The 1153433-nt window shown below is 37.8% G+C and overlaps 5 protein-coding genes and 1 long non-coding RNA gene across 17 annotated transcripts; 3 read left to right on the top strand and 3 right to left on the bottom strand.

Moving 5' to 3' along the window:
- Nucleotides 1-48959: 48959 nt before the first annotated feature.
- HDDC2 (HD domain containing 2) lies at nucleotides 48960-58127 on the top strand. Its single transcript, XM_068938189.1, has 6 exons — nucleotides 48960-49099; nucleotides 49750-49871; nucleotides 50829-50931; nucleotides 53198-53266; nucleotides 56579-56717; nucleotides 57987-58127. Exons 1-6 carry the CDS (start codon nucleotides 48983-48985, stop codon nucleotides 58079-58081), a joined length of 645 nt encoding a protein of 214 aa, XP_068794290.1. The 5' UTR covers nucleotides 48960-48982; the 3' UTR covers nucleotides 58082-58127.
- A 3791-nt stretch (nucleotides 58128-61918) lies between these two features.
- Nucleotides 61919-122540, bottom strand: TPD52L1 (TPD52 like 1). Of its 8 annotated transcripts, none has more exons than XM_068938188.1 (10): nucleotides 122424-122519; nucleotides 116539-116635; nucleotides 106380-106463; nucleotides 104571-104686; nucleotides 97066-97214; nucleotides 80310-80411; nucleotides 74514-74528; nucleotides 71725-71763; nucleotides 68996-69056; nucleotides 61919-63757 (listed from the first exon to the last, which is right to left on the bottom strand). In XM_068938188.1, the coding sequence occupies exons 3-10, from the start codon at nucleotides 106411-106413 to the stop codon at nucleotides 63626-63628; spliced, it is 648 nt and encodes a 215-aa protein (XP_068794289.1). In that variant the 5' UTR covers nucleotides 106414-106463; nucleotides 116539-116635; nucleotides 122424-122519; the 3' UTR covers nucleotides 61919-63625. The 8 variants fall into 8 exon arrangements, with proteins under 8 accessions (XP_068794289.1, XP_068794284.1, XP_068794281.1 ...); XM_068938183.1 differs by having other exon boundaries at nucleotides 116593-116635; nucleotides 122424-122479; XM_068938180.1 differs by lacking the exon at nucleotides 116539-116635 and having other exon boundaries at nucleotides 122424-122531.
- Nucleotides 122541-137508: 14968 nt separating this feature from the next.
- Nucleotides 137509-218734, bottom strand: RNF217 (ring finger protein 217). 2 transcript variants are annotated; one of them, XM_068938177.1, is made up of 6 exons: nucleotides 218063-218734; nucleotides 183256-183489; nucleotides 174830-174994; nucleotides 167418-167619; nucleotides 159234-159305; nucleotides 154262-157228 (listed from the first exon to the last, which is right to left on the bottom strand). In XM_068938177.1, exons 1-6 carry the CDS (start codon nucleotides 218717-218719, stop codon nucleotides 157155-157157), a joined length of 1404 nt encoding a protein of 467 aa, XP_068794278.1. In that variant the 5' UTR covers nucleotides 218720-218734; the 3' UTR covers nucleotides 154262-157154. The 2 variants fall into 2 exon arrangements, with proteins under 2 accessions (XP_068794279.1, XP_068794278.1); XM_068938178.1 differs by lacking the exons at nucleotides 154262-157228; nucleotides 159234-159305 and adding an exon at nucleotides 137509-137615.
- Nucleotides 218735-230260: 11526 nt separating this feature from the next.
- Nucleotides 230261-264924, top strand: LOC138066739 (uncharacterized). Of its 2 annotated transcripts, none has more exons than XR_011140191.1 (3): nucleotides 230261-230378; nucleotides 243028-243144; nucleotides 249315-264924. It is a non-coding gene; the product is annotated as an uncharacterized lncRNA (long non-coding RNA). The 2 variants fall into 2 exon arrangements; XR_011140190.1 differs by lacking the exon at nucleotides 230261-230378 and adding an exon at nucleotides 237591-238175.
- A 2650-nt stretch (nucleotides 264925-267574) lies between these two features.
- NKAIN2 (sodium/potassium transporting ATPase interacting 2) lies at nucleotides 267575-819313 on the bottom strand. 3 transcript variants are annotated; one of them, XR_011140188.1, is made up of 8 exons: nucleotides 819200-819313; nucleotides 570612-570749; nucleotides 528053-528133; nucleotides 355478-355678; nucleotides 296391-296451; nucleotides 280195-280276; nucleotides 276219-276484; nucleotides 267575-274795 (listed from the first exon to the last, which is right to left on the bottom strand). XR_011140188.1 is itself a non-coding variant. In XM_068938176.1 (7 exons), exons 1-7 carry the CDS (start codon nucleotides 819251-819253, stop codon nucleotides 274786-274788), a joined length of 627 nt encoding a protein of 208 aa, XP_068794277.1. In that variant the 5' UTR covers nucleotides 819254-819313; the 3' UTR covers nucleotides 267575-274785. The 3 variants fall into 3 exon arrangements, 1 of the variants encoding a protein (XP_068794277.1); XR_011140189.1 differs by lacking the exon at nucleotides 819200-819313 and adding an exon at nucleotides 534766-535148 and having other exon boundaries at nucleotides 570612-570698; XM_068938176.1 differs by lacking the exon at nucleotides 276219-276484.
- A 65186-nt stretch (nucleotides 819314-884499) lies between these two features.
- TRDN (triadin) lies at nucleotides 884500-1123233 on the top strand. The gene is made up of 39 exons (XM_068938174.1): nucleotides 884500-884700; nucleotides 914875-915084; nucleotides 928190-928327; nucleotides 930168-930197; nucleotides 945370-945420; nucleotides 952169-952228; nucleotides 954893-954952; nucleotides 957728-957787; nucleotides 960378-960437; nucleotides 961809-962003; nucleotides 966429-966488; nucleotides 984506-984577; nucleotides 995545-995607; nucleotides 996481-996543; nucleotides 1015359-1015394; nucleotides 1018689-1018742; nucleotides 1033954-1033986; nucleotides 1034094-1034126; nucleotides 1035318-1035344; nucleotides 1036438-1036467; nucleotides 1041605-1041652; nucleotides 1044965-1044988; nucleotides 1046567-1046617; nucleotides 1047131-1047181; nucleotides 1052345-1052392; nucleotides 1055206-1055256; nucleotides 1055869-1055919; nucleotides 1065014-1065043; nucleotides 1078720-1078746; nucleotides 1079908-1079985; nucleotides 1086875-1086919; nucleotides 1089069-1089086; nucleotides 1090752-1090799; nucleotides 1091679-1091699; nucleotides 1096398-1096424; nucleotides 1097531-1097566; nucleotides 1097793-1097825; nucleotides 1098884-1098931; nucleotides 1118088-1123233. Exons 1-39 carry the CDS (start codon nucleotides 884679-884681, stop codon nucleotides 1118228-1118230), a joined length of 2235 nt encoding a protein of 744 aa, XP_068794275.1. The 5' UTR covers nucleotides 884500-884678; the 3' UTR covers nucleotides 1118231-1123233.
- The last annotated feature ends 30200 nt before the right edge of the window (nucleotides 1123234-1153433 follow it).

Below are 1153433 nucleotides of genomic sequence, written 5' to 3'. Positions count from 1 at the left end.
CATAGATTTGCTCATAAACTGAGCTAAGCTAATCATGAAACCTCACCCTTGATTTACAAACACTGATTATCTTTAATGCTACCTTTGTAATTAATGCCCTATTCTCATTTCTTTGTTTATGCCTCTCCATGGGGGAATAATTTATATTTTTATTGTCTTTCTCTTTAGAGAAAAAGCTAGGAACTGAGTTTTTAAAAACGCATGAAATCTTAATAGCGCTTCATACCCTATTTTAAATCAGTTGGGGTTAATGACCCACAGTAATGTTACCTTACATCTTAGTAGTCATAATATGTCTATGACTAAAGCAAAATTGTCTAGCCCACCGTTCTGAAGATCAGTGTTTCCTTTAGGCAAATTTCATGAGTGCAGAAGAAAATCTGAGTTTAGCAGTGAAACTGAGTTGTACTCTAGCTTTGCAGATGCGCATGCAGAGTAAAACAGTGATGGTGTATCTGTGGGGTTCTAGCAATAAGCAGCTGAATTTTGGTTATTGGGTTTCTGCCAGATATGCTGGCCCCTTTAGGGGAACATCAGGAGGCAACTTTTCTACTAATGAATAACGTTTATGAGAAGCATCACAACACGTGTAGAAGGCTAACATAGGCAAATGTTGGAAATTCAAAATGAGGGCTCAGTTCATGACACTGCGTGGATTTTGCTTTTCCAGAGCAACTTATACAGAGCACTAAAATATACAGCCCTCCTTTGAATGCCTTGCTTTTAGTCTCTCAGCCTTCATGTCTTTTAATTGAAGGCCTTTGCGTATTAGGTCACAAATGCCTGAGCTTCCAGAAATTCTTCCAATAAAAAGCGGTGGTGCAGGGGCTAAAATGGGACTCCATAATTCACAGCTTTCAGACTGTCCACTTCTGTCCTGTTTAATGACTTCATTTAACATGGGCCTTGCCCAAGTTCAGTATTGTATAAGAATTATTTCTCCCTCCTCTTCTTATCACTAGTGGCAATGATTAACCTATTATCAGTTTCAATGTTGTATGGTTAAATGCTAAGCTAATGCAGGTCCTCCACACAACTAGTCATGAACAACAAATAAATACTTTCTTCCCCGTCTCAGCCAATTATTTTTAAGAATAGTTAATTCATGGTATTTGAAGTTTTGTAATTACTTCACACGTTAACTAAGTATCTGTATCAATGTCCTACAGCTATGGACAACATGGAGATACAAGGGCAGCATATAAAAATCTTTCTTTTGTCACACTGAGACTTAAACAACTGTTACCCTCTTCCTCTGCTACTGTGTGTACCAAGCTCTTCTGAGTTGTCATTTTGCCCAACCTTGCCAGCAACTAACTGCACAACTATCTTGAACTAAAACAGCACAGCCATAGCTAAGATAATTCCTTTAGTGACTGGATCTGAAAGTTAGTACTTTGCAAAAATTTCTGCTTTACTGAACAGACAGACAAGGAGTCCTGCGGGGTCTCAAAAAGTCCAACAGTTAAACAAGTTTGGTCTTATAACATTGGATCTCTCAGTTTTATCCTAGATAGTAAAAGAGCAGAATGGTTAAAAAATAAACAAATAAGTAAATCTGAATTGCTTTTAGTCCACAGCAACTGCCTGAGGGACAGTCTCGTCTATTATGTGTGTTTCTTGTAGGCTGTTTCTGGTAAACTGTTTGTCTTAAAAGTGTCTGTCACGATTATCCCTGTACTTACAGGGAATGCTATTATTTTCAATGCACAAAATGCCCCACTGAGACAGCCATGTAACCAATAAAAGACTTTCTGATGATTTTCTGAAAATGTTCCTTGAGGATCTTTCAGTATGCCGTTTTCTTGAATTTGCTCCCTGCAGTAGAGTACAATTGCCTAAATTCTTCCAATAGAGAAACCTCTAGCAAAAAAGCCCCATGTAAAAGCAGCCTGGTGAGTTGCTGAAGGACAGAAACCTTTGCAAGGGCTTTTCTCTGTAGAAATCCTGTTTCTTTTTTTTTGTGGCCCTGCTCAGTCGTTCTGAAAGATGAGTGGCCATTTTGTACTCTTTGCCATATGAACTTTCTGCATACCATTCCATCTTTTACTGCCAAATAGTTTATATTTCTCTTTACTGTGTTATATGTATTGCTCTAGAGCACCTGAAAAAAAAACCCAAAAGCCCTATAAATTCAGGTAGCAGTTTTCTGGTGGTGGGGTGTAGGAAACTATATGAATGTAAAGATGTAACAAAACGTTGACTAACTTCATGAAAGTGCTACAGGTCTATCTCTGTCATTCAACCACTTTTTCCCACCTAGAGGCAAAAATATGATCACAGTACAATTCAGTTCCTGTACCACTACTGAAGATTAGTCCTAAAATATCAGTGTGATCAATATCTATTATGAAATTAAAATCCAATTTGACGAGAGTTCACTAAAAGCCTTACAACTTGCATCAAGACAGAGGAGGACCTCAAAATTGCCACCAACAAAGTTTTGTTTTTATTTATTGTTGATGAACAATGCTATTTCAAAGAAGGAAGACTTCTGGAGGTACCTTCAGAACTATTATTTGTAAAAGAAGGGAGGTTATTGTTTCATCATCCTCTGTGCTGGTGATACCCCAGCTGTCCAGACCTCACCTTGGCAAATGAAGGGACCACACTACACACTGTGAAGGATGTAGCAAGAAGAAAAGAGAAAAGAAAGAAATGAAGTTTAGGAAATTTGAGCTATGAGAAAGCATCAGAATTTATGAATTTGTTTAGTTTAGAATATAATAGAGAAAAATAAAGGAGGACCTGATAGCAGTTTTGTAATAGGTAAATAGTTGTGAAGAAGACTGATTATATGGTCAGTGAGTCCACTAGTTTTAGGACAAGAAATAATCAGATTAATTTTAAGCAAAGGGCATTTAAAGTAAATGTTAGAAAAAAATAATTCTTATTAAAGTAACAGTCAAGCATTGGAACAGGTAATCTAGGGAGGTTAGAGGGTTTCCTCCACCAGCAATTCCTGAAAGGAGGCAAGACAACTTCTTGTACAGATTGTCCAGTAAATGTCATCCTACCTCAAAGTAAAGGAGGGTAATAGATAATCCTCTGTGGTTCTTTGCAGTTTTATATTTCTATGTTTCCAGGAGTAATTTCTGGAGATCTGCAAGATCTCCAGCACCACCACCTTCTTACAAATTGCATTCAGCATCTGCTACTGAATAGACCTTGATGACATTTGTCCAACTAGAATGGAATGTTTTCTCTGCTCTTTTTCCCATCTTCAGTCTAAAATGAAAACCTATTTTTTTTTTGTGGCTTCCACTTTCTACTGTCTTATCAATCCTCTGTCTTTTTTGCCAAAAAAAAAAAAAATATCGAAAGGGCCCTGTGTAAAGGAGGAGTCTCATGTGCCTCTACTCACTGCATAGCTAGAAAAAACTGAAGTGGGAGCCAAGGAAATTATTTTGTTGTCAAGCTCTGAGGATCAACAAAAAAAGATGGTTCTTTAAGGTTGTGCTTTTTTCTTGCTACATCCTCCTTACTTTTAGTAGTCTTTCAGTCCTGGCCTGTTCTTTATTTACCAAAATCTGGAAGATTTGTAATGTTGCTCAAAAAGGAGAAAAAAAGAAGACTTGTTGAAAAGAAGAAATTGTCTGTCCCTAGTGCAGCTCCCTTCAATATTCTTCAATTATATTCCATGCTTACAGATCCCTGCTGACTTCCTAATCAGGAAGTCCTCCGCTAGTCAGAGAAGTTCCTGATATTCTTTGTAATTGGGACTGATTCCAGTTCTCTTATTCAATATGAAACATATTTTTTCATCACTGTCTTTAAGATCCACTTACCCATGCTTTCCTGGCTTGAGGTGAGCTATAAGGATCTCTTAAAAGGCTATGCAATTCCACACTATGCCTGTAATACCATGTGCATGAATGCCCTGTGAGAAAGAATGTAGGGAGGCGACCAAGCTTTGCTTCGTCAGTTCTCACCATCCCTTTGCGGGGAATAACTCCTAAATTGTTTCTTGTTCCATAAAGTTGTCTTTACTCTTCTAATTACAACTGCATTGTTGAGCAATCAAGTACATGATTTCTAATAACCTCAGCCAACAGCCATTGCCCCAATCTCTTCAAATTTGTTTTGGACCAAGCTGCGGGTTGCACAACTCCTCAACTGATCATACTATGCACTGGCTGGGCAATGAAATACCTGATTCTCCTTTAAAAATGTAAAATCCATAGCCTTTCTTTAAAGGCTATATCCAAATACATTCTGTAGCTCTTTACCATTACATGCTCCTTTTAAGACATTTCATCAATTCAAAATCCTTATTGTGTTGCTGTATTACCACCACCCCACTGTAGCTGAAAAAAATACTCTCAGTACCCATAAGCCAATGTTTTTCTTCCTTTCTCTCTGATCTCAGGACACACTCCCACACGCAAAGATGGGCCCAGGAATTGCCTACAATTACCTATAACCAATCTATTCATCCTTAGCATTTAAGAATCCTGCACACTTCTTCTGTGGAAGTTTCTTCCCATGTTATTCTGTTTTCTTGACCAGCAACCTGTCAGTCTTCTCCACTTTACCACGGTTCAGGACTCTCTCTGCAGCATCCTTATGCTGTATGCTCTACTCCCTCCTTTCAGCAGCATTCAGTTTATTGTACCAGTAAAAGGTCCTTTCCTCTGGGTTTGACAGATCTTGTCATTCAAAATGGGACCTTGATCATTTGTTGACAGACACCTTGAACTGTAGAAATGATTGCTGTGTAACTAGTGGTTAAAATTATTCTCTGTTTTTTTACCATATATCCATGTATTCCCTACATCTCCATTTCAATATTCTCACAGCAAAGGCATTAGGGCCTTCAGCACATGAATTAGTCCATTCCAGAACATCCAGCATAAACAATGCTTAGTAGAACAGATTAAACAGGCTTGTACTGTTTGGTTTACCTGTAGAAATGCTCTGGAGACTTACTGGAAGAGTGTGTTTTGTTAACATAGAAAAGCTCAATTTCAAACCCAAATCTATCAGAGAGGTTGCAAAATTTGTCAGAAGTGAAATAATATGAATTAATAATATGAATTAAAATAAAATGAAATAATATGAGATGGTTACTTTTTCATGCCAGAGCTTGGATCCACAGCAAATAAAGTAGGCATTGAATTCTTTGCTAGCTACTTGTGTTCCCATTTATATGGCTGATACTTCTGACATTTTCAATAAGTCAGCCACAGCAACAATTGTAAGTAGCATTGAGTCCATGTGCCTGTATAGTGGGATCAATTTGTGCATTTCTGCAGTAACATCCTAGGAGAACATTTCCGCTATGAGGACCTGTAACCATAACCCTGCATTTGATTCTCTGCTAAGAGATATTGGTGGTACCTCTTATGTATCCCTTCGGAAGTCTTACCTCAGATGCTCTTTGCCGCCTCTGATGCTCGCTTACAAAGTCGTCAAACACTCTAGGTCTCATGCTCTCTCTCCTTTATTAGCACTTCAATCTGAATGAAAACCAAGGATCCAATTCAGACTCTACAACTGGCCAGCTCCAAAATACTGGTTGCCCTAGTAACCTCTTGAGTGGAGACTCCAAACAGGACTGGATCCCCTGCAATGCTGACAGCTCCCCTTATAGAAGGAAAGAAGCCACAAAGGTAGCTATGTTGCCCATATGTTTCTGGTGTATAATGATGCTGGTGGAGATCACTGCTCACTTTCCGAAGACTGGCACAGAATTTCCTAGGAAGATCAGACCGTTAGAATCGTTTCCCTTTTACCAGTGGCTCTCCCTGGTAACTCTGCACAGACAGCAAAGCAAACATCATTTCCTCTAGACCAGCCTTTCCTTTCACGTTGTCCCTCATAGTTCCCTTGCCTCGCTGTCCCTGTAAGTTCATGCTCCCTCTAGGTCACAAACCCCTGTCTATTACAGCAACAAACTCTCATAAGCTCAAAGTGTAGATCAGTGAGTTCAGCCACCTGTGGAAAGTGATTTCTGCCTTCAGCTGCAGGGAAGCAGTGCCAGGTTATCCACCTCATGAGGAGAACAGAGCTCCCTCTGCCCCTCCAGTGAAAGGCTGCAGCCGTCTTGTCAGGAAAATGAAGAAAAAAACGATAGCTTTTCGTTCCTTTTCCCTCCAGTTTAAGTATCCTCACAGTAACAGACTGGCCTCAGCAAAGATGAGGGGCATGCTGTCTGCTCTGATGGTTGTCAGTGGCAAGAGTCACATAAATTCTTTGGACCTTCAAGAATCAGTCAAGCTCAAGTCCTGTACTATGTGTAGTGTTGTCATGTGCATGGCTGGTTGATGAGCCATATCGGCCTGGACAAGCTTAACAAGCACGCGGAGGTGTGGTCATGGGTGAGCCTGATGCAGCAACATGATGAGACTAGACAGTGGGTCCTGACCTGGCAGAGGAAGTGCAGTGGGAGTCAGCTGAACTTTGGAGTCTGATGGGAAGTGTCCATGGAGATTGACTTCACTGAGGCATGAGCTTGCTGCACATGGCAGAAGGAGCCCTGCTGCTGTCTGCCCCACAAGCACAGGGAATTACAGTGGTCTGTTATACACTTCTGTGGATCAGAGGATTAAAGATAGGATGCAGCTGAGTAGATTGCCCATATAAAATGAGTTTGCTGTTCCACTTCTTTCCTTTCTAAGCAGAATACAAACTTACTAAAATTCTAGCTGAAGTTCGAAATGCAAGGCTTCTCAGTTGGCATTTAGTTAAATATTTATCTGTGTCTTTAAGATATACAAACTAGTAAAAATCTTTAGGTAGAGTGACATAATTCACTCTGCATGTATTGAAGCGTAAAGAGGGACGCTACGTGTTGCAAGTGATATAGTTTAGCATTTAAAAATAGAGTAGGGATCTCCTGTTAGCATTGAAAGTTACAAAAATAATAAAAAACTCTAATTTCATTCTAAGTATTTCATCATACTAAAAGTTGAAGTATAACTTATTTATTGCGTCCTGTTTTGAATTCCTAACCCAGATAAAAATTCCAGTAACTGGTTTCACAAAGGCCTGAGTCAGGCATTGAGAACTGGAACCATTGTTTTTATATGACAGTTTCGCAAACAGATGGGCACGTCTTTGAATGAAACCAACGGACACATTAAGCATTGCCTTCTGGGAATATTAACCATGCAGATTATTAGCTGATCGCCAAGAACATAGCTCTGTGCCAGGTTCTATTTTCTTTGTGGATGTTTCTATGCATAAATACTGCATATGTATGCTGGGCAATTTACTTTCACACCCCATTATTTAAAATTGTATTTAGTAGGCTGGATCAAGAGCTGCTTTCTACTTACTTTGTTCTTTTTCTCTTAAAATCAGTTTTTAATATGGGGTTTTGAAAGATATGGGTACCTTACACTTGGAAACCAGTGTAGAAGAGGAACCTGGACCAGGCACATGTAGTGCATTTTTGGTTTCTCCCTGTAGCTGAGATGACAGCTGAGATCTGTGTACCTAGGTGGTGTCTAACACAGGAACGCTCACTGGCAAAGTGCCATGCTACAGGCTGCAGCATAAGATGTTGAGAACTGAAAGGAGCAAACCATGTTAAGATCTACAAGCTAAACCTTAAAGAAAAAAAAATTTGCCTGTCTTATACAAAATGCTTATGAAAACAAGCCTTAAACAAAAGGATTTTTGGAAGTATTCTCAGTAGCCTCAAATGGAATATTTCCAAAGAGCCTTTTTGGAAATAAGGAAGGGAAGATTTATTTAAAGGTGCCTGTAGGGGGAGATGGTTGCCCAGGAGATTGGCAGTAAACATTTCATCTCCAGGTCATCAGCCCAAGGCAGCTCTCCTCACTAGTCACCAAAAGCCTACTGTATTGTAGTCGTTAGGAAAGGACATGAATCATCTCAGAGTCTGTGGAGACATGAGAATGTCTGGTTCAATAACATATAAATTATTTTCTTATAATCCTTTTGGGGACTTCTGGAGTGCGCACAAACACACACATCTTTCTGAATGCTAGTCTAGTCTTTTATAGCAGTCTTTTTAATTCAAGAAATAAACTCACCAACTAATTGAAATTCAGTCTTTCTTTCTCTCTTTCTTTCTTTTTTCTCTGCTTGTATACTTTTTCTCTTTTTTCTTCTCTCTTTTTTCTCCTCTCCTGTCCTCTTCTCTCCTCTCCTCTCCCCTCCTCTCCTTCCTTTTCTTCCTTCCTCCCTCGCTTTCATTCTCTCTCTCTTTCCATCTTTCATTCACTCCCTTCCTTCTTTCTCCCTTTCTCACTTTCTCTTCATCTAGGGTAAATCATTTCAGTGACTTGAGAAGAGTCTTAAAAAAGATATAAAACTTTACAAGAAGCCTATATCGTTGTTTTTCTTTTCAAGTATACCAGACCATTGGAATTTTGTAGAAAAATAAATGATCTTTGGGACCATTTTTTCCTAGAAAAACAAAAATAAACAAAGCACTAAACAAAATGTTTTGCAGCAGCCACTGTCTGAAGTGTATTGTAGCAAGGCATGATGTGCTAGAAAGCAACTTGATCAGGTTTGATTCAAGAGGATCTTTCTTTAATCCACTGGCGAAGAGAACAAAGCTTAAATGATTTTATTTAATAACAAACAGACAGTAATATCAATAGAATTTCCCATTTAACTTATGGCAACCATTAATATGTACTGTGCACATACCCAAGAAAAAGGGACATTTTCCCCATTTGGTGGGTTTCATCCTTTGAAGCATGTCTCCACCAAAAAGCAGATTTCAATTTCCTTTATGCACCACAAAATACCCAGCTCTTTTCCCCTCTCTCATTGTGGTTAGAAGCTTATTTTTCAGTTGTGGTAAGTGCTTTCCACCATATTTATCTGCATGTTGTTTGTTTTAGGAGGGGAACATGGAACATACCATTTCCAACATAGTCTTCTACCAGGGGAAAGGCTAATAAGCAAAAGACTGTACAGAAATAAAGTTTAATGAAAGTATTACAAGCAGCTATTCTGGCTGAATCAGAATATCTACCAGAGTCTCTAGACCATGGCTGAGGAGCTTCTACTGCAAGAAATGTCTGACTGTAGGCACAAACACAGGCCCACCCTGCAGTGGAGCTTGTTTGTCTTTGGTTTTGTAGGTAATCCCAGGTAAGTCACTTCACTTTCCAGAAACCTTGTCCACATAAGGGACATTTTCTATATAATTTCCCAACTCTGCTTCTGTCAGTGGCCTTACAGTTTGCTAGAACTGGCATGTATACAGGTTTCCATTGTCTTTTATATTGACAAATTGACCTTGACAGCTGGTGAAAGTGTAAAGCCTCATGGAAAGTAACCCCAAAACCCCAGGATTCTAGAGCTATGAGGGATCTTAAATTGTGTTATTTGTTTTTGTAATGACTCTACCATCAATAATTTCAGTAACTTGTAAATATTTCAAAGGGAGTTGCCTGTATGTAACCTTGAATTGAAGTTGGTCTTTTATTTTGGAGGACATCAGAGAGGGGATGGTGGAAGTGACCATCTCTTAATGAGATGTAAAGGTGGGTCATCTTTTTTTCTTCCATGTACTCTAAGGCAAAGATATAAAATAATATTAAAATCAATATTAAAATTCATGTTAAAAATGTATGTGTGTGCGTGCACATGTATATAGTTCACATTACAAATTCAAGGTTGACTATATTTTTCTTCCTGAAAGACTATATGTATGAATGGAGAACAGATATTGTAAGTTATCTCTAAGTAAAGTCTCAGTTTGAGAAGGATGATGACTTTCATTGTAGATTTGTTTGGTGTTAACATCTGGTTAGCACAAACACTGTATTAGCAGTCAGATGGAAAGATCTAGAAGATTTTTGCTGAAAGCAGGAAAGAAACAGAAATTGTCCTTTCTGATACTTCCAGGTAGAAATCACCAGGAAAAATGTGCATGTTTCTTGTATGGATGTAAAAAATATGTTTTGCTTGTTTCTTGATTTGTCAGGTTTTTGCTATATATTTTTGCTTTGCATTGGCAAAAGCAAATCTCCTTGAGATTCTGGCTTTTATTTTCTATTTGAACCATTGCAAATTTTGCAGCTGTGATGATTCTGATCAAGTTAACTATGGTATCACTCCCCAATCTGATACTGTCATGATCAATAAGATTAAAATCAGCCTATCTCACAGTCTTGTTGCCATACCCCTCTTACATATCAGTATTCTTTTTCTCAAGTGGTTGTTAAAGGTATTCCAAATGCATTTTTCTATAAAATCATTTCTATTTCTGTTCCCAGAAAACCTGCCCTGTCTTCAGGGCTTTGAAAACCTGCCTTGTTTTCAAAGTCATTTTTCACTGCTACCTATTTTGCCCTTGCTTAGTTATTTTACTTGTGGAAAGAGCAATAAAATAGACTCTTTGCCTTCTACAGTTGCCTATGCATATATTGACCTAATACATATTAGGTCAATACTTATTACTTACTAGTAACATATTAGCAAATGCTGCCAGCAGGCTGAGGGAAATGACTTTCCCCCTCTATGTATCACTGCTGAGGCCACATCCTGTTCTGGGCTCCCCAGTACAAGAGAGACATGGACCTACTGGAGTGAGTCCAGCAGAGGCCACCAAGCTGGTCAGAGACTAGAGCACAGGGTGTCTGAGGAGAGGCTGAGGGCACACAGTCTGTTCAGTGTTAGGAGGAGAAGGTTCAGGGGGATCCTATTGCTGCATGTAACCACCTAATGGGAGAGCCCAGTGAAAACACGGAGAGCTCTTCTTGGATGATGCACAGCAGGACGACAGGCAATGGACACACGTTGCAACAGGAAAAATTCCTATTAGACGCTGGGAAATTTTTTTCACAATGAAAGTAATCAAACTTTGGAAGAGGTGCCCAGAGGCTGTGAAATCTCCATCCTTGGAGATATTCAAAACTCGATTGGAAAAGGTCCTGAGAACCATTGTGTCTATTTGGGTTCTAATTATTGCTATGGAAACATGGATTGTGATATTTTTTTACCCTCTAACTTTACTGTGGCTCAACCATTTTGATCAATACACAATTAATAATAGGATTGCTTGTTGTCATTATACCAGTCTCTTCTGAATATCTGCCTCTTTCTGTTTTTAGCAATTGCATGTTAATCCTAAAGCGTTTGTGTTCCTGAACTTTGAAAAAAAGTAAACATGTAAATAATTATTACAGCATGTATTTTGTTGGGTTATTGTAGAGCCCAGATTTTGTGCCATGGCTTCACCAAAAGGAAAAGTAACTAATAAATCAAAAAAAAAAATCTAGAAATTCAGCAGGAAGGAAAGTATACAAGTTTCAGGTTTAACTTGAATTTGTTCACTGTGGGTGAAAAAAGAAATCATATCAGCAAAAGAAATCAGAACTTCTGCTATAAAGTAGAAGCATGTTCCCTATTCAAGAGTCACAATCTTATGGTTAGTTTCTCCCCATTACAGGAAGAACCAAAGTCTAGAAAAACTGGGCTTCTAAATATGCTTTGTCACTTCCACCTTCAGTAGCTAAAACTCTTGTATCACACCTAAAACTGTATCCAACATTTGCAGTTGCATTTTTCCTTAAAGAAAATATGCATTCATAAAAACAAGCTTGATATCACAGTTAAAAGGAAAATAAGGCAAGTTATGAGAGACACATCTCACCAATCTGCTGAGATTTCGAATAGCTACAGGGAAATATTTCATGAAACAAAGAATAACAAAGCAGGGGATACCACAGAAGGGATCGGGATGCAGTGTAGATGTAAAAGTGTGACATTTGTTTCATCAGTAAATACAGAATACCCTAATGAAAAAGTAATGTCAGAGAAAAATTGGCCCACAGTATTTTCAACATTATCTATCTAAATCATGCTACATGTTTGACTGGAGAGGGAAAATAAGTATTAGCGTATGCAACACTTGCCCTCAGAAGTTAAAATAATACGACTGAGGAAATGCTATTACTTGTTATATAATAGAGTGACATCATATATTTCTTAGGACTTTTGAAAAATTGCTTTTTTTACATCACTGCCCTGGCTTTTTTTGTAGTTTTTGTTGTTTTTTTTTTTTTTTGGCCTGAACCTCTTAGAAGTGATGTTACTGAGGTAAAATTGCTGTATATATTGGACAACATTTATGTGTAGTGCTTTTTTCAGAAGGGGAATTTGGCCCATAGAAAATGGGATCTGTTGTCCATAACTGGGAAAGCTTCAGGTTTTTTTTAATTTTTTGCACGTGGAACATTTTGGATGAAAATATTCTGTTTAATTGAATAAAAAATTGGAGAGAACCTGAACAGCAAATATATATCTATATTCATGAATGAAAATGGATGAGAAACTAAGGGGGTAAGAAATTAAAGGGATCTAAACAGACAGAGTTGCCCTATGACATTTTTGAAAAGTAATGTTAATTAATCTACAATTCAATTATTTTTGCGTGCGTTGGTTTTTGCATGTTCTTGCATGTACCTATTTGTACTTTGCATTAGCCCATAACAAATTGTCAGTTTTAAAATTGAAATAATGTAATTTCAGAGGCTCTGTAACTCTACTATAACTCTAACAAAAGACCCTACTCAGTAAAGCACTTTAATCTAAATCCCTGTTTAAGCAGAACTGAGAAGTAATAAGGGTTACAGCACGAGTGAAGCAAAGATGAAATATACTGCTTTATTTTTTTTGTAATTAAAAATTAACCAAATTAAACAGCTTTTACAGCCTTTGTAGAGGCCTTTTCAGGACAACTCCCACAGATGTCAATGAAAGCCTTGACTGAATTAAGGTTAAGAAATGTCTAGAGTTAAGCCATAAGTTTTTCTACTGCAAGCCTAGAATTTATTCTGTTTTAGGGCCATTTCCAAGTTTTTAAAAAATACATGCAACGTGTAGGTTTTTTTAATACCTAGTTTCATGACAGAGGGGATTTAGGAAAGTTTGATGCTAAATCATGACATTTATCACCACTAATGCTAAAACTGACCTCCATTCACTCCTTTTTTCTTTCACTTCAGTTCATATGAACTTGTGCCTCTGTATCTCATTTCAGGCATCGTATTCGAACAAATTTACTGTCAATGCAAAGCTTAACAGAGCCGTATGGAATAGCGAATCTTGCATGATTTCAATGTACTGAGGTTTTCACCGGCTTTTCTTGGTGCTTAGCCCAAAGTCACTCACCAGCTTACAACAGACATTTTGTAACATTCGTCTCAGATGTGGGCTGATTTTTAGTAGCCTTCAGCAGCCTTTGGTGTGAGGTTTCAATGGAAGGCTTGGCAGGAGCCCTACACTTCCCTTGGGGAATGTTTACTGGGAGGAGGTGGCAGAGACATTGCTTACCTGCCCTGAAATGAGCGCTCGTTCTCCAGGGCAGAAGGATGTAAAGAGAAAAGCTGCCTGTTCCAAACATGACAAGTCACAGAATCACAGAATCACAGAATCGTTTAGGTTGGAAGGGACCTCTGGAGATCATCTAGTCCAACCTCCCTGCTCAAGCAGGGTCACCTAGAGCATATTGCCCAGGATCACATCCAGACGGCTTTTGAATATCTCCAGCGAAGGAGACTCCACCACCTCTCTGGGCAACCTGTTCCAATGCTCTGTCAACCTGTTCCAATGCTCTGTCATGCTCTAACACTTCACTAAGACAATCATGTTAGCAACTTCATTTTCCAATAGTACAGATTTGGGATATAATGTAAGTTTTATCTACACACAAAAGCCCAACTTAGAGCATAACCAGTTAGGATATAAGGTGGGACTGCACTGCTCAGGAAAATGGTATGTGACAATCAGCAGGGAACCTGTCAGCTACTACAGACTCTACATTCAGCTAAGATGCTAAATAATACTGTAGATGCTGACAGGCTAATGAAAACAAGAGGTTTGCAACCTATCTAGCCCAAAGATACCTACAGCTTTTGCAGAATATGCCTGAAAGCAGGGAGATCTCCAACAGCAATGATGAGAATATTTGTGTGGTCAGCTATTTTTGCAGCATAATGATTAGTGTGCATGTGTATGAAATACATATATTAATCTATGCAGCTAATTAGGAAACATATGATAATATGTTTTAGAAGTTTCTTGTACAGGGAGATTGGCTAGTAGTTTGGATTCTAGCTGCAGGGTAGTTATACCCATTGCTTGATGTTTGGCCAGTATTCTGCTGCCTCTCACACTGCCAAAATGAAGGAAACTTGAGTAATGAGTCTGATATCGAGTCAAATCTGTAGCAAGGGAGGAGGGGTCTCATGTCTCCAGTTAATGGGAGTGGTAGCCCTGGGAGAAAAAGTCATTTCCATCTCCTAGGAATTCGAACACAATGCCAATGCCCGCTCTCAGAGTCCAGGGTTGTCTCCAGTACTGATTCTAATCAGAGACCAACGCAGAGACTCCCTTGCTCCTACCCAGCAACTTTTATCCAGAAGCTTTTTAAAAGAACTAACAGTGCCATGTAGCATGTACTTTTGGCATGGAGTCCTTGCCTGCACAAAGGCACAGTTAATGTGTGCTTTTGGGATAGGTCCTTTGCCTTAATGATCCTATAACCCCCTCAGAGACTCCTAGTGTCACCTATCATGACAATAACAGTCTCTTAGTTGGCAGTGACAGCTACTTAGCTCTTTTTGATCTTTGCTGTTGGCTCTAGGACTAACCCTGCAAACCTTCCATGTGAAGAAAAGAGATCATACCGTTCCTAGGAGCACCAGGAAAAATTGAAATGGAGACGTTTACCCAGTAGTCTATGTTCTTTGCAATAGGTTTCAGTACAGTCTAAATGACCTCTCAGTTTAAAGGGTCCAGGGACAAACTTTTCGCTTCCCTCACAACCTTTCAGCAACTTTGCAAGTAGATAGTTTGCTGAAGTCACTAGAAAGTCTTTGATAATCTAGCCAGCTATGGACACAGGGTCTTCTCCCTGGTTGACCAGAGGAAGCAGCTATTAAGCAGCACTATGAAAGATTTAGAAGATACATGCGATGGTGTGAGTGCCTTGCACAATGCTTAGTCATTTCTGCTTCTGGAGAGATGGGGTAAATGTGACAACAGGAGGGTGGTATTTTATATACACTTTGTATAGATGAGAAAGACTACCTAAAACATAAGGCAGCAGCATCACACTTGATATCTCCCACTAAAACTGAGAGAGAAAATTAGGTTGTCCAACTTTAGTTATTCACTCTGAAATTTGGCCTAGATAACAAGGTTAATATAACTCTTGCCAAATCTATGTCACAGGGTACACGGCCAGCAGGCCTGCACCTTGGCAGATACATTATATATAGCCCCTGCTTAGATAACTCTTTTCCTACAAATAGTGTAGAAGGACCGGGCTTTTACATACAAAGTAATTGTGAACCGCACTTATTGCATGACTTCAGCAAAATATTTCTGGAAAATTGTTCTCCTCTTCCCTGCTGATCAGTTATGATTGCACGGAATAGCCATGGTATAGTGCAGATGGAAACAATCAGTGCTCAGGAAAATACTCAGTTTCCATTAGGAGTAAAGGTTTTTTTATTTGTTTTTGTTTTCTTTTCCCAAAGCTTATAGTTTGATTATTCTTATTTTGATGTTTTCCCCCATACTCTTGAAGGACAAGAATATCTCCCTAGAACATCTTGATTAGAAATTTGGGAGTATGAGTTTAAATGCATTAGAAATGTTACCTTCTTTAAAAAAGAAATACACATCTTGCCCAAGGTACCAGGTGAATCTCCTTAGATTCCTAATACAGTTGATGGAGAAAGAGATGCTCCTCCAAATAATGATTCACAGCTCCCACTTTAGGGTCCTGCTCAGAATCACCTGGCAATGACACTAAAATTAGGTGCTTAAGATTGGGCCAAGTGCATATTTTTCTGTGGTTCTTCCAGATGACTAACAGGCCAACTCATAGGAGATTTGCTAGGCTATCTATTCATTTTCTGAGAAAACAGCTAATATCCAGAGAAATAGCTTAGAGGTGTGCAAATAAAACAGGAAAGAAATGTTTCCTGCTGCTGCTTTAGGCCTGATTCACTCTTTACTTGCGGCAAGAAAAAACACTGAGAAGTTACCACAACACAGTTGCACAAATCTTCCTGACTACTGGTATGCCATATACTGAAAGGTTGTCTTCATCCTAACCCCCATGCAGGAAATTCCAGTAAAAGGCATTTTGGGGGCAAGCTGAGGAAGTGAGACAAAATGCCTTAAGGAATTTCATACACTGGTAATTTTGTAAAGGGTCATTCCAGAAAGGATGCAAGTTAGGGTAACTGGTACTGTACCAAGTTCATACATATCCAGCCTCAAAAAATTCCATGTCATTAGCATTGGCACAAGGACATACTTCCCTGCTCTCCTTAATATAAGCCAGTATAGAGGAAAAAGTACCAAAGGGGAGGCATGACAGATGTGAGTCACCTCTATTAACTCGCAAAAGTCATGTACATGTGTCAAAACAGCATATTAAAATGGATTAGCCATTCATACAATAAGAACAACATGTGCATTTATTTCAGCTAGGATAAAAATCACAAAGGCAATCAATTCTCATACAGCATATGTGAAAGAGAACTTGGCACATGGGACAATTTACCCCAAGTGTTCGGCTACACATGTTTCAAGTATGCACATTTTCTTCAGCTTTCAGGTTACTAGTCTGCTCCGACAGGACATGAGAAACCACAGCTTGAAGGGAGGAATAATGATTTTGCACTCCTAATTTATTCTCTAAAGTCACTATTTTTTGTCTTGTTTGAACTTGTTTTCCATGTGGCTTTAAATCTTATTCACAGAGCCATGCTAAAATGGCATTAAATTGCACAGTAAATACATTGTAATAAATATAGTTTTCTGGATAATAAATCAGGATTTGAGCATTTTTCCGTGACTCTGTTTAATGATAAACAATTTTACCTTATACAGAGCTGCCATTTAGCATGCTTATAGCACATTTTCCAGCATTTGAACTCCTACTGTCAACCATGCATGGCAACCATGTTTCAGAGATGCCTTTTTCATTTCCAAGGTTTTGGATCAAAGACGGAGGTTATAGCTTAGGCAAGTGCAAGTATTTCATTATTACCACATAATATTCCTAATAATTTGCCCTTTTCATTGTGATTTTGCAAAAAGCTACTAGCTGTGTTTCAGAGATTATAAGATGTGTCACTTTGCTCATCAGTTCTCACATGCAGCAGAAAATTACTGTTGTCTAAATGCATGGAGCAATGCCACACGAAACAGAGTAGAAGAGTAGCACATCCACTGACGTACAGATGTGATTCCTTTACTCCAGCGAACACTTCCATGAGCTCTCTGACAGACCAAGGGATCAGAATCATAGCTTGATGGACAGCCAGCCGTGTGCCTTACAGTTAGGTTTTCTGGAAAGTAGTTAGATATAAGCCTTTTAGGTAATTATAGTAGTCAATCCTCCCTCATTTCTTCTAACAGTTCGCTATACCCACTTATTGTCCAGTCTTAAGTTAGACTCCACTGTTACACACTGCTCTTGTTATTTAAATGGCAATGACAAACTTAGAGGCTTATGATACCACCCCGGAAAATATTTAAAAGATAGAGGTATTCTTTTATTCACACTTTGGGTCAGTGGCTATGATTCACTGGGTGTTTTTGAAGTACAGAGGTGTGGAGTTTCTCTTCTAAAGGAGAAGCACTTACACCTTGTGCAAAATACAGCAATTGCTTCAAGCGCAAGCTTACTGCCAGCAGAGCAGTAATCCACTTGAAATCTTGAAATCTTTTCACTGTTTTCAAATAACGTCTCTTTTTGAATACACTTAAGTTGATTGCTTTTGTATTTCCTCTTAAACCTCAGAAATCAAGTGAATTAAAAGTAATCTCAGCGATCCCTGAGCTTTTTTGCATTCCTCTCCCTCAAGGGTGGAAGGAGTTTTCTTTTTTAATTAATTAGAGAGTAAAAATCAGTTTCCAGCTGACATGTAGGGTCTTTTTTCCCGTGGAATCAGCTCTCTCACAGAAAATAGATGTTTGTGCTGGAAACGCCGACTCCAGTGAAATTAGAACACTGTGATCAGAGATGTCAAGAGTACCAAAGATTAACGTTGCATTAAATACTTGCGGTTGAAAAGAAGCCACAACAGTCAAGCCCCTTCTCCCTGGACACCCGCTATGCTTCATTGCTTTCCCATTTCTCCTTTCTTTCTCATGTTTCACACAGTGAGTGTATATGTGTGTGTGTAAACACATATATGGAAGGGTGCTAAGCTTTGCTCTCATTATATTCTGTTTCCTCTGGTAGTGACTGCTTTCTTCCTTGATGTTTGCACTGCTGTGCGTGCCAGCAACTTCTATGCACACTCAGTGAATTATGCAGGGTCGCCTCAGAAGCCAAAGGAGGAGGTGACAATTGGCGGACATCTTTCTCTGCCTGACAGGATATGTAGAAACAGTCCAGCTGGACAGACTCCTTCAGTGCCGCGAGGACCAGCAGATTATTTCTGTAACTTACCAGCTTGAAAGCTCAGCATTTTACTGCCTCACAGGCTAGAAAGCTATTGGGCACAAAGTCCTGAGAACATGAGAACAGGCCTTGGAAAATGGTGTCTGTGCCTCCCTCTATTTTTCCAACTTCATTTCAGTGGGCAAAGAGTACAGTCAATGTTGAAAGGAGAGGTAAAATAATACTGCTAATTTATAGGCTGGCAAGGGAATGCAGTTTATAGAGTAAAGCAACAATAGCTGGAGTTGTTTTGCCTTCCTCCTCTCTCTTAAGAGAAAGCTCAGCTGACACAGAATGGCAACAGAAGCAGGCTTTCATTCTCAGAGATGGCCCCTCTAGCTCAGGTGGAGGCACAAGGGCAGGGAAGGGTGAAAAGCTAATACTGCTTCTGCGTTTACCATGGTTACAAGTCTCCATTCTCTCAGCTTCAGGTAATCAAGAAACTCTCAAGATGTGGAAATTATTTTCAGTCTTAAAACAATTTAAAGTTGATCATTATTAGAATGAAACCTAAAGCTCAGCTCCACTAATGGACAGGAGGTAGAGGGGGGCAGGAAGAAGGGGCTGTCACTTTGTTAGCAAAGGACCCATCACCAGTGTGGGAGCTGACTGCTTGTTCATGTACTTGCCAGAGAGTTTTGTGCCAAAGGCACTTGCTTGCTCAAAGGGCAATTCAGTTCTCAGGGGAATGATGTTCTTGGACTAGATCCTTCTGGGTGGTATTCTGTGCTATGCCTCTAAGTCCTGGTCTTCAGCAGGAAAAAAAAGGCTTGCCCTGTGGGTACATTAACCCAGAGTTCCCAGCCTTGACTGGTGCATCTCTAGGCAGCTATCCTCCACGCTCACCAGAGGGTCTCCACAGTCCCACAACTGGCATTATGGATCCCAAAGATCATGCTACGGCTCGCAAAAAGGTCCTCAGAATTAGCTCCACAACTATCTCCCACAGTAGCAGAGATGACAAAACCCCCTCCTGGGCAATTGTGAGGTACCTGCACTCTTAGACTTTTGAGCACCCCTTCAGGGTATAGAAGAACCAGCAGAAAGACTCTCTACTCCAATAGCCTTTGAGGAGGAAAAAGCTCTGACTGGATGGGAATCTACACAAGCAATTGTGTCTTAGAAAGCAGTTGCTCTCCGCAGACATTGGGAAACAGTCTTTTTCTATTACAATCATTGTAAAGGCAATGACCTAAATACAATGTTGCTTATACAGTGGATGCAAGATGATACCCTCCTGTATCATCTTGTTTGTGAAAAATAAGCTAAGCTTTAAGTTAGCATGTCTAAGTAGAGGCCTTTTTGGCAATCAAAGGATATGTGACATACAAATGATATTTCCCTTGAGAGAAAAGACCTGGTGCCCTTAGGACAGTCAGAACAAGTTATTCTCTATTTATGCATTGGGCCAAACACCAAATGTTATGAGCCAAACACCGTGAAGTGGTTTCATATGAATATTTCACTTGTAATGTGATTATTCAAGTGTTTAAGCTGGGATATACTTCAACATTTTCCTCAGTTTGGTGTCTTATATTCAGCTATTAGTTCCCCTCCTGCCAGGGCAAAATACAAACTCAGTGCTGCTTTGACTGTGCTGGAGTCTCTCAAAAATGGGATGATGCAGAACTGGCCTCACTTTGCCTGATCCACGAGTGAGCTGTAGCACAGGAGGTCTACAAGTGTCTTTTGTGAGTACTGTTTAGGGCAGAAAGCATATTTCTAGCTATCTCTTTCCAAAATGTAAAGCATCACATTTCCCCAGTGTTATGATACTGTAACTGTTCGTCATGTTTGTCTCAGAACTACTTTTATGTATCTTGCAAAGGAAAAAAATCTTGTTTTTTGCGTAGGCAGAGTTTCATGTCTGCAAAGATGCAGAGTTTTTAGAAAATGGGAAATTCTACAACAATCCCATGACAGAAAGTGAAAAACAGAGAGACAGAGAGAGTTTGAATACAAGAAAGCTCAGTGCTGGAAGGTAAACTCTTTTGTGAGGTAATCACGATCTGTATAGCAAAATAAAAGCTAAGATTCTTTTACCTCTGACAAGTGCAAGTTTGCTATGAGGTTTTCAATTTAACTTTCTATCATACCTCTTTAAAATACAGGTGAAAAATAAAGGATGCACCAAAGAAAAGGCTTGCGTATAAATAAAGGTGAGGTGCAACAGATCAGCGTTATCTTTAAAATATATAAAGCCAGACTCATAATATGTTATGTTTTTGCACCATGGAATAGAAGTTTCAGATCTCTGTAAATAATAGGAAGTTCTTATAAATCTATGATCTTTTTCAAGAAACTTCCTAAACCATATCTTGAGCTTGAATAAAGTACTGTCATACGCCTATTTCTAATTTGTAAATCCAAGTAACTTGGCCTAAAAGAATTTCAAAATGTAATATGAAGTACTTTTTAGAGTTAAATTAGAAATAGAAGGCATTACTTATTCTAAGACAAGTAAACTTTTCTAAAACAAGCAAAATTTTACTGCTCCAAGAATTACTTCTTAACAATCCTGTATGTATCAAAGAATGGTAAGTATATGTAACGAGAAAGACTGGTGTTTTCGTCAGTGCTTGTCTAGGTGCTATGTACATGACATTAGAACAGTCTATGTGCAGCTATGGACGTGGATCCCTTTATTCATCACATAGACGTTATTTCTGTTTCTTGCTGTTATTGCCACTGCTTTCACTAAACATTCCTTGCAACAAGCATACATTCACATGCATGCCTCACACCTCCCAGACACACTGCCATGCCCAAACATATACATACAGATATAATCTCAGAATTTACAGCCAGCTATTCACTACCAATGCCTAACGCAGTCTGCCTGTAAAAGTCATTATTACATATGGAAACCTAAACCAGACTGAGAAAGATCTTAGTAATTTATTAGCTTCATGCTTAAATTTAGCCATCGTAATCTAGGAAAGAAATATTGTCAGGCTTTGGAACAGCATTCTGGTGGACTTCCGTGACAATCGTTCTAGTTTTGCAACACAGCTGCCTACCCAGAAACTCCAACTGTAGCTTCTGAAAGCAGAAAGGCTGCCACTTAATGCGCTCTGGTATGTGGGAACTGGCTTGCATCATTTCTGTTGTCATAGATCACCTAGTAATTGCGATTACTTATTGTTGGGCATAGTATTCCTATGCCTTCTACAATGGTGGTGGTTCTGCTGACATCAAGTAAAGTCAGATGAAGTTAAATTTATTATTAAAAAGTATTCAGAATCTTAACTGGGCTTCTTCTGAAACTTCGTGCAACAGCCATGAAGACAGGTCAGCTGCTTAGTATTTCAGAATATTTCATAAATAAATTCTCTAGCACTTTCTCCAAGTCTTGTCAGTTTTAAAGACAATGGCAATTTGGATGCTCAATACTTTTGAGAGATAGGCACCGCAAAATGAGGGCAGGTCTGTTCAATGAATCCTTTCCAAATAACGTAACCGTGGTCTTCATAAACATCCAGGTAAAGCCAGGAATGGGGCTCAAGGTCAGAATTATTAAGATAGATCATGTCACCACCCTCCGTCTCGAGGGACATTAGGAGGTCGACTGCACAGCCACAACAGTGCAGCTGCATCACGTGGAACTGAAACACATTCCCCTACCAGTAAGTGTAAGGAAAGCAGGGAGGAGGCTAAACCCTTGTAACCTGCCTCTAGTAAATCTGCTCTTGTAACAGCACGTTGCATTGGGAATGGGCAACAGATGAATAAAAATCTCAAATGCCTCTGTCACATTTTGATCACAACTTCCATCTTCCTTTGACATGTTCCTATATATTTACTCCAGTAGCCTGAGTCAAAGCTACCTGTCTTTATGAAAATGTTTCCCAGCCCTAATCTGGTGGAAAAGCTGGAGGAGCGTTCTTTGGCAGCCACTCTGATAACTCTTAAGTGCAGGTTGCCCATCTGGTGGTGCAAAGGCAGGACCCAGTTGTGGGCTAGTGTCATCCAACCTCCCCATAACGTCGTTCAGCTTTAGGCCCATGCCCATCACTGCACCCACAAGGCTCTGGAGAGTAGCCAGGATGGCTTTCAGAGGTGTCTAAACAGGCCAGCTCAGTTCAGCATTGCCCCTCTTCACCTCATTTCGTTCTGGATGTACTCCTGCTCGGCTACTGGACTGTAATCCCTGCTTCATGGGTCCTCCTATGATGATCGCTTAGGAAGGATGGAAGCTGATGCCGGAAGTTCAGTGCCTCAAGGAAAAGCTTTTTCTGTTATCTATTTCAGTAAAATTCGTAACTGCCAAATACATCTTCTCTTTCCTGAAGTGATAATTCTGTCCCCCTTCCTGCGTGACCCAGCTGCAGCCCTGGGAGGAGGAAGTCATTTATCTCCAGTCCTGATGTTTTGAAGGTGCCTCAGCCTTTAGATTCACTGAGGCCACCTTTGACACCTGCCTGCCTACTAGTACTCCTCCAGTCACCTGGCAAGCAAAGCCAGGAACTCAGCAGCCGGAGTGGGAGCCGCATGCAATGGGCTGACATGGGAACACAAGCGAGGCTTATTTGTTTTACACCATTTCCCCAGTGTCCATGCTGACAGATAGCCTCCCACCCATCCCTGTGGGGCACTGAGCAAGCCCTGAAACCACGTGCATGCAGCTGGGAAAATGCCAGTGCTCTGGATCTCTTACCTGGTACCTTAGAAACAATCAAAGGGACATACGCTTTTTTCCTAGCTTTTTTTTTTTTTTTTACACGTATACTGTGTGCCAAGTGTTTTCTGCAGCTGGGAGGGAAGAGAGAGGACGGGGGAAAAAAAGAAAAGAAACGAAGAGAGAGAAGTTAGAATATCAAAGACCAGGAAACATTCTGAAACTAAATATGAAAGCAAGATGCATAAAGACAGCTACCAGGTTTAGCCCTGACTGCTGCCCTTCTGTGGTGAGTAGTAGGAGGTCATGATTGCCACATTCAGAGCAGTTTTATGAACCAGCTGTGACATCTGGTTTACATTGAGAATGCAGAGGGATCTGAACACTGGAACTGGACGATGTTTGTTTTCTCTTGCTTGAGCCCAAATCAGAGTTTTAATTAAAGAAAGCTCAGAGATGCTTTCAGCAAGGCTGCCTAGGGTCAGTGTGCAGTGGGTGCTTTTCCAGAGAATATGAGCTGGTCCTGGTTCAACATGCTGCCTTAGGTGAAGGGTGAGGGGTGAGTTATTGGGGCAAATGAGCAGTTGCACAGAGCCTGAAGCAACAAAGAAGGATTACACTGAAAAGCAATTTATAGCTGTATTCTGCTTACATGGAGGCCTAGACTCCCCAAAACAACACCTAAGAATCCTATTGCCTCCTGCATGCCTTTTGTTTCTGTCAGCAGCTATTCCTACGGCTGATTAGCCTTGTTGCCCTGTCCTTGCAAACTCACATGATTCTTCCCTCCTTCTTCTGAAGTCAGTCCTAGGGACCTCCCCTCCTCATTTCGAAGGAGGAGCACAGCAGCAATGCCCTCTGCCACCACTAGCTGCTGGTCTGTTGCTGTTCAGTGCCTATTCTCCAGCTTTGTATTAGGGAACTTTTTTTTTTTTCAGATAATTACTTTTCAGATTGTAAGAAGCTCTTTAGGTTGATTTATGAAACAGAATAGTCTCATAGCCACTTCTGGGCAGCCAGTATCACCTTAATAAAATGCTTCAGGCACACCAGATCTCCAGAAGCCCCTTTAGTCAGTTCTCAGTCCCTATTAAAATTGCAGCAGCAGCTCGTCTCTCCAGAGCTATGCTTGTTTTGAAAAACACACAGAGCACATCCTATGTCTACAATGCAAAGCACACTCCCTACAGCTGCAGCTGTACAGCCCTCCGTTAATATGTCACAGTCAATCTGTAGCACAACTAAAGAACAGAAATTCCAAGCATAGAGGTAGGTTTGTGAGATACTCATCTACAAAGAACGGTATTAAGGAGCATTAGACGGCTGGATATAGCTAAAACTTCTAGATTAGCTGCTGGTGATGTCATAGCCACCCGTGTGCCCAATAAATCTATTTTTCCTGTTTTTATGTGTAAATGATGTAATGCCCACAAGCTTCCCCAGTCAGGGTTCATTATTTAACTTCTCAGGTGGCTGAAGTCTTAGGCTTTGTGGCGTCTAAGGCCACCCACAATGTGCTCCCTCTACCCAGAAATGAACTTCCTCTTAGGCCTTGTTTTCCAATTGGCATCCGCAGAATTAGAAATCCACTGACCACTCCATGTCATGGGAACACTTGAGAAAGTATCTCTGGAATGATAAAGCCATTTTGATCCCAAAATAATGTTTGTGCTTAAACTAAGGCCTTCTCTGATAGAAATGAGACAAGTAGAGCCAAATTGCAAAATGTAAATCCCCCAATCAGGACCCTGTTAAGAAAAACTTCAGTTTTCATGAGCAAGCATGTACTTGGAAAATAACACTTGCCAAAATAGACTAAGCCTTTGGTTTATCTAATCTAATGTTCTACCTTTGACAGGGGTTTGTCCCAAATTTTCTTTACTAACATCAGAGTGCCTCTTTACTACCATCATAATGCATCTAAGACATCTCGGGGGCGGGGGGTTTGTCACTAATAAAATCATAAGGATTTATCTCACTCCTTTTTTCTTACCTGTTGGCATCAGGTGTCCTCACTGATAACAAATATGTCACATGCTTTCCTTTAATCCCGCTAAACTTGTATCCTCAGTGTTGTTTTACCTAAGTTTGTAAGAACTTAATTAACCATGAAAAACAGTTTCCTGAACACAAGGACTTTCCTACACTGGTCTATCTGGCCCTGAGAAATTAGCCTTCACCGTAATACTGCCTGGTGTAATTGCACCAAAACTAGATGTTTTCTGATAATGTCTGTGATCCTTTTGGTAGGCTGAAATATTATGCTCTGTTAGAAGATAAAAGAAATTGAATAGAACAGTGCAGAGGTCATATTATTACTGTATAAATACTGATTAACATTACTTAAACTGTGCAGATCCTTAAAGCCTGAAATGATAGTCTTCACAAATTAGTTACTTTCATGAAGGTAGAATCAGACATCTCAAATACAATTAGCTTTTAGAAGGGCCTCATCCAAAGGCCACCGAAATCTATGAGAATCGACTGCATCCCAAAGATTTAGATTAAACTTAAAATTGTTTCCTCACTACTATAGTTATGATTCTTACTGCAGAAATATACCATAAAAGACAACAGTAGATATAAGTACATATTTATAAATGAGCATAGGTATATTTGCAAATATATGCTGGCAGCAAGTTCACTATTCTACAGTAATAAATTAATGCACAAGAACTTAAGACAATGGCTATTTCATTTCAGTCCATATACATCATAAATATTAAAAAAAGAAACATAGCATTGTTTCTTACAGAAGAAAACCTCATTAAGAGAACTTTCTCAGGCTACAAGGTTGTGAGTGACTAAGACATCCTCTTTATCTTCTGAAAGAACTTCAGCAAAAAAAAAAAAAATCACCATGAGAAAAATGAATTTTTATGCTGTAGACAATACAAGTGGCTCCTGCCCTTTCTCACAGCGAAAATGTTTGAAGAATGTTTTTGGTCAGGATGTTTCCAGCAAAGAGTCTCAAAATGGCATTCTCCTTTCTGTGTATTGAATAAACCAGAAATTAAAAGGTGGCAACAAGAAGAAAATTCATGAGGAATCTTTTTGTCCTCAGAAGCACTTTTTTTAGTCAGGGAGAATTTTACTTGTGGAAGAAGAAGCAACAACAAAGGTCTGTTGTGCAAGTGGAGCTAGTGAAAGGATTTGCTCCCACATATTTCTTCCTTTATTTTTATTAGTCTTTTCTACAACAACTCTGTATTGATCAGGGTTTCATTACTATAAACCTGTTCTCCCTTACCTTCCATCTGATTTTTATGTCCTTGGTTTATTCTTAGGACTTTTTACCCCCCTCTGATTTCTGTTAGCCTTATTTCTGGAGAGGTAATGTGTGAGTACCACGATGCAGGCAGGACTCAGCAAGATTACCTTTTGCTCTCAGTCTTCCCAATGACTTGGACATTACCTTCAGCTTTATTTTTTTTCCTGCCCTACCCAATATTTTTATCTAGATAGAGAACTGTATGAGCCACAGACTACTCTGTGTGTACTCTTTATTAGCTAAAAATACTCTACTCAGCTTGATGCTTCACCTTTACACGTGCTGCCTGTCTTTTAAGAACTGTGCACCCTGCATAAGCCTCATCGCCCCATTCAGAGAAGGGCATGGAGGTTGCTGAACGAGTCCCAAGTGACCAGATGAGGTACAGAACCAGTGCTATCTTCCAATCTCTTGCTAAAATTGAGATGATACTGTTTCCACAGAGGGTATGAACAGAGACTTTCGGCTGAGACACAGACTTTGTAGGAGGGCGGATGACATGTGCCAAGTGTTTAGGGAGGTCCTTTCCATACACAGCCTGCCACAATAGCTGGTCACATTTGGCCAGCTGGAAGAGTCACATCTTTTCGCCGACCTGCAGCTTACATCCAGAAAGCAGCATCATGACGACAGCCTGGCTTAAACCCTCCCCTGTGCACACCCAAGGTCTGTTACTTCCCAAGTCTCAAGATATCAGCTCCAGGCCCCTAAGGGTTGTATTGTCGAGGGCAAAAAATAAACACCCAAGCATCACAAACTACTGCTGGGCACCCTGGATTCCCATGAGAAACTTGCAAAGTTAGCTAATCTGCGTCACGGCAGTGTGCAAACCGGAGGCTTGGACGGTTTAAAAATACTGACTGCCACAGATTTCCCAGGCCATATATAGTTCACACATCTCACAGTAGCAGGAAGGAGCTGCAAAGAGACGCAGAGACACAGAGAAGGAAGAAAGTAACAGGGGATGCAACTGCCAGCGTGCAATAAAATAGGTTAAAAATAGCCTGCTGCTGTAACAGCTCCCTACGAGAGGGGGTGAGGCGGCCACTGGTACTCTCTGCCATCTCTGGGCAGTCTCTATTGGTCTATTTTCTGCCACGAGGAAAAGGACAGGAAGGAAGCTTTTGTTTCCTGTAAACAGAAAGAGAGAAAATTACAGCTATCCTTGTTTTGACAACGGAAGGGCTCAGTGAAGCTTGCACAGCAATTCATTCCTGACAGACACCTGATTGGCGTTGTGGGAATACCTCCCGGAGTGGTGGGCTGTGTCGGGGGGAGAACACAACCTTTGATGGCTTCACACTAGACATCTAACAGCGTCAGATGTAACCTCGAGCGATGTGATGCCACGCTACCTGAAGTGGAATGCAGCCCGTGTTTTGATAAAAACTTCGAAACAAGTCTCAACTTCCTCCTGTGTGCGTGTTGAATCTTGACCTTAAGGCAAATTCAAGCTGTCTAGCCCTACACTGGTGAAACAAAAATGTTTGTTCTGTTCTCCTCAGACCTATTACGAAGCATAAGCAGCCGAGTGCCAAATGACATTATCTCTCTGTGGTGATATTTTCCACCACCTTCTCCTAGCCTGGTCCTTTGCACTGAAAGTGAAAGGATATAACAGCATTTGCAGTCATGTCAGGCTTGGTTCCTGGAATGAATTTGCTTGTTGGGATTTCCAGAAACCAGGTGAGCACCACCTGATCTGTGGCTTGGATAATAACATAGGCGTGCTGGTACATTCACAAAGCCCACACAATTAACTGCAGGGTCAGTTTTAATTTGTTGTAGAAGTGCTATGATTTTCCTTTTATTCTTTGTCACTTCCATCCCGCAGGCCTGGCTTTCCAGGCCACAAACAACTTCTATCAACTCCTAGAGTCTGATACGAGGCACCAAGAGGGGTCTAAGCCAAAAGCTCAGATTCCAGACATCCCTGAACTTTGGAGAAGTTCAAATCACAACACACATCTTTAGTGAGAAGAGGAAAGCTGTAACATGATCCCAGCCCTGTGCAATAGAGGTAACACTCAAGAGTGGTCTGAAGGTGACTTCCAGAATATGCAGTGTGGAGCAGAGTGGAGGAAGAGAGGAAAAAGCATGAAGACATTTTTCATACTTGAAAAATGAAAGCTCTAGAAAGAAAGAAAATGGGTAGATGTTGCCTGTGGGAGAGTAACGAAGGTTGCCGACTGAGCAAAGGGGACAAGAAACGTGGTTGACCTCTGAATGGAATAAGGAGGGATACCAAAGAGTCCCATAGGCTGTCAGAGAGCTGCAAAAGTTGGGAAGGCAACTTCCCAACTAGGGAAGATTGAGGCAACTAGCACTAAGTGAGAAATCCAAAAGCGTGCATCTGCATATCTGTAGGCTTTTGAAACTGATAGTGGTATTCAGGCTCATGTCCATCCCTGGCCTGCTCTCTGCCTCTCATATGGACCAAAAACCTCTTACTGTTTCTGTATCAGTTCCATTTCCAGGGAAAGGATGCTTTCAGCTAGAAGGCTATAGCTGGGCATTGGCTGTGCAGTATAAATTAATAGTATCAGTCCCTTTGCGTGCTGCTCACTGCATGAACTGCAACATTTCTGGCCAGAGAGGCAGTTCATGTCTTTTTCTCTGGAGAACAAGAAGCTGTGTACTGCTCCTCCAGCTCTCCATCAGCTTGCATTAGTTTGTTGTTTAGATTCACAAGGATTAAGGCCAGGCACTAACGATATCAGGCTGCACACACAAAGATGCCTTTTTCATGCCACATGAGAATATGCACTATTTGATTCCTACTTCCAAAAAGGCTTCTGGATGGCTTACAGAAAGGCAGCTAACAGCCTAACTGGGTTTGCCCAGTGTGGTATGTTAATCCACTGAGCGTGCTTGCACATAGCGGTCTCTGTATGCCCCAGGAGCGAGCCCTGCCTGTTCCTCTGTCTGAACTTAGAGGCTATGCAGGCTGCAGGACCACAGAGCCAGATAGGGTTGCCACGCTCAAGGGCTAGGGTTGTCACAGCAGCCCAGGCCATGTTTTAAGAATTGAGGATCACCGCCTCGGACCTGAACACGCATGCGGTGTGTATTACAAGGTGACTCTGTGTGTGCACCTGTGCCCCTCTCATGGGCCACAGGAATGAACTCCTGGAGATATTTAACTTCCTTTCAGCTTGCTGCCAGTGACTGTTTAGAAGGCTTTCATGCCATCCCATGACACCAGCCACAAAGAGTAAAGGATAGCTTCCCGGCTCTCACTTCCTCAGTTAATGACCACTACTACTAATTAACTGACAGTTACATGCAGCTATTCTTGGCCCTAGGTGGATCTTACTGAGGTCATAACGGTTGTGGATAACGTAATTTATTACTTGGTAACAAACTTTGGGATACTGTGCATGAAGACCACTCTGAAAGTGCCAAAGCAATAATACAAGTCAGGATTTTCCCCAGTAAGGTAATACGTTCCATACTTGCTGTGCCTCAGAGAAATAAAGCACCGAAGTTGCACTGGTTCCAGTGGAATGCCGTAAAGATTTCCAAATACGTCTGTTGAAACAGAGAACTACTGTGCTAAAGAGGTAGGTCCTTCTTTGGAGCAAAAGAAGTGCAAGGCTTTTTTTTTTTCCTTCTTAAAAAAACTCTGATAAGTACAAAACCCCACCTTGCGAAAAGGCTCCTGGGTGCCAAAGGCAGAGAGGCATCCAGCTTTGAGAAGGCAGGAGGCTCTTGGTGCACAGCAGCTGGGGTCATGCAGCCAGGCCCACGTTAGGACTTGAGCTGTACTCTGGGTGAACTCTACTAAATTAGCTGTACATGCTGCATTCCCTCTTTTCTTGGAGGATCAAAGTTGCTGGATCGAGTCCCAGCTTTTTGTAGATAAGCAGGTCACAGGATTAGTTTGCACCTATTTTCTGCTTGTAATACACCGTGTTACAGATTCCACTGGATTTCCTAGTTTGTACTCCTATATACTGGATACTTGTGGTCACATTTTTTTTCCTTCAGTCATCTGAACTAATCTAATGTCCTGAGATACTTCTACAGATGCTAACATCAATACAGATTCTCTGGCAGTGTCACTCACATCTGAGACTTTTTCTATAAACTACTACCACTCTTGCCCAAACCCTCGTTATGATTCCCTCGTTTTATATGAAAAACTCATTTTGTCATTCAAAAGGCTTCTTGCATAAGCACAGCAGTAGGAGGGCAGGTGGAGCAGCTCAGCAGTGTGACTTCGATTAAACCATTTCTGAATGATGGAGGAAGAAACACAAGGCTATCTACTTTGATAGCCTTGCAATGAGGCATCCATAATATCTAACTAAAATGCCTGTGAAAAATGAAGGAAGGGGAAAGATAGCAATAGTTGGAAATCCATTTCACTTGCATAAAAGTGTTAATGAGTTGTTTATCTGCAGACACTGCAGGCTTCACAAAGGTTACACAAGTTACAGCAATTAATTACCAGCAGGATCTGGGAGACTGTAATTAAAATTTGTGATCAACCAGCAACAATGGAGGACTGGAAATTGAATAGTAGAACATGCACATATATAATTTTCTTTAAAAAGATAACATGGTTTTGTGTCATAGAACTCTGTAATAAACTGGCTGTCATTGTAAAAGTTGCTAATGGTTTAAACAACAGATACATTTCTAATATGCAAGTGATAGCTTTAGGGTGAGTCAATTTTTTTATCCAAGTAGTTTATCTGTCCGTAGAAGCAGACACATGTCAAAGCCACGCACGAACGTATGTCAGAATTGACAAATAGTTTTGGATAAAAAAATAGCAATAGAATTGAGAAAAAAAACGGTATCTTCAGAAGAATTTCTTTAATTTTGGAATGACATTTCATGACCTAATGTTCCCAATTTAAGTAAAAATAAAAACAAATCCCTGAGTCCAAAGTATTCTGTTGATTTAAGGTAAACACTTTTCCGGTTCTCACACCCATATAGTAGTAATAGATAGCAATACGCTCCCAGGGTATTGTGTCCTCCCCAGAACATAAAAAGTTTTTAAGGATTGAATGGGGAGAAATAAATTCATTTAAACATAAGCATCTTAACAGCAAAGAAAAAAAGTGACAACGTGCTGAATATACAGAAAATATTTAGCATTTAAATGTTTAATTTCATTGGTGAAAAATACGCTGAGCATAATAAGAGAGTAGCACTGAATTAAACTTGTACAGCTCCAGTGGGACTGGAAGCATCCTGGAGATTTTGGCTTGGTATCCTTCTTTATTACATTTTTGTGAAAATATCAGATTGCTGGAGCAGTGAAGACCACTCCCAAGATAAAAAGTACTCATCATAACTATTTTCATAGGCTATTTTTGACATGGTTCATTGGTTCAAAATGATTTCCAGAGAGTGTCTTTCAAAAGTGACACATCTGTCTTTTCTTGTGAATAGTTCAGTTTCCAAAGACATTTATTATTTAAAATTATTCATAATCTCTTCTCCAAAATATTTTTGTCCAGGAGATTGTTCAAAGGAAGCTGTGAGTACTGTCTGGGGTATTTCTGAGCTGTGTTCATCACAGCTAATGGCCATGGCATTTTCTGTTCTCTGCTTAGCGGCTGACTTAACATCTGCAATCCATGTCTTGAAAGCAATGCTTCCAACGGTTAACTGAAAGTGTCATTCCCACTTTTTGCAATAATCACCAAAGATTAATTATTTTCCGAAATACTGTAGCCAAGAAGCCAACAAATAAGTTTGCTAACATATTTACATTCAGAAAACAGAAAAATGAGCAGAATAAAGTTCAAATCGATGCCAACAAACTGAATTTAGTACAGCGCAGTCTGTTTCAAATAGCTGTGCTCAGAGGTGAGGAAAACGTTTTTCTCAGCTAGGCTCAGAAAACTGTCAGAAAACTTCTAAGGATTTCCTATAACAGAGCGAGCTTAAAGCAGCAAGGGTATACAGCTCCATTTCAGTGCTTTATAGCAAAGAAATAAGGGGCCATATGGAAGTTGCTTACTATAGAAGGTATTCTCTTTCCTTATGCGGCAAGTCACAAATTCAAAGCAAAAAGATGCATGAAATGGAGCTGCAACTCTATATCTAAGCATGTAATTCAATTATAAACTGGTATCCTGGCCATTGGCCACAAGACAAGAAATGCCCAGTTAATCTGTTTAGAAAAAGAATTCATATTTAAAAAATGAAAAGTAAAAATCCAAGACAAGCCCTTAATTACAACCCCAAAGACAACATACAAGTTCGTTTATCTGAAATATTGTTGCTAGAGAGTACTTTACCCTTCTAGTTACGACAGTAAAAGATTCTTGATGGATGAATGGGGAGGGGTGAGACCAACATTTTTTACTCAGCTGACAATCTAGTCTTTGCAGCTTTTCTTAATCTGAACAATTTTTCTTTTCAGAAACCAATCTACCTAAGCCCCTTCCCTTACAACATAGCTATAAGGAGTTAAATTAAGAGGCAACAGGATTGAACGCGTGGTCATACAACGAAAAAGCAAATAAATCTTTGATCATGCAAAATAAGGTTTGCAAAGAAGTAAGGATTGCACCTTTCTACACATGCTTATTAATTAGTTTCATTCCTTTTTAAAGTAGGACATACTTAAAAGAGATAAAGTCAAATTACAGCAGTAACTGTATTTCACATCGTAGTGTCAAAGGAAAAAAAAACCCAGAAAGAGAAACATTTGTGAAATTAGAGATTTTTTTGGATTCACGGATATTCATTAGAGTCAATTTTAAAAAAGAAAATGCTTACCACTAGCAGCGTCCAGTCCACACCAGGGAAGGTTCAAAACTTTACGCTGTGAACTGAGACTAAAGCAAAAGTCATTACTAAATTAGCTCAGCTGAACTTAAGTTAGCCTAGTAGAAGACTCTCCTTTCTACCAGCTAATTTAGACAGTGAGTTCCCTCCAGTCCCACAGTCATCTGCAGCTCTTTAAGTTGTCATATTTGGTTTGATTGAAATGTTCACACAGTAAACAAAAAAAAAAATCCAGAACTTTGAGGCAACCGGAATTTTACTGACAAGTTTTGTAAAAATCCAACTTATTTAAAAAATACAAAAAACTACACAATGGAGCCAATTTAAAAACATTTGGATGGGGCAGGTTTTATTGAATCGTGGATTGTATAGTAGTAACTAGTTTACAAAGGCCAGCCAACTGCGTTTATCTAAGACAATTACAAATGTCACCCCAACAGTTTCATAATCTGAGTCTTTGGTGGTATTATTTAGAACCATCCTCCAAATAGCCAAAAAGCAACGAATATTTTTCAAGTTGAATCATTATTCAAGCATTGCTGTCATCTTCCCAATGTCACCACACCGACGTGTCAGTCCGCTGCAATGGAACACATTGGTACAGCAGTTTATCAGAGTGCCCTGTACTGGAATATTGTAACTACCAGCAGTCTTGAAATGCTTTCTTGAGTCTTTGTATATTTGCTATGCCATTTTCACATTCAGGGAGCTCTGTGATAGCAATCCTGCTCCTGTGCTTATGGAAACATTCAGTAATTTTACTCTTACCAAAACAATAAAAGAACCAAAATACATATTCTCAGGTTAGAAGCAAAACTGCACATAGCAGTATTCGGCTAAAAAGCATACAAGAGATACATGCTTTACGAAAAATCACGTCTTCTATTCTAACGTGTAAAATGATTATAAATTTGCATTAAAAAGAGAACAAAATATTTAAGATTAAGAAATTGAAGACAGTATACTGAAGTGTCCAAATAAAGGTTTTTTTGAAAAGAAGACTTCGTATCTGCACACTCGCCTCATCTAAAAAATCCTAGTTTAAAAGGCAGGTAAGTTAATACCAGCATTTTTCTGCTCAGCAGAAATTCTAGGTTGATACTACTGTATTTGATTTCCGACATGAAAAATAGGGGACATGAAAAGCAGTGGCTCCTCAGATCTACTATACAAGCCAAATCATAATTCTGAAAAATCCCAATTCTACATGGCTTCATGTCTTAGCTTTAAAAACATCCGAGGATTTATGATCCACTTGCAAAGAAACAGTAAAATTGTGGGTGTAAAGAAGCACTTCATAAAATCCTTGCATAAATTTTTACCTAAAACTGAAGAATGTGGAGTCAGCAAAGCAAAAACTGGAAATGTTTAACAGCTTTTTATTTCTCACTCTAGCATAGCTTTTTTTTTCTTAAACAGCAGCATATGGAGAGTTCCTCTCTTTTTAACAATGGCACAAAGGGTGATACCATATCGTTGAAGAACCCCACCCTGCAAATTATTATGTCCTATTACCTTCTTTCACAATGTGCACAGTAAAGGATCTCTTTTTTCCTCTAGATAACTTATAATAATTTAATAATAATTCTTCTAATCTAAACAATAACTGCCATTTCACTATTCTGTTAAATTTACAAAGTGCATAAAGAACTGATTTTGAAAGCTTTGTACTTTCAAAATATACACTATAATCTTGGTCACCTGTTGAACTCATGTCTTTCTATAAAGCTAAAGTAAATTTAAATCTTTATTATCAATTATTATAACTACAATTTTTGTATCTATAAAACAAAGAAATAAGGAGCCTAATTCTTCTTCGACTAGGACTTTCGATGTGAAACCCCACCAAATTCACCATCAGTCTTTCCATTGGTGAAATAACCAGGTCTATGGTGTATTTGCATAAATATACACAGAGAAGTTTGATACAGAAAGCTTATCATTTCACACACAGGAACGTATATAAAATGGTACCCACAAAGCCTCCTCATTACAGTCCAATCTGCACCCCTTTCTGCAGTGGATGTGTACTGTTAGGAGATCGACACAGACACAGAACAAAAAATTTTCCTTCCCTGTTTTATCTTCATTAACAAGAATGACAGGTCTCCTGATCACCTATTACAAAATATTGTATATATTTCATACAATAAAAAGGAAGTGAAATATTTTTAACAGGAAAAATCATGTGACTATCATAGTTAAAATAATATTCTGCTATAAAAATACTCATTTCCTATAAAGCATCTTTCATGTGAATGCTTTAAAGCATTGTACCTACTATAATCCTACTGAAAATTTTCCCTTGCTTGAGTTAGTAAGTTTTTATTTGATGATCAGCAGAGAAAACAGACGAATAGGGGGATAACTTACAATTCTAAAAGTTGTACTTCATTACTGGCTCACCATGGCATACCATCTGCATTACATATTTTAGTGTGTCACAACACACTGCAGAATTATTGATGATAAGTGCTGAAAAAAACAGCACTCTTTCTCACATACATGTATACATATGTGTATTTTCATGCCTATGGTGGTGCAGCACAAGTTTTGATTCTCCAATAAAAACCTGGATGTAAGATCTGATTTTACATATAACAGATGTAATGAAACTGCCATTGCCAGATAGTATCAAAAGACCACAGGATAATCAGAGTGAGGTAATTTGTGACTTGAGCCATCAAATATGTCTTCTTGCAATATGTGAAGCAAGGAGAATTTTTGCTAAGCATTTGCAAACACCAGAGCGGATGAAGCATGCAAATGAACTACAGTTAATTTTAGTACGATCAGTTGAACAGCTGATGTTCCTGTCCACAGTGATCTCATTTCAAATGGTATTAAAAAAAGCAATGCAAGAAGTTGTTCTCTTCCCCCCACCCCGCATCGTCTTTTTTACAAGAAAGAAAAATTGCACAAAACAAAGTGTTGATTCACATTCAGAAAGACTGAACAAGGGCCTTTTCTTCCCTCCCATCTATTGGTCTACAAATTTGCATCACCTAAGATCACAAACTGCAATATTCGCTTTTCAGTGCATGCTATTTTTCATGCTGTATCAGGAAAGCCTAGCCACAGCTGTCTCCTCTAGTCCAGGTTTATTTTTTTCTGCTGAGGGATGGCCTAAAAAAGGGAGAGGTTGGTGGACTCTGAATGCATTTTTATTTGTCATAAATGTATTGTGCACTGTGTATACTCTGTCCCATAATCCACCTCCCCATTTCTTTCTTCTCCTTCTCCTAGTCTGGATGAATTCTCCACCAGCCCTAAACTGGTTCCCCTGAGGTTGCACACAACTGCAATTATTTGCTTTCACCTTACTGGAGAAGGCAGAGTGCAGTGCAGTTACAGCCATTCCCAGTAGAGCTACTGTTAAGAGAAAAGGATTTGCCAATATAAATTTAGAGGTGTAAAAAAGTTATATCTGGGTTAAGAAATGTTAGATAGTTGTAGATAAGGATCATCTTGGAACCTATAATATTTTCCCAGCTCCCTCTTTATAGCGCCCAATAGTTAGCAGCTGTGTTTGCCAAAAGCCTGTCTTCAAGAATCTGAATGTGGAAGAGTTTTGATCATCTATCATGTTCATTACTGTGAGATTGGGCAATAGCCACCACATTCTGAAACTATGATGTGAAATAAGGGATGTGTGAAGCTTTAACGCTAGATGTCTAAATGCAGCTTGGAAATATATTTCTACAAGAATAAACTTGCTTTTCAACCTAAAAGGTATAGAGTATATATTCCTTTAGGACAGTGATGAAAACGAACATAGAGATCTCCATGTTGACATGCTCAGATTGGTGCCACTATTTTGATCTAATCAGGAAAGGAAATGACTTACAAGACTTACAAGCAGGGGTCAACAGCTTCAGTGAAGCACCAGTCGGGGGTGTTTCCATGGCTGAACTCTCATGGCAGCATTCATTCACATCTATAGCACCTTCTCAGTCTCCCAGCTGGTTACAAAAAATAGAGTTAAGATCAAAGTAAGAGGAAAAAGATTATAGTGACAGTTGAAGAAAGGCTATTTTCTTCTTTTCTGGGAAACTGTTGACGACAAGTCTGCTTTGTTCCCTCATGGGTTTCCACAGTGCCTCCTATACAGTTCTTTTTCTGGCAAAAAGATCACTCAATTCAATTGTTCCTTGTATATCATTAATGTTTTTGCCTTCCAGAACTGTTTCACCTTGGAAAATGCTGTCACCTTCTGATTATTGCCATTTATTGCCACTATACAAGCCACGCATAGCCACCCAGGGAGAACTTGTAATACAAAAGGCAAAGACACAGGTGGGACGTACTTCACATCTGCCACATTTTGGGAAAGTAGGAGAGAATGACAAGAAGGAGCCGCCTCTGGCACTCTTCCAGGTGGCTGGGTGCAGGTATTCCCTACAGCCATATTCTGACTCTGTGGAAGAGGAAAGTACCACTGAGGAAAGCCCTGGAGAGCACCGCTGTGCACCCTAGCAAGGTATCGCTGTCTCCCGTGGCAACTCTAGTGCCCATTTAGGACAAGGCAGGATGGCAGAGCCTCACTGAAACGATATGCAGACTGTCATACCATCTGACTTGAGCCACCAAACTAAGGCAGCTGAGACAGGAAGTCAGTCTCACGAGGCTTCCCCTGTGGTCCATATCCTCCACAGGGTGATTCAGACATAAGGCCTAATTTGGGGATTGGTATTAGGGAACGTGAAAACGTTCACACTTTCAGCCACTAATGCGCATCAGGATTTTACCCAAAGGTCTCCTCCAAGCAACGGCATGTCAGCAGCTTAGTGCCCCCCCGCACCCTGACACAACATTGGCCCCAAATGCTGCTGAGGGCACTGCATCTCTGGGGCCCCCTGAACCACGCACAGACACATCAAAGGGCTTTCCCCAGAACTCACTTATGAGTTTTCTTTGAAGTCTGCCCATTTGAAAAGTACAGTGGCATTAAATTGTATACATAGCATTTTTTTTTTAAACAAACAAAACTTCCAAGTTTGACAGGCAGGGGCAGAGATGGGATTAGGCTAACATCCTATACAGAGGGTTCCTCTTTCTGTCTGTCAGCTTTAAGTGCTTTCTTTTACAGAACTATACAGTACTAACTGAGCCGGAAACAGCTATTTAAAAAGTGATTATAGTGTGACATTTTTGTTTGACCTAACATCAAGCCATGTGCAGCTTAAATGTCAGCAAAGCTATTTACTATAGGGACAGACAGGCCCTAGCATGCTTAAATGTGCCCAGTGTCTTAAATCTGCCTGCTGTCTCCACTTAGTGCACATGAATGACACTCAGGCCAAGATGGAAAGTACAGCGCTCTGTAAGCTGTGATGATTAACTAATACGTTGGGTGGCACAATGCATTCAGCTAGAGGCTCCTGGGGAGGAAGACAAAATAATGGATAATTAAAGTCAGTCTCAGGTTAGAAAGCACATGCCCATGCAAAAGGTTTCCTTGGATTAGCAAGATAACACCAATGAGCCTTTTTATTCCTTAGATGTTTGAGGTGCTCAAACATTTGGACAAAAATAGCTTCTTTTTTTTGCCAGTTAATGAGATGCATCAGTCACATAAGAGAAGAGGGACCGCAGCCATGAGCTAGTGCTACAGTCTGCGCCTACAGCACTCTCAAGTCTTCAAGCGCACAGCCTCTGCAGTATAGCCCGTTGGCCTCAGGACTCTAGACACACAGGGATGACAGTGCCAACTCAGACCGACCACCTGAGCCTGCCGTGTGGAGTCACAGAGGGGAAGAGAGGCTTCAGAGCTGTATCACCAGTGTGTAAAATAACAGCCAAGGAATGGGAGAGCAGACAGAGGCAGCTCATTATGTGCATCTCTTACTGTGTGAGAACCAACAGGAATGAAGTGGGTCAACATCCTGCAAAAATACATAAGCATATACAGCTATAAAGCTATATATAAAGTTGGCTTATCATGCACTCTCCCCGGAAGACAATGAACTAGTTTACAATGGACAAAGACAAATATGCTTATAGGTCCTTAATGGGACTACAGCCATACAGTTGGACAGTGTTCCAATCTGATTTTCTTCTCAGAGCCCAGAATAACAAACAAATCAGTGTGCCTTTATTTTGAAAAATGTTGCTCACAGTAATAAGGGTGGGTGGGGGAACTCAAAAGGAAACAGAGCCATGATAAAACTTCCATTTTGTTCTTTCTTGTATGTCAGAAAAAAATTTACATTATAATTCAGAGTGCCTTTGTGCGTTTATTTTTCTTTACATTGTTACATGCCCGACCACATCTGATTTTGGAAGCTAAGCAGGGTCTGATTTGGCTGGCATTTGGGAGACTGCTGAAAATGCAGTAGAATTTGGGCAGGATCTGTATTCTCATTATATGAATATACAGTGCCTAGCAGCATGATTTTTTTGTGTGTGAACAAGAATATTCATTTTTCCGTACTTACTACTAACTACTAACTTCCATACTAACTACTAACTACTGCCCTGCACCAGATACTGACTGAAAATAACAGTATGAGTCTTAAGTGAGCATGCTTCCAATAAAAAAAGAATGCTTGTTACTACTCTCCAAAGAGCACAGAAAAGTCCTTTGAGTAAATTGATCATCAGGTTATTAGAAATAAGAAATAAATTCTGTAATTTCTGTCTGCTTGCTATTTACTTACCTAAGTGTTGACATTGACAGGAGACTGTGAAAAACCCTTCAAAACTTAAGTATAATAAGTGTAAACAATATAAGCTTTTTAATAGAAAAGATGTGAGGGGTAGACAAAGCTTTTTTTCATTTTATTTGGGGTTCCCTGTTGTTTTTGGTGTTTTCAATAACAAAGGCCTTAATTATCATATAAAGGTTCCTTATTTCTTGCTTTACCTTAGAAAATTTCAGAAGATTAAGTCTGGCCTTTTACGATTTTGCTTGGAGGCTCCCAAGCAAGAGTTAAAACTTTAACAAAAGTTTCCTTTATTAAAAGTGTTAATTAGTCTTTCAAGTTAAACAAGTATCACTGAAAGAATAATAAATGTGACTGAAACTGCCTTCCGCTCTTGCTTTCTTACCAAGATCATCAGTGGGTACCTCTCTGATCCTTAGTGGGTCTTGCAGCTCAGAAGGAACAACATTTTTTATCTGCAAGGACAGATAATGAACAAAAAAAGATATTTGATTATCTTTCTTCCACCTTCAAACAAGAAACAGATAAGACAGGACAAAGAAAGGCAAGCTTCACATGACTATAAGCCTTTCCCAGTTTGAGTGTCTGAGACGGATTTATTCAGTTTTGCAACCTTTCTCTGTTATATCAAAACGCAAGGGATTTTTACATCCTTATTTGGATGCATCCCCTAACAGCAGAGAGAAACTGACAATTACTGAAGCACGGCAAGTTGTTTTCAGTTTAGCAGTTTTTTTCTAAGCCAGGCTTGTGGTTTCATTTAGAGTTTGAATGCTTCCATTCTCTGTGAAACTCAGTGGCTTTTCAATAGCAGAAGATCAAATGATGTTAATCAGGTAGTGTGGCCTAATCCTCTAATTCAGCTGCCTTTTTACATCAGAAATGTCCTGCTCATGTAAGACTGATTTGCTCTTAAATTGACTTTTTTTGTTAAATGTACTATTCTGAAGTTCTACTCCTGGCTCTGCAGATCTGTTGCTTCTACTTAACTAAGGAAAGACTACTTTTTCTTCTTTTTGTAGTTCTAGAAAGGCAAGTCTTAACGGTTCTGACAGGAAATCTCTTGTTAATCGCTGAAAGCCAAAGATGTTATGCAACAGCAATAAGAAGAGCATTGTCCTTTTTGGTAGTGATCCTACAAGGTTATCTACACTAAAGAGACATACTGCAGTTAGCTGTTGCTGATGACAGGAAGGCTATCCTAAGTGTAATTTCTCCTCAGCCTTCTGATATATCTTCCATTGATATTCACACATGTTCCATCAAAGACTGAAACAATCTGCTCACCTTTTTTGTTCCTTTTTGTTCTCTTTTTTTGATGTGGTAACTCTGATGCACCACACTGTATGACAGGCCTCTGCATACATTATAGGGGACAGGCCAGGAGCAGCGGTGCTACCCTGCCTCTACAGAAGGCCAGTGTGACCAGCACTCCTCTGCAATGTCTCTGCCTCCCTTGACTCTATGTATCTGCATGTAGATTGCAGACCACAGCCACACCTGACCTGCAGGCTCACAGGAGGGGCAAGAGCCTGTTACTCCGTAAATGACTGACAGCTTACACACTGCTGCTGAGATTGCCTTGTGCAGGCAAGAGGAAAGGGTCAGCTGGGCAACCCTCAAACCCAGTCTGTCAAACATGATAGGTTTTCTAACACTGTTATGCCAGAAGAGCTCCTGAGCAGACAGACCGTCAGCACTGGTTGTGTCTACTGATCTTCACGGCAGCTCCCATTAATGAAGGTCAAATGAGGGTATCCCAGCAGTTTATAGACCCCATACCTTTAATTGTGTTACCAGTTCTTATTCACATGTTTGGAACTAAAACTCTGAAAAGCCTAAAGACAGGTATTTCTCCTGCAGGCAACACATACATGTCCGAATTTCTGCACAAACCCAAAGGCTAGACTCTCCTGAAGCACTAGGTTTTCTGGTGAAATACAGCCTTCAGTGTTAATGACTGCAGCACAAATGAAGTTTCACTCACCTCTAGGCTGGATTTGGTCACGGTTTACAGCCAATAACCAGCCAACATATGCGACAGGTACTTTCTACACAGGTACTTTATACGCTTTTAACATTAACCTTCTCCATATGAACCCTATCTGCTTGAACTGTAGAGGAAGACTTGATAAAAGACGTACAGCCCTTGGCAGGGAAATCAGTAAATGGTACCCATCTCAGCTGCATTAACACTGCCTATATAGGACAGTTCAGAGCAGTTTGGGCATAAGAATATATAGCCTAATATCTGTGAGGTGCACGTCATGGGAAGGAGCCACATGGCATACAGCAGCAAGATCTAGTGTCCCTGTTGTTTGCTCTTTCTGCATCACCGCAGATGATTCTTGCACAAGTAGATTTCTCCTACCTTGTTGCTAAGATTGCCTCATGTAAAGATATAACATGGTTTGGAGAAATAAAATGACCATTTGCAGTCTCCAGCAAGTGCTCTTCAATCTTTTTTCCTCTTACAGAGGACACAGGGGCTATTGTTCCTGCCTATTGAATCTGAGATATGTAATTACTTTGCTATATACAGTGAACTACACATTTTTTTTTCTGTCAGATGATAACAAATGAATCCAGCCAACTTCTTCCAAAGATATTTCATTGACTCAAGGTTTGGTGTGTCCACATTAGCAGAATATATAAGAGTTTTAGAAAACCCCAGTGTTATTGGCACTGCACTACACAAACCTCAAGTTGATTAAGCTCCACCTTAAAGTGGTTAAGACTTTTGTCCTCAGTCACCTGGGCTTTGTAGAGATGATTTTTGTACTATTGTGCCTCGTCTGTAAAATAACCCATTTCTTCCAGGGCTATTTTTTAAAAGAAATTAAAATATAATTTACACGCGGCATTTGGTAACAGCAAGTGTTTGAAATAAGAGATTTGTGGGCAGAGAGCGCCATCTCCTGCTACTGAATATGATTACTCAGTAGTAGCAAGACACGTAACAGTATTTCTCCATGGGAATTTCCATCCGCTACAGGAAAAGGCGGTGGGAAAAAGCAACCTTAGATTGATGAATAGTTGAGACTTAAGCCTTAATGTTATCTTAATATCCTGTAGAGAGACTTTGCAAATCCCTAACATTTCTGAATTAAATTAGAAAAACTGATTATAATTGCAAGGAGCAGGTTTGTTTCCGTTGTCGGCTCCTCAGTCAAGAATAAAAACACCTTAGATTTTAAAAGAGCTAATATTTGTATTATATTAGTGTCCTCTGGCCCTCCAGAGATTTAAGTATGTATTTAACACTACATATGGTGCATATGATAAGTACTTGCAAATATTCACATATAGCTATACCTCCAGCACTGCCCCAGAATGACTGAGTAAAAAGCTAATGTAAGTAAGCAATTTTGTTTGCATACCAGTTGTAAATAATAGTTGTATTGTCCTCAGGAATTCCAGGCCTTGGAGACAAGAGAGGAAGTCTGGAGAAAGGAAGACTCTCCCTCGGTCGAGGAGGATCAGGTTAGAGATCTTTTGTCCAAACTTGACATCCACAAGTCCATGGGCCCCGATGGGATGCACCCACGAGTGCTGAGGGAGCTGCTGGACATCATTGCTAGGCCACTCTCCATCATCTTGGAAAGGTCCTGGAGATCAGGAGCCTGAGGACTGGAAGAAAGCCAATGTCATGCCAGTCTTCAAAAGGGCAAGAAGGAGGAGCCAGGAAACTACAGGCCTGTCAGCCTCACCTCCATCCCTGGAAAGGTGATGGAACAGCTCCTCCTGGAGGTCCTCACTAAGCATCTGGAGGACAAGAAGGTGATCAGGAGTAGTCAGCACGGATTCACCCAAGGGAAATCATGCTTGACCAACCTGATGGCCTTCTCTGATGGAATGACTGGCTGGGTAGATGAGGGCAGAGCAGTGGAGGTTGTCTACCTGGACTTCAGCAAGGCTTTGGACACTGTCTCCCATCACATCCTCCTAGGTAAACTCAGGAAGTGAGGGCTGGATGAGTGGACAGTGAGGTGGCTTGAAAACTGGCTGGATGGCCAAGCTCAGAGGGTTGTGGTGAATGGTGCAGAGTCCAGTTGGAGGCCTGCAGCTAGTGGTGTCCCCCAGGGGTCAGTCCTGGGCCCAGTCTTGTTCAATGTATTCATCCATGACCTGGAGGAAGGGACAGAGTGCACCCTCAGCAAGTCTGCTGATGATACAGAACTGGGGGGAGTGGCTGACACACCAGAAGATGCACTGTGCTGCCATTCAGAGGGACCTGGAGAGGCTGGAGAGCTGGGCAGAGAGGAACCTCCTGAAGTTCTACAAAGGCAAGTGCAAGGTCCTGCACCTGGGGAGGAATAACCCCAGGCACCAGGACAGGCTGGGGGTTGACCTGCTGGAAAGCAGCTCTGCCGAGAAGGACCTGGGAGTCCTGGTGGACAACAAGCAGGAGCCAGCGATGTGCCCTTGTGGCCAAGAAGGCCACTGGTATCCTGGGGTGCATGAGGCAGAGTGTTGCCAGCAGGTGGAGGGAGGTGATCCTGCCCCTCTCCTCAGCCCTGGGGAGGCCTCACCTGGAGTACTGTGTCCAGTCCTGGGCTCCCCAGTCCAAGAGAGACATGGCACTCCTGAAGAGAGTCCAGCGGAGGGCTACCAAGATGATTAGAGGGCTGGAGCACCTCTCCTCTGAAGAAAGACTGCAAGAGCTGGGCCTGTTCAGCCTGGAGAAGAGAAGACTGAGAGGCGATCTCATCAATGTGTACAAGTATCTGAAGGGAGGGTGTTGAGAGGATGAGGCCAGCCTCTTCTCCGTGGTGCCCAGCGACAGGACAAGAGGCAACGGGCAGAAACTGAACCACGGGAAGTTCCATCTGAACCTGAGAAAAAACTTCTTCACTGTGAGGGTGACAGAGCATTGGAACAGGTTGCCCAGAGGGGTAGTGGAGTCTCCTTCCCTGGAGACAGTCAAAACCCGTCTGGATGTGATCCTGGGCATAATGCTCTAGAGGTCCCTGCTTGAGCAGGGAGGTTGGACTAGATGATCTCCAGAGGTCCCTTCCAACCTAAACGATTCTGTGATTCTGTGATTCTGTATTAAGGGCAAATGTATCTCACACGCATATTTTATCCCACATAAATTGTACAAATGTTTTAATGTACGCTTTTGAAGAAATCTATTACACACTGAAAAAAGCAAATCAAGAAATTATTTCCAGTAGATGCCTGAGAATTTTTCTCCATCAATATGCCAAATGATGTTGTTAGCATGCTCTGTGTACTGTTAGCTAGCAGCATTCTGCTCTGCTTAATGCCATTAGAAACCTCAGGTCTGAGTATTCACAGATTCACAGCTCCAAAGGATTCAAATGGAGCAAGGATATTAAGCACGTTACAAAATTAAACCGTGTATGCTAAATGCACACAGAAAACCTTCAGTGTGTAAGGCCACAAAGAGATGATATGCTAGTTTTGAAAGCGTTTTCTCAACTTAGTGGACAGCTAAAGGGAGGCCTGTAAGCCCAGCCTCTTTAATGACACAGAAGAATCTGTTCCAGAAATGTACCCTAATGACACGGGGGCAAGAAATTATTACATGGTAAAATTGAATTTAGAAGGTACTTGACAACTTTTCAGAAAACCAGAAGGATTCAGTTTTTGGCCACAGAGACTGTAAGATATTGGAAAAATGTTTATGCAGATGTAGTAAAAAGAGACATGGTGAAGGCTAAAAAAGGTAATCAAGAACAGTCAGTGTCGATTTACCAAGGACAAAGCATACGTGAGCAACTGGATGGCATCCTGGGATGAAATGGCTGGCTACACAGACAAGGGGACAGCAGTGGACATAATAAATCTTGACTTTAGTAAGGCTTTTGAAATCATTTCCCACAGCATTTTCACTTGGAAGCTGAGGAAATACGGCCTGAACAAGCTGGCTGTTAGACGGATTGAAAACTGGCTAGTGTGCTGGGCTCAGTGGGTAGCAACTGAGGCCTTACCATCTACTTGAAGGCCAGTAACAAGCAGAGCACCCTTGAGGTTGATACTAGGGCCCATATGGTTCATTATCTTCTTCAAAAAGCCAGATGATGGGACAGGATGTACCCTGGGCATATTTACAGAAATACTAAGTTAAGGGGAGTGGCTGATATGCCAGATGGTAGAGCTTCAGATCAGAGGCACGTTGAAAAACTTAAGGATTGGGCTGACAGAAGCCTTAACAGGTCCAACAAGTAGAAATGCAAACAAGGAGAAATGTAAAGCCCTGTACCTGGGGCAGAGCTGCTGCTGAGCAGCCGCCTTGCTGAAAAGGACCTGCAGTTATGGTGAAAGGAAAGTCTAATATAAGCAACCAGTGTGCTCTCATCCCAAATAAGGCAAATCACACACAAAGCTACATTAGAAGGAGCATGGCCAGCAGACTGAGGAAAGTCATTGTCTCCCCTTCGGGGTTAGGGGGAAGGGCTGGTGAGGCCCTGTCTAGAATACAGTGTCCAGTTTTGTGCTCCCCACTTCAAGAGGAGGGGCTCCTGTAAAGGGCTACCAAGATGATCGGGATCAAGATCATATCACCCAGGACGAGAGGTTGAGGGAGCTGGGGCTGTTTTGTCTTTTGAAAGGCCTAAGGGGTGGCATCATTGTAGCCTACAGCTACTTGAAGGGCAGTTACAAACATGACAGAGCCAAACACTTCCTTGTAGTGGCAGACAATATAACATGAAGCAATAACCAGAAATTGGGGCTTGGGAGGTCCAGCAAAGACATTATGAAAAAAAATGATTTACTTGGATGTGCACAAGCTGTGAAATTTTCATCTTTGGATTGTTTCAAGAGTTGTGAAGATAAAGCCACAGCAGATCTGACTTACTTCATTGATAGTTCCTCTTTGAGTGGGAGTCTGGACTAAGCAACTTCCAGAGGTCCTTTCCAACCAACATTTTTGTGAAACAACTGTAACACTGAAGACTTTCCTGCTGTATGATCCTTGCTTATTGTGTGAAGACAGCTTTGAAACAGTCATCAAAATGTTGTGTCTGGACCTATTATTAATTCATAAATATTGTTAAAGTATACATATGAGCAGAAATAAAAATAGTCTGCCATCTGTTGATATCTGGCAAACTGCAGATGTTCTTTTCTGAAAACCAAAAATTTATTGCCAAATTTAAACCATTAAATGGTATTTCAGTTGGCAATATAAAAATAGCAAAGAAATGCAATGTATTGTGAAAAGCTACCAATTGTAAAGTAATTTAGGGTGTTACTTATTTCAAGCTGTAAAAGTGATGAGAAGTGCCTGTAGCCAGGTGCCAGGAGCCCCTAAACTAATTTAAACCTCTGAGCGCAGCAACAGAGATAACCAGCCTCTCTTCCCCGAATAATTCTATCAGCTTGCTACATTTCCTAGGCTTTTTTTTTTTAAAGCATGCTAAATGATATAATGTTTTAAACAAATTATGAGACACTCACAGAGAAGGCCCCAACAGCAATTCATTTCTGTTGTTGCCTGTATCAAAAGAGCCCAGCTTCCACTTCTCTCGATATCATTTGTGGCAGTTTTAAGATTCTAAGAAAAGCTCTTTAGGGAATTCACAAAATGTGTGGAATTTAATTAGAACAAAACATGTTGGTCAGCAAAGTTCATATAGCCCATGCTGTATCAACCTTGATTCTTTTATGCCAAAGGAGAGAGTGATATAAACCTATACACCTAAGTGTCGTATTTTCTTATTGGAATAATTTAAGTTCCCTATATCTTCCTGCCATCCCCACCATTATTGCTGTCCATTCTTTAATTAGTATTATTTTTGCATATTAATCGTGTGCTTGATATTACATAAAGAATGTAAGGAGGCATAGTTACAGTTCCAATGAGCTTACAACTAAAACAGTCAATTCCAATCTTGCTCTTTCTTGGTAATTTATTGAAGAATTGCTAGCAATTTGGTTTACATAACAACACTCCCTGTAATCTTTTCTGTGCTCAGTCTTGTTTACATGACTGCTTTCCTCTTCTTCACGTGAAACGATTCCTTTTTTTCATTTTTGTATCCCTAGAAAGGATAATTCACGACGTATCCTTTCTTGCAGCAGTCTATCCATTAATAATCTAACTTTTATTTTTGCTTTCCTCATTATTTTTGATAAGAGAATCTGGAACAAGGTTTTGAGTCTACTGATTATTTCTTTTTTCCATATTCTCACCTAACTTAGAGAAGTATTATCCAGGTTTCAGAGAGTCTTCCCAGAAACAGAGACTTAGCTGTCCCAGTGTTTAATTGCAGTAATCTCATTTGCAGGGGAATCCACAACCTTGTATCAGCATGTTGGTTCTCCAGGCAGGACAGCGTTAAGATACCTCAGAGCAGCATGCAAAATAGCATCCACTGAGTATGCAGTTGTGCAAAATGAGCATATCCAGTATCTAAAACTAAAAACCACTGAGGACTTAAGGAAGTACTACCTAAGCATGTACTCAGCCAGATGAAAGGTCCATCAAGCTTGGTGGCCCATTTCTGATACTGGCCAAGAGGAAAAACAAGGCAACCCGGGGGGCAAGTGCAGGTAATCACTCCTGCACTGCACAGTCCCATTGCCAGCAATTAACTATTTAGGGGCTTCCAGAGTCTGTATTTCCTTCTGTCTTTTTTCACAACTCCAAAGGGCTTTTGTTCCCACGAACCGCGTTCACATTTCTGACCTCCACAGTAAATCACCGGAACAGCCGGGGTCCTGCGTACCACAGCCCAGATCCTCTCCTGAAGACGGGAACTCTACAGCTTTCCAAACTTGGCAAAGCTTCTAAAACGCTAAAACGCACCTGGTTCCTCTTTTAAAAATGCAGCCTCTTTTTTAGAAAGCTCCCTAATAGCTGTTTGCCCAAGGAGTTTCCAGCCTGCCAGGTTTGACAGGCCCTAGCGGCTGGGCGAAAGGAGGATGGAAAAAGGCAGGGAGGGGGAAGCCAGGAACAGAAAGGAAGGAAAAGGAGAAAAGCACGCTTGACCCACCCTGCTGAAGTAACCCCACCGAGCAAAACTGAATTAATCCAAGATCTGTGGGACTACAGCGGGAGGCCGCAAGGGCACAGGCAGCCCTCCGGCCGCTGCGTGTCCCTGCCGCTGCCGCGCCTCGCAGGGCGCGTTACCTCCAAGGTCTACCCATACCAACTGAGAGCTTAACGCGTGAAAATAAAAAATTTTAAAAAAAAAGGGGGGGGGAAGGGGGCGGAAATTGTACTCCTAGCACTCCTAGCAAGGAGGCTCGCCCGCCCCGCCGCCACGGCAGGCAGGGGGCAGGGCGGCCCCGCCATGGCGGCGGCCGAGCAGGGGGAGGAGCGGGGCGGCGGCCAGGCGGGCGGCATGGCGGCGGCGGCAGGCGGCACGGGCGGCTTGCTGCACTTCCTGAGGCTGCTGGGGCAGCTCAAGGTGAGCGCGGGGAGCGGGGAGAAGGCCCGAAGATGGATGCGCGGCAGGAGGTGAGGGTGCGGAGGGGGGCGGTGCGGCGCTGCCCCGTGTCGAGCCGCGCTGCGGCCGTGAAGCCTGCGTCCGCCATGGGCGTTCCCTGCCCTTCCTTGCCGCCGGCGCTCTGGCTGCCCCAGCAGCGGTGGCCGGTGGTGTGGTCTGCTGGGCAGAAGGCCGTCCCTGAGCGCTGGTGAGGGCTGTGGTTCCTGTGCTCCCTCACCGGCTTTCAGCAGCCGGGTGGAGCCCGCTGTGCAGGAGGCGGCAGCGGCTGCCAAGCAGAGGTGGCGGGTGCCCGGCGCTGCCGCCCGAGATGGCTGCGCCGGGCTGCGTGGGCAGCGGTAGGCCAGGCGGAGAGCCGGCCGCGGTTTGCAGGGGCTGCGCGTGTGCGCTGGCTCGGAGAAGGGCTGTCGCTGCTCATGCCTCCTTGTCCTCAGGCAGCGCTGTTAAAAGAGTCCTGTCACAGAGCCAGCGGAGCCGGGTCTGTGGGGTTTTTGGTAGCCTCAAAACTTAACCACAGCGTGAGATGGCAGCGAGACCGGGTTTCTGCTGGTGTCTCTACAGCGAGGTGCCTCAAACGTCAGTGTGTAAGTTGTTATCCCGCTGTCTTCATGCAGAGAGTGCCGCGGACAGGATGGGTGTACCGGAAGGTGGAGAAGCCAGAGAGCGTGTCGGATCACATGTACAGAATGGCAATGATGGCTCTGGTGACCGAAGACAAAAGCCTTAACAAAGACCGGTGAGACTACCTCTGGCTGTCGTGACCCTTTCTTAGTGTGCTGGAAGAAAAGTGCTTACTGCAGCTCCCATACTGAGGAAGAGCTTTTAAAACACCGCGAGGGTATTTGAATCCCCCCCCCCCCCCAACACACACATCGCCCTTCCAACAGGTTGCTGTTGACCTGGAGAGGTTAAAGGGACTTTTATCACTTCCATCAGAGCGCTCAGGCAAGTCTTTAACGTAGAGGCTCTGAGCTGGGCTTCTCGCAAGCTATAAATAAGCAAGCTGAAGACCTTCAGTTAAAAGGCAGTCTGAAGAAATAGACAGCGAAGGCAAAGTCATATCCTGTGAGGATTTTGACAGACTCAGTTAGCACTCAGCAGCAGTAAGGAGCCACATAAAGCATATCGCATAGAAGCGAAAACATTGTTAGTATTGAATGTGTTGTCAGATATACTGTGGTATCGTATTTGCTTTGTCAGTTCAAGAGCTGATGAAACCAGTGAAGACTTTTAGGTATTTTCTTACACACTGACATAGCTACAAAGTTGTGAGCGTGTTTTGTCAGGTTATATATTGAACTTGGGATGGCTCCAATCAGATTACATTCTACTTGTTACAGGGATAATGTGAAGTGTATAATGTAGTTAGCTTTTGTATGCTTGGGTTTAGGAGATGTTATGATAACTAAGTACATTATTCTTGAATGGTATTCTCTTGTACAAACTGTATTTATACTTAAATCTGAATTTACAAACAGCAGTAGCTAGAGATCAGGAATGAAAATCATGTCTAGGTGGAAGGTATTTCCCTTAGCAAAGAAATGAAAAATATTATGTACAACTGGAAGAAAAAAAAAACCTGTAAAATATACAAAGGAGATAAATTACACAGTCTCTTAAGACACCTTTATTAATTGTGAGGCATAACTTAAATTGCTGAAACACTAATTATTCTGTCTTTGCTTCTTGTCAGATGCATACGATTAGCTTTGGTTCACGATATGGCTGAATGCATTGTTGGAGATATTGCTCCTGCAGATAATATCTCCAAAGAGGAGAAACACAGGAGAGAAGAGGTATGACACACGGCCTGAAATCACATATGCAAAGCTTTTTACATGTTTTTAATATTACAGTGGGAGTGAAGAGACCCTCAAAGCAGCCTCACTGGCATTGCACAAATATGCCACCAGTAACCAAAGCTTTTTTTTTTTTTTTTAAATTTGGACATTACATCAACAAAATGAAGAAGTACAAGGTCATAGAAGGAAAGCATCTGAAGTGATGTCCATACCAACCATTAATTCCTGTACTGACTAGATTTTTTTGTAGCCTGAGGTGTTAGTCATATTTACCAGCCTTACCAAGAAGTGGGGAGCAGGGAGTAAGTATACTGAGAAGAGCGAATGACAGTGAAGGGATCGTTTTTACAGTTCCAGATAACTTCAATGAATCATAAACTTTATTTAAACAATTTGCACAGGACTCTCGGTATAGATACCAATTTTGTCACTAGTCTTTGCAGTTGGGCTTGATTTATTTTATTTTGGCCGTGTATAAGTCCAAACTGCTGGTTTGTCAATGCTGGTTTGGTGTATTATTTGAAGAAAAAGTAAACCACTCCTTCAGTCACAGCTAGAGGGCACCGTCATGCCTAGTAATTTATTTTGAGGCCGCAATTAGTTCTTTAGAGTGTGATGGACGTTCCAGTGATTTTTTTCCCACTTTTATGCTTGCTTGTTTAAGCTTGGGGGTGAAAGGTTATTAGTAATTATAAGAGTAAGCTGTTTGCTAAGTGCAACTGAAAGATCAAAAAGCTATTCAAAATTCTTTAAATGCTATCTTTACTAACTGTAATTTCAGTCTTTCTGTTTTTTCAGTGCCCTTGTTTAATTCTTACAGTAAACCAAAAAAACCCCTTTCTCTGATGCCTCCAAAGGTTGTTTTGTCAGCAAGGGTCAGACTTCAACTTGCCTAGAGGAAATTATCAGCTGTATTTAGGCAGTTAAAGAAGAGTTTTGGTGTCTAAATATGTTCACAGAATTTTCTGAAGTATTTGTAGCTCTTTCTGCTCCCTTTTAACTCAATAGCACTTTGCTGTTGACCTCGTGAGAAGGAGGATCGAGTACTGAACATTTATGCTGACCCTGAACTTTGGGGTAAAATTACACCAAGGGTGATGGTTTCATTAGATGGCCTGAGCGGAATTATCAGTACTCTGCTGCTGAGTTCTCTTTTCCCCTCTGCTCTGCAAGCTTTAAGCTCTACTGCTTATGCTGAACTGGTTCTGAAGTTTGCTTGCTTGTTTGGCAAGTTTAAACAGCTAGTTTCACTAAGGCAGCAGAAAATTAATTTGACGTTTAAAAAAAGAAGAGTCATTCTTTTTCCAGGTAAGCCATTTTACCCTGCTATCCGTGAAATGAGATGACCTCCAGAGCTGGAAGGAGGTGGGGAGAAATGAGACCTTAATGCTTCAGTGGTGGGGAGCAGGTGATTTAGTTCAGTCATATTGTGAAACCATATCCTGTGTCTCAAGTGGAGAAACAATTATGGCATAAAATCTTTGTTTTGCCTGTAATGTTGATTGTTTCAGAGCCAGTGCTATGTGTTACTAGGAAACAGCAGAAATAGCACAGAAATAAGACTGATTAGCTGGAAGAACATGAAGAACATGCTTGCTGGTTACACCATTAGTTTGATATGGCATTATACCTTGTCCCAAGATTTTTGTTCTTAATAAACGGTATCTCAGCCTGGGAGTAGATTTTTTTCTGTGCCTTTGTTCAAAACTGGAAGTTTTTAAAGGCTTACCTTGTATTGCATACCTGACAATCAGTAGCTGTTCTCAGCACTGCTAGCAGAGATGTGCTGCTTGTGTGTTTGGAAGGGGGCAGTAGTTTGTCAACAGTAGGAGTTTGTATTTTGAAGCTGTATCTGTGGAATGCACCTATAATGTAGTAAGTTCAAACGTTGCCTCACACTTGTCAAATCTGCAAGACAGGGCTGGTAATTGATGGCAGTTCCCCAACATTTGACCTACCTATTTTGCTCTGGGCTTCTTTTCAGACTCTTGAAGTTACTGGATATGCTTTCAGGTTATTTTTCTGTTGCTTGGAATTAATTCTCTAACAATGCATTTAAGGAGCTGCCAGAAAGGATCCCCTATTAAGTGCTCCTACTGTTCTGCTAGCAGGTTTCATGGTGTTTGCATGCACTTTTGAAGAGTATTGTGTAGTATATGCTTTTACAAATTTGGTAACAAGCGGCTAATTTTTTGAAAGAAAATTATAAAGATGTGCTTGCTCAAGTCATGGATATATGCAAACAGCTTCTTTTTTTCAGGCAGCTATGCAACAACTGACCCAGCTTCTGTCAGAGGACCTCAGGAAAGAAATCTATGATCTCTGGGAAGTAAGCTTGCAATCTTTCAATTCTTTACTAAAATTGAGGGTAACCTGTTGTCCTCTTTGTTTGCCTATAAAACTGTGCCATCTCCTATTTGACAGCAAGCAAGGTAGATTCATTTGCTCAGGAGATAAGGCTTGATTTTATTTTTTTTTTAGTGAACAGTATGAGTGAAGATGACTTTGAGATCCCTTTGAAAAAGGAACCATAAACTTTGGTAGAAGAACCAGCCTTTGACCTCACAGAGTTCCGGGTGAACCCTTTCAGGGCTTGGTTTGACAACTGAAATAATAGTTTGCTCTTTATATCCAGCCCTCTTGGATATAAATCTATTTTTTACTACATTGTTTTGTTGACATTTGGCTCTTTGTAGCTCTTTTAATACAGGAAAATATAATGAATCTGATTACGTCATGTAGTAATTTTTTTCTGCTCTTTATACAAGTAATAATTTGTGGCTTTAATTTCTTTGTTATACAGCCCATTAGATTAAAATATTTAGTGGTAAGTTCTGGTTTAAACTTAAATCTGGAGTGCTGATAAAGTACAGTGCTCTTCTATAAGCAACACAGATTGCGGGCTAGTCTTGGATACCTTAAAATGGAAAATATATATTTGAAGGTGATTTACCTTTGTAATGCAAACTCATGCAGTTAATTGTGATGATCTTTTATATTTGCAAACAAGGGATCATTAGATTATTTCCAAACAATTCATGTTTATGATTACTGTGCTTTATCTTCTCCTGCTATACAATCTCATGAGGACAAGTGAGTCCACAATCTCCTGTTCACATCTTGTTGTGAACAAGGGGTTATATGTTTCTTGGCCTCCGTTAACCCAAGGCTGAATTTTATGCTGACGTTCTTACTTTTACACTGAGACTGTATTTAAATTCTAGATATTTATAGCCAACTTCTGTGCTTGGTTATATCTCCCTGTTTTGTTTTTTTGGCTCTAATTGTATGGTTAAACTGGCAACAGAGCTGATTTTTCAATGCTACACACCAAGGTTAAAGGGGTAAATCAGCATAACCAAATCTGGGAAATATGGAGCATGCATTTGTTTAGTAAACACTGGTTCCTTCTCCATTGGGAAGCTGCTGTAATAGAAGAACAAGAATTTATGATAGATAAGAGTTGTCTTGTGGGATTTTTTAAATATATTTTTTCCTTTGCCTCAGGCTTCTCTTCTGATTCTATAGGAGCTGGTTCATTATGCAGTTATTCTTCAGCATGTTAGCTTTTCATCTTTCTCATTAACCATAATTTAGCATATGCCCACTTTGATCATTTGTTCTTTGTTTGTACCTTCAGGATAATTTATTGGCATTGACTCTCCAGTGTAGCAGTGTCAATGTAAACCACATAGCAACAAGTGTAATCTAAAAATCTAACACTCACATGCAGCCCCTCTAGTCTTACTGTAAGTAGAACAACTAGGTCCATCAAAAAAAAAAAAAAGCGGAAGATGAGAATCCTCTGATCACTTGTATAATATTATGCTGCCAGCTAGCCAGAGGCATTTCTATCTGTCTGCTTTCTTCTTGTGAGTGAAGGAAGTGATGGCCCTGATTTGAACAGTGGCTGGACAAGATCTTTTGACACTCTCACCAAGTTCTTCTGTACTGCTCTGTCCTATTTTGACCCCCTTTTCCCTACAGCCTTGAGAAGACTATGGCTTTGGACTGTGCAGTGATGAAGTTCTCCTTTATAATGCTAGCAGAAGAGTTTGTGCTTTTTGGTGACAAATGAAATGGAATAAAACATGAGGCATGAAAATAGTAGAAATAAATGGATTTGAGAAATAAGAGGTAGTTTTAAAACAATTAATAAATGAGGCAAATCTCAGACTGAAAGGAGGAAAGGAGGGGAGGGAAGGTAAAATTGCTGAAATGATACTGTTGACTAAACTGTTTCAATGTAATTGAAATTTTAAAATATCATTTAAATTCAAATAGAATAGTATACAAATCAATCATGGCTGTCAAAAACTGGATTTCTAACTTCAGAATGTAAAGCAGTAAGCATAGTAATAAAGCAGGTTCCTGATAGTATGTCAGACAAGCAAATGACCATGCCACGACCATCACTGTGCTGGAATTATAAACCAGGATCTTGCCACGTTCCCCATTGTCTTCTTAACATGCAGAAATAGTTTATTGTTAATCTGTTTATTCCTGCCTCTCATGATATAAAACAAAATTCTGCTCAATGAAGTGGCCTAAGTTCTGGTGGCAGTTGAAGGACTTTCTTGTCTGTTTCAAGGTTCTGCCAAAATCCTGCCATGTTCTGTGGGTCAGTAGGAAAAACTCTTCCTGCAGTAGCACTGTTCTCATCTGTAGAATTGCTCTGTGTGTAACTGATTATGTGTACCTGAAAGCACAGATAGGCCTGGTGTGTCTCTGGTTTGATTATTACTGATGTTGAAGATGAGTGAGGTCAGACCTGCTGAGGGTAGCAAGGTGCTGATAACCCACAGAGAAAGTAGCCTATTTTTGCGGTTGGTTTGGAAAGCCAGGAGCAGACCAGTGGAAGAGACATCAGATACAACACCATAGATTTTGAAAAAGGAAAATGAAATGGCCAGTCTGTCTGCAAACATCACTGGAGGTAAATGACAGCAATATTGTTCAAGTTGACTAGTAAGGTGAATGACTTGCCAATAAAAATGACAATGAATGGAGAGAAGGAAGAGATAGCAGAGCAGTTAAAGGACTTGAAGTGCTATGGGGAGGAAACCCCAAACAACACCACTCCTTGTCTCCCAGGAGAGCAAGAAAGACATATGCAGCTCAGACAGATTAGACCAAAGCGATTAAGAATGAGTGACAAGAAAATTTGGAACAACTCCTTATGAAAATAACAAGTGGCAGAAAACAATGCAAAATAGTTCTTAAAAATATGTAAAAGTAATGCATAGGCACACGCTATGGTGATTCATAGTCTTAGCCAACCTTGACAAAGTCTTTATATATACAAGTTTTATTATATGGAACCTATTATTTAACTTGTATATCGTGACTGGCTTGTCTCTATCTAATCCCTGATTCAGCAGAACACTTTGGTACATGTTTGAGTATGCAAAAGTTAGTTGTGTCCTTAAATCCTACTGTATTTAACAGAACTTTAGCACATACTTAATTTTTAAGTCTTTTGATGAATAGCAGGCTTTAAAAGAGAGTGAAAGAGGTAACTCTGTCTTGAATATTTATGGAATGGCTTTTACTAATGAAGAAAATTCTAGATATAAAAAGTTTCTAATACTCTGTTTCAGAACAGCAAACAAAAATTTCTTATAATTGCACATCTCTTCAGGAATATGAAAATCAGTCTACTGCAGAAGCCAAGTTTGTAAAGCAGTTGGATCAGTGTGAGATGATACTGCAAGCATTTGAGTATGAAGAGTTGGAAAAGGCACCCGGCAGACTACAGGATTTTTATGATTCAACTGCTGGTATGAAGATTTTTTTTAAGGAAATCAATATATAAATTGATTTTTTTGTCTGTCTGTTTGGTTTTGTTTTGTTTTGTTTTTTGATAGACATTCAGAGCAGGTGAGAAACAGGTGTTTTACTGATTACTGAAGTAAACACTAAATATTTTTGGTGAAGCTTATTGTGGTGTGAAAGCACCTTACTTTTATCTGTAAATGTTGAAAATGGATTGCATTTATACCAACTTCCTTTTACATCTCTTTGGATTTAGAGAGAAGCCCAGCCTTCATTACACTTGCAAGTATTTAAGGCTCTCTCTGTACCACTAGAGGGGTTTAAAGGAGCCTTCAGTGTTCACTGATGCTTTGACAGAGGCTTGCTTGTATTCTAAGCTAGTGTTTCACAAGCCGGTGAAGTAAACTTGCTGTCCCTACATTGATTGTGGTCTTGTATGGCCTGCCCAAAGTGTATGTGGGAACCAGCTCAGTGAAGCGCTCTAGGTGCAATTGTACTACATTTTATTCTATCTACTGCTCTTCATGCTTTCCAAAATAAACTAAATGGTTAGTTAAAATGAAAACATAGATAAAATAGTTCTCTTTTAAAATTTTAGCAAGAGAGTTGAACACAAGAAAAGGGCTAGGACTCCAAGTCATCCTGTCCTGGGAAAAAATAGGAGCAGACTATTAGAGAGAAGGGAAAGGTCAGGGAAAGGACCAGCAATCTCCAGACGCTGTATCTGTTAAAAAATTCCTATTTCTACCTTGGTGACTCCTCAAGGAAATAATAAGCTCTCTAAAAAATTGTAAAGATTTGATTGGGGAAGAAGGAAAAAAAGCAGTACATCAGAAAAGGTGAATGCTTAGTTTTCTAATTGACAGCTTTCCCCTCTTGCTAGAATTCAGTAACTTAACTCAAGCTAGTTTCTCAGTAGAGCCTAGGGCATATACCCTAAGTGAACCCATGATCTCAAGTCCCTGAATTGGAGTGGTTTCCTGTAATAGAATACATAGCATGGAATTGTTCCAGTCAGGGTGCAGCCCTTTTCTAGCTCTGTCTTAACAGAGCAAGAAATATTTGTATAAGCTTTTTGGGGAAAAATGGCTGTAACTACTCTTGTAGTTATTCCACAGTTGGAGTAAAATAGAAATACTGTCTTTCTTAAAAAATAACTTCAAGTTTATTCTGAGCCTAAAGCAACATCACTGCCAACGTTTCAGAGCTAACCTTTCACACAGAGAAAAATGAGAGCACTTTTAATTAACTTTTCCCTTTCTTTTGTCTTGCAGGAAAATTTGTTCACCCAGAAATACTTCAGCTTGTGTCCATGATTAATACAGAAAGGAATCAAAAAATAGCTGCTACATGTCATCCACATTCCTGAGGTGTTCCTAAGCAGCTCTAGCTATATTAAAATTTTTTTTGTTTTACATTCTCTGTGTTTTTTTCCCTCCTATAACATCACTAAGTCTGCCAGGGGCATTTTTATTGTGCATCAACTGCTGAGAATACTGAGACCACTTAAGATAGGAGCAGGTAGGGTAGTTGCATCACAGAGCATAGATTCTGCCAAGGACCAAATTCTGTAAATGAGGTTTAGGTTTTTTGGTTTTGTGTTTCTTTTTTTTTTTTTCCTCAAATCAGCTTCAAAACTAAGGCAGTCTCACTTGTGAAAGTACTTTATCCGTAGGACAGTATATTTCATGTCAGGGCAAAATAACTATAATGCTGAATGAAATGTAACTCTGGTCACTAAGGGAAAGCCTAATTATTATGTGAAAGCATATGTTCTTCAGCAGAACATAATCCAGTAATAATAAATCAACATTAGGAAGAGATTCTGTTGTAGAATACTTAACTTACTTACTCTTTAATGAAAAGCTTTTTTTATGCCTTAACAGCTAAAATGCCTATTTAGGTTTTTATTACCTTTGAATGAAGTCTTTGGAGTAGCATAAAATGTTTGTTTATTGTCCAAATGGTGTTTCAAGCAGATTCTGTCCTGGTTCTGCAGAAAGCTGTAGAAGGCCTGACTAAACTCTCCAGCAGGAAACTTCACTTCCACAGATACATCCAAACTAGAACTCCCAGATAAATGGGAGAGAGTCTTATTTAGTCCTAACCTCATGTTGAGGTCCAGTTCCGGAGCAATGCAGTTCCTCAGATTTTCCCCTTGAAAACACTTTTAATGCTAGGTAAACTTTACAAAATACTAAAACATCCCTATTCTGTGCACAGAATTCATTGATTGCTATATTCAGAGAAAGAATGGTAAGACAGTAACCGCTCACTCTGGTTTGGTTTGACGCTCTTGAATGTGTTCATTTCACTAGCAGGTTCACAGTTCAAACTAATTTTCACAGCAGTTGAAGATGGAATCCAAATCTTTAGTAAATTCCAACTTAACAGCTTTTTTTCCTACCTTTCCCAAGTGAGATATAAACTTTTCGGATAAAATCTTCCGTTGCATATCTCAGTCAGTGGGGTCCTAGTCGAGTATAAATCCACTCTTAGGGTTTTTTTTTCCATCCTCAGTCAAGTAAGAGTGTGTTATCAGAGCATCAGCATGTGTTGGCCGTGCTATCTGACGTTTTTATTCAGTGCCATGAATGGGCATCTGAGGTCTGCAGTGGGGAAATTCATGTAAGTTTAACTTAGCTCATTGCAAACAAATCTGTTCAGATAATGCACTGACTGTCACAGGTAGTCTTGTTTTGTGACTTCTAAATATGCATAGGTTTAAGAACATACACTTACCGAACTAAATAGGTTACTAGCTATTCGCTGTGTTACATAGAAGCAAGACCCATGAGTGCATTTCTCTAGAAGCTCTCGATCAATAGAGGCAAACTTAAGAGATGAGCTTTGCTTTGGAGTATGCGAGCCTTAAGAACTAATGGTTTTATTAATTAAATTTTCTCAGTATATTTCTCTTCTGTGTTTCATACAATTCCTTACACTGTGTCTGCATTATAGCAGGGAATGGTGCTGAGGTTTATATAAGGCCACTGTTCCTCACTCCCCCTCACCCCATAATGGCAATCTACTGGATGCTTGCACAAATAAATTCATAATGTCCAAGTTGTCATATAAAGCTAGATATGCACGTGCCTGTGGGCCAATGTAAAGCTGACCTTCCCTTGTTCAGACAGTATGGCAGTTCCCTGTGGCTGTTACCCACTGGTACTGATTGTGCTGTAAATGAGTTATTGATGGAAGCAGTAATGCTAGTGTAGAAGTACAGTAAGGTTGTCAAGTAAAGCTGTGGTGGTGGTAAATGGCAAAATGGGGTTAGTGTGTACATTTCTAACTGTTGCTTTTTGTATGGGGCTGGAGATTGGGGTGATGTTGTAATTACCAGACAATAAAGTATGCACCTGGAAAAATTGCATCGTAGAGACTTCGAGTGTACTTTACTATCTTCAGCATCATGTCAAATGAGGCAGCTGTAAATTCAATTGTAATTTCCTTTAAGGTAGGTAAGTTAGTTCAGTGTGCATCTTCAGGCAGAATGACTCCAGGAAACCTCTACACAAATCTTAGGTGCCTGACCATAGCTTGTACTGTCCTGTCCAGTGTGGTCTGTGACTGGTGCTTTTGGTAAAATCATAGGCTACTTTGCAGAGCTGCTGGGAGCTTTTGCCATAGGGGCCAAAACAGCACAGAAAAATCTGCAGAACATTTTGGTACAGACGAGGTGTGGGATGTTTGGTCCCCTCGGGGAACCTCATGAGGCAGTAATTGTGCCCTGTGGAAAGCCTGAAAGAGCAATGCACGCTTTACTGAGCTATAAGAAAGTCTGACTCGTGGTTATTAAGTGGTTGATTGTTTTATTGCAGTGGTGATAGCACGGACTCCACAAAAGTTTGTCCGAGACCTGTCATTCATCAGCATTTTTATTCCACTGAGTTACGTACTAATCACCGTCTGTATTAGTTTGTACAGAAAGCCAGGTGTAAAGGGGCTAGCCACACTGGAAGTCAGGACTGACAACTATCTTGACAACCTGGAGAAGCAGTCTTAAAAAAATGTCGGATAGGAACATGCAGCAAACGCTACTCCCAGCAGGACCAATCAGCTCTTCCAGCGCAGGAGGTGGCTTCACTGGCTAGCGATACACAGTTCTGCAGGGGATCAAGAGCTGAACCTGAGTCAGCAATGCATTGTTGCAAGAAAGGTAAGTATTACCCTGGGAAACAGAGAACTGGTTTGTGTGTGCGTTGTGTGAGATTTTGGGGGGGTTGTTTTGTTTGTTTGTTTTTAGAAACCTAGCACGTACTCTATGCAAGATTATTATTGTCTTCTACCACTGCAACTGTAGTCACATCAGTTTTGGACACTGCATTTTAAGAGAAATGGGAATTAGCTGGAAAGACACGGGAGATAGATGTGTAATCAGAAAACATGAGCCATGATGACAGGTCGAAAGAAAGGTTAGCACATTGCTTGTGGGGGCCTCACATTCATGCAGTAAAGTGTGCTACACCTGTACATGTGACCTGCGAGATGAAATCACCTCCTCCAGTCTTTAACCCTGCTCTACTCACATCAGGGTTGTACCTACTCATAGCGGTAGCTATTGTAACAACAACAACATGGTAAGGATTTATATGCAACAGAAGCATGTCTGGCCAGCCCACCTCTACTAACAGTAATATCAACACAGTCTCTCTAAATTGTGCTCTTAATGTAATTAAAAAAATTCACTGCTTTCCCAGAAATACTTTTGTGTATATGTATACCCATATGTGCATATATATATATATATATATACACACACGCACACATATACATACATATATGTGTATATATAAATAAAAAAATGAAGTCTAAATCACTTTCCTGTAGAAGATGACAATGCTTGCCATCCATGTTTTTTAACCTTGTTTTGGCTGCTGGCCCTGTTCAAAAGAAGGTCAGTACTTTTACAGCTAGAAGATATTAATTCATTCCTCTGCAGCACATTTCACTTTTGCCAAACTCATTTTGATCATTTTTCTTCTTTGAACCTCCAAATCTTCAAAACTTGAGCCAGAGATTTCCACGGGAGACTTCAGGCCTGGAAGGGACTGCATTTTAAAAATTGCAGAAATGGAAGATTATTTATTTCCCTGCAGTTTACTTTGATATGCCACTATGATACAGCAAGGCATAGAAAAGAGATGGCACAGTATTACATGTGACTGTAAGAACTAAAAAAAAAATCTAGAGTGTAAAAGAGTTAAGAGAGAGAGAAATTTATTTTTAATAAGAATATCAATAACTTCATTTACATCAAGTTGACCAGTAAGATTTTGTTTAAATTGGTTTATGCACTAAAAACTCTGCAAAATAAGCTAGCAAACCATCACAACAAAACTGTACTAAAAAAAAACTAAATAAATTTGCTTCCATGCTAAAAAATCACACTAAAGAGGCATTTGATATAAATGTCCAAGCTAACTTGTGTCCAGTTGCACATTATGAAAGGACTTCCAACTTTGTAAAAACTAAAACAAAAGCCACATAGAAAAAAATCACTTAAAGCCAAGTTTCCTCACAAAAATTTTAAGCAATCTGTAATGTTAAACTCACTAACACCGATTTGAAGCTTTGCCTTATGCTCAAAATAAGCATCCATTTTGAAAGTACCCAGACTGCTTTCCATTTTGCTTATACTCTTGATAAAGTTGCGCTCATCTCAGTCTGGTGAACTTAGTAATACAACATGCAGACTGACGTGCTCATTAGCAAGACACTCACAAGTGTGCTGCTCTTTTCTTTAAAAAAATTGTTAAAAGGATGCAAGAAAACATGCTGAATCAAAGCTGAGCGAGATGACTGGCTCTTGGTGATTAAGTAGATATTAAGTGGAATTACGCCCTGGAGTGCAATGAAGGAGGACAAAATTTGGTGCAAAAAGTGAAGTACTTGCTCATCCTGGCTATTGTAAGATTGGGGGGGGGGGGGGTTTATGCTAGCAGCTCTGGAGTATGGACTGAAGGCATGGGCTCTCTAGCCTATGGCACATCTTTAGTCAATTGTTGTTTATGTAGTCTTTCTCTTAAGGCTGTAACTGCAACGAGGCTCCTGCTGTTCAGTCATAAATTTACCTTCCCTTATTTTTGAGGAGAAGATATAGAGGCAAAATTATTACAGGCGTTTTTTTTCCCCCTACCTCTTCCCTTTGTAATTAGCTTCTACTGTTGAGTCTTATCAAACCACAAAGAGCAAGCAACAGAACACATTTTTAAACCGAAGCTTTTCCAGCTACACTGATCAGCTTAGATCAGCAGATGAGATCAGCTTAGTTTCTATATGAATAACTGGGTGTCTCTTCCTGTGCTCCTTATCTCTGCTGATGAATGGAGGGAGGGCAATGTCAGACTATCACTGAAAGAGGAAAAGCTTTTCTGTGATAGTAAGTGATTTTAACTCCATTAGGAAATAGACCATGTACAGACACTCCTGAGCAAAGGGCACCTGGTGTGGCTGGTAGACACTTGGTGCATGGACTGTTGCTGGCAGAAGAAATCTTTGCACAGCTCTGGGTCCATCTGTCTGATGTGGCACTGAGAAGAGGGTTGCAAACCAACAGAAACAAAACACAGTAAAATAAAAGAAATAAGAAATAGAGATTGGGAGAATTCTGGAGGGAAGTTACCTGAAAATGAAAACTCATTTGGTCACTTAACATTACAGAATTTAGAGTATTTTAAGTCTATTACTTGTTTGTGGTTCCTCTGGCATACGAAATACCTAATGATAAAATCGCCCATCCAAAATATAAATATAGAGAGGAAGAATTTCTCCAGGACAAGGTCAGCGAGGCAATTTTCCAAAGCTGACAAAACCTTGTTGCGCAAACTGGGTGGTGAGGGACATCTAGAAATTGCTGGCTGGGTAGGTCTCTGAACAGAGGCTGACAAGGCTTGGGAGGGCTTGAAGCCTAACATTGAAGCTCTTCCTCGTTCTCAGGAAGTCGGGTGCCAGCAAGAGAGCTCTGAGCGCTGGCATGGGCTGTAGAGCTGAGAACTTCTTCAAAACTGCCCCCGGTGTGACCTGTCCCACCAACCTTGGTCTGAAACAAGGCAAACAAAGAGAAAAGGAAGTTCAAGTCCCACTTGCCTTACACTCCACAGCATCAAGGGCTCAGAACTGTTCAAAAGAGACACAGAACATGGGAGCTTTATTTTTAACAGAACCAACAAAGCTCAAAAAAGAACCAAATAAAGCAACTCTCTTCCCCCAATTTCTAAACTTTTAGGCTGCAATTTTCAAACCTGCCTGTGGAACTGGTCACAAACTTAAAGGAAGAGTCCCCTAGCTCCTACCAGTGAACTTAGTCCCAATGTTAGGAAGGTTCTTTACATGAGTATCTTCAATTTATTTCTCTATTCTTCCAGTTTTGCACAGGCTGAGTAAGAGATAAGTATTAAAGTGAACTGGTTTATTTTCTGAGAAAAGTAGCTCATCTCTCAACAACAGTAACATAGCTTCCCTCAAAATGTATAAAACTTGCTGGGATTTCAGACAGTAGAAGGAATTTGGTAACCAAAGAACAAAACCAGCAATCTGTCCAGGTAGGTTCTTGTAACCATCTAGATACTGAGTTGCAAAACTGCCCACAGCATTTTAGCTGAAACCTTTTTAGCTTAACTTCTTCCTGGGGGAAAAAAATTGAATTGTATTAATGAAGCATGCAATTATGTGCTCACAGATCATCTATTTTCAAAACGATACAGTTTGTAGAATTTGTAAATATAAGTACTATAAATAAAAGAAAATATGACAAACTCTGAAATTGAGTTTTCCTAGTGAAGAAAAAGCTTTATTTAAAGCTTTGGAAAACATCAAGACTGTAAGTGAAGAAAAGAGAAAGCTAGTTTGACTTGGTTGTCTTGGTAAGAAAATATTCTTTTGTGGTTTGGCTTGGGAGTATACCTCCTAGAAGTTGATTCAAGTCTGAAAATAAGGTAAAACTCTTCACTCCATTCCTAAAACTGCAGCAGGACTTAAAAGGTGGCATTTTCCAGCCTGTCAGCCAGTGAATGCTTAGGAAGATTATTTTAATAAAATGACCTCTGCTTCCTAAGGCTCCAGAGGGTTAATCCTTTGTTTCATCAGCTAGCATAAGGGCTTACCTAGCTTGAAAGTTCAATAAAATAAGGCAGTAGGATGCTTGATATTTGCTCTGACAGTTTGATAGTTATTAAAAGTTCCCATCTCCAGAAGTAAAAATGTGTATCCGCTCTAGTGGACTATGCTGTCTTTCAGAAAGTATCAGTCCATCATTGATTTTTCCACATAGCAATACAACATATATAAAATTCATTACTCCCTCTATTTCCCAATTAAAATTCCCAACAAAAACAGTATTGATTCTGACTGATCAAAACGAGTGTGGAAGTAGATTATTCCTTGCGCTATTTCAAGTGACTCAGATAAGGTGCATCTGAATTTGAACACCTCAAAAGCAGAAATATAAATACACTTTCATTTTCTGTTTGTGTTTCTGCCTACTCTTCCATGGGAAACCAAGAAAGTGTAAGCAAGCAATTATTTTTCTGGAATGCCTCTGGCCAATACCCAGTGTTTACAGCAAACATTTAATTAGTAAGTGTTCTCTTTTTCAGAAAAGTTCAAAAGAGTTTTCCCTGGGAAATCACCCAGGTTGATTTCCAGGGAAAGCTGAACTAAGTCACTCTCCCAAGAAAGCTGCAACCCAAAGTCTAAACTCAAGAGCAAATAAAATCTATTGACTTCTAAATGCGTGAAATCTGATCATCAGTTTTGGCTGACTACAGAGCACTGAAGGACCACGTAAGATATGTGAGTAATAGGAAAAAAAAAAGATATTTGATAATGCTGCTACTATTCTTTTCTTTTGTCAGAAGTCTCTCCAGGAATTTATCTGCTTTTTCAGATCATAAGAGGGCCCTAGAACTGAAGGGCCAGCCTATGCTATCCCCCTACTCCCTGGATACTTCCTGATGCCCGCAGTAACAGACTTCTACTCTTGCAAGCCTTGGAACAGAGGCAGGGGAAAAGGAAGAACATTGCTGAGATACTCCCAGTTGTCCATCCCCAGTGTTGGTGACACCCCATGTCCATGACACCAGCTCCATTTCTTTCTCTCATTTCTTGGTGCACAAAGAGAAAGAAAACATAGGAAGAAAATGTTTCATAAAATGTCAGTGGGTTTGCCAATAAAGCTGGACAATGGCATGAAGGTTGAAATGGATGTGGAAGGTGACTTCAGACTCAAGACTTTTGGTTTAGTAGTACTCAACTAAAGATTCCTTAAAGGATGATCTAAGAGCGCCCCAAACACATCACAAGCTAAGAGCCGGTGTGACAAATACTCTCCTCTGCCTTGACTTAATCAGCAAAATAAGATCAGTCGCCTAAAGCAGATCACTGTGAGAAGAAACAGTCCTCAGAGCTGTGCAGTTTGAAGTGATTGTCTCTGAATGATTCATGTGCAGGTAACTGGAACCATGACCCCCCCTTAAAGCAGAATGGACATCATGCATGTTTGTCCTTTAGCCATCAAAGCAAGGCTAAAGGCTTTAAGCTGTCCCTCTTGCAGATTGGCCATAAGTGTAGAGAAATGGATTTAAGGAGACTAGAGGAGTCTAGAAGTAGACTTGGGAGCTAAAAGTGTCAACAGGTCTAAAAGCCCTGAAAGCAGGTTAACTGGCTCACCTCATTGCCACTAAAAGACTAACTCTGGGTACAAAAAGTGCTGCATTTCTCCGAAATAGTGTCTTTGCCTACTTGGTAAGTGGCTGAAAATGCAAAAAAGTCCATTCTATCTAGTGTTCCCAGGAGCTGCATCTCTTATTCGACTGAGTAGAAGCAGAAGGAACATAAGCAAGCGTACACTTGATTGCAGCAGGCAGGAATTCAGACCTTCCAAGCTGATGCACTTCATGAATCCCACTTCACAGAATCACAGAATCACAGAATCGTTTAGGTTGGAAGGGACCTCTGGAGATCATCTAGTCCAACCTCCCTGCTCAAGCAGGGTCACCTAGAGCATATTGCCCAGGATCACATCCAGACGGGTTTTGAATATCTCCAGCGAAGGAGACTCCACCACCCCTCTGGGCAACCTGTTCCAATGCTCTGTCACCCTCACAGTGAAGAAGTTTTTTCTCAGGTTCAGATGGAACTTCCTGTGGTTCAGTTTCTGCCCATTGCCTCTTGTCCTGTTGCTGGGCACCACGGAGAAGAGGCTGGCCTCATCCTCTTGACACTCCCCCTTCAGATACTTGTACACGTTGATGAGATCCCCTCTCAATCTTCTCTTCTCCAGGCTGAACAGGCCCAGCTCTTGCAGTCTTTCTTCATAGGAGAGATGCTCCAGCCCTCTAATCATCTTGGTAGCCCTCCGCTGGACTCTCTCCAGGAGTGCCATGTCTCTCTTGTACTGGGGAGCCCAGAACTGGACACAGTACTCCAGGTGAGGCCTCACCAGGGCTGAATAGAGGGGCAGGATCACCTCCCTCGACCTGCTGGCAACACTCTGCCTAATGCACCCCAGGAGACCATTGGCCTTCTTGGCCACAAGGGCACACTGCTGGCTCATGTTTAACTTGTTGTCCACCAGCACTCCCAGGTCCTTCTCGGCAGAGCTACTTTCCAACAGGTCAGTCCCCAGCCTGTACTGGTGCATGGGATTATTCCTGCCTAGGTGCAGGACCTTGCACTTGCCTTTGTTGAACTTCATGAGGTTCCACTTCATGAATGCATTTCTTTTACAGTGTGGGTGAATATGAAAAGCATTTGCAGCTAAGGTGAAAACAATGAAGGAACTAGGAAGGTATATAAAGGCACTGAACTGGGAGGCCTGACTTGAGGCCTAGGTTCTGCTCTAGCTCTTCCCCTAGACTTACTTGAGGTGCTGTCTCCCAGCTGTGAATGATGTTGTTTCCCTCTCTGACTATGTTTCCCTCTCTGACAGCATGCAATAGAGATGACATCACCCTATGCCATTTCGAGTTAAAGTTGCCAGCCTATCACTAAATAAATGTGAATACTCAAAAGCTGCAAATGAAAGAGTGAGTCTAAGCACTCTTTGGTGAAAAGGCTGATTTAGAAACACAAAAAGATATCCAGCTCTGTTGCTCTTTAACTTCCGCAGACATTGACTAGAAAATGTTACCTGCTATACCATTTCACAGTGCCATGGAAAAGACAGATGTTCCCTGTGTACCCGCAGCTTGAGTTCTAGTTGTAATTTGCATTTTATATGACAAGGAATGCCTCCTGTCCCAAGTGGAAGGTCATTTTCTTGCCATTCAAATTCTTTACAACTTGTGTCGTAACACCCACTGACATTAATCCAGTATTTTCAGTTCCTCCTAAAATGAGGGGTGATAATTTTGGCCCTTGTCAGCACTAAAATGAATTGCATTTGGAATGCTGTAGAATCTTTCTATAGCACTAAAGTAAAATGCCATTTTATGGGCATTTAATGGGGCTTTATCAGATAAATAAGTACCATTAGGAGACAGACCTTTTTGCTCCCCCTTCAATGTGCCTTACTATGCTGCAAATATTAGCTTACTGCAAATTTGCCATACTCTGTTCTGCTAACTAAGAGCTTTAACAAGTTGTATTAGCAGTAACTGACAAAGGTATGTTAATCCTGAGTTACAGTTCAGAAATGCTATCAGATCTTCTTCTCCCTCAGCAAAGACTAAAATATGGTTTTGAAGTCTTAAATCCAGACAAAATAATGAAATCAGATAGGAAATGGACCTGCATTAAGGGAAGAATACTTCACTGCTAGGAGGCACACAGGTAGTGTGATTCAAGCCAATTACATGACAGCTCCCACCAGTTCAGGAAGTGGTGGTGCCCACTTGGTGGGCATCGCTCACGGATTCAGTTCACCCTGTAAGCATCCAGCTGTGTCAGCCTGGCAGGGCACAGCATAAAGCTCGTAAGACCACACTGCTTTTGAAATCTGACCTTGTATCTCCACATGGCTCCGCTTTGCACACCATAGTCAGCCATGGTCACCCTTGCTGAAACGTCCCTATTTTCCATTTTAGTGTGGCCACTTTTTCAGCATTTCTGAGACCATTTGTTTACTTTGGTAGACAACATAAGTCATTACTTGGTAACTGAGAAGCAGAGAAAAACCATTTCTCTGTATATTGCCCTCATTTTCTGTCTGTGCACTTGTAGTTCCATGAAAAATCTTGATGGAACGGCAAATTCAAGTCATCTCCTGTACAAATGATAGTGATGACTAAGCTGCTACACTTTAACAAGCACAGCCACGTATTCAGCCCCTAACCTTTACCTTAAGGTTCGTGACGGTGGTCTCAACCTTCTCCTCAAATGATTTGAAAGTTGGAGAATTCCTAGGAGAAAAAAACAAAAGAGAGTTGAAGGGAGGAATGAGGCCAGTCAGTTCGAAACTTACTTGTGTATTACAATTTCATCAATTTTTACCAGGCAGCAATGCTAGGACAGAATGAAGGCTGGCTGGTGGCACTGGGCTATAGACTAACAGGGAAGTCACTTCTGCTACTGTCAGTCAAATCCAATTACAGTAACCAGATGAGGGTTTTTTTTTTTTTTTGTGGTACAAATTTGCAAAAGCAGAACCTGCCTAGTAATTGAAAATGAACAGTGACTTGCCTGCCTATCCTCTGATACATTTACTCTATTCTCTGAAGGAACAACCAGAGAATACTGGCCTTAGTACTGCATTTCTGTGGTTTTACCCAGCTGTATTGTTGCCACAGTGAAATTAACATTTTTTTTTCAGCTGGTGAACAAGGTAATAGGCTATATGATTAAAAAGATGGTAGTTTAACCTTAAATGTCCTAGAGACCTGGGGCAAAGTGATTTGAACTACAGGGGAAGTGGGTCTCAAATACCTGTGAGGAATCCTGACCCTCACTCCACAATTTTGTGACATTTAAGTGATTCTTGTTGCTTTCAAAGACAAAGACTTTAAGAAGACTGTGTCCCAAAGGTGTCCCTCTACTGGAGCTAAGCTTTGTTCTGCCTTTCACTCCTCACAGAATGGAAGACCACACTTCCAGTTTTTGGAGCACTGAGAGTTGAACATATCTTAAAAGAAGAAAAAAAATATGAGCAAAGGGTGTGATTTTCTTTCTTAAAGCAAGCCACCTATTCAGTTTGCTGGCTTGCCTGACAACCTCAATCTCTTTTTCTCCAAAACTTGAGCTTCTCTCTACTTTACAGTGCATTCAATTTTTAACATTTCTTCCTACCAACTGAATATAATGACTACAACAAACACCTGTGGCTTAATATTACAAGCATAATGCATATGCTCTGTTTTAGAGTGAGAGTATAGAACCCTATAGGAAATTGCACAAGGCACCCTTTAGCTGCTTAGATGGATGCCTCTTCCCCCCTCTGCCCACGGATTCCAGCTGCTTCCCCACTGCTGATAATCTCCATCTCGTTCAGGAAGACACGCTAGAAGCAGAAGAGCTGGGATGAGTACAAAAGCTTTTGTCCCCCAACAGCAGTTCAGCCAGCAAAGGCAAACTTGGGCAACTCTGTAGTGGGTAAAGGCAGGCTGCAGCCTAGTATTCCCTTCCTCCAGTTCTCTGCCCCTTGCTTGACAGCTGAGGGCTCGATTACAATGCACTTTGTGTCTCATTGGTAGTGAAGAGTCTGTTCCTCATGAACTGCTGTCCAACAGGCTCCTCTTGTACTTACTTTACCAAAAGAAGCACAGAGGTGACAGAATCCCCCTTAGTCCAGTCTAGTATAATGAACCAGTTAGTCAAGTCTTTAGTTCTTAGGCTTTTCCCCTACTATCTGTTGTGATACATCCACTAAGAGGTTGTAGAAACCACTGTCACTGAAAGCATAAGGTACTTTCCTCCTAACCTCCTACCAACACCTTCAACAGGATCAGACACTGACAACATTATGTCCATTTGTTCCTACATGGAACAAAAGGTAACACTGATCTTTAGGCATAAAAGAGGACATGCCCAAACAAAGGGGTCAGAAGGGCCTTACTCTGGCAGGTGCCCGTACTGCCTGTACCATCAATGGGGAAAGGCAAGCACATGCAGGAGGTGTTTCACTTCACAAAGCAAGGAAGCTAACAGCTGCTAAACTTAAGGGTGCCAGTTCATCGTCTGGGCACATACCGGCAACTTACTAGGAGCGTCATGACAGCCTCTGCTCCTGCAAATACGTTCACATCATATCCCTCATCAGATCAGTTAAACTCACCCTAATTTAAGGGCAAGCAGAAGCCATTTGGAAAAATAATGCAGATTTACTTTTGGTTTCTGTCAAATAAACCGACAGACTTTTCACAGGGCGAGAAGGAGCAAAAGGAGACAAAAATTGAGTTTTATGACTTACATTTGGCCCACAAGTCACACTTGCAAATGCTTGCCTTAAACTATCCACCTGCTGAAGCTGAATGAATTGGTCTCCAACATTTAGTTAAGAGATTTGTTTTCCCCACATGCTTGGCAAGGAGAGGAGATATTCATATATTTAGAGACTGGGGGTGGGGGAGGGGAAGCGGGAGCCTAATTTTTCTGAAAACAGTTGGAGCTTTACTTGAAAAGGCACCAATATTTAGCTGCAGTCAAGTAAAGCATGATTATAGCCATTAAAATATGAAAGCACTCACAGAAAATCCCTGCACAGGAGCATGATCCAAAGCCTGCTGGAGTGGAAAGCATCTGACATCAGCAGGCTTTGGATGATGTTCTAACGGGAGCAAAACAACTAAATTTCAGACTCAGTAATAAAAATCTGTTAACATTCAGCTATCCAAATACATCTCAGAACTGCTACATTTACTCAAAGGCTTGCTTGCACAAGAGGTAAACAATTTATACAATTAAAAGAAAAGAAATACAGATCGCCAGCCCTGCAGCCCTTATTTACTTAAATAACCTTAACTGATTGAAGTGGGATGATTCATTTGAGTAAAAACTGAAGGATCCGAATCAAAGAATGAACTCATTACAACGTCAAACATCAATAGAGCAAATATAATATGGGTAGCACATTACCTCATCGCAGGCATGCTTATGGAATGGCGAATAGAGTAACTGTGGAGTGAAAGCAAAAGAGAAGGAAAAAAGGTGTAAAATTCACTGTGCAACATGGTTATTACATACCGTTTTTTATTTTTTATATTTACTTAAAAAAAAATCTAGAGTGCTGTTACTCTGCTCCAAATGGAGAGAGCTTGTCAAATACATCTGTGAATTCCAGCTCACTTTCAGCGCTGAAGATCTTGCCACCACTCTGTTGTGTCAAGTGACCAAAGACTGCATAGGGCTCAAAGGAACCATGCAACACACTTCCTGGCAATACTCATTTAAAGGAGTCAGACCCTCGCTGTCTACATGCAACATATGACAGAGGGCTACCTTCATGTTCCTACTCTCAGATGATAAGCTCTGACCTAGGTGAGTATAAGTACACCTCAGGTTTGTGAACACAAACAAAGTTAGTTCAAGGCAGGTCTGTACTTCTTGCAAAAGAAGTTGGTAAGGAAGGCAATTGCCTACTTTTTTTTTGCATGTACAATGCATCCAGTCTAAAGAGCCAGGCCCTGCCTCTATTTGTATAGCCCCCTGGGCAACAGGCTATCTAAACAAGAGGTTTCCTCAACAAAGAGGCAACCCTCACAGCTGCAGCAGTTCCTGTCCTCATCTCCTGGGGACATTTCACCCTTTCCTTCAAACCTCTACTACCAACCATAGAAAGCTCTGCTCTCCAAAGCTCTCTCCAGCTCTCACGCTCTTTTCTTCCCTCCTCAGACTTCCCAGCAGCACACGTATGGGAGAGCAGAGTGGCAGAGGATGGAGTCTCTATATCACTCAGAGACCTACAGATCCTCTTGTCCACTTTTAATCCCACAAATATCCCCCAACCTAGTCTCTTGGCTCATATTAGCCACCTTCTCCCACCTCAGCCAAAGTGAACTCTGCTATTATAACATTTCATATTCCCTACTGCTGAGAAGCATCACACCTATTTTGAATATGAACCTTTATTTATTTGAAATACAAGTAGTACCCATAACTACATTTACATCTGAGTAAATTTCACACCGTAAGAGTATGTAGTGTTTCAAAAGTTCATGCGTGCCTACTTTCAGTGTTGACAGCTGCAGCCTGGTCTGACGAAAACAGTAGGAGCTTTACTGTAAGGGACACTAATATTTGGCAGCCATCAAGCAAAATATGATTACAGCATTAAAATGTGAAAGCACTCATATAAATAGCATGTATTTGTTCCAAACTATCAGCGTTCTTATACAAATTGTACTGTCTCCATATACAAAAAAAGCCATTTTTTCCCAGAACTAAGATTTAGAAATAGGGGGGGAAAAAAAAACTGGCAAGAAGGTGGTCAGATGGGTCTTAGAAGAATTGTTTTCTGGTGTGCATACCTTAAGACTTCCGCTAAGCTGAGATAGAAAAGAAGCAACACCAAACACTACACAAGGTTTTCTTGTTCAATTAGCACACCATTTTTAAGATTTAGGAAAGACAAGTCCAAACATTCACAACTGCAGATCTTTAACAATCCCAGTTAAATGAAACAAGCATGCTTGCCATGTTAATCTTGTAACACATAACAAACAGGCAGAAAATAAAGTTTTAGAGTAATTCAGCATAGGCTGCTCCTGTTCTAATAGCAAAACATTCCAAATATAAAGCTCTAAATAAGAAGATTACATTGTGCCAAATTAAATTCACTCAGCTGAAAGGTGACACGTGACAGACAATCTGACTATTGAGTGCATATTTTACTGAGCTCATCTTTTTATTTTTTTTAAAGAGGAGAGGATTCAAGCTACAGCAACAGTGACAATAGCTTCCAATATTGTTCTCTTACTTAATGTTTTAGGCTCCAGGACACTTGTGTCTGTGATGATGAAAGACCTCATGGGTTCAGTGCAGAGGCAGAAAGCAGAGATCCCTTCTGCCAAAGGATTGCTAGGTTTTACAGTTTTGGCTGATCTCGGAGTGAGACAGGAAGTCAACTTACATCACATTTTGAAGGTTTTTTCAGTGAAGTAAGAGCTCATGTTCGGACAACATTTAGCCGAGCAGAACAATTTTCTTGAGTCACCCTGTTCATTAAGGACGTTGTAAGTCCAGACTGCTGAGGATTCAGGGCTGTTCAGCCCCTTTGTTAGGTGAACCAACTAAAAGCTAGATAGCTCACAAAAGATTGCTTTATCATTGTCATATTTTGGATCATATATTAAACTGTCCTACAGTGTTAGTAGGCTCAAGCTCTAAAGAGGGTAAAGGCCTCTTTTTAATTACTGTAAGAACTTGTCCTACCTTTGGAGATCTCTGTAAACTCAAGATTTTACAGAGTCAGCCTGTATGCTTCATGACTGCTATACTTCTCCTTTATGGAAGAGGTAGGAATTAAATTCGTTATGTGATCTTTATAAAACTCTGCTCACTGAAGAGAATTTTTATTAAGTGCTGTTTATGTTCCAGCCTCTAGATAGAAGGAGATGGCTGAGAGAACAGATTATATATAAGTAGGTTTTCCCAAGAAAAACATCTTTTGAATGAATTCATTATTTGAATTTGAGACTAATCTACTCGAGAGCAAGGTAAACACTCTAGCACTTACTCCAGTCCTTTCCTTGCTAGAATCACCATGCTGGTAGAAATGAGACATTACAGTTTAAGTAGAATATGTTTTTATCTTACAAACAATGCTGAAAGACAAGAGGTTACTGTCTTACATTCCATAAAACAAACCCTGTCAAATATAGAGGCAGTATTTAAGAGCACTATTTAAGAAGAGCAATGTGTCTTACCCAATTGAATGTGATCTACGGTAGCCGCAAAAGGAAAGAAAAGCAAGAGTTAAGAGTATTAAGAACATGTAGCAAAAAATAAACGTACATATCTGGAAGATGCCAAAGGAGAAAAAGAAAATCATTCACATTCAAATTTTGACAGTGGAATTCACACTAGAACATGGTTCAGCTGAGATTCCTTCAAGGCAAAAATGTAACTTTTAACAGTTTTTACACACTCCGCCACTACCCAGAGTTAATCTCATATTATCCGTGCAACAAGGAATAGAATTTTTGTGTGGTAAACTTTGTGTCCTCTTCATTAGATCATGCTTGAACAACACTAGAGGAAGTATCAGCCAACTGGAAATTCACATCAGCAGCAAGCATCTTTTTCCCCCTCTGGATTTTTTATCATCTCTCAGTCCAGTGTGATGCCCTATTTACTGCACAATACTTATACCCTACTCTGAAAAAAAAAACCTGATTTCTTCAGGGGCTATTATATGGGGCTTATCGTTACATATGTGGGTGCTTCGCAAACATAGACGGATTTATCTTCACAGCACATTTCTGTTTAGTCCAGCTTACAGTAATAAGTTTGCTGGTTTTAGCCTCCTTTTACTACCTGCTGATTCCCAGGACCAGCCATCCCTTACTTCATGCTAGCGTCGATATTTGCAGAGCCATAAGGTAAGCAAGACTGGGAATCTGTGTTACTGTGGAGCTCTACAAGCCAGCACAACTGAAGGTGCAAGTGCCAACAGAAATAAGAGAAAGCAACTATCTCACCTGTCATCAGAAGAAATGCTTATGAAATTAAATTCTGAAACAAGGCAATATCATTATTTCCTTTACAGAGGGTATTAGAGAGACACAGAGGTTTAAGAACAGGAGTTCTGGGTATTTGACAGCCACGATTTTTCGAGGAATTCAGTTCTTAGTGACTTCAGCAATAGCTGTGAGTGCTCAGAACATCCCTAGATCATGGAAAGCACAGAAACGCAGGAGTGGAAGGCACATCAAAAATACATTCCCACAGCACTAGAACAGATTATACCTCAGCCATCTCCAGCAGACATCTGCCTAACCTGCTTTTAAAAAATTCCATTGAGCTGTTTATATTTAAAATAGTTAAGCTTTTGTTAGCTTAATGACCTTTAAAAGTTTTTACCTGTGCAGTTCTTGCAGTGTGTGTGGTAGCATGTTTGTAGTAGTGTAGTGAAAGTAGTTTCCTTATATTTTAAAAGCAAACTGAAAAACCAGAAATACTTCCGCTTGGTATCACAGCTTTTCTAGAAGGGTCATCAGCATGGCTGAAGCGTTTAGATCCATATAGACAGTTGTGGAATAACCCAGTAGTACCCCCACAAAAAGATCCCAACTTTGCCAGTAGGCAAAAAGAGCAAGGGGTAAAGGCCCCCAACTCCACACCAGCTCTCTGCTCTGCATGACAAGCGACATGTTGCCAGCACTATCTGCAGCCAGCAGCGGGGTGGTAGGACTCAAGGATCTTGGATTTGGCCAGGCTGTAGAGAAGAACATGCCTAAACGGGCTTTCAACTTGATCTCACCTATCTCAGCCCTCTAAAACTCTCCCAGACCATTCTCTTTCTCCATGGTTGCCTCCTGATACTCCTACTGTTCTGACGCCTCTGTCCCCAAAACCCAGCCTTTTCCATCCTGCTCCATTCCATCCGTTCAGCATCAGTCTTCCCCTTCACTGATACCGTAGTGCTGTAAAGGGGGAAGGGGAAGGGAATTACACTCATTTTTCTTTCAGAAATCTCGGACTCTGCCCTCCACGTCTGAGTAACCAGTGCCCATATTATTCTCCTGTAAGTGACCTGGGACTCCCTTTTTCCCCTTTGCCTTCCCTTTCCATAGAAAGGACACGTCATAATATGTTAACAGAGATGATGTACAAAAACAAAAACCAATGGATTTCATGCTATTAATCGTAAGAGTTATTCGTGAGGAAACTACTATCTTAAGTCTATTACTAGTGCTTGGTTTGTATCCCAAAATAAAAGTATGTTTACTGGTTTTATCTGCTTTTCTTATATTTCTAGTAACCTGATAATATTAAATAAAATGCAACACAACTGTACAGATACATTATGAGCACTGATTAATAATAGTACAAAATTCAGAAGATGTAAAACGCTAAGGATTATTTACCTACAAAATGAGTTAGAGAGTTAAAACACCGGGTAGCTAAGGGTGGGGAAGAAAGAGGAGCACGGCAGCTGCATGAAAAGCATTTTGCCCCCAAAGGGTGGCTTCTCTGTTCATTGGGACACAGAGGAGAGAGGATTTTGCCACCTCTCCTTCCTTCATGTAGACTTCATCTTCATGAAATCCTAACACAGCAGAAGAGAACATTCAGGGGGAGTTCATCTGGCCTGCTGTTGATACGTCATATTTTAATAAATATTTTCAGAGATAACCCAGCGTGAAACATCTTTCAGATTATCAGTTAAGATTTTGGTTCTTCAGAACAAAAGTAAATGTGTTTCATGTGATGCTCTATCCAGCTGACATAGCAGGCAGCCTGGAAAACAGAATTTTGTTTCACAAAGATGGTAGGTTTCAATATCCAGAATCAAGCTGACTACAAGCCTTTTAAAAATCCTCACCGCCACAGGCGTAAAGGCCAAACACACCAGACTGCTGAACATACTGGGACTTATGATGATCATCTGGATTATAGAAATCGGTTTCAAGTGTCTGCTCCGAATGAAAACAGAGCAGGGATTTGCATCTGGATGTCATCGGTGACTATTAATCTTAATGCCTAAACAACAGAATCAAGCCAGAGTCTAACGTGTGTTTAAAACAGTATTATGGGAGGGGGCAGAGATAATCCATATGCCAGACCACTGAAATGAAATGAAATGATTTGGATTAGGAAGAAGCAAGCAAACAATGAAACAAAGACAGCATGCCTCCCTACAGCTCACTCCCCCAAACATAGCTGGCATTAGAGTGGGAGTGGGGTAGATTTTTAACTGAGGTCATTGAAGTGATAAGGTTTACCGTGTAACCCAACAGAGAGCTGCATCTGCCCAAATTGAGCTAAGATCTTCGGTCAGCCTTGCTGTTGAGGTAAGCATACTGACTATACTCTAGATTTGCGATGTTCAGTAGATGTAGAAGGCCCCATTCATACCATGCTTTGTGTAACTATGGGATACTAGCTGTGTTGCTTGCTTCTTCACGGTCACTTGTCAAGAAGACTCTCCTTACTGAACACTTAATTAAAAATACAAAAAATGGCAGTGCTGGTAAGTTCGTATTTTCTTGAAAAATTCCCAACCAGGTACAAGGTAATCATTTTGGGTAAAAAAAGGCTACTAGATTCAAGCTTCTTGATTAATCAAAATGCCTATGGATTTAGTCTCTGCTTTCAGCCCTTGGCTAAAGGGCTAAAGGGATAAATACTGCCAGTTGCTTTCCAAGTGCTAGTCAGAAGCATAATGATCATGGGGAAGAAGGGACTGATTGGTAGGACAAAGGAATTGGGTAGCAGTCGTGTTAAGTATTAAAAGACACACTATATTACAGCAAAGACAATTCTTTGCAGTCAATCTCAAACGCTACGCAAAGCCCAGGTAACAGGACTTGGGAAGCACCAAACGCTCAGAGTCCTCCTTCTATGATCAAGAACCAGTGTCCAAGGTATTTGCCCATCAGTTCTGTGACCACAGCTCTGAGATCCAGAGCACCGAAGCAGCAACAGGAGCTGTCCACTGAGCAGTGGTTTTGCCTTGGTTACATGAGGAGGTGTTGGGAAAAGAACAAAAGATAAAACAGAAAATATGTTTGTGCCACGTGCTCATTGCCTATTTCGTCATGTATTTCTCAAAAATATACGGTACAATTAGGAGTGTAGAGAAGGCACTAAGAATAAACAAAAGCAGAAGACAGCTTCGGTGTGATAATCAACTAAATTGACTGGAGCCTCAGCCTGGAAAAGGGCAATACAATAAAACTGCAGGAAATCATAAGAGACTTTAAGCAAAGGAGTAAGGCTATGCTCACTGTTTCTCCCAGTAGAAGAAATAAAAGGCATCAAAGGAAGGTAGACAAAGTAGGGATTCAGAATAGAAAATTAATAAATAAATAAATTACACAAACTTCTTCAGCACAAAACTATCTGCTAATCCAGGGGGTCATGAGCTGTTATGAATGCCAAAAGCTCATACAAGGTGAAAAAAAGAAGATAAATTCATGAAGAAGAATCCATCAAAGACTTTTAAATGAAAGGTGTCACCTCTGTTTTAGAAAGTTCTCAGCTAACAGATTGCTGAAGGCTTGACGAAGGTACCAAGAAAATACAACTGCATGCTTCCTTGTTGTTATATCCTTTTCTAGGTGTACAATACCTAAGGATGTTTAACTGTATTGAGTCAAACAGTTCTTAGCTTATGTTCATAGCCTGGTTGAAAGTCACTCACTAGAATTCCACTTTAAGTTGCAATGTGAAAGAGTCATTATTATAAAGCAGATTTTTCTTTCATAGTTTCACCTAGGAAAACAGCTGTAGTACTTCTGTAGAGGGTTTATTTAGCTGTATGTAAGAGGTAGGTATGAAGGAAGGACTCTATAGAGATTTCTAAAGATTCAAATTAAAAATAAAAACGTGGAAAAATAGGTTTAGCTATAAAGAATTATGCTTCAACCATTTGCAGCAACAACATATCTATATTTGAAATATTGTAAAATGACTTCATATAGTTCTTAGGATACACCTACCTGTTGAATTATAAAATTACAAAAAAAGTGAGTATATGCTGATATCTCTAATAAATGAGACTCTAATTCTGCAGTTTAAACAATATGCTATAGATTTATCCATATCCATTTATTTCATCACAAAAATAAGCTCCCCAAAATACCTGAAATCAAATTCTGTAATCCTACTACCAACTTGAAAGCTGAAGTGCAGCTTATTGTGACGTACAAATTCTTCATTTACGCTCTCATTTTAAGGAACTGTAAGATCAACATTTTAAAAATATGTTAACATATAAAGCCTGACATTTAAGTCATATACTTAACTAACAATTTTCCCTCAAGCCCTCAACTCCTATTATTTTCCTCTTATCTATTTTTTATAAATACAACTGGACAACAAAACTTTGCCTCTTATCTTAGTAGGCTTGGACCAGCAGAGTGAAAGCCAACGGCAAGAGACAAAAGCCTTTCAGATAGGTAGAACATTAAAACTCCAAAACACCTAGAAACAAATACACAAAGTACGCAGATGATGGGAAATAGATAAAGTAAAAGGAGAAAAGGCATAACAGTTTGCTGAGTAATAAAACCTGACTTCAGGTTGTGGTACTATTTTTATTTTATCCTTTGTACAACTTGAAAAAGCTGATAAAAAAAAGTCTGAAATCCTTTTTGATGTATCTTTCCTAGAAGATAGCTAGGCACGCTTGCTTTCTTTAGATGCTTGTCTCCAAAACTGATTTATGAATAAAATTAGGTTAACTGAAATTTAATGGCATTTTTTCTTCCATTTTATTTGTATACTTCCCTGGGCTTGCAAAGTTATTCCAAAGGGGATTTCCAAGTTGTCTTCTTTTGTTGGTGTTTTGTTTTTGTTTTAACTGGGACTCAAACAGGAATTATATCTTTATTCACAGTTACCCTTTCCTTTAAGCTGGAATTACGAATATAATACTACAGTTATGAACACTAGTTGGACCTCGAAAACATTAGTGTAGAAGGAGTAGTAAAGTGATCGATTTATTATCCTTTTGCTCCTCAAAATAAGACCAAAGAAGCAGTAGATCCCTTTACCTCATGTCTCCAAACTTCTTGCTGATAGCGGTTCCCACATTGCTGATAGCTGCTGTTGCCTTCTGTCCTGCATGGCTCAGGGTCTCGTGTGTTTTCTTGTAACTGGGAGGGAAAAAAAAAAGGAATAGAAATAGTGCTAATTAATTTTGAGAAACAAAGGTGAGAATCCCCTGCAATTGATTCTTTTTTCTCTTATTTCCACATCTTAAAGTCCCACCCACTAAAGGGTTAAGAATTGTAATAATTGTAGCATAAAATGATGTACAAAGATGCCCACTCCTTCACAGCTTCCTAAGTGCAGTTTAACCTTAATGTGAGCAAAACGCCCTCCAGAGTAATCCTTCACCTTTTCTTCTCCTCCTCTGCACACAACCTCCTCTGGTCAACGCAAGCTGTTTAAATGTAGAATGTAATGATTTGTTATGGCTTGCTGAATACTTGCTTGATACAATTTCAGTAAACTTGCATCAGCTAAGAAGCACAGTATACATGTATGTATAGCGCACACATTCACCTACAGAATCATCTTAATTTACTGATCTGGAATATATGCTTTAACCCACGTAGACCATTCAGTATGGTTAAATTACATTCTCAGAGTAATCAATAATCTTTTTTGTATGGATGCTTTTTTTGCTGAGTAAACTATTTCTGAGTATTTCAGAGGCTTCCCTCCTAGGAAATTAACTGATGCTCTCAGTGACGCAAACAAGCTCAGAATTAAAAGTACTGACCTCGTACTTTTACAAAAGGATAGCATATTATAATCAGTCTCATATCCTGTGATGTGTCTTGGCAGATAAGAACTGCAGAAATGATCATGAAAAATTCACAAATATAATTTTATTGGTCCTACATCTCTTTTGAACAAATTCTTTAAGATTGTAAATGATTTCAAAAGATTAAAAATTCTTTAAAAGTCCAAAATACACTAGAGATTAATGAAAAATCCTACTGCCTAATTCAGGAAACAGACTATTTTCTTCTTAGTTTTAGGTATATGAAAGCAATACAACTTTGTGGAGAAAGGAGAGGAAGTAAAAGAAGATTAACATTTGCCATACAGCACATCACATTTATGCTAGGTCCTTTTAGCCTTGGTAGTACCTATTGTGCAAAGTCCTTAGCTTCTGTTGTACAGAACATGGGCAGATGCCAAGTAAAGCTGTATACTTTTAGACAATATTCCATCCACAATTAATTTCTCACAACATACAGACATACTTTGATTATATGCTCCTAACCCACAAAACACCTTCCAGACTACTGACCACCTAAAAAGATATAACAACTACGACGAAACGTCTCAGTCTGTGAAAGTGCCTATCTCTGTCTCCACTGACCAGAACGGGAGTCTAGAGGCTCTTAGAGTCTAGAGACCTTAGACTAGGATACCAAGGTACTCCAAGTTAGATAAGCTGAATTAACCGTAAGCAACAACGTTAGAAAGACGACAAGGGGTAAAACATTTTAACAGTTACAGAAGGAGCACAAATTATAATTAGAAAGGAAGGAGCACTGGTTACGCCAGTTTTATTGCTCCTTTTTGAGGGGCAGAATACAGAGAAGACCTAAGTGATTGCCTTCTTTCTCATTCATTCTGCTATTTGTCAGTTGGATAAAGTAAGATTGCAATGTTCGTATTTCACAGAGGCTCATTTGCTAGCTTAACTAGTTCAATCACTCTGTCATACTCTCATATAAGTTAGAGTGGTATAAGACCCTAAAATAAATGTTAATGGTGCTTCAGTCAAACTATGAGCATACACCTTTTGAAAAGTGTTGACCTATGAAAAAAAATCAAACATTCTAATACCCATGTGCTTATACATATATAAGTGTATTTTATAAATGTTCCTGTACTGTTGCATACATGTCTTTAAACATTTTCCTAATGGAGAAGATTACAAATCCATTCAACACAAGAGAAATTTTGCTGATGACAAAAACGAGGGCCAAGACCTGACATCCAGGTCTAAAAGGTCCTTTTGTAAGCAGAGTCAAGCTCATTTTACCTATACCCCAACCTGTTTGGACACAAATCATCTGTGCACAAACATACCCAGCCTCATCAGTCACAGCTGGTTCACATTCTCCTCTGTGAGAAAGCAGGCAAGAGGGAGCTTGCCTCTTTTTGCAAATTACTGTGTTCAACGCTCAAGCCTGTTTTTAAACATCAGAAAGACTCCTATTAAGTTGAACCTTTATCCTAACTTGTATTGGCATATGTTGAGCTATCCCTAATGCTTCCTTCTCTCCTCTCCCTATTCTCCCCCATAACTTTTGGTTGGGTGGGTTCTGAGTCAGCAGTTAGAGAACCAGCACACTTCCAAGCAGGGATGTAAGGCAGTAAGGGATGTAATAACATTTAGCCTCCTTTTTTTTTTTTTTTTTTGTTAAAGATCAAAGTATCCCATCAGCCAGACAAAAAGTATATTAAAATTATGAATATGTTCAATGAAAGTGATAACCAAGGTAAAAATATATCTAGAAACAAACACTGTTTAAGTTCAGGTTGACTGTACATACTAAAATAGTTTGCAGATATCATTCTGAACTAATTTTTTGAACAAGATACCTTGGAGTTCATTTTGCCAATGGGCATGTTTAGCTTTAGGAAAAAAAGTGAGACTGATTTTGGCATTCCAACTACTATTGCATTTTCTTTATAGATCCCAGAAATGCAACGTTCTCCCCAGTATTTCTTCTAGGAAGAAAGAAATGGAAACCGCATTTATATTCTTAATACTTCTGCTGTTATGTAACAATGTAAACCCAGCTAAGACTGTTATACAATTGGTCTTTTTTGAGTGCCAGCTCTGGAAAAATGCCCTCTGACACAGAAACAGCCCCTCCCTTCAGCAATGCACAAGAGCCTTGAGAAATGGAAAAATAACAAAAGTAAAAATGCAAAATGCAACAAGCAATACCTGTTAGCAGAGATAAGAACAGTAATTTGCATCTCAGCAAAATTCACTAATGGTTAGCTAAAAAATCACTCTCCCGTACTTGCCCCTCTACCGTTATCCGCATCACTGTGCCTCCTTCATAAATAACTGATGTCTTCATAGAGCACATTGCCTCACTGTAATTAGTTAGGATCTGCACTGAGATACAGCACAATATTTTGGTTCAGATATTTTTATCATCATAGTTATGTTTACATTTACAGCATTCATTTGATGCCTTGCCAAATACTCCGGTAAAGAATGATCTTTTAGACGTATTATTTCTGACTTCCGAGAATCTTCTCAGTTGCATTCTGCATCAATAATTTGACCCAGATATTTTCACATTCTCATCTAACACACAAGAATTTCTGGGTTTTAATGAACTGAACACTTAGTTTTCAGAAATCTCTAAGAGTACCAATGAAGTTCGCTATTCTAGTCAAGAATATTTATTCCTGGGAGACAGAACGAGTGTTGTACCTATGGCTTTTCTCAAGGCCTGCTTCCACTGTCAAATGCTCTAATACACTACGTGATGTGATCTACCCTTCCATCATATTCTTTCTTACCCTTTGAGCAGCCATTATTGGCAATTATTTTGCAAGTACTGACAGCCGAGATCATCAGGACAGTGAAAACATCGCAACAGTCAGTCAGTCATTGACAGAGATCAGGTAGGTGACCCTGAACCCTAAGGCAGAAACGCTCCAGCAAAAATAGAAAATCAGGAATGTAGGACACGAAGATTCAAGAAATACTATCTTTCTATCCAGCCCACAGTGTATGTTTTACACAGGTGCATCATTAGGCATTCTTACACTGATAAAAAGTCATCATAATACTCCCCCTCCGCCCCAACCAATTTAATAGCATTATTCCAGATGTCCATCAGCAAAAGTAGAAACAGGCTAACTTGAAACAGAAGACTTGATTTATACAGTTAGGAGTAGGAAGACATTCACTGTTTTTGCAGTACCTAAACATATTCCATAAAACAGGATTACTGGCAGTGGTTAACAAAGACCACAGTTCATTCCTCTCACTTAGCATTTCCTAATAAATACCTAAGATTTGTTTGACAGACACACAGTATTAAACAAATATGGTATGTGAACTGCTGTCACAATTAACCTGCCAATCAAACTAACCCGTGTCAGCTGAGGCAGCCAAGAGATGCAACAGTTTGTGCAGCAGTGTACAAAGAAGGGGCCCTCGTCTCCAGTCACAGCAGCGTACACTTCCTCAGAAATGGTTATGACACGCTGCAGAGCGCATTCCCCAGTAGCCACTGCAGTCACTGCATTTGCCATGGCTTCTACCCAGACAGACCAACTGATGATGGATGCAGCTCTGAAGGTCTCAGGCTGCAAGGCGTGCCTGGGGCCTCTCTGTGAGGCTGAGGATGACAGCCAACTCTCTGCAGATGGTGTGCGGTTGTTGATAAGTTGTGTTGCCAGGTAAAGGATTTATGGGAGGAAGTAAGCAGACTGAGTAGCATCCGAGAAGATGAGCATGAGATAGATAGAATATTCTCAGACACCATGCAGCTTCAAGAGTCTCAACTGCCCCCACAACAGCGGAGATGCAGGAGGGCTCTGTGCCATGTGGAACAGTAAGTCATAACTCCGTAGAAGATGAAGGCTGGAAACTGGCCACTTCTTGTATGAGGAGAAAGACTCTTGCTTCTCCTGAAGACTTGCAGTTGATGAACAGGTTCAGTGCCCTCCAAGTTGAGGAGAAGCTGGGCATGACTTCAAGTGAAGTAACTGGGAGGACAGACCCCGTGCCATACAGGAACACCCAGAAGAAGCAGTGAGTGATTGCTATGGGTGACTCCCTGCTGCAGGGGACAGAGGCACCCATCCGCTGACCTGACCTCCTGTCTAGAGAGGTTTGCTGCCTGCTGGGGGCTCGGATCTGAAATGCCATGGAAAGAGTACCAAAGCTTGTCTACCCCTCCAACTATTATACTCTCCTGCTCTTCCATGTGGGCACCAACAATACTGCCAAGGGCAACTTGGAAAGTATAAAAAAGGGATTTCAGAGCTCTGGGGACAGTGGTCTGGGGTGTGGAGTCCCAGGTCATTTTCTCCTTGATCCTGCCAGGGAGGGAGAAGGATGGGAGGAGGAGTAGATGGATACTGCAAGTTAATAACTGGCTGTGCAGCTGGTGTCAGCAACAGAGTTTTGGTTTCTATGACCATGGGACCCTGTTTGAAGATTGACAACTGATCAGGAGAGATGGGATCCACCTCACTAAATAAAGCACACACGTCTTTGCCAAAAGGCTGGCCAGTCTGGTAAGGAGGGCTTTAAATTACGAAAGATGGGGAAAGGGGAGAGTTATTGAGACCATACAGTCAGCAAAACAGAACTCAAGTGGGGATACCTCAAGTAATTGCATCCAGCTAAGGAAGTACCTACAAGGCAAGAGTATGGCGAAACCTCTTGCACTCCTTCCGGGAAATCATCATGCCTGGATACCTCTCTGAAGTGCCTGTACACAGATGCATACAGCATGGGGAATGAACAGGAGGAATTAGAGATCTATGTGCAGTTGCAGGGCTATGATCTCACTGTGATTACAGAGTCATGGTGGGATAGCTCGCATGACTGGAATGCTGACATGAACAACTACATGCTCTTTAGGAAGGACAGGACAGGACAGGAAGGCGAGGAGGAGGGAGTTGCCCCTTACGTGAAAGGGCAACTGGAACGTATTGAGCTATGTCTAGGGGTGGAGGATGAGTGGGTCGAGAGCTTATGGGTAAGGATTAAGAGACAGATTAACATGGGTGACACTGTCGTGGGTGTTTGCTCCAGACCACCTGATCAGGAAGAGGAAGTCGATGAGGCCTTCTACAGACAGCTGGAAGTAGTCTCACAATCACACCCTGGTTCTCACGGCAGACTTTAACCACCCTGATATCTGCTGGAGGAACAACACAGCAAGGCACAAGCAATCCAGGAGGCTCCTGGAGAGCACTGAAGATAACCTTCTGACACAGGTGATAGAGGAGCCAACGAGGAGAGGTATGCTGCTAGACCTTGTACTAACAAACAAGGAAGGTCTAGTTGGAGATATGAAGGTTGGGGGCAGCCTCGGCTGCAGTAACCATGAGATCACAGAGTTCAGGATCCTGCAAGGAGGAAGCAGAGCAATAAGTAGGATCACAACCCTGGACTTCAGGAGAGCTAACTTTGGCCTCTTCAGGGACCTTCTTGGAGCTAGCTCATAGGATAGGGACCTAGAAGTAAAGGGGGTCCAAGAGAGCTGGTTGATATTCAAGGATCACCTCCTCCAAGCTCAAGAACGATGCAACTCAAGGAGCAAGAAGTTGAGAAAAGGAGCAGGAGACCTGCATGGATGAACAAGGAGCTCCTGGTAAAACTCAAGTATAAGCAAGAAGTGTACAAAGGTGGAAGCAGGGACAGGCCCCTTGCAAGGAATATAGGGACGTTGTTAGAGTAAGCAGAGATGCAACGAGGAAGGTCAAGGCCCATTTGAAGTTTAATCTGGCAAGGGATGTTAAGGAGAGCAAGAAGGGCTTCTTTAAATACATCAGCAACAAAAGGAAGACTAAGGAAAATGTGGGCCCACTGCTGAATACAGCAGGCGCCCTGGTGACAAAGGATACAGAGAAGGCAGAAATACCTGAATGCCTTCTTTGTTTCAACCTTTACTGCTAAGGCCAGCCCTCAGGAATCCTAGACCCTGGGGACCAGGGAGAAAGTCTGGAGAAAGGAAGACTCTCCCTTGGTCAAGGAGGATCGGGTTAGAGATCGTTTGTCCAAACCTGACATCCACAAGTCCATGGGCCCCGATGGGATGCACCCACGAGTGCTGAGGGAGCTGCTGGACATCATTGCTAGGCCACTCTCCACTATCTTTCAAAGGACATGGAGATCAGGAGAGGTGTGTGAGGCCTGGAAGAAAGCCAGTGTCACCCCAGTCTTCCAAAAGGGCAAGGAGGAGGAGCCAGGAAACTACAGGCCTGTCAGCCTCATCTCCATCCCTGGAAAGGTGATGGAGCAGCTCATCCTGGACACCCTCTCTAAGCATGTGAAGGATAAAAAGGTGATTAGGAGCAGTCAGTGTGGATTTATGAAAGAGATTTTAATATCAGTTTCTGTAAAATATGACAATGTATACTGGTAATTAGTACATCTTCTTCACCCAGTGTTGTGCCTCTCCATCAATGTTTGCTGGCAAAACTAATCCATTTGAGAAACCCTCCTCTGTAATAAAGCTTACCAAAGATGGAGCAAAATGCAAACAATTAACAATGAAACCATATTGTAGAGCAGAGGCTGGTGGCACAAGCCATGTCCTATGGAGCTTGCTTCTTTTCTGTGCTCAAGCCATTAGTCAGCTTAAGAATGACATTTTCTGGAATGAATGTAAAGCATCTAGGTCTCTGAGAGACTCTTGACTACAAAACCACTTTGCTATTGATTTTCTGTAGAAAAAAAGGGCTTAGTATTTATTAAGTAATGCTAAAGCTCAAATGAAATTAATGCATGTGTGAATGACAGACAATATGTACTCAGAACACATGCTCTAAGAGCATTCATATTGCCATATTGCCCACGAATGAATAAAAGGTTTGGGGTTTTTTGGTTCTTTTTTTAAACATTCACCTGAAATTCATTCCAACTTCAAAAAGAAACAATGTGATGTATTTTTTAGCCATTTCTCCTTTTGCCAAATGTGTTAAGAATTAATTGAAATTGTGCTGGCACTTGGATAAGTGTATATATGCCTAAATCAGCCAAAGGAACTATGTCCCAGGTGGTTCCTCTCCCATTGTGACAGGAAGGGCAGAGCTCAGGGAACAAAAACTCTGCAGGTTGCAGGAGATCTGCCCGAAGCCAGAAATCCACAGGCAGCACACGAAAAGAGACTGCTCAGGAGGCTGGGGAGAGTCACAGGTCAGGAAAGGTGCCAGACAACACTGCCAATTACTCTGTGCAGTCCTGTGCTGTAGTCTTCAAAACCATGCAACAATTGGGGCTACAGTTGTATGAAAGGCATTATTTGTGCAGTGTAGCATAGAATGGAGGAAAGCAAGCAGTTGTGCTCATCTCTGGGTATAAAAGACACAATGCATTGGCTTGAGCACAGAATGGGCTTAAGACATTCCACGCTGCATAGTTCATCATATCTTAAACTGTGCCAGTAACGAAATTACGCAGACAAAAATTTGCCAGTTTCCTTTTCCTTTCCTTCCATTCCTTCCCCTTCCTTTCCCTTTCTTTTTCCTTCTGACTCTTCCTTTTTCTGCATTTTCTTGCCTTTGCCTTCCTTTCCTTCTCCTGCCTGCCTTCGCCTTTCTTTCCTTTTCCTCCTTCTTTCTCTTCTCTTCCATTCCTTCCTTTCCCCTTTCTTTCCCTATCATTTCCGGGATTCCAGTCTACACTTAGGCCTCTCCTCCACTCCTCATAATCAGATACACATATACACATAATAGATACATGCATAGTTTCTGGTTCAAGGTCATAATGACAGTGGACTATTCCTAAGAAACTAGTACTATATTCAGTGATCTGGAACATATCACCTGAAGCAGCTACAGAATTTCCATTAGCTGAAGTTTCTGGTGCAAACCAATGACATACGTCTCTTAGAAACAGAACAATAGGAACGGATTAGGTGATTTCTCAAAGTCCCCTTTTCAGATATATTTTCCATGACCCCACATTTCATTCACCCTTCCACGTTCAAGGACAGAGCTATATGCGGAAAAGCGCCAAAAAATTGACTTTGAGGAAGGCATGAACATCAGCTGGCCTGACCCAAAGGACACAGAAGGCCAGTGGAAGTGAGGGTCCTTTTACTGCCCTATAGCACATGCTCCCACACAGGCACTGTGCCTGCTTCACTTACACAACTGCTACAATTACTTGCAAATTTAAAGAAGAAAATATCACGGAATGATTACATATTTCAATGAACAGAAACACTCCCACTTCTTTTACTACCACTCCATTACAAGTGTGTGTGGGAACACATTGTACTGAGTTCCTAAATGTCACAGCAGGACTATGGTTGTCCACAAGTTATGGCTGACTTACTGAGAAAATTCAGATCCTCTAGAACACATTACTATATATGTAAAGTTATACTAATGAAGGCTACAAGTACCACAGCTTTTTAATCCCCAAACTCCTGCAGTGCAACTATTGCTTTCTATTTTCTCATCACCTGGTACAAATTTGAATTACAAAACATAGGTTCTCACTACTTATGGAAACCTATATCTTACATCTTGTAATGCAATTATCCTCAGGTTCCTACCACCAGAACTAATCTTGCTCACATAGTTTTCAACTAGTAGTCTCAGAGGAGATCCCTCTTCTGTCTCTGGAGGGAGAGGCCAGGACCATAATGAATGTTCCTCTCCCAGATCTCAGGTAACATCAAGTTATCTCAAGTAACAACAGAGCTGTTTATTCTGAGTGACTCTTCCTAAACAGGCTTCAGAAGACAGTCAGCACCTGAGAAAGCCCCAGGCACTGTCTAAGAAACATGCTGTCTGGAGCTAGCACTTGCAGATCCCTTGTTTCTGGTTACTAATTAATAACATTTCCTGTTTCTACAACAGGTGAAAATTTTCATCTATGAGGACAAAAGATAAAAAGTCATTCTAAAAACTAAGCTTTGAGAGATTCCTATCTTAGCTGGCACTCTCACATGTTTCCATTTTCTATCACCTCAAAGCAGTCCTGATCCCATGCCTGAAATCACCAAGGGTATGGCCTTTGAGACATTTCACTTCATTTCACTACTGCAGCTCTAAATGACAGAATGGGTTTTCTTTAAGTTTTTCACTGTTCTAATGATTTATTGACCATAGCAGAATTCCTCCTTATAGTGGTCTGAATGTCTTGGAGTGCTCGCTGTTTTTTCAGTTTTAAATATATTAAAAAATAATAAAAATCTTCATCCTCTAGAAACTCTCTCTGTAGTTATTTTACTATGCATCTATGGGGGCTGAAAGGTTATTCATCTAAAACATAGGAGGCCTATGTTTTCTAACAGTTGCTAACATTCTGAAGAAAGACCAACAAAGGAACTTCTCGGAGCCATTAGGCTGGAGTGAGGTGATTAGTGGGTAGGTAATTTTGCAGAACAATCTGGGTATAACTGATCCTTGGAAACTCCATAGTCCCAAAACATTTCCTGAGAAGATAACACTATAATGTCCCATTGTATTTACCAGAGAAGCACAAGCACCAACTTAAAAGCTGAGGCACACAGCTGGGCATGGTGACAACACATGTGCTTACCAAAGGCCAAGGTGTCTTGTGAATCTACTCCTACTGCTTCATGTGAGAGACTGGCAAGGAGGATGAGTTAATCCTTGTAATCTTACCCTTGCACCCTTAACCCTTATAATACAATGCAATTCTTCAACTGGATTGAAGAATATTATTACTTTACACTCTGTTTAGCAGAGATATGGTGGGATAGTTCATATGACTGGAGTGCGGCAATGGACAGACACAGCGTCTTTAGGAATGACGGCCCAGGATGGTGAGAAAGAGCAGTTACCCTATATGTGAGAGAGCAGAGGGAATGCACAGACATCTGCCTAGGGAGGGGTAACATGCCAGCCGAGATCTTATAGGTCAGGACTAGCAGGAAGATCAACATGGGCAACGTCATGGTAGGTATATGCTATAGATTGTGATCAGGAAGAAGAAAAGGCCTTCTTCACACAACTGGAAGAAGCCTCACATTTGAAAGCCCTGGTCCTCATGGGGTACTTGAGCTACCACTTGAACGACAACCTGGGAGGTCTCTGGAGTGCATTGATGACAGCTTCCTAACACAGGCAATTGAGCTGATGAGAGAAGACAATCTGCCGGACCTCATGCTTACAAACAAGGAAGAACTGGTTGAGGATGTGAAAGTCTGGGGTAGCCTTGGCTGCAGCAGTGATGTGATGGTGGAGTTCAGGATCTCCTATGAGGACAGAGAGGGCAAAAAGAAGGCTCACAGACTGAGACTTCAGACTTTGGCCTGTTCAGGGATTCGCTTGGAAGAATCCCACAGGACACAGCACTGGAGAGAAGAGGGGTCCAGGAAAGCTGGTTACTTTCCAAGGATCATCTCCTTCAACGGTCTATCCTGACAGGCAGGAAATCAAGCAAAGGCAGCAGGAGGCCAACATGAATGAACAAGGAGCTACTGGCTAAACTCAAATATAAAAAGGAAGCATATAATAGGTGGAGGCACAGAGAAGTGACCCAGGAGGAATACAGAGACACTCTCCAAGTGCGCAGGCATGGGGCTAAGAAAGCCAAAGCCCATCTGGGGTTGAATCTGGTGAGGGACATGAAGGGCATCAAGAAAGGCTTCTACAGTTATATCAGCAGCAAAAGGAGGACTAGGGAAATGCAGGTCCACTGCTAAGTGAGGCAGGGAAGCTGGAGATAAAGGACATGGAAAAGGCCAAGGTACTCAATACCTTCTTCAGCCTTTTCTGGTAAGGCATCCCTGGGGAATCCCAGGCCCCTGAGACCAGTGGGAGGTCTGGACCAAAGAAAACTTACCCCCAGTGGAAGAAGAACAGGTTAGGGAGTAATTAAACAACCCTGGACATACATGAGTCCATGGAACCTGATGGGATGCCCTCACCAGTGTTGAGGGAGCTGGCTGGTAAGGCCACTTTCTATTTGCTTTGAAAGGTCATGGGGATCGGGACGAGAAGAAAGCAAATCTCACTCTAATCTTTAAGGAGGGCAAGAAGGAGGACCAAGGGAACTACTGGCCAGTCAGCCTCACCTTGATCCCTGGGAAGGTGAGGGAGCAAATAACCCTGAAAATCATTTCCAAACATATGAAGGACAAGAAGAGAGTAATCAGCATGGATTTATAAAGGGGAAATCATGCTTCACTCACTTGGTAGCCTTCTGTGATAAGATGATTGGCTTGGTAGATGAGGGGGGAACAGTGCTGTTTACTTTGACTTTAATAGTACTTTCAGCACTTTCTCCCCATAACATTCTCACAGATGAGATGGAGTATGGGCTAGACAGATGGATAGCAAGGTAGATTGAAAACTGGCTAAACTACCAGACTAAAAAGGGTTGTGATCAGTGACATGAAGTCCCACTAGAGGCTAGTCATTAGTAGTGTCCCCCAGGTGTCAATACTGGGGCCAATGCTGTTTCACATCTTCATTAATGACCTGGATGATGGGACAGAGTGCAACCTCAGCAAGTTTGCTGATGATCCTAAACTGGGGGGAGTGGTTGGTATACCAGAGGAACTGGTATACCATTCAGAGGAACTTCACTGGCTGGAGAAATTGGTCAACATGAATCTCACCAAGTTCAGCAAAAGGAAATGCAAAGACTTGCACCTGGGGAGGAATAACCTCATGCAGCAGTACATGCTGGAGGCTGACCTGCTGGAGAGCAGCTTTGCAGGAAAGATGGGGGGTACTGGTGGAGAAGGTGACCATGGGCCTGCAATACACCCTTGTGCCAAGGAAGGCCAATGGTATCCTGGGTGGCACCACAAAGAACGTTGCCAGCAGGTTGAGGGAAATGATCTTTCCCTTCTACTCAGCCCTGGTGAGGCCACATCTGGCGCGCTGCATCCAGTGCTGGGCTCCCCAGCACAAGAAAGACACGGATGCACTCGAGAGAGTCCAGCAAAGGGCCACAAAGATGACTAAGGGACTGGAGCATCTGTCACAGAAGGAAAGGCTGAGAGAGCTGGGCCTGTTCAGCATGGAGAAGAGAAGGCTCAGGGGAGGATCTTACCAATGTGTATAAATATCTGACAGGAGGATGTGAAGAAGATGGAGCCAGACTCCTCTCAGTGGTGTCCAGTGACAGAGCAAGAGGCAAGAGTACAAATCAAAATATAAGAAATTCCGATTAAAAATAAGAAAAAAATGTTACTATAAGGAGGACCGGACACTAGAATGGGTTGTCCAAAAAGGCTGTGTTGTCTCCATCCTTTGAAATATTCAAAACCTGACTGGACATGGTCCTTTGAGCAGAGGGTTTAACTAGACGATCTCCAGAGGTCCCTTCCAACCTCAACTGTTCTGTGACCCTGTATAAAACTAGGCCATTCTTCACAGAAGCTGTCTTTGTCCCTTCATGTACTATGCAGTGAAAATCTGAACTACAGAAGGCTACATTTTTTCAGTATTATTGTAGAAAGCACTGGGGAAACTTTATTGAAGCACATCAATCAAACATGTTTAACTTAGTAAACATACTGCATTCAGGTTACATAAAACCTTTCCTTTGTAGCAAAATGTTAATTAGAAAAATTCATTTATGGTCTCTGCAAATATCACTGTACAAATATTTTTAATGATTCTTTACCCTAAAATAACTAACCTTAAAAGCCACCAATATTAATCTTACTTCTAGCATCCAAATAAGAATTATCTATATTTAAAATATAAATAAAAAATTGCATTGCTAGAAGCTAACTGAATATCCACCCACCTCTAATCACTGGAAACCTGATCTTTAAAAAAAGGTGTGTGGGGGAAGTCATTCCAGCTGAATGCCTCATCACCATGAAAGAAAATTAAACGTGAGGCAATCATTTGCTCTCTAGTTACTGATATGCTTTATAGTAGAAGCCCCCTGCCTTCCCTAACACAGAGATTATACTAAAAATCAGTGCACTGAAGAATAGCAGAGGAAATGATTACAGAACGTGAAAAACGCATTATGCTTCTGGTCATCACAATAAGTGAATGACTTCCAGTGTATTTCCTACTAAGCAGGAAAATAAAAACAGCATTGCAGGTGTTTTTTTTTTTTTTAAGCGAAAAATAAAGCTGATTAAAAAGCTGATTTGATACAAAAAAGCAGCATATTACTGTTGCAAATGTAATGTCCTACTAGAGGTGGTGGGAATTGGTTTTGCATAGCTTGAAGCATGAAATAATGACAGGGAAACAGATTTTGCGCAGCATTGTGTGCTGAACCGGTTAAAATCTTGACTCTATGCAGGGTATCAGCCCACTAACCTTCAGCTCTGTTTTTCATCACTGTGAAAACTATTATTTTTTTTTTCTTTTTATTCATAACAGAATCTTTTAATAATAATTTCTGATATTTACTTGTCAAGCATGCTTAGGCTAACTCCTAAACTACCTGCAGCCCCTTTTAAAACTTAGATACTCAAAAAGAGTCAGGAGCCCAGTTTTACATTTAGTCATTCCAGGTGGTATTCATCCTAACTATGATCTAGGTACTGAGTCTTAACTAGTTGTTCAGGCACACTCCGCATAACTGCTTGTGAGAGAAATCCATCCCTCCATCTCTAAGTCTACTCTAACCCTAAGAATCCGTCCCTAAATGGAGAGCTTGAAAAGATTATTAATAATAAGAAGAAAACAATTTGGTGTTTAATTGTTCTTTGCGGCTTTGAAAATCTCCCCATTAAAGAAAAGTGGCTTTAATTTCCAGAAAAGCACAGCAACTGCAAAACCTAGTAAGATTTGGTGAAAGCAAAATTTGCCTCCTTAAAAAAATCAGGTCTTTTTTTTTTTTAATTAAAAGTGACTAATTGTGGATTTAGGACGGATGTGGATTCAAAATATTTATGCAAATATTTGGAATTCTTTAATGCAGGCTTTTCATCCTTACTAAATCAGAGAATCTTGATGAGTTCTGCTATTTTGATGCAACAACAATGAATCATCTCTATTACTTAAGACATGTATTCTTAAGAATGCTGAATTTCTACAATTTACACTGGCATCATTAAGTGTCAGTCAGAATTATACAGCACCTTACACAGCTGGAGCACAGACAACAGGATTTGCAAGGGCACAAATGAACTCTCTGTGCTCAGGCCCAAATAATTAACTGTGGACACTGAATGACTAATGGCCTGTTGTTTTTGAAACTCCTCTTAAAGATGAGCAGCTACTCTACTGATAAAATCTCAGGTCTCTTTATCCTTGTGGAAAATGTCAACATTGTGAAGGAAGCTTTCTTGGAACGTGCTACCAAATTTCAAGTAAAAATTGAAGTTTTTATTCTAAAATTTCGCTACTGTCTCTCAGTCACTGTAGTTTAAGTGCCTTGTGCCCCTCCTCTCCAGTTAGTGCCTCCTCTCAAAGCTCAGTGTCTCTAGCCTACTCTCTCCTAGAATATGCCACACTCCCTCACTGAGCCAGCACGGGTGCCCCTGTCAGTGACAAGTCATGAGAAACACGACCTCATGACTGGCCTAAGAGAAACTGGCCGAAGATTAGAGATAGGAGGCATGCAAACTACAATTCCCATCAGAGTCTTTATGCCTTGCTTGACTTTTCATTAAAAAAAGGGGGGGGGGAGAATATTTTAATGGAAAATGTACATTTTTGCACATCTTTTTTTCCACTGCAATCTCTTCCTCCACTCCTATTGCTTTGGCTGCCTGTGCTCAGTAACTTTTTAAAAGTAACTTTGCAGACAGCACTTGATGGAAGGTTGGTTCGCCTTAATTTTAATTCCTGGGCCGAATTAAGCCTAAGAATTTTTAGAGGAATACAGTGTGTTCATATATTCAAGCATAAAGCTCAGCATGAAACTGAGAGCAGCCCCTCAGTAACTATCAAGGTCTTCCTGGAACTTTCAAATTCATGGTTATTTGTCATCTCTCTGTGGGATACTCCATTTTTTATCAGCTTTTACACTGGAGATACAAACCAAAAAGTATTTGAGGCTTAGAAGCAGCACTGTCTGTCCTGGGTTTGACCATTCTTTATGGTAGATTCAGGGCAGGTTTTATCACTGTTTCTAAACATGCCTTTTGAATTCCTTTCCTATGCAAGACAAAAGGTTCTTAGCAGGAAGCTGCAACCCAAGCTGCAACTGCATCCCCCAAACAATTCATGCATTTTTAGAAGGCACCTTCCTGGAAGGCAGCAACTGAGTTAGACTACAGACACCCACAGTATAATGGGTTTGATTCTAGGGGGAAAAAAAGAGATCAAACCCATTTCAACAACAATTCTACTATAATCACTGAAAGTTCAATGCTCATTTTTGCACTGAAAGTGGTGGATCAGTTTTTTACACTTCTAAATTACCTTTCATTGCAGGAACCCAAAGCTGCTTACATGTACAAGCCAAGTTTCACTGAACTCTTTTGAGCTGGTTACCCATTCTGCACAGTGCTAAATGGATGCTGTGACAGGCTTAAGTGACTTGCCAAAGCACAAACTGCTGGCTAATAACAAAGGACCTGACGTATGTACGACTCATGCTAAAGTCAAAGATGGTAAAGTTATTCCCATAGCTTTTTGTTGCTGCTTTGGGACAACTAAAAGAGGTATTAATAGTTATGCATCACACCAATTCTGTCAGTATTCTCTACAATGGAGATGATAGTACTTTTTGGTTTAAACGGCTGCTGATGTGTTGGAACTCCTTTTTTTACGTTGCCTCGCTAGGAAGCTGAAAAATATAATACACTGAGATCAAAAAGAGTTCTTTCTCTCCCTAATAAGGGCTCAGTGGGAATGTGTCATGGGAAAGGAAGATGACCTCCTTGGTGCCCTGACAGTCTTAGCTGCTGTGATTTTGCAAGAGTGAAGTTCAACAGAGTAGGACAGCAAAATTTTGTTGTTGCTGTGGCAGGGTTTTTTGTGTTTTTTTTTTTTCCATTTCTCCTTACTGCTTTAAGAAGCCCAACATGTTCGTCCATGTCATCTGCTCCTGCTGGCAGATATTTCAACTGCTAAGTTTCATACCAGGGCTTATCGAGACAATGCCACCAACATGCTACACAACATACAAGAATGAACTTGTGCAAGGTCTGTACTCACGCAGAAGTTGTCTGCATATCATGCCAGCTTTTGCTAAAGTTCTGCTTCAATTCATTCATCAGACTTATGCCAAGCTTTTGCTTAATTTCCACCAGGTGCTTTTCTTTGGCTGCTAACACTTGCCGCAAAGTTGAAATTTCATCCTCTAGCTGAGTAAAAGAAAGAGGGAGAAGGAGAAAGGAAAAAGGTGTTAGCTTGTTCCATAGAGAGAGAAACTATATTAAGAGAACGAATGAATCTCACAGGAACCTGCATTTTTCACACATTAGTTGAGAAACAGAAAGAGATTCAAGTGCTTGTGGAGACCACAAAGATGCGTCCAGAACACAGCCAATATCACCATTTTACTATAAATAATGTCTCTCTGCCATCTATGTGCATACACATATGTCTAACATGATCTGCCTTGGGACATTAGGGATTCTCAAACATCATTTTTTCATTCACAGATAAAATGGGAATGGACAGAATAAGAGAAGACTAGATAATCCAGACAGAAGCCTTTCCTTGAATGCACAAGTTTTCAAGTTCATATTTGCCGCTTTTTATGCTTCCATTCTCCTGAGAAAAATAGATACAAATCTTTAGGAGCAGATTTTAAAAAACCATCTGCTAATATTTGAATAAAGAATATCATAAAAAAGTTAAAGTCCTTACCATACGAGTTTTACTCTTACACTGTAGACCCTATGTTTTTCAAAATACTAAAACAAAAGTATATAGCAAATGGACTTTTAACATTAGTGAACGGGTCCTACCTGAGGTACAGAATCATCCAGCAGACACAGCGGATTAGCCTTTTCAGAGCTTCTGCTCATTAACCAAACTGTGCAAACTCACACTCTAAAGAATACATTCAGCCCAGATAAAGGGATGTAGTTCTCCCTGCAGTGGCCACTATTTTAAATACATTTAAAACAAAACATTGTTTCAGCGAGGCAATGAGCAGAACATTTGACTAAGAAAAGGGACCACTGAAACAGTTTGCCATTGACTCTGAAGTCTTACCCTTTGGGTAGCGTTCCTGTGAGCACGGGTTTGAACTCTTCACCCGGAAAGCCTCCTGAGCCGGTTACGCAGGCAGCACTCAGAGCTACTGAAGCTAACAAGGGTAATCGACATGAGAGCAGCTGTCTTTCACTTCACATTTAGCAGTTCCCTTACCAACAGTGTTCCTTCCTCCATATGTTAATAGGATAACATATGTTAACATATCTGACTACCATATGTTAAGTTCCCTGGAATGACAGCCTTCCCGTGATTTAACTCCATAGGTGGCTGGCAATGAGGCAAGCACCAGCCAAATCAGTTGCTGACCTCCAGGGCTATGTTTAGGATGTCAGCATTATTTTTATCTTGCACACTCATGCATTCTGTTTCCCTGTAAAACTGGCTACAAGTTCATTGTTCTTTGAAAAGTCTCACTGTTTAATCCTCCACCTATCAGCTTCTCCTTTGTCACAGGGACCTGCTATCTAAATTATTCAAGCAGCTCAGCAGTTAAGCAGCAACACTATGAACACAAAGCAAAATCATGACCTCAGTGAAGCCAATACAGGTATTCACTGATTTCTGTGATGCGAGCACTTCATCAGTAGAATACACAATGATCCAAAATTGCTTTATTCTCTCCTCATATCCTTTATGCTGCATTATATTCCTAACCTGAAAACGGAACACTGCCAAGAGGCAGCAAGAGGGTCTATTCTGAGAGGATAACCGGGTAGACGCTTACAGAAAGAAGAAATCACAAATTCCAGCACTCCTTAGGTGACAAAGTTTACAATTCCCTTTAATTGTTTCCCATCCACAGCAAACCCTGTAGCGCACAAATTCTCCTCAGTAACACTATTCAAGAATTTAACTTAAACCAATACCAGTATGCTTACAGCTACTTAAACATTAATGCTTTCCATATGGGCTAGCACTAGGGCTGATCATTATGTACTTGGAGATGTGAAGATTCAAAGGCTTCTATTACAATTACTTTCCATCTGTTCAGTTGAATAGACGCTTAAAGCTGTAAAGCCCTAAGCAAGCATTAACCCTGTGCTCAGTGGCGTAAGCATGAACACCATTTTTGACCACATTAAAGATAGTAAGTTGATTTTCTTTAGAGATCAGAGCTTGGTTTTGAACTGACAACATCCTTCTCAAATTCTGTCTTTCTAAAATAATGGTAGGTGCAAGGCCTCCCTACAGTGTCCAGATATATGTGACTGAAGACTGACTGTAGGCAGAAAAGATTAGGGACTTACAGTGGGATCTCCGAAATCATTTAAGCAGGTTACATTCCTAGCTCCTATGGAAGTCAGGCATCACCTGCTTCGGTATTTGTGGACAATCCATCATTATAAATGCAGACTCCACTAGAAAAGTAGGGCTCAGGAAATACAAGCTTTTAGTCCTCATGTTTCCCTCCTTTGTAAGTGCAACGAATGCATGTAGGGACAACGTTCCTCCATTTTGCAGGCTTTAGAATTAATAGGTGTTTCTTCTTTCCTTTGTTACCGTGTAAGACATCCGTAGAAGTAAGAACAGGAGAAACCTACCCACCTAAGAAACTGATTCCCAAGAGCAGCTGGCTAACCTAACCTAAATCACACAAGGTGAGTTCCCAAGAAGAGAGGTACAAATACAGACAAATCTCTGAAAACTGGGACAAATAATATGGAAGGAAGACAATAGAACAGCATACAAATGCAGAAAACAAAAAAAGCGTTCTCCCTTGGCTTGCCTTTGATTATTTTAGGGCAAACTAGGTGTTTTAAGGGGCTGAATATCTTACAAGCTGGTGGCATGCCTTAAACAAACAGTAATCCTCCAACATGTAATCTTTCCCATCTTTTCCAGCAGACAACTTATAAAAACAAACCACATAAAATATCTATGCAGTAAAATGGAGCACTTTGGATAAACTAGCATTTGCAAAAATATGTAAATTTGTGTTATCTATACTCTGAAACATATATGGTATTATTTAAAATGTGAAAGTGGAAAGATTCAGCTATTGGTTGGAATAATATTCACTGAAAAAGGATTGAATGGTAAGATGAATGGTAAGTTGAGTATGTTAAGTTTTAAGAATCATGGCAGTAGGTAATTGAAACATTAGGAAGTCCCATCTGAAAGAAGACAGCATAGTTGAACATGTATTTCTAAATTTGTTTAAGCATCTTTTTTTTGTTTCCTACATGACATCACCCAACGTGTAGTGTCCTGGCTTAGCTATTTGTGCAGCTCACCTGGTCAGGGAGAACTGAATCAGCTAAAAACCAGCACGGAAAAAATAGAGTTATTTTTCTGCCAGAGCAGTTCCTAGATCTAGCGCCGAAAACTGCGCAAATACCTGCGCGGGCACAGCACAGGGAGCAGGAACAAGGGATGGAGACGGCGAGGAAAGGAAGGCAATGACTAATTAAACCAGCACAAGCAGCATGCCAGCTAAACATGTAAAGGCACAGACACATATCACTACTGACATGAAGGCAGACATGACTTGTTTCGGAACGTGGACTACCTGAGCGACAGGCTTCACCAGGTATTGTTTAAAGAAATAAAAAGCAAGTTAAGCAAGCAACATTGGCACCACGACAACATGCTCACACAAACTTTAGAATGAGCTGGTAACTACAGTAAACTCAATCTTGGTGGGGAAATCAAGGCCACGGCTCCCTGACAGGAGGTCCTGGGAGCTATGCTGGCCCGAGGAGCTCGCATTGGCCTCTGTGAGTTGGTACATCTGTCTTTGGTTGTGCCACCACACTGCACCCCTGCAGCTGTGTTCCCAGCATAGCCCATCCCAGTCGTGCTGCCAAAAGCAGTTGGGAGGTGTGGAGGTGAAAATGTGCAGGAAGGAGTAGGAAGTCAGAAGCAGCACTGCCACAAAACCTATCTTATCATGTAGCTAAGGCCTGCAAATACCCTGGGTTCTCAGCATTGGATCAAACCCCTTCATCATCACGTTTACTACTGTGGCAGTTAGACTGCGGGAAGCGCGGATCTGCCTGCCTGTGGTAGGACTGAACCTTTGCTTTGCTGCAGGATATATCCTGTAAGAAAAGCTGAAAAAGGCATAACAGAAAGAGACAAAAAACGTAATAAGGAAGGACTAGCTATATCACTGGTAGGGTGCTTAAAACAAAAGAAGAGCAATTATGAGGCTGTACACGAAAACTGAAAGAAGTTCACTTTGTGAGCAAGAAAATAATCTTTTCCTTCACATCTTTGGCTTTCAAATAAACAAGATTGCATCTTCTTTATGTTGTTCTTTCATGTAATCCTTTTTATGTCAAATGATACACAGAAATTTACAGCGGGCATAGAGAAAAACAACCTCTCAACAGAGTCAAGCCACAGGAGTCTGAAATTTTAACTAACCAGTTTATTTAGAAAGCTAATTATCATTACTGAATAGTTACCCCTTAAAATTGCTTAGTAGAATAACAGGTATGCTAAAACATTTTAAAATATTTGTAAGGAAATGGGAGCACCTTACCACGGTAGTCTTTCAAATGAAGTAGCTGTAACTGTTAACAGAATAGTCTAGTACAAAACATAACAGGCACTTCAGCTCCCTATCAGGTCATGTAGATCAAATTTTACACCTCCAGGCTCAGTGGCTGCTGATATGTAAGTTTACTTGGGTGAATAGCTCCCAGAGACATCAAGGATACTCATAAATAAAATTACCTATAAATTTGCAGAAATAGGTACTCACATCTTTCCTCACACTGAGAATAAATATGCAGTAACGCATACGACTGAAATTAGAGCCTCTGGACCAGCTGGAAAGCCTGTAGGTTAAATCAGATAGCTGCTGTGGAGAAGGTATGGGAGGAAGAAGGCAACAGGGAATAAATGGCTACTTTGATGGGTAGAATGGAAGGACAACAGATGGCAGTGATCAAGAGAGCCAGAAAACCTCAGCCCTGGTCATGACTCTGGAGACTGTACCACCCCACCCCCACTGAAAGGGAAAAAAAAAGAAAAGAAAATCTGCTTCTGGCCTTGTATAAAGCTTGTGGGCTACAATTTTCTGCCATTATTCTGAAGCATCAGGCTGACCGCTGATAATTCAGACGATTCAGATGATTCAGATGCTAATTCAGGTCCTGTAACAGATATTTATTTTACTTGCACTGTGGAAATTCCAAGGCTCGATTAGAGTCAGAGCCCTGCTGTGTTAGTCAGACTACAAATACAACATTAGAGTTAGTCCATTCACTGAAAGACTTGCAGTATAAAGAGACTAAATAGCAGAGGAGTGGGAAAAGAGGATATAACAAACATATCTGAAAAACAGCGTTAATTTCCCTCTTAATGCCGGGGAAAGAAGGGAAGAAGATGGACAATATATACAGAAGATACCGAAGACAGAGATGCAGCTCGTTTTCTCCATTTAAACATATGCATACCAGGCACTCTCAGTAGTTTCTCATTCTATCAAATATTAACTGATCTCAACATTAAGGAAGATTTGGAACTTTCTGAGCAGCAAGAAAAGGGTGACTGTTCCACCAGCCTGATACAGGTAGTATTATCCCACACATATGGATATGGAAGAAAACAAAACTATCACTGGTAGAGCAGAGTGGGGCTTTAAAGTAAAGAGAAGTAGCTTTTTGAAAGGAAATGTTAGCCAATTTCCACTGAGGTTACTTTCTGAAGGAGTCGAGGTCTGACACATCTTTTTGTGATGTCTCTTCTAAGAATCATAAGCCTCATTTAAGTTTAGGCTTAGCTCACCAAATTCAAGTTTTCCAAACCTTTCTTAGGATAATTAGCAGTTTTGTTTTGCCTATAAGTGTAAGTTGTACACCAGTAAATTGTTGTGAACAATTCAGAAAACAATGTATACATCAGTCAAGATTGTAATATTTGACAGGAAATCTCTCACTTGTAGGTTGATACATGGATTAAAGCATTTCTACCACGAGCCATTGAGAACCCAAGTCCCATGGGAATCAGCAAGCAGAAAGGATGCCCAGAAACTCAAGGAGGACCTCCCTTAAGAAAGGCTTATCATTCTCAGAGGGCTGCAGGAAGTTCTTTTTTTTCCCCTTCCTTCCATCCCTCTCTTAAGTTCCTTCCACCAGAAAAGTGTACAGAAAGCAACAATGACTCAAAGAGAAAAAGCCCATAATAAACATGTCTCACCGCTTCGTGATGAGCTGAGTATGTAAAGTAAGCTCCCTTCTTACTGATTACAGAAGTAACAAGATCAAAGAAGTAACAAGTTATGTAACAACTCAGAAACATCAGGCTTGATGAAACAGTAAAGCGAAAAAAATCCTTTGGTTTTTGTCTCACTAGGAAATTGTAAAGCAGCATTTAAGTTGAACAACTTGAAAGTCATTAAGGATATATCTTCTAAGAGTATTTAATACTATGACCTAGCATTAAACATTTCATTGTATGAAGGAGAAGGATTAACCTCTGCAAAAGAACTGTCCTCTGCATGCGTCTGTTCTGTGTTTAATAGCAGATGCTTCATAGAGCACTGAGGGAGAAAGGACTTAAGAGGCAATGCTTTTTTCCTAGTCGGTTTACAAGTTGAGGATATATGCTCATGGCCCTAAATTTTCAACTTCCTACCATTCAACTTGGCTGACAGTCTATTCTTCCTATGGGAAGTTTCCAATCCATTGTCTCAATCATTCTTTATTTCAACTAAGAGAAAAAAAAAATCCCCCTCCCTCATACAACTGTGACTTCTGTTAATTTGGCTCATATTTAAAATAAGTAAATCTTCATTTTTTCCCCTTCACTTATTTTCTGCTTAGGAACTTCACTGCTGTTTCTGCAGTGTTCAACAGAAGTAACTAAAACTGAATCCACTCTTCCACTGTAGGCTCAGTTGAAACAAGCTCCCTAACCTTTATAATACAAAGAATAGTTCAGGCTTCTTTCCTCCCACCTTGTTGTTATTAAGTATTATTTTTTAAACCTCTTCATGGCATTCTGAGAAGTTATGGTGTCATGACATGCTCTGAAGTTCTTTACTTAAGCAAAAAAAAAAATCAAAATGCAACCCAAAAATAAAACCCTCTCTAAACATATCAGCGCCAAAAGGAAGTAAAACTATGGCAAAAATTATTGTGTTCATCATCATTGCTTTTCTGTAATCATCATCAGAGCTTTCCTTTTGAGTATCCTACAAAGAATCTTTTCCATCAGGTGTCACACCATGGTAGCAACAATTCCACAGATCTAATGGGAAGAACAGATTTCATTATAAATAAACTTCAATTTATGAAGAAAGACAAACGACATTTGTTGACTAAAATGGCATATTTAACTTTATCTCTATAATCAGCAGGTTAAAAGATGATTAACCTTCCAAAAATATCTAAGAAAATGAATCATTTTACATGATTCTAGCCTAGAATAATTTCATTAAAAGGAAGAGCATGCCTTTATGATGTGAACTTCATCATATAATTATTATCTTCCTGTTTCAGGAAATAGAAGAAGTAACACCCACAGAGATTCAAATTCATTACCTTGGCTAGCTCAGTCTTTAACTCTTCTTTCTCTTCTTCAGAAATCATATTGGTGAAATCAACATCAGTGACCATGTCTTCATCTGCTTCGTGCAACGACTGCGTTTCCAACAGGCCTTAAAGTAAAGAATTAACAGGTCAAGGCAACTATTATCAATCATTTCAGCCATGATACTGACCTGCTCTAAAAGTCAAAGGTTGATTTAATGTTCCATCACTAATAAACACACAATACTCTCCTGTTAAAGGTCATTTGAATTCTGCCTCTCTGCTTCTGAAAAGTTATTGGCAGTATTGGATGAGAAATGCTGTACAAAAGCAGTCTAATATGCAAAAGCAGCAATCACACCAAGAAAGCAATCACCTTGGATCCTACTAGCCCATGACTGGGCACTTCCTTGATTTTAACAGAAAATGGAAGAAAAGAAAATGAAAATTGTTTTTCTTCAAAATAAGAAAGTTGATTAATCTGGATCACTGATGCGACAGTGACAATAATACACTGAGCAATACAGCAAGTACATTACTGAGGGAAATTTTCTTTAACAACACTTCTGATTGCAGCAATTTGAGAACCTTACAGATGAACATAGTTTGCAGAAGCAAATGACATACCTACTCTTTGTACATGTCCAAAGGTTTAGCGAGAAGCATACCTTGACTCCTCACCTAAAACTGCGAAGGGTGACCTATTATACTGGATCTTCAGTTACTGTCTTCTTCTGACTGTCAAAGGTATGTATGATAACCAAGCTAAGCACATACATAAATGCTTGGAAGACCTAGACCTGGCTGGTAAAATATATTCAGAAGATAAAAAAAATATATCCTGTCTCCCTATCATTCAGTTCAGAAAAGAATGACTGCCGTGGCTTCAGTCATTAAGAACATCTCATTCTTCGTTGTCTGTTAGAAAAAAAAAAAAAAAAAAAAAGCGGTGTAAAAAACATCAGATAACAGAAAACACTCTCTCTCCTTTGAGAACTTGTAAAAAGAAGTTCTGATCTGTTTCTGGCATGAAAGAAAATTCTCCTCCAGTATATACTTCCAATAGGACTTTTCCCTGTATTTCACCTCTCTAGCCAAAAAATCGTCCACCTCAGCTGACTCCTGACATCTGTGTGCTATTTAATTCAGAAAGGACCAACTTCTTTCTGAGGTTCATACAGGGCCATACACTCTATGACACAGAGATTAGATGTGTGCCATTTGTTAGGTTGCAGAAGTACAGAGTTGAAGTTACAAGCAGCAAGAGTTTAGAGTTTTAAACAACTTCAAAATTGGTGCTTCGTATTTTCATGCATGTCCTATGGAGAAGGAAGTAAAACTCCCTCCAGCTTTCTGTCATTTCTTCCATCTGGAGTCCCTAGCCTACCTGGATTTCCTGCTCTTTAGCAGACTGAAACTAATTTAATTCTTATCTCAGCTTCACTGCAGAGCACAATGTGGTGAACTCAGCCTTTTTAATTATTATCTCCTGCAAGTGGAGAGAGAAAAAGCAGTAACACAGGTGCTAAACCCCTGCATGGCATCATACGCAAGAAAAGAGCACTGTAAGCACCGAAGTCTTTTTGAAAAGTGAAAGCGTATAAAATAACTTGATACCTTAGCTACTACCCAAAAGACAGCTTGTTAGGAAAACCTAGATTTCCAAAGTCACAACAAAAGAAAAGTAGATTTTATATATGCTATTCAGTACGAATATTCCCAAATTACTTTTATTAGCCCTCCTCCACCCTTAAATACAATTGTTATTTTATATTTGTTTGAGGTTTAACAGTGTTGCTGTGTGAATCAGGCTAAACTTACCCCCTATCGTCTTGGAAGCAGGCTCTTTTTTCATGGATGGAGAAGGAGCAGTACAGGGCAGTTCTGGGAAACACGGGGAAGAATCTAGGGGGAACAGGGTTAAGGCTGAAACACCTTAAAGAAAATCTAGGAGCAGAATTCATAAGAGACATGAGCTGTGGAGATCTTAGGGCAGCTGACAAACAGAAGGCAGAGCTGAATTCAAGGGATAACATTAGTTTGAAACTGGCTAGGTAAAGAGAATTGCTGGACAATGGATAGACAGATATGGAAGCTAACGGGGCCAAAATCACCAAAGATAACCGAGTGACAGTTAGCTGGACTGATGGTCAAGTTCAAAAATCAAGACAGAGCTGAAATTACAATCCATTCTGAAAAAGCATGGGCATGACAGTCTTCTGCATGATCCGGTGTGGTCTCATTCAGTGCCAGTCCCAATTCTTATCTCTTGCTTCTCATCCAAGTCCCAAGGCCCCTTAAAATCCTGTCTGATCCCTCAATCCCTAATCATAACTGTCCTTCCACAAAGGCTTCACTCCAGCCATCTCCTCAGTTCCAGTTTCAACATCTCTTCACCATAGTCTATGTCTCAGTCTTCTTTCAACCAGTATCAGTTCTTCAACTTCCTTACACGAGCGCTGTCACTACCAGCCTACTCTTAGACTCTTCCCTTTCTTTTTTCCATCTCTGTCTTTCCTTCGTGATCTCTGTTTTTCCCAGCTACACCTACACCTTTCAGTCCTGGATGTCACCTTCCATCCTAGTCTTCCACTGTCACTGTACTCCCTGTTGAAGACCACTCCACTGGCATCCTCTCACCTGTTACCACTGGCTGCTTCAGTCCCGGCCCAAGTCGATTGGCACAGGTAAGGTGTTTCAGTCTGCTGCTAGTTCAGCTGAACTTCTCAGTCTCTTTCACCACTTGGCCAACTGAAAAATATTTCTTCGCTCTGCCCTAAAGAGATCTCCTTGCCAGTGTCTGGGGCTACCCTTACAGACCGTCTGTCAAACTTGCCTCTCTCAGTCTTCCCATTAAGGAAAAAAGGAAAAGCAAATCAAACATATTAGGGACAATACAGGCTTCCTGAAGCAGCACAGATCGCAACTTTTTCCATCTATTGAGAGTGCAAATTTGAAACTCTGTCCCTGTGATTTAGGCTCTAGAGATTTTAGTGTATACAATTTCAAGCAATTGCACAGCTAAGTATAAAAGTGAGTTTCCAAAGATTTTGTTGTTTTTTAGCCTTTTTAGACATATGTGCTTGGTCGTTATTAGAGAAGAAATAGACAAGTCCAGTGTTGGATTTCAGAGTTAGAGGTCTTGTATAACAAGCGTAATGAAAAGTCAGCCTGGTATAGAATAAGGTTTAAATTAGCAATTTACACAGAATGTTAGATGAGCTCATCCTTATATGAGATACCAGAGAAATCACATAAGGAAGAAGGGCCATTCATATAACATCTCTTTTACAAGAATAGCAAAAGTGTCTGAATTTGTACTTCTGAACTCCACAACATCCATTCCCTCCAATGCACACCTGTGGCATTCCTACAGCACCTTACCCAGGAAGAGGTCAGCTCAGCCCCAGGAGAAACTACAGTATTAGGGTGATTCAGGGAAGTCAGTCAACCCTAAGACATAAAACTACACATGATCAGGCTACAGACATTCTCCTACTCACAGGACAACTTGTTATTTTTGCTGCCTCCGAGAAAAACAAGAACCTGCAGAGAGATTCACACCAATGCATATATGAAGAATATGTACGCATTTTGGTAGTAAAGCAGCTCCTATTACTGGTAGTGCTGACCCCCCAAAATTCTCCCACCTTCTACTCTGTGCAGAAAGCACAGACTCCTCTCAGTGTTCCCTGTAGGGTCTCTTCATCTACCTGTGCAGTCAGGGAAATACACTTTTCAGACATTGGTTATAGGTGCACCAAATACAGAAGCATAATAAAATATAAGAATGCAGTGGGATGGCTGATATATCTTAAACAAAGCACAGGAGTAATTCCTTAAGCATCAAGGAACAATATAGGTTCTTATTAAGTGCGTTTAATCTAGCTATATATTTTGTTCAGTATGCTTTATCTAACAATTTATGAAAAATATACAATGATGAGTTGATGCAGATAAATGATAAGCGCTTCGAATCCTAGAATCCAGTACTTTGCTACACTTTTAAAGCAGCCAAGTGCCAGATTTAGGCGTCTAAAAGCCAGAATTTTCAAAGAACACTGCATTTTTACACCCCGCCATGTACATTCAATTCCAGCAACTATGTACTTCACCCAAAAAAATTAAATCTGCACTTTAGCAATGCAGACATTCATCTGTACACGTGCCCAAACACTCAGTTTATACCTATAGGTGCTGTAGTTGAGAACGCAACACAGAGCTTTCCTTGTTAGTTTCAGACCTCCTTCTCTGGGAGTGGAGAGAACTTAATAGGTTTACAATTCACCCGGAATTAAATAGTTTAACATAATTACCCAAAAGACCAATATATAACTATACACAGTATAGCATACATCCTATATACTATACCTATATGTCTATATACTATATGTCTATATATATACACCCCTCTATATCTATGCATAGTCATAATACAACTGTAGTTATAAATGTAATCTGTAACTTTTCACAGGGACTAAAATGGATATCCAAGGCAAACTTTTCCTGTGAAAAGGCTGCAGCATTGGAATACGATAGTCTGCAGCAGATCTGAATTTGCTGATCTCCAGGTAAAACCCAGCCTAAATCTAAAGGAAAAAACATCTTAAATAATAGCATTCAAATGATCATAACCCACCTATCAGTTAAACCATGATTGTTTTATATGACCCTAAGGAAACAGTGGGTGCAATACGCAGACCTTTTTTTTATTTTTACTAAACTACCCATATTTCCTGTAAAGCCTATCAAGACCTTGCTAATTCTCATTCACTCTCAGTAGAATCCCAGTCCATGAATGGTTTGCCTTGATTTCATGTGAACAAAATGCAGAGAGTTAGTCCACCTGCTGAGACACTGTAAACCAGAATCTGGTCAGGTAATATTTCAGGCTACGCTTTCCCAATAGCTTACTAACTTACAGAATTAGTGAAAATATGTATTATTATATTTATTATTACTTACAGTTAAGACCCTATCTGACATACCTGGCATAAAATTTCAAAGTGAAACAACTCCAAATGGATAAATTAGTTTTCCATATGAAGTGACAAATACATGCCTGCTCAGAACACATTACTATGTTACTCCAAAAGCAAACAAAAATTGACCATAAATCACAAGCAAGCATATAGTAGGGTACAAATCAGTGCAAAGAGCTGCTTAGTTTACACCATTTTTAGGAGGTTGTGGTACTTGCTGTCATATATAATTAGATACAGCATACAGGAAAGACGAAAAGTATAGGATTAACAGAAATCAGGAACTGCTAATCATACAGAAGGATTCAAGTCAAAAGGATTGAGCAGGCAACCATTTGTATTAGGGTACTTATATAGCAAGAGTAGGGGGTGGATGGCTGCGGGAATACTTTTATTGTGATCTTCTAAAAGATTCATATGACAAGATAATGCAACAACAGTACAAGGAGTTATAGTATGCTGAAACATTGCATGGGCATTTTAGCATTCTCTCCCAAAGCTCATGCTAATTATGGCTGAGACTGGTAATAGAAGGTTTACAGTCTGCTGTTAAACCTCATTTAATGCTAGAAAATGTTTTAACTGTGACCAAACCTGTGCATATGTTTGCTACTGGGTTTTTTCTAATTACCCAACAAAGAGATGACAAATTAAGTATGCCACTTTTAAACTAGAGGATCTGCAATTTTTCACAAAGTTTAAATTAACCAAAGAATGTAATAATAAAATCTGAGACAGATTTTTAGACTCTACATTCAGGTGTCTGAAGATTAGCTGCATGCACTTGTTTTAATCAGTGTTTTTATATATTTTCTCCATATTCCTCTCAAGCACATTTTGTAGAGTATTCCAATTCAACACAAATCTTGCATGTTGATCTTGTAAAAAAAAAAAAACACTACCGGTAGTGATGTTTGTTGAATTAACTACAGTGACAACAAAATTAAAGGCAAAACCACCAGATTTTAGGTGCTAAAATTCTCTGACATTCATTTCAGGGAAACATATAGATGATGATCCTTTATTCTAACAAAAAACTTAAGTAGTGAAGCCCTTTTCTTGCTCTTAGTATCTTTATCATCTGTGTTTTAATTTACAAGAGTTCTCAGCATATCTGTTTCCTGATCAATTAAAAAAAGCATACCTAATTTGTTATCTGGTACTCTTATCAGTGGGAAAATATTCTAAGTAGAAGCACAGTAAGCAATGACATGCTACAGCTTCATTTGTCATGTCATTATATTGCAGCTAACTGCAGAGCAAGGTATGTAGAAATACTGTTTCTCATTTAAAATTGGAAAATACGTGTTCACAAATTTAAATTGCAATTAAGTGTAAGTGATGAAGTTGTAAGTAGAACAAAGGAACTGTCCAGACATTGCATCAGTGTCTTTTATCTTCTTTACAGTGTCAGTCTTAATACCCAGATACAGAGTTTGGAGCGGGGGGAAGAGACAGGAAACTAGAAGCATATACAATAAACAACTAAATTCATCAGAAAATGTAATAAAAGGTGGAAATTTTTCACTACTATTTTTTTCACTCGGAATTGATCCTACGAGGACCTAAATAGGAAAATATTCTCTCATTTAATCCATCTAGTAAACAGACTACTTGAAGGAAGATTTTCCTTTATGTTTGGTCCTAACTGTGGACGAGACCAAACTGCTTGAGCCTAGCAATTACTGTGCAGCCTACCTTTCTCTTAAAGGACACAAGTGAATTGGGTAAAAGTGACAATAGCAATCATGGTAAATAAATAAATAAATAAATAAAACTTATTCAAAGTAGGTATCAAGTTTTGACCTAGGATCTCATGTTCTAAACAAAATCACTGAAACGTCCAGAAATGCTTGGTAGTCATATCTTATGCATTTTATTCAAACACTTCTAACTGTCTTTATATAAGATAATAATCCGGCTGGCCCAGGGAAGACAAGGGCGACATTGCTTTCTAAGCTGTAGCTATGAAAATACAAAGGAATTGTTGTGAAATGTAACAGTTCAATGACAGCAGATGTTTCTTTCTATTATGTCAATACTGAAAGTAATGACAGTATTGTGCCACTTACTGTGCTTTCTATTGATCATTCTGTACAACTTTGCTTGAAGTCAGGGGTAAGAAAAAGATGCCACAAGTGGAAGGGTTATCATGCCTTTTCTTTCTTTAGGCAGAATAGAAAAAAAAAAGAAAAAAAAAAGATGAAGTCACGATGGAATAATAGGGAATGAGAAAGTGGATGACACTGAGTCACAAAAGAGACTTGTTCTCTACAAATAAGGTACTCTAGAAACTGTAACAGACTGTATAAAACAAATGAAGGAATAAGGCATACATAATCAGACTACAGAAAAAGAAATGTTGGGGAAGATAAGAGCTATGACATCGAAATGCTGGCAGTCAGAGGTGGAAGTTGTCAGATAAGTTTTTCAAAACCACCCTTACACACTAAAAATACACAAAGGTACATTTTTCTAATCTCAGAATAGACAGGCATCTTGGGTCCCATCCTCAGCTGGTAGATGTGACTGAGAGCCCATCAATTGTATAATTGAGCTCACACATCTGCTTCACTGAATCAAAATCACAGAAACTTAATGGCATGATTTAATAGCCTCTCTCTTAAGAAAGGATCAGTTTATTGTACTTTTCTAAACCCAGGTGCAAAAGAAAATCTAATTGCAGTATAATTGCACTCATAAGCCTCCTCTGTCAACTTCCAGCAAAGTATCTGGGCTGCAAGAAGTGATAAAATTATATTTTTTTGATTAAAAAAGAAATTCTTCAAGTAACTGCAATATGTATCCTTCAGGTCACAGAAAGCATAAGGAAGAACAAGATCTTTAGAAGTCTAATTTAAAAATGAGAAAAATCTTCCTGTGGCCAGTGTTTTTCTCTAACCAGTCTATCTCAGTACCACAAAGCAGAAGTGTCACTTCTGATCTTGTAAACTTACTAGGAAAAATACACAACAAGAAATTACAACTAGCCACATGACAGATTCTTCATTCTCTTCAGCTAAAAGTCATAATTCTTATTGCTCTTAAACAGATTAAATATTTCAGCACCATTACATGTACTAAAATATAGACTTAGGCATGCCGAAATGAGAAGGGATGAATTAGAGCCCCCTACATCCGCTCAGCCTTGCACACCGGGAGAGTAAAGATCACAGCTTTTAAGGACTGAGACTGTCTTTCTGTATACCGCTTGGCACAACAGGTCCACGATCTGTGACTAAGGCTTGTAGGCAGCATCGCAATTATAAATTAATAACAATAATTCACCAGCTAAGTGGAATGTAGGCCTAGTTGCTCTCCCCAGAGATTTCTTAAAGGTTGGTGTTAAACCATGTAAGAGCGCACAGCCATTGTGAAGAGGCAGTGAATCAACCCACTCCACAGCACGGGCAGGTCTTGCTCCCTGCCCGTTTTTCTCTTTTTTGCCCTACTGCACCTTTGTCCTTAAAAGGGATTATATGACAATGCAGGCTTCTGTCAGGCTTCTCTGAAGAAACTTCACTTAGTCCTCGATGTATCTAACTGCAGTACAGTTGCATCCCCATTTAAAAGCACAACAAAAAATATAGCTCATTTATCTCTATCTCACTTGAAAACTAACCATTTTATCAAAGAAGAAGTCCATGTATTCCCTTTCACAGCCCTTACACGTAAAATAACTTTATTTGTTAAAGAAAACACTGCAAATAAAGTGAAAAACAGCTTTATTTTTGTGCCACCTTGCCTCCTGCAAATGTACTGCCTTACAGAGAGGCAGCCACTGCTACAGGAGGGCTATGTGATAAACTCAGTGTGACACTGCTGTTCTCTAGACAGGCTGCACAAAATACTTGTCAATCAGTACAGCACTGTCTATCCAGGCCTGCTCAACTCAAAGTTTTGTCAGACTTTTCATTTTTTTTAGGCAGTACCTTGAACCATGAAACGAGGTATTTATTATTCTGCTTTTAATGTTAAGCTCCATGTTAAGGCTTTCACAGTTTTTGGCATCATTAATTTTGCATTTATGCCCACTCAGTGTTTTGTACCATGTTATTACAAAGCAATGTGTTTGCTTAGTGAGGTTGTGGGTGGAGGCATCTGGGGTTTAAGGCTATGGATATCTGTGAAGTTCCCATATAAGCACATTTCCCAGCCTCTCCTGTTGGGTAGAGTTTCAAGAGGAGACAGGCATCTCCAATCAGAATGACTTATACATATACCATATTCCAGGATAAGAGGCTATTTATTGGACCAGGCACTTCCAGCCACACTGGGGAGTCTCAATGTCATCTTTGAGGTTCCCAATTTACATTCAAGTAGCAGCCAAAGTAGCAGCCGTCACAAACAGGGCGTGTTTTTATCTCCTTCAAGATCAACAGGGAAGATAATCCCTGAACCAGAGGGTCAAAATTGCATTACATCACACTCAGGGATAAGAACATCACTCAAACCGCTGCCCTAATCCATATTGATCACCCAGGCTGATAACATGCCTATCATAACTTCTCCTAAGCCACCTTAAGAGGTTATTAAAAGGGACAGTCCTCTACTCTTCAGCCTTCTACTACCTCATTTGAGAAGACTTTTCTGCAGACATTGCTGCAGAATGAACAAATGGGCACATTTCTGAAAAGAATTAGTATTCCAATGCTTGTATCTGCTATTATCTTCCATTCACATCGTCATCCCTTCTCAACCTAACTGTTAAAATCTTATTCTCCATTACCTTTCCTCAGTCTTTGATTCCCTTTTCCAGCACTTAACTATGATCAGAATACTACTTACCATTTGCCTTTCAGGATGTATTCATGCTCCATATTTCAGTGCAGACTCGGACATGACTGATACTGTTTTTTTTCTGGATCTAGCTCTAAACCTAGTTCTTGCCTTTGAATCTCTTTTGAATGGCTGCAAACTATTATCATTAGATATTCTTCTTTATTCCTTGTGCTTATTATTATTTATTATTATTATTTATTCCTTGTGCTCATTCCCTAGAACAGCCTTCTCATACTTCTCTAGTTTTTATTATTTTGAAGCAATTTGAAACTCTAGGCAGGAAACGTCTTTCTCTCTAGCTGTAGTAGCTCACTTCCAGTATCCTGACAGCATCTGTTATTTAACTCTGCAAAGACCTTATTTAAATCTTCAAACTGCATTGTGAACCCATTTATATCAATGACATGATTTGGTAGTCCTTTCTTTTCGCATCGGTCTAGCTATTCAAGTGATTGTTTCTTCTTCACCATCATCTTTTGTTTGTCACCAAAGTTTCTCCATCATCTGATCTGTAACATGATTGCAGGATTTACACCTGCAAGACCACTTGACTTCGCTCGTTCTTTAGTCTTCTCACATGCATAAAATAGCATATAACACTGGTTAGATAGTTTAATTACATGGCAAACATCATTCTCCCTGATTATGACTTTGATTCCTTCCTCCCACAATAATAAGTTAATAGCTGCTATCTGCCTATTACAATACTTCGAGCAGAAGATAATCTTCTGTTCCTGGCATAATTTTCCCTCTAACTCTATAATGTACATACATTTTACTCATCTTTAAGGAAAATCTGATTGTGTTTAAATACAACTACCTCTAATCACTTTTTAATGAAAATTTAGCAGGTAGCAACCCAGTACAGAAAGTACTTCAGAAGCCTTCAGAACACATTCTAGTTAGACACGTTTGCTTCAAGTCATTCTTTAAAAATTTACAGACTCTTCCTAGAGTGACCTGTCCAAGATCTACTCAGTGCAGTTAAGAAGATTTTAATTAAAATGTGAAACATAAAAAAGGCATTAGATAAGCACCTAAAATATCTGAGCCAACATCAGCATGACAAGTTATTTTCAAATCCTCTCAAAGCACAATAAAAACAATTATTCCACAGAAGTTATGCAAAGGTATTTTAAAATTTCAACAGATGGCTATCAGCAGTTTTTTTGCAACTGCAAATATGCACCACCTTACTTTCACAAAGGTAAGGAGACAATTTCCTTGAACAGGTGAACATAGGAACCTGCCTTTTTACCGAACAAGAAAGCGTGGAAAGCATCAGTTCCCTTCATTTACTATTTATAAATGATTACAAAATATAATTCTGTACAGTTTTTTAATGCTATACCATGGGTACTGTTTACCCTGCTTTCGATACTTCACTTATGATTTATAAATTAGTTAACTGGTAATTATTTGTAACTTCAAAGTGTGGCACAGGTACTACAGAAAGATAACTTATGTGTCTGGATAGCTAAAAAGGGATGGTGTTTCACAAATCAAAGCAAAGTCCAGATAGAAATGAGGCTGTACAAATGGAAAATAAACACAGAAAGGCTGGGTCTCAAAAGAGGAAGAAATAGTTTGGGCAGGATCTGGTCCGTTGGGGCCTGGGAAAGCAAACAATAACTGCACTTACCAGCAAACAAAAGTAGACCTTTCAGCAAGAAAGACATTAAAATACACTAAAACCACACTGCCCGCAACAAAAACATTTTGTGCAGATACTTTACTGGAAAAAAATCAACACTGTCTATGGACACTTTACGCTTGCATGAATATCAGAAAAGTTTTCAGAGTGTAATTTTATATCTCTCTCTGCCAAAGCACTACAAGAGCCCCTAGTTCCTGTGTTAGGCTGAATCTTGAGCTTGTATTTTGAGTAATCTGTTGTTGTTACAAGTACTTTCTGTTCTATTATCTTACAGCAATGTTAAAAGTCCAGTTTTGCCCCTAGAACAGCAAAGCTCAAAAGTGGCTGCTTTCCAATACGCATTTTAAGTACTCTCAGTGCTGTAAAATGAAGCTTTACTGATGAAGTTCCAGGTGGACATCAAGAACATCTACATGCTCAAGTAAATCAGTGGTGATAGCAGGACAACTTTTTAAAAAAAACAGAAACATAAAAAACAACAACAAAACCAGAAGCGAGCATTTTTCCTGGCAGCCTTCCTTGCTACAGAAGGATGCCACTGCTCAAGGCACAGTGTTACCTTCCCTTTTTTGGAAGTGACGATAGCCATTAGAGCTACTTCGGATCTTTTTACCCACTACTTGCTTATCCGAGCTTCCTGGATTCTCCTTCAGTGACTAGAAACACAAAATTACATAAGAATAAAATTGCATTAAAAATTGCCTAAGAATCATTCATTAGTTAGACAACAGACTGAGTGAGAGAAGCTATTCTGTCTAGTCACAGGATACACATAGGTAACCATTGTTTTCTCTTATTTCTGTAAAACTTTCTTTATAAATTGTACTGCTGTGTTACTTGGACATTGTAACTAAACACTTTATCATCTGTTTTTTGGAAAGAAAAAGTATCTTTAAGCAACCAGCCTTAAGGTAAGAAAACTCCCTGATAGGTGGTATGGAGAGAATACAAAAACTCTGAGTACTTTATGTGACTGTAGGCAGTGGGAACTTTCCGGTTTCCTTAATGTGAATGGGATCCAATAGTGAATCCCTCATATTACCATGTTATTAATATAAACACAACATCTTTTTACTGGAGTGATTGAAAAAATCAGAAAGTCCAAGAAATCTTGTACAGCAGTCATTTACAAGAACAGCCTTTTAGACACATTTCTGGTTATCCAAAGAGCTTAAGCCCTACAAGCATAGCAGAGGCAAAATGTGACAAGCAGGAGAGGGAGCATGAGGGACCCAGTATAAGACCGTTATTGCCATGACAAAGATTGCACTCAAGACAGTATCACTTCACAGATGTCCAATTCTTTGCACTTCTTTTGCACTTTCAGATGCAAAAAAAAAAAAAAAACACACCCCAAAACAATACAAACATTCTACTTTTTTTTTTAAACACAAAGGGAGACAGGGAATGAGATTGGACACAAGAGAAAGAAAAGAAGATTCAGTGATTAAGTGCAATCAACAAAAACACTTCTTAATAAAATGTGTCTTTTACAATTATCCACTTGTGACACTTAAGCACACCATAGACGCAGAGGTGTAACAATGTTGGTTAGCTATTATACCGTGATTTTGATCCATAGACCTCAAAGATGGCTAAGCAGCATTACTTCTGTCCTAGAGATCAAACAAATCAATGACCATGCCCAAGGTCTGAGAAGGTCAATGTCACATCTGATACTAGAATCCAGATTTTTTAGTCCCCCTCTCACCCTTTCCAGTATGCGATGGTTTAGAGAACGCTACAGTAAAAATGCCCATTTCAGAGAGCAGCAGAATGACTACAAAATAGGCTAATTTTTTAAAATTTGAGATTGTGACTGAGCATTTCTAGGGGATGTAAATAAAATCAAATGAAAGTAGCCTGCCCAGATCTAGTATATATATATATATATGTATTATCCGAAGGTTATTTCTGATTAGTAAGAAATACGTTATTTTACCATTAAAACACCTTCTGAAACTGGAGGCTGACTAGAGTTCTTCTAAACCCAAATTCCTGGATTAACCTAAAACAAGCTACTAAACAACATCTAAATTCTTAAGTATGGTCACACAGAATGTATTTCAATCACTCTGCAATCTTCTGCCAAGCTCGTGCCACATCATGAACCTTCAAGCAGCACCTGGCCTATAAGCAAAGCTCCACACATTTCTGTACTATACTGAGCAAGCCAGCGAGGCACACCACAAGCGTATTGACAGACTAACCTTTCCACTAAAATATTTGAGAACACTGACCGAGAGCAGACGTATTATACTCATGCTGGCTCACAGTAGGATTCTTACATCAACAGTCCAACAAAAATAATCAGATACAGGGGGAAAAAATAGAGCAAGAATTTAAAAACATGTTTTGGGGGCTAGTTTGCACATTTTTGCATATTCTGCATTTTATATCTTCATACTGTAAAACTGGAAAAGTTGCAAGGTCTCATAGAACCAGCCCTAGATTTTAGAAAAGGTGTCGCTATAGCTGTTTTCCAAGTCTCACCACATTACAGTCCCGGCTCTCCGTGTAGCATGAAACCACTCAAACTTCCTCAGCATCAGACTACAAGATGCGGGGTCAGGGAAAGGGCCGTAGGGTTAGCGATGTGACTTCTAACAGCCATCTTCTCATCATAACCTTTACCCAAATGGCACATGCCTAGCTGCTGCTTCTCCAGCTCTGTAACCCCCATGCCAAACGCAGCTGGCCAGAGGATCACAGCTGAAGCAGGCCAGCTGCACCTGCCTCTTGAAGGCATATAGCAGAGGAAAGCAGTGCAGCGCTGCAGGCCTGTGAGAAACTGGCCTAGATGAGGAATTGCCTAAGATATGCCTACATCTTTCACTGGACAGGAGTATACACAGCCACAGTAAGCAAAATGGCTACAATGCACAACTACTAGTAGAGGTTGCAGAGTATCTGTAAGAAATAGCTCTAAGGAGGAACTGCTACGACAGGGAGATACCTAAAAAACTCTTTCAAAGACTAGGAAGTGTAAGAAGCTGGTCAAGTAGAGGCAAATACAGGGGACTTCAGTGGTGGGAAAGAAACAGACATGGCAAAATTGATGGAAAGTCAGGATGAAATTAAAAAAGGGGCTTCAGTTGTAGTTTTCTACCTCCCTTCACTGGAGCCAGTACTTTTCTTCTTTGCTGTTTGTTCCTAGTTTAGTTGCACCCTTCAAATACTTCAAATTAGGTTTCATCATCTGACAAGATTCCTCCAAAGATGCAACACCAGCCAATGCAAAAAATATTGGGTAGGCAGAAGGACAAAGAGCAGAAAGCTGCACATCAAAGCTTCATCAAGGGAAGACATGAGACCGGACACGACAGGGAAAGAAGGAGGTATGATTACGGCTAATATCAGGAAAAAAAAAAAAAAGGGAAAATATTGCAAAAGGAGATAAATGAATTAAGAACAAAGTTCTAATATTAAGAGTCATACGGGATTTTTAGATGAAAGACGAATGGAAGACACCTACATTACTGTTGCTGCTAGAGGACATTTATGGTTTTAAGCTAGTGGCAGAATTATGCAGGAGAAAGTCAGTTAATCTGGGCCTGGGTCCAGAGTGGGTTTTACGATAGGAAAATATACAGCCCTGTGTTTCCCATCCTGCAGGCAAAAATATTATGTTTCAAGAGTGTTTCACCTTACAAATGACTGCTACTCATAGGAAGAAAACAATACGCTCTTATAGAATTTTTAGCACCTAGTCTAAGTATCACTGAATGGTGCGTTCCCAGGAACCGCTATATGATCATTCAGAGTAAAACATAATGAAAGATAAAAGCAGTCAGAGGCTTAAAGGTTACAACTTATGCAAAGTACAATCTATGATGTTTATTACCCATATGAATTTGTCTACATGTAATATATAATTATTTCTTTACAAAATAATTTTAATATTAATTACTATTATTTTCCATCTGGAAATCTGCCTCATCTAGCTGGCACTGAATGCCATAAGAACATATTTAAGTATAATAATAATTCCATTTCACCCCATGAAATCTCTATACTGCTTCAAGTTAAATATCAGAGCATTCAGCTTGCACAATCTTTGGTTCATGTGCAGATGTATGCATACAGTGCCTTGCATAAAGGAACTCCTGATGTTAGCTGTGGCCTCTAGGCAGTACCATGATGCAAATAATTACACATAATAACTTTTTTTTTTTTACAGTCAGAGAAAGAGTTACAAAGCTGATTCATGCTGCTCTGTAAAGATGCTGACAAAAATTATTTTCCTGCTCTGAAGAAATCTACATTTTATATTTGCATGCGTGTATTTCTTGAACATGCAATTGATCTACTAAGGCATAGCATCCCTTCAGGACAATATAAAATGGCACAAACAACATAATTATGTCAAAAAGTCCTTTTGAAGAAAATCTTCAAAGTGTTAAATAATGAGAAACTTGACAGTGCTTTCAAATTTATAGCTTTTACCTTCTCTTTTCAACTGGAATGCAATCCCCTAGCAGAGAACACTGGAACAAACTATTCAGGATTTATTTCACTGTGGGCATCTAAACGTTCCTTAGAAGCAATTTATAAACTCATTACAATGTATACATGTTTCTCCTGCTGCTAAAGCAGATACTTGAATTCAATAGATTTTTTTTTCAAAGCAAATTGCTACTGCTTTGTTAGCAACCTCCCATAACTATGCTCTGCAAATTACATAGTGGGATTGAAAAATTCAGATTTCTGGCCAGTAAATGTACTTAATTGAATTCAACTGCATTAGAGACATTCAGGTTCAATTCTTTTTGCCAGCAAGGCTCCATAACTGCAGTAGCAGGCACTGAATTAAGTCGAGAAGGAGCAAGGAACATTTTGGAACAGAAGTTTCCTGATATGCAAATACCACAGTGCTTTTAACTTGCACTGCTGTTGTACTAAAAGAAAGAATTTTTGAAGAAAAGAAAGACTGTTCTGAGGAACTTTAGAGACAAAACACACAGATGAGAAATAGAAAAAAAAAGTATGCAATGAGTGTAGCTTTGAAGAGTCCCATATTTGCCTGTCAACTAGATATAAGTTTAGGATTACAAAGAAAAACAAAGAAAAGAAAAAAAAAAAAAAGCTCCTGCACGGCATGCAGGAAAACGAAGGGCCAAGAATCCCTAATCCCTAATGAGATAAAACTAATGCAATTCAAAATACTCTCATTAGCCAACAGACACTCATTCAGATAAAGAATGTATTAAAGAAAAAACCTTCCTGTGGCAGTAACAGCACTAGGAAGACTCAGTAAAGAATTGTGGATCAAAATATAGATTAGGAAAACACCTTACTGGCTGTATTTAACATCTACTAAGAACGTGTTCACCTTACTAATCAGAGAGGGGAAAGAATTCACATTAGCAGATACCATTATCTCACTAATTAGAATCAGACACTGTTTTCCATCAATTCTACAAAACAAGAAATGACCAAATCCTTCATCATGTGCACCTCTTTAAAGAAGAGGAACTCCGCTGCAGCTATCTGTACTGATGTAGGCTGGAAATCAGTTTAAATACCAGCCTCATGCTATAATCTCAATGTTGGCTTTTTAAAAAAAAAAAAAAAAGAACTCAGCTATAAATCTATTTATTTTGCCAGTCAGTTTCAGCCATGTATCCATTACAATAGCATATACAGCATGCTCTCTCCTTCACAAGCATGATTAACTGAAATTCCCCACCACTGTATACCTTTACATCCCACAGTACTTGCAACCAGCGTTTGCCTCTTTTATGCATATTTTAATACAGCTTTTACCTATTCTTGAAGGCTGTTTTGTCACTTAATTTGAATAAGCATATATCTCCTCCCTACTTCAGAGATGACAGAATATTTTCTAGATATTCTGCTTTCAAATAAATAGTTGCACTGTCTACTTAGCAGTGCCAGCTTACGGACATGCATGGTGAAGGCAAAAGGTTCTTCAGCTCTCAGAAAATAAAAGCTACAGCTAAAAGGCGAGTGAGATCTGGGTATGTTAAACACCCCATGCTGATCCAAAACTCATCTAAACCTGGCACGAAGAGTTCCTTCTGCTCTTTGGCAGGCCAGCTAATTTTACCCAGCCAGAGCTGAACAGCTTCAGTACGCTGTGAGTGAACGTTGCCACACAATTGATAAAAAGGAAACAAAAAAAAAAAAGGAGGAAAAAAAAAAACTCAGTTGTAACAGTTGGCCAGTTTTAAACTGACCCCCCACCCCCCCGCGTCCCGCGGAGAGCTGCAAGCCCAGCTGCGGGATCGCCGCTGGCGGAGGCGACTCGCGCGCGCCGGCGGCCGCTCCGCACCGGGGCTGCGCTGCGCTGCGCTGCGCGGCGCGGGCGCCCTGCCTCCCTCCCCCCCCCCGGAGCGAAGGGACCCCCGTGCCGGCGCGGCACCGCGTCCCCTGTCCCCTCCACCCCACCCCGCCAAGGGGCTCCGTCCCGCCGAGACTCACCCTGTGCCTGCGCCTCCATAGCGCGGCGACGCGCGCAGCCGCTACCGCCGCCCCGCGCGCAGCAACGGCTCTGGCGCCGCGGACGGCCGGCTCCGGGCGCCGCGGCCCCCGCCCGCCTCCGCCGCCGCCGCGGCGCCCCCTGCCGGCCAGGCCCGCGCAGCGCCCGCGCAGCGCCCGCGCAGCGCCCGCGGGCTCGGGGCGGCGGCGGGCGCTGTGCTGTGCGGCCGCCGGTGATGACCCGCGGGGGTGGGACGGTGACCGCGGAGAAGAGCCCTTCTTGGGAGAAGGGGGAGAGACACCCCCCCCCCGGCCGGACCTGCTGTGCCCCTGCTGTCATATATATTTAGCGATTTAGGTAAAAATGGAGCCTTTTTTCAGTACGCAGGCATGTATCCTCGTATTCACTGGAAGCTGGCTAATGTTACGTGCAAGTGGCGATATAACCAGCGTTCACAGTGCAGCTTTGCTCTGGGTTTTGCTAATGCCAGCATAATTTCCACACTTAGTTACCACTAAGAAACTAAGTTATCGCTAAGTTACCATACTTAGCTAACTCTGTTTGCATAAGGGGCCAGAATAGTTATTTTACCAACACTTCGTTAGCCATGACTGATAATCCATATATTTGTCAGTTAGATACCGTACCTAACGTGTAGATGTGGTACCAGGAAGCACTGAGTGCCTTCCAGGATATGCTGAGGATGCGTAGCTTCACGGGGCCGCCAACAGCAACAAGGTGTAACAACGCAAGGGGATAAAGGCTGTCGGAGGAAGTATTGGGCATTTGTTTGTGAACCTGTACAAACCGGTAATATTTTAGTTGGAAAAAAAAAAAAGCCAAAAGAAAATGATTTTACAGTGAAGTTAAAGAGAAGAGAACATTTATAGGTACAAAATAAGTTCTTTGCCTTAAAGTACTGTAGAACATTGCAAAGTATAAACTTGATTATTCAGCCTTGCTTTTCTAACAAATTCAAAAATTACGGCCAAGGCAGCCTTAATTTATATACTTCTTTAAGGTTTTAATATGCTCGTGCTGGTGGTTTTGAGTCTGAATCATCGTAAAACACGAATTCCGAATATTTTTTCGAGGCAAGCCTGTTTCCATTGTGATTTGATACCTCTTTGGGCTAGAATTTACTACTTACAAAAGCATAACAGAGGCTGTCAGAAGAATGAATGTCTATACCTCTATCATTTTAAATAAAGAGAAGTTCTACTGTGATGCGAGTTGAGCTCAGAAATGCCATAAACTTTCACATTAAAAAAAACAGGCCCCCAAGTATGGCCATACATGTGTGAAACAGCTGAGAAATTTCTCCTTGCTGGAAAAAATAGCAGTGTAATTAGAACATGGACTTTTCTGTATATATAGGCAGAGATTTTTAAAATTGCCTGAGCAGGTTCTGTCATGTGTGATGGAAATGGAGTACCTAATTTATTTACATATCTATCTATAAAAAAATTAACAAGACTGTTTATGTAGAAGCATAATTTAAAATCTTTGAGGCATATACTGTTCAAATTACTGAAAAAATAGCACATTTTACTAATTTTTGAAACACTGTATTAGATTCATTTTTCCCATTCATATATATTGCTTATTTTTCCACAGCAGAAGTAAGGAAAACTTTCCTCTGTAAGGAAAATCCAATTAATGTCATACCTAATGAGTACTGACAATTAAGAAAACTAGTTCTACATTTAAGAGATCTTGAAATATCTTTAAAGAAATAAACTTATAATCTTTATGAGATCCATAGTGACATGTTTGTATCATGAAGTACATATTCATCTCATAGAATATTTCACAGAGAAAGAAATCAGCCAAATTAATGTTTTGCTATAACATGCAATTAGGAACTCAATATAGGAAAAATGAACATGATTATAAAATTAATATCCTCCTGAAGTTATATCATTTAACAGAAAAGTAACCAATTCATTTTCTAACTACCCATTTTAATATTGCTCTGCGTGTATCATTGATTTGGTGAGGTTCCTCATCACACTTGCCATTCTGTCTCATCTGTCTGAAGAGATTGACATAACTTAGACTAAGTTTTCAGTCTTGAAAGGTCTTCATCAAGTTGCAAAAGCTTAGTTGTTGCCTGAGAAAGCTCATTGTCTCTCTGATCCTGCTGGAATTAAAGATAGGATTATTTATTTATTTATTAGAAGGTCAGAAAGAATTAAAAAAACCACATTTTTCAATTTTTGAAATTCTTATGTGTTACTGAATGCTTTAAATTGCACCATTTTACATAAACAAGAATAAAAGGCATCAAGTGAATTTATTATAAGAGTTTATGGCACTACACAGGCTGGTTTTTTGTGGTCTAATGCTAAAAATACACTGTTCAGTCTAGTGACAAACTTCAGTGGACCTATCTGTGCTTGTAGTAACTACACGCGTTTCGCAGATAGAGATTAAAGGCAGAACACTACACAATGGTGAACATGCTAAACTCTTATTAACGTCCCATGGAAAATAATGGGGAGGAATTGTGCTGAATGATTCACATCAATGTAAACAGTCAAAGAAAGAACCACAAAATACCACTGCAAATTGCTGGTCTGTCAGGCTGAATTACCATTTAGTAGGATAAACTGCAACATATGCATACATGCATTTCATAAGAAAAATGCCAGGCCACAATGGACACAATATTAAATTTGTAATAAAAATTAGATCTCAAAGCAATGGGCAGGTTAAAGCTTTCCACTAACATGCCTTGGATGGAAAGGCCAAGAAGATGCAGTATTTCTTTCGTTTCAGTAAAAGGCTGGAAAAACAGAATGTCATGCTTTCAGAGGATACATTACTGTTTGTTTCTTTTCATCCAGAAGTCCTCGAATTCTTTGTTAAAAGTTCAATACTTGGCATATTATGGGTGCCATTTTTTCAATGAAATATTGAAAATGAAAATAAAATACACTCTGTAATTTCAGGAGCTTTTTTTGCTTACCTTTTAGTAAGTTCTTTTGCTTTTCAATTCATATCATGCATATATTTAATGTTTAAGGCAATCTCGCAATGTAAAACACAAGGTGTGAAATGTCTGTTGCATACACAGTGACAAGTAGTTACTTAGACTATAAACTTTCTGGGTAAGGACTTCAGTCTGTGTTTTCATACAGTGGCTCTACAGGTCTAAAGGTACTAGAGCAATAGAAAAAATGTTGCTAATATAAATTATACAATTGTATTATTAGAGGATAGCATTACTCTCCCTATACCTTTCTGAACAGTAAGCAGTGCTTTCAACGTTGTGTTCTACTAGGGGCTTGAATAAGAAGAAATGTGTGAATCTCTGCCTAAAGCACCCCCGAAACTCATGAAGGAAGTCTGCAAAGGGAATATGTTGAATCATCATATGATAATTTCATCCACTTCATAGAAAGTTGAATAGGTACTCCGTTGCTTTTCCTCTAAGGTTCCCTACTCTAACCCTATCTATAGGGTTCCCTGTATCTAACCCTATATAGGCTAGATAAAGCAAAATATATTAGCTTATTTTGTAGATTAGATATAAGATCCGCCAACAAGGCTTTAAAACTCTTTGTAGTTCAATGTTATCCTCTTCATCTAGCATAGCTTTCAGTTAGCTATTCAACTGCGCTTTGTTGCAACATTTGAGTCAAGGTTTGTTTCCTTTCTCCAAAATATCAACCTATTAGAGTAACAAGCCATCATATATGAGATGAAGAAACAGATTTATCTCCACCATTTGACATCTGTTAAATCTATGTTATGTATACATATATTTCCATACAAACTCCCCTAATACTTTTCAAGTCTATATTTGAATTGATAATTGTTAATATGAGGGAAGACATGTCACCTGTCATGTAAGCATTTGGAACACTGGGATTTTACCATCCTTCTCAAATTTACACACCTTTTCAGACAGTGAAGGTGTTTTGGAAAGTCAGATTAGTCTCAAATAACTTTTCCCATGATTTCTCAGAAGTTCTTTTCCTGCTGCAAAAGCTGTTAGTGTCTCTTGATCTCATGCTGAACATACTCCTCCTGATCCTTCACTGTGAGAAGCTGACTAATGCTGGAAGAGAGCTGTGTAATTGCCTTCCTTGAATGCCCTTTCCTGAAATAAGTTATAAAGCATAACAGTATAAAGCATTAAAAGAAATTAAAACACAGTAAGAGAAGGTCTAAAGGTCAGCATCTTCCAGTTACAGCTGGAATAAATCGTATTCCACGATCCCACAGGCCATTCAAAGCAGCAACATCAAGACTAAACGTCTGTAAATATCCATTTGTTGAACCTTCTTAGAAAAAAAGTGCCAAAAGAAAAATAGCTAATCACAGTGTGTTTCATTACTGAAAATAATTTTAAATTGATAAGTATTAATGAACAACTATCTACCTTAAACAAACTTTGGTTTGTCTGTCACTAACAAAATGAACACAAAACTTACATTCACAAAAAAATTCTATTTTTAACAATGGCAGGTACCAAATATAAGGTGTGCATTAAACCCACAATGTTTTCCATAGATTTGGGAGCTAGGGAAGGGAGAAAAAAAAAAAGGACAAAAGAGGAAACTGTAACTAGCTATTTAATTAACCGTAACTGTGGTTATCTGAGATACTGTGTCTATGTAGGTCCCATGCTGGATGGACATATGCTTTTGTCAGACCCAAGCTTTGAGGGCTGTACACACACAACATAAATTCATGTTCAGCCCTACCGGGGGGAGTAATATCATCCTTCCACTTTGCTAACTCGTGATCTCAAATTGAGGAAGATTTTGAAAGAAATTTCCTGGAGAATTAATTGCAGGATTTCTACAGACAAAAAGTTGTTCTTCAGTTTATATTTGTCTAGTCAGTTCTTCAATTCAACTGTTTAGCTATACATTTAAGTCAAGGAATGTTCTTCCTTCTTCCAAAATATGGACCTACATAACATTTCTCTTCAGTCAGCTCTAGATGACAGGACTTTTTCATATGGAGCGTGGGACTGAGAAGGCTGAGCTGCCATGTACCGCCAAGACAGACTAACTGTCTATAAAGAGAGTGAGGCTGTCACAAAGCAGGTGAGGTTAGAGTATGCCATTTGACAGAGTTGCAGTATGGAGTGGCCAGAGAAAATACTATTTTTGAAAAGGGAAAAAAGAAGAGTAGTTCAAGGAGGGATGGGAGAAGGTTATGGAATTAATTCTAGTGAACTAGGTAAGGCAAGGTTTTGAAAACAGCTATATCATTACCAAGGAAAGTTAGAGGAAGCTAAGGGACGATTATAACTGTTCTACTGTTTATATCTTCAGTTCTGTTTCTATTTCCATGCTCAAAATGGCCCTCCAAATGCATGCACAGCCCAGCCATTGTGGCTCTGCAAATGTTCTGATCTACTTAAAAAAATAAATCTTCTCCAGATTTGGGGGTATTCCCCCCTTTGTTGTCAGATGCTTCCATTATCACTCCACTTCATAATCTCAGAGTGAAATATATTTATAATACCTCTTCTGAGAGACATCTTCGCTTTAGAAATGGGAAAATGCAGCTCAGCGAGACCAAGTAACTTAGTCAATGGTCAAACGGAAAGGCTGGGCAAAGTAAGCTCTTAATACTAATCACTGGTGTCAAACCTTGTAATTTGCTGGCTCAGACACGTTAAAGGAAAGCCAGCTGATCCTCCAGTCAGATAACTGCCAACCCACTTCAGGCTGGGAGTTTGAAACCTGTGCACCAGATTTTTGCTATACATCCGGCAACTGCTATGACTCAGACGTTGTATCCAAAATGCTTTATTTTATTCTATGGTTGAGGCAGTGCTGTGGAAAACATAGGAGCTGTGAGGCTTGAAAGTGTTGGGAACCAAGGTACTACAGACAAATTGCATGAAAAGTAAATGGAAATGGCCGTCCATAAAACCTTTGACAAACTTGCCTACGGTCTCTAAAGAGATCAAGGATACGGCACACATTGTTTGAGTAGATAGCTTTATTTTTCCTGTTATCGTCTCTAAGTGTTTTTTAATTTGGATTTGAAAATGATGACTTTAAAAACATACTTTGTATTTGTAAATCAGTCAGTTTTGTGTTTCTCAACTCACAGAGTTTGCTCTGACTTCTATTTAATAAACACAAAGATGCGCACGCTAGCACCCACACACATATACATACATATACTTGGGTATGTCTGTCTATAAGTACACACAATATTAAAACAGTGATGAGAAAGAGTGGGTGCTTTAAATCGCTAAACAAGCAGAAAGGCAATCTGAGAATTCTCCTGAAATCAACAGATGCTCTAAATTGAATCAGATGTTCTGAAATAAATGTTCTTATAACGTTTGAACAGGATCACCGTGTAAAGAATGAAATGATATTGCAATGAAAAACCAACAGCATGTTCGTCTGTGCTAAGTTAGCACGGCAATGCTATTTAAGCAAGACCCACTGCTCCCTCCCTGTCATACTCTTATAGGGTTCAATTGCTCGTTCAGTTCCAAGAGCTGGGAATGTAGCATGCCATTCTCTCTCGTCAAGGATTTACAATCATCCATCATTTTCATTCTTAAGAAATGATATTGCTCTGCCAGAACAGCCTCCTCTCACAGTTTCTGATGAAGAAAGCTAATCTCGCTTTTGGATAGCAATAAAAGCACCACACACAGAAGAACATACTAGTTATTAAAAATGTGATTTTAAAGATTATAAGAACATTATAAGAAACTGGTGAGACCTTAACATCAGACATGTCACACAGCTTCTGAAATACTATAGCCTCATCAAAATTAAACTTCATAAATGTCATAAACCAAATCTGTCAAAATCAACAAATATTTTTAGTCATATTATAAAAATCTATCATTGAGATTAAATTTTATGAGTGAGGTTGACTCACTACAAAGGCACATCTTGCTCGTAGGAGGTATCCTACTGCAAGAATAATTATTGTATAATGCTTAGCTACATGCCCTTGCAAAACAAAGCTGTCAAGGAAATTTAAGAATGCTCAAATAATGTAAAGATACATACTACTACTTTAAAACTTTTGGGACACTTATCTTAGGAAGTCGGTGAAAACACCAACAAATCTCAGACATAAACAGTAAGCATAAAAAAGAACTATGTGATATTGGTAAAGCTCTGAAGATATGCAGGTTGTGCTATCAATCTAAAATCATTTTTTATTTTACATTTTAAGGTTCTATTTGATGTGATTCAGTCTAAACTGTCCTTTCAAAGTAATCATTACCTTAAACTATTCCTGGCAGGAATAAGGAAAACTGTCCTCAGGACAAATGTATGATTTACCATCACAACTGAGAATATCATGTGACCTCGGACCCACGGAGAGCAGAAGAGGCAAGCATACACAATGAGAAAAGGAATTTTGGTAAGTTTCTCCAAAGGAGACTGTTGCTACAGAGTTACAGAGTGGTTGAGGATGGAAGCGACCTCTGGAAATCTTCTAGTCTAATCCCCTCCCTTCTCAAAGAAGGTTCAGATAGAGCAGGTTGCCAGGACCATGTCCAGTCAAGCTTTGCATATCTCCAAAGATATGCAAAAGATATGCACCAAAGATATGCACCGTCTGGATGTGATCCTGGACAATATGCTCTAGAGGACCTTGCTTGAGCAGGGGGGTTAGACTAGATGATCTCCAGAGGTCCCTTCCAACATAAACCATTCTGTGATTCTGCGACAGCTTATTTTCCTAATACCTGTAAAACATACCACTAAATCAGGATGCCAGTACTCTGGGATAAAGGATAGTTTACCTTTTGAAAATCTGCCCCACATTTTGATTCCGTCTTTTGCTTAATCATGAGTGTCTAAAAACAGAACTAGGTTCAAATGGTTTCTCATTTTTCACCGAATTTATAAATACAATCAAAAGTGCCGACTACACCTTCCTTTCTGACATGTCTGTGTACTTTTGAGTTTTTGTTAAAATGAGAAAGTTCCAGTTGTTAAGCCATAGTTTTACTCATGGAGCAGTAAGTACCAGGAGGTGACACCATCACATGCTCCTTCGGCATTGAAAATTCTAAACTTATGGAGGGTTAAGTCTACATGAGGTTCAAACAGAAGGATATGTGCTCTATGAAGTATACTCCTGTCAAAGGCCTGAACTGAAACATGCCATTATTTAGAGTATGCTTGCAAAAGGTTTCTGGGACAGACATAAAAAACAGTTTGTCTTTCAGTGCGGTCTGCCTGCACTCCAACTCACATGGACGCAAGCCAGCTCTATACAGATAGCCGCAGCTAATAATCTGAGCTAAAGGGTAACGTATGTTAGATTGGATTCAGTTCCGTGTCAGCTTGGTTACATGGTTCCTGTTTTAGAGCTGGCTTGGGGTTTGGCTATAGCTCACACACCTCTGCCTGCGAAGAACTGCTACCATCTTCCATATCTGTTTCTCTACTGACAGCCAAGCCTGCAGTAATGCTTCCTCTTCTCTCTTACGTGCTGAATTTTGGAGGATGACAGCAGACTACTACTATCAATCATTCCATTACAATGAGTGGCTGAGGTCTGTACAAGGGAATGAACCATACAAAGGATTTACACAAAGGATTTTTTAGACTTTTTAAAGACCTTAGAAGTTGCACACAAATCAGAACTGCTCCACCTGATAGAATCAGACAAATCTGACATTACTCAAAAGATTGCACAGTCTGAGCTTAGTCCAAGGCTACCCCTCTTCCCTAAGATCAGTTTTATAACCTATGTAGTTATTAGACATAAAATTCAGCATAAGATCTCTCTCTTGTCTTTGTCTCAGTGTTCTTTGAAGGATGTCTTTCTTCTATAATACTTGTAAAAGAGACACTCTTACAGCCTTTGGTCTTGATTAGCCGTTAAGGAGCATATTTTTATTATATATCACATACTCTGCATTGTTATTCAAGATTCTAGCATCTAACACCAAGGCAAATTGAGAGAGAATTTTTGTGCATCTCTACCTACTTTTAGAATCTTCAACCTTTCTAACGAACAAAGGGATTGACAGCTTAATTAATCACAGGTTTATTTGCATTTTTCTCCTTATTTTATACTACTCTGGATTTTATCTGTTGAATGAGAAGCTATCTTGGATCTATGTTTTAAGTCTATTGCAACTTCAGTTGCTATCCAAAATAAAGTATTTATTACTACAGTTTTCACTTCATGATTTATCAAAAAGAAAAAGTAAGCAGGATTTGTCTTTAAAACTTGTATGAGGTCAAGCACATACTATTATATTAATATTAGGAACGATGGCCCTGGTCTTTGTCACCAGATTGATGGAAGTCCTCTCCCTGACTTTTCTGTAGGGTTCTCCATGTTCAGCGTAACTTTGCATATGTCTTTCTCTGAGCAGATTTTCCTTTCCTGTTACTGAAAGATCTATGGCAGTCAAGTGTATCAGTTACTTAACAAGACAATTTTCAGTTGACTTTTTTGCATTTAACTTCCTAAATTTTGGTCGACTTCTCACACAAGATCCTTCAGAATTTTCCCGCCCCTTTTTTAAAGGCCAAGGGATATATGGAAAGTATAATGTTAAAAGCTATGGACTTAGTAAGATGCTGAGTGTGCTAGATTTTAAAGAACTTACTAGAGTTTGCATATGCTTTCTGCCTCACATTATCAGAATCCTAGGTGTAGTTACCACTGATTTCCAACAAACAGTAGAGAATTAACTTTTCATCTGCTACTAAAATATTGTGCTTATATAACTGAAGAGTAGATTTAAAGAACAGGAATCTAAACTGTCACAGTAATTATTTTCTTTTCTGATAAGCTGAATTCCATCCTGAGCAAAAGCATATAAATGTTTTCTGTGTCAGGTACTTCTCCTTACATGAGGAGTCAATCCAAATAAATGCTTTGAGTTATACAGTGATAAGAGGAAAAATACCTTTGACTGTATTACAAGGATTTGCCTTTCACTGTTACTCAGGTTGGTTTGCTACTCTTCTAATTCCTGCCTGGCACAATGTATCTCCATTTCCTTCCCAGAAATCTGTTTGTCTGTCTGCCTCTTCTTTTTTATCAGTTGTGTGATCTCATCCATTAAAATCTGCTTCTCATTAGAATGAATTTCAAAATAGTAAAAAGGTTATCTTAATGGAGCAAATTTTCTTTCTTTTTTTTTTTTGTAGCACAAAAATATCTTTTTTATTCTTATTTGATAAGCACACACCGGTAAAATTACAAACATTTATATAACAATCAACCAGGATAATTATAGATCATTTTACCCCACAGGTAGGTCAATTATTTCTTTAATCAAGTTATGCATACATTAACTGCTATCTCTTTCTAGGATGGTACTAACTGAAAAGATGCATGATTACTACATAATTTAAAATCTCTTCAGATTGCAGGCCTGGGTTTGGCCTAGCAAGGGACTTTGCTGCTGTTACTGTTTTAGAGCCAAATTAATTATATTGTTTTCAGTTCTGTATTCCATTTCTACTTGTTTTGTCTGCTTGTAATCGTCTCTTTTGCAAACTCTCCTTTACATCAGTAAATGGGAACAGAGCTCTGTTGAATGCGGATTCAAGCATTTTCCATGTCCAATAGGGAAAAGTAAAGCAAGACCAATAATAGTGCAGATTACTAGGTCTGTTCCCATTTTATAGAACTTGCATTTTTAAGGCATCACAAAGAATGTAGAATAACATAAAAGTCTATACCATTTTTTATCCTGAAATGAACAGTATTGCCATGCTGATTTCCTGTAAATAAACTCAATCTCTGTGTTTTAGACTGAAAAATACTAGTTTTTCAAAACGAGTACTATGATGTATTGCAGCTTGACCCAAGTTAGATTTACTGGAAACACAAGCGTTTAAATCAGGTACTTTTCCTGAGAAAACCTCAGGAATTTATTCAAAAAACCTCAGGGAAATGTATTCAAAGATGAATAAGCAAAACTGACATGAATTCTTTAGGCACATTTATAACATGGAACTATACATTTGTTCCCATTTTTTTATCGCTGTGACTGTTGTGCAAAAGCAGTGCACCATATTACCACTTGATGGTGCTAAATGTTTTACACACTTTAACCAAAGCTATAAATAAGCACTCTAAAAACAAGCCATCCTTTGAAACATAGTTTAACACCTGAAGCTTGAGTCTTATTTCATTTTTATGGAAACATACATTTATCATTTGCTATCATAGATTGTTGAAGATTAGACGTTATGGTTCACTGTAACTTGAGCAATGAAAACTGTTTTAAGTGTCTATATCTGCCAGTGATTCATCTTGCCTCCCCCTCCCAAATTCCCACCCACTTGGTACCTATATCTAGTAGGTAATGACAATTAGATACATACCTCTGATGCACTCCTTTTACACATGCTCATCCCTGCCAGTGTGGGTGTCTACCCCACTTTCACCTTCTCCTTCCCAAAGATCAGTGTCATGCCTTTACCATTTACAAAACCCTTACTTATATCTGAGTCCAGGATGAAATTAGCTTACCTGGGCAGGTAGCAAGTGATGCTCATAAAGAACAAGGCTCATTCATCAGTGGCATGAGGCTGGCACCACCTGTGCTAGTCTGAGTCTTCTTACATCAGCAATCAGCATGAGCAGAGTTAGGAGAGAAAAGGACTAAGATTTTTCAGGGCCTCTTCGATTAGGTTAGTGCAATGCAGCTGGTAAGATAGATTTGTCATGGGAGAGTGAGCAATGCTAGGGCTTAGGAGCAATTCAGCATTAGAAGACTGGGGATCCACGTTTGGTTCTTAAGTTTAGGACTTGGGTGTGGTGGAGGACAACAAGGATGCAGACAGAGAAGGACCACTTGTATGAAGGAGGCTGGAGGTAGGATTTATAGGCAAAATGCCAGTGTGGTTGCTCTCCGGAGAAGTTAGAGGAAAGAGATTGCCTACATGTCATTACTCCTAATCTTTCGCGAATCTCATTTTTTAGGCCACAGAGACAAGGTTTCCACTGATTCACTCCACTTCAGTATGAACGTGAACAACATGCAGTACCTCTACATTGTCTTCTTGAATATTCATCACTATCACCCTGAGGGCTGATATGAGAGCTGCAGTAAGCATCCTGTGTATGTCTTGTTTTCAGCGTACGGCCAGTTTGCGAGCTACATGCTAGAGGAAGTCCGCAGATGCCTTCTGAGAGTGCACAATAATTCCCTACTGATCTGGGGAATCCAACTGCATGAACTTTTTACCATTTATCTGGTTATCCCATCATTCTCGGGGCTTTTGTTCCTCAGCAGCACCACTGTGTTCATAAACCGCCAGTGGAGCACATTCCTGCTCCCTAGAACATACATCTAGTTACCATCAAGCTCCCTAGGCACCAGCTATGCTTGCGGTTTGTGGAGGTCTGCATGCTCCTGAGTCTTCTAAAACTAATTTAGCAACTGTAGGTGCAGTGAGCATTTTGTCAGCCTTATACAAGGATGCAGGCAGGGTCACATACAGACTGCACGGGAACACCACAGCTGGAGGAGCAAAAGAGATCACAACATGACCCCTTCTTGGGTTAGGCCACCTCATCATCCTTCTCCCACAGCACTGAGGAAAACCGTTTCCTCCTCCTTCTGCATGCCAGCACATATGCTCTTGCTGCTGGCTGTAGCTTAGGTCTTTAGATGGAGGGATAAAAATGCATATCAAGGTATTTTTATAAAGGGAAACTGAAAGTTATGATGAAAGAGTGCAGAAGAAGAAAAACAATGATATGTGATGACACAAGGTGCCTCATCACACCTGTCTTGATAACACCTTGAAGATGTTAGGATCCCCTCATTTCTAGATGAGCTGGAAGAGAGTTATACTACTTGGGATGAAGGGCTGGATGTTTACAGTGCTGCACACTGTGTATATGGGGAAATTGTCTACTAGTCCTGTGAAACATGCCTTGTGACTTACTGCAGTTTGGGAAAAAGGCACTTAATGTGTCTCAGAAATGTGTCTGCACTTCCAAGTTATTTCTGTTCAGGGTGAGATGTTGGAATCAGAAGTCATGGTCAAAAATCGCAGTAACTTACACAACTTTTGGAGTATTTGCAAAACTATGTTGGCACGATAATCTCACTACTACTAGTCACATTACACCTATATGCTATTTTTGTATAGCTAAACTTCTTCACAAAGGTCTAATCAATCCTGTTAAAATGTGACTGTTCTTAGCCACTGCTCAGTCTAGGAGCTTGAAGATACAAGCTTATCAGACTATAATTAGAATCAAATGGGAAAATCACCCTATTGCTCCCCAAATTCCAACATGCATACAAAGCGTTTCTCAAGGCAGGTTTTCCCCAGAAAACAGTTCTTGCCTCCAACTGTTCGGTTAATTCCAATTTTTATGCCATTGTGCTGAAAAATCACATGTAATTTTAAAAAGTTCAATTTCTGAGGCTTTACTATTCTGCCTCTTGTTTGAAAAAAACATTACTGTCTATTCTATGGAAGACCTCAGTCTAGTTCTCCCATTTAGCACCCTGCTGGGCTGGAATCCTTGGTTCAGGCTAGCACTTCCAATGGGCTCTGATGTGTAAACTTCTATCCTCAACTAATAAATAGATCTGACCTAATCCTATGTTGCCTGTGGATCTATTATGATGAGGCATGTATACTAATTGCATATACAGTCCAATGCAGAACTGTTGCCAGTGCTGCTGCTTAAAAATGTCTGTGAGGATTAACATAACTAAATATGTACCTACTGCAATCAGATGAACAAGTCTTAAAAAAAAAGTTCAATAATTACACAGATTCACATTATATACACATGCATATAATAGGTATATAGTAACACATTTTAATATAGTAATGTAATACTGCAACAGGTAATAATGCACATATATACACATATAAATATATTTAAAATAACCTAAAGGTAAAATATATCTGCATATATGAAACATACCACTTTGTTAATTTACTATTTTACATAATCAAAGAAAACCAAAATACTCAGTCTAGGAGTTTTGCTACATATAGGTCCACAGTGTTGATAAGTAGGATACAAGTTTTTCCTATGAGTTAACTTCCTAACTGAGGTGGAGAAAATGCCAAGGAGGGGACCTTCCTTCTGGAAAAAAATTGTTCTGTAGCTCTAAGGCTGCATAAAAAGTCCATGGATAGTTGAAAGGGAAACATTTTGAATTATTTAAGAAAACACTGGAAGAGACAAATGGGGTTCAGAAAGTGGTTGAATGTATAGGAACATCAGAAATCAGAAAGAGGACTGGGAGGGACCTAAGCTCTCTTCAATCTAAGCACATATCAGTATTTTAGTTACTGGTATTTTAGAAGGTAGAATTTTCCTCTTGTCAGATTATTTCAGTATCTGCTCACTGTATAGTTTCTTTCAGCTTCTTTTGAAGCAGTAATCTGGAGGGCTTTTCACTGCTGGACACAGGTTACTAAAATAGAAAGAATAATCGCTTTAACCTACAACAGCTATTCTTTAGATCCTAATATTAAGGAGAGAGGGCATACATACAGTGAAAAAAAAATCCACACTTCAGGAAACATGGAGTAACAAATAACTTCATCTAAAAAACTGATATTACAACTGATTTTCTTCTTTTTCCTAAAGAAAACAAAGGAAACTGAGGCAATCTCCTACCCTTCATGTCTTCCATTGTGTTAAGCATCCTGTCCAGATCTCAGTCTGGTACAGGTTACCTGGAATTCAGAAATGAGATCTTGGTATTATAGTAGGTATTTTCAAAAAATTTTCTTTTCATTATACACTACAGTCTCTGGAGGATTAGAAATCAGCCTCAGAGTGGCCATTTCCCCTATATTCTGCCTGTGTTGTCCTATTGTCTATAGTCTAGTGTGAAGTATAGATACATTCCTATTGAAAGGTAGAAAATGAATGAATATCTGGGAGAAAAATGACCTGTGAAACACCAAAGATTGGAAGCAAATACGTTACTCTCTGGTAGCAAAGAGAAAAATATTTATGGTAGGTGGCGAGTTTACAAAAAACTAAAAGATCTGTCTCTAGGGTTCTAGATCTCTAGGATCTATCTCAAGTTGCAGGTGTGGGGAGGAAGAGAAAGAGATCATGAAAAAATGCGTTTGTTGAGATTGAAAAAATAATTACTATCTGCAAACTTTATCTTGTTATTAATACATTCTCTTTTGTTCTGCAGAATATTTAAACCCACTGTCCTCTTGCTTTAGTTCCAAATGGAAGCCATCAGCTTGAGACTGTAACACCTAGAAGAAAACATTTAGGATATTTTATGGTGAAAGTTTCATCCATCTCTAACTAAACGTTTCCAGGCATATTAGAGTCATCTACCCTATTGTCTCTCAGGCCAGACTAATAAATCTTAAAAAAAACCCCACCTCAACTCTCTATAAATGCATTCAGATACAAACTTGCATGCTTAGTGTTTGATAGCGTTCCATACAGTCAACATCAAACAATTATTAACCTCTTGCTGAAAGCAGTGTGTTCAGACATGTTACAACTTTGAATTACAAATATATAACGTTGGTCTCATCTGCTGTACTACATCCGGTAATGTTTCAATTTAAGCAGTTTTAAGCACTTAGATTGAAAAGACTTCACACATAAACAAAGATTGCTATATGTGAGCCATATCTGTTATATAAAAAATTCATTTTAGGCATAACTTCTTAACACATCAGTCTAAAAAATACCAGTTACTCAGCCAATTTCTAGCATAAATAATAGAGTGATGTCTGATTTTCTTCTCACATTTTAAGAACACTGGGCCATTTTCAGCTGGCCTCGATGCTTATGTTTGTTTATTCCTGGCTGGTGCTACGCAGCTCCCAGCTAAGAACTCTTCCTGGCTCCTCTGAGTTGCTCTACAAAAATCCTAGTTCTTTACCTTGAGGAGGAATGGGACTCATTTAGAATTTAAACCACCCAAATACATCTAGTTGTGGCTCATTATGACTTACAATTATAGCTGCTTCTGAGGGAAAATGCTGTTTGTACATGCCATATCAAACTACATCAACAGAACTGAGGTTTCTCAGGATGCAATATTTATGCTGTGGCTTTCTGGCTTAGAAACATGTTCAGAGGCCGTAAGTGAAGCAGGCAAAAAGTTATTTTTCTAACGGACTAGGTCAAGTCTGGAAAGAGCCAGTGCCTCAAGCACCACAAATGAAAAGGACACATTGGCTCTTGGTCCCCACTTGGTCAACAGACTCATTGTATGGTGGGCTAGTATATCTTATTTGCTCAGTAACACATAAAAAAGGGAAGCAATTCTAACTTTGACTGCCTTTCACCTGATACACAATAAAATGCATAGTATGCATTTGGCTAAAATCTATCTTGAAAACAAAGTCCATTATTTTGCAAAAATCTTCCAAAGATATATGTTTTGAGCCAACATTTTTTCAAGCAATTCCTTCCCCTTAAAAATATGGGTTCAGACAGCACTCTTGAAAAAGATAAGCCTAACACTAAGCTCCTGAGCACATGGCATCTTTTCCAAAACACCTTGCGTCCATCAAATCCTCTGAGGTTCATACAGTAACGCTATCCCATTTCAGTGTATTTCTGAACAGTACTCCAGTGATTGTGTCCACTCCAATTTAACTTCCTTATTCATGAGCAAAAACCACAATATCTTTATTCAGTGAAATGGCTGCACTTTTTCCTTTTGATTACATGCAGATTGTCTCATAACATTCCTTAATTTGATTTATAATAGCAAATATGCTTGATATGCTGTTCTTTCACTAGTTTGTTATTAACTTTCATTAACTCCTGCACAAATTCATTAAGTGCCTGGTAACAGAAGAGCATGTCATACAATATTACTTAAACATGATGTAAACCACTAACACACAATAAATCTAATGTCACGTCTCTTAACCCACTTGATCATTTCCTTTTTCTGGCATGGTGGGCTGTCAATAAACTAAGCAGGCAAGATGACAAATTTAGCAAAATGAAGTATTTTGTCTCCTAAGGCTTCGTATCTTGGCCAACACAACCATACTGAATAAGAAAGCTTTTTCCATATTGAACTATAGCAAACTTGATGAGGCTTTTTGAAAGCCTCATCAAGTTTGCTGATGATCCTAAACTGGGGGGAGTGGCTGACACACCAGAAGACTGTGCTGCCATTCAGAGGGACCTCGACAGCCTGGAGAGCTGGGCACAGAGGAACCTCCTGAAGTTCAACAAAGGCAAGTGCAGGGTCCTGCACCTGGGGAGGAATAACCCCAGGCAGCAGGACAGGCTGGGGGTTGACCTGCTGGAAAGCAGCTCTGCCGAGAAGGACCTGGGAGTCCTGGTGGACAACAAGCAGGAGCCAGCGATGTGCCCTTGTGGCCAAGAAGGCCAATGGTATCCTGGGGTGCATGAGGCAGAGTGTTGCCAGCAGGTCGAGGGAGGTGATCCTGCCCCTCTCCTCAGCCCTGGGGAGGCCTCCCCTGGAGTACTGTGTCCAGTCCTGGGCTCCCCAGTCCAAGAGAGAAGTGGCACTGCTGGAGAGAGTCCAGTGGAGGGCTACCAAGATGATTAGAGGGCTGGAGCACCTCTCCTCTGAAGAAAGACTGCGAGAGCTGGGCCTGTTCAGCCTGGAGAAGAGAAGACTGAGAAGAGATCTGATCAATGTGTACAAGTATCTGAAGGGAGGGTGTTGAGAGGATGAGGCCAGCCTCTTCTCCATGGTGCCCAGCGACAGGACAAGAGGCAACGGGCAGAAACTGAACCACAGGAAGTTCCATCTGAACCTGAGAAAAAGCTTCTTCACTGTGAGGGTGACAGAGCACTGGAACTCAGGTTGCCCAGAGGGGTAGTGGAGTCTCCTTCCCTGGAGATAGTCAAAACCTGTCTGGATATGATCCTGGGCAATATGCTCTAGAGGTCCCTGCTTGAGCAGGGAGGTTGGACTAGATGATCTCCAGAGGTCCCTTCCAACCTAAACCATTCTGTGATTCTACGATTCTGTGAAAGTGGTGTTTTCCCCAGGCAAGTGCCCATCCAGGCAAGGAGACAGACTTAGGTGGACTGCATGGCTCCTGCTGAAAAAAAATATTCTGGAGACTAGGTGAAACAGGCACGGTTACAGACAACTAATAATCCTACTGTTGCCAAGCTGGAATGGAACATGTAGGTGAGTATCTGATTACAGATCAGTCTTCCAAAAGAGTGAATAGCATGGTTTTTTCCAAGATAAAAGTGACTTTATTCCAGAAAAGAACGCCCATAAGGAACACTTCTACCGGCATAGCTATCACAGCATAATTGTTCTGTTTTAGCTATTCTAGTCTATTGCTTTGTGCTTTGTTTTTAAAGTTCTTAGCTACTAACTTCCACCTATTCATTTAATTAAAGCGATATCTTAGCTAAACGTGGTCAGGCGAGATAGCTGACATTTGTCTCTTTCCCCAGTACAGAAAAATCTCAGAAGTGAAATTGTTATGATGATTAAAAAAATAATAATTTTAAGAAGGTTGAAAAATATATATTGTTAATATTATCTGTAGCACTTAAATTTACAACTGAAAAGGAAACTCCAAGGGAAAAAAAAGTGGTGAACGAGAGTCAATCAATGCATATTTATATAGTCTTTATGTGCATATATAAATCGAAACACAGGTAGCCCAACAGCTCACGTATTGTTGCAGATCAGAGCTTTATTCATCCAGAAGCCCTCATTACTGACCTTAATCAGGCTATAAACTGAATTGTAAAATCAGACAATAAAGCTTAGAGGAAGAGCAGTATCTTGAAAGTTTTTCAACACGTTCATTGAATTTGACTGCATCCTTTTAAAACAGCTTCTTTTTCAAAAAATCTTTATATATATTTAGGCTAGAATGTTTGCAGAATAAACTTAGCCAATGGATTTATTTACAATGAATAAATTCAAATGACTGGAGATTTTGAAACACTTGTTCAATTTCAGAAACGATCCAGGGCTGAAGATCTGTGGCTTTTTTAATCTGCTTGAGAGGGATGATTGAAAGTTAAGGTTGTTAAGTAATTTCTAATTTTTTACATAAATTTCATATTATTTTACTTAAATCTGAAGAAAATATATTTCTTATTTAATAATAAATGAAATGCAATATTAACGCATTTCTATTGACAGCTTTTGATATCTTTCTCTAACACTTTTTTGGCTGCACACAGCACCACAAAGGATGTATAAAATTGGCTTCCAGTTCCAAGAGACCATTTGTGGCTGGAGATTCTTGCTATATTCTGATGCTGTGCTTGAAGAAATAGCCTTGACAGCTAGGGCAGATCAGAACACTGTACCTTCTTATTTGTATTACTAGTTCCAGAATTTAGTCTGACTCTGCCTTTCTATTTACTACTTCTCCTCGTCTTTATACATTTTCACACTCACTGGTAGTAGTGGTATCTAATATACAGCTGGCACAATTTCAGAGACTGAGTTACCATTGCTTTAATACTAATGTTCACAAAAATGAAATCTCACATTCTAGTTTCAAGGAGAACCTTATATATGCAGGAAAAGATCACATGAGTGAAAATCTGCATTTTATCCTGCGATTCAAAAAAAATGAGGCTTGTATGACCATGTTGTGTGGTAGTCTGCAATAATGAGCCTCAAAGATGTAAAGTTCCTATATAATTTATTAAAATCAGTACCCAGGCAAGTGAGAGGCTCAAGTGAGAGTGCTTCAGTAGGGAAAAAGACTGCAGCACCAGCTCAGTGTTAGCTGGTGTGAGGCCAGCCAGCCTGCCAGCTCCTGAATATTGGCCTGGCAGTCAGCACAGCCATAGTAGCGGATCATTTGGCACATACATACTTCAAGAAAAAGGCAGAGCATGTGCTCAGCCACAGATGGGGAGAAGGCATCAGGTGAGAGTTTAAGGAACCCAGGGTAGAACTAGAGATAATAATGGGGAGGACTGAGGTTGTATAGGATATATTAGGCGGAAATAGGTTACAGCAGAAGGGCACAGAAAGAGATATACTTGTTCCACAAAAAAATTTGACTTTGTTAATCTTTCTGCTCATGCAACAATTCATTTTAAGTATTGTATTCCTAGCAAGTACACTAATCAGCAGAAAGCGTGACTGCACTCTGCTTCCTGTCAAAACATGTTGTTAAAGTTTTCAGGTACACAAATCCAATATGCTCAGTCTTTAACCTAAGCAACAATGCATAGTTCTCATCAGATGTATCTTCACAACAATTATCTCTATTTCTTGGTGATCCTATGCTCTTATCATCTTTATAACTTTGAATCCTTTCCTTGGCTCCCATTGCACTTTCTAATATTCATACCAGGACACTGCAAAACTAAAACTTAAAAAAAAAAAAAAACCCTAGACCTATATGGATTAAAAAACAGACAAAAGTCAAATTATTTCACTATAATTCTTTTGTGCTATAATCTGACAAGGCAGCAAGGAATGAATAACACTTCATTTGCTTTTTTGTTACATATTTATATAAAACAAGCTGTAAGACAGCAGCACACTACACTAAAATGATGATATATATAATTGTTCCGTGAAAACTTGTTTTTTTAAGATCCATGTATCTTAGGCTTGGAAACATTTCTGTTAGCTACCTTCTGGCAGACAGAAAAACTCCACTCTGAAGGAAGTACGTCTTTTGGTATCTACCTAGTGCTCCAAAAACATAGCAGTTCAAAATATGATACTCAGTGCTGCATCACCTTGAAGCATATTTATGGCAGTGGGTTCCCTGCCTTCTTCCAACAGCAAGAACAGGCCATATAGAGTTCTGCTATTATTTAACTGGATCTAGCACATATCCGCAGCAGCCGCTCTATGCCTGCCCACCATATCCAGCACTCTGGGACGTGATGGCTTTCACCATCATGTAGAGTTTACTCTTGCTTGAATATTTGGGGAAAATGGCAACTAAGGATGGGTTGCCACAACCAAAGCAGTTAATGCAGCTCACTTGAGGCTGCCTTTTTCTAGGAGCTCCTCATCCATCAGGCTGTCAGCTGGGTTAATAGCTTCAGCAGGGCCAGCTGCTCCTCGCTTATCACATGAGCAGGCAGAAGCCTGCCACAGGCTGACAAGGGGTCCCTACCCAAGAATTGGCTTTTAGGAAGTAAAATTACTACAATCATGTTTAGTCCTTGAAAGCTCATTTTTAGGAGAGGAAAAGTCAATCTTTCTTTCGCTTGTCTCCCTTTACTGCTACAGGAAAGATAACATCATTATGAGCATCTTTCAAATCCAAGGCTGTGAAATGCTTAATACAACATTACAATGAGTTAATAAATGAGAGTTAAATGGAGGCTGTGTGTTGCCTGTCATCTAAGTAACCTTGTTTCTTAAAAATAACATCATAAGCGGAGTGGTGACATAAAGCACTTGTTGTAAAGGAATTTGAGAAAAAGGCAACAGCAGATATGCTTGAAGGTACGAAACATTGGAGGTTTTACTGGAAAGCTGTACTGAATTAATGTTTGTTTAATTTGGCAAAGGTTTCCCACTAGTCAGTTTATTATGGGCTTTGACTTGTCCATCACCTCATAAAAACCAGATGAAATTAAGATGAAACCAACTTTTAAAACATATTATTAATAAATAATAAACATATAGTAAAACTAAAAGTTAAAGTATATATTGTTTGAAAAATAGTTAAAATCAAGAAGTGTTAAGGAAAAGGTCTTACAAGCAAGGAGCCTGCAAATGCAATAGAGTGAAAGTGCAGACAGCTTAAAAGGTACTGCTCAAATAACTACTCAGTCTTTCCTGTAGTTCACTGTATTTTCTGCTTTTCAAAGTTATTTTGATGTGCTGTACTAAAGACATGCATTACTTTTGTTTGATAAAATGTAGTATTAGTTAAAATAAGAAAATGTACACCAACAAAAATATATATTTTTAAGTAGAAAGAGGTAGGAATAGGATGCAGAAAATCCACCTGGATTACATGTGACCCTCGAGAGGGAAACCATTATCCAAATCAGTTCCCCTGTGTGCTACAGGACATCATCAAAAGCTAAAATGTAATGATGAGAGCTGTCAATTAGGGGAAACTACAGTATCCGTATTATATTTTATTCACAAAACCCAGGAGATTCACTGTTGCTCAAAACTGCACAGAACCAAATGCCCCACAGGGGAGCAGGCACCTGAGGCAGGTGGCGGGCAGACATCCCTGTCCCACCAGGCTGGAGCTCCAGAAGGTGAGTCAGGCTAGCCCTGACTAACTCATAGGCTCATATAGATTTTTCAAAAAAAACAAAAAAATCCCACCAGTGCACCAGGTAACAATTTCAATGTACCACATGCACACACACAATCATCCAACTGAGTCACACGGTTTTGCTTTTCAGGCTAAATTATTTTGATAGTTTTCAGGCTTAATTTTTTTTAATTTACGCCACCTTTTCTCCTATCCATTAGGACACTGGGGAGGCTGCCCAGCATTTTTAGCATGAAAGAGAACAAAATAGAAACCATCTTTTTAAAAATAAAGTGGAACTCACGAGACAGAAGGCAGACAAATTGGGCAACAGGCACCTAAAATTACAGCTATCTCACTAAGAGATAAACGTTTCTAGAGAGAGGTAATATAATTTACTAGGGTAGCCAAGCTGGTCAAAGGAGGTGAAGTCTAGGCCAAATCCACAACATGGGATTTGGTGTGTCCATCACTCAGGATAGTGAAAACAAAGCTTAGCATTTAAGTATTACAATAGGGGAAGTGTTAAGGAGGAGGAAGAACATAGCTTGGGAAAGGTTGAGGTGACCATGAGTGGGTCCAAAAGAGGATAAAAATAGGTGGAAATTAGGTTGAGGCAAAAACTATGTGCATTAGTGTAGACACTTCAGAGAGGCACCGAAGCATGCTAACTTCCCAGAAGGGGCATGAAAGCTTTCCCCATAACACAGCCATGTAGCCACTTCCTTATTTACATGCATAATCCTGGGGAGATTCCACTTCAACCTTGTTTTAAGAAGTCCCTTCTGTTTACATCACACTAGGCCGTTTGGTTGCCAACCTCACCCACCACTTCCTTACAGAAGTAAGTATAGACTATTAAATAAGATGACTTATCTACGTGATTGCTGACCCTGCCAAGGAAATCTGTTAGGGTGCTGAGGCAAGAGTTTCTTTTGCAAAAGCCATGTTGACTTTTCCAAAGCATGACAATTGTACTCATGGCTGCCAATTCTAATTTTTTAATTTCATTAGCTAGTGTTCACTTGCTACTGAAGCCAAATTACTAAGAATATATATGAGAAATTCAAATTCCTTCAGAATTTTTGGAATGTCATTTCTTTTTACAGGCATGCGTAAATAGCCTCGTGATTTTGGGAAAACATACTCAAAACTGTATTTCCTACAATCACTACTTCAAGTAACATGGCAGTCATCTGAAGGGAACTATCTAAAAGTTATGGTTGTAGTAACTACAGTCTCTAGGGAACATATCAGTCCTATTTACTTTGAGAAGTAAGATGTTTAAAATGTAAGCCTGCTTTTCTGTCTTTGTCAAACAATTTGAGATTGCAAGTGAAAAGTTAGCCTTTGATAAGAGTTTCAGCTATAGGGGATATTGACTTCTCTGGACTCCCAACCGTCCTTTCGTTACTTCAAATTGCTTGCTAAAATTATTGCAGTTAATGGATCTCTGGTATGATGCCCTCATAATGTTCGCAGATTTTGACTTTGTGGGGGGAAATGGAGGGAGGGCAGAAAGACTTGTCTCCAAACGCTAGCAAGAGGCACCTAGAGCAGATCTCTCTCCGTCAAGGTTTTTGCTGTGTATTTTATTGCAGTAAAACTTTCTTCAGCTTTGTTGCCTACAGAAACAAAATGTACGTGAGTGTGCTATAATGTCTACTTGTGCACGAACACGCAAATACTGTTTCATAGTTGTGCAAAGGGTTTAAAGATCTCCAACACATCAGACAGAACATTCCATCAATATTATCAGTTCTCTAGTGTGAAAACTGAAAACAATTCCTCTTTGTCAGAAAGATTCAATAACTGGCCCATATATTTCATGTTTATAGCTACAGCAAATGCCATTTTCTGTAAAAATTCAGTCATGGAAAGAATAGAGCTTTAGAAAGTGATTCTACAAGAGAATGGGAAAATTGGATTGCAGCATGTTTTTTCTTATATATTGGGTTATTTTAACCTAACACTTTAACCTTTCATGAAAAGGAAAATTGTCTTACATATTAAGATGCTTTTAAAAAAGGAAGGCGGTAGTCCAGAGATGATAATACATGGGAGTATTATGCATAAAATTTCAAATCAAATTGGAGGTAAAAGTCCAGTTTACCATAGTGAATATTTTTAAAAATAGTGAAAGACTGAAGTAAGTGTTACGTAGTATTTGTGAACACAAAGATTTCTGAACTTTTTTTTTTTTTTTTTAAGTCATTCAATGGGATTTCTTTATGATCATGTAATGATCATAATATAAGTTTAACCAAAACTACTTAAGAGTTGGTTGACTGACATCCATGCACACAATTGTTTGGAGAAAAAAGGGAATAATTCAGACAGATTTTCTTCTTCTTCAAAACTTTATTAGGTAGACATTACTAGTTGACATTGTAAAATCCTCTGTGTGCAAGTGAATGAACTCTACAGTGTAAGTCTTCCCATAATTCATTAAACGCACAACCCCCTTTGCCCCCCTCCCCACTGTTTCTGAATACGAATTCTAAGACAGGCGGAGTGCACTCAGATTCTACTGTACATTCTTCCATTTCATCATGGGGAAGCACTTTTTTTAGTTTTTTATTAACAGGGGATTGTGAAAACAGTGTAAGTGAAGGGAATGTGTTTAAAAGAAATGAAGTACATAAGTTCTGCCGTATGAACTTCACTCTCAATACAGATACCACATTCATCTCATAGTCTCTTAAATTAAACTGCCTACCATGAACGTGATTGCATTTAGCGAAGTGAAGTGGTAAAGAGACATACCTATTACTGAATACTAGTGAGGTAACATTTCGAAAATAAACTGTTAAAGAATTCACTTAATTTCAAAAGGTCCTGTCCAGCAGGACAAACATTGACAGAACATCTTCCCTTGTATCCATGCTTTTGTACATGTGCATATACAACCTGTGTCTACTATAGCTTTTCAGAAAATGGGATTTTAGTTATACATTCATCAGGACAAGTTTAAAATCAGGCATCGCTATGGTCAATTCAACAGAAGACTTCAGTGAACTGTCTCTAGATCACCTAAATTAAAAGGCACTCTGAAGAGAGTAGCAAAAAACAATCCTTACAAAACATTGACACAAACTGAAGCAGCTACAAAGGTAGCATACTCAACAGTGATTATTGGTATAAATTTAAAATACCAACTTGAAAATGGATTATTTTTAAAATATTGCCCAAGACTACTGAAACTGTTTGTCAAGTTATTATAGCATGAAGACCATCGTTGAGATACTATACAACAAACAATATAGTTATCAGATAAATGCAAGAGAAAGATGATGGAGCACTTAGCATTTTGTTTGTGTGCCTGCTAGTTATAAGGAGAGAGAAATGCAGTTTGAGGAAATAACTTTTACATAAACACTCTAACCATTAAGAGTGATGGAATAACTCCTGTTCAGTGGGTTACAGACTGACTTAGTTAACACCTAAAACTGGAGATAAAACTGAAATGAAAGTTATTAAGATATGTGAAAGAGTGATAATTCAATTGAAATTTTATTGTAGTATGGCTCTTAGTCAAATTCCCCTTTACCAAAAACTTCAGATTTGTAAGCTGAATCCTGATTAAGCACTGGTGTATGATTCTTCATGAAGAAGTAACACTGCAAGGGACAATCATACTACCAATTAAGAACTCCAGAAAAAAAAAAAAAGTCTCTTCTACGGTTCTGGAAAACTTAAGAATTTCAATAGAAGAAAAGCTTCTGAAAGATACTCTTCTCATTTCCATTTCTCCCTCTTTACCTTTCTTCCCAAATTTTTAATGAAAGAAATCGAATATGGTAAAACCACTTTATGATCATGAATCCATAATTAATAGACTTTTTAGCATGACTTTTTCATCTACCTCCCCCTCAATTCTTAACTCTTAGTAATTTCCTTCTAATAATTGCCATTTTATAACTCCTTGTCGGTCTGTCTTTCTAGATCATTTCCAACAGAAGTTCATGTAAATCAAGATTATTTTAGAAACATAGCTTATTCTTGGCATCTGATTTCAAATATATAGACAAAAGTGGGCACAATGTGAGTACGAAAAACGGATCCTTTACAAAATCTAGATCATAATAGGTAGAATCCCACTGTCTTCTGGCAAAAGGGAGTAATATCAGAAAAATTAAAAAAAGTCCTACAGTCTCCTTTTTGAAGCTATCTGAAGATGGTAAAATGAATTCTATTTTTTCAGATCACACTTCCACCATGCAATGAACCGTGCAGACATGTCAGATCTAATCCTCCAAGCTCACTTGAGAGCTTGGTCCATCAAGACATCCAAGAGGATTTACCAACTTTTTTTTTTTAAAATAGGATGTGTTAGTTCAAGTGAAATACCACTGAAACGTTGTTAAGCTGCTTTAAGTCCCAACCTAGCTACAGTGCGTCTCTGTGCACCACACTCCTCAGCACTTCCATTGCCATGAGTTAGCATGAACAGGGCTTTTTTGAGCCTTGCCGTTTGAGGGTAGACATACTCTATCTGTGGTCTAAAGTAACTTCTGTTAAATCCTCTTCTCCAAAAAGTTGCATTTCTTTTTAGTGGTTAAAAACTCTTAGCTGATCATACTGGAAGACCAAACTCATTCTGACAACACATATAGATGCATTTCTGCAGAAATCTGAAGGGAAATGGGAGGGGATGAAAAGTTAAGTTAAACTCAGAAAACAGATCAAGATGATGACAATTGAAACCGGCATGTCAGATTACCTTTATCATTCCTAAAAAGATAACATGTTCACTAGCATAACATTCCTTAACCTTCTGAGCAAACCAGTATTTGGTTACCTTGGCTTAACCTTGGCTGTGTGTAGGAGTTTGCTTAACAGAAATTCCCATATTACTCTATGGGGTGGAGGGTGAGGGGGGGTGGGGAACAACACAACAGAAAAACCCTTTTCACTTGTTTCAAGCAATAAGGCACTAACATATTTTTAAGTAATTTTCTCAGCATACAAAACACTAAAGACTGGAATTCAAGTGCTGAATACATGGATATTATTTATCTCCGGTTTTCATACCTTACTCCTCATTAGTCACTAAATAAACATATTACAGAAAGTTCTAATCACTAATGCATGCAGTTTTTACATATTCCAAACACATAGTTAGAAATTGCTTTCTTAATGAATCTGAATTCTGTTTTGTCCAGCCTTTATCTGTGTCGGAAGCCTGTAGACTAAAAAGGTGTAATCTATTGTTCCAGTACCCTCACATCCTGGCATTCAAGTTAACCCTATTTTAAAGGAAATTCTTCACACTGAAATATAAAGAAAGAGATGGGGGGATTGCTCACTGAATTGTCATGGAATTAAGATAAGGTTCTGCTTTGACAACGTCCTTAGAAACAGAGATCATGTTTACTTTTTCTCAGCACCTATTATTCTCATCTCTACCATAGGCAAAGAGTTAATTATTCAATATTGGGCTCAGACGGCTAGATATATAACAACAACAACAATGCACTTCATTAAATAAAAAATGGAAAATTAAAAGCTCTGAAGAAAAACAGATATTGGCATTTTGCATTTAAGTAATTTAAGTATAAGAGAAATAATCTTTTGCTGGTATTGCTCAGCAAAGTCTTACTGAAACCACTTACTATGAGATCATATTTTCTAAGATCCAATTCCATCTTCAGCCATTTTCCCCAATTGGTTTCAAATCATGAAGTTTGAAAGGAAAATGACACCATTATGAAATAAAACGTGTAACAAATGGCAATATGGTAAACATTTTATTATGAGATGGTAAACACAGTGAAATGTAAATCTACCACTTTCCTTGCAATTTCTGGACACGAAGGAGCAGAATGCAAATTGGTATGAAGAACTGTTTTAACAGTGCATTTTCTATGCAAAAAGACAGGCCATGACTAAAGAGAGAATCCATCTGCTTACCCAGAACTTGCCTAAGACATGAAAAAGTTTCTTAACTGCATCAGCAATTTTACAAGATAGGTTTAAACCTTCTGAACAACCTGTTTGGATTCTATAAGCAGATTTTCATTGTAAAAATGAGGCAAATGTGGACGTGTATTAGTAACATCATGCTCAGTGATAATAAGTTAAAATTTCAAATAATATCGTTTTCATTTCAGCTTGCCAAGTTTTCAACCAGATTAACACTGCATGGGCCTAGCATGCAAGAGTGTTTGAGTAGGGTATGTGCAAAATCCATTTTTATGCCAAAAACGTCAAATTTTTTATACATATAAATGTTTCCTACTCTGATCCATCCAACACATTTCAGATTTACTTTTCACATTTTCATATAAGCTAAATAAGCTTCAAAAAGGTTTTCTTCAGCACAATATTCATTTTTCAAATAAACTAATTATTATTATACCCTATTATACCTAGTCTCCTTTTTTTTTTTTTTCAATACAAAGATACATTTAGGAATTAACAGTTGGAATTATGCTTGGAAATTTACTTTTTTTTTTTTTTTTTTTACTAGGGAAAAGTAATTAAAGCTTATATTACAGGTCTGCTTTTGAAATCAGGGCATGCACTCTAAGACCACTTCTCATTTTCCTATCTTATGGTATTTCACTGTCAGGCTAAGAGCATCAGTGATTAATTGCCTAATAAGAGCATTCCATTTCTTACTGCAGAGAAAACATATAGATCCTGAGCCCTTAGGCACAAAACGAAGGAAGAAACAGCCAGAAAGTTACAGTCCTGTGTCACAGCAACAAACTGCATTTGTTAAGTTTCTTAGAGAAATAAATAAATAAATACATGTTTGCAGGTGTTGTGTCATACCTTCAGTAGTACATACGTGAAAACACTGCTAGTCTTACAGCTGAATCCAGGCTCAGGTGGTTTCTCATATAATAGTAGTAGACAAGTCACCAAGAATATTAGCAACATAACTTCCTAAATATGTGTATGCTCTTTTCAAGTTTGTTTCTGTTTTAAATTTAAGTATATTAAACCATTCCTAACTCCAATTCTTAAACTGTGCTAATGCGGCTTACACTAAAGAAAGCGGAATTTAAATATCAGTAATTTAACACTGTCTATGGATGTGTTTTTTAAAGTTATTGGTGACTCAAAGTAGTAAAAAGCTGCACTTATTGTATTAAAAGCTAGTACTTCCTCGATGATTTGCTTCAATAAGAATGCCATTTGGAAACTCTTCCCTTCTTCCTGCCCTCTCCTGCATCCACTAAACAGTGCCGGTACTACTCTGTTTGTGACAGAACAGGCTTTGTAACAGTTTGCTCTTCTTCAGAAAGAAACCTGATTTTCAAGTTGCTGCATGACAGTTATCAACAGAGTTCCAAATATTTTTATCAAGATTGTATAGGCCAAATTCTATACTTGCATTAGAATGGGTGCAACTTCTCCGGTTTAATAGGGCTATGACTGATGTCAGGAATGGAACTGACCCACTGCATCTATAAGGCTGCAAAATTAGAAGAAACTAAGAAATACTCTCTCTAATAGTTTCTTCATTTAGGATTCTTTCCATCAACAAATCAACAGAGATCTCGTATAGATTATAAAAGTAACAGTAATCATGTTTCTTATCCACAGCTTGGAGCTACACAACTGTCACGCCAAAGATTATAAATGATGCAAGGTCTGATCAAGAAACAAAACACATTTTTCAGCACTTGTTTAAACAAACTGAAAAAAGCTCAAAGTCTGCATGACGAACTGTTTGAATAAGAAATAGTTTCTCAAATCTAACTGGCAAGAGAAGCCAATTTAATCATTGGTGAATTAGTATCCTCGGACAGAATTACTGTCCTGCCTACACACTATTTGACATCACACAAGCTGTGGCAGTCTTTGGAAGAACAGAAAGCCTACTGGCTAAAAAGAATACCTGATAGAGATCCAAAACACCTTCTAGTGAATTTGGCAATAGTCCCTGCAAATTAATATTTTTAAAAAAAGTAAAACTTCACGATGATCATACTTTCAGAATCAAGTAAATAAATAGATGTAAACTAAAACACCTCCCCCAACAAAAAAATCTATCATACCAGCAAGAGTTATGTAGTCAGCATTAGTTATATCAAAACCATACATAAAAATCCTCCCTCCCTTATACATTTGCACTGCCCCAAAGGAAGATAATAGATCATTGAAAGTGCACTGTATTTTAATGATATTTGAAAGTTATTAGTGTACTGTTTATTATAAGGGTGATGAGAACTGAAAACTAACAGAAGTCGTTGTACGGAACTGAAACGGATGAGCCGACTAGAGCTCACGGCTACTCAGCACTGCACTTCTGCCTCTCGCTTATGGCTCAGCAGCCCTGTAACTTGACCCAATTGTTGAAATTAACTAATTACTCCTAGTGGAGGAAGCGCATCTACTCTTTCTTCTCAACAGTCGTAGAGCAACATGGAGCAGAAGAGGGGGAAAAAAAAAGATTCTGGGAAAATTTGCACATAGTAACATTTATTTGGCCAAACGGACACACTAGACATTCAGAGCACTTATCTAGGTGTCCAGTCTGAAGGCAATGTTGAGTATCATACTACTCAAGTTTAAGGGGCTCTGTTAGGCAGCCACGTACAAAGCTGAAAATTCGTGGTCTAGAATCAGGTGTTAACTTGAAGCCAAAAGGTCCCCTAAAAGGGAAGAGCAACATGAGGCTAAATGAAACCTTCATTTGATATGTAAGTCTCACCTAAGGACCAAAAGCAAGAAAGTTGTTTAGAGCTGTTAGGGCTGGGCATTGCTGATCCCACGAAGGCAGCAGCGAAAGCTGCCTACACAGTCCACAGACCAAGTGGAAGGCCAAGGCTAGCTGCTGCGCGGGCTGGGCTTGTCATGAACTGTCGTTAACAGCTGAACCAGTGACCTTTATGGAGGGCTTTCAAATGCAGGGAGAGACAGTAGAAAGATGGTTCACAGCATAAAGTAGCCTCAGCCTGAAGAGAAAGCAGCCCCTCCAGCCAGGCATGCCCAGCTCAGCAGCGCCAGAGGACCTCAGCCAGAGCCGGAGGGAGCGAGGCACAGTGCCACCGGCAGGACGTGTAACCCTTGCAGCACATAGGCAGAAAAGCATGAGTGCATGAACAAATTAACTGCATCAGGCAAGCTAGAAACACCAGGCTAACGCAGAGTGGACTTAAGGGTTTCTTAGCCTGAATACAGATATTGCTGAGTAAGAACTTCTCACAACGATAAATAATCCTAAATATGAAGTATGGTGAAAGTAATCTGGATGTTCAGCATACAGTAACATGAAATCCACCTTGAGCAACTGCTTAACAGGCTAATTCAACTGCTTCATGAAGTTTTCTGCTTATAAAGAGGTAGAAGGTCAATAGTCTCTTCAGAGTACAATTAAAAAAAAAAATTAAGGTAGTGAAAAGCATCCTTGAATTTCCTTACAAAAAAGTTTATTCCATTTTGCTAAAGTTGATTGCAAAACAAATCACATGACTGTGATGTATACAAAGTTTCCTTTGATATTAGAAGAGCTGTTTAAACCTAACATTTTATGGAAAAAAATTATAGGGCTAAACTATTTTCTATATTTCAATTCGTTACGCTATATAATATTGATGATAAATTGTATTTTTATGTACTATTCAAATGAGGACATTTTATATGGAGGGGAAAAAAGTCTTCCCTATCCCTACTCTGCCTGGCTCTTGAATTCCCCCTTCTTTCTTTTTTTTTTTTTTTTTCCCCTTTCCTTTCCTTTTTTTTTTTTTTTTTTTAAAAACAGAAAAGCAAAGATCATCGTTATCCCCCCCTCCCCCACTTTCCTTCCCCCTTGCCCCCCAGAGCAAGCAAGATATATTAAACTCCCTTTCTTCACAAGGTCAATGATGCCTATATGTAGAATACAAAGTACCATTTTCATTTGATTTAATCTGTTCTGATGAAATCAAAATGGCCCAAATTAAATGATAATGTAGGAGTTGAGGAGCGTATTCATTTCCTTCACCCACAATGACATGCTTTCTGAATATAAAATAAGTGCACATCTATTATCTTCCCTTTTATGCTCTTTATTGTAATATCATAACTTCAGATCTGACTGAACTGCCATCAGAAACTATGAAAATCTCAAACATCAGAGTGAAAACAGCTACAAAGACTGTAAGAATATCTCACATATTTATAAAGAACTGGGAAAACAAAGGAAATTAATTCACTGTGTAGCTAATTACAGAGAATCTCAAGTACTCAAATATTCTTAAATGGAACAGTTTGATACCATACTACAGACTGCATTGCAAAACCAAATGTGTATATATATATATGTATATATATATCTCAGAGGTCTGAAGGTTTTCTAAATAATACAAAAATATCTTTGTCATTTGACATTTAACGAAAGGAATAAAAATCCCTGAGTAAGCCAAAGAGAACTGATATGTATGGCCTCGGAAAACACTTTCAGAAACAAGACTGGTTTTAAGGCAGCTTCCAACCTGCAGATAGAACAAAAATACAAAACTGATGTGTCACTGAAGAAGAAATCTAATTAACAGGTGGATTTGCATTGAAAATAGCCTCTGAACTTTACTTCTAAATGTCACTGCTTCCTAGCTTAATTTGAAAATCCTAGGAAGATACTATTTCTACTGTCATGACAGGGTCAACGTGCCCTTGGACCAACTCGGTCCCAACTCAAGTTGGCCCTTGGTTCCAACTCAAATGGAAAAATTAAGTTCTGTTGGCTACTATAGTGTGCTTGTGCAAACTGTTTCAGCAAGGGGGAAAGAAAAAAGAAAACAAAAACACAAGCTGACTGAACACACACATACTAGCCAACTACAGTAAGCTCATAGTTGTGTTTCCAGGTAAACAAAATCCATCAGTTTCTCCCACTGAGGCTTTGTAGTCAAAGCGGTTATCTCATGACAAAGGAGTATTACGTTGGTGGGACAGCATACTATTTACTTAATAACTACAGCTGGATTCAGATTTCAAGACAAGTTTCAGAGAAAGTGGAGCAAAGCACATCCTTTCAAAAAGACACTCTTTGTGGGTCTAGACTTTTAGCACATGGCCTATCGCTTTTCTTTCCCCTCCTCCCATATACACATATATACATATATATATACATGTGTATATGTGTATATGTGTATATATTCACACACAAGAATTTCACTGAAAAAAGTACCTTCACAGTACAAATCCAATCTTACGATCAGCTTGAATTTTTATAAATAGAAAGCAGATATTTCTCTTCAACAGCTCTCTTAGGTATCAGCGTTCTGCTTACATCAACTTATTCTAAGTTTTACTTTTAAGTTATATTTGCATGATAAATTTGTACTAGACTTATAAAAGAAAAAAATTCTTAGTAGCTGGTTCCTAACCCTGAATTACATTGCTCTTGTGATGCACTGAGAAAAAAGTCCAGTAACAAACAGTGGTACTACTCTGAAGTTAGGGACAGCGAGCAAGAATAGCTCTTCTTTTCAAAGATCTTCAACAACATGTCAGGAAGGAAGAGAAACACTGGAAGCATAGAAGAAGAATAAAATGGTCTCCTAACAATTTCTGCGCCCTCCTGTCATCCAAACTTGATAACAGTTTTCCTCACGAGGCATCAGCGGATGCTCTAAGACTTGGATAGTCTGCTTAAGAAAAGGTGCTATTAATAAAGTTTCATCAACTCAATCTTCACACGTAACTAGTGTGTACTAAGTATATTGTGTGTCAGGTCAGAACAGAAGAGCAGCTTTCCAGCTTCCTTGTGAATACATTTCCTTGTACATTCTGTATCACATTTCAGTGAATATCTTGGGATAGAACAGGCCACAGATATTTCTTATCATCTAAACCCTTCAAATCTTTTCTTTCACTGGGAGAGGTTCAAAATGCTGTACTCTTCTAACAAAGTTACCCCCCACCCAAATCACTACTTATAAGCTGACATAATTTAAATACTAAAATGAAACCAATCAGTGTATTTATAAGTATCATGAAGTTTCAGTAATAATCTTATTTCTCTTTGAGGCACTGTTATTTGGCTGTGGCAATCCACGCAGCAGAAACGAAATCTACACTGTTGCTCACTAGTAGGACAACTCGGTAGATAACCAGCTGTCACGTTCTGGCATGTGACTGGGTTTTGGTATGCTGAACAGAACGCTGTGTGATGAAAGTTATTTACAGAATTAGTTTTAATACCAAAAGTAGAATGTTCAGTGTACAGTAAGAGTCCAAACACTTCTAAGCATTTCCCCCTTAAAGGCCGACACGGAAGTTAAATAGAACACGTGTTAGCAGTTAAATGCTTTCTTCACAGGCCAAATCGGTAGTAGAGTTGTGGCTACGATACAGACTTTGATTGTCTAGTTCAGAAACTTAGATCTAAATCTTCAAAAAAAGAAAATTCTGAAGTGATAAGGAAAAAAAAAATCACATTTAAAAGCAGCAGTCAGGGGGCCCATCTTGTTCAGAGTGCTTCAGAGCAAAGAGGCTTTCTGGTCTGCAGTAGTGTTCTTGGCTGAGGGAAGATGGCAGGAGATTCCCCCATTCTTCTTCCAGGGCGGTGGCTTGGGTGCTGTTACCAGCACTGTATTGCTCTGTTGCACAAACCGTGTACAGCCCTTGCAGGGCCAGCCCAGTTCAGATGAGTAAGGTCCGTCCTTACCAGGGCATACCTGTCCGTGACCTTTTCCTCTGCTTTTTACAAAGGCAATAGATAGGAAACACAAATAAACCTGCCAAAATAAGAAAACAGGAAGAAAGCCTTAATTAAAATGTGGTCCTCTGTGTACTCATTTTATTCTTTCAGCACACATAGACTATTCAGATGCAGCTTTCCATCTGTCATAGAACTTGGATGAGGTATTTGGATAAGCAGAAAAAATAGACTGCAACAGTCTCTTTAGTAACTTGTTCAACTCCACTTTCCTCCGTTTCCTTTAGAACAAATTCCTGCTAAAACCCCCATTTCTAATAGAAATAAATTCCTCAACAATGGTCTGTTTTGTAAGAGATACAAACTTAAAACTCTAAAAAGTATTTTTCCAATTTTGAAATCTCAATCCAAGGCTGATTTAATTAAACCACTTTTCGTAAACATGTAATGTAAATCTAAAAGGCTAACAAATATTTGCTTCTTGTAACTTTGGAATTCTGTGTTCATTTCTTCCTCTTCAGGTGATCCACTCTTTCCAAATCCCCTTAACCTTTAATTCAACCAGTTTCACATGCATTAAAGGCAATATATTGTATCTATACAATTTTTTACAGGCATCCTTATCTATCATTAAGTAATACCAAAGGTTTACCCTTGCCCAGGCATGGAATTTTTTATCTTAAAAAGTCTTTTGAGAGAAAGTAAAGTGTAAAAGGAAAAAAAAAAGTCAGATTTATCTAAGTGAAAAATAGTTTGTCATAAGAGATACTCTTTCAAACCCATATGAAAAAGCTTGTCTTATTTCCCACCTCCCCTCACCACCAACTAACTGAGACGGTGAAGAATCCTTTTTCAGACACCAGCACAGTAACAAACTAACAACAGACTACCGCAGTCGCTGGGGACCTTGCTGTGCTGAATAATCTTTTTATTGGTGTAAGATGGTTTTCAGCTATGCTACTAAGATTACTTTTACAGTTGTGTTGGCAGTAAGTACTACTGTAATTGCCTCAAAATGAAAACTTTACTATAAATAATCAATGTATTTGGAACCGCACATGCTGCTGCTCTTGATTGTCTCTCTTATCTGGCCATACCAAGGGTGGGCACTTTAGTGGTAGAATAGGCATTACTGCAGACGCATTACTGGAAAACCCTCTTCAATTTATTAACATAAGCAAAAGAGCTTTCTTTTTCCTATATGGATTATACCAGACTGCTGAGCAAAATAAGCTTTACCAGCATTGGAGAGTCTTTATTGCCTACAGTCTTGGCATAAAAATGCCACTAAAACAATATATACCTCTTCAGCCAACCCAACCCAGAGTATTACTACAGAAAATTTCTGTATTCTTAGTCTAAATACTCTAATTACTCGCTATATTCCTTATTTTGTCAGGTATACTCTAGAAAAGCTGTATCAGTATATTGGTTATATACTAATTGGCTACGTATAATCTCATTAATGTAATTATCCTAGTATATATTGGCTTTATTATATCAGAATAAAGGTACATCATGCCAACATGCTTCTGGGATGGGCATTCACTGTAAATTTCCAATGGCCTAGAGTAGTTTGGTGAAGGCTTGCAAGGCAGCTAGATCCTTGATTGACATATTACTGCCAATATAAATGAATAGTGGATATGCACTGATACAGGCAAAATTGCATCTTGTATCGCACGTGGCAATGTTCTTAAAGTTGTGATCCACTGGGGTGGTGAAAGGAAGGTTTCAGGCCAGCCAGCCCCTGGCACTAGACATAAATTATGCAGGCCTTTTCACTTTTAACTATACTAGTTAAGGTTTTTGGTTCCAAAAAGCCTTAACAGTGAAATAATTGAAAAAAAGAAACAGTTAAACTAGTAGGCATAAAACATATGTAAGAAAAATGTTATAAAGCTTTAAGATTCTAAAGACATACAGCTATTTAGAAAAAAATGCATGTGCTTTACACTGAAAAGAATTCTGCAATTTGTGTTTTTTCTGTGTCCATCTCAAAGAGGGAAATACTGAGATGTTAAAGTCATGCAAGGAAGTCTGGCAAAACAAGAATCAGACTCATTCCTGTATGTAATTCTTACCTATTACAACAGCTATGGCTCCCAGTGCCAGTCCAAGAACCAGTATTAGGGGTGTAATGAGTAGTTTTCCAGCTGAAACACAAAATTCATTAAATAACTCAAAGCAGGCATTTTATTTCACCTTCTCCAACCATTGATAAATATTTGGATAATCTGACCTCTCAAAAACTGGTTAGCTTTTTGAATACTTTACCAAGCTTTTTATTTGTAAAGTCAGCCTGTAAATCTAGCTGGGAATCACCACCAAAAAGCCAGCTCCTTGTACATATCGCTCTTTATCCACCACAATTCTCTGAGCATGGCTCATTTTGTACATTAACAATTAACTTCCATTAACTTCAGTTTCCATTCTGAAATCCTTTGGGCACTGACAGGAACATGAAAGATATAAGGCTATAATCTTTTGGCTTTAGAGAGATTCTGCCGAATCCTATTGTACCACAACAACCCTGGAAAGATGTCAAGCAAGCCAGTATCTTGGGGAGTTTAGGTTAGTTCAACGCAATGACGCTAGCTGGTAGCTAAATATGCTTCTGCTCTCTTTAAAAGGCTACGGTAAAGTCCTCCTGTACTGCTGTGATTTAGGACTAAATCAAACCACTGCCAACCCTATTTTGGATCAATATTTAACAGACTGTGTTGCTGCTCCTACATGAATAAGGTGAGAGGGTTGTACTGCCTATCAGCTAGAGCATAAGACGGAGAACAAATAAAACCTGCTCTCATTCTTTACTTTTTTCTGAATTTATCATCTGTAGAACTGCATGGAAGGAAGACAAGGCTCCTTTCGAAAGGCTAAAGTTGAAACTGAACTTTGAATGCAAGTTCTCTCTCTTGCGTCAAATACATTCCAACTAAACAGGGCAGAATCTCTCTCACTGAGTGGCTCAAAGATGTTACTTTTCTCAGCTCTTTGAAAATGCAGCGTGTTAAGTATTTTTACTCACACGCCAGCAGTTTGAACAGAGATCTGAAATTCAACAATTCCCTAGGTTAAAGCATATCACGGAAAGGTTATCTCCAGAAAGGGAGGAAGAGCAAGTTCATTACCTCTCTCTTCCCTGTGCTTCCCTCTCTCAAGTCACTGTATCAGATTTCAGTAAATGGATTACTTCATTCAACGATGATGTAAACCTCTCCATAACCTGAAACACTAATCTGGGCAGTCTGAAGGAAAAATGAGATATTTTGGAAATATTCACAGCAGTCAAATGAATTGGTCCTTTTCACATTTCTGTTTTGATAGCTTTTAAATTTCATAGGAGTGTTGGGGGTGGGAAATATTAATTCCTAGAAGAGAAAAATTGGCAGATACTATTAGTATTACTCTATTTGCTAGGCATCCTAATGGTAGATCTTTTTGGGGCTCCACTGAGTTGCATTTTACACACACGCAAGTTGTCGCTGCCTCAAATAAGTTATTCAAGTGCAGACAGGAGAATGAATGCAGAGTGATGGAAAATTCAAGTAAATATCAAAAAATTAGTGATCTAAAACATTTAACAATGCCTTTAACAATTTTCAAGTAAAAGTTACAAAATACTGTTCTAAAGCATAAGCTCTATATCTGTTATTAATAACTATATACCTTATTAATAAACTTCTAACATTCAAATTATGTGGTTAAGATGTTTGCTACCAAAATTATTAAAAACTTGAACTACTGGACTGATAACTAAAATATACAGAACCCAGAGTCCATAGAAGAGCTAAGCTAGCTTTTGAGCGGATACAAAGAATTTTCCTAAGCTAATTCTGTTTCATAGTTTGTTTACTTATGTCTGACAAATTAACTCTGAGCTGAAATAAAGTATTAATATCTGCCTTCTTCCTCCTGTCTGTGAATACGAAAGGAGGAGTATTACGTAGTCTTTTACTTCTACCATCTGAAAGGATAAAATGACCTTTCGTCATCATGGGACAATCAGTTCATTAACTATATCTACCTTTGTTTATCAATGCATTCTTTCTAAATGTTAAGCTTTAAAAACAAAACACTGTTTATCCTTGTATACAACGTCCTATAAATGTCCTTGTAAATGACATTTAAGTCCTTGATCTTTCTTTACTTTTATCACATAAAATTAAGGAACAAGTTACCATGAGGTGAGTAAGACCTACTCAAGCTACTATCAGGTAAGAGCACAAACAACAGCAACCATTGCAAAGCAACAGATATCTAACTTTTACTCCAATCATTTGTATCTGCATTGTATGAAAAAAATTATAAAATGCTCTGTTTTATATGTCTGATCTGAACGTTAGTTTCTATCCAAATGAAATTTTACACAAATAATTTGTCGCAGCGTGAAGGATTATGAGGCTCTTAATCACATTTAGAGGCATACTCAGAAATGCTGGTGAGACTAAGGGTGTTTATTATAGCCACCACATTTCACAAGGATCCATTGTCCTATTTCTACTAGTTCAGAGCCTGCTTGCAGAGAAGCTGTGCTAGTAAGAAATTCAGCAGCAACCGCAAAACTTGCTCCAGAGCTAAAAAAAACCCTTGGGTCATTAGTCCATGCAGTGAACTCAGCACTATGTTACAACAGCCACTTTGGTTATGTTCAGACTTAGTTTTTAAGGATAACTACTGACACTGTAGTAAATCAATCAAGCCCCAAAAGGGAACATTTTTAGAATACTACTCGAATCAGTGGTAGATGGTTTTCTTTTTGTATACAGAGTCATTCAACATGAAGATTTAGACCTCTGTAGTAATATCATATTTACATTTTGAGGACTTTCAGATATCAGAGGAGCTTCACTACTGTTGTTATGGAGAAAGATATTTTTCTGCAAAAGGAGGAATCATTTTGGGAAACATGAGGGAATATTTTCCCCTCGCATAACTTTGTATATATTTCCTTAAAAGCAAACAAACAAACCCACGTCCTTTGAGAATTCTTTTCCATGTAAAAACCTAACATACCAGTTTTGGAGAACAAATTTAATCCCTAGCATAGGAAAAATGGAAAGTTTAGTTTTCCAAGTCTAAATATCAGTATATGCTTAAACAGAGCCACTGTAAGTATATATTTACAAATCAAAATAGTCATCTCTAGCTAGATTTAAGTTCTAATACAAGTTTCCATCTATATTTTAAAAGTCCAATTAAATGCTTAAGAGGCATTCTTACAAATCAGACCGAATTAAACAATAAAGTTGCAAATAAAGCTTGGATCCTAGGAATGCAGGCTTCCTTCTACAGTGCTCCGAACTGTGTAATCATGCACCCTGTCTTGGGACAGCAATACGTATCAGGCAGATTTGAAAACATGCTGTTTTCAGATATTTTCAGATATACATATATATAAAGGATATATATATATATATATATATTTTTTTTTTTCAGATATAGACCATGCAAAAAAACTTCAGTTGATTTAATGGCACCCATTACATGTTCTGTCCTGTTATGTATCCACGTAATTAGTACTGAGTAAATGATTTTGAATATAATTCACCCAGCTGAATTCAGATGACACTTAAATGGCATCTGAAATATATTGAAAAAATATGTTTTGCCCTCAACAACTTAGCTAAGTGGAGTCTAACTAGTACATGGATGAAACCTCCAAGTCCACTAGGAATGAAGGATAAAAGCTATTTCATCTTACTCTACACAATGATCACAGGGCAAAGCTCCTTTAAAAAACATGTGGGCTAAGGTAGGGAGAGCAATGTCATCCAGTAAGCAGATATCAATTTTTCTATCAGCTTATTTTCCTCCTTCCCCTCTGACTTCTATTACTTTTACAAAGCCACTGGTTTATGAAGAGTAGTGTGTTTAAATTCAATGCTATTAATTTATGCTGTCATAAATGATTTTCCCCTCTTTGTATCACAGAATAGTCTGTGATTGTAGGCACAGACCTTTACTTCTAAACAGAAAATATGATAGCATGCCAGAGTGTGCCATAAAGCATTCTTTCCTTTTTACACACCCCACCCACCCAGATTTAGTAAAAAGAAGCCAAAGAACTTTCACTGTACAGACTATAAGATCACTACATTTACTTAAACAAGTACATTTCTTCTCCATAGCAAGAGAATAAAAAAACAAAAGGTATCTAGCAACACCTCACTGGCCTCCCACTTGCAGCCAAAAGTAGAGTTCTATAATAGCAGTACATTTTACTATAATAAATTCCACTTTTTTTTTTTTTTTTTTTTAGGGGGGGAGGAGGAAGGCTAGATGTTACTATAAACTTAGAGATTATGCTTCATAGTGACCTTTTCCTCAACATTCTGCTACAACCTCCTCTTTCTAACATACTCTGCTGACTCTGAATGGAACCAAAAATCAGTCTTGTACAATTCTCTGATAATAATGTTATATTGATGCCTAGCGAAGCCTGAACGTATTTATGTTTACTGTTTTAGCTACCAACACATTTCTGATCCTAGGCTTGATCCCTAATGGGAATAAGAGATTTTTGGATTTTCAACTTAATTTTAAGTAATTAAGACTAGAAAGCTTCAGTTAAGAACAAAAACAAAATCAAAGATGATGATAAAGATTTTGAGGGACAGTCTATAAAAGAAAGGTATCAGACAATAAGCGAACTATTATTTACTATATTTGAAGATACAAGAAGTAAGCAATAAAATTATCAGGAGGAAATTTAAAAAACCAAGAGAGGAGGAGGTACTTTCTCTGCACAATGCATAATAAAATCCTACAGCAAAATATCCACAGATATTGTGGAGGCCAAAACTCTAATTTATTTAAGAACGGTATAAATTGGTGAAGGATACATCTGCTGATATTTATCAAGCAACGGTGCAGACACAATCCTTAACTAAGGAAGTCTCTAAACTAATGATTCCTGGAAACAACCAGTGAGCGGGGTCTTGTTTCTAGTTGGCCACTGCTGAAGACATACACTGCTACGCAGAACTTAGCACTTACCCAGTTAACGAGAACATATCAATTTTGCTGAAGATGGCGAAAGTCTTACAAGGACAGCTCATCCTGCAAAGCTTCCACCACTCAAGATGGCAGAATCCACAAGCTGAACTGACATTACATCACAGCTGGGGATTGCAGCGTCTTGAAAGGAGAATGTCAGAAGACCACCTTACAACTATATAATGCCTTCTTAAAAAAAAGTGTGTGTGTAAATCAGGGCCCATGCTGACCCACATAAGCTAATCATAGCCAAAATCTAATCCAACAGAGTAAAAGCAGTTGGCCGAATTCTTGATTCCTAAACAGATGCCAGTTGTTACACCATTATTTTTCAGTTTTCAGATGTGAGTGTTGATAGGGCTCTGGAGTATTTTGCTAGTTATTTATATATCGGAATCAATATTAAAAAATAAAATTAGAATAATCCAACTTCCCTCTCAAGAGGCCTGAGGGACTTATACCTTCTATATACTTCTATGCATGTTTTTATGAATTATTAAGATACACATCTTTATGACTTCTCAAGAATTTTCTCTCTGATACATATACCGGTGCATTTGTCTTTACTACCTCCAAGTCATTATTCGCATATAAACTAATTTTCTTATTGTTACTAAAAGCTGGTTTTTTTAAAGAAGGAAAATATTATGTATTACTATTTCTTAGAAAAATAACTAAAAACAAGGAAAATAAAACTTATTTATTATTAAAATTATGCATGCGCGGTACTTGTATTTCAGACTTTGTTTCTGGCATTAATCAGTAAACTGCATGTTCAGATACAACTAGTGTAAACCAATGTAAAAATTAAAACAGCAATAATGTAACTTTTATCACAACTTAGATCTGCCAAAAGATAATATTTATATGTGTGTCCCCATTGCACATGGGAGGTTTAATCTTGAAGTAACATTACCAGTGATTCTGCACGTGAGCAGCACAGTACTTCTAATGTTTCAGTACTATCCCTTCCTATCACAGATAGTAATTCCATCAAATGTACCAAGATCCATTTTAAAATGATTTGTAATGTTTGCCATTGTTGCTTTTACTGAAAGCTCTTCTGAAACTTTGCCAAGTGCTTAGAAATAGCCTTTGAATCTTAAGCTTAAATCTATTCATGAACAGTTTACATCCATTTGTTCTGGTGCCAGTATTGTCTTTAATCTTTAATAGATCTTCTTGTGTGTTAGAATTTATCTCTATAAAATATATCACAGAGTAAGCACATCCAATTGTTTCGAATTTTTATCCTCCTTCCCATTTATTTCTGCATCTTTAATTCACCTCTCTTTTCAAGTGTGTTCCAAAGCCTTGCGAAATCCTGAGGTCAAACTAATGGGCTTGTACTACTTATTATCATTTGTTAAATATGCATTCCATGTTTGCTAGTCGCTCACAACTTTGTAGATCAGCTAACAATTCTTATTACCAAGCCTATGAGTTTGTGTGCCAACTCTTGTATTATTTCAAATGAAAATCACCTGGTTTTCTTACTGGAACACCTTTGGCTCAGGAGTATTGTTTTCATCTCAGGTCCACTGACGTCTATTTCCACACATTCATGCTCTTACCTTTATCTCTATATTCAAATTCATCCAACTGAAACACTCAAAGCACTTCCGTATTCTAGGTAAATTCCAATTTATCTTTAATTTCCATGTCTTAATTCAGAGCACAAAATGTCTCCTTTTCCTTAATCGGTCCCCAGTTTTCTGTACTTAATACAACCTTTTTGTATGTTTGATATTTTCCTATAATAACTGACAACAATTCTTACCTTACATTATGTAAGTATCAATTTAATACGTTGTAGTGAGCTACATCATGTAAAACTATTTTTGTTGTGCTTCTATAAGGTTGCGATACGTATACACCTTGGTCAAAAGCAAATTGGGAGTCCTTTTTTAAAAAAAAAAAGTCAATCTTTTGGCATTATATTCTTGTAAGGGAAAGTAATTTATGTGATTTCATCTGAACAGATTGATCAAATCAGCAACATGCGTGTTGTCAGCTTTGTATCTTCTTGTGAGTGAAATGATGCAAGTTTAGTTCCTACTAGAAGAGCTACTAAAGAACAAGGATACCCAATTAATAGGCAGTCATCAACTCAGAGCAAGGACCAAAAACCCCCCAGAAGAGAACTGTTAACTAGCTCCAGTATTTCAGATACTTCCTTCTCTCTATTTTCCTACTAGGTAGCTCAGATATCCCCAGCTCAGCACGTAAATCCCACTCTTGGGGGACAAACATTTCCCTAGGTGTTATATGGGGACATTCTGGTTCAGGCACTTCACATGGCTGCAGGCTGTGCTCAGACTTACAGAATCACAGAATGGTTGAGGTTGGAAGGGACCTCTGGAGATCATCTAGTCCAACCTCCCTCCTCAAGCAGGGACCTCTAGAGCATATTGCCCAGGATCACATCCAGACGGGTTTTGACTATCTCCAGGGAAGGAGACTCCACTACCTCTCTGGGCAACCTGTTCCAATGCTCAGTCACCCTCACAGTGAAGAAGTTTTTCCTCAGGTTTAGCCAAACTTTACTGTGCCATGACCTCCAGTTCGACAACAATCAACTCCTCCTGTGAATCCAGGTTTCAGTCGCTTTAAAATGTGTCATAGGTTTCACCGTGTGCCTGAGTAAATGCTTCTTGATTCATATGTTAGTGGAGAGACATAAAGATCAAATAGCGGTTGTTGTACAGCATGCCTACACAGAGTATGCAAAAAGACATAAAGACAAAAAATGCAAAGAGGAATATCCCAAGTCATAAGTCTGAGCACTGCAAAAAGCATTTTCACTAAAAGATCTTCTGTGAAACTGCTGCGCTTGCGTTTCACATGATGCACGATAAAAGGTCCTTTTAAATACCTGAGGTCTCTATGAAAATTAAAGTGAATAAATTATAAATTCGTGAATTGAATTTTCTCTGCAACAAAAGCTAAAATTCTGCTTTAAGACTGCCTTATGCTAAGATTAGATTTTTTCCAAGTTTGCTTACTATCATTACATGTTATTCAGAAAAGGTTGGGAAGCATTACCAGAACAAAGGACACAATGCTTATTCATATAGAGTCCCTTGAAAAATAAGAGTTCAAATGCTACATCTTTTAATATTTTTAGTAAACCACCTTTTACATAACTAAACAGTAGGCTGTGCATCCTATACTTTAAAGTCACGGTTTTTAGTATACTGATTCCCCCCCCCAATCCAACAATCACCTCATGTGCAGCTCTCTACAAGGTACGTTTATCCACTCACCACAGACAGAGCCTCGCACTAATCTCCTTAAATGTGGTCTCTCGGGGAGGTAGCGGTATTTGCATCCAAAGATACTGAGGTTTGACGTGTGATCTCCGAAGAAACGGAGCTGGCGGTATCTCTCCCCACAACGGTAACAGAAATTGGTGTTACACTGTGAACAGGTCATGTGGTCACACCCTTCTGTTCTCTGGATGTGGATCTTTATGAGCAGAAGAAAAAAGAAAAGATTATTTTTTTCCCCCTAAGCACAGGAAAGTAGGTGCTACCCTTGTAACTGTGTACACCATGCGTCAAACAGGGTGACACAGCGAGCAACCCTCTGCCTAACTCTCACTGTTTGCAACGACTGATGCCGCCCGCAATTGTCCTAAGACAATAATATTCTACAGTGTGTTTACAGAACAACAAACATGAAAGTTATATTGTTTCCAGATTTCCACTTAAGCAATGTTTTCCTACTTCTTTCTCGTTTGCTACAACCATCTCTTTGTCTCAAGATGAGACTCCAAGGCTAAATGCCTTGAAAGATGAAAAGCTGTCTTATTACTCAGGCAGTCACATTAGCACCAACTGTTATTAAGAGTAGTACAGTAAATATAGCTCATGAACTCTATCTGACCCACCAGCGATGGGTTCCCTCTTACACCACCTGTGGCTCCACTCCCCTTCCCTTTACAGATCAATTTGGCATTTTGTAATAAACACTAAAATGACTGCGCTGCTTGCATGAACGAGAAGAGGGAAAATTAAAGGAAAATTATTTTTTAAAAAAAGAAAGACTCCACAAACTGTATTAAAAATATTACACTGAGCTTTCGTATTTGTAGTATACCATTAAGGAGAGCTGTCTAGGTTCTGCTTTCATGCAGGCAATCAGGAGAAAGATGAAGTAACTCATTTACCATTCCTATACCTCCATGTACTCTTCTGCAAAATTAATACATTTACCTAACTTTGTACAGATTTTCTAACGCTTCACTTCTAGTTAATAGTTCAGCGAATCTTAGAAGAAAAGTAGTCCTGGGGCCGACTATTTCACTAAATCAAATTATGTATGCAACTATGATTACACAGCTACTTTAAATCTTGCCAACCAGGAACACAGCTTACAGCGGTAAGAAGTTTTCCTTTTTCACAAAACTGATAAAACAACAATACCGCCTATCCCCCAAAACAACTCCACACCACACTGGATGATGGAATGGTAGGTAAAGCATCCAGAATAATTGACATTGGAAGTCACGTTTAGCGGTCATTTATTTCAACCTCCCTGCTTAAGGTAGGGCTAACTTCAAATTCAGACCCAGTTGCTCAGGACTTGTCCCGTTACATTCTGAAAAAAGAATGGATATTTCACAGCCTCCTCAAAAAACGTGCCCCACGCTTAGCTATTCTTCTTGGGACTAGTCTTTCCCTCATGTCCACTTGGAATTTTACTCTTTAAAACTTGAGATAAATGCTTCCTTAGCCTCTTATTCATATCAATAAGTATTTATTTTGTGGGGAGTCAAAGGCGAAGACAAGACATCACCGCTTAAGATGGCCTTGCCAGCATCAGCGCGCTTACCAGAGACGCTGAAAGCTCAGGTAAAATTGAGTTAGCCTCTTTCCTCCAGGGAGGCTTCTAACTCCCGGGCATTTAACACTCTTGAGAGGGCAAAGTGTGTTTGTACTCTTAGATCCGAGAAACCTTGCCCACTTGAAATGCTACTGAAACTGGTACTTTACATACACATATGTATGTGTGTGTATATGTAAAGAAACAAACCGATGTTTTCCAATAATAGTAGTTTTGGAAAAAGATTCCAGAGTAGATGTAGTTAAAAGTAGTTCCAGGTACACTTGCCAACAGGTGAAATTCAGAACACAACTGTACAAGATTTTGTGATTTTAGAGCTACCTTTCCTTATCTGTTGATTCACAGTAATGCATTTCCATCTTAAAAATGGAAATGAGGAAATCAAATCTTCTGACGCTAATGAAAAGCATCTGAATTTTTATCAAGCCTGCTGAAGTCTCCTTTCTCTTCTTCAACTTACCAACCCAATATATTAAGTTATCATCAAGCCTAATTGGAAATCTGTACAAGCCTGGAGCCTAATAACCCTAGACGCAAATACTCATTCCAGAAATACTACATATATTAAAAAAAAAAAAAATCATTTCTTTGGTACTTGGAAACTCAAGGAGCAGCTGGGACTGGCTCTATACATTCTACCTTCAATGTCTTTCATAAATACCAATCTCCTCTTGAATACTGTCTGCCATCCTTCCAGCCACACTGTCCTAGAAGTGTTCAAACTCCAGTCACCATTCCCATCACTCCTCAAGGTTCACTTCTAAATATAACCATTTCTGCCCTATGTCTTCCAAAACAAAGTAGGAGAAATCCCACAAAACAAGCAAAATATTTTTCTGTTATCTCCCGAACCTTCCTGCCCATTTCCCATCCCCCTAACACACAAATACCCTCCTTTCTTAAAGCATAAAGAGGTTGACACAGGATTTGTTTTCTTATGGATACATACTGCAATTATATGAACTTTATTTTTTGAAGAAACAAAGATGAAATATTACCAAAGTTTTAGGACAATGCTTATGCAGAACCACCTACACATAGCTGTCTCTAAAAGCTGCACATTTGAAACAACTAGTTTTAACTGCCTTTTATATTTTTTGCTGCAAAAACTTTATCCTTTGATGAGGAGAGAATTCATTAAAAAAAAGTTAGTTGCAGAGTTTGGACATCCTATCTGTGCACACAGATTGACAATGCCAGATGAACCCTCTATAAATTCAAGTCAGGCAGCTTTCAAGACTAACAAATGACAGTTCATCAGAGAAACTTCAGGGTATTTCTCTCTCCCCTCTGTATAATCCGCTGACAGAGATGGATGGCAAATCTATAGGCTGGGAAAGTGATTGCCGGGGGGTCAGATATCATATGAACGTTCCCACTCAGCTGGCCAAAACGGCAGGAATGTGCCAGGTGGTAGACACCAAGAGGAATGCAAGGGGCTGGGAATGCGGCTTGCTATAGTTAGCAGGTTCAGTGCAAGTTTCAGGGACTTGAACGACTCAAAGCTTCCCAGCACCACGGCGGGGGGTGGAGGCGGCAAGATGAGAGTAAAACTGCTACAAGCCCTGTGTGTGCCTCCAAAGATTCAGCACTATTACTGGCTTACTCCTGCACAGTAACAAGTGCCCAGAACCTGCTCAAATCCAAAGACATACCTCACCTTACAGGGTGAGGTTAGTTCATTCAGAAACTCAGGAATAGCTTCCAGAACAAGAGGGGTAAAAAAAAATGCACCAGCTGTAAAGTACATAGAGCTAAGGAGCTTAAGGCAATAGCTGAATTAGCAGACTGACTATTGGGGACACAGTTTTGGAGCTCTAACAAATACACCTTCCTTTGTAACTATGCAATGAAGTGACCTGAGCAATCTTTTACGGAATGAATACTGGCTAAAGGAATCTTGAAAATATTTCAATATTTTCCTTAATCAACTCTGAGATAGCTGAAGCATTTAACCAGTTGCCTTCCCATCCTGTAAACACCCACTGCAAAGGAAGGCCTGTTCAGGCATCCTCAGAGAAAAAAAAAAAAGAAAAAAATATCAGTTCCAAGAGATCTACCACTCCCATTGAATAAGGAACACATTTCTTTTCCACTCCTTTTGAAGAAAATCTGATGCACAGCTGAATAGCTTCATACACAAGCACTGATTCTCTTCATTCTAGTCAATGAAAAAGAATTCAAAGAACGCCTTGAAAAGCTATGTCTTGAGTTATTTGGTAACAATCATTTTAATTAGAAGAGTAAATCCACATAGAAGAAATATATACTCTTTGATTTGCGTTAATGCTCTTGTTTACTGAACTTCTTGCTGCAGCTGAAAGCTTTCGAGGTAAGAACCAGCACTTTGAGTTTCCTCTCTCAGTGTTCTCTTTTGAAATCTGTGGTAAGATTATAATACCAATATACAGTACTTCCTTGTTTTGCTGTACTGTCAAAACCCCTGTGGAAGAAGGACATTCTGTTGCAAACATTTTGTTTCAAGAAACTGTAAAAAATAAAGCAACCCTCCAAAACAGCAGTGAGGAAGACAGATAAACATTTCATGAAAAAGCACTTAACAATATGCAGTAATTTTGCACCCGTTAGCCAACTCCGTCTAAAACAAAACCACAACTTGGACAAGTCTTGAGAAAAAAGGTCTATGCTCAGTTATCTCAAAACAGCATACAATAAATTTGGGGAGGGTTCTACTAAAAAACAAGAAATATCTCATAGTTTCTTTTAAGATATGTAAAAGAATAACAACTTGCTACTGGTATACTGATATATATTCACAAAATAAAACAACAGTAATGTATTTTGACAATACATAATTTCTTTGTTTGCTTGTGTAGGCATATCTTACAGAAATCAGCTAAAGATAATCTCTTACTGTTAGGTACACTAATGCTGTGTCTACCTACAGAAAAAGGTAATTAAATTTAAAGCTATTTAACAGTGCCCACTAGTATTCACATTCCTAAGGATTATGTTCTTTCAAAAGCACTTACCAAAACCACTGAAAAGCGTGTGAATACTTGCCTAAGGATCTGCCTATATATTCACTGTTGGAGTACTGGCACTTTCAATCTCCCATTTTCCCACCTGCATGCCCACACAAGACAGCAGTTGTGTATTCAACTCAGTGATACAGCAACTTAAAAAAAAAAAAAAAAAGTCTGTGCATACACTTGTCTGTATGTGGAGATAAATATCTCCAGAAGATATCTGTTAATATATTAAGTCAAAATTTGTGACACTGTATTCAGTATCTCACTTTGGAAGTTACCAGTTTTACAAGTCGTCTCAGGAAAGAATGTCTGCTTCTACTAGACTTTCTACTTGTAGTTTCCATTAGCTTCACTTTTAGTGTAAAGATCAAATACTAGTATCTTGATGCTTACAATTTCATCTTGACTTTTCCTCAATCTGTTGGCTCGACTATTGCAATTTTTTTCAGCAAAACATAAGCACATATACAATATAAGCACAAGACAAAATAAAATGGCTGTCATCTGAAACACTGCCTACCTGACCTAGAAAAAGGATAGATCAAATCTTACGTTAGCAATCCTGTTTTCTCCTTCGCTCCTCTCGTCTTTTATTTGGAAACGTGATAATCATCTGAGTCAATACAGACCATTACCTTACATACAGGGTATTTTTGGGGATGGCTGGAGGGAGAAGCACAGAAAGTATTATGTCTCTTCCCAATTGCTTATTCTTGGCATGTGTATCCCCATGCTCAGCCATCTTTTAATGCTTTGATGCAGATGAAGGCTGTAGATGCGATGAAGATGTATTTTTGATAACTACTCAGTAATTGATTAAGAAAGGGAGGAGGGAGGAAAAAAAAAAAAAAGTACCACATAAGGCCTGCAGGCTAAGCAGTTCTTCTGATTACTTGCTAGTTACAGGTTTGATTTCATAAACAAATGTTTTCTTATGAACATTTCACAGAGGTTGTAAACAGGAAGAACTTTTTTCACCTCTAAAGAAAAATGCCAGGAATGGGTGTGTGGGGGGGACACCTTACGAAAAAGTTGAATTCCCTGTTAGATATTCATTCACAATACTACATTACAAAAAAGGACTCGTTACCAAAGGTTCTTTTTCTGTGCTAGTTTCCCAACCTCCCACAGTGCCTCCCACCATGCAGGAGGTTCTGTTTTTTTTTTTTTTTTTTTTTTTTTTAAAGAAAGAATGAAATCCAAAGTCTTTTTGGAATTAATAGCAAACTCGCTCAACTTCAGGACTCAGAATAACTGAGTGCAGAAGTCTTGAGTGTTTCACTGACTTTTCTTTCAAAGTCAGTGAAAACAGCGGTACACTTCACGTTTTGGAAAGTCAGATCATTTCTTTGAAAGGTATTAAACGCTAAGTTTTGCAACTTTGTTCCTTTCTCTTTCCTGCTTGCATCTCTCTCTTCTCTGCTACCATGGCTCCTCTCCTTGCTTTTCCACACTCATACTTTTTGGCTTAGTGCCTTTCTTTTTTCCTTTCTCTTTTTTCAAAAAATTTTGATAAGCCCAACTACTGTCTATCATTAGCTACTTATTTCAATAGTTACCTCACTCACATTGTCATAAAAACTGAAACTGGATACAAGTCAAAGAATTAAAAACAAACAGATATTTCTTCCTACTCCAAAGGGAACACAGTTTGTAAAAGGAATTTTACTGTAAAGACTTCCCAGAAAGTGAACGTTTTTAGAATTGGCTCAAACCTATCAACTCTCACCAAATGGCAAGCTGTTACAATTCTGTTCGGATGTCACGTGCGCGTAGGAGCAAGGGTAAACAAATGACTAATCATTTCAGAGCTTTAGGAATTTTTCTTAACGTTTTGAAATCTTTCAATTTCAAGCTACAGCATCACAGGCATTTCTTTCCCCATGACCAGAATAACATACTTAGTAAACTGATAAACGTCCTCTTATTTGCCCAGGACAAGGTTTGAAGTGTGACAGAAGTATACTTCATACTTTTAAAAATATATCTTCCTGTTCAACGTTTATTTCCTACTAAATGCTCCAGTATTCTTACTTTGTCCGCTCCTGGAACTAGATGCAGAACAACAGAGAGGTTCAAATGAGGAGCTCCCTTGCGCAAAGCCACGGTTCCCCACCACCGCGGTGCTCTCAGGGCTGTGACTTACTACCCTGCCAGTAGCTGGAGACGACTGCTGTGGAAAACTAGTGAACAAACGTTAACGGCCCCCTTCGTTAAGGGCGGCCGGCGGGGTGTGTCTGCGCGTGGGTGCTTGGCTGTTCAGTCTCATTTGCCTAGTGGGAAATATTGCCCATCCTAGAAGAAAATAATTACTGAGTTTTAGGTTGGGGAAATAGCTTCTTCCCTCTGTTGAGAGTTAAACTACTTTATGAGAAAGACTTTTGACGGACTGACATTTAATCCTAAAAAGCTTTTCTATTTTTGTCTAATCTTAAATTCTCTTCTAGTTAACTTGCCAGCAGAGTACTTTGCGTTATTCAGCTACTGAAATCATTCAGGGTTTTTGAAAAAAAAAAACTGACAGAAGGCATTATATTTCTTTAAAGCTTTATTTCAAGAGTAATTTGGACTGCAACATACATACATACACTACGAGTATAAAATGGAGCCTTTTCTTAGACTTTCCATAATGTTTATTTTATGTGCAAGGAGTCTACAGAACCATTTCAGGAATTGGTAAGTAAAATATTTGATTCTTTTCTCCGTGGGCCAGGGATGAGAATTTGCACAGCAAGTGTGATTTTAAGTCCAGAATGGAAGCTACAAGTATTTACTTTGGATAAATATTCAAAAACGGCTCTAAAAGACTACCTGAAAGCCAACAGAAAGCAACTTACCTTGCATTTTGGACACTTCTGGGCATTCCTTTGCCCATGCTCAATTTCGTTGGCCCAGTGACGCAACAGCTTGTCTCCCTTTTTGTATTCTTTACAGTTAACACCTTCATGCCAGGGAGAGTGGCACTTAAAACACCAGACAAATTGGCAAGATGGACACTGGATCTGTGTAAATGAGAAAACACCACGCTCATTTGCAAGCAGTGCACTAACTCAACTAGAAAACCCATCTGAAAAATACCACTCAATTTACGACAGTAACTGCATAGGAATAAAGGTCTAACATTGTTTAAAAGATACAAGTAATCGTGGAAGATAAAATTGGTTTTTTTTTTTTTTAAGAATTAATTGCTAAAGCTGAGGATGGCCCCAGTCATACAAAACATAGATAGTTTGTTTTAAACATAGGAGCTGTTTACTGAATTCACTGGGTGGTTCATAGGCCAAAAGGCAAAATCCAGAAAACATATGTAGGTGCCTCCCAAAACACACGCATTATCACCTAAAACTCAGCAGCCAATTTTCACTTCAATGGGTCTCTTTCTTCCAGTCATAAACTGGACTCCCTAGGTTGTTACCGAGGAGCATTTGGTCTTCTGAAGGAAATCTAGGAAGCCCAGAATGCTTTATGAAGCTTGTATCAGAAATAGCCCTGGGAAAAGGGACCAAGAACAAGCATCCTCCTGCTTCTCAACTAAGTGTCCCAACCACCACCTTAGAGTCAGGCACTCACTCTATTTCTCTTGATTACATAAGGGAGAGTGGAGGATGTGCCAAGCTCAGTTCACTCACTAAAACCACACCTAATGCACAGAAAATGCAAGCTAAGCTCCTTAAGTTGAAAAAGACTGTATTTTTCCCACTCCTTTGGCTTCAAATCATTATGTAAAATGCAAGTACCATCATCATCATCTCTTCTTCCAGAGCTTCTTTTTTTTGTTTTTTTTTGGTTTTTTTTTAAAGCTACTGTAGCTCCTATGCTTGTAGAAATCTTAAGAAATATAGGCAAGTTCCAGGTACCCATCTGGTAAAAGACAGGCCTCCTATCCGAACCATGACTAAATAAAGCAAGAACTATGAACCTCATTAGATACAGGCACATCTAACCTTCAGTTGCATTTGGCAGCAGAACTTTCTAAGTCCAGCTGCGAACGTGGGAAGACAGGGAAAGGCAAATTTCTTAAGCAACTGCTGAGCCCTTTCTGCCACCTCCAGCTTCAGCCTGTGTCTTGCACTGTCCTTGCTTCGTCCTGGCCAACAGGCTGGATTGGGGAATTCAACCAACCGAAGAAAGCTTTTCAGCTGTATCTGTTCCCGTATCTGGTTTACCACCCAACCACAGCAATGCTTGTGCTGTGGCAACACATGGCATGGGGGTGCTGTTCAGAAAACTACATCCTAGGGTGTAGCCATATGCAAAGCCCCCAAAACATATTTCTCCAAACAAGTTCTCTTCCCACACATTACCATCATCTCAGCTCAGACACGCTGACTGGGCTCTGCTCTGCCTCAGCTCCATTTAGATGCCAAAGTAGGCGCTCTGAGCTCCCTGAAGTATTTTGCTGGGTGGCAGCCAAAATTATTATTTATATGTGCAGTTCCTACATCCGTTACTGCTAGCATGTTAATACAAAGCTGAGTTGATCCCTAACGCACGACTGAGTGATGAACCTTTCTGCTGCTCTTAATGCTGTTTCCCAAGTGCTACATGTATAGAAAGCATTTATTTTTTGCCTTTAATATTTTTACACATCAAAGATCTAATTGACACAATGGTTCAAAATGAGTATTTTTGACTCTGCATGATCCATTTTTCGGTGGCCGTCTTTAACTTCATCTGTACAAAGCAAATGTTTTTGCTCTGCAGCAGTGTCTAACAACTGTAGCCTCATTTATAGTATGTGAAGCATTTCTGTCCGTGTAAAATACTATGTTCAACAGTGCTACCTTTAAACAATGGGCTGCATGAAATGCTATGTTTTATGTGCATTTAAGAGTTAGAAAACATACAGCATTTCCTTCATATCAAATGGACTCAAAGAGAGTGTAAAGTTAAAGTGGATGAAATTCTGATATCCTATATCCTGTGTAAGTATCACTTACTGCTTTCCATAGCTACGCAGTGACAGCTTTGCTACAATACACCATACTCAGGAAGATACGCGTGGAAGAAAATTTCGTTTATCACATGCTTCCTGTTAATGCAATGACTTACAGAAGACCCAGACATGGAAGCACAAAAACAGGACAGATTTTACAATATTCAAGAACAAAACAGAACTTGTTTGCTGTGAAACGGCACATGAAAGCTGCAATATATGGGTTACATACATTATTACTTTTGCATGAGAACAGAGTAATTTCTGACCATATTTCAAAGTCTAAGATAATGAAGAAAGAAAAGCAATACAAAATACAATCAATCAGTACTCTTTCTCTGATATGGTGGTCTACTGGTAGCTCCTAAATTTACGAAATGGGTTTTTGACATCATAACCATATGTGGTATTTTTCTGTTACCTAAATTACAGAGGAGTTTAAATTCCAGCTTTAGAAGTGATTTAAGCACTTCCAAACATGCTTCAGTGGAAGCCAATGGCTCTTCAGCTTCTCTTTCCTTTAGAAGGGTTCTGCATAATGTCTTAGACCTGCAAAAGAAATCTGTCACTCCCAACGCTTTGATTTTAGATACAGATAGAATAGATAGTATACAGTAATCCATACATACGGTTCAATGTAGATTAAGTAAGGACTTTTAGGAATCAGTGAAAGTTTTGAGGAAATTTTACAGATTTTAAGAAGCTACTTCTCAGAGCTAAAACCGTGCTGAACCAGTGGGTTTAAGGTTAAATACTCTTTGAATACAAATTTTCAAAAAGATAGTAAGAGTGTAGAGATCCCTATGTCTACGCTTTCATTAAAAAGAAAAAAAAAACCACACCAAACACTCCTACCTTCTTCTAGTTGTGCTAATACTTTTCTTAGAAGAGTTATTCTACAGAAAGTAGAATGAAGTCTCTGACAGAATTAAGTCTCTGTAGGAGCGTCTCAGTGCCCAGGTACTGAACGAAATGAAACGTCCTACATTGCATCTCTGCTTACCAGATGACTTCTCCTAATAAAACAGCTTAACAAGAAACAGGAAAATTCTGAAGAACCTGAAGAATAGCATATTTATTGCTACTAACCCAACCCACTCAGAACACTGACTTATGTTTCCATCATCCCCTGGAAACCAATATGCACAACAGACAGCTTCAATCACTAGCTTACTATCCTGCCCAATATCCCCATACCTTGTTTTAAAGCTTAGAACTTATGCTCTTCAACAATGTATGCCACAGTGCCCTGCTGCTGGGAAGACACATAGCAGGCGCCACATTGTACTACTCGGTATTCGTAATGCCTCAGGCAAAGATGGAGCTTGCAGCCACAGCTGACTGTTCTACAGCCTGACGGTTTTTACCAGTTGCAATACTCAGACATTTAAGATTGAAAATAAATATTACAAAATATAAACCAGCTAAACCTACACGTCTGAGAAGCTGAAAATTAAAGCTCCTTAATTAAACAAAATGCCAAAATAATTCAAAGCAAGAGTAGAACTTTTTTCTTCCAAAACTTGACACAAATTCATGGCAGGCTTTATCTTTCTATTACAGCATATACAGAACCACAAGAAATATAGTGGCCACTGGCGTATATATTTACCAGCTCATACGTGCACACTGACATCAAACGTTTCCACATACTTAGAAGAGGTTGAAACATGGGACAACACTATAATCACACAAACTCAAAATAGCATTTGTTATCATGAGTGGCCCTGATTAACTGACGTAAACTAATGGGAACTGTGTTTATTATGAGGTTTGGAGTTCCTAGTCTCCTTTTCTATCTTCCTGCCCTTACAGCACCCTTCACAAAACTGAATTAGTAAATAGTTTTAAATTTTGAATGGGCCACTTGACCTCACTCTGTTGTTCTATGTGTTGTTCTAATGTTAGTGTATGTCTATCTGAACATACACGAAGTAGGCGAAAGAAAAGTATGTCCCTTTAAATACAACAAACCTTATTTTTCTTGGACCTAGTGACTGCAAAACAAAATCCCAAACCTATCCAAACTTGGATGCACAGTGTGACATCATGGCATGTGTCTAAGAAACAGGAACACAACAGGGCAATTATGGCAGTCTGACAGATTCTTACTCTGTTCCTCCTCTGCTCTTCTGATAAATCAAACATGAACTGCTTTATGCTTCAGCATTGTGCATGAAATCACCATAACGTGGACATAGAAATGCTATTTTTGTGTAACTTAAAGCAGCAAAAATAACATTGTCCAGCAAAGCAGACAAACTACATTTGAAAAAAAAAACCTAGTGTTTTTTCCAAATACTTTTTTTCCTCACACAAACATTTTCCATTTACTTTATGACTTTCATTTCAGTCAATCAGAATTGAGAGGATATATACAAACTCTTATGCCATCTGGAGGTCAGTTTCCCTTGAAATAGAAAAGATTGCACAACTTCTCATGCTAACCCTTCTGCTTCTCAGCTTTCTTAAACACTGACCTTTGAGGCTAACATTTTCCATTGTCTTAGATAGACTCTTGACTGTAAACTATTCTATCATTTTCCTCACCTCCCAGAAAAAGACCTTTCAAAATTGGTAGGTAACAACAACACATAACACCGCTCATTGTGACGTGACGTTAGCAAAACTGACTTCACATCCAAAATATTCTGAGAACTTGAAGCTGTAGGAAGATTTATGGCATTTTGTACTGCTTAATGGAATGCTAGTTACATACTAAGAAGGCTGAATTAATTGTGCAGCTAACTGATTACATGAATTACAATCTCTAGCTATGGCTACCCAGTCCTTTTATTCCAAAATAAATATGGGCTCCTGCCAAAACAGCTGCCGCCTCCTCGTCACCAGCTCATCCCCTCTCTTGTACCAGCTGAAAATAAGCAACAACAGAACAAACAAGTCTCGTTTCCCATCAGAGCTGATCTTTGATCCAGCCTCCAATGTGACACCAAAACATCCACATGAGCGAAAGCAAGTGGGCAGAAATGAACAGTCCAGAGCAAAAAGGGAGAGCAGAGCAAAACCACTATGTTCAGAGCAGTTCATCTTTAACGCAAACTGGAGTGATGTGTAACCTCAGCCGTGAGGGTACCTTCAACTCAAGGGTAAAATCTGATCCAAAAGAGGTGAAACTCATTGCCGTTAACTATCCCGGTCCATTCTATCCCAGCATCTTCGCAGGTATAGATTACTACAAGTTCTAGAGCAAGGTTTTTGAGAAACTCTTCAATTCTTTAATAATAAAAAAGGCAGTTTAAATTAAAACTGCATTGAAGAAACATTTACGTCTCAGAAGCTAAGCACTCAAATTAGGATTTTCTCATATTTTTTTTATTTGATGTGTGTCTCTTGACTGAAATGAAGAAAACAATTTTATTAGACACCTCACAAGCTGATAAGGCAGAAACGTTGTCCAAGAATCAAGAACTGTTTCCTCATGGCAGGTCACAGAGCCAACAGGAAAATAAGTGAAATCCAGGGCTTGGAGAAAATAAACAAACAGAGGAAAAAACACAGAAAAAAATCCTCACAGAACAAGGAAACGTAGAGTCACTCACTCTAGTGAAACTTGCATAGGTTCCATGTGTAGGACGTGAGCCACTAATTTTCAAAACTTCTGCCCATTTCCCTTTGCATTTGGGTACACGAGCTTTGACCAAAGGTTTATTAGGAGTCTGCCAATAGCCAAGTCTGACACCCCCAATTTAGATCATTAGATTAAGAGCAGAGTATTTCCTTACTTAAAGCTGGATCCATTTGCAATATGAATACTTCAGGTAGGAAACTCAGTAGTCACACAACTGTATTGTGCTGTACCGAGTGGCATTAATAGGAGATGGAAGGTCTGGATAGCAAGAGGGTTACAGCTTCCCCTTCTTTCCCCTCCTTCTCTCCCAACTAGTATGCACTGGCTAACTTTCTAGGCTTAGCACATCAAGACTTTGATCTTAAAAATGAAAAGCAACATTAGCAAACTGAACTGCTAGCTTTACATCAGTTTAGATGATAAAGAACAGCTACAGCAAGGAAACCTAATCAAGCTAATAAACATCTAAATTTAAAGAAGTAGAAGAGATATTTGTAAAATTTACAGTAGTGTATCAGTTGCTGGAATGTGTTAATCACATTTTCAAAATATCTGTTCAAATGCACTCTTGGATTTGAAATAAGTGTTTTTGTGTTACAGTGTACAGGAGGGTAAGGGTACTGATGCTGAGTCCTTCTATAAAGTGATCCTACTAGGATGCCTTTGTGTACACTTTCCCACATATGACTCGGTTTTTCTTTCAGTGTTGATGCTTCAGTTCAGAATTCCTTTGAGGCAATTATTATTTATGTTGCTTGCATGTAAATATGCAAGTCTCTCAGTCTCCAACCAGGCCACTCCTATGCTATTTGCAGAGGAAAATGAGTCTTTGCCCTGCAAACGAGCTTATAATTCAAGACACAGACGAGACATTATAAAAGAAACCAGGTGAGGATATACAAAAACTATGAGATAATAATGGTCAACAGGAATCTGCGTATGTAATTACTCACATATATACAATTTCATATAGAGACTTTTTTTTTTCCCCTGAACCTCATTGCAGCCACTAAACTCTTCCCTGTGCTGAGCTTAAAATTAGTCACTAAAACTGAATCTATGCTAGTTAATAACACAGCAACACAGGTCCAGGAAGCAGGCTGCAGCCCAGGCCTATGAGCATCCTTACTGCCTGTCAGCACATTCCTAATCATACAGCTCAAAGGACACATTCTGCCAGCCTCTGTTCCCAGAAGACTTTAGCTCTGTGGATAAGAGACACATTTCACCACAGGACCAGAAAACTACTTCTGGCCTATTCTATTTAATGCAGCAGACAGAGCTTGAAATTGCTTCCTTGCTTATGATTTCTAGGGAAGCAGTGGGAATATTTTAACATTTTAATTATAGCATTTTAATTCATAAGAGAGTGCTGATGGGCAGAATGACCCATTTTTTGTCTAGAAAAACATATACAAACACTCAGAGTTGGCATGCCCATTACACAACAGCTGCACAACCTGTGACAGACATCAATGTGACAGTAACAGCCTCTGACACCTTGAGAGGTGCTGTAACAGACATATTACGACGACTCACCTACCATAGACCATATATCCCGCCTATATCTGAGGGAATGCTGAGTGTGTGGATGAAGGAAAACGGCTGCAGGCAGAAGGAATTTTATTTGCAATTTGGAGTTTCTCCACCTCTGTGCGAGAGGCCAAAAATCCACAACAGGAAGTCCAACAGATTTTGCGTCTGCTTGCCGGTAATTCATACATTGTACAGATATACATAAGAACCTCATAACTCAGGGTTAGCTCCACCAAGGTTTCAACTCCACTCGATACACAGCCTTCTACCTTTTAATCTGCACACTGGGCTGAATTTTATGCTGTAATTAGGGCTATCTAAACAATCATCTGAATTCCTATTGAGGAAAACTGGTTTGTCAAGGGAAGGTCAGACCAGTAATGAAATTAACCACAACAGATCTAATAACCGGATGTAAGACTAATACAGACCCTTGAAGGAGGAATCAAAATGCATAAAGAAGGGGCTAAACAACTCGCTCTCTGACTGTGCAGGAAGAGCATGATGTTGCAGACAAAACCCGTCTACAACTGAGATGGACCTCCAGGAGTTCAAAGCTGCTTCTGCCTGTAACCTCTTGCGTGTTTCATCTTTAATTGAGCTCACTATATAAGCAAACCTTATACTACAAGAAAGGCTATGAAAAGGGGTTTTCTTTCTCAAGTTTTCTGTGTTGTAAGTCATAAGACTACAACAGTGTTTAACCGACAGTAAGGGAATGAAGAAATCAAAATCAAGAAGTGAGACAGACAACATTCTAAGGAAGGAGTAAGCTAAGAGTTCATCTCCCAACACAGAAACGTCCTGAATTCATTTGTTCACAGTTGCAGAGAAAACTTTTCTTTGCTGGAGTTGTGTGTCTAAAATTATCAGTTATAGCGACAGTTTCCCTTCCCAGTGTCTTCTAATCATGACTGTATGGTCTGTATCGCAAAGAGGAAAGAAAATACTGTCACTCTTTAATTTCAAATAGGCAAGTGGCACAATTTGGGCCTGTCACAAGAAATAAGGAATAAAGTTCAACTATCTGAATTACTAGAAATGAATTAACTAGTTAATCACCGGTTCATACTACAGATTCTTATTCTTAATCACAGCTTACATTAGGTCTCAGTAATGGAAGAAAGCCCATTTAATGCCCACCAAATGCTGACCTACTTTTGCTGTGCTACCTAATCCATAGCTCTGGCAAGCATGCTCACTTTGTATTTGTTCTCCAATTTGGCAGGGGTAGGAATGTGGCCTCTCCTCCGGAAGGTAGTAAAGTGCTTGCACTGAGGGCATGGCTTGGTGCTGGAGTCAATGCGGCTGAGTTCCAGGAAATATTTATACTTGATGATGTCATCATGGGGCAGATTATAGAGGACAGTTGTTTCATCCAGGTGTTCGCTGCACTCTGTGATGGGGCATTTTATATCCGCTTGTCCCAGCTGCACCTGCATATTTAAAAAAAAAAAAAAAAGTCACAGAAGAACTGTATGACGCTTTGCTTGGAAAAGGTAATACTCTGCAAGTACTGCAGATGCAAGCATTAGTGAATTTTGTGAGAAAATCCATTTAATTTGAAGTACTCTAACAATTCGCCAACTATCAAGCATATCTTCTTAAAATTATTTTGATTTACTCCAAGCACACTCCAGTTTTTCCAGAGGGTATTTTCATATCCAAATAGAAAAGCTAATTACCTTTATGACAACAGGAATTGCTAAAAGTATAGTTTCAGCATATGCATGACTGTTGTATTCTCCATGAAACCAAAACACGAGCTCTAACTAGCCGCACCCATTCAGTATTCCCTCTTTGGATGTAATGGTCACCTCCCCACTATCCTGGCTCATACGGGTTGTGAGAAGGCAAATAATGGAAACACTTGTATATTGTTTCACTGCAAAACATGCTGGGACTCACAGCCCAGAAAACTAAAGTAAATTTGGGATCAAAATCTGGCAGCTCTGACTCGGTGCAAGCCTTGAGCTGGTTCCTGCTAAGCAAGCTCAGTATCTCTCCAGTCTGGGTTCCAACAAGCTCATTACATGCCATACTGCACGAGCAGAAAATATCATTTGAGCCTGGTGCTCACCAAGCTAGTAAGTTTTCCCAGAGCTCAGGATGCTGGAGAGTTAAACACCAAAAACCAACAAGAATAATTAAAAAAAAAAAAACAAAACCCACCACTCAGAGAAGCAAGCTCAAGTGTAACAGGGCTGAAACTATGGTTGATCTAATGAGTCCAATGGTTCCAAGCCGACCCGTACAATCAGCTATCTGCAACTCGTTTCTAGAGCTCCAAGTTTTGAGAGCACAATGCTGGACCCAGGTCTGCACGCTTCCTGCTTGCCAGGCTTTATTACTTTGGACTCCATGCCAAAACAGCAGATCTCAGTTGGTCTGAGAGCAGCATGGTTGTGTTTGTTTGGCACTGAGCCTGAGTTAATAAACCCTACTGGATCTAAAGAGAGTCTGCAAGGACCCAACTTGATCAGTTTACATCTGCCACAAGTAATGCTGGATCATATGAGTGAGTCTTGACCGCATAAGTGGAGCTGATCATCTGTCCCGTCCCTTCTTTACTGCGTATCTCCATGCAAAGAGAAAGGGGTTTGATAGTGAAAAGAACCACTGTCGATGTCTCTAAGAACCACTGTTGCAAAGTTGGGGAGTTGGATTTCCTTAGACCCAGTATTCTCTTAACATGCTCCATCACTGGAATCTCCAAAACAATATACTAAATATGATAGGAACACCTCAAATTTGGATGCAAATCTCGATACTGCATGGTGGTACCAAAAGATAGGTCTTAAATCAGAGACATTACTAATGCACTAGTTAAGCTAAGAAAGGGGGAAGAAAACAAAAACAACCCCATAAGCACAGCCCCGCCATTGCTGCCTCAGCAACAGAGCTATTGTAAAGGGAAACTAGCAAAGCCATACGGGCTTTAGCTGAATGAGAATTAATTTAGTCAGGAGTTACAGGATTAGAGAAGTCATAACAAAATGATATAAAACCCAAGGTTCATACTGACTTCAAAGAAAACCCACTGCGCTACTTTTTGTTCTTTTGCAATAAAAGAATACTACTTGTTCTTTAACAACGCAGCTAATCCACTGCAGATCAAAGAGATTAGGTGTCTGTCAAAGACGGAAAGGCAGGTGAGGATACTGGCAGCCAATTTCAGACCAAAGAACAGCAGAAAAGAGCTCAGCTGGCAATGGCTGCCGCAGTGCCCTGAGCAACCTCAGCTCAGGGGAGCAGGCAGGTCAGGACTGGGGCAGATCTGCCTCAGGTAGAGAGGACAGGCTCATTCCCAGTGAAATACATGCATTCTTAGGCAACTTCTCTGAATTTGATTTGCAGCTCAAAAAGATGAGCAGAGCTCCACCACATGCCAGCAAGGATAGACCCAAATGTTTGTCTTTTACATGGACTGGTGTGGAACAGGAAGAGCCAGTGGGAATGTGCCATTTTATGGCTGGAGGACACTAATCTACCTGAAGCAGCATGTGAAAATTGAGCTAAGCTCAACTACATGACATCACTAGAGTGATTCTTCACAGAAATATGACATTATACTAGAGTGATTCTTCTCAGAACTTTAAAAAAACAAACACACACACACACACCCTTGATACCCAAAGTGAGTTACAATCAGGCCACAAGAAAAACATATCTTTATGACTGAACGCACGTCCTTGGTTTGAAGGGGAAGGCATCATTTGAAAAATTCAATCTACAGCATCACCATGTGATCCGAAACTACTTTACTAGGAATTGCTTCATGGTCAAAGTTTATTACCCAACTACTTTGATTAGAGATAGGGGCCCCGGGACAATTCAGCTATGCTGCTAAAAGTCCTAGCATAAGCACAAAAGTTTTGCAGGGGTTCAAACCTTTAAACACTCACATCCTGCATTCCAACCTTGGTCCTTTCTTTACAGCGTTCAGAATCATGTATGTATACAGGCTTTCATGCAAGTATAAGAAAGCAAGTCTAATCTTCCTTCCTCAGCTGGTGTCTACACATTCCAAGAGTCAATATAGTTTCAACAGCAGTCTGCATCACACAACGACGAGGACTGTTTACAAGACCTAACACTGTTCTCAATAGCTTATTTCAGAATGCTTGGGGCTTTGTTATAATTTATCATCTGGTACATGATGAAACCATGCTTAAAAACAAAGAACCATCCATCTAGCACCAAGAACTCAGGCACTAAAGGAGGAAAATAGTTTGTAACAGAAATATGAAAAGCTATTGCAGCTTTTCCAATGTCACAAGGATTAGTGTAAGCTTCTATTTAAAGGAAGTGAAGGCAAAAACAATTTTAAATGGAATAGTCAAATGAACCCCATCTATGGCTACTTTGCTTTATTTTTTACCATTAGAAAAATACTAAAAGAGGTAAGCCATTTTGCTAAAAATAAACTAAGCTACAATGGAATGACACTTCACATTGAGAAGGTACGTTGTACCTAGCATTTCAGCTGGTACTTACAAAACACTGTTTATATAAAATACTAGTTAGAACAAACCTTCATTTATAGAATGAAGAAATACAAAGTTGAACACACTATTTTTCATGCCCACACAGAATATGATGAATATATGTGGTAAGAGTCAAGTGCGGTTTTAGTGTTTATTTTGAAAATATGTTTTACACCCACTTGAAGTAAATCATTTTTATCCTCTGTAATAGTTTCAGCCTTTCAGGTTTGGCAAAGATTGATGCTTTTCCTATGTTTTGAATGGGAGTGAAGTGAACAGAGCTGTTTGGCTTATTAGCAGTAACTTCAATGAAGCCTTGTCTTACCAAAACAGTCTATCTTTGTTTGTGCACTAGCATCAGCAACTGATGTAAGCATAGCTTTAGAAGTAGCTTGTTAGGCTACCTGCTGCTGCAGATCCAGGAGGTACTGGGGAATGGGAAAGAAAAATCTGTTTTGACCTTGATAAAAATAACCGGTTTTATTCTTTTCCTGTTTTTTTTTTTTAAAGAAATGTTGAAGAGTCTTATCTTGCAATATCAGCTTATCACAATGTCAAAACCCCAAGTTTTAAAAAGTCTTTGAATTTTAAGATACTGCTGAGAACTTTCTCTCAATATGCTCAACAGCATGGTGTATTTTCACAGCACGAGGAATGACTCCGATATGTCTAAAGGTGGCTGAGCTGTAGCACAGTGTTAAATGTCAGACACCATTCAGTTATCACATCCAGCTGTGCTTCACTTTCTTCTGGCCTCTCAGGAGGTGCTAACACTGCTCACAATTCAAAATGTGAAAGCAGGCTCTTATGACTTCCGTTCTATGAAAGGATAACATTTAAACTCATTGAAACAGCAATAGGTTACCCCCCAAAATTCTTGCCATTTTATTTGAAAAGACAGTTTAGATTGGGGGTGGGCAGGCAGACTCTAGAGTGGACCATTTATTGCCCAAAAATACAGTAATACTAACAACAACATAGCATAGTTGAAACAGATGGTACGCTATTTTAACTTACAAATTACAAGAAAGCCGAGGGGAAAAAAATAAAAGAACATCTTTGTTACCTACACAGAAAGTAAAGTTCAGACTATACCAGAAGCACTGATTTATACCTGTCATTTAGCCTGGCCAAAACTGGATGGAAAGTAATCCGTTTACGGTGTATTTGGGAGGTAGATTATATTCCTTAAATAAAGGGCTATTCTACCTTAAAACAGAAACACAACCAAACTAGCATTTGCTTGCTTAAAATTTACTCCTAGTTCAGAGAGGTAGATGCTATTTAAATAAGTGAGAGTAAGTTTTTTGTTTTTTTACTTTTTAATGTTGAAAGGTCAACAGTGTCACGTCTAGTCTGCACCACTGTAGAACAATTACATTTCTACCAGTGGGCCAAATTCTGTCCTTGAATACATCCCTGTAAGCTATTAAGGATAAAGAATAAAGAATGTTATTTGTATTCTTTATTATTCTTTATGCATAAAGTTTTTGGTTTTTTTTTTGGAACCGTACAGATGTAAGTAAAGGCCACAGCCTGGTCTACAAGAGTTTTATGTATTATGGAGGAAGAAACAAATGAAAGAAAGTTCCCTTTATTTATAAGCAAAATCCTATTGTTCTCTAGGTCACTGGAAATGTTGCTCATTCTCATGTTTGCGGGTAAGTTTCAAATTAGCGAAGAATTATTTTTCTTGCAAATTTGGGAGAGGAGAGTGATGTTTTGACTTTGTTTTCTTAAAAAAAAAAAAAAAAAAGCCACCACCACCAACATACACCTCGAGAAGTAATTCAAGGGCTCACCATGGTTCAAGATTCTACAGTGGTAGGTGCAATGCAAATGAAATCCAAATAGACATGATTGAAGAAGTGCAACTGGGGAAAAAACAAAGATTGTGCAACCTTTTAAAAAACCTTTGCATTTAAGCTACAGAAATGGTCATGGAACCACAACCTTAAAATCTAATTTAAGCAGTCCCTATCCCCTGCCTCTGCTTTGTGCCAGTGCTATCCTGGCATTCTCTGTTTGTTTTTATGAAAAACAAATCCTATGAAGCAGATTCTCTTTTTCAGTCTATGCTTCCCCCTTAACTGCTAAATCCTAAGTGGTACAAATCCTCAGCGGTGCCAAATAAGTGAGAACGAGCAGACAGAGAGTAGCATTAGGGTAGGCTAGGGGCTGTGTACGTTGTATTACAGCCAAATAGGAAACCACAGACCAAGTTTCTCATGTGTCACCTCCTCCACTGAACGTCTTTACAAGTTCTTGCCTGTACTTCATTACTTCACAAACCATATCCTACTGCTAAGTTTCATTTTCACTTCTCTTATTTCTTTCTCTTTCTACAGCAAAATTGCATTTAAATTACTTTCTGAATCCTCCTTTCAGTAAGTCACCATACTGTCTTCTCTACGAACCACCACTTGCAATCTCTCTCTATTGCAGAGCTGTCACTTACTAGCTTTAGGGAGGCACGGAGTGCTTTTATCAAAAGGTTCTAGGAAGAGGTCCAAGGAGTGAAGATCCCCTATATGCTGGCACTGGATTCATAACTGCTATTATTTTTAGTTCTAATTCCTATTTTCTGCTGTAGTAGGAAATACCCGAGTGACCATTCAAACAACTAAGACGACTAGTCTTTCTCAATAGTCAGTGGAGAATGAGAAATTCAAGGGAATTCAGAGCAGAAGGCAAGCTTCAAATGCACCTTTAAGTTGCCCTAGGGAAGAACCCTATTCTCCCTTCTCGATAACTTAAAGTAGCCAAAGAAAACTAAATCATTTAAGAAAGCTGGTGTTAGAAAACATCAAAGTTGGACAGGTATTCAAAGGCTCCTAATCCAACAGAAACGCAAAGGGTTTCTTTATATTTGTGACAGATCTCCATTTTATGTTGCATTTAAAATGGATGCTTACTATTAACAAAAGTTCAATTCAAGATTTGCACTTAAAAAAACCCAAATATCAGACTTGTATTGTGTCAAATGTGTACAGACCAACCCTGAAAGGGTCCATCGGGATAATATCCTCCACATCTTCTCTGATGGTACATAACATTTGTTCTTCTTTCACATATCATACCTGGATAAAGCAATGAGAATTGAGTGATTCTTGCTCCATATGACGTTTAGAAAGAGAAAGTTACTTGGGCCCAGGCGTTCTAGGTGTTAGCAGACACCTATGGTTTGCGATAGGTGTTACACTGCTGACACAGAAAGAAGACACAAAGGAAGCAAAATCTTGGGGACTTTGAAGAATATTTTGTATATACATCATCCTTCACAAGAAGGACATGCAAAAGCAAGAAGCTGAAAGAAAATTATGGCCTACATAACTGCAATCCAAACACCACCAGCACATCAAAGGTTTCACTTTTCTGCTCCAAAAGCATGTCTTATAAATGCTTTACAATGCACATTTAAATGTAGCATCTGTTTAAATTCTCAAAGGTCATCTAGTGTTTATAACTTTACATCATATCACAACACAACAGCGTTTATAACTTTACTCATCTAGTGTTTATAACAGTTACAAGCTGGCATTCAAATTTCAATCATATTGTTCTAAGGAACACTTTAAAGAGTGCAATTACAAAAAAAAATCCTCCTCTTCAGCCGAGCTGCTGGATGGTGCAGAAATGACCCAGCACTCCAGAGTGGGCAGCAGCTGCCCAAGCCACCTCAGCAAGCAACCCAGGGGTTAACTAGCAAAACTGGCTTGCACAGCCTGCAGCAAAACCATAAACCACAGTGTGTGTTTCCTATTCAATAACTCTTCCTTTTCTCCACAGTTACAGTTACATACAGCACTAGCCTAAAAACCAGTGAGGAAAAACTTGCAAGATTTTCTTCAGAATATACCTAAACTCAACCAAAACAGTTTTCTTAAAGGGCTCCTAATTTGCTTCCTCATTTGACCACATACTGGCATAAAGCCTATTTAGGTCCTATTAGTCCTGTTCCTATAGGATTAGGATTTATAGAAAAACATTTACAAAAAAAAAACAACCCCTCAACACTGAAATTCTCCTTCACAAGATATAAACAAATACTGCTACCAACCTGCCTGAGATCCCCCCTCTCTGTCCTCTCATCTCCTCTTTTACTTTCTCAAGCATCAAATTGATTAAAAAGAAAAAAAGGCTTTAATCTCACTAATATCATTAAAACAACAACTACCTGGCAATAAGTCATTTTTCTGCCTGCTACCACACAATAAACCCAGAGCACGTGATAAGAAAGTACGGCAGTTATTTGCCTTTTGTCCTGTATTTTTGGCTTCCACAGTGAGCTGAACCCACAGCACAGGAAACGTTTGGTCCTGTGTCCAGGCAAAAACAGAGCTGTTAAACTTGGACTAAACCTGTTTAGATGGGACATTTTCTGACATAGATGCAAACTAGTTCTTCTAAACTCCAGCAGAGTTATCCTAAGAGATCAACAGGCAGAAAACTTTCATTACCTCACCAAGCACTGCAGTTTCCAAGATAAAAACACCCGAAGTGAGGAAAACTGTAGATTCAAAGACGCCTATGAAAGAAGGGTGTCAGATGGCAGAATGAGTAAGGTTCATCTGGAAATGGAAAACAGGGGCAAGCGCATCTGAACCCTGACAGCAGTTGCTCCTTCTTAGTTAGCGTGGTCTCTCCACCCTGCTCCTAACAACCAAAGCAGGCGGGATTACAAAGAGGAAAAAAAGGAGCAGGAGACCATTTGCATTGCAACGTACTCTCAAATAACTCAGCCATCTCGTGAGTGAACCCCGCTCATCAGGTCTTAGCAGAACCAGGAGAGAGGAACGGCAAAGCCAGAGATTCATAAGACCATGGTTGTAACTACAGTCTGGCTTTAAGAACTTCCAGCGTTGGAATAAAAATGCCACAGATGAACGTCACAGAGCACTGAACCAACATAAACTAACTGATAGTTGCTATTTGTAAAACAACTAAGATAAAACAAAACTGATGGGTTAAATTCAGGCTTATATAGTCTGTTCTCCTATAACCAGCATAAAACTTGTGCAAACTATAAGCTGTGTCCTACTTTAACAGTACATGCTCCACCATCCAAGCCTAACCTGGACCACTTCTGTGCATTTCAGTGACCTGGTAAGGGGCCGACCGCTGCAGAGCCCCTGGCTGTCGTCCAGGAAGGAGACACACGTGACAGCACCCAGCCACAGCAGCGGGGACTGACCGCTCAGCACAGGAGTTTTACCAATGCAACATGATAACACGTCTCACTTCCAGCACGCAGAGAACTGGCCTCCCAAAAGCAGAAAAGTCATGACATGAGTGTTTACTGTAATTCACTTAAGTACTTATCTTAGAAAACAACTACAAAAAAAAGTAACGAAATTCTGTTCTCTCTTTCCCTTTCCAATTAAGGAGATTTAAAACAAACTGTGCTCAGTTACTTGAGTAGGCTGTTTTATCTGTATGCCAATCTTTTGCAGGAGCAGCACTTAAAAAGGAACATTATTGTTTCCTAATCTCACTTACAATAGAAAATTGAACAGTTAAACTCTGAACTACATTAGGTTCAGACTGGATTAACCTAGATTCAGATCAAGTCCAATGGAGTAATACTGTTAACTATTAACAACAATCAGTATCAAACCAAAAACAACAAAAAATGCAGTAAAAGTAGAAATACTATGCAGTGTAAGTACAATGCAGTAGAAATAGAGAGTACTACAGTACTGTAATACTTCGACAGCTGGCAAGATAACTTTCTGCTGCTCTGAGCAGCGTGTTCAACACCATTGCTGGAAAAATGGATTCTTACATACAGCGATGTTTTATGCAAAGCACAAATGAAAGTAAAGTTCCTTATGAACCTGGCAGTCATGAAAGTGGCAAGCCATACTCTGTCACTGTGCGTAAACGCAGTGTCTAGACCAAAACTCCCCACTCCCAATCCTTTCTTGTGCTTTTTTTTTTTTTTTAAAAAGAACAAAATTAGCTGCTACAATGGTGTCACAGAACAATGAGAGCACATGGTCTCAATCTTGATTGAGACGGATCGCTTCAGTCTTCACACAGAGCCAACCAAAATCCATCAGCAACAGCAGCAATTTATTCTATGACTATTTGTTTTGAGTAAGACAGATCAATAGCTCATTCTCTGACTGTTTAGTAGGCTGGGTCCAAACCAGATTCAAAAGGAGGAAAATGCTCCCAAACTCTCATTTGCCAACCAGCATTCCTCTTTCAAATAAAAGTCCCAAAACATCATAGAACTGCACAGCTGATTACTGAGCCTGTAATACAGATGAGCCCACATAGTAATTCAGCTAGTAGCCATCAGCAATAGTCAATTGAACCTTAGGTTAGATCAACAATGGTCCTTCCTACATTTTACCTTTGTATATTCAGAAACATTTTGTGATGCTTAATATAGTCCCAACAACTGAAAGTGGTATTTAGTTTAAAAACAAAAACAAAAAAAAAAAAACAAAAAGGAGAAAAGCTCTTCTAATTGGAGGGAAGGAGGAGGGAAGGAAAGAAACGTTCCTACCTATCTCTACCTATCTCAATATTCCATTCCAAAATATAGTTATAAAACAAAACAGAGTGCTGCCATGGATGTGGGTGATGACTTAAATATACTGAGAACTTCAACATAAATCTCTCTACTATTCTCTGTCCACTCGGATCGCGTACATTCCCTGGTCTGTAGGAAAGATGCCTATTTTATAGTCATTCTTAAATTGTTCTGCTTTCCTTACGAAAATCAACTATAACTATTTAGCTTCAATATCTTTGCTAGATCTGAGGCTGTATGCAAGTTTTCTTGTACGTGCATTGGCAATCAAAATATTTTGATTCTTGGCTCTCTGATACAAAACCAGTTTCTACCCACCTTTACTTGAGAAATTTAATGCAGCGGAGTTGCACAGGTGTGAACGCAAGGAGAATAAAGCCTGAAAAATATTTCTACCTAGCATGTGATTCTCAGGAGTGATAACAGGGTATCTCCTTTCTATGATCCTGGGTGGAATTTACAAGGTTAAAATACCATCACTTGGCTTCCCTTACAAACAACACAACTTAAAGGAATTTGTTTATGCAATGAAGAAATAGCTATGATTTGAGATATAAATATTTTGCTCTGCCTCCCTGAAAAGGAGACCTATGTTATCCTAGCAGTACCTATCCACAATAAACAAAATTTCTTTTGGTGAAACGTTACCCTGTGAAAGCTATTACAAAGTGAAACAAACTGATGACTTTAATAGTTCAAGTTGTCAACCTCAGAAATGGATTAGCATGCACCACACTGACACATTTTCATGGATGAGTGTTTCCTGGGAAAGGCTGATGCAGAGCACAACTTCCAAACTTCTCTCCACATGCCACATCTGCATAAACTCTGGAAGTTACTGTGCTAACCCTCCAATTTCACACTGCTTTGTAAAGTTATTTTTCAGAATAGATTGTATATTTTAAACCACATTTTAACACACACTGAATGCAATGATAGATGCAGCCACAAAAGGGAGCAAACGTACAAGATCAAGATGTGCAAATAAAACACCCTTCTCCAGGGAGCTGCTACAGGCAACAGCCTAAACAGCGGCTTTGAACAACACTTAGAGTAGCAAAAGTGAAAGCAAACCCTACAGGAGAAATAACAGACCACCCACCAAACAGTTAAATATAGGTACCTTTCGCTAAGATACCGCATTAGAAAATTTTGGCACAAAAGAAGAATGCTGCTATACGAGCAGAAAGGATAAATTTGCACCAGAACCGATCTAATCCAGTAGAGAACTGCACTGGTCTAATGTGCAGTGACTGCTAAACAGTGCATTTGGATTTCTAAACAGTGTATTTAACAGCCCCAATATCAGGGTTAATTCTCCTGCTGACGAAACGTCAGCTGGAATTTTGGGGTTACAACTGTATCAGTTCAGGCCTCCTGAGAGTTAGCTAGAATTGGGTCGCAGCTGAAGCTGTCCGACAATTTTCCCCTGGATTAGCAGAGAATCTTTTGGTATAGGTTATCCCAGATATCCTTTCTGGCAAGCAGCTAGAATCCCTTCAACACTGCATCCAGAAATCATTAGAAATAGCAAGACAATGAGAGAAGCAGCTAATAGAGGTGTTTTAAACCAGAAGAAACACATCTTGTGTTCAAAACAGTATATTCTGCTTACTGCTTTTTCACAAAACCAAGAAAACATGAAGTAAGTTTATTTTAATCAATAAAGACAGTTCTATCAGCTGACAGGCTACTAGATTAAAACACCCTCTGTCACATCAGATTTGCCACAAGAAAGAAGACATTAGGGTTTCTCATTTATTCCAAACTCTGAAACAAGATACAACAATTTTTCAAAAAACCCACTACTTCTCACTCATTTTATGTTTACATATGTAAAAAAATATATAAAAACCTATAACTACTACATATATCCTAGCCTTTACTACAAACCCTTTAGTACATCGATGTGGATTTAACAAACCTGTTGCATGTAGCGTTGTACATAGAGAATTCACTTTTGCTTGTGAAAGGCACAGACAGAGGCAGAATAAGCCAAAACGCCCCAGGTTATATTCCTGGTTAAGACTTCAGAGTTGACAGCGAGGAAGACATCTGATTCTTGCAAAAGTACTGCTGTGATCAGACAAGACTGTGGAAGCTCTCGCACGTAGGAACAAGAACAGGGTAAAACATGGCTTCCTTCCCTTTATCTCATTATGTTTTTCCATCTCTTTTGCTCCTTTGAGGGACACAATGTATTCAGGCGCTGGCTGGGACTGAAGAGGAAGGTGGAATAGGAAACTGCCACTGTAATCACCAGATTCAATTCCCTGCTACTACCCTCTTTGGCTATTTAGAGAAATTGGAATGGACTAAAAAGACAAAATAAGACTACTACCCACATGCAGTTCTCCTCTTTTTCGAGGAGGCTTACTCTGGAGGCTGCAGGTTTACCCCACATCAACAGGAATCCAGCCCAAGATCTCCAGTTATCTGAGCAAACATCTACAGGAATTTGAAAGATTTGGGGTACAGATCCAGCCACATCTCTAACATAACCATTGATCTTGGTATCCCTCCTGCTGTCTTAGGTCATTCCCACAGGCCAGTTAGCCAAGACTGCCGTTTATGTCAAACTCCATCCTGCCTGACGGCTAGAAATTACTGAAGGAGTCAATATAGCTTTCCCTTATGTGTGTTAGCTACAGTAATCATGAGGCTGCAAGGAGAGAAGATTCAACCGGCTAACATAGCAGAAGACTGAAGTGTTTTTAAATTAGTTTTCCAATTGATCAGGCAGCTGAATTAATTCTCCCTGTGATATATGATCACTAGTTTGCAACCCAAGAGAAAAGCTGTAAATGCTCAGCGAAAGACAGAGTCTCTTTCAGAAGTAGCCACCCATTAATTCAGCTTACCTGTTATGTCAATCTATACCTTCAGATCAAGTACCAGGTACTCTTTGTATTATCTTTGATTACATGGAAGAAGCTACAAGCCTGAAACGTGCTCAGCAGCCCCTCTCAGCAGTAAGTTAGTGGCAACTACAGTAACAGGGTTGGAGGGCTGCACCAGATCCCTTTTACATGTGAGTTTTTGCATCAGTGTTTTCCATATATAGCTCCTAGAACTGCTGTTCTTCAGAAAGAAGCCTATATTTTGGAATAGTAAGGCCATATATTAGTATTCATAAATCTCAACAGTATCTTGCCATTGTGCACAAGTATTTAAAATGTTCAACTTCTGCATATGTGGAAATCTTTCAGTAAACTTCAGGTCTGAACTTTTTTTTACTAGGTTGACACCCATACCCGCTGCACTTCAAAGGCAGTCTTTTAACTTCCTAGTTTTCTGTGGCGCTATTTCTGCTCTCCACTCAGTTCTCCCTCTGAATGATACAAAAGTCTCTGTGAAGCTAAAGCAAAGGGAACAATTATGAGTAAACAGACTTTAAGAAAAGACACACAATACTTGTAATAAAACAAATGAATTAATACATACTCTCAGCAAGTTCTTAGCAAGATGCAAGGAGGAATTCTACCAACAATTGTTATACGCACACTAAAAAAACATTGTATAGTGGTTGACTATAAGAATAAAACAACTATAAAAAATATACTATGAACAACATCCCTCACTGACTTGACATACTTTTCAAAGAATTTCACCAAATATGTTTCATATTCCATTTCAAGAATAAAGATATTGCCCCCAGCGACTCTGATCAAAAAAGGTTATGGAGGAAAAAAAAACTGCATGCAATTGGAGGAAAACCACTATTTTCCATTTCTGTAGATACAGCCCATTCATTTACAAGCAAAATTACCTTAGGCTTGACCAAAAAAAAAAAATACATATCAATCAAGGATTATTGACTACGAGGGTTTCTTAAGTGCTGAGCAGGTTGATAGAAACCTTGAAACATAACTTCTGCCTGCATTAAACCTTTTCCAGAAATTGGGTTGCCATTTCACATCACACTGAATATTTAAAGAAGCAGGTTTGTTCCTACCAGGAGGCACCAGAGTTTCAAAAATGCCATCCATAAGGACTGGAGCTTGAGGAACAAGAGGAGCTGAAGGAGGTATCAAGACACTTCTGAAACCACAGACTTCGATAAGAATTGAATTCGACACTAGCTGAAGAAATTCTAGTTTCATTAATTAATTCTAAAGAATATGTAGTCCTCAGCTGAAGAAGGTTAACAGGCAGGAATTGAAGAGCTATAAGATAAATGAATTGTTATAAAACAAGGTAACAAAGAATGCAAGAGAGTTTGTGTGTAAGGACATGCATCTCCCCAACTCTAGATTTTGCAAGAGCAAAAAGAAAGGATGGACAACTTCAGAGGCAAAAAGCCAACAGGATAAATAAGTATTCATTATCAGAAAAAGAAAAGCTTTCAGAAGTATGTGATTTAGCATTTCATTAATATTTTCATTGAAATTAAAGTACGCCACATGACATTAAACACCACTAGCCTATCTATCCACTTATAAGCTTTCTCAATATATTAGTTTTGTTTCAGTTTCTTAATGGGATGAGAACAACAGCTCTTCCAGAGCAAACATCTACTATTACCTCCTAGCTGCAAACAGCAAATACTCGCTAGGGTTAAGCGGTCCTTGACAATCATTTGTTGCAAATAGAAGTTTCCGTAGAGGCCTGATTAGAACGGTTGTTTACCTGGAAAGGGAATGCAGTCACTGCCGTTATAGCTTGTTTGGGGTCACCCAGTCTAGACTTCCTTGCAAATCCCTGTCTCTCCTGCAAATCACAAGATTTTTTTCCCCTCTGCTGCAGTTACCTTCCCAGACCACAATGTCCTCTTGCTCGACCTACTGGGAAGGAGAGAGGAAATGGGAAATCACTCCTCAAAATTGTCTTAATCCACTAATTTCCCTCACTTGAGTAACTCCCACACACAGGCTACTGCTCCTGCTCCCCTCATTTCCATCCTGGGAATACTCTGCGCTTGTAAAGCCTCCTTCTATCCTGCGTCTGTGCCAGAACAGGAGCTGCAACTCAGGGCTGCCATTGCTGCTGCCCAGGAACTTGCTGCCCCAAAGCACATTGATTTTCTGCACAGAGGAAAGGCAACAATATTCACACCTGTGAATTTATGGATTTGGTGGCATGCCAAAACACCAAGGTAACTGATGTGTTGGTTATGCATTCTTCACCAAAATGTTGCCTACAATTTCGAAAATCCATATCATCCTGCCAGAGAATTAAGTTCTGACTTGTCCTGACATTTCTCCAGAAGGATCAGAATATTGTTTCATTGAAAAAAATGCTGCGTTAATTTTGCAATTAATTAAGCAATAGACAAGTTTTGGATTTTTTTCTCCATGTGTACTTCATTTACAGCCCCTCTCCTCTCAACATGCTACAGGTTTTTTGAATCAGTAACACCAAGCTGTAAAGAAATACCATAAAGGAAAACAGAACTTCTGGCAGCGGCAGTAAGAAAAAAAATGCAGCTTGTCCTTTTATGGTAATCATCCCCTAATGGTTAAGATTTCCAATATTTGTTAAAAGATGCCTCAGCACTTTCTCTTGTGGAAAGAGACCATGCTCAGTGACTTTCCCACCCCCTTATTCCCAACTGGATAGGGAGGGATGGCAGAAATGATCCTCCAGATCTAGTCTTTGGCATTCTTCCCTGCCCAGATTGATCAGCTGATGTCCTGCAGCAACTTCATCATTTCTTACAAATATATAACCTTACCAGAACACTCAACTTTTAATATTAAAAGTAACTAATGATATTAACATCAGGTTTAAGATGGTACCTCTGAAATTCCCTCCTCTCCTACACTTTGTATTCCCTACATAAATTGAATTTGGCATAGTTGAAACAACTATTAAAAAAAAAAAAAAAGGATTTTGCAGTCAAATTTTGTTTGGGAATAGGGTAAAGTAAATTACCATGAACAGACAGGAGAAAAAAGGACCTTGAAATTTATATTAAAACATAATCATTTAAAACTCTAGGTCACTCAGGTAAAAAAAAAAAAAATTACAAATATGAGAAAGCCAAAGGACGCTTACACTTAACCCCACAGGCCACTTGCTGCCAAGTAATGGTAAGGCAGTATCAAGGGAAAGTTTAAGAACGTTTTATGGAATCATTTAGATTTAATGAAACATCTTTTATTAAAGGTAAAATGGATCTTTTGTTGCATTTTGGTGCATAGGGTATGCTAATTATAAAGCCATTTTTAGTAATGAGGTCTCTGGAGTCTACTTTCCACCTCTCCTGAAATACATGTTTAGTATAAATATTTTAATATAAGTGTGCTAAGTATTACAGAAGAGTGAAGAAAAAACTTCTATATAGTTTAACTGGAATGAAAAACTGCTTGTGTCATTCAAGTAATGACTTCTCGCATCAGTCAATAGCTCATGCATTCACATGCAGAACAGTTGTGCAAGTTTTGCACACTGCACAACGTAATATATGAGGAAGCCCCATCAAATTACGTATGTTAAGAGTATGGTAAACATTAAAAAGAGTAAAAATCCCACATTGATGCTGATTTCCATATATGCTGCATACTTTTTGTACTAAGTCTCTAGAGTACAAATCGCTATGTTTAAAATTAAGCATGAAATACAGTTCCATTTGATTTCTCATCTGCAAAACTAGCATCAGTAACAAAAAACAGGTTAAAAAGCCTTTCAGTGCACAGGAAAAATGATACTGCACAAGAAGAATAAAGATTATTAAAGTACTTTTCAAAGTGCATCCTCAGCTAGTTCTGCACACCAAACCAACCTCTGAAGAAACCGTTATTAATTTCTCATAATTGCATATCAATGTTTTTCAAATATAAATGTATTTTTCCTAATGTTACCTTGATTTATCTCAGAACATAGCTCCTAGCGACTTTAAGTGCCAAAGCTGAGCTCACACACCAAGCCACTGTGGGTGATCTGTGAGACTGTGAGAAGTCTGGATTAAGTGATCTGGCTAACATCACCTTTGAAGGCTCTAACACAGGCAAAAAAACAAACAAACAAAAAAAAAACACCAGCTCTCTTACCTCAACCATTACATTACTCTGCTGTGTTATGGCTCCCAGACTCATGAAAGCTCTAGCAATCCTCCTTAAACCAGTATCAGCTTCTATACACTTTGGTAGCAGGCTGGAAGTCAATCATCACGGATATAGGAAAAAGCTCTTGCCTGAGCTTACAAAATAACCAATAGCCATATTAGGCAGTTATTTTATGTTGATCAGCTGCTAGAAAGAGACAATTGTCAGGACAAATCTCATCCTAGGCAGAGCAAATGAAGATAGAAAACAGGTTTCTATGGTCTCAGTTCCAGCCAGAGTAGTAGCCTGCTCCAGCCGGCAGGCGCTCAGGTACTCCTCTCCTCAGCCCTTACACCAGCTTCCTCCATCCTCTGGTCTCTTTGTGCCAGGCATTTCCATGCCAACTTCTTCTTCTTCCTTGCCAAGCCAGCCCTGATTATTCTTCATCCTCCACACTAGGAACCTTAGTGGATTCCCCATGCTTCAGCTCCCACCTCACGGTATTATGTCCATAAATAACACTTGGCCCATTCAATTTAATTCCCCTGCTACCTGCATCCTGCTGTTCTTGCTGCATTTCAGTAGCTCTGCTCCTGGATGGCAGGAAAGGAATATTTACGGCATACCAAGAGTGCCACCGTTGTGGGAGGTTGCAGGAGTTTACAATAGACAGGAGGGGCAAACAGCGGATCTTCCTCAGGTCCCAAAAGACGAGGACAGCTCAACGTTGGCAGAATTACCAGTGAATTAAGCCACCTTATGAAAAAGTTCGCACATGCATAATTGCAGTTTTTCAACACTTACTACTCGATCACATAGCAGTGGATAGTATTTCAAAATACAGACAGATACCCTGCAAAATGCTGAAGCTCCCCTCACCCCCAAAAATCTGCAAAACATTGAAGACTTCCAAGAAAGTGGCCTAAACACTACTTTTTAAAAATTATTATTAAATGAGCAGGACAAAATAAACAGGTTTCTCCAAAGTCCATTCTTGTAACTACCTAAACCAACCCTTTGCTAAAATTTTTCCCACAAATTCAAATGGGACAGAACATTTCTGCTTAGAAGAAATCTAGAACTAAGGATAGGTTTAGGTTTGCTTGAGTCTAACAGCTAACCATACCTCCAGCTGCAGCCTTGATGCATGGAAGACGCTTTTATTCAAGGAAAACCAGACTTACTGAATTCACAAGGAAGTTCAACAACCGTCCTCATTAACTATGACAGCAGATGAATGCATTGTGATGAAAGGCAGCTGATTCTTATCCTAAATGACTGACAGGACAAACTGCACATATTCAGTACTGCACAACAGAAATATTTTTAAAAGGCCCCTGAAAAGTAAATCTTGTGGAGCAGCAAACAACTTCAGTACAACAGAGATTAATATTAAAAAAAAAAAAAAGGTGGAAAAATTACTAGAGGATACTAGGACCGTTTTATTTGTCATCAGGAAGAAATTTTGAATATATTAGGTACCCCACCCCAAAATTTACAGGCTTTGGAGCAAGGAACAACTGTTCTAGAACAAAAATACTTTCCCTAAGAAGCTAGATGCAAAACCAACTTTAAAGCAACTTTAGGCGTGATTCTAAGGTTCTTCCACTGGGACCCCTACAGGACAGTTAAGACTGATCAACTGTCCTAATTCTGTATTCTGCCAGTTAAAATATTAAGCTATAAACAATCACATTTGCTTAGAGTTGCAACATATAGCACTAGAATTAACATCCTCATGCATCATCTTTTGTGTCGCACAGCAGATAAGTGCTCTCAATCCAAAACCCAAAGAAGTATCATTTCTGAAATGCAAATAAGTGGTAAAAGCACTAATATGTTAAATCATCACTAAAATTGTCCACTGTCATTTGATATGTTCTCTAAATTGGATGATGCCAGCTGCTTTTTTTTAAATTACCCAGCCCATTCTCTTTCTGCTCTTATTAATGATGCCCTACCTGCCCAACAGTACTGGTAGCTTAGTGCATAAGTACTTGATCACTTAGGCTGAATCAAAAAATCCTTTATGAGAGCCAACACAGTATATGGATTTAACTAAAACATTACAACCATAACTGAACACACCTGCCTCGTGTGGCGTCACACAATGCTGTCACATGCTAACCACTGCATAGAAACTCCACTGCTTCAGAGAAAGATTAACTCCCTTTCCTAACACCACAAATCAAGCTGTACCACAAGAGAAGGAGGAGAGAGAAAAACAGGAGGGGAAAAAAAAATCCAGTCTTAATCTCATGGTTACTCCTCCCTCTTATCCTCATTTCCAGAGCTTGGGAGAAGAGTAGGAAAGGTATGAACAAAATCAACAACTCTTCTGCTGCTTGAGGAGGTCTTAAAAACAAACAAACAAAAGAACCCTCCAAACCCTTCTGTAATGATCGGCACAACAGTTCGATAATTTTTCTGTTACAGGCATCTACGATGCTATTCTTCCAAGCTTCCCAACTGAAATACATCTATGTATAACAGAAACACAAGGCTATTGAGCTGTATCATCAAAATCTGCATGCTAAAAATCACAGGCAGCTGAGTAATATACAATAGCAGAGAAGACTCCCAAATCTGCCATCTGCGCACAGTCCAGCCCCTCAGAGGTGTAGAGGCGTAGCAGTGAATGGTGAATAACGTAAACCGACCGTCACTGATGTGTCACGAAGGCTCAGCCTTAGCTAAGTATTTGCAGTCACAGTAACCGCACGACAGCACCAGCACAGAGCGTGCCCATCTCCTGCAGAAGTCTGCTATTCCAATCATATTTATTTGCTCAAAAGCAGCTGGAGAGGCTAAGAGGCTGCCTTGTCTAATTAACGAGATTCTCCTGCAAGGAGGTCTTTCTCCCTTGTTCAATTACATATTGATGGGAGGAAAAATAAGACAAACACTCCAATGATAATAGGGCTAAAAAGAGTTCACAGCTGAATAGTAATTTCTTCCCCCAAAGTCACACAGTACACAACAGATGCTTGATTTCTTCTAACATAAACTTTCATTTTTAAGGCGTTTATGAATAACCTATAATGCGGCCGAGTTGGTTTTAATTTGTATAACACATCTCTACATTTTCAGAGCTTGATTCCAAATACTACAGCAAAAGGACTGCTATGGAAGAAAATGCCACTGTAATGAGCTACTGGCAACCGAAGGGAAACACATCCAGGACAGCGAAGGAGAAGACAGAGAGCAAAAGTTGGAAACTGGTAAGAACAGAGGTCACTCTCCAGGATCTTCACAGCACTTAACAGATAAGCATTTGCATTTTGATTATGAAGTAGCACAACTTCCTGCCATAAATAAAGGTTTTATAACCCACTCCAAACACAAATTAGCCAGCCAGTCACTTCATTTTATTTGCTTTTTCTTATTCCTTATGCCACATCTCTGTTTTCCAAGTGTCTCAACAGACCATTACACAACATATACTGTTATTTCATATACTCTAGATATAGTTCTCATCAGTTTTTCCACCATGGGTTAAAAATACAAAGTAACTCATTAAAAATCATAAGCCTATATCTTTCAGAAACGATTTTTAAATGTTTAAATGCCTGTTGGTGTCTGCACACATCAGGCTTCATGATTGTATAACACTTTGTTCAAACGCAGAGGTAGGTTCATCATAATCCGATTAGCGCTCCCCTCGTCCCCCAAAATACTGATTATCAGTATACCTTCTGGGCCAAGAATTAAATCAGCTGGCACTTCTATGAAATTTATCTTCCCAGGCAGACAGATATGACTGGTGAACTCGACGCTACAGGAAACTGAAGCCCTGTAGGAAACCAATTTAGCCTGGTCTAATCTAGTCTAGTTTAACAAGTATTGAACGAAAGTATCTTTTAACATTACGCAGCCTTCAAAGTCACAGTAAATTAAAGATGCAGGGACATAAGACATAATAGGATATTAAAGATGCAAGACACATACTTGGCTACTCAGCCTCTACATGCAAAATTTGCTGATTTTTCTGTTGCCATAACTTCTACATATAGCAACCATAAAGAGCATGACAGCTTCAACAGTTCCATTCAGGTATATTTCGGGATGAGTACAGAAACTCAGCATTACTGTATCTCAGCCTTCTCAGCAGTAAAGCCCTCTATGCACACTAGGTCCGGCACAGAGCCGGGATGGATTTCTCCCGAATCCCCAAGTAAGTCACCTTGCAGTCACCTCCAATCTATCAAAAGATTACCTGGCAGCCAATAGAAGTACTTTCAGAATGCTAAAATCCTTTCTTCAGACAGGTATCAATAATCGGAAGGAGAAAAAAAAAAAAAAAGAGAGAACCTTTGAATGAGACATATGGGATTTATCATCTAATGATGCTGCTGCAGCCTACCAAGTGAAGTACACAGCTAAACTGAAGACTAACAGAAAGAGAAAGAAGCTCTGCAAGTTACCACCATTCAGTAATTCAGTTACCACTGTCCAATAACTAGCAACGCACTTGCCCAGCTTGTAGCTGTAGCATCACACATGCACAAAAGAAATAACACCCACCCCCCTCCACATAACCTTCAGAGACTGCTTTTTCAATGTTACATAGCTTTTTTTTAGTACTTTAATAATCTGTTCAGTTCATTGTTTTCATGTAACAATCACTATTTTTTGCTAATTGTTCATTCTCTCATATGTCTCTTTATACAACAGCTTGCATGAATTCCCTTGGAAAGCTCTTTCACAAAGGCATTCTCTCTACTCTAGGTCAAGTCAGGTGACAGCAATGCAGTCAGAGAGCGCATGCAGACCAGCGGATGCATGATTTAAAGTACGGTTCTAAGTAAGTAGCATCAGATGATGAAAACTCTTCAGTCATTTCCTCCTTTAACTCAAGTTTCTCCCCAGCAGAGCTCACTCTCAGAAACACAGACCTCCCCAACAAACTGGGACAAATTCTGTGTCTGATAGTCCCCTACAGCTAGTCCTTTTTCACAGAACCACAGCTGCTAGTTTTGAGAACCATTCAGATACTGAACTCTTCTTCCTTAACTCACAGGGGCCTGGAGAGGATCTCGGAAATCACGCCTTGCTATCTCAAATATATAGCCTCACTCCAATTTCTAGCCTAACTTAATTCACTGCAAATTTGCATAATTTGTATTGTGCCAAAACTTAGGAAGTCACTCTCCTATTTACCCCCTCCTGGATTTAGAGAGAGCAGTCATTTCTCTTCTCAGTTCTCACTATCCTAAAATAAACTATTTGCATCTGCGTGACAGCAGTCTTCTCCCTGCAACCCTTCTCGATTCCTGCCATCTTTCTACAGCACAGGTGCCCAAGATCCCAAACAAAGCCTCACCAGATGCAATGGCCTAACGTAACTCTCCTCTCTATTACACCCTAGACACACCTTTACTTTTTTAGCATTTCCATCATATTAACTGCTTGTGCCATATACTGTCATTAACTCAAATTCACTGCCTCTTACTACTGTTCCAACAGCCAGGCTCCCACCTGCAAGAAAAAAATGCTGCTATTGATCTCTAATTGTATGCCCTAGCATGTAGTTGTATTAGATTTCATTTTAACTCTACAAAACCTGAAGACAGTCTACATTAGGAAAAGGAAGAGAGGCAAGAGAACACGTGCAATTACAAGAAATACACAGAAAGAACAAATAACCTGCCACGAATCAGATTTCCTAGGTGACGTCCAACAAGCACATCTTTTCTGAAGAAAAGAAAGCTTTCTCTTCCAATTTTGAAAACGCACTCAGCTGATATACACAAGATTATTGGCTCATCAAGTAACCTCTTCCCTACTCCTAACAAAAGTTCTAATAAAACTTTAAACCCTCCTAAGTCAACACTCTCTACAGAAGCTAAATGGTAGGCTAGTATAAGAAAATGCTTCTCTTCTGGTGTCAGTTCATCACTGCGGCAAGGAGAGGAAGCCTTCTCCTTGCCTCCTTCCCTGCCCCCCAAAACAACCTCCTCACTGCTTCTTACTGCAAAACATACTTTTAGCTTGTGAAAGCCATAGTTACAGCCCGTTCATGCCAGTGCAACTGTTAGAAGTGTAGATTACACATAAGGTAAAAAAACAAAAAAACAAAAACCTACATCTGTTGTAAGAATAGCCTTAAAACTTTATGGATTGAAAACCTAATTGCTATACCGAAAGAAAGCAAGCAACAGGCTTCAAATGCCTCAAGAAGGGTGAAAAAAGAGGGAGATGTCTTCCCACACTCTCCTGTAATGCAAAAGTTGGTTTATATTTGTGGTTTACCCCAAACAATTACCTCCTTGGCCAATAAGTTATCTTCAGTCTGACTCTAGACATTAAAAGTCAATTAGCATGGACAAGAATACACTGAAATAGTAATTAATTGATTTTGGTTGCTTTCTTTAAAGAGTGTACCTTTTTTTTGCACTTATACCAACAGATGGTATAAGCTCAAAAAAAGCCTTCATCAACAAGGAGAGTTTCTTAATCTAAGATCTCAAGGTGATGCATACCCATTTCTTCCATGGCAGAGTTGCACCTTGTTCTGTAGTGTATTTTCAGAATAATATCCCCTTTAAAAAGCAGTCTTCAGATATTTTGTGTCTTTGGGACTGAAAAAAAAAAAAGGCAACCAAAATCAAAAATCTTTCTATCATCCCAGGCTCCGCATCTCTACTCATTTGTTATTCAGATAGGTAAGGAGCTCGAGGAACAACTTTCAAGAGCTGTGTAGTGCAGGAAAAATTTATCTTTTACTCACACAGATATAATGACCGTACTTTGCACTTCTTAGCAAACTAAAATGCTTGGGAATGCTTTAGAATTCCAGCTAATTGAAAGCTTCTTATTTAGTGACACTACAAGAATAAGCTATTGAAACACAGCAGTGGAGATAAGACCAGGAGGTACTAGCCTGAACTAGACCAAGAACTTCAGGGCTGCAAGTGACTAAGAGTGCTCTGGACACACCTAGCCTGTACAAAGAGCTGCGGGTGCAGATGCATTTACAGGAGCTAGACAAGCCATGACTTCCTCTGGACTGTGAAAGAGGAAATAATGCAGAAATATGACTGAATTTCAGTTCTGATTTCATCAAGTTCCAATGAAAACCTCCAACTGCAGTCATTTGTACATGCTCTTTCCGGCGTACTGTCTTTTCAGTCATTTTATTCTGACAAACTGTCATTGCTGCCAAAATAAATACTCCCACTTAGCCGCAAACACTTGATTCGCTACCAGCTTGTGACAGAATAAACATTTGCGTGGCTGCAGCATGAGAATGGGGAACTTGTTATGATAAAAAAAATAAAGAGAGTCAGAATGGTCATTAAATGCTAATTTTAACACGAATCAGCTCTCCTGGTGGATCAAGGAAGGGGATGATGCAGGAACAGTAACAAACAAGCTATGGAGAGGGGTGGGTACCATTGCTGGCTTAAGTGACTGTAAACCTTGGCCTTTGACTAGACACAGTCTTTTCTGCTCTTCTTCATACAGAAGGAACGAGACCCAGAACTCATTTTAGATCCACAGCTTAGTAGAAGTGATGGCCTGGCCTTCTCTGGCTAGGTCCCACTTGTCTTGGCTTAGGTGAGGTCCTCATGAAGCATTATACTCTATATTTCATGCAGAATTTGCCTGCCTGAAGGCAGGATTGTGAGTTACTCTCACAAAAAAACTGCAAATCACGCCTTCATATGGAATATCTGCTTCGCTGAGGTAAAAGCACTCAGTAACATCCATTGGTAATAGGAACCATCACATAGTAACGCACAGCAAACTTGATTTAAATCTTAGACACTGGGAAGCTGCCAGCAATTTAAAACAACCTCACAACTCCAGAAAATGCCTTTAAAGAATGGACAGCTTTAGAAGTTTGAAAATTGTTCTGAAGCGTTACGGAGAAATACAACAGAAGCAAGCCTGATTGCATTTTCCATTATACAAAGGGGTGAAAACTTCTGAGGTTGCTTAATTTCCATCACTCATCTGTCAGGAAAATGAGGGCTGTAGGTACAGGTACACTTTGAGACATCCAGATTTTAATAACGTATTTCACACCAGCCATTTTGACATCTAGATAGCCACGTATCCATCAATACCTGAAAGTCTCTAACAGCAACAACATTTAGGCAGCGATCCAGTATTTTACAATTGATGTTCTAACCTCACTCCGAGTAGGATTAAACGATGACAATAAAATACACCATCACCATCATAATTCTCCTTGGAGTACTAACATCTACACTTTGTAGCTGGTATGCAACACTTGGAGTCTAAATACTACTGGGCATGTTTGTTCTTTTGCAGATCCATCCATTCCAAAAACTTTTAAGTTGCACATTCTTTCCCCTTTTTAAGCTGCATGCTAATACCATAAAGTTAACTAAGCAGAGTTTCCAAGCTATTACACAACTGAACTACATATGCACTTGAAAGAGCATTGAATGGCTTACATACTTGCTTCTATAAATCTTGTAAAGGAATACTTCTAACTAGACAAATTATACCTGGCACTGCACAGGTGTGCTGGAATGGAAAGGCACAAGGTGTCCTATCTCCAAAGTGCATTCATAGGGCAATCATTAAAATAGCTGAAAAGGTTAAGAATCTCTCTTCTCCCACTCCCCTGCCCACATACAGCAGTAACAGTAATGAAAATAGTAAAGTACTTCTTTTTAGCTGTTCAAGAAAGCAGCATTTCTCATAGCACCTCTGAAACTGTATCACTGATGGCACAATGCATCTCCTTACTCCATCCTTCTTTGCTACCTATAGAGTAGCAGTGTCTTCTAACAGGCCAGTAAAACACATGCTGACTATCCTCCTAAAAGCTCTATACTGAGGTTACATACTTTAAACTATGTTTAAAGTCTATCATTATTTTTTTAAGGTTAAATTTATCCCCCTCTCCATACACTCCCCCAATCTCACTGGAAAATAGACCTAGAGCGAATCCCATTTCACTTTCCCGTTATCATTTACCAGAACAACTGGCCAGTATTCAGCTGCAGGTTTAAAAAGAGACCAAGGATCCACCTTACAACATATCGAGGCCAACAGTCTTTATGATTCCCTTTTGTTTTACTAAAGCTTATTCGAGCAAGCCTACCTTCTGGGTCAAGCTGATTTTTACAACAGCATCAAGCCCTTCCCATCCGGGCAATCTTCTTCTCATTCTTCTTCCTTCCTTGTATTGTATGAACAACCTCAGATCCTCATCACAGCTGAAACAAGTTGGATAGGACTTCCCTTTCCGTATAAGCTAAAGGGACAAAGTCATTCAAGATCCCCATCCTACCTCTCAGCTGGTACATCATTCCTATGAAAACAGGGGAGCCAAAAACTAATTAAACTAGAGATGTACCTACCTTGGCTGCTCTTCATATCACGTTGATAGTAGAAAACAATAAACAGTAGCATCAATAGTACTAGGCTTGCAAATGTTGAACTTTGCCCCTTCTTACCATTACTACATCCAATATATTCTGACCTCTAAACTTCAGTAAAAGCATCAGTTTAGGAGGAGGGGAGAGGTCTATGCAAGGTACTTTTATTTTTATTATTACCACCTGATATTCCTAATAAAGGGAGATATCTTCACTTTTATGTGTTACACAGTCCATAAGCAAACACGTAACAAAAAGGACATGTTAGTTTTAGGAATTTCTGTATCTTTTCATTAAACTATAGTCTGTGAAGTCCACAGCCTTTCTCACAATTACATAAATAAAAGGGAGTACTTCCTAACAAGCTTCTAAATGAAAATATACACTAATCTTAAAATGATGCAGTGAGGCAGATTAAGGCAAACGTAGACTCTAAGTGACTTCAACTTCATTTCCAAAACTATCTTAAACTACCATTAAACTTCTGACCTTCTGCACTGTTAATCCTGCTAATTTTCTTCTCTAAAATTTTTATCTGAATTTATCCGATGTCACCTACGTTAGTTACCTTAAGCAACTGCTCTCACAAAGCTTATGTTACTGTACCATAAATGGATGTAGGCCACAGCAGAAGAATGTACATTCAAGAAAAGACTGCTCAACAGGAATGCTGTTGTTTCTATGTTCACATTAACTTCCAAATAAAATTAATTTCTTTGCCTTACCGAAATTTTTTTAAGTGCATAAGAATTACTGTAAAAGTTAAAAGGCCTCTTTGTCACTAGATAAAGTTCTCACTTTTTCTATAGTAGCAAAGTCATTGCTGCTTGTCAGATAGAAGACCTAGACAATATAATTTTATTGGTGGGGGGAAGGGGGAGATAGGGGAAAGTATAGCTCCTAGAGAAAGTATTAAATAAAAAAAAAAAGGCATGAGAGGTGAAAGAAAGATAAGTGAAAGCAGCTGAAGTATACAAAAAGACAGATAAGCTAACATAACTGGGTGGGTAAGTAATGCCCTTCTACACCAGCCTGAATTCTTTTGGAGAAATTACATCCCTTACAACTCTTAATCATTTTGACAACGTACTTGCATCCTGCCCATTTAAGAGATGAACTTTTCTGGAGCCTGGCTGGTTTAGACAGCAGGAAGCAAGATATTTGTACAAGAAGAAGAGAGGAATGAAGGGCCAAGAGGCCCCAGAGCAGTTGGAAGAACAGTTGTTCTGGGTGGAGAAACAGAAGAACGGGGCAGAGGTGAGCTGAAGGCCTGCCCAACCCCCACTTAACTCCTTCACATCTCTCCATCTGGGGCAATTAAATCCCAACAATTCAGTCTTCAGTTCATTTCTCTTTAAAATCCCTGTCCATGCTTGTGCCTGGCGAGCGCCGAGAACACCTGCTGGGAGCAGTGGGAGGGGAGGCACCCAGCAGGCCACCTCTGCATGGCCCAGTCTGTGCCATGACCAGTTCCCACCTCATTCTTCACCTCGAAGGCCCGGTGAAGCACAGCGCATCGCGTATAGGAGACAGCGGCAAAACAGGGCTTCTGCTGCACAGAAGTCTTGCATTTTCAAAATTAGATATCAACCCAAACCGAAACAAAATCAGTTCTCCTCCATCTCCCACTCCAACTTCAGGCTAACAGAAGTCCTTAGCCTTCAAAATCAACTTTACTGTCAATAGCAACAACTTCATGACGCTGCTAATAGGACTCTCCAGGTATCCTCCCTCACCCCAGGATTTCAGGCATTCCTGCATTAGCACAACCTCTCCTGGGATTGCTCAAAGGCACCAATGTCTTTTCTATTCCAAACATCCTACAGATCAGAGTTTTGCTGAAAGTCTTCTTAGCTTTATGAAGAAGAGCCATCCTTTTTCCCCACTTCCCTCCACAACAGCATAGCTAAGAAAGGATGGCCACGCGTTCCAGCTCTACATCTGGAAGAGGCTTATCCAAACAAGAGGAATTCACAGTGGTCCATGTAGCATAAGTTTGGAGTTACTTTTATTCAGGGAAGAAGCACAGCACACAAAGTTAGTGTGGTGGAGGATCTTGGTCTACATGCACTAGAACAACTAGGTAATATTAAGATGTGGTATTACTCAAAATGAGTTTTCTTAAATATATAAAATATATTTCTATATAAAATTATATACACATAAGAATACATATACATACACACACATATATACATATATATTATATATATAAAATAGAAAAAAAATCAAGCACTGCTAGAATTATAAGAGTTTGTTCAAAACTGAAGATTCAGCCCAAACTGGATCCAACAACAAGTATTTAGAGGGATTGAAAGTCAGCTATACACCTAGTCAACTTCAATAACCTTAAACTAATAAAGACTATTTTAACTAATAAAGACTACAAAAAGACTAACCTTAGACTAATAAAGACTACAGCCTTAAACCTACTTGGGTGTCATGCTGAACTGCAATACAAATCCTTGGACAGCTAGCCACCCTGTGGCATTTCAGCACCAGCACTGCCTACAACACACAGGAACATTAAGGACAGATTTTGCAGAAGCTGTTTGCCAAAAGCATCAGCAAAGAAGCCAAGAAACTCCTGCAGCTCATGGATGATGGACCAGGTACATCTCCATCCTCCTACTCAGGAATTATGTACTTCACAGTGGCTGAAGTGGCTGGTTTGGTTTAGAAAGCCTATAATCTAGCCAGTAACATATTCCCCTATTTAATCTCTTTTTGTTTTCTTAAGACTTCAGCTGGCAGGCGACTGATGACCCTGCCATCGTCTCTTGGTAGCCAGCCTGCGGCCATCCTACTAACTTACTAGCTGGCATTAGAGTATGTTTTTGGCTCAAGTTCTCTCAAGAACACAGCTGCCCTCCCGCACCGAAAGCCAGAGGCCCTGCGAGCACTGGTCTGAGCCAGGGCACCAAGCAGCTCATTAACAGTCAGATGATTCAGCACTTGGGCGTCTGCACTTCTGCCGGCTGGTTTTCATCAGCAGCTAGACTGCAGCTTTGAAGGTGGATCATTTCCCTGATACAATCAGGCACCTGAAGAGGTACACAGGTGTCAGGTCCGTCCGGGCCCAAGCTTGTACTAGTTATAGGCAATATGGCCTGCCCCTAAGCTCTCCTGCTGGTTAGCGTGGCTTTATAATCACATCCCTCACATAAAAACCCTGACTACCATCCTGCTGCGTTTCTTCTTAGGTCTTTCAGAAAGAGATCACGCACAGGAAAAAAGAAAAAAAGGTGGTGGGGGGCTAAAAATAAGATCTCAAGTCACTGACAGAGGAAAATCGGTAACAGATCCCAAGCAAAGGGAAGATAATCTCCGTATTTTGCTCAGGAGAGTAAAGGAGGATTCTAATCTCACCAAAAGTAACCATAGACAAAATGTTGTCAGATGCAGCCTCCCTCCCCAACAATCCCTTCTGATTTAGTCACGTCCACTAATCTGGTTCATGTTCCTATAATTAAAGTACCACCATATCTGATTGAGAATATAGTATGCTGCATAAATTAACTCATCTAAAGTCCTTTAATATAAGGAAGACTGCTCCAAGAGAATTAAAAAAAAATACAAAAAAAAGCATCCCCAATGAGCACAGGATCAAAACTGGATTATCAACGTTCCTAATTTGCAAGTAGAAAAAGCAGGTAGTAAAACCACCAAGGTTTGTACAAGACATTTGCAGCTGCCTTACAGTAAGAGCGAAGCAAGTATAGAAACAATTATAAATATACATATTTCTTCAAATATTTATTAGAGAAAATGCTGTAATTTATAGATGTTAGGAAACAGCAAATGTTATTTTGGTCTATGCAATACTTGCTAAAAAATGGGGAGTGAGATTATTGTTCTGAGCAGCACTTGTCACATTTACAGATTGGAGAGATGAGAAAACACATATAAACCTTTGCCTCTTTACCAGGCAAGGTTAAGTTAAATATAAAATCTAAGTTAAACTGTTGGTCTCTCTCTTCTTATGTCAAATTTCTCACTATGCGTATCTATTTGTTTTTCTAAAGAAAATTTCCAAACGGAAAACCCCATGGACACACATACGCACAAAAAGCAAAACCAGGCTCAAATACTCCCTCTGACTCAGATTTACAAGCAGCCACAAGAGGTTAGGAAGTGAATCATTCATTTAGCAAACCTATGTGTGCACAGAGCTTCTAGAATAAACCAAGTTTGATGCAACGTTAAATGGAGAGGGAGATGTGACATGAAGAAAATGTGAATGCTGTATTATTTTTGAGGGATTAAACGGTCCAGTCCTTCTCTCCCTCCTTGGTTTATCTGTTGCACACGGTAATACAGAAGTACATAGCTCCCAGCTCAAGGAGAAACAACTCTTTCCCCCTTGCAACTCCAACCTAGCTCAGCGTAGACCTGACAGTCCAAGGAGATTCTCTCCGTGAGCAGTTGCCCCAGGAAGAGCAGTGGCGTTTCAAACGCTCTCTTCAGTCTTGTCCTTCTTCAGTTCATGATTTTAGGTGGAATAATGGAGAACACCTTTCGGTTGCATTAATTCCTGCAGGCAGGGCTTGCTGTGACCTGAACTAGGCTCTGCGGGACCCCACACTTTTATCCACATCCTGAGGCACAAGAGCCAGAATCTCTTTCATGATAACCCATTACACATACTTACTCCTTCTTCAGTTTCTTTGAGTCCAATAAAATAGAGAAGACATGGAAATTTTGTGAATAAAATAGGCCATAGTCAGACCTTTGTGATTACTGGCCCCTCCACCCCCGCCCCGCCAAAAAAAGATTGGGTAAACCGAGGTGGGGTAAGTTATGCCAGTATCTAAAGTCAGGCTCCAGATCAGCATTAGAGCTCTGGGCTTGCTTACTGGCTTCTGCACTAGCCATTAAATCTTTGAAAGGGATTATGCAGCAAGGTGCCAGTGATAAGAGAAACCAGACTTCACCTCTAAGACCCTTCCAATCCTTCATTCCTAAACCAATTAGCCTCATTTTCCCCCATGTCCCTAAAACCAGCAGAGAACTTTGTTGCAGTTGGAGCATTTTCATCTGGATTATCTTCTTTTCAGCAATATCTAAAACTTTAGTTGCTTTTTTAATCTATGAAGTGTTCTCAGGAAGAGGTTTTGATGCAGTTTCATATTTGTATAGAAGAGAGTAGAAAACATTAACAGGATTTTTATTTTGATACTCCACTAAGCACTGTTTCAGAAATCATAATGAAACTATCACAGGAGAATCCAGCTTTCTTCAGTTGGAAAACAAACATTAAAGGAAACACATTTTTTCAAGTCTTATTCTTCTGTCAATATACTCCAAATTTCAGCATGAAAGACCACTTCTGCTCCAGCGACTTAGAGTCAATGTCCTCTTTAACCAAGGACAGATTGCTACTTCTTTGACAAAGAGCCCAAACCTAAACAAGGCATACCTTTTTTTTCCCCCTCCCCTATTCTTAGACTAAGCTGACTGTATAGAAACTGAAAATTTGTTTAATTTTTCAAATAGAACCAACTTTTCAACATTTACTCTTTTTTGAGCTTTTACAAGTCTCTTTTTCTTGCTAAGTGCTTTTCTTGCTTGTTAAGTCTCAGAAATTATAGGTGATTTTATTTCTATTCTATACTGCCTTTCCACTTATCTTTCCCAGAAATTCCTCTGATATAAAAGAGAAATCTTTTCCCTCTCCTCAAGATGAGTCACAGCGTCCTTCAACAGCACAATGGAAAGATATATTACTGGCTATTCTTTGCAAAGAAATATCACTCTCAGAGAAGCAAAATAGGTGAAGAACACATTGGACTGTATTTGAGAGTGTTTGGTTTTCTTTTTTTTTTCCTAAAGAAATATATCAAGCAGCTAAAACTATGTCTAGTCATAAGAGCATCTATAACAGTGTCCCTCTGTCCTCAAAACTGCTCTGTGAATCTTCATCCTCAACAGATGAAGATTCCTCCCTGCAGATACTCATATACATAAAAGCTGGGGTAAGTATCAATACGGCTATCTGTCATATAGACCTTTTCACAGCTTCCAGGGTAGGCTTTCCAGAGGGCTCAGCAATCACAGTGACTTTGCTGAAAAGGGCATCCCTGCGCACGCATCCAACAGCTGGCCAATTCCAAACCAACTTCAGGGGGGATTTGTTTGCTTCCCAAGCCACTCAGCTGCTGGAGCAACTAAGCCTTTGGACCATCCTCAGAGAGTCCAGCCTAAGCCAGGCAGAAAAGTCCTTCAGTATAGCCTCAGCTACCAGATCACAAAACTTCATTAAACCAATTGTAGACTGTTCTCTGAATAGTTTAGCTCATGACTAGTATTGAAACAATTTAGAGTTTGGCGTAGGATCTTATTCAGATAAAACTTCTTATCAAACCTCATAAGACCACAGGTCCTTTCTTTCTCAAAGGTAACAAGACAAAATAAACAAAAACACAGGCACATCCATGGGCAGTTCATTTGTTTTAGACAAACTACACCCTAAAAGCCCTCTCTCTCCCCACAGTGAGTACAAAAGGAGTGTAGACAACTGGATTCAGCGTTTATGCTGACATTGCAGACATTGACATTTGATCAGCTGAGGTTATCCCCGAGGATCCTGACCAGCCATTCCTCTGTGCAAGAGCCTCACTGTCAGGGTGGCAGATGGACTGACAGACTAGTAGGCCCTCCACAGCATTGCTACCCTCTGAAATAGTCTTCTACCTGTTCAGCGAGGAAGAACTAACCACAGCTTACCACACCAGCTTGTGGAACTTCCGGAGCTGTACAGAGCCCTGCTACGAGAGACCACCCTGACATCAACTTCCCAATCTCCAGCTTCAAAGACAGACAACATTCTGACGCGCAGCCTCACTGGCAAATACAAAGGTTGCACACACAGCACTTGACGTGCGCATTGGCAATACCTTGTAAAAACTTACTAAAGACTTTCCTGTCCATCGCTTAACTAAAAACTAAATCAAACGTTCTGGGCTCTGTGTAAGAAGTCTCAAGAAGGCTTATCAGAGGTTCCTGAATTTCAGTATTACATGAGACATTCATAAACGCAATTCCAGTTTCTCACATTCCATCAGTTCCCTCATTACAGCCTTCCTTGTTATCTAAACAGAATGAAGGCGTTTCCGAAAAATCTGAGCGAGTTTAGCATTAGTCAATACAAACGCTACGACCATTTGTAAACGCTACACAGGCAAGCCAATACCTAGGCAGAGGCATATGCTTCAATTCAATCAGTGTAAGCTCTAAGCAGTGAAATACACTCTAGCCAGAACAGCCCTACAACTATGTATAGTGCATGGGGGTAGCTGTAGCTGCTTATCCAGTTCCTATGTACACAGTTCGGCTAGAGCAGACTATACTATCCAGGCTCGCAGAGCCGATAGGTGTAAAAATATATTCTCCCACCAATCAGCACATCTCTACTGAGTGCCTTAGATGTTTATAAGCACTTAAAGGTGGTAGGAGAAAGGTTTATTTGGTTTTGTTTTTCACCTGCCCATACTTCTCCCACTGCTCTTTGGGTTTAGGATGTGCCAATTCCCGCTCTAGAAACAATGCAGAAGTGTTTTGTGATGCTAAGCCAGCAACTACAAACATTAACGAAGATGAGAGCTTAGCTTTTAATCTGATGGTTGCAGTTTAAAACAGTAGTTCTGACTAACAAATCAAACTGCAATGAAAAAATAACTAGCCTACATATAAGCAGCTATTCAACCAAGATCGGGGTTTTTTTAAGTTCTAATTTACTGTTGTAACTGCAGCTCTTCAAGAACAACTGCACAACCCCCCCCCCCCATCCACTATTTTAATCTTTCATAATTGCCATAATCCCAAATACAACGTATCCTCAGATGAGCATGCAGAGTGACTGCACGGTCTATCAAAGAGCGCATTTAACACCAGCGCACACAAACAGCACCACACACGCTGAACCCACAAAGACAAAGGCACTGCAGGATGACAGCCAAAATTCTAGATTTGTAACACAAGAAGTCACCTCAAAAGAAGCTGCTAATGCTACCAACCTATGCTCCTTATCGTTCTTTGCACTTGTTTTTGAAAGGAAGTTGTTGCCAGTCATGTGAGAACTCCAAAATTCAAAGAGAAAATTCTTTAGAGAGAGACTGGGAAGAGCACGAAAACATAAAGGCGACCAAAACGATAGGCTCCATAACAACGCACAAGATAAATCCGTCAGGAACAAACTGTTATTAAATTAGTAGCTCAAACACAGACGGCTGTTAAACATGTTTCGTACAAGACGGGAAATTTTTCCTGTGCCACACCATAAAGATTCACCAGCGTTTTTAGTAACGCGTGCTGCGAAATCAGGTCTGGAGCGAAGCTGAAAAGAAAACAACCACCACCACTTTAAGAGCCTCAAAGCACCCGACCCGTGCGTTTACAGAAGCCGGTACAAAACACCATTTGCGAGACTTATCACCGCAGGCGCCGTTTCACCGTTCCCACTCAGACTGGCCCGGCGGGTCCAGGCGAGAGCGGCACGCGGATTTCCCCGCCCGGGCCGGGGTGAACCCGCGGCCGGCGGGCGAGGCGCTGCCTGCACCGGGTGGACGGGGACCGCGCTGCCCCCGCTCGGGCAGAGGCAGGCGGGTGCCGAGCCGAGCCCGGCCGGGCCGTACCTGGGAGCTGAGGTACCGCTTGAGGCACTCCTCGCACACCGCCTTCTTGCAACAGGACAGCGGCTTGATGGGCTTCTCCTCCAGGCACACGCGGCAGCTCAGCACCAGCAGCGGCCCGAAGTCGCCGGCGATCAGCCCGGAGAAGGGCTCCGGCAGCAGGTACAAGTCCACCACCTCGATGCTGCCGCCCGCCGACAGCGGGTCGCCGCCCGCCGCCGCGCCGCGCCGCCCCGGGGGCTGCCCTCCGCCGCCGCCGCCGCCGCCGCCGGGGGGGGCCGCGGGGGCCGCCGCCGGCCGGTCGTTCTCCACGCAGTACACGGTGCAGTAGACGTGCCGCCGCGGGGCCCGCCGCCGCCCGCTGCCCCCCTCCGGCCCCGGCCCCGGGCCCTCCTCCGGCAGCGCCGCCGGCTCCCCGCCGCCCCTCGGATCCGGCCCGGCCTCCGCCTCCTCCCCGCCGGCGCCGCTCCGCTGGCCGCTGCCGGCGGGCGGAGGCGGCGGCGGCTCCCCGCTTCGCCCCGGCCCGGCCGCCCCGCCGCCCGGCGCCGCTCCTGGCGGCGGCTCGCCCGGGCCGGGCTCCCGCGCCCCGCCGGACGGGCTCGGCGGCGGCGCGGCGGCGGCGGCCCGCGGGGCGCTCAGCGAGCTCTGCTGCTCCCCCATCGCCGCCCGCCGCCGCCGCCGCTCCTTCCCATCCAGCCGCCTCTCGGCTCCGCTTCTGCTTCCGGGTCCCGAGCCCCGAGCCGAGCCGAGCCGCGGCACCGGGCGCCGCCGCTCCTTCCTCCTGCCTGGCGGCTCCGGCGCCGAGGAGGAAGCGGCGGCGGCGGCGGCGGGCGCCGCTCCGGTCAGCGCCGCCCCCGGGGTCCCCGCCGCGGCCCGACCCCCATGCCGCAGCCGGAGGGCACCGGCCGCCCCTGGCGCCGCGGCGAGCGAGCCCGCCCGGCCCCGCCTCGGAGCCGCCCCGGCCCCGGCCCGGCCCGGCCCAGTCCGCCCGCCTCACGCGTCGCCGCCACCGCCCCCTCGGCGCGGCCGCCGCCACCTCCCCCCTGGCCCGGCCCCTCATTCACTCGTAAACACCGCCGGGCCGCCCCGGCCAGGCCCTCGGGGCGCCCTCGGGGCAGCGCTGCCCGGCCCCGGCCCCTCCCCGCGTCGCGGCGCCCCCGACCGCTGCCGGCGCCCCCGACCGCTGCCGGCGCCCTGGGGCCTGGCCTGGGCCGTGCCGGCTGGCCGGAGGGGCAGCCCCAGCCGTTGTCTCTCCACCTTTTTTTCCTCTCTCTCTCTTGCTCTCAAAGTTCATTTTAGAGGGGGCAACGCCTGCCATCTCCTTCAAGGAGCGTTTGTCGCGGCTGTCCAGAAATATGTTACTTTTCTAAGGCGTACAGAGGAAAACGGGGGCTCGTTAGGAAGCAAGCGCGATTTTGAAATTTCAAAACGCCTTAAATTTTGGAGTTTATTAACACACTCCAAAGTCACATTTTGAACGAAAATGTTGGCCACCAGTTAAAAACGATTTGCAAAGGAGACAAATGATGACAAGCCGCAGCAGCATCCTCACTGCTGTGTATCTTTAGGAATAAACCACTGAGGTAAGATCTACATGCTGAATACAGTGCAGTGCCATTCGCAAAAATAATCTGCGCAATTTAAATCTGACAGGTTGATCCATATAGGAATATCTGTTTATTCAGGGTACCGGCCGTTAAGAGGATTAGAGGAGCATCTGCACATTTCACACAGAAAAGACTGCCAACAAGGCAGATGCCACTGCTAGAAGAAAATATCTCCAGAAAATATCTCCAGCACCGATACATCGTCAGATGCAGCAGATATCGTGGAGCTCACCCTGGAAGCTGAACCATTTAGAAGGGACTGTGCCATTTCCATCCCAAGCTTTGTCTGGAGCGTTAATCAGAAGTTAATCGGTTGCTAGAGCTCTGCCTTACATATGGTAAATTTTGTGTATAAAAATGTAAATGCGAAATTTTCAAGAAATTAAAAAGGTAAAAATATTTTCAAATCAGTGCTGTTGTCAACAGTCAGATCTACCCTGTTAGCAAGGACATGGGGCTGGGCTAACAAAAATAAGAGAAGGAGGAGTCCTGGATCACGCAGGAGATGACAGTGCAGGGGGTAGCAGAGGTGTCTGCTTGCAGTCAGCTCAGCTCCGCTGAGGAGAGCTCATTAGCTCTGACTCACATGGGCCCTGCAAGACCTAAGGCAGCTCTGTGCATTTATCTGGCTCTGCTAGAGCTAAGCAGCCCTCGCAGAGTGCTGGGTAGTGAAGAGAGCGAACAGGGCCAGCCAGAGCTTTGGAAGGCCCCGTGCGGCACGGAGGTGCCTACGTGCTCTGGACATGAGCTGAGCCTCCCCAGAAAGCCACCCAAGCGGTCTGTGCTGCTCTAGGGAATTCCAGAAATGCAAACACCTAGGGCTACTGACAACATTTGCTTGGCTGGGGTCTCTTCTGCTTGAAAACGCTATGTTTCTCCCAGACCTGGACTGACCTGAAAGTTAGCGTGGATGAATTTATGCAATGTCATATTCTAGACACCCCTGCAGGAAACTCACATGGCAGAATTATTTCATTTAAATAATACATATTTGGACTCTTTTTATTTAGCTTTTCTCATTTCAGCATCTAGAGTTTATACTCTCGAGGCTTCCTTTAAAAATGCAAGGCATAAAACTCTGAATGAGTAAACATTAGACTTTCATACAACCCTACCACTGAAGAAGCTGGAGCTTAAAGAAAAACCTAGAAAGACAGCATCACTGCAAGAGCAACGAATGTTGCTCAGCTGTTACCTTAATTCAGAAATATGTGTGCTGTGACATAGCCAGGAACAAACGAGTCTGGGGAATTCAAGACGACAACGCTAATTGTACCAATAAACTTGAGGAGAACTGTGAGGCAAATCTGACTTACAGAACGGCTCAGGCTCTGTCAGGATACAAACTATGGACTGAGGATAGCTAAGTGGTCAGAGATGCGTTTTGGTCTAGGCCAATGGAGATCATTTCAGTATAGGTACGGTGGCTGCCCCCAGTGCTCTGCTCCCTCGCGGGGGGGTGGGATGGGCCCAGGCTTCCGGGCTCTGCGGCCACCGGGAGCCCCTGGTCCCCACGGCGCCCTGACATTTGTATGCTTTGCAACAAGGCCTTAGCTGTAATCTGTATATATTTTCTCATGTTAAGCATTTAGAAATATGAAATTATATAATAATGGACAGAAACAAATACTGACATCAGGTAAACGTATCACGGTGACCTGTGAGTCAATCATGAGAGGCTGATTGCCTCTCCCACCGTGTCTTTGCACAGATTCATATTAGAACCATTTCAAAGAAGAAGAGTTTTCAAAGTAATAATAAAAAAAAAAAACACAAGCTTCTAACTATCTGCTAAAATAAGACACTCTCTTGCATGCATATGCTTATTCCCAAGGCGAGCTGGTGAGAGAACAAACAGTATGTGACGGATGTGAGTTATGTTGCTTAACGCGCTGCTGGTAGGTGCTGGGATCTGAGGGCACTATGTAGGAGCCTGCACAGAGCAGAATATATGCTTCCTAACCATGCGTCGAGCCTCAACGCTGCTGACTAACAGCCTGTGTGATCTGTCCAGGGCTGGCTGCTGTCCAGGTTTTGGCAAACTGTGAGTCAGATTTGCACCCAGAATGACTCTGTTGATATAACTTCTTTTTGTTTTAGAATAAGATTTTCGATTCATGTATTTTACACTCTCTTTAGATCATGTCTAGACTTTAAATAAAACCTTATGAAAGACATTTAAAAGATAGCAGCACTGCAGGATTTGCATAAGATAACAGATTCAGATTAATTATCCAACAAAGATTTTCCTCCTAGATGAACTGTTTGCTTCACGAGAACTTTATCATGTTTGAACACAGTGGTGTGGAACTCAATCTAGTTTCTTGAAAAATTACTTCTCTCCCAGTGATGGTGAAGCAGAGCTCAGCAGAGTCACACAAGTGAGCTCTGCAAATTAAGTATGAAGAAGCAGCTGGCAGCACATTCTCTGTGAGGAGTCCTCCGTTTTGAAAAGCTTTGTCCATTATCATCCACTAGAGCCTGGTTTTGCTAACCTCTGGGAACAAAGCAGAGTCCGTTATTTTTTTCTTCTTTGTTAAGACAATTGGAGGGTTTGGTTTGAAGAGATATGTATAGGGGCAGATCTTTTACTCATACCTGATTTTTGAACTCTGCAGTTGAAGACAGGGCTCCTGCAGTAATATTTTCAAATACTAAATTTAATTGACAGCCACGGTTCTGGTCAGAAGTACATTTAATTTTTTTTTTTTGATTCACACTGAACAAAGAAATTGTTCACTATTACCTCAGTGTAATATTGGCCACTACTACATCAATGAGTTTAGTTCTTCCCAACCTGTAAAATTTTACAAAGTGTTACCCTCAGAATTTCTTTCCTTCCCTACTTTTGCTCCTTAGTTCCTTCCTTCTCTTCCTCCCTTCCTTTCTTTCCTTTAATTAACAAACAAAAGCTTGCTTAAAACTCCAGTAAAAGAAAATACTGTTACGCAACATATAAGCAAAATGCAGAATTCATTAGTACACATAATTACCAAAACAGTTCCATAGCTGAATGTAAAAACTGATTGGTTACTTGCAGCAATATAGCTGAGCTAAGGCAGGCTGTGCTGTCTGTTCCAGCTATATGTATGTGTGTGTGTCTCTGTGTGTGTACACATATACACAAAAAAAGGACGACATACATATATATAGAAAATAGGAGGAGGAAATGAAAATTTCCCAAGACTGTAGCTCATGAGTCTTTGTGAAAATTACTTCTGCTAAAAATAATTAATATTTATAGGAGAAGTAATTAACATTCATTCTTCTGGACTAATACTGATGGCCTCGGAGGAAATCTGAAGAGCTATTTTCCCAGGTGCAGCAGTAAGAAACTGGCAGGTGGTACTGGGCTGTTGAATACAGAACCGACTTTTTCTGAGATTCTATTTTCATTTTTTTTTTTTACTATGAAATTTTTTAGAAGGATTTAGTATTTTAGTTTGCTCTCTTGCCTGCCATTGAAAATGTATTCTGAGTTATTTGGTGAAATATCTTTAACCAAATGTTTACATTCATTTTGAAAAATAAATAAAAAATCACGTTCTCATTTATCATAAGAGGAAAATAATTTTTTCCATGTGGCTTTATGGACAACTGTAACACAAGAGTCTCTGCACACTCAATGCACCCTAACTCTTACTTGCCCCTTGACACTTTCAATTTTCACTATTCCATACTCTTCACTTAACAATCTATTGTCTTACGTTCTCTAGCACACATCGAATAAATACTGCTTACACTCTAGACATGCTCCTGTTCTTCAAAAGGTATGAAATTGGCTACGCTGGCTTGACAGTTTTCACCAAAATAGTGTCTATTATCTTCTCTGACAAAAGGTTGTGGCAATTGTGTATCATTAATGACGAAAGTTTTCTGGGACTATCCAGTGAGAACAAGTCTCTTCAAGATTCTCCTTCACTTACAGTTCTGAATTTAGACGGCTTACAGTAGACACAACTTACTGGACAGTAAATAAGATGTGGTCATATAATCCACCTGGAAAAATCCTCCTAGCATCTGAATTGTACAATATATGAAAGAAAGTATCCTTGATAGCACTTGGTTTTAGTAGTTATGCTGTATATTTCTGCAGCTAGAAGTAAAACAGAGTTAACTGCTTGGGCTTCTGTTTATCTTGTTGTGAGGAGAAAGAGTAACATTTTACAGAAGGTACAGGTTAAAACAAGGTATACACGAAAATATTTTCTTATGAACATCACTTAATTAAATCAGGAAGGATTCCAATGTGCCTAGTGTAATTGTTGCAAAATTTATTTTGAAAACAGCCTCTACCAATATTTTTATCTGGCACGGTGGGAGCAACCTTCAAAACATAACATTCTGATTTTTATCTTGAAAGTATCTCTAGGAATTCTAATAAATGCCCTTTATATGTAATCTCATTAGAAACTTTTAGGAGTGCATGGTCATTTGCACATTGCTGAAATTGTAAGAAAAATATACTGATACACTAAAGTGTCTTCAAGCAGAGAAAGCACTGCTTAAACAAATCAAAGCTTTTGAACTTCATATCTGCTTACTATCCACATATGGGCTAGGGAGATAAAATGCCCTTCTGAAAACCGTGGATCTTTCCAAATAGATCTTATCAAGGTCTCAAGTCAGCTTTTTAGGGCAGTCTACAACATCTGTGTTATATGCATCCTCCTCAACACTTATCTTGCTTTGAAATGATGTATCCTACTCACCTCTCCAAAATCCTTCTTTTAATCTATGACATTGTTCTTCCTTAGTTCTCTGCCTGCCTCACTAATTTTTCGTATCTTTTTGGTTTTTCTTTTCCATCATCTCTTTATAACGGTACCACAGGACTCCATGTTCAGCCTAAAGCTCTGTAGACAAATTCATGATCATTTTTCTGTGTCTGATTTTGCTGAATCCAATTCTATTTTGATGGCTAGACTCATCAGCTGCTTAAGCTGATGAGAAAAGCTTTCTCCATATCACCCAATCTTTTTATTTTTCCTATTTTTTCTTACTACATTATCGTCTGTGGTGTCATCCAGGCTCATAACTTGGGAATCACTTTTATGTTTCCCAAATGCAAAGAACCATTTGAGTGAATCAAGGTATTGTAACATCATCATATTTTTAAGATCTTGAGGTTAAAACTGAGAGACTGTACTGGGAATATCACGATCTCCACAGATTGCTTTTTTGGGTAGGCTTACTCACTTTGAGATTGAGGACTACATCTAAATCAAGCTATGTTCCATATATCTAACAGTTACCAATTTTCTTCTTAATAACCCAAACGGAAGACAACACCTGCATCATTTATCAACATTAATCTGGATGAAATGCTGAGAATCATAGCTTGGATTTGAGATGATCTTCTTTGGGAATCTGAAGTTATTTTTCACTGCAGCAATATAAGCATGAGAGCATTCCAAACTGCATTAGCGTTTTTTGATTCTCCCAAAGAGAGAAATGTTCATTACTGCATTATTTTTATTAATATACCTTTGAAATTTGAGGTGTTAGCTTACCAGAAGATTTCCAGACAACAGCACACTAAAAGTAACTTCTACTGAAAGGCAAATACATTTCATAGCTTTTATTGTTTTAATTAACTATGCAGAATGACACATAAATGGACTGTTTTCTCACATAAAGACTTAGCAGCTACAGTTTCAAAAATATCCTGTTTAATTCTCTAATGTGCAAATTGCTATCTTCTCATTCTTAGCTTCAGGCCTGAAAAATGGTTGAACATTTGTTAAAACAATTGTCTACCAATATTGCAGGATTATCAAATTATGCTTTTATCATTTTGTACTTGAGGGTTTTTGCATTGTTAATAATTTAAAAGGATTTCAGAAAATAATTAAATTAAGTAATTAACCTGATCAAACAGTAGAGATACATACAGCTACCCAAATTAGCTATTTAATTATGTTTCTTCACTTCTTAAAGCCAAATTTCAGTATGATTTTGAAGACTTCTTTATGCTCGTGTCTCTAATTCAGTAAAACCTGCTGTTATCAGCAGAGGCTCACTTTACATGCTATGTCGCTCTGTTGAGACTTATCACTTCTGCAAAGAGCCACTATAACAAATAGAGCCCTTTTAACAAATATACCAGAGAAAGGCAGCATGATCTTGTGGAGAGTGCCCTGGAATGGGAGCCCAGGGGCCTCGTTTCTAATCTCAGCTCTGTGACTGACCAGCCGTGTGACCTTGGACAAGATACTCTTATATCTCTGTTTCCCCTTTTACCCTTTGCCTGTTTCAATTATTTAGACTGTAAGCTGTGTGTGACAAAGAGTGTTTGCAGCTGAGACACCGCTTGGTGTAGTGAATTCCCCAATCTTGGCTGAAGACTCTAGGTATTGCCATAGCACAGACAAAATACAGTAATTTCAAAATCCAGTGTGTCACATGAAATTAGTTAATTCATAACAATTTCTGTAGTTAAAACAAAATTATATATGTTCAGATCCTTCTCCTTCCTACCTTTTTTTTGTTCATTGACTACACCATCACTGGCCAAAATAAAGCTTAATTTTAAGGCTTTGACACTGTAATTTGCCAGATGAGTAGGACCTGAAAGGTTGACCTCACTGCAGAGATGCCCTACTCTTTCTCAGAAAACCTTCACGGGTAGATAGAAAATAGGAAGGAAAAAAGGGGGCTGAATTATGACTCTGCAAAATTAGAATATTGATATATTGAGTATTCTGTAGACTGTTTGCCTGTGCTATACTGCAGTGGCAACCAAGAAGCACCAAAGAGTGGGAAGAGGAGGGGAATTATCTTGACAAAAACTTAACGATTTGCTTGCTGCACTATACATCCAACGTGCAATGCAAAATACACACAGTGCCAGGTGGCACACATTTTGTGAAGTGCTGCTAAGACACAGTGATTAACAAGGAATCAGTTAAATAAATTCCTGAAAGATAATTTTACTGTTTTTAGAAAAGCTGAATACTATTTGTTGCATCGGGGGAACCTTTCCCTCCCTAAATTGAGGACTGATTCTTAAAATTCTTAATTTATTAATTCTTCACCTTTTACATAGAAAAAAAAATGTATGGGTAAATGTTATGCAGTTAACCAGAGGAATTACTCTACAGAGCTGTTCTTAAAAGTATATTCTGCTATCTAACATGTCTTGTTTTAAAACAGGTGAAATAATAATATTGAAAACTGCAGGCCGGCTAGGGCAGCCTACAGACTGCAATAGAAAACTATTTTTACAAAACTGTCACGTTTAGTCAGTAGCTTGATAAATGTTGGTGAGAAACAGTTTGCAGTTTGAGTAGAAAAGTTGCTCTTTAGCAGCCATTTTGGGAGCAACATTAGTGTGTCTCACCCTGACCATAAGGTTAGTTGCTTGGTTTGCTCAAAAAGTCCTGGATGGAGTTATGAAAAAAAGGGCAAGAGATTTTGAAACAATCCCTGGGGTGATGAAAGGGTATCAATAAACTTCTTATTCTAGCCAAGCATAACGAGGGGAAAAAATGTAGCAGTAATAGATACTGTCTGAACTGAAGAGAATATGCTTAATTTCTTTGAGAGTGGAATCTGAATAGTAAGCCAAGGTTGCCGCCAAACCCCTGCAGCTTCTTTTGTGAATCTGGTATGTTTATCAATCAGCAACATCAAAAAATGCCAAAAATGCCAACCTTTCACAGAAACTTTCCCAAGAAGCCACTCAGACGCCTGTCTGCTGGGAAACCAACAAATAGTGCCAGTTAGGATAGGTTTTTGCTACATGAATCTCTGTTCAGGAGGAAAGGAACGGAAACTAACTCACTTGACATAGCCTCAGAGCCCTAGGGTAAAAATCATTGGTATAGCTTTAGATCTTAGACAAACTTGAGTTAGGCTCATTGCAAAAATTCTCACCATCGTATTTTTCAGTCCCAAGTCGGAAGTTTTACTTTTACATCAGCAGTGGCAGATTTTATAAAAATTTTATAAAAATTGGTAAATATAGTTAAAAGTGTTTCTTATATTAGTTAAAACATCACTTCTCATCATTGCTCGACTTAATGCAACCTTGCCTGCTTCTTAGAGTCAATCTACTTGTAGCGTTATAGGAAAGAGAAGAGAGCAACTGCAGGAGAAAAACATATAAAACATGTAACTGCAATCAGATTTGTCTTTTAGGTTTTTATTACCAATGAGCTTTTCATATCTGAAAAGGCCTAGTGATAGGAAAGTGCTGGTTAAGCAACTCAAATGTGAAACAGCTATGTGCTCTCTTTCTGCTGCCAATGTTAATGAAGTGCAATTCATCTGAGTACTTTGGATTTTCCAGTGAAAACATTTATCTGTGGTTCCTTCAGCATATGTAAGTGTATAAGGTGTATGGCAAATTTCTTTAAGCTAAGAATTTATCTGAACACCGCATGAATGACATATTTTAAATCAGAGAAATTAAGATGATGTGGTTCAGAGGCAGTGAGGGTAAACTGGTAAAACCTGAGTCAATGTTGGTGAAACAATGCCCAAAATGAAGAAATGTTTATTTAAATAAATCGGTTAACAGCAGATGTTAACAACAGGTACCTTCAGGACTGTTTCTCCTCAGCTTCCTTAGTCATGTCAACAGGACAAGAACTATCTCTAAAATGTCTAAAAATAACATTTAGAAGTAGGTGAAGCATTTATCCTAATGCTGCATGGTATTCCGATACTAAAAAATATCACAACATAATAGCAGTAGTGCACATGTAAAATAGGCCAAAAAACTGGTAATCAAAATCAAGAATTAACTGTCAGTGGGGAAAGATCATTAAATCGGGCTGTTTCCGGTAGGGTTCAATAGGGTTTAGTGTGGGGCCTGGCGCTGCTCAGTAATTTCATTAGCAGACAAAATAAACGTGGTGACTAAAAGCTGGTGGGTGATAACTGACAATAAGGACTCAGCAGTTGTGTGTAGCAGTATGAGTGTGCTGCTCTTGTTCAGATAAAATGTTTTAGTATAGTAAAAAACAAACTGGTATGTCTCAACATATGTAATGGATTTTATATTGCTTAAAGTCTGGATGCTTTTCCAGAAAGGCTTTTGCTAGAAGTTACACTTCAGACATGCGTTATATGTACTCTATACACATGACTTATAAGGAAATAAGACTAGAATCGACTTTAGGAATCCTTTCTGGCACTAGCTTCTGCAAGCCTATCTTTAACCAGTGAAATTTCTGCATGTTAACCAGACCTAAAAAAATGCAGCTGTTTTGTGTCACTTGAGTATTTAGGCAGGGCTCTGCTGAAGGAGTCTGGGTGTTTTTTTATTTGACTGTTATGAGCATGAATTAGAGTCACAGCTCTGCTAGAGCACTGAGATACATGGAAACGTTATAGTGAAGAATCACAGCATTTGCTGCAGAAAGACCATTAAGGAAGCCTACACGCTTCTTCCAGGTTAACAGCATTGCTTACAGTGCTTTTTTTTTTTTTTTTTTGCCTTTTACTTGGAAGTTATACTGGTGCAGTTCCTAGCATGAATGTGGGTGTACTGGATGCTTTTAGACCAGCGTTGCCTTTTCCCTTTCTCATTTGGGAATAAAGCAGACCAGCTTAAACTTTTAAACTGACAAAAGTACATTCATGCGAGTGGTGTTACAGTGCCCCAGTGCAGTTACTGCCCTGCTTTCGATAAGTTTAGGCAAGGTCCACATTTCTTAGCCTGCTGAAAATGGACACATTGAGCTTTCAGTTCAGAAATTGAAAAGATGCAAATCTCTACTGAAAAGGTACTTAGAAAGTCATAACCTAGGTACACAGTTACACTGTTTCTTCAACTCTCTTTGGTTGTGTGGTGCAATGTGCGGTAATGCCAAGGCTAGACTATCTAATCTAAGCTATTATTCAGCATTTAAATGTGTGCAGCAGAGGGAACATGGCTAAGACTATGCCAACAAACTTGCCATGATTTTAAAAAAGTCTATTATTTTCCTATGTTTCTTTTTTTTGGGTAGAGAGAGGTACAGAAACACCTAAAAACTTGAGCAGAACAGTTTTTGCTTTCAGATTTATGGGTACTAACCTAATTTCCACTTGTGAGCTTGTTCTGTGCCCATGTAATCTTTATTCTGTGCATTAAGCACCAATTAGAAATTGAAAGTGAAGGATAGATAAGATTAATTTTTTTCACATATTTCTTATGATTAATATAAAAAAGTATGTGGGCTAGAAAAGGATTACAGACCAATAGCACCATTTCCCCTGTAATCTTTATCCCTTTCCTGACTAACTGCTATCTGCTAATACAAATCCCCAAGATCCTGACCTCTCTTTTTGCTTTCCTTCCCTGTAAGCACTGTGGAGGAAATGATTCCTGTCACGTAGCCAAAGGGGGCATATTTACATGGCTCCGCATGATGTGACAAGGAAATCCTGTTATAGAGAATTCAGAAGGAAAACAAGTATGTTGTCTATTCTGTCATTCTTTTTTAGGACTCCTGCCTCTGCTCCTCAACAGGTTTACTTCCTGAATCACCAGTTTTGTTATTTTATCGATACAGATCTCTTTGTTTCTGAATGTTCCTTCTCCATTTTTGAAAGTGGGGGTTTCCAGGACTTTATTCTCCTTCCTGAAATCTTGCCATATATTAAGTGATTATGTTGTTGTCTGTTGCATACTTTTGCTTTGCAGATTTTGCTTGTAGTACTCAGTTTTTTTGCTCCTCCACTGATCATCTTTAAGCTCTGCACCAAAGTAAGGAAACACCGTAAGTTCTTTAATTCTGTTCTGTTCAGGGGTGGGGGAAAAATAGACCTTCACTGCATACAGTGAATGAGGGTATTATCATTTCAGATCCTAAAGCATTCAAACAGCAAAAAAGGGAGCCAAACATAGAAGGATTAATGTTTGTTTTTGAATGTATTTGGTGCATATATAGTACCACAGTTAATAATTTCTAGATTATTTTATAAATAGTATTTGAAAACTCTTATCTGAGAGCTTTCCCTCGTCTACCAAACCAGTACCTAAAAGGTTTAATTCCCTTCCCTACCAGCTCTGAGAGCGCTAATTGAAATCATCAGTGAAGTCAAGAATCACACATCAGTTGACTAGGGAGGACACGTTTAGCAAATAGAGGCCCTGTGTAAAATCAACGCGGAACTCATGCAGGAAAGAGATGATATCAAATGTTGACGATAGTAAAAGCTACAAAGGCATTGTTAGGGAAGTGCAATGCATGTTAGTGTCGTGCTACAGTTTCAAACTGCGAATACTTTCCTTCAGGCGCTAGCTGCTCCTGCAGCTGAGACCCGGGCGGCGTGTATTTAGAGCTGGATCTGATTAGGGACCAAAAGATTAAAACAAAAGTACTTTCCATTGTAGCATTAGTTTTGATCCCAAGTGCTGCATGTCAACAGCTTTAAGCTTCAGGAAAATTTAGGTCTAGATTCCGGTTTATCCTCAGGACCATCTCTATTTTTGTACAGCGGACAATAGCCTATTTTAAAAACACTCTAATTCCAGAGGGGAGTTCAGTGTTTATCTGAACTGAAAATTCTTAAGATTTGTTCCAGACTCTTAATTCCACAGATAAATTATCATTTGGGTCTCCCATGTCTACAGTCCTTCAAAACAGCGTAGAAAGGACACGCTAAGACTCCAGTGATGCCACCAAATTTGCCGAGGCCAAACGATGATGTGGTGTCCTGCTTTTTGCCAGTATCCAAATATGGAGGCTCAGGTTTGACTTCCTATAGCAGCCTCTCCAGTGTGATAGTTATTTAGAAACTAATGATCAAACCCTTGTCATGGTAGCTGAATAGACTGCACAATTTTTTTTCCTTTTTAAATTTTTTTGGCATTTTTCTTATTTCCAGTATGAATGGAATTTATTCAATGCGAAAAACATTTCTGACCTGCTTAAAAATGTTAGGACAGAAAACCTGACATCAGCTGTTTAAGGTAAAATTATTACAAGGTCCTGAGCAATAGAAGCACTCTGAGGGTGCTAAAACAGTAAATACAAAATTCTTAACTTTTGTGCAAGACGAGGGGAAATCCTGTGAACAAGAAGAGAAAGAATATTTAATACTAAGATCCTTATTAAGAACCACTCAAGTCAGAGTTCTGTTACATAAAGATGTACAAACCTATGGAATGAAAACTTGTGGAATGTGACAAATGTGTCAGGAAAAAAAGCAATTTTTCTCCTTAAAAATAATAAAAATATTTCAGCTTTCAGATTAAGAAATACCAAGAATACCAATGACTTCTCATTTTATAGTGCATTTCTTTGCCTTCCTTACTCCAGAGAGGAATGTGAAAAGGGGTAAAAGTAGAGTATAAGAGGAATAACAAAAAATGTTAATGCACAAGTATTTTGGAGATTTTTCTTATTGTTTTATTGGAAACCCCTGAAACATTAAATACATTTGACCTTTGTGTTCCAAATTGTTATTTTATTAAAAGATCTCTGTATTTCAGAAGACGAATGAGGTTCAGTGAATGAGGAGACAATCAAAAAGAAGCTAGAGCTACAGTTCTAGTCCTGCCTTACAGTTCTAATGGAAGAAAAACCCAGCCTACTTATGTAGTATCAGGCTTCAAAAATTATAAGAATGGTTTTTTTTCCCCCCTCACGGTTTACTTTCAACAAATATACAGGGTATAGAGAGCAAAACATCTGAAAAAATCTGAGTTGAATAAGAGGCCTGCAGTATGAGAAGGCTGAACTGCACCGGTCTTAAATACAGGAGCTTGATTATTTGATTTTTGAATTCTGTGCGTTTTCTGCACACTGCTGGGATATGGGACAAGGGCTCTGCAGCTGCCCACCTCTGGACGTTGTCTCAGCGGCCATCCACGTTTCAATCTTATACCGTCATGCTTTGTTATGTTGCACTTTATTCATCCAAAAGGAGGCACGATACAGCTTAGGAATGCTTCTAAACTACAGTAAGCATGATGCGTGAGCACTAAACTCATAGAGCAGTGAACTGCTGTGGATGTCAGGCAATAGCGATTGGCAGGGCAGGTCCTCCATGCAACAAGGTTTATGATGAATCATGTTCTATAGCAAATTATGCATAAAAGGGCACATCTATGAACAGACATGCAGTGTAGTATAATAACATTTTTTGTTGATTTCCTCTACATTCAAAACCACACACAGATTCTGAATTATCTTGACAGGCTACATCAATTGTGAATAGCTTCATGATACCTGTGAGGGGCTGTCGTTAGAGGTCACCCAGAGAGCAACAGATAAAGAGTCATTTTAGCTACACAAGTTTATTGAGAATGTTCCAGAAGAGGTGAGAGACCATTGCAGGATACAATGCCTAAGCGTAACAGGATGAGAGCTGGGAGCACGTGCTGCTAAAGGTTTAAAGCTATATAGGTTTTCTTTTATAGCTTTCCGTCATAGATCTACTCAAGTAAGCTAGGAAAAATAAATTTTGGCATGTTTGAATGCTATTCTGTGAGACTATCAATTTTTAAGAGTTTTATGAAGTCTTGATCCAGGAAAACATGATTATTAGATAAGTTCTATCTAGTTTAAAAAGAAAATTAAAAACTACAAACAAGATAATAAAAATGGTGATATAAAGACCCTTAAGGATTTTGCATCTGCAATGTGAAGATTTAGGTTCAGTTTTGATTGACATGAGGAGGAGGAGCTGTTGATTTCTAGTATGAATCACTTTCCCTTGCTCGTCCTAAAGTGCAATTTTCAGACGCACATTACTGGAAATAATTTCTGATTCTATTCTAGAAAACATTGATGAGACAGCTGTAGATTTAAGGGTCATTAAAAGATTCTCATTCACAAAAACATGTACTTACCTTGACACATTTAATTCTCATTGAAGCTAATAGGGTTTAAAAATGTCTTCAGTCTTTTCGATTTGAATGGAGCTCTACCATTGCTTTCAACTGTAAATTTGCTTAAATGTTTTTCTTAATTGGGGACTGCAGCATCACTTTCCCATCTCCTGCCTGCCTGCAGGCTCCAGCCTCCTCCAGTACTAAGGGTAAGGAGTGCCGTGACCTAAATGGGGAGGAGGTGAAGCCTCAGTTGACTCTGTCATGGAAGCGTTTTCTGCTTTGCTGATTTTCTGTTTAGTACATTCAGCTAAGCATCCTCAGAAGCATACAAGTTAGTAAAATCATAATGATTTATTTTATCGGATGTTATGAAGAATGGGGATGATGATTGCTGTTTATTATTTTCTTTAAAGCGGCAGCTTCATATAGGGATAAAGAAAACTACGCATGTAGTATAACTGGTAAAGTAACATTCCAGGAGTATTGGGGTTCCTCAGCGACTTTGAAACTTCAAAATATTTGTCTTGTCTCAAGTTTATTTAGTGACCAAAAAATGTGGACCTGAGCGGGAACCGGGCCACTTTTGCAAAAAACAAAACAAAACTCTGAGTTTTCTATCTCTTTTCCATTCTGTATGGAATTTAATAGTAGTACTTAAGTTCATGTATAGTGAATAGTTTTGCTAAGCAGTGTTGTTATATATAAAAAAAAGAAAATGATTTTGTGATTCAAATTTTGTCAAGACTTTGAATGTAATTGCTTAATGAATGTAGGTAATAGTTGTAACTGCTTTATGAGTGTAGGTAGTAGTCATCGTCCAAGTCCCATGTTTATCCAGGCAGAAGCATCTGTGTCTATCCTACAGTCTATGCTGAATTAAAGTGTCCAACTGAATTTACAGTGCTTTTATGGGTACCAGCTATTTCTCTCACCCTTGTTCATAAAAGCCTTATTAGCAAAGAGCAACGCTTGTCTGCACCAGGTGCAGTCCATGCCTGAATGTGCCACCTACGTAAATGGCTCTGCTTGACTTCTGCTGGCACCCATCCTTGCCTTGCAGATGATAGAAGAAACTCAGGGTCTTGAGGCATCCATTCTTCATGAATATTCCTCAGGCCCTGTCTGTACTTTCACTGGGTGGGCACTTGCTTTCCACACATGGCCCCCTGAATGCCTGAAAAGAGCTGCAAAGCCAAAGAACCTGACTCCTGTAGGATTCCTCTTTCATTTCCACCCACCTCCTCCCTCCCTTAAAAATATTTCCAGGCCTGGTCCAGAAGCACCGGAGCTGACCAGAGCCCAGGAATACAGCCCATAACGCCTTCCTTGGGTTTATACATATTTTCAGTGTGGGATGGCTGGATCTGCTAGTTGAAGTCCTCTCTTTAGGGTAGCAAGTCAGGAGAAAAATGCTGTGCACTATTTCTGGCAAGAGCCAAAACTTGTTATTTTTACTCAGTTCCCAGAATAAGTGTTCTTTTCTCCTACAGAGGCTGAAGTGAAAAAAATGTCCCTGTAGCCATCCTGCAAAGAACAGCTTTTCTATAGGCTCCGTGTCCCAGGGTACTGCAGAAGTCACATAAGGTATTTTGCAGAAAAGCCTATTTTCTGAGCAACTTTTGAATAGCCTGAAGCAGGTCATTTAACAAGACAATGGAGCAAGCACATGCTAGCTGAAGCCTTAGGCTTAACAAACCATGGGCCATGTCTGTGGAAACATTTCCATGTTTGGCCCTCTGAAAAAACCTCCCTCCCCTCATTGTACCAGTTTGCAAAGAAAGTCACTCCCACCCTGTTGGGTGGATTCTCAAAGGCAACCGGCAGGGGCTCTGCTGAGGCCACTCATTTGCCTAGTGTAGCACATGGCTGAGTCCTGCAGTGAAATCAGAACGCCTCGCCCTCTGAAAGGGCCTTGGGCACCAATCCCTCTCTTCTCTGCTTTCTCAGTAGGTACTTTAAATCCTCTGTTAGGTAGGCAATTTAGAGGAAGGCAGTCCTGGAGGCATCCCAGGGCAAGGGCTCTGCTCTCCTGACCCGCAGCCTTCAGCAGTGCATATGGAACTGAAAAGAGAGACTGGTCCAAAGCCCATCGCCTTGTGTCTGCTACATCTGTTCCAGCTCTCCAGCAGCTATTCCAAGACTGATTGCCTGGGAAGACCCCCTCCATCCTAGGAATGCCAGCATAATGGTTTCGCTCCTGAGAAAAGGACTTCACATTGACTAAAACCCTTGCCAAAGGCCAGCTGAGGAGGAGGATGGTGAGGACTAGGAAGACAGAGTACTTAGTGTAGGTGGCACTTACTACCAGAGGCAGTGGAGTGGGGCAGAGCGCAATGTGGAATATTTTGTGTCTAAATAAAAAATGCTGCTGTTAGACTTCTCTCTGAGTAGAGCCCATGCCTCTGGTCTATGAGCAGGGCTGGTAGGCTGGTATATCTTTAAAATGCTCAATTGGCTAGCTGTGTCGTTTTGTTTTTGTTTTTGTTTTTGGCAGGGGTTGGGAAGGAAAAGAAAACAGGGAGCTGTCATGCAACAAAATGAGTCAGATGTACACTCTTGTGGGGTGCAAGCCCATGAGGTGTGATGTTATTGTCTAGAGCTTTTCCAGACCCAGCTGAAACTGGCTGCCAAGAAGATATTGGTCAGCTGATAATCACCATCTCCACTCTCTGCTGGCAATAATGGAGAAGAGATCAGGACAGAGAAGAGAGAGGACATGTTGTATATCGGAGTGAGGGAACAAAGAGGGAGCACAACCATTGCAACCGTACTATGCAGGCACCTCTCTGTTGAGGTAGCATGAGGAAGGCATGTTCTGACACCGGTTGCAGCTCTTATCTTGTGAAATAGCATGTAGGAGTCTGCTTTGGTATGTGAGAGGAAAGCATAAATCTTTCCCATCCTGCAAAGAATACAAAGAGGCTCAGCAAGCGTATGAGCAGCGCCAGTGCTGGGGTGCAGATCCATGCAAGGTCATGCATTGCTGCTTTGTGGATCCTTCAGTGGATGTGGACTTTTATCCTTCCTGCCTAGAGGGTATTCAGACCACATCAGAAGATGCCTTAGAGGATGCTAGGAGGTCAAGGTTTTCCCTAGGCAATCTAAGTAGAAAGCTGCTTTTATGTCTGCAGATGCCTAGATGCTGTTAGATGTTGCAGAAGTTATCCTGAAGGACGCTGGGAGAGGCGCCCTACAGGTCATGTTGACTCTAGCATCGCACATTGCTCCTATACTCGTGCACCTGCTTGTATATTCTTTGCCATCTTTGTAATGACTGCCATACAAATTCCGATTTAGCAGAAGACCAAGCATCTAAAATACAGACACTAGGTAGTTACTACAGTTGAGAAAAGATATAAATAACTGGCTAAGGATAGAACACACGTCTGGAAGAAACGGTCAGTCCATGAAGGGAGGAGAGCTTTACCAATGCAGCTCAAATCCATCCTGGGACATGAGCTGGACGCATCCTGGGTTCACTATGTTCTTAGACAGCCATAGTTCGATCATTCGTAGGCAAAGAAAGACTGCAGATGCCTGTGAGTTATTCAGGGTAGTAAGGCTAATTGTGGGATGCAGGAAGACTTCCCAAGACTGCATGACCTGACAGCAAAATGGCAGAAGAAATTCAATGCATATTCCTGTAAAGTAAGGAGGTGAGCCTTTCCACAGTGGGTAAAGGTGGGTGTACCTTCTAGCCATAACAGGCTGCAGATGTTAGAAGGGGAGCCTGAACAAATTCACACAGGAGATGTTAAATACACAGAAGCTATATCGAGCTCTGAAAATCTCTGAGCTGGAAAGAACTGAGAGCTGGAAGGGCATCAGGGATATGCATTGCATATAATTAACCTGTTCTTCCTGTTGCGTGAGCAATCTTTTATAACTGTTCTTGACCATAGTGGGCTGGATAGACAGTTGTTATAGGTAAGCGTTATGCAAAATAAGTGCAATAGGGAGCAAGGTTAAGCTCAGTGAAAGATAAAAAGTAACCAAATCACAGAACAACGAGTCCCTGTTAGTGGAATGACTGGTATACAAATGGCAACATTGTTGCAATCAATAGTCTAAGAATACAGATGAAGCAAATTTTGAAGAAGAAATAATACCTTTTGTTAGGCTGACTGATACAGTAGCAAAAAGCATCCGAGCAGCCTTGGAGGCAGAAGCCTTGGCCTTGGACATGCAAGCCCTTCGTCCAGGCTCAGACAGCAGCTTCTGTTTTGGGTGCACAAGCCTTTTTTCAGCTCTGAATTAGGAGCTTTTATGTGAGACAGGGAGAGGGGCTTCTGTATCTGAATGCTGGCTTGTTTTTTGCAGCTATATCAGCTGGTCTAATACAGGAGATCGTGTCTCCCTTGTACGTCTTACGGATCTCAGCGATAAGGTGCCAGGACATTGCATGCTAATATTTCAGCACAGTTTTTGGATACCGCAGGATTTTTAGATTTTTCTGCAGACAGCTTTTGAACACAGTTTGCACTGTGCCTTTTTGACTGGGGCTTTAACAAAGAAGGGACAAACTAAAATGGGAAACTGCCAGCGAAAGGTGTTAGTATATTCAGTAGCCAGTCACAGATAGACTATTGAGGCTCTCCTTCAGACTAGAGACCTGGCAAGCTGGGGCTCAGGGCAGCCACGATGCACATTTCGGAGCCCTCCTGGACAAGCAGTTTGCAGGCTGCATCTGCTCTGTTTGCTGTCCCAGGACGTCGGGAGATGGTGTAAAAGGCAGGTAAGGAGCCACAGTTATCCTGTCTGAAGATTTCTCTTTCCAAAAATATAAGCATAGCCAGAAAGATTGCACATTTGCAAAACCCTCATTTACAAGCTGAGGAATTACATGGAGGAATTAAGGGATTTACTGACTAGGATACAGAATGGCATGTCCAAGCTCGCAACAGCTCCAAGGTCTTCAGCGATGCCCAAGACCAAATACTAATCAAACATCTGTATCCTTGACTCTCTTGTGGTGTGTTTGACTGCTTTAATCATTGTAGCTTGCCCTCATCCGAACTACAGGTTTATAGAGCTGTATGTCTTGTCTTCATTCTGTCAGGCAGCAGCCTTGGTTGCCTGCTTTTCTGTTTCTCACTGAATCACTTTGATGTAGCTCTCCCACATCCTGAGTGAGCTATCTAATAAATCACCCGCTGTGTAAAAGCTGGGTACAATTCCTCCTCCCACTGTATTTTTTAATGAAAATAGCCATGGCAGATGCTTTAATCAAGCCTTCAGGGGTAGCTCATCTCATCTCGTAGCAGAGCTTGGAGGAAAACAAGCGCCAAAATTTACCTAGGAAACCCCCCCCCCCCACTCCCACAAGACCCCAAAACAAAATCAAAAAACCCTAGGGAATCTTACAGTTCAAAGAAAGTCTGATTTAGTCCAGACCAAGGACTAAACATTTCACTTAACATTAGTCATCTAAAAGGGAGACATCTGGTCTAGTTCACTGACTTTCTCTCAGGCAATGGAGCAAGCAGCCTGCATCAGGAAGGCACGTCATGCCCTCTCGTTCCAGTACCTGTGGAGGATACAGCAGGCTTTTTCCAGAGCTACCGGCTTCCATTCACTTTCTGCAGTCCCTTTTGGCCGGGGCAGCTCCAGGACTACTTTTCTATGCTCAGAATTTCACTGAAGGTAAACATGTGTTATTCAGAGGGTCTCATAATTTTGCATGGTGAATTACAAACACTGAATGGTATAAAAGTCTGATAAAAAGTGACTGTGAGTCTTTACTGAGCTCTAGAAAAAACAAAAAAAAGTCAAGAAATCCTCAAAAATTCATTCCAAGAGAGTCAAAATCCAAAATGCTTCAATGAATTAATTTACATGGTGGCACAGAGTGAACCAAGAGCACCAGATTCTTGTTACTGTAGAAGCTAAAGTGATAAAACCTGCAAAAAATCAATTACACAGGATCAGTTTTCTAAGGAAAAAGATGTTTACATTTCTGTCTTTCCTGGCTTTAAAGACAGAATGTCTATGATTCTAAACACTTCATAACTATTAACAAAAGAGCCACAATGTTTGTTTTAACTATAGCACAGGCATCACATGTACCTGAAATGGAGTGCTGTGGTGGCATTAGTATCTCTAAAGGAGGCACTGTAGAAGGCACAGCCTCTAAATGCTCAGTCTAAGTAAATAAGCTATGTTTGAATAAGACGAAACACCCTACATGTCGAAAATAAAACATCAGTACAAATATTACAGGATATCTGGAGGATAGTCCAGATAATTCAAATATTGCTCATCAATATTCCTAGCAAATGTTGCTGAGAGGCTTGTTTTAGTTATTCTTTCATACTTGAAGGAGCATCTTTAGTGGATACCCATATTTAGAACTGCCAAAGTCATCTTCCTGTTTCAGTTTTTAGAATATTTAGAAAGATACCTAATGATGCAATGTAAGGGGTTTGAGTCACTGTAATCAATTTAGTCATATTCTTACAAAAGTTATAAAGGGAATTCAGCTGTTATTACTAGAGTATTTCCAAATTAAGTTAAAAAAGTCTAAAGAAAAGCAACCAGTGCAGAACCTTGTACATGCACTAAAACGACAAGAACAGATACAGTAAGGTTATTTTTCTTTTTTATCTATAAACTCAGTTTCTGTACTGGATGCATATAAAATTAGCCTGGTTGCTCTCCAATTCCCATCTTTCAAACTCACCTATCTCACGAGTTCCAGGAGCCTGCTTGCCACTTGGCTGTTCATTCTGCACTCACCAACACTTATGGCACACGGATCTCGTAGCCCTAGAATGTGCTAATGTCACACAACAGTCAAGAGTCTCCGTAATATTTATTTCCGCAGTTGAAAAATACGTGTAAAATTAAGAGTATTTATTGATCCTAAACTCCATACCTCTTGGCTACATACAACATGAAGATATGTAGAAACATTTGAAAAAATAGATAGCATTAAAACTTGAGCTATTTCTTCATTATTTCTATTTCGTTTTTATTCTTCTTTAAGACAGATGCGCGTCTTCCTCTTGCTAAGGCTCATTTAGTTAAAATCAGTCTTGTCCTACAGCTCCCTCTTCTGTGCATTTATCGTAAGCGCAAGAAATTCAGCAGTCTGGTTTGCTCTATATTTGTTTATTTCATCGTTTTGTAGAGACTTCAAGTTTGCTCATTATTCCAGGTTTGAACATCTTATAGCTAGTGGTGAATTTATAGTCATTACACCTCGGTGTGTTGGGGGAGTACTGTTAAAGTGAGCAGTTAGAAAGGAGACAGAGGCAGCTACACTTTTTTCAAAGGCTTATGAAGATGCGGATTGGCACCCGCTGGGTTATTCAAAGATGCCTGAGTAGGCTAAGTATCTAATTTTCAAAGGGAGTTTATTAAAACCTGATCATGGTTATTTGTCTCTCCTAAATGCCAGCCGTCACCTCTAGGCTTCGAAATACCATTGACAGTCTGCTTGAGAAGAGTTGCACGTCCAGACTCCAGTGGATGCGTTAAACTAGTTGAGACCAGGATTTCATTTCTCAGTGTCACTCCAAGGTCAAACAAAACATGCCTAGTAGAATCAGAGATTAAACCAGGGATTTAATCAGGAGGCTATCATTCCTTGGGTAAAAGCTGGAGATAATTTGATAGTTACATTTACTGTGGTGATGGCTCTTCCTCAAAAGCCAACTTTTCCAGGGACTCTGACCCCTCTATCACACACAATTCAATCAATACCATCTCTTCCTTTATTTAGGCAGTGCAGTAGGCAGCAAAACACTGACATGTTCCTGGTCAGCCAATAACCAGTCGGCCCTTATTGCTCCCTCGCTGCTGTTTTTCTTACATACTGAATACATTCCCATTTACTGCATTGCATATTTGTCTTTACAAATATATATACACATACATTGTATTTGTGGGCATGTATACACACACACAGACACACACACACAAGTAAATATATATTTTATATATTATTTATAAGTATTTATGTATACGTATGTATCAGTATATACAAAATATGTTTAGTTATTTTTACATACAAGTACATATAAATGCATATATATTAGTCTATATCTAAATGTATGTATATATATATATATATGCAAGTGCGTGTGTGCGTGTGTGTGTGTGCACACGTGCACACACACACACACACACACACACTTAGCTATTTGACATATAGGCACACCCAACAGAGACCTCGCCATGTGCCTTTACAGGTTTGGCACCATTCCAGCTTTCAAACAACTGTTTGAACTAGGAATTATCTCTAACACTATCTGCAAGTACAGCCTGGGTCAATTGAGCTATCTTAACTTTTAGCTTGTCAGCATCAACATCATTTAGCGCTATTCAGTATCACTCGATCTAAAACAGAGCCCTGTCATGATAGAGTCCTTACCAGTTCTCATATACACTCTTTATAACAAGTTAAGCCCAGGCTTCCCACAGGAACATTCATTTTATTGTTGATAGAAAGATCAGAAAAGAAAGAATGAGAAGCAGAGTACCGGTGGATGAGGTGATGCACACTCAGGAGAAGAAAATGTCAGAAGTTAGCGTTTAAGCGTTTCTGCAAATCTGGCACCAGTTTTCTCATGGTAGCTTCCCAGAAGAGAAAGACATGGTGAGCACCCAGGAGCAATCAGCGTGCTTTGTATTCCTTAGTCAAGATCACACAGAAATTCTGTAGCAGAGGTTTGCACAGATTCCCTTTGGCAGCAATTTCCTTCCCCATGGGACCATCTTGTTTCTTCCTGCAATCACCGACCTCATTCACTGCACACCATTTAAGTTATGCAACTGAAGATTTATAAAGATATCACTACCCTTCACTATGCAAGCCTGATCCTCCCTCAGAGATCTGTCCCTGTTACTGAATGCTGTAGAAGAAAAACTATGTGCAGATATATAATTCAAACGTTAAATTATTACGTGATGAGCAGGAAAAATGATATTTAATTTTACAGGCAACTTCAATACCAATAACTTAAAACTTCTGAATTATTTTCTTTGACACTTTTGAATTCTTTAAAATAAAAATAATAAAGACTGATTAAAACAATTTCCTAACTCTTTTAAAATCCTACTGGGAAAGTGAACAGAACAGTCAGTTACGATTAATCAGTCATACCCAGAGCACAGAGCTAATGGAATAACTGACACTTTGCAGGGACTAGCCGTAGAGCAGGCAGGGAGAGCTGCTTAACCAGTCTGTTTTATTTCTTGAAAGAAGGAGAATGAAGGATTGCAAGCTCTCTGTTTCTTTCTAAGATCCCTTAAGCAAGTTCCCCTTTTTACTGGTTACTTTTCCTCTTTATCACTTAAAAGTTCTTCCCAGACTCCTTTTCTACTACTGCCCAACTTCACATGTGCCACCATAGTACCCTATTTCATCTCCCATCTTCTTGTTAACTTAGAGAACCTTCAGGATCCAGCTGCCTCCCATTTTGCTATCTCAGCCTCTGATACCTCTATTCTATACCTCTCTCCACCCAAAGCAGGCTGATTTTTCCTTTTCTTCTTGCAGCTGAGGCCGGCAGAGAAAGAAAATATAGCAGAGAAATAATTACTGAAAATAGAGAAGAAATAATCAATTTATTCTCTTTTCTTAGGTCTAATTCCACAAAACTGTGGCAGAAGGACCAGCTGCAGAGAAGGGACAAAACAGTTGCCACAGTCCAAAATGGAAAAAGATTTTTCATTTTGAGGACAAAGCATATGCAAATTTGGTAAGTAAGCAAAAATCACAAGGAGATACTACCTAACTATTGTGATTGCGATGGTCTTACAATTTGACCAAGTTTGGAGGAATTTTTCACATAAATTATCAAAGATAGTAGGCTGAGACCAGTCCTCACTTCAAATCTCAGCATCAATATGGCAACTCAATGAATAGTTGTAAATACGTTTTTAATAAAAACAAGCATATTTTCATCTAAATTCCTTCCTGGAACATAAAAATGACATTTTCTCTATGTCAAAAACTTCAACAGAAAGTTTGCTAATGCTTTAAGCAACTGAGCTAGGGGAAGGATGGATGAGTCTGGCTCTACCAGTTTTGCCAGCTCTGCTTATCTGACTTTACAGACCAATGACCTGTATTAACCAAGCTGCAACCAAGTATATACCTATTGCTGAAGAGAGTCCATTTTCCAACTACAGATCAAGCAGACTGGCAAATTTTACTGCACATTTCCTGCAGAACAGTGTATTTTGTACACATACCTAGTGTAGTCTAAAATAAGATTATCTCTTGGACGACATATTATACATTTTGCATTTCAAAGAATCTTGCCTTTCTGAAGTAGAGCTGAGCAAAACACTGAGTCTGTAGAGCACACTTCCTAAAAGAGATGTCATCTTTGGAAAATAGTAACTCAAATGGGAAAAAAGAAAGTAGAAGCATTTATCTTCACCATTAATGGAAAACAAGTATTGCACATTCAGAGATTTTCAGCATTTGTCCATACTGGAATTTGCATTCTATTTGTATCACAGCTTAAAATAGAGGGGCCAGAGGCACTCCTAATGGTTTACTACTGAAAATCTGTCTGTGCTGTCATAGTTTTTCTTAGTTTCTTGTACTGCACTAGTGCCATACAGGTCTGCCAGAGCCTGCAGCAGGGGACATGACCACGCAGAATGGATGTTTACACTTTCAGCGTGGAAAATCTTGACCTGCATTGAGCAGGGTGTAGGACGTATGGATTGCGACTCCACTGTTAGCATGCATGAATCCATACCAAGAGCTGCCCAGTAGCATTCCAGTTTAAGACAGGCACCAAGCTAGAGAAAAGCCTTGTTGCAGCCATGAATTACTGCTGTATTACTGCCTGTTGCAAGCAGCTGATGTAACACCTCTGCAGTTGCCGACTGCATGGCTCTAAGTGTCAACACAGACAAACCATGGTCAGTGCTAAGACAGCTAAATTGATGCTATCAACCAGTTGCTGGGAGCTAGAAGGAAGCTCCCGTGAACTGGGAGCTCCCTCACATCGTGCCTACTTATGGACACTGAGGTTCTTCTCAGTTTTGCTGCCAACAATAACAGTGAAAATAGCCCCCAGATTGGCTTTGCTGGGTATCTGCAGGAGTCTAACAAGGCTAGTCTCGGGTGGACGGCTAGCCACAAGCCTGCTGGGCTAGAGACTCCTCGTGCCACTCCTTCCTGGACCTCATCAGCCTTCTTCCTCATCCGCCACCTCCAGGAATCCTAGCTGCAGCCTGGAGACACCGTAGGTTAGTTTTCGGAGTCAAAACTATTTTTGAGAACTTTATATCAATCAATAATTTTTAGACACAAACTGTTGAGGTTTCTGGCATGGAGCTGCTCAGTTTCCCCTTCACCCATCAGCCTCAGGAGACACCCAAACTCTGTGCTCCACCTGGCCTAGGAAAGCTAATCTGAAAGGCAATCTCAAATCAGCTGGCACAGGAAGTACCCTAGTAGCCCCCTTTACTTTAGAAATCAAATGAAAAGATAATATCCCCACTTATCTGGTCTCAGCTTGTGGCTAGCACTCAAGAGAGTGTCCTCCTCAGCCTGCAACAACTGAAGCTCCTCTTCCCAGAAACATTTGGCCCAGGCTGCGGAGCTGCAGTATGCCAGCAAAAACAACCTGCATCCCTCCTATTGAAGTTATTCTGCTTCCCATGAAATAATAAATGTTCACTGACATCAGAAGTCAAAGAGAGCATTGTTCTAACTAAATGGTTAGGACAGCCCCATGGTTTCCACTCTTGGCTGCAAGGGCTGCTCGCTGATTTCATACTGTGTAACAACACATAGGCACAAATGACGTGAATACAGACTGCTCAGAGGAGACTTGCAAACCCAGAGATTTGTCTGTCAATATCGGATACTATCTGGTTTTCCTGGTTTTCCTGTGCCACTCCCTCGTGTTTTCTTCTCCTTTTGTGTGTTATGACTGAAGAAAAAAAGGATAGGGAACAAATTCTAGTTATAGTGGAAGCACTATTTTTTGTTGGGGCTGGACTTTCAGCTACAGTTTTAAAAAATCACTGCTTGAGAGAAAAGCCATTGTAAAGCCAAAATAAAAAGCATTCTACAATTTGAAACTTTCTGACCAGCTGGAATGATAATTCATGCTTGTGAAGCAAACAAAATCTCTATACAGTGTATATTAGCTATATCATGATATTTGTTAGCGGGGAAAAAAAACACATAGCAATGGCATGTAGCATTAGGAACATTTTTAAGAGTTTTTCATTTGCCATATGAATACAGAAGAGTTTTTGTGGGGTACCATTTTAAGGACATCCTTCTTAACTTTACTGAGGTTTGGGGAGAAAAAGAGAGCAAATGTCTATTTTTTTTTCTCAGATTTTATTTTCCTATGAATCATTACTAAAGTCTTCTTAGCACTTCTTATGAGACACTGCATGATCTATATATAATATTATCTTAGCTTATTTATGGATACATTAAGTATCTTTTAAAGTTCAGTGCATGCTTTCCCCCCAAGCTACTCAAGCCCTTTTATTACTTTGTTCTTCTGAATCACTAACAATATTTTGCCCTACTCTGATCATTACACAAAAGTAGTTATTATACAGAAATAGAGATATGAGGGAATGCTGCCTCTTATTTTCCTGGAATGAAAGCCTCATTAACCACACTAATTCTTCCTTGGCAACTACTCATTTTGATCTTGGTCTGGAAATGTATAACCCTTTCCACAGAACATCACTGAAATTGGGAAACAAAGTTTTGTTACGCACAACCCCTGTGGGGTGTCTAGCTCAAGGGGGCTCTCATACCTGCTGAGAATCTCTAATGTGATGTGAAGACAGAAGCAGAGCTAAAAGTTTATACAAGAAGTATCTCTTGTATTTTATCATCGCACAGAATTGGATTGGGTGGGAACGAGCCGTGAATAGATTAAGGTTTCCAGTTAGTAGGAAATGCTTGTCTGAGTGGAAAGGTTCAGAAACACGCTTCCAATAAGTACGTTTTGGTAGCAAAGTAGTCTAACTGGTTTTACGAAGGAGCTTGATAACCATACGGCCTCTTGGGTTAGAGGAGACTGAAGCGGATGGTCAGGAGGTCTCACTCCTGCTCTGTTCCTGCTCTGTGGATGCTCCACAGGGCTACTGCAGAAATAATTTCAGGTGACCATGTGCCCTTTCCTGATTTTCTCTGCCTCCTTGCTGTTTTCTGCGTAGGACTAGATGTTGCAGTGATAAAGTGAACTGCTATTCTGATCTTTCTTAGTTACTCAGGATGCATTCCCAGTTCCATGTCTATTGATATTGTTCTCTCACAGGAGAATCTCACTGCTTTCAGATCATGTCCTGAACTGCTGTCTTGTACGATCTTTTGATTAGCTAGTAGGCTTAACCTACTTGTAGTGCCTGTAGCACTCCAGGAGCAGTAATTTTGCTTCAGAAAGAAAAGTTATTGCTTATTTATGTAATATATTGAAAACAGATCTTAAAGCAATAAGTCACTTACCTTCTTTCCTAGTTTACAGATTTCATTTCCCAGAGGCTCAAGTCACAGAAGCCTCCCTTACTTAACTACAGATTCTCTCTCTAATCTGGAATTCTTTATTTAAAATCTTACCCAGTCCTTCGACCACTTCTGAGATAAAATCACCGTTGCTTAACTTTCAATAGCCTTCTGGTGTCAATGATTATCTCCAGCTGCAGTAAGTCGTGCAACTTGACGGAGACAGAATGGAAGAGTTTTGAACTGAACAGTTCCTAATGTTGTCTTACAAATGTACAACAGAGTATTCTTAGCTGGGACAAATCCCATGGCCTTTATGTTTATCCTTCTAAAACTTTTTCCCCCCTTATTAGTAGGTGGAAAAATGCTTTTAGATGAGAAACTTTAATAACTCAGTGAAGGTACTCAGTATCTCTGACCAGAGCAGTGATAGCATTCACATTGAGGTGTCAAGAGAAGAAAAGGACAGAAGTGCTGAACAGGCACCTTTGCACTGATTGACTGTACAGTTTTCAGACACATGAGCTGAGATTCAGCTCCAGATAAAAGCAAATAAATTTAAGTGTCTACAAGTGAGCTTGGTGCCTACATTTCCACTGTCGTCAGTGACATTTAGGGTGCCCTGCAACAAACCAAATGCAGATGTCTCATTTGGGGCAAGTGAATCAAGCTAAAGACTCCACTGATGGTCTTCTGTCATGGCCTGAGTCAGTTGTCTGAACATTGGAGTCTAGCGTCATTTGAGATGTCCACACTGATTTGGCAGGTATGATACAGCATCTACAGAGCCCCATGCCGTTTTGGAAAGGCAGCTGGAGGCCAGTGAGATACTCCAGGATGTATTATTTGACACTGTGCACTAATTTTTATGCAGAAGCATCAAATCCTTGAATTGCACTGATGCCTAGCTCACATGCAGATGTTTAAATAGCTTTCTTAATCTGGTGCTGATTCACACCTGGAATGTTTCTTTCCTGATTATGAGAACGTCAAGTGAGAAATGAAATGAAGCTAGATGGCGGCAGTTCTCTCCTATGCAAAATAATCCAGGCAATGTGGGAAAAGCCTTCTGCCATTCCTGTGCGATAGATTCCCTACTGAACATAAGGAGAAATGCCACTAGGAATTAAGTGGGTGCAGAACCTGTGTGAAGGCATGTGGTCAGTACAAGGACATCTCCTGCCTCTTGCATCTCCCAGGAAATGTTAGAGTATGGCAGAGGGATAGGGGTAAAGCCCCAGTGGCTGTACCACCAAAGTTCTACATCTCCTTCTCCTCTCCTCTGCAGCTCCATGTTGCAAGAATACATTTTACAATAAATGCTTTCAACTTTTACTCTTTCATCAATAGATGGCACTAGGCAGTTAGCAAGAATCATATCTGTTTATGACATTTTTGATCAGTAAGTAGGCTGTTTCAGTATTCAGTACCCTGTGCTTTATATGGCTTAAGATCACATTTTCATGGATTCTACCACCCTTTTAAAGTTTTCTTATTTATAAAGGACAAAAGATGTAACAAGAAGCTGGCAGCTCTAATACAAAGCCTCAGTAGTGATATGCATGAAGACTCTTTAATTCACGTTACAGGCATGGTTTACACTGAGTTTTTTTCTGTGTAAAAACTTTGACCCAATATTGATTTGCTTGAATTCAGTTTACATCTAGAATTTCAGTTCAAGCTCCTTAGCACTATTTGGAGCTTCTAGGAACATTCTGAGACTACCGATTGCTACATTTTCAAGATTAACTATGTTTACTGGAAATATCTTGTGAGGGAGGGAAAGGGGAAAGGAAAAGGTTCTATATGGGGGAAACCCATGAATTACTGATCCCATGAATTATATGATTTTATCACATTTGACCAGGGGATGAGCAGATTCAATAAGTTTCTGAAAAGAGACAGCTATTGAAATCTCACCTCCAATCTGTAGCCTTTTATGTCAGGCTGAAGTAGTTAATCCTTCTGCAGCATGTGTCATTCACTTTGTAGCGGTGTGCTTGTTAAAGAAAAGTAAGAGGAGAACTGATAAAGTACTTTTAGTTCCTGTAATAACCGTTTATGGAGCAGGATTAAGATTTCCTGATGGGATCAAGATAAAGTATGTCAACCCCCCAAGAATACAATAAGCCCAATGGGAGCAGATCCTTCCATTTGTTTCCTATAAAGCAAGGTACAAACTACCTCTTAGTCTGAGTTAACTTGTTGAAGTGCTAACAGTCCAGCTGTTAACTCAATAGACTGCATATGCAGCACTCTCTCAATGATCCGAAGCTATTTTATACATGCAAACATATTTTATGTACAAAAAATATTAATGCCAATTCAATTTTACTTTCCCCCCAACACTAGGTTAACATGTATCACTAGGAGTGACTGCCGGTGCTATGTTTTTTGATGAGACTTTCCATATGTTGTGCTGTCTAGGACAGTTTAATCAGAGTGTTGAAGACTGACTGCGTGTCAGATGGTGGGCATGATGCTGAGTATGAAGAAATCTGTAATCAAATAGTGAAGACTTCAATGGAAGGTGAAAGTTACACCATTTCTACAGTTTGCCTCCTATTTCAGTAAGATAAAGCCTTTAATCTGTCTAAATGCATACAGTGCTGGGCAGGGAACTCTTCTTCCTCCCAGGTGCTGCTATCTGCAATACGCACTAGGGGCAGTTCCAATGTTATGACTTAACATTGATGACACTTTGGTGCTATCAGGAATGATGGAGATCAAAATAGCATCATGAGGTGCCGCCTCTTGCATACCCTTGCTGGATCTGGCTCCCCTACTCTTCATTTTTAAAAGAACTATAAGCAATAAGCAGCCTCAGTGTGGAAGGAATACACTTTGCCATAGAAAGTAATTGCTTTTAAAAATAGAATCGCATCATTTATGAGTGAAGGAGAAGCTGTATATGCTCTATGTTTGGATTTCACTCCTGCCTTTAATTACGAAATTGTCTCACAAAACTGTAATCTCAAAATTAATTCAAACTGACTTGGAAAGGGAAGCTTGCCACGTAGATTGAAAACCGACTGCAATACCACAAACAAAGGGTAATAGTAAGTATAAATATATCCCTTTCAAAGCCAAAGACTTGTAATGATTTTGAGGAATGATATCTTTTAACAACTTACTGAATGAGAGGAGCAAATGTGATAACTGCCTCCTGGTTGAAACTCAGGACTGGAACAGAGAGTCTCTAGGGTTAAAACACAAGGTTGCTCTGCAGCCTGGACTGTAGTTAGGGGCAGGTAACAACTCATCTGCTCTGCAAGCTGAGTACCTGGAAAGTCTTTTGTCTTGCACTCAGCAGTAGGTTACATAGACAGTATGTACACTGCTGAGATGTACATATACTGGAAATGAACACAAACAACCAGGAAGACAAAGAACAAAAATGTAAGTAAGAATAACGACCCCAAATCTCACAAAAATAAGGAAGATCACAGATTCTTTTTAACATCCTCTGGCTGGGTCAGGCTAGGGAAACAACAAAATGCAATGTAGTACAATTCATTGTAAGATGTTGGGGAAGCAGATGGGTGTAGTTTAAAGCATGTTCAGTGGGAGGCTGGCATGTGGGAAGCATCACAGCTGAAAAAGACCCATGAATGATGGCAGACAACAAAATTAAAATGTTGTGAGGGTCTTGCAAGATCAGGCTAGGTATTTGACAGTTCAATTGTGAAACAAATGATTTCACGAAGTGACCAGAATCACTCTAGGCAGAATATCCCATTTTTCCATACACTCATTTCTTGAAATGTCTAGAAAATTTAGCCATCTTATGAAGTGAGTAAAATTACTGTTAGAGTCAGGTTTTTAATTTGGGTGCTATGAGCATCTTGTGGTGCTGCTGCTGTAAAGAGTTAAATCATCTGCAGGAAACAGTGGCCTCAGCAACTACTTTACCAAACTGGATATAAATATACAAGGTAAAACTTTGGCAACATGCAATACATATATTTTAGTACCACCGTTGTACCACAATGTCTGTAGAAGCTCCAGCTGAGCACTGCATCAGGTCTAATGTCATGGGGGCCCAAGAGGAAGTTCTTGGAGCACTGATGAAACCTGATTTTACTATTTATCTTCCTTGCAGATGCCAACTTGAAGGATGATACTATTACCCTCTCCATCAGTTTCTTTTCCTCTACACAGATGCCCATTTAGAAACCTCTTCCATCCAAAACCTCACCCTTCGGAGGACCTAGAATCATGTTCCTTCTCCCTCTGTCCAGCTTATTTCAAAATAAGTTCAAAGCTTTTCATGTGGGGATGGACTGACAAACTTAAATACAAGCTGCAGAGTTGCTTAAGCCTCACTCTTTTGAGGAAAGCGGACTAAAAATGATTGTGAACTGAAAGGACAAACTATGCAAGTATCTCTAGATAATTCTGCAGGCAGAAAGGAGCTGGGTGAGACATATTAACTGAAGTGCTGGTAGATCACAACTAAATAGTCTTTGTTCAATTTGAAGCATGGGCAGAGCTTGCTTATGGCTGCCTGCAAAATGCCCTGAAAATTCAAAAATCATGCGGGGCCAAGGACGATGACAGAGGCCTGTTTGGTCAGAGACCCAATTGACTGGCATTACCTAACCTGAGCTTCAAAGCAGCACAGCGACCCATTCCCACTAATTTTTGTCAGAGCCCTTTAAACATGGAGTCCTCCAAAGGCTGTATTAAACTGTAGGTAATCTTCCTTAAAAAGCAGCAGGGGAGCCATTGCTAGAAAACGTATTACTGGGTAGAGCATTGGGAAACGGTCGTTTCAAAGTAAACAAACTCCATGCATTTGCAAGCAGGCCACAGGTTGCTTTTGCACGCTCGGAGCTCAGGAAGGTGCTCTCTGGAGGCTGCTGATGGGGAGGCACCAAGTCAGCATGTCCTGTGTTCACCTGGACTTGCTATGTGGAGAGATGCTATTCAGAAATACCAAAGAGAGCTCTCCTCTCCCTCCAAATATCCTTGATAGTTCAATAAATCTGATATAAAACTGATGAGCAAGTCTTGAAATGGTGGCCTCCCTTCTTTCGTTAAATGAATTTGCAGATAAGCACCAACCGCTTTGTGAATCAAACTCTTTGACAGTAAGAAAAGCAATTGTAGTGGGTCTTCTGGAAATTAATTGTAGTTTCCTCTGATGTTGTTTTTAGGGTAGTTGTTTACAAGGTGTCAGACAGTAAGACTGTGCATGATTCATAGCAAATAGTTGCATACCAGAACTTTAAACCCTCCTCGCATTGTAATTTGCCTGCTAGCTTTCTTGGATGGAAGGAGAATGTTTATCTTTTTGCTGCAAATATACTTTACGATTAGCACTTTTCAAATAGCAAATGTAAAATATAGCATAGCAACTTCTGTTAACTTTAGTATAAACTGCATTAATCAAATGCCTTCTGTACTCTATTCTCCTTGCATTTACGCCCCAGAGTGACCATTCTTTTTTGTCACAGAAAACATTCACAAATTTTCTGGTATAACTTCTTCTCCTCCTTTTTTTTTTTTTTAATATATGTAGTTTGAATTCTACTTCAACAACCCCGATACACATAGTCTAGGACATTTTGAAATATATGCAAACCGTTCCTTCTTTATTTATTGAATTGTAGCTGCCTAGAACTGAATAGAGGATTCTGTTATATTTGCCATGGTACTGTAGATGATGTAGAACCTAATTAAAATAGCACTGCTAGCATGATGTGCACATGGCTGCACAGCTACATTGCAATTTTTTTCACTTTCAGGAGCTCTGCTTATGCACAGGACTAGTAGCTCTTTTGAGCAGCTTAGACAAGCGAGATATATGCTGATTTTTTTCATAGGTTATTGTTTCGAACCTAATGAAACAAAGACATCTTTTGCATGGGGCAAACTTGCCATATACTCTGTGTAGAGGTACTTAACTGTTTCCAACAATACTTTTTATCCTGAGCTCAGATTAGTGATGGCAGAAGTGATCTAGGAAGGACTGGGAGAGGATATGTGTATCTGCTTACTGGTCATTGGCATAACCACGGGACCAGGAAAGAAAGGATGGTCAAGAAACTGTAAAGCTTCCTAGAGAGGAAATCTATTTTACCTACTATACTCAGAGCTAGAATAGAGACTGTGGCTCTACCTCTTGTTCAAAGCTGGGGATAAGTTTCTCCATTTGGCCAATCTTTTTAAAAATCTCTTTACTTGGCTTGCTATTGGGCAGAGCAGAGATGAGAGCTGAATTGTACTCTTGATAGAGAGGTCATCTGCAATATTTTTGCTAATTAACCCTCTTTGCCTCTGCAACATGCATGTACACACACACACACACACACACACACACACACACTCACTCACTCACTCACTCACTCACTCACTCACTCACTCACTCTCTGCAGATTTTTTCAAAATTTTTTGGTGCAAGTACTATTCTTACTTAGCAGTCCTGCACTGAACTTCTTTACTCAGCCTTTTGAGATGAAAATAGCTCCATGAAATTACAAATGGGTTTAATTAGTTTTTGGTTTTAAATTTTAACTGCAAATCAGAGCTGAGATTTGTGCTTATATCCAGAAGATTCTTTGACCTCAAGCTGATTTTTAGAACTCTAAAGCAGACATTATCAAAATAAAATTAATTAGAGTACCATGGGTTATCCTGGAACTTAGAATAAAAGTAACATTTATGCAAAATGCATCCAGTGAAATGTTTGATGTGTCATTCTATTTAGCAGTCATAATTTGCAGAAGTTCATTTGCCCACTTTCTTTTTTCATAATGAAAGAAATATAAAGGAAGAACACTTTAAAACTGGTACATAAAAAAGTAAAGAGAATACATTACGGAACTGTTTTTCTGCTATTGTAGTTCAAAATTTTAGAGCAAAGAAAAGGATTTCTTTTTCATTAAATTAATTTATTTCCATCTTTTTCTCTCTTTTCCTCTCCCATCCTAATTATTCTTTTCTTTTTATAATGCTCTTGTTAAGTACCTACAATCCAGTTGTAATCTGTTGCCACAGCATTTGTACAGCTGAAAAGAAAACATTACTGAATTGTCAGCATGTTTTCAACTTCATTAAAGATGACAACCTGGTAATCAGCTGTACAGGCTGCATTACCACAGTTACAAGGAAATCTGAGCTATTTTCTTGCCATTAAATCTTCCTAACGGCAACAAGTATACACCAGAGTTGAGCTGCACAGTTCATGCTTTCATGTTTCATGATAAGCTGCTTTGAGAAAACTTAGAATTTGCTTTCTCAGGTCTTTCTTGAATAAAGAGTCCTGCACCACTATTTAAACCAGTGGGAAAGTGTCAATATAATTGTGATATGTTTATGGGGATGAAAGGTTTTGGAGTAAAGTTTGAACTGCTCTTCCACCGAATTTAGCAACTGAAATTTGCCGGAGACAAAATATTCTGCTCAAAGAGAGCTAATTTTGCATATTTGTTGAAATTTCACCTTCATTTCACTAAATTGTGGTCCTTTGGAAATGCTGCATCCATGCAAAGCACGATACTTCCCACAGAACTGTATTGTAAGAATGCATAAGATAAAATTAACCCAGCAAGTTAAAACTAGCACAGGCAAGGAGAGGGAAGAAAAACTGGAGAATGACAACAACATAAGGTGACACTGATACGAGTCAAAAGACATATTTGGCACTTTTCCTTAAAAAAAAGGAAGACTAATCTAACCATTTATGACTAGGCCTTTATGATTAAAACAAAAGTGTTTTAGGAAGGATTTGGTAGAAGTAATGAATTGATGTCAAGTTTGAAGATATCCATACAAAACTTAGGGGTCGGCATGGAAGAACATATAAAGATGCTGAAGACAACAAAGTCAGAGTCTAGCCAGAGTTTATCAAGACAACCGTTGCTGATAGAGCAAAACTGAAACATGGGAAAGGAGATCAATTGTTTCTAAGGTACAAGCAAGATGCTGCTTTCTATAGGAAACAGGAAGGAAGGAATCTAAAGGTGATGAAAAGAGATTCTTTGGAACAATTTAAGAAAGAAAGTCAAAAGGATATACAAAGTAAGTGGTTCTCAGGTGCTAGATAAATTTAAATGGCAAAATATGTGTAGAAGGAACAAGGATACAAAAGCTGCGGCAATCAATTGAAACATCTCTAAGAGAAATGAGAAGGCAAGTTCAGACGGGAAAGACACAGTGGGCATGAGTATGTAAACAGAGAAACATAGGAAAGGAATAAAGATGACTTCCTAGGTCATAGGCATCATGCATTTTATATATATATATATATACACATATATATATATGCATGATAAAAAGCTGTACAAAAAAAGCAGAAAATCATGTGGCAGAGCATAATTCAGAGAAAAAAAAAAGCCCCTAGGCAGGGCTTCTTACCAAACACTTCTTATTCTGAGACCAAATGAATTTGTTGTTGGCTAGAGGCTTCACATATTTCTGGTCAAAGGTCCCTAGACAAGAATATAGGTAGCATACAAGTGTGGCATATCAACAGCAAGCATCTGACACATTGTGCATGTAGTGTGCATGCACTGATCCCCTAGACTTGTAGCACGTGTGCAGATCAATTGGACAGCACAGACCCAGTGGTTTCAACGCACCTCAGCTAAGTTGGACTCGCTCTTAAAAGGAGACAACTGCACTGTGTGTGGGCAGTGACCATTTGTCTTGCATTTCAAAACATTCACCAGCCCAAACTCATCTCTTTCTGGAAGATGGCAAAGGCAATAGATAAGAAAGTCGTGCCAGTGGTGTTGCATATGGATATTCATGAAGTTTGTAAGTGCAAAGCATTCTGCACAGCATGGTACACAGGCACAGAGAAAAATATAGTCCAGGTCCTTTCGGAGCAGCGATAAAGAATTTAGCAATAGGAAAATCACTTTCACTTTTGCTGCAGTGCAGCATTAGGAAGTGTGCTTATGTCATATGGTTACGCTATCTGAATTGGTTTGCAAGAATAGGCAGAACAGCTCAGAATGTCAGGTCGAAGCTGTGGCATTCACACGGTTTATATCAGCAATGGGGATAAAGTCATGGAGGCATACTGGGGAAATGGAAGGTTAGATGCAAGCACAAGGACAGATACTATAATCTTGATATCTGTGTGATAGCTATGACAGCAGAGCCACTTCTGTGAACATTTGTCTTCACATCATGAAGTTTGTTACCAATCATACTGTCTATGCAATGCCTGAGAGGACATCTTAAAGCAGAGACAGCTGAGGCAGCATTTCTTGATGTATTTAAAAGGTACATGAAGTAACCTCGACTTCGAGGACTCAAGCTACGTCCAAATGCAGTCTGACTAGCACACCTGTCACAATGGCTGACATTAGCAATAAGGGCAGAAGTGGGAAAAGAGCAGCAGCAAACGGCTGAGTATAATGGAAAGAGGGGGAAAACTCAGCTGCAGAGACTGCTAACGTTGACATGAGCTAGGTAGGCATGGGCCCTTTGGAGCTAACAAAATCAATTAGCAAAACCAAGGAGAGAGATAGTCTCGGATGAGCTTGCGCTGCTGTGCGCCTCCCACTCTGCTCCGTTTTATGCTAGACTGTGTGATCATATAGGACATAAGACACTTGAGACAAGTATCTCACTTGTCTTTTCTTCCTCTCTGCAGTCTATGCATCCTAAAGGGCCTCATTTACAAGCTCTCCTAAGCAATCACAGTCTGCATGTAGACACTGTGTTAGCCTGGACAAAGAAGCAAATGAAGTGCACACAGCAGTCTGTCTAGAAGATGACTCTTCCAGAAAACTCCTTCTGGTATATTTGTATTGCATCTGCACAGGTCTAGAAAAGATACAGTGAAATATCAGAGGGAATAGGAGTCCTTACTGTTGACAATCTACTATACAGAGACACTCGGAAAAAAACCTAATAGCACTACGCATAAGATGGAGTGCCATCTAAAACTGAATCATAGCAAAATAAAAATTGGCGTTGTGTGAGTTACTTTGATCAGACCTTCAGAAAAACGTACGTCTGATCCTGTTTAAACAAAGTGAAAACAATAAAATGTTGTCACGTCTCCAACTTCTCAAGGGAAAAATCAGAATCCATAATAATCATGCTGATTTACCTAGCACAGTTTTAATATAGGCCTCTGCTATAAAGCCAAAAGAAAAAAAAGATGAAAAAAAAAGCACATGTTATTGGGAAAATCTGGTGAGAACTTTGAGAACAAAGGGGTTGTATCATTTTCAAACAGCAATAAATGACAGCGGTAAAATCAATGAATGTGTTCCTGGGTATGTTCCTAGAGATTCAGGATATGACATTGAAAAGGTAGATGTGCCATAAATAGTGGATAAAGCAGTATTTTTACAGGAAGATGCTTTGGGGGCATAAGGATTGAGAGTGTAGAACTATAGCAGGAAAATTATACCCAAACAGAAGAGGATTTACCATTGTCACTAGCTGTCAGTACATACTGTGCAGTATAGTTGAAATGGATCACAAACCCTAGGGGATATTCTTGACAAATCTTTAGCTTCTGCGCCATCTAGACTTCACACACGATCATAAACCTATGAAGGTATGACTTTAAAGTGAAATATAAGCCCAGAAGAGAAATTCCTGTAGCAACATGTACTGGCATCTGCAAATAAGGGAGCAGAAATTCTGAGGAAAAAACAGAGAGCATCAATATGATGAATTTTTTAAAAGAATAGGTCAGGATGGCTTACCCAAAACCAAGTTTTCCTGGCCTATCAGGACTTCTGGAGTGTAAAAAACCAATGTTAGCTGGGCATATTAAATGAAAGAAAACAAGGACATTGAAGGAAGCTCCTTCCAGGCATCTGATAAGATTTATGAACCTGGCAGTGGTGTTTTGGGAAGTCTGAGAATCAGATATCTTCACTGATCCCAGAAGACTCTAAAATACTAGATATGGCCAGGATATGCTAAGATTTTGCATCTTTTTCTTCATATGGCAATGAAAAGTATAAGGCGACATTTGAATAAACTAATCTGTGCTAATGACTTAGGAGAAACTTACATTGTGCTAATGATGAGAGGCAGAAGCCTCAAGCTCTTGTACTAGCAAATGATGTACTTTAGAGAGCCTAGTAGCAATGGATAACCGATCTAGAGAGCATACTCTTAACCTGCCACTAGGTTGTTATTGTAAAAATGTTTTTGAAGTAGCTCCAGTAGGCAATGCATCCCTGATCTCTGGACTTAGTGACACAGACAATATTCACCAACTAAAGCATCAGTAATGAGCTCACTTCACACAATGAACCACAGGACACATCTGAAAAATTTCAAAGCAGTGGCATTTCACTTACATATACGTACATTCACACACACACACACACACACACAAAATCAGCCATCTGCGCTGCACACAGTCCCACGGGTAGCTGAAGTGCATATAAATCAGCAAGCAGATTCTGTTACTGTTCAAGATGCTCAAAAGTGCTACCTCTTTGTTTATTAAGCTGCTAAAATACACCTCTGGAGTCAGACATTTCATCTTCATGGGCTTTAGCAAGCAGAAAGCTCAAAGCTGTAACCTCTGTGTAAAGAGTGTCTTTTCCTTTCCAAAACCTCGCATCAGGGTGAAATAAAACAGCTGAATGAACAGAGGAAAAAAGTGGAAATTCTATTCATGATAAAAATGCTAGTACACAAAATCCCTTCCAAAATAAGGGTTTATGGGTCAGTGCCACTCTAGTAAGAAAACTGAACAGCCTGTGCTAGATGTTTTAGAGCCAAAGAAGGGGTTCCTTTCTGGGTCAAATCAGATGCTTAGCAGCTGCTCTTATTGCTAAGAGCATAGCAAGCGATGACCATGCAACCCCCATGATGCTGGAAGGGTGATTCCCAGCAAACCACCCACCTCTGAGAGAAAATGGGCAACAGTTCACAGCAAACATATGTACACTCTATGGCTGACCCAGTGGTAATACATAGAGACGCACAAAGCAGCCCCTTGATCTTTACGTAGAAGAAAATCCAAACCTAAAACTCGGAGGGACTGCATTAACATCTGCTGGGATGCCTCCCCTCCATGGCTTAACCACATTCATTCCTAGCATCTTAAGCGTGGTTCAGACCTTATGAGCTTGACATTTGTCTTGCCTTTAAAGGCATGCATGCAAATAACTTTGCTCAGAGGTTCCAAAGATATGTTTCCTTGCAACTTTAGACAATTACTACACAAAGCAATCTTCCTAAATGTAATATCCCATGTCCAGCCCAGTCTTCTCTGTGGGAGGGGTGAACTTCACTGCCATATCAGTTGAGAGGGCAATTTTGTCCCCCTGCATATGGGCAAGCAGTGAAGCAACTCATAGTCTGAACTTTTAAAACTTGATCAGGCTCTCTCTTAATATGAAATATGTTTAGCTGTTTCTACAGCTGTCCTGAAGTTCTTTCTTTTTTTGATGATCTTCCTCTGCCATGTATACATGTCCTTTCTAACACCTATCTTCCTTGATTAGTCCTTGGCAACCTTTCAGCACCCCTCTTCAGAAACCAGCCACATCCTGCATGAATCCAGAAGAATCCAGCTTACTCAGGACGTCAAGCTCTAACAGCCCTCTGTGATAAGGTCCTCTAAACATAACAGGCAGGATTTGGGGTACTGCCTATTCTAAATGCTTTGCTGTTGCAAAGCTTGAACTGTTTCCCACCCTGTTTGCCCGTTCAAAGAAGGTACTGAGCTACACTTTGATTTAGATCTTCTGCAAGAAGTGATTCCGGCACAACATTTTTACAATGTATAAGCCTAAACTAATGCAATGGAGATGTATAAGCCTGTAAGGAGCTTGAGTTTGTAAGAAGAGCCATGCTGGACCTATAGGAGAAGGTCTGTTTCCTGGCTGCCAAACGTGTCTACTGCCACCCAGCAAGAAGACTTGTTTCATTGAGTTACAGAATGGCTGAGGCTGGAAAGGACCTCTGGAGCTCGCCCAGTTGAACACCCTTGCTCAGGGCAGAGTCACCTAGAACAGGCTGCTCAGAGCTGTGTCTGGTTGGGTTTCTGAAGCACCTTTGCATATGAAAGGTTTAAACTGTGACAGAGAGCATTTCATTAACAAGACCTCAACTTCAGAGCTGGTATCATAATATCTGATTAATTATCAAAATTATAAATTACAGGACGAAAGAAAGAATGCGTTTCCAAAGGGACTTTTTGTGAAAAGGAAGCTACAGAAGCAGACATTTTACACCAGCTTAGGGTCTTATTTGGAAAGTCAATACCCAAGAGAGGTGATCTGTCTAAGGAATTAGGCCCCAATTCTGATGAGTGTGAAATTATTATGTCAGCTTTGCCAGCTGAGCAGAACAGACAACAGAGCCCAAGACTCAGCTAAAAGATGAGGCAGTTTTTGAGGTATGTTGTCATTTCATTTCTTTGTATCTGCTTCCAAAGCTAACAAATAGTTCCCTGACTTTTCATTTTTTCTAGGGCAAACAGCTTTTATTGTTATCTTTTCTTCCATTTTAGGAGTTATTTCAGGCTAGTCAGATAAATATTAAATATCTTACTCTCCGGGATGGGAAAGGTCCCTGGGAGGCGCCAGCAGTATCCAGGGCACATCTCCACTAACTGACAAGAACTGGTCACGTAGGTTGCCAAGCTGGTAGATAGAAATATCCCTTAGTATCAGCCAAAGGCAGTGAGCAAGGAGCAGGGAGAAGTGGAGAAGGCTTGAGACCTGAGTGTTGTACTCACTTTGACACCTAACGTTATTCTTGGTTGACAGTGTGACTCACTGGTGTGACTCAGACCTGCAAACCCATCACTAGTATGTAAAGAAACACTTTGTCACAGACTAAATTCCTCAGTGAGAGTTTCACTAATGCTCCAGACTCCTGGGTTCTGCTGTGAGACTCTCCAAATCCCCACCTAACAGATGCTAAAGCAGTTAATCAGCAGGATCGTGAGGACTGGCATCTGTAGATTCCACGTTTATGGTAGAGTGTAACAGAATAATGTTGTATTACAGTAATTCATGATGTTAGGTTGCTAATACATTGCTTTTCCAAGAGTGGCATAGCAAGTAAACTCTAAATAGTGTTTCTTGGTCACTATCAGTATGTGTCAAGCCCAAGCTGCTGAGAGTAGGATGTCTTTGAAAAACTTAATTAATTCAAAAGCCTATTACACTTATTTCAGGCTAGTCTGATTCTGGATATCACTATTTCTAGAAGCCAATGCGGCAGGAAGGAAAATAATGCTGTCAGTTGTCACAGAAAATGCTATCTGGGAGAAGACTTAGAAGTTCTGACCTTACCATTGCCGGAGTTGATGTTTATTCCTATGTAACACCATTGGTTTCCTTTCTTATTAGTGCAGGTAAGGCTAAAGCCTAGTGGACCCTAATCTGGGTCTCCCTATGTGCAAGTTAAAGTGAGGTTAGGTCATTCAAGATGAGATGAAAAGAAAAGAGATTCTGAAGCCAGCTTAGTCCAGATGGTTATTAAATGATGGATGTCTGCTACTTGGAATATGCATACATATGCATGTCTACACATACAAATGTGGTAACATTTGTTAAAATAGGTCTTTTCAGTTGGAGACTTCTAAAGTTATTTTTCGAAATTCGGCTCATACAAAGGTCTTTGGCAGGTCTTCTTTGAAAAAGGAAAAAAAAATCCTTTTGTTTTAAAAGCAGTTTTAAGCCCGCTATCTTCTTTTTAACTGTCCATACCATACTATGGCTAAATAGTAAATACTATTTACTATTTACGGGTAAATACTATCTGATCTCTTAAAATCGTCTTTTCCTGGACACCAGAGTGTCCTGCACCATGCTCATGAACATGTGCCCCGCCCCTAGCTTTCCTTCCCCTTGCGAAGCATCTGAGTCATCCAGACCTCCTCACCAATTTTCTCTTTCCAACAGAAAGTGTCAGCAGTAAACCACACATATGCCGATGGCATTTCTGCAGATAGCTGCAAACAAAAGCCTAAGCCTGACGGTTACCATGGGATTCTCTCATTAAGCTTTTACTGAATATACTGTATTCTTTACTGTCTATTAATCTGTGCTACTCTTCCTTCTTTCCCCTCCCCTGACCCCCCCCCCCCCGCCAAATCTTTTGCCCTCTGTGCAAGAATGTTAATCGTATCAAATCACTGCAAGGGTAAAGGAGCTGTTGAGCTTCAGCGTTCAACAGTGAGCTTCCGTTTGGTTTGAAAAATCTCTTCTCTCAAATCTTTGCCAAATAGGTATTGCTGTGTATTTTGGAAAAGAGAAAAAAATCAGCTACTGCATCTGTTCTTATTTATGAATAATAATAAAAAGCCTTGAACAAGGAGGGTACATAATGTGCCCTCCTGCTAAACATTGCACAGAGTTCTCATTTTCACTAAGAGCCCTTCATGCCCTTTCAGCAAAGTACGGGAACCTTGAAATAGATGTGTTTTACATTCTCACTAACTTAAAGGTGCATTTACACTTCCAGAAAAGTATGAAAGGGTCACAGTAGTAAAGATGGCCCAGGTTATTGTTTCATGTGAAATAGGCGTTTCTATTTCATATGCATGTATTGTGTGCCCAGGCTTACAGCTTTGATACAGGAATGGCTCCCTGGGGAAGACTTGGCTTTGCAAAACATTAACTGTACATAGGCATCTTAGAAGAAAGGTTCCTGTCCTTTTGGATTGTACAAAGACTACAGTGTTACAGGATATACTGAATCCCCTAGGGAGGCAAGTGTGACATTTTAATGTGCAGCTTGTTTCACTTAAGATAGGATTACTAAGAAGGTTTTGTTTTACACTTCGTCCTCAGGTAAAGGAGCCTGAGTGACAGATTTTTCTTCTGTTGTCCAAATCTCTAGCATGCTCCAGATATGTCAAAAAAATTGTCAGCTATAGCACGGTTAGCCACCTATGGGGGTGCCTGCTTCTAGACAGCTGCTAGCCTAGATCGGGTTTCCTATGCAGGCCCCAGGTGTTTCATATGTTGTGATACAAAGCTGTGGCTGCTGTAAGCCTGCAGTAGATTTTAGAAAGCTGGAAAGGGAATTACAGCGACTTACTGCTGGCAGATTTCTATTAATGTGTCTGCTCGCACTTTTTAGGATCTTACGAGAATTACCAGCAAATTCAGATAGCTGCCGGGATCTTAGTTATAATTAGTAGCAGCTTCCCTTCTAACATACAGGAAGGGCTAACAACATCTTTCTTAGGGCAGAGTTGTTATGCTATACTCCAGAGTATACTTTAAAAAATACATTTTCTGGCAAAAAGCTGCTCCCACTTGTTTAGGACAGATGGCAGAGGATGGGATTCTGAAGTGATGCAGTTAGAGGGTAACGAAGTATTGTACAAGCTGTAGCAGTGTGTAGGCTGTTGTAGATCAAGAGTTATTTTTGATATTACTGACATATATCCATTACATCAGGGGCTCAAACAAAAATGACCAGTTGCAAAATAAGCATATCAGAGTAGATGTGGATGGAATTTGTATCCTTTTCTCCATGCAAGCTGTGAAAGATCTCAGGGAAATTAACAGAGTGTAATAAATTTGAAACCCTGAAATTAGAGAGCTGAATCCAAATTAATGTGTTTGTTTAGCCTGACGTGTGAAGTGTACCTTTCCACAGGGTCTAATCACAAAGAGCACTCATCTTCAAAGGTTCTTCTGTTCCATTTCAAAGGAATTTAAAAATGCAAAATAAGCATTAGTGGGGCTTTCAAAAAGGCTTATAAAGCTAAATACCCATGAGGAGTTTAAGATTCACTGACTTTCAATGAAACTGAGGACCTGATTTAAGGTTAGCTCTCCTCACTCACATGACATAGGAATGCAGTACCAGAAGGCATGGCTTGGGCTGCTGAGTTTCTTTACAGCTGCAAGTAACCCGGTGACATCTATTTGAGAAGGCTCAACTTGGAGGGCCCTCCCTCATCTGCATCTTCCCAGAAAGTCCTGTAGCTTCATCCGCCAACAGATCCTTCTAGGAATCCAGTTGGTCTCCCTTTCTCGCCTCAGTTACGGACAATATAGATGAAAAGTGAGGTGTAAGAAAGGAAGAAGTCAGGAACAGAAATGGAGCAATGAACTTCCTTTTCAGAAAGCCTAGAGCCCTTAAGAGAACAAACCACAGCAAAGGGGGCAGGACTGGTAGGTCATTGGGGGAGTGAGTGGCCAGCCTAGATAGACAGAGTTTAACCATCTAAGTTAAACAGAGCTTCTGGCCATAATTTGGATGGCTGCTGGGACTGAGGAGATGTTTTCAGCGTAAATGGTTAGTAGATCTGAACTTGGGAATGGCTTTTGAGATTGATCTTGATAGTTAATACAGCAGTGCTTTGGTGTTTTACAACACTTTTCTATCAATTTTTGCTGCTATTTCCTTTGATTATTTTTAAATGTAAAATGTACTCACCAAAATGGGGAAATATATGATAATAAATAAGTCATAATAAGTAGTATTACAGATAGTAAATAGTTATGCATTTCAGATAGTAAATAGTTATGCATTTGACTCAAGATGTGTTCACATCCATGAGAGGGTGGATGTTATTTGGAGAGTATATTCAAGTCCAAACAGTGATCAAGCCTTTCTCACCTACAAAGTGCACCCTAGTTATGGCATTATGGCTTTCCTAATGAAAAAGGTTTGGAGTTTAATCCACGCTCACCAAAACTTCCTCTTCTAATCCTTCAACAAGTGCAAGGCCTCTCAGGAGCTGGCAAGATAGAGATTTGCTGCCTCAAATACAAAAGCTAGAGCTGGACAAAAGTCTAACTGCTCCTCTTCCAATAATGGCATTATGAGCTAAAGTAGAAACCTGGGAAGAAATTCTTACAGATCCAGACTTGCAGTTCCTGCTGGTGCTGGGGAGCTGAGGACTCTGGGGTGGCAGCATTTGTTGCTTTTGGGACCTGCAGATGTACAAGCCAGCTCAAGCTGCAAGTGCACATTTCTGAAGTTTTTTTTTTCCCCCCTGCCCAAAAAGCAGAGTAGAGCGCAGGGCAGTAACTTTTCCTGCCGTTCTAGGTTGCCCGTCCTTGAAGCTCTCTGTTCCACATGTGCCTAGAGCTGGACCTGCTAAGATGGCATAGCACCATTGACACACTCGATGTTTCCTCACTTAGGACATGGTTATTGTTACTTGTTATTTTTAAGTAAAATAAAGCATGTTTTAAATTTTTTAAACAATGTTTTTAAATACATTTTTAAATGACGCACTCCAAGGGTTCGGTTTAATTATTTAAAATGCTCATGCGGACTGACACTGTCATGGGGCAAGAGCCTCAGGTGTCCAGGTTTGAGAAGGACAAGCTCGAGGGAACTAGCATGAAAGAAGCAGTACTAGTTTCTCATGTATTTCCTTTTACTCAGCAGAATACAGGTGTGTACATATGAGCTTGAAAAAGAAGTGACTGTTGAGGTGGGAGTTTCACTTGGACAGAGTTTTCTCAGGAAATACATTTCAGGCTGTGAGAGACACTTGTACACAGGAGAAACTCCAGGCTGAGTGATGCTTTTACCATCCAGGTTGTTATACATCGTATGTACTGGATATCCAGAAATACCGGATATTATTAGTCTGCCTTTTGAGGTTGTACTTTATCTCTCTCCTGGTAAATTAGTTTGCACAATGGAAAACTTTCCAAGTCTGAAGAGCTTTGTACAATTGAGCAAGAAGCTAGAAGAAGGTGAAATACTTAGATTGAGAATTGTAGGTTACAACTAATAATAAAAATTTATTAAAAAGGAAAAGAAGTCACGTAGCAGATTCTCACTACCACATTGGCCAAATAACTATGCAAATGTCTTTTTGATTCTTCCTTAGTACTCATATTTTGCAGAATGTTTCCCATGGTGCTAATCCCCCTGGAGTGATATTCATTCACATAAAATGAAATACACAGAGGAGTGGGAATGATTGAAAGGTTTTACAGACACACATGTGGCAATGAGCAAGTTATATAGGTCACCACAAATGAATATGCATTTTTTTTTAATCAGCAGAGCATATGTTTTGCAAATGTTAAGCATGAAGGGGGAAAAAATGAGAACTTTTGTAGAGGCCATTACAAAATTTTACTAACTCTTATAACTGTTTACACTGTTTACTAACTGGGGCTAGCTGTTGCGGGCTTTTCTTTTTCAAGCAAAGTAGATACTCAGACATTTTAATTACAAAGAGTGAGATCCTCACTTCTCACTGAAATAAAAAAGCAAAATTCCTACTGACCTTAATGGAACTGGAATTTCATCCAGGTAGCTAACTGTAGGAGATTCAGAAAAGGGAAAAATAATAACTAAATATATTTTAGAAATTAATGTTATTCTCAAAAGCTTTTTTAAGGATAATGCTTTATTCTTACTATATCTTGCTATATCAAATCTGAGACTCTCCCAGGACAATAAAGAAGCAAGATTTTAGCATTCAGATGCTAGGCATATTTCCAGTGGGACTCAAATATTTCTTAAATGAGAGGTGAATCACAGAATCACAGAATAGCTGGGGGTGGAAGTGACCTCTGGAGAGCATCTGGTCCAATCTCTCTGCTCAGGCAGGGTCAGCTACAGCTGGTTGCCCAGGACTGCATCCAGTTGGGTTTGGAAAATCTCCAAGGATGGAGCCTCCGCAACATCTCTGGGCAACCTGTTACCCAGTGCTCAGTTACCCTGACAGTAAAGGGGTATTTTCTTACGTTCAGATCAAATTTCCTGTGTTTCAGTTTGTGTTTGCTGCCTGTTGTCCTGTCACTGGCCACCCCTGAGAAGAGCTTGGCTCTGTTGGTCTATTATAAACCAGACCTGAGGATAGACCTCAATATTTTATATCTAAGGCTAAAGCCCTTTTGTATTTTAGGAGACAGAATTTTCCAACCTGATAGGAAGAAGGAAATAGATGTTGGTGGCTGAAGAAAAAATAAAAACAAAAAAGAAAAAAAATCAAAATTACAAGAATACTAGCAACCATTTGTGTTAGTGGAAACAATCCAAAGAGGAAGAAACCAGTGGAGAGAGGGAAAATGGGAATATAGAGACAAATGGTGGTTGGCATATATTATGTAGGTCTCCAAATATTGTCTGTGTGTTACTGCCACTTACAGTGTGACCATGAGCTGCCTTTCTTCATCCCAACTAATCTCTGCAGAAGCAAGGAGCACCACAGCATCACCGTTCATGCAGTACAGGGACTGTTATTCCTTTAGGTAAGGGAAGGGTTTTCAGTATAGGTGCCAGCCCCTCGTTCATGTTGTCATGATTTCCGCTAACATTTCATACTTGTTTTTTGCAGTTCTCTCACTTATCTTTGCATCACAAACTTTTGGATTGCAATCAGACCTTTACTGTGGTTTCACACTCTTCTAATGTCCTCATTGAATTTTGTACTTTCATTCTTATTGCCTCCAGCCCTCTGATGGATAGGATGGAATTTTCAAAATCCGCCAGGGGAGATCCTCACATGGTGCACTGTTCTGGTTGTCATTGTCACTGGGACAAAGATAATTTACTTTTCCTGAGATGTTGTTCTTGCTGATCCCTAAAAATGGGATCAGATTTTGGCCAGTGCTGAAAACACCTGAAAAACACATGTGCACTGTATGTGCTTATGCAATGAACACATGAGAACTATTTTTTTTTTTTTTTTGATTTAGAGATTTAGTGTTCCCGACAGTTTAAAAGCCATCACAGAACTGGGAGAAAAAAAGACAAATCAAAATATAAATAAAAATATTCCTCCAAGTGAGACTCAGCACTTCAAAGTGTGGTTTCTTTTATTCGCTATTTCGTTTCTTTGTCCTTCACAGACCTCTCTCCTGCCAGCACTTGCCATTTTATAAACTGTGATTTGATCTTATTATAGGTCATTTCCATATATTTACTCTGAAGTACATACTATGACAGGATTTAAATAAAAGAATTATCTAATCTATAGAAAACAAAGTGAAACTGCTGACATTGTTGAAAACATTCTTGTGTTTTCCTGGATTTGAACGATAAATATTAAGGTCAAACCAAAGACGCAACAGTTACTTTATTTAGTGTCAACAGGGTTCATAATGTTTTCCATAGCAAGTTTTGGTTAAAGTTTAAGCAGGTACCTACATGTTTTGCTAGGCAAGACCTTACATCTCTATTCTGTGGAGCAAATAGTGAAAGCAACAATTAAATGGAAAACATATCTTTACATTAATTATAGCTGGTTATGATTTCTCAGGACTTGAAAGGAAATAAACAAAACCTCTCTGCTACTGGAAGCTCTCAGTATATTGCTTCAAATCAGTAAATGTGGACAATTTACATTGTAACGTGCTGCGTATTGGCATGGAAATATTTGTCAGAAATTGATGAATGAAACAGGAAGAATAATGAAGAAAAATGACAGTACACGTACCCTCCAGAGAGGAAAATAAACAGTGTAACTGTTTGGTAAATAAATCGCTGTAGAACTCTCAGAAATGACTTACTGATTAATTGAATCAATCCATCAACCTTTTGTGATGGCATCAATTTACAGTCCTTTCAATGTTGCTATTTTTCCTCAGCTGCTGCTTTAAATACCTTTAAAATGTAGGATATGGTATAATATATCTGTGTGGAGTAATCGTAAGCAAATTGGTTACTTTAGTGAGATATAATTAGCTGATTTTTTACTCAATTCTCATATGCACATGCTTGCATTAGCTATATTACTTTATAGTTATACTCGACATTCTATTTTTTTGCCTGACTCCTTCCCCTGATGTTGTTTGGCATCCACTTTCTTTTAACTAATCAAAATTTAATAGCAGTGTGGAAATATGATGTTATTTTTCCTTTTTTTATGTTGAAGGGGTCTCATTTACTTTGTTTAAAATATAAACTCTTTTCAGAAAGGACTGTATTGTTAAGGGTGGTCATACACGGCACCATTCTTGTACAGCCAATATTCATCAGAAATCGTAATTTTTATAAAAATAATGCCTGCCTGAAAAATAAACACTCCAGGGCTTTGAATATCTCAGGAAGAGGTATAGGAAAAATTAAATAGAAGAGGAGAGAGACAGTGTGAGTGATTTTGTATCCGTATCCTGAAATATATTCAGATAATACATATGACTGAGAGAAATGAGGAGCCAACATTTAGCATAAATGCATATAGATACATGAATATGTAGAATGCCATGTAAATTAACTCAGCTGCACATACGTATATGTTCTCCTATGAATAAAAAGTTCCTTTCTAAATGCCCACATGGTCAGGAACCAGTCACCCACATAGTTGCAAGAGGAAAACAAAATCTGAGATAAATTCAGGCTGATTGAAAGAGGATTCTAATTCAGTCAGCATGTTCTCAAACACATTTTATAGGGATTTCCTTCTCTATCACTGTGCCTTTTCCAACTTGCCTATATATGACTCTCTTTGTACTGACTGGACTATAGATTTAGCAAATGTAGTTGCACATTTGAAAATGATTCCTACTGGGCTAGCTGAATCTCATGACCGCTGTGACACTGTCAACCTTTACAATTCTATTAAGTGTCTCACAATATATGAGGAGGTTTAGAGGATTTATGCATTAACCTTTATGCTTCGTGTTCTTCCAGCTGTGCGTATGTACACAATGACGTCATTCCCCATTATGGTTACTACTGTCATTATATGAAAAGTGTGAAACAGTGGATGTGAAAAAGAGCAGTATATAAGTTAAGTAGGGTTTATGGGGAATTATTGAGGCACAGGGGAAGAGAGAGAATGGGACAAGAAGATGATGACATGGAAAGAGAAAGGAACTATATGAAATAAGGGATACTAAAAAATGTCTGGGAGTCCAGAAGACTGCTGCAGAGCAAAAGCTGAATATGAACATGCTCCTTCACATTTAGCTCCAGGTAACTTCTCTGCCAGCAAGATGAACAAAAGGCTAGGACAGCTTCAGTAACAAGTAGTAGTAAAGATCCTCTTCTGCTGGTGAATACAGAGGTCTGTTTTTCTGTTTAGGAGATTTAAATTTGAATCAGAGGTGATCACAAGCTATTTTTTGAATTATCAAGTTAGGCACTGTTGATTCCACCTACCCAAAGTAATGATTCTAAGGCATTTTAAAGTCCTGAGAGCTAAGTCTTCTACTCAACAGAGAACCAGATAGATAATATTTATTTGGACCTGATGAAAAGACTCTTTCACGATATGCACAGGCTTTGGATGAGGCTCATAAAAGACAGATTTATCAGTTGGCTTCTGAGATAGATAGCTAAGGAACTTTCCAAGCAAAGAGCATGTTCTGAAAGGCTCCTCTTTTGTGCCTATGGAGAGATGTGTAGTGAATAATAGGTGTGATTCCACTTAACATTAGGTACAGTATCTTTCTTTTTACTGCACCTTGCTATTCCCAGTTCACAACTCCAGCTGGCTGCTGCTCCCTCTCTTGGTGAAAGTCTGCACAGAAAGACTTGGCTAAACAGAGTTGTTTCCTCCAGTCCATGACTGGGATGAAGCTTATTAGTGAATATATGAAGAAAAGGTCCTTTATCAGCTCATTCTATGTGATGCCACTTCTATATGTGAATGAACAACTGCAGTCTAAAGGGCAGTTTGTTTCATGCATGGCAATTACATTTAATATTGCACATAGCTTGAAATGTAGATCAGATACCATCTGATCTACATTTTTCTCAAAGGAACACTGGACGCACACACATCACACACAGTGATGCCTGCAGCATTTCTATGTATTGGTTCTTTAATGCAATCTGGCTCACCTTTAGTATCTATCTCCACTCCACATACACTATATAGGAGCTAGATTCAGGTCAGCTAGAATACAAACTCAAAAGGTTTATCAGTTTTCCCTCAGCTTAGGTTGAAGAGACTCATCAGAAGAAAGAAAGAAAGAAACACATGCACGCATTCTATAAACAGGGCTTTTCAGCCTTCTTAGAAAAATTCCCATCCTCTGATTAGTTACCTTTAAAAAGAAAATAAAGAACTGGAAATAAGACTGTGATCAGGCTGAAGGATTCACGCTGTGCGAAATTTTGTTTTGTCTTGAAAAGTCTCAGTTATGCTGAACAGTGAATTATTGTTAATGTGCTCAAACTGATGATCAAAGTGCAAATGATTAACACTTTCAGGGTCTGAATTGTTAGCCACTCCTATCTGGATACATCCAGGAATCAACACGTGTTTTACCAGCCTTTTCCAAGATGCTGTACAACTGCTGAGTACTGTAACCAGTACTTAAATTAAACAAGAGGGGCACAGGCCTTGCCTCCTTACCTGGCTGAAAAGTATCACTTGCACTATAGTTATGACATTAAAAAAAAAAAAAACACAACAGCAGTAACTAATGAATGTTCCTACTAAGGAAGAGTCTTGAGAGAGAACAATCAAGTATCTTCAAATATAAACAGTTCTGCTCTGCCTTTATTAAACAACCTCAGGAAAGCCAGCAATATATGTGAGCTCTATAAAGAGGGTGCTTAAGACAGGATTTCACCCTGGAAATATCAGTGGAAATATCCGTGTTACATAGCTCCCTCTTAACAGGGATTACTTACTCAATACATAACACTGTTGGCAACTGTAAACCTACCATAGACTTAAAATTCCTGATGAGTGGGCAAAAAAGATGTTTTCTAAGTGAAGAGTCTATTGCAGTCAGCCTTGTAAAAGAAACCTTTCAGTGTCATTGATAATGAAAATATGTGCTAACTACGGCTGAGTTAAAATGAAGTTGTGACCTAGCAATTTCTATTTAATACTGTCACATCCATGCACTGCACAGATCAGGATTGTCATCATGTAAATGTAATAGGATTATTTATCCTGTATTGTTGCTCAGCTGGGAACAGTAACTCTTAAGTTTTCTTCAAGTTGTGAATAGCAGAGGGGGGCCATAAATAGCTTGGAAACCTATATGTTTTCCATTTATTTTTTAAAATGCAAATTACACTAGTCAAAAAAATCACATTTGTTAAAAATACATTCAGAATTAACAAATGCCAAAAAGAAAAAAAAAGACACATTTGGATTCTATCTCTTGCCTTCTGAATATTTAAGTTTATAACAAAAGCCCAGCCTAGAAAAATAACATTCTTTACTGGATTTTGAGGAGGATACAGCTGTACAAATCAAAAATGTCATCCAGATTTTCTCACATTACTGTGCTCTAAACTGCTTCCAGAAGAGATCTGTCCACTAATCATTTAATTTAGTAGTCAATAGTCCTAAGTTCTTTTTAATGGTGGTGCTCTAACTGCAACTCAAGCAGGGTTATGAATATCAACTTCATATATGTGTGTGTGTATATATATATTTATTTATATATACGTATATATATATATGGTGTGCATGTGAGCGTATGTATATCTGTTCTATATGTAATATATGAATACACATTTATCATTGTAATACTTAATAGTTATATGTGCTTCCTATTTCCTAAGCACTGTACAAACATTGACAATTCAAACCTCAAAAACCCTGTGAGGCTTGTATTATCCCCATTTTATAGATGAGGAGACTAAGGTACAGAGAAATTAAGGCCAAACTTTTACAGATTAGTTAGGCCTAAAAACTAGGTATAGACACTTCAGCAAATTGTTTGACTTTTAAAATTACTAAGTACCAGTAGATGCCATTTTGAGAGAAAACACTGAAAAGTATGAAAAACAATCTTTGAAAACTGGATCACTGTTTAAGTACCTAAACCGATTTCTTTTTGTATTATTTTTATGGAAATATGATTTTGATTAACATTTATATAGGGAAAGCTGTAATACCCTGTTATAACATTTTCATTACATTTAAACTTTTACACGATGTTTAATATTATACATCTGCTATATTTAAGATAATATAAAAGTAGAAACTTTCAGAAATTTTCAGGTTATGGGAAATTTCAGTCTGGCGCTTCAAGTTGCATGATTTTCCAGCGGCGAAAAACAGCTCTACCGAGAATCAACAGAAAGGTCTCATTTCAGGTACCCAAGTTTGAAAATTTGAATTTGGGATCCAAATCAGACAAGAAAGCTTTTCTAATTCATGCAGGAAATCATTAGAAGGATTTGGGATTGGAATCCTTGGCTCTGTGTACAAGCCATTTCTAGGATTATGCAGCCTCTATCACTAGTTTTTCCTGTGTATTATATATACATACACATACACACACATTTACACACACACGCATATATATATGTATATATATATATATATAAAAATCTCACGGAATAAATATGAATATAGATCCTGAACATGTCCCATATCTTATTTTCAGTGGTGAATGCCTGTTCCTCTGTCATTGTCCAGAGTTATTGTTAGTGACACATTACATCCATGCAAACACAGCAAAGGGCATTGGCTTGTATCGGGATGGTGTAAGTGGAGTTAGTGCACAGGTCATGGGAACTCAGAAGCCACAGGGATGTGAAGGTTTGGTGAGCAAGGAAAGAGAGTCACTCAAGGTAGCTCAAGCCTTTCCAAGCGCTGAACCTCCCTCTCGCCCTCAAAAGCTACATGGTCACCTAAGGTGTGGTCAGTGAGTGTGTTTGTGCCAGTTCTGAGCAAAGAAACAATGATGATCCAAGTTCCTGAAAAGCCTGAGCAAAATATTTTTTTCTCCTAATGAAAGCCACCTAAGTGTTTGAAAATACAGATCAAATTTAGAACAAAACGTATGTTCCTAGGAGTTCAGAGTATTTCATGTACACATTGACCTACTAGCAAAATTCCCAAAGGCATCTTGTTGCCAACTACGTAACAGCACAGGTTTTTTTTTTTCAGCCACAATAATACAGGAAGATAAAATACACATTCTAACACACAACAGATCCCCCAAATATACCACAAAAAGGTCTCCAATATTTCATCAACTCAGCTAGTCCCTCCCCACCCTCCCCCAGCCAAAACAAAAAATAAAATATATAGTTCCCTTATGGTGCAATTAGAAAAAAAATGCTCACTTACAGAGAATTTTCAGTTGAAATTAGATATAAAAGAGTAAACGTAGCTAGTACATATTCAGTTGGCCTTTGTTGATAGAAATCTGTAGATGTCTCTGTAGTTAGTAAAAGACATTTAGAGATAGCTAGAAAAGCACCTACAGTGTGATAAATAAAAACAGTGGGATTAATAAGCACTGTTTCTGCTGCTTATTTCCAGTAGGTTCAGTTATTAGTTTAGGTTACCCCTTTCCCCACCCAGGCCCCCAGAATATCTAACTTCTTTTTTTTTTAATCATTATAAACTGTTTGTATCTCAACCACTGTGGAGCTTCAAAAGTAAAGCACTTCTCTGACAGCTGGCAGTTTTCTACTCAGTCACTCTGGAGCTGAGGCGCAACAGAGCCTTATTCCCTGACATGAAAACAAAACAAAACAAAGAAAACCACTGACTTAGAAATCGTTCAGAATTAACAGCAGCGTGTTGAGCCTAAAGGACGTTACTTCAGAAAGCTTGCACTGAGTTTCTCTGATGTGCAATGCGGTTGGGTTAAGGCAAGTATGAACTGTACAGCCTTCAGGGCAAACAACGCGCTGTCCTGTGACTTCCATCGCAAGGTCATCCTGGTATTTTTAGTGTTATGTTGACTAAGGAGACTCGATGCAGCCAGGAGTGTGAGGAGGCTCCGAAAGCACTGAATTGGGTGGGTTCATGTCTTAATCCAGATGGGCAGGACTGGCGGTGGCCAGGGTAGGGAAGAGCCAGAAGATGGCACCAACGCCTCTGCTCTGACCCTCTGGCACCTGGTAGTGGGGTGGTGGGAGGCAGGAAGTCCAAGGTGGGGGTCCTGGGCATCTCCCTCTGTACCTGGTAGAAAGAGGGGCTGAACGCACCCGTTGTTTTTTGTCTCACTGTTCAATCAGCTTGTTTTTTTTCAAACACAAAAACTGGACTTTTTTTTGCTCTTTGTAGAATCCAGGGGGCCATCCTGAATCAGTTTCTTAGACAGGTCCTCCAGCCCCTGTTGAGCAGTCCCCATGTTTACTTTGACCTGAAAGAGAGACATGAAAAGAAAGATACTTTAAATCTAGCAGAGACGTATCTGGTCACCACCCTCCAGCTCCTATGCCCCTCTGCAAGCAAGTGTAAGCAGCCAACTGGTAACAGTTCAGAAATATGTGGGATGACGATGGTGGAAAGGAAAACCTATTTGCTCAGGTGATCTGCTGACTCTCTTTGGAACATCATCAAAGAAGTCAGTGTACATTCTAGGCAGGAATAATATTTAACTATACATACTTTTGTCAGATTGCTGACCATGTATAATTGGAAGATGACCTAAACAACAGTAATCCATCAAGAATGCAGCAATCTTTATGAAAACAAGTGACACTAGGCAGAACAGAAATGCTGAATAACAGGTGCAAAGGTAAGTCTCCCTGACGCTCACTCTTAAAGCAGTGTGCAGGTGTGAGTGCCACAGTGTCTGTAAAGCTACAGGTGCTATGGTTAAACTTGCATTTTGTAGCTCTGACTTTCAGAGTCTAAAACAGAGAAGTTTTAGACGCGCCGTCTAGCTCGTTGCTAGATAGCATTTAGCCGGTAGTTTATTCAAGTGAAATGTTGGCCATAATATCTGAACTCCACAAACACGAGTCTTTGGAAGTCCAACTCAAGGAGATAATATCACAGCAGATTTTTACTGCATGGACATGCTGAGTGTTGTGGTGGTTGTACATTAGATCTAGTTTTTTGTGTCTTGCTCATGTTGCATTTTTGCTTCAAGCGGATGGTAAGTACCTTCAATTTAGTGTATGTGAAATCATCTGGACAAACACGTACAGCTTTAGGCTAGGAAACCAGCATGATGCATATGTATATACAACAAAATACAAAAAAAAAAGATGGGAACAGGTACTAAGGCAAACGCACTAAAAAAATCCCAATTATTGATGCAAATTCCCTTCAATATTTGGAGAAAGGTAGGATCCCTATAGTCAGAGACTGCAGTAAAGTAAGTACCTTCTATTGAAAAAGCAATTCCTACAAATAGTTCTCTGTAGCATGAACACACATAAGCAGGCATAACGTATGTGTATACATGTGGGTGTGTGCATGTAAGTGCGTGTGTATGTCTATATTTATATTATATGCATATATAATGCACAGATTCTCAGACTTCACAGAGTACAAGGCAAGCCAGCTTCAATTCAGGACTGAGCTGCTCTTGAACAATTTCTCCATGGCATTAGGCATAAGCATCAGACATGCATTTTTTTTCTGCTTCACCACTTCTTTTCTTGAACAAACAAGTTTTATTGTGAAAAACGTAAACAAAAATTTCTCTCCCCTCCCTCCTTCCTTCACTTTTCAGAGCAGTGTTCATGCAGTGCAGTCTCGTTCCGCAGTTATAACTGTACTTTTTCATGTGCAGCAAAATCAGTGCCATAGAGCAGCTCTTAGTGTTTAGTCACCTTCCTTGGTCACCTCCCAAGGGCAGAATTCTCTCTTGACAATTGATTTCCACCATCTTATTGTGTTCTTGTCCCATTGTCTGGAAATGAGCACTGGCATCTTCAAGGCAGAATGCCAACAAGCTGCTGTTCTGGACATCAGCCGTGGCACACTGCAAAGAGGTACACGAGCAGTGGATCTGTCCCCTTCTGTCTAGAATGCATATTCGTTTTGAAGGGACTGTCTGGGCTTCTTGGCTTGTACAGCACAAAGCACGCTGTTGGCACTTCAATAGCAAAAACAGCCATTTATGTCTAGGGTAGATAAAAGTCATGGTAACCCCACCCCTCATCCCCAAACCAATGTTTTATTTATATCATATTTTTAAATTGAATATATTTTGCTCCTTAAAAACACGGCAATTTAAATTAAATGTGAAATTGTGACAGTCGATGAGAAGGAGAGCTGTGACAGGAATTCAAAGCCTAAAATATAGAGAAAAGAAACAAAGTAAGTCTGATTCTAATAATTCTAACTATTTAAGGAAGTAGTAGCCAGAGAGTCACCTCGATTCACTATCGATGGGCAATGCTTCCTTTTTCATAAATCAGCTTAAGTACCAAACATCTTTCAATAAGTGTTTTTTTCCTGAAGAGTCCTTTTCATTTACGGTAGTTTTACGTAGCTAATCAAGCACCATAGCAATATGCTGTGTGCATTTAAATTTAGTTCAAATGTTCTTATCAGTAAAGCTTAGCTGATACCACAAATGAAAAGTAAAAATTATTAAGTAAAAAAAAAAAAAAACCCTGACACAATAGAAATATAAAAATGAGGGGTCCGAATAAATTTAATTTAATTATTTAATTGCATGCATAAGTTTGTGCAGGTTCCCTATAGCCTTCAAACTAACAAAATGAAGAGCTAACTTTAGCATACAGGTTGCATAAACTGGTTGCAATGCTGTGTCTTAGCAGTTAGCAATTACTAAGACCTAGCATTCCTTCAGGATAATAATTAAACTGTGCATGTATAAAACAGTTAAAACTGATTTTTAACTCCCTTGATATAAATCTATCTGACTGGAACTCAAATAAAATTTTGTGTTGATGGAATTCTGTCATCGTTATCCACTAAATCAATTCACCTCTGCAAATAGGATGTTAGTGCTGGCTGAGAGCTACCACAGAACTCTATATATCTTTAAAGTCTGCACTATTTCTGTAAACGAATCCATCTGGTAAATATGAGGGGAGGGGGAGAGGCAGTTCTCTGTGCTCATTACTCAAATGCATATTGAGATTTGCATTTTAACAGGACCTGTATAATCATTAGAAGCTGATATTGTTTTGGTACGCTCTTCAAAGCTGAGGCCATGAGCTCTTCTTCACTTTTGCAGCATGCCTAACATGCTGCCCTGTAGTTACTACGACACTGTAAATAACAAAAAGAAGTATTATTTGTGCCTTTGGAAGTAATTAGTAGCCAGACAGTATGAAGGAAACTTTCTCCTCTCTCTCTCTTTTGTGAGCCCAGAGCTCCTCATGAGTTGCACTCAGTTTGAGACTGAATGGTAGAGCACGCAAAGGTGGCAACAAGCTACCTTTATATTTTCTCAATCTTTTTGCAGGAATTAGACTTGATAATGTTTAATTTATCCTCCACTGACCATTTACTACTGTAACAGTTGATAAATTCGTTGAAATATATGGATATAGTTATATAGATATGTATGGATATAGTTACAGCCTGGACACCTATGAGAGCATGGTAAAGGTCCTGATAAAGCAGAAGAGCTTTACTGTTCTGTTCCCTACTTTTCTATGTTAAATGATTCTTCTAATTTACTCATCCTCCGGGGATGCTGAACATTGTAAAGTACAGGTGACATTGGCCAGAGAGTTGTGTAAAATCCTTTATTTTTTTTTTTCCCCTTGAGAACTATGAAGGTGAACACTGGTATTCTTCTGTGGACAAGAGCCCTGGGGAACTGAAGTCTTCCCCCCAACAAATAATGCTTTAAAGCACTAAGCATAGCCTGCCATCATAGTATCAGCGTGTTGTGACTTCCAGTATATGTTATTGCTGTAAACAGTGCTACAAGCAGATCAAACCATGGCTTGATTAATCTGACATTCAAATTTGTCACTCTGCTAGCTAATGGTCTGCCTATATCTACAGAGCAACTGCAGTGTGAATACATATGCATGTGTTCCTAGCGTGCTTCAGCTGGAAATAATAGAAAGGTATTACTAAATGCTACATAATTACTAAATGCTTGTTTAAGGACAGACTGCAGCAATTCTAGACAAGCTTGTCAAATTCTGTACAGTCACAGGGAAACACGAAGTGTCTTTGCTTGGCTGGTGCTGGAATGTGATTACACTTTTGTGGGTTGATTGGACAAAATGTCAACTTATATACTGATTTTTGTCTCCCAGGTAAGTTAGCAAAATCGCCTGTACTCTAGTGAGGAAGCAGCAGTGAAATAAAGTAGAATACAGTTTACATGGATTCATTATGTATCTCTTCATCTCAGGCACAAGCTTAAAAATATTGCCTTTTTCTTTCCACAGATCTAGTATTCTTCCCAGTCAGTATGAAGAGGCTCAGTAAATGCAATCTGCTGTTCTGGAGGAAATACTGAGAGCATAAAGAGAGTGGGATAATATCTCAGCTAGAGGGCTCCATATGTTGATGACAAAGTATAGTATACTGAGAAAGAAATAGGATTAGAATTGTTCTAAGTATCTACGAGCCACACACAATACAAGGAAGGAAATAACATTTTCTAAATGTACAGCACAGTGCCAAAAATATGGGTGAAAAATCTTTACTTGAGCAGAGACAGACGGAAAGCTAAAGTTAAAATGGCATTGGAGATATGCACTATTGTAATTGGAGATTATTAAAAAACTCCTAGCAACGCTGCCAAAGGGCCTGATCCTAAGCACTACCCCAGAATCGATTGCTCCGCTGATAAATGAGAAAATGCCAGCTCCATGCAAAAATCCACTAATTTATTAGCAGATTTGCTTCCAGTTATCAGAAGAAATGAAATTATATTCAAACACGAATAGAGAGTATGTAGGATGGATATCGCTTGCCTATATTTAGTTCTTTTCCTCAAAATAAATATTCAGAAGAGAAACAAAGAAAAAAGTAAATATTACCCCCTTGTGAGTTATCACAAGCTGTACTTTTAGCATGTAGGCCAGTGATGGTAGATAAAAAGCAATTCAAAAGGCTACAGAAGTGAAGTAAGATTTATCTGGGGAGTCAGGACTGCTCTGAACTGCACCTGGAATCCCTGCAAGAAATACTAGGAGATCATTATTTCTGGACCCAGTTTACGGCTGGGTGTGGGCTGTAGTGTGAATGTGCTCCAACTGTGCTGAGATTTGATTTCCTCATTAAACCCCCAAATATATCAGGCTGCATTTCTAGAGAGTGGAGGGATCTGTCAGTCTTACTGGTTAGATACAATACTGTCTTCTATTCAAACTGATTTTAAAAGGGATATGTTGTTATAATTTTTAAACTGTGAAGACTGCAAAGGAAGTAGAGCGGTACCTCACTGAACAGATGTTCTCGTAAGACAAATGCTAAATGCATCTACTAAATTTATCAAGTTGTTGAACTTTTGCTAAATCTTAATAAAACCACTCTTATGCATCCAAGTCTTGTTCAGATTTGACTAGTTTTTACTAAAGCAAATTCTCATTGCCTTCAAGCAGAACCTGCATGAATGAAAATGGAGTAAAATCAGGTGAGAGCTCAGTGTTATTTAAACAACTGTGACACATTGTATTTTGCCTTCAGAAATCATTATCATGAAACAGAAGGGTAACGTTGCTGCTTAAGTATAACTTGAATTCGGTCTGTCAAAAAGGCTTCTGTCTATTCTGAATTTTTAAGTCACATCATCCTTCAGCTTAATGATCCTTTAATATCAGCCTGGCACACTGCAGAATATCTCAAAAGTTAAGTACTTACATATACATGGGCTGTAGCTGCAAATGAGATGTCTTCTGCGGGCCTTGATAGCCGTAAGAGTCAAATCCACCTATAAAATCAACTGAAGCGGAGGGGAAATAGCTTTCATTAGCAACATCTTTTCAGAAGAGATAGGCACTATCTTTCAGAAACCACCCAACACATGGATTATTTTTGATGGAACCTTTAATAATCTGTTAAAATTAGACCATCTAATTGTGGAGATGCAAAAAAGGACAGAAAATGGAAAAAGGCAAAGTCTTTAGAGTAATGATTTTAAAATTAATCATAGGAAGATAATAAAGGATTTTTAAAAGCCCTCTGTCTGTCAGAAAGTGCTACACATCACTCTTTTCCAAGTAGACCACCTCACTGGAATACAAAGCCACATTCTATTTGGATATTACAAATGCTACAAACCATTTATTTATTGGCATGAATGCATTGCTTCTGACTGTGATTACCGTGTCAGGCTTGCTGACATACTGTGGTTCAGTGATGTAGAGGAGAAAGCATATTGATCCTACTCTGTTTGAGAGACAGAAGTTTCTCTGATTCCCGGCTTTGACATTTGGGTTGAAACGCACAAAGAGAGGGCTGGAGCAATTTATCTGAGCTTCAGAGATGAGACTTCACAGATCTAAGAAAACCAGCATTTCTCGCAAGACGCTGGCGGTCTATGGGAAGATTGTAGGGGGATGTTATTTATTAATTCACATCACTGCCAATTCCCAGTGGTCTTCTCATGTTTATTTTAAACAATTTCCAGGGCCATTCAATCTTGTCTGAGTCTGAGACCCCTGCTTTTCTGCTGAAGCATATTCTCCGTACAGGTAAAAGTATGCCCTTTGCTTCCTTTGCACCAGGACCCAGCTATTGGCTTTTAGGGGTTATTTGTGAGCAACTCTCATCCCTGAAATACTGTCTCTTACATACCAGCTGTGAGTTTGACTTTACTTGGATAGAAAAAAGGCAAAGAGTTCAGATACAGAAGTGCCTTCTTCACAAGTCTGGGCACTTCTACTTTCAAATAGGCTCTGTGTAAATCAAAAGTGAAAAAATAAATCTTTGGTATCATTTAGTTTCTTATGGCACTAAAATGAAGTAACATTCACGTAAAAACTCATGAAATATGAATTTAAAATCCTTGATTTGAGAACTTTCACAGTGGATGGAGTCCTTAATATTTGCATTTATGAGATTATTTTATATTAAGGTAACTCTCTATGTGCTCCACACTGAACAATGCATTCAGATGTGGTCCGGGAGTGTTACAAAGCCAAATTCTTGTGCCTCTTTGTCCGCCATCTAGTTTCCAAGCACAGAGCCACGAAAATACTAGACAAGACTGCAGTGATATGTCTCCACTGTACACACAGACATGTTGAAGCTGCCCTCCGCCTTCTTCCCTGGCCAGAACGGGCCCCAGGAAAATCTTTCAGTCTATCCTCGGCTCTGTGGCAGTATTAAATATACCTGTGTCCTAGAATGATATTTTACTAAATTAATCCCTGACATCTCTAATGAAGGAGTTTCTATAGTCTATCTGTGTTGCTTTTTCCTCTGCATAACTTCCTAATGTCTAATTTATACCTAATTTCCTGCAAATTAACTACTTTTCTACTTTTTTGCCTTTTTTCCTAAAGGACATGAAGACAAATGAGATCTTTTTTCTTTTATAACTACTTTTAAGCATTTTTTGAAAAGTATTTTCATGTTATCTATCATCTTTTCTAGATTGAAGCCTAGCTAGTTCTTTCAACCTTTTCTCATGGCCCACTTTTTCCAAACCTTTAAATTTTCTCTGTTGATTCTTCTTCTAGCCACTTCTATCAAAATGCGGTGCACAAATCAGGGCTGCCTGGTATAATTGCCATGCAGGTCTTGGGTAAAGCATGTGGAATAGTGTTTTTGTTTTGTTTTGTTTTGTTTTGTTTTTTTTATTTTGTTTTGCATCTGCATCATACTACTCATGCTTAATAATCATGTTGTGAGCCCCATACACCTCAGATCTTTCTGTTTACCTTTTGACACCAGTGGTAGTCTAGCCAGTTAATTCCTATTTCGTCAGAATACATTTGATTTCTCCTTCCCCGCAGGAGTTCTTTTACACTTCTCTACAGAAATTCATCTTCTTGATTTCAGGCCACTTCTCAAGATCATTTTGAGTTCCAATCCTATCTTCATAAGTGCTTGAACCCCTCCCAGTCTGGCTTCATCTTTGTTTTTTTACAAATGCTCTCTCCTCCATCATTCTTGCTGTTAACTAAAATAATGAAGAGAATTATTTCACTAGCTGAGGTCCCTCTGGGATCCCATTTGAAATGTTATCTCAGCTGGTTGATAACTAAATTTCACATACAATTCTGCACACCACCTATGATGATTATATCCGGACAGCGTTACTCTGGCTTGCTTACAAAAATTTCGTAGGATCAAAAACACGCTAAAATCTAGATAAAACCCACTTATTGCTTCCTACTTATTCACTATCTGAATGATCAGACAGTGTTATAAATAACTTTATAACAATATAATCATGTCTTTGGAAGCATATTAAGTTTATAAGCTCAAATGAAGAATTCTCCGTAGGATTATTATTCAAATACAAAGATTACAGAAAGGAGATTGGATAGGTCTTCGCTGTAGCTATGGTTTGTTGGATTTTGCCCAGTTTTTCTTTTTTTCCTCCACTCCTGACCTCTGATAACACAATTCAGAAAATATATGTGTTGGACTGAATGCACAGTTGCTGTCAACTCTTGTCATTTTATGGATGTTATGAGAGCATTTGCCCTTCTTTGCATTTTTTGTGAACTTCCCAGGAGCTTTCAAGCAACCAGCAAATCATTATTATAAAGTTGCAGGCATGCATCCTCTATTTTGCAGACATGAGGTGAAAGGTCTTAAGGGTATTTTTAGGGTCATCCTCAAAAAGCTAAACTGACATATTAATGAAAAGATTTCTGTAAGTGAAAGGAGTTTGTGGACACATGAGAAAGATGTATGCTTATTTTCTCTGTACACATTGTGTCTTTACCCTGTTGCACAAAAGTAAACACAAAGTGTTAACAAGCCGTATTGTCAAGTGACAAACAAGACAGGCTTGTAGAGACATTTCTGCTTTAAGCTGACAGTAGAAGATCCCACATGCGCAACCAGATGATAGTAGGGCAGAGAATATTACTGTGACATTGCTCAAAAAAAAAAAAAAAGGCTTCTTACACACAACAACAAACTTTTGCGAAGTAGGCAAAGGAAAAGGTAGATAACAGAATGGGAACTCCAAAGCAAAAGAATTTCAGTAATTTCTTTGCAGTAAGTTTTCATTTTCTTCATAGTGGCAGTTTCTCAGTTAGCACTGCAAAGCCTCTGGTGCCCAGAATGTGCTAAAAGCTCCCTGTGGACTCTAAGCCAGTTTCTTAAAACATGCAAAATGCTGCCCTTTCTGTAGGCATTTTATCCTGGCTGTGCCTGAAAGGTCACTAACAGTGTCATATGACTGATACGTTCCTGGCAACAGTAACATGGGATGAATAAAATAAGGCTTATTAGCTGAAATGCTGCAGATGCTTCCATTCTTAACCTTATCCATCAAATACATTTTTTGACTATTATGTTTTACATTCATCTTACATGTCACTGTTACTAGAAGTGGCTCTTTTGTCATGTTATGCCTTATAGTAAAAGCACATGTACATATATAAACAAATACAGAATCTTGTTCATTTGAAATAATTGATTGCTGAGATGCTTATTTCCCTAGCTGGACTGCCTTAATTGTGATAATAATTGTGCTATTTATTTGGAAAAAAAGTGCTATAAGAAATTCAGCCTAGGTGTTTTGTTTCTCTGCTGATGTTAAGGGGCTTTTTAGGCATATGATTATTGTTACCACTGTACCACAAACATTTTCTGGGACATATGGTCCAAAACAGGGACATATCTTCTATTGCTAAGCACCCACAGGGATGTGATGTTTCAGCCTCTGCTCATAGTCACAGTTCCCACTGCCTTTGGTGTATATCAAGACAGGATGAAAAGCATAAATGCATTTTTCATTTCTGATTTCTGGAAGTTTGTAGTGTATGAAGGGACTGAGAAACATTTACACAAAAGAAGAGCCCATTAGCATGGATGTGCGTATGGGAGAAGGGACTCTACAAAGCTAACAGTGAGACGCAATAAAACTCAAATTAACAGATGGGCAAAGAGAAAGGAAACAGTCTAGAATGAAGGCAACAACAACATATTCCTGTAGAAAGCAAAAAAAAAAAAAAGATATCGAAAAGAAATCAGATTGGATGATATTCTCCTCACAGAAAGTTTCCTCTGTAAAATATAAATACAGAAGGATAAAGATTCAGGTCCTCAGCTAATATGTAATTTTATAGCTTCAGTGACTTCACTGAAGTAGTGATAATTTATATGAGCTTAGGATCTGACCCCAAGAGTCATTTACGGCATGTGAGTATAGAAATATGACAGACATTATGGCTTTCCTTGCATTCTAATAGGCATGTAAAAATCAGTGCAGACTAGATATGAAAGCATTTAGAATTCAGGAACAGGACGAGGAAGAGTAGCTTTATCTGTAATGACAGTGAAAAGGAAATGTTGGGAAATATCCATATACCTGGCCAATCTGTGACCTCCGGAATGGATGACTTCTTGTCTGCTTTCAGACCCTCTCCTTTTTTTGTTCCTTTGCTGTTATCTTTCTTTATCTTCCTGACTCTCCCTTCCCTGCCCTCGATGCATGAGGCTACTCCTCTTCTGGCAATGAATATATTGCCAACACTCAACTTTGGATTCCCCACAACATCCCCCCAACAGGGAAGACTTTTCTGTTCAATGACACAGCAATTACATTTACCCAGGGCTCTTGGTATCTAACACTACAGTTGTTCTTCTTTTTTGACCTCACCAAATGCAGACTTATAGGAAAGCTGCAAGGCTCATCTCTGGCTAGGTTACTCCTCTCTGCATCCTGCTACTGATTTCTTCTTCCATATTGCGTCAAGTAGAATGTAAATCTTTTTATGTTCAAAGGCCTTTATAGAGTTTCCACAGCAATCTCCCTTCCTTCCATTTTTAAAAGCTGAATTCCGCCTCATGGTGCCAGCTTGACCTGCATGCTTATAACATTTCGAAACACTTTCTCTTCTTGTGAGAAGTTCTTCACAAACGGTGAGAAGTTCTTCACTCTCATTATTTTCTCTAAAAGTCTTCTTTGTTCTATTGGCAATGGTTAGGTTGCCAGTGCACTAATATTCCTATCTACCACATTGAATAACATTTGCTCATTGTTTCTTTGTGCTGGTTTTCTCTCTGTGCCCACCTAGTTGTGTATTATCTGATATGTAGATTGCAAGCTCCAGGAAATGGGGATTTCGTGTTTTTACACTGCTTGACGTCCTGGTAGGCCTTAAATATATTTATGAACCTGAAGTACTAAAATAATATGAAAAATTTACAGTTATACATAGTAAAGATGGTACCATTTAAAAAGTGCTAGTGACCAGGGGAGCATGTGTGCATCTGCACATGGCTGTTTTCTGCCGATGCGCATCACTACCAAATCTATTTCCCTTGTGATATCACATACACAGAATGTTTGATGCAGACATGGTGCATCTGACATGCGTACTGTTAAACTTACTGCACACTGGCTGAGGAAGCCAAAGATTTGGTCCCTCTGGACTCAGGCCTCAGAATTGCAGTAAGTAAACTTCACTGCCACAGTAAGGCACTCTCCTGTGCATGTAGCTGGGCGAGAGGAGAGACGGCAAACAAACCAAAGCTAGCAATTTCACAGAAGGGACTGTTGGTGTAGAAGTGAATATCTGAGGCAAGAAAGAGCTGTGCACAAATGCTGAAAGGTATCAGCAAAACTGGCCAAATTCAAAAAAAAAGAGAGAAAGAAAATTAGGCTTGGTTATAATAACTTTGGAAAAGAGACACTTGGAAATATCAATAAAATATAATTTGGAAAAAAATATAAAAGAACATAGGGGACACCCATGCTCTTGCAACTTTGCCAGTATCCTGCCACCCACCTCACTCTTCGGTGAAGCTGCTTCCAAGCCCTTTAGTGCTTTAGCCTTTGCATGCTCTAAGCATAGCTGGTGGCAATAATACGATATAGTACACAAGAGGAGGTTTGCTTGAATATAGTCCCAATAAAGTTTGTTTACAATGATAATCAAATGTTGTTGGTCTTCAGGTTGAGTGTACAGCAATTTAGACTGACAAAATAGGATAGAGCCAAGTACTGACAAAGCAGGGAGGAGTGTATCTGTCAACAAATAAGGCTGTGCCCTTACTGATGGGACAAAGGAGAATTCTGAAATGGGTTAAAGACCTGGACACGCTTTCCAGTTTTTGCAGTGTAGTGTATGGCATTTCTGTCAAATAACCAGTAACTGTCTATGTGTATTCTTAGTTTACTGCACTTGTGAGATGAAACTAAAACCTCAGCTTTTTAACTGCAACCTCCTGAAATTTTTGAGTGCTATGATGTCTGCAAGAGTAGCAAAGGGAATACAAATTTCTGTGGAATTTCTCAACTCAAGTTCTGTAGCACTGCCATTATCACAATGCCATTTACTTTCATTATAGCCAAAGTCATTCTCTCATTGTTTATGTGTCTCAGACTAACTGACTGAGAGGGGACCTTGTCAAAGGCAGAGCCTTGTGGCAGGGTGTGAGAAAGATCACGCTAGGGAGCAATGCATTAGCAAGACAGGGCTGGCCAAGAACAGGAATGGCTGTTGGCAGGGGGCAGGAGCCAGGACCATGGCTGAGCAGAAAGGCACTGGGACTAAATGACCAAGTGCTGAGAGGCTGGAGGCTAGAGGCAGAGGCAGGAATGAGGCTTAGGCAGCTGGAGGCAGAAACAGGGCCTGGGGATAGAGCAGGTGAGAATAAGAGGCAGGAGCCAGGAGGAAATGACTTATGCGTAACTGCAACAATGAGAAATGCTGCACTGTAGCTGTCAGTTACCGCTCAGACCTCATAAATGCAGCAAAACCTCCTGTCAAGCTTATAGGCCAGGCAATAAGGCTGTGGTCAGGTAGGCTGCCATTTGACTGCTGCAAGGCTTTGCGAGGCTCATGCAAACCTACAGTGGGGCTAGTCCAGGGCTCCCTAAAGAGTATTTCAGGAGAGTCTTTTAAATACCTGCACCCAGCTGCATGAACATTAACAGTCTGCAAATACATTCTTTTTCTAAACCAGACAGACCTGGACACTGCTGGATAACAGCCATTTGCTTTCAACTTTTTATGCTTGAGTACACAGCAAAAAATATACCCCTTAAATAGTTTTTGACTGACTAAGCATCCTAAGAATTAAAGAAAACGTAGGTTAGACGGAATTATCAGAGCTGATCAATTGAATTGTTAGGAGAAGATTGCTCTAAGCCAATTCATTGCTGCAGGTAAGTGATAAAGAGAGGAAAAAAGAAAGGAGAGAGGAGAAGAAAATGTCTGGGTCAGTGGTCTCCAAATGTGACCACCATACTAATAAATTAGAACAAGAGTCATTAATAGATGTAACAAAGTGGAACATTAAGGCCCAAATCTATGAAGCTAACAACGTAAGGCTAATGAATATCCATCTAGATATTTAAAAGGAAAAGTAATAAGAAAAACTTTAACAGAAGACATACAAGCAAAAACAATTTAGTGCAAAGTTATGTTTCAGACATCTAGGAAACTCATAGCAGCTCATGTTGACTCAGTGGGGAAGGCACTAAGGTGGTGGGAAAGGGTTCTTTTCAGGACCACTGGAAATGGTTGATGAATATGGTCTACCCATAGCAGCTTTGCACCTCTCCTTGGTGAGATGTAGCCATCCTTGCTGGAGCTCTTTTTTAAGTCAGACTGAGCTTTGCTGGCAAAGACATGCAAAGCAGGTACGTTACACTTACTCAGTTTGCCCGAGTGTGAGAAGGCAGTGACAGGCAGATCTATAGCAGCTGCCCAGTGAGGCTACTAAACTCGGCTGGGAAGGTAGCACCAAGGAAGCCTGGGCAGGGAAGGGGGCTCAGAGCCTGCTGTGGCTGGTGGATGGATCTTTGCTTGTGCTCACTGTCGATCTGATTTGGAGGGTATCTGTCGGTGCACTGGAAGAGAAGTTCCTCCAAAGGTCATTTCGGTAGTGTTTGCCTCCAAAATCTGGCTTCAGGTTTTACTCAAAGTATTAATAAATGATGCAAATCTAAATTAGGTATTTCAACAGTATCAAGGCAAAGCATGTCAGCCAACCTGAACCTACTTTCCATTCAGTTTTCAATTTGCAGAGATTCTCAAATTTTGACCTTTTTTTCCTCTCCTGAATGCAAGTTTTATTTATGTTTAAACCTCAAAACATTTTTCTGGATGGGGAAGATCGCTTCCTATTCACCTGTGGTAACATTCTGAGAATTTGTTCAAATCATCTGTGGCTTTTGTTGTCAGAAATGTCTCTAGTTACTACCTCATTTCTGCTACCAATTTGTAAAAAATACGTGGGACTTGGTTATATGAGTTATATGTGCTGGACTTCTTTTTGTTCCTCTCCTCAAATAATTAATTCATGAGAAGACAAGTAATAATTTCAAAATGCTTTGGCATAAAATACATCTTTCTTTGTAAAACTTTTGTTAACCATTCATTTCCTTTTCAAAAATGTGCAGATCTTTTCCAACACCTCTGTGATACGTCTCTCTTAAAAAGATAAAACATGGATGATGAATAGTTAAAAAATGATGCAAGGTAGGTATATCCCCCTGGCAGTTACAGTGCATTGATTTTATTAAGCAGTATCCCATTGTGATGAGCTGCTGGAATAGAAATACTACTTCCTTCAAGCTCTATGTTATGTTATTTAGACATTTTTCAAACTTGAGCTTGACAGTCCCCACAGGAGGTGGTGATGGATGCAAGGGGAGTGGCAGGGAAGACAGTGAGAGAGAAGGGGAATTAACATAGATGGAGCCAGAAATGGTACCATTTTCCCCTGTGTGATTTTATTTATATATTTGCCTCATACTACATTCTCGTCTCCTAGGGATTCCCTGAATATCAACTTCATTAGTTATGAAGGCAGCAATCCATAACCAATTTTCTTTTCATGTCAAGCTTGTTCATGTATAAACCCAACCCTTTTGTTGGCAACGTTTGCAATTAATCCTACAAACAAAGAAAATGCAAATTGTACAGTCTACCCTAAGCACCCTTTCTGACTCAAGGCTCTGACCACTATCTATTATACACTAAAATGAATTGAAATTCCCACTTTGAGTCTAACCTAATTTTCTAGTGATAATAGGCATGGATTCCCAGAAGCACTGTATGCATCTTGATAGTAACATCCTAATTTCCTTTCCTGGTAAATGTTTTAAATAAGATTTTAGCACCAAAGGAAATTAACCTTTAAATTAATTGTAATTATAAAATGCCATCACTGATTTTGTCTTCAGACTAATTACTTGCCATTATTTAAACAAACTGCACCTCCTCAGAGCTTTAAGTTTGTTTCTCTATCTGCAGTACGGTGCCAAATGATCATGGATAAGGCTATATAACATCTGCCAGACCCTGTGACAACTAGACTGCTCAGTTCCATTTTCATGTCAAATGTAGCCAGTTTTAGTTGTCATATCTTCCCCTCACAGGCTCCCCCCCTCCCTTGCTTCAGCCTAGCACTCAGCTGCTCAGATATTTCTGGCATGTGCTTTCCAGCTAGTGACCGAGCCTTGTGGGATGCAGAGGCTCTATGTTCTGCGTCAGTGAGAACGAGATGCTAAACACCAGCTTCTGTTTTTATTGAAAGCTCCTTCCAAGACACGACATGACTGGAAATAATGACGCAGGAGTCAGCTATTGCTATTTGCAAAAGCTTGACTCTGCACAGACATCTTAGGAAGTTTACTAAATGTTCTTGGTGGCACTGTGGCTCTCCAAGCCTGCTCTTTTTAGGATGACAAGTATGAGGCAGTGGCATCGATTTCAAAGGTTTCATCCGCTCGGCCCTTCCACCAGCATCTTGACAGCTGAAGGCATCCTATTTCCCTCCCTTTGGCTTACTTAGTTCACGTAGCAGTCACTGCAGTAAAAGAAACTACTAAAGGAAAAAGCTTCTAATTTAGCTGCAGGCTGTAAATTGGAGAGTGCAGCTGAGCAAAAACAATTTGATAAATTTCAAATGTAGCTTCAGCTTTTGTAGCCTGTTCGTTGAATTCTCACTCATGAATGACCGGTTCAACAGCTGGAGAACAATTGTATTTTAAATATTGGCTTTTATTTGTTTCTATGCTTTTTTTTGATGCTTCTTTGGACTATCTAGGCTCTTTTTAGCATTAAGCAGACAAATTAGACCAGTGATTCATCCTGTTGTGAGAGAGGTGGCTAACATAGGGCAAATTGCTCTTTGAAGTCACCTTCCTACCACCACTGACTGCAGCAGAAAACTTGGTCATTAGTTTGAACTGTAGTCCTAATTATGTATGTCTGTAGTTAAGGTGAGATGAATCCCATCCTTGACATTTTGTGGCATCAGGAAGGAGCCCAAATAAAGCAAAGGTGATTCTCCTCCTGATACCACTCTTCTTTTATGATAGATTCTGTTTCTCTTATTTTGAGGACATAAAGAGCGTCAGGAGGCAGAAATCCCCTCCCAATCACAAGATCACAAGATCAATAATATTGCCACTTAAGATGAGGAGGGCAGATGGTGAAGGTCTATAAAATCTTTTGCAGCATGGGTAAGGTACAGACAGAACGATTGTTCAGTGTACAGGAAGAATACGTTACACAAATGGTAGGTGCAAAATGAGAAAAATATAGGAGCTAAGGAACTCCTTTCCACAGGATATTACGTTTGATAAAAATGTTTTTGGCTCATATGTAGAGAGACATGTTCAGGAAGAAAAGCCCAATGTGGGCAATTAAATACAGCAAGACCACTTCTGGTTAAGAGAGTCCTCAAACCTCAAGTTACTATTAGAATTTTCTGGGAAATAATTGTGCATACTTACTGTGTTCTTACATGCCTACCTGGCAAATATATATCTAAGTAAGCATCAGCCATTCCTCGTTGTTGGATACAGGATATTGGGCTAAAAGTATCTCCCTTCCTATGTTTTGTTACACAATTGCAACAGATAACTCTGCATTTGTAAGCTGTAGCTTACACTGACTGCAGCTGGGGTGTCACCATCCTGCCGGGGAAGAGACCTGGCAAGCCTGCTGAGAAGGAGCTGCATTTAAGTCCAGCCTGGACTACAGAAAGCTAATTTCAGTCACCTTCAGCCATTCCCTCAGCCTTCGTTTCTGCTCCATATCTGCTTCATTTCTGTCCTTCTCCCATCCTAATCATTTCAGAATTTATAGCCATATTCACCAGAAAAAGGGAAGGGAAAGAAAGAAGCAGAATTAATAGCTGAACGTTTGCTACCAGTTTGTCTGTCTTTGTCTTTGTTTTAGAGGTTTTAAAGCAGGGATGGAAGCAGAGGTATTATTTTTCTGTAACGTCTCACTAAGCAGATTGTGAAAAGCATTTGGCTCAGAAATAAAGTGATACCTGAGCACATTCTGCACTTCAGTAGTGCCTTTCATCCCAGAAGCTCAAAGTTATGAAGCAATACGCCTGCGAGTTTGTCCCCATCATTATTTTTCATTTTAAATATAGGAAACAGAAATACGGAGAGGTTAAATAGACTGCCCACAGGTAGAAGGGAGTCTGTAACCAAGATAAAAATAAAACCTTTTCTACCTCTCCCATATGTTTGCCAAAAATTCACATCACTTAAAACTAATGACCTTAATAGCTTTTCAAAGAAAATCTTTGCCACTACCTTGGTACACCCCAGGTCAGGCATAGGACCACAGGATGAATTGTTCTTTGGCACTCAGCATATTGGCAAATTGCTATGCTGCGTTGTTCACTAGCAGATACCCACTATCCAGGGTATTGTATTCTTGAATGTTTTTCATTTTTGAGTGAAAAAGAATGAATTTTGAATTTGTGCTTTCACAGAGGGGAATAAAAGCATTTTAAGGACTATCTAGTGTTTACTTCTATGTCACATATCCCCCAAAGCTGTGCTCAAGAGGATACGCTGCAAAAATCTATTTAACCAGGCTGTACTTTCTTTTACATGGCACTTTACTTGGAAACAATGCCAAGAGAAAAGGAGATAATGTATGCGCAAGCTGGACTGCTGCTAGTGCAGGATGGTGCAATGGCCATGCCTTGTGGTACTCTAGGAGCAGTTAGACAAATCATATTTCTTCTCTGATTACCTTAATATTGTGTTATGGTAAGTGAATAATGATTTTCTTCCTCCTGTCTGGGACTGCAAAACAGCCTTCTGTATTAGGATTTCACCGCAGGACACTTGCTGAATTGGTGATTTTCACTAGTCATTTGGACTAGGGTTCCTCCTTAGTCAGAGGGCAGTCCCTCTAATAACAACTTAATCCCTTTTCCATTGACAGAATCCATAAGCAGAGAGCTGAATTCCCACTTCAGTAACCCAGGTTCCTTTTTAACAGTCAACAGACAAAAAGCCCCAGGAAGCTATTGCTTTATTGTTTATATTCCAGAGTTTTCCACCAAATATCTGCATATTTAATAACATTTTGAAAAATACATTGAATTTGCTTTACTAAGGCAGTAACAGCTTATAGCAGGGAGCCAAACTGCTAGTGAGGACATGCACATTAAATGAACATTTCAGTGTTATTAAAAATAATGTGCAGCCTTTGAAAAATGGAGGCCTAATACGATTTTGGAAAACAAATGAGGAGCTCTGATAAGTTTACAGCCATTGAATGCCTCCAAGTAATGATAGTTGTCGACATTTTCATACTTTATTTTTAATTGCTGCAGCTAATAACGTTAATGAGGTAAGAATGAGAATAGCTTAGTCACTGCAGTAGCAGTAGTGGAAAAGAGAGAGTTGAGCAGGCAGAAGCCCTGCTGGGACTCATCCTTGCTCATCTTTCTCAGATCTAGACCTGAGGCGGCACCAAGCTTCAGAGTGCCTTGTCCCTGTGCAACCACAGGGAAAAAGATGCAGAATAGACCTTTGGGAGTGACAAGCTACTACTGATAGAAGTAGCTGGGAAAAAAACACCTTTGATCCTTGGGGATAAGTGCTGCTCTGGTGTGTCCTGTATAGAGCACTGCTTGGCACCGTAACTACAAGGAAAACAGCTTCCTTTTTAATCCTCAGTGCAGAATTAGCAAAGGCAGTTTTTTCTCATGAAAGATGGTACATGATTTGTACTTTAATTTAGGACCTGCTGCTGTATTCATTTGATTTGTGAGCAATTTAAACCCCTAGATTTGCTGACTCAGTCTTAGTTATGACCCTGATTTGATCACTGCATTGTTCCAGACTGCATCCTTTAGCGAGGTTACAGCAGGTTAATCTTAGTGAAATGTTTGCTTAATTCTACCCTCGCTCATTTGTTCTTTTAATAAAATCCTTTAAAAAAAAATGGAGAAATAGTTATTCTTTCAGCTCATACCTATTACTTTGAGAACAAAGCTAATTCAGCTGAAGTAGCTTAAGACCAGCTTGATTTTGTTTCTACAGTAGAGGCTTTACCCTGACAGAAGATGAGGCAACTTCCCAGCTCTGGAGCAGTACTCATGTGTTCCTTTACTTAAAATCTGCAGCACGCCCCTGTGGGGCATCTGGAGATAACTTGACTTTTTCTCTAATCTCACTCCTTACTGCCCACTTCTGTCAGGCTGAGTGTTCCTGCCCTACCTGTTTCTTCCCTTCCTCTTTTGGGCAACTCTTGCTCCCATAGCCCATTAACAAAAAAGAAGAAATGGAATTTGTTTTTTTCAAGCAGCTTTTCCTGTTGACTGTAGTAGCACACCAGGCTGGGGAAGTGAAAAAGTGGAAAAGGAGACTGTGAGAGTAGAAATACAGTTAATGGATCTGAAGTGACCTCAAACTGAAGGCTTGCATAAGCAAGAAGCTCTAGCAATGGCTCTGGAGAAGGCTCTGGGGCACATCTTATTTTCCCTAAAAGCTTCTCTCTTTTATGCTTGCGTGGTCAGCATGGGACAACCCCATCCGTGAACATGCTGAGGAAGTTACACTTAGGCATCTTCCCTTGCCGTATAAACACTAAATAACACAGAATCCGTAAGGGATGCATTACTTCCCAGAGGGGAGTGATAGATTGATGTGTTGTTGAAAGGGAGGCAAAAAGCAAGAAAACATCTAAATGGGGGTTAGAGGGAAGTCTCTAAAATGTAACCAGAGCAGGGGATCTCTCTATGGACTATTGTCCCTGGCTGCTAGAGAGCACTCAGCCCATATCAGAGTCTGAGTAAAGAAAGAACTAGAATCATTCTGATCCTCTCTCTGCTAATTTCAGTATCTCAGTAGAAATTAAAGCCGCTTTAATTTTACGATACCTTGAGGGGCCAAAATCAGATCGGAGAGTTATTACAGTGTTGGAACAATTCGGTCTCAGCGTTCGCTCCTTTTCTTTTTTTCCAGCCACGCTTCCAAAACTCATCAGAGGTGAAACGGCAGAGCGTCTGCTTGTGCTGGCTTCCTTGCACTGAGAGAGCATTTGCCCTAGCGCTTCAGAGAGGCTCTCACAGATGGAGAAGATGGCTCTTTGGCTAGAAGAGGGGGCTGTGCTGAGGTGCACTAATAAAGGAATAAAAGCCTCAAAATAGGCGAGGCAACCACAAGAAAAGGTTCAGAGAAGCATGACAATCTGTGGCTTCGGAACAACAGGGAGCTCCCACAGCAGCGAGCAGAAAACAATACCATACTGGCTGTAGTGCTCTGCTGCCAGGAATACCGTTTTACAGAACACAGGAGAAATCTTTCAAATGTGCTCTGAGTCCTACACGTGTTCAGTGAGTCAGCTCACAAGTCCCTTCCTTGCTTTTTACTTATACTGTGCCCTAAAGCATTACACAAGGCTCAAAAAAAAAGATTTAAGCCCCAGGAAGAGGGGCTAGGATTGTATTAAAGAAGATTGCATTTTGGGAGCAAGGAATTATTGTCCTCCAACTCTGTGGATAGTGAATTCATTTAATTGGAGAGTAGAACAAAGGCCGTATGGCTGGACCATTTCCTAAAAAGACAGACATATTTATGACATATCCCTGCTCCACCAACTTGTCTCAACATCTTTTTACTATTACGCCTCCCTCACCTCCACAGAAACGAGGATACGACTGAAATGAGCATAGTCCGGAAGACCTCCAAAATGCAGTTTGATTTCAGCACTAAATCTCCCCTTGACGGCTCACAGTGGCACTGTATTGCCAATAGATTATAGGGTTTCAGCTATTTTCTACAGAGCAGAACACACAAAGGAACCCCCACCAGGCTTATCAGTGCTCTCAATCAAATAAAAGCCCTTTAGCTTCCTCTTGCAGAACTCTCTCTAGGATTCATGTATATTTTATCAAAGTTGCATGTAGTTTTGATACTTGTTTCTGAAGTGCTTCAGTATAAATCCCAAGATGTACTGAAATGCTGCAGTGGCCCTTTTTAAAAAAATCAAGGTTAAAGTCGAGAAAAAATGAAGTAACTTGGCTCCATAGCACGTATTTAGAGTAAATTCTGCTCAACAGGCTTCTATTGATAACAAATAAGCAGACGAAACACAAACGTGTATCTACACGAGATCATTTCACTCTCGTATTTGTACCCTGGGAGCAGCAGGAACGAAGAGGAAATTCACAGTTTCACCTTTCATAAATTAAGGTCCTGCATGATCTAAAGCTGTTTTTTTTTTTTTTTTTTTTTTTTTTGCCAGAAGTACTTTCGCAAACCAATACAGAAGTCACCACAGAAGAGCTATACTCTTAGTGGTAAACAATTATGGTAACGATAGCGCTTTGGAATATGGAAAACAAAAAGCTAGGTTTGCCAACTGATATTTTGCCCCCCTTTTTTTTGTTCTTAGGCTAAATTGTGGGGAAAAATGCTATAATGATGCTTTCAGAAGAGAAGAGTGTGTAATTTTTTTAAGCTGCATTTCATGACTCCTTAGTCTTCCAGGCATTTGCAAATTTTAGATCAAGAAGAACGGTCAGAAAGTGTGTTATAGCTACAGTGAAATAAGGCATTTAGGTGGAAGTCTGCAAAAGCCAGCATAGTAGAGGGGTGATTAAAAAAAAAATCATTTTGTATGTAATAAAGCTTTAGTACTTACAGCTGTCCTCTTCTTCAGTAATACATTTCACAACATAACAGGCATAGATGAAGCCCACCAGCTGAAACAGAATGCAATAACATTAGATGTGAAGCAAATACAATAGAAACACAGGAGTTGATTTAAAAAAAAAAAAAACGCAGAAATAACAGAAATAATAAACTTCACCAGAAGGTGTTTGATGGGGCAATGATAATTCTTTACAGCTGTTCTTTCCTTCTAATAATGAGTGAATTTCCTTATTTTCTGTGACCCTTTTGGAAATAGTTGGGAGTTGATATTTTCTTAAAAATTTTCTTTAATAAAAATTACACAAAAAATACATTTTGCTTCTTTTTAATTATTGAAAATCAAAAACCACATAGGTAGGTGGATGGAAGGGAGTTTAGCAAATGAAAATGTACATGTTTATGTCAAAACCATATTTGCTTGCCAGCAAAAGTTCGCCTTCTAGCAGAACTCTGTTTTTTTTAGCAGAACATTGCCGACTAAACCTAGCATTGATTCAGTGCACTTGGAAGCTTGTAAAGGCTTTATAGAGACTTTTTATCACTTGAAATTAGGGTTGTGGATCTGGGAGGGGTTCCTGTATCTGCAGCAGTCCCTGAGCCTCAAGAAATACCTAGTACTTCACCCCAGGATAGATCTGAGTGTGTTTGCATTTGTCTCTCATGTTGCAGCTGGCGAACTTGGATGTTTTTCCCTTCATCCCTCTCCTCAGAGCAAGCTCAGAAGCGGGTTGTAACCACAAACAACACAATTTAAAGAAAATGTAAATTCTAGTGTGCTGCTGGAATACCATGGTAGATTGATTATCTCACACTGTCGTCTAAAAAAAAAAAACAAAAGAAGGAAAGTAAGGGTCAATATCACACATGGCCATGGCCATATATAGTATAAATCCTCTACTAGTCCTTCTGCCAAATTCTGTTTGTTGCACCAAAGAAGTTTTACTCACATTGGAAGCAACAGAACAAATACTGCCATAGCAGTATCTGCCACTTGAGTGCTTTACACAGCTTCCCCTACATTTAGGTCTGAAGAGTTTCATGACGGCAAACAAACTATTTTACATCCCTTAGCTCATCACTGAAGTCTGCACATAAAGCTGCTATGGTGTCATAAGGATTTTGGTTTTTCATCTCTTTGTGGTGAAAAGTAAATGGTATTGTAAAAATATGTTGTTCTGCATTGGTCACCTCCCAGAGACCTTTTCAGGAGTAGAAAACCCAATTATAGCCTTTAGGAATTATTTCTTTATTTGGATAATAAAAATGCCTAAAGACTCCAGACAAGATTGAGCTCCCAGTGTGCATGGTGAAAAAAACCATCTCTGGTTGAGGGAGATTATGGCCTTAATTTCAGACATAAGAATCAGCGGGTTAGATAGTAAACTGATGAAAGCTGATAAAAGACTGTTATGAGTGCTAGTAATGCAGTTAAATATTTATATGAATCCAAGGCACATCTACAAATACTGTAGTGTTTTGAGTTCTGAGAGTCCTTAATATAAATTGTATACATAAAATATAAACAAAACTGTTTTGTTTCCGAGTGGCTGCATGTTGGAGGCAGTGACTGCATAGTCACTGCATAGTGACTGGAACTATACCTATGGATGCTAGCTTCTAACATCTGTATGTGTGAGAGAGGGCTAAAGAGAAAAAAGGTCAACACGAGGATTTTTCTGAAGAGGTCAAGACTTGATTTGGAGCTCATCCTGCAGCCAATATAGATGTTGTGTACTAGCTGCTTAACCTCCTTTTGGGAGCCTGGAAGTAGCATTACAACAGAACCACATCATTAATTTTGTCATTTATTATAAATCTGCCTTACAGTGCTGCTGGGAAGATTTTACACCTGGGAAGAATGAAATATTCACTGCTGGACACAAAGAACGCACTGTACCAAGAACAGAGGCATTTAGCTAATATCAGCATTTCATCTCTGTTTTATTGGATCACTCTTTCCTTTGGTTTCTTGGCTTCAAGACAGAAGGCTAATTTACTCCACTGACTTATGCCCTGCATAACCCTATTGACTTCAGTGACATTACATGTGGTTTAATTCAGCAAAGAATTAGGCCCAGAAAGGTTATTCATAAACGATTCCATTCTTGAATGTGAATCTTGGCTTAATAGTTTCTCTGTTCTCTTTTTACAGATCATCAGATCCAAGTTAACTGAATAGTTACATCTCTGGTAGACGATCACAGTTGTAAAGCCTTTCTTTATAATATAGTTCCGTATTTCACTTTCTGCTGAAACACCACAAGTTCATCAGTAATCAACTAAATGCCTCTCACCAAGCACAGTAAACAAACTGTATCGCAAACTGTGCTTACTACTGATCTTTTAATTGCATTCAGTTGCATCCCTTAAATATCTAGGGAACTCCTTTGACATATAAGTAAATCCTACAGCATTTCGTCAGATGAGCTTGCTGATTAAGAGAGTTACTTAAAGCTAGAAATTGTTCTGTTCTAAATACGAATGGAAGTTTTTTTCCCCGTGAGAAATAAACCTTCATAAAATAAACCTTCCCTTCTCCCACACTTATCCAATCCTTTGCATGATACTCATAATAATTTTGTTTTAATTTTAACATGCCTTTTTTTTTTTTTTTTTTTTACCAAGTAACTTCTCAGTTCTGATTCAGTGATAGTCATTCAAGTGACAGACATTCAAGTTTTATTTTCTAATTTTGTTAGCAATAAAGGGCATTCACTGAAACCTAGGCTCAGAATCGAATGTGATGGTTTTTACTTTGAACATGCTCAATGGTCTGAGCTCACGGTGACTATAGGTATGAATGAGAGGAGAGTAGAACCACGCTTCCTCCCTGGGGTTCTCAGGCTTCCTACAAGAAGGGTAAGCTCATCTATGCACACAGCTGAGCTTTCCTGGGGGCCAGTCATCTAAGACTATTAATAAATTTCCACAGGGATGAAAGCCTCTCTCGAAATTTGCCACCTTGGTTACAAGTGTAAGGTGCATTTCTCTGACCTTGCTTCTCTAATAAAAACACACTGCAACGTACCTATATATATATATATATATATATAATAAATTCCAAACTAAACACTCCACTGAACACACTTCTCCCTCTGGAGAAGGAGATGAGAAAACAAACAAATGATAGAGGTTAGTCATATCACTTAATTTATTCCTGGAAAGCCCTCAAACACATAGTGCTGAGTGCAGTACAGGAATTACACAGAACAGAATCTTCCTGATTCAGTGTCTCAGGAGGAATTTTCTTTTCTTCTGTGGGAAGGAAAGGGCTGAGTCCTTAGAGATAGTGAAGAGAATGTGCCTGACTGTCTCAGAGAATGAGTTTAAAACCAGGAAGGCTAACAGGAAGGAAACTCTTGTTGCTTTGCATCCCTTTTTTTTTCCATTTACCTACCTTTCTTTTATAAATCATGGATGGATAAAAAGAAATAGGTGCAATGAACAGAAGATCAGAAATGGAACCCAGAACCATCCAAATTAGATGTCTGCATCTGTCCCATTCATATCTGAATACTGTACTGTGAGTCTCCAGGGAGGAAGGAACTGTTAACAGTCCTGCTTGTTTATATATAAAGTGATTACTGGATGCATGTTTTCATGAACTACATTTTCTGCAGCTTGAGAAAATCAGCTCTTTACTGCTCTCTCCCTGATATATCCGCATGAGTATAAACAAACGCTACTCTGTCTAAAAGTTACGGACTGACCATTGCTGCATTAGTTCTTGTGGCGTTAATTTCATGGCATCTGATGTTCATTTCATACAAGACTAGTAATTATACAACGATCTCAAATACTTTAGTAAAAAAGTGTCATTTTTTCATTTCAAAACACCTTGATAAAACAATCTTTCGTTCCGCAAAGGAAAAAAAAAATATAAGCAAAAGCCTAAAATAAATCACTATTACAACAGCACTACTAAAGAGATGGCAATTAGATTGATTATGGAATTGTGCTAATGCATCTTATTCCATTATTGTGGCTATGCAAGGTAAAAGAAAAAAGCTGATAGAATATTTCCTACCCTAGACAGCACTAACCTGTTACACCTCTAGTGAGTCTTAGTTGATCCTGAATTTTCTGTGAGTGCACTTCCAGAGGAGCCCAAAATGTCAAGTTCTGTGATCAAACTTAATCAGACTAGATATTAATCAAAATACAGTCTTGCTGTTTTTTCTCACTCCTTTTATAAAGATGAATGTTTTCATACACTGCAAATGGCATCAGACTTGGGAAAAGGCTATCATACGAAAAAATATAATTCCTGGTCAAAGTCCTCCCATCTTTTCCACTTTTAAAGCAACATCTAGATAGATACCTATAAGGAATTATCTTTGTTAAGCTGAACAACTGAAACAGAAGCATGGCAACAAGGAAGAAACAAAAATTAGTAGTGGGTAAGACTTGAGTGGGGAAGGTGATGAGAAGACTCTAAAGATGAAGGTGAATGATTTAAGGGTTACGGAAATAGCACAGGATCTTGGCTTCATTGAACATAATTATTTTATTCTATAACTGATCTTTGGAAGGAGAAAGGGACAACAAACTTAAAAAACACAAATCCACAGCATTTTTCTATGGAAAGATATTACAGCTTCCACTGAAACAGCTAATGCTGAGGCCCATTAATTTATTTTTCATGACTAAATTTTCCAGATCCCAAAGTTTTTGCAGGTTCCCATAAACACTGTGTCTGAAGATCTTGACAACCAAGTGGGACAGTTCAGGTAATAACGTAGAATTACGTGTAGGAGGTCAGGTTAATTTTGGCTATGGGAACTTTATATTGCCTGGCTATGACGCTACGTTTCTACCCACATCCAATTTAACTTTATTTCTTAAGTTTATAAGATGCTGCAGACCTAGAGCTCTTGTAATATTTTGCATTTAAGGAATGCTATATCTTTTAAATGGAGTTTTGGAAACTGGAGATATACATAAATACATACACACACACACATATAATATGGAGCAACTGAAGAAATGGAGGACTGTTATCTGGAAAACTTCCAGTAAATTGATTCTCAGAAAAACGATACTCATTATTTAGCAGAATAGGTGAGACAGAGACCTTTCTATCAATATCTGCAGAATTAAATTGGTGTCATGGGGGTTCTAAAGCTGCCCCCTGCAAAAACCCTTTCAGGCATAATTTCACTGCCTGCAGCAGTACAACATCAGTGAGAGTTGCTAGAGTTTCATATAAAAGTCACGCTATGTGCCATGGAAACTGCTCCATTGAGGTACATTTTTATATACGCTTACATTTACCATTGTGAGAACTCTGTCATTCCTCCAGGTTTCACTACCTTTCATCATAACAGGAACATTCAAAAACTATAGCTACCAGATCAGCATCCTAATGGGCAATGCAGACTGTGTGGCTTTAGTGTCAGTTTTCTATAGGATTAACTATCTCTGTCCTATTTGAAAATAATTATTCATTGGTATGGCCAAGTAGCTTTCTTCTGTGCCATAAAATAATTATTAAAAAACCACTGTGTTAAATTACCAGGACCACAATAATATCTAGTAGAAAAACATAGAATTAAAAAAAAATGACAGAATCTGATTTCTTAACCCGTATAATTGTCAAATTATTCTTCTCTCCTTCTTTAAGCTGCAAGCTGCCCCAGAGGTTTTTGATTTGCTATTTTTTCGAGGGGGTACAATAAAATATGAATCAAATACAGATAGATCTGGACACATTGAAAAACAGAAGTGTGATAAAAATTGCATTATTTTAACTCGTGCATTGCGATCTTTTTTATATCAGCTGTCTAGAGGTGCTTAGCATAAAGTCTTTATTTCTCAGTGGATCATTCAATTTTCTTGAGATTTCATTTTTGTATAAGCATGTGAAGATCATCATGAAGACCTGCTAGAATATTTTTGTTTGAAATGCTGCTGGGAGCTTGAAAATGATTCTGCTTGTTCAGGGCAACCGTTCCCTTAGCGTCTTCCCCAGCAAGCTTTTTCATCTGATGAATTGAAGAGACCACAGGGGCACCGAAAATCACAGCTCTATGGCTTGTCAGATGAGAGCTGTGCAAACCTTTAACAGCAGAAAGCAGGAGATACTTAACTGTTTTGAAGCTGTATTACAGACACTCAGCTTGACCCAAATTTCCTGAAAGTTTAGTAAGACTTTTCTGTGGATCTGACCTAAAACTTTCTACAAATCTTCCCTCTTCCTAGGTATTTCAGTGTGATTTGTGCTTTTGATAACCACATGATATTTGACGCTTTTTTCCATGATTTCATCTCACAGCTAAAAAGAAGGACGTACTTTATCCTGTTTCAAACGTCAACCACAACCCAAAATGTAAGGGTTACCAGCTTGTATGAAGTGAAAGTGGGGATCATTTATTTCTGACCTTCATATTAACTGAGATGTAGAGCATCTTACAGATTCAGTCTCAGCCTTGAACTCAACATTGGTGCTCTCATAGATGAAATGCCCCACCTGGGACTTTGCTGGATTCTCTCAGGAAGCTAAAGCAGGCACGTCTGCAGCCACAGAGGGGAGGCACAGCATGCTGACCTGTGTTCATCCCCAGGTGACAGTTTAGGGCAATGATAGTGCTGGGAAGCCAAGAGCAAATCCCCCACCAGCTGCTTTCAGTAGGTATTGGGTACAGCTCAAATACACACTGCTCAGTGCAAGCTGAAGGCATCAATGTTGCAAAAAATTTATGCAAAACAAGATTTTAACTTTCTCTTTTCTGTTTCTGTGGAACTATCTCCACTTTACCTTTTCTCATTTCATTAGGATTAAAGGATATGTTTGACTATCTATTTTTGTTAATTCCATCCAAAGTGAGGGTATGAAAGCCCTGAAAATTGAAAAGCCTATTGCTATTTCCTCTTACTGTACAGCTCTGAAACCCAACTTATCACTGTTAGAACGTAGCTGTGATTGTACAGGGGTCAACAGTGTGCAGTGACTGCTGTTCGCATCAAAGGGATTTAGCCATTAGGGCTGTGTAGATTGGGAAAAATCATCCCATTTATTTCCAAAACAAGGTTAGCTGCCTCTATCCGCCCAGCAACAGCAAAACAACAAAACAAAGAGTGAAGCTCAAGCAAAAAAAACCTTAGATAAAAGGCTTTAAAATATGTATCACCCTGGCTAACCTGTTATTAATAGGAATGGGTTATTAAAGGAAGATCCCATATGTGTCTGTATGTGGGTTCTGCTCTGAAGCTTCTATAGCAAGGCAACTTTCGTGGAAAAAATGTTTGGACCTTTTTCCCTCTTCTCTTCTGGGAATGCTATGGGATGGTTTAATCATCTGGCTTTGGTATCTGACTGCCTTTGGCAGCTGTAGCTTTTCTTATCATTATGTCTCAGTGTGTGTCACCTTTTCCAGACAGCCATAGGATTAGGATAAGAAAAATTGGTTCTTTATGCTGCAGATCTAACAAACACACAGACTACTCACAGCCCACGAAATGAATGCCTAGCATTTAAATTGAACTGCCTTAGATGAAACAGTTGATTATCAATGCTACTCACTCTTTTGAGGGGCAGTAGAAAAAAAAAAAAAACACACATATCTGAAGTTTCTGCAGATTGCATAGAGGGAAATATTTTGATGGTACAAGAGAACTCTGAATTCCTGATAAACAAACACATACAAGGGCTTCTGTTCTGTGAAAAGCTCTCCATGTTGAGGCACCCATATGGTGAGTGAACCTTGATGAAGCGATTGTGAATAATGGCCCTAAGATCCTGGAAACCGAAGAATTCAGAGGAGAATGAGTAGAGGATGAGAAAGGGAGTTTTATGCTGGGTCTGTCACTTTCTCAAAATTGTGGCCCACCAAGAAAACCATGGAGTAAAAGTTTGGTAAGGAAGCATGGGTAATGCACGCTTCTTCATCATTAGATTAAGTTCAAGTAATCCTGCCACATAAATAGCAAACAGCAGAACATTTCATCAGAGGTGAGAGAAACTTTCCAGTGAAGATTGACTGTTTCTCTATGATACTATTAACTTTTCCTATGAGGGGTTGTTGTTTGTCTGAAGACTCTGACAACAGTCACAGGGTCAGGAAACTCCATGGGTACATGACAGCCTTTAACACTACAGTGGCTTCATGGTGGTGGTCATGGCATAATAGCTAATATTGCTCTGATCAAAGTTTTTCTATGATGGGTTGGTGATAGCTGTGTTGAAAGGCAGATTGAGGTACTGTATACAAAGTGCACAGCTCAGCTAAAGCAGCTCTTCAGCAACGAGAGCGGTCTAGTTCATTAACTTACAAGAGGAAAACCAAATAAGGCATATATTGCCTTCCATAGGAAAAGCTGTAGATGGTGTGATCTAGATGGAGAGGGACTTAATTGCTAAAAGCTGAATGTCAACTGATTATTAAACTACAGGAATAATCTTGAGCCAGTTGGGAACTGTAGAGTAACAACAGAGGAATAGACCAATCTTTCACCAACAGCGCTGCCAGGGGGGTGGCTAAGTCAAAAGGATGCTTTTCCTCTCAGCCCCATAGCTGCAGGACACTGCACGGGATATCCTCTCTGTCTGGTAATGCACATAAGGCAGACTAGGGAAGAGTGAACTGATCTTAACCAAATAGTTCCTTGAAGCCTCATGCACTCGAAAAAGGAATGGGAAGTACCTCACTGAAAATCCAAACTGGTCTACAGGGGGGTGGAGGCCTCCACAGCATGGCATCTCCCTAGGATTCATACATCTACCCAGTGCACTGCTTAGCATAAACATTTTGCTCTACACGCACAATATAACAGCATTAAGTGTTGGTGGGGGTTCAAGGTCAATAAAATCTCTTCCTGTGGCATCTAATGTTTAAAGTAACCGAACTCAGCTCATGCTTCTATGCTATTTTTCCTCACAGCGTTAGCCTACTGCAAGCTTTTTCCATCTTTGTAATCTATAATAAAAGATATGTTTCAGTGCTACCTTTTCTATTCAGCAAAATCAGCTAAGCAGGCTTCAAAAAGCAAATGCCAAAGCACTTTATGAAACCTTCCTTGCAAAAGGAGAACCACTGGAGAGTTTAAAGGAATATCACACCATGCAGCCTAGACTGGTATGAAAAGAGATTACCCTCTAGAGTCTCTGAAGGAAAGGACAATTTGAATTCCATGGCCGAAGGCACCTTTCCCTTTACTTTCCTTCTGGTGGAGGGCAGGAGATCACATCCTTATTTATTCAGCATGACAAATAGTGATGTCGTTAGCCTGAATGGAAATAGTTTAATGATTAGGATCCCAGTTGTATCCTGGAGTGGAAGAAGACATATGAATAAATTCTGCAACGTGTGACCAAAAAAATGTGATCCCTTTAACTGAAGACTCCAGTAACATCATATCACATTCAGTATTTTGGGGGAATGACAAATTATAAAGCGAGAACATTCTCGGAAAGGCCATGTCCTTAGAATCTGTGTCTCATTTCAGAGAGTTAAGTGGATGAGTTATATCTGACGGTTTATGAACCTTGTTAATATAATGCAATACCTGGGAGTGTGCCAGCCACAGTGATCAAGGGAGTCTAAATTAGACCTCTGCCTTCGGCAGACATCAGATACCTATTTAAAACTAAATGTTTCAACTGAACCAGTCTCTTCTCTTGTTATCCACTAAATCCGTAATCTTCAGCTTGAAGCTCTAAAACTCCATGCAGCTCTCAGTAGCCAGCACATCTCTCTTTTTTAGGTCTCAGTAAGAGGCTATTTAACATGCTGATGCAGAACTTGCTCTAGTAGGAAGAGCACAAGTGGCAGCAGTATTCTGACATGTTAGTTTCTCAAAAAAAATGTGAATTTTCTTCTTTTTTTTTTTTTTGAACCCACAAGTGGTGAAGGCCACAGCTCTGTCATCTATTCCATGCACAGGGCATTCAGGGCCAGGGTAACCTCTGGCAATCCATCCAGCACCAGATTGTCATATCTTGGCCCCTTCAGGAGAACATAAGGAAAGGTGAAGGGAAGCTTCTATACCAGCAGAGAAAGACAATTTCTATTCAGCCTCCACACTGCCATTAGACTGCATGAAGAAAGAGAAAAGGCCATAGCCTTTTTCCTTCTGCTCTGGCATCAACACACATTGTAGCCATCATGCTGGTATAGCAGCTGTGTTCCTTCATTGTCCCTGAAAATGTTATGTCTTTATCCTTACCTCCAGAAGCTCCCACCTACGTGATGTAGAGCCAAAACACTCCCTGACACGGACTGCAAAACAATACAATCAAGATTTTCTTTCTTTTTTTCCTGAGTTCCAATTACAACATCTGTACAATGGAGATAATAGCACCTGTTTCACTGGCACAGTATAACGTTTTGTCCTTCACTATGACATTTGCTTTGAGATTTTGGGTGGAAGGCATTACAAGTGCTACAGCTAGGTATACTGTTCTTCATTTTTATTAATCAATTATATGAGAATGCTCTGTGAAGAATAGTAGCAATGTGTTAATGCTTTTTGTTCAATATTATATATATTTAATTTTATACAAATTTGTATTCCTAATGTTAACATTGTCAGTCTTTTGCCGTTCTCAGACTCAACTCTGGCAGAGAATAGATCTTTGATAGTGATAGTGATTTGATGTTATTGACTTGAACAGATGTACCAGGCCTTTGAAAAATGAAAGACAATATTAAATCCTACTGATGATCAGAGAAGAAATGATTCTTAGATATCTGATGCTCCTGCATCACCAGTTCAGTGCCAAAATCGAGAAGTCTGACATTATTTTTTCTGGTTCTATTATCTTAGCAGAATAAAGGGAAGAGAATACATTTTAATTGACAAGACATAAGAGAATGCAATGTGACACCGTGCAGTGACGTCCAAGTCACACAGCCATCTCTGAAGACATCTGAGCTGTATAGCTGCATCACAACACTAAATATAGTGTAAAGGCAACACATGGCATGCTCCATGAGATTTCTTCCCTGGTTCCTTGTGCATCCACAGAAAGTGAGCAAAGTTCTATATATCTTTAGAAGTTAGAGGGAAATTAATATCTTTAGAAGTTTAGGGAAAGTGTGCATAGTGACTGAATTAGACCTCTCAAAAGAAGTAGTAAAAAATTCTATTGTCATAGTTCAGTCCTAATCACATTTCCAATACAAGATAATTTATTTGGGAATTTGTTTACAATTTATCTCATTTTCAAATATCGAGATACCTAATCCTAGTCAGGAGCAAGCAAAGTTGTACCTATTAGGAAGCATTAGGAGACTGTTCCAAAAGAAGAGGAAAGACCTTAACTACAGTATAATGCATTGGAGAGCTGTTTGGAGAAAAGCGAAACAGCACCTGAAGGTACAAAAGGAGGTGTCAGAGGTGCAGGAAGGGTGTTGACAACACAGAAGGGAAGAGAGACCAGGTGCTTGCATGCGCACATGAACACAAACCTGCTTCTCATTTTCCCCTGGTGACCTACTGTATATCATCTATTCTGAATAAGGGAGTACTGAGGTGTAGGAGATACGTCTGCACAGTTTAGCAAGTGTTTGTTACATCTCCTTCAATCCAGGGCACCTTAAATTTTCTACTGCCGTGCAAGAGAGCGTGGTCTGGCCTGTCCGTAGCTTTCTAGTTTGATAGAGCATGAAGACATTCTGCTTCATCAGATTTCATGGGTTAGGATGTGCAGTTAGTTAATTTGAATGATTATATGATTATCAGGTCAACAGTTAGGGAGTTACAACATTATTGAACTGGGATATTTACTGCCCAAACCATCCTACGTTAAAGACTAAGGAGAACTCTGTGCCTTAGAGTAATTGACCGGTTACATTCTAGCATCCTTGTCTTTCCTTGTGCCATTCTGTATGTCACAGCTGGACCATGTCTGTTTGCATAATTTGTAAAGTTGCCAAATAAACAGAAAACAAATAAACAAACAAAACCCTTATCTTATTCATCTGAAAAAATAATATATCCAATAAAGTATAATTCTTAAATACCTTGGCACTACCAGATAAACATGGAAAGAGCTCTCAGACAGGAGGACTGAAGACAGAATCTGATAAACAGTTGAGGATTCTGTGCAGAAAAAGCCTTACTTATGACTTTCAGCTAGCAAACAGCCCTTACCAGCTACATTGGACTTCTGTCTTTCACAGTGACAAGGTGCCAGAGATGATAATTAAAGCAAATATATGTATGCCCTGCTGTTACGAATCACTGTGAAAACTGATTACTCCTATAGGCCATGTATTTGCAGGAAACTAGTGATCCATTTTACCAAATTCTGCTCTCTTATTTAGATGGAAAGCTGAACAAGTTCTTTGACATTTATACTTAAATAACAGGGCAAAGCTAGGCAGAGGAGGCAAAACATTTTTATAATGTAAACCTGATTTAGACACCCCTTTTTTTTTTTTTTTTTTTAAATTTGGCTAAGAGATTTAGGAGCTCATTGCCGACATTTAGGCTGACGAGCGTGAAAATAATTTTTGAAAGTGAGATTTGAGAGCTTTTGACAAACATCTATTTTTTATAAACATTATATGCACATTTCTGTTGAGATATTTTAGCCTATCTGAGAGCAGTGAACGCAGAATGGTAGCTCTGTTTTACCTACACAGGATAACTCAATAAAGTTTCAACTAAATCATAACATTTCTTGATAAATCTCAGCTAATCAGGTGAATAGCACCTTGGAATTCTTCACTATAGAGGCAAACAATATTCTCTTACCAACTTCATCCTTATTTTGCTTTATTTCTTTGTTAAAGGCTAAACACATCCCTTATTACAAGGGTTATTGTAATTCTGAAGATATGCATTAGTATATTATTTAAGATTTAAAATAAAACACTTTATCTTTCTGAAGTTTTTTTTGTTGTTTTTTTGCTTTTTTTTTTTCCTCAATAGATGAAGTACATTTTCTTGAAGTGATAGATCTGATTGGATTGCTACTCATGTTTAGTGAAGTAAAGCACTAATGCTACCTTGTGAATACTCAAGAAGATATGTAGTTCTTGCAAGTGTAGTGCATGGTACTAGTAGGCAATAAATCACCAGTTTGAAATAATGCAAGTCTATAGCACAAACACTGAAATGTTTAAGGTATAAAACATATGATATACAATCCCAGTGGGAGGCCAGAGATATTGCAGAATGAATTTATAGTTATATAAAATAGAGGAAAAGTAAATACAAGGTCTGAAGAAAATTATGCCAAGATAAATAAAACAGCATTCAAACATTTAGTGAACAGGGATTGAAAGGACAGCAGGCCTTATTAGAGATAAAAAGTTCAATTTGCAGGTTTGACAGATGACTGTGCTACCCAAATAAAATAGATCCTTTACTTGAATGTTCACAAACCATAGTTGACATAGGTCCAGTAAGCGGTGCTGCATTTCCCTAAGAAACTGAAGCAAAACAGATATATCAATAATACTGAAGAAAGACGCTAAATTAATGTTGAAAATGGCAACAGACTCCAAATCTGGAGTTCTTTAGGGCAGAAACATGCCATTTTCAAGAGAGCCACAAATTGTGTCTAAATGGTCAGTTAGGCTAAGCTGCTAAGTCTTGCAGTCTTTGTCCCATCACCTGAATGACTGGGGACCCAGTTGGAGCTAAGCATGGCTTAGCTTCCGTGCCTGGGTTACATTTCTCTGGAAACTAGGGCATCAGGAAAGAGGTCTGACCTCAGTTTGGTTTTGGTATGCATCCTCCAGATGCAGTCACACTTGAAAGCTCGGAAGGGCTCCCAGGTCTCTCCAGGTTGGAAACCTGTGGCATGACTGCAGTCTCACAGGGAGCCTTACATCCCCACAAGTAATTCGCGTGGCAAAGAAAGCATCCTCTGCAACTGGAATAGCAATATTATGGGATCATGTGGAATGGAGTTTGAGACAATAAGATTTTTTCTGCAAGCTGTGAACATATTTTTGTATTGTTTTTCAGACTTCCTTCTGACTTCATGTTTAGCTGTTTTATAGTGACCTCCACAGTGCTGATCCTTGGTTATTCATCGGCATGTAGTCACTTTCCTCCAAATTCAGCAAGTGATAAAAGTTGGGAGAAGCAAACCTGTGAGTGCTTAGGTAGTGTGACAAGCCAAACTAGCAGGAAGCACATCCTTGTTTTTGTTGTTACATACAATTTTTGCTAAAAGGATAACATGAAAGCTTCTCTGTGATTAAATGAGGACTTGTCTGTGGATCAGCTACAATGACACACTTGCAAATGGGAAAGATATATACTTAAAATTTCAAGTGTTAATCAAAATAACGTCCATTTTCAGAAGAATATCCATTCTCCACCTGCTTTAGAACATTTTATTTTACCTTACCCAAAACTAAACGATTTGACAGCTGTAACTTCTAAGTTTTTTGAATTAGTATGACAAAATTTTGTATGGCACTTTACCCACATGCACCTGGGCACACGAGAGTGGAGATCTTTCTTTTTCAGTTTTCACAGTCTTTCTTTCACATTTTCGGAGGCTTACTGTTCCTCTGCAGTGAAAGCAGTGAAAGTAGCAAAGCTTCAAAGGCAGGTGGCTGTTTCTGTGCCTGGAGAAGCTGGGTGCTCATAAGTTTCTCATGAAAGGTTTGCATAATTGCTACCAAAGGCTTAATTTCACACAAAGGTGTTAGACTTCATGCTTAATCTGTGCCTGCCTGATTAGCAGGTGCTTGCCTCTGAATTTGATCCTGATCTTCATGCAGCATGTAGCAACCTGGGCTTAATGGAAGACTTGAAGCAACTGGGCAGCAAACAGCTGAGAAACCCAAATTTTATTCAGAGAGATGTTAATTGGATGGTTAGTGAACATTTCTGGAGAACAGTGTATATAAAAGAAGAGCCTGCTTTGGGAACCCTGCATTGCTTATCTCGATCATGCAATCAAGCTATCTCACTCAGTTTCAACAAAGAACTTTGGTTAATGATTCCACATCAATTTGTCTGATACAAATTTGACAGTCGTCCTGACACTCTTTAGCGTTCTTTTGAAGTCATTCTTCCAAATCCCATTATAGCTTTCTTTTCTTTTTCAGTCCTCACATTTTTGTACCAAATGTGAAGGTCCTGATAATGGCACATCTTTGTTCTTTTACTGATTTTTCTGATCTTAAGGTCTTTCTGAGCCCAGTAAATACTGCAATTGTCTTCACTGTCCTTGCTGCTGCCCCAGTGAGGCACAATCTTTCATTATTGACATTGTTTGATAATAATATCTTTTCAGCCTTGGTAGGGTCCTCATTTGCAGCTTTCACGTTCAAGTCTTCTACACGCCTTCATCATTTGTGACTTCTTCACAATGATCTTTATTCTAATAGATTCTATAATAAGGAGCTTCTGTATCCTAATATAATGCCTGTTGTCATCCATAGGTCATCTATGCAACTTTCAGCTATCAAGCAACACAAATTCAGATCATTTAGTTTCTATTAGCAATCTATCCATTGAATTCCTGTGCTATTTCTATCAACTGCGTATATTTACCCCTTTGACTACTATTTCAAAATACACATCTGGCAAGATGCGACCTGGTCACAATTGTGTTGTGATGTTGAATCAGCTGCAGTATTTGCTGCCAACCTAAACGCAACATATTGTTTGGATGTAACAACTTGGACTGATATACATACTAACTTTGAAATACTTTCCAGTTACTTCATCTCTGTGATGAGTTATACACTTTTCCAAAAACAGCAAGTTAATATAAAGGAAAGCCCTGTGCTTAATTAGAAATTAATGGAATAACAATGTACAAACATCTTTCTAAAAGCCAAATATTCCCCCTTGGCACTTCATTCTTTCTTACATGGGGGAATAGCTCTGATTAATAGAAAAGTTAGATCTCGGTTTTGCCCTGTAGTTGCATTTGCTTAACACTTTTCTAGCAGCTATTGAGATTTTGGCCTCTGGAATCATGAAGATAGTTGGTGACAGTTATTATTCTGTTCCTTTTTTTCCACGAATGCTAAAACAAATGTTTTATAGTCATTGGTGAGAGACAGGGAACTATAGAGAGAAAAAGTCATCCCACCTATTTTAGGCATCTAAATTAGGATGGAATGAATCTCTCTAGAAGTGCCTGTCTTTCTCCATAATTAGGGAAGAAGTCCAATGGCTTAGCTTAGGCTAGATACCTAACTTTTAGATGACTGATGTCAAGTGAGTGAAGCTGAACGCCACCCTCGCAGAATGAAGTAGGAAGTTCAGAGTGTCTATATGTTGCAACAATCAAAAAAACCAACTGACTTTAGAATATGCAAAGACTTACAGGACTGATATTCCTTCAGAGCCATCTGGACGTCTTGTTATCCTGAGTACAAGCAAATAAAATGTATTTGAATACACGCAGGCAGGAAAGCCTGGCTTACAGATGGGGTACTTGAAGTGTAGTGACTGAAACACCTTCATAGTGCACAATTAGCTCAACATTGAGGTTAAACAGATCGTGTGCTCTTTGATTGTTTAAATGCAAACTGAATTTAATTGAGGATGTTACATCTTGTTTGCATTTGACATTGGTGCAGCTCTTAGTAGATTTGAAAATATTTTCAGTGTCCACACTCCAAGAAGGATTTTGAAAAGTGGGAGAAGGTTCAGAGAAGAGTCATGGAATGATTAGGGGACTGGGGAACACGAGTAGCTCACTAAGTTGGAAGGACATTAAGCAGGCTAGCTAAACAAAGATTAACTTCACAAACTATAAAAACAGGGAACTTTGTTGATGACAGGGCACTGTAGTTTATCAGGTAAATGTTGTGTAAACCTCTAGATCCAAAGCTTAAATTTAGACACGAAAGAAAGTTGAAGTTAAATCTTAACAAGAATTGCTGTGAACTTTTCGTCATGTGACATTTTAAAATTAAGATTAAATATATTTTTAACTTTTTTCCGGACAGAAATTAATTCAGGGAATCTCTATGGCCTGTGTTATGTAGGAGGTTGAACTAGGTAATCACAGCGTTTTGTTTCGGCTTCATGATTTGTGAATCTAGTATGGTGCATGCAGTGTTGCTATATACCGAAATTGTTATATATCAATATTTGTGGAAGAAAAGAACTCTACAAATAGGGAAAAATGAACACTTTCCTTCAACGGAAGAATAATAGAGAAATTTGAAGTGATTGATAGTGAAATATTTGCAGTTAGTCTTTAACTTACCCAGATACAGTAGAGTACACAACTACCTTCAACTGTACTGGAATATCTTTTACTATTTTCTACATGAGTAAGTTACCTTCAGTGTGCAGATTCAGTAATTAGCAGCATGGTGCATATTACCGCATTATTACTACACTTAACTCACTCTATATGTAATTTGAATTACTATTTATCAGTGTTGAATTAAATCCAGAGAATCCCAGGAGAGGGGTAACCGGCTTACTCCAGATCTCAGTATAATATTTATTTCAGAAATACGAGAAAAAGAGGACACACTTCACAAGTTTCAACCCTTAAGTCAAGAAGAATTGCATCCAAATCTCCAGACAGGAAGAAAATAATGAAATAACCTTCTGAAATAAAATGCACAGGATTTAAGGAAAGTAAAGGTAGCCTGGGAGAAGGGCCAATGTAAGGCAAGAGGATGAGGGACCATGTTACCTTGACTCTTTTTTCACTTCTTTTTCTCTTAATTTTTCATTTTTAAAGAAGAATAATATTCCCGACTTCTGTATGCTATAGAAAGTTGTAGTGTTGGCAAGAGGTTGCCTGAGGCAAACATAGCTCCTGTCTGCAGATCACCATGTAACCACCATGCCAGACATTCCTGTCTGTGAAGTAATCAAGTACAGATGCTGAAGACTAAGACCACACTGAGGCTGCACCCCACTGGTGAAGAGCTCCCTTATCAGCAAGTAGCCTTCATGAAACTTATTAAAAGAAGAGTTACAGAGATAGCAATGATAGGAAGCTGTACAATGACATAAATCAAGTGTCTTATGGAATAGGACCACACTAATGAGGCAGAGGGACTGCATTGCCTAAAGAACTGGAAATATTATTTCTTCATAAAATAGAGTACATTTATGGAACCTGGATAATTAATGATGCAAGGAAAGATACTCTGGCTATGTCTGTATTGCTAAACAGAAAAGGGCCAAAGGCCAATCTCTGGCTCCAAGGCCAAATAGTGCGGACTGGCTGTTGCCCGTGCTGCTTTGGCACAGCTCCAGCTAGAGCACAAGGGCAGTGAGCAGACTGTGCAGCATTGAACTGGCTCTCCTATGAGTCCTATGTGGTGATCACACAGCTCTGAGGCATTACCAGCTTCCGCATTTTTTTTTTCAGTTCAAAGTCTCTGAAACAACAAGGGCTGTGTCACAGCCCAATAGAGCGAGCTTCTCCTTTCTAGTATACTGTTGCTGTACCATAAAATGTCTATATCATATCAAATCCACCTAAGTCTTTCTCATAGCAAAGGTAGCAAGGCAGAGGAGAGAGAATAGAAACCATTTGATGCTCATGCCTGCATCGACATATTCCCTTGTCTTTGCCTTTACTTGAACTTTGTAAGCTATTCCTGGACCTAAAATTGAGGATGTGTGTTGTGTTCCTTCGATGCAGCGGGAGAGTATAAGGGGGTACTTGACAGTAAAAAACCCAACAACAACAACAAACCACCTGTGGAAAACACAGGAAAACTGTGTAAGCTATGGGAAGCTAAACATCATACAATCACATCCATACTGCCTTTTGGGGAAAGGTCTTTGAAAGGAACTATCTCCAGAAACGTGCAATGTGTGCATGTACTGTGATAGAAGGTGACTGTAGGAGTACTCCAAAGCAGACCCATGGTGTAAACTAAAAAATTAAGTAATGCACTTTATCAGGAGTCCAGCGCTTGATGTCTCTGTCTCTCTGGCAAACGCATCCTTTGAGGATACTCACTTTAAGGCATTTCATCCTTATGATCCAAAGTGCTGCTGACACACTCAAAATATATATTGTTATAATGCATATATACTCAGCAAATCTCCGTAACTATATAAAGCCCTACTGAGATCAGTGGTCTACTGAATATTAATACAAACCAGTGCAAGCATTTTCTTGCACAACTGGGACCTGTTAGATAGATCCAGAGCCTAGTTTCTCTTTGCATTTTTCTACTGACCACATTTAAGATCTTCCTTACATCTGTTTGGGGACATACATACACTTTTTCTTGGTTAGAATACAGGCCCCCAGCATTTGCATTCTCTTTGTTCTGTGAGCTCTTCACTCATTTGTATGGTATAACAGAAGGTGCTCTCTAGCGTTTCCTCCGCTTCTCTTTTCCAGTGATGCTACACTTCCCTTCATGCATCTAGATATCCTATTTCAACTAGAGATGAAAACCAGCCCAAAGTTTTTGCCGTATTTTTGCTCTATTTATATATATTTCCCTCAAAATGTGTGTGTGCAAGTGAGAGAGAAAGGGAGATTTTGGTGCAGACGTAGGCCATACTTGTTCCTCCATGCTTCTTACAGTTTATGAGTTTCTACATACAGGAAACATATTTTCATCTTCCAAATAACCATACTGAAAATGGCATTATGGCAAATACTGTCTGAGAGTATCCAGGCACCAATCATTAGAAGCACATTAGATGTTATGGTACACCAACAATGAACGTTAGCGTCATCTAGGCCTTATGTCCAGCTGTAGTTTAATAACTAGTTATGTAAATATTAAATCATAGGGTCAAGGAAGGCTCATTGTAGACACTAGCATCAGAAGTTTCTGTTGCATCTTCTTAACCTTGCTGCTCTCACTATAAGGAAAACTTGAGTGGATGTGACACAGGCATTTTATGGCACCAAAACAGTTGACTAGCAGAAATCAGAACACATAACAACATAGCAGCTTCTTGTACTTTTTTTTTGTCCAGATTAACTACAGTAAAAGCTACCTAACGGAAGCTGATATGCATGCAGCATCTTTGCCCAACTCTTTGTTAGAAATGATGAATCTGACTCGTCTTTCCCACTTTAAGTAAGTCAACAAAAAGAAATAATTCCATTCTCACATCAGCCAAGAAAATTACAAGATGGTTATAGCAGTGAAGTAGGTAACTTATTGCCTCCATTTTTAAATGGAGAATGGGAGATACAATGAGATGAAATGGTTTACCAGGAGGTCACTGTGTCCTCATAGTCTGAATAGAATTTAAGAACGCAGGCTCTAATCCTTGCTCAGAGACTTCATTTCCCTGTAATCTCAGCTACAAATAAACTTTCTCTATCAGTAAAATTGGAACTTATAAGTTCCTGGCTCCCAGCCAACACATAATTCACCAGAGCCGAAGGAAAAGAAGATATTTTAAGAGAAACTTGGAGCATTTTAGAAATATTTCAGTAAGCAAATGAGTTCATTAGTGGGCCATGAGATGTAGCTAAAAAGGCAAAATTGCAATAATTTTCCAAAGCACACATAGATACCCAAACTTGTGGCAGTTCTTTCTCCTTCAGGTTTTAAACTTTATGCACCAATCATTATCAATGGTTTTACTAGTTTATACACAGTGTTCCCAATAACACCATATGGTCAAGGCTCTTGTCATTACAGACCCCTATGAACTCTGTATTGTGCAGAATTTGTAATAGGCACTTCCAGGACAAAATAGAAATAAAAAAGAAAGTCATTTTTTCTTACCTGTTAAGTACTGCCTTCTTCCAGTCCCCAGTCTTCCCATATTCTGATATTCCTTCCTGATGCATCTTTTATCTCACAGGCATCTCTTCCTCATTTCTACTCTTACTTTTAAAGTCTTTGCACTAGCCCTCTGCACTAAAATGAATGCATTTGGAAAACACTTGACTTATTTTTAAAACACCTACACAGCAGTCTGCACATACAAACTTTTCTTTCACCTTGTCTCAAAGCATCACAAGCTTTTTCCTGGCAGTCTGGCACACTTTGGCTTCTCCCTCATTTTGGGCTAAGCTGTTCTTTGATAAGATTCAGCTAGGGAAATCCATTCCTCCCAGGACCCAATCAGGTTTTTACATCAATTAGGCGAATTGACAGAAGGCTTAACACATTTCTTAATTATGACTGCAAGAAGAAATCCCAAAGCACAAGAGGAAAAAAAAGAAACAAATCTCTTTTCTAGTAAAATAGTTTTGAAAGTATCTTTAAGGTAAAACACCAGGAAGAGAGTTTAGAAATGGACAAGTATCTCATTATGGCTGAAGCTGCTCTCAGCCAGAGATCTGATTTTTTACATCTGATTGTAAAAAGGTGAACAATCAGAGAGCAGGAGAGACAACGAAGACATACATGAAGACAAAAAAAAAAACAAAAACAGAAAGAACTACAAAACTACAACAACATATCCTTTCTTCTGCAAATTCTTGCTTTCACATAAAGTGCTGAATGAATGTATAAGTATTCACTGGAATAATGGCTTAAATCCCTCTTAGCACTACTAGAGTACAAGATTCACCAAGTCAGAACTAAAACATATTTTTTTTCCTGATTTTATATGAGAGCATCTGAAATCATTTATATTTATTCATATTAGTTGTCTTCATCTTTTTGAACTTTTCCTTAGACTAAACGTCATAATTCATTAAGCATTGAGGTATACAAGAGACAGTTTATATGTTAACATGATTTTGTATGTTAAACTGTAATTCCTTCTCTTCTGTTTCAGATTACCAGTCTTTTCTAAACTACAGTTTTTTCTAGTATTTTATCTTTAAAGATTCTAGTCTTTTACATTAATAGAAATGCTAAGATGCTTCTAAAACATAAAGAACCCTTTCTTGATCTTTCAATTTCTCTGTCATTCTGCCTCTGTTTCCCTATGCTCTGCGTGATGCTATGGGAAGGCAACAGAGAAAGATGGTTCAATATTCTTCAAAATAAGCCACCATCACAAAATATTTTCCAGAGAGGAACTTCTGAGCAAGATATTTAACCTCAGTTTTGCCTAGTAAGTCTGAACATCCGGCCACCCCACTTGATAGATATGCTAATAGTCTTGGGTTTTTTTAAATGTATATGATGCACAAAGAACAAACAACAGTTTAGTGAATAAGAGCCCTTAGGGAGGAAACGTTTAAAGCAGTATAGAGGAGTTATATAGATAAATCCCTTGGACATACTTTCCATGTAGCACAATTAAAACCAATATCCTATTACTTGCCATTGCTCCACTGGAGTGGGAATCAGTGTTAAACTGCAAGCAGTGCTTTAAAATAAATGGATCATGTTGTAGTTTTTCTGTTTGTGTGTGAATATTAGGGAGGAAGGCCATGATGGCTTTAAGTAAATGCATACGGTACACACTGCATCTCATTGTAAAAATGGCATTTCTTTCTTTCTCTAGCTACACTACTGCTCTTCTCTTTAGCACTATCTTTAGCATGATCTTTTCTCTTTAGCATGATCTGACACATGTGCCATGACTGTACTTTTAATAGCTTTTCTTAAAACCTCTGATAAAAGCCACAGGAAGAACTTCTTTACTTGCAAAGTCCTCATTTTGAATACTGAGGAAGATGCAATTTATCCCTTGATAAATTAATGCCAACACAGTAATGACCAGATTAGGCCAGAGTACAGCCTTGCACTCGTTCTCTGTATGACTTCTAACCCAGGTAGGAGTTTACTGGTCATGGGAAAGGAATATGCAGAAAACTGTTATGGTGCCCTCCATCCCCTCCACTGCCACTAGCTGGTGGTACTTTGGGGATTGTCAGGACCGCATCTGGTGGCTCTGGCATACACTAAGAGCCTGGGACTACGAGCTTTACACCATAGCTGCCAGCTGGTGTAGGATTTTCTCTGGGCTCGTTCAGCGCAATTAGAGCTGGGGGGAGCTGCAGCTCCTCTCCTAACATTCAAAAGAGCTACAGCTCTCGCTGGGATGAAGGGCACCCTCTACTATGCAGAATCTGACGAATGTCAACATATTCCTTTGAAAAATGAGAACTCCTTCTCCCTAGTTTGGTTCCAGTCCAGGTACTCTCATCTGGTTTTTCCTTAGCAACTCCAGAATTTTCCTCTTCTTGCTCAACATAATCTTCAACGCAAAGGCAGTGTTTTTCGTATAGATGGGGGTGGCAACCAGTACAATTGCACAATATGAAAGGAAAGCATGGAGAGGTGGCAACTGCCGTTCCGTCCGTTATGTGACTAGCAACGCTTTCCTTTATGTTTCCTTTAATGCAAGGTAGGTTAAAGGGGAGTGTGGAAAGGAAGAGGCAGCGCTGCAAACTGGATTATGCTCCATTCAGCTACATCCCTTGCCCTGATCTTCCCTAGCCCTGCAGTGCTACTTCTGCCTCTTCAAGTCACATGGCACCGTGTTCAAGGAATGAGGGCAGCTATGGTGTACAATCTGTCTTGCAAGTGATCTCTCCCCACACCTGCCCTTTGGATCCCTTTGTCGGTCTTTGTCCCCCTTGGCTTGTGATCCTCTCCTCTCCAGGTAAGTTACAGGGAGGCAGAAGCAAGCCAGAGACAGAGTGATTGTGCTCCACGTGTCTTCTCCCACTCATTGCCCAAGCCCCAGTGCTGACTGCAGTGGGAGGTGATACACTGTATTCAAAAGAGGAGTATGGGGGAAAGCACATACTAGGAATCAGGAGAAAGCTTCTGGGGAAGCTGTAGTAGGAACATGACATCAAAAAGGCTTGTAACCACAGTACTAAACCCTGCTCTTTCACCTCCCATGGGCTGATGCAATATTTCTGCTCTGTTAGTCACATAAGTTTCCTTCTTTTCCCATGCATGGTCATATATGTGCTGAACTACTTTTTGGATCAGTTCCAACTCTCTGGCTTCTAATCCATTTCTAAAAGCACTTGGGATCCTATAAAAATAGGGTGGGAAGTACATCTATTGCCTCTTCCAGCCTCAAGGAAGAGCCAGTTCTACCTATATTGTTCCTAATTTTTTGCTGGAGGACTGAGAGAGTGTCTTAAAAACCTCTCCTGATGGTGATTCATTGATTGCCCTAAGTGATCTATTTCAGAGCTTCTCTGCTTCTGTGTTTAGCAGAAATTCTGACCTATATCTTCCTTGAGGAAATTAAAGCCCAAGATTTGTTTCCTTAATTTATACCCATTTTTCCTCGTAGTTTTCACTTTTTCTGAAACATGACTAAATAAAGATACTGTGTTGTTCAATGGCAGTAAGCATGGTACTTTGAGTAAAAGCAAAATACTAGACTGAAGTTTACCAGTGAAAGGCAAATGCAAGCTCCAGGCACTCATAGCTTAAGGCATCAGTTGAGCAAAGGCAGTAAATGGTTAATCATGCTGTCTAAATAAGACCATCTAACTTAGATGCTCTGAATCACCTCTAAGCCTTCTCTGCACTGTGTATAATGATCTTACATTTTTAACTTGAGATAGTCTGAATCTCTCTAGTTAAATGTTGTGAATAGCCCTGCTCCACATGTTCAGTCTCTGTGTGGATCTAACCACTAGAGCTGGTCCTACAAAAATAGTAATAGCAAAAGAAGCAATAATTGAAATTCATGTTGCTATTTTGTAGAGTAGAGAAATCATATTTGTGCATCAAAATGGTTCCATAGAATAAATTGCGTAATAATTCATTGACTCACTGATTGTTGTGGTTTATTAGACTATTTGATGGCAGCTACAAATCTATTCTACTAGGCAAAAAGAAAACCAATTGTAATAGAGGTTTTTATAGACTAATTGAAATACTCTATCTCTAACCTATGCTGTTCCCCAGCACAGCAAAGTATGTACAGCATTACCTTTACAGCACTATACTGTCCAGGATTTGTCTGGCTCTGATAGGATATCAGTGTTTGAATCTGTTTACTGATAGACAATATTCTGCAAAATGTGGCAAGAGAAAAATGCAATTTTTCCTTTGTTACGTGTCACCAGGGCTAGAGAACTAATGGTCATTAAATCATAGACAAGTGAGACTGCAATCATCCTGTTATGCCTCAGTACTTGCAAGTTGGTTAGGGCTCATATAAATGTTCTGGTCCTCAACATTTCCTGAATATGCTGAAAATCTAGTTTAATTGTGAGAGACACTTGTCTTTTACTAAGAAGTTAGTAAAAGACTTCTTGTAGCTTTCAATGGTACTGGACCTAATTGAACTTTACCATCTTCTGGATGCTTAATAGAAAACACTTCAACTTTATGCTTTTAAATGGATCACATTTAGAGGCCGTGCTAAGATTAAAGGCGCGGTGTGAGATTGGCTGTCAGTTTGAATGCTTTTCCATCCCTGTGACTCTATTCCCATGTCACTTCTGCAAAGCAAGGAGAGGAGTCAGTGATGCTTTAGCTTTAGATTAGGCTTATTAATTCTGTGAAATGATTTCAGGTAGTTCAGCACTAAAATGATCCTGTAGCCCTCCATCAGTGGATGATGTAGCTGTTCAAGTCTCACTGGGAAAACTTATTAGCTATGCGGAGATGAGCAGTAGAGCTCAGCAACATTTTCACTCTCGTGTTTTATTTTCTGAACAATACAGATTCAGACAGATTGAAATCATTAGTTAATTTGTGTGAAACTTGCTGGATTTTTTCAGCTAATTATTTCCTAAAAATGTTTCATATTAGTATTTTCTAAAGATAGTGTTTTGATTTTGAAAATAAATAAAAAATAAATACAACAAAATTCTTTCCTTTCCTTTTTCATGATTTTTGCAAGGAACTAAAATTCAAACATTCATGAAGCTCTGAACATTCTGTTGCAAATATTCTCTTGACTTATCCTCTTAGAATTGTCTTTTTGTAGACTGTGAGAATCACAACACAAGACCATGCCTGTGTTTTACTAAAAGTTCTACAGCATGTTGGTTCAGTTCCAAAGATGAAACAGTAAATAATGATTGCCGGTGAACATGAATGTACTTGGAAATAAAGCAATATTTTCATATTTAAAGTAGATTTGGCAAAAATTTTTTTCCAGATCTGGTAAAACATTTCAGACAAAGTTGTCTTTCAATATTATAGTCATTGGAATTTATACTTGATATTTCTTATTCGATTACAGATAATCAGCTGAAGGTAAAACTGTTTTCCCCTAATATATTTTTATCACAGAATCATAGAATAGCCAAGGTTGGAAGAGACCTCTGGAGATCATCTAGTCCAACCCCCCTGCTCCAGCACAGTCATCTAGAGCACATTGCCCAGGATCGCGTCCAGGCCACTTTTGAATATCTCCAGGGAAGGATGGAGATATTCCACAACCTCTCTGGGCAACCTGCTCCAGTGCTCTGTCACCCTCACAGTGAAGAAGCTTTGTCTCAGGTTTAGGTGGAACTGCCTGCGGTTCAGTTTCTGCCCGTTGCCTCTTGTCCTGTCGCTAGGCACCACGGAGAAGAGACTGGCCTCATCCTCTCGACACCTTCCCTTCAGATACCTGTAAACATTGATGAGATCGCCTCCCAGTGTTCTCTTCTCCAGGCTGAACAGGCCCAGCTCTCGCAGCCTTTCTTCATAGGAGAGGTGCTCCAGCCCTCTAATCATCTTTGTAGCCCTCCGCTGGACTCTCTCCAGCAGTGCCATGTCTCTCTGGTACTGGGGAGCCCAGGACTGGACACAGTACTCCAGGGGAGGCCTCCCCAGGGCTGAGGAGAGGGGCAGCATCACCTCCCTCCACCTGCTGGCCACACTCTGCCTAGTGCACCCCAGGAGACCATGGGCCTTCTTGGCCACCAGGGCACACTGCTGGCTCCTGCTTAACTTGTCCACCAGGACTCCCAGGTCCTTCTCTGCAGAGCTGCTTTCCAGCAGGTCAACCCCCAGCCTGTCCTGCTGCCTGGGGTTATTCCTGCCTAGGTGCAGGACCTTGCACTTGCCTTTGTTGAACTTCAGGAGGTTCCTCTGTGCCCAGCTCTCCAGCCTGTCCAGGTCCCTCTGCATCAGCCACTCCCCCCCCCCCCCCCCAGTTTAGTGTCATCAGCAATCAGAGAGAAAATCAAATGTTACTGCTCTTGCCAAAAAAAACCCCCAAACCTCCAATTTTTACTCTTTCTTCTTTATCTAAGTGTATAACACTTTTTTGAAAATAATCCTTTCATCTTTTTTAATTACATCATTAGTTATACAGTGACTATGTCCTTTCAGTGATATTTTTGTCATCTATACCTGATAAACAGATAAAAATGAAAAAATTGAACAGCTCTGTATGAAGAGACAGATTAAGTTCATAGGGAGGAAACTGAAAATGTGGAGAAATGTGTAGCACGTACTGATATCATCCTGCAGTATTACCTAAGATGATGAATTACATTTAAGTACCCTTGTGAACATAAGACTTCATGAAAGTAATCTATGTCTTTCAGTTCCTGGTATTTGGAATGTCTTGTCCTATTTTCCTCCATCAGAAATAAGCTATCACTGGTTAAGTGTTGATGTGATTACACGATTTGCTTCCTCGTTCAACAGCTGTTCACAGTCTGTTACTCCAGATTATTTCCTCTCTAAAATTCTACTGAGAAAGGATCTAGAGTGCTTTAGACCTTTTTGCTTGGAATGATAAAAATAATTTATCAACATGATTCATATTCGTTTACCTCTGAGACTGTGCCATTCTAACTTGTTGAAGAGAGAGGAGTGAAATCTGACTGTGATTTTCATAAGTGTTGTATTAGCAAGTTCTAAATGAAAAGTTGTGCTAGGTGCCACAACTGAAAGCCTATTAGGTAAACTGAGAAAAGAAAAATTTTGACCTGTGATAGATATACTATAGTGAAGGCACAGGAGTTACGATAAAATCAGTGATACCAATCAAACTTACATAAAATTATTTTTAAGTTTGTTAATGAAAACTAAGTAAGTCCAGGAACATTAACGTCTGTGAATTTCAAATGGTAGAAGAATATCTCACAAAGCCTCTGAACTTCTACATTAACCACTCTATTCATGTTGGAAAATACTTTCATAGAGGAAAACAAAAAAACAAACAAAATTATGATGTTGCTAGGCCAAATGTTGGCCGAGGTAAATATTCCTTGTGCTATCCAGGCATCACAAGGATGTGCACTCAAGATGTAACTCTTGTAGAAAAAAAATCTTAGCTTTATACCACTTACTGCACTTTCAGTTTTTTTGTGACTTATGGTAGAGGACAACTAACCTAGGAATAAGTGCAACTGAAACACATCCTCATTCTATTTTATACTTTAGAAACAGAAAAATACAGCTGTTCCAATAGGATACTGTGTTCAAAGATGAAAAGAATTACTTATAGAAGTGAAGAGAAACACTTTTTGGGGGTGTGTGTGCTCCTAAAAAACTTTTCTTATATTAGAAAGGTAGATTTCAGTTTTTTACTTAGTAAACTAAGATTAAATGTAAGTATATATGTATTTTTTGAAATGAGGAAGATTTGCATTGCTTCCAATTAAAGGCTCTTAAAGGATGTCCAGTTAATTTAGTAGCTCATTGCCTTGGAAGCTGAAGAGCTCTCTGATCTGACTTAGAACTTTCTCTTTCTTTATTATTTTTTACATTGTAAGTGAAGTGGGAGTCACTCACAGTGCTTTACTAGCAACTGGAAAGTGAATATAACTCTATTTGTCTTTAATATCAGTGAAAGCTGGCATATTTACAGAGCTCATTAGCCACAATTTGTTTCCTTGAAATGAGTGTGGCTTTGGCAATGGGGGAATTTCCTGTATATACATCTGTACTCCAAATGATAGTGCTGCTAAAAGCCTATAATTTTCTGAGACTGAATTTCTCAGGGTTAGAAAAGTATTTTGGCCACTGAATAAAAAGCATAAATGGCAGTTTCTCCACTCTGCTGTGCCAATGGCTCCTTACCTGACTTAGCACGTTAGAAAAAGTCTCTTCAAGCCTCTGATGATTTAGATATAAACACACTACCAGCTAGCTCATGGTCATGTTACTGGATATAAAGGTAATAAGTACCTACATCAGCCATCAGGTAATATGTCTCCATGCATAAGCTGGACTACATTGTCAAAGAATAGATGACTTTAATTTGAAAAAAATTAGTAATAACTTAGCACAGATTGCATAAGCTGATGATAAAATTATCTTAGGAACTGTTTCCTCCCACCAGCTATGTATTTGAAGTCTTTTGGACTCATAGATTTCCATCATAATTATTAGGATTCTATTGTTTTTCCTTTCTAACCTAGAGACTAAGTAACAGGTTGCAAGGATGGCAGCTGTTTTCTGGTCTTGCATTAACTGCAAGTGCCTTTCAGAGCAGATATATCTAGGAAGAACCTTCTGTACTGCTGAACGTGACAAATCTTAATATTCCAGTCAGCCCCCATGGAGAATTAACGAACAGTGGCAAGACAAAAGCAAGGGAGGAGAGTCAGATCAAGATTTTTTTTTTAAAGCTGAATAAAACCTGAAAAATAATGCCAGCTCGCAGTTTGCCACTATGTGGTACATGTCTCATTAAATAGCAAACACAGACATAAGATGCAGTAAAATACCTCTGGTAAATTGAAAATGACCATCACACAGAAATCATACCAGTGTGAATTCAAATTTTTAAAGAACAAAACAAGTCAGCTCATTCGAAACTTATAATTTTATGTATCTCATCAGTACAAAAGTAGGAACTGTGAACAAGAGCTCGAGTACAAGTAGATGCTGTGATACTACTGGAGCTTTGCATTTAGGGTTTATTTTAACACTCCCAGGATCCCCTGATGTACTTATATTCTTGTAATTCACATTATTTACCTATCATTTAAGACTCTCCATAATTTGTGCTGTCATGTATTGCTGTCTACTAAGTCACCATGATACCATAGGGATTTGATCAGTAGCTGAGCTGCTTTAACTCAATTAAGTATACTTGACAAACTGTGTGATACCTGAAGTTTCTCAGAATCATTTTTAACTGTAACAAGATGACACATCATTGTCTCTTGACTGCTAACCTAGATTGGATGATACCGCCTGATAGAGGAGGCTATCTTGGCTGATATGTGTATACAGTGGTAGCTGAGAATGCATCATGCTATTAAGCTCCAACAATTGCTTTACTGCTGTTATAAATGTCAGCTCGAACCTATGATAAAAAAATTTTCACAGCAGGGCTCCTACTCATACTCCTTTGGACATGAGGTCTCATCTTTCTAGCAGACTGGATATTCTAAAATACGTACAGAACTGAGGGAGTCTGAGTTCCTTCTCAATAAATCATACCAAGCTTGTTAATGCTTACCATTTACACAGAGGTGAGGTCTACTTCACAGCCCTGAAAAATGCACAGTGACTGCAGATTTAAATGGCTTCTAGAGAGGCTGCATTTCACTTTTAATTGTACAACTCAGTAAACAAAAATTTTGGGAGATTATTATGCATGCACTTTGTAACCCATGTTTCGGTTCTGGTTCTTTGGTGGACAAGGCCAGTTTTCTGGATCTTCTCCTCACACTCATAATTGCAATGGTCTGCTTACAATTTTTGAGTATGCAGGTGTTCCCTTATTCAAAAAGCAAGCAAGGTTGCATGCTTTCTGACTAATAAGCTAGACTTTTAAGTTAAGCTTTTGAGCTAGTAGACTAGGGCTTTTAAATGGTATGATCCAAAAAGCTCCACAGTCCCTTAGCATGGAGGCAAACCTTATAAATAGCAATTCTGCTGAAGTGAGCACAATGATCTTTACCCTAACTAAAGGCATACAGCCATTATTTCTCAGATAGTATTAACCAGAGCAGCCAGAGCATGGTACCAAGAGGAAGTCAGATCTTTAGTGTATATAAGTGAATCTAAAAGGAGATTAGATATGAGAGTAACCTACATCTTTTATGACCCTCCACATTAATGGGCCTCCTGTGTTTTGATAAAGTTCATGTTTTTGGATGTTTTTCCAACCACCAGGTCTGTATCTGTTAATGATAAAGATGAATGAAAGATTAAATGTCTGTTGACTTTCAAGAATGCCTAGTTTTTTCATGTGTCTCATCATAGAAATATTATTTTTACTCTTTTTTTCTCAGTCTTATTTGTTCTTGCCTTTTCTACCTTTTCATTTTCCGAAGAAAAATAGAATAAAAGGAGAAGTTTCTTCCACAAAAGGATATGAAATTTAAATTGGTTGCCTCTGAAAAAGATATCTTGGAAATAGGCTTAGCTCTATCATCTTTCCACGTTTCCAATATATTTGATTGTAAATGTCATCTTTGCTACAGCGTTGTAACTCCAGTTACAATGATACTAACACTCACTATGATAATTAGTGATAATTATCACAGAATTATCACTGTGTTAGTATCATTGTAACTGTACTAACAATAGCTGTTATATTTTGATATGACTATAAAATTTTTAATTGATGTAACAATAAATTCTCAGCTCCATCTTCTCTCTTTCCCGTTTTGCCCATAACATGATTTTGAGTGTAAAAAAAATACAACTTAAAATGCATTCCAATTGGACTAAAGGAATGTTTGTCTTATGCTAGAATCAGGGCATACCATTTCAGGCAGGGAACAGTGTTTCTAGCCCCTGAACTAGACTGCTCAGGGCTAGTTTGGGTGTTTTTGCATGGCACTGTACCCGTATGAGGTAGGCATATTTTATTTTAAAATTCCTCATTTCCCCCTCTCTCTCAGCCTCATCACCATTGGACTTTATTTAATAATAAAGTGATCACTTTATTATTATCCAGGAGAGCACAAAGGGATGCAGCTACATTAATCTAGTTAAAACATCATTAGTTACTTTCCGTTCACCCTGGTGAAAGGTCCTTGTGGGTCAGTACAGGTAGAAAACACCCTCATGATGAACGAGTAACTGTTGCCATCTTGCAAATTTTCAGTGAGCGTTGCAATGCAACAGGAGGGTGACAGAGTTTGTCATCAGCTCCCGCAACCCGCTGAGCAGTGCCACAGAGCAATGAAAGGACCGATTTTACAGACAATGGATGAAAATAAAATATTTTCACCTTGTAACACTTGATGTTTATCTTGGGGCTGGTTGGCCAGCACAGAGTGGTTATTAAACCACCTCAGCCCATGCTGGGAGATGTTTTCTTTGGTGATGGGATAGCTGTTTGTTGCTGTCCTCACTTGCTGCTGTAGCCCCAAGAGCTGTTGCTAGTGGACACCGATGGCCATGCTCTCCAGCCGGTTCTTGGTTCTGGTTGGGAACTATCCGGCTCTAGCCCACCTAGGAGTTTTGTATATATCCGCACACATAGGATGTCTGTTTTATGGGCCCTGACGGGATGCACCCGCGAGTGCTGAGGGAGCTGGCGGATGTTATCGCTAGGCCACTCTCCATCATCTTGGAAAGGTCCTGGAGATCAGCAGAGGTGCCTGAGGACTGGAAGAAAGCCAGTGTCACTGCAGTCTTCAAAAAGGGCAAGAAAGAGGAGCCAGGAAACTACAGGCCTGTCAGCCTCACCTCCATCCCTGGAAAGGTGATGGAACAGCTCCTCCTGGAGGTCCTCACTAAGCATCTGGAGGACAAGAAGGTGATCAGGAGTAGTCAGCATGGATTCACCAAAGGGAAATCATGCTTGACCAACCTGATGGCCTTCTCTGATGGAATGACTGGCTGGGTAGATGAGGGCAGAGCAGTGGAGGTTGTCTACCTGGACTTCAGCAAGGCTTTGGACGCTGTCTCCCATCACATCCTTGTAGGTAAACTCAGGAAGTGTGGGTTGGATGAGTGGACAGTGAGGTGGACTGAGAACTGGCTGGATGGCCGAGCTCAGAGGGTTGTGGTGAATGGCGCAGAGTGGAGTTGGAGGCCTGCAGCTAGTGGTGTCCCCCAGGGCTCAGTCCTGGGTCCAGTCTGGTTCAATGTATTCATCCATGACCTGGAGGAAGGCACAGAGTGCACCCTCAGCAAGTTTGCTGATGATACTAAACTGGGGGGAGTGGCTGACACACCAGAAGGCTGTGCTGTCATTCAGGGGGACCTCGACAGCCTGGAGAGCTGGGCACAGAGGAACCTCATGAAGTTCAACAAAGGCAAGTGCAAGGTCCTGCACCTAGGCAGGAATAACCCCAGGCACCAGGACAGGTTAGAGGTTGAGCTGTTGCAAAGCAGCTCTGCCGAGAAGGACCTGGGAGTCCTGGTGGACAACAAGTTAAGCAGGAGCCAGCAATGTGCCCTGGTGGCCAAGAAGGCCCATGGCATCCTGGGGTGCACTAGGCAGAGTGTGGCCAGCAGGTGGAGGGAGGTGATCCTGTGCCTCTCCTCAGCCCTGGGGAGGCCTCCCCTGGAGTACTGTGTCCAGTCCTGGGCTCCCCAGTACCAGAGAGACATGGCACTGCTGGAGAGAGTCCAGCGGAGGGCTACAAAGATGATTAGAGGGCTGGAGCACCTCTCCTATGAAGAAAGGCTGCGAGAGCTGGGCCTGTTCAGCCTGGAGAAGAGAACACTGGGAGGCGATCTCATCAATGTTTACAGGTATCTGAAGGGAAGGTGTCGAGAGGATGAGGCCAGTCTCTTCTCCGTGGTGCCCAGCGACAGGACAAGAGGCAGCAGGCAGAAACTGAACCGCAGGCAGTTCCACCTAAACCTGAGGAAAAGCTTCTTTGCTGTGAGGGTGACAGAGCACTGGAGCAGGTTGCCCAGAGAGGTAGTGGAGTCTCCTTCCCTGGAGATATTCAAAAGTGGCCTGGACGCGATCCTGGGCAATGTGCTCTAGATGACTGTGCTGGAGCAGGGGGGTTGGACTAGATGATCTCCAGAGGTCCCTTCCAACCTAAACCATTCTGTGATTCTGTAATTCTGTGTTCTCACTTGCATTTGAACAGGCAGTTGTCATTTCCTTGTCTAGTGAAAGTTTTTCTTCCTGACCAGAAATTTTCAGAAGAAAACGCCTTTAAAATGTCCTTCTACAAGATTTACAAATGCTAACTCAAATGTAATGCTAGTATCTCCTCCAGCGACAGCCTGGGCCCTACCATACCAGAACTCGACACCAGCTATTTCCAAGAAGAGTTGCAGCGGTAACACCTGGCATTGAGACCGACGGAAGTTTAGTTTGAGCTCATAGTTATACAGTTCTGGTTTGCACAGACTTGTTAATCTGCAAATGAGGGTATGAATGAAAGGAGTGTGAGAACAACCTGAGATGTGCAGTGTGTCAGAGTTTTTGCAAGAATACCATTCAGCGCAATAAAAATAAATGAAGGTCTCATCCCTGGAGTGATCGTATAATCTTCTTATTGTGGTGCTTTCTCCACTTTCATCCTAACCCATACAAAACTAGGTATGTCACGAGTTAGATGATTAAAAGGCCCATTTTAAATCCAGTAATAATATTTGTCTGTCTAACTTCCTGCCATGACAGAGCATAACTAGAACAAAACAAAAGGGTTGCAGTCTTTATAGCTGACTCCAATGATGTGAGCCTACAGCTCAGTAACTAGTACCAGTGCACTACAAAAGTATGTCAGAAAGAGGCTTATGCCATTTCAAAGCTACAAATGAAAAGAAATTGAGTTCACAAGCTGCAGTGATGCAAATCAAAAGCCACAACATTTGTATTAATTGCTGAAAGCAGATAGTGCCTGGGAAGCAGAATAGAGGGTGGAAATGCAATAAATCTTCAAGTCTAAGTTTGGAAATGAGCCCAGTTTTTTAGGAGTTCAGAGTCTGGTAGGACTTACTTTTTAAAGTGTAATTCTATCAGGAGAAAAATCAGTCTGAGAATTATATTCTAGACCTTTGTTACTTTTTGTTTGGCCATTAGCTAAATATTGTTAATTGCAGCTCTAAGTACTGGTTTACTTACTTGGGTAACCACAGAGAGTTAAATGTGTGTTTTTTGTAACAACCAATGCTCTTAGACTTTTTCATCCTGTCATTTAAATATAAGATTAGTACTATATTTTTAGGATCTTTACTGAAAATCCTAAATAAGAACTGAAAATAAACTTGAAAAATATAACTCGATTTACTAGTCTGACTCTGTCTCCCGTGGGCTACCCAACAGCAGTAGTGCCAGGAACACTAGCTATTCTGAAAGACTTTAAAATAGCCACTAAATAAAAAAGGGAATGTAAATATAATCTTTTTCTCCCTTTTAATAACTTGATGGGAAAGTAGAGGAATAAAGAATCACAAAACTCTTCATTATATCTAATATATTTATTCCATACTATATTTAGGGTAAAAATATACAGATACATATACATGGGCAACTACTCTAGGGCTTCTCCAAATTACTGAAATGCAATGTATATCACTGTACAATGATGCTAATTTTCTTAGCTGCTGAAAAAGCAGCAGCACCATGCTTGACCAGTGGCTGAAGCAGGTTCATGGCAGTGCTGAGATAAATGAGGCGGCCAGTGAAAGTAACTGCATATGCAGAGGAAGGAGACTTGACTGGTAATTGTTTAGTAATACAAATACAATTGTTGCAGCCTAATAGCAAATGTGCATCAAAGATCTGAAAGAAGTTCATGCTCTGAAAGCTAGGTAATCTTACAGCTCTTAGAGCTCATGAAAGGTAGAATTATTTCTCACATGAATGGGGTGAAGATTTGACTGCACTTGTGTTAGGCAGCTGTTTTATTGTTGTTTTGTTCTACTAAATCGGCCATTGAAGGAAAGTGGAAAAGGAAATGGCATGAAGAGTTGGCAGATACTAACAGCAAGAGAGAAAGACAAAGGAAGAAAAGTAAGTGCAGTGGACAGAAACTTCACCAATTTCATTGCCAGGACTTGTCATCTCCTTTTGCATCTAGGGCTTAATGGCCTGTTTTCTGCAATGCAGTCATCCTGCCAATGCGTCATTAGCTAAGGTGGCTGTAGGCTGCATAGAAAAGCTGAATGTTAAGAAAGTAGTTCAGAGAGTTAATAGTAATTATTTAATGTATAGCCACAATAGGTCATTTGCAAGACTTCCTGGTGTTGCTTAAAGTTGAATAATTTACTCTCCAAAACCAATGTTTCTTCTGAGGAAAGGGTGGGCAAAGGATGATATTCTGAATTATTTTCTCAAAATTTTTACTCACATGGCAGCAAAGTAGGGAAAACAGAGGTATAATATTAAAATGAAGGCATATGTCTGCATGGAGAACTGATACAGTCACACAAGCAAAGAAATCTAATGGAGATGTAGCATATACTTGTAAAATCAGTTTTCTGCTAGTATAGCTTATGCTAGTTTCATAAACAAATTTAACACTTTTTTTTTACTACAACTGCATAAACACTTATAGTTTTACCGGGAAAGTTATACTGCGGGAGGTAGGAAAATAACTGATTCAGCAGAGACTTTCATTACTGTATTGTACGAATTTTCAAATCCTTATTTTCCAATTATATTTTCATGAAAAGCCAACCTTTTCTTTTCTTCTATTCCGGACACATACACATACTCACAAACATGTTATATACACATACATATATGATTTGCTTACTACACTTCTGAAATCATGTCTAACACAAAGCCATGGAAATCCGATAGAAGCAACAATTCAAACATATCAGGGTTTAAAACAAGCCAACTCTCCGATATGTTGTCTCATTCTAATAGAAGATGCATGTTGCTCCAGCCTAATTTACCTGAATTACTTTCTGGTAGCTTAATTTGAATGGCTTTTTTACTCTTAGTAGGAGAGAGAGAGAAAGAGAGAGAGAGGGAGAAAGAGAAAAAGAAAGATTGACTGGGTGACAGACCACACAAACAGAGATGCTAAGTTATCAAATGCTAGATCAGGTAAGATCTCCCCAGTGAATCCACAGCACTGAGGTAAGAAAGAGAAGCCCTTGCTCTGGTGTTTCTTAGAGCTACTGTTGACATTTTTTTCTGTCTCTTTCTATGAAGGCATTTGACATATGGTACTGGTGCTGCTCAGTTGCACATCTCTCTTCCACCTCACTTAGCATTTTTCATTTATTTGTCATTTCCCATTTTTAACTAGAATTATACTTTTTTCATCCTTTCACATAGCCTTATATTATTAATTTTTACCAGGGAACAGAAAACGTCTCTAGCCTATTATTTGTGAGGAGAGAAAGTTTAATCAGTACAGAACCTGGCTGAGAACGAGATATGAGAGTTTCCCATTTTAAATGGGCTGATTGGTCACCAGCATAGTTTTTCCCAAGTACGTGAAAACATATTTAAGACTATGCCATTTGATTAACTTTTGTAAAGTCTGAGAGTAGCTAGCAAATTCAATTATGGATTCAAATTATGTTACTAAATTGGTCTAATTTTTAAAAGTGATGAATGAAGTGCATTAAAAGAAATGGATAATAAAGGCCTAAAGAGGAATTGGCAAGGACTCTATTAATTAAAACTCAATGAACACATGCATATCTTTGTTATGTGAATGTGTGCACAGCTACAAATACCTTGGTGTGTATCAAAAATCCAGCTTTACATAGTGTTTATATTACACTAGGTTTAATTTCCGACATACTTGAAATTCATTTAAATACATATTTATGATGGCAGAAGATATTAGAAATGTGTTCCTGCAACAAACAATAACTGCATTAACCATGTTAGGGTGCAGTGCCTTTCCCGGAAGACAGAAAGCTTTATAAAAAGGGTTCTGAGTATCCATGAAAGAAATAATGATGTTCCTTAAACGTGGACACTGTCCTTGGACAGTGAAAAGTTAGAGGATTCAACCCAGAACCTAGTAAATTAACGGAAGAGCCTGGAATAAAGATGCTGGATCAGATCCTCTGGTGAGTCCCTTATGCATCTCTGACTTTTTTAGCCCGGGTCAAAAACCAAGGTGCAGAAGGGACCCGCAGGAATGTTTGTGCAAGATGGAGTAACAAAATTGATATCCAAGAATCCCCTGGTTGTAAATGAAAGCTGGAGACTCAAAGCTACCCGTCCTTTACCCATAGACCAGCTCCAAGGGCACCCATAATGTCATCTCTGATTCACTGCACATCAAATCTTGGTGCAGTCCAGCATCGGGAAGGCAGGTGACCTAAAGCTGCAGAGTCACTGCGCAGCCTCATGACTGTTACTCCTCTGCTATAACTTACACCGCTTCGGTTCAGACCACATTTCAATTCCTAATTCCTATGTTGATGAGGGTTTTTGTGTTTTCTCCCTTTTCTCCTACAGTGGGAAGCACCTGCTTCAGGAAAATTGTTTGAAATCAGCACCAGTTCTGATGCTGGATTTTCACTCTCCTCTTGCATTCAAGATCTCTTCTCAATCTCCATTTTCAGCTTCTTTCTTGGCAAAGTAGGAGCTCGTATGCATCATCTTGCGCATAAACAATGGCCCAAATCTGTATCTGTATTTATTTCTTGCACAACTCCGTATATAAGCAGAATGACCATGTAAGGGCTGAACGGCACTCTGGAGATATCTACATATCTATCTTTCTCTAACAACTACAACTTTGCACCTTTGTTTACTAGACCAGATCAGAACCTACATATCACCCCTTTTTATCCAGCCTTCTCTTTTTTCAGAAAAAAGTTATTCTCATCAATTTCTGGAAAGCCGGTATGCTGTTCTGCAGCTGGTGAAAATGAGTACCTGCTTGCAAGCCTGTGAAGCACACAGATATCTCCTTAGGGATGGCCCTTTTCTGATAGACACACTGTGCACCTTCTGCAAACACTCAATTACATTTTCAAGATGAGAGACTAGAATTTCAGAGGTTGTCAGGAGCAGACCTCTAACTACTTAAATTTCAAGTATTTTCAGAACATCATTTCTTTTTTCATTTTAAAGGACTTGCGAGAAATAGGAAAAAGTGGGACGCTTCCAGTCCCTTATGGGTGAAACATAAATGATAGTATGGGCAAGGAGGGATGATATGAGCTAGGTGGCAGGTCTTTTTTGTGATGGGGGCTGGAGTTTAAGAGAGGTGCACAAATTAACAGAGTGAAACAAATAAACAAATAGTTCTTGTCAAAATTAAGTAGGAACAGCTCATGTTGCACAGGTTAAACATTATTCCATCCAAATATTTAACAACTCATAAGACAACCTTCGATTGATCAGACTGTCAAATAACAAGCAAGACAGTTGGTAGCATGTAAAAGGATGCTGCCTCCTGTCACAGGAGTCCTTGATTCACCCAGTTTACAAACAGGAGCTTTTCCCATAGCCATTCAGGCATCCCTGCTTCCTGCTTCAGAAACTCCATCTCCTGGAAATAGCCTGTCAGGTCCCATCTGTTTTTTTGTGAAGCTGCCAGCCCCCTGAGAGAGGGCCCTCCATTCCCATCTCCTGTCTGATGCTAGAAAACCAAAGGGGAATAACCCCTGCAATCTGCCAGAAATTGGTTTTCTGAAAGCAAGGACTCTGCTTCAGGGAGCTGCAATCTACCATTCTTAGAGGAAAATTAGTTTTCTAAGTACAGTTCTTTCTTCTACTGGCTGCCTCAGTCCTCCATGTTTGCCTGGGCTCCTTCTATTCACGGAGTGCCTTGTGGAAGTTTAAGCTTAAATAACTCACTAACAAGTAAAATCTAGAACATACAATTTCTTTTTATGACAGTTATTGTGGAGGGAAAGAAAAGATGGCAAAGAAACTTTTAGATGCTCCTTGCCATTGCAATGATAGTAAAACTTTGACCATGAGGCAGGTTATGGCTAGTATAATCAACAACCGTTAAATTTGTCGGTACCTAGAAAACAATTAGCAGGTGTCCTATTTGATATGGCAGTATCATCAATCAGTGAAAGCATCCCTTCCAATTGATTTATCAGTCAAGTAACTGTGCCCTCGCTATGGCTTCACATAGGACAATAATTTTACACTGTGTTTTATAAACATAGATAAAGTGACATGCTGTGCCCCAAAGGGCTAAGTGTCTAAATAAGACAAGACAAACATGCACAGTAGAGACAACACGAGACAAAAGATGAGGAGAGGGAGCGTTTATCATGAGAACAAGGCAACAGAGAGTTTCAAGGAGGGATTTTGGAAGAGAGAAAGCTGCTTTATTGGGTAGGAGCTGGGAAAATAACCGTAAGGCACAGAACTGGGAAGAGCCTAGCTGTTTGAAAAACGTTAAGGTGATCATAGGCGGAGTCATTTTCATACATTCAAGAGTATGAAAAGCTTTAAGGCAGATCAAGAGCCTTCAGGATGATTCAGTAAACATCAAAAAAGAAGGAGAAAGGAAAACAGCACCATTAGAGAGGAGGAGTGAGGGAGACAAGAGAAAGACTACAGAAATAAAGATGTAGTGTAATACAGTTTTAGTGATGGAGAACTGGGCTTTTGGGAGATGCTAAAAAGAGAGGGAGGCCGTACAGCTTAATGAACTAGAGTGTCCAGAGTGAGCAAAGGAGAAAAGAAAAGCAGCTTGATGTGCTGCATGGAAAAGGCTCAGAGGTGAAATGGAGGGGATGTTGAGGACATTAAATGATACAGAAGGAAGGGGAACTTTCTTTTTAGGTAATATAAAATTTGCCTGTAAGATTAAGCTATTTATTACCTGTTTAAAGCAGTGGTTGTTTTCTTGCACAAATAAGAGTAACGTCTGTAATTACATCAAGTGAGCTGAAGCAAGAACTGCCAGTCCTGAAGCATAAACTATATCTCATATAACAGCACTCAGACCACAGTACAATATTACCCAGTTAACTCACTGTGGGAGCTGAGTTACCTTACGGCTTCTTCTGAAACACTGTTTATTGACTGTGTCAGAGATAGGATTTTGCTGTTGGAGGGGCCTCTGAACTATTCTGATGTACTAATGTCTACATAAAAAAAAAAAATCTTTGCTGAATTGCTACAACTTAGCATCCAGACAACACCAATTGTCATATTATGTCATATTATGTTCTAATGGAACCCAGTCATGGATTCAATAAGCAGTCTTCAGTTTTCAGCTTTCTTCTTACAAATTCTTGCTGCTTCTTACAAATTCTAGCGTCCTTCTAAATCTATGCTTCTCTGTAATGTGTCTAAAAATGTGCCCTGATATAACAAAGAGTCATTTTGTAAGTATATGGAATACTAGATCATAACCAGCAGTAGATACCAGCACCAACAATCATCGTTGACCTCAAACCACTTCCTAGCAGAGCAAAAGGTGTTGTCATGTCCTTCTGTCTATGGAGCAGAGATGTAAGCCTTCAGAACTCACTGAATGAAACTACTGCTAAATTTTAGAACAAAAGTACTGAAAGGCTGATCTAAAATTATGACAGTTTCCATCCACAATCCCTAATGCTAAACATCTTTAAATCTTTTAAAGATTTTTAAATAATTTGTAATCTTCAGTAATCTTGCACTGTTGAAACTCTCCAATGTCTCCATAGAAACACAAAAGACTCCGGGGGCGGGGGGAGTGGGGGAGATGTCACTGTTGTTGCCAGTGTTTTTACTCAAGTTGTCCAGGAAGGAAAGGTATTTTATTTCTCTATCTTGAAGCTGAATAACACCTTCTGAAAGTCTTTCTTACAGCCAAGTGCTTCAAAATTTTATCAAAAATTATACTCACAAGACAGGCAGTCTTGCTAAAAAACAAAATAAACTCTTAAACATGAGGATAATTAGTACATAGTTATTCAAAGATATCAACAAGCAGACCTGATTTGTATGGAAAAGCAATTACTACAGGAAAAATGCGAGTTTGTAAAGGTAACACATATTCCTTTCCTATACTTTTTATGTAATCAATATCATTATGTTACCTAATGGCATCAATTATTTAAAAATTAAGCACACAGTACTGCATACTTCATATTTATTATATTCAGATGGAGATGCTGTCTGCAGCATTTCAGGGGCAGATACCCTTTAATAAATTCTACATGTGCCTTCGGTATTTTCTCTAGGGTTATATTTTTTAATGCTTACTCTTTTAGTGGGAATCTCAGACATAAAAAATTAAAAAGGTCAATTTTATGATGAAACACATGAGCCTGGATATTCTAAATGGCACCCTAGACTACAGAAGCTAATTGCTTTTTGACAGAAGAACGCTCTTAAGTGCATGCAATGGAAACAGGTTCATGTGAAAAGCAGGATGCATCTCTCCTCAGCTTCCAGGCCTGCTGGGACTTGTCGAGATGAGTGACATTATGAAAAATAGCAGTCACCTGGAGCCTGTTAATATTATAATCAAGTGAAAGTACAATTATGGCTGTCTTAATCCATCTGTCTGTACGTATTCGCTCCACTTCCAATCACCTGCTTTGGTCACAGGTGTATTACTATGAAGCTGGAGCTGAAAAAATCCAACCACATGAATGTTCCAAATTGCTGTGTACTCTTCCATGGCAGTTTGTTTCTCTCCGCAGCTTTAATACGGTTATTTGTCAGTAAGGAGAACAAACAAAGGCTACATATTTCATGAAGCATAGTCAAAGTTCCTTTGCATGTGGTGGTTGGCTGAACGATACCCAAGTTTGCATGTGGTGGTTGGCTGAACGATACCCAAGTTTATATTCACATACTGCAATTTTGACAATTGCTATTTATGTAAGATGAGAGTAAAAAAAACCCTAACAAATATAGTGTATTTTGCTAACGTGTAAAGTTTGGTAGTGTTCAACAGATTTTAGATCCCTTAGCTGAGACTAAGGTAAACAAACACAGATTTATAGTGTGTGATGGTAGTTCTGCAAAGACAATCTGGCAGTACGTAATATTTAGACAGTTAGTTTCTAATTTCACCCTGGATGATTGATATTCTAAGTGGTCAAACTGAGAACCTGTAACTATACCTGGTAAAATCAAATTACAGCAGCATCAACAACCAAACGATAACAGTTACAACAAACAACACTAGCAATACCTTTTCATGTAAAATAATAAAATGCTAACTGAACACAGGTGATGTTTTCAAATTTCAGTCAGCTAGCCATGCAGACAGATAGTGAATTTTTTTACTATTCAAACATTTTCCATTTCCACCTGATAGCTGTAAGTTCTCACTAGTTCTTCATTGTTTATGTGAAACTTAAGTCACTCACATTACGAATTTGATAATGAATTTTCAGTATGAATTTCATAATAAATTTCATTCATGATGAATTTGGAATGAATTTCAGCATAAATTTCACCATATGAGTTCTTGATTTGATAACTGTTCTCTGTAGAGAATATCAGATTCTAGGGTTAGTATAAAAAAACATCAAAAGCTCGCCATACATAATCATACAGAGTCTTAAAATCCATTTTTAAAATTAGCTGAAAAAGGATTTTCTGAAGACAACTGCAGTTAATGGAAAACAGTGGTAGGTTGTTGGGCTTCTTCCTGAAGTATTTAAAAAAATGAATTAGCTTTTCAGACTTGACGATAAGTTAAACCCTGAACTCACGTGCATGAATCCGAGGTTAGAATCTTGCTAAGCTACAGCAGCTTAGATTTTGACTCGATGTTCAGAGGAAGCAAAATGTTAAGCTAGTGTGTATTAGATGCTCTAGCGTCTTGGACGGCAACTGTCTCCTTACAGATTCTATCATATTTTTTAGAAGCTCCAAACATCACTTGTAATTTTCTGGTTGACAATCTGTTTGGGACACAAAAAACTTCCAGTGGTGTTCAGCAAAGAGCTACTTTTTAATTTCAGTAAATTGCTTAAACACTTGAAGTTAGAGGAAGAATTATAAAGCTTTTGAATGACCTATGCAACTGCATAATCTAATTTAAAAATGCCATTGAGTCACTCTATGAAGTGGTTAATGGTCTAATCACATTTCATATCTTCTTCAAAATTCCCTCTGAGACTTATTCAAAGCTGCCTACTCTGAGTAGGTTCTCCCCAAGCTCTGTGAATAAACAGAGCCTTTTGCTTTTAAGCGTATTAGAGTTGATGATCAGACCTTTGACAAAGCTCAGAAAAAAGTTCAGAGGTGGTCTTAGATCAAACTCCTCAAATTCAGCAATGCTCAAATACAAGGCATTAGTTCAGGGGTCTACTGATGGCAGCTAAGTCAACTGTGGCTGTCCCTTGGCTAAAAATAGATGGGATTACTTTTGTTAACCTGAAAGTACCTTAATTCTTGTGTTAGTATCTAGTTTGAGATTCACATCTCCCACAACCTGGGGTGACTCCCAGTAAGTGCACAAAAGGATAATACCTTCAAATGACTTGATAAACCAATCTGTTGACTTTTTTAGACTATGGACAATTACACAGTGAAGAAACCAAAAAAATTCATTCCTTTTACTTACTCATGTCATTCTAGATTGCTTTAATTAAAATGAATAACCAAGTTTAAGGAAGCTCAACAGTTACTCAAAAGAAAAACTTTAGAATAGAGAATGAAATACACTATTGTGAGATTTTGTTCATCCTTGATATTTAAAAATGGTCAAATTAAATGAAGACTATTTCAGGTAACCCTTAGCCTCACATAATCACTTCCTGGCAGCAGTACTATTTCCAAGAAGATCTAAAGGAGACTGAAAAAGCAGTGCATATTGCTTACCTATGTTTTACATATAACCACTATCATCATTTTTAATGACACTAGCCTCTTTCAGTCAGTCCAAGCTTCGCCAGTCATAAAGGTGTAAATGTGCAGATGGCATTCGGATATACTTTAGAAAATGATAATCTATTTAGTTCATGCAGTTTACATTCCTGTAAAATTTGCTGCATCGTTACATTCTGATCATTGCAGAGGAAGTGATAATTATGGCAAGAAAGAGCTAACAGCTAGAGAAAAAATCCTTTTCTTGTGACACACAATGATTTCAGAAATGTCTTTACAAAACACAAAGCCACTGAAACCTAAAACGCTGGTTCAGACAGAGCACGAAACAATGGTTTAGGAGATTAATGCTTTTGAAGACCAAATCAATTCATACCATTTGTAACAGAAAATGTTTGCAAGAGTTCAGTGCAATCTTTGAAGTGTATCTGGGTTATCTATTTCGTACAGTTGGTATCCAGCCACAGCAAAATTTCTGCAGACATCTCTAAAGGAGAATCAGGAGGCTGTCATCTGAAAATGAGGCAGGCACCACCAGCTGATACCGCAAATGCCAAGTGGCTATTTAGCAGTGCCAGCTCACACAAGACTCACGCAGAAAAATAGCCCCCTCTTCTCCTGTTTGTATCTAAATCTTCAGGAAACTAAATCACTTCCTAAAAGCAGGGATGGAGAGAACAGTCTATTATTCCCTGGCAGACCACAAAGTATTGTCCATATTGACAATCTGTTTTGTATAGGCAGGCTGCAGAAGCAGTAAATCCTATTAACCTGTTCAAAGTCAAATGAAGACATTTAGAAAACAGAACAGCTGTTATATGCAGTGGTGAAAAAAGACCATATCAAAGACAGGTTAAATGGATGCACCAGCTAGTAGATTATGCACAGCTACAACTGCAAAATCCCCCAAACCCTTCTATCACCTGCTAATATCCTTCAGAATATTCATTGTATCACCCAGTCTAACTAGCTGACCATTCAAATATTATCCTCTGTCCTGTCAGAGCTAATTTTCTGGATAAAAAATCCATTTCATGCTAACAGCACTTCTATAGAAAATGCTTATATTATACTATGGTTTCAGTAATGTACAGTTCCTTTACCCAAAGCATATGGCATTCAGTGTGCACAGACCGCTCTGGAGATTTACTGTAATTATGTCATGATGTGCTTATTGTTATGGATTCAACAGCCTTTCTGCATCTCTACCTGCTTTGTTCAAGTGCAGCTGCTAGCTTCAAGCTGTTGCCTGCTTCCAGCAGCAGAAGCTGAATGAAGGAATGCTTCCTAGGGAAGACATGTTTTGAAGCAGACATACTGATAATAAACCAAATACACTTGGGAAGCATAACATTGACTGGATAAAAGTCGAGTAATCATTCTATGATAATTTACTGAAACTGGGTACAATTTGCTTTAAATTGAAAATTCCCTCTGCTGCTGATGTTGGACTTGGAGGCCTTTAACTGATAAAAGTGTGGCATTTGCTTTTATGAAGTAACCGATCTTTAGAGATTCATTAAACCTCATTATTTCTTCTCATGCATAAGTGACTATTAATACTAACACACTGAATGTGAGGAATGGGAAGAGCAGGACTGTCTGAAACAAGACTTGATGATCCTTCTGTAGCACATGCTTTCTGTGCTCGTCATGACTGTATACACCGAATGCACTTATTAACAAAAGCTTAAATCTCTTGATAAAACTGTGAGTGCTTAAGATGAGGCTGTCTGACAGATTTGATTTCTGTGTATGGTTTTCATTATGAATCAGCAGGACGTATCCTGGCTACATGTCTGCCGGCGCTGGTGGGAGCTCCATGTGCAGACGCCTGAAGTGTCTGGCCTATTGTCATTACCTTTTGCCATGTGCAGACTTCTTCTGAACTGAGCAAGCCTTCCTAAAAAACGGGACTGCTTGAACCTAAAATGGAGTCAAGGAATTGCATTACAGGCTCATTTTTATTTTCCATGATCTTTAGGAGAAAAGAATGTGGAAAGTGAAACGCTTAATTAGATAGGAAGAACAATAGGTGCCAAGAATGTCGGAGATGTTGTGCCGTTGTTACATTGCCCTTCCTGGAAATAGCATCTATTACTATTTTATTGATTTGAACCTCTGGGGTAGATTCCAGATGTCATTACTCGATCATTCTCTACACTTAAAGAAAAATAAATTCTGTTGGGTCAATGTTTAATTCCCAGCTATGGCAACAACCATTATCAGCATCCAAATGCCTCTATGAATTTGAAAATGCCTTTTTTCCTCTGGTTATGACATTGCACATGAGTGATCTGTTCCAGATTCACATAAAGCCTAGACATCAGTAAAATAAGATAAAACAGAGGAAAAGTCTCACCTCTGCATTATTAATCTGTATACCTTAGAAGATAACTATTTCCATTTCTGTGTTCATAGCAGAATGGAAGTTAAGTTAGCAGGGCTCAATGGCAGAGTTAAAAATCTTGCCTTCTGGAAAAAAAAATCTGCTCAATTGGTTTTGGAAACCTGAATCACTTTTTACCAATCAGTTTTAAGCAGTTGAGTACTGAAAAACTGATATCTAAATAGTTCTGAAGTTTAGTTGAGTGTTGCTGCTAAAAAGCACATTTTGAAAGGCCTCCCAAAATATCAGCACAGCATAAATATGCTGTTTGACTGTCCAGCCAGGGTTGAAGACATTATCTGTTGAAAAAAATGATGGGAATTTGCTGGTATCTACTCAGAATACATGCGAAGGACAGGTTACCTCCACTGTTAAGGTAAAGTCATTTTATTCATTTGAATGGAACAATGACATTTGTCACTAATGAATATTACCTGTCATTTGAAATCTTGGCTTCAGGTGGAAGCTCCAGCACATTCATGCCAAAAAATGATCTCAGATTCCTCTCTCCTTAGAACTGCCACATTGGAGAAGGCAGAGAGCTAAGAATCCTTAGGTCATGTCTATAAGCAGAGGATTACACTCCATATTACATAGGTTGTTTTGCATGCTACATAAACATTAGAAAAATTATTCTGTATCTCTTTTATGCTATAAATAATGGAATTTTTCCCCCCACATTACTAGGTTACAACTCATGTTCCTTTCCTGGATTCCATGCTGTGTGGCCACATCTTGAAAGCTGGAGATTGGGTTAGCTCTGGTATTGCTACGGGTTTAGCAATTTCAGACTCTCAGTGTGTAATTGTCGCGGCGTTGTGGATGTATGGCAGTGCATAGAGATATACCAGCAAATGAAATAATCCGGAGACCATCTCCTGGCCTAGAAGCCAAGGGGTATGATACAGCTTGGATTCACACAACTAAGCTCTTTTTATCCTCAAGAACAAGGTGACCATACACAAACTTTCTATAAGGGATGGTCCCTGGTTTGTGCAACCCCTATAACCAAGTCTAGATATTGTCTGGGACAGTGATAGTGAGCCTGGGCCCAGTGAATGACAGGGGCTGTGGTAAAAGTTAGAGTGTAGCAGTTCTTGGGCTTGTGTCCTGGCCAAGTACAGAAGTAGTGTGGAGTCCAGAATCTAAGCAACCAGCCAGGAAAGCTAGCAGAAAACACGGTACTGCTTTGATTATCACTTCCTTGCACGTTAAAAGAAGTTCATTGACACAGATACATTAAGATAAAACATTTCATGCTGATGCAGTTTCCAAGAGAATCATGTTTCTTCAGAAAATTCCCAGTTGGATCTACTTCTTAGATTGCATAAGGAACCTCAAACAGCAAAAATAATATGAACAATTTTCTGACCGCAGTTTCTTGGCCTGCCTCAGGTGTTTATTCTAAGGGTTCTAGGGTACACAGTTACCATAAAAACTTAGATACTTTGTTCTGGGAGACAAAAGTCTTATTGCACTGTCCGTGCTATAAAATAGGGAAAAATGTTGCAGAATTCATAATGTAATATTATGATTTCTATTCACACATTCATAAAGATAACGGAAATTTAAATGATTCTTAGATTTCCATTTTTTCTAGGCATATTTGGTACATTTTTTTAAGAAGTAGTTAGCTCTATCAAAAGCAATTGACTTTTGTTATAGAATTTTAGGAATCTACCATTAATCTACCAGTACCTTTCATATAGATTCAGTTGCAGTTGCTATGAGTTACACAGCTTACATTTTTTTCCTCTGGTGAATTCAACAGACCAGATTTTCAGAACTGTGGGTTTGTGACTACAATTACCATGACTAAAGCTATACGATATATAATTCTACACTTTTATAGATAATGCTATACTTTTACGAGATCAGTTCATCTTTTGCACAGGAAGCTGTGCTGACAGTGCACAAATGTGAAACATAAAGTATTCTATACAAATTTCAACACAAATTTTCAAATATTCGTCTGGAAACCAGCTGCAATATTGGCCTTTTCTGCACTTTAGAAAAATATCTTATTCCCCGCTACCAAGTGTGGAAGTTGGCAGTGTGGTTTATCACTCCCTCTCATATTCAGGACAGGGTACTTTACCTCATGAATTAAGGTCTCTTGCTTTCAGCTCTGGGGGTTCTCATGGGATGTGGAGCGAAATGGGAAAATAACAGCTGCCATATTTGTGCATGGCAGCACAAGGCAGTACTTAGTGTCAGCAAGAATACTGATCCCAGTGATACTGAAATATACCTGTACTGTGCATATTTCTGTATTTTAGGCAGCAGCATTCATGTGTTTATTATACCACCTGAATCGTCTCAAGGAAGAAGTTGGGTGAACTGAGTACTTGACTATGAATTTATAGCATGAAGAGGGATTCCTTTCTATTTAACTATACTTTGTAACTGAATACTTAAAATTACCAGAAGCTTGTGCTATTTATTTTTGTTGCTGTTCTTCTTAATATTATTTTATATATATGTCTAAAGCAGTTGTAATTAGAGTATTTGGTTTCCCGGCCATGCAAATTCACTTGTAGAGAGTATCAAAAGAAAGAAAATAGAATGAACCAGGTTCTTTAATCTGAGTCTCTTCAAAATATGAAAAACCTGTAGGTGCTTACCAAATCCTAGGTAAAAGGAGACCAGTCTATGGCTCTGAGTTGCATACAGCTGGAAAGAGTACATGAGCAGTTCTTATGCTAGAACAGTGCAATGCAAACAGAGGCAGGACTGTGTTAGTACAGCAACTAAGGAATAATTTAAATCCCATCTATGGATTTAGGAAGCAAGCCAACAAGCCAGCATCACCTGGTAGCCCAGCATCTCCAGCATCACATAGCCCCAGGGCAGCCATGAGGCGCTGAACCTGGGGAACCATAATCTCACTACTCTACCATATCGCTATCCACCGTAAAGGGTCAGGCAGGCTGGTCACTCTGATAGCAGACTCAGTCCTATATATGAAGGAGAATATATACGAGATAGTCAAACCAAATTGTTAGGAAACTTCCCTCAGGCCTTAAAGTAATGAATCTAACGTTCAGCTCTTGGTTATCACAGTTCTGATCCCCAAAGAAATCACGCTTTGGCTACTGCAGGAAAAGGACGTGTGAGAGGTAGAACTGTTTCTTCCAGTCTTGGCTCATGCTGGTGCTGTTGCTTCTCACTCAGTCAGGGAGATAAACCTCTTAGAGAAAATCCTGCATGCACTGATCAGGTAACTCTATTTAAAGCTGTCTTCTCTCCACTGAGTTGGAGCAAACTTGTTTTCTCACAGTAACCATATAACTTAGCTTTATATGAGCTCAGTTCATTAAGAAGGGAAGCTTTTAGGTAAATGAATGAGTGCAATTCTACTTACAAAGCTCCCTGCTCATTAAAAAACAGTTTATGCTTTGATGTGTGCAATTCAGTTTTCTGCAAGGATTGGTGAAGAAAAGCAGGTAGAATTTGATAGAAGCAACAACAGATAACATGTGTAGGCATAAAGAAATCTCTCCTTAAAGTAATCCTTCAAAATACTAATGACATATGCTCTAACATTATTGTCAAACAGAGAAACAACAATACACTGTGCTCTGAGGCAACGTCAAAGAAGCCTGAACCTGATGTTGCTCCTCTGCTAACACGGCACGACTGTTATTAAATTAGCACTTTACAATGATTCATACTCACTTCCCATTGTGTTCATTCTGCCCGGTCCTGTTGTGAAAAAACTAATCTGTCTAAAGTACCAGTCTATGTTATTCAGAATCAATTTTCTTTCAGTCATTCTGTTGCCCTAGAAAGGAACTCCACCTTAATTAAATAATGTTATTTTTCCCCATTAAGTTCAAAGAGTCATAACTTGATTACATGAGCTCTTGTCTCCTTTTTCACACATAAATATTCTCGTCGCTATACAAGCACGACAGGAGGCAGGCGATATGCAAGGTATGAGCATGGGTGTACGTGTGTGTGGAAAAGATGGAGGCTGCTGTTAGAAAGGAGGTGGGAAAACAAAATTAACATGTGTAAATCTGAGGGCTTTTATGTGTGGAACCTACCTATGTGCAGAACTGAAGAGCTCTGCATTGGCTAGAAAGGCATATGGCATCAAGCTTACTTATTACTGCAAATAGACCTCCTATATGCCAAGCATGATCAGCAAAAAAGAATCGAAGATTGAAAAAGAATTTGGTGTAGGTTTACTGCTATAGTTGGGGATTAGAGGTTTTGCAAGAGCTTTGTCTTTTTGCTTTAGGAGCAAGCAGATCTGATGTTTATATTCTTTTGCTTTTTTTTTAGGATATCAAGTTATACACATTTTGAGCACAAGAATGGGATATGCTGGATCATTAGCAGGACCTAAAGCCTAAGTCAAGCAGTGAAACTTTCTAAAAGATCAGTATCATCTTTCTGAACTCAGTGAAAACCTTTAATACAGTGCAAGTTCTTTTGTGCCCGGCCCTGAGTATTTGTAGCTCTGAGAAAAGGACCTACTTATTTACTTCCTCAGCATTTTGATCCAGAGAATCTAGTGCCAAGTTACGTTTTCTCTGATTCTACTCAGTAGTATTTTGGGACCCACAGAAACACTGCATTGGTCTTTGCCTCATTCCTGATGGCACTGTTAATTAGGCAGCTTTTATTTCTTATGCGTTCGTATGACAGACTGCCTCTTCTCCCCCAACTTCACTCTTTTCTCCCTCCTCCTATCATGCAGTCTGTCCTGCTGATACACCCACAGGCTTTAGTTCCTGTTTGCTGCTTTTAGTCCTGCTCTGCTACTTGCTGGTGTCTCTGGAGGAGCTGTTAGTTTCTTGTTCTGCTCAGGTCTCATCAATGTCTTCCGAAAGGGGAAAAAAAAAAAAGATAGAAGGAAGGAAGGAAGGAAGAAAGAAAGAAAGAAAGAACGAATGAACTTTCCCTTTCCATTCCCTGGATGCACTTTCATTCCCCTTTTCTGCTCCAAATACAGAAATTTTACAAGCCCGTCATTCCTTTAACCTCTCCTGTCCACTTGTCCCCCAGACACCCTCCTGCTTTCTCACTCAATGAGTGGCAGCTTCCCCTACATGTGTGACGTCTTCTCCTTGCTCCTGATCAGCACTCAAGTCTAGGCTGAGCCCATCAGGAATGTTACTACAGAGACTGTTTTCCACGACTTAGCTTTTCCCTCCATTTCTTCTCTTTACTTTTTTTCTAGTGAAATTCAACACTACTTTCTTTTGCAAGGTGCTTTGTGGCTTATCCCCACCTCATTTGCCCTGTCTCATTCACTGTCAACATGAGATAGTGTCTCACTGATGAGCAACCAGCCTGTTGTCAGTCCCTTGCCAGATTTCAAACTTTCACTGTTTCCTCTTGTGCTACCTTTTAGAACTTTCCCACAGATGGTGCAAAATTAACTCATTATTCTAGTTCACAATCCATTTTAGGGCTTTTCTATCATGCCTACAAAAAAGCTGACAATAGTTAATTAGGAAGCACACTGAAACTGCAAGCCAGTATTCCCTCTCTTTTTTCCCACCTTTCCTCATTTTTCTGTCTCTATTGGTTGGTTGGCTGGTTTCGTACCTAGAATATAAGTTATTTGGGACAAGAACTGTTGATTTGCTTTGTGATCATACTGTGCACAGCACAGCTGGGGGCTTTTAGGTAATGTATTATTAGTGGCATATTTGAGTCAAATACATACAGCATGGAGGTCTGAAACACAAAAAGATAGTTCAGTTAACAAGATTCCTGTGAAGTTACATCCTGCCCACACTGTCCTGCTCAGCGCTCTCACTTCTGTGCCGTTCTCCACTGAAAGGGCTATAGGTAGTAGTAGTCACTGTAAACTTTTTTTTCTGATTTGTTTCTAATATAAGACATTTCAGAGACTAATTAGGAGTTTAGCCATACTTCCACCCTCAAGCAGCAAGAGCCACAAAACAAAGTGGAAAAGAAATTCTAACTAGATAGCTAGCGACACTCCCTCTTTCTTATTATTCCAACTCTCTGCAAGGGCGTGAGAATGTTTAAAGTCATCTGTAGTATGTTAACATTAAGGATTTATAGAGTATCTTGTTCTAATTATTACGAATCCTTGAGAGAAGCAGGGAGCATTAATATAGTAAAAATAGTCTACTATCCTAAGTGTCTAAATATATATGTGGACTACCTTACTGTACTATTTGATTATCTTGCAGTGTTTAACAGAATTACATTTGCAACAGCTTTCTGAGGTATGTGAGAACTATTGTTTGTGTAATACGGAAAGAAAGTAACAGGAGTTAAGCACCCTGCCAAAGGTTGTACTGTAAGTCTGAAACAGCACAGAAACCTTGAAGCTAGCTTCCTAACCAATGAGCTTTATTATCGAATATTAATGACACAGTTATGTTTCACGATGATTTAAATCAGCCTGACAGCATCACAGCTTGAAAGGTATTATGCATGATGCAGACTATGCAGACTCCCAAGCAGTATACGTTTACTGTAACTAGTATGGATGTATAATTACCTATTACAATTATTTAAAGCATGAAATAGTAGTTTTAATGACTGCATGATGCATGTATTCAAGTACTCATAGAGGAAGGAACAAAAAGGAATTAAGACTAATGTACAGCACATGAAAAGGCAGTGGATAAGATCGCTATGAAAGTCGTCGATACTTATACGTAATAGTTTACTTAAGGTTTTATTTATTTGGTATGTAAGCTACCATCAATAATGTAGATATAGTACATAAGAAATGCCTTTTCTCCACTCACTTGTTTTACTGGAATAATGTTATACAGTTCATCTTTTCGAGGGCTGTATAACTAAAAACCAAATTGGCTGAGGTGATACCTTCACATTAGTCTTATTCCCATAACTCAGACACTTAGTTCCACTAAAATCAATAAACTGGTGAGTGTGTAAGTGAGAAGCAAAAGACAAGCATAATAAATACTTTAAATCCTGCGTTGGCAAATAGATATGCAATTCTGTCACATTAACTCCATGGCTGATCTTTTATTTGCATATTTTCAGAGTTTTGATCTACAAATGGATTTTAATTTGTCGACTCTTGCTGGAAAAGCCTTGTGAGAGTCGGAGCAGGTCATGCATAATGAAAGAGTAAAACACAGGCGGAAGGAAGATGTAGAGAATCTGAGCTCCATTTCTGTATGAAATGCAATTATCATTATTGTAATTAGCTTGTACCTCATAAAGGCCTTACTGTAGTAGGTGTCACCCACATTCAGAGTCTTTTCTAGAGATCCCTGTCTACACAAACGGTACAGTCGTTTACAAACTTCACATGAAAAATGTAGAATTCTTGCTTTTCTCACTGTACCACTCAGGAAGAGGCACAGAGAGGTGAAATGATTTTCCCAAGGACATGGTAGTAGATCTGGAAGGAGAACCCAGTGATCTTAAGGGATGTCAGGCCCTTAACTGCAAAAACTTTCCATTTGCCATTCTACAACAAGAGTTCAGTAAATGCACATACCAAGAAAGTTATGTATAGGATCCATACCTAGAATCAGACACTGACCGGGTGTAGGCACCAGTGAAACTGTTAGCTTCTGACCCTTTTCTGGCCATGTGGGGTCCCTGGAGTCCCTACACTATTTATACACAAAGCCTACCCATTCCTTGTTAGATGCCAAAGTCAGGAGTGTGTAGTCCTCACCGTACTCCCTGCAACCTGAGCACTGTCTTTACCAGGGTGAAATGGCAGCTAATCCTCCTATCTTTTGGGGACGGGTGGGAACTTTCATTCAACATCCACTCCATAAATAGTATGCAGAATGTAGCTCAGATTTCACAAACCAGTAGCAAATCAGATATCCATTAGTACCAGTAACCTCATTCTTTACCTGGAACAATCATCTCCAGAGATCAGTAAAATGAAACTCCAGAGTTCTGAAAATGAAATAGCTTTTCTGATGTAAGCAGCAAGAATCAATAACCATTAAGCACATAAGGACATGTGAGCATGTGAGCATCTAAGTCACTTCATGACCAGAACAGTTCATTTTGGGAATATGTAGGCATCAGGGACAGACAGAATTGTGGTCCTCCCACAACACATTGATGGTCCGGGTGCTCAGATGTCATAGCTCTGTAAATGGGGCTTGCCTGGCAGAGTATGAGTAAAGTGGAGAATTTGCCCAGTATATGAGCGCAGACTGCAGTGAGGTTTAGCTTTGAGCAGCAAAACAAGTGAATTAGCTGCAGCCAAAGCTCTGCATTTTTCCTCGTCTACCACCACAGCATTGAAAAGAGTGTTGTGGTTGGCAAGATGCAACAAAGCTAAGCTTTCGCCTTTGCAGAGGGGGTACTATTCACGGAGGATTGGGGAGGGGAGGGGAAGAAAAGGGGGAGTCATTCAGTAGAAACGTCTTCCCTACACCTTTTCCCAGACCTCAGGGTTTCACACAAAACAGAACAAATCCTGACCTTAGCAGTTCTGCTCAGTTTAGTACAGCTGCATGCTGCAGGTGGTGCCCTAAAAATATGTTTGTTTATTTTGCAGCACTGCAGGCTGCAAAACTGCATTTAAGAATGAAGTAGATTCCTCTCCCTCACATTTTCCCTTCTTCACTCTGAACTTCCCCTCTTTCTTTTTAACTTGATAGAAGAAGGTGATAAGAAACATAGAGATAAAATTATAGCAATGAGGCTCAGTTCAGTCTGAAAAGAACCAAATGGGAGGTACTGAGCACAAAAACCTGACATACACAGCGTGTGGCACTGAGATTTTGGTACCATACCATTTCAGAGAGGCATGCCAAGCATGGAAAACTCCCCATGAAACTATCACAATAAATGACTGAAAAATCACTGGAAGTTTTTCCAAATAGACATCCATAAACACGACACAAAATCAGTCATCAGCTGAGGAAGCAGTAATGTGCTGAAATGGAAATGGCTACATGACAAACATAAGAGTGCACTAAATGGTTATTCTGCATATCTCTGAGGCCAGGGTTGATTTACTGATAGAGTCTCCAGGGGCTGTGGTCTCCCATCAATACCAGTCAACCTTCTGTGTGCTCTGTGTCGTGGGACAAAAGAGTGGTTGCAGCCTCCATTGACACTGTGATTATTGCAGTCCCGCATTGCATACGCAAGTGCTAAATATCCAAATCAGGATAATCCTCTTTTTACATAGAGCATTTCCCCATTTTGAAGATTTTCTAAACCACGAGCTTTCGGCTGGTCAAAGTATAGAGAATATCAATCAGACTTTTTTGTTACTTCTTCAATGTGACCTGATATACATTAGGAATTTCGCCAAGTTGTCTGTTTATTCTGAGCAAAATCCATTCCTCAACATAAGCTGGCAAAATATCTGTGCATCATCCTGTCTAGCTCTCTTTAATCTTTAAGGTAAATGTTACACAATGAACACCACCACTCTGCACAGTGGAGACTCTCCTGACCTTTGTGATCATTTAACATTCCAGTTGTCTTAATTACTACTCGGTTTAAGAGAAGAAAGGATAACTCTCCAAAATGGCACTCTTACATAACCAAAGTCCGTGTTGACTTCCACAAAATTAGCAACATTTTATGGTTCATGAGCTGGTACTGTTTTCTTCCAGGACACAGTCCTGTGGGGAGATAAGGTCTCTCGGAGACATTGAGTAGTCTGTACCTCCTTGGTAAAGCATCTTTCTGCAATTCTTGAAATATACAACAACCCACCTGGAACCTTTATTTTTAGAAAATATACAGTGATGGAGCTTTTATAGCTTTTATCTCACTTTCCTATTCTTTCCACTAAGTATTTCATAGCAAAAATCTGTGTGGAGTCTAACCTTCTGTAGATGGATTTCTTGTGAGCTTACTAACAAGCTGTACAAAACACACTCAGTTAAACATTTTCAAAGACTAATATAAGTGGATCTCTGTGAAGCTGAGTGTCTTTGTAACTTTTATCTGTAGGCAGTAGGAAACATCCTTAAAAACAAGCTACCAGTCTCTGAAAAAGCCAAGATCAACATTAGTTTGATGGTTGCCATGAACATACAGAAATACAAATAGAAAGCAAGTAACCAATTTGTAGGTGGCAATTTATAGTTTTACAGTTAAAGGGCAAGATCCACTTAACTGCCTATAAAAGAAAATTGAAGGGAAAGATTAATTTCTTTCTACTAACTGGAGATAAATCTGATCCAAGGCCTGGGCTTGTTCAAATCTAGTTTACTGAAAACCAAGCAATATCCGTTCTTCTAACTTTGTATTATAAGTCACTCAACAGCACCAGGTAATTCCTGTGTTTCTCATCACATTTATTATGATTGTGACTTTATGCTAGCATTTCTATTAGAAAAAAACAGAAAAGTGAAAATGATGCATATGTAAACATTAAGCATCAGGTCTGGAAAAATTTCCCACACTTTTAATGCATAGCTCTTTACCTATGATAAACACATTTACAGTCACATGAATAGAAATGTAAAAATATCTTTAGTTAGCTACAGCTACCAGATTGGTGATCGCTTTTTATTCTGAACCACTCCGCTGGCTTGCGAAGAATGACCTTATCTAGCAATACAGCTCTGTTTAGCACAGACACACAAAAATCCTTGTTGCACTATGCTTGTGTTTTCCCAGAATAAGAACAGAATCTGGCCTGAACTACACATTCCTTGAATTTCCTGTTCATCATTCGTCACACGCAAAAATTAAGACAGAAAAATAAGCCTGGGTATCTCCTTTCAAGTTAAGCCTGAGTCATAAAAATTGGTTGTAAATAAAGTTGTGAAGCTATTTTGATCATACTTATTTAGTTAATCTGATTTCTTTGCATTTTGTCTCTTCTCCATCAGTTGTAGCTTGTCAAAATTGCAGTTGTGAACTATCTGGAGCATGGACTGTTTTTATCTTACTGAACTGTCCAGTACCTGCCTCACTAACAACTCGGATCACTGTCATTTCCTTCTGCTACAACATGGCCACCTGGTGAGCCCAGAGGAGGTCTGGGTTGGCTCCAATGAAGGGAGGTAGCGGCGCTTTCAGGTGAATCAGCTGGTAACCATTTACATACGGAGCTGTCACAGAGCTGTATTGACAGAGAGATGTATATTCCTGAACTTACCTGGTGCTTGGCCATTTACAGCAAGAGTGGGGAATAGATAGATGAACCTGTTCACCTCTGGGGTGACTGAGGGCCATGTTCTATGTTATGGGCTATCCAGCTGCCTTACATTAACTTCTGCATCTGGCAGACCAAATTTACTCTCTCTTTTGCCAGTGTGGTCCTTCTTTGAAGAAAGCCTTGGAATCCTCTGAACAAAAACGTATACAGTGGGAGTCATGTACCCAGGCACTGAACCAAATTTATGTACAGTAATAGTTTTATTTGCAGTCAGGTATATATATATATCTCCACCCGGGCATAAAAATCTGTGTATCACTAGGGCCTACATAAAAATGCAGCTTGCCATTCAATGTAATTAAGTCAATGTTTATGTCATATTTTCACCTGAGTCAGAGTCATCAGAAGGAAAAATGATTAGTAGAGGTAAATATGTTGTAAAACCTATCAAATTCCCCAACCATTACAAGTTATTTTTCACTGCTCGTAAATTTTCTGCAGTGTAACTGTGGATTCTTACCCTCATAAAAAGACTAAGATTTCTGCTTTTGACTTTCATACAAGTACATTTTCTTCTTTTGAGAAGAATCTTTCCCATTCTCCTGAAGGGCATGTTGAATAATGCGGTTACAGACAAATGGTCAGTTTGGCTGATTTAAGAAAACAACGTAATTTGATTAGCCAGATATGAGACCTGTAAAATCAATGAATCTATTTTTACTGTGAAAAATTTTCTTTCATTTTGGCTTTTTCTCATATTCATTTTGGCTTTCACAGCAATAGCTGTAACTGATTATGTCATAACTTAACTCTTGTAGAATAATTTGAATAATTGGAATAACTGGAGTAATTGGAACAGGTTGCCCAGAGAGGTAGTGGAGTCTCCTTCCCTGGAGATATTCAAAACCTGTCTGGATGTGATCCTGGGCAATATGCTCTAGAGGTCCCTGCTTGAGCAGGGAGGTTGGACTAGATGATCTCCAGAGGTCCCTTCCAACCTCAACCATTCTGTGATTCTGTGAATATAACCTGATGTAAGGATTTTGTGAGATGGTCAATGGTTAAAATAGAGGACAACAGGAGAGAGTGGGTAATGACAACAGTTCTTATAGTGTTAAATGTGTACATCAAAGCTTTTCTTGTAAAAGGTACGTGAAAACCTCAACCTCAAGGTTGCTTGAGTTAGCTGCAAGCCAAGAGAATTTCACTGCAGGACTTCTAAAGCTCAGTGCTAGGGTTTCTAAATCAGTGCCACAATACTCCACTGTTCTGGTAATAATGAACTGCAAGAAGAACTGCAAGAAGTCTAGAAAAAGTGCTGGGAGTGAGGCTGTTTATAAAAACTTACTGCAAGGAAGATCTGAAGAGAACTCTGAGCCACTTCTATGTACTGGTATTCAAGAAAACACCCCGAGACAGTGATATAACGATGATCCTCTGGTGCCCAGTCTGGGGCTGGGGTTACTGAGGTCACGGTGCAGCCTGGTCCATTCTCCATCCACCAAGAACGATGCATTGAGATGTTAAAGGTCAGAATGAGATCTGTTTCCTGCAAAAGAACAGTGAAGAAATAACATGCTGGGATGACACTCTATTTCCAGTTACCTCAGCTAGAGATTTCTCAGCATGCATAAAGAAGCAAAGAGCAGCAAATAAAAAACTGCACTGTCTCATGAAGATTAGTGGAGCTTACCTGCAGCAAGCTCAAGTAGCTGTACCTTGACAGGCAGAATTGCTTTGGAGCAGAAGGAGAGTTATCCTGCAAGCAAGGATCTGCTCCCAGATATTATAGTAGCCTGGGCAGTATTAGTCATTTCTGTTACATTTCCCATGTTCCTGCGGAAATCATGAGGGCTGATAGATGTGCATATCTCCACCCCAACCTTCCTCTGCTCAGTTCCTACAGGTATGGCTCTTATTTTGGTGGTCTGAGCCACCAAACTATACAGGAATCCCTGGGAGCTGGGACTTCATAGACTTTAATATGCGTGGCTCTTTTGCAAGGGGTGAAGCTCATGGAGTCTGAGAAGCAAAACTGTGGTAGCTCTACTGAAATACTGGAGGAGATGCAGAAAAAGGGTTTAGCCTTACTGCTTGAAACTATAGTCTCCTCTTCTGAAGGTTCAGTAATACTCGTCTCAATCTTCTAATTTCGTAGTTGTTTGTAAGAAAACAGCTCCTGTGTTGCCTTGTCTAAAGACTGCTCAGCTCGTTAAATAAAGGGCAAAGAGGCAAGAAACCTTTAAATCCCATGAAGCTGGTACTTTCTATCTAATGCAAGGGAGTAACTAGTCAGCCATACTTTCCATTAAGATTGTGCTTATAAATAGTTCATAAAGGATTAATAAATGATTAATACACATCATAAACAATACTACAGATATGACTTTCATAAATTCTACTTTGTTGCACATTACTTGAGGGTGTTATACATGTTTATAAGCAAACTATGGACTTTGTGGATTCTGTAATAGCCTACACTGTTTACCAACTCTTGATAAACTATTCATAAATGTAACCTCATTTTAAAGTGTGAGTATCTAGTCGGTGTGCACATGTGTTCAGTCATGTAAAAAAGACTGCTTCTAAGTAATGTCTTTGCAGAGTCAAACTCTCCTCATACCTAACCTACATTTTTTTAGCCTGTTGATGATATTAATAATTAAGATTCTCATAAAGATTTCAAAATGTAACTATATAATTACGTTTACCATGCCAAAATGAATATAAAGCCCATTCAGAATGCCCATTCTGAAGCAGATGTGTTGTGTCCATATTTCCTTCCCTGCAAAAATAGTTATTTTTCAATTCCACTTATTTTCTCTTTTGCACTAATAATTCAAGCAAATGCAATTCCAGCTAACGAGGTTTTGGATAATGTCATGACTGACATGCCAATCAATCAGGGATTACCCTTGACACTGTAATGTTATTGAAAAGTTTTTCAGAAGTTGCCCACAGTCTTAAATGCAGAAATTTGGTACACTGCAAAAAAAAATGTTACTCGGCATAAACACACCCAACTGTCAGATGAAAGGAAGGACCACAAATATTACTGTAAAGAATAATTATCCTATGTTGTCAGAACAGCCTGGTCCGGCAAATGATTAGCTATATGAATAAACATATGATGTTCCATAAATTTAGTGCTGCAACTGCCTTCAAGAACTTTGAAGGTAATCAAGATTACTGTGAGCATTTGGATGAACAACTAAGATTTGCCAAAAATAGATATATTTGCCTGCACCTATATGCCTTCACCCCCAACAAACCTTACTTGTCTCTTGACCCCTCTCTAGCAAATCTGCCACTCTGGTGTATGCCAGATGTGCATTGGAGTACAGCCTATGGATATTTTCCCCCAGCATCTAAGCCACTCTTTCTGGAGTCAGGGTTGTTATGGCTCCTTTGTAGCACAAAGTCCTTCTCACCCAGTGTAAGAGGTTGAAGAATGGGTAAATATCTTTGGAGTAACTTTGCTTAAAGTAATGGATTTATTCTTGAATGGCTAAAATCAAAATCCATCATGTTATTGTCAGAAGACCTTTAAGTCATTTTAGTTATCATGGAAAATTCTTAACCTCTAGTCTCTTCTCGGAGCAGCAGTGTGAATGAATAGGACTCATTGTTTAGCTCTATTTTATCATTTGCAAGACATTCAGAAGAATCATGACGAACTAAAAATATTTTATAAAGTGCAGCCAAGGAATGAAAAATATATGCCTTGAAAAAGAAAAGAATAAACTAGCTGACAGGGACTAAGTATTTGTTAGGCGTCTGTTAGGTGACGTTAAAATGTGTCAGGAGGAGCTAAACATAAAGATCAAAACTGGGCTCTGTGGTGAGAACTTTATTGCTTTAGACATGGTTATGTTTTCTCACATAAATTACAGTAGTCCAAAATTCTTTTGGTTAAAAGTACAAGTAGAGTTCCAAGTTACACAGAAAATATAATTACACAGTAAAATCTTTATAATTACATATATAAATAAAACTTAACAAAATCCAGCTTTCTTCCTCCCTGAATTTATCTCTGCAAGCTTTTCTGAAATAATTCACTATTATGTTCAGCAAATTCCCTTCCTCCCAAACCATAGTTTGGTACCTAAGTTGAATGTTGTGGTTAGCACTAAATAATCCTGCTTTGTTCAATACTAGTCTTAAAAAAACAGCCTACAGATCTATATCAGATCTGTATTCTATTTCTATCCTTGAACAATCAGTAAAATGCTGTGTGGTTTCCTCTGTTTATAAAATAGACTCGAAACCTGTCACACCCATACCTTTAATTTTTTGATATTAGAAAAAACAAATAAACAACTTATACTGAAAGCCTAGACTTTAAATCTTGAAAAACTTTGAATGAAGTGATTGAGAACACTTTTAAAGAGTGTAGCCATTATATATCTAATTAGTTAAGAAACAGAGGCCAAGTTCAGAAAGAAAAAACAGTAAGTGGAGGTGAAATCTCGTTCTGGTAAGACCAGGCATCATCCATGTTTCAATACAAACCCAACTGGAAAAAGGCTGATAATGAAGTCTGATTTTCACAATCAAACATATAAATTAGTCTCTGTAAATTCTTACCCCCAAAGCATGTGGGATAAGAATAAATGCAGAAGCAGCCTGTTTAGGACAAAGTCAGCTGCAGCACAAAGTCAGACCTTCTTAGGTATAAATCATAATGGGCCTTGACCTTACTCATAGCCTTCAAACCATCTCCCTCTCTGTGCAACCAGCTTAGCAGAAAATTTTCTGCTGTTTAATAGTGAAGGATATCCAGTTTATGAAAAGTTTACTTTTTAATAAGAAAACTGATAAGGACTTGAATGTCCTTGTAGAACTGGGTGAACCAAAGTGAGGATGATATATGTAGCATTAACATCTATTATACTGGAAACATTTAGAATTATTCTTTAATAAGCTCTCTTGATACTTACTCTGCTCACTGTTTGAATACGCTTTTAGTGGACATACATGAAGACTGCACTGGAAGCAGGGGATTTTTGTACTCTCCTGTATATTTGCCATATGTTTTCTTTCCAACATCTGTGGCTCAAACATTGTTCAGAGAAATGCAGAGAAATGGCCTAATAAGCCTTGGAACTATGAAACTTAACAAGAACTCTTGCTACATATTCGGCATGCCAATATGGTGTTGTTCACAGTCTGTATGTCAAGGAAGATTTTATTATCCTAAATTCAACAAACAGCTGCTTGCTTCATGTACACAGGAATACATCTGTATAAGCTTTAGTGATGATCACTGTGATGCTTTTGTAAATCCTGGTGATATTTGTAAAGCCTGTTAATGAAAATCAGTGCATTAAAGTAGATTTTGCTATTCATCAAGGGGAAAAATCAGAGGATAGTATTCAGTAGGACATCTTTGCTGCCGTTCCTTTGATGTTGTGTATTTGTAGTGGTCAGGAGTGGTGCTGCTGGATTAGATAAAAACTAGAGCTTGGAGATCTCGCAGAGATTAGAAACTCAGAGATCTTCAAAGTAAGTCTTTAATTTCATTCCAGCTTGATTTTTGAAAAATACAGAATCCTGATGGTTTTGTGTCTATATTTAATACAGTACATAATAACTTTGACTGGAGTTAAGTGCACAGTACATAATGTTTTCTGGCTGAGGACAACTAATGACAGAATATGGCAATAGAAAGCTCTGTAAGAGTTACCAGAAATAAATACAGCCTTCTTTGCATTAAGGAGCGGCAACAGGCCAGCAGTGCTCAAAATGAAGATAGCTGGGGGTGTATGTATATTACTACTACTATATACTAATATGCATATTAACTCTGTGTAGTAATTACCTATTGCAATGGTTTTGTTAGGTGCTCTGGTGCAGTTTGGCACGGCTGATCCCAAAGAAAATAAGAGAAATCCAAGTGCTTGCCGTGTCGTGGGAAATGAGATTCTTCCTTTTTTCTAATTAGGAATTGCTGAAGTCTGTGCAGATCTACCAAGCTTCAGTACAAGTTTGGTCAAATACAACCATGCAACCTCTTGTTTCATTTTTCAAACTCAAACTGGCAAGAACAGACTGCTTGGAGACTGAATGATCACACAGGGTTTCAGTGATAAAAGATCAATGTCTAAAAGTGTCTATAGTTCTGGATGCCTCGGATGCACATGTTATCTCACTTTTTCACTAAAAGTATCTCCCATTAGGCAGTATCATTTTCTTATGCAAGCAGACTTTTTCTGTTTAAAGAAACAACTGCTCTTGCTGAAAGGTCAAAATACAGCTTGGCAGCTGTGTGGGTTTTTTTTTTTTTTTTTACTTTCTTATTGACGGTTGATATAAAGGAAATCATTATTGTACAATTGTGTAGGGATTGTGTATTTCAGCTACCCAATCTCTTTTATCCTGTTGCATGTTAACTGATGTTTGGCCTCTCTACTTTACTTTTTCTTACTTGGGTAATTCCTTCTCTTCCATTTGAATAATTTTTTTGAGTTACTCAAAATTCTGGCCTTGAATTTCCTCTTACATAACAATTTTGCATCAGTATAATTCCAAATGTGATATGGAATTTGATTTACTTATATGTCATTAATGAGTTAAGATTAAATCAGTTTGAATCCTTCCAGCAGAGTTACTTCTGAAGTTCATCCATGAAAAAAGTAGAAGTTATCTTACTGCTAGCTTTTCTCAGTATTCAGAGTTGAAAATGCTCCAAATGTGTCTTAAGTAGGGTAGCGTACCTCCGAAGATCTCAATGAACTACTTATGAAGACATTGCCATGAGAGAAAGATCACTTAGATGAGCTGATTTTCTTTTCTAAAATGAAACTAGATGGTTATATGAACAAAATACTATAAAACAGCCCTCAAAAAGCATAGCTACTATAATACAGGGATTGACGCTGTGATTTAATGGCTCTGTTATATCATTCCTATCAATAATCTTATGAAATTGTTAGAGCTGCAATCAATGTTATCTTAATTAAGATCTTCATATTTTTCTAGTACTGGAATATCTACATTAACAAGCCTAACAGTTCTGTTCTGTTCTGTTACAATTTATTAAAAAAAAAAAAAAGAGATATCCTGCTAAACTCCAGACTATCAATTCCATCAGTTCAGCAGCATCAACATTTTTCATTAACAGCTTTGTTCAAGAAGTTTCTCTCTATAAGTTTGTACATAATTTGTACTGCAAAGTTAAAGTGGTTACTACTGTCTCACGAATACTTTTCATATTTAAACAGAATATTTTTAGAATAAGAATGTTCTGGACTAGGATCCTTTGAATTTTCTTGTGGAGAATAGGAGAAGCAAGTCTACCCCAATATTGAATGAGGTACAGTCACTTATTATTGGGACTTGGCAGGTTGCAGTCCTTGTGCTATCCCACAGAAATTTAAATCTGAGTCTTTTACAAATTTAATGAGGGTCTCAAGCACTAGAATAATATAAAACTCTTTACAATTGAATTTCTGGAGGATTTAAGCTTGGTAGAATGATAAAAATCAATGAAAAAGGCAGCTGAACAGAGGTACCCACATCCCAAAGTAGTAGTTAACTCTCTGAGATCTTTTTTATTTCTCACTACACTGTAACCATTCTAGAATTGAGGACAAGTTTTGAAAGAAGTTGTGCTGCATACAATACCTTGCTTTGAAAAGTTTCAGTTTTGACAAACCACCATTCTCTGATGAAGATAGCCAGACTTGCCTAGAAACTTTGTTAATGCAGACATAAGGCGGACAGTTTTCCGCTTTCAATTGATGTACACTGTTCTAAGAGTACTGACTGGCATGGAACTATTCCCAGATTTCATTAAAAAAGCTCCGCTCATTCCAGAAGATAAAGCTGTTCTGCAGTCTGGAAATACTAAGCTGAAAATTTAAACCTGAAGATACAAAGGGGCAACTTCGATATACTTTGGTGTAGCAAAGGACGATGATCCAACAGGTATTTTAGAGAGTTAATTTTCAGCTTCAGCGTGGAATAGAGTGATCTGATTTAGGGCAAAGTTCCATAGTTAGAAACAGAATAGTAGCATTTAGTCTCTCTTCGGAATACTCTTCCTACACCAAAACTGTGTTTCACAAAATAAAGCTAACAAAGTTTTACAGTCATTCTGAATTTCTTTTCAAAATGAAGTGAATGTTATGAACAGTTCCCAAACCCTGGTTGCCCATTTTTAATTGAAAATAGATGATTTAACAGTTTAGAGAAATATCACTATATTTGTACTAGTTTCTCATGTAGAGGACAGAATGCTTTTAAACAAGTTTAAGTTCTTCAGTCTCTCAGGACGGATTTTTTTTCTTCCTTTTAAGTGGTAAAGGAAATATGTCTCATGTCTTGGTTTATCCAGGCAAATAAACAGATCAATAGTGCATAGAATTTGCAGAGACTAATATAAATAACCTCCTAATTCTAAATAAAACACTCTAAGTACAAGGACATCTTACATTTGGATAATATCCAAAGGACTGAGCAGAGCTTCCAGTGGGCTGGGAACAAAGTTCTGTAGACTACAAATTGACAGGTCTAGGTCCTCAGTAAAATAATAGTATCAAAGGAATATCCTTAAAATGTTTCATTTTTCTAGAATGAATGGTTTGCTCTAAGTTGTTAAACCCTCTCAGGAATGCTTTGCTTGATCACCTTTCTCCAAGGTAAAATTTTGTCATGGTTAACAACTTAGTAAGGAAGATTGCAAAAGTGTATGATACAGAACTTCTCTGATAGTTTTACAGTGTCTATGCAGAAGAAAATTCCCATTGGTATGGTTTGTTTTAGGGTTCCTTGGCATTAGTTGTAGAAAAGTAAATGCTGTAGAACAGTATAGATGAAAAATGGCTAGCTTCTGTTTTCTATTTCCTGGGATATTTATTCTTTTCTAAAATTTAAATAATTGTAATGTCTATCTTTTCTTGCTTTAAACAACCAGATTCATCAATAACTCCAGAGCTGAGCTCATGTCTACAGTGGAGATATATATATATATTTTTTTTTCTGGTTTAATCAGCATCCGATCTTAAATCCACAAAATGCGGAGTGTACAGAAAACAGTAAGCGGACTTCAATAGACTTCTTAGATCAGAGATTTTTATCCCAGAAGAGACATTAGGAAACATGAGATTATTGTCATGCAAAAGTGCTTTAAAAAACTCCAAGGTGAGGATTAGTACCTATTGTACACAGTGTGCTATAGTTTATGCACTTTTAGCTAGCACAGAGTTTATGTGTGTTAAGATTTCAGGATAATTAAAAAGAAGCCTGGATGAATCAGGAAATTACTAAAAGTTATGTGGAGCCATCCTATTCAGTTTGATTCAAATTTTGCCCAGATGAATATTTTCAAGAGAATTTACTTCTGAGAGAAGATTGCAATAAGCTAAAGCAGCAAGTTAAAATGCATAACTAGTCCTCACAACCCACTTGCATTCTTAGTACAAAATAGAATAGACATACTTAAACGGTTTGAATTCCTCTGAAGTCAATAGAGAGAGCCCAGCTGAAAGAGAGTGCTAAGTGTTTCTGAAGGACCCTGAAAAGCTGCTTAGAGAACCTGAATAAGACATTGAGCAGGAAGCCAGCCACAGATAGATAATAAGAAAGGACAGAGAAAGCACTCTAACGTGGCGCATCTCAATACAACTCTTATGTCCTGTTAAAGAACCGGTATGGGGTATGGAACAACCGTTCTGCATTAACTCATTTCAGGCTCTTTCACCATGATTTAGACCACTATCGATGAGATAGATTGACAGTTTTCATCATCCACAGATTTAGATTCGAATCAGAAGCTGTACAACTTTCATGTAGCTTGCAAATTTGGGCCAGCAAAACAAAAGTCAGGTCAGCAAGCCAATATGAATACACAGTATGGTGTGCACAAAGACTGGATATAGCAGTCTCTGTTGCAACACTGCTGAATATTTGTAGCAAGGATGTTTCTGACTTTAATCTGACACATTTTTTGCCTACACATGACTTTTATCTGACTTCAAGGGATCTCACAGCAGCAACTAATACCACGTAACATAGGAAAACCTGTATCACAGTTTTCAGTGCAAAAACATTTGGCTGTAGCTACCCAACAGATTTTGAAAAACACCTTTGGCACCTGTCTCAATGATTCTGCTTATTTTTTAAATGAATAAAACAATTGTCGCAGGACCGTGTTAAACAATTCTGGTTAACTTTAGTTCATAAAGAGTTCATTCATGTCCTGCACATGAGGATATTTATTAGGCTATTTTGCTATATTCAGATTTGATATATCAAACTCTTTTCACTTTACACACAGTAATTAAATTAACAGTAAGTGAAACTGCTCTTTCTTTTTGCAGAGCGATATTATGTCACTTAGCATGGACCATAGATTCGTTTTATGAAAACTAATTTGATTATCCACTACTCTCATCTAACTACTGTAATAAGATCTATCTTATCCTAAACACGAAGGGGATTAAAGATGGTTTGCATATTGGCTGTTCTCTGTATTTCAGAAGTCACACTAAGGAAATTATTTGAATTATTTCTAAGAAATGAGATTCACAGTTTCTTCTGTTCTAGAGCTGGTAATTTTTTTTTTTTTGACAGTGAACCTCAGAAATAATTTTGAAAATTCTGAGACTACTCAGGAATTCTAGTTGAATTTGAAGACTGGTGCTACCTTAAAAATGAAAAGAATAGAATGTGAACAGCACCACAAAGAATCCATTTCAACATTTACAGAAGAAAATGTTATAGTTTTTCACATTAGACTCATTAGAGCATTTAGGCAGCATTTGCAAATTGAAATGGAAAAATAGCACTTCCACTTACTCAGTGTAGGTGATATGGGTTCAAATCTCCTCTTTCTTTGATTCAGAAATGAAAAATAAGTTATTTATATGCTTCTGTTCTGCCATTACAAATTTCATATAAACAGATAAAAAAAGAAGCAGTCATCTACATAAATATGCAAATGACAATATCAAACAATCTGATGTCAGCAAATATTTCAAGTGTATTTCGCTCTTCTTGTGAGCTATTACTGAAGGATGACAATGCCCACCAGTTTAGTAAACTACAGCCTTGTAAGAATAATTCAAGGCCATTTTAAAAGATTCAGTGCATAACTTTGGATAAATGTATATTTTCTATTAAGTTTTCAGAAGCACACCTTAAGGAATAATATTACAATGCCACACTAGATTTTTAGCTAGTACGAAGGAAAGCACCTCATGTACCAAAAAAGAAAAAGCAGTAATTTAAATCAGCTACGGTACTAATCCATAGATTAATGGTCTGTCATTCTTCTATGCGCTGACTACTCTGCATGCAAGGCTGCTAAATCATGCAGGACTACCCGCAGAATATAAGAATACCTAAATTAAGATGGCAAAAACAGTTCTGTGCACTATTTTGCACATCTTATCCTTAGTACCGGTTTCTATAACGTACATACCAGTTTGTATAGCATACATATTGTTATAGCATACATAAGGTTATACATACAGTTATGTATAGCATGCATACCTCAAATAAAAAAGAAATATCATGCAGATTCAGGATGCAGGGTTTTGGTTTTGAACTAATAGTATTATTAGGTGATAACAAGACACTTTCCAGATATCATACTATCTCATCCTAGAATTCTTTACAACAGCTTTTATTTTCCATGATTTGCTTCTCCCTTCTCTTAGATAAAAATATTTTCATCTGGTATTTGAAGATGCAGTCATTAACAAATAAACTACGTTATTTCATGATATAACAAATACTACTTTATATCATATGCTCCTATCTTCTTTTCTTTGTGAAAGTTTTATTCTTTTTTCAATAGTTAAATTGTAAAAAAACCATAAAATAAAATAATACATATCAATTCATATATTCCTATTTTTAAACACGGTTTGTCCCTGCATTTTCACAGAATCACAGAATGGCCAAGGTTGGAAGAGACCTCTGGAGATCATCTAGTCCAACCCCCCTGCTCCAGCACAGTCATCTAGAGCACATTGCCCAGGATCGCGTCCAGGCCACTTTTGAATATCTCCAGGGAAGGATGGAGATATTCCACAACCTCTCTGGGCAACCTGCTCCAGTGCTCTGTCACCCTCACAGTGAAGAAGCTTTGTCTCAGGTTTAGGTGGAACTGCCTGCGGTTCAGTTTCTGCCCGCTGCCTCTTGTCCTGTCGCTAGGCACCACGGAGAAGAGACTGGCCTCATCCTTCAGATACCTGTAAACATTGATGAGATTGCCTCCCAGTGTTCTCTTCTCCAGGCTGAACAGGCCCAGCTCTCGCAGCCTTTCTTCATAGGAGAGGTGCTCCAGCCCTCTAATCATCTTTGTAGCCCTCCGCTGGACTCTCTCCACTAGTGCCATGTCTCTCTCGTACTGGGGAGCCCAGGACTGGACACAGTACTCCAGGGGAGGCCTCCCCAGGGCTGAGGAGAGGCACAGGATCACCTCCCTCCACCTGCTGGCCACACTCTGCCTAGTGCACCCCAGGAGACCATTGGCCTTCTTGGCCACCAGGGCACATTGCTGGCTCCTGCTTAACTTGTTGTCCACCAGGACTCCCAGGTCCTTCTCGGCAGAGCTGCTTTGCAACAGCTCAACCTCTAACCTGTCCTGGTGCCTGGGGTTATTCCTCCCCAGGGGCAGGACCCTGCACTTGCCTTTGTTGAACTTCAGGAGGTTCTCTGTGCCCAACTCTCCAGGCTGCCGAGGTCCCTCTGAATGGCAGCACAGCCTTTTGGTGTGTCAGTCACTCCTCCCAGTTTAGTATCATTAGCAAATTTGCTGAGGGTGCACTCTGTGCCTTCCTCCAGGTCATGGATGAATACATTGAACCAGACTGGACCCAGGACTGAGCCCTGGGGGACACCACTAGCTGCAGGCCTCCAACTCCACTCTGCGCCATTCACCACAACCCTCTGAGCTCGGCCATCCAGCCAGTTCTCAATCCACCTCACTGTCCACTCATCCAACCCACACTTCCTGAGTTTACCTACAAGGATGTGATGGGAGACAGCGTCCAAAGCCTTGCTGAAGTCCAGGTAGACAACCTCCACTGCTCTGCCCTCATCTACCCAGCCAGTCATTCCATCAGAGAAGGCCATCAGGTTGGTCAAGCATGATTTCCCTTTGGTGAATCCATGCTGACTACTCCTGATCACCTTCTTGTCCTCCAGATGCTTAGTGAGGACCTCCCGGAGGAGCTGTTCCATCACCTTTCCAGGGATGGAGGTGAGGCTGACAGGCCTGTAGTTCTCTGTGTCATCCTTGCCCTTTTTGAAGGCTCTTTTATTGCCCTTTTAGCTCAGTTATTAAGTGCAAATGTAGAGGAGATATTTTTGCAAAAGGTAACGCAGAATAGCCTAATGATTGAAGAGGAGGATATTGTATAAGGTAGGAACCCTTAAAAATCAGTTCCTACATAAGCTATGTCTTAACAATAGTTTAGTGACAGTTCATATGAAGTGTCAGTTCCACTATTACAGGAGAATCATGTTTTGATGTTTTACTCCATCTCACAGGGTTGTGCAAAAGGAGAAATTGCCTTTCGATTCAAATTTACTTTGATTTGTTTCAAAGGCAGAGGAAGCCTCAAGTTCTGGTTTCCTACAAGCTAGTAACCTGGTGACTTTTCAGTGAGAATGCAAACTCCATCTCTTTTGATTGAGCACTGACTGGCAGGGGAGCAGCTTTGCAGAAAAGGCCTGCAGAAGGACCTGGAGGACACCAAGTTGACCATGATTCAGCATAGCAAAGAAAGTCAACAGCATCCTGGGCTGCATTACGCAGAGCATTGCCAGCAGGTCAAGGGAGGTGATCCTTTCCCTCTACTGAGCTCTGGTGAGGCCACATCTGGAGTGCTGTGTCCGGTACTGGGCTCCCCAGTACAGGAGAGATACAAATACACTGGAGAGAGTCCCATGAAGGGCCACAGAGATGATTAAGGGACTGGAGCATCTCTCATACCAGGAGAGGCTGAGGGCACTGGACGTGTACAGCATTAAGGGGAGAAAGCTCAGGATGGATCCCATTGCTGCTCACAACTACCTAGTGAGAGGTAAGTCTAGAGAAGACATAGCCAGAGGTGCACAGCAGAAGGACAACAAACACAAGTTGGAGAACAGTAAATTCTAGTTAGATTGAAGGATTTTTTTTTTGTTAACCATGAGCACAGTCAAACACTGGAACAGGTGCCCAGAGAGGTGGTGTAATCTCTATCCTTGGAGATATTCAAAATTTAACTGGAAAAGTGCCTGAATAATGTGATCTAATTGGCCCTTCTTTGAGAAGAGAGTTGTACTAGATGACCTTCCAGCCTAAATTATTCTGTAATACAAAGTATATTCCCTTGAAGAATTAAATAAATGTTCCTGTAGTTCTCCAAAAAAGTCAATAATTACACAATGGATTTAGTTGCTGCAGCATAAAGATCTACGGTATGTGACTCAAAATCCTACTATAACGTACTGGAGAGCACAGTAGTAATAAGAACCCAGTAACTCAAGTATAACCTGTCCACTGGGCTGATAACTAATCCATGATCTAACTCTGTAGGGAAAACATACTTTCAGAATAGACTTTCAAGAGTAGATTTTTAATTATCATGCTTTCTGCTTTGATACAACCTAGAGCTGCCTCTTTCAGTGCGATGGAGAACGGAAAAGTGGTACTGGAATGGCATAAATATTGGCCTTGAAGATGCTGTACAGATTTTTAATGATGAAGCTATGATTAGGGCCGTTCCCTATCTTGCCAATGAAATATCACATGCAAGCTAGAATAAAACAGTGAAGATGGTTAAAAATTTTAGGAAGTTTTTCCTAAAAAGTTTTTTCTCTCTTTCAGTCATTTTTGCTTGACTCATATCATCACAATACTTGTGTCTGCATGTTTTATTTGCAAGCATTTCATGCTAACTAACTAAAATTCCACTTAAGATGCAACTCTGTATCCTAAGATTCTCCACTTTCCAGTCAGGATTAAGATGAAACACTAGGACCAATGATCTTTAATGAGCATAGCTTGAGAGAGGTAACTAGAACAGAGTTCTATCTCTGTAGACTGAATCAGTGACTGAAAACTTTATTTAAGAAACTGATGGGGAGCAGATTTACCATTCTAACTGTGGTGTCTGTGTCAGTTTCTTAAATTAAGTTTTCAGTAGCTGATTTAGCCCAGGGAAATGCAGAAATCGGCTTGAACCATCCCTTGGGGCTGCTTATACTAAATTTTTTGTTTGTGTTTAGTGCTAATGCAGAATTAGAGGAACTCCAGTGTCAAGATGCTAGAAGATCGATTCTTTTTATTGCTTTGAATTGGAAAGCTGGTATACACAATAGAGCACTTGCAAGGGAAGAATGATTCAGAGAGCTCTTTTTTGATTTTCTGATGTTTAAGACTATTGCAAAACACTGTGAATTCAAAGAAGTAGAGTTAATTTTGTGTCAAGGAATAAACATAGGATACCTCATTTACTAGGTATAAATAGTATAAATAGGTAATAGATAGGTAAAAACATTTTTATGGAAATATATACCTGCTCAATGGAAAAATATATAACGTTCACCTGTATAATCACTTTACTATGAAGAGCTAGCAATAAACCACATGCACTCTAGCTCTTTTCTTTGGGTAAAACTCCCATAATAAAATACTTACAAAAGGGATCTTTTGTTTATAAGGCACATAGCTTTTTCAATGAACATCACTGATTTTTAATGTTTCTTGGACAAAAGCATCAAGAGCATTAAAACTTCCCTTACGAGCCGACCTCTGCAATGTGCATTGGTGCAACTCTGAATTCACTAGCAGTTGAAGTTGTCCAGAGAAGGTAGCAGTGAAGCCATATATGCTTCCAACCTGAAATAAACACTTTACTTCCATCTGAAAGGGTGATCTGTAAAGTATTATTATATTTATATGTCTGTTAAAAAAAATGTGATTTCAGCTTAAAAACTAATGGCACAATCAGGCCTGAAAATAATGATTGCATAGTTCAGCACTCTAAAGTTAGGAAATGGCAAACTCTAGCTTTTATGTGCAACTATAGTTCTGCCCTAATGCACCTCAGCATTACAGTATAGCGTTTAATTACACAATATTTCAACAACATGAGCTAAGCACACAGCATCTTGATTATCTTTAAGTTACCCTCACATATTTTTCAGTCTTATGACAGTTCAGGATAACCTATAGAGACTCCCAGGTTAGTCCTAAACAATTTATGAAATTACTTCATTTTTTGTACTGACAATAATTCCATTAAATTAATGGGACTCTCACAGCATGTGAGATTAAATTTGTTATTTTAGTCCAGACCTTCAGATAAACACTTTCCAAGATGCACAGATTCTATTAATATATCCTTGTATATTGATGGTGATACGGGTATCTTTTTCATTCTTGGCATGGTTTTCCAGCTAATTTTGTCCCATATTATGCTAAGTATACCAAGATTCCTTGGTAAATGTCAAATGAGACAAAGTTTAATGTTATCAAAACCAAGATATATTACATCTTGCTGGTTTTGTCCTACCATCAAGCATTCTTTTAAGAAGGAAAACTATGCTCAGAAAGTAATTCCAATAGTCCTTGCTCATAATGCATAGATAAATGAAGTGATGCTGTGCTGAGGTCTGTTGTGGATCTAATACTACTATATTTACATGGGTAATTGAATAGATAATATTGATGATTGGATAGATAATAGACTTATCAAATGTGTACTTAGAGATTGCAAGTACAGTTGAGGATAGGAGTAGCATTCAAAATCATCTTGAGAATCTAGAGATATGTCCTGAATATATGTTGCTGTTCAGCAAGAACTAGGGCTAAGAACTATGCTTAGGCTGAAATAACTAAATGCACAAACACGGGATGGGTGACAACTATCTAGGCAGTAGTCCTTTAGTAAAGGACTGCAAGGTTATCATGGTTCACAAACTGAATAGGGGTCAACAGTGTTGTGTTGCTGCAAAAAAAAGGACTCATCCTTCTCAGTTATGTAAATAAGAGTGTAATCTGCAGCACTGGTAAAAATCAAGATAGCTTAGCGCTGGCAAGGCTTCAACTCAAAGATTTTGACAAAAAGTGTGGACCAACTGCAGAATAGCTGGAATGAGTAGATGTCTGAGAAAAATAACTATGAAGAAAGACAGAAAGAACTAGGATTTCTTAGCTCAAAAAAGAGAAGTCAGAGCATAGCCATAACTGTTTGTTGAAAAGAACAGAGTAACCGGTTTCCCTGTCTATGATGGAAATATCCATCATTGACCGAGGAACCACACTACATTGCAAAGAGGAGGTTTCGGATTAGATCTTGGGGAATAAAGAGTTTATAAAGTTAAGGAATAGGAAATCAAAGGAATAGCCTGCTTGGGGAATCTGTTATTGCTGGCATTTAAGAACAAGTTAGACAAACTTCTGCCACATTTCTCATGCATGTACTTGGTATATAGGTTGGGGATATGGACTAAATGTCCTACTGAGTCATTCAGTAATGTGAGTCAATGATTCCAATAACTGAAAGCATGGTTCTGGGAATACATAATATTTATAAATATGCAACACTTATCACCAGTCATTCCATTGAGATTTGATATATTAATATAATAATTGGAAGTGCCCAACATGTAAGGCATAAACATAACTGAATTTAAATATAATGCTTTTCCCTGGAGTTCTCTAAGAGACGTGAGTAATTTTAATGCAAGAGAAGGAACACTCATTTCTAGAAGCAATTTTATGTGAATGATTCTCTATTAAAATGATTTCTTCTTTCTTAGATTCCCAACTTAGATTCCCAACACACACCCCACACACCATAAGAGCCAATAATGTTGGGTTTAGACCATGTATTTTCTGCAAATAAATGTTCTAAGAAGGCACCTGCACTAGAAATGCCTGGTAATTTGAACACCTATTATTTAAGTATTTTTGAACTTTTTGGAAACGTGTCATTAAGCTATTTACGAACTCATGTAGTGTAAGAAATTTGAGGACTCTAAGACAAGATTCCTGGAGTCTGTGATTCCTGAAAAATGACTTCTGAGTCAACTGACTAAAGCTAAGAGCTTGCAACCTCAGGGAATTCAGGCTACTGCAGCACTGGAGTCTCAGCTCCTCAGCAAGCAGATTCCCAGCCTTCTGCCAGGATTTTGCCATGATTATAATGCTGCAGAGGAAAATTCCAAACTTCTACTTCAAACCTTTGCAAATGTAACTAACCATCTCCTTCTCCGACAAGAATCTGATGCCCCACCAGAAAACTGGAGAGGAGGCAAAGGAGGCATTGGTAATAATATCAATTTGGCATAGCAAAGTTGATTTAACTAGTCATAGGAAAGAAAAAAAGGAATGCAATACAATTTGCAAGTGACTGTTTCTTACCTAATTCTATGAGGAGGAATTGGTTTGTTGACCAAAAACTGGAATCTCAGGAAAAGCAGACAATATGGAAATTCAATGCATCTGGGAATTTTTCTGATGCTGTTAACCTGAACATGAATGTTAAATTGCCCGAAGCAAAAAAGGAAGTCACAGGTTCTCAGTTATAAAAAAGTTTCAGAAACAACAAATAAGCTACTAAAGATATTATCAGCAGTCAGAAAAATAATATCATAAACAAGTAGTCAAGAATTCAGAAAGACGAAAAGGAGAAATTTTGATCAGGACATAGAGTCAGACTTTAAAAAATCAACTATAGTAGGTGTTATTATTAAATGGGCAGAATACGGATAAAAGAAATTCCAAAAATTTTATTCACCCAAACCTGCAGCCAGCAGAAATTCCTGGAGCTTAGCTTGTCTTAATGTTGAACATCATAATCTTAAACTGATTTGATAAAGTACAGTAAAACAATTGAAAAACTTCAGAATCAGAAATGTCTTGCATTGGCATTGGCTATGTTTGGTTCATATGTTATTCAAAAGATTAAAATATGATATCCCTTGATTTTAAATTTTTAAGCTTAAATTTGCTTGCAAAAAAAAGAAACAGCTCTTGATTTCTTCTAGATTTTGCAAAGGTGAAGTACCTGTAATTAGTTTATCCTGTGGTTAGTGAGACAGGTGATCATGTGTATGCTTTTCTTTCTTTGCATGAACCTGAATATAATTTTCCTAGTTCCCATTTTCAGATGATGATTTCATATCTATCAAGTCTTAATTTCCTATTCAATATTACTCTACTTCTTACTGCTGTCATATCTGTGATGATCATCTATCATGAATAATTCCAGTCTGTTAACATCCTCTGCTACTACCTGTAACTATTAGCAGACCATGCCTATGGATATATTAGATCTACTGTCTCTTGATCTCTGCACAGAGTTCATATGCTTTAGAACCAGCAGCTAAAGCTCCTATTTCTAGTTTCACATTAAATATGAACCATTGGGCTACAACATGCCCTCCTGAGTAAAAGCAGATCACAGTTCACAATTTCTGTTCTACACGCAAGAGCTGTATTCTGTTCAATATTACAACAGTCTAAATCAGTTACTAGTGGCAGTGTTTGCTGGGTAGTCATAAACACGTTCACCGGATCTCTAGACATAATTCTGTGAAATGGAGGTTCCGATATTACAACTGAATGTTGAATCAGAGTGAATAACCATACTTTACCTTTCCTATTAAAATCCAGTTATTACTTTCTCAGAGATATATTATTTCTCTGATACAGAGCAGACAGTTTGAATAAATATAGAAATGATCTGTAACAAGATAGACCTAGATCTCTGATAAATCCCAAATGGAAGATTGTAAATTCCTTGGTTAGATGAGATGGAAAATCTTGTGAATTAGAGAATATTTACTGGATATACTTTATGGAGTTAAAGACTCAGATTTATTTACCAAGTACTTCAGGTTGTTTAACCATTCACACCAACACTGTGTACTGCATAAATGGGTTATAAGCAGGCCTCTACCTGTTGCTAGAAAATGACATGAAGTTCTTTAAGTTGCGAGGCATGCATTGCATAATATGACTGAAAATGTGGCTGGTTCCGTCTCAAAGCCATTATTCAGAATAAATATCTTTAGGAGAAAGACTCAGAACTGAACTGATACGTGGATACATGCATATATATCTGCATCTCTCTGTATGCCTTTATACATGCATGTGTGTGTGCACGCAAGCTTGCCATCACTTTCTCTCTCTTTCTAAATACAGTAAGGACAATGAGTGAAATCAGTGAATGATGACCCTTGTCATTTGCCAATGGTATTAACCTATTGTTGCAATAATCTACTACAGGGAATAGACTGCTCTTGCTTATATCATCTTAATTGCATCTTTTACCAGATATGACTCCTTTTTACAGAACTGACATGTTTTAGAAGACAATTCTAGAAGCAATACTGAATTATAGAAGAGAAAGGAAAGCAAAGATAAAATTCGATTGTGTAGATTCTGATATTGGATAAACTGTGAAGATAGCTCACAGGAGCTTTAGAAGAAATAAGTCTTTATTAGGGTATTGCAGGAGGGCATCAAATACTGTAAACCCACCTATAATTTATGGCAGTAAAGTTAAGATCAAATTCTGTGTCTAAACAGAGTATTGGGGCAGGATTATACTCATTTAACCTCAGCCATCTGAAAGTTAGGTTATTTGGCCAAAGCTACTTCCCTGGGTTGAGTTATAATCAATGGAGAGGCGCACTAGAAGGTGACTGCTAACACTGCTTAACAATAAGTGCCCGAGATAGCTAAGATAAAGTGTCCTGTAAACAGACAATGATTTTCCACTGTCCTATGACTGTGACAGCCTAAATGACTGAACTTCAGACAGCTACAAGATAATTTGGATCATTTCATGTTTATCTGAATATTTGTGAAGCTGAAAGACAGCCTTATGCAGAGTTTACTGATATTAGGAGAAATATTCCTGTTAATATACATGTACTTGAATAGAGCATCTGTTGCACTATTGAAATCTCTTACTGGTGCCCCCAGTCACATACGTTTTGTAGGAACAGCTGTTTTCCTAGTGTTGAATCAGAATACACTTGGCATGTTGTGTCCTAATGTGTGGCTTAATACATGAATATATATACATGAATATATATACACTTTGATAACTTAAGGATTTTTTGTGCAATTATGTGTGTGTCGTGTGTTCAATAGTCATCTCATAAAAATAACAGCCACTACAGTTTTGTTGCATGTGTTTATATATAGAGGTTGTATCAGGACAGCCATTAAAATTCTGTTTTCACTTGTTTACGATTTTCTGAGTTGAGAAAGAAGGCTTTATCCAGAGTTCTATAAATTAGATACTTTTCTTTAAAGCCCCATTCAGACTGTTGACTAGTAAACACCACTCCTACATAACCTCCAAATCTCTATGCACTATTCTTAATCTGCCTACAGGAGGAAAAGAAAAGCACACATTCAATTGCCCTAAATAAAAACAGAACAATACTTCCTTTGATGAAGAGCATATCTGAAACATTTTCATTTATTGCATCAAGGTTTTCTTTATAAAATAGATAGAAAAGGATGAACAGCAGGAAATCTATGAAAAATTTAACATGTTACTGTATTATTGTCAACAAATCATAGCAAAAGATATCCTTATTTATTTGATACTTTATTCAAAAATCTCTTTCAAATATAACTGTCAAGATAAGGAACACTCCTCCTTAGTTTATTATGCAAGAAGAGCATAGCAATTATTAGAAATAGTTATTAGTAAACTCCCTGAGGTTAATATATTGTTCAAGTCATGACAACTGGGCCAGTAAAGAAAAAAAAAACCTCGTTTAATGGGAAATCTCTTTAAAGTGGAGCTTTTGTTTCTACTCAGTACACTTTGAGTATTTGAATATATATTGGTTTGGAAAACTATAGGTTTGATACTATGACATTGCAGTCTGACCAAGAAAGAGGGATGTTAAAATGTAATTAAATAATTCAGATATGATGCAAGGACCTGATACTTCTGTGTCAAAAATCTATGGATGCAATCCAATCACCTTGGTATATAAGGTTTACTTGAATACATCTGATGATAAATTCAGAGCAGAATCTTTAGCCTCCAATGCTTCTTCTAACCCCATTAGCACTGTGCTGCATATACAACATTTATTTTTAGGAATCTTAACTTCTTGTAGACTCCTCTCTAATGAGAAAAATTGTCTATTAAAAAAAAATTCTAATTCTATTTTGACTGATCCACATCCTGAGGTTTTTTTTCATAACCGTACTGCAATTGGTCTAATGAATCCTTTAATTTTATAATCACTAGTGCAGTCCCATCTATCTTCTAGTCATTAGGATAATTATGTTACAAATTGGCATAAGAGTTATTTCAGTAAGGGCTTTGTATGAGGGCTCACACACAACTGAACCACCCAAAGAAGACAAATGTTATCTTGTGACACTGCAATTCATTGTGAGATTGTAGCTTAGATGTATGTGCCTGTGTTAGCTTTAATTTAACTAATTTTACATAATAATATTAATGAAGAAAGTGCACAAAAGAATTTAGCCACTTACTTAGAGGCCCTGGATAGGTTTGTGCAGTAAGATGCACATTGTTGTATCTATATGACTATCAGTATTTAAGCTAAATAGAGTAAAGCTGTCACAGTTCTGTCTACGCAAAGTGCAATCACCCATCTTTATGACAGTGAAAATGCTATTTGAGAGTCATAGTTCATTTTCTACTCCTTTTGTTCTGGCATGTAGTATAATACTGTCCTTTTGCAGATGGAAAGGGTGATTGAAGCAACTTGAATATATATTCAAGCCAATACGCTTGGTAAAGAGAAAAAAATGCACGGTGTCTTTCCGTTTCTCATTCACATTTCCTTCCTTTTTTCTAGCCTTCCACAAAGGCAGAAATAGGAGAGGAGATTTTGAATAGCATGAAATAAATATATCACAAGACACCTAGTGAACAAAGAAGAGAAAACAAAACATTGAGCAGGTGAGCATTAAGTGAACACTCTGTACTTTACATGCTGTATGAGACATAGCTTTGTTGAAAATAATGTGAACATTACATGAGGTCTATATCATAATGCACATGTCCAGTGAGGAATGAACTGAGCTTTAAATCTGGGGTTTCTAAATGTGTGACGCATCAGCTTTTCAGCTCTAATACTATCGCTCCAATGGATGTAGATTGTCCATAGGCTTATGTGTATACCATACAAACTTCTGCAACACTTGCTAGACTTTATTTGTTGTTTGTCAACAATCTAGATTAGATACTCTGTTGCAGAAAAGTCCCTGGACATTTTCACATAGTCTAGTTTAATTTTTTTTCATTTCCTAAAATGCTCTGATTCCAAACTTGTGTCCTTCAGCGCATCAGGTGGGTAAAGTGCATTGCTATTGTGACTACTGTTACCAAGCACTTTTTGATCCCTCTGGCAGGTTGTTTCTAGTATTCTTTTGTGGCATTTAAACTAGATCTTTCTGGCTTTGAGAGTCTATGCTCATTTATTTTTACTCACTAGAAAGCCCTTCAAGCTGTTGAGCCAGTTTTTTCATCAGGAACTAAAAAAAAATGACTTGAGCATACACAATGCTAAAAGGCTTAGTTTGCTGTGACTTGACCTAGCTTACTATGTCGTCTAAACCCCTAAGCTTTATTTGTAAAGGCTGTTAATGCCATATCAGTATTCAATTCCAAACTTCATGTAACAGTTTTTTCTTAGGGCACAATTCTATGAAACATGTGAAATTAATCAGAGATAATGTAACTTACAACAGAGATAGAGAAGAATATTGTCTTGTTATTGCACAGTATCCAGAAAAACAGGAGCTGAGTGATAAATGGGACAAAATTAATTCTTTTATTTGTATCCATCCTTTTTGTACTTCACAGAGTGCACATATTCTAGATGCAGTGCAAATGGGCCGAGCTGGCATGAGCTATGACTTCCGTATGCTTTTAGTCAGTACATTTGATGATTCATTCATATAGCATTAGTGTTTCTTGATGTCATTGTGCTTCTTTAAGCTGTAATGCACTTTGTCCTAGTGCTTTTCAGGGTTTGAATTCCAAGAAGGAAGCTTAATATTTTAATTCTACTTCCCTTAAAGCCCTTAAAGTGTGTGGGTGTATGTGTATTTTTTTTTTTTTACAAATGAAAATAAAAAAGTGCTTATCCACATGCACTTGAAAATCTTTAAAATTATTATCCTGGAATAGGCAATGCAGTCTATTATCTCAGATCAAGTCTATTAACAAAATAAACAGCTAGTCTCATAGGCTTTAGATACACCTCCTTTTTTCCGCTGGATCTGGGCCAGCTGAAGACCTCCTCATTTCCGCACTTTATTAGAGGTTACAAAGTTCTCAGATCTGTCCTTTAGTCAAAAGCAGTCTAGTCTAGATGGTAAAAGCCATCTAGTTAAATTCTTTAAATGTATTTGCCTCTTTCAAACTGAAACAGTTAAAGTACTTCATGAGCAACTCAAAGCCTACATCAGAGGGGACAGTAACCTTTGGTAGACAGGTGGATGATGAAGCATCTTTGAACAGCTGAGACCCATGTGATATGATCACAGCTGAACAGGACTGTTTAAGCAAAGCCCAGACAACCCCATTCAGCCCTCTAAAAGCCCACTAATGAAAGGATCCAGCCTTGACAAGGATCTATCTTCTAATCTGAGAAGAAAATAAAGTATGTCTTATTGAGTGCCCCGACCAGGTATAAGCTAACTATCAAGTAAGCAGTTTACTAAAGAGCTGGCTTGGACCTTGAGCCAAAGGTTGCCCAGTAGATTTATTAGCATCTTATGGATCATTGCAGAGTTTCTTTGGTGGCTTCTGACAGTCTATTCCTTCTCCTTGCTTGCTCCTTGCCCCTGTGCTATCTCAGTCGTATATGCATGTCTTGCTCATGACATAGCTCAGATCACAGGCCTCCACATGTCTGGTGTCCTACTCTGCAACTTAGACACCTCTAGCATTTTCACTTTCAGTCTAACTCTGTATTTGCTTCTGCTTATCACCCTTGGATAGTGCATTGAGACTCTTTTGGTTGCTGAGACCGAGGTTGCCTTTGTCCTGTCTCTGAGCAGACTGCTGTCTAATTACTCAACTGACATGCTCAGTGGTTTTTACCACCCAAACCGGGACCATCTGATGTATGATTCAACATAGTATCAAAAAGTAAGGGGACTCACCTTTATATCTCTTCCACCAGTATCTAGAGTAACCGGGAGACCACTCAGTATTGAGGCTTCAGATAACAGTTACTCATCTGAGAGCTGATATTAAATTAGGTGCTTTTCTGATTAAAAAAGTGCCAACATTTGTTGTTTGTGGGGATCTATAGGTAATTTCACATTTGTGCTAAAGTTTAAGTATTCTTTAAATCTTTCCTGAGATTCCCTGGGATATTTACATACTTTTATTAGAGCATCTCAGAGGAAGAATTCAGAGTATTTACATCACCTGTAAAAATAAGACTTTTTCCAGCAGGTTACACAAGCGTTTTTGTAAAATTACAGCACATTTGTATGGGACTCCACCTGGTTATTCTTGTGAGTGGCAACTAAGATAGATTTAACTGTTTACTGTTTTACTGTACTAAGATAGATTTTTTACTGTTACTTTAAGAAATGTCATCAAGTTTTATTCTGTACACTAGTTTTACCTGGTGCTAGTGATCAGGTCCATTCACCAAACAATTTCCTTTTCTGTATCTTTTAGGCTACCCTATGTGAAAACATAGTCTAGATACAACCTCTACATTAAGTCTTTTTCTGAATTTAGTGTTTGCTTCTGAATGATTAACAGCAACCGTACCCAAAGGAAGAAACATTTTATTCTGTTTTGTATTTGTTTTTACGTGTTTAATGATGATACAACAATATGGAAAAGCTTTTAAAAGAGAAAATGCATTGCAAATTGAATACCTCCTCCACATTCTTAATTCTTGGTGAGAAGTCAGCAGATTGGTGCCTGCATAAAACAGTTCATTTGAATTTCCTGCAGCCTGACTCTATATGCAAACTGTGTAGTATTTGCATCTCTGTGTTAGCATCTCAGATCCCTGATATACCTATTGTTTGCGACAAAACAGAAATATTGGCATTTTCATATTTGCTGTAAAGAATAACATGTAATTCTGCAACTCATTCAGTTCTCACCTATTTTACATAGTGTTGTTGTACCTGAAAAAAACAAAATATTGCATATATTTATGTTCAGTTTCCTATCTCTGTAGAATATCCTTATACCTTTTTCACTATGCGGGGAAGTAAGACATGCAATGAATAACACCTATTTAGATGCCTACTCCCAATTTGATAGGAAATTGGCACTTAAATCCATTGAAAAATCTGTACTAAGAGACTTTGACTGAAGAACTTAGTGGCAAAGCAAGGATTTGAAACAGCCTCCCAACTCCCAGCTTAGTGATTTAAGCATTTGATGTGCTTTCTTCTCAAACTGTAATTCCCAGGAATAAGCTCTGATTCTGCAAATATATGTTATGCTTGACTATTACCTTCAATAGGACTATTCAGAAAGGTCAGCACACACATGCAGACAGCAATGCCTGTAGTTTATCTTAAAAGACGAATTAGATTTTCATTTTAAGGGAATAAGAACTGAGATTGTTGCTGGGTTTTCTTTTAGGGTTGCAGGTCTCTCCTGGCTTTTTTTCTTTTTCAAAACAACCCTTGCAAAAGTAAGGTTTTTGCAGATTACCTGTCTACCTATAAACTGTAAAAATATATATTTCTAAAATAAATACCATATTCTGCCCAGAGATGCCACATACAGTTCCTAGAGACTTCCACTGAGATTTGAACACGTAGTAAAAGAGCATTTTTGGTCTTAAGAATAGATAGATTGTTTTACAAATCTGGTACTACTTATATATTCTACATAGTTATGATTAATAGTGATCAAATCACTGGAGGCTTATATTTCATTGATACATTTAGGAAGGAGCGCTTGGTTCATCATATAGAACTGAGGCCGGATTGCAAAACTCATTTGGAAAGGAAAGGAAATAAAATTTAAATTCGATCATTTAATATGAGGCAACAATTTATTCAAAAGTGGTTTAGGTACATTTTAATGAATTTAGAATTAAAAGAAAGATACATTTACATTAGTTTTCATTGGTGCTTATTTCTTCTGAATTCAAATGGGTTTTGCATTCTCCTAGTTTTGCTCTCATCATCACACAACATAGATAATAGCATCCTGTTTAATTGCTAATTATTCTTTTTAATTCCATTTAGACAGTTTAATTATTTTGTTTAGTAATTTAATAACAACATTTGACTTCTTATATTTTCAAAGCACTTTAGAATTAATGACTAGCATGAGCTACCTAGTGGCACTAGTAAAACCCCTGCAGGTGGAGAAACTGAGAAAGAAAAGTGACTTGATTTTGACACGCTAGGACTGAAGAGCTCTTCTTTTCCAACTTTGTTTTTGGCCCATTAGACCAAACTGCCTCTCTCTCGTACTCTGCCTAATGAAGATACAAGGTTAGAATTTGATTTAGTTAACACCAGTCTAGAGGTTTCCTTTAAAAGACAAAGGAAAGAACAATTCATCTATTTCATATATTAATAATTAATACAACTGAAAAAGGACTAGTTCCGAAATATATCTTAGGCAATTAGCAATCTCTTTTTCATTAGCCTGAATGGGTTGGGGATTACCTGTTGGCAATTCCTATCACCCTTTATCAGGCTGTAAATGAAACGCTTTTAGAAAAGTACACTCTGCACAGGAAGTCTTGATTTGTTTTAAAATCCTCATCTCTGAGGATACCAGTGAGTACAAAAGTATCTAATATTGTAAATTTCTAGATTATTGTCACTAATGGGTAGATAGCCATAAGAGTAACTAAATTGCCCTTTGTAGAATTTCTGCTAGTGCCAGAGGAATTAGCACCGCTCCAAAGGGGAATACACTATCTGAATTTATTCTATCTTATTCCTGAAAAAGATCTTGCTGGAGAAAAGGCCTCCTTACTGCTGTACTTTCTTCTGTACATCTGCAAATTACCTCATTTAGGTCTATATTGGACAACTAGCTTGCAGTTTCAGTTGTCAAATGACTTGAAAAATAGACACCATTGCATATATACCTAGTTGTTCTAAATGCTTCCATGCAGTAGGATATTTCTTCAACAGCACTTCTTTGTGGTTCAGAGAGGGAAAGTTTGCTACATTCAGACTTTTTTTTTTACACTCCATGCTGCTAGTAGGATAGCAGATGACATCTCAATTTAATATATAATCAGTCTGCAGTTATGAATGCCAGTTGTAAACCCACAAGCTTCTAGTCCCCAGGTTCATCTTCCTCCAAATAAACCGCAACAAAAAATACTGTAAAGGAACAGATACTCAGAGCTTACAGAAACTTCCTCCTCTGGTGGTGGCGTCACCGCCATAAGCAATTCCCTCCCTCCTTCCTGATGAGCAGTTCTGCTCTATCATTAGTGCTGAATACCAAATGAATTGCATTTGTACCTGTGTTCTAACTGAAGGTATGAAAACCCTCACTATGGAAGAAATGAGAGCAATAATCAATGTTTTACCACTCCAAATCAATTACTTCTTATGCTTCAAAGGCAAAATTAACCACCCTGTCAAGAGATGAACTATTAATGCAGCAAACCTCCACGTGGCACATACAGCTTTCTCGATTACATCCCACTACAACACACTAAATATGATATAGAGCAGCTAATACCAGGGAAATCTTCATGTTAAGGCATGAAAAAATCTTGTGAATACTATAAAAAAGGACATTCCCTTTTTTTTTTTTAATCTATCTTCTATTCTTAGATCACTCTTTACAAAGACATGGCAGCATAACTTTAAAATACACCTCAGAGTTCTTCTTTTGGCATGCATATGTATTGTTGGGCATTTGTTGCTGAGTCCTAGTCTGATAAAAAACACTGCATTTTTTCAGAATTATATGAATTTTGGTGACAAAAGTAAAAAAATAAAAAATTAAATGAAATTTAGGTTCCAGAACATTTTGTACTTTTTCCAAGTTACCACGTGCAATACATTGGTGTGACCCAGAAGACTAAGAGAAAAGTTCTAAATTCATAGAGTTGGGGTTTTTTGGGGTACAAATATTTTACAGCACATGTGCTAAGACATGTAAAAAGTCTTTTATTTTAACTATCTTTGCAATGGTTTAGTAGTCTGTTCTGTAGATAAAAATTTCATTTGTTTTAGAAATCCAAATTTTTGGCAGAGCATTTATACTTGGAAGATTCAAAGGAACGAATCTCCTCGTGCAAATATACATTATTTTTAAAGGAGGCTGGTTTAAATAAAGCTGGCAATTGGACTGATTGATTGATTGGTAATAGAATATTCAAGTCCTATGTGAGTAGTTTCAATATTTCAGCTAAGTGATTTTCCAAAGAGGTAGTGACCAGAATCCCAAAGAGAAAGATTCTTGTTTTGAGTGAGTGAAAGTTCGAAGTGGCTGTCCTTCTGTATGAGCTCAGGGGACATGGAGTTAAAAGAATTCTCAGAATGAAAGAAGAGATGAGACCAGATAGGGTTGTGTTACTTCTGGGGACTTTTTAGTACATGAAAGCAACGGGTACCCAACATTTACTTTTATCTTTCTGATACCTTTTTCCTGTTGTCTTCAGGACAACAGGAAAACGTGTCAAAAATCCTTTTTAACTGGTAAATACATGAAAAAATATGTATTCATACTCCAAAGTTTCCCTCACTTTTTCCTTCCATTTTGTGTCCATACTCTCCTTCTCATGGGTTTTATGGCCTTGTGTTTTTTTTCTTTTTCTATTCCCTACCCATCCCCATTGGACTAGTTTGGGACACCAATGACTGAAAAAAGAGTTAGAAATCCTTTTAGATTGGTGAGCTGTGAACTTCTAGTCAATGTTGCAGTAAAAAAGCCTAATGACATCACTGGATGACAAAACATGGGATAAATGAATTTGGAAAATGGTTTTATCTCTGCATTTGTCATCACTGAGACAGATATAGCAGATCCTGTGCTGCATTTTAAAGGAATATTTTTATGCATATATACTTATATTCATATATAATATATACACTTACATACACACATATATTATATATATGTATACACACACGTATCTATACATAAATCACTGTGTAGTAATGGCAGAAAAGACATTAAAAAGGACTCTCTGATGCAGTTTTAAACTACAGAGATTGAAATGTAAGACCCACCAAAATGGAGGGCAACTGGAATAAACTGCCAAGGGAAGTGATGGATTCCTGGTCTCTTTAATGTCTTTAAATGATGTTCTACTCTGAAAGGCGTTTTTGTGAAACATAAGTCCTCAACTTGACACTGAGGCAAATGAATGAAGCTGGCTTTGTTATATCAATGTCTGATTAAATGGTCTGTTCCTTCCAATCTGATGTAATGAAAAAATCTATGTGAGGAAATTGCCCATGGAAACACAGGTTCAATATCCCCAAGTCAGCTAACAGGGGGAACTGCCTCAGTTGTCCCTGAGTTGTTCTTTCCATCCAAATTACCTTTCTACGTAACACGGAAAACCACCTGGATTTCCTACCTAACGTATAAAAACTTTTCACTGCTGGAGTAATACTTTTCACTGCTGTGTAGAAGTGAATGCAAGATCAAGGTCTTAAGACCCTTTTGAGAAGTGATTGTTAAGTTCTTGAAGGACCAGACTTTTGAAAGTGTTTATAAGGGCTATGTATAGGCAGGATGTGTATGGGAACAAAGATTCTGAAGTTAGTGGAAATGTGCATGAGGTCAGCTGGAGCTAAGGGCATTCCCGCCAGTATAGGAAAACTGCCTCTGCTTAGGCACCCAAAGATGTCAACAGAATCCTATAAAATGAGGTGTGAAAATGCTTTTGGAAAGCCCACTGTAAACTTATTATTTTAAAGATTTATAGTTGTATGTTGGTCACTTTGGAGCTTTTGGAACAGAAGTCTTGTGCTAGGGTTGCTCTACTAGTGAGAAATTCGTCTTTTCGCAGCCCAAACCCAACCTGAAAAGGCACTTCTTCTCCTTAAGACCAGGGTTTAGCACTAGCAGCAGGCAGAGACTAGATGCAAGTGCTCTGACTATTGTGATCATTCTGACTATTATGATCATTTGGGGAATGCTAGCGTGCTACTCCTAAGATTAATGCTGCTGCCTTCTGTAAGGTGACAACGTTAGCGAATTACTGACACAAAAGTGCACTTGCATCACAAAACCTGCTGCAATGGTACTTTGTGCACAAACCTCACAGACAGAACTAGGATGTGAGGTGCAATAAAATGCTTCAGGGAACATTTGCAGCTGAAGTGTGATGTAGCAGTTATGTTTATGTGATCCAGTGTTCCCTTAGTTCTCATTTTTTAAGCTTTGCTTTACTTTGCTCATTTTTCCTGAATATAGTTGAATGCATCTGAAGAATAAAGTGATTCTTTCCACTCTTTTTGGTAAGGAGACATTCAAGATCCCAAAGTCGTCTTTTAAACTCGGGGCCCTCCATAGTCAATTTCCACCAGGGGTCATGGTAAAATCAACTTTATTCTCCTCAGGCTATACAGTATGTTGGCGCTAGCACACTAAAACCAGAGATTATATTCTGTTGTAGAGCTGTAAAAAGTATTTTGCTTTTTCGTACACTTTTGGTTTATTCTTCATAGATCTGAAATTTATTGTTCTTCTATCATACCAGTCCTTGAAAAAAAGAAAGCCAGTTATGGCATCATGTTATTAATTTTGTTACTGGAGATTCTTTGTAATTTTATTCCAACGACATAACTCATTTGATGACAAAACTTTAATAAGGAATAAAACTTTGCTATTATATCAAGCTTAGTTATACGACTACTATAGGGATAAAAGTAAGAAAGCCTGTAGTAATGAAATAATTTAGAAATACATATCCTTCTGTGAAAAAAGAACTTGCAGTACTCCACAACTCAAGAAGCATCTCTCCTTACTTTTGAGAGGTTTGTAGAGATTTAAAAGTAGCAATAGAATAAGAATGAAGCTAAAACTATGACTAATATAGAAAATTTTTGGAATTATCAATTGTTAGGGAGAAAATATGCCCAAACGAGTCGGAGGGAAGATCCTTAGTTTCTTGTATCATTTTACAACCTGCAGCCAAGGGTTTTACTAAAAGATCTTCAGTGTTATTTGAGTAAAGGGATGCAAAAATATGTCAAAACTAACGATTTCATGCTGAGCCTCCTCCCAGAGGCCTTTCTGATATACCATATTTACTGCAGGCTCTGAGGGATTGAGGATCTGAGGGAAACCAAATCAAATTTTCTGTGTCACAGGTATTCAGCTACTTGCTTCCTATCCTACAGCAACAGCATGCTGTAGGACAGGGCAGTATCTGCCCCTGGAAGGGCTGCTTTTAAAGGAAATTCCCTGTACGTTGATCTGGGTTGGGCTAGACATGCTGTTCAATAGCTACATGGCCCATGTGGCTCCAAACATTTAATACTGCCATTACTATAAAAATGATGCTTTGGATGCTGATTGCTTTGAAATGAGAAGTGGTTAACAACCATGACTGTAAGGCTGGTTGCAGCACTGATATGCATGGGGAGCTAGGTCATGTGTCCGGGACATATCCCTTGTGTTAGGTCAGCCCCACCACCTGAACAGTCCTGGCCCCTCGCAGCCATCCTGTTTGGAGTCAGACACATGCTATGTGCCCTGGCTGAAAAGCTCTGAGAGTTCCTAGTGAAATGCAATGCTAAGAGACAAGGCAGACAACATATCAAGTGAAACCTACCTAGAAGTCCTCCATGTATGCAGGTCTCTCAAACTACTGTATAGGGCTGTTAGGTGAAAAACGCTTAAAGATTTGTGTAGTATCAAAAGTGAAAATCTCTAAAGAATTGTACCCTATCAAAGGAGACAAGTCATAACTCTAAGGAGAGTCATGAGAGTAAACTTCCTGAAAAGTCTGGAAGTCATGGGGAAAGGGTCATTGCAAGCTATTACTGTCTTTCATGATTTTAAATGAGTTAGCAATGGTTTGAACTGAGCACTATCCTATGATTTTGATTTCACTTGCTCCTATGTAAAACTTAAGGTGTATGTTCTTTCATATTCTCATAGGCATCTATGAGCTGTCTTATAATAACTTGAACACAAGTCTTTAAATCTATACTGAAAGAACAAAATTTACCATCAGCAAGCAGACAGTCATCGCTCTAAAACAGTTTGCTTTAAACACATAGAATCATATCATACATATTTCATCTACTGAAAGATGTATGACTTTTGCTGCGTTCTGGCTGATCTGCCTCGTAGGGGTGAATGATGCTGCAGTACACAAAAAATGTTCTCCAGGGTTCATAACTTGAAAACTTGCCAAATACTGTTGATTACTTTGAAGGAAGTGGCTAGCCTTTAATCTGATTTTACTTTGCAGGTGAAGCGTTTAGCAAAAAATTATTTTCAAAGAAATTTAATAGATTTTTGTAGGTTTACCAAAAACTTACCAGGAATCCAAGGGTTATGTGATGCTTTAGATCTCAAAGACAAATAATATTTCCCAGGTCCCAGACTCAACAGATCTACAGGTTGGTCACCTCAATCCACTTTATTGTGAAAACTAATAATATAATAAGACACACTAAAAGAGAGGCTACATGAAAATGTGTGGCAGCCATTTACAACCACAGAACTGTCTAAAACCATATTGCACCACGAAATTATGAAATATATATTTCACAGCTTCCACCTCTTAGTAAAAAGTCAAAGTTATTTAAGCAAGCCCCTTAAATTATAATTTGTGCCTAAATCAATCTGAATGCAAAGTTATCACTTTGCATTATAGAGATAAATCCAAAAATCTAAAAGTCCTTGCAATTTAAAGAAGTTTCTTCAATTTGGAAATTTACATAAATCAAGAATATGGAGTTCCATCAGAATAGGAAGGCTTTACATTGTCAAACTGATTTTACCAGATTTCTGTTTAGGAGGGAAATATGACAAAAGTTCTTAAATATCCACCTATCATACTTCAAAATATTCAGAACTAAAATATGTTCTGTATATGTACAAGGCCTTTCATAGCGAGGCTTTGTTCTGTTCTTGGGGATCTTTTCTTCTATCTAAGTAGAAAAATAAAATACACCATTTTATCATCTGAATTCAAGGAAATTCAGAAGTGATATTATTAGCATGAGTTCTCCTCACGAACTCATTACACCATTGGCCCATATTTCATTTATATCTGTTCTCTGAACATCACAGAGTCATATTATTAACTCCAGCTGCCATTGCCTCCATGCAGAAGTTAAAGAATTAAACACATAAATTTCAGTGGCACAGCGTGCTCAGTTTAGCAAATAATATGGATTTTTCAGAAAGGTCTTAATACTATCCTACACAGAATTGATTTGAATCCTGGTAGGAATATATTCTAGGCACGTGATTTGGTGTTGTCTTTTTGTCATTTTGGAGATGCTTGGAAACATGTGCCAATCTGCAAAGCCTAGATATCTGCAAAAGTAAGTCTCTGATGCAAACAGTTTACCAAAGACCACTTTAATTTCTAAGAAAAGTACAGGATTAGAGAACAATAACATGCTGCAAAGGGAATTCAAAGAGTTAACCACTATATTCAAATTGTCCTAGAACTAAAATCTACTACAAAGCACTATAAAGGCAGAAAATCATTTTGTACTGGCCCCAGAGACATGGTGAGAGTGGCCTGGTATTTAAATAGCTTCTTTTTTCTCTCCGTAACATGTTGTATAACATTATAAAATACTGTCTCTATCTTGCTTTTCAGTACCAATGTTTTATTTTCTAAAATCAGGAGCTTTGCCTTTCTGTTAGTTCTGTGGTTCTCCTAAGTAAGTTCTCCGTTTATAGGTCAATGCTTTCATGTAGCTTGTGGAAGTTTTTAAGAATCCTGATATAGACAGAATCTGTGTGTTTAACCTAAAACAAAGCAGCTTGCCACAGATAGCAGTTATGGAGCTGCAGCATGGCTGTGGGTGCTTTTGTTGCCGTTCTGTTCCACCTTGCTCTGCATTCAGTATAGTCTCCAGAACTGCTGTCACAAATTCAGTCTCTCTGCTGTCGCTAAGCAATGCCATTTTATTCAATATAGAGTCTTATACTGATCTCATCATTGTAATCGCCAGCTGTTCTCCAGTAGTGACTGAAACAACATGACTTTCATCTGTGATACATGGTTTGTTTTCTCTCCTATTCTTTCATGGGGAGGAGAAAAATGGGTATAGAGTAGGCTTTTGTTTTGTATTTGTGTTTTATGTTGTTTTAAATGTATGTGCTATGATGTGCTGTGTATTTACCGGCTTTAGAAGGCCTGACTGCAGTTGTAAAATGATTTTGAACTTGGCACATCGTACTCCTTTTTTCAGAGGGATAACATTCATGCTCTGAGAAAAGTTATCGGCTATTTTTTTTTTCCAATGCCTTTCTGTGCGATGATGAAAATTCTACTCCGCTAGAATAACTCTGAAATAACTCTGTTAAAACCAGCCTTTAAAAAACATTGTGGCCAAGTAGGACCAAGCACAGGATTCTGCAGTTCTATAGGGGATGCAGAAACCTGCCTCCGTGTTCTCACTCACTGTCAGTGGTTTTGAAATTGCAAGCAGACACTTTTTAAAGCAAACTTGAACTTTTACATGTTATTTTGGATAGTCTGCTCATTTCCCTGAGAACGATGATTCTACTAAAAACTGGGGAAGTTTCATAACAGTTTAGCCCTGTACAGAACACATTCAAAATGGAGTATGTTACTGAGCATTTTAGGGGAGTTCATTACGCTTTAGAAAAATGTTCTGAACATTGCTTCTACCCACATACAATATGCTTTTCGAATGAAAGGAAAAACATCTCAGAAATTTACAGGGAGATAGTGTGAGCTTGTTTCAATGAGCAAATTTGAGTCTCTGCCTTGAGGATGGAGTTCTCCTGGATCCTTTTGCATATTCAAAATATGTGTTTATTGGAATGATATAGAGGGGAAAAATCAGAAATAGAGGTGTCTAGCTGATTCCAATCACTAGTCCATCACTAGTCACTACCTATTACCTCATGTTACAGGTGTAATAGCAGTCACAAACTCAGCCGAGACATTACTATGATACGCAGAAGACACAGTACGGCTTGATTTCACGTCTTCCTTACTGTAACAGCCACTCTGTGTTGTGAGAAATACATATGTATTTTCTGAGTATTCAGTTGGTATAAGGAATAGTGTGCCTCATTCTACCTGAGGTGTAAATTCATCCACAAATCAGAAATAACTCAACTAAAGCCAAGCATTCCTTTCCATATCCCGCTACACTGCATTGAGTCCCCAAAGGTAAGATCTTGAGGGTTCCTAAGTGTGAAGGAGAGAAGGGTTTTGAAGAGACCTCTTTGCCCTTTTATTCTAGGATCATAATGGTTGTATTTAGGCTGTGAACAAAACGGATGCATAATGTTAGTTTAACTTGCATATTCACTGTGTTCATGCATTTGAATCGTCTCCAGGTCCTCCGGTAAAATTTACAGCACTGCAGTTCTGAGGTAGTAGGTTCTTGGACCTTCGGCAGTGTTATTGACAGCTAAACTAACTTGGCTCTGAGAGAATGAGAGATACTAGATCAAGAGACAAATGATCTTGGATTTGGGATTTTCCATTTCTTACTTGATTTGCCTATCATCTCCTCCTCATAAGACAACTAAGACAAAGACAACGACTCAGCCATTGAAAAATGTTTTGGTCTCTTTTGTCATATGACTTTGTAAGGCTTCTCAAAACTATTCTCAGATATTTGGTTTAATTATTCCACTTTCAGGATATTAAATGAAATTTTATGGTCTGAACCAGACTGATCTAAGTTAAACTCGGGAGATCAAGTTTCATGACCTTGATGTCGTTCCCATTATTCCTTTTTGTGAAATATGTAAGAATTTCTCTTCTAAGTGTCTCAGTTTAAGATGGAGGACTCAAGTCCAAAACTGAACTTCACAGGAAAAGTTTACAGTCAAAATCATATTCATGAAATGGAATAGATTTTGCAGACAAAAGTATTGGAGGAAGTAAAATAAAGATACGTATTAGTTCATCTCAATATGTTAGAAAGGGAGATGCATTCTGGCAATTCCTAACTTTCATGATGTTAGTCTTGTAATTTCAATGCTTATTTATCTTTCTAAACATCTCCCAAAATAAAATCAGACTATAACAACATCAAAAAAGAATAATAAATATAATCCTCACCCTTTGAAGCACCAGAAATGTGGTACTTAAAACCATCAATTTCTTTGTGTGTTGCCAAGGTTGTTAGAACAACTGCATAGTCTTATAGCACTTATGCTAAAAATAATTCTAATCTTACTTTTTTTGTAGTAGAGAAAGGAAAGAATGGGGTCAGGGCACTGAAAAATAGCTGTAGGGCAAGAGGGGAAGCTCCAAAACTGAGTATCTCCTGTTATCCCTACCTGCGGAAAGAAGCTTCAGCTATTCAGTGCTCTCTGTATCTGACGGAGTACTGTGGACACTCCTTTAAACATCCGCATCTGGAATCTGATCCCAGCTGGGGTGATATCTGGTTGGTTCCAACTTCTTATGGAAGTTATATATGATTGTGTATAAAAGCTACCTGCTAATGTTTTACACAGTTGTTTGACCTTGAAAAGCAGCACATTCTCAGTTTGGAATTTGCAAGTATATTTCCTGAAAGGATCATATTTTCTTACAGTTCCCTAGCTAAATAGAGAAAATTTGCCACGTGATAACAAGGTTCCAGCCTCAGATCTTCCAGAGGTGACCTTGTGCAGCTTCTTTTTTTTATGAAAGACAGAAGTAGTGCTTGCTGTACTCCTGAGGTAGAGAGTAGGACCTCCTTAAAATCATGAAGACAGTGAGGGGTATATATTTTTAAACTCCTATTACTGGAAAAGTTAGATTAGAATGCAAAGTGAAATTCTGGCTTACAACGCTGTAGCTCTAGGCCACATGGAAAAGGCATCTACTCATCGTAATCCTCTTTGCCTTGAGGACATTTCCTCTGCTCCTGGGAGCATGCTGGTACGCTCAGTGCGGTAGGCACATGGGGAGACTGGAGCAGGAGCGATACTCCTGGGTCTCCCACAGGCGATTCCTGCTGAAGCCTGGCAGCACGCAATGAACAGGAGCACACAGGGAATTTTAAGACTCCTGTAGTTTGGCCAAATCTAACTTTTGACAGGAAAAGAAACACATATCCGACAGCAGTCTTCACTTCTCTTGCCAAACTACTCTTCTAAAGTATGGATAGTCTAGAATGCTTCAGGCAAACACCTGAGATTTCTTTTGGTAAAACTACCATCTACTCTCATTCCTGAAAGTTTCTGAACCTCCACTGAAGCTAAACACCCATCTTCCCAAAAGAAAAAGCCTGAAGTTGGGAGTAAGTATGAAATCTTGAGCATTAAAAGTTAACCTCAGGCAAATTTGTAAGCCACTGAAAATTGAGATTTCTTAGTGGAAAGTATTAGGCAACTTCAAATATTTATTTCTAACACTACATGGTACCTGAGGAAGTCACTTTTAGTGACTTTAGTGAAATTTTATTTGCCCTTACTAGCTTATTAATGATACAGATTTTATGTTTGAATTTCCTGCTGATGCGGCAGTAAGGAAAGATAACTCTTTAATTGCACAACCTGTGCTACAGCTAAAGAATATAACTTATAAAATATTGACCATTTGATAAAAAAATACCTAGACACTGTAATCTTTTACAGGTGGTATCCAGTGAGCAAAAATATTAGCTGCTTTAGGCAGTTCTCCACTAAATATTGGTTATAGAAATTACATCAACCTTAGTGCAGACACACCAGTTAACGCAAACTGAGATTCTGTCCAGAAACATTAATTGGAATGTCTTTCAGGATTTATTTTTAGTAAACATTATTAGAAGAAGGCTTTTATAAAGTGGGATTTTATTGCATATTTTGCTGAAACTTTTGTTTGGGAGGAAGGTTAGAAAGCTTCAAGTTAGATGTTTTGAAATGGAAGAGGAATGACTGTTTGACAGTTTTAAAAAGTCACGCTTGACAGAGTAGTTATAGCTTTTTGATAGTAAGACTTAAATGTTCTGCTTTATTGGATGATAGGCTGAAGAACTGAGAGACTATCAAAATATCAAAATAAAACTTTTTATATAAACTCACTTTTTTTTCCACCTAATAATCCAAGGTCAAACCTGCATTTTACTCAAAAAAACTACAAATCTTGTACATGGTCGGGGAAAACAGACCAAATTTAGTGTTCTTTTCGACGCATTTGCAAGTCTGCATACAGAAAGTGCATTACATTTGTGCTAGCAAAGCTAAAGTTTTTCCTTGGTTATCTAGGGAACTTCCATCCAGACAGAAGCCATCCTTTTGAAAGAGAATTTTAAACTTTACAAAATAACCAGGTATATGTATTTCAATAATATCTCAAAGCTTTCTCACATTGATATTCGCATTTATTAAAGCATTTGGGGATGATATAATGATATCCAAAGTTCTCTTCTTTGGTTTGATATTTCTGCACATTCATTAAACTCATAAAACGCATTTCCACCCTCTTTTCTCAACATGTCCAATTGCTTGTAGGGGCTCTTTTGTCCTCATCTGTTAATGTAGAGCCCAGTCTCTGCTGCTTTGCCTGACAATAGAATCAAATTACATGAATTGCTTTCAAAAGGAAGGCATTGTTCAGGATGAAGTAAGGCCATCAAACTCAGTTTGTTGACAATTACATGTTATTCCTCAAGAAGGTTTTCATAGTTTAAAGCTTTTGCTATAGTCCTCTCATATCAGTCAATAAATACAGCAGGTTTCTTGCATTGTAGTGTCAGCCTTCAAAAGAAGTGTTTTCATTTTAGTACATTTTAGCATCATTGATATTGATATTATTATTATAATAATTATTGTACCTGAAGATTTCAAAGCCTAATTTTCTGTTTGCTCTACAGCATCAATCACTAAGGTTCACACTGGGGAAAAAAATTACCAGAAGGTTATATTTAGAAAAATCATTTTTCTTCTGCACTTTTCCTCAGCTATACAGGGATATTTTCGTCAGTGACAATATTTCTCCCTTAATGCTTATTCCTATATATCGACTAGAAACCATCATTTACATATTCAGGGAATATTGATTTTACATAAAAAGGACATTCATTTCATTTAAAAAATTTCTTTAAAATGAACAGTAAATAAAAGATTACATTCTGATTTTGAAAAAAAATTTAAAAGCTAATCCTTTCAAAAGCCCTCCCTATGTATTGCTTAGGTTAATTTATAGAATATCTAAGGTAACATTTTTCTCCCTTTTAATTTTCCCAGTCACTTTATGCTTTCCAATTATTCTTCATCTGTGCCTCTACTAAAGCCCTAGTTCAGGAAAAAGCTGAACGCATCCTTTTGCCCTATTGGGTTCAAATTATTAACATATTCTCCCTTGAATCCAGATCAAATTTTGTTTATATATTGAATTATATATAAACATTGAAAAATATTTGATTGTAAAACTGCATTATTAAGGATTTGAAACAATTAGATCACTTAAAAAATCTCTACATGAAGAACAATCTGATATATATAGAAAAAAATTAAAATTCTACGTAACAGTGTCAAAGATTTATTTCAATGTTCAAAGTATAGAGCATAAAATCCCAGGACACTTCACTGAGCTCACCATCCTTTCAGAATAAAAACAATGAATTTTAGACATAATCATGGACTGAAGTCTTCCCTTCAGCTAGATTTATAATTAGCTTGTTAGTCCTCCTACGGCTTAAGAGAAATGACCTTTTAAGAGTCAAAACATTGTTTGTCATGATAGCATCAGAGTTATGTGAGTTAAAAATTACTATGTCATTTTACTTATTTGTCCTGTGTTCAATTACAGTTTCGCTTGTTAATATGATAGGATTTTTTTAAGTCAAGTTATTAAGGAGTCCAAGAGTGCATTTATGGGAATAATATTATCTATGAAAGAAAGCATAGCGCATATCACATCTATTATCACAGATATTCAGGGTACTAGTTTTTTTTTCACAAATTTCACCTAAGGATCAAAAGGAACTGTCTCACTGCAGAAAAGAGGATTAGATGTATGAGAAAAACAAGACTCATCTGTTGGTAATTTTTCTAAAATGTCAAACTTTTTAAAGAAATTCTGGCAACTTTTTCTTTAACTACTGCAGGTATACTGTGGTGACTCCCATAGAAATGGAGAAGATCGAAACCATACCTGAGGATCTGGATTTCCCTAAGCTTGAATAAACTAGTGTAGGTTATTAAAAACTGTTTTGTTTGCAGTCTCAAATAAGTAAGGTATTTAGGATTTCAATCAATTTCAAGCAGGCCTGTGAACTAATGTAGTTTAGTGCTAAAATTATTCATAGGCTTAAACGTCCTGTTGAATGAGTGCCGGAAATATGAGAAGAATAACATATCTTTCTCTTTTTTTTTTCAAATGCATTGATATCTTCTTTCCACAATCATACTAAAGTTGCAGACAGAAACAAAGCAGTAGTAGAAGGCAAGAACAAGTTTGAAAAAACTCTAGGAGAAATTCTAGATGGAGGAAGAGGAGATACAGGCTGCAGGGAGGACTGTAGATTTTTCCTTACACTTATTGAATTATTTGTTGAGTTCTTAAAAGGCTGTACGTACATTAGAGGTCAATCCATCTGAAATTCTGCTTTTTTTTTTTTTGTAGACTTAAGGGATTTAACTCTGTTTAATATATTTTAAATGAATCAGAGTTTTCATACCTCAAATTGTATCCATTGTACAGAGAAAGAAGATACAAACAATGTATCTTGGCAGAAAAACTTTAGAAGTCAAAAGGCATGCAGAGCATTTCTTAACATAAAGGCAAAGTATTTAATAAGAATTCTATCTATTAGCACAAAATAAAATATTTCTCTTAGCTTGGTAAGACCTGTCGGATGTTGAACAATGCTTTTGTCAAGAAAGGAAATGTTTTTCCAGTGGTTGCACAAACAAAATAAACCAGAAAAAGAACATTATTTTAGATAAATGATCAATCTCTTCATGGTCCTTGAGGCTCATTTCAGAATAGCTTTCTGCAGGGCTACACCAGAGAGTCTGTGATGCATGTAATAGAATCAAAGCGCTCCAATACAATTCCAGAATGGTAGGATCCCTGTTTATCTCTGAGTTCGCTCTTGCTCACTTTAGCTCTAGATTTAATGACCTCAGTAACATACAAAAGACCACCAAACTGGTCTTTGAAAATAGATTTTGTCTGGTAGCTAACACGGGTAGTACTTTGCTTTAGGAAGCCGATGGAAACTTGTGAATGACAGAGCTGTTTTAAATATGCATCTTCTTAACATATAAGCACATATGACTATTTGTATTTCAATATTTTCCTCCAACTTTGAAGTGCAGAAGGTAATTACAAAATTTTCTAAAATAAAACACCCTGAATTTCATTAAATTATCTTGAACTATAATAAGAAGATTTTCTGGATAACTCTGTGGAAACTAGTCAGCAGCGTGCAGCTGTACAAATGAACATAGAAAGATATAATAGATTTTTTTAAAGTAAACAGTTCACCTCTACTCCATTACTCCTCTTTTCCTCTCCCATACAGAGACACTTACTCAGTATTCACAGAAACTCTGCAGTACAGGTAGATGCTCACAAACATACAAGACAAAATCCTTTATAAAGGGAGATCCATAATACCTTACGTTATTTTCTTTTACCTGCTGCTGCTGCCAAATATCCCAACAGAAATTAACACACCAATAAAATTAGTAACCGTGCTCCTCCTCTTTGTTCTAAAATCAACCCTTTTTAACCTTGCAGTGGTAGCACTGCAAGTGCTGAAACACTGGTGAATTGTGCAGTCTATATGACACTACAAAAACTAAATAGGCACTGTTCTTCTGCCCCACATGCATGCATGACAGACATTTAATTATCAGTGACAAAGGAAGTGGGGAAAGAATCACAGAAGCAAATTGTTGGTGAAGAACAGACAGAAAAATATAACCTCTACCAATAGAATATAAGTTTGTGCTGCTAATAGAATATGTACCTCTTCCAACTGTAATTTTTACCTTCACCAATTCTTACCATTTGGTTGATTTTTCAAAACAGCACCAAGTCGGTAATAATAAAAATAATGATTGCAATTCTACAATGAAAAATACATTTTTTACCCTAAGTTATTTTTCATTTAATTGGAACATTCCATTTTTCTATATCTTGTTCTAAAACAAATTTGAGCTTTCAGAACAAATCTAATCTACAGAATGGATGGCATAATTCGCTTCATGTTCTCATGTTTTTTTGCCAATGGAAATAAATAAGGAAAAGGAGTACAATTAAAAACCTTGAAAATCTTTGGGGGTTTGGGGTCAAATATTCACCCCAAACCATTTTTTTTTCTTATGGGTCAGTTCAGAATATTCTAAAATTTATAACTTAGATTCTAAAATTTAGATTTCAAATGTAAAGCTATCTACTAACCTAACACCTTTGCACCAGTTCAAATTTTCCCTTGCACTTCTGAGACGTATGATATACACAGAATTTAGTCTTTTCAACATACTGTAATTACAGCCCTCCACTTTTTCCTATAGATGTTCCCAGATGAATCTGACCATGCAGCAGGACAGAAGGGAATAAAGACATGCTTAATTATCCTGATAGTTGCCCAACAAGGCATGTGACATTTCTGCGAGAAAATTCTAGAGCAATGCAGAGGCAACACCTGTGCCAAAGGCTGATCACAGGTAACAAAAATTTAGTAACTACCATCAATTTTTGTTCATTGCTGGGGGCAGATTATCTACAAATTTGAGTAGTGAAATCACTACTCTATATCTACATTTTAAGGTGGCTAATCAAAAGAACTAAAATTTATGGACTTTAAAAATCCATCTAGGCTTCCTGGCTCAGTCTGTCCAAGCATTTTTTCCCCAAATTGATAGAATAGGAGCAGCATGATAGTTAGAAAAGTTATGACTGCAAAGAGACTAACTGACTACTCTTCTAAAGATGAGCACTGATAATCCCATTTAAGAACTGGAAAAAGGGTTAGCTAACAACACCCAGTGCATTTCTTGCTCTCCTTCAGTGAGCAAAGTGCCTGCCCCACTGGCAGTTCATGACTGCGAATACCTTTGCATCTACTTCAGTCAAATATATCTACGGCGTTTATCATCTTAGGGCACTCTGTGGCTAAGGATATCCTCATACTAAATATGAGTAACTTCATATGCAAGGTTAGGCTTCATCTCACCTGTCTTTAGCTGGCTAATTGTCAAGTTTCTAGACTAAGCTAGTTGTTCAGGCTCTTTCTGTAGGACTAAGAAGAGACTGACGCCTTCAGTGGATGAATCATGCCACCTACCTGGGTGATTATCTCAAGCAGAATAGCTTCACTTTAGCTAACTCACTGTCAGACAGCTGCAGCTGGTGACTCCCACTCAAAGTAAGGCCAGACATTCATAACATTTGACTGTGACAAAGGAGGAAATTATTTGGATTTTAAGGAATACTTACCCATTTGGAAAAGACTCACAAGTTGATGCTACAAGGGAACGGAAGATTTTTTCTTTGCCACCTGTATAAGCAGGCATAACATTTCAAAGTCTCTGTGCCACAAGTGATCAGGTTCAGTCTAAGGGTCCTACTGCTGGTGATGTGGCCAGCTCTCTGGGTCCTACTGCCAGATCACCAGCTATTCAGCTTTATCAGCAACTACTAACTGTAAAAAGGCCATTTGGGAGCAACCTTTTGAGAATGAAGTCAAAAGATAGCTAGGAAGTCTTACAATACCAAGTATCAAACAATCAATGGAGTTTCTTCTGTACGTGCTGCAAGTGCACCAATTTCATTACCTATACGCCCTATTTTACTTTCCAAGATTCTAATGTCTTATTTGAACAGAATGCAAGCATATTAAACAATCTGACCTTACTTGTCCCTCAGCGAAGTTTAATTTATTGATAAAAAACTTTCTGTTTCACTTACTACTTTTAAGTATAATGAATTCACTATGGATTTGAATTCACACAGTATTTGGTGCTCTTACACACTACATTGTTAATGTAAACAATATTATATTTTATTCCCAATAAATATCTGAGTCAGTCTTACAACTTCAGACAAAAAGAAAAGATGTCTTACAATTTCAGACAAAAATAAAAGATTTGTCTTTAAATCTGTACAGACACATGAAACAAAGGGACATACTGAACCAGGCTACTTGACTCTCTCTCTGCACCACACAACCGTCAGCAACTTTGAAATATAGAAGAGCGTGAAATTTTTTGCAAGTATCTTGCTTGAAACCTAGACTTTGGGGCTTGCTTCAGAGGTAGAGTTGCCAGAGCTTCCAGGTTCCTAGTTCTGCAGTAGGAACCCTTGATAAGTTCTTCCCTGGAAAGACGGACTTTGTATGGTCCGGGTTGCAACTTCTGGGGCCAGCAGGTTTGCCCAGAAGATATTACTAAAGGAGAGAAAGTTACAATAGAAAAGAAGGCATTATGCCAAATGCAGAAGTCATATTGACTTTTTTAATCTCTGAGTGTTCATTATTTGTCAGACTGTAGACTGTGTCAGTGAGGGGTCACGTGCTCCTCCCTGATTTTATCATTCACAGCACTAGCTTGATACTTATATCTTGATTAGAGGCTCTGAATATGACTATTGTAATAGAACACATAATGCACACATAATGCTTTTTGTATTCAGTAAGACCTAACATACCTCCGCCCTAAACAAGCACCTGCTTCATGGACAGACAAGTATACAGATGCCTGCTGATGGAGAACTAAACCACCTTTGTTCCCAAAGCTGAGCACAAGAGAACTCTTTCTCTGGCAGAAGCAAACCTTGATGTCTAAATACATCTTGCCATAGTAACCAGGATGTGATCCACACTGCAGATTTCTTCAAGGAAATGAGTCATCAGATCTTATAAGGATCCTTCTTGGCTGTGGGCGTGACCTATTTTGAGGTTGAATTGATAATATTGAACTTTCCTTCATTTTCTGAGTACTACAGACATCAACATTAATTTTGATAAGGTTTGCTGAAATGTGAGAGATTTACAGTCCAAAATGTCTGAAATAGAACTTAGGTTACATACACAGAAGGTGTTGTAAGTTGAAGCTGGACTCTAGATAAACAATCTCAGACAAGGCTTAATCTACAACAAAACCAAAAATGGTAGCAGTTCCTATAATTTACTTTGTCAGGTTTATGAAAAAGTGAGGAGAAACAAGTTTCCTAGCACAATTTTTAAGCTGGAGAAAAAAGAAAAGGATTTTGAATACCATCCTGATATCCATGGGGAAAGATTTCAATATTTTTTTTCTTTTTAATATGAATTTCTTTGAAAATAAAAAGACATGAAAATAAATTCTAATTTCCTTTCTATGGCTAAAACTGACCACCACCTATTAAAAATTGTACAGTGTCTCACTGTTCCTAGCACAGGCCAGCATAAGGAAAAGAAGAAGGTTTAACAGGAGATTCATTCTCTGTTTGTTTAATCACCGTCAGAAAAGAGCTCTGGACGTTTCCATTCCACAGAAGCAAATATGAAGACACTGACATGCTTATTCTAAAATAAATTGAATTATCTCACCAATGAAATATCATGTTTTTTAGTAATACAGATTTGTAAATTTCACGTGTAACTTCTTGTATGTGGAAGAGCTTTGAACGCCTTTAGTTGCTGTGACAGGACATAAAATTATAGGTCAAAATATAGGGTATGCCACAATAACATCTATAGTAGTAATTCTGCTGTTTTCAGCTTAAGAACAGTTCAGCTGCTGACATGAATGGATTTCTCCTGACAACAGGGAAGTCACAATTGAAAACTGTTTGGCAACTCAAGAAGCAAGAATAAGCTTTCAGAACATTCTGTTAATAGTACATTAGCCTTGTACTAATCCATTTAAGGATAAAGATTTCTAAATATGTATTCACATTCATTTCTCCAATATGCTGTCACTGCCTGTTTTTCCTCTGAAAATTCTTGTTCAGCTGAATTGCCCACACTCGGGAGATCTGGGAAGAATAAAAATACTGCTACGCGGTGCATTATGGATATCCAAATTGCTCTCCTAGTGTCTTGAAATCAGAAGTTCTGTAGGTCTCTGACTATTTGAAAGTGATCGATAGAAAACAAACAAAGAAAAAAAAAACCTTAGGCAGATTCTACGGATTTTCCCCTAACCTGGCAAGGCGTTTCCTGAACTGGTTCTACAGTTGGTGAATCTGCCCATGACCTTGGCTTTGGAGCAATTTCTATGCAGCAGTGTAGCTTCAGCCTTTCTTTATCCATTTCTTAAGTCCACAGGAAGCCTAAGTAAATAAGGCTCCTAACTCTTCACCCACTACTTTTGTTGCGTGAAGATACATGACGTGCCTACCCATTAGGATGTGTTTTGACCTTTTGCCAATGAACGATGTTCATTCAGTGATTTTATTTAATAGTTCTTTTACTAGTCATTTAAGCAAAATATCCATTCATATCATCACACTGCTAATGGGAGTGTTCATATCAGCACACTATCTTGACATATTAGCACAATAAATCCAGTTCAGTGGGTCACTTCTGGTTTTAGGAATCTGAGTCTGATCTGAGTGACTCTAATGATTCATCTTAGCTGGAGTAACAAGAACAGACTAGAGCCTTTAAAAATGAGCATTTGCATTCTGCTCCCAGATGTTTTTCTCAGTCACAAGTCATCTTAGAGTACCTTTCTGGTGTGGCTTACCTCAGCTTTTTATTGACATCTGTCCTAAGTGGCACAACCTCAACAGAGGAGATTTGTATATGTAAAAAAAAAGTTTTACTTTTTCTTTATTTACAGGTACAATTAGAACTATGTAATTCCTCAGCTATGAGCACAATTATATTGATATAACCAGCACAATTCATTGATGTACAGCTAAGCTTAAAGGGATGTACCTGAATTTGAAACAAACGAACAAGAAAACAAACAAAACACCCAAACCCAATACCCTTAAGCAAAATACAAATAGCAAAGTAAAAGTACTCTGTTTGGATGAGACTTTGGGAATGTTAAAGTACATTAACATAGAATACTACTGACAGGTGCACCAAAGTCAATGAGAATTGCTAATTAGAACTTTTTCAGGGGACATAAAAGAATAAGCAAGATACTCTATGAGAACCATACACCAACAATAAATTTAAAAGTAAAATATGTTAAAAAAGGACAAAAAGAGCCAATCTTCTCTTTTACTGCATTATGTTAACTACCGCTTGCAATTGTTATAAACGTCAGTTGCAGGCTTCCAGCTGCTCAGGAATGGATTTGTTTTTAAAGCACTAACTGAATAGAATAATTGCTTTGTAATGTTCAACAGCATGGTGTGTTGATTTTGCTTCTGGTTTTTAATGTATGTAATTGAATAATCAAATCTTCACGCCTCAGATGCCTAGCTATGATAGGAAATACACACTTCAGGTGTCTTTAGGTCTTCGTGTTTACTTAACTGATTTGTCTATGCTGTACATTTTTACTGTACAGGATACATAAAACTGTCTCTCTGATGAACTTGAACCATTCATGCCTTAAGACTCATATGGGTTTTAGGTGTTGTTCAAGAGTTGAATTTCTAGTACCACAAAGAAAAGTTCAGTCTTATCATTTTGTACTGTATAGTTATCTGCAATACAGTCTCCAGCTTCTGCAATCCACTTTTGTAATTAGTATAACTATCCTAAGTTTGGTTTTACAACCCTCCTTGTTGATGTTATCCATAAATTCCCCTTCCCCCTTTTTTCTGTTGTGTAAGCTGGGTGTCCTGAGGCCCTGATTCTCTTCTCATGATGGTTTTATTCTCTAAAATAAATCTAATGCCTTCCTGTAAGCTACCTCTGATTTAAACCAGGAGCAGAGGAAAGCCAAAGCTTCAGGTTATGGCTGTACAATCAAAGACAATTGAATTGTGGTGACTTAACAAGCTACCTCCTGTCAGCTGAGCAGCTATGAGCATGTTTTAGTCTAATTAATTGTGAAAGAGTATAACTTAATTGAAATGAATGAATGAGGGTGAAAACAGCATATTATATCAGAAGACATCAGAATAAACAATTTTTCTAGGCTATTCTATATTTGCTCATACTGTGTAGCTTAGGTCCCTAACCAAACACTGTAGGTTGTGTTCGAGGAGCCAGGCATTTACTAATGGGGCGCTCTGACACTGATGATAGGCTTCTTCTCCCCTAATGTGAGACTGCTGCACTGTAGACTCCCATTTTACAGTAAACGGAAGCAAACTTTTAAGCTGCGATTTATCTGACCTGTGTCAGATGACTACTTGTAGATGAGATGAATTGTATCCTAGAGCCCATTAACTCTATTAAATATAACTCCAATAACTGCAAAGGGAGTGAAAGCTGACTGTCTCAGAGGCAGAGCTATGCATTTCATCAGGTGAATCCCACTGGAGTATTATATAGTCAGGCTTTATCTACTCAACAGAGTCACTGTGATTGAAGGTGCAAGTTTACCTCAATCTAACTCTTATTTGAGCACTTAGGATGAGGTTTGTCCTACCTAATTTTATACACCTAGAACGTAATCATTTCTAAACTAGCAAAGCAAAGCTAAGCAAGTAGTCTGGAATCCATTTACAGTCACTTCTGGAGGTGAACTCATTTTATTCTAAGGTAGACATATAACGCAGGGCTGAGAATCATACTCCAGAGGTACCTTTTTCTACACTGACTTATAATCGCAATCTAGATAATCTAGATAATCAGGTCAGATGGAGACACTAGGCAAGATGACTCTCTCTCCTAATGTGCAGTAACTGAGAAGTAACCTGCTCCACTTTCTCTTTATTTCTCCTTTTTCTGTTTTTTCTCCTCTCATTCATCTCATCTCCCTCCCAAGGCAGAATGGAGGGCTGTAAGTTTTTCTCCAACCAATATAAAGATCACAGAATCACAGAACCACAGAATCACAGAATGGTTTAGGTTGGAAGGGACCTCTGGAGATCATCTAGTCCAACCTCCCTGCTCAAGGAGGGTCCTCTAGAGCATATTGCCCAGGATCGCGTCCAGACGGGTTTTGACTATCTCCAGGGAAGGAGACTCCACTACCTCTCTGGGCAACCTGTTCCAGTGCTCTGCCACCCTCACAGGAAAGAAGTTTTTTCTCAGGTTTAGGTGGAACTTCCTGTGGTTCAGTTTGTGCCCGTTGCCTCTTGTCCTGTCGCTGGGCACCACGGAGAAGAGACTGGCCTCATCCTCTTGACACCCCCCTTTCAGATACTTGTACATGTTGATGAGATCGCCTCTCAGTCTTCTCCAGACTGAACAGGCCCAGCTCTCTCAGCTGAGAAAGCGTATCTGAGCTGAGGAAGAGGAGAAAGTGTATGCATTCAGGCAAGTTTTTTAGGTCAGGAGAATTTGAATTGTAGTGATCAGAACACAGCAAGTAACAGCGACCCGAGATGACCTGCTAAATCCTGTAAATTTTTTGTCATGTTTTTACAAACGTTTCCCCTGCATCCAGCTATAACTTAGAGCAAAAAAACCCCAGAAAACCAATAACAGACAAAGTCAGCTGAATAACTTACTATGCAGAGGAAAAAAGATATTGCAAGCCAAAAAAGTACAAAATCAATAAAAAAAACAGTACGCAGTCCACAAAGAAATCCCAAACCAACATTTGATTTTAAATTAATGACAACTCTTTAAATTTAAGCTTTATAGACTCATTAAATCAGTAAACAAGAACTGTGTGGTGTGAACAGGGAACTGCAATTGGAGCTTGACTTTTTAGTTTGCTCCATCACAAATAAAATAGTTTTAGACAGAGCAGTAAAACAGATTATAATTTAATCTTTTCTCCATCTTAATTCTCCATTTTCAGTAATCTAGAAAAATTACATCTTTAGAGTAAGTAATACAGAGTGAAAATATGAATTTCCTTTTCAAAATTTTATTCTGTGCTGAGAGTCAGGAGGAAATATAGAATACAGAAGAAAGTACTAGCTAAAATATAGTGTGCTGCTCTGTTCCTTTACCTGCCAGCATGGAAATGATATTCTAGCTGTTCATCCTGTCTAATTTTATGACTCGAAAACACGAGGAGCTCACAGTGGTGAAAACTAGAATTTAAAAAAAATAAACTTTTTTAGTGTTTGTTCTGTTTTAAGCAAAGAGATAAAGTAGTGCTGGATTTGTATGTGTTTGTATTTAATATATATGTCTGTAAAACACACAGGAAAAATGCAGCCTTCATGCTGATAGAGACTGATAGAAAATTACTATAATTTTCAGAATATGAAAAGCAGTAAAAGATTATCAGCAAACAACAGTTTAGCAGAAGTGGTCTTGAATTAAATGACGTGTAAAGCTCCGAAGGAAACCATGAACGCAGAAGACAATCATTAAAGATGAGAAATTGTTTAATGGAGCTGCTCATAAGAAAAGTTTCCTCGTACATCTTTTAACTTCCTATTTTTAAATGTTCATGTACGGCAAATAAGGCTTTCTTTCTCCTTCATAAAATGTCACTGTTGCATTGCTCTCTTCTTGGTAATAGGTAAGAATGAAAACAGTGGAAGAGACCATAAACACAAACTGCGGCTTCCAGAGCACCGGTACATATAATTCCTTTCAGAAACATCATCTTGACCTTTATACTCCTTTTTATGCAATCACAACTTAATTTAAACTTTATATTTTCAATGTCTTTTCCATTTTTAGGATGCCTCCTTTAGACAACATCCACTTGGACTTGATCCTTGACTCACACACCTATGTCCTGAACTTGCAGACTGGTGGTTCAGTTCAGATATGCAGTTCTTTCTGACTGGCTAGTTTGTAGCACTGAATTACATTTGCCTAGCATTAGATTAGGTCGTGGAGGTTTTCTTGTGACTGTTATGACTGAATGTTCCTAAAGCAGTTCTTTAGCCATGTTGGGGTGCCCATTCCAGCAGATATTTTGGTCTCCTACACTCCAGGAACATTCGAGGGAAGAGATTGCACTAATACTCTCCTGTTTTCTGCCCCAAGCTAGCAATTTACTACTGGCTTACATTCCTAGATGTTTGCTGTTCCCACCTTTCCTGTCACTTACTTAGCAGGTGAAGGTAAATTTCTGAAATAGCAGTTCCTCTCTTCTTCTTGATACTGGCTAGAGAGAGATAAGTCATGCTAGGGGAGACCTAAGATCTAAATAACAAAATGTCTTTGTATCTGTACAAAATATCTTGCTTGAAACATAGTCTACCTTTACATTTACTTCACTAGACTTTTTTTCTTATTTAAAAGTAGTAAAAAAAAATCTTATGTGCTTTGAATTATTACTGTTGTTTGGGTTCCTTTACTGTGATGCAAAATTTTTATTTTTTATTTTTCTTAGTGTTTAATCTACAATTATGTTGTCATAAGCTGAACATCTTACCTGTTAAGAGGCAGAATATTCCAAAGTGCCCAAAGAAATGTGGAAAGCTATAGTACACTTTTTACAGTGCTGTGGTACTCTAACCTCTTCGCAGAATGGTTTGCAATGGCAGTTCTGCCAATTTATTCCTCTCAGCTTTCCTACATAGTCACATAAATAATACATGTGAGCACAAAAAGAAGGCTCAGCTCTCTGAAGAACTGCTGAGGAGAAGGTGTGCCTGTCTCAGAAAAGGATTCTGGAGTGCAGTATTTGAAAAGTAATTATAGATGCCTCAAAAGAAAAAAAAATAAAGGACTCTGATATCATTTTTGACTAAGGCTATATGACTTAGACAAACTCCTAAACAGACGAAGGTAAGGCGAAGAGAGGCAAGCATTTCTGTTTATTTTACTTCTTTAATCCTAACAGCATATTTTCAGTTTCATATGATAAAGGCCTAAATTCTCTGCAAGCTTGACTTCTCAATCTTTGGTAAAAGAACATTACTGGAATATACTAACATTTCTCTTAGGTTTAGCTTTTCCGGTAAAGGAGAAAACATCATGGTAAAAAAAAAAAATGTATTCAAAAATAATAATCTTTAATATCAATTTTTAATTTTTATTAAAAGAAGTATTAAAGACCAAAGTAACAGGTAAAAACAATAGAGATAAGCATTCCAGGTTAAGGTACTTTACTCTCAGAGGCATTCCTTCCCCTATAGGTATTAACTATACATATTTAAAAGATACATGCTGCAGTAGATTGAATCTAAGAATTTCAAAGAAAGTATAAGTCAAGCCCATGAAGCCGATTCACATTGGAAAACTAACTGACAATATTCTGCTTGGAACTGAAATCATAGTTTAAAACATCCTAAATTCAAAGGAAATTTAAAATTCAGATTTGTTTTTCTGATCACGGAGGGCGTTTAAAGGCATTTAACAGAGATCTTCTATTTTATTATAAAAAATAACCTATCTCCAAAGGCTAGAATTATCTAAAGCTTGTGATTTCCATTAAGGCTAACTTCTAGGTGTACCTCATCCCTGGTCTTTCAATTTTTAGCTGAGAATTTTCCTCAGATTTTCTTCAGAGTCTTTAATCACTGGGTTCCTGAATCCTATAGCTTTTCTCACTTTCAAACCTCACACGTTTTTTGTCTTCTCTATGCTAATAAAAAGAGATTCAGCTAGTGATCGTAACTGCTCAACAGCTCTCTTTCATGTCTTCCCTCTTAGTCTGTGTTGAGATCTTTTGCCCGCAAATTGCCCAAAAGGCAGTTTTAATTTCTTCTTGCCTGTATTTAATGAACAAACAGAAGAGAGATGAAAGAACAAATCATGTACTCCTAGTCATATAGGACAATACTACAAAGGCTTGAATCATAACAATACGTTCTGGGCAGAGCTATGCTGATTTATGCTAGCCAGAGATGCAACACTTCACTTTCACCAGAATCTGCAACAACATTCCTCTCAAATGCCTTACAGAGTGTAAATAGAATATTATTCATTGTATTGCATAAAATATTACTCAGAATGATCTGTTCCATCAAGACCCACATACTTAGTAAGTACCTTCCAGGCACTTGCATTCTTCTTGAGTGTGAGCTTAGTCATGGTTTCACCTTTTATTCTCTTTGTAGAAGTATATTTTAGGCTGTTTAGGCCGGATAGTGAATCCTAGGTTGGATGTCTTAAGCAGGTGTTAGCTTTAGGAGTAGCGTAGATTGATGAGTGGGAGGTCATCCATTTACTCAATTTGAATATGTCGGCCCACTAGTCCAAGGGATACTCTTTGTGGGCGTACTCTCATTTTGCTTTAAACTATTGTACTTTAAGAAAGGTTGGGAAGTCCTTCAGGTCTCAGGATGTAAAATTACAAATACAAAAAACTTGTTACACAAAAAATAAATGAGAGTTCAAAAACAAATATGATATTCTTCCTCAAACAATATTTAAAAAGGCAAAAGTAAACAATATATTGTATTAGGAACACAGTGTGGTAAAATTTCGGTCTACTATGATTAAGTGATTTGAATAGTGAATACAGTGAGTAACATTTGATCCTTCCCTGAAGTTCCCATCTCATCAAGCTGCATCCAGCTGCAAGTTAAACAGCTAAGCCTTCATCTTCAGCTTCCCTTTTCCTTATGAAAAGCAGAGCTCTCTTCTCCCAGTGCACTCCGGAAAATCCTTGTGAACTATTGAACCCAATCACTGCCCCTTAACAGCAATTGGCTGCAGAATGGAATTGGGTCTGAATTGTGCTGCTTGAATGGAGAGACTGAGCTGAGAATGAAACTATGGACATAAATTGGCCATGACAGCTGATTTGGCAGGTGAGAGCCTGGGGCTCTGACCCTGGGTCGTATATGCAATGTGAACATAACTTTAGCAGTCTTAGGAAGAGAAAGGCAAGATTTTTATGTTCGGCAATGAGCGTTTATCATTACATGTTCCAAATCTTCATAAAAAATATAATCATTTCTTATTTTTAAAAGCATCCATTATAGCTGAGATGCATCTAATCACTGTGGTGTCTTAATATTCTGAAAAAGTCTGCTGTCTTCTGTGAGATTATATTTTTAAAAGATTTCTCTCTCCCAGAGCGTGGGACCATGGTGGGGGTATGAATCACCCTTAAACTCAGCAAAAGGAAGTAAAGAAATTCAAATTCCTTCCAGCTTGGACCTCTAAAATGAGCTAAATGACTCCAAACAACCTAAGCAATGCTTCTTTGACCTACAGTCTGATATGCAACTCTTACATGTTGAAAATCAAATTAACACTGGAACAGCTGAAGCAAGGACAAGTTCAAAAAACCAAACCAAAACTGTAAAAAAGGAGAGATTATAGAGATTAATAAAGGTATCTTAATACCATACTCTGTGCAGCCGCTTATAAAATCACAGAGTTTGGATCAAAGAACAGGATTCAGTTTTAGCATACTGAAAACTACTATATTCTTTCTTAAGGTGTGGCAGTGAATCATTAGCAGAGTATGAACTATTAGCAGGGAATCAAAACTGAATTTCAGTCCTGAATTTATACGACTTTTACTGACTTTGGTCTCCTTTATAATCATTAGTTTGGCATATGGGAACCTCAAAGGAGGGAATTTATGCTTTTTCTAGTTAAACACTGAAAGATAGTGAGAAAATCCTAATATATTTTGAATCTTAGATGAATACTGTGTTGAGATGGAGCTTTAAGAACACAAAATTCACAATGTTTCAATACAAGCTTGTGCAATCACTTTTTCTTTAAGGCATTGAACAGATACTAGATTCTGTTCGTTGGTCCAGACAATGCAGTAATAAGAAATCAAATTTCTTTATCATAACCTAAATCATGATATCACTATAAAGTTCAAAGACTATGACCCTAGAGGATGTAGTTTTGTTATGTGCCTTAAAGCCATGCAGGTGCTTCTGGAGGAAGTCCATCAACAGATATAACCTAAACTTGTAGCTTTGCTTGGAGTCCCGGATACTTTGTCTTGTAAATATTTACTGAAACAAGCTAGTAACATGTTCAAACACAAATGGTTGTAATATACATTTCAGCTGTGGAACTCATTCCTGCAGGATGCTGAACTCTGGGAAAAGTTTATTTATGTTAATAAAAAAAAAACCCGCATAAATTCATGGAAGAAAAATACATAGAGGGCTTTTAAACACAAAGGCATGACAAGCAGCTGAGGAATTCTTTTAGCAGCAGGCTGCTGGGGGCAGGGAGGAAGTTCTGAAGAAATGTCACGAGACACATGCCTTATTGTGATTGCAATTTCATAGTATTTACTGTTGGCTGTTGTCATTACTGCTCATCTCCAATATGATGAGATTATCCTATCCCTACCTCAGAGCCCTTTCTAAAGGTCTTTCTAAAGGGATAAAGGAAGACAAAAACAGATAACTCAAATGGTTAAAGACGACCCTACATTTGAAAGAAAAACATAAACCAAAACAGGGAGAAGCTATAAAAGAGGAAACGAAGGCTGGACAGAAAAAAGCAGAGCAGTATTGCTCCATCTCCCGTAGCTGGTTTAAATTTGAGCTTTTCTGGATGGAAGAGTTCACTTTTCAAAAAAGAGAGACAGCTTCTCCTTCCCCTCCGTCCCCTCTTTGTTGTATGCTTGCTACGTACATTTTTGGTATGTTTGTCCTCTTAACTGGAATGCAAGCGTGGTTTAGAACTCATAAGTAAGTGTTTTGTCGACTAAAATCACAAAACTTTGATCCTAAATCTTTTACTTAGCTATAGCTGTATATTTCGTTCTAATATATGACTAAATAATTTATTTGAATATTTACATAAGAGAGAGGAATTTATAGTTGTCCATAAAGCATTTATCCTCCAGTAACTATGTCTTTTTTTTTTCTTTTTTAGTTTTCTCTGACTTATAAGATCATTGGCCAATGGTCCAGTGAGAGCTTCTCGTGTTTGTTTTGCATCCAATTGCCTTCAGCTGTAAGGAGGTAGAAGAAAAATCTTAATTTTACTCTGCTGGGAGGCTGTGGAGGCAACGCTTCCTCAGGGGCAACAAGTGCCCTAGTCCTACTCTATCTCTGGAAAGCTGGTGTTATGAGCCACTATGAAGATACAGTCTGGCTGCTATCAAAGGCTCAGAATTTCTGTTAGCATCTACTGCTTTGGTCATGGATATTTTTAATATAAAAATACACACAATTCCATGGAGTTTTATTCCTGGATAAATGTTTTACAAATTAACTATGTGGAGATTATGACAAACAGGCAGAGATTACAATGATCTATTAATATTGAATGCTGTCTTGCCTATTGGTATAGTGTTTTCTGTGTTGCAGTTTAAGTATCTCCCTGTAGGGATCTGCCAAGCAGGAGCACTTACGATTCCCCTATCTACAGGACAGTGACTCAACTACAAAGTCTTAGACTTGGTTTGATCACTACTGAGACAGGATAGTGCAGGTAGACCATTGACATTTTTTCAGTAGTATTTTTTATTTTTCCTAAATTTTGAATTTAAAAGGATATTTATAAAAGAAATAGCATCTTGGCTGAAATTTCCTAAGAATGTTTTAAATGGTCAAATTTACTTAGATAACCAGCACAGCAACTTTTTCTTCCTCCTGTGAGCACGGCTGACATTGTAATGTCACATATGTAATTCTATCAAGAGTGTCACATAAAGATATTTCAAATAAAAATATAGTTTAAAAACTAATTTTAATTATTTATTGATATAATTAAGCTGCATTAATGTCCTTTATTATCCATATTAAAAATTCACAAGGATTTTCATCCCTTTCATCGTTATTAGATGTCATAGGTTGTTAGGTATTTTCATGAACTATTGATGAATATGAAATGCTCAAAAGCAGTTTTTTCCTTTTAGTTACAATGACTATATGGGGAGTATATTAATATTTGAACAAGCAGTTATATTTCCTAGTCAGTATCATTTCTACTCCTTTTTACCAGCCTGCAGTGCAAAGGCAACATCCTTTATACAGGGAGCCTGCAAATTCTTGTTGATGATATGTTTAAAAAATCTTTTCAGCAGTATATATCCATAATTATCTCATCTCCTATGGCTCCTTATGTCATAAGCACAGTAAGCATTTTGATTTCATAAAGTGAGCAGAAGTTATTAAACACATTGGTAAATATTATAGTGGAACTGACAGCAGATTCAGAATTAAAGACGGGTTTATAGAGAAGCTGAGTCTTTTAATGAAGAAATGGAAGAAGCCTTCTCTCCTAAATTTCAATATTTACTGTTTTGACTTAAAAAAAATCATCTGGAGAATTAATTAATTAATTGCAATAGAGATTACAACAGACAAGTAAAGTAGGATTTGTCTGTATTTGAGAATTCCTGAAGGGAGGAAGATGGAACATCGGCCAGCCTGGGTAAAGACTGCAATTTTAATTACTGTTCTTTTATATTTTCTCTTTCTAGTTCTTTATCTCTTCTTATTTCAAAATCTGGACATTGATAAAGTGTTTTTAGTCCATAGTCATCTTCTGATATGCTTAACTTCCAATGTATCAAGAGATCTAAAATATTTATGCTACCTTATGCTGACTAGGTCTTTTAGTTTGAAAGTAGTAGGTCTTGTATTCCTAAATTACCTAGCTGCATTGGGAAATCCTATCCTTAGCTGTCTAAATGAGGAATGTGATTGTAGATCATTCTTAAGTGTTAGTATCTCTACCCAGAAATTTACAAAAACTTTGTCAGCGTTTAGAAAGTGGAAGTAATTATGCCTCATTAACACCAAGGCAATTTGTTTTTTAAGTTACAAGGATTTTCGAGCAACTAAGAAAAAAGAATGTACTCAAACCAGAATTGTAGCCTTTAGATAACAGTGTTCTTCAGTACTGAGCCTGGACTTATTTGCAGATCAGTTTTCTTGTTTAAGGGCAGGTCTTGAATTGCTTTATGCATCCATATAAATTAAACATAGGAGTAGTCACTGTTCATGTACAGAAGAGCTAAGGAGTTGCATAACCACCTGTAGAATGAAATATTTCTTTTAAGGGGCCATTTTATTTCTTTCCTTCTAGATATTTTGCAAAATTTAAATGCAATATCCTTACGCTTTTGTCATTAAAACCTGCATTCATAATTTATTCATTAAACGTTGTAATGGAAAGCAGCAATACACAAGGCTTCAAAGTTAGTTTTATAAAGGCTCATGCTAATCGAAACTTAAACAAATAATTTTAACAGTGAATTAAGACTCTTTGACTTAAATGACTCTACAGTGGTGTAGGGAAAGTTAGGCAATAGTAAGACAGGAAGAAATCGGAACACTGCATCAGCGAGGAATTAGGAGTGCATTCTGTAATTGATTGGCATTGATCCTGTGCAGTAAAGTGGTTCTGTGGCTCAGCTTAAAGGCTATCATGCTTTGCTTCCTTTGTACTGATCCCACATAGCTTAAAACAGTCAGAACTTGCTGCTGAATTTTTCTATGAGATTAGTCAAATAATAATAATAAAAAGATAAATTCGACCTTCTACCTCTAAAATTTTTACAACAGTATTCTCTGTTTTTCACTTAGATTCACCATTGCAGACAAAACTAATAAAAAAAGCAGTTACTAGACAAAAGTCATGTTAGAAAGTTAGTGTGACACTAGTACCACACACAAACTAGGGCAGCATTTACTGTCTTAATTTTTTCTTTTCTTGCAGCCTCCTGCCCTACTATATAACTTTCAGCTTCATCAAGTGAGGTCCTACAGACAACAGTCTCCTTCATTGCTTAGCTCTGATTTATCTGCAGATACATTCAATTTTACAGTGAACAAGGCAGAGATCTTGAGGAAGAATAGTAAATCATAAAATAATTAAAGATGGCATGGTATGTCACAGACGGAAGAGCTAAATGAAGGTCGCACAGAAAACACTATTATTCAAATATTTTGGAAAAATGAGCGCATTTATTTTAACAGCTGAAATATTTCATTGCCTATTTAATCAGCTGTATATTGTTAGTAATGGACAGAAAATTTTGGGCTGAGTGCCTCAGGCCAAAGAAAACAGTAAATAGATATGCTCTTTAGTCTACAGACTATTCCATCATACAATAGGTATTGTTCAAAATAAAATTCACACTTGGGAAGAAGATGACACGTTATAGTCTTCTCTTTGAATTCACAAAGAAAAGATGCTGCCGCCAGTATTTTATTCAAAACAGAAAAAAGAGTGGGTACAGATCCCATAAGACAGCATTTGGAAACAAAAAATACTTAAAGTATCAAATTCAAAAGTACATCAAAAGAAAATGGTATCTTGTTTGTCATGGCAGCCCATCAGTAACCTAATTGCATGACAGATTCACCCAGGGGAAACCTGAAGGATGCTAACTGAAGTGTCTGATTGAAGTCTTTTGGGACACAGATGCCACTTTTGGAAAAATAGACTTTATGGCTAAAAATTGGACTCATTGTGATTGTTGTCTAGAGATAAGATGATTGAAAATATGGTTGGGTGTCGTACAAACAGAACCCAATTTCCTCAGTGGTGAAGGCAGCAATTTAACAATATGTTGACTATAAGGATATGATGACAACATAAAGCCTCCCTGACCCTTTTTGAGAAAGAGTCATAAAAGAACTACAGCTAATCATTTACTTTTTACGAGTACCTTCCAGAACTTTTTGTGTATTTTTATGATTCTGGTGAAGACAATGCATGTGGTCTGCGAAGAGCTTTAGCACTGTCTAACGAAATGATATAAATACATGATTACAAGGGAATTATACCTCTTCAATAAAATTATCTTACCTCAGACATTTGGTTATCTTGAAGATTGTTTTGTTGTGGTTTTATCTAAACATACAGTTATTTGAAATGCTTTCCAACTAAATGCCAGCAGTTACCCTATGGCCTCATTTTCACCATAAATATCTTTCCCCCACAGAGGAATCTGTAGCATTCTTAGCTGGATGATTAATCAGTGTTTGGAAGGCTCTTAGTAAATTTTTTTAACTACAATGACTATCTAAAACAGTTATATGTGAAGATATGCCCCTGGATGTTCATTCGGGAATTTGAAAGTTGTTTTTGATAACTTAATCTACATTGTAGTTTACTAGTTGCACCTTACGATTGCAAGGCAGAAGGAAATGGATAGGCAGGGTTTGCCATCCTCTTTTTCATAGAACAGATATTAAGGGAAATCATGCAATGAGCTAGATTGATTGGAATGACTTAATTTTTAAGATTCACATCCAGGCCCCTTATACAGCCATCAAAGACCCCAAAAGCCATTATACATGTCTATGCACCAAAATGAGAAAGGAAAACAGGATAACATGGGGTCACTGGCTGGGTTGGCTGCATTTGCACAGGAGGTGGCCAGGGATGGGCGGGCTGCTCTGCAAGCTACATACGTTGAGTACCCCCTGACGTGTAGCAGGTGAACAGGTTACTGCTTAGTTCTGGAGGCTGTCTTATCTCATTACATTTTTTGCGCTTTCTGTGTAAGATCTCCTACCTCAACCATTTCAACTCTTGGTTGAAACTCATTGCATGGAGGGCAAAAATAGAGCCCTTAATTTAGGACCAGAAAGGAAAAATCCCATGCTTATATGAGATGAGGATTCTTTCTGCTCTTTTAAGAGGAATCTAAGCTTGTCAATGAGAATTTATCTGAAATCCAATTCACCAAACTTTTATGCGTTAGCATAAATTGCCTAAATTGGTTTCCACAGAGCCCACTGCATCCTGCTACCATGTGCTTTCTGATAGCAGGTTAAATTTTCTTGGAAATCGAAAGTACAATCCACATCCTTTCTGCAATGCAAAACATTGTGCATATTTAATGAGCTAACATTTTAAACACTTACTATGTAAGCAGCATCCTTAAGGTTGATTGAATTATGATTTCAGTGTAAATCCCCCCCCACTGTTTTTATCTTTTAAAATACCATTAAATACATTTTACAGCAATTCAGCCTAATACATTCCTTAGTGGAGGTGAGATAATTAAACACGTATTTCCTGTAAAATTTCTTAAGGTCACCTCATTTTCTGAACAGAGGCAGCAGTACATATTACAGTACATCAGAAATTATCCCCGTTGTTGCAAAAAAAGATGAAAACAGTGATGTGACATTTGATAGCAAAATATAGTAGATTGGGGTTAGTTTCCATGCATCCTGCTCTAATTTTGGAGTGCAAAACGATTGAAAAAAAAAAACAAATTCTGAGCAAACAAGGCTTTGGAACGTATTTGCTTGGCAATAGTTATGTTTCAGCATTTTCTGAAGGTGGTGTTAATGGGAGGTAAGATATCAAGTTTATTTTTTTCCTTTGAAATTTATGCCTTAAGTTTAACCATTCCAAAAGTTTTCAGTGTAGCTTTGGGAAGGCTGACAATTAAGATAAAAGGAATGAATTTCATCCAGGCTGAAACCACCGATCAGTGAACCAAGTCTGTCATGAGTAAACTACCAGAAATCCAAAATCGGAAAGGTAGAACCCTAAAATTTTCTTGTAAAGCCTCTTCAGATTGGTCTTGCTGAAGGAGGCACATCATTTCTTCTTAGGAAATGAATACTCTCCCCAGTGTGAAATAAAAGATACCATAGCGTTACACTGTCTTTGCAAACCCTTTGCTACTTCAGATAGAGATATTTGTAGTTTCAGCATTTTTCTTGTTTAGATCCTTCATATTAGAAGTGGCCTTAAAAATTTCCTTACCGATAAATGAACACTTTAAAAAAACTGATTGTATATTTTACTGCTATCAAAGCTGTTAATAAAATATAAAAGTTATAAATTTAATTGTGCCCTAAATCCTGGTTGAATAAATATAATACTTAACAATAGTTTCAGTATATTTTTCTGATTCTATCAACTTCGGTGAAAATTTGCTTTTCCTAAAGTAAACATTCTGAAGATATGTGCTGCTATAAAATAGTTTCTCATTACTTTTGGGTGTGGAAGAGCATAAAATATCAGACAGAGACTTCACCAGTGATTGCACACTGCATATAAGCATGAAGAATACAGAAACAGATGTATTTGCTCACTTTGGAACATGTTGAACTATTTAAGAGAAAAAACAGATATCAAGCACATATCAGTGGCATGAACTTGTGCAAATAGTCCTTTTGGTCTTCCCCTTCTGCATTCTCCTTTTTAGCTTCATCCTTTCAGACTTCTCAAAACTTGCTTAGTGTGCCTATAAGCCTCCCCTGGACATTTTGTCCTGAATACTGTGTCTACAGACTTCTTTGGCCACACCTATCTGAGAAGTCTGTCAGAGTTTCAGGATGTCACTATGTCTCCACATGGTCAGTAACAGAGATAGACCATTTCCAATATGTGGTCAATTATTATTTCCAAATTAACTTATACAAAATTGTTCTGGTCAGAATATATCTACTAAATATTATTTGAACATATAAAACAGGACACTCAGGGAACAAATGTTGCAGGAACAGCATTCAAAAGCCCCTTGGAATAATGCTGTAAATCTCCAACTCCACCTCTGTAGGAGTATTGAAGAGACTTGTCTAAAGGAATGTCTAGGCCAAAAACTGTATGCAGTAACATACAGGTTAATGCCCACCCAGACGAAAACCTCAACGCTCCGTAGCCTTATCTCCAAGGAGCCATGTGGTGTGGTCCTTCATCCAGGATAACGAGCTTCACCTCTCATTGGATATTGTTAGCTGAGTCTTAGCACCTTAATTATATGACCTACAGCTCCTATTTCATTGCCCAGTGCAGACGTGAAAACTGGGGCTGAGATATATCTCTTGCTGGGCAGCACATTTGTAGACCTCCCCACAGCTATATACCACCAAGTTTATACTATTTATAATCTAAAATGTAGTGAGTGCAGGAGATAGCCACATGACACCAAGACAAAAGTAATCTGGGTGCGATTCTCTTTGAAAGGAGATCAGAGGGAGATTTGCTACAGGTTTCAAGGAGACACAGTGTTATTGGAAGGGCTTCTAGCCCTTCCCAGGTTACGTCAGAGATGCAGTTGCAGCACATATGGATATAATTGAACTAATCTTAGCTTAGATAGCTTGATTAACCTTTCAACTGCAGCATCACAGAGCTCAGCATGGGTAGCAGGAGTGGGAGAGCACCCTTCCAATACAGCTACATTACTATGAGTACATTGTTCACCTTTTTTGTTTGGAAGTGTAGATATTCCCTAAATTACAAGAGTCATGAATTAGGTTGACAAAGACCCAAGTGCTCCTTTAGATTTAGAGTTCAGATTCACAGCTTGGCACGTTACAAACCAGCGTGTGGTGGGTGGGGTTGGGGGGGGCACGGGGGGGAGGATGTACGTCTATGTGTCTCTGTGTAGGATATTACTTGTGCAAAATAATGAATGTTCTTTCCCCCAGTTTTTGAAAACCCATCATTCCTCTCAGCTGACTCTGATAGGATTCTGGTCTAATGCAAAGGAAAACTTCTAGAGAAAACTTATTCAAATGTTAGCATTTGATCATAAGAGCTTTTCAACTGAATATTTGTCCAGAGCTCTAATATTGCGAATACTCATAGGCAATTACCAAAAATCACATAGCTATTTAAGTTACGGGGTACTGAATTCATACTTTGAGAAATGTATCAAGGAATTCTTCAACTTCCTCTTCTGCATAAACTCATTCCTGTTTGACAAAAATTAATTAACTCATCTTAGTAAGGAATTTTTAAATCTCCAAGTATTGTGGATACCTTATGCAAAAAAAATGAGACTTCATATCCCAGATTTCTTATGACTATCTGAAAGACAGCCTAAGGTCTTATTTTTAACTCTATTAAAAATCCCTTAAAATATCTTGTTGCATTATTTGAAAGTGCATATGAAAATTACATACAGAATACCACCTCCCCCTTCTTAACTGGGAGTAAGGACCACAATAGTGCATTATTTGATACTCAGAGTGCTTAATCAGCATATTTTATAATTACAGAACCTTTTTTTCTTATTGATAAAGCTGGGATTTATGCAGACAGCTACCAATACAACGCATAGAATTACCTGCATAAATCCTTTTGTTTGAACAGGACTCTACAATTTATAGAGATTTAAAGTAATTTTTGGCTCGGTTTCCTATTTACCATGTAAAGAATTTTTAAAAGGATATTTACTCAGCCAGGAGAATTTGCTATGCTTTTGTTACATAACCTGCCATTTAAATAATTTCTTTATGCTCCTCTCCTTTTAACTTTATTCAACGGGATGCTCTGGAACTATGTTTGAGGGAAAAAAAAGTGCTATTTAAGAGCTTGCTACTGACTGATAGCTAACACAGTAGATTTCATCCCAGTTAGAAGGACCATGTTTCATCTTGGGTGATGCTCAGCTGTCCCCTGCAGAGCCAAAGCTCTTGGAGGTCTGATTTTTCATCTGATGGTGGGAAACCATAAACAGGATTTCACCGTAGCATCTTTAAAAGGTGCTACACAGACCATGTCCTTTTGGTGTCACAGAAAGAAAAGAAATATTCTTTTTTTTTACTTCTTTTACTTCTGGCTGAAGCCATTGATCCATGCCTTTGGGAAGCAAAGGGAAGTAGACAAGGGAGAGGAGGTAACTCCGTGATCTATCATTTTACATCCGCTTCTGCTCCTTCTTCTAATCCAAACAGTACAAAAGATTTAAGGCTGCTCTCAATGCAACTAGAGCTCTAGGCATCTATCATGAATAAAACAAACTTTCATCCAACTCATGCTTAATTAGCAATTATTTCAAATTGCTAATGTGATCCCTCTGTTTTTATCTGTACATCGACAAATGCAGGTGACAGTAGGATTGATGAAATTATGTCTCTTGGGGTGTGCAATAAGTGCTGAGACTATATCCTTTTTTTCTGGGAAATCTGGTAATTCACATAATCCTATACAGTTTTTAATTAAATCAAATGCTTAAAACACCTGCTAAGTTCCGGTATCACTCACAGGTGAAATATTTCTGCCTTTTTATATGGAATGCAAACGTGGTCAGACATCAGACACTTGGTCCCTTATTTTTAGTTTCATTTTCTCTGTCCCTCCTACTCTACCCCTTCTGATAGTCAAGGTTCTTCACACAAGGCCTGAGGATTAAAACCCTTTTTTCCACAGATCCTGAATCAAGCCCAAAGAGGGGTGTGTAGGAATTATCACGTGGACAGTCTGCAAATTGTGTTCTACCACTTTATACTAGTGCCTAAAGCCTAAGCCCTGGCTTTGAAGTATATCATGCAATGCTATGTTCATTGGATAAGATTTTAATAGTTGGAAGGCACAGGACTGAATAAAATCACAAAAAGTCCTACTGATTTTTCATATTAGAGATGTTCAAATGTAATCTTCTTGCTCTGGAATATTCGGAGAAATTCAACTTAGTATTGTCATCTCTTTCACCGAACTATTATCAAAACTCAGCTGTTCTCATATGTTGTGCACCAAAACGATGTGATCTTACATTGGCAACCAAAAAAAAAAAAAAAAGTTAAAACAAGACGCTGCTCCCATCATTCAATATTCAACTTTACAGAAAATGGCTTTTTGGCCTAGTAAATAAAACATCTGCCTGCTGCTCTCAAATCCTGTCTTTAGCATAGCTGCTCCTAAAGGGTGCAGAGCATCCACTCCCACTGAGTTGCAGAGCACTAAACCATGTAAAGAACTGAAAAACGCAGAGCAGGCAGCGAACGTTATCATCAGGAAGTAAGGAACATGTAACGCAATAACACCTCTTTTGTGTCTCAGACTGGATCTGGCACAACTGCAGCATGATTCTTATTTGTTAATTCTTATTTTTTAGTACTGTGGTTTGCATCCAGTTTGTATTTTCTCTTACCAGAGTCATGGCTCTGCCTGTTTTAAGTCATATCTGCATACCTCTGCTGAGAGGGGGGAGAAATATATTGCTGTACTACCTAACCTGCTGGAGACTGTGGTCCTGCTAGAATGGCACAAACAGTTGTTTCCTCATTACTGTTAGCCTCACACTTTTCCCTGGGGAGCAGGGACCGCCGCTCTGCAGAGCTGCTATATTCCTTTTGTCCGTACGCCAGCGAGCAGAAGGGACACGAAGACGCTGGGGAGACAAAAGGCTTTCCTCCTGCCTCCTTGCACTGCGCGGCCGTGTGAAGGGAGACACGCTGCTTTGGCGGGGAAGCCGAGGCGGGCGGTTTTCCCCTCGGCGGCCCTGGGAATACAGGAGGAACGCGAGGGCTCTGGGGGTACGGCTGTACCGCGCGGCGGGGCGGCGGGCAGGGGTCCCGCGGCAGCACCAGGCGGGGCGTCGGGCTCACCCAGGAGAGACGGCGCTGCCCCACGGAGAAGAGGGCGCTCAGCCCACGGCAGTTGCTGGGCTAACGTGGACATATTACTCCTGCGACGTGAGAGCGGGGCTGTTTTGTGTAAATGTAACATGGAGCTAAAGCTGGCGTTGCGAACAGCAAACAAGGGAACTCTGCCTAGGGAGCAAAGGTGTTTGAAACCAAGAAAGTGTTAACCCAAACCTGTAAATTTGCTGAAGCTGAACAAGGTGTGGCTAAATTAATCTAAGTGTTGTGTCAGATGATCACAGCTATTTCAAATGAGGATGGTTTGACTAGCCGCAGGTAAATATGTACATGCTTTATGTCATCACCTCCATCTTGGGCTCTATGGGGAGTGCAGGAATACATTACTGTTTATGAGAATGGATATAGCACTCAGTCTAACCCTCCACTAAAATTTTTCCCTTTGCAAATACCAGCAAAGAAATATTTTCCTTCACTTTCCCAAGGGCCAATTAAAACAGTTAAAGAATGACAGTGCCTTAATTGGTACAGATAGATTCTATATGATAGGCTATATTTTATATTAAAACACTATCTATCTTTCCTCCCATTAAAGAGCACCAGATAAAATCTCTATTTCTAGCACGGAAGACCTCAAAATGCCAAATGCTGTATTGCAGAAATGGTGCAAAAATATACTAGAAACTATGCAGAGACTAAGGAAGGGAGTACTTATCCCGAAGAATTTAAAAGGATAGAAAATCTATTCCCAAGAGATAATTGTTCAAAGTCACAATCGTTGAAACTTGTGGGATCATGAAAAACAAAACCCAGTATTTCTTTAACTAGCCACAAATAACTTCTTATCCAAATTGAAAGTCACGTTCTACAGACATAAAGCTAAAACCGTCTTTGGTGTAGGTTGCTGGAGCTAAATGAGTTGCACCAGAGACATTCCTGAGTTTTTTTTGTCATTAGTGTTATGTAATGATGATTTAAGCCCAGGAAGAATGATGATGTGATATCGTCAAACAGATATGATAAGTAATTCTCCTTCTGAAAATTGGAACTAACACTTTCTATCAGAAAGGGGCACCTGCATGCAAAAATCTTTTATCCAGAATAGCTAAAATTTTTAATTGGTTCAATTTCCCTTTTTTATTTCTATGAGAGATATGTTGATTATCTTATTTCTATGATATTCATTTAAAATTTCTATACTTTCGAAGTTAGGATATTTCTGAAAGAAAATGCATCTGAGTCATTCTGGGAAAAAAAAAAAAAAAGGGCTTTGAGCGTTCTCCACAGTAAAATATAGAAACAGCAGCTGTACTCATTTGTGAGTCAGATAAATAGACATGTTTGACTGGTATTTGCTTGCTGCTCCTCCCCCACCCTGAGGGGCTGCAACTGTGGGAGTCAAATGGATGGTGCAATGCTGTTCATTAGCGAAACTCCCACAGCAACATTTAGCACTCGGAGAAGGTCAGGAGAGGTGTATAGTATCCCTGAGAGCACAGCTAGAGACACTTTAGAACAGCCTCTCTCGGAACAGCTATGCTGAGCAGGGCTCGGAATAAGGATGTACCTGAAGTCCGCAAACTAGAATGGCACAGAGAAAATAATGTTTTCCTGGCATTTCTCAAAGGTCATGTGGTGCTTTTTTGCCTGAAAACAACATGAAAGAAAGGAGTAATGATCAAAGAAAGAAAAGGAGGCAGGGGAAGCCTGCTTTGCACAGTTTGTCCTTATCCCTTACAGAAAAGCACTGTATTGACTATCTATCTGGCTACTTTGTAAACACAAGAACTAGTACTGATTTGGCTGTTTATCCTAATCACAATAAAATACAGATAACATAACAAATGACGTGGGGTGCAGTGCTTGTTTATAGAACAGGTTGCTGGCTACTGTAAATAAGCTTTGCAGAGCTGGAGCCCACATATTCAATTGGTAAGATCTGCTTTTCAAGGAAACTTCAAGGAAATTTTCACGGAGTTCCCAAGGATGCCATCACAGCGGATGAAACGAGATTTGGTTTAGTCTTTCTGAGAGTATATTTCACTTAAACAACTAACTTCAGCCAATAAAATTTTGTATATGTCTTTATTTAGTGTCTTATACAGCATCCAACAGGTTCACTCTTGGCACAGACAAACTTGTGCTTTGACAGTCTCTGTAGTATTCAGTCATTAGAGAAGAATACTTGAAATGTACTATTGTGTGCTCTCAGAAGTCCACGCATTCTCCACTGTTTTATATTTTCTTAAATTATATGCTTCTTCACTGGAAGGAAGAAGAACTAAGCAAGCTAATGTAATGCTAGCTGGATTTTGGGTCCAGACACAGTGTATAGGTGCACGGGGCTAGGAAGCAAAAGATCTGAGCAGGATTCCAGAATTAGGTAAACAAAAATTAATAACTGGGTAAAACACGTTGCTTTCTTTCACTTTTCTGTTCATAAAAATGAGATAGTACTTTCCTACCTCATAGCAACACTGCAAAAACAAAATCTGTTTGCAATGAAGCAGTGTTCCAGAGAGGAAGGCTGAATGGAGGCAGCAGGGCTCCAATCTTGATCTCTCTTCCCCCACAGGGAGTAGCTGGGAATGGATGAATAGGGAATGGAGGAGGCATTCATTTCATGCCGATGTACAGTATTTGTAAACCTTATTTCTGAAGGAAGCAAAATTCTCTAGAAGGCAGATGCTATCTTTTGAATCTTTTTTTTTTTTTAATGTCAAGAATATTGGTCAGGGTGATCAGGGGAGGTGGTAATTTGACACATCCACTCATTAGCATCCCCTCGGAGAGGACAGGAAAACATCTTTCCTGTACCACCTGCTGAGCATCTAACATTTACATCCTTACACCCTAAATTATGTATTTTCATAAAAAAGTTCTCACATTCTCTTGTTTCTCTCTCCTTGATGCTGTGCACAAACATGATTAGCCACATGTATTGAACACTGCAAAGTCCTATTTAAAAACAGGACACCATATACTTTTCTGCAGCAGAGAAGAATATTTCTCAGAGTCCTTATGTTTTCTTGTTATGTTGCTTCACTCCTTGCTTACATTTCTTACAACACAGAAGAGAAGATGATTTTTTTTCTTCAGTTCCTTATGAATCTTTTCCACCAGTGCCCACAGACTGATTTACGGAATGTATCATAGATGGGAGCAAGGAAGAAAATTTTTGTGAAGTTACTTTTAATGCTTCATGGAAGGCCAAGGACTTGAATAGTACATAGAATTAATTACTTCCTTGTTCTCTAGAATCTGTAATTTCATAAATCTTGAAGGAGGAAATTTGTAGACTAAAGTGTAGATACTACCTGCATTATTCTGTAGATTTAAAAAATGGAACATTTTGTGAGTGCTACACTCACTTTAATTAGAAAGAGAATAATGATAACTAAACAAAACAAAAAATTTAAAAATGGTGTTGATTCCACTGAAAAAGCCAAAAATTCAATTATTTTCAATCAAAATATCTATTGCATAACAAGGTCTTATCTTCCAAATGCAAAAACTGGAACTAACACAGTGTTAAATTCCTGAAGTTAAAGACTCAAAACCCATATATCAAAAGCTAAGACTTGGCAATGTTAAGTCAGCCATACTGCATATTTCATAGCGTACACTAGTGGCACAGACTTATATGTCAAGATTTAAGATAGCAAGGGGAGAAAATAGAAAATTCTGCATTTATGCAATGAAAACCACCAAAAGAAAGAGAAAGCCTCTTATGGTTTATATAAGCTGCAGTGTTATTGTGAACACAACGTTATCATAAGCAATCTGTGGCTGTAACTTAGCCGCTGAAGTAGGTCTACTCTCCTTCTGTGTGAATGCTGTCCTCAGGCCCTTGGATAATGTAGGATCTCCCCTTAGATGGTGACTGAAACCACAGCTAAGGTGTGGTTTTCTCAGTGTCTCAGGCTCATCTCTATCACTTCAGAGGGTGTCTGCAAATGTCTGAGGAAAGCGGTAATGAATCTAGTGCTCATAAACTCTCTCTGGATACTTGCATATGACACTCCTAAAACTCAGGAAGAAAAAAAAGTGTATAACTGAACTTGCCTATTAGGGTTCTGGGCTTCTGACAGAAAGATGCTTATTTGGGAATGAGAAGAAAATTTCCCCTATGTCATCAGAAACGTTAGTATAACTGTAACAAGTAGTAGTAAAGGAGGAGGGTATAGAGGGTATGCATGTGTACTGGGGAGCATTTGCTGCTGGATGAAAAAATTATCCCTCTTTTCCCCTCAGTTTTCTTGTCAGGAGTGTATGGACCAGGGGGGTAATTATGTACACATCAGGCTAGATATGAGGAAACTGCAAAGAAGAAGTAAAAGTCTTGTGCATCTTTAAAGGCCGAAGGCTTGTTTTATTCACTTAAGGTCAAGAGCTTGCTGGCTCTGGCAAAACTCATCCACCCAGATGTGGATGGAGAACAGAAGAAGGCAATGTTACCAGAACAAGTTTTGGGAAGTCATGACTTTTAAGTGGTGGAACTTGTAACCAGGGGTCATCTACACCCATTATGAAGAAATGGAAATAAAAGGATCTCTCCTGAGCACATCACAGCACTCAGGGTCCATCTGCTCCACTTATTGCAAGGACTGGTCAATTCTAGAGGTGCTGCCAGTGCTGCTCTCCTGCACTAGACGGAGGAGGAAGGGCTTGAGTAACCCTGTTTCACACAGAAGCGCTGCTGTGCTCCCCTCAGCTTTACTTCAGCTTTGTTCTCAACCTCTTTATAGACCACTGATGCATAATTTTATTTTTGCATTATCATCAGATCTGGGATTGAGTATCCTAATATTTGTATCCTTTTTCTCTTAAACCTTCTGGACATTTATTAATTAGTTCTCTGTCCTAGTATTTTTCTATATCTATGCTAAGGCAGTCAATGTACCCAGCTCAGGTTCAGTTTTCAACTATTCTTGTCATTCAGTGAGAATTTGAGACAGACCTGAGCAGCAGTGATTTATATTGATCTGGCTTTCTAACTTTTACATTGTAGATATTGAATTTTTAGACAGTTTTACATTAAAAATAACCTCATGAAAATAACAGAATATGGATTATGTTGTTTGTTTCTAAAACCTTTTTCCCAACGTCTCTTTCTCCTTTGCACCGCAGTGTCAGTGTTGGATCGTGTCATTCCTGGCATGACCTGTCATGTCCCTACACTGGGACCTTACAACTTCTCCCTACTTTTTCTGCTTTCCAGAAACCCAGCCCCATCCCCCAGCCTCCATCTACTTCTAATTCTGTCAGCTGTTCACATGTGATTATCTGTGAGCTGGCATTTGCCTAGCACCAAGTAAGGCAAGAGTGTACACACAGGCAGCCAGATGCTTTTAATTATTGCTATTTACAAGGGAGACCGCAGCCACAGTAAGAGGTTTAGAAGCCTCTAAATTAATCAGTTCTGTCTATCTCTCCACCATAACCTCTTTCCACTTTGTTTATAGGTGAGCCGTTGTATTTTCAGACCTTGTTGTTCCTTGATTAACACACAACATGCAAGGTGTGCTTGGAAAGGGCAAATTTCCCTGTAGGGAATCTACGGGTACCGCAATGTATTTCTATTGTTGTGGACCCAAAGGCTTGAATCTCCATCAGCCTATAGTGTTTTGTGACAGTTTCACTCTATACCAACTATTTTCTCTTTGTGGGATTTATACTTCTTTTTCCTTCTCTAACACAAAAATTCTTCTCAGCAGATTTTGAGATCTTCCAGATCAAAGCAAAGCAAAGCAAAACAAAGAAAAACAAAACTATAGAGCAATACCAGTACGAAAGCCTGTTTTCAGCATTGAGATAAGCTGTCACTTCTTTATTTTAAAATGCACATGATGTACAAATGCAAATGTCAGAATTGCCGGTAGCATAAGCCACAATAGGAAACAGTGTAAGTTTGCTATACCTGGACACAAAGATCAGCTGGAGAAAGATAAAAATAGATTTTATCTTTTTCTTTAATCAGAAGGGCTGCCGAGTCAGTTATGTTGAAACAGAAGAGAGAGAACTGACTTGATTGTACATATACAAGCACATAGCTTTTATGATGAGTTGTGGTAACGTAAAATAGATTCTTAATTTAAAAGAGAGGGTTTAGACCAACAGCACTCCAAAAGATACCACCTTATCATGATCTCCAATCAATAAACAAATTTATAACATTAGAAAAGGTCTATCTGTGTTTGCAAATGAACAAACAATATGCCTTGACACATATACAACTTTTTCTGCCCATCATGTGAAATAATGGTTATTTGCCAGCAGGATTATTCCTAATTTATTTTTCTAATAATCTAGTCACTGAGTAGCTATAATAGTTATTGACTGTGATTCCTCCAGATCAATAGCATATCGTCAAAACAATCCTTCAGCTGTTCAATAAAACAAAACAAAAATTGATAAGGTAGTATTGACTGTATGGGAAGAGCATCAAGCACTTCTTAATATGCAGTCATTGTGTAAGGCTAGCAACAAAGATAGGGGTGTAGCTCACCTAATTTTGGTTACATAAGAGACAGATGTTTATTTTAATCTAATGTTTAAGCTCCCTTCTCAGCCAGCTGACCTATAAAGGGCAATGGATAGGCTTCAAATACCAGGTGAAACGAATAGCCCTCTGAAGATGCCAATCTCTCTTCAACGACTAGAGAAATCCCAGTGCTTTAATGGTTGCCAGCAGTTCGTAGTACACCAGTCCAAACGAACACCACCAGTAATATTAACCTTAGTATTAATACTAAGGTTTTAGTATTAATAAAGTATTTTGGGGAGAAGGCTGGAAATATATATTACGGAGCCAAAAAATAGTTTGCTGACAAGTTCCCGTCACAGGATGATCATTTCAGTCTCATGTACAGTTACAGTGAAGCATGATAACACCACATGGACTGGGCATAGTTTTCCCGCTCCACAGATGCACTCTGAATTTCCTCATGAAGAAATACACTTTGCCTTAAGAAACATATAGAATAATTGTGACAGAAAGGGCTCAACCCAATTTTCTCTCTTTAGCTCTGCGCTGGTTTTCAACTGCAAACATAAATAATTCTTGAGTTTGTCTCTAAGAATCTCGAGATTAGGTTTTCAAACATAAGGAATTTTTAAAACAGAATTGTTTGTTTTTGTTGGTCTCTGGACCTTTTTGGGTACAGTTGTGCCACATCTTCGAGCATTTCTTGGAAAATGTCAGGTTTTTAATTAAAGCACTTTTAATTAATATTTTTGAGATTCCTCTTTAGGATATTCATGCAATGACTATCTTTATGGTTAGTCTTGACTCTGGAAATAGGAATTCAGGTAAAACACTATATATTACCAAAATAGCTGTTCAAACTGCAAAAAAGTAGGAATTTGAATGCTTCAGTAAAAGTGGCAAGAGGCTAAAAGTGTTTCTATGAAGCTGCATAGTTTAACTGTTTCAGTGAGTTCTGAGGAGCCCTTAGGCTCACCATGAGCCTTTCTATTCACTGCACTGGGTTTTTGACCAGTATTGCAAGGTATTACATACATTTAGTGTGTGACTGGACCCAAAAGAACAGGACAAACATATTTACAGTGCATCAATCATCTATGCAGAAATATCAGTGCATCCAGACTAACATTCTGAACTTCTCTTATCTTTTTCTACAGGCTACAGAGCAAACAAGCTTAAAAGGAATACACCTTCCTCAATACTGAATTAATGACAGGAATATACTTTAATCAGTAATAATTAATATTTCATTCTGAGACAGACAACAGTGCCTATTTGTGATTCAGAAAAATCTTATATGTTGTCAGGAAAATATTCCAGGTTAGCGGGTTAGCAATAGAGTTCATGCAGTATTTAAAATTTTCATTTTTTTAAGATCCAGAATAATTGCAGTTTTATTCTCTAAGGTTTTGCTTTGTGAGAGATAGCAAATAAAGCAAACTCACATATTGTCTGTCACCTAGACATATGTTACTGCAAGCTAACAAAAGAACTACAAAAAAAAAAAAAACCATCCAGAGAATAAGCATAAGCCTTACTCACTAAATAGTCATCTGACATCCCTTTTCACAGAATCTGCCCCTTGGGCAAGAGTCTCTGTGATAAAGGTAAGCTCACATTGTAAATGCTTACTTTATAGCTAACTCCAGTGAACTCTGCTAAAGGCAATATTTGTAGTTAACATTACTTTGCAAATTTCTTGCCATTTTTGAGACAGCCAGAAAGACTACATTGCTGATGTTTCTTTCATATTAATACTTATGCCCAAACATGGTGATCTGCATTTTTCAAGACTATTAGAACTAGAGAGATTTTAATCTATGAAAATAACAGTGAGAATTAAAAAACAAACAAACAAACAAACAAGAATTGAAATGCAAAGTTGGAAATGGAAGGAGAACTTGCTCTTCTCTAGAAAACTTAATCTTCAGAAATAGCTGTGTTTTAAAAGATTATACGTTTTATAATGAAATGCAAAAGTGTATTGTCTGCAGGTAACATAATTTGATATAAAACTCATCTTGATATATACAGACCACTTAGATTTTAGATCCATGTTACTTGTTTAAGGGTCAGCTAAAGTGTAACATAATGCCTTAAGCTCACTCTAGCTTTGGATACAACTGAAAATGTATTCAAAAGTTAGATGTAGGAAATAAAAATCAATACCAGATTCAACCTGTCCTCTTCTGTGGTTTGAATAGCTCAACTTGAAAAGAAAATGTTTATTTTGTCATAGGGCTAATGGGTTCTCTGTGGCATCGGCATGTTACAATTACTGACATGTGAAGAGCATCTTCTTTAAGTGATAGTAGGTCAAGGTGCAGTATAATATTTGATCACTACATTACTTCTAGCTTTGTAATGTAGATTTAAAGTTTCCATCAAGCTGTTCTTGAGGCATTTTACTTAAAGAATTTTTTTAAAACTATATAGTCACAATTCCAAAAGAAGAATCTAAAACCTGCTATCAAATCTTTGCTGTCCACATTTGCAGGGGTGATCGTGTTTTTGTATTCACTTGCAAGCGCAAACTGTTTAGGCATCTCTTAATCCAATTTTGACTTATGAACACACAGCTTGCTTTCAGAAATATGCTTGCATATGTAATCAAAAGATATGGGGTAATGCTTACAGCTCTTGCCAAGACGTTCAGCGGAGAGCACCCTGGAGAAGGAGATGAAAGCAACTAGAGCAGAGACCAGACAAACCAGAATATGGGGCAGGCAACAGCAGGAGCTAATAGCAGATAAAAGGCTAATGCAACATTTTAGGAGAGCAAGGTAGGGGTTGTATCCAAGGCAGGGCTTAGGACAGCAAGGCAAGAGTTATATCCCAGGCAGGGCTTAGGACAGGTCTTGTGATTCACATGAAACAAAGCAGTAAATGTGAATTATGAAGATATAGTTCTGCACTGGGACTTGTGGCAACTTTGTAAATCATGCTTGCTTTTCTCTTATGGTTGATGATAGCATTGGAAACCCGTGATGGAAATATAACCTCATAAGCCATATACCTGCTATTTATTCTCTGCCTTATACATATAACCAACAAGTATTTGTTTACAGCAAGCATGACTTACATCTACTCACATTGGAACTCAAGGACCTTCAGGGAAGAAAATATAACAGTAATCTACAGTTTGCCAAGCTCACCAGAATACTTTGTCGAAGTATTGGAGGGTGGGGGGAGGAGTGAGGAATGGAGGGAAGAAGGCAGTGTATTTCTATATGTGTGTGTTTGCAGGGAAAGGAAGGTGGTCAAGCAGGGGGTTAGGTTAGGCATATGAGAAGCAATGCAAATCCATTTCAAAGACTTGCAGTCACACAACTCCCATTAAAACCAGTGGGAGATGTTTGGCTAAATTCCATGCAACACTGAAATTTGAGGGGAAAGTCTTTAGCCATTAACTGTGATGTAATTTAGTTTGAAAGCTTAATGAGAGAGGGAAGATAGCATTTCGGGGCAAGGCATTTGCATAGCCCACTTCTTCTGCAGGTGTCTAATTGGTAGTGATACAGGTTTCATTAGAATACGCAGCAGGTTGTGGAGCTATCTAAAATGCCACTGAAGATAAATGCATTTTTTTATCAGCAAATGTAACTGCTTGCACTGGGAACCAACAGGGGAATATACTGTATGATACCCACCCCCTATCACTCATTTCATCCAGCTCTGTGGAAAAATTGGAATACAAAAAGAATTATTAACACTTCATACATTGGAAACTAGTTTAAAAGCCACAAGTACAGCAATCTAAAGAAGGAGTGGATAAAAGCAGTCTATCACCTTTATTAGGGCTGTGTTTACTGTGGTCCTGCAAGGAGCAAAGGAGGCAGGTGGTGCAATAGAACCGCAGTCTGAAGTTAATGGGTTTCTGTACTTTGAAGACACAGTGTGAGAAGGTAAAGAGGGCTTATACCAAATCCTGTGTGCAGGAAATTAATTCCTAGCTATACTGTTCACTTGCAAGTATGTAGCATTTTTGCATAGAAGATTAAAGATTGCTGCCTGAGGAGTAAATGGTCATCGACTGGGAAGGGATAAACAAAGTCCCAAATCCCAAGAAAACAGTATTTTTGGACAAGTTCTGTCTCCAAACTATTTGTTAAAATAGAGCGTGACTGTAAACACATATCTGCAAAACAAATGGAAGCAAATACAAGAATACTGCAGGCTTAAAAACACAGATAAACAAGAAAAACAAGACAAAAGCAACCAGCTGACCAAAGCCAAAGTGAAAATATGGGAAAGCATGGAGATACAGAGTTAAAGTATCCTAAACAAACTTAACTCTACCCACCTCTAACATTTACATTGCCTTGTATTCTCTGCCCATTTGGGATTTTTGTTTGTTTGTTTTAGACTTTAAATGGCGAGCACTTCCGTGTGCAGCTTTTTGTCCCGTGTTTGTACAGCACTTGACAGAGAAAGTCTTGGTGCATAACTGAGACTCCTAAGCGTTTTCCTTGCACAGGGAAGAAGTGTCATTGATAAAAATGTGGCTAGCTAAACTCGTATTCAGAAGAGATGGAGCTACTGGGGCTTTTTTGGGGGAGGGCAGTGAAGGAACTTATTTTGTTTTGTGTTTTTATCCTTCTAACAATAAGAAACTTGTAAACGAGTGTCACAGGTTCAAAAACCTATCTCTGCATATTATATGTGACCACTGCCTGGGATTTCCATTTGTTAGATGTTGATTTCTTATAAGTAACATAAAAGTTTACTTACATTGCCAGTAATATCCTATATTGGGGGGTTTCTTTCTTGTGGGCTTTTTCTTTCTTTTTTCTTTCTTTTTTTTTTTTGTTTTTTTAGGAAATGCCTAGACATTCATAATGGAGAGACAGGCAGGCGCCTTGCTGACTGCTTCAAAGAGTGCCTCGCACAAAGATGGGAGAACCTGACAAATCTATTGTGTCCACACTCGCTCTCGATAACCAGGGCTGCTCACATGTCTCCTGGGCTTTCAGAGTGCCAAGCAGCGAAAAACCACCAAAGCTAAATGTGCCATCTACTTGGAGTTCCCACCAGTCCAAAGATTAAATGAGAGTTTCTTTGTCAACTACTACTAACATTTCTGCTGGCTTTTCATACTTCATACTAACCACCTGCCTGCTGAGACCTGCCACAGATCCAGCACAACATAATCTGTCTTTGGAAAACTGTTATTTTCAATTACAGCTTGTGTTTCACACAAACTGCATGTGTGTCCTGAATCCTGTATCTTGCCTATTAATTAGCTGAGAAATATATAAAGCTCTGTACTTGACTTACGTATACCAGCAACTATTTTAGCATAGTTTTCTAAGGAAAAAACCCAGCTTCCAGCATCTTACTGCCTGTCTATTCTTTTACACTTTTTCTGCCTAACTCTTTCTTTCCTTCTCCCGTCTAATTTTTGAGCCCACTGGCAGATTTTAATCAAATCTGACAGAGACATCTGGATATTAAACTCCTACAAGTTTCATGAAAAGAGAAAACAGGGAAGAGGAGAAACAGTCTATATCCATTGAGGAAAAGGCTAAAATGAGTCCATTTTTTTTTCTTTCTGAAGGCTGGCTTGGTGGTTTATTGGTCAACGTGTGTACCTGGCTCAGGTAATCAGCACAAATGTAGCTTGCAATTAGGCAGAACTGCCTTTTTGTGCCCAGGTAGAAAGGGAAGGTGAGAGAGTGCTAAACATTTCCTAAGTGCTTTTAAGTGTCTCTGCTGCGAAAACTCAGATATTATCAGAGATGAGAGGTGAGAGTAGGGATGATTTGGGGAAGACCTGAGGGTATTTCATCAGGCCATTGAAAGGGAAGAGGGAACTGTGTGAAAGCTGGGGGGGTGGGGACACGATAGCAGCTGCAGATACTGTGATAAGAACTGTAGAGGATGCAAAACCATAGAAAATCAGGTCTCATGAGGTACACTGCCCACGGAACAATTTATTTTGTCTTTGCTGATTTGTATTCCATCCTTCTTGGGATGTATAGTTTGCACACTTCTTCTGATCTGATGTCTAACAAACTTTCTAAGCAATGGAATCTAAAATGCATTATTCCATAATAGTGTTAGAATTTAGATGGATCAATATGCAAGTAATGTTAAGTCATCCAAGTAGCTTCCTCTAAATATAATAAAGACTTGATTAGCCAACCCCCCTTTTTAATTACCAGTATGGTACAAAACTTTCCTAGCTTCACAGAGCCCTGTGTTTATTTTGCTTGCCCAAGCACTGGAGCAGAACATTAAAAAAGTGAGTATCTATCTTGTTCCACAAATTATGGAGATCAACTTTTCTGAAGAATTTAGTCATTTAGCAAATTATCCCTGAGCAGGCTGTTAAATATTTGTATTTGTTTATTTTTCATAGTTTGTATGTACAATTTTTAACCTCCTGTGGAGTTTATTCATAATAGGTCACTATAATTACTTCTTATTTGCTCCGTGTGCAGTTTGATTAATCACCAAAATCAGAGGATATTATTTCTGCTCCAAGAATGGATGACCTATGTCTTATAAACAGGAAAAATGCCTTGTTTATTAATGAGTTATACATGAATATCCACAGTTTCTGATGACTCTTATGATAATGGCAAAAAAGGCTTTAATAAAAAGGCTATGCTGCCTTCTACTAGATGTGAATACGCTATAGATCTCTTCTTTCTAATGTTCATCGTTCTTACCCTTTTCTTGAATAAATTCTGTCTTGTGCAAATGTTTGTGAATAAAATCACTGTAAGCGTGGCTGAAATAAATCAGTATATATAGTCATAGGAACACTGGCAAATATCTTGTTAACTTTGCGCGCATCCAGTTTAAACAGAATGGGAGTTTAATTCTGCTGGCTGTTTTAGACTAAATGAGGCTTCCAAAATTAGGAAGCCAGAATCCCTGTACAGTGCATGAAGGAAGAAAAACAGATTTTTTCACAGCCTGAGTTTCACAGGAAGCCCATGTCTACATTGCTCATAAGCTGATTGTGTGAATACCTTATAGTACACCGTGCATATGAAAAATGTACAGCGTATATGATACAAATCTTCACATAAGCACAGATGTTTCTAGTCTTACTGTATGTACAGAGCACGAGATAAGTAAGAGCTTCAGAGGGATTTCTTTGCAATATTTACCCATACTAAATTCTGACATAACACTGCGTGCAACAGAGTATACACAAAGAAACGGCTTTGGAAAAATATTAATTATACTTATCATAAAATATATGCTTTATGAGACTCAAGGAGCAATACTACTTGGAAGGAAAGCAATAAATTAAAGTAAAAATGCTTTAAAATGCATAATTATCATGCATTAAGCTGAAAAAACAGGGGACAGAAATATCCATGCTCTTCGAAATGTCAAGTTGAACACCTTGCTGTGAGCCAGACTGCTTAATGTATGGGCGGCTTTCAGTTCTAAAATTCTAATGCATAAAGGAGAGAATGAAAGGGTTTTAAAACTTGGTGAAGATAACATAAAAACTGTAACATTTCATTAAAGCAAAATCATTTACTAACATTTCTGAAGAAATAAATTTTTGAAGTCTGATACTTTTATCAAATGAACAGAAGTCAAAATGTCACATGCCAGAGACCACTGCTGTGCTCAAGGTCTCAGTTAAAGGTAAAAAATCAAGTGTCTTTATGCTCAAGAATATCAAAGCAAGTTTGTTTGTTTGTTAATAAATATAAATAAACAAAGATCACTAATCTGTAGAACATTTTAAAACTGGATTTCTTCTTTTTCTTGCCGTTCCTAAAGTCATGGTAAAATCTGGCAAAGAAACCTTTCTTTGATCCAAATTCTTGCCTTAGCTTCAAGTTTATTTTTCTATACAGCCGTCTGAAAAAGACACCATTTTATTCACTGTGGGCTATATCTAATTCACCTTGTTGGCTCTGCCGTTAAAAGGCGTAACTGTGACACTATTACTTCTGCTGAGTGATGTCTCACTTCATGAAAAGCATCCCTGAAGATAGTAGAAGCAATTAGAATCAGACTCCACAACCAACCATATAAAACATGTTCAAACTTTTGTGATTCCTGATTCTAAACACGGAGCTGATGGAAGTGCTATGGAAGTCCAAGAATAGTTTGATAAAAACAATCAATTTAATACAATGACCTTGCTTCCAAGACCTAGGTTACTGGAGATGATTTCGTTTGCATATGTAAATGTAATTATTTCCTGTCTGAATGCAGACAGCTGCAGACTAGACCTCAAAACGCAGAGTGAACACTGATTCAGAGATTTAGGTAAGATTTAGAAAATGCTATATATCCTAGTTTGTCATACACATCCATGGAAAAATCTCCCTAAAACTGTGCATATGATCAAGGTTTCTTCTGTGGAATTTAGTTATCATTTTGTTCATTAGCCTATAGAATATAAGGGGAAGCAGATGATGCTGAATGCAGTAGGATTTCAGAAAGTCGCAGAGTGTTGAGCGTTCTGGAGAAAGAGCTCAAGATTACAAAAATATAGATTTTAAAGTCAGAGGAGAGTATTTGGTTGATCTTTTTTTCCCCAGACAGAGCAGAGAACTTTAGGCAGTCTCTCCAAGTACAAAGATACGAACCAATGGGGTCTGCTACAGAATTTATAATAGTATACAGACTTGGCCTAACTACTTGAAGTGCTGAGGACTCCTCCAGGTCTTTAGGGAAGGTTAACTACTTCTTTTTTTATAAATAAGCACTCTGAATGTATTTACCTAGAATGTTCACATTAGATTTTCCTACAACTTTTTTTTTCTGTTAGATTATAGAAATGCCTGCTAGCAGAATTTACTTCTCCACAGCAGTTCTGTGGTCCATATCCAGATGATTTTTATTTTCTGTGGCCAAATTGAATTGACTGAGTTTCCTGTATTTCTTGCTACGGTCTATTAGTCACTCTTTCCCCACTCCTCTCCTGTTCATTATACTTTTAACAGGGTGGACAGCAAAACTGCATTCAGCAGCCTAACAGCAGTTTATAAATGAAATAAATATACTAAACTCATAGGTCATGTTTATCCTCTGAGCTACAGTGTCTAACTGAGACATTCCCTTACCTCCTGCATCTCCAAATTCTTTCCAGCATCAATGCAACCCAAGATAGTCTCTCCCATTCCGCAGGAATGACCTAAATCTTTTTTTTCCTGGATGAGTGACCTTGTTCTTGGTATTGTTTGCATTTTTCAAATGAGCCTGCTTCACTAAGCAAGCCAGATTAATCCATAAAGCTGACTTGACCCCGTCATTATTTATCAGCGGAGCTAGCCAAAAGCTATTTTTTTCAGTTGCTGGCAATTTTATTTGTTTGCTTATAATTTAGTTTTGGTCCTAATCAGATCCCAAACCATGTCCAAATTAGACACTGAACTGGCAGGTCTGCTCCAGGGCACTAACCTCACGAATGACCCCTCACCGCTTTTAAATGAAACTGACATTCTTGTCATGCCACTGTTGGCAGTAAAACTGTCAGGAACATCATTTTCCTGAGCGTCCACATATTACTAACCTTACAATTGTAAAATAAAAATAGATGTGGTTGTTTTGTTATCATCAGGGAGGGGCAAATGCAGTCACTTTTTTGTGAAAGCAAAAGTGAAATCCCAAAGTCAAAATTTGCCACAATGTTTCGGTGTCTAAAACTGGAAGCACTGTCCAAACACAGAGAGACGAAACCTTGCACAAATACTTGTCCTTGGTTCACTGTCCCATCTGTTCTGCAGAATAGATGGACTTTACTGCACATGCACCGCTGGGAGCACTGGCACCAGGACTATCCAGATCCTATTGCTAGAATTGGAGTTAGAAATGAAACATTGACCTTGAGAGGTTGTTAGGAAACTGCCTTGGGGGATGAGCTGTTTTAGTGGCTTGCACCAGTGGTAGGGAACAGCCGGTGGTGCTTGGGCTGCGTGTGCGGGAGGGAAGGAGGAGGACTGGCCACTAGTCATGACGGCTGTTGGACTGCAAGGGGACAGTGGCTTATGCAGAGCCTGTCTGAGAAGGCAGTCTCTTCTCGACTGCTCACATGGAAAATTAAGCCTCTCAAATCATGAGATACTTGTACACACAGACATGCAGATGGACAGGCACATGCCATGAGGTGGTTTGTTTCACCCTGTGGTTTGCAAGCCTCCACACCTCCTGTCCTCTAGGTTTTCCATGCAGCCAGTCTGTGTGTAATGCAATATGCTGACATCATTATGCATTAACTATATCTTATAGTCACATATATAGACTTTTTTTCTTTTGTACAAATTAATGATTTCAAGTCAAGAATTTCAGATGCTATTTTTGGTATAAAAATAATTATATGACTGACTGGTATAAATGCTGTGTATTAAAATGATTTTTTCCTGGAATGATAGCTTTATCTAAGGTACACAAAGGCAATCCAACTCTGACTGTTAATAGCAGGAAAATACTTTCTCAGACTTTCCTGCTAGAATGTGCATATAGCGAAATAGATGAGTGATTGGTTTCACCTCGTTCAGACTGTATTCCTGTTCTTCTGGAAATATTTTTTCTTTCCAGAGTTAGAACTAAAACAATATGTTTCCAAACACGGAGAGCTAAGAAAATGTGTATGCATATTCTACATGCATCTATATGCATATTCTGGACTGTATTTGGGATGTGCCACTACACAGAGTTTTAAAAATTATGTTGTGAATTACATGGTTCATAAGAGCACCACAGAAATTGTCTGAGGAGGGTTTGGCTCTACAGTTGTCTCTCTTTTTTTTTTTCTATCTAGCAGCTGACAGAAGCTTGTTAACTTAAAAGAAGATGCTGCATCTCACTGAATCCAGCTGTATAAATATTTTAACAACGTCATAGATGTTTTCCCTAGTGCTGTAGCACATGGTGGTTTTAGCTTCTAAGCATATAAGTATAATTCTTATTTGAGCCGGGAGAGGGGGAGGAGAGAGAGCAAGTGACAGCGAATGTGTCTAGTGGGGAAAGGAGGGTAGGTGAGGCTCTGTCAGATAGGAAAGCACACAATACACACAACAAGTGACCAGCTTGGCACTTCAGCTAATTTTGAATTCCTTTGTTTAAGTCCCTCTGGGGTGCTCTCTGGGATTTGATGCTAAGGAGCATTAGCAGAGCCTATTATTATTATTAGTGCCTGCAAGCGTGCCTCATCCAGAGTCATTTATGCAATTGATGTCAATTCCTGTTGAAAAGAAGTCCAGCAAGGCAGAAAATTTTGCTTCCAAAGTAAGATGCTACCACTAGGTGCACTTAATTTCCGACAAGGTGTATAATCTATTCTTCATGTACAATTTAGAGAGTGTTTTGGAAATAAAGAAAGTGGAAACTTGTTACGATATTATCAACTTATGTGTAAACTGTGCTGGAGAAGGCATGCTGCTTCAGCATACTGGGTGAGGAAAATGCTTGTTCTGAGTCTGGGCATTTTTATAGCCAAATTTAAAGGGCTGTTTACTTGGCTGCTATACAACAAGACAGAAATAACTTTTTATGTGATGAGCATGGAGTGGAGATAGAGGCAAATCCTTGCACCCATCTTGGTGTCACATTTGGTTTCAAATCCATCTTTTTCAGGAAAGGTAATTGCATGACCACCATATGACAATCCCTTCTCTCTTTTGGGCAAGGCAGAGGCTTTCACTAACTCTACACTAGCTCCACACGTACCCAAGAGAACTCTTTGGCTGTGGCTCCTGCATATACAAATGAATGCTTTTACAGAGTGGAACTTCTCTGATTTCACTTCACTAAACTGTACCAACCATAAAACCGTACAAAACTAAGAAAGCCTGTGCTTTTTCACAATTCTCAAAGTATCTAAGCTCATTCTGTTGTTCCAAAATCTCACAGAACTGAAACTCTGTGGTTTTAACTTTATAAACTATGGAACACATTGAGGACTCTTGCCCTGTATGACTGATATTACATTACACTTTATCAATAAGAAACTGATCTAGCCAGTTATTGAACAGTTCTTAAATATTAATAAAATGCACTATTCTCCTACTATAACACAAGGAAAGTGAAGGTTCTTGATGCAATATTGCAGTATTTGTTCTTAATACCATATGACTTGTGATAAATTATTGACTACTTTTTTTCTAAATAATGTATCCTCGTCAGTTCAAAAAAATCAGCGAAGCATAGTAGGATTGTCTGCCACTAGTATGAATCCTGAGTGCTGGTGGTCATGTGCACTTAGGAAACATCATTGCTAGCATTGAATTAAATGTTTCTGAAGCAATTAATATGTTCCTATCTCAAAATACATTAAGTTGCAGGAGACTGAATCAGTGCTATGCAATGGCTCTTCTATCAACACCAAGAACTGGGCACCTCGCGTCTAAAGCTTAGGCCTGTTTAGGTTATGAATTAGCAGTCTGAATGTGAGTGTGAGTCTGAGTGATCAACAGCCTCCATTGCCCAGACCAGCCTCATTTGGGGCCCCCACCCATATGTCCTGTTGTTTGGGCTGAGAGCCCTGTTTAAGGTCAGGCCTGGGCGCTCACCTGTGACCTGAACCATGCTATGTGTATACCTGTGCCCAGCCCTGTTTCCTGCTGCCTTGACTTACTGAGTGCTCTTCCTGGGTGGACCTCTGGACCTGAAGTGTCTCCAGGAGGGACCTTGGACGCATTAGCTTCTTCTCCAGTTCCATTTCTAGCCCTGTGTCCCACTGTTCCCTAAACGGACACTAGACCTGACTCATTACCTTGCCTTGTCTAGGACCATCGACAGACCCTGTCACCATCACCAAGCGGACCCAGCAAAGATCGTGTGGGGCTGTGTCATGGCCCTTGAGGGCACTGCCTGTGCTGTGGTCACCCTCATCCCCCAGCTCATCCTCTTGCACTGTAGAGCAGCTTTGTTTTTGCTGCTCCCTAACATGGTCAGTACCAGATGACAGTGTGGCTGGGTACAGCTTATGTGAAAGCAAAGACCTGATAGAGGACATGGATGCTTTCCTAATCCTGACACGCTTGCATGAATGCAAGTTTTGAAATTACGGGGCGTTCAGCTTCCTAATGTCTACTGCCTGCATCGTATAAGACCATGTAAGACTAAACTACAAAAGTTTTGTACAACAAAAGCTGTTTTCGGGGATACTACAATTATCTAGCTTTACAGCTGTTTACAACATGTAGACTGTTTTCTAGCTACCTCCTTCAATCCTTCTTCCCATCCTCCCTTTCTCTTTACTCCTGGAAAATGGGATCTGCTCTGAAATTTTTCAGCTAACTTGCTGGGACTAGATACGCTAATATATAGCTAATTTAAGGAAATGATCTTCTCTCTTGATTTTTTTTTCTTTAATAACCAGCACTACTGTTCAGCTACGCTGTTCAAAACACTGTCTCTTTTCTTGCCTATTCTGTTATTGCTGCTGATGAGGGATTGCTTCCAAGCTATGACAGCTTTCTATGTTTTTACGTCCTCTCATGTCTTGAATGTGTGGGGTGTCATATGAGCTGAAGCTGATAGGGCTCAGCCTGATGCCTTTCACTGTTGTTTTAGCTGAATTGCAGCTGGAACAAATAGGATTCCTTACAGTCTCAGACTTTTTGCTGTTAAAGGGTGCCTGCTAAAGCTGACGTTTTCTTAACTACTTCTCTGTACTTTCTGTGATTCCTCTAATAGGCATTGTGCAATGCCCTTCAGGATGAGAAAGTCTTTGTTTCTTTTATTCAGCGTTCCCTTCCTCGGTGTTTATCCTGGACAACATATTCTGCACAGGGCTTCTTCTCCCTCTCAGAGTACCTTATATGCTCACCTAACTTTTTGATTTGCAAAGAGAAAATACTTTTTCCTTGATAGACTGGCAAGTGTAACTACGATCACTGAACTGGACAGTGACAGCTTCTGCATGTTCTGAGAAATGATTTTGGAGCATTGCACAGCCTCATTTTATGTTAAAGTTTTTCACTGCTTCCTGGAAGGCTGTGCAAGTTTCAGCATGGTCAGTATTGCCTTTTCTTTGCAGATTTTCTGTTTTCCTCCTACTGAGCTTCACCAAAGCCAGTGAAGTGCTGCACTCTGTAGCCTCGTGGGCCTGCACTTTGGGTTCTATTTCAGACTTTTTCTTACTATCTTAGGGGTTATTTCATAGCAATAAGCCTTTACAATCTGCAGAGTAAGTGGTATGGGCCCCTGATAACTCTTCTCTTTCAATTTCAGAATATTCTGATGCTGCAATGAAATTAAATATATGAATTGCTCTGTCCAGCTCCCTAGCAGCTGGTGCCACTGCTGTGTGCGAACATCCATAAACCTTTTTTTTTTCAGACCTTTCTTATCAACTTCCTGCACTTGTCCAGTGGCCTCAGAATGTTTTCTTTTTCTAAATCACTAGCATTTGATCCTATTCCTCCAATATAATATTTCTGATTTGCAGTGTTGCTGAGGTTATATTGCAGCTGCCTCCACAAACCAGCTGGAATCAAATTTTTCAGTGATCTAATAGCAGAGCTGCAAAATATGGCAGTAGAATGGATGTCAGCTTTTGCAACAGATGTGGTGTTTTGGAGGCACAGAATATTCAATGAGTATTATATTGACATATGACAGACGCTATGGTACATGAAATATTCAAAAACTATTATATCAGTGTGCTGCAAGCGTTATATGTGTTTCTGTGCATATATGCCAGTTTCAGTGGATGGGTGGTCTCTGTTCCTAGGGAAATAATTTATCCACAACTTTGATACAGATAAAGAGATGCAGATAAATAGAAATCTCACTCTCCAGGAAAAATAATACATATTGTTTTGGTACCGTAGGGGACATGACACTGGAACAAAGAAATCACATACTAAAGCGTGCCAGTTCCCCCAGGCTATATATGAAGTGGAAGGGAAGCAAGGCATGACTATAAGCCACTTATTGCTCCGTGATCTATTTCCTCTGTTCTTTTATACTGAACAAACTGTATCACGCTATAGGAGCCTGGCAGTCACTGGGGAACTTTGACACTGTCCCTGAGAACGAGCACAACCGCTGATGCTGAACTAACTAACCTAGGCCTGCTAGGATAATCTGAAAGCCAGAAGCCTTGAAAGGATGGCTATGGGGTAGTATTATATCTCATCCCACTGCCACCACTGCATAGAGAGCAGGTATTTTCCTTCCAGTCACACTGGACCCTGCATGCCTAAACTCTTAGCGGTTGTCTCTTGTTGCTTTAGTTCTTGAGGCCTAGCCACGTGTTCTTGCTGTGCAGCAGGGACAGTCACCTTTTAATTTTTGCCCTGGATGGCCCAGTTGCCCTTTGTTTTGTAATCACATCTGTACAGTTTGATTTGTTTCTTTGAAAAAATCTCTCCTGGAAACTGGAGTAACAAATCTCCCAAATGATTTTTGTTTCAGACACATTTCAAAAGCTAACTTTGTATTCTTCCAAAATGACTGCTGTTGTGTATCCTATCCAAGGAAAGAAAACTAAGAGGTAACATTAGAAAGTTAGAGCGGCTGAAATGTGTCAGGCCAAAAATGCAGCTTGCCTTCTATCCTATCTGTCAGTGGCCAGAAGCAGATGCCTAGGGAGGCAGGTAAGAACGGGCAATTATATTGTCACATTTCTCCAAATGCTTTTGTAGCACAGTTGATTGTATGTATTCAGCAATCCTTATAGAATTTCTCTTCCATGATAACAGAATGACAACAGTCTTTTCATGTTAAAGGTAATGAAAGTTGAGAGAAATCCTCTAGGGTTGTGGTGGAAAACACGTCCCTGAAAAACTTTAAAGAACTGGTTTGACAAACATCTGTCAGGAATTGCCTAAGTACAGCTTTTTGGCAGCCATAAGGACAAATCTTTTGTTGAGGTTCATTCCTGGTTTCAGGGTACTACAAAAATTTAAAAAAGTTAGTATCATTCTAGCCTTTATTGTGGAATCTCTCTTCTAACCTTTTAGTTCCACATCTAAATCTGAACTAGTTGAAGGTCTCTCTAGAAAAAACAGACATAATGAATTATTCTTAAATCTTTAATCTATTTTAGGAGGAGATGAATTGGTTTTGGAGAGAAATTCTGTTTCTCTCTATTCACTCTAGAGGGAGTCAAAAGCGATTCAGTTTTGGACAGACACCTAAAGTCAGATGCACTTCATTTTTTAACCCTATAAGACAGGTGACATTCAGCCTATTGCCTCCTGCATGACAGATAATACTCTACTGTTTGCCAGGCAGTTTACGTTTAGAATATTATTTTTGGCCACAGTGTCTCAGTGACTTCCTAACCTTTATTTTAAAAGGGATAGCAATGAACTTAATCTTCATTTTCTCATTTTTATACCCCCACCCCCCTCCAAACTGGTTACAAACATAGATTTAATTCTTGTTACTACAGCTTTCCTGTTTATGGGAAGTTGGGACTTTTTTCCTAGAAATAAGGATTACAGGTAGTCTGCGTCTTTCCATGCTTCCTGTTCCTCTGTTTCAGCATGTTGTTTTCTTTTCCTGTTAATCACCCTCTCTTGCTGTGGGTGCTAGCAGACAGGCTGCTTCACTTTGTTTCATGCATTGTGCGCTAGCTAATGCCACTAGAGGACTAATACTTCATGAATCTAAATTGTTTCTTTATTTATGAGAACTATTTACCAAAGTGGTAGAAATACAGGAAGAACTGTAGACTTGTGCACAGTGCACACAGACTGGTGTCCTGGCACCTCCTCCAAACCTCTTCCTTTCCTGGAACCAGTGGTACTTCATCAAAATTTCATGCATTCTGCTGGTGTCCCACACTTGACAAGAGACCTGTGCACACAAGTGGGAGACTGACCTAGATGTCGGGAATAACATAGATGAGGAATATTACATCTGTTTCTGAAATATTTATATTGAAGCTCATAGAACTAGACTGATGCCAAGGGGAGATTGATTAAGGAACTGTAACTGAATCACCACTTGCATTGGAATATGAAATGCCAAGTAGGGTGACAGTGCTACATAGGAATATAAATATCAATAGGGGCAGGGAAGCATTTCTGCTTCAATGAGTATTCTTGTCATCACAAGAGCTCTAGTTAGATCCTAGATTTTCACTGTTAGAGGCAAATCATTTTGTTTCATTATCCATTGATCATTTTGATACAATAATCAGTTAAACCAGAAAGAGAAATATACATTCTCTGCCTATATGATTCCTAAATTAACCAACAGAAAATGTCCATATCAATGTACTGTATTTGGAGAGCTCAAACTTTGTGAGTGGTTCCATTTTGAGACAATTGGGCTATGTATAAGAAAAAACATATCAGCTGCTACACTGCAGCAAGGGGCTGCGGCTGTTATAGGTGCTTTTAATACTGAGGACATGCTACTTCAAACATTTGAAAAGCTGCAATCATATAAAATTAACTGATGCCATTTGAGCATAATAATATTTTATTTATATGGTTAAGAAGAGGGATGGACCTGGAACTTCATGAGGTTCAGCAAAGAGAACTGCAAAGTCCTGCACCTGGGGACGGTATACCCCATGTACCAGCACAGGCTAGGGCGTGATGAGCTGGAGAGCAGTTCTGAGGGAGAGACCTGGGTTCCTGGTGGATAGCAGTTTGAACATGGGCCAGCAATGAGCCCTCATGATACAGAAGGCCAGCAGTATCCAGGGCTGTATTAGGAAGATCGTTGCCAGCAGGTTAAGAGAGGTGATCCTTCCCTTCTGCTCAGTCCTGCTGAGGCCACATCTGGAGTGCTGGGTTCAGTACTGGGTTTCCCAGTACAAGAGAGACATGGACACTGTTTAGCCTGAAGAAAAGAAGGCTCAGGGGATCTTATCAGTAAGTATAAATATCTGATGCGAGGTTGTGAAGAAGATGGGGCCAGACACTTCTCTGTGGTGCCTGGTGACAGGACAAGAGGCAATGGGCACAAAATGAAACAGAGTACATTTCATTTAAGCATAAGAAAAAACTTTTATTGTAAAGGTGATCCAATAGTGGAATGGGTTACCTAGAGAGGATGTGGGGTCCTCCTCCTTGGAGACATACAAAACCTGGCTAGACACAGTCCTGAGCAACCTGCAACCTGGCTGACTGTGCTGTGAACAGGCTAGATGGTTTCCAGAGGTCTCTTCCAACCTTAACTATTCTGTGATTCTAACTATTTCTATTTATGTACCTTTTCGATAAACCTAAAACTATCTAAAGGATAACTGCCTTTGAAATACAGTAAGAATGGAGACCAAGTACAAAGGATTTAGTCAGTTTCATTCAACATTTCTTCAAAAGATCTTAAGGTTTCTGTAAGCAGTTTTCCATTTATTTAAATATTAAAATATATTCCACAATAAAAATGATAAGGAGGAAAAAGATAAAGCAAAATATTGGTCTTCCCAAGTATTCAACCCCTGTTACTTTAAAAAGCCACAGAATACAAAACTAGCATGACTGCAGCAGAGAAATAAGGAAATGCCACACACTAAAGTTTCTATCAAAATACCTTTCAGCCACTGCCCATGTTTTCTTTCTGAAGTGTGGAAATTTGCTGCATGTGCAGCAATGTTACTCCAGCAATTGTAGACGAAAAAACACACAGAGCAAAGGTGTCAGTCATTCTCAAATACCTTCTCACCAGAGGCCCTCCTAATTTACACCTGCATGTCTAATTGAAGTATCTCTATTCATCACAATTATGTACCACAATAATCGACTTAATCCCTTGGGTCTATAGTCTAAAAACACTTGTTCTTAATTTTATACACAGGACTATCTCATGAAGGAGAATAGGACTGTTCATATTTGCTTTCTGAAGCACGTAACTCCTTACAGAACTGGGTGTCTCATCAGCACGTCTCAGATAAAGGTCTTTATAGGCCAAACAGAGCATATTAGAGCAGAAATCAACTGATGAATGCAAAAATTGCTTGTTTCCATATCTGATGACCAGGTCTACCCCAACTTCAATCCATGGCTTTGAAGAGTGGTTGCATTCAGTCATTGTCCCTGCGTACAAGATGGTAGTACAAAGAAATTACACCGAAAATTGTTTCAGAATTTTTTGGACTCCAAATGATACAGCTTCTGCATCTCAGTAAAAGTATATTATCATTTTTATCCTTCGGGCAAATGGCAAGTTCCTTTCTAGTTAACTGGGAAAATAACACAAAAACTCTTTAAAGAACACATGTTGTTAGATCAGCTCTACCGTCATTCCCTATGACTTCATATGCTTAGCACAGGCAAGCATTTCTTAACTTTCTATCTCTACCTTTTTCCCTTTCAGTTATTAGATTCCAGAAAGAAGCACAAGACATTAATACCTCAGCTGGAACAACCAAGACTGAATATTATTGAGTTTTCTTATTAAAAGTGGCATTTTCATTAAAATCCCTTTCTTCTCCATGAAAAATTATGACGCTGTATTATCTGTGCTGATACGACCGTGTTGCAGCAAGTGCCTAGGAGGTAATAACACAGTTTAGGAAAACAATTAAATATGATGGCTGGCCAAAGGCAATTTACACATTTGTTTCCTTGTTGGCAGGTTATATTTTTAGCAACAAGTTCTGCACCTGAAGTATCAGTGCATTGCTTTCGTAGAGGTATAAAGGGGAGAAAGACTGTTTTGCATAATCCCGTCTACAAGGATGGGTGAAAGAGTCTGTCAAGAATGACAGGAGTTAGATGCCTGTGTTAAATTCAATGCACTGTCATGTGGATGTAAAAAACAATTAGAGTAAAGAGAATGACAAACTGTAAATTTGGGTTATGATTTGGTGCAGAATTAGAGATACTATCTCCCTACAGATTCTTTGTCCATTTGAAAATTGTATGTTCTGCATGGATACAAGTCATGATTAAGACTGTTTTAACTAGATATGTTTACTCTTTCCTCATTCCTCTTTACTCATTCCTCTCTCAAATCTCTGCATATTGCAGATGAAGTATGTTTTTAGCATAATGCTTTTAATTTTGCTGCATATACTTGCCCTGGCCACCTTTACCATTTCTCCTTTTCATGAGGAGGCCTGTGTCTGGCCATGGCCATGGCCCGTGGACTCTAATGTTAGGCAGAGACGTGTGAGGAATCCCTCAATGGGGAGGGAAGCACTCTGATGTGGCAGCTGGGAAATGTTTCTAGCGCCTTAGCTCCAGCAGCTCCACACAAACCGTGCTATAGTTCATGATGCTTTTAGCCTCTCTATTTTCTTCATAGACTGCATATGGAATATAGGTGCTTAAAGCAGAGCTATGGAGTCCTCTGTTGCTGGGACTCGTCCCCCTCGTTTATCTGAGAACTAAACCTATAATGTGCATTGAATTTTGTGCAATAGTGTAGGGTGACCCAAAGCAGCAGAGACAATGGCTGCTCGAGAAATAGCCTAATTATAGCATCGCAGACATACTACATAACACACAATCCAATGCTAATAGTTCTAAATAGCTAAAGGATTTGATTTGGTACATGGACTGCCACCTTGCTTTGAGGCCGAGGTGAGCTTGCAATAACTCACAGTGAGCTACAAAGACAGATATTAAGGTTCTGAGTCTTTAGATACTCAGATATGTGCTTAATTTTAACCTTTTATTCAAGTGAGCTGCCCTGCTGGCAGGATGGTGCCTAAGATGGCCCCTATTCAGCAAAGCACTCAAGCATGTGTCTGTCTTCCCCCATTCAGCAAGCCAGTTAATGGAACTCAAGTATATGCCTAAGTGCTTTCTTAAGCCTGAGTAGTGATCGTTTATATAATTGTGGTCAATGAACAGAAAATATGTTAGCAGCCAGGTAATAAATGACATTTTCCCTGTGGCAAGCACAGATGAAGTGTTTTAAAGGGAGGAATGGTATTATTCATTCCTATTATATATGCAAAGTGCAAAAATGATACCTCAAAGTAGTTGTACTCTGCAAAAGAATTTTTTTTTTAAAAGAAATCATTCTATTATCTGGTCGCAGAAATAATCAAAATAAACAAGAGTATTTTATGTATGGATTTTAGTTGCTAAAGTAATAAATTAAAAAACACTGCAGTTAGTGGCCAAACAATAACAACATCAACAAAGTGTGTAAATATGGTTCATCTTGAACAAAAGTAAATTATGTGCTTTTTTTCACCTAAAATGGAAAGAACAACCCACAATTGTTATAATATTGTTTCAATACAATTCAAGTCAAAAGATTTTGTTTCATATTTGGGATAATTAAATCTTCAGAAAGTAAATTCTAAAAATGCTTAAAGAAAAAAGGAAATTAAAGAGAAAAGAGAAAAATTACCTAAACAATATTACTATGAAATTCTATTTTCCCTTTTCTTGCTGAAAGCCATTTTCCAACTTTGACCTGACTCTATGAATATCTCTGGACCATGAAACTGTATTTTTCAAGAATGTATGGGAATCTCTGGAATAAAAATTACTCAGCTATAATTTCATGCATTTCATAATGCATATATTTATAAATTTTTAGAAATTAAGGTCTGGATCTCCAGGAACAGAAATTAGAGAAGACCCTTTCTCTTTAAGTCTTATGACAATTTTTATCAGCAGTGATCTCCCTTTGGTTTGGCTTGTATAACATATAAAATACAGCAGAGAAGAAATCACAAGTCCACTCACTTTTCAGTTAAGATACCACTCTGTGATAAAAATACAAACACTCGAATGGGACTGCAATATGCATGTTTCTCATTGTAGTGCATACAGACTTTCCATAAAAAATATAAGACATTTTCTGAGTATCAAAAACACAGTGCTACATGCAGGCTTTAGGGCAATCAAAGCTTCTGAAGAACATTCAGCGTTTGTTCAAGTGCTAAGGGTGTAGTTCCAAAAAAAAAGGTATCCTTCACAGTTTGTTATTTCCTTTTTTAGGACTTTAATTACTAAGGGTTATTTTTTTTCCAAGATAAAGGGCAAACTTGGGGAAGAAAGGAGGAGGATACTTTTAGCCTTATTAAAAAAATCTCAAATACCACATACACACAAAATACTTCTTTCTCTCCTCCTCTCTCCCAAAGAATACAAGGCCAACGCTTTGTGCATGATACAGCCAAGGAGTTACTGATTTCAGCATTCTACTGAAAAAAGACATAAGGGTGTTGTAGATATGATTTTCTCCTATTCAAATACCACCATCTGTATTTTGACTCTTTTTCGTCTTTTCCAAAAAAACTTGCAGCATATCACCCTCTTTCTCACTTTCATCCCCTCCTTCCATTTTCTTTCTCAAACAGTTTTTTTCAAATGTTACACTCCCATGTCAGTTACACTTTAAGGACCACCTTCATTATGCAGTTAGCCTGCCAGTAATATCATGTTGAAATATGATTGTCCCATAATTAATTTTATTCTCAAAACACAAAGTCCCTACTTGCCTTCTTCCATTCCTTCCCCCTTCTCCCCAGAAATCTATCCATTTCAGATAATCTGGACCTCTAAAAATTTTCATCGACTCTTGCACTTGCACTTTTGTTTCTTGTACAACTGAAGGATATCTTCAGTTGTCCACTCTGCAGGATGGAGAATATAGAAAAAGGAAGTAAAAGGAAGTGAAAGAAAGTAAAAAAAGAGCTGTAAAGCTAACAGAAGTGATTTAAGTATAGAGAGATGACCCCAGCTCCTTAGCTGCGAGGCATTGCCTGCGTCTGTTCCATGTGATGAGGAACAATCTGTCCCTCAGCACATGGGGAAATGAATTACTGCTGTTCTGCAAGAGAGGCATGAATAAAAGCAGCCAAACAGAGGGAAAATTTTCCATTGGCTGTAAGATTTCCCTGCAAATCAGTCATCTGAAAATTACTATCTTACTGAAATCCTGTAGAACTGAAAAACCTAGACATACTTTATAAGCATATTTATTCTAGAAACAAACAACAACAAAAAAAGAAAAAAACCCACATTCTAAAAGCCAAACTCACCATTCTGTAAATAACATGCAGCATTAAGTAATCTAGTTGTACTGTATAGGGAAGCCAATCTTTTGAATCTGTTCTGAGACACTGACATTCTCTTGTTGAAGTTATTTGCCCTTTCAAAATCTACTCCTTCATAAAGGCTCAGCATTTATAAAGGTTCATATCAATCTGAATAGTACTAATGTGAATGATCTGAACAAGAATACTCTGCTGATGTTGAGAAAGCTCTTTTGGAACTTCAGCATAGCAAAGTTCTCATTTTCAGAGAGAAGTCTAGGGCAAGATTAAGACACCTAACTTCATGTGTCTCACATAGGGGTCTGTGTGTGCGATAAGTACATTCCCTTTATATGGGACTATAATGCTCCATTATAGTCAAAGGAAATCAAGTTAATACAGTTAACGGTGCTTAGAGAGTGATTTAATGGATCACACAATAAGCATCTACTCTGGGATGAAATGACTTGCTTAGACTCCATTGTGTCCTCCATGACAGTTATATGTTTGTTAGACGTCCATTGGCAATAATAAGAGCAGAGCTGCACAGCACAACACAGACAACTGCATGAAAAAAAGTACTTTAATTTAGGTGCCTTAATCTTGACCTGAATTCCACCCCAAGGGAATAATACTGTTCCCCTAACAAAGGTGGTAGTTGAGACGAGGCGGGTTTCCTGCCTGGTGTGTAGCTGTCATGGCTCCATGGCAGACCTGCCAAGGCTGCAGGGGTATCTCAGGCACTGGAGGGCATTTCCAAGGGCACAAGGTTTCAAGTGACTGGTTCAAGCCGTGTGATTCCTTTTGGGTGAAATAAACTAAATGTGCCCCAGGAGCCTTCTAACAACTGCTGGGCTTTCAGCCCATGGGACCTGGCCCTGAACCACCCGTAGTGTAGAAGTCAGGTCCTCAGCAATGATTGCTTTGTTCTCCAAATTCCTTCCTTCTGGACTAATCCCTCCTACTGGGTCACTAACTTAGGTGGCTACAAGTTGGATGTTGGAGTGTTTACATTTTAGGCATACTGATCCTCAATGGGATTTGGACTTAAGTAGTTAGGTACTAGAACTGCAATCTCAAAGTCCCATGGAGTGAACAAGCTAATAAGAAATGTTTTAGAGGGGGCAAAAGGCTATCTTAAATACACTCCTATGTTAAGCAACTTCTTTGTATTTTGTATCCAAACCCCTGAACCAGGTCTTGAAGGTAGAAGTTAGATGGAGTCCGATCTAAACTTTGCATTTTTGCATTTACAGGAAAAGCACCAGCTGATACGCTATTTGGTAGTCAGAATAGAGATATGTTCATGCTATCTTTCTGAAGATGTATCTCTGCAGGGAAGAATTGAGATTCACAGGGCTTAGAAAATACAGTAATAAGGTGCTCATCTGGGAGAGAAGAGATCAGGATTGGAATCTATTCTCTAAGAGATGTTATTCAATATTTTACCCAGTGACTGTAAAACACAAAATGCACAAGCAGAATAGAACAAGTACATTTTTCTCTTAAAATGAATACACCAGCCACAAAGTTCTGGAATTATGCTCCTTCCTCTAAATGCTCCCTCTGTTCTCTTCATGGTTCTTTAGTGTTTTACTGTAGAGACTCTCTGCTTCAAAATGGTGGATAAATTTATAGCTTGTTGACTAAGGCATTTTTCTATAGATGGGAGACTTTTCCTGTTTTTGAATGTTCTTATGGGAAGGAGAGAACCGAATCCAGATGATCTACTTTCTGAACAAGAAACCAAGCCACAAGACTGTTGGAAAAATTCAGTTTTTATTATTTTAGAGATTATGTCCTTCAGAGGGTACAGGCTTATACGGCCTAGACTTTATGTGGCAGACAAGATCTTCAAATGAGAGCAGCCTGGACATGTGCAGGAAAATCATTAGGCAATAACGAATTTTTAAGTCAAATAGTGAGGTGCCTGGTGAGTTTAGATATCTTCATGGTCAGAAGAACCTGATACTTTTTTATCACAATTTGTGCCTCTATGGCTCGATACTTGCTTTAGAATTCACATCCTTCAGAAGGCCTAAGCCTTAGTTTCTTCTTTATCATTACTTATGTTTTTCCTGCTTGCAATATTTATTAGCAGATCCCTGAGTGTAAGCCTTCTATTTGTGACTTGTAATGCTCTTTTCTTCAGTATTGAAGGCAATTTTATTAACAGAAAACAAAACTGCAAGTTTTTGATCAAATTGAAGCTTTTGCCTTTCAGTTGTTTTTATGGCATACAGCACAGATTTATCTTTGCAGTGTTTGGGACGCTGGAAATGAATAAAAACTATTCCTGAATATAGCAGATGTTAAAATGTGGCTGAAAGCTCTGCAGAAGAAACATAAATTATCATGAAACATGACTATGTTTCAATGAAGAAGAAATAAAAACGTCTCATTTGCAGGATCATAAGACTCATCAATTTTCTACTCTTCACTAGACAAAATCTCAGTTAGTGGCATATTTGATCTTGAAGAATTCAAAGAAAACAATTTCTACACTTTTTAAATTCAGCACAAATTCTTTCAGTCTCCTGAAGGATCTGTGTTTCTTATTTCAGTCCATTTCAGACTAAGAAACCTTTGACTCTTTCTCCTTCCTTCAAACTCAGTCATGTAGAATTGGACAAATTCCCTCTTCTGATAATCAGTGAACATTAAACACATTTACAATATCGATTAGCACTTTTACATTTAAAAGTTACATTCCTACGCTGTGAAATCTGAAAAATAGTGTAGCCTGACTTATATACAAAGAGGTGTTTAATGCCAGCATATACCAAGAATAACAGAAAGTAGCTTCCAATTAGAGTTCCACAGAGCATTTCCAAAGCATCCAGAAAAATCAGTTTGACTTATAAAGTGAGTACTTTTGACTGAAGTTTAGAGAAACGATTTATCTTCCTGAAATGATAGTTAAAACCCAAAAATGATATCCACCATCACACTTAGAACCCCTGTTCAGTATCCTGAATGTCTATGATTTCGGATGCTGACTGTGAGGAATAAGGTAATAGACTGAAAACCACAAGACTTGTTTTCATTTTCTCTTTGCCTTGTTATTTCAAACTTATATCATTATTATTTTGACAGCAAGAAATAGAAGTGAATTGTTCCAGTGAAGAGCCTCAGACGTCAGTTTTTGATGCTATGTTTATGATCTCAACAATGGTAAAGTGGCCTGCACAGTGCAAGTGAGAGCTGTCATCCTCCCATTGCCAAAAGCAAATCTATTCCCAATGATCAAGGAACTAGGAGGGTAGAAACATGAGCAAAGCATCCTTAATGTTATTTTAAAATGGGGATTCATTTTTGTGTGTACCTAAGACCCCCTGGAAAAAATATTGATAACAGGAGAAAGAAGGAAATAGCACGTAACTGTGATTATGCTGCCATGGTTACTCTAAGAGGAGAACACTCGTGGTTATTTTTAATACAATTCGAAAAGGATAAAACAAACTGCATTCATCCAAGTCATAGAATGTTTCTATAGATTTTTATTTCAAAAAATTTATAAAGTCAGGTTATTACCTTGACAATGTCTGCCTAAAGCTGTAGGTAACTGGAATAAATCAGAGCAAAGATCCTCTAAAAGCAGTGTCCTCAAAGCCTTGATACAGGTTTATCCTTGAGCAGGAACTTTCCCTGAACACTATCTAAGGATAGTGACGGCACTGAGGCAGTTTCTAAGAGATGCTATGTCTTGTCACTGGAGCAGTCTGTGTGCCCTCAGGGATTACTGAGTTTCACAGTAGGGAAGGCACAAGGCCATTTTTGAAGCTACCTCTTCTTTAGCTGCACGGTGAAGTCTACACCTGTGACGGTATAGCCCCAAACTTCACACAAAGACAGCCCGGTCTTCAGGCCTAAAGCAAAGAGAGGAAGGACTGTGGCTCTCTTCCTTAAAAGACAAAAAAAAAAAAAAGAAAAAAGAATTTCCCCACTCACATCTGAGCAGCTTTGCATGGTTTTAGGTTTGCATAATTATTTTGCTAGAGAAGGACTCAAGCAAGACAGGGTCACCTGGCTGTTTCACAGATACTTGCAATTTGAAAACTTTGAATTAGAGTGTGTGTCTGTAGTGAAGTCATTCCACCAAGTCTCAGGGATGTCTACACTTGGGAGTTAGATTAAAGTACATTTCTACACTCTAATGAATCGGAATACATTAAAATACTTCTTTGACGAGACTATCCTCCAGGGTGCCGCTGTCCATACACTGCAAACTAAGAAAAAAAAAGCATTCTAGGGCAAGCAGTTCCTTAGGTAACAAAGCTTTTGGCACATGCATCGTTTCCATAGAGGAGATGCCTACATTACCCTTTGTTAAACTCAAGTAAGTTTCCTAGCAACCCAGTCGTTATCTCTGTGGGGGATAAAAACACACCGGCATTATATGGAAGTTGAGAGTCTTTGACAGCATCATGGTTTTTGACCACTACAATTAATTACCCAACATCCTGGCAGCAGTCCCAAGTCCTCTTCTTCAATAAGATAAGCATCAGCAAAGTACTTTGCTTACTGCTAATGCATTTCATTTTCTGCTACATGATAAAATCAGACTCCATGTATCTAGTATACTGCACAAAGTGCAGAGCATCCTAAACAAAAATCTTCACGTTAACCTCTTGTTTTGGCATGTTCAATGATGAGAAAAGCAAACACCACATCATGAAGGTGACTTTTTCAGATTTACTTGAGGAGATAATTAATGGCCTAAATAGAAAAGCCTTCTAGAAAACCCTCTTCCTTTACCCCCCCCTACCTTTTTTTGTTGTTTGTTTGTTTTGCTTAGCTGGCTTGTTTGTTTTTAAAGCAATTTGTCCAATTCTGCAAAGTTATATTATAGCCATTAATGTTAACCAGCTCAGGACTAGATGCTAGCTAAGGAATGGGAGCAGTAAAGAATACCATCTGTAAACGAAATATGAGGATAATTAATACATGTTGTCCTCTATGTATGGTTAAGCTATTAATAATATAAAGATATCTCAAAAAAACTAGACAAACATGGACCAATGCAAAGAGGTTCTGCAGGAGTATTTCAATATTAAATCATTTGCTGAAATATCTATATCTTTCTATGTCAAGAAACTGTTGCTTGAGAACTCCTTATGGTGTACTGTAGGCAGCTAGTCCTCTAGTTCATGAAATATATAAAAGAATGATAACACTAACATTTACATTCATACTACATACTACCGCATACTGAGATTTTCTCTTCTAGTTGATTATTTGTGGTTCAACAGGTATCTTCTTGAATAAACCTAGTTTTTCTCTCTATACAAAATCTCATTATTAGTTCAAAATACCGATATTTTGCAGTATCCCTTCTTCCCGCACTTTAGACATGGGTACAATCCATGCTGAAAGAATATGTCACTGCAGCTTATAACAAAAAAAATGTAATCCATTTCTTGGCAGTCCATCACTTTTCCCTTGTACTTTTTAAAAAAGGAAGTACTTTTCAAATATATTCAGGAGAGCGGAGAAGCAACTAATTTAAGACACCCTCTCTTCAGAAACTATACTACTCAAGGAAGGAAAGGAAAAAAACCCCAGGAATTATACATATATATAACCTACTCTTTTATTTAAGTTATTAGAACCTATAATCTCTTTTCCAGAAGTAGCTCAGAAACTGGACTACACATCATCTCTGACAAGGGGATTCCATGACAACAGTTCACGTGGTGGTCAACCCATCCTTTCTTCTCTTCCAGGTAGAAAAAAGAAGCAATGTTTTTTTTGCTGACTCCTGACCTTTTTAAAAGGTAAATCTCCTACCTGCTTGTACCGAGTATCTAGGCTTGGTCTTTTACAAGGCATCTTTGAAAGTTTTTTGTTTTGTTTTGGTTTGGTTTGGTTTGGTTTGTTTTTTTAGGATGCTTATCACGTACAATGATACAGTAAGACTTATAGATTTATAAGGCAGTCTATATTAGAGTAGTTTATTTTCACCACTACTATTCCTACTATAGGCAGGCAATACAATTATGAAACAAAGCTGCGAACAGCTCATATTGCCTCATTAAAGTTATGGTCTAAAATAATTATTGCAATTTATGGTTCCATTGCACATAAAAGGGAGGAAGAACGGAAGGATGGAAGTAAAAGAACTAAGCACATATAGCACGGGTCTGTAGGTTGACTGATCTGCAGGTTAACACGGACTGAGAGTGCACTTTTTAGCTAAACGACCTCACTAAACTTTAGGACTCTGGTTCTTATCTTATTATTATTCTAAATATAATACTATGGCTTCTGTGACTCATACATAGTACCTCGGGACAGATTTCTTTTTGATGTTCACTGCTTTAGTCATACTAATCTGGGAACACAGATGATATATAGAACAACCTCTACACCTGCTACTGTACTCTAGAAGGAAAATATTAATATATTATTTGATGTTGTAATTAACACATATATAAACCAATGCAAGTCCAAAATAATTCTTAGGATTTAGAATAGGATGATGAGAGGAAAAAAAATTCTTCTCTTCAAAGTTATTTCACTGAAACTGCTGGACAGAATTTATTATGGTATCAACAATTCTTCTAGCTCTTGCAGGAAGTATGATGTAAAAGAAGAGAAACATGAAAGCCAGCAGAGAGTCTTTTTTGCAAGAGATGAAATTAAAGAGACATAAGGAAAAGTTTATTATAGCCTTTTTATTGCTAAGAATCAAAAGACCTTCAGCTATCAGCTCTCCTTGAGGAACACTAAAAATCAAACCCGAATATATTGATTTCCGACAAGCTCACAGATCTTGGCTGGGTCTTGTCAAGTCCTGCTTAATCCATAGTAGGATTTAAATGAGGATGTTGGCAGGCCAGTTGTCAACAGAGTGAACTTCATTGCTGTGTCTAGACTGAGATTGGATTATTTTGTTCACTAAAGCCCATATTCAGCCTTCCTCACCTGACACAAGATGTTAAGTACTGACTGCAGACCACTTTGAGATCCTGATACAAAAACAACTCCTATAACTATTTATTACTGTTTACAAGAAAAATGATTTATAAAAGCATCATGATGGTGTGTTTGATCCAGTCAAGTTGCAATACATCTTTAAGTGCCTTTGGGAGATTGTTTCTTATTGCACACAGTTTTGCTATTAGAAAAATATGATATGCTGCCTAACTCCTTCCATTCAGTCACTCCTCTTTGAACCACACTGAAGAATTCCTCTCTCATTTACCCTCTTAAAACACTTACAGATATTTAGCATGTCATTCATGAATCATTATTTAGACAGGCATTCCCTATTTAGCTCTTTTCCTTTTCCTCATAAATCACGTTGTTCCAGACCCTCAGTCATTTTTATTGCTCTTTCATAATGGCTGATAGGTACTCATAAATGAAATGTCCACAATGTCACTAAGCCAGAAAAGGGGAACAAGAAACCAAGGCTGGAGTTAATAAAATAATAATAAAACAAACCCTAACTTGGACATCCTCTTTAGTTTAGCAATAAATAATAGTACAACGAGGCAAATGGATTACCAGAAGCTAAAGTGATTCCCATGCATTCCTGCTGACATATTTATAAGCTTTAGAGAAAGGCAAATAGAAAATTAGCTAATTTTAACATCTATTTCTATATTTTAAATAAGTATTCTGTAAACATGAGCAGTTGCTGGTATTTAAGACTTAAAACATCTCAATGCAGGTCTATTATAAGGACAATGAACAGCTAAAGACAAAAACTGTTAGTGTAGGGTAATGTTCTGAGCCCATTTGTCTTAACTCAGCTTGCAGGTGGTTTTGTGGGGTGTTTACAGTAGTTAAGGTTTATCATGCTTCAGAAAGTTAACACTTTTTACTCAAAGGCTTTTCAGAGAAACAGTCAGATATTTACAATACTGTCTCCTAATAGTTTTAATTTACAACAAAGACATTTTTTTTTCCCAGTCAGGCTAATGAATGTTGGAAGCCTGCAATTTACATTTTTATAGATGAGATGGAAATTTTAATAAAATTATGCATTGGACTTCCTTCAATCTTTCTCGTAAAAAGAGAGTTTTTTAGACAAAGATCATTCTGAATGATTTGTCACAGAAGTGGCAGAAAACTTTATGGAAGTTCAGGTTAAACTGTCTGGCAATTCAAAGAGCATTTCCCCAGCATGTATGGCGTATGACTCCAGCTCCTCTATTTGTGTGGGTGTGTATATGACAATACACACATGACATGTTTCTAAATGTATGGACAACAGAAGGTGTGAAAATGAATCAAGCAACATCCGTTTTTACATTGTAATACTGTGAATTTGAAAAATAAAGAGACAGACAAAATTTATGGAACAATTGTTTCCTACAGAAAATTCAGAAAAATATGCTAAAAATAGGCATTCTCAATACATATTAAGTTATAACAGCTTAGTGCACAATGGCTTTACAGACTTTGTTACAGATCTTCTATCAAGTTTTTAAATTCTATTTTTGAATGGGTCTTAACATGACTGTTTCAGATTTGTTTCACTGTTAAATAAAGCATAGGATGTTAGGAAAGCTTAACGTTCCTTTCTAATTTGACTATTTTATATAATATGTTCAAATTCTCTATTTTGACACTGCAGATACGTAAAAATATAGAATAGTCAAAGTTTTAAACACAATAATGAAAAAAAAACAGATGTAAAAAAAACCCTCAAACAGCTGGCATTTATTTCTACCTGAAAAAATAGTCTTTGCTAGAGTCTCCACATCAAACCAGACCACTTGGATCAACCCACTTGTCAGCACATGACGGTTTAAACAAAGAATACCGTATACATTTATTCAGGCAGTAAAACATCACATGAAGAAAAGAAAGATTAAAATACCTTAGGAAATGTGTTTTCACAAAGACAAAATATCTACTCACATACTTTTGAAAGAGATAAGAGCACATTCATGGTCACAGGGATCATACTACCAGTTCATGAAGGGGTAGCTTATTTTGCCAGTAAGTTATCCTTCCTGTATACACACACTCTCCTCTCCACTTTATGTCACTTACTCATTCAAAAGTGAAAGATATATGTCTAGAGATCTAGACGATATGCTTTTTCATTTAGCTGAAAAAATGGGCCAAAAATGACGCATTGTGATGCAAAATAAACAAAACATACCCCTCAGAGTTTCACCTAGAGATCATGTTAGGAACTTTATTTCTTCAAACTGTTAGCAGTACATGTAAGATTCCTATAGCTGTCATCTGGATTAGCAGAATACCTTGCTAGGTTGAAGACTCTCTAAATTTCTCTGATGAAACATTTATGACTACAGTGCTTTAAGTTAAAATAGTAGAAGAAACGAGTCCGTAATCTAGAATAAGTATTAAAAATTGAAGCATTAATAATCCCCTCTGATTAAGAAACCTCATTCAACAATCATTCTCTTTCAAAGGCTGTGAATAAAGAAGAAATACCTATACAGTGAGATGAAATAAAGATATCTGATGAAGATAGTGCAGATTGCTTAAAATGGAGCTCAGAAATCTTAGCAACGATTGGTAGGAATCAGCTATGCTGCAAATGTAAGAAAGCATGAGGATTAAGTGTTTTGTCTCTGCACATATTCTGAAAGGCTTTTGTAATGGAACATCTCAGAAGAGAAATAGTTTCAGGTTAGGGAAAGAACATCAGTTTCCTAAGTACCACTGGTAAAATCTCTGTCATATGGGGAAGGGGAGGGGTGGAGGAATTCTGCTGAGCCCTATGCATTTACTTGGCTTCACATAGCTTACAAAGTCACATTTATCACCTGTATATTGTGCTTTACAAATGGGGACCTGAAGACTTGGTGATTTAACTCACATCACAGGATGAATTTTCAGAGTTTTTGAGTTATACTTCCTTGCTAATAAAGAATAAAAAAGAAGACACACATGAAGAGAAGCAAGTGAAATATGGGGATGAATATCTAATTGCACAATGACGCTGAAAAGAATGCTTTGGCTTCCCTGACCTTAGGACAGAGTTCAATGAAATGGTAAGGAAGGAGAGGCTTCGTCCCCTTGGAGGCTTTTAATCAAAATCAGTGTTGGCCAATGATAAAAAATCCACAGGTAAGTATGACCAACAGCAGCTGGTTTGAAGGATAAAATGGAGGTAGCAATGGCGTGCTGGTGGGGAGGGGAGATTACATTATAAATCATGGGCTTGAATAGTGGTAAATTCACTGAAATCATAGATACCTTTTGCATGGTGAGGTCGGAAGTACAGGAAACACGCAGATGAACTAAAATTCCTATTATATAGTCAAAATTATGATAATTGAGAATCAGTGGGGTACTGACTGGAATGACTAATGTAAATAGTTACAACTTATGCAGGAAAGACAGGTACAAAAAAAAAGAGAAGCATTATCTAGTATGTGAATTATGTGTACAGCTGTTTTGACACACAATGTAGAAAGATGCATCTTTTTAAAATGACTGGACAATTTAAAGAAAGTAAAGAAAACAGATGCTACATTTGCTAGAGGCCTCAGAACCGTGAGGACCATAGAAAGGAGTCTATTTTCAACAGCTGTAAAAGAAGCAAATACCATAATAGTGAGCAAAAGAGCACTATCTTCTGTGAGATACGGCAACTTTTTCTCTTCCCAGAGCTGGCAATGCTTCAGCTGGACTATTTCAACCAGTGCCTTTAGGCATCACTCCTCAAAAACATTGTGGGACCATAGAGAGATCCAGAGCAGAGCAGAGATGAAGAGCTACAATTTTGAAAACCTCAGGAAACAATTCAATATTGTTTACAACATAAAGGCAAAGACTCAGACGGGCTTGGTAACAATTGCTACAAAGCAAGTGGTCCATTTACTCCTGTATGAAAAGAGGACAAAAGTAGTGGATTTAAGGCAGAACAAGAAGGTTTTCCTTAAATAACATAATAACTCTTAATGGTAAAGCTAAGCCATGCAGTCATGATCTGGAAACTACATTCAAATGACTATTAAAAAAAGGGGGGGAGGGGTAGGATTTAAGACCAGACTACACAAATAGCTGTCAGAAATTTCATATGTGAAATTGACTGTGACTTTCTGGATCTCCTCCAGTCCTATTTCCTATGGATATATGCATATTAGTGAATAAAAAAGGTCAAGGTCTGCTTTCTGGTACAGAGGACAGTTGAAAGGGTGCAGTTTGTACCCAAATGGCGACACTTGCTTACTTACCTACACTATAGCTGCATTTAAAGTGCCTTTTGACAGCTCTCTTGCCCAAACTATGCTTGGCGATTGTCTAGGAAGAGACTGGCTAGCACAGCACAAAAAATATGCCAGGAACCTAGCTAAAGCATTCAAGGATACGAACTTGAGTCAGTGATCCAGTGCCTGCCCTGGTTCTGTTAGGTTTAATAGTATAGATGTAGCCTGCATACGAGCACCAGTTAACTGTCTGTATAAATAATACAAGAATGAAATGAGTGGCAGATGAAATTCAGTGCCAACTACTGCAAAGTAAAGCACACATGGAAAAAAAATCCCTAATTATACAAATTCAGGGATGAATTTTAAATTAGATATAACCATTTTGGAAAGAGATTTTGGAATAATTCTGGATAAGTAAAGCTCAATAACAATAAAAAGCAAATAGAAAATTTGAATTATTTTCTAATAAACAAAATAGGACACTAAGCCAAAGAGGACAAAACAGAAAACATCACTACGCCACTACATAAATGCATAACCTCAAATACTGTGAACATACTTCTGTCCGCTTATCTCAGATATAATGTTATGGAACTATTTAAAGTGCAAATAAAGTGACAGGGATGACTGGAAGTATGGAACAGGTTTCTACAGCTCAAGAAGTCTCTAATACAGTAATTCACAGAAGCAGGAAGAGATATCGGCGAAAGAACATTCTCCTCTTTTCCTCTTTCTTATATTATTTCCTTAGGCATCCATTATTGGCCACTGTCAGAGACCAGATTCAAGGATGAATAGATATCTGGTCTGACAAAGTACGATCATTCTGAAGTTCTATTTAAGGTGAAAGTGCTTCCTTGTATCTGCCAGAAAATGACTGGTTTTTTTCATCTGAATATGAGGATATATAGCCTTTATACATATTTTATCCTTTATGAGGCAATCACAGTGATTCTTTGGTTTGGACAGTTGTCTTATAGAGAGACATGCAGTGAAAGCAACACGATCCTGTATTTGATTCATGCCATTTTATCAGAAAAAAATCACATTGTACCACCTCCTTTAAAAACTGGTACTCTTCCATCAGTAAAATTAGCTTTATTGTCCATCATAACCATGTCCTAGCCCCCATGCCCTAACTATTGTTATTGGAAATTATTTTAAAATCTTAATTCTCTAAGATAAAAAACTTTTTTCTCATTTATGTCTAAATTTATTCATGCTCAAATGCTTCCCATTTGTTCTTGTGTGAACAGTGTCTTTTAGTTTCTCTTTGCTTGTCTTTAACTGCACATACATAGATAAATATATATTTGTATAGAAAACAATCATACATTCTCTCAGGGTCCAGTCTGTTACACTTAATAAGTTGATCTCTTTCAATCAGTTTTTGTAGGCTCTCCAAACCTCTGAACATCCTAATACCTTCTGTTTGCATCAGTTGCTTTTGAAAAGTTGGTTCTTCAGCACAAACACTGGAACTATACCCTGTGTTCTAAATGAAGACTCAGCCGTGCCTTCAAAAATAGCTTTATTACCTCACAGTTTCCCCTGGAAATACCTTGCCTGACATATCCCAGGGTGGCATCTGTCTCTTTTATGACTGTATTACATTGGTCTTAATAGGCATTCCATGGTCAAATAATGAAAGTTACTGAATCAACAAGCGCAGAAGATGCTTTATGACTTTGAAAAATCAAGTCATTTTCATTCAGGTACATGCTAAAGAGTCTAACAGTCAGTCATCAGGTTAAAAAAAAAAGTTGAAAATGAAGCAAGACAAAAATGAAGTGTGAACAATCATTGGTAGAAGATGAGAATAAAAATACACTGAAAGCTTAAGAGAGGTTTTCTCTTTTGATTTATTCCACCTATGATTTGTGATTCCATTCATTCATGTTCATATTTTAACACAAAATATTCCTAACATACTGTTACACCAAAGTCCAAACTCTAATTTTAATTAAAATCAAATATATCTGCTGTTGTGGTTTTTGCTTCGGTGGAATAATTGCACATTTATGCTTTCTTAAATGAGCGCAGAATTTAGCTCACTGCATTTTACACACTTCAATGATTGGGTACTAAGAATGTCTTATTGGATTGGTTGGATTTTTTCCTCATAAGAAACAGACGTGTGGTAATTTGTATTTGGCAGTTAAACACCTGGTCACTAAATATTTAAAATTCTGAAATGAAATGCCTCTCAATAAGCCGTGGAGCAAAATATGCAAATACTTCCTTATAGTCAATCGGCATATAATAAGGTATGAACAATGTCTGTGCATTGTAATGAAGTGATGTAAATGACCTCAGAAGCTGGAAAACACTGCCAAAAGTTTGAATTGTATCCAAAATAAGAATGTCTGTTTCCCTACAATCTGCTGGATGCAGAATGCATTAGTATCTCAGCACTGCACAGCTGTGTTTTTCTATTGAAGGTGGATAATGCCTGCTTTCAGATTGGGGGGAAAAAAAATTCTTTCCTAATTGAGTTGGGTACCTTTATCTGCATTCAAGCTGCTGCTTATTTATTTTTAAATAACTGAATTCTGGCAACATTTTATCCTGCATGGAACACACAGTTTTAAAAGAGTTAGAAGTGCCAGATCAGCCTCCTGCAATGGAAAAACTGTACCTCTCGAAGAGGGCTCTTGATCTTTTTTGCTTTCCCTCATCACTAGTCAGCCAAAATTTCTTTGAGATTTTTATCTATCTGTGGCCACAGTCTGTGTTCTCCCTGCTGTCTGAAAAAGTCACACTAGACAATCATGTCCTACTGCTGCATTCATCCCCCTGATTGTCCTGTTGGGAACTCCAACTCCATGGATCTTCAAGGGGAGCCTCTCCTCCCAATGAGGACCTGCCCATCACTGTCTCCTTCATACCTGCCTTGTGTAAGCAATATGCTCTAGCTCCAGAAGATGTGGAGAGCTCAGCAATGTGACGTTAAGGCCAGGCCTATTCGAAGGATTCAAGATATATCTGAGTCACAAGTAAATGGGGACATGGAATGTCTGTGAATTTTTGTGGGATTGTCTTATTCTTTTTCCTTTTCTGGTCTCATGGGGAAGAGACCCACCCTGTTGGATTTTCCATGTGTGAGAGTGCTGTTTCTCTCAGCTGGAGCTGCTTTCTGCTGGGGAAGAGTTCAGTCAAGTTAGATCTGGAAAAATGACCAAAGACTGATGAAACTACCAAGTGATCCTCAATGCAAATTCACTCTAGGTGTGATCTTTGGCATTTAGATAGAGTAGATTTTGTTCTTCTTTTGCAGAACAGCTATACTACTCCAGACTCCTTTTGTCCACAGAGAGACCTCAGATTGCTGTAATACAGATATTCTCGAGATACTCTGGTGGTTTGAAGTGAAAAGCGATTTCTCTTTCCAGTTATACTCCAGTCCAAATATGAGTACCTGTGTTTACTTACTTACAGCTTATGATGGAGTGGAGTCCCAGTTTGAAGAAGTCCATGACTATGTGCTTAAGGCTCTCTTTACCTAGGAGTTTGATAGAACCAAAGCACATACTTAAAGGTTAACATCTGTTTATCTTAAAGGCTTTCCTTAGAAACACTGCTGTCCCGCATTCAGGTTTGTGTGTGAAAGAAAACACAGTTATAGTAGTATATGAAAATATGGTCATTAGATAGCATAAGTAAATCATCATAGTTTCACTGTCTTCACTACAGCAAAGAATCCAGCCCCTGAACCAGGATAATATTGTTCATTCTGATCTCACCTTTCCCTAATGATACAAGTGCTTACTTCTCAGAGAGCTGAATGTGGCTCATTTCTTCCTCATGCAATGTTTTTATAGCATTTACACTTTCAGCTATATTCTAACCAAGCCAAATTTTTATTTCGTACCTTTACCTTCTATCTGAGAGTATTTCAGCAAAGTGCAGATGCAATCTGATTACCACGTATCAAAAATGACTCCTTTTCTACTTTTCTTTTAAGGCTAGGAAACCTTATTTAACTGTCAGTCAGTTTTCTGCAGGAAGAATAAAGTTGTGTTCACACAAGAGATTTGTGGTTTATAAACTTAAGCTTTTCTATAAAGTGAATTAGCTGAACTCCATTGTGGATGTATAACTCAGTTTAAATGTGATTTATTTCAGTTTAGCTTAAACAGATTCCAATTTGTGCTAAATTGAAAAATGCCTCATTTAAAAGGAAATAAAAGTAGCTGAACAACTTCATGTAATGGTTTAGTTAAATTAGTTGAATTTATTACATTTTGTCGAAGCAAGATAACAGTATCACAGATTCAAGGCTGAAATTTTAAACTAACATTTGATCTGGAAACTCTATCAATTGTAGCAGTAGATATCTGCTATTATTGCTAATGTATTATTTCACTACTTTGGACAGTAACTAGCAAAGGCCATGTCTGAAAAAGGCTACTGTGCAGAACAACTGTATTGTGCATGTGCGTAAGACTTACCAACATGTGGCAAGGATCTGCCAAACATTATATACCAGGAGCGAGTTCAAATATTATATTGAGGAACAATCCTCAAATACACCAGTGTTTGTCAAAGGAAAGCTGTACTTTATGCAGATCGTCCTTATGACAGGGACTTGGTTTGGGAGAAACATCTGTTTGCTGAATCATTTTCCAGTTATCTCGAAGAGTTCACATTGAGAAAGGCAAATATTACTTTGGCCCCTCTAAGGAAGGAGTCTAAAGTCAAGGCAACATACCACCCATATTCAGGTCGAGGGAACTCCTACTCATGTAACTTGTTCTTGATTAAAATAAGATTGTAAGGGGGATACAAGCATGGGTGAGGCTTCAGCTGGGCAAAACAGCTGGCAGAGAAAGTAATTTGGTGTACAAACAGAAGAAAGGATGGGTCTGCGCCCTAGCCTCTGCCGTGGGCTCCCAGGAACCTACTACCGGCTCTCCCTCAGAACAGGAATATTTTCCTGATGAGAAAAAGGAATTCAAACACACACTCAGGGAACACCATATTATAACTCTAATATATTTGTAATGATATAAACTTTTGCAGAGAGACTTCAGCTGGCAGAATCAAAGTATATCAAATCTTAGCCTCAACAGGCAGAATAAACAAACATTCACAGACACTGTGATTATTCAGACCCAATGACTGGGTACATGCTCCATTTCCACTGCTCTTTGTAGTGTTTTGCAGTCTTTCCTGAGCACATTAAATCTTCTGAAGTGATCAAATACCTGTAACTATCATTCCCTTAACTATCACAACCTGGTAATCCAGATGTCATTCTAAATAATTCTGTGGCTGGACTCAGTGCATTTTTTGTGCTTATATTTTCAGTTTTAGGTGTTTGAAAATAGACTTTGCTTTTCAGAAGATGAAACTTTTCATCACCAAATTTGAGAAAGAAAGCACAAATTCTTTACTATTTCATTAATATGTATCTTCATTCAGCCAAATACGACTGTTATGTTACTCTTTCACAGAGAATTCTTTCCCCCACGTAAATTATAGCTTTGGCAGTATTTTACAATATTTTCCCACTACATATACTTAACTACTATAGAAAGTTTGAACATATGCAGCCATTTGCATATATCTGCATACATTCATATGCATAAATACACATAGCACAGAAGGTGAAACTCAAAGAAAATGAGTCAAGAAACTGAATTTCTCTTCAAAGGCTGAGTTAACTTTGAAGGTAACTCACTGAGCTGTGAAGTAAACCAAGTACTACATACATTTTTATACTTATTTCCTTCTTAAAAAGGAAGAAACACTACTTTACAATCAATTTGCAATTAATACACTACCTCATTAGCTTGTAAGGTCTGAAGTAAGCACTAGATTCTTTTTTGTTCTTTACCTAGTCTGTAATCCATTTTTCAGAAGTGGGGAATCTGCTATTTGGAAATTCCGTTTAAAAGCATTTTCATATCAAAATAGGTATCTTCACATGAAAGTCAGAGAAACCTTTTTTGAAATCTATTCTTTTTAACTTTTTCAAAGAATTCTTTTCAGAAAAGGCAAGCACCTCATCAGCTCTCACTCACACCAATCTTCAAATGCTGGTTTTGAAGAACTGCATTTAAAAGTATGTTCAGTCATATACCAAGCATGAGAAGCTAGCAAAAATGTCTTTGAATCTGAACTACAGCTCGTCATAATCTGGTTAAAATTATCTTCAACACCACCTGTCATTATTAATGCAGGAAGAGAAGTGGAAAAATACCTTCAGCCTAGCTACATTATTGCAAATAAGGTCCATCTGCTTTTCACTGTTCTATCATATAATAATAGCAGCTATATTTATGATGGATTTAGGATTTTGCCTGTGGTAGATGAATGTGTAACTGCTTTTATTAAAAATACTCCTCTTAGACGGTGTTCTGTCATGTTAGCAGCCTTTATACCTCATTTTCAATGTGGAATCCTCAGTCATTGATGTATTCCATTGCTAGGCAAAATTCATTTTTTTCAATTTTTCAAATTCTTATATAGACTTTTTATATTCTTCTTACATATATATATAATATATATAACACTCTGTTTAGGATTTTGTGTAAAATTGTATAGTTGCATAGAATCTGATTTAAGACATAATGGGCTGTAGGATCATTTTTTTATAATAGCCACAGTATAGTACTGTGTAGATCTGCATCCTTGAGGCAAATGCCCTCAAAAAAGAAAATCCACAGGAGTGATACTTAATTTCTAAAAGGTAAAGTGAGGGGGCTTGTTAAAAACAAATGAAAAGCAACAGCTAAAAGAAAAAAATGCTTGCAGTTAGCACCGTGGTGTTCAAACCATAGCATGGAGCTTCAGAATAAATGAAGAGTGAATCTACACTACCTTGTGGTACGGTGTATCGACCCAGGGTCCGCGGTATGACTTACTCTTGTCCCACAGTCTGTTATTCAAAACGATGTAAATTATAGTGACTTTGTGTGTCCCAGAGAGACTATGATGGTCAGAACAATAAACACCCATCAATAAGATTTCAAATAGACCAAAAGAGTGGAAGAAGCTATCAGCAATAAGAAATAAACTGCTAGAAAGTGTAATTTGTGTCCAAATTAGGTGAACAGAAATAATAGAATATCTGAGAAACTAAGTACAGAAGCATGACAACACAGGCCAAAAGAGATTTTTAAGGAAGAACTTCATAACTAAAAAATTAAAACTAAAAAATAGCCTTTTTCTTAAACACATTAGAAGAGTTCAACCAGTCGAAAAGTCTGCGGTGCCTACAGATGATCAGTGTGTTGTACAAGCACTCCAAGAAGAGAAGACCACTAATTCTTTCTAATGCTGTTAACCACAAGGTTTTTTGGCGGGGGCCAGCGGGGTGGGGGGGACATAAGTCTAAGATTTGATAGACTAGAAGGTTTTAGAATAAACTGAAAGTGAATCAATACATGAAAAACTAAACAGAAATAAATCACCTATACTTGATGATATTCACTCAAAAATGAATACCTGACTCTTCGGAACTTTTTCTGATTTCTGCAATACGAAATTTTTCAGGAACTGGAACAGAGTTATAGAAGCATACTGCTATGCTAAGTAATTGAGCAACAAAATGGCAGAAAAAATTCAGCTTTGTTAAAATGCCAAACGATGCACCTGAAGGTAGCTTCCAACTTAGATATTTCTAGTCCTTCTAGTCTAGAAAGAGCACTTGGGAGATGGTTTTGAAAAATCTCAGCTCAATACTTGGAAGTACTTAAAAGATAAGTAAGATACTAGAAATTATTAGTAAGGAAATAGAGAACAAGCCAAAACATTACTAGGCTGCTTCAAAGCTGTGGTGCATGCCTACCATGGAAAACATGCACAGCCCAATCTACAAGAAATTGAAATTGAAAGAACTTAAAAAGATGCAGAATAAGCTGATAAGGCCGACTGGACATGCGGAATGGCTTCCATAACAGGAGAGGCTATAACTGAGGAAAGGAGAGGTTGATAGGCAATGACTCCACAGCTGGCAGAAGACATGGCCAAAGGAAGACACTACAGATGTCTATGCAATCACAGATGTGAGGAAAGAATGCATATAAAATTATTTTTTTCACTATTTCTCCTATTAGTGCTGCCAAATAAGATGATTAAGAACAGAATTTAAAAATAATAAAAAATAAAGGACTTTTTCTATGCTCCACATATTTCAGTTGTGAAATTCATTGATATCAGGTGTTTTGAATGCCAAAATTTTAAATGGATTAGAAAAGTGGTCAGAGATATTTATGGAAGAAATATGCACTATTAGCTACTGAATAAAATAAACTGGATGCAAGTTCTGATTCAAAAAGTCCTTTAAATGTTGATTAGCAGAAGCTGTGAGGATACAGAAACAGAAATAAATCTATTCTCTTCTATTTGTTCTGCTGTAATACTCTTTACCCAACCACCCACTACTGCCCACCATCGCAGATATGATACAGGGTACAAAATGTATGTTTGCTGAGACTTTTGGCCACTCTGATACCTTATGCCAGTTAGATAAAAATAAAAAAAAAATAAAGAAGTAAAACTGATTATTGTCAGCAAATGTACAAGAGGTAATACAAGGCTCCAATTTGGAATACATAGAATAATCTTATCTCTCACTTAAGCTATTTAGAAGTACCACATGCACTGAGATGAGTATTATGACAATGGTTGGAGTGGCCTTACTAATAAGTAGCATTGCTTTCAAAGTCTGGTAGTAACTGCTTCCAATCATATTAAATACTCACCTATAGGGAAAGGAATTTCCCAATTTTCCTATTCCCAGTATTGTCACTGAATGATTATTCTTTCTCCTTGTTCATCAGGCTGCACACCTCCTAAAGAATTTTAATTACAATTATTATGATGCACATTTGTAAAATTCCCATCCCATTGTATCTGGGATACTTGTATAATTTAAAAATGGACAAAATGACGAGCGGTATTTTCCTCTACAACAGTGATAGTACACTTTACTGTGAACTAACCCCCTGAAAGGATCAAAGAATTGTCAAAAACTGCTGGGAAACTAAATGGCATTGGGTGCAAAGTAAAAAACTTGACTGTAGCTCACAGCTTATGTCATATTCTAAAAGTAGTTCACTTACACTTACTTACGAAGGATCAATTCCAAAAATGTAAGCCCACCGCTATGAACAGGATGTGTGACTTCGAACCTCACTACCCATGGGACAGGTAACTAAACATAGGAAACACGGTTATGTGGAGACCGAAAAGCTGTCTTGCAGGAAATGGGATGTTAAACAGTTAGGGTTATGTACCAACACCTTGAATTTCACCTTAAGGTTAATTGGTAGCTGCTGGAAAATACACAAGACCTCTGATATATATGCTTGACATTCCAGCCTACTGAGAAGGCTAGCAATCTAGTTTATGTTAGCTGTTGCTACCATGCAAATAACTCACTGCAGTAATGAGTTTCTTAAATTGACAAAAGCAAGGCCAGCTCATGTGGAAAGAATGAAGAGGACCTAACTGCCTGATCAAACTCTCTTATTCACCAGTTTCCATCTTCAAGCTCTTGCAAAATCCAGCAAAATTTTGTGACAAGGACAACTACTTTGAAGGGATGTTCTTTCATCAATATATATTTTTTAAAACTAACAATTTGCATTTAATTACTTTCAGGTGCACCAAATTTAAATGAGGAATATGCAATAGCCAGTTTCCTTTGGCATTATGCCTGAAATATGAATATGCATTAGTAGGATTGACATTTTTCTGGTGTACTTAAAAAGCTTTGTGTAAGGATGGATAAAGTCAACTGAAATTATATGAAGAGTTCTAAATAGTAAAAGAGAATAATTTCACAACAACAGCCTAATAGGTGTTAGATATAGAGCTTTCTTAATGCACCTTAATAAACACCTTGATAAGACCTTAATAAATTCTAAATAACAGCATTTAATTAAATAAATTTACACTTGAGAATCAAGAATTCCTCATAATTTATTCTATGAAGAATGAAAGGCACCAAACCTACTGTTATTTGATGTCATTTGAAGCAGAACTTCCATCTCAAGCCCTAAACAGTTACTCCCTTTCCACATTGCAAACTCAAAACACGTTGTTCATAGCCTAACAATTCAACAAATATCTTCTGCATGTTTCAGGTCTCTTCTGCAGGGGTGTCAAAACAAAAAAAAAAAAGAAAGAAAAAGAAAACACTGAGGGCATATGAAGTACATAGAAAAAACTGAATTTTCAACTGCTAAAAAGAGGTTATCTTGTAAAATCACTAGGGATTTCTCTACTGACTTTTGAAAGCTTTCCAGTAGAAGCAAGAAAGCAAAACAGTAGATTATTTTAATTTTGTTGATCTGGTTAAGTTGAGTTTGTCAACTGCTGCCATTAGAAACCATTTTTAAAGCAGTTTAACAGAAATTATAAGTTTTTTTGGTTCACTATTTCACATTTTTTGAGGGATAAGGAACACACAATTTATACCCAGTTTCATTACTGACTGAGATGTAAAGAGGATACTGAATTAATTTAACTTCATGGATCTAAAATAATGCCTACTTCATTGAAGCACTTTTAGAGGAAATCATTATTTTAGCCTTAAACTTTGGTGAGTGGCTCTGTATCTCATTTCTGCTACTATGGATATGTGAGCGACAGAGCAGAGATTTGCTCTGGTATGTTCCTGACAGTAAAACATTACCCAGGTCACTCTTTGTGGTCTGCTGTAAACTATAGGAGTTATTTGTAAGGCAGCAGAAAGACTTTTTTTTTTTTTTTAAACATTGTCAGGATCTCACTTTGATTATAACTAACTTAACAATGTTCAGAAAACCTGTCAGGACAAAAGATCACACTAAAATATTTTTAATTCAAAATTTGTTTAGGAAATTTTCTGTTGTTTCTTTAATTATTACTTACTATAATGAAAAGCAGCTTCTGTCCCGTAAATACAGAAATTACTCTAATGGATTGGGTAATCTCTGTAGTCCTATGTCTAATCTATCCTTTTAAGTATTTCATTTTATTTTTAAGGAAGAAATAAATTTTAAAAATTAATTTAAAAAAATCAGGGATAGAAAATTGTGTCTCTATTGGAATCATGATTTTTGCAGTTTCCAAGTACTAGTCTTGTACATAAATAGGTATTATATCTTTACGACTTTTTATCCCACTGAACATTAATGAACTTTATCATTTTCTAATTAAATTAATGTATATTCTTTTGCTAAACCAGTGCCAATCTTCTGACAAGCCTCAAATACTGAACTTCTTAATAACTCCTTTAGGCTATTTGAGCGTTTCCTTCATACCTCAAATTTACATATCCTAGCCTATTATAAGTAATATATTTTATAATGGTATTAAAAGAATATTTTTTATGACAAGAAGACTGTCTTAATTTAAATGAAGATAGACCAGGTCAGACTTCACTTTGCATATAACTCCACTGAACTACCTATTCAAAATGGAACAGTTCCCACATAAGCTGTTAGGAAGACCTACCCCACAAACCCAAACAGCTGTACACGTAGGCTGAAACGTGAGAGACACAGCTTAGGGACTCAGCTCTGAGACAGAGAAAGAGCTTAGCATAAATACCTCCTCCTCGGGTATGAGCTGAGCCACAGAAGTATCCAGACAGTGATGTCTCTGATATTGATCAATTAATCTATCTTCAAGCTGTGAAATACTGAGCTGATGAAAGTTTAACGAAAACTGGTGATGTCTCACACACACAAAAAAAATGTCAACTACTGAGCAACTTCTGAGGAAAAACCTTTTCTCTCAATAAAAAGGTCTAGCTTTTAAAAATCGCAATTAGAATGAAACACAGATATCAAAGTTTGGATCAGGAGTGAGCAGAGCGGGCTGAAACCTGTGGTGTCTGCAGGCTCCAGATTCCTCTTTAAATGAGGCCAACTGCAATGCACTGTTTTACGCAAACTGGATGAACTCAAGCTTCAGTCATGCTAATGAGGCAGTGCTCTTTTCAGACAGTTGAGTCTCATAATGCATCCTACATAATCTGATTGCTTGCAGGTACTATAAACAAAAATATTTATGGGAAGAAACATACACAACATACGTTTCTTTCCATGAGCCATCTAATATCACTCGTTTGAAGCAAAAAAGAAGAAATCAGTTCCTCATTTCAGAGTCCTACTGAGTTACAAATGACAAACAACTTTTTATGGTGCTCATCTCCAGCATGACTTCACTGAAGGTTTCCATTCACCTGAATAGCTACAGTCTTTAATCAATGCAGTGAAGAAAGTGGATTCAATATTGCCATCTGTGGATTCATATCATCACTCTGCTAGCTGTTTTTCTTTTCTGATAGGCTTCAGTCACTTCATTTTCTCGTATTTCTGGCTCAATAGTTCAGAATGAAGCAAGGCTGTTATTGCTGCAGGAATTGTTCAAGGTTTTCTCTATAAATTTCTTTTGCTTATACTACGCAGATTTCATATTTCTAAGCATCAATGGTTATTTTTCTCCCTCCTTTTCTGAAGTCATAGTATTTATATACAGGATTTTGCTTCTGAGGCTCCAAGGCAAGCATATTAAAGTGACTGCCACACAGTAACATCAGTTTTACATTGGATTTTCAGGTGTTTACAATGTAAACTAGTAGGAAGGTCCCTCTCAGAAAACTGACAATTCCATATTGTAATACAGATTCCTACACTTCCTCTTTAATAGGTCATTTTTCAATATCATATCAAAATCCCACAGGCCATTTTTTATTTATCAGAACAAGAACATAAGGAGATATCTTGATCATTCCTCTTTCTTTTAGGATTACCCTACAGATCTCAGCCAAACGTCAAAAACACAGTGTTCTACAATGTTCTCAGAAATCAGTGATCGGCCTAGCTATGGAAATGAAGCATGGTATATCTAATTAGTGTGCTACAAGGACTAAAAGTATTAATGAGTTTTATTGTCTCGTCATTTTATTACAGATTATTGTACAGTTCAACAGAATGAGCTATCTAAAATGAAACACTGATGTGACACATCCCTCACTAAGAAGTGAACATGATATTCTGAAAAAATACATTTTTTCTGTCAGTATGCGAGGTAACTTCAGCTAAAAGCTCATAAAATCCTAGTCATATTTTACACTAAGCACTTCTACTTCTATGTACAGGAATTAATATACATTTAGTAGATGTTTTTTAGAAAGAAAACAAGATGAACTTATACAGACATATCTACACATGCTGCTGATATTCAGGTGACAAACAGCAGAAATATGTGTTAAATTCCATCTGCTTTAGAGTTTATATATTGATTTTTTTATAGCAGGCATCTCACTAAGTGTGAATTATACATTCAGCTTTGAACACTCCACCTGCACTCTGCCCACTACTCCATTTATTCCAAGATTACTTGTAACATATTACACCTCTACACAGTGTGAAATGTTTGCCATTTTTATTTCTAAAAACTATCTGCTAAAGATGTGTTTCTTTCTTCACTGAAAAGTTACACTAGTTTAAAAGGCAACACAGGCTATGTTGAAAGATAGAGCAAGGAACAGTTTTAAGTTTGACACCTTGTGACAATATATCTAGAAACAGAAGCTGCGTACGTTCATAAATGTAGGAGAATAGCTTCCAGTGGAAAACCATCATCTCTTTTTGAAAGGTCTAAGGATACTCTACTTTTCTTGCTCTGAAACAGCTGTCTCTACAGCGGCACCTAAATTATCCAATAGCTGTTAGGCACTGCTTGGCCTCTGCTGTACAATAATTCCTGGTAAATAATATGTTGACTTCAAGAAAGTCCATGGAAACTCTACCTGTACGATAGCTTTCCAAATTTTATCTTTTGCATTACTCTTATCCACGCAGAATGTTTTTCTTAATACAAAAAAGACAGCATTATGAGTTTTTACGTACAATGACCTGAAGAACTTATGTACTGCTCCACTGTGTCTGTTGAATGAGCTCTGAACCACTTAGATCAACCATCCTTCCATATTCCATATACTGACACCTGCAGAGCCCTGTTTTACAGCTGCTTAGTGTGCTAAGTGTTGCAGTTACATACATACTGCATGCCCAAATGTAGCACTGAGAAAACACATCTTTCATTCTGTAGATGACATGCATCAGGCCTGCACTGTAACGTTTGAAAAGTTAGATCTTTTTAATGTTTTTATCCTCACTACATACTAGGAGATATTGCCTATGTTTTAGAAACAGGAAACTTAGGCACAGAGAGACTATGATATCTTACCCAAGATTTGATAGAATTTCTGTAGTAAGCATGCAACTGAAATGTATTGCTTAACTTCCAGGACCAATTCTTGAACCATACTATCCTCTTAGCCTTGGAAAATTTATTATATTCTCATTAAATTCAATGAGCTAATTGCCACTGAATATAACGCCTTCACTTACATCATTGCTATTCATGATACATGTCATAGAAGTTTAGCTGCAAAGTGGGAATATTCATTTCAATGCCTTTAAGCCCACTTACTTTGTTTAGTAATAAACTCAGTTTTAATACTAATTAAGCTCGTTCATATGCAGACATTAGAACCTGAGTTTTGTTGTGTTAAGAACCCAGACTAGACTCTCCACTACCGTCTAAATGTCTCCATTCTGGAAAATGGCATTTGGCAGTCATTCACTTATTCATATGTGAGGCTACTAGGAAAGAACTGATGCCATAAGTATGCAGGGGATCATTGCATTTACCTCCTGTCAACATCTCTCCCAAATGGCAAGGACACTTTGCTTTTATAGTTCCTGGCTGCAAGGATGAGGCAGTTGGCAGAAACTCAGCTGAGATAAAAGGGAAGTAGTTCAGACAGGGCAGGCAAGCATAAAAGAAGATGCTGTCTCCATCTTTTACTAGGGAGAGATTTAATTCCCCATTAATACCCTAGCTAGTCGAGATGGCCATTTGGGATCTCACAGTGGCATCTGTGGCCAAAGGTCAGCCCTTAAACCATGTGTACTCTGGAGTTCTTCTAACAACATATTCTTAAATGTAACCTGATGATACAAATTAAGCAGTGCCACTATGTGCTACTGTAAAGTGCTTTATCTTTAAAAAGCCTTGCATAAAGCTTTGGTGGCTGACTATCCAGTATTGCTTTGAGTTGCAGCTCTCAGAGAGAAAAGATGAACCCTCTCTATCCATTTGCCATAGGAAGGTCCAGTATCTTTTTCCTTTTCTTTTTATTTTTTTTATAACGTAGACCAGTTTGGGATGCTTTGCAGGAGACCACATGCAGGCAGGAACCCAGCAATTCTTCGCGGGTGCCTCCTCACAGCCTTCAGCAGTCAGCAGCTTGCAGAATGATATTCTCCCGTGCCCCCCGCCCCAGACATGCTGCCATGAGGCTTGGACACTGCCCAGTGCTCATAAACTCCAGTTCAGGCCACAGTTGCCCTCCCCCTGGGGAGATAATAAGAACACCTGGCCCGGGGAGCGGAGGGGGGGCAATAACAAAACTGTCAGTGACTTGACAGAATCTCATCCTTTGTATTCCCAAAGCCATGGAGCTGCTGGGCTGGATCCTCTTCTCGTTTTGGCCCTGATCCTGCATCCTACCCTTGCCTCTCTTCCCATGCAAATGCACTCCTATGCCAGGGAAGAGCCCCACTGAGGTCGCTAGGGTTTTCTTTTCTTCCTCTCAGGAATTTATGGCACAGAGACTTGCGATGTGATTCTATAGAAATCTCACAAATACCCTAGAATTGCACTGCTATGCAGACTAGTGTGAGGGAGGGAAGTAGTTCATTTTTACATGTATGTTTTAAGAAGATCTTAAGAAAATTACTCGTGAAGTTACTATCAACTGCGTTGGCTGAATTTAATATTTCTTATTCTGACTTTACCTCTTCATTTCTCACCTTAAAGTGCACATGCTTTTCAGTTCAATTCAGTTTCAGTTCAGTTCAGCCATGATACAAATAGTTTCAATTTTTTACTGTGGATGATTATGCTGCAGTTAACATTGAGATGAAATAGCAGAAAGAACTTTCAAACTATTTTCAGCAGTAAAAAGGTTCCTGCACACATTCCTCAATAGAAAAGAGCCACTTGGCCAAATTTGCTAAATAACCTCTCCACAAAGGAATATAGGTAAATACATGTCTTTCACTGAGAGAAAAGGATACTCGTAAATTACAGTTGCCTAATTATTTTACTTATCAGACTTGTCACAGACATGCAGATATGACAAGTTTTTGTTTCAGAAAGTAAATGAGAGAATACACAGTGGCAACCAAAAGAAGTCTGTTTTCTACACATATTACTTGATAAAATGTCCAACTGTGTCCTATTTTAATCTAACAAAAAAGCATAACTACTTATATATTCATATACAGTATTCAAAATGAAAAATAATATGGCAAGCTCATCCAATTTTATAAAGGCATAATTTAAATTTTATGAATCCTTGAATTAATATTTTTAAACTTTGGTGGTTGTGAATATGAAACATTTTAAAAGAACTGAATGAAGAGAGAAGAAAATTCCATTGTATTTATTTTGCCTGCTAGAGAAAAGCCATATTAATGTCTGGAGGCAAATTGCTTCTCGTAAAATGCTTTTCTTAATTTGGGGGTCCTCAAATATTAATTTTCACAGAAAATAATTGTTCTTCTGTATCACCTTAGCATGATTTAATAGGCCAGCTGGAGCCTCTGAAGCAATTTCTATGGCCAAAATTCAGCGATTCATGTGTAGAGTTTACTTCTTCAGGGTAAAATGGCATTGAAGAATTGTCTACATTTTTTGTCACACAGAGAAATTCAACTGATTGCTTCCCTCTTTCCCCAATGAACAGGCTTGGGAAAAAGAATTAGCTATTTTTAGCTTGGCTAATTGGAATTTCATCCGAAATTTGATGCAACTGAAAATCAGTCCATTTAGTTAGTTGAACCACGTGGTGTTACTCCAGTCAGTCCTGCCAAACAATGCTTACATAAGATAAGACATATGTCACAAATTACATTGAGGCTGTTTCATAATCGTGGTTTTAATGATGTCGCCCTCGGCATATAGGAAAGCACTGCTGATCAGGATAACTTGTAGGTTACTTCCTGTGGAGAATGTTCTCCTGTCTGTAGCCTGTTACAAAAATTTTGGTCTAATTCGTATTACTATGGCACATGAGCTGGCAACTGAGGATAGTAGACATCTATTGGGAAAGCTAATTTACTTAGAAGGAATATAGTTTTACAATATGAAAAATAATTGTTTTTATTAAAAACAAATGTATAAAGAATGACAGCTATATTACTAATTATTGGTTTATAGCATCCATTTGCCCATCTGAAAACCAGAATATGCAAACAACAAACCGCTATGATGTTATAAGAAAAATCAGTGCACTAAAATTAATGGAATTAGCTTTTCCATGAGGGCTTTATTCTGTCTAGATATCTATCCCCCAAAATGATATTAGAAGGAGAATTGAATAATACTGAAGCCTGGCAGAGGTTTTATTTATCCATCTGAAGCAGCCCAGGCAGACATTGCCAGATACTCATGTTCTTTCACTCCCAAATTGATTCCTAGATTTGAATCAAATATATACCTTTGCATAGTTTACTTTCGTAGCATAGGCTGTTGTCTAGGAGACCAAAACAACATTCATTTTTCTTTTCACCACAGCAGAAATTAGTCAGAGTCACTATGTTTGACGTGCTGAAAGATCACAGATAGGCCCCTTGTGACTCTTTTAGGGAAGATGCTATATAAATGTATTTTGCTGTTACTGCACTGAAGAGACTGTTTAAATTCTCCATTGCTCATAGCTTAAAAACAGCACATTCAGAGACACAGATCTTATATCTCAAGCGAATGAGTCATATATTGATTCTTCAATATATAAATTTCCTCCAATACTGTACTACTTTACATTCATGTGCTTTGAGGTAGATTATTGCCCTCCTTTTACCAGTTTACAAAACAATAAATTTCTAGTATATAATATTTTATTCTTATGAAAATATGTGGTTATATTCCACACATCTGCATCTATTTTTACTTTTCTTATAGATCAAGTGTATGCTTCTGATGCTGAACAAAAGTACTTATGGAAGTTGAAAGAATGATGCTGATTTAATGGAAATGGTTTGTTAGGGAGATCAGCACCTCAAAGTGAACACTGTCTTTAAACCCCAAGAAGAAATTAAAACTTTTCAATGTTTCATTTAAGAACAATAAAAAATAAAAACAATAATTAAAAAGACAGAAAGACTTGAATTTGGTTCTAGTTTCTCATTGTAGGTGAAAAAAACTAACAAACTAATAATTTGAACACAAAACTTATCCTGAGATGTAGTACTGCTGCTATTTAGGCATTCATTATTAGGATGGCAGATTTTATTGCTCCTTCTTACCATGCTGTCACTATCTGTTGGTGTCCCTACTACAAATTTCAGTAAACAAGCTCTGTATCTCATCAAGTTACTTCATGTTAATTTTCCTATAAGAAAGTAATTACTTTAGTTCATGTAATGTAAAAGTAATATTTCTCTACTGCTAGTGCCATATTCTCAGTAATTGTCCTTTGGATTAGCTGAATCTGAACACATAGGATAGGCCATGAGTTTATATATTTTTATTTCTGAAACAGAGCCATGCTTTCATGCTTCAGGTTAACCTGATCTATAACAATTCCTTTTGCAGGTTTCTGAAACACATATGGAAAAGGACTAAAACTTAGATTTTTCTCCTTTTCCTGCATCTTCCCCCATTCCCATGAAGCAAACACAAAAATGACAGGCATACATGTGCTAGAGAAGCGTTAAGCGTACTAGATACTTTTCTTTTCCTGCTAACATTTTGTATTTGTCAGTGCTAGGTCACAGAGACTGCCGAAAAAAAATATTTTTGGCTACATTAGATAATTGGTGAAAGTTAAATGCAGCTAATAAGGAAAGATGTCCTCTGATACCAACAAATACGCTGAATTCAGTGGAGCTCTATGTGCATAATCTACAGTTTTGTAACACTTTCAGTAATGTGTTAGAACAGGATTTCAAACATTCCAAAAGAGAGAGAGAAAAAAAACTTGAATGAGGTTACAGCTTTTCCAGAAATACAATCTGACTGTCTTGCAAAATTCAAGATAGTGTTAGCTTTTATGTATTCTTCCCAACCGCACAATGATTTGTCAGCATAGCATTCAGCACTCACCAGTATAGTCTTATTCATGAATGTAAGTAAGTATTGTAAAGCATGTTATTTCAACTTCTGAACATCTGATGTTGCACACTTGGAGATGTCTTCTGATTAAAGTGCCCTGTCTGCCAGCGGAATTGCCCAGAAGGAATAACTTCAGGAGGAATGAAGTATGTGCCAGTCACTTATGCAGAATTCACAATTCTAGTTTTTTAAAAATGAGATTCTAATAGTATTTATGATTGAGTTTGAAAATGGCCTGAGGAAAATCATCTTTGGTGACAGTGAGAATAAAATGATTGTTCATGCCATCTCAGTTCTGATCTTATGCTGGCCACAGAATGAGAATAGCCAATTAAGCCTAATTGTGATAAATTATTATCTTTTTATTAAAGATAATGGGGAACTACTCTTTAACAAGTAATAACCCTAAAACATTCTTCTAATTATGGCTAAAACCTCAGGTTAGATTTAAACGACCAAAAAGCAGGTCGAGGGAGGTGATCCTGCCCCTCTACTCAGCCCTGGGGAGGCCTCACCTGGAGTACTGTGTCCAGTTCTGGGCTCCCCAGTACAAGAGAGACATGGCACTCCTGGAGAGAGTCCAGCGGAGGGCTACCAAGATGATTAGAGGGCTGGAGCATCTCTCCTATGAAGAAAGACTGCAAGAGCTGGGCCTGTTCAGCCTGGAGAAGAGAAGATTGAGAGGGGATCTCATCAACGTGTACAAGTATCTGAAGGGGGAGTGTCAAGAGGATGAGGCCAGCCTCTTCTCCGTGGTGCCCAGCAACAGGACAAGAGGCAATGGGCAGAAACTGAACCACAGGAAGTTCCATCTGAACCTGAGGAAAAACTTCTTCACTGTGAGGGTGACAGAGCATTGGAACAGGTTGCCCAGAGGGGTGGTGGAGTCTCCTTCGCTGGAGATATTCAAAACCCGTCTGGATGTGATCCTGGGCAATATGCTCTAGGTGACCCTGCTTGAGCAGGGAGGTTGGACTAGATGATCTCCAGAGGTCCCTTCCAACCTAAACGATTCTGTGATTCTGTGATTCTGTGAAAACATTAAATGCCCTTGCTCTATCTACTATACCATTATTATAGCATTTCCATACACAATTTTGTGACAGTGTAAAACATTATTTGCATAAATATGGCTAACTAGACTGTCTTCCTATTGCGTTGTGACTTTTCACTGGAATATAACTTGTTTGAATCTATGATATGAAAGACAGAGAGGCAAGGAACACTTTTGCATTTTTGTGCACATCCTCCTTTTTTTGTTTTCAACCAGTCTTTGTAGCAGACAGCATAGTGAAATATGCAAGAATTTTGAAATCACTCACGTATAAAGTGCACAGTCATATTGTTGATATTATTCGCATACTTCCTTCCACATGAGAAAAACCCAGCCAAGAGAGAGTATTCACTGCTGTTTGACTGATCAAACAGCAGATATAGTAAAAAATCCCCCTGAACCTCCTAACTGGAAAAAATCATTAGCATAAGTCAAAAATACTCATTAAGTATATCTGATTGCCAAGAAAATATTTCTTGGAAATGTCCCCAAATTTTTAACCAAAACTCCAGTTTCCAAAAATCATATTTCCAGGCCTTCAGGGAAGACAGAACGCTCCCCTATGAGTTTTAGTTAGCAGATTGTTTCTGTCAAAATTTTCCATAGTGACAAAAATGACAACACAACAAGCAACTGTACTCAGTGGCTCTAAAAACATGTCACCAGCACTGCAACATGTAGAACCCAAAATTTAGGGACCTTTTTTCAAAATTTTCATCTAAAGGATTAAATGACTTTCCCAAAGTCAAACAGCAGCAAAGTTGTAAAATAATACAGAGCTTTGTTTCCCAACAGCTTTATGCTGCACATAAGTTAATGAAAAGGATTTTTAAGCGCAAACAAAGACAGGCATTATTATTGGGGAAACTCTACACATTAGAGTTCCACTTTTGCACATACTGGATCTCATCGCAATGCATATATATAAGTAGAGGGAAACTTGCCAATAACAAGCAATGCCAATAACATTACTACACAGAGAAGCTGAACTTTCATTGAAGGATATCATGATTTTAACAGACTTTCATTTACAGTTTCACTGACACATATTTTAGCTATCCCCTGTATTGCTTCACACTTCTGCTACTTTTTTTTTTTTAACGCATATTTACTGGCTCTTACATTCTGTTTCTAAGTGGCAGATTTCCAACCCTTAAGCAGTCTGAAACATATAGTGCTAAAGATCGTAGGCTCCATAACGAGGGCATGTAATTCAGATTGAAGTGGTCATTCAAGAACTACAACGATTTTGATGAGAACTACAGATAGAGTAAACTAAAAAATATGTTTTCTGTAAATAGCTTTATATTATGCAAAAGATTTAATGAAACTCTGGGAACTAGCAAATTCCCAAATAAATAGCATAAATTTTAGCAAATTAGCAAAATTTTATTTTGGTAATAATCTCTCCTGTAAAAATTACTTTTAACATCTTCAAACAATTATGTCTTCATCCCTCTATGCTTTCTCTATTCCTCTCCCCCCCCCCCCTTTTTTTTTCCTGTTAGTGAAAAAACAATGATTTCTCTGGAGCATTTTACATCACAAAAAAAAATAAACATGCTCTATCTCAGTCAAATTCATCATGTAGCTGGATAAATATTTTCTGATATTATGTTTTATCCTAAATATACATCAGAGTAGTCAGCATTTGAACTATCAGACTGTGATGTGAAATAAATAGTTATACCTATGCAGCCTATTGGAATGAATGCTCCCTTGATATTTGCGTGTAAGTCCTACAAGTCCATGTGTGCACTGAGTGGCGAGCGTGATAAGGATCAAGAGATGAGTTTGTCACAGATTGATATATTTGTGCTGACTATTGTTATTTGCCTCAGTCCAAATTCAAAAGACATTCTCAGTTAACTAAAATTCAACTTAGTGTTGAATTCAACATGGTAAGATTTTGGTTTGTCGTGGGTAGCATCATTTAATGATTCACATTCCTTTTCCTGTGACCTAATTTTAAGAGAAATTATGTACTCTTAACCTCAGGGCATGTTTCTGAGGTTGTAATTTGAAACCAGCTTTAAGGAACAGGAACATACAAGTGGTTTAGAATGAGTCAAGTACAAGCAGGCACTACTGTAGTTTCTTTTAGACTACTTTCTACCAATGTTCATCTTTGTTGAGTTACAGAGCAATGATATACTGAGAATATTTATAATCGGCTAAAGTTTTAGATAAAAGGATTCATGTATTACTTTTTTTCTTCTAGTCACCCTTTATTGTAAAAGGCACTGCTTACATGATGAGACTGGTGCTTCTTAGTCACCCTTGATGTGTTAGACGTGACCTTGGTGCCACACTAATGTCTGACTCTCAGCCCCAGATCAGCTTAGGCATTCCTACGGACCCGTCTTCCCCAAAGCAGTCATGAGAACTGAGGTCTCTCAACCCTAAAAAATAGGATGATCCAGATTCTGATTTCAAGAGCACTGAATTAAATCTTGGAAATCTGCTGCCTTTGCTGAAGTCAATCCAAAACCACAACGCAGCAAATTGAAGAAAATAAAATAATTTTCCCTCTTAAAGAACTAGAGAAAGCGATTACATTTCACCGTGAAGAAAGTAATACACATTAATGAAAGAAAAAAGGACAAGCTTTGTTTGATCTTATGTTTTTCTCCTATGTGGAAAAAATTATCTCCTGAGGCTCCTTTGAGCAGACCTCCCATTTTACATCACTTGCAAAATAGCCTGATGGTACCGGGATGAAAATAGGTGTCATTTCACTCAGTCACCTATTATGCAAACATGTTTAGAAAACAAGTCAGAGATTAGTATGATGAGCAACTGGGCTACCCGCTCTGATAGCTTAAATCACATTAAAAGGAAAAATCCCAAACCTTCAAGCTTTTGCATGATTCAATAACATACACTTCTTTTTTTTTTTCTTATAAGGGACAAGGCGAGACAGTTACATTGATGATTTAATACTGCTTCTTTCTGCTGCCAGAAACCAGAAAAGTAAAATTTCAACCACTAGAAACCAAGCATATTAAACAAGCACAGTTTATCTTCCCCAAAAGCATTGCGCTAATGGCCTTGTCAACTGCTAGTAGTCAAGTTTTATTCTTTAATGAGAGTGTCATGAATTAAGAAAAGTGAAAATTCTAGACTAAGAGGTAATTACCAGCCAGATGAACTTTCAAAACCATAAAGAAAATGAATGAATGAGTTATGCTAAGAGATTAATACAACCTTTAAAAGTATGTTAACACAAGATAAAAAAGCAAAACTGAAGAAAAGAAACAGACGGCAGAAGAGGTGATAAGCATAGTAGAGCTAGTATGAAAATGCAAATACAAAAAACAAAATACACATAATAAGGAAACGACTTAGGTTCACTATAAAGACCCTGGTCATCAGCAGCAAAGATAGCTGGAAAATATCAGTACAAATTTTACAGAATTAACTCAGAAGAAATGAGTGTTATTGTCTTACCTAACTCTGGGTTCTTCACAGTGTCAGATAATACAGTCTAAGCAGAACATGAAGGGATCATCAAAAGCTCAGAATAAGATGGAGGAATTTCACAGAACGCCATAACACTGCCAGAAATGCACAAAGGCAAGGCAAAACATGCCTAGAACCTTTACGAAACATTTTCTGTTAAGAAATGCTCATTTACTAAGATAAAAATGTTCCAGGAGAATATGATAAATTCAATGAGGCCTGCTTTGGATAAAACACAAAATGTTTTTATTCTTCTCTGTTTTGAAATGCAGTTGAAGCATTGTTTTCTTTTGTACTCTAAATTACAAAAATAAGAACTAGTGCTAGAAATTGTGGGAAGGTAGACAGGCAGGCGATGTGGAAACTGCCCATGTGACACTCTTCAGCTGTACTTTCATCATGTCTGATTATCCTAGCTCTGGTTTCTTCTGCCGTCACTCTTGCCAGCGTGCATGTTTTTTTGGTGAAATGAATAGATTTCAAATATGAACCATGAACTGAAGCTGAAAATTTGTTTCCAGGTCTTTATTTGAAACCAGAGGCCCAGAGAAAAGAAACAGTTCATTTAAGAAATATGCCAATCCCAAGACATACTAGGTGTCACCTCAGAGCTTTTTGAAGTATTCTGCAGAAAGAGCAGGTATCTCTATTTTCTTATTTGTCCAACAATCAGTTATTATCAAGTAGGATGGAAAGGGAAACTATGAAAAAAATAATTTGCTAGCTTTCTCTGTCCAGATGGGCACGTCTTTAAGAAAACAGAACACAGGATAAAATTAGACATGATCTTCAATCAAATGAAAAATTCGGACTACATCAAATTTTGAAAATCTTCATAAATCCACAATTTGTAGCTCAGGATTCATAGCTGACACTAAAGGAAATAAAAGTCAAACTAAAATTATAGTGAAATTCAAATAGAACTTGCTTCTTTGATTCAGAAAAGTTTTGCCATTGATTACAAAAAATAGCAAGAGAAAGCTTCTTAAACCACCTTTTATAGATAGGAGGATTTAATTAGATTTCCCCTTTTCATTGGTCTAGATTTATGCCCAATATATGTTCACCATATATTTCACTATCTTTTATCACATATTTATGATTCCTTGTCCGCAATACTGTCATGTGTTCACAACTAAAATCTCCAGTTCTTTATCTGTCCTGTATAACTGGGTTTGCTGTGTAGCACTGTAGCCCCAGCCAGATTCAGATTAGTGCTCTTCACCTTCTAGATCCTTAGTTGAGTAACCTAAACTCAAATTAAACGTTAAGCACCAGAAAATGTAAGATTCTTGCAGGATTGTCTACTAAGTGAGAAAGCTTCTGTCACGTATGATTTATGCTTTCCCTTCCCCTTTCCTGCTTTCCCACTCTCCCCCTTTTTCCCTCTTCCCTTCCCTTCCCTTCCTTTTCCTTCCACCATACTGTTCACTCACAGAGATGCAGGATGTTCTAGGTTGTGAAAATGCATCTGATATTCTGAAAAAAAGTTATTCTTCAGTTCACACTTAATTCTTTAGTCACTGAAGAGAGCAGGTAACTGATGAAGTAATAAAGGTATCTAGGTTTGTTACCCCTTTTGATCATCAGTTTTGTGAATATGAAGAAGACAAAAACTTAAGTCATGCAGGGATTCCTGTGAGTTCCTACTCACTGAACAGAGAATTTGGAGGTTCCGGCCTAACATCACCATCTCCTGCATCTAGGTAAATAAAGGGAAAGGGGGTAGAAAAACATATGGCAATAGATATGTTAGAATTTCTCAGACTAGATTAGAGTAGATTTTGCCATGTGCTCCGACAGCATGACAGATGACATATAAGACAACATGGGCACTCTATGACTACAGTCATCCTGCATTTTCCTTACTCTGTCTACACAGACTCTGATCCACTTATGACATAATTTTGGCTGCATCTCTAGCTCCAGAAGAAAGATATAGGAATAAGAAAATACTTCTTTGTATTTATTATTGCTAGATGAAAAATGGTTCATGAAATGACAAATGGGTTAATCTGATCCGGCTTTGATTTTTTTTCTATTTTAGAAAGTGTATTTACTGAGATTCTCAAAGATTAAGAGAAAAAGACTACAGATAGAGCTGATACACAGCTTTGCATCATTAAAGAAAATGAAAGTAGTACGCTATTTCAAAAAAGAAATGTTACCTATTAGCAATGATGGGGAAAGGGTCAACCATGTGGGGAAAAAATATACACCTTTGAAACATGTCCAGTTTCTAGGCAAAAAAAACAAGTAGCATTGGTTTAAAAATTCAGATAAGAAACCATCCTTTTAACATTAACTAAATAGGTACTGGATGTAGTTTTCCACAATTGTAGAAAGGCTTAAGATTATTCTAAATTTTTGTTGCAAGATTAAACGTCTCTCTCACAATTTAAAGCCAATATTATTAACACTTCTGGTACACTGTTAGTCATAGCTGCAAAGTCTGGAAATCTTTCCCAGGGCCTTCTCAGATTTTAAAATGAAAATATGGAATTATTTTCTGTTGCTCAAGAACAGAATCACAAATGGACAGGTCCCTGTTTGTTCTGAGGACATAATGCTTCTATTTATTTATTTTTGTATCGGAAAAGAACTGCAAACCTGGCAGGAATGATTTATGGACTAGAATAGGTAAGATGTTCTTCAATACATGGCCTAGAGCATTCTGAGAAACTATATAAGTGTTATTTCATTTTAGTGATTTTCCTATTTTTCCTGGAAGACATATTGGATAATAGTTTGAAGTGTTCTTCTTATGAACTTTTCAAATGTGTGGGTTTTTTTTTTTTTTTTGTGAGTAGGTGAGGGAAGAACTTTCTATGATAAAACAGATATTCCAAAATATTTTGTCTAAGTCACAGAACCCTCGAATAGTTTGCAAAGTATCTTATTTCTGTAGTTAACAATGAGATGATAGACAGCTACGATGGCTGATTAAGGTACTGTGGTGTTTTACTTGCAATTTAAATAGAACTGCATGTAGAATTAGTTACATCAGTGTGAATGAGAACATCACAGCCCTGTTTCTTACTGTTATATTAAATTCTCCTTAGGAAGTATATACCTCTGTCTTAGAAAGCAACCAAGCAATAATGCAGGTATTTTCCCACCCTAGTAGCACAACAACCCAGCCTAAGAGATTGCTGGCATCTCTTAATGCTGACATCTAGGGATCAAATTCATTACCGATCATTAAGATTAAAACAACAACAACAACAACAACAACAACAACAACAACAAAAGGTAAATGTTTTAGCATCTGAGTATCAGCAAGGTAAATCTGGATTTCAGTTAAGAAATCCTGCTATGCAAATATTCTCAAAAAATAGCATACATAGTAGCTCTTTGAACAGGTGCCAACAATTGCCATAAAAGTATTGTTCACTGGAAAGCTGGGATAATATAGAAGTCAGTTCTGTTGATCTATTTTAACAAGAATATGTAGAGAGTAAGTTCTTTAGCTTTGACCTGAATCTTTTTCTGTCTGGAAATGGAACATACATATTTCTAACAGTTTGTAATTGTGGCAGATCAAAGTCCTGTTTTCTCTGGGCATGCACAGGTGGCTCTGAGGCTATATTCATATTGCCACTTTGTGAGATGGATAGTGACAAATGCATTGTATGTGAAATCCCAGCAGACTGAGGATTCTTTTGTTTCATTCTGCGAGGGCTATAAATATGTCGTGTGGCACAAAACAGACTGCTGAATGCAACAAATGCACACATACAAAATAAATCAGAGTAACCTAAGTGGTTTACAAATGGATGTTTTCAACAGGATCCAAACAGAGAGATAAGGCATTTTTTTAAGCAAATGAAAGAACAGTTTTACTGCATTCCATAGGCACTTCAGGGAAGAAGGTTCTATCAAATATTCATGGTAGCCTCTTGTCTACACAAGTCTGGTTGATAGAGTAACAGTGTCGACTCACCTGACACCAAAACTCAGCCATTTTCCCTTTTCCCATCTAGTAAATCTGTGGCTGTCAGTGATAGGAGCTGATGGGAAATGATAGCCTTATTGAGCTGCCTCATGAACTGTAACTCATTTGTTCTGAAGACCCAGACTGACAGCCTCTGCATTTCTCCCTTCCAGCGAAATTGAGTATAAATCACTTTATCATTTTTCCCCATGACAGTTTATCAGAATTCTGGGATTTTATATGAAGTCATAGAGGCTGGTAGAAATAAGACTCTCAGTTGATCTTGTTGTTGTTGATCACTGCATCTTGCAAGGTTTAACCTGCTCCTAAAAAAACTGCAGAACTGCAGTCTAACTCCCACTAACCATACACATGCATACACATATACACACGCTCTTGACGAGGTGACAGAAAGGGAACACTGATCACGCTCATTTCCACTGGCCTTAGGTGCAAATAATCTAAGGTTAAAACTCCTGTGAACTTACAACTGATACTTACTTTCAGGTCTTGGTAAATTCATTTCTCACTTTGACTTTTAAGTCTCTTAATAGATTCCTTGACCAAAAATAAAAGAAAAAAGACAAAAAAAAATCCATCACTGCACAACACTACCTCAGTAGGGAAGAAACCCTCTGCTCTCATTTGTTTCCATTCTTACGAACTGCAAAATGGAAAAACAGTGTAGGTACACTACACCTTTATTAAAGTATTTTTTTAAAGTATTTATGCAGATTGCTGCTCCAGTCTTAAAAGAGTTTTATCAACCTCTTATCTACAAAAATGAAGTACAATCAGCAGCAACTGGAATGATATACTGTTGAGAGTGTTTAGGTAGTGTAGGGCAGCCAGTAAAGTTACCAATTCATCTTATTTCACATTTCTCTATGCGCTGTGTAAATATTATTCATTAATCCTAGCACTGAAGAACTAGGTGTCCTTAAGCAAACAGCTATCTGTATTAAAAATGCACAAAAATATTGAACTAGACCCACAAAGTGTCTGAATGAAGCAACAAAGGACAGGCATACTTAGAAATGTAGGTAAGGGTATAAAATAAAATGACTTACACTTCTGACTTTACTCATTGTAACTGCAAGGACACTTAGGGGTTTGATGAGCGCTGTCTAGGGTTACGAATCAGAATTCAGGGTTAGGCTTTTGTTTGATAATACTGAACTGAAGTCCTTCTCCTTAGGCTGGAAGTGAAGCACAGAAGATGACCTAAGCTGAAATGACTGCATTTTGGGTTCTTTTGTGCCCTGGGATGAATGAATTTCTCTGATTATCTTTATTTTTTGAAGCTATTGCATAAAACCTGATCTTCTTGATCCCTGCAGGTAGGTGGCCAAGCATGCAAACCTTCCAGATAGGTGACAGGAGGTAATGATTTCTGCAGATGGATGACATCATGTATCAGTGTGATCTAACACATTCTCCTTTCAGTGTGTTCCTTCTGGCAAGATGCTGCACTGTGGAGGTGGATCACACAGAGCTCCCTTCTTACTAGTCGTACTGACCATAGCAAAATTCCTAGCAGAATACATGCTATAACAAAGAATAAAATAAAGCCACCACAGAAGATAACATGGTTCAAAACTGGCTCTGTTCAGTAGCTAACATTTAGGCCACAATAGAATGCACGTTTAAGCCTAGCTTAAACCTGGTTCTCCAAGAGCAAAAACTTCATGTGAGAAGCCAACAGTTTTTCCCTCCTTCAAATGTGTGTTTTTACAAGTAAACGCACTGCAAGCAAAAAGGCATTGGAAATCTCACGCTCATAGCACAGCCGGTAAGGAGCATGTGTCTTTCTTAATTATCTCAAATGGTTGAATACTGAGACCAGCTGCCTATTTTTAACTCCCTTAGCACTGACTATGGTCATTCTCAACACCGACCTAGGCAGAAGAAAACCTTGACAGCTCTCCTCATTAAACTCCATTAAATATTTTTTCATCTGCTTTTGCATCAGGCTGCATGTATCATCAGACAATGGACACTTGCCTGCCCCGTTAACTGTAATAACGACATGGGCCAGTAGGTTACTTTATGCACACCTGATGCATCAGTAAGCCCAAAGAACATGTAAACACTATGAAGAAAAAATGCTGAGACAAACCTGAATTAAATGTAAAACAGCAATAAAATATGAAGACCCGTGGCAGATCAACAGTAGGGCCATAAATAGCGCTTCATCAAGTGTTTCAAAAGTTTCTTATTAAACCTAATGGTAAAACCATTGAGAAGGCAATTTAAGTCCATGCTCATATATTACATGATCCTAAACCAAGGAAGGGTTAAATCTGAATGTATTTGGATCCTTAATGGGATGGTGTATTTGTAGGAGAAGTATATCTAAACATGTTTGTGTGTCAGTTACGTTAACAGGAATTTTTTGTTTTGTTTTTACACTGTAAAAATTAAAACACAGGGAGCAGTTGGGGTCAAATATTTTAATTATCAGATCCTTTTATTGAAACACAGTTCTTAAAACAATCCTGATGCAATTTCTCTTCTTAGATAAATTAATATATGAAGTGCACAACTTCATGCAGAATTCAAGGCAATTGGACAGATATTTGTAAGAAATAATATTGTGAGGCACCAAAAAAGGACAGAGACACTAAAATGGATTTTCCTAGGTGTTCATAAAAATCTAAGCTATCCTTGGAAAATACTGTGCCTATGCAAATTTGATACGTCTATATCGTTCTGTATTTTTGAAAATATTGCAAGGCTCCTAAGATAAAATATTTTTACAATTTTGAAATGTGTTTCTGCTTTTAACTTTTTTCAAATATGCTGACATTGTACATTACCCTTAGGTTAAAAAAAATCAACTGATAAAATATCCAGAAAACACACTGCCCTGCAACTGTCATAAGGTTATTGCTGTTTTCATGTGGAGAGTTTTAAGGGCTGTTGAGATGAGAAGGAATTATAGCTAAGTCACTTAAGTGTCATGAATTTTCCACTGTGCTTCAGGCATGCTTTTTGGGAGTCTGTGTGTGTCTTGTTAATAGCTTGACCTTCATGGATTATTAAGATGGAATTTTATACAATGGAAATGCTGATAAATTCGAGCTAAACAGCATACTTTGAAAGGGAATGTTTAGAGATGCTAATTGCAGCAGTTTTGTGACGTAAAATGGTTTCATAATTACAGAGAGGGCTGAGATGATGGCTATCATACAATGGTATGCAGGCAAGTCTGTTCTAGTATTTTGTGGGAGGGTTTTCTTCCATTGGATAGCTGATTTATTTATTCTCTGTATTTATGGATTAGAGTTACACACAAGAGAAATAACAAGTGTCTTTCTTCATATACCCGCCTGCTCCCACCCTGAAGTGAATCAGAAATAATATTTCTAGGCACAACTTAATCAGACTGCTTTTCCTTTCATCTGCATTCCAGATAGATAGAAATATGTGCATTGTTAGCACAGTTTCACTGCTGGTGAAATGATAGCCCTGAAGGACAGCACCGCAAAAAAGGCACATAAATGATATCAAGGCGGACTCATCTTTGTTGCTTTAGATGAATTGTAGGTGCTTCATGAGGGTCACAGGTTGTGATCAATGAAAAGGACTGTAAAACACCAGAGCCAAAGCACTGCGGTTCAACTTCATGAGGAAGGCAGCTTGATATGGAAGGAGATAGGAATTGCAAAATGACTTCTGTAAAAGACCAAATAGATCTTCAAAAAAAAGAAAAGGAACATCTAAAGAGGTTTTTCTGGAAAGATTAAGATGGAGAGTGGGTAAAGCAGACTACAGAGCAACAACTGTCAGAAAAGACAGGATGCGGCACTATCTGGAATTCAAAAAAGAGGAGGCAGATGGTGCAAAACCCTGACTTTATGTGTATGTAATCTGGACAGTAACGTTTCAGCTGCTGCATATTTCATTTTTTCAGTCTTGTTCATGAGTTTCATTTGTTGCATTTCTGTTTGTTGCAGAATACATCTTTGCAGGACATCAAACAACAGACATGTTCAAACAACTCATTTCACCATTTCCTGAACAAATGGTTCTCTCATGATACATCACTCATAAAATGAATGAGATTCTTTTTCCCCTCCTCTTTTTCTTCTTCTGAATTTTAAAATCCTTGTGAGGGTTTCAAATCCCCTTTTGGCCTGATTTAGACTCTCCCATCACTCAGATGACTGACATTTTTTCTCAGCTATAAAGTGTTCTGAAGCACAAGTCTTTCAGCCTTGTTTGTTGAAATTCGGGACAGTTACAGCAGCAGTACTTCCTTGTAAATCCATACTTGGAAGCTATTCCAATTTGTAAAATTGTAAGATATTCACTGAGCCAGAAAATGAAAGTGGGAATGACCTCCATGACACTGTGATTAGGGCTCCTACTTTAGCATAGTATGTCTGTAGCCTCATCTCTCCTTGGCGTTTTGAGGCGAACAGCTTCAATGGGCTCCACTGCTATTTCAGTCCTCTAAGAGGGGTGAGCTGGGTTATAGTTTTTTTCTGAGAGTATCTCTCCCAAGACTCTTTCAGGTCTGCTGCCTTCGAATTGATATATACATGTAGGTGACCTTCTAGGTTCTCTGAAAGGTACTGAAATCCCCTGCAAACGAAGTCTTTTTTTTCATTTGAGGGGAGACTTTTTTTTTTTAATGTAACTGATGGCCAACAAAATAATGAGTTGTTTGCAGAGTTCTAATACATATTCCTCTGTACCTCCTTGACTGTGTACACATATTTTAGGTATGAGGACTACCTTATAACCCTAACTGAGGTGTGCTGCCTATACACTGCATACATACCTCCATATCTGTTCCTGGATTCAGCCTCACTTAACATAATTATATCTATCAAATACTAAGTCTTCTTGGAAGCATATCTGAACAGAAAATAGTTCATTTGTCTGTGGGTGCCGGTGATGATGGGAATGCCTTACCATCTGTATCTCTTCAGGTTGTGATCTTGTCAGATCTCATAAGCTAAGCAGACTCTGGCCTGCACAATAATTGGTTGGGAAATTTCCAAAGAAAATCCCAAGTGCTAAAGAAGGTAGCACTAGTGATTCAATAGCTGGCACTCTTCCCTCTGTTCAGTAGCAGACCAATGTCTCAGCATAATATTGAGGAACCATTTGTTAGCTCAATGTGCCAGTTTCCAGGGGAGACACATAATCAGTGCAGACAAGGCTTTCAGTTACCGAAATATCCAGGGTTCTTCTTGCAATATGAGAAGGCGAAATAGCAATTTGGGATATCATCATTTACAATCTAAAATTTTACTTGTGTGGTAAACTGCTGTGCGGGCTGGGAAAATCTGGTACATGCCATTCTAAAGACTATTTATTTCAGAGTAGTGAATGAAAAACACAAACACACAGGCTTACACGAAGTGTTTTGTTTCATCAATTCATGATGAAAACGACTCTGGACTATTGTTACCAGCATTGGCATTCTTCCTAGACAGATAGGGCAGAGATGTTAGATGAAGTGTAGTTGGATTAATAGGTGCCCCTAAAATAGGTAACTTGGATACAAGAAACAGCTCCCATCAGATTACAGAATAGCTGGGGAGTTGAAACGCCTGATTTGCCTTCCTGTTTAGTTAACACTGTGCCTGTGGAAAGCCATTTGCAAAGAAAATGAGACTGCCTTATCAGGATGCATTTTGCACAACTATTTCTAATCTATTAATGTGATTTTTTCAGGAGAATACCTTAGTAAGCATTAGTGTTCTGATATTGCACCAGTTTTAATTCATGATTACTATGTTGCTTGCAAATGAAAGTTGATCAGGAAAAAAAAATCCATGTCCTTAAAAAGGCTAAGCACTACATACAATCTATTTTAGCAGAGTAGTGACTGCTCTGAAGGAAAATGTATGCGCTTGTAAGGGCAGACTTCAAGAGACCACTACTCTTACTCTATGCGGAGCCTGGATAACGTGTAACAAATAAGTCATGCCACGAACTGAAATATTATGGTATTGAAATGTTTTAGAACATAACCACTGCTCAGTCTGCGTACTGAATGTGGTAGTGGGCCTGATGTAAAAGTTATAATCTAATAAAGCACCATCTGTATAATATTACCTTACAAAAGCGAAACAGATTGGGATGCCATGGGTTAATATAATTATGCCCTTTCCAAATGCTTGTCTTTAAAAGCTAATAGTTTTCCTTTAAACATAGCAGGGCTGGTTGATTTTGTTTCTGGAGATATGTGGGGAGGTGCGTGTGTGTATGTACATAGAATTTGGAAGTGAATATTCTGAATGTAATCATTCATCATAATGTATCCTTTACTTAGCACTTAGTAGACCATTTGTTTAACAGGAGTTCAACAGGCACAAGTCTTATGCAAGTGAAGCACAGAGAGTACATATGTTTTCTCGGTACATGCACACAGGACAAGCTATCTATATAGGAAGGTGATACGTCGTTAAGTAAAGATGTGTATTTAGCACATGAATTATCATTATCCTCATGAATCTGTTGTTCTTGAGACTTTGTATTCTGAAGAGAAAATTATATGTATGTATTTTAGAAATAATTCTTCACAGAGGAGCAAATCAAATATAATTTTTGCCTTTCCATACTTTTTCATTCTTATTCCATCTCAGCCTCAGTATATGCTGAACAATGTAACTAGTAGTTACTCCATTTGTTTTCCTAATTAACTTGTCCTGAGGAAGAGGGAAATGAGAGTTAAGTGTTCAGTGGAGTATCGTGTTTGGGCAGTATTATTGCTGTTATGTTTAGAAAGGATCTTTCTATGTGCGTTTCCTCAAAATATATGTTTCTATTTATATTAAGAGAGGACAAAGTTAAAGACATGCCATATTTTGAGATAAAGTCGCTGAGGCTTGTGATGGTTCCTAAAGGAGATCCTTCTACTGCCTTCCATTGGCTCTTATTTGTTAATAATAGCGATATTCTTCGAGCTCTAAGAAAAAGAGATTGCAGTTACACAAGATGGCCATCTGATTAAAATCAAATGGAAAATAGAGGAGAAAAAATATTTTTCTTGGTACCGAAATTCTCTGGAACTATAAATTTTCAGGTCATTAAGTTGCCTATGCATCGCAGAATTTCATATTCAAGCAACTTCATCCCAAAAGCTGAAAAAGGGGAAGTCACCTTGTAAGCACTGAGCCCTGCCCTGATATCACTGTTCTTTCTCTTTGCCCTTGCTTTCCACTGTAGAAAAAAAGCTGAAATTAGAGGCAGCCAAATCTCTTTCCTCTATTGCACCCAGTGCTCAGTAAAAGAAACCAGTCTCCATTCTTGTAAATTGTCTACAGAAATTGGATTGCACATAATGTCAGGAATAAAGACCTCTTACTCTGGCTGAGTACTTAGAGCAGATCACTTTCTCTTTCCTTCCTTGTGCTTTTCCTTTTTCCTATCTCTTCTCCCCCCCACCCCCCCCCCAAAAAAAAGGTGATATATAAGTGACTCTATGATACAAAAATACAGTAAAATATAGTGAAACAAGTTCCAGTGGACAGAAACTGATCCCACACAGAATCTTCCTGAATCATCCCTGAAATTTCTTGTTTCTTGTAAATACTGAATTTCTACTGTGAGGAGAATAAAGGAGCAAAAAAGCAAACATGGTATAACACCTTTCGCTTTGCAAGTATTTTCAGCATAATAAAAATCTGACTATAAAAGCCACACTAATAGTTTTATAACATACGAGTTTATGGAACTTCCTGCACTTAAATCACTTATATTTAAACATATGCAGAGAGTTTTTTAAATATTAATTTTGTTAATGCAGTTCTTCATCACTGTTGCTGTACACCATTAATGGAAACAGTTAGACTTAAGAAAAACTCTTCTCCTTCGCAAAAGCTAATCTCACGCAAAAGAATATTTAACCTCCAAGAATCTTCTCTTTTCCATATTGACACACAATATTTTATCCAAGGCGAATTTTGTGTTGATTGTACTAGCTCTGATTCCCCCCATCAGGTACTATTCGTTACAGTGCCCAAACCGCTAATGTTAGGATCTCAGTGTGTGCTGTGTGTTTCTGCTATAGACTAATGTTTCCTTTTGTTTGACTTCTGGGAAAAAAAAAAAGGAAGGGACTGAACATTGATGTTTTTAAAGAATGACATTGGTATTGTTAAAGAACACTTTGCTTTGGTCTTCACTTGGAACTGAGGAACAATTAGTAAAATAAAGAAAGGAGAGAGGACTGAGAGACAGAAATGTGACCTAAGACTTCTTTTCTTTGTTAACCAGTTTAAAAAGCAAAATCAGATAAAGAAATAGGCATCTATTTTCCACTATTGCTGCCTGCAGTAAAATAGATACGTGTAAACAATGTAAAACATGAGTATACTCAATGTTTTTGATTAATCTGCTTCCAGATGAATATGTCCTAAATAATTGTACATCAATATGATAACTGTAATTAGGCTTTGATATCTCTCATGGAGTTCACGTTTCCTTGCAGCCATGACGATATCAAAAACTAAAAAAAACCACCTTATTTCATGTAACAGTTCATGAGAAAGTGCTTTAAAACATATGCTACAGAGGTCTGAAGTCCTGGAGAGTATCTAGGTTAAGTTTAATATTAGAGTCAGCAAATGACTGTTTTTAAAAAGAACTTTCAAAAGTCCTTTTATTTGTTGAGCTATAATTGTAGCATTTTTATGTTATCTAAACAGAGGAGAAGATTTCCAAAAGACTAGATCTAGCTATTCAGTAAGCAAAATATAATAGTCTCATGATTCCACTCCACCCCGCCAAGGTTCATCAGCAAAGTACTAGCGATTGTTACGACCCTTTTTTTTTTTTTTTCACCCTGTTTCCCCTTCCTTAACTTTCAGAGACTAGCTGCCTTTGTACCAGCAGAGCCCAGAACTGCATCTGATGCTTTCATGGCTATCAGCAAAAATACTATAATTAACAGGCATTCCAAACACGAGTGATACACAACCAAATTTACAAGAGTTACCTCTAATTCTGGGAACTGAATTTTACATAGTGAGGTGAGGTGGTTTTATGAGCTGTTACCGTAATTGGAACTCCAGTTTAAACCAGTACAGCTTTTCTAATTACATAACTCTTCACAAAGTTTTGCAGGACAGTCAAAGGACTGTCACAGTAGAACCCTTAATGGATTGAAAGCTGCTTCGGATCCGTTAACAAGGTTTTATTTGTGGTCCGTATGTCCTGTCAATCATGCAGTCCTTTGTGTGACCCTTAGTCAGTTGGCCCTTGTGTCCCACCCTGATGTTATTAAATCATTGGTGGAGGTGACTGTCAATCAGGGGGAACATTCTGGAAGGGGAGCGGGCCTAGCCGCTGGGTGGTAGGCGGGTCCACATGCTGGTGACGAGTCCAAAATGCACCAATGAGAATGTGGATCTGGATGGAGTGTGACCAATGGCAGTGTCTTGATGCCTGCGGGCACAATGCGGTCTAGCTATAAAAAGGCATGGGCTGCTGGGAGGGGGTCAGGTGGGGTTTACACTGCTTGGTGGTTCAGTAGGGAGGAGTGAAGAAGAGGGGAGCAAGGATGAAGAAGCACAGCCGTTCTGGTGTGGCCAGTTTAGTCATAGGCCACGAGGTGGCACACCCTCTCCCTGCCTCTGTTTGGGGTGTGGCCTGCTGAGCGCTTCCTGCTGTGCGGTGGCCCCTTCTGTGGAGGGTGGTCTGCTGACAGTACAGGTCCCTGGACCTGGAAGTGGTGCTGACCACGGCTGGGGCAGCCTGCTACGCCCTTCCTGCCCCCACCACCTTACTACTTCGTGTGTCTTCGGTTGTCTTCAAAACTGAAACCTGTCTGTATGTATAAACATAAAATCATTTTCATTTGCTTCTATGCTGAAGGTTCAGGTATGCCATTGTGAGTAAGTTAATACTTGTGATTATTGTATGTTGTTACCAATGTCATTATAGCTGTTACCATTACTTTTCATTAATTCATTAAACTTTGTTATTTACCTGTTAAGCACTGCAATTGTGAACTCATTCATAAGGAGTAGGGGCGCCTGTACTACCGTCTGAACCTGTTTGGCGTAAGGAGCCCGCTGAATTACCTTACCAGGGCAAAATGCCTATCGACTGGTGCGCTCGTTCTGCGGAGGCCTCCCGGCACAAGGACACCGTGATAGTAGGTGCTGAGTAGAACTGAAGAATAAAACCAAAAGCCCCTCCAAATCCATAATCACCATATAAACGTGGCTCTTAGAAACTGTTTGCAGATTGAACTTCACCATCTTCCCTGAATCATGGAAGGCTAGTATAGTCGTAGTGCTTGTATAACGAGGAGGTTCATATGGGATACAGTAGTGGTATTAATACAGACAATTTCCTTAGACTATAGAAGAGGTACTGTGAGAGGTGACATAAATTGGATCAAGTTCTGTGGTGTTCCTCAGGATGAGGCTGTGTTTGCCTCCCTAAGTTAAATAGCTGCCCTCAAAACATGAAACTGTCTACTTGATACGTGAGGAAAGCTTATCAAAGTCGGAAATCGTGTTTATGTTTACTACTAAGAATTCACTGCAACTTATGGCCACAAATAAGCAACTAATGAATGCTCTTGAAGATTCGGAGTGTCTCAGAGAATAAGTCTGGATGGAAGGCAAACATATGAAGAGTAATTGGCAATCAGGTGTCTGCTAAAAGTATTAGAATCTCCCCAAAAGCTCAGTAAGATATGCTTATTTAAAAATGAGATTCAAAGACATAAGCATTTTATTACTTAGCAGTTGAATTTATTTACCTTCTATGGCATAGTATTTTATGATTAGTAGTGTAAAGAAAAACTCTGTTATCAGATTCAGAAAGTGGAAGTGAACACTTAATCTGTTAATCACTAGTTTCTTAGACTGTGAGGGGAATCATTATGATGAAAACTTAGAGTCTTTCAAGTAACTTTCAAGTTACTTTGGCCTGGGTCACAAATTCTAAGGCAATGCTGTTCAGGACCAGGAGATCCACTGGACTCTTAAAAATATAATAGCTAAATAGAAAAATGACTACCTTAAATATTTACTAGGCACCATTAAAAAGAAAATACCTTAAACTTATTTCAGGGAATAAGCAGACCAGTTACGATATTTTAAAAAGCACAACATCTGAGGCTTTTCCAGAGCTTGGAAGCAGATGCATGTATTTTTTCTTAAGAATAAGCTAGATTTTTTTAATCATTTCTATTTTGCTTCTTGATTTTATCAAACTTACTTAAAAGCTTTATGAAAGCTATGTATTCACTCCAGTAAGCACCAGTAATTTCCCAAGACAAAATCTTCTTGGGAGACTTCTGGACCAGAGAAAATTGGTAAATTCCCTGTAGGGTAAAACCAACTACATAAAAATACAATCCATTCCTTTATTACTTCGTATAATTCCAATTAAAAAGTGTGAATCGGTGGTATTTTTAACAGTAAAGATGACTTGAAAAATTTTTGTGTGTGTATGTGTGCATGAATATGCACAAGCAGTTGCTCAAGGTGACATCTGTTAAGAATGCCCAGTTGTGGCATAATATGCAGGTCACATTTTGTCTTCTCCTAAATTTATTTATCCTTCCTATACGTTTTAATATGCTTATTATATATGTAGATAATCAAATAGATTTTGTTTACACTTTGCTTCTTCCACGTAGAAACCAAGGTTACTGTATGTTATTTTCAATCCCTGTTTGTGTAGAGTTTTGCTGATTTTCAATGGATTACAGTGCAACCTCATAATAAAAGGACTTGCAATATAATATTTTTGCTTGCACATTTCAAGAACACGTTGTCCTTCAATTATTTTCTAAGATCAAGATGGCAACAAAATGTATATCTGATTAGCTAGGAAAATAACATCACAACTCATAGGTACTCCCTTTATGTATGCCAGCCTCATTTACTGCACAGTAGAAGGCTGGGTTTGCAAAGTGCAGAAATTAAGCTTTATTACCTGAAAGTTCACCACAGAGGGGGAAAGAGCTGGCATGAAAATATATTTTTTCTGAAGCACTTTTTTTCTGATTGTGCTCACTTTTCTGTTTTTGTTCTTCAGAATGACTATGCAGGGCACCTCTTGATGTATTCGTCTGCAAAAAACTGGAAACGCTCTGAATGCATAGTAAATACTTCAAAGACTTCAGAAATGTTTTGGGTAATGCCATATAATTATTGTAGCTGTTCTGCAGGACTAAAAGCAAAATACTATGTTAGTGCCATTTTAGATTGAAGACAGCTGCTCAGTTGCTGTAAAAATCACGGTGGCATCACCAGATTCAACAAAGCATTGCCTGTTGACACTGCTTTATTCTGGTTGAGGAGCTGACCCTGAGATCGTAACTGCATAAGGATCAGGAGACCGAGAACTGAAGATCCAGAATCAGTCAGTATAGTGTGGTGCCTTTTATGAACACCTCAGTCAGTCTGATCCTTCATCATCTAAAGCAACATGTTCTACATAGGGACCATCCATCTCCAGGGGCTCTCTGGGGCCTCTACTCTGTAATGTCCTGCCTTAACAGAGAGGACACAGATCACAATGCTGAACGGTAGCGGGGGCTTTAAAAACATACTGCTGAAAGGGAGATCATTGGAGATATGGATTGACTTAATGGAGCAGAGAAGAGTTTAAGAAGGCTGTAACCTTTCCAGTAGCATCATCAATATGCATTCTATATCACATAAAAAGGAAGAGATAGTCAGTCTCTCCATCTGTATTGCAGATACTATGCCCTGTGAGACAGTCTGCTTTGTGGCCTACCAATCCTAGCACTTTTCAAGGACATGCTAGACAAAACTGTACTTTCTACTCTGCCCAGAGATCTAAGCCTATGGTTCTAAAAACATAATGCAAAGAAAAAAAATCCTGTAATTATTTATTATGACATATTTTGTAAAGGGTAGACAAGATGACCTGTATAATTATAGTCTGGTTAGCTGAACATCAGTTCTGGACAAAGTCACAGAAAAGCTGATGCAACACATAAGCAGGAAAGACTTAAAGGATGGTAGCATAATTGGTGCCAGTCAATCAGCACTGTTTTATGGAAAACAGGTCTTGTCTAAACTTCTGATGAGGTATTTAGTTCGATTTACAGAGGAAGGCGTGTTGACATAATACAACTTTTGTAAGGGCATGTATCTGCACAACTTTCAGATTAAAGAAATAGCACTCTGCAAAATTCCATGTAGCACATACTAATCCTTTGAAAGAATAGTTCCCTGATAAACCTCAGAAAATAGCTGTAAATTGGGAACAATTGTGCAAAAAGCAGTTTCTAGTGGTGTAGAGCAAGGATCTTGAACCAGTGCTATTCAATATATTTGTCATTTATCCAGAAGAAAATACAGATTCCTGCTAGCAAAAGTATACAGTTGATATGGAAATTGGTGGAATAATGAACAGTGATAAGGAGCAGACAGCACTACACAGATATCTGAATTACAGAATAAGAAGGACTCATTTGAATAATATATTTTAATATGGCTACATGTAATATCTTACAATCACGAACTAAGAATGCAAGCCCAAGCTTTTATGATGGATATCTGTACTTTGAAAAATCGTTGTTACATACGATTTTGAGATCTCTAGTGGTTCCAGTATTCTCATTCGTTAATTAAAAATCCCAGAGCAATATCATGGTGAAAAGAACAGATACAGTCCCTAAATGTATGCAAAGTGTATGCGGAAGTTTGAATTGGACTTTTTATTTACTCCTGTTCTTGACACTGTTGAGATCATTGCTGGAGAGCAGTTTAGATGCCGAAACTTTTAAATGGATACTGAAAAAATGAAAAGGGTTCAGGAAAGAGCTTAAACAATTATTCTGTTATTCTGGGGTGAGGAGGCCTGAGTTACAGAGACAGATTTAAAAGTCACAGTCTTTTTAGTTTAAGCAAGTAGCTTAACAATAGTATTCTGTATCATTTAACTTTGGTAAAGGTGATTCAGGATGATTAGTAGAAGAGGGAAAACAATATAAATATGAATAGCAGATTTCTGATGATAGATTCCAAATTTACCAGAAAATAAAGTGTAACAAAATGTACAAGCTAGAAGTAGAAGCTGAATAAATTCAGATGAGAAGAGAGGAGCAAATATTTAACTCTAGAAATACCGACTCAGTATAACAACTTATCTAGAATAATGGATTTTCCATCTCTTTAGGTCATTTACACTAAAGTGAATTATTTTCTATAAAATGAGTAGAAGCACCATCAGAAGTTTAAAATTTACTCAGTGAAACTCAAAGGACGGTGCTATTCAGAAGATCAAACTGTACAAACACAATGGACTCTCATACTCTTAAGAAGGAGTACTTATGTCTCAGACAACAAATAAGTAATTTTCAACAGAAGAGTACATACCGAGTATAAAGGAGAAATTGCGATAACATTTCAAGAAATAACTTTGACTTCTTTATTTTCTCCCAACAAAAAATGAGCCTATTCTCTCCCTTGGTAGGAGTTACCATTTTAATGATTTATTCCAGCAGAGACCCTATTTGATGATGCGAAAGTAGGACTAAATGAAGAGATTTTCCCAGTAGAAAGCATCAGAAATTCATGAATATCATAGTCCTGGCAAAACAGGTCACACCATTTTTAGCTAGGTTACTAAAATATGTTACCTTTACAATAATAATAAAATATAATCCTATATCCCTGTCATTTAAAAATATGTTATAGCTCTTAATTCACAACTTCCAGTCTGTTTTGCAACACTTCCTACTTAGTTTTTCCATTTCCTTCTTCCTTCATTTCTGCATGCTAAATTTTTCATAGTGACAAATGAATGGTCACAATATTGTTACGCTTTTTACACATATTAAACGACATTATAACATCCTCTAGTAGCATTATCATTTTATAATTATTGAGGATATTCTCACTTTAAACTTATCCTGTCATTTAAAATGTATAAGCCGAAAAAGGCATTATATAAGCACCACATTTAATAATCCTATATTTCATCCTCATAAGCACAAAACTGCACCTCATATTCTGCTGAAAATCATATCAGTTTCTGTGATCATCAAGCTAAAAGGAAGAGGCTAGAGTATTTCAGCAGCATGCCTATTACATCTCATACGTACATGTCTAATACAGTCACAGCTCTTAAGATGTGGTCCTAGAATTATTAAATACAAGGTTCCTTTTATTTTTCCTGAATAGTTTCTAGACGAAAGAATAAAGAACCCAAAAATTCAGTCCAGGATCTGAGGGTAAACAGTAGTTTCTTCTATTACAGCACTACCCATGCAAAGATTTTGTGTGATAAATTATGTCCTTTATAGTTCCCAATTGTGTCAGTAAATGTGTCTCAAGAACAGCTTCAAATCACCTTCAAAAGGTTTGCAAAAGTGCAAATCATTAAATAATTCCAGAGATTAGATAAAGGAAAGACTTGTCTACTCGTTCATATTTGTACCAACAGTGTGATTATGAGGCAATAAAAAGGAACAAAGGCTGCATTTTGGCAATAAACCAGCCGTGCTCACAAACAGCAGAGCTGTTGGATAGTTCTTTTTTTTTTACCCTGGAGCTCTCCTGAGTAGAACCATTTTTAGGTCAGTTTTTATGGCCTTGTGCCTGCCACCTACACACTAGGGGTGCTGGTGTGTGCAGACCATGAGAGTCACCCTATGCACAACCACTCAGTGTTCTCATGCATGGAGACAGTTGTCCTGCATTCCCCAGAGAAGTTTCTACAGTCAGCTGTTAAAAACTAAATGAAGAAACAAAAAAATCCCAAATTCTATATCCACTATTTGAACTGCTTAGAAATGTGTCTAAAGCGAAGAGAGGAAATATGCACAAACTCTTTATTAGAGGACTCACTTAAGAAAACTTAGACTAATTACTGAATAGCCCAGAACTTTTGCAAATTGGTCATTAAGATGTAATGTTGGTTATGAGATACCATCCTCTAAAAAAGTTTATTAGACTTTTAGAAGCACTAATCTGAGAGTAGAAAGTCACATAATATTTCATTTACATGGAAATATATTCAATGGGCTTTCCAATATTGTACATTTTTATTGCCAAAAGTATTATTTTGTCTAAAGTGCTAAAAATTTGCATTCCATGAAAAGGCAAATTTTTAACGTTAACCATCAAATCAGTTCTCTGACAATATTTAGATATTTTTAGCGTTGCACTAATAATCTGAAAATATTTTATTCTTCTATTTTGCATGTGTCAAGAAGATTTCTAGCAGTCTAACATATTACTAACAATTACCGCAAAGCTGCAGACAGTTTTTCCAAATACTGCAGCATTTAAATGTTATAGCCTAAATCAGCAGAGGAGGCATCGCTTTATCTTCTGCCATCATAAGTGCATTTCATATTGCAAAGCTGGAACAAAGCCATGAAATAACCTATTCTAAGCCAAGCACTGTAAATGCAGTTTTTGATGGCTTTTTATATGATGGCCCCAAAAATATATATTACAATATTTTAACATTAAATTTAAGGTCTAATTAGTCATCACTAGTGCCTTTTTAAATAGTAAAAATGACACTTTCTTCTGAAAAAAATAGTGCCACTCATTAGAATTTTCCTTTCCTAGTGTAATATTTATTTTAAATGCATTGCCTACCATTTAGGCTATGCATTTCCTGTCAAGGCAATAAAGACAGAAAATATTCTTTCCTTTAGTATTTTATGAATTCTACCTTCACTAGTTCTTTTTTTATATTTCAATGAGATGATAAAAAGATGAGATTTCTCCTTAAACAGCCCAAAATATGTATAGCCTGAGCATTTCATTTACTGAAAGCCATTAGAAACAAAACTTGCAAAATGGACTGGTAAAAGGAAGATGTCTCGTTACTTCTAGCGATCGTTCGATGTCTAGGCTGAATACTCTCTTTCACTCTCGACTATCCACTCCCTCATCTTCCACGCTACATCACATATCAACAGGTGCAACGTGGTTTCATTTTCTTAGCCTGTAATCATATATCATTGAAGGAAGAATGGCACAAAATGAGTTTAAAAGGGGAAATAAAGGGTAATCATGCAATCTCTTCCCCCCTCCCCCTCAAGTTTCAATATTGAGGTCAGGTACTGTAGTAAGTTGTGTTAATGACTACAGAGACAATTATCTCTGTGAGCAAGCAAGTGTGAGCAAGCATGCCTCAATCTGTTGGCATCGGTTCGCTGAATATTATCTTGCAGTGGTGTTTCAAAGCACATACCGTTGTGTTCAAAGCTTGGCTCTTTAAAAAACAGTGCATTCAGTCTCTGAGAAATGGATGAAGAGCAGTATTTCCATACCGGTTAGCTAGATATGTCTGTCACAGAGGGAACACTCAGCTCTAACATGCAGCTCTCAATTTAAAATCATCCGTATGATACAGTCTGGTAGTAGAAGTATCTAGTGTTAGACGGGCTAGTGTTTTTTTTTTTTTTTCCTGGTGTTCTACTGCAGCCATCTACCTGAACTTTAGGACATGACTAAGGATAGAATATGGCAGAGTAGGAAAAATGAACAAAATATAAACTATGCATAAATCAACCTTTATCCATAAGCCTTTTGATTACTTTCAGTACTATACATGAAGGAACTAGAAAACAACTGCAGTTTGCTGTTTCCATATGGTTCTTTAAATCTCATATTCTTTGGATTCTATGTTAGGAGAGTGTATTTGCTTTGTTGTGCTATGTGGATTGAAGAAATTCCAGGCAACAGCATTTCTTAAATCATAAATTTGGCATATTTGGAAGAAGTGAGTTAAAATAGCCTTGTAATCATTAAATCAATTTCTTATTTCAAGGATGGTGTTTTAATTACATTATTTTCACTAAGGTAAGAAGTTGAATTCTCACCATAGTGTTTTTAAATGCTTGCAGATTTGAGGGGGGAAATGCAAAATGTTCTTTCTGTTGCCTTTTTTTCCCTGTTTCTTGAAAATTCAGTATATCTTTTCAAGGATAGTTTTCAATGAAATTGAAATGCTTAAAGAAAAGGTTGGAATCCATTAAAAGCAGATATGTTTCACAGGCAGTATTATACCCATTGCATTTACTGGAACATATATATGTTGACATTTTATGGTGGTTGTAATGCTGGTCATTAAAAATGTTTCATCTGGATTAGAACATTAATTTTTCTAAAATTGCTCTTCTTTCCCAAGAAAACATAATACATGTTGCTAACTCTGTTCAGCTTTAACTGAAGAGAGGTTAACTTAAATTAGTGTAAACTAGCGATAAACTCAATTAAACGTGTTCATACCACAGTAGCTGCAGTAGAATAATGCAACTGATTTAAAAAATGGCTTCTGGTTAACTTGGTGCTGTTATTGTTCCTATTAGCTTTCAGACAGAAAACAAATACCAATATTACTGTGGATCCAACAAGGCTCTAAATTGTTTTAGTGTGCATGCAGAAACTCTCACCCCTTTAGTGAAGTTTCACTGTGCTAATCCCCTTGGAATGCAGCATTTATCACCTACCAAACAAGTGTAAGATATTTCAGTCCAAGAGGATTATCACTGCTGTCTTCCTCCCTGCTCTACTGGAGCAGAAGAGGAGAGGGAAGGAAGGTAGGCAGGGTGATTCACCAGCTACAAAAGGAAAAACAAGTAAATACAGACAATTCCTAAATAATTTTGGCCAGCTGTGTTTGTCCTTCAGGTTTTTGTTTTTTTATTCCAGGTTTTAAGTGGATAATATTTACAAGCAACAAATGAAAAGATGTCATATTTCCTGAAAACAAAGATTAGGGGAACCATAGCCGAAGATGAAATCAAGCCCTGATACTGTGAGTATAATACAATGCTAGAAGAAATTCTTTACTCCAAGAAGCTGTGCCAACCCTTCAGCCTCCCATACAACCATACAGGCACCCCTTTTCCTTCCTCTTGAACAACTTTATTCATTCTTTTTGATACAGATGAGCAGAACTGAACACAGTAGTTAATGTTGGGGTGCACTGTGGATTTTGACAGTGCAATGGTATTCTCTGCTTGGTGCTCCGCTCCTTTCCTAGCATATCTTAACATTCTGCTTGCTTTTTCAGTGTTGACAAGCACTGAGCTGATCCTTTCAGAGAACTATCCAAAAGATAAATCTTTTTGCTAAGTGGTAATAGCTAATTTAGAGCCTATCACTGTATATTTATTATTAGGGTCAAATTGTCCCACTTTGTATTTATTGACATTTAATTCCCTCTGCCAGGTTATTGTTCAGTGTTGCGAGATGTGTCTTCAGTTCTACTGAGCGTCTTTTGGCTTTGACTAACTTGAATCAATCTGTATACTCGGCCATTGCTGTCACCTCACTTTATTCATCCGTTTTCCTTGACCAACTTTGAACATGCTGAAGAGTAAAGGCTCCTGCACAAATACTACTAGGATCCATTAGTAAGTTCTTCTTGTGTGAAATATTATCATTTTGTTTTCTATCTTTTGTTTTCTATACGCTTATTGATTATCAGGCAACATCCTATTATAACAAGGAAGAAAAAGTAAATTAGCACACGTTACTGACAAAACATTACAGCAAAATCCTGACTCTCTGTCCAGCCGAGATCACTCTTACTGTGTGATTCCCTCCCATGACAAGCCCTTTTGTCTTCTAGAGGGGTACTTGTAAATGCAGGTCGCACTCGGTTGAAACAGAATTCCGTTTTTGTGTTTTCTGTTTTTCTGACATAGTTTCCATTTACTGTTAGTTAGAATGAATCAATTAAATGCTTAAGCTTTTGTAGTTGCTAAAGGTCCCATACCCTTTCTGTTAAAAGTAGAGGTGTTGGCCTCTGCGTTGTGGTTAATGTCCAGAATGATATAATCACATTCTGCATATCTAAATTGTTCTTTATGTATAGGATGTTCTTCTCTTCTTCTCTGATCTCCTAAAAGTGGTTGTGTATGCTTCCACCTTCAGTTATTGCTATGCTTCTGCTATGGCTGTATCCACTGTATCCACTGTTCACAAGTTTCTTCGGGATAATTCCAAATGTAAAGTGATGTTTAAGCATAAATTGGACGTCTTTTCTTGAGAATCTTAGGTTTCTTTATGCAAAGTGATTGCCAGTAGTTTCTTTCAGGGACAATAACCTTTTCTGTGGTAGAGTATGACACTTCAAAATACGACAAACAGAAACTTTCAGTATATTCCTTTAAAGGCATCGTAGTTTGCACTTAATCTTCATGATTTAAGCCATAATATTTGCCTCAGGGGTCTGATGTTTAAGTCAGTGATAGATAGCTTGCATAAGCCCAGAAGTAAATATGAGTTAACAGATAAATGAATAACCTTTAAGCAATGGTCGCTGAACTCCTAAAAGAAACCGGTTCAATTTATGATCTTCCTTTTCCCCATTTCATCAGGGCCACAAAAAATGAAACACAGATACAAGGGTTCATTTGCAGACTGCAGCTTGACCAGTTTTTATCTTCCAGTGGATGAAAATATTCCATTTCCAGAAAAATATTGATCAATAACTTGGACACACTGAAGCATTAATTTCCCTGGTGGCACAAAGCCAATATTCAGGTTATCCCTTCCTACTAACTTCTATGAGCTTGCCATCCTCTGAAACCTCTTACCGTCATTCGTCATCTCATAAAAAGAATACTATGGAAAGATCTCAAGCCTCCATTTCTCCGTCCATCTTCCAAGCCCCTTCCCCATATCTATCCTGAAGCTGATATTTTGCCTTCTCATTTGAATGTGACAGTGACTATTAACAGCAAGAAAACTTCAGATCTCATTTCAGTTACTGAATGACTCCCTCTTGAATTGTTCATGTGAAATCTAAAACAGGGCATACAACATGCTTTAAGGGCGGCAAAAAATAAACAGGATCGTCTTGCTGTACAGATAATCTCAATGACTCCTAGCTCTCAAGGTATCAGGAAATAACTTAGGCATACTGAGAGATTTATGGTTAAAGATAATGGTGGTGGACAGACATTGTTATTTCTTCTCTATTTCTTCTGTATTGTACATTCATAGGGCTTGTAAACCATCAAAAACATTGATAACTAGTAAAAGAAGGTATAATCAACATTGCACTTAATTAATATAAAACAGAGTAAATTGTTGATATGTTCTCCAGACCGCTTACTGAGGGCCCAGACAAAAGAAATCATTACAAGGATTCTGCCATACACTTCCTACTAATATTTTTTCAGTGACTGTTGTGAGTTAGTGACCAAAACTGAGGAAAATACCATATTTAAAAATATATGTATGCATATTTCAGGAACTCTGAAATAGTTTAGTTTTTTATCAGTGATTTTATGGGTGATCTCTTTTTTCAAATGCTATACAAAGAAGAAGTAAAAGTGACAAATCTTGTCTTCAATTTCTTTCAGATTATTCTCATCAACTTCTTAAGGAAAGCCAATGCCCAGTAGCTTGGCAAATTCAAAATACTCATCTAATCCAATTATGTTGATCTAATCACTAAAAAGAAAAATGCCTTTGGATCACATGGACTGCCAGTCTTACGGTAGTGGAATGAAGAATTCTTAATGAGAGAGTAACCTAGAAAAGGGAGTTCCTCCTATAAAATTTTATAAATAAGACGCATTTACAAATGTAATAACCACAGTCATCACAAAAGTTAGCAGAAGAAAGGTTAATATTTATTGATTAGCTATCTTGTTACCTACAGTCTGGGGCATACATTCAAAAGCTTAATAGGACCCATTGCCATGAAGAAGGCTTCTAGCAGTGCAGCAGTGTGAGCAGAGGGACAGTACATGGTGAACCATTAGAATAAGGTATCTTCACTTCTGTGAAGCCCTTGAGGGGCTGTGAGGCCCTTGAGAAATACTGAGTTTAACCTCTCTGTGATGCTGTACTTTTGATGCAAGCAACTGCAGTTATCTGCAGGGGCAGAAGTTGAGGCAGAAGCCCCTATTTACAGGAAATCTTGGTCAGAGCTGAAAAATGGACCCAAATCTCTCAAGGTGATTTGAACTATAAAGTCAGGTTCCTCTTCTACTGCTAAATAACTGGCTAATTGAGTGAGCAGATGATATTTAATGGGTTAATAAATGTTTACTTCTTCATGTACAGATTCACAGCCCCTAAAACCTGCACATCTTTTACATTCTAAGTTCACTGAAATATGAAAACCTAAAAGCAAAACAGAGCTTATACTATTACTTATATGTTTATCTGTGTTTTGTGATGATAAATACCAAGTACATCTTTTTTTCCAAATCTAATGTAACAACATTTTGGTGAGAAAGGAAATTATCTATGCATGCCTAACAGGGTGTCGGTTTAGACATCGAATGCTTGCATGATGCATGCTCCATAACATGATTTCCATATCAATGAAACGAAAATCTTCTCGTCTATTATGAAATTGTTTTTGATGTGCAGGATTCTCAAGACATCATCATGCTTTTAGGGAAAAGATTTGACACTTTGAGAAGCCCTTGAAAAGTCTTTGTCAGCTCCTGGCCTCATTTTAGTCAATGGAAAAATATACGTTGACTTCAGTGGAGACATGACTGCACCTAAGTTTCTGTTCACTAAAAAAGAGGGTAGAACTAATTAAAAAGCTGAAATAACAGCCACAGAAATTCAGAAAGACAGACTCTTCTTTTTTTTTTTTTAGTGTTTTAGAGTAGTGAGCCTGTATTCGATGCTGAGAGTCTGTAACAAAATTGCTAATCCATCAATTCCTGTATTGTCATAAAATAATAAGATGATAAAAGACACTGGTTTTGGCAGAAGAGATTCGTCTAAATCCACTTTCCTTCTTCACCTTTGATAGGTTCATTGGCTCTCGTGCTTTTGAGGAGGTGGAGCAGTAGATGGGACATACTGATTTTTTTCAGGCTTCTGACACTGGGCCATGTGACATCACTTGCGCACAAACTAATAAAATGCAGAATGGGTATAAATCACCATGCAGCAAATGCAGAGCTGGTTTAAAACATGCTCTCAAAAAGCATTTATTACTGTTTGGCTGTGAATCTGAGAAAGGGTTTGAAGTGGAAGCTGGGTGTCCTCTCCAGGTCCAACTCTATTAAATATCTTCACGGATGATTTTGGTGACAGAATAGAATACTTTTTGTATCATGTTGAAGAAGGACAGTAAACACTTCAGAGAGCAGGACTGGAAACCAAAGGATCTTGTCAAACTGGAGAGCTGACCCAAGAAGAACAAGGTGAATTAAATAAAGACAAGAACAAAGTACTACCTGTGGGCAGCAGGAATCAGACATTGAAACTGAGTAACATTTGGCAAGGTAGCAAAATATAGCAAAAAGAATTGCAAGAATTTATAACAGCGACTCAGAAATGAGAATCAACATTATACTGCTGTGCAAAACTGAGGAAATATAATTCAGTAACAGCTGAATTTCATAACAGCTTTATAGATAAAATACTATAGGTCCTTATTCTGCTCTGCTTGGTGCTCATGAGACCTCAGTCAGAGTTTGATTTTGGATACTGCATGTCAAGAAAGGCACAGACAACATAAGAAGAATCTAGAGGAGAATAAGAAAAATACAAGACTTAGAAAATATGATCAACAAGTAAACATAAAAGACATGGTTTTGTTTTGCCTAAAAAAGAGGAAAATGAAAAGTCAGGATTCTAACAGTCTTTCAGCATGTGGATGGTATAATAAAGAGACCTTTTTTCATCGCTATTCAGGATATGTCAAAGAAATTCAATAAAATCATTGTGGCTGGGTATTAGGAAGAATTTCCTATATGTAAAAATAGGATACTTGGTAATGATACAGAATGCATTTCATTAGTTTAGAAAGAATCATTTAGCCAACCAAGTGTTAGGGACAGATTACATATTCTTACTCCTCTTTGTGTAATCAGTATTTTGGGAAGATCCCTTCTAGCTTTATGTTTGTATGGTTCTACTGCAGGTAGTTTAGGATCACCTAAGTGGAGGAGCAAAACAGGCAAGACAGTCCGAACTGGTAGGTGTACCTTTCTAAACATATCAGTGACATATGAGTATGTAATTTGCTTGTTAAACACTATTTAGTTCTAATGGTAAAGTAAATCATTATCACAGAGGTTTTTAAACTTCACATAGTGTCACAGGACTTTCTGTGTATACAGTCCAGGATTTCCATATTTCTGCAGTTTTAATATTTAATTCTGCAGAATAAAATACTTTTATTTGCTCACGGACTTACGTATTCAACAGGTTGCCTTTTCCTTCTTTTTATCTTATCTAACATGTACCAGGCAGCCCATCACAAAGAAAAGACTACAGAAAAGCAATAGCCATTAATTGAAATATACACTAACATTTTTTTAATACTCTTAACATACATCCCTTGCTTAGTATGGTAAATATTCAGACCAGATCTTTTACTTTGAATTTTTCATGCAGTCTATCCATTTGTATTGTTTTGAGTGTCTTCTATAGCGCTAATGATGACAGAGCCACAAATTCTTGACACTTCTCTTTTATTTGAAACATAGACTTAATTCGTCTTTTTAAGGACCTTCATTTTTGAAATTCAACCATTCCATACTCTGAACTGAAAATCTAAGTGCTTGTTAATCATTTGCATGTTAGTAGTTGGTATGACTTTCTGTATGAGGTTTTCAAAACAGAGTCCCATTGTCTCCTGGACATGGTGGGCAGATTTTCAATTTATTTCATGATGTGCAGCATTACTGGGTTACTCTGAAACAAAATGATAACCAATGAGGGGGGAGAATCAGATATACTATGCAACGTCCAAGTCAAAACATGAAGCAGTTTTTCTATATATTTATAAATGAAAACTCTACCATTGCCATTCTTTCTTCTTTTCTTGAAGATACATCTGTTGAAAATCAATAGATGCAGGGTTTATTAAAAGGCAGAAGGAATTTTTGCTAGAACTTAAAACTCACTTTCAGAAATGACTGAAAGACTTTTAGCACTCAAATTCCAATTTAAATGCAATTTAGACTCCATGGCATCAGATTTTTAAATATGTTAGAAGCTTGGTGTTAAAGGAAGGCATCCCATTGTGCTTAACTAGCATGAATTCAGTGGGTGAGAGGCACTTAGGGTTGGACTCATCTCATTTAACTTTAGCTGTCTAAAAGTCAGGTATCTGCTCTTGGCAGTCATGTCAGAGAAGCAGGGTTCTCCAAAAAGTGATTCAGCCCTTCGTCAGAGAGGTGTCTAGGCAAACAGTAGGGGAAGTGTAAAGAGGAGGAGTGAGAGGGAAAGAATGAAGAGTTACGTACGGGAAGGAGCACGTTACACGGGCCTGGGAGGAAGGCAGCACACAGCAGGACGTTCTGCTGAGAAGGCCTCTGAGCTTTGCTGATTTCTCTGAGCCCACATTTTCATGCCTATAACCCTCCATGTTAAATCAATAGCAGATAATCTGAATATTATTTGCAAAGAAAGAACTTCATTTTTACAGTGTGGGTTATCGAAGGCCCAAGTTAAATGTGAGATAACATTTTAATTATATACAAATTGCCACTAATGTTTGTAACATTTTGCCTTATTCCTTTATGAGACAAGGAAGAGATAATACTTGAGACTTATCAACTCTGAATGTGTGCTTCTTTATGATGGGAAACAAGAGAGTATTGTCTTACACAGCACACAGTGATACCAGCGTAAAAAATTATGTTAGTTTTTAGATATTCTTTTTACTGGATACATTTTTGTGCTTGTGAAAAGCGGAACTGACAGCATTGCCTAAAGCTAAACAGAGCGGGTACAGGAATCAAATAAATTCCCCATGTAAAATCTTTCAGTAAACTTTTCATATACTGGCAGCTCTCCTCTGCAGAACCTACCATTAATTCTATATACTGTATGATATAGACAGATGTCCTCTAATGGTAAGTTAGAGATCATTACGCTCATTTTCACTTTGAGATCTGAGTCAGGAGAAAGGCAATTACCTCCTGAAGACGCCTTGCCAGAAATGGAACTTTAAAATTAAGTCTTCAAAGTCTGTTTTAAGTTTCTGGTTTCTCAGTGTGGAAAAGAGAGATTTCTTGAAACAAATCCCAATTACTTCAGATTTGTATTTTACACTGTCTTTAAGTGTGAAAACCCAAGAGTCTGGCAATTATCATTATATTCTCATTCCTGTAGCAGGTTGTATATGCTAATGAAGGGAAAAAAAACCTAATTATATAGTATCATAGTCTGTTGTTAGTAAGCACTTCTGTAACCTCTTTTTCCAAAAAGCTGTCTGAGCTCTTAACTTTTTCCTTTATTAAAAATTAAAACACAATATCCATGAAGGCAAACACAAGAGCAAGGAGTTGTCATTTTAGGAAACATCTAATTCTTTAAACCCTATCACTGTTTGTTAACCATAAAAAATGCACAGTTAGAAGCACAAAAGCTTTCTGATTTGATATAACTTACACTAGACTCTACATCCTTGTGTTGAGTGGAAATTACTCATGTGATTGAAATACTTCCACAACATCCACAAAGGCACTGATATTATTTGGCAAGAAGGATAGAAACTACTCAAGACAGACTAACTAGAAAAAGACGGGAAATGTGAGTACAGTGTAAAGCAAGGTATCCATAACACAAGAAAACATTTGATGAAACCAACAGAAATAAACAAGGGCTAAGAATAACATTTGCTACTTTGTAGAATTCATGCCCATAATGATGATAAAGGAATGAAAAAATAGTATTAAAGAAAAAGAATCAGACACAGAAAGGCTTATATATCTCATTAAACAAAATGGAAAACACTGATCAAATATGTGCATTTGCTTCTCAGTAAAAGCCAAAGGTTTTTAAGCTCCAAGGCTTAAGAATAAACTTTTCCAACAGAGGAATTTATTTCAATATTACCCATAGCAATGGTTCTTACATAACTGTATGAACACCTAGAATTCACTACAGCTGGGCAAGGGACAGTGTTGTAGGGAACCTTAGTGTAACCCACTATGCCATTTTTTACGTTATTCTTATGTAAAAACTTCTAGCTTCCATACTTTATGTTACCTAGATTATACCTGCAATATGTTTAATGATGTCTTGTTAGTAGTTATATTATATCATATGCAGCATATGAGAGAAAAAACACACCCCCACAGACATGATGTTGAATATTTTAATGAAAAAAAAAATAAAAAAAACCCCCCAGAGTCAAACACTAAGAGAAACAAATATGTTCCAACTGCTTCACTTCCCCACTAAATGAATCCCCATCATTGCTGGTGGAGGACAGATGTTTTTTTTAGTTGAAATTTTAGAACATTTGTGGGAATAGGTGCAAAAATACTATGAAGCAGATGCATGTGGTTACAATGGGCAGGGAAGTTCGGGATTATAACATTTTGTGCATTCTGTAAGTGACAGTTAAAAATAAAAATGTAAATGAAGCTGCACTTTAATACAATGTTTTCCCATACCTCCAAAGCAAAATAAAACTTGTCAGTTTAGCCAAAACCAGCTAGAATGCATTTGGATGCCCTAAAAACGATTCCTGAGGAACGGGTGAGTGATGAGCGACGCCAGGATTACAAAGAGTGTTCAGCTTTAATAGTCTGAGTGAGGAAAACGACGAAGTGGTAAATATAAAATTCCTGAGAAAAGAGAGAAAGAGGGAGACAGAATTTGCTACTCTGCATTTGATTGGAAGCCCCAGATGAGACCTTTACAGAGACATGGAGAGCCTTTTAATTTTAAGATATGGCTAAATGACTGACAAATCCAACATGTCCTTTTTTCCTCTGAGTAGTAAAATATGTCTCAGTTACCTTTAGAGGAAACATTTTGTTTTTCACATAGTTTTAAGCTTAGATGAGTACTCTGATGAGTACTCTTTTTCCTTTACATTGCAAATAGCAGTTTTTCTATAAAAGGGTTAATTGGGAGTATAAAAATGCCGGTGAGATACCCAGGCACAGCACGTTACTGATCACCTCATTATTGCTGAATTAGCCAACTAGTGTAGGGTGGAAGAAAAATAGCCTGAGTTATACTGTGGCAAGCTGAAGAGCAGGCTTTTAGACTGAAACCCACAATAAAGCACACTTCTATTCAATTCATAAGGTTACTTAATCAATCAAATCCAACCGTCAAAACACAGAATCCAATTTCTTTTCGCATAGGTATTAGTGATAATCTGATAAGTGGAATATAATGCCATAGTGCTGCCGTCTACTGCTGAATAAATAGGATGCCCCTTAAAATTAATGTCATTGGAATAGCAGCGGCAAATTTTTAAAACACAAACACTAGAATGAACTTGAACTCCGGGAACAAATACGCAAAGATAATCATTGGGTTTAGTGGGTTATTAGAAAAGAAGATCAAATATTTTTCACAGCCAGTTTTCATTCTGAGCATATGGAACCAACAAAACAAAACAAGCTGAGTGTGCTGTCAGCTGTAGTGTGGCAACACTGAAGTCAATGGGATGCCGCCAGAGAATATTTTTTTCTGATTTATTGAGGACAATTAATAGAAATTCATCATCAAATCCTACAGAATTCTCAAAGCTGACATTAATTAATTCACTTATCCATATACCACTGATCACTGTCTTTCAGTAGCAGTTCTGGAAACATGCATTTTGTTGGAACAAGACAGAACTAACAAGAAAATAGCGTTTACTCATATCCAGGTTAAGTTAAGCAGAGCGCATGACGCATCTGGGTGCAGAACGCGTAGCATAACTGAGGCTAGGGCAGACATGCACTTGCTAACATTTGTGGCTGTTTAAAGATATTACTGCCTCTTAGCTGTTGGCCAGTATCCTCTATAGGAGCTCACTCACCTGCTTCAGTGCAAAAGTGGGTGGGAGGGTGGAGGAATATTTTAGGTGGCTGGCTAGGAAGGTCTCAAGCGACACCTCCCTATTTTAGCCCAGAGACAGATTGTGAGCGTTCAATGGCTTCAATGCTCTGGCAGGGCTGTGGGAGGGGGACCTATTTTGCAAGCAAATAGGAAGAATTATAAGATTATGAGCCACTGTAAAGGTTGACAAGCCACTGCAGCCATTGTCAGCATATGACCTTATGGTGTGTGAACTCATTGCTACCACTGCAGCAGTGAGAAAGGGTCAAAATGACACTGTGCTGCTCTTTGGCTGTGTGGATGCTGGTCTGTGGGGTGGGGACAACATTAAGCAGAATTAGAAAGAGGAGAGTGCTTCACAGCTCATGTTGCTTTCCCAGTTTTAACAAATAGCTATTCAGATGTGAAAACATGTTGAAGGCAACACAGAATTTTTATATCCTACTGAATTAACAGTGGAGTAAATTTCAGTAGAGCAATTTTCAGTGGCATAAGGATCCGGATGGTTTCCTTCAGAAATTCCGATTAATACAAAGCTCCTAGGAAACTGTACGGACTTGATGTTGCTAAGAAGTTTCTGACAGACCCTGGCTCAGAAGATGGAGATTCTCTGATATATTATAATTCAAAAGACAATTATTTTTTTTTAAAGAGGAAAATGTAAATGTGGAGAAAGTATATTTGAACCATTGTGCCTACATTTAGATCAACAGATTGTTAAGGACTATTTTAAAGCATTGCATATATAATGAAAAAGAATAATTAATGAAACAAAAAGATGACACCACGAGACAGTGAAATTTAGCTAAGCTCAAACAGCGGAAAAGCAGAGCATACTTTCATCATTGCTGTAAGATGCCCACTGTGAAGTAAAACAATTTTTCTTCAAAATGTGCCTGATGAATAAGAGAATTTTCTTACATCAACACCGAAATGCATTCTGTGATTTCAGCCCCAGCATGGCAGTGCCCGTCCACGGGGGTGTTAGTTACAGTGGGGTAATCTTGGCAGTGAATTGCAGGTTATTGCACAGTACCTGGTTCTTATTCTGAGATAAGTCACAATAAATACGAGCTTGTATGGAATTTGTTGTTGCCTTAACTTAGATGTCTCAAGGTTACATGAGTTGCTTCCCCCTCTTTGCTTTTATCACAAAGTGGGGATGTTTTCATATGCTTCAACAGAGAAGCAGGTGCTCTGGCAGCCTCTCCAGCTTTCTACTATGGTAAATCACCCTTATGCCCTCATCCTTAGCTGCTTCTGTAGCCTGATTTATATACCTATAGGGAAACTGATGGCAGTGACAGGCATAGAGAGCACCCCAGAAGAGCTATAGAAGCCAACAGGCTTTCTGTAGCTATGACTTTCTGAGCATTTCCCTCACTGGTAATAAGTTTTTCTTCTAATTTTCCATTTTCACCAAAATCAACAGGGTTTTTCTCCCTGTGCCTTAAACAAATGCTGAAGTTCTGGCAATGGTACACTGTAGCATTTGAAAGTGATTTCCTTAAAGAGAGAAACCAGGAAATGCCACCCAGTTAAAAGTAGGGATTTGTGTCACTTGTTTATCCATCCTCATAGGGATTCTCTGCTGAGAAACATGGGGAAAACTTAATGAGAAAATTAAGAAAATCCAGACACCATTGTAAGTTTAGAAGATATATCACTGTTTTTTTGCTTTCTCCCTGCAGTCTCCTATTTTTTGGTTCCGACTTCTTATTCTATCTCATCACATGCTATAAGACTATATATAAGCCATGTGGGAGAGCCCCCATTTATATTATGCATGTCTAGCACACATAGTATAATGGCACCCTGATATCAGCTTGGGGCCACTAGATGGTACTGCAATATAATTAATAAATATTAACAAGTAATCTCATAAATAAGTACTTTTTTTTCCTGCAAAGTCTTGGCTGTAGTGTTTGAAAGATTTGCAGAAGTTTCCATGGGACAGCCTTTAGATATCTACTATAACCTCCATATGACTATGTCATATGCAGTTGGAAGAAATATGTTAATAATGTGCTTACCAATCTCAACAGAATAGCTAAGATACTTAATATATGCATGCACACATATAATATTTATATAATATGTACACATACATGTAAATTATCATATATAATTATCATCTGATCAGTCACTACTTACTCATTTTTCATGTACTCCTATATTAGTGCAGTAACTGTTATATATATAGGAACAGAAGAGTGTGCATAAATAAATCAGTATGTATGTGTATATTTATTCCTAAAGTCTCATATAAATATAAACCAGAATTTTAAAAGATGAATTTTGTACAAGCAAAATCTATACAGTCATATTTCACATTTTTCCCTACTATGAAAGATTTTCTACTACAATTTGCTTCACCATTAAAGATATGAAAAATTCTACTTTTATCTAAATGTTTTCTACCATATGCTGTGTCTACAGTAATACAGTTCAAATTTTATCATCAGTTATCTTCTAGCTGGTAAAGATCTTGAGGTTAAAAAATTGCTGCAAAACTAAATTATCTGAAACCATAAGCATGCTTAATAGTATCCACCCATGAAACTACCCTCAGAATAACCTAGCACTGCTGGTTGCCAGTGCTATTTTCAATTTTCATCTGTTAGATATATGATCAAGCATGTCAAATCTGCCCTGAGTAATAGAAGTGAAAAAATAAAGTCATTTACTTAAAACATTCTGATAGCTATTTATCCAAAAACCCTGGTCAGATTTACCGCTCAAAGGCATTTACCTACAAAGTTAACCAGATGCTTTGAGTTGAAAACTAATTTAATTTCTCTCTTATCTTAACAGGACATCTGTTAAAACAACATCCAAGGAAGGTAATATGTTCAAAATTAAACATCCTGCAGGTTGTTGTATTAGAGTCTGTGCAATATTGACATTTAACTGTTAACAACCACAGCCTTACAAAAATAATTAGTAAATGTGAAATCAAAGCAGTATAATGGTTATACTAATGGACACAAACTAATGGAGAATGAATCTGTGCCTGGTGCAAATTCAACCTTGCTGCCAAGTTCATTACTTTGTGATAACTGAGTTATGCTGAAGATGAACGACCCGTTTCTTTTGTTTCCTTCTTTCACCAGCTTCTTCCAAGTTTCAAATTGTCCTTTTAAAATCAGAGTATATTAGCTGCTTAAAGTGTGCACCATGTCTTTTAGCATCATGAGTGACAAGCTCTGCAAATCATATCCTGAAGTAATTTGCATTATTGTAGTTAATTTGCATAGGGATATAAACTGCACTTGGCAGCTAATAAGTTTCAGTCTAAGCAGTGGCATGTGAAAGAGTGGAAGTGAGACACATAGGTGGATGAGTGCTAGCCAGTGTTGGGGTATTTCAGTAGGAAAATGCTACCAGATGCCTGTTTCTGATGGGTCCTTATCATTTTTCTGGAGAGGATAATGGGAACAAAGAGAACTAGTGAGAAAAAACACAGGGCCCACACTTCCTCCCACCTGTCCTATTTACCTCCACCAGCAATGCAGGGCTGACATCATTTCTCTGTTGGCAGGAGCCATTACAACAGTTGCCACCTCTTTCTCTTCCATCCAGTGGAAAAGGAAAGGAGATGGACTGCACTATAGCCACAAAAAGTCAGTCATATACAGCTATTCCTGCTAACACCTAAGGCCGCCGATGGAAGGATGGACTTCTCAGGGGTGGAAAGTTGTTAATACATGAAATATCAGCTATGGATTTCTAAACTGCTTAGTTCCTCTTTAAGATCCTTTCTGTCAGATGCTAGGCCATAGTGCATGCTGGTTGCTGAACCTGGCTGGAGGCACAAGAAGGGACTAGCAGTATCCTGAAGTCCCTTCTAGCCTTACTTTACTATGAACTATGACCATCACTCGGAAATCTCTGATTTTAATCCCAGCGTAAATCAGCAGTTAGGAGATCCCACTGTAATCATTTTGATTTACATTTGTATTTATTGCTCTGCTTTCATGTCCTAGAAAACAATCATACTTGCAGTTTAGCTACAGAGTGGGTAATTCCTGTAGGTCATAAAACAGCAGCAAACTCTTCCTCTAGCCCTCTTTTTCTTCACTAGTACCTCCTGCCTCTGAACCCCCAGAGCTGTATCCTTCCCCTGAGCTCTCTCCCAGCAAGCCACTTCCTTTGGTTCCCTACTGGTTACCTAGGAGCCTTCTCCAAGATTTGCTTAATCTTTCTTATTCATACCAGCCTGTACTGGAGAGGGAAAGAGTGACAAATTTTCAGCATTTTATGAGAGTGTGAGGGTTTTATGCAATATATTCAGTATTTCCCTAAATACAATATTAGGCAACTTGAATGTTGCTGCAGTTTGAAACTTCTTTGAACTAAGTATTCTAATTTTTTCAATGTGTTATTACTTCTTCCAGATAACCACGGTAACTTTTATCTTTCTACATTTTACTTAAGGTAATAAATACCTTAACATATGTTTGAAGATCCTTCATTTTTTCCACAATAAAACATATAAAATTGTGAAAAGTGAACTGATTATTTATTACATGATAGCTACCTTTTTTTTGTTGTGAGCTGCACTATGCTGTATATGGTTGGAAATAGGAATTCAAGTATAGTAAGGACAAAAAAAAAAGATATTTTTAATTTCAGTGAATAACCTGAGTGGACGTTGCAGAAAAGATGGAGCATAACTCTTCTCAGAGGCACACAGTAAAAGGACAAGAAGCAATGTCACAGATTGCAGCAAAGGAAATTTCAACTGTATATCAGGAGAATATTTTTCACCATGAGAACAGTTAAGAACTGGAAAAGGCTGCCTAGAGAGGTTATGAAATTTCCATCCCTGGAGATTTTCGAAACTTGACTGAATGAAAGTCAGAGCAACCTGATCTAACTTTGAGGTTGGCCCTGCTCTGAGCAGGAGGTTGGACTGGGTGACCTAAAGAGGTGCCTATCAACCTGAATTAGCCTGTGATTCTGTGGGTGTGAGTTACCTTGTACTTGCCAGGTATTTGGGGGTGTGGCTGGGGAAGAGAAAATTAATTAAGAAATACTTGATTTAGAGGAGGAGCTGGAGAAAGGCTGAAAGGGAGGGACCAACAGATGTGTGTTGTCTACCCAGCGTTCATGCTCTCAAAGTAGAGTAGGACTCAAAACGATTATAGGCCCATGGTATGGTAAATGAATATTACCCAAGCTACTAGGGTTCTGCATCAGCCTCTGCTAGAGAGTTCTTGCTTCATGCGAGATGAATCATTACAACCAAATTTCAAAATTGCTTACAAATGGCTTTTCATATTATAGATGTTCAGCTCAGAACCAGGAAGTCATGTCTGTAGAACGACTACTAAAATCAAGAGGAAATGCATTTTGACGTGGTGGCAAGCTACAAATGTACTATCACTGCCATGCTTAGGGTGCCTAAGTGCCATGGTACTGTGCAAAGCTTTCATAATATTATTCTATTTGTTTTCGGAGCAGAGTTGGAGCACAGGGCTTACCCATATGAGGTATGGAAATAAATTGCATACTAACCAATAAGGAGAAAATAAAATATGTAATGGCCGCACATAGTAAAAAACATGCAATACTTTTTTTCTGCCTCTTCGTCAAGCTTTTCCCAATTTCTGCAATACGTGAAGTGAGTTCCTGCATGACAGCCTCATTCACTTCCCAGCCCTAATTCATCTTTAAAATAGGCCATGCTGTACAGAGATTAAGGCAATGACTGTGGAAAAAAATATATAGTTATGACTACATAATTAAAGCGTGCATAAAAATGAATGTACAGAGAGAACTAAATTATGCTTATACAAGCAACCTTAATTCTGGCATTTCTGGCTTCTGGAGTGTTTGACTTTCAGACATCTAACTTTTGTGTCAAAAGATATATATAAGTACAATCTTATGATTTAATACATTAAATGTAACCTTCATATGTTATTTGGTTAAAATAAGGAAGAAGTCAGAAATGCAATATAAGTAGAAACTAAGTCAATCGCAACAGTTAAAATGGGCTTTTAAAAAGTATACCCTTGGGTACGTTCACATAACACTGCAGGGACTCCAGTAAAGCTATACTAGAGCTCAGCTAGGCAACAGTGAGAGGAGAGCTCTCGTATCTGGTCGAGTAGATAGAGTCATACGCATGGAGAGCCAAAAGTGCTGGGATGAGGCTGGGAGCATGCGTGCCAGCAGCTGCTTTGGACCCTGAGCCCTGCCTGGTCCTCCTCCTCCAGCTTCACGAGTCTGGCCTTCACCTTGACTCCAGGTCACTGATAGCAGTGTCTGAGAGACCACACTTGGGATGGGACCAGTGCAACCTCTGCCCAGCACCAGTAAATTTTTTTGCAGCAAATGTCTATACATTTTAAAACTAAAAATAGGAACGTGGTAGTTCTTATTCTGCTACTTTTCAGCTTGAGGGGATCCACAGACATCATTAGTGGAAGTTTTTAAATGCCTTGAAGTAGGGGTACTGTTTCTTCGTTATATGAGCATTTGCAGCACTTTTTTACTGAGGGTCTTCGTTCAGAGGTCATGGGGGAATCTCACAGAAGCAAATGAGAGCTCTGCCTAAAGAAGAAAGTCAAAAGAGCTAGACAGGCTGTTAACTTTTTGTTGATTTTGCTCCATGATAGCTGAAACTCATCCCTTGTTTTTTACTTGTAAATATTTCTTGGTATTTTTAAAGAAATAATTGAAATATTACAATTTCTCACAGATGCCTTCTATTATTTTTTTTTCCTTTTTTGTTTGAGTAGTGCACTTCAAATGCACCTCATTCAAGACAAGATGTCATGTTTTCATTATGCTACATGTTTGCTCAGCCACTGGCCAAAATAAATATTACTACTCAGAGATCCTGAAAGCTAAAAGTCCTACATACATTTAGTATGGCACTTACCTGCAAACAAAACATCAAGGAGACTAATTAAATATTACTGAAGTGTAAAACTGATAAGTAGTAGTCTGAGAAGTGAGTTTTCTAGGTATTCATTCACAGATCCACATAACAATCAGGGTGAAGAGCAAGAGTTTGTGCTTCCTCTTTGTTACTGATCTTCTGAGCCGTAAATATTCTGACTTGCTGTGCAAGAGTGTCAGCAAAGGCATTAACTATACCTCAAGGAGAGAAAATAGTTAGAGTATGATGCCGTTTTCCACAGCATATATAAGACTGTAATGTCATATAATGTAAACAGATTTGCATGGCTGTTCACTAATAATCCTTCAGCCTACTCAGTCTCTTCAGAGATAATTATCTCATAGTTCTAAAAATGTCTGAGTCTTTACAGGGCCATTTCACTAAATAAGGAAAAGCTGTAAAAGTGTCATGACCTCTGCCCCCACAACTAATTTAAAAAAGGATGAAGCTAGCATGTCTTTTGTAGTGAGATATATCAACAGTCGAAATATGTCATCTCCACTGCCTTAGCAAGTCATGCTGGAAAAATAGATGTACGTACACATAGGAAAAAAGCTATTCTCGAAACTTCCAAAAGAAAAGCCTTTCTTTTATTTTATTTGGTAGAAAGCTATAAATTATACATATAAAAATAAACTATACCCAGCTGGACTATTATTAAGCTGTAATTTTAACCTATCAATTGCTAAAGCCATGCTGTGCAGTATCCTCTCTCATGGTTTATAGCCTCAGAGGCATCCCTCTGCTACCTGCCTAAAGGTTATTTTTTATTTTCTGTTTAGAACCATTTCAGACCGACAGCTTTTTTCAAGATTCTACATGCCATTCCAAACACAAAAAAATACACTGAAGTATCATTACTAATGTGAAGTTGTCCTTATTCCCAGGTGAAAATATAAAGAAGATTCAGTGCAAGATATGTGAATGTGACGGACAAATATAAAGCTAAAAATGACCCATTTTGTAGCATATCAACATCTGTAAAACAGTTGTAGCCTCTGAAAGACTTAGAATGTAAGTTCTATCCATTCGAACAGTTGGGTAGCTTCCATCATACATATATTTCTAGACTCCAGTTCTTGTAGATGATGTGAGCATCTAGGGAAGTTTTGATGTACCACATTCAGATGAAAGAGGGGAGAAGGATGTTCTATGTGATTTGGTTAGACCTTTTGTAGCTGATGAGTCAGCCTCTACCTACTTTTTCAATCTTTTTTCTAGGTACTCTTCCTTTCCTCTCTCTCTTTACTAATGCTATTGGTCCAATGACTAGCTGAAGTGGAAGGAATATACTCTACTGGATATTTAAGAGTAGATTATATCACTAGAACAAATAAATAATACTGCTAAAGACCAAATAAGCATTTCGATTGCATCCAGGTATAAGCCTGTACCACACGGTTCGTTGGAAACACTCTAGATCACACAGCCCTAGAATCAGAAGAAATCAGTTCCAGATGTAAGCATTGTTGTCTTGCCTGTCTTTGTTCCAGATAGCACTGGTCTTCTTAAACTGATTTTATACCCACTAAAATACAGTACTCAAACAGCTGCTTCTCCTTTTCCCTTTTCTTTCCGCTCCCTTTGTCTTCCTCAGACACATCTCATGAGAAGCACTGCAACATTTACTAGTTAAGGAATGCAGGTGGCTGAAATGAGCAGGTGGAAAGAGGATGGACTGGGTTGAATACCACCATACAACATGGGTTCGACTTGTTATATAGATTAGCTCACTTACCAATACAGAAAGCATTTTAACCTCATAGAAGATATTATGTGTAAGTTTCTGAATTTACTGTGTTTTTACCAGACTCTTAATTAGACTGAGCCTGTCTGAAGGTACAGAACCCAGAAAGTGTAACGTTGTTTTACCTACAGAAAATTCTTTTAATACCCTCAGGAAATGAAATTATAATCCTTTTGAAGTCTGTATCTTTTGAAGCAATAGAAGACATGGGGATGAAAGATCCCTGTCTCCAGTATTTTTTGCACTTTAGGGGTGATTTGAGAGAAAGTGCTGGTAAAGAAATATCTTTGCCTCATTTATTCTTCCTATAATTGTGTTTAACTTTCTGCATCATAACATATCAGTAACTCACACAAGATCACAGAATTACATCTGTAATTTACAGTTGGGCTAAATTCCCTTTAATTAGAGAAGGCAAATAAATATCTGAATCAAGAGAATAACATGCTCTTTTTCATAAGTGAGATTCCCCTTGATGGTCAGGTCATACCACTGTCAGCATAACTCAGCATGGACCACAACATACAATCCCAGGTGAAATTCTTAACTTTAATGAAACAACTTGTTACCACTGCTAATCTTTTTTCCCTCAATTTGCTAGCCCTCTGGGAGCACCATAGAAAGTAGGAGTATTGGTCTGAGATAGAGGATCTATTTATACTGGATTATGAGAGCCTATTATCAACTACTGCTTATGTGTTTTCACTGGTAGTGTCAATAAAACCTTATAAATATGTCATGTTTGAGGAAATATATTTTTCCTGTGGATTTTTACCATGTATAAGTCTTGAATTATAATATTCCTACCAGAACCATGGAGTTACAAAAACAGTTATAGCCAAATAGCAATGCATTTCGACAGCTCATTTTACATTGTAATTTAATGAAAGACACCTTGTTTTACAATTATTATGCTGTGATATAAGATCCCTGGAAGAAATCCAGCTAAGTAATAGCAAGCTGAGTGGTACAAAGGAAAGATGTGTTTAACCTTGAGATGGTAATCTTCAGTATTTATGAAATCACTAATTAGTCTTTCTCATAAAGATGAAATTTGCTTTGTGGAATCACTGAGAGGGAAAAATATGTAATTTTCCTTTAAAGGGAATATATCATTATTGTTGTGGTCATCAGAATGTATATATCTGTAATTGTCTAGGATAAAGGGTTCTAACATACCCAGAATATTCAAAATTTCCACCACACTATCCTCCTTCTAAGAACATCAAGAGGATGAGTAAAACAGGAGACTTTGCCTTTGGACTGGGACATGTTAGCACAGCACTGATGGCTTAAATGTATCAGATGGTAAATTACCTTTGAAAGGTCCCCAGCCTCCAAATAGAAGCAGATAACAAACACGTTCCATGTAACCCAGAGGACTAGCCAAACAGCATACTGTAAGAGAGGAAGAGAGAAACAATACATGATTAATATTGCAATCAGCTGAGCTGAACTGAGTTCATTAGACCATTAGTTTAATCCAAGACAAAAACAGAATATAAATGTGGTACATATGAAAGTTACATGTAAAAGAAAATCAAGAATCACAGAATCAAAGAATGGTTGAGGTTGGAAGGGACCTCTGGAGATCATCTAGTCCAACCTTCCTGCTCCAGCAGGGTCCTCTAGAGCATATTTCCCAGGATCGCGTCCAGGCAGGTTTTGAATATCTCCAGCAAAGAAGACTCTACAACCTCTCTGGTTGTAATAAATTCTTTCCTGTAATAAATTTTTTCCTTTCACAGTTACAATCTAGTGTGACCTGATAAGTGTTCAGTCACACCAGAAAATCTCCATCTGAGAAAACAGATGACTGACCTTAAATTCAAATTTGAAATTAATCTGTATCTCTTATTACTGCTAATATAGGGAATACTGCAATATCAAGAGAGGCATGTGATATCAATTATATGTAAGAAGTGCAGAGATGTTTATTCAAATGGTTATTCAAATATAACTTACTAAAAAACAAACTTATTGGAGTAGGTACTAGACTCTGCAACACTTGGGATGTAGTCTCAAGAAAATACTTTTTGTTCATTATTTTACAGTTTTTCTAGGAAATATGGAGGGTTTTTCCTGCATCGTGACAGCAGCCCCTATATTATATTAGTGACATTCCAGACCATCATCCAAAATTATTCAACACCCTTAGGGCTAGATAGTATTTTAAATTGCCATTTTCTTTGACTTTTTTATTATTATTATTACAGTGTGTAGCAGAAATATTCATGCGTAAGCAGTATCTGTTCGCTGCTGGTTGTCTAATTTCTTATTTGCGTATCGGATGTGAGTAGTGGAGTATATTTGCTTTGTCTCCTTCTGTCCACATATATGCCTATAGCTACTCTTTTGTATTCACAAGATCTTAAGTGCCAGGTCTGGAAACTACATTTCCCTGTTGTAATGCTGGAGGATCCTCTATAACAAAATCTGACCTTCTGTTGCTAGTCTTGCATAATGTTTGTGCTTGAAAACTTCCTTTGACAAATTATTCCGTCATCTAATAAACCTTAGGATCTACAACTGTTTTCTAATAACTATTGTTGCTGTTCTGTAGCTGTTCATGATTCAGTTCTGTACGTCTTCTAATTTTCCACAGAGCCATGGCAAAGTGTGTGTGTGTGAAATACAACAAAAAAAGACACAACACTATTCCCTAGCCCTTTTAGCTGAAGGTTATTTCCACCTTTTATATAATCAATCCCCTTTGTCTCCAGTATTTACAGAGGACCTCTTGTTTTATTGCCTTTTCTCCAAGTTGTACTGAATAAATTCTGTTAGGCTACCTTTCCAAATCATGTTTAACTTATTAAAAGTCCATTTTTGAACTTCTCTGTATTATATCACCTTCTTAATAAGCAGATAATACTTTACACTGTACACTATCTACCCTTAACAAAAATATATGACAAACCACATCCCTGTTGTGAGTTACTCTGTATATGATCCAGTAGAATAATCACTTTCCATCTTTTTCTTCTCTGTGAATTGAGTTTACTACTATGTGCAAATTTGTAGCAATTTACAAGCTGTGAAATAGCTGTACTGGTTCAGGTTCCTCACACTGCAATTCTCTGCCTCACCCTCTTAGTCTTTTAGGTCTTAATATCTCTTTTTTTATACGTACAATGTCTTGCATTTATCTAATTTAAATCACGTTCTGTTGGCTTTTGTTTACTCCTCTAAATTCAGTAATAACCTATGTGGTAATCTTCTTGTATTTCTCTTAGAAGTGCTGTTTTGCATCAGTCTGAGTCTGCTATTTTCTACTTAATCTTCTAGATATTGTGAAAATACAATTCTATCCTTTCTAAGGATGTCTAAAATGAGACTATATCCAACACGGGTAAAATTTAGGCCTATTCTTTTTTCTTATTTTTTGCAGTTCATCAAATCATTGCCAGCCAGCCTGACTGCTACTTACCCAATGTATTGTTACATACCCAATATATAGATTTTAAAGAATCGTGATGAATATTGCTTTTATCTACTAGAAACAGACTCAATTTTAAAGTTTCAAATTGCTTTACACATCAGTAATTTTAGGCAGTGTAAAGCATATAGATTACATAGAGTTTATAGGGCCTTGCTCTCTGGACCATAGATCTGGTCTACAGATCACAGATTTATTTATATTGGAAAGGACCTCTGGAAGTCACTTGGTCCAATTCTCTGCTCAAAGTAGGGCCAACACAGATCAGGTTGCACAGGAAATTGTCCAGCTGGGTTCTGAATATCTCCAGGGGAGCAGATTTCACAGCCTCTCTAATGCACATCTACCTTTTAAGGTTAGGACACTAATTAGACTTCGAAACACAGGAACTTAGTTCAGATTCACTTTTAAAAACCCAGACTTGAGTCATTAAGTATATTGAGCATTTTCAGTTTCCCATAGCTGGCTATTCATAGTACATCTGACTTCGCATGCAACATGGAGTGTCAGAAATGTGAAAACAGGAGAAAGAAACGTTAAGTCAGAGTCAATAACCTTAATTTGGCATTTTCTAACTTTTCTATATTTGAACTTTTTTGCTTTTTTAGTCTTTTAATATTTTAATGTTATTTACAAGTGCACATACACACTGACGGAGTTAATACAAATGTTTCTTCTATTACACAAAGACAACTGTCTTTCTTAAAATGAAAAGTCTAAACACCTCATTTAGATCAGGGTCCCAAAGAAATGAGACTTAAACAATAATGATCCATATGTACTATCTGATTCCTTGGCATAACTTTTGAGCTCCTGAACAATTTTAACCAAACTGAACAAAAGGGCAGAAGTTTTAAAGTTATTATTTATCAAAAGTTTCAGGAAAACAGGTGTGCAGAACTCTACTGAAGTCCTCATAGAGAGAAAGGCTTATAAGTTCATCTTTTATCAGTCAACATGAGGAGGAAAAGATACATGGGAAAAAGCTGCCATTTCATTAGATCCGCTGTTCATGGTGCAACTTGCCGCATTGCATGTAAGCAACAGCTGATTAAAAAGCTCCCTGTGCACAGCACATCCAGCAGAACGCTCCAAGGCACTTTGGAGCTGCTTGTCCCAGCAGCAAGTCTTATGTTCACAGGAAGAAGTGAAACTTCTCTTTTCAGCTGTCTACTCTATCACTGAAAAATGACAAAATTATCTGACTTTTAGACAGATTCTCTTAACGAGCATCTGCTGTTACTGGACTGCAGAAAAGGTTTTAAAACTACTTTTTAAAGCTGCTTCTTTTGAAATGTTATATTAAGTGTTGCTGCCTGAATTCTGTGGATAAACACTGTGTATAATTGTCTTGAAAAACAAGGATGCTTCTGCTTCCCACTGCTTCTTATTTCAGATGCTTCAGATCTAGCATATCTCTTATCTCTGGATCACATGCAGTCATAAATGCCTCTCGTTGTCTATGTGCTTCAGCAAATTGTTGCAGAAATTCAGCTCTGAAGGTCTGTGACAATGAACAAATCCCTCTGGTACTCTCTATTATATGTATCTAATTAGAAACACATTTTATGAGTTCTTCAAAGGGCTATAGCTGTATTTTTTTCTTCTGTGTGGGAGTTCAAGACAGCTGCATTATCTGATAGAAGCTGCCACAATGCTGCAGCAGTCACATATCAACAAGACAAGAACCTTGATGAACACACACTTGACCAAGCAGGAGCTACTGACAGGAGGAAATGATTACAGCAATGACAACACAGCCTTATTATTTTTATGGAAAGCCACACTGGAAAGAGATAAAGCTGGACGGCTAAGTTTGAAGATCTGAATGTTTACTGTTTCGCAAAGCTGTAGTCAGTCAGATAAGCCATTTCCTTTTGTAAAATAAATTATATAAAGAAAGTTCTCACATGCTGGAATGTGGTTGCCGTTCTTTAAGCTACCACAAATATACAAACATCTATGAAGAACTATGAGAAGAATACCTACTTTACGCTTTATTGATACCGTATAGTCACAGGCTTCAAAAAGAAAGTATACACTCCACATTTCACTCAAACTCAGCTAAATTGCATTATCCCCATTTTACTAAAAGGGAAACTGAAGGTCAAAGAAATTAAATGACTAGACTTAGTTCCACAACCCAATGGATAAATGACCACAGGGACACAAAAACCAAAGTCCATGTAGCCCACTACTCTGTCTTTGATACAAAGCTGGTCACCAGAACTCACATCTAATACCTTTATCCCTTCATCTGAAGGAGAAATAAGTCACATATCTTTCAAGTATAGACACTGTTAGCAACTCTGATAGCTATGAACATTTTAAATGTGCGCGTCTATTTCACAGAATTTTATCATGGCATTTCTCTTGCTCCCTAATTATTTTTGGATATGTGGTCAATTTCAATCACATTTTACAGAGAGGTACCGGGCTCAAGACCTAGAAGATGATACCTTGTGCAATTCAAAAGCAACAGTAAACTCAGTCCTATTGTGATTAGTGAATTTGCTGCTTATTTTCTTTATACAAACATGTACATTTTAAGTTTTACAGTCTTTTAAATTAAGCTGAAAATACTATGCTCCACAGTTTAAAATGAGACGCCATTTAGTATAGAATTTAAAAATTTGATCATTTATGTTACCTGAGTGACAGTAATTGAGTTGTTCAAAGATTACCCTAAGCCCAGCGTTTCTGGAAAGCAGCCTTTCTTTCCAGTAACACAGCAACAACTGTCCACAATTATCATTATCTTTGCTTCTGAAGTTACTCTCCCCTAATTTCCTCTCTTAAAGAAGAATCATCACTTAGAAATACAGTTTCCAAAACTTATCTTTTTTTTTTTTCTGTATGTGGAATTCTGTATTCTTGGCACCAGCATACTAACTAAACTTGCCGATAATGTTCAGCTTATCTCCAAGGTGCCTGCAACTTTGTTCAGCTTTGAAAGGCCCCTCTGAAATAGAAAGAAGTACTATTCTGTGAAGGCAGCTGTTCTTCAAGAGCGAGGCCCATGGGTTTAGTAGCCTTAGCCTCCTGCGGCACTGCCTATCTGATCCTTTCCAGCATTAAATGACTAAAATTCTGCCTTTCTTGTATCCACCTTCCTGGAACCAGTAAAAGACCGCAACTATTTTTTGTTGGGATAAGTCCATCTGTAGTGGCAATCATAGGAGACTGCAGGGCAGCCCCAGGAAACAAAGTCACCCTTTAAAAAGCACCAGTCTCTGATTTAATCCGGGCCACATATGGCTGTTTCCTTTCCATTGCTTGTGGCTTTTCTCCAAGTGCTCATGTAGGAGATGAGGGTACGGGCTGCGTGGTGTAGTGGTTACAGTGAAACTCTAGAAGCTGGCACGAGCCACAGCCCACAGGGAGGCCTCCAATGCAGAGCAGGATCAGAAACCAAAACCAGACTCCAAACCAGACTTGGGAGCCAAATCTATGACCAGGAGAGGTGCAGTTACTGAATATGTGAGGATCAGCTGCTTTAAGCAGAACTACTGCTCTCAGCAACTAGACACAAAAAGCAGCCGCACTCTGCTTTTAATGATCCAGATGAAAGTCTTCCTAACCCAGCAGTTACCTACATGCCTCCATGGCAGACAGCTCAGGACCAAACCGAGCAGCCTTGACAACACATAACAATGTTTCTGGCAGCAGTGCCTTTCACTTTCTTGAATGTACATCGGAGCTCTTGCAGAATGTTGTAATCCTCTGGATTTTTTCATCCTGTTTTGTAAGCTGGACATTGTTCTAAATTGCATTGGTTGTCTCAGTGTGCAGCTTGCACTAGTTTTGCTTGACTGAGTTCTTCATACTGTTAGGTTTTAGATCTGTTTTTGGTGTTTCGGGGGGGATTTTTAATCATGGCAATAGTGGTAGAGCACGATCCATCACCCTGAGTTTCTGTTTCTAAGCAAATGTGGGTTAATTTTGTATGAGTCATTTCTGAATATACTCCAGCTGGACTCTTCCAATTGAAATGACAGTTTGTTTATTTGTTTTTTATCAGGAGGGATCTTCTTAACCCTTCAGCACGGCAAGGCTGTCTCCTCAGTCTTTCATTAGTCGCAAATAAATCTATAGTTTTACCTTCTCTTTGCACCCTCAGGCTGAAAATTTCTCTTTATTTCATCTGATTTACACTTCCATAATTAGCATCCTCTGCCAAAACTGACTGAAAGCTGCTGAACTGTCAAGTACAACAGAACTGGTCACCGCCAAAAAGAAAACAACCATTGGATTGGTTTCTTACTCCTTGGCAGCCACTGCTTGTAAATACAGAGCAAGTGCTACCTAAAATGTCTTCCTGGAAGCTTTTGTATATCCAGTGATTATGCTTAAGTTTTCAGGCTCTTTGGGCTTGGTTACATGCCCTGACTTTATCTAACAGTGTAGTAACTCTATTTTTCCTTCAGTTTTGTGGGAAAGATACATAAGCGTAAGGGCAAGAATTCTGTGACATTCTGGTCAGGTCACAAATGGATGAAGAGAAATCCCAGGGCCTCAGGACTGTGCTGTGTTGTGCGCTTACCACTCAGTCTACACATAGCCAGGAAGTTTTAGACTGGGTGGAACTTACCTGCCTCATTTTTACTTTTGGCTTCATCTTTTTGGTTTCCATTTACTTAAGTGCCAGAATCATCCAGGGCCCAGAACGCATAGAAGAGATTCACTTTTTCTGAAGACATAGCTCCAACTCCTTCTGCATAAGAGAAGCTGGATTTCCACAGCACTCATTATTGCAGGAGTGGTATCCATCTGCCCACATTTAGATGTCTGAAATGCAGATATCTTCCTCTGAGTAGTGTCTAGATTCCCATTAAAGTCAATTGAGAGAAAAAAGCATTTCCAGGGCTCAATTCATTTCTAAGATACAGATCTCTCCACCCCTGCTGTCTGGTAAGCTAAGCTCCTCCGAGGTAAAATTCTTAACGTCACAGAGCCCCTTCAAAAATCTTGTACCTGTGATATCAAAAATGAGACAATAACACTATGCAGATATGCACTCCCTTTTTTTCCACACAAACAAGCAAACAAACAAACAAACAAACAAAATAAAATGTCACCAGTGTCAAATATCCCCAAAGGACTACTGAAGAGATATCTTCTGAGAAATGCTATCTGTTGTGTTCTACATATTTACTGATGTTCCACCACTTCTTATACTTCATTCATTCCCTTGTTCACTTTCTGTCTCTGAGTTTGACAGCATTTTAGGTTTTAGAGGAAAAGCATAAGAGAACCACTAAAATGGCAACTGCTTCTGGATACATCTTTTTCTGTTTGGTTATTTTTCAGCTGCGTTTCAGTGTCGGACTATACCATCTTAAGATATTATCCAAAAAACTAAATGCCAAATCTCCCTACTAAGAACCCATGAAAAACTCAGATGACATACTGGACACTTCATATCGCCTTCATAAGAAAGACACAGCATTATCTGTATGGAGTCATGCTATTTTTGATAAATAATGTTGTCTTTTCCAGTGTAATGTTCTAAGACGGCCTCCAAAATATGAAAATAAGCAGATATAGTAGCTTACGGATTAGCATTCCTCAGTCAATGTTAGGATGTTACAGACATAATAGATTCCCAAATAAAAGTATTCTATAAGTAAAAAGTAAAATATATTTTTACTTAAAAATAATTTCTGACATTCTTTTTACAAATCGGGAGTAGATAAATTTTCTCCTTCTCATCTTAATTTTTTTCTTCTTTTTTTTTTTTAACTTTTCTTCTGAACCTCTGTGCTAAAGCTCATGGCCCTTTTAACCACGGTGCATTTCATATGCTAAAGAAAGCAAGGCAGAAATTTTAATGGGACATATTTATTTTATCTTTTTGTCTTAGAAGTAGAAATTTAATTGGCTTGGCTTCACTCATCTTTCACTTCCTATATCTCTTTTGATCACATTTTTGTTGTGAAACATTTACCAGCAGGAAGAGACTTCAAAATCTGAATACTCAATTTACTGCAACGCAGTACATATCCACCTAGCTACACACACATACAAATAAATGCATATGTGCACAGATGGATTGATATTTTTCTTCTTATCAGACTTTCCTATTTTTTCAGCATTTTTTAGGTTGTGAAAGAGATTACAAAGTGTCCAAAAATAGAAATAACAAGTAATTAAAGATAGGAAACAGGAAAATAGCTTACAGATAATTCTCACTTAAACAGAGTTGGAAATGGTTGATTTATATCAGAATTCCAGTAATATCTCTGTTTTTCAAGACACGGCTTGAGCAGATCAAGGAATAATGAATCTTAAAATAGTAGTATTTTGATCCTCTCCCACGCCTCTACTTCAGTTCCAACATGAATCTGCTAGGTTCTACCTCAAGAGCTACTAGCACTAGAAATCAATGCTGCACAAGATCTAAAAACCTTAAATCCTGGCTTTGAAATGGTATGAAACATTAATCTATGCCTAGCAGTTTATTTTGTTTTCCTAGCAGCTCTTATCAGCTGTTAAAATCATGTTGCAGTTGACAAAGAAAAAAGAAAGATAGAAATCGAAATGATGTGATTTTGGAGGTCAGTTCATTCTCCAAGAGGGAGGACTAGAATGTTTGGAAAAGTGTTCAAGCAAAGGCTGTGTGATCACTTTTCTACAGAATATGTGAACCACCCCCTAACCTCCCCCTAGAGATGCTGTTGCCTGCTCCTTGTCATCACCCAGTTAGGGACCACCGGTGCTACCACCCTGCTGAAAGGCTCTGCCAGGGCCAATCTAAGAATGTGATAACAAGACTGACTGACTGCCCACCTTCTCCTCGAGGCTGTTCCTCTTGGTCTCTATGCCATGCCTATGCTATCAAATGCTCACATTTCACCTGCGGAAAATCAGCCTCCCCAGCCGAGGGCCACTTCTCCAGGTCCTTTTCAACCTCAGGCAGTCCCAGGAGGACCCCACCTGTTCTGCTATGCAACAAGACCTGGGTGGGAACACTCTCCATCACTCCTACTTTGACAAGGCCAAGCGCAACCAGGAAGGCAAGGGGGTTTTGCCCAGAGAAAATAAATGAGAGAAATATATCTTTGCTGTAATGTAATGAAAAGGGCTTCTCCCTGAAATGGTCTCAGATGCTTATCCCTATTCTTTTCCCCAGACATTTTAATATTGGTTAAGCAACAAGTATATTGAGCATTTTCTTGGTGCCTATAGCTGTTTCAGAAACATATAAAAAGAAAAATGCTTATAATTCAGTCATTGAACAGTTTATTTTAATGGAGTTTTTAGCAGCTGTGCCCATTTAAATTCCCTATTAAAAATACAAATCAGGACACTCAGAATTCTTTCAGTGTTCATTTTTAACAGAATGCAAAAAATAAAATCAATAGATACTGTTGCTAGGGACAGAACTCTACTGACATTTATCTAGATTCTTTTATTGATGCCTCACTATTTGAGTGCCAATTGTAACTATTTATAAAGGGAATCCATCTCCCCCAGTGAATACATCAAAAATCTTGCTAAAACTAAGCAATGTACAACAAGAGCATTTGATAAATTGAGAGGTCTGTAGTCTGCTTACTGGGTGTTGTTTTCTTTCTTTAATTTCTTTGGCTTAATGCTTTAACAGTCAAATTCAAGGGGAGCCTGCCCATTGAGTACACAGGGCTTTGAGTTTGGTCCTTGGTTTTTGTATTCCAAGAGAGATTTAAATGAAAATAAAGAGATGTTTGCTATAGGTAAAATAAGTGAAGACCATCAGACTCATTCTTACCTCTCTCTGCACTGTTTTCTAAAGTATTAGCTCTCAAAAATTCATAAGACCTCTCCAAAATTTTGTAAATAATCGGTTTAGTAATATCAGCAGGAGCTCACTAAGATGCTAGGACAGTTTGTGTTTTCAAGTTTAGGGGACAGAGCGCTCCATTCAAATCACTGCTTGGCAGCTCTATTTTGGGAGGCTGTTGGCTGTTTCGAAAGTACCAGTCAACTACAAAGGTCACATTCTATTCTTTGGAGAAAACAAACATGCAATCACTGGCTCTGCAAACTGTTTGGCTTTAAGGAGACGCTGGCTAGCACAGCTATTTAGAGCCCGCCATACGAGGGAGCCAGACTGGATTTTGTTTGCTATGTTGGAGGCTAAGGCAGCTGGAGCGGATGGAGTAAAATTCTACAGGCATAAAAGTTAGCTTTGGTAAACTGTGTGGTGAGCACAGGGTTAGTGTAAGTGCCGCATACCTGTTCAGCTGACACTATTTCACATGAGTGTGAATGTCCCTTTGAGTGGTGCTAATGAGCAATAGGGAGGAGAGTGAGGAGGGCAAGGACCATAGTTCCCTTATTTCTTTCTGGTACAACAGCGCCTGACTTGGCGAGATCAGTATGTATAATCTAACATAACTTTTTTTTTTCTTTTTTTATTCCTGAAAACATTGAATGAGATTAATAGAGAAATCTGAAACAATAACAATATAGAAAAATCAAATCAAGAATAATCTCTCTTTCTTAAAGAGAATAAAATGTAAAACATTTAATTTCCTGATTTCTTGAGGGAAATTCAATACCATGCATGTCTAAAAAACATTAAATTCACACTAAAAACTGACTGCACGTATTCCAAGGAAATAATATTCTAAAAATATCTTCCTCATTAATCAATCAATCAATATTTGACTTTACCCAAATGCACCAGAATACATTACACTTTGCTTGCTTATTGGAGGAGTTATGGCCTTCTTCAGGAAAGTTTGTATATGGGTCTGTGCACATATTTGGTTCCGCATTATTCAGGAAGCAATGAAAAATCTTCTCTTAGCTATCTTAGGCAGATTTTCCTTTCCCTTGCTTTCAACTTGCATCAAAAACCTCATTAGCTCATTGAAACCTCATTAGTTACTGCATCCCATAGATTCTTCCAGTTCTGAGGAGAAATTGGTGAGGTAGTCAAGTAATTTTGTGATGCAGCCCCGTTAATTGTCATAGAATGGCTAAACTATGTTTCCCTAAATATGACTACAATCAAAAATAGCATACTTTTCTTTATTCCTGGTTTCAAGTTTCTTTCATTTATGACAAATGGCCTCCAAATTCTCTCTTTTTTTTTTTTGGTAAAATCATGGTGACCATGTTTCTTGGATGGCATTTGATTGTCTTCCTCTGAAAGTAACTGTCACTTCTCTCCACTGTGTTTTGCATTCCCGAAAAAATGCTTTTGCCTCTGGAACTGCAATTTACATCTCAGTTTTGGGTGAGAGCATGCGCATACTTTGGACTGGGAAATGTTATCTTTACTATTTCCTTTACTGTTAACCTTCTTGTCTCAAGTACCTCCTAGATCAGGCATCCTTTAACGGTTCTTTATGACTGATAATTAAAATAAGAGAGATTTTCAAAGACCATCCAGGAGCAAGGCTGGCATGTCTGTAACTACAGATGCAAAGAAGTCAGGACATTTAATCGTTAAGACATCACTAACTGGGAAGCCTGCCACCAACATCCACACTTGATGCACATACATTGTCTTTTGGCTCTGTACAGCTATGCCCATCTGCTTCAGTGGCATGGTGCCCACTTATCAGCTTGTTGGATAGTTTCACTATGCAGAGATGCCAAAAAAAGGTTTTACATGGGTTGCCTGTATAACCCTGAAAGTGTCATTTCTTTTGTAGAAAGAAGTGCTAGTGCTGAGATACCAAGAGATTATGTCTTTGTGCATTTTTTTTGCACCCACTGAAGGTGGATTTCACCAAAGCAACCCTTAAGTCCCTTCTACAGACAAAGACAAATCTGTCACTGGTGGTCTAAGGGAAAGAAAGCACTATCTACAGGTAAGACACTGATGAACAAAGCTACTAAGAGACAAATCACAATGTAAAATAGAGGACAAAAAGTCCATCTTAAAATATAGTTAAGAGAGTACTTCAGTATAGGGATAGAGTGTAGGTATTGTGGACTATATACCACTAATTCAAAGGAGAAAAAATATGCAAATATAGAATCTTACCTAATTTTGAGCATTTCAGAACATTCAAAACAAAGAAAGGTTTGCAAATGTAGGAATCAGATCACATTGAGAAGAATTCAAACAGATTAATAAAAGGGAATATCTAGCTGAGATGTTCTAAATAGCCTTATTTTGCCCTACGGGAATGACACGCCATGCTCATAGTAGTTTAATGAACAGTTTTTTCTGCTTTTATCCACAGTGGATAAGTTCAGTTGTTTAAACAGAGTTTCTTTAAGAATAAATGTACTATTTTAAAAATGTTTTCCTCCTCATTGCATAAATCAGGTCATAAACTTCCATGGAGACCATAACTGCATCAGAACTAACAATTATAGTAGAATAAAACTGGATCTAGATATAAAGATAAAAGAAGTTGCAGCTATTTGGGATGTGACTCGTTAATCACGGAGTAGTCTCTAGTAAAAATATCGCATTATTTATTTAGGTCTAAAAGAATGTCTATCATTTTCACATGCACAAGAGCAATTTAATGGAAAATGGTTCGTGGATGTATTACTTATTGCCTGTCATGAAACAAAAAATTGTACACAGTACTGGTTATGAGGTGGAAGCCGATAGTTAAAATAGTTTTAGCAAGAAACATTTAATGAAAGACCCGAGGTCTGGGGATCAGTGTTGGAGAAGATTGAGGAGGGAAAAAAAAAAAGACCTCTGGAGAACAGTGTTCTAGTGTTCCTGTAAAGCCATCATTAAAATATGTGGATAGTGTTAGAAATGAAATTAAAATATAGCTGCAGCTTTTTTAGATGTGTCAGCTGAAAACAACCACTATTCAATGTAGATTTTAACATAAGCTAAGCCTATACTACATATTCTTTTTATAACAATCCTGATTCAGTAATTTGGGATCTAGAGATTCTATATACTTTAAATAACGTTTGACTTTCAAAAAATTCTTAAGAATTAAATGACAAGGGAATTAAACTGACTTGCAAGGTAAAACATACATATGAATTCATATTTGTCATGTACCATTAATAAAATCAACTATAATGTAATTTTTGATATAAGAACATTAGCGGATATAGCAAATGCAGTTGAGAAGCATGAGAATATGACTACCCTGTCCCAAAACTGGCTTGAAACACAAGCAAAGTTACACAACTTTGTTTCTTTGATAGGGGATTGGACCAGATGGCCTCCAGGAATTTGTCCCCACCTAACTTAATCTATGATTGTCTGATTGCTGCAGATCTTTCTTAGCCTCATGACTCTGTACACAGCTCGAGTAGAAAATCATACCTATTATGTTGATAAATACTCGGTGTGACACAGACCCTTTCCCCTCACTTTTCAGAAAAAATAGGAGGTTGTTGAAAGGATGATAGCTCAACAAATTATAAAGAGGTAAGCAAGGTCAATAGTAAGGAAATAAACAGATGACACTTCAAGTGGGATTAGAATATATCCAGATGTCAAGACGGTATTTGATAACATTAGTAATGAAAGGCTTGGTAGCTCCCACGCTGTGGCAAAAGGGCCATGTTACTTTCATTGCAGCTATCTTTTTCGCTAAGCAAAATCCAAGCACCACTGAGCCAAGATGCTTCTCCAATAACCCCAGCATTGCCACATCAGGAAGTCTGTGATGATAGTTTTATGACAGGAGACAACAGCATGACAGATTGATAACTTTTCTTGGAAAAGGGATGAGTTTTTGAGGTGACTGGGTTGAATTATTCCAAATTCTGTAAGGTATAATAAAAACTGAGCAGGTTTCTCCCGCTCTCTAGCTCCATTTCAGAGTGCCAGATCAAGTGCATACTCCTCCCTAATAAGTGGAAATAAGTGAAATCACACAGAAGGAAAACACTGTCATTTTTTATCTGTTATTGCCTTAAGAACAACAGGATAGCTGTGTGACCATTGCAAAAAATTTTAACTATGCAAGCTAAAGTTCATGCTTATATTTTATGCTTAAATTAAATTAGAATATGCTGCTGGATACTACTGATTGCCCAGATGATTCAGAAAGAATTTCCTCATATCACCCTGTCCAAGTACAATAATTTATTTCATGCAAAGAGTAAAAGGTGCTTCCAGCATCCAAAGGAATTTAAAGCAAACAACTGAAAAATTAGGAAAAGAAAGAATTATATTTTACCCATGTTAATTTACGTTGACGTCCAAGTCTTTTTTCATGTATCCTAGTAGATTACGTCCACTATATGCTGCTGTTCAACATCTTTTACCTTCATTACCCATTGTAGCCGTGTGCTTTATTTATTGAATATTATCCACATTCTGTTTTTCATAGGATTTTCTTAGACTAGTTTACTGCAGCTTCTGAGAACTTCTTAAGCATGGATTACCTTCATAAGACCCTGGCTGGGCAAGGTAATAGTTATTAGTCCCGTGTTAGAGATGAGAAATATCTACCATAAATGAGTCTGGGGTGTTGAAGGCGACCACATTATTCATTACCAGTAAGAAGCCCATGTTAAGTAAGAAGCCCACTAACAAGGAGATGCTCACTTTGATCATGCAATTAAAGACTGTAGCATAATTTAAAAACACAGGGGGCTAAATAAAGGTCACACAGGCAGCATTAATTTTGGAACTTTCTCAGTTTTGGATGCAGAATCTGTAGCTTTAATAGTGTTTTGTTACAGTACGTATAAGTATGTGGAGGTACATTTACAACTGTGCTTACACTGTAGGTACCACCCATTATGCGGTCAGGTAGCCACAATTAATAACATGTGATGAGCAGTGTCCTCTGTGTGGGCTGATGACAGCAGGAGGATAAAGCTCTTTTAGCTCTTCGATAAGTCTTCTATTAGTGCATAGGTATAACTACTTCCATCTGGTTTAAAGGAAACGTTGAGAAAAAAAACAACAAAGAGAGGTTATGAAGCGATGCTGATGTACCATGTACCATGTACCATCAGCAATGCCAGGAGCCTTAGCCTTTCAAAACAGACATGTGCCATTCAAGGCAATGAAATTGCAGGGCATAGTGCCAAACTACCTACATCTCTAGGGGCTACAGCCTCCTCTGGTCTGCTTCCTTCAGTCTGTTGTGGTGGCTTCCTGCTTCCCCTCTGTACCACTTGTGCAAAGAATGAGCAGTCAGTGCCCTTTCCTCTCTCACCTAGCAGCTGTGCCAGCTGCCACAGCGGGCAGGCTCAGCACCCGTTTGACTACAGCAGTGTCTGCTCCCTCGGTGGCAGAGCCCAGCACAGGTGGCCAGAGACCGAGCACAGCTGAAGTCTTTTTGGCTAGCTTGCTGCTGTCTCTGAATTTGAAATCACTGCCCATTCAAACGAAACTAGATGAGTTTTCACTGGAGAAAAATTAGTGAAACAGCCGTTAGAAAAAGTTTAGATTTTGTTTCTATTGTTTTTCTTGTTTCTAATTCCATAGATCTAACTGATGAGAACAACTGAATTGTTTTAACCGAAAAATAATAAATAGCTTTAAGCAAAAGTTTGGTCTAAAGGGCTTAATTTAACTGTAGCCAGCTCATAAAAGTGGTTAATATCAAGATTCTATGATGGAAAATGCTAGACAGCTTTATGTGCAAAGACTTATTGCCAAACCTGACTGTCGTTATGTAAATCAATAAATACATCCAGTCATTTCATTTTTCTTTTTCCTCACCATCCTTTAGAACTTCAGATGCTGAGTAAATGCACTGCTGGGATTTCAGTAATATCTAGCCAATAAGTCCCTTTCTGTTATAACACTTCAAAAGAAACAGAGTTTCATAGAAAAGCTCTGCAGTCCGTTTGTCTATTAAACAAGAAATTTCTATGGATTACCCAAATCATTCTGCTTTTTGCTGGTCATCTCTCCTCATCTTTGGAAATTCCTTTTGCCCTCATTCCTTTAGTACAGACACCGCATAGCAGTAGTAATGCAGAGAACAGATAGGAGAGTTTGCAAAGCAAGGAAGGGAGAGATGATGGAAATATTAATACTGAGAAGACAGATAGAAAAAAGTGTAAAACAGTAAGGAGTCAGTAAAAGGTTAAGTAACTAAGACAGTGTCCAAATACATAAGCCGCAAGAGGTCATTGGAGAATATAGTCATATCTTGAAGGCATGAAAAGGGTAATTTCATGGACAGAAGAAAAAGATAATGCTAAAACGTAGACAGGATCTGTGCCTCACACAAGCACATAGGAACAAATGCTAGAAAAGCAAGTATAAAGCTCAAAGCGGGAGGAGAAACAAAAGAAAAATGGCAGATTATCACTATCAGGACAGTATTGGTCAGCAAGAAGAGTCTGAGGGTTAAGAAAGCTTCAGTGGCAGCTGGAATATATCCCAGAACACTAACGAGATGATGAGAAAGACAAAAGAACAATTAGCTTATGTTTGCAATCTCTTCGCTGCACTTCCATAGAAAAGCAATTTCAGTAACATCTGCATTTCACATGAAAAGATGGAAAATCTAGAACACCCACAGCTTTTTCATATAAAGCTAGCAATAAAATCAGAAAACCAAGCCCCCTGCTGCCCAGTAGCATGGATTGATCCAAAAGTCCTTGACTGAATTAGTTCTGTGGTAACCTTGTCCACTCCCACGTTTAAGTGAGAACCTATTGCCATGATAACATTCCCATGTTGCTCATTTTGGAACAAAATACTGCAGAAAGTAGGCAAAGCATCTCAAGAGGCTGGTACACAGCTGAGACAGCTAACTCACATCCCCTATTTGCCCCAGAGCTGTTCTTCTAAGTGTGCTGATGCTTCTGACTGCTGAAGGAAGGAAGCAATGAAATGGTTCTTCTCTTAGTTATCCCGTGGGATACTCTTGCAGCACATTCAAACTAATAAATGGCAACCCTTATAGAAGGACTCAAGTGCAGATTGCAGATGTGATCCCCTAACTCCCACTGGAAAGAAGACAGAAGCTGGTTGGTACAATTGTTCTGTTTCGGCAGGGATTCCTATCTTAATACCTTATTTTCTTGTGGAAACTGAAAGACCACTGTATATAAACCTGCAGGAATTAAGCCTAAAAGAACTTAGCACATGACATTTTTAACTGATGAAAGTAAGACAAGGGAGCATCTGCCTAACTATAGGAAAGTCCTGAATTTTTATCTTAAGAAACATATTAGCCCCTTAAATTCTTGACTCTGGCATGAATTGCATCATTTAAAATCTCTCCTCAAAATAGTCTGTAGCCAGCATGTATAAATGACTGCTGTCACAGACTGGGTGAGAATATCTGTTCAGCATGGCAGCTCCTTCATATACCTTTTTTGATACCCAAATTACTCTGAACATTGTAGGTTTAACATAACCATAGAGATCACAAACTCAAGAACACAGATATGTAATTGATGGAACCCTGTAAGAGTTAGCATTACAGTAATCTTTGCATTTGTGTTAATTATTAGGAGTTAGAAAACAGAAAAGAAGCTATGAGTTCATTTAGTTTCATGACTGGAACATAGCGAGACTGTTAACCACATAGTTATTTTTTTCAAGGGGTGTTCCAAAATATCACAAGAGTTGTGGCATCTAACAGATACACATTTACTAAAGAATAGCTCTATGAAAATAATTTCTTGATTTGGAAATAGCTATGACATCTATCATATTTCTAAATGGTACCTCATCATTGACTGGGAGAACTACATAACCAACGTAGAGGCCTTCACAGAAGGGATCCTCTTTTACTCAAAGAGCCCTCCTATGATGGCCTTTTAAGCTGTAATTAGAGCTTTTCCAGACAAAAGAACAGACCTCAAAATATTAATATATTTTAAATATGCATGCAGCACTACAAGAATAAAGGAAGAAAAATAGAGTTTCATCTTTCTGATTATAACAAAGAATGATTTTAGCTCCACTGTTCAAATAAAGGTTCATTTCAGTTCTTAATTGAAATCTCTGAGAATGGGGCGGGGGGAAGAGGAACGCACCTAACTTCATTTACAGGACTGCTGTGACATCACTGCGATAAACACTACCTCATTACTCAGTTATCTTCCTTTTCAGTTAATCTTACCAAAAAAAAAAAAAAATTACCCACAGCAGTAATAAGTTCTTATTCTCATCTTATTTATAAGTATATTTCTGTTTTACATCAGCATCTTATTAAAAGATATGATGAAAACTGTGCAAATATACAAGCTGAGTATTCCACAGATATCTGAGCAGGTAATAAAATTCACATATCAACCTAACACCATTTTTGTCCAAGCTTGAGACATTAGAACTGAACTCATGTCTTTAATTTTTTGCCTCTGTTGTCAGACATAGCATTGAAATATTTTTTAGCTTGTTTTTAGCTTTGCTTTACTCCAGGAAAAGCTTTATACATGTCAGTTGCTTCTGGCATATTAAGAGTTTCCCCAGTGCTGTGAGATTTTCTGCCTTGTGTTGCTGTCCTAAGAAAGATCAGCTAAGCAGCCTTCAATGCTCTCCCTGGCATGGTAACTACTTTTTTTCATAAATGATATCTGCTTATTTTCTTCTTGTAATTTCTTTACGAAAAATCTATAGCCTTATCTTTAAACTCCTGTCGCTTTGTGGCCAAGTTTCTGAGAAGCTTTGATGGCTTTATTGATTCATTTGCAAGCACAAAAATTAGAAAAAAATGGTGCGGAACTTTTCTGCAGATTCCACAAAATCAAAAAACTCAGCATCATCTTATCTACTTCCTGAAAAGCCTTTTCTAGAGCCAGTAAAGATTATTCATCTGAAAGGATTTTTGAAGAGCATTAAAATGTTCACCATTATTTCAACTGCTATACTTGTTGCTCTTGCATTAATTGGGGCCAAAGAATTTCAGTTCATGGTGTCTACTCTGTTCCTAAAATATAAGGCACTAAGCAAAACCCCAATTTCACAGATTCTTAAGAACCAGAGATGTATGTATCTGCTGTATTTTCCCTGGCAGGTAAATACGGATAGATCCAGACTGTGAAGTCCACAATGTTTTTTCCACAAATGTACCCTTTTTCTTTCACTTTCAGTAATATTGTCACATACTGGCTGACTTTCTATAGCCACTTTAACTGGTTCTGGAACCAGCTTTCTCTGTGTCTATGATGACTGCTTCACAACAGAAACGTTGCTGTTTCTCACCACCCACACAAGTAATCACTTGTTTTATTTAATTTCTTATCCCTCTGTACTTTCCCCTTTGCCATCCAAACGTGTTAATAATTAAACCTGACTCACAGTTCAGTGGTTTGCAGGGCTAAAAATTAGAGCTACAGTGCTAGAATTCAGAATGTCTTCTCTGCAAAGGTCTCATTTCTTGATGATCTATACAGGAGCTGCTGGAGAACATGTTTACTAATGTTTATACTTTCTATGTGCATGCCGTACGTTATTCTTGCATGACCATTAGTTTTTGCCCTTTAGCAAGCTCCACACCGTGCAAAATGTGACAGTACATTCACTGTGTGATAAATAAAATGGAAAAATAGGAAGTTAGTGCTGAAAACCTTTACCCAGAACACTCAAGAATTTCACATTACTTTCTAAATCTGTGTCCAAACCCATAAAGATTTCAGGATGCCAAACCAAAGATGCCTTAGCCATTTCTCTTTCTTCTGTGACAGGTCTAACCAACTGAACTTCCATTAAGAGGAATAAATGAAGAGTTCCCAAATGAGCGGGGGACCTCACCAAGTAATACCTTCCGCATGGACAGAAATCTTCCACAGTTCTTTGAGACCTAATGCCTTAGTCAGCATGATTAATTTAATCTCCATTCAAAACAGTATGTAAGCATATATGATTAACTTCAAACAAGTCCCTAAGTCAACGAAAGTTAACATGAGAGATTTGGCTGAACAAAATGCAATGATGTTAAATATGACCCTGTTGGAGAAGGATCTTTTTGCTTTGGTTTTATTAAATGTAATGGATACCTAACAGAAACTACTCATCAAAACTGAATTCTCTTCTCAGTGCTTCTCAGTGCTCGCAATGATGTTACCTAATAACATCTATAAGAATAAAAGACTAAAAAGAAAAAAAAGGCCCTCCAAAAGTAGATGAGATGAACAGGAAGAAAAAAACTTACTACAGCAATAGCTAATGCTAGAAGAAATATATCATCTTTATATATTTCTTTATAGATATATAACTTAATTTTCTCAGTTTTAAAATTCTAATAATTTAAAATATTTGTAAGGCATTCAGAAACTACAGTAGTGAGTGCTATAAAACTGCCTATTTTGATTAGATTAGATGTGGCATATAGGCCAAAGATCGAGATACTTGGTCATGGAGAATTTACATAATGAATGTTGGAACTAAACTACTCTTTCATCCTATTGGCCTAGGATGAGGTAGCTGGCAGGTTATAATGCAGATGCTAACAGAGATTTCAACTGCAGTATGCTAGTGCCTGTCTAGTGGATAAAAACATGACTTAATTTTCTAATGTTAGCAGTTTGCCTCTTTCCATAAGAATTAAATTCATGTAATGAAAACAAAAAGCAAGAGCGCAACTAAGGTCTTCATGTGCAATATCATGCAATTTTCGGAAGCGATGAAGGTGCTGATAAAGTAGGTGCTCATTGTTTTCAGGCTCTAATGCGTTTACTCTTACAATTATGCTGCTGCTTTTTGCTGTTGCTGTTTTTTTTAAATTTATTTTTTCATGTGAAAAAAGCGTCCTATGAGTGTTACGTTAGGCCTTTAGCATAAAATTCTCAGCGGAATTCCCCTGAAAGTTATGGCATGGCATGTATTTATATCAGGACCATAACCCAGACAAGGATTTTAAATCCTCATATCTGCTGACCTGTGATAACTGTGTGATCTTTTTGTGATGTTCTGTATCTGATACAGGGCAGACATTTAATAACTTCTATGGCATCTAATGTCTCATCTTGTTAGAAAAGGAGACGAAGCTGAAAAGACACTTATGCATAAGCTCTTATTTTAAGATAATCAATAAACTCTTCCATAAAAATAGCACCCTGGCAGCAACCAAGCAGTAGACACCGGTCTGCGGACAGCAGAGCTGCAGCAATGGGTTATCCTTCTCTTTTCTCAAGGTAAATAAGGAAATACCTCAGAGAGATACTCCTGTCTTAGCAATTGTAGAAAGAGCCCAAATAGGGAGCGTGAGTCACTGAGACCTTTCTGCAGGCATCAGGGTGCTAGGAACCAAATGGGGAGCCCATTTCAAAACGGGAGCCTGGCATAAGGCCACTGTGTGTGTGTGCCATAATGCAGAACAAGTGTCTCTTCAGTTCAGATTTACTCTTATCTTTGCACTGCCTTTATCACTCTCTTCTCTCCTTCCCCTTTTATTTTTTCTCCAAGTAATGATCTTATCCCACCACCACTGTATTCCTACACTGTTTAGCACTATGGAACTCATTCTTGGTTGATTTTTAGAAAACACTGTAGCAAAAGTGATTAATAATAATATTAGCAGCAGCAACCTTCCAGATCATGCATTTTACTGGGTGATATTTCAGAGCCTAGCGTTCTGCCAAGAAAGCTTAGTTAAACTAAAAAGTGTGAAATTAGTCTGCAATTTTCCAGAAAGCATATAATTTATTACTTGCATAAGCAGGTGATAATGCTCACAAACGCATTTTCAAAATTGCAAATGCACAGAAATCAAATTTTGAAAACTGGACCTTTTTACTTCACAATTAATCAAAAGATATTTATGTAGATACATTATTACTCAAAACTTTGGCGCTATTATACAAGAAAACTTGGTGCAGTGGCTGTTGGATACTAAGCATAATAGTAATACTTTGAGCTGTTTGTTTACGGTGAATATGGTACATATTTCTATTTGTATGGGCTTGTTTCATAAATCATATGGAATAGTATGTGTCTGGTTGCTCCACTTACCTGATTAATCAATACAGTGAACTATGAATACTGTACAACCATCTCAGGTTTGCATTTAACTTCAACAAATATTAAAATGCACACAATTATAATAATTTTTTTCCCTCTCAGACTTGAGGTTTCATGCTTCTGAAGCTCATTCATGATATTACTGTCAAGAAGTGAAAATATAAGGAGTAGTGCAAATTCATTTGATATGTTGTATAAATATTTTCCGAGGTGTTTTTGCAAGGTTGACCAGCCACGTTTATTTGGTGAAACTTCTTCAAAATTCTTGTTGCAAGTGCACATTCCACATAAATCTGAAATGCAAAGTTATCGTTCTGTTTATGAGGAAGGTTGATATCATTTGGAAGGTTAAAAAGCTCGGTAGGTAAGAATCCTTTCACATTGCAGATTTGCATTAGTTTAATTTACAAGAGAAGTTGTTTTTGTCATCCTATTTTGGGTCTGGATCAAATTCCAGTGGAAATCTCCTTTTCATTCAAACACAGTGTGGATCAGAATTTATAGCTAGAATTTCCCAAACCTGTTCATACTTATCTTTATGCCTAGGTAGCCCTGCTGAGTTCAGCGTTTTGCTGATGTGTAAAAAATTAAAACATGCACATAGGTGCATGCAGGATTCATTCCTTAGGTGCCTGCATATTTTTGTTCACTTTAACAAACCTCTCATGACTCCACTCAGCTGTCTATTCACAGAAAATAAAAGAATGAGTAGCTTAAGTACTTTCATGAAAGAGTGATATAGAAAACTTGTAATTAAACCTTGCATTAGCACCAGCATTAACCTTTATTCACCCTTAACATGCTTACTACCTCTTCACAGTATTTGTGATATTTGCGAAAGTCTCTTTCCAGAAAAATGGAACAGTGATATTTTGTAACTATTTTTGCATTCCAATGGGTCCTTAGAATTTGTAAGAAAAAGCTGGCAATGAATGTTTAGTTGTGTGTTGCAGTTTGTGGGCTGGGTGACTAAATCTTGCAATTTGTATTAGAATCAAACTGAGATCATACATAATTTAGTTTCAGCTAACCTCTCTTCATTTGTTAAAAGCTGATGGAAGTCTTTGGACAGGTGTTTATTCTGGAAGGATATATGGAATTACATAAATAGGCGAGAGAAAACTTAAAATTGAAGAAGCATTTTTAAATAATTAGCCAAAATGCAGCTATTTACACAACATGTTTCTAAAATTCAGTTTATTCCTTGGCTTACCGAAATAAAGGAAAGAGAATTTCAATTACAATTTTCAGCCTTTATGGATACTAAAAGTCTTTCATTTCTATTGGTGACAACCACAGCATGCACACAGCTATTGACTATAAACCTTTTATGAGGGATGGATTAACAGTATTTCTCCCTCTTGTAGATATTAATATTTCATCTGTGACTCTGGAAAGCTTCTAATAGTTAAACTGTTAACAATATCATTCTCCATTCTCCTCCCATGCTACTCCTCCCAGGAGTTTTACAGCAGGAAAGCCTTACAGGGGTGGGAAACAGTCTTTCACTTCAGTATAGTACATTTCTAATACACCTTGTCTTTCTACTTGCCCCCTTGCCTTATGATCATCTGGTTACCAATGGAGATAATTAGAAGTATAACTGGAAGCAATGAAGTCTAGCTTGGAAGGGAGGCATATTTAGACATATTTAGACTGGCCACATTATCCAGATCTTCTACAATCCACTCATTACAGCTTTGGGTGTTGTTACCTCATTTTCACAAGAGTTAGTGCAAATCCAAAACCACTAGTAATGGTTCAAAAAGGATTGTTTTACTTTTGATATAAAAGATTGGAAACAAATAATTTGAGTCCTTGAAGGTTTTCAAGACCCGATCGGGCAAAACTGCAGCAACCTGATCTGAATTCAGTATTGCCCATGCTTTGAGCAGGAGGTTGGACTAGACACCTCCCAAAGTCCCTTCCAACCTGAACGTCTCTGTAACTCAACTCTATTCTGTTCACTGATTAGGGTACCGTGGTGCCTTCTGCAAGTTGCAGTTTATATGTCCGTGTTCTTATTTCCCTCCACAGGCTATTTACTGTTGTAGACCTTTTCTACTGGAAGTGGTCATAGTCTTCTCTCATCTCCTCCTCTTCCCAATAACACAAAAGCCTTTAATATATCTATTTCTATTGAACTGTAGAAAACCTCCAAATGACTGTCCTAGAAGAATTTTGGGTTTCAAAGGAAGTGTGGACTGTAACTGAGTTTGACAAGGCATCCACCTCCTAAATTGCTGTAATCATGAAAGATACCTTGGTTTTCAGTTGTTTTCAAAATTCTATTAGGCCTTGAGCCATGACATCACAGCAATTAAAGGCATTGAGCTAATAAACGAAAGGAATGAATCCATGCCTCGCTCCCAGCTTACGATGGAAAACTTTTTGAGTTTACCTACCCTAGAGGGAATATTTGGTCATTTAGCCCAGAGAATTTAAAACAGGGATATGATGATACTATATTGCCCCATCATGTGTTATTGGGTAAGAAAACATCACATCTTGTCTATGCTAGGCTGATAAGCCAGCTAGTCTGAATGGGCACTGGACCTTTGAAAACCAGTGGAAACAAATATTCTACTAGAATACGATTTCTAAAAAAATTCATTTCCTTTGCATACTAATCTTTGCAAGTAAAAGCTCATCAGTGTCAATGTTTCCTAATACATGAGTAAAAGTACCTCCAAATAGCAGAGAATTGAAACGGAAAACTATTCACATGCACATTCATGAATATTTCTGGCTGGCTTAACCCAGCTGTTATCGGCCTTCAGTACTCACCACTCACCGTGGAGCTTCAAATAGATTACATAAAATAGATGGAGAGAGAGACGATAGATTATTCATTGAGAGTCAGACCCTACAGGGAGCAGGCTTACATATTTCTGATTTTTATACTCCCTCATGATAAAGGTTATACTGTAAAGACATGCAAACTGTCCTCCCATTCAAGTAATAGCAGGATCTGACTGTGACTACTTTGATAGATTTCAGTGAGATGGCAAGCATTAAAGGTTATAGTTACCTATTCTAAGACTTCATTGAAAAAAAAACCCCAAAAATAATAGAGCTTAATAGAGCTTAATGCTTAATAGAGCTGCCCAGAAAGGAACTGTCCCATTATGCAAAATGATTTGACTTTTCAGATTTGTTTTCAAAATGCGATAGAAAAAAATTAAGATACTTCAAAAAATTAACATTAAAACATAAGCCATGAAGAAAAGGCAATGGTCTTACAATGCAGAACCAGCATAGCATATTTAAGAGCAACTCGGATTCTAAATCAGTCCTTGAATCTTATCCCCCCATATCTCAGGTAAGCAACCACTAATGTATTGAGTTATTTTGTGATAAAAATTACTTTCACCTTTGCCTCCAAATAGCTAGGTTTGAAATATCTCAGTACTAGATTTGAAATATCATTATCAAAATAAATACATTTCCATGTCAAACTGTAATAAGTGTAGGCTTCTAACAATAATAATAAATCCATTAAAAGATTCTAGTGAATGCAGGCTTCTTGATTTTTATGATCAGGTAAACTCATAGTTGGCTTGGTAAAGTCAGCCACAGCACAAAGTGTTCCTATCTGTACTAGAATTTCACAGAAAGGGTAATATTAGTAAATGTTAGAGGCTAAGGTTAGTAAATATTAGTCACTACTGTTTATAAATGTTTCTGTAAAGATGTATATTTCTGGTAGTGAAAACAAATCCCCAGATTGATTGGACTAAACCTGGATAGCTGCTAGTTACTAAATATGATATTGGACCTCTGAGTTAGTGCTGTGCACACATAGAAACAGGAAATATTTCTCATTCAAATAATGGGAAAACCCTGACGTACTAGTAGGCAACTCATTCAAAAATAGTATCAGTCCAACATACTGTGCTCCTTTATGCACCCTTAACTCCCCGGGAGTCTCTCAGAGGAGCACTCCAGATCTCTTATCATTAAGCCATTACTTTGCAGCTCATCAGCACAGCTTTAATGGTCTGAAATATATGTATATATAAAAATTAGGAACTCTGGCTGTTCGGAATACATGCAAACTGTATTCAGGGGTGGAATAGGAATCAGTCAAACCAACATGCACACCACTCTGTCTAGACAGGGCTCCAAGCAAATTAAAGACAGTATTAGCAGGGAATGACCTAGTCTTGGAAAGCAGTAAATACACTAAGGGGATAGCCAAGCTAAAGAAAGTTAGTTATCTCTTTTTGTTTGTAGAGGTAGGAATAAATGTTTGAATTTCCCAAATAGAAAAGGAGAAGATGTGAAAAAAGATTGAAAAAATTACTTTCCTTTATCTTAGGGTTTTTTTTTTGCCTGGTAGATCCAGTAAGAAAGACAGACAAATAAGAAATCCAGTAAGAAAGACAGAAGTATGGAGGCTGATAAAAGGACTTCAGAAAAACTGAAAACATTGACTGAAGACTCAGAAGGCTCTCTAACAGAATATAGGAGGGATATTTTTTAGAGATAGTTTTAAGTAGATCATGGGGCCATGAGCAGGAGATTTGTGGTTTCCTATCCTGAGAAAGGGTACCAAGGAGAGAATTTGTGCCACAGAAAAAAACCCATGAGCCCAGAGATGGTAGAGTGCCTAAATATTTTCCAGATCCAGTCCATGGCAAGCAACGCAAGATCTAATACTGGGATTTAAGCACAGGAGTTACATGAATGGCCAGGAGGAGGCATTCACCCAGGTTTGTGACAGCTAAATGAATGTTTTCTACGCAGATCCAAGGGAGAGAATAGTACCAACATTAAGTGTATGTTCTGTTTGTTTTAAAGACAGGACAATACCACTCTAACAACTCTATGGGTATTTTTTCCTTTTAAGAACAGTTCCTATTTTGAACGGGTGAGGCACAAATATGTATGGAGTTCCTACAGAGGAAGAAAATAACTGCTGATAACAAGAAATAATTTAGGAAAATATTCTTGCACTTTACAGTAAATAATATTTTATACAAGTTATTGAGCTTATGCTTCTTCTATCTCTCTACCAAGATTTTTAAAATTTTACTCTTATGATTTTACTCCTTTACTCTCCAACCTGATAAGGTACTCCTTAAATACAAGTCCTAATGCAAAATCTATATGTTAGCCCTACTCAGTTTTTTTAGCATTTTAATTTCCCTACAGAGTGAATTTCTCACATGAGTTTAGCTTCTTATTCTGAAAGATCATTTGACTACTTTATAAGAACTTACGAACCGTTCACTGATACTACAATTATTGTCTTCACAGCCATTTTTCAAATTTATTGGTTTGCAGTTTATGTTACTGCAAAATGTTTTGCCTGTCCCATTTTATAGATGATAACCTCATATATGGAATATCCATCCCTATGCATCCAGGTAAAGAGGGAACAGTGGAAAAAATATGAAGTAACTTTGGTATTTTAATCAGCTGATCTCTTCCAAGAAATCCACAGCCTACTCAATATAATCCAGTTAAGTAGGATAAGGATGAATTTTTAAAACAGATAAATAAATATATTTCCAAAGGATAACTTACAAACAATGAATAATTTTGAAGACAGGACACTTTTGGCATCGTTGCCAGGCTGTTCCTCTTATCTTTTACAAACTCATTCAAAAATTGAGAGAACTGACATAATACCATCCTGTCCACATAACGTTTCCACAGGGTGTGCTAGTGCAACTGCAAAATTAAAGAAGAGCCCAGATTCAGCTTGAGTAACTCTACAGCAAGTTTGTGTTGTGTTGCAGTAAGCTTCTTGCCTGAAGACCTATGTACTTTTTTACAAAAAGATGTTGCTTCTTTTGAAAGATAAGATTCTGGGTACTCTTGTATAAGCACACAGGGCAGAGACTGAATTGCCAGGAGCCCTACAAAACCCTTCAGCAATGACCAGAAGAGTCCAGGTACCTTGCAACATGAGAGTAAGAGCATCAGCACGGGCTGGAGCTTAGAATCACTCTAGTGTTAGAAGGAAAATTCGTGCTCCTTGGAAGACTATAAAAAAAAATCCTCATTGATTTCAATGGTACCAAAAGTTACTTTGCACATCTGTTTCCCAGAAGAGGCAGAAAGGGATGAATCTGAGTCTCCTGTCTTTTCTCCCACCAGTGGAATGAAAACCGATATTATGGTGGAGGACATGTTATATTCTTTAAAATCTATATTCATTGTTCTATAGGAACATAACCAATACCACCCTGACTTAATCAGACCTATGTAGAAAGAGTGCTCCTACAGACTGCCAGTAATGTAACTTGTACAGGAATCCTCCAACTATGTAGCCACGTCTTTTAAAGTTCAACAGAGTCCAAATAACAGCATGTAGGGATTAAGACTTCTTTACTTCATTTCATACCCATTTTGGCAGTTTTTATGTCATCTAACATACAAACCTATCCTTAAAGTCCAAAAAGGATTTCAGTGGCTGCGCTTTAGATGTTACAATCGCATGATTTATAACCTCCAGCATATATTAATTATTATCTTCCACATCAGGTTTAGGATACAAGTAAGAAGTAATCCATGTAATGTTCATATATGTGAACAATTTTTCTTAGCCACTGGCATGGCTAGTCTATATTTGTGCATAAATTTTCTTCAGTAGAATTGCTTCTTTTCAGTTATGTGCAGTGTAAGCCTTTTGTTAGGTAAGCCCCTTAGGGGCATTTTCAGTCAATAACCTCTGGACCTTTTTTTTTTTTTTTTTTGGATACATGTCAGTTTCTATAAGTCCAGAGCAGACTGGATTTCTATTTATCCTTACTTCTTTTTTGACAATACACATTTGTCCACTTTGATTTTAGGTTACCCCTGCTTATCTTAAATATGAATTCCTGAATTTCTTTGGTAAATCTAAACCTCTGTGCAGTAATTGATTGTACCTAACTATCAGCTTGATGCCTCTGAAAAATATATGAATACTGTTTATTCATAATCTTATCTGCATCTGAGCTGAAATTTATAGATCTGTTTACCAATGTCTATTTTCTTTTTTCTCTTCTCTTTTTTTGGGGGGTATGAATCAAACCGTACATGTTATAGAATCACAATAATAGAAAATGACTAAATTACTGAACGGTTAAGAGTTAGTCTCAATAAACTCATCTCAAAGAATCTTCTGATGCAGAAACAGCAGCATATCACAGAAATAGACACATATCACAAAAGGCTGCTTTTTCATACTGTGTCTATACCAATGTGAATTTAACAATGACATCTTTATAAGGGCAAAGAACTATCAGTCAGTCTGAAAGGTACAGGCAAAAACACTAATATGCATAGTAAATCAAATTATTATTATGGTAGGTCTCTTAGGACAGAAATTGGATCTAAATTTTACAGCATATAGCACACCAAGACAAAATCATAAATTGGCCTATCACAATAAGCCGTGTAGAACCCAAAACCTTTGTGCCCTTACACTTTTATATCAGCAAACACGTTTGTAACATATGAATAAGTATTTCAAATTAATTGAAGATTAAAGAGAGAATAATGCTTCTTGTTTCACAGAAAGTAAAATTACTGAATAAGGAAGACCAAAACTGCAGTGACACACCTGTTTTAACATTAAATTTCAAATAGGAACTTGCTCTTCAGAAAGCTGCATACTTAATGTGAAATATTCAGAGCGGCCAGTGCCACAGGCTATAAGTTTTGTTTGTTTGTTTGTTCTTTTATTTGTTTGTTTTTTAATATATGATAGAAAAACTTTGCTAAAGATTACTTTAGACCTAGACTGGGAATGCCTGAATTGCTTGGCAGTAAACAGTTAACATTAACAGAAATGATGATATGTTAAATGTCATGGTTTACTTTTAGATTTATATCCCAATCCAAACATTCATAGAAAGAAAACATGGCTGCAATAATTGCCCCTTTTTTATGCATTAGTTAGAGAATGCTTTTTTTTTAATAAAACCTGAATGCTTAAATCAAGATTTATCAGCAACTTAGCAGAATATCATAGGAGCAAGGGAAAACGTGAAGTGAATAAGCAAAAACTGAATGACAAAATGATGCAAGAGAACATGTGAGGTGCTCGTGCCACAAATATTTACTTTCTATACACTCCACTAACTTTCTATCTCTTCTGTTCTTTCCTACTCTTTGGGAAGACCAATGGTTCTTCCCAAAGTTGGTGTTTTAAGTAACTTGGAAAAATCTGTAGCCATATCTGTAGCACTATATTTTTCCAGTTGGATTGTCAAACCCACCACAGCTAAATGTTAATTTCTCTTTATTTGACCTGAAAAGCAAGGAGAAGCAAACAAAACACCCATTGGTCTCGGAGCAGAAGCACCTAAGAAGCTTTATGTGGCTCACTGGGTGAACAGTAGGAAAACCAAGGTGGTTATCTCCGCACTCACTCGAAGGTGACACTGAAAACAGCTGCGTCATGGACCAAAAATGGATACTGTAACCAAAAATATTGGAAAATAACTAAGAAACTGCAGCTAGAGATCAAGCTGACCAGCAGCATCTTTGGTATTCCAAGCTGGTATAGAAGGAATTATAATGCTTAATTGTAAAATTAGAATATTACTGTACTAGAGTTGTTTAGAAGCAAAATTTACATTGGTATCAGGGAAACTGGAAACATTCTGTTCTTAGAGGCATTTACAATTCAAATTATATCTGCTGAGTTCATAGCACATAAGTTACTGCTTAACTATGATCTTTATTATTTTAAATTTATTTATTATTTATACTTCAGTTTATCCAACATGAAGGTATGTGGCATTAATTTCTATACCTAAGTATAGACAATAACCCACAAAAACAGTCTTCAGATAAATAGTGCCCTTGACAGCTAAATTATGGAAATAGTGAGCAATGGAAATTTTGGAATATCTTTGGTACTGCATTTTACAGCTCTACACATTGTTTATCTTGTCTTTCGGTGTCAGCAAGAAAATGTTTCTTCCTTGATAATTGTACTTATGACAACAGGCAAAGCTTGAAAAAGTAGTGCATCCCTTTTCCTGTGGAGCTTCAGGAAGTGAAAATCAAAATGAAAACATAAAAAATTGGAAAAAAAAAGTACAGATGAGAAGTGAAAAACATCTCTAAAGTTCTGCAATGGAGATTTATGACAAGAAAATGTATAGAGAGATTTTTATGTAGGTTCTTGTTTGGAAGGCAACCAAAAAAAAGCCACATTTAGAATATGACTGAAGAAAATGATTTCAAGTCACTCTCTATATTGAAAATGGTAATTTGTAAATAAATGATATAGTATAGCTCTATGTGATTCTCAGTGTGTCTTTCCTGAAGCATAACCACAGGGTGACACTCATAAAAGAAGAGAATTAGTCACATTACCTGGAAACAGAACTCTTGGAAAAAAGTATAAGAAAGGACTCCAGGCACTGATAAGCAATCCTGTGTATAGATAGGAAGTGACTGTATGACTTTAGTTGGCTGCGCTTGAATGCCTGAGACTGCCTAAGAAGACTACACAGGTTGTCTAAATTTTAATCAGTTGGCTAAAACAAGAACGGGGTTTTGATGCAACTTGTTGGTAATGTATTGTTATTTGCTGCTCAGACTTCAAGTTGATTTAAAATAAAGAGACAGCTTAGTTTTAGCCACACGAAGTACAATGACATTTTAAATGTACATTTGGAAGTTAGTGGTTGAACAGAGCTGAACAGAGTAGAGGAAGACACAGATAGGAGGACAGAAGGAGATTGAATAGAAAAAGGAGTGACAGCAGAGCCGTCATTACGGGACCAGACTACAGAGGCGACTCCAAACCTGCAACCATGGCAATGACAGATAGCAGAGCAGAGGAATAGAAGACTTGGATAGAGAGTTTGGACCACAAGCAATATTTCCTTTTCTTTTCTAATGCTTATCTCATTTTGGTATAAGTTGTTAATTTAAATATATTAAATTCCTCCTAAAAGGAGTACCTCCACAGGTCCCGGGCGCCGTCATCACAGCCACTGAATCTGACAAGAGTTATAGCAAAGAGAGCTTGAGGTATCAGCAGACTTTTCCCTTGGTGAAAAAGGTACTGTACATAGACTGTTTTATTACTTTTTTTCTTACAGAAGTGCTTCATACTGTTAAGTAGCCTGTTATTTCTATCTTCACTCCTAGACTGCAGAGAGTTTGGGTAAGGGTTGGGATGAGGGAGACTGGGTAAGAGTTTGAGTAAGAGAGTTGGGATAAGGCACTGGCTTGTGATTTGAGAAAAAAATGGAAATAATGCGTTGGTCTGCCGCAGTCTTTCTTCTAGGACTGAGCAAGTTACTCACTCTTTCTGCGCTTCAGTGCCCACCTTGTAAAGCAGTGGGGGGAGGGGATATTTCGGTAGTATGCCACAGGGACGGCGACATTAGAAGCTCTGAGGCAGACCGATGCTCCAGGAATGGGTGCTATGCAAGATAAAAAGACAGAGGTATAACCTCCTAGATAAACAAATGTCATAACCATTTACTTGCTGAGCCTCTGCAGACTGCTCTATGAAATTATCAGTGGTAATCGATACACAACAGTTAGAAAAAAATACTAAATACGCTACATGTAAATCCATAGATTTAGTAACAGCTAAAGGAGCAATTCTGGGAGATACAAATAACTCCCTTTGATTACTCTAGATAAAGAGAAATGTTTGGCACTGAACTATAGAGCAGTGGAAACATTACCTTATCCTTGCTTGATTTTTAATTATCTCTACCTGGCCAGAGCTATTGGGTGTTCGAGAGAATGTGAATACTTTCAACTGCAGTTTAGGTGACGGTAGCAAAAACCATGGATTTTCTCTCTAATCTCTTACTCTGTGTATCTGTTAACTACATCATCAGCTAAATTGTTCATTCTCTGTGCTTTTTATAGTATTTCAACTACAAAGTGCCAATTAGACATTATTTTAACCGAAAGGGTTGCTTGTTCTAAAAAAAAAAAAAAAAAATCTGTGGAGTAAAACCCACTTGTCATTATACTGACAGGCTGGACGATCTATTCTAAAGAAAGAGAAGATGAAAATGTAGAGGAACTTCATATTTTGGCATCTTTCCAGGAATGCTGTTTGTGAGCTCTCTGTTTTGAATTAGAACAAAATACCATATTCATTGTGTGTTATTAGCAGTTCTACACTGAACTGTACAGTGGAGACTCCACGGAAAGCCATCTTTCTTTTTTTGTGGAGTGAACGAGGGACAGACATTCTGAATGGCTATTTTTTTAATGTGAGTACCATCCACTGAAAGGAAATAAAAGCTTTAAGAAAAGATGAATGCAGTTGAATTCAGCACCAATTAAACCTGTTATGAATCTCATAATTAAGGATTAAATTGAAAATACTAGAAAGCTTCATACGCTGAACAGGTTCTGCATAAAATTTACTGGAAATCAACGCTGTACTTTATCAGATGATGCAAATTATCATTTGTCATCTTCTAATACTCCACACACATTAATTTAAAAAATAGTATTAGCTAAGTATCTTTAAAAGTATTTATTGCAATGGAAACTAAAATGCATTCTGAAAATAAATGAAAATCCATCTCAGTTTAAAATAAAACTCCAAACTAGAATGCCATTGAAGCAAACTGTGTCCTGGAGTTTTCCAGGGTTTCTTTCACCATGCTTTGTGAAAACATTCCAAATTAATTTTCAAGATTTAGTGGCTATAAGAACTTGATAGAAGAAGTCTCATACTGAAATAACTGAGAAGATTTAGTTGTATTTTCCAAGTATTCACTATTTGAAAGGCCTTTTGGAGTTTGAGAACTTCTCACTCAGTTATCTACAATGAATCTCCAGAGAGTTAATACACCTTTTGTCTATAGAACTTTTTTCTGACATTAAGGGGCTTCTGAAACGGTAATATCCTGGAAACAAATGCAAGAAACAAAGACTTAGAATTTATTAAATGGGTTTGTATTCTTTTTGTGTCCTCCCTAGATGTGTGATCAACAGTTTGGAGGGGGGGTTCTTTTTTTTTTTTTTTCATTGTGCTCCCCTAGAGCTGGCAGATCCACTGTTTAAGGAATCTTTGATCTTGAAAGAATATATGACACTTTGTTAACAAGAAGTTGGGTCAGGTCTTCTGATTACAGAGGAAATTTCCTTTTAATAATTTCCCTTAGATTAATCCCTTTATACCTTAGTGTCTCACGCCTAACTATGTTCCAGTAAAGAGAGCAGATGAAAGTAATCAAACTTTGCTCAGATAATTTTACATCTTTGAAAAAAAGAATTATTTTATGTGGTCCTTATTCTGAAAGGTATTAAAATTTTGAACTCCAGAGCCAAGAAAAGCAGAAAATTCCAGAGAGACATAACTATGGGTTACCTCCTTTCATCTACTTTCACATGGTCAATACAGACACACTCTGTATACTATAAAGAAAGTGATTCTCTGACATAGTTGCCCAATGATCAGATGAATGTCAGGGCTGGAAAATTTTGAGATCTCTTGCAAGTTATTAAAATATTTCTAAAAAGTGGGTCAAAATCAAAGACCTAGTGTAATCTAAGCTCAGAGTAGCTCTCTGCTCTCATTATCAGGTAAAAAAGCAGACCATCTGTTTTAAACTATCATTAAACACTTCACCAACAAAGTAACAAATAAATATGAAGAAAGGATGAGTTTTTGACCACTGAAATACTTAAGCTTTTCTTTCTTGATATTCTGTGTGTGTACAAGGCACTGCATGAAAGTGAGCATATTCCTTCCTCCTTTGACTTTAGACTCAAAATTTGGATTAGTCATACCAGTACAGCTATGGCACTGACCAGCTATTGACTAACTTCTACTCATCTCACATTCCTACCCCTACTATATTATAGGCTAGATCCAGTTTCAAAAGTAAAGTGCTGAGCCTATCCTTTTAAACGTAAATGAAAGCACATGTAAATCCACAGCATACTCAAATCTGATCTTTTAACACAACAGCAGCAAAAGGCACTCTGTTACGGTGTACATCTGTGTGAATTGAAGTCTCTTTCAGTAAATGTTGTTTAAAGTCCAAAGGGCAGTCTTCTACTTACAACCCTACCAATTTTTTCACAGCATCTACGAAAAGTGAGGAAAGCTCTCAAGTGAAATAGCAGATAGCAAAGTTTACAGAGGTCATTCTTACGGAGGAAGTATTCAGTAGTGAAAGGAGAGAATATAAAAAGAATCCCAAACCCTACCCTCCTGTGACATTCAAATTCTTATCTGTAATCTTCTATGAGAGTTTTTAAGAGGAAAAAGTTGTAATAATATGCTCTTGCTCCAAGTATTTCTGAACATGGAGGTGTTTCGGAAAACACTGATGAGATCTGAAGAGAGGATTGCTGAAAAGGTGACCAGGACAAGGAATCTTTTTAGCATGGTGAAGCTAGGCAAACAGCAAGCATCCCTCAAAAACTATCTGGTATAAATTCAATGTTGCACAGAATGTTAATGATAATAAAGCCTTATCCCAGCAAATGCTAAGGAGAATGTATGCTAATGTTTGTGGCACAGAAAGCATTTGATGTGCCCCTATGCAGTAATTACCATACTATAAAAGACTAGTGCTTCATTTAGCATCGATTTATCTGGCATAATGAAAATGAAAGCATGAATGAAACCTGGGGTCAATTCAGGTTTGAGGTGGAATCTCCAGCTCTGTAATACTCTTAAGTAATGTTATCATTTGGAGCTTGACCTGGAGTGTCCCATAAATGGTTCTGCAGTATTCGTTTTGTAAGTTTACTAATGCTCTTTTATATTTTCTTTTTTTAGTCTGTACCTTTTTTGTTTGTTTTCATACTCTTGGTCATACTCGTTGCTCTTCAATTTTTTTTCTTCCTCTTTTATTTTATGCTAAATTTTCATTTTAGTGGTTTTCTCTTTTATTTTACTTCATCAGACACAAACTTTCACAAAGATGCTTCTTTTGGTAAACAGTCTCTACTAACCAGCCCTATGAGCATGCTGCTTCTCCTTTTGTCTCCTTTTTAATTTGTGAGTCTCTGGGGATCCTACACTATGGCAAGATTTTATTCTTCTTTCTTACCAAGATGAAGGTTAGTAACAAATTCTTATTTCTTGGTATTTCATGAGACCACTAATAGTGTGGTCACTATTACCTAATGACTCCAATATAATTTTGTTTTTGACAAACTCCTTTGATTTACTTTGAACTGAACTGAAGGCAAACTTTGTATGTGTCTAGTTTTTAAGCAACAGCCCTAAGAATAAATTATGCAAGCACTGAGAAACTGTTTTTTTTAAATTTGACCTGACCTACTGTTTGTTCTGTTTAGGTGTAGAGTTATAATGATCAGTTTGTGAGGTGCTATCATCTCCTTATCTGTATATTCAGTGTCCTCTGAATCTTTTTGATCTTTCTGATAAAAAATGCAATGGTACCTTGCTTATATTCCTGCAGCTTGAAAGTACTGGATAAGTATCTCCACTTATTTTCTTCCCATATTTTAAAACTTCTTTATACACGAGCTTCCCAAACAAAATAGATATCCTGTCCTCCCTGTCCAAGGTATACACTGATTGTACGGTACTTAATTTCTAGCGTTCTATTAATTTTCAGAAATTACTATTTTGTATTTTGTCAAGATTTTATTTTATTGCTTATCATTGAAATACCTCTTTTTAAATTATTTTTCAGCTTCTCCAGGGGGTTCCTAGACATTTTAAGTATCTCTGACTTTTTAGCTATTACTTAACTTTTTACTGACAAAGATTTTTCCTCTAATATAAGAATATGATCGTTGTGATCATACACTTCCTGGTTTTGATCTGGTCTGTAAGTACCATAATATTGCCTCATAATATTTCCAACGTAACTGAACCCAATATATCCTGGAATTTTTACAGTGAGAGAGTATCCTAGGAAAAAATCATTCTGCTGCTAGTACTCAAAATATTTGCAGAAAAGAAATTCCGCATTTTCAAACACATTTGTACCAGGAATAGGAGTTTAAGAGGCTGAGAGAGATAGAGATAGAGAAAGAGAAAGATAAATAGGTATAATATCTATATCTATTCATTTAAATAGCTAGCAATTGTATTACTTAAATCAGATTTAAAATTAACATAAATCTATGTGGAATATTGCCAATATTGTATTCAATAATTGAATACATTGAAAAGTGCATAGATATAAACTGTAGAATATACATTCACATTCATTGTTATCCATGGCAAACCCCTGAATCAAGGAACAAATTGAAGAAAATTATTGTGTGTCCTTGAACAAAATGTTGGCAGGCAAAAAATCTTGCCAATGCTACACTTTGAAACAGAATCAGTGTCCCGATCCACAGCCTCCTGTGACAGCCAACAGACAAAGCTGCTACTAAATGTTCCAGGTCCACATTTTCTTAATTACCCTTTTGGTATTATTGGGCCTTAGGTCAAAATGATTATGCAGAAGATTGTTACTTACGTCCGCAAATGAACGTTTGCTCAAAAAAGTTGTCCAGAGTACCTAAGTATTTTGTGTGACTACTTGCCTTCTTTGATAAATATATGTCTGCATTTTAGTTGCAGCACAGTAAACCATGGCATAAGTACAACTCAGGTGAAGTGTTGAATGATTTGCCTTAGAATAGAGACAAAAGTGCTTCCTAAGGAACTACCTTTATAGAAAGCAGTCTCAGGTAGGAATCTGACTTCATGAACTGCAAGAATTTAGTGCTTTACAGGCTGTCCTGAATCTATAAGGGCCATTCCATTTCATCCTCCTTTTTATTAAATAGATTTTCTTTTCATAGTAGGTATAAAGAAAGTTGAAGAGAAATATCTTTTTTTTAATAATTCCTGTGCTGAGTTTGAGTACTTTCATGTATTCATTTAAAAGAAAACAAAAATTTGAAAAAATAAATTGGATTAGGTCACCAAAGTAAGTTAATATCAGAAAAACTGTGTTATTAAAATTTTTTTAAGAATAAGAATCCTTTCTTTTACAGTGAATGACTGTTTCCTCAGGAAAAAGAACTGAAAACTGATTATCTCACAAGATTTAATGGAACAGTCTCATGAAATGTTTTCTCACAAAAAATTCTTACTAAATCATTGAGTATACTAAGCCTGTCTGTAAAATTGAAAAAAGCAGCTGAGAGAACACAGTTCCAGAATTGTAGCTTCCCCACTGTTCTTGGCTTTACACGTTTCCATGCTATGGCTGACGTTGTCTGATAATATCCTGATATGTACATATGACAGATGAACTGCTGCACGCTTTCATGTGTTGCTCTGGACATTTAAAAACAGAGAAGATACTAAATTGCAATGTGCAATTGAAATATTTCAGTACAGCCTTCATGAATTCAGGGCTACTTGTCATATAAGGCATTAAGCAGATCCCACTAGGGGCGTTGAAGCCATTGACAATTGCTAGTCTTAAAAAAGGGGTAGATTAACTCATCTATGCTCTCTGGGGCCTAATGGTTTGGCAGACTGATGATGCTGCAAGACTCTCAGACATAAGGTAATTGCCTCTTTCTCTTTTTATAATATATATCAGCCATTACGTGTTAAGTAATGTACCAGTAATAATCTATCCTTCTCCTCCCAGACTTAATGTGACCAGGTATTATCCTGTACAGGATTCTTTTTTCTCTTAAAGGTTGCAGATTTGCTTTGTGTCAAATTAAGATCCTTGCTCTTTTCAGCTAGTACATCGTATTCTGTAGTAGGCCCGTATGAGTCCCTACTATGTTCACTGTTTTTAGCCTTTTTTCACTCTTATGTCTAAGAGGAGGAAACATTAGACAAACTAAAGTAATTCGTGGGAAAATATTAATAATGTTGTCCATTCCATAATTTTACTTTCTACACAACAAAAGTCTACAGTAACTGCACAATGAATGGGTCCTTATAAGAAAACACTTTGTCACAGTGCAGTCTCCTACTATCATAGGCTGAAAATAAACTGATCCTCTTCTGGATTAAAAATTTTCTCTCTTATGTATTGGATCTTCACTTTATGCTCAAGACTGGAAAACTTGCTCATTCTTCAATGCAGATGCTTTGTTTACTTTCTTACCACTTTTCTTTTGTGTATAAGACTGCTTAGTAAAATTTACAGAATTATACAAAGATTATCCCTTTCTCAGAACAAATTATAGAAGAAGAAAATAGAACAGGTCTAAAAGGTGCAAATAAGTGAAGGAAATTGCAGACATCTTCCTCGCAGACATGACTTTCCTCAAATTCTTCCATTTCACAGTTCACTTCAAAGTTTTCCTTTATCTGTTTATGTCACCGCCTAGCCCCATGAGAGATTCCTTCTATCTTCTTCCCATGGTAGTGAAAAAAAAAGTGCTTAATTTTAAGTGCCACCTCTGTGGCATCTGACTACCCCAGGAAGGCTTGACTTATGTGATGGATTCCACCGTTTGGAGAAGATCATGACATTCAGAACAAATGGAGCTTTTTGTCCTTTTTATATATTCCAAGAATGTTTTCTAGAGATATTAAGAAAATGAGAGAATGAGATTGCTGAGCTTTTCCATAAAGCAGGAACCAGAAAAGATCCGTGCATTCAGTGGCATTGCCGTTCTCTTTTTATTTCAAACATCACTAGCAGAATGAGGAATATGTGCTGAGTGTATCAGCACAGCTGGAGTCCCTTTGTAGAAGGAACTGGGAGAAACCGAGCTTCAGGCAGAGCCCATACCAGGATAAAGAGAATTGCCTCTTCCCAGACCCCTTAGTTAAACAGAATGAAGGATATTTGCATTGCCTAACCTTATGATAGCACTGCTAAAAATACATTCACATCTCAGATATTTCACTGGTTAACCTCTGTTCCTACTGAAATCCCTATTCTGTGTCTTTCAGCACAGCGCTGTTAAGTAGGTCATTTATCATTATTGTTTTCACAATGAAAATTTGGTTTATTTATTATCTTTTTAAGAGGTTCTGTTTATCCAGTCACTCATTCCCACCCTCCTAGCAGACATTTTACCTCCACAGTCATTGCTTATTGGTTTATTGGTTATTGATTTAAGTTTACAAGCACAAATGAGTAAGTGACCTTTCAGAAGTTTTGTTAATATTAACTCCTCTGGCGACATTAAAAACTTCACTTTCCTGTCCTCTATCCACCACATCCCTGTGTCCCATGTAATTTGAAATATTTTCCAAGGCCTGAAACCATGCAGTCACATGTTCCCCTGTCACTTATTACTACTAGTGCCTACAACTTCCCTGTAACTCTTCAAAGTTCAAGGACACTCATTCACTTAGTGTCCCATCTGTCTAAAACTTATTTCCTCTTCTCCCTGAGTCACTGCATCATTTCTTTAAAGCTCACCTTACAACATCCTTGCTCTCTTTAACCTATGATTCACTATCCCTGGAAAACATTTTTGTGATATCCTTTATGAAGCATGCACTATAAAAAGGAAATTTATTGTAGTCCTGTTGAAGTAAGCTATGCTTGAGGTACTAATGGGATTGAGGATTGAGGGTCCTACAAGGCCACTCAAAATAGGTTGACCCTTGCAGAATCACTTGAAATGTAAGCTTTTACATACACTCACCTGAAAACCTCCTAACTGCATCCTTGTAAGCTTATAGGCTGTTGTCTTAACCTTTTTGTTGCCTTAGAACTCATTACTTAACTCCTGAAATCCCACTGAGTTTTGTCCAGTTTTGTCAGGATGCCTGTTCTCGGCCCATTAAAACTGAAAAGGAAAAGCATGCAGTTCCCTTATCTCTCCCTCCCATGACTGGTACCATTTTCCATATCCTAACTTCAGATATTCTCCAAACAGAGCAGTGGAGGATGAAAGTTTTATCCCTGTTTCCTTTTCTGATTAATCTATTATAGGTAGTAGACTCAGATGTCTTTTACAAAATCTTAGTAATATAAACAATTCCACCCTAGATCCGTTATATCTGATTCAACAAGAGGATGCAGGGAGGCAAAGTCACAAAGCCAGATGGGCTACACAGTGCGGGTGAGGGGGAGCTCTAAGAAAACATATGTGTGAAAATTAGTAGGATGGTGTGGTATAAATGGCATCATCCAGAAACTCATGTGAACAGTACCTATTTATATGGCTACTATTCCTCCTCATTCACGATGCACTCATCACTGTAGCACATAATTTTCTGTACTCCTATTGAAAAGGCCATGTAAATCTAGCTCTTTTGTTTAGCCCAGCTAAGTGCTTTATGCTCATTTTCCTTGGAATGGTCTTCTACTCTCTAAAAACAATAATAAAAAAACCAGCTTTTAATATTCTTGAATTTGAAAGCACGTGAGTTTCTTTTTAATAGCTGACTGAAAATTGTGCCTAAAAATATTAAAAATTGCATTTTCATTCTTTTTATTAAACTGAAATTTGCTTAAATTTTGGGTTTTATTTTCAAGACTTTTGTAGGGATCACAAATGGAAGAAGCAAACTCCAGTTCACATTCACACGACTCCCAGAGTTTGGACTTAACAGAAATACTCCAAATACTTAAGACTTGGAATATATTTTCAGTGTTGGTAATATATGCTTTGGATGATATTAAGTTAAGTGTGTATGCACAAACACATTATACATGTGGCACAAACTCTGTACATATAGAAAATCAGAGATGTAGAAACATAGACACAAATATTAGTGTATTACTGTTAACATCATACTACCAAACTGTGAATGGGTTTCAGAGGTACAAGGGAAGCCTTTATATCTTCTGAGTGATTAATGGTATAAGAGGGAACACTATTCAAGGATTCAGGCTTTGCAGAAGTGGCTATGGATTCAGTGGAGCTAATTCATTCCTCTTTGACATGAGAACATGGTTATGTATGGGCAAAGTTTTGGACTGCTGTCTGTGTCTAAGGATTCTACGGCATTTAACCGAATTAGCAGTTAATATTGATAGAAATATTGCTACAGATATCTATTTCTAATAAAAAGGGTTCTGAACAGTGGCTTTGAGGTTTAATTGTCATTCTTTCTTTATAGACCTAGAAATGGTAAGAAAAAAAACCCAGAAATTCAGGCTTTCATTAATACTGTATTATACCAAAGAGTACAGCAGTTCTGAGTCTGTGTGTGAAAGGCAATTGAACGAGGAAAAGAAACAGATTAAAAATATAAAGATTCGTACGTGAGTCCTTATTTTTATTCTGGAGCACTCAGTTTTAACTGTCATAACCCCATTTCTTACCATACGCCCATACTTCATTTTCAGCTCAGATCATAATTTCTTGGAGGGAAGAAGTGCTTTCTTATTCGTAACAAGTAGGTACTCCACTAACATTTGTTAATAACTATAATGAATAACTATAATAAATCATGGATCTGTTGGGAAGGTCCAGTGTATCTAAGTTATGGCTAGCATTCTTTGTAGCTCTAGATCCCTGTCATGAAGAGTTCTGTAATTCTTTAAAATTGTTTCACTTCTTTAAAGTACAAGTGTTAATGCAGTTTGTGATCATATACATTTTAAACTGTTGTAGGTTGTTACCATTTAATTACTGAAGGTACCTCAAAGGCATAATAAGTGGATGTAAAATATGTACAGAAGTAGCTTAAACCAAGGTAAGATTTCTGTTTCATTCATAAGCAAAAGAGAAAAGAGTTTGGAACTCTTTTCTTTTTCTTTTCTTTTCTTTTTTTTTTTTTGCCATGCTTATGAAAACAAATAAATAAAATGAATACTCACTCCTGTTATGTAACGAGGTCTATACTGGATGGTTCCAAATAAGCCAAGTATGACTATAATAATGTGTATAAAATTTGCCAGGATAGGTGCCCACTGATAACCAAGGAAGTCAAATATCTGTCTCTCGAGCACAGAAACCTATGAGTAAAAAGTAAAAGAATAAATAGATTAGAACAGACCAGAAGACATCTATTAGGACGTTTCCCCAACCCATAACAAAAGTAACTGAGTTAAAAAATACTTCAGTCAGCAGTAGAATGAAATGATTTTGCAGTGTTTCTCCTTCTTGTTTTAATGAAAGCAGCATTTTCACTGGCAGTTTACTGAGTTCTATTCAGTTAGCTCAAATATCCGTGTGGTCGGTTCTACCAAGATACTAAACTCCGTTCACTAAGATGTTGTGCTTGCAGCAGGAGACACACAAGTAATTTTGTTATGTACGCTGGCAAATACTATAACCTCCTGGTACTGAAAATAAGTGCTGAGCTTATGACATCTCCTCAGCTACTTTGCATCCATCCACGAACACCTTCCTGCAACCTACTCCCGTCTAATTCCTCTACCTTTTGGCTTTTCTCTTCTCTCTACCCGTGCTATCCTGTTAGTAGGCTTTTGCCTTTATCCAAGTGCATACTACTCTTTGATGAGTCCAGTTCTCCTTCTCCCACTGCTGCAAACGACATCCAAGTATAAACTGTTACCCAAGGCTCAAGATACTTCATTGTTAGATGTCAATTACGAGACAATCTTGGGTTGCTGATGACTATTTTTAAGAAAGACTGTTCCAAGCAGATAGGTCACCAAAAAAAACCCCTATATTTCTAATAGTGTCAGTAGAAAATATTTCAGAATATCAAAATGCAGCAACCAACTCCTAGGCAGGATGGCATTTTTTGGTCATACTAATATTGAGGTGAACATTAGAAGGGATGTAACAGGGAGGTGAAGTTCAGCAGAAAGGGCAAGAAGTTTTTCGGGTACCATTCCAACAACACTTTCACTAACCAGAACTCTGAGCAGATGAGTTTCACAAAAATGTATAGTAATGATAACTAATAAAAACACAAAAAAGAAGAAAAAGAAGGCTATTTCCATATAAAGTTTCATTAAATAATAGATGACTATTTGCTTGGTTTATATTACACAGCAGATTAATTAAATTAGGTGTACCTGTCACACACTTCTTCATTCACTTAAGAGTTAACACCTCCTTTTTGCGATCAGTACTAAATGGGTACTAGCCCACATGTTCACCACACAATTTAGCTATGGGAGAGTTTTTCAACTTCATGCAGCAGTCCACTGTCACACCAACAATTTCTTTTTGAAATTAATCTAGATTTGCTATTAAAAAGACAGCCTACACTTGCACCATCATTGCAAATGTGAAACAAGAGTGTTAATAATGCTGACACATGCTGCAGTTTAAGACAGGGTTTCCCAAAATAACCGTAAGGAAGTTTGTCAGTCATAGCCTATTGAATTTCAGGCTGATTTGAAAGTTTAGGGTTTCATGTCAGCCACTGAATTCCTCTCTCCAAAAAAGATTGCTTTTATGCAGTACTGCCAGATAACCAGTCTTGATATTTTGCCTAGCACAAAGAGACCCTTTTCCTACATCATGCAGGATCTTAATGAACTGATTTGTAACATCACATACCTCACCTTTAGCAAAGCAACATTATAGAAGAATTCCCAAAATCCCAAGGCATAGTACTATAACTGCAACAATGGGGTGAAGGAAGGATAGAAAGGCCAAGCTGTATTCCGAATTTCATGAAATCCTCCGTTCCCTACACTTCTGACATTATCGTTAAAATATGTCCTTAACTATTAACATAGCCATTTATATTAAAAAAAAAGCGTGACATAAAGCAGTGTTATGTAGGTCTGCGTGAAGTCCTTTACAGGTACCAGCAAAAGACCTGCTACACGTAAAGCACTGTTAAACTCATAACAAAAACAGAATGCTCACTCTTATTTTCATCAACCGAGCAAAGAGTAAATGAGAACAGCAAAGCAGTAGGAAAAAGAGTCTAGACTGTACAAGCCTCTAGTGTAGTAACAGTAGGGATCCTACAAGCGAAAATACAAGGGATGAGGCAAATCATTCAACCAGTAGGAAATCACATAGCTAAGTGTGCCAATTATAGAGGAAAATTGCGGTATGGTAGTTAATTATATAAAAAAGTAAGAAACCTAGTATTCCTGCTGCAACTTTACGCTAAAATGAAATGGCACCGTCAGGCATTAAGCATGCATTTGTTTTGCTTTTGTTAATGAGAAACACAATAGTTCCCTCAAAACTTGTTTATGAGGCTGTGCTGGATAGATGGATATTCTGTGTGAAATCTTCACCTCCCACATGTCCGTGTACTTTTTTCCCCCCTACAGCCGACGATTACTTCAGTACCGAACAACTACTCCCTCAGACTCCGTCACCATGTCGAAACGGGGGATCAGGTGGAGGAACGAACGGAGCACCCTGCCTGCCCCCATACATAATGTCCTACTCATAGAAAACAGCGTGCAAGGAAGGGAAGGGGGGAAATCTGCCATGCAGAACAGGGAGACAAGAATGTACCACCTCTGTCCCTCCGTGTCTACCTCACGCTTGCCATAGGCAGAGTTGCTATTAGACTTGCTCCTGTCAGTCCAAGAAATCAGCTGCGAGAGAGAAGGCTGGATATGTGAAATGGCAGCGTTCTGGTAGGCTGCACAGAGATAAAATGCTGCTGAAATGCAGCTGCTGTTCCTTAGAAGATCAGACTCCCCCAGCAAGGTGCATCACAGATTTATCAAATGGAAAATATAGGACAGAACTAGATCTTTATTCCCACTTCCTGAAGAGATGAAGGTGGAGAGGAAAAAACCCACAAAAACAATATAGACTTACTACACGCCGTTACTCAAAAAAATCTCATTCACTCTATCTCTATGTTTCCAAAGGGGGAAAAGTAAAAAGTAGGACAAAGTACTGACAAGAATCTATTAAAAACAGTATTATGTGGCTTCCTCCTCTTCCACAGATGCCAGAATCATGAGGGATTTCCTTACACAGCAATAGAAAATGAAGACTTACTGTTAAAAGAATTTTTTTTCTTTACTTTAGAAACTTTTAATTTTCTGTTAAACAGCACTTTTTTTCTCCAAATGAGACCTACCAGCTGCAAATATTTAATGATATTTCAACCACATTAGAGAGAAAAAGGAAAGTACTGACAAAGAAATATTCATATTTGAAGACTAGGAATAGGTAGAGAATTGCTCATTTTCTCTCTTCCTTTTTTGGAAACCAGAGCTTAAAATGAGAACAAGAAACATGAAAAATGAATGCTTTAGATGGAAAAGTAGACCATGGTAAGAAAGGAAAAATATATCTTAATTCACTTCAATTTTAATAAGGTAGTCAGGTGTGAGACAATCCTCCTATTCCAAAATATAGCATTATGGAATCTCAATCCCTAATAAAATAAACATCCACCACATCTTATTCCTAGGCTTCCTAGTACACAAAACATCATAGAGACATTATCTTGTCCAACCATTGATAAAATCATAGAAAAGTTAAGTATAATTACAGTGAGCCATTTTTACTAATGCATTATTTTTTCCAGACTTCTGCTAAATATTTTAAAAATAAATACAAAATAAAATCAGCCTGTATGCTGTGCAGTTGGAATAGCTCAAGCTACTTCCAGATTCTTATCAGAAGCTGGCTGTTAATAGGTTAACAGTGTTACTGACCTTGAGGGATCTAAGAATTGAATTTCCAGAGGATAAAGAAAACCATTTTGAGATGATTCCTAAAGTATATGATTGGACTAAAATCTCACACAGGAACCACAGAGGAGAAACCAGTCAAAAGATGATTTATAACACAAACTCCAAAATGGAAAATGACAAAGTGCCTTTCCTAGGAAAGCTCCTTGGGATGAAAGACTACCAAGATTGCCTCACAATGAAATAGAATCAAAACTTTGCATCAATATAAATTATACTGCATGCAGCTGCACATGCACACACCCACACCCACACACATACAGACACTCACACACACGGGTGTATATGTATATGCTGCCTTACATTTAGAGCATACAGTCTTTCACAGTGGCAAAACTCATCATGGCCATTTTAGACACTGGTGTCAGCAAGCCTCTTTTGTTGGAGGGTACCGTGTTCTGAGGTGGAAAGGGCAAAAAATGGCATCGCCAACTCCACTTCGAAACCTGCAGCATAAAAACTGCTGAAAAGCCTGCGAAATGACCTGCCATCCTGGAGCTACTGCAATGGAGGCACGTGCTCTGCCTTGCTGCTGCGGCTGCAGAGACGGGGAAGAGGCAAGGTGGGTGCAGGGGCACCTGAACCCCCCATGCCCCGTTTGCCAGCCAGAGTCCCTGCATGACACAGATTAGGGCAGAGGCACTGCAGTAATTCGGGGCCTGTGCACAGGATCACATTCAAATTATGAACTCACCAGCTAAGTCACAACAACTGGTGCTTAGTCCATCCCAAATGAAGAAAAGAGTATGAGCTGAAATCGCAGTGAAGGAGAACTAAGCAACTGTATTTTATCTCACGACTGATGCAGGCTGAGAATGAGCTGCAGAAATGAAGCTGTAATCAGCTCAGTCATGCTGCATCAGATGCCCACAGCTTCTAATTACTGACTTGTGTTTTTAAGTTAGACTTAAAGTTTTTTCATGACTTTAAGTTCTTGGATCAATGGCTTATGCAACTGAAAAAACCTATAAATATAAGTATTTTGGGCCTGTGGCTTATGAAAGAATACTGATGCTTAAGCCCAGCTGTATCACACACAACTCCCCCAGCTGGCCCTCCCTCAACAGATCCATCATTCTGAGGCAGAATGTATATATTTACTTCCTTCCTTAGAGATGTTTATCTAAATATTCATCAAAATTACCAATCTCAGGGTACTACCTTGAGATAGAGGGTCCAGTTATTCAATTCCTTCACTACCATTACCCATCTGAAAAACAGTAGCAATAACATTTTGAAAGTCAAAGCAATACAATGTACGCATATGCATATGCAAGTGTGCATTGACCTATGGGTAAAGTCCTTCACTGCAAGATAGGAGGCAAAGAAAAAGGATTTAAACACTTTTTGTAGGGAGAAGGGCAAAAGTAAAACAAAATTCCATGAAGAGCTATGGAAACAGTGGTGTTCTCTCCACATCCAGTAAAAACCGATCACAGCTACAGGAAACTCAATAAACAACAAGGAATTAATTTCCTCTTGTCCATCAGTTCCTTAAAGGAATCACATGTATAATACTAAAACCCTATTCTTAACCCCTTTGACGCTGCTGAGAGAAGGAACAGGCCTTCAGTGCACTTAGTGAAAACATAATCACGGTTTTAAAAAATTCTTTATATGACTACATCCCTGCATCATATCTTGCACAAGCATGTTTCTACTGTGACCCACTGAGGACAACAGGGCTCTCCACAGGTACAGAGAATTTCCTAAATCTTAGCTGCTGCCTTCTCTGACTGAATATAGTAATAATAAAAAACTGGTAAATACCAGCTTTCTACAGTGAGTTTTCAGTTAGATAGTAATGAGAAACAGAATTGTTATCTAAATAACACTTCAGTTATTATTACTCATGACATGAAAATAAAAAAGAGCCTAGCTAAGGCTGAGATTGTGAACCTGACAGCTGGTTTAAATAAAAATGATTTACTGTGCACTGAAAATATCTTTAGGGTATTATGTTCACGATTTAAAGACATTTGGACTCCATCATACATATATGGGGACCCAATGACTCTAACAATAACAAAATCAAAATCCTATCTTCCAAGTACTTCCCTGAAAGAAAGAGTTATCCTCTGTGTGAGCTGTTGAAAAAAAAAAAAAAAAAAAGAGCTGCCAAAAAAACTGCTGCCAAAATGTTTGATCAACAAGTTCTATTCTTGCAAAAAAAAAATCTCCACACAAGTTATGAAATACCAATATCCCTGAAAGAGAAAAATGACAGCAAAAGAAATAGGAAAGTCTCTAATTTCATACTGAATAATTTTCTATTTTTATATTGTTTCCCAAAATGACTTGAGCATTATCTTATAGGAATCATATTGTTTGAATGATGGTAAAAATGTAATTAAATAACAATCCCACTGTACATTCACTTAGGGCATGTAAAATTTTGAAACTTGAAGCAAATACTTGAATTTATGGGAACATTTTATATAGCTACACAGAGCGTATAGAGATATTTGTGTCCAGTGTCTAGAGTTTTTTTTTTATTGTACAAAACCAAATTCACCTTTACTAATAACTTTAAACAGAAGGAAATCAGAATATGTGAAGCATACTAGATTTCAATACTACTGTAACCAGAAGGGTGTTTCAGTTCAGTCGTTTGTTGTTGTCAGAGCAAAGTTTTATGTATAAGTTTACTGTAACTACAGGCTTGGTCCCATGATTTGCTTGAATGGAAGGGACTTTAAATTCATGGTATAGTTTAGATTATAAGTCTAAATAGCGTCTTACAGCAAGTATGTGTGTGTGTGTGTGTGTGTTTGTGTGTGTGTGTGTGTGTGTGTGCATGTTCATGCTTTAAGACTACATAGTTTTTTCTTTTCAGCTGGCACACAGTAAAAAGACTTAAATATGTATCAAAACCACATCATTTTACATGCCTGAAATAAAATTTGGAAAGTCAATCACGTGTAAATTCTGTTCTACAATAAAATATCATAAAGCTAGTACTTCAGTTCGAGAATTAATTTAAGGAATAATAACTTAGAGATGCTGTTCGGAAGAGAATTAATTCCTATACAGTATTTGATTTCCTGTTCATGAACATTTGTAATAACAATCCATGCATGATTTTAATAATTTTGCACCTCAGCAATAACAGGAATATAAAGATTGAATGTGCAGAAAATGGTTCAGATTCAAACTGATAAATCAAGTCAAGATACAAATTCCACTTCTACCTTAAAAACAAGATGATATTGTTGCATGAAATACCCAGCTGGCGTGTGCCAAGGTAGGAGTGTAATTAGCATTTAGTAAAACAAGCACAGGTATTTTTTAGGAATCATTAAAAGTCATATGAGCTGCACAAAAAAAAATTGTTAACAAAACATTAATCACAGAGGATAGACTATATAAGAATTGTTTAAAATACTTGGTCAGCTTTGTACTGAAGAGAACTGACTGTAGAATTCCGTCCTTCCATCTGTGTTGGTGATTTTTATTTTTAGGAGGCCAGATTTCCAGAACCGATGAGTGCAAGTCTACATCACAGGGGCAGAGATGTGAAAGCTGCCTCTTCCCACGGTGCTTCTGAAACCAGAGATTGCAGGGCGGACCTGGCTGCTGAGCTCTGCCTGTGCCAGCTCAGGCCTGGGAGCAGTATAGCAACATATTACCTGCTCCAGCTAAGGCACCCTGCTGAGAAAGCTGCCTGGATTTACTGGTGCGCCTGCTAGGCTGGACTCATGGATTAACAAAACCACTTAAATATATTGGAAACCTATATTGGGAGGCAGTTCTATCATCTTTAGCTTCATGTGACTACCTGGTAGAAAGTCTTCTAGGTCATAAACCAGGTCTTGGGCTTGACATCTACTTTGTTTATGTCAAAGGTCTGGAAAGGTAAGCCAAAGAAGGGATGAGGATATATGGTTTGGTGATTACTGGTGGGGATGGGGTTAAACATTGCCAACATTCACAGCCCCATCTTCTCCCGTTCTGGCACTGCCAGCGGGACAATCAAGACCGATCTCTCCAGGGTTCCTGATCCTCTGGGCTAGCCCCATTCCTTCCTCAGCCTCTTTCACCTTCTTCTGGCAGGGGCATTGAAGGCCTGGCTCCCACATCTCATCTTTAAGGCGGCAAAATTCAATTTTACTGACAGTGCTGAAAGCCTTCAGCCAGTATTGGCCAGGAAAATCCTGTTGCATTAAGCTTTGGTGATATTTCATAACTGCACAATATGAATTTGCCTGCAGTAATGCCTGAAGACAAAATCAAGCATTCAGAGAGAGGCACCACCTTATCTAATACCTTCAGATTGTTTCTGTCTTTATGGAAATATTTGACAATAAAACAGGTCTCTCTCTCATTCACAAAAATTTGCCTAGTTTCTACCCTGTGATCCAAATTATCATATATTACACTTGTAAATTCAACATAGATCTGATAATGTTGATTTGGAGTTGACAAGAGGCAATATCTAGGGTGCATCCACTTGAGGCCCTCAAATTATTTCTTGTATGTTTCTTCAGCCAAAAACAGTATGTTGCCCAATACCTGAAAGAAATTACTTTCTAACAACAACAACAACAAAATCCTCCCTACTTCTTTTCAGCAAGAAAGGCATCTCTGTAAGAAACCCCATTAGCCAAATAATCTTGAGGAGTATTGGCAGGGATCATTCACTATCTTGTCAGGAGTGAGAGATGCGATAGTAATAGTAAGTGGGGATTGGGTATCAGAGGACTGTATGAAGTGAAAATAGCCAGTCTGTAGAAACTACGGTGGTTTTAGTTGTATTCAGACACACAAGACTGCCCATAAAGAAAGAAAGATAAAGATAGCTAATCCATATCAGGCACAGAGGGCTTCTTGCTTTGTAGTCACTTATTCCACAACTACACTTGGATAAGCAGAAGGCTGACTTTGTCTGACCTTACAGAAATCTCTCTCTGTAATACACTCCTGCTGGAATATTCATTATTGTTATATAGAACATGTCAAGCACCTACTAGATTTTCATGCCTTGGCATAATCTGAAAACCGACATTTAAACTATGCAGACCACTTTAGGGAAGAGAAATAATTGATGTCAGTTACAGTCTGAAAAGTTTGTAGCTGCTAAACTTTGCCTGTTAGCTGGGCATGAAGCCACCAGTTTTTAGGGAGCTCTGAGCAGAGTTGAAGGCAGCACAGGGTCTTCTCTGTAATGTAGCCACCTCTAGAGTTAGACCTGCTGTCTGTTCTCTGCACTGGTGTCTCAGAGGATTGCAAACACAGGGTCTCAGATCTCCCTTTCAGTATGCTCAGTGACCCAGGCCCAGCACCTCTGAATTAAAGCATGGCTCGGAAATGACAATTGTTCTCTACGGCCCATTTCCACAAACAGAAATTTCTGTCTTAGGGATGAAGCTTTTCTTTGTAAAGAAAATGTAGCATTGTCAGAGGTTAGTTCAAGACAGATGTTTGAACTCAAGAACCGTTGATTAGAGCCAGGCAATTTGCAGCAATTTTCAATATTTCACCATTTGTTTTCATTCTGCTTTGGAAAATCATTAAAAGAAAAAAAAAAGGAGCACATGAAACTCTCTATGCTGTTTTAACGATTACAGGAAAACCCTAGGACATCAGGCAATTAGGAGTGGGGGTCCCCATCCTAAGTCTTTTTGAACAGCTATAGTGAGTCAGTCAGCCATTGCCCTCAAAAAGATTCCATTAAACATTTCAAGAAAATCACAAAGTGTTTCTGCTTTTACAAAACAATATATTGTAATGAATGTGATCCTAAACATTCTATTACGAAGAAACACAAGACCCGTCACCTACAAGTGGAAAGCACAGCCTTTCTCTCCAATATAAGTACATAGTGCAGATGTATAATCCCATTTTCTCACCTCTTCCAACATTAAAACTACAACAAAACAAAAAAGGCAGATTGCTCGTTTCTCTTCACTAGCCTTGATGACAAGTGTAAGGGATAAAAAGCTACCCTGTAATGAGTAATGTACTAATACTGTATGTTGACCTCTTTATAGGACACTAGTCAATATGTATAAATATATATCTCCTTCTCTTAAGCACATTTTTTCCTAAATATTAACTGCTTGTAGTTTCGCAGAGGGAACCGAGTGGCTAAGTCACATCAACCTACAAGGTAATAAATGGTGGAAAACAGAGTACTATAATGAAGTTCCTGCTTTAAAGATGGCGAATCACCGAAGTCTTTCCCCAGTCTGGTTAGGCTGCAAAGTTAAAAATGGAAGAGACAAAGAAAAGGATAGATGTAAACATCTGGCAAAAGGCTAAACACACATGATGAATGTTTGCCATATCCCTTACTGTACTGCTGAAAGGTGCTACTGTATCCCAGTGAGGAGGACAGTGACAGAACATTGCATTTCTATGCAGGTAGGTTGTCTAGAAAATAAAATGGGCTCAAAAGTAATACTGATAAACAAAAGAGAAAAACAGGAAAGGAAATAGAGACACTAAAGAGGGAAAAAACGGCCCTTTTCCTTATTGCATAAATTTTTCTCTATTGGGGTCAATAGCTTTTCTCTGATTTACACTGAAGTAATTTATATTAACTAATTTGAGGCTAAACTCTGTTTTTTACTGAGTACTTATTTTGTGTTACTGTTAAGCATACTGAATTAAACCTATTTGTTTATCCAAAAAATGCATGCAAGCACAGTACATGTCTCTCAGCATGTTTTTTGATGAAGATAATATTCTTACATACAAAAAGTAAGATTTTTTACTTTGCTTCTGTACTTCATACAATAAAATACTACTAACTAGAAGTATACTTCTCTGTACTAGAGGAAGAATGACACCAGTTTGCTGACACCATGAGGTACCTTAGTTAGGTGATGATGGCCGGAGAGGACTGCTTAGCAAACGCACGTTAACTTAGGTTAGGGTGTTTGTGAAAGTTTGGTGCTTCATAAAAGAGCCAGCAACTATGGTAAGAAAAAAAAAAAACTTCCACTGTCACAAATCATCATTTCCCCTTCTACATTTACCTTCAAATCTTCATTTTCCCCACCTTCCAACTTGCTTGCTTTACTTCAGTGCCCACAGCAATTCTTGGAAGCAGCAAAAGCTATAATCTAGAATTGCTGCAAGCTCTCCTCCAGCAGAGCCCTACCCCTGCCAATAGCTGCCATCATTCAAGTGGCACTTGCTGGCATGATAGCACAGAGTTGCAGCAATTTCTTTCCACTTTTCCATACCTCATATCCCCAGCTGTTCCAAGGGGGTGATCACCTTGCTGGTTTGATGAGGTCTAGAAAATTCAGCAATAATTATTTTGCTGGCAGTGCTGAAGGCAGCCAGCATCACTAAGGCAGGAATTGGAATGCAGCCCAACGAACATAGCAGAATCTACTAATTTGTTGCACTGAATATTTTGTTGTAAGAAATAATCATGAGCCTTGTGATAGACTATGAAAGGCAAATTAAATTGCCTGAGCCAGACTCTTCTACAACGCCTAGCAAAAAATGAGCTGACAATTTTAGGTTAGCTGCTGAATTCTAGCCATTTTAAATGGTCCGACTTGTTAGTAAATGACCTCCTCAAATTATATAAAAAACAATCATCTATCCAATCATGACCTGTCAAAAGAGAGGTGTTTATAACTGTTTTTGACCAATTTAGTGTGGATTAGACTAGGAGAGGAAGGCTAACAGTGTTCAATTTAATTTTATAATGGATGCTATCTCACATAAGATCGTAAAAAATCAAATTATGGGGCTTCTTTTCTATAATCATATTACTCAGTGTTTTAAATGATACACGTCTACTGACTTTCTAACCCTTGCTAGACAATAGCTTTTAATAAAACGATTTGAGGGTAACTGCAATGTCTTCTTCAAAGTGGACTCCCAATATTAATAGAACAATAGGAAAAAATAACATTTACATAACACCAAATGTTTGTGTGATTCTTAGTGTTACAGGTGACCTTTCTAGAGAGTTTTTTTAACTTAAGAAAAGATAGATAGTCTGATAATATTCAGTGTGTTGCTTCTCTGCTAAAGCAGGAATATACCTTTATACAATGCACACTGCAACAGCCCACCTGCTGATTCCTGTTTTGTGTTATATGGCACTGATTTGACTGAGGTAATGGTTTACCCTATGGTTTACCTGTACTCCAATGACATACTGAGAAGAACTCAGTTTACAATGAAGATGCAGAAAACCCAGCTCTGTGGAAAATAGTATAGTATGGTAGACAATAGTATAAGAGGAAAATGAATTTGCCTTACTGAGAAATGCCTTCTTTCTGGGAGGTAAAAAACAACGAAAGCAGAGGGACCTCTTTCACTCCTGCTGCTCTGCTGCTGCAGCCTTGGAGAGAAAGGATCGATGCCCATTCCAGAAGCCCTGCTATTCACAGGCAGTTCTACATCTGGAGTGGAGAAAGGAATAGATAAAACTTGTGCATATCTGGGAAAATACGAAGAAAAAGCTGGGATCACCAAATTCCTTCTTAATTTATCTCACTCCACAAAGTAAATTGTGCCAATAAGGAAAACTGCAGAATAAAGACAGCTTTGCACTATGAGCAGGTGACCAAAGTGCCAGTAGATGACTGACAGCTGCCCAGAGCTGCCAAAGGCTGTCGCTGTCCATGGTGTTTCGGAAGTGATATTCATGTTTTCTCTTGGTGACAAGCTCAAGTAAGATCTGGCACTGATCTGTGCAGTTCATGCCACCTTGCATCATAGTCGTAACTTCCATTTAGAAAGCAGAGGATAGATTCAATCTATCTAATATAAGACACTAATTTCTGTTTATGTTTCCACTACTGAACCTCCACTAATTTCTTTTATACTTGATGAAAAGATCTGCCTCTGAAGACCTCAGCCTAGTCTGACTAAGTGCAGGCACCCAGGTGAGACAAACTGAATCCCATACATCTCTCTGTTTCATCTAAAAGAGTTATAATTATTATCAAATTGACAGATACAGTAGCTAGTCTATAAATAAAATGTCAGGCTGTATTGTGTTCTAGGATCTGCCACAGATTCCCCATGGGACGTGGACAAAATCTTTTAAGCTCTCAGGGTAACAACCTCAGGCAGTACTTAAATCCTATTTTCAAGACAAAGTCACTTGGAACTGGTGATTCTATTGACTTTCTTTAATTATCAAGTTCCTAGCTTATTTAAATGTTTCTGAAGTTTTTATTCTAGGTACCAGTTTAGTCTGTAAAGTGAAAACTCATTAAAGATAAATATAAGCACTCAGTGCTGTTATACACTGGACATGCTTTTCCTGTATTGTAAAAGCAGGTCAGGAACCAGAGGTTGCCCCAGCTAAGGTCACAGAAACAATCTGTGTGGTGGGATATAAATTTGGTCAAATGCTATTCTTGCCAAGCAGTTTCTTCTTATTCTATGTTGCGGATCACATGCATAATTCGTTACCTGGCACACACTCTTCTTCTTCCTTTTTAAATTTTTTAAAGAAGACATTAAAATCAAAAGATAGATCAGTTATTACAGAAATCAACAACGCAGATTGTTAAACAAAACTAAGGAAGAAGCCTATAAATAGTGTCTTATTGGAATACTAATCATTAATTTCTCAAGACATGTTTATATATAGCCTTTTACTATTTCTTTTTCAACCCTTCCACCCTCTTGTTTTCATTTGTTAGCTGTGAAGCTATCGATTCTAAATTGGTTAGGATCTGATTACCTGAAAGAGTGCCTCTATCTCTTGCCCATACAGTTAAAAGCAGTGGAAGCACTTAAACTGCAATTTATTTATATTGAAACTGGAAATTCATTATAATAATACAAATAAAATTATCATTTGGCACCTTGAACTATTATAAAAAGTATACCTACATTTACATTTATAATCATTCTGGTATTGGCTGTCACTGTAGAGAATACTAAATACAAACAGTTGGCTTCCTTAGGACTGGCCTGTGTAACCTTCATATCAGAGAAACTTTTCAGGCAGAAGGATTTTCAGTTCATTATTTAAAATATATCTCATGGGGGCAAACTGATAATCTCTAATCTAATACCTAGTAGAAGAGATAATAGTCCAATCTATTTTTAAAAATATTAGAATTAGCAGACATGTTAATAAATATAATTTGTTGTGGAGGAATCAACTCTACTCTTGCTTGAAGATATTAAGATTAGCAAAACCATTAGCAAGAACCCTTTGTTTAAAGAATTAGTGACCCAGCTTGGCTCTTTCTGAATTTTCACAATGCTTCAGCAATGTCCCATACTGGGACATCTTCAGCAATGTACCTGAAGAAAGTATGCTATAAGAAGAGGTTATGTAGGGAAGTGCTGAAGTTTGCTGATGATTCAAAATTTGCAAGGAAGACACCATTAATATTGACTGCAAAACATTGAAAAGGGTATTGTAACATTAAATGACTATGCATCAAAATGAATGATGAAATAAATTGCAGATAAATGCAAAATAGTACACTTAGGAAAGAATAATCAGAATATATAGTGAAAGGTTCTAAATTAACTATTACTACTCAGGAAAGTATGAAATCATTCTGGATGGTTATCATAAAATGTCAGCGTGATGATAAACAACACCCAAACTTAGCAGTCATTAGGAAAGAGTGGACAATGTAGCAGAGAACTCCACTATTGGAGAAAACACCACAGATGCAGTTGCAAAGTAAAACACGAAAAGTGCAAAGAAATACAACAAAGACTATCAGAATCATGGAGGACTTCTACTCAGAACAGATAAAACCAGTTAGGGCTCTTGAAGTCAGAAAAGAGACAGTTGTTGGGGATATGAAAAAAAGTATTTAAAATCAAGGATGATATAAAGTAAATAAATAGGGAACAAGTTTTATTATTTCCCCTAGTGTTAGCAATAGGGGCAGCTCGCTGGAATGGTCAGATAAAAACTGAAAACAAACAAAAGGAATTTTTGCTTTTTACATGGTGAATAATGAAACTGGGAAATATATTGCCACAGGCTTTTGTGATTTAGATAGAAAAGGTTTAGATAAGTTTATGGAAAACAAATCCATTTGTTGCAGTTGAGACACAGTGGTCTGTATCTTAACAGCAGTTAAGCACAATGGTCCGGCTACAGTCTTTGGTTTAAAAAGTCTCAAAATTTCCAATTGCTGAAAACTGAGAGGGCAAATTGAGGAAGGAGCCACACTGCACGGGGTCTTATGCTGTTCACTAGGCAATTGCTATTGGATGCTGTTTGAGGAAGGTTTCTGTGCCTAGGCAATATTTTGTTCTGATCCAATATGACTTTATTTATCTTCCATTTGAACCAGCTTACAGCTTTTTTCCCAATGTAAACTGCAATGAAACTACAACAAAACCACGAAGCTTATTAAAAACTATGCACCAATGTGCATACAGCTTACAAGAATATATATACTTATGCCCAAGTCACAGAATATTATGTCTTCAGAGCTTAGAAAGTTTTAAGATATTCACATGGCTCATGAACACAATCTGAAATCATATTGCCTAAACTTGTCTATAAAATTACATTTAAATACCATCATTTCAATGACAGAGATCCTTTTAATTTCATTAACACTGCAAGACAGTAGTCTTTTCCCAAGTAGTACAAAAAGCTGGTCTCTAGTGGCTAACAGGGAAGACTAAGAATTAGAAGACTATAAAATGAATTCGCTGCATTTTATTTGCAAATCTTTATCCATTCATTTAAATCTCATTGCACATGATACACAACCTCCATGTCAAACAATAGTAGTAGTTTAAAAAGTTTTCAAAACATCGCAAAAGGCCTATCTGTTACTTATACATCAAAATTCAGAGGGAGAACAGAGTGGACAACACTGAGCCAGAAGTCAGGTATTAGGGGATAAAATGAGACTACAAGAAAGTTCGGACCCAGTTTTGATTTATCCATCATTTCCTATCTATTCCTGTCCTATTTATCCATCCTTTACCTAACCTGGGATAGGTATTCCCTTGCTGATCCTACTCTGCTGCTCCTCCTCAAGTATTCTGGTCCTCGGTGCTCATTAGCAAGACAAAGAAATGAGTGAATAAGTACAGATGTCTGCTGCAGTACTTTTCATCCAAAGGTTCTTGAAAAGGACATGAAACATCCCTAGCCCCATTTCAAATGTAAGAACCTGAAGAACGAGAAGGATTTACCAAACTTCACTCAGGCAGCAAGCAAATACCCCAGCACGGAAAACAGCTGACATATTCTAAGTCCCACTGCGAATCCTAAATACTAAACTGTATAGCCTTACGCTAAAGATGACAGTTAGATAAGACTTTCCTTTCATTATCAACAATCTGAAGCAAGCAGCCATCTAACTATTGCTAATAAATGTCAGTTAACTGCATTACTACCTAGCTTCCGTAATGTATGCCATGAAAAATGCGAGCCTATGAGGTGCATTAATAACAGAGTGATGGTGTTCCTGATGCTTTAAAAGCAACCAACACATGAACACTTTCTTTTATTAATTAGCCTTTTAACGGGATGAACACTAGTTGGCACAGCACCAAGGGGTGACACATCTGGTAATTCTGCAGGGTACACCTCTACTCAAAACTGTCACTGCAACAGGAACAAATCACAAAGTGTATTTTCAAATGAAAAAGATATCGCTTAAGCATGTCGGATTAGTGTAACAACATGCAAGCTGAAGCACAAGAAAGAGAAAGTCTTTTGGAAGCTTGAAGTACACCGTTTCAGGAGAAAACACCTGCCCTACAAAGTTTGAATAGGAAGAATGGAACAACAGATGGAAAATCCCACTGAGTGCTTTATCAGCCACCTATCATACACAGAATGGCAGCCAATAATAAAGCTACACCTTATTAGATTACAAGAAGGAAGATGAAGTTGGCACTAGTGGTAAAGTGTGGTAATTTAGGGTAATGAAGTATAGCCTATGTTAAGCATAAGAAATATGAAATTTTGAAAGGGGCACAGGCAAATGAAATATTGAGTGGTGCGCAAGACACAGAAGGCTGTTATTTAAGTAACCTTGTAAGTCTTCCCGTGTTTTCAAGCCTCTCCATTCCCTGCCTCTTACTTGTTGAGGTCCTTTGAAAATACCAAAACAGGACAGAATAGTGTTAATTCTGTGTTTAATTCTAAATCTTCACCCTGAAGCTTTGCATATCTCAACTACCAGTTTATTTGCTGTGGGCCATAGAATGCAAAGAATGCAGCAGCATGTCCGTGGCAATGATGGTGGCAACAAGCTTATGGGGCGTTCGTCTCTGCATTACCCAAATAAGACTTCATACAGTTTCTGGTGACCATGGTAGGTCTAGGCTTATCAGCCTACAATTACATTGTGCTGTATAAGACATGTCTTCTAAGAAGAAAAAAATATCAAACTGTGATAAAATTATTTTCTTCTTGGATCCACAAAGGGAAATGCCTACAGATAATAGAAAACATGAACAGTATGCAATCAGTCGGTATCAGGAGTCTGTAGATAAACTATACACTATTGTATATATGGCACCACAATTTCATTGCTTTGTAAAGTAACAATAATACCAATGGCAAACAGGTAATGATTAAGAAAGACAACGATGTGAAAACAGAAAGTAATAAAGTACAAAATCAATCTGCTTTTCAGGTAATTTAAAGCTAGCAAACGTAGATTTCAGTTAACCAAGGGGAACACTTAGTACTTGAGACAAAGATGAGTCACTTATGTGGCAGACTTACAAACTCAAACTTGATATTTCTATGTTTTTTACCCATTAAGGTCATTAATGTAGGCAACAAAAAAGACAATACTACTTACATCTGAATATTATGACTCTACTATAGCAGGCAACCTAGTAATATTATCTGAGGGATAACATCATGAGGTATATCAACATATCCAAAATAATCAGAACCAGCTTACACACATTGTATAAAAACATTTTTTTTCCACAAACATTTCAGATGATATTAAGAACCTGTTAAAAAAGGGCATTATCTTGCATGTTAATGTGATATTTTCCATTCTCATTGTGCTCCTTAATTTGTGCCATTTCCCCCTTTCACTGTGCTCCTCACTCTGCCTTTCCCGATGGCAATATGTACCATTTTGTTCTTTGATAGCTTGTTTTATGGGCCTTCACTATTGCCTAATACAAGTTCTTGTGTGATTGTGGAATACCTGCTAGGGCAGCATTTGATTACTAAATCCAATTAAACTGTTGTAATTCTATGTATGTATTTAGCAGAGAATCTCTCAAAAAACAGAGAGAAGTCATATTAATCTATACTATTTACTTTCATATAAATTTTTCTCAGGAGATTTTTGTGAGAAAGGAGCCTAAAGTTTTTGGGATTATCTTTTTTCTTTCTTTAATTCAACACTGTAAATTGAGACATTTATCAGTAGCTAAGAAAAGTAAAAACCTCAAATATAGTTATTAGAAATATGAGCATCAGTCACGAAAAAAGTTCAAATGAAAGAAATCATCTTTAATTCCTAAGTCACACCATTTCCATTTGAGTATTGTTAATGAACTCATACAAACTAAAAGAGCCACAAACATATTAGACCTATGTTACTACTACAGAAACCGTTTATTGGACTGAAAATGTTGCTTTTAATGCATATGATTCCAATGAAACATCTTTTGTCTGATTTTTATAATTATTGACCATTTCAGCATAAGTCCATAAAAACTGCAGATAGTGGTTTATCACCTCTGAGCCCTCTATATTTAAATAACCTAATCGTTGTTCAGAATATACTGTGTTTTATATCAATCATTTATATAGCTAGCACAACAGCGTATATCAGTATATATTAATTTGACTGCTCAAACTTTTTTTTAAAAAAAAGCCTATGACTTTTCAAAATTTCAGCTGCTTTACTACCCTACATGTGAAACACTTTGTTTTTCTGGGAACTATGCCACTATTGGAGTTGGAGTGAATCTATTCTCTCTTGACTTACCTGACTTATTCTACGAAGCCTTCAATTATTTCAGTTGAGCTTGCCTTATCTTTCTGGCCTTTATAGAAAACAGAAGGCACAAAAGATAACTGATGTTTCCCCATCTGTTTCTTTAATAAATGCCCTCTGCTACAAAGGACTACTGTGTGGACAAGAAAATAGGACTCACTTATCAAACCATACACCCAGTGCCGCCAGAGATCCAAGCTGTGTTTTGATAAGGATTTCCTGGATGATGTGACAAAATTCTGCCTGAATCTCAGCGGTATCTTGGGCATCTGGCAAAAACACTTCATCCAGATCATGAAAACAAATCACTTTTAATTAGTTAAGTCTTACACCCATCTCCTTCCCCCCTCCCCTCCCCTGCAAAAACCTCCACCTGAAAAAAACCAAAAAACTAAAACACCTCTGGCTCTAACATTTGAAAATATGATCCATGTTATCTCCTAGAGGTCCCACATGACAAGATTAAATAACAGAAAGAAAAATAACAAAATCAAAATCTGACTTGTGTGTAAACACAAAACAACCTTCAATTTGCAATCAGAAAAAGTCGTACATGATTACTATGTGCAATGCTCAGGAATTATTAGTCTGGTTTTGATTTTTTTTAAGTAAGTGCAGCTGTATGAGATCATGAAATGTTTTCAAATACAGAGAAGCTAGCAGCTAACAGTATTTTTGTTCTGGTCAGATATTTTTATTACAGATAAAGTCTCCTATCTTTAAAGATGTCCCAAAGAAAGATGGTTCTGGACACTTCCTTTCTTTAATCACTTCTACTTACAACGAATTTCAATGTGAAATTGAAAGGTACTGGCCAAAAACACTTTTCATAAAAAGACTGTGATTTTGAAGGATGCTGATAAGGACTCTTGGTTTGCCCTAGCCTCACACTCTGAAGCATGTCTCAGCTAGACTCTCGCTCCATATCTCATATCTCTCTTTCTCGAGAATATCTATCACAGCATGAAGTCAGCTCTTCACCCTTTCTATTTCAAACAAAGGAACTTCAGTCAACAGATTCCCAGGCATACTGGCATAGAAACACACATTAGGAAAGTAATTGATAAGAATAGTCACATGAAAGTTGAAAGAATCAATTCATCCTACTTCACTCAGGATAACACAATTGTTCAGGTGTCATATGTATGATCTTCTTTTTGGCATTGTCTGTTATAAGCCACTGCCAGAGGCAGAACATTGAACAAGATAAATTAAGGAACATTCCCATGTGTCAAACCAAGAAATTGTCAATAGTGTGAAGCATGTCTTGGTTTAAATGCCTGGGGCATCTTACATATGTCTTCGTTAGAAGTGGGCCTCTCTGACTGGATTATTCCTGATAGGCTAGGAAGGAAATAATAAATTTCCTGGAGAGTTATCACTCTGGAGAAAGTAAGAGGGAGAAGAAAAGAGCATCTAGACTACAAAGTTCCTTGGCAGAAAGGTCAAAGTGTGAATGAGTATTACTCTTCAAGGAGATAAGACGAGGAAAGCCTGACAATGGTACTGTAACAAAACAAAACAAAGCACAATATAAAAGCAAGCACATAAACTGATGAAAGAACTGAGATGAAAAGAAATCTATAGCATAACAATTAGATAGTTTTGTGGTACTTTGCTTTTCAGACTGAAGTTTCTGGATTTTCAATAGCTTCTTTGGAAAAACATTTTTTGAATAGTCTATTTCTCTGGATACAGATTGCTGTCTAACAACTTGTAGAACTGCAAAAATGAGAATAATTGTAATTCTCATACTGTGGATATTATTGTCTGTTATTCCTGAAAATGGAGCAACAAAATGAATCCAGCATCTGAAAAGGGAACAGAAGAAAGCCTATTCTTTTCTTGTGAAGAAAATAGGGTTTTTTTTCCAACTGAAAACCAAAATATCTCACAGTGGAGGAAGGATTAATGGTTTGAAATTATGCATCATGGAACTAGTTCTCAACACTGAATTCCTCCTGAAATCAACAGATATAGACTCAGGGAAAAAAGGGAATATTTAGGCTTTTGTCTCTGATATATTCCTGCTGCTATTTGTATAAGGTACAATTGAAATAAAGTCATTGTGTAATTGTACTTTGGTGTTAATGAGCCTTTAGTAAGCCATCAGCTAGCATTTCAGAAATAGTCTCCTAATGGGGAAGATCTACTTTGTTTTATTGTGTATTAGAAAGTGGTAACCAAAACATCCCAACCTTGGACTTTTCTAGATACTTCACCTAATACTTCAGTAAGCACAGAAGATGAATCGATATATCTTGAGCCCACTACTGAGTTGAGGCTTACACCCACGGTGTCTTTTATGATACACTGCCCTAGTGAAATCCAGGGGCTTCTATATGATTTCTCCCAATGGGAGCAAAAGAATTGATTCCTGAACGTTAAATCTGAAAGGCTGTAGTGATGGGCAGATATCTACTAATCTGTTACATGCTTCCATGTCCAATTTAAGCAACAACTGCTCTATTTCTATTATGCATTAATAATACTATAGTAAAGAAGTTACTCGCTGAGCAACAAGACAAATTAAATTTGGCCTCCCGCAAAACTTGTATCCTTTGTCATTAAACCACCACTGTCACAATAATCTTGCTCCTTTTCCTATTCTTCACGACATTCCCATTGTACTGCAATAATTTCAACTACTAATTATACCCCACAGTTTTCATATACACTCTGTATGGTACCCTTCCCAGGTCTCCCAACTAAAACCTGATAAAGAGATGAGATTTGCTGGTGATTCTGTGTCACATTTCTACCGAGTGGTACATGTATACTGAGTGGCTGTCAAGGAGATCTAAAAAAACTGATAGCCCTTAAACTCACCTGCAAACTTGCCCTCAGTGGTGCCACTAGTTTGGTTGTCTTTCGTCTTTGTCTAATCATCACTTTGCAAAACTTACAATATTATTTTAGGAAAAAAGAGAGTGTTATAGGAAAAATGTAAGCAGTTAAGAAATACCGGAAATGTGTATATGAAGTAAGAAATGTGTATATGAAGTAAGTGGAACTAAGTTTTAGGTAGACACATTGACCAAATCCAATAGATCATATTATATTTTATACACATAAGTTATTTAGTAAGCCCTATACCTTAAGAGAAGCAAAAGCACCTTATGTGCAGTTTTCCTCTTTTTTACAGACTCTAACTATCATGCAAAGTAGGAGGATAACGTATTAAGAAATATTAAAGACTGTCAGTAGGCTTTTTAAACCTGTCACCTAAAGGCAAATATCTCTTGTTCAGAGTCCTGGAGGGATGGGCATTTTGCCAAGCTGTATCTCTCCAGTTTCATTCTCCCTCTCCCTGTCACTCTCTATAAACAATCTCTGTGCCAAATTTGTTTCCCTCCAATTAGACTAAGTTTTCATTGACTCTTCATTGAGAAGGTTTTTTTGGTGGTGGGGGCAGGGGGTGAGGAGAAGTTGAATGTTCTATTGTTAAGATGGTATATTTTTATATTTTTGTTACTGTCTTTTCAAGGATACTTTCTGAAGAAGTCTTTGCTTCCGATAGCTATAGTTAGCAGATCAAGATAATGTCTGTATCTCAGACACAATGCAAAATCTTACATACAGTGTTAATTGCTATCCGTTAAAAGATGATCTGTTATTTGAATAAGCTTGTACTAAGCCTTTAAGAATATTGAACTGGTTTTAGGTTGCTTGTTTTGCAGTTTCCCTCCTTCCACTTCCTCAAGATCTATACATTCTAAATACAGTTCTGATTCTGTAGAAGTTCATTATTGAATTTAATTTTAAAATCTACTCCTGAGTAAAACCTGAATCAGACCAGGCTTTCCTGCAGAGAATGATGGCTTGTGTTGATTGACCAACACTTAGAGATGGATACTTATCAAATAAAATGTTCAAATACAACATATCCAAAATAGTGTAGTGATTTAAAAAAAAACCTTACCGAATGGAATTCATTCTGGCACAGATGGATGGAATAATTCTGATGCCCTAAGTGAAAACTGCTTATACCTAGAGAGCATTCTAGATCAGTCAGAGATCTTACCATTTAAAGAAGTGTAAAAGGTTGTCACACAGAAGACAAAGTCTCCATTTGCCAATCAAGATGTGCTACAAGCTACTTTTAAGAACAAAATAAGCCTTAACATTAGGCTGAGAATTTACCTAAAATTCTAAGATTTTTGAAACATTTATAATAGTACAACTTTAAAAAATTGCAAATTATTGTCTTTCATCTGTATTAAGAAAATCTTGCTCAGTACTCTAGGGACTTCAGAACAACAAAATTGGCATGCTTTTGCTGTGTTTAGGGTCAGTTGTCTTAAGATTGTAGGAGACAAAACAGCTTTCTCAAAACTGTGGAATGGGCCTCTGTATTTTTTTTTCTCACTCTGTCGTATGTAGTGGGGAAAAGTAAAGCTTGTGAATCCAGAGATGTATGAGGAACTTCCAGTTTCCTCAAGTTCTGAATCTTTGTGACCTAAAACTAAGTGTGGTCCCCAAATAGATATCCAGTACATCTGCTTTCCAGCATGGACTAATTGTGAAGTTGTGTAAATTAACTAGGTTTTCTTGTCTTATTTAATTATCTGTGCTTACTCAAAAGTGCCTCATAATGCAGGGGGAGATAATACTTCTAATCAAAGGCTTCATTGTGATCCAGAATTAGGTGGACAAACATACTCTGTTTAAATTCCAGGAAAAAAAAGCTTGTAAAGTTGGATTTGAAAACCATTGCTTGTATAGCAGCTTAGTGGTTAAGCACTCATACAGAAAATGGAAGACCTTTGTTCTAAGCTTTATACAACCTTTGGAGTGTAACGCTTCACATTCTCCAGAAGTGCCCTAAATAGAGCAGGCCATAAGACGGTATTTCGAATGTAAGAATTCTCTGTCTCCTGTTGAAGTTTAACAACTGCATAGAAAAGAGAAGTTGACAATCCAAGCAGAGTAGCCAGGAGGTGCCTAATATTTCCTATTGGATCCATAAATAGTCAGTATAAGAGGCAGACATTTAGCTTAAGCAGCCCGAGTTGCCTTCTGCAGATGGCGAAAAGACCAAAAGAGACAGAAAGGACTCACATTAGGTACATTAAACCTTCCATACCAACATCACAGGTCTTCAGAAGCATCCACCTGCACCCACTTACTATGTAAAGAATTTATGCAGTCGCTTTGGCAACTAGAAACATCTTTTGGTTATCCGGACACCTGAGACAGATGCCTAAAATTTTGATGTTTACCTGAACTTAATGTTAGGCACCTAAAAGATGAGATTAGGGTTTGCTCTAAGTCTAAAAGCATAATACGAAAAAGTGAGTCTGAAAGGCTGAAAGTGCCTAAAACTTTGTGAATAAAATTTCCCAGACATCTGAATTTCTACCATGATATATACTAAGTGCCAACACCACCTTTGCAGAGATGATTCACTCCAAGCCTCTCTCTTGCCACTGTCCATTTCAGTCTTACAAATCAAGTGCTTAAATCCCATGAAGTACCTAGGCCTATAGGAGTGTTCAGCGCATGCTGAATACACGTGAGTTGAGCATAAACTACAGCAGTCCAGCCACTTCTACTCAAAAACATGGCAGGAAGGATAAGGTAACTGTGAACTGCGGTGGCAGCACTCACCTCGTTATATGATAGCCTAACGATTATTAGTCACTTATCCCGGAAATGGGACACTTCAAGACAAGAGACAGTGAAGAGGTGGAGAACATATCTCTAGTCCAGGCAGGCAGGGGATTTGATTCCTAATGCAGAGCAGGTACATAATCATATAACTTTGCCACAAAAAGAATAAATTTTCTTTTCCTCAGTGACAGAGGGTGTGCCTTGATAACTATAACTGTGTGTGTATTTTCTCTTATTCACTCTTGTTTCATAAATCTTGCATTCCTGGCTCTTCAGTGTAAGGAGGACATAGCAAAACATGAGAAAATATGAAGAGGAGCAGAAAAAATATTATTGATTGAGGAGAATAAGAAAAATGAACCAAGAGTGAAAAGCTTACATTTATAATCCAGAAAAGGAGAAAAATCATGATTGCAGCCTATAAATACATTCAAGCTAACGATACAAGAAACAGAAAAAGGATGCATGAACAGAGGGAGGAGGAAAAATAGCCTATGGGTGTGAAACGAAAAATTTGGGCAGAATATTAAAAAATGTATTCCTAATAACAAGAAAAATTGGACAAGGAAATACTTTCCTTGAGGAAAAGGAGCATGACAAAAACATCTTGCACATTTAACAAAAATTAGCAAAACTATTCACTAATGAACTATTAGCAAAAATATCAAAGCAAATAAAAGTGGTCCTTGAAGACTAACCATAACTGATTATCTATTTTGTGACAAAAGAACTAATATGCTTATAGTGCTAAGGCTGAGAAAGGTTGGCACTCATTCATCAGCAAAAAGTGGTAGGAAGAATTTCAGCATCTTAAACTCAGCCACATTGTATATGATGAAAATGTGTGTGAAAAAATAGACTATTAAGATGTATCAACAGGGGAAAGAAGAGTTTAAAATACAATACAAGGCATGGAATATAAAAATATAAAATATCAGTTACTAATTACATTCATACCAAAATGTGAACTTCTAAATGCCAACACTAAACAATAAGGATCTAGTGCAATCAATAATCCACAATTATTGTTTATTTTTTCCAAAATTATGGAATTTATTTCCAAAATTATGGTTTATTTTTTCCTGCATTATGACAAGACTGATGCAGAGAATGAATCTCAAGTATATGCAATTCAGTAGTAAAATCATGTTGATATTATGCTATCAGAAGAAACCCTAATCATGACGTAAGACACACTAACTTTCTACATTATCTACATAAAAATAAATGGCATGCATATACATAGATAGATACAGAAGTGACCTTGATAAGAATTTTAGTATTGGGTAATCAAATGCCAGTAATCAATAGCTAAAATTATTTATTTTTAGGTTATGCACTAGTAAAATAGCAAAATTGAATCCATGATATGACATCCTCATAGGCAAGGTGATGAAGTACAGACTAGATAAACAGACAGTGAGGTGGATGGCAGAGCTCAGAGGGTTGTGGTCAGTGGCGCAAAGTCTATTTGGAGACCAGTATCTAGCTGTATATTCCAGGGGTCAGTCCTGGGTCCAGCCTTGTTCAACGTATTCATCAGTGACCTGGATGAAGGGGCAGACTGCACCCTCAGCAAGTTTGCTGATGACACAAAACTGGGAGGAGTGGCTGATACACCAGAAGTCTGTGCTGCCATTCAGAAGGACCGGGAAAGGCTGCAGAGATGGGCAGAGGGGAGCCTCATGAAGCTCAATAAATGGAAGTGCAGAGTCTTGCACCTAAGGAGGAATAACCCCATGTACTGGAACAGGCTGGAATATGACCATCTGGAAAGCAGCTTTGCAGAGAAGGACCTGGGAGTCCTGGTGGACAACAAGTTGACCGTGAGTCAGCAGTGTGCCCATGTGGCCAAGGCGGCCAATGGTTGTACTGGGATGCATTAGGAAGAGTGTTGCCAGCAGGTTGAGGGAGGTGATCCTCCCCCTCTACTCAAAGCTGGTGAGGCCACATCTGGAGTGCTGGGTCGAGTTCTGGGCTCCCCAATGCAAGTGAGACATGGAGCTACTGTAGCAAAGGGCTACAAAGATGATGATGGGACTGGAGTATCTCTCCTGTGAGGAAAGGCTAAGGGGCTGAGACTGTTCAGGCTGGAAAAGAAAAGACTGAGGGGGGATCTGATCAGTATCTAATCAGCTATCTGAAGGGATGGTGCAAAGAGGATGGGGCCCGACTCTTCTCTGTGGTGCCCAGTGATAGGACGAGAGGCAATGGGCACAACCTAAAACACAGGAAGTTCCATCTAAACATGAGGAAAAACTTCTTTACTGTGAGGGTTCCTGAGCCCTGGAACAGGTTGCCCAGAGAGGTTGTGGAGTCTCCATCCTTGGAGATATTCAAAAGTCATCTGGACACTATCCTGTGCAATGTGCTCTAGGTGACCCTGCTTGAGCAGGGAAGTTGGACTAGATGATCTCCAGAGGTCCATTCCAACCTAAACCACTCTGTGATTCTGTGAATTTGATTTCTCTGAATTTCAGTCATGGATATTTTTTTCTCATTTTATTAATTGTGCAAGTTTAAGCTTGAAACCAAACTGAACCATTGAGCAGCATGATTGTATTATGATTTACAAATGACTTTCATCCTATTCTATTTTGCAAGAATGAATTTCAAAGGTAAAACAATATTTCACACATACTCTATGAGAACAAGTTCCATGTTCTGTACGATTTATCTTTTAAGCCCTAAAATGATAATTACATTTAAATTACTCTCCAATTCTATTGCATTAACATAATTGTGTGCCAGCTAACAAGATGTACTTATTAAATGGAGTATTTCTAGGCCATTTCCACTTGTAATAATTTATTATTGTTAAATTTATAGTACACCTAACAATACTCTGTCTAGTGAGTTACTCTTACTGAAAATGGTGCCATTAAATAATAGCGACTGTACCATTTCCTATTGACCACAATGCACTCTACAGTGCTCTATAAAGAACATAAAAATTAGCATTATGATATCATACATCTCTAATGACTTTAAATACAGTCTCATAAACTTTAAAACAAAGCCAGAATGCTTTCTTAAGATTGTGTATGACTCCTCAAGACAGGAAAGATAGTGCCTTTATTATAGGTGCAGTGAAAGCAAGATAAAGTTTTGCTCTCATTTTATGCCAGATTAGCAACTTACAGAGTCACCTGTAGAGTTAAACTGGACCAATTTACTGGTTCAATACTCATCCCAGGAAGTGAAATTTTCTCCTTCCTTCCACCAGCAATAATAAAAGCTCACAAAGAATTTATCTTCTCTTTCAGAAATGGATCTTCAAAGTGAGAATTCAGTCAATTATCCTAATGTGATGTGTTAGCTTGATTACCTTTGTAAAGTGTAAAAAAAAAAAAAAAAGTTTTGCAAAATCTTGGTCCAATGGGATTAGGGTTTTGTATAAAATTGTTGAAGTGGGTGGATGAAGGGAAGTCTTGCTGGGTTGTAATCTACTTCCTTTTCCATCGCTGGGCAGAGCTGATTCCCCTGGATAAATGCTTCTGAAAGCTAAAATGCACATATGGACTGTTTGGCTTCTGATGAAACACCATCAGTTCAAAAAGCTCTGTGACCGTTGAATGGTCTGCTAGCACATCGTAACTTGTGAAACGACAGCCTCGGGTAGCTTTACCTAAAAGGTAATGACTCTACAGGCTGGGCGTAGGTTACAGTTTACATACTCTTCCCTCCATGAGAGTAAAAGCAGATACTGCTGATGTGACAATCCGGGGATTTTTCAGCTGCTGTTCCCAAAGCAATATAGGTTATGATTAGAAAAGTTTTAGAAGATGTTTGACTTTTATTTTTAAGTAAGGCTTCTCATAGACAACTGAATGCATTTATTTTTCATGGACAAGCTTGTCCATTTTATGATTTCCTAGTAAAAAACAAAAAACAAAAAACAAACAAACAAAAATCCAAGAAACAAAGGATTGTCGTTCTAGATTTTCCTCAATAATTCTTGAGTATTCACTATTAGTTCCCAGAAATTGTTATATTCTTTGAGTGAAATATTCAATCAGAATGAATATTCAACAGAATATTCAACCAGAAAATTAAATCTCCCACTAACAATCAAAGGGCAGGCACAGTTTATGGATGAGCGGCTGTTGCAATTAAAAGAAAAAAGGGAAATAGAAAATGCCTTAACTATGAAAATAGCTGCTGAACACTTGCGCTAGCTACTTAACTAATCTATCTGCATTAAGAATGTCAATAGTGCTGTGGATAGACCTGGAGAACAAACATCAGAAGGATTGGGACTCCAGGAATCAGAGAGAGAAAAAAATGCTTATCAAGCCTCTTCTCTTCAAGGTCACGGTCTTTCCTGTTGGTTTGTTCCCTACAGTATTTTTCTCCAATAGTGTATTGAATCTAGTTTTAAAAGTCACACAAGATGAACTTACCATCACTTTTTTAAAAAAGCTATTGCAGAGCCAAAAGGAAGAGATAAATTTTATCATTTTTGATATTATATTCTAGCACTCTTACAGTAATGTTTTCACTAGGCACCCTATTAAAATCAATAATAGAAAGGAAAAATGAAATCTCTTTCAGATATTTGTGTGATGTTTCCCACTGGTTACAAGAAGAACATTGGATTGAAAAAGAATTTATGGATCACTAACTATAATCTAACGCTGCTGATCCATGTAACTTCTCTTGTGAACTAAATACATACTGTCTTAAAAGAAGTTAGCTTCTTATTTTGCTATTTGTGATAGGAAGCTTTTTAAGACACATAAAAAACTGTCATGATTAGAAAACTTCTAATTTCCATCTTAAAATAATTAATGGACAGCTTATATCCAATTTGTTCTCTTCGTATACCTACCTTTTGGCTTTGCAATTTTCTCCCTGCCTGTACTTATCCTCCTAGTTTTTACAGAAGACAATCATATGTTCTCTCAGTTTTGTTTCTTTGACTTCTTGGTACCTCTACTAAGATAGGTTTTCATCCATCTGATTCTTTTGGAAGGCTTTCTTTCACCACTTACACTTTGAATTCATTTTTTTTTAGACTTCAGTAACCTCAATTTTATAGAGATTTTCAGAGAAGGCCTTATTAGATCCTTATACAATGACAATAGAACATTTTCATCTTCGGAGCTAGCCCATGGATTGAGTAGGCTTTCTTCATGCCCGCTTCATGTTGATGATTCAGTCATCTAACATATCCAACTCTCTTTCTCTTCACCTGCTGAATATCTCCCAGTTTATTGTACAAATTCTTAACAGTCCCTAAATCTGTGACTATTTTCTGCTAATAAATTTAATTCTGTGTTTCCATTCTTATAATTTCAGTCTTCAAGATTTTTTTAGTTCTTTCCTTTTCATATGGCAGTCTTTCTTTGAATTGACAAAATCCTCCCAGGTATGTGCCACCAACAAATATCTGCAACATGCTCCTGCCTTTTGGACTAAGGTCGTTGAAGAAAATACTATATAAGAACCCTTACAAAGCAATTCTTAAAGATCTCCAGCAATAACACCCTTCCATTGTGGTATATCTTATCCTTTTCAATATCACATGTGGTTTTCTCCCATTTACTAATTTCTTCGCAACACATTAAAATTCTTGTAGCAATCCTATTGTTAATTTACTGTTTGGCACTGTATCAAATATTTAACTAACTTCCAAAGAGATGAGCTCTCCTGCACGTCATTTGCCTAGAAAACTATTTAGCAAAGAAAAATTACAGTTAAAAACATGTTATATTTTGTCCTATTTCTAATTGCCTTCATACATTTAATTATAATTTCAGTTGAAATTTGTTCTAAAACTTTGCATACTACTAAGGTCAGATGAACCCATCCTCCCAAACCATTTATGTCTCCATCTACTTTTTTAAATGCAAGATTTACCATTGTGTCCTAGTATACAGCATCAGGTGGGATAGGTTGGTTAGGAATAGGCTGGTCATTAGACCCGCGGTTTCAAATACGGTTCTTCAGAATTCTGGGATGAAGAATACCTATCTTCCCCATTTTAAGCACAATTTTTTTTTAACTTTACTTCTCCTGTAAAGCAGTAAATCACATTTCCATATTTTTATTTTCATTATTTTGTGTCTCCATTTCCCCATAGCGTTGTTTTTGCTGAAAGTTTTGACAAAATTTTCATTTAGATTTTGGACTGAGGGAACCTATTTTTAATGTTTAGCATAATGCCTGTGTTCCTAGCACAAGAGGACTTCCTTTCTTTTTTCGTTCTGTTTCGCATGGCTAAAAACCTCTGCTTTTAATTACTTTGTGTATGATGAAGCTTGACTTAATATTTGGCAATTCTCAAGTTCCTCATATGTCCTGAATTCTAACATGTAGTTTTCATATTATTCAGTTTAAAACAAACAAATAAACAAATAAACAACATCAACAAAACACGCAGAAAAATTACTTCTTTTTAGCTATCGGCCTACACTTAATGCCCTTGGCTTAGGTACCTTTTACTTTTATGGTTTAAGGAAATTCTGAGTGTTCCTGATGTTTAAATTCTGAAACTGTTTAGTACGCTTAGCCTCAATAGGCAGTCCACATAATTATTAACATTTTCTCTCTTAAAATTAAGAACTTTTGTTATAGATTCTGTGTATACTTTACCTAGTTCAGATTTAACCATCTTAGGAACACTGGTATGCAAGGTTGCTTTAAATCAATAGCTCTCATACAGCGATTTGTCAATATGCAATAAAATGTATTCTTTTGATGGTAGATTGATTATGTGGTCAAGAATATGTAAGCTCTATTATAATTTACAGCAGTTGCCCTCTAGTTTTTAGCAGGCAACATCAAATCTCCCAAAGGACGTTTATTCCAGTAATACTACCAATATTACAAGGAACTCTCTATATACCTGACACTGGAGATCTGTGGCAAATTCTTAAATTACTGCCTAGAATCTTTTCCACATTTCTGTTATATACCTTGACCTAAAGGTACTCGATTTTCACCCGTGTTGGGCCCCCTTTTTAACTCCCTAACGTCTCACAAACAATCCTGCTTTACTATATGTTAATCTGAATCTTTTCTCACTAACCAGTTCTTCCAGTCTTTGAGTAACCTTTTTTTCCTAAACACATTTGCATCTCCTGTCAACTTTTGTTATCTATGAATTTCATTAGCATGCTGTTTGCTTCTTTGAAATCATTAATTAAGATATTAAATCAGAGACTATCCTGCAAAGACATAAGCACATTCTTAGCTTTAACCTTGCAGAATCTCACCACATAACATATCATGTATCCATTCATGTATCTTATGACTTTCCATCTGTGTATGCAAATAAAAATTATAAAGGATTTTGTCATCTCATGTCTCAATTACTTTACTGTCCTTTTCCCTGGCCCTGATGCATGTGATCTTGACCCTATTCATGATGGTGTCGCAAGGGTCTTTGTTTTCATTCAGTTGCTCAGTGGCATCCGTTTCACTGTGTTCCACTTGTTGCCTTTCCTTCACTGTTCACTCAAATATAAGCTCCACTGTCAAGATTATTCCTCTCTCATCATTTTCAAAGACCAGCTTCTGTCACTGCACATGATCCAAGCCTCCATCTGTTTACTGTTTTAAAAATTACTTTTAAAATTACTGTTAAAATTGTTTTAAAAATATCTATTACTTTCTCTTATTTTGTCTCTCAGACTTAAGATTTCCTTGTAAATGTGTGTATAGCTATCTTATTCTTCTTCTTTATGTATGTCCTTTGTTAAAATTTGTCATTGTTTTGAACCTATCAAAAAATTTGAATATCATTAGACTGGTAACATACTGCCTATCACATTCATCACTCTTGCCTCTTCTTTCCTTTCTGATGGGGCAATTTTCTCATGTGCAGTCAGACTTTATGGGTAAGGACCATCATTCATTTTAGTATTCTTACAGGGAGTCTCTAGTCATGATTGCATCTTCTACAAAGACACTAAATATAATAAACAAACAAAAATATAGCAAAACAAAACTACAAAATAAAAAACCTAAGAGATTCATTTATCCTCACTTAATAATAGGAACCTGCTCAGTAACTCTTTATAGGACTACAGATAAAAACAGAAAATCCTTCACAAACTGATAACTAGTGAAATCTTTTGTAAATAATTTGCCAATCAAAGCGGCTTTACCTTCGCTATGGAAAATTTCTCACTGAGAATACTTTGTTATAGTGTTTCTGTGGACTGCAGTGGTTTTACTGACAGCGTGTATGAGATGAAACAATGGAAAGATCCTGTATCTTGATGAAACATGACAAATTATAAGTATCACTGGCATTGATTACTACGATCTAAGATCTACAGGACACATTTCATTAGGAAATCTTTGGAAAAATGATTATGTAGGTTGTTACCTGAATTAAACATGTAATGATTAAGAAATTCAAAAATTAAGGTTTGCATGGGGAACTTAGCTAACCCAAACACACAAAGGTAATAGTTTTATTGAAGCTAATATTTGAAAATTGTGTATCTTGATAATATATATACCTGGGTAACTTTCACAAGAATAATTGATAAAACTAGGTCCAAAAGACAGGTATTTACTACCAAATAATGCAAATTAGGCTTGGTTCAAATTCAGAGAAAATAATGGATTTACACTAACATGGAGCATTTTCAGGAACAGAGAGAATTTCCTGGTGATAATGAAACAAAAGGAAAATATCCTGAATCATTCTGTCAAGCTTATCTGTCTTTGGGTCATCTCTGTCCCACTTCCATAATGGGGATTCTATGGCTTAGTCAATTCTCCTTCTCCTTCTCCTTCTCTTCCTCCTCCTTCATGTTATTATAAGAAGAAGACACACTCTTTACCAGTTATTGGGTGTGTGGGAGTGGTGGACTATCCACACAGAGGGACAAGGCAATCTAGTAATTTAACAGCCAGCAGTCTAACATTTCTTCCTCTCTTTTTATCTTCATCTCCCAATTTTCCTAATACAGAGTTTCAAAGTAAAGTCAATTGGAAATGATGAGAAAAGAAAAAAAAAAAGAAAAAAATGGATAGGGAGGGTGCTATAGCTGTTTTAAACTTTCAAAAAGAAGAACATACACACTTCTTTCTTCTCTAAATGTAACCCTGAGTCAAGAATAAATATAAAAATGTACTCATCTTGAGAATGTAAAAAGATATAAATGATGAAATGTACAACCTTCTTGATTGTAAAGTTTTCTCCAAATTTCTACTTTATTTATTCTTTTAATTTTGCTTCAGAATATAAACAGAAGAATAAGAGACAAAAAAAAAAGAGAGAGATCAGTTATTGCTTTTGTGACTAAATCATCTTTCTGATCTTTGGTTACCCACTATATAGTTACACATTGTTCTGTGTCAACTGAAATACAGAGGTACAGTTATAGGATTAAAGGTTGAAAGGCTTTTCACTCTATATTATTTGACTTTGTTGCTTCAAACTGTCCCTTCACATCATTTTACCAAAGATTTTGGTATTTAAACAGGCAGATTTTTTTCCTTCCCTATGCACACAAGGCTTGCAACTGCTTCAAGTTGGATTATATTTTGTACTCTTGCAGTCTATAGAATCTTACAGCTGTCAAAATTGTTCTAGAAAGGTAGAAAGGCTGGTACTTCTACTTCAAGCATGAAAAGACTTATTGAGCCAAAAAAACTCCATAATGTCGGAAGGACATATGCTGCAGAGGCCGAGTGATGGGTGAGTATGTGGTGGAAAGTTGTAGTGAAAACCAGAGGATGTAGGAGGATTTTGACAGTTGGGAGAAAGGGAAAAGGTGCCAACTCCTCTCTCCTAGTCCTGCTGCAGCCGGAATGTATGGACGGGAGCACTGAAGAAGCTATTTTACAGTAAAGGCTTTTTGTTTCACCCACACAGTATCAATAGAGCTGTTCTGAAAGACCCAAAGACTTTTCTCTGGGTGTGTCCTTGCATTTGCCTTTAAGGAACCAGACTGGAAGAGTCCAGGATCACATTAGAACAATTGCCTAGCCTTTGTAAAATCAAGAGGCGTACCTGTATAGATTCAAGAATTAGGGAGGTCTACAGCAATCTGGACAGATATTCACCCCACCTTCCCAGTAATGCCCCACAGGCCCCAAAAGCAGAATACATAACAGCAGCTAAGACTGTGGGCTTTTAGCTAGTACCTTGAACACATTCTGAACTAAAAAAAAAAAAAAAAGAATAAAAAAAGAAAGAAAATGAATCTTCCACAACATCAGAATAATGTGTCTTATTAGTGTATCTCTATTAAACTGAAATAAACATTGTGTATTCTTTTAGCCTGAAGAGACGTATTTAAAATTCCTCCTTCTCAGTCCCCAGACAATTGATGCTGCCAATTATAGGATGATTTTTTTAACATCAAGCGATGGCAGAACATCCCTACTAGCAAAGCAGAATGAATCAGAGCTTACAGTAGCTACTAGAGAGCTGTCAGAGCTACTAAGCCCCCAAACCTCTATCCTGGCCCATAGCCCTGCTATCACAAAACCCAGAGTCAAAACAGTATTTCAATCAGAATTTGCTTTAATCAAGTGATGCCTAATCCACTTTTGCTGTATTCTGGAAGATATTATTTCAAACAATAGTTTGGAATGTGAAGAAACGTATTCGCATTATTTTATTTTCAAATAAGGGAAGATCATTTTAAACGCTCTAAAATGTTCTGAATGAGAGATGCATGTCCATTTTAATATTCTTGCTGTTGTTTACTTGGCATATCTGAGATGAGATTCTCTAAAGCTGCTGTTTGAATGTTTGTCTCTTACATTTCTGTTCTATTCTTTATTAGCTTTATCTTCTAAATCTCCGCATTTCATATCTACTTTATAAATTTCCGCAAATTTGCTGCAAAGAACACACTTATATTTGATGATGGAAACAAGTAGGCTAACTAGAGTTTTAATGAGGGCAAGTAGGTCCTGAACAGATCTTAAGTTTAGTATTTGTAAGTGAGATTTATTGCCTTTATTAAAGATGTCACAGCAATGATTAAGATTTTTTGTGTTCACAGTGACCCTACCACTCCCATACAATGGCCGGGAGTGAATTAGGAAAACAGAAGGGAATTCAATGCATCCAGCAAAAGGATCTGATCACAGATCAGGACTCTAAGACCTATCAAGATGATATATTTTGATAGAAGATAAGAAAGTGTTAATTATTTCTAAAAGACTGTATATTTTTTCTTTATTTGTGGATGCTGCAAAAAAGCATCCTCAGCATAAATCAGCAGGCATAAATCTTCCATGACCTCACTGAAATAAAGCAATGTGGCCCCGTCTTCTCTTCACTTATTTATTTATTTTTCTTTACACCTCTCAGCTTTTTAAAGTGAAGAGATGAACTACACGGTTTGCCTATTTATAGTCTATCTATTATGATGCCAAACTGAAGACACAGAAGCTATAAAATGGTTCATAAGATAACATGCATCATCAGAAAAGAATAGGCCCATCTGCTGGAGTTCTACACACATCATTTGCCAAGTTTAGTATCTGGGGAGCTGAGCAGTTTTGGCTGCACAAGCAACTGTAACAGCAAGGCATGGGACTTGCTCTGGATGAATGCAAGGTCCTTAATTCTGCTGGGTGCTGTGCATAAGATCACTTAAAAATAATAATAATGATAATAATAGTGTTCAAAGCAGTATAGTTCATATAATTTCTGTATTATCTGGGAAGTATTTTTTCCAAGAAATTTAATAAGTTGCCCACGCAGCCATAAGCAGTAAATGGAACGGTCATGGGTCAAGCAGAAAGTATTGCTACTCTGTGATACATAAAACAAGGATTTAAATGGTACCTGCTAGTTGTAACTTGTGCCTTTATTCATCCAATGTGAGTGAGTTGTCACTCAGCTGTGACAATAGCATCAAATAGCAATCAAAATAGCAATATTTACTACAAACACTAACCAAGCTCTGTTTTGACATTAAGTATCAGAGAAGAGTTTTTTTAAGAATATTGAAAATTTCTTGAAAGACAGACTTTAGCTTATTCAACAAATTATTAGCAATATTTTTTCAAGATGGAGATTTTTAGTAACTTCTTGAGTGAATAACTTTCTCAAACTTAGCTTAAACTATAATTTTAGTTGCCTTTTGTTTCTGGCAACTTGTCTCTTGGCACAAAAAAGGGAAAAAAAAAAGAGCTGATATGACCCCTTCTATTGATTTGGCATCTGCATACATGCTTTGGAGCATAAACATAGTAAGCAGCCCTGACTAAGCTGTAAGAGCTCAGTTTCTTCCCTGGCCTCACCAATGCCATGGCACTAAAATGGCATGTCCTATTAGGGGCCTATTCAAGCTTAAAGTAAACAGGACCCTCCATTGCTTCTGATGGCTTTTGGATGATATCCTAAAGCTCCTGTCTTCAAATACAGAGATGTTTGGGTGTTTGGGTAAAGAATCATCAGATATGATGACGGTAAATGGAGTTGGTGAAATGCTACAGTTAAACATTACTTGACCTACTGTAATCCACATCATAAGTCCAGTGACACTTTTTAAATGCACATGCAAACAAAAAGTTACAAACGCTACGATAGTTCAGGACAGGGCAAGATATGCTGTCTAAAGCTGAGCTGGGTTAAAGCAGTAGAGGCCCCACTGCCCATCACCAGTAACACACTGTAGCATTGATCTGCTGATGTAACTATATATGCTATCATTCTTTAATTTGTCGGCATAGTCTGGTTCAATGTAGCCTTACTATTAATGCTGTCTTATTTTAACAGAAATTGGTCAGAGAGTAACAACCTGTGCTATGTGGGCAGATCTGAAAGCATGCAAGCCTCTGGGAAGTGGTGACGAGTAGCATCAAGAACCACATCTGCAGCCAGAGCTTTCAGAATATAGCTGCCAAAATCAGGGAAAACAGGACTGACTTTGCAAGCTCAACACCTTGTGATGAAAACACCACTTTGACTTGTGATAGGGTGAAAAAAAATTCCAAGGAGATTTTGCCTTTCACAAGTCTAGGAATTGAATGGATCTCATCTGTCATGACTGTAACAGCAATTATACAGAGATATGACAAACTGAGGAAGGTAGGATAAAATCAAGCAGATAATGATCTATCCTGTAATATTTGTTCTATTTGTAGCCTGTGAGACTTGCAAGAGAAAGGATTGTAGAGGAACTATAAATACAATAAAATAAAATAAAATAAAATAAAATAAAGGAAAAAAGTAAACTTTGGCACTGAGTAGGACAGAAGAAACAGATATGAGGTCCTACTATTTGTGATAATTATTTCCCCTTTAAAATGGAAATGGTTAGCAGAATATTACATCAAGCACAGATAAAAACAAAAATTTCAAGAGCTTAATTGAGCTTAGTGCAACATGGATGCTTGATGGTTAGGAGGAGAAGGTACATCAAGGCTTTCACAATTCGGAAGTATGAGGTCTTCAGTCAAATCCCACTGTCTGTTCTGTTATGCTGGTTAGTTAGAACAGAATTAGTACCTTTCAGCTACATATTTCCAAGAAATAAATTCCCTGTAGCCTAGGGGAAGCACATCAAGCTATAAGCCAAAAGAATGTGTTCTGTTCTTATCTTTCCTGGCAGCTGTTAATGCTTCTGTGCGGAGGTTTGCTGAGGATGAGTTGAGGTTAAAATGGTGATTACGGTTTCCCCGCATTAGTACTGGCTAGCTTTGTTAAATGAGCAAAATAATACCTTTTTTTCCTTTTTTATTAAAATCTGAACTGAGGATTTAGAGATCTGTTCTCAGCTCTGCTGAATGTGATCACAAATATTGAGTAGTCACATTGCTTTGTACAATGAATGTGTCAAATACAGGGATTTTCTAGTGTGATCATTAGTTAACACTTCCTACAGGGAGTTATGTCTGTATTTTGAGGAGAATACAATAGCTTTCAGTTTGACTGCCACAGATTTGAAATTCTGGTATTTAAATTCTGGGATCCTATGTGGAGGCTTCATTAGATTATGCACGAAATTGTTTGGTTTTACAAACCTTTTAATTATTTTTTATGTCCTAGGTTAATTTTCAAGCTAAGAAAACATGCTTAATAAAGACAATATTGTTTGGAATCATAAAATTGTCAGTTTTGGCTCTACACAAGGAATCACAGTAACTAAAATTTTGGTTCTCACAAGTAATGAGCTGGAGTTTTAGGATGGATGAGTGTCACTGTCCCCAGATCTTTACCCATGCTGATTTGAAATAAAGGTCAATTACTTGTGCATGGTGTGGACAAGAGTCTTCAGTTTTGTGGTTTAAGGTACAGACTGACAGTGGAAATGTCATAGCAAAGGTGGTCCAAGGAAAGGGCAGGGATGCAGACTCAAAGCATTTGACAAAGGAAACAATTCCTGCTAGAAGAGGGGGTTGAACAGGGGGATATGGCATGTGGCTAAAGTGGGAACGATGCCAACTCCCACAGTATTGCCATAGCACGGTAGTTTCCATCATGTGCCTTGCCTTAAAATCCTTAAAAGCTATTACTCAGCCATTAGTCTGATGAAATAAGCAACACTGAAAAGATTTGATAAATGTTGATATGACTGGTATTAGACACATGTACCTGTTCAGAAACATTTATTCATCATTCTTCAAGTTTTCATGCTGATGTAGCACATTTGCAAGCCTTTACTAGAGAAAATAACTGAAGTTTATTACCCTTTCATAAAAAGGGCACAGTCAATGTTATATCTCCTTCTGCTAGGAGGAACTAGTAGGTTCCTCTTTTTCAAAACACTCTTTACAGTTTGTGAGTATGCATTAGGATGGAAAAGTTACGACATATTTAAGATAATATGTGCCATTGGCCATTAATAATAGTTATAACAGGCGCTTGGTACAGCATGCCAGCGTTAATGTTACATAAGGGCTTCTGTTATAGTTCAAAATTTGTACATCTTCTATCTTGCTGAAAAATATTCCTTACAGGCTTAAGTATTGTGGGGTTAAATACAGAGTAGCATGAGATTTTGTGCCTTCAGTAAGCCAAAACCAAAATCTCTTTCTTTATTAGGGCATGCAGTTTGAAAAAAAACACACACACTATATCACCCCGCCACCTTCAGCAAAAATTATTATTGCATGTGGGAGTGTATTAAGGTGTATTATACAGAGTGCATACTACAATTTAGACAGAATGAGTAACAGCTTAGATTTATTTGTGAAACTTTTTCAATTCTAAACTTCTGAATATATCATTTAATAAAACTTGATGTTCACTTTAAAAAGAATAAAAATAGTACTTGTTTAGAAAGTGCAATTTGGCATCTCTAAAAGTTCAGCTGTTTATTAGTGGTAATGAAAGTTCTCTGACATGATCATGGTTCCTTTTATTGAGACCCAGTGAAGAGGGATTTTGGTTTTTCGGCTTGCAGTACAAAGTGCTGATTAACTTGAAATAAAAAGCATGGAGATTTAATCCACAGAAAGTAACAGCATGAATGTTCTTAATCCATTCATTCTATTCAGTAATTTTATGAGCAGCATACTGTACAGCAGTGTATCTTGCAGGAACTGTAAGTCATTTTTACACTTCATTTATGTAACGGAGGAGATGTGATCTGAGGATATGACAATTCAGGGAATCTCTCTACACACAAGTAGAATTCTAATTGAGGGTACGGAGATGCTGCATCAATAAATGTCTCAGAATATGTAGTATCAAGGCCATGTAATGCATCTCCTAAACGAGGAACAATTCAGGTTTTTAAACCTTGATAACTCCCATTCAAATGCCAGCACTTCAGGACAACAGACTGGCTGAAGATTAGGGAAAACTTTTCATCGCAGTCAGAGCAGGAAAGGATCTTTGAGCAGCAGAACTTTCCCAGAAGCAAAACATAGTGTTGAGTTATTATTATACAGCAGTCCTCTAGAAACTAACCTCCAATAATATAAAAACCTATTTTCCCTGGAAGAATCACATTTATTTCCCTGAAGAATAATATGCTCCTAACTACTAGCAACCTCCCGCAAAATCAGATAATGGCTTAGTACAAAGTACACAGCGGTACGTAGAAAGGACGTGAAACAGTCGGTAGCATTTGTACAGCTCCAAGTGAATAGTAGTTCAATAATTATTTTCAAAAAATTTTTTTTCTGAACTAGTTCACTCTCATTCTATTTTCAGCTTCACAGCAGATTACACCATAACAAGCACTGACTAACTGATGTCAGCTTGACTAGTTTGCTGTGCCAGTGATGGGTGTACCTTAGTACAACCTGTTGGGGTATATCGGATAAAAATCTTTTCAAGACACACAGGAGAATTAGTTGTCCACCTGTACTTTACTTAATTGGCAAAAGTTTGTCCCTAGAAAGAATATATTTTCATGTATTATAAAAATGTAGAGACATAAGAAGTTAATCTCTTTTAAAGAAAATTTCAGCTAGGTCAAAAATTTCAGATGCCCATGATATAACTTTCTGAAATGTAGTGCCATCTGTGCAGTAGTGTCAGAATACAAGACTGTCAGCTATAGCCGAATGCCAGGCCAGCAAAACATTTATTACCCGTATACAGTCATTATGCCCTGAGTGGAGTATAATTTGCCTATGCTCAATACTTCAAGGCAAGCATACTGGAATATACTGTAATAGAAATGCCCAGGTGCTCCACTTCTTCTGAAGCAGGTGTTTTAATTACTTCTGACTAATATGTCAAAAATACAATGGCACATAGACTAAAGTCTGCACCCCGACTTGATTCAGTTATGGAATTCTCATACATACAGAATTGTGGCTTGCAATCACAATTGACAAACTTAAAGAAAAAAGTCTTTCTAGATAGTAACAGACACATAGAAACATAGGAAAAAATAAGTTGGAAGGAGCCTCTGAAGGTCTTCTAGTTCAAATCCATGCTCAAACCAGGGCTAGCTTCAAAGTTAGATCAGATTGCACAGAACTTTGTCAGCCGAGTTTTGAAAGTCTCCAAGGATGGAGAGTCCACATCCTCTCTGAGCAACCTGTTCCATTGTTAAACCGCTCTCAGTATGACTTTTTTTTTTCTCATACATCATTGGAATTTCTGTTACTGCATCTTGCAACTATTCTTCTTTCAGAGTGCACAGCTGAGAAAAGTCTGTTCCTGTCTTCTCTCTAAGCCACACTAGGTAGTGGAAGAATGAAGTTATATTCCCTGCGCCTTTTCTCTTCTTTAGGCTAAACAAACCTAGCTGCTTCAGCATCTCCAACAGCTCATGTACAGAAGTCCCCTAACAATCTTAATTGTTCTTCTCTCAATTCTCTAAATTTTGTCAATTTCTCAGTTGCACTGGGAATCCCAAAATTGGACTCATTACTCTGTTTGTGACCTCATCACTCCTTGGCTGAGAAGAATAATCCCTTTCCTTGACCTCCTGGCTACAGTCTTGCTACTATAGCCCATTATTATGTGGGGCTACTAATACACAGTTGATCTTCACTGTCACAAAGGTGCAGAGCTGATACATGTTTAATTTGGTGTCCACCAGTTTTTTTCTGTAGAGCTGCCCCTACCCAGTCAATCCACAGACTATACTGCCGCCCAGGTTATTCCATGCCAGATGTTGTCTCTGCTGAACTTCAAGAGATTTGTCAGTCTTTTTCTCTAATTTTTTTAAGGTCTCTCTGTACAGCAGTGCTGTCCTCCATCAGTTTAACTGTTCTCCCCAAATTAGTGCTGTCTTTAGACTTGCTGAACTTCCGCCCTATCCAATCATTCATGTTGCTAATGATTGTTTAGTTACCTTATCCTTGATGCCCTCTTTTGCTGCTATCCTGATCTCTGTTTCTGGCTCCTGATTCCAGTCCTCTTCTTGCTGAATTCAGAGCCCCCTATGCTGTCTGGCCTTTGCTTTCCCATGCACCTTGTCCTCAACTGGAAAAAAACAGTACTTTCCTTTCTTCCTAGCCCTCCTTTTCTCTCCACACTCAGCTAACCTGAACTGGCCTCCAAGACTTAACTAACTTGTTGATGTCATACCTCCCTGCCCTTGGAGGAAAGGCGAGTGCTGGGTTGTACTGAACACATAGGAGCAAAGGCAGCACACTGTGGAGATACTACTCACTTCCGAAACAGGATGTAAAATCCCAGACTTGGAGAACAGGTGATAATTGGTTTAGAGAATTTTTAATTGCTTATTATTCATGAAACTGATTATAGTAAAGTATATAGAAGACTATCCACGTTCATTTTGTTTCAGGGTGAAGGCTGCCAGGATCAAGGCACATTCCAGCTAAGAGCTACAAAGAAAATAAATACTCTTTTTGGAAAATATTTTTCCTCTCTAGTTCTGCAAAAATCTATGCTTTCAGGAGTTCCTGGAGCTTTTGGTTGTGGTTATTTTAAAAAGAAATGTTTGCATGAAGTCAGATCCTCTGTTAAAGTACAGTAATGCAAGAGCTTTCTTCTGGAGAAAGGTCATTTGAGACAGCGAGGCTTTATCCCAAAAGAGAAAGGTAGAGCAATTTCACTTTAAATTAACCAAAGTGGAAATAAGAATAGCACAAAAATAGACTAAGATGGGTTAAAAAAAACCCCAGAAACTCCAAGTATTTTTGTAAAAAGTACAATAAAGATTTTTTTTTTCCTCTTTAAGTTCCATGTGAATTCTGCATTCATGCAAAATTAATTTTATCTCATCAAAAATCAGAGACTCAAAAGTAAAATCTGAACTTTCAAAGACTTTTCTCCTGTGCATATGAATATTTTATGTACTTTTTAATTGCATAATGATATACTACCCTTTGACTCAGGTCTCTTTATTAAAGGAGCGTTATTTTTAAAACAGTTCAATATTTTGGGCTGTCTCAAGATTATAGCTCCCATAGAAGAAAGGCTTTTCCCTAGAAAAAACATAACAAACCAGGAGATTCAAGAAGAACTAGAACAAGAGGTAGAACTTAGCAAAATGGTAGAAGTGTACCTGCAGGAGAAATCCTGCTAATTTTTTTTCTCTGACAGCCTTAGTGATTTTCAAAGAAACATATTGATAAAATGTCATATACGAGATTGAACTACACTTCAATGTTCATTTGTAAGGAAATCTCAAATGAAATTGTATTTGAGAAAGTGCTAAATTTTGAAGAGTAGAAATATAGGTAGAAGATATTATCTTCCAGCTAGAAGACTGCAGGCTGATTGATTTGCACTAATTGAATCACTTTGTTTTCTTCCATTATGACTCTTTCATAAAATCTAGAAGCATTTTACAGAAACTGATCTTCTTGAATTTATATCACATATTCAGTCTTGATAGAAGGAAAGATACTTCAGAGCATATAAATTCTATAAAAAGAGAGCTTGCCTTCTGGTGATTCTTCAAATGGGTAGAGTTCAACATAGAAACTATTTAATCTATTTCTATATTGAAATTTTGATTGATATTGAAATATATCCATTTCAGTTGTGATATTCTAAGTTAATGGTGGCTTCTGAAACTGCCATCAATTACTGACGTGGATGTGAGAAATAGTGATATGAAGTTCACGCTCTTTTTCTTCAAAGTATTCAAAAGCTTTCACTACTACATTTGCAAATGTTAGAATAGGGGGAAAAGAGGGTGTATATGCTGTCTGGATCTGCCTGTAAACTTGAGATGCTGGAAAGGTATTTCACAACTGTAGGAATAGATGGAGGTCATGCAAAGAATGTCAGAGAAAGACTTTTGTAATTTGTCTCTTCCTCAAGAATGAACAATAAATATCATCCTTGTCTTGGAAGTAGGAGCAAAATGCAAAAATCTTTTTACTTTCACAAGGGAATTACCATATCGAAAGGTATATGGAGAACATATTTTCTTCAGCAAGCACTCATAGCTAAGGCATTTGACAGAAATCTCTCCCTTCACCCCCTTAATTCTCAAAAATCTGCACTTGGTCAACTTCTGCACAAATATGTAACAGGTTCCAATGTGGTGGTGCAAGAATCCCCTCGAGTTGCAGTGTCCTACAAAATGGTCCTTTACTTCCAAAACAAACCCTTCATAATCCTTAGAGGTCAGGGAAATATAATACAGAGTCTAAAGCTCAACTTCATGGGACTCCTTTACTCTCGTAGAGACTAATCAGCTATTTTATTTAAATCCCAAAGTAGGAAGGTTGCTAATCCTTGACTTCAAAGTTCTCCCATTCTAAAGTATAATTAGAGAAAGTAACTCCTTCCTCCAATCTGAGATGAGTTGATGTAACATTTTTGACTCCTTTTCTTTCTTGTTTCCAGAAGAGTCTTGGTTTGCAGGAATAATCACCTTCCATCCAGCTCCCGAAACAGTGCTTGTTTAATGGCGGACGTAGGGCCCCTTTAATTGCTAGCTTTTGGTTTTCACCCTTTTTCGCTGCATTGCACATATGTTTTAGGCACTGTTCCAGGAAAACTGCCCAAGTTAGAAATATGGACAACAACATGGAAGGATCTGCAAGTAATATGGTGTTATCATGCAACGGGGAAAGGTGAACATGCAAGTAGGTACAACTAGAATTTTCATTAGAGCTTTATTAAAAGTACCCAACATAAATATTTTCTAGTACTCACTAGGAGGGAACCAAGAGTCATACTCTCAGACTTCGCAACACAGTTAGCATCATCCTGATAAAATCTTTTGATTCACAACTAAAAACAAAACTTATTTAAATATTACAGATAAACCATATTATTTTCCTAAAATACAATTTCAGTGAATTTGAACCACTAAATAGAAGCACAATACTTCTTTAGTGTGGATTCTTTATTAGAAATTCCACTATATTTTGTGAAGGAAAAAGTAAATCAGTATTAGATTTTTTAAATTGCAACAATTTACAATGAGTGGGCTTTTTAGTTACCATGGTTACAAGGTCACAAGAGCTCTTTCTTTTCTTTAAGAATTTTCTTCTTTTCCCACCTCAAGATGAGCAACAGTTCTTTAAAAATGTTAACTAGACTACAGCAAAAGGAGATTTATTGCACATTTATACCGATAGGCAAATTAGCAGAGCTTTTGTTAATGAGAATGCCACTTGGGCACGAGCACTGGTGTCCTTACACTGAGAATGATAGTAGCTGAAAATTATTCGTCTCATTTCTAAATAAACCATGAATAGTCTAAAAATAAACTCCACAGTGTTTCAGACTGATAAATATGAAAAATATTTACAGTAACTATCTGACTAACCTATGAATAAGAATTCAAGACAATGGCTTTTTCTCATGCAGTTGTTTTTGAGTATGGTGTTGACTTTTCTGATGCTTCAATTCTATTCTGTGCTCTTCCACACGGTTCATCTACAGTCCTTTCCTCTGTAAAAAGTAAAGACCTTTGCTCACTTAGAGCTGTGTATTAAGCAATTTGACCTACATATCACATGGGGTTGTTCTTTATATTTTGCTCTTTACATTTTGATCATCCAGAGATCTAACACAGGCTTAAAGGAAAGGAGTTTAGTACAGTTCTCAAACATCAACAACAACAACAAAAATAATTTAAATAGAAGGATGTTCATGTGTATTTCTTATCAAGATAACTCCACAGAAATTCAGATCATTAGCTAATGTAACAAATGGATGTGCAACCAGTCTCACTCAACAGGCTTGCAACTGCAGCTACAATACCCAAATATAGTCACAAGCTTGTCAGTTCCCCCACATTGTCCTTTCAGTTGCAATCATCAAACACATTCTGAGAGACTGCAACTTCCACATTTCTGGAAACAGTGGTTTGGAATGACTGCAATAAGAAAGATGCAGGCTTAGGCCAAAACTATTTACTGGCCTTTTTCAGCAAGATGGTGGAAGTTTACCGTCAGTATAATCAGGTGCAACTTCACTGATTCAAAGAAACAGGACAGGTTTAAGTTTTGTCTGGAACAAACTGAAAGCAAAGAGATTTAGATATCTAAATACCCTTAAAAACCTGATCCTTTGTTTTCTTTTCATTCACTGGTATTACAAGTTGAGTCATGTGTTTGATTCTCTGCTATGCTATCCTTGCCACTGTATAAGGAAATAAGAAACACAAACTTGTGCAACAGTTATCTGGAATGCATTAATACGGAGGAAGAGACATGAAAGTCTGTGTAATACTTATGAGGATGCTGTTATGTTATGCAGACAAAAGCTGTTTGGTACATACAAATAAGTGCTAAACCATGTAAAATATTTCCCTGCTTTAAAATCTCTCTTAACCATTGGTGTCTTTTGCAGTTTCCTTAATATCAAGATGATTTTTTTCATCAGAGACCTACAACTAAAACTGTTTATCACATTAGACAATTATTATAAATTCCTAATTATTTACTGTGAGTCAGTCTTCTTAATAATCCTAGTTTATACTAAACTAATCTTAACCTTCTAATATATTTATCCTAATCCTAATATAGGACCTTAAACAAAATTAGATATGCTTTGGTGAAAATAGAACAGCAGACTAAATATCAAGTAAATATTAATTTAGCAATCAAGCAAGGCATTAAACCATCTGGTAAGGACTCAAGAGTCCCTTCTCATCAACAAAGAAGAGAGAGATCATGGGTAGCAGCTACTTGCTGTAATCCTGCTTAGGTAGATGGATTTCCAGGTGTGGGAGAGAAGTCATTGTTCCATGCTGATTAAACTCTAAACTCCTCTGCAGAAATGGGAAGCCACAGTGATAATTTTAATCACAGTGTATGAGATGCAAGCGTGTTTGAGATGCAAACACCTTTCCAGCAGAAAGTAAATTGAGATTATCTATCTGAATCGTTCAGTCTAAGTTTGCGACTTACCACAGATTTAGCAGATTATTACCACTGTTCAGTATTTTTAACACTAAAAAAAGATTTGACAGACTAGATCCACCTACCTAAAATTGCTGTTTAAGTACCTCAGATTCATCTAAGTCCATGCTAATATAGTCCACTTTCTGACTCAGGGTGAACACATTTCCCATCTTCCTTCTTCCACCTAGATGGTGGGAGGCCAGGCGTGCAGAAGTCAGGGTTAGGAGAGCAGGAGGAGTGTGAGGAAACTTAATTCTAGCCAGGTGTTTGGCACTCATTTGGTTCCTGGACACCACTGCCATGCTATCAAAGTGGAATATGTTCCCACTCATGGGACTGACATGAAACACCATTTGTGCCCATTCAAAATGTACCAGCCATCAGGGAGGCTCAGCCTCCACTATGAGGAGAGATCTGTCATGACTTCTGCACTTCTAACTCACTGTGGCCTAAGGACAACGTGGAGGGAGGAGCATGCTTTCATGCAGAATGGGGGGTTGGAGGTGAGCTGATGAGTTCAATCCTTCTCAAAATGAATAGGGTCAAGAACCCAGGAAACCCTTCCTCCTAGGTGAGGTTTCTCACATCCAAACACAACCAACACCACATTAGGAACTCATCCTTAGTAGGTTATGCAAAATAAAACTTCGGTAGATGTGGCACCTAGCATTGATTACTTGTTCTCTATATTTGTATTGGTGACATAGACACTTAATTCAAAGGGACTGGATTACCTCCCTCAGTTGCCTGAATTACATGAACTGGATGTCTTTAGCGACTGAAGCCTTTCCTCATTCAGTTGATAGGGCTCTTACACAGCTATTTTTCTCCCTTGTTCTCGTGGTTGTTGCTCAGGAGTTAAACATTAATATTTATATGATGTGTAACCTGCACCTGCATCTGCAATGCTTTTATGCTTGCTGTTTTACACTTTAGTTATCTAGAAATTATATAATAATTAATAATTAGAAATTTTGGTCACAGATTTTAATAGAATGATCATGCTTTCTTTGCAAATACGATTGGAGATTCTTGATCACTGGTTACCACTAATTGCGACAGCTATTACCTGTTTAGTTTTAGGCTCAGAATGTGTCTTTTTAGAGTTCAGGTTTTAGAGTTCAATTCAGGCATGGATTTTGCATCTGAATAATTCAAAATCATGCAGCTCACCTCCTAGTTACCAGAATTTGGTAGCAGATGTATCAAGAAGCTTATACAAAGTGTGTCTGCAGTGTAAACAAGGACACTGTATTATAAATTGGAATAGATACTATAATATGTCAAATATCTGGAAAATATCTATCTGCAACATTTATTCCATCCTGGGATCCAGGGAAACAGGGTTCCTTAAATATTCTATTATGGATAGATAGATAAAAAATATTCAGTTCAAAAATAGTATTTTTTCATTTTTAAAGCGTTCTTCATGAAGTCTTTCAGAAAGAAGCAAAATATTAAGCAATACATATTCAGATGAAAGGTAAACAAAGTAATTCAAATTTCAATCACATATTTGTTTTGAAGAGAATATATATTTTAAAAGTAATGAATAGTAATAATAACAACAGAGTCAATGCAAGATTCTCCAAGACTTTATATAGGCTAAGCAGCAGCTATATGCTGCAGCTCTCCCTCTGGTCCTGGTCCCCTGTTTGCACAGGCTGCGGATCTGCACAGACTGCATCATGTGTCCTTTGTGGCTCATGAAACCAGGTTTTCTTTCTATGGAAATGGGTGGCTGATATTCATACTGACTCCACCTTGGTGGGAGCCAAGATGTGGGAAGGACACATATGCACACCTGGTAGCTGGGACTGATCAGCCAAAGAGGTTTACCAACCTCTTGTACCAGATGTACAAACAAAGGCAGGGCAGGGTGAAACTGAGAAATAATTCATCAATAAATACCGATGCAACGAGAATTAAGCCCATTTTGAAATGAAGAGAGATTATTATATTTAATGGGGTCAGGAAAGGGAGATTTCACAGGAAAACTATACACTTCTTATTTATAATGTAGGCAGGGTTAGTAAGCAACTTTCCCACTGCCAAAAATTTTCCTCGCTTTACTACACAACTAAAAATAGCTAGCATCTTGGGCCTAAGGACATCTATTTTTTCCCTTTTAAGTTCCCCATATTATAAATTTACTAAAGATAATCTTTAAGTGTTCAGTGAATACTGCATTGTGCACCAATTCTACTAAATAAAACCCACTAGCCTAAAAAGGACTGCCTAGCAGGACCTCCCTGTAGTGAGTGGAGATCTTTGCTGACATATGCAGAGCTTCATATGTGTAACCTCTCTGGGATAAGAAGCTAGCTTCTGACAAGGTAGCCCAGGCACTATTCTGCCAAGAACTGGATGATCTGTATGGGCTACTGAGACAGAGAGTTGTTTCAGTCCCTCAGGAAAAAACAACCATATTTCTTTGTTGAGGCATCCCTACTCCTTACACGAAAAACAGCGTTCCTTCTAGGAATGATCATTACTATCTGCTTCCTCACAGGGTTAAAATATTATCCTTTCTAACACTATGTGATGTTCAAAACTGAGAATAATTATTTATTTCCTACAACTCAAAATGTATTGTATTATTTCCTTTTCAATTACTTAGCCTTATCAGCTGGCGAGGATAGTAACAGTGGGAAACATGTTTATATATACTGAGGGTCACAATACAAAGAATTGCTGCACTCCCAATTACTGCCATCAACAATAGATAGCTAATTTCCTTTAACTGCTATGATTCCTATTAAAAGTTATTATAATAGCTGGCTTGTTCTTAAAATCTAAAGCTTGCTTCACAGTACATTTTCAATATAAGCTATCTTAGTGCTACACTTCTTAAAAGTACAAGATCAGCAGCTTCAATTATTTATTGAAAACAGCTGTTCGCACAAAAATGTGCTGTTAGCCTCAGTAAGGAAAATAACAGCGGCTGCGAGAACTACATTATGTTTGTCTGATTTTCGGATTGGGGTGGTCAAATAAAGTATAACAGAATTATCACAACTGATCATAAAACACTCATCTTCTAACAACTCCCTAATTTATTTTCACTGTTGCATATAAATATATACATTTTAAAAGAGGGCAGAAGTAAATATTCTTGCAAGTGTTGAAAGCATTAAATAAGATGTGGAAGAACAGCAGAAAATTGATTATATAGAATAAAACTAATGGACCTTGGCAGTACTGTGTGCTTCAGCTCTTTCCTCCTGCTTCACTTTGTCATTGTCCATTCTGTTTAGGGCTACTAGTAAAAAACTATAAATCTAGTAATGTTATAGTTCCCAAACTCTTGACACAGAATGAAAAAGTGTCTTTGACATCTAATAGTCTTCTGTGAGCTGTTTTCATTTTGTTCCCAGTGGCATCCATTGCCAGTCTGCTTCTGTATTAATCTTTTCATCTAAGCAGCAAAATCATTTGCTTCCTAGTTTTAGTTGAGATTACTATTCTTTCATAACAAGGCTATCTTCAGTGCCAGTTAATTAGTAAGCACATGGTAGCGAGGCCATCCATCTTACCCTTTACCACACAAACCAGACATTTATATGCAGCACACACTACAGACTTAATATTAGAACAAGTCTTGCAGTAGTAATCAACTTCTCACACTTGATTTTTTTTTTAATGGTAATAATTTATTTCTGAAGTTCCACCTATCCATCCATTAAGTGATGAAGTGTCAGGGCGCAGAGGGGAGTAATCTGTTATGTTGTCTATGCATAATTTAGCTCTTAATTCTGAAGGAAAAAAAAATATAACAAGTATTAAATAAAGCCAGTTATTCTCATGTGCTTTAGTGTACATGAATCTTTACCTTCTCTATAGTCTGTGCTTTTAGGTATATGTAATAGGAATCCAGTAGCTTTCCAATGCATAGTCTTTATACAGCAAAATCTGTGACTGAGAATAAGTCAGCAACATCAGTCTTTTCATAGTGCAGTCCTGGAATGCAGAATGCGTGAAAACATTTCAAAAAGCTATAAAAAAAATCAAAGGCCTGACTGTCTGTTCTAAAGTGATTCTAGAACACAAGCCAGCACATATATTCTCACTTTTACACATACTCTGTGCAAAACCTGGTGTTGTGTACATTAACCAAAATCGTGCATGTTGCTCAGTAAATGCAAATAAAATCATCAGAGCAACACACTTACAGAATTTTCAAGGACTGTTCTACTCTTGTTTGGAAAGTGATCTTCATAAATTTATTTGTAGGATCAATATATTGAAGACTGCAGGCTAAATAGTATATGATGGATCCTACATATATTTTTGAATATTGGATACTGGTTATTTTCTTTTCATCAGTTATAGGTACAAATACTAGCACATTTTGTCATTCATGTTTAAGATATTTCGGAGATATATCTAAACTTAGGTTTCTAAGAAATAAGGAAGTACAGAAGGCTTATGTAAATATGTTGTCTTTATCTGCTCTCCCCCAAATAACTTTTGAGCCAACTGGCCAATTTCAGGTAGAGTTAGCAAAGGGGTATAAGTCTTAGATAATTTAAGTTCCTAAAAGCTGTTATAAAATTGAAGACTAGAAAGAGGGGCCGTATCCAGATAACTATGTGTGGACATGACTACAACAGAGAGGCAATTTCCTCAGAGAAAGGCAGGCAGAATAAAACTGCTACACATCCCATCTGAAGGCATCTGGGCTAGGCAATCTGCACATATCCGGTTCCAGACTAATGACAAAATGCTTTATCTGCAGGGTTGTCAAAGACAGACACAGGAAGGAACAGATGTTATTGCCATGGAAGACAGATCTGGGAGATTAAAGGACAAAAGTCTGTAGGAAACTACTCTTATTAGCTCTGCAGCTGACAGAACAACTCATATTATATATATATATGTATATACATATACACATATATTCACTAGTTTACTTAAGCCACTTCATGGGTGACTGAGTAGAACCCTTTCAATGGTATGTCATATAGGCAATATGCATATATTAACAGATAATCCTGATTAACAAGACATCATTTTTTGTTGCATGACTGCCCCAGAAGGACTCATGATGTTCCCAAGAGTTGAGAATTATACTAAACAATTGTTCTACACAATTCCAATTCAAAGGCTGCTTGAAGCAATTGAAAGACTCAGGGAGGAACCAAAGGATGAAGTGAACAAAATGTCCATAGTACTATTACATAGGACTGTACTAACTCCACAGCACAGATCTTATTTAAGGACTGTCCCACAGCTTACAGGTAACTGGTCACTAAGTTTCATTTTTCTGCAAGGCATAGACATAAAGAGCTTCAGCTGTTAAGATTTCACAAAATATTGAAGCTCCATTTGAGATAGTCTACCAAAGATAACTCTTGCCTCACGGGAAGCATATCATAAGGAAAAAGCTATAGGACAGGGAGGCAGCCATCTTCAAAAAATTCTCCTTGCTCCGAAGAGAGAAAATACTTGCATTTGGACAAATGAATTATGCTTTTTATTTTTGAGTGAGAGATATTTAGATCTGCTTTCTTGGTGACCACAACCCTGATTATGTTTTCTTCTCTTTACATTTGCACTGCTTTCACCTTTCTAAGCACTGAGATTTCCTTTTACAAAGGACAGCAAAGTTAATGGCATTACTAGGCAGACAGAAATTGCAATACTGTAGCACCTAAATACTCAAAAGCAATAAAACCAGTGAAAGAATGTAAACGATGGACACAGTTTCCCTTTCCTGTAGGCCTCTGATGTAAGATGTGGGAAAAAATATTAGTGTGTGCACATATATATATATATATATATATATATATATATATATATACGGTGCTTAACAATATAACTGCTTAAGGAACAAATGAATTGACTGAAATACAGCCTCATTGTATTAAAATGTATGAAGCTGACATCCTTTCCTGTCTGTGGTGATGAAGTTTAATCATTCAAAGTGTAACCATATTATATAAGTATCATGAGAGGCCATTTACAGCTCGCAGAAAGGGTTCTAGATCTTTTGACAGATGCCCTGCGCAAGAACAGAAGTGTTTGTGACGTAAACTTTTTTATGAGAGCTTTTTATTCTTCTACAAACTCAGGACTAAATTGACTACCGACATTGAGGGATAAGTTTTGTTGACTCTGATGAGAAAAGTGCCTTCTTTTACACAAGGCCTTAATTTGATTCTTCGTCATTCGATAAACATTTTCTAGAGACTTACTCCTAGCTTTTAGCTCCTATTTATTGGCCCAGATTTTGTAATTAGAGTTGCATAAAAAGGACTGTTGATTACTGCGCGGGAAGCATTGGTCGGAATTTGCTCAATCTTACATTAATTATTGTCCACTTAAGAGACAAGCAGTAGTTGCCAGCATAATCATTTTATGAGACTCCATTTATCATTCATGATAAAATGGCCCAGGGTAGGTTCTTTTTATCCATTATAAATCAAAATAAATAATGAATAATGATAAGTAATTGCAACTAATGAATCAGACATAGCATTCCTTATTCCCACTAAATCAGCTCTACACATGTGCATCGTTTAAAAGACCCAGACCCATCTTCACAAATAGCACAAAGAAGATGCCATTATTCCAGAGTTTATGCAGCAATGCAGTGCTCCGCACATGAGAATAATTTAGCATTAATGTAGATGCTTTAAAGACAAAGAAAGAGCATTGCTTACTTTCTTGTTGCAGAGCTGTGAGGTGGGTCTTGCATCATGAGTGAAACATTTTTGCATAATTATTAGTAGTGCACATAGGCCCACACTGCTCCATTTTTTCCTACCATTTACAAAATCCACTAGTTCTATAAACATAGAGTTGTGGATCATTGCCAGATTTTCTTAAATACATTTCATGCAGATAAAAGTAGTTGTGTAATAAACTTGTACTTTTCCCATGGACAGTTTTGACTAATGTATATGGCCTATGGTAGTGAATTAAAAATTAAAAACTACGAAGCACTCTTATTGTTGGTAATAGACATAGCATAAGAATTCTTATGATAGATAGAAAAGTGAAAATATAGAGTTGCTAGACAAATGCTTTCTATCTCTTCATACAACTTTTGTGTCACCCCAAATCCAATAGGTACATAAATCCTAAGCTAAAGAAGTCTAAGAAAATTTGAGAACTATTATATAAGACTTTCTTGATGCACAGTACCTAAAAATATTTGATACAGCAGAAAATCTGGACCATATACATAGCAATTTTGCATATATTGTAAACTTGAGCTACCATCAATGTATAATGTTCAATAGATCAATACCCTAATTTATAATAAATTATGAAAAGAGCAAAAAAGTCTGAGTATGATACTATGAACAGATTTTATGATTTTCTGAACAAGTTAGGCCAAAATACTGTTAGAATTAAAAAAAAAAGAACCTATAGCAAAGTCATTTCAAGTCAAGAAAATATTTCATTTAATCTTAGGGTCAATTTTTCATTAAATACTTGAGAAGACCAACTTCAAAACCACATTTTGAGATAAGAAATGGGAATATTTTATTCTAAAGATCTTGAAAAGTTTTGATTTTGATGTTTTGTTATTAATGTTTTCAATTTTTTCAAATCTTTTTAGTCAAAGCAGTTTGCTAAACTCAGTACTAATTGTTTACTTCAAAGTCAATGAAAAGTGGTATGCCAGAAAACTATTTCTCCTGTAAAGAATGTGAAAAACAGCTCTGTGAAGGTATTTGTGCTGAGGTTGTAGGAATGGCTAAATGATAAGAATGCCTCTCTTACAGCTTCAGTGGTATCAGAATAAAAACAAGATGGAAAAAAAACACCTCATTAATTTCAAGTTTTTAGTAACACAGGGAAATAATTGGTGTTTGACTTGAGAGAGGATAGAAATGAGAAGAATTATTTGAACTGCAGAGTACGAAAGTATATAACAAAAAATGGAATGCAGATTTTTTCCTACATCTCATACATGATTTAGCAGAGATCCCTGTTCACAACAGCAAAGAGCTATCCAGCAAAGCCCTAAAGTCTTGCTTTAACAAAGCCGGTTGCATCCTCCAAACATCTGCTAATTTTTGCAAGGACCACTTTCCTTTGACCACACCAGCAGTACTTATGCAGCCCAAATTAAACATAAACTTTAATTCACTTGTCTGCAACTAATTTTCAAAGCACCTTATAAACTATTCCTTTCCTATATATCAATATATATTTTTCATATGTCACAGGACCAGGTTCTGTCCCTGATCAAACTACGATACTTCCATTGCTACTAGCTGCATTTTCAAACATGCAGTGTCTTCAGAGTTGCCTCTAATGTCTAATAGGAGTTCCCTGTAAGCATCCACAGTGACACTTCTTTAACCTCCTTTAAATCTTTCCTTGAAACTTTCCTCTGCCTGACGGTGATTAAGTCTCTGGTATGCTGGTAATGATGCCTCTTCAGCTGAACAGTACTGTCTCATTGTTTCAATGTACTTCCCCATCTGTCTGTAGAAAGCTGCTATCTCTTGCCTTATAATCTCTTTGAGCAAGGACAATATTTTCTTGCTGTGTTTATATACTACCTGATAAAATAGGATTCTGATGAATATCTGAGAATCTAAGGTTTTAAGCAACACAAATGAAGCATATTTTTAAGTGCTTTGCTGTTTTGAGAAAGCTCTAATTAAAGGAAAAGGTTCAGCAACCCAGAGGAAATGAAAGCATGTCTGGCTACAAAATATCACTATTCTCTGGGGGTTGTGGGCTTGGCATAAAGCTGGGGCTAATCTGTGTATAAACCTGGGTAGAACAGAGGAATTTTTTTAAAGTGCAGCTTACTCTACTTATGACAATCAGTAGACCCAGCAAAACTGCAGAGGACTTAACTGTTGCATGTCTTCTCCTATTAACACCCTTTCCTTTCCTTGAGACATCCTAACCAGGATATGCAAGAATCCTCTACCACAAAACTGAATTTGTTCTCTCCATTGCTCACATGCTAGGACTGTCCTTACTATGGGAGAAATCAATATCACGGCCTTTCTGTATCTCACAAAGATTTTGGAAAAATATCAAATACGGATGAGGAGCTATCCTTAAAAAACCATAAAGAAGCAAAATATTTACTAGTCTTTTTGTCAGGAGCAGTGATTTGGAATGGAGCCCTTAAATCCCCTCAGAACAGGTGGGCAAGACGGAAAGGCTACAAATGTCTTATTCCTGGGCTCTGCTATTCGTAACTCTGTATCCATAACTACAAGTGATAGAATTTAAAGAAGATGCTCAAAATATTTCATTTATACTAGATAGGAAATTAGACAGGAGCACTGAGCCTTTTTCATGGTCCCAAGACGAAGAACAGAAATTGCAACAGAAATCCAGTCATTGAAGCACAACAAACAAAGGCGTGCATCTGAAAAGACATCTGTATTTGCAGGACTGGGGCCAGCATTTCCAACTCATGGATTACATATATAAATTACCTAATCATTATATTTACAGAGATTTAGCTGAGCCCATTTTCCTTTTCAGTCTCTGATGGGAAACAGCAGAGGTGCCTTTGTGAACTAGACCTGAACTATTAATCCAGGGAACTCCACATGCCACTTTTCTGTCTTTTCTTTTCTTTTCTTTTCTTTTCTTTTCTTTTCTTTTCTTTTCTTTTCTTTTCTTTTCTTTTCTTTTCTTTTCTTTTCTTTTCTTTTCTTTTCTTTTCTTTTCTTTCTTTCTTTCTCTTTTTTTTTTTTTAAAGCAAGTCATACAAACTGAGAGGTTTTTAACTAGTTATAAACCATTTCAATTCTGTGGAGAGACAGAACTAGGAAGCTGACCTGGGGAAGGGAGAATTTTCTGGATGATGGAGAATTCTGAATACTAGAACAGGTACGTCACACCCTTATCTTTCTAGAAGGTGATTGGGGAAATCTAGGTCCATAACTAGGTGGAAATAGAGGCATTTCTAGCTATGTTCAGAGGAAAAGATACATTGTAATGTTTGTAACTTCCTATCCAGCAATTGCTGGATAGTCTAATAACTTGCAAAGTCTAACAACGGGATAGCAGTTGAAGAATATTTGCAAAATCCATAAAGATGTTGCAGCTAATAGAGATGATGGATATTTCAGGGAGAGATTTGAAAAGTCTTCCATTTAGAGACACTCAGCTGTAAAACAAACTTCTGCCAAAAATTTGATGATTTTTATAGTGTTAAGAGGCAGAGGTGTCATCTTGTTTTCGGGGTCTTTCCATGTACTATCACTAGATCAAGGTGTATCCCAGTTTCGACAGTGGCCTGTAGTTGTGCCTGTAGTTGTGCAGAGAGAACAGTTCAAGAACAGGAGAAGCATGCAGTGACACGGGCAGTGGCACACACTCCCAGCTGCGAGATGAGTACAAGTAGGGACCAGGGTGTTTTGCATCTACTGGCATTTTTGTTCCTTTAGGTTTTTTTTTTCTTTTTTTTCCTTTTTTTCCCTTTTTTTTAACCATGATATCTTCTAATTGTTGAAACCATGTAAAATCTTCTAGAAAAAAACTTTAAAAAACAATGTTAAAGTCTTCTGCCTGTCTTCACACAACTTGAGGAAGATATCATGTGACAAACAATTATTTGGTGAGGTATGAAAAAGACTCAAAAAGCAGCTATATTCTATGCCTAACAGATGAAAATAGTTATTTATCAGGACATAATATGATAAACGTTTCAGCTCAACTTTGCCTTTACTATGTTGCCCTTTGGGATCTCCATTGGAAAGGGAGGGGGATCTCAGTAAAGGAATAGCTTCTCTTTACCAGTCTTTAGTTATAAAAGATATTTGAACAGGAATACCGTATGAAGTGAAGATGTCTTGCAAACTCAGGGATTTAAAAATGAGCAGTTTTTGCTTGTCATTAGCCTCAGCTATTAATTCTAACTAAATGTTTAGCTTATGCTATTTTTTATTTGAAAAGTGTCTTTTATTTTTATATAACATGTAAAAAAATAAAATCTCTGGAATAGTCCAATGTAATTATTTAACAGTTCCAGAAAACTATCAGTTACGGACATTTATTTTTCCCCTCTAGCATACTGGTCTATCAAAGAAATATTTACTGTGACTTCTGGCCATGCATTGAAAATGCCATTGTTGAAGGATTTGCAATGATTCAGAGAAACTATTTAACTGAAAATCAAAACTTTCAGTAGTTATTGACTGTTCACGAGTCTACATCATATTGTTGCTGACTACTTAGGTGTGCTCATTCTCATTGAATTTATAAAGCTATTAAATAATCCTGCATTAATCTACCACAATATGTGCACATAGAAAAAGGTACAGCTGCTTTTTGCCATTTTAATTCATATTTCTGGAAAGAAAAATCCAACAATTCAATACCCTTAACTTAAATTATTTTAAAAATGTAATTATTCAGCAGACCATTATCAATCTAAATAAAATCCTTGCTATATAAATGAATATTCTCTATAAGCACATATGTATGTACATAAATATCACTGCTCTAATGATAAAGCAATAACTATTAAAGAAAGAAAAAAAATATGCAGGATGGAATCTCTTCTGTCCCTGTCTTTAAATGGTTAAATTGCCCCCTCATAGTAAGATTGCCAAAGAAGAAACAAAATATTAAATGTCAAATTGTCCTGGGACAAATAATATTACTGGATTTTAGCAATCACATATTCCTTTTTTTTTCTTAATTGGCTATTAGTCTTACGAGTACAAAATGCTCAGGAGAAAAGAGCTTTTGTCTTTGTTCTGGTCAAGTGGAGTGTACAAAGCTCACCAAATCCTCACATACTGTACATCGGTTTGTTTGACGAGTAAAAGACTTTGGGAGTTTATTCCTCTTCTTAACATAAAGTATCAGAAAAGAACATACAAAGAATGGCATGGTTATCTTGAAAGAATTACTTGCGCTGCCCATGCAAAATGTGTAGTTTCATTTCCAAGTCATTATCTTTTACAACTAGCAGTTATCATAGGTAAAGAAGCTCAAGCATATATGGTTTTATGGTCTACTGAGATACTCAGAGGGTTAGTAAACCGTTACTAACCAGGACCTAACAATAAACATGTCCTTTGCAGAGTTGGTAAAAAAAAACTCTCCAAAATTGACATCATCTACAGTTAATAAGTGTCTATGGAAAGCTGAAGTGAATGGAAATCTTTACTTGAAACTCAATGAGCTGTGTGCATGAATCCCCCTTTACCCAGCATCTGTTTCTTACAAACTTATTTATGGGGAGGGCTTGCTTCACTGCTGTGTTCTTCTAGTTCTGTGCTGCTGTCACGGCATGCAATTACACGTTTGTAAAACTAGAAACTATTACACTTCTAGCTTTTGAATTTCTGTAACAAACAGTAAGATATTATACATTTTAGAGCAGCTTCAGAGTTGCTCTAATATAGGAACAGCTACAGGTAGAAGTACAATCAAAATACTCAAACCAATATACCAGCATACCCAGACAGACAAAAAAGGAGCTAGCATAGAAATTGTTGCCTTCTGTTAGCTGAAGGCTTGCCAGCTATGACAAAATGTTGTCTGAAAGCTCTGGCCAGTAGTAGTTGAAAGGGTTCAGAAAAAGAGCTCATGTCGCAACATTTTAAATCAACTAGCATAAATATTTACAAACAAAATAAACATTTCTTAATAAAAAAGGACAGCTTGAGAGAATCACCATTACAGTCTTAAATTCAGTTGCTACTGCTTTGGCTAATACTTTTAAATCAAATGAAGAACAGTAAAATCAAAAGAAAAACCTTTAATTCCTTTAGCAATTGTAAAATACTCCATCATATTGAGCAATACTTTTAATGTAAAGCAACAGAGAGCTTCTTTCTTTCTTTTCTTTTAAACAATAGCTTCTTGTGTGAAAGAACAAATTACAACAGCAAAAGTGCTATTTGAATAATTATAGATATTGTATTCAATTGTTTAGGTATAACAGAAACGACTGCAGACAGCGTAAAACCAGATATTAAGCAAAAAAAAAAAAAAGCTAATATATTAAAAGTACATCTTTTCTGAAATTTCTTACCAACCCAGGCTGACCAAACATGCAACCCAGCATTTACTTTTTTGTGGGTAGCAAGGGCTGGGTTCTATATTATTCATAAGTGTTTTACTTTTGATGCATGCATGCGTATTACATTCAGTTAAAACTAATATTAACCATTTTAGATTATGACTGAGTCCTAAAAGATTGATTTTTAAGGGAATTTTTTTTGTGAATGAAAATGAAGAAACCAAATGCAACATGTTTAGCAAAAAGGTTAATGAGACTATAGCCTGCTAGCCTCATGTTGCTGTTTTCCTTAGATTTTATGGTCTTCACATCCTAGTTAGCTTTAACAGGCAGCCTATCATTCAATACAGTGTCAGTTCACTGCAGTGCTTACTTATGTACCAGGCCCCTCTGAACTCAGTTACTCACATACTTTCCAACTAGGCTTTTTCTTAACATGATTCTTAACATCCTGCTGAAGAGGAACCTTATTTAATTTTCATGAAAGTCAGTGGAAGAACTCCTATCAAATTTTGTGAGACAGCATTCAAGACCTGAAACCCATATCTTCCTGTGAGTTCTACATAGGTGGATACCTGTACCCAGGTCCTTCTGGGTCCACCGCAATGTCGGGGGCGATGTGTACCAGAAGACGACTGGGAGCAGCAACAAAGTATTTTCTCAGTGCCACAAGCCCTGGGAAAGTGCGCACAATACAAAGATCTGCGTCAGTGCCAAGACGGGCAGGTGTGCGTGAGCTATCCGAGCGCAGATATCGAAACCAGGGCAAGGACGTGAGAGAGAGAAGAGAATCTCAATGCAGAGTGCGGCTTATAGCAATGTAGCAAAGTAACAAGTAACTTTAAGCCGTAAACACAGCTATATTCTCACATGATAAGGTGTATGTTCTCACACAATAAGGTATGTAAGAGAGGATGGAATATGAAATAAATAATCTTGCTTCACTACACGCAAGGTTTGTGCTTCAATCCCCACATCAGAATATTATGGCACGGGGCCTTTCCTTGTCTCTCATTCATGGATTGGAGAACTTGAACTGCTGCTTAATTTTGCCACACTCCTGTTCCTTCTCTTCTCCACTACCCTGCCACCATCTGCCATGGCACCACAGCTGGCAATCTGCTTGTGCTAGTCCAAAATATCAAACTGAAGATAACCACCCCAATAGTAAACATGTTGATCTACTAAAGGACTTAAGTGCTGCAACACTGAAATTTATCCTCTTGGCTACCCATGTGCAATGTTAAAAAAGAGCATTAGCAGCCTCTTTTCCCTTTATAAAACTTGAGGAAAATTAAGAGGCTTCAGGTGACAATCAGAAATTATCTGTTTGTTGAGAGAAGCTACCCACAGCAAACCAGTAACAAATGCTAAGGACACAGGTATAGCTGAACACCTGTTTATGTACAATACAATTCATTACACGTATACTCAGTGTTATTATTCTTCCCTAAAGAAAAGCTCTGCATTATAATTCTAACAAATGCTTTGCAGATATTATGACTTTTTTTCTTTTGAATAAAAGAAATTCATGTGGTCTTATTATGTCCTCAATAATTAGGCAAAATTCTTTACTGCAGCAACAAGAACTTCAGCTTGAAATGTGATAAGGCAACATACACCTTTGCTTTCAAAACTACAAGTCTGTCCATCCCCATCAGAAAAATGCAAGAGTATAATGTTTCATTTGCTTTATACTGTACTATACTAGAACGCGTTATGTCCTTCACTGTCTTTTCCAAAGGAGTTACTGAATGAAACCTAGCAGGTAGAAATTCCAAACCAAAACACGAGAAATGTTGATGCAATGTGTAATTAAGCTGTGGAAATCTTTGCATCAGCAGTTTGTGGATGCTTAAAATTTAGATGAATATAAGTTAAAGAAGAAAGAACTATGGAAGCTGATAAATATGAAGGTAATACCTCAAACTGTTACTGGCTGCAAGTAGTCTGGAAAACTGTTATTATAGATTTACTCTGATTTTACATCCTCCCCAGACAACTGTGATTGGCTATAGCTAGAGGCAGAGTCTAGTAGGTTAAAGAGTCTTTATTCTGACCTTGATCCCACTGAAGCAAACAACAAAGCTGTCACTGATTTCAGGGGGGCTGGATTTCATTCCAAATCTTATTTATTATTTCTAGTATAGAAGCATGAACAGGAGAGAGGCCTTATTTTCCTGAGTATAGATCTGTAATAGGAGAGGTTATTACCATGAAGAGCCCCAGACCACAACGGTTTCTGCTTTTGTGTAGCAGTCCAAATGAGTAACTACAGAGTTCAATGCACAAAGTTTAGCAAGCTTGTAAATCTTTGATTCCACAGTCTGAAACAGCAAACACCACCGAGAAAACAGAGGATCATAAAAACTATTAATTAAGTACACTTCAAATATTTATGACTGCTACTCAGTCTCTCATTAATGAGATGACTAATTAATCATAAGTATCTTAAATGCTCCATGATGATTTTGAATGTTTTGGTTGTCTCAATAATTCAGGTGGATAATGTTTTTATTTTTCTAGCTCAATTTTAAAGAAGAAGAAGTGTTAAAACAACAACCTTTTAAAAATGGCCTTTTTCATTTAGGAAATACTTAAGAGCCTTTGTTAGAGTTCACAGTTAATCTGGGAGTTTGGAGAAGACTAAAGGACTAAAGGAAGAAGGACTAAAAAGTCAAGCCAGTTATTGCATTGCATATTGAGTCATATCTTCTTTTGCTGATAAGCTTTTTCTCCTTTTCTGTATAGCTTCATATCTGTATCCTTTATTGTCTCCGATATAGAGAGAATAAGTGAGACCAGAAGTTCTTTGATAGGAGGCAGGGCAAGAATTTTTAGGAATACCTATATGTTTCTTAAAGCTTAAGTTAAAATGTCTGAAAAGTGCTTTAAGGTAACAATGCTTAATATCATTCAAAACACTGCATTAAAAATATTGCACAGTGTACTTCTATTAATAAATTGCAACACTGGTTTATTCTTGTAGTCTGTCTCAAACAGAGAGCATGACAAGATGCCTTGGGGAAAGTAATAGACAGTTATGGAATGGTCTGCCTTTTGAGGAAGTTTTTCAGTAAGCTTGAAAGGTATATTGCTTACAAAATCTTTATTCTATCTAATATAAAGTTGTAAAAATCATGAAAATGACTAATTCATTTAAAAACCATATTAAGATCTTTAGTCGAGTCTTTTTATGAAAGTCTTTTTTCTCAGCTTCTCTTCACATGCCTACTGTATTTTCTGTATTATCTTTTTTGACCAGAACCAAATGTCGTATTCCAGCTGAGTGGTTATAATTGACTCTCATGTAACATAGTGCTATTTTCTATCTATCTATTTAAACATTCCAACATTGTTTACTTTTTCAATTGCTGCCACACTCATTGAACAACATCTAACAATGTCAGGTCTTTACCTATCATTTAGAACCCAGCAATGTGTATGGTTAGTCCCAATTACTCCTTCCAGTGAGCATTAACTTTCACTTGTCAGCTATGAAGTATGTCAGTCATTGAACTAATCACTCAGCCAGCATTGCCGTGCCTCTCTCTATGTCTTTTTCCAGTCATTGGTGGCTTTCAGTATTCGGCATTCTGAAAACGTTGCAATTTTCCTATTCAGCCACATTTGACAGATCCAAAGAGATGAAGTTGGAACACTGAGATAGTCAGCCAGCTGTAGCTGTCCTACTGCAAACAAAGGGCTTTGGGAGACAGCTTTACGCAAAACAACAGTGCCATGAAAGAAAGATCCAGCTGGAAGTTCTATAAGGTATATTTTTCTATAGGAGAATTCTGGTTCACTGACGTCATGTTTCAGGGAGACTATTCAATTGCAATCATTTTACCCTGCAACCCATATTCCCCACCTCCACCTGTCAGCTTGCTTTTCTGGATAGCTTGGGCTTCTAGCCCTTACACTGTAACAAGCAGGAGAGAAAACGACAGCTGAGACCCTGAGAACTGCAGCCCTAACCATCTCGAAAGAGCTCACTTATGCCATTGTCTACATAAAAAGCTAAGCAGGAAATCTAGGGAAGGAAGAAGCCCTGCAGCACCAACTTCCAAATTCAAGACTTGGAAGCAGGTGGAACCACCACCTGCAGGTTCTCCTTGTCTTGCCAATTTAAAATGGGCATGGGGCTTCTGTTTTGAGGCATTCAGAATTTCACTTTTTTCAGCTTTCATACTAAATTAGAATGAAACCTAGAAAATTTGAAAATCTTTTACTATATATTTCTACTTCATTATAGTCCATTCATTTTACAAGAAAATTGAATGTTTGTCACTGGAACAGGACTTCGTATATATTTTTATCTTATAATCTTGTTATACAATTTGATAGCACTGAGAAAATTGTGTTCAAGCATGTCAGCTTGCATAATCACTAAACTCACGGAACTTTTAATGAAAGCATTATATGCTCAGAAAGAGAGTTCCTATTCCTAGTCAGAAATGAATTTCCATATCAAAGAAATTCATTTATTCTTATGGCTTGGATAAAAGGACAGTATGACTTGAATAGATTAGAAAATTTTTGACAGAACGTTTTTCCATCAGAAAGCATATTCAATCTTGGAAAAGCTACACAGAAAGGTGCTTTCTCAATATTGAAACTTATTATAATAGTATACACCTCTTGATCAAACATAATTCTGGGAATGGAACACTTATTTTTTCAATTTCAAAATAGACTTCTTGTTTTAAAAGTATATTTCAACGTTACAGCAAAATGTCACTGTCAATTTTTTAATCTGTAATAGTACTTTTAAATTTTTACTGCTGATTCCACCTTAAATTTACAATTTTGAAGCTAGCCAATTTAAACTCTATAGAATTCTATAAAAAACAAAAATTTCAGTGCGTTACCATATTAATAACTTTCCGCGTTCTTCAGATGTATCAAAAGGAAACAGCAGTCATTGCAACGGAATTTCTCAATTTCTACAAATCAAAATATTGTACTGCTATTACACAATTTTTATAAGATATACTGGTTGAGAGACCTCAGATAATGGGAATGAAAACTCATGAAAAAATTAATTGCTAATCTTTCACTAATTTAGATGGAAAGCCTACATGCATTTCTGGCAGATTGTGCAATAACTGGCAGTTATGACTAGTTGGCAAAAGATGAAATTGAGATGTGTTCAAAATAAGAATAGGATGCACCTTTCTCCGGCTAACTCTTACTCCAGCAGCAGCAAAGTAAAGATTTTTTTCCCCTAGTTCTAAATTACTTTTGTAACTGGGCTGCCCACACTTTCATCTACATTAGTTGCACAAATCAGGAAGCTCTTCCTATCTCTACTGTACCTGTAAAAGACAGATTAACTCCCCCAACACACACACACAAAAGACTAAAATTCCATTTCCTCTATCTGACATCATTTCAAACAGAAGATAGCTGTTGTTCTGCTATAAGCCAAGAGCCAATCTATATTCAAATTCTGTGTGAGCCTTTAGTGGGACTTTTAGAATCATCATGTACCTCACATGAATTTTTTTTTTTTGCCAAAATCCACAGACAAACATAGCAATAGCAGTGAATTTACATTTACCTTGACATCTCTTAGCCCATTTCTTTTTTACCATGTGAAAACTTGGGGGGAAAAGAATTTCCCATAAACTAGAGACTCTAAATATCCAAGCGAGATCGGCTGGGATACGGAATATTATCACCAGTTACAGCATGAACCCTTAACAGTCAGAACACTAAGAAAATACACTTACTTCATTTAAAAACTTAGTACAAAAACTATTGAGCTGCAACCCCAAATAATTTATAGTAATGTTAACACTGTGGTGCAAAGGCTTTTATAATCATGCTTGAATACTGAAATTCAAGCCTGGATGAGGCCTCTAGGGGCTATTAAAAGTAAAGCTCGAATAGGAAAAATCTAGTTTATTACAGAAACAGAATGTAATCACCCAATTAGAACCTATATAATAAACATTTGTGTAGAAATATACATAGATTTATGTGCACACGATTTCATATGAAACAAAATTACAATCAAAGAACATTAAAATTGTTGCAAGGTTGAGTACTCAAATGTGAGGCAATTCTAGAAACTGTGCAACCTTCACTTAGCGCCTTTTGCGTATACAGTATGATTATGTCTGTAACTACACGCCTTTTTCTTCATGTTCGCAACCTCATTCAGGGCTTATGATGGACACTACCCACTTAATGAGCAACTAAGTTAATGTTTTGTTTTCTTTTAATTGTTCAACATGTCCAGCATTGCTTATGGCACACTATTCACACCCTGCTAAAAGGACAGAGTAATTTCCTCCCAGCGTTACTAATTTCCTCAGAGCTACTTCAATGGCACTCCTCTCCACACGTTATGTGTGTTTCCTAAAAGTTCATTAATTTATTTTCACAATACTCTTTAAGATTAGTGTCTATTACTACTGTAGTACAGAGAGATTAAATCAAGACACCCATTACTTCTTGATGATCAGGATGAGAAACTTGAGATCTAATTTTCCATGTTTTGAGCACATGAAGCCATTCATACACTTAAGCCCATTTCTCAAGAAGTTATAAGCAGTTGAGGGCACTCTCCACACCACAAATTATGGTCTTAGGTTAGGAATCTTAAAAATGAGGAAGAAACAATCACACCTGGAAAAAGTCTGCTTTAATTGACTTCTAGGCATAAGATAAAAACTTCACGAGAGTGGCAGGCTTGGAATACAGTTCCTCAGAACAAGAATCACCTACTCTTATCCTGAAACAATTCACTTTTTTTTTCTGCAGTCCTCTGCCTCACTAAGAGCATGCTTTCCAGCTTCTGCGAAAAATGAGGCAGAAGTCAGATTACAGCAATATTTTCCTTTCACTACTCTGTATAGATGGATCCTCAGATTAGGTCCTTCCTGCTCTATATTTGAAGTGGAAAACGTGAAAAAATATTACAGGTATGTTACAAGCGAAAGGAGCTGAACTTTCAGAAGCAACCATAGTACCACCATTTCCAAATGTTAAGCTCTGCTTTCATTACTTTAACAGTGTCCTTTCAAACTATTTCTGCAAATCATCTTTTTGTTGCCTCATTCTATTTTAAAAGTGAAATGAAAAACCAAACCCCATTATTTGGTGTTGTACTGACATGAATCCTCTAACACCACTTATTTGGGGAGCTTTTAGATCTACTACATAACTTTTCTACTTGAGGTACAGTAAGTAGCAGTGGTAGCAGAAAGACGACAGTTAGATCATCCCTAGTTGAAAAAACAGTCCATGTGTTGCTGAAGGCTTTCAGAAATATTTACGGCTAGTAGAAGACTGGCTCAGTTCAGGAATCAGGATGCCATTCCAGTGTACAGATTATCTGGGAATAGGCTCCTCTAACTGTCCTTCACAGGCCTTTCTTCTGTTTTTCCCTTCATCTCTCTGAGTCCTTTTTTTTCTTCCAAATGTTGTCTCATTTTCTCCTTCCTGTTCTTCTGACTAAACTAGACCTGTACACTGATTCTCAGGCCTATTAACATAGTTTCAAGTTTCTTTACTCAGCCAGCCTTGGTACCCTACTCCTGACTCCGAGTCCTAGGGTATCTCTGTGCCACATGCTGCACTGATGAGTAAAGCTGTTATAAGTCTAAATTTTAAATCCTAATTAAAATCGCTCTTAAAAGCCTATTATTCTTTCACTGGTAAATTCTATCTGGGACCAAATTGTATTTTTTTTATAAAATTTGAAGTGAATTGGAGAAGCGGTTTCTGAAATATATTATTTTACTTTGCTCTAGAGTAGCAGGTAGGTAGAGAATAAGAGTAAATAAAATAAATTAAAAATAAATGTTAACTACATTTGTCTAACCAAATCTGATGCACAGAATAGACTGTGTCAAAATGCAATAATTCTTAAATTAAGTATGCTAAGAAGGATTGCCAGTTCTAGAATGTGTGCTGAGTAATCACAGGAGATCTGACCTTGTATTTGGGTAATGATTAAAATCCTTCCATTTACCACTAAAAAATAAAATGTTAAGGTCACAAAATCAAGTAGTCAGTGTGAGGCACAGGTCACCAAAGTGCTTATATCCTACAGAACCATGACAGACTGTTCCTACTTGACCCAAGCAAACCAAGAGACTGCAATAATTTTCTGTCATTCTCCATGAGAAAGAGATGCACACTGTCAATATTTCACAATTATTCGTTAATATAAAGGCTCTGTCACAGCATGTGCTTTACTTAGCCCTACAAGGTATCAATTTTCCCTTTCAGTTCCCCGTCTGAATGTTTCCCTTCAGCTGTAACTCCTAGCTCCAGTAGCCTTCTCTGGAAAGTTCATTTCCAACTCCCGGTCAGGCTCCCACTGCCCATTCCCTCTCCTACGGATGTGATGCAGTCTTGGTCTCTCTTACTCTGAATTCTTTATTTCAAACAAGGCTCATAACCCCAATCTGCTACATCCACTAACACCTTACTAATGTTGCTTCCTGCTGCATGCTGTCTGGAAGCTGGCAGAGAACATTTAGGGACAGGAATCCCTGTGTTTCAGGTCCTGTGTCCTTAGTAGTCTTGCATGTGATGGGAGCTGCAAATTGTAGGAAGTGCACAGCTGTTGTAGCCATTGACTGAGGCACTCTCAACACCTATGACAGTTCTGGAGAATTTAGCATATGCAGATTCAGATTCCTGAAAACTTGATTGCTTGGCCTTCTCGTTGTGGCCCATAAACTCACTGTCTGTTTTCTTGGTCTTCTTTCCTTCACCCATGGCCTCTGTCTTCACATAGCCCCTTAGCATAAATCTCTTTCTCCCTGCCTCTCTTCCCCCATGTCTCCAAGCCCTCTATCAGAGGATGGAAGGGTTATCCAAAGGAGATCATGCTATGTAAAAAAATATAGAGGATACAGGGTTATATGTGTTTTCTCCCTTGTCGTTGTAACCAGCCTTCCAGGCTGTTGAACTTTGCTCATTTGTAAAGGACTTGCAGCCCAGAGATGGAAAAAAGGGAAAGCTATGTATAATGCTAATTGTTCCCAGATTTCTACCACCTGAATCTTTCTGTAAAGTTTGTGTCTACAGCATTAGCTTGTTATGACGAAGATGTTTTCGGAACAAAGACGCATTATATCTGTGCTTCTGAACATACACTATATACATGCATATGTATGTTATATATGCCTACACTGATGCACACACACACATGAAATTATGGAGAAAGTTTTTCTTTTCTTACTCAGCCTTTGTACTCCAGCTGGCTTTTTTTTTTTTTTTTTTGCCTTACAATACCAACTTTTAGGGAGAGGAAAATCAGAATCACAAAGGCTGAAAACTAAGCTTAAACAAACCAGATTATTCATCATAAACTGCATATCCTTATGTGCTCTTACCTCTTGCTTGTCTTAGATGTAAGCTCTCCATGTGATTTCAAACACTGATCCTCCACATATATGCCAGAATGAACAAAAATAGCAGCTTCAGCTGTTTTATTTTAATGTGAGAAGTGTATCTCATTAATAAAATCCCTTGGAGCTTCTCAAGGCTTCCCTGCCTTGGCACTTCCAACGGCAAGGAGAGTGATAATTCCCAATCTACTTTTCTTAAAAGCAGTTAAAGGTCATGAATAAATTACTGAGAACTTCAGCATGGAAAGAAAATGGACTGGCTCTAAAATGAAAACATAGTGATTTATTATTATTAAAACCCTCCTCTCACAGAAATAGTTCTTTTATAATATTTAACATTTTGATCCCAAGGAGTCCAAGGTTATAATGCCATTAGCAAAAGATGGCCTTTACTTGCCTCTGTGAACAATAAATAAGTAGGAAAAATGCAAAATAGCACTTTCTATGTTTACCCATATTAGGCACTTCATTAGTATGGCCCTTTCCTTTTTCTTCAGACTCCTTGTACTCCCACATATCTGTACAGAATATATTTACTGAAGCTTCTGAAGCAAAACTATCTTCATTAGGCAGTAATTAGAGAAGACAAAAAGATATATGATAAATATAATTCTAGAAAGAAGTAATTAAAAAAAAAATCTCCCAAATGGCTTTACACTGATTCTCAAAGGTATTTATAAAATGTCTTCAGGTAGTTATTTATATTTGCATTATCTTCTTTTTTTTTCTTTTTGGTATCAGAAATAGACTATAGCTTTCATCATGGAGCCTCCCTGAAGTCCCTCAGCTACCATTCAGGTTCTTATTATCTACTGTTTGCCTTTGCAGACATCAATCCTAGATTAACTTAAGCAACAAAAAAGATCTAGCATGAACTAGCATGAAGACATCGGAATTTGTGAGGCTTTATCTCATAGCTATGTGACAAGCTGTCCTTTTTTACAAAAAAATTATTTCTAATGTAGTAATACTGTACCCTGTTTCGTATTCCTAAGACTATTTTTTTTAATTTCTATGTCTATCAAGTTAACTTAGTACTGCGAAAATCTCAAACCATCTGGAGACTGAAGTCTCTTAATTTCAGTCAGATGTTACAATGCTAAAACAGACAAAAGATAGTTAGCTGCTATATTAATCCAAAATAAGAAAAAAAGTGTAAGAGTGGAGGATGAACAGAAAAGACAAAAGACAAGATTCTCACCATAACAGAAGAATCCAAAATGACTCCTCAACTTTCAACAGTGGAAGAGTTCCTGGAAATGAATCTGTCTAATCAACGTATTAGTTTGACAAGCTACTCTCACCTACCTTATATTGCTCACCTGCTTAAATATTTTCAGAGGCAAGCAATGAAAGCCAATGTAAACATGAGGAATATCAAACAGACATAGCTATTATATTAAGTGTTACTTTAGTTCAGGCTGTCTTTTTTCCTGATTCTGAAGTCCTGTTGGGTGTCTCCTTAAGAAAGCCAAGCATCTGCCTAGATGTGCTGAGGAGAAGCTACTAACAAGACGCACAGTAGCAGAGGAGACAGTGGTTAACTTCTTCATTCAAAGGGTGCACTACGTGAAATATATTCCTATCCTACAGAACTGGTCTAGAATCCCACTCATGGAAAATCCTTTGCAAACCACTAAGTCAAGCTCCCTGATGCTGACTCCTTTCCTTGCCCTGTGCTTCTTACAGTCCTAGCTGCCCAATGTCCAACTCTAGAGAGGAATGGACCAAGCTGCCCCTCACAGTATTGCATGGCCACAGGGAGAGCGGGGGCAATTAATGGGCTAACTCAAGCCCTCTAGAGATGAAGAAAGCCTAAAATTCAGGTCTTCTGTCTGAGATAGATAGAAACCTAAATTATTTAGCAGACTGTGGCTGTGACTCCCATTCTTCCTTGCCAAGCAAGCACTTCTGCTTCTGGGGTACTAACACTAGGGCCACTGCTAAGCAGGGAAGTATTTCCTGACTACGAACTTCTAGGTAGTCCTGTATTCTGACTACGTTTTGTCTGGAACTTACATTTCAAGACTTTAAATCTCACACAGACTAGCTAGAATGTGCAATGGATCTTACCGCAAAGTTTTTAAAGATGTGAAGTGACATATACAGGCTTGAAATGAAGAGCAAGCAATGAGGCCCTGCCCCACTGCTGATAACAGTAAAAAGCTAGTGAAGCTAAAACTTATTTTCATACCTGAAATTTGTATGTTCCCTTTTCTCAGTATTGTTAATAGAAATAATATTGTTAATAGAAATAATCCATACGTGAACAAATGTTCTTTAAGAAGAATTAAAAAATTGGTAAATAGGAAAAAATATTCCACATGAGATCCTCTCTTAGCATCTGTAGCACACATATATTAACAAAGCTCACTTCCAGACATATTTAGGCGCTATAAAGACACGTATTAAAGGAGCATCACACGACACCTACTGCATAACCAAAATCACAATATATAGAAGGTCAACAGTGTTGACAACATCCAGCACCCATGCTGCAGCAAACCACTGTGCTGTGCCACTGCTAAAAGCACTTTCTATTGATTCTTTGTACTAAGAAAAGGACATGAGAGTAGTAAGACAAATTTAGGGAAAAGAAAGCTGAAGGAAATAATGTGTGTGACAGAGAAAAGCAATTCACATTGGAACACCAACAAAGATAAAACACAAGGTGGGTAATACATCATCAGCCTGGAAATAAACAAGAAGGCTTTCTGCCATTTTTTCAAGTTTTTAGGCAACCATAACTAATTGCTGAAAAAGAAGTCATAAATCTTCTATGAAGCAAAAATAATAATAGACCAAAATGATGCAGTATCCTATGCTGACTTTATCAATAAGAAACGTGGAGTCCTATTCTGCTCTTGATTACATGCTTATTGCTCCCACTGATTTCTGTGACTACTGAATATACAAATATGCAAGCCAGTATTTGGTTCATGCTGTTCATAAGAGATGGCATGACAGCAGAACAGTGGAACTTGCTGAATTTTGCAACCTGGTAAAACCTATTAACGAGATTCCAAATGTATTGTGAATAAAACGCTTACACTGCTGCACCTTCTCCTTCTAGCCAGGTCAACCTTTGGCCTCCCCACTAGCAAGCATGTAGATGTTACTGTGTGTGTTAGTTTTGGGGAGATCCTACAGTACTAAAATGTTAATTTTGTGTTAGAAAATCATGATGGATTTATGGCTCTGGAGGATGAAATCCTTTATAATGGGTAAATAACTTGACGTTTATACAGTGCCTTTCATTTTGAAGATTTGCTACAATGTGCTTATCAAACTGTACACATTCAGCAGCACTGAAATGCAGCCAATTTGGTGTGCAGCCCAGTGCACAACAAAGCAAGATGAGAAGGAAGGCGTTTAACCAGGTACACTAGGGAAAATGTCTTACTCTTGAAATCTTTCCTGGGATATTGCAGTGTCCATACTGAGGAGAGAACTACACATTTCAAAGTTTCATCCCCAAGGCTATCACAAAGACAACTGCAAAACAGGTTTAAACTCTCCCTCTCTCATTCAGATAAATAGAACTGTGCAAATACAAACACTCCGTGATTTATAACTTCAGGTCTGGACCAATAGGCCCTCAATTTTTTACTAAGATGGTGTTTTGGTACAGCATTTACAAAAAATGGTGTTTACAAACCTTCCTGATGCCAAACAGCTCAGATTTGTTCACCAGTACAAAATATCTCAAACTGAAATTAGTATCTCCAGTGAGTGAAGGTGATTCCTGTTCTGTACCCACAATATCCAGTTTCTCAGTTAAGATTACGAGCCAAAATACTAGAAAAAGACTGAGTTATGTGAGTCTTGGCTCAAACTACAATTCTAAAGATCAAATACTTTGATATCAGACTAATACAGTAGTTTTAAACTAATTCAACTCACTGAGCCATCTCTTAACACTTTGAACCTCCGGAGAACACCCCAAAGTCCCCTTTTTTTGTATTTGCACATAAATGTGAATGTATACACAGGCGCATATAAATATATAACAAGTGTGTGTGTATATATATATATATATATACACATATATATACACACACACACACACACACACACACACACATATGTGCACGTATTTAATGCACTTTCTTATATTTTCAAAAAGCTATGAGCATATATTAATAACAAAAAGTAAATGTAAACCACAGACTGCTCTAAATACAGTATGGACAAATGCATAATATAAATACGGCAAGACTTCAGTCAGCCAGAATGACCCAAGACAAAAAGCATACGAAATAGGAGTGAAATGAGTTACCTAGTTGTCTGAATATGTGTAGGAGCTAGGATTGAATGAATCTTGCTCCTTGCCAGCTTTCACACTGGCTTTTATGTCATTTTGGACAACTGAATTAACTTCTTGCTGACAGACTCATCCTTTCAAAATGGAAACTATAACTACAGTTGTTTGCACTAACATTTATTGAGTTTCTGGCTGCCAGATCAAACTATAGTAATGATCTATTCTAGACAGAGGATAAGGGAAGAGCTTGGAGCTGATGCAGAGGAGTTCATAGCTATTCTCAGCAGCATCCTAGCAGGTTGCAGAAAGAAGTCTCGCAGTCCACATAGCTGATTCAGTTCTGCACTGTCCCATCTTTTATTGCTTTTTTCAAGCTCCTACAAGAGTCACGCTAAAATTTCTCTACTTGAGGTGTATGAACTAAATGGAAAAAGGACAAATCAGGCCTTTCAGAAAAGGCATATATTTTTTGTCCTCAGTTTCCCTTCTATGCTTGGTACCCAAGCATGGACATGAATGATTGTAGCTTCATACTGGTCTACGTTAGTTTAAATAAAATGAGTTGGCATTGTCAAATGAACACAGAGAAAAGATTTGGACTACTCTTCCTTACTTACTGCCTCTACTGAAAGGCATTTTGTAGGCTGGAAGCAGGGCTGGGGGGAAAGAATTTACGTTCAGGACGACCTCTGAGCTGCAGAAGGCAAAACTCTTCAGGTGTGAGTTCTTCAACATCTCTGGTGATGATGAAATCACCTAGGTGTAGATGCTTAGACTGTCAAAGTTTATTTACAGTAATTTGATTAGCCAGTGATGCTTCAGAGACTATATTTCTCTCCCTCTAATAAACCTCCCAGTCATTCATTAAAATTAATGCACATTAAAAAATCCATTTAAATTACAAGGTTGAATTTGAGATGTTAAGAATGAATCCAATCACATATAATTTACATGTAACAGATATTAATGTGGCTTTCAGGAGCTCAAGCAAGCTAATACCTAGCTAATATTACCAAGACAATTCTGTTTTTACTTACAGTCTTATTTATGTGTTACAAGCCGGAGGAATTTCAGAAGTGTCTTGGCAGCAGAGTACTTGACATTCACATAAAATATGCTCAGCTTGAAAATTCTCTTAGCTGCTTGAATAGAGATGTCCAGCTGTATTCCTCTCAAGAGACGTTTTGTCCTAATGTGAAAGCCCACCCAAACAGGATATCAAGTCTACTCATCACTAACTTAGCTGTTGATGAAACGATCTATAACCACAACATATTCCAGAAATCTTTTCTCCATGCAGCCTAGTTAAAAAGCTATACAAGTAAAAATCCCGTGAATTGAATTCTTCTTGGAAGCTTCAGTCAGCGCTGAAGGCTACTCACATAATTCCTTAAGTGTTTTCTGCAGGGAGCACTGTGGCCAGAATTTTCCAACTCCCACTGTTGAGAAAGGATTTTCAAGGAAAATAAGCATGCTGACTTCTCAAAAAGCTGGTCATCAGTGTCACAATGGGAATCGCTTTTGCCAATTTGAAAATAGGATCTTAACTATTTCAAGCTCCATGTCCAACAAATGGATACTGAGAGCTTAGAAACCTGGCCCCGAACTCTTTTGAAAGCTGGACTCATAATCTATGATTTGAAGTGTGTAATGCTCATTTTAGGTATCACTTAAAATATTTTTCCTTTGGCCAGAGCTGAGTGAAGAACAGAAAGCATCTGCAGAAATGTTTGACTGAATCTGGAAGTGTATTAATTTCACCATGTCCTTTTACTTCTCAAAGTATTTAAGTAAGCTTAAGATAAAAGCTTAATGAATAAGGATCCTCATTATCAGAGAATTTTTCTTTTCAATCTTTAGGCTGTTTGACTGGCAAATTGCCTCAAACACTATAAATACGCCATCAGTCAGACACACAAAATAGAGGATACACCATTTCAACTTTCTCAGTTATCTAGTTGGTGTATAGACCATATGATTAGGGCCTTTGATCTCCAGAGCTGAGGACAGGCTAGAATTTTACCCGCAAACAAATTGTCAGGCATTGTTTTCAGGGTCTACCCTTCTCTGCCGTGGTGAGGATAGTACCCTTACAGGCACACTCAGAGGTAGTTAGGCCGTTGGTAATGCCTCTGATGTCTTCTCTCTCCTATGGCACACTGTATTTTTTTTTTTTTTTAAATCTGCAGTCCTTTAAGTGTTGGAATTGATATAGGATACCGTGAAATGCTTTGTTAGGATACCGTGAAATGCTTTGTGTCCTATTGGATATGGGGAAGGCATTAGGTCGACCATCCTAAACTATGCAATTATTTCAGAGTATAGAACCTAAAGACTGACTTAATGGTCTCCCACAGCATTCTGTTCAGCCTACGTTCCTATCAATTTTCATACTAATTTTATTACTATTGATCAAATATATTCTTAAACATCAACATTTCTTCCAAGAGCATCCTCAGACTTTGAAATACCGTTGTATTCCAGTAGAATTGGTTTGATTAATAGGCTGAAAAAAAGGAGGAAATTCCTTTGAATCCACTTGAAAAAATTGTGCTTGTTGGAACAATCAGTTCAAATTAAATGAAATGTGACTTCTTGGTTACAAATCAAAAATTTTGCTTCATTTAGGAGTATCTTTTTTGAAGGATGTTGATCATTTTTAAAAAGTGCATTTTGAAATAGAATGACTTGAGCTGAAAAGTTGAAATTTTTTGTTCATGTAATATAGCCACTTCCTTAAGGAATTTCTTTTGGCTGAAAAATTCATTACAAATTTGTAAACAGTTTCAGTCAACTCATGTTCATTTTTCAATAAAAACAAAGTTAAAAAAAATTCCTATCTCAGCAGATAACAGCACTCTTTTCATATTTCCACGTTATAACTGTGACAGCACTTTATAAATAACTTTCATGAAACCTATTTCAAGTAATGAGCTCCCTAGCTGTTCTGTCATTCAGTCTATCTATACCAGAGTTTATGTTCAGCATAGATGGTAATAATAAGTAAAATTGACAAAGATGTACTTTGATCTTCTGCATTGTTATTTAAAAATGTAAATGTTCAATTTGCACAAAGAATATAAGCAGCAATAGATGATAATTAGACTTTGCCTCAAACTATTCACCTTTTATTCAGATGTAATGACAACTAATTTGGCATCAAGGCAGCATAAATGCTTTCCTTTTTGGAGAGCACCATATGGATTTTGTATTCTCAGAAGAGAAGTGAATGGCTAGGAGTATATCTCCAAGGCCACATGCACTTCCGTAAACATTACAGTGCAGTGTTTCAGGGGAATGAGTACAAGAGCCCAGCTAATTAAATAAAACAAATGAATCCATAAATGAAACATTAAGTGCATACAAGTGGATCGACTTTGCCAGATGCCGAATGATTTTCGTTATCAACAACATGATCAGTTTCAAATATCATATCAGTCTGCAACTAAGATTTCAACACTAGTGAATCCAGAACACTACAATTAGAATTTTAGGTGTACTTTCAGTTTGTTTTTGCCTTATGGAAACAAAAACATTTATAATTTAAGAAACTACCCTGTATTAGATTATGCACAACCAAAAGAGCTCTCTTGATGCCAGAAGGTGGTTACCTTCTCTAACAACACTTTCACCAAAATATAGGCACCAATTTGGAAAGAAAGGACTGAGAATATCTGGATTTACTTATTTTCTTATTTTGTCTTCCACCCCCTAGAACCTCAATTTTGAAGCAAAATTCCAAAATGACAGTACATATAAGAAAGGAGATGCAGCTTATTTAGCTTTGTTCCTCCGAAGTCTACCTGGTGATCCCTTTTTAAACAAACATACTGAATATTTTATTTCATGGCTCAGGCATAAAGCTTAAGAGTTTTCTATGAAGTGTGCTGCTGTTTCAAGTAGAACAGCATTACCAGTTCAGAGGATAACGGGAGTTATCACAGAAGAAAAAATGATTGATCATGAAAATAGAAATAATAGAAATGGAAAAAAAATGTGCGATCAACTGTTGTGGTGACTAAGAAGAATTTCTGCTGGAAATTCAAAATTTAGGAGGAATATAAGATGATAAAAGCTTAGGTAAGGCATAGTATTACTGGATCACCAGTATAATGTAGCCACAAAAAGCAGAAATGAAACCAGGAGCTCTGGTAACGGCGGGTCTATGAGGCACTGACAGGACCTAACCCTGAATATTGTATACAGTTCTGGTCAATTTACAAAAGAAAAAAAAATTTAAAAAAAGAGTGACCACAGGGTTTTAAGTAACTACTGCTGCTTTTGCAATATTTGTAATAAATTGAATATATTTTAACAAAAATAAAATAATATAGTGAAGTACCATATTGACAGGCATCCTTTTAATGCTTTTGAAAGACTTCTCTGTAGCAAACATTCTTTGATATTACTTCGTTGTTGGTTTTTTCCCCTCTGCTTCCTTCCATGAATTCCCTCTGAGTATAATGGTTTTGTATAACTTTAGGAACTATGTAATCTGATACCTGACTGAAGAAATGAGGCTATCCTACCAAGAAAACCTGTTCTAAAGGAAATTTGCAGATAGACCCTGAGCTGGAACTGGTGTGTAGTTACACAGTACAAATTAGGTACCTTCGGATCACAGCTGTGCAGGACTGCAGGAAGAGCCTCCTGAATTATAGCATCACTCAGTGCTTTCATACAGTTCAAACGCTTTGTCACATGTAGAAGCGAGAGGACAAGGAAGCATTCACCTGTGCACCTGTAGACCATCACTTTTCAGTGCTAGCTCAAAAGTATACCTCCCACAACTTAAACAATCTAAATAATGCCATTATTCAGTCCTTTAGAACAGTAAGAAGATATGGTAGTGATAAAGGAAAATCATTGAATTATAGGCCCAGTACTGCAGTAAAGAGTAAGTTAGAAGAGGAGTTTCTAGTTTTTAAAGCTCTAATAGACTTGCACTGTGATACACAAAGGGTAATTAAGAATACTCCAGCCTTCCATTGGGAGGCATCAGTCAAACGAACACAGCTTACCAGATAGACATATCTGGTAATTTGAGGCCAAGGTAAACAAACCTGGCTTCTCCACAGATTCTTCACTGAATTGATAAAAAAAAAGGGCAGAAAACCCAAAAATTCTTATACAGCTTCTGTAAAACTCTTGGCAACAGACAATCATACCCTGCACAGGTACAGCCCCTCAAGACAAGGAATGTTATCCCCATGCTTAAACAGAGACACTATTCCTACTTTTTGCGACTACAACTCTTTTCAACCTCTTATTGTACTTATTTGAAGAAAAAACACTAATATCTTCAAACCCAGTAGAATTTGAAAATTAGGACATAGGGAAAGTGATCACAGTATCAACATATAAAGCTGTCAGTCTAAGAATCTCTTCCTGCCAGAGATGTCTCCTTGGGCTGGATACTACCTAACCTTGACTCCTTCCAGACGCTGCCTTTGTAGGCTTCATTGGTGTCACACTGGAGTCCTTCAATTAAACAAATCATCTCATGATGCTATTGGCTGCAAAATGTAAGAAACGAACAACAAGAAACATCAAGGACAGAGTGCTAAAGAAAAATATTATCAAGACCTACAAGAATAACTTGTCATGTAAAAAAGAAGTCCCACTAAAAAACTAAAAGATTAATCAAGAATAAATTATGATATAAATTATATAAACAATCCACTTAGAAAAAGACAAAACTAATGAAAAGTGATAGGAATGAGTTATGAATTAAACATAATCCGTACACAGTAATCACAACCAGAATTTACTGTATTTTGTCTAAAGGAAGATTATCAGATGTTGAGGAGAAAGCAGGCAAACTCCAGCTGCGTAAGTAGAAGGAGCAGAACTCCCATTAAAATATAACATTCAGAAAAGCAAATTCATGACAGAAAAGAAAATTGAACAACCTGGAATGACCATCTTACTCAACATTACACTGAGATTTCCAGTGGTAGTTAAAGACATTAAAATATTTAAGAATTCTAATCCTTGGAGGTTTGAAGCAATAGGTAAAACGCATTCATTAAACAAATCATCAGTGATGGATAGACACTGTGGGGAAAAATAAATCTGATGCAAATAAACTTGCTCCCCAGATTAAATATGCATATGCCTAGGAGATTCTCCCTCTACCCAGCACCGCTTTCAAAATGCGAATTATACCCTGGGAAAGGTTTATGCAGAACAGACACCATACACACATAGATATTTTAGAAGACTTCAGCTACAAGCTGAACTGGGGCCGTTACATACTTGGATCTGTAGTAATATTGTACTACATTCTTGGAAAAAGATGTCATGCCATAGATGGAAGCAATCACAGATAAGATACTTGTACGCTCAAGTTGCTATTCGCAGCTATACTGAACTAAATATTGCACGTGGCAAAGAGAACTAACCTCTATCCTTCATACATCTCTGCAGAGGCAATCTGGTTTAGTACAACGAGAAAAATTATATCCTTCTTCTTGCATTGACACCTCACTGAAATAGACTTTTATCGTAAAATGTAGATAAACTGGGATATAGCATATTATAGATATACCATGTAAAACTGGGAGTTACCAAATCCAGTTTCTTTCCGTTAATAATATAGTGTACCAGATAATTACTCCATGGCAAAAATATTCACATGTATTTATTCCATGTGGTATGAAAGCTTAACTCCTGCCAGAAGAATAAGAAAACTTCCATTCTGTAGAATCATATTATTTTCTAAGGCCAGTAATTAACCAGAAGGTTTTCTAATTATCTACCTGGCAAGACTGGCAAAGAAAGGAAGACCATGGAAGGGCAGGAGGAATGCATGCTGCACAGGCTGCGTCTACATTAATCACTTAGCGCTCTGAACCAGCTCTTTTAACTTGTAGATTGTGTTAGGATTGTGTTGTACTGCAACTGTATTAGAGTCATGTGGCATGCACTCAGCTGCACCCCTGGTGCACTTGAAATATTTTCTCCTCAGGTGGAACCCGAGTTGCAACAATACACTAGGCGTGCAGGGTAGAGTGCCCCACGTGCAGTTTGGACACAGATTGTCTTCCTCAGGAAGGAAAACATATCCTTTCCAAGGTCCTCCAGCAGCATATTCACTACACATGCCTGTGGTTCTGTTAGCAACAGCACGGCCTTCTGGGATGGCTGTACAGAAATCTGTTTTGCAAGGTCTTTTTAGTGTAGATTCATTTTATGTATCTAGGACTGGCATCAACTCCATTGCCAGTAAACACAAAATATGGGCATACACTCCTAGAATCGTAACAGAACGTGACAAATCAAAGTCTTGTCCTTCCTTCACGCTGCACCAAGTACTACCATAGACACAACCTTACTGATATTGGCATGATGGAAAAGAGGACATACTGGGCTCCAGTAACTAACAAGAGAGACTTGGTTTAGTTTATGTCAATGATTTCCTGAAAGGTAAACCTTATTTTTATTAACCATTATTCTCATCACTAACCATAACTTCTTTGAGATTTGGTGCTTAGATCAATCAGATCTCAGTAAAGTGGTTTAGTTATTGCCAATTTTTTTGGTAATGGGTAGTCAATTTCTATTTCTTGCAGCTTGGTGGTGTTACGGTCTGCTTCCAAAAGGTAGATTTTTGTAGTAATGTTGAACTCTCCTTAATAAATTTGGCAAAGCTTTTCTTTACTGTCTTGGTTAATAATAGCCTATATACCAAAACTCTTCAGCCTAAATAAAGCTCTCTCCCTCTCCACCAGTGCACTCTTACTCTTTTTTTGTTATAGCTGCTTGGTCTCAGGTGTCAACTACAAGTCTATACCCCTTGCTTGTAACATACAGCTCTTTTATTAATCATGCCCTTTCATTCCTCTTTATATGAAATAATGAAAATTTTATCATCTATGTACCCCACATAGTAATCAACCTTTCATCCTAAAGATATCTCTAAACCCTCTCCTCACTTTTCTCACTGTGCTGAATAGCTGAGGAAGTACTTTTACCCTCACTTTACCTTTTTGCTCACTGCAAACTCTAGGATGCTATTGCTTCCACTTTTTAGATGATTTAAGCTGAAGTTCTTCTGTCTGTTGAAGGACTCATTTTAAGCCTTCAGTACTTTTGTTAATCTGTATGGAAAGAAATCTTCTGAATAAAAGATAGTATTTTGTTCAGAAAAATGCTACTTTTTACTCCTGACTATGGACACAAGTCCTTAAAACTTTAAATATAGTGTTATTTTTACTGTAAAAAAAAAAAAAATCACTTAGTCATGTCTAAGTAGAAGGAGAACAATTATTTAGATCACCTGAAAGAAAATGATTTCATTATTATGGATGAAGGACTCGATGACACAAGGACATACACGTGATATAGCAAAAATGTTGACTGTGCAACTGGTTACAACTCTAAAAGATGTTGAGAGCCATAAACAATCAAAAAACCTTGTACAGGCACTTTGAAGGGCTTGATCCTGCCATCAGATATATGGGTGAGCATCACTGACTTTATAAAATCAACTAAAGATACAGAGCTTTCAAATGCCATCCTTTATTCAGGAGATCTCCTAGACTACAGATTGAATATCCATGGATGATATGCAATTAATACACCTTTGTTAAAAAAAAAAAAAAAGAAGAAGAAGAAGAGTGAAAAAGAAAGAGAAATAAAGAAGATGGTGCCTTTGCAAAGAACAGATGGAACTACCAATCCTGGAAAAGGTTTTAAAACATCTGTAAAACTTGCCTACATAGGTAGATTCAGATACCTTAAATGCACTGTGAGTCTGACCCGTTACAGATTGTGCTTGTAATGGTGTAGGAAAAAAACAAACAAACCGTTAGTCACATGGAGAAGATACAGGATTTTTGAGATCTCTAAAGATGCTTATGCAAAGAGATAGAAACTGCAATTCAGATGAATAAATGAATGCTAAACTCCTTTAAAGAGGAATCTTCCCCCACTGAGATCTGTGTTATCTGATTCCATTTCCTTTTCATTTTGTACTGAGCTCTAAACATTGCTTGGCCCATCTTCTGCTGATCCACCCAGCCCTGGATACTACCTCCTGTTCTGAAAAAATGCCTTTATTGTTAATATTGTTATTAATAACAATATCATTATTAGGACTGGTATCAACATAAATCCTCTCTTCATCCATTTCCTGTCTAGTTCCAAACATTCCCTTCCCATCCCACAATAGATGAGGTTAGAAGAAATAAGAGTAACATACCGTGTTGTACCACACTCTTTCCATCGCCAAGAATGCTTTTCTGAAATTTGAAAATGAGATTTCAAAGTAGAAGTACAAAACCACCTGATAAATTATACAGAAACCTCTAGGTACTGGGAACTTTCAGAACCACAGCTGTTGGTACCAAGCAGTGGCTTTGCTTTGATTCACATACTGAGAAGAAAAAAAAAAAAAAAAGAAAGAAAATAGGAGTTTAACTATTGAAGTTAATGCTATGAAATTAATTCTCTTGACAGCATTTTTTTTTGGAAACAATTACTGGAAAAGAATACTCTACTCATAAATGCATTTTTAAATACCAGGTTATTTAAATCAGGTAGAGTATGTCATCATTAAAAAAACCTCTCATATTTGGCACTTGTAATCAGCAATAAGCAACTAAATGCATTAGTGTCTCTTGTGGCTTTACCACAAGTTTCACCATTCTGGGGGTTTGACCTTAAATGCTGGAGATTACATGAAAATATCAACTTTCATAATAAAAATTGAAGCCTTTAGGCTAGCTGGTCAGTGAGAAAAATTTGAAAATGATCCAAGCACTCCTGAGAATCTATAGTCTTCTCTTTGCCTCCCCTCTAATATTTCCTTGTTAAAAATGTATGGTTTGGGGGATCTGACTCAGGAATTTACATGGTTTGTTTGAACTAGCAATACAGAGGAAGTGAAAATGAAGCATGCATTTGGCTAGAGTTTATTACTAACTTCTTCAGTAATATTTGGAAAATTATAGTCTTAAATATTAAGACCAACTGCTAAAGCCAATGGTGCTGAGCATTACTTTCATAATGAACATAGTATCAAGACACTATTCAAAGTAGTTAAAGTTGTCCCAAATTGCAGGATGTTTGGAATGCAAGAGAGTATGCAGACATAATCAGCTTCTGGACTGCCTGAGAATCACATATCTTCTGAAGGTTTCAAAAGTTAGAAAAAAAACAAAAACTTTTCCTCCTATAACTGAACAGCATATTCTTCTCAGGAGATTATTCTTTTTGCAGTATTAAAGAAAAGGAATAAAATATATCAAATATTGAAGGCACCGGTCATCCACATGAAAAAGATAATCTATAGACATTTGATCTGGGAGATGACATCACATGGAGATATTTTTACAATCTAATTTGCTTGATTTCCTAACAATTTCATCCACTGTCCTGAGTGGGAGAGATATACCAAAGACACCAGAATTTATTCTTAGCATTAGTCTCTGAAGAGTCAATTTCTATAACTATATAACTTGAGATTGGTCATAGATACCTACAGGAAACTATTGCTTTGCATCCTGACTGGCCATCTCTGGTCAAACACTGATGTTTGTGTGCAAATAAAATAAGTTATATTAGAGGCAGAATCCCTATGTATCTAATATCATCACTTCTGCATTGGAAAGCTAACCTGAAAGATCACATACTTCGGCACCCTTCTGACAGAGTAGTTACACTGATGTAACTAGACAGCTGGAGTCAGGAAAGGGAAAAAATCACCATCTACACATTTAATTTTTCATAGCTCTATTTAAGTGTCCTGCAAGAATCAACATATCTGAGAAAAAAGCGAACCTTTTTTTTAAAATATTGTGCTCTGTCCAGTATTTTTCCCTTTGCTCTTGATTTAGGTCCTCTGAATAAAATGCAAATAAAACAACATTCAAGTCTAAGCATTGTAGTGCTTTTCGATACAGAGTAGCTGAGATGGTTTAAAGCTAGACAAAACTCAGCAAAAATAGCAAGTGCTAACAGCTTCTTGCCAAGGGACTTTTCATTGCACAATTATTTTGGTCTTTTTATTTAAGTTTGAAATATCCTTTTTTTTTTTTTTTTGCTGCCTTCCCAATGCTCTACGTCTTTCTCAGAAAGTTTAATTCCTGATGAAATACATATACCATTTTCCAGCTTAAAGTGTCTATGAATAACAATTCACAGGAAGAATATAGGAAGACACAGTTTCAAATGGTGACAGGATGTCTTTACTAACAGAACTATAGCTCTCTGTCCTTTGCGGCATTATTCAGCTCTCTCAATGGTTTGCAGTTGGAGAGAGTTCAAGGGAACTCAATGACCCTGTGTGTGTCTGTGGGTTCGGACTGGGACACGCTGCCTCTATTAGAGCTCAGTGTGTGGGAGGTGAAGTTTTGTATATGCAGGTAAAATGCAGAGCTTTTTCTGGCTTTGCCCTCAGAAGCTCATATTGACAGTGCACTTTCCCATCTTTAGCTCAGTTGCAAATGCAACCTTACTAGTTTTGTAGCATGTGGGAGTCAGCATGCGCACCTTATCCTGTCTTTCTATCACATACAAGGAGAATATTTTTAGCCTTCAGCACCTAATTAAAAAAGGCTGACATCTTCTTCCATGCCTGAGCTGGTGACACAGAGCATTGCAAATGACTCTCTGCTGGGCAGAGGAAAGGTGAGTTTTGTCTGGTGTTGTACTTCAATTAGAGTCCCATGCTGGGGCAGCCAATTTATTCCAGTCACCAAATCCCTCGTTCTTCCTACAGCCGGTCCTTGGTTGCAAAAAACATAAGCTCTGCTGATTTGTAGCAATAAGCAGCATGAAGGAGAATCTTAGCCCTCACAGGAAGGAAAGAGGAATTAATGGTTGGACCTCAGGGAGATGGGAGGGGAGTTTAATTACCATCCCTATCTCCATGGACTTTAAGAGAGGGTTTGAATTCTGACAGTGCTATATAATTCTGACATTCAGCCACATCAAAGTTTTGAGATTAACCAGCATTACTTTCCTTCCATACAGGGAGATGAAGATTTTAAATAAGAAGCATAGGTTAACATGCATTTCCACTCCCAATTGCACAAAAAGATAGCTTTTGCTTGATGTTTTCTAGAAACTGCACTATGTAGCTTGACTTATCTCTGTCTTTATTTTTAATTAAGTCTATTTTTTGTTTTCTTTTATCTCTCACTTTCTTAATATGCCCAAAGTTGGATTTTAACTGATGAAAATAATAGATTACTAATAATTATTCTTATTACAATATTTTGGAAATGATTTGAAGTGTTGAGATCTAAATTTAGGTGTAGCAAATTGTACTACACTGACTTTAATGATGAGATTAGTTTTGCATTGGTAACAGCACATAAGAACACCATACTAAAAAATGTAGATGTTGTTAGTGCAGTATGGATTGTAATTTAAAAGTGCTTTCTGCAGAATTCCTTTATAGAAGTTTCTCATCAGCACCATGTTGCTACACAACCTGAAGTATATAATTTGCTTGCTTTAGAAAAAGTGCCCTTGTTCTTCTAGGTCAAGGAGGTATAATACCAATTAAAGTACTAAAAGAAGGTAGCACAGTCTATTAGACAGCTACATTTAGCTTTAAAAGGCAAGAGGAAAATAATACCTTAAAAAAAGAAAAAGAAACAAATGAAAAAGAAAGCCTAAGAAAGAGAGGGAAAGCACCCAGACTTATTTTTTTAGACATTCATGTTTAAGATCCTTTAATATTACTGAGAATTATAAACAAATGCATAAGAACGGAAGAATACACCCCACGAACATGTTTTAAAAGGGATGGAAACAAACAGAAAATGGAAAAGGCAAGTTGTGAGGATAAAACAAATAAGAGAGACGAGTCATTAACAACTAAATGTTAAAAAGGAACTGGAGCAATGTGGCAGCAATAGCAATACTTGGGGAGTGCAGAACAGTTAGGTTCCTACTCTCATCCACAAAAATACAGGCACCTGTGCAAGAGGCACCAACTGCTGATAGGAAAGGTTGAGGTGCTGCAGGACTCTTCCTGAATGTCCTGTGGTCACTGAGCCAGTAGTGGCACCAGCCTCAGCCTCCCCATTACTTTTCTAGCTTTGTCAGAACAATTGTCTTACTAAGAGAGACCAAAAGTAGAAGACAAGAGGAGCCTCATTCCAAAAGACATCTCCATTAATAAAAAGAAACTGCTCTTAACCCCTCATCAGTATATGAAGCTAAAAGTCAGACTCATTAGGAAATAGAGAATACTGAAGAAAAAGAGCAGATTGATCTTACTCAAATTCATATCTCTAAAAGAGGCATCTGTTCTCACCTAGACCTCTGGGCTCCCTCTGTGGCCAAAAGAAAGCAACAAGAGCCTCTATGGGGCATTCATTCAGTCCAAAAACTGATGCTTAAAATAGTTGAGTTGAATTGTCCTCTGGAGGCTCTGCTCTTCTTGAGAATACATGGTGCCTAGAGGACTAGGTTGGACTATTTGATAAAAGTCAGATAAGCAAATTCTGTCTGAAGGTTCTCAAGCAAGATCTAAGGCAGTGATTGTGTTTCCATACAGGTCTGTTTCCTGAGTCACCTTGCAGGACCAAGGTACCAGACTTGAACATTCATAAAGCAAAAACAAATATAAAAGTTGAAATGTACTGTGTTTCATATTGTCATATTAGCTTGAATTTTTGCATTGTATGTTTCTTTCCTTTTGCAGGAAATACAAGTAAATCACAAAACCAAGATAAACTATAACAAAATATAAAACTTTTTATAAATATGAAGGGCTATATGAGAAAAAAAAATGGATGTACTTCTCTGACAATCAACAAGAAAGTAGTGGACTCTGGAAATAGGGCTAATCAGAAGAGACAGTTGACATTTCAACATCAAATGAGAGAAAACCTGAGGTATAATGAGGTAATCCTGTAAAAGATGTTGTAAACTATCATAATCCTACAGCTAACTGAACAGAGAAGACAAAAGAAGCCAATAGGATGCGAAGAGAACAGCGATATTGCACTCATAGTGGCATCAGAAGTTCAGTGATCACCATGTTGCGTAAAACTTTCTCATATAACCATCTTGAAACTTATGTGGAAAATGATTCTCTCTCAGGGATGATTTTTCTCCTTTGTTAACAAATAAATCCTTTTGCCACTTTGAGGAGGAGGAAATGATTGCTTTCTTAAAATAGGATCCTGTGGTACTAGTGGCTTATTTTCTGATTATGTTTTTTGGTAAAAGTGTTCAAGTCAATACTAGATAAGCTGTCTTAAGCTAGCAGTACACAAAGATTCAGGCAGACTTTACAACAGCACAGAAATATTTTGGACAGACCTGGCCAGCAGTAGTAAGGATTTTCCAAAGAACTACCTCATCAACTTTATTTTAGTACTTATCCATGGCTTTTCCTCAGGCTCTTCACTAGGCACTCTGACCTGGTAGCTGCCAATCACTGAAAAGGGATACTACGGCTGGCATTTCAGGCCTCTGTAATTAGGATGCTATTCACTCATTCTCCCCATCCTAGTTATGAGTAATCTATGCTGAGTATTACTGTACTGTCCCTGGTGTCAGTTATTCTTCTATAAGAACCTTAACACACAGCATAACTTGGGCAGCTTTAAACTGTAGCGTTTCATTTGCAATACCATGGTCTGGAGCAACCCAGCTGCTTGCACGTGTGCACAGTAGGCTAGATTGCAGCTTTAAAGTTACAACCTGCACCAGGGGTACTGGAGAGAGTGGCTGAGAAATGGTGTCCGCTTGCTCCTCGTGGCACGCTGGGTCAAATTAGACAGATGAGACAGCTTACAGACTGATCTCCTACATGCACCCTAACTCCTAATTCTAGAAACAAGTAATTATTCTGCTTCTCAGAGTATAAAGGATATTGTGCACATTCTTAAGCTAGCACATCAGACGATCTTTTTGTGCTGCCTTCTACATCTATATATAGTATTTACGTTTCTTGTCAAGTCTGATATGATTTGATACACAGAACGGGAACTGATGATCTTATTCACTTCACCCATTTCATTCCCTACCTCAGTAAGAGTAACAACTAGTAAAGTGATACTGGCAGGTGTCTCGCAGAGTGGGTGGAGGGGAGTTTGGCCTTCACTGGAACCAAAGTGTTTCCACACAGCTTAACCCAGCAATGGCAAAAGGGTGACATAGGCACCTTTGGGATTGTCCCACTGGCAGCACCTTCCTGGAGAATACCACAGCCAAGAGCTGTCTGGCCGACGGCTTTGTAGTTTCCCACCCCCAGCCTCTCTGATTTCCTCTTTGCAGGTGGTAACACCTTCAGGAGGAAAGTGAAACAGTGCAAAGAGCGACAGATTGCTAAGGACAACTACAGCACACACACACAGTACAAATAGTAATCCTGCTTTTCCTGACTAAGCCATTTTGGACGGAAAGATTTTAGCCATGGGCATCCCTGCTGCTGTTCTCATCCACAAGACAAAACTGACATGAAACAATGCAAAAAACAAACAAACCAACCAACCAACCTCCAAAGGTGGTTCAGCTGTTTCATTCTGCAGTCATTATAGTCAGAAGCTGTGTAATTCACTGGAAGCAAAAGTCAAACCATGAGTTTTTCCAAATAGCTCTCTTAAGTACAGAGAATGAGAGAAATTTTTATCCTTTAAGTGTGTTGCGCATGATTATTGCTGAAAGGATTATAAAAATAACTTGCAGTTCCCATTAGTTCAAGTTTGTTTGATCTGAAAGCATTTATAGGAATTATATCTAAGTTGAATTTGCAGTATGCTGCCAGAACCTTAACTAGTTAGAGCACCCACAAAAACATAATCTTTTTCCTTAGCTTTTCCAGATCCTAGATGGCTTTCTGTACTACTTTAGAATGGGAGAGCCATGCATTTACGTTCATTTAATTTTATTTGTGACTACATTTAGAAACATTCATCTGCTTTCAATTTATACTTCCGGAGATCCTCTCCTGCTAGGTCTCGAATATTTGCATTCAGGGTATATTAAGGAAGTGAAATCCATGCAACTCTTTATGATATAAGCTGTGATATAGCTTGAAGTATAAAACAGATCATGTTGAATATAGATTAAAAAAATTGTTCACAACTTTTCAGGGAATATCTATGAGTTTTTTTGTTTATATGATAGTAGACTATTTCCGTATGTCCAAATTTTAATTAGATTGGTCATATTCATCTATATATGATGCTTTTACATGCAGAAAACAAATGACGATACATAAAAGAAAAAAAAAAAGAAAAAAGGTGCTTTTATTCCATAATATATCTTTCACCAGAGGTGCCCAATTCATGGTCCTTTGGATGACACTGACACGCATTATATTTCTACTGCAGTTCATTTGCTTGTTTGAATATTTATTTATGGGAACTCTATTTCTTTCAGGATAATCAGATATAAGATATATTAAATATCATGAATATTCATAGGTTTTCAACCCACTATAAATAGCAATCTAGCATCCTGCCTGCATGAAGTGTGAGAGATTTTAAGTAAGGATTATAATGAAGAATATATGCATGCTTCATTACTTATCTGGACTTACAAATGCACCCATTTAGCACAACCCATACGCATATTAACTTGAAAACCTAGTATCATCAAAAGAAGGAAGACATCTGCATGACTACATAACCAGTGGAACAATTTATATCATGAAAAGTGAAGAGTATCTACAGAAATGGGACCCTGGCTCATACACTACACATAGTAGCATATATATGGTCTTATATGGGTATAAACACATTCAGTATAGCAATAATTCAATATATACTGGTGGGAGTATTACGACCACTGGTGGGAAAAAATTATTGCACCATTGAAAAATGTACTCCATTACTTAAATGAATTCATTCTTTTTATTATTTATTAACAGTAATAATACTAGTACAAAGCCACACTACACATCCTTTTCGGATAGCTCTACAAATAAAACCCAAGCACACTGAGCTCTAAGACATACAGGTTTTATTCCAATGAATAAATAATTAATTCTAGTGAATTGCACCCTATTCACTCATGCTCAAACTCACCACCAAAGCAGTCTTGAGACTGATTTGCTCTACTAGTTTATCTGTGACAACCTCTTTGTCCTAATATTTCATCATAAGAAGTAAACTAGAAATTTAGGCATTGCCTGTTCTCTGAAATCCTTCAAATATAAGAAAATTATTGCTTATTTCCCCACTTTTCCTGTAAAACAACGGCTTAGAACTGAACACAGATCTCTTCACGCGATACCATGTATTAAGGAACATTTTCTTGATTCTGTTTATTATGGATTTGAGCAAGAGAGCAGCTTTAGGTCAGGAGAGTATTTAAAACTTGTGATAATAAGGTTATCACAAATAAAAGTGGTCTTAGCGACACTGTTTTCATTCATTGTTACGCAGGCAACCATGCTCTGTAGAATATATGCTTTACTTGCCATCTTCTAAAATAAAAGATCTGTCTTAAAAATAAGGCATAAAAATATCCTAAAAGCTATTAAAAATAGAAATATGATGCATCTCAGAAGTGTTTTAACTTTTTCTTCATGTGTTTTTAATTGTCTTTGGTAAAGCCATGCAGAATACACCCCAATCCTAGTTGAAAGCTCTGCCTATCTCCAAAAATGTTACTATTGATCAGATAAAAGTGGTGAAGTACTTGCTGAGATTTCAGGTTCTATGATGCAACCTCCTTACTGATTCATACATTCCATTAAATCTACGCCTATATGTTTTGTATTTCTGCTTTATGTTTAGAAGGTTTCGATTTAGATGTTTGATTTACGTAATCCTCGTTAATACCAATGAAAATGTATCATAGATTTTATGTAAACCTTAGAACAACTTGTAGGCCTTTTCAATGTTTCCATGAAGAAGGTAATGAGAATACTCCAGAAGAGCATTTGAGGAGCCAGTGATTATTCCAAAGGGAATGGCACAAATAACTGTAATATTAGTTATTTCTACAAAACAGGAGCAATTGTTTTGAAAATGCATACATAATTTAGCATTTTGTACACTATTCTTAACTGCATATGTATAAAGCCCCTTTCGTAAAATGTGCTCTACTTAGTTCTGCCAAGAGACTTAATGGCAGAACCTGAAATATCAAGGCAACAATGAAGCAAAGAGCATTTTAGGACACTGGTGTTGGGAAACAAGCTGCAGAGACTATTTAAAGTCTGGATTAGATGAAAGATAATGTTCAGAATTCCACTAGAAGGAAAAAAAAAAAGAGCTTGAGTTTAGGTTTAATTACTTTACATCGTAAACCCCTCTCAAAAGGGGTAAATTGGAGAAAAAATGGATATCACATGGCTTTTTATTTGAACTGTTGAGGTAGAATCAGCTAGAGTAGTTCAGATTCTTCCTCCTCATTGTTCAGTCTAAAGTGGATTAATTAGTTTTGAGGTTGTTACTGAATCAAATGAATTCCAAAGATGTAATTGTACCAACTGACTGAGAAAAGGATTCAGATTCAGTTAAAAGTTAATGTAGAAGAGCTTTTTGGAGATAGTATGTTTACTTTAGAAGGTCATAATACTATTTAGCTTAACTGGAAGAAGAAAAATTTTATTAGATGAATATAGGAGGCAAAAATAGATGTTTCATTTGTTTTAGTTTCATTTTATAGTGGTATCTTAATTTAATTCATGGTAGCTGTATGGGGAGTTTTAATCAACTTCTGAATAACACTTCTGTTGCTGAACAGGGAGAAAATAAATTTTACACTGTCAGTCAAATTTCAACCTATGCAAGTAATTCAATTCCCTCAGGTAGGGCCAAACCTCAAAGGCACCTCCATGCAAGCCTCTGTAGGCAGCAGGCACACCTGTGAGGCTGGCAAGGTCTTTTTTCCCCCCTCACTCACATTAATGAGACAGGGGCAGCTGATAACTAAACGGGAGCCGTCTATCTCTGACCATACTTAGTCTGGAATAGGAGTACAACAACGGACATGGATGCAGGAAAAAAAAAAGTAATAGCTGGAGAAAGAGAGGGCAGTCAGAACAATCGGTGAAAAAAAGGCACACCCTACTGTTGCTCTTGGGTATGCGTCTGGACCCGGTGCCCAGCAAAGGGGATTGTCGGGATGGAGGGAGTCTTATCCAAGGAACAAAAAGACAAGATATAGAACACAGAGTACAACAAAATGTTTTCTCTGACAGATTATGGAAAGTAGTGGAGGAGAGGCAAAAGAGAAATATTAAAAAAAAGGAGAGTAAATTGAAGGAGCACAGGAGGCCTCTATCCAGCACAGAAAAACTATATCCGAAGATGTTTCAACTCAGTGTTTGGTCTTTTATATTGATATAGTCATAGTAAACAACTTTATATTACCCAATCTTTGACAAAATAATGCAGATGATTATATGTAAGATGCCATATTTATTTGAGGGTGGGTTAACTATGCCATAAAAAAGAATTCAGCAGGGACATGCAAAAAGTCAAGAGCAAGACTGTTCTTTTTTAAAGTGAGAATAACTATGTAAGAATTTCCTGAACAGCTCTGATCAACCCTTCTTACCTTCTTTATTATAGGATCCCAGTAATAAATTGAGATATAGATAGTCCTTGGCATGCCAAACATTCAGAACAGATAGACGTCAAAATCCAGACTGCAGTTTAACAGCTAAACCTTCTATCCATTGATTGTTTTGCCTCAAATGAATGAGAACTAACTGTAAGTGAATATGTATGCTCACATTAAATTCCCCTTGGAAATGTTCTAGAGAACAGCAGGGCTAAATAAGCAATCATCTCGTCCTTGGCTAATATCTGTAACACTCTTCATTGCACGGAACAAACACTGGCTAATTAATCCTGATAATACCCTAGGTGTAGCAGTTAAGCATTTCTCCACTGCATAAGAAAAAGAGAAAGAATAGAGAGGCCTAATTGTGCACTGTCTTTTGTTCATTTATTATGGTGCAAATGTGAGCAAATTAGGTACAGTTACATTATCAATGTGGCTCATATTCTTATATCAAATTCTCTGATTTTATACCAGTCAAGTTATTACCACTGACTTCATTGGGATTAAGGTGCTATCTGGAGAAATCAGAGTTATACCTGAGTTACACTGATGTAAATGAAACTGAAAAGCAGGAGATCTGTGCTTCTAATCCTGTTCTGAAGCATGTTTACTTTTATTACTATTCAAATAGACATGGAGAAGGTAGTAGCTAGACTTTCTGTAGAAATATATTTTAAAATATCCCACCATAAGAATAGGAGCTCCAGAATAATTGCACAACTGCAACTTTTTTTTTACACTGATACTAGTTACTCGCATAAGGCAAATTATGAAATAAACCGCTGTAAGCCTGAAAAAATTTATTACACCTTGAACTCCTTCAAAACTTTAAGTATTTTTGTAAAAGTGAGGTGAATTCTACAGGTTTATATTATAAGGCCACTTTGGCAAAGATGTATGGCATATTTTCTAGTTCAGAAACTGCACTCCTGGATGGCAGAACAAACATATACAGGAAAAAGTGTCTGTGTGCCAGAAATCTTGGCTCTCTCCCTCTTTTAACTGTATCAGATGTTCTAACAAATTATATTTTCCTTATAGGCATTTCCCCATTTATACCCTTAAACAATGTACAGCCATACCGTTATACCTGATGCATAGCTAAAGATATTTATAATTACTTAACAAATTCTGTTAACCATTCTATCAAAAATTTAAGTGTATCAAATGCATATTTTTCTATTATATTTTCTCTTAGATGTTTGATTACTGCTTTCCGATTAACATTTATGCTTAGAAAGTATTCTTAGGGGGAAAAAAGTTTATTTTTATGACTAAAATAAAATAAAGGAATCTCACAACCACAAAATTTTTAGGGCTAGATCTTGAGCAAGTATAAGTCAGAACAGGTTGGTATAGGTTCCCTGGTTTTAACAAACTTCCTACATTTGAGAACCAGCCCTTCATTTGTTTTTACTTTTGTCTTTCTCACAAACTGATTGCACTACATTTGTTTACAGTTTCAGAAATTATGACTTATCCTATTGCTAGATGCACACCCATAATTTACCAACAGGGCAAGGACTGTGAAACCTTAGGAAGTATCTAGATTATTCTCAAAACATGTAATAAAAACACCAAACACAATTATACATGGTTGTCTCAAAGCATATATAGATGTATTCTATCATCAGACTATGCCCTGCTATGTTCATACTGATACAGAGATATGAGTGTGGGTTGTGAGTGTGCACATGCTAAGGAAATATCCTTCTATTGCAGCAGTAAGTGGGAAATGAAATGATTACATCTGTATCAATCAAGCTGTGTCATAGAAATAAAATCATGGTAATGGACTGTTATCACAGGATCAATGCTGCCTGTTTTGAAATGTCTCCTGCTTCACCTTGTGGCCTCAGCATTTATGTGGCAGCAAAAAGCCATTATCTGTTCTATTTCAGTGACATTTACTCTTTCCCCTCATCAGTTCAGATGTCCATTCTTTGATGGCTCTAGTATATCATGCCTTTCATACTCTAACAGTTATGTATGCTACCATTTTAGGCCGTTTGGACGCTTTGGGTCAGAGAGGCTTTTTTTTTTTTTTGCTTTTCTCAAAACATCATCATAGCTGAAATTGTGCTGCTGTTATTACATGATTGCATTTTCTTTATCCAAGGCTCCATGAAATTATATTAGTGCATTGCCATCACTGGATCAGGTACAAAAGCTTTCTCAGCACTAAAACACTAAAGTTCCCCAAAGTAAGCTGTAAAACATAATTTAAATAAGTGACAAAAGCAGAAGTCTAGTTTTAAGAGTAGTTACTGAAAGGTATAAAAGAACTAAGAACTGCCACTTGTCTGCAGATTTCACTCCATCTCATTACTCCACTAGAATTGTAGGTTTGTACTACTGAAAACCAAAACCAAAGTGCAATTATCAGAGACACTGAACAACTCTACACAGAAACTGCGGAGTACACATGCAGTAGTTTGGAGAGACTTAGGACATCTGAGAAAAACTGTATAGGCCAGTAGAAAACCAGCCTTTTATTGTAATCTTCCAAGAGAACGTAAGGATTAATTATAGGTTTAAAGTTCCTTAAACTGAAAGTTTACCTTGCAAAAACAGGAATAAGGAGTAAGGATTTTTCTGTCAAGTTTGTTAAAGTAAAACAATCTGTCCTTCCAAATCAGCTTCTGAAGCCCCAGAGAAGCTAGGTACAGATCTATAGTGATCACATATAGAAATAGATATTACTCTTTAAGCAGAGATCAATGTTAAAGCATTGACATCTGACAAAGAGTTAATTTCAAAGACAATACTTTTCTCAAATATTCGGAATAGTAATTTAACAATAGCAAAATAACTGTTTTACTAGAATAACTACTAGTAGTAACATTCATTTTAATTTACGCAATTACAGGTGGTTTATAGTGAATATAGACATTTTTTAGACTCTATAATTTTTTCCTGACACTGGCAAATTGGTTCTATGATTTTTATTATTTAAATTCAAAAGGGTAAGCCTTTGAAGAAGAGGAAAAAAGTCTAGGAAAAAAAAAAGGTTGCAATTTACTCAGTGGAAATCTAAAACACCAGGTGCGGAAAAGAGACAAACAGCGTTCAGATTTTTAGCACATTTTCTTTGCTAAAACAGGCCTTCAATCAGCACAAAAACCTGCCCCCTCACAGAAGATGACAGCATCAGCATAGCTGCTGCTCTAGGGAAAGAATTCAGCACGGCAGGCTGCCAGGGACTGTTACAGCAGTTTCAGCCACCAGAAAACACCTCCAAGATAACCCCTGTTTATAAAATGGAAAGTTCCCTAAATGAACAAGAACAGCAGATATGTGATAAAGATTACCAAATAAGAAATCAACAGCTCTAGGCTGGCTTCCTACTTGAAACAATGCACGTGTGGCAGCTAACAAAAGTTTGGAGTAAGGCAAACTTGTTTTCTAGTTCACAATTTACAAGTGCTCTATAAACTAGGTATTGTTTAAGATAATGTGGTAAGATAGCAGAAAAGGCTATCTTTTTGCATTATTCCCACCTCTTAGTTAGGTAGACATAGAATAACTTGGAATCCCTTTCCAAAATCAGAAAGTATTCTTTATATCTAGGTAAAGCTGACCTGACATTACACGTGATATATTTGTCTAGGAAGAAATCTATCTTTTTAAACATTCAGAATACTCAGACACTCATGTCATAAGATATTGCAGATGTAAAATGACTGATACCTTTCCCTTTCATAACAAACAAGTATTGAAATTCACATTTATTTGTGATACACACCCTAAAATACATTTCACACACTGCCAGTCAATATCCATTCATTAAAAGGTCACACTTTTTTCATTCATTGGAAAGATTTAAATAACCACAAGAAATATATATGCAGAGGATATCAGATAAGAAAATTATCCTCAGCCCAGGCCATATGGTTTACACCTATGCTTTCTTCTTATCTCCCTTCTTCAAGGAAGCATCTGAAGACGTATATTTAATCTCTGTCCATGCCAGAAAGTATCTGCACAGGTTGCTTGGGAAAAATGTTTTCCTGGATCTTAATTACAGGCTATGTTTGCTGCAGTTTAAAAACTCAGAAGAGATGTTGAGCACAAGTATTACTGATAGGACATTCTTCCTAGTTCAATGGTGCTGTTCGGAATGACAAGAGAAACAGGCACTTAAATTCACAGAACAAGATACAACATGGTCTACTCTAAAACTAACAATGGACTTGACCTCCCTTATACCAAGACAATTAGCATAGAACAAGATTCTATTAAAAAGTGGCCTTCAATGTAAGATTTTATGAGCTGTTTGCTCCATCATCAGGATTTTTTAAAAATTATATGAACAGGCAGGTGGAGACACACAGTTACTTATCACTTTCTGTGTGATAATTTGTCTAGTTAAGTCATGACAACAGCTCAAGCAACTTTGCAAAGAGCGCAAAGTTATCAAAGACTATTACTATAAACCTTCGTGATCTAATACAAGGCAGGTTACTGTAAGACATAAGAGGCAGTGGGAATGCTGTAGCTCTAGCATATCACTTTCATTCCCACTGTTAATTAGTTTAACGAATAGACAGAGGCTTATTCATGCAAACATAGTTGTTTACTTCATCAGATAAATGCTTACTTCTTTTCTTTTCTTTTTTTTCCTTTTGGTTTTCGAAACTAAACCTTTCTACTTCCTTTAAATGACCCTGCCCAGCTCATAAACTATCCCATGAATGAAATGAGATCAAAGAATCACCAGGGATTTGAAAAATATTCATGCATGGGTATGAATGTGCACAAATTCACACAAGCAGACACATTCATATCACATATGTAGACACCAACTAATATTTCATATAGTACACAAACCATTATGATAGTACATCTAGTAGCACCCATGGGAACTACTGAATTTGATGTTTAATACAAAGCAGCTTGCTGAAAAATATGATCACTTCCAACTATTTTTCCAAAAGGAAGGAAATAAAATTGGAATCCTTGGGGAACTGCTTCCTGTATACTGACAGAATTAGTGCTTTTTAAAGCACATACTATTTTTATAAAAGAAGGAATTTTCGGTAAAATATGTAGATATTCTCACATAATACAGTACAAATTCACAAGAAGCTCTAACGAGGTAGTAGATGCTTGAGGATATGGAAACATTTAAAATGAATTAACCACATCTGTACGATTTTTGTCTCCTACCTCTCTGATGAAATCAGCTGCTCACTCATCCGTTCCCATTTCAAATCATTAAACAACTTCATATCACCTTTTTCATCCAGAAAAGTTCCCAATTGCTAAACATTTTCTTCAAAACAGTACACAAAATAAAAAAAAAACCAAAAACCCACAAACTCCCTCTCTCTCCTGGGAACATAGTAAAAGTTTTCAATATAAAAAATAATTTAAGTGGAGTGATTTTACAGTTTTGTAGAACTAGATTACATAAAATGAAATGTAAAATCCCAAAGGAATTAGAATTTTATAGTTTCTAATCAAGATAGAAATTATCTTTTAGCCTTGCAGGAGCACAAGTTCCTGGACTTTAAAGTCACTGGTTCTCTCTCTCTCTTTTTCCTTTGTTCTTTATTTGTGCAGTGATTAATCTTAGTAAATTTTGGAGACTGATATGTATTTTTTCTTGTTTCATACTGCTCAGATCAAGAACAACTAAGGCTTCTCAGTCATTAAGATATGAAATACAGTTCAAACTAAATTAAAAAAAGCAGTAGACCTTCATAATAATCAAAATTAAGCCCTAAAACTTTTGAAGTTGTGAAGAGCTTTTGATACTCAAAAAAAAAACAACAGAGAGGATAAGCATGTTTTGAAGTTTTAACATGAATAATGAGTACTTTGCTACAAGGAAAAAAGTTCATTATTGCCCTCAAACTTTTACCCTGGGAACCATGAGCAAATCCTTACTGCATTAAGGTTAATATCTCAAACTTCCTTGATTTTTAACAATTTTTCTCTTCCTAAATTTCCAAAGCTATATCCCTTTCCACTCATATTAATGTATCTTTCCATAGTTTCAAGTTACAAATATTTCATTATAGAAGTCTAGCAAATGTGCAATGTTTTTAGATTTCAAGGGTAAATACAGTCCTAAAATTCCACTATCAGTATTGCATTCCCCTCACTCACCGTGCGATGCATCATAGCCTAGCTACTAACATTAACGTTCATTAGATCGCCACAAGTTCCATAATCCCTTAATAGATGGCAATTCTAATGCAAGTCAACCTCTTTCAGCCCATACAAACTCTGCTAACAACAATGAAACCGCGTGCATCTTTCTTCATGTTTGTCCATATTAAGTGTGTATTTTTTACAGCAATTTTAATTCCATCTTTTAACAGGATAATCCGTCCTGAACAATTTAACCTCCATTTATCCTAATAATATAATCACATCACATTTCATGTATATTTTCTAAAAGTTGCTGAGTATAGAGAAAACTATTTAAAAAAAAGATTAAGTCAATCTGATAAACTACTCAGAATTAACAGAACTTTTACTTAAGGAAACATTTATAAAAAAATCAATATCATGTCATATATCAGTATGAAATCAATTTTGAATAAGATGCATGATGATATACAGAGGAGCTATGGACTGTCAGATGCACCAAAACACAAAGACACTTCCATGACCTACCATCCTGAAAAGCACAAAAAAGCTGATAACCAGGTGTCTCCAATATGCATACATCAGAATTTTGGTGACTTTTTTTCCACTGGTCAGATTACCTCCAAATGCCATGCCATTCTTCCCACTTTCTGATCCTCTCTCTTCTTGCAGTTTCAGTAGCATTATTTTAACAGCCATGTCTTTCGATAGCTTGTTCAAACTTGCCTTCTACCTGATCAGCAGACTCCGGATGTTTCAAATCAGCAACATCCTCATTTCCCAGAGGCAGATGAAATGAGTTTGCTTCTGCATTCAGAGTTCCTGTGCTATGTGTGGTTTTCATATTATCAGTTATTTTAGTTATCTGAATCACTATTGTTGAAATCCCTATTGTTGTCTGGATCTCTAAGTGCACTAGTTTTCCCCTGCTTTTCTTTTTTTTCGGGGGGAAGGGCTTTTTCTATGGAGGAGGACGGTTCCCTTTTGAGAGAAAGAAAATCAAAAGATTGAAGCAAAATATGCTTGATACTTACATTTCAATAATCTACTTTTCTGGACAGCACCATCTCGTTTCACTTGAGTGCTGTATAAGTGTTGTTTTTCCAAGAAGTATCTTCATTTGTCTGTTCCTCCAACTTTTTAAAGAGTTCTTAACAAATGAATAAGACGGCAACAGCTATCTAGTGAGTACATTTAACAGTGCCACTTCTGGGTGCTGGGGAAAGCTGATTGTTTCACTTTACCTCTGTTTGAACCTTTAGTCTCTCCTTCACAGCTGTTACCTCACACCCAATTCCGTGAAAATTATTTACTCTTGAAGTCTAACTTCATTGTAAAGGAATTAATTCCAATTTTACTTTTCACTTAGTAACAATTGATTTCATTATTTGATATCACATAAGAGTAGGTCGTCTTTTCCCAAATGCATTCCTTCCTATTCTTGTGTCATAAGGAAATTTTACCACAGTCTTATGCATTCTCCTGATTGTAAGGTATTTTAATCTATGATTTACAGTGAAACATTTTCACAACAGGCTGATCATCATCTTGATATTATTCAGATACCTTCTTGTGTAACAAGCTTCATGGCAGCTTTAACGTTCATGGAGAAGCATTTTACTGCTGATAGTTGGTAGCAACAGATATTAGCCAAGACATCCTGGCACTTTATGGTATGCTCAAGGATGATATGCAACATTAAAACATCCTTTATTCGTTTATTCTATCATATACAATTTCCCTTATATCAAAAAAAATGTATAGAGCTTTATATTAGATTTCTCTGTTTTCAAAGCTGCAGTCAGGTAATTCTTCTGCCCACCAGTGTACTGTAACATTCAGCCTTGCAGCAGTGAAAACTTAGGTTAGCAGGTTGTTATGGCTATAAAGCATGAAGAATGGTAGAGATAGGGGTGACATTTGTTGGTTACAGCCTCTTTCAAAGGCAGAAGCTCCAGCCTTCCTGAATGAAGGTAATAATACTTTTTAGCTGCGCTTAATGTTCCTGAGACATAACCACATACTCTTTAGTTTACTTTCATAAACATATCATCTCCTTATAGGGAGAGATGCTGGGGAAAGGCTATAACGCCTGGCTTTTCCAAATGACAGCAGCTGGTTTTGCTCTTGCTCAGACTGCAGCGGGCTCTGTAGAAAGCAACCACAGCAGCAATGGAGACTTGAATTTGGGGAAATCAAAGCAGGTTAGGAAGACTAGCATACCCATTGGGCCACTTCTAATGTCCCTGTCCTTAGCCAGCTGTCAATATCTGACCATCTACCTTCCTTTCAAGTGTACACTGTTTACCACAGAAATAGTCAGATCGTCATTACTTTTAAATGAAAGGGGACTTCAGTCCATCCTTTATGAAGAATATGTGCTCTAATTAATAAGAATTTTCATAAAAAAAAATCACAAGAAAAAGCTTCATAAGATGTCGTATTTAGGCCTATCCTTGGGAAATTACCATTTTCTCAGTGACTTGAGACCTCACCTAACTGTAATTAACTGCTCCGACAGCCACATATACTTTTCTTCTTATAAGTTAAATGCATAATCAGGTTTATCTCTCTGCTATAGTGTTTGCAAGACATTGAACCCAATTTTCTGTTCCTTAGGTCACAGTCACTAGTGTTCTCCTTCAGGGCAGTCCTTGTTCCACAGCATCTGATGGCCAGTAATTTTTTTATTCTTTTCACCCACATCTGGAAAGGTTTCATAATCATTTCATTGTCAGATGTCCTTTCCACAAAAAGGATATACTATAATTCTTAGCCAAACTCTTCTTCCTAGAAGTGCTCCTCCTATGTGTTTGGGCTGCTAAACTTAATACGTTAATTTCTGCATTTATGCCCTAATTTCATCAGCTGTGGTCTTTAGTTCACTTATCTCATTCATGTAACGAACTACATTTTAAGACACTTTTCCCCTTGAGAAAAGCTCCTGCAGCTTCAGTTACTGACATTACTTGAGCATATAGTGGTTTCAAAGGACACCACATTCCCGTCTCCACTTTGTTCTCCAACTTCTGTTATTACTCTGCTTTATATCTTTCAAGCATGTGCATTTCATCTATAAGTTAATACTATATTTTTGTATTTCCAACAGGGCCAAACAAAATGTAGCTGATACAAACAGAGGATTACACTTAAGGTCTTGAGAACATACTTCTGAAACAAATTGCACTTTCTGTTCCCATTCAGAACTTTTAACTAATAAATCCTGAGGTGGTTCTTTTGTCTCTTGTTCTGTTCTTGATAGATGCCTGTAAAGTTAATTATCAGGAAAAAGATGCAAATAAAACCTCAAGATGTGCATCAGTTTGGCAGGAAGGCTGAGCTCAGTTTTCCCTTCCAAGTCTCTCCCAAGACTCAGTTCTGGGCAAAATGCTTTGACTGCAACTTCCGCAATCTCTTCCTCAGTGTACCTTTTTAAATTCTACATTTGATTTAATGAGCTAAACTGATTATGTTTACCCTTTCCCCATGACGGGTATTTTTGAGGAGTGTTTTTTTTTTTTTTTAATAGTTGAATCCTGCTTTCCTTAGTGATAACGACATTTTTGGAGGGGTTCAGCTTCTTCATTTTTCTTTGGAAGCTGCATTAAAAGCAGTTGTAAATTTTTTCAATTCACCATTTCTATGTAGCTCCAACCTGTTTATTGTGATTTCTCCTCCAACCCACCCCTATTTCACTGAGGTGAAAACAAAGTAGACAATTTGGCATTTTAACCTCAGCATGGTAAGAAATTTCTGGTCTTCCAACTCTACAGATTTTCATTATTTAAGTGACTTGTTTACATATTTGATTAAAGCCAGCTCTGTTTGCTGCAGTCTGTCCCAGAAGCACCCAGAGTCACGGGCATCTCTTAATTGCTCATTGCCTGCCCTGTATGAAGGTCCTCCAACCTCTATACGAAATTTTTCTGGTATACCTCCCTTCCAGACACTATATCTGCACAACCGCCCTGGCTTGGACAGCCTAAAATAGCTTGTAGAGAGTGGTAAGATCTCTGAAATTCATTCTTTCCCTTGAGACACTTCCAATACCATGCCTGATTTCAAAACCAGGGTCAATGTTAAAACAAAACACTACACAGAACTTGTATAGGCCTGGGCCAGTCCAACTGTCTTATAAGGGCACTGCAAAGTCTCTGCTTAACAGCTGTCCCCCTTTGCCTGCGCTACAGCATTTTAGGTCCTTAAAAAAAAAAAAAAACCAAAAACCCACCAACCCAAAGGATCCTTGTACATTGTGCTTGCAGGGATAGGGGAGAGTGGAGGGAAAGTGGGTCTAAGTTCGGTGAGAGTTAGGACACCTGCTTCATATGGAAGTGAAAGAGTATTTGATCAGCTCCTGGAGGCATTCAAGCTCTACCATGAAGGAACTCTTGCCTCCTGCTTAATTCCTGCACATACAGGAGCCATTGCCTTAAGTATTCCCATACAATAGTTACACTCTTGCCTCCAAGGGAAACGATGGCTCTGGGCTTCTAGTGAGCACAACCTCCCTTGAGGACAGGCAGATGCTCTCACAAGGGCCACTAGCTTGCATGGGGCAAGAGACCAACCTCCATCACTGTGAGAAGGCTCTGTGTGAAGCTGCAAATCTTATGCCTTCAAGAACTCTCTAGGAGCTATTGCCTTCATAGAGACAAGACAACACTAATCATATAATCAATAATACAACAGACAGTGGCTCCTGTCCCCTGCTGCACACTGGCTTCTGCTGAGGTTAAAATTATCAGGAGCAAAGAGTCATTGATCACACAGAGCACAGTATCTTTAATAGCTGCCTGGCACGCTCTTGCTTTTGTTTGAGGTGGCAGTTCCTGAGCCAACCTGTTCCTCAGTCACAATGTGTCAGTGCTCATAAGACAGAAAAAGCGACAGCAGGGCATCTTCCCCAATCTGAACACTGGGTTCAGACTCAGCATTTCAACTATAAGTATTTGACACACGGTTTAGCCTCAGCAAGGGTCGCATCCTTCATCTGTATGAAATGCCAAACTCTACTGAAGCCCATGAAATATTTGCCTTCCAGAAGAATAACAGCTGCGACAGAATTTTTATGAATATTTTTGAAAGTGCTGTCCCAGCTTTACAAACATAAAATGACAGCAGAGACTTAAGAGAAGAGTCACTATCTGCTTTTAGCCTTAGGACTGTTTGGTGAGGAAACTGAGGGCATGACAAAGCAAGTTGTGATCTGAGAAAGACAGTGATACAGAACAAGAAATACATGGAGAGGTTAACTTCAAAAAGTTGAATACATAAAGGATGCAAACCGCCCTCCTCAAGAAAGAGTATTTGCAAAAAGTAGATTTGGAACACAATCAATCAGTCTTGAAACTCAGTGATATAAAGTCTGTGGTATTCCAGCTATCCAGGGGAATAAAAGATCCAGTTTTTATTTTTAAAAAATGATTAATACATCTGCTCATAGAGTCGCAATTTTACCTTGTTCCCTGTACCTTGCGTTTCATATTAATTGATTTAGGCCTTCATAGATCTTAACTGACAGAAAATTTGAGACTGTGTTGATCTGGCAAAAGCCTCTAGCCTTTTTCCTCAAAGAGAAAGTGTGGAAATTTTAAACTAATCAACTGATCAACAATTTAACTGAAGTTAAAGGAATATGCAGCAAAGAGTTAATTTGGAAGGAAGTGGGATTGCTAACCTAGTGATTCTTCCTGAATTACATTTGCTCATTACCAGCTTAAGATGTATCCCAAAGAGACACATTGCTAGCCTCTCTGTAAAGCGTCAGACATGCCCAGTGTGCAGCCTAAAAATAACAGCAAATGGGGATAAATGAGGATAGCATTCTTTTTTCTAAGCAAGGCAGTGATAGGGCATACAGACAATTTTAACTCCACTAAAATATTGATGCCAACCCCAGCTAAAAAGGTTACCATTACAGTGTCATTGTTACTATTATAAATGAAGGAAATTTTCCACAGAAACAGAGAACTAACAGAATCTAGTACTATGGTATATTTATAAATATAAATATAGAAACTTTTGTTTGCTATTCCTATCTGTTAGGTTTGTTTAAAGGTTTTCATTACTAAAAGAAAAAAGAAAAGAAAAAAAGAAAAACCCTTTGAAAGCGCAGAAGTTAGTGTCCCAGTGGGATAATTAATACAGTCCCCAGTAGCAATTCTTTCTAGACCTCACAGAGATTGAGGTACACAAGGTGCCATAGACAGTGGGTCTTTGTAAGACCTCTCAGGTCAAGAACATAAAGGAGAAGCTTCCCCCAAAGTGATTGTGTACATTATATACCTTTATAGCAATAAGATATTAACTGATAGAGTTAAAAGTAAGTGTATTTTTGAAATCAACATTCACAGCTAGTTTTCTATGGAAATAACTCTCTGTGGTAGTCTTCTCTGAGTTAGGATAGCAGGACTTGGTCCATAATGTACAGAAGAAGGCATTAAAAAGCACCATACTGCTTACTTTCACTACTGTACTCGAGTATTATTATCAGAAAGATGTTTATAGCCCACTACAACATACACTTATTTTTCAGTGATACCCTCTGCATGTTGGCTAATATTTGTCCAGAAATACTGAAAATCATTCAGATATCTGTCCACAGAAAATTCAAATTGTCAAGCAATGGATGCACATGTATTCTCCCTAAAATCTCTGTATAATTTCTGTGTAATATAGAAATAATCACAACTGGCAACATAGCTAAATTCGTACCCTTTTTAACAAGGAAACAAAACGATGTACCCAGCTCAGCACTTGCAGTCATTCATGTTTCTTGCTAGTGATGTGCATGCTTGTGAAAAGGTACTCATTCCTCTTGCGGTACTGTTGCTCTAACATCATGACATTATATCTAGATATTATAGTTTCAGCAAATTGATATTAATCTGCATACTTCAGGCCTTTTAATCTGTACATTTATAAAATTATTTCAACATTGCTAGGATATTTATATCTAGAAGTCATTTCTTTTTCAAGTGATGCATTTATTTCTAATAAAAATTAAAACCAAAATCCCCAGCAACATTACACATTTAGATCCAAGTCATCTACTGCAATACACTGTACAATTTGTTCTTCAGCATATTTTAAACATGACAATTCTAGGTTTACTTCCTTTCAGCATTCCACAAATTATAGTTCTGAAACCTTAAAAAAGAAAGAAGGAAAGCAAGCAAGCAAGCAAGCAAGCAAGCTTCCTTAGAAGTGACTCATGGCCAGAAAATGTATAGATTTTCAATTCAAAGCCAGCATCAAAAAAATCCCCACGGTAACACAATTGCGAATGCTAATTGCATTTCAGTAAATTGCTTTACATTCATCAAACAACAATCAATGGAAGACACTGCTATCGTCTTTTATTGTAGTGATGCTGTTCTTGGCTATATAGATAAGGTAGTGTCAGACAGTTATAATCTTCCCCCTTCTTATTTTCTGGTGCTTATAACTTCACAATAAAAAATTTATGCTGAAATTTACCAACTCAGACCAAGAGTTTTGCTTTTTAATTGAAAAGTGTGCTGAAGTATATATTGCAGAGGGATAAAAGGAGACAAAGACAAATATTCCAATTCAAATACCTAACGTAAATTACTTCAATGTGAATAAGTTATTCTAGTCTCAACATTTCAAAAGTGCAGATCATCAAGAGCTCCTGTGAATATATTAGCCTTCTATTCTAAATGTGCTTTTTTGATGTTACTTTTTAAGTAAAACAACATAAATAATAGTGATTTGGAGGTTATTATTTGAGCTGCTGACCAACTCAGGTCATCCGATGTGTTGAAATTTAGCATCTCTTTTTGTACATATATGCTGTTCATGTATAAACGCTATACTTATAATTTTGTATACATATACATACATACATACATACATACATACACACACACACACACACACACACACACACACACACATGCGCCCACCCACCCATACATTATACATAGATAAATATAAAATTGAAAATTCCATTTTGATTTCTGAACATCATCTTAACTGCAAGGGTCTCTGTTGCTCATATTTTGGTCACAAGATGTCAAAAAGTCTTGTGCTACATTGTCTCCCAACATGGAACAATGGCAAGTGATTAACAAGAATGGTCACTCTTTGAAGTAAAAGCAATTTAACAATTGCATAGCACAGGAAACTTGGCTGCATGAGTGAGCTTACAACAATAGATAATCATGATAAGAATAACAATAGCAAAAAAAAAACAGTGTTCAAAAGAACTGAAAAGTATGACAGCTCCTCCCCACTAAGCTCTTTCCTCCCACTTGTACCAAAATAAATCCTCATAGTTACTAGGATATTCAGAGAACACAAAAATTCAAAGGAAATGTTTTTTACTACTTGAAGCACAAAATCTACACATACAGGATTATAAAGACAGGACAAAAATATCCTGAAGTGCCTCAGAGAAGTAAATATGCAGGAAAGGGATTTAACTTGGAGGATTTTTTTGTTGTTGCTTGGGTTTTTAAGGCTCTGTTTCTCTGTTGAATAGTGACCATATTAGCCTGCAAAGTACCAGGCTGGGGATGTGAGACAACTGGACCATCTTCCGAGCTGTAGTATCTCATGCAACTCAGTGAATCGAATGTGTCTATCACAGGAAGCCATGGAATCTTGTCTCCACCCTCCTTTTTTGTCCCTGTTCTCCTCCTCGTACCTCATCAAATTTTGTGGTTTATCAAGACTTCATAAAAAGTGCTTGAACTCTATCCATCTACCCTCCAAAATCTTCATGCTTCCTGGTGTAATTTTATGCTTTTTCCCCTCCAGACTCATGAAGGGGTCTGACAGCTTTGGGACCAGGACAACTCACAGCGTAGGACATAGCAACCAGGAGTGGGAAGAAAGACTTCCTTTTGGTGGCAGCTGAGCAACTTACTTGGCAGGTAATGCCAGATCACTGTCCCTCATGAAACCCTTCCGTGAGAAGGGGCATTAGACAGAGTTTATATTCTTCAGGAATGAGTCTGAAAAGTCAGAATTTTTCTTCCAAATGCTATTTATACTCAACAGATTAAAACATGGAAGCTTGAGGGACAAAATAGCAATAGTAGTTCAACCAAGCTTGTGGAGGGAAGACAGGTTGTTACCTGATATTCAGGAATGCTCAAGAACACTAAGGAGTTGAAGGGAAGACAACACCTATAGTCATTCACAAGTAGCAGAGATAAGGTAGAAGAATTGAAAATTCTAGAGGAAATTTAAAAATTCAGCTTCTGAAATGTCAGATGCCATGTTCTTTAACTAGCTTCTAAAATGAAAAAGAAACGGCAAAAAATAGAGTTTAAAAACCATATAATGCAATCTGAGTACCCTTTTTACTCAGGGTAACATTACACATTGTATTTGGAGCCACCTTGACTGTCTGAAGGGAAGAGGTCTTACCTGCACAATTTTTATGCCTCTATCTCTCACCACGTTGCACCAGTTTGTGTCCCAGTCTGATAACGCATTGATTCAAGCTATTAAATTAAAAATAACAATTCTTATGCCTCTGTCCCTCACCTTGTTGCGCCAGTTTGTGTCCCAGTCTGATAATGCATTGGTTCAAGCTATTAAATTAAAAATAACAACACCGACCTGGAAAATCAAAGTGTATTATTTTCTAGAAAGGTATAGTGAGCTAAACTGACCAGAGCAAAAAAGGAGGAAGGATAACCAGGTGATCTGAGGGAATGCGGCAGAAAAGCATCAGCTATCCCTTAAGTAGCTTTGAACTATTAGATTAATTCAGTCTTAACTGGTAACTTGCACTCCGGAGTAGTTTTACTGGATTTAATTGCTCAGACAAGTAAAATTATACGTGTAGCCCTGATCTGGTAAAACATTTAGAGAGCATGCATCTATTTGAATTGCATATATGTTTAGAAATATGGACTTTTAAAAATACAGCTTATTTCTTATAATCGTTTAAACTCTGGTTTTGGATGGTGAAAACTTACTGGTTGCACTTTTTTGTGGTTAGATTATGAAGACAAAACTGAGAAAAAAATAAAACTAATGGGCAATGTTTACTAGATACTTTCTTTCTGTATTACTCTCCAGAGCAAGAAATTTGATTTCTTTATAGAAAAACTCAATTTTATACATGCTTTTCCAAGTTCATGTTCCACTTTTGGAATCTGATACGTAAGCTTCTATTATTGGCTTTCAATTAGGATTTTGCTTTGAATTTCTTGACTTTCACGTTTTAAAATATGTTTTCTGTTAGTATAGACAATTAAAAAGTCGAGTCCTTACACCTCCACACAACTTATGTAGAGTTGGTAGTAGTAGAATTAGTTATAAAATACAGTCTTCACGCTTACATATGTAATATTCTCTCAGATTTACAAAAACTATAGATAAAATCGTATGGAATTCATTCCTCTACAACACAAAGAAATGTTCCAGTTTTGTTCCTGACATTGCTGCCGGTGGGCATCCCTACATACTTCTAAGATTGATTGCGTGTTGGCACAAAAAACTTCCAGATCTAGATGAAGTAGCTAAAAGCAAAAATAGTACAGTGACTTTTTACAGCCACTTGCGTGCATAAATAGGCTAACCTCCTCTTCTTCCAGTGTCTCTGATGGGAACTGTGGCTGATATTTAGCTATGTTTCAAAGATCATCATCTAGTAGAAAGAAAATAGTACAACATATATTACTACAGCTATTCTTGCATTTATAGGATGACTAGTGATACCAACTTAGTTCACTTTGTGAAATAAGGTGCTACAATAGTACAGTGAAATATACAATCTAATGCACATTTCTCTACAGAAACTCTAATCCTGTCAGCTGAGAATTATTCTCTGTAGGAACACACTTCCTAATGACACATTTGCACTGTAAACTCTCACTTTAATTAAGAAAATAAAATATTCTCACATCCCCATCATTTATTTATTCATTTCTAAATGGTTCCTTTTGCATCTCACCATTCCCATTATTAAAATAATGCACAATTCCCAAAACACAGGTTTTAAATGACTTCCTGTGCACGTCCTCACAGGAAAATAGTCTGGAACTCAAAACGCTCTCACTGAAAAAAAGCATTTGTACAATCCTGGCAATAACCCAGTACTTGAAACTACTAGATGCTGAGAACACTAGCCCTTACTTTGGTAAAATAACTTAACAGTAAGCTGCACTTAAAGCACGCAGGTTAAATTAAGTCCATTCTTAAACAGGGCTAGTCACAGTCTACAGTACTTAAGCCTCATGCAAAACCCCTGCTAACCACCGCAGGTCATTCACTTCCTACTATAACACTATGGGGACCCATTTACAAAAATGTAGTGCATTGCCTAAGCTGTGAAGCTCCCTTTGTGCGTCACAGGTATCTAGGCTTAAAATTCTCACAGAATTCACTGCTTCATATTACAGAACACTATTCTTTATAAATTTTACTCTCATTGCCGGAAAGAGAGGAGGATAGTTATTAAAGTAAAACTATAAAAGAGGTTGTCATAATGACAGAACTGTGGAGATTTGTTTTTATAGAATCGAGTCAATGAGTGGCACCAGGACCTCAGAGCATCATTTGTTAACGACTCCTAGTTTAAATTTATTTTCCCAGGGGCTTCCTCATGCATTCTAGGCAGGGTAAGTTTACAGGAACAGAAAGGGTCAGTTTCAGAACCTTATGGTATATACGAATATCCTTCAAATATACCATATGGAAAGCTGTTTACACACAGAGCAACACATGTGGAAGAATAGAAGTGCATGTGGACTTTGGCTGAAGAAGGTTATCCTCTCCTATCCAGAAGTCATTTCCTCAGCCCAGAACTTGGAGGGAGAAATCACTCCAATGCACCTCATATACTTCAAAGTCAGATGTAGTTAAGTCAGCCCAGATAATTTTAAACTGTAGAGTGTCATCAGTGAACCCAGCTGAATTTGGAAGACAGGACCTATTCCTGCATTAATATCAAAGGCTCTTTAGTAGCGCTATGTGGCAAATGCAGGTAATTCAAAATTTAACGTTGTTACAGAGCATGGCCCTGACCACCCCTAACTACCACTCTCACAGTATGAGATGGAAAAGAGCAATTTGAAATAAGGCTGAATTTAAAGGAAAACAATATGATCTCCTTTAAAAACTAGTGACCAACTAGCCAGGTATGGGCAGCCCAGCAATGAACATTGTGCCTTTGAAGAAATTGCCTAGAGCAAACACCACAGTTTAAACTCATTCCAAAGGGGACCCCATGGGTGAGAAGCAGCAGTGATAGCGTCGCGGTGGCTGCTAGCATTAGTAATGCCAGAGCTGCTATCATTCAGTCAACGTTTTAAGGCTGCGATCTGACCGCACAGTGTGTTTGATGTACGCTGCTGTGCTGACACAGGAGTGTGGGGCTGGCTGACAAATCACCGCCATCTGCTGCTACCAGAGCAAGATCCAGTCTAAGAGAGCTGCCATCAGGGCTCAGGCCTTGCAGAGTTTCAGAGCACCTGATTCCAGGCATTTTGTCTAGACATGTCCTGTGAATCATCAGTCTTTTCCACAAGCCCATTTGCATATCTAGATATGAGTATACTGCATATGCCATCACTGATGAACATTTACGACACATTTTCTCTGATATCTATGGGGTTTGTATGAAACCCAGCTGGATAACACCTATCAACCTTAATCCACCTGTGCACTTAACACATGGGATACTTTGTGAGCTGTCTACCTTTAATTTTCTTCTCTGAGTTTCAGGATATATGACCATTTGTAACCTTGAAGCATTTCTTTCCCTGGCCTTTAACTAATATTTTTGGTAGCCATTCCAACCACTGTTCTGCTTCATTCATACCTCAAGAAGAAACTTGGTGGTACTTACATGTTTTGTTTTGTTTTGTTTTTTCCCATCCACACATGTTCTTTACAGGTTGCTTATGTTTAAAAATTACATAATCTTCTGTATTTTAATGGCATGTAGTCTAAGAACATGTGCTGAGTTAGTTTTTTTTTTTTTTTCTCCTGAAAGAATATCAGCAACCTTAATATTGTGTACAGAATATCCTAACTGAGTCTACTGGCCACCACTCCCCAGCCCATCACTCTGAAAGTACAGTGAAGCTCTTATGTGATCTAGGCAAAACAAGTCAGTGGTTACAATTTGGTTCTTAGCAGGGAAAAAGTCTCAACATCAGAACTGGAAGGCATATTGACTTTTTCAGCAGCAAAGGCACAGACTGCGCAGGGCCAGAGAACTCACACCTTTCATCTTTCAGGTGGTCCCTGCAGAACAAGGCTGTTGCATGACACAGGAATCATTGGCACCACTTCTGACTAAACAGGTCTGTTGTTTTCTGGCTAAGCTGAGTGGATGGAGGCCAGGACTCTCCATACGCCACCTTTTATGAATAGTAAATTTGAAATGATTTATAAATTAATGCACTCCTACCCTCCTCCTTACACACTGTAAGTAATTGCAGCTTTTGACTTGTCTGTGTGAGAGATGAATTAAAGCTAGAGAGAGTTTGATGCTAGAGGAAAATAAGCCGAGTGGATGATGATAAAAGCAAAAAGGGGGGAATATAACGTCAGCTCTGCTGATTAGGAGAAGAAAGGCAAGCCTCTAGAGAATAATTCTTCATGCAGTGAAAGGATGTCATCGGCGGGGGGGGGGGGGGGGAAACGTGGGAGCTGAGGTGTATGAATGCAGCACTGCTGCATGTAAAGTCTGCTCCCCCATCTCCAAGATGCTGCTCCCCAGTCCCATGGCTCCCTCCTCTGCCCGGGAGCTCTGGTCTCTGACAGCAGGCACAGGAGGACCTGTGCAACCCAGAAATGGACGAGGGGACCGACAAGGAAATAGCAGGCAGAAACCTGTCATCGGGGAAGCACTGAGCGCACTGCCTTGTCTGCCCCACCATCTGAAGGCTCTGCCGTGGGAAGAGGCACCTGTATTTAATACTGTGACTAACCTTCGGAGAACAGGGCAAATAGGTTATGCTCCTCTCACTTCAAATTCATTTAGATATCCAATTTAATATTAAAATGAAGCAACACACACTATTTTTTAGGTATGTGCATATGTATAAATAAATGCCAGGAAATAAAACAGCTATTCATAACATTGAGTTTCACAAATATAATTACAATATTAAAGTCAAGCAGAATCTTTTTTTAAAAAAGATGAATAAGATAAACCTGTATATCATTACTTTTAAACTCAAATTTTATGATTAACTTGTCAATGTATTATACAAAATTATTATAATATAGCTCTGCTTTTAGAGAAACAATAGTAAAATAATTCATAATGTGAAGACATACCTGAGACTATAATCAACACCCAGTTACCTTGTTTTCTAGTAAAGCTGTATTATTGCAGAGAAATTTAGACGCAAACGACCATTTTGATGTCTGTCTACAAAAGCGCAATGTATACGGGCCTTCACCCTTGACAAAGCAGTATTTAATTGAAAATATTCCCAAGAGCTGCACATAGCCATGCTGGTAACGGAAACAAAATGCAGACAAAAAGAGATGAGGAGAGTATTCTTGTGGGGATTGCTGTGGGTTTTTTTTTTGGACAAAATGAAGAACACAGTATTTGAACCCTAGATCTCTGTTATTTTTCAGTGCCTCTATTTTTGTGATGAAATAATACAAAGAAGAGGTGCTGCTTAATTCATAAAAGGCTAAGGAGAGACATGAGAGCAGATAAAAATATGTGAAAGGCAAGTAACAGAACTAATTGTTCAAGGAGTAAGGCAGGCTTTAACTGCGACAGAGGAAATTTGAGTTTCACGGTCATATGCACATACACACAAACACATACGTGTGTATATGTACGTATATAAAACGTGTTTGTACACATTTTACTGATGAATATGCTGAAGGATTGGAATAGATTGCTTGCAAACATCTCCATCATCAGAGGCTTTTAAGATCTTGCAAGTAAGATAGATATGACCCTTTCCAGTGACAGAAGGATGGACTAGGTGAGCTTTACTCCCTTCTCTCTGTAACTGCATGCAACTAACGTTTTCCAGTTAGTATGGCACTGTTTTCCACTTCTCAGTAATGCAGCTTACGACAGAGAAGACACTACAGAACCAGCCCTCATGCAAGACATAAAGGGATGCAGATATCCCAGTCAGTCTGCAGTCCTCTGATCACTTCATCTACCAGCGAACAAAATTCGCTAATGACATAAATACTTAACTTAGATGACAATGGAGTCCCTAGCTTTACTTCTGGAGCAGCACAAAGAGCCTTTGTTAGGGGGTAGGCACTTGTCTAACTTCAGTGGATAAAGAAAGGAAAGAGCAGGGGGAGGAAAGGAAGGGGGCGAAGAGAATTAACAAAACAGCCATTCATTAAAAGATTGTAAGCAAATGGCAAAATTAATATTGAAATTACTAAAATGTCACTTGGATAATGCATGATGAAACGGGAGGTTGCTGCTTCCCAGTAAGTTCATGAAAGATTAAAACCCTGGAAGTACATTCAAACAAAAGCCCTTTTTATACAATTAACATGGGCAAAAAGTATATGGGAAAAAACGTTGTTTGAAAGACCTCAAATTCCCATCTCCAAATTCATAAACACTACTCTAAATAGTAGTTTTAAGCATTTCATAATTATCAAGAAAGAAAACACCCCAAAGAATTATGACAACTTTATCAGTAGGCTGTGACCAGTGACTAACTGAAAAGGATTCCCATAAGATTAGCACTAAAATCTGAGATGTCTGAGGCAATGCCAAAAGCTTGTCCGTGATTTTTTTCTATGAGACTGCTACATTCCTCGCTTCTCCAATAAAAAAAACTTCTTCAGTGTACTGGCAGCAGCAAAGCCAGAGATTCTTTACCACAAAAAGAAATTGCCATAAGATTTTTTGCCCTTTAGTAGGGTTTTTTGATGGAAAAAAAATCTTTTAAAGGAGTGAAAACACACTATGCTAGAGAATTGGAAGGTAATACGTTTTAGCTCCAATTGCAGTTACCGTTGTAGCTACATATATAAAATCTATCTATCATATGAAACACAAAAATATAAAATGCATCTTGGAGCACTACTGCTTAATAGAACCATAATACGAATTTGGTCCAAAGATTTTTTGATTCAGACAGTATCTTTACAACTTTTACCATATATCAGGAATTTAGTCTTCTCCTCTGTTACAACAAAGAGGCCCACAGTTTATAACTCTACAATTCTCTAACAGAGTAAAGCTCATTAATCAAAATGGTATTTTGATGGGTTTTGCAAATAAATAGAAACACAGCTATGCTTAGTACGGCTACAGTGCATGAAAACCTGTGCCAAGAACAGCTGGAGTGAAGCATTATTCATTTATAGTCTCTAACCATATTCAGAATCTAAGATGAAAATCTGATGTTTGTTTATTGCTTCAAGTATCTTATTCTATTTTTCAAAATCCTGTAACATAGCTTTGAAAGTATTGGCACCATTTCACATCTATAATGTTCTTTGAAGTCAAATATTTAGTATCATTTCCCTAGTACAGGAGAAATATACCTCAGATAAAAGATACAGGGATGACTTTAAAATGTATTTAGTAACAATTTTTGGTCTTATTTTTCTGAAAAAAATAAAAAGGCAAACCCTATGGGTAAAATTTGGCCTATTTCTCATGCATAAAACGTGACAGGCAAGAGAAGCAACATGCTTCCTCTGTGCAGGAAGGGATAGGATTAGTCTCTCGGGGCTCCTGCAGATCAACACATACAATGATTTGGGGGTAAGCTCAGGTCTGGATCACCAGATCTCCCAACAGGGATGTTGCAAAGAAATTCATTTGTGTGTCTGAAGTCTCAGATGTTACCATGAGAACCTCCAATTACCTTAAGAGGTAAATAGCTGGGGTCTTGAGTCCTGATGGGCATTAGCTTCTGTTAACTAAGCAGGCAAGCTTAAGACCCCCATAGAAGGGATTTGTGCTCCTGAGAAAATTTAGAAATCAAATATTACATAGACATGAAAATCAAGTAATGTTTTCATAACAGCTGTAGAAACTAGATCTGACCTCCAGCACAGGAAGTTACGGTGTTTGTAACTTTAAGTGCAAAAGTGTTTTACTCTTGCTCTCTCTCTGCTAGAAATTATTACAATAGCTATTGATCGTACTCACTTTATACATTTTCTAGTGCAGCTTGAATAAATATACTTATCTTAAATTACTCTGAATAGTAGAAGTTTTATACATCACAGTTCCATTAGCAAAGAACTTAATGCTCCTCCTACTAAAATCATGCTATTTTTCCCCTAACACTTTCAGAAATACTGAAGTAAGACTTAAAATAGTCTAACTCCTAGATTAATTGTTAACATCTTTCTTTAAAAATATGTGCAATATGTAGCACGTTCTGATTATTTAACAAGATATAAGACTGTCATCAGGGACTGATTTTTATAAGTATCTTCCCCACTGCATTCCAAGTAACCAGTTCCTCTGAAACTCTGGTGAACCATGCAGTAAGCTGCAACCTTAAACTGAATTGTTTAACATTGTCTCTTTTTATTCCTTTTTTCCCCCACTTTTAATAGCTGAAACAAGGGTTGGCAATCATGTCTTTCTTCACTATCCTATGTGGTGAAGACTGAGCCAGATCAATCATTTGACTGCTATGCAGTGTCACTGCTTTTCTTAACTGCTCGTTGTACTTCAGAGTAATTTTGCTGGAACTTCTGGTAGCCTTCCTGCTTCTCATTCCCTCAAAGACATGCATGTTGTTTCTGTCTGTGAGATGGTTTATTTCTCCAGCTTTGCTTGCGCCTTCTTCCTTTCCACTCATCTACTAACCCTTATATTTTCTCCTGTGAGTTTTACCTAAAGTGAGCTAACCATTTTGTATCAGTTTGAATTGATTTGAAAATAGCCTATGTTGCTTAAATGGTGACAAAATAACAGCCTCAAAACCTGTTATACGGCATCATTTCAGCATCTGCTATAAAGATAACCAGGATTTGCCTGCATGACAAAGTTGCATTAGCAAAGTATGACTCTGAAGTTCTGTTGTAAATCTGTGCAGTTCCTTTTGTGGATAGTTTCACACTATCGTATATATGTTTTGGTTTGTTTTTTTGAAACAAACATTTAAGACACAAAACCAGAAGTAAGTATACCTATATAGGCCAGTAACAATACTTTTAATAAATCAGGTCAATAACAAAATCGTTATATATATAGTGTCAAGGTCATAGGTTTAAGTTGTTTCTGATCTTTACCAACTTGGTGTACTTTGGATTTTATTTCTCAGAAATATTTGTATCAATTTTTAAGGTTTATACTACATATGAAGTCAAAACACCACAAAAGAGTACAAAGACATGGCACTTTCTCCTATGCATTTGATGATTTTTCTTCCACCTTGCAACGTATGCTTTGTGCCATCTGGTGCCTGAACTCCTGGTTCCCATTTTCCTAGCAGTCATACTTTCTCCTCTTAGAAAATGCAGAAAGCTTTTCCTCTGACTAAAACTTTTCATTTGATTATTTTGTTCTTTGCTGGCTTTCCTCAGTTTCCTGTCAATATGTTGGCTCTGGCTGCCCAGCAACTTTTCACAGACCCTGCTTTAAGTGAAACATTGCAATTAGCATCAGTAAAAAGGACATGAGAACCAGATTTCATCTTCCTAGAAGTATATCTTTATTTTTTTTCAATGCAATTATTTCTCCAACAGATTAATATTTCCCTTTTCTAAGAAATAAACTTGAAATGAAAGACAGTGACTCAAGACAGCTGTACTTCTGATTTTTTTCTTAATATACCATGATATTATCTGAAACAGATCTGAATATTCTTCATAACAAATCATGTTCTTTTTCTATTTTTATCATTAAAAGGCTGACTCCCTTGGTAATTTGCAGTCCATTACACACTGGGTACCACATCTAATCTTTCAGTTTATAAACGTATTAATCATGAAGCAGTGGAATAACTTGAGGATCATTCATGACACATTTTTAACATATCCTTTAGAACAACTAATTAAGATCATACAGGGATCAAACTAAAATAAGAACTCACAAGAGATGCAAACATTTTTTGAAAGTTTTGATCCATTTTCCCTATAGAACTTCTTTCTTAGTGTTCACAGAAAGGGTCCACTTCATTCGGGAGACAAAGTGATTCAAAGATGTGGTCATGTGTCTGCCTCCCACAGTGCAGAAGACATCTTCCCTAAAGAAAGCACTATTTTTCTGAGTTCCTTGCATTGATCCCCATCTACCAAAACAACTTAAGCACTTTTATAAATTTAAGCACACAAGTAGTCCTGCTGATGCAAATGATTTGATATCTAAAATGTGAGATGATGGGACTTCTAGGTGTTTAAAGCTACATACGTACCTAAGTGCTTTAGTGGACTGAGGCCAGGCTGCTTATCTCCTGTAGAGCTTGAAGGATCTGTGTCCTGCTTGGAATCCTGCCTTTTAAACATTTGTGTGCAGCAGTTTATCAGCCGTATAAGTCAATTAAGAAATATTTGAAGCAGTTAAAGAAACCCACTACATAATATTACAGTACCTGAGAGACCAAGCTATTCCAATATAGAGTAGTAAGCCTTATTTGGAATGTACGTGACGCATATTACAAATCTCTATAAAGCCTGTGCTGTACTAATCTTGCACAAACAAACCTACAGTACTCAAAATAATGCATGTCTTCCCTTAGACAACCTTTACACAAATACAGTGCTTTTTACATACTGTCTCTAGGCAGCAGTCCAGCACTTTTGTCCTATTTATTGCTGTTTCTTTAAACTGTGTTGAATTTTTAAAAAACATTTATACTAAACATTCTTTTCTTTATGGTAAAATGTAGATAGTCTTAGCAGTCTTACATCTCCTTAGCAGATAGAGGCAAGTTCAGTGAGCCTCTCAAGTGGTGGATATATCATATCATGAATAAAATCTCATCAAGTGCCAAAAAACCTTTAACATCTTGGCAACGAAAGTCTATTCTGAGTAACTCAGCAAAAGCTATTCGTTTTTACTTGGTGGCTTATGATACAGAGTGAACTAAAAATAGTAAATGAGAAAACCAGCCCGTTAAACACTTAGTTTTAAGGATTCTGACCATAGTAAGTAGTTTGATTTTACAGAAATATCTTAATCCAAATTCTTCTCATTTCACTGTATCATAGTTTCTTCCTTTACAAAATGTAGGCCTTATTCTGGGAGAGCAGGAAATCATACTTCTGCCATAGACTTCAGTTAAGTTCTTCTGAGTTACTTCAGTTGACAATCAGGTCTTACAATGCATGTTTATAAAATTCTTCTCTTTTCCTTTATTCAGCGAGATTTGTAGTCCCTTACATGGGCAAAACAAAATCTCATCAACATTTACTTTCTTATCTTCACTTTCTGAGAACCCAGAATCCATCAGACAGAGTTTCAAATAAAATATATATAATATTTTCATTAATTACATTTCTATATGATACTCAAGCTTTAGAACCTCCAAATATATCATCAAAACATCAGAACACATCCTTCCATACAGGTCTTGCTGAGCTTGATGGCCTTTTGCCCTTTAGAGTAATTTTGCACTTTATGTAATTAGTAACCTTTTTATAGGGAGATATTACTAAAACTATAGTAGCTGAATGTTAAAATCTCATGTGGTACTGTTACACTGGAATGTAAAAGTAAGGTATGCATGTGTCAACAGTAGCAAACAATTCCAACACTAAATTCAGCAGTACTCTCCTTCTGAAATAAGTGGGATCGTAGCCTAAAGCACTTTGTGTGGATTGCTTTTATTATGAATTGTGCTGAAATTCAGACTAAATGAACTACACTGGGGTCAGGATTGTGCAACAACATTGTGTACATAGTTGTTGCTGCTTCAGAGAAAAAGGCAGAGTAGCAGCAATGAACAATACATAGGTCATAAAGGACAGAAGAAGTTAAAACCACAATCTGACAAGCAGATGGGAGGAAAAAAAGTCAAAAATGCAGGAATGCACAGGAAAGCTTCTCATAATTTCAGATGTTTAATAAGAATTTCATGATTAATAAATGTGCTATGTTGTTTTCTGTGTAGATCATTAGCTAAGCATTAAATTGAATGGAGCTGTGCCAATTTATACTAGCTTAGTATTTGGCCAGCCATATCAAGACAGAGATAACAACAGAGCATCAGGGGAGCCATTTCTTCCTTTAAGACTTACCAATTCCTATGGCTGAGGCCAGGACCGCTCAAATATCTGAACAATTGGTTGACCTTGGCTTATTTCTGAATTATTATCATGGGTGATGATGTTCTAATGGCTAGAATAACCCTGTTAAGTGGAGCCAACACTGAACACATCCGTTTTTAAGAAAGATGAATCTGGAAGTCTTCCCAGGTTATACATCTGCCTCTCTAATTCACACTTACTCAAAATGTACAGACTTCTCTCTGTGACATATTTGTGGGTGAGCTCAGAGCAGCTTGTTAACAAATACTAGTTTAAATGCTGACTGCATGTTGGATATTGTATATACAACTGTAAGTAGGAACATGTTGATTTATCTGCATAAAATGCTATCTACCAATTGTTTAACTTAGGGCAGCTAGAAATGGACTGAATATCGAGAGAAATACATAGGAAGAGACTTTCTTGCTGGCTTTACCTCCTTCCTCCTCATCTTATTTTCCTTTCTTTACACTACAATTCTGAAACCTTTTTCACATTTTTTGTCACTTTTCTTCTTAATTTTTTAAAAAGTAAAAAACCTCCCCACAAATGGAGTTTTAGGCTTATTGTATTTCAGTGGGGCCAAATTATTCATAGTTGTTCAGCCAGAGTCCTAATATCTAAAACTTCATTTCCTTTCTAACACTAAGTATTTCCTAGATACTTATTTTCCCAGAGGGCTGAGATAATATTACTACTAGCAATATTACTGGTAATAAATATTACTATTTTGAGCCATCGTCAGTATTCGAACCCTTTATGTGTTAAAAGGTAATGAAATATTAGGAACAAGTTGACTGCTAAGACACAGTTTCCCCTCTGTGTGTGTGTGTGTGTGTGTGTGTGTGTGTGTGTGTGTGTGTGTGTGCGTGTGCGTGTGCGTGTATATGTGTGTGTATATGTGTGTGTGGTTGTACAGAGCCAAATTTTTAATGTTTCTGTCTAGTTGGCTTCTTAGGTATTTTCCATATGCCATCCACACCCTGAAAAATTGAACTCACATGTTTTACACATGGAAATAGCATACAAACCTATTTAAGTAATAATAAGTAATTTAAGTAATAACAAATAGTACCTGGATTCAAGAGCTTCTTAATTACATAGCAAGATTGTGGACACACTAGCAAAACCCCATAACAGGCTTATAGCTGGACTATATAGTTTGATCAGCATTTGGTACAGCCATTCCCACATTCGTTGAAAATCCCTTTGCAAGAACAGCAAAAAACACCTAAGAGAGGGAAGTGCAGCTAGGACAAAGAAGTAAATTACTGTAACGTAGTGTGAAGCCACTACAGCTTCAAGTACCATCCCAGCACATTTTCTAAGGGTCTCTACATTTAATATAGAGTTGTTATACCTTGAGATGACATGCTTTACAAGGTTTGGACCAGAATGAAATGCATCCTTCTTTGCCATGAAAAGACATTTTTATGGACTATCACTTATTAACATAACAGGGTATTTAGACTTAAGATTGGATGGTACAATTTTACCCTACATTCTATGTTGTTATTTGAACACCCACTGGCACTTGCAAAGGACTGATTTTTTCCAAGTTTCTTGTTTAGCTGGAGGGCATGCAGATGTATTTTGCTAGCAAAAGAGTTAATGGATTCAACCTTTTGAAAAATGTACTTCTTTACATGCATATAATATGATGGATAGTTAACTGCATGTGCATTGGTAAACAGAGGTGAAAAACAAATTAATTGGAAGGTATAGAGTTTATTGTTTGTTCTCTCTTTGATAGATGGATCTCATTATTTTCCTTGGGCAGACAAAGCCATAACAGTTTCCAGAGAAAGGAGAAGTGGCAGCTCCAGGAAACTGCTTACAGATGGACACCCAGCAGGCTAAAAATATTACTTCTGTCCACCTCATCAATAAACTGGCTCCATGCAGAATGGCAATTATTCTTTTCCTGCTCGTGTTGCCCTTTGTGAGGCCTGAGGACTGTTATTGATAACAGGGTATGGAGTGCAAAACATATACAGTAACTCAAACTCATTTACTATGGTAAATCCATACTGGGTAGCAATGATGCCTTTTATGCCATTATTTAAAGTGGCAGTGCGCACTCGTCAATGTCTAAAAGGATTATGTTGATCCTGTGTTTTCCTACTAGCCTATTAATGATTAATGATACACATTTATTATTTGCCTATTTTAGACCTTGGTGCATTCTGTGCAGAAAGAAGAAGGGGAACACCATCTCTGCACTTTATTTTGTCATCAGTAGATTAAAATGTCACAAGCAGGGGGATCTTTCTGTTCTTTCTTTCACTCCGATACGCACAGAGCCGGATCCTAACCGTAATTGAACAATACACGTAGAAGACTGGTTCCCCCAGGCGAAGACACAGAGACTACTTATGTGCTTTACTCAGGTGTCAGCTGTGCGTAGGTGAGAAAACGGCAGTGCCGTCACCCAGCCGAGTGGAGTGCCAGCCCTGACCACAGCAAAGAACAAGCCCCATGCAACACAGTAAGCCGAGGGACCTGGGCAACAACAGCTGCCTGAGAGAAAGCCGTAAGCATTTTCTACACGAATTGCTAACATGTACAGATGGCTTATTATACATTTACAGGTCCCCTGCCTTTTCACCTCTATGTGCTTTCCGAAGACACAGCAAACTGAACTTACTCTATAGAGATGTACTATTCTTTGTAAGGATCAATATGAATGAGATGACTGCACAAGTGAACTTCAAATGAGAGAGGATATATAAGATTTTCACTATTTAAATATAAATTTGTGCATGGTATCTACATCTGTAGCTGAGAAATACTACAGCCGTGTTACTTTAACTTGTCGCATTCTTGCAAAGGGATTGCAGAAATAATTACGGTTGAGAAACTTTACAAGATATGCACGTTCCTAAGGATTTCTGCCCATAAAGTAGGTTAGATTGTCACTTGATCTTACTCATCTTAAACCATCTTTTCCTCTATCGCTGAGCAAGCTACTGTGACAAGAAATGCTAATTCGCTCCACAACAAAACCATGAATTTATGACGTCCAAGGTGAACTGCCCTTCTGGAATGAGGAATGTTAAGATAATTAGAAAAAATGGAAATTATTTCAACACAGAGTTTAAAGCTGATGCAGGGGGCTACATTAAAAAAACAGTGAAGCCAACAGAAATATTGCCATTGATCAAAACACGGTCCCAGCTACTAGCTCACTCCTTCAGAGAGAGTTCGCATGTATGTGCAGTTACAGCCATGTTGCTGTTATTGCTATTATTATTGACATCTAGCCCTTGCAAAGATTATTTAATTAGAATAGCTTACAGAAAATTTCAAGGGGAAATAAGTATTCTCTATTTCGGATCTTAAAATCTTTGAAATTACCTGTTCCTTTTTCTGATCACTGTAACACTGCATCCCTGTCACTGTCCATACAGGAGGCGGACCTCCGCATACTTCAGGCATCCTTCACCTCCTATCTATAGAGAGATGAAAAGGCTCATACTAGAAAGAGTCCTACTTAAAACTAGTTACGTATGTAACTAGTTATGTATGTAACCTGAGGGGCCCACCTCAGCAACTGCTTCATATTTGCCTACAGACCTCCCTTACTACATTGATTTAAAGCCCTAAAATATATACTGAAAAGAATATGCTGTTATTCATGATCACATGAAAGTTATGAATTTACAGAGTCCATAGACTGACAGTAGCTATGCTTTTAAAGCAGTCATATTGATACCGCTCAAGAAGTGATCAACTTGGAAAGTAAGGGCAGAATAGTATATTTGTTATACGTTTAGTATTCTTTACTTAATGGCCCTGAAGTCTTTGCTGTATTTGCATTTAAGCAGTAGATTCAATGCATTAATTAAACTAAAAAAGTTAACAAACCTGCCGTTCCACTACATATACACGTGGAAATACAATCTCTGTAATTTAGAGCTTCCATAAATCCAACCAGCCTCATCTCTTCCGAGCACCATTTGAACACAGGAAAAAAAAATCTTCAATGCCTCTGACAGAAATAATTTCTCTTACTTCTAAGGAGGAATCATTTAAATATTTTTTAACTCTCCAGAAAGATAAAATAAACAAATTCAGAAGAGGTTCCTCCCGTTAAGAACCACTTTATAGTCTCTTTTCCTAAGCTCAAATGAATTTACAATCACTCAAAACATATTAATCACTGCCGTTGCTCCATTTTCCTGAGAAATGTTAAATTCACAAACACTTACCCAGTACAGCCTAGTCAACCAACACATGTTAACCATAATACCCCAAACTCCACCAAAACTCCTTCAAGTGTGCATATTTCTCACCTATTTACCAGAACTTTTTTTTGGGCTCAAAGATCTATAGTACCTGGAAAGTGAGGCAAATGGTTCACTTACTTACTCAAATTTTATGGTGGTCTTATTTCCTTTCAAAAGTTTTTTTAACGCTTAGGATGATATTACATCTACAGTGAAGTTAGATCTCTAATTTGCTTGAAGGATTAGAAGAAAACCATTTTTAGTAAAAAATAAAACCTACAATTATTAGACCTGATTTTAGGACACACAGATTACCCAATCGTTATCAGTTTTTTTCATTTGCAATTGATTGGGCTATCATCAAGCAACTCACGCAAAACAGAGATAAGACCATTAAAATTTAAAGTTACTGGAAAACTTATTAGCTTTTCATAATAATGAGAAGATCAATTTGAATCTATAGCTTGTAGAACTAACTTTACATCACTAGTTCCATCTTGGAGTAATTCACATTGCCTTAGATTAGCGTTAGATTATTTTACCAAAATATTGTTTCATTGAAATTTCACAATCTTGCTGTAACAGGACAAAAGGGCAAGTATATTCCTAAGGGTTTGTACTCTCCGTAAATGAAACGCCACACTGCTTTAATCTGAATACTTCTAGTGTCCATGCACTTATGCTCTGCTAGGTTTTATGAGACTACTTGTCTCACAAGTAAAATCAGGTTACTGGTCTTGGCATTCTTACTGCTCTCTACATATGGTTATGCTCTTTATGACCTACCGTAGATGAATTGCTTTTGTTCCCTATCTTCTCCGTATTAGTGAATGTCTTTGTTTAATTTTATTCACTCTCACAGCAGCTTCTATTATTCACTGAAGCCTAAAAGGCAAGTTATTTAGCTATAAGCAGAGACTTTTTCCAGCAAGTTTATAAGCACACATATAAATTAGAATTATTCTTTTGACCCTGCTATAAAGTTTCCTTAGAATTCTCTAATCATTCTTAGAATTATACTGTAATGAAAATCTATTAATCTTATAGTTCTTCCCACAATGCAAAAATAATACTTCTAACATAACCATCATACCTGGGCAATAGAAAATGTTCTGCATTTCTAAATAAGATAGATGTGCATAAGTGGCCAGAATGTGCCTTAAAAAATGATTTCTTTCAATTTATGAAATGATTCTTCTATTTATCTGTTAGGAAATGACTCATTATCTTTACTGAAAGATCATTAGTGTTTCAGGTTTTCACTCATAAATAAAACAGGCAACAACTCCTGAGGTAAAATAATAAGTTGCTATACCTTAACAGATTAATCCTTATATTTGTACTATTAATTTATCACCAGATGATGCTCAATCATTTCATTTTAACAGTAATGTAAATAAGGAAAAATATTTAATCTTTAAAAAGAAAATAACAAACTATGGGCAAAGTGGGGGGGGGAACCCAAACACTCAAATTAATGTTTTTATTCTCATATTCTCTTCATGTCTCTCAGCAGGTTTTCCAAGATGGTACAACAAAATAACAGAATGGTTAGGTTTAAGTGATCGTTTGAAGATTATACTCTCTTTCCTGTTTCCCCAGAAACAGATCTTTTCCCAGGAAAAGCAGGCTAATACATTTATTTTTTATAAGTTCCTGCAAAGTATTTTCCTGATAAAGAACTACACCTTTAAGGCAAAACATTTCTAGTAGGTAAAAAGCAACCAGAAGTTTTAGTTTTTGTATCCAAAATTTCTTTAGCAATAGAAGTTTGATATTGCTTTCAAAATATGATACTGAAGAAACAAATTGTGTTGTAACTGAGAGCCACTGAAACACATTAAAGTTATCCTATTGATTTGAATGGGATTTGGATAAGACTCCAAAGTCTGGGAGAAGGTTCTCATAAACTAATCAATTAGTTGTATAAATAACAGGATCCACTATCTAAGGAAGTACCAACAGTATTAATTCATATTCTCTGACTGTATCTCAATATCTACAGAAACTAGAGCACTCACCAACTGGATTCTGTCACATATAACACTTGCAAAGAGATGGACAGATGAACAAGAGGCACATACTGTATGTTAATTTTATATACCAGGAGGGGAGAGAGGGAAGGATTTAGCAGTCGTAAACCTGATTTTGGTTGAGTCTTTTTAAAAACTGCATTATATCAATTCTGATTTTTAAAAAGTGAGTTAAATGTAATTAAAAAAAAAAAAAAAGCTGCAACACTATAATCACTACCACCACAAAAGAACCACTTAGCCTCATTTTTAAGCCTCTGAACGAGACAAAGGTTACTAGGCTACCATTCCTGTTTTCTATCAGTAAAGAATTAACCTCTTGTGCCTGAGGTTTGCAGCGATTGTTCAGACAAGGGCAAACATCTATGATATGAAAAAGCAGGAACTGATTAATTTCATAAATGTTCAAACAGATACAACCCAAAGAATGAATTTTGTTACCAAAATTATTTAACCTTTCTGACAAGCTTGCAATAAACCATTAGCACTACAATATATTTCCCATGAGTCCATATCACACCGTTACCAAACATCATCATGAAGCGACCCTGGCTCTCTATGGAACAAAGAGCACATAGGCCACAGCGCCTTGTCATTTAAAACGTTTGGCCATGAAACTAGGCTCTGAAAGAGTATTTTCATTTTGCCCTGGACTGTGGTATGGGTGTAGGGAAACAAATGTTTTACTTTTTTTTGTCTCTGCTCTGTCATTATTTAAATAGCTACAGATACAGTGTCCTGAAGAGGTACCTACGGAGAAAAAGTAGATATGGAGGAGTACCATCTCAGGTGCTACAAAGGTTGTCTTGAGTATCCTGAGGCTGTCTCTCTCAAGTGCTAAGGAGGTGGGCTATGTGCAGTGGCCCAAACTGAAAGACAACAGAAGCTTTTCCAAAGAGGGCAGAAGGTAAATATGAATATCACACCCAGCAAACAAAATCTAACTGAATATGAAAGCAAATAGAACTGCTCAGTAGGATATATCCTCAGTGTCTGCAGAATTCTGAGCTCTCTTAGAACTATAAGGAGAGTACATGAAAAAACAGAAAACAATTCACTTTAATCAGATGTAGAAATCCATTTTCTCACTGGAAGTCAAGAAGCTTTCCAAAAGGTTTTAAAATATGTGCTGTAGTATTATCTATACAAAAAAGTGGGAAAAAGAAACACCCAAAGCAGCAACAAGTGAAAAAATTATGTCACAGGCAATATTTAGTCCCCAGTTCACAGGTTTTGTTTTTTATTTTCGTTTTTTGTTTTTTTTGTTAAATCATTGGCCTAGGTATTAAGAGCAGCTAAGGAACTCTAACAGATAAGGAAAGACCTTCAGAGTTTGATAGAAGCAAGCAACTAGTACAACCACTTTCACAGAGGTCTATTTTGAAAATCACCAGAGCACAGCTTTGCTCACTCATTTATCCTTGAACCTACTAAAATAAATGACAGCAGAGATCTTGATCCCTTCAACCTTCCAAATCAGCTCCAATAAGAACAGCAGCTATTCAGCAAGTGCCAAGGATCAAGTGGAATATGGACTGCAAATTGGGACATCTACTAACTACTTGAAAAGAGCTATAAAAATACCAAGCAATGTAACATGTTATTAGTATAATGTAATATGTAATTTGGAAGGATTATACAATGAAGAAAGAACCTCCTCAACTACACATATTAATGATAAATGACCATTTTAGCATAATGCCACTTTCCTGCATAAAACTGAAATAAGTGAATATTGTCGCTTTGCTAATTAGTCATAAGAAAAAGGTGTTAAGCATGTCAAGTGTGAATATTTTACAACAGTAGGCAGACCAAATTAATTACTGTAGATGATATAAATACCTAATTACTGAGTTTAATCTATAAATATGGAAATTATAACTCATAAAACTTGTAAAATTCCTATTTTTCTATTTTGCCCAGACAGTATGAAATAGAAATAAAAGTGTTTTCAGCAGTTTTACATGCGCTAGGAAAGCTCATGGGAGCCTTTTCTGCAGTAAGCACGCACAGATCAATGCGCTAATGGTCTCTATAATCCAAATATTTGCCAGATGCTATTGACTTCCTTCAAAATTTTCCAGCTGTTGATGCCTTGCCTTCTGAGTTGTGAACTCCTAAAAGTACCATTCCATTTTTCAGAGCTGGTTAAGTGATACTGCCCATTATAAGAAAGTTTAATCAAGTACAAGCACTAGTAAGTACATATGCAATTGTAAGTACTCTATTACATAGAGACCCAGGAAGGTACTGGCTGCAAGAAGGTAGGAAAGAAAGTCACTAGCTAATCAAGTGGTATTGGTCTGGTAAGGTATACTGAGACAGCTTCTGAAAAGTCTAGTGCACCAAAGGAAATTGCACCTATTTGTTAAACTGTTGATGACATCTGAAGTCCTCAGGAAAGACCGGAGGTGTGGAATATAAGGAAAAACACTGACCTTGAAACGAAATGAGCTAATGCTTTTTAATTATTACCTATTCCATTACAGAAAACTCGCTATTTACTTGTTGACTTAACAGTATTAGTGCAGTGGGCACACTCTATTGATCCTAAACCGTGTTCCTGGACCATAGGAATTTACAGATGAGCAAAATGTCCCTTGCGTATTAAGTTTCATGTAAGTAAATTAGATTAGTTCAAAACATAGACCCTGATATCTTAGATTAACATAACTAATCCGAGTGAATTAACTGCTTTTTTGACCACAATACTGTTATTTGGGGATTTATTTAAAGATTGATTCTGCGTCAGCAAATGCTGAACTGCTGAAAACAAAAAACTATTAAGGACAAGTATTATATGGCAGTTTCTTGGAATATAGAAGACCCGAGTTAACTCCTGGTTTAAGAAACAAATCCTGCATTTCTATAGGGAAATTTTCATTAGGCCAGGAAAGTGGAACAGTCAGAGTAGGAAACTATGAAATAGACAGAAGCATGTTAATTATGACAGTCCCTTTGAACTGGAAATCTGAGTTTTAATGAAAGTTGTTTAGGATTCTACTTTGATCCTAGTTTGGAATAACAGCTGTTTTGAAATTTCAGAGTTTTGAGACAACAAAAGTTGTTTCTCATGAGTGCTAGATCCTAAGTAATCATAAAAGTTCCTAAAAAATTTGCAGAGATTTAATTGTGTGAGATACTAATGTGATTCATGATCATCTATCAGATATTTCAAAATATAGACATTTTTACTTGTTTCATTTTGTCATATTGCTAAGATCAGTTGTCTTAAATCTCAATTTTAGTACTGTTGACTTGTGAGCTGGACATTTCTCTAACTTGACAAAATTTTATGCTGAAGTTGTTGAGATGACAATTTAGGATAAGGCAAAAGTAGAAACTAAAGTTAGCACGAAGCATTAAAATAATAGCTTAGAATAGCTTCTTTACTGATACTATTTGTCTTTTATACGCAAACTGTTTATTTTACTCTCTGAAGTAACGGATTGACAGTTTCTCTTCTAGTACCTTTGAAATAACCTCAGAAATGTTCTGTTGCTTTCCTTCCTCTTTGTCCTTGCAATATCTTGATCTTTGCCATGCAAAACTCACACTTAGGATTTAACCTTTATTCTACATCCGAAGCATCCTTCTGCTAACCTCACCTGGGGCTATTCATGCTACAAGGCTTGCAAGACCTCCAACCATCAGTTTGTACTTGATATTCTCTCTCTCTCTCTCTCTCTCTCTCTCTCTCTCTTTTTTTAAATTTATTTACTTATTTATTTATTTTTGGTAGCAAATATCTAGACTGAATTGTGAAAATTCTTCCAGGATTGTCATCCAACTAAGTCTAATAACAAGTATAAAGTGATCATTTTAAAAAAATTCTGGAGTGGATGATATCACTTGCCATGACAATAACCTTTTCATTGACAGATACAAACCACCTTGCATGAACTCTAAGCCACTTTGTCAGATAAGAGAGGTGCAGAATATCATAAAACAAGAAAACAACCCCCAAAGTCCCAATGAACCAAAAATAATCAAGAGTTTCAGAACATGTTCAGAGACATCAGTAACTGGCTCAAGAGCAATAGTACTTCACTACTTTAAGAGTATTAATGGGATTAAGTTGCCTAGATATTTCTGAAGTTCCATATGCTAGTAGGTGTTTATCGGTTTTTGAAAAATACTGATACTTATTAATTCAATGTGGAAACTGAAAGACTTGGGAATGATTCTGACCTGCTCAGGCATTTTTGAAAATATTACTAGGTTTACTTTGCTGTTTTTGAAAATATGACTACATTTCCTTTTGCTGCTTCTGATGCCTAAGTATTTCTTAAAAATCGGTTTCTAAGTTACTGACTTACCTCTCTTACCCCCGATATTCCTCTCTTAACTGACCTGCCCTCTTTAGTAACAAGGATTGAGTATTAGGAACAAAATCAGAAGGACATTGCATATGAAGGACTCATGTAAATTGCCAATTTATGCAGAATAAAGGGCTCTTACCTTTCAGACACCACTGGAGACAAGCTGAAATACCATATGATATGGTAGTGGTATTATGGTATTACAATAGCACGTTGTACTACTTACAGTAGTTACTGAGGAATAACTCTGTAGAGCATGGAGAACTTAAGGTGGTAGAAGATCAGGGGGATTTTAGAAGAATAACATAGAAAGTTGATGACCTCATTGTTCTCACATACATGTATAGTCTAGCTCATTTTTTCCTTAATCTAGACTTTGTTGCAGAAGCACCCAGAGTTAGTCTCATATGTGAGTGGTACGTATTAAATTTGGGGTGCTAGCAGAACTCAAAAAAATAATAATCAAGTCTTGTTTAAAAATCTGATATTCATTTATCATAACACTTCTCATTAAAATTCATTACCAAACATATTTGCATTCTTCTTTGAGTTCCTATTATATGCCAGACTTCTATGGCTTTCTGTAACTGTGTTTGATATTAAAGCAACTCTTCAGCTGTGAAAGCCTGAGTGCCTCCAGTTTAAACAATTACTAAACAGAGTAACAAACTGAGGCTTCTGACTAGATGGTGAGAGGGAAAACCTTCACCTACAGGGAAATAGTATTTTAATATGTGGTAGGAGGAGATAATCACCTACAAGCAGAAAACATGAGTAATTTCAATAGTAGTCTCCTAGCTTGATAGTTTCAAGCTATCCATGAAATGCCAGCAGATCAGTGTTCTCTCTTGAATGCTATATTCTAGGGCAAGAATGAGTCTTTGATAATTTGAATACGCTTTGATAGTACATCAAATGAATTTAGTCCCGAGTAGCAAAACGGTTATGTTTCTGAACCATAACTGGATGGCAGAGGGAATACAAGAAGGAAAATAAATGAAAGCTCTTTTTCAGAAGTTAATCTTTATAATGCTTTCATTAGCAGTTAAAAAAAATACTGCTTTGAAATAGACAAGAAATGGATTTGAGGATGCTGAATACTATAGGGTATAGTTTTTTTCCTCCCATTTACTAACAAGTAATGCGAAGGGTTTCTTTTACTGCTGTTACACTTGTAAAAGGTTTGCCTGTAAAGGAATGAAACATAAAAATAAAAGCAAGAGGAGCTAAAGAATTATTCAGTTGGCTAGCTCACTAAAAAGGAAAGTAGTTCATACATTTAAGCAAGAAAAGAGATGAGATACTTTTTCTAGAAAAGACAACTCTGATAGTTTGGATAAGAAAACAACATCTCTTGTGAATGTGTGCAGTATAACAATATTTCTAGCATAAACAGGAAAACAGTTGCAGCTACATCTCGTGATGTACAAATCACACTACACACCAGTGGAAACTTCTGTCATGCAAAATTCTAGATTGCTACCTGGATCTAGGAGATGAGGACAATTTTTATTCAAGCCTACTAACTAGAAGAGAAATGTTTTATAATCTGAGAATGTCTGATTCAGAAATGACCTATTTTCATATCCAAACACGAGCTCTAATTTTACCAACCCTTTGTCACCTCAGGTGCATTTCATCTGACCAGATTTAGATTTAAAGACTTCAGATATCCAAGCTGATTGTCCAGACTCCACTTATAGTCAACAGAATAAAATATGCATTTTCATGAAGTAAGAGGAGCCACACCAAAGATAGGTATTTATGCTGCTGGATGGCGCAAATTACTTTCTCAGAGTGCTCCTTTCTCCTGACTGAGTATAAAGCGGGTCTAGACAACTAGCTGAGTTAAATGAGATGAGTTGTACTCCATTGTTAAGGCAGCATTCAGACCTAGGAACATACCAAAATTATGCTAACAGCATGCTATGCCCTTTGAACCACGGGAAAGGGGTTGGGATGAAATCTGTAAAGGGGTGAGAAAAAAAAGGTGGGGACTAGAAATAATAAAAGCAGTAATACCTCATTTCCCTACTGCACGTTTGAATGGTAAATATTAGCACTATGCACATATTTCCCCCCTCTAAAAATCATCTATCCACCCTGAGAAAATCATACCAGTAGAGTACTTCATAAAAGAATGAGAAAAAAAGTAAAATTACTTTAATGATAATCCTACTACAATGATGAAAATTCAGGAAACCTGGCTTCAGATACCACAGTACTGCTGTGCTAATAGTAACCTAGTTTAATCTGAAATCCTGAAGACAGCTAATATTTTAAAGCCTGATCTTTGATATTTTGCTGTTCAAAGACTACTGTATGCCATTGAATTCCAGATTTCCTATATATTATTATTTTTGTAGATCATCCCATGAAATCTAGACCAGTCTGAAACTTCACGACTTCTTAGTAGAAGTTCATTGGCATAACTGCTCATATTTAGCAGAAAAACTTCAAAAGATCAACTGCAGATGAATAGATTCTTTAACATTTGGTGAATATCGGCTACAGTCACGGATAGCTATACACTGTTAGTTTTATATTATCCCTAAGTGTCTAAGCAGGAACCAATTAAATCTGATGTTACCTACGGTAACCAGCTACTCTTACTCCTGCAATTCAGGGACTGAAAACCTTTTCCCTATTATTGCTGACAACTGCTAGCACAGTTGCTAAGAACCATGGAAAATACCAGGTGAAGAACAACCACTTCTTGTGGCAGACAAGGTTTTAGAATAAAGAGATCTTGTAACTGTTGTTTCTCCCCTTCCAGCAGGATGCTTTCCAGATGAGTAAATGCTCAGGGCAAGCCCTATGACCTGGCAATCACTGCTAACGAACTTGTCACAGAGAGAGTTTTGCACGTGTTTCGGAGGCATAGACTCCATTTCACAACTTGCTACAGCCTAACTGCTGGCACTATAGGCAAGAGAGTCCTCCTGCCAACCAGAACAGCCTCCTTATATCTGCAAATCACAGATTGAATATTACTTGACTTCCCAGTCGAACACAGCTCTCCTCCTGCCTACAATACTCAGCTTGCCTTTACAGGTGGTTTTGTATTACCCAGGACGAAGGCAGACTGCCTCCGCCGCTGCAAGTATGCATTGCTGCTTCTGAATGGGATGTGGTTAGCAAAGGAGAGCCAGCCTCAAATAAAACATTACACTGAGATAGTGTCAGCTGAACCACTTGGAATTCCAACTTTTCATATTTAGGAAACTAATCTACTCTAAGTTTCAAAGTACTACTTAATTGCTTGCAAATTTCCAGAATACTAAGAAATCTTCATACGTGATACTAACAAATGGTATGAGCAGGAAAAAGGTGGGCAAGGGGGAGAATGATTAAAACTCAAGAAATTTCTCATGAATCAAAATAGAAATCCATATAACAAAAGTCTAAATTAAGATCAGTGCCTGTATTACATCAAACGCATGACTATATTTTCCATCTGAGCAACTGCTTGCAAATCCAGCTCAGTTATCAACCACCAAAAGTATATAAAAAGGTTTCATCTTTCAACAACATCTAAGCAGTTGGTTATGTTATTCCCATTTCCCCGACAACCTGCCAGCATTCACGACCCAACAAAATTCTCAAATGAGTTGCTGCTCAGGCAGTTAATAATTTAGAGGTTTCTTCTTTTTTGTGGGCTGGTGTTTGTCATTAATGATAGAACCACCAGCAAACACCTCTTCATCTATTTCCTAAATGCGACAAGCGTAAGGTAACGTCACATTCATTAAATTAGTCAGATCTCCTCAGATGTCTTTGCCTGGAACCATAGTAAAAACAAAGGACAAAAGCTCTACTATTATTAAGACTATGCCTCGAATGCACCTAGAGATCTCATTAGCTGCTCTTTTTGAAATGTTTATTTCTTTCAAAGTAGGAGGTGAAAATACTTAGTATAGAGGTATCAGCTAATTGCTATTGTTACTGGGCTTTTTCCAACATAGAAATGTCACTTCCCTGACACAGAACTTATTAAGCATAATGCTTCATTTATTTGTGTAATCTCTCCATTGAAAAGAACAGACAACCACACATAAGGCCAGAAAGTGACTTTAAACAAAGCCCTGAACAAGGTATTATATGTATTTGCCTTACATACATGCATCAGACTCTCTTTAAGGAATCTTTTCCTACTTATTTTCCCTGTATTCCTGAGAAATACTTGGTTCTAATCTCCTCCCTTTTAACTATTCTGAATGAAGAGGAGGAATTTGGACACAGTGATGTTTATTCCTGCATGCCTGAACCCAAATACCAATGCAGCTGTATGTGGAAGTCAAGGCTATGTAGCTCATGTAATAATGTCCTAGGATCACAAAAATAAAAAAATAAAATCCTTTTATCCAATAGAACCAATGCGTTTCGCCGCAATATGAATAAGTGACAATTTCCTGGGTGCCCTTTTTGAATTCTGCAGCTTCTCCATAACTGAGTCTTTCATTAGTACTTTTTAAGCATCCCTTCTTATCTTCATTGCTTCACTGAAAGAAAATTATACTTCAGCCTTACTTTTTATTCCCAACATTAATATAAGTGGATATTCGCTTCCCCTCTCGCCCTCATCCCTTCAAGATGAAGATATCCTGGAAGGAAAAAAAGGAACCCCAGGAAGCCTGATTGGTAAAGAAAATGCTTTCACAATTTCAAAAAAATTAAACCTGAAATTTCAGAGCTGATGTATTCTTCTATCAACTTACTGTCAGGAAATTAAAATAGTCTGGTAGTACAAGGATCAGAAAATGAAATTCTCTAGCAATGGTTCAGAGCTAATTTATTGCTCAGGCTGAAGGAAGTATAAAGAGAAAAGAAAAAGGATAAGTCAGACTTCAAAAAAAGGTATCTAGTAATAGACATTCATTTTCCTTTTCCAGTGCTGGACCTGAAGACTCACATTCAGAAATGCTTACTGCCATCAAAAGTTTTTTTTCCCTTCATGTTTTCTGAAACAAGTAGGCTCGTCACAGATACCTCTTGCCTTAATTTCTCCCCTTTGGCCATATTTATTCAAATATTTCTTGCAATTTTCATAAGATCTGATCATGTTCTGATACACACTTTAGCAGCTTCATAAATTGCAGTTAGCGTTCACATTGCAACTATGACAATTAACAAAACTACTAAATGAAAACTTCAGCTGTCCATTTTGGACTGTGTACTTTTTTTTTTGAATGACAGTAGCAATTTATTGTTTGAGCAGTAAGTCTAGGGAGTGCTTTAGAAGCCTAAAAACAGGCATCTAGTGTCTTATAGTATCCTGTCTGTTCTCCAGCTGCTACTCCAGAAGCCTTTCCCATTAATCATATCTCCTATCTGCCCAGCCCCTGCTGATGTCTTAGATATTGCACGGCACATTCCTCTGACGCCCCTGTTTAAGCACCTGGGTTGCTTCCTTTCAGTCTAGTGTGCTTGTATAAAAAACTAAGTAGCTAGTTTTGCTGCTCTGGAAAGCTACGGAGAGGTTTCAAGAGTCACTGATCAATCTAAGAAATGTGAAGAGGCGGCCAAAATTGGTTTCGGTAATTTGGTACATTAGGAAAGTTGGGGATTTATTCAGGAAGGCATAATACTGTGCTAGTGATGAATGGGAATCAACTTGCATCACTGAACCAGAATACACAGCCAAAGTCAAAATGAAGTGTCAAAGCACCTCAGGTGGTGTGGTACCATTAGGAAGGGAGTTAATGAGAAAAATCATGATATGGAGAAACATTAGGAAAAATTAAGTTGAAAAAATTATAAGAAATGAGATCTGGCTACGGTCTATCAAAAAATGACTTTGAGCCTAAGGAAGTATACTTTATCTCTTAGGCAGGCAGCTCTGAGATTGAGCTCTAGAAGAAAACCTCTTAAGTGCAGAGAAACTGTTTTAAGAGTATGTGAAACGATGGGAAAACCCAAGGAACAGTTTAAAATTTCCTATATTGATAGTGGACAACAAACCAGGATAGCACCATAAAATCTACAGGGTTTTTTGAGCCCCCAATTTATTAATCAAATCAGATGAATTAAAGTAGGAATAGCACACCATATAATAACAAAATAAGACAGAGGAGCAATTCTTCAAGGGATTTTTTTTAACTGCTTACTAGAATAAATGTATGGTAAAACCTGCTTTATATTATAATAATAAGAACAACAACAGCAACAAAATCCCCAAGAGACTTAAATAGGAAAATGAATTTGGAAATATATGAAAAGAGCTTTTCTTTTTTTGTTGTTGTTGTTAATGGAAAAAAAAAAAAACAACTACGTTTGATTGCTTTTATAAATCTTTTTCCAGGTTTATACACTGTGAGCCTGATCCAGTACACACTGAAGCCACAGAGAACTGCATGACATCTGCAGCCTATGAAAAGGTGCTGCATTTTCCAACACAGAATCCAAATATTTCAATATAGATAATTTAAAGATAAACATGAACTGAAAATCTTTGATCCTAACTAGATTTTTGAGTATGCCGAACAGTGGCAGTAGAGTTTCTGGATATTTTTAAAATATATCTTTGTGCCTAATCTGGAAACAAAAAAAATACTCGAAACAGTATGAAAAACAAGAAAGAGTCCTAGAATGCCCAAGAAACATAATATTCGGTTACACTGTTAGCAGTGTAGCAGTGTATATGCATCAGCTGTTTACAGAATGAGTCCCATCTCTATGAAATGTCCACTTGTCATATATAATGTTATGAGGGTGAGTGTCTTTATATAATGTCCACTTTTCTCTCAAGTGATAAAAGTCATGGCTGTTCCTTATCTTCCTTATTTTGTTCCTAAGAAGTCCTAAGTGGTTGTTGGCTGCCTTCTGGCTTCTCTTTTGGATATCAGGGGAAAGCTCGTCCTGCGGCAGTGATGAGTGCTGCTGTCACCTCCCGACTGGGTCTGCCGCTTTGCTTTCCAGAACTTCCCCTACAAACCTGCTCTCAGCACTCCTGCTTTGGGATATAATTCTCATTCTGCATTTCCACTGCAGGTTTGGAGGTGAGCACTTGCTAACCCCACTGATACCGAGTTCCTACACACTGCACAAACCCACACTTACGAATCTGGTCCAGGTTCAATACATTTTGTAGAGCTCTCCTTCGCACAATCAGTTCACAGCACTGAAATTTGACAACTAATATGGCTAAAGTTACACAACTACTAGTATAAAAACTCTTCAATGGCGTTCTACGTCTTTCAAGTGCCCCACCCCTGCTTTTTTGTTGAACTCTATCAGAAGTGCTTCAACACCTGCCTTAAACAAATTTTTAATCTCTTCAGAATTTACTTCACTGGTTGTCATTATAGTTTCCCCAGAAAATCTGATATGCTAGATAGAGATCAATCTGCTGTATAGTATATTGTCAAGCATTTTCCTAAAAAGTAGATAAGTTACTGTGATAAATTAAATCTGTTGTTTCCTTAGCATTTCCTTATTGTTTGGCAGCTTTCTAGCGGGCTTAGATTCAAAGCATAGGATCCAGAAATAGTCAGCACCGTTGTGCTAAGGTCACCTTTTTGCCCTTAGGAAAGTTTACCAAGTAGTAATTATTAAACAAACCAATGCTAACAGAGCAAGTGAAAGGAGGAAGTGGCTTATCTTAGCTCCTAGTCATTGCTGCTGTACATGCTCATACAGATAGCGCTCAAAGACAAGTGAAGCACTACTGTGCACGGTCCTAAACAAGAGAGGCCCCTATTATGTCAAAACTGACTGTCTGTCGGCTTAGTGGGGTGAGTGTCTTTATATAAATGAATTACATATGAATTGGAAGGCCTGGTAACTGTGAATGCAAGTGACAAAGAAAGGTGAGAGGACAAAAAGTCATACTAGTTTGTGCTTATATTTACGTACAGACGTACTTTTGTACTCACTCCAGAAAATGAAACAAATATTAAGAAATAGTATTTCAGGTGTTATAGCTTCTTTATTTTGATCCTTTCTATCCTCGTAGTGAACAGGATTGAATCTATTTTACAGGCGCTAACTTCTACCTCTTATTTTTTGTTGCTGCTGTATTTTTGTTATATTTTAAAAGCCAGTTTTTCTTGGTTTATGTTTACCTGCTTTTTCCAAACTTTTTTTCGGTTTAGTGAAAAAGGGAACTTCAGAGAAGATGGTAACCCTCTTAGACAATAAAGCACTTTCAAAAGAAAATGTACAAATATTATTTGGGCTCAGAGCCAAGTACATTATGTACCTAGCTCAGTGTCCAGGGGTAGTCAGAGTAAGGCATATTTTGGAAAATGGGCACAGAGATGGTTTATATTTGTAGAAGACATTTCCAAAGCTGTTTGCATGTTGCAAACATGCAACAGTGCTTACTTCAGTCATAGTCCCTGGCAAATGTTGTAACCACACCAGAACAATCTTTTCTAAGATTATGGAGAAGTGCAGAAGAGAGAATGGGAGTCGAGCAGAGTTGGTAAATAAATGAGAAAAGCCTTGGCCATTTCATTGTGCAATCTTATACCAGTAACAGTTATTTTTACATTTTTTGGAAGTAATCGTAGAAGATTTATTTTTCATTTTCTCCTTTGCAAAAAAGGGGGGAAAAATCTAAATAAAAACCCTTTTACTTACTCAGAAATTAAGCTAATGGCCAGTTTCAGATTTATAATTGCATTTTCAGGTTTTTTTGCATTGGCCGCTCCTAACATCACAAAACCAAATTTTACCTACATCATTTCAGTTTGCCCCTAAACAGTTCCTTGGAAAAGGAGGCTATTTACTTGATATAAGAATCACACTATTTGGATGAAAATGCGTTTCAAAAGGGCTAGCCAAGGCAGTGATAAGAAAAATGAAAAGAAATATCATTTCTTTATGGTATTCAATATACTTTAAAAGTATATCACCTTACTATGTTTGTTATTATAAAAAGCTATTTGAAATAAAATCTTATTGTATTTGCTAAAATTAAATAGCATTTGAACTCTGAACAGTGTTGATGGAATATGGTAGAAAATTCTTAGCTACCTAAATCTATTTTGAGCTAAAAATACTAGCAACACTTTTTGAAATGTGTGGTAAATTGCTATGTTAATCAAGGTAAATCAAGCCATGCATAAGAATGCCTTTTGGAAATAAGTGAATAATTCAGTTTTATTTTCTGTCTAAATTTTGAGAACATAACTATTTGAAGACAGAGCATCAGAGCTTTTTGTAACGAGATGAATTAAACCCATTCCCTTTGCTTTTGGGGGGATTAATTTAAAATAGCATTAAATAATATGCATACAAAAAAGCAGCTGAAGTCAAGCAGGCTAACATGGGTATAAGATGAATGAGAAGTTATTAATAATGGTGCTGACACAGTTAACGATTTGACTGCTTACTAGAGGCATGGCCAGTTAAGCTAGAATTACTTAGTAGCACAGTCTCTGCAACCTAGTAGTATTTTCATTTGCTGCTCAACTATTGGAGGAAAATTCAAGTTGAAATCAGCCAGTAAAATACCTTTAGCTTATGAGACAGGCTGGCTAGTATCAAGATGATATATCATATATGCAAGATGATGTTCAGTCTACTATGGTACACTGAATTCAGCCTGCAAAAATATTGTATAAGCCAGCAAACACTTACCAGTAAAAGCTTTGCGAGGTAAATGAGGGTGTCTGAGGACAGCTTTAAAATGTTTTGTTGCTCTTAAGAACAGCTTCACAGAAAGCACTATGCAGGGTGGGAGAGAGGGAAGATTTTTGTATTTACTCTCCTTTAGTGACTCCACACAAGATTTTATTCCAAAAATAAATCAGATCCTCCTTTCACCTACCAGCCTTTCTGGCTGAGATGTGCAAGGAAATCTGACTGAGCTCCTTTTTGGGGCAACATCTGTATTTCTAAGCTAACTGCAATGACATATGGGTTGTGGGTGTGACCTGAACCCAGGACTTTAGCCTGGTAGAAGCCGAACAGATTCTGAAGCAAAGGTAAAGGGATGATGACAATTAACAAGAAGTAATTAGGATAAAATGGATGAACTACAGAAACAGGCTTCTTAAGGAGAAGTCTCACTTTAAGTAACTTTCATGTTTAAAGATAAGTACGCTTACGAGTACATAAGCATATGAGAAGATATCTTAAAGTCGGTCTTATCAGGTACCTTAGGAGGGCCTCAGGAGGTCGTTAGGCCTTCCTTTTGAAGCTATTCCACTATCTCTAGGCCAAAGAAAGAATAAATAACATCTCCAGTGAAATCTTTGGGTCACTGACTAGGGAGAAGCAAAGCAAAGATAGATTAAAGACTTTGCATCAAAGGCTGTTTGATACACTGTACATAAACTACCCAAAGGATAACAACTCAGGTAAGTCATGTAACCACTATGCTGCACTGAATTTTGCATATTTTTCTTTGCTAACCTGTAGCTTAACCTTTCTCTTCATCTTAGCATGCCATTTTTAACAGAGGAAAAGAAGGTCAGAAGATGAACTATATCCTTAAAAGTAAAATGCGTATGTGCCTTAGCCTGGCATATTTCACTTACTTGGATGGGGATTTGGACAGGATGGAGAAGCCTTCTTGTGAGCAAAATGGGGAAATAATCAGAAAACAAAAACTTGTTCACCAAGTAAAGACATTTTTTTCAGTTTTAAATAGAAATTTTTTTTTTTTAGGATAAGCATCACTAAAATAAAATTCACTGCAACTGAAACCCTATAGACACATGCATACATATAATCGTGCAAATAACATGTTAATACAAATCAAGTAGAGTCACATCTACTAAAAAAAATTGAAAAAAAATTGAAAAAAATTGAAATTGTCTGTTTGTTTTATGGACCATCTTAAACCAAGTTACTACATGCTTAATATCTGTCGACCTTTTGCTGCTTTGATTTTTCACAGCGACCCCATTCTGCAGTTTCTCTACACATTGGTGAGAGATCACTTGTTTCTCGGAAGATGCAAACAGCAGTGCTACATTGAGTGGACTCAGCTATTATCTTCATTTGTACAAAGAAAAAGGAATTGCAGGGAGGAGGGAACTGTAGGAAAAGAGAAACTTTGTTTATACTGAGAACAGAAATAATAATCAATAATAATAATCCTGCTAATAATCAGAGCAATTGCGTTTTGCAGCTTTCAGTATTTGGACGATATGGAAAGTGTCTAAAGTTTGTGAGGTTTTTGAGACTTGAGATCCTAGTAAGAAGTCTCACTACCCAAATTCTTAACCCTCCATCCCACCCTGGGCATCTGTTTCCTTCCAAATGTCTCACTATATGTCCTTGCCAAAGAAAGTCTACCAAAAATAGAAGGATCTTTTCCTGGGGGTAGGAGGGGAGAAATCTGGAGTTTCTCTAAAGCTAAGCACACATATTTGAACAGAGAAAATATCTTCTATCATTACATATTAGCTATCACAAGGTAGCTATATGCATTCAGTGCTTGATTTGAGTGACAGCTGAGAGCTCTTTTGTGTAGGCTAACCATTGTAAACTGCAAGGCAGAAACTCTTTGATATTCACTTCAATTAATTATTGCAAAAGCTGAAGAAACCCTAAAATCTACAGTCATCCTGCACAATTCATATTATTTTTGTTGAATGGAATAAGATTCTCAGCTTCCTGATTAAAAAACTTTGCATGTAACATTATGAAAACTTGCTCAGGAACTAACAAGTATTTCCAGCATTAGAACAAAGGGGTCAAAGAGATGAAGTGTACTTATACTTTGAAATGTGGCTATAAAAGTAGCATCGTTATGTTCTATGCTTATTGTATCTCAATGACCAAATGTGCTCAATTTACATATAAAAAAGATACATTTTTCTCTAAGTTCCAGCAAAGTAAACTTAACAAGGGCAGCTGTTATCTAAATGTGCACTACACTCAGCAGCACAATGGCATTAGAACAGTCACACTCCAAAAATGAGTATGTAAACTGTATGGGTATTAATTTTGGAAAATTATCACACGAATCATGCTTTCAAGATAATGTGATCTTGTATACAGACCAGTAGAATATTTTACAACAATAGCATGTTTCTGTTCTCAGTGTTTTGTGATAAGAAAATTCAACTCAATATTCCTGCTTTGGCATTAAAAGTTGATACTGCCCCAAAACATTTTATCTGCTATGATGATTGAAGTTGCCTTTAAAAATTCATAACCTTGCTATCTGTTATGAATGAGACAGCCAGAGAGACAAGCACCTGCACAGGGATTGATAAACACTTGGGTAGAATTGAGATCCCACATCTTGGAAGAAAACGGTGCCTAGAAGCTTGAGAGACAGAAAGAGAGAATGCTTAAAACATATCAAAAGGTGAAAGAACAAAGATTATTACTGCTAGGTTCTTTTTGTTCAGTATTAAATTTGTAATGTTTCATGTTCTTTTGCTTCTAACAAGTCTAATAATTAGATTCAGATAATGATGTGAGGTTTTATGACCCAGAAAACTGGAAGTTTTGCAGTTTGTTTTGGATAAACAGAGAAGGGATCTTAGAACACCAAGCAATTTATAATAGTGCCAAAAGCAATCTCATGCCTAAAATTGTTTTCTAGTTACAACGCTGCTTTTATTTATTTAATTGTTATCATTTCTTTCAGGCTGTTGCTGCAGGAGTCATCATGAGTTTGCTTTCCTAAAAATAATGTTTATATATATAGATACTTATATATACATACACTTATGCACATATGTGCATGGATGCTGGTCATTAGGTTGTGGGAGCAACCCAATCGTTTCTGCAGGAGTGGCAGCCATGTATATGGTGACACTTCTCATTACTGCTTATTAGTGACACAAAACAGGGAATATCAAGAATTCTTTCTGCCCGGCTAAATACTTGCATTACCTGAATAGTTTATTAAATTTGGACAGTGGCAAGTCATCTAACATGTCCTTTAACTTAATCACCATTTGTAATCACTATCCCATGCACTATATCCATGCTTTTGGAACAGCTGGTTTGCTTTCTAGTAATTGAATATACATACCCAACTCAAGAGAAGACAGAGGATGTTCATTTGTAATGAGGAATAGTGACCATTCACAGCCTGTGGCAGGCTCAGTTCTGTAATGTCTTAGCAGGTAGTAAAAGCTGCCAAGGTAGCTGTTAATTGGGCTGTTAGGAATAGCAAATGCCCCCTTAAACCCAAAAGCTAATGTGGATGCAGCACTAGGATTCAGAGTTTCATCAAAAAGTAGTCAGATAACTGCAAAACTTAATGTTTGTGCAGCATATTAAATGGTTTATCTAGTCATTTTACACTGGAAGTCCAGTAGCAGCATAGTAGACATAATGAAGGTTCCTATCAAGAGGAGAATAGTTCTCCTGGCCTTGATTACAGAGTCTGTAAATTCATAGGAGGATAAGCACTGCTCTCCTCTTTTTACAGATTAAACTAAAGATGGGCCTGTTTTTATTTTATATCTTAAGTGATTATGCCAGCACTGCAGAAAACCCACAGAAACAGTGTTTGTCAAGCAAACACATGTCAGCTTAGGACTTTGTCAGCTCACCTGCTGCCTGGAACTCCTCCGCAGTAGCTGAAGGACCTAGGGTGGTTACTGGATTTTCACAAAGAGTCTTTCTCTGTTGCATTCACAACTACCCTCAATATTAACCATTGTACCTCTTGCCTGTGCAAAGATGATTTCCACAGTATGCAAGCACTCATGATGTGGCTACTTCAGAAACCTTTTACAATTCCTGTGCAGAGTAAAAAATGTGCAGAGGTTTGCTGAGGACCTCTGCACTCCATGTAAAGGCAGTAACTGTTTTGCCTTTTGCCTTTACATCACCTGTAAGGATAGCTTATGCATAGATAGATTGCAAAACTGGTGACAGTTTAGACAGCAAAATATTCCAGATAGCTACAAGCTAAAGACTCACTGACAGCTCTGCACTGGTTTATTATCACCGTCTGCCCGCTGACTGCAACATCAGGTTATTTGGAGAAGCTACAGGGTTATTGGTCTGATTTTGTTTAGTAGTGAAACACAAATTCATTACCTTTTCTCATGTTTGCTGATAGGACATGGATTATTTCAATCAAATTCTAAGGAGCTAAAAATTACCTTCTGGAGTCAGAACTTCCCACCCGTGTGATATGTATGTCAGAAGAACACGCTGTTCATTCAATCACCAAAATAGATGCGAAGAAAAAAGAAAAGCCAAACAAATATAATTCTGTTCAGATGGTAACGAGAGAAAATCTGCAAAGAATTATTCCTCAACATGCAATCCTCCCAGCATGTAAAGAGTAACATGTCCACCCTAGGATGTGGCCACATCGTGCAATGGACTGCTTTCTATAGAGATTAAACAGAATCAAACAGAGACATTAGTCCTTGGATCCAAATCATCCTAGGCACCTCCTGCAAGACTGAGTTTGTTAATACAGGCTGGGCAGTGTCTAGCACTGCCTTTACCACTGGCATCAAGGAAAGTATCATACTGAACAGTGTGTTCAGGCGAGTACCAGTTTGTAGGTCTCTGTTCTGCTTGGTGGAAGGAAGTAGAAAGGAAGGTACAGGTCTTGTGTCTTTCAGCCCCCAACAGGCTGGAAAAAAGGAACAGTACCTGACTTCTTTTTGAGCACACTTAGAAATATTGCACCTGAGCATGAGAAGGAACACAGTGAAGGGAAGGTTTCTTGTACCTTATACATTTCCAGTCACACGGAGCCCATTTGTCTTGGAACAAGGACGTTTATTTCTTTTTCCTGAGAGTAGAAAGTTTTCTATCTGCTCCTTCACTGTTAATAGAAAAGACAACGTATGGATTTCTTTTTCCTCCATAGCTGTCAGAAGATTCCAAACGGAACCTGTCGTTTTCTCTTTATTACCAACTTCAGAGCTCTCACTGGAGCTGCATATCTGTAGGACTTTACTGGAAGCTCAGAATAAAACGGATGCATTTCAAAGCTAACTACAGTCTATTTATAACCCAGTTGAATGCACCTTCTCATCTGCAGTGGGCTTGTGAAAACATATTCAGTATAAATCTGCAGGGCCTGTCAACTCTTTCCAAAAAATATCCTTAACGTCATTCCTCTGTTCCCTCACAACTACTGTATTTCTTGGAAGAGGGGGAAAAAAACACACAGACAAAAGTGAAAGTTTCACAAAAGTGAAAGTTTCAACAGTAGATGTCCAACTTATCATATCCCAGGACACTTGATATTGTGAAAGTGTTAATCATGTCTCCAAAATGGAACCCTCCTCGGAATACGGACTTGAAGCATGCCTCTATGATATGCAATATATCGATGTCACAAAGCAACTTCATATATGTGATTGTTCACATGTCCATAGTAACTCTGAGAATACCAAAACCAAGACAGATAGTGGCTTCCCACCTAAAATCCTTTTAACAGAGCCTGAATAAAACATCTAGCTATATTTAGAGCTCTTATGCTATTTGAACTCAGAATTCATTAAGATTTTAACCTTCCATCCTGGAATTTTTTGCATTCTCCTTTTCATTTAGCACCTGAATAACCACTGCACTTATCTGAGTGAACACACACATATCCATGTGTACATAAGTTTCACTCATTCCACATTTTGAAAACCAGCATACAATTTCCCGGAAGTGAAGGCCATTATCCAAATATATCAACAGCAATTGTATATTTGTCTTTCAGATAAATTTGAAATAACTTGATTTTCCCTTCTCCTTTAAATTTTAGTAAATGATTTAATCTAATAAATAAAGCAAGCACTCCTCTCACTCTCCTTTTCAAAACCCAAAAATGAAGACCTAAAGTAATACCCCAGTTTCATACAAAACATATGCGAGATTCCCTTTCACTGTATCAAAGTGGAATTTCATCGTTCTTGTTTTTATAAAATAAGTTCATTATTAAACTGATTGTTATACATACAAAATGTTCTCACCTATCAAGAATCTTTCAGTGTACTTAATATTTCTTTAAGATGAAAAAGATTACTTTCAACAACAACTTTTAATCAGGCAGTACAGGTGTTTTTGCTTCTTACAGAATGTTCCACTTTGCTTCATTTCATTAATATCCAAAATAATTTATTTCACTTTGTAGTTTTCTCACCAGTACAATTCACAAGACCTTTTAACTCAAACCTGGGCCAAGATTCTCAGATGAGTTCAGCTCCATTTCAATACCAAGTATTATTAGCATTGCCATCACACTGGGTTTTGATCCCTTTTGAAAATCTGGCTTGGGGGCATAAGCGAAATGCTTGGCAATGCTAGTGAGCCAAGAGGCCACCACCTATCAGCTACTCTGGGGTACTCTTTTTTCATAGATATAATTGAACAAAGACTTTTGGGGCAGTGAACAGTTCTTGATCTATATTGAGACAGCATTGTGTGAACATATTGTAAGTACTGATAATTAAAAGTCAGACCCTGCTGCTATTGTAATTTTTTAAAACTTCTATTTATTTCAGCAGGGTCAGGATTTTGTCATACTAGTATGAATATATTCTAAGATTGCTATTTTCTCATTTTGAAAGATATTCAGAAACCGTACAGAAAGTGTTGCCCCTCACATACACACCGATACAGAGAATACTGAAATAATATCACATCAGTGACAAAGGCATTCAGTAAAAATAATCACAATGTACACACACAGCTGCAAACTGAGTCATGAAAGACTTTAAGACAAGACTCCTGCAGAGTTATCTGCGTGCTCTTTGAAGTCCCTGCTTTGGACTCCCTCCATTACCTGCAACCTCTTAAAGACTGAAGAATGTTTTTGATCCATTCAGAGGCTTCTCCAAGTAGAAATGATGTTCTTAAACAAAATGCCATAATAGCTTTATAAATTATTTTCAGGGAGGCAGAAACACTGGCCAGGATGTGAACGATCCAAATAAGGCACATTAAAAATGCATGTATTTGTCCTTTCAGCTAATGACTTGCTAGAGTTTGGACATACTAGCTGGCCCTCAAAAGCTGTTGTAGCTATTGTGTTCCGAGGACACTTATGTTCCCATCTCAATTAGGCATCTTTGTGGGTCTGTCCTTAATGCCACTTAGAAACTGTTTATTCTGCTAATTTTCTCCAATATGCATCCTACTTGATTTCTCAGGGTGTATATTACTGAACTTTATGATATGTGGTGAGACAAACAAACATCAGCATCAATTTTACCGTTGTCTTCTAGGAAGTCTTTGTTGCTGCTGACTTTTCAGAGGAGCTCAGCGATGTACATTTATTTTGCTTTTTTAACATACTGAATTACACTTCAAATTCTATCCAGGCAGGGATAAAAACGAACTAGCAAGCTGGTACCTCCTAAATTAGCATAAAGGAAATGCAGACATAGTAGTGTTTTGCTAATGAATTATGCTATCGTTAGGAAAAGGTTACTGTTTAGGTTTGTGCCCTTCAAACTTAGTGAGAGCTCCAAATTTTTTCCACGTATTTTAAACTGGCTTTCTACAAGATGCACAAATTTTAGGCCTGGCTACTGTTAACGAATCAGACTAACAGCTAACAGTTGCTATGCACGTGTCAGTCTCATGTTAATTAAATGTTGGTATCTCACTTCTGTGAAGTCCTGCTTCATTTGCTATGTTACAAAATGGTAGGGAAAAATAAAAATTTTCATCATCTCTCTCCTCTCACTTAAATTAGTATGAGTGCTGTGAGGTCACAAGACCTGTTAGGTCTTCCATCAGCTCAGATGACTAGAGAATCTAGCTTAATGTGTATAAAGAAACTCAAAACCCCATGTTTTCTTTCTTGAGGGAACCAAAGTCTGTACAGACATCCATGGAGATGCAGAATCACATGAGAAATAAAGGTTAATTTATGAGAGAATTGAAAAGAAAAATCTCATCTCATGTGAAGCCTCAATACTAAATGCCACAGTAGCTGCAGATTTGACGTCCCAGTTGTTAAACCTCTTTAAATAATGAGTGTGAAAACACTAACATTTTTTACATCTTAGAAACTGAAATGCTTTCAGGTCTTAAAAAATGACTAAATTCTCAAACTACAACAGTAAAACATATACAAGAAGCCCTTTTTACTACGCAAATTTTACGTAACGATATAAATATATAACCTCAAAATTGAGCCTTTTTTATTAAAGAAAAAAAAAGATTGAAAGCAACTCTATTGAGCATTTTTCTGATAATCCGTTGCAGAGCCCAGTCATAAAAGCAGTTCTCTGTACTTGTCTATCTTTGCTTCACAGTACTCAGAACACACGCTGTGAGCAAAGCTATAGAAACAAGAAGAAACCTGTACAGAGAAATATTTAAACCTATGTTAAACTTATAACTCAGGTAGGTGCTATGCTGTAAAAATTGGCACAGAAACAATGGATGCTCTGGATTTTATCTAGAGAGTCAAGAGGAATTCCCACAGGGCTGGCCATAAGCAGTATTGTGGTTTGCTCAAAATATTTTAGATAATTAGTTTTCATCTGACAGAATACTCCAAGTATCAGTATATGCATTAATTCACATTCATTATAACCAAGTGTTCTTTATATCTTAGAGACTACTTTTTCAGCCTTATTACCGGTTCTGAGGCAACTATGACCTCCACCTCTTCAAATCAGGATATTTGATGACAAAGTCTTCACTTCACAATGAAAAAGTCTTCACTTGTTTTGACTTAAGTGGATTTCTAACCCTTTCACCTTCAAAGCTCCTGTTATGCAGTAGCAAGGTACAACAGTTAACGCTAGCAAGGAAAGAAAGGTAGCTCCAGGGCATTATGAAGAAATAACTTTCTGAAGGAAAGGTGTTTGTTACCTATTCTCTGCCAGAGGCCCTGCTGAGAATCCTTTTAGGGTTTTGATGATCTAAGTAGCAGTATTAGAGACTGTCCCTGTTAATGCAGTTTACTGGACATCTCCCCTTCTTGGTTTCAGTAAGTCACCTATTACAGTCTTCCCATGAGAGACTAAGGAGGGGTATTTACAAAAGGCTAACTTTGGCCTATTGAAATAAATGTTTCTAGACTTTCTCTTTTTCATCTCCGTATCAGTCAAAGGGGGAATTTAGGAAAATTCAACTCAATAAGCAAGAGTTCATCTTTGTGACCTCTCTTCTGAGAGTCTCCAGCTTTTCTGATCTTTGGATCATAATGGATTACCTTCTCCTAGTTGTATTTTGTTTACGATCAGGATAACAATCATCTTATGTATCCCATCAGGCTCAGTTTCACTGGATCTGATGCTTTCCTCTGTTTCTTCAAAGAAAATAGTGCAATTGTTATTATCTCAAGTGTAAACTCTATTAGCACTTTGCACAGCTGGATGAAATGATGAGCTTTGACAGCTAAGCACAAGCTGATCTTCTTCCCCATAAACTATTCCTGGTTTCTGAGCAGTCTTTCCATATTCTCCTCCTCCCTGCACTTCCTCAAGTCTCTCTTTTTAAAGGATATAATTAGTTTATGGAATTCTGTATATATTTGTGTCTGTGGTATATATTTCAGGCAGATTTTGGTTAGTGTTAGTATAGCTTCATCTTTTCCTTGTCATTATGATCAGAACTTCTGTTGCTTTCTGAGTGGAATTGATTTGCCTTTAAAATAGACATATAGTTACTCAGATCTCATGACTGTTCATGTGTCTACTAGTGAAATTAAACAGGTCAGCTCATAAGCAGAAGAAAATCTAACAATTGTTCCACATAAAAAAATCCACAGTTATATACAGATATGAATGACTCACATGCCAACTTCAAATCCTTAGTAAAGAAGTTTTATACGCACCATTTTACTGAAACTATTTGCTTGAAGCTAGTAAATCAGGTTAGGAGCACCGCTATACACTTTCCGTTGTTAGTATATATATGTTTTTCCATAAACCTGCTTATTACCAAGAGCTTCCTCTACTGAGAGTTTTGAAAGCAAATAGTACAGATGTTTTCTAAATTACCCTACTGTATGGGAAAACGCGGAAGAATGTCAAGGAAATAGGTGATGGAAGCTAGCCAAACCGTTCCATGGGAAAAGGAGCATCAACAGGGCATGTTGACCGATAGCCATGTAGCTGAGCCTGTGCCAATGTGGCGCTGCACCTGGGCTTTGAATCGGAAGTAGCGGTGCGCTCAATATGCTTGCTGCGCATGTGTGTAGTCCATAAAAACCTCACATAGTGCCCCCCGCCGCAGTGTTCCTCGCCCTGGACCGATGCTCAGAGGTTCCAGGAACTCTCCCGCTCCGTTATTGCCTCAATCAGGAAATCGCTGGGGAACCCCCGCTCAGATGCAGAGGTAATAAACGCTCAGTGTCAACCCTAGTGTGCCTTGTGTGTGTTTCCCTCCCTGTCAGGAGTCCAGATGGTGCCCCCACCTTATCCTTATACCTACTATTTAAGAATACTTTTACAATAGTAACTAAATTGCAATTACAGCTTATGCAAATACACTAACCTTTATCCACCCAATCAGACATTGACAATTGTGCAACTGCAGCAATTAAGAGGGCTGCCTTGGGCAGGCCATGAGGTTTAATCAAGGTCTGGGTAGGTATTACAGTCCTTGCTGAAACCTTGTTATGTAGTTATTGCTATCCCGTCTATGCCTATGTAGAAGACTGAAGCACAGATGTACATTAGTAAAAGGCACACAACATGAATGATGTGGGAGAACACAATCAATTTTATGTAAAATCATATATTTTCTAGTTAAATCAACACCTTGAAACTACCTTTCAACTGTACATCCTTCCTGTGCATATTTTTAAAGCTATTTGTAGATAATAGACAAGTTAATTGGGAAGTGCTTTAAGTAATTGAATAAAAGTTCTCAATCAGTTCTGAAGAACTGAGCAAGATCTGTTCTGTCTATTAAAACATCTTTAAGTCTGAGCAGGATCCTCCTCTTTTTAGACCGATAGTGTCCATCTACTACCTTTGGACAATTAACCTTCTAATAACCTTCTTTCAAATTAGTTAAAGTGGCAGAAAAAAGCTTTTCCAAAAGGATCTCTTTAGAGAAGTTGCAGTCTTTTTTTGGAAAGATAAAAGATATTTAGCATGATATATGCTATGGCTTATCAAAATTTTTGAAGATACCCACTGGTAAACCTGAATTCTCAGGATTAACTAATCCTGTTATTTCTTCCCTTGTTCCATACTGTAAAAGGACCTGTTAAAATCAATAGTTCTGTCATATTCCTCAGACTATTATAGTAGTTGTAGAAAATGTAATTATAAATCATCCTAGTTGGATCTTCAGTTCCTACATACCACTCTTAGCCTTCCTCTGGTTTGGGACAATGCTGTGTTGCTCTCAGTATTACATCCCATGCAGCATCATGTCTTAAGCACTGACGCAACAAAAGGCAAGCTATCCGAAAATGGGGACGTGTGGGAGTACTATATTATTCAGGCAAAATAGTTTCAAGATATGCAATACCATAATACATTTTTCTGCATTTATCTTTTTGTTCATTTCAAAGACTAGTTTAACAGTATATCATGTAAATGAATTTTTATTTATGAATCACACATACAATAGCCTTGGAAAAGAAAAAAATTCAAATCTGTTGAACTTCTATACTAATTTCCCAAATAACAGGCCAAAGCTGGTTTTGTGGGTACACTTGATTTCACAAGTAAACATCATCTATTGTTCAGAAAAAAAAGGAGATTTGATGAAAACACACAGAAGTGCAAACAAAAAAAGGCTTGAGCACTGCTTTACAGAAACACTTAAAGGGTTCCAAAGCAGCAACTGAAAATCAATTCCATCAGAAAATTCAGATCTACTTCCTTTAGAAAAATTTCTAACTCCTCCTTTCAGAAGCTGAAGGAGTTCATTATGCAGCAAGGACAGCCAACTCAAAAGTCATAGTAGAAAGAAAGCTTCAAAGAAAGGAGTTCCTGATACCACCTACTCATTCACTTATTCTGAGGGTATACTAGCACAAGCTAACTTTAGGATTAGGTAATTTCTTAACTTTTTATAATTGTGAGGATTCAGTGTTTATCCTGCATGAAGCCTGAATTGTTCCTAGTGAATATACATACCTACCAAGGTACAGTTATCTAGGCCATTTTTACAAAGTATTAAGCAATTATTATCTGAGGGACTTTTTGCTTTATAGCCTCATAGTAACACAGAAGCTGACAAGTGACTTCAGATAAGAAGATCCATGACAGTAAAGTAACCTCTTTCTAGTGACTAACAAAGATGCAATAATCCTTTGATAGCTAAATTTAGACAATCTGCTGTCATCTCTCATCCTTGTTGCAAATAATCAAGTTTTGAGGAGACTTAAAGAAAATGTGCATTTTGTTATAACGCTATTAAAAGGAGTCACAGATAATATGTTAGCTGTGTGACACTAACCACAATTTTGGCATGGGTATTAAGCCTTGTGTTTCAAGGGCGTGAATGAAAAGATATCAGTTCTGAAAGAGTCAATTTCTGTTCTATTATGTTTTCCCCGTTTTTTCTTGAAGGAGTTTATTTTGGCTGAAATTAAGTAAAAATGCAGCTCATTTCTCCAGTACAGATAGTGGAATCAAACATATTTACCTCACAGTCACTTTTCTTTGAGCGTCAACAGGGGAAAAAGATCAAGACTGATCAGGTTTTCGTTTCACTATTATTAATCTCAAACAATTGCACTATTAATTAATATCACAGAAAAAATAAGCAGTTTCTTCTCAGCTATATCCATATTAGTAAATGCAACATGCCATTCTTTCCTGGACACGGGGTGTGACTGGCTTGGAACAACCCACATCCGTACCAGTAAACTCTAGCCTCCAGAATAGGGTGGCTGCATGCAAACTACGTATTGGGAATGTTCCTCCAAGCATTTACCTCCAAAACTGTGCACAAAAAATATTTAAGAGTGCTAGGTGTTCAAAACAGGCAAACTGAGCAATTGGGAATGTTTAAACGTTTTAATGATATAGATGTTCACATTCCAATACCTGGAAATGTTCCCTAGTGTTGTTATTTTGAGCATAGACATAATCATAGCATCCAACCTAAGATGCATAAATAAATGAATGAAGAAAAAAAATCTGTGGCCATAAACATTTTGAGGTTCCTACTAAGTTACTGTGTATTTATCATTGGAACATCTTTCAACCACTAAGTCACAAATTTACCAGTAGTCCAGTAACCTACTCTGCTTTGTCTAGATAGTCCTGCAGGCAAAGGAAAAAGCCTATGCAAAAGTATGATATATAGATCTTCTGTCATAGATATAACCTCCTGAATATGGTATGGGGACAGCCACTTTGACATCCACTCTCTTGCTCATGGTTTATGAGTTTTCTGCGATGCATATTCAGCCCTTTACTTTCAGCAAACATCTAATAAAGCTAAATTAATTTACTTCTGCATACAAATGTTTGAAGGCTCTTTTTGCCGATTTAATGTTTTGTAAGCAATTAACTAGTACAAAACCAGCCACTTTTTACTTTATGCTAATACTTGCAAAATGTAAAACATCTTAAAGTGCCAGCACGATTGAAATGGTTCTTAAGGATACTCTGTCAATCTAAAAATTCACAATTGAAAACACTGCCATGTCCATTATAATAACTAAACATCATTATTTCAGAAGAGATCAAAATATACTACATTTTTTGTTGGATGAGTGGTTCCAAACAGCCCCAAACATTTGATCATATGCTTAACTGTAAGAGAATAAGAACTTGCAGTGAGACAATGTTCTGAATTCAATGGGCTGAAATCATCTCCTTGAAATTTATTATTTTATTTAGAAAATATTTATTTGAAAAGAAGTCCTAAAGAGTATGCCTTACACACACACAGGCTCCTATCACTGCTAATCAGAGAAGGAAGCAGGGCAAACTCGATACAGCTGATTTTATGGGGAAGTTTTATATATGTAACCGAAATTCAAAAGAAAAAATAAATATCAGACTTGCATAGCGAACATCACAGCTACATAAAGGAGCATTTGAAGGATAACAGTAGGTAACAGTATAAGGAGCAGTGGCAAAAGATATCAATGCTGAAGAGTCATGTAGAGCAGGCATTATTCTGCAGCTGACTTTTCCTGCATAAGAGTAGAGAACAATATTCAACTGCATGCTCGAAGTCTGAATTAATATTTTGATCATTGTTCTAGAAAATAGGGTGTAAACCATCTCATTGCAGACAGCAAGTTTTAAGCACAGTTGGCAGAGAGTTTCAGCTATCAAACACACCAAAACACAATTTAGAGAAATAAAGGACACTGCATGTTAAGGCAAATCAACAAATATTTATTTCTATTGTGACTAAGTTAAGGGAACTTTCTGAGAGGCAAGTAAATTAGCATTTCATTATGTCTTTAAACTAAAAACAGCTAATGAATTGTAATTAATGTAATTCAACAGAAATCACTGAAGTGAAAAATGTCAATAAAAAAATCCATCAGTTCGGTAAAACTAAAGAGAAGTCTTCTAGCAACACATGAACGAGACAGTGTTCCTATCACTTTCAATTGCAATTTGCTGTCTCTGATGTGTCTAGCCCTCCTATAAACCTATCATTTTATTTGGAGGAACAAATTTTTCCCTCTTGCAGCCAGAGCATTTTGTTGGACACATGCAAAATCAGGAAGTTCTTTCTTTGCATTTGTACTATATCTTTTACCTAATGGATTCCAATTTTAAATACAACATAGAGAATGAAGATATGCTGTTAGTGAAATGAAAAGATTTTATTGCCCCATTGACTAAATAAACACACCCACCGACTGTTAAGGATCCAAGTGATGTAACCCAATAGGCATCCCCAGCCATTAAAATGCCACTAGAGGGCACCTGAAGCACTGGGAGATCCTTATGCTCCTGGCCCCAGCAGCAAACCCAGATCCTCTTTGCATCAAGGCTGCCCCAGACAAGCCTGAGGGAGCAAAGGAGTAACAATTGGGATGCAGTGTAATTGAGATCGTTCTTTAAGACTGCTTGACTGGAAAAAAGGATTAGTAGCATTGTGGGGGGAGAGTGCTTTTTTTTTAAACATAATTATTACTTTTTTACTGTAGTAACGTACAACAACTGCAGTGTGGACGTAATTATGGGCATATAAAATCTAAAAAAGAGTAACTACTTCAGCTTTGAAAAAAAGGGATATAATCGACTGGAATAAGTACCTATACATATTATCAATAATAGCGATACATCAGACAGAGGGGATAATTACTTTAAGTAAATAAATCACACATCTAATCACATCTCTTACATAGGTAGGAGAGACTGGATCTTAGTACGAGTATCAGTTTGAGAGTTTTGATTTCTCAACAACTCTAATCTGACTTGTACCATCTTAGGTGCCCTCAGTGAAGTTCTCAGGTAACTTTTGTAAAAATGCTCCTTTCAGACCTCTCTTACCATTACCAGAATGGTTTTACCATTTTAATATGTGACTACAGAAATTAACAGTGACATTTTGGTACTTTCCTTACCAAAATGAGGCTCAGATTAAGTTCAAAAGTGCTATTGAATAGCTTGTCCCCATTTAATCACCAGACCCTTTATAAAATACAGTGCGAAAAAAGGCGCACACACACACACACAAGGCCAGGAACATTTCATTATATCTAATCATGAACCTGACTGCAATCATGAGGGATTTAAGCTAGTTATTCTTGCCCAAGACATCAATGGGAAGAGATTTATTATGCTTTCTCCTTTTCTATTCATGATCTACAGCATTCATATGGGATAGGTTCAGATCTTCCCCCTGACAACCGTGGTTTAAAGTTTCACCCCACAAAAGCCAAACTGCAACCACGCCTGCCAGGATTACCACTCTTCTTCTCTCCTTCCACATCAAAAATGACTTGGGGAGAACCTGACATGGCAGCATTAATACAGATATTTCCTAGCTTTTCTTTTCTTTGACTAACTTTGGCATACCACAAACAGGAGTAAGTTGAGAGACTTTAAAATACTGTTGGTGTTTCAACATAGTAAGACATGTCACAGCTTGCAGCCAGTCTTGTGTTGAGACAGTGATTCAAAGAGTTGTGTTGCCTCTTGGCCATTTGAAAAGGATTATTTTGTACACGCAAATGCTCCACATACAACGGTCTGCACTTGTGTAAGGGCAGATCCTTGGCTAATGAAAGTCAATGATATTCCAGTGTCTTCAATACAGCTATGACAATTTGTGCTGGCCGTGCTATTTGTTGCTGTTCCCAGTCGTCTTGTAATTGCTAGTATTGTCTACTTCTTCATCTGTTCTGACTTCAAAAAAGTAGTACTGAGCTTCCTTTTTTTAATTGGAAAGCCTACTTTAATCACTCTGTAATTAGTGACTATATAGGTGCTTCCTTCTTGTTTATGAAAAATGCCTGATGCTTCAGCTGAATAAAACTGAAATACAAGTATTTCTAATAACTCCATTTAAAGAACACTTTGGCTGCACACTGATTTCAGTATTTACGCAACAAATTCACATGGTTAATTTCATCATGGACTTGGGTGTCCAAGTTATTGCTCATAAGAACAAGAGAAAAATGAATAGAGAAGTTTATATATTGGCAGAGATAAGATAGGGCACAGGAAAGCTTGGTAGTTAGGATAGCAAGAACACAAGTGAAAGATGTGGAGAACATCAAGTAAGACTCAAAGAACAGAAGAGGAAAAGTGTTAAGAAGGTCATACCATTTCACACACCCAACAAATCAATAATCTTATTGATTTTTCTCTTTAAGAGAATAGGAAGGATCCTTTAGAAGAATTGAAGCGGAAAGAGGGGAGAAAAAGAAAAAGAAGGAGTTAAGAAGTTGAAAGAGATGAAAAATAGGTGGGATAGAGGATATGGAACTGCATTAGGGCAAAGGAGAATTACTTAGGTAAGACATTGAAGTGATTTTAATGGAGGAAAAATCATCCTGGCTGCACATCCAAACATATTTGAGAGCACGTTTGAAGAGGAGTAGAATATATAGATAACACTGGATGGAAGGAATAAAATACTTGTATTGTCCTTCTCATACTATATCAATAGTTTGATATGTTTTCTTCCTGCTGCACTGGTGGCCTGCCAACACTTACCAAGTATGGTCCTATTTCTGGAGAACGTTCTCCACAGCATTTGCATAGGCCGAAGGTACTGCCAGAGTGCTGACTGGTGCTTTTCTGTTTAAAAGGAACGCAGCAGTTTTTAGATTCATAGCTCACTTGGGCACAATGGTTCCCACAAGTAAAGTCTGTATCAATTTGAATGATTTTTAATATACACTTGATGTTCATACATAAAGTCCCACCCAGTTGCACTGGCCTTGTTCTATTTGTTTGTTTGTTTGTTTTTTTGAGGTATCTGGACAGTCATTGCGCCACCAAACTGGATTCTGTAACTTTCATTACAAGAGTTGAGTCAAAAATATCTGCAGCCTTCTGTGGGTTAAGAAAGGACTGGGGGGCGGGGTGGGAGAAGGAAGAGAGAAGGCATGCACAGGAACAAAGAGAAGAGAGAAAAATAAAATAAAATCAAAGGAAACCTGGTAGGGTGGAGAAAATATCAGCAAGGTAAGAATAAATAAATAAATAAGTACACAACCTTTCCCAGGCAAGAAGAAGAATCAATGTGGCAAGCTTGCCATGCAGTTTCTGAAAGCAGTCATTTTCCATGTTACCCTTTATCAGCCTTTCCTGCAGCCACAGAGCAGATCTTGACTTCAATCCAGCTATTTATAAAAGGCTTATAGTAGTAATAATGAGCTAAATATATTTTCACTTCATTTTTCTATCCCCTTTTTCCCCCTAGTGACTTGTATGTGTGTGTTATATTTATATACGAGAAGACTATCTTCCTTTCCACTCAAGCTGTGATAAAGGACTTCATGTACAGTCTAACACCATTGCAGGTCAACAGCACTGAGACAGCAATGCTGCTATTCCTGGTAGGACGGGGATTCCTGTGGAATTTCATAGACTTGCTTACTGCTCGGCCTAGAGGAGTTTTCCAATAAGTAATCTTGCTAGCATTGAAAAAATGCTCATCAGGATGCACTTTTCACCAAACACTCCCAAATTTGAGGAATGGGTTTTATTTTTCTGCTTTTAGAAGCTTTACTTTATTTCCACCTCTGCATTAGGGGACAAAATCAGTTTTGTCAACTGCTAAAGGATGAATAAGTCTTTTTTTTTTTTTGTATATACTTATGTAATAAATTGACAAAGATAGGAATAAAAACTAACAAAAGTGAAAAAAAAAAATCACCAAATGGTATGATTATCCTGGATTATCCTCCATGCAGAGCTCTTTTCTTGGGAGATCTTACTGTGAAAATCTATTTAGAAAACTCCCCCTCCCACCCCACCTGACTATTTCCTTGATAGGTTGTGGTGTGTTCACTAGTATCCTGCAGAGCTGTGCAAAGAGGACAGATAAATTGACACTACTTCAAGCAGTACTGAAGTTGGTCAGGATGTTAGTAGATGTGAGACAATCTGGTAGAGATGGAGCCCCGGGACTGAGAGATATAATATCTCTGCGATCCCCTGTCCCAGAAAGACCCTTCAAGTGCCTAAGGAATCACAGGCTGGAGCACCAAGCCCAGTCAGGGAAATTCACTTCTAATGTATGACTTAGGTGACCAAAAGAAAAAAAAAAAAAAAGAAAAAAGAAAAGCAAAACACCCAATACCACAGACTAAGGAGACATTCCACTTAACTTGTAAATGCATTTGGCGCAGGATGGATCAAAAACTACAAAAGGGTGCCAGAGGGCTTAACATATTTCAAGAAAGTGCTATTCAATACCAGATAAAGATGCAGCTTCCACAGTCACGAAAAGAAGGAACTCAGGGGTGGGTGGGGGTGGGGGTCTGGGACATTGTCCCTTAGCCAGACAAAGAAGGCTATGCCCCATATCCTTCCAAATAACTGTCTCTCTAACCTTCTGGTCCACTGAGTAAGCAGAAACCAGCTAGGAAGGCCTGACCACTTGCAGAGAATTGCTATCTACAGATAATTCCCAGATGAATTAAGCTGAGTCTCCACCTAATTGAACCACAACCCTTTTTCCTCCTCAGCCTATTTAAGAAATACAATTACATCACTTGAACCTTTGGGATGATGAAAGTGCTCTTAGCCTTCAAGCCCAAGCAGAAAACTATCTGTGCTTCACTGATCCCTGAGCTATTCTCTGTGCTATAAATTTAACACTTGCATAACTCTAGGGGTTTCAGTGACATGTATAACCTGGTTGCATTTAAGCAGTATTTAACAGCAATGCCAATAAATCAAAAGAGAAGTTTCAGCAGAGTAGAACGCAGAAGCATCCACATCCCTGGACATGCATCTTAACTATTAGTAATGTTCATTGAAATCTTAATTCTCATAGACTGAGGTAGAGGCAAGCTAACACAGGAAACAATAATGCTATCTGACATGCATGACCTTTTTGATTAAAGCAACTTGTCTTTCTCACAAAAGGCAGCTACTACAGCTCATTAACAGCTTTGCACTCCATTCTTCAAAATACTGTATCATCCAATTCATATTCTTTATTTCTGGTGGCATTTGGAAATGTCTCAATTTCCTCTTGAAGTTAAGGAGAGATAAGTATTCAATTGTAGGTCAGCAGTGATGGATGTGGTCTCATAAGTAACACACCCTTCCATTTCTATAGGATATTTTGAGACAGTTCCAGTCTCATTTTCCTGCCACTCCCTCCCACCCTCCCCATCAAAAAAAGCTTTTTGTCATATGACCTGGGTAATACCTAAATAAGGATTTCACCGTCTGATCCTTTTTAAACTGAACACACGCATTCACATGCTGTGTAGAAGGACAGCATGTTAAAAACAAACAAAGCGTTACTGTCATAGGCTCTGTTAGAAACCCCAGGACATAGATGCTGCTTTTCTTAATTCATTTTGTACGTCTCTGTTTCAAAAATACCAAAGCAGATCATTGATCATAGATCAGGAATCCCAGACAAAATACATTAGCATTAACTGTGGCCTGCACAAAACAATGATTTCGCATGGCTAACCTTTTCTGGAATGTGGATTTTTAAACATGTAAATATTATATCTTTATATTGATGCACTGCACAAAATACCTGTTTTTATTGCACTGATGTTTATCTTCCAATATTACTATTTATTCCAACAATTGGCTAAGATTTACACTACAATTTCCTTGATAGAAAAGAGCTAAAAGTTTCTTATTAAGATCATTACCACAGAGATTTAATTCACATTATTTTAAGTGAATTTCTACAGCCTTGTTTCTACCAGTTTTAAATACTATTCATGAAGATTTAGCAAAACTGTACAAGCAATAAAAGGCTGCAATATTTTTTAAGTGAAAAGCATAATAGAGTGTTGCATTTGAAGCCTATAAAACTTAAATGAAGCTTGTTTCCTAGTTCATAGATCTACATACATACAAACTTACATGAATATTAGATATGATGTAATGCATATTAGTTTCTCCTCTCGTACAAAGAGCGGTTTAGTTGCCTGATTACATTCAAGGTTAATTTGGAACAGCTATATGTTGAAAATGTAGTGATCTATTTGACACTGATAAAATAAGAGCTGTCAAAATGCTGTAAGCAAACAGCCATTGCTCAGTATTTGAGTATGCTGCCTTGGGATATAAAATTGACAGCTTTTCCATTGCAAAGTCCTTGACTAATATCCACAGTTATTTGGACATATTGTGCAATAAAATCATGTTAAAATGGTTATGTAAAATAAAGGAAAGCTGAACGTGTGTATTTCTGCAGTTTCCTCCTCACTTGCTTGAATCGAAACCAGTTTTCACCAGAACACTGAAATCTACTTGTCCACAATAGGCGCTATTTCAGCTTTCTACTTCCAGCCGTCTTAGCTACTGGAGCACTTTAAACCTAGACCCAAAGAGTCATTGAAGGGGAAAGTCTTCTTCCTAGCTTTCATACTCTCAGAAGTGGCAGAACCATGTTATTGTGGACTTTTAGCAACAATAACAACACAAGAATTGCCTTCAGGTGGGAAACATGACTGGGAAAAGCCAGCATGAAAGGCAAGATATTACAGAAGTTTATGAGCGTCACACAAGAAGACTGGAATGAAAGTGTAGTTAAGACACTTTGCTATAAGTATTGAATCTAAAAGCTATTTTAATTGACATAGCGTTTTAATAAGCACCTTTTGCAAAGATTTTTGAAAGAATTATAAATGATGCAATTACCTTGTTTCATATAATCTCCAAGATGTAATAGGTATTGTACAAACACAATATTAGGCATAAGACCTGTCCCAAAGACTTTAAGTGCCAAGTAATACCTATTATTGTTGCAGAGGCTTTGATATAACAGTGTTTCAATATAAAGATATTATAAATGATTACTCATCTCCTGCTACATTAACAGACTTGTATATGATAAAAAATGAAGGAAAAAAAAAGAATGATAGACCAATTACAGTGAGCATTTCCAGCACACAAACATCTGCTTAAAAAACATATGACCGTGACACCAAGAGGCTAGCAAAAGCAATGTTACTGTAAATTTCTCAGAACAAAGTAGACTCAGAAAATGTGCATCCTGTAAATGGAAACATAACATTTATGGAGATTCAGCTCAAATAAATATGAGAAAGTAAGCTGTTAAGAGATATTTTGCTGACTAAACTGAGTAAAATATCTACTTAGCCCAGAAAGCCTCAGACTATTGCTCAGCTCCCAAAATAAACAAAACTAAAGTCTTGCACAAACCAAAACCTTTACTTTTCACTTAGGTGTAGTAATGCCTAACAGATCCAGACAAAGAATGAGACGTCACTGGTAGTAAGCAGGTGCCTTGCTTTTTCAGGTCCTACTTACAGGCATTTACCCTTATGAATAAGCTATACAAGTGTGATGACTCAGGATTTTGATGCCCTGCAGAATGATTTTTGTTCTTAATCTGAATCTTCATCTGAACTCAACAGAAGCAACAACCAAAACTAGCACGTCCATGTTCTTACAATTAACACAAAAGCATCTTGAAAGAGTTTCCTAAGTCTTTAAAGGCACAGCTCCATTACAGACTAGTGTGTGCAACTATGATCTTGAGCAGTATATAATGAAAGTATAATAACAATGATGTCATTAATTTGTTTTCTTATTCCTTCAGATACATAAATACCACTACTATTCCTCCAGGAGAGGCTGCCAGTAGGCATTCTTTCCACTTCCACAGGAACTTAGGCATGGTACAAGAGGACTTCTCAGCGCACGTTTATGCTTCTGGAGTGAGGCAAGAGAACTCTATGTCTCCCTGAATTAGCACTACTGACCTGTAGCTTCTATTGCATTAAGAGGGCAGAGAGTATGCCCTATCACTGCATAGCTACCTCTTAATCCAGCTCCCAATTACCATACACTTAAACTTGCAGCTCAGTGCCAAGTTCTAATCTCAAGTTCAGTTCCTCTATCATTGCCACTCTTTTTCTTCATCTCTCCTGTTCCTGTGGTAAAATAGTTTTATCGTAAAAGCTAAATCGGCAAGAGACTCATGAACAAGCAATTAAAAAAAGATAGATATATTGCATTTATCAAACTGTATGAGGCGATAATCAAGAGATTCAAACTACAAGCTACTGTGAATAGAACAACACGCATTATACATTAACTGCAGCAGGTCTCTTGGGCTTTGAGATTTTATCAAAGGGAATCCATAGAAAGCAATTCCTAAAACTGAAGAAAAACAAGACTTATGTAGAGAAGATGAAAGCATGAATGATATGGCAGAAAAGAAAACTGCAAAATCCTACTATTAAATATTGAGTTTTTTCCCCTACAATGGGGATTTTTCACGTGTGAATTGTGATGGGTTCTGCACAGTTCACAAGGATCAGGAAGCAAGTGACTGCATACATAAAAACCACAGCTGTCAAAAAAAAAAAAGTGGGTAAAAGATCTTAATATTTAAAACCTCACAAAACTGCGTGTGCATCAATATCTGCATACTATTGAAAGCACACAAGTTTCTTCACTGGAACATTTGCGTCAGCCTTGAGTAAGGCTAAGAAAGGAAGTAACTTCAATTGTTCTCGCCCCACAATGGCCGCATAACAGCTGAGTACAACATAACCTCAATTCAACGATAGACAACCAGGAGCAAGCTCACAGGAACACAAAGGAGGTCATTCTGCTTAGGTTAGAGAAGCAGCTGCTCAGAATAATTGCCATGGGTGGCCCCCAACACTTCTCATCAACAATATGAACAGAAAAGCTATAGTTATAAGGAATGTCCAAGGCATGTCAGCCTTGAGGAAAGTTGTGGAGGATAGCGCACAGCTTTGTAAACTAGTTGTGACACCAGAACCACTAAGGAAGATTTCTATCACTAAATACAATTTAATAGTGTCTTTGGCTGTGGGGTTTTGTTTGTTTGTTTGTTTAAAGAGTGCTTAATAAAAATCATCTCAGCATGAATAATTTATTCTTAAGTCTTCAAGTAATAAAGTCATTTGAGTAATATGACAAGCAGGAAGATATGGTGTGCAGTGATCCTCACAATGCGGAGTGTAAGCACACGAGACCAGCAGCACCTCATGCAACTCGGTTTTACCGAATGCCTTCCCGTGAGCTGCAGACACTGCCCAAGAACTGGTGATGCAAAATCTGTGTGAAGAGTGCCTTACCAGTACTTGCCTTACCAAGTAAATGCCATAGCATGCAGGACAGAATGGTGAATACCTGAGCTCTAAGAGTCCCAGACAGTGAGTACCATCCAGATTAGCCAGTGCAGGGGCAGATTCACTGGGAAACTGAAGGAATGGCTGACGGCCTCCAAAAAATACTCCAATGAAGTGATTGGAGCATGAAGAGGAAGAAGTGAATACTAATGATGCACCCAGTTTGTCAAAGTACTAACTAAATACCAAGTGTGCATATTCACACCAGTTTGGTAGCAACCGGTGACTACTGTTGTGTCTGAAACACTGCACCCTCAGCCTTCTTCCCACTGAGCTTACTGTTTGGCTGTTCTCTCCAGCCCCCCCTTTCTTTTGTCCCCTGCTGAAGGTATATGGAAAAGAATTTAATTTTCCAGCCTTCTTTCTCTATTCAACTTGACACACTCCCTCAGAATCTTTTCCATAGCTGCTACATTCAAGAGAGAAATGAGATGTTTATGCCATAACAGGTCTGCCTGTGCCAGTCCCAAATCCTTCAGTTCTGGAACACTGAAAGATGCTAACACCACGCTGAGATCTGTGCTGGGACTGAGACCAGAACAGAAGTTTTATCCCAGGAAGCCTCCTGAAACTTATTACAAGCGCTTTCCTGCTTTCACTATTTCCTTCTTACTTAACTGAAATCATGGAAATACACAAGTGGCCCTAAGTTTTTGAAAGACATGAGGTAAAACACTGTCCCCACTGAAGGCAAGTAATTCACTCATAAAGGTCTCCTTTGCATGGTTACTGAATTACAAGGAAGCTCAATAATTTCTGCATGGGTCAGCTCATCCCTCTTAAGGGATACTTTCCTTTCACTGAGTGCAGCTGTCACTCTATGCTGACTTAAAGCAGGGCAATTTCTCATCCTAGGAAGCCTAGGGGAGTGTAAAAATTAGAGGGTGGAAGGGATGATTATCTGAATTTCTGTCTGTGTCCTCTTGGGGTTAATATCTGCCTGGTATATATGTAATCACTCATTGCAAGATGGGGCGGAAAGCAAAAAGACATCGTTTTTTGTTATTTTTGTATTGTTATATTATACTTTTTTCTTTTCCTATATACTCTTTAATAGATGTATTTTTCAACAGAGCTTAGCTTTCTACAGATACAGGAATTGCATCACTAATGGCAGTGCTAACACACTGCCAAGGCTGTAGCTGATGTCTTACTTTCAGAAGAATATCAAATGGGGAGTTAGTACTGGAGAAAGTTCTAATAAGTTGTCAATTTTTTTTTTAAATTTACTGTTTAATGTTACACCAGAAGAGCATTGCTTCAGTAAAAACAGCAAATGGTTGGGTTTTTTTTGTTTCACTTTGTGGACATTTCAAAGTTTTCTTTCAAGGACCTCTGAATTCGTCTACAAGTCTTGTCCTAAGGGGAGAGAACCAGACTCCTTTTTACTATCACTATTTCTTCCTTTTCAATTTTTTTTTTTTTTAAACCCTGTGCCAGCTGCAGCTGTGACGTTTTTGTGACTATTTGACCACAGTATCAAAGTCGTCCTTTGGGAACAATCTGTCCCGAGTTTCTTCTTTAGAACCCTGTGGGTCAAGCAGCAATGCCTCTCAGCCTTCAGCAAAGGGAGAAGTCTTTAAGGAGGGAGATGAGTAGATGAGTTCTTAAGCCTTAGTGAATTTCTTAATTTTTTCTTTTCCTTCCTTTTTCTATCACTTCAATTTCTTTCCGATTCCTAGTTCGGGAGAGGAAAGGCATTAATCACTTCTTCAGGGTCACTGCATGAAGTCTAAGCCAGACTCTGCATTGCTAGTGCATTAAGCACTTTCCATTCGGAGGCTTGAAAACCCTATGTCTTTTGCAAGGTCACAATGATGTGCCTCAACATCTTTGGTGGAAATAATTCAAAAACTCTGCATGTTTGCCAACTGTAAGGCATGTGCCAAGTAAGTAACGACAAGAGAGCTTCTTGTATACAAGTCTTCCAATTTTCACATTCTCTATCTGGCTTGAAGAACTAGGGAAGAGGTTTAAAAGTCTTGCCCCATACTTTCTGCTGTCACTCATCACAGAGTGTTTTCTTTCATTCCCAGTCCAGTACTCTTTTCTCTATACCAGCCTTATCTGCAGAGAACACAAAGCTGATAATCTAGAAACAGATCCAAACTGTGCTCTACTAGCTGAGAGTTCCCTGTATGTTATTTTGGCCTCCAATGTGCTGTCCATCTGCTCAGTTGTAAATTTTGCAGAAGCTCAAAACACTCCTGTTGAGGCAAAGAGCTGGCAAACAGTTCTGCTGTTGATGAAAGACAATATTCTATTTTTCTTAGCTGGCAAGAGGCATTTGGACATTGAATATTAGAAATTAAAGCGGATGCCAGGATTGTTGAGTAAATTTCAGAATTTCTCTACAGTTCTTAACTGTTTTACCCGCTGTAGTTGATGTGCCCTACCAGTGACAACTTCCCCCAGACTGAGTCAAAGATAATTCCTGTATATCCAGGCAACGAACTGGCTATGTAATGTCAGCAAGTGATAGAAAGAGATCTTTGTGTTTTAAATTGCTAAGTAGAAACCAGGACAAATTTTCTAAAGATCCTGCAGAGCATTTAAATACATATGAGATCAATGCACGACAAGGATAGCTTTCACAGGTTTGAAATCACACAGTCAGCCTGGCTGGATCAACACAAAACACAACTAACTTTTGTTGCTTTCTCTTAGTTACTGAATTTTGTTTTGTCTCAGGCTCATTGGTAGTACTATTACCTAGGTCAGAGCTGACAGAACTAGGAGATGGTCAATTATTCCAGATTGCATTCAGATAATTTACTAAAACTCTAAATACAGCAGATGATTTAACAACCAGCATCCAAACGGTGATTGATATCCAAATAATCATCCAAATACAGGGTGTAATTCGGTTGCTTCTGAGTGAGGATCACACTACTAGCAGCTGAATGCTTTTGAACCACATTCTCCAAAACACATTTTCAGGACTCCATGACTCAAATAGGATTAAGATCCTGGCTGGTTGTGGTGCACTGGCACTATTCCACAGACCCTTTCTACAGAATTTCAAATTTCAATCTCTTTCTTTACTACCGTTATGATGACCAGTCAAATTGGCATATTGTTCAGCTAACCTGAGTCTCATGAGAAAATAAATGAGTCAGACCACTGGATCTCTACAGTGCCTAAACCAGGCTCCTATACCAGGCAGTCCTACTGTCCTAATTACAGAGTGAGGGACTGTTAGAGCTGGATAGCCCACCCACCTGTTCATCTCAAGTCTCTCTGAAAAGAGGTAAGGTAGGAACCACCAGGGACAAGGTGGAGCTTGAGATAACTTTGGAATTTCAGTGGCACTGAAACTTTCATAACTTTCTGTTTCCTTATGTACTTTCCTTGACTTAAATGAAACAACATATAACGATCTAAGTTTTCATCCTGAGATCTAATCCGGTTTTATCTCTCTTTCTCAGTGATTAGCCAGAGAAGGGATTCAGAGCAAGAAGACATAGTGAATTCCAACAGATGTAATTCATATCAAGTGTTACAGAAAGTGGCACTGCCTCTCTGCTTTCTCCATGTGCCGGCTGCCTGCTGTCACCTTCCTAATGCTGCGTCCATCTGTTGAAGGATAGCCTCTTCAATTCACCGTGTTTCTCTCCCTTCTTTTTTCCCTACCACTACACTTTCATACTGTTTGTGTGAGAAGAGAAAATATGAATCACAAAGCCTCGATTCTCAAAAAGTACTTAAGCACGCATTAGTATATCAGCTAGGACACAGGTTCCTCAAAATATTTGATTATCAGTTCTGTGGTCCTTTTGACACCTCTGACCAGCCTTAAGGAGCACTAGGTTTTTCTTGTTTTAGCCACTAGAAGGCGCATCAGCCCACCCTGCTCGAAAACACGTACAACAGTTAAACCTCGGCTGTTCTTATTCAGAAAGGAAAGAGTAAAAAAAAGTAAGAATATGTTAGCTGTTTATGTGTGTAATCACTTTATCATGATGGAAAAGTACAGTAATTGGAGTAAAGAGCATCATCAAGCAATCAGACAAAAAAAGAAAGAGTCATAACATGCACAGTGATAGGGAAACAGGCTTCACCACTATCAAGCTTGGTCCAATATGGAAAGGTAGATATTTTTCCCTTAATTCAAACGGAGTCACCACTAAGATGAATGGTTGCCAGTTGCAGCTAATCTTTTATTATTGCCAGATTATAAGTACTAAAATATATGGTTATAGGCTATATAATACTGGAAAGTGTATGCATCCTAAGGCTGATTAAAGACTATAAACACACAAAGAAGTGTAGCCTTGTCAATTATTCTCATTTTCCAAAGCACTTTACTCTTCTCACCGCTTATACTTCTTTTAGCTAACGTATTACGTTTGGGAAGTTATGATCTCCCACTTTGGGAACTTAGCTTTAAAAATACAATTTTATCTCAGAACATGTATTATTATAAAGCCTTTTGAAGTTTTGTTCTCAAGTCATGAAAAAATCAAAAAAAAAAAGGAGCAGGAGATCTGTCTTTTATATTGTAAACACCATTGCAGCTTCAAATGGTACTATAGTCATTTACTTCCCCAAAATACATCCTTTTTAATATATTAGACTTCAGAGGCATTTAATATCTTTTAAACTGAGCACTGACTCCAGAGCCATGCAAAATGTTATACAGCTGCAACCAGAACATTCTGGAAAAAAATGCAACATTTCAATTATACATAAAGCAAAACAAAAAAGCAATCTGACAAGTAAACCTAGAGGACTTGATTTACACTAATGCAGCTCAGCTGAAATCAACTGGAATGACTGACTAGCAAATAAGCCACCTTATATTAAAGATTTTCAGCATTTTAATTTTGTGTTCTAGCGTAAACAAATAAGCCCTCAAAGTATGGCACTCTCTACTTTAACACAGACCACATTCTAAATTTATCTATTTTGCAGAGCTGCTTTCATTTTGCAATGCTGTAAGTAAGACTGACTATTTTTCTAATCATTCTTGCCCAAATTTATCTTAGTTCTACAGCTTCTCCTTGAATGGAGAACTGCCCTTTTTTCTAACTCCCCCTTCAGAGCACGCATTACACTTCCTTTATCAATGAGCTCGCTCAGCAAAAACTTCGCCCAGTCCTGTTAATGGAGAATACTAACAATGGAACTATATTAATGGGATCAACACTTGTTTGTTAATTTTTTTCCATTTTCCAAGAAAGCAATTCCATTGTTTAGAACATTTTGATGGGAAGCATTAATTTCTCCCAAAATATGTCTAATTTTGTCATAAACCTGGACATTTTTTTCTCATTTTATCTAGTTTTCCATCTAGAGGTTTCTTTAGACCATCTTCTGTACGACCAGCTTTGCAGCTACTAGGTCAGTAGAATTCAATAATGTAAAAGAGAGTACTCTCATTTTCCTATTCAATGTAAAAACTGTCATACCTTCAATAATGCCCTGTGCAAGTGCTCACTTTCTAAATCCTCAGCAAGGATATTTTTACCAGCTTGAACTCAAGGAAGAAAGAATGTCTTTGGCTTTTCAGAATTTAAGTGTGATTAACTAGAGCTACCTACTGCAAAACACTGGCCAAGGAATTCCATCCAGTGATTCCTTATTAAAAGAACAGCTTTTATAACAATAGCCTATGGGCCATTTCTTAAAAATGAAAAATCATATCATCTTACATCAAATAGCTGACATCAGGGTTACAGCTACTAGCTGGAATTTCATATTGATCTCTTCTTGTTCCCAAATGAAATCTTAGGTCCAACTACATGTGTTTCTTCTCTTCCCCGCCACTTAAAACTGATCTATGATTCACTCATCCTTGAAGATATAACCAACTAATAACCCAGAATAAAATTGCTTCTGGTGAAATAAGGTCTTGTCCCCTTCCTCAGATTACTTACAGAAAAAAAGATCATGAAAGGGATATTTACAAATTCACATTGAATGCAAGAAAGCACTTATATTAAAAGTGTCTACAAATCTTGCTAAAGCACATCAAAAAATAGCACAGCTGCAATGTTTATTAAGATTTTTTTTCTATTTACATAAATTGTTTAGGTCACCAAACACATCTGCTCTATGCATATCCAAAGCCTAGTCTGACTCATGACACTAAACTCTAACTTGAGTATTCTTATGTTGCCAACCACTTAATTTGCCAACATAGTATTATTTCAAGCATGCAGCAAATGATTTGAAAGCAAGTTGTCGCTTCAAAATATGCCAGATTATATTAAAAAACACATACAGAAGAACAGAAACCTGCATTTAGAAGTGGTTAGCTTTAAGTGTTTGAACATTCAAAGATCATACAATATGATGTAAACTAGTAATTCTATTAGGAGTCAGTGAAAGTTCTTCCCCTGGCTTCAGCACAGACAGGTTTCAAGGCTGTGCAAGCAACCAAGGTACCCTCATGCCTATATTTATAAGTATGTATTTAAAAAAAAAAGCCATATTTCAAGATGAACAGCTCTTCAGTTATGGGTATAAATCTAGATTATTTATAATTTTCTTTAGTATCTAATAGCATAGAGATTTAGTAACGAACATCGCAACAAAATTCATTCTTGATACTACTTCTTGCCCTATCTCCATCTGTTTCCTATCATTGGACTGAGGATTGAAGTCCTTGCAGTTGAAACTCTCAGGATCATTATTTGGCATGCGCCAACAACATTATCTAACTCAGGATTTCATTTCACAACAAAGGCATTTCACAACCAAGCCTCAGGAGACCAGAGTACTAGTCCAACCACAATCTTTGTCAATCAGAAGTAACACAAATCAAATTGCAACTTCAATGACAAGCTACAACCTCTGTAACTGTTATTGTTCAAGATATTCACTCACATCCTTGTTTTTGCACACCAGGATGGCATTTATTTTAATACAATCTGCCTCTGACAAATCAGCCCACTCCACAAGATTATGGGGAAGATGGCACTAGAAAATAACACCTGCTTAAGTCCTTAATCCTCTACTTTCCTTCAAATTCAACAAGCTTCTCTTTGCTCTATGCATCAAACTCCTACCACAAAAAAGACTCATAAAATAACCACATCCAGTGGTGAAGCTCCCACACTCAGATTGAAAACCCAATCTTACTCCAGCCATCTTCCCACACAGTCTGAGTAACGGTCCTGAGATGATAGCAGAGAGCTGCCGAAGTGGGATAGAGGAATAACTCATAACGGAATTTAATTTAATCCACCCACCTATGCAAACCACTCACCCTTACTAGAGGTGAATTAACACTTGCAACTTTTTTAAACCTTCTGCAACTGAGATATCTCTTATAAAGTAATAACTAGGCTTATAGAGGTGCAAAATCTCTCCCCTCTCAGTTTCACATAAAAACTCACTAATCTGGATTTGTTGGAGTTTTCAGTCACGTTCATATGAAGATATGGTGTAGTATTCAAGTAGAGTTTTCATTCAGACTGGCAACGAGACTACTTTCTGTTAGGAGGAAGCTAAATTATTGAAGCATTGATAGTGCTTCAATACCCCTCCACAGTATCTTTTCCCCTAAATACAGGGGAACTAACTAGCTCTTCTATAATCTCTCAAGAAACACTCAAAACATCTAAGCTAACAGCAATACAAAATACCATAAACAGGAACCTACACCTACAAGCAGTTCACACATCATATAGCAACAACACAATAACTCTGTTACAATCTTCTCTTACCTTAAACAAAAATCAGTTAACACTCTTTCTTACCCTCTACCAGCAGTTACCTAGGCTAATATGGAGAGTAGACACACCCGTTCTAATCAAAGAAAATCAGCCCTAAAACAAACTATGAAAAAACTTTTCTAATCTTTCACCTTCTTCACCTGTGGCAATCAGGTGGCCTTCCTGCCATCCTCCAGAGTAAGTGAACAGCCATAAGGTTGCAATTTATATTTTAGGTTCTTTCTGACTCAAAGAGTACCTCCTCTCTCTGGACCGTGAATCTCCTGATTCTGCAGCAACTATTACACAAATAACTTCTGCAAGAAAAGATTTGTGCTCGTGAGCAATCCTACACTGCTTGTGGTTTCTGATCCTGATTAATGTCATTCAGCCATATTTCCTCCTGAAGCATACAAAAAACCACTAGCACATGTAGAATGGGTGTTTACTCAGCAGTACCATTTATATGAGTTGTTTCCCTAATTGTTTGATTTCCAATCTCAACTTTCCGAGCTAGGTAGAGCAGAATGTGCTTTCAAATATTTCACTTCTCCTCTTTATTCCTCCTGCGAATTTGAGCTAAAATTATAAAGGTCTGCTGGCTCCCTGGCAGGGAGACTCCCTAGTCCTCTTTCCACTGCTGCTACTGAGGCTTCAAGTTTAACTCCCTTAGATGCCCCTAAGCTAAGTATAATGGAGACCTGGCACCACAACATCCTGGTGATCCTGAACCAGGATAGCGTTGCAACTACACTACCAGAAATTCTAGCCTTTGGACCCATTACAGCACAGATATCTTCTGGGTGATCAGCCAAGTGCACTTACCCATTTGTTCGCACAATGTGGGCTTTGTTCCAGCAAATATTAAAAGTGCACTTGAATTAAATCAAAGCCCACCTGAAATACCTACCTCTATACAATAACCGTTTGTCTCATTTCTTTTATTGCCATCCTGTCTGTAATGCTTTATGTAGAGGAAATACTGCTTATGAACATGTACGATATACTACAGAAACATCATGCTACTGTACAAATCCCACAGTGCTGATTAATAGCAATAATAATGCACAGGCAATTGTGCTTTTATTTTTTCACATTTGTTCTATGGTCTTTTTCCCACAAGTTTGATTATAGGAAGAAAGTGTTTAACGAATCAGGAATAATAGCAATATACAACAGGAGAGGCTTTATGTACAGTTTTAAGACTTATTTCTTTTTATTGCTGAAAATGGGACACTGGAGGCAAGTCAGTGCATTTATGGCACTATATTTTTATAGCTTTGTCTTTCCTTACTAGAATGTCACATACAGATTTACAATTGCCAACATGCATTTTCAATTGCTTGAAAGTGATAGCTCCAATTTAAGGCAAAAGAACTGTGAAAGAGGAGATGTGCATGCATCTGAGTTTACATTTCTTAAGATGTCAGACCTATGACTTTAACACAACTGCGTTGTTCCAAAAAGGCTTTCCAACAAGGTTACAGCCATCCACACAGTCTTTTTCTCCCCTTCTTTTTGAAATATGAACCTCTCTTGAAAGCTGATACATTGCTGACTCCGTTCTAAATGATCTTGTCTTTACATCCCTTTAGAAGCAGGTATTTTATCTCAATTATCTTGGATGGTCAGTTCCTGAATAACAGCTGCAGAATATGCTAGTGAGCTACACAGTCCTTCCCTCCTAGGGAAGATCTGGGAATAAGCTGTCCTGTTCGCAGAGGCTGGAGTTCCTGATTAGCTGTGTCCACACTTAGGAGAGTTTTCAGTCTCTAAAACTGTCCCTGGTTTGTAATGCATGGTATAAGTTCTGAAATGCATCAGAATAAGACAGGAAAACGATGAAATGAACCAGGAACATCACGATTTATGGAGGTATAACTTTTCATTAATTTTTTAAAACTTTCTGAATGTTTTTCCATTGAGATACTTAATTTGCATAGCGTAAATCACCTATCATTTGAAAGTGAGTAATAGCTTTTACTCTGTTTGCTATATGGTGTTTTATGCTGAAATTTAATACAATGGTTTAATTCTTAAAAAATCCTTGTTAGCATACTGAAACATTCCTTACATCTTGACTGCAATAATCACCAAGCTGATCTTCTAAAATATTTTGTATTGAAGATCGCTCCTGAAAAGTCCATTTCTTTAGAAAGATGTTTATAGAAATGTCTTTAAAGGGAAGGCTGGGACATCTATTGGATCAAATATTCTCTTTTTTGTTGGATTGACGGGGTAAAGATACTGGAGACCATCTATCTCTGTCCAGGTGAGAATCTCTTTCACATGAATGAACTACGAGTAGAAAGATATCTCATACACACAGCACGGGCCTTGCCCATCACCCAGACTAGAAGAAGGTGGTAGCTCCTCTTAGTACAGCTACAGTGCCCTCTGTTATAGGCACAATCCGCTTGACTGCTCTAGACTAGGCTAATGCTGGTGCTTGTAAGGATGTTTAACAGGCTCTTTAGTACCTTCTCTGCCATACTGTGCAGACATTTGGCATGGCTGACAATCGAGGACTCTATCTAAGTGTCATTTTGACACTTGCCTTGTTATAAATAATAGTGGCATAGCCATTAAGATAGCTCTGTCTGGATGCAAAGGAAGCAGCTCCAGTTTTCCTAGGAGGCTGAAGGCTGCCACAGTGAACCCAGCCCCAAAGTGCTGGCATCTGAACATGTGTGGCACTGACTGCTGAAAGGGGCATGACAAGTTAACTCCATGGATCAACAGACTTTAAGGAGACATTTAACCTCTACTATTGACAATGAGAAAACTTGTCTTATATACCTGTCATTTTTTAGATAGGATCTAGCAAGACACAACCACATACTTGCATAGGGATGCTTTAGAGCTATTTTTAACACAGATGTTCTATATGGCCTATTTGAAAAGAACAGCTGTACAGAGTTAACAAGAAATGGTAGATTGTGCAGCTTTGGATTCCTCCTAGTATATTAGCTAGTATTTTACTCACCTGCTCAGGCAGTACAATTTCTTATATTCAGAGGGCTAAAATTCTCAAGATATGCATACATTAACCAATCAAAACTCCCTTTTCTTTGCAAGGTCTTTGGCAGCCACAGATTGACAAGCCATAAAATGTTCGTTCCTTGCCCTGAGCTTCTGATTAGTACTGAAGATTATACCATTTAACTTTCCCAACCAGTGCACCAGAGCACTAAGTAGAATTAGAATACTTAGAATTATATTTCATCTAGAGACAGTTTCTTTGGGGGTAAAAAAAGCAATTAATTTACATATCATTGGTTACGCTTACTCCTCTCCATGTAAAACTATAAATGATTCCCAGGGCTGAGAAAACAATCACACTTTTCACAAAGTCAAGCAGAGTGTAAGGAACATTCAAAGGAATAACAAAGGTAACTGAGCTGGTAAACACCACAAAAATGCCCAGAGCTGATAGCAGGACAGAATTGAGCAACTAAAAGAAAAGCTGAACAGGATTTTGTGACATGCCTGGTCTTCATCCCACAGACGATGTACCTTCATGCAGTATCCTCAGGCTTGAAAGTATCAGCTGTGGAATATGCTGCAGTACCTGGCAGAGGCTACAATGTGATCTCCGTATTGGTAAGGAGAGGTGAAGCTACATTCAGGTCTTTCTCCACTGAAGAACTCAAACGTTATCATGTTTTATCATATAGAGAAGGGAGAGTGAACTGTGGTATAATATGCATTAATATAAAGCTATGGATAACAAATGCCTAAGAACTTCTGGCGCTGTACAAATGAGCAACTTTTCTTTCCTATTCCAAGTTTCTAATGTATTCTTGATGACTTAAATGCAGTGACTTGATCTGAACATGCTGCGGATTTGGAGCTATCCTGAAAATACACTGCAAAATACTAGATTCTCACAAAAGGAGTATATAATATGGAAAACTCCTGTAAATAATTTTCCATATAACCTTAAATATATGCACCAGTGAGTGGGATGCTTCGCAAAGAGGAGGAAAAGCTGCCTGAGTCTAGTTTGATAGAACTATATATATATCGCTTGGAGATTCTAGTCCAGCTACTTTAATAACATAGCCCTATAATCTCTGAATAGAGTTTAGATCATCGTTGGACCAAAAAAAAAAAAAAAAGAAAAGAAAAGAAAAGTTTCACTTTTGATAAAGAACAGGAAAAATGCCTGAGGGAGGCTCTGAAGGGATTTATTTTGTTTTACATTAAAAAAAAAGAATATCTAAACATAGAGACTAAGGTCTCCATAGTCAGATAATGATTATCAAAATGAGACAGACAAATGAGATCTATAAGGAAGCTTGATAGCATTTTTAGTAAGAACTCAAGGCACAGTTAAGGAGACCAACATGAATGATAGAAGTTCTAGGAGCTCCAGGAACAATTGTACCAGTTCAAGAAATTCATTTAGGTGTATTAAGTATAAAGATGTCATCTCTGACTACTTGGAGGCTGAGAATATTCTGGGGAGCATCACTACATGGTTGACCTGTAACTATATTATTTTCAAGACATATGCTTGGAAGCTGTTGGAAACAGCATGCTGGACTACTTGGACTCTAGGTCTGTCCTTGTATGGCCACTATGTTCTTATATGAATTATATAAATGGGAGGTGTCATGAGGGCTTATATCTCCTCAGTCATTTCTTCTTGGTCAAAAATATCTTTTTTGGGTTACTTTGACAGGATCTTTGCATTAGAAGTCAATAAGGGGAGAACTATTAAAGATATGTCCACCTTGTGCCTGTATGGAATAGGTGACGTTTTCAGCTAGTGTTTTTTCTAGCCTGGATAGAGTCAGGAGAGTTGCAGAACAAAAAATGCAAGTCATTTTTTAGGTGTCAAATTCTCACTGTCATCTGAGAATATGATGAGGCTATGGAGATCTTTCTGGATTTTAGCAGCTGAGTGAAGACAGAGAGACCTCTCAAGCTCTTCCTTTTTGGATAATGAATGATGTGAATAGAAATTCTTCTTATGAGAAACTTCTTCCCTTGTTGCAAGAGACGGAGAAGATTCACTTTCTCAGGCAATAGCTTCTAGCAAAAGTGGAGTTTATGGAGAAGATAAAGCAGCTTGGGACAGGTATGGAACTACCTACAACAGTCTCTGGCCTAGCATTCCATCTTGTTGAGTACCTCAGTACCAATAATGAGAGAAGATAGTTTCCAAAGCAAGAAAAAGGGGACTAAAATCCATAAGTAGAGCAAAATGATAACTCTTGTCAGGAGTTTGTTATCTAACAAAAAAAAAAAAGAGAGAAATAAATAATCAAAAGAGAAACAATAAGCACTTCATAATGCCTTGAATAGGCATGACGGTTAATGGCATCTGAAAGAAGGAAGTTCTCCTGTGTTATCCCACCCTGCACATGGGTCAGATATCAGAAAATTCTGTTTCCTTTTTGCTGCAGTCATATATGCATTGAAAGAACAAACTGCAGTAAAGGAATCCTTCAAAGTGTGAAGGGCATTAGCCTTTTTCATGCAGAACTAATATCCACCATCCAAACAGAAGATCCTTCTCTGTTGACTACACTGCTCCTGGGATCTCAGAACTCAAGGGCCAGTGAGTGGCTCCAGGTAATGAGTAGCTCATTACCACAGATATTTCCACCAACTCTAATATGGTAACTGCAGTATATAGAGCTGTTCATAAAGGTGCTCTTGCTGCTAACTGTCCCTGAGCAATTAGGAATTTAAATTATTTTCTATGCTCCTGTGGTGACCTCATCAATAAAATCTGTAAACTTATTATAATTACGGAAATCATAACATGCAAGAAGGACCTAATAATTTGACATTCTAAACTGCAAGCTTGCCAATGAATAACTTTTATGACCAAGCAGATCTGGTCATCTTGTCTCCTTCCGAGCAGGAGTTTAGGCCGGTTTGTTCTGTTCCCACAAGCGATACATAGTATATATGTGTTTTATCTGCTGTCTTTGAAATTGCAGTGACAACTCCAGCTGCTTGCCAAATATTTTTTGCAGGTTCCAGTGAGGCTTCATTAATGGGAAATATCTTTCTCACAGCACAGAAGTATGCAGAATGTCCAACAACTTACAGTTTCCATACATTTTTTAATGCTGAATTTGGAGCAATTTAGCTCTATCTCTCAGAAATTTCTGGGAACTTTTAGACTTATCTGATGTGAAGGTATCAAAAGGTCTTAGAGCTCTTGCTCCAAGACAAGGATTGAATTTTTCTTTCTTTCTCCTAAGTCTTAAGATCCTAACACAATTCTTCAAAGCCATTTGTTTCAACACCATGGAGTCCTGGAGCTAAGTGTTTTAAAAGACCGTGTTGTTCTGCAGGTCATTTTTACATAGATGTAAGGCAGGACTCAAGAAAAAGATTAGTAAAAACATCCTGAGTCTCACCATTTTAGGTTTTAATATTTTTTTAGAAAAGTACCTAGGCTAAATAGTGGGATCCAATAAATCCTTCAGCTGAAAGCAATATAAGCACTGAATATACCCTAACTGGAATGCTTGACTTGGAAAAAAGGTCAATGTTTAAAAGCAGAAGACATGAGTCTTAGATTCCTGATAGCAACACCTAGTGGAGAAGGTATTTACACAAAAAGAAAATACAAGAAATTTGCCAAAGCCTTCTCTAACTAACCACAGAAAGTCTGCCATGAAGCATATCTGCTTCTCTCTGATGCATAACTTCATTACTTTACAGGGACTACTAGTTCTGCTGGTATTACTGAAACTAGGAAAAGAAAAACAACAGGAAAAAAGTAACTAGCACTGTTATTACAGGTTATTATTTATATTATCATATCATCGAGAAGCTCAAGTTACAAGTCAGAAACCCACTGTGCTGAAGATCTGAAGTTTGGAAGAGGATTTGGGGTTGTTTTCCTTAAAAGGTCATAGGCTCCTTTTATATGAAATATGTTACCCATCCTGTATAATATACTATTTACTAACTCTGAAATTTTATTAACTTGAGTACTGGATCATGTTTTTCTTAAAAAAGGACACAAGGCACTAATTAATTTATGTCCAATAAAAGTTGGACAGTGTATAAGTATGCTAGTGCAGATTAATTCTCAGTCTAGCACCCATATGTTGAAAGCATTCTTATTGGTAAGAAATGATCATTTCCTCACAGTAACAAGTACAGATATCATCATAGTGATTCATATCAATTCATCTAGTCCAATATCCTCTTTCTAACTGTGAACAGCATCATATGCTTTAGAGGAAAGAGGAAAAGAAACATGAAATTGGTAATTATGGAATTATGGAATAACTTCCAGAAAGTAAAATTTCTTCTAAAACCTGAATTTAGAAGCTGGTTTATGCCTATTTATATAAATTGCTCTTAACTTTTAACTCATACGGCATCTCATGACAGCAAGATCAACTACTTCATTGTATCAGTGTATTATAATTTTATATGCTTCACTGTTGATGAATTTCCTTCTGACTTTACCGTTGCTACCTTTCATTTCCACTGACTCTCCTTTCACTCTTGAAATGCAAAGGCAGAAAAAAAGAGTTTGCAGCCGCAAAATTTAAGCAGTGCCTTCATTCAGCCTCTATGCAAATCTAAGCTATGTGTCCACACTCCTAGAGCAGAGAAGTGCATAGCACAGAAGTTTACACCTTACATCTAGCTACATCCCTTTTCTACTCTATCATATCTATGATATAGCTTATTTGTATATATATGCAGTCATACATGTGTGAATATTTATTTCTGATATTCGTCCAATACCATAAACACACATATACATGTATACATGTACATAAACATGTATAACTATTGCTTATGACATTTTTAAACACAAAAGAGCTTATTTATTAGGAAAAAAAGTCATGGAGAAAAAACAAAAATATATAAATCAAATGTAGCACTGGCCAAACAGCCTAGGAAATTTAGCCATATGTTTAGCCATTAAAACTAATTGAAGAAATATGTATCCGAGACTACTTTGAAAACACCAGTTCCATTCTTTGTATTAATAGAGTATCAAATGGTTACAGAGTAAAACAGATGCAAAGATTCCAAGGTGAAGGAAAACTCATATCTGCAGAACAACTGTCTAAAAGACTTCTTCGACCATCCAAGTAACAAAGGAAAACAATGAGAAATAATGAAAAGGAATGATCCCTCTATGTGATACATTACAAAAAGCATCTTCTACAAAGGCAGTTGCACTAAGTGTCTTAATTTATATTCATACCTAGCTACTTTTGTTGAATATCCACTATAACTACAAGAACTAAAGTCAGTGCCTCTGATTTAAAGGAAACTTAATATAAATTGTACGGATGTAACTTATATAATGCTCATAAAATAGAACAATGTGCAATAAATACTATCCCTTAGAGGAAAAAAAAACATAGCTAGAACAGCTACTGACATCTAATAATGATTTAGTGACAAAACTCAACTCAATTATTACATAAATCTGTACTTTTAGCACCAATAGCTCAAGCATTCTTACCATAAGATTTCAAACAAAAAGAAATGTTTCAGAGGTCCTGATCAAAAAGTGGCTGAAATTCCAGGAAAAACTCCCATTGACTTGAGTGGCTTTTGGATGGGGCCCTAAAACTATTAGATCTGCTTGCTTTGAAGAGACTGCAAAACTTCATAATAATAGTTAATCCTATGAAGCACCAATATTTAAGAGGCCAGTCCTCCTTAATGACAAATCACACCTCCAAATTGCTTTCACAGTGGTGATACCCTGGAGCTATGCAAGACCCTGAGCTGTCCTTCAGCTTTTTGCCACCAAAAATATTGCCAATAAGTACTGTTCTGTTTCCACCTGCAGAATACTCTAAATGAAGGTAAATAAGGCATTCATGCAAGAAATTAACACATGGCATAAAATAATACTGAGCTTCAGGGTGAAAGCTAGTGTTGTGTCAGAGGAAAAACCAAAGAGTGTAACAGTGTGTATGCAGTCCCAGGCAACATCTCAGTAAGGCAGCTAAGACCCTTAATAGATGGATTGACAGAAGAAGCACAGCAACCAAAACTAACACTTGTCACTTGTGTTATGGTCTGAAAACCACACAGTTGGGTTTTTTTGACTTTCCTTCATTTTTGTAATATTCTTTTGCTCTTCTGTATCATATATTTTCCTAAACTGTCTGTAAAACTGTCACATCCAAGCGAGCTAACAAAAATAGCTTAATATATATTTTGCAATCCATTTAGTTTTATAAGCAATATGACACAACTCTTACCTGTAGTATAATGGAATGCTTTATGTTTTTTTTTTTTTGTCTTTAAAAATGTAATCAACATTATATAAGAAGCCTATGGGAGTCTTTCATCCAAAGTTTTGCAAGTGAGGCACAAGAATCTAACTAAAGGGTTAAAACTGTGTAAAATTCTATGCCCGTGATCCTGAAGTTATAGCAAAAAAGGTCACTGCCTAAGTCACGCTTAAACATTCTCAGTTTCAAGTTCCACAAGATGCTAAAGTATTCTCTAACATCACTTTATATTCTAGTTAACTACTCTAAATTAATACCAGTAGTTTTAGATAGATTATCTGCAATGCCATCACCACAATGCCTAAGGTATTTCAGACTTCATATCTGCCTTCCAGATTCCAGATATAGTTCTGGTATTTCCTCTACTCTGATACCTTCCTAAGATGTCTTACATGGCAACTGAAATGATTTCAAACAATGCCTGTTCCAGTGGCATTACAGCCTGGCCACCCAGGGTTTCCAGAACATCTACGCATTGCTGTTTAAGTGAGTGGTTCACCAGGAACCACTAACAGATAGGTATAGATGCAAAGAACATTGATTTGGATTTCTAAACTTCTGTCAATGTACCTGTATAAACTAGTCCTCAGTTAGACTACAGCACAGTATACATAATTCAGTTGAGTTGTACTGAACTCAACTGAACTCATAGTTCAGTTCAGTTGTACAGCAGCATCGCAAAAAAAAAAAAAAAAAAAAAATCAGACATGACTTCAGAACTAATTCAGAGTTTAACTACAGAAATATTTCTGTGAATAGATTGTGACCATTAAGACAGATGGGAAAAGATATGCTGTAAGTCCAGTAACTTCTCTGGATATGTTGTAAAGCAGTTGCCAGTTCACAGAGGACAAATTTCAGGAATAATGCCTAAGCATGGAAAAATCAGAGCTGCAGTGAACGGGGCTGAACTGCTGTTCTTGACAGAAAATTAGGAATCAAAGGCCAGGGTGAACATAGCGACACTTAGCCAGGCTGAAAAATCAGAGTGGATGTTTTAGATGATGCAACATTTTGAACCAGCCATCAGTTAAAGAAGGGAATACAAAGAACTTTGTGTTTGCTGGGGCAAAAGCAATAGAAAATAATAGAAAGACTATTTCTCCCCCATAGGTGGTTCAAACTGTAGGGAAGATGTGTAGGGGTGGGGGGGCTCAATCCTCCAGCCAACAGAGCTCTCCAGTATGCAGCATAGAGGGAGCTTAGAAGAGAAAAATTTTGGGGCTAGGCCAGAGCACCAGTTCACAGAACAGATTCACTGTGCCAAAACTCTCCATGGAACAGCTGGTCATATTTGCTGCATCCCCACACAGTGAAGCAGCAAATACAAGTCTGCTGCCTGCTGTTTACTAAGGAAGCCTCTCCGTAGGCCATTAACACTGTATCTTGGCTTTGGCTCTATCAATTTGCTTAGCCCTTCAGAAGGATAAAAAGGGGTAAAGTAAAAAAGACAAAGGTCTTGAAAAGTAAAAGATGTGTGAGAGTTTCAAATGAAGAGAAGGCTGAGGGGAGGAGGAGGATGGAAAAGGGGAAGAGGTAAAAGGGAAACTCTTTGAGGTATCCGATTCATCAGATCACTTTCCATTCAAAAATATTACAATCTCATTTGTTTTAACATATTCAGCTAGGTTAGGAAATTACTTTAGTTCACTCAGAATTGTCTCACGCTAGAACAACCACCTGTTAACAGAAGACTAAAAAACTTAAGGGTATTTTGTGTGAATCATTATATATAAATGAGGGGAAGGTAGAAAGGCATCCAGCTATCAGAAGTCATTATTTCTTGGCCAAGGAGGCGCTCACTAGAATGCAACATGGAGACATCCTCTAGCTCTGCTTTTCCTCCAGGAGCAACAGCTTTTCTGGTTTGACCAAGGAATTTCTCTGTGGCCCAGTCTGTCAACTCTTGTTCCAACCGACATGTGCCTTTGCACTCTGCTACCACACTGCTTTAGCATTCGCCTTGAGGGAAGACTCTAATAAATGAGTTTATTAGCTAGATTTTCACACACCAAAAAAAAGGGGAAAACGCAGTATTTTTCAAGGAACACAAAATCTTGTGTTTCAGGCGACATCTAAACAATAAAGACTAGGAAAAGATTTTTACATGTGGAAAACTGACTGTAACTCTGTTTCTAGGAATATTCCCCATTCTGGGGACACAATAGTGGAATGGATCTGATATGGCTGTTTCTATGCTCCCATAAAAGCAGTTCTGAACAAATGAATATAAATTTTCCTGCAGGATTTGAACAAAATGTGCTCATCTAATAGACATTATTTCCTTCCTGTTGCATCTTACCTTTCTTCTTCCTCTTTGTACTTTCTTTTTAAGCAGCTCCACATCATTTCAAGGCTGTTTATTGCAGGAAAAGAACGTATGTAACACCAAAGTGGTGTGTCTAAACACAACCAAACACAGAATAGTGCTTGACTGCAGGAAATACAAACCAAAATAATTACATTTAAACTATTTTGCCATCACCTTGCACTGAAATAGAAGTTCTCATAGTATACAACAAAAGATGGGTACTGAATGTTCCACTTGAATATTTTTAAGATAATGAGGCATTTATTTGAGGCATTAGTCTTTTAAATTATCTTTAAAAGCCACAAAGTAATTTTAAGGCCTGACTGGTACAAAATTTTTGATGCACTCACAGAGTCTTCTGGCTGCAAATGCAAGTAACACATCAGACAATATTATGGAATATTTTTTCACTATATTCCACTCAGTATTGGCTCTTGCAACAACAGAGAAATTGTTCCTTATAAAATGCAATTTCTGTAGAAGAAAGGCAAAAAAATGGTTTATGTTGAAAATGACGTTGACATAACAACATGTTGATTAACTGTTCGTGCCTCACATCATTAGGTCACAGCTAATCATAATTTCACATCAAAAATTCCTCCTTTAGACAGATTGTGAAATGCAGAGCTTAAATCCAACGTGAACATACATAGCTAGCACACAGGTCTACCTTTTGCTATCCGTAACTCCCTGTAGTTTCTCATACCAATATTTATCAATGTCATTCTACTTTGAGATGTTCCTGATAACATTTCTCAAAAGTTTCAATATACTTGGATTTCTTTTACATTATTTTATTAACTAATCATATTAGTGCTGTACTTTGAGTCATTTTTTAAGGAATTTTATCTTCATCCAGAGCATCCTTCCTCACCACATATTTTACATTTTAAATGCAGCAACTGTTTGTTTGGTGGGTTTTGTTTTTTTTTTTTTCCCCGCTTCTTTCCCTTTAGCTTAATACATAAAATGTGGGGTTTTTTCCTTTCATCTCCATATATAAATGCAATAATAGAAGTAATTAATGTTTAGCTGTTTAACTCTCATTTTATGCAGAGTAGACATCTGATGATCCAATCCACCCAATGTCTGCAATTAGACCAAGTTCTGCAGCTGCGCTTCCTCTTGCTAGCTGCAATGCACTTCCCTTTTTCTCTGAACCGCTTGTTTTGTGATGCACTTGATACACAATGCTCTACACACAGCTTTGAAATAAATGTGGGATATTATTCTATCTTCAAGGCTAAAATAGAGAAGAGCTGTATTAAGCATTTGGGTGGCAAAGGGAGGCAGGGAGGGCGGGAGAGGAAAATAAAATGAAAAGGCAATGACTGCAGATGCCCAGGCTGTATGTGGCACTGGAAAATCATTGTCAGCTTTGCTGTCACAGTCACACTAAACTTCCCAGATGTTCATATCTGGAAATGTCACAAAATGTCATGGCATAAGTTGCTATATTTTGTTTTCTGCAGAAAGGGTGAACAATAATAAAACAGCCTCAGGAGTGTATGGCTAGCCAACAGCAGCTTATAAAGGTCTTAGTAAAATAACATGTGCTCACGTTCTGGAAAAGAAGCAAACATCAGCATTTTCTTTTTAATTAATAACATTCTTGAGCTCATAGACATTTCACACTGGAGTTAAATGCAAAGGAAAGACCCTTTTGACATCTTGTCTGGATCTCAAAGCTCCTTTGGTAGAAGAGTGAAAGTGCTAATGTCAAATTAGCTATTGACAGCACCAGTATACATTTGTTCCATGTTCATTTATCTTCTGGAATTTGATGTAGTGCCCTACAATTAAAAGAAGAGCCCCATGTGAAGTAAGTTCTTCATTGGTGACATCAATGGGGAAGAAAGCTTTACGTTTTAAAGCAAGATCTTTCGAGATACGGATTTTATCTTCTCCACAAGGTTTGTGTTCTTAAGTGAAGTCTAAGTCAGGTTCTGTCTGTGATATCTTCTTCCTCTTAAATTACTTCCATTCGCTTTTTGGAAAGCAACGTAGCAGCAAAACCAACAAATTGTACAGGCATACACTCAATAAGATACCCTCTGCTTAAACTATTAAGATTAAGCATCATAAAATGATAGCTGTAGTCTATACATCCAAATAAAGAGAGCTTTGGACAAAATGATTTTGGCTCCTTTACAAAAGAAAATAAGAAAGGAAATCAATTATCTGCTTCTCTGTGTTTATAGAACGTTATGCAGATCCAGAGGGTACAGTTAAAACCCTTTCCTTACAGTTTTGCTGTTGCATAGAACTGAGTTCACTGTGATATGCTAATATTCCAGTGATGTGACCTACTTACAAAAAACAGAACTGTCAAATGGCTAAAAGTGACCTATCTACTTTTATATTACTTTTGACTAAGTCATTATACTATTTAGTGAATCATGCTCCTTAGCTTAATCTACACAGCATGGGTGTGTTATTTACATATATGACTTTTTACAGTGTGTCACTACACAATTAATACTACAACTACAAAATAGAGGTGGAGACAAGGAGTTGACCAAAGATAAATGCTGAGCTGGGATCATTTGTTTTCAAAGAGATATTTGCTCTGGGACGGTGATTTATTCCTATGTCTATTTCATATATGCTAAATGATTCAGATGCCATCATTTAGCCTTGTAGTCCTTGGCACATTAGTCTAACGTAACATCATTGAGCAGCTGCATTCTCATTTATTTGAAGGACAGATGGCAGCTATGCTTTGGCCAATTGTAAATTTTTTCATCACTCAAAATTTGTTTTTCATCATACTGTACTTGGTTCTAAGATGGTTGGCTCTAAATTTTAGTCTTTTTTCCAAGCTTGTATCAATGTGAATCAGCTAGATAATCAGCAATCAAGCTGAGAGACATTTAATTTTGATTTTTTTTCAGGTACTTTATTACATGCTACATTTTAAAAGATAGATGAACTATTCTGTTTATTAAATAAAAATGCATCACCAAATGACAGGCTCTACACATCATCCTGGTCCTTTCCACTGTAATCTGAAGGAGGAAGAATTTATCTGGAAGAAGTCATTCATCAGGTTTTGACCTCCTGCACTCAATAAATCTGCAGGTAATGACAGCCAAAACCCTTTAACACAAACAGTTGGTACTTTATTCATATTTTATGAAAGGAAACAGACCTTCAGATCTGTTTCCTTAATTGCTTGTTGTTATTATCTCTGTCTCTTCACCTCTTTCTAAACACTGGGCACAATGGCAGACTCCAACTCCACTTAAAGTTCTTCTCCTCAAACTCTAACTCTTTGTATCACTAGACGCCTCCAATTCACAGTGCAGCTACTTCTCCTGCAGTATTGCCATGCTAATGCAATACTCTTGGGGTCAATGAGACAATGAAAGGCATCCATTCTATTTTTTCCCATTTAGCAACTCATGTATACATTTATCATGGAAGACCTGGTAGCAGCTATATAGGCACTGTCAGATCTATATAATTACACCTTCCTCTTTCAACATAGGTTTCCCTATGCGTATCTAGATTATCTGCATTTGTCTGTTTTATAGACAGTATTTTAAGGATCTAAAGAGCAAAGTTTGCAGGAGGAGGATTAGCATGCTTCTTTCATATGCGAACACTATCCGATGAGCCTGCATGAAAATGCCTGTATTTCACTCTCATAAGAACCTTCCAGCTGCAGCAGGTAATGTCAAGAGGAAAGTGATACAGCTTTACAAGAGTACTTCACACTACTGGAAGAATAAACAAGCTGATGAGGGAAAAGGGTAAAATAAAGAAAGCAGAAAGACTACTAAGAAATGGTTTTGCGTTAATCTACCCCATGTGGCAATAAACATTGATGCTAGTGTGAGACTTCTAAATCAACTTAAGATTTTGTTTCAGCTTCTGCTATGCTACTTAATCCTTATTCTGCTTAGTAATTACATTGATATTTCTATTTTGTGTTTTAATGGATGTACAAGCAATAGCTTATTTCATTAAATGAATAATGGGAGTCCAGTGCCTGAAATCTCCTTAATGTTTCAAAAAAAAAAAACTATAGTTTATTCTCCTTTCTTGTCAATATCTTATTTTTTGGAAAAAATATAACAACAAAAATAAGAAAAATATTTTGGAATGCACATCTTTGTGAGCTGGATTTAAGATTAGACTTGGAAACACCTAAATAACACTTTTCTCTGTCCTTTCTTATTCTGTGTGAATGTAAGAACATACAAGATTTCATATTTGCAGTTGGGTTCAAGGTAGCTATTTTGGCTTCAGTTGCCATGAGTGTAGATCATCATCACTCCATGAACTTAAATAGACTTGGTCTGCATTTGATTATTTTAACTACAGCTGATAGGCTGCTCAAGGTGCCATCTTACAATGCATTTCTAGCTGTTAATGACGTTGGTATATGTAGCAAACTAAATGTTCAGAACTCATTTTCAGGCTGTGGACATACCAAACACAGTTAACTCCATTTATTGAGGGTCACTGAGAATATGAAAGATTTGCAGAGAATTATTCCGGGAAATTCCCACCCCCCAACTATTAACTAGACTACTTAAATAGAAGCTGCAAAAGCAATACAATTGGTCACAAATATCCATTCGTTTAACTAGAGTGCACAGACTGCTCTAAACAAATCAAATAGAAGAATTCCTTATGTGACTCACATTTTCCTAACTCTGAATATTGTAACACTGCATTTGTCTGAGCTATACTTGAGGCAGGGATAAGAATATTCTCTGCAATTCCTTTATTCAGGATCAGATCCTATTGTAGCAGAGACCACAGTAGGTCTCTGTTTCTCCTTTCTCTGACTGATCTAGCCTTCATCAGACATTTATAAGTGCCAAAGGATCTTTTGCAGGCTGATGAGTTCCTGTCACTTGCATCCTCATATTTCTCTTACTGTGTTCTGAGAGACACTGAACTAAAAGCTGGCTCTGCTGGTCCTGCATCCACGCAGAAAAAATTTGTACAATTTCTGGTTTCTTTGCCCTGCCAGATTGACTCAAGCAGAGGACAGAATATGACCTTTCCACTTCTTTCTTCCTCATTCCCATATAGTAGCCTAGCTGTCCTATCCATTAGAGCATTTAAGTGTGTACTTAAAGTTATATACATGCTTTGCTGAGTCTAAGGCTATATAATTATAGAAAGAATCAACAATTGCTTAGAGTACAGTTGTATTTTCGATAAATGTCAAAGGCATTTCCAGCCTTGGATGGGTGCTTTTTAATGTGTCAAATAAATCTAAAATAAACACACATTGCCAGAATCTACTAAAATCAAATACATTTGTCTTCAGCTAGAGCAGTTACTTTCATAAAATCAACATTCCAGTCCTTTCACTTGTTCTCAAAAAGTGAACTTTTTCAGCTGTGCAAACTTACAAAATTAGCAGAATAGGAACAGTTCTTATGTAAATTATATCTTACATTGAATCATCTTTCCTCACATTATTAGTCAATTCAACTAATACAAAATATGTAATGAAAAGGACACTAAGTGCCATGCAAGACAGGTTAGGAGCTCTGCTTCGCAAAGTTATTAGTACTTTTTTTAATCTATTAGTCTTGCTACAGAAAAAAACAGCATGAAACCCCCAAATGAATTAGTGGAAGTGCTTTATTTCCCTCTTAAAAAGGGGGAAAAAAAAAAGAACACAGTAAGATTTGGCCCTTTTGAACCCTTAAATGCGCTGTATGTGCTCACTGTGGCCACTTTTGTGTAGTAGTTTTACTGACCTAGCAGAAATTTATGCTGTTAAACTCAAAAATGTCTTCCATTTCTATATTTCTATTTTTCCACCCAAGAACATTGCATTACAGAACATCCAAGTCTCCCATCAGTTTCAACAACAGCTCAAAAAAAAAATCAGACAAATGCAGCTGTCAGTTACACTCATCTATTTGTGTTGAGATGCCATATTGTGGCTATACACTTCCTGCCTTTCAAGTGATGGAAGCACCTGGCAACAGAATCCTTATTAGATTCTACACCAGAACTTTCTCTACTATGAGCACTCTATTCTTTCTATAGTTTAGACAATTTACTCCAGTAAATAAAAGCTTTCAATACTTTTTAATTATATCCGAGTTCCAGAGGATGTCAAATGAATCAATACATTTAAGTATGTAAAGTGCTGAAAGTGCTATAAGCAAAAATCATTAATGAGAGAAGCTAGCTTATATAAATTACAAATATTTTTCATATATCTAATAGAAACAGCCTTCAGGCAAAAATAATCTCATGCTATTCCATGGAGAGTACTTAAACTAAAGGTAAGGATCATTAGGTGACAACAAAAAAAATAATTTTTTCTTCAAGTGATATTTCATTATGCTCAATCATAATAATAATATATTATGACTGTAGCTGTACTTTCAAAGAAACTTCTTGAAAAGGAAAAAAGTGCAATACTGCTGCTACATGATTAAAGGTCATTCACTTCTCCTCCACAGAGCTAACCTTGGGAGTCTTACCTTCCCTTGCACGTACAACCCTAACTAGAATTAATGGAAACAATATAGAAATACATAGGCAAAAATGTAATTAGTTTATTCATCATGAGAAAATTAAGTGATTTTAAAAGTAACACAGACCAAGGGCTCAAAAACTTACTATGTGCTGAGAAAGTGAAATAGATTCACTGTCCTGCATAAGCTCATTGATGAAAAAAGTCTCAAGGGTCTTCCAGTAAAAATTTCAAACCTTGTAGCAGGACAGTCAAGCACCATAGTGCAAATGAACTGAGATTAAGCAATAATCAAGAGGCATTCCTCCCTAAAGAGAGCAACAAAGAAACAGCCAGGAAGCAGGGTACACTCAGGAACTGAGTAGACTTCCAAGTACACCAAAGAGTAAAGCAACAAACTGCAAGCAGGTGGTTTCTTCAGGAGCTTAGCTGCACCTGAAGACATTGAACAGTAAGGCAAGTGTGAAAGCAGCAAATTAACCAGAAGTCAAGCTCCTATACCAGCTCGGTTTATCAGGTTCTTAACTGCCACAGAAATCAGCTGCAGCCTGTTTCTGGCATGCTGGAAACTGATGGGAATCAGGTAAGACAGGGCAAAATCTTCACACAGACTGAGAAGAATTTAGTGGCTAATTTTCATTCATTTCTGTTGTTTTTGTGGAGCACTCTCGTTAGGAATAACTACTTCAGACAATCACAGTAAAACAAAAATTCCAAAGGAAGTAAATTCCTTTAATGCTTCAAAAAGATCCTGGGAGGAGCGTATCTGCCACTGAGAACAGATGAATGACATTTTTGCTTTTATACTTCTATATAATTCCCATTAGCCAAGACCATTTGGGTGGGGGAAAAAAAATAAAAATAAATAACAAGGGCACTGACAGCAATCTCTCAATCTAAAGGCAGCAGCTTGGAAATTTAAAAAAAATGTTGTTTATTGTGTCATCAGGAATGATACTATTTCCTACTGCAAAAAGGAACGAGGTTTTTTAGTTTATAAACAGTAGGAAGCTAATCAAATGCAGCCATACAGAAAAAGCACACAGAGGCAACCAGTCTCTCCTTCCCTTCTAGCACTCTTTATAGCTGGGGCTTTGGGGCTTTTGATCTTAATTTTGTTGCTAAATGTTGGGAAGTGGTTGTTTGCCCTCCTGAATGTAGCAACACATGCAGTAAATAATCTGTGAATCATCTAGACTAAACAACTACTGTCTACTGTAGGTTTGCACAGTGACTGAGGGCAGGGATCTCTGTGGCTAAGGATGGTTAAAGCCAGCCTGTAAGACAATGCAGAAAGAATTATCTGTGTAAATAATCTGAGATAACTAGCAGTGTCAGTATCAGAAGCAGAGAATTTCAGAATTTCAGAAAAGTGAAGACTTTTGCTTTTACTAGAGAATACCACAGAAAGACTTTGGTTTGGCATGTGGTACATGATGCTGAAAGTATTGCATGGATTGATTGCATGGACTGATTTTGGATTGATTTTTAGTGAATAATGTTAATACATTGCTGCTTTTGAACACAAAATACTACAGAATTAGAATAAAAGACTACCTCTAAATCATGATAACCGTACCTTTAAAATAAATGTGAAAAGAATCTTTGCAGTTCTAGAGTGTGTTCTCCTAGATTATCCATTTGCAAGGACTGGTGGAAGATAAAAATCATGGTGTATAAATGTTCTCTTAAACAATGTTTTCGGAAGAGTTTCTATATGCTACAGCATGCCACAATTATTTATTTCCCTTTAAAAACAGCATTCATTGCCTCAGCCATGAAAGCTTTTGTATTAATTTCAAAAAGAGCATACAAGTTTTCAGAATACAGATTTGAAGAGACTCTAAAAGCTAGTGGTTTGATACTTCTCAAAAAAAAAAAAAAAACTTTTTGGTTAAGATAGAAGAAAAAGTTATTTCCAGGAAGGTTTGGAAACTGTTTTCTGGAAGGCACACTGAATCACTAACTAATTGCATTCACACTATTTGCTATATCATCAATGGGGAGCATTTTATGGCTGGATGTAGCTAGATTAAAATCAATTAAAAAGATGAGTTGGTTTTATCACGTATTTTTATTTAGTCTGACAGCTGCTTTCTGAATGGCACAGAAGAGTGCATATGAACCAGATCATCCCCTCTGAATAAACCAATTGTTCTATTCTTTAACTGTTTTATAGGAGACGCGTTACATAAAAGAGGCAGTTCAAAGAGATAGCTCAAATTCTGCCCATTGACATGCCTCAAGGCATCTCCCCAAACTGCACAATCTGTTATCTGTACCGCAACAGGGCATATTAAAAGCAGAGATCTAGGGCTAAGCCAAAAGAACGTATAAATAATCGTAGAAATTACACAGGTACGAGTACGGAGAAATCACTGGAAAACTGAAAAAAAATAAAAAGAAAAAAAACAATAGAGGGCTATAAGGAAGAGCAGGAAACATTGGAGGAAAGCTAATGCTATTTTTTATCTTTTTCCTCTAACACTCTGCTGGTGGCTACTTTCCTGCTACTGCTCTACCTTTTGAGCCCTTTGGGATAAATGACAGCCACTTACATAGCTTATTTATGTGTAATGTAAGGTAAATTGCCAATTAATCAACTCCATATTTGTCACAAAGCCTTAACATTGTTTTTATGATTAGGGTTACTTTCAAACTCTTTTAGTACCTGGAGTCTATGAAGCACAGAAGCATTGAGTCTTCTTCCCCTCACTAAACAAGAAATAGTCCAGCCTTGCATGAAGCTTCGTCTCAATCCATGTCATGCGGAGCCTGCCAATATGATTCTGCTTGATTGCTTTGCTATGCAGAAATTCATAATTTTTTGGTCCCAAATTTTTCTGTCGTACACACAGTTGTGGTTGACCTTGCTACTGACACCGACATTAGCAACTGTGGCAAGACAGGGGAGATGAACTGCAAAGCATTTGTGCAATAGATAGCAAACAACAAAGGAAGATCTGGAATTCCCTATACTCCCACAGATATTCTTCACCTCAATGCTTTCTAAGTAAAAATGAAGCTGACAACACTGGTTCCTTGGTTGTCAATTAAATTTTCTAGTGCTGTTGGCTGCTTAGTGAAATCCTCTGTAAAAAGTGCCAGTCTTTTGACAAGCATACCAGAAGTTAAATCATAAAAATAAAAAAAAAATTGTAAAACAGTGTGATTTTCTATGTTTTTGTTTGATTTTGGTTTTTGGATAGCAAGGGCATTATTTTTTGGCATAGGAGGTGAGAACATTCTTCTGGACAGCTTTGGAGAGTACTAAGTGTATATTCTGCTTGGAAAAAGGGAAAGAACCAACACCAGTATGAAAAAAGTGGGAACATTCCCTTTGGTTAAGGCTTGAAGGGCAGCCATGAGCTAGAAGTAACTATCCGGTATAGCTGGGACAGCAAAACACAATGAAGACTTTTCAAAACCTAAAGAAATAAAGGTTTCATTGTCTGTATAACTGAGCAACGTGGTAGAAACTTACTGCAAAAGAGAGATGGAATCTGAAAAAGAAGTCTTTTAAAACTTTGATCCTGCTATTATAATATTTCAATGCTTGTTAATTTATGGAAAGCAACTGTGAAAACGCACTGTAGAACCCATTTATCAACATGCAGATTGTTTTATGAGTTTTGAGTAAGAGAATATCTTAAGCTTAGTCAGTAAACAAATAAGTAAGCCTGGTGTTCTCAAGGTCTAGCAATTTAAACTGTCAGAATATATTAGTAAAGGTACTGTGGCTTTCATACTTCTCATACTTCTATCATTTCAAAGTGTACGCTAAGCTGCTTAATTCCTTCCTCAATATAGACTTCATCTTTATAAGGCAGCTTTAGAACCTCTTCCCTTAGGTGATGAATTGTATCCTTCACTTTATAATTACAAATATTCCTTTCAGAACTGGAGGCCATCACATGAGCAAAACTTCTGTAAAACTTCTGCAAAATCATTTCATAAAGCTCCTTATCTCCACAGGATTTGCCAGCTGATACTCTAAAGTGAAAGAATAAAAGAACTAGCAACAAATTCCTGTCTAGAATCTTTTATTAAAGGGTCATTAGTAAGTTAGATAAGCCATTGTGACTGTACTGACAGTTTTTGTCTTTCCTTTTTATTAGGGTTTCCAGTCTACAAAGGCTCCCTCCATCTCTTTTGGATCTACTGCTGACACAAAAGCTAACTCAGATTAAGTCTTCAGGTCTTCCTTTACCCCTTCCTTTTGGTTCTGTCACTTTATTAACATGTTTTTTCCAGTAATATAGCGTATCTCTGGTGATTCAGGAATGCTGTTCAGGCAAGGAGTGTTCCCAGAGCTCAGAGCTTAAGCAAACGTTTTTAAGGAAGACTTCAAATGGGGGACATTCCTGACCTCCAGCTAAGGAAGTCTGTTTCAATTCCCAGTTGAATGATTTTTAGTATTTTAAATATTTCTGCAAGTTAGTTCCATGGCTCAGCTCTTCTGATGGACGCTTCAGTGACAAATTGTGAACTTGGAAGTAAGTATCAAGAGTGATATTATTCTACTTAAATTAGGCATCAAAAGGTTAGCTATCTAAGACTAGCTGTGCTCTAGATTAGGCTCTTCTATAATCATTGGAAAGAAATAGGCACCTCTGAAGTGTGCCTTATTGCATCCCAAGTAACTGAGACAGATATTTGTCCTTGCTTGATGTACCTATTTCTCTCCATTGAGTAAAAAGGGTGACTTGGGGTGAGATAGCTAGCTTTTAGATGCGTACACTAGTTTACAAGAATGTCAGTTTAGATGTGTAAAAAGGAGGCAAATCTGACCCCAGCTGATAGGAATACAACAGTAATATGATAGTTGATAGGAATATGTTCCAGTAAAACTTGAATCCAAATTGTGAGCCTCTTAAAGTGGTTCTATGCTATCAGGGGTGAGAATTTGAAACAAAAAATATGTACAGTATAGAATCACAAAATCACAAAATCAATGAATAGTTGAGGTTGGAAGTGGTCTCTGGAGATCATCTGGTCCAACCCCCCTGCTCAAGCAGGGTCAGCTAGAGCGGGGTGCCTAGGACCACGTCCAGTCAGGTCCATCTCCAAGGAGGGAGATTCCATAACCTTTCTGAGCAACCTGTTCCAGGTTTCAACCACTCTCACAGTGAAAAGTGTTTTCTTATGTTCAGATGGGATTTCCCATGTTTCAGTTTGTGCCAATTGTCTCTCGTCCTGTCTCTGGGCACCACCGAGAAGAGTCTAGCCCCATCTTTTTAACACCTTCCCATCAGATATTTATCAACATTGATAAGGTCCCCCTAAGCCTTCTCTTCTCCAACCTAAACAGCCAAAGCTCACTCAGCCTCTCAGCCTTTCCTCCTATAAGAGATGTTCCAGGCCCTGAACCGCCTTAGTGGACCTTTGTTGGACTCGCTCCAGTAAGTCCATGTTTCTCTTGCATGAGGGAGCCCAGAACTACAGAAGTGACCTTATATCTTTATATTATTATCACACCCACATATATTTTTTATATATACACATTACACACACACACACACACACACACACACACACACACACAATCATATCTGCTTGCTATAATTTATATATATAACATATATTTCAAGTGATACTACCATATATCTTTATATCACTACAGAAATTACTTTATATCTTATTATTGTGCAGATAAGGTTGACCTTTTAAACATCAAAGAGTAACTGAGCAAAAATCTCTAATGTAGTTTGTTCTACTGACATATCTGTGTGTGCTATGTATGAACTCCACGTTGAACAATCCTTGCTAATCTGTAATTCAGGCTGAAGAATTCATGGTTTCTCTTTCTAATTAGCTCTTTTCCATGAATTTGCCATTAATTTAACTCTAATTCAGAAGTGCTACTGCATGATATATATGTATTACTATGTCTTCTCAAAGACAGTACAAAATAACTCAACAGTAATTTAATGGAAATTCAGGATCCAAACACTTAAAAGGGCATTGACTACTTTTGGCTGATCCCATAGTGTGTTGAAAATCTAACACTTTATAAAGACATTGATTTACTGAAAAACATACATACTTTTCCAGCAGATTTTGAACATCATTGAAGAAAATAAAAACAAAGTTCAGCAAACAGGGACACAGGCTATTATACATGAGAAGACAAGTCAAAATCATGAATGCACTTTTTCCAATGATATTAATTCTCTCTCCTTTTTGTTTCCAGGAAACTGCATATTCATTTTCAGACAAAAAGCTTTATAAAGATGTAACATCATGGATGTCATGATAGGCATAAAAATCTACATCTGTTAAGAACAAACTTATTACACTAAGATCATCACTCTAGATTTTGTTCTTCCTGTAATCCTTTCAAACTTCCTTTCACTCAATGTTCAATAACCTGTACTGAAATATTAGGAATATACAAGAGAGGAAGGCTGGAGAAAGGAAGACTCCCCCTTGGTCGAGGAGGATCAGGTTAGAGAGCTTTTGTCCAAACTTGACATCCATAAATCCATGGGCCCCCAATGGGATGCACCCACGAGTGCTGAGAGAGCTGGTGGATGTTATTGCTAGGCCACTCTCCATCATCTTGGGAAGGTCCTGGAGATCAGGAGAGGTGCCTGAGGACTGGAAGAAAGCCAATGTCACGCCAGTCTTCAAAAAGGGCAAGGAGGAGGAGCCAGGGAACTACAGGCCTGTCAGCCTCACCTCCATCCCTGGAAAGGTGATGGAGCAGCTCCTCCTGGAGGTCCTCACTAAGCATCTGGAGGACAAGAAGGTGATCAGGAGTAGTCAGCATGGATTCACCCAAGGGAAATCATGCTTGACCAATTTGATAGCCTTCTATGATGGAAGGACTGGCTGGATAGATAAGGGGAGAGCAGTGGATGTTGTCTACCTGGACTTCAGCAAGGCTTTTGACACTGTCTCCCATCACATCCTTGTAGGTAAACTCAGGAAGTGTGGGCTAGATGAGTGGACGGTGAGGTGGATTGAGAACTGGCTGGATGGCCGAGCTCAGAGGGTTGTGGTCAGTGGTGCAGAGTGGAGTTGGAGGCCTGTAGCTAGCGGTGTCCCCCAGGGGTCAGTCCTGGGTCCAGTCCTGTTCAATATATTCCTCCATGACCTGGAGGAAGGGACAGAGTGCACCCTCGGCAAGTTTGCTGATGATACAGAACTGGGGGCAGTGGCTGACACACCAGAAGGCTGTGCTGCCATTCAGAGGGACCTGGACAGGCTGGAGAGCTGGGCCGAGAGGAACCTCATGAAGTTCAACAAAGGCAAGTGCAGGATACTGCACCTGGGGAGGAATAATCCCATGCACCAGTACAGGCTGGGGGCTGACCTGCTGGAAAGTAGCTCTGCCGAGAAGGACCTGGGAGTCCTGGTGGACAACAAGTTAAGCATGAGCCAGCAGTGTGTCCTTGTGGCCAAGAAGGCCCATGGTCTCCTGGGGTGCAGTAGACAGAGTGTGGCCAGCAGGTGGAGGGAGGTGATCCTGCCCCTCTCCTCAGCCCTGGGGAGGCCTCACCTGGAGTCCTGTGTCCAGTTCTGGGCTCCCCAGTCCAAGAGAGACATGGCACTGCTGGAGAGAGTCCAGCGGAGGGCTACCAAGATGATGAGGGGAGTGGAGCACCTCTCCTCTGAAGAAAGGTTGCAAGAGCTGGGCCTGTTAAGTCTGGAGAAGAGAACACTGGGAGGTGATCTGATCAACCTGTATAAGTATCTGAAGGGGGAGTGTCAAGAGGATGGGGCCAGTCTCTTCTCCGTGGTGCCCAGTGACAGGACAAGAGGCAACGGGCACAAACTGAACCACAGGAAGTTCCACCTAAGCCTGAGAAAAAACTTCTTCACTGTGAGGGTGACAGAGCATTGGAACAGGTTGCCCAGAGAGGTAGTGGAGTCTCCTTTGCTGGAGATATTCAAAACCCGTCTGGATGTGATCCTGGGCAATACGCTCTAAAGGTCCCTGCTTGAGCAGGGAGGTTGGACTAGATGATCTCCAGAGGTCCCTTCCAACCTAAACGATTCTGTGATTTTGTGATGCTGTGAATTTACCAGTGCTGAAAGGCTTTAAGACTTGTACCTGGTCAGACATCTCCCCTCCTTCCCTTTACAAATCCACAAATTATGTAAAATCACCATATTAGTACAAAGCAACACACAGTCAGCTAAGGTTCTCGCACAATATGGGGGCTACAGCTCTGCTTCTTTTCTAGTAGTTTTATAACAAGCCCTTCTAAAATTATAAAAGATGTAATTTCGATAGCAACTGACAGAAATTGGCCACTTAAAGTTGTAGCATTATTTGAATTGCCTGCACCATGTTCCATATTCATTACTTTATTTGACACAAGACAGCAGACTCAGTCCAAACCCCAATTAAGAAAATGCCACGAAAAAAGAATAGCACCTCTACAACTTTGTACCACCACCAACAGGCACAGCAAATATGCCCAGGATGAAACAGATCTCTGAGAATGAACTGTTCTCATGATTAAAGAGAGTTCCTTTAGATGTGTGGTGAACATGCTGATAGAGTAATGTGAGGGAAGGAATGCAGACGCTCATATCATATCTGTTCTACAGTAGGAACAAATAGCCTGTAAGGCTATTCTTTCATGGATGCTAAACTCAATAACTGAAAGAATTTATGAGTACAGGGAAAACCTACTCCAGAGTACTAAATCAAGTGAAAAAATAAAATCACAACACACTCCTTCAATTTAGTTGGAAAGTCTTTCAGGAGAAAAAAAAATGATAAAATAATATTTTCAAAGTCAGATCTAATGTGAAACAGAATCTGACAGATCTGATATGATACATCAAGGCAAAGCAGAAATTGAATAGTGTTTCTTTGAGAAATGATGAAAATCTACGGTAGTTTTAGCATTGGTGTTGTGATCCTCAAAGGTATTGCCACCAGCTTCTGAGCAATTCTAATCTCATCCTACTCCCTAGTTCCAACTCTCAGATATTCAATTTTTGCAATAGAGGCAAGAGCTGAGGAGGAGAGATGAGCGTTGAATTGCTCGTACTTTGCACTCCAGCACTCTGATGCAGGTTGAAGCCTTGTGTCCTTGGCATCAAAAGTCAGGGAGGGTTCAAGTTGCTCTGCCTGAAGCCATGCTTCCAGCTTCTCCTTCTGTCAGGCTGCAAAAGCAGAGCCTAGTACAGCCCTAGATTTGTTCTCTCCTCAATTACTTCCTCCTTCCCTCAGTTCAGTCTTCAACAGACCACATCCTTCAGGACCTGTGAGTAGACCAGCATAGTAGTACTTGATGTGCTCTGACTGTAGGCTCCCCCTTGCATAAAGAGCATTTACAGGGGCTGTTTCTGTGACTATATAAGGTAGCTTTATACTATCAGGGCAAAATAAAGAGACCTTAGTGTAACTGAATCAAGCTTCCTGCTACTGGCCTCAAGCACAGGTAAATTTACTTGGTCATATGCCCCTCAGCTCCCAAGAGCATCTTTTTAACTGCTCTGCGCATTCCTTTGTGACTTGCCATGGAAACTGAGACACACTGTCCAGCAGCAGGCTTCAGTTGTCATGATATGAGTGAGAGATCACTGTATCTAAGTGGTAGGAAACCTCTATTTTGCATGATGCAGGCTGATCTGTTTAATCCTGAGAATTTCTCTGTCACATTTGATACTTTGAAATGTCAGAGCAGATCATCTGAGAGCATACTTCTAGCAGCGTCACCCACAGTCTTCAGATACCTTTCTGCTGTGTCTTTTGCTATTCCTATACTCACATCCTTTGAGGTCGTGGATACCATAACTATAAAAGGCAAAACTGATAAAGTTAGGACATTTTTAAAAACCAACAATGAGGAATGTTCTTATAGCCTTAGTAATAGCAAAGAACCGTAACACAGAAGATTTGAATTTAGATCTTGGAAAAGCATATGCTGTGTCTACCTGAGATTTTAATCTTTGAAAAGAATGACATGCATAGTATTATGCTTTACAACAAAAATAAAGATAAAGTACAGAACTACTCTTATTTTTTCTAAATCTATCTGTTGACAATACTCCAAATAGTGTGAATATAGTTGGTTAATAATTTATTGCACTTCAGAAAGAAGTCTGAAAACTTCCTGCTAATAACCTTCTGATCTCAAGGTTTTGGTAGGAGAGAATGGTTGTACCAACTACCCTACTGCTTGCCACCATATTTCAAAGAGATTTAATAGCTGTGCTCACTTGGGGAAAATTCCAATTTCAATCTGAAACTTGCAGCAAATCTATATAATCTGCATTATAATACGTGGTCTGACTCAAGTGACAGGATACTCTTTAATGATCTCCCACTATGTATCACTTTTATGTTTTATTGTTGAAATGTTATTTCAAGACCAGTAATTTCTCCTGGAAAAAAAGACTGCTTTTGTTTCTGTCAATGCCGGCTTTTTTTTATTTTCATTTTTATTTTTATTTTTTTAGCACTGCCTAAGTTCCCTGATGTTTTCAATCAGCTCTACCTTCACCACAAAGACAAAGGCAAGAATATGTGGTAAGTTATGCCATTAACTTAGTGAAGTATCCATTAAAAAATGGAACATGCTTACAGGTAATGTTTCTACTATTGAGAAATATACATCGCTTCCCTTGGAGCTAGTAGAAAAATGAAATGCCTATTGACTAAACTTAAACATTCTCTTCTTTTTCTTTTGGCCAAGTATCAAAACTCTTCTGGTCAATTTTATTATGTAATATTAATATCTGATATTATTCTTTGAAGCCTTCTTATTGGAACTTCTCTCTGACTAAATAATATCTGTAACCTATCATATAAGCATCAGAGGAGAGGAAAAATTAAAAACTAGAGGAATTAGACAAACAGAACAATGTAGTAAGTTGCCTACACTCCCTGATTTAATTTTTATATTGTTTCTTTACACAGAATATTATAAAAGGTCATCACTTTAGATTTTAAGAGAATATATTCAACAAACAGGGTGAAAATCATTAGTAATTACAGCATCAAGGTATCATCTGCACTTTAATTTATTGATCTCAAAACTTAGTAAATTAGGATAAAAAATATTTCCTTTTGTCTGAGATTCAGAAGCAGACATACAGAACAGTAAATGATATCGCCAAGGCTGTCCACAGAGCCTGTGGTACAGCCTGACCTAGAGTGCAATAGTCTTGATTCTCAGTCCCAACATACAGTAAAGATGCTAATATTAATGAAAGCCAAAGGAGAAAAAAGTTGATAAAGTCTTAAAGGATGAATGGAAGAATGATGAGGGTAGATCAATAGTATCTGTGGATCCTTGACAATGTCATCATATAGCCCTGCAATATCTCTCTCTACAAGCAATAATGCATCCAGAATACCACATAGTTATAATGTGCACAGGAAAAGATAATAATAGTAAGAATACAAATAAAAGAATCTGAAACTGAAAACAGCTATGAGATTGACAAGAAGACTAGAAGAACTTTTACATATGTCAGCTTAGACTAATCAGAAATCCAATCACCACAACTATCTGATGCGTAATCTCTAATAACAAATCCCTTCTACATAAGGCTTCACCTTCACTAGATGTGGTGTGAGTGTGAATCAGGACTAAAGGCTTACATCTACATTATCAAGTAGTGAAGACTAACAGGAACAGTTATGTAGAGCAAAACAGTTATTGCTGAGGACCTGATGTCCACACTACAAGCATTTGTGAGGGTTTTACTTTGAACTGTCTCTGATCTTGTCCCAAATCCTGACTGTGTTTTCACAACAAGAGCACGTAAGGTTTGTTCCCATCAAACCTTCTGGTTTAGTTTGATCCAAATGGGATCCAGGTTATATGCTCAAAGATTCACACTTTTCATTGTAAACCATAGCCCTGAAAGTGGGAATGAACAGGAGATTCACTTCAAAAGCACACTTCTGATGCAAGCTAACACTTTACTAGGGAAGCATTCCGTATACCCCCTAGAGAAAAACTAGCACTCAGAGTAGACTAAGAATGTTTAATAAGTAATAGGAATATGAAATTAAGTAAATGAAAAGGCTAGATATCAGGTCAAAGTAGATCTTAGAAGGGAAAACCATTAGACCATCGTATACCTGAGGGCCGAATTTCTTTCATTGTGAACCACTTGATAATGCAGCACATCATTATTTAACATGACAAAAAATGAAGCAATCTGTCAAAATGAAAAGGAAAAAAATATCTAAACCTTCTGAAAGACTGGAGAACCTATATCTTACATGAAATTCTTGATTCACCTAAAATCTTCATAACTCACCTGGAGACTGACTGTAAAAGAATAACCATATGTTGCTAGAAAGTGAAACTAGAAGGGTTTACTTTTTATCCAATGACATCTTACACTTCATGAATGTCCGCAATTCTATAAGAAATCATTTTTGAATTAAATAATAAAATCTCTATAGAGTCCTGGAGGAAAACAGCATGAGTGGTCCGTAATCCTGATTTTTAGAATGACCACGCTTATTTTAGTACTATTTTCCAGTCGGCTGATCAGAAAGATATACAGATCAGGAAAGCACTCATCTCTGAATTTCTCCTTTTCTGCCTTTCACGAGCAAATCATTTTTCCATTTTAGTTTCCACAAGGGTGCTAATGGAAACCCATTTTGGGCTAAACAAATGATTAAGGCTAATGGATTGCTAATGTGTATTATGAGCAAAAATTTACAAGAGTCAAAATCTCAAATTCACGTATCAGCCACAAACAGGTGAAAATAGAAGTGGAGAGAACATTAACATTAGAGATGGATTTCTGTGCACCAATCTAAGTGAAGTTATTGCATTTATATATAGGGAAAAAAGGAAGAGGTACTGCCAGTTGTTAAAACAGTCAAACAGGGCACAGCAGAAACGCTGCTTTTAATATACACTTATAATGGGGTACTATTGTGGAGTGGCTTCCATTGCTAAATCTGTATGTACCTACTCTCAATGTAATGCTGCCCCAAACATTAGTTATATCTTATCATTAGTACCAGGAAACTGTGAGAAGATCTCAGATATCTGCATGGAATTACTGCTGATACTGCTCCTACTCTGCTGATTTATCTTGGTCAGAATATATGGTTCCTGCTTGCTTCAATTCAGCAGGATGAAAGCTAGAGAATGTGTAGGGAGCCAAGGACAGCATTTTGCAGAGGAAATAGCAACTCACAGACAGCTCTGGGAGGTTTCCACTTAACCAGTTCTGCTTGGCAAAGGTTTTAATTTTGTACTTTCAAAGCTGAAAAAAAAGTGAATGGAATTAAGATATACAAGATGTATATTTTATACTCAGAGTTCGTATCCTCATGAGAGTGTCATGATAACTCTAGAAAGTACTAACTGTTTAAATCACTGCTCAGAAAGTTTGCTTAAAATTAAAAGAAGGGGTATTTATGGGCAGACCCTAGGATGTGGTTATCAAATTAGTTTTTAAAAGATACTTACGGAAATCAGATCACTGAAAAATTAAATTTATTATAATATATCTCCAGATAAAGTATAAAGATGTTTTATGGTCTTCATCTGCATTTGCCTGTTTTGAAGTAGTAATCAACCAAGAAACCTAACTGAGGCCCTATGTTAATATCATTGACAGAATATTCCACAAAAAGAAAACTAAGCTGCTTCATAAACAAGCTTTACTCCAAAACTGGAAAAAATAATGAGCACCTCCACACTGTTTTTTCCTAACAGGAAGTTAGCAGGCATAGTTAGCGAACATAAAGAAGCCCTTTAACATCTCAGTTGTAAGCTTAGTTCCTTCTGCCCCTTTAGTCAGCTCCTACTGAAATACCAATGGGAAGCCCATTTTATTTTAATGTAAAAAAATTCTTATTGGAAAGTCCACACAGTAAAGTTTGCCATTCAGTAAGAGAGTGTGTAATGTTCTGCACTTTGTTAAATAGCATGCCTTAAAATATATATATATGTCTCCCAAACTGTAAGCAGTGTGTGTTCTTTGGAATATGCACACAATATTCTTTGAACCACTTCCAGTTTAATACGACTTAACTTTACCTCCCACTGCACTCTCACGTTTAATCAATATGATGAGAGACATTAGAAAGGTGAGATTTCTAATTTTTCATTGTTTATGTTACAGTTTTTGTGCTATTAATGTGTAGGGGAGGTATATTTAATTTATTGAACTCTCAAAAAAAAAAAAATCTATTCCAAGCAATTACGTCAAGTATGTGAAGAGAAAAAGAAATGTATTCTTAATCAATAACATTGGTTTTTTTTAGTTTTCTCTGTATAGATCATGGTTCTGACCCTATTTTAGTCCCTTGGATGGTGTAAAATCACCTTCCATGTGCAGTGGAGAAATGACTCTTAACAGAAGGATCACTCTTTTGGGTGATGACAAGCATTTCACTATATTTGCCAGCAAAGCTTAATTATAATCTACTTTTCTTATCTTAAACGTCTCACTATCTTAATATGCTACTATACATGCCTTCGTAGGCTGTTTTTATTTGATGTCTTGTTCTGGTTATAGTACCCCCCATAAATAACTTTTAGACCTTCTCGTACTCAGAGCAGTGAACAAATACGAACTAGGGTTTATCCAAAATAAACAAAAATCTCTAGAAAAAGAGCTAGAAAAGCATGCCTCTGTCTACTTAGGTAAAATTGTTCTAAGTATATGCCATACAACTTCTTCATTGAACTTGCCTCTTAAGATATGTTACAGAATTCCTGGGCATAACTTGCATTCATTTCTCTCTATATATTTTTACTAATGATTAGAGGATAATCTTTCCTCCTATTTGTCAAACATTTTCTTGTCAAGTTACACAAATTGTTATGAGATTTTTATTAAACTCTTTGGATAATACATGTGATATCTCATTAGCTCATTTTATCTCTAAGTAATACAGCAGTTTACAGTATTTTCTGCTATTCCTCTTTTAATGGACCAGCATTTTCTTGTAGAGGATATTCAATACCAGTAATAAGGTACAGGCTTCTTCCCAACTGTGTCTTCTAAAACAGGTGACAGTTTTTCGGACATAAAATTCTATGTTTTATTCAGAAGTGCACATTTGTTCCAGAGCCATACTTTTCTTACAGACCCCTTGGCCTCCTGACATAAGAGTCTGCCACAGCAATACTGACTTGACCTCCTTGGTCAGGGACAAAGGAAGGTTCCTGTCGTTATTCCCATTGCAGAATTAAGCTCAGCATGTCACAAAGCATGATTTTATATTGCTTAAGAATTTCACCTGAATGCCAGTTCAGACAGTCCAACCAGTACTTTGTTGGCTGTGTACTGTTTTCAACACAACACTTTTTGGCAAAATAACATTATTTTAGCTTACTCTTCCTGCAATTTGACAAAAGTACCAAAGCCAATAATTTCGCTTTCAAACTCTGTCCTAATTACAGAGATGGAAAGTCGAGGAAGCGTGCGAAACTCTTCTCTGAATACTGGCAGTTTGTTTAGACTAAAAGATTTAAAATTGTAATCCACAACAGAAAGGACCTAATGACAGGTAAAATAACCTTGCTAAAAGCAGAAGGCTGCGCTTCCGGACACTGGGCACACTAATGTCTTTCAGATAGGGTAGATCAACTGCAGTCTGTTAAAGTGCTTGGGCCGGGCTAATGGAACCTTCCTGTTAAGTTTTGCGTTATGGAAAGAGTTAAATGTTCTGTGCTTTTTTTTTTTTTTTTTTTCAATCTTCCCTGTAGGAAAATTGAAGAAAAGAATGGAAATTATCATCTGTCATTGGAAACATGCAATTTCTTGTTTTTAGGCTGATGACTTCTTTGTGCATTTTATTGTGGACATTTAAGAGCAAAGACAGGAAAAACAGAAGAGCTGGAACTGAAAAAAGGGTCTTAAGGAAATACATTCTGACATGATCAAGCATCTGTTTCTCAGCCAAACAATACAGGTCCTGCACCAGCAGTGTTGTGTATACAATAATCTGCACCTCTGCCAACTTGAAGACTAAGAACCAACTTAAAAATTACTGAACGGTGTTTCCAGCTGCTCTTGGTTGGGTCATTCAGTCATATAATTTATGCTTGATTCTATACTGCAGGTGCAACCCAGTGATACGCAACTACAAGGTCTATGAGTCACCTAAATCCTACTTGATTGCTACGAAACAGAGTAAAGACAAAACTTATTCATTTTAATGAGAGGAATTTTGGAAAGAAATTGCAGTAACTGTTGATTAATGTGTGTTAACATTATATTTTTAGATGACCATCACAAACCAACTTGATTGGTGTTTGACAAAGTGATACATCCAGGCCAGATTCTATTTTTGTGGTAAATCAATGATGTGACTCATTAACTATAATGGTTCCACTTCTATATATTGCCAATGGAAAATCAAGCCCAAATGACTTAACACTTCTATCCTGTTTTCGTAAATCAACATTTTTTAAAAAAAATAAAATGTTTATCACTGACTCTATGTCAGAATGTTTACAAATTTCTCAGGTGCCAAGAACTGAACATAGTGTTCTGTCTGCTGCTTAGCAATGGTGCATAGGTTTCAACGTCAAAAGTTTATTATTCTGCAACAAACGACACCTTGGGAATTCCTTGATGGTCTTTTGAAAATATACTATTCCAAAAAAGAACCCTTGTCAGTTGTTTCTGTATTACAGATTTCATATGCAGAATTGAACTCTCACCTTCCTAAGCCACAATGTGACGACCCTTCTAGGTACAGTGCTCAAAATCAGACTGCTGCTGCCCTGTCACAGTGAACGACACGATCAATTTTTTTTTAATCGCTTTCTCTTCCTCACTAGGGTTTACAACTCCTTCCAGTCTCATATAAGCTCAAAACACAATTAACGAACTGTATGGCCATTCAAAAGCATTACCTACAGCATTGGCTCAGATGCTGTACTGTCGCTAGGTTCCAAATGGTGCAGAAGAGAGGGAGGAATGCTGAAATCCTTATTTGCTCAGCAACTGGCAAGTTAGACCTACAGCTTTGGGACCACTCTGCCCTATGCCAGCTGGCAAATACAGGGCTAGGAGAGCACCAGAGCTCTACTTCCACAAAAACATCAAGGTTTCAAAATCTTTCCACGTTCTGCAGTGGAACTAAATTAAAATCTTAAAATAAATTCAAGGGATACTGAACAGTAAACAGTCTTGAGGTCAGAACACTTCCATGAGACCTGGGAGACCAACTTTCAAATTAAGCATAGCATAGATACTAACCCGAGTTTCATCTCCCAGGGAGGTGTTTGAATATGAGCTACCCCAGGAAAGTGTATCTGGATGAGAGAATGAGTGTGTATGTGTTTTGCTATTCAAATTTCACCGAAACTGGAATTCTTCTGTGAGAAATACGGATGAAACAGTAACTTTTCTGGAAAGCCATTCTGACAGAAAATTTCTGAGCATTTTTATTGTTGATACTCCCAAACTACAACTTATTTCCTAGTCAGTGCTGCTGGGTACACTGCAGGAAATTTACAGCTAGCTTGGATGATACTGCCTCCTAGACCTTTATATCATCAGAAGTAAAATCTCCCAGACGATCTGGACCAGCAAGTTAAACTCAGGCTAACAATAGTGCTATGAGAACCCACTGGCAACCAATCTATCTTTATATAAAGTGAGGCACCTACTGCCAGTCTGGATAATAGTCATTCAGACAGCCTGGGTATAAAAAAGCCATCTTGCAAATCTAACTTTATTCCATTGCCAGACTTGTACACAGATATTTCCATTACATAAAAGGACTAACTCTTTGTACAATGCCTTAATCACCATTTTTCCCCAGTGCAGAAAACTTCATTGTTAGTTTTGCAGCTGATCGTAAGACCCATCAATGCCAGTTGCAAAAATGCCTTCAAAATGTGACTGAAGGCCAATCCTTTCTCTTTAATCATTCCATGCTTCATTTCCCTTCCTTCAAGACTCTTATAATAAAGTAGATAAAGATGCTGACTATACATTCTTGTTACACTGGAGAGTGAGTTTAATCCCACTATCCCAGAGTCAGGATCAGATTTCTTTGCCTTGGGTTTTTAATAAGTTCAGAAACATACCAATATGCTCTGGTGAGAGATACAACCCACAAGGAAACATAATCAACTTCTTGGCAACATCAGCCAAGTCATAGGATCATACATCATGAGCTGCTGCATGGCGGGAGCTCAGGATCATGTTGCTATTTCAAAATCAGTAGGTCTGGGAAGATAAGGAAGAATCAGAGAAAGAACAAAGTAGCGCTTAAAGTAAGATTAGAATAAACACAGATGACTTTGTATAAGGAAGTGCACAAGTCCGGGAAGGAGACAGAAATGAAAACAGAATCACCAAAGTGAATTTTTGTGTATAGCGCAGGAAAGCACAGCTCTCCAACTTCAGTGGAATACGATTTAGAAACAGCCTTGAGATGCTGAATCTCAGTACACTGTGAACTGCCTGGTCCTCCCCAACTACTTTCTATCCAGCCTCCAATCCTCTTTTGCAAGAGAAAGAGGAATAAAAGGAAAAGGAGTGAAGAAAGAAGGACGTATGAACTGGAAAAGGATGTCAGTCTGAGATTCAGAAAGAATCTCAAAACATGAGCCCAGTTTGCATGACACCGATCATTTGGCATGTTTAATAATAGGCCTTCTCTCCACCAAGACTGCCTGTCCGATTACATCACTCTGAACAGGTGCAGCTCTAACTACACATCTTTGGTGGCTTTCTGTGATCCCTTGCTAGGACAGATGAATATCCCTCCCGAGGAGAGTTCCAGCAGCTGCATTTCTGCTGCTGTCCAATGTACTCGGTTTTTCTATGCCACAGACGTTTTTAATTTCTGTACTTTTCCCATGACATTGACTATTTTATTACAAAGTGCACTACAAAGGATGGCTCACCTATCTTTATGTGCAGGTAAATATATTAAAGGTTTTATGTCTAAGAGAATTTCCCCCCTTTGCTAAAGATACTTCTTAGTAAAATGACATAACACTTAATAGTTGAAGAATTCAAAGGGTTTTTTTTAAGTGCATATATATGCTACAAACAATACTATTTTAAAGTAAGGTACAGCCTGAGGACTTCGAATGTGATCTTCCTGAATATGCTATTTTTTGTTGCATTTTTTTATAAGGAATCCCCTAAATAGCAGTTCTCAACATTGATTGATTGAAGTTATACTCGAAATATAACCGTATCTCTTTTATTGGAGCTGCTTGGAAAACAAAAGGGATTAACAGAGAAGGGAGATGGGAACAGAGTATGATTTTATCCATGTAGTGAAAGAAAGAATCAGCGTGGGAATAAACAATAGATTAGCAAAATGTTAGTCGTTAGGATGAAAGGCTTTCCATGTACCTTTTACTGATGCGTGCTCTACTGAGAGGTATTTTGAAATGTTGCTTACATTGATATGGTAGTAAATAACGGCTCTATACTGAACCCACAATATTTTTCTTTGTTTGCCTAACAAACTGCACTAGACTTCATTTCTAAAAGTTGCTGTACACAAGATTATGGAGATTTCTGAGCAATGCATTCAATAAATAATGCATTGAAAGCAATACATATGTGACTTTTATAGGTATCTGCACAGCCATGATGAAATTTGTATTATCTGACTTCATACATCTAAAAGCAATTTGGTTATATGTAAACTAGAAACTTTAGGCTGCCTCTGGTCAGGAGAATCAAATAGATTTATCCCATGGACAATTTATTTTGACCTAAAATGTATGTCTAAACTGGACAGACATTTCTGGAGAACAAGCCAACTCACTTTTTTCTCTCCTCCACTGCAGATGGAAATGTACTGTAACTAACTTAGTCTTGACGGATCGTTTTTAAATACTTAGCCCCATTTCATGTGCTGCTCCACGGTGAAAGGGAGATTCTATGTTTTCCCAATCATCTCTCTACAAAGTCATTGTACGAGAGTTCTTCAGAGTGGGGACATACTGAGAGGCATGAAATCCCTTACCCACTTGTCCCTGTGAGATACAGATTTAGGAGCCTCGTGATATAAAAGTAATTATTTTTAACTATTTCACTTTCAATCCTAACAACTTTCAGTTCATCCCAGGGGGGTGAGGGAGGGAATCTGAATTGCTTTCTTTTTATCTCTTTTCTTCATATTTTATATGCATAAACAATGGTAATACATATTTTACAAGAGTGAGATTCTGAAAAGCTCTAGATTGCAAGGCCCTTCATCAGAACAATAGTTTCAATAAAAAGTGAAAGTAGTACAACCTGCACACTGATTTGATGGTTTTGGAAAAGCCAATTCAAAGGCTGAGGAGATGGAGAACATGATGCCTCTCTACCAAGTCTGCAGATCAGTGTCACTAGTAACAATGTTTTTGTAACAGACTACAAACTGGACCAGGAACAAATCAGATATTCACAATGTTGCCTTTTAATAAACGCTTCTGTGAATAACTGATAGGAAATGTTTTTATGTTGGTGCACCTAATGGCCCCTTTATATACAGTAAAACATCAACGAATTAGTCAGCTAACAAAACATCATTAAGCCACATCATAAAATCAAAATGGAAGAGATCCATAAAATGTGACAGTGTTGTTATTCCTAACTCATGGTGCTGTATCTAACTATGACATACATGCTGACATTACCACAAACTCTTCATTCAGAATACACCATTTCCTCAAATATATAACAGATCGCTACAGTTTAAAAACTGTTATCTTAATTAAACCCTCTATCTTGAATGCTAGCATTCATATTTAGGCACATTTTTACACTTAACTCATTCACATCTCATTTGTGGGCAATTTTTAGTTTAACTTGCTTATGAAATTAAGATATTTACAATGCATTTGTTGAAACAGAACTTTTCTTCTCCAGCAAAAAATTTATTTTTTGAGAGATGGAGTTTATTTTTGCTTTGAGGCACTTGGTAGACAAAAGCTCTTATGAAAAAAGAAAAGAATAGCCCTGCTCAGTCATCAGAATATATGCATTTTTTTTAGCTCATTAGTCTTGTCAGAATCAGAATTTGTATCACTTTTACTTTTTAGCTGTAATTTCTTGGACATCTGGATGCAGCTAATTACATATTAGAGAAGTTGAATGAAATTACAAAAATGCAAGCTTGATCTTCTGTTCCTACACTGCTCAGGAACACTACCAAGGTCTCCACAATACTGTGCATTTCCCCCCTTTTTCCTGAAGAAATACTTTATTTAAACTAACTTGCAATTGCTTCCAGCTCCTAGAACACAGAAACAAAGTATGATTTTTGAAGGAGGAGGAGTTTCATTTATTCCACCGCTTGTCTCCATACCACCTGAGGGATGCTTTTTCTTCCCTGACAGAGACCGCCAGCTTGCCAAGATTCACCTCCCTGTTTGGCATGCTCTTCAGACTTGGTCCTTCTTGCTCATTCCCTGCTGCTTCTGGGCATCTTCACACCAAGTCTTTCCCCCCATTAAAGCAGAGAAGAGCTACTGCTTCTCCCTCATGACCTCTGGCCTAGAAATAGACTTTTTTAGGCTTATCATGGGCATGTCCCCAGAGGCTCTGTTGATCTGTATGTCAGGCACCGTAGCGACTGGGTCCAGGAGTGAAATTGGGAAGCCTGAGCAGGAAGAAAACACTGCTGACTACTATTATAGCACCTGGCAAAAAAGATACTCTGGATATCATTCCTGCCCTTCCTGATTCTCAGGGTGGTAACTTCCCCAAACCAGCCCTTGAAAGCCTAACAGCATCAGGTTCATAAAGATTAAAATTGACTGTTCATGTTCCAAACGTTAAAAATATGTCAACGTTTTCCTTTATGAAGCTCTATATTCAAAAAGTCACAATTTAGCTGCAAAAACATTAATCTGGGTCACATCATCTAAAAATAAAAGTTACAAAATACCCAACAAAATCCCAAACTCCATCTCCCTAAATCAGTGAGGTTATATCTGTTCTTTAATACAGCATTTGAAGTCTCCAGTTGTTGTGTGGAACAACTGCTTTTTCTATTCAGAGAAGATCATTTTACTGTTCTCTCCTTAAAACGGGATGAGGGCATGTGGACTTCTACACAGCACCCACATTAAAATAGCACATGCTGGCTTCAAAGGAGCTATTATGCAGTCTATAAGTTCAATGATCTGCAAAGCAATAAAGAGCTCCTTCTGTAGCCCTCACGGCCTATTGAGTAAATAGTAAGCGTTTAAGAAAACTCCGTAATTACATATTTACACATTGGAGCCATTATGGGTTATCTAAAGAAAAGTGCATGCATTTTTTTTAAAATCCATAATTACATTTTTTTTACATGACTACAGTTCCTTTAAAGGCACTATCAGCCAAAGAATATATAGGTTGAAAAGCTCAAAGTTACAGACTGTATTTATATGCAGTGATGACAAAATAAGACGTCAGCCTGATATTTTAGCTTTTAAGCCTAAAATTTTTAATTCTTAAATAACTTTACAAGGAAAAAGTGACAGAAAAGAGGCGATCTGAAATTCCCTAGTGTGAGCAAACTAGAAAGATAAGATAAATATCTATATCTCCCATTCCAGAATTCGTGCGTGTATCAAATGTTGATACTTTAGACCCTAACTCAGTAAAGAACTGAAATAGCGTGATGCTTTCAGCTAAGTCAGCAGGGGAGCCCAATGGTTGTGTCCTTAGAGCTCTGTCTTGGATTTGCTTCCCCTTCAGTGCAGTACACTACACTGCCCAGAACTATGGGTCCTGTGCTCTGTGCACACAGCAGTCCCAAAATTTGGCTGCAGTAACAGTCCATTTACTCACTGCTTTATGTAAAAGTGTAAAGCCTGCAGTTTTAAGTGACTGTGTGATATCCATAGACCATGTTAAAACTGAACTCAGTACTAGCTTAACATAGTGGTAACATGAGGTTAAACATGCAGCAACAAGATAATAGCATCCATTAAGAATGGGAGCAACCATGCATCTTTCATATATGAAAGCCATATGGGGCAGATCATCAATTTAAGGTTGATGACCGTCACTCACTTCCCTTCAAAGAGGCACACATAGCTGGCATTAGTCAAAAAGCTTCTTCTGCATGCTTTTACACCGCACACTGTACAACTGATAGAATATTCAGAATTAGGAGTTAATCCAAAGTAATTATTTCCGTTCCCGTTTTCATAATTTGTACCTTAACTCTGTATCATTGTTCATATGCTTAAAATAGCAACAAAAGCTTGTTTTAGAAGTTTAGGTGAACACCTCTTGTGTTCTAGGAACTCGGAATAATCCTTAAGAAAACATCAGGGAAATGTTACTAGAAGAACAATTGTGGTTTAGGATGAAAGATTGCCTTTTAACTTACAACTACTATCACTTAGTGTAGGACAGAACATATTTTATTGAAGAATTCAGCTCAATCTTCATGTGAAAAAAAAAAAAAAAGAGACAGATTTTTCTCCCATTTTCCCTCCCTACAGCTATCAGGCTATGGGTCATTTGGAGATTTTGCATGACAATAAAATATTCAGGTACTTCGAGGAAACAGAATATATCTAAGTTAGAATACCTAAACTCCTAGAACTACATTTATTTCGTAATGCCTTAGAAATACTTTTACAGTCAGGTTACAAGCAATATGTTCAACTTACTGCTCCTCTGCAACATTAGAGTAGCTTTGATAATTTTACCATAAGTTTATGCAGACCAATTAATGCAATTACATTTAAATGAACACCCATTTAGGACAGGTTCACATTAATTTAAGACACTGACCAGTAACATTTATATGCCAGATGCTGAACGAGCTGAACTGTCAAATAGTAGTGATGTTTAATGCACAAACACAAATGCATGTGTCTACAGTTATATTAGATATTGTGTCATATTTACCACATGCCATTAAGCAACAGAAACACTGTAAGAACCATGGCTAATCTATAATAGCCTGACAATAAAGACTGATAGAAAATGTAGAATTCTAACCGAGACACTGATGCTTAACAGCAAAATTATTCACCATTGAGTAGTACGGTCAGTTGTACATCACCACTTGATAAATACACAGGAGGAGGAAGAATCAAATGACATTGGTATTAAAATGCAATTTAAAGAGAATTTATGTTTAAATTGGTGTCTAGCATGGGTATAATAGGTCGTATTACCTTGAAGCATTTTTTTTAATACATCATGCATTTTCCAAAGGTCATTTTTATAATGAATGAAGATATTCTCTTTCAGCGCATCTTTATTTGCACAGCACTTCCTACCATTTAGATGTCTATGCAGATAATAATAGCACATAAGACAGCAAAGATATCACTGTCTGTTAGATGCACTATTTAAGCATTTAACTCTTAGTAAAATCAGTAATAGGTAAGCATCTAAATACCTTAAAAAGAAATCTGGTTTTCTGTGGGAAAGTAATCCTTCTTATTCACCAGGTCTGTTCTTTTTAACTATTTACAATTACCACTGCTCTGTCTAGCAACAAAGTGCACTTTTCACGACAGTTCAGCCCCAGTAACTCTAAAAGATACCCATATTCTTCCCATTTATGCTGTCTGTTGTATTATCTTATCTTTTTTTGTGGTATCTTTACTAAACTTCTCCAGCACACTCCTCCTACCAGCAGCTTTGTGCCGCTCAGTGCCTTAGTAGGTGCCACTGAAATCAAGCTACCCCAATTCCTGACAGCTAGTCAGCCACAAGGAAGGCCACAACCTTCAATAAGGAAACGCTAAAGAAACACCACTACAGGACCAGAACGCAGCCTTGCGTTATATTTTGTGCACACTACAGCAATGTGTAATCAACTGAAATGAAAACAAAAGCTGCACTTTATCAGGCCTCCTGAGCTAACACAGAGCACAAACTGGAGGTTTTCATTCTCGAGCCAGTAGGACTGCTTACTAATTCTGATGTTATAAACATGGAAATATGAAGGTACTGAACATATGATTTATCCTGAAGACATTTTAGTCTTATTAACAGCTCATGGTGAAGAGCTTGGTCCTCCTAGCTATGCTGGTAGGTTAGTAAGAAAAAACAAAATCAAGCATTACTCTACTTGTAAATTGAGCATACATGATAGGTAAAAAAGATAATATAAAATGGAACCTTGTTATGTCATTTTCTGAGAATTGCTTTTTAAAGTAGAACTACACAAAATTCTACACTTCCAGCACAGGAAGGCTGTAAGAAACACACACAAGAATCTTTATACTTTGATTTATTACTTTTTATACTTTGACTTAATTCAGAAGGTGGTTTGACTGTCAGTAAAGACCTGGCACTTGATCAATTCATGCTACTAAACACTGAGGTCTATAGACCCTATTTCATCATCAATTACAAAGTATACATACATGATTTACATGAAATGAACACAGCGGGCATGTTTACATGGTCATTAGTTAAAGAATTATGGTTATAGGCGTCCAACAAAGCCTGTTTTCCATCAACATGGGCTGGATCCAAAGTCCAGGGAAGTTAACACTAAGACTTGCACATACTTTTGGACCTGTATGCACACTCCCACAAACAGGCATTGTTCTAGTTCAGCTTCAGGTATTTATGCTCTTCATACTAAATTGAACCAGAATTCCTGTGGGCTGCTTCCATGACACTACAGTCTTTTCAGAAAATTGGCTTTTTCCTGTTATCCACCTTAGCAGAGTTGCTTTCCTCTTGAAAAGAAAATTATTCCACTCATGGAAAGATTTTATGTTTCCTTATTCTCTCTGGAACACCAGGCTAAAGGAAATACAGACACAGATTATTTATATAAGCTGTAAATATATAAATAGAAAAAGTAGCAGAGCAAAATTGAAGAATAAGTAATTTCAGGATAGCAAGTAAACCTACCTTGTACACCCTGCCCTTGCTTTCTTAGTCTGCATAATGTACGATGATTATCTCTTGTTCACAATTAGTCCCCAAAAGGAAGCTGACATTAAAATAGCTTGGACTGAAATTATGTCCACAGACATTAGGAGCAGCTAGTAACTACATTAGGTAAATTGGGGTTAGCTGTATATTACATAAAATGAACTGCTTTTCACATGTATCATATGGGTGATCTCACAGGGAAGCAAGAAAACACCACCCACCCATCCATAAGTCTAATTGAAGGAAAATATTATTTTTCTTAGAAGATTATCCTCACACATTATCATACCAAGAATGAATTATAAATGACCACAATGAAAAGTTGAAAGCAAAACAAAAGTCTCACTAAACTTAAACCGTAACAGTTTGATACATAATTCCTCTGAGAGTAATTGCCATTTAGTTTTGCAAGTACAAATAAAACAACATGAGCATGGAAATTACCATAAAAATATGTTTTAGATAGTTAAAAAATATATTTTACTTTATATATTTTATATAAATTATATTTTACATATAAACACATATATTAAATTGCTTTCTCAAACACAAGGCCTCAAATGGGAAATAGAACTCTGAGAAAGCTCAAAACTTAGCATTTTCAAATTTCAACTTTATTAGGGATCCTAAGCTAAAAACATAAAAATATATACATATACATACATATATACATATATATATAAAAGTTAATAGAGCAACCACAGTATATCACCATTTCTGAGAAGCTCCATTTCATAACTTATCAGTTACCATTCTCCTGGATCTGATCTTAAATTGTCAGTGGCAAAATCCACATTTGCCCTTTTTCCTCTCTCAACCTATCTGTGAGTTAACTTCATCTCTTTATCCTTCTTCATTACAAAAAAATACAATCAGTGTTGCACCTTACTCTTAGCATATCCTTCTTGGTAATTAACTTTTCCAGCGCATCTTTATTCAATGCTCCAAATCACTCCAGGTTTTGAGCTTTTTTTTTTTTTTAATTAAGAATGGATATCAAAGGTACTAATCTGGCCCATTGCTAGCAGCTACTTGGTCAGATGAAAAAAAACGTGCCTTTTCAGAAGATGCCATTAAGGGAATATGATGGAATTAATTGGAACGACTTCTTCATGCTAGCTACAACTCACATGCAAGCAGTGACCAAGCCGCCTGGCCATCAAGACTCTTAACAAAATCCAGGCAAGAACCAGAGACTCAGACCTCACACCTCAGAAAGACAAGTGCAATAGTTTGCGGGATGGAAGATAACCCGCACCATTTCTGGGGTGCCACTGCTCCTTTGTGGAGTGCAAACAGGTGACAAACCAGGTTCTTCCTGCAGCTGAGAAGGAGGGTTAGCAGGTCACCCAGAAGAGCTCTGACTGGGGAACATTATCTGAACCAAACCACTACTGATCACAAGTCACGCGTTGCTGTGTCACAGCACTGTAGAGATGTGCAGTCAAGACAGAAGTGAAACATGGCACTGCAGAGTAACTTCCTAAACCACAAGGTTTCCATTAGAAAGAAAACAGGTTGCCTTTGGTAACTGTACTTCATGTGGAAGCTTTCCAAGAACTGAACAGCTTCCTAACAATAGAAATCACTGGAGTTTGCTGCTCTTCTGCTCAGCTGCCTCTCTGTTTTCTCCTTTCTCAACGCTAGTGATTATAATATAGTCATTAGTTTGAGTATTTAGACTGACCTCCTCCCACTCTTTCCCTTAATCTTGTTACAAAACAACCAGGAAATTGATATCATTTTGAACGTAATCTTTTGTTTCAGTGTCTCTTTGTATGGTAGTACCAAAAAGAGCAAATCATAGTATCAGTTCTCATCTGTAATATGTGGGGACTGGAGACTGCAAAAATGCTTCCATTGTAAGCTTGCTCAAAGATTTAATTTAGTCTTTATTTTAATATTTCCAGTGATAGGAACATCATCACAAATGGTGGAAAGAACACTTCAGCCAACAATCAGATCTGCCCCAGAAAAAATATGCTACCTGGCTTTAGGAGAGAAAAAAAGAATTTCTAACTGAGAAGTATATTTAAGTAACTATCCAGAAAAAGGGATTTGGAAAGATGACAATTCAAAAATATTTCAAAAGGACGAGCATATAAGAAGCGAGCCTGGAAAATACATTAAATACTACATCAAAGGTTAGCACACAAGAATCAAGAAACAAAGAAAGAAAATTACTAAGGAATAAGAGAGATTGGAAATATGGGAGAAAACTTTTCAGCTAATTTACCAGAAATGAGTAAACTAGGTAAAATTCTACACATCTAAAGCTTCCAGCAAAAAAAAAAAAAAAATAGCAAGTTGTGCTCAGACTGTATCAGCTTCTCAGTTCAGAAATTCCACAAAATATCTTTGAAATTGTAAATAACTGAGTAGAATACAGATCTTTACAGAACTGTGCAGGCCAACCCAAAGACTACAAGTGTGTTAATAAAGAGATCACCAACTTTCTAAGGGAGTCATTTGATCCTTGTTGGAGCTTCCATGCTAAGAAAAAGAGTAAACCAATCTGCAAAAGATTGATGACCAGGAGGATAACATGAGGGTTTCCTAAGAGCGTGCATTGAACAGATTCCTGAAGCCATCACAACTTGCAGGGCCAGATTGTAATACAAATACTATTTGCCTCAGTCAGTCAGAGACAATAGAGAATTAACTTAAAAGGGAACAAAAGGACAGGTTTTTTTTTTTTAATCCTTTTTTTCAGAGAGCCTGTCCCACAGATAAAGGTTGGACAAAAATAAAGAAAGAAAAGAACAAAGGAAGAGAGGAAGCAAGCTGTGGAAGCTATTCTTTTATGTAAGTCAAATAAAATAGAAAGCTTGGGCTTGGTGTAATGTTAATCCAGTTTACACATAGAAGAAGTTCTGCATAAGTTTGACTGCCTCTGTCTTGGCAGACAAGGAACCAATGTGCCAGGAAATAAGCTGGCTAGACTAGTCAGGAGAGGCAATAAAAAGCAGACACAAATATCCATTCTTTTAGAACAAAATCAAACAGTCAAGGTCAAAATTACTCAAATGTCAACTTTAAAGGAAAAATATTACAGCCTGGGTGATATCCAGAAGGAAATGGGAGGAAGGGAATGGCATCATAAGCTATTTGATGGGCTTGGGCTGAAAGCCTGACATGGGCAAACTGGCACTGTGATATCACTAACCAGCCATATCAGAAATCATGAGTCACTTCCTGCAAAACTGATGGAAGCAGCATCCAGTCTTTTCATGTCAACGTTCATTCTGTCTCTTTTCAGTTTGTCCTTGATATTGGAACTTCTCAGCTCCATATGTGTCCCCAGGTGTGTATGCATTTCTGTGCATCCATATGTGTTCATTATGCTGTTGGTAACATTCCTTATCCATTGGCAAAGTGAGCTTTGCCTGCTGCTACTCGTGTTACCATGCATTCACTTCAAAACCATTCAAATCTCTCTATACCACTGATACCATAAATACCTCTAAAAACCTGCTAGCAACACGTACACCCCTCTATTGCTAGTGGTCAATCTGCACTCACAATAAAACACTTCTCCTGCTGTTAATTATGAATACACCCAAAAGCACTGATGAACATATGGGCCTCATTTTGGTTCTTAATTATGAACTTTCTGGAGTAGGTGAAGAAATTCAGAAAATGAGACACAGGTAGGAAAATTATATTAAAGGAATACTCATATTGCACATACTGTAAAGGAGGAGACATTCGCATAAATAAAATTCAGCATCTTGTTCTTCACTCATTATGATATTCCCTTTAGTTAATTAATCACATTATAATGCTTCCAGGGAGCCTCTGAAGTGCTTTAGATAAACCATGACCACTACTCAAAGCAGGTCAGTAGAAAATAGTGTGACAGACAGAATAGGCTAACACAGCAGTCCCCACTTCCTACATCATTAAGGCATTTTTACTGGTAATATCTTACTGTTGCGACAAGTATGGACTCCTGCTGGATTTTGCCTCCATGGTTGAATTTCAGAAGGACCTAAGAGTTATTGTTATGCTTAGAAAACAGCGGAAGTTGTGAGCTAGGAGACTCTACATCCTACTAAAGATACCCTATTCATTTTTATTCCTGTTTTTATCACTAGCAGTGCTTCCAGGACTAGCAGCTTATTTAAGATAGGAGCTGGTGGTATCTACATTCCACTTAGCACTTAGTTCAATGTATTAAATATTGCATTGTTGCTTTGAAATTAGCTTTAAGCAGAGAGACAATTACAACAGCTCCTATGAGATGGCATGTAATAATAGTGGTGTGTAAAACCCAAGTCAAAGCTCAGGTCTTGGCATTTTGCACACAAAAAATATGATAGTAAATGAGCCAAAGAACATATGGTATGAATGGAACAACATAAGAGAAGGCTACAGACAGTCCAGACACTTCCAAGAAACACCCATATAACACTGGTTAGCACAGCAAGACCGCAGCTGCAGCATACCTGCTGGTAAACTAGTAACAGACTAGCCAGTTTTACGGAAAGATCTGAAAAAGTGTGACTTAAATAGCAACTGCCCCAGTGAAATCATTCCCTTCGCTGTACATGGGAGCTGAGAGTTTGTGTTGTTTATTAGAGGCGGCAGAGTGAGGGCAGAAATCTGTTTACAGCAGGGCAGCCCTATCAAAGGTCAGTACTCAGTGACCAACCACTAACTTGTGATACCTTATTTCCTGAGAAGTGGGCTGGCATCTAGATAAAACATACGCCTTTCTAGGTCACTTGGCTGAAGTTTGCTGTGCTACATAGCCGGCGGTCTCTGCTGAGAACAGCTGACAGACTAATAACAGTGCTTCTCCAGCTACTGATTCACTGATTTTTTTTTCTCCCCACAGACTCACCGTACGATTTATCTACTTTATTCTGCGTGTGTAATGAATACATACAGCATCATAAATAAACTGCAAAACATTTAGCTAATGCTCAGTCAGAACACTGAAATGAAGGTAACTACGTATGAAAAGTAAGATGTAGTAAAGGGCCTCTTTGACCCCTGCTTCGCACAACACTCAGCAAGGCACAAAGACTGATATCCCTGAGCTGCAATATCGCTGCGCTCCGGACCCCGAAGACAGTCTGCTGAGGCTCCCTACAGAGATTGTGCTCTGCAAGTTTTCTGGTCAAAGCATAACCGTTCTGCTCTGCGGCTCTCTCGCCTTCAGCAGCAATAGCAGTCTGCCCCAACTTTGCTTTGAGTAATTACACTCACAGCAAAAATCAGCTGCTTTAAACACAGATGTAGGAAGGCTGGCAACAGCAAAACTGCAGAAAATGCAAGTTACCATAGAACTAATACCACATCCATGCCAGGTTCACTTGCGCTGCCGTTTACATTCAGTGTAATTGATGAAAAGTAGGATCTGCAGAACAGCAGCAAACAATATTCCCAAGGGAAAGGGGATAGATACTTAGCCAGTTTAAATCTATGAGCTCCAGGATTTGATCCTTTATCTAATCTATCTGTCTATAAAGTGCCTATCTCTTAGACAGAAACCCAGCAACAGATTTATCCTTTCAATGTTTTCTGATTGTTACTTGAAGACCCACTCTACACTCATTTCAATATTTTTAACTTTTTAAGTCTGTGCCACCCATTACCACCCACCCTTTTATCCCTGCTGAGAGAGAAAAAAACCTTAATTAGTCATAGGCCTTCAGTTAACAGTAAAATTCTACCTTCTTTATCATCAATGATTCTCGACGAAAACGGCAAGTTGCAGTTCTTAGCTTACTTCATAAGCTACAAGATTCTTTTTAACTTCTATAAACTATAGCTCCATACTCAGAACTCGTAAACTCCAGTGGAACAAACTTCTGATGTTGTAAATGAGCATTATATGCTCCCCTTGCCGTATAATATTCCTTTTAGTTTCTTTCAGTTTCCTTTAAATAGCTGAAGAAAGTGCACAGATTGAATGTAGAATCTAGGGCTTTTTTCTAATTCCGTCATATGGGGATTGCATAGTTACCTCGGGTCAACGTTTTTGCAGGGGAACACTGATTTCATGGTTCTTATGCAAAATAAACTTGAGGATTAAATTCCAGAAATGTTGTTACCAAAAATTCTTACTATAGTGAACAGACGCTCTGGCTACAAACCCCTGTGAAATTATGTCCTGGCGTATTTCAAGATACACATTTAATACAGAGATATCTGAAAGCAGTGGCCACTCCTGAAAATGAGGCCCATCATCCTTCTAAAACAATTTCCTAACACTTACAAATACTGCTACCCAAAATAGGTACTGGAATGACAAAGGAATTACTGTTTTTAAATACACAGAACAAGTTACACTGCATCAGCTAATACCATAACAACTTACTTGCGTTTTTGAACCACTTGAGACCCTCAGCTACAATCAAAGGACATGTGTTAACCACATCTACCTGCTCACAACGGCTGGCCCTACCCTGTCCTCATCATTCCCTTCTCCCATGCTAAGGGCCCCCACTCTGCTCTCTTTTTCCTACATCCTCCCTGCTCCCACGGTTCTTTTTTCTTTCCTTTCTACCTGAGAAGCCCTTCAGAGGATGAATGCTATTTAATTATGTCGGGAACACTGAGAGGGAGAGCACTGCCCTGAGGGGCAGCCAGAAAATCAGCATCAAACTTAATGCCAGGCCTCATTTTATTCAGCCATTTAAGTTAGCAATTAATTATACAGTAAATAAAGACTATTTCCATAGGGAGTCAAAGTGCAGTTCTGATGATCTGCTGGCAACTACACATCCCCAGATCAGGCACAATCACCTTACAACAAACTTTGCGATTAATGAATTCATGATATTCAGATACTGTGACAGCTGCAGTATTGCCTGTGGCCATTTCTTCATAACTCCTTAGCTGCTTAAACCCTCAAGTGACTCACAGGGAGAACTGTAGCTACAGACCATGTGCTTGCTGGTGAAATTTTCGACTCAGGATCTTTTTTGCCAGAATCCAGGCCAATCACTTCAACAGTGAGGTTCAAGTACCGTTGTGTCTTCCACACTGCTGGCTCGCTGCAATGTCAGGGCTCTTTCCATGCAGTCACAACACAGCTGGGGCACACAGAGACCAGGTAACTGCTTCACCATCTAAATCTAATCCTTCTGTAGCCATGAGTGGAGAACCAGACACGCAGGGGCCCCACAGAGTATGCCTTCCTACCATGACCACCAATGCCGACACAGCCACTCAGCAACATTAAAGCACTTCCCCTCTGTGGATCAGAAACTGCCAGGGAGAACCACAAATACTTGCTACGTCTTATCATTCCAGTCCTTTAAAAAAGCATATTGGCTCAACTGTCAGTATTTTACAAAATCCAGCATTCTTCTATGTTCTTTAGTGCAATCAGTGTTTTTGTAAGCAAGAAAGGCTAGAACAAACTGTGTCAAGTTCTCTGATAAGTTAAACAATAAGTTACACAGACATATTTTCCAGTTTGAGGAAGAATAAAGCATTCTTTCAAAAGTTGTTAGCCAACATTATATGAAGTAAAATCACATAGTGATTTCATTAATCACGCTATCAGAATAATCAACAGAGGAACTACCAGAATACATTACAGGTTTTTCCCATTTTACATTTGACTTACTTGGAAAGTATCTTCATTTCAAAATGTGGGACTGGAAGATTGCCTAAAAGCTTATAATGTCAGATGAAAATACAGGCTAGCAATTAGATTTTTGTCCAAATGTTAATCATGCAACCCAAAGTTTCACAGCTTAAGTTTACATGCATGCTCCATATTTTAAAGCTACAGAGCTCATTTATCAAAGAAAACCACATGCCAGAGACCATTATGCCATATGAGAAATGACTCCTCTTGCTTCCACATCATTATTTCTCTAACTGGTCAAGCCTCTTAGGCCAGACATGCAGCTGCCATTTTCTTTTCTAAGGGTGTTGACATGTGAGCAGAGGTGAATAAAAGTTGGGTATCTGACATGGTTCCTGCTTCCCTAGTCTCATCTTTCTCACTCACTAGCTAGCCACCTAGCAAGGACATCAGACCTCACTTGAAACAGTGCCAGGATTGTGTAAGCAGCATGTCCACCAGACACAGCTGAATACTCTGAGGTTCAGGAGCTGCTTCAAACATGTCACCTCTGAGGCAGAAAAGCATTCTCCAGAAAAGGAGGGGATTGATAGATGAGGGAACTTGATATTTCACCATCTGATTTTAACTGATCAGATTTTTTTTCCTGCACTAATACTGTAAAACACTGTCCTTACTTGCTTTAGTCTTGCCAAACTATATCAAAGAAAGGAACAGGCAACTTGTTATGAAGCAGATCAAGGAACGGGGAAAGAAATAAACTGTAAGATGCAAAACAAGGGTGGACAGAAGCCAAGAAGGGGCACAGGAAATAAAAGAGGAAGGATCATAGTGGGAGGGAAAGGGAAAAAAGGAAAAGCAATACACACATATAGATGTGTGAAACAGGGCTCAGAAGATATGGTACAGGTACAGTAATTTGATACGGGGAGAGAAAGACAATGGTAGGCATTGTAGCTTATCCCTTGTAATACTGGACCATATACTGGAGCAGAGCTCTTTGCCTTTTTATTTTAAGAGGGCCAGATTAGGAAAGTGAGCGAGTAAAGAGTACGTGGGTTGCAAGGACACAAAAGCTGCGATGTGGAGAAACCTGTTACAGAAGTGGGAAGCGAGAAATGACACCCTTTGCAGAACGGGGAGATGAAGGAGGGAGACCTTTGGTTTAGTACAAGGCAGGATCCATGGTCTGGATACCGAACATCTCCTGATATTACCGGAGATTCTAAAGTTCAGGTCCAGCTGTGCTTCAGTGTATTGGGGATACGCAGAGAAACACGTCAGCCCCGAAGATGCTGAAGGCTCAGGAAATGGACTGCACAGTGGATAAGAGCCTATCCAGGCTGTGGAAGCTTTTCTTGCCATCTCAGGGTTTCATCTGACCCTGCAGGCTCATTACAGACATTACAAGGTCACTAACAGTAGGCCATACGACCACCATAAGAATGAATATAGCATGTAATCGATGACAAGAGCTTGTTATTTTGATCAACAGTTTCCTGAGAACGACACATTTTGACAAAAGGCTTCATAACTGCTTGCTGAGAGCAAAGAACGGTAGAGATTTGCAATTCTTAACTTCCAGATCCTGCAGTAAAGCATCCTTAGGATGCTGAAGGAGTCATGAGGCCCCCATGTCTCGGCGTTCCTCCTCGGTCAGCATACAACGGTGAAACACATCCACATAGTGTGCCTCAGGCACTCCCAATGACTGACTAGCATGCCAGAGGACAAACAGCCTATGACAGCTATCCGTTACTCCACAGGCTCTAGAGGTCTTCAGAGGACTTGAAGCTGCTGCTGACTAACGCTAGTAGCTAATAGGGTTTGCTATAAAGGGATTTAGTGCCTTTTCTTTGTGTGTATTCGTGTGTGTGTAGTGTGTGCTTCTTAATAAGGAAAATTGCAGAAACTATAACAAGAAAATTTTGAGAAAAGGCACATGCAAATGTTGGAAAAATGTCAAGAGGCAGTCTCTGTGGATTTAATCTTCCAGCCTTATGATGCATCATTAAGATATGCATTATGATATAGTCTTTAATCATATGTTCACACAGCTACTTTAGCACATATTTCAAATGTGATAAAGGCTAAGGTAGGTGAAAAAAAATGCGTATTAAGAAAAACTAAGAGCAGGAATAATCAGAGAGAATTCTGGATTGTAGCTTCAGAAGTCTCTTATTCTTGTATCATGATGTATCAAAACCTCTACTTTTGGAAGTCAAGATCTTGTTAGAGGGGAAAAAAAATTAAAGCATCTTTCCATCTTTAGAGGAATTAACTCAAACTAAGATGGTGGAACCTTGCATTAGCCTTTACAGCAAGCAGACAGCACTCAAGACCTCATTAGCACTTACTCGGTGGTGAAGTGCATGGAACTACACAGTGTAAGGAGCCTTGGAAGAAAGAAGGAGAGCCAAGCTAGACACTTGGTAAGAGGTGTAAATTTGTGCAAGATTTGGGTTTGAAATTCCACTGCTCCTTTCTAGTAATAAAAAGCTAGGATTCTTTACAGCATAGACAGGAGGATAAAAATGGCATTAAATAGGCACAGGACTGATTTCACAACAGATAAAATGATCAGAAACTATCCAAAACAACTGTCAAAAATTTAAGCATTTCCTCTGCAAAATTCTGCAGTGATTTTTCTTAAAGAAAAGTCAGCTCTATTTTTCCTGCAGCATGTGGAAAATTAGAACTTTTCAATTCTAAAAAAGTCTAACTTTTTGGCCAAGCTGACCACTTGCCAATAGCAAATTTGAAAAACTCCTAGGCCACTTTGATAGAACAGAAAAACTTGCAGAAACACTTTTTTCCTCTTTTGGTCCTGTGTGTTCTGTAATTTCTCAAGTAAGAGATGTAATTTATATGTAAATTTTTCCTGAATACAACTCTTACCATTTAAAAAAGTAAATATTTTAAGAATAGTATATAATCATTTTTTAAGAATATCTAAGTAGTATTTAAAGAATAACTGTAATTAAAAAGAATAGAATATTAATCGGTTATAACTCTCACAGTACCTGCTAAACTTCCTAGGGAAAAGTCAAGGAATAAATGATAAACTGAAAATATTGAAGCTAAACATACCTGGCTTTAGGTGGAGTAAAGTAAAGTACATAATAAAATTCATTCTACCAATACAAATTTTCAGTTTAATTAAAACCTGAATAATATCCTTTCCAGGCTGGCAACTTCATTTTTGTGTTGTTTAAAATGTAGCGATTCGTTGAGAAAGATGGACTGAGTAAAAACCTAACTAAAGCTGTTAATCCAAACTGTGAGTATATCTTCTGGCTTGATTGCCCTTGCTGTTGAATGAACAGGCATGGTCATGGTATAAAATATTTTTCAAAATTTAATATACTGGGCCAAATTCATATATAGCTTGGCAACGAGCATTTCCAAATACTTGTTGCATGGAAAATAAAATTACACTAGCATCAAAGGAAAAACTTTTCTCAGAGGAAACTTGGATTTTTAAAGCAGTTGAGCTGAACATGAAACTGAAGCCACACTTTGGTACAATTATTTATTACTGCTTAATCAATGACTATGCAGCAACCTCAGCTTCTCTGTTGTGAAGTTCACAAAGACTATCATCCTCAGAATATTACTATGACATAGCTAAGCACTGTAAAACAGTCTGGAGACGCAACGCACTATGAGAATATACATATATAACATGAGTCAGTGGTGGAGATTTTGTGAACAGTAGAAATTTGTACTTTTCCTGATTGGCCCTGAGAGGTTAAACTTCACAAGCCAGTAGAAACATTATATGCGTAGTAATAAAACAAAGCCATTTCACACTACTGGAGAGCTTAGCGATAACAAGCTGAGACTCTTCAACAGATTTCTAAAATGAACACAGCACAATGACGTGTTCACTGGAGCTTTACTTAAAGGATCACAGCTCTAAATCCACGTCACCTTCTCAACTCTATTTTCAATACCACTAGCATCTGAACTTCCGTCTCAGCAGGTATTGTCACTGGCAGCAAACTATGCTCCCTAAGAAATTTCTTTCAATTATATAAAAGTAGAGCCTTAGCACTTTTCCCTTACTGTCAATCTCTCATATTCTAAGCTGCAAAAAAATGAGGCAGCATAAACAGCAGACAAAGTAACAGAATCCTTCTGTTTTCCAATCAGTTCTTGGAAGGTCTTTCAGACTCTACGAGGAGATTCTCAAAGGCTATCTTTCCAAGGACACAGTGCTAGTGAGAGCTATTTCCAACCTGTATTCCTCCAAGGGATTAGGAACTCCAGAAAGATAATAATCTTTGATAATTTACACCCATTTGCATACCATCATAACCACTCTGTCAGCTTTGTCAGATAGGCATCTGTGTTATCTGATATTTTTATGTGGTGACTAGGAGAACGCAATTGTAGTCTAACTAAAGTGCTGCCATACAAAATTATCATGGCAGATGTCCCCAAACACTGGAGATAATACATATCCTTCTTCAAATAGTGTCAGTTTTTTATTTAGACCCGCTGATAATAAACTCATTGATAATAAGTGTCTACATTTTCCTGTAATACCGTAAAGTGCAGTTATTCACAAAGTTAGCGTAAATTGTATTTGACCGGTCTTATGCCTGTGCTAGATACATAGAAGAAAAATATGCTTTGAACATAACCAAAATTAATCTTTAAAGATTTCTTAAATTAATTTTTCCTCACATAGAAGTTCTAGCTACTATTATTACTTATCAGTGTCCCTTAAAGAGGGAATAAGTTACTCAGGAGAAAATATTCATATTAGGATATGTTTTAAAAATGCTGAAATAGTATCTGAAATCATTCATATAAGTGCCCGACTGTTTCCACAGACTACATTTATCATAACATTTATTCACTTCCCATAGAAAAGGAAGTCAATTAGATACATATGATTTTAAACTTTTTGGGAATATGGTTAAGAAGAAAATGGGAGAAATGAAAAAGTAGTCAGGAAACTGATTTATACTGCATTTTTCCAGTCTAACAATATTTACTACTGCAAAGATAGGTGAGTAAAGAGGAGGTGAAAGCTACAAGGTATTATGTTCAAAAGTAATCAAAATTGTAAAAGATCCCTTATTGAACTTCGTATTGCCAAATATAAGGAACATTCTAAGCTTAACACATATTAAACATTATCATCTGATGAATTTTTATACATATAATAAGAGAAACAAAAATAAGCGAGAAAAAAAAAAACAGGAAAAAATCAAGGAATTATAGTAAGCAGCATATTTCCAATGAAGTAATCAACCTTTTATTGCTAGTAGTCTGGATGAAAAATAGAGGCAAGATAGCAAAGCTACCATATTAATGTTTTAGCCAATGAAAATAAAATCAAAATGGTCGCTCACCAATAACTTCTTTGAATTACTTGGCTGATATATAGGTCTAATGGATTGTTATTCTGACAATTACAATTACTCTCTCTTAAGCTGAGATTTTCAAAGCTGCTCGAAAGGCATTTGGATGTCCAGTTTATATTGCAATTTTAATAGAGCTGGATGACTGAAAATGATGGCAGCTTTGAAAAACCTCAGTCTCGCTTTCACATGCTCAGAACTGGTCTATTGAAAATACACTTGCCTGAACTGAAGAACATTGGAAACATGGATAAAACACCACTGACCTTTGATAAGCCCAGTAAACAAACCATCCATCTGACAATATCAAAACTGTATTTATGAAGATAGGTCATAAAGAAATACATTTTATTATGATTGTTCTTTCAAGTCTGCCAGATGGCAGTAAGCTCATAGCAACAGTAATCAGATGGATATGCAACAAATTCAAAGGACAATGCAGCCACAGAGGAGGGCAGGCTAGGAAAAGAACAGCTCGATTCTGCCTGTGGGATACTAGGAATGTAAAATACCAGGCCACGGTGAGCAAAAACTCCATTCTGTGTAAAACATGGTTCAGGAACATTGAAAAGAACATATTGGAAAGATGACAAGAAACCTCAATTCAGACATTAGAGTACCTTCCACTGTTCTGGAAACTGCTTGAAGGAGCTGTTCAGAGAAACAGAAAAGCCATATAAGGATGCTCAAAGGCAAAAGACCACAATTTAGTGAAAAGTCCCAGTGCTCTGCTCACTGTCCTTTGGTTCCTCATGCGTGGCATCCTATTTCTGCAGTGGATTCTAAAACTCAGTCTTTAATAGGCTACATACACATTGTCGAGAGGATTCTGAGCGGAAATAATAAACAGAAAAGAGTAACGTTAAGATAATTATCATACTTCCCAGACTTAGATTTTTTTGGTATTTTTAGTAGGCACAGAGAACTCCAAGTATACTCACTTTTTCTTATTGTGTTGAAATTGACTTTAAAGTCTCACTAAATGAAATCAGACCACGACCAGTAACTTAGCAGAAGAAAGGAAGCTTAAGAAATTTCCCTTTCAAGGTCCTTTTTAGCTAGGCACTACTGATGCTAGAAATGACCGCATTTTAGAGCACAAGCAAAAGAAATAAAAGTTGTTTGATCCGTCCACCATAATCCTGCTTTTCCTGACAAAGCAACTCGGTGTCGTAATAAAAAAGTTTTTATAAGGATAGGGTTTTTTAATAGTTGTTACATATTTTTCTTTTCCTTAGGAGCTTTGTTAGTGTTTTTAATAAGACCTTTTGTCTCAGAAAGAAGCATTTGTCTTGGGGCCTGAATCTAGTTTTCTGGTAACAAAGATAAGTCAAAATTCAGTTAACAAGATCTCTAACTGAGATTTGATCCCGTTTACTAAAGAAGAAATTAAATAAAATCACTCAAGAAATGGGCTCATCAAAGGTTAAGGCTTCAGATCCAGTTCTGCCTGACTGATGTCATGACTCCGGGCAAGTCATTGAGGTTATTTCTAGTTGATACTGCACAGTATTAAACAGAAATTCCCAGTATAAGTCTTACTACTGTTTATACATGTAATGATTCTATCATAGAAAATGCATAAGTGGTCCAAAGAGCTACGTCCAGGTATATTTCTTTAGGGAAATTCCTCTAAAATCCAAATACAGACACCAGGTCTCTTTTCTGACACAGTCTGAAAAAGGAATGAATGTGTGTTCCCAGTGCTGGGGGTATACTCTCTGGATGGCAGAGAAATGAAGGCTTCAGCCTGCTTCAGTCTGCTTAAGAGGGCAACAAATTGATGCTCTTCCCTCTTGCACGAACAATCCAGCAACTCATTCATAAAAATGGGCAGCAGCACCACCGCTATCATCACTGCTTTTCCAGGCATGTTCTGACAGAAAAGACAGAGCCTCTCCTCAATACCCTACGGAGTAATCTCAGTGTCTGACTTCAGGACAGCTGCCAAGCATGCGATCCTAATCCCACACAGGTGCCCAGTGTGCGTCAGCGAGTGGACACCTAAACCTAGCCGAGAAGTAGCATAACACACACCTTCCCCACCCTCCACATGTCTCCTGAAGTATTTCTGTGTGCCCAAATCAGCCTGCACAGAGAAACAGAGCAACTGCATTAGAACCTGAGGTGGCTCGCTGGCGTGATTAATGGTATGATGAATTTAAATGGCTTTCACTAGATTGACTATTTCTTAGCTTAGCAAAGCAGCTAACACACACAAAAAAAAAAAAGTATGTAGTCTTCAAGGCTAATTAGAAGCCCAGGTGAGCTGGAAGAATAAGTACAGAAGAGCAAACTATGGGAAAATGATTTAGCTTAATAAGTTACAGGACATCAATACCTATTCAATATTGCATCAGAAAAGCTTTATGGGATTTTAGTAAATATTTAAATTTTGAACAGAATTTTTATGTGGTGATTGATCTAATGCAGGAAACAAACACAGATATTTCTAAATGACTGTTAAAATCAAGGCAGAAAAAGCAGAGTTAAAGGTAGACATTTGTAAGAATTAACCCACCAAAAAATCAAAAGAATGCAATTTTTTATACATGGCAAAAAAATATATATATACATATATATATATATATACACACACACACTTGGCAAAAATGAAAGTAAAAATGAGAAAGAAACATGATTTGATATATTTGCAAGTTGAGTGAAAAAGCAAAGAAGGACAGGTTTCAGAAGTAGGAAAAACCTGCAGACTACCACCTTGACTTAACTAAAAGGTCTCTCACCAAAGGTATTCTTAAGAAATACTAAGATTGCCCATTTACAATGCATTATTTCCTTCGTCATGTGTCTTGCTACTGTGGGCTTAGTTTTGCTGTAACATCAAAGTTTATACAATTTATGAATAAGGGCATAACTCACTGGCATAACACAAGATCCTCACTTTATGTTGATTATTTCAGAATCTGAGCTGAAGCTTGAATTTGAAAGTAGATTTTCTAAGTACATTCAATATAAACTAAAGACTATGTTACAACCTCTAAATTATTGGGATAAGCAACTTTTTAAGTTTTCTGAAAAAGCAAGTTTGAAGTGCATGTTCTTGATAGAACATACATAAGCTAGAAGTATTTTTTCCATGTAAATAACAAATGGTTCAACTGACTTCTCTCTTAGGTAAGCAAGCCACTGAACAGAAATGCAGCATATTTCTCCATCAGAGAAAAAAATCAGTTCTGCTGGTCAGCAGTACCGGTTACTAGAATAATAAAATAAAGCCCTGTGTGTGCTACAGTTTGACTGTCCCTCATTTCTCTATAGACCTCTCTGTTCCACAGTGAGCTGTTATAATGCCTCTAAATAATGGCCAAAATCAGCCAGATCCTCTTTCAGCAAGAGCCAGCAATGAAAACTCTCCATCTCTATTTGATTCCTGAGTTTAGACTGAATTCTGAAGAGGAGTTCTCTATTTCTGCATTGCTAACAGGGTCCTCCACTTATTACCTAGGTTACCTTTTGTTTTTCTCTTCTCCCTGTCCTCTTTCTCCCAAATTAGCAGTATAGAATTGATAATAATAGCAGAAAGTGGCAGAATGAAGGTCATTACCTTTCCCCCTTCATTGAATGACATAAATATGAAATATTTACCATTTACTCTGCTGATAGCAGACTGCTAAAGATAAATTCACTTGTGACACATGCATCAAGATAAAGTCATATCTGTTTCTAATATATTTCCATTAATATCAGATTCGTCATTCATTCTCCCAAACTTCTGAGCACCATCCATGCAGCGTAGGAGAATATGATTTGATGCAATTCAACTGGATTCCATTTTCAAAACTCACAGTATGTACATTCATAGCTATGATTTCATTCACGCATATTTGCTTAAACTGCTATTTCCTTTCTTATAACATTCTGCTGCAAATGGACATGTAATCCATTGCTTATGCTTACCCATTAGACAGGATATGGTTTAAGACCTTGTCTGTGCTTAATCTATATCTATTAATATTTTCACCTTTAAGTCCAGTTTTCCAATTAAAGCTGTAGAAATTTTCTCTGAAAGTCACCAACTCTGCGATATATCAATACAAGTGTTACCATGTATTTACTCCAGTACACCTCTAGTACCTGACACATCGCTGCTCCAAATATGAATTCAATGCTGAATATGACATCTTTACACTTCGCTGAGACATATTCATTTTTCCCGTACATATATCAAACAAATGCTTCACACTGGCGTGCTTCCTTTGACTCTTTTTTTTCTCATTTAGAGTGTGCACCCTGAAAAGATATCATTTATGTTGACATGTTAGATTCCAGAGCCATATAAAAAGAGGCTAGTCTGAGGGAAAGAGAGCCCTGTGAAATCAAAATTCAGAGTCAATCCTTTCTTTTCTTTCTCTGTCTTCCATATCTTCTCCCCACTCCTCCTTCCCCACATCAGAGTAGCTCTGCTAATATGCCAGAAATCAGCTTGTATTCTCCAAATGGCACTTCTTCAAAGTAATAAGCCTTACTGCCATTCCATTCACCTATGTCAATGCATTGTCTTTTGCCAAAGATGCATTTCCCCAAAGGTGTAATATTTCTTGGGGGCTTCTCTACATCTTTTTCTCCTGTTTTGTGATATTCCCCTTGCACTTTTAACCACAGAAACCTATTAGGAAAAAAGCTAGTAGTCCAATGAAACGCAGGAGCATTTGTTTGGTTAGACATTGTCGTGTTACCAGCAGATTACTGGTTTACTGCAGCCAAGAAGATTCATTAAAGCTGACATAGAAAGGATTACAACGAGTGATTCTGTCCAGAAACGCTCATGTTTATTAGTAGCTACTAGCAGGTAATTCTCACTTCTTATATAGCTTAGTTTATATTACAGAAGTTATATTCCTCATAGCAGCAGTAGAAGGCAATCTAATACCACAAATATCAAACAAGTAATGGCTCAGTCTACCTTTTTTTAATACAAAGACATATTAAGTAAGTAGCACAAGTAGGACCTGAGTAGTTAAAAGAAATGAACAGTGACAAAAATGAGGTATGAAAGAAAACTGCTCTCACATACTCCATTAATGTTTGTCAGCTCTTGAAAAGCAGAGACTCAGTCATCATTAGGAGAGTAAACAGTCCTTATAAGGATGAATTTTATTAACTCTGTTTTACAGCTTTGCTGTTTACAATTATACCCATCTTATTAAGTTAGTCTGAAGAAATACCCTCTTTTTGGTTTTTATTTTTTTGTTCTTAATGTATTGTACAGACCCATAAGGAAACACTATAATTTAAGGACTGTGGTTATGGGAGTGTGTGTGTGTGTGTGTGTGCGTGCGTGTGTGGAGTGGGCAGGGCTGAAACATGTGAGAATTTACCTTCATACTCTACTTTCTTTAGACCTGGCCTGTTCAAAAGCAGCACATCCCAAGGACAGCACATGAACCTGGCAGACACACTGTACAAGTGATAACAGCCCTTAGAAAGGAGTCTGCTGTTCTCCAGGTCCTCTGACAGCATGCCACCAAAGATGACTAGGGCCCTATAGCTGGCCCAGGTAAATCCCAGCTAGCCAGTGCCATTACACAGCCGAAGTGACAACTAAGGTGAAGGCACTGAAAGGGCATATGGAAAAAGTCAAATTTTGTCAATATTTTAAGCTATCCTGCACTTACACCGGGAAGTATATACCGGGCGATGGGGGGAGAGAGAGAGACACCGTAGGTATTCCGTGTACTCTAGGCACCTAATTTAACAGCCTGTATTCTGTATCAAGTTGATAGAGATGTTTGTTATCCAGAGCACGACTTAGAGCACCTAAGATTAGTTTGCATACTAAATATTAACAAAGCGCACTGAATTCCCCCTAGGGACACCTATCTGCCTAAAACCATTTGATAGGCAGCCTAGGCACTAAAGGAACCCACCGATATGAGTTCCTCTCAGATGCTTGTGGGGATAGGAAAGAATGCCAGTGAACAAAGAAAGAGGTACAGAAAATGACATAGATCTCCAATATCAGGCTCTAGAATTAGTACTTTAAGACTATACTACCTGGCTAGTGAAAGAGGTTGTATTACTTCTGCCATTATAGTGAGGCAGTAAAATACACACAACAAGCAAGGAGTTAGAAAAGAAAAGAAGAAACTATACAGTATTTTGCAAATATGAATACTTTTGTCAGAAGAATTTCATAGACACATATCTTCCTTAAGTGATTATTAAATGCCTACAGACTGCATTTTTCCTTTTCAAGACAAACCTCTTCATGGTAGCGCTACTTATAGTATGGGGTATCCAGTAAAAGCCCTGCAGTCTAAAATATTCTACTTCATGAAACTAGCATGTTAATTACACTAAATAAATATTTATTTTCTTATACTGTGGGAACATTAACTAAAATACAGAATTTTCTAACAAATTTTTAATCAAAAATTGAGGTCGTCTAACATTCTTGAAATGCTAATGTGGAGGCAGAACGTGGAATGAAAATCTGAGCAGATCAATATAACAAAAAGAACTGCCAATCAGAAATATTTATGTAAATTTGCAAAACTACTCTTTGGCTCACTAACAGCTCATGTTGAGGCAATTATTGATCAATATCATGTCAAGCATAACATAATCGTAGAGATTTATTTCCTTTGTCCCTCACCTTAACCTAAGACCTGCTGAATTTCAATTGAAGTAAATAAATCTTCTTTATTTTTGACCTTTTTAAAAAATATTCACTAAGCATATTTTATCTTGATCAAATTTGATGTTCTAAAGGGATTCAGGTGTCAGCATTAGCATACTGACCTCATACAACTTGTAATATGGTTATCATGAAAAGCACAATAGTTTTAGTAGGAACTAGCAGTTACCCATCACTCCAGGAAAAGACCACTCCAGCAAAGACCGGAACAATTAGTAACCCAGAATCAACACAGACCATGTCATTTACCAGGACTGGCTCCTCACAAATGCAAGTTGACACTCTGCATACAGAAGTTCCCAGAAGATTATCTATCCCTCTCTGCATTTTCAAAATAAATGGTGTAAAATTCCTGAGCTACAAGGCTCCACTGAAGAAGATCAGAGAAGACCCACTGCCAGTCTTAGGTCACTGCGTGACGCTTTCTTCCCTGTTTCCCTGCTGAATTACACGGGTAAGAAAGAAATGATTTCACAGAGAATAACATCTAACAGTAAAAGAATGTGCATGTGGCAAATCTGTATGTAACGACTCTGTGGCCACCACTGTGTCAGGTTAATAACACTGCAGCATGGCTCAGGCCCCTGCATTGCCCCATTCCCAGCTTACAGGGTACATATTGAATATGCACTCTTCAGTTTCCCCCCCAAACCCAGTTACAGTCTGGACAGCACCAATGCGGGGAAACACCTACGAGATCAGACAAAATCTTATCCTAAATTGCGCAGGTGAACCTTCAGTGCAAAGATTAGCATCAAGTCCTCCTAATGTCTGGAGATGTTAAAATATAAGGTTTGTATTTATCATACCTAAACCTGTGCCAACCTGTTCAAAAGGGAAATATATTCCAGTAATGACAGACATACCTTTCAAATCACCTCAGAGAGAGATATCCTAAAGTATTTTTCTGACACTTGTTGGGACTGCCAATTTTCACTTTTACAGAGACTTAAAATACCTCAGACTATTAAAAATAATTCTTAAAAGAAAAAAAAAAACACACACACACACTGGCTGTGTTTCTATTCTCCAGTTCTGTCTTGATCATCCTACCAATCCAGCTGTGAAGGTAAATGAATGTCCCCTCCCCAAAGCTATTATTACTGAATGTGGTAATACTTGCACGGAATACCAGAGCAGCTAGGTCCTTCAATGTAATCATCCTGCAGAGACCTCACACTTTAACTGGGAACTTTTTACTCTAAATCTGGGTTTTCCAATTCATATAAAAAGATACTAGCAATGGTCAAAAGCCAGCTATTTTAAAATGGTATAATTATAAAATGAGATGTCAAATATTAACTGTTTAATCCTTTCGTCACTGTAGTTCTGTATAACTGTCATGTCTTAAATTAGTAAGCAAACTGTCTAGAATAGATGCTGCAATTTTAAGAATAGTATTTTCACCTTCCAAGAAGAATAAGGTTTTGTCCACGTTCAGAAGTCAAATTAGCCACCTCAAATATTGCAGACAAACTTCTAATTTACTCAGATTTTGAAAATGAAACAAAAAGCAGCAACAAAAGAAACACCTACATGAACATAGAGGTATGGGGTTACATTCTCTAAGCCAATTTGAGCTGTCCACAGTGCAGATCTGAGCTGAGAGAGTCCGGCGCTTAAAGATACTGCATATGCATATCATTACAATAGCTAAAATGCCAACAAGTGATTCTTGTGAATACATTCATGGGTTTGGCATGACCAATAAACCTTGCCATTCATGGCAAATGGTTTCCTCTGGCAGAATTTACATCAGTTCTTAACCTCATTATGATGGCACTATGCCACTTCCATATTCTTTCTTGTTCCAAATCCATCTGGTTCCCAACAGAAGTTACAGCAGCCAAAGCACAATTACAGCAGCTGGGGAGCTTTGGAGGAACCTGCTGCTCACCCCTTTATAATCCAGGTGGAATTAGAAAAAGACTGAGGAGTTACTGTACAGCATTTACAATTTGGAAACATCTCTTGGGCATTAGGATTCCTCATGGCTGCTCTAGGCTGACAGAGACCTCAGTATCTGGCCTTCTAGCGAAGGCACTCGATACAGTCTGACATACTCACATGTATTTTGACAGTGCCTTTCTTTCTCCTTTAGTATAAGGGCCACGATACTAATTGCTGGAAGTTGTAAGCATTGTTACAAGCACTGCAAAAGCACTGCACTTGTTCTGCAAACACCACTCGCCACCCACCTCTGAACAAGCATCTGAATAGTCCTGGATTCATCACTGCTTCCTTCTGGTTTTACACCTGTGTCAATTAACCGAAGCCAAGAGATTTCCACCATCACTCTTTGGTGTAACGTAGAGGAGAGTTACACTCATAACTTCTATTATCACTCATGGTAGTTACGCCCATGTTCTGGGCAGAGAGGAGCAGCTGCCCTCTAATAAGGAGCTAGTCATGACAAAGAGAATACTGACATGGGACCCACATAATTGTCTTTATAAGCATACTGCAAAGCAAGAATGATTGCCAATGGCAGGAATCACAAAAAAACACAACATCTCCCCCTCCCCCATTTTAATTTCAATTTGCAAAGAACAGCACATTTCTGCAGCAAATAGAGTTTACTAAACCAGCTGCCTTTTGTTATTGTCCTTATGCCTATCTGTGATATTATACAGCAGATACCATTTTATCAGTGTCCATAAATAACTTTTATTATGCATCTGAAAAAGCACAGTTTAGCATTATGCAGTACAGTCACCATCTATTCCCGTGGTTGAGGCCAATAACTTTCTTCTCTACTTGCCATTATGCCCCTAAATCTGGGTGATGGCTTTCAGCAAAAAAATAAAAGAAAAAAAAAAAAAAAGCAACTAGACAGCATCCCCCTCTAAGTATTCTGAGAGACTGCCAGGAGCAGAAGCAGATATTACTAGGTATACTGCCGAATGCTGCATCCAGCTCCAGTTTGTTGTGATTTTCCCTCTGCAAGCACCAAATTTACTGCCAGCTCCATAACCAGGAAAGCCAGCCTGACAAAATCCAAGACAGTGCACTCACTCTTCAGGATACATTGAAGCCTGTGTCTTATGTTAACACTACCAGTGCCATCATCTGGCTTGTTACCAGCTGCTGTCACTGCTCCTAATCACTACTTGTGCCAAAGAAAACAAAAGATAATTGGCCTAAAGTTCTTGGCCACTCCTACTTCATGCACTTTAAAAAACAAAACAAAACAAAACAAAACTCGACAGCAAATGAAGAAAATAACATCTATATTTTAAATTTCTGGGTTTTTTAGATCAGCCTCTTGTTCTTTTGCATTCTCTTAACTGCTAATGCTTGCATTTGTTTTACTGTCATTTGCTCTGACAATTTGAATAGTGATGTAACGACAAATGACTGCCTGATATTCAATGTTACTCATAGTACCTTTGTCATTGGTGGCTCAAGTGCACAATGAACAGTATCTTGAGTGTAATGTATTTGTGGCTTTGTGAAGGCAGTAATGATATACAACAGGCTTCTTTTCTCCTATTGTTTCTGTGCTTTATAATAGAACAGCCTGCCATAGAAACTTCCTGTGACCAGGGAATAATGGAAAATGCTGGGCCATTGTCAGCCATGGCAAAAATTTGCAAACTTCACATTTTCTTTAATTATTGGAGAATGGGTTTTCAAAGCTCCACACATTGTTCTAGAGAGATGTCATAGCATCTATCTTACCATCCTCACAAAAGCTTTTTATCTTCAAACGACAGGGATATACTTGTTGAGGGCCAATTAGTAGTCCTTCTATGGAGAAGTTTAAAGGAATTTTTAATTAGTAAATTGACCCACGGTGTGAGTCACCTGGAAAGGAATTACTTTAGTTCCTAAGACAGTTAAGCTTTCTGACACAAATATTAGTCGGTACCTCAGATTCAAGACCCTCTATCTCTTAATACTATCTTGTCCTGTAAACCGATTTCATTCACTACTGTGGGATGACTCAGAAAGAATAAATGTTGCTCAGGGTGAACAGGGGCAGCACTCTGACTCTTATTCTAGGCCTCTAACATCACTTTCATTTATTTGGAAGAAATGTTGCATGTCACTTATGTTTGTTCTGCCTTAAATTCTAAACAGCAGTGTTTTATCCTATCTGCACTAAACTGCCACTGCGGGACAGTTAGTGTTCTTCTCTTGTCTTAATCTGCCACGCAGTACTGCTGTGTTCTTCAGTAACTGCTGTGAAGCTACCATTCAAGGTAAGTAGATGTAACAATAAAATGAAGTGAATAACAGTGTATGCAGAGGAGAGGCTGGAGTTTCACATTCCTAACTGGGCACCAACTCATAGCTCCCTACAGAGTCAATGGAAAGAGGCAGCCACCTCCAGAAGGTGATTCAGAGCCTAAATGTTACACGCTTAAATGAGATAGCGTGAATCTCTCTCCCACCATCTGCAAATGGTCTTGCATTCTTGCCTTCTGAAAGGTAATGTGAGATACAAGGATGACAGACATCATCGTTTTGCCACTTTTCTCAGAAATAATAGAATTAACTTCATATGCTGCCTTCTGTACAAAACTCTACTAATGAGACTCTCTTCATGAGAAAAGAAGGATGAGGAAATCAAACTGCAATCTGTTGTGGTATGAATATGGGATATGATAGACTTTTCCTATTCCCATTGACATAATTGGTAACTTGCTCAACTTTCTTCAGCAGAGGCACAGTCTGAAATCCCAACTCAGTAAAAGCATCGGGGGGAGGGGTGGGGGAAAGATGTTAGAAAGTTGTTACTGCAAATCACATAGAAAAATCTGAGATTCATCTATATCAATAGTGCTTTCACTGATTTTAGCAATCAGTATAATAATCAGTATTTCTGATATACATTGCGTCACTACTTAGGAAGCCGACAAGCAAGTTTGTGTATAAAAGGGAAATCTGAGCCTCAGATGAAAGGCATTTTCAAGGTATCCTGACATATGTAAACATGTAAGTGGGAATCAGCAGAGCCCTAAACTGATAAACATTTCTCATAAGTTATGTATGAATTAAAATCAAGTTTTTTATTAAAAATGCATAAGTATGATCTGCGGTGAATAGATCTATTAGATATGCATGTTTACTTTTTAGTGAACACAGAAATTAGTAATTTTTCCTCTAAATGTCAGTTCTATCAGAGGGTTATAGACTGATAATTCTCAGATGCCATCCAGCTGGTACATATATTTGTGGGGAAAGAGGATTAAATAACAAACTGTGAAATGATTATTTGTTGCAGTGACAAGAAAATGCCATTTCAACCATTGTGTCTATTCTATTTTATAAGTCAGATAGCACTCAGTGGTCCCTCCCTTTCGCTCATCATAATGAAAACAATAAATGAAGATTGATTTGGAGGACAATAAGCTATTTAATGCTTTAAAATTATGGTGTTTTCAGTGTACTGCTTTCCTATCACACATTGTTTACAGAGGTTCCTGTCTTCCTTACCCCTGTAAGAAGTCAACAGAAAATGACCTAAAAAATAAAGTGAGCATAAATTAGTTTCATCAGTTTGATTTCAGCATCAATGAGTGGTTATGGAAGAACGGAAAGCACAGTTTTTAGAGCATTTAAAGGTAAGTATGTACAACAGCTGACATTCCTTTGGTGAAACTAGTTTCTTCAGTTTCCTTCTACAGTCAATGAAGTGACAAAAACCTTTTCAAAACAGCATTTCCTCGATCTGTGTATCGAGATTGTCCCTAATATCAAACGCTTCTCAGTAAAATGACTAGTAAAAGTGTAAGAGGAGAGGAAAAAAAAGTAAGTAATAAGCACTATGGATGGCAACATTATTAAGATGGGTCTGTGATCTCCTCCTCCTCCTCCCTCCCTCCACCCCCAAAAAAGCCTTCTTAAGCTGAAAAATCACTTTACTTAAGAAATAACTCTAAAAGACCTTACCCACTCAGATCTGCTCCCTGGATGACTCCCTCTTCTGACCAAAGAGAAGCCTAGAGAGATTACCCTGAGTTAGTCAGACTGTGAATACCCTCCAATACTATGAAAATATTCACCATTGTTATCCTCAGCTAAATGTCACTTAGACTTCAAAACATAAGCAAATCTTGGAGAAATCCATTGATACATCTTCTCTCATAAAATATCATTAGCTATAGCTACCTCTTTCAGCATCATACACGTTGAATGACCTCTTCAGGTCATGACTGGTGCCATGGAACTAAAAAGGCAGTTTAGAGATCATGTGGATATCCTGGTAATTCAGCAGGTGCTGACATCAGTCTCCAGAGCAGACACTGGCTGAATCCAACCAGCCCCCGAACCCAGGGAGATGTCACAGCCTCAAGTCTTCACCCCAGCTGAAACTAGATGTCTAATTAGACCCATGATCTAATGTATGCTTAAAACACTCATCTGGTACACCATGGCATTGAGAAGACCCAACAGAATTTAGAGTCCTGCCTAGAAAAAGCCTGCCTACATCACCAAGTATTTGTTACAAGGCTTATCCACCACATTCATGTTGCGCTCATTCCTGCACCTCGGCCCAAGACAGTAAAGCCGCTACCAACTCAGAACAGTACATTGCTGCTTTGAGTCATTCAGCAGTGGAGCATATTCCTGCCTGTTGACTACACAGTGCTAGATTCCACTCCACTGAGTACAGAATGACTATAGAGAGCTTTTTGTGTATTTTAAAAATGCTTGCTTAGTGCTTTTTGTAGAGAAACAGATAACGAACAAACAAACAAAAAAAAACTACTGCTCATCATTCAAGTTGCTAGTTCAAATCTCAGTCAATTTGAAATCAATTCTTACTGCCAAAGACTTTCCTCCTGGCTATACTGGATGTCTAACTTAGCTAGATATTCTAGGTCCCTATATTCGGGCAGTTTATACACCTCCTCTACTTCCATTCTATTTAAAACTTTCCATCCTACCCATCATCTGAGTATTTAAACATTGAAGCTTAAGTTTACTCACTGACTTCTATGTGAGTTCAGCTTCAAGAACTACCGGATTAGACTTGTTATTTATCTGTTTTTTTTTTGCTTTTTTTTTTTAAATCCCTGTAACTTAAGACAATATACTTTGCTTTTTTTGAACTGTGTATTCACAATTATCATTATTCGGCCACATTTCTGTGAAAAAAAATATACTGTACCATCCACAGTACCATTAAAATGACATAATGGACTGTTACCTTTCAGAGTATCCATTTTTTGTGTGCATTACTATTTTTAACTTCAAGTTCTCAAGAAATAAACAGCTTTGTTATGAATCTGCGGCATTTTATCTCAGAAACAGACTAGAAAGAGTGTTTACTTTCCTACCAAGGTATCACATAACCTAAAAAGTTTGCTATATATTTCTTTCATGGCAACAAAAGATGTTAGGTCTCTGAATTCATGCTCAAGTCCTTGTTTTATACATTCCCAGAAACACCTCAAAATCAACTCTGTAGTATTATACAATAGCTTTCAAAAACATATGTCTTTTCAAAGTCTGGTATTCATAAGATTGTTTCCTTTTCATAGCTAGTGGGATGGTAATGTTTTTGGATACAATGAAACTTTCACTTTCTTTCCTGACAAAATTGAAACAAAGTAAGAAACAGAATTTTAAAGAAGACACAGATGCAAGTTGTTGCCTACCTTTGAAATTGTGAATATGTCAAAGACTTAAATATAAGTACTATCTGAAACTCAAAAATCAATTCATTCTTTTTTTTGGGGGTGGGGGTGGGGGAGGTGGCTAGATCAACAAGCTAACAGCAATAACAAAATCACTTTCCATTTTACATATGAAGCCTATTTCTTTAATTCTACTTCCGCTAGCAGAAAATTTAGGAACATGTACCTATCACCAAAATTTTCCACTGTAGATATTTCTCCTCTAAAGCAGCTACTGGAAACCATTGGAAATAATGACAATGAAACACAATAAAAAAAAAATGCAAAAATCCAAAAAAAGGGCCCCCAAAATGCAGTAACTGGGAACAGACACAAAAAATTTCATTACCGCTTCCTTATAGAAAAAAGGGAAAAAATAAACATGCTATGCACATTAGTGATGTGGCTTAGTGTGCTGTTTTTAAAGTATCACGGTGATAAGCATGATATGAGAGCCTATATTAAAAAAAAAAAAGTCTTTGTTATGTAGAACTGCAAGGTAGCTAATCCTAGGGCATTTTGTTTGTGAATGCCTTCATTTTGCCATTTTGCTCTCTGAGGGACCTCATCACTAATCCAGTAAACCTCACTCCCTGAAGGTCCAGAGACAATTCAATCTACAAACTGCTGAAACACGAGCTTTGCCCAAGCCATGCTGTTTGTGGTATAAAACTGTGCCAAAACTAGTGAGGTAGATTTGTGATATGGACCATAACCTGCCAGGATCACCATTCCCAAAGCAATTGTCCTTAGTTTTAAACATGAAAAATCTCAACCCACAAAGCCTGACAACACTGTAAAAATTGCAAGCAAAGATTATTCAAAAAGCTCAAATATTCTGTAGATGGCAGATAAAATGAACATTAAAATATTTGCTATTTATATTGTTAAAAAGCAGAACAAAATTTTACAAGACTGATCACTGAAACAGTCTTATTCTCTAAGAAATAAAGCTCTGCTCTCCGTAGTTAAAAGTATGATTGTTTCATAACACATGCAATAACTGAAAGAGAATCTAATGCAAGAGTGAAGAATCGTTTGTGTGCAGTGTAGATTACTGGTACTTCTTACAATATGCCCCAAAGTCACGAAACACATACAGCAGATATTACTTTCCGGTTTGTACGTAATTCATTTCCTGCACAGAACAACTCCAATACTATTTGCAGCAGATCAAGTATGGGCCTTTAGGTGCAACACAGCAACGAAGTATGTGTTTATGGACTTTGGTATCACAGGTAAGTACAGGAACTCAGCGGACACAGTTTCCAAAATAAAAGTATTTGAATTTTCTCTTACATCACATTATTCTTTTGCAGAAATGCAGGAAACTCAAGTGTGTTTCCAGACAAGTTGTTGGGGGTTTGATCACTTTTTCCATTAGCTAAAAGCAAAGATAACAATTAGGGCCTACAATGTCAAAAGCACCTATCAATTCTGCACGCCTTTCTCCTTTTGGTTAGGCATGATGGCATACCTCTGACAGTGGCTTCAGCCAGAACTGTAACTGGAATAGGTCAACGCAGAGACGGAGTCATGCTTATGCTCTAGACCGTGGGGTGTTAAGTGAGGAGAGGAGAGATTGCAGTCTTTGTATATCCATGCAATACAGAAATCGGGGAGGCTGTACCCCTTATAACATGGGCTTCTTCAGTGTTTCAGACAGAATACCCCAGGATCACTAGCTGGGATCCAACATATATGATATTTGTTTATAAATTGTATACATATTTTAATACTTAGCTGCAATATCTGAATTGCATTATAATTTACTTGGGGGAGGGAGAGGAGATAACAACAGGCAAACAGTACAGGAAGAACAATATAAATAAATTCAGACAGAAACTGAGAGAAGACACTGCAAAGGCTGAAATAGCAGTCATTTAATTAGCCTTGGGAGTATGGCAATCTTTGCCTGATGAATAGAAACCATACAGCAATGATTTCTGAAGAATTGAAGTTTCCTTACGAAATCTCGTCCTTTCTCATCATCATAGTTGGGAAGACAGCTTCTAAGTTGACAAGGCACAGTACTTTTTCCTCTGCTTTACCACTGCTCAGACTTCTCCCAAGCAGCACTAGAGGGGACACAAAAGGTTTCTAACTGGCATCCATGGGGCTCTTGAAGACTTTCAGAGAGGACTGAAGCTAACAACAATCACAGCAGCATCACCTTTACTGCTGTTGCTATTAAACAGTCTAAGCAACAGGATATTTCCCTTATTGAGGTGAGCTATTAATAGAAAAGGAAGACACCTAGAAAGAAGGAAATGTAAAGGAAGAAGTATCACAAGATTCCTTTCGATGCAATCAGCATTGCTGACACACAACAAAAAAGAACAAAGAGAGACCCTGTGCCCAGAGTTCTCCTGGAAAGGACAAAAGGCAAGAAAGATTGATATTACTATCTTAAAGAATTGCAAGATATTTTAAAATAATTAACTTTGTAAACAAAAAGTAATGCCTTCTTCCTAATGTTAGCAAAATTAGCTCTTACTTGCGGTTAATTCTTCTCATTGGCTACGAATATAGGAGAAAATGAGCTGTCAAAGGTTGTTTTCCATAGTACAAATGAGAGCACAAATAGGAAGGTATATGTATGTTAATAAGCTGGGGAGCAATGATCAGTATGCCCTTGAGAAAAGAAACATTCCTGAGCTCTCTGATAATCTGATGAAACAGTTATGTTCCCTTAGCTATGAGCATGTAAAATGCAATTATGAAAATAATTTTGCTTGTGCAGGGGCTCTTCTAAGTTGATACAGCTCTACTCTGAATCAGTATTTGAAACAATCATCCTTTTTTTGTCCATTTCTGGACAACTCTATCACTTATCTAGATGATATGCCACAACTTCTCTAATAATCTGAAGTATACTTCAATATTACTTATTGTACTTACCGTACAAAGCACAATTAGATCACCACGCCCAAGCCCTGCAGAGATGGAAAAAAAAATCCCCCAAAATGGTAAAACCTTTCTTTTTACAAACTTATTTTTCTCAGCTAGAAGTATATTTTCTTCTTTATATATGACTTTTTAAAAACTGTAAGGTTTTGGTAATAAGAGATCATGATGTTATAAATTATATATATATATTTATAATTTTAAGTGTGATTATCAGTCTAGAAATGTTTTTCCCCCCATCTCATCAAGCCAGATGACTTCTTCATCCTTTGTTTTTGATTTGCATCTGCATTAACAAGGCTGCTAACAATAGGATAAATCTTGACAGTACTTACTCCTTTAAGTAGCCTTACCTAAAAAGTAGCAGCAACTAATCAAACAAAGGCCTACTTAGAACAGTTAAGTCTGAAAAACTCATGACCTGTTCTTATCTGATGGTATATGGCACATGAAGAAATATGAGAAGCAATTTTTGTAAAGTGAGAAAAAGAGCATTTTTTCCATTCTCTTGGAAGAGAAAAAAAGAGCTTTTTTTTCCTCCAGGTAAATGAGGATTCTTGCTTTGAATCCATCTAAATGTCATTACATAGGCCAAGTGTGATTCAGGCTTTGTGTTATTGCTAGCACAACAAAGAAACTCTTCTTGCTCAAGAAATTTGCCAAGTTTTCCTGCAGTTCATGAACATATGACAATGCTAAAAGTTTGCTTAAGCTACTCTAGAATACAGTATTTACTTTCTAAAAAATATTTATACATTTTACTTATTATAGTTCACATCCACTTTTAAAAAGCTTATAGTACTGCTTAAGACAATTGTACATCAGCTTACTTACTCATCCACCTGCTGATGCATTCTTATGGGTATTTCTGTTAATACTTTTAATCATGAGTTTTGTAAGTATATTTTTTTACCATGAGTTAGTAAATATGTTTTCCTTCACAGACTTTCAAAACAATAATATTTTAATAGTCCTCATAATCTCCTATTTGTTGAATCTATTTTAAAATCAACCTCTTCTCCATAAAAGGTACAGTTTAAACCATTTTTGTTCCCTTTGCAGCAGAAAATGAAAAGTATGCCTGTGAAACTTAAACGGACCTGAAGAACTTCAGTGATTAATTTTATGTTTCCAAATTGCTGGAAAAGGTTACATTCCTACCATTCCACTCAAGATTCACTACTTCTATTCAAGATTCTTTTTTTAGACAGTGTACATGAATAAATCACATCTGAAAAGGCACATCCAGCTACAAAGAATCAGACAACTTACATGGAGAACAGCATTTACAAATAAAATGCTTCCCAGAACACAAAAAGATTAAAGGTTTTTACAACTAATTTAAAGACAACAGGCATTTTGGATTTCTGATCTGCTAAACACATCTTTCTTTTGCTATACACTGTTTTACTGACTTTAGTCAGTGAAATCTGTTTTTTTTTTTTTCCTTCTGTAGTCTTCTCAGTACCTGTCTGCAGGAGAAGAATTGGCGACAATGCTGGTTGCCATTGATACCGACTAACACTTTCTCAGCAAAACTATTCAGTAAGAGGTAGAAGGATGGAGTAACATGAATTATTTCCTTCCTGCTCTAAGGTTAACTGCTTAACAAAGGTGCTTTCAACACCTGTTCTGCCAGCACATACACTCTTGATCTACTGAAAATAAGAAATGGGGCATATTTCATTGACGGGTCGTCAGCTCTATGTCACAGCATAAAAATGTGAAGGAATTCATCATGTATCTGACTTGATGACAATAATCCATGTACATATTACAGGAAAAGACATTTCTTTAGTTTCCTAACTTTAGACACACAGACTTTCAAGTGCCACAATGCATTTGCACAGTCTAAGGGTCTTGCTAAGCAGATCTATTTTTAAGCAGTTTCTTTGTTACTGTATTTCAGTGCTGCACTTTTTAAACTCAGTACTGTTTCACTGGTAGCTGAGCTTACAAGTTCTGCCACATGTCCCCCATATATATATATATATGTATACACACACCTATGTGTGTATAAATATAGAATTGTTTTACTTCTATAACAATGTAATGAGACACCATTAATAAACACTGGCCAATAAGTCTGAAAGAGAAAACAAAAAAAAAAAAATGTGTCTGCATAAAGGCTCAGGCATAACTACTTCACATACACACACCTGTATGGCAGACCTCTCTCAAGCTATTCATCGTCGCCTAAAACAACAACGTGCCTCCTTTAGGTACGGCTACCTAAATGTCATCTTGCCACAGGAAGCCAGGTACCCAAGTTGAGCCAACGCTGGGGGAAACTGCCCGAGTTTATTAACTCCGCGCTACGTCCACCACAGCCTCCCCGGCAAAGCTGCCGCGAAACTACCTGTAACGCAGCTTCCCACCCCGACATTTCGCGCATTTCCCCGCCCGAGCCGAAGGCGCTGCCCCCTCCCCGGCTCCCCCCCGGGGCAGGGGGAGCCGCCCGCCGCCCCCCTACCCCCCCCCCGCTCCGCGGGCCGCCCCCGCCGCCACTCACCAGCTGCGCGCCGCACACCGCCACCAGCGTGCACCGCCCGCTGCAATAGCCCATGGCTCCCGGCACCCCGCGCCGCCGTCCCGCGCCGCGCCCGCTCAGGCGGCCGCACAGCACCGCCCGGCCGCCGCCCGGCTCCCGCCTGCCGCCGCCGGCGCGCCCCGGCCCGGGACCCGCATGGGGGCGCGCCCGCTCCGCCGCCCGCCTGCCTGCCTGCCCGCCCGCCCGCCCTAGCCGCGGCCGCAGCGCCCGCCGCCTCGGCGGCCGCCGGCAGCGGGGCCGGCCGCCCCCGCGGAGGGCGGCAGCGCCGGGCGGAGGGCGGCGGCAGGTGCTTGCAGGAGCAGCCGCGCTCTGCCGCGCAGCCCCAGAGGCATCTGGGCTGCAAAGTTTGCCCCCTCAACTCCGCTTGCAAACCATCCGGGCTCGCAGCCGTCTGCGGAGGGAGGGAGGGAGGGAGGGAGGGGGAGAGGGAAGGAGGGAGGGAAGGAGGGAGGGACGGGGAGGCGAGGCGAGGCGAGGCAGGCGGCGGTGCTGAGCTCAGTTCACGCTCGCAGAGCGGCTTCCCTCCTGCCCACGGCGGAGGCGCTCCCCCACCCTCCTTCCTCCTCCTCTTCCTCCCGGTAGGTCTCAGGCAGCCCCAGCAGCGGAAACCCCCTCTCCCCGGGGCTCGGCGGCGGCTCCCACGGCCCCGCGGATGCCGCGCGGGAGGGCGCGGAGCGGGGCCGGGCGGCCGCACGCCAGGCGCCGGCTGCGGCTCGGGCTCGGCACCGGGCGGGCACCGGCTGCTGCCGCCTTGTCTGCTCCAGCGCAGCCCGGAGAGCGCCTGGGCAGGCAGCGGGGAGGCGGCTCCGCCGTTCCCGCACTCCTTTGTCTCCGCAACACGCTCCTCTGCCCTCGCCCTCCCGGGGCTCCCCCACACCGCGGCACACATGTGCCCGGCCCCGCGGCCCCGCGGCCGGGCACGTAGCGGAGAGCAAGCAGCGCTGCCCCCCGCGCACAGCCCCTGCGCCCGGGGCACGGCTCACGGCGGCCGGGATGCGGCCTCGGCGCTGCCCGCAGGCCCGGCGAGGCCGCCAGGGCTGCGGGGCGGCAGCGCGGCCCCCTCCGCCCGGGGCAGCGGAGCGGGGCGGAGCGGCGCCGGGCTCCCTGCTGCCGCCTGCCGGGCCGCGGCGGGTGGCGCAGGGCAGAGCCGCCGCCGGCCCGCCCGAGCCTGCCTTGCCTCCGCGGGTGCCTCGGCCGCTGCTGCCACTGCTCCGCGGGTGGCGCCGGGGGAGAGCGGCCGGAGACCTCCAGGGCGGCACGCGGGTCCCCACGCCGCCTTCGCCTCGGTTTCCCTCCCAGCCAAAGCAGAGGGCAAAGCTGGGGAGTCAGTCAGGAGACACCGACATGGAAAATTGGGTGGGATCCGGACCAGAGGCCAGGAGCACCAGGGCGAAGGCGGGAAAGGAAGGACAAGAATAGACACATTTGAAAAATATTAATTGGTTTCAGGAATCTGGTGCTGATCGCCCTCACAATGAGGAACGTTTGCATTTAGCGGTATGTTCCAGCCTTTCTCTGATATGGAAAACATCCAGAATACATAAATAAAGTTGGTGGAAAATGATATGTCAAATTTTGGAACATCAGTCAGCCTCTAAAGCCTTTTACTTGCTGAGTCATCAGAAACAATTTTGACATCGTATTCAGACCAGGTCACTCACTCTTTTGCTAAGCTGCCCATTAACAGATGCAGCTTTAGCAGTCACATCAACAATTATGGACTGGAGGAGCATCACTAGGTTTTCTGAACAAATGTGGCTGTTCACTTGCAATGCAAATATTCTGTGAAACTGGAAGCTCTCTGGAAACTTAGGACCCCAGGTAGTTTGTCTCTCACTTTCAGAGTGGGTTTGTCAAAATAGCTGGCAGCCTGTCAAATTAGCAGCTACGCCTCCCAAAATGCCTTATGACATAATGAGCACTCCACAGGGGAGCAAAACATAAGCACCAAACAAAGGTGGCACTGGTTGCTCTCTGCTCCGTAAGGACATCCTTCTCATTGTCAGCTCCTCTGCTAACAGAAATAATATTGACCTGCGAAATCACTGGTTATGGAAAGTACCAAGCATAGCAAACACATCCACTTTAGGACCTAAGGAGGCAGCAGGGGCAGCAGAGGTGTCCAAGAAGAGGCAGAGGATAGCTCAGGTACCCACAAATTCCAATAGTCTTTCTTGACTTCCGTATTCCATTCATGCATTTTACAGAAATGACATTGGTATTAGCTGGTATTATGATTATTTGAACTTTATATTTGAAGCAGAGAAGATATAGCAGTGGCCTCTGTAGCTACTGTAAAATTACTCCTGCCATGTCCCAGACATGTACCCTTTGTGTACAGGTCATTTTTAATGTGCTGCTCTACAGAGGAAGTCAGGGTGGCCAAAAAGCAGTGAGCAATAATTGTTTCCTACTAAAACTGGCAAAGTGGTAAGAACAATTATCTGATAACCTGTGGGAGCTGGGAAGTTAACAGGAAGAAGGGCAAATAATACCTATTTGAACTCTGAGAGGAAACTGAAGCTAGTGCTGTGCATGTGTCCATAACTCAGCAGGTTGTTTACTATGGTGGCAGGTTTTGCTAATGAAAAGGTAGGCTGTAGTAACAGAATCCAAAAGGAATAATATCTAGAGAGGCATCTTTGATCTCCATAGATTCCCATAGCTTTCTACAGCTCCCTGATGCTTTTCTCTTTCTCAGTGTCTTCTCCTACTGCTCTGCTTCTTAAGGAGAATCTCTGGTTCCTCGCCTTCTGCTGATCTTCAAAGTAGTTTGTGTCTCTTTCTGCCTCTGCTCTCCAGGTCCCTCGGGTCTTTGGCTCACATTTACCCTTACCTTTCCGCCCTTGCTGCCTTGGTCCGTGCCGCTTCTTAGTAGCTGTTCAGTCTATCCCTCCTTTGGGCTGCTCTGTGCTCCTCTATCCCCCATTTTTTTCTCTGAATTCTGTATCCTTTTTCACTCTGTCCCACAATGCTAAATGCTGCTCCGTGTCTGTATGGGTATTGATTATATTTTGACCATTGCCTCTTCTTTGAGCAGAGCTGCTCAGTAAGAGCTCACTTAGGAGCGGAATAAGCCCTCAGCGGAGGCAGGTGAAGTCAAAGAAGTCAGTTGTGTGAACTGCACTGCTCCTTGGCCTTTGGTTGAGCCTTTGGTTAGCACCTCTCTAGCTATTTCCCTTTGCTGCTGTTGTAATCTCTCTGTCCTTCTAGCCATGAACATTCCCAAAAGCTGAGATTTAAAAAGATGGGTTAAATCTGTTAAATCTTTTTGACAATAGCACCATTTAGATTTTCCATTAGAGTCTTCCGACATAACCTGTTGCTGAGGTGTCACAGAAGTATCCTCCCCTCCCTCTGTAACCTAGTCACCAGCAGGTCTACTGCAGATGAGGCTTGCAGCAGGCTTGCCTTTGCTTGCTCTGTGCAATTAGAGAAGCTGCAAATTGTATATTGGCGGAAGATTAAGGAGAGTAGGCAGAGGAAGAAGAAATAAAGCATTACCCCTACACCCATATTAGGCTGTTCCCTGAGCATTTTAGGTGAGTCGCAGGAAAAATGGATTCAGCAATCTTTAGATTGAATACTCCAGGCCTTTCCCTGGCCAAACAGGCCAGTTTGAGCCTGTTTTGGAGCCCTGCAGCTTCAGCGTATCTGCTGTATACATATAGTAATATTGTTTTGTAGGTTCACACTTAGACTTAACAAAAGGCCTGTTGTGTGTGCTCAGTGAGCAATTTTCAAATGTTCATAACTTTGTCAAATCAAAACCAATTTTCTGAGAAGCCAGGCTCTGCAGTGCTCCTAGCTGAAGGTTATTCTACGCAAAATATTAACTTGCAGACTTTGGTGGATTCACTAGTTGGTTTGTAACTTCAAAGGTGCCACATAGAGGAGGGGGAAAAAAAACCTAAAATCCTGTTTCCCTGTTTCCCTTCTCTCTTTTTGTAGTCTGAAACAGGTATCATTTTATTCTTATTTCTACAACTCTTCTCTGAGAAAAGTCAATTCCAAAATTAGTGACTAGCACTAATGACTGAAAACAGGAGGGTACAGGTTTATTTTACATTCCCAGTTATAGCAGCTTATTGTTGCTGCGTCTATATGTGCGGTATCTGCTTCATTTGGGTGAGGGGGGAACACAACTTATAATGGTAGAAAGACTGTAACTCACAGTTGCCTTCCCTGTGATGTGGGGGACTTACTAATCCATTGTAAGGCTGTCCCTAGCCTGTTCCTTGCCTTTGTGTGGGTTAGTGCCTGTGGGAGATGGGAGCCGAGGGAGGGCTGCAGCTGTCAGTGCACTTCATCAAACCCACAGCCGCAGGGGAGACAAAAAAAGGATGTCCAAGAAAAACCCACAGGCCAAACGAACTGGTATGAAATGCCACCAGTGGCTCTTGGACCATACAGTTGTATATTCCTTACCTTTAATAAAACTCTTTAAACTGAGCAAAACACCAGTTACTCAATGTTTTATCCTAAGCATTCCACCCATGCGCAAACTTGCCCTTCCCATCCATCAGCATCATGTCCATATAGTCTGACACAAATGCTGGTAAATCAATGTCAGTTCCTGTCCACTATATCCATTCTAATATCAAACCAGTTTTAGAGTGTTTGGTAATTGATAATGTTGTCATCAATAGTAAAGGGGGAATATTGTTCCAGTTTAACTAATACTTTGTTAACAGAGTAGACATTACTGTGTGACGTACATATACATTATTTGGGGAAAATCAATTAAGAAGGAAAATATGTGATTAAAGCATAATATAAAATTATTGTAGGCTTAAGCACACTGCAGAAAGAATGTTATTCAAACGTGTAAAACTCTAGCAGTATTAAATTATTTTCTTGAACCTCATCCCTACCATGAAGATTGAGTGTCAGGTACTTTTTTTTTCCTCCTGCAGGATTTCAAGACTTGATTGCCCAAATGACAGTTTACTTATTTTACTGTCACATACTTTTGTGAAATGCCATAACAAGCTGATTACAGGTTTCACATTTTGCATAGTGACAAAATCGTCTGTCATATAATAGTCTGATGCCTGAAAGCCATTTAACTAAGAAGCGGTTTCTACTGAAAATAATGATATTTGAAACATTAAGATGGGTTTAAATGTGTACATTTTTTAAATAAGTCTTTGTTTTAACAGAAGAAGAAGACCAATATTACCCCTTTTAGGCATGAATTTAAGACTTGTAAAAGCCACCAGACAACAACTAGCTGGAGGGTGAGGCAAATTAGATGGGGTATCATTTCATGAATGAAATGAAGGACAGAAACGGGAAGCCTAGTGATACCACACAGCTGCTGCAAAGTGGAAAAAGTACTTGGGTCTTTTTTGGAAAATCCATTATTCCTAGCAACATACGCTGAGCCACATCATGCACTCTGGCTATTCAAGAAAAAAACAGACTCTCTTTGCCCTCTCTGCAGAGCGATTTGTTCACTGGAGCTGAACTTCACACCTCTTAGCCAGCTTTCCTGTTAACTGGTATCAGTGAGAAGGATAAGATTTACCTTCCTCATTCCACATCATCCATCATCCGTACCTCAGATGAGATATCAGTAATAACAGGAATGAGGAGAATGCGTTCACTTAACATATTCAATTTCTTGGGGTGGAGTGACTGGATTTTGTAAATAATGTGATGTATCATTTTTACTTAGCAATGCTAACCAGTTGAGGAATTTTCCAAGGGATTTTATTATTGCTAATGAGTAGATGAAGTACCAATAATAATATTCTAAACTTTTCTTGTGTGCAGGCAAAGGAACAACCAGTTATCAAAATGTGAAGAGAATGGGATAAGAAAGCTCAGCAAGCTGTTAGATTGAAGGACTGATGTGTCCCTAGCACTCTGTCTTACACTGACTTAGTAGACATTTAGCCATCTTATATCTGCCATTATGAATGCTAGTAGAGAAAAACAGTAAATTAAACATCAGACAAAGTACTGAACCTATTTTGAGAGGCCCTCCAACTGACCTTCTACAGTGGGACTCAGCACAGGCTTCTCCATCAGCAGAGCAGTGCCCAAAGGCATCTTTGGCCTTCCCTGCCACCAAAGGGGGCACACCAAATCATTGCTGAATTTGTTCTCCTCCCAAACTGGAGAAATGGCAAGGTTGCAACAGCTCTGGGAATTTCTAGAAAGCTCCACTGTCCAGTACAATTAATAGGAAAAGGGTGGTAGTGGAGAGGAGGAAGGTCTCTTCTCCATGTTGTGTTGCTTCACACATGGGCAGGGTTACAAAAAGCTGACCTCCTGGAGGCTTACTTACCATTGCTCTCTGTAAACATTGTTTGTGCAATGTTTTTCTTAATTATCACTATAACGTTCTGTGCTTTTATTAGCCTATCTGGAAAAAAAGAGGCTAATAATACTATTACTACTTTATTTTTAGTCGATGCTTTCCCATTTGTGGATGTTAAAGCATTGTATAGGTAAATGAATATTATTGATCCTATATTTCAGTTGCTCTGAGCACAGAGATTTGAAACACTTCATATGCTAGGTACTTTGGTCATTCAAGTAGTAGATTTTCCTTATCTGTTCCCTATAAACTTGTGTAACCTTTTGCCAGTCACTTAAACATTCAGCTTCTCATGTACCTCATCTGGAAAACGAATGTGTGCTCATATTGCCTAGGGCAAGGAAACGCACAGGAGGAATCATTTTCCTAGAGTCGGGATTTCTTTTTGCTTTTAAAATTGGCCAAGGTGGAGGTCAAATTATTTTTTGTTACCATATTTTTTTTCTGTTTTCTTCTTTGTCATAGAACCATGTATATTTTTCTATTAGCAACAGTTTTTAAATGTGCTAGTATTAATATCCTTGAAAGTTGCCTTTTCCAAGGCAAACTGATTTCCACTTCTTAAGTTTTTGATTTATTGTAAATATTGTTGATCACACTGAAGTACACATAAATTTAGAAGCTCTTTTTTTTTAAAAAAAAGACATCTTAAATTATTTATTTCTGAAACAGACTGGCTGTATTTTAAGTAAATGTTTTGATTATCACTGAAACTAAAATCGTGACATTTGAAAGACATAAAGCTATTTTCTTTCACGATGAAGCTGTCGCAGAAGTATGATTACAGTCTTAGAAATAGAGAGAAAGGTCCTACAGGAAAAGGAAAAGAAGGTTCATCTTCAAAGAGAAAAAATGATGGGCAAAAATAAAAACAAAAGGAACCTTCATATTGCACTTGTGGAAAGATCTTATTACCATCTGAACTTATGGAAAAGCTCTAGTAGCTATGAGCAACAGCTGAATATTTATATTCTTTATAAAGTGCAACCTGTCAAAAGAGGGCACTGTGTTCATATATACACAGAACACCTGAAATCAGTGGCAGCAGTTCTTACTGATGTCTGTGGATGCAGGGATTTAAAGCCAGTAAAGCAAATTTGCCTATCCTCCCAAGTAACTGTGTCATGGTGCAGGTGCACTCCTTTTCCAAAAGCCCGGAGAACTAAGGAAGTTGGTGCAGAGAAATCAAGCTGCAGAAGGCAGTTCATGCCTAGCTCCTCAAAGAGTGAAATGTAAGAGGGAAATATAAAAGAAATGCAACAGACCTGATGCAACAGACCTTCTTGACGCTGATCTCTGTAAAGATTTTCCATAAAGAGTAAACCATTTTTTATTCCTGGAAACATGAGTAGACTTGTAACTGCTACATCTTATCACAGAGAAGAATAAGCTTAATTTGTCTGTTTATAACTTTTGGATAGCTTTTTAGGCTACAAGGAGCCCCTTCGTTTACCCAGATTGGCTTTTTGCAAGAGGTCATAGGTCTTCTTTGGGTTGATTTCTGGTTGAACTGAAGCTGTGACAGAAACACAGATCCCGACCTGATTTAAAGTTTTTCAAAAATGAAGACTAAGCAAAACGTTTTGTAGTTTGTTCTAGAGGTTCACTGGAAGATATAATACTAAAAATTAGCATTTTAGTTCTAGGCTAAAATGGCTTAGATTGAGCTTTCATCAACTGTTGTTTGCTGGACTTCTGTCTGCTAGACTGAAGAGGTTTTTTTTAGAATTTGAAAAGGTTTTTTCTCTCTATAAACTTGTTTGGACCGTTACTATGTCAATCTGTCATCTTCCTTTTGATAAGCTAAGGAGCTTGGTCTCCCAAGGTTATATTACAAGGTAAGTTTTCCAGTTCTCTAATCATTCTCACAGCATTTCTTGAAACCTTTCCCAGTTCAACATTTTCTAGAAATGTGGACTGCAGAACTGAACACAGTAGATTAGTAGTGACAGTACCACTAGCAAATGCAAAAATCGTGGTAGCCTCTTTGCTTACATCCTTGTGATGAGAGGTCCTGTCCAACTGTGCATCTTCCATGATCGCAAAGGCATTTTTCTGGGTCTGTTTCCCAGGATAGACTCATCCATCTGTTACCTATGAATTACATTCTTTGTTCTTGGCTATGTGATTTTGCATTCTGCTGTACTCAGATGGATGCGTTTCTTTATGTTCAGCTTACCAAGCAACCCAAACTGCACAGGGAAGTAGCCGGTCCTCCTTACTATATGTCATTCAATCTTTTTTTTCATCTTCAAAGTTTACTCATGGGAATTTCATTTTTCCTTTCATGTAAAAATAGTTACAATGGTAAATTGTACAAGGTACTATTGACACATTCAGTAGTTGTTTTCTATTTAAAATTGCAATTTGAGACATATCAGCTAGCTACTTTTAAATCCTTTCAATATGTTCTGTGTTGCGTTTTCATCATTCCGATTTCTTAATCAAATGGTCATCAAAATGAGCTCACAAAAGTCTAAACATTTTACACCAACACAATTACCTTCATCATCCAAACTTGTAATCTCATCAATAGAAGCCATCAAGTTAGCTTGACAGGATCTGTTTTCCATAAACTCCCACTGATTAGCAATAATTATATTATCCTCCTTTAATTCTTTATTAATTGAGTCTTATATCAGCCATTTCATCATTTTACTTGAGATCAATGTTAGACTGACAGGTATATAATTGCCCAGGTCATCTCATTTACCCATCTAAAAAATTGGCACAACATTAGCTTTCCTCTTTCCTCCGGGGCTTTCCTTGTGCTCCAACTCTTATTGAAAATCAACATTAATGGTCCAGAGAATTTCTTTGCCAGGTTTTTCTGAAACTCCTCAATGAAAATTATCTGGACCTTTTTATTTGGAAATGTGTACTGTTAGTAGTCTTTAGTTCTCTGGAGTGACTACTGGAACGGAAAGTGCTTCAGCATTATCTTACGATAAAATTACTACTTTTTTCCCTCCTAAACACACAACAGAGCTATGCATTGAATACCTGTGGCTTACCTCCATCATTACTCTTTATTCAGTGATTCCCATCTGCTAATACAAAACCAGTATTGCTCCTCTCATTTTATTTGCTTTTAATATACTTTAAAAAGCCAAAACAGTCTTTCCTCCTAATGACCTGAAAAGCCTTGGCAGGTCTTATTGCCTTTTCAGTTTTGTAATTGAGTCATCTTGATTTACCTGGATCCGGTGAGGTCCATTATAAAATGATTGTGTACTCCTTTACTTCTGTTTCCTTTATCTACTTTCTGCAGTTTCTGCTTCAGTGTATGTTCAATGTATATTCAGGTGCTTTTTTTTTTTTTTTTCATTTAATCTGATCCTTAATTGCTATCAGCTCTCTGAAATCAACGCATTTAAAGAAATATGTACCAGTACTGGTTGATCTTTGTTCTCTCTGCAAATAACAAATCCAGGAATTTGCATTTATATGACCACTATTTTTTGCCTGGTAAGGGGAAGTCTAGTATAAAATAAAACTGTGTTGGATGCAACACTTCTTGAATTAGAAAGGCTCACCTTTCACTTTTTGAATTTTAAATAAATTTTAGTATTGGCATCAGAAGTTCTTCAGCATATGTCGCTCAGACTGAAGTCCTTCTAATACCATGGCTTCTTATTCCTCCCACATTACGCACAGACACTCAGCTGATCACCTGATTTTCTTCTGTAATATGGTGACTTATGACAAGTCCCAGCTGGTACTTCATGCTTTGCCAGTTAAATATTCACCTATAAGCCTAAAGGATTGATTACTTCTACACTGTCGGCACTTGGAAAGAGGTAGTGCCATTTTTGACGTGAAGGGTCATTTTCCACTCTTTCTCCCAGCTTAATCTTTCTTAAATAGATTACAACTGGTGATTTCAACATTCCAGTCATGCAGATCATCCGATCAGGTATCAGTAATACCAATGAGGAGAAATTCATGCTCATAAAAGAGCCATTTCAATTATTGTTTATTAACCAGGCTCCCAGGCTTGGATTATAGGCAATTAAATATTTTTTCTTCTTCACATCCCTTGAAGCCTTGATTAATTTTGTTCTGAGGGTCTCCATTTTATGCTAAATGATTGCTCTGTTCCCCTCCCCTTTTGTTATTAGTTTGTCATCCTCTGGCTTTGTTCACAAAAAGAAGCTGGTGCCTTGTTGCCTGTAAAATGTGCAGTGGAATTTAGGTGTTCTCTATCCAATGCATGCCAAGAAGCTACAGGCAGATTCATAACTGCAAGAGCAGAGTGCTGCCAGAGATAGGCAGTAGGAATTTTTCCAGAATCAGAAGTCTTCCACTGTGATTCACATCCATTAACCTCCTCTTAGGATATAATTTCCTGTTATATTTTGCTAGTAGCAAAACCAATTGAAGTTCCTACTTTCCCGTCTCACCAAGGACTTAGCCCACAATTTACCACCTCTTCAGCAATGCCGTGCAACAGTCTGTGGAATAAAGCTGCAAATGAAAACTGTAAAGAGATCTGAATTTTAAATTCGAAGTCCTCTGTTTCTGAAGGTTGTGAGCATGGCTGTGAGTTTAGTCTGCAGAACCCAACATGCAGTCAGGAACGTGGGGGCCCTGGAAGCCCTTGCACCAGCCTTGCAGTGGGAGAGTTGCTGCCAAAATTTCTGTGGCTCATGGATGAAGAGCGCAAGTTGTGCCTGCCTTTGTACTCCCATGGCTAAAAGACTCTTCTGAGCAGCAAAGCAACATGCAGGGTGTCATCGCCTGAGGAGTTTGAGTGTGTGAATTTACAGATGAATTTACTGCCTCTTAGAGGAGAGTCCTGACCATTGACCTACAGGACGGAAGTAGGCGGAGATCAATGGAGTTCCTTTACTTGGCCTGGAAAGCTGGGAGAAAGAGCACAAGAAGACCTTCCAAACATGGGATTAACTCGTTCAGCAGAGTGAGATGAAGAGCTTCAATTGACCAGTTTTTGCTCACTGGCTTAAAAAGTTTACCAAATGGTAGTACTATATTTTGTTTTGTCATTAGGGGAACAGCAAACTATGTTATGGTCAATATGGTTCTTGAAGAACATCCTTTCCATTCATCTTTTTTTGAGTGCTGATATCCTTCAAATATACAGCTGACATAGGAGATTTAATATATGGAGATGAAAGCAGTAAGACATTATTCTGATAAAAAGAGGTACATGCTGGAAAAAATACTACCTTTTCAGATCGCTAAATGTAGATTACTTTACTTATAGTAATAAAGCCAGAACAGTATTATTTTCAAATCTCTTCTCTTTCCATCAGAGTAAAATATGGAGTGTTTAGGTCAATAAATTTTTCGGGACAGGAATTAGTTCTTTTAATGGAAGCTAGCTAAAACAAAGATGTACAAAAATGAGGATGTCATCATAAAAACTATGAAATAAACCTCTTTCCTGCTCTCACTAGCTTGCCAGAGAGACAGGAGATTGGATTAAGCTTTGATCTTTAATTATGACTTTTTTTCTTTAGAGTATTAGGCTCCTGAACTTTCTGCCAAGCTGATTATTTCAAAGCAACAGTCTGTAATTATTTTTAGAAACTTAGGGTCTATCTAATTCTCTCTCACCCCATCATCTTCTTCTTCTTTAAACACTTCTTTAAAATTAATCATTGACATGCTTTTCTAACACGTAACATGCATTTCGCACACCACTGAGACACAGGCAAACTTACAAACGAGCAGCCACCTGATAGTACTGTTGCCTGATTTCAGTATTTCCAGTTCTTTTTGTGGATGTAGTCTTTTGCTCTCAGCTGTACTTTAAAAAAAATTAAGAATGAATTCTTCAGGACAAGGATTTTGCCATTTAACTGTATTGTGAAATGCTTAGTATGTTTGAGCATTTAAAAATTAAACATTAAAATGCCTAGAACATTAAAGAACTGTGTTCTTTAAGCTCCTATTTTGTGTATCCTGTTGAGATTTATTGCAGATTTTTTTCAGCTGCTCTTAAATTCACTGTGGATTTCAAAGTAATTTAATTTCATTTTTTCTTTCACTGTGACAGATGTCAGCTCTCTCAGTTTTCTTGCAATTAATGTGCTTTCCAATTTTTCATGTTCTGCCTTGAGGTTAGATTTGAACTAGAAAGGTTTGTCAATTCCTGCAACCACGGGAGCTGAGGCTTTACTGTAGTAGTTCCTACATTTTACCATTCATCTTAAGATTTGTTATTTCTTCCTTCTCCATATGCCTTTTACTGATGTTTCAGAATCTGCTCTCCTCTCTGGAGAGAGCTGTCCTTCTCAAGAGACCTATTTCATTCTTACTGTGGATGCAAATCACCTATCTCTATTTTCACATGCAGAAAATGATGTATTGTGTCTTATTCAGTCTATAAGTTCTCGAGGGGCGTTCTAACTCATCATACCCTCATCTAATAATACGTATTATTAGATCTCCCATGTATTTTCCATCCATCCCTCCAGCCAGCTCCTTAGTGTTACAGTCCCAAGCACCCATGTGAGAAGTACCACAAACCGTGGTAGGCTAACTTTGACTTGAAGACATCTCAGCAAACATTAATTTTGCCTAAGGTTTTCCCACAATGCCTGGGAGATAGGTAAAACCTTTTTTTTTTCTTTTTGACTGACTCTCAAGAAACAGTGTGGTAGATGATATTTTTTAAAAAGATAATTTATTTCTGAGGGTGAAGAATTCAATACTATTTCTCTTGTTAAATTCTGTAAAAGTCCAGAAGGAATTTTCTCTTCAATCTATCCTCAGCATTATTTTGTCTAAGGTTCACTACTCATTAGGAAGATTCTACATAAATAAATAATCCAGAGTAAAACTCTGTTCTCCAATAACATTTCATTCTGATTCCTGTTGTTTTATTCTTTTTTTTTAATCACTTTTTCTTCAGCTGTTTTGCTCCCTAACACAATTCTTTCCACACATATTGATTCACTTTCTTTTTGCTCTCACTGCCTGTAGGTGTTGCTTCTGTCTCTGAGCTTTCTTCACTTCACTGAAGTTCCTTCTTCACCAGCTCTGTGGTTCATTTGCAGATAATTCCTGCAGAAAACTCTCAAGGCTGGCTTTTTGCTAGTTTTAGGGCTTTCTTTCCCATTAATTTCTGTTTTTTTTCTTGACACTTAAAACATAGTCAAAGCATTCTGATCACTGAACAGAACTGGGGAGATTACTTCAGCTGTATATTCAAAATGTGGCTACAGGCTAAAACTGCAAATTTTTTCCACTTCTGCTATTTGATTATTATATGATTTTGATTAAAAATATTGATTTTGAGACCAGATAGGTGGTCTCAAAAGATAGATGGACTAGTTTCAGATGTAGAATTATTTCTTTAAACATGGACTATTAGGAACATATTCACTCAGAATATCTTTACAGCTATGCCTTATTTGTAACCTTCAAGAAATATTTTACATTATTTTCTTTTTAGACTTCCAGACTATATGCTGATCATTGTCCCTAATCTAATTAATTTTAAAGAGAAAACCCTTAAGAGCTCCATAGTTTCAAAATTTTGATAATCTGTCTTGACTCGTAAGAGGAAATCAGCTGTCTTAAGATGCCAGTGGATATGTTATAATCTGACTTCTGAATTTAAAAGTTTAGTTATCTATTATTCCGGTAATTATCTAATGAAGAACATGATAGAGGAAAATACAATCAAGGCATGAAGATATTTTAGCCATGCAGTTTTTGACATTGCCAGAACTTCCTATTATAAGTGTTTCTTATACTACATATGTTATCTGATTCCATTTGGAGATTTCTTTTTAATTATCTAAAAATGAGATGAGAAATGAAATGAAAATGAAAAAAATATGTATATCAGAAGTGAAAACCCAAGCTGCAAACCTTCATTTTTCTCCTTATATTAAGGAACTCTCCTGCAAATATGCAAAGTAATAATGTTATAACATAAGAATAAACAATCTTGTTCTCCATGCCCTCTGCAAGCTATATTACTAAAGTGACTTTCATTTCATCAAACAAGATTCTAGGAGTGGATAGAGCTGACGGGGATAATGCAAATCATACTGAATAAAAACATATGATCAGTGTTACATTATTTTTTAACACCAGCTTGTATCAGCTGAATTCATTTCTTTCTAAATTTGCCTGCTTTATCTCTCCTTCATGCAGTTATTTTGGATGATTCACTCAAGGTGATCTTTTTACAGCATACATATGACAGCCGCCATCTTCATCCGCCTACCAGATCTTTTAAGACTTATAACTTAACCGGATGCATATAAAGTCCATAAGACCATAGACTTCCCTTCCCTCCCTCATATCCACTGCATAGCCATCCCAGATGCTGCACTCCATGCAATAGACTCATGGGTACATGAAGTGCACAGCAGTGGTCTGCTCTGCTGTGTGCTGCAGCTGTCACAAAAGGAATAAGACCCTCTTTTATATTTTACAGATGTAAATGGCGCTCAGTATCCTACCCCTTTTCTGTCGTTTGTTCCTTTCATGCAGGCCCACCCAATTTTTAACAATATTGCAGCAAAATGAGGCTTTTGATCAACTGTTACACCTTCACGTAGTTGGAAGTACAGATCAGTTCTGCATGCAGTGTGGATGTGACTTCGATTTTTTGAGATAACCTCTCCATAATTTCACAGGCATAGGAGTTAGCACCAGCTTTCCCTTGGCTCATGGATTAGCTCAGCTTTTTGGTTAGCTCAGCTGAATTACTAGCAGAAGGGGAAAAGGACTTATTGGTGGTATAGGCTAACAGCAAATTTTGACACTGATCCAAATGCTGCAAGGAGAAATGAGGGTAAAAACTGTGTCCCGGAAGAGCACACTGTCTCCTGGGACTTCTGGGCTAAATGGTAGTACCTCAGTTGTGGCTATGTTGAAAAGCCAAATCTCACCTGTATAAAATAACATCTACAGATTTGTTTTATTTCTTTTTGTTTTTTTATGTTAGTACAAATGGAGTATGCAGGCACAGGCTAGAAAATGGAAACACAAAGGAGTTGAGGTATGTAAGTTCTAAAAAGCTACCTGGATTTCTTCAGCTTGCAGAATTTAGATTCATAGACATTTGAGACGACTGCATTCATTGTTCTATATCCAGCTGGCATATTTTAAATATAGATGGTCAACAGAGCATAAATATGTTGTCCATGTGCATTCTGACAGCACATATATCAGAAAAAAAGAGTTTCAGTAAAAAAGTGCATAAACAATTGTCACAAAAACATTTTTTATATCACAGCTAGTCATCCGCCAGCAAGATGCCAGAAACAGTGTTAAAAATACTGTATATATTCAACTCAAAGTGTGTTTACATTTGCAATATGTTCTTTTATGTGAAAGAACAGAGACAGAATGAAAGGAGAATCCTCCCCTTGGTAATGACTATTTTAATATGTCTGCCCAAAGCTTTGTAAATAATGCAACACTATAAAATTTAGTCGTAAGAAGTAATCATTATTTCTCAATAAAACAGAATAATTTTTCCATTTCACCTGCCATATAACTGTCTATAAACATTATATTTATCTTTAAGAGTGTTCCTTCTATTCATGTCCTAATACAAGCAATGTGAAGATTTATAACATCTCAGAAAATTACCCTTTAGTATAACTGGTTCTCTGGTTCCACCAAAAGCTGCACTACTGAAAAGGGATTTTTAATCTTCCAACAGATTAGGTCAAGGTTGCAGAACAAATAGGCCATCAGCATTTTTTTGGTTGCTTTTGTAAACCTCTGTCATCGATGGGATGCTGAAAGATATATCAGTGAAACATACTTTTCTTCAAATACACCAATAACTCTTTTCACAAGATTCTCAGTTGTTTCTTTGATGAAAAGGCGTGGTAGGAATATGGTGAAGGAGCACATTTTAAATTGGAAGATTTTTAAGTGAGGCTTATTCTCTCTAAAAATAAAAGCAGGTGATTATTAAGCAATTTTATATTACACTACCTTGAGAGAAAAGCTATAACCGACGACTGATATACTGTCAAGGGACTTTGTCTTCTTGTTTATGTGTAGTGCACAGCCACTATTTGGCCACAAGATGTGACAGATGCTCCTTGTGCCAAACTGGAAAATATTTGCATTCTTTTTATTGGCATAGTGAATAACAGTGTGTTTTGTGTGATGCATTACTTTGTGTGAGTTCAAAAAGTTTTTAAAGGGGCCGTGTAGGAAAAGGAAAGCAACAGCAAATCTAGGATCGTATGACACAGAATACCAACATAGCAAAGGATGCCTCTGAGGCTTCCTCCAGACTGGTAAATTTTAATTCTCAGTGCACTTACAGTAAAATATATATTAGAAAGTGTATAGGTTTTCATTTGCAGACAGCAATGGATGGTAAGGTGGAAGATGTCAGTGCTGCACTGTACCTTAAACTGGGAGTCCTGATTTACAGAATGCAAGGTCCAGGTGTAGATGCATCAGGTTATCCTTGTGGAGCAAGACAAGGGCATGCACCAGCTCTTCCTCAAACTTTTCTTCTCCTCTGCACACTTCCACACAAGCTCCAATTTCCATGCAAAGGAAATATGACTGCACTTTCCAGATGGGAACTCGGATGCACTCCAAACAAGTACAAGCCAGGAAGAAGCAGGCCTCAGGGCTCAGCATGCTGTGCAGCAGAAGGCACCAGAGATGAACCCGGAGGTCATTAAGTTATGGCTGTGTAGGGGTTTTTAGGGAGTCGAAATTGTAGATGAGACAGCATACTGAGAAGTCGTGTCTTTCTGTTACTATTTGAAGATTTTACGGGCCTGTTTTTGTGTTAAGGTGGGTAAGCAGGGGGAACAAATTGGGAGTGCTAATCAGAGAATATGTGAATTGCAGTGTTCTACCTCCAGGATCAATGGGAGAACATAAAACTCCAGAAAGGGCATGGGTAAAGGTCTGAAAGAGCCATTCTGTCTACAGATCATGTTATGACCAATAGCTTTTTAGATCTTGAATAGGAATATCAAATTTTCTTTAATCTAGAGTTACACAGGAAATGCAGTTTAAAAATTTTAGTGGTCTATAGTTTCAGTCATGAGTGTATATCATGAATTATATTAAAAATACTAGATTCATATATTAATGCTGACAATAACATTTTCAGTGTGTTCAGGAAAAGTTAAAAAGTCCATAGAGAAAATAAATAACAAAGTAACTGAGATCGTCCCTTTTTTTTTCTGGAGGACTGTGGCTATAAGGAATATTATCGGCATGCCAAGTGGAGGAGATGTTCAAGGAATTGACAGAAAATACTGTGGAAAGTAGAATATCTAAAATCTTGCTAGAAGCCCCTTCGCTGGAGTTTTAAGTTAGGCATCCCCATGAAGATGAAACAGAGAATCAAAAATACTCTTCTGTAATTAGTTGCTTATGAACTTCCCTTAGAAATGAGTGACAGGTCATAGTTCTCTTATAAAGTGTGAGCAGATGGGGAAGATGTGGTTGAACTTCTCTTGTCCGTAGTATGGATGTATAACATCCCCCCGCCCCCAATCACACAGCTTATGCTGTAGCTTGTAGCTAAAAGATCTAGTGCATAGAGCAATAACAACACGATAGGTGAAAGGACTGTCCTACTACATATAACAGGTTATATTGAGTTACATGGTATGAAGCCATAGTAATGAGTATAAAACCTACCAAAGACTGTAAATTCAGGATTTAGAAGTATTTACATATAGAACATATTTGAGGAGCCCCTAAGCACAAAAGTAAATTACTTTTCTTCATCTCAGCTTGATAAGGCTCAGATACGTACTACTCCATTCTCAAGGAAACTCTCCTAAACTCCAGTTATGCCGAAGTTATAGAGTGTTTCTCGTGTCCGTGGTGAAAGTGGGCTGCTCTGCAAAGGGATGCCAGAGAGAGGAAAAGCCAGCTTTTACAATCTAACCTTTTTTTTTTTCTTTTATCTGAGAGGAAAGATATGTGACTTCTGGTTCCTGCTGCAAATACTGTTGGCATATGTTATACTGTTACTAATAAATATACAGTCCTGGGAGCAGGGAGATCTCAATCTCCAACTCCATCCTGAGGACTGTGCCAGATTTCAGCTATATTTTTACATTAGGAACCACAAAATCATACATAAATAATTTGAAAATAGCTTGAAAATAGTTTTTTTTAATGCATATGATATAATTATTTCACAAAAAAGAAAGGAAGATAAAATCATATAATGATTTATAAGAGAAAAGTCATGTAACAGTGAATTGAAAAGGTTACCTACATTGTGAACAGCAGTTCAGCAAGATGACTCTTACTGAGCCAGTGGTAAGTCAATCTTTTTTACATCTTCAGGAAAAGCCCAGAAGAAGTGGGAAAAAATGGCATATTGATGAAATAAGAGATAACATATTATTTTTTGCAAATACCACTAAGGATACGTGGGAGATATTATAAAACAAAGATATTCTATAGAGGTAACATCCTGAATTTCACTGTTCTTCAAAGGAGGAAGGGTGTCAGTAGATCGCAAAGCAGATATGCCACTGTGGTATTGCATCTATCAAGGAAAACACATTTTTACTGGGCATACGCAATGTACATACATTAACAAGGAGATAATTGCTCCAGTCTATAAAGCTTAGGGCAGGCTACACTTGAAATGGTGTGACCAGTTGTGTGCATCTCTGTAGTAGGAATATATTGAAAAATTGCAGGGAGGTCTGAGAATTATCCTAAACCATATTTAGGGGTCTGTGAAAGAAAAGTCACTGAAAGAAGATCAAAGATCCTATATAGTATGGATGATGGAATGGGACATCCAGGCAACTCAGCAATATTGACAACCTGACCATCATAAATACCACAGTTAACTCAGTATACGGGCTTTTTCCCAAGATACTTAAAAAAATTAAATATCTCCAATTTACTCTGGGTAAAACTCCAAAATGGAATTGAATGTTTTAAGTGCTTATAGAGAAATAAAAAAATGTTAAATCAAAACTGATCCTAATATTCCAGTTGTAGTTATCACAAAGCTTCATAGATGAGAACTTTTACCTCCTCAATTATGTATGCTTTGATTTTATGTATGAAGATCAAAAATGAATTAGGAAAGTCACTTTGCTTTGTAAGAGAGAAAGATCCAATATTTTAAAGGAACAGTCCTTCAAAGGAAAGTGGGAGGAACTAGATAATAAGCTTTTCAAAATTTTTTCCAGATGTAGTTACACTAAGGCCAAACTTAATGAGAAATGAGTTATCATTAGACAAATTGAGATAGTACTGGGAGTCATTTGACTAAAGGAGGGTATCTGTAGTGTCAGCATCTACCTCTGACAAATCATCATATGGTACGTTTTTAGTCAATAGAGACCAATCGTGAAAATGAAGAGACAATGAAAAGAGTCTATAGATTCACTTTATCCCTAGAAGACTCTATGCTGACTACGCAAACTAGGTTTCAACTTACTGTAAGGACAGACTAGGGTGAGTTCTTCATATACAGATATTATACCCTGGACAGTTAAGGTTAAGGTCAGGGTGCTGCGCCTGAGAGAGCAGCTGAACCTGCTGAACCTAAGTGACCAGCATTACTGTGTATTAAGGTTGTATATATGGGTTAAAGAAAGTTCCTTTTTATGTTCTGTGCTTTAAAACTAGAAAAGAATTATCAGGGGAGAAATCACAGGGAAATTATGAGTATAAATGTCTTTCAGTCAGTAGAGCATCAATGGAACTAATATAGAAGCTTGGATGTTTTGCTTTCAGGTCAATTGGCTGCAATCTGGCTTCACTCAACTTCTCCCTACGTGTCGAGATCAGATATTCTCTCTAAATACGCTCAGGTCAGTCATCACGTTGTACTACTGTATGCAAGAGTATATTATGATGAGAGAGTCTTTGCATTACACTGTTCTTGTAAAAGGGGTGATAAGTACAGCAAAAAATACCTATACAGGTCACATTTAGCTAGACTGATATATCGCCAAGTGCTGCAGTGTCCATACTCCTGTAATAGTCCAGAAGAAAATGTCGACTTCTTGAGACAGGAGTAGGCTTTACAGCAGCTAAATTGTAAAAGCCCTGTGGGGCTTCTGAGTCCAAATTTTGCAGAAATTGAATTTAAGCTGCAACAGATAACTATGTAAGTAAATAAGTTATGCCATAATGGCCCATTAGAGTATAACAATATGTTGCCTTTTAGATAACTTCCAGTTTGCTAATTTGAAAATTGCAACCATATGAAAGCTTTCAGAGTGACAGCACATTTGTTTGTAGTCCGATATTTGAATATGGAAAATATTGGTTCTATTAAGCTATTATAAAGCTAAATGTCCACATTAGACACATTTTCTTTCTGCGTGAACACAAAAGCATAATGTTCCATGTTTTGCTGATATCTGCATGATTAACTACATTTGTTTTCTTTTTGCCACAGAAAGCTCTGCTCTTGAAAACCTATCTATCTGAAATATTCCAACTTTCACTCAGGGACATTTTTCCCTGAATAATGACCAAAGAGCAATAGATGTCAGTAATTAGGAATCTCTAAGGACCCCGATTTTTACAGTCTCATTAGTAGTGTATTAATTAGATGTCACCCAGGTTGGCATTGACTTGTTAAGCTTATATGGAATGCACTGAAGGGCAACTGATGTGCTCTCAAAATGTCAAATAATGTATCCAGCTTCCATAATATACGATACTTTTGTTAGAAAAGGCTGGTCTAAGTTAAAGACAAGTGGTCTTACCTTCTGTCCTCTTTTAGCTCTCTTAGTAAGCTTGATGGCTTTTTCTTTTTTCTAGGTGAAATGAATGTCATTTTAGAACAATTAACATAAGAATTCTCCTCTTTAGAAATGCGGTTTTCTGCAGGAAGTATATATATACATATACATATATTTATATACCCTTTCATTTCTCTTTCAGACTTATGCATTTGTATCTTTATATGTGATATATATTTACATATCTGTATGTAAAGAGCAATATACATATGTTTGAAAGAGAAATGAAAAACTGTCTCACTGAATTTACATAACTGGAAGCTACTAGATTATTTTATCAAGAATATGTTTCTACTTCGTAACTGTCATGATGTTAACAGAAATAAATAATTTGCTGTTTCTAGCCTAATTAGTGAATATATGTCTATCTTGAGTAGGGCATTGAACAAGATGACCCACGGAGCTCCCTTTCAGTTTAAATTATTCTAGGAGACTGATAGTATGCACAAGCATACATACGCACACACATGCACATGCACATGCATACAAACACACACACACACACACACACACACACACACACACACACACACACGTCTAAGAACAAAACAATTATGGAAAGGCCTTAATGACGAGGAATTTACATGTCCCTAGTGGCTTGATAAAGCGGAGAAAAAAATCCGCACTCACCTAAAGGGACGGTATGTAGAGGAGGTATACGTACCACAGGAATAGGGTTAAACTTTCTGGTAAGCACAGAGAGGGTGCTTTACTCTGAACCTTCCTGTGATGAGCAGTGATTGTCCCAACATGGCCTGGAAGAAGAAATTTTTCTACAGAGTAAAGTAGTCCAAAAATCTGCACAACAGTTGGAACAAACTGTTTTACTTTGTGTTATAGTTATATACAACTTTTAAAAGATGAACTGTATTATCATACTCTATTAGAAGGAATTCATATGAAAAGGCTTCTAAATGACTTCAAACCCTGATTCAATGCCTGTGTCAACAGGAATTTCTATAAATGCATGCTGAATCTGTCTGAAAAAAAATGTAAAATTTATAAATTGTTTATAAGGTATGGATTCTTACAAAAGAATTAGGAGTGCTTTGACCCCTAATTTTTACCCTATGAACCCCATGCTAACTTTTCTCTTGTAAATATAATCTGAAACAACTAAAATAAAAACTAAGAAATCTCAAAAATTTCTCTGAAGGATGCTACAAACGAGATCCACATAAGTTACAGGCTATGGAGATACAATACAAAAACTGCATTCAAAATCACAGGCCTGTGATGAAAAGCTTTTTTGCTTGCTTTTTCTGAATGATATTTGAACCTTACTCATTTAAAATTTCCCCGATGGATTTTGTGACTGTGGGTCAGCTGTTCCTTAGATAGACTGGTCATACATTCTTTTAAACCTTTATTCAGTAGTGTTAAAACTACCGAGGAGATGAAAGAGCTATGTTACTTCAGACAGTAAAAATAGCTCAGAACGTTACCAGTATATGACTCACAAAAAATATTATTCCATCTCAGTTTTGCCATACACAGTGAACAAAGTAGGTTATTAAGGCAAGGAAGAGAAGTTCCCTCTGAAAAAAAGGTGAAGAATAAATTAAAAGTCAGTTGAAAGAAATGAACAGAACTGCCCTCCACCTGTCCCATCAACATCTGCTTGACTGAGGTAGTTAGGCAGTAACACTGCATGATTACAAGGAGTCTCCTGGATTGCTGAGCTTTTAGTGGGATAGTAGCTGGCACTAAAACACATATTTTCTAATAAAGAAGATGATATTCTTTTCCTGGGGATGCAGTGATGTGTTGCCAATATCTTGAGGTGTTTGCACTCAAAAAATATGTTCCTTATCCTGTGATAAATTCTTTTCAGTGAGGACTTTTATTACAGAGAGTAAAGGCAAGGTAGTGGGAGGTATGTTAGCTTATTTGCTTTCTTAGACAGAAATACTTTATTAGAAAAATAGCAAAAGAAAGAAGCAATTCACTACTTGATAAATACCTAAGCAATACTAAGTTGAAATTGTTTGTCATATGGCTTATTCCTGAAAATACCTCTCATATATTGATCTCGTACAACAACCATCACCTGATATGGCTTAAAAGGTCAGAGATGTTAAGACAATTGTTAGCACAATAAATCAGAATCTATTTGAACATACGAGCCAAAGCAAAAATATTCAGCTGTTCCATGGCAGCGATCTGAGTTTGGGGGGTGCAACAAGTTTCTCTCTTGCTGCTTCATGGCGCACTCGAGTAATTGTATATACAGTGCTCCACTTTTCCAATGAACCAAGTAAACCTATGACTGTAATTTGAAAACTGTGGCCAACGAAGGAGAGGAATCCTTGTCTTTTCTGACAATAAGGTACCGGCCTCCCTGTCTTGCAAGTGCAACTATCAGCTGAGTTGAAGAAGCCTCTCCTGGCTCCTAGGAAGGGCAGCACATGCCAACTCATCGCTGCTCTTTGATACAATATGAAGAAATCTAATTTCCTTGCTCTGAGGTCTACAAAGTTACATCTGCAATTCAAATTTGGCTCAAACCAAATCTTCGCACTCTGGCATATTGACCACCTATCCCTTTTGTCTGCTAAAGTGAAAGCATTGGATTATTGCTACCTGATCAGTCAAAACATTTCTGTGGGTAGTAGTACCCAGACTGTGGTAGTCTGGCTCCTCTTCAGAGCAGTGCCAGCTGAGCTGCTGTTTTGGGGACTTGGCTAACCAAACCCGAAGTAAAATCCCCTCTCATCCTCTCAGATTGCAGTGGGGTTACCCTCTACTGGAAGAGTTGTTGCAGCCTTTCACATACAGACTTGTTGCCTCTGTTGGTCAGCCATCTGCTGCACATGCTGTTACTACTGATTTTTCATCAGTTATTCCAACAGATTTTCAGATATTCAGACTTTTGGGGCAAGATGAACTGTTGCACTCATTCCCTTATTTAGTCCTTTTAAACTTCCTTCACAGTCATAAATTCAGCTAAGCAGAGAACTGTAGCGAGATACTTACTGAGAGTTATTGCTATTTTATAGCTTAATTAGTGTGGTTAATTATATTTTATAATTATACAATGTTTTGTTTCTGTAAACACAGAGGTCACAATAACTGCAGTCAGATCTACTGTACAATTTAAACTAATGGTGATTTAATTATGGAGATAATTTATTTTTTGTAATTTTAAGGCAGTATACTGTCAATAGAAATTGGTGGTGATGTCCTATGTTGGCCTACTTTTTTACCCATTTCACTCTGCAGCCCCTCTCCTTTAAGATTTATTATTGTGTTCATCTTTTACAAGAGATTAATATGTGCTATTTTTGTTTACTTTTCTGCATGGCCTCTTAAATCATGTACAGGAATTTAAATATTATGAAATGATTACATAATATGATGAATTTTATTTACTCACCTGCTTAAGGATGAAGAAATAGATCCAAGAAATAGAACTATTGATACACATAACAGCCTTTGGTTTGGTCTATTATGGTAGATGACTGGATTTTTTGCACTGTTAATGTTCTATTGAAGTAGCCTTTTTATACATTATATACAGTTTTTTAAATGCTCATATATACAAGTTAATATATGTGTCACATAGATAAAACATATTGCAAAAATTAATCAACTTCTAAAGTTATCTTTTATTTTGTCAGTAGAACAAGTCATGTTTTTGCATCTAAATGCACACTGATGAATACACCTGCATAAAAGGTATGTTTTCTTGACAGAATCTAAACATATGAAGGTACATTTGATTCAGTGCTGGGAATAAGACTTTAATAACACAAAATTCTATAAATTCAGCTGACATTTTCAATTGCTATTTCAGTTCTGTTCTATTGATTACTTTGATCACTATCAGGTCTTTAATTTCTTGAGTATACAGCAGTGGCTAATATGACACATTCTTTAATTAATAAAATAGAAAAGAAATTTACATTCTCTGAAATCTCATGACATTGAATTTGCTGAATCTAATTCTTTAAGGGAAGATTTTTTGATAATGCACATTATTGGATAGAATCATATGAATGAATGGACAATTCACATAAACTCTATCAGCATAATAAGTATAATATTTTATAAGAGTCTAAGGAAAACATTTTTGTAAATAATTTACAATCAGAATGGCTTCACATCACAGCTCAATAAACAGGTTTGCTATAACAGTGCTTCTCTAATTAGTTGCTTTTCTAATGCCAGAGCCTCTCACACTGCACATAATATTTCAGAGGGAGTGCCATAATTTCATACCTCCAAAGTCAATAAACTTCAAATGTAAAAAAAAAAAACCAAAACCAAAAATCTCTCTCGTGAAAGATGGACAATTAAACAATTGCAAATTTCTCATTCTTTCTTGAAACTCTTTTGGTGTTTTTCTGTCAGCACAACCCATCAAACAATCTATAACCAAATACAAAGGAGAATGTGCAGTAAATATAGTAGATAATGATTTTCAAAGAATGAAACTATTAATTTATATTCCCTATTTTATGCAGTTAAAATTTATGTTTAGAAGGAACATGTCTTGTCATTATTGATTCTTTTTACATATTTTATTAATGTATAACACAGACAACTTCATTTCCTGGTCACACATTTTGACTGCAGTCAACTGAAAATGTAAGATTTAAACTTATGATTCATGTATGAACAACAGTGACCTCATGTGGCTATTGCTTCAGGGATACATGCATCATGCAGTACAAAAGAAGCACATCTGTCTTCATGTTAGGAGTATTAAAATGTTAAGTGATGCCTTTTGCAGTTCATTGTAGTTTTCTTGTCTTAAGACAAGATTAACTACAATATGTTCACTACAGTACTGCTTGAGAAAGGAGCTTGATAAATGCAGCAATGAAACTGGCCAGCAAGCTCTATTGCATGCAGTTAAGCTTTACTTAGTACCACACCCAAGAGCTTCATGCTTCTGCCCTGCTAACCTGGGTGATTATCAGTTAGAGACCAAAAAGAGTTTTTAACTTGATGTCAGGATTTTTTAGTTCATTTCTTTCTGACTAGCCAAAATTATGTTCAGGCGATGCTGTGTACAAGCTGGTGAAATCTGCTTTCTCTCCTCTCTTTTCTCCTCTCCCCACTTTTTTCCCGTCTTTCCATATGATCTTTATTCTTGACATATGAGTATGTGCATTTCTCTCAAAATTTATTCAGCGATATTACCATTGACAGAGGGTATTCCATTAAAACATAGTGACTCTTTTCCACAGTTGACATCAGAAACAGTTGTTCGGGAAGCTTTCAAAGAATACTGACCAAGTCTTTTAGAATAAAATGCTTGAGTAATCCCACACAGTGTGTCTACATAGAATTAATATTTAGCGTGAAAAGCATAACAAACTAGATGCCAAGGTCTTCCTTGCATCAGTAGGTACAGAGGCCACGGGTAATTTTCACCAAACGTCCTGCTTATTTCACTAATAATGACCATGGAGGAATAATCCTTTTTTTTTCCTTTCTTTCTTTTTTTCTCCCCTATAGATTAATTACAAATCTGTAAGCCGTGGGATAGATATGTGGATAGATATGTAAATCCACTTGTCTATAGAAAATGACTATTGGACAATGCAGAAATCACACCTTCACAATCTATGGCATAGATGCACCTGAACTGGCTTCATGGAAACTGGGTGAAGCTGGTGTGATTCTTCAGCCTATACAGCTTCTGCAGTCATTTCCCCAGAACATCGGAAACTGCTGTGAAGAAACTTTGGCCATTGCATAAGTAAACCAGTTCTTATTAAGAAGCTCTAACCAACTTCAACTTTGTGCAAATACTTCTTAATCAGTATGGAGCCAGCTGAACTTCTGTGTATCGTAGTCCTTAGCTTTTCTGGTGCTGGGAACGAGAATTAGCTTGGGACCTGTGCTATGCAAAGTGTGAACTGCTTCTGGACCTGAAATGTCCCTAGTTAAAAAGCTATTCCATAAATTGGAGCAGGAAGGAGCATGACACAAAGCTTGTGGAAGAGCTGTCTAGTCACGGTAAACATATGACTTCCTCTGTGGGGGGCTTTCTACTATCTTGGGTATTCCAGCATGCCATTACTACAAAAAAGGCACTGACATACTGGAGAGAATTCAGCTGAAGATCACCAAGATGGTTAAAAGGCACATGACATACAAGGAGAAGCTGACCGAATATGGTTTGTTTAGTCTTAGGAAGAGAAGGTTAAGAGGGATCTTATTTCTATCTTCAATTACCTAATGAAGGGGTATACAAAAAAGGGAGCCAGACTCTTCTTGGAGATCAGCAATGAGAGGACAAGAGAGAACAGGCCCAAGTTACAATAATCAAACACTGTAACAGGTTTCCCAGAGAGACTGTGAAATCTTGCCCTGAACAAGCTGCTTTAAGCTGGCTGTGCTTTAAGCAAAGATGACTTCCAGGGGCAGAGAACCAAATGCAGAAATCTTTTAATTATCTATGGCAGATGACAATTCTATCAAATTGCTCTGTTTTAAAAGAGATCTCTCTCAGCAGCATAAAAGTATTGGGTTGAGCTGAACATTGTAGAAACTGATGGGTTTAATGATCTCATTTTACTGGGAGGAGCAGTGGGAACTTTTATAGAAGGAGGTTAAGGTAACAGCAGTCTCTAAGTCCCAGACACAAGGCACCCGTTTCCACTGAAACCAAAAATGGGTGCCTTGTGTCTGGGACTTAGAGACTGCTGTTACCTTAACCTCCTTCTATAAAAGTTCCCGAACACAAGGCACCCATTTCCACTCAAACCAAAAATGGGAGGATGTCGCTAACTATTTTCTTGAATAGATACACATATGCATATGAGAGTGTGTATGGCTGTGCATGTGCATACGGAGAGAAAGAGGGAGACACTAGCTGAAAAAACCTTGGGGCTAAGAACCGGTAAAAGTTTTGGTGATTTTATTCTTCCTTTATTCAAGAAAAAAGGATGATTGCATTCATATTAATGAATATGTCATGAGAAATGCTTGATTTCATCAACATAGTATCCTCTGAGTTAACAACTATCAGCTAGAACTTCATTTTATGGTTAGCCAACAAGGAAATAATGATGCGTATTTATTAGGAGTGCTGAGAAAACTTGTTATCCCCATGCCTAAATTGCACAACCAGCTGGTCTTCCTGATCCAGCTTGGACAAGTGAATCCTATTATTTTTACTCATACTCTCTACTTCTACTATTCTCGAAGTATTAAACAGAAAGTGCCTCCTTTAACAGCACTCTCAAAAGCAGTTGTGAGGCAATGGCCTAGATTACACATCTGCCTTGGCAGACAGTTCTGAGCTGCCGAATTCCTGCTTCAAAGGGAAAAATGTGAGTTGCCAAAAATATTAACCTGCCTTTATGGCCAAACAAGCAGTAAATTTGTTTGAGAGGAATGCATGCTCTTCTTTCTCTCTGCTTCTTGAGCTAACACGCTTAAGCAGGGAAGGAAAGATTAAATGAGACTGACTGCACAAAAGAAGGAACAATGTTCCTTTTTTTGTTCTTTTTGACTCTAGGTACAAAACAGCCAAAATGTCAACCATTGTTCTGCTGTTCTTCAAAATCGTGACATTTTTGTCTAGCTAAGATTTCATTGAGAATTTGGCTTTAGTTAAGTTTTTTTTTTTTTTTTAATTTTGAGTACGTGAACAGCCTCATGGGCATAAACACCTCCTAGACCAGGGATTTGTGTAGATTTTTGTAGGTTTTCTTCCCAAACTCAAAAGCATTCCAATACTTAGCATAATCTTTGCAATAAGGGAACCATTTGCATTCCGGGACGACTGATATCAGTACACCTTGTTCTTGTAAGTGGTGAAATCTTCTACCCTTAAAAGTTTTCCATTTCAAACTGGAATTAGTAGTCAGGTACTTTACTCCTGAAGATTTTTACCTGATGGTTAAGGGAAATAGGATTTTACCCCCTCTCTCACAAAAGAGCTCTTCTCAGAGCTCCTATATACATTTACTGGCTGCTGCATTGCACTTTAAATACAAAAAATCTCGGTAGTATAGGTGTATAAAATATATTTATCTGAGAGAACATTACTTTAATGTCTGTAACCATCCATTCTCTGCAATAATATAGGTCTTTTCTAGATGTTGTGTCACTTTCTTCTTTCATACACAAAAATAAAATATAGACAATGAGTCACATTTAAACAGAATAACAGGAAAATAGAATCTTTTCAGCTATCCTTTAAAAAAAATTGACTTCACACTGAAGTTAATTGCAAAATTAACAGGGAAAGGATAGGGTCTGCAAGTTATAAAAATAAATTTCCAGACAGAATATAATGTAAATTTAGGTAATGATTTGGAACTTCTCCAATTGCAGCTTAAGCCTTGAAAACAACTGATTCCCTCTGAAAGTCATTTAGCTGAATACGAAAATTCTTGTTATGCTATAGTAAATTGACATCACACAAGCATCAGTAATGACTTGTACATAAAAGAAATGAAACACCTTCTATATTTTTGTTATAGAACAAAAAAACAAAAAAGGATAAACAGTTTTGTCCAAGCAAATTATGAATTAAAGATTATTTTACTTCAATTTTTTATTTGCTAGTAATTCATTGATCCATAAAACTACCAAAAGAAAAATTGACTATACTGTTGCAGCATGGTATGCAAATGTTAGTCAAAAGGCAAATTGATGCTGGCAATTAGTAATCTGTTTCAAAATTATAACTGTAGTAAACCTGAATCCAGATAATTCCTCACTTTCCTTTATTCTTTCCGGTTTAAAAAAGGAAAGTAACAGTTGAGAAGAATAGATATGAATGAATTATCCCACCTCTCATAAAAGAAGGCAAATGTCATAGCACTGGTATGAATTTATCAGATGTAGGAGCATAGAATTTGCAATACTGAAAGAGAGAATTTGTCCATCAGCTCCCATAAAATGTATCTGGCTGAGACCAATAATAGAAATAGTACAGAAGGAGGAATAGAGAGACATGGAATATTCAAATTGATCTTTTTTTTTTTTAATACTCACTATGGAGGCTTTTAAAAAATATTTTTAAAAATTTTCTGGTGCTTGGAGATTGCCACTTAATATATTACAATAATCAGATGTTGAGGAAGCCAGCTGCTTTCACAAGCAGCAGCCATAGCAACCAATCTCTTGCTGGGTTGGGAGCCAGTTCCACAATTTACAAGTAATTCTGTGGGATTTTTTTTTCCCTGTATTATAAAGCCAGTTGAGCCATTCAGCAAAATCTTTAACTTCAGAAATATACATTCGGCTGCGTTAAGGCAGTTCATACAGAAAGGAAATTCTATACCTTCAGCACTGCTACAGTTCTAACCCCTATACATCAAGGAAATGTTTTTTTTTTTTTTTCTCATTATAAGCATATCATTCTATAACATAATTTAGCAACATTAGTCTTGTGCTATGTTTCTAGGTCTAGCTATGCAGAAGTTTGAAGATGGGATTTGGTTACGATTATTATCAAGACTGTATAGAAGACATCTGTAGAGCTTAATATACATCTCTGTTTGACCAAAAAAAGGGATGTTGTGATACAATGCTTAGGTTTCAGCCTACTTCTGTGTTAAGGGAAAAGAGAAAATTTATTGGGATAATTACCAGTGAATTTATAAATGACAAGTTCAGCTCATGAATCCATGTGATTAACATTCTCTTCAGTGACACTCACTTCAGTGAAAATAAAAAGTGTTCAATCAAAGGCTGATTTTGATTCCTCAGCTTTGAATATTGTAGACTTCTGAAGTGATGTTCAAGACAATAAAATTGTTGCTCTGTTAAATAATAGTTCTCAAAAGAACATGGCATGACATTCCGCCTTTAATGTCAATTTATCAAGTTAACAGCTGTTGGGGGACATCTCTATGTGTGGAGAAAAAAAGCTTATTTTCTCTCAAATTCTTGGTATAATTAAACAGCTTTTCCACTAATCATCAGACAGTTCAGATATACCTTGGGGAGAGAGGAATGTATTAAAAAAAAGAGGTGACTCTCTAAGTCATTGTTTTGGCAAGTCTCCTGCTAAAGATAAATGTACAACATCATTATCAGTCTTAATCAGTGAATTTATCTCAGAGACAGTGGTACTGAAAATCTCAAAGCTGTTGATGACTGAGTCAAATTCCCACTGTGAGGAGCTAGGTTCATAACTTCATAGAAAAAGCTCTTGCTGGCCATCTATTTCAGAGTGGTTTGAGGCAAGGTGGCAGTTTTCCTACTCCCTTCCATAAATTTCCCTTGTACAAAAGGAAATTTTGTCTTAGATATTTGTTTCTGAAAACAGGATCATCAAACCTCATACTTTGCAATATTTCTTTTTATAATTTTAACCAGGTCTATAAGCCTTGTAAAGAATTTGTGTAATAGTTTAGCCCAGTTTCTCATATGACAGATTATTATCGGAAGTCAAGCCAAATCCAGATTTTTACTCAAGTAAGTCATTAGAAAAGAGCTCTGAATCATCCTAAAATGATTAGAATGTTTATATCTGTGATATCCCTGCTTTAAGAAAACAATTACTTCAATAAATATCTGCAATACAGCATGAATTAATTTAATTAAGAGATAATATGAATTGAACAGAACATTGTCACAGAATAATAGTCTTTTGCTTCTACATGAATGCTAAGAAATATGAATAATTAGTAAAGGCACATAGAAACATTTATTTTCAAAGAAGAAAAACTTATTATGTGGTTCGATTTCACTGTAATCATTTCTATTGCACCAATAGTTTTATGTATATCTAGAGCTTGATCTACGTATGGGATAATCTGGTGCTTGCAAAGTAAGGAGCCACTATTACTGTTCTGCTTAGAAAGACAACAAAAAATTTTTGAGTCAAGTAAACTCCAAGTTGCCAGTTTTCCAAAAAATTATTTCCCATTTTTACCTTGATTTTCCCTACTTACTTTCTCAATTTTCCTCACTCACAGAAGTGATTCACTCTGGTGATTCCTACCCAGTAAATGTGGTCATAGCCATGTCTCACCTCTTCTGAACTTCAGACTGTGGCAGATATAGTGAAATTTTGTAAGGAAGACATCATCATAATTTAATCTTTCCACTAAATATCTCTCTTTAAACCTCAGTGTTATTTTGTTACAATTTGTACCTTATTAGCTGTATTTGTTTGAAAGCCTCCTTTGCTGTGCCCAAATATACAGCGAGAAGATAATTGCTGCTTAAGATTTGCAGCATGTAATGGTTAGCAGCTTAACTGAACAGTTGACAGGAAGGATTTTCTTCATTTCCTAGCCACTTCCTAGGATATGAAACTATCATTCAACCGTCCTCATAAATTTCTCATGTTCCGTCATAAAATGGATTATTTTTCTGGCCCACATGCTGAGACTTTTGGAACCTTGCTCTTGAGATGGTTAGATAGCTTCTAATTTCCAGGCTGGATTCATTCCTCTCCAATGTACACTGATTTATTTTATGCCAGTGCTGTCTATCATTGTAAATAGCTTTTATTTCTTTCTGTTATTTACCTGATGAGTCAACAATCTTTAATGGCATTTATTCTTAACTTATACCTGGAAAATAAAGCTCTCCTGTAAACTCTTTCAGGAATTTTGCCATTATTTTAATAGCAGTACAGAGCCTTCTACCTTGAAAGTACATTATACCTGTAAAACCTCTTAAACCACCTTCCTCAAAGGAATTTGACACATATTGATTCTTTTGTCTCCTTTGCGTCCTTATTTCTCTGGCTTTAACAATCCCTGAGATACCTTCTTATCTGTCTGTATTTCTATCTTTCCTGGACAGTCTGAACCCTACAGCACCTGTGCTCCACCATATTCCTATATATTCAGCTGCATGCCAAGATGTGGTAGCAGGAGGAAGTGACAATGAGATAAGTGCAGTTAGTCCAGTAAATAGCATAACTGTCATTATAAGGAGTTTTCTGAAGGATTAAAAAGAAAAACAGTGCAATGAGTTGACTTCAGGTATTTTTCTCGTAAACAGAGCATACATAGGGGGCAGTACAGTGGTGAATGAGGAGCAATTGGATTAATAAGGAAATAAATATCTTTTATGGGCCTAAATTCTTTGCAGAATTAGCGTTTCTATACAGATGGTTTTGCTCTGCATCTGCTCACCTTAGAGGTACATACTAGCTCCTAATTATTGCTTGCACAGAATTCATTCCAGTCTGTTCTCTTAGGGAGGACTTTCAAAGGCACCTCCAGTGGGACTTTAACATGTAAATCCCTTGACTGATTTTAAAAATCCAAAATAGACCATCATGATTCAGAGTAGGAATCTTCTAGAATAGAAGATTGCTAAAAATTCCCTCTTTTTCATGTCATTGTTCTTCTAAACCGTAGCAGATTTCTGTAACTACTTGATATCATTATGTGAAACTCATAGATTTTCTCTTTTTTTATTTTTGAAATTTTCTTTATTGTTATTCTGTGAAAAGCATCTTATTCTTTATGGTTTTATGTCACCTTAAAATTCAGAAACCTCCAAAAGTCACTTAATGACACTATCACGTTCTCTGAGTACAAGCTGCCAAACAAATTTGAAATCATTATTTAAAATAATTTAGATCTGATAAGTAAAAATTAGTATGCATATTACAAATAACTCAGGAATAATATTTGTAGAATTACTGTGCTGCTTTAGTAAGGAATATGTGAAAAATCTACATTTTAGAAATTGAAAGAAATAAAGATATTTTGCCACTTATAATCCAGATCAATACAGAGTAATTAAAACAGTAGTTTCCTACTCTAACTAGAGAAGAGCAGCTCCTGACATAGCATCAATTTTCCATTCTTGTGGCTTATCAGCCAGCTGCTGAATTGATTCTCTATGGTTTGGGTGATCTCTAGCCAGGAAAGAGAGAAACACTGCAGCATAGTTACAAAAATGTGATTCGACTTTCTTTTCCCCTCATTTTCTGTTTAAATATCCTGGGGAGTAAAGTGACCCTGCATTTTGGGGTACCCCATCACATATGTAAGGGTACATAGCTCCTGCTAGGTTCACTACAGATGTACAGAAATAATCCCAAGGAACTGGTTTGAAAACAGATGGAATAGATTCTTGTCTCACATTCACTAGTAAAATGTCAGAGTAACTCAGTTATAGCCATCAGATTTAAACTAGACTTGCATTGCTGAGATGGATATCTCCAGTCAGGATTTTTTGTGTCTAAGAATTCTATATTACCTTTTGTTATCAACAAATTTAGTCCTAAAATATTGTCAGAAGAGCTTTAGCTATAACTTAAGCTTCTCAGTCTGTGAAGAAATCTGAAGTAAATAACCTAGGCAAAATGCAGTTAGGAATAAAATAAGAAATGTTAATCTCCTCCTTCTTTCTCCATAAACACAATAGATTAAAAACTAAAGATTTTCAACTTAATGGCAACTCCTTGAAGCATTTGTGTTATTCAATTAAAATGCATTGAGCAATAAAAAATGCATGGCATACACAACAAAAGTAGCTTAAAAGACTAATTGGAAACTTAGCTGATATAATGACAAATGGCTCCATCTCTCACTTTTAATTCATATATCATTATATATCAATAGGGACTAATTTGTAAAATGCCTCACAGGCTTTGATTGACACTAACTGACTGGCTAGCTGTAGCTGCTTTAATGATAGACATTTGCAACAGTCTCAAGGGTAAAAAGATCAGTATCATGCAACCTCTGATATAGCTCACTTTCAAGTTTGAGTCTATGAAGAATAATAAGCTATAGCCATGGAACTTAATGTGGGTTACTGTTCTCTTTCCAACTCACATGTCATTGGAAGGATTCACTTTTGCCAGCAATATTTAACCTCATTATAATTAAGGCATTATCTTCAAACACAGGTTCTTCAATTAATGATTTTGGTTTGTCAATGTAATTATTACAATTGGTTTACTATGCAAATTCTGTGACTTTCTGAATTCGTCTCATACAGAGATTGTTAAGCCAGTATTATACTGACTGTGCCAAGCTGTTCTTTTCTTCCAAAAAAATAAATTATCACAAAATTATCCACAGGGGACTGTGCTAAGATCATGTCTGACAAACAAGAGTGTGGGACCAAAAATTACTGTATTTTACTTGATGGATAAAAAGTTCAGAGGAGAAGATAGTCCTACTATCAGTCATAATTATTTATCTCCCTGCAAGAACAGAGATCTCCCCTCCTGGTCCCCCTGGGTCCCTTACCCAAGAGCTTTTGAGTTCCATCGTGAAACCTTAAACATTCACTATCCCAATCAGAGAATTGCCCAAACATACCACGCCAGATGGAGGAAATTAAGGGAAAATGCCAGCTTCACAGCATGAGCTAAAGCCCTAATGCCACCACTCCTTCCCTCTCACGTCTTTTTTCTCCTTTCTCTTTTTCTTCCCTTTTTTTTTTTTGATTTTTTTTCTTTTTGTCTTTGACATAAACAAGAGCCTGATTTTGCCAGCCAAAGCCTCATCTCATAGTGGTTATTAAAGAAGTATTTAAAAAAGATCTGCGGCTGGTAAAGGTTTGCCCCATCCCCACACAGTGACTGTGGCGGGCAAGTATTTCATCGTCTTCTAGCTGACAAAAGTAACCTCTTCCGGCAGCACAACTGCGAGCATAGTGGGGTAAGCAGCCATCCTGGATTAGGCAGTACAGCCTTTCAGCTCACACTATGTCCTAGTCTAATGAGTTTAGGGCAACAAACTCAGAAGCAGAAGATGCATTTTCCTCTTTTGATGCTCTTTTTTCATTTCATTTTGTCTGTGTTTATATTCTTTTGTTCTGAAAGTGCAGACTGCAACAACAGCATCTGTCTAAACTGCCTTAACTTTTTTTTTTCTTTGTCTCAGATGGACAGCTATTAAAATCCAAAAGGATGCCACATAGGATGCTTATTTCTAAAAGTTCTAGGGAAAAAATAGACAGAAATAGAAAAATGTTATTTAAAATTAATCTTCATCAGTTCCTTCCCTGCCATACAATTTAAGTGTTTTCTCTTCCCATTCCTGTATCTTTAGTAAAAATTAAAAAAGATTTTGAATGGTGTTTATTACCATGGTGCTCGAAATCCTGAACTTAGCTGTTCACAGTACTTTTCAGTGACAAGGTCATGAGAACCACTTCTTAACACCTAGTCTACTTATTCTATCAGAATTAACATAGTAGTATGATATTTTTTCTCGGTTTTATACTAGGACCTGTCATTTTACTATCTAAGCTCCTAAACATTCTTTTTAGGAAAAGAATGATATTAAATGACTTTAATAACATTCTTGATATAAATTAACCTTATAAAATGGGTATTTTAAGGTTTCAAATCATAGTGCCCTTCCTGCTTTCAGAATCCTACCAATGTATGTCTTTCCTCATCTGTTCCTTGAAGATTTAAAATTAATTCCTTTCTTTAAAAAATACATCAGAACTTCAATCCCCCTTTCTGCAGTGCTTTGTCAACTATGTGAGAAAGGGTTTAGCTTATCTACAGAATCGTTTAGGTTGGAAGGGACCTCTGGAGATCATCTAGTCCAACCTCCCTGCTCAAGCAGGGTCACCTAGAGCATATTGCCCAGGATCACATCCAAACGGGTTTTGAATATCTCCAGGGAAGGAGACTCCACCACCTCCCTGGGCAACCTGTTCCAATGCTCTGTCACCCTCACAGGAAAGAAGTTTTTTCTCAGGTTTAGGTGGAACTTCCTGTGGTTCAGTTTCTGCCTGATCTATGTTCATCTAGATGAACATATATCTTGTTCACACATCAACTTTTTAATCTCTGTAAAATGTTGATTTTCAGAAAGTTTCATTATTTGAAGGAAGCTTTACTTAACATCAGTAAAACTCAGTTATGCTCAGAAAGGTTAACTTCAGAAATGATACTCTGGAAGGTGTGGAGGTGTTTCCCTTTTATAACATTATTTATAGTTCAGCAGCTGCTTGTTAATTTGCAGTGGTATATTTGATCTCAAAAAGTTAAATTCTAACAAGAACCATTCCCTTCAGAAGACGACCTCCAGCACCTGCTCCCAGCAGGACAGTGATGACTGCAGCGGTGGCAAGATGAACTTGATCCCAGCTCTTCTCTAGGGGAAGAAAATCCCAAGATGAGGAATGAATAACCTCACTCTTTATGATAGCTTTTAAAAGCAGAAATTCAAGGTTTAATCACTTTCTCCAAGGTTAGATGAGTATTAAAGTACTTGGTGCAAAATGGCACAATATGTATGGCAGGAAAACCAAAAACATCCCACTTTATCCCTAAACGTGGCATTGTCAACTTTATTGTTTAAATCACTAAAGAATGAAGTTGAAATTAAATCTTTACCTTACACATCCTAGGAAGGTCTTTCAAGCATTATCCTTATGGGAAAGAGATGGCAACTACAACCACTTCTTCAAAATCAGCCCTTTATTTACTTATCTTCTATGTAAATTAACAAAACAATATCTATTTTCCTACCTTTAACAGTGAATACCATTAATAATAAATAATAATTATTATTTTACCTGAAGTGAATTCCTTTTGTTTATTTTCTTGCATTTCTTTTTGCACATCTGAAGTGAAAAAATAAGTCTCCCTATACCATTCTAACAGAGCAACCTAGTGAGTAAGTAGAAAAGGAGATATTGACAACAACACAACCACTAAAAGAGCAATCAGATTTAAAATAGATATGCTCTAATTGGATATCTTCAGTCTTTCTGGAGTTACATTATGGGAATGGATTTTAGAGAACAAGAATTCAAAGCATGAACTCAAAAAACGTTCATTTTGTAAAATAACTAGCAATAAACTTGCATTCATTCATTATGTAGGTATTTACAGGAGTAAAGTGGTTCTTCTGAGGGCAATAAGGAGGCTAGGGGAGAATACTTCAGAAAAAGGTAACAGCACTCTCCGAACTCTTAAATGCTAGACTAAACTAAAACTTCAAAGTTTGCCAAATATTTGCGTGAAAGACAGAACACTGTTCGGAGATAGGAAGCGTTAATGAAATGAATGAATACATTTAATAATCTGAAGGCTGATTATTCATAAGGTTTTCAGGAGATGTTGGAGGAGAAGTCTTACATATCCAAAACTCAGCTCTCAAATATATCAAGGTCTGAGGCTTGAAGTAGTACTAGAACAAAATTCAGAGGTTTTCTCAGTGCCAAACAACCTAATATACTGAGCCATGGTATTTTGTAAGACTGCTTCCCAAAGTCTGGAAGTTTTTAAAGTCAGTGTAGCAGATGTGTAAAACATGCATTTAAGATTTTACTAGCCAACAGGAAGGGTAGTGTGCCTACAATTGCTTCTCTGAAAGCACAAATTGGAAAGCAATATTTTTCTTGTCTTTTAGCTGGCTAGGCAGCTAAACTGATGAAATCTCAAATGCAAAAACTTAGCTAGAGATGTGTGGTGTAATGGGCATCCCAAGAGAAACTTTTTGGAGAAAGGGTGTCAGCTCTTTGCACAGCAATTCTGTAGTGGTATCTAAACACATCACCCTTCTCTTGTCCTGATAGCAAAGTGGCTGCCCCACTCCTTTTTTATGCCATGCCCATACAATCACTTAAGGAAATGCAGGATGAATTATTGGGTGATTATTCCCTGGGGAAGAGATAGAGATGAGGGAAAAAGAAAGGTTTTCAAAAAAAAACCGAGAGAAGCTGCTTTTGTGAGGATGACAGGAATAAGCTGCAATTGTTAGTGGTAGGGAGGATGGGACAGGAGCAGCTTTTGGCACTGGAGGGACTGTGGTTCCAGGGCGATAGCCCTAGGCAAGGTAGAAGGAAGAGCAGCTACCTGAGACCTGGATCTGGCCATGGCCACTACCTGAGTTAGCAGCAACATTAGTAGGTAAAACCACGCGAGCCTGGACATGAACTTGAGGCATTATCCACTGTAAGAAGAACAACGAATTAAATACATACTGAAAATAGCCTAATAATAATGAGATTCCTTGTAACAAGCAGTTAGTGCAGTAAAGACAGGAGAACACACTTAGCAGCTTAGGAGAGAAATACAAAAGGCAAGGTGAAAGGTGTGTGGACTGGGAGCCAGAGAAAAAGTTCAAACCAAGACAAACAGCACCTTTGCAAGCAGTAAAGGTACGTTCATACATTTATGCACATCCTCATTTTAGCAGGCCAGGAAATGTTTTCACCAGACACTGGAACAGATGCATTAATTCTCTACGCTTCCCATTGTCAGAGGAGGCTGAACCCAGGAAGCTGATTTGACACAGATAGAAATCAAACCAATGGCTCTGTCGCACCTTACAGTGCCAATATACAAGACCAAATCTTAGCTTGGTGGAAATGAAAAATAATTTTGTATTTCTTAATTAGTTGAAGGCATTTCTGAAACTCTCATAAATACGCGTAACTCTATTCCACCTGAAGGTCAGACCTTTCCTATACAATCATTTTTCATTTTAGTTTTGTGAATTCAAAAAATATTTTCTTTTGACTCTTCTGTAAAGACTAATTAATTTTTTAACAGAAGAGGGGGGATTAGAAAGAAGTAGCACTCCACTGAAAAACAAACTAATGCTATGCCAACAAACTAATGCTATCAGTTTGTACAACCTAATGACACCTAATGCTATGTCAGACTCCATAGACATTTTATGTATTTATTGTCTCTTTAGTGGCCGCTGTCTGACAACTGTGTGCATGCATATAATGGTGTAGGCATGTGGATGTTCCTGTGCACTTGGTGTATTTTGAACTTGAGGGAGGGAAGAGATCTGTAGTGCTAAATCTTTACTGCGGCAGAAAGGCAAACAACAGGAATTTTTCCAGTAAATTGAGTTGCTTTATGCCCTTTTTGTAACTGCTTAAGAGAGATTCTTTTTCTCTCTTTGAAGAATAGTAATGGATGAAAGAAATACACCTGTAGAATGCATTTGATAGCAGGGTACAAAGCATTTACATTGTCATCTAACTGTGTGATTGCCAATAAACCAAAACTGATTTAACATCAGCTAGTTCATACACGAATACCTGTGTAAGGTACCAGTACTCTTGAGCTTGGTCTGGTAGCATGACCCTAAATTAGGAGTTATTCTAAGTAGATTTTTCCAGTCTATCCTGATTCCTTTCAGCCTAATGATGCAATGTGCTATGGAAGCAAACTGAATGATCCCTGGAAACCACTTTTTGTGAGTTTTCCCGACATTTTCACTGGGCTACAGTTTTCTTTGAGGCAGAAAGATACAACCTGCATTATACAGCTGGAATATAGAAGAAAATTGTGGTATTTTTGGGAACACAGAGATGTAAGCAAGCTAATCTAGAAATTCAGTGAATATTTCTTTCCAGAAAATTAACTCTTTCTTGAAGCCTTAATTTTGAAAGGTATGGAAAATTATTTGCCATAGTCCTAAAAAAGCCAGAAAGCATAATTATGCAGGTAAAAAGAGAAAGCAGTCATCAAAGAATTTGTAGTTAAAAGTCTCCTTTCTAAAAGAATCTGAGGCAATTGGCATTTGTGACCATCTATAATAAAGATTACATGTTAAACTATGTAATTATGTGTGACTTAGGATCTTTTTATGTTTATGCTTGAAAGATAGCTCATGCATACACACACACACATATACACACACCAAAGATATACATAGAAATTGGTGATATGTGTTGATGAACAAAATATTCAGGAAAGAAAAGGTAGGAGGGTGAATAATCTGATTTTTGGAGAAGGTCTGCGTGGACCCTAATAAAACTAATAAAACCTACAAGCATTTATCACTTTTGATTATTAGGATAGTTTCAAAATGGGAGGATGCATATAGGAATGGATCAATGAAAATCAGTGCGTCTTCTCTGCTTAAGCCCGTTTAAGCATTTTTCTAAAAATCTTATAAAAGATAGCTAATATTTGACAGTGCAGTTTGAACATAGCCTTAAATCCATTAGAAAAGCTGCATAAATGAATATAATAAAGAAGTTTAAAACATTATGCTTTTAGCAATATTTTAGTATCAATGTTGTAACTCAGAATAACTGGAACAACAGCCTTCTATGATATTTGTGTGTGTATGTTTTCAGGTATCAGTGTCATAAAATGTAGAAGTAACTTGGCCAAACAATCCAAGAGGCGCAGAAGTCCCACTGCAGTGTGAAAAAAATTGCAAAGACAGGCTTCACAGAGGATTCTCTCCAGCAATATTGCCACAATGTATTGTCACAAACAGAGAAGAATAGTATGATTGCTTAAATAAGAAATTATGCATGTCTTAAGCCTACAATGTTTTCCAGGTCTGGAATGTTTCCGATTAGGAGCCAATGAATATAGGTTTCCATGGTGATTAGCTAAAATGTAGAATGAACTTCATTTCATGATAATCGCTGCATATTTGCAGCTGAAGTGCATCTTTCAGTTTCAGCCTAAGATTTTCAGGCCCTAATCACAGCTCTGGATCTGAATCTACTGATGAAACCTATAATAAAATGCAGAACTATCTCCATATTAGTTGGAGAAGAAGGAGAGGTTACAGTAGACCCACAGTGACTTTTGTTAATGCATTTCATTCTTCTAGCTTTTGTTTGGTTGTTTGTGTAATATTTAAAGTAGCAGTACATATCTACTTCATTTTTTACATGCCAAGCTTTAATAGAAAATCCCTTCTTACAGTACTTGTGAAAAGCAGTCAGTACCTTGATTATCTGTCAGTAACACAGAGCTCCTTGCTCCTGTTACATTTTTCTCAAAGCTTAAATGTATGCTACAGTAATTGAATTTCACTATAGTTCTTTAATACCCTATACTTCTGTACATTTTACATCACAATAAACTTGCCAGCAAAAAGTAACAGCATACCCTTTCACAATTTTATGGCATTGTGAATGTATGCAGCAATTAGGCTGTAATAATAGGATGTCAAATGCTTCTTTAACAGCAATTCTAAAAGCCATCTTTTCTTGGTGGAATGAGTGACTATTTACAATCCGTTTATCTTACAAACGCTGGAGAAAAATTGACCTGCCAAATTAGGCCCTCCTACTGATTCAAAATTAAAAGGCCTCCTTCTCTGTGGAAGGAAGTTGCCATAATCCTTAGATTAGATCATCTCCAATTTTAGACAAAAACCTGGTTACTTTTTCCACTGGTCTCTCAGCTCTGTAACTGATCTTATAGGAAGAAAGTGGTTTCTTTCAACTTCTGATAATTCTTCCCTGAAAATATCTTTTTTAACATTATTGAAGGATTAATATCAGGAAATTCTTTGCCATTCTTCTCAATCTGATTTCTATAGCTAAAACCAGGTGGAAAAGAATCACAGATTCCACCCTTGAGAAGCGAGAGACAGTCACTCTGATGAGAACCTTGAACATGATGCAGGAGTCACCTGTGTGACTGCTGAATCTCAAACCCAGGTCAATATGTTCTCAAAAGTCAAAATCATGACTGTATGTGAATACCTAAATGTTGTGGGGTTTTTTTCCACTATATGCTGAACTATGTTGGTATATTATGAAGCTGAAGATGTCTGGGAAGATAGGATGAATTTCATAGATTTCTGACTTTTTAAAATCTGAGGCATATGTCATTCACTAAAGGTTTATGTTTTATATAATTTGCCTTTGTATTGGCTATGTAGAAACTTTTGATATTTTTCACACATACTTAGAAAAATGGAGGATGGAAATCTATTGGTAATACAGATACATGCTGGTTGTAATGACAGAATTGCTTTAGTGTCCCCCTAACTTTTAGCTGCACCATAGAGTCAAATTTCTTATTAGAATTCATTACCAAAAAATGTTCAACTTCAGCATGTTCTGCATGCACCTGAGTGATCTGCATACATTTGCTTACAAATGCTGGAAACTGTAGCGTAGTGCTTTTTCAGGTAGTTAAGTCAATTTCAGTGCTAGCGATGGAGGAACTAAATTGTCAAGATTGTTATCAACAGGTCTTTCTCTCATGTTAAAAAGCTTTTAAAAATAACAAAATAAATTATCCATCTGCATCTCTTCATCCTTTCTCTCTCCCTCTTTTTTTTTTTTTTAAATAGAAAAAGTCTAAAAGGATAGATATTGCTCTAGAATAGAAGCTCCTTCATATGGAGATGAAGGAGCTGCTAGTTCATATTTTTTAGCACGTTTTTGCAGGTTGAAAGTCAACAAAAGTGTTGTCGCTGTTGAAACCACAATATACAATTTTTGGAGCAAGCCAGTGGCACTCTTTTTATATATGACTAATGTGTTGCAATGATCAGCAAAAGGATGCACTAATGAAATAACAGCTCTCTTAATCACTTGATTAAAGTTGCAATAGGGTTGTATGCAAGGGATTGTGAGCCAAATTAACATCTGGTGTGTTATAAGAATAGGAAAGGAATAACTGAAGGTAAGTGGATGTCTTTGCAACAGGAAATTATGTTCCTCCTGTGATTATTTAAATTTATTTTCTGAATATTGCTGAATTGTTTCCCTTTAAAAATTAAAAAGCAAAGTAAGTATGTGCTTTGAGGAAAAACAGAAATGGAAATCATTTATGAGTGGATTTGATCCTGTGACAAGCCTAGCGCTCCAGTAAAATACCAAACGCACCTAGTTCTTATTGGATAATTTGAACCATAGATAATAAAAGCTTTTTCTGAAATGTTTATTAAAAATATGGAGTTTATCAAAGGAATAACTGGAAACGCTGTGATGACCTGGGGCCTGAGAAACCTGGGTTCTCTTCCAAAGTCTTTTGTTTAGTAATTGATGATTTCTGGTAAATACATATTCCTCTTTGTGGTTTCTAAAAGTATCTAAAAGTGGCAGTGTACAGTGTTATCTTTTGGCATGGAGCTTTGGGAACTAGTGGTGAAAAGCAAGCTGTAAGAGACATGTAAACTATGGCTCTGTTTGCGTATTTTCTACAGTTTATTTTCGTTACCTACTCAGTTACTTTGTTTGTGACTTATTTTGTTACTTGTTGTTCAGTGTTATATCTTGGCTGAAAATATACCAGGTGTCTTCAAAAGTTATATGCAGCTATACAAAAGCATAGTTTCAGGATGGACTTCTGTTCTGCTACAAAAGTATAATAGCAGAGTTAGCAGAAGCACTCTCTTCTGGCATCCCTCCTGAAAGAAGAAGCGTCAAGCAAGTAAGTGGGGGTACCTTTCTTATATCCATGTATGAGATGCGAGTAGAAAAATAACAACAGGACCACTGGACCCTGTCAAACATTGTCTCTGAAAGCTGCTGAGACTGTATGTTAATTAGGTTATGTCAAGTTTGATCATACATGGTAAGCTGTGCCTCTAAGGAGCTCCAGTTTGTCATGATGCCTTCCTAGCATGCATTTATGATTGCCTTATCCTGTTATTTAAATTGAGAGCACTGAATTTGAGGGTGGAAATATACACTAGTGAAAAGTTATAACACAGTGTACATATAAAACCCTCTCTGAAATCTCTCTAATGGCAAATGTTTCCTATTCCTTCCAGTTTTTAAAAACCTTTACCTCCTCCTATCAGTTTTTGCAAGTTGATTGAAACCTCACTCATTTTTCTTCATTCAAGAACTCCCAAAGAGTATAGACAGCCCAGTGAGTTACTGTTTAACACATTTTTAATCTATATTCTTTCCAGCTGTCACACAATGTTCTTTTGTAATTTGGGTTACAAAATATAAACACTAATGGAAGCATGATTATTATTATTAGAGTTCTAGTATTCTCATAAATATAATTCAGAGATGGAAATACAGTTCTTTCACTTTGCATACCAAAGAAGGTATGAGATTTTCTGCAATACCAATTCTAAAAGCCTTCTATTTCAAGATTTGTTAAAAAATAATAATGTTTTTCTCTGTAAAACCTATTGTTCAGACCCCCATCCGAAATTCTGCTCATTTTGCAGAAGAAGCTTGATGGGTTTTTGTCAGGAGTGCATCCCTTAAGATCGGCACAATGATAACACGGAAAATGAACGTGAAACTCAACCATTAGCATTTACTGTGATGCTATATATAGCTGGAATTGAAAATTGCTCGGAAGACCTTGGGGAATTATTATCATGTGATAATCACTCTCCCTGTTGTGTCTCATTGCTTAAGTATTTTTCCTTTTTTGAATTTAAATTTAAGGGTGTTTCCTAAAAGCTATTTTGCATTTTATTTTCTTATGTTCTTACTTAGACGTTTGCAAATGCTTTTCCAGATTTGCATCTATTTTACATTGTATTTTACTTAGCTTGATTTAATGTTAATTGTTCATGAGAAGGGTCAATGAACGACTATATAGGAAATAACATGAGACAGCTAAACTAACATATTTAATGATGGCAAAAGTAGCATACTGCAGTGCTATGAACATTATTTCCTTATATATGAAAAGAAAAAAAGATCATGAAGAAAGGCAAGACAGAAGAAAAATAGATCTTGGCTATTTGCACCCCAACTTTGGTTCCTGTGTTTGGAGGTAGAGACTGAGGCTAGAGTAATGTGCAAGGGCTCTTGAAAACTCCAGGTCCAGGTTGAGAATAATTCCTGCAACTCAGTAACTAAGGAAAAGAGCAGCAGACAGGCTTTTTTACAACTTTTGCAGCAGTCCTGAGGTATGCTGTGGGCAAAGGCAAGCAGAACGTGGCAGGCATGTGATTGACCTGGGCCGTGGTATTACCCATGAGGGGGATTATTGGGCATGGGCAGACATTATTTTAAGCAACCTCTGGGATTGTCTATGTCCTCAGATTGGTATGTAACCAGCATCAGAGTTGCCGTGCATCTCTTAGGGACATTTAAAATCTTAAGAGTTTGGCATCCAGTTCTTAATTCCATACCATTTCTAATAATGGTAGAAGTGCTGAAATGGTTCTGAAAAGCTGGGAGAGCTTTTCAGAACATATAGACTAGTGTTGTTATATTATAATGTGGAATATGGTCACTAAGGAGTGCAAATTCTCTCTTCTCAGGATCCTGTAGCATTTCATGGATACTGACGCTTGTTATAACCAGGAGGTCAGATGACACTGTTTTGTAAATTCAGTCAGTTCCTGCTGCTATTGGACTGACCAAGAACCACTCAGTATCAAGCTATCTGCTTATGGCTCCACAGTATTTACCCTACTAATTGAGTATTACCACTGTATGTTACACTTCAACCTATCCTTGGCTCAAAACAGAAAGAACAAGTTGCTTATGTTTGTCTCTCCTAGATTTCCCATTCACTGGGAAACTTTGAATGTGTCTAGTAAAATCTATTCTTCTGTCAAGGGCTCAGTCATGAGCTGTACTGCATGTCTATGGAGACAGAGTCGGAGATCCCTATTCCTTTTTCTCTGTATTACTAGCCTGTATGCAGGACAGCCAGCAGCTGCTGATGGCCAGTAATGTCTATTTTGACCAAATTCTGTCTCCACCAACAAACTCTTTGTAGCAGTGCTGTGAAACTGACTTGGCAGAGAGGCAAAACAGTGATACAGTCCCTGATGTGGCCCCAGGCAGGGCAAGTGAATAAATGTGGTCATTTACTTAAGGCTAACACTTCTTCAATATTCAAGTCTTGACAGCAGCAAATGGAAAATCTGATAGCCTTGTCTGATGGAATGACTGGCTGGGTAGATGAGGGGAGAGCAGTGGATGCCGTCTCCTTGGACCTCAGCAAGGCTTTTGACACTGTCTCCCATCACATCCTTGTAGGTAAACTCAGGAAGTGTGGGCTAGATGAGTGGACAGTGAGGTGGATTGAGAACTGGCTGGATGGCCGAGCTCAGAGGGTTGTGGTCAGTGGTGCAGAGTGGAGTTGGAGGCCTGTAGCTAGCGGTGTCCCCCAGGGGTCAGTCCTGGGTCCAGTCTGGTTCAATGTATTCATCAATGACCTGGAGGAAGGCACAGAGTGCACCCTCGGCAAGTTTGCTGATGATACTAAACTGGGGGCAGTGGCTGACACACCAGAAGGCTGTGCTGCCATTCAGAGGGACCTGGACAGGCTGGAGAGCTGGGCAGAGAGGAACCTCCTGAAGTTCCACAAAGGCAAGTGCAGGGTCCTGCACCTAGGCAGGAATAATCCCATGCACCAGTACAGGCTGGGGGCTGACCTGCTGCAAAGTAGCTCTGCAGAGAAGGACCTGGGAATCCTGGTGGACAACAAGTTAAGCATGAGCCAGCAGTGTGCCCTTGTGGCCAAGAAGGCCACTGGTCTCCTGGGGTGCATGAGGCAGAGTGTTATCCAGCAGGTGGAGGGAGGTGATCCTGCCCCTCTCCTCAGCCCTGGGGAGGCCTCACCTGGAGTACTGTGTCCAATTCTGGGCTCCCCAGTACAAGAGAGACATGGCACTGCTGGAGAGAGTCCAATGGAGGGCTACCAAGATGATGAGGGGAGTGGAGCACCTCTCCTCTGAAGAAAGACTGCAAGAGCTGGGCCTGTTCAGCCTGGAGAAGAGAAGACTGAGAGGCGATCTCATCAATGTGTACAAATATCCAAAGGGAAGGTGTCTAGAGGATGAGGCCAGCCTCTTCTCCGTGGTGCCCAGTGACAGGACAAGAGGCAACGGGCACAAACTGAACCACAGGAAGTTCCACCTAAGCCTGAGAAAAAACTTCTTCACTGTGAGGGTGACAGAGCATTGGAACTCAGGTTGCCCAGGGAGGTGGTGGAGTCTCCTTCCCTGGAGATATTCAAAATCCGTCTGGATGTGATCCTGGGCAATATGCTCTAGAGGTCCCTGCTTGAGCAGGGAGGTTGGACTAGATGATCTCCAGAGGTCCCTTCCAACCTAAATGATTCTGTGATTCTGTGAAAATACATATGATTTCAATCGAACATAGAACAAATATTCAGTACCGAAATATTCTCAGAGTTTGGAACTCTGGAAAAGACCTAATACAGATATTTCTCTCATTCATGACAAAATATTCATCCTCTCTTTTTCATTTTTCACTTTTTCTTTAGACTGATTCTGCTCCTTTCAGACGTAAGGACAGGGTTGTCTTGGACTTGAAGGTATAGTTACTAATGAAAAGTTTTAGATCAGCCATTATCTGGGCAAAAAATAGGAAAAGAATGTAGTTCTGATATAATTCTTTAACATTATGAGGAATGAGAACAAAAATTCTGTGTTTTATATCTGCTGTACTTGCATATCAAAAAAGGAATCCAAAATATATACTCTTTCTAAGTGGCTAGACTGAAATAAATATCAAATGTATTTTAGTTAACACTACATAAGGTATTTCCTAATACTACTTCCTAAGTAGTGTATCTTATAAGTGTCTTAATGGAATAGTGGCACTCATGCAGAATAAGAGAAATCTGGGTGCGTGACGTTCAACAGAGTTGTTTTTTTTTTAACCTCTACCATTGCTTTTCTGCTAAGACTGAACATCTGGTAGTCACTAATATATGAGAAATGAATTTCTTATTACTCAAGCTGTTATCATCTCTTACTAGAAAATCTGTAAATATCATGAGGAATGCCCAGTGGAAACAAAATTTATAATCTAATTCAGGATTCAAAAGGGTTGACTTTAGAATGAGACTCGGATCCTCATACTGTATACGAGGCACTGTAAACCACCCTAACATGTTCTAACCATCTTTCCTAGCCAGTATTCACTGAACCTCTGGATATGTTGTTTATGTGTAGTAAACAACTTTAAAATGGTTTTCCCTAATGGAAGTGCAGATGGAGGATACAGCAGCTTCCCTCCAAAATGAATTCCCATTGCTCCCTCTTATCACATTTCCTGTTGATATCTCCCACTGTTTTCTAAAACTGCACTTTCTTACAATCTGACTTTAATAACTTTTAAGAAATTGTATTTATCTACTCCTTTCTAGAGACATTCCCAACAATAAATGCCATGAAGTGTGTGGTTATTGCTGCTGCTTTATTTTCTTTAGAGATTAGAAATTGAAATAAATGATGTCAACCTTTTTTAAAGTCTTTCTGTAGATCCATGGAAGTCTAGTTGTAGAGTAGCTTGATGATGTGCTCTATGACTCTAAACTTTAAACTGTAATGAGGTCAGGGAAAGTGCATTCCTCTTGGTCTGTAACTAACTCCCCTTCAGGCAAAGTGAAAACTGGTGTGCGCCATTTGAAATGAATTGATCATCCAGCAGTTAGAGAGCTGTATCACTCTTTGCAATGAAGAAACAGCTGGGAGAAAGTATCCACATGCACATCATTTTAATCAAGACAGAAGTGTGTTTTCTTTCACTATTGAAGGAGCAAAAAAACCCTAGACTCTAAACACAAGAACATCAAACTATGCAAGAAAATGTGGCCATGTGGGCAGTGCTTTAGCACAAGCTTAGTCCTTTGCAATGCTTCCATACTTGGATCTGCCAGCCAGATTTTCTAAGACTATTCTTACTTGTGGTCAGTTCCAGAAATCCTATCCTAAAGTCGAATTTCAACCCTAGAGGTTGCTCCACTGAACTACAACTTAAAGATATAATTAATTTTTCTAAGTAAATTTTGCTGGAGTATATAATTTTCTCTGTTTTCTTCTTTAGTGCAGATGAGAGCTGCCACTGCCTGGCCCTCTGTACTTCCCTCGTACTCTGTGAGGCGTTAGGTACAGAATTGGGCACTCTGTTGCAGGGTGATGAAAGTCACTTATTTGCAGAAGTGGTAAGCACTATCTTTCTGGGCTTGGGCTTAGTGGAATACAAAGGTAGCAAATAAACCTCTTTGGGGGAATAGTGCTTGAGCCAACAGCAACTAATCAAAGTGACCTGACAGAAGACTGCTAAGAACTAATCCTTTATCTTCAAAGTTTCATTTTCATTCCATATAACTTTTTAGTTCCTTTTTAGTGGCAGTAATAATAACTTTAATAACAAAAAAAAGGTAATGATACCTTATCTATAAGTTCAACCAGCTTCTGCACCGCTAAAGACTAACATAGATAGAGGGTAAGAGGATAATCCTCTGATTTAGTTTTTAGTCAGTGAGAATTAATACATTTATTTACATTCGGTTCTCAAATATCTCCAGATGGTTTCAGCCAAGTGATCTGTGCGTATTTAAAGCAGAGAGAGAGAAATAAAGATTTTAGAAAGAAATACAGCAGAGGTAAATCAGATTCATGAACTCATTTTAACCTGGCGCAAAGAAATGCATGTCAAGATGAAATCATCAGTGATTTCATCAATAGGTAAAATACCAAAACAATTAATACAAGTTATAAAAGGAGCCTTGTCAATATTAGAGGAGTCTTCATATGTTCTGCAGATATGCTGAGTCATAAGAATAGTTTCAGTCCCACATTGGACTGGCATCTGGAATCCTGAGGGAAGACTTTGAAAGAAGGACAAACTCACAGAACTGCTTTTGAAGGGAGTATTTCCATTTATCATAATTCTCATGAAAGCTTTTTTAACATCCTTCCAAACAAGTGTTTGACTGCACCATTACGTATCACAGGTACACAGGTACACTAATAGCACTACTTATCCATGTTAAAGTTATAAACTGGTATATTTTAGCTCTTTATAAGTAGAGAGCAGGAATAGGTTCGTAGGTCCCTTTGGTGAGCCACAGTTAAATTAATATGCAAAATATTATACATTTCATTTTGGACTATATTTAATTATTTGCCATGAAAGACTAGCATAGCTTTTAACAGCTGGCTAGTGGTGTTATAAGAAACTTTTTCTGTGGAATTTTTTGCTAGTCTCCACCACAGACCACCAGTGCTCCAAAGATAATTCTTTCTTTCTTATATTTATATTCATTTTTTAATTTTTCATTTGACTCCGTCTTTTGTTCAGTTCTTAATCTCAACTTTAGGCACAAATTTGAAATACAGATATGACCATATCTTGCATTTTGTGTTTTATTCCTTAAGGAGATTTGACAGGAAGCACTGAGGTGAGTGTGTTGAATCACTCAAATAAAAAGAGCGGAAGCACCAATGTAATTGTCTCATAAATTAGGCAAGCTATTCAGCCAGCTGGAAGCAGGTAAGCATGAGAAGATAGTCAAGGTCTCAAATGGCTGATGGAACTCCTAGCCACATAATTTTCTCTGTTTAAAGAAAACAAACCTGGAAATTGGAAGAACTGATGTTTTGTGGTCTGTGGCTTTGAGCCTTGCTTATATTCAACCTTATGGCTCTAATGGTTTCTAAAGTCACTGAAGAAATTATTATTTCCATATGAGAACACCATGATCATAAAGATACCGTAGTGGGGTTTCTAGCTTCTTACCTAGTACTGTGGTAAGTCAGAGAGAAACTGTTTGTCAGTAAATGGCTGTGGATTCCCTGCCTGATGAAGTTATGAGAAGTCCTGCCTCAGGAGACATATAGAGCTTCTACTTGGTAAGAGACAGTAGCCTGGAGACATTCATGGGGAGAAAAGGCCTCTGATTAGTGTTACCTGAATGTAGCAGATGTCTGCAGTGACAATTTTCCTGATAGAGGCTGAATGAACTCGACGAAATTAATGTGTCCTAGGTGGCATCTCTTCTTCCACCAAGAAAATATAAGCTTAGTCTGAGTATTCATGGTCGTAGGCCTGAGACACCCCACTACTATATACTTCTTTTGCAGAATAGTTGCATCTTGCTTGTTGCTATGAGACACTTTTGTGTCGTGCTGGTCGTCATCTGCCTAAGCAACTATGCTTAGAGTAATTGTACTGCTTATTTTTGATGACCCTTGCAAAACAAAGCAATCCTTTGTTATTCATCAGCCTGTGTGTATAAGAATCCACTGGAAGAATCTAGGCCTTTTCTGCTATGGCTAAGCAAATATATTGCTCTGGATAGTAATTAGAGGGCTTTTGCTGGATTAACAAGGCTCAGAATTGTAGCAGGCTGATAGTTCTTCATAGACATTAGCTGCCAGCATTACTAGTGCTCTTAAATAAGCAAGGTTAAAACCTCTCAGAGGGAGATGAAACAGGTCTGTAGAATCAGGTGGAATTGCTTGCCAATCTATTCTGATACATGTGTCCTTGAGCATATTGAGACTGCCAGAGAAGGACAGCAGTAGCTGCATGAGAAATCTTAGAGGGATATTTTGTCCCAGTGTTTCTTTTGTCAGAAGATTTCTAAAGCTAAAGGAGTAAATGATAAGTGCAAGGGATTTTTAATAAAGACATTCTGAGATAGAATACTGAAATAAGGATATCAAGGAGAGAAACTTCATTTCAAACTCAATAACAGAATCAATCTGGCTTTATAAAGATTCAGGAGATGTTTGAAAATCTGGAAGACAAAAGATCAAATTTGTGAGTGCTCGGTTTTCCAGAGGGAAATAAAAGAGTATGTCATTTTATATATAACTTTTAAAGGAAACCTTTACAATCAAGTATTGGTGTGTCTGTTTTTGCATTAAAAAGGTAAATCCTTCTGCTGACAAGTCACCAAGACTAGTGATAGTAGACTTTTTTATCTTCCAAAATAATAAGAAGATTTTAAAATTTGCCAGGGAAGAGATATAGATTAGATATTAATCAATGAAGTAGATGGTTTTTATTGCTTAAACCTGATCAAAGAACTAGTATTTTGGCTACAGGTCAATTCTTCCAGCAACAGTAGAATCACGCTCATGTCAAGTATCCTCTTTCCTGCCTTTCTTCTAGAACGTCCTTGGAGGATATGGGCAGCCAGTTTATTTCTACACTGTGCTGAATTCATGTAATAGCATTACTCCCTTTTTTATTAGGGTAGTGTTTAGAACATTCTCTCTTTGTAAAATTAGTGTGTGAGCTTCACTGCAGCCAAAGATTAAACAAGCATAGAAGGAGGTGCTGTGCTCCAGAGGCAGCTTTCCTTGGCCGCTTTTGGGAACACAAGGGCTCTAACTTTAGATTATCTTGAAGGGATAGGTGAATACACAGAAAATTCCGAATTCTGCATTTTCCATGCCTTTGTTCCTGATTAGAATTGACAGGGAAAAAATAAGAGTGCCAGCCTCCTCTTGCATACCGTGCACATCTGTATTGCATGTGTGTTGTCATGTCTTTTTGGTTTTGCTTTTTGGCACTCGCACTTTCTAAGCATATTTTCTAACACAATCAAGTTTAGTTCTGAACTTAATAACTGAGTTTTCTCTCAGCAGTGTGTGAGGCAGGCTGGTGATCAGGTGCTAACTGCAGTCATCTGTTGTAACAAGCAGTAAAATTGCAATTGCGACTAGAATTCCTTCACCTTTAATACACTATACTATGTTGCTATCAGAACACTCAGGCATAGCATTTCTATCAGTGCTGGCTCATTTTGAACAGCCTCAAAATTTGCTTTTGTACCCGTTACGTAAAATAAGTATGGAGAGTATAAAGAATAAGCCATATATTTTTAATTTTGCTCTACTGGCTGTGAATGCAAAAATAGCAGCTTGATTTGAAAGGAGAACCTTTAAAAACTCTTTCAAGACTAAAGTGTTCATACAAATCACTGTGTTAATTATACTTTCCCAAAATTATGCAAATAATCTTTATAGTGGTGAATTAATCAATGTTAATCACTTGAAAAATAGCGTTTAAGTGTTTTTTTTTTTTGTAAAAATGTATCAAAGTATTTAAAACTCTCATGGTGAGCTTACATTTTTAAAAACCTATTTTATTACTTTCTAATGGTGACAGATGAATACTCCCTATGTTATTTTGGTGTTGAGCAACAGACACAGTAGGTGGTTGCAGGTGTAAACTTCTTACACTGGGTTCCAGGTTCTTGCAAAGGTTTATAAAATAATGTAGATTTCACATTTTAACATTTCATTTCAGATGTCTTTGGCGCTATAGAAACTGCCCTAGTTATAATGCAGAAAGAACATTAACTGAGCGAGACACGTTCAAATGAGGTACTTGACCTCTTCTTTTGAGTTGTGGATATAAATTGCTGTTTAACCTGAAAAAATGGCTGAAAACAGTTTCCAAGACAGGGGCATGGGAATGTACTTGGATGAGAATTTTTCATTCATGAGTTGCTTTACATACACAGGTCTATCTACTAATTGTCCCCAAAATGCATTTATTTCAAATTCTTATAGTAGTGGAGGTTAGCACAAATCTAGAAAGCGAGATGACCAGCTCCAGATACTCACTGTGCCACTGCTCACTGTAGCAGTAGATCTGCTCCTTCAGACACTTGTAGCCACCTATCTTACGCAGACTTGGGAACCACAACACTTCTACTGTTCCAGCTGGGGCTCTATACACTCCTACCTTTGGGTCCCTGCCTGCACTCTGGAGTCCCAGGATTTTCCACTGTTTTGACTCTAGATTTACATATCTTGAATCCTACATGGCCAGCCAATCATCACAAGGCAGCATCTCCTAAACACAGCCCAGAAATTACCAGCGGAAATTTTTGGGAGTCCTGTCAGCCTGGATTTTAACAGCCTGTGTTATCTAATGCTCTGATGAGCTATTCAGGTAGATGAACCTGGAGTAACATAACTGCTCCCATCCCTCAGTTAACCAAGGCTTAAGTGTTGGCTCTATGCAACACATTGGGATCTAGCCAAGACCCATATGGAAATGATTAGTGTAAAATTACTATGAAAACTGAATCTTCTTTAGAAATTCCCCGGAAATATATTTGATGTGTGTTGGGGGGAATGTATTTCACACACTGAGGTTCATTCCTATCAGTGAATATGATGAGGTATGCTTCTTACACTGTGTGAGGCTGCTAGCTAACACTCTACCATGTGTGGAAAACAGGATTCTGTACAGTGTAACGGTAATGGCCCAAAGAAGTATAAAACAAACAGATACTGAGTTTCTAAAATTAAACTGAAATCAGAGCACCAATGTCTTAATAGTCTCGATTATCGAAATAAATTTCACTTCTACAGAGCGTACTACAAGCTTATTTTAGAGGCAAATAAAAGAGGACAGTAAGGTTCACAACTAAATGTAACAGAAAAAAAACATGTCTTTTAAAATGGAAAATATCACATAATCAAAGACTAAGCCTTCTGCAGAGCATGAAATTACTAATAATCATTCATTCATATGTTCATTCCATAAGCTGACTCAAATTCTCTATCTTTTTGTGAGATTACACAAAGATATTTTATGAAGTAACTGAAAATTTGGACTGTTTAATAAAAAGATTGATTTCAGTACAAACATAACATATATATGCTTTCAATTGAATTTTTACATTTACAATTATTGACTGTATATGTGATAAAAGTATACATGGAATATAAGTACATAACCTGCATTAAAAAAAAAAAAGTAATTCTTATTTGCTTTAACTGAGATCCCCGATTCTCTGAAAATCAGGCTTTAACTGAAGGGTTTTGGCCAGGACCTGTTTTGTAGTGCATAAGTAACAGGTGATAAAAAGCTTCTTCCATTCCTGCTGTAGCAGGAAAGAAATTGTTTTCTTTGAAATACTCTTATACTTCTTGGATAACTTTAGCTTGATTAATCCCTGAGGCGGTTAAACTTTTAAAGGGGTGCGTGATTTGTTACTCTTGTGCTGTCCCATTTGGAAGTAGAAGAATGCAGAACAATCTCTTTCATGAATTGCTTCTTCAAACAGAACTGATAATTACCAGAAACAACTTCTCTAGCCAAACATTCTGCATGTGATCTCACATACATATCATGGGAGACAGGGATGCTTTTCCATAACTGAAGGAAATAGAATTTGTTTTTCATACTTTATAATGTCCTTTTTATTTTTCCTCCGAAAAATGATTCACTGCTGGTGTACAAATGAAGATCATGTTTTATATGTTCCTGGCAGCATTACCGGTCCCACAAGAGGATTTACCTAGCATAAACCGTGAGATTTTTTTCCTTTTCTTTTTTTTTTTTTTCCTAGTTAATATCTTTCAAGAATGTACTTAGTTCAGTTCCTTGAACTATTTCTTTACGTACTATTGCTCTTCTTCAGAACTCATGACAATTTTGTAGGATCAATTCCTGCCTTCTTGAGAGAAGATGTAAATCACATCAGACTCTCTACCTAATCTAGGCCATAGTCTTTGGCAGTGAAAATAAATAGTTTATCAGAAATCTTTCTGAAATATTTTTAAGCTTTTCATATGAGTTTCTGTTCAGGAAGGAATCTCCATACCTTTGTCTGATTCATCCCTGATCAAAAGGAATAATGAGAAAGAAGCTGTAAGTTGGGTTTTACACCTGAAGGTAATGAAGAACTTGTAACCTGATGAAATCCCTTGCATCCTGGATTCAGAGATTCTGATAAATGCTAGGGATGAAATCCTAACTGCCCAGCAATGACTGACACAGATGTTATTTTTGCAGATAACAGTCTTATAGTATATGAAGCATTAGTCATATCTTTTAAATAATTCAAGAGAATATTAATATCCTCCAACTGCCTTGTGCTTAGGAGTGACAATTGTGTTTAAATTAAACTTTTGAAAAGAACCCAGACTATTCAGGACATGAATTTACTTCAGGAACACCGGCTTTAAGTGGCTGATCCTCCGCTTCTTTTGACACCAGTGAAAGGGTTAATACACCCTGCTTGGCTAGACGAGACAAAAGAGCTTTTGCTTTCTTCCTAATATGTGTTGACTGAAGTCTTTTAGGAGGAAAAGAAGAATAGGAGCAAATTTATTTCCACAGATTCTTATGTTAGTATAGAGTAGATCACAACTGGGAACATTAGTCTGAGTGATTTAAAAAGACCTGTAGGATCTTGCCAGTCACTGCTGGGCACGATTGTGCCAATATGCAGGTGCTTTTTAAATAAGAAAAGAAAAGTAATGATGGAAAGAGTGGGGTAAGAAAGACTCATTTGATGAACACTATTGAGGAAATAGGGTGATGACATGTTCAGAGTAGGCTTGTCAAGCCAAACAGTGAAGGTAGTGGCGTGGGACCATAACATGGACTGTGACAAACACATTTCCCTACGTGCCCTGTTCTGCCTGAGCACGTTATTCACCGCAGGACTGCACAGTACCCGCATTTTCATTAAGCACCTCTTTGCATTATATAGGTTATATTCACGATCCCAAACATTAGCTTGAATTTGCTGATGTGTGAAAAACACATGTTCAGGCTGGATGTACTTCTAGCCCTGTGTTTGTGTAGTTTTGACGGTGTGTTGCTTCTGTTACTGTTGCAGCTGAACCACAGAGTTACTTTACCCCAACTGTCGTGCTTTATTTCTTATCTATAGAGTAGATGATAGATAACGGGTTTTTTTGTTGCTCTGAAATGTGGGACATAGGATTATTGTTATATCTGCCTTCCATAGAAATTAAGTAAAACCTTAGTTAGCTTTCTTTTTCGAATTGAGAAAAAAACCTCCCCTTTCAGTCATCTGCCATCTAAGTGAAAGGAAACATGACTTTTCCTTGTTCATTATAAAGTAGCACTGTTAGATGAAGTACAATCCAAATATTCAAGGTACAGTTGTTTCACAAAATCTTTCACTACTCATGAGCTTGAGCAGTTCTTAACTAACCTGCTAGCTGAGGAAGGGGGAAGAGCTACAAGTGATCAGAGAGAGAAAATCTTGAAAATATCAGGAAATAAAGTGGGATTTTATACTCAAATGCACACTTCAAAAAGTGTCTAGGAACTTAAAATATACAAGTAAAGACTAGAGATTCTTTGCAAGACTCATAAAATTATCTCAAACAAAATCCTTTATCTTGAGGTGAAATCCCCCTTACAATGAAAATATTTATGTCCCAGTCTAGATTGCTTAACAGTGGCACAGCAGTCGAATGCATTAGTCTGCTGCTTGAGGCTGTACAGCCTCTTCACCCCACAGGGAACAACTGCCAACAGTTCCTTGGCAGCTGTACTTTGTGCCAGTTGTACCAGAGTTACACAGAGTTTCCTCAGACCCTGAGAATGCAGCCGTGAGCTTCCAAAAGTCCCCAATGTCCTTGCCTTGCATTCTGAGCTCTGTGGCTGTGGCTGAGGATCTCCTGCTCTCGGTCTCTGGGGTAATGTTTTTATTTTCCTTTAAACTGTGAACTTGGAAAAATTCGTTTGGTTGATTTTGGCTGAACTGTCCCTTTAGGACCGTTGCACTCTACTGCATTTGTTTTCTACTATTTCAGGAAGACAGGAGGAGGAGCAAGGAAAAGGAGCAAGTCTTTTCGGTAACTGCTTTACAGACAAATATTCTTTATGGTTTGCATTAGAAAGTTGACTTTGGACATATGTTGCAGCTTGGACAGGAATCTAATAAGATTGGCAGTGACAAATGGTGATGTACTATTCAAGGAAAATTAGTATATCTGCTGCGCTGAGTGGTAAAGACATTAATGCTCAAAGTTATTTCTCCTTTTAAAAGATCCTTTATTTTTTGCACAAACTTTTTTAGTGCAGTCGCAGCTGTCAGCACAGACAAGTTTGAATTTACTAATTCTTTCATTCCACTCTCACTCTATAAAAAGACTAAATTGCCTAATGAAAAGCTCCCAGTTTAGATTTCTTTTAATAATAATAATAATGATGATAATAATAATAATAATGTGGGTTCTTCATCTGCAATTCTGACTTTGATCAGTCCAAGACTGTGGCTAGAATGAGGCAGAAAGAAAGAAGAAACCCAAAGAAAAATTGTAGCTACTGTTAAAAAAAACATATTTTTCCTTTTAGACTCTACCTTTTCAGAAATCTCGTTGCTGTCATGTGATTTCTTTCCTATAGTTGATAACTACTGAAATATTTTGCCTGCTTTATATTTTTTCTCCGTTTTCCTGTATCTGTTGCTCTATATACTTATGACAAATAACAGATGCCAATATTTCCTGAGTATTTTGCATCTTAAGTTTGTGTATTGCTGGGTGGGTAACTGACTTTGTGACACATAAAGGGTTAATTCCAGCTGCAGCCTTTCATATTTTAGGATTCAAAGAATGATTTTCAGCCAGATATAATCATGAATTTACTGCCAGGAGCTGATATCTATCCAATCTGTGGAAATGCACGACTCGACCAGATTCTGAGGTCCTAGGGCAAAGGGAAACCTTGGAACGGTTAAAAAAAAAAAAAACTGCCATTAAAAATAGTACAGCAGAGACACACTGTCTGCAAGAACACTCCTAGAGATACCATCCGTAGCACCTAGGGGATGTCTAGGATAAGAAAGCCTACCTAAACTTGGAAGTAAGGACTGCGACTTATAATTGTTCTTTGTCTAAGCCTATTTCTACGCTACTGCTGTTTTTTCCAAGCAAATGGTGCTTAGCTTGGAAGTGGTTTCTATATCACTGTGCCTAACTGTTCACAGAAAGGCCTTGGCAAGAGCCAAAATGCAGAAGGACTTCCTGAGGTTTGGACTGGGGTTGGTTAGAAGGAGAATCCTTTGCTAATGTGACTGTGGGAATTCCACAGTGTCTAAGAGCACACAGTACATAACATAAAATATCAAGCAGGAAGATAACTCATAAAATGGAAAAAAAAAAAAGTGAGGTTTCCCCTTGGTTATGAAGGTCAGACTCAGCCGATAGTTTCCAACATCCCAAAGCGGGTTCTCATTAGTGAAGACACTTGGAGTACTAGTTGGTTACCATATTCTTTCAAAAGTATTTAGCGTGAGAATATGTATTTGTCTTTATCTTTTAACACAGGTGCAACTAGGCTTTTCTCTAAAATCGCTTTTCTTTTCTTCTGCTTTTTGTAATATGCAGTATATCTGAAGAATTATATTTTGTATGCTGATTTCTATTGAAACTTTTTTAAAAAAGAGGTCTGGAGGCAAACTTGAACATATATCAGTGGAGGTTTGGAATTGGATCTGAAATTTGACGCTCAGAAGAAGCTCAGATGTTTTACTACATGTCTTTTGTGTGACGTATTTCCAAGTCCTATGAGTTCAGCACAGAAACTTGATTTAAATAAAATTTCAAACAAGCAGTCATTTTTTTAGAAAAGCTTTTCCTGTTCTCAAGCAAAAATTTGCCACAGAATGTACAGTGATTTTTCTTCGAAAGAACTTTTTGGCCAGCCAGTACACCAAGTTCATTAGGATGTTAGAACAGATCTCAATCAATATTTCTGTCTGAGGTAATTAATGTTATGTCAGAGCTCACCCATGTCTCTACTAACTAGCTGGCTGCTTGTTATCTTATGTATGTACACCATTAACCTTGGACACGGCTTGTCCTGAGGGAAAAGACAATTAATGTGCACTTTTTGACATTGCTTCCTAAAAAGGGTCAGATTCAGATATCCCCTCTTCACTATCAGAGAGGTTATCTGTGAGACAGCCTCTGAGAAGTTTCCCAAATACGAATGTAAAGCCACAAGGACTGTAATAAAACAACATTAATTAAGAATTGCAAGAATAAAACAAATTAAAGGAACATTATATAATACAAAACTGTTAAAGCTCATACAAATATAGTCTACATTGATATGCTGTAATAGACGCCCTCCCTGACCCTAACTCATAGTAATATGGAGTACAGTTAGAGCAAATAAAATTGAAAAAACACTCCTAAGCAAAGGGTCTGCTGTAATCTAATTTCCCTCCTTTGACTCTCTACTCAGCCAGCTTGCAGGATGGAGTAAGGGTATCTTACAACATCCTCGCTTCCTGGAATTCAAATAGTTTTGTAATCGGTGGGTCTTTTCTGATGTTAAAAATGGTTCATTATTCAATTGTACATCTAGGCCGAGGTTACAACAGCAATTTTGCAGCATAATATCTAATTGGGGGCATTGTCTATAGTGAGGAGGAATAGTCAGTGTCGTAGATATTTTATTTTATACCTGCTAGCTTTCCATCATGTAGTTTAAGAGTAATTTCTTTCTGTGAAACCTAACCTGTCAAATGTCCTTTAATGAGCTCAGAGCGTTAGGGTGATATGACCCTGGCGTGCTTGTCAGCTGTCCCCAAGCAGACACTGATTTGAATTCAGACCAGTCTGCCTACAGAGATGGGGCTTCTTAATTGTATTCTACATTCATCTGCCAATAGTTCACATTACATGCAGGACAAATTTACCATGCAGTTTAACTAATTCTCTCCTACACTTTAAAGAAGAAAATGTTTAAAGGTACTATGTATGTGACTGTCTCAGTGAAAAATGATGCAGACTGATTTATGAAAATGTTTAAACCTGTGCCAAGCTTTAATCTAAATTAGAAGTGAAACCGAGGTCTTATTTAGGTCTATCTGCACTTTGGATATGCCTTACTTACATGGTGATGCCAAAAATCTTGCAAGTGTTATTCATGACATTTCAACCTGAATGAAGAGAATTATTTCAGAGCATGTAAAGGTCCATAGAAGGTCACAAGAACTACATCTGTGACTGATTAGGCTTCATGGGAACCAGAATGTGAATTTCTTCTCCTGTTCCTACAGAATAACATACGATCTTACCAATGGGAACTTAATGAAAGTCACGTCTATACGTAGCAGCATTCCTGAACCAAAAAAAAAGGAGGGAAAATATTTCTTTTAGTGGAAACTAGTGAATGCACCAAACAAATATTAGTATTTTTCTTCATATGTTCCTGATAGCTCAGTGACAGACACCGCTCTAATTCCCTCTTCGCTTCTGCATGCATCTTTACTTTCACCGGTATTCATAAATCGAGTACCAATCATCATCTCCCTAGCTGTATATCTCCTTTCTATATTCAGCCTATACCGGTTGATTACTGATTGTTTTCTGATAACAATATACTCCTAGAATTCATTAGATATATCAGAGTTAAAGATAAGATTCCTTTCCTTGACCCTGCTGTGCTGCTGAGTGTGTACTGAGATACAAAACGCTTTTCTTTTGCTTAGTTTGATTTTGTAGGACTGAACTCTTAGATTTTCTTAGTAACATGTTAGCAGATAACTTCAAACATTGTTCTGCATTTTCTTGTTGAGAGACAGTTTTATCCAATCCCTGAAATATTTTCTTGAATCAGTATGAAAGTCTCTCCTCTCATTACCTAATAATTTAATGCGATCTATTGTCTTTCTCTATTCCTTTTTTAGCAATATCATCATGGCAACCCAGAAATTAGCTCATAAAGGATTTGTGTACTCCTACTTTGATTATTTAAACAACATAACTTGTCATTTAAAAGTGGGAGTTAGTAGTAGAGCTTGTCAGATAGTAAACCTCTGACTTTTTCCTAAAATAAAATGTTCAAGATATTATTTTTCTTTGATTTTTTAGTTAAGACTCTCACTTAAATGCAACACTACCTGAAATCAAGGCATATGGTCACATGCAGACATCTGCAGCGACTTCCTTACTCTCCTCTTCAGATTTTTCTTTTGTACAAGATTGCTACTTGCTCTCTATCCAGGCAGCTAGAGAGTAAAGAGAACGTTCGTTTTATGATCTTTCACGCTGACTTGTATAGCTCTGTAATCTTGTATGAGGAGGCAAAATTAATCTTCTGTTATAACTCTCTCCATTACCACTGAATCTGAGATCCGATCCTGGGGCAGTTTATTTAAGATGTAGCTTCTTTGAGTGGGAAGAGAGTTCCTATTGCTTACCTGAAGATCAGAGCCAAGACTGTTTTCATCTTGTAACTAAGACCGGATGGAAGAAATTCTATATGTGCCCAGGTTTGGACATCTCTTGAAAGAACCAAGGAAAGTTTTTAATTTTTCATTATTGTTATCATTTATAATATGAAGAAGAACAGAGGAAGGATATGTTTCAAAAGTGGCAAAATTTCCATCCAGTTAGATAGGATAGGCTCCCACTCATATGCATTCTGGGTCAGTTTCAATATGTAACCTAGGTCAGGGAATTAACCCAGGGAATTAACCTTTACTCTGTGGGATGAAGAGCTATATAAACTTTGTGCTGGCCTTCTGCATAATTTGAATTTCATAGACTAGTGAGCCAGCAGCTAGACTTCGGATTTTAACAAAACTTCTAACGAGCCCTAAACCTAATTTTGAGAATTTCCCTTCCTTAATCTCCTACAGAACAAAGCATAACACTATAATTTTCTGAAAGTAACATTTGTTACTGAAAGTGAGTGCACATATATGCATGCACGCACATGAAAATCAGAACTTTGTTTACCATAGTCTGGCATATTTTTGTAAAGGTTGTGATTGTCTCCAGTAAATATAACACATAGCTTTCCTGACTCCCCTCCCCCCCCCAAGAGTAAACAACTATGTAAATCTCAATACAGTTGCCTAGATCTATGTCTGTTGTAAGATATTTGTGCATGACAGCTTTAGCCTGCTTTCCAGAATGAATTTGTTGCATCTGCAAGGGATACAGAAATTAACAAGTAGCACTCTCTCTGACCGCTGGGCTGATGTGCAGAAAAGTAATGTCCAGTTGGATTCTCTCACTTCCTCTGCTCTTATATTTTGGTTTCAGAGTATCAGCCTATGGCTGGGGGTTGAGCAAAAAATAGCAGTAAAGGAAGTAAGGCATGGAGGCGAGAAGGCACGTGGTAGGAGCTGAAAATGGAAACAATGAGGGACACAAAACCATACACATACAATTAAACAAGCATAGATGCCCACGGTCTCAGGAGCTTGCTACGTAACCAAAAAGCAAAGCTAAAATTCAGTTCTGGATATTATCCCCAATTTTCTCCCCTTATGTACCCAAACTGAACCTTTGTTATTTTATTTCACTTCATATGTTAATACATGTGAAAGCAATCCTGACTTCAGGGTAATGGATTGCTTTGTGCTTGGTCCTCTCAGCATCAGCTGAGATGATATGTCCCACATCTCAAGCCTAGCTGTGGAGCTACAGATGACCCAAAATATTTAATTGTTCATGCAAAATGGAAATGCTCCAGCAGAAGAAAATAGAGTAATTAAGAAGGACAGGAGCTTTACTTTAGTATCACACAGTTTACCACAGTTTACTAACCACTAAGCTATTGTGGGGTGCTGTTTATTGCTGTGCATATGATTCCACAGAACATTTAGGCACTCATGAAACAGCATTTCTGAAGGAATAAGGCTTTATCTAAAATGTTCTCATCAGCCTCAATGAGGAGGATCTTCACAGAAAGACAGGCCTAGGCTAAAGAAGAAAAAAGGGAGGGCTAGGAGGACAATGAGAATAGGACTGAGCACTGAGCATTGCGCAGCCACAGCTGTTAGAGCAAAAGATTTGTTCAACAGAGCTGAAGGAGAAAAGGGATGGAGTACTGATGCTAAGCTTTGGCTAGAAAATGGCTATTTTTTACATTTTTAGTCATGTGACGCATTGGAAGTGGGTTACAGTGAAAGAAATCCTGATGGTGACTATTAACTTCTGTTCACTGAGTCTTCCCTTCTGCATCTTATGCGCTGGATAAGCAGATTCCTCTCCTTTGCCACAGAGCCAGGTGCTTTTATCTCCTGCAGGGAAGATGAGAAGTGCAAATGCCAGCCCATGTAGTGGAGAAGAGCTGACTATAGGTTCCCTAGTCAGAACTGTTTAAGATGGCATCTGATTTCATGTGACGGTGACATTTATGTAGAGGCATGCTGGCTCGAGGGCACTTTTTAGTTAATCTTACTTTCAAGCTCTTGCACTAATCTTACAACTGTGGGATTGCAAGCAAAAATGCAATCAATAGATTGCTCAGGTTTTTCATTTATTATTGTTGCTTAAATTATTTTTTACTCTAATTTTTGTTAAAGGCTACTTGTTATCACTTTTAGAAAACTTTGTTTACAATCTCAGTGTTTTTTTTAACCAAGTTTGTCTTTACTGTAAATTAGACCTGGGAAAAAAATCTAATCTTCTTAATATTTTCTTTCATGTTACTTTGACTCATTTAGAGTATTTAAACTATTACTATAGTAAAACTAAACTATTCCTATTTATTTTTTCACCAGTGATTTTTAATTCTTAGATGCACTTCAAAGGTATGTGTCATCATTGCAAATCAAAAGGGAATCAAAAAATTGACCTCCCCAGAATTACCAGTTTTATAAATTTATATGTTTATAAGTGTCTCTATTGGCCCTGTAACTAGGACTAAGAATCGAAGTGGAGAAAATTACCTAAATTTACCCTCCCCCTTAGTCAGTGGTAAGCTTCATAAGACCCTCCCCAAACCAAACAAGGCAGGGAAGAATGTGCTAAGCACTGAGTGTGCTAAGAATAAAGTTGAGCTGAGATGGATAAGGTTACTTTGAACTCTATGTTTCATGTTTCCTAACATACACCCCAAAGAACTGTAATTAGGTTAGGGAGGCTGCAGGAGCTCTAAACAGTTCTTCCCATTTCTTTTGCTTTTTGCTGCATTTCCATGCTTTCCTGTCCTGTTTGGAGCTGGGTATTTTTACTTTTATGTACCGTGTGAAAAGTTCTTAGGATGTTAGAAAAAATGTGCTGAAGATTCACTGTGAGGCATGGCTATTTTTGTTAGAAGCTGATACTGAGCTCTGTGCGTTGCCTTTGGAAGGCCTTAGGTTGTTCTGGGTGGGCTGGAGTCTGCAGAGGAAACAGAAAGTTCAGAGGGGCACAAAAGAAGAAGGAACAGAATTAGAAAAAGCAAAGGACCTCCTTCCTTTTTGTTCTGCAACTCCTGCAAGAGCCGGCAATCCAGAAGTTTTATCTAAGCTGCCACAATATACCTTGACCTTTCTAACAGAGTATCTCTTACCATCATCATTATGGCCGAGATTACAGCAGAAGGTACGGTAACTACTTTCAAATACAATTAAACAAAAGTTGTATATATTTTGACAGTGTAATTGAGCTAGTGTGTCAATGTGATTTGTTGCTCTTAGAAAATAACACCTTTGCTGTAGGGTCATTTTACTTTACTGTAGGGTCATTTTATTTAGTTTGTCAGATTGCTTTTTCCTTGTCTTTCTTTTTTTTTCCCCCCTTTTTTCTTTTTTTTCTTTTTTTCTTTTTCACTCCTATAACCAGAGTTTATACTAGTTACTGAAGCTAGATCTTTGTACACCTCTAAAAATAGCATTAGTTTCATAGGCAAAGCAACGGTGCTTAGGCAGTTCCATGAGAGTAATACAAGAAGGGAAAAATCGCACGGTTCCATCCTCAAGTCTTTACTTAGGTAAATCTCTGATCATCCCTTATAATAGGAGATTTTCCTAAATGAGAATTTGGGAGCTGGGTGGCCCTGATTTTTCCATAGAAGCACAGAATGTTTGTGAGCTGTACATAAAGTTACTGAAGGGTAAAAGCTATCAGGACTGCAATATTTATTCAGATAAACTTCCAGGGGAGCCAGTGAAAGTTTTGCTGAAATAAGTGCTCTAGAGCAAGGCCCACAAGAGTGAAAGGCAATTGTATTAGCCAATAAATATATCTTATAAAATATGAATATTTCATGTACTTTAATATTTCCTGACCATTCATATTTAAATAACATTTTAGATGCGTAACAATATTTTATCAGCCACAGTCAGACAGAGGAAATGTTTAAAATGCAACCTTCTGCAAATTTAATATTGAATTTTTTCATGGAATTTCATGCTAACCGTTGTTAACAGTGTGGGTCACGCCATTGTTTATCCAAATTTGATAATGACACTATATAAAAAAAGAAGGATTTTAAACATTGTTCTGAAAGTTATTTTTATTTCACTTGTCAAGGTTATGTGGTGTTTCAGTGTATGAAAGTTGTACTTTTCATCTTCTTTTTTTCGTTGTTAATATTTGTAAGATGATCTGCATTAAGCAGATTGAACATTCTCTCCCAGAGGATTCATATTAAGACTATGTCAAACTGCGCACAGTTCTTGCCTGATGTCCAGTTAGCCACAGCAAAGAGCTGATGTGGGTACGGGTTTGTTTTCTCGGTCGGGAGTTGCATGGATCTATAATTCACTTCTGGCAGCAAATACTGCCAAACAGGTGGCTCAGTGTGACAGCCCTAATTCAAATGATAGCAACTAGTTTATTTGGTTATTCTTAACCTGATTTGCTGGAAACACTGTTTGTTTTGTAGATGTTATCAGGCAAATCTGTGAAATTCTATCTATCTGTCTTCTGAAGTGTGTGCATTAACTCCATCAGTGTTAGATAAACTGTGTGGAGGTGCCTCCTGGGAGGTTCTCCATCTTTAGAGAACCCTAATTAAAAATGAAAATTAGCAAGATTCTTAGTCCAAAATTAATATCAAACATAAAAGACTTTTCAGTAAGTAAATCACTTAGCTACACTGAATATCTCTACACAGCTGTTCTGTGCTGCTACGTCTTGGATTTGCTGATTGAAAAAGAGAAAATAAAACCCCCTAAATTATATATACGTACATATATATATATATAAACAAAATAGATGTATACATATTTTTGTATATATCAGTAAAACATATAGTTTGACGATGTCCTGATTGTGCTTACAGGTTCCTTAGCTGTCATATTGTGTGTCTTTAATCTCTCTTTTGTCTGTGCAAGGCAATAGAGACTTCAGGTGGTAATGGATATACTGGTGCTGCAGTAATCCGACCTTCAGCAGGATAGGTCAACATAGCCAGAGAATACAATTCTTTTTTTCTCTCTCTTATATTTGGAATGGAGTTATGCTGACTGGCTGATTTTTAAACTCTGGATCCATGAGATGGAAATTTTACCCATGGCAGAAAGCTAAAAATTCAGCCTGAGGCTAATGTTTCACTGCAGATTATTCTTCTCTGAGGCTACTGCTGCCACTTACACGGTAGTCTGAAAATTCAGATCTAAACTTTGGCAAACACATAGCTGGGACAAATAGAAAAACAATTAAAATATCTCATTTCATACAAGGCTTTTTTATTCTTCCTTTTTTTGTTTCTATTACTACTTCTAATCTACAATTTGCTGAGATCTTCATAGCTTTGTTAGGATTAAACTGCTTGTTCCTTGTGATAGGTATTCTTATCCCTATTTTATTTTGTTAGCCACACATCAGACAGACTGTTAGACTACTTGCCCCTTGAGATACCATACCGACATATCAGAGAGCAGTGCACAGTGACCAGTGTGCCTGAAGCCATGCGGACCTTAACACTGCTGTGCACAGCCTGGCTGCAGATCTAGAGAGAGATGGTCCAGCTCTGGCAGACTGGTACAGTCAATGCAGATCTCAAGGTATCTTTTTCGAACAGCCTATGTAAATACCACGATTGCATGGGGACAAAGGGTGCTCTTTCAGGTGAACATCACTGTAATGACAATGATAGCAAGTAGCTTAAAGACATAGCCACTGAGCAATGACCCTGACCTATTTTAATTGCAAGTCATCTGTGCTATCTACGTGATATCACAGCTACAGACTACCTGGTGATCAGATATACTAGTGAAGTATACCTGGTAAAAAACAAAAGAAGATCTGGGAAGATAACAATTTATCCACAGAAAGCTGGCAGGACCTAGGTCTCCAAGTGATAAGTATTTTAGGAAGAAAAAATCCTAAGGATTTTCTTCAGTATCCTCATGTTACATTTAATTGCAACGACAGAAAAGTACTATGAAAATGTTTCATGGGAAATCACATAAAATTAAGTACAAATGGCAGCTCAGTACAGGTATTAGGTATTACCTCTTTGCAACACTCTCAGGAGCTTTATTATTATTATTGTTCTTGTTGTTATTATTATTTTTACTATTATTAACTTCAGCTGTTATTGAGTGTTCCATAATGGCCAAGGACTTCATTGTGATCCACCTTTGAGCATGCCTAGAAAACCACAGCCATCCAACTCAGCTACTCTGCTATGTTTATGAGCGTGGGCTTTGGATTGGACTCAATGGCACATGCAGTTAGAACTGCCATCACTGCAATACAAATGTAAAAAGCCCGGCATCCCTGAGAAATGGCTTCTACCAGTGTACAGCTTAATCGGTATGTGCACAATAGCAGCAGCAGGAGCCCTATAGTTGGTTTTTTCTAGCCAAATCTACTGCAGGTCACAGTGCAAGGTTGATGGCTGTCCCTTGGCACTTATCCTCCTACACATGGCGCAATGAACAGAGCCTTAGCTCTGCCTGCTGCAATGCTCTGGAGGTTGCATACTGATCTAATCCAGGGAGGTGAGGAAAGGAGAAAGACAAGGTTTCTATGCCAGCTGTTTGTCTGACACAACTTATTTCCCCAGTGGAGCAAGAGTGAAGAAGGAGTCAAACAGAAATGTGACAATGAGTCACAATTTGGTCCTTATTTTGTTGCTGAGAGCTATGCAACTGCACATTTCCTATTTCTCGGAGCAGATTGTAAGGAGACAGGCTAGCCCGGAGGCTATACACAGCCTGTCAGTGACAAAATCAAAATTAGCTTCTGGATTTCAGTCCTTTTCTCAGGCTATTTGATAAGTATGAAAAGTTTTAAGATGTAAAACGTTTCAAAAGGCAGATTTAACATGATCTGCATGCTTGAAGATTAATACAGATGAAACCGATAATGTATGAGAAATAATATACAAGAGCCAGAGGGTAAAATTATAAAGATTTTATGAGTGCAATGGCCAGAAGCTAACAGCAGTCTTCAGTAGGTAAAAGTTGAGCAAAGTCACACGATAGGCAGGAAGGAGTTTGGTACTTCTCATGGGAATTCATGAATTGCTGCTAGAAGTGCTAGTTCTGCTGACTACAAAAGGGGCCTGGGTGAATAAACTAGATTAGATGATTCATTTTGATGGCTGAAATCAGCTAAAGCATTTCCTAGTCTTCAGCTGTATTGTTGTTTAAATCTTGGGTTAGGAGGTTACTGCAGAATTTATTCAAACTAAATTTTGTAGTATGAAGGGGTGTTTTCTTTTAGCCTTTTTTTGGCTTCAAATGTTAATAGGGAAATAAATTGTACACCTTGATCCTGCAAAGGGTTAGGGAAGATGTGCCATTGGCACATGTTATTTTGGGCAATGATTTTTTGAAGGAGTTAGTCTCCTCTTGTTCGAAAGTATCTGGTCAAGTCAATGGCCTAATTATTTGGAGAGATGAAGTCAAAAAACCCAGGACTGCCCGTAATAAGGTAAATCTTTGAGAGGAACAGAAGCTGGAAATTCTCACTTAAATTCCATTAAACTTGGATTCCCCTGTGCCTGTGAAGTGGACACCTAAGCTGGTTAGTTTGACTTAATAGGTTCCCTCAAGGCTGGCCAGCATGTCTTAGCCTGTGCAGGCAAGCAAGCACAAGGTAAAACTTGTTAGCTTAAGTCTGAAGTTTAAAAATTTGGGGGCATTATTACTCACAGCTGGTACAATATCTACGCATGTTCAGATTGTACAGAGAAACTCCAAAATATCATTAGCTTATGCAGCACATTTGAAAGAAAGCTAGCTGTAGACAGCAGGGAGTCTTAAAACCTGTAAAGCAGAGGTTTAAGCTAGTATGTCGTGATGCTAGCCCATAATGAGCAAGAAGTGTGTGTGCACACAGTTCATTTGTGCACTTATTGTGTGCAAACAGCTGTATTGTAGGTCTGATCTGATCGTGTATTCACTTTTTTTGAAAGGACCTTGTGCTCATAAGTATTTGAAACAGGTTTTTAGGGTTACTTATATAACAAGAAATACACTTAAAGGTCTAGCAGTATTTTCAAAGCATTGATGCAATTAGTTCCCACAGATTTCAAAATGAAATCTGTGTAACTGGTTAGATTCTCAGAAGTGCCTTCAGGTACCTCCAGCTACCTGAAGCCTTGGAAAAAATCTAGCCTATAAATGTTTCGAGTGTTTTTTTTTTTCCCCCATTACCTCCAATGAGAACACTGACTAAGAGGCTAATTCATGCTACTTTTACAACAAAATTGAGCCTTTAAAATCTGAGCTTCACTCTGAAAAACAGTAACTGGTTTAGTTTAAAACATGTTTCACAATGCAGGTCTGGCTTCAGTCCAGGATGCACTGAGGACAGAGAAACCAGAGCTGCCCTCTTTGAAGCAGGTCAGCTGCTTACAGAAGTGAGGAAGCTTTCCTTTTCTTTTTGATGCTAATATTGGCTGGTTTCTGCTCTGTTTAAGCAGATTGAACTAGCGGACAGTGTTCATTTTACTAGCTTAAATAATGTTTAAAGCAGCAGAGGGTGGATTGTTTTAAATCCAAATGACTGAAAAACCTTTTGAATCACCAATATTAATCATGATTTAAATCGGCAAACAAGAAACTTGGATTTCAAAACAGCAGTTTTAATCTCATTTTTGCATGTGTAGTCTAGGGAAAAAGAGCAGAAAAGAGAGATTGATTCCTATTGGCTGATAACAAGTGTCATGACTGAAAACTGAATATAATCTTTTTCCTAAAATTGTACTTTTTATTCCTGCACAGAAAGATATCCTGTACATGTTATCTATTAAGATATATATATAGTTCATCAACCATTTATCCAGATTCTAAATCTTTCTACATTTTTGATGATAGAAAATAGTAAATGGTGCATTTCCCTTTTACTAGATAATGATTTTATTTTTCACTTTTGATTTCTGTCAAGCTTCATTAGGATCGAAATTGGAATTCAATTAAAATGGTATATAACCAGCATTTTAAAATTGTTTATTTGTGTACTATAAATGTACTGGATATATAGCAAAAGTTCATTTTAAATAGAGCATATTTTGATAAGTTAAGTGATTTATTAAACAAATATAGTACTATTTGTAGTTTAGTTTCTGGCCACTGCATACTGCAATAATATATAAATGATAGAGCTCATTTTCTTTCACATAATGTTTATCCAAAGATTAGAGAAGGAAAACTTATTTTCTTTTCTTTTAATCCCTAATTACTTCTTGATATAGAATAAGATAGTAATTGAGTTCAAATAGTAGAATTAATTGAAACGAAGAAAATATTTTCCACGTTTACAAATAGGTTATATTGTCAAAAACTGCCTGGCTTAATTTGGCTCCATCTGCCTAGCAAGTGATTTCCAATAGCTTAGTGATTTGCTTAACTTTTTTCATCACTTTAATGGCCTGATCGTAGCTTTTTGTTTGCATAAAAGTGATTTTAATAGATGGTACTATGAAAATATAGTCCTTAGCACAATTTTTCTTAATTTCATATTAATTTTAAAAAGATGCGTTTGTAAAAGCATTTTAAAAAAACCTCGGTTTGTGATTCGAAAAGCACCAACAGTTTTATTCTCTGCCATCTCCCAGTGCATCATTGTTTGATGGGGGCTTATAAAGGAGAAATATTGAAGACTAATATTGAAATATCTTCAGTAGTTGGAGTGTATGGATGGCTGTAAAACAGTAACAGTGATTACATATCTGAAAGACTTGTACAGCGCCTTACACGAATTTAAAAATAATTCAAAGGTGTGGTCAAAGACAACTTTACAGAGGAATACAGGCCTAATATTCTTCATGCTGCTTTACTTTGACAGATCAGATTGATAACAGGGAACATGAAGTAGATGAGAGGATCTGAACTGAAAAGTCATTGTAGCTAAAGACTTAAAGTTATGGCCATCTAGTTATATTCCTTATCCGTTTGATCCCTCTGTCATGTTCTCTCTGCAGCTTTAAACATTTTCACTAGAAATTATGATTATTTCATATTTTGGTCTTAGTCCAGTGTCTTTATATAGATCTTGCCTTAATGCATTGAGACATGACTATTCAGACTTTAGATCCTTGAGTGGTAGTTTATTTAAGCAGCGTGCGGTCAAAAAGGACCAGTAAGATTTAGGGTCTCGGTTTCTTGCTGATATTTACCTATAGCATAGTTGATTTATGCATGTAAGTTTGTTAGGGAAATTATGAAGCATATTCTTGGCTACCAAATAGCCAACAGCTATCTCTAGCAGTAGAGAGAGGGGTACCAATAATTAGCAACAGATACATCAAATGACACTGCCAATGTGTCTTGTCCCACATTTTATCCTTTTTTGCCTACTGTCTGGTGTATTTTTGGTTCTATAATACAGTTTTCCCTTTTCTCTTTCTCTCCTTCTCCCTCTTCCAAGATCTAAAGATAATACTGCAGTTAAGTAGGCAGGATATGTAACTCTGGTCCCTTCCCTAAAAGTAAAATATAATCAGAAGAACATAGTGAAACACACAGTAAGCAATTGCATTGCTCTTCAGGCTCATTAGATTTGAGGGAAAGAGATGAGCTAATGTAAGAGAGAACAGGCTAAATAAAAAAACTGTAAAAGAAGATATTGTTTTTTTTTTTTTTTTAACCCAAAACTGTCTCATATGCTAAAGCGCAGTCAAACGAGCTCAGTTGCTTGACTTTATGGTCAGTGCTAAGTTTTACCCCTAGAAATCAGGATGAAGGAGTCTTGGTTAAAAATCCTGAATAAGCCTCACTTCAGTCATATAGCCAGTTTGGGCTTTTTACAGAATCTGTTCTACAGCGCAGTATGAATTTGTTTCTGGCCTGAAAGTCCTGCTTAGTGCTGTATGAAGGCATTTTCCATAAGAAAGGAAAATATAAAATGCAAGGCATAGAAAAAATTTCTCACTGGAGAAGTCTCCTTTTTCTGTCTTCAAAGATGATTTTAAAAAATCTTTTACAAATATGTAATGAGTAAAGACCTGCTACTCCCTGTACATGCTTATGTTCTCACAACTTCAAAAGTATATCTGTACCTTTGCCTGGAGTCAAATTGTCAAAGGCACAATGAATCTAAGCCTTTGTAGGCTCCTTTGGTATGTAAATGAGCTCAATTTTTTTCCCTATATTCTGTTATGTAGATTTAAGTTGTGGTTCTCTATGCATGTCAGGAAGGCTAAATCTTGTTTCAATCTTTGCTAAGAGGTTATTCACAATTGACACAAATACCATGAATATAGTTTTCTGGTAACTATTTTACTGTTTTTAGAGAGAGAATTTAATATATCTAGTCAAATGTTAAGCTCCTCATTTTACTTGGACCTTTCCCTCCTATAATAGGTAGGATCTTAAATTTTGGCTTCAGATCCAGCAAAATAACTTCTACTGAAGTCAGCTGAAGAGGTACATGAGCATCCCTGGCACAGTACAGAACTTAGCAGCCTGAACAGGCAGTCTCACACATGTATGATACAATTTAGGCTATATAATTTTCATAGCTTCCTAACCTGAATTTTAAAATCATGACTGTATGGTGAAATTAGCATAATTTCAATTACATTTCTTTTTTAAGGGAAATCTTCAATTCCTCCTCTTCCTAGGGATTTTATTGCATCATAATTCATGATAAGAGTAAAAACTGAGCATTCCAGAAGGAGATATACAAAATTAAATTCACCCCTTTAGACATAATACTAACTTTTCATAACAGTAATCATACGCAAAAGTTCCCTGATAGAGGTTAAATGCGACCCCTGTCTGCATGGGACAGCTACCTAACCAGATGGCTGACTACTTCATATCACTTGGAACATGACATGACATAGCCCATTTCTAATTTGTGTCATAATCTCTAGAGTCAATAAGGACGTTATTTTGGTAGAAGAGAGTATATTCTGAGGATGCAGGTGTTCCTACTGCTTAAAAAAATAATAAGAAGAAGCATAGCTTAACAGGACTCAGTAAGATTTAAAAAAAAAATCTATAAATACATTTGATAAGGTAATCACTTTACTAAGAGGTGGAGCAACTCATAACTAAGTACAGGCATTTGTTTTGCAACTAGAGACTCCCAAACAGAATCAATCCATGTGAGATATGTGCTGTCAGCTTTACATTTATCCTAAAATGCACCCCTTGTTCTATACACTGTAATGCTTTTTTTATTGATTGCATAAAAGCAACCTGAAATGCTCTGGATAATGTAATGTGTTTTATTGTGCTGTTAGTAAACCAGATGAAGTGACAAATTTCCAGATCATTAACAGCCAAAAACTCTTCTTTCCCAATCTGGTCTCTCTCTCCCTTTACCTTCCAAAAAATAGTGCGTTAGGGTCCTCTGCGTTAAGACTTTATCTGAAGTGAGAAATTAACAGATATTACAATACACTTTTATTGTATTTTGCTTGCATGTTGCTTGTAAACTAGCCTTCCAGTGAATTGCTGTTGTTTTCTGTTAATGATTTATAAAGCATTCATGTAAGAAAGATCACAAGGGAAACTTTGCTAGATGGGTGTTATTCTGGGAAGGAAGGACCTTATTAACTTTGAAAATCATATGGAAACTGCTATAAATATGTAAGCACACTGTTTCAGGAAATCGTTTTTGCTTTGCAAGGGCAGCTACAAATATTAATGAGGCTTGAGCATACACTTAAAATTAAATGTGAATTAAATGTGCATGTGCATATGCCAGTAGGGGTGGGGGGAATGTGCAATTTTGCCTAAGTTAATGAATTAAGATAATTTCAGATATGCAGGGAAAGTAATCATATGGTTTAGGTTTTTCTCTTAAAAAACTAATTAGTGGGAAATTTCTTTTAAAATACATTTGCCATAGTTTCATTTGTCGCCCAGTATAGGCTAATGCATTTCACACTGAGAAGTGCTAAAGGCATTCTCAAAAAAAAAAGATAAAACTGAGTAAGTTTTACAACATGGTTGCTATCCACTCTTCAGTGTTTCAGGCTAAGCGCAGAAAAAGAGAAATAATGCTGCATCTGCAGAAGCTGCCAGAACTATAATGTGGTATTGGAACTATTTTTTTAGATATTTACTGTGGTTCTGCATAGAGATTGGAACTGCATTGGACTAATCACTTCATATAATAAGAAATGATCTCTGCCTTAGATTCTTAAGACAATTTTAACCTTATTAAGGTTCTTCAGTTTCCTTAACATTTTAGAGAATAAAAACATCATGGTAACAATTTTACACTTCAATATCCTATTACAACAAACAGTGAACTATATAACTCTTAGTGGTGAACACTTAAATTCTTGAGATTATTTCTAATGCCTACTAGCCCTTTTTAGTATTTAGCAGCGTTTATATAAGTTACATTTGCTGCTTGCTCGCTGGATGCTTTTACATGTGTCCTCCAAATGAGAAGTAAAGTTTTTACCATTTTGTTAAAGATAGCCAGATCTGGTATACTTCAGGACCCCAGGGCTTTCTCACTGCCCACCCACCAGAGCCACTTGTGGTGAGCTCTGAGGTCCTGGGGATCCCTTTGGTCTGGCCTGCTAGATGGGCTTTGCTGCCCCATGTCCAGCAAGTAGGCACTAGTGCTCAGGCCTCCCACCTTTCTTGTTTACCCCACCAGCTTGTGACTACATACACAAGTTCGGGATAGCGAGTGCACTTGCCCCCAAAGCACCTAGAGACAGGGTTTAAATAAGAATATAGTGTAGGCCTTACTGATCAAAAGCTGGACTCAGCCAGACTAATGTTCTGGACAGCTGCTTGTTTACGTGCAACCAGCCCTTTATCCTCTTTTCCCTCTGTTTTCCCAGGCTTGTTCCTCCCCATTCCACCTTTCCCCAGCTTTGGTCTTTCCTTTAATCATCCCATTTCTAACAATAAGAGAATTAGGTTTAACAGAATTGTTAGTCCTGCTGTCTGAAATCATTCCTGCTCCAAGTGGGGAAGGTGACAATAGGGTCTTCTTTGTTCTAATTTTAATTTTGATTTTGATTCTAGAGTCTCAGAAATCCTGATATTCTAATTTTTTTTTCCACTTCAGAAATTGTTCATCTTTAATGAGTTTTAATAACATGGCTTTAGATCCTGGAAGACGTGTGCCTAAATTTAAAGCTAGACATATATCTGCAGGATAAGGCTCCTAATTTCTTTCATAATGCGTCCTGTGTTGTGATATTGTAAATATTATGTAAAATTTCAATTAATTCCTGTCCACTCCTCTCTCTGTAACCTTGAGCTACTGTAAGAGATACTGAAGGCTTTATTTTATGCTTTTTTACAAAAGTCATCAGGCTGTAACCATTTTTCCCTGGTTCCTACAGACTCAACTCCTTTTCCTTATGTTCCTTCAGTAAGCTGTTTAAATTTTCTTGGCATTTCTTAAAGGCAAACACAATTTTAACTTCCAAATGTTTATTCTTTCCCTGGAAATGCCCAGGTAGACAGATACGGATTGCAATGTCTCCTGAGAATAGATGTACATTGCATTGGCGCAATTCCAATGTCATCCATATTCCACTGAAGGAAACAGCTGTTTTCCGGGAGAAATAATTCAACTGGCAACAAGAAATGCCGTTATGTATCTGATTTTTTAGCCCAGCAATCTTTGTTCCAGCCAATTCCTCCTCTCCTTGACCTGTGCTTAGGTGAATAAACTGCTTATGAACGAACAGGAAGTTAGACCTTTCCTCTTACTCTGTAGGGAGCTTGCAAAAAATTATACAGAAGTCTGGATTCCTAGTCATATAGAGCCGCACAGGGCACCACCAAATGGTCATGATTCGTATTAGGTCCCCATATTAAGAATTAGAAATGGATAGTGAAATAAATCTTGTACTAGAAAATCCCGAGAAAATTCCCTCCTTCCTAGATCTGCTTGCCACCATGCACTGCTCATTTTTCTCATATACCTGGTCAATAGCTTGTAGTTCTCTATGTAATATGGAGATCAATCTCTAAACTGAAAAAACAGGGATATTTTTCTTTTGTATAGGGAGAGGTATCAAAGATTAAGTTAAAACAAAAAGGTGCAATGTGTATTTAAAAAAAAAACAACGGAGTGGTTATAAAAACCTGCAAAGTCCTAATTGCACACTATGTTCCTATTTATCCTTTCAGTTCAGGTCTTTTAACATAAGCAGTTCCAAAGACATGCATTTTATTTTAGGGTATTGTTTATTTAAATGAATATTATTAAAACATGAGATACAATGTTAATATGGTTTGAGGTAGCATATACTGTATATAGAAATGGTGGTGTAAAAGATTTCCTGAAGAATTGCACCCTATGTTAAAGTATGAAATTTTGAAGAATCTTATTGTAAAAGCTTCAGCAAGAATTTTTTTGAAAGTATAATTTATAATGGTTGCCTGAGCAGTTTCTGCACTAAACCATTTTTGCAGCTGTCCCTAAAGAATATACAAGTGAAAACAACCTTCCCATAGATTCTCTAGTTCAAGTTAATGTCAATGAAACCTCAGCTAATGCGTTTATGCTTTTATAGGGTACATGTTCTACACTCATATTCTTGAATATATTGTTCCACCTTTTTCTCTGTATAAGTCCTATTTTTATTCCACTCTGCATTTATTTCCTGTAAACCTTTTTACATCTGTGGACTCACTGAATAGGTCAAGTCAATACCTTTGAGATCACTATTGTCTCCATTATTAACACAGTCTTTGTTATCTATAAGTTTTTGTTAGGAACTGTTTTATTCTCTCCAGTTGAATAATTTTAAGTCTTCAACAAGGTAGATGCACTTATTTAGGTATTTGATTAAAGTTACCTACATGAAGTTTGCTAAATCTCTGAATTTTGTTTTGAAAGAATTCCCTTGTTTTCAACTATAGTCAGGACTTTATCTAACTTTGCTTTCAATCCTTCTCTGCTTTTATGCCTTTCATTCTCTTAATTGGAAGGATCAAAGTTTTCTGTTACTTTACTAGTAGAAATATCACCTTATTTTCACAGTGCTTGGAGAGAATATATTCAGTGGTTCTGAGTAAAATTAGAACTACAGTAGTCACTTACCTACTGAAAAAAGACTACATGTTCTATGAGAGGGGACACACATTTTTAGCTCCTTGCTAGATCAGGAAGCTGCTGTCTGACTTTTGGCTGTGGAATTATTTGCCTTGTTTTGTGTTTCCCACTTGTTTACATGCTATTGCAATGAAGTGGGAAAATAAGAAAACCATAAATAATTATACTCTTCATTGATTTTATAAGCAGCATTTCATCAACACTTTTTGGACATGAATGTGAATAATGTGAACTGCTCAGCTCACATACTGCTAATTTTCAGGGGATCACTTATGCAAATACCATTTTCACAGCTTGCAGTCTTCTTCTTCCCTTCCAAATATATCACCTGAATTTAATCTGCATCAGTGTTACCTGTCCTAAATCTCTACTGCATTAGTTTGCAAGTTCTTCAGCACTCTAGCTCTTTTTATCTATACTTCTTATTGCAGAACAGTAGCACCTGACTAAAGGTGATGCTAATTGCAGCACATTGTGAATTGAAGTGTCAGCTAGGACAGAAATGTACTGTGCACAACACAAAACCTGACAATTTTTTTCTATGACACAAAGATCTTAGACTTTTCTTATACTTACAGACCTCATAACAACATTTTCAGCAATTGATCACAACACAGATGATTTTTTTCTTCACTAAGAGTCAGCAATGGCAAAGGTGTGTGATGTTCTCAGCAAAAACTCTGCTGCTCCACATGAATCAGGGAACATTTTCCTGTCCAAAAAGGACAAATACAAGACACAATGCAGATGTTATTATGAGACAGGAGCTTCACAGGCCAATATAAAAATGACAGGTTATGATGTCTCATCTGATCACTTCCACTTGAAGGAAAGCGACTGTGACCTCTGAAGCCCTCCATGGTCACCGGAATTCCAATGCTTTTCCTTGGTGTAAAGTCATTTAGGAGGGAGTTATTTCATTATTTTTTTAGTCAATCAAAGCCCAAATGAGGCCCAACTGTTTCATAGGATGGTCTTCTAAGTTTACTTTGTATAGTGGCTTGAACAGCACCTTGCGGAATGAATACTCAAGGGACTCTGTCAGATTGTAGCCCAGCAAGCCGGAGGTTTTCTGGAAACAGAGAAAAGAAGTCTAAGCTGTATCTGCCCACTTGATGAAGAAGAAAAAGTTCTAACTCTCTCTGCAACAGATATTTAGTGAATGTCCCTTAAAACCTAATAACACTCCTGCCCTAATCAACAGAAATGGTGGGATGGAGCAGTTGATTTGGACTTAGAAAGAGATTTCGTTGAAAATAAGACTGATATCTTATGCACTGCTTGGGCAGTGTGAACATTTCCTCATAGTCGTTAATGATGGAAGAATCTTAAAGGCCTTCCTCCAGAAACCTGTTAAAAACACTGGATGTTATGAAGCATGTGAGGATAGTTCTTTAAAAACATTATCCAAAACAATTTCTTTCTCGCTTTCTATGTGGCACCTGGCGTAAGAATTGAATAAAGCATTATATAAAAAAAAAAAGCCAAGAAGTGGTAAAAATTCTACATTCTAGTTAATTTTTGAACACCCATTTCTTCCTCGCTATGCTAATTTATGTTACAAAAAATAGATGATGAAGGCTCATTCAACTCATTGCCATTTTTGTTTTTTTTTTAACTTATCACGGAATTTTCTCTTGGTAGTAGTGTTTGCTTTCCATTTTTATTTTAATTCTAGCCACAATAGGGTTGAATTATGGTAACTATAGTACAATGTCTTATGTTCTACTTCTATCTCTGTATTTTGCATTGTGGATATAATACATTATTAGTTATTTAGTTATTTTATACATTGTGGCTATTCTTATCTTTCACTATAATACTTTAATAGTGTTCTGAATGTATTATATTTTTGTGGGGATGAATTGTGTTAGTGAGTGAAAAATTATCAGTTATATGACCATAACAGTAAAGTCAATGTAAGCTATGAGGCTGAAATATCGACTGTAATGTTAATGTTCACCTTCAATACATGTGAAAGTATGCATTTTTTATTTATTAGCACTTACCTAATTACAGCTGAAGCTGCACTCTATTTGTATAATAAAAAGGGAAATTAATAAAGAAAGGTTAGATGATGAATAGTCCCTTGACCAGAATATAACAGGCTACGAAATCTTGCACAGCTGCATACAGAATAACTAAGTAGGTTTCGAAAGCTTTCTTGAAAATTGAGAAAGGACTATCAACTTCTACATCTGCAGAGGACATCTCTATCTCTTTTCATTATGCTGGTAAAGATATGACTTGAGACTGCTATATTAATATTTAAAGAATCTTCAGAGAACTGCTTGAAAGTTTCCTGAAATAAGAAAGTAACAGTGGCTTTGATATTCTTAAAATCCAAGATGGAAGAGCTTAAAGAAATTTTATACACACGCTAAATGTGTGGGGATACACATGGCTTGAAAAGGCTGGCAAAGAAGAGAAATAATTGCCCTCAGAAGAAATCTGATATATTCTACTTAAATGTTACGAAGTGTGTGCAGAGGTGCAATGAGCCAGTCTTTAGAACAGGACACCGAATTTCAATTCTGTTCTGTGCCAAACTGTCAATACGACCTACACTCATCACTTAGTCGTCCCTTCCTTTCTTTCAAACAAAAACTGTGGTATGGCCTTCCATTACAGTGAGGCCCGTGGGGAGGATAAACATTAGAAGACTAGGGGTCAAGAAATTCATGTCTGGGTCTATAAAAAAGCTCAAAATAGATTTACACTTTTTGAATATGACCTAAGATATGCAAAAGTTCATTAAATAGGAAAACATTGTGCCTATATGGGACATGTTTACACACCACCAGAAGATTTGTGAATAGAGCTCATGCAATTTGGGAGTTAATACTATGCTGAAAAATGTTTATCTTTCAGCTATTGTTTCTATTTCAGTGATACAGCCCATGGTTAATCAAGGAAGAAAAGGGTTTCTTTGCTGAGGGAAGCAGAGTAGGATGAGATCAAGGCAAATGTGCAGGAATGTCGTTTTCAGTCATCATGGCTGAACTTCAAATATACATTTGAGGTTTGAATTTGAATATACCTTTTCCTTCTCTTTTCCTGTCACTGTGAGAGTCAGGGAGTTAAGCACAAAATAACTGCTCAGCAAAGAGTGATGCAAAATACCAGAAACCTTGCAGAGGTGCCACAAGTGCCTGATGCCTGCACTAGATGCTCAGGCCATGAGGAAATTTAGTAGCCCCTGCTGTTTCCGTGGGCTAGGAACACTGGATCTCCTAGTATGTACATCTGCTGTTGCAGAGAATGTGAGGAGGTGTTACAGCTTGAAGATGACAGCAGAATGGCTTTGCAATAACTTTTGCATGTCTATAGCAGATGCCAAACAATATGTGATTTAGAATCCATGGAAGGAAGTGAAGAAACTCTCATACCAACCAGGTCAAAATTTTCCCCTGGTGCAGCTGACTTTCTGTTCCAGTTAGCAACATCAAAATAGAGGAATAGCTTTGAGATGGAGGAACAGGTCTTTTTCCTCAGAATAAAATCTTTTAAACTATGCATTGAAGCAAGACTTTAACATTGTGAATTTGGACTGATTATGTCATTAAAAAAGTGAAACGATTTTCCTGTGCTCTAAAATATATCATTTGGATTTGAGGACTGCTCTGCTGAAGTCTGCTTAGATTATGTTTAGTCTTCCATGACCAAATAAGCTGAAACACTATTTGGCCTCAGTGTCTAACATTTTAACGCAGACAGTGGAACTGAGAGAGACTATGACCTTCAGAAAGATTCCTATTCCAAAAAATGTAAGGAAATGGATGCCCCATCTGTGAATAGGACAGCATTGTCACTAGGAGGTGTTTCATTTCTGTACTAGTGCTGATTACACATATGCAATGAGGGTGAATTAAAATTAATGGTCATTTTAAAACAATCTATGCTCTGCACAAGCATGTATAGTTCCAATAATTTGTTTTCTAAAATTTAGAATCTTAAATTATTGAAATAATTTCAGGAATATATCTTACAGTAGACATTATTTTTTGTTTCATGTACATTACATACACACAGGCTTATCATTAACGCATTCTCCCTGTTTTGGGTTATATACTTAGGATCTTAACGTAAGCAGGATGAAAAGATATTTTAGAAGTAGCTTATGTAGATAGATATAAAAAATAAATCATCTTCTACTTTAGATATCTTCAAATTAATTCAAAGAAGATTTTTATCTTATCTGTCACTGAATAAGTTTAAAAGATTGTTAGCCTATTAGCAAATCTTTCAGATCAATCATTTTCAAGATTAAGATGTCATTTCTCTGAGTCACTTGACAATTAAACTATGGATCATAATCTTTTCTTTCCCTTTCCAAGGCCAGAGTCCTTGGAAAGCATACTCCACAGCTATTATAGCTTTGATATGGATAAATACATTTTCAAGGATGTAAGGAAAAAAAATTGTTTGCTTTTTATGAATCACTAAGACAACACCGAAAAAAGAAATAGATACAGTCACAACATTAGGAAAATTTAGTATGCTAGCCTTGGTGATTTTGTGCTTCATGAAGAAATACTACTTTAAAATTTTGTCATTATTGCTTTATGTGAAAACCATTAATACGGAATGTTGTGACATATACTTAGAAAGAAAAAAAGCATTCATTTGGGGTTTGAATTTACTCTGACAGTTGGAAAAATAAGTTAGCTAGAATCTATTCTGTGACATGTTAAAATAAATTAATCACCTGGTAATTCTACCAATGACTGCTAGAAAAATATCTTATATACAATCAAAAGGAAATCTCTCTTGTCCTGTAAATCAAAAAAAGTTGTATAATGCCATTACTACTCACTAGCAAAGACTAAACAAAGAAAATATCCAGTGCCCAGATAATAATACCAATATCAGACAGGAAATGTATTTATTTTTAGTAACCTTGCATCTCTTGGTACCTTCCGTGCATATTTATTTCCATGTCTAGCATACAGCTTACATTATCCTTTATGTTACACTTGAAGCAGAAATCGGAACTCAGCTATATATTTGAAATAAAACAAATAACTTTTTAAATGCACCCACTAAAGTGTTATTTTTCATGCACTCATTTTTGCAACCAAAAGTTTCAACTCCTGAAAGCTAAATTTGGATTTTATTGTTTCTTCAGATGGATAGTAGCAGATAGGTATGGAACTGTACCTATTTATGCATATCTTTTAATCCAAACTGTCCAATACTTTAGTAGAGAACAGTCTTACCGTTACTAAACACAGTTTGAAACATCTGGGACGCTAGGAACATTTCAGATTTCATTTTATTTATCATATGAATATGACACCTTCTGGTGAGGGAGAGATGTTAATCATTGTAGAAAATTGCTCCATTTCTGGACCTGAATAGTGCAAGCATGTAACCTTTTCTTAGCATTTATCACTAGGATATATTAGAGAACCTAAATCTAATAGATATTTGATCAATTGAGATATTATTTATCTCATCTCCTCTGCAGAGATCTGAAGAGCTGTGCTAGAAGGATAAATTGCAGGTTAATAGTTAATCTCATGCCTCTAATAACAGGTGAAACTAGATGAGGTGGTTTTGGGGCCTGACTTCCAGGTCACAGAAGCAAGTGTCCCTAGACCAGTCTTTACAGCATTCATTGTGCTGTTGAGGAACCGTTCTGGGTTGGTTGTTCAGCATGTTGTGGTGTGGAAATTAACAATACTGGAAGTCCTCAGGGTTTAGATACAGGTATAAGACAGACCATTTAACAATCTCACTTACTGATAATTTACTTGTGGATAAAAGTCAGGTGACTGTAATAATTTCTAAAATCTGTTCAAAGACTTGTTCTGCTGACAGAAATTGATTTGGGCTGCCTGGAGGAAGGATGCAGAGAATGGATACAATTACTAAAGTGTTTTTGTTTTTCATTACATAATTTTCAAGGAATCTTAAATGTTCATGCTTTTCCTTCTTTTCAGTGTGTAGGTGAGATGCCATAAAAATATATGCATAGGGAGAAAAGGAAATAAGATACTTCACAGAATCACAGAACGATTGAGATTGGAAGGGACCTCTGGAGATAGTCCAACCTCCCTGCTCAAGCAGGGTCCTCCAGAGCATTTTTCCCAGGATCGCATCCAGATGGGTTTTGAATATCTCCAGGGAAGGAGACTCCACTACCTCTCTGGGCAGCCTGTTCCAGTGCTCAATCACCCTCACAGTAAAGAAGTTTTTCCTCAGAAGTTTTTCCTTCAGACTCTGTACCTGTACACGAATAATATGAATGACATCTTTTTTTCAGAAAATTTGAATTGGCAAGTATTTCCCACTTCCCAAAACTCAGCCAGGGTATAGTGTTGAATATGACAGATTAAGATATGACTAGATGATACTGGCTGGTTCAGGAACGACTGAAAATAGTGGCGAGCACAGTGACTTTTCCTGCTTGTTGAAAGGTTTTACTGCTTGGAATGGATCTCCATATTCTCAAAACATATCCCATCTTTGCCCGGAATGATTAACGTTCATTTGAAATAAAGTTCTCTTCTCAGATGTGAGCATCTGACATCACCTGCCTTTGAAACTATCTTTGTAAGGTAGTGTAAAGACCTCCCAGCTCTTGAGAATCACAGAACATATTTTGCATGACAGACATGCTGTGAATATGCTACCGTACCATCTATAAAGATCAACTACCCTCACTGCAACAGCATATCCTCTGTGTCCCAGCTTCTCATAGAGGTCATACCTATTTCTAGGCTGTTAAGACACATAATTTTGGTCCTAGCTCTGATGTTATGTTAGCCTGGAATAAAAGAAATCGAGCAAATCATTTTATTAATCATTCCTGACACACATATTTAGGAGATAATGGTAGTTCCACCAGAGCAAGCACAGATCTGAAATTTTCTTTCCAGAGTTTCTTTGCATTCCTACACTTGCCTGAAGTAAAGAGAGAGGTATTTTTATCAACTGTTTATTGTAGTGACTTTGAATACTTATTATGACTACTATTATTTTATGGATATGGGCAGATTTGTTTTTTATAAAACAGAAAAAATCAATATTTTTCTTGTAATCCATTATGAAAGTTTCAGAAATTTATAGCTGAGTTCCCAAAAACAATTTAATAATAAAGGGAATGCATACAGTGCTCTTGCTCCAGAAAGTTTCATGCTATTTAAAGATAAATGACAACCATTTTCCTCCAACCTTCATTCTGACATTTTAAAAGATAAGATGTACCTCTCAGCTTATATCAACTCATAGATATGTCTTAATATCCCTTTGGCATCTCTTTCAGAAATGTCAGATTTCTAAGATGAACAAGAAGGTAAAAATTCTTTTTACTGTTTCGGAGCACCAATTTGTTTCCAAAGAAGGGAGGGTATTACTACAATAAAAAACATTTCAATAAAAAAATTTCAGGTGTGGAATTGAACAAATAGTGGATTTTTCAGTGTGCTGATAATTTAGTGTTTTGTGTACAGAATTCAACTAAACTCTTGTCTCATCTACATACTGAGGAATTGGAAATGAAACATTCGATTTTTGAACAATCTTAGCATTTTTAGAAGAAAACATAAAAGACATGTCAAACCGAAGAGTCATTTCAAATGGAAAAATTGAAATGTCCAACTGCCAGAACATCAAAAGGTGAAGTCTGCTGCCTTTGGAAAAGGGAGAAGCTCACTGTCCCTTTGCTCTGCTAGGCCATTGGTTTAACATGTGCAGTAAATGACACTTTTCTTGTTCAGTGTCATGAACTATACTACCTGCAGTTTTGATTTTATAGAAGTAATTTATTCTCTGTTGATTATTGTTAACCCTGCTGGTCTTCTGAGTTCTCAAGAAATTGCTACACAAAATGATATAGCTGTAAGTAAAATGACCTATAAAATTTTCCAATAAAATCTGCCAGCTTTCAAGCCTGTTCTTTAGGACTTTTCTTACATTTATTTCTGCAGTTATTTCAGGTGTGAATTATTGTGGAAAGTCTCACAGTGCCATCTCAATCATGTAAGACTATCTTAGGAGGACTAACAACACAGAGGACCTTTTAACTACTAACTGCTAATCCCTTCTGTGACTGTTGAATAATCAGAATAATGTAAAAACTCTTTGAAATGTATATACATACAGGAAACAACCTCACAGAGATAGAAGGTTAAATGTCATATAGGTATAATGGTCTTTATAAGCAAATTCAGAATAAAGTTATAGCATTTTTTACACTTTCTTGCAAGCTACATGTAACAAATTTTCCTCCCTTTAATTTGAAGTAGGTTGTAATTCAACATTTTTTCAGTGCCACATTTTTCAATAGTGAAATGAGGTGGCAGTTTAAGAAATTATCCGCTAGCACTCTACAACACTATGAAATTCAAGTAAATTCAAATTCATGTAAAGAAGAATGGAAATTAGGCTCCAGATCACTGAAGTCCAGCTTTCCGAGTGATTTAGGACCCATCTCATACGGATTTTTGATGGGATGTGGGCTTCTAAATTATACAGAGACATCTGCTGATCTAACTTTGCTTTCTCTGAAGTCAAAGGTCAGAATTATACCAACTGAGAGGGAGTTCACTGATTTTACTGCTGATTATATATTAAAATACAGTGTAAGAGGGTCTGACTGAAAATGCCCATTCTTGGCAGTCTCAGAGTGTTTCAGGACACTTGTAAAAATAGGTAAAACTCCTCTTCTTCATATGTAGTTGATCTAATACTGAAGTTCGTACCTTGGCCTAGATGACAAAAACTAATAACTAATAACTAATTTTATTATTTTTCCAATGTGATCCCAAGGTCCATTCCCAAAAATACAGACGCTGCATATTAGTTTCTCAGATGTCTTTTTGTGTGTGTATGTGTGGCTGTCTGACAAGATTTTTATTCCTTCTTCTCCCTGTAGGGGTGACTTGTCTGCGACAGAGATCATTTTGCTCAGTGATTTACCCATATTCCCCTTCCCTATAATCCCATATTCCCTATAATCTTCTGAAGGGTTTTTTTTTTTTTTCCTCAGTCACACTTTTAACAAATTTAATTTTCTGACTATAAAACTTCCATGCTGCCCTGTTCTATACTCTGAGCTTTTGTGGGCAAGCCATCCTTTATTGCTACTACTTGAACTTTTACCTTTTGATTAAGAAGGCCCCCTTGGGGACAAAGCCCAGACTGCCCTCCTGTGATTCTGACCCTTAACACACAACAGTGGTCCAAATCCAGCATTTGAATTTGTATGACAAGAAGCTAACTACATGTGTCAACTTGTTATACGACGTACATCCATTATTATATATTCACTAACATATCTTTAATGGGATCTCTATAGCTCTCCTCAGAAGAAAACAAAATTAGAGATGCATGTTCAAAACCTGTAGCTAGATGGAAAATGTGAGTTTTGATATTCTTTTAGTGAGATGAACTGCTCTTTTTCAACTGTTTGAATATTTCAGAAAGTGATTTATACTAGGTGCACAATGTATATTACATAAGAAGTAGCAAAATATAATATGAAACTTATTTAAAAACATTGGAACTTAGCTTCTGAATTTTCCACGTTTCTTTTACAGAGGGACTAGCTCTTCACAGCAGGTTTGAAAAATTATTCCATGTGGAAAAAAACACCCTCCAATACATTTTATATTTCTCCTTTTTATTATGAAAAGTATTTGCATAAAAATAGTAGATTTGTTTCTTAAAAGCTCATTTTCTCTCACTGCTCCCTCTCATTTAAAATCATCATAATCGTCACAATAGATTGATGTGGAAATGGTTGTAATATCACAAAGGAAGAATTATGACTCCAAGTAGGATATAAGCTGCAGGTTCTACTGAATTCTTGAAGCAAAAAGATCTTGTTTCTGTACAGATGACGTTACAAATAAACAGCAAGAGAGAAGCAAAAACAGAAATAAAATAATGTTTAAAAATAGATTTTTGTTCAGCTCTTTGATCTTGTCTTACAATTTGGTCCACTACTCATAATGAATAGTAAGTGTCTTATGCTAAGAATATCTTTGAGCTCAGCAGGTGTACTTTAAAAATATGGCATTTACTTGATGAAAATTAGTGCATCAAGAACATGAGAAGACCCAACATCTGTCAGATGATAGGTCCAGATAATGCAATATATTATTTTCCTTGGTGGTCATTGGCTGATGCTGAGGGAAAAGCATCAATTCAAGCATAAAATGATTACTCTCAGTCTTTCCAGAATGATTGCTCAGAATTTAGGGGTATGTACTAAAAGGAATTACTGAGCCAGAAATTATGTCTTCAGTATTCAGAAATACTGAAAGGACTTTTTTTTCCAGATTTTTACTCAGTCCTTATTATAATCTGGCCATAAATCATCAGTAAGTTCATCTTCTGTTCATACAGGTTTTTCTACAATAGTATTAGTTTATCAATTATTTTCCTCAGAGAAACTTTACTTTATCTTTTCCACACAGCACATAGTAGTGTAATGTGAAACAGGCATTACCATAATCCCCCAAATGTACATCATACCTTAGAGTACAGCATTAATAACGTCTAACTTTTACCTCAGAGTATTATTTTTTATTATTATTATTTACTGTTATTATATGAAATATTCATTTTCTTTGAACTAGATAATGAAATGGCTTAATAGGATGTAACTTTTATTCTACAGACTTCCCATTGAAATCAATGTGATCAAAAGATTGGTGTATATAATTTCTTGGAGTATGAATCAGAAGATTAATACAATTTACTTCTTTAAATTGTCACACACTCTCTATTGATCAAAAATAATACCAATACAGATATAATAACAGAAAAGGAAATTAAAAGAATACACAGCACCATATGTAATTATAACTGCCTTTTCTGAATTCAATTGTTCAGTCAATTTTCATGCACCATCCTCTCCATATTCTATAATCTCTATTCTATTTCTTTTGTCACGTAGAATTGGTTGCTGCATAATTTCAAAGCCTATTTTCCACATTTCATAAAGAATATTACATTTTTATAACAATCAGTCACCAATAAATCTGCAAATGTTCCCTCACAGACATTCCCAGTCACAGTTTTATAAGCCTTTAGTCTGCACAAAGACTACCTTTTAACTTTGAGAAGTTTGCCAATATGCATATGATATATGTTGAGAGGTTTTACTCTTTGCACTTTTATTACATAAATTGTGAGTAGAACAACACTTCAGTAACCTATGATGATTCTAGAAGTCTGTAAATTCTGGCATCAGTTATGAAACTCCTTTATATGTTACTTCCTTTTATTTATTCCAGTTGTGCTTGTTCATTCACACATAGTGGAATATAATGTGATACAGAAGAGAAGGAACGTCAGCCATCCAGAGAGAAGACTTATCTTACAGCTCTAAATAAATTAGTCTCTCTTATAATTGGCAAATTTTGGCTCATTGGCTTGCATGCACTCCTTCGAACCATGCCCAGCACACCTACCCTGCGTGCCCACTGCTCATTTCATAATGAGCACTGAGCTGTACATCTCTGCCCTATTTACAGAACCTAATTCAGACAACGGTGAGAGGAGACCTTTGAAAGAGCATCTGAGTTTGCCTGTATAAGATGTCTTTCCCTGTTTCCCTCTCTCTGTCAGTATTAGGCAAGAGCCTTTGCATTACCATGTGTGGCCAATAGGAAAAATGAGGCATATTATTGGATCTAACTGCAATCTTTATCTTGTGAAGGAGGATATCAGGATTTCAGATCCTCCGTATTCTGGAGGACATTTGGAGGACAGCAAAAGATTTTGCCCAGCTGGACTCTTCTTGCTCTTGTTTGAGATGCTCTGCAGTCTGCCATTCATCATCCAGTTTATGCGTCTTGTGGCCACTACTCCTGGCTCTGTAGCTTTCAGCCCAGATAAGGTGGTGGAGGCTCTCTGTGCAGGTGTGTAGGTTGGGTTCTCAGGTCTCTGTTCGCTCTGCTCTGCTCAGCATTTTGTTCCCACATCAATGTATAAAGGATACAAAAGGCATAATGCTAGGGACAAGTTTACAACTCCCTATGCCTATGGAACTGACTGTATACTTATGCTGAGGCAAAAGCCTTTTCGATAAAAGTCATCAGACCACTTCATATTGCTACCATTCTTTCATTGCAATTATTAACTGCAATAGAAATTCTGCCTTTTCATCTACATTTATATAAGCCAAGGGTACAGAAACCAGAGCAGAGAAAGGAAAAGAGAACTCCATATTCAGGCATGAGTGTCAGCTGGACATAGGCATAGGCATAGTCAGTATTTTTTTTGATGGAAAGCCTTTTCCCTGGAGGGTGAAAAGAGTGATTATTTTGAGAGCGGCAGAGGTCCGTGGACTCAGTAGAGGTGATATGTCATGGCTGAGAAACGCAGCAGATTATCCTATATCCATTGCCCAGTCCTTCACTGAAGGGTTCTAATCCCTCGTCCTCTTTCCCTGCGGTAAACTCCTTACCATAGGCTGAGACTCTTGCCTGCCTGATCACGACAGTGGTGAATTGATAAGGTCACCAGGTTAAAGCCCAAGGCTCAAGCCCAAGCTTCACATACAATGTCGATTTTTACAGTCATGCTTTCTCTTTTCTGCTCCCTTAATTAGTATTTAAATATTCCAAGTGAAGTGGAATAGGTCGAACAGGAGCCATTAATGACCTGAATCCAGAATACTCTGTTTACTGGAGTGTTCATCTGGGAAGTGGAACAGACAAGTCAAAATCTACCTGCTCTCTCATTTAAAGCAGACTGCACTGAGGTTTCTCACATCCCAACTGAATTGCCCTAGCAACAATATTATTATTTAAAAAGAATAACCTTTTTTTTTTTTTCCCAGCAGCATGACTAGCCCTCTGCTTTTAATACACCCAGCCTCAAAAAGGTATTTCACATTAAATATTTTTCCTCACTATTTGGGGTGGGAGGGGCTGGTGGCAGATGGGATGAAGGATGTAATATATGAAATAACTATGAAATAATATAAATACAAAAAATTAATATTTTACATTTGAACGAGTCTGCATGGTTTGGTTTATTTTTTTGTATTTTTTTTTTCTGAGGAAGTGAGAGGTATAGCCACTGAACTGCAAAATCAAGTGCCCATCCTTAACCGTGGATTCCTATGCTTATTATACCTTAAGGAAAGCTCAGCTTACAAATACAAAGGATATTTTATCTAAGCTGCCAGCACTGTAAGCTCACCCCGGACTCTGAAAGTTGCACTGTGTTTTCCTCAGTGTTGTCACCAATCAGCAAGGTTCATTTACATTTATGAGACCTTATGGGTCCTCATATTATGTCTTCAGTTAAAACTCTGAAGCCAGAGGAACTGTAAGAATCTCACACAGTTTCAACTCTTTGGAATTTAGCAAATCAGTCTGTGGATGTAAAGGTGATTTGTGACCTGATGGGGTAGGACTGTGTGCATGAGAAATTGTGATGTGGAATCAGAGGTATGTATCTCTGAAGTAATCTTTTTATAGGAATGTATATATAAGGCTAAAACTTTTTACTTCCCAATCTCATTGAAAATCGATAGCAATCACAATCCAAAGTGCTACGAGGCCCTAACAGACAGTTGATAGCGGGTTAAAATCGGACAGCTGAAATTGTTAGAGCCTTCAGCTGCACCTTCCATCCCTCTAATGGATGTTGCCTGTTCATCTAAATATACTACAGTAAACTGACTTGGATTTTGGTTGGCCACAAGACAATACAGCAAAATCTGTCTTGTGACAGGAAATGTCTGTTTTATGGATGGGAAGGACGGCTGCAGAAATTCAGGAATCTAATTTTAACCTGTTGGTGAATGTAAAAATAAAACTTGTAAAATTAAAACTTGATATGCTCCATCAGGCAATTTCAAAGCAGCAAAGCCTCCAGCCTTTCTCATTCATTGCCTTGCTGGATGCCAGAAGTCACTGACCACACGGGCAGGGGCTCCGCTCAACTTTGACACTTTGCTGAGAAAAGAGAGAATTGCTGCTTGCTGGATTGATGTACATGGGCCATATGTAGCTCCCTTCTTTCTCTACTGTGCTAGCTGTGTAAATAGCATTATCTCAGTTTTAGGGAGGAGATTAGCACTGGTAGGAGATGGATAGCAAAGCACACAACACTGCAAAGCAGGGACCAGACAAAGTAAAGCTTGCATGGCTTGCACCATGGCTACAGCAATAATGGAGTGGTTGTTGGAGGGGCAATCATTCCGGTGTCATTGCCTCTTTTTTTTGGAATAAAGAAACTATGATGGTATTAGCATGCAACCCACCCCTGGTGGGACTATGTGGCATCAAACAATGCCTTCTTTCAGGATTCTTTAAATTCCTCCAGCTAGTTTTGCATATTAGTAGCCATGGATAGAAGTGCATCAAAGAATACACAAAAATCTAATTTCTATTTTCCATGTTTAATGTATCCTATCCGAGCTCCTTCAGGTAGTTTAGAAGTTACTGTTCTGTAGATGATGCCCAACAATCCTGTGAAGATATCTCTGGTACCATAAGGTACCTATAACAACGCTAGGGACTTACTCCTTGGCATCTGAATTCTTTGGCAAGTGTCTGCACTGGGAACCTCCAGCAGCATGTTTCTTAGCTTGAATTGCAGATAAACTTTGGTCCACAGCTGTTCAGTTTCAGTTCAATGCATGTAACTGTGGTGATTTTATTGTATAGCATCTTGGGATTTTGGGGAGAAAATTCATGCGGCTGTATCAATAGCCAAGAGCATGCAATAGATAACCTTCTGTCATAGTTCGGTTGTGTTGTCTCTGCAGTGTTGCTTAGATTGATAAATTGTAGGAAACTATTTTCTTCATCATAATAAGGGCATACAACTCTGAGTTTGAAAAGTTAAGTATACTAAACAAGAAGGAACTTCTTTTACATAGCAACTTTCCTAGCAGAATGATCCTATGAATGATATTTATCGATATGTGTATATATATATATATATATATGTACACATAGACAGTTTTAATTGCTTTTGTTATAACTGTGCAAAAATCTGCCGTTCGTGTGTCATTGGAGAGATGTTATGATACTAAACAAATTTTCAAGATGAGACAGTACCTTTCTGTTCTCTCTTATACATCATAAAACCTGACTGATATCCCCAAGGAAAAAAGTGCATAATGTGTCGTTTATAACCTGTTACATGCACAAATTACTTCCCTTTTGTATGTGTGGCAGTAGGATAACAAAGAGCTGTTGATTTGGAATTTGACTTCATGAAGTTGATCTTTATTGCTAGTTGTCACTTGGCAGATTTTCCCTCCTGCAGTGAAATGTTTGATCCAAAATTTATGTTTGGAGAAATAGAAGCAGTGATGTTTTTTAAAGAAAGAAAGTATATAAATAGCATCTTAGTAGATACACACTATTCACAACCAGAATAAACCTTCTACAGATAAGACTAAATTTCAAACAAGTAACAAAAAATGCATAGTATGCCAATCTTGTTCTGCTTATTTTGCTCTTCAGAAAAGCAGCTTTCCAGGGCTTGAAATAAGACACTGATCACTGTCAGGATGGTTGTGCAGAAGCAAGCTGAAAAGGTGAAAATAAGGGAAATATACATGAATGCAATGCATAACATTATAAATGAAAAATGTGAAATAATCAAGGGTCTGAATTTGAAAATATTATGGTTTGATTGGTATGGTGTGATTAGGAATCAGGGAACCTCTGACACCAGCACTATCCTTCCCAGCACTACAGATACATATGAGATACATAAAGGACATTTCTGTGTCATTTGAGAGCATTGTTCTCACTTTCTACAGAATAAGGAACAAAATCAAGCATCTTTAGCATGAGGACTGGAAGACTTGTTATTCCATCTTCTTTTTCTAGGTATAAATGTTTATATCTATAGGTAGTACCGTGGATCTCCTTCTTTCTATATATGCATTCATTTCTTTAAGAATATCAGGGTAATGATTCTCAAATAGAGGCTATATATACAATGTGAGGTCTTCAGCAGTCTTGTGCCGTGGCTGTAGTGCTAGTTTCTAAACTAGCATATTTGTCATTTTTTGTGTGAAAAATAAAACTAAACCTATTTATCTTTGTATAGTGCAGCTCTGCCACTTTCATAACCTCCATCATTGTAAAGAAATTATCAGCTTTATAGATTGCAGCAGCTGTGACAGGACACAGGCGAACTCAGGGTGAGAAGCAATAGTTTGAGTAAACCGAGTATTACCTGATCCCTTGAAAGTTCAAATCTTTATGCGGTCAAGGGTCTTTGAACTCACTGGCATTCGTTACTGAGTCAAATGGACTCAACCAGCCCAGGAACATATGTAACATATCTTTGATGAATTTTTTAACAGTAGGTTAGAATTAAATATCATAAACTAAGCTGGCAGAGGTACTATGCTCTTCTGCTGTTGTTGTGGAGTTACGAATACTGTCACTGTTTTTGTATCTTCTGGCAAATAAACACCCACCAGGATTGTTTAGATTATCGCTTTCTTTTATGGGGAAGAATAATAGGAAAACTTTTCAAATGTTTTCAGGTTTCAATTACCACACCTTTTTTGTTTTATGTAGAATTTATGTAGAACTGTTCTTAATACTCTAAGCGGAAGTAGATTAAGTTACTAGTGCTAACTATCTGATAAACAGTTAAGGTGTGGTAACTGCTTACTCAGTTAACATGCATGCCCATCTTTCTACCACCTTTCTAGTATCAAATCTATATTTTATAGTGTTAAGTCTGTGTTGACACTGTAATTTTTGTTTGTTAGGAAATTATTTCATTAAGAGAAAAATGCTATAAACAAAGGTATTTAAAAATCAGCTACAAGCTTATTCATGAATTGTAATGATATTGGATATACATATCATTTGTGTTTCTATTAGATGAAATTAGGTATAAACATTCTCATTGCCATCAATGTGTCCTTGATGGCAGAATTCTAGCCAAACCTCAAGTGATGCAAATGCGTTAGCTCCATTAAAGCCAATGGAAGTGCATTTAATCATATCACCTGAGAATCTGGCCATAAGCCCATAACAAGGCAGCCCTTTAGAGAGTAATAGTATTTTATGGTTGCATCAATCACTCTTCTAGATCTGTACCTATTCATGGCAGGCTAAAAAAATGTCATGTAATGATCAAAAAGGCCAGTCACAGCTATTTCACCATGTTTGCTCCCAAATTAACTTTATTAATTGTGTCCTCAGTTCAGAAAAACCTCCTTCTTCTGGAAAGCACAAGAGCTTGTCTTTAATATTACCATATTTTCATCTATATGTTGAGCATTCTGAGTACACAAGGATTTCAAAAAAACATTCATATTCATGATTTTTAGGCTCCAATATTCTATTTTCTCTGCTTTGAATATTCATCTAGGACGTATGTCTACAACCACGACAATAATAGATGGTAAGAACGGATCTGTTCCTACGACATCCATGAAAGCTGGCAAGAAATCGGTTACAGAGGACCTTGTGACAACGTTCAGCTCACCAGCAGCATGGCTTCTTGTTGTTGCTCTGATTGTTACTTGGTCAGCAGTGGCTATTGTAATGTTTGACTTGGTGGATTACAAAGCCTTTGCAGGTAAAACTCAGCATATTCTGTTTCACATCTTGCATATTGAAATTTAAACATTTATTAAAGAGTGCATATTATGTAAAAATGCATGTACTTTACCATCTTGGCGCCTGCTCAGTGTCTCTAGTGAGTTTACCAACAGAGGAGATATTGTGAGAAATGACAGAACATATTAATTTACATTCACACATCTTTATAATTTAGATCTCTGTTTCACAGCCCGTCTTCATCCTAGAAAATGTTTATGTTTCCAATAATATAAGATATATATGAGCATGCATGGCCTGATTTCAGTTTTGCAGTTTCTATATTAAATTATTTCAAAACTAATGAAATGAATTAGAATTTCACACATATTTTCTTAACTATGTTATAAAATCTTTCATAGCTGTCTTGTGCTTCTGATACCTGCTTACACACTTCCGTTACAAAAAAATATGCAAAAGATCATTTATAAAGATGCTAACCCTAAAATCATTTTCAAAAAACATAAGCATAGAAGACTAGATCCTTAATATTAACTGTCAAACCCATGTCTTGAGTAACGCAATAATTCAGCCCATTTAAGACTGGGCACACTAAACAAGATCAAGCTTCAGAGTGTCTATTGATTGCTGAGGGCAAAGACGCAGATCAAGGCATGTGTGTGTGGTGCAAGGGCTGTGTGGCTGAGGAATGGGAAAACAGATGTGATGCATAAAAATGGCCTCATTCTTATTTGGTTTTTAAGCCTTATATTTAGCAATGATATACAACAGAAAACAAAATAAACTGCCTGTGGTTTTTAAAGGAGCATAGCGTTCAGCAAGCAACCTCGGAAGCAAAACTTTTGTGAGGTAAACAGGCTGGTGTAAAACATGTAAGTGAAACAGAAAGCAAATGATTTGGGCCCTTTTCTTTCTCAAATAAGAACTCCAGCTCTAAAGTTATTACACCTGTCACCATAATTAACTAGGAATTGAAATTCAGACTTCAGCCTTTTAATGCAAAACAAACTGAGTTAATGTTTCACAGTTAATTTCCTGGACTTTATAAGTTTACTGATAAATCTATAGATTTTTGTCCTGTTATATATCACTATTGACTCCAAGATTTACTGAAAAAGCTTTTGAGGCATAGACAGAGCTTGAAATGAACCTACCAGTCCTGGATCAACGAGCGATATAGGAGTTCGATTTGTAGAGAAACCTTTTTTAAATTTTTTAGCTTCTCATCTGTTTTTGTTTTCAGAGGGAAGTTACCTGAGTCCCAAGAAAACAGAATAGTTCCTTTTGAGTGATTCTCTCAAAGCAGGGATCACATTTCAATTTGGAGACTGCCTGCTTAATAATACAAAGTAGATGTAAGCCAAGAGAGAAACCATCATACTCTGCTTTTATCTTTTTTTAATGAACTCTCAATCAATCCATCAATCAAATTCTTAATAGTTTTTCAATGAGCAGTCAGGAACCAGGACATTCAGACAAAATTTTTTTCTTAAACTAAGCAGTTCCTGGGTTACCTGTCAGCTCATGTATGCTCACTATACCACTCAAGGTAATACTAAGCAGTGAGAATCCATATCTGTATTGGAGACTGAAGGAATCATTCTAAGCAGATGAAAATCTGATGTTCATGTCGCACTGGTTAAATTAGCTTAAATCTCAAAGACATTAATGGAAACTGATATTTTCAGACCAGGCTATGGAAATAAAATAATATAAAATTTAATCTGAAATGTAACTTCATACTTTATGGAAACCTATGAAAGATGATGCTTTAACATTTTGGGTTCAAGAGTTCATATCTTTTTCTTCTCAAAGATATTTCTGCTCCTAAGTGATTAATTAAGCCAGCATTTAAATCATACCTCAGTGGTGAAATGTTAAAAGAAAGACCTATTGCACTCCTTTAGCCCTGGATTTATTAGGCTACTTTCTATATTTACATAAATGTAAGAATTGCTACATAGGTCTTATCACGGCCCCTGTGTTTCCAATTCTGAGCTCCTTTTCAGTCTGATTTTTCCAGGTGAAACTCACTGATTTAAACAAATGCTATGGAAATAGCTGAAGATTTCACATAGGACCACCGTGCTGGCCTTGTTAATACCACAGTGATGTTAGCAATAGTCCCTCACCAAGCAATTGCGCTAGATGAACTTCAGACATGCCTGCTGATCAACAGTTATGTGACTGCACGATTTCATGAAAATCTCTCTTAGAATTGAATTAGCTATTTAGAAATCAGCTATCCAGAGATCTCAGTAGAGACACAAAGATAATGAGGAAGGAGATTCTCACATATGGGGAGTGAATCTGTGGACGTCTGTAGTTAAGATTTCGCTCCTTAGTTAATACAGTTAATCCTGCTGATTTTAATGCAGGTGTTTTGCAGTGACTCCTAGTGGGATGATTTAAAAGCGTACTGCCACCCCTTACAAAGCTGGTTCCTGCCAGGTTTGCATATAGCTGGGAAGAGCTCTGGTAGTGCTGAATGAAGTGCCATGTGCCTCCCTACCGAGGCTTGGTCCTTACCTACTGAGCCTTGTCATCAGACTTCCCCCTCTGCCTCTGTGCCAGAAATTACTGTCTCCACAGCAGGGCTGCTCATGCTGAACAGGTACTGGGGTCTTTGCTGTCGTGGAACTGACTTAGGCTGAAAATACTGGTGAGCCATCCACAAGCTGTGAACTGCGTTATTGAGGAATATACACAGGTTCGGTTCTCCTGACTGCTGTGGAGCTGCTAGTGTTTGGCACAGAAAAAAGCTGTAACCTTTAATTTATGAGAGTTTACCTCAATGCACCTTGCGATTGCACACTGCTATTCATGGAGCTCAGTAGAAACACAGTAGAATTGACCTTGGTAGAGTAGAATGTGTTTTAAATTTAACTTGAGCTTTTTTTCCCTTATTGGAACAACTATTCTTAATTTTGCTTTCAATATCTTAAAGTAAAATAATCTCAATGAATGCATATAATATCAGTATATTTTTTTTAGCTGCTAAGTTTTTTTTTTTTTTTTTTTAACCAGTATAAACTCCATATTGGGTCTATGAATACAGAAGGCCAAGGCATAGATTTCTCTCCTAACTTCCACCATTTCATGTCCTTTTAGAAGTAAAATAGCAAATTGGGAAGTTTGATAGCTGCAAATTGGGAAGTTTGATAGCTTATACCAGATGAGATTTGTCCCAGATATAACTGTGTGAAAATGAGGTGTTTGATTTCATTCTAAAATAGTTATAGTAAACTACTTTTTTGGAGGGCCCTTTCTCTGTCCTACCTGAAAAGGAGCCTCTAGAACAGAGGGGAACTAACGCTCAGCTAAACGGCTGAATTTAGATGAAATGAATCCAGGCTCCACTCACAGAAACATTTAAGATATGGTTTGTGTAATTTTACATAATGAAAAAATGATTCTTGCAAATTCAGTAGCATTTGGGAGATGGTGGTTGTGACATAAAATATTTCAGGTGGACCCTGCTTTGTGGGGCACATGTGAGAAACTATGTGCTTCTTTGGTGCTACGTGAAAGCAAGTTTGTTCAGAGATGAGAGCTCAAATGGGATTTAGTAGTCAACTTTGGCTGTGGAATTTGAGGGAAGCGTGAGCCAAGAATTAGGTCAGGGCTGAAAGCTTCTCTCCTATTCTATCTATCCAGAAGAAAGAAATTAAATTTTTCCATGTTTCACATTAGTATGACATGTTCATTCCTTTGAGGAAAAGAAATGAGAGCTTTTATTCCTATTATGCTATATTGTACAACTATAAACCTGACTGAAATATTTCTAAAGTGGTATGAAGATGACATGCATTACAAAAGCCAGGGATACGGCACTATGAATTTCATGTAATATGTCTTGTGCATGAATATGCAATAAGAGCTATACTGCATGGGAAGCTCCCTTACACATTCTAAGCATTTTCAGAAATGGAAAAGAGATTCATTTTGGTTTGAGTGCTTTGCAACAGTTTGTTATTAGTCCCATCCCTCCTGTTAGAAAATACACCTTGTTAATTGGCTTAATAATTCATGAATGTATTTCACACATTTCTTGTACACATAACTGGATTATATATTTTAATTGGTATGAGTAACTAAATAATTTAAGAATATTTTAGTCCTAAAGATTGATTGCCCAGAAATCCACATTTGCTAATAGGCTAATAAAGTGTTCAGAATTCTCAGCCACCTCTGTGACCAATTACAGCTAATTAACACCACCCCAATTTCAGCTCCAGAGTGTTCAATATTCAGAGTGAATTGATGGTAATTTAGCTAGTCATTTAAAAGCCAGACTAAATCAAACCTATTGAAACCTCACCAAATCTATGAAAACCAAAGCAGTCAAAAAATAGTCTAAGTAAGTGAGAGTGCACACATACATATGACATAGTGAGCTTGTCATCTTCTCGTGACTGTTTTCATAACAGAAAAAAGAATAGCCTTTTTGTTGTGGCTAATTCACTCTGCTCAAGCACAAATGCATGGAGAGAAACTTTTAGAGATCTGCAGCAAAGGCAGATCTCCATGGAGGAAATGCCTGTTGCTGGCAGGAATGGAAAGCAGTGAATGGAGGCATGGAGCTGCTGGTTTCACAAGAAACTGCAGGGATTCCAGTCAAATACTCTGTTTTTGTGCTTCTTGTTGTTGTTAAAGGCAAAGCGTCTGGCCGAATTGCTGTGAGCTTCTCCATGTCAGCTGCTGACTCTAACACAGTCTGAAGTCACCATTTTCCTACCTTAACTTATGGTCACATCTGTTACTGTCTTTTAGCTGCAGAAAGCTTTTGGGTAACCCTGGATAGCCAGAATGATATACCCATTCATATTTTCCAGCAGAGAAAAACAATAACTATTAAGAACCCAGTTTTTGCATTAAGAAGTGTATTTTGGAGGGAAAAAACATGCAAGAAAATAATGAAAAGAACTCTAAAAAAAATTGTGTCATATAACGGGCACATGGACCTTTATTTCCCCATTCCCCTGCATGATAAAGCTGTAATGTGTGAAACCGGAATGTGTCTTTCATCGTTAAAATAGGAGGAAGTCACCATTCTATTGTTTTTTTTTTTCCTGTCATAAGATACACATTTGTTTTTTCTCCTCAAACGTTTTTTACTCTGAGGCCGAATGCTGAAGTCATTCTTTTGGGCTCATGTTCGCTGGAAACTTCTAGTACCGCAAAAAAAAATGTAGTTATATTTGCCTTTGTATTTTATGCCAGTATATCCAATTTTATGCCAATATATCAAAATTTGTAATACATTTGCACCTATTCAGGAAAAAGAATGTATTTTTGGTTCAATTTAAACCACCAACAAACTAAAAGGAACAAATTACTTTGCTTCTTGGTGTAAGAGAAGGGTTTTATAGCCTCACCAAACTGGAATAATTGGTAAAAGCTTTTCCATGCAACGTCCTAAACGAACCTCCCATAGAATACAGTAGAAAATTTCATGAATAGGAATAGAATGAGGGGGAAAAAGATGTTGGCTTTTGCTGTGCTCACCTTGGAATTTTTCAAAACTTGATGCTATAGTCTTCTGAAATACAATTTTTACTGTACTCACAGGCATTGGTCTGTAGCATGGGTGAACAGCACACGCATTTCCAAGTTCTTAATTAAACAATGTGTTGAGTTATATGGGACTTCCACAAACCTACCTAAAACCCATAAAACAATTTTTTTCTCACCATCTTCCATAATGGTAAAAGCAATCAAAGGGATTTAAACCAAATCAGAGGTTAAAGAAGGGCTGCCCAGGTGACATCTTATTTCCCATGTTTCACCCTACAGCAAATCTTACAGCTGCGTTATAAACCTCTAGAAAATGAGTTTATACTGGAAACAATGATAGACCATGAAGTGCTGCAAGTGCTACAAGTACTGCATTCAACCCAAGATGATAAGTTGTGGCAAATTTAACTCCATGAGGTCATGAAGTTGAAAATGTCAATTTCAGAAACTGACTCAATAAATAGGGAAGGATTTAAGAGAAATGAGTCTTGCGTGCTTAAATGTGCTTCATGGAATACAAAGCAAAGACTAAATTTCTGGTTCACAATGGTATCTGTGAAATTTCTAATTTTAAACAAACAAACAAACAGTAATTAATTTCAGTAACAATTGCAGTAAAGTAATTCTTTGGTTATTTGCTAGTGAAGAAATTCAAATAGTTTGACTAGAATCAGTTATATGTAACATGTTCTTTTCAGCAATAGAATACATTTGTAACTTTTGTGAAAATACCTGTGTCTCATTTTATTCTATTTTTACATTTCTCTGATTCAGACTGTATTATCTCACACTTATAGCGAATTGTTTTTCTTTTTAATGAACTCCAATTTCTGCTTCATAACAGCAGCCCCACAGAGATAAAATAACCCCTTACTTCATTCCATAACTGCTTCCTTTAGTCAAGTGACAGCTGATAAAGTTCATTATTGCTAATGGTGTTTCTTCCTTTTTTTTATTGGCCTTTCTTGGGTTCCTCCTGTTGCCATCCACTATAGCCACCCATTCACAACATTGTGATGACCCCTGTTTACCACCTGGTAAAGACATTCTGCCTGCAGCGTTCTGCCTAAGTTTGTGCGTGTGCCATCTGCTCACCTAAGATAACAAAGCATGAGCAACAGCAGTGTGCCGCTAAGCAGCAGCACAGCGTATTTGCTAACCTCCAAGTCTAGCTGACTAAATCTGCAAAGTTAATTATAATAGCATCCTCTTAATTTTCGCATCCCGGTTGAAACAGGTCAGCTAGGAGACTGCCTCAATCAGCAGATTCCCAGGAATCAGTGATAAGCCAAGAGATACCCATTTTACCCTCATAAATGCCTTTTTAAAAATACCGTCATGCAATTATTTAATAGCATTGCCTTTTTAATACAAAGTTAGGATCAATGTCCTTAGTCAGAGAATTGAAAATGCAGAATGAGTGAAAAATAAAGCCTGAAATTATTTTAGATAAAATGTTTGGCTATTTTAAAAAACACCACCTAATTAGGGTCGATCCATCAAATCAGAAGCCTTTCAGCTGATGTCAAGTCAAACCCTGTGAGTCATATAAATTTAACACAGACCCCGTGCTAAACATTCATTCATGCCTTCACATATGAAGCCATACGTCAGCCATATCTGAAGCTGCTTGATGCTTTATGATACTGTGAATTTCCTTTTAAGTTTTGGCAAGTAGATTCTACTTCTAGCACCGCTACTTTGTTTTCACTTCAGCTAAAATGCCTTTGTCCACTTTCAGGTGAGGTTTCCTCTGAGGGCTTGACCTCAATATAATTATCTAAGGCTGATGTTAGAAAGAGCCAGAAAAGATTTATACCACAGACTGTAGTCTTCATATTTGCGTTTTAAGTACCTATAAAATGGAAATCACTGGAAATATTGAGTCTGAGTTTTATTTGACATTGGCTTAATTCTGGTACAATTCCATGATATATGCTAGAATTTATCGTGATGATAAGTGCTGCAAGCATGAGGAGATATCTAATCTATTAAATATGAAGATGAGACCTAGAGACACCTACACTGAATGAACTCGGATATTAAGAATGGAAGAGTTTAAGTGTATATTTAATAACAAGTTATGTGAAAAGTTTTATATGTCAGATACTACTCTTCAGAAAACCACAGAGTAGGAAGAAACTATGACCAATAATCAAACGTTAAAAATACGAAGCTTCCAAGTTGAAATATTTTACTAAAACTAGGACATGTTTTATGATCACTTAAACTTGTGTTAAACTTCTATATTTTATCAAACATGACAGAAATTCTCTATCTTCATCAGCTGTACCTTGTCAGTATCAATGAATTAGGTTATATCTCATAGATCAATCTTTACAACAGATAATTACCATCATTAGTAATTTAATTGCATTCAATTCACTGGAGTCAAAATACGTAATTGATGAAAATCCTACAATCATTAAGTAATTCATTGCAATTCATTAAAAAAAAAAAAAAAACTTTAAAATGGGCTAAACTCTGAGTGTATATTCAATTATTTGACCAGAAAAAAAGATTGATAGTAGACTACATTCCTGGCAGGGTTATTAAGATTGGAATAATGACTGAAGTGATTTGTACAGATAAATCAATTAGTAACTTTTTGTTGTGTGCTTCACAGGAATAAATGACACAAGCCATGAAACCTAATCGAGTATGCTTAAGGGACTATAACAGATTGTATCATGAGTTCAATCAATTCCTATTTTGGAAAGTCAGTGTCATAGAACTTTAATCTTATTTTAAAATATTTAATATTTTTAAAGTATTTAATACCTACAACACAACCAAAAAGATTTTAAAAAGTTATTTTAACCACATTTTTACATTTAGCGAAGAAAAAAAAAGTCTATATTTTCTTGCAAACATCTATAACAGGTAACAAGCATCCTCCAAGCAAATTTAGTTGGATTTTCCTAAGATAAGGGTTTACTGAAAAGTAATATGTAAATCCTTCAATATGACTAAGACGCATCCTGTAAATTTTTCAAATTTAAGCGTTTACCAGACAATTTTGGAAGGAAAATTATGATTAGGTTTTGACTGAAAAAAGGATAGGTTAAATTGTTTATTACTCTCATAGCAGTAAAAATGTCAATAGAAGTAGAACTGAACTTACACCTAAATTGAAAAGTGGTCTTTTTGCTGTCCCAGATATTAAAAGGGCACACCAAACTAAAATGCTGTAGCAAAGTATTGTTGGTGGTACCAGCACCATAATATATCCAAGTGATTAGTCTTACTGACCTGGAATTAACTATTGAATGTAAAGTTTTAGATGGAAGTGATTGGCTAAAGTGTACAGTGACTGAAAGATTTTAAATTTGAAATATCATCAAAGATAATATCCATGTCACATACCTTATTGATCTAAAAATTAAGCGTCGTGTCCATGCTAATTTTTTAGGCCTCATTTATAGTCAATGGCAAGAGATGAGCATCTTCAGAAAGTAATTCATCTCACCTTAAAAAAAGATCTCCGAGGAAGGTGAGAGACTTGCCTTCTGAAGGTGAAATCAACTCCTGTGGGAGTCTAGAAATCACCAGGGACTCAACACCTGCCTTTCAGGTACATATAGCTAGATAAGATGAGCCGGACTTAAGCTGTGATTAAACCAGATGACATACCATCAGCAAAAAGGCTTCGATATTAATGGCATATTTCATTCCTAAGCTTAATTTACTGAGTATCTGTTTGCTTCCCTCCCTTCCTTCCTCCATCCAGAGTCAACTTTTGATTTTTTTTATTACTACATTGCCTAAGAGGACCAATTGCCTTGTTCCCTGTATACCAGTTCAGCAAAAGGTAGAACTTCATAGCAGGTTATCTACCTGAGAAATACTCTGGCTCCGTAAAGACTCAATATAGTTTAAATTCCAGATTCTGCACCAGCTACTTCCACCACTTCCTCTTATGGTAGCAAATCTGAATCATGAGTTTACTTCTTCAGATTTTGCCAATAAAACACTTATCTTTAGGATACCAAAAGCTGTGTGTTTTGGTGCTATCTGCAAAAACCGTGTGCAGGGCATAGAATAAAGGGAAATCCATACTATAGTACTGTATGGCTGAAATACGGTACAAGTCCATATTTAATCAAAAAAGTAAAAGGACTCCTTTTTGAAAGTACTGAGCACCCAGATGTCCCACTAAACTCCCTATGACATTTGTGCCTTGCATAGTAGGTGGCGGCCCTTTTAGAGAAGATGGGAGAAAAGAATCATCTGAAAAACTCTTTAATGCAAATGTAGCTGATATAAATAGCTGTATAGTAAGCAAGAGAAATATATTGTCACCTTAATTTTAAAATAATTGGTGTTCTCTGGCCTGCTAAGAGATGAAAACTTAGAAAGAGATATGCAGAGCACGTTTAATCCAGCTTGAATGAACTTGATTCCAAGAGTATTCTAATAAAACATCAGCATACTATACCCTTGCTGAATATCTGTAAATAAAAAATAAAAAAGTTCTATATAACGTCAAAATGTCAAGCTTAAACTTTGTTATGAAAATCTGCGTTCTCCCAGTCACACTCCTTAAACAAAATCCGCTGGAAATGATTGTCTTTCTTTGCATGTGTGTGAAGCAGCTGGCATCTTTCTTGCTACTTGTTTCACCGAGTTGCTTTCTTTCCTTTATTTCATGCATATTTTGTTCTACTAGGAAAAGAACAACCTGCTATTGTCACAATTTCTGGGGAAAGCCAAAAGCATGGATTTGATCAGTAATTCCTTCCACTTCAGAAATATGTGGCATAGTGTTCTCAAGCATTTTAGGATCCATCATCACCCCTAGCACTGCTCTCATAAATTACAGGAGTCATAACAAACATTAAACAAAAGGTCTGTGCACAGGAATGCTACTTACCAGGCACTTGCATCACACTGCGACTGTATCTCTCATGTTTTGTACAAAATTCAATTTTGCAAATACCTTTAAAGTGCCATCTACACAGCCCCACACTGACATTTTACAAACTTTTTATGTTCAACAGTATTTGCAACTTGGATCTGTCAGTAGAGGTGTGACTGGAGAATTTTGCCTCTAGTCACTTACAGTTTCTAATCCATTTTCATAGCTTGCTATGAAGTTGTCATGAACTCAAGACCTGGATACGATGCTGAGGACTCTGATTCATCAGCAAAGGCAGCTTGCCTTGGGGTGGCTGCAATAACTTCCTCTGCTCTTGATCTTTCTCTTCTGCGAGCAGTTCCCTTGCCTGCTTAGAGGGACAGTTCTGCTACCTGTGAAGCAGTTCCTGAACTGTTAGTTTATAGCTCAGGGTATTAAAATGAACTGATACCAATTTTTTGTTCAGTTTTCAGCTGTAGTCCATTAATAGTGGCTGTAAAAGTTATCCCTAAGCAGCCAGTGAGTAAAGGGTGGGTGGGTAACCAGAGTGGAAATCACGGCAGCTGTCCTAAGCTAAACCATCCCTGCTTGTGAATCAAAACCTCAATTATACTAAGACTCCTCTTGCCATGTAAATTCTATTAGTTCCCTTAGACGCTTTACCTTAGAATAAAGCATAAATGACATGTGGGGTCAAGTTGCAGATTTATTTTTTAATTGCCTTAGCATAGGTATTTATTCTCCTGGTAAATTGTTGAGAAGGGCATCCGTGGCAATTCAATTGAAAAATAAAATACCTGGATTTCAGTGGATGAGGTCAATGCAAATGAATAAATTCCTTATGATAATCAAATTAAATACTCCCTGGAATACTACTCAAAATGTTTTTGAAATTTTTAATCTGTTGCCAAGTGTAACACACAACAGAATACTAAAAAAGGGATGTTACGTATTTCTTTGCAATGATGTCATGCCATTACAGCATCTGATACATTTGTTTGATGCAAATGGTTGTTCAGTAACATATATCTGTATTATAGAATCTCGAAAAATATTAACCTAAATGTTTCTTCAATCTAGATTATTAAAAAGTAGATGCTAAATAACAAAAAATCAACCTGGTCTTTTCCGTTTGAGATTAATTATTTAACAATAAAAGGAATTATTTAGAGAGAGCTTCTTTATGTTATAAATGAAGTTGCTTTCCTTGTAGACTTTCTTTTCTAGCATTTTTGGAAAATAACTGTTCATATTGTTGCCATCAAAGAAGTTACTTCACTTTGCACTTTGCTTGTCTTTGTAACCCACGAGTTCATGTGAGACTACTTCTGGTTACTGCTAAGATTCACTTTGTGAGTTCAGTCTGTGAGTTTTGTGAGTTCTAGCTGCAGCTAGAAGCAGTTGTAGAGATTCATATTTAATTTCTTATTAAAATATTTGCATACAAAAAGATGATGGTAAATAGAGCTATAGTTCCCATTGTGCCACTATGATATTCAATGGCTATATTTCTGTTGAAATCTACAAGAGCAGGACTAGGCCAATGATTCAAATCGTATCTGTGTTTTACTTCTGATTGTCTACATTTGTGGGAGACCTTCGTACAAATAGGGGGATCATTTGGTCTGCCATTTCAAGTATGGTGGATGACAACCTAGGCTGAATGACAAGTCCTCCTTGTCTCTCTTCCTAACGAGTATTTAGATTTCAAAATAGTGAAGGTTTTCTGGATGGAAAGAACAGACAAAATAGTCTGTCAGAACCTGGAAAGTTCTCTTATAACACTATACTAGCATAAGAAAGGTAGAGATAGATTTGGTGAGATCATAACTGGAAACTCATTTTAGGAAATATTTTTATTATCCATTGATGGTTGCTGTCATTGAAGTGTGAATACATTGAGGAATGGAGGCCTTACTTCTATTACAGGTCCCAATGAGGATTTATTGATGCAAGGAAGATGGAGAACATTAAATTGCATAACTTATTGGTTGCATATAAAAGCAGTAAGAAAAGAACTAGTTAAGTATGCACACATGTATGTGAATGAAATTCTAGAAAAGTAGTACGAGAAGAAATAGGTACGCAGTTATATTTATGTTTTAATGTAGCTGCTGTGTGACACATTTGCAACTTCACTTTTCCCTTCATTCCGTACTCAGGATTTTTTTTGTCCTTGGTGTACATAGCCTTTTGCTTCCCATCCTTCAGATGCAGTCCACAGGAATGATGCAATATGTGTGTGCCGTCAAGTGAAGGCTCAGTAATTTCTTCAGCTAGAACTTGTGAAAAGAAGGAGCCTTAAGGGGAGATGCAATGTGAATGGGACACAGATAGCAGTGAATCTTAAATAGATAACAAGAGGTAGGGAACCTTGGTAAGAGAAAATAATGGGTTTGAAAGAGAGAGATTTTTGGAGAAGATGAATATTTGGTGGAATCAAAACTATATGTACGTTCAACACAAGTAAGCTTCAGAAGGGCCAGAACCTGGAAAGCACTACCAGACCAAATTATCCACTGGGTCCTGAATCACTCTGCTAACTGTAATTACAATAGGATACAGTTTATACCAGTCTTGCACAGGAAGGAGAGCTGTCCTCAAACTCTTGAATAATAAAAATCAACTTTCACAAACTTTGTTTCTGTTAAATAAGGTAGTATAATTAGTCTTGTATGCAGTGAAGAATAATTTTAATCACCAAAGGAATACTTTTTCAAACCTGTTTTGTTTTAAACTCTGCACTCAGGAAGATCTGTTAACAAGCTCAGCACAGAACCACTGAGAATCATTCATGAGACCTTGGAAGAATCCACTGATTGGCTTTATGGCTTTATTTCTTTACTATCTGACATCGTATGGAGTGATGACGATGACAGTGATGAAGGTATTCGTAATGTAAAGGCTTCTGTAACTGCTCTAACTGCTGTTTACATACATTATGTTGGCTTACTCAGCTTTTAACCTCACAGTCAAGAAGGTCAAACAAATGAAAAGTGAACGTTGCTGCTAATAAAGCATCCACTGGTTATTCCAATCAGTAAATTGGTCTCTTTGTTAGCTTTCATCTCATGTTTAATGTACCATTACAGAAAAGCTGTCAGAATTAAATATTACCATTAGTACATCTCTAAGTAAAGAGTGCTAATTTACAGAAGACTTCAAAGACGCAACCAAAATATTCATCAGGGTATTGCTCCAGAGAATGGTAATAGCTGTTTTCTTTTAATATGTAGGAATTGAAAGAACCCTGCTAAATATACAAGATAAACCAAGAAACTTAGAAGAACTTTTTTATTTGATATATTGATTATGTATCAACATACTGACAATAAAAATAAAAGAAAAATGGCATTTTAACTAGACTAAGGGGAGTTTGAATGACAAACAGCAAATAATTCAATTTAGTAAAAATTATAGTTTTGTCATCGTGGTAACATTCTTTGTCTGATATCAGCTAATAAATGAAACTAAGCTGCTAACATTTCAAGTTTGGAAACAACCATTCTTCTCTTACCAGATAATTAATTATCTGGTATGATCAGAGCAGCACTGGATCATCATGTCATGTCATATTGGTCATTTTGACAAGTGTGACTGTAGCAGTGACATCTTCATTTTACAGTGGTTTATTTCATATTTTATTTGACTATAACACAAGTTAATTAAAAAGCAACATGTACTGAAACTGACTTCTACCCATTTGTTCATAAACTTGAGGTATTATCAAATTTCTAACCTTTAAATACGTGCATGAGCTTTTTGTATCAGCCCTGTATATGAATACTAATAGACATGCTGCTACATATGAGTATGTGAATTGGGCATCCTATTCTGAGATGTGATTTACAATCAGCAGAAGGCCAGTCTCTTCTACAGCTGAGAAATGGAAAAGATGAAATATGGAGAGCTTGCTTAAAATTGAAAAGTGTTCATTTTTCTCATTTCATAGCTCCTGAAGCACCTGCAAGCTTTCAAGTAGTTGAGTGGATAAGTATTAATGCAAGTAGAAAAGGTCATAAAATACCTGACGTACAAAAAATAAAGATCTGAATGCTCACTAACAAGTATTTGGAAAAGGTGTTCAGTCAATATCCACCAAGAATCGGAAAAAGCAGTAAGTAACTTACTGCACTATATCATAAAAAGTACAGTCATGTGCACTGCCTACACATTGTGCACTGCAATCAGTGCAACTGAGGCTGTATGCTTTATACCTTCATCCAGACTGAATACTTTGATGGCCATATGTGGACGTAAAGTAACAAATCTGGCAGTCAAGTGCTCCGAGTGCCACTGAAAGTGAGTATCTTTTGGGTTTAATTTCAGTGGAAGTGGTACTAGATTGACTGTCCTGCTTACCTGTATATACATTTTATAATCTGAAGATAAAACTGAACCATATCCTTAAAACATGGACCAAGCAAATTGTTAATGTGTAATCACATGTTTGCACTCAAAGCACAAATAACAGGTTTGGATGTTTCCTGGGTTACTACTGCTCACCGAACTTATCTATCCCTGATCCTGGAAAGCTTCTATGGTAGAAGAAATGTGTTATGAAAACCCAAAAATCTCAGAATAGTGTGCTGTCATTTAGCGTATAAAGAACTGAATACGTTTAAAAATGAAAATGAAGTCAAAGGAGAAAAAATATATTTTTTATATATATATATATTTTATTATTATATCTCTTATCTGATGTCAGTTCTTTTCTCTTGGTTTAGGCGAAGTGGAACATTCCCTGAAAAGAAAAGGTTGGTCAGTTGCCTTATTATAAAGGGCAAATATTTGGTAACATATATATTAAGAATTAACTAGGATGTCTGTGCTATAGGTTCTGTCACTAGTTACCTGTCAAACTCCTGACTATGTATGCTGTACTGTAACGAAATCATTAAATAACAAAGTCAAGTTATAATACCTGCTGTATTGTTTGCTGTTCTGCGATAAATCTTGATTGTTTCATTATCATACTGAAAATATGAAAAATGTTCATAGCAGACCAACAGAGTTACTGCAATGATAATATCTGTACCTTTACTCCATCTGTGAGACTCTTATGAATGTCAATATGAGTTACACATGTGTCTGGAAAGAAAGAATATCTATTAAATAACGGCTAGGTGTTGTAAAACTGTTGAATATTTTGCCTGGTGTCAATGCAGAACCCTAAAATAAGGACTGCCTCTGAATCTTCTAGAAAAAAATTGCTTAGTTATCATTGAATTTTTACAGCAGACAAGAATAAAGCAAGTAGGATTTATAATACAAATCTTTCTAGACATGAAAATTGTTATGCTGACACATAAAACTTAAGTTCAACTTCTATTAAATCAAAATGAAAGTGTATTAGGCTTGGGATATTGGTGATAGGATGCAGAACTTTTCAAAACTAGGGGCTTTTTGCTCCAAATTGAACTCAGGTTGATAGCAGCAAGACGTGCTGGCCCATGTGATTTGAATTTTCTATCCATCAAATTCTCAATCGGTAAATGCCCATATTGAAGAATCTATCACCCCAGTTGGTGCTGACATTACAATCCACTTTTCCTTGAAGTTAATTGGAACTGGATCAGGCTTCTATTGAATGACACTTTTTGTCAGTCTCAATAGGGTATCCAAGGACCAAATAGGCTTAAAGACCAGGACCATTCATCTTTCTGTGGACCATCCTCCATGTTAAGACTGAAGAAATTCATAGACAGTGCAGGAAAAATTTCCATCTATTTATAACGTCAGTAAGATTCTCAAGAGGGCTCAGCATTATCCAATCTCTTCTCCCAAAGTCTGTATTTTTATTTTTACTGTAATAACTATTCTAAAGCTGTAGTACATTGCTGGCAGGGACCCAGGGTGGAAGGAGTCTGCTCACCATGGGCAGGTGTAGCTGACCAGGCTGGGAATGCTCTGGAGGTACTTCACTGTTGGGAAGGCTTAATCCATAAAGACATAATAGATGGCACAGTGACCAGTCAGGGCTAGCTCCTTACACTTTGTATTAGGATACTTTTAGGTGTAGAAGAAGAATTCAGAGAAACCATAGAAATAAACTGGAAGCTGCTTAAATTACTCACTAGGAGGTGAGGAGATGGTAGTTAGGATTAAAAAATCCTCTCTTGAAGGAGCTGATTGTCAGTTTGAAATGCTTTCCTCAGGATTCAAAGCTCAGAACCCTGCTCTGGAAATAAATACCTGAGAAAGTCAGCTGGGTTTGGTGTCTATGAAATAGAAAAGGGGCTGGTGGTTCCTCTAGAGCCAGTACTTTACAGGGTAATACAGCCACCCATATGTGAAAGAGTCAAAACTCAGACTCACTTCATCTGCCTGGCCTGCGGAAGAGATTTTGAGTGAGTTTTTCTACTTCCTGTTTGCATGCTCAAGACCATTCCCCCCTTCTTTCAGAGGATATGGAGTCCCATCCTTGCCTACTAGCCGTTTCTAGCTCCAGAAACTAGCAGTTTCTCAGGTCGGACTGATGAAAGAAGTAGTCTAAGGCCCTTCCTGGATTCAGGCATAAACTTTTACATAGCAACATCCGCAAATAACTTGTTGCCATCTCTGGAGGACTCAATTTCATCCTGGCAGCTAGGATTTGGCCTTGATTATGCTGGATTTTGTCAGTAGGTCTGCTCAGTGACAGGCAGCTGTGCGCTCCTCAGAGCTGTTATTCTTTCTCTTGGCAGGCTTCTCTTAAAATAGAGTAAACGTCAAGGAGCTAAACAGCCTGGGTCCAAGCCTATACAGAATTTCTCTGAAAGCTCTGTGATAAAGAATACAGTCAACAGCTTTTCTCCTTAGGTGCAGTGAAATTCACTCCTATGGCTAAAGCTTATCAGCACAGAAGTTAGAGCTCTAGGGGATAAGGTGGGGACTCAGATGAGTCTTTGTGAGGACTCATAAACCTCACTGCCTGTTCCTCTGAGCGCAGGGTGCAGATTTCTTTGAATAGCTTTTCCTAAGAAAAAACATCATGTTTATGGTCCAGAAATAAGATTTCCAAAGCTAAAGCACTCCAAAACAAAACATTGCATATGTGGTTTTTCTCACAAGGCTGCTGCTTGGGCTGGACTCAAATAAGGACCAGCAGCTCAAAGGAATTTTGACACTTTTGGATATCCCAGTGTTAGTAGCCGTCTGCAAAATCACCACCAAAGCTTTAGACTTTGAGGTTTTCTCCATTTTCACTTAAGGGACCATTTCTGCATTGCAGTGCCTTCCACTTTGCACAACATTGTTACTCATAGCTTTGTGAACTACCTTTCTTGTGGCATTTGAATATCCCACACAAAGAACTGACAACACTAAGACCACGCAGTACACTACGGCCATCTCCAGAAAAGCTGGACAAGAACAGAGTTTCAATTTTCTGCTTTATTGACTAGCACTTTTTATGAATGCTAAAACACTAGCACAAAGTCTATTTTATAATGGAAATATTGCAACTGAAGAAATGGTAAGTTCATTGGCACCACAGTACAATTATATATGGAAGAAAATAAATAGGGGGAGGGGTAAGGAAACTGTGTAGTGATGAAGGGTGAAGAGAAAAGTGTAATGATAATTATGAGCCCGAATTAAAGCAAAGAGAACCTCCCTAGAGATGTAGCTCGAAAGAAAAGATAATAAGGATATAAGTAATGACATACTGGCATATGCAACAGGGCTAATATCAGTTTCAGAATCCTTTAGAAAGTATTTAAATGCTTTGCTAACACCTTTTTTATTGCAATTATTTTTTCCAGCCCTAGTCTTACCAGGAATATTTATCTTTAACAACTGGAAAATCGTGAACATTTTATATTGTCCAAGAAAAAAATGTAATCATCAGCAGGGGTAGTGAAAGATTATCCTGTAGAGAACTTTTTAGTCTTCAACAATGTACACATACAACATGCTAAAACTGCAAAGCATTTTCACAAAAAGGTATTCAGAGCCTAATAACAGTTTCCTACAAGTTTAATATGTTTTGGCTTCACTTTTTCCTAATACAATGGTTATGGCTGACAATACTGTTCATTTTTTCCTGGGTTAGTTTAACCTTTACAGACAAATCCAATTATTTGACAGCTGTATGTTTTCTCATATTTTGGTTCTTTTACTAGAATTTATTATTATAGAAACAGAGAGAAAAAGTTATTATTTCTTGGTGTTTGTACCCAGTATTAGTTGTGAGGTTGGAGAATGGTTGAAAAACATGGTGCACAAAATTAGAAATAGTTTTCTGTAAAAAATAGGCCAGTGCAGACACTTCAGCACAGTCACCTATGGCTAAAAGTTTCGTTATTAGACTGTGGTGATACTTGACTCTAATTTACATATGTGCAAATGAAAATTTAAACTCTAAACACGGATTCCTATTTTAGCTTACCAGTGTACACCTGCCCAGCTGTGCACATGTAGCAGGAGTTTCTAGGTATTAAAGTAGCATCTTCTTCCACTTCAAAGCAGCCAATGAATTCTGGCTAGGAAGCATAAATCTAGTACTTAATCTTAGGAGGAAGTTGTTCTAAACCTTTGAAAGAAGTTCTATGGTCAGAATTATTCATTTGTTATTTTATACTTTTAAACGTTTTTTCTTCCCCCTGTACGATAATCTTTGATTTTATACTTGTGCTTAGGTGAAATCCACTGTCTCACAGAAAGGGGAAAAAAAAAAGTTAGTTATTTTCTAAGTAATTTTCATTTCACTAAATACCACAAAGAAAGAAATAACTGAGAAAGTAAAAATATCATTATGGTATTGTTAATGTCTCTGCATTACCAAACAGATTTTTTTTTTTTGACATAAGATTATTCTATACCAACAATCAAACAAACTTAATTTCTCTGAAATAGAGAGACCTCTAACCTTCTGTGAGTTAGGTCACACATATATGAGATAGAAAGAGGTATAAAAATAAACATACAGCATGAACCTATTCTCCTTACTTGGTTATAAGTCTCATTTTATTTTAAAAAATGTAATTAATAAATGATAGATTAAAACAAGAGGCCATAAATATAGCAGAAATTTCAGTTACAAGTTTTAAGAAACTTTGTTAATTACAAATAAGCTTTTTGGCAAAGTACCTTATCCTTCATTCAGCTCTATCTCCTGTTCAAATGAGAATATGGTTCCCTGAGCATTAGACAGAAGGCTGTTAATATGCTGAAAACATACAGGTCATGCTCTTAAAAGACCTGACATCTTCTAAGGGTACGGTTGGTTACACTAATGTAACTGGGCAGATCTGGCCCAGGTGTGTTTACCACAGACCTGACTCCAGACGTTCACTCCCGTTAGCCCTCCAGAGGCTAAGACAGTCAGAAGTTATTCAGCACAGACTGTTTATTTGTTCAGATCTGGGTATTAATCTGAGCTAACAATAGCAAATAAAATGCTACTAAAATGAAAAGTGCAGATCATTTCTTAGATCGCCTGTTAAAAGCAATCAGAGAGTTCTGCCAAGGAATGGGAATGGGTAGGAACAAGTGGCTTAGAAAAGACTGGTAGTGGATTTACTGACTTAGATTTGAAAATGTTTCTGTTTTTATGGGCTGTATAAGCCCAAAAATAATCATTCCAGGGTATTCAAACAGAGCGGAGAAAAACATATTGACAGATATTGAAGATTTTAGTCCTGCAATTTACAGTGTGTGGCTGTATGTTTTTATCCATTAAGTACATAAGAATGGTTATGTATGATCAAACCAAAGATCCAGCTCACTCAGTGGGCCAGAATTCTTTATGGCTGTCTGAGAGCCACCAAGAAGCATGCGAGAACAGTTAAGCATATAGTGATAATTTCCCAGAATAATTTTCCGTATTCCAGACATTTGCCCAAGTCAGGGACTACCTGCGCCATAGTGCCACTGACTACAATAGGGACATAGATAGATTACAACTATATAAAAACCTATCTGCTTCCTATGAATTCAAGGCTACAGATATGCATTAACATTAGTGAGCAAAACCACCATGGCATGAAGTTGCTGGAACCGGTTCAGCTTCATAACAAGATTTGGAAGACGACGCTTCTCTTTCCCAAGTTTTCACATGATAATTTAAATAGTAATTAGCCATACTCATCTGTCATCATTAAAGAGCACCTGTATACATTACAAGGTTTTGCCACTTTTACTTTTAACTGACCGTCACTGAGCAACAATCTTCTCCCATAGTAGGGACACAGCGGGCAGGATTCCAGTGAATAAACCTAGCTGTCTAGCGTGAGGCTAGATCTCACCTGGTGTCTCAGGCATTGCATGGGACTACAGCATATGACACAGGACCTATGGAGAACTGTACACTTATGGAGCAGCTGGTAAAGATGAGGCTACCTTAGGGAGTCCAAAATGACACAAGGTGTCTATTAAAATTCTCCCATTAAAAATTCCCCACTAATAATGCTTATTGAAGTTTAAAAAGAAATATCATATAGAAAGTCATGTAGAAATAATAATTTATCATTACTATGATTTATATTAGAAGGACTGTATTCGGAAAAGTTCCCATTAGCAGCTGACATGGCAACTAACTTTTTTTCCTGGTGGAATTCTAAAATTAGAAAATCAGCTTCTAGGTCATTTTGAAGTCCTTTTGAAACTGTTATCCGGTAATAACTCTGTACAAATAAAGACAGTAAGTGAGTTTTCTGAGGATAATATTTATGTCCAGGAAACACCTATGTGAAGAAATAAACAATTTCCAACCAAAAGGTTGGAAATAGAATATAGAAGAGTAACTCAGACTACCATGGCTGAAACCTGAAAACTGTGGCCCTGAAATGAAGTTGTTGGCATGGTTAACATATGTGTCTTCCAGATATTAATTATTCAGTTCCATTCCTCCCTAAAGTACATATCTATTTGTACTGGTAATGCCTTCTGAATCCATCTTCAGCTTCTTTTATGTCGCCATATGGTAATTCTCTTTTCTGTATATGAGTTGCTATTATAGATCTTTGTAAAAGGCTTTCACTGTCTCCCTAGGCTACATTTTACTACAAAGCATTCTGCGTATCTTTGTGTAAAGTATACCCTGTGTTAAAAGAAGAAAATCATTGATTGATTCAATTCGCGGATGCTAAACTGCTTTTCCGGATGCGTGGATTTTTTTTTTTTTTTTTTTGCATGTAGATTTTCTGTGGCATTCATTTCTGTTATTAATATTCATTTAACAATCTTATCTTGTTTTACTTAATCTAATCAATATAGCAATATCATTTCCACTATGAAATAGTACTTTATGATGTAAGGAAAATATTTTCCATATTACCCAGACGAAACACAGCCACATACATCTAGGGAATAGGGATGTTCTTTTCCCTGTTAATGAGCAGTGATTTATAATGAGTTGGAATATTTTAAACCAAACTTACCAGCTATTTTTTAAAAGATACAGAGAACTTCGAACTGTGAGACGGGTAGGAATCCTAGGCAGAAATGTAGCAACAGATAGGTTTTTAAATAGTTAATCTATCCTCTTAAATTAGGAAAAACTTTAAGTAAGACTATTAATGTTACCTTGACAGAACTTTCAGTTTATGTCGCAGTGGAAAGGCACATCAGAGAGATTCGTACTCTAAAAGAGTAGGGGAATGTGAGGCAGACGTCCCTCTGGCTGGGAGCTTGCTTTGCCAGAGACAGAACAATTGCCTGACTTGGCACATGGGGGTGAAGTTCCCTGACTTGGAACAGGACGGGGGGAAAAATAAACCAAAACCAACCAACCAACCAACGGACCAGCTTATTTTCCACATGAACAGAGGTTTCCCCTGTTCTCATTGTTCACTCATTCTGTCTCCATGGTGTTTTTAACGGCAGTAAAGATGTTTAAGGCAGCACCACAAAAAAGTAAGAAGATTAGGGGTTCATTCAAAGTGCAGATAAACCCACAGCACAAAAATTTGGGGTTCTACATGTTTCTGAGTAAACTCGAATCCCTTCACATCTGCTGCTGTTCCAAGCAGAGGATGTAACAAGTGGGTCAGTAGCACGCTCCAGGTCTGTTGTGACCCACAGAAATAGTATCTCTCTTCTGCATGCCAGGCTCCTAAAAAAGACAAGTGCCTCACAAAGTGATCAAGTTGATAGGAGTATATATGGATGGATTGATACATTAAGGTCAAAGCTGTAAAGATGACATTTTTTGAAGCTGAGCATATGAACTGTAGTTAGTCTTGTGAGTTTTTTCCCTCCCCTCTATCACAAAAAAAAAGAAAGAAAGAAAGAAAGAAAGATTTATATGGGAAAAGATGTCTTTAATGCTGAGATTAGAGATTTAATTTATTACTGCATATATTGTTTAATATATGCAGTATATTAATAGAGTATATGCTCTATTCAGAGGTCTACAATTTTTGACTAAATAAATCTCAGTTATACAGAACCCCACTATAAATGCTTAGTTAGAGGCAACTACTGTTGATTCTGATGTGCTATACTGTAAAGAAACTTCAGCTGAAATTCTTAAAGCTATTATAGAACCTTAAACCCACCAGCACCTCTTACAACAGTCTTATAATTCAGTTCAATCGTATTTGTTTAAGTGCAGACTATGATAAAATTGATTACAAAAAATGTCTTTTAGAACAGGTCCAACAACGCCTTTTTGGCATTTTCTTCCATAAAGAGAAACACATCTACCTAATATTACCTTCCATAGAGAGGAAAAAAATGAAACATTTTTTGATCACGTGGCTCTAGCTCTGATTTTTTTTCCCTTAAATAAATCAAAGTGTAATTAGCTTTCCTTTTCCATTTCAAAACCAAGGTACAGAATTGGAGTTTGGAAAAAATGAAGTATTAACATATATATTTGGAATGAAAATTATTTTTATGAAAAAATTCTTAGGGTTGAAGATCTTCTACTACCTTCCACTTCTAAGACTTTCAAAAGCCCAATCACTAACAGTCCTCCTAACAGAAAAGGCTGCCTACAGTCTTCTTGAAACATGGCAGTGTTGCTTATAGGATGAGATTTGAGACAATTGAAAGTACCCTCCTCCTCTTAGAATCTAACTTTCATTTGGGTTATATTTAACAGATGTTCAGAAATTGTTTTTCCATAGAAATTGAAACCTTCCTAGAGGGGAAAAAAAATGTAAAACAGTTCCAAAAAAGTACACTGTGTCAAGCGTCATTTCGCTTTGTAAACTGAGGCTTTCACACTGGACTTCTAGGACCATTTCCATTTTTAATGAAGAGAGTGCTTCAACTTTTGGAAGCATCTTAAAGATGCAAATCCTAAGAAAACAGCACCCATGTATACAGATAATTCTTTGATCCTGTGGGCTATCAAATGTTCCCCTTCATCTTAGCTTTTCAGGAAAAATAAATACTTCTGTATCTTGCTAAAAGACAATTTTCTATCCAAACAGCTCATAAGGGTTAAATGTTCAAGTAGCCCTATTAGATATACTAAAATGCCCAAACTATCAAAACCAAATTGAAAGATCAACGACACTAATCAATAATTTTGCAACAAAATGGTTTCAATAAATATACAATAATATAATGATACACTTCTACTAACCACTAATTGCTAAAGCTATTTTATTCTGTAGCAAAAGGAATATCATTTCAATCATAGCAATGTGGATAAATATGAATATATTTAATTATCTTTAATATAATGAATTTAGAAGATTGTGGAAGAATGATTTATAAAAAAAAATCTTTACACAGTTTGCAATATTTTGCTTTTATGAAAATAGCATGCACTGCTCTCAAAATGCCTTCTTCCTAGTGCATCTCCTTTACTGTCTTCAAAACAAACTGCCTTTGTCTTCAAAACAAATAAATAAACAACAACAACAACTAAAATCATACCAGAATCAAAGCACTCTTCAGCAAGGTGATAAAGTTGTTAGCAGGTGACCGCTAATGAATTTTTATTGCGGACCGGTAAAGCTACAAAAGTCTGTAAGCAACTTAATATCTATTGAACCGGAATATAATCTATTTATTTTTATGCTGTTCTGTTATAACAAAGGCCATGTAAAATCCCTATATTTATAGGGGAACATAAAATCTGCTTGTTTGCTGTATGCTACTCAAGAGAGGTAAATTTTAAGAAATATTTGAGGATCATGTTCCCTATACCTGTGATAGCTGTTTAGTTATGCCAAATAAAGTATCAAGAAGAGAGAGTAAAGACAACAGCCATGAAGTAGCTGAGCTTTGCTAAATAGGTTTAGGACCAAAGTCACTTTTACAGCAACCTTCACGTTTTAGAGCAGCATGCTATTTTGGCTGAATACACACCAGAGCAGAGTGTTTCAGTCAAGGAGAACCAGAAGCGGTCTTCTTTTGGCTTCTGTCAAAAGCAGTCTTATGGGCTAAATACAGCAAACAAAAGAGACACTGTATATAATGCTGAAAAAAATGGGAAAAAAATCATATACTTACATTCTACTCTAAATAAGTTGTAGTGAATTGATTACAGCACTTTCCAAAGAGATGGAGATAGTGTCTTTTAAGTATGAAGGTTTCAAAACCTATGACCTGCTGTCTCACTTAGCCAGTGAGCACACAAGCCTTTCAGCATCTTCATCAGTAAGTACGTCATCTTCTGTTACATTTGCAAGAAGGATCTTAGATACATGACTTCAGGAAAAAACGTTCTGTATCCCAACCTGAACCTCTTACAAATCCTCAGAACAGGGTAAGATCTAAGAAAAGACTGGGGAGAAGATCACACTACTAGCAAGCTGCAAGGAAAGTCCCTTAAATTAGTCATATGTGTCGTACACTTTCCAACACTCAATGTTAGTACCTAAACCCATCAGTAACCTTGGTTCCTGGATATAGGCATAATCTACCAGTTTGAATCCCCAGTCAAAAACATTTCCTGTTCTTATATTTTTCCATTATGCCTGTTGCAAAACTTGTTTTTTTTCTCCTCTAGAGTATAGCTACATGATGTATTAGTAGTTTGTTGGAAATTGCTCTAATGCACAATTTCCTTTATTCTCCCTCTAGCCCCATAAGGATAACTGTCACCCTCACCAGCTGGTACTATCTAGATTAAAAATAGACTTCAGATGCACAATTGCAAATTTCTCCTGAGGATACCAGCAGCAAGAGATTTGACTACAATTCTTTATACATACAGCATCTAGAAACACATTAGAAATGACATCCCTCTCATCTTCTAAAGCTCTTAACACCACTCACTCCTGCCTTGCCCTCAGTATCTATCTCTACCAACTCTTCAGGATAATCAGCTGCCTGCTACCAATTAGTCTTGATAAACTAGCAAGGATATAGTCCCATTAAATTGCTAGCAACAGCTGTAACAGTTTTGGCTGCTCAAAGGCAAATTATTAACCTCTGGTTCATCAGAACTGTGCGTAGGACTCATTTTCCTTTTCACACTTAGATATTATACAAGAATGTCAAAGCTCTAAAGGTGTATATCATTATGCTGCCTGTAAAAGAATACGAAAAAGAAGGCCAACTGGTACCATTTGCTTAGAAAGAGCAACTTATTATCATTACAAATCAAATTTCATCTATTCAACTATATCTTCAAAAAAAGCAGAGGCATTAAACCTATCTTCTATCCTCACTACACTATTAAAGTAGAAACAGGATGTATAAGGGGTTAATGTGAAGTGTCAGGCTTCAGAGTTAAATTCCCAGTTCTTTTGCTGACTTCCCGAGTAGCAATGGGTAAATCATTCTTGTGTTTTTAGATGGGGATAATCTTCCCTGTTCTTTGTCATTTTTGGCTGCTCGTATCGTTATGTTTTTTATTATTATTACTTGGTTGGTTGAGTGGAATTTTTAAGGTATATTTGAGCCATAAGATGGAAATAGTAGGGAGAATTGACCAGGAGATTCTTTCAGTAATACCAGCTTATGAAGTGTGTAGGAATATCTTTCCAAGGATGCATATGGCGGCATAGATGTAGTAAGCCAAAGGCTCCATCAGATCTACAGCATATGTTCAGATCAAGTATGATACGCCTGTGAAAAAGGTCTTTGTGAAAGACACAACTCAAGGCCGCACTCTCCCACTAGGAGAATTATGACTAACTTTGTCAGTAAAGGTATAACCCATGTTATAGTAGAGGGGATATTATATCTTATTATAACTACATGCGGTACCTAAGCTGATACACCCGAGACCTCTGCTGAGGCTGTACATGCTACCATAATGCAATGAAATCAAAATTACTAAAATAGTACTATATAGTTGACTATGTTAAACAAGGAGATAGCAGAAAATCAAAAACAGAAACAAGATAGCAGACAGAAAGGAGATGAAGAAGGGAACAGTGTTGATGGAAACAGAAAAATCTCCTTGTGCCTTGTCACGAAGGGGCCATGCTTCTTTGTTCGCGCTGATGCAAACCTGCACTGTGCTGGGAGAGCACTACTAGCTCAAACTGATTCAGGGAGCTTTAATTTTCTTTTCTTTCTCCAACTGTGACCTTCCTCGAGCTGAGCCTTTGTAGTGCATAGTCAGTGCAAGCCTTTTGTGAAACTCTTGATAAAGAAAATCAGCGTGGTGAGGGGTGGGGGAAAGCTTGTGTCCAACCTGCATGTTCAACAGGGATTTTCGGTAATGCTGCCTGCAAGTCTCGTCTTCAGCTGGCTGTAAGGGCTAAGTTTTGGGCCAACAGCACGTAGATATATTGGCCTGCTAACAACGTAGTGGAATACATTTCCTCTCAGCATCTTAAAATACTCAGTGACAAGGCTCCTAACTTTCTTTCTTGGAGTTATTTTAAATAATTACTCCACATGTTCTGTATATCCTAACAGCACTCGAGGCCTAGAGAAGTCTACGTCAGGCAGTATCCATTATTTAAGGAAATTAAGTACTTATCCAATCAAAACCCAAGAAACATGAGTGGAAGATAATTTTTCATGTCTGCTTGATAACTGGAAAAAAACAAACAATGAAATATAGCTTTTAAAATATATATTCCCTTGCAATAATTTAATAAACTGTGCTGTCACCTCATAAAGAATAAGGATGGTTGCCGTGGTGACAAAGTTTATCCTCCTTGTTGCTTGATTCTGTCATTTCTCTAAACAAGAATTCGTGATATTTAAGATCTACTAACAATGTGTCACACTGATAGAGATAAATTACCTGCTTTCAACTGGCCATGTAAGTCTTTTATGATATTATAGCTGCTTTGTCAACTCAGCAATAAGATATGATGTGATTACTAGAAAATTAAAGCTATTTGTCATAAAGGATAAGGCAGAGAGTATCAAAACTCTCAGAATAGAAAAAAATTTTCAATAGAATAATCAATGTGTTTCCGTATTTTGAATATTTTGAAGTTGGCTAACAGTTACTATTTTCTGCCTCCTAAACTGATCAGTATATATAGATCAGCATATATAGAAACTAGATTTATTTGTGCCAGCAAAATTTAGGTTGTAATGTATCAGAGTTGACGTGTTCTAGGCTGCAGTATTTTATGGTTGTTCAAACTGTATGGGGAGCTTGTGAAGCAATCTTAATTATGGCATATTTTGCAATATATGTAAATATATATACATGCACTTATATCTTATGAAGGTGTATTTCACTCCAAGGTATTGGGGGGGTTGTGACACGTGTGGTATCGTAATTGTAGCAGCATGTTAGATGAGATTTCTGAACGCTCCTGGCTGAGAAATGTCTTTTTAAAGTAGGTTATTGAAGTGTCTGCCTCAAGAAGTAAGCTCCACCACTGATACAAAGTGAAGCCAATTTAGATGACCAGCTCTACAGTCGTTGTTCTATATATAGAAACATTGTTCTATTTATAGAAATAAAAAGCTTCTTTAAAAAAAAAAACCCAAGGATTTATACTTATTTTTTCAAGAAAAAAAGGCCTGTTTTACATGGTGAGACACATAGTAGGTGGTAGAAACCTAGTGAAGCTGGGAAAAACAGTACATGACTCTACCTGAAGAATAATGAATTCTTACTTAGTGAGGCACGTTTATATCTGTGTGTAGGATGTCCTCTTGATTTACTTGAGCTAAGTCTCTACTGTATATTGCCACACAGAGGAGATGACTCTGCTGTCTTTAAATGACAGGTTTTGGAAGCAGTTTAGGGTGCCAGCATGGAGAACCGTACAGAAGGGCTCAGAGTAAGGAAAGCATCCTCTGGCTGTAGCTTATCCTTGTCAAACACTGAGGCACAGGCATTATGTTCCCAAAACCCGTTTATGCATCCTTTTAAACAGAACAAGGGAGAAATATATGAAAATCCAGCAACTGGATTCTCTCAGTAGATGGAAAAAAAATACAAAAACAATCCAAGCTCAGTGGAAATATAGTAAATCAATGTGGCTTGTTTTCTTCTTTGATGTTTGCAGAACAATAAACAAACCGCACACCCAAGCTGCAAAGTACAAGGTGGAAATGCAGTGAAAAGTCCTTTTGATCACTGACATAGTATAATTAGCTTAACTATGCTGTCATACATAGATGGCTAACAGTAATACATATTTTGGCCTTTGTCATGCTTTCTCTCCCTGATAAAATAAGGTCCTCTCTCTCTGAAGGTAACTTAGATTGATGCTATAGTATAGCTATATTTCTTGCAAACCAGATACAGTCACTACTTTGGATGATAAATACTACCAGATAGAAACATTCTATATTTATTCTCAGTGGCCTATAAACAGATCAGAGCGTTGGAAAGTGAAAACACGATTTTCTACTGTATCTCTTTGGGGTTCTGTTACAGCCTGAGGTAGCATCTGTTGGGTAAATGGAATGCTTCTGTTGCCTTCAACAGACATTAGAGTGGCTCCTTAAAGTTCAATAGATGTAATATGCACAACTTTTTCTCTGTTGGATTACTTTTGGGGTTAGTGTTCTTGTTATTTGTATCCTGCAGACCAAATCTAACCCTAAGAAACAAGGAAGCACCTCCTATAGAGTCTAGCGTGATTTGCATATGCTTTTTTTCAAAGATGAACTTGATTCAGTATTTTATATCAGTTTTCCACTGCAGGAGATATATGTGTATTACCGTAAACCAGACACTGTATGTATTCTTAATGAGCTTATTGGGCATTCATCATAAAAAGCCTTTTAAATTTTACCCGCTGTATGCAAACAGCACTAAGTGAACTTGATTTTCTTCTGGTTTTCTTTTTCATCATTTACACATTTTACATTTTCTGTATTATCTGAGTTTTTCTGGCAAAATAAGGACAGAAGAAAAAAATCAGATACTGAGGTATATGGCAATAATATAACATCAGTGTCAGAAGTGAGGAATTTTCTTCAGAAGAGGCAGCATAGCAAGAGGTCAGATAAATACTGTAGCACTTCCTCTCTAATAAGGCAGGTCTCAGCCAGTGGATTTATCAAAAATCCTTTGGTATGTAGCATGATTAAATGAGTCATTCTCAGAGACTCTCTTCCCTAACCTAGGAACTTTTATCTCTGTTTTAATCTGTATACAACATTGAGTCTACCTTTCTACTGTGTGGTAGAGCGTTACAAAATTTAAAAAAACATAATAAAAATAATATTTTCCCTTCCAAAGGTATTTTGGAAACCAAAAAATGCTAATCCTGGTACATAACTGGAAATAGGTACAGAAAAATGCTTAGTAAAAGTGTATCTCTTGTGATTCATGACCACTATTTGTTACTGTACAGCTGTTGCAGAACAGCAAAACCTATTCTTTACTTAATAAGGAGTTGTGCCACTTAATTCAAAGCAGAATAATTATTAAAGTAAGTTAGCATTATGATTTTTGTCCATATATGTTCTATGTGAGCATGTCTGTATATATATATTAAATATTAATCTTTATTGTATATAATTCTGAATATCTAGATGAAAAAGCCTTAGTTCTGTTACAATATTTGAAGCATTTAGCTATTTTTATTACTAGAATGTACATTTTTTTCTGTGTGAAAATTTGTTCAATGTTGATAAATAAACTCTACATCGTATTATTTCCAGAAATTCATAAAGAGAAACCTGAAAGACACGAGAAACGAACATCACCAAAGGGTAACTTCATATTTTTTTGTTTATGTAGGTATGGTGTGTAATGTATAGTGTATTTACAAACTGCATATGTTACCACTGTTACATTCTAAAAACATTCAAAACTACACAGATTGCAAATGGTTAAAAATGGATGTGTGCCACAGTTAAAGCATTAATGGACTGGGACATTTTATATTTGTGCGGCTATACCATAAATGAGTATTCCAAATAAGATTCTCCTGCCCAAACTTATCCAGGAGTCTTATGAACTTCCTCTGGGGTAAAATATGTGAAGCGTGTTGGGTAGGGAAGAAAGCAAATTTATGGGCCAGTGGGTGCGCTGCAAGTTAGGAAGTCTTACTAAATAGTGAGCCAGGTGCGTACTGGAGATAAGAAAGTCTTCCATTTTAAGAACCAACTTGTTTTCAGAGTATGTAATCTCCTCTAACTGGCACTTTCTACACATCCACAGCGGAACTGGTTTGGACTGGTTTTCAGAGGGTGTGTAAGCACAGAAGTTTCCTGGGATGTGCAATTTTTTGCCTAATAGAACCTCTTCTGTAAAGGTTAGGCTGCATAAAATTTGATGAGCATCTCTCTGATGCACCCGTGCTATGCAGGAGAAAGCAGGAAGAAAGCTCATTAAAAAATATATGAATACATATACACCCTCCCTCACACATGTATATTTATTTTATATATGTTCTCTGTAAGTTTTATAGTATTTTACAGGTCTAGTACTAGCTTTCCAGTTCTGTGCTAATCAGGGTCATTTGGAGTGCCTAGAAAAGTTTTGCACCCACTTGATAAATCATATTGTAAGGAATGAATTTTTTAGGGTATCATTTGGCTAGCTGGGCAATAATAAACTCAGATCCACTAGTAAGGGATCCCTGTCAGGGATTTTTCAAGCTTTGTATTCTAAAAACATAAATGAACTTGCAGCCTTGACCAAAGCAGCCTCTTGTGTACCATCTAAAGCTTTGCTTTACATTAAAAGAACCTTAATGTTGCGGAGGTGATCACTAAGAAATTGTAAGATGCTAGGTGTCATTACTTAAGTTCCTTTATGCACGTACTTTATAATAGTCTTTAATTGCACATTCACTTACTGAAGCACAGGAGGAAGAATTTTTCTATTCTTACTTCTCGTATGTAGACCCAGAGATCCATCTTGCACACTGGGGGAATAACTACAACAAAAAAAGTTCTGTCCAGTCTCAAGCTACAGCATGATATAGACCCGACTCTTTAGGGAGTTTTACTGTTACCCACTAAGATAAGTCCAGTAAGCATGTTCAAATACAATTTTTTGTTGTTTTTTAACAGAAAAAAATTTAGAAGTAAAATTTTGCTAGTAAAAGGTAAAATGCTTTCCAATGGAAGCAAACATCCCAACAAAATTTTAATCCTCTATCCAAGCATATGGACACTAGACTTTTAGAAATAGTTTTAGGTACATCTTTGAAAGGTCACTCCCCCTCCCCCCCTCCCCCCCAGAGTCAAAGTTCCAAGGTTTATAGGAGGGTTCTATCCATTAGCATAATTTTGAAAAGATTATAGAAAATTACCAGATATAGATACCAGGAATGGAAATTCCAGATGGAAGTGGCATAAATTATAAGACAGGTTCTTATAGTATGACGAGTCAGGCAAACTTCTGCACTAATCTTTGCCTATAATTAAATATTTTGGTAAACAGTTAGTAATAAATGTTTTCAATTATTGTATTTATTCAATTTAATTCTGAAAAGAAGATTTTGAGCACCCTGTGATTCTGCCATTTTATGATAGATAGTGACTTTGCAAGAGTCTGAGAGCTACTGATAGAGGCACTATATAAGAAGCAGGTGGTGTTATTGTTGTTATTATTATTAATGTCGATGAATAAGAGGTAAAAATGTAACATTTTGGTAAGAGGGAAGAATAGTATTAAAATATGTTGAAAGAAAAGTATATAAAAGTATATAGCTTCTATCTGATGGAAGATCAAGGTATAATGGTAACCCAAATGAACTGATAATATCACTTCTGTTTCTAATGGAAAACAGGAATTAGTGAAATTAGTTAACCTGTATTCCTAGGGAAGAATAGCTCCTATTACCACAGTGGAGGCATGGGAAAAGGCTGATTTACTGTGTACGTAGTGTGGTTTCCCCCATATATACTTCACTAATACATTGTTGGTGGAGTGAGGGATGGAAAAATCCCTGGTGATGAAATGCAGCCTCCAAGAATCATGCATTAAAACGCAGTGATTTAAGGAAAGATATTTGTGTGTCTCTGAAATAGCACAAGCCTTTCTATTCTTTGTAGAAAGTATTGCTGAATTCTGCCTGATTTTAAAACTAGATTCCAGTCCCTCCAAAACTATTTCATTTACTATGCATCACACTTATCTGTCCCTCCTACCCCTATCAACTTGCTAATAGGGCTGTACTGATAATGCAGATTTTAAACATCACAGAATAAATCTGTCCATGTTAATGTGCAGATAAATTATCAGATTATAAAGACAAATATTATGTATCCCCATAATTTAATTTGCTGTAGCAGGAAGATAACGTATTAGAGACAGCTGAGCAGTTAAATAGAGTTGGATCATACAAATCCACAATGTACTAGCAACCCAAACAAGCTGACAGAATTAGCAAGTTAAATAGCATATTTACATTTGACACAGGGCCTGTCTACCGTTATACCCAGGCTTAGCTATAGATGCACCTGAGCTAACTCTAAACTAAGTAGCATGGGTATAGAGAGCAATGTAGCTGTGGTGCCTCAGGATAAAACTGTGAAGTATTTCATCAGCTATACGGGTTCAGTGTAGCCCATGATGAAGCCAATGCTGTAGGTAGTTTGACTACTACCAGTAGCAGTCAAACCTAGATTGAGTTCAGATGGGTGTAAAACTGTCTGATGGCTGCAGTTAAATCTATTTTTGAGCTGTATATACACATAACTTTTAAGCAATTTTCTGGCTCTTCTATAGACTTTTACATTCAGTGTTGTAAGGCTAAATTCAGCACAGGTTTAGGCACTGCAGTGAGAAGCATGTTTAAGGCAGGTCTGGGCAAGCACAGAGACAAGTCTCTCCCTCTTCACAGGGAGTCAAGGTGCTTTGTAATGAGTTTAGGTGCTTCCACACTTTGTGAACTGCTGGGGTTTCCTTAGATTACCATTTTGGACTTGTTAGCCAGTGCTCCCCGCCTTTTTTCTTTTTTTTAAACCATTCCTTCAAGTAGGATTAAGTTACAGCCGTCTAAGGCTACTTTACTTCTGAATAAAAGTATCTACACAGAGATTTAATGCTATCTAACTAAGCACTTCATTGTATTAGTTGACTTAACTTTCCTGAGTATTCCCCTGTAGGCAAGCAGTTAGTTAGCTGGAGCAAGCAATCTCTGCTTCCTGCATATTGCACTCATCACCTATCTTATATAAAAAGCAGCAGCCTAAGACTTACTCGGCTGGGAACTATTTTTACTTCCCTTGGGTATGGATTTAGTGTCTCCTTATTACAGCTCTTCTTTTTGCACTTACTTTTTTGGGAAGGGAAATGTTATCCAATATTCTCCCAAACCCTTTAACTAAGAAAATTAAATCTGGTTTTCCCTTCATTACTTCTTCCATTTGAAGCAAATAAAATATACTATTAGATGATTGAAATTTGGGAAAATATCCCACGTACAAACCATACTTCTTGTTTTTAAATTTTTTTGAAGTGGATAGCAATCCTTATATGATTAAGTTTGGAATATACTCTTAAATTACCTTAACATTCCCCATTATACATTCCTATTTTAGATTATTTATAAATTTACCACACTCCAATCATTCAGGATGAAATTTTTAATGCTTGGCTCTTTGCCTTAGGCTGAATTTTCATTCAAAGTCTCATTAAAATGTTTCAGCAATTTCCAAAATCTAGGTTAGTGAAAATTAGGTTGGGATATTTTTTACAACACTAATAACAGTTCATTCTGAGCTTATGCTTCTTAATACTTGCAGAGAAGTCTAAGCAAATTCAGTGAAGTTGTGGAAAAATCTCAACTTACATAGTCATTATAAAAGTATTATTTTTCTGGGTGAATCGGGCATCCTATTTAAAAAAAAGAGCGAGAGATGATCTTTTAATTACAGAGTGTTTCATAAAGCAAATAAAATGGTTGAGTTGACAGTTTTAGTTCTGGCACTTTTCATCTGAAGAATGTTTAACTTAGCAGCCTTAAAAACATTTTTATGTGCTTTGTGTTCATTTTGTCTATGCACTTACTCTGGTTTATTTCCCAGAAACATGGCAGTATGGCCAGCTTAGCTTATTTCTGAAACTTAATCCTTGTACTTTCCCAGCCTTTCCTTGAGTCCCATAAACACTGGGGGCTTGGAAAAGGGGATATATTAAGCCCTCTAGAAAGAAAAAGATACTTAGGCAAATAGACCTGGAGAGGACCTCTACAAAGTCAAGTGTTTTATATGACGGAGCTTCTAGGACTCCATACAAAGCTGAACGTGAAAATATTTTGGGGGAAAAGCCAAAGAGTTAACTTGTAAAAGAAAAATCACATTCACATTTTTAAAATGCAGCAGGGAAACTTTGGTCTCCCTACTGCACTGTGACTGAGGAGGCAAAAATGGCCAGGCATCACGGTCCTGGAATGTGAACCCTTTACTTTTGGCAGCACCTGCCCTTCCCGGATAAGCACTTACCCAAAAGCCACAGCTCTGACCATGTCCATATGAGGTAATGGTAAACACTACAATCAATCTGAGATTAGCATACGCTGAGGCTACGGTGATATCAACATGCAGGATAGGGCTCTTGGACTAATTAGAGAACACCTTCAGCCTATCACTGGGAAGAGAAAAATAGTTTAAGCCTATGCCAGCCTGGTGTCTGCTTATCCACATTCCAGGCTCTCTGCCCAGATATATCAAGCTACTTTCGTTTCTCGGGAAGGAGCCAACTGATCTCTTCTCCATATTTTTAGCTTGAGATCCACACAAGCATTACTATTTCCTTGTGTTTGAGCCCCTTTATATCATTTTGACAATGTAAAGGAGCCTTAAATTACATTTATGTCCACTTTAAAGTCCACTGACACTCAGTGCAGTTCATGTCTTTCAAGACTCGTTTTGATTTCTTCCAAAAGATGAAATAAGGGGATGCTATGGGGAAGAGGAGAATGAAAAAAAACAGTTTTTGAAAGATGTTTTGTATCCCTCACACAAGTTTGATGCTCAGCAGCTAAGAACAAGCTTTCCTGTTGCTATTTCCTGAACTTCTGCATAGTTCAGCTATACTTTTTGACGTAGAAACTACAAGGATTTTTATTAGATGTCCAGAAGCTTGTGCATTACAGGTGTTGACCATCAAAGAGCTATTGTCTGCAAAACTGTGCTGCTGCCTTATCCCAAATTGGGAACACACTGGTTATAAATGTTTTACACTGTGCTTGTGTTTGCTAATACAAAGCTACTATATAAGAGTGGGCTACCATTTCATCCACTTTATTCATGAAAAAAATTAATAGCTTAAGTTCTGCAGCATATAAAGAACGAGGAGACTGCTTTTCCTTGGTACACTACAAGAGGTCCTAAAACAATCGCATGAATTATAGAATTTGTAGTTCATGCAATAATATATTGCTGCTTTGTTTTTCACAGCTTTTTTATTTCAGTGTAAATTGGCTGTCCGCATTCCTTAAGGGCTTTGAAAAATCTGCCCTCAACATCTTTCCGTTATATTACTAATTGATATTAACAATAATTTACCTATTATGACTGGAAATGTATTTGGATAATGCAAACACATATAAAGACATAGTAAAATTACTGAATGTTTACAATGATTTTTCCTAAAGAAACACTAACCTATTATTTAATAAGGAAATATTTAACCACCAAAAATGTACTTCCACCTCTGTGAAATTATGTTTGCTACAAGTACGGCAAAGTGAATGTATGCAGAAATATTACTATCCTTGTGTATAAAAGTCACAGTTATCTTCTGGGCAGAGTTGTGTTTTCTGTAGAAGATTTGTTGAGAGAAACTTGGGTAATGCGAAGAAAGTATTGCTTTCCCTGAAATTACAAAACACTGGTCTTTTATTAATGGGCCAAGTGGTAGCAGAGGTTGATAATGGATGTTTTTGTCTATCTAACTTATTACGATGTGGAATACGATGGTGTCCAAAAACAAGGTCTAGAAGCTCGGCAGGCAGCAGAGCCCTTAAGGATTCAAGTTTGCTTGCTTCTAGCAGGACATAGAGTTGACTCTGTTTTAAACAGCTGTTCTTCCTGATGTTACGTTCTTATTAAAAGGGATGCATTCTTGCTAATCTGTCCTGTGACTGAAGTAACATCTAAAAATAAAGAAGAAAGCATGTAGATAGCAAAATGCTAGCCGTTTTCTGTTAAGAATAGAAAGCAGTGCTGTCAAGGACTGAAAATAATTTCCTTCAGTGGAAATCCTAGACCGAAGGTGTTTGCGTAATGGGACCAAAACAGATCCTGCACATTAAATTAGGGTTGCCGAATAATCACTTATGTTGCAAAAATATGGTCCACCATCTCAAAACTTATCCAGGGAAAAGTATTTCTGCTGGACTTGGAATTAAATATTGACATTACGACACAATCTAGTATCTATGAGTCAGAGCTGAAACACGTTACTTAATTTTACAAATATTTTTCCTCTGTCACTTTGGTAAAATAATGAATATACATAATACCCGGAAATTACAGATTTACTGTTTTTTATTTCCAGTAATTCACAGAGACAAACCTGAAAAACGAGAAAAAATTGAAACCAAGGAACCCATAAAGGGTAGGTATCTAGCATTTGATGTTCTTTGTCTTTTTACCAGTTATTCAAAACAATCTGACCTATTGACTCTTAGACCATTCTGTCAACTGTAATTATGTTTAAGGATGGAGGAGGTGTTGTGAAAGACAGCTGGAAGGAGAATGAGGGCTCCTCGAGCACTTTGAATTCGTCACTGTGGAGAAAGGCTAACATTACGTTCATAAAATAATGATTATGTTTTTATTGTGTTATTAGCTCATGTAAAAGATGTCCAGAGCATGAATAGGTACCTTTTTGTTTCTCCTGAATAAATCCAAACATAATATTTGTCTTTGGGCGTACTTCTGAGCAAAATGTAATGAGTAAATTATAGCATACAGGGCATGGCCCTTGGAGGCTTTCTGCTTCAGAGACTTGCCTTTGAAAAAAAATTTTCCCCCAGCCTCTTCCTGGGGGCGTTAGGGAATGTTAGAGAAGATTTGCTAATTGCTGTTGGTGTCTGCTAACAACAAATTATGGACTCACCTATTTTAGGAGTTAGAATCAGGAAAGTGCTTCCTCCCCATCCACAACTCATGAGTTAATTCTGTGCTCTCAGAGCCACCATCTAGTTTGCCCCTTGTGAAGGACTTTTTGACAAAATGATATTTTGTTGGAATATGCCTACACGTCAGAACTCTTTAAGCCTTCTGAATCCTTTACATAAAAATGTTATTAAGAAAGTTTACTCAAGTCCAGAGTAAAGTCTCTGGTTGGAGAAAGAAAACCATTCTAGAAGAGCAAATAGGGCAATGATCATCATAAGTACCCAAGAAACGTAAGACCCAAAATCCAGGCATGGGTGATTTATTTCAGACCAAGAACGTAAGTCTTTCACAAGACAAGTGAACATGCACCTTCTTGAAATTTATGCTTGGCTAGGCCTTTCAAATGGTCTCTGACCGGAACTCTTCCGTTTTATGTAATTAATTCAAAATATACCAAGTTAGTAGGACCTACTCTAGAGGTTACTGGCAGTGACATGAGTTCAGGTTTCTATTACAGTGAATATTTATTACTAGAAAATGAAGCAATTCTAATAAGATAAAATGTTTCTGACATTTGGCAAAATGAAAAAACAAAGACTATACTATCCCATACAAAAGGGTGAAAGTCTTGCCAAGACTTCTCCTTGTGGAATACTTGGGAAATTCTTGGATTTGCTTTGGTAGGAGAACAATTTGTTTTTAGAAGTTTCTTAGGACAGGAAAATCAGATCTCAAACAAATTTCAGCTGTCCCATGAAGAAGAATAAGGAGAATTATTATACTACCTTAATTTATTACAACTCCTACCTGGCTCTGCTGTTGACTGTATCGTATCCTAATGTGAATGAATTGCTTAATTTTGGCTAGTGAATTACTGTTACAATTTCTACTAAAATATTACTAAGGATATATATTCTCTGGACTCACTGTACTAAAAGTCATTGCTTTCACACTGGATATTGTATTTTAAAATTATGACTATGGCTACAGGTCTTTGTAGGGCCCTTTCATTGTCTGGGAGCCCTCAAAGTTCTACAGCATCCCTGTATTTTAAATGCTTATTGTCTACTTTAAATATGTTCCATTTTCAAGATTGGAATCTGGAGAAAGTAAACAATATCCTATTCTAATTTCTGATCAACTTCTATAATGAAGTTTAGGCAAGTTACCTAATGACTCAGAGAGTTGGTAACTGTCTATAGGAATGGCTCAATTAGCTCTGTCAGGAACTCTCTTTCTCATATATTTCATCTCTTAGTTGCTAAAAAACGGTGAGAGCCCTCTCTCGTAATAATCCCAGCTCTTTTACTTTCACTTCCAGTTAGATATGGAGTTTGTGACACTGTAAAAGATCTTTCCTTTTTTCTCCTGTTTGACAAAGGATTTTTACTAAACTATGAGAACATCTCCACAGGAGTTAGATTGCAGTTTCAAAGCTGATTTTTCTGAAGTGCTCTAAAATCCGCGTGCTTAGTTTTTATTGTCTTGACAATTCTTGTGCTGACTCCTAGGTAAGGAAGGTGCAAAAAGTTAAGTCAATGAGTGGATGGCTCCGTATGGTTTCCCCTGTCAGAATTTTATATTTTACTTTGCACACACTGAGCATCTAATTACAAGTCTAAAATCATTTGCTGGGGACAGATCTCAGCTAGTGTCCCTTACTAACGATCCATTTTGAGCCAACTGGCAAGTGAGAGAAGTCATTTGTGCATGTGATGTTCTTATGTGCCAAGACTAGTTCTTCCTGGGTTGTTGTAAGCCTCTGCCTGTCAGAGTACAGGACAGGCCAGGTGATGCGCGCCTTCTGTTGAAGGCAGCAGCATTTACTGTGAGCTCTTAGTCCTTGACAGGTTTCTGAAAAACTGTCTTCAGGAATGGACAGACAATTGCAAGTGATAAAGTTACTGTGCTAAACAGCTGAGGCATGTTACTATGGCTTAGATGATAAACAGTAACTTTTTAGGCCCAGAGTTGTCTACCTGCTCATACCCATGTAGTGTGATGCATGCTGTGCAGATATGCATGGGATAACTCAGTAACTACAGCTTGTCATTTTGTCTCCCATTCTAGGCAGAATTATTTTTGATTCTTCAGTTTCTTGCACAGGTGTTTTAATACAGATTTTTATATATATATATACATATTTCTTATCTCCTAGTGACACATAAAGACAAATTGGAAAGACAAGAAAAACCTGAAAAAAAAGAAAGGCATACAGGTAATGATTGAATGTCATTATTTATGTTACATTTTGGGATAGCTCTGGGACTAACCTGCTCCGTTCCACTGTATTTCAATTTATGTATCCTTGCGACTGGAAAAATTGTTATAGAACTTGATGAGTAAAGTCATCAGGTGATATAAAGGTTTGCAGAGATGCAGACTGAGTAGCATTTTGTATTCCTTCTGCAAGGTATTTCGGGGCGGGGGGGAGATGGTGATAGTATATTTTATACTATGGATAAATATTTTCATGACTCAATAGTCATTATTTCCTAGGAGCATTTCCAATATTCTCAGTAAATATGGTTACTGAATGAATATGGTCATTCAATAAACACACCTGACAACTAGCTAAAATGTAAACAAAGAGAATGAAGCAGAAGATGCAGGGAAAAAAAAGATTTTAAATAAAATAGGCTAGAGAATAGTGCAGTTACATAGGTATTGGACAAGGCAGGACTAATTCATTAAGTAGTTATTTGCAATACACAGGTATTTAACACTGCTTTACCTTTAATAGCTGTTACTTTCTTTTGAACCATCAGCATAAGTCTTGAGGGTACGTTGCACTGCTCATGCACACGTTTGTGTGTTCCTAATATAACATGCCAGAAACAAATAGGCAGCTGGGTGTTTTCACATGCTTGGTCTCGGTAGGGTACCTCAGTGGATAAAAGCACATACAAATACCTCTGCATACCCATGCACAAGTGAGTGCAGTTTCTAATTGCAAGCATTTAGAAAATAAGAGTGTAAGTAAGAAAATACTCCAGACTATGCACCATGGGGCTGGTATTGCACAGCTCAGGTGTATTCTAAAATCTGAGCCAGAAACCTAGTCACAATAGTGTACTTCATTTCAATTTGTAAAGTGGAAATTAAAAGCAAACAAAAAATACTCAAAGCGTATTAGTTATAATACCACTGTAATTAGATTTGTAATTAATTAATGTTTAATCATTCCTAGCTGGTAAAACTGTTATTTGTAATGGGGAGTTCAGAAAATCCTTCAGAAATAAACCAAAATAACAAACAAGAAAAACCAAATATACCAATAAAGCAAAATAAACTAATAAACAAAGCTAGTAAACAACATAAGTAACCAGAACTCTTTTTGATTAACGTCTTTCATGGCATCACTGTTGTGCCAGAAATACCGTTCCTATTGCAGGAGATGAAATAGACCGTAGACATGGTATGTAAGTTTTGAAAGTTCTAATCGTATATTTTGACATCTTGAGTGGTCTTAGTGATTTGTCCAGATATCCTCAACAGATCCCATTATACGGCTGCCATTAAGCTGTCTTGATATGCCAAATGAAGAAGTCAAACAACCACTGTTTGCATTGATGGTTGAATGTAGTAAAACGTTTCTTGTTGTGCTGTTAAGAGCAAATATTCCTCTTCCCCCTCCAAACACCTCTCATACACATATGAATAAATAAAACAAAAAAAAAGAAGAAAACTTTGTTGGCAAAAATGGGCAGGAAGTCCTGGCAGGGCTGTTATTTAACTTTCTGTACATGTGGTTTACAGCATCCTTCCTGTACAATTAGATTTTATGGATCTACTGGTTTTAAAGTCCTAATGTGCCATTAAGCATATCTCCAAGTGCTGCTCACAAAAGAGCTACTAAATAAAATAATTTTAATAAACATAGCTTATCAAGAGTAAATAAGCCTCCCCAGTATTGAAGTTAGCAAGTAAAAGGATCACTTCTTAGGGGAGTATGATTTGTTAAAGCAAAACACTTTTATATTTCACCTCAGTTTTATTTTTTTAATTATTATTTTTATTATTTTTATCCACTTTTTTCAATATTGAATAGACTATTTTAGAGCAGGGAGAAAAAATAGTCATCCTGTTTTGGGGCAAGAGGGGAAGGGAAGGGTTCCACATTTGCTTCCACATTTTATTGCAGAATGGCAATAAACGCTTTCTGGAAGAATTTGCCTGAGCAAAGGCCACTTCTGAGTAGCTGAATGTCCTTGTGTATAAGCTTGTGAAGGTAGGTTTGAGTAGTCATGCCTGAGACAGGAGACAGTCCAGGGCTCAACTCTTTGTCTGTTAGAGCAAACGCATGGAGCAGATAAGCACAGGCCCGCCAGTTTAGTTGGTAGATTTTTAGTTGGTAGCTGGGAGTGCTCTCCTGGAATTCAAATGGTTGGTAGCTTGGGATGCCAGATATCCAAAAATCCTGGGGACAAGGATGCAGGGAGAAACACTATGTCATATACACAGGGTGTCAGACTCGCAAGCGATGCAGAAGATACCCGTTCTCCCAAAAGTAGTTGCATATGGCCCACCAGGCTGTGGCTTTGGAGGTCAGAAGGGCTTCACCCCTGAAGCAAAGTCCTCTTTGTCCCCAATGATTTACACTTCTAACTTTACTTTACTTTACTGTACTGTGAGAGAAGCACAGTTTTCAGCTGTGATATTCGTTTGGCGCAGGAATGATACGCCAAGGCTTTCTGCTCTCTGCACTGTAGCGAAGACCCTTGCAAAGACAAAAATAATATAACTTTCCTTTTGAGTAGAGACCTGAATAAGCCACCCAAATTAGCAGTTAAACTATAAATATTACAGAAATGAAGGTGCTAAATGCAGGGACAATCCCACGAGTGGAAGACAGCAGCAGCTGAAGAAATCTTTCTACTCTTTTGCATGACCAGCCATGCGTTTCTTGATTTTCGTTTTTCTCCTTTTTCTCACTTAATCTGCATCATTTCTCTTTTTTAATAACCACAATATTGTTGTTGCTTATTTCTAGTTACGCACAAAGAGAAACCTGAAAAGCCAGGAAAACATGAAAAGAAAGCACCTTCCAAAGGTAATGCTGATTGTTATTAGCTGTAGTACAGTTTTGGATTGTTAGTGCTTTTTAAATTTGGGAGAATGTTAGTGCTTTTTCAATTTGGGAGAATGTGGAGATGAGTATTTAAAGTGTATAGTTCTTCTAGTCTGTGCTGTATATTCTTTGGTCCCTCTCTCTTTTGCTTGAGCAGGTCTTAATCAGCTCCTGACTGAAATCTTACACAGCACATATTTCTTGCTTCGTTCACTTGCTTCAATGTGCAGAGGTAGTTATGAATCATTCTTGTGCAGCTAAAGGAATGAGCCTATGACCATAATATGTGCATTCAACCTTGGTTTCCTTTCCTCCACAACTAGATTCAGTAATTTGCCTGCAAAGAAGGCTTTCTTTTGTGTATCAGTTTTCAATCTGGTACAGACCTGTGAGAGTGTTTGCCATCTCTCCGTCTGTATCTTCCATCATATCCAAAAATAGATTTTTGTTCTCTTGCCTTTATTTTTTGCAATCGCCTTTTCATTTCAGTACACAATTTGTACTGTACTCCGTGGCAGAAGTTGCCTTGGTTAAGATTTATATATCTACTAATTATTACATATATTTTGAAGCAACATTATGTGTGAAGGGTGGATTTCAGTATTCTTTTGTCTGATAATTCCATCTTTAGTCATACTTGGAAAAGGTAGATATAAAACTCCAGTCAGCTTGCTCTGCCATGCCATTTTTTAAGACTAAGATTTATTATTACTTGACATTTGTATATTTTTGTGCTGAAGTTTTCCTTCTTTTTTTTTCCTCTTAGACGCTTTGTTTTTTGCAAGCCAAATATTCCCATAATTAAGTTAGGTTCTAATCTTTGTGTCTTCTTACTTTTACTCAAATAAGAGTTAAATCCTGAAAAAAAAAAAAAAAAGAGGGATGTGTCTAATATCAGTCTGTTACTGCAGTCAAATTAAGATGATGATGATGATGAGACACATGAATTAATTAGTCTGGGTTTGAAGCTGTTCAAACTATATAAATTCAAATGTACAAATCAAACTTTATTGGACTCAATCTTCTTCTAAGGAGAAATATGAAAACAGAAGGTGGAAGTAAGGAGAGAGAAGAAGTAGAATGAAGGCTTAAATAGAAAGGGTAGCCATTGTCCAGTCTCTCTTTAAAAGAGGTATTTGATCTGAGTATATAACCTCAGCATAGGATTTTTCTTTTTTAAAGTGGAATCACACTGAAGTAAATCGGAAAAAATAAATGCCGACAGAGTGTGTGTCGTCTTGAAAAGCAAGTAACTTCAAGAATCATGGAGATATTCCTAAGGAGCAGCTAGACTATTTATCCATTTATCTTCTGCTAGCTAAGCAAATAATTGCTTAGAGGTTTAATGTATTTAATAGCAGCCATTACTCCAGTCACTAGCTAGTAAATTTTATGAAGAATTAATCTTCTTGGCCCTTTGGCCACTTGAGTAGCTAAGGAAATTTGCTGCTTCTGTAGACCTACTGCCCTGTCTAGAATAGTTTCTATACAGTATCAGTCTCTATGGGTGAACTTAACGCACTAGTGCACTCATTACCTTAAGTGCTTCCTAAGGCATGTTTATGCACGCAGTGTCCTGAGCTGTCCTTTGCCAGGCAAACCTCCGTTTGTCTAAGGTCTACTCCAAACTGCATCAGCCACCAGCTGTTCTGAGGGGCCCTTTCAACAGCTTGGAGTTGGGAAATGAGGAAGCTCAGGTCCAGGACAATCTTGGGGAACAAACATCCTGTAAGAGCTGTGGCTTGTCTCCCTCACAGACAGGAGATTTTCTCAGTGCTCAATAAACAGTCCTTGAGTATTTCTTCAGCCCCTGCTAAAGGCTCCAGAGACTTCAGTGATATGAATGCTATTTAAAGATGTCATCTAAGAAACTGCTATCTAAACAAAACCCATCTAAATATCCACTATGGCTCATATCGGCAGTAATTCCAGGCTGGAATTCAGTAAGAGAGAATGCTGCTCTTATATAGCTGTCGCTTGAGAGAAGCGTAATTAATTTTCAAGGTTGTTTTGTTACTGCAAAATATGTCTGGAGGGCAACCAAGAGAGGAAGGATAGAAGTCTGCAAATAAAGTTTTGATAGTCTTTCTGGGTCATAGCAGTGCGTGTTTACACAGAGTATCCTGTGCAGACGTGAACTCACTCTGGTTTGGCTCTGAACTGAGCACCGGGCTTGTGGCTGTACTCGTATGGCGATGAGCCCAAGCTAAGAATAACCCTTTTCTTGAAGACTAACGTAGTCACACAGCTTTCTGTTGGCTTGAGCACAAAAAGAGCAAGCCCATGTCTGCTCAGAGCTTGAGCAGAACCAGTGTGCGTCCTATGGAATACACAGTATAAACAAACACTCCTCAAAAAGCTTCAGATCTGTGTCACTGCCTTATCTTTTGGTTGGATGATTCTTAACAGAGATTTTGAAGCCTTTTGCTCTAGTGTGTGAACCTGAGGAAAAGACGTAAAAAAAAAAAAGGAAATATAAAGAAATGTGAAACTTCCAGTGATGTTATTGTGTTTTAGCAATATTTTCTTACTCTTTTTTCCGCCCCTAATATATAATTGTACTCATTTTTAGCAATTCAAAAAGAAAAAGCCGAAAGACAAGAAAAAGTTGAAAAGAAAGCTCCTCCTAGAGGTATTTATAAATTTATGTTACATTTTTTCCAGAGTTTATATTAAAATTCATAAACTTTATGTGAGAAGAGAATAAAATATGTACGAAAAATCAACTACATGACTATAATGATGAAATAAAATGTCTTTAGAACATCGAGCGTTTAGTTCTATACATAATCCCTTTTTAAACCCTGTGAAATTTCGAAGTTGAGAATAAAAATAAATGTATGAACCACCACTGCCCTGAAAAATAAGTTGGGCTAACCGTATGTGATCTGACACACATATTTTCACTATATGTAGTCAATGAAATCTTCCTTTTATTAGCCAGCAATGCATTTGGTAGTGTTGTGGCTTTGTTTGGAAATCGGAATTGTCCATTACAAGAATATCTATATTCTGTTTTAGAATAGGTAGAATAAGTTCAGTTCACATACTAACAATCAGTCTAATCAGCTCAGTGGCTTAATACGAATAGAAGCCCAGAGTCTTACAGAAGACATGGACTCTGTAGCACTAATTGGAGTTTTGCCTCAAGGATGGAGACATTTAGACCTATGATGAGAACCAAGAACAGACTTGTAAACATTAAACAGATTAGTTTTAAAAAGTTTCAGGGCTGATTTAAGGCTTCTGTTAGATTTTCCACTGAAGTGAACTACAAGCACACAGTCAACAGCCACAGCTCAGCTGACAAAAAGTAGATGATACCTAAGAGCAGAAGGAATAGACCTGGTGTCACCGGCCTCTGTTTAGCTTCAGCCACCGATTTTTACAGCCTGGTTATTCTGCTCTGAAATCTTCTCTCTACTGAATAGCACATCATGAATTGGCCTGTCTCAGACAAGGCTTTGAAACTGGGGAATTGATATGGAGTGAAACTAAAGCAATCAAGACTTCCTTGGGCCCAGATCTAAAACCCGTATCATAAACACAGCCCTTAGAAATATTCTTGCTTTAAATTGACTATACTTACAGCTTACGACACAGTTTGGCTCTTGATCCTTGAAGTTTAAAGTTAATCAGATTTAGCCTGGAAGTACCATATTTGTTTGCATAACAGCCAAGATTTGTTGCTTCACTTTCTACCATAAAAGCTAGTATATTGTCATTAGATACATTTATTATTTACCATAGCCTATTTCTTTGTATCAGTCTAATCCTTGGTACAGATCTGAAGACAAAATGTGCTTGTACCTAATATTTCTGTGTGAGTCTGTTTGTTTTTTTGGGGGGAGGGGGAGGTTATTTGTGTCACATCTGAGAAAGGTGCTAAAGATGAAGAAATACTCGTTAATAATAGCACAAGATAAAACGAAGGGTATTGATTGTTTGGAGGGGACAGGGAGAGAAAAAATGACATTGAAAGTTTTTTCTTTATTACTTCCAGAGGAAAAGAAAGTAAAAAGCACAAAAGTGGAAGCAAAAGTTAAAAAGGAAGTGAAAGATGGAAAAGGTGAAGCAAAGACGGCCGAGAAGCTCAAGCAGGCAGAGAATAAAACAACAGAAGTTGGGCTAATAAAGGCCAAACCAAAAGTTAAGGAGGAGAAAGCTCTTCAAACTGTAACTAAATCGGAAAAGAAAGGTAAACAAAACCTGAAGGAAACAGATGAAGATCTTAAAAAGGTAGTAGGAAAGAAGCAGAGAGAATGAAGTTAAAGCTGGCAAGGACCAAAGTCCACCCATGAAAAAGAAAAGTGCAGTACAAATAAATTCCAGATGAATCCCAGATCACTAAGTGGAAACTATCCAGATTAAAATAAGCTTAATCTAAATAACCCGAATGTTCTGACTGTTTGTCATGGCTAAAAATTCGTTTTCAGTTTGAATCCGTCTTTACCGAGGACCAATGTCTCTTCAGACAAAGCAGAGTATTGATGGATTTGCACAGTGGAATTTTATATAGTGTATTAGTACCAATGCTATTTTGGAAAATAAGGACTATTCAATGATCTGTTGGAAAATATGTTTGTTTCTACATCTGCATACTTCCTGCTTTACAATAATGAAAATAGCAGTGTATGAAAGGGAATCTATCATTTGGATCATATCGGACTGTATAAGGCACAGTCACGTTTTGTATGACATAATGAAAATGCCTGATGTAATTTGGTGTGATTAGCTTCCAAATTGCTACCAAAAAGGAAAGAAATATCATTTCCCTGGTGAGAGAAAGAAATTAAGTGATAAAACAGGAATTAACATGCATCAACACTAAATGTAGATGTTAACACACTCCTCTCTGTCAGAGTCATCCTGGGTTATTCCACTCCCTAACTGCATTGAATTCCCTGATTTCCCTGTGGGTATTCCATGGAGTTAGGTACAATTTTGTATATGAGTGAAGGCAGCAGGATCTGGCTTTCTGTAAGATTTGCCACACTGCAGGCAAGGATTATTCTGACATTAATAGCAGGAGCTCAGTGTTGCACCGCACACCTATCTGATATTTTCAGCTGAGAGCTACAGATAAATTGCTATGCCTGAGCATCAAAGCAGCTGTCCCTGCTTGGATGTCTGAATCTATCTGGGCATATTAACTCAGAATTTCATAGCCATCAGCTGTGGACTCCTTAAGAGTTACCCAAATTATATTTTTAAAAAATGTGCAATGAATGATTTTGAGACATTGTCCCCTTTCTAACATGCATAATGTGGTAAGCCTGTATTTTTTAACATTTATTTATATTCTACTAAATTTTAGTTTTCACACGAAATACTGGGGGCTTTGAGGCATAAAATAAAAGCATAATCTTTCATTCTGGTTGCTCTGACCAAGGGGAAAGTTTAGCAAACTTTTGGGCTCCATGGGTCTGCTTTAAAGTGTGACCCCGCAGGGACTGTGCACTGAGCTGAGGCAGGTGAAAGTGGCGATGAACAGCTGGAGTGGAGGAAGGAAGGAGCCTCTTAAGCTGCCTTTATCACTGGAGATATGGTTACATACATTCAGTGAAATCTGTCTTTCTGAGTTTTGTTATTCTTTTTTTCCATCATAAGTTGCTGCTGCCCAACTGGATACTTTCAGAGAAATCAGTTCTGTATTTCCGACTCACTGCGACCCAAGGTGGATATAATTTTAAGTCAATATGGATGTGCTAAAATTTCCTGATCCTGCAATACTTACTTTTCCTTGCTCAAAGGAGTACTTCTGTCAATTTTTCTGCAACAGTGTAAAGTAAATAACAGTAATTATTGGCGTGTTGTTATGATTTCTCTGCTATTTCATTATTCCTTAAGCAAATTAATATATAAAAGCCTAGGTCATCTTCTGGGTTAAATCAAATGACACAGAAAGATCTATGACTAATTTTATCAGTAAGCATCTAGTCCCAAACTTTGACATGATTTATTAGTACTCTGTTGAATATGTTCACTGGTATACAGTTATAAGGTGAAAATGATAGTGTAAAACCCTTTTTTCTAATAAAAGAGTTTAAATGAAAATGAATTTTTAGCCATGAAGAGACATTTGGAAAGTTATACTTATTTAAAATTCCTGAGTCTTGAATCAAAGGATGATTAGCAGAATTCCTATGCTTTTCAATGGGATGTTACCATGCACCTTATTATTTCATATACAGTCAAAATGCTATTTTTGTTTTCCAGAGCTTAACAGTCTACCTTTTTTTTTAAATAAATTCCAGTTTTCAGGGGTTGAGTTACTAAAAAAATTGCATGGGGAGAAGATTAATATATATTTTTTCCCTAGGAGCTATTAATAATACAGCCTCTTTTTAAAAATTCATTCAGGTGACACTGCTATAAAGAAATAATCCATTTAAATCCCGGTTTGTATTTCTATGATTAAAAGAATGGATTATTTTAATATTAGTGAAATGTTGTGAGCCTTCAGGCCATGTCCATAACAGAAGCCAAATAGGGCCAGGGTACAGGCTTATACTCCGTCCTGTGATTGTCCGTACTGTTTACGCCCTCTGTCACAGTTTTGTCCCATGCCATTGAGCAGTTTCCCCTACAATGCTCGAGAACAGCCCTAGGACTTTTCCCAAAGAGTACCACAGATGAAGGGAGCTTGTTTTGACAGGGGAGGAGTAAGGACAATTCAGCTTTATGGACAAGAGCTGTGCCCTGCCATATGCTCTCTGGGCTAAGGAATTGCCCTTGGCCCATTTTACCTACTAATACAGATGTAACCTAATAGACTGGCTCACTGAGGCCCCCTTTGCAGGTGTGATGAAGGCAGTGCAAGTTCTTTCCTGACTTCAGTGATTTTAGATGGGCTTAGTGAGAGTACATGTTTGTACATATTTGTTTTCCTTTGCATACACTTCTACCTTTTTTTTCAGAAAGTTAGCATACTTTATAGCGTTAGGGCAGAAATTACAGCCAAATACTTCAAATTCCTTAAGGATGAAATCCTAGACTGGAGCCAACCAGAATGACAAATTCTGAATTCCCACACATGAATGTAGAAACTACTATGGATAGTCATTGAAAGCTTCAAAAGTAGTGTTTACAGTTACGTCCCTGTGTATGTCCTGGCAAGTTTAACCCAAGTTTTACAACACTGACTAGAAATCTTTTACCCTTGCCAACTCAACAACAGGCAAAAACTACAAGGGCTCCTATGTACAAGTAGAAGCAATTGATGTCTGCTGAGTTTGTAAATCCCCTCTTAATTTCTACAACTCCATGAGAAATCATGACTCCTGAAAGCTGCAGTTCTCCACTAAAGGACTTTCATGGCACTCAGCATAGCAGAGCAGCAGTTCCATAAATGCTTCAGTATTAGCTAATACTGATGCTCTAGCAAAATATATAAAAAAGCAAATAATACAATCAGTGTTATAAACTTGGGAAGATAATTTTGCATTTAAATATAGTGGTTGTGCTATTTTTTAAATTTGTAACTATTTCAAAGTGTGCATAATTTTGTTTTGAGTTTGGCAAAGAAAACATTACTGGCTGCGTATGTGATAGGAAGTAGATGCAATGTGAGGTGGAGAGAAATACGTAACTTTTGTGGCCTAGGAAGCACGGGGCAACAGCCTAAGACAGATAGATAAGTATGCTTAATTGAAGGTCCATTCTGAACAAACTGGCTAACCAGTATTGGCACTTAGTTATCAACACTGACTTTCAAAGCTAATGTCCCTTGGAGTTCATTGGTGCAATGCATTTTTTTTCTGGTCACCTGGAGAGTCCATATAGCACTGCAATTATGTTGCACCGGGTTACAATTGGTAACTTTTCTTCATTGTTCTTAGTGATAGAAATTTTACCTGAGGTCTTCAACATTGCCTATTTATAGAAGAAATCAATAGACCATGAACTTTTGTGAAATCAGAGTTACATTTAGATTCAGAAGCCTTATTTTCTGAATATCATAGTTGTAATATATTTATATACTATATATATATATATATCTATATTTGTAAAGACTAATATCTGGAATACGATTCTGAAGGGAAATGATAAAATTCTGTGGAAATTTTTCATTGCTACAGATGTTTAAGTGTATAGAGCTCTTTTCATATCCCCATTCAATAAATGTACATGTTGATTATACCTTTAAAAGGATATTAACAAAATCTGGAGCTATATAAATTAACCAAATTTTTCTATTGCCTGGTTGAAAGTATTTAAAATAGAGTTTCAAGCATGTGAAAAAGTCATTGGGATCTACGACCAGGCAGCAGTTTGCACAGTAGCTGTGCTGGGAGTCAGGACAAATGCCAAAACAGAGGCCGCACGTTTCTGGCCTGGGACACGCACAGTACCCTGCAGGTGCACAAGCGTTGGTAGCTCTCAGGCACCTGTAGCTCCAAAATCCTTGGCTGAGAGCCCTGAATAACATCTGGACATTAAAGGTCATTTTCTGAAAACGTGACTTACTTTAAGGCTAGAAAAAAACAAAGCTTCAAGTAAATATGGCAACAGTATCCCAGAATGTGTATTTGTACTGCAAAGCTTCATCTTCATTGTTAAATAGAAAGAAAATTTTAAATTTACTTTCTTCATTACTCTTTTTTCCTTTTTGCTCTGTTAGATCAATATGCATTCTGTCGCTATGTGATTGACATGTTTGCGCAAGGGGATTTTTATCCAGGTACTTTCTTACATCACTGAACTTTGTTCTAATACTCTTCTGTCTTCCTGAGAGCTTCTGCTCTTTTATGCATTAAAAGTGTGTTTTGTATTGCTGAAAGATCTCACAAGTGCAACAAAGGGTGTGCAAATAGTTTTAATAAAGCATAAGAGCTAATGGCTGTATTATCAAAGCTTTTAATTTTCTGTCTACAATGCATGAATTAAAATTAAGGTTATGTTGCAAGTAGAGTCAATGGAAGGCTATAGAAACTGCTAAAATATTCCAAATTGCTTTTGACTGAGATGCAGGAGGAAGAAGTAAAAGCTTATTGTTTTTTTTTCCCCACAAATAGCAAATCTTAACCCCAGAATGATGCTTCAAGAACAGAAGTACCACTGTTTCTCTTAATATATAAAACCCCTTAGCTGATCTGTCACTTTTGTGCTTTATCTTCCCTCTTTCTGCACCTCCATACTCATCTACTCAAATGCACACACTTAATTCTTAGCCAAAAAAGAAACTCGAGCTACAGATGATGGCTGAGAATTATCTCATAATATTAAGTCAATTCAATCTACCCTGACCTTATTTAATTGACATTCTTCCTTATGAAATCATGGTACAAGTCATCCAGTACCAGAGGAGATATTATAGAGAGGATGTAATCCTAGGAATGAGAAGCATTGATATTTATGAAAATAGTCAAGGATGGAATATTCAGGGACATGCATCCTAAGAATTTTAAGCTTTTTTAGTCCATTATTTGCTAAAAACCTTCAAGCTGTTTTTCTTCTGAATTGGATTTATTTTCTTACCTCTATCTTGTAGTTTAGGTCCTTTCTTGAGCTACCCAGGTCCAGTCAGAGCTAGGAAGCCATATGACGAGAGGGAGGGGAAATGAATAATCATGAGGATTTGAAGGGAGAACGTTTACATAGCCTGTCCTCAAAGAGTGAAACTGGAGAGGTAAGCAGTGCCCATTAAAAGAAAATGAACTATATCACCTCTAGGACATTTAAAGAAAGCAGTTCTAAATGGATGGAATGGTCTCTGTCTAGGCTCAGAGTGGCAGAAAGGTTACGGAAACCTTCCAGAGACCTTTAGTTACACTTTCATATAAAGAATAAAATCCTATACCCATTATGATTCATCCAGTTTCCAGTTTTGTTCTGTAAGCTTCACACAGCTGTACCACTAATAAATCACAACATAACAGTTGCATGGAGCTCTTCAAGATCTCCCTCACAGTTCTCTTGACATGTGCAAGCAGCTTTGTGTTCTCAGAATCCCTTTTCCAGCCTGCTTGCTGCTTGACACTCTCATAAGGCAGAGCAGACTTGCTGTGGGAAGGGAGTTTTGGAGAAACTCCTCAGTTTTGACCTTCCCGGGCACCAGGAAGTGGGGAGGGTCGTGAAGAAGGGCAGGAAGATAGAGTGAAGAAAGCTAGTGTGTTGAAGAGGGAAGAGACAGTGAGTTGAATTTCAGAGCATAGGAGACATGACTAGCTGTTCTTGCCTTGCTGTGTTTGCCTTGTGTCATTGCAGTGTGCTATGACAGATTCATGTCGAGAAATCACAGGGCAAATATAGCTGGTCAATGGTCAGCTGGCTTGGGTTAGCCCAGAAAGTTGAACTAAGTTATGAAGCAGCTTAAATCATCTGGTTTGTAGGTGAAAAGAGAGAGGCCATCCTCCTAGCTTAGAGTCTCCAAAAGTCTAACAGTAGCTTCACCTGTAAATCAACTTTGGACTTCCTAAATACTTTTTTTTACATCCTAAGTTGAATTCTGTGAATGGCTGTTATGATGGAGCCTGAAATAGACTGGTGAGAGGTAAAATAAAATATTGTGTACAAAATAAGCTTTAATAATTCACAATCTGTTAAAAGCAATACTGAAATGTCCAGACCGTGTCTCTGAGTAGCAAGCTAAAGGTTAGGAGCACCCAGCTCTGTTCCCTTCATAGAGATTGTTGAGGAGAGTGCTACCAAACACTAGTCGCTTAGCATCTGTTACTGTCTATCTCTAACCCTAACCCAACACGCTCATTTCGCAGTTGCCTTTGTGAATTGAAATGTTATTATTATTCATTTTCTTGAATAGATAAATGGGGGAAAACCACCAGCACACTAAGTCCTTTTACTAACTCTAATATCCAGTCAGCTTTACAATAACGCTATATTTTATCCCTTCATTAGTTTATATATTTTATGGTAAGCTACGTTGTCCTAACAAAGAGATCTGAATGTAATTCAGCTAAAGAAATTTAATTATAGCTATCCCGACACTGTAATATTTTCAAACCAGGAATCATTTCTGTGAATTCCAATACTACCATTTGTGAAAGAAGAGAAAAAAATACAATTTTTCTCATATAAAATTTTATCACATAGATGTGTTGGCTATTTGCAGGATGTGTTCAATGTTTACACCAAATATCTTGAGGTTAATATAAGCAGTGTCCCACATATTAGATTCCTTAGACAGAATACATAGCTTTATGATATCAGTAATAACAATAGCATTCGGTATTTATTATTTGATATTAGTTTTGGAATATCCATGTTAGTAAAAAATATGTATTCATTACTGGCAACGTTGGGTGATTTTAGATTTATATAAATTTTCTGCAAGTATATCTAGCAAAGTAGACCCTTTAACATAGCATTTTATAGTGATCAAATAAATATAAATGCAACCCAGGTTCTTGTATTCCATGTATGAAATATTTTTTTCAAAATGTATCAATTGATACAACTCCATAGTCACCTGACTAATCTACTTGAGGCCAGTTAATGGTTTTGTTTTGATTTTAACAAATGAGGTTGAAACATTGTTCATTTACCCAAAGTTTTGTCAGGTTACTATAGAGTCAGCTCTCAAAAATGAATGAAAAGTATGTACACTGTACATGGTGAATCCACAGGAAGCCACAGAAGAGAGAATTCTTGCTAAGTCGCTTCACAAAGTATTAGCTGGCTTGCTTGTTTCTCTGGCTAACGCTGGTCCCTGACCAGTTTCATGCAGATCCTCCTGCTACTCTAAATGATTATATCAGTATCAATTAACTTCTGAGACTTCTATTTTACTCTGTATGAAAAAGAAAAGCATCCGGAGTTCTCAGCCCCTTATCGTAGATATCAGTGGAGGTCTAACCATAAACTCAAGCAGGTTTTGGTGGGCCAGAAGTCTGTCCTGTGAATTTCATGACTGCAACAGTGACCTAGCTTGCATTCTTCTGAGAGACTTTTAGAGATAGGCTTCTTGAGCTCTGCTGTATACTGTATAAAAATTGCTTTCTGATTTTACCTCATGAAGCATGGAGCTTGAGAAAACTTCTGACTTTCTGCCTAACGTGCATGAGATAAGTGATTATTTACTACAGGGAATGCCGAACCACCTTTTCTCTAAAATACAGACTTTTCATCTTACTTAGCATGGGCTTATGGCTACTCAGCCCAAGTATGGGAAGTACAGTCCCACTTATCAACACATTTTTTTGTCCATTAAAAAAAAAAATTACTTCTTTTGGCTACTTGTAAATGAAGAATGAATGGACATTTTTGCTAAAATTTATTTTTCAAGTTTCGTTTCTAGAACTTTAACACTTAAAGAAGAAGGTTTCTTTTTCAAAAGACGTTGAAATACATTAGTTTTGGCACCTCTGTAATTCTACCTGAGCAAGTACTTCCGAGGTCTAAGAAAGCCTTTCTGAAACAGAAGGCCACTGACTTCTTTATGTATGCTTTCATGATAAAAGTCTACTGCATGCAGTTGATAATCTATCTGATATTCCTGAATTTTGCTCTGAGTAATGCTTTTAGTGTTCTTATTCATATTTTTGTTTTATATATATAGGAGCAAATGTTCTATTTTAGTAGAAATCTTTAACTTGATTTTTATAACCATCTTTTTGCCATTAAACAGTTTGAAATCCTAACCGATGTGGAAGGAATTTCAGAGACACTAGCTGGTCACTGCTTTAACATGTAGCTTACGTTTTTCTGAGTTAATTGGATCTGCTTTATTTTTCTCCCCTGCTGACGTAGTCTTGTTTCACCACCACGCTTTCCTGCTCCCCCTACAATTTTTTGCCGGCTTACTTTGCCAAGAAGAGTAGAAATGACATTTCCTGAGCTACCCTGGAGAATGAAGGAGCTGTTCCAACAAACGGCCTTTTTTGCAGCTACTTAAAAAAGTGAATCCTTTTGTGTGTTTCTCTTTTTGCATGCCCACTTCAGCATATGGTTGTGCATGTCGCATACTGCTGAATTAAGAGCAATAAGTGTGTTTGGTCCCAGTGTGGCACCCTTCTTTCCCACGGTCATATCATTTATTTATGGTCTGGTTTTATTTTCATTTTGATCACTTGGAAGTTTATTTTGAGCGTATGCTTTTCCTGTGCTCTAGTTTTGGCTGCACAACTTGTATTTCACAGTACCCTCCACTCACTAATGGGTGATCTTAGTAGTTACCTAACTGATGACTAAGGAAGCTGTAAATCAGGCAGCACAAATTAGTGTCAGTGTGGCATATCCAAAATCTTTGCACTGAGGCATCCAGTTACCTTATGAAGCTTGAACCACTACATAACTGTCTTCTATAATGGCTGGACTGCACTGGATTGTGGCCATACCCTTTCCTTTCATCAGCTAACCCTTGTAGGTTTATTGAGTATCTCCACGCCAGAGGCTAAAAGCTAAACTGATGTAGACAATCTTGCTAAACTTATACCTCTGAGAAAATATTTTCGCTGGAGGCACTCATCAAGATTGCTGGTACCTTTACACTGCAGGAGGGAATCCTATACTGTAAAACAGTCATCCCATCTTCTCATTAAAAAGAAATCTTTGAAGCTTCACCCTGTGTCCATATGCTCATGAAAAAACTGTTTTATGAAAAATTTAGATAATTAAGAAATTCAGGCAAAATGTGGTTAGAGTCCATTGGGAATCCTACAGTCTGCTTGGTCCCAGGAAAAGGTGGCAGAATGCATGCCCTCCGTTTCTACAGTTTTCTTACAGGAATTGTCTCTTGACCCTTTTCCATTGTCAAGAGGTATTCAGTGTAAGCAGAGATTATTTCTATTATACAGATATGGCCTATGAATTCCAAGACAGTGTTAATATTTTCCTTTCCATTTAATATCTAAAAAGATTCCTGGAGATACTGGTAGAAAAATACATCAATATTTTAACATTATGGAAGGTATTACTGTATAAGATCTGAGAGCATTAAGGGCTTAATTTTGAAAGTAAGAATGCCTACATTTGTCCTGGGTGGGCTGTAGCACTGGAGTTCAACACTTGCTCTTTGCTGTTCTGATAGCAAAACAGTTTAAGCTCTTGAACTGTTTTTAAGTCTCACTCCTCCTGATTAAAAACTAGACTGTGTTGTAGATATGCTAATGATAAGGCCTAATTTTTCATCTTATTACATGAGAGTTACACAGGCATAACTTTGATACCAGTGTAGTTACTCTGGGGATATATCTGATGTAATGCAACAGAAAAATCAGGCATAATAAATAAAAAACATCATATCATTTGCTTCTTGTTCAGTGAAATTCAGCATGAAACACTGTGAACACAGTTATAGGCTTTCATGGTACACAGAGAACTCCAGAGAAAATTATTTTTTCCCTGAAAAGATGCTTTCTGATGCTGCTTACTCAATAACCCAGAAAACAAGGAAATCAGCTGCTTTAGTAAAATGTTAAAGGGAGAGTTTGGGAACTGTAAATCTTTTCCAGTTTTAATTTTTAATAGGAAAAGGTACCTAAGAACTAATCAGTCTTCCCCCTCTGGGAGCAGTACTTTAACCCCAAATTTGCAGAGACTCCTCTGAATTTACATTCAGAGCCAAGCAGCTAATCGTGTATCAGATTATGAAAACATTGATGAAACACTTGTTGACACATTTGCTTCCACTGATGACATAAATGGAGAAGATTCGATGACAGGAGCATTTACTCCTCTAGTAATTTGCTGGGAGAGTTCTGAGTACTTCTAAGATAGTCTGAAATGAAAGAAGTAATAAAGAGTAATGTTTAACTGCATGTCTGAGAAAATGAAAATTAAGTTTTAATCATCGAATAATTTGTAACTAATTTATTAATTAGCAATTCTTGCAATAGTTTCAGCTGTCATTTGGGGTCTAAATATTGCTTCTTTACATTTATATTCAGTTATGCAAAACAGTATGAGAAGACATCCATTGATGTCATTGTAATTAGATTCTTGTCTATGACTCCTCTCTCACCCCGAAAGCTGCGTCTGTTTGGGCAAACTCTGAGATGACATTGATCTCTTAATGGATTCATTATCAGCACACAATCCTGACACCATCCTACAGAGACGAAACATCTACCCGTTATTCCCTGTTTATATCATCCCGCCATGAATTGGAACCAGATGCCGGCACACTAAGCTGCATCTGTCAACACTCTTATGGCACTTTATTGTAACTTTGCCAAAAAAATTTAAAATGACTTTCACTGTCTCAAAAGCAGCTACCCAGGGAATGCTTGGCATTCTGCTTCTGTAGAGAGGAACTGATCTCTTTCTTTAATAGTCCACTGCAAACCACCCTGAAGAGCTAGTCTTATATGATGAAAATCAGAGGACCAAAGTTTTTGTTGGCATAAATCAGGATAACTCCTAACTCGATTTCAATGAAAATAAACCAGTCTGATCTAGGAAGGCATGCAGACTAGACTAATAAAAACATTTCTATTACTATTATTTCATATTATGAAAATTTCGTATAGTTCCAGTAACCAAATTTCAGAAAGAAGGGTCATTTCAAATGATTCACTAACAATGACTAAAAAAGTTAGATGAACTGCAAAGCATCATTACAAGACTTAACCATTTTAGTCTTGAAAGTAAAGGTGGAAAGTTAAATGCCCAAAAAACTGAGGTAATAATAAGCAAATCAACCTTAACATTGAAAAGATAAAAATAATTTAGACCATTACCTTCTAAAGCGGTTATTACATTTAATGTCATTGACATCACTGTTTTCCAGTTAGAACAGCTGATGCAAATACTGACAGTCTTTCAAGTAGGTTAAAAAATGAAAGCATTGTAGAGCTACACAATTCTTCTTCAGGACTCAGGATCATATTCAGAGGTGAATTCAATATGAAAAATACCTGCAGACTAATTATGATTTAAGCAAAAAGTAGTTTTATCAATATTTTTGAGGGAAAGTTGGCAAGGAAACAAAACAGAAACCTAAAAAAACATGAAAGTTGCAAACATCAACTTACAAGAGGTTCCTTCTTGGAACTCAGATGACTTCCAGTATGGAAAAAATACGGTTCCCAAAAGAAAGAGCCTGTTTTTCAAGTTTATATTTATTAGGGGTTAGAAATCAGTAGGCTACAAAAGAACCCAAAACAATAGTTATGTATATTACAGACTTTGCTGACATTATCTGCATTTGGAACACAAACAGATTTAGTTATTTACAGAGACCAGACATAGTTGGAAATAATATTGAGATTGCATTATAAACTGGTAAAGAAGACTATCACAGAAGTCAGCTGCATACAGCTCTGCCAGACTTCAGATGGTAGGGTTCAAAATCAGCCATGCCAAGTTATTCTGCCAATAAGGACGATTAATTTATGCTGAACGTTTGAGCTGTTTCTGGTACTTAGAAAGATATTGTGTTGACCATTTAAATATTTGTCTCCTTCAGATCTCTTTCAAATGTTTTAGCTGTTTCTAAACTCCCTAACAGTGGGACTAGTTGAAAGGCTTGACTTATTTGTTTCACAGGTTGGAATATCTGGTCAGCAACACCTGCTCAGCAGGTAGCATAGTCAGAAAGAGTTTAGGATTATCTGCACAGATCTGTGCATATCTACCTCTTCGTTCTGGCATATTTCTAACATTAGAGAACAAGCTGGACCTATGGAAGGTTTTCGGCATTGTAACACTGGTACTACAGAATCCTTGTTTAAGCACTTACTTATTAATCTAATAGTCTTTGCAGCCCTTATCCACGTGCTTTATTTCCTTACATAGTGCCTGAGAATCCATAAATGTCATCAGGAAGCCGCTTAAGCCAACCAAGTGGGACCCTAACCATTTCATGGAACTAGGACCCCAATAGGTTACAAGCAATTATCTGTCTTTGATTAGAAATCACAGCCCTCAGTTCTCTCCTTCACTTACCCCTAAAAGCCCAGGTATTACATCTCTAATATACATGTTTCTAAAATTTTAGGTGATCTAATGAATCCATTATCTTTATACTCTACTCCGAAACCTGCCTTAGGGAAGTTATCTCCACATGATGGGTCTCTCACAACTTGAATAGCAAGGAAAATATCTGGAATCAGTGTAAATGTGCCTTTAAACACCTTCTGAAGCTGAATATGCTGAAGTAGCATGAAGAAGGGAAACTGTACACTGAAGTGTTTCCAGTTTTCCTTTAGGCCTATTTAGAACTTTTTATTAACAAGGCAAAACCTATAGTTCCATTATAGTACTGAGGGAAGTTACTTTCCACATCAAAATATAGATTCTCTTTTGTGTCTGATGGCAAAGGATGAAGCTCAGTCCTAACAACTTAAATGGTACCTGGTTATCATACCACACAGAAAATTAGAGCATAAACAGGATCTACAAACACTTTGAAAAAGTATATTCTGTTTCTGTCTGGAAATATTTCCAGCTCAGCCATAATTCCTCACCTCTTCGGTTGTGAGAACACGTAGTTCAGAGGACAGAAAAGTGGCCGTAGTGGCATATGTTCTCCCCGCCTTTCTTATGTCCACTTTCGTCTATAGCTACCCTGCAGAGGTTGTGATAGTTAGCTGTCATTGGCCATTCCTTTTGTCATTCTCTTTTCAAGTACTTTTTCCTTTTTTCTTCCATTTTATCTGTGCATGCATCTGCCTTGTCAAACAAGAGATGCTACTTACTGGCATATACCTAGAATGAATCAAGACTAATTTATTTTTTCTTCGTCAGCAAATGCTGTTTTTCCCTCTCGTACGCCAATTTCCTTTCTCTCGTTTCACTTTTGTCCTTCAACACACTCTGTGTTATGTGACAGAGTAAAATCAAAAGACCTTCAATGCCTATACATAGCATTAAACCTAAGCAATGCTTCTATCTTTTTTTAGTTAAAGTTGACAACAGAATCCTTTCCTTCCGTGCGATATTCATTCATATAATTGCTGGGGGGTTGTGCACGCTGTTACTAGGCAGCAATCGCATTGTGAAAAATCATGCACGTCTCTTGATTTTAGTCCTGGAATATTTTGACATCTTTATGTAGAGCCGCAAAATGAGATGTTTGCAATTCACTGCACCTCACTTAGGTATCCAAAAGTTAATTGCCTAACTGTAACCTTTAGCTGTCTTAATAGCCAGGGGTGCCTTCAGAGGACATTTCTCATCCTAAAATAAATGCCTAAGATAGGAAAGATGAACAACCCTTTGAAAATACCAGTTTCTCTCCATTGACTATAAAGGGATCCCTAGGGTAACTTATCTAGGTTTAGTTGTCTAAAAGTTAATTTTTAAATGTCTAAAGCTAGATAACAAAGAGCCTACCTACCTGCAAGAAGTATGCTAAAAATGCTCTAGAAAGTACTATCTTCAAGTGAAGACTTAAAATACGTTTTCATACGTAATTTCAAATGGCATTGTCTGGGGCAGCTGTTGGCCCTGCCGAGAAACCAGCAGAGCCACTCTGAACAGTATGAAAAGCGAAAGAGGGGACAATAGTGTTTTGGGAATGAGAGAAAGGGAAGAGGATGAACTGTATAGGGAAATAATTTTTTCAAGGAGTATGGAGGACATTCCCTGTCCAAATGTACTGGACAAAAGAAGCTTCGGAAACGTAAGCTTCAGAAGAAAGCCTCACTCTTTAAGGCTTTCACCTTCACAGAACTTGAGCACCTTGCAATCTTTACTTGCTGTATGCTTGAAACATCCTTATTTTTACAAAATTTCTGTTATACCAGATTACAGGTGGAATAGTAAGGCACAGTGAGTGAGTTTCCCAAAAAACACATATGAAACATTTAGCATAAGGATTGGAACTCATGATGCTGAATCCCAGGATGCATCCCAAAAATCAGCCCTTGCAGCAAAGAAAATCTTTCATAGGAAAAGGAAAGGGAGCAGAAGAAGAATTACCAAAGCATGGTTGGAATAAACCAGCTTTGCTCTCCAGTATTTCTATTTATCTATTCCTGTATTTTTCATTATCCCTACCATTTGTACTAAAACAGTTGCTTTTTTTGAAATTGTATCAGCCTGAAACAGTTCAGGCCAGGTGTATCCTAGTGCAGTCAAAACCACAGCTGCTAAGAGGTGTTGCTTCAAGCCTAACAAAACCACATGTTTTAAAGGATATAACTTCTAGCCTTCAATTTCAAAAAAAAAAAAAAACCTATTGTCAGTATGTCATCCTCTTATGATTCCCCTAAATATTAAAGCCATAGCACTTTTAGAAAAAAGAGAAAGCTCCCTGAGTTTATTAATAACACAGAGACCAGCCTTCAAACGTATTAGATACTTAATGCCTACCTAATACTTAGCTCTCGTTGATTTCAGTGGGAGTAAGGCACAGGAGTTAGTAGCCAACACCTCTGAGCATTTGAGTCCTACTCCTGATATTTGATCTAATACAAATTTTCAGTTCTTTTCCCTCTAACTGAAGTTAGAGGGAAACTGCATTACTGAAATCCTAACTTTAGAAAAATGGTTATAGATTGACTCTCAGGTAATTTTCAAGTATAGACAAGACAGGTAACATAATAATTTCTTTCTTGTTTTTCTCGTTCTGGCAATAAGATTCAGTCAGGGAGGTGAAAATCTTCCCAGTGAGCGATTCTGAAAACAGAAATTCTTGGCTTTTGATCACAACTATTTGGATTCATTTGAACTTACAGTGATTTCAACGTTCAATATATTCTGTCTAAACATCTCTAAATGTACTGAGATATTATTGTATGTGTAATTTGATTTTGATTATACCAGGGTGTTGCTGTTTAGCAGGAGTTGGCATACGCAATCTTTCTTGAAGACAAGGTAAAGTTTTAATATTCCTGAAGTAATAGGTAGATAGCTTTTCTGGCTTTAGCACTGAATGTTTCTGAGATGTGGTTGAACTAATGACAGTTGAAACGATGCTATGTACAGATAAACTTAAATACAAATAACTCATAAATTACTGAGCAGTGATCCCACGGCATAGTCAGTGTCTATTGGCTTTCATCAAAACAGCTTATCAGTCCCCTCCATTATGTTTAATTGTTGGCAGCAATATTTAATTGTGCTGTTTTCCTTTCTCTGTTTTAATTATTTTCCTGTGGATAGCCTGGCTATATTTCATATTGTAGAAAGTATGCATCTGTACCAACTCGTAACATTCGTGTTAATTATGCTAGGAATCAGTGTATATAATACCAATTCATTAAAGGTTATCCAGGGAGAGAGGGGACGGCTGAATATGTCTTTTCATTTTTGTAATCTGTTTTTACAGTTCTCTTGCTCTCCAGTATACAACAATAATTATAACCCATCATTTCCACACAATAACCTATCATTTTCACTGTCCACGGTTTTAATTCTTTGGGTTTTAGCTTTAAATATCTCTAAACACAACAAAGGATGGATTATCTTTACCTGTTAAATGCAGGAGATAAATAATGGGAGGAAGTGAAGATGGCGGGGAGGATGAATATTGTATGACTATGGCACCATATAGAAGCAAACTTGCACAAGCTGGTACTAATAAACTCGTTAATTGCTCAGGCTGAATAGAATTTACTTTGCAATGCACAGCTCAAGTATGGAGCAAAATCCTACTTCCAGCGATTAGTGGTGATATAATTAAGTGCAATGCTAGAATGCTAGAAGCTTGATGTTTCAGCTCAACTTTCTTTTAAGGTCAGGAAAGGCTGCGTGACTTATCACCGATTTATAGTGACAAAACTATTGAAACTTCACTCCTTAGGGACTTCAGTCCTCTGAAAACATGAACTAGAGATTGAGATAAGGAGGGATTTTGGAGCCTCAATGTGGTAAAAAACTCAGGAGAAGAATTCTCAACAAACATATTGTTGTAAGTGGATTTGGTGCCATAGCTCTGTGGTGCACCTTAGATACATTGCATTTCTGGGTGGAGCCATTAGTATTGCCTATAGGTAAAAATAGCAAAGAAACACATTCACAGCTCTACCTACGCCTTTCTAGCCTGCCTCACTTGTATGCTCTGAGCTTTGCTTGAGCAGAGCCCACAGTGTGTGAGATACAGACTCACAGGAAAAGAAGAAAATACCAAATTCCCAGCTGTCACTTTAATCAGGTTTGGTGGCTGGGTGAACATTACTAACTAATGTTCATGTAACAACTGGGAATCTGAGGCCAATGAAATCTCATGCTTGCTCAGTTACCACTTTTGTGCCGGTAGCAGTGGGGCTGGAAGAATTATTTTTCTGTTTATCAGAACTTTCTGTTCATCATCTCTTCATCATTTTCTGTTCAAAACCTTCATTAAATAAAGGATATGTGTGTATTTATGTCTGTACGTATGCACACATGTGCTCACGCATGCACATACAGATAGTATGTACTGTATAGGTATACATATGTAAATATATATATAGGAATATATAGTTGAACGCACAGGATGAACTCAAATCTCTATATATTAAAAGTAGAAGCCAGTCAAGTTGCTGCTTCTTTCTACTTGGTTTCTTGAGAAGTGAAATTTAATGCTTCCCTCCTGCTCTGTTCTAAAGAGCATTTAGATTATCAGTTTGCAACCGTCCGTCGAACACCTTCACTGTTAACCCACCGGCCATTGCTTTTAGCTTAATAGATGGATGGTCTCTAAATGCTGTTAGGTTATTTATAATAAGCTTTTTTTTTGTTCTGTGCTTGTTGAGGGAGGGGTATCTCTCAATAACATGCTTTATACATAAGTTAGACTCCATAAAGACCTCCAGTGCTATGTGTACTATTTTAAATGAATTTTAAATCCAAGTAGAACATAAAGACAGATTTGGCATAAATGATATTATCTCCTCCTCTTTTTTATTTATGCATCATAATAACACCTGTTCGATAGCCAGTGTAATGAATATGAAAATGTAAAAGATTGTGTTGCTACTGATAATTGCTGAATATAGTGTAGTGGTGTTTTTCCTTAGGTAATATTGACCTCACGCAACATTAGAATTTCACTGTATGTTGGGCAATTATCCACTTAATAAAGAGCCAGATGCTGAGTGTAATCGAAAAACTGAAATATGTGCTGGCTACCAGAAGAGACAACTTCAAAAGTCTTATTTTATTATCCATCAGTTCCATGTGCCATTGTCAAAAATTAAGTCCAAGTTAGGTCATTAAGATCCTGCTTAAACTATTTTTCCCTTTGATATCATTTTAGTATCACTTTTAAGACTTGTGAGCTGCATGTAGATTAGTAAATCAAACTCATTCATAACTATTCTCTGCATCTGATGTCTCCTGGCATGGAGTGATCCACATCCATTACACTTCCCCAAACTCCAAATGGTTTGGCTGCATCCTGGCTGCCTACTGTGAAAGGTCCCTGGCCCATGCTAACTCCTGAACTGAACCAAATAATTGTCTGAGACAATGATACTTGGTCAAAACTGTCAGAGATCATTCAAAAAGTGTTACAGAATACAGATATTTGAATTCCAGAGACCCAGAACATTCCCTGGCACCATTTAATTTACTAGCCTACACAAAACCATCATGTACTGAGAAGTGTTCCTTATTCAGAAACATCATCTGTTTGGGGCATCTGCCTTTTGGTTCATTCCTTCCCCAAAAATGAGTGTTTATATTGTCCAGAATAATTACACAATTTCATCTCTTGCTCCTCAGCTCTTCTTTCTTAAGGCAAAATAATTTCCTTCTAGTTTCTCATGCACCCAGGTACTAACTGGAGAAACCCTTCCTCGGAATAGTGACAGTCTAATATCTGAAGAGTGACAACTAGTAATAAGAAGGGAGGCTCATCTTTAACTTCAAGAAACTTACGTGTCAAAACCGGAAACCTAGCCAGAACAGCATGATCCCACTGAGATTTCAATCCTCTAAAAGCATATTTGGCAGTCTTACTCATTCTTCTGTTCCATGTCTTGTTCCAAACCTTCATGAAACATTTGATTTGAATAGTTTTGATAACAAATAACTCTACAAAGAGTGTGCTTACTTTATTTCAATTATTTCCACTGTGATAAGGGAAAAAATGTCACATCTAGGAAAGTCTAGATTTATCTGAAGAAATTTGTCTTTGAGAGGTGTCGTACCAAAGTGTTGGTGCTGTCAGCCTGTGGGATTCCAGCTGTTCAGATAATCGTTTACATGGGTGTGAGGGAGACACAAAGAAATGTACAGTCATAGGAAAGGTGTTTTCACTTACCTTTTTCTGTGCTGACAGTATTTCTCCACATATCCAATTCGAATATTCGGACATCTACAATGCCTCTAGTTGTCGTATAATTTTAGAAGTTTTTTTCTTTAATTCCATTATCTTTTGATATAAACAGGTAAATCTAGTGACGTTGTCAATTATCCCTGCAGAGAAATGGAACTGGATAGATCAGGCAGGAAAGAAAACCCACATGCTTCGCTCTTTTCATAAGTAATGAATTTATCTTCAATGCTTTGAAAAGATGTTTTTGATAAATGTGGAAAGATGATTCCTAGATTAAGAAAATTAAGAGTACTAACATTTTTCTTGTATTTTTTATCATGCAATATAAATTCTAAAATATTCATCTAATATATTCATAAACCTGATCAGAAGGCATTTCTTCAGCATATCTCAAGTGCTTTTATGAACAGTGATGATGGAAATTTCATGGAACCAGAGGACTGTAGCTTAGTTTCAATGAAGTATTCATATTAACACGTAGTTTCTTAAAGCCTCTACTCATCTTTGCAGCATATTTCTTCCTTTTAGCCAGTGGAGAAAGCTATTCATATCTTGACATGTCATTTTTTCTCGTGGTGAGCAAGGTCCTGTGAACTTAAAGTAAGTCAGCACATTTTGCTCTGCTTCAGTTTACATCAACTGTAATTTTTCATGAAGTAGCTCCTTACCATGTCATACTTGAAGGAGATATTTATACACAAACAAACACCTAAAAATGAAATAAAAACATACATAGCACAGCTGCATGGACAGATTAGGTATAGAAATGTGTACACATTTTTTGTGTTTCCAATTGCGTGTCTTCTGGACAAATAGAATCCTAATTTAAAAAATCAAATCCGATTAACCATTTTAGCTTATCTCATACTAGAAAAATAAAGACTATGTTTGAAATGAGAAACAAGTAAATATATAGACTTTAAATTCCAGTGCTCTGCTGTGACTGCATTTTTAAAGCAGTGAGGTAACTTTATGTCAAATAATAATAGTGGCAATCTGGATAATGACTTCTCATGATTCATGGAGCAATTTGATTGTCTGCTGGGATCATTAAAAATATCCTGCCTTCCTCTCATTTACATCATGGATATGTGTCCGACTGGCCACTGCTGGAGTCAAGATAGTGGACTCTATTAATCCTAGCGGTCTGATCTGTAGAGGCCAATTCCTCATTTCTATTTATGAGTTCTCTGTGCAGCAGAAAACTACTTGTGCTTTATAATTTACAGGGGAAAGAAAAAGGAATAGAAAAGAAATTTGACTTAGGATATCCCCTTTAACATATTTCATCAAAAGAATAGATAAAATATTTATTCAGCTACTGTCCTTTGCATCCCCATCAAAGTGAATAGAGAGACATTTAATAACACATGGAAACATTAAAGAAGCTTTTTATCAGGATGGATGGGAACCTGCTCAGAACAAACATTCTGGCCTAGGGGAAAGATTTTGATCTGTGAAGCCTAAGCTTTTGGTGCTTAAAACACTCTCATATTGGATCATGTGGTCAATTTGCATGAAATAAATGGTTTGTTTAAAACTTGTAAAACTATAAAATAGAACTTGACAAGTCATTAGCAAAAATGGTATAGCACTGGGATTATACTCACTAACACTAGTGCAATCATTAGAAAACTGCTACTACAGCAAAGAACAGGAAGATAATGGGGCCATCCTATGCTTTGACCTAAAGGTGTTAGATCTTTGCCCCATGTGATAAATACCACTCTGCAGTCCAAATTATCTGCCATCCTCTTTCATTACTGGTCTACTCGATATTCGGAGCCACTGCCCTTTATCATCCTTCACACAAGGCAATTAGTCCAAATTTCTCACTTTTTCCATGTAGGGATAGGTGATCTAGTTCAGGCAAAAAAGCAAGCAAAAAAATAAAAACTGAAAAACTGTTGTCTAGAATTTTAATCAACACTAGCAGAAAAAAATAAATGTATTTATTCATTCCTCATTGATTTTCATCTTACTTTTGTTTTCACTCCGAATTGGGTATGCAATTAATGAACTCCCTGCATGCCGAGAGAAGTTATAGCTTCCTATTCTCGTTGGAAACAAACGGTATCTGGCTTCTCATTAGCTTAGTTTGCAATTTCAATATGATTTTTTAAGATTTTGGAAAATCATGGCTATACAGCTGGATTCCTAAAGTTTGCTTACCTGTCACTTCAAACACCTACAGCTAAAATCATTCTGTGACTAAATTGGTAAATATCCAGTTGTGATTATTGCTAAGTCAGGAGATATGTGTAAAACCTGATTTTTTTACTATTTGTTGCATAGTGTCTTCAGTGCCTTAATTTTGTCAGTGTCAACATTTTGTCAGTGACTCGGGCATATGAGTCGAGTTTGGGCAGCTCCATGTATGATATTCTATGCAAATTACTTGACGAACTAAACTATATGCTTGCAAATTGTTTGCCTGTGTTCATATATATGCTGATGAGATGCAATAACTTTAAGACTATGATGCTCAAAAACCCACTGTTCTCTTCAAAATAATGTTTTTCTCATGCATCCTACATGAGTGTACGTACCCTTGTAAAATGAGAGGGGTGAGTATGATACTGCAGTTTCTAAGGCTCATAAACTGTTTATTTGTCTTCCATCATCAAGTATGAGGCATGGCTTTGAGCTTCTGGTGTGCAGCTGGAACTGAGACCTAACAATGTGATTGCATGAGGAATCTTGTGCAGTGAATGTATACTGGGCATATGACTCCATCAGTATTACATGTAACTAATAATTTTATTTCACAGGACGCAGACCAAATTGTGCTTTCCAAGTTGGCTTGGACAATATATGACAGCTAATAAAAATAAATGGCAAAGGAATCAATTAAAAGGAAATAAGGAGACTGCAAAAAAGCATTATAAATCAAAAAAAATATATAAGTAATGTAAGAGAGTGAAAGACCTAGTTGTTAATATTTGTGGAAATGAAGTGAAAACTATTTTTAATAAAGCATGGTATCTGCATGAAGACTTATACACTACCGAAAGTCCCATCTCTCCCAGAGAGAGTACAGTTCAATACAAAGAAAGAGTAGAGGTATTTCAGTCAGCAATCAGAATTAGAAGCTAGGCAGTGTTTGCAGTGCATGACCTGTTTGGTGTTGGCTAATTAAGAATAATCCTTGAGGATGAAAAACATAGTATTTTTTACCGGCGTTTCAAGAAGTTCGTAATAAGTGAACTTGAGGGAACAACTGAAGATCGTTGGCCTGACAAAAGAAAGTGCACTTTTCCCATGGAAGAGACATCATGAATATGTAGCCTAATTATTACAGTATTATTCTTCGGATGTTTTTATTCTAACAAAGAAAAATAGAATTGTGAACCTTTCTGCACATGCTTGAGTCACTTGGTTTTCATTGATTTAAAACGTGTCTCTCAAAAATAAATTACCTTGTTTGTTGTTATTTCTTCCTATGATATCTGGAATATAATAACTTTTATGCACAGTGTAATATTTTAAACATGAACAATTCTAACGGGAACTTAACCTGCTAAAAGAATCTGATCAGTTTGTCAGTGAATTCCTTTTCCATGCTTCTTAACCTGTATACTCATGTGCAGGACATAAAGAAATGGTATCACCTCATCTTCTTCTAGAACATAGTCCGAGGAAGAAGCCAGCAACTACTGAAGGCAAGTTTAAGTCTTCTCCTCATTTATTGGCTTCTAGTCATGAGCTTGACTCTCTGTTCTCTTTGGTTTTGCTTATACATATAACCTATACTACAAAACTGATTAAATGATTGGGCCTGGGACATGAATGGTACAATCGTATTTGTTTGACGAGATCTAAGTATTCCTTCTAGTTGTCCCACAGATGGCTCAGGGGATTTCCTGCATGAAATAGATTGTGGAATTGAGGCCCAATCTGTAAAGTGCTTTGGAAGGTACCCAGACATAAATTGCCATCCAAATGTAAAGGATAATCAACATTATCCTCTTAATTTACTTTGGATTACTCTTACATTTATTGTTATTCAGCAATGTTTCTGTGTATTTTCTACAATACTTAAGATAGATAATATTTCTGGCTCCACATTTACTAACTCTATCCCTATTGTTAAAACTACTGAAAATAAAGTACATAGATCCTACCTTAAGAAGATAAAAAATAAACCCCTGCAATTGAACTGTGTTGTTTACAGTCTAATCATCTCAGCAAAATGGTTGAAATATGCATTTTGAGCATTTAAGTAAGCATTTAAAATGGACTGTGTCTAATCACTTAAAAATACTACTGTAGTACACATTTCTGGTCTCTACGCCATACAATTTAGTAATATAAAACTTATGAGTCTTGTTATATAATCATATGCCAGATTTCATATAACACTTTGGAGTTATTCAGTCCCACTATGGCACTTGCTAGTCTCTCTCGTAAAGGTCTTAGTTCTGTGTTACCTGGAATGCAGTTGCAATCTAAGAGAAAAACAGGTGGGATGGCAACATGACGGCTAAACTAAAACTACAAGATTTGCCAGCATTTGCAAATGGAAAGCAAGAGAGGGATTTTTGGCAGTACCTATGACTAAAACAAAGAGCTAAATTAGATATTTCTGCAACGCTGTGATTATTGTGAATCAAAATGTCTGGACAAAAATAGCTAAATAACTTACTATCTCTTTGTCCCAAGTATTACTTGAAAGAGTAAACATTTGTAGTTATTGTGACACAATAGAGTATATAAATAGATTTCAGTCCTGCCTATTTGAGGCAAAGGTTTGAACCCTACTTATCAACAAAAAAAAGTTCCTGCAACATTAAGCACTGTTATCCACTAATTAACCATAATGGAAGAAAAGATATAGAAAAAGGCTGCTACATTTGTTGAGTGATAAACCTAATCTTTAAATATAACTGTTACACAACATGAACTAGCATCAAATTAACATTAAGTTCTTGATTTTCAAAATCATAAGGAGCATGCAATTACTGCAATTGCACACGGAAATGACTATTTATGACCAGTTACACATTTATGTGTTTCATTAGCTCATTTATGCATGCAATTGCAGTAATTGTGAATGTAAATTAGATACCCATTTGGCAAATCAAATTGGGGAGCAGATTATCTGCTCAAAATCATACAACTAAATTCCCTCTAAGGCTTTAGGCCAGTCACCAGGACAGAATATCATTCATTCAAGAGTTTTGGAGGAAAGGAAGAAAGAAGAATCACTAGAAAAATGCTACTGTGAGAAGCTGTATGTCGCACTAGGCTGATACCAGCCAGTGTGGTTTCCATATTTGACAAAAGATGCCACATTGCCTTTAGAAGCTTTAAACTTTGAAGCTTTATTTCAGCCCTGGTAAAATAACTAAGTAATTTATAAGAATATTTGGCAGAAGGCAGAAAGAGGGTTAAGAAGAGAAATTTAAATCTCTGGCATAGTTGAAGAGACATCTGTCTGTGACTTCTTAATGCTTGCTTACCTTTCTGAATGGGATATCACTATATACGACTGTTTAGGAGAAGAGTGAGGTTGAAACAAAGGATTGCTCTTATCTTAAGTATAAATACAGATAGTATAATAAAATCTCATAATAGTGAACAAGTACGAGCATTTGTTAATTGCTAAACGCCAGCCTTTGACAAAAACAACCGACTCTTGAAAAAAAGCTAAAAACACTGGAAGTAATAGAACAGTTGTCAAAGAGAAAATTTATGAAAAGAATTTATTTAAACCTTAGGCTTTCTGATTTAGTGACATTCAGAGACAAACCATGCAGCCAATAAGGGCTGAAAAGATTGACCCTTGTTCTAGATAGATAGAGATGTTTTCACTTTTGCCCTTTTTTGCCACTGACTTCCTAGGTAATCTTGAATCAGTCTATTTCTGTTAATGTGCACTGTTTAGTGGCTGCACCTACCGGATGCCTCTATGATTTCATACTTTCAGATGAAAGCTTTTCATAGCTGGTAATCAGTGCCCAGTAGAAAATATTCTGTTTTGAATTCACTATGCCTTAGAGAAACAGCGTATGTATTAAATCTCAACCTTTCTCTGCTTGTCATTGTCATTGTCATTATCACTTTCTTCACCTCCATGGTAAATCTTTTGCAAACAGGCTGGTTAAGTGAGATATTCCTCACATGTATATTATATTCTGTTTGTATGTAATCAAGTGTATTCAAGTGCATGCATGTGAATTAAACCTTTCGGGTATCTTCTGACATGAAAGCAAAATACTTTATATTCATATAGTCCAAAAGGAAAAGACCAGATCATTACTCTCCTATTTCATGGTGGTTTGGCTCTTTTAAAAGAGCAATGCTCTCTTGAGATCTTACACTCAAAGTGCAGTGACGGGTTTGAAGTTTCAGGTCAGAAATAAAAAAGAAAAACAAAGCAAACAAACAAAAACATCTAGTAACAATAAAAAAGTGAAAGAAGGAAAGAGAATTTGTGAACAGAAGAACATTGATGCATGTCTCAACATGTGTACCAAGCTTCAAAACCTTGTTTGGCACACCGTAAAGTAAAATAACCCATTTTAAATCCTTTACCTTATCTTTTTCTGGAGCTTTCACAAAGATTTGGAAGTAGACTCTCCATTCTGCTAAGAGTTTCATATAGCCATCTAGGGAGGACGCTGGGTTTGGCTGTGATTTGAGCAGATCTGTTTTCCTTGGCTCTCTGAACTTTGATTTTAATATGCATCTCCCTCAGCTGTTTTCTTCTCCACATCTTTTATCTCTCTCTTCCTTATATTTTGTTATCCACTAACATCTTAAGGCTACCCTGCGTTGTACATTTGCACAAGAGTAGAACACCTTTGTCAGAAGCCAGTACCAAAATCCTTCTGTTAGTGGAAAGCGTCTTACTGCATATTACCTATGAACTCAGACAGACAATAACCTCTATACTACATAAATATTTTGAAAAGCATTGTATCTGAATATGATTTTCAAAGTTGTATTGTCCTACAAATCCATACCTGTATCTTTGAGTGGCGGAGAATTTATCACAGAATTGTGATCCCCATAACTGCTCCGATTTGTTAACAGATCATGAAGGGCTGTGAAAAATCTCCCTTATCTAACTGAAGTATATTGGCTGTTATTTGCAATCTTGCTGGTATTTGTGATACAAAACGAGGTAAAAAAGAAAAAATTTAAATCTCATAAATGTCTGTGGAGGATCTTTGAGGGAAAAAAAACAAAATGACTTTTGCTAGATCACTGTTCGAATGCTCTAATTACAGATTTTGCAGATACAGTAAATTGGATTACTGTGAAATATATTTCTCTAACTTCATCCAAAACTTCTGTGGAGGCTAAATTGGCATTGAAATAGAAAACTGTATCTAGCTTCTATTCTGTATAGAATGCAGACTATCGAACTATGTTAAGAAGAAATTCTAGTCTATACCTCAGTTCATAAATATAATATTAGGGGATATAACCAAGAGTAGCTAAGTTACTAAAGCCAATACAAACTTTGACAAAGCTTCCTTGATGTATAGAAGTGTATAAGTGCACTTATACAACAGTGTAGAAGTGCATCTTGTACAAAGCAATTTGCCTCTGCCTCTGTATTGTCTGTACAGTTTTTTCTTCTGTACGTGGGTTAGTCTATAAAACATCTTTTTTGTATTTGGTCTATAAAATCAATTACTCTTAAAAAAATCTTTCTAATGAAACACTGTGATTCAATATACAACAAAAATTCAAGATTTTGGATTTTTGTCCAAATTTTCAACCTTTTTAATAATAGTAGCATTATTTATGGAATGAACATCCATTTTATGATCAGTTTTAAACTGAATGTGAACAAAAACACAGAGGAAGAATGTGTCTGTTAGAAATATCACAATATTATAACCTAGCTTGTCAGAAGAAATAGTTCAGGTAGCTTTAAGAGGATACTTTTTATATATAGCATAAAAATAAGATTTTTGGAGAAATGTGGGCACCATGTCTTCATGAGTCTGTACTAAAGACAGTAAAACGTTTGAGATCATATGCACAAGCCTTTAAAGTGATTTATTCAATGATTTAGAGTACATGTTTAAGCAATAAACTCTACTGATTTAGCTGTGATGAAGAAAAGCCTAAATCTTCACTGTTTCAGAAAGTCCTTGACATTTTACTTAATGACATGAGGCTTTTCTGTACTGCTTTTATTCTAATGATGAGACAGAAAAATATAAACTGCAATTGGAAAAAAAAACTTACTAAAATGTAGAAAAAATGATTTAAAATATAAAGCTATGTACATTTTTATTAGACATATTGCTGTATTTTCTCATCATCATTATTATTATTATTATTTACAATTTTAGATTCTGCATTTAAAAATTTCTTTGGGCTTTAAAATGCAAAAATTCCATGTTTCTTTGGAAAGACGAGGGTAACTCTGCAGAAGAAGTTCTGTACAGTATAGTCCTCTATAGCCCTTCTTCCTAAATTCCAGACATTCTTACTCAAAAGCAGTTCCCATTCTTGCTCAAAAGCATGCTCAAAAGCATGCAAAACATCATCAAAACTCTTCCCAGCGCTGACAACACAATCACTGCTACTACTGATTCCTGCTGCCTAGTGAATCAGAACTTCAGCCACAGAGAGGAAAAAAGCTAACCCTGTGCCTTAGCTGTGTTGGTCTGGATCTTGCTGAGAAAGGTCATACCATAAAGAGTCATTGTTCTCCTAGAAATTTAACTCATGGTCACAATCGTATTTACTCATATTTGCCATTTACCATTGTCCAATGGAGGGGCTAATGCTGGTCATGTCATGGAGGCTGGCATGCCATCTCTTTTTCCCTTTCAGATGCATTTTCTGGCTTTATTACACTGGCATTTGCACTCCTTTGCGATACACTGTGTGGTTTAATGAGGGCAACATATGCTATTAGCAAACAGTTTTGGTGCTTAATTCAACAGAGCCATGAAATAGGAGCCTGTAGTCACTCTAGGAAGAAAGAAGGAACACTTATGTGGGTCACATGAAAGCACAAGGAATTTCAGGCATGATATTGCTACTTGCATACTTTCCACAGCCCTAGAAAATATTTCCATGAGACAGTCTTCAAAGTTGCCAAATAGTGTTTAATATTGGGGTTTGAAAACAGAGAAGTGGTTTCAAAAAGCAAAATCAGTCTACAGAGATTCCTTAGGACATAAGCCTTTACTATATCTCCAGTGACCTGTGTATCCCATTAGTCTTTCTCTTACACGGTCTGAGAAAAAATTATATTTCATTAGTCTACTGAAATGAAAAAGTGCAGTTTAAAACAGAGCTTTGAAGTAAATGTACTTAATTTTGGCCTAAGCAACCTCCTGTAAGTTTTGTGTGTGTATGTGTGAAAAGAAGCAATCCTGAGAACTTTAGATTAATACTATTTAGGTTTCTTTGACCTTTATCGACTTTTTCAGTAGCTTGTCCAAGACAAGACAGAATTATTTTTCCTAGAAAAAATAATTGGACCAACAAGGACTCTCTTACCCAAGAAAGGGATTTTTCAAAGAGATGGCTGAGGTCAATTTTTAATTTAAATTTAGATTTAATTTAATATTTTCGAGTTTCCATGACATTCCAGAATAGTAGAAATTTTTCCTTGTATTTCTTTTAATTCTTCTAATATGTTTGCAGCACTAAAAGGACCCTTAAATGTGTCTGAAATTGACTAGAATCCAATGTGAAACCAGCTAGTCTCATGTTGTTCTCCACCCTGAGCAAAATGTAAAGGAGAAAGAAATGTCATTAAAAAAAGAAAGGTAATTGGTCATTTTAATATTTCGAAGGAAATCCAGGTCCCACTGAAATCGATGGTAAATCTTTCGTTGAGTTCACCCGGGACAGGATTTCAGTCACCAATTAAAACAAAGGAAGAACATCAATAATCTCTTCAGAACAGATGAAGAAATACAGTTTTAAAATACAACTTTGTTTTTTGGAATGGCCTTTTAAAATTATGGCTTTGAGAGCTTAAGATGAACAAAGATGCTTGCAAGAAAATAGAACGGAGTTTTACCTGTTATGTTCAGTCTGAATCAAAGCTTCTTTGAGATTGGAAAAAGGTAAATTTACTTTTGTTTTGTTCCGTTCTGTACGTGTGTGAGTATGCTTACATCTCTGCTGTTCCTCTTTTCTGCCAAGACCAGAATCAGTAGGCAAGAAACTTCACAAAGCCAGGCAATATCAAGAGTCTCTCACCAGGGCTTTTCTCCTGAGATTTCCTGACAACAGGGTTTTAGATAAATGCAGATAAGCCTTGTATAAGTACCTGAACTTTAGCAGGCTTATCTGAACCAAAACATCTCCAAAATTCTGACATTCAGCCCTGCTGTGCGTATAAGAAAAGCTAATATGCATGCCTCTCCACAATACAGCGTCAATGGCTGTATTTTGCTACCTTCCTTACCTCCGTTTCTGAGATGGGATGGGATGAGCTGACGAATTCTTCCAAAGTCAGTGTTCGTGTAGGCACCTGGAAGGATCTGGAGAAGAAACCCTTGCAGTATCTTCCTCTTCCAGCCACCCGGCAGCGTCCCTGTGACTCCATACCTAGAAACTCGAGTGCACTTCTAAATTTAAATTCTCCTCAGCACTGGCACAGCAGCACCCTTTTCTTACCAGACTTATTTTCAAGTGCTGCATTGTTAGCATGTTTCTATTATCTCCCCTCCCCCTATTGTCCAAGAAATAGTTGACATCCCATAACAATAACTCAAAGAGATTGTGAAAGCTGGTAAAGAAATTCAGCTTAATTCACCTCTTTTCTTGGTATCCATTGCATCTTACTTGGAATTTCATCAGCATTCTCAGTCCCTCACCACTCCTTATTCAGAAATAAATAAATATCTCAGATGTTTCTTTGCTTTAGGGTTGTTCTCTTTGCTCCAGTCACTTTTCAATTAAACTGTTCTATGCAATATTTTTTTTCTCTTCTCAGGAAAAAGTTTCACCTGAATTTCCCATTTGGTAGCATATCACTGTTTTAATTCACACTGCTCTTCATGCACACTAGTTTCCTCCTTGCTCTGCATAAAGCTCCACGTTTGCACATTCTACAAAAGTCTCTACTGAATGCAAAGTCCATTGCTCGACTTGCTGACTGACTGTCATTTTGTACTCTGCCACCTGGTTATATCCATCTTTCACTCTTGTAAAGACATTGTAAACTTTTGAAGGTGAGATAGTTATTTGGGTGTCTCTTACACCCTGTACATAAGCAGGTGGCTCAAGTCTAGTGTTCCTGGCAAACCAATAACATCAATTACAATAATAAATAACAGTAACAATAACAACAATAATAGATTTTTCTATAGTCAGTTGGAGTTGAATTCCATGTTACAAGTCAACTGTGAACTGTCAAAAACACCTTGTGTTTCTTTGTGTAACCCACTGCTCATGCATACATCCTTCCTTATGCAGCTGAACCATAGATGTTTGTAGCCCTGCTGCTGTTCCTAGTTAAAGAAATAAGCACTTTAGATTAACAGATGGCACTCATAATTTTACAGTGCAAAAGACCTGGCTAAGCTACTATTTATTTGTTTGTTCTACCTTTTAATTTAGCTGTGTATATATCTGTAGAAAAAACACTTGATTTAACGCTTCAGAAATGACAATTTTTGCTGGTGTTAAATTAACACTCCAATATGCCACAATCTAAATGTGGAAGAAAGTATATGAACTACCCAAATTGAGAGGAAATATATTTATTCAAGAAATGGGATCGCTTCATCGCAAATAAGTCTTTTTGTAATATCCATTTACCAAGCCTGTCAGCCTTATTTACATGAACATTTGTCAGTAGTAGGTATAAGGGGCATCAGTGGGACTAGATGCAGCTGAGATTTGTATGGAAGCCTTGTGACTACTTCTCTGAGTCTTCTCCAAGAGTGAAGATGCTGCAATGGACAGTGCTAATGGGACACAGGTGCTGCAGCCCTTTAACATCTTTCTGTAATTATTCCTATTCATAGGGATATCCCCCTATGAATTTTGTATCCCCTACAAAATTCATAAAGAATATAGATCACTTTAGGCTTCCAGGGCACTTGCAATATTGCAACTTGAGAGCTTCATAAAAGAAGATTTTGGCAATGGAATTAATTGCTGAGATTATTTAGCAATGAAAGCAATGCAGTCAAGGCTGTATTCTCCTTGTGCTTTAAGATAATTGCAGTAAGGATTCCTCCTAACTTCCATATGTCCTCCTTTCAGACCTCCACTTCTCAAAGCTCCATTTCTCAGCTCGTGGCTCTCAACATACATATGGCTCTGGACCTTGCTGTGACACTGAGATCAGATTTTCATGTGGCTTAGTTGGGCCCCAGAAGCATATGACATGTTACATAGTCACAAGTAGAAACAGTCTCTGATTAAAGAGAATCTTTTTGATGGCAAGAGCCTTGGGCTTTCAATGATTCCTGGGCATCATCTGGCACCAGAAAATGTATAGAAGCAAAATAAATTAATCTAATTGGAAGAATGGAGCAGCTAACAGCTCCACCAGAACCGAGGTGCTCAGCAAATGTGGAAGACAAATAACAGAAGCACAAGCAGTACTTCAGTCTGTGCTACCAGAGGTAGAGATTAGTGAAAAAAAGACATCTAGAAAGAAACTTTTTTCTGACAGTAACCAGGTTCTACTATACTTGATATGTTTAACAACAGTTTCAATTAAATCAGGAAGGACAAGCAAACTGCATTATAGAAATTAGAAGAGTTATATGTTGCATGTAGAAATGCAATACTAGAGAGTCATACTTTTAACTTGAGGGTAGCACAGGAAAGCGGAGCTATGAAACAGTTTGTGTGTGATCCCAGGCTCAAGAATTTTCCATTTTGAGGGGTTAACCATGTTCCCTCGCCAAAGTTTCTGGAACAGCATCTCAAAGATAGAGGGACTCCAGGTAATCTCAAAGCTAGACAATAACAAGAATATTGAAATACACCAAACAGAAGAAGCTCCAAACCAGCTTTTGGAGGATGAGCAGTGCTCTGGCATTCTAGGTGTGATTGAGAAGCTTGAAGATCACAAAGCTTGCCTATGACACAGAGGACTTTGGAGCTTGAAGTCCAGTACTTTGGCAGATGTGGCTTTCAGCAGGGAGTGGTAGGCACACAAAATACCGGGAAAGTAACTTCGTAAAACACAGGCACGGGTTTCTGCTTCATTTTATCAAGACAATAAAAGTCAAGCGCATCGAACGAACCTCTTTAAAACAATAAATAAATGCAATACAACAGGATCATGCTAAACATTAAACAATATTGTCAAAAAATCAGAAGCAATATGGTTCGGAGAGACACTGAATATTGGCAAAACGTTACCTCTATGAGAGGCAAAATTTTGTTTATGAAACTGCTATGGATAGACTGTGGAATATGTGTATTCTGTGAAGAAATCTATTTTTCTATCAAGCATACATCTGTATTGTTTGTTTTTATTTTAGAAAGCATGTTGTGCTGTATTTCAATTAATTTTTTCATTCCCTGTTTGTGTGTATTTTTTCATGCACAAGAGAAATCTATTGTGGTAGCTAGGGATATGAAAAGTAAGTTATTTCATTTTTCTTTTATCTTCATGTTAATTTATGCAAGAGATAATAACATATTTGCTGCTGGGACCTGCTGGCTTCGAGGAATGTTCCTATATCTTAAATAATTTTCAAGTAAAGAAAAAGCTCTCACTTAAAGGCTTATGCTCCTGTGCTTGTGCTGTTCGGGGCAGTAATAAACACTAGCTTCATATCCACATTCATAACTGTAAATCCCCATAAAAAGAAAACTGTATTTCTATTTACTTCATCAAGCTCAAAGCCATATATAACAACCTGAAGAAGACAGACTTGGCTCTTTGTGGATCAGTATTTAAAAAATCATTTGGATTAGCTATTATTGTACTGGCATCAAAATGGGGATTCATTTCCCAAAAAGAAAAAAAAAAGAAGAGTTACAGCTTCCTCGTTTCCTATACCGAACTCTCAATTTTCTAATTAATAATATTCATAGAATAAGTAATTAAATCATTGTAGCCTTTATAAAGAGAGGGAAAACGTTATCCTTATTTCTACTGTTGTCCAGTGAATTGACAAAATAGAGGCAGATGCTTTTAAGAGAATGAGTCATATTCTTGTGTAAAAGACAGTTTAACTGCAATTATCCATGAATAACAGAAGTCCTGTAACGATGGTTTCAAAGGTTCAATTCATAAAAAGTGTTGCAAAGGTATATTAAATATGTAGGCTTTTCATGGTGTTCTGCACTTATTCCCCAGTATCCCTTGCAAATTTTGCCATCATTGAATCTGATTTTATAAAAGAAGCATTTCCTCAGGTAGAGCAGGTGCAAGGCTACTGAATCACCACAATAAACTCTGAGTTATATCAGGTTAATGGGCATAACTTCTTGAATAAGTGTTTACTTAAATAATTACCCAGTGCACATACTGATTCCAGGTCTATCCTTGACACCATACACAGTCTCTGAGCTATAAGCTACGTTTTTGAGCTCATGATGGTAAACTCCTAAATCGGTGACAGGCTTATCCAATCTAAAACCTACTAGAGCTAGCCAAGTATTCCCTCCCCAAATATATATATCATGTATGAATAGTCAACTGAACTTTTATTTCCTTCCTTAGAAAAAGAAGGGGAAAAGAAAGCAACTCATGTGAAGAGGGCTACCACTGAAACTAAGAAGAAAGGTATGGTTTGGGAAAGCTTCTTATTGGCCTCATTCAGCTTTTATTCCTGTGAGTGGCTCCAATGTCATTTTTATTTGTTAGGTTACTCCTATGCCTCTGGCTCTGTAATGTCCTTCTCTTACTTTCTTACTCACTATCTGCAGTGCACCGGCCTGCATGTTACTTACTTCTTCAACCTCTGATGTCTGGTGTCATCAGTGTCTGACATATTCTGAAGTCTTTTCCTGACAATAAAGACATCCTGTTTGGTGGCTGTCCATGGGCTCATTATATCATTCTAATGGAGTCCATATGTATAGCAGGACAGAGTAATATTGCCACAGACAAAACTCACGGGAAATATCAGTCAGTTCGTGGTGTTCCACTTTCTGAGTGTGGGAACATTTGTCTTCTTTCTTTCTCTTTTTGGACAGAATCACAATTGAAACTTACAGAGATCTAATTGCTAAGCCCTGACACCCTTCTAAATAACATTTTGGATCATTCATTCTCAGGAAGCATCTAAAATCCACTACAGGCTTTGCTTTCATGGGAAAATATTTATGTCATTCATTATTTATTAATGATCTCATTGCTACTGCTGCTTAAGCTAAAAGGTGCCACATTCATGCACTGATGATTTTCGCCTAGCCTTTGATGAATTATTAAGGGTCCAAATCATCCATAGTTGATGCATACTGATTAATTTTCATTTTCAGCTGATTGCTCTGTGGCTAGTAGGGTGCAAGTGCTGCAAGGGAATAATCTGAGCTAAACTCCCAAATAAGTCACATATTTTTCAGCCTGTGCCCACCAGGGCTTGGCTGACGGCATATTTGACTGTATGATTCACAGTTCTAGCATATCAAATGACTTTCTTTAATTAAATCCTAGAAAAAGAAAGAAAAAAGGAGAAAGCTCATGAGAAGATAGCTGTCCCTGAAATTAAAAAAGCAGGTAAGAAATTGAAGTCTGTCCTTCTCTGCAGTAAATATCTGACTACTTAGTGTAGGCACTTTCATGTTTTAAGCAGTTGAGATAGGGGTGTCATTATCACGTATGACTCCAAGCTGGAGACATATGTTTATATATATATATATATATATATATATATATATATATACACACACACATACATGCACACACATATATGTACACACACATATATGTATGCATGTGTATGTGTATATGCATATAATCTATATCATTATATAAGCAATTTTCAATGTTGTGAGCTTGAGATTTTTGCAAAAACTTCAGAAACACTTCTTTCTCTCATACTCTAAATCAATCAAGAGCATAAATAGTACCAACGGGTATATAGAACGGAAGGAATGGATGAAGTGCAAATGATTTTTCATGAATCATTTCACAAATTCAACTCATTTTAAGTGCAAATAGTAAAACCTGCATATCAAGCCACATCGTACGGAAGAAAATAGGTGGTTAACTCTCTTGAAGCTTTATCCTCTGAGAAAAATAAAGTAAGTTAAAAATAATGTTAGTAATTGTCCTAAACCTATTTCGTTGTGTTTCTTATTGTCTAGCATAAAAATGAAGTGTTTTTTTAAAGAAGTCTAGAAATTAGCATTTGGGTCTCATCTACAGTAAAACTGTTGTATTTTTCTTTTAATTGTTTCAATACATCTGCAAGTATGGTTAACGCACAAATGCAAACATAGCTCAGGTAAGTGGCTCTTAGAGTTAGTGAAATTGAGTCTCATTAAAATCAGGCAGAAATAAAATAGTCAGTCTTGGTCTGGTCGTCACCTTAATGTGTAAAGACACTGGTGCTACATACTACTTTGTCAGAAACTTGTTATATAAGCTTCTGCAAGTCATCAAGTACTCAGGTAAGCCTTTCTGTAAACTAGAGTAATGCCTAAAACCATGAAGAAAGGTTTGGAATGGGATTGAAAGATTCAGGGCTATAGTTACTATGTCCTCATGCCAAGCCTTGTGCTCTGTTATCTAATTATTCAAATCTGCTGAATTATATCAAAAACTGAAAGGATATATATCCCGTTGTTTGCTAACATCATGGATTAAATATACAAATCTGAATATGAAACTGGCTTCTTTGCTATTGAATCGTGCATGGTCTACATAAGCTGGTCTAAACAAGCTTTGCTATTGAAATGTTTATGGATGGGCAGAAAAATGTTAGCTTATGCTTGATAAAATATAAAACTATACAGAATAACACAGAATACCTTGGAGCTGCATGCTTAAGGCCCCCTATTTTAGTGTGTTTCTCTCTATTACAGTTAGGAATGGCCCCATGGGGAAGGGGAGGGAATACTCCTTCCCAAGTTAGGTTGCATATTTAAAAGTATAAGCACAAGTTTAAAAAGAAAATAAGCTGACAATTCAAATATCTAATTTTACTCTGGTTCTAAGCTTGTATTTGATTTGAGAATACAGAATTTTAAAAGACTACGTTTTATGGCATAGCTGCAGCATAAAGTTATTAACATGTTCATCTTCACAAGCTGTTGCTAAATCCAGTGACTCATCCTACCAATGCTAGAAAAATACAAATTAGGCAAATCGAGACATCCGCACATTTCTCTCCCTTTTATTAGTTTTGTAGGATGTTGCGTTTTGTAGAATTTACTAGCCTTTGTGTAAGAGGATGGTAATCCGTAATATATTCTAGCTACACATGTTGCTGTTATTCCTCATTCAGCTTGCTCTTTGAATGCATGTGTACTTTCTAGCTTTGACTGGCAGCACCTATTGTTATCCCTAAAAGGTTTTAAGCCTGAAATAATTGCCACGTTTGATCATCAGAACAGTAGTGCACAGCCCAGTTTTGAAATGAGGCTACTTCAGTGTCTGATAGTATTTACATGCTTTGGGCAGATACAGCAAATGAAGCTCAGAGAGCTTGAATCAGCAGTGCAGATAAGCATCCCAAAGCAGCGTGTAGCAGCAGTTTCCAATTTTTTTACCTTATTAAAAAGATAGTCAGTGGCCACTACCTTAAATATAAGCTCCTCACCCTGGTTTTCAGATCCCTGCATTACCTCTGGATACATTTGATTTCGTGTGTCATTTTGCTTCCCATCAACCTTACAAATCTCTGAAACTGATGGGTGGGCATCTGACTTCAACCCCTCCTCACTTGTCCCTTTGCTCGCAGGCAGCTGCCTGCTGGCACCCCAGTCCCTCTGCTGTTCTTCACCGTCATGGAAACCTTCCCGGAAGGCTCACCTCTGACACAAGCCCCCTTAACCAGGCTTTCCCCAAACAGGAATGGTTGTGCGCACAGGTGACTGTCAGGTGCCAAAGAGAGAGATGAGGAGATGCTCTGTAAGCAGCAGGTGATAAAAATACCTTTAAAATAATTCTCTTAGAGCAACGCTTTCCTGTATGCCTTCCCGTTTCTCTTTTTCTAACAAGGAATGTTCCATCATTCCACTGCAAATACTGAATATTTGCTGATTAATGTTTAAGATTAGCCCTATTGTCCATGATACAATTTTATCTCTAATGTTACCATAGCGGATTTCTTTACTGTGCTGTATCTCTGTGATGCATTTGTTTATCTGCATGCCAGCTCACTCTTTCTCAGTTCCTCTCTTCCTCCATTCCTCTCTCTCCCTCTTTCTTTCTGCTGCTGAGGAGAAGCAAGAGTCTTCTAATGTAAAATGTTTTCAGTCTTTAGTAGAGAACGAACTGAAGGATTCTTAATTAGCTTTTAAAAATGCATTGTAGATAAAAACACATTAATCCTCCGACCTTCAGCTAGTACAAAAACACCGTGTTAATTGTTCTGAAAAATAGCTAATTCCATTGTTGCAAACTCAGAGGTCTTGCTTAAACAAACATAATTGTCAAACACAAGGGCCTGGCACAACTACGCTTGAAATCATTTTATAAAAATCTATCCAGTGCTCTTCTGGAGAAAGAGAGAGCTATATCTCCCTGTGAAGGGGCTTGCTGAGCCTAGACAGAGTAACAGGCATTAGCCAGGATCTTCCAGAGCATGTAGTGGTGTGGATCACCTCTCACCTCAGTTCAGAGGTGTCCAGCTTGCTGTCTATCAACAGGGATTTTTTCACTGAAAGCCTTGGTGACCAGCCTCATACGAAAGATCGGGGCTTTCAGAAAGTTTGTTAGGCAGGGTAGTAAAAACAGGGGAACTAAACATGACCCGTAACTTTTTGTGAAAGCCTGAAGTGTCACAGACTATTATCATGAAAGTGATAATAGTTGTTCAAAACATCCTGGTTTATCTATCACAGGCCGGAAAATGGCTAAAAAGGAGAGATGTCTCCCTCTTTCATTCTTGTTATGTTTTGCTTACAAAGTAAGCTTGTAAAATGTGTAAGTATGATCAGACTAGGGTTTATTTTTTAGTGGGAATAAAACTCTGTTATGCAGAGATTAGTGTTTTCAGGTACACTTAATTTGCTTGCAGAATATCTCCTAACGCTCCATTTCTTAAAATCTCAACATTCTGGAGCACCTCTGCTCCTTCCTATATCAGCATTCCCAAAAGTTCGTGATATTCACCAGCAGCCTTTGTCTTTAAGTCTGATTGCTGCAAACTCCTTTCCTACTTCATTTTAGTTCTCACAACAAATTGCGTAGGTAATAAATGAGCTTAAAAAGCACTGAAAATGTCAGCCTGGATCATCACACTATTTTCTCACTAAAGCTCTGCTCAGCTTTCAAAGATGATCTTGCCTTTCTGTTATTGCTGCATAATTTCAATTAACAAGTAATAAAAATACCCAGATCTGCTGCAGCATTTTTCATTGTAAATCCCAGAAACACTTTACAAGGGAAGTCAATGCCTTTCCCCCATTTTCCACATATAGAAATTCAAATATGGGACATTTCACCCAGGCCAGTTGCCCACTGGGCAGAAAATATGGATCTTCTGAATGCCAAATCAATGTTAGCTTGATTAAAGATCCCAAACTTTCACAGTCACCTTCATTGTTTCCCTAACAAGAAAGCTGGGACACGAACCAATGCAACTGGTGCTCATGAAAAAAACTATTTCTGCTTAAGAACATAAGGCCTGATCCTGTGGGCGGGTGTCCAAGAATGCCTGGGCTCTGACCCATGGTGACAAATGCTTTACGGGTATCAAAGCCCACTGCCTCCGTGAACAGTTCTGCTTAGCAGGCATAAAACAAGTTCTTAGTGTGCTGACCTACTCACCCCAGATCAGTGAGCATGATCTGACTTTTGTATTACTGTGTTCGTACTTTTGTGCTCCGAGTAAGGCAATGGTTCTCTTCTGAGCCCTTATTAAGGTTTGTTCAAGCCCCTGTGTGAATCATGGAGCTATGCGTTGCTGTGGATGCATCCATGACACATGATGCAGTATCATATGTTTCATACCAAGGAGTGTTAGCAGAGGAGGAGAGTGGCAACATCTCTTTAGCTACCAAAGTAAATTGTTGCCTCCTGAATAGGAGGTTTCTGTGGGATTACAGTTACACATCTTTTAAGGATGCCACTGTAACATCCAAGTGATCCTGTTCTGCAGTCATGTAAAAATAAACTAAAAGTTGATCTCAGATGTAAAAATTGAAACAAATTAGCTTGTGACTGCCACAGGACCAGGTTATGCCTCCTACCCTGTTATCCATTGAGATCATGAAGCTGAGTGGAAAGTCTATCACAGTCTAATCACAATTTGGAGGAGGGATATTATAGTACTAAGTAGGCAGAGCAGAATGGAGGTAATCATGAAAGAGCAAACTCAGCTCTCAGGGTGGTTTATTTTGGTTTTTGGTTTTTTTTCTTTTTGTTTTTGCAATGGTTGGCCTCAGATGCGTTGTCATCACCTGTACTTTGTTTTAAAGGCCAGTCTGTGTACTTGTGAAAAGACAGTGATTTAATAGGAAATGAAGAGAAAAGCAGTATGTTCTCTTTTTTCTGCTCTGTACAGAGAGAAAGACAAATTCCTCTGATCATTTTTAAATTCCTGATCTGTACAAAAAAAAAAAAATCTGTTTAATTTTGTGACTTTCTTGGCTCAGCTTTACCCTTGCATTCTTTATATTAATCAGTCTTTCATTATGATATCAGAACAAGCAGTGACACCTGCTGGCCAGTTGTCTTTTTTCTCATTCTGTCTGTCTGTTTTTTGTTTTGTTGTTTGCTTTCCAATGTGGCTATTTAAAAGAGTTTGCTGGTGAAATTATGTGCCTATGATTTATTTCCCCTAGCTCCTTATGCTATTACAGTCATGGCTAGAAAGACGTTATAACGCCAGCCAAATGTGACACTATTCTGAGAAAAAGCGTTTCGGAGGGATGATACTTTCTACTTTAAAAAAAAAAAAACATGTTTGGCCAACCCACTGACCTAGAAAAGTGCAGCATGCACAGCACACTGCTTGAAATGCTTTGAATGGAGCTACCTGCAATGGATCAAACGCTTTGATCTGGGACACAGTGTTGATCCTAGATCTTTTGATGGACAAATGGGTGGTGGTGTGCATACTGGCAGGAAGACATCTTAGCTGAGGAGCAGTGCTGAAGCTGTGTTTGAGACTCCACGTCTGCCCAGTTCAGCCTCATGAGCGTTCTTTGGACTGGGAAACAACTCGCATGCTGACAGGTCTCGATGTGCTGACAGATCTCAGCATGCTGTTCCTGGCCTGGCCGCTGCCACATATCTCATTTTCCCTAATGTCATAGATGTCACATAATAGATATCAGCAGACAAGAGGGTGGAGGGTGCTCTTAGATGAACCCCAATTGTCATCTCTACAAAGGCCAGTGGGATGCAGATGCTGTCTAAATTTAGGCTGCTTGCAAGGGCAAAATGGAGGTGGGTAGACAGACTAAGAGAGGCAAAAGTAGTTTTGAAAGTGACGGGCCCGTGTAAAGAAAATGACACATGTTTATTCACAGATTTTATTGTAACTTATTAGACAAAGTATGAGGAAAGGGTATAAAGTTCAGTGGTGAGAAACTGGTGTGCAAGTGTATATGATATTGTGCATTGCGGATTGTCTGGACCTATTTTTAGAACAGCTGCTATAGCATGTAGAAGGAAGGATTTCTGAGGGCTAGACTGCTGTTTCACTGCTTCTTTACTCTATTTTTTTTTTAAAGGCACCTACAATTACTATTTATTTGCAGTTAGGTTTAAAGTGGTTGGGAGGGGCAGAGACGAATGTAAAAATTAAGTAATAGAAATAATAAGCAATAAATTGCCTAGCGATTCCTTATGCAGACAAAACGAATGTATAAAGAGCATAGTTACGGGAGCAGAGTGTGTTATGATTTGAGAGTGAATTTAAAACAAATCATGTTAAAGTACATGCACGCACACACAAAGGAAGGTCAAGGTGTGGACCTTAAAACTGTACCTTCCTTCTTTAGGTTACTACTTTCCAATACTCCCTTGACAGCTCTGTCTGTTTGACTGTTCATCCACTTGGTACATTTCTGCCGGGGCCATGGCTTGCTGTGTGTTTGTTCAACCCTTAGCAAAGAGGACGCTGCCTCTAGTCTCATATCAGCAATGATTTCAATTGTTATCATTATATGAATTAATGCCCACATATCAAACCCTATAAAAACATCTAGTTATCCTGGTTGGTTTACTGAAGCGTCAGGTTTCATTTCATGTATTACCAGCTGATTCATTCCTCACTAGTAACTTGCTCATGACACTATTAAGCATCTCAGGCCTGCGCTTTTTCTTTTTTTTTTAATTTCCTGCTCTTCCTCTCCTGGGCCCGATTTGGATGTTACCTGCTACTTTCCAGCATTTTTGCGTTAGCAGAGGTTTTTCCCTTCACACACAGATACACATCCAACCTCCAGAACCGGCTGTATTTACTAACCCACAGACGTCCTGGATTAGGATTCCTGCATAGTTACCAGCAGGTGATGTTCTTCACTGTTCTTTCTCTAACACAGGCAGGGTTTTTGTAGTATCTCTTGATTTTGGTAACAATTTCCTGTTTGTGGGCTTTGCATAACAAAATCACAGAAAGTGGAGATGGAAATGACCTACTAGGTCATCTAATCCTTCCCTCTGGCAAGGCAGGATAATTCCTTAAAGAATATTTTCAAGTGCTTTATCCAGTTTAGTTTTAAATGTCTGAAGTAACTAGTCTCCACCAATTCCCACAGAAGATTATTCTACAGCCTAATAGATCTCACAGTTAAGAAGTATTTCATTCCAGTCTGCCTGAATTTTTCCCTTGCTTAATTTTATTCCATTACTCAGAGTTAGATTCTCTTGTGACATCCAGATATAGTCTCTCTAACTGCTGGGCCCAGTTCCCTACTGCCTCGTGCATTGTATTACTGTTTACATTTCCATCATCAAAGTAGTTTTAAAACTGACAAAGTGAATGACAAGTTGAGGTTGATAATTTTTCATACAGCTGTGAAACGATAAACCTAGCAACAAGGAACACAGGCCACAGCCATGCATTACCTTTGTATAAGGCGCTGGGGAGCCTGGAATGTGCATATAGTTATGCTGTTCACATTGGAGAAAGCACAGAATAAAAAAGTTATTTACAAATAGAGAATATGCCTCATAGTGAGAGACTTAAAGTATTCTATTCATCTCTTCAAAAAGAGGTGACTTTGTTAGAGTGGATACAAAGTACCTTCACAGAAAAAAAAAAATGTGGCTATTACAGCTCTCTTTAATCTAGTAGGAAGAGTTTAACAAGAATGAATGACTGGGAGATGAGGCTAACTGAATGCAGACTGAAAATGAGGTACATGTTCTTAACACTAAGAATGATAAACTACCACAGCACAGGGTGGATATTGCTTTCCTTGATGTCTGCAGAAGGGGATTGTTTACCTAATGGAAAATACACATCAGCTGAAAAAGTGACTAGTTGAAATATAGGAGTCTCTGACAACAAAGTGTTGAACTAGATTATATGATGGTGTATTCTAGCCCTGAGCATTATGGATGTATATCCTCAGAGGTGCACATGATAAGCTAAGGCAGAATGCGGTAGAGAGATAGGTCCTTGGAGACAACAGTCTTGCAGGTTTATTGGAAGAACGGAAATTCCTTTCTGTTTTATTTTTCATATGCCTTTGTAAGCTGAACACATGACTGGTAGTAGTCCTCTAGCTAAGTATTTAGCCTTCCATGAAAAATAAAATAAATTTTCTAATCGATGCTTCCAAAATCATTAGAAGACAGATATGGCTATGTAGTAAAAATCAAGTTGCATCTCTCCAAACAGATAAAAACAGAAATATAAAAGCAGGATAACAACGAGGTGCAATGCATAAATAAGTAAATAAATAATAATAAAAAATCCCTTCAGAATATAGAGACAAACACAGCAGAAAAACAATTCCCATGGTCTATATGGGGCTGGATGTTAAGAGAGTCTGCTCCTGAAACAAGACAGAACGCAGCTCAAAAGACATGCTATATGTCCCACCCTGAAAGTTTCAAAGCACTCAGGAGGCGTGTGACTCCTAAACTCCATCTTCATCAGCGACTGACAACAAGATTTCAAAGATATTGACATGTCTAAAGATGCAGCGTGGCACCTGGTGGGATTCACAAATGTCAGGCACATAATTCCCATGGATTTTCCATGAGAATTGAGTTCTTAAACACTTCTACCACTTTTGAAAATAGCACAGAGGCTGCAAGGTCACTGTGGTGTTTCTGAAAATATCATCCCCTATTGCCTACTGAAGGAGTTCTTCAGCTGGTAATGGTAACATTACTTTATACCAAAACTAAACACTTACACCCTTCCAGGGCATGGTTGGGGTTCAGTGTTCAAGAGCTGGAAATGCTGCAAAATACAAGGAGATAAACAGCCAAAAACAAACTTTCCCTGTCTTCCACTTTTCTCCGCTTCACCTTGCAATATTCAAAATATGACCAATTCTTCACTGAAGTTGATTGTGGGGGACTGTGAGAAAGAGGACTCACCTCTTTCCTCAGCATGAAATCAGCTGTAGAGGAAACTCTACCTCTCTTCCCTCCATCCTCCACGTGTTGTGCAAAGGAAGCTCTAGAAGAGAAGAAAATGAATACTCACTGTCTGAGGAGCCTACTCTGTCCATGAAATATTAGCAGCAGATTAATAATGTTTAAATATTTTTCAGTGGCACAACCTCCACTAGCTCTTGTGAGAGCTGAGAGCTTTCAAGGCTGTGCTGAGTATTGCTCAGACCGGACGTGTTTCATTGCTTTCCTTCTTTTCCACCTTTGACCACAACAGAGCAGGGAGTGATAAGAGAAGGGCAAATGGTGGTAAGACCCTGTTGGCAAAGAATTAGAAATGCTAGCCCTTTAATAATATAGAGAAAAGAGAGGAGGCTTGCACTTGTAGCATAAACTCACTTGTTGATAAGTCGACATGAGAACCATCCTTGACCAAAGTAGAATAGTCATTTTAGTGTCTGATGCTCAATCTCTTCTGGTGTTGCATTGTCAGCATTGTAAAGAACCTTTTGGAGAAAGGCAATAGTAGAAATAATCAAGCTTGAAAATCATACATAATCAGTATAAAGACCACACAGGTAACTAAATAATCATTTTGCCTTTGATCTTTCAGATATGTAGAATGAAGTGCCTGCACTGTGCTAGCAGCTGGGTGGCACAGCTTTAATTAAAGAATCTGATTTATTACATCAACACTGTTTATGTTGGTCTGGGGATTAATGTAATGTTTATTTTTTCCAATCACATCCAGAAATAACAGGATTAGAATGTGCCTATGCCTCAAACAATGCAAATTTAATCTTTTTAATGAAGGAAAACAGTTCTGTTCCTTCAAAATAAGATGTACATCTGAATTAACAGACCTGATAGTTAGGATAATTATTCTATGCAAAATATCCATGCAGAGACCCATCAGTCAAGTTGTAATGATACACTAGGCAGTGTTATCTATTTTACATTGTCGCTCAATGGACAAGCTGGAGGCTTGACCCAGAGCTAAATAAAGTCAGTGAGAATCTTCAGCATTTTGGATCAGGCTAATTTTTTTTTTTTACTTTTAAAATGAAAAGGTAAATTTTCCCTTGATCTTTAAACACAATTTTAAAGGCTTTTTACTACATTCTAATGACCACATATGTGGTAAAGTTCCTTATGTCACATATTCAAACATATAATAAGGTGTCTCCTGGATACCTTTCTTGTTCATAGAGAGGTTCATAGAGGTATTCTTGAATCATACAAGCTCATCCTTTACACTTTACTCTCAGTTATGATTGTTTAACCTTGCAGTAAATGTTCCCAGTGGCCATGCTTGTTCTCTTGATCTGTTTTTCAAGAAGCAGAGCTCATTTTGTGGCCTTGTTATACGTAACTCTGAGAGACTAAGTCGGATGAAGTATTATTGAGTGATTAGGATAATAGAAAGGGCAGATGCTCTTCAGAGGAAGAGCCATACGTAGCTGTGGTTATAAGAGTATTGATTTTTAGCTTGATTGCAGTAGGTTCTGCACGAGGTTGCTTTTTCATAGATTTTGCTTCGCTTTCGAGAGTGTAATTAGAGTACTGTATGTCACCTATAAAGATGAACGGATGGGCATTACATTATTCAAGATTTCCCTTTTCCCAGAGTGAGGATGCTGCCTGTATCCATATTAAGAAGTACAAAAAATATCTTCATCCTAGTGATAATGTTCACAGATGCCATCTGTATATCTGCCTATCCAATAAAAAGGAAGAAATGAAAATGTGTTGATGAGTACATAAAAAGAGAAATCCAAAGTCTAGCATACATTTAATAAACCCTAGTCTGATTCTAAACAAAAAAAAAATCTACTTGTAAGTAATTCAAAAAGTGCTGGTGCCCAGTTTTCTTAAGAGAAATGTATAGACTCTATATCCTCCAGACTTTTTTAAGAAAAAGTAAAAAGTGATTTGGAAAATTTTCAACTGTAATAATATATCCACTAACTCAATGAGGTTATGACAGTTATTCCAGGAAAAGATCTGGTTCTTAAATTTTAGGAATTAAAGTTATTACCTACATATGCCATACAAAAAAGAGCTTACTTTCTCCCTAAATTATTGCAGCTTGTGTAATTAGCTGTGGTTAGAGTTTTCTCCTCTATATGGATGACTGTGATCTAATATCGTGCTCCGGAGTTTTGGGTTTTTTGAGCTATTCCTGGTGAATACAGAAGGTAAAGGAACATTTTTCCACCTGTTGTGTAGGGAGGGAGACCGAATCCAATGTATTTCAGCAATTTCAAAATAGAAAGGAGTAATAACTAATTAATGAAACCATGAGTCACTGGTACAGTTGAAACTGGTCATTTCCAAAGTGCAGGCTATGAGTATAGCTGAATCACTTGTTTGCTCGTATCTTTCTCTACTTGCTTTATTTTTGACTTTTTTGAAGAAACGTGTTTTAATGCTCTTGGGAAATCTGTTTGAGGTAGCATTTAGTATTTCAGTTATACACATTGCTGCACGACACTTGGGAAAGCTCTGTGGGCTTTAAGCTGCTACCTATCTTTTAGGTTGTGCTGCTCTGGGCTTTCAGGCTCTATGTGGTCATGCACAATACGTAGCTCCTTTATAAATGGGGACTGACATTGTGATGTGTGGAGACAGTGCATTGGGAAGTGCCACATACTTGGGTCTTGTGATAAGAAGGGTCTTGGAGGCACTAAAGAAACTAAAAAATGATAGAAAATCTCATTACTGCGAGTGGGAAGGAGAGAAAGAGAGAAGACAGTGACGAAAGCAGACGTTCTCCAAAGACAGTCCAAGGAAGGGCTTGAATATTTTTTCTGCTGCAAAACTGATAATCAGGAAATCTGAAGATGAAAATTATCTTTAAAGGTAGTTTATCAACTCCCTTTTATAGTATCAAATACGTTCCTGTTTTTTCCCAGTGCCTTTACTTGATACGGTAACAGCGGCTAAAGCCCTCGAATCTCATCTCAAGGAAATGTATTGCTCTTATTGGCAGAAGGAGACAAAACATTTAACTGTTCCTTGAAACTTACTTGAAAGCAATTGTTTTTAAGTGAAATAATTAATTTTATCTATATGTTAAAGTACAAGAGACAATACACAGTAAAAACAGCCCATGCTACAATAATTTGCAAACCAAATTTTAAATGATCTGTCAAAGTTTTAGACAAGCACCATCACCAATTTTCTATTATATTAAACAACAGAAAAATGTTTGCTAATTACTTTTTCACAGTCCTAAACCCCTAAAACCGATTTATATCCCACATTGGTTATCAGCACCATCTGAAAATTGTTTCTCATAATCTAGTCTCATGTTGCTTGAGAAAACTTGATTTCACCTTACTGAAGCTCAGCTTCCTCCTAGTTTCATCCAGTAATAGTAATGTTATCTGCAGTTCTCCCTTACTTCTTGTCCTAGAGGCTGGAGAAATTTAAATACTAAACCTGCAATCTGAATTTCAAGAGTTATTGGTCTCTGCCAATAAATCATCCTGAGCAGTTATGCTACAGGAAGAATAGCTATTAGATCTATTGCTATAAATACTTATTTTACAATACTATAAATACTATATAGAATGTAGTATATATATAGTATATATAATTACATATATAATACTATATAGCATATAAATGCTATTTTATTTATGAAGCAGCCATTAAGACAACTTAGATCCTAGAATTTCTTCTAACTATTAGACAAACAAGAAAGGACCAGAAAAGGCTTCTGTGAATATTTGGATTTTAAGAAGTCCTGAGTTATTCCCATAGAAAGTTATTTAACCTCTAGTCTCTGAGTTTATAGCTATCACAAACAGGGATCAAGGAATAGTGCCGAAGCAGCTGTGGGGCAGTCTCTTGCTTTCCTTGTGTGAGATTTTGGCCTTGCTGGTACAGTGAGATGCCTTTTCATGTTCACCAAGAAAATCTTTGGAAGATGCAAGGGCAATTTTTGTGAGTAGCTGTCACGGAGCATATGGCAGCATCAGGCTCAGTGATTAAGACAGGGAACAGAAACAAATGCCAGTCCAGACATAGAATTTTCCACATGAGAGAAATGAGCAGCTTTTTCTTTGCTAATATTGAATTTTAGGGTTGTGCATGTTAACAAGGGAATCTTATATAAGTGATTGAAAGGAGCAGCTTTGATACAGCTCTGCTAGATTTTGAACCCCTTGAAGAGAAGAAATAATATTATTTTAATTCCCTGTACTATGAAATTTTGAAAAAAAAAATCTTAACTATAAAATGGAAACACATAAATATGTGTTTTATAAAATGGACATTACAATAGAAAGTGCAGACGCTCTGATAAAATGCGTCTATACTTGGGCGTCTGCTGTTTAGTCATGATTGAAATTAAAATAAAAAAGAGTACTCCCAAAAACTCCATGAGTGGTAAGATCATACTGACTTTAGTAATGCCACACAACTACGTAAAATTAACAGAAATAATATAAATTAGAAAAGAATTCAGTAAAATTTTTAAAGAAAGTTCAGGATTAAACACTACTCTTGACTGTCAGAATACTTCTCTTGCTAGAATATGAGTTAAAATGGATACCTTTTGTGGAAACAGTTGTGGAGAAAGAACTCCAAGTAAATAAAAAAAGAAGTACTGGACCACAATATCTTTCAATAGGATGTTTGAAAAGGCACATTTAATTATTATATGTTTCACAGGGGTTCATTCTTAACGTTATAACCCTCAGCTATCTAGGGTGTTTTACTTTTTTACTATTGTAAGCCACATCAACTACAAATCTTGGTACCTAATATTAATTGCTTTTAAATGCTGGTATATCTGCTAGCTTGAGAGCAGACTGTGCCAAGACTGGTCTCTTAGCGACTTTAATTATGTTTTTCATTCACATGATGGAAATTCTCAGCCATGAGATGCCACCTGCAGTCATTTTTATTTCCACTCTTTTGAACCCCTACTCGGGGCAGCAAAGAGAACATTAGCTTTTGTGCTTACAAGTTGCATTGTCTTAAAAGCTCTGCTGCAGTATTGGATATATAAAACCAGAAGCAAGTTTCCAGATTGTGGTCTCAGTTATGCTTTGGTCAATAACAACAGCCAGAAGCCTTTCTTTCTGGAGACCCAGTACAATTCTGACTTCAAGATACTGGAAAATATCACTTCAATTTTCAGCGCAATTCCCTCTCACTCTTCAGGTTTCTGTTCATTTGTCTATCCTCTTCTCTCTTTCTTCTCCAACTTTTTATTACAGAACTAGTTGAATACCTAAGTCAAAATCACTAGTAAGAGCAGGGTTTGCATAAGTCTTATTAAAAAGGTTCTTTTTGAGTCTGTTGGTAGAGCTGTGGTCATATTATGTGACACACTTGATTCTTCTGTGGGTATGTGCAGACCATTAGCCAACTAATAGTATTTAATTAAGTCTATTCTAGTAGATGATCATCAGCTAAGGGGTGGAGAAGGTAGATAGTAGCACAACATTATCAGAGCTATCAATATATCTTCTCTGAAATATGCATTTATCTGAATAAAATCCATAATTTAGGATTTCTTTTATCCCTATATATACATATACACACACACACACACACACACACCACACACATGTGTATGTATGTATGTATGAGACATTTCTAGGAAGCAAAAGCACTGAGGACCTTTTTAAAAGGGTACAATTTCAGACATATTTACTTCCCAGAATTGTTTGTGTATAAAATCATAGATTGTATAGAGCTATTGAAAACCTTCTGCTGTTCCTAGATGTACTTTATATTATAAATCTATTGCTAAAAAATGTCTAAAGGTTTTCTAAGCCCTAGATATAGAGTTCACACCAGAACAATGTTTGAAATATGCAGTTTGGCAAATTTGTTTAAACTCAAACAACCACACTCTGTAGTAGAACATTGGGGCATCCTTGTCTAATGGCTTATTATGAACCTCCTAGGGACTCACTGGCATGAAAAGCTGTATATGAGCTTAGAGGGATTTTTTTTTCCTTGCCCTATGTGTGGTTTAGATGTCATTTGCAGTTACTGTATACTGCTAGTTTACTTCAAAAGAATGCTGATCGAGGCCTGAGGAAAAGATCGAGCTCTGTACTAAAAAGAGGCAAAAGAATAAAGTACTGCTTTGCTGCTTCACTGAGATACATCTATGCTGGCTGCCAGATGCGCATTCCTAGTATGAATTCAAAATTGATCCCTTTAGCCTGTGCAGATAAGAACAAAGTCACATCATGTTTGTTAAATTTTTTTGTGTTTTTTAATAAAATAAAAAAAAGTTTAACTATACTTTAATCTTTTTCACGAGCCGTAAAAGAGAAACTTGTTCAAAACGTGAAAAGAGGGGAGCTATTTTTTTATTGCACAGTAGCTCTTCCATTTTGGGAATACAGAGCAGAATACAACTGTCTTCAAATATCTCCTGAGAAAAACTTTAAAACAAAAGGGTGGTTCACAGCCATCCACACCTGACAAATGATTTTGTTAGCTCTGGTGCTTAGCCTATTAAAGCCCATTATAGGTGCTTTCAAAAAAGCCTATGGCTAAGATTGTCAGAGGTATCCAATAACTTTCAATGTCTCGGTATTTGGGTGGTCTATTTAAGCCCTTTAAGAAGACTTGAATGTAAAACAGGTCCTCAGCAACTTCTGAAAAATTGAATGCTTTGAATTTGGGCACCTAAAATACCAGGAGCATTAAACTGTAAAGTTGTGATCTCCTATAGTAAGTCCGATGAGTCTACTAAAAGTTCTTTCCATTGCTTTAGGTTGTTAAAAATAAAACCAAATAAAATGAAGAAGTATTACCTGTTGGTAGGTGTCAAATATTCTGTCACCAATACCAAGGACAGTCGTAGTGCCTTCGATCGCACTGCTCGTCAAGGCTGCTAGCACTCCTGGCCTGATGCTAATGTGCTATATGGGTCCTAATGACATTATATGGTTTCCATGAAGTGTAGCCATCAGTTTCATGTAATACACACAGCTTTCCTGTTACGAGACTTCATATGTGAAGTGTTAAAGAGACAAATTCTGGAGATTATTCTTCGTAGACTGATTGGCAAAGAGATATTTAGGATTACGTCTATACTTTGCACAGCACCGGTGGAAAGGAAAGGTAATTTCTTCTGGAAATCCCTCTTCTTAACTAACCTAAAAAACAGATCTATTGATAGGGTAGTGTTCAGGTCAGAGAGTTTAAAACCAAAGAAAAAAAAAGAAAAAAAGAAAGAAGTAACATAATGGCTGTGAAGACCTGAGGTATTATGAGCTGCCTTCCCCAACCACACGCACACTCCAAATAATTTAAAAGCGAAACCCTAGACCTGTGGAAAATAAAATAAATACGGAAAAATGCTCATTACCGTAATTGCTCTAATATAACTCACTGTTCTATTCTTTTTTTTGTTTCTTTCCTGTGAGTTGTTTAGTTAACTGCTCTTTGTGCCTTTAGGAGAGCTACAGCTGCTAAGAACAGCGAGTGCTTGTATTTAGGGACCTGTTATTCAGAAATCTTGATCAGTTTTACCTCCATTTGTCAGATCTACCAACTACTCCATGCTTTACAATTAGCTTGTTTATTTCATTCAGGCGTGAGGTGCTTAGATGTAAATTTTATATACCTTCAAAATGACCTCAATGCTTTAGGGTCTAACAAAATCTCTTCTGGAAAATTTTCTGTAAATCATCCTAGCCTGGATGCATAAATATGGATTTAGAAATCTAACTTTAGGTATCTTGGCTTGAAAAGAGTAGCCTAAGAGTAAAAATATTTATATTTTCTTATCATTATGTGCTATTGGAATCAGCTATTAGTAATTTTTCTGCTCTTAAATATAACAGCAAATGGTACGATTTTCTCTACTGGGAAAAGCTGTTCAGATATTTACTCAGACTTTACTGTATGCTATGTATTTCAAATGATGGGAAAACCCATTGATTCTTTTAACATAAATTATGTCTCTAAAATATATTAAAGTATGTTGTCCTAATGAATCATGACTTATATGAAAAAATGAAAGAGCTTGAGGGCTTTATTTAGATGCTGTCTGTTATTGTAAATGATGCTGCCAATTTATTTATTTTTTTACAACTTCCAGCAATAGCAGATTATTGTGATAAATGATTCATATCACTGCAATGTACACCTTTTAAAATTTCCATATCTGGCAAGTAACAGGCACTTCTTGAAGGCTTCAATAGGCTCCTTAGCTAGATAACATGGCTGAAAGCTGCTTCATGATTGATTTCATCTAAATGTAGTAATTATCATACTTTGAAGTAATGCCTGCAAAACATGCTTTCACAGAGAGTTAGTGGAAGCAGAGGATTAACCTAGAAACATTTTAGTTCAGAGCAGCATATCACCCAAATAGAAACATATTTTCCCCTGAATTTTTCAAGACTTCTTATTAGACTACTCGGCAGTCATTTGCATTACCTTATCTCATATCAACTTTTTCAAAGCAATTTAGAAAGCAACAGAAACTGAAGCAACTTTTTATTATTATCAGTAATGGGATAGTCTAAGTTTTGCAAGCTGCTTATTTTAGCAGCTTCTGCCCTGAAGTATTTCTTGTATTAGCGTTTAAGAGAGTAATTAATTTATCGTTCATTTATGTTGTGGACATAAGCGTTATCCCACCTATATTCTAGGCTCCACATAACTTATTGAGGAAGCTCATTTCCTTCTGAGCATCTAAGAGAGTAACTTCTACCACCGCTATACCCATCTCTTTGTTTCCTGTCTCACAGAGCTTTCGTGAATCAATTGTACAGGTTGTACAGGTGATGCTAGTGAAAAAGGTGTGTCAGGCCACCAGTACAGTTATCAGTCACCCAGTTTGCTAACTAAATAAAAGCTCAGAGGTTAAACTGGACGAACAATTATAATGAAAGGATAATCTCTCTCTGAATATTTCTGCCCACTTGCACCTGCTTAGTAAAAATTCTACATCTTCCCTCAGCCATCATAAAAAAGTCCTACAGTAAAGGAGTTGTACTGACTTAATTAAAGATAAGATTAAACAGCTAAGTCTGTCTGATAGGCTATCTGACTGTATTTTGACATAGCTGAGTTATTTTAATTTCATTTAAATTAACCAAGGACAGATTTTACCTGCTCTTAAATGGTTGAGACACAGGACTGAGTTTCTTCAGCTTTGCAGGCTGTTCTACATTGGCTGAGTTTTGGTAACAGCCGTGTGTGTGCCTTTTTCATGTGAGAGAATTGTATTAACTTGAATTTCAACTGAACACTGGGAAAAGCTGGCAGCAGGAGATATCTTTTCTCCAGGCTGGACTGGAAGGATGGCTTGGATTCTTTTTGTCTCTTTTCTTTAGCTATAAATCTTCTATTTGTTTCAGTGTGTGGGAAATATGCAGCAGCCTGAGTTTTGGCTAGGTGTTACAAGGAGCCTTCCAAACTAGGCATCATTTGCATGGCTGTCAACAATTGTAGGAAGACTGGACTTGATAATCCCTTTTGTCATATGTCTCTACTCTTAGGTTCCTAATGCATCTTTCCTTGCGTTTGCTGCAATCTGGGAATGTCATATGAGGAGTAACCTTGGCACAGCTAGAACATGCAAGCCACGGTAACTCAATTGTATGTCAGATCCCACAGACTATTACGATTAAATTAAACAAGCGTGTCTATATTCACCCAGATTTTGTTGCATTCACACTTTAAATTAAATTAATGAAATTCTATCATGAAACACAATGCAAGCAACTCACTGCATTATCCCAGTGCACTTTGCAGCAAATCAAGTGTTTACCTTTAAAGCCCATACTGCTGTTTTCTTTCTACTTACACACTTTCTAACTCCATTTTCATGCTTTTTTTTTATTTTACAGATAAAAAAGAAGCTGCTGTGTCCAAAGAACTTAAAAGTAAGACACTACTGTGCAATAGGTTATGTTCTCTTTTACATGTCATGTGGTTTTAAACAGCACATTTCAATAATCCATAATTCTAGTTATTAAATTTTTGAAAACACAAAGAAGAAAGTAGCTGCACCATTTATAATTGAAAAATGACATATTTAGACTCCAGCTGCCTCCTACTTTCTAAATTCTAATTTTTTCATACTATTTGTAATCCTATACTCCTCTTTGTGACTGACAGTTCTGCCTTCCCCTCTTTTCTGTCACTGTCTTCAAAAACAAAGCTTTAAAAGGGAAGAAAATGTCAAGTGAGGTCTCAGCCAAGTGTGCTCTCAGTAACAGCAAGTTTGGTAAATGGGCTGAGAAGATTCAGGGTGCAGTAGTTTTGCAGAGGGTCACCTGAGGACCGTCAGACTTGTGTAAACGGAATGTGTTCACAAACGCAAAACCGTGACCTTGCCTTTCCGGTTACCTGAGGTTCACATGGAGAGACTTCTGAGGCTGCAGAGGTGCTAGGGCTGGGCTGCATGAATAAGAAAACCATTCTCTGAGAAATGGCATTGCTAACAAAGGAACTCTTGCACCTTTCTTTTCTGCAAATTTATAAGCATCAATGCCTCAACATACTGAAGATAATTTTAATGGTGAGACTCCAGCTGATCAGAATCTTTGTTCTGAAAGTACAATGTATAATGAAAATTAGGAAATTTCCTAGCCTTTGAAGGCTTTGAATGCATGATTAAAGAATGCACTGACTCCAGGCTTCATACACAATCTTTTCCAACCTGTATGGCAAAAGCTTAAGTGTTCTCTATGGAATCCCCTACCAGCCCCAGTTTTGCAGGAACTGATGAAAAGATTTCTTTTGGCATCCACAGAAAGCTCAAGCATTGTTTTCCCGCTCAAATTTTGCAGAAACATTAAGGAAAAGTGATGATGGATTTGCTCTACAAATAATAACATAATAGTGATATTCCTGCCTAACTGTAAGTGGACCTTGAAAACTCCATTGATTTGAGCGCATAGTTCTTTTAGTAGGAATATTGCCTAGCAGCTGCCACTGCCGAACTTTGCAGCTGCATTGCCTGAGTGCAACTTGCAGGATGAAATTTTCCACTGAAACTTGTTCATATAAAAGTGCAGCACTGAAACATTTTGTGAATTCCAAACTCAAAGGTATATGTTTCCAAAAAAAAGTTTAGAACACTTTCCCATTTGTTTTAATGATACTACAAAAGATAATAAATAAATTAATTACAGAACTTTTTGGTCAAAGATATCCTTCATGTTATTTTCTCCTCATTTCCAATGAAAATAAAAATGTAGGTGGACCAAAAAGAATCCAGAATCCATTTGTCTTCAGAGATGTTAAGAAAACAAAAATAAGTGTTGCTGGCCAGCCCCTCTACCTGAGGGAGAAAGGAATAAATGCAGGAGTCCTGCATGTTTTGAAAGAAGTCCATCTTTCCACTTGTAGAGTGTGTGTGTTGGATCTCCTGCTTCTGCAGGAACAGACACTCAAGAAAAAAAAAAACTAAGAAAACCCTTCTTCAAGGTCTTCTTCATGTTTCCCTGAAGGAGGGGTGAGTACCCCAAGTAATTGCAATGGTATGATAATAATTAAGATGAAAATAAGTCAGGATATAATTATCTGCTGCAGACTTTTTAATGGATGGAAACAAAGCGATCCTACACTTGTGAAACTATATTTTGTTTTCATTCTGTTTTGCAAGACAATCTGATGCATCTTTCATGAACTTGTCAAAAGCCTGGAGGGGAAGAACTCAAAATTACATTCCTGATTTAGCTGTATTCTTTTTCTTTGTAATAACACAGTGACAGATGTGAAGGATTAACTAACATTTTTTTGGCATTCTGTAATTCAGACTGTGATTAACATGATTAATTATTTCCTCTCACAGTATGGAAATGTGAATTTTTAGTTAGAGGTATTTTTTGGTTGATACAAAAAATCTGTTACGAAAGCCAGCGGAGTTTAGCTTATGGATATTTGCTAAATTATCTTGGTTTAAGCACAGCCTGTTTTAGTAGCTCCTGAGGATACAAAGGATTAACTAAACTCTAGTAAAGAGTAAATAAAGCCACAAGACTAGTCAGATTCTTCTACCTAGTGCTGATATTCTCAATGTGTCCTTTGGGGATTCACATACCCTTCATCACTTAGACCTTCATAGATATTCCAAAACATCGGAGTGTTTTGTCTCAGCAAAGAGGCGATAGTGTAATGAAGACTGACAACAGGAGAAATACAGTTAAGCAGCCTGAGAGGGCTTATGTTTCTACTAGGAGAGCCCAGTAGTTGCTGTTTCAAGTGCAATATCAAAGGCTGAGTTGTTCCCCTGGTGTTCCTCCATTCCTCAGCATGGAGAGAGGCTCCTGGAGTATCAGTGTCTGTGAACATACTTTGCAGAAGTAGCCCATTTTTTTACCTTTTTCAACAGGAAGGGATTCAGCTTAGGGGAAAGGATGCTATTTTGAACAGCTGTGGGAACTCAAGAGGCACCTTTGCTGGGTTCACAAAGACAGACTAGCTGCTGTAGGCTGGCTGAGGACCTCTTGCCTCTCATGACTGCAAAATCAGTTGCAGAGGCTCCTGGTCCAAAGCTGCTGCCTATCTGGAGAGACCAAACCCTGCCCCCAGGACTGGTGGCTTCGCCTACCTTCTGCTGAGCTCTGCATCCTGTGGGGGCTGCGACTCCCCAACAGTGGTCATGGCTGGCAGCAATGAGCCACATCACCACCTAAGCACAGTGAAGCCTGGGTGGCCTAGCTGTTAGGGAAAGTGCCACTACATTGCCTGTTTGCAGCAGGGGCTGCAATTTCTCACAAGTTCTGAGCGTAGCGTGGCCTGTGAACATGGAGCCCTTCCTTTCTCAGATCGTGCTTTTGTGTGAGGTACCTGCTCCCAGCTGCTAGATCTGCTGGGTTTGAGCTCCCGCTTTGAACTCTCACGGAATCCCATAAATACCTGCTTCACTTTTCTTTGCCAATGGATATGGGATAAGAAGACAGAAAAAAGTGAAAGAAGCAATTCAGTGGCTAATGGCAGGAGTTTACTTGGTTGCTTTAGCCCTTTGGCTGGCTATTTCGTTCATGCCTTTGAGTTATCTGAAAGCAAATCAGTTCTTTCCTCTTTGGATAATCTCTTTGGCTGATTCTCTACTGAAAAATTTGCCATAGGCTATATCTTTCTTTGGAAACCTTTCTCATATTTCTGTCTTTCAAGATGTAACTCTTTGTAGTAATTGGTTTAATTAGTTCTTTTTTTTTTTCCTTAAGAGCCAACAAAAGCTCCTGCAGCCAAACCAACTGCCACAAAACCAGCAGCACCAGGTAAGAGATTAAGTATAATCTTCCCTCCTCATATTGAGCACATTTCTTGTATTATTGAACCAGTTTATTGCATCATAGCACCATCTACTGGATTACACAAAAGCCACTGTTTCGGCTTTTTGTGTGCTTGAACTAAAATATATTAACTGTGATAATAAGTATATGAATTCTTTGTGAAGAACAATAGCATTTTGAATGGATCTCTAGCATTTCTAATGGCTTCTTGTCCTCTAAAAATTTTTGTAGTGTGTTTCTGACTTTCATGACAGCAGTAAGGTGCCACTCTGGTCTTTTTGCAGGGCTTGAGACCAAAAAAATGAATCTGAATCTAAAGGCTGGTTTTGAAAAAAGCAAGTATTTACAGACACGAGTTTCCAGGTTAGGCTTGTAAGCATTCAAGCGCTTCAAGAAGGGGATCTGATTTTTCAAAACGCTAATCCCACAGTAGTTTCTACAGAAACAAATGGATCCCTTAGATAATCAACCTTAGTATGCACTGAGAAGACAGAATTTTTAAAACACAATAGTGGCACTAATTCATATCTGAATTCAGATTGGATTGTAAAAACCTACCACTTTTCATTAATTTCTGCTCTGTTCTGCTTCACAGACATCTTCAAAAAAGCCCCACTACATTTCTGCTTAATTTAACAAAACCTAATAAAATGAATAACAGTTAAATACTCAGAATATTTGTAGTTTAGCCAGGCTTTAAATTAGCTAACAAAAAAAGGGAATTCACGTGTTAAAACGTAATAGGTATAAAATAATGATTTTCCTTTACCCCAAAGTAGGATGGCTTATTCTGCTCCGGGCTTTGTGAGGCTGAGCTGAGCCTAGTGCTGGCATCGCAGCAGCACACTTCACAGGAACCTTTCTGGGCAGCACAGTCGGAGTGGTCCCGCTCCTCTCTCTCCCCAATTGCAGCCCACTGTCTCTGCTTCTTCTTGCCTCCAGCTGGTTCAACTTTGTATGGCTATGTGGATCTGTGAAGCAATCTGTTTTTCTTCTTCTGCACTTTAAGTGTGTTCTGTAGCTGTATTTCTCTAATCTAGATCTTTTCGGTGACCTAGCTCAGAGTACAACTCCCCAGATTTTTTGAATCACCAAGGGAATAACAACTTGCATCAGTAAGGTAGACAAGGAATTGACCAAGGATAAATGCAAGCTAGGAACCTTTTAAATTTCCTCTGTCACAAGAGGGTTTGCAGCCTGGAACTGCAGTTTATATAGGCTAGCATAGGGCACATCATGCAGCTGTTAGCTGTGTGAGGTAGATTTAAGACGTCCGATTTCCCCACACCTCCCAGTCCCTGCCTTCCGTGGTTGTGCCGCAGTCTGGCATCATATTCAGCTGTGCTAATACAGCTGGGAAAATATTGTAAATCAGATCATTGCCACAGCTTAGAATAAAAAAAAAATCCTGAAAGTGTGTGTATGTGGCAGGGTGTTGAGTCTGGATCATTTTAGTGAGTCTGGCTCCACAAACATTTATATCTGTGTAGCTGATAATTTTTGTAAGTAGGTTTTGCTGCCAAAGTGTGTTGTATAGCTAGACCCTTAGATGTCTCCACAGTGCACTGCAGAAATAGTTATGTTAGAACCATATGCTTATAATTAATTCATCCCACCTGCTTGCAACCAATATTTATGTTCATTTTTGAAAAATATTCCAATGAATCTGCTTATTGGCAGGGGTGGTGGTGACAGTAATCTGCTTAAGATATTGAAAAGGGGAAAAACTGGCATGGCTTATTATAGAAAAATGAAATGGGTTCATCTGCTCTGACATGTTTCTAAATATCTAGTTTGCCTTACAAATGATAAAGAGCAATAGCTTCTTGACTTCTATATTTTTGCTTCCCCTCCCCAAATGGCACTGTTCTTTGAAAATTAATTTACACTCAGAATAACTCACCATAGCAAAATACTAAATATGCTTGTTTGGTAACATCATAACCAGACTGCTGCCTATTAGTACAGTAAATTAAGTCCATTATCCAATTTCATATTTCATTTTCTTTCGCATCTCTTACTACATCGCAACCTGTACCCCAGAATGCTTAAAGCTGAAGGTTTATTTCTATTAGCGTACTGAACAGACTGAGAGCGCAGCTGGTCATCTTCCAGTGCTTTTACATCACATATGTTCTTGGTCTCGGTGTCACTGGTGAAGAAATCTGTCTTATACATTGTGCACTGTTTTTATCTCTATATATTTAAATGATGAGAGCAAAGAAAATTAATGTGGAATTCTGAAGTCTATGAGAACTTCTGAGTCTGGAAACTGATGGCTGCTCTAGGAAATCACTCTCAGTGAATATCTGTTACTTGATTTTCAGTGTGGATATTTTCAAATTTGTGTAGTGTATCCTTTAACTTGAAAAGTTACCATTTTAGCATCCGACTGAATTTGGGCTGGAGAGCATAGTAACTGGCTTTAAAGAATCGTTTCAAGTGCTGCTACTCAGAAGGGAGGAACAGGGCTTGACGATACTGATGCAGCAGTTTCACGACACTGAGTCTTCTCCTGTTACACTGTCTCTCCAAATCCCGCTCATTCCTCTTCTTACACCGTGATGCACTCCCTCCTCAGTGGTGCCAGCAGGGCAGGTCTGAGCCTGACCAGGTCTGAGCCTGACCTAGCTGCACAAAAAAATCTGATTAGCTGCCCATCTGTCAATCTATGCATCTATCTATCAGCATAGGCATAAACATAAATTGATGTTAGTGGTGATGTTCTCAAAGTTATTTTAAAGCTAAATCATTTCCTTATCTGATTCAGTCTATGATGATACAAACAATCGCATCACTAAAACTGAAGAGTCAGTAACTAGCAGCAAATATGAGCAAGAGCTTTGCAGCGGGGAGAGAAGGGGGGACATGCTAAGCCAGTAAAGTAGACCAGCCAAAGACTTTGCCCCCTAAAACTGCAGACTTACTCTAAAGAGTAATAAAACTCTAAAGTGGTTCCGTTAATTCTCTTCTTGTTTGTATTAACATCTCATTGGAGAACTGAAATTCTTCTTCCTTGAGGAGAGGGCATGGGTTTCTTTCATATGGTTTTGTAGGGAGCACAGGAAGCGCTGTAGCTAGATCGTGCTTCAGAGGACAGAAGCTCTCAGGTTTCTCAGTGCCAGAGGATATGACCTGAGCACGCGCTCCATCCCCCTGCTGGGGAGCTGAAATCCTCAGGCAGGAGATGCAGCTGCAAAGCAAACATGTACCCTCACCCCTGTCCTTCCTGAGCTTCTCTTCAGAAAAGCACCTGGCGCCAGCTGCATATCTAATTCTGCAGTTATTGCTATTTAGTAATGGTTCCTGGCCAGTGCTAATTGCAGAAAGGTACCCAAAAGTTGTTGGGAAAGCGTTAGCTGGCCTCGGCTACAACCACACTAAGAACTTTTGCAACCATATTAACAGCAAAGGCGATTGAGGTCCACTGCACGGTGTTCCCTGGCAGATATAAAGAAGCTTCATAGCCATTAGGTCCTGCAAAACACTGCCTTTTTGCTTTAGTTAGGGTCAAGGTCAGAAATAGTTTATCTGTGAGTCCACTTCATGGAATAACCTAACTTTATACGCGATATTTTTGCACCTTCTTTAAGCACTAATGATAGTTCTTTTCCCTGATGCTTAGCATGAATTAAAAATCAGATCCAGGTCTTTCTAATGCTGTAAAAATTAAATCTTAATCGTAGCTCAGAATTTCCCTGGAACAGTCTTGCAATTTTTAATTTAATTTTACAGCATGTTTAACAGATTCTGTACTGAAACATACCTGCCTAATTGCTAGTATTGAATGCCTAATTTTTCACATCTTCCTTTCTTAAAAAATTTATAATAAAAAACTTATTCATTAGTCCCCTTGTGTTCATAACATAAACTCTTTTTCAGCGTTTATTTCCCTTAAATATTAGGAAAATTTAGTTCAGACCTGAAAAGAATGAAATAAGTATGACAGAGGAAGAGCCCATTTTAAATGCTTAAAGATTAGTTGCATCCGATCTCTCAAACTGACACTGCTAGAACTCTTACTCCTTTATTATACCTCTGACTTTTCCCCTATTGGAAAGATGTAGAAGGGAAAAAATGACATTTTACAGGAAACGAGTTTATAAGGTAGGTACAGATTACTAGAAACAAGTTATTCTGAAAAATCTGACCAGAGGATCAGTTTAAGGGGTTCAGATCATTTTACATAATGCAGGAAGAACTGTCCTGTGTAGAGAAACCCCAGTAGAGTATATCTGACACTGATTAAAAACAGATTCTTAGGGAAGGTCAGAGCAAGTATAGAAAGATTTTTTTTTTTTTCCCCCTAAAATGCCTTCTCAATTTCCACCTCTGTGTGATGCAGGCACTTCCTGCGTAAGATGGTGAACTTTTCAGAACTTTAAATTTCGTATCTTCAGAAGAAAAGATATGCACTTACCATGGTATGTGTTTAGTTTCTTTCCAGTAGAAAAAGAAATGAGGAGCTCTTTTGTATCATGTTAACAGTATCAACCAAAAAAAAAAGTCCCCATTTGGAACATTATCTTATTTAGGAAATATAAAATAAGCATTTGTCATGTGTTCAGGAAGGTATAATATTTTTTCCAAGAATCATTAAGGTTCACTTACCTGTGCATCTTGAAAGTGACTGTTGTTTAAACATTAGAAGTTCTACTGGTGACAGACAGCATTTTATTTAACAAATTATTTTAATTCTTAGATCCCACACCACCAACAACAAATAAAACAACAGGAGGAAAGGGTGGACATTTTATACACATTTATATACTTTAAAAAACAGTGTTATTCTTCAACAGTAAAGGGAATAAATAACACAATTGGGAAAGTTTATAGGAGAGCAGGAATGCTTTGAAATGGAGGAAAATATTCATAGAACTGTTGAGTTTTTCAGTTATCTTTTAATGATTGTGTGTAGGAAAGAATTAGGTTCAGAGAATTAGGTATGAAGATTGCTAAAAGCCTGTGATTGGTACAGAAGGTTAATAACATTCAGCACATTTTTTGAAAGGTTTACAATCATATTGCAACAGCCAAAATTATCATGAGCTCTCTCTCATATTTGTCATGATCGGGTAGCTCTCAAGCATCACATGTCAGGTTATATTTTATTCACAGTGTTTCTTTTGGGATCTGGCCTTTTTCCTCTTCCGCTTTTTTTTGAGTGCGCATCCACTCCATCTTCCGTCCAGCCTCTTTTCCTCCTCTTGTTAGACATACCTCCCAAGGAAGGAGGCATCAAAAACCTGTGCAAATTGGTTGTTAAGAGATGGAGGTGATACCCACTTCTTGATATAAGTACTTTTGGAAAGAGGAAAAGAAAAGGAACAGCCTTTCTTTCTCTTTCTTTCTCATCATATTCAGGCAGGGCCCTGGTAGAGTTTGCCGTCCTGAAATCTCTTCAGGATCTGATGTGTGAGTGCCCTGTGCGAAGCTCCGTGTGCCCTGAAGTTTGCCTTTATAACCAGTCAAACCACTGCCCCCAATTAGCAACCCTGTATGTATTACTGCAGTACAGGTGCTACCTACCAATTCATTTTCACAGCTGGGATACTATGTTTAGCTTTCTAGTCCCTTTCAGACTTTCCCATAATGTAAGCCCAGCCATTTTCAGAATTTATTTTCTGGGTTTGCAGTTTAACTGTTCAGGGACAAATGATGAAGGTGGCATATTACATGTGCATGGATAGGCTTTGCATTTGATTTCGAGACAGAATAAATCTTCACTGAGGTAGCACAGGGAATATGCAGCGCTAAACAAAATAATAAAACTCTATCTGTATTTATGCTGCTACTCAGGGTCCTTAGGTTTAGATTCAGGATCATTTGGTAGTCCTTTGGAAGCACAGAGGCTTCCTTTCTGGTCTAGGTTAGCATACTTGTTCCTTATTGATCTTCTCTCTCTCACCTTAACTCTTAGGTTAGTTAAATACTTGACTTATTCAGCTTCTATTTTTAAAGGCAGAGTTAAAGGCTTGGGTATCTGTGCACAGTAGGTGGAGATAATCTGACCTGCAGGCACCAGCAGCCTGCAGAAGACAGGAGAAGCTGGGTGCCCCTCCTCAGCTGTTTATCCCAGACAATGTCTCCTAGAATTAGTCAAATCTGGCAACTGACACTGCTCCTGGTCTGCCAGGAAAGCATTTTAGTTGCCTTTACAGCAGCTAACTTATGGCTATTGCGGTACCTCACTCAGCCTTCTCTTAATATCTAAAGGAATCTCTCAGTTAGATGTACATATATTCCACAAATCATTCCAGCCTACTAACATTTTAATCCCAACTTTAGGGCTGAGAAACTACTGCAGAGTAAAAGGTCTTAAACTGCCTGCTGGATCGTGTAAATTACGTCATTATTTAACTCTACATGGGAAAGGAAAAACTGGTTATTGGCTAACGTCACAAGGCGTGCCCTCAAACGGGAAGAATTTTCCAATGTTAGAGGGTTTTACTGTACAACTTTCAAGTCTTCACACATTGTATTTATTTAAGTAGAGCATGAAATAGCTTATTTTACACTAAGCTTTCTAATCTGAAATACAGTTTTTGTACTCTAATTTTTGAGTAAATGACCTAGAATTCAGCATATTTTTTCTACTTTTGCTAGGATCTTGAGGTGCCTGGTCTCTTAGACTGGCATTCCTATGAATGCATTTACACCTTCCTTACACTGTTCAGCTTTTCAGGAGCATATAGTATTAAAATAATTTCCTACACTTCTTTTCACATTATAGCTGACTGTGTGAAGACACCTGTACTAAAACTGTAGCCTTTTTTTCAGTTATTATCAGGTCTTATTAAAGGTCAAGGTCTAGCCCAATGCAACAAAGTACTGTTTTATTACTAACACTAAAATGATGTTACTTCAAGAGCAAGGCAGGGGGAGCAAGTTAACTACAAAAAAGAAAGGACTACTTATTCTTTAGTGCATTAAAGTAACAATGATGAGAGCGAAACAATATGAAAATTAAATGCTTTTAAATAGGAATTAGAGTTTAAAAGATTTTTTTAAGTGTCCACTCTTTATAGAAAAGGTGTTTTAAAGGTGTTTGTTCTATAGCTGGTAAGCTTTAATAGCTCTGAAATTGTTCCATAATTAAGTGCTACTTTAGCAAGAACTGGGCCCAATTTCACCAAAGCACTTAGCATATGTTTAAATCTACCTTGGGTCAGCAAAGTATTTAAGCATATGCTTAAGCTTTGTCGAATCCAGAATATTACATATAGTTTGTATGTGATTAGCTTCCCAGGCATCTATGTTTTGGAAGTGATACCACCTTAGTTTGGCTGGAAAGGGAATAAATGAGCTTCATCTTGCCCATTGAGGCCTTTCTGAAAAAGATACTTGATTTTGGAGGAATGGGAGTGGATTAAAAAATAGTAGATGTGGAATAGAGTTTTCTATAACAAATATGAAAATATTACATCTTGAATCCGTTATGTGCTTGAATACAGCAGTGCTGTGTTTTCAGATGTAGAGCAAGTGGTAACATATAAAAGTGAAGTCACTGTGATGTTTCCTAATTATGAATTTTTTCAGATCATCATACAGGGTTATTTTTTAAGATTTGAATGTTTCTATATTAGAAAGTTTCAGCCGAATATGATAAGTATAAAGTAAACTATTAACAATCCACAGTGCTACTTTATTCTGCAGAGTGACTTAAATACTGTGGTGATTTTTTTCTTCTTATATAACGGCTCCTTACAGTGCCCAAGTTTGGAGCTTTACATATTTCGGAAATAGCAGACGCTGGTTTTATTTCTTGCATGCACTAGATTGCTCCCAGCATTTTGTTGACTGTCAGAGCTGCACAGTTCTGGTGCCTTTTGTTGATGTTCTCCTTCATGACATTGCCTCTGCAGATACCCTCTGAAGGAGCTGCATGTCCTGGTTAGGCAGCCAAAGAAGCCTTTCAAAGTATTTAACTGTATGCATGTCCTTTGACTCTAGTGCTCTGAAAGCAAGGTATCAAAGCTTTTGCTCACTGCCTCATTCTGCTGTACTCCTTTGGGCAAAACAACAGCAGTACCCTGTTCCTTTTTTGGACTTGTTTTGGACTTGTTTTAAGTAAGTCCATTAACCTCCAAATATTTATTCTTTTAGGATCTCGCTGTATTAATTTTTAGCTTCTATTGTTTTCTTACTGAATTAGCTAGTTTAATCTGTTTATCATGTTTGCCTAATGACAGGCGAAGTCTGAAACTAGAATTTACTTCAAACTTTCCTTTCACTTCTGAAAATCCAGATTTATATCCTCAGTGGGTTAAAAATAGCTGAAGCATAAGTCATTCCCTTCTCAAAAGAAGAGATGAACAAGTTAACATCCTCAAAAGAGCATGATCAAGTTAAAGCATGAGCAAAAAGTGATCGGGAGTCATTTGAGCTATGATCGCCTTCCATGGGTATGCTTTTGTCACTAAGCAACTGCAAATCTGGCTCATTTTACCTCACAGTGAGAGTCCTAGGGGGATATTTTTTCTCTGTCTAACTGTGAAGAGCTGTGTCAGGCTGGCATGACAGACAACAGAAATCTGCATTCTTTCCCTTTCATCCTTAAGATGGTTTATTTTGTCTCAATTATACAACTTATGCAGACACTAATACGCATTTCAAACTCTGAGAGGGAAAATATCTGTCTCTTTTCTGAGAGAGCTCCTCACCTTCAGGCTTCAGTGTAATCAATACTGCAGCCTTGCAGAAAGATGTTAGCTTTCCCTCTGAATTAATATGGCCTGAATATTCTAAAAAGATAGGATGGACTTTCTGCCCAGTCAAGTATGGGAGGACAGATCTCATCAATTTCTAAGAAGGATCTGAACTCTAAGAAGGACTCTGTACATCTAAGCCCCACACCTTAGGGACAGTGTTGAATGCATTTTGATTTTTTTATTTTTTAATCTGACTTGCTGATGAGTAAGAAATGAGGGACATACTTTAGCCATCTTTATTCAACAGTGCCAACATAAACCAGAGGGTCACGTACTGTTACCGTGATTCTAACTTCAGGATGTTTTTCTCATTGCATAAACTTTCTGAGGAAAAGGCAGAGTCTACAGAGTCCTTTACAAGATAAAGAAAGCTTTCAAAATACTAATTGAAACCTTATAATAACCGAGGTACCGTCAGTTCAGTTCCTCCTGTGTAACAAATTTGATAGCAAAACTGATATAGGGTGATGTGGAAGGATTTTGAACATGCAGGGGTCTAGCTTGCCTTTGTTGGGAACTGTACCCAAAATTAAGGACCTCGTTCAGTTGAATAGTGACTAGTTTAATATTGGCTTCTTCTCTGAGCTTCAGGCATGCATCCAGTTAATCAGAAAATGAGCTGTATTAAAATGAGGCTAAAGCAATTATTGAAAGGAAGTATTTGGATTTGAGATAACGTCTTCATCTCCTGCCTTTGTGTTAAGCAGAAACGTCAGAGAGGACAATATAACGCTCCAGTACCAAAAGCCTGAAAAAAGTTTTAAATTATTTTCTTGACTTCTATCTCATTCAGGGATCCTGAGGCTTTTTGCAGTGGTAAAGATTTCTATCTTCAGTTTTGAGCCGTCACTTTCTGGCTGTAAAGGAAAGCTAGACATCACATAATTTGGGCTGGAAACGTCTGTATTTCATCTAGGCCTGTTTTCTATTTTTTCTTTTCAGAATATTTTTCCCAAATATTTCCTAGCATGGTAGGAGATTTCTGATACAAAAATATTGATACAGAGAACAACAGAAGTATCTTCATATCTGCCTGCCTCTTTCCTTTTCTTCATGAAAATCCCTCAGAGAAACCGAGCACCTTCCAAACTGAGGCCCCCTCCCCGCCCCCGAAAAAATGCTCATTTTTAAAGGAGGAAGTGTATGGTCTGCATTATCTTACCAAGTAAGAAGTTTTCTTAGCCTGTTCTTATTTGATAAAGAAACATATTTATCTGGTTTGTTATTTTTATAAACTGATGAGTATGGTGCTGATGAATATGATGGTGAGTTTCCTGATATTAATCCTATCAATAAGAGAAAAGCAGGCAAATAAAACCTGCTGAGTACTTCTCGGGAGAAGGAGAACTTGAAAAATCTGATTTGATGCAATATTTCTTTTATCGCTGGAAAGGTGATGGAACAGCTCATCCTGGAGGTCCTCACTAAGCACATGGAAGACAGGAAGGGGATCAGAAGTAGTCAGCATGGATTCACCCAAGGGAAATCATGCTTGACCAACCTGATAGCCTTCTCTGATGGAATGACTGGCTGGGTAGATGAGGGGAGAGCAGTGGATGTTGTCTCCCTGGATTTCAGCAAGGCTTTTGACACTGTCTCCCATCACATCCTCATAGCTAAACTCAGGAAGTGAGGGCTGGAGGAGTGCACAGTGAGGTGGCTTGAGAACTGGCTGGATGGCCGAGCTTAGAGGGTTGTGGTCAGTGGTGCAGAGTCTAGCTGGAGGCCTGTGGCTAGTGGTGTCCCGCAGGGGTCAGTCCTGGGTCCAGTCCTGTTCAATATATTCATCCATGACCTGGAGGAAGGCACAGAGTGCACCCTCAGCAAGTTTGCTGATGATACTAAACGGGGGGGAGTGGCTGACCCACCAGAAGGCTGTGCTGCCATTCAGAGGGACCTGGACAGGCTGGAGAGCTGGGCCGAGAGGAACCTCATGAAGTTCAACAAAGGCAAGTGCAAGGTCCTGCACCTAGGCAGGAATAATCCCATGCACCAGGACAGGCTGGGGGTTGACCTGCTGGAAAGTAGCTCTGCCGAGAAGGACCTGGGAGTGCTGGTGGACAACAAGTTAAGCATGAGGCAGCAGTGTGCCCTTGTGGCCAAGAAGGCCACTGGTATCCTGGGGTGCATGAGGCAGAGTGTTATCCAGCAGGTGGAGGGAGGTGATCCTGCCCCTCTACTCAGCCCTGGGGAGGCCTCACCTGGAGTAGTGTGTCCAGTTCTGGGCTCCCCAGTCCAAGAGAGACATGGCACTGCTGGAGAGAGTCCAGCGGAGGGCTACCAAGATGATGAGGGGAGTGGAGCATCTCTCCTCTGAAGAAAGGCTGCGAGAGCTGGGCCTGTTCAGCCTGGAGAAGAGAAGACTGAGAGGCGATCTCATCAATGTGTACAAATATCCAAAGGGAAGGTGTCTAGAGGATGAGGCCAGTCTCTTCTCCGTGGTGCCCAGTGACAGGACAAGAGGCAACAGGCACAAACTAAAGCACAGGCAGTTCCATCTGAACCTGAGGAAAAACTTCTTCACTGTGAGGGTGACAGAGCACTGGAACAGGTTGCCCAGAGAGGTGGTGGAGTCTCCTTCCCTGGCGATATTCAAAACCCGTCTGGATGTGATCCTGGGCAATATGCTCTAGAGGTCCCTGCTTGAGGAGGGAGGTTGGACTAGATGATCTCCAGGGTTGGCTGTTCTGTGATTCTGTGACTCCTCCTGTGGATTATTTCAGGCGTAGTAATATGAACGAGCTCATACTGCTCATACTTTCCCTTCAATAGCAGGGACTAACGGGATCCTTTCTGTGTCTGGCTGCTTATGTTCATAATATTTACAGTGAAAGGATATCTTGGAGAGCTTTACTACCCTCTTTCATTTGATTTCAATTAATGAATATATTATGAAGGTTTGAGAGGGAAAACAACAGGCACATAGCCTATAAAACTAAGATTACAAGACTGTAAGATCAGTCTAACTTCCTCCTCTCAGGATTTCAGAATGCAAGACACATCACAGAATTTAATAACATCAGGCTTTAGCAAATATAAAATTAGATTCATTGCAATGCTTGTAGCAGAAATTAAATAACAGTACAGAAAACTTTTCTGAAGCTACTCAGTGCAGTTAGAGTGACATTGGTTATATGATGTGAGGTACACCACAGAAAAGCAAATCCATTTGAGACATCGTTTATTTAATGTTTGTCACAATCTGTGTGATGCTATACATAATCTTTATTTTTCTGAAGACTTCTTGGACATGAAAGCTTTATCTGAATTAACTGAAACACACATATACATGATCACACATAAATATACAAGTCAGAATGGAATATCAATTGCTTTTTCCTGGCAGATGACAGAAGGTCCCAGCTTGTGACTGTCTTTCCAGGTAGTAAAGATCTAAAGGGCACCACAGCAAGTGTGCCAGGATGGGTGCTTTTCAGCACTGTTTGCAAGTTAAGGAACAGCCTGGTTTTGGGAAGCACTGAAGAGGCAAGTGTAGGTTCTTTTCTGTTTTTCACCTGCTCCAGGAGTATTTAGAAGTGCGTCACTAGTCATGAAACAAAAAATGTGTCTATATGATTTTATGGACATGTAATACGCTTGCTAAATCTCATAAAAGGGAAAAGTCATAAAAGAAAAAAGCATCAGAGCTTATAAACATGGTGAAATTTCAAATTAAAACAAATCTCAATTCCATGCATGATAGAAAATCAATATACTATCATAACAAGCTTAATCTCCAAATATACATCTGCAGTATAGGCTCATGTAGGAAGGAAAAAAAATCTTTAAAGCTAAAAAGAATTACAAATGTTGTGGCAAATATCTAATTTGCCTAGTTTGCCTAATGTTTCTACAGCTGGCAGTATCCTTTGATATGTCAGACTGACTATTCATTTCTGGAAAAAAAGCCAATCAAATCAATCAATGTGACCTGAAACAAAAAGAAAGATCTAGGTCTGAACGTTCCTGAAGTTTGTGGCAGATGCAATGAAAGGTTTCAATTCATTCTACTAAAATATCAGAAAAGGAACCATCTAGAATTTCATAGTGATGTCCAAGTTTGCCCAGAAAAATGTGATGTCAAATTCTACTAGTTACTGAATGATTTTTTTCTATGGAAAATGATGTTTTTTCTTATGTTTCTGGAAAGAAAACTGTTATAAAAGGAACTTGGTAGAACTTTCTTAATGTTGCGTTTTTGAAAACCAGGAAGTGAACCTAAAAAAATCAAAAATTTCAGATTGTGTAAAATTACTTGAGGAGTGACGTTAATGTCATACAGTTCCCTGATCTCACGAGAGCTGGCAGATTTTGGAATAAGAAGGAAAAATAATTTCCTCAGAATCACTAAAGTCATAATTATATTTTCTTCAGTTTCCAGGAAGCAACCCTGAACAAAAGCAAAACAGAAAACCCCACAAAACCAATCAAAAATCTCATTTCACAGAATGACTCCTAAAATAACTATACAAAATTGGATACTCTGAAGAGCACTTGGGCTACACAAAACCAAAGCTGCAGCTGTTGTTGTGATTAAACTTATTGAGTCAGCCAAGGTACTGAGTCCCAAACTTCTGGCCTCTCATTTTTTGCTAAGCTTCTCCCTTGACTATAAAGCACCAGCAGTATTATATATACATATATATTACATAATAAATACTTAAAAATGTGTCTTGTATAACCCCGTTAGAGTAGAATCCCTGATTTTAGTCAACTATTCTCATTTCTTAGAAATGTAGATTTTGGCTGAAAGAAATTACTTATGAATTTGTGATGAAATTCCATCAATATTTTTGATTAAAAGAGACAACTGAAAAGCTGAAGTGTTTTGTTTTACTGGACTCAGAAAAAAATACTTCATTTTAGAAACTATGTTTTGCTTAACTGGCTATTCAGATAGATTTAAGAACTCAGAAAATAAAATTGAATATTTCATTTCAAATAGAATTACATGAGTTACTCGTTCCAAATTTAGTGGGAATGGGAGTGGAGCAGAATGACGCATTTTTTTAAAAAGCTAGCCACCGTTTTTTTTTTTTTTTTCCTTATTTTGGATTCACCTGCCATTTCAAATATCAATTATTTTCACAACTCTGCATGGAATATCCACCGTGCATTCAATCTTAACATTGATTATGAATTAATAATGAATGTGAATATTATTCATATTAATGTATTTAATGATCAAATGATCAAATCAATATGGTCAAATTATTTCATTTTCTTTTGACAGATTTTGTTTCTTTTAGCTTATTCAACTCAAGGAGAACTCAAACTTAAGGATAGCTGCTCTATATCACCCTGTATTATATCCTATTTCTAGTCTAGATTAGATTAGTGAAGAGATATTATATTAGTGAGGATGAGTAGAATATACCAGGACAACTGACGACTCATCAAGTTATTTAGATTGCTGTTTATGATGCTAAGTTGCATGTACTTGGAGCTTAGAGTGCAGTGCAGGTTATCAGAATGAACACTTTCCGGTAAGGTGGTTTCTAAAAGGCTTACTTTTTGATGTTGCACTACCACTAAAACCACGCAGAATATGGAACTCTGCATCGTGATTCTAGTGTGGAAACCGTTAAAACATTAGTATTCCTCAACTGTATTGCTACAAAGTTAATGAAGATATCTTCTAATAATAAGCATGGAGAAACTATAATTATTAGATAACAGTAAATTACAAGCACAGATAGATGTATATATTTAATAGAATCTGTCATTATGTTCTGATAGGTCAGCTCAAATGCTCTTTAATTTAGGAAATGTGCTCCTATGTAGCTCCAAAGCAGCACACCAGAACCTTTACATATGCTTTTTAAAAATCTTATTTCATTTGCTGACAACAAGAGCTTATCTCTCTTTTTGCTATTATAAATGTTAACCCTGGCTGGTGGATCGCGTTCAGCTTCTGAGAGGCAAATTCAGTGTCTTTCTCTTTCCTCTGGCTGCCCACCTTCCTCTGAAGTGGTTTGGAAGAAAATTATTGGAAGAAGCAAAGAGCTGTTACAGAAACTACTATTAAAAAATTGTAAAGCCCCGTCATAGTTCTGGTTATTCTCCAGTCCCTTTAGGGGGAAAAAACAAAACAAAATAAGCCTACTGTGGACATCCTGAGGCACATATGGCTGTTCACAAGCCAACATTTAGACCACCCTGAAGAAAACAGCAAATGCTTTACCGTTCACTGTTGCTAGAGTTTCCTTTTATATCTAATCATATGAGTTAAATTATCCTTCAGTGTCCAATATTAACATTTAATCTGACTCTGCTTGCCCAGTGTGACCAGGGATAAAGAAGGAGCTGATGATAACTACAAGGGCTTTTTGGCATGCAGGAAAGTATTAGAGGACATGTCTGAACTGGGAGCCTAAGGCAACTGCCAAATCCAACAACCACTAGTAACATAACAATTGTTATCCAGGATAGCGAAACCAAACATTCTAAGAAGAGAAAAGTATACTTTTTTTTTTCTTTTTCAGAACAACACAAGAAAGAAAAAATGGTGGAAACTGGTGAATATTGTCACTTTTTTTTCTTACTTCTCAACTGCCCTAATAAATGTTGAAATTAACTCATGTTATAAGAAAATATTTGCTTTTTTCTTTGTTTATTTTCATAGCCAAAACAGCAAAGAAAGAAGTAAAAGTACATGGTAAGATCTGTGAAAAACAGTAAGTTTTACATTCTCATTTATCTGGTTTGATTTTAAGTTAAGACAGGATTAGATGAAAGGACAAGAAGAGCAAAGCCAGAGATAAATACTTGCCAGTTTAATCAAACTTATTTGAGCAAACGAATGACTGTGGAGCAGCCACGTGGAACTGAGATCAAATCAGCTATAAATGAGAAGTACATCAACCATAAGATTTTTTCTTTCAGCTTTTGAAAGGTGTGCGTTTTCAAAGGGAGCATGTTTGCAGGTTACAATAAGCTGATAGAACAAAATAAAAAATAGAGGATGCATAGTCTGCAGGGGAGATATGGGTTGTTTTGTTTTGTTTTTATTTGTAGCACCTGTACCATGTATTTTTTCTGTAGCAAGGCGCTCTTCTTATTCCTGACTGGAATGTACTTCTCCATATCATCCAAATTTGGGCAAACATAAGGGTTTTAAATTATTTTTACAGCCAAGCTTGGTGACTCACTCTTTGTAACTAACTCTATTTTCCTAGACAGATTCAGAGCAAAAATATCTACAGTAGACAGTTAATCTATAGAAAAATGAATGTCTCCTATGGCATAAAAATCTGTCCTGGGTCTTCAGAATGTGTAGGTGTATATAATGACAAAAGAGAAATGTGGAAGTTTGAGTAAACTAGATTTAGTTATTCCAGTTATGAAGAATAGTAAATGAATTAAATTGAAAAATATAATATATTCAAGCAATACATTTGAGGATCTTCCTCAAAATTAGAATCATTCTTCAACAGACTTGAAAAAGGTGTTTTTAACTGCTCCAAATTACTGCTAAAAGGAAATATTTTTTGTATCTCCTTCAACTATGCATGAAATATGCCCATTCTGAAACCTGTTTTTCACTCCGCCTGTCATTCTCATTTCCTGAAAATAGTGGAGTTATTGAAGCTCCATATATACCTCACCTATTAACCTTGTTTTCCATAGCTTTTGAGCTGCATATTAATTAGTTATCTGCCATGAGACTATCCAAATAAGAAACATACGTCTATCTCTATTTTCCTGTGCATAAAAAAAATGAAAAATGAGTTACTAGCCTGATTTGTGTAGATACCTAGCACACTGATGAGCAGAAGAGCTATCAGGACAAATGTTAGTATCTTTACACATTTGTAAAATTTATTTCCTGCAATCTTTTATTTTATAGCATCTGTGGAAACTCAAAAGTCAAAAGGTAGGTATCTTTATTTGTTTTTTATATTGAAATGGAAGAATGCTGATGCTAATTTTATAAATGAAAAAGCTTCTTGTGAAAAAATTCAAATAGGTATGACTTACTTAAAAGGACCTTTTAAATAAGAAAGGATCTCCCTTCTAGCAAAGGTCTCAAAGACCCTCTAAAGAGCAGATATCTTTTCCCTGAGGTGTTCATGAACTAATGGACTGTAATTCTCCAATTATATTAAGTTCAGTTAAGTCAATGTCAAGTCAAACCCCGTGACTAAATAGTTGTTTTCTTTACTGAGTATAGGGAGTTTTACAGGGAGGCTCAGTGAAACAACTTTTGCCTCCATTTCATATGAGAAATGCAGATGGGGGAAGGTAAAAAATACAGGAGCACCACAGCTTTCTCCACTGTTTCCTCCGACTGATGAGAAACCCCAAGGACTTAGGTTCAAGCTGAGCAAATACTTAACTCTTCACATCACTGTCCGACTTTTACATAAATACATTGTAAGATATTGCCTCCAAATTGTCTTCATGCACATTATAGAGGGCAGTTGTATCCTAGATACAAATGGAAAATAGGATTGCCTGCTACTAACAGCAAAAGCACTTCACTTTCGGTCCATATTTATTCATACTGAAGATCATCTTGTTTTACAGCCATTCTCATTGCAACAAATGAGACTGCTTGCATCAAGTGCTGAAACCTGTGAATCACGGTTTCCAAAGCCGTCTACCACAAGAGAGAAATGAAAATCTCCAGTTTTTGATACTTTACTGTCAGTCATCCATCCTCTTTTAGTTTACATTTCACCTTTGAAACCTTACTCACATTAACTAGTAAATACTGACACAAGTAGTTAAACTAAATAGAAAGGCAGTACAGTGATATTCTGCAGTATGAGAAAGAGTTGCAGAATCACTCCCTTGGTGATTAGCGTGAGGAAATCAAAGCTGATATAGTATTCTCATTATTGGATGTTTTTAAGTTCCCTGTTTCATGGGCTAGATTCATAAAATTATGATTGCTCTGTAGCTAACTGTATTAAGCAAAACCGAAACCAGACTAATTTAGACATTTGTTCTCCTTATACTCCCAGCAGGCAAAACGCAGAAACCAAAGGAAAAAAGTACGTTAACTTAAGCTTTTGCATTTTTAGCAAATTCTAGACAGCAAAAGTTGGAAATAAATGTAGTTTTGCTGCTATGCATGACTAAATACAGCTTTTCTTTCTTATTTGAAGCTGCTTAGCAAATCTCTCTGATATGTAATCATTTCTTCTGTAATGCTGCACTATGCATTTGATTTCAACATCCCAACACCTCTGAATCTATTTCTGCCATACCTATAGTCATCAGGGTTTGAAAAATAGTGAAACGTTTGCTTCTTGCCTCTTTAAGACATGAGGTTTTCTTTAGCCACTTCTGAGAAGTGTTGTCATACACCTCTTACAAATATTATCCCCATTTATTATAGCTCTTCTTTTATTACGATTTTCTTCTTTAGGTTATTTGAAAAGTTTGTGCCGAGGAGTAGCAGATTTTCTGAATTAATAGACCCTTTGCCTGTGTACATTGTTGCTGTGAATAGCCCCAAAATCTGCTGAATATTGTTTCATATTTAGACAAGAAGCAAATGTTTGTACATGCAATTTATCTGCACTATGTCTCGAGCATTTTGCAGGATTTAAAAAAAAAAAGTACCTTATGAGTCACTGAATTAAAGGGCAATTGAAAAAAAAAAGTTTACAGGAAATTCATAGCTCACTAAAGGGAAATAGAAATCATTAGTTCCTATTATATCAAACAATAATCATTCTGTTATTTCTGCTATGAAAAGAGCAGCCTCAAAGCTGAGAAGCTTGTTCTGAATCATAACAATTTTAGTATAGAATCAGCCTAATATTGATCCTGAAATTCTTCTCACGTATTTAAGTAAATTACAACTTTGTTTTAATCAGTCACCGATCCACATTGAATAGAAACAGCTGATGTTGTCACTGGAATAATTGTTAATTTCTGCAAAAAAACTTATTAAAAAGATATCTATATTTAACTGCATGCTGCTAATTTTGAAACTCAGACAAAGTATGTTCTACAAGAGAAAACTGATATTTCTTGTAAATTGTTGCAACTCTTCCCTTTGCCTCTAAATAAGAATCACAAAGGAATACCATCATTTTCTTCTAAATATAATTTTTTGCAATGCTGGACAAATTCTAGTAGTCTTGATTAGGTCTGAAAAAGAACCTTGCTTTTTAATCTGTATTTGTTCATCCTTTTACTGCTGCTCTTTACTTTCTTATGTCCCATTTTCCTGCTATTAATCCCATTAGACTTAGCAGCTCTCTGGGTGCAGTTTGACTTCCAACACTTAGTAGCTGTTGGCAGCTCTTAAAATTTGTTACATATGTTCATCAAAAGCAAATAGTGCTGATGTGAAAACAAGGGAGGTTTTTGATGTAATCCTCTTCTTTGGTAATTAAAAAAATTAATCTTCTATCATGAAAGGAACTCTGGGCCATTCCTGTAGCTTGTACTTCTGTTGAACTATCAAGCTCATAGGAACTTTTGTCTCAGTGTCTCACATATGATTTCATAAATTCTTTCTAGCAGAATTTTTTTTCTATATAATTGAAAAATTCTTAAATTATTATATGCACTTCATATAATCACTTCATGATTTCATAATATTAGTGATGTCATTACAAGCAAATCCTGTCTATGACCTCAGGTTTCGTATGTGGCAAATAGGAGAAGTGTTAGTTGTCTCCAGTCAGAGAGCTTTCTTTTAGTTTTCCTTCACACTGAGCACACATCTCAAAATAGCTTTAAAATCAGTGACATTTTGGAATGTATATTTCTGGTAGGGATGCTAGTTATGCAAGCTGCCTCTTAGGGGATAAAGATATTTTGACAAAGTTGATTTGTAGCCTACAACTATTAAAGATGCAGAAATACTTGATTGAAAAAAATTGCTCTCCTGGCTACTTTTGGCACAAAACAACATCTGTTAAGTTCTTTCTCATTTGTTTTCCAAAGAGCTTATGATGGAGTCAGAGGAACAATTATTTCGGAAAGCATGTGTTTGATCTACATTATGCCTGGTTATGAAGAATTTTGCTGAAAAAAGTGACAGAATATAATAGAAAAATATAAAAGCAGTCCAAGCTCTATCTACTTCACTCATATTTTAACTATAATTTACTGAAAATACGCATCTCTGGCAAATGTCTGCTTTTGCCTTTGTGTACATTCATTTTATTTTTTCCTGTTTCATGTAGTTTTTTTGTTTTGTTTTATTCCCCTACCCTCTTCTGCTGTGGAGAAAAATATTGTATCGAGATTACTTAAATCATGCTGATAAAGAACTACCTTTTTCATTTAGACAACACCTACAATGGGAGACATTCTTATGCAAAGAGGCCACCTTTCAGGCTATCACCTATATGAAGTGGCAATAATTTTGAAAATGCTTAGTGAAAGGGATGAAATCTTGAGTTCCTCAGAAAACTGGACCCTTTTCTAATAAAAAAAAAAAAAAAGAAAGAAAGAGAAAGAAAGAAAGAAAAAAAAAAAAACTTTGCTTGGAGCCTTATTCCAAGCATTGACTCTATGTATCTAGACTTTATATTTATATAGATTCTTAAAGTGCCATCTATATCTTGCTGGTAAAAGGTCTCTCGGCATCAGCCCAGGAGCTCACACTTTCCATCTCAAAAACTTACTGATGAATAATGCAATGTCCTACTTGCCCTTCCACATACCAGTCTGCCAGGTCTAGATGATGTTACTTGGCAGTTCCCAAATGTTACTAAAGGTCTATTCTGTCTCAGGAAGTTCTCTAAAAAAATATTCACTCACAGATATGTTGTAGGAGTACTGAATGCATTGATAGCTAGAATAGTATCAGTAATGATAGCTGTTATTTTTAAATAGTGGCCTCAAGGATGGCTCATTTCTTCCTCACGAGATCCACTTATCGTCTACCACTGCCACGTGATTACGATGGCTGTACATACATGTGATCTCAAAAAAATTTACTGCTCTTCTAGCTTGCTGTCCAGTATTCTGAAAATATTTTGGGTGTTCATTCCATCAGTATTCCGATTTTCAATAACTGAACAAACTGAAATTGCTTTAATTTTGACTAAAAATGGTAAATGTGCTTTATAGAAAACAAGAATTCTTAAGAATTCTTTTTCCTGTTATTATAGATGCTTTTAGAAGCTAAAAATACATTTTGGAATGCATATGGGACCTGGTTCCTGATGTCCTTTTTCATATATTTTCTTTTTCTTTTTCATATTAAAATAAGTCTATTCTTCAAGATGTTGATCATTTGAGCTAGATTTTTTAAAGTACTGTGATACTGGTTTGCTCACACTGGCAGGTCTCAATGACCAAATTCACCTAGGCATGCAGGTCTTTAGTATATTTTTGATATAAGTGACTTTGTCGACCTGGGTCTGAGTAATATGGACATTAATAGTTGAAATCTAGAATAAGAAATTTTGGAACTTAGCTCCTCTTTTACTTTCTGTATTTTCAGTGACACCAACACAAAGTTAGGTACCTAAATAGAAATGTAGCATTTATAATTTTCTCTGTGTATCCTGTCAGTCATCCTTTCAATCTAGACTTGACTTTGCTGAAGGTTACCTTCAGCAAAACAAGGTACCTGAGGTAAACTGAAGTGCAGAAGTGCAATACTTTACCGTCTTCATGGAAACTGCTCACCTTGTGGTATCCTGGGATAAACAAGAGCAAGTTGCAGGGGAGTGGTTGACAGAAGTGAGTTTGTACAGCCTACTCAACACTAAGCAGTTTCATTGACTCTCAAAGCAAAAATCTTAACCTACTGTCATATTGTGATGTGCTGCATTGTGTTTCACACAACAGACATTATGTTGAAAACATATCCTTGTTTGACAAGTTGAAGTAACAAGCCGAGTAGATTCTGTGTGCTGATAACTCTGTAGTTGCAAAGACATTTCTTTACTCAAGATCAGTCATTTGAAGTGAAGTAATTTTACTGTCCAACTTACCTCCTGCTGCTTATGCTAATTACTTACTCTGTACACTTCTGCTAAACTAGGTAATGTCAGTGAAGCATATTTTATTAATACCACATTTTTTGTGTCTCAAACACTGCAAGGGAATACCTTTTTAAATTAAAAATAGCTATTCCCCTTTGACATAATAACTATAAAAGTTTGATTTTACAGAAGTGAAGCATTGGCAGTACCATTTACAGTTAAACAAATATGTTCACATATTTTCAAGACTATTGTCCCTCAATAATTTAATTAGATGAGGAAAAATATATGTTGTTCTAAATGCATTTAGTGATCCACAAAAAATCTTACATATTATCAAACCTGCTATATAAATTGTCAGAAATTATAAAAGATACCCCTACTTATGTAAGTTCTCTAAGAGAGCAAAATCTGAAGGGGTTCCTTTCCTGCACATCCTCTTCTTAGGTCGTTTAATTCCTAGTGCGGAGCCATGAACAAATTGTCTGTCTGTCCCTTGTCAGTCAGGATCTACAAATCAATTTAAGAAGTGGGTAAGCTAAAGCTTGTGAATAGTCATTTGGATGTATTGAGACATCCTGATTTGAGCAGTTATGTCTGCTTCTGTTTGTCGTCAGTTAAAGTCTAGCAGCCCTGCTGCATAAGTGATCTGAATTGCTCTTCTCTCTTCTGCTTAGAAAGTCATAGTTGACGCAAAGACTAAATTAGGTGTCTGTTATATGTAGTCTGGCTATGGTCTGTTACTTTCCATGAGACTAAATATGTGCTTAAGATTAAGAATACGTGGAAGTGCTTTGCTGTGTCGGGGGTGAAGAGTGGAGGTTTCTGCTGGTGTAAACAGGAATCCTCACTTGTGTGGGGAACCCTTGCGTGGCCGTACAAAGTGGAGACCTGTGTGTCCGGGTCTCTGCCTGCACAGATATATGACATGCACTGCAATTTAGCCTTAGTCGCTTTTGAGGTCAAGAAAAAAAATACTGTAATTCACTTATTGAAAGAAAAAAGGTTCCATATTTGCTTTACTTCTTTTCTTTTTAAGCTAGGTCAACAATATTTATTATGTGGTCATATATCAGGAAAAAAAACCCACTACCCTCATGGTTGCAAGACTTTGAGTTCATTTGCTTCAAAGTAACCTCTAAGCAAATAATTACTTTAAAAAGGCTTTGGCTGTTGGAGCAACACTTCTGACTAGAAATCTTATTTAAACTTTATCTTTGTTTTGCAGCAGCACCTGAAAAAAGGGAAGAAAAAACAATAAAGGCAGCAGAGCAAGGTAAAAAAGAAAATAAAGCATTTTGACACTATTTCTCTTCAAAAGGCAATGGCACAAACAGGAAAACCTTAGATGCAGACAGCTGGATGACAAGCTTTAAGCCCGTTGCTCTATTAGTATCTACCAGAGCTCTGCACTGTCTATTAGAGTAACAGAGAATTTCCTTCAGGAACCTGGCTTTGTCCCACTTCCACAAAACTACAGCCCCCACAAAAAGCTTAAAGTGAACAAACCACTCACTTGAGGTTCCTGTTCTGGCACTCTTATGTTCCACAAATCCTATGAGTTTTCCTATCTCTGTAGCCTAGACAGGACTCAGCCTTTACTTTTAGGTCTTGGAGAGTGAGTTGCAATGAGGCACAGCTGCCTGAACTCAGCAGAGCTGCCTTCCTTAACCCAGGTGAAACCTTAGCCCCATGAAGAGCCAAGCAGGTCCACTGCAGTATGCAAAAGCTTAAAGGGAAAATGGAGAGCAGAACTCATAGATGTTTGTAACAGAAGTGTTAGGATTAGTATGGATGAGGTGTGAATGGGAAAGTTTGAGTGTGGAAGCACCAGAAGAAGGTATAAGAATGGCATGTGTTGATGGCACACAGATCGAATCTGCATGCAGCTTCCCCAGCCACTCAGGGTGGAAAAATCAAGGGGCAGTCTACAACAGTGGGCAGTTTACACTGCTTGTAACAGGGGTTAAAATAAAAACTCAAGCTATTAAGAGATGATGACAAGAAGATAGAGAAGAGGTTTGGAATCTTAAGACATCTAGGTAAAGAAATGATGGAAGTGAATAAATCCTAGAGGTCAGACAAGGGAAGGGAAAGGGAAAAGGTCATATCACTTTCAGCTCCTAAAGTGTACAAAAAGACACAGGACACCAACATACAGTGGCAAAACTAAGAAATACCTAGCACATATGTTGGGGACCTGATAGCCAGCACTGCTTGTCCTCTTTGTCATTGCAAGGAGCCCTGGATAGACTGTCTGGGTACATGTTTCTTACCGCCTAAATTCTGGATAGACTGTTTGGATTTGCCCTTCTTGGTGCTTGTGAGTATGTGCATACGAGAGTGAGAAAGTGAGTGAGTGAAATTCCCCTTTTTCCTCTTAGCAGGTCTCACATTGAACATTGCCACATTGTTTGCATTCATATTTATTATTATATATTTCAACATTGTATCATGCATATTTGCTTTTCTTAAACTTAACAGCAGTCTCTACTTTTTTGGATAGCATAGCAAGGAGCAAAGTAGTGAAACACTGGCGTAAAAATTAAAGCTTGTCAACCCTGGCTTCCTTTCTGCGGTATGCATTCTGATCAGCTGTGTTTTACTACTAATTATCTACCATATTTACTCATATTTAAACATGCCAGTTAGAGCTCTGATCATGAATATGGTGTTTTCAGTCTTTCCATGCTTTATTTTTTCTAAACTCATAAGTAACATTTAGTATGAGGTATAATATGTTTGTATATATTATACACATATATTTTTACAGTGGTAGCTTTGGTCACTCGAGCTATCATCCCTTTCCTTTCTCTTGCTTCTCAGCTTCAGCTTTACTCTGCAGTACTCATGCCAGTGCAAGCACCCTGCAGCAGCTGTCAGTTGTTTGCTAGTTATCACAGACAATGTTAGAATTAGGAAGACCTTGCCCTAAATTTCAGGCTTAGTCAGTCTGGGTGTCTCTTATGTTGTGTCCCATTGCTGCACAAGCGCTCCCCAGTCACCTGCACTGCCTTCCTTCTATTTGGCCATCTCATACAGCAAAGAGGTGGTGTTTGCTGGAAGTTTTGTCTCTTTTACCAAATGCCACCATTAGATGGGACTTCATCTGCAAAATATTTTACCTGTGCTATAGAGAGCATGGGCTGTGCAGTATAAACCATATGGTTGGCACCGAGCTGTTTTTTAAACTGTTGGTTGTGACCCCAGTGGAATTGAAACAGGGACAAAGTGTTTCCAGTGACAGCAGCAGCAGCAGCTCTGTCTCCCCATGCCAGCAGCAATTTAGTTTCTGCAAGTCAAAAGAGCAACATGTAGTATCTATTTGCAGCAACCACTGCAGCCTCTTCCAGGCACTGGCAGCAGCTCAGCTCCTCTGGAGCAGAGACGTGAAGATAAACACTTTCAGAAAGTAAATATGACTGCTTCTCATCCCTGTGCCCTATACATACTGAGCTACTACTACCAGTCCATTCATCATATAAAGAAAAATGATTCAAATTCAGGACATTTTTTGAATATTTGCATATATTCATATTTCTCCTGGAACAGTAAAAAAGTAAGGTGACAGAAGCAGCTCTAACTGAACAGAAAACTGTACCTAATTCACTTATCCCTAACGTCTGAAATCTCTGGGGAAAAGTGAGAACTCATTTCCTTAATCAGAAAAGTACAAATGCACCAAGAAATTGCTTTTAAAATGAGAAGCATTTTTTGAGCCTTTAAGACTGAGAAATGACATCACTTTTTATGTTGTCTATCATACTCCAGAATACACGACAAAAAGAAGAGGGACTCTCAAATGGTCAAAATTAGAATTTGTGCTTTAAAAAAAGCATTATATATAGTGAGACCTGCAGCAATATTGGGAGTATTGGCAGCCCTCTTTGTTTAGCAATTGTGATATGGCTTCAAACTTAAAGATTTTATTGTTCAGTTACACAGTTGTGGTTTTGACTTCAAACGCCTACCTTCTAGAAACGTACTAAAAGGCTGTAGCAGCATTTATATTCACTGATCTCCTGTTAGTGATAAAACAAAGCTGTATGTAACATTTCAATCTGTTGGGAGCAGAGTGAGAAGGCAGGAAGCAGAGAACTGCCAGAAGTGTCTGGAGAATGGACAATGCTTTACCTCTTTACCCTATTTGTTCGAAGGACAGCATGAACAAGTGGTAGGACGTTGCCAGGGAGTTAGTGGCTGTTATTATAAGGCAGCTGTGAATTAATGCTTAAAATAAATGAGGAACAGCCAAGGAGATCTTCCTGTGACATCTGACATTACTAAAAAAGGAGGTAATTATCATTGGTTAAATCAGATTACGTGAGATTGGGTTTTTCAGTCACATGTCTGCAAGATGCCAGGTGGGAACCATGAACTCTTTTCACATACACTGTCAAGCACCGGTTGAGTCAAGCTATATTTAGGCACTTAGGAGCTGCATCTCTTTAAATACATTTTCATTAGCTGCTTTTTATTACAAATCATTTCCTATGTGAAGATGTATCCTAATATAATGAGGACAGGAATTTAAAACAAAGTTTTCTCTATTTTTCTTTTTCTCTTTCTTTTCCTTTCCTTTTCTCAGATAAAGCAAAGACGAAACAAGCAAGTAAGCTATACGTTCAGATGCTGCTTCTCCTTATAGCTGATAAAGCAATGTCAGATATGTAAAAGAAAAAACAATGTATATAAGCTACTGCTGTTTCTGAGATTTGTGCATTATGGTTACTTAGCTAGAAAGAATACCATAAAGCTATTAACAGTAATAACAAATAAGTAGAGAAATTAAAATGTATTTAAGGCAAAGGAGTTTGACCCCATTACTTTATAGTCTTCCTTGACAAGCGTAAAGATATGTACTAAAAATCTGTTTGTAAATGTTTGTATTTATTATTTCACACACAATATTCTTCTCCCCAAATCTGTTAGCCTCACTAGAGATCTCAGCTGTGTAGTCTGGTGTCAATATTAGCTTAACACTGAGAATCAATACTGAATAAGTAACAGAAGACTCTTGTCATAGTATTTGTGCAACAAGATGTCGTTTTACCATAATTAAAATAGACTTACAGTCCTCAGTAAGTTCAGTCCAGTGCTTATTTACAGCTTAAGTTCCCATTTTCAAGTTATCCCTGGGTCATTCTTTAAACCCTTCAGCACCATCTGTGTCACATGCCATGTCATCCTAAAAGTTAAATTTTCTCCTGGAGATGACACCAGTTTCTGCAACATCTTCCCAATGGTTTCCTGGTTTAAGGATTATTTGAAACTTCAAGCTTTGACAGTAATGATGTAAACTTTTAGTTCAGAATTTTTTAATTTTCTTTTTTCAAAAGATGTCATTGAGGTAAGGGCTTTTGAAGCAATCTGGGCGACTGTAGTCTTTATAATGGAGGTGCACACCACCTTGACGTTTTCACAGGCAGGCTCCTGAACGTAAAGGTTTTATATTGTGCAGTAGCTGATTTCTTATGCTAATGACATAATAGTGTATCGTTATCAATGTTACTTAGATTAATCACAAAACCGTATTTGAACTGGATTTCACAAAAACACTTAAAAGAAAGATCCTGTCTCTTCCAGTCTCCTCTCTTTTGCACAGAGTATAGCACAGAACACAGAATCCCTCTTGGAATCTTCTGTAATGTGAAAGGACAGGTTTTTCAGCCTTCTCATTGCATTTCATTTCTGTTAGCACTAATTTATGTCATTAATATTTAAATATCGCTTAATTGTTTCTTTTCTGCTTCTGAGAATGAGTGACTGAATCATAAACCGATGAGTATGAAATCTGAAAGTAGGAGCAGGATGGCAGAGGTTCTTCTAAAGCAGGTGCTTGAGACATGATGAGGGTGGAAGAAGAGATCTTTAATACAATAAAGTTATAAGAGTTGAAAGAATGTCCTTGTCCCATGGCATGTTGCTACTGAAGCTTGTAAATATTATTGATTTCATAATTAAATCAATAAAAGGCATTTAGTAGACTGAACTCCTTGTGAACTGAAGTTGTACATATTTTGTACAACTCTTCTAATCACCCTGCTTATCACCTTCTTACATTCTTTTAAAATATAGTTAGTCTGTAATATCATTGAGATGCTTCATTATCTCTTGAAATTTAAATTTGTAGTTTCACTCAGTTGTTGCTTCTGACTGTCACTTTATCACTGTGATTACTTCTTTACAGATCCTGGAAAAGAGAAAGAATTGAAGTCTCCAGCTGCCACAAAAGACAAAGGTAACACAGCAGAGCAAAATTGCATAAAACCCAAAGATATACGTACAAGGAGAAAAAGGCTTGCAATATTTTCGCCTTTCTGTTTTTAAACTATAGCTTAGGAATTTAAGAGTAAAATAATGTATTGCTAAATGTATGAGAAAGCTTAATTAGTATTACCTGAATGAGAATCACAAAGAGAGCTCTGGTAATGTGGAATATCTGTAGGAAAATTTAGAAGTCCAAACTCAGATTTTAGAATCACTTGTTAACATTTACTATCATACATTGCAAAGTGAAACAATTGTTGAGTGTTCTCCTTACACAGTACAGTTAAGCATCACAGCTAAGAATGTTCGTGGTTTCACTGTGTTCGCATGCTAAAAGAGATCAAAACCAATGCTTTGCACTGCACACTAAATTGGTATCATGGCTTAGTTAGAAACTACCAAAAATTCAATTAATCAGCCCAGAGATATTAGAGGTTAACCTTTTATCCCTCCAACCTGAAGATTAATAAATTACTTTTTACAGAGCACACTAAAGAAAAAGAAGAAAAGAATCCTACAGCTTTAAAAGAAAAAGGTAAGTATACGCAATAGACTATAGTACTGTTTTAAAACAACACAAAGCAGAATGAAGATATTCTTTTTAAAATAGCCCTTAGAGATCTTGTCTGTATGTATAAAATATGTTCTCAATATTTAGCTGGTTGAAATATTACACAGGGAAAAAAAAGGAATAACAAAAAAGACATAAGTGGAATATTGTGAGCCAGAATGTTCAGAAGCCACAAAATCAGTTAGATAAAGTCACTTTGAGTTACAGCCAAGAACCTTGTCTTCTGCACAATACAAAGTGTTAAGCAGAAGCCAATTATTAGCAAGGTTTGAACTGAATGCTTACCTAAACCTGTAGACATAAGATCAATAAAGTAAGGCAGTAGCATATAGCTGGGTAACATGCCTTCTGGGCTCTGTGAAAGCTCTAGTTAAAACCTCATAGGTTCATCCAGTCAATCATCTGAGACATGAAAGTTTGTCTGAATCTTTATATTCTTCCTTGGTTTTATCAACAATGTTTCCCCCTTCCCCCATTTGATCAGAGTAGACAGCTCTGCTGAGTGTCCTTTTGTCCACTGTTTTACAGGGTACTTTCTACCCATCTTATTGTTTCCTTCCTTCTAAGAGGTAGCTATATTTAAAAGGTGAAGTTATTTACTGGTAACTGTTATTTCAGATGTGCAACAGGATAAAAATATCTACCACAAACGTATATATGAACATATTTATTCTAAATTACAGTTACTGTGTATTGTTTAAAACAAAGAGCTAAACAAAGTTCAGTTGTAGCACCGTGGGAAAGGGAAAGAAAAAATGTAAAGTAAAAGAAGGAATGATTTAATCACTAGACATATTCTCAAACTCCTGGAAACCATGCTCACTCACATGCTCTTATTTAATTGGGCAACCATTAGTTAATCACCTCTTTATGCATAAATTAAAATTAAAATATAGTTAAATAATTACTCTGCAAACACTTTAGTTCTGCATTGTTTTTCTATGTGTGTTCTGCTCCTAATGTTCGCATGTCCCATTCACAGGAGATTAGTTAGTTGGACCAGAACTGTATATCAAAACCCTTCTGGGGTCTTGCAGTCCTCTCCACAGATTGCCTGTACTTCAAAAAAATGTAATTCTCTCATGTGGTTGTTCTGTAACATAGTAAGGGGTCTTCTGATCTACTTGGAGCAGAAATGCTTAGCCTGCTTCTCCTTTCAAAGGATTACTGGAAAAAAAAAGGGAGGACACCCAAAACTTTTTTCATCTTTGGCAAGAGTTACTTAGAATGGATGGAAAAAGGATTTTACAAGCCCTGACCATTCTTCTGTGCAATGTCCTTCTTCACTGCACAATTCACATGACTCTGCTTTTCGCTCCTGGGCTCGCTCACTCTCAAGAGGTCAGCAACTTCGATCACCAGGTTCTTAACAGTTACTTTTAACCTGGCAGAGGAGACTAAACCTTCTCCACCCAGGCTTCAGAAAGGGGTAGACAGGAATTTATGTTAAGCACTAAGCTCAGGCTTCCTTTATATCAGATTTCCTTCATTTTAAGAAAATAAGGCAAAAGTATCTATAAAAATTCCAGTGTTTTATTCGTGTAATACAAGGTCATATATGCCCAGGGCATTACTGCTACGAATAGCCAAGGTCTTGACCTACTGCTCAACGCCAAATATAGCAGTAAAGGTCCAACCGTCTCCTGAGTGGCTGCAGCAATGCTGATGTCCAGCCCTACCGAACCTATCCCCTTGGCTCCCGAGAGCACTCACTGATGCAGCCCTCACTGTTTCTCGTAATAGACATCAGACGTCACAGTTAAGTATCTGACAATGTGGGTGTTGATTAGCTATCTGCAAACAGCTAAATAGCTCTGTTCAAAATATATTGGCAGCAAAAGCCTATAGGAAGAACCTACCTAGCTGTATGGAATAAATCCTTAGAAATCTTGGTGCATTTCCAGGCTATGTACTTTGCCTACTGCTTTCTTGGTTATTCCACTATAAAAAAATATATTCAGCATGATAAACCTCTCAACTTACATACCACATTTACCCAAACTATAGTTTATAAATTAATCAAAACCTTAGTTTTGTGTCACTCTTTCCCCTGCCCATTACCAGTGCAAGGCTCCTCCGTGGGCCTCAGTAAAGCTTAATCAGGTTAATGGGGCCTTCTTCTCACTCTTAGCAACTTACTGTCTTACAATCTGCTTTTTAAAGTGTATCTTTTTTTGTCACTTAAAATATATCGCAGAACAGGGAAAAGTAAGGTTTTTAAAACTGCACACAAATCCTAATTATGAATCTAGGCAGTTTGTTACTATTCCTGTAAAACCAAATAAAGAAACTTTTTTACATGAAGTGTTAAAAACTTGTGATGACTAATCTTCCCCTGGCACCTTTTGCAGTAAAAGAAGCATCATCATACCTCATTCTGATTGAAGAATGGGCAAAGTTTGGTTGAATAAGCAAGGGAAATATTACCTGGACCAAAACACCTTATCATAAAATAGGCTATCTTTCTTGAACTATTGCATAGTGTTTTTATTTAAAGCAGAAACAGGAAAAATAAATGTCTGAATTTGGAGAGATCACTAGGACACTCTATAGATCATAACCTCACAATGTTACTGTATCTATTTTATGAGGTGAATAAATTATCTTCAGTCTTAGAATCTGGTTTTATTGACAGCAATTAAGGAGAACACAGGAAGAATATATATATATAACTCCTTCTATTGTCTTGTGATAAAGGGCATCTCAAGCCTGTTTCTGAATTTAAAGAGTTTTTTAGCTCTTTCTTGAGGTAAAGAAGCCCATTTACAATAATTAATGTAATAGCTGATTTTCCATTCACATGAGTATATTCAAATAATGGGAGGTCAAGGAAACTCTGAGGGACAATATGCCATGCAGTCTTTTTGATAGTTATCTTAGCCAGCTAGTCATAGTATAAACTCATTTATCCAGAGTCTCTAACTCTTAAAGCTCATAATAGACCATACATATCTCCTCACTGATTTTTTTTCCCAAGAAAGCCATTGAAATTGCACTATACTGAGTTGCTTAAGTGACAACACGTGTGCTGTACAGATAAACAACGTAAACTCACTCTGACTCTGCATTGCATGATTTGTTTTCCAAACGAGTATTCCTTTTTTCCTCGTTCGCTTTTTTTTTGTGTCTTGAGATATCTTTGTATTTTGTTCTTATGTCACTTACGTGTGGAGAATAGGTCTATTTATTTTTATGCCAAGGTGGTAGGGGAAATAATTCAGTAGTGTATATTTCTTTCTTGCCATATACATAATAGCACATTGTCATTGAACAAAACAAATGCGCTGATTTGCACTTGTGTTGCAATGCATCTGCTTCCTTTAAAGTAAAAGTAAAAGTAAAATGAAATAACAACTGGGTTATAGCATGTTTTCATCTTAACTTATAATGCACACTTTTTTCTTTAAAAGTAGAAAATTATGTTGTGACAATCACCTACATGGAAAGGAAATCACCCACAGATCTTAAACAGAAGGGACTGAAAATCAGTGACTTTTCAGTTAAGATTTCCCCCTCTTTCTGCCTCCTAATTTATTCTGCCATTTGCATGAAGACTAAATGTTCATCCTGAAGGGTTCACATGCTGCTGCAGACATTTCTTTCTATACCATCCTCTTGTCCTGCTCTGGCTTCACCTACAAAGTAGGATGCAGGATGAAAGCATGGAGATAAATGCCGTCATTTAGACAACTGCATTTTCTCTTTTGGGACCAGCAGGGAAGTGGTCAGTCAACAGCAAAAGTGTGCACAGCCTCCAGTGAGCCCCTCTTTAAATCCCTGAAGATGAAGGTTTGCTCTCTGGAAGAGAATTGGCATTGCCTGTCTCTGTAGCCTTGGCTCACAGAGAGGAGACATCGATGCATGGTGGAGAGCGTCCTGCATTAGTGCTCACGTCGTAAATTTTGAAGGTGCTGAACCTCCTTTAAGAGCTACAAAACATGGGAACTCACAGAGAGACCTGGTAGATGGGTGACAAAAAAACTTATGGGTCAAAGCCCTCAGCCCAAGGGGAAGGCATTGCCCTTGTGGTTGTAACAATGGCTGCTGAACCTCTGAGACCACAGACAGGCTAGGCAAAACGGCCAACGGGAAGCTGTTGCGTCTAGGCTTCCTATACAGTCAGCACAGGGGGCAGACAGAGGCTCCTTCAAAGAGATTCAGAGTCTTCATGCTAGAAGCTTGCCCTCAGTCCTCTGAAGGAGCCTACCTCTTGCTGTGGAGATTAGGCTTCTAATTTAAGTATCTGTCTCTCAGTGGTGTGACTTCTATGAAGGCTTCAGCCACATTGGAAGAGAAGTTATACTGTTACAAATCACACTAAAAGCCAGATGGATAAGTGGGATCACATGCTGGTACTATGGCAGCCAGAAGGATGTTCAGGTCTTCAATTTATTTTGGAAAGGATCCTTTCTTAGCTTAATATATTTTTACTGAATATTTGGAATTCTTTTATTTACTGTAAATAATATGAAGCTTTTTTAGACACTTAGGTGTATATCAGGCCAGATGGAATGTAACTGGGTCTGCTTATCACCCTGCAAGCTGTAATATTCTCTCACTCAAATCATAGACATTCATAAGGCTAAGAAATTATTTCCTCACTTCAGAAGAAATAATTCCATCCCAGCATTCACTGACACACACACTTAAGGCATCAATGGGCTATTGCTTCAGAAAGTGTCATGTATTAACTGTTTACACAGTGTAATGAATGTTTTCCCATACCTGCTGACCCAAAATGCATGGTCCCTAACGGACTAAGGCAAAGAACGGAGCTTCAGTACGTCAGAGAAAATAGAGGAATCTTTTCCAAACTTCATGAAATTTTGGATAAGGCCCTAAGAATCTCCAGTCCTATAGCAGTACTTGAGTTTACCCTTCCCCTATCTGGCTTCTTTCTGTGGAGGTGTCCATAGTTATACTGACCTATAATAACCAATGCTATTGCGTTTGAGAAAAAGTAGGGTGTTCCCAGATCAAGTAGAGAGGATGGAAAGAAATGTCAGAGCTACATCCATTTACATTCATGAATTTCATCTTGAGCTTAATAACTTATTGGTTTTTCTTTCAAGTTTAGAAGGAAGGTCCTATCTTCTAAGTCTCAAAAACTTAATTACCTCCCTACAGAGTCTCTGAAAGGAAAAAATCCCAATCCAGAGGGGGCGAAGGAGAAAGGTAAGTGAAGAAATTAAGAAATTCAGCAAGTGAATATCCGAATGACTATTCAATGACAGGAAAATATCTCAAGTGCAAGTAGACGATAATAGGAAATCAAATTCATTCTCTCTCCTGTTTATTTTATTTTATCCATGGCATTGTTTCTGACAACAAATTTAAGTGCTCTTAGGAGCTGTTACCAGTATGTCTTTGGGTCTAACTACATCTGGGTTTCTTTTTAGTGCATCCTGAGATAAATACTAAATACATTTTTATACCTTGTTTGGACATTTATCAGTCAAAAATGAGTTGTCTAAATCCCAGAGAGTCACCTTAGACTCCTTTTATAGCTCTGAGAGAGACACACATCCCAAGAGCTATTTAACTCACCTGTTCATTTCTTATATCTTCATCAGAACTGTGATTTCGAGCAGTACTGTAATGTCAAAGCAAATCATGTGAACATCCCATCGCTTTCCTTGCAGTAGTTGTGTGTGCAGAGTGGCTTCAATGTGCATGGACTAGATTCCTTTTGGAGGAAACTGAACCGGATCCACAAGTCCAAGCACACAACCAATGTGCTCCTACCCCTCAGAGAGACATAGTGGTCCGAAATAGTGATTACTGCTTTGCATAGCCTTGAACCACATGTTTAATGGGGACAGTCCTGCCAGGGAACCTGACTGAACATGATTGATGGTAAATTGCAAAGAGTGAATACTATGTAAATGTAGGCACAGTTGCTTCAACCTAATGAGCTACTCCTGCACCATATTATTTACTAAGGAAGTTATAACTACAGACACCTAGAAACTAATAAATAGAAGATTTGGAAAGCATTATTTTAGAAACATTAAAATGATACATCCTGATATTTACCACCAAAAAGATGTTTCAATATGTTTACTGGTTTGATATTTATTGGTATCCACATGAGTTGCTCATGCGAATTCTCCTTTCAGAGCTTTGAGTCTCAGTTGTACCTGACCTCATTCCCATAATAATAGGCAGGCGTAAGACTGGAGACATTACAGTACAGAAGAAACATATTTTGAGAGAAAAATATTTTGGGGGGAGGAAATGGTCTGGGTGTTTATTGTTAAGTGTATGTTTGAATTCTTTGATAAATTGGCACTGTATGCAAGGGAAGAATCAAGCTTTTGGCCTGATTTTGCACTTCACAATATTTACACATTCTTGTAAATCAATAAAGTAGAATGAATTGTCTCAATTAAGTATTAAAGGATCATTATACATTTTTAGTGCAATAAATTGAAACATTTGAAATTTGAAATATTTGTTAGCATATGACAGTTTAGCACATTGGAAATTTTGGAAATTCCATAGACTTTATCTGTAGTCCACAGTTAAGCCATATGTCTGACTGAGAATAAGACTGATTGAGGCTACTGACAGATTCAGGTTTTTCTAACTGAGAGAAGTCAATGGAATTTTTTCTTGATTTGTTGGCAAAGATGGAGGTATGCGTCTCTAATCTTTCCAGATCCTGGGGGCTGGCTTACTGGCAGTGCACACCAAAGAAGGCATGCATTGGTTGATAGTGCCTATTTGGAGAAAACGTTAATTGTTGCACTGTGACATATATTGAACACAAATACTAAGAACTATAGCACTTCCTACTTTTTGGTCCGGAACATCTCAAATATTTCAGGGAAACAAAAAAGGCTAGGAGAATTGTGCACGCTTCCTGAGCTATAAAGGCATGTCCTAGGTCCAATCTGTGGTAAAGTCCCAATTTTCTGGGAGCTGGGTATATTAAATCCAGATAATAGCTGGAGTGGGGCGGAATACTGAAAACAAATATCACAATGTGATAATGCACTTCAAGGTATCTCCAAAAGAGAAGAATTTATTATTCCTTGTGAAATCACTGCAGAAATGAAGCCAGGGCACTGTGTGAGGCTCAGAATTCTCCCTTTTCTCATTGCTGTCAGTCCCTCTGTTTCAGCCGAGCAGCCCATCGAAATCACATTTTTTCTTTATCTGTGTTTAGCCAACTTCAGTGTTTTATTTTGTCCTTGAGCTCTCACTCGTTATGTACAGGAAAGAATTAGAATTTCAATATTTTTCTCATCACTTTTAATAGTTTGGCATACACTGCAGAAGAATTAAAGATTAAATTATGTTCTTGGACTATTCATCTTGACATAAAATATATGAATGTAGATTCTTCATCTTGACATAAAATATATGAATACATATTCTGGAGGCTGAACACTGCTCTTATTTTATACCCATATTGTCTCTGATTTTAAAAGGCTATACATAGGCAGGAAGTGAAATCATGTTCGCAGGCAATATCCACATGCCCTTTATGGTATTAAAAGCATACAGTAACCAGTTCTTTTGTCACTCCTGAATGAAGAAAACTCCCACTTACCTTTATCAGAAGCCTCTGGCTTTCAGGTCCAGAATTCCTAATATTTTAATTGTATCAATGCGGATTAATTTTTTATTTGGGTTCAGCAAAAGAAAAATTCATTGATGCCAAGTGCTCTATAGAATTACTGTCCTCTTTTTAAATTATTATTCTTCATTCCCTACCTGAGACACAATTTAACAGCTTCCTCCAAATACAAAGAAACTAATGGTATATTAAAGTTTTATAATTTTGCATATCCAAGTCTAAAAGGATGAACGAATGGCCTCTTTGTTTGGTCCTGTTCCCTATTTCCATGCTGTTAAAGCCATTTAATTAACACATCCTTTTTCCATCTCTGTGTATCAAAATTGTCTGACTTACTTTCTTCTCATGTGTCATCTTATTTCTCTAACCCGACTTCTGATAAATGTTAAATGTTTCTTTCCAGAGCCTGGTAAAAGAAAAGATGTGAAGCCTCCGGCAGTTTTGAAGGAAAAGGGTAACGTCTCATCATAACATCATTAGGAAATAACCAGTTGTCCTCATGAGAGGGTCTGTTGGCACCTCGGTGCTGCTTCTACATACTTTGAATTACAGGTTTTTGGTGAAAAGGGACTAAACCTAATTTCTTCTTACTTAGCTGATCTGATACCTTGGAATGAGTAGCTTCTTATATGATTCAGAAATAATGAAATAATGATCTTTATTATGGCTTTCTTTAACTTTTTTCTGGCCTGGACAGCCAATGTTCCTGCTGATATGTTGGTCTATTCCTGACAGTGAATTAGCAACAGAGCCGTTACCTAAATTCAGATGACGGACCTAAAAGATAGGCTGCACATTAATGAGAGCACGGTTTGAACTGCAGTATCTTTTCAAGATAAATTAACAGAAATTATTTTCATTTTGCTTTCAAATCCTAAGCTGAACCTTTTATTGAAGTAAGCTGAAATTCAAATTCCTAACACTTTTCTCTTCTTTTGCACTTTTTTCTTTGTCTGATGTTAGGCATATTTGTTGTAGTACAGATGTGTATAGTGTAGTAGTAGACAGTAATATTAGTATTTTACTAACTTGCTGCTTCCATTTTTGTGTGTGATATTTTTTTCAGAGTCTTTAAAAGGAAAAGAAATGATGACTTCAACTTCCATAAAGGAAAAAGGTAATAAACCCAAGTTGAGCTGAGCCTTAGCTTAAGATTTAGTAGAGAAAATAGATCTATTGTTCAAGCATTCCCAAAGAAATTCTTGTTTATTCACTTTCTCATCCAAAAAATCCTTTAATGTCATACTTTGTTACAATGCTATTGGTTTTTTACTTGTGTAATATATGACAGATACATATGAGGTTATATAAGAAGTAACAACAGTAGTACTCCATAGCCGCCAAAGTTATCTTTGCCTATAAATTTTCCATTTCAGGGTATATTTCACTTTTCTTCTATAGTGCATTGTTTTACTGTTCTTTACCTTACATTGAAAATATCAATGCTAACTGTCAAATAAAGATCAATTGTAATATATAGTACATGACCTCTAAAAAATAGGTATTTTTAGACAATGATAAAATTGCAATTCTAATTAACCAAACACTTTCAAATTTACTTACTCATATCAACTTAATTCAGACAAGACTTAGATTTACTTTAACTCTATTTGCATATTGATTAAATACCACTTGCTTATTAAAAAGCAATCTCTTAGGTTAAATGTGTAAATAATTTAACATAGATAGATAAGAATATGTAATAACTTACTAACTAATAGCAATCATTTGAACCACAGGAACAGTACTCAGTCTTACAAATTTCCAATTGCTTTTGAAAAATACTTTGGCTAATTGAATAATATTATTTCGTATTTTACATATTCCCTAAGGATCATTAGAAATTCTGAGCAATATTTTCTCTAGCAAAGTTATGAAAGACCAAAATTTGGAAGTTTTTATTTTGCATAATACAGGTAGGAAGTATGTAGTAGAACAGGAGAAATCAGCTATTATTTTGCACAGTAATACCATTCTAAAGCAAAGTAAAGGTTTAAGTGTTATGAAGGGAACTAGAGCTTAAATATTTTAATACTCTTTAAAGCAGTCAAAGCAAGCGGACTTGGTCCAAGGCCAAAGATATAGAAAAATAAGGTTATTATTGTACCCTCTCTCTCAGTTTGCTTTAGTCAGCAGAGAGTTTTGAAGTGTGTTTTTTGTTTGATTTGTTGATTACTGGTTTTAATATAATGCAGCTTTTAGATTTTGAGCTTCAAGTGAGCAGGCCAATGCATTTCCTATTAAGTTCTTGCAATTGTGAAACACAGGTAGGTACATAAGGAGAAAAACACTGATTAGTCCTTTTAGTGTCTGATTATTGGCATTCCTATTGCATTTTCTATCTACTTTCTATCTTCTGCTCTCCACAAATATTTCAGGTCTCATATCTGAAGTGATGTTTATTTAAATTTAATAATAATAAAAGTGTAATCCTATTTATTACAAAAGATTTAAAAATAGAAATAAATAACACATATCTGTAAAATTTTTGTAGATTCACTGTTACAGAATTAGTTTAAGTGAACTATCAAACACCCATGCAACCTTACTAAAAAGCAAATATTCAAAATGAGTTAACTCAGCTTGACCAGCCAATACAACTAGTCAGTAACAGATCCTTTCCTGTTCCAAAACTAAGTCTGTTCAAGCAAAGGAATGTTCTATTCCCATACTAGTTGATAGGACACATGTAAGATTTTCCTTGTACTATAGCAATAGAAAATATGAGCTATATTTCCAATGAAGTTTTGCATCATACAGACTGCCCCACACGGGATAAGTTTTTTTTTTTTTTTTTAACCATAAAGGTGCTGTAAAAAACAGATAAAAGATCCAGTGTTATTGTGTTACCTTCCTGTTTTATAGCTTACAGCTTGTCAAGACCCAAGCTCTGAGTGTTTAGTGCAGAATGTCCTGTCAAACCCATTGTCAGGCCTACCACTTTCTTTTCAAGTCTTATGTTATCTTAGATCTGCATAGTGGCTGGACTGAGCAGAGCTGCAGATCTTTCAAGGCCTTTGGAGCAAAACTTCAACAGAAAAGTGTAATTTGAATGGGAAGATCTCAGGCTGTGCACGTGTATATTGTCAAATGACCTAAAAACTTATGAGATTCAGTCATCTTCCAGTCACCAAAGTTCACGACACAGCAAATCTTATACAAGCTAACTTTGAAGACTGAGGTTCAGCTCAGTGGCTCCAGGTTCTTAAAAATTTTTTGTCTTTTCTGTTCCATGTGACAGATCTTCATAAGCCATTTCTTAGCTGCTGGGATTCATATGAATGCAGCACTTTCAAAAGCAAGTACAACTAACTCAATGATACTGAATTTATATGACAGGACATTGACATTTTGTCAGAAGATTGTAACCCCAATGCGCAAAGTGGCTTTAAGCATCCATGTGGGATGTTGTGCTTCATTAAATCTCTCTTTCTTAACAATGATAAGTGACATGTCACATAGATCAGGCAGACAGTTTGAGAAAAGCCTTTGTAGGGGAAAGTGTTCCAGAAATTTTGTGGCCACTGCCATGTAAGGAAGTGCAAACAAAAGGTCACGTTTGTGAGCACCAGTTCTCTTTTCAGCCTGTTGAGAGTACACAGGAAGCTTTTTTAACAGACATTTCATTTTAGCATAAAAGCACCTTGAGAAACAGCAATTGTTTGCCACTTTAGATAGACCTGTCAAATCCAGTATAAATCACATCATTAATAGAAGTGACCACAGTAAAACGCTCTCTGTCAAGAAAAATACATTTTTGAAATATGAAAGTCAGGTTTGTACAAGCCGAGTATAGAATTACAATAGAAAGTCCTGAATAATGGAGAGCCTTACTGTAAGGTGAATGTATTAGGTGCATAAAAAATGCAGCGGCAGCATGTTGAAGTCATCATCCACTACAGACCTGGTTGCTGAACATTGTCCATGCCGAATACTTAAAGGAAACATCATAGCGTAAAAGTCAAACACCGACAAATGACATATATACAAATATCAAGACTGAGACATATTGGGAGGTGTAGAATTCCCGTTGTGATTCAGCATGTACCTGTGAACAATTTTAAATACACATCAGAAAATAAGAAAAAAACAGCAATGAAATACATAATGTGAATGAGTACCATTTTATAAACAGAAGGATCTAAAATTTTATTTCTGAAAAACAGTTCATATACATTAAAGATGAGGCAAATTTTACTACAAATTATTAAGTGTAACTTTTTCTTTGTCACTGGATACTTGTTTTTTATTATTTTTATTTTAAGGAAATATATCCAAACCAAACAAGGAAAAGCATGTATGTGTATGTATAGAAATATGTATGCAGTAGTCAGAATATGTTAGTAAAAGGCAGTATATTTACTGACACATGAAGTATGTCCCAGAGGCAGAGAGTAATAAAAACGACGTCTTTCAGATCTGCATAACTGTTCTCTGAAACGTCTGGATACATATGTATTCATGTATTCATACATGCTCATGCAATAAAACACAATTCTAGTTACATAATATAATTTGTTTCACATTACACTTGAGACCAGAAACCAAGACTCTCTCTGACTGGGGCAATCTGCTTCTCACTAGGTGAGGCAGAGTCAGGATCCCTCAGGTTTATTGCCATTCTCTAGTACCAAGAGCATTGCGCTCTTTTCTGCACAGATTCAGTGAAAAACTGCCCTTCTCCAAAAATACCTTGTCTTTTGGGCAATCTCTGGAAAGCGAGTGAGAGAGATTTGCATCCTTTCATGCTGAGAAGAGATAAGGGACCACTCTCACCAGTGAAAGGTCTAACCACTACTCCTCAGACTTTTTGTTGCTAATGCTGGTGAGCGCTATGCTCTGAGAGCACAATTCGTTAAAGCTGCCCCCTGTACAGGCGTCTCAAAGAGAAGAGATCTGAATGACTTCTACTTTTTCTCCAAAGCCAAAAGTGTCCATGAGGTTTGTTCTTGATATCCATGGGCCAGCTCCCTGAAACAAAATTAAGTTTGGAAGCAAAATAGTCTGTGCTGAAGCAGAATTAGAACACTTGTATCGCCTTCTTTCTACACAGTGTGCTTATATATTCTTATTAATGCATTGCCAGTTTTAAATGTAATGAAGCAAATATTGTACTTTTTTTCCTTTTTTTGCATATCTAGTGAATAAAAATTTTCTTAGTAGCTCTGACAGCTAGGTCTTATAAATTAGGCCAAAAAAGGACAGTCAGGTTATGCAAGGGAGTTCAGCTGCAGCATCTTCCCTGCCTATTAATAATAAAATATATGAAGGTAACCAAATAAGAAGATATTTCTCAAAAATCTATTCATTAAAACCTGAACCAGAGGAAGGAAAGGGCAGGAAAGGTGCTTCCTGCTAATGTATGAGACTCATTCCAAACACTGATGCTCCAGCCAACTCAAAAGGCTAAATTCTCCTCTCTCTCTGTTGCTCACTCTGCTGGTTCATTTAACTATGTTTTCTTAACATGATTAAAATTTCTTTTGACATGGGTAAGAGGAATTCTGAACTCAGAAACAGTAGAGGAGGTAGATAAAAATATCTGTTAGAAAGACCTGAGAAAAAAAGATCACTTTATATATTTCTTAAATACGTAATATCATACCTTCTTCTCAGGCTATGAGCAGATGGACAAGTTATGGTGAGATGAGTAAAGACAGTATGAACTTAGTGAATGCCAGCTGCTTTGCTGTAGCTGCCTACATGAGGTAGTTTTTACTTCAGCATATGAGTGTATGCATGAGTATTATCACAGAGTACTTGACACTTGATGATTCTAAACTTTATCTTCTCTTACCATAACTTACGTGATTAAATCTAAAATAAATGAAAGAACTCAGACAAAACTCCACTGACCTCAGCTAAAAAGTTAATATCTCAAGGTGTTTCAGCATAGTATTTACTATAGTTTAAATTAATTTATTCAGGAAAAAAAAGTCAGGAAATTGGTAAAATCATAATTAAAATCAGAACAACAATAAATATCTGAGGAGTGACATGACAGAGTCTTCTCTAAATGGTTTCTACTAAGGGAAATCATGTCTTTGTAATAAATGTCTTTGAACAGTTAAATAAAGCCATGAGCACAGCTTTTATGGGATGGTTTAAACAGGCCATTGACAAGTTCCAGTACAGGAATTACTGCAGTAACTAAATAGCTGTAGCCTAAGAGAGATAGCTTTGAGGGAAATCAATATCTGATTAAGAGAGAGAAAGCAAATAATTCTTTTTCCTTATGAAACCAGTTTGCAGAATAATCTCGTGTAGTTCCATGTCTGGACTCTTGTTATATTCCTTAATTAACAAGAAAAGATGGAAATAGTAATATAGTAAAATTTTCAGCTGACATAAGATTGGTTAAAGACTTCAGGATCAGAAGGGACTGTGATGCACTGAAATATGTGAGGTGAATGGATATCATGATGGCAAAGAAAATGTTATCACCAAAAGGAATTTAATATATACTGGAGGGAAAATATTAAAAAAGGATATGACTCTAAATTAACTATATAAACTCAGGAAAGGACTTAAATATTACTATAGACAGATCAGTGAAGAACTTTCCTCCATATGCAGACACATGAGAAAAAAATGCATATAATATGTTAATGCTTTTGTATAAATCAAAGATGCAACTTGTCTGGAGTGCTGTGTGCAAAACCCTCAAAGATAATGTCGCACTGGAGTAGGTTAGGAAAGAACAACAGAAGTTTCCTCTTGGAAGGAGAAATAGGAAAGATTCAGCCTACCTTCAAGATTAATTAGCGTGATCATGATAGGTCTGAAAACCACAAATCTAAGTCAAGGGCTCTTCAAAAAAATCACAGAGGAACTGGATATTTATATGGAAATTCGGGTTAGACAAATTTTCCATAATTAATTATTGCACATTTAGAAAGGAAGTTAAATTTCATGCCTCAGGATGCAATTTCTTTCTGTAAGAAAACAATAGGAAAATTTGTGGAATACTCGCTTACTGACTGTTTTCAAACTGCCTTCTGAAGTATCTGCTCCTGGATACTGCTCAGTTATAAAGCTACGTGGACCTGACTAGTGCTGGGTAGGAAATGGTTTCACTATACCATAGGCATTTTCAAGATTTCCCGAAATGTTCCTGTTTGCTAGACAGTTCCAAAAAAAAACAAAAGTCCTTCAGAGTTGTCACTATCTGTGGAATTAAAGCACTGCTGGTGATCCAAATTAGGAACAGCACAATCATCCTGAACTCGAAATATTTTTTCTTCAAGAAATTATTTACTATGTTTAGACAGTTCTGTGAAATTTCCGCTGCTAGAAATTTACCTTTATTTTCCCACCACACTGAAATTTTTTTGAACAATCTCCACCCCTAGTCTGGTAATAATGACCTTATTTTATTATTATTATTATTATTATTATTTTCCCTCAAAGCATAAAAAATGATGGTGTTCAGTTTTGGTCTCCAGAGTAGTAGTTAATCTGGATTCATTATCCCTGAGAATGGGATTTGTATCCTTGACAAATATACTTTGCCATATTAACTGGAAATATTTGATTTGGAGTTAGAAAGGGTCTAGGAAAGAAAGACAGGTGACTAGCTGGAGTAATTGTGATTAAAGACTACTAAGGTAGTCCTATTTGAATAGTATTTGTAGGAACAAATTCCTAATACAAGTGCTAACGATAGCTCTTGTCAGTACAGCGCAATACAATTAGCTTAGGAATTTGTTCTTTCTCCACACAATCAAGAAAAAAAGAACACAGCTAAGAATATCTCTGAACATCACAATTTCTAGTTCATCATTCTACTTTATTTAATGTCCTTTCCTGCCCAGCTAAGATTTATTACTCACAATCGTACTCAGCAGGTAATCTGGCTTTTTATCAATTGCAGACCAAATTCCTTGGCTAATCTATCCATCTTTTTGTTGCATTTCAAATACAAACACGTTGCTCAGCTTCTGGAAGAGCAATGTTAATGGTCTTTGTGTTCTTCTTCATTTGTTCCTTGTCATTTTAAGTTTGAATAACAGCATTTGACCAGAGCAATGCTATTGGCAATGGTAGTCAGAATGAGGTCTTCTCTTTCTCCTAAGATTTGCAGTACATGCCTTCAGAAAAATAGTCGCCAAGGTGAAAATTCAAACAGATGTCACAATAACTTATAATAGCACCATAATTTTTCATTCTGTGTGTAGAAAAGAAATTAGCTAGTCATACACATAGTGGCAGGTGCAGATGGACCTCTGCCCATGATCCTCATCTCAGAATCAGAAATGTGGTGAATTGGTTGGGCAGAAAGCAGGAGGAGCCCAGAATAGCACTGCACAGTAGCTGGGAAACCCTGCTCAGAGTGTCCATATCTGGGGTTTCTGCTAATTTGGACTTCCATCCAAAGCACTTCGTGGTAGCAATATTAAGCGTGACTTCTGAAAGCTACTGAGACTTCTACCACAGTTTCTGGTGAGGCAAAATAAAAAATTCTCTGTAATGACAGCCTTATGAAAGGCACAGATCTAATTCTTCACTGTTTGATGTACATTACCTATGAAAGCAAAGTGACTGCAAAGAGGACCAGATTCTGGATGCTATGTGCCTCTTTCCACTAACTCTAGGCATGAAACAATTTTTCCCCTACTGTGCACATCCCTGAGATACTAGAAAATTATTTAATTTTCAAGTAAGAGTAAGACAGAAATCATGAAAAATCATTGAAATATGACATTTTTTCTTTCTTTTTTTTTTTTTGCTTCAGGCCATTAATAGATGGCATATCAATTCATTTTAAGTGTTTTCCTTTTTGATATGTTTATCCAAATGTACTAACAGTTTGAAACAAAAGGATTTTTCATCTTAAGAAAACCAAAGAATCAGAGATCAGCAACCAAACCCAAAACGTAAGCATCTGAGGCTGTGCTCACTCCCTCCTTCAACCTCATAATTTTTGATTTCTTTCCTGCACCATGGCACTTCTTCAAAGGGAAGGTCTGCTCCTGCATGTTTCCCTTCCACTTTCTGTAACTCAACAGGTCCAGTCATACAGAAAGCCTGGTGCTTGCAGGGCTCTGAGAAGTAAGGGCTCTGAATTTGAATCCCTCCGATTTCTTTTGCCAGAAAATACTAGAAAGTGCTAAACTAAGGCAGAGGAGATCATTATCACCACTTCTAGGAGGCGTGTTCTAAAAGAAAGTGGCATCTGTAACTACATTTTTAGAAGTCTTAGTCCTATAAATGTAGACCGGAGAATGGCTAGTGCATGGATTTCAAAGGTACTGAAGTATGAGCTTAGCTCAGCTCCGTCAGGATTGCAGAAGTAATCTACAGATGCAGATATTCAGATACTGGTCTCCCATTTAGGTATCACTGTTTTTTTAATAAAATACTGATACATTTTCACAGTATCCTTTGCTGCTGCAGGCAATGTTTTATTGGAATCTCACAGTGAGGTGTTGGTGGACTTTTAAACTGTCTCTAGAAACTGAATACGGTTTCATGCTGCAGCCTGCTCTGGGGTCCTCATTCCCAGTTGTCTAGACTTGGACCTAACTGGAGTTCCCTTCTTGTCTGTGTGTCCAGTCTTCCTTCCCACAAAATTCATGCTATGGGACTCAGAAGTGGGATTGTTGCATGCCCAGATCTTGCAATTCCCCATGTTAGAGTTCAATACCTAAACATGACTTCAGGTGTTTTCTTCTCCTCCTTTTTCTTCTTCTTCTTTTGTTTTTGATGGCTTGTTTATTCTTAGGAGCTTTAGCAGTAAAAAAAAAATACATAATTCTCTGAAATAGTTGATGCTTTATAATCTTCCTCTAGTTTCTCCTTCCCCATTTTCCCTGCTTATTCCAGCCTATCTTTCGTCATAGCTGCTTATTTTGAAAAAAAATTGAAAAAATACTCCATGTCTCTAGTTCAAGTTTAAATATCTGAGAGGAAAGATGACTTTGTGACTAAAGTTAAATGTGAGAATCTAGAAAACTGGATTTTGCTCTCTTCTCTGCATATAGGTAGTAGAGCTGGGTAACTGCACAGAAATGCCTCATCTTTCTGATCATCAATTTCCTCATCTGGTAGAGAGATGTAGTGGCTCTATGTAGTGGTATAACATATGTATATTTTGAGACACCTGCGTAAAAGGCTCATATATAGGTGTTTAAATTATTCTTGCTAGTATTGCACATTATTAACTTTAGATGTGAAAAAATATTTTGTTTTTTTTTTTTTTTCCATTTCAGCTGTGGTGAAAAAGGAAGAGGAGAAGAAAGGTAAATCAATTATTTTCACTTGAGTGAAGTGTCTTTCAGACTTTGACTGCTGTGAGAAATGTTTCTTCCATTCACTGATACAATTGTGATGACATACACCACCTCATGTGTTACCACCAGCTGGCTTTATCTAGTCCTACTGTGATAACACAGTTGTCATTTCCAGTATTGTTAGCTCCTTTTTACTGCAGGCCAACACAGCCCAGTATCAGACACTTTATCATTCTGATTGGGAAGAAAATGAAAGGCTTTTGTTATCATGTTAGAATTTGGCAAAGAGAACAAAACTTCCAGGGCACTATGTATGCTGACCTGACAGTTTGTTCTCTGCAGAATGTGCTTTCCTAGGTGCATTTAATTTCCTCTTTTCAGATATGTATGTAACATGAACGCAAACATTGCTGAATTCATTCTTTTGCTGTTTTAACAGTTCAATATTTGGTATAAAAATCGACTCCGAACCAGAACCTAAAACATTACTCGAAACAGGTTAACATAAATATACCATGTTTATCAGACACTAAATATCTCTTATAGTGCTGTCTTTCAGAATATCATTTGCTGAAGTGAAACAATGTTTTATAATTCAACTGCAAAAAGAATGAAATATTAGCATTTTTCTTTAACATATTTAATTGTATAGCAGTATATTGGTTGATAAGCCATATGTTGCTCATTAAATTGGGAACAATGCTGGAATTTTTCCATAGATTTCAGATGGCTGTTTGAGATTTAGCACTGAGTAAATGATAGCAAATCTGGGTCTTTATTTCTGAAGTTTACTGACAGTTTTTTTTTTTTCTTTTGTCATTTCAAAAGGATTTAGAACTCCAGTGATTCATGCAGTTGAACAATAGAATCAACCTGTCTATTCACGAAGTGATTTTTAATCTTGCTTCTTTTTTTTGTTTTTTTGTTATTCCTATACAGAGTTGTTAACCAAAATGGAAAAAAATGGTAGTCTCAACTGTATTAATAACTCATGAGTGAAATCTTGGCTCTGTTGATGTTACTGGCAAAATTCCCATTCACTCCACTGGAGCCAAAATTTCACCTCATATGTTTAATGAAATAATAAAACTCATTTTGGTTATCAAAAACAACCATGCTTAGTAGGTATCAAGCAATATATTTTGTCCAAAGATTAATTTGCAACAACTGAGGCATGAAAAGTAGCCCATGAAGCAGGGAGAATCAGAAAACTGGCAGTCACTCTTACAGCCATTGGTTCTCAGACATCACAACGCTTGCTGTGGTCACACTTTTGAATTTATCACATGGATTATTGCATCCTCAGTGGAAAGAAAGGAATGAGGTAATTGCTAGCTGTGGAAGAGTGCTACTGCTGTGAGCCTTGCTACGAGTTATGGGTCCATTCATTTACACAGAAACATCAAGGGAATTTGTTTGAAATACTTGCTGCTTCCGCTTAGTTCATTTTTTCGTGGATTAGGATTTTTTTCTACCCTTAAGCATAATCTTCCTCAAAAGAAATCATTAAAAGGTACATTTTTAATGAATATTCTTTGAAAATGAAAGGACTTCTTTCTATTTCATTTCTTTTTTTATAAATATTTTCTGCTAAAAAATCACCTTCTTTCATTCCTTAATTTATTAAAATGATTTTGCCAACAAGTATTTTCAAGCACCTGGCTAAAGGCAAGGTGCACCTTATGCTGGAAGTTACCACGAGGCTGCTTCACAGAAACTTAGATGTGCGGGCTGATGAAAAGTCAGCTTTGGTCATTCTTCTAATAGCATAATTTTAGTTATTCTTGGATTAAGCATCCGTTTGTTTTTTTAAGGTTGTAACTAACGTTGCCAGCAAGGTAAAAAGGGATAGCACTGAAAGAACAGGCTGGTCCTGATATCTTCCAGGAACTACAGAAAACTGGCCATTCAGTGAAGTTCTTGTCTTCAGCAGTAATCCAATAAACTGGGTAACTGGGAAGAACTAATATGGGCTAAAAATGAACATATCACTCTCCAACTTTCACATTTAGCTTCACACCCTTTCTTAGCCCCACACAGAAAATATTGCATGTGAGTGGCTAACTCTGAGTATCATCAGTTTTTACTTATTTATTTATTTTTGCTTATTCAGTTATTAGCACAAATTGCCCCTGGCTGGATGTGTATATCTCTGACTGGTAATAAATGGACAACATTTGCTGATTTTGCTTAAGGGTACAATACTTTTCGCCCCGCTGCAAAAATCACAGAAGTGACCAGCCATTGTTCTAAAGTGACTGGCTCATTATCCAAAGTATATCGTGCTAGTAGCATGCACAAGCTCAAATAACACTTTATCATTTCTCATGCGAATCATACTGCATGTACTGTACTGTGTATGAAGCTTTCTGCAATTATTCCTTCTTATTCTTATACACACCCCTTATCTATAAAAGCAAGAATCATGAGCAATACAGAATGACAAGCCATCACGAAAAGAGAAGAGAGGAAGATGGAATGACACTTTCTATTGATGCTGCATTCTGTATATAGCATAAATCAGACATGAAGGCATTTGAAAGAGACAGAAAAGAAGAAAATTAAGCTGGAGGAAGCTTATGCGTTTCATTGATTCCTCCTAGCGTGAATATTACTAACAAGGAATTGTTAGGCACAATCTGTGCATGAAAATGATGCATTAGCCACTTCTGTTTGAAAGGTTAGCTCTCTAAGACTTTGTGACTGAAGTCCTGGAAAATAAAGTCAGCTTCAGCTCCCAGCATCATGTTATGCCTTATTTCAACACATGTAAGATAGAGGAGCTGTCACAAGAATGTATAAAAAGTTGTCATTTTCTAAAGGGCAAGAGGTAGCAACCCTTTGCATGAAGAAGGAACTTCCTAAAATCCCCACAGGCAAATTTTACTGCAAGCACATGAAAAATTTTAACTCTTGCTCATAATTCAGAGCATTGCAAGCAGCACTTCAAGTGAATTAAAATAGACAGAGATATTGGTGTTGTGAGATAAAGCCCATTAGCTTCAGAGTACCCTTTCAAACCCAGCAGCCCTTTAACGATCTGTGATAGATAGAGAACTCCTTTTAGAGTAATATGCAGTACCTTGGAAATTTCAAGGCTATGTGAATTACACAGATTTCACTGGAATCCTCTATAGAAAAAAATGTGAATGATAAACAGAGCTATAATAACTAAAAATGTTAACATTTTGCAATTTAAAATGCTATTTTTAAAAGAAAAAAATGTTAATAATATATTACATTTAAACAGGAATTTTATATTTCCAAAAGGTACGTGGAGGATGCATGGAACATAATGGTCATGAAATAAAGCAGGACAGGTTTTGACCTGAATAAAGAAAAAAAAGGGAAAGAAAATTGATCATGAGGATGGTCAAGCTCTGGAGCAGGTTGCAAAGAGAAGTTATACTGTCTCCATCCCCAGAGGTTTTCAAGACCTAATTAGGCAAAGCCCTGGGCAACCTGGTCTGAATTAAGTGCTGACCGTGATTTGAGCATGAGGTTGGAGCTGAGACCTCCTGAGGTCCTGCCCACCTGGGATGATTTGATAATTCAGGGATTGTAGTGCAATCATATCTAGAGAGCCTAAACAGGATTTAACCATCACATGGTCTGGATTACACACCCACATGCACATGTGCAAGAAGGACCATGTCATTGTTTAATGTCAGTCACCTAGCTGGGTTGCTCAAAAGCTGATTTCTCTAGGAACCCCAGAGCTAATGAAAGAGAGAGAGAGAGCAAGTCTTCACAGAGCAAGTTCAATGAGCGTCTAATTAGGCGTAGGTATCTTCTGGGGGAGTCTCATTGTCTATATAGACTATAGTCTATAGATTAAATCTATGGTTCTTACGAATACTGGTAAGCTAATGAGATGCAAAATCTAGCTCCCTGTCAATGATAGCATGATTTTAGTTAGGATTTTCAGCATTATCACTCCAGCACCTTTCTCTTAAATTAATTTAACAGTTTTTAAAAGTTGAAAATACATTCAGCCTATAAATTTCATCAAAGATAAACTGACAGAAGATTATGCAGAATCACATTTGGACCTTTTTCCAATGAGGCATCATGGTGTAGCAAATCTGCATATAATCTAAGTGCAGCTAATACCAAACAAATGCAGAAAATGGGTAATTCATATACACTGGAGCGCCAAATGACAGATTTTTGCCAGTCAAGTAGAGGACAATTTCTTTCAATTACTCCTGTTAAGAAGACCCTATCCATTGTTTGGAATGCTGGTCTGCATATAGAGTGTGGTATAAACTGGCCAAGACACAGCAGTGTCCCTGTTCAATGTGTGTAAAAAATCAAGGTACTCTCCAAACTGAAAAAAGAACTGTGCATTACTGTATTTCAGAACTACTTAGCTTTTGTGTCAACCAGAAAAACTGGAAGGTGGCCTTATTCATAAAGCAAATGGCCACAGCACTGTGGGATTCCTGTGCAGCTGAAAATGCCTCTGTAGCCATATAAACCACATCTTCATTGTGTAGTTTATGAACATGCCTCAAAGCATAAGAAAATGTACCACCTAATTCCATGAGTGTAAAGTGTATTACACATGCTCCTAACAGGATGTATATTCCTAAAAAGACAAAAGTAGAAATGTTCTTTGAAAGTATTTTCTTAAAGTAGTGTCATAATTTCAATGTTACTTATGAGGAAACAATAAACATCCTCGCATACATACTGCCGTGCTGTTTAAATTAGCAGTGCTATTTTGACTGCACATTAAGGTAGGAATCTTTCGAGAGGTAGCAGCCATTGAATTAGCCACAAGATGGAGCCCGGATCTATGAACTAATAGTTAACGTAGTCGTTCTGAATGAGAATTAAAGCAAAATAGTGGTGTTTTTATATGATGGAAGAACATTTTACAGGAGACTTAAGCCACAGACATGGTATTCTTCAATGTAAATCTATGCCTACCTAAAGATATTTTTCATTTAATAGATAACTGTGGTTATATATTTAAAAAGATGGGGAAGCTTTGATTTTCATGCTGAAGCAGCAGCAACCAGACATGTTCAAAGAATGTTTATGCAGGTAGAATTTGCATGGAATATAGAAAAAGCTCTGAAAATTCTCCATCAATTATCTTCAGTTTTCTTGACCTCTTTTTACCATATCTCAACTATCTGAGCGGTTATAAATAATTAATGTCCATTTTGCAGGGTTATATGAGACTTAATGATCAAATATACAATTTCTGTTAAGTGATGATTGTATCTTCAGGGACAAGGCTCAAGTACTTTCCACGGTTCAAATATGCCAGGTAGGGTAAGACATGACCGCGCTACAACCTCCAGAGTACCCATTCAATGTAAATAGAAAAGTAAGCAGAAGAATGCAAAGTGTGCTGGGCTTCAAGACCAATCCAGATGCTGGATTTTCCCTGAATTCATCATTTCACAGCACTTTTGAGATCCACAGATGAAATAACGTTAAGAAGGAGTCTTGCCTCATATAATATAGATGTCTGAAGCTATCCATCCAAGTTGAAGGTATTCACCCTAGTGTCCCTTTACACGGAGCAACTCCTGAGAGTGATGCATCTCTGTCTTAAATAACTTTGTCAGGATGCATTGAATTGCCCTTCAGAGATACCTATATTTCTGAATTGTCTATAATAAGGAACATAGTTCGGGTTTAGACAAATAATTTTTTGCTGATTTGGTGAGATTCACCCCCTACCCCGCACACACTCTAGAGATCTAATTAAATATAGTAGATATATTTGGATCAATCAAACATAAAATTTGCAATTAAAAAAATGGAGATCATGGTAAAAATACTGAGAAAAAAATAGAAAACAAATTGCAATGAAAGTTAGGACAGTTTATTGTTAATTATTTTAACAAGCCTCTCAAAATCTTTTGATTTGATTTTTTTTTTCTCTTTTAAGAACGTAACAGGAAAAGAGAGGAGAGGTGAGCAAAATCAGGCAGTCGTTTCTAGACCTTAATATTTGATCAAATATCTACTTTCACTGTGCTGAGATGGAGGCACTAATTCAAATGTGTTATCTCAAATGCTTAGCATTAAGCTGAAAATCCGTGTTTAGCTGAAAATCCATGTTTAGCTCCCTAGGACCTATTTTTTAAAGTGTGCTCAAGGCACGTACAATTTATGATGCTAACTTTAAGTCAATGTTTTGAAAAACTATCCACAATTTGCTTCTCAGAAGGATTTAACCTAAACCTTGCCGTTGGTTACACCTTCGTAATCCACTCAATGCAGAATATGCTTTTAAAATTCAGAGTATACTTTTAAATTGCAGAAAGACTTGTGTCTTATTTAACTGCAAACTTGCAAAGCAATTTACATTTATAGATCTTGCATAGTGTTTCAATTGCAGTTATGATTACAATTTGTGTGAATCATTCTTAGTTGCCTTGAAATACAACAGTAATTTATTCAGCCCCTGCTACCAATAAATGGAGGCAGTTAGGCTTGTATTGTAATGATCATGAAACAGGTGTGATTTCTGAAGAAAAAGTGATCCGTATAATTGGTAGCCTGAGGTGTTACTATAAGTTAGGTGTAATACATGTACGCTGACAAGACGTTAGCAATACTTTCATCTGTCAGTCAGCGTAATATGCCTAAACACCTGGATATCTGTACAACACATAGTTAATTGGCTAAAAATTTCCCAAGGGGATAAACTATTACTTTATTGTCCTCTGAGAAGATAGTTGCAAATAAATACTCAGAGGTATGCTACTCAGATGCAGTTCCACAATTAACTGTTCTTATAGTGGTAATCTTCATTTCCTTTTTTATCTATGGAGACATCATTTTCAGATATGTGCTCTTACAAAGTTATAGTTAAAGCAAAAACAGTGATCAGCAGCATTTCGTGGGGAATGAAGATGACTCAGGATGTTCTGCCTCTAGAAGCTAGCTAGTCATTAGCCCTCTGTTTCAATCACCACATTAGTTTGGGTAATACCGTGGGAAAAGTCCATCTTCTCAAAGGCTAATAATTTGTCATTGTTCTCCACTCCTCATATCAACTAATCACTCCTCTGAAGTCTTTCTCCTCTAGCTTTTCATGAGGTCATTTTATTCTTGTCTTGATGGTCTCTATTTTACAGTTATTTAATAACATATGAAAATATTTGGACTTCCATCTGTCACGCTCTTATGTGAAATCAATTCATTTTTAATAAAGAACTCAACAAAAAAGTACATAGTCAAAGTATTCCCATGAAATCTAGACCCAGTGATGTAGATTAACACCTAAGATTCAAATATTAATGATTAACAACAGCTGGAAAAGGTGCCACTTTGGGTTCTAATTATCTATATAGAACAGCGAACAATACTGTTTTTGGTATAAACTAGTGTTAATATTCAAAATAAATTCACTGGGAATCTTTAGGCCATCACGCTAACAACCTACATATCTCAGTCTGCACTACTTCATTCAGCTACCTTTACTGATTTAATAATTTGTGTTGGAATAAAGTATGGCTTGAGCTTGGCTATATTTTGCCTTAGTTATAAGCAAACATAAAGCTAACTCTTAGATGTTACTAAAAATAAAGGCTTGTTGAGTATATTCTCCCTGATCTGCATGTTCTCATCACATAATTTAGGGACGAGCACATGAAAACAACAGGAGCTGAGAGCGTTATTTGGAGGGCGTTCTTCAGGCCTTTCAGCACACGTGCCAAAAGACTAAATGCATTCATACAGCACATGTACCTCACCTGCATTTGACTGCTGTTGCATTCTTTCTAGCTCCATCGATGGAAGATTTGTCCTCCTGGGATTTTAAGGCTTATACTGCTTTTAAGACATTAACTTTTAGTGCTATCGTATGAGATTGCTGTGTTTCACCAAGACATACTTTTCCCAGGGTGTTTTAGTTGTTTAACTGACAAACTGGGAAATAGAGAAAGATTGGGATCATCACTGATGCTCCCTACAGGCACGCATCTCAGATTCAAGCTGAAGCAATTCCTCTCTTTAAAAATCATTTTAAAAATGTTGGAAGTGTCTGTACTTCTTTGCTATTTCCATTATTATTTACTCCATGCTAAAGTTTCTCTTTTGCCTCCTCTCTCTGGACTACTTTTTTGTTTTTCCCAGTTATATAAAGTATTCTTGAATTAACAGTTAAAAATAAATCTTAAAAAATAAACTATTGTAGACAACAGCAGCAAAATCCTGCAAAACCAAGAGTCAGCTCATTCTTCACTATCCAGCCCTGAGGTATATGGCAAATCAAACAGCAAGAACATAAACATGCTATCTGTATGAAGGCAGATATATTGGAACAGGCAACTATGGTAACGGAAATAAGGCAGAAGAAGTTATGAGAGCAGCCTGTCAGCTTTTTGATGGAAAGCGCTAATAACAGGATCAGTCTGCTCTAGGTGTTACAGGCTCTTGTAGCAATGGTTAATTATTAATTGTAATGGCAAATCATGGCATTTTAGGGGATTTTAACCTTAGCAGTTTACCCTTATTGTCACCATCAGTCAAACGAATCATGCTGAAACAGCAGTCCAAGGAGGAGGGCTGTAGTGCTGCACAGCCCAAGATGAACTTGCTGCTAATAAATAACAGAAAGAGCGCTAGCTGGAAGCTCAAGTTCACTTCTCTGCTGCACTGCAAACCTTCCAGACAGCCTAAGACAAATCATTTGGTAGTTTGTATCTGTCTTGTTCATGTGGGATAATACTTCCTTAATGAGTAGAAGTCAGGATAAATACCCTGGAGAATGCCAGGTTTAAAATAATGTAAAAGGGACTCAGAATGAAATTAAGAGATTCTGTGAAAACAAAGCTTATGAAGTATGCTCTTTAAAATAATCATACATTAGCTCCTCTCTGTCCACCCTCCACTACCACCACCACACCCTTCTTATTCTCTTTACTTTGACCCTTTCATACGGTACTGTTGGCCGCATACTGTAAGGCAATTTCCTAATGTAGAGCTGGGGACAGGGAGAGCCTAAGCTATTCTCTTCATAGGAAACTTCCTGCAAGTGATCTGTCTTGTGAGGAGTTGTTTTGTTAGACATATGCTCATTAGGCTGGTCTTTCTGCATAATCAGTCTACCAGCTGCTTAGCTAGCATTCACAGCTCTCCGTGGCCAGCAGGATTTGAGGAGGACACAGGCAGATATGAGGGATCAAGTCTACTGAACTGGAAAACATACAGGGACATTTGGTTGCCTCCTTTGAATTATATAGGAAGGCAATAACTTCATAAAAGTGGGAAGCTGCTCTTGAATAGGGTGATTAATTAACATTAATTATAACATTTTTTCCCAAAGTTGTTTTCATTTAAGGTATTTTGTGTCAGCCAAATAAAAGGAATGTTTTATTCTACTTGCTTTTTTGATAACGCAGTTTCTCCACAGTCTGAAGAACCTTGCCCTGACTAGGATAAAATTACTTGATTCATCCTTAAATTAAAAGGACTTTGGTTATCAGGCAGAAAGAGGTGGCATATTAAGCCCTTGAAGACTGCAGTATGCCCACTGAGTTTTGAAGTGGCAGTGTTTGTTAGTTTGTCCAAAGCCCATTTCCTAGTTTATCTAGAGTTACTTTTCGAGGACAATGGAGTTAGCTAGCTGGAATAAGAGAATCTAAGTTTTCTCCTTTTTCCTGATGTATAAACCGTAAGTTTTAAGGACAAATCCTGAGAATTCCATGAAAAGACTCCTGTTGATCTTGATACACCTTTTGATCTGTAACGTTGTTACAGATGTTCTTGTTACAATGTCATGACTAGATTCCTCTAATGCCCAAATCAAATCCTATTTAAAAGTCTTGTGCTTGCTTTAGTAAGAAGTATTCAGCTAATGGAAAGTAACTTCCTTATTTATAATATACATGAAACAACACAATAAAAAAATAATTATCTCAGCTCTAACGTGTATTATTATTTCTTCACTAAAACAAATGTTTCTAGTTTTATTTCCATTTCCTGCACAATACATTCTTTGCTTGAAGAATGTGCACACTCACAAACATATTTGCTTTCTAAATAGCAAATGGCTGTTATCCAGATGGAATATAGACATGTTATCACAAAAAAAGCATGTTCTGCTTTTAGTCTTACCAATTTATGTTTCAATAAACCGGAGGGTTTCTTTTCCGAACACATATCTGAAGCTAATTTACAAAAATGTGCTGCATGTAATTAATACCCTTCTGGCATTCAGAATAGCAGCAAGAGTCAAACAAATTTTGAAGTGAATGTGAAAAATAGCAAGAGAACTATCAAGCCTGATTACCAAGATTAATTGACAATAACAAAAAATAATTTTAAAAAACATTTTATCTGGGGATAGAACTAGATAATTTCCATTCATCACATCCAGGTCTTACGTAGCTTCAATTATTTCACCAAAGTTCCATCTGCTTTTATTAGATCCAAATCTGATCTTTCTCCTTCTCTAATATGGCTTAAGTGTTAAACAAATGAAGATAAAACACTTCCTTAGGACTTAGGATTTTTCTAACATTACCACCAAAAAAAAAAAAAAAAGGCACAGTTATTTACCTAGTAGGTATTCCCTCTAACTAATAATATCAAAATGGCTGTTTAAAGTGAGACCAAGGATTCATCTAATCCAACATCCTATCTCCATCACTGGTCAAAATAATAAATGCCTAGGGAAGAGTACAGCAGTAAAACAAGCACGTAGCAGAGCCTTGTAGCCTCCTGTGATCTCAGCTCAGGGACTTCCTAAGCCAGAAACGATTATAGCTCTTTGCAGATTTTCCTCTAATTTATCTACTCATTTTCTGAAATGATGAAACTTTTCAGCATCCATGCATCCTTGCAGCATGGGGTTCCACAACTTAACTAAACACTATATAAAGAAATATTATTTAAAGATAGTGTCTGAATAGAATTACTTTGCTTTCAGTGCAAGACAGAGTGAATGAGAACAGTAGAACATAGCCTTTCATCTCTTATCCTTTAGGCTATATACTGTTTAATATATAATAATTAGATTCTAGAAAGTCTGACTAGGTCATTGACATTTATCCTTTATCTTCCTTTTTTCACTAAGAGTAGGCTAAAAATCAGAATATCTGTATTATGGATTATTCTAATACTGTAAAAATCAGACTAAGGTTCTTGTTTTTCATTTTTGGGGTTTCTGTTGGTTGCATAAGTCATTTAGTTGCATCTTTGATAAGATAATATGATGCATCAGAAAGATATGACTTAATGTTGAACTGACTAAAATCATAGTAGGTCTGGCATAAATGCTTATATTTATGGCCAACAGACCCCCTCAAAAGTTCACTTCAATTGTTTTCCAATAAGATATGGACACATTTCGGTATACCTAACACATCCTGTGAAAACTTTTAATTCTAGAAAGTCTTTTTCTGTGTGTGTGTGTGTGTGAAAATGCACAGTAGAAAAGTCTCTGGTTGGCTTATATCCATATTTGCTATGTTATGCTAGAAAAAAGAAGGCCAGATGTTTAGTTTCATATCAAGAACCTCAGCACTCAATTTCTGGCTGGATACTGGCATTATATAGATTTGGCCAGTTATTAACTCTGTGGAAAATGTGGACAAGGGCAACACAGTTAGCTTCCTAAACTTGAGCAACCAGACCTGGGCTGAGTTCTTATTGCTTTCTGCATGAATTCAGGGGAATCTTAAGCACCCTCCACGACTTATATTCATCAGCAGAAAAAATGAAGTGAGTACACTGGCCTCACACCTTTTGTTTTGGCTTTAGTGTTTTAAAACAAATTGGAGATGTGGGAAAAGGGTGCTATAATGAAAGCCGATTTATAAAATTGATTAAGTCATGTCAGTAAAGAGTCTGTAAATGAATTCTGTCCTTATTCATACATTACATACCTCTGATCATTATTAGAGATTTTTTGAAGGTATTGTAACCCAACATGGTGTTCTTTGATAGTTATATCAGTCATCATACACATTTCTGAAGTTATACTTGTCATGAATTTCCTTTTGTAAATTGAAATTCATAGCTGGATCAGCCTCTCTATCTTACTGTGTCTCTATCTTACTTGGCATAACATAAAGTAAATTTATTTTCCAATTTTCAGATATATTTCATGGAAAGTCTTTAATTATAATAAAATTTATCTAAGCTTATGTTGTTTAGGGACATACTTTTTGTGTTGGGGGGGTTTTGAGGCAAAACAGTTGAGCCTAAACTTACAAGAAGGTTTACTTATACACATAAAGATAGCAAATGTGCCTTTGTCATAGGATCCATGTTGTTCTGCTGTTTCTTATCTCCGGTTCCTCACTTGGGAGCAAGTATAAAGTTTGTATCTTTAGTCTCTGTTACCCTCCCCCGCCCCCAAATGCTCTCTTATTTCTGTTCTGTTCTACACACCATCTCCAATCACTATCTCTTTAAATGCAACAACGTGGATTAAGTAGAGACTGGTTGTAAAATGGGAGTGAATGAGTAGACAGGTAGCAGTTAGATTACAGAATGACAGCTGTGCAAGGAAGACAGACGAGCATTTCCATTTGGGAACAATCTCACCACTCTTGGGATTTTTTTAAGTATTACTCTGAAGGTTTAAGGAAATCCAAGAATTCTTAACAGTGTAACCATGTGGTTTTTCACTTCAGGGCAAACAAATAGAACAAAGCCCCAGCTGCACATGAGTTACTTTCTGCCCTGACAGGGAGCTCAGGAGCTCAGTGAATCACAGTCTAGGAGCTCAAGGGAGCAGAGCCTGTGTTTTGGGCCCACCAAGCAGCTCATTGCTGCGTCTCGCTGTGGGAATTACTCTCTTTCATACATGGCAGACTGTTATATACGAGTGGCAGAGCACTGATTCTCTTTAAAACAACATCTGCCTTGTATAAGTAATGAAGAAAAGTCCAGCTGGCACTGGCAACACTTTTCTTTTTGTAGCACCAATAGCAGTATTGGGTATGGCTCCTTGAGCTCTCTCTTTACCTGAGAAGTGTTTGTTCTCTTAAGGTCAATGGAAAGCATAAGTTACATTTTCTTTTTTATCTCATCTAATTTGCCTGGAAAAATGTGGAAAATGAAATGGCATTAAGTTACAAAGGTGAGGTACTGAAGTCCTGAGTACATTTGTTTCAGAATTGCATTAATTATGTTTTCAAAGACGTCTTCCTAGTCCTTGGAGTGTCACTGCATCAATCTAAAACTCACTAACCTTACTAGAGGAGGTGAAATTGTGAGGGACTCTTACAGATCTGATATAGATTGCCTTAAGCATCACTTCCACACTTAGCTTAAAATCGTTTGTCTGGTTTGCCCGCTATTGAACAACTCATGGTCTGAATTTACCCTGCGTGGTTAGGGGCACTCCATTCTACTCAGGTGGAGCACCTCACTTAGCACTGTGGTTGCCCTAGGTTCGGCGTACAGTCAGCTGAAAGAAACACTATTTAGTGCGGGCCATTCAGCCCACCAAGGATGTGAAGAACCTCCTAGGGGTATTTGTATCAAGTGGCGCCTACGTTCCTTAACTACCTGCTTCGGTTAGGTGTCTGCAGCAGGTAGTATAAGTAAGAATACGCTAACTGTTGCTCATTTTAGTATAGATATCCCTGAAGGCTTGTGTTACCTGCCTACAAACATCATGAATAAATACATTAAATCCTGCATTACAGTCCTAAGCATATTAAAAGGTGCTCTTTTTCTTTTTCTTTTTTTACTTCTAGCTACCATAGAGAAACAACATGAACATAGTAAGTAAAAAGTTGATAAAGAATATTATTACTTTTGCTTTTAGGAGGGAGATATGTTTTTATGTTGTCAAAGTTTTAACAGCTAAAGATGAGAATCATCAACACAAGCTGGCTCACAGGAAATTTGGACTTGTGAACCTCATTTTCACTGACTCTGTCTGTAATGCAGAACCCAGGTGTGTTTCACAGATCCCAGTGTGCATGAAACTATTTTCCAGTTCCTTGCTGGGACAGTGCCTGTCTTTTCCCCTGTATCTCCATGGCCAGGTTTCCACTGGAAAGAATCAAGGGACACAGCGACCAGAAAGGGTATTCTCTGGTGAGGTCTCTGATCCAGACAATAAAGAGATTTACCTCTTGGTTTTCTGCAGATCTCACTTGCTACACAAATTAGAAAAAGCTGCTATAAATGAATGAAACAGAATTTCAGAATGAAACGATTTTTTCACATTTCTTCTGAAATTCCACTTGCTTTTCTATCTCATAATGTTATTTTGTGGATATCTCACTATTTTTAAGTAGCACAATATTGCATACAGTTTATATTTTAATACAATTTAATAACTGTTTAATTTTATAATTCATTTATATAATTTTATAATCTTTTTACTGTTTCACAGCATATTTATAGAAGTAGCACATATTCCAGACAAGTAACTCCAGACTGACAGAGGAATATGGAAAACTACTTTTCCTTTATATAATATACTGAACTTTCATTTTTTCTTCTTTACCGAACAGTACTCCACTTCTGTTGCAATAAAATACTTCCACACTTTCTATATAAACATCAAGGAGAGATTTTCCTTATTAAAGATAAGTGATACTAATCAAAATAAGTAGTAGACTCTCTTAATGATTTTAGAAATTATATGAAATTTCTTTAAAAAACACTGAATAGAATCTTGCGATTTCTTAAATCACATTAAAAAAAAATCAAACACAATTTTTCTTTGATATTATTTTCAGTTTGAGAAAGAAAATTTTCTTTTAACCAAGCATCTTTTTTTCAAAAAAGATTTATATCAAAAAAAATTATTCTCAAGTCAAATGCTAATACGTAATGTAAAGTCATCTCTTAAAATAATAATGAGAATCTTTTTTTTTGAGTCTTTGAAAAATTAAAAAGCCCTCTAACATATCGGTTCTTCTGATTTACAGAGCATGATCCTGTTAAACATGAAAAAACTGTTTCTCAAGCTGTTAAACATGAAAAAACTGTTTCTCAAGCTAAGTCAGGTGCGTTTTGTAACTTAATTTCCAGTTATTCCAGGCTCTATTCAATAGGGATTTGTGTGGTCTGTAAAACTCGGAGTTTTTCTTCAGCTAAGCATTGTTTATTTTGCTTTTTGTCACTGGCTTTTTCAGAGCTGGGAGAAGAAAAATGAGGGTGAAATTTAAATAACAGGATTCTGCTTTCACAATTTTTCACAGTTTCTGTGACTGTCTTTCTAACACTGATAGGTATGGCTTAAAAACTGTCAGTGAAACCCAGTTTTCAGTGTTGGGAAGTGTCTGTAAATCAAAGACAAGTATCTGGAATTACCCCATCATAGCCTTTTCTGTGGACAACCAGTTGTTACATGAAGTAATCCCAGTCCCCAAAAGGGAGAGGACATAACCTCACTGGGTTTTATGTGTATGTGTATGTGTATGCGTATGCATATGCATATGCATATGTATATGTATAGGCTGAACACAGCCAGCCTACTGTTTGTGTCCCAAAAGACCAAGAGCTGAGCAGGAGCTGGTGGTCAAGGGTCTGGGAGCCCAGGTCGTTTTCTCCTCAATCTTGCCTGTGAGGGAGAAGGACGGGAGGAGGAGTAGACGAGTTTTCCAAGTTAATAACTGGCTGCGCCGCTGGTGTTGGCAGCAGGGCTTTGGTTTCTATGACCATGGGACCCTGTTTGAAGATCACCAGCTGACGGGGAGAGATGGGATCCCCCTTACCAAGCGGGGCACGCGTGTCTTTGCCAACAGATTGGCCAGCCTGGTACGGAGGGCTTTAAACTAGGCAAGATGGGGAAGGGGAGTGGTATAGTGGCAGGGTACTCAGTAAAACACTGCTCAAGTCAGGATGCCTCCAGCGGATGCATGCAGCCAGGGGAGGCAGCATGGAACATGGCTGTGGAGGCTCCTCTTGCACCTCTCCTGGGAAGCTGACATGCTCGACGGGCTCTCTGAAATGCCTGTACACCAATGCTTGCAGCATGGGGAATAAGCAGGAAGAGTCAGAGATCTGTGTGTGGTCGCAGGGCCGTGATCTCATTGCCGTTCCAGAGACATGGTGGGATAGCTCACATGAGTGGAATGCTGTCATGGATGGCTATGTGCTTTTTAGGAAAGACAGGCCAGGAAGGCGAGGTGGTGGAGTTGCTCTTTATGTGAGGGAGCAACTAGAATGTGTGGAGCTCTGCATCCGGGTGGATGAAAAGCTCTCTCTGCTGGAGAGAGTCCAGTGGAGGGCTACCAAGATGGCGAGGGGAGTGGAGCATCTCTCAGCCTTTCTTCATAGGAGAGAGCTGGGCCTGTTCAGCCTGGAGAAGGAAAGACTGAGAGGCGATCTCATCAATGTGTACAAATATCCAAAGGGAAGGTGTCAAGAGGATGGGGCCAAACTCTTCTCCGTGGTGCCCAGTGACAGGACAGGAGGCAACGGGCACAAACTGAAGCACAGGCAGTTCCATCTGAACCTGAGGAAAAACTTCTTGACTGTGAGGGTGACAGAGCACTGGAACAGGTTGCCCAGAGAGGTGGTGGAGTCTCCTTCCCCGGAGGTATTCAAAACACGCCTGGACACAGTCCTGTGCAACATGTTCTAGAGGACCCTGCTTGAGCAGGGAGGTTGGACTAGATGATCTCCAGAGGTCCCTTCCAACATTGACTGTTCTGTGATTCTGTGATTCTGTAACTAAAAAATTCTTGGCTTGACTCTGCACTCACGTAAGTTGTAAGTAATATCCAACTACTAGTGGCTGCAATGAATTAAATTAGACCCCTTTCAAACCAGGGTCATGTGCCTCATCACTAGCCATTGCTGCATGATTTACTGAAGAGAAAAACAGTCAGTTTGTCCTAATGTGCAGCAATGAGGCTAAAAGGATATTTTCATGGAAAACTCGGCTGAAAACTCAGCTCTGAGTGGTCTTACTCGATACAGTGCATGCTGAAAAGCAGATATCAGTGTCCCATCAACCTGTGCTGACAACGTTACTGCTTGCAAAAGACCAAGCTTTGCATAAAAATGAAGTATTCATGAATAAGTGATCAGATGAACTAATTTAAAAGCCTACTTTTTCAATAGAAAAGTCAGCCTTTTTTCCATCATGCTTTTTTTCCTGAATTAATTTTTTGAAGGATAACAATTTCTCCTATGCATTTATTATTTTTCTTCTATGCTTTCTAGCAGAATATTCTGCTTGTAAGCTGGGTATTTCACAGACATTTTCAAGTTTCCTACCAGATTTTACCGCCTTGGGTAGCTGAATTAGGGAAGTTGCGCTGCTGTTTCTGAGCCAATAGGGAAAAAAAAAAAAACCAACAATGTTCCTCACTCCAATCTTCAAAGATAGAGAGGTCTGGCTTTTTTTTTTTTTTTTTTTTGCCTCATTGACCACTTTTTATGTACTAACTGCTAATGAGGACTTTGGTCTGCTTTCGGAAAATCTTGTACGGAGACACAAAGGCTATGCTTGCCTCGTCCCTGTTGTCCCTCAGAGAATTTATCCCAAGCCTAAATGACAAGGTGAGACTGGAGACTCCCACACCAGCTGTCCCTCGGGTTGTGGCCAAGCTGAGCTCTGAAGAGCCTGTGACACGGAGAAGGTTGTTGCCAGCTTCCACCTGCCTTTCCAATCTCCGTCTGTGATGGGTTTTTCACTCCAAGGGGCTCCACCAGGGTGTAGGCAGCTGAAGGACAGCATCGGCCGTGAGCTGAATGCAGCCTACAAGGACTGCAAAAACTCATGGAGCATTTCAGCTCATTTCTGCCAAGGCACGCACGCCCCTGGAGAGGAAGCTGTCCGGAAGCTGCCCAGCTCCAGCTCAGTGCAACCTGGCAGAGCATCACGGCTGACGAGCCACAGTCACCCCGTCGCTCGCCCCCTGAGCAGAGCGAAATGAATACTAGCTATGTGACCGGCCAGATCTCAGTGTATAAACAAATTTCCATGGCAAGGCATTTGCAAGCAGTAGAGCATCCTGTCACAAAGCAAGTAGATCAGACTGAGGAGGAGCTTGCATAGCTATGCTATAGCATAGTATATTCCAGATTAAAGCCCTTGGAATTTAAATGCTTGAAGAAAGAAAGAAAAAAAGAAAGTAAGAAAGAACGAAAAAACTAGCTAAATTTCCTTTAGTGTAAAAGACCTTTTCTCTGGTGATTAATGGCTGCTTCGGAGAGCAATGGCTGTTTTCAGTTTCAGTTGATGACTGGGGTGGTAACAGTTCTTCTGCCTGCTGTGTGCCAACTAGTGCTCTTCAGTTAGCAGACTGAGTTATAAAACCCTTATTCTGCGCAAAGCAGTAGCCTTTTATCTTGATTTGCAGGAGTGTTAAACTATTATTCCTATACTTCCTGCCATCAGATTAAGAAGTATCATGTGAGTGAGAAGCCAGAGAATTTCAGAAAATATATTGATCCTATAGGGAAATTTTTAAATTACAGAGGGTTTTGTGTGTATGTGTGTGAGCAGGTAAAGTAAGAGAATTAATTCCTGATGTAATTCTTCTGAAGCTGCCTGAAACATGGAGAGATCTATTTGCAGTTTTATTTTTTTCTATTTAAATTAGATACATCAGAACAAAAATGAATATTAATGCTTGGAGTGCTGCAAAATTAGAGCTCTGCAGAGGAAAGAAATTCTCTGCAATGAAAAATGTCAGGACTTTAAGCTTTGGCCTTATTCAAAATCAGAACAAAGCCTGAAATTTTCAGACATATTCACAAAAAAAGAACTTGGACTTTGTGGTTTTTGGGGGGCTCCAAAATATTTCATTATTTTGACAAATTCCTCATGCTATAATTACCAGAAATAGTAAATGAGAAATTAGATAGTCATTATAAAATGAAAAATTGAAATATTTCTTCTGTTGTTGCCATAATACCTTGTTTGGCATTATCAGAATTTGTTCACTGCTTTTCTTAATATGGAAGTTCTGGTGAACTGAGATGATTTTGTGAAGCTTCCTGATCTCTTGGAATATGTTTTCTGGTAGAGAGTGTTGTCTTTTAAGTTTTGCTGATCTGTTCCTTCAGATTCCCTTCTGGTTACAACCAATGCACAGAGAAAAGGCTATACAGTCACCTTCTGGAGATCTGTCAGGGAAGGAGATGTTGCAGTCTTCAGGGTGCTCTCCGCTGGAATCAGCAGATCAATAGCTGCTGTTCAGTTAGGTTGGAGAATAGAGGTGGCCAAATGCCAAAGAATATTGAATTTATTTCCAGAGGAAGTCCACCGCCCCGTCCAAAAGACACTCTACCATAATCAAAAGATCAGCTAAATAAAATATCTTCAGAAATGAATTCATTTTGAAAAGGAAGTCCCATCCATAATTTTTAACAGACCAGACATTCAAAGACTCCTATGATGGACTTGATATCAATTCCAACCAGAATTTAAAAAAAAAGCAGAACCGTTCTGTTTAAGGTTCAGAATAGCATGCATACTTTTTGGATGATATCCAAAGAAATAGAAACTCCCAATACTTTGAGCTTTACTTGTCATTAATCCAGTGGATGGTACAGGGCCTACATTTGAATTCAGTGAGCTTTTTTCTCTGTATGTCAATAGATGGAAAACTTAAAGCCCAAATCTAAACCAATGAAATACACCGGTAGTATGTTAAAGCTCATCTAAGAGCAGAAAGAGAATACTTTTTCTGAACAAGCTGCTGCTTCGAACTGCTGGTTGTGCTATAACAATATTTCTAGTTTCACAGACAGCCACGAAATGGAGATGAGAGTTTTTAATGCACTGCTCTCATAAGGAACTGAAAAAAACAATAGCTGAGTAAGGGGAAAAAAAAGCCCTAAACTTAATACAAGTGAAGAGAAATTAAATCACCACCTAACAGAGAACAATTGAAAAAAGCAATTCAGGGCTATGTTTTATTTCCAAAAAAAGAAGAGATCAATAGCAATGGAATTTTTTCCTTCCCTGTATATTCTCCCATTAATACTAGTCCCCTTTCAGAAACAAACAAACAAAAATAAACCACAATTGTTTTACGTTTCATGTCCATGCTTGCATTCTTGCTTTGCCGTATGTTTCCATGTTACGGATGAGAAATGGACCGTGCAGCAGTAGCAAGGCTGCTTCTCTGTCAAGTGTGGCATGATAAATGTCCTTTTAGGCCTCTTTGATATTTATATACCTCTGGGAATCTCAGAGGGCAAGTTAAAAAAGAAAAGGACACAGAGGAAAATCTTCAGAGGTTGAGTCTGCTCTCTGCCCTCGCAAAGAAGTTCTCTGTAAGTTACAACTAAATTCAAAGGAAATGTCATTTATGTTGAAACCACTCAAGAATCTGCTTTCTAAATACTCTGCTATCCACATATTTAGTCAGAGTGCAAATTAGGGTTAAAGATCCAAGTCTGGACACTTGAGTTCCAGAGCAGTAGACCCCACAGAGAAGCAGCTGGTTTACCCTTTGAGTGTGTGCAGATGCAGCAGCAGGCAAACTGGGCATCTGCTAACATGTAGATGGTCCCAGTCACTTATCCATTATCTCATTTAAAAACATCTTTGGCTGCCAGACTGGAAACATAGCTCCTATGCAGGAGCCATGCAGCTTACTTTGTGCACGTGCAGGCAGAATAGCCAGGAGGGTTTCTAGTGAGCTGGTGCTCAGATGAGTAGGGTGGCTTCACCCGACCTAGCCTGACCTCCACCCTACCAGTGTCACTTTGAATCTGATGCCCAGCAGAAGTCTTGGGGAAAAGGTAATGGGTCACAGGCATATGACTGTAAACAGCCTGTCAGTGAGAGGAAGGAGAAATACATGCTGAATGTGCTTTAAGTGCATTCGAAAAGAGAAACGATGAGGTATGTGAATATTCAAAGATGGAGGGAGATTTGAGCTCAGGTAAGGGAAAAGAGAGGAAACAAGAGAAGAGTAATGAGATGATCAAGAAGGGGGGAGTTTAAGTCAACCAAACTGCACCAAGTGGAGGCCTGAAAAAAAAGCTGCCCTGGCCATTGGACATTTAAGAGACCCTATGCGTTCAGAAAGCGTAGTCCTGCCTGTACTCTGCCTGAAGCTGAATCCGGTGGCCTGCTCAAGGGGAAAAGAAGCTGCTAAGGCCTGGTGGCTGCCACTGGCATGGGGTCACATCGTCTGAACTGAGCCACAGGCAGCTTGAGAGCGTGTGCATTTAGGCAGCTTTTCTCATGAGATTAGCAGATGCTTAGGTTTTGTGACAGATATCCAGCTGGTTTTAGGTAAGCATGCCCAGCAGCATGTGGCATAATCAGGCTTTCAAACTGGCACTAGGATATGTCTTTCTGCTTGAGGTGTCTCCATACTTTTCTGTGCTTCAGAGAGTAGACAAACATGGATAAGTCTGTACGTATTTGTTGCTAGGCTTTCTCTGAGCAGAAGTTCTCAGGATCATATATATGTATGTATGTATGTATGTATGTATGTATGTATGTATGTATGTGTATGTATGTATGCATGCATGTATGTATGTATGCTTGTATATTTTCATATGCATTTTAATATACATATATGTATATATATACACACCCCTAACTGTTGAATTTAGGCACTTAGCAGGGTGATGTCCTCAAAGTTATATTAAATGGATTATTAGAAACACGATTTCTGCCTGAGTGGCTACCTGAAAGACACTACCAGGTATGTGGCAGTTTTCTGGGGGCTAAGACATTAGGCACAGTAATTTATTCTTTAATGGAATATGATCTTGCCATGCAGTCAAAACTTACACTGTACATGTGTCACTTCTACCTTGCTACAATGAAATAGCATTGCTAAAAGCATTGCATTTATTTTTTCTTTGTGGACTGTGTGTAAATACCATATGTTTAGAAACATTTTTCCTGTTATATGCACCTATGCTAACACAGTATGAATTTCTAATTTTAACACTGCTTTTACAATGCAGAAGAGAAAACTAAACAACAAAAGACAGCTCCCACCAAGAAATCAGGTAGGAATACATTATTCTTCCATAGTTTATGGGGGAAGGGGGTTAAATACTATTCAGAACCTCTCTATGGTAGTACATTTGAATTGCAGTTATTTTTCAGAGTATTTTGAAATATGTGACTGATAACACATTTTTAGAGCAAAGCCAACAGCATTTTGCAACTAAGGAGGCAGTTCTGAGTACATTCTTTCTGATGATAAAGCCAGATTAGGATGTTTAAGCTCTGGGCTGCTTGTTCCATCCTCTGTGTCAGAGCTGAGCTAACAAAAGGAGGTGGAGCTGGAAGGCATTGCTAGTTTTTTTTTTCTTTAAATTCAGATTTTTCCAGCAACTGCATTTACAACACATGCCTGCAAGTAGTTCTTGTGTCACAACACGAGGAGCAGTGCACAAGCAGGGAGTGAGGCAGGAAGATGAATCAGCTGGATCTTGGTTAGATCTTAAACTGGCTTTCTCATGGGTCAAAAGTCCTTGGATATTTAGGTTGCTTCTATGATTTAGACTTCCTTGGGTTTTGTAATAATAGTGCAGACAGAAAAGATTCAAGTAACATTGATTATGATAGAAGCCCTGCAGAGTCACCTCAGGGATTACAACATTCTCATCATCACTGACTGTTTGCACAAAGCTGTTTTGAAGGCTTTCTCTAGATATCAACCTCTTGATTTCTGTTGAAGCCTTGATCCAAAGACAAAATGAAAGATCATGGACAACGATGTCAGATCAGCAGGTTATTATATGATTTCATGATGATAATGATAATTTTTACAAAATAAAATGCTGTTTTGTCTTAAATTGTGCTGTTTGCCACCTCATTTCTATTCTCATATGGTATGTGGTTTTCCTTCTCTTGAGTACTGCAATAGATGCTGTACAGAATAGCACTGTGCTGTCTCTAGCTATGATCACTCAAATGAAATTGTGAGCATTCACATTCTTTATGGGTTAATACTACTTTCTAGAAGTACTGGCATGATAATCTGTTATTTTACTGTGAAGTGGTGTTACAGAGCAAGCTATCTGTATATCTGATATTTTTTATCTAGACGTAAACTGCTGGAGGTTGTTCAAAACCATATAAATTATGCTTATGTTAATAGAGTTAGAGAAGTTACTGCAAAATACAGCAATATATTTCTCAGTAGAATGTTTAATGAGTTGGCAACTAATAACAGGCAAAAAAGTCCTGGGAAGGAAGAAATATTTGAATATACAGGTTTTTCACAAATAAATTCACAATTTTTTTTAAGTTCAAGTAAGTTTAATTTTCAGTTTTTGAAGAAAATCAGAAGTCTCAAACTTTCACTAGTATTGTTATCATGCATATTTTCAGTGGCTGGAAACAAAACTACGAGAAATCTCATGACTTGACCATTTTTTTCTAAGATTTATTAGACTCTGGTGCTTCGGATAGGTTGACCAGTCTTTTTCATGTTTATTGGAACCCGCATGGACACGATCCTGGGAAATATGCTCTAGAGGACCCTGCTTGAGCAGGGGGGTTGGACTAGATGCTCTCCAGAGGTCCCTTCCAACCTCAACAGTTCTTCTATGATTCTGTGATTCTGTGAATCAAATTGAAAATTCAGTATTTCAGGTTGGCCAACCATAAGCTGCTACAAAAGTAACCTGTAAGTTTTCATATCAGTGCCTGTTGAGCTTGAAACAGGCAACCTGAAATAGAGGGTAAGTCATCCCATCTTTCTTTAACAAGAATTTTATAATAATATAAATTATCCTCTGGAGGTGTTTACTACTCTCCTTTGATTAAAAGGAGTTGTCCATAATAAGCTTAGAGTTAGATCAGCCTGTTCTCAATGTTGCAAGTCAATTAAATCACACCCAAAACTTCCAATCATCTGTTGGCTGGAATTTCTTCTCATTCTCACTGTTGCATTACTGTGTTAAATGTTAGGATACTTCGTTACTTCAGTGGAGGCAAGTAGGTAAGGGGACTTGCAAAGTTCTAAACATGTTAAGGTCTATCTACGTTTTAGGGGCCTGAATGTTGTGTGTCTTTACATGAATGAGAGAAGCCAAGAAAAAGTGAGAGCTGACTACTACAAAAATATTTGAATCATAAAAAGTTTAGAATCTGTTTTCTTTTTATACCTACATATTACAATTTACCTTCTTTTGTCTTCTGTAGTCCAGTCAAAGCCAGCAAGTACGTGGTACCTACCCTGATCAGAAAATTCCTGTAACATCACGGGATATGTGTGGCTTTTCTAATTTTAACATATGGCATGTCTCCCTCAATAACTTGTAATTTCACTTAAAAATATAGCGTCTTTACCCCATACCTTCCATCATTTTTACTTAACATACTGTCTTGTCGTTGCTATTTAACAAACCGTTCTGTTTGCCACAATTAGTTGCTTTAGTGCAGGAGTCAACTTATTCTGTGCTTTGCATATCACAAATTTCAACAAAAAACATTAGCACAGGAGTGAAAAGCTTTTTTAAAAATCACTTTTAACAGTAGGTTGGGTTGAATGAATACTTCTGCTGAATTAAAAATAGAAAAAGAAAGAGAGATTGCCACATTTTCTTCTAAATCATAATGCTTGTTAGTATAACAGTGTCTAGAATTTTTCTGTTAGAACGGATTGGAGAAAGAGTTTCCACATCATTGACTTACCATCCAGCCTGCTTGCTAGCTTGTGTAGCCGTCATATCTTCAACACTCAAAGATAAACTGTAAATGAAAAAGATATATTCAGTTGTGACATCAAATACTCCCATCCTCAAGAAAAGCCCAGGTATGGAAAAAATTTACTCTTCAGAGACATAAGTTTTAATTCACACTTTCTAAAATTTTTTCCCATTTGAAATTCCCCATCATGTCTTCATCTCAGCATTTCCTGGAATATATCTTCCTCTGGAATCACAGTTGCTGGTTCAAGAATTAATTTAAGTGGCAGATGCACTGAGGCACACTACCCTTTTTCCAAGGCTTGCTCACTTTTTGAACATTTTCCACTTTATAGCCCACTTTTGCACTCTTGTTACTTAAAAAGAAACAGGTACACAGATTTTTAACTGTGGGCAGCACGACCTGGAAACAGGGCCAGCAGAGCTGTCCATTGATTGCTAAAACATACTGTGGTCCTATTTGCATGCATTTGGCCTAGCTGCTACTATGCTATGAAATCTATGGAGATTTTTCATTTCCTTTTAAGCATGTGTGATTTTGCTATAAATTATGTAGTGCTAGACCCTTGTTTTTAAAATGAAACTTCTTTATTCTTTCTATTTCCAACAACCTAACATAAATTCTCATTATTTCCAGTAATAATTATGAAATAGAAAGGTGCACTGCCTGTAAAACAGTACTAGGTCTCTAATTTTCCACAGTGATATATAGTTTATTCATATGGAATAGGATGTGTTCAAGGCTTTTGGAATTCAGCTCAAGTATCTCTGACTCGACAACATAAAGGTCGAGTGAATGGTTGCTGAATTTGCTCTTTACTCTTCTTTCAAAGATGGAAAGTGGATATAAATCATGTTTTAGAAGTTGAGGGGAGTGCCTATTAACTGTTTTTTTCCTTAAGGTAAATGCATAACTCTTAGTAACATTAATAGTAGTTATATAGAGAGAGCAATGCACAGTACTACTGAACTTTGCCGTTTTGTGACAGATTCCTTTGTGAGCAATCTTTTAGTCATTAGTCTTTTGACTTTCTTCCAAAATAATAGCATGAAGCAATAGAAAATAAATGTTTATGCCTGAAAAATATACATACAATCCTTCTTAGTTAAAGAAAAGTATATGAAACATACTTTAAAAACATGATAGCAATGTTATCATGCTATTTCTTTTGTCTAGAGCACGAAGCTGTCAAACATGAGAAAGGCGTTCCATTAACAAAACCAGGTAGGCATCCAGCATCTTATGCGCTTGTTACTTTTGAAACTCTTATTTAAAGAAACAGTGAAATACACTTGCATATGACCAATGTCAAAAGGAACAAGAGCATGTCACTGTGAATTGTGTTACAGTAGAGAATGGCCTTGGCATGTCATACAATAGCTAATGTAGTGCAATATGTATTTGCAATACCTTTTGTCATTTTCTGCAGATAAATATTAAAGGTTAAATCCTGCTTCTGTAATTCAGCTGGCATCAGAGAAGTTATTCCAGCAAAGAATTCAAACTATCGTCTGAAGGTGTTTGCTGAAATGGCTTCATTTTGCTAATTATTTTTTGATATCTGCTGTTTATTTGGACCTTCATAATCTTCTTGCAACTTGTCAGGACCAGGAATAGTTCATTTTTCCTCCAGAGCATTTTATATATGCTATACTAGTCAAATCATTACCTGATACTATCCATAGTTCATGAAAAATGTTTCTGCATATTAAAATTCATACACAATCTCTCTGGTACGAGACAGAGTAACTTACTGTAACTATTGGAAGCAGCACAGTTCAGTTGCACTGTGTAGCAGTCACCATGGGTTTAAAAAAATAGTCTTCTCTAGCCTTCTCAGTGGAAGAAAATATACGGAGAATTTAAATTCTTATTGTTAATATTATTCGTCCTTAATCCTAGCATAGCACATTTCTTGTGTAGATCTGAACATTCTTATTATTATCCATCATTATATCGTTATTAATTACAATAAACTTAGTAAAATGATGTTTAGATGTGCAGTGAATACATAGAAGAACAAATAAGCAATTCTTCACTGTAAAAATACTGTGCTTCATCTGACTATTCTGAGCATTTTTCTGTCTTCTTTTTACTTTCTAGAGAAGTCAAAAACAGCTGCAAGTAGGTGTCATGTCATGTTTCCTATGGAATATAACCTTGCTTTTCAGATGCATGTTGTCTCAGTTTGCTTTTTTGTAATTTTGTCATGCTAGATAACACTGTTCTCTTGCCTATGCAACAGATATTCTTACACTTTGTTCAGTCTTAGAACTTTGCTCACTTCTTAGAAACAACTGAGCACATCAAAACTGAGCACATTTGTAATTTAATAATGTGAAGCTGCAACAGTCAAAGTTCATTTACAATTTTTATTTGTCATAAAAGTAAATCGTGCTAGTTGCATTACTGATGCTAGGGTGATTTTAGAGGAGTCTGGACACTATGTATCATTATATGAATTAATCATTTATTAAAAATAACGAAATGGCATGTGACAAACTAGATTTGAAAAACTTTTTACAATTTCTTTTACAGTTCAAAAATTACTTATTTCATGACTCTACTAAGCATGTTCTTGACCTTATTCCGAAATGACTTCTTTTACTGTAATAAAATGGAAAATTAAATTAAAGAGGAAAATGGAATATCTCAATTTTATATGAGTTATAAGCAGAATTCAAGGGGAATTTCTTGCACAAGAAAGATTTCCACTGAAGTCCATTGGATAATGTTCTTGTCTTATTGGATAATAAGACTTTTGAAAGGGTAAAGAAAGACTGGGATCCATGTTTATTGTGATAAGAAATTACATACTTCATACTATGACTACACAACAGTAATAGGTTCCATTAAGGACAGTGTTAATACTGCATGCATTGAACTGTGAAAACATTGAAATGTGGACCTTTTCAGATGGACTAGCTGCAATCTATATGAGACAGCATCTTTCTTTTGATTAAATATTTGTACAATGCCTGGCACAGCAAGATGAAATCTTCATGTGTTATTCTGATGCAAAGTAATCCATGGGTAAAAAGTACCCAAAACCAGGACCAAGGCACATGAGACAGATTTCTTCCCACTCCAAGTCAGAAAGTGGCAACGGTACCTCTGCCCAAGGCCCCACTGAAAAATTCCCACTCTTGTTACCAAGTCCAGAAGATTAGATTTCAACAGCATTTTGGGAGGAGGAGATCACTTTTTCCTGGTGGAAAAGGCATCATTATAAACAATTTATAACCAACTTGTCAGTTTGTGAAACTGGAAAAAAAAACATGTTGCCATGAGGAGTCATACTTTAATGTTTTGGTTCTTAATGGGCACTGAGCCATTATGTCCTTTGGATGCCACAGCACCTCCCAGGCATCGTAGCCTGATGACCTCACGACTCACTTCTCTCTTTCCCCCTTAGCGGCAACGCGTCCTACTCAGTAAGCAGTGACGCCAATGATACTCCACAGCTGCTTAGCCGCAAAGAGCATGAGTATTCACATCAGCTTCACGTTATGCCATTGATGCCTGATTTAAGAGGACTGTCTTTTCTAGTTAGTCTTCTGTTTTGAGTTATTTCCACCCGGCACGCACATAGAAACCAGCATTGGAAGACAGCTGGTGGCAGGGGAAGCTGGTTCCTTTAAGTTTCCTAACGTAGTCTTTAGTGTTAGGTGCTTAAAGTTAGACAGGATGGATACCCACCCTTTAACACATGACAGAAGACACCATGCTGTCCTGAATCGTGGCTCCAAGAGGAAAGGGGGAAAATGAGGCATTCCTGAAGTGTCTTCTGCAGTCCTGAATTGCAGTGTTCAGTTTTCAAGTCGCCACTGCAAAATCATTATTTGCTGTGGAAGTTGGTGGTTTTATTTCCATTTTTGTCAGTATCTTCTGTAAATTTTTCTGTGTTTGATTCCACTATTCAAATTTATTCAATCTTATAATCACTGGATCCATTTACATTTACAGAGAAAATATTTTATGTCTTCTTTGCCGAGCTGTTTATCTGAACGACCCACCAATACACTCCCTATAACACGGAACTATCAGAGGCTTAAGTGAAGCTTAAGAGGCTTTCCACAATAACGATCATTTTAACCAAAAATCACTGTCTACAGTGCTTTTATATGAAGGACTATATTACCCTGACATATAGTGAATATAAAAATGAAGATAGTGAAGATATTTTCCCTTGACCTTTGCAGAGGGATATTTGTACCACATTCTTGAACCTATATCCTGCTGCTTGAAATGGTAATAAAGGTTAACACTGTCTTTAGGAAAAAAAGGGTGGAGGGGGAAGTGAAAAATAGTATTGAATAGAATTACAATCATATACAAAAGTACTTCTGTTTATACTGCCTATTCTGAGCTAAACATCCTTGAATAGATCCATTTCAAGGTTTTACACGTAAGAGCTATCTTTTTTTGCTACTCAAAGAACGCTTAGTTGAACCACTGTCATCTTTATTTCTAGAGCTCTATATAGCTTTTCTCCATATATTTCTCAACTGGGTGCGCAGTTTTGTTGGCAGAACGTGTAGATAGCTATCATGTAAATCAGCAAAAGCAGTAGCCATGGACACAAAATACTCATTGGCCTTAAAGTTCAAGTCTAGCAGAAATGTAAAATAAATTCGTGCCTTCATCCTGGGCCAAATTTATTCGTACATTATACCCTGTGCTGCCTTATTGTAAAGGTAAATTGGATATAAATCAATAGAGAGATTGGATTATTAAGTGAATGACAGTCTGTAAATAGAAATACAAAACTGAGTTTGAAAAGTCCCCAAATTATCAACAAATACATTTTTATGGCAACCTGCTAGGTGAATCAGCAGACAATCATAAAATCAACTAGTAAACTACCCTATTTCCATTATTTCTTTTTTAGCAAGCATGAGGTTCTTTCACAGCAATTGATCCTATATCAGATTTGAAGCTTTAATGAAACTCAGAACCTACTCCCTGCATACTGATTAAAGTCTCTCAAATTATGAGAGGTTACCTTGAACAGAGGACAAAACTGATGGCATTTCTTGCTCATATAAGAAGTAATACTGAACTGTATGCAGTGTTTTGCCATCAGCATGAGGAATATGTGGGCTGGTATTTAAAAAAAACTCAACAGTGACCAAACTCTATTCCCATGTAGTTCTATAGCAAAAGTCCCATAATAGCAATAAAGTGTTTCCTGGTGCCCTGAGAGAAAGTGAGAGCTTGTTGAGGCTGTAGGAGAAGAAAATGTCCCTTATGCTGGGTATGCCAGAGGGTCAAACTAACTACCTTTCAGTTAAACAGTCTTTCAATATCTTGCTGTCTAAGGGAACCGTTTGTCCCAGGTGAGGGTATATGCATGCCTAGGCCACGTAAATACAGTGAAAGGTCCTTAAGATAGGATCTATAGAAGCCAAACAGTAAGCATTAGAAAAGGCAGAGAAAAACGGGCCAGTTTAAGCTCCTCAGATTTAGGTAATCCCTCAACTAAAACGTCAGAGCACAAACCCTTCTCTTAGATTTGGTGCCTCATACAAATCTTTTTATTTTCTTGCAAAAAGTGAGAAGAGGTAATAATCCATGGGTCAGGATCTTGTAACGTATCAGTTTTCAGTAACTATGAGCATGATCATGAGCAGAAATGTAAATATTAAAGGAATTAATCATGTTAGTATTAAATAGCAGCAAAGCTGTACTTCACTGAACATACAGGGTGCCTAAGCATTGAGCGCTGATATTTATGAGCTCCTTATGAACCAAATCCTGAATGCAAGTTTTCTGGAATGTGTTAGCAAAACCTATGTTTACCTGCAGTTTCAGGTATCCTGGTGAAAAAACACTGCCTGAAAGATGTTCACCTTGGTGAAAGCTCCCAGTAACTGTAGGACCTCATACTCATCTGAAACCTAAACTTGGCATGAAATAAATAGAAAAATAATTCAGTCAGAGGAAACCCTGAAACGTTTTGTAAACATGTTCATTTTTTATCCGTCTCTAGACTATCTCTCTTTTTATAATTCTCTAGGTTCAAGAAATAAAGGTTTTGTCTGGTTAGTGAGGTTTTCCTCTTTCCTTACAATAGGCTGAACAAAATGGAGACTAATAAAATAGTGAGGAGTAAAAAAATTTTGGCTCTCAAATCAAGTTTTAATTCATTTGTTTAATTTCAATAGAATAATGATGATTTGTACCAGAGAATTTCTATCCCATAATGTTGATCTATTGCAATTAGTTAGTGTGGTTATAATACTCTCACAAGAAGATATGCTTCTTTTGTGCTGGGTGCTGTACAAACATTTAATCAGGAATTTTTTCCAGCTCTTAAGAACTTTTACTCTCAAAAGGCTAGGCAGACTGACAACGCAGCAGAAAGTTAGGCAGAGGTGAATGGCAGCTGTTCAGGTTTAGTGTCAGAGCCTTTAAAGGGGATATATGGATAATGAGAAAATAGAGATAAAAAATTAAATTTGAATACGCTTTTGGGAAAAGAGAATAGACAGCTATAACCTTGAACAGTTGTCTGAAAAGATCTCTATTTACATGCTCACATGTTTGAAAGCTTTGATTGGCACAGTGGCTGCATTTGCAGGAACCACCGCATGTTGGATGGATTATAGTACTTCAAAGAGTGGGACTCTTCGCTCCCACTATGAAATTCTGTGTACGTGTCCATTGTAAAGGCATATTTACTTGCAAATTAGCATTCTGCAGAAAAGTTACATGCGAAAGAGATCTATTAAACTGTTACTTTCCTAGAAAAAGCATGGTACTAAGCCTCGTATTCCTTTCCTTCCCCCTCTCTCTTCATTTCTGATTATTTTTCTGAAGAGCCAGCAGCTGAAATCCCAACAACAGGTAAATATTGCATTTCTCTGACGTGTCTTACAGAAAGAATTAATGAACATACTAAGCTAGATGAACTGTGTGATGTGCTAAACCACTAGCGGTGTAAACCAGCATTGCTCAGTTGACAGCACTGCAGCTACACAGTTCTCTACTAGTCGGAGACTACACTGATCAGCTGGTTATTTTATTTTCATTGTTCATTGTCTGTAGCATGTTTTGAGGTAAGCTAAACACAGGTGATTAGCACTGAGCAAGCGAGTGTTAGTCACATAACACATGCACCAGAAGACATTGAACGAATCATTATTACAACTGGTTGGATCATATTGAGCAAAAATGAACAATTCTGAGGCAGCCTGCCAGATTTCTGCTGTACTCAACAGGGAACGCTGAAATGGGCTCAGACGCCTGAAGCAATCCACCTTATTTAATTTCAGTCTGCCTGGCTGAATGGAGTCACAGACCAACTGTCTGTGTTTTTGGAGGTGGGGGTGGGGAAAAAGAAGCCAAAAAGGAAAACGTACACGCTCTAAATTAATATACAATTAAAAAATAAAATTAATAAATTAGAATCTACTGCTGCAGGTCATAAGAGGAGTGACTATACTTAGCAGATCTAAAGGCCCATCTGGCTCCATATCCTAAGGGGTTCTTGGGTGTTTAAAGTTGTTTTATGTTGTGTTGTATTGTGTTGTGTTGTGTTGCTTTGTTTTGTTTTGTTTTAGACAGCAGAGACTGCTCATGGAAAGAGTAAGAAGCAGGCAAAAGGCAGCATGATCCTTCTGCTGATGCAGTTTCTACCTTCTGGCAACCATTAGTTAAGGGATTATGGCAGTAGTTTTATACCTGAAGTCTCTATCAGGAGTTTCCCAACTGTTCTACAATCATTGATATTCTGACCATTTCCAAAGACTATTCAGAGATCCCAGAGCTGCTACTGCCACTGATAGCCAGCCGCTATTTAATTCTAGATCCATGGCGTATATGTCATGAGACAGCTTTACCCCAGTTTTAATTCCAGGGAAATTAAAAGGGAGAGCAGCATGTGCTTATTGTAGGAATCCTGTATATCTTATACTTGTCATTTAATGTTGTTTCCTTGTATATCTTTCTAGCTCTGAAAAAAACAAAAACAGATAAGGAAAAAGAAGGTAAGAAGTTACTCTGTACGTGCATATATTTGTAGGAGATCACAATGAAAAGAACTTCAGATTAACATTTTGCATGCATTGTTGTTTGAAACAATCCCTGAAAGATTTTTGTTAATTTTCAAAGAATTTTGCTGGAAGAGTCTAGGCAGTAATCTGTTCAGAATTTAGTCAATTTACCAACCTTTAACCTTTCTTTACTTTTCTTTTTCCTTTCTATGTAAAACAGTTAAGAAGAAACTTCTGAAAAAGGAGAACAAAGGTAATAAAGGGATGAAAAGCTCTGCAAACAGCAACAAAAATGCAAACCTCAGGGTTGTTTTTTCCAAGAGATTGGAATGAAGAGCTTTGTTAGTCTTTCCAAATGTATGCAAATAAGGCAAAGTGATGAAATTCTACAAAAATCCTTGGTAATTGAATGTCCAGTGGATCCTCTGCATGTGAGTATCAAGGATTACACCAAGACATTCAATCTGAGCACAGCAGTGCACTGCCTGTGAACCTCCCCAGCTGCTACATCTTTAGTCCCAGGCACTCTATCTACAGATGAGTAGATTTAGGAGTCCCTGCTTAGCCTGACATTATGCTCCCTAGTGCAATAGTACAAAGTTCATTTCCATAGCTTATGTGACATTTTGGATCACTGACTTCTTATTGCGGAATAACTACATGGGTAATGAGAAGTGCTTTTTATATATAGGATATACTTCATGGTCACCTATATGCTAACTAAACTGTTGGGCACAGCACCGCCTTAAGTGTTTCCCTACAGTAATATGCAGCTAGAGAAATGGTTGGTGCTATATATATAAAGGTGATTAGTAGTAATAAGTTACACTAGTTTATTAAGTTAGTAGTCTAAGAGATAAAGGTCATCTTTACGTCGGTTAAAGATGCATTTTTCACAGAAGTGCAGGTTTGGAGCCAGATCTGCACAAGTTAGTCCTTAAAAGTACCTAGGTGCTATGGATGTTGAATACTTGTTGTATACACAAGTAGTTATATAAGTATGCATATAACCTTTGTATATCAACTTTGTATATTGATCTCCTAGAATCTTAAAGGACAATAGCTGGTTGATTGTACTGGTGCAGATTTGCTAAACTCTTATCCGGAAGAATGATTTTCTTCTATGTTTTTTTCTCAATATAAAATTTCTATGTTTAAAGAGTTTAATATGCGAGTCACATTTAAATAACTGTCTGGTTTATACAGATTCTTACCTGTTAGTTGGCTCCAACCATAACATTTTTTTAGTGAAATTTAGATATTTTGGCTTGAAACTGAAGATTAATTAATCATCTTTCTTCTATTCTTTAGGAGTCTCACCAGTAAAAGAAGCTCCACGACATCACAACCTGACATCAGGTAAATGATTTTCTTTTTAATCTTCTTTTGTAAGGGAGATCATACTTGCAGATGTCTCTTGTTCAAGTGAAGGGGACTTGATGAGATGCAAGTCAAGTGAATCGAATCCATGAATATTGTTCCTGTGGAGAATGATGAGCTCAAATTGTACTGTTTTATCACCTTCCTAAACTTTTAAACATATACTCAGCCAATTACTTCATGAACCAAGCGGCCTGTCATGTATTTGTCAGTGCATTCTTTTCCATAGCAAAACCAAATAAAGAGAAGCACGTCCAATTCATTTTCTCACATGAATAAATATTGATCCAGCAATAAAAAAGGTACAGAAAGGTAGGACATCTCAGGAGGACATCTCCCTGCATTGTGTTATCAGTTATCTCCATTTTTTTCCCAGTTTATGAAGTAAATAAAAATCTGTTCCAGATTCTTGACTGGTATAAATTAATCCCTATGACTTCAGTGGAACAGCACTGATTTCATACCAGACAAAGATCTAAATCTTTAATCTTGCCTGTGAGTTGTAACTGCTTTACACAGAAAATATGAACTAAATATTAATATGAGTCTTCCTCATGCAGCTTTGTTGTCTTCAACAATGGAGAACAGAATTTTACATCAAATCATCCAGACTATTTTGCTTTACATGGTTTTGTTTATCTTTTTTACTATAATTAGTATATCTTATAATCCTATATAGATTATAGAAATATGTAATACGTGTAGTTTATATGTGTCTATGTATCTATGTATATACACATCAATATTTTAATAACATTTTAAAAAGTAACTACGTGACAAAATGCAGTTCAATCAGACATCAAAGAAAAGAAAACTAACATAAAGGACCCAAAAGTTAGCATGTGGCTTTATATGGAATACCTTACACCTCTGCGCAAACATTTCTTCATAACTGGTTTTGCAAGTAGATGTGCTATGTATTTTCAATCCATTCTCTGTCCACTAAAAAGAATAGGTTAGTTTGCAGACAATGGTTAAAGGTTTCCAGAAGAACATCAGAGCGATTTCTCTTTATGAATGTTGCTCTTTGGTATTTGCTCAACTTGAAAATGTAAAAGCTGAGACCGAGCCCTAAGTCAAATATACTTGAGTTGGAACTTGATTTTATTTCCAGTGTTATTTGCAGATGAAGCTGTGCATTTTGCACAGTGCACTGAATACTAATATTTTTTGCTGATAAACAGAACTAGAAAAGGATTTAAACATTCTGAGCTAATCTATAAATTTAAATAGTAAATCTTCTTTTAGCTTTCAAAAGCTGAATAGAACAGATTCACATATTCTTAGATTTTGATCTCAGTCCTTCAACTTTTCCCAGGTATTAAAAAGCAATCAGATAAAGAAAAATAAGCAATTTAAAAAGCTATACATCTTTAATTTTAGATTGCTCCATATTTACACAGAATTTTAAGCAGTCCCTTACCTTGCATAAACAATGATAATATATGCAGAATACACTAAATTTTATTTAGTAGAGCTGCAAGGAATTAAAATTCTTTCCTCTCCTTTCTGCTGTCCTGAATGTTGACTGACATCTGTATGTAGATTGAAACTTACATATACAAAAAAACAGGAAATCTTGGAACTATTATGTTTTCCTCCATCTTACAAAATTGTACTCACAAGCAGATGAAAGCAGATTTTTAGACTCTGAAGTCAAATTTGAGGGGAGCACTGAATCACCTTTGTGGTGAAGACTATCTCCTACACCCTTATATACATCTTCTGTATGTGTAGATGTGTATGCACATGTGTATACACTTAGATATACGTAGCCTATATATATATCTTCAGTATGTAGATATAACTATCTATATACATCTTCTACGCCCTTCTTCTGTATAGAAAAACTACATATTTCTATATATATCCAGATTTGTTTCAGCACTTATATCAGAATAGGAAAAATCTAAATTAATCAAAAGTTGATTATGTTTATTGTAATTACCTTGTAATTAGCCTTGTGGCTGGAGAATCAGGGAACACTGCATACTGCATTTATCACATAGATAGTTGAAGAGGTTGATATTTTTATTGAACCTTAGCCCAGCGATGTGCAAATGTTGCAACGATAAAGAGTGGTAGTGGTGGAAGAATATGAAAAGTGAAAAATAATAACATTTTATAATAATCTCATATATATTTCTTTGTTAAATAAGAAAAATGTATGATCGTTTTCAAGGTAATAGAAATCTATTTAGTCATGCTGACTTCTCTGGCATCTTGCGTTGTAAATAAAGGCTTACAAAATTCCTGCATCTATTCCTTAAATTATTAGATGTTTAAAGCTTTCTTGGACATGAGAACTTCTATACTTACTAGCTAGTCAAAGCAATTGTACCTCTGAGAAACTTCAAATTATTACAAAAGCAGAGTAGAAACATCCTTTATATGAACATAGGGCTCTAGCACTTTGACTGAAAAAAAGCATTTCTCAACTAAATTTAGTCTCTGCTTCCACAGTGATAGATAGCAATTTGGTTCCAGAGATGTTTTCCATCATAAAAAGAAATAATTTCATTATATTATTAGCAGAAGATGGCACATACATAGACATCACCACTTGAAAACCTCAGCAACGTCAGTGGACGAATACATTACAAGCCTGTATTAGCATGTGGTGGTTGGTTGTTACCATAAAATTCCTTTATTGCCTTGCACTTTGAAATATATTTTCCAATTCAGAGAGAATTTCTGAATCTGAAAAAGCAGAAAATAAGTTCTATGTGATGTGAGAGCCATTTATGAGACCTTCAGGGAAGTTTCCTCCATGGCGAGGTGACATAAACTTGTCAGCAGAGCAAGGTATAAGATTTTTTCCACAGATCATTATTTTGATAGAGAATTAGACTTTTTTTTACTTCTCTTTTTTAGGGGCTTTGAAGCCTTTGAAGACTTAGGAGAAAAATATGATTTATTTCGCTATTCTTAAGCTGTACTTAAGATCACTAAGCACATTCATATGAGTCTGTAGAATGTAAGAATATTCCATGGAATACAAGTATTGAGCTACCATAGGAGATAATTCACAATATCCAAAAGAGAAGGCAAGCACTTCATCCCTACAGGATGGGCAGCTCTCGTCAATAAATAGATGATGTATTCATCATTCTAATGAAATCCAGATACTATATTTTCCACTCTCTCTGTCACCCAGACAGTCTATGTAACCCAGATTTATGATGGATTCAAGTATTTTGTCAGCAGCTTCTTCCAGAATTTCTGCTGTATAGACTCAAGCTTCTGAAGTTGACAACTTGAATGCAACTAGGTCAGTGAAGCTGAACAAAAATGTTGAGGAGAGAAGATATGTTGTCCTTTCTCAAAATGGAGATATAGATCAATAAAAGGACCATTAAGAGTAACAGCTATGTCTCCCAGAGTAATAATAAAACCAGTAATAACATCTTTGAAATAATTTATATTAGAGCGTTATCATTTTTTTTCTCATCAGAATACAGCAATAAATCACTAATATTAATATTATATTTCCTAGATATAAGAATTCTTACCATCGGCTGAAAAATAATAGCAGGAACGGCACATTGAAGGGTTTTATAATTTTTCATGTAAGATCTGTGCTCATTTATTTTACAAGATCTGAATGCAGCCTTGTCTACACAGGATGTTCTCATGCAATCAGATTTTACAGTGTGGTTGCCATTCCGCAGCATTAGTGTTCTGCATGAAAACTGAGTGGGCTGCACGCTAGGGCTGCTTGTGAGAGAGTTCGTGTAGGACAGTCTTCATGCTGTAGGTACACAGCTTTCCTAGACAAGCCATAACTATCTCAATGTTTAAGGTTTGCTAGAATTAGAGGAGTAGGGATGCATATCTAAGCCTTCCAACAGTTTGATGTTAGTCATTTCACTATTTTGAAGGTGACTTTTAAAAAAAATGCTTAGAAGCTAAATCTCTACAGGCTGGTCTAACTAGAGAAATGGAGGAATGCTTTGCATTAACAAGAGACGTGAGTTTGAAGAGCTTAGTTAAACTGCTTGAGTGGTCGCTTAGTAAAAAGTAGGGTGACCTTGATTTAATTTAGTTTAATGTATTTTGAAATTGAATTGAAGATAATTTCACTAAGGCTACTTTAATTCAAAATGAGTGCCCATACAATACTTGAATATGGCCTAATTAATTCATCTAAAAAGTTATATTGCATTAATCTTCTTGAATGTTCTTACATAGAACAGCCCTATGAGGGAGAAATGTCAGACATGTTGTGTTATGCAGCTAAAATGAAGGCCTTATTGTCTAATCCAAAGCTGATTAAATGTCACTGGAAAACTTACACATTTCAGTGAGCTTTGAAACTCAAAATCTGTAAACATGCACTGCAAATAGGAACAATACATCCCTATTATTTCAAATATAAGCCTATAGATGACTTGGTATAGTGACATTGTAATTTAAATTATGAATTACAGACATGTTATTTAACTTCCCAAAGGGTAAATTTTATCTTTTGAAACACAGAACTAAATGTGAAGACTCTAGAAACACTTTGGGTTTCTGCTGTGTCTTCTGCACAAGGTTATCTATCCTTAGCGCTGAATTAATTCCCTTCTTTAGATCTGGCTGTACTTGGTAATTCCAGTACATTACCTAGAGTTTATTCTTTGTCAAGGTTTCTTTAAAGAACATTCCTGCCCTAATTCCTGCTGAGAGACATTCTCAATCAACTTTGCATTATAACTAAATTTTCTTGAACTCAGTTTAAAGCATACTTCCACAGCAAACAACTGGAGATTTTCATGATAATCAGCACAGTGGCAACAGAAGAGTTGATTCAGATCAATTTCCACATAATATCTTAATATTAGCTACTTCTTAATAGTCCTTAAACTTTACTCAATCTTTATATTACTAAAGAACATTTAAGATAGGAAATATTTAAGAAACTTTAGAAAGATACTCCTTTTCTTATTATTATGCAAGCCATAGCAGTGTCACAGCCGTGAATGTGCTTCACAGACCACATTGATAGCTCCTAAACTAAAATCCTTAACACACAAATCCTGAAGATTAGTAAGCAGAGAGAGTCCTTGTCAATCAATAGTGAAAACCAGTGTCAAAAATATGAGGTTAGATCCGAAACATTATTTTTGAAGACTTTAAAGTCCCAAATAATCTTTCAAATGGTTTTCCTAAAGTCTAAGGCTTCTACATTCATAATGTGCCTTCCCATGCAAACAGATAATTTTGGTGGCCCTTACGCTGCTGCTTTTGAGATGTGGAATACTGCTGGCCTGGTGCTTTATTCCTGCCTCAACTTCATTAGGATCCAGAAATTTCATTGTTGATGTATCTCTGCGAGTCATGCTCTCAGTACAAGCAATACATCAGCAAGAATCAGTCCTTTCACAAAATGCAGCTGCATTGGAGATGGTGGTGATGGTAACACTTTCTCTGTACTTGTCTGGTTGTTGTCTACTCTCACAGAAATTTAGTTTACACTTATTCAGAGCCCCCAGACAGATTCCTCTTAATATCCTCCACCTCCCAGGAGAACACTAGGGCTACTGAGTTATGGAATAATATGAGTACGACACCATCCATCTGTTCCTCTTGAATTTGCACAATTCTGGATCCACAAAGATCAGAGTTGTGGGTACTGGAGGATAATACTCAAGATTTTTCCATTTGGCATGAGGTTCTGTTTCTGCTTCAGATACTTTTTTAGGCAAGCTACATCAATACTATCACTGGGTAAAATTTGGGAATAATTCTAGATTGGGTTTTGTTCTTATACTTTCAGGCACATCTAGGAATGTATGGAGCTAGTTCCTGTGGCTGGCATGCATATGTAGACCACAAAGCTTAGGTACCCAAGGAGCTTTGCGGTCCATAATGGAAGAAATTTTTTATGCATTCATTGGAGTGCTGGTTTCTGAATTTGATTTCAAACACAGGTGCTAACATTCAAACTAAATCCTGTCCTAGGTATCTGAAGTATACTGAAAATCTTGTTAATAGTACTTGTTAAGCACTTGTTAATAAGTTCTCTGAGCTTGGAATGGTCATTTACATCCAAAGGGAAAGAGTAAAATGCTACCAGAGAATATAGAAAGGGAAAACTCACAGCACAGGGAGATATCCCAAAACAGAAGAACGATCATTTGCGGAAAAAAAAAGTTGTTCTACAAATGAATTGGAGAAAATGGCTGTGTTGCCTCCAAGCACTACTCTGAGAACAAAGCCCAGAATTTAGGTGCTTCAGGTGTCTGAAGTTAAGCAGGAAGAATTTGGGCCTATCAGGGTTTGTCTGTAGCATAGTTCAAGCATTGTTCCTTTCCTGAATTTTTACTGTGGTAAAGAAGTGGAGTTGCTCTTGGCAGAAAAGAGATAAATTTGTACACATAATACTGCACACATCCAAGAAAAGCTTTATTGAATAAATATTTGAGTTAGAATGATAACTTTCATGAGTTAGAATGAAATGAAGAATGCGCTTGTATCACTCAATACAAGTTTCACCTTAATTACTTGCTCAGCTGATTCACTGTCCTTATCAGTCACCATGTCCCTTCCCCTCCCTTCCCCTCCCTTCCCTTCCCTACAAATATCTGATATTAACTTTCAGCTATTTGTTTACATATATGTTTCTGTGCATACATGTGTTTGCATGTAAAGTTTAAAACGATCTTTTAGTGATTGACAGCTCTTCAGAAATGACAGTTTTAATCCAATATGTTATAACTGCATTAGTTGAACATGCTGGCCATAGGAATGAGACGACAGAGACCATATCACGTCAACATGCCTAAGGTACATGATCAGCACACAGTACCCCTATCAAAACACTCCCAGTGTTTATTAAACAATACCAATAAAGTAGAATCCTGTATTGCTGCCTACCAAATACCACTGTCTGATGTAAATACTACTGTGAAAAAAATCCAAGATCTAAAAAGACTTTGGATCAGGCCCTACATTAATTTTTTGTCCCCTCTTAAGCATCATACTGGGAATGATTTTATCAGTTTTCTTCTATGCTTCATTAATGAAATGCATAATATTGCAGTACCAGACCCCTCTGAAAGTTTAGTAGTAGCAAAATTGTGAAGAATTTCATTTTGACTGTGTACTCTGATCATTGTTATGCTTTGTTGGAAGTGTCTGTATTGCCACCTAAGTGTTGCTCTGTTACATCTTGCATGGTTTTATTGTCTAACAAAAAGAAATCTACAATGAATTGCAGGGGGAGGAAGTCTCCATTTGCGGGATATTCACCCATTTATGTTAGAGTTACATGGTTTATGAATGGTTATTATATAGAGCATAATACTTTTCTCTAAATGCATCATACTAGATGCTGTAAGAGGCAGTTAGCAAAATATGGAGGGTTTTTTTTTTTGCTCCCTTGAATGGATATTTAGGTGTCACTTATCCCATTCAGGCTTAAACACAGAAATAATAAGCTCCATCTTTTATTGTGATTGTTTGCAATTGCCTAAAGTATATTTTATTGCCACTGAAAATGGTTTCACTGGATCTTTGTAGTGCATTATCTAGAGGCCTCCAATGCAACATTTCATTTTACTTCCTCAATCAGCTGCAAAATATCTGGTATAATTTAAACTGTAGTTATGAGATTGCTGGACACAATCAAAGAGAAAGTAGTTCCTAAATTCCAAGGATTCTTGGAGTTTCACCCCTGCACGGTCCCCAAGGCGTCTTTCCTCCCTCCTATGGCATGAAATCTGTAGGGAGCAGGGGAATTATAACAATTACAACATATAAACATACAAACAAACATATAAAATATAACAATTCAGTAGCAGCTCCAGAAGGCCAGTATTGGTGTTGGAAGATGAAACATAAGGTTATTTTGCTCCTAACTCAGATAAATGGCAACTGTCAAGAGCAGAGACTCAGAACAATTGGCATTGCAGCAAGCTAATCTTACCATTGTTATGCATTTGCTGACCAGTGGTCCAGCAGGGCAGCGCTACATCTCCACATAGCATTGCAGAATCTGGCCAGCGTTCTTAGTGGAAGAATTTATTTATGTTTGTAAAGCTGGTTTAGCACTTGCACCTCATTGTTCATTAGCTAAATAACTGTTCTTTTTCAGGAACCTGTATCAACAGAAATCAATTTTGTTAGAATAAACATCTCATGGATTGAACTTTGTCACTGTTTTTACATTTTAAAAGAGCACTGACTTTGATAACTAACTAATGCTAATTAATTTTAGGCATCTCTGGTCTGCGGATCTTACATTTTTACTGTGGTAATTTTTTTTTTTTTGTATATTTGGCCAGAGGTGACCTTCTAGTGCTATTAATTTTATACATTTTCCATGTTTTACACCAAAAAAGTGGTATAAAAAACCATATGTTATTGACTTTGTACTGATAATACTTTTGCCCTACTAATTGAAACATCAGACTGGTTTCTTTTGTGTATTTAGCAACATTTTCTGAGTGAGTTGGGGCTGTAGAGACTTATAAGGAATGGAACAATGTTCTGGGTCTTTTTTGCTCATTGTTGAACACTATTTTTGAGAGCAAGTGTACTTATTCTTTTAAATTCTAGCTATTTTACCTGCTCCATTTGGCAGTGACTTGAAACAGCTGCTTGTTAGCAGCCTTAGTAGTCAGAGGGCAAACACTGGCAATCAAAGCCTAGAGCCTTATTAACCCGTGGGTGAAAATTCAAAATCTTCTGTGAGCTCATGCGTTTCTCCTTCATTTTCAACAATGTCTTGCAGGGCATTGCTATATTTTTGCCTGATATTTTAATAGAAGACCATTTTCTCCAGATAACTTCTCATATAATATTGCTCTCAGTAGCTGTAGCTTAAAGAAGCACACATGGCCTGATAGCTAACCTTGCAGTCTGCATGCTGCTGCTATATGCATCATCTCCAAAAGTCACAGTAATGTTCTGTAGATACTGGCAGTTCTGAATAGACTGGCAGTGACTGAGTTCTCACTCTTATCCTTTCATATTAACAAATGATGTAAAAGGCTTCTTCCTGAAATGTCTCCAGTTTTCCTCCATTGCTCCTTTGCTACTTTCAAATCTTCATTGTCACTGCATGAGGGTCTTTCCCAGGTGCCAAGTTATTTCCTTCCACAGAAGTATAAACACGCTGCCAGGTTAGTACCAGAGTCCCATAGTACTGGAAGAGCCACCAAGCAGAGGTACGATCTGAAGTCTCATGGCTGTAATGACAGTGCTGTTACTAGTATTTAACTCTGCTAGTTGAATACTATTAGCATTGTTTATTGAATAACTTATCTGAACAGTCCACTTGCTAAAATAGGTATGAAAACTTCGTGTTTGCAAAGATGAGCAATTACTTGCATTATATTGCAGACAGCAGACTACAGACATCAGCTTCTCCTTGACCGCTACTTTCTGGCCATTCTAATTTTTCTCCCGTATCCAAAACATAAAATCAGATGTGAAACAGGTTTTTCCTTGGGAAATTTCTTTTTTTTTTCCTCCCTACTGTCAGTACAATACTATAAAAATATCATTTTAAATGAATGTTTTAAGATGTGTAGAAGTGATTTAAAGTGATTTGGATATTTCCAGGTGTGATGCATATATAAAAGTTTTCGCCTCTCCCTTTCCTCTCTTCCCATTAAGAATGCTTAATATCCTGAGAATGACAATAAAGTGACTGTACAGCATACTGAAAATAAGAAAGGAGTAGGAAAAGATTCATCCAAAAAGATAAATCTAATTTTTGAAGCAAATTATGTTGTGCTTTGAAGAGCTTATATATAAACATAAAGCATATTGTGAGTTTAAGAAAACAGTGTTTGTTCTACTGCACAGGTTTCTCAGCATTCAGCTTTGCTATTCAAAGAAACAGGATTTAATTAAATGGCAGCTACAGAGTCCAGTTAAGCACAAAGATTTAGATACTCATATTAGAAAGTGTGATCGCAAAAGTTTGTGATATTTAGCAAGGATTCCACATAATTTCCCCTCTTCCCTGTCTCTCTCACTGATTTCTCCGGTCAGTTTGTCAGGGAACGATTTTACTGAAGTGTTAAGGGAAAGAACTTAAATTGTTTGGTAGGGAAAGCAGAAGAGCAAGGAGGACGATATTTGCTTCTCTTCAGCACCCTTTCTTAATTGAGGAGGCAGATGAACACCTCCAAGGTGATGAAGAGCACCTACAGAAAAATGATTTCAGAATTTTTCAGCTCCCCAGTCGTTAGAACACATTGTCATTGTTTGTATATGGTTCAGTTTTGATTGTTCATGGTGTGTGCATTCATAACAAATAAAAAGTGATCAGAAAGGAAGGAATGCAATTGTTTAATAATCTTTCCTCTTATTCATAATTGCTTACTATTTAGTTTCTTTTAGCACTATGATTGCCTGAATTTTTGTGCTTTGTTGAATTGTTTAAATCTATTAGAAAAGGCACCAATTGAAGAAATTTGATTCAACCTAGAAAATGTCAGTAAAAAAAATTGTTTCCTCACACATTCCTTATAATTTTACCCTAATAACCAATTTGCACTTCTTCTGAATAAAAGCTGGCGTGAGCTAGCGTATTTCTTGGGGACTTGCTTTTAAAATAGTTATCTGAGCCTACGCAAATGGGACATTAACCATTGTGACACATAAATAGGAACACCTTTATGTTCTTTAGAAGTAGTCAATTTCATTGCTCTCCAAGTTTTCTCCTCCCTTTCCCTGCAAGATTACTAGAAAAAAAATATTATATCATTTAAAAAATACATGTATTTGTTTTTCTGGGTCACCTTACCCAAAAATCCCATTAATTGCTTGAGAAGGCACTTAAATGGTAGTTTTGTAGATATAAAACTATGTCTGAGTGGTCTTTTTTAAAATGATACTGGATTAAAACTATGTCCTTATGTTACCTCAGAATAAGAGCAGATTTCATGAAAGTCATCATAAGATACTTGGGCAACCTTGGAATTCAAATGTGTTCTCAACTAGACTGCACGTAGCTAATGGAAATAAAAAGAATGGTTTTCCTCTTAAGCCCCTGAATTACCAGCTCTTATATTAGGCATGCTGATTAAGTGGACCTAGAGCCTGTCAACCTTTGGAAATTCTGGTTCAATGAGTCGGAAGCTGAGCTCTTTTACAATGCCCCAGTACCTTGACTTTTAAGGTCCAACACATCTCTAAGGATGGAGTGTTCTCATGTAAATCAGTTTCCTTGAAGAACTACTTCAGCTAAATTAACACAAAAATAATTCTAAAATAGACTACTTAGTATATAAGGGTCTAAAAGGGCATAAATATACAGAATGCAAGTGAGCACGTGAGTGCCTACCTAGCGCTGAGCTTTTATAGTCTCACTCACGCTGCAGAGTTCATTTAGCTATTTGGCAGATGCTTCATAGCCTTTGCGCTGGTGATTGTGCTCCTCGTGACAATCTTTCCCCATCTAGATTCTTCAAAGAAGGGAACCCTTGACTGGGGACCCCTTTATTCCCTTTGTTTGGAAGGTTCTTCAGGTGATCTACTTGTACTTCTCTTCCCCAGCAATTTCTGAATCCTTTTTTCAGCTCAGAGAGATTTTTGATCCTATTGTCACTTTATCAGTGCCTTCTTTCTCATGCATTGGAAATGTAAATGTAAATGAGTGTGAATCGTTTTGTTCAGAGAGTAAATAAAGACTGTTAACCAATATAACCTACCATAAGGTAAAAAACTGTTACTACGTGTTAAGCAATATTCAAACCTGAAAGTGAAGCTTTCTCATACATTGATCCTAATATTATATACACATTCATGTGAATTGATGCTTTATGCCACACACAGATAGATTTAACTCTTTATTGTTTTTACCTGGAATGAGACACAGAATAACTAATCTTTTGGAGATAGTAAAGGACTTGTGGATTACACCATATTAATATCTGCAGGAAATATGAGAGAGATGTGTGAGCTTTGAAAGTTAGAACTGATTCTTAGACTTCTGCATACCTGTCTGCTGATTTTCAGACAAGTCATTTCCGGTAGTATCTTTGTCTTATATGAATATCTGAAAATGTAATGGTGTCCAAAATCTCTATTTAAATTTTCCAACAGCCTTATGGCTTTGGGGATGTCTTTGTTCTCTTTGACACTGGAACTGCTGCCAGGTTGTTGCCTGTTGCCTGTTACTTTTTTCATTAAATAAACTTAAAGAGAGCAATGAACAACAAATAGTATATAATTTGCATTCTAGCACTTTAAATACCAAACTAGGCCCTCAGAGCAGTTTTCCTTTACCTGTGGACTGCAAAGACCATGGGCAAAGACTTAGACAAAAAGATGGTGGTTTGGATATACCATTGCAGGCATCATCTGCAGCCACAGCTACTAGAAAACCTAGATCTAAATTTCTTTGCAGTTTTTAATTCTTGAATCCCTGAGAAGCTTGGAGTTCTGCTTCCAGTGCCTGATACTTCTGAATGTTAGGCAATTATCTACCTACAACCAGGTGAAATCCAGGACTGGGTCCCTGCCTAAGTTCCTCACAGAGCCTAATCTTCTGTTTTTAGTATTTCTCTGACAAGCCAACTGAACTTCATCATAGCAAAATTCAGGGGATGCTCCTCTCCCTCAGAAGGCAGTGAAGACTCTCTGCCTTCCAGACACATCACAGATGTGCAACACCCGCATTTTTTCCTCCTTTTTGCTCAAGAATTGAAGGCACCAGGAGAGTGCTCTTGCAATATTTCTCACATTTCTTGGAACAAGCCTTCTGTGTGGGATATCTGTGACTTAGAGAGCAGGAGCACACGTAAAGTCCATGGAATATTTGTATAATTTATCAGATGATTATGCCATGAGCTTAGCATTTCACTTTAATCAGCCCAGACCAGCTTCATACAAACCATGAATCCAAGGTTTTTTTGCTTCTTTGTTTTATGGAACTCATTCAAAAAGAAGAAACTCTCTCCGCATGCTGCATAGCTACTTAACTCAAGATGCTCGATCTTCTTCCAGGGCCAAACTTCCCACAATCTAGGTGCTTCAGTACATAGTTTAAGAAGTCTCAAATTTCACTTTATCCCTGGGCCTACGTTTCTAACTACCAGTACTTGCTCATTTCAGCTATTTTGTCTCTAATGGGCTTACTTGCTTTTGCTACTGAAGATTATCAATAAAAAGAAAAAAAAAACCACAGAGGTGTCACAGAACCGTAAGACAGCAGTGATATTTGTATCCATCAAGGATGGGGCACTGTAAAGCCTACAGTGCATATGCTTATTCACTTCTGAAACAAATAAGAAATACCACAATTCTTGTCTTTCCTTCAAAAAAGAATATTCGTTATAGTCTTCTGGAAGGAAGGGACAAAACAGACTGAAATAAAATTACAGCTATGCTTGATCTGAGCAGGAGTCATGCAGACCGCGGTCTCCATTTCTTCCGTTGCTGTTCAGACCAGCTTTACTACATCTCTCCGTTTCATTGCTAGGTTTCCAACCAGGAAAAACTTATGTGGATCTTGGTCAAAACACGTATTTGCTTAATTAGACAGACAATCACAGACCTGTTACAGTGGGAGGATCAAGATTACTTTTTCCCATAAGGCTAGCAGAGACTTAATTTCAGCTACCCAGCTTCCATACTCTTTTCAGAGATGTGTATAGAATGAGAGACAACAGACACAAGTTGCAACAAAGGAAATGCAATTTTCCAAAATTAGAACCAAAAATTTGTCATACACTACCTCTAAAACAGGTTTCTGCAATTATTCTGTGCTCTGTGATGTGAAGTCAAAAGAGATACTTTTCCTAGAGAAACAGCTCCTCGTGAGCTGTAAATATCGTTCTTTTTTTCTCATCCATGAGAAAGAATTAACTGTTCTCACTCCACACTAATCCCCATCTGAGCAAAAAATCATTTAAAAGATATTATTAATGCTATTTTTCCAAACATCATTAAATCCATCTACGTTGATAAAAATGTACATTGCTATTACCTTACACAAAATTCTGTTTCTCTTTCTCTGAGAAAAAAAAAGAAATTAGTGCCCTTCAATAATCTGAAAAACAAAGCAGCACCCCTTTCACCATCCTTCCAGAAAAGAATTAGTCTTAGGTACAGATTTATCAGATGTGCTTATATAATAACACTGTTAGACATAACTTGTGAAAGAAACTTTCCTAAATTTTTCAACATAGCTTTTTTTTTGCAGTAATACTCAGAAGTAAAAATTAATAATTTACGAATTCTCATAAGCAATATACTGAAATAAAAACATAAGACCAGAAATAAGGTCTTGTTGTCTCATCTAAATTGAGAAAAGTCTTGCACGTTTTGCTCCTGACTGTTGATCCTTTTCAGTAACATTTGCCATGAAGATATGAGATAATACCTTGAAAGTGAGCAGCCCTCTTCAGTTTAAAAGCCACATGCTGTATTGGCATTGAACGTGGGAATTAGGAAGGCAGAATGAGATGCATTTGTAGTCTTATCTGCATGCCAAAATTCAAATTGTTTTCCTGGCTATGGTTTGTATTATAACACTGTTGCTGGTTCTGACACAGACACAGTTCCAAAGATGTGGGTATTTGTTTGAGTAAAGTTTTTATCTGCATGTTTTGCAGCTCAGCAGAGCAGCATAAGTAGGAAAACATGAAAGAGAAATAGTGAAAAAACAAATAAAACACATCATTCTGAAGCCATTTCCTCCTGCACAGATTTACTCCACAAAGACTTGCTTTGTTTTATATGCTTCGCAAGGTAGAATGTGTTAAAGACAGACTATTCAGTTAACAGAAAGTATGTATATCATCAATAAGAAAGAAGGAAGACAATAGGAAAAAATGAGATACAACAGACATTTGCAATATATCTTTTTCAAGCTGTGGTTGCCTGGGTAAGTGAAATTTAAAAGATCTAGCCCAGTAAGGCATGTTGATGACATTTTCTTTTATAAATGAGTAATTCTGTTTTGGAGAGAATTAATAAGGAGCAATCTAACAAAGATAGTTTGGAAGAAAGGCCTTTTTTAGTAGCTTGGATATCGTCAAAAAATTGAAAATTACTTCTTCCAGTAAGTAATCTTGTACTCTGATAACAATATTTACTAAATCTAACATATCACATGATGTACTAAAAGAGTTCAATCTTTTAGCAGCTGAATCTTCTTCATATACTCATATATAAACTTTTCCTTAATATCAGATTAAATCCGGGAAGCACTGTGCCTTAGTTTGTCTACCTCAGAAAATTTCTTTTCTGTAGATTCCAGATTCATTCCAATGACATTATAGTTTCCAGAATTTTCTGTAGATTTTTCAAAGAAAATTAAAAATTGAAAAAATTTGAAAATTTCTGAATTTTTGTTTCAGATTTCTTTGGTTATTTGTTTTAGTATTTCTTTTGGATATTTGAATATTTTAAATCTTCTGCTACAGTCAGTAGGAGAAGACTATCATTTTAGTGCTGATGAAAGTACTTGTTTTCTTAGAGTATGTATAGTGTTCTTCTTCAAAATGAATCAGTAGACAAAACGTTCCGATTAATTTTTTTAGGGATTATGGAAATACTTGTTTTACCAGAATATATGCCTTCCCCTTTTCTCAGAAAGCTTTTGTCCAGCAAAGTGACATCACAATCAAATTTTTCATTGAGATTTGACTATACCTCACAGACTGTGAAATCACCTGAAGGTTAATTCTTTTGATTGCTTCACTAGTGCCAGAGAGGAGGAGTCCTCCATCTGTGTCAGTGCGGAAGGGTCCTTCAGCATAGCAAACTGATACACACCAGTTCAGAGCCTGGTTTTGCAGCCCGTGCAGCCTATCAGGGCTGGACCCTTAACAATGCTCCTGCAATTTGTCCTGAAGGAAAACCTGACAACAGCAGTAGGTTGTCATTCTCAAAATGTGTCAGCACTAGAGAGGGATAAAGTATTTTCTCAGTGGTTTTGACTCCTAGCTAACCGTGGTAGAATTGTCCAAAACAGTAGTTTTGGAAGAAAGTGTGTTATAGCTTTTGCGTCTCATTCCCCTTCGTTCCTCTCCCTAAAAGAGTGTGATTTTTTTTCACAGTCCCGCCTTTTCTAATCCCCGTGTTCTTATTCCAGTTCCACTGGAAGTGCTTAGCCAAACCTATTTCTGTTTCTCGGGCTTCCCCATTCTCAGTTTGTCCACAAAGTAACTCTTAATCTTTGGTTTTTTTTGTTTTTCATCTAAATCATAATCCCCAAACCGTGCCTCCCTTCTTAATATGAGGTTCTCCTCTTGTTTTCCAGACCCTTGGTCTCATTTTCTTGACCCAGCTAGATCTGTTGCTCAAGCTCTTCAGTCAAGTTGTGCATTACCAATTTTGACCTCCAATCACCCCAGGAATCATTTGGCACTTTGCTGGACTGGTATCAGTCTTCTGCCATACCAATCAGGCCATTTCTTTGCTTGACCAGTCACAGTTTCCACCACAGCAACCATGTCGGTGTCCTTGCCCTTGACACAAGTTAGATAGTTTCTGCCCTCAACACCTTCCATTAAACCCACTAGAATACTGACATTTTTTTACAGAAAAGATATTTAAATGTTAAGAAAGGAATGTTTTTTTCTTCCTTACTGTTTTTCTTGATATGCCTAAATTATTCTTTGTTGGGCTTTCTTAATCAAAACATAATTTCAACCTGCGACTTATTTCAGCACTGCAAGTTTCACCACAGATAGATAAGATGATAATGAATTAAGTTAATGGAATTAGAGTCTTACAAAAGGAAGTATCAGGCAAACTTTAAAAAAGGCATTGGCACTTCTCTATCTCTCTTGAGTTTCTTCTTTGTCCTACATTTTCCTAATATTTTCTGAAGACAGATGATAATTAACAGCCCGTATAAACATTTGAATGTCACTTCAGAATGTTGCGTTCAACATAAGTATATACCGGCTGAACAACAGGGCTCGTTTCACCAATGCTACAGGTATGTGTGGAATAACATAGTCCAGGGTGCTCTTTAATATTACAGGTTCCAAGCACTCATGAGTTTTAGATGATTTTTTCCCCAGACAATTCAATTCTCTTCTCTGCTTAATTTTCACATTTAGTATTGAGGTCCACCATATTTAGTCTGTGACAGTAGGTCAAGTTGCCTAAGTCTGAAAGCCTCTGCTCTCTTGTTCCCTTCACAAATTTAGAGACTTTTAGCAGCAGACTGTAAGTGAGATTTTTCAAGCAAAAAGGTTGCATCAGTTAGTACGACTGGTGATTTTAGAATGATAATCAAATAACAAATCTAGAAAGTGCTGTGGTGTCAGGCATGCTATAATTACAGTAGACAACTGTGTTTAAAATGATACTTGTAACAGATCCAGTATATATCAGAATTTTGTGAATGTATGAAAAGGGAGCGCTAACTTTTGAGCATTTGGATTGCATGCACAATACAGACAATTTTTTTATCATTGTTATTACCTTAAATAAACCTTTTACTGGGGCTAGCAAGTGCATGATGCCCTATTTACCTTCTTCATAAAGCAAATAAAGCTAGCTATTGACTTACTTTTTTATGTTTATATCCAGTAGAGGAATATGCAGAAATAATTTCCATTAAAAAAGAGAAAGGTGAGTTTGCAATTAATGACTTTCTTCCTACAAGTTATTTCTAGTTATCAAATTGACACCCACTGGGAGTTTGAATTTTAGATTTTTTTTTTTAAAGTAGACCTGTTTGGGAGATCTCTTGTTGAGTAGTTTCGTAGAAAAACTTTTATTATTATTATTATAGCTTTTTGAGGCAACGTACTGCTTTCAGTTAGTTTTATTCAGGGATAATACCTTTAGTCCAGAATGGAAAACGCCTATTTGTTGAAACTATAACATGTCCCATAAACTTTCTGGTCTTGCCAAAGGGCCACTGTGAAGAGATCAATGGCAGAGTACAGCGCATCCATCCCAGGTCCTCTGTGGCCTTTCAGGCCTTGCATCAAAAGCTCGGTCTTTCACATCCTGGCTGTATGCTCTAACTGTAGGGTGTGCTTTGTCCCTGTTTTTTTGAAGAAATCTCATATTCACCTCACAGTGAAACATTGTGGAAATACTAAAAATTTGGGGAAAAAATTATTTCTATGGTTTGTTACCTAGGGAAAGCAGTAAGTCATTCTCAGAAGGATCTGATTTCAAGCACCATTTTCAAGTGTGCTTCTTAAATAACAAAGACTTAACCTTTGTGTGAGTCAGGCAAAAAAGAGGAAAATATCACTGGATTAAATATACTGGCATTTCTGACACACCACTCTGTGTTCCTGCATTGACTGTGAGCTGGCAGTCAATAAATAAACCTTGCATCTGAGTTCATAGCACAAGGGAGCTCTGAAGTCTATTTCAGATTAGAACTGTCATAGTGAACAGCTACACTTTTTAATAGGGAATGTGCAGCAGAGGAAAGAAATAGGCACCAGAAAATCAATTGCATGAAAACTAACTTCTCTCAAACGCTAGTGTTCCTCCAGTCCTTTTCCCAAAAACCTAACTGACTAATAGTTATCTTCTAAAACCCTGTCAGCCGTAATTTTAGAGCGTAAAACTCAGCTTTCCTAACAAATTAGGCCAATTCTGTCTATGCTGAAAATATGTGTTCCTAAGGAGCCTTTAAAATATATGATAGAAGGAAGTGTTAACTGTATGAGCTAGTGCTCCAAAATCAAAAAGGAAGAAAATCTCCTCACTTGTGAAAAACTAAAAAAAGAGGTACTGCCATGATCCCCTTATTCGGAATAAAGATTGTTCATCTGAAGGCTAACAAGATATGTCATTTTCACTATTAGATGTGAGTCTTCCTAGAGCACGTCAGTATATCTGAAAGTGGCTGTGAAATACAAAATCAGAAAATATGTGTGTGGCTTTAGGGGTTTTTCATCCAGCCATTCCAGAATACAAACATTCTAGGGGAAATGGAATTATAGCTGAGTGGAATAATGGGTTTAAAAGTAGAATTAGAAATAATTTCTAATTTCATGCTACAAAGATGTCACTCAGCCTTTTAGTAAAAATCTGTTTGACATGCAGAATCTGGCTTTCTGTGATCACACTAAAGATTTGTGCTGTTATAACGTAATTAATGGGAATTAAATTGCGCAGTTGTTTCTGGAAGAACATAGGAGAGACTCATGGTCACAGTTTGGAAGCTGTAAACCTTAATGATCTCTTGTCTTTTTTTCCCTAGCTCCTATCCGCTACTTTCAATGCGTCTTCCTAAATGGACCTAATGGATACGGACTGCAATTCCCCACTAATCCACCATTCAAAAAAGAAGAAAAGATTCACTCAAAGACTTCTAAGAGAAAGACGAAGAAACCTGGGCAGTAGAGAGACTGTCTCCTGCAATTACTCATATTCTGCACTTTATCTTTTCTGCTGAGGTCCGCAGTAGTTACAGTGGTACCCGTCATTGCAGGAATGCAATCAGCTTGTTCATATGCACCTGGAAAAGTTTCCATTTCCATGGGGCAGAGGCAAACAAGCAGTAATGAACTGTGTTTGACAAAGGCAGAAATGTAAAAGTGCTGCATTTCATGTTGAAAGGCTGCAGTGCTAACAAAGCATTGGCCTGTCTGTGGGTATGACTCTGTGTGCGTGTGTGTGCGCGTGCGCGCATCGGTGTTTTCCTGCCTCTTCCGCTCTTTTTGTTTTTCTCTACCTGTTCAGCATTAAAGTGAGTCTATTTTCCATTTAATCATATTTAGGGAGGGAAAGGATGTATGTAACTGTTATATCAGCAAGATTGAAGACTACCTGCAATCCTAAATCATTTCTTCTTAATGTTCAATCAAATTGCTGACAGGAAAAAGCCTCACTAAGTCATGAAAATGTGCTCTGTGACTGGTGCTATTTTTACGTCTCATTGACCAGTGTAGCCTGAAGCTATCACTTACTCTGAGCGGCTCAGTGTACTCTCAGTAAGTTCACTCTCCAAGCCATGTTAATGATGCATATTTACTTTTAGCTTGAAGTAGTAAAAGCATGATGTGTTTGGCCTGCCTGTTGTTGAAATCCAAACTCTTCACTTTCTAAAGCATAGAGCGAGCAGAGAAAGTGAAGCAGCATGGCAAAGGGGAGGAAAACCAAGGGTGTGCCAACATGAAGGTGCCAAGAAACAAAGAAAATCTTTTTTAATACTTTTCCTTTTTGGAAACAGTTCTTACCAAATTAGACTGACCTGTAGCACAGACCATGCAAATGGGCAATATAGCAGCCAACCATTTGCTATTAGAATAAGTCTGACGGAAAGCTGTGATGTGAGATGTCACTCATGAAACTAAATTAGTCCAGATTTCCAGATGAGAATGTCAATTTGATAAAATATCAGATCAGTGAGCAAAAAAACCAAACAGGAATGTATGCAGTAGTCTGGGTAGCTGATTTTACTAGATGAAGGGGAAGGATTTCCTCCAAATGCACGCTACTGTTGATAAATTATAGATGAGGACTGCAAGTAGATGTGCCAATCCTCAACCTTCCTGTGTTTATTTCTGCAGAAATAACTGATTAGTTACCTTAAAAAAGAGGTGGGGTGACATTTGATCTGTGTGAAGGCACATAACTGTAAATTGGCATCTCAACTGTTTGTGTGTCAGGTAATGTAAATAATCATGCACTTTTTGCAAGCTGCTATTTGTATTTTATCACTATACTTTTGCATTTAACCTATGAAAAATGCAGCAGTGACCTTAGTTATACAGTTACCAGGTGAAATGGCAAGAGGTTCAACACACCACCTGGCTGCTCGAAGAATCTGATCGCGCGAGTAACTATACAGTGCTCTTCTATTTTTAGCATAGTTCAAGATAATATCACTCTCTTCTCCCGCCTCCTCTCCCTGTCGCCCTATTCTTATCTTAGTCAAATAACTGACTTACGTGAATTTCAGATAATCAAGTCCTTGGCAGGTTAGGGCAATTCAGAAAGCTTTGTTGTCAGGTTACTAACTCAGGTTAGTACAGTCTGATTATGGCTCTCTGCCCTGTGTGAACCGAGTTCTTGTCTTAGAGCACTCCGCATTGCACAGTTCCTGAGCTGCAAAATCTGTCACAGCAACCATCAGCCTAGACAGTGGTTTCTGGAGAGAGGTAGAAACCCTCTTGCCCGAGAGGTAGCTGTTCCCGTGTAGGGACACACTGCACATAAAACTGCTCGGTGTAAACACCTCCACTGTCACCTGTGAAACCCGTACTGGAGATAATTATAGGACTGTACAGCTGCCAGACAAGAATTTTTCATGATGAAATGACAGTCTTTAATTTCTTTTCAGTAAGTCTTTTTATATTTCCAGTGGCCTTTTTTTTCCTTCTTCTTTTGTGATTTTGTGTATATTATTATGGATGCTATTGCCTTAGGTTTTTACTGTGAAAGCTGTCTTAAAATCTTTATGAAAATCAGTTAATTTAATTCAGAACTTTATCCAATTTGAGTAATCAGGACAACATTTTGTTATGCTATAAGCTACTATTCTTTCCAGCTTCTTTTACTAAAATGAATTATGTGCATTACAGTTGATCTCAATCTTTCCTTCCCATTTGAGTTGGGAGATGGCAAGAATATGTTCCTGATCTCATTCCCATAATGTTTCAATTAGATATCTGAATGGGTCTGGAAATACAAACATTAAATATCAGTGAACAAGTGGTATAGAAACAGCCGTTTATTGTCATTTTCTAATCTCAGCCACTGCCTGGAAGAATAGAGGAAACACAGATCTCCTCTCAAAGTGGCAATCATTTTTCTCCATAAATTAAATTTGCCTAAAATCTTAAAAATAAGTTATTTGAATTGCATGGCTTTACTCAAATTAGCCTGAAATATTGCAAAATCATATGTTGGTTGTTATTCATTTTGAAAAATAAAGAGTCTAAATCATGTGCCAGGGGCTATTTTTTTTGTGAATCCAAAAGTGAATAATAAGGCTTTACATATACACAAGTCATCTATTCTTACTAAATGTATGCAAATCTTTTGAATATGAAGAGATGGCATTTGTTACCATTAGTTAGTCTGGAAAATGAAAGTTAGATAGATTCTATGCACTTTCTGCCACTGCTGAGTGTTGACTCAGAATGGCAGCAAATTCTTATTCATCCAACACGCAGGGTCTCCACTTAGGACACAGCACAGAACATGCAATCAGTACACCTCTGCAAAGATTTACCCTGTTGCAACCTAAACCGCTAGAACTACACTGACAGCTTTTTTTCTTTACAGTTATTTACTACTTAGTACAGCCTAGTTTAGATGAAATATTCCCTGTAGAAAAAATCTGTTATGACACTGTGCTTTAATCCAAAATAGTATGAGAAGTGCAGCAAGCACAGGTGTAATTCAGTTGCAGGGGGACATGTCTTTACACAGCAGGGCACAGGCAGGTACTCAGGAGAGCAGATGAAAGCCTCTTCCTTTTCCTACTCTACTTAATGCTTTGTTTCCACTCCAGCATCCCACTGTATTACCTACTCTGTACAGAAATGAAAGACTTTATTACGGAGAACACTGGCTATCTAGCTACTTGGACTTCAGTTAGCTGCTGACTGCCCACAGTCACACACACCATCAACAGCACTTCCTTCCCAGGAATCAAGATTTTGGAATCCAAGGAAAAAAGGAGAAGGAGTAGGTGGATGGTGCTGGGAGAAGGCAAATGGGAAGGTGCAAGTGGTTGGTAACTGACAAAAAAGGAGTATTGTAATGTGTTATGAGGACCAGGTAGAAAAAGAAAGGTAATTTATTTTGGAGAAGACAACAGGGGGAAAAAAGAGACAAGTTATAAGGAGAACCTGGGATATTAAGGGAGATATTGCACACAGGTGAAAGAAATGGGTTAAGCAAAGATTACAGCAATGAAGGCAGAGCTTCAGGGTAACCTTTGGAAATGCAGGAAGAAAATAAAGAGAATTTTAGAGGGGGTACAAAAAAGAGAGGGAAGCATAGGGTTTGGACAGTAGGCAAAACTGAAATATTTGGGGAGAGAAAGAAGATTAACTTGAGAAAAATATCTAAAATATTAAGAGCAAGAAAGATCGTGTCTGACAAAAGGATAATACTTAAAGTTATTTAACAGGAAACAGGAGGCTTTGTTAATCTTAGTTAAGTATTTTAAATATTTGATATCTGGTTCTTTATTCAACACTCGGAGGCAGGTACCTTAGAATAGCACTCCAAAGCTACACGCTGGGAAGAAACCACTAGGAAATGCTGAGCATAGGAGGGTTTCTGATATATAGCCACTGTCTGAATGCAGTTTTCAGATATCTCTCGAGAACTGCAGGCAAACAGAATCAATCACAGCAGCTTTTGCTCCAGAACCTTGGAGCTCACCTGAAAGTAGATATTTACAGCTATAATTTCAAAGGCTAAAGCAGGGCATGGCTCTTCATCTGAAGCATCACTTTCAAACCGAGGAGGTAGAAGTCCAGTCTCTGCTTGACAGATCCCGTACTTTCTCTAACCTTTGGGGAATGAGATAAAATGGGGGTCACCAAAAGAAAGCAGTAAGAATTTTATTTGATGTACCTGGCATACTTTGACAATGTCTATTAGATAAGACTCCAAAATATATAAGCACAGGAATACCTTACTCCTGAAGTCTGCCTAGTCCTGGGCAGAAGATGAGTGCTGAGTTGCTCCTATGGAATATGCACAGGAGAAGAACCTCTAAAGGCTCAGCTTCATGAAAGTTCAGGTGATATTTCTGCTTTCTTTTAATTTTCCAGAAGGAAAAAAAAACAAAGGCAAATGAAAACATGAAGCATGTATTATTTATATACCTGAAAATGTCACCAAATATTAGGATCTTGTACCGTTCATTTAATGAAGTCCTCCAGAAATTCCCAGATAGCCAAATCCGTAAGGAACCACATTATTCATCCGTGGGAAAAACCTCCATAATCATTGTACCCCTCAATGTAGGAGAAGTCTTAGCCTTTCTATTAAACAATGAAATAACATGACTTGTCGTCTGTACTTTTTGTCTTGGTTTATGGATTCCTGTGTGTGCTCCTTGCTTATGATACATCCTCTGTACAACAATCTATTCTGCAGCGCTCATGTCTCAGGGATAGTGTTAGTTATTACTGTATACACCTATCAGGAGTTTTCTTCATTTCCCAATCTTGTCTCTTATTATGACAGAAATAGTGATCTTTTTAGAACATCATTCTATTTCGCCTGGTCCAAAAGCCTAACAATTTAAAATGCTCATTGATGCTTTCTTTTGGGAAGGTATTGCAAAAAGATGCGTTTTCCAGATATCACTGTTATTTCACGGGGGGGAAAGGAGGTTCTGTTTTACCAATATGCACCAGATAAAATTTGTTTATAACTTTGGATGTATTTGCACTAATTTCAAAGATAAAAATATATTCCAGTGACCAATGTGACTGCTGTGTTCCATTTGGTTTCATTCTTGTCTAAGAAAAGCCTAAGTGGTTTCAATTCATAGAGATGAAAGATACTTTGACTACAAGCCAACTTCTTAGATTTGTTTTTACCTGAAAGCTTTTGTTTTTATTTTCTCTTAAGACTTTCTTTTTACTTTCTCTTCAGACTTCTTTATTAGCATGCCTATATCCTAATTTTTTTTTCTCAATCTACTAATAGGAAATTATAATAGAGAAATAATATTACTGCCACTGTGAACCAGCAATCACTGAATAAGATTGGTAGTGGAGGTAATAAGCAGCTTTTTCCTGGTAAGTGGGATGTTTGCTACTGTAATCGTACAGTTTCCTCATTTTTGCGCCTAATTTTGCTCCGAAGTACATTTATTCTGCAACCTACCACATACTAAGTTCCAGCTAGCAGGAAGAAAAATTCTTTGAAACCAAATCACCAAACCAAATAGCTGCAATTATTGTAAAGAGTAAACAGAAACACTTTAATCAGCTTCTTCCTTATTCTGCTGAAGGGCACTATGAAACGACGGTCTTATAGTTTTTAGACCCTATAGACAAATGGCAAAATAAATCTGTTGACGTTAATGCTCCAAAACACTTTCCAGCCGGATGACAAAGATAGAAATGCACATTTATTGCAAGCCACCTACCATACTTATTTTCTTTCAGAAAATGAACAATGCAGAGGAGGAGCCTTGAGTACCATGCTGTTAAATTAGAGCTTAGCTGTGGCATTTAAACGAAGAAAAGATGACATGAAGACAACTTGATGAGAACCTTCTGCATGTCTCTGTAAATATAATATCTTCCTGTCAAAGTGATATGGCCACCCTTTCTTAAAACAACTGATTCTCTCTGTTCTCTCCTTGACCTTTATGTGAGGGGAGGTTAAATTTAGTGTGAGAAAATCTGAATAAATTTCTACTGTTTGGCAATTTTATAGAATGTGGAAGTCATTACTGTGTTCCACTAAAGTATATATATTTTATAGATATACATGTGTGTGTGTGTGTGTGTGTGTGTGTGTGCGCGCGCGCGCATGCGTGTGTAGATATGCATACATACTTGCATACCTACCACTGACATTTAATTTGAAATGACATGTTCTTTGATAGAATACATTAGTCAAGTAGAAGAAGGAAGCTGTAACATAAGTGGTCAATCAGAATAGCACTAATTATTCCTTTAAAATTCAAAGAAAATATATCAGAAAATTTTAAGAAAGTAGAATTGGAGAAAAAAGTAATAAAATATCTGCTTTTATGAGCAGATTTTAAAAGTCTACCTAACTGTTTAAAGTAAACAAAGCTTCTTCCTTTTTATTTATTTGCCAAGACTGTTTCTCCCTGAATTCCTTGCCAAAATAATTATCATCTCTGGGCTCAAGTCCAGTGGCTATTGAAGTCAACAGAATTCTATAGACTTTAAGGAGGTCTGGATCCAGCCATTAATGTGTTTTTTTTTTTTTTTTAACTGGTTAATCATTTAGCTAATCATTTTGGAAGCTTCCTTAAAATGTAGGAGATAAATTTGAAGTACCGAAGCATTTTTCCACATTATTGTTTACAAAGTGAAAGCAGAAAAGGCACTTGGAAAATTAGTAATGATGACAGTGAGGTTATTAAATGCTAAATGTCACTGAAAATTAAACATCTGGGTGCTTCAGCTTTCTGGAAATAAAACCAACATCTTGCCTCATGCCTCTAATTTGCCTGAAACTTAATGATTTCAGGAAAAAATAGTCTAGCCATTTTCAGAAGGTTTATAACAGCACTGTTGATGCCCTATAGTTTCACCTTGTTAGAAGTAATATCAATGATAAGTCCGCGTAATCCAAAGCCAGGAAAATTGTCAAATACATCCAGTTCTGGGATACTTACTTACATTTGTCATAAGGATATTTTGTAGAACCATCTGTTTGTGGGTAGCTTTATCTTGGATGGTAGTGATTGGCACACTGCAATAAAATGGGTTTATGCCATTTAATTGACACTGTAAATTCTCTGAAAAAAATCCAGCAGTAGAGCAATTAACTCTCTCCAATTAATGGTGTTGAGTGCAACCCCATTTGATAGATTTTATCCTTGACATTGAGAATCCTGCTGTAAGCACTCCTATGATGTGCAACCATTATTGGTCTTTTGCTCCCAAGAGTGTACCTTTCTCTACTTTTATTTAGGCGTATGTATGGATTTAGAGTGTTAAAACCATTCTAGAATAGTAATATGCTCTAAAGATCAAATCGCTGGCTAAGAAACAATGGCTTAGTTTTAGTATGGAGCCGAGTTTTTTAGGCTTATACTAGGACTATCAGTATAAGCAATCTGAAATTCATGTCAAATCAAGCCCTTCCATTATTTTGTTTTAATCAAAACTTTAAAGTGGAAGAAAAATGATTGAAAAGTAGGTTAGGAGGCTGCTTGATACTTAGTATGATTACTCAGTATTATTGTGGAAGGCCTTCTCAAGCACTTCTGTACACTTTAAAGGTTGTTTTTAAATAATAGGAATGGACATTCAAACCTAAAATCATGTGGCATAGACAATAGCTTCTGAGTTGCCAGCAATGGTTGCTTTTCAAACGGAGGATGGCATCTTACCTATTGATGACTCAGATACCAACTACTTGAAAATCACATTTAGTGGAGCTGTGCCACTTCAGCAATCTGAGGATGTAGCTTTCAAGGTCATTGCTAAAATAGCATGCAAAGACTGATGGGAAGAAATGTGAGTGTGTGTGTGTGAACTGCAGCAAGGCACCTGTAGTCCTATAGGCATGCACATACAGACAGCTGTACTCTGACCCCCAGAGCATATTTGTGAATTCATAGAATTTAAAGTAAAAAAAATGATCTTCCATAGGCCCTCATATTTCATTTTATGGCATTTTACATAAGTTCATTAACACCTGCTGGAATAAAGCACAGCTATTAAAAGTCCTTCTTGGACAAACTGAACAGGGATTTGTAGATTAAGTGCTCTCTTCCCCTGTGTTGTGCATTTATAAGAGGTCCCACGCTGCAAATCTCCCAATCTCATCTTTCTAGAAACTCTACTACCATTATTTTAGTACTGATTTAAATCAGTATTCCCTGACTGACATTGAAGAAACTATGCCAACTCATTTTTGTAATGAATGACCCTCATAATTGTATTTTGTCTACTGTGAAGACCTGCAGGAGGCAGGGGGATGAACAAAACCCTTCACAGGTGTTCTTCAAGAGAGAAGAAGCACGGGAAAGCTCTAAAGCTGTAAAGCTTTTAATTTTAGAACACGGAGATGTTTGCCTGAGACAACAGCTTAGTTGGTAATAATTGTGCACATCCAGGGTTTAGACATTAAAATTAACTGAATTAAAGTCTTTCAATATTTAACAATGGACAGTTCCTTCTTTTTAAAATCAAAAGACTTCCAAAGCCTCCAAGCTAGTGGCTATTCTAGCCGCTATGCATATGAAGCAAATTTTAGACTTCTGAGAAGGAGGCCCGGAGGTAAACTATTGGGGTAGAAAATCACACATGAGAGAGAGAGAGAGAGAGAGAGAGACACTGAGAGAACAAACATGAACATAACTGAGCTGGTGGGAGCTTTCCTCCCTGAGGAAGCCTTACTTCTTGCAGCTATCCCCCTCTAGCTGAGAGGAGAGGCCAGATCTGCAAGCTGTTGCTCACCCCATGGAAGTAATGGGAGGCAGGACAGTGGAAGCAGACAACAGCAAAGTCAAGGCATGAGGTACATGAGGCCCTGGGCTACCCAGAGATAACGGAACACAAGAAATCATAACTGTTACAAACAAATATTAGTACCCTCAAGCATTTTCTGTCTGTCTTTGGGACAGCAGCACTCTATTTTGCATGTACCTCTGAAGAGCTGTCTCTACATGTACCTTGCTTCTGTTGAGCCTTTTGAATAAGGAATTCAATTCATTTTCCATGCAAGCCACAAGCAGGCCTTGTCTGCCTTTGTTTAATTGTTTTTATAATAACTTTGATGGATATCAGTCCCTGATCAAATCAATTGGCCTAGCCAACATAAATCTGCTGCCATGCAGTTGAAACTGCTGACCCTCTGAAATATTAGCATTGTTCTTCCTCCCCATTCTGTGTCGGCAAGCTTCCAAATATACTGAGCTGTCCCTACCGTCCTCTGCCAATGGACAAACATCACCAAAGATCACTTTGCCTGCTGATCGGGCCATTACTTTCTCTGAGGACATATAAATTTCTTCTCTGCTCTGTGATCCCAGCACTATTTGGAAGAAACAATGACCATGTGCTGGATAACTACTAAATAGAGAAGGCTTGCTTCTGTGTTGTGCTGGAAACCTTGACTCTTTCTAGGGATTAAACTGCTTTCACTGCACGGAGAAGTTATTTAGTACCCATAAGATGAGGCCTTAAAACATTTACAAAGACAGACTTCATCGTGTGTGTGAAGACTCAGATTTTATTTGCTACCTGAGTTTCCGGGAGCCGGGCTGATACCCCCATAATGCCAGAGACCTGCAGGCAGAGTTCTGCTGATCTTTTCTAGACTAGGGCCTCTATAATTATTATTAGTAAGTCTTATTTGCTGTATACCTGCATAGGGTTTGGAACACATTCTTCATAAAACCAGTGACCATGATAATAATCTCTGTTAATAATTATATCCTATGAAAATTATTATTCAGCTAAAAAAGTCATCTAGTCTTTAACAATCTTGTTCCAATACATATTACCGTGTTAATAGCTGTTTTAACCTTGAAGTTGACATAAGCACTGCTAAGCTTGTCAAATTTAAAAAGCTAAAAAGGATGTGGAATTACACAAAAAAAATTGATAATACATGAGTTCCTACGCCCTTGTCCAATTTCACTGGACAATAACTTCTGTTATACCCTCACAGGTACAAAAAAGGCCCAGAACAAATCAACATACCTGAAAGAAATATATCAACTGTTCATGCAAAGTTACTTGAGCAAAGATGACATATTACATTAATTTTTCTCTTTTCTGTTTCTTCTGTATGTCCAAAGATGTCGTCATATGTTTTAAATTTTTTTTTTCCATTCAAACAATTATTAGATCTGTTCCCTTCCTTTCCTTTTTTTGTTAAAGAAAAAAACAATTGCTAATATCCCATGAAACAATGAAATAACTTGTATCTAAACTGCAGGAAGAGATGTACAGAGCCTTATATCACATCGATAACATCTTTTCCTTCCCATCACTCCTATCTCAGCCTTCCACAATGTTTTGCAAAATAATAGTTGTTCTCTAGCTTGCTTCTACCTGTCACTCATGATAGAATAGAAAATGGTTTATTTTCATTTTAACTACTAAATTTTCTTGCAAACTACAGCCTTGAGGTTAACATTTGCGTTTGTGCTTTACAAAAGTATAACCTCACATGTAACAATGCAGGGCGTTCTGTATGTGAAAAAATATTCACACGTGACAGATCTTTTTCCTACAGAGCAGACACCATCTCTTGTGGTCCTTATTTGTATAGTACTTAGATAAATGTGATTCTGGTTGCTGCCTACAATTCTGATGTGTTAGAGTAACAAGAAGACTATGTGCATACTCCTCTCCATGCAAAAGAAAAGACAGTATTCGATTCCACTGCATGACAATCAAAAAAAAAAAAAAAACACTCAAGGGAGTTTGGTTAAACGTTAACCATTTGGAACTACTTTCTGGTTGTAAAGAGAGTTAATCATTGGGATAGTGGTAGACCCCACAGAAATTTTAGAACTTAGGAAGGACAGATTATGGAAATAAGTTGTCAAGAGAAACTACTGTAGCTGATCCTGCCTTGAGGCAAGGACTATCAGTTTTCCAGATCCACTGCAGCCCTACATTCTATGGCTCTGTGTTAGTGCCTATTTTCACATTTTTCTCAGTGTAGTAATAAATTCTGAGAAATCAAGAAGGTATATATACCTTTAAAGTTAACTAGCTTCAGAATAGCTTCTAAGGTGCTTTTGTTGAAACAACTGCATGAGGACATTCACTACTATTGCAAATTTTCAAATCTTTTCGAAAACTGTGGAGTACATTACACCTATTTCTGGTAATTCAGGCCTCACTTCTAGTAAAGCCTTTCTGATTCTCAGTAACATGACTGCTCTTGCAGGAAGGGTAAATAGCATGAACATCTAGAAGGGAAATCCTGTTATTTAAGATTCCTGCAGCTGGACTAGCTTATGCACCTGCCATATAGAATGTAGCACCTGTCTATATGGAATATCCACCTGCCTATATGGAATGAGAAAAAAAAATCATCTTTACCATATATTTCTATTACTCCGGACTTTATGAGAATAAACCAATAAAACAAACTATGACCCTTCACTAGTGTTGAGGATGCATTTCTCGTTTCCCAGTAGGTCACAGTGAAGATGAACTGCTAGTCCAAAGGAGGATGGCTCAAGTTCAGAGTGAATACAGAACTGTATCACTGAAAGGACACTTTGGATGTGATTTATCTCACTTAGTTGTATCTCTGTTATGTCAGATGTCTAGTCTAAGGTAGTTGCAGAGTCAATGTTAAGTCTGTAGTCAATGGAGAGGGACTAGTAACTCCTGATGACAGTTCACCTATTCTGCAATAAATATCTGAGGGATGAAATGAATCACCCATAAGAGAAACCCCTCTTTCTTCATTTGCTATATAATTAACTACCTGAGAACGGATTTCTCTAGCTTTTCCAGCTAAAGCTGTGTGAGATTTGTCTATGGCACTGTGCTATGTGTCTAACGGTAAAGCTAGAAATGGAGATCCTGTTTCAGTGTATGGAAATAATCTTCATCTATGGAAAGATTGCAGTGCAGCATTTTCTGCACGTCAGTGAATTTTTAGTTGTCAAAAATAAAGATATTCGTATTAGATTAAGTACAGTACTCAATTTCTCTTTTCTCATTCCCTCCTCTCTTCTACCTTCCTGTCACCTCAGCAGCAAATTTCCATCAGGCTTTCCAATTGGGCTGTGTTTTCTCACCAAATGGAGAGGAGATGTTTCATAGAGGCCATCACTATTTACATGACTGCATCTAGTGAATGAAAAGCAAATAATAACAACTTGTCATTTTAGCCTTTTTTTCTATAGTAAATTAAGTGGGGAAGACACAATACAAGGGCTTACTGATACTGGAAATACGTATTTTCAGCCCAGAGTTACTGCAGACCCAAACAGAGCAAAGCTATCTCTAAGTACCAGCCCTGACTACTGAGGAGCCAATGTCATACGCCAAAACAACAGCTGTCTGAAGCCATAAGGATGATCTGAAAAGCAAAAAAGAAGGAGCATAGAAAGTTTGCACAGATATCTTTTGAACAGAAGTACTACTTGTCTGGCAGGAATCAAACTTTCTTAATTAAGAACTGATGCCAAGAGAGTAATGGGGAATCTAAAGGATGCAAGTTTGAAAGATAACGTTTTCCCAAAAAATAGGCTTCTTTCCACTTTCCTCTTGCTTTCTCTTGAATAAGAGAAAGAAGTAACATTGGAAACAGCACACAGCCAACAGCCAGGTGGGATTCAAACAACGTGAGCATAAATCAGCTCAAACTCTGACCAATATTTTTAACTTTATCCCTCAAGACCTCCTCTAAGAAACTATGCAGAACATAAGGACTGTTTGAATTGTTTAAGACATTACAAGAACTTATGTCAATTTCTCTTTATTACTGGTGCTGCGTGTGCAGCATTTTTTTTCTTTTGACTTCATTACAGTTGCTTCAGATTTACAGAAGTGCAAATCACTCATTTCCTAGTAAGTAATTCATTCCACTGCAGATACACTGACGAAACCATGGCAGCAGAGCCCTGTGCAGGAATAAAATTTTGGCAAAAGCTTTTCTCTCAACTTGAAAGCCTGCATTTTTATCAAAGGCAGCTGGAGTATTTCCATTCTCCAAAGAGATGGAAGGTCACGTCCTAAAGTATAGCTGCTGATCAGGTGCACAACAAAAGGCAATGTACTTCCCACCATGTGGATATAGAATGTTTCCCTCTCAACCTCTTCTCCTTTAGTGACGAGTTCCTCAATGACAGCAGTGGTAAGAGGAAGCATATGCTGGGCCATACTTTGCAGTCGTCCAGAGTGCAAGATATTTCTGCTATTTCAGCCGAGTATCGAATATGACAAATTTAGAGTTCTGAGTGCATAGTCCTGTCATGCTTCCGATGTCTTTTATAAAAGTGAACACATTTTACTCTAAAATTATCATATCTTAGCATCTAGAGTGATCTTTAAATTTCAGCCTATTAGTTTTTTATTATCATTTTAATATATTTTTTAATTTTTGTCTAACTCCATCTTTCTCCAAAACAATGTCCACTTGACAAGAGCTCCTCAAATCTTCTCTTTAACTTCAGAAAAAAAGTGCATCTATTTTCGTAGCTAAGCCAGCCTGCAGTAGGCAGGGATCAGGAACGTGGCCAACAAGTTGTAAAAGAGTTGTCAAAGGGAAGCCTGGCGTCTGGATCCCCAAGATCCCCATCTCGAACTGCTTTTTTGTTATAAAGAGAAACAGCTATGTGATTTTATTTCAAAACCAATGTCCAAGTGAAACACAAATACTTTAGTTGATATCAAGGATGTAGAGAATGCAGAGAAATAGTATATTTTTCTATATAACATGCTGTGAAGATAGTTATTGTGGCTGCTGAACCAAAAAGACGAACCTAGACACATGAGAAAGGGTTTAAGAAAAATTTAGGTCCATAAAACCACAGTTGTAACTGCAATGTTCATTAGATGCTTTCCTGTTTCATTTCATATCTCTACACACCTACAAGTCAATTTCTGACCAGGCATAAAACTACTGAAACCAGAGTGAGGTGCCTGGCGCTCACCACAGCCAAATCAAACTCCAGGAGACAGAGGAGCACTGAAGTTCCCCAAAGGGGCCCGAACCAGCGTACGTACTCAGGACAGGCCTAGTTTGTATAATCAGAACTCGCAAAAATGCTGAACTCTTTTGTACTGTTATACTGAATAAGCCATTATACTTCCTCAGTTACTGTCTACAGGTGATATCATTGTCAATGTTTCTTAAGTATTTCCTGAGGAGCCCTGTAGGAATCAGCTCACTCAAAGAAATTGATTTAGATGCAAGGTCATCTGACACATTTACACCAAATGGAGTCAAATAACCACTCTCTATCCAAACCCTGTAACTTGTCAGTATGAATTAATGGACACCACAACCATACAACTTTATGTGTGTGATGCAGTTGCATGCTAAATACGTTAGTGGATTCTTTACTAAAAAGGTCACTCAAAGATGTGATTTTATCAAATAAAATGACCTCTCCATTTGGAAAGATATTAATATCAGAAATATAATTCTTGGTATGGACTGCAGCTTTTTAAGCATCTGAGGGGAAAAAGCTGCAAAGAAAAGGTTGAGAACTCAGTGATACAGGAAATGGGAAAATAAAAATTGAGAAGTTTCATCTTTCTTTCATTTGCATTTGTGGTTTTAATATTTCTTTTGCATGTAGCTTTTCCAAGTGATTAAGGTATAATGAAGATATTGTGTAATAATACTGTTAGAGGCTTTCCAGTAGTAATCATTTTTAGTGCTTTAACTTATTGCTAAAACTAATGAAATGTTCATTTATATGAGGAACTATAACTGAAAAGAAGTTAATAAGTCTTCTTTAGTAAATCAGAAAACATTTTTATTTGGCATTTTCATACTGTAGATAAGGAACACAGTTTCATTTAAGTGTCCGTTGATTAATTAAAAAAAAAGGGCAAATGACATGTAAATTCTGAATTGTTTGTCTGCTACATTTATCTTTTGATAAATAAAAAAATCTTATTGTGTGAAGTTTTAGTGTGTATACATTTCCGTGTGTAGCATTAATACCTTTGTTCATTGTTGTGACAAAATGTAGCCATGCTAAGGCTCTCCTTACCTGCCTTACCTGTGGAATGTATATTTGAGTTCAGAGCAACATATGTGTGAAGAGGGCATGGCAACCTGTGTTGCAACACACTCAGTTCAAGCACCGGTAAGAGGACTGGCATCACATACAAGTTTTGCATCCTTAGGCACATAAGTTCAGGTCTTGAATTTCTCAGCATCCTGTCTCTAGCTTTATTTTGCCTTGTTTACTCCCCTTGTGTATGTTTTTATAATGAGTTAGTGACTCCAAGGATATGTTCAAATTGATAATTGCTCTAAGGGCAACAGAGAAAGAAGAGGCAATTAAATAATTAAGTTGAAAGTCATCTTTTCTTTTTTTTTTTCCTGAGCTGGAAGAACAAAAGGTTAGCTAGCCAGCAGTATTTTCAGTCTTCATAATTTCTCCTGCTGTGATGAAACAGGTCTTTGCTTCCATATCATTAAAATTATGGGTTCTTCTCCATTCCACAGCCAAATAAACTAGCCATTTACTGACCATTCCAAATTTTGACTCATGAATAATCTTTCTGTCTAACGTCCTGTATTCTTCTTCAATCTCTTAGCCATTCAACGTATTGAGAAAAATTTCATTCACTTTGTCTGCCACTATGACCTGAATTCTTCTTCAGATCTCCAGAGAATTCTCTGCACTAAATGCATCATATTTTGAAGGGATTTCTCATTTTCAGACTATGAATAATTTATTTCCCATGTATATTTCTGGTATCATTTTCTTCTCATTTCTTCTTTCTTTCACTTCCAATAATGTGAGCACTATTCACCTACTGTGATTAACCAGTCTCACCTGCATGTGTACTTCTATGGCATTCCACTAGTAACACTGTCTTCTGTCAGTGTTTACAAAAATGTGGGTGTCTTTCTTGTGCTAGTACTTGAACAAGCAGCATTATTTTACAGAAGTTGCTCTCAGGTATTAATTAGCACGTACTGCGTAACTGCAGTTCAGCATCGTGATAGTAATGAAAGCAACACACATGCAAATAGTGTAAACACTAAATTACTTCCAAATTAGAGCACTTAGCCGTTACAGTTGTGAATGTTTGCATACGATTAGAATCAAGTGATGTAATGTTGTGAGAGTGGCCCAGTCAGTCAAGAGAGGCAAGAGGTAAAACCTATTAGCTTCCCTGGCTGCTACATGTGTTTTCCAGATACGAGGCTAGAGACAACCTACAGGCAGGAGGAGGAACAAGAAAGGTGGAAAAAGCATCCCTTATTGGTTTAATACTACTCAGAACAAAGGAGGTGTTTTGCAGAGTTCATTTTGAATAACTCTTACGCTATATCATACTGAAGCCTATGCTACAGCTATATAAGTCAGTTTCTCAGGGCCCTGGAAGCACATTTAAAAATAACTTGGGAAAATGTACAATCAACTGTATTAAGTACTCCAGGAAGGTCCTGCTCACCATGCGCTCCCTACAACACGTGGGTTGGGAGACACAAATTTGAATGGGAAGTCAGAAGAACTGACTTTCAGTTTTTCTGCCTTACTCCGTGATCTGACTAGTTAACTACATAAATGAAATAATTTACTCACTGCATACCAAAGAAGGAGCTAAGAAAGCAGTCTCTTCAGGGGTGATAAAACAATGCACCACTTGACCATACTAGACAATTTTTCCACTGGAACAGAAGAATGGCCATATTTCTGCTTCATTTAGGCCAAAATTTGTTTCTGACTGTAGCCAGCAGAAGATGCCTAGGAAAGAGTATAAATATGGGGCCAGTGTATAACTATAGTTTCCTCAACAATAAGATGATATATAGACATGAGCTTCCTGAACTGGAGCTGTCTTTCTACTTAATAAGCTTCTATGGATTATTCTTTCATGAGTTTAACTAGTATTTTTTTCACTTGTTAAATTCTATAAAATATTAGCATCCAAAATGTTTTGGAGTGGATTGCTTCCACTATTTAATAACATGCTGTGTGAAGAATCATAGCCCGTACTTTGTTTCAACCTGCCACTTGCTAGTTTCATTTGATGGACCTTCATTTTTGTACTAAAGAGAATGGGTAATCATTTACTACTTATGTGCTTCATGAAACTCCTGATTTCATGGCTTTCTTTCATATCCCTACTCAGTCATCTTTTTTTCAACCTGAAGAGCCCAAGTTTATGCGGTCATGAATCAGTGAAATAATATTGAAAAGGGGATGTATTTATTTCTGTTGTTTTATTAAGGAATAAGTGCTACTGAAATGCATAACAGTTCTTTTGCTATTATAATTTTCTTTATCTACAAAAATTTTCCAATAAATTCATATGTTACTTTCAACCAATGCCTATACCATGTGAAGCAGTTAAAACACAGATTTCCTCTTAGAATTATCTTGTTGAGGTGTTTGCTTCAGAACTCATGATTGAGCCTTAAGGAAGATCTTTTTGGTAGCAGCTTTTCAATAACTTCTGGGGCACCATACATTAAGATTTTAGCATGCATCATTCATGTACAGAGGGCTGTGTAAAATTCCAATGTAGTGAACAATGCTAAATATGCAAAGTTACTTAATTAAAAAGCGTTAAAAAAGCACCTACTTTGTTATTTCTCTCAACTTTGACAAATGAAAAAAACCTAAGAATAGGCTAACTGTGTGTTGGAGCAATTCAGAATGACATAGCTGGTTTCCTTATAGAAGAACAATAGTTCTTGCCGTAGAGACAGCATCTTCTTTGCAAAAACTTGACTGTACCTGAGATGCTTAATTTTAGTAAGAGCCATTATGCTGTAATACAGCAACACTGTTCCGTATGTCAGGACTGAAAATATCAGGCATGGCAGGAATAGGACCACTGCCAATATCCTGTTAGATTACAGTTAGGATGCACACACCCAGACCAACGCGGAGGACCCCAATAGCTGCTGTATCCGTCTAGGAGTTTATGTACAACCATTCATGAAAAGTATTCATGTATGACAACGGATTATGGTTGACACTGGCACTTTAACATATTGAATCTTCTTCTTCGAAAATAAATGGCATAGCTCTAAGAGATGATATACGAGGCCTCAGAGTGCAGCAGCACTGAAGCGCCCAATGAAACAATTCGTCTCCTGCTAAGGAGAGATGTAAAAATAACCTGTCGTTAGATGACTCTTGAAAACTTAATTATTCGTTTTCCACACCTCAGTAGTCAGAAAATATGTTGGTAGTTGACTAAGATTATGAGAGTCAAACAGCTATAAAGGTCTGCAGAAAAGCAATGGGATACTAAGACTCACTTCTAACAGCTGGTTTCAAGTCAGATCTGGCTGCTACTGCCTAAGCATTATTTTCATGTACCCAGTGCTGCCAGCTGTGAAACTAATTATTTTCCCAGTTCACTTCCTGAAGAAAAGAAGACCACACTATAAAAACTAGTACTGCTCTTGACAATTTTTGGTCTATTTGTCAGCAGTTTCAGCCAAAGTCTCCTCCTACATTAAGACTGTCTCTAGTTTTTCAAAGAATTCCTTGAAATAAGGAATGAATTGCACTGGTGAGCCAGTGAGGGAACGTTGCAGCATGAGAAACTCCGCACCAGTTCTGTGGCATCTCCAGACACATCAGGCTTCCACCCAGTGCTGACAACAGCATCCTCATATCCTGACTGTACATCTAAAGCTGAATTTCCCAGAGAAGTATTGAATTAACAATATTGTTTAAAAAAACTAGCATTTTAATCATAACAAAACAATCTAATGTGGCTCCAAGAATACAGTCACACCATACATGGAGATATTGCTCATTGAAAGGCTAGTTGTGTGAACAGAATAGCAGCAGGAATGGCTTATATTTAATATATTCAGAGAAGTAAGCAATTGCTATGCTTTTTAAGGGTGAAAATAACATCAATATGTTATTTTTGACTTTTCCCTATGAAAGTAAGATTAATAATAATTTTGGAGACAAAAGTCTAAATGAAATGAAAGTACAGTGGAAGTTTTCTCTCCCTCATCCTCCTAAATTCAAGTATTTCCTCTTCTGTCATCCTCTCACTAGCAGTTGAAGTCTTCTTCCATTCTGAAGCTTCTTTTTTAATCTTTTGATGATGGATATGAGCTCTGAAATGTTTGCACAGGTTTTCACAAGAATATAGGTTCTGGTTTTTACCTGGGTCTTAGCACCTGATATAATTCTGGTGCTCAGGACCACTTTGCCTGAGCCCTTCAGAATTTTTAAGCATTCAGGATGTGCTCTGCTTTCTCTCTTTTCTTGTATTTTTTCCTTCTTTTTTTTTTCCTTTCCCTCAGAAGGGGAGGCATTTCTTTTCCAAAAGGGTGGATATGGGTGGACTGCATTCTTCCTTCCCCCCAAAATGAAGGCAAAAGTTACAATCTTTTGTTGAAATATTTCAGAGAAAATCACATTTACGTAAAACTTATCCTTATAAAGTATAAACTATTTCTGACAAGCTCTAAGCTTGGATATGTTTGGATTTTTTTTTTTTTTTGCTTCATACAGCAGCTATTCCTTTACTAGAAGATTAAGCATCTTGAAATAAGCTAAAATACAAGCTAAGCCAATACACTGATAAATTATTGGCTTCTCTTTTTTTGTCTTTAATATACCTTTCCTAGTGCAGTCTTTATATAGTGTATAAGATCAAGTTTCTCAGAAAAGGATTAAATCTAAACCAAAAGCGGTCAGTTACACTGGAACAAGAAAGTCTTATGGCAGTTTACATTGATATAAATATGCAGGTTATCATTAGACTTTCATATGTACTAGTATCATTAAAAATCTTCTATGCATAGCCAAGTTTTAGCTTCTACTGGGCAACATACAAGTAAGGACACTTGTTTCACTGTTTCACTGATGAACATGTTTGTTTTACAGTTCGGTAGATACCCTGGCTCACAGCGCAGGCACTGTGTTAGAGCACTGCTTTTGGCACCGGAAAGCATGCCACCAGAGGTTGACTCAAGTCAAAAGCTGCATGCCTGGATTTGGACTGAACTGCTAAAATTAGATGATTAATTTATCGTACTAAGATTGGGTCTGCAATTAAGACCCTGAATATCCTTATATTCACCAGAAAAAGTTTCCAGCCAAAGGGGACATTTGGGCTATTATAGATATATTCCCCACTGCCCATCCTCTGTGCTGACCTTTGCTGAGCTTTTGTTGTATGTGCTGTATTATATTACAAGCAACAATGAAATAGAGCAAATTTGGCCATCTTTGGCACCATTTATTTGTCTTCATTAGATACTTGCAACAAAAGTGACACATCCAGTGACCCTTATAAACTAATATCAAAGCCACGCTACCAATAATATATTTTTTTCCTGGTGCTAAAATGTGACAGGAAAAAATAAAAACAAAATACAGCATCCTCTGTGGGACAGATAACATTGTCAGGTTGCCAAGAAAAGGATGTTCGTTTCTATGAAGAAAGCACCTTCTTTATCAAACTCCAAAGTCAAATGATTTTAGGTTCTGGTTTGTCTTAGTGTTCTCAGTTAAAGTGAAGCATCTTCACATGTAGCCCCCTGGAGCAGTTAGAATGTGCTAAGCCTGTTTGCATTTGATTACTGTTGGGAAATCTTGGTTCAAAGCCCCCAAGTGTTTAACAGCCTGACAGCGCTCAGCTGTGTTAATTCATACCAAGCACTTTTGCTGACACTCTCTTGGAGCCTGGTACACATTTAAAGTTAGTTTCAGGGATAGGTGCCTAATGGTAAGATGTATCATGCAATGACAAATTCACGAGAAGCAGAAGACGACCCATTACCTAAGTATATAAATATGTAGAATAACATTCCTGTATTGAGTCCTGCTTAATGGAAGAGAAACTAATATCTTCTCCATCCTTTACCTCTGGACAATACTTCTATTTTTCAATTTGCTTTGTTTATGGGATGCTACAGAGCTGAGAAGCTCCAAGAAAGTCTGAAAAACAAATGGGACTGAATTATCATTTCTTCCCTTACTTCTCTGGTAAAGAAACAGTTATCTGCTTCATTTTTAATCAAATACAGCAGGCTCACTTCCCATCCATGTCAAATCAGGTTTATTAATAAGTGTCGTGAAAGATGTACCATTTTTTCCCCTGATCTCTTTTAGCTCACCAGTAGGGAAGATATAATAGTACAGAGGTTATCTCCCACCAACTCCATCCAAACTGGGGTACAGCCATTCCATTCATGTATAAACTTTCAATGTAGGCAGTGAAGCTAGAAGCCCATTCTGATTGCTCTGAATTGCCTTCTGAAAGTGTTTATTTCTAAGGTCTTAACCTAGTCCTTGCAAAAAGTAACCCTAATGATTCATCAGTATGGTTATTTGCACATTTTTAAGTCTAGATGTCTTTTTTAAATTTCACAATGACATTTGATGTCTGATAAAGTCCATGCAACTGTTTATTCACTCAAATCCTTGTCATACTGTTCTGTATTCTTAAGCAAATCAGACAGTACTACAATATCTTGTAGTACCATTATTTCTTCCTAGCATGAAAGGTTTAACCCTGTCCGCTGTTGCCAAGAAGAATGCTTTTGTCATCACACTTTCTTTCACTAGCCCAGCAACACGTTAATTGAATTAGTTCTCTCCATATAAAATTTTCATGCCACATCTTTGCCAAGATCATCTTTGCACAGTCAGATTCTTTCAATTACGCTTATTGGATAGTAATTTCTGAGAAGGTTAATAACAAAATTCTTTTAAAAAATGGTCTGTGCATTTTCAAGATTCAGAAAGATCAGTAGGGAATTTATGAAAATTAGTAGCAGCTGTCTCTTGACTTGCTGGGGATAGCTTTTTAAACAGCATCTGATGTTTAAAAAAAAATTTCACTTGAAACGGAATGCATGTTCATAAAATTAAATTATTCTACATGATTTTTCTCAATTGAAAATGTCAGCATTTGGGTGGGTAATGGTTCCATTTCTTTCCTTTTCTTTCTCAGTCTTTTTCCCGCCTCCCCGTCTTTGCACCTTACCTTTTTCTACAGACTCTGGAAATTATGAAGCAGTCTACTTGGCTTAAAAAACTTTCTCATCATAATCTTTATCAAATTCAATAATTATTTATGAAGTATAGCAATCAATTAATTCATTTAAAGGAAAACTATTATAACTAATATGTTAGATTGATAGATAATTTCTATTGATTGATTTCTCTAACAGAATAGAAGAGTATAATTGACATAGCTTGGTTTGTTTGTCCCGACCTGTTAGATTCAGGTAAATACTCATAATTTCTTCTTTAATTAATTTTCCAGCTATTTTGCCTGTAATGGAAATTACAAGCAAGGCTTTTGACACTGTCAGCAAGGCTTTTGACACTGTCTCCCATCACATCCTCGTAGCTAAACTCAGGAAGTGTGGGCTAGACGAGTGGACGGTGAGGTGGCTTGAGAACTGGCTGGATGGCCAAGCTCAGAGGGTTGTGGTCAGTGGTGCAGAGTCTAGCTGGAGGCCTGTGGCTAGTGGTGTCCCCCAGGGGTCAGTCCTGGGTCCAGTCTTGTTCAATGTATTCATCGATGACCTGGAGGAAGGGACAGACAGAGTGCACCCTCAGCAAGTTTGCTGATGATACTAAACTGGAGGGAGTGGCTGACACACCAGAAGGCTGTGCTGCCGTTCAGAGGGACCTGGACAGGCTGGAGAGCTGGGCCGAGAGGAACCTCATGAAGTTCAACAAAGGCAAGTGCAGGGTCCTGCACCTGGGCAGGAATAATCCCATGCACCAGGACAGGCTGGGGGTTGACCTGCTGGAAAGCAGCTCTGCCGAGAAGGACCTGGGAGTCCTGGTGGACAACAAGTTAAGCATGAGCCAGCAGTGTGCCCTTGTGGCCAAGAAGGCCACTGGTATCCTGGGGTGCATGAGGCAGAGTGTTGCCAGCAGGTGGAGGGAGGTGATCCTGCCCCTCTACTCAGCCCTGGGGAGGCCTCACGGCCTCACCTGGAGTAGTGTGTCCAGTGCTGGGCTCCCCAGTCCAAGAGAGACATGGCACTGCTGGAGAGAGTCCAGCGGAGGGCTGCAAAGATGATGAGGGGAGTGGAGCACCTCTCCTATGAAGAAAGACTGCAAGAGCTGGGCCTGTTCAGCCTGGAGAAGAGAAGACTGAGAGGCGATCTCATCAATGTGTACAAGTATCTGAAGGGGGAGTGTCAAGAGGATGAGGCCAGCCTCTTCTCCGTGGTGCCCAGCGACAGGACAAGAGGCAATGGGCAGAAACTGAACCACAGGAAGTTCCACCTAAACCTGAGAAAACACTTCTTGACTGTGAGGGTGACAGAGCACTGGCACAGGTTGCCCAGAGAGGTAGTGGAGTGTCCTTCCCTGGAGACAGTCAAAACCCGTCTGGACGTGATCCTGGGCAATATGCTCTAGAGGACCCTGCTTGAGGAGGGAGGTTGGACTAGACGATCTCCAGAGGTCCCTTCCAACCTAAACCATTCTGTGATTCTGTGATTCTGTGAAATAAGTCCCCCCCTCTACCTACAATTCCTAAGGGCAGAATAGAACTGTACATTTACTATTCCCCCTCTACCCAAATCTGCACATGAGCCTGTAGTCATGAAATATAAGACAATACATCAATAAAGATACTTTCTTCTACAGCCATGGAGTTATATTCTCCAACTGCATATCACAGTCAGTGACATTAATGCATGTTTCAAATACTTATCAACAAAACCAGGTTTGTTACAATCCAAAAGGGATCTGAAAGCATTGTGCAGCTGTCCCCATGATAGATCTCCAAAGGCAGGGCTAAAGCCTAAAAACTGTGCACTCATAAACCACTTTTCTTAAATCTTTACCTAGTGAAATAACTCCTGGCTGTCATATCATTGCTACTTTTTAGAAAGGTGCTTCATTTTATTACATTTAATATTTCATTTATAACAGAAAAATACTTATGCAGCAAGCTGCCTTCTAAGAGTTCTCAGATATTCTCCTGTCTGTAACTGTATCCGATCAGTTTATTATCTGATATCTCTGCTTATGAAACATATTAGAATAAATCACACTGTGAATTTCAATTTCAAGTTCTGGATGTGAGTCGCTGAATGTGAACATTATTTGCTAGGATCATATAATTGTTTCAACATGTAGTGTATTTAAATCAGCAGTCAGTTAATCCCAACTGAAAAGATACATACTTGATTCTGTATCTGATCTCTTCAGCATGAAGGGGATATGAAATTATTCTTACAAACTTCCTTGCACTAATGTTTACCTTACTAAATTCCCTTTAATTATTCACTGGACTCCCACATTTTATTTATACAGGAAATATTTTCATAAGGGAACATCAAATGGTGCTTATTATGTACACAGGGAAGACAGAGCGTAGAGATGAGAGAACACGGAAGAGAGAAATTGTCAAAGACGGAAGGATCAAATGTGAAAATCCCACCTCCTAATACGTCTCACTTCACTTTATCGGCAGTTCACTATCTGTGTCCAATCTTGGCCAGCTGTCAAGCTTGCATTCTTACATAATGAAAGAAATAGGCACTTGTGGAAAACTATTTATCCTCTCCTAAAACAGGTATGTAAGATAGGAATAATGTTCTCTAGCCTATCTTTTACTGAACCTAGAAAGTGCCTAGACACTAACTGAGGTGAAATGTTTAACCCATTAAGAGGCTAAAAGATGGTAAAATGTATTTCATTCTTTGCTGCAGAGATTTTACAATAAAGAATTTATTATGAAGATTTAGTACGAAGAACAGGGAGGGAGGAAAATGAAGACTACAGAGTAGAAGGTTGTTCACTGAAGGACTCTGACTTGATGGCTAATCATCTGGAAATAAATGAGCATGACAACAGTGATTAATGATCTAGGAATTGATGATCAGTATGATGCAGCTATGAGAACATCCTCATCTTTTTTACATAGATGTAAAAAATTGTATCCAGAAAAAAAAAAAAATGTTGCAGCTCCCTGTAGATGAAAGAGCAAGATATAAGGCAAATAAGTTGCTTTCTTTGGTAGCATTTCTCCCAAAACACACCTCCTACCCCAATTAGCACCGCTGTATTGTTTGCTGGAAAGTGACGTAAATTTGTTTCTGTGATTATGACTTCGGGTCCTGGAGGCAACACAATTTGATCATTGAGATAAATTGCTAAAAAAGCATTTATTTCACCCAGGTCACATCTTTCAAGTCAATTTTCCCTGAGCTGATTTTCAGAACATCTTTCCTAACATGTATTATTCAGTTATTAGCTGTAATGAAATCCAAATCTAGTCTGAGTTCTCTAAGATATGAACCTGTGCCTTTCCACTTCCTGAAACTAGAGAAAATACTTTCAAAATGAGGGAATGCACCACCTTACTGAGAGCAAAAGGAGGTACTTACTACATTTGTCACTCTCTCCCTTAATTGTGACCACTAAAATTGCGAAGTCTGCTAAAAAAAGAGGAGGAAAGTTGACTTAAATAATTAAACATACCTAGGGCATCTCACCCACATGCCATACTGGTTTCCAAAGTATTTATTTGTAAAAAGTCTTTCACAAGTGAAAACTGAGGTCACTGTGTCTTCATGCTGTCTATTCAAAAATAAATAATTAAATAAGTAATATCCCAGCTACATTGTAAAAAATATGCATACAAGCAGTGGAGAAAAGGGGAGACATTAGCTGATGTAAATAATCTTTTTTCTTTTCTAATAGGAAAGAAAAAAAAAAAAACCAGCGAGACCCTCTCAGAATTTTGGTAAGGGGCTCCCTCTATTTTTTTTCTTCCTCAAAGGGTGTGATGCATATGACACTCCCTGACAAACACTCTTTCCTCTTGCCTCATGAAAACCCACAAATCTCCTATAAATCATTCAACATTTCAATGCTGCTTCCTGTCACCAGACTATCAGCTCTTAACTGGCAGCTCCTTAGCTTCTTGTGAAGCCTTTTTTTTTTTCTTCCCTGCAATCTCATTCACAGCAGTAGCAAAAGCAGGTGGAATGACACATAGCAGCTACCGTTGAGGCTAAGGATAGTAGATTATCCTGTACCTTCTAGCTATTTAGCATTTAGCTGGGAAATGGGAAGTCTTTAATTCTTGTGAAAAAGGCATAGGTGTAAGTCAGTAGTACTACTCCAAAAGAAAAATGAAAGCACAGGGTAGGCAAAAGTATGAAAAAGAGCAATGTTTGGTTTCTGCCAAGCGACCAGTTCACCCACATCATGCATTAGTGATTCTTTCTCCAGCCCAAAACATGAAAGAGGATGGAGGGTGATAACAGTGGTAACTGGTATATTAGGATTGCCATCTGGGCTATACGATGTACAAAACTGTAAACGACAGCCCCCAGTTCCTGGTCTTCTGGGTGACAGTTGTGTGGATGGCTTATTACTAAGGTCCTGTTGTGCTAGAAGTCTGGTAAAACCATGCTTGGTCACACTTAGCTAAAGCTGACTCTGTATTATCACTTCCTATCTATTTGATACAGCTAATGCATCAGAGATCTCTCTGTTACGGACCCTATACCAAAGCACTTTACATATAGAGTGCAAGGACAGTAGAAAGAAGGGTGTTTATTGTATCTCTTTGTATGTAGTAGTGGTTCCATCTGATTTTGTTTCAGAACTAATCACAGAGGTAAAGATTTTTTTTCAATTTAAGCTTGAATTCTGCTCCACAAGTCTAACGAAAGGAAGAGATCATGCAAGTCCATACAATTTCCTTCAGGCTTATCAGTGATTTTGGAACAGGAAACAGTATTTTCTGAAACTGTGGCATTTATAATGTATCTAGTATTCTAATTACATTGCTACTCTCTTGTTTCTTCTGAGCTGAAATTCTACATAAAATTAGAGGGAAAGCAGTTACAGATCTTACACTCTGCTTCTAACCGTGCTTTTTCTCTTAGAACCATTTGCATTCCTATGTATTTTTCGAAGAATGCGTGGTTAATGTAACACTGGATCTTTAGCATAAAACCAAAGAATGTAATATTTTCTAGTGATATAATGCTGTCAAAAAAGTTATGTAGTGGAAAAATAGTAATAAAACATTAGTAGGTTTCATTAATTTTGCTCTAAGCCTGTGAAGCCACAAAGGAAACATGAACCTGGAGATATGTTATAATATTTTGGATCCAAAGCTGTAACTTCTCGTGAAAATCTCACCATAGCCAACTCAAAAAGGGATAAAGTAAGGTAAAATATACCAGTTTAGATTTAAACCATTTTATCACATTTTCTGAAATGATCCTTTCCTCAATGAACAGGATGGGATTGTAAAAGATATAAAGGGCCAGCTATGCACAAAGTTTCTTCCAGTGTTAAATGTTTTCGCTTCTGAAGATATTGAAATCTTCAGAAGAGTAACTGCTTTGCAATTATCTGTAGGTAATAGAAATTGAGAGAAGGTTTTTAACCATCGGTAGAATAAGGATCTGAAAAAGCCCTTCCAGAGGTGATATTGTGAGAGAAAAAAACTTCCTAATGTGTTTTAAGATGGAGTTTATATTTATGAGGAAGATTTTGTGCTGTAATTAGCCCCATGATATTAGGAAACCGGACTCAGTAACTATAACGACCCTTTCTGTCCCAGGTTCATATAAATTCTGATTCTCCCATATTCAGACAAGGCAGTCTTGCAGTCTCTCTGTTTGTCCTAGCACCATTTCAAAGCTTCTGAGATTTTAACTGTCCTCCCAGAGTGTGCAGAGACCAAGTAATGACTCAGCAGGGTAGTTAACTTGTGCTCCTTTAATTTGGTGGTCCCCCTGGGAGGCCAGATACTGCTGCTGACAGCAGAGTCCCCTGGGGGCATTTGGCCTCTTCAGAGGGAAGGGAAGAAATGTGCCTCCTTCTGATCACAGCAATAGCAGATTGGCCTAAGGAGAGAGGAGATCCTTCAGCAAAGTTTATCCCAGCCCAGTAAACAAAATCCCTTTTAGATCCCAGGGGTAGACCACAAAAATACAAAAACATTAGTGTGTGTGATCCAGAAAGATATGCTCTTAATAAGCATATCTTGAATTCTGCTATACTTTCAGTCTCCAGATGATTGTAAAGTATAGCCCTAAATAAAATACATCAGAAAGGCTAAGCTGGAAGCTCGAATGAAAGAAATGAGTACAACTACTTAACTGTACATGAGAGTGAAGAAGAAGAGGGAACCAGATCCCTTCCTCTGTAGCAGCTCTCCAATTTTTTAATGTTGGCTATGAACTGACTTCATTCCTACTTGCTCCTTCTGAGTCAAATGTAGCATTATCTTTACCATCTGTTCCTGCTGTTTCCCACAGCTGCACTTCAGTCTTTCTCAGATGAGATGTTGGCCCATCAGCTCTTGACCCCAGACCGACCCTTACCTCAATAATAGAGGCAGTCACTATGGCTGGATTTGGTGTTATGGAGGAATACCGTTGAAGGTCATGAACTGGCCAACTCTCACACCAGACCCACGTACAGAGCAGGTAAAGGAACCGCTGATACTCCTCTTTGCAGAAAAGGAAAATGCATTCTCACCTTGTTGAAGAAGTTCTCAAATAAAATGTGCTGAGCTTGGGGAATTGAAGGTTGAATTGAGAAAAATAAGCACTTTCTGTAGATACTATAAAATGTATATGTTAGAGAATTTTTCTATGATATGTGTGTACAACAGGCAAAGATTTTAGAAGGAAACATCTGTTTAGCTTTTTATTTTGCTTTTAAAATTGTTAAAACTGTTTTGATCTCTTCTGACAAAATTCCTACACTTTTCTGGTTTGAAATAACTTTGTTTTATGATTAATCTACATAAAGTCAATTTAAGCACAATCAGGGTTTTTTTAGGTCTTGGTGAAAATGAAAAAAAAATTTGTTTAAAATGAAAATAATATTTCTATTTGGTGTCCCATTTTGCAAGATATTAGATTTTGGTGTTTTTTTTCTGCTTTAAGATTGATAATTGTTTTCAGTAAATCCATATTCAAGTAAAACAGGAGAAATATTCTTCCTCCCTTCCTCCCTGCTAACTCTAGGTTGTCCTTGCTGCTGCTAGTTGGATAGAAGTTATATATGGAAGAAATCTTCCATTAGTATTATTCAGAATATAACAATCTTGTTTCAGGCTCCAACTTACTGAAAGATGTATTATGTATTATTTTATTACCTAGGCAGGGCCTTTTACTGAGATGCATACTTCAACTTCTTTTACAGCCTTTATGAAAGGCTTCTACGTTGTGTGCAAACCTGGAAGAAAACAAACAGCACGCTATCAAAATAAATCTCATTCAGCAGAAAAAGGCCAAATAGAGGTTAATCCAGTTACTTAATGGTTGTCCCCTTTTGCTTTTTCCTTCAGGCAGCTGTGCTTTTACATTTTCTGCTTCCCTCTCCTAACATGTTTCTTTAGAGTTCTTTTCTTCACAAAGAAAAAAATATTTCACTGTGTTCTCCAGACATAATCTTTCTCTATGATGGGTTTTTGGTGATACAGAGGACTATGCTCAAAATCTTTTTCATGAAGTGTTGAAATTCCTCATCCATGGCAAATATTTAACTTTCATGTAAAGTGAACAGGCCATTCTTCTTAAATTTGTTTGATTTATTCTTGAGGTCAGACTTCTAACTGAATAAATAAACAGTTGGAGTAGCACTGAAAATTTAACAATATTTTTTCTGGGGATTTGACGGATAACATTAATAATTTGTTGTAAAAACATGATCCCACAGATAACAGCATAAATATCAGTAGAAGTCAAATAAATAACCTTAACAGAACTCCAGTGAGAACAAAATTTAGAGAACTGCATATATATGATTTCAACATTCCTGCTTCAGGAAAACTGAACGTGCAAACTCCTGGCTAATGCCATCCCTCTGGGAGTTTCATGCCCAACTGGTAGGCTGCACAACGATAACTGACCTACAAGGAAGGAGGGCAGCAGGTAAACAGTAAATGAGATGGCTGAGACAACTAACCTTTGGCACGCGCTTATAGCTTGTGGAATAATTATTCTGCTGCCTTTAGCATATGTCAAAACATTTTTACCTTGAGTCCTCTGAACGAGACTTGTGCAATGCTTGCATCTTATAGGCGCTGAGCACTCGTCTCTCACCCTCAGCACTGCCATAGTGCATCCTCGGTTGTGCTCTGGAACCAACTGAGGTGGGCACTATTTATTTCCCAGTCAGCCTGACCCAGGATTCCCCTCTCCCACAATAAACTTGCAATATTTCTGCTATAGACATCACCCAGAACAGTTTATCCTTGATAGCTTCTTCAGATACTGAAATCCATCCTCTTTGTTGCTAAATGAAAAGGAGAAACTTCTTCCCTCTGTGTGTTTTTACTGTCATTCACTCAGTGAACAAAATGTTATGTTATGAACCTGCACAGGAGGTAGGACTGGACAACCTGCAGAGCTGCCTGCTGACCTGAGCTGCCCTGTGATTCCCTCAATCTAAATCCCAGCTCTAGTCCTGCTATGCGTTAAAACTCTGTTGCATTAAGTAATGGAGGATCAGATCCTGCTATAGTAAATCAGCAACAGCATTGTACAGAGCTGGGCTATGTAGCTTCCCACTCATTGCACAGGGGTTGTAAAATGCATAAAATGCCAGGTGTTCCTTCAAGGATTTAGCAAGAGTGACTTACCCAAGGTCATGCAAGTCTATTGCAGATCTGGAAACTGAACTAAACACAAATTTCCAGTCAGCACTCTGATTAATCAGCAGTCCATTAACAATAAGGTAGCTGTGGGATCTACAGAAACACTCTTGCTGGAGCTATGCCTTCCATCTGCATGCCTGGTATTTTAAATGGACCAATGGCAATCAAAAATGTAAATCTCAGTAAGCTACAAACTTTATAAAATTAATTTTGATTATATCCCTCAGTAATTCTCTTCTCTGTCCTTGAGTATATGTTTATGTTATGGACTAAAAGGTCAGCAGTGTAACAATAATGGATTTGTACCCCTTTCAGCAGTTCCCTGTTATTTCAGTTTAGCAAACAAAATGACTCTAGCTGTAGACAAAAGAGCCTGACCAAGTAACCAAAGGCGCAGGCATAAAAATGATTGCTGTTTGTGAAAGGAAGGAGTAATATAATAATAATTAAAATCTTTTCTATTTCTATCTTTCTTTATATGCAGAAGCATCCTGGTTTCTGGTCCTTATTACTGCTTAATTAAAAGTCAAGTGCCTCGCAGATTCACATCGATTCTTAGATTTTTTAATTCCTTACATAATATCATATATTATAGACTTTTTTTAAAAGAGAGGGGAATTGTATTAGTATAGCAATGATGCACCTGAAGTAATGAATAATCAAATATGAAACATAGAAACTTACGCTGCAAAATAGGTTAGAAAGAAATGCTATCTGTTCCCAACCCTCATCCAGAGCACTGCAAAACAGTTCAGGTGCGTTACAGGATTTTGTCTTTATTTTCTAAACAGATATCGTCTTTGTTCTCTAAACAGATATTAGCTATTGCCAGAGAAAGACTATCCTATATGACAGGCCAGGGGTTTGATTTGATATGGTAATCCTATGTTTCTGTGATGAAAAAAAATAAACAAAGCATACATACCTAAGGAGCCTCTTGTATAATGAGTCATATTCTTCAAAACATTCACACACTTATACAGTTCTTATATGATAAATTGGTGTCGTGAAGAAAAATCACAAGTCCCATGCCAGAAATTTTTAAGAAGTTCTCATCATTTTATAACTGCAGAGGGAAATGAGATGGGAGAACAGAGCAGCTTTGCCATTACTAATTCTGCAGTTAGACCAGGAGAATTTTACTTTGTACAGAGACACTCATAATGCTTGTAGAATAGGAGGCTGCAAGTGGGGCCTTACATTACTAAACATAAGTATTTTCAGTGCAAGTCATCACAGGCTCCCTTTTTAGTCAATGGACAACTTGTCAGCATTGTCAAAAATAACAAGCACAATTTATAAAACAGGCATCTGAAACGGATTAGATAAATTGCATCTTCCTCCATCATCTGCTGAGGAAGTCTACACCGACTAGATTAGAACACACATCCCATCTCTCTCTCTGTCTCTGTCCATGATAGACTTCCACCATTGAACTAGCTCTTACATATATAATTCCAGTAAACACTGTAATTCAAGCTTTTCTGTGTGAACATTTTTTCTGAGCACCATACATCCTTACTGGATAGTTCAATAGCTGAGGAAACTGATGGTAGTGGCATATTTCCAGTGCTCACATACAGACACACAAATCTAAATGATCATTAGCTATCTATTATGCTATTTTTGCTGGTATTCCCAACAGTTATTATCATTAGTGAAGCTGAAGTGTTTTTTTAGGGAAAAGGATCAACTTCTTTGAAATGTAAAGCAAAAGAATTGCTGGGCCAGACTTGAAAGGTGGTTGAATGAGTAGTACTCTACAGCGAAAAGGAGAAGTCATGGAAAGGCCTAACATTTAGAGGCAAAAAGGCACCTATGTACACAAACTAAAGGCTTCTACAGTCTTCTCAGAATCAACTTTTTACAGGGGGAAAAAACTGCTTTGAACTGCTGAAGAATCAAAAGGATATGACACAAAGAAAGAGCTGACATCATCTTTTCACATCACCAAATTTCCTAGAACATCTGCTGAGGTACCTGTTCATCAGTATATGATTGTGGTGGTAATAACTAACTATGATGAACTAAAAGGAAAACCATTAAGGAGAATGCGTGTTTGAACATGCAGGTTTTACAATATGGACACACACTTTCACAAAAGATAAATTTGTAATCTAAATGCAATGTTCAGATTTCAAAAACTAGGACAGGTACCTCATACCGCATTTGTTTCTCACCACTGGTTTTGAGACTCATGAAGCAATGCCATACGACTCTTCCAACTTTCCATGCAATATGCTGTGAAATATAAAGTTTCAGTCTCATATACAGCATGTCAGGACTCACTCTATTTCTCCAGTTTGAATGGAGATGATAGAGAAAGGAGTGACAATAACTCCCAACTTCACTGTGAATAAGACCTTTTCTGACTTGAAGTAAAACAAGCCGTGTTGAGAACAGAAGCTCGGCATGAGGTCAGGGACAAGTGTACTGAAATCAAAGCCACTATAATCTATTCATGTTTAAACTAAAGAAAAAGCATTGCTAAAAGAGGCATTGAAGAAATATTATTTTCAGTGCACTTAGTCTTCAAATATAATTTACAGAATGGCTTTTGCTGGCAAGTCTGTCCCATGCCTATTTCCTGCTTTATACCTGCATCCAGAAGAGACCAATAGATTACCAGTAAATGTAGAAAAATCTTCGATTTTTTAAACTTCAAGTTATGAATTCCATATCAGACCTTCTAATTGGTCGGGTTAGATAATCACAGGTCATTGCACAGCAAAGTCATCCCCTCCCCAGAGCTGCTATGCAATTTTAGGGCTTACTTCCCATCACATCAAATCATGGGGGGAGCTTTGAAAGATACATGAATGAGTGTCATTCAAGCATACCACCTTTGAGTCATTTTCTGATTGTTATTTCTGAGTCTTTAAAGTTGCTATTTGAGTATTACTAATTTAAGTAATGCTGCAAATGAGTATTTTAAGTATGAAGAACCAGTATCTCTGATTTGTGCTTTCCTGAACACAGGTGGTGTAAAGGAATAGAAGCCCCTTTCCGAAACACCTACTGCTATCAGAACATGAAGCTCACTAGTGTTTAAATCACACCTACAGGACATCTTTTATCAGCTTTGAAATCTTTTCTTTTAAGTGACTTGGAACTAGCTGAAGTTATCTCAGTTTTTGACAATGAAATATTAGTTTATCCTAACAATTCCACACTGCTGAGGTCAAAATAAAAGAGTGGAGTTACAGTCCTGGCAAGGAAAGAGGCTGGCTTAGAGAAGCCAATGAGATGGTAGAGTTATTTACTATAAAACACATATTTTCCAGACCTGCCAATGCCAAGAGCTCAGAAGCCATGACCCAGGTTTCCACAATCTTTACTATCTTTAAAATTTATTTTTAAGATTTATTTTAGCCATTTAATTGAAACTTATATGATCGTGCTTCTTCCCTGCCGGTCTCCCAGAATAACTTTTGCGTATTAATTAATCAATTAATCAAACTTGACAGAAGTACTGAGGTCTCCAAAAGATTAAGTTCCTGCAAGTATGATGAAAATCATCAGTTAGGTGGAGTGCTGGTAGTGTTCCTGGTATTGGAAAGGTGCTTCACTTCTGTTTATATTGCCCAACAGCAGCAGCAGCCGGTCACTGTCTCCACAGCTTTGAATCAGACTTAGCATACATCGTTTCTTGCCCAAGCAGCATTTTGAAGAGATAGATAAAGCAAATGAGGTTATCGGGGAAGGTTAGTATCTCTTGCTGTTGTGAGAAAACTAGCGCTACTGTCCTAGCAAATTGAAGAGGACTTACAGGGGAATCAGATGTATGATGGTGGGGGACATAGAGTAGCTCTGTAGAGCTGGGATTATTATGGTGGAGAGGGCAAGAAATGCTGTGCAAAAATCCACAGGAAACTAAACGTCCTCAGTTCCAATGTTCACAGAAAAATTTAAGAATGGACTCTTACTGCTAAATGCTCTTGTGTTGTGTCCTCAGGCTACATTGGAGTCACATATTTCAGCCTTTCTTTGCAGGTAAGAATGGTAGGAACTTGCTTCAATTTTTTTCATTGACAGCTTAGGTACTTACAGTGCCAGCAGATGGAACTTAAAGAAAAAAAAGAAAGCATAGTTGGAGATAGATACATGATAAAATCAATAAATGAAAGAAAACAGGGAGAAATCTTGAGTAGGCAAGATAAACTGTATCTAAATCATTTCTGGCAGATTTTTGCCTGACTTATTTTTAAAAACCTCCAGTGATGGAGATGCAAAAACTTTCCTGGCTGCCCTATTCCAGTGCTTCACTATCTTTGAATGCAGCTTTGCAACACTTCCTGCACTGTTAGTTGGCACTGATGCTAATGCACTACCAAGAAAAGCAGGAAATCTCTTATTAACAACTTAGAGAAATAGAAGACCAGCCATAATAGAAAGTACAATGATCTTTTCCATTCACTCTAACCTTGAAAGGATCCTCACAAAGCCATCCTATCAATAAAACAATTTTACAGAAATATGGGTCCAGCCAAAATTAATGCAGAAGAGAAACAGTTGCTGAGCTCTTAGCATCACATATACAGCTACGGAATATGAATAAGGAGCACAAAATCCTCATCAGCTACTATTAAGTAAAATAATTTAAGTGGGTGATCTACTTTCTTCAGCTGAATCTTGAAAAGAAT

Source organism: Struthio camelus, chromosome 3 (assembly GCF_040807025.1).
Source record: "Struthio camelus isolate bStrCam1 chromosome 3, bStrCam1.hap1, whole genome shotgun sequence".
Lineage (NCBI taxonomy): Eukaryota > Metazoa > Chordata > Aves > Struthioniformes > Struthionidae > Struthio > Struthio camelus.
This window is presented reverse-complemented; position numbering and strand designations above follow the sequence as displayed.

Excerpts from the sequence above, each read along its gene's own strand:
- NKAIN2 (XM_068938176.1), bottom strand. The coding sequence starts at position 819,253 with ATGGGCTATTGCAGCGGGCGGTGCACGCTGGTGGCGGTGTGCGGCGCG. Across the intron at positions 528,134-570,611 it reads GACCTCGTTACATAACAGGA|TATGCTGTTTGGCTAGTCCT; the intron begins GTGAGTATTCAT and ends CCTCTCTTACAG. Across the intron at positions 296,452-355,477 it reads CTCTTCAGATCTTCCTTGCA|CTGGTGGGCTTCATCTATGC; the intron begins GTAAGTTTTTAT and ends ATTCTGTTTCAG.
- TPD52L1 (XM_068938180.1), bottom strand. Across the intron at positions 104,687-106,379 it reads TGCTTCCAAGACGATAGGGG|GCCTGTTGGAAACGCAGTCG; the intron begins GTAAGTTTAGCC and ends CTTTACTTTAAG. Across the intron at positions 69,057-71,724 it reads ATAAGCATGCCTGCGATGAG|GAATTCTCCAACTTTCAAAT; the intron begins GTAATGTGCTAC and ends TTTTTCTCCTAG.
- RNF217 (XM_068938177.1), bottom strand. The coding sequence starts at position 218,719 with ATGGGGGAGCAGCAGAGCTCGCTGAGCGCCCCGCGGGCCGCCGCCGCC. Across the intron at positions 159,306-167,417 it reads AGTGCGAGGCTCTGTCTGTG|CTGGAAAACTACTCATTACA; the intron begins GTGAGTGGATAA and ends TTTGTGTTTCAG. Across the intron at positions 157,229-159,233 it reads AGCCATAGCTGTTGTAATAG|GTTTATTTGTGTTTCCTATC; the intron begins GTAAGAATTACA and ends TTATTTTGGCAG.
- HDDC2 (XM_068938189.1), top strand. The coding sequence starts at position 48,983 with ATGGCGGCGGCCGAGCAGGGGGAGGAGCGGGGCGGCGGCCAGGCGGGC. Across the intron at positions 49,872-50,828 it reads AAAAGCCTTAACAAAGACCG|ATGCATACGATTAGCTTTGG; the intron begins GTGAGACTACCT and ends GCTTCTTGTCAG. Across the intron at positions 50,932-53,197 it reads AGAAACACAGGAGAGAAGAG|GCAGCTATGCAACAACTGAC; the intron begins GTATGACACACG and ends TCTTTTTTTCAG.
- TRDN (XM_068938174.1), top strand. The coding sequence starts at position 884,679 with ATGGCCGAGATTACAGCAGAAG. Across the intron at positions 962,004-966,428 it reads AACTAAATCGGAAAAGAAAG|ATCAATATGCATTCTGTCGC; the intron begins GTAAACAAAACC and ends TTGCTCTGTTAG. Across the intron at positions 1,055,920-1,065,013 it reads AACTTCCATAAAGGAAAAAG|CTGTGGTGAAAAAGGAAGAG; the intron begins GTAATAAACCCA and ends TTTCCATTTCAG.